The sequence below is a fragment of the Oryctolagus cuniculus genome, chromosome 7, assembly GCF_051225735.1.
Source record: "Oryctolagus cuniculus isolate XC-2025 breed Fujian yellow rabbit chromosome 7, ASM5122573v1, whole genome shotgun sequence".
Taxonomy (NCBI): Eukaryota; Metazoa; Chordata; class Mammalia; order Lagomorpha; family Leporidae; genus Oryctolagus; species Oryctolagus cuniculus.
In genome coordinates, this window is record NC_142873.1 from 89924919 (window position 1) to 91078351 (window position 1153433).

The 1153433-nt window shown below is 39.2% G+C and overlaps 2 protein-coding genes, 3 long non-coding RNA genes, 2 other non-coding genes and 3 pseudogenes across 60 annotated transcripts; 4 read left to right on the forward strand and 6 right to left on the reverse strand.

Moving 5' to 3' along the window:
• Positions 1-27025: 27025 nt before the first annotated feature.
• Positions 27026-34029, reverse strand: LOC138850622 (uncharacterized). Of its 3 annotated transcripts, XR_016237233.1 has the most exons (5): positions 33905-34029; positions 33718-33795; positions 33071-33224; positions 31565-31839; positions 27026-30410 (listed from the first exon to the last, which is right to left on the reverse strand). It is a non-coding gene; the product is annotated as an uncharacterized LOC138850622 (long non-coding RNA). The 3 variants fall into 3 exon arrangements; XR_011390602.2 differs by lacking the exon at positions 33071-33224 and having other exon boundaries at positions 31565-31753; XR_016237232.1 differs by lacking the exon at positions 33071-33224.
• Positions 34030-82228: 48199 nt separating this feature from the next.
• LOC127493820 (small nucleolar RNA SNORA70) lies at positions 82229-82363 on the forward strand. The gene has a single exon (XR_007924359.2). It is a non-coding gene; the product is annotated as a small nucleolar RNA SNORA70 (small nucleolar RNA).
• Positions 82364-214896: 132533 nt separating this feature from the next.
• ADGRL2 (adhesion G protein-coupled receptor L2) lies at positions 214897-904642 on the reverse strand. Of its 50 annotated transcripts, XM_089337145.1 has the most exons (26): positions 904232-904642; positions 764767-764827; positions 623509-623614; positions 452127-452168; positions 376992-377164; positions 304110-304323; positions 272064-272173; positions 265266-266066; positions 258229-258522; positions 257626-257729; positions 256557-256742; positions 255800-255838; positions 252807-252990; positions 243462-243587; positions 242998-243203; positions 241763-241936; positions 240614-240823; positions 239496-239716; positions 238148-238214; positions 227454-227545; positions 226572-226616; positions 225445-225613; positions 222740-222868; positions 222104-222200; positions 220299-220427; positions 214897-216927 (listed from the first exon to the last, which is right to left on the reverse strand). In XM_089337145.1, the coding sequence occupies exons 5-26, from the start codon at positions 377062-377064 to the stop codon at positions 216173-216175; spliced, it is 4425 nt and encodes a 1474-aa protein (XP_089193271.1). In that variant the 5' UTR covers positions 377065-377164; positions 452127-452168; positions 623509-623614; positions 764767-764827; positions 904232-904642; the 3' UTR covers positions 214897-216172. The 50 variants fall into 50 exon arrangements, with proteins under 50 accessions (XP_089193271.1, XP_089193272.1, XP_051712288.1 ...); XM_089337146.1 differs by lacking the exons at positions 623509-623614; positions 764767-764827; positions 904232-904642 and adding an exon at positions 512315-512452; XM_051856328.3 differs by lacking the exons at positions 452127-452168; positions 623509-623614; positions 764767-764827; positions 904232-904642 and adding exons at positions 217632-217684; positions 413683-413822.
• LOC127493431 (small ribosomal subunit protein uS14 pseudogene) lies at positions 385401-385836 on the reverse strand (annotated as a pseudogene). Its single transcript, XR_016237234.1, has one exon. The product of XR_016237234.1 is annotated as a small ribosomal subunit protein uS14 pseudogene (transcript).
• LOC108177713 (uncharacterized) lies at positions 413683-433389 on the forward strand. Its single transcript, XM_051856332.3, has 3 exons — positions 413683-414415; positions 431659-431744; positions 431946-433389. Exons 1-2 carry the CDS (start codon positions 413936-413938, stop codon positions 431713-431715), a joined length of 537 nt encoding a protein of 178 aa, XP_051712292.1. The 5' UTR covers positions 413683-413935; the 3' UTR covers positions 431716-431744; positions 431946-433389.
• Positions 435973-474147, reverse strand: LOC149125648 (small ribosomal subunit protein eS24-like; annotated as a pseudogene).
• LOC138850413 (histone-binding protein RBBP4 pseudogene) lies at positions 495524-496688 on the reverse strand (annotated as a pseudogene).
• On the forward strand, positions 515951-517346 carry LOC149125649 (uncharacterized). Of its 2 annotated transcripts, none has more exons than XR_016236735.1 (2): positions 515951-516581; positions 516718-517346. It is a non-coding gene; the product is annotated as an uncharacterized LOC149125649 (long non-coding RNA). The 2 variants fall into 2 exon arrangements; XR_016236736.1 differs by having other exon boundaries at positions 515951-516553.
• LOC103350141 (uncharacterized) lies at positions 898069-924616 on the forward strand. The gene is made up of 3 exons (XR_007923578.3): positions 898069-898425; positions 915715-915773; positions 923666-924616. It is a non-coding gene; the product is annotated as an uncharacterized LOC103350141 (long non-coding RNA).
• Positions 924617-1089931: 165315 nt separating this feature from the next.
• Positions 1089932-1090038, reverse strand: LOC127493799 (U6 spliceosomal RNA). Its single transcript, XR_007924343.3, has one exon. It is a non-coding gene; the product is annotated as a U6 spliceosomal RNA (small nuclear RNA).
• Positions 1090039-1153433: the final 63395 nt, after the last annotated feature.

A 1153433-nucleotide genomic window follows, 5' to 3' on the forward strand; every position in this document is an offset into this window, starting at 1 on the left:
TAAGACTATTAGTCTGTGCCTGAAACTTTGAAATCACCTGCTAGGACTCAGAGTTATAATTGGATTTTGCACAAATATCCCATTTATAGCTGCATTTGTTTTGGTTGTATAAAATAGAGAAAATCCTGATTTACAGAGGTGACTAGTTAAATCTTTTAACGTGCTGCTTTGCAGTCTCAAAAGATTTTGATAAATGACATCCAGAAACTTGAAAGAGGAGTCAAACAAAGTCTTTCTGTAACTTCTAATGCTAATATGTCAGAATAATATGTGATGAACAGTTTTCTCAATAAACATAAATCCTTGTATATATAAATATACACATATGTAAGTCATATATATTGAAATATTATTAGATATTCAATAATATCATCTAGGAATCCCATATATATATCAATGCCTATCTTTATCACATATGACCTCAGAGTTTCATGAAAATCAAATTTATTTGATTTTCCATATTGGATCCAAACTTTAAGTTTCAATTCCTTTGCTAACACTTCATATGCAGTTGTAAATAAGATTAACATGGCAGGCAAGCATTGCCATTTGCGTCCCTTCAGCTTATTAAAAATGTCAGCAAGAGAGGAAAGCAAGCACAGCCATGTTTTAAGAGAGGTTTTCTTAACAGCGTTGTTACCAGAGAGGGGAAAAAACCATGTCTCATTTGAAAGATTTGTGGCAGGACTTGGCCTTGGCAAAACCAGCTAACCTCAATTGTAAAGTGAATTTGGGAACTCATCATCTCTATAGCCACAAATATTGCTAGAATTTCTGCAGTATAAAGAGGACACCTTAAAAGTTTGGCAGTTCCTATCACAGAGGCAAATACCATTTTGCAAGATGTTCGTTCATCTGCCTTGCAGTGCGTGGTTTTCTGCACAACATGGTCCATTTATGTGAACTCATCTTGGCAACTATTCTTACATGAATCAGAACTCCTGTAGTTTTTCCAACCATTACTTGCTCAATGCTAATTTCAACACCCATGCATTTTTGACAACTTATTTGCAGGCCTATTTTAAACATTAATGTAAAACTTAAATACTCTTCCTGTTGTATGTGCTTTAATGGTTTACTCAGTAATATTTATCTTTGGTGTTTGCTTGTTTCTTCACATCTTTTAAAAAACCAACAAATTTGGGCCGGCGCCGCGGCTCACTAGGCTAATCCTCCACCTAGCGGCGCCGGCACACTGGGTTCTAGTCCCGGTCGGGGCGCCAGATTCTGTCCCAGTTGCCCCTCTTCCAGGCCAGCTCTCTGCTGTGGCCAGGGAGTACAGTGGAGGATGGCCCATGTGCTTGGGCCCTGTACCCCATGGGAGACCAGGAAAAGCTCCTGGCTCCTGCCTTCGGATAGGCACGGTATACCGGCTGCAGCGCGCTGGCCACGGCGGCCATTGGAGGGTGAACCAACGGCAAAGGAAGACCTTTCTCTCTGTCTCTCTCTCCCCCTGTCCACTCTGCCTGTAAAAAAAAAAAAAAAAAAAAAAAAAAAAAAAAAAAAAAAAAAAAAAAAAATTTGTGCAAGGTACAATGTTGTTCCAACTCTGAAACAGTTGGATTGCAATGTTTTCATATAATTTAACATTTTAAAGTAGAAAATTCTGCACAGGTTACCTCTTAGAGTCTTTTTCACACATTGTCAGCTTCAGGCATAAGTGAGTGTTCAGAGCTTACTCATTTACCATCACTGTTACCGAATCAACAGGACTGAATGAGTATTATCCTAAAATTCTGTACTTTTTTCTTACTTTCAGTATTACTTTAAATGGTGCTACAAATTCTTTATTATTGGCAGGTTTACATTTTTAAGGGCACTTTTTCAAGAACATTAAGTGGTTCAAATTGCACTAGCAGATGCTGGGAGACTGATTTTTAGGGTTAAGATTTGACTGAAGCCAGCGCTGTGGCATAGTGGGTAAAGCTGCCACCTGCAGTGCCAGCATCCCATTGCGCAGTGGTTCAGGTACCAGGTGCTCCACTTTTAACGCAGCTCTCTGCTATGGCTTGGGAAAGCAGTAGAAGATGGCATAAGTCCTTGGGCCCCTGCACCCGCGTGGGAGACCTGGAAGAAGCACCTGGCTCCTGGCTTCTGATCAGCACAGCTTTGCCCGTTGCAGCCATCTGGGGAGTGAACCAGTGGATGGAAGATCTCTCTCTCTCTCTCTCTCTCTCTCTGCCTCTCCTTCTCTCTGGGTATAACTCAGACTCTCAAATAAATAGATAAATCTTTTAAAAAAAGATTTTATTTCAGAAATTCAGAATTTGTCAGAATTCACAAAGAACTTTGCAAGTTTTAATTTCCCAAACACAATGAAGACCTTGTGTACAGAGTGCTATATTTGGGGCTGGTATAACTTGACTTGTGTCATCTGATCTTGATAATATTTATGACATCTCCCACGAAATTTCTTCTGAAATTTGCTATTCTTATTAGCTATCAATTTCTCATTGGCACGGCATTTACTTCACCTAAGTTTTAACAGTTCTACCTATGTGTACGTTTAATTTAGGTAAATAACCTCTGACACTATGTTTAGCACACAGTGGTCATGACGCACACTATACAGTGCACTTGTTATTGCACAACTGTCTAATAAGCCACAGGAAGAGCATGAGATAAGCAGATGTGCCTGAGCTGGCATTTAATTGATCACAGCATACATGTGCTGAACTAGTGAACTCACTTGTACAATTTTACATGAACAGACGTGCGGGCTTGAATTCAAAGAAACACCAGAGCAAAACTCCTTCCTTCCTAATCAATTACACATTTGTAGAAAGGTCACATATAAGCATAAATAAACAAAGCAGCCGCAGCCTGAAATCAGCAGGAAAGTAAGTTAAACCCAGAGCACATAGTATGCTTGACAGGTCTCTAAAGTGCTAAAAGTTGGCAAAAATCACATCTCAGTGTTTGTTGATATGGTTGGATTGCGAGGGGGAGGGGTTGTTTTTGTTCTTGTTTGGTTTAGGTCACAGCTTTTGAAATAAATGAAATATTCCCTAAATTGAATTAAGCATGAAACTGTAGAAGTATCTCATAAAACCCTGAGGTTTCACAGGAAGCTGTTTGAAGCTGCACACAGGTCTCAGAACTGCCAAGCCCAGCATAAGATGTGTTCAGTTTCTTTGGCTTGTGACTTTCCAAATGAACTCACTTCCTGAGAACAGGAGTAAAGAGAATGGACAGGAATGAAAAGGAGAGGAGATGGGAGAGAGGGAGAGGCAGAGAAGAGAAGAAAGGGAGGAATAAGGGGGGAAGAAGAGAAAGGGCAATCCTGAGCTGATGCTCTGGGGTCCACTGCGTTTACATCTGCTCAATCTCCACTTCCCTACCTCTCAAGTCATCTGCCTCCCACCCAGGTCAGATCCCTGTTAATCTTCTGCACTGTGACCCATTCTTGCTCTTCTCTTTCACAAAATTTTAGCAGTTTTAGGAGGGAAAATATGTCCCTACTCCCAGACAACCCAGCAAAAGAAAGCATTACAATAAGTTCATTGGTGTTCTAGCAAGCAACTGACACTTGTGACGTTTCAGTTAATTTTGCTAACAACATACATGACATCGTTGATTTCCTGAACCTATGACTGCAGGAAATATTAGTAAAATAAATGATTCTTAGATTAGGCATTTGGCTCAGAGGTCAAGCTACCGTATCAGAGGGGCTGGGTTCAACTCCCAGCTCTGCTTCCGTTCCAGCTTCGCGTTAACAAGCATCTGGGGAGGAAGCAAGTGATAGTTCAATTGCTTGGATCCCAGACACTCAACATGCAGCACCTGAACATTTGGGGACAGAACCCATTGATAGAAAATCTCTCTCTCTCTCTCTCTCTCTCTCTCTCTCTCTCTCTGTCTCCCTCTTTCAAATTACAACGAATACATAAATAGACAAAATGTTTCTTGAGTGCCTACCATATAAGTGTTTAAAAAAGACTATAATAACCATTTATCAGACTCTATGAGTTAAGTGAATCCCATTCATAATCTATTTCAATTTTCACAGAGCTATGAGATAGCAAATATACTTTCTAGGGCTGGATGCAATTTGTTCCCCGACTGTTCGTGTATTGGAAGCATGGTCTCTAGTATGGTGATGTTAAGAGGTGGCAGAGTGTTTAAAAGATGGGTCCAAGTGGGAATTGTTAGGTGCTGCCCTCAGAAGGGCTTAAATAGTTCTCTAGGACCCTGGATATTTCCCCTACAGTGAGTTGCTGTAAGAGCAAGACTGGATCCTGGCTACTTTTTGACTTTCTGTCTTACCACATGATCTCTTCCTCTCACACACACTCCTACCATTGTGATGTCATCCACCATGAGATGGGCCCTGCCAGAGCACACACCATGTTCTCTGGACTTTTAGCTTCCAAATCTATGAGGTAAATAATGTTCTTTTCTTTACTAATTATTCAGCTTCAGGTATTTCATTTCAGCAAATGAAAACTGATGAATGTAATAACACCCCTTTTCTGCATCAAAAAATTTTAGCTTAAAAGTTTAGTAGACTAAGATAAGACAATTGGTAAGGAAAGATTTCAGATTGCACCAGTATCATTCCAAAATCTGTGCTATTAACCCATATTCTACATTTCTTTCGTCAAACTTACTCATGTAATCTCAGCTTCAAAAAATTCATGACCAGAAGTTACATTTTTTACCAGATGTTATCCATAATTACAGGTTAGATTTTTAACATTTATTTATTTACTATTTTTATTTATCTGAGAGGTACGGAGACAGAGACAGAGAGAAACAGAGGCAGATGGGCAGAGTTCTGTCATCTCCTTGTTCACTCCTCAAATGCCCATGACAGCCAGGGCTAGACCAGGCTGACAGCAGGAGCTGTATGGAATTCAATCTGGGACTGCCACAAGGGTAACAGAGACCCAAGAACTTAAGTCACCACAATCTACTGCCTCTCATGGCACACACTAGCAGGAGGCTGGAATTGGAAGCAGAGACAGAACTCAAATCCAGGTACTGTAACATGGAATGTGGATATTTCAAGCAGCACCCAAACCAATGTCCTAAATACCCACTCAATATATTTTTAAAATATTTTTTCTGCATCATTATCTTTATTTCTTATTTTACCTATTCACCATAGCTAAAAAGGATAAAGAAATCTAACTCTTTAAAGTTTATTCTTAAAAGCCAGGATTTTTACAGCCTGCCATTATGATAGACGTTTCTGCTATGGTGTAGATGTGATTTGTCCCCCAGGGATCCATGTGTTGGAGGCTTCATCCCACAGGTGGCCATACTGGGAGGTAATAGCATCCTTTAAGAAGAGGGACATAATGGAGAATTCTCAGGTCAAACGAGGACAACATCCACAGAAGGGACTCAGGTAGTCTTCTTGTAACCACAAGGTCATTAACACAAAAGTGTTAGGAAAGTCTGAGCCTGGCTCTACCAAGCTCCCTCTCTCTCTATCTCCTGCTGGGCAATATGATAACTTGCTCCCTCCCACATGTGGTCCCATGATGACCATCTTGCCATCCATGACTTGATGTAGTGAAGAGAGTACTCACCAGAGCTAAGGCAATGTCAGTGTCATGCCCTCGATCCTCCAAAACTGTAAACTAAATAAACTTCTCTTTATGAACTTAATTTGCTTCAGGTATTTCATTAGAGTAACACAAACTGACTAACACAGTCTCACATCAACAGAAAACTTTATTCTTACCAAAAAGGCATCTTGAAAACTTTGTCAAAGTATTCAAAATATGGTCAAGCAATATCGAGAAAGGAAAGGAGCCAGAGATGAGTCAAATCACGTTAGCTCTTGAGGGGAATGTGGAAATGCACATGTGTGCACAATCACATGGAAGCTTGCATGAGAACATATGTGGGCACGTATGCACATGCACAGTTACACATTTTGCACTCTGCTTCTCTTATCCTCACTCAGCTTTCTTTTCCACAGGATCCTCTCCTTCCTTCTTCCTTAATCCAAAACATGCTCTCCAAAAGACCTCTTCACAGCAGAGCACTGCCAAGGTTAGCCAATTGATTCAGATATTCCCCATTCTCTCCACATAGCCAGCAGTCAGAGACACTGTGAGTCACTTTTTTTCTTCTCAAACATCCTTTACACAGTCATCTGCAAGCACTTCCATAGTACTTCCTGTTAGGTGGAGGATAACCTCTTGCAACCGATCTGCAGAAGTAGTTAGTCCTCGGAGCTGCAGTTATTAACTGTGCCTCTCCTTTAGTTCAAATCATAATTCAATATTTTGAAACTGGAAGATTTTGTCCAACTCCCACTTTTCACATATCCAAAGCTACGGCTCATTATAGCCCAGAGATGTAAAGTGCTAGAATGCTCTAGTTTGCAGCACTAACTCAAAACTGAAGGCAGTGATAATTTATGCAAAAGTCCTTTCCACCATACACATTGTAGTGCCTGGGGCATACCATCTGCAAGACAGAAATGCCACTTTTGCCAGTGATACAAGCTATGCAAGTCTACATACAATACAGTAATACAAGTCTGTAACCTGACTTTTACATATTAGCTCTTTTATCAGACAACCAACTGGCAGCCAGTTGAGCAAATACAATCTGTGTCTCATTTTGTAGAATGATCTTATCCTTCTTTTATTATTCTGTGATGGATATGCTTTCACACTCATATTACTTTGGCATGATACACTCATGCTGTTTTATGAAAAAATCCATAGTTTAAAACAGACAATTATGCAATCTTGATATAACCAATGTCACTTCATATAATGAATGAGTTAATAAAGTACACAAAATGATTACTTCCCTCCCCACTTTCCGCAGATCTTAGATGAGGCCGCTACAAGTACATACAATATAATAATTATTATTACAGTCTATTGTCAAAATATATTGAAGGCTTAACATCTACTGATTAGCAAATCTCAACGGGGTTTGAGGTGGGAGCTCTTTGGTCCACAGAAATAAAAATCTCTCTAAAGTAGACTTCTCATAAAATCCTCAGGATTCCTTAGTCTCCACTTAGAGAAAATGCTGTAATAACATTTTTTCTCTTTATATTCTGGCATATATGATTAGGATCATAGCCCATGCTATGAGTTATTGTGTGAAATTCTATTCTTCACAACCTCTCATTGTTAAAATTTGTGCTTCAATCAACAGTCCTAACACTGCCTATTGGTCTTTAATCTTTCAGAAGAATCCTAGTTTTTTTCAATACTCAGGCCAATATTTTTCTGGCTTATTTCCCAGCTTTTTATGGCCTATGTTTCATACCTGGAACAAAATTTTTCTTTCCATCTTGTAATACTGTCTTCTTTAAGTCTTGTGGAGGGTAATTTACGTTATTTTTCACAAACCACTAATCTACATTCAAGTAGAAACATTTTCTCAACTAATCAGTGTATATGCAAAAGGAATGGGAAATTATCTTATGAGGACTTGAGTCTAAGATGGTTTTCATTTAATTTTGTCAGTTCCTGAGCCAAACACCAAACAATAATATGGCTCTTTATGCCTGATGTGAAAATACAATATCATAAAATGTCCTTAATGTAAAATCATAAGATATCATTAAGGGATGTGCTGCCCCACCAAAGTCATCTATTTTCTCACATTCTTAGTGTATCTTTCTAGATCCTTCTCTTCAGTCTCTTTTTTCTACTCCTCATTCATTAACAAGTATCTATGGTCCAGAATCTGCACACGCATGCACACACACACACACACACACAGAATTCTCTCAGACTCAACCTGGAGCGTGTCTCTCTGTGAGGAAATGTGCCACGAAGAGAGCTCAGCCCTTCACTGTGGGAACTCAGCACATTCCCCATCTGCTTAAACCTGGAGAGACCTTTTGTGATCTGGCTGCGATTCCCGCTTGGAGCTCTGCCTGAGAAGTCTCCAGGCTAGAACTTCAGCAGACTCCTGGGTTCAATTCGGCACAGGGCAGTCCAAGTGAAAGACTACAGTTCTCAGTTTCATATGGCTGAGTTGAGCAAGTGACCAGCTTTGGGCCTACTGGATGTGAGCAGAAAGTATGTAAAGCTTCTGAGATAGGTACCCCAAAGAAAGGGCAATGGCCTCACTGCTTCTTCTTCCCATTCCTATTGGCTACAATTTAGGTGTGACAGAAGGAAGCAGCGCAGCCATTTTTTTTTTTTTTTTTTTTTTTTGACAGGCAGAGTGGACAGTGAGAGAGAGAGACAGAGAGAAAGGTCTTCCTTTGCCGTTGGTTCACCCTCCAATGGCCACCGTGGCTGGTGTGCTGTGGCCGGCGCACCGCACTGATCCGAAGGCAGGAGCCAGGTGCTTCTCCTGGTCTCCCATGGGATACAGGGCCCAAGGACTTGGGCCATCCTCCACTGCACTCCCAGGCCACAGCAGAGAGCTGGCCTAGAAGAGGGGCAACCAGGACAGAATCCAGCGCCCCAACCGGGACTAGAACCCAGTGTGCCGGCACTGCAGGCAGAGGATTAGCCTATTGAGCGGCTGTGCCAGCCAACAAAGCAGCCATCTTAAAAACAGAGAGAAAGCCACATGGTTTTTCAGTCTTATTTATTTGCTTGTTTGTTTGAGAGAGAGAGCAAAAGAGAAAGGGAGATCTTCTATCTGCTGGCTCATGCTCCAAAGGCCCACAACAGCCAGTACCAGGCAAGGCCAAAGCCAGGAGTCCAGAACTCCATTCAAGCCTGTTATGTGGGTGGCAGGGACCCAGGTAGGTGGACCATCAACTGCTGCTCACAAGTGTATCAGCAGGAAGCAGGATTAGAAGCAGAGGTGGAGCCCTACCCAAGACATTCCCATGTGGGCTCAGGCATCCCAAGAGACAACTTGACCCTACACCACAAAGCCTACCGCATGAAGCCACAATCTTAAGCATAACAGCACAAGATAAAAGGAGCTTGGGTTTTCAACATCATGAAGTAATGTGCTCCTTGTGTTTGAACACAAGCAACACAATATATGAGATAGATGATATATGAGAGACCAACTTTCATTTTGTTTCAGCTACTGCTCTTTTGGCCTTCGTAACTGCAGAGAAAGCTGTATCCGAAGAAATATTATCATCCACATAAATTCACTTATGGTCATTATTGTGGAAACTGGGTAGTCCCTTTCAACATGGAGACACTTTATTTAAAAATGATGAAATAAAAAAAAATGAAAGCCATTCTTGAGCAATTTCTTTGGTGATTTCCTCCCTGGATTTTCTGTTTTCCTTTTGGACTTAGTTATAGGATTTCCATAACTGGTCTTTTAATTTGCATAATTTTATTGCTCCCTCTTATTTATTATCCATCTCTTTCTGTCATAATCCCAGAAAGATGTCCTCAACTATATGTAACCTGTTGAATTTTTATTTTGCTATGTCTTAAAAATCTCTTTCGTTATATTGCTTCTTTTTTTAGGATTTTCTTTACTTCATGGATATAGTATGTCAATTTTTTAAATTGACAAAATTTATATAAGTTTACTATAAACATCATATTATTTTGAAATATGTATAAACTGAGGAATGGTGAGATCTAGCTGACATGCATTGCATCAAACATAATTTATTGTGATGACAGAACACTTAAAATCTACTCAGCCATTTTCAAGAATATAAAACATCATTATTAACTATAGTCACTGTGTTGTACAATATACCTCTTGAATGTATTCCTCTTAACTGAAATTTTTGTATCCTTTGACTATCATTTCTCAAACTTCCACTCCTATTCTTACTTTCCACTTCTATGAGTTCAACTTTTTTAGATTTCACAATTAAGTGAGATCATGCAGTATTTGTCTTTCTGTACCTGAATTCACTTAACATAATGTTCTCCAGGTTCATCCATGCCATTGCAAATTACAGGTTTCCCTTCCTTTTTAAGGCTGATTAGTAGCCGGCGCCACGGCTCACTAGGCTAATCCTCCGCCTAGCGGTGCCGGCACACCGGGTTCTAGTCCCGGTCGGGGCACCGGATTCTGTCCTGGTTGCCCCTCTTCCAGGCCAGCCCTCTGCTGTGGCCAGGGAGTGCAGTGGAGGATGGCCCAGGTGCTTGGGCCCTGCACCCCATGGGAGACCAGGAAAAAGCACCTGGCTCCTGGCTCCTGCCATCGGATCAGCGCGGTGCGCCAGCTGCGGCGGCCATTGGAGGGTGAACCAACGGCAAAGGAAGACCTTTCTCTCTGTCTCTCTCTCTCACTGTCCACTCTGCCTGTCAAAAAAAAAAAAAAAATGGCTGATTAGTATCCAGCTGTGTGTGTGTGCATCATTTTCTTTGTTCATCTGTTGATAGACACTTAGGAAGATCCATATCTTGGCTATTGTAATACCACAAAGAACATGAGAACACAGATATCTCTTCAACACACTGATTTCATTTCCTCTGAATTGTTTTCAGTAGTTGGATTACTAAGTCATATAGTAGTTCTATTTAATTTTTGAAAAACCTCCAAACTATTTTCCAAAATGACTGTACTAATTTACATTCCCACCAACAGTGTTCAAGAATTACCTTTTCTCTGTATCCTCTCCAACACTTGTTATTTTTTGACTTTTACAAGTGTGAGATAATTATCTCATTGTGGTTTTAATTTGTATTTCTCTGATAATTTTGAGCATTTTTTCAGATAATCTGTTTAACATTCACATGTCCTATTTGGAGAAGTGCCTATTCAAATCCATTGCCCCTTTTTAATTCAGTATTTTTTTCTCTTACTATTGAGTTGGGTTCTTTATATATGTTGAATATTAATCCCTTATCAGATGTGTAGTTTGAAGAATATTTTCTCACATTCAATAGCTGTCTTTTCATCCTGTTTATTATTTCCTTGACAGCAGATGAAAGATCTCTCTCTCTCTCTCTGCAACTCTTTCAAATAAATAAAGATTCAGAGGCCGGCGCCGTGGCTCACTTGGTTAATCCTCTGCCTACGGCTCCAGCATCCCATATGGGTGTCGGGTTCTAGTCCCGGTTGCTCCTCTTCCAGTCCATCTCTTTGCTGTGGCCCGGGAGGGCAGTAGAGGATGGCCCAAGTGCTTGGGTTCTGCACCCGCATGGGAGACCAGGAGGAAACACCTGGCTCCTGGCTTCAGATCTGCGTAGCTCTGTCTGTAGCGGCCATTTAGGGGGGTGAACCAACGGAAGAAGACTTTTCTCTCTGTCTCTCTATCTCTCACTGTCTATAACTCTACCTGTCAAATAAAAAAAGACAAAAAAGAAAAATAAATAAAGATTTAAATAAACAAATTTAAATAAATCTTTAAAAAAAAGAAATGGTTGGAAAAAGTGAGGTCAGCATAGGAAAAGACAGAAACCTGGTCTTCTCCCAGTTAATATTCACTAATTTGTTTTTTAACTCTCATCAGAAAAGTTCATTGTTGTGTGTGGGGATTTATTTTAGATTTTTTAGATTTATTTGAAAGGCAGAGTTACAGCAAGGCAGAGGCAGAGAGAGGAGAGAGAACAAGAGAGATCTTCCATCTACCGGTTCACTCCCCCAAATGGCTGCAACGGCTGGAGCTGGGCCAATTTGAAGCCAAGAGCCTGGAGCTTCTTCCAGGTCTCCCACATGAATGCAGGGGCCCAAGGATTTGGACCGTCTTCCATTGCATTCCCAGGCGCATTAGCAGAGAACTGGATCAGAAGTATAACAGCCCCCATATGGGATGCTGACACAGCAGGCGATGGCTTTACCCACTATGCCTCAGCTCTGGCCCCATTATTGTGGTTTTTAAAAAAATTATTATCTAGAACTGCTTCATTTCTTCTTGGTTCTTATTTTGATGGGTCATTCTGGAATTCCATCAATGTTTGTATGGATTATTCTTAGCTTTTCATTAATCAGTTCATTTGTTGATACTTCATACCTGAGCGATTTCTTAGGCACACTTGGAACACCCCACAGAGCCAGGTGAAAGGTGCTGGGCAGCTGGCTCCTCGGCCCTCCTGCTCCCATCTGCCAGGGGCCGCAATCCTTTTGCACGCAGGCACCTGCGGAGACCCGCCCATGGATGCGCACTGCTCACCTCACAGAGGCGAACCTGCCACACGCCCCACTGCGCCTGAGCACGGTCTGGCAGCCTGCGACTGTGCTTCCGGGTGCCCTCCACCAGCCGTGAGGCGCTTCCCCAGTGACTGTGTGTCAATTTCATAATCTGCCACTTTTTAAATATTAGTTCTTATTGTGGGATGATTGAGAAGCAACGTTCTTTGTGGGAGATCCCACCAAGTCAACATTTAAGATTGTTCTTTTTCATTTAGGATGATTCTGTTTTCCTGGAGAAAAGCTCTTCAGGCTCCTACCTGAGGATAGGGAGTGGGAAACGGTGTCCTCCAGGTTCTCTGCGTTCTGGAAGAGCAGACAGTCACCTTTCAATATGCAAATACCCATCCAACCCATCATCCTCTGCTCCCTGGCCAGCTCCTTCTAAAGAATCTGAAACCGAGCGCTTTCTTTCTTAGAGGTTGAATAGCATGTCGTGAAGAGAGATTGTGGATTGACCTAGTGGAGTGTGGGGGAGTAGGGATGGGAGCAAGAATCAGTTATTCATCTGGGTCTTGGGAAGGAGATCCAGGGACCTTAATTTCTTCCACATGCAAATTCATCGTGTCCATTCCCATGAGTCTTTCATGTCTCCCAAAGTGGCTGGTGCCTCCCTTCTGGAAAAAATTTACTTACTTTTTAGTTTTAACAAATTTTTTAACATTTGTCATAAATACCTCATACATAAATATCATATATATATACACACACATACATACCATTGTTTTTGAAAGCAGAAATGGATACATTAAAATCATATAATATGTGATTCATAACAAATAATAAAATGAAGAGGAAAATGCATATCATGATGTAAAGGGTATAATTCAGTGAGTACAACATTTATAAATGTCTATATATTAAGTAATGTGGCATTCACATGTTTTTATACTGTTTGAATGTGTGTTCATCTCCACATACAAAAGAAAATGTGGAATTTGTCCTTCTTACTTCACTTAGCATAACGATCCATCCATTTTGTTGCAAACGTCAGGATTTCACTTCTTTTTAAGGCTGAGCAATACTCTATCATGTATATATACCACATTATCTTTGTCCAGTCATCCTTTGATGTATAACTAGGTTAATTCCATATCGTTGCTACTGTGAATTTGCCTGCAATAAACATGGCAGTACAGGTATCTCTTTCATATGCTGACTTCATTTCCTTCAGATATGTTCCCAGAGGTGGGAGAGAGTTTGGTCACATGCTGACTCTATTTTTAGTTTTTTGAGGAATAGCCATACTGTTTTCCATAATGGCTATACTGATCTGGATTCCTATCAACAGCCTATCACGGTTCACTTTTGTCCACATCCTCACCAATATTTGGTATTTTTTGACTTGGAAAATTGCCATTTTAATTGCAGTGAGATGATCCCTCATTGTGATTCTTATTTGCTGGCTAATGATCCTGAGTATTTTTCCCTTTAAAAAATATGTATTCTTTTTAATTTAATAATTTTTAACATTTTACCATATACATACATAACACACTATTTTTCTTGAAAGCAGGGATATTAATACCACATAACATATGATTCATGACAAGGATCTTAAAGTGATGAAAGAAGGGAATGCTAATATGTGGAAAATAAAATTTCATGAAGACAACATTTATAACTACTTACATACCAAATAATCCACACATTCTTTACTTAGTCTCTTTTGTTTAGAATCTTCATCTGCAAATGATTAATCCATGCCTTTGCTATCTTCCCTAAGTCATATCCAGTCTTCATTCTCTATATCACAAAAATTCATTGTCTACTATCTTCTCCTTTCCTGTTTTTCTCTCATAAGTTTATGTGTTTTTTTATCATTTCATTTTGATGGACTTTTGAGATATGTGTGTTGAATCACGCAGGTGACCTTGTACATGTTTAAACTGTGTTTCAACAAAATATGTTGCACCTACGTTGTCCTAGTCCGCTTTGAATGATAGATTCCTTGAGTTATTATCATAATTCTTTCATATCATCAAATGCAGTTCTTACACCTTGAATCTATTCAGAATTAAAACAAATATAAATAGAGATTTAGCTTCTTATTTTAGCCAACCTTTCTAGAACATACAAATCCCACTTATAGTACAATCTTTAGTTAATTATTTAACAAGAAAGCAGGGGCAGGCATTTGGTCTAGCACTTAAGATGCCAGGTTGGGGTGCCAATGTCTCATGTCAGAGGGCATAGATTCAAGTCCCAGTTCCACTCTCAATTCCAGCCTCTTGCTAAGGTGCACTCTGGGAGAGAACAGATTGATGGCTGAAGTGGCTAGGTCCCTACACCCACGTGGAAGATCTCTATTGATTTCCCAGTTTCTGGCTTCAACCTAGCCCAGTCCTCTCTGTTGCAGGCATTTGGGGAATGAATCAGCAGATGGAAGTTCTCTCTCTCTCTCTCCCTCTCTCTCTCCCTCTCCTCCCTCTCACTATCCCTCTCAAATAAATAAATAAATATTTTTAAAACAGAAAAAGTTTTCTTTATCAAAAACTATTTTTTATTTTTTTATTTTTTGACAGGCAGATCAAAAACTATTTTTAAATGTATGACTTTGATTGTAAACTCATTTACAAGTGAAGAAAATGTTGGCCAAAGAATCACACTAGGATCAAAACAGTAAATTTCCCTAGAAAATTTCCTTCTGGTAATAGGCAAAATTATTTGCAGCTACTTTCCCAAAGAAACCTTTTATTTAAGGAATACAAATTTCATGAATTTCCTAAGTACAACTTGAGGAATATAATAATTTTTCCCACCATACTCGCCCTCCCACCTACACTCCCACCCCTCCCCCTCCTCCCTCTCCCATTCCGAGTCCCATTCTCCACTAAGATCCATTTTCAATTAACTTTAAACAAAGAAGACCAACTCCATACTAAGTAAAGAGTTCAACAATTTGCACCAAAAGAAAAAAAAAAAAAAACTGTTCCTCAACAGTAGAGACAAGGGTAGTTCAAAGTCATTGCATCTTGAAGTTAATTTCATTTCCTATTTTTTTTAGAAACTTAATTAACTTTAAGGAAGCACCAAAAAATGATATATCTTTTGCAAACACTTAGACATAATTATAATACAACTCTTTGAGGACTGAGGTCCTGCATGGGAAGTTAGTACACGGTGACTCTGGTTAATTTAACAATTAACACTCTTATGTAGGACATGAGGGATCACCTGAGGCTCTTGACATGATTGGCCTAGACTATGGAAGCCTTTTGAATCCCAAATTCCATCAGTATTTAGACAAGGCCATAAGCAAATTGGAAGTTCTTCCCTCCCTTCAGAGAAAAGTACCTCCTTCTTTGATGACCACTTCTTTCCACTCAGCTACTATTTTTCAAAAATCATCTAAGATGGGCCTGTGTTGTGACACAGCAGGGTAAGCCATCACCTACAAGGCTGGCATCCTTTATGAGCACCAATTCCAGTCTCGGTTGCTCCACTCCCCAAGCAGCTTCCTGCTATTGTGCCTGGGAAAGCAGTAGCAGATGGCCCAAACGCTTGGGCCCTGCCACCTACAGGGGAGACCCAGATGGAGTTCCTAGTTCCTGGGTTTAGCCTAGACCATCCCCTATCTTTGTTACCATTTGGGGAATGAACCCACAGATGGATGATCTCTCTCTTTCTCTGTTTCTCCCTGTCTCTGTAAACCAACCTTTCAAATAAATAAATGATCTTTAAAAAAAATTCCTGAGATATTAATCCACTGGAATTCCAAGAACAAAGCATATCTGGACTTCTGGTCAACTGTGGGCCTGAAACTCAAGATGCTTCTACTCGATTTGAGAAGCTGATCGAAATTGCTTGCCTTTCTAGGTTGTCTGTTGCAATTTGAAGTCGTGCATAATTTTCCAAAAGGCAGACTGTTTTTGCTGAGTTTCTGTCCAGGAAATCTTTCATTTTCTTGTTAACAGAAATTAGTCCTAGAAAATGACATTTGAGTTTAATGATTGTGTTGTGTTGGAAGACCAGAATATTTAATTTCTGTTGATGCTCATATCTTTTAATATATTGTATTACAGGTTACTAAAAGCACCTACCACATTTTACTCATTGCTATAATTCAGGACAATCTACCTGGAGTCCTTTTCTTGAAGTTTCTATGGGGGGTTTTGTGGGGGTTTTTTTATGTTTTTAATTACCTTTCAAATAGCATGTTCTGTTTCTGTTTGCTCATAAGATATTATTGTACCTATCATCCTTCTCTTTGTGTTAAATTATATTAATTTTAACTGTACTTATCTTAAGCCTCGTTCTAGTTTACACACTCAGCTGGTTTTCATTAGAGTACAGAACTATTCTGTTTGCCTATTCTGAACCCTTAAATTGCAGAAATGACTTTCTCTGCTCCTCTCCTTTACCCGTCCTGTCTCAAATTGGCTTCTCCCTTGGAGTCAGTTCTTCATTCCAATTGGGAAAATGTCAGAATTACTACTGCGATAATTGGTTTAAAACTATATGTATTTTTTCTCACAATTTTGTGACAGGAAATAGAACACCGAACCTGCCCAAGGTAAGAATGACAGGAACTAGGTCTAGTGCCACCAACACCAGCACTGATGAAGTTCAGCCTTCCACAATTCAGGGGCTCTCTTTAGCATATGTAGACACCAGAATCCACCACAGACCTGCAAATTATGTGTGATCTACTCGGCTTGCCTGGATGAATGTCAATGCCCTAGTATTCAATTCTTCCTTAAAACAGCTGTAGATGACAAAAATACACCATTGCATGTCTGCAACCCCCAGGCATGATAGAAACCAAATATTCAAGATAACTTGACAAGTTCTATGGGTGGCCAATGAAGTTAAATGATCCTATAAGCAAAGAAGTGGAGAATAACACAAGCATTAAAACCATGAGGAATTGGATTTTTTTTTTTTATTTAGGCTCATTGAAGTATGATGCCATTATCCACGTTACCAAGTTAATCTAAAGAAGCAGATGTAGAAAGATGCTTTTGCACTCCCAGACTTCGGACTTAGATTCCCAAGTTCACTATTCAGCCCTGCCATTTACTATCTGTGTGACATTGAATGACTTGTTTAACTTCCCTAAATCTGCAAAATCCCAGCCATGTCAATGTGAAAGTGATTTAGAAGATCCACTGAAAAACATCTATACAGATAGTACAATATACAAAATAGAAATCTTGATGTATGTAAGTGCTCTGTACTTACAGACATTAACATCATAAACATATCATCATCTCTTTTGGCTTTTAGAGATTGTCAAAAATTATCAGTGAAAAAAAGTCAGTAACCAAAGACATAACTTTTAGAAAGAATACAATATTCTGACTGTATGATCTTACTGGTGGCATCATTATCATCATCATTTTTTTCCTTTAAAATGTTGCATATAATCATGAAGATATTAGGCATAACACAAGTATGTCTGATTTTAAGGGAAAAGAAATTTTAGAAAGTGTTAATCCTTACATTATATTCTGGTGAGGTTTTTTTTTTTTCTTAAGTGTCAACTTTTTTAAGATTTATTTTACTTATATGAAAGGTAGAGTGACAAAGAGAGGGAGAGACAGAGAGAAAGTGATCTTCCAACTGCTGGTTCACTCCCCCAAACGGCCGCAAGATCCATCACGGGTCAGGTAGAAGCCAGGAAAGCTAGAGCCAGGAACTCCATCTGCATCTCTCACATGGGCGGCAGGGGCCCAAGTCCTTGATTCCTTACCTGCTGTCTTCCCACGTGTTAGATATGAAACAGAGAAGCCAGAATTCGAACTTGTGCTCTGATATGGGATGCCAGTGTGGCAAGCAGTGGTTTAACCCACTGTGCCACAACACCAGTCCTGGTGTCAACCTTCTCTTTCAGGAGAGTTTCTGATAGTCTAGATATTTATTTTTATATTTTATAGATTCTACATTAGTAAATACAAAACTGAAATGTCAGTTTCAGAATATTTTATGAATCTGGCAGATAATTTCCAGGCCTCTTTAAGACTGAAGATGTGGTTCTTATTGTTAATGTGTGTAAAAATATCCTGGCACATTTGTTAGGAATCCTAGATATTTTGGTTTGCTATGTTTGCCATGGGGCCCAGGAGGCCCCTTTTTAAGAGATGCCTGAGTGATCCCCATGCATGTGGGTCTCAAAGCTCACTTGGAGCCACTTTAAACTAAAGGAACAGTTGATAATATTTCATCCATTTTATATCAACCCGCAACAAAAGTCCAAAAATGATTGGAGATTTCCTAAAATCTCTCAGCTTTTGCCCACATACATCTTTTACAGTTGAGAAAATTGTCCCCCCAGGCACACACATGAATATGCCTTTCTATTTTTCTCATTTTAATAACAGGTTCATTTAATCTTCTCTCTAGAATTATAGAAAACATATTTTAAGAAAATAAGACACAAAAAAACTTGAAGCTAGAGATTAGATCAATCAAGACATGCTTTGCTTTTTATGAATCAAGAATACTTATTTTTCAGAAGGATGTTCTTTCGAGATCTTTTGACTAGTGGTTTCTCAGACACTTAATTGTGTATTCACTTAATACTACTTGCTATGAGCTGATTGGAACAGAAATAATCACAGTGAGAGTGGCAAGACTGCAACCAGTGAAATATCTATGAGAAATGAAAACAAAGCAGCTTTGAAAACACAATGTGAATGTAATGTAAATACACTCATTCATTCTTTTTATTAGCTGGTATTTATTAAGCATTCTCTACATGCCAAGTGATCATGTTTCAATTTACTTTAAAAATGCATTGATTGTAAGAAGCAAAATTAGATAGCAAAATGACATTTGCAAGTTCTTTATGGCATATTGAAATGTATATCTGATCTTCAAGTCTTTAAACACACACACACACACACACAAAAAAAACAAGGTGCTGAATGAAAATAATCACCAAAAATCAGCAAAGAAACCTTCACAAAGTCTGCCATCAACTTTTTCCAACATTCTGTATTCTTATTTTTAACTTCTAAAGCATGTAGGCCTTATCATTAGTTGACATCACTTGTTCTGAACATATGTTCAGTGTAATAAACTTGTGAAATGAAACAAATTACAAATCATCGGCATTTTACAATATTTTTCTCCTGCACTCAAATAAACAGGCGGCACCTTTGAAACAAAATCAACATTATTTTTAATGTACTGCTGAGATATCTAGATATCTGGGAGGAAGAATTTTTTGAAATTATATTTTAGTGGTTATACTGTAGCTAGAGTATTGTTATATATATAAAATCTTGAGCAAGTCATGTAATTCACTGAACTACAATTTTTCATATGCTAAACACAATATTTCAATAGAAGTTCATTGTGTGCGATTTACTCCAGTAATATGGGTAAAACAGCAAGTATGGGATCTGGCAAAAAAAATAATAATAAATAGAAGTTTGATGTTGACATAATAAGAGTAAGGTTACTGGCTTGTTTCTAATTAGTGCATTTGTGTATTCTAGTTCTTCTACTGGACTGTAAATTATTGTAGAACAGGAAAGCTATGGTATTTATTGTCAGCAGTCTAGTATAGTATTAGATAAATAGTATCTGCTGTATAGATATGCATCTAATTGAACTAGAAACAACCATATCAATTTACAAGGATATAATATTTTTCTCTTACTAAAAATATGAGGAAAATCCTACTTAAGAGCACACCTTGACACGTCTCAACCCCTGGAATAAATGCCTGCTGAAAAAAAGCTATGATATTAGTGATAATAATAATAATAACAATAATAACAATAAAATGCATTTTGGTGATTTCTATGTGCCAAAGGCTGTTAAAAAGCACTTAAGAAGTATTAAGTCATGCAACTCTTTAAATAAACCATACAAGAAATGTGTCATTACTGTTCTTGTTTAATGAATGAGGGAACTGGGGATCGTACTGGCTGAGGTAGGATTTGAAAACAAAGTCTGTGTACTTAATGAATGGTCTGTTTTGTAACCATGGGAAATTAACGGGAGAGGGGAGTTATTTAGTCTGAAGTGCAAAGAAAAAAATTAAATCTCATGAAGTGTGGCACAGACCCTTATGCTCCTCTGCCTATTTTTTTTAAGTCTCCAAATAGTGAAATCACTGTGAAAATATTCCTTTCCTCTTGACTTTGTGAAAAAAATAATACTCAGGCAAAGAGATGCATCTATATCCTTATGTAAGAAACCATTTTGAACTACTTAAAAATTGGTGGTGCCAAATTTAACAGCAAGCTCCAAACTTAATGTGTTTGGAGTTCCTTTTCCTCTAGCAACATTCATGTTCAAATCTGCCCTAAAGTTTGGGAATAAGAGCTCTTAATTTGTTATTGGTTGTTATTGTTTTAACTTCTCTGAAATTTTTATAAAAATAGGGCCAGAATTTCTCTCAAGTACAAATTTCTATTCCCAACTTCTATGAAATATGCAAATGATCTGGAAATGGAATGCCATTTATTAATGGTAATCTTCATATTGATTTTAAGAAAGGTTGGCAACCCTTTACAATGAACAATCAAGAAGGTGAGATCCAATATAGCTGTATAGGGAGAAAACATATTGATTTTACAGACAAAAAGTTAGCAGAAAAATAAAAGAAGGACCCTATGCCCAGAAGACAGTCACAGAAAAATTTTCAATGGAAAATTGACATAATAGAGCAGAGACTCCATGGAGCAGTGAGGACAGCATCCAAACACAGCAACTGGGAACACGTTACCAGCAACTCCTGCCCCCAGCAGCTGGTGGAGAAACACTATCTTCCCAGAACAAGGTGGAGGAGGCTGCAGTGGCCACACACACCACACATGATTTCGCCTGAGGAAGAACTCCAGGGTCCCCCACTGACTTTGCCTGGGGCTTGGAGAGGTCGCAGGAGGCAGGGTGTCCACTTAGTCCACTTCAGTCTGTAAAAAGAGGTCATGTTCCTTTCCTCCCCTCTCCCCACCAAAGTGTCTGTTTCAGCTTGCTCAGCAGAGCTCCAACAACCTGTTGGATGGCTTGCTCCAGGGATGGGGCAGCTCACAGGGCAGAAAACAGACCCCTGCACCCTGTACTGTGAGAGTCCTGTGGCTGTGCGTGTTCTGCATAAGCTGTGAAACTGAGAAGGGAACGAAGTGTGGTAGAGTCTACGGGCACCAGCCCACGCTGACTCCAAAGCTCAGATCTCCCTGAGTGCTGGGGAGGGACCTCGGGGAGGGCTCCACACTGACCCTAGAGAGTGCGTAGGTGCTAAATGTGATTCATGTGCCTGAGCTGGCAGGGTGCACAGGCACTGTGAGTTCATTCTAGACAAGTGAGTCAGTTGGTTCACCTTGGTACAGAGAAGAGCTGAGGCTATATACATGCCACCCAGCATGATCATCCCCTTTTTCCTACTATCAATAGCCAGAGGGGACCTACCATACCCAACTCAGTGTGTCTGGACACTCACTCCACCCACAAACACTGACCAGAGCTCCCTAGCCCCACCCAGCACAAACCACTGAACACCCTCCATGAGCCTCAGGCATTCCACCAAGCCACAGAGGGACATTTCCAAGAACAAAGTCTGCAGAGGAAATACCAGCAAGTGATTCCCCAGATGTATAAATCAAACATACAAATATAAGAAATATGAACCAGGAATACGGTATGACTCCCCAAAAGGAACACAGTAATACATTAATATTGGACTGTGAAGATGAAGAGACTGGAAAAATGCCTGAAAAGGAATTCAAAGCAATGATTGTAATGTTACTATAACACACACACATACACAAATACACACACAAAATAAGGAAATCCATATATGACACAGATGAAAAAGTCTGCACTGAGAAGGAGATATTAAAGAAAATCAAACCAAAATATTAGCAATGAATTTAGTATGTCAAATACATACAGTGGGAAGCCTTACCAATACACTCAGTGAGGCAGAAGAAAAAATACCTGAGCTACAAGACAAGTCTTTTGAAACATCTCCTTCAGAAAAAAAAAGAAGAAAATAATTAGTAAAACTGACAATGGTATTGAAGATCTGTGGGATACCACCAAACAAATATAAATGTCTTAAGAGTTCCTAAAGGGGGCTGTTTCTGTGGCATAGGTATAGCTGCCGCCTACAGTGCCGGCATCCCTTATGGGCACCAGTTGATTCCCAGCTGCTCCACTTCCAATCCAGCTCTCTGCTGTGTCCTGGGATAGCAGTGGAGGATGGCCCAAGTCTTTAGGCCCCTACACTCACATGGGAGACCCAGAAGAAGCTCCTGGCTCCTGGTTTTGGATCAGCCCAGCTCAGGCTGTTGCAGCCATTTGGGGAGTGAACCAGTGGATGGAAGACCTCTCTCTCTCTCACTCTGCCTCTGCCTTTCTGTAATTCTGCCTTTCAAATAAATAAATCTTAAAAAAAAAAAGACCACTATGCCTAGTGAAATAAGCCAAACCCAAAAAGACAAATATCACATTTCTGTGATTTATGATAGCTAATATAAACAGTACAAAACAGATTTAACGTATATGAGTGAAATTGACAGCTTGGGATTTGATTATTGCTTTTAGACCTTATCCATCTTCCGGGGGAACAGTGGTCTTTCTACCTTTTACTTGTTGAACTCCTTATTTAGTGGAGCATTAAGCCTGTGATTATAAAGTAAATTAAAAATATGTTATCACAAAATTAAAAAACAAAAAAGGAAGTAAGGGGGGAAGTATTATTATATTCTCCAAATTGTATCTATGAACTACACAAAATCTATTCTCTTTGTATTAATAAATAAAAATCAAATAGTAAGTATTTAGGCTTTCAGACCAAAAAAATCTCTATCCCAACTACCCAACTCTGTCTTTACACAGTGAAAGCAGTAATAGACAATACATAAATTAAAGGATGTGGCTATGTTCCAATAAAACTTATTTATAAACTTGGGCCAAGTGTCAGATTTGGCCTCCAGCCTCTGGTTTGCTAACCTTAGTTTATTGGAGTGCCCACAATTTTACAAGGTAAATTAGTCTTCAGTCATTTCCATTTGCTTTCCACTTTATCCCAACACAAATAATCTTATCTAATTATCCCAGCAGCCCTTACCTGTGCAAAGGAGGTTATGGCAGGTTGACAGAGGTTAAACCAGTAGTAAGTTATGGAGAAGTTACAAAGTAGAGGAACACACCCAAGTCATTTGCTTACAGATTCCTTGCTCACTCTTCTGCATCTTACTCTGACTTACATAGCAGACCAGGGCTCTTCTGTAACTAATAGGATTGGGTAGGACTGGGACAGGCATTTGGCCTAGCACTTAAGATACTTTCTAGAATGCCTGCGTCACATATTGGAGTGTGTAGGTTTGAGTCTCAGTTCCACTTCTGATCCCAGGTTCCTGCTAATATACCCACTGGGAGGCAACAGGTAATGGTTCAAGGATTTGGGCTACTTCTATCTATGGGGAGACCCAGACTGAGTTCAGGTTTAGCTTTGGACTAGCACAGCCCTGGCAGTTACAAACATTTGAGAAATTTGGAGAAAGGAATGGGAGCTCTAAAAATCTCTCTCCTTCTCTCTCTCCTCTCTCTCTCTCCTTTCTCTCTCTGCTCCTCTCAACTAAATAAAATCAACTAATAAAAATTTTAAGTTAAAAATAAGATCCAACATTTTTAGTTAATTGAAACCAGGTTTCATCAGTTCTAAGAACAGTAAATTTGAGAGATTGAAATGTAGATTTGACAAAAATACTGAGAGTGCAAAACAGTGAACTGGCCTTTGACATCTCGTTATAAGAATAAAAGGGAGGGCTGGATACTGTACACCAGTCTGATACCTCAAGTCAGACATGACATAATTAATAGCTAACTTGGGTTCAAAGTCCTTTTCCATTCACTTTAATCTACATCTTGTCATTATGAAACTAAAATCTAATTAGCATGTTTCTGTGACAATTCTTTTATGACATTCTGATTTCTTAAACAATATAATGTATCATTAACCTCAAGACAGTAATATTTGTTTTACTTGTTTGTTGTCATTAATCATATTTATTCATTATAAATTTGGTAGATAAAATTAAGTTTAATTTACTCATTGACTTTGCTGAATTTGTTTTTAAGGAGTTGGTAGTTGGTTTCTTTTCTTTTCTTTTTTTTTTTTTTTTTGAAGATTTATTTATGTATTTTGAAGGTCAGAGGTCTAGAGATAGAGGGAGAGAAGAGAAAAAGATTTTCTATCTGCTGGTTCATTCCCCAGATGGCCACAAAAGCTGGGGCTGGGTCGAGCCAGAGCCAGGAACCAGGAGCTTCATCCAGGTCTCCCAAATGGATGCCGGGGCCCCAGGTACTTGGGCCTTCATCCACTGCTTCTGCTAGGCAAGCAACAGGAAGCTTGACTGGAAGTAGAGCAGCCAGGACAGGAATCAAGGCCCAAATGGGAGGCCAGCATCGCAGGTGGCAGTTTCATTCACTACGCCCCAATGCCGGCTCCTCGGCTATATTTTTTAATTTTTATTTTTCCATTTTATCTGGAAGGCAGAGTCAGAGAGAAAGAGACAGAGGCAGAGCTCTCCCATCCACCGGTTCGTTCCTCAAGTGCCCACAGCTACCGGACAAGGCCAGGAGGAAGCCAGGAACACAGAACCAAATTTGGGTCTCCTGCATGGGTGGCAGGATCGCAGTTTAAACCACTCATCATTTGCTGCCTTTCCAGACACTCCAAATGGGATTCAGGCATGCCTGCGGGCATCTTACTCACTGTGCCAAATGTCTGTATTTTTTGCCTTTTTTTTTTTTTTTTTTTTGACAGGCAGAGTAGACAGTGAGATAGAGAGACAGAGAGAAAGGTCTTCCTTTGCCGTTGGTTCACCCTCCAATGGCCGCTGCGGCCGGCGCAACGCGCTGATCCGATGGCAGGAGCCAGGAGCCAGGTGCTTTTCCTGGTCTCCCATGGGGTGCAGGGCCCAAGCACCTGGGCCATCCTCCACTGCACTCCCTGGCCACAGCAGAGGGCTGGCCTGGAAGAGGGGCAACCGGGACACAATCCGGCGCCCCGACTGGGACTAGAACCCGGTGTGCCGGCGCCCCTAGGCGGAGGAATAGCCTAGTGAGCCACAGCGCCGGCCCAAATGTCTGTATTTTTAAAATGAACTAACCTGAAAGTGATAAACCTGGCTTTTTTAAATCTTTGTGGAGTGGCAAGAAAAATAATAGTCATTAGAATAGAATATTTCTAAATACAGAATCTTACCATTTTCTCCTACTCGCTCTCTCTCCGGATTTCTATTATTCCAATATTTGCTTCTGATCTCTATTGAAAATATCTAGTACTAGTCACCTCAAAAGGACATTTGGGGGCTGTTGTGGCATAGTGCGTTAAGCCTCCATCTACAACACCAGCAACCCATATAAGCACCAGTTCAAGTCCTGGCTGCTCCACTTCTCATTCAACTCCCCGTTAACGCATTGGGGAAAGCCGCAGAAGATGGCCTGGGTACTTGGGCACCTGCCACCCAGATGAAGCTCCAAGCTACTGACTTTGGCCTGGTCCAGCCCCAGCCCCAGCCACTGCTGCCATTTGAGGAGTGAACCATCAAATGGAAGATTCTCTCTCTCTCTCTGGATCTGTGTGTGTGTTTGTGTGTGTGTGTAAGTAATTCTGTCTTTCAGATAAATACATAAGTCTTCCAAAAAAAATCTGCCTTGAAAAACTAGTAACTAGTCTAGGAGTATTGTTTTGTTTTGCTTTGCTTTGCTTTGTTTTAGTAGTGAGGGGAATGCAACAAAGATCCAGGAAACCTCACACAGGTGCCTGTATATAGAAGGATTATTTCTCTTGAGAACTAGGGTTTGGTTTGGTTTTAGTTTTTTTTAGTCTAAAACCATATTCAAGAGAAATTTGTTAGCTTATATAGTATTTAAAATATTTAAAATTTTATTTACATAGTAATTGTACAACACTCAGAATATTGAATTAATTATGCTTTGATTATCCTTCAAAAAAGTTGTATTCTAACTACTTATAGAAAAAGGAAACCCATAAAAGTTATTAAACAGAAAAAAAAGAGAATGAAATGCTTGCTTTTAATTAATGTAGTGGTGGTCTGCTGGGTTGTCTTCGTCAGAAAGGAGGCACTTGGTGTGAGAGCTTGATCAGTTGGGCTTAAATTAACACAAGAGACAGGAGTGATGGAGAGAAGGCAGAGCAGAAATCCTACATCCCAGCATTTTCCTGACTATGTGCCTTTAGACTTAAATACTGTTAAAATTAACTTTTGGTCATGACTATGCTTGAGAAGGTATGTCTTACTCAAAATTTTTAAAACTTGGAATGGGCATTTGGCACAGTAGTTAAAACAATCCTTGGGATGCTTACATCCCATAGAGTAGTCCCTGGTTAGAGTCACAGCTTCCCTGCTCCTGGTTCCAAAATTTCCTCTTCTTCTCTTTGATTTGACTGTATACTTTCCTGTGTTCTGTCTTCTAAGTCCAATATTCTCTCTTCTGCTTCACTGACCCTGTTTTTAAGGCTCTCTAATATGTTTTTCATTTGATCTATTGAGTTCTTCATTTCATTTTGATTTCTCTTCACTATCACACTTTCCTGTTCTACTAGTTTCTGTGTTTCATTTTGATTCCTCCTAAAGATTTCATTTTCATGAGACAGAATTTCTATCCTGTCCAATAAGGATTTATGTAGCTCAAGCATTTGTTTTTGAAAACTTCTAAATGTTCTTATAAATTTTTTGAAATCTGTATCTTGCATTTCTTCCACCTCATCATCTTCATAATCTTGGCTTGGGGTGTCTTAGTCATTCAGGGGCATCATAATGTCTTCCTTGTTCTTGTTTCCTCGGTTTCTGCATTTGTTGCTTGGCATTGTGGAGGTATTCCTTGGATTCTTCTTCCCTCGCTGTGGTTTTTGGTTTTGTTTTTTTTTTTTCTCTTTATACTATGACTGTATTAAGTGGGCTGTCTGCTTTTGATGGAGCCTTAGAGGCTTGAGATGGGTGTGGCCAGAGAGCTCTGTTTGGTTCCTCAGGGTTAAGGGTGTGCCAAAGGTGACAATCCCAGGTTAGGTGTGGTAAATCTTTCTTTCTTTCTTTCTTTTTTTCTTTTTTTCTTTTTTTTTTTTTTTTTTTTTTGATTCAGAAGGGAAGTAATTCCACACAGCTGAGTGGAATTGAAGGTAGTCAGCTTCAGATCTCTGGCTCCTGTGGGTATAACATTCACCTGCTCTTTTCCAAGGACCACACAGTGAATCTGTTCTGCCCTCAGTGTGGGCTCAAATTCTCCTGCAGACGCTTACTGGGTTGCCAAGGTTACCAAATTGTAGCATCTCTGGAGAGTACTCATGTGAACTCTGTGAGTTCTCTCACCCACTGTCTCTTTTTTCACAGTCTCAGTTCATTAGCTCCACATATTCACTAGGTCCTAATCTCCTGTTATTTCACTCACACACACCCCCAGAGTCAGGTTTTTCTGCTTTGCTGTGGGCAGGTGCAGCCCTGAGTTCGTGCAGCTTTTACATATGATCAAAATGGCGCCTGCTCTTTGTCTTGCTCACCTTAGAGAGGTGGGCAGAGAGATAGAAACTCATGTTTGTACTGGTCTCTTTTTTTTTTTCCTCTCTCCTCTAGTTAGCCTGGTGAACTTTCCCTCACGGGGCTTCAAGCCTCATTCCCTCTAGGCTCCTCCTTCTGCTTTCCTGCTGGTGTCTCCAGCTATTGAGGTTCGGCTCACCTCGCGTTCCAGCACTGGTGCGTAGATTCCGCCGCTGTTATCCCAAGCCATGGGCTCCCACCCTGGTACCAGCATCTTCTTAATGCACTCCCAGGGAAGCAACAGATGGTGGCTCAGGTACTTTGGATGGTATGTCTTCCACCCTCATGGAAGACATACATGGATAGTTTAAAGCTTCTAGCTTCAGCCTGGCCCAGTTCTGGCTATTACAAGCATTTTTTGGAGTGAATCAGTGGATGGAAGATCTCTCTCTCACACACACACACAACACACACATGCACACACTCCTTCCCTCCACCATGCCTTTCTCCTTTTCAGATAAAGTTAAAATAAATATTAAAAATTTTAAAAAACAAAGTTTTAAACCAACTCCAAATGTTTTAGGGTTCTCCAGAGAACAACACCAATTGGGTGTGTGTTTATGTTTGTACATGTGTTCTTGGGTTCACTGTATTTATCTACAGAGTTGGTGTGCACACCTGGCTCATGTGACTATGGAGGCTGGTATTCCAAAATCAGCAATGTGGGCCACCACGTGGAGACCTGGAAGTGTACATGGTGCTGATAAGGTGCAGGGGTAATGAGCTGAAAAGTCTCTTGCCTGCAAGGTCTTACTTGTTGTATTCAAGCCTTCAATTCATTAGATGAGGCCTTCTTCCCACATCATGGAAAGTGGCCTGCTTACTCTAAGTTTAATGACTTAAATGTCATCCTCATGAAAATCACCCTCCAACTTGACACATAAAATGACCCATCCCACCAGGGACATGATATTAAAACGTGAGGACCATAAAGTAGTAGATATAGAATTGGTTGTAGACCCTTAGCTGAAACTTGCAAAGCTAGACCACCTTAAGGAAGGTATTTAATCTCTTAAATGCAGTTTCCTCATTTATGCCTATTTCAGAGAAAAGCTGTGAAGATTAAAGAAGAAAATAAATACAATATGCTCAAAATAGTCCCTTGCTAGAAATAAGGCTCGTTAAATATTATTTAAAATTACTGCCATTGGAATTACTGAAAGAGGCCTGCTGAACAGAAGTAGCCACATTATCCATTAAGTAAATATAGTACATTTATTACCAGGATTGATTGATTAGTATTATGTTTAAATACAATATTTACGCCATTGTAGTGAGGAAGAAACAGGGACAAGAAGTGTGGAAGAGTAATACACTTTTCTGGATAAATGTGACATTGATTTGCATACTGAGGCATTATATAGCTTACCTGGAACACTAAAACTCACCTAAATGCCAACACTCTGCAATTGGAGTAGGTCTAGAGGGTAAGCAGAATCACTATGAGGACAGAAGACTACTCTAGAGAACAGTACTCTAGAGAACAATATTCTAGAAAGACTGGTGAAAATATGACAAATGTTTAAAAACCAAGAAAACTGTAACTTAGATGAAATTGGACTTCTCCAACAAATGTGTGTATCTAGTCCAATAAGCTCATATGAAAAGACAATTTCAAGACAATTCAGCAAATCAGCAAATCTTGTTCACCCTTACTTATAAAATGTTCTTGGAATCCAGTCACTTTTCACCTCCACTGTCAATATTCTAGTCTAAGTCATCATTGTCTCTAGCCTGTATTATTTCGGTAGTCTCCTAATTGGCTGTTCTATTTCCAATCTTACCTCCATATGGAATTTTCACAATACAGAAAATGAATTGTTTTAAATAAGTTATTTTCTTAAAACTTTTCTGTGACTTCCCATATCCCTCAGAGAACAAAAATCTACATCCTCTTTTTTTTTTAAGATTTATTTCATTTATTTGAAAGACAGACTTACAGAGAAAGAGATACTCCATCTGCTGGTTCACTTCCCAACGTAGCCACAACAGCCACGGCTGTGCCAAGCCAGAGCCAGAAGCCAGGAACTTCTTCCAGGTTTCCCATGTGGGTGCAGGGGCCCAAGCACTTGGACCATCCTCCACTGCTATCCCAATCCATTAGCAGAGAGCTGGATTGGAAGTGGAACAGCCAGGACTCAAACTGGCACCTATGTGGGATGCTGACACAGAAGGCAGCAGCTTAACCCACTATGCCACACCACCAGCCCCAAAGCCAACATTCTTAAATCAGTTAACAAAGCTCTACCCAATCAATCCCATTATCTCTACCATAATCTTCAGTCCCCCCATCCCAACTCTCTCTCCACAGCAACCCAACCTCCTTGCTGTTCTTTAAACACCAGGTTTACTGCTTCACGAGGGCCTTTGTATTTCCTAATTCCTTTGCTTGGAACATTCTTCCAGAGTCCACATGGTTCACTCATCACTCTCTATAGGACTCTACTCAAATGCCATCTTTTCAAGGAGGCCTTGTCTGAGGACCCACCTTAGACTGTTACCTCCCTCTCCCCGCACCCAAAATGGCTCCTTCCCTGCTTTGCTCCCTCCATAGCCCATTCAGCATGTTTTAAGATTTTTGTTAGGATGCTATTTCCTTTGGAAAATAGGCCCAAGGAAGGGAAGGATGTGTATGCATTCTCTTTACCACTGGGTCCGTAGTACCTAGAACAATGTGCAAGACACACAGTGGTACTTAATCAACGTTGGTAGCATTAATATCTTCTAGTAAAAATATTGAATTCTTAAAGACAAAAATATACAAAGGACAAAGGTATTCACAAATCCTTGATGATTAATCCTCAGTTTCACACATCATTTCAGAGTTCAGATCATGTAAAGGCAGCGTGGCCTCCCAGGAAATACTTCTCAGTGCCACTGTAATATACAAAACACAAAGCTGAACAGACAACTTCATTGATTGAGTACAACAAGTTCTATGTTCTGTGCTGACATCTACCATTACGAGCGTTACTCATCAATACAGTGCCAGCCCCACTGTTATCTCAATTTTGAAGTGTGGCATTTAAAATTATAGGTCCCTTTATATCTCTTCTCTTCCTTCTCTAAAAAGTAATCAAGGGATAATCACTCAATGGTATGAAAACAAGCACCATGGTAAATGTTCAAATGACAAGAGGGAATGCCAGGAGGTTTTGAATTTCCTGCATCATGCCTATTTTGTGTATGGGGAGGTGGGGGAGGGAAATGGTTTCCTAATCCAAATCCATTCCTTTTCAGATGCCTGCTGCCTGTGTAAATACTGCTTAGATAAATGACTCCTTGTCCAATGTATTTGTTCCCCCGCAGTTGTTAAGAGTTCTCAGAGCAGTTGGTGCCTCAATCAGTACTCAGGGCTCTCTCTCTCTTTCTCTCTCTAACGGAGTTCTCACACCCTACTTTTGTCTCCTATCCAGATGGCCTTCATTACAGGGAGAAATTCTACCAACAGGTGCTTCTTGTGCCTGGAAATGCCATCCTGAAATTCAAGGAAGAGATAATCTTCTGTGTGTGGCAGTGGGGTGTGGGGAGTTGAATTTTATGGCTGGTTTGAGAAGCCTACACTCTGCTGACTGATTCCCTGACACTTGCATGTTTCCTCCTTGATCTTAAGAAAATGTATCCAAACTGTAGGAAATGACAATCTCATTGCCTTAATTTTACTCCTGTAGAGCAAAGAAGCCTTTCGAAGAAAGAGAGAGGGAAGCCCCTCGGATAAGTTTCTACAAACCACCTATCCCAGCAGGAGTTGAAACGCAAAACAGGTGCCACTATAGACAGAAACTCTTGAATGTTCTTTGACCAAGCACTTTCCTTCACTTTCATCTTCTTAACTGACAAGCAAAATCTTTCCTCTCAAAACTAAAACCTCCCTTCTCTTTGTCCAGTTGGGTTTCTTGTTAGTTCCATGGCCTGGGGGGAGCTGGTCACTCTTGAAATACGAATCCTAATCCTGTTGCTAAAGAACTCTATTTCACCACGTGCAAAACAACCGTTTCAAGGTAGGGGGGCGAAAAACGACACACACTCACCTCCATGATCTTTGGAGAAATTACCGAGGATGGTGGAGGAATTTGCTCCTGACAACAAGAATGACTCGGAGGCCTCAAATGATGCAAAATTCTTTCTGTAGCACACATTAGCGATAATCAGGGAGCGTTGCCATGGCTCAGTGGAAGTCAGTACTGAACTTCACAGAACGCTTTCAACCTTTCCTCTCACTGTGTAAATGTGAAAGTAACAATAAATCTTGTTGACAATTGCTTCCACGTCTATTGGCAGGAAGTCAGCAGTCGTTCCAAGAGTCCTGTGAACAACATGTGCAGCCGAGTCCACACCCATTAACTATCTCCCTAGTTTCTCCTGTGACTTACAGAACATGTTATTTTTCCCCAGTGAGCAACCCTTCCAAATGTTGAATTAGTAATATTAGCACCAAATACCACTAATTTGTCAGCTAAGCTGTGGTTTTCCATAGCGCTTGCAGTGGGGTCCGATTACCCCTCTGCAACGCAGCTGAGCAGAGATGAAAATCAGAAGACGTTTTATTTATATAATGTTGCCAGGCTTTACAAAAACACATTAAAACAGTCACAGAGGTGACTTAGTTACAGTTCAAGAGACTCGCCCAGACTGCAAATAGAATCCTGATATCCCTTAAAGGTGGCATTTAGGCACTTCTATAACGATGTTTGCATTTCATAGACTAAACTGAGTTTTTGTTCATTTAGTCACTTTCAAATGTGAGTTGAAAATGAGTTGTTCACCCCTGTCAAGCTGGCTGGGAGTGTGATGAAGAACTTGGGGTGGAGAGCCCAGCCGGGAAGGGAAGGAAGGAGTAAGGTGTCAGCCCACAACTGTTTGCATCTGACACGGGCACCCAGCACAAGAGGCCACAGCAGACCGAGTGGTCCCAGCTGCAGCGTCAGCTGCCGTGGGGAAGGGTGGAATGTCGAGTCGCCTGCGTGTCTCTCAGAGCACAGATGCTGCCAAAGTTTCAAATCCAAAAAGGGGTTTGGCATCAATTTTGAGGCCTTACTGTTTCATCAGAAACTGTGCTTTGAACTTCATTTATCAAAAGATTCCACCCTAGGAAATAACTCTTCCCCCACAGAGCTTTGAAAACCAAAATGTCTGCAATTCCCCTCAGCCCCCACACTTAATCCCCAGGGGGAAAACCTATCAAGGGGATGGAAGAGCACCCAGCCACGTGGACTTCTCTTGACTCCTTGTGCTCTACGAATGACTGCAGTTTCTCTACCATTCTTCCTTGTTCTCTTTCCAAATGGTTTTCCATGGACCAGATAACTGTGTGGGAAAATCTCATTACCAGTAAACATACTTTGGCCAATTTAATCTTCCCATTTTCCTGCACTGATAAAAAGGACCAGTACTTATGGCAATTATATGACTTACTATCCAAACCAGGACACTTTTGAGAGGGCTAATGAGTGCTATTAAGAATACATAAGGGGCAGGTGTTTAGCCTAGGGGTGAAGAAGTTGATTAAGACGCCCCCGCATATCCCATTGGAGTACCTGAATGTGGCTTCTCGTCCCAGATTCTTGCTAATGCAGATCATGGAAGACAGCAGTGAAGGTTCAAGGAATTAGGTTCCTGCCACCACACTTGGGACACATGGATTGAATTCTTGGATTGGCTCCTGGCTTCCACCCCAGCCAGGGGATATTGCTGATATTTGGAAAGTAAACCAGCAAATGGAAGTATGCTTGTTTGCTTGCACTTTCTGCCTCTCAAATATATATATATATATATACACAATATTATATATTATATTATATAAAGTATTTATGTTATTTATATAATATTAATATGTGTAATTTTTTAAAAAATTATATTTTTAAAAAGAATACACCAAAACTGTGAGTATAACTACTTTAGGGCAAATTAAGCAGGTAGTCCCTTTACCCAAAATAATACTTAGGACTTCAGTGATCCAAAAACCTATTTGGGGTGGCTGGAGATGAGAGGAGAGCTGAATTCTCTGCTGTTTTGCAGAAGATTGAGGATAAGAATAGACCGATGCAAGCTTCTCCACCCCCCCAACCACTTTGTTCTTATCCAGAGTTGAGCACATTACTGCGCTTGGGGTCAGCATGTAGTGTGTGTGTCTTCAGTACAAATGCCTCCTTGACTTTAAAGGTCACTATAGTCATGAACATACCTGCTGTTTGAACTTTCCCAGCCTGTTTCCTGGCCACCAAGCACATCTGATCTGTAGTCCTGGGAGCAGATTTGTCATCTATAAATTTGAGAAGTGCAAAGAGAGAATCATGTCTGTAGATTTAGGAAGTAGGAACAGAGAAAAACACTGCAAATGCAGGCTATGGGTCAACATCACACTTCCTTACCTTCTAAGTGACAGTAGCAAGTGACCTAACTTCTGTGAGCTTCATTTTCTGCTTCTGGAAAGGTTACTAACAGAGCAACTTTACAGAGTTCTTAGATGCAGTGAATGAGATAGACATGTGTATTTAAGTGTTCAACACAGGAGTGGGCACTTAAAAATCAGTAAGCAAATCAAAGAGATTACTAATAATATTCTCCTTCCTAATGGAATGATGATTGGCCTGAAGTCTGGGCTATGCATTCTTGGTTTCCGTTGTCCTCTATCAGTAGTCTTTTGGTCTTCCTGTAGTTCCTTGTACACAAACTGCAGTTTTAAAGCAGAAGAGAATTTTACAAGTTTACAAGGAACAAAGGAGGGCTGCCTTGTTAAAGAGCTTCTTGATCTTTGTCAGCCATTACTCATTAATTAGTCTACCATAAGGACAAGATGGTTTCTTAAAACTTACGTGCAGACATCCTCCTATGCAGAGCCTTGCCGGGACATTTAAGTTGCAAATTGAATGCAGGTATTCCTTTGGTTCGCTTCTAGAATTTTTACACGTATAACATTTCTTTGTGTAATTCTTCAGAGAGTTTTAGATGATCCATCAGGCTGGGTATGTGTGGGAATGGGAAGGGAAAGGGAGGCCCTATAGTGGTTCTCCATTCTCAATGAGCAAGGGAATGAGCTATGAAAAATTGAACACGATTTTGCATGGTGTGAGGTTTCCACTGGCTATTCAGTTTTTTCCCAGATGCTGGAAACCCAGAGAACCAATAGATCTTCTTTTGGCTGACAGTTCTTCGCACCTTGTAATGCCCTCAGCAAAAGTGTTTATAAGTGGTGACAACATCTACAGACAGTTTGTTCATTGTTCTCCCACCTTCCCTTAAAAAAGTGATAGATCCAAACATAAATTTGAAATAGTAGTTCTTTCTTACAGGAGTCAAGCCTCAAGTGATGAGAATTCAAAGCAACAAGGGAAAGTGTGTTAAAGGTCTAGAACAACTTCCCCCAGACCTGGGGAGATCTTACTTTTACACAAGGGCAAGTAGTCTAGTCCTCCTTTTTCACTTTGCAAAGGTAAGATGCATACAGTAACATATGCTAATACACCTTCTATATATACTTAGATCTGTTCTATAATCGTCACAAAAAAGTAAAGACAAACATTTATAGGACAAATGCATCCAAAAGAATAGCAGCTAGATAGTCCTTTCTCAGCCAGTCCCAAAACAAGCCTTTAATTTTCCTTATGATCCTGGACAACTTTGAAGGAGAGTTTTTCAAAGAACGAACAATAAAATTCCTAGAGAGAAGAGAAATGCATGCAGCTCACATAGACATCTGAAGTCATTTACATAGGAAAGCATCCATTTGTGTGTCAAACCCACGGCAGAGTAAACCATGGAAATACCTCAGCTCTGACATGCAGGTCACACACAGTCCTAAGGTTGGTCTGACAGAGCTTTGTGATAGAGTACATTGATGTGTAATGGGGCCCTGGGTCCAGGCTCAGCACTGATCATGGGCTACATGATCTAGGAACAATATCAATTCAACTGCACGAATCAGATGCAGTTTTTATAGAGAGAGAGGTTGATCTTTGTTTTCAAAGAATTCTTCACAAAAAACAATTTTGTTACTTGAGAATAATTTTAAGCAATGTATCCAGACATAGGAGAGGTTGAATATTTTACTAAAAATATTAAGTAACTCTAATATTCACACAACCAGCACATATCTTTTTTTTTTCCAGGTGTTAAGCTAGAACATCCAGAGACAGATTTAAAGAGGTCATGTGAATAGTCTCCAAGGAAGAGAAACTACAGCTGAGGAGCCGGGAGTGTAAGGAACTGCCATAATGTCATGTACTGACCACTACAGAAGAGCATCCTAGGAGATCTATAGAAGTGCTGAAGATGGCATGATGAACTCTTCAAAAAGGAAAATTCATGTCCTGGTGTTTAAATGTGACTGAAAATTTATAGAAGAGGGGAAAGGGAATTCCTGACCCCAAAATTAAATGTAGTAATAAATAATATGATCTAATATTTTTTCAGTACCAAATATGTGTTCTGTAGTATGTTGAAGACTTTATAGATATTTTTTCATTTAATCCTCACAAACATCCAATGGTATAGATATAATATATTCATCTTACAGATCAGGGCATTGAGGTATGGAGAAGTGAACACATTTGCCCAAGATCACAGAGCTATGAGATGGTGGAGCTATCAAGACAGCTGTAAAGAGTATAACATGTTTATAAACTGTCCAAGTGTCTGGTATGAGATTTATCATGAAAAGAGAACGTGTGAGTCACCCAGAAAAATTGGAGAGAGAAAATATTACATCATTACTCATCAACAATAAAAGCCCATTTGATATTCTTGGCTATGAATTTGGAGTGAAACATTTCTGTGTAATTTTGTGTTTATTTCTAATTTTATATAGTTGTGTGGATGTAGTTATCAAGTAGGCAAAGGGCTGGATAAAATGGAGGTTGTGTTTTCCTCAATGAATGCAACAAAGCCAGAGATAGTCAAGGGCTGAGAGGCTTGACGAGGTGTGAGTATAATAAGTTCAAAAGGAATTCGAGCTGTGAAAGGAAGCCAGGGAGGACAGTGGTTTGGTAAGGAAAGTGCAAAACAATCATCCTAGTAGATTAGAGGCGTGATGGGGAAGGAGGAAGGCCAGACTTGAAAGACAGGAGGAAGTGTTCAGAGAAGGTGAGGCATGAAATTCAGATTCTGGGGAGATGCTGTGATGATGTTCACATGTAGCTTCTAAGAGTTCAACTTCAGAGAAGAAGTTTGACCTCATACTTTTGTATGGTGAGCATAAAGATTCTTGGCAGAGAGAAGGTCAAGGAAGTCAAGAGCCAGGTGTCAGAAAAATCAACTCTGCTTGTTCCAATCACCGTTGATGGGATCATGACGTGGAGGTAATACTGGAGAGAATGCCAATGACCTGGGAGTGGAAGTCATCAAAGAGTGAGAACCTGCCAGGGGTCAGAAGACAGCAACAGTGTAGGGAGAGCTGATATACTAAGCTCCAACTTGGGCTGCTCGTAGAGTGAGGCAAAAGGCTGCTGATCTGGCAGGAGCAAGGAGAGGAAGAGCCCCAGTTCCACCTGCAGAGTGGTCAGGAGAGCCCGTGAGGAGACTTCAAGGGCCACCACAGGAGAGGGATGTAAGGAAAGGAGTCCTCAGAGGAGAAACAGATTCCATGCACATGAAATCGTGATAGGATCATTCAGAGGTTAGATCGAGACTACTGGATACTTTGCTAAGAATGAATCAGTGGTCCCATCGGAAGGATGACAGGAGTTTGGAGGAAGTTGTTCTATGGTTTGAAAATCTCAACCAAAACTCATGTTGAAATCTAATCTCCAATGGAGGGTAGTAGGAGGGTAGAAACTTAAAATGACAATTGGAAACTGGAGTTTTGGCAGGTAATTAGTAATTAAGGTTAAATAGACCATGAGGGTGGGGTCCTAATTCAACAGAACTGTGGTTTTATAAGAAAAGGGGAAACCTAAGCTAGGACACTCTGTTTCACTATGTGGAGCCCTGCACCACCTTGGGACTCTGCACTTGCCAGGAAGAAGGCCCTCACCATGTGCAGCTGCCCAAATTCCCCAGCCTTCCTAACCATGAGCCAAAGAAACTTTTCTTCTTTATAAATTACTCAGTCTGCATTCATATACAGCAACAGAGAGTGCACTGACATACAAGTAAGCATTGAGAGGATCAGACTGTAGTAGAAAAAGGGAGATCTGTACCCTGAAGTTTCCTGGAGAAACTGACACAAATAAGAATAAGAGTGTGGCGGATTCAGGGCAAGCGGTGGTGGAGAGGCTACCGGAAGGAAAGACAGGTTGCTGCTGCTGCTGCTTCTTCTTCTTCTTCTTCTTCGACAGGCAGAGTTAGACAGTAAGAGACAGATAGAAAGATCTTCCTTTTTCCGTTGGTTCAACCCCAAGTGGCCCCTATGGCCAGTGCACAGCACTGATCCAAAGCCAGGAGCCAGGTGCTTCTCTTGGTCTCCCATGGGGTGCAGGGCCGAAGCACTTGGGCCATCCTCCACTGCACTCCCGGGCCACAGCAGAGAGCTGGCCTGGAAGAGGGGCAACCAGGACAGAATCCGGCGCCCCGACCGGGACTAGAACTCGGGGTGCCAGCGCCGCAGGCAGAGGATTAGCCTAGTGAGCTGCGGCACCGGCCAGCTCACACTTCTTCTAGCCATAAAGATGAAAATAGAAGGTGAGGGAAAAGAACTCTCAGACTCAAGAACCTGCAGATTGATCACAGCTTTTCCATCCTTTTCACTGAACTGATAATAAAGGAGAAACTTACCTGATCTGAAATGTAGAACAATCCTTTACATTCTCTAAGCCTAGTAAAAGCTGTGGGGGGAAAAAAAAGATAGAGATGCCTGCTACGCAAAGCCAAATATAGCAAGATCCAAAATCCTCCCACAAAGTGCTCACATCCTACTCTGACAGCCCGAGTCCTCCTGTGCTTTGTATCCCTATCAAAACAGTGATCCCGAGCCGGCGCCGTGGCTCAATAGGCTAATCCTCCACCTTGCGGCGCCGGCACACCGGGTTCTAGTCCCGGTTGGGGCGCCGGATTCTGTCCCGGTTGCCCCTCTTCCAGGCCAGCCCTCTGCTGTGGCCAGGGAGTGCAGTGGAGGATGGCCCAGGTGCTTGGGCCCTGCACCCCATGGGAGACCAGGAAAAGCACCTGGCTCCTGGCTCCTGCCAGGATCAGCGCGGTGCGCCGGCTGCAGCGGCGGCCATTGGAGGGTGAACCAGCGGCAAAGGAAGACCTTTCTCTCTCTGTCTCTCTCTCTCACTGTCCACTCTGCCTGTCAAAAATAAAAAAAAAATAATAAAAAAAAAAAAATAAAAAAAAAAAAACAGTGATCCCTCCTTGCTGTGGCTACTTGGACAGTTCCCGTTTCTTAAAAAGGTAAGAAATTGTTCAGTTTGCTTTTGTTTTAAATCACCAATGAGTTGGAGGTCACTCCCATAGAAAGCCACGACGGGAGGAGAATGACACTTGCGTTGAAGAACAGCAGATCAGGTTCTCATTAGAGAGACAACGGTCTGATTCATTGTTAGGTTAGAAAAGATATGTTTAACATGACGAAAAAGAAAGGGAAAAATCCAGAAGAAAACAAAAGGTCAAACAACTGCCTTTTCCTTTTTTAATGCTCTGGGGCCTCTGCTGAGCAGGGAAAAATTGAAATAGACATTATTGTTATCTCTTACCTCTGCTTGTCCCATTTCAGTTACTTTATCTCCACCCATAACTTAGAAAGAGCAATTATAAACAAATGGGGCTCAGCATGTGCACCTCGCTGGCAGCCGCTCAGGGTCAACTGTCTCCTCCCAGCTCATGCACCAGAGGAGTGATGCACAGCCCTTGGATGTCAGCATGAGAAGGAGAGGAGGGGGCAAGCGGCCTGTGATTTAAACCCAGGCCTGTCTTTGTCCTCTCCATATGGAACTGCACCAAGAAGGGAGCCCGGACAAAGCATTGCTACTTTAACATACAGGAATGGATGCAGGATATATGATGAGCATACAGAGTGATTCAAGGGGAAAAAAGCGATGGAAATCATTTCCCATTATAATCCCCGCGAATTGCTTTACATCTCTAATATAGATCGCCTGGGAAATAATTTAAAAGCATTTAAAAATATCTTCCATTTTCTATTATGAGCCTTTGGATTTCCACAGTTTGAAAGAGTGAAGAGACTGGAGCTTAGAAAACTAATTACAAAACATAAAAATGCTCAAGTCTAATGGAACATATCAGATCGGAGGACCATTCCAGCAGTGGCAGGCAGTAGTACAAATGTAGTCCAAATCAAAGAAAGAGCCACATCTGAAACAGAAGCAGCCGCTTCTACCTAAATGTCTTGTTCTCAACATCTTTGTTTTATATTCTCTTTGTTCCTGTTGGCTTCCTAATTAGCTGTGATTTTTTTTAATGCCCCATACCGTAGGTTAATTTTGTCTAACTCACCAGCAGGGGTTTTTGTAATACATAATTCACAGAGCAATGTCAATGATTAAAATTCTTTCATTAACACAGCACCTTAAAGATAATAAATATGAAGCATTTAGTTCCCAATCTATGGGTGGAGAAAGCCTAATTTTGCATGGAAGGGAAATACATGCTCGAATAAAGGATAATGTGACCCTGGTGAAGAAAATGGAATCTGAGTTTCAGGGTTTTGCAAACACAAAGTCAAACAAATCAGAGAACACTTATTTTGAGCATAATGATATAGCAGGGGGTTTTCAGAGAAGGAATTCTAATAATGTACTTGAAGAATGCAAAGCACGCAGCCAGAGGGGCTCTTTTGTGGCATTTTTGTGGGTAGTCCTGTGGCATGGCAGATGAGCCGCTCATTAGGGGGTCAGTGTGTCTTGGGCTACAGGTCATTGTCGATGTAGGGAAAGTTGCTCTGGCTGCTACATACCATTTCTCTACACTGGCTTCAAGAATTTTAACAGGTTTGACTCATCAGGATACAAGAAGAGCAATGCAGTAATTAGAGACAGGGTATGAAATTTCATTTTGAAAAGTTTTAATAACTCTTAGAACATCTGTTCCTCTGAACTGTATCACTTCCTTTCCACCTACACCCAAACGATTCTTATATTTCATTTTGCTAAGTGCAAGCTCTATTTGCTTCCATGTATTCATCCCAATACAAAAAGGATAATAATCACAGATGCCTTGGCAACAGCAGCCAGGAAAACAGAGAATCTGATCACCTAAATGTGATTTTGCTGAGAGCCCGTTCCCTTGATATATTACTTTTTTTCTCCAAAGATGAATCAGATTATTCTCTGTTGGATATTTTGGGGGGCCGAGGAGAATGAATGGGTGTGTTGTTGGTAGTAATAACAAATAACACTTCTACAATTCAAAACATTTTCCTCATTAAAGGTATCAATTGAGAGTAACTTTGCACAGAAGCAGCTTAAAGTTCAAAGACATGAAAGTAGAATTAAAAAACACAAAATTGTCACCCAGTCCAAAGGTTATGGCTCAAATTTAACAGGTGGCCCTGACATAATGCATTTTTTACTCTCAGTTATGGTTCTAATGGGTTTGTCCCTAGAACCAAAATGTAGCATCAAACTAAGCCTTCAATTGGCATTTTGAGCTGGTAAGGCAAAGAACTGGGTGGGCAAAGGAGGTTGGTTCTCCAGTATGTCATCCGTTCGAGTAAATAGCCTGTCATCTTCAGGAGAGAGGTCAGCAGCCGGCCAGTCAGAGGAAATGTTTGTGAACTTGTCCCAGCTCTGTAATTTGCCTGTGGTTAATTTCATAATTTCTATTTTTAGAGTATGGTTGCTCCCATCGCTCTCATAAGCACAAATAATTGCTCTCATTTTTTAAAAGAAAGAAAACAGCAAATAGCCCCTTAGTAAGGCAAGCCACTGAGCTAGCTACTAAAATTAATATTGAATACCACTAAGTGAAATTTGCTACTGATCAACACATTAACAGGAGAGTTGTAACAAATGCTTCTATTTAAAAAATGATAGTAAGGCAAACTCGGTTCTTTTAGCCCAGGCAGAGTTTTTGAACTAGAAGTGTTTTAATTTCACACATATAAACCAAAAAGAATTGATTTTTTTCTTCCTTGTTTCCACTTATGGATTAAAGTCTGGGTAGCTTGCCAAGCTTGGTCAACCAATTTCTGTTAACGATAACAGATGAAGTGAGTGTGGAGTGACTGATACGCATAACTATTGGGCAATAGATACATACGATTCAAGTAAATCAAGAATTTTATATGGATAGATTGAATCACAACTTGAGTATCTAAATTCATAGCTCTTCAATGCCACATAAAACAGGATGGTAAAAGGTTAAGAGTGAGCCTATATGTCAAATCTTCCTCCGTCCTCCTAAAAAGATTCACTTAGGGATATTTTTCCTCTTGCTAGAACAGTCTTGGCTAAGACTAACCAGACTGGCCAATAATATCAAAATGTAGATTGACTGGTTTTATCAATCAAATATTCAGAACTGTTAGTTCAGTCTATATTCTCCATCATAGATAACCATAATAACAATTTTGATTTGGCGTTGAAATTGTTATTTTGGGGGCTGGTGAGAATAGTAAATAGACCTGGGGCTGGCGCTGTGGCGTAGCAGGTAAAGCCACTGCCTGAAGCACCAGCATCCCATATGGGCACCGGTTTGAGACCTGGCTGCTCCACTTCCAGCTCTCTGCTACTACTAGCTGTCTGCTACTAGCTCTCTGCTATGGTCTGGGAAAGCGGTGGAAGATGGCCCAAGTGCTTGGGTTCCTGCATCCATGTGGGAGATCTGAGGGAAGCTCCTGGCTCCTGGGTACAGATGGGCACAGCTCCAGCCATTGAGGCCATTTGGGGAGTGAACCAGCGGATGGAAGACCTCTCTCTCTCTCTCTCTCTCTCTCTGCCTCTGTCTTTCAAATAAATAAGTAGATCTTTTAAAAACAATAGTAAGTAGAACTGTTGCATGCTTTCATTCTTTCCACAAACCCTTTATCCTAGAAGGTTGTAGAGTTCCTGTCATGGGTCTAGAAGAACATAGTAAGGACTTCAGATTTCACTGGGACATGGGATATATCAAGGAGTGACATAATCTGACTTCAGCTTTGAACAGATGACCCTAGGCATTGTATTGACATGAAATTTTACTGAGGCAAAGACAGAAGCAAAGAAGACCAGTTAGAAAGCTAAAAGAACAGTCCAAGAAAAAGATGACAATTCTTGGACAAGACAGGAAAGGATAGAGATTCCAGAACACAGTCAGATTCAAATATAATACAAAAGTAGAATCAACAGAATGCTGATGGGGGCCGATGCTGTGACTCATTTGGCTAATCCTCTGCCTACAGTGCCGGCATCCCATATGGGCGCCAGGTTCTAGTCCCGGTTGCTCCTCTTCCAGTCCAGCTCTCTGCTGTGGCCCGGGAGGGCAGTGGAGGATGGCCCAAGTGCTTAGGCCCCTGCACCTGCGTGGGAGACCAGGAGGAAGCACCTGGCTCCTGGCTTCGGATCGGCGCAGCGCCGGCCGTAGCGGCCATTTGGGGGGTGAACCAACGGAAGGAAGACCTTTTTCTCTGTCTCTCTCTCTCTCTCTCTCACTGTCTATCTCTATCTGTCAAAAAAAAAAAATAGAATGCTGATGGATTCATGAGGCCTGAAAAAGGTGGAAGTCAATTCAGTAGAAGGCAAACTCTGCTGTGATTCTGTTTGTGTCTTCATGCCTCCCTGATAGGTCTCAGCGTCCTCAGGGCCTGCAGTATAACAGTCCCGCACTAATTCTCTGTTGTATGAATGGAATAGGTGGTTCCCAGGTTTTGAACAGAAAAAATAGGTGAACGAGCTGCAGTTTATTAATGGGGAAAACCACTTGACAGTTAAGCTTTTTGTTTTGTTAGTGGTAAAGCATGGAATCAACAGTTTAGTTATGTCCATGTTAAGCATGAAATGTCTATGAGATATTACAATGGAGAGTCCAAGATGGCAGTTGAGTTTTTAACTCTGGAGTTTAGGGAAAGAGAAATAAATCTCATTCTTGTCAGACAATAGATGGAATTTAAAGCTATGGGTAAATGAGATCATCTAGGGAGTCACTTGAATAGATTTAAGTCAGAAAAATGAAGATAAGCAAAGAAAGAGCAGCCAATTAAATGAGAAAGGAGTCAAATAGAGTGGCTTCCTGGACACAAAGAAAAGGATGTATTCTGAGAAGAGTGGTGTCATAGTTTAATGGGGTTTATCCCCTACAAAACTCACGTTGGAGTTGAATCCCACTTGAGGGGCATTAAAACATGAAAAGGTAACCCAACTATAAAGTGTAGAGGTGGGGTCTTTGGAAGGTTCACAGGGCCTGAAAAGGTCATCAGGGTAGAGCCCCTGTAAACAAACTGGTGGCTCTACACAAACAGAAAGATTAGCACACAGACACACACACACACCCTCTGTCGCCATGCGGTATGCTGTACCACCTCAGAACTCTTCCAGTCAAAACGCCTGCATCTCCACTTGCACCTGTAACAGTGCTAGCACATAGCACTGTGGACACTTGAGTAAAGAAGTACTACCAGGGGCCGACGCTGTGGCATAGTGAGTAAAGCCACCACCTGCAGTGCCGGCATCCCATATGGACACCAGTTCTAGTCCCGGCTGCTCCACTTCTGATCTCTCTCTTTGCCTCTGCCCCTCTGTAGCTCCACCTTTCAAATAAATAAATAAATCTTTAAAAAGAAGCATTATCATTCTACTTCAGTTACATTTATTTATTTATTATTAGATTCATTTGAAAGGCAGAGAGACAAGCAAACAGTGGCCTTCCATCCATTGGTTTGCTCCCCAAATACCCACAGCAACTGGGGTTAGACTGGGCTGAAGCCAGGAGCCTGGAGCTCAGTCATATGAGTCTCCCACATCTGGCAAAGAACCAAGGAACTGGGCCATCCTCACTGCCTCCCAGGACATGTGTTAGCAGGAAGCTGGAATTGAAAGCAGAGGCAGGACTCAAACCCAGGAAGTTTGGTGCACAAGCATCCCAAATAGTCTTTAACATCTGTGCTAAACAGCTTCACCTTGAGGTAAATTTAAAATGATTCACACATGTACATGACAGTCATACATCATTGAAAGAAGTTAATTTACCCCATGAGGGCATTTCAGGCATGGAAAGCCAAGACATTGTGGAAAAAAAAAAAAAAAAAACAAAAAACTTCTACATGAAGGATCTCTGTGAGTGAGACCTGAGTGGAAAGAACAGGCCATCAAAGAAGGAGGTAGCTTTCTCTGAAGGGAGGAGAGAACTTCCACTTTTCCTATGGCCTTATCTAAATAAGATCAGAGTTGGTGAACTCAAGAGGCTTCCATATTTTGTATGCATGTGTGTGTGCAAATTGTTAAAATCTTTATTTAGTATAGAGTTGGTCTTCTGTGTATAAAATTAATTGAAAATGAATCTTAATGGAGAAGGGGACTGGAAATGGGAGAGGGAGGAGGAAAAGGGGTTGGAGTGGTTGCGCGAGGGCAGGTATGGTGGCAAGAATCACTATATTCCTGAAGTTGTACTTATAAAATTTGTATTCATTAAATAAAAGGATTCTTTGGAATTTTTTTGACAGGCAGAGTGGACAGTGAGAGAGAGAGAGAGACAGAGAGAAAGGTCTTCCTTTACCGTTGGTTCACCCTCCAATGGCCGCTGTGGCCGGCGCACTGTGGCCCATGCACCGTGTTGATCTGAAGCCAGGAGCCAGGTGCTTCTCCTGGTCTCCCATGTGGGTGCAGGGCCCAAGCACTTTGGCCATCCTCCACTGCCTTCCTGGGCCACAGCAGAGAGCTGGACTGGAAGAGGGGCAACCTGGACAGAACCGGCGCCCCGACCGGGACTAGAACCTGGTGTGCCGGCGCCGCAGGCGGAGGATTAGCCTAGTGAGCAGCGATGCCAGCGATTCTTTGGAATTTAAAATTTAAAAAGTTAATTTACACACTGATGATATATCTAAATGAAATAAGTTTTTTAAATTTGACATGGAGGCCAGCACCGTGGCTCACTAGGCTAATCCTCCGCCTTGTGGCGCCGGCACACCAGGTTCTAGTCCTGGTCGGGGCGCCGGATTCTGTCTCGGTTGCCCCTCTTCCAGGCCAGCTCTCTGCTGTGGCCAGGGAGTGCAGTGGAGGATGGCCCAAGTGCTTGGGCCCTGCACCCCATGGGAGACCAGGAGAAGCACCTGGCTCCTGCCATCAGATCAGCGCAGTGCATAGGCCGCAGCGCGCTGGTCGCGGCAGCCATTGGAGGGTGAACCAACAGCAAAGGAAGACCTTTCTCTCTGTCTCTCTCTCTCACTGTCCACTCTGCCTGTCAATAAATAAATAAATAAATAAAATTTAAAAATTTGACATGGAAGTCATAAAAAATACAAAAGATTTAGTCTAAATACTTTAATCAGAATGTTATTTTTAATGGTAAGACATTTAATAAAACTTGATTATCAAACTACATTAAATCTTTAAATAAATTGTACTTTACTTAGGTAATGGAATAGTATGCAGTCATTAAAAATATTTATTGAAAAATGACATAGTTAAGAATTAACAGTATGAGATGATATGATATAATATTATGTATATAAACTGGGAACTAAACTTTAATATAGCAAAATCTTAATTATTGAAAGAATGTATGAGCTTGATGAGTGTGTGTTAATATTTATCTATTTATTTGATTGTTCACATGTGGAGAATGAGAGAAAGACTGAGAACCACAGACAGAAAGAGAGATTTATTCATTAAGGGAAAATGCAGATGTTAAAAGATTATCTTGGAGCCAGCACTGTGGTGCAGCGGGTTAATGCCCTGGCCTGAAGCACTGGTATCCCATATGGGCACTGGTTCGAGACCCGGCTGCAAGAAGCTCCTGGCTCTTGTCTTTAGGTCAGCATAGCTCTGGCCATTGTGGGCAATTGGGGAGTGAACCAGTGGATGGAAGACCTCTCTCTCTCTCTCTCTGCCTCTCTCTCTCTCTACCTCTCCTCTCTCTGTAACTCTTTCAAATAAATAGATAAATCTTTGAAAATAAAAGATCATCTCTATCAGATATTCTCTTCCCTTTAATATTCTCTTGCTTAGACTCTACAAATTTTATTTCTCAATTTTTCTCATCTATTAATGTTTCAGTTAGAAAATTCAAAAGAATTGAACTGTAAATTAAAGTAGATCTTACCATTTATCATATATATGTAGGAAAGTATTTTTAAAAGTTTATAAAAATTGTACATTACTTTTTAATTCTTTTTCCATGAACTGTTTTAAGTACCTTCCTGTTTGTGTATGTGAAGTATATTATATAAATATAAATAAATGCTAAAATACATTTAGCTGTCCACTACATACCTGATATCAACATATTAATGATAATAAAAGTCAACTACAGTCCAAAGTGATGAACCCATGAGTTCTGTTTTGTATCTCCCATCAAAGTACGATTAGAAAAGATATTAGGGGCCATGTCCCTATTCTGTGCTAGGCATTTTTAATCATTACCTATTAGTATTCTTAAAACCCAAATCACTATATTGCATTTCAAAACCTTGGTTTATTTTTGCTCTTGCAAGTAGACATATCAGATTTAATTTATAGTTAATAAAGGTGACTTTATAAAAATAAATCATGATGCTATCTATGAAAATAGTTGATTCAACAGCTAGTGAAGAAATTTTTTGACAAAATATCTATTATATTAACCCTAGAATACCAACAAATAATGTTATTTATCAACCAGTTGAAGGCTCAAATTAAACAGATTTTATAACTTTAGTCTTATAACGGAATCTGGTTCCTTAAATTTTCCAAATTATTAAATATCCTAAAGGGACTAATGGATTATTTCCCTTATAACAAAGCCTATTATGAGCTATTAATGGAACCAATTTTAAGCAAATGCATCACTGATTCTTTTTCTTTTAGTTGTGTTATTTAATTAGTCTAAAATAAAGCTACAGAATAGCAAGAACACTGTTGTTTCTAGATTACTGTGTTACATTTGGAACTATCATATACATACTCTACTATATGCTTTTATTTTAAACTCCAACTATATTTGAATAGAAGAAAGATATATTAGTGAGAGGATAAATGAATGAGTATATGAATTAAACACATTGAAAACCACTATATTTTAGTGAAATCAAGTTTATTCATTCAGCCTTTGTGCTAGATTTCACATCTATTTAGTTTTCTAAATAAAAGCATACCTATTTTGATGACATTCTCAATCTAAAAGCAAAACATTTCTGTATATGAACGACTAAATTAAAAACCAGTGTTCTACCTAGATTTTTTATCTTGATTCCTTTTGTAAAAACTGATTCTTATAGAAACAACAAATGCTGGTGGCTATTGAAAGGCATATATAAAAGTATCTGTATAAATTGAAATTAAGTTAGACATTATGATAATCATCTTCAACTCTATAAGTGTGTGTGTTTTTCCAAAGACATAGGCAGCAAAGTAATCCACTTAAGAGTCATTCCACTATTGTTTAGCTTTTGACCTTTTTGACTTAGGAAACTGTCTAACTAATCAATTCTGTTATTATTTAAAGTATAAGTCTAAGAATAATTTTTAATATATTTTATGATGAAGAAAATGAAATTACTGTTGATAAAGATCAAGAAGTACCAAACATGACTAAAAACTGGATGTGATCACCCACCATGTCTACCCAAAGAGACAACAACTTGAATATGAAGCATATTCCTTTTCATTATTTTAATGCTTATATAGTTTTCAGTTTTAAAATTGCGATCTCCAGGAATGAAGTTACTTTTTTTCCATGAAACATTCATCATCTCCATGACTTTAGTTATCCAGCTCTGAGGTATTTTTTACAGCTACTTAGTATTACATCAAATGGGTTTGGGATCACCTGTTTAAGCAAGCCCATGTTAAACATTTACATCATTTGTAGTTTTCTCCATTATAAACAAAACCACAAGTAACATTCTTTTAGACAAATATTTGTACAACATCATGATTACCTCCTCAGGCTAAACTTCCAGCTTTGGTTTATTATTGAGCGCCACAACATTAGTGGAACCATAAAAAAGTATAGAACCTTTAATTGATTTTCTCTTTCAAAAGTAGGTTCTTCAGAGGAATGGAAGACCTCTCTCTCTCTCTGGCTCTACCTCTCTCTGTAACTCTGTCTTTCAAATAAATAAAATAAATCTTTTAAAGAAAAAAGTAGGTTCTTCTTACCGCCCCCTTCCCTCATGAGAGGAGAAACTAACATTTCCCAGGTAATAGTGATAGGTCACTTGTTAGCATCAAATCCTTGTAACAATCTTGTGGGATATATCCTGCTGTGTTCATTTTACAAAAATGACAATGAGATTCCAACAGATGAAGGAAGCTGTCCAAAGTCACAGAGCCGATAACAAACGAAAGTAGAAGGGATGCTAGGGTCTGATTCCAAGGACCACATCCATGTATTAGTGCAGGCTGCCTGATTCTGCGGATGTGGAGGGCCTGTAACTCACTGCACTGCAGTTTCTTTCAGAATATTGGGAATGTAACATAACAGGCAACTGAAAGGGAAAAACTAGATCATAAAATACATGATTTTTGAAATGCCCACCTTCAAGAACGGGATAGCTGTTGTTTGCACCTGTCTTGTTAATCAGATGGCCTGGTATTGGTTTGGTTTTGTGATTTTGTTTTCCTGGGAAGTGGTTATGGTGCTTTCCTGCACTTCTCTTTGTAATGCCTCTTCCGGGGACTGTGAAAGGGACTCAGCCCAAATAATGTGGTGCTCTCACCATCCTCCTTGTCCGGCCTGGCTGAATGTCTCACCATCACAATCCAGACAACCTTGGCATTACGATTGGCCACACTTCCTTTTGAGCACAATCTTACCGGAATGCACATTTCCCCCCACCAGGCACGGCAGAGTCCCACTGATTTGGAACAAAGATCTTACACATCACAACAAAGGTAAAATCTGACGAGAGAAAATTAATGGCTCTCATTCTTGCTGGCTCCTTCCGATAGGATTTCTATAGGCATGACATCAGGCAGAGAGAGCCAAAGCTTCACCCTGAGCAAAAAGATTGCTCCTTTCCAAACAAGCAAGAATAAAAAGTTGGGAACATTTTAACTTTCAAGAAGGACAAGTGGCTCAATTGCTCTTTTGCTTATGATTGAATGAATCAGTTTATCATTTTTATGTTTGCTAAATGCAAGTTGAAAAATGTCATCAAAATCTTAGAAACGCTCAAATGTAACTGAGTTTTTATCTTTTCTATCTCTCAGCTCTCTAAGGCTCTGCTTAATTGTGTATTTTTTGTTTATTTAGCAATGATACTTTCTCATCATCCTCAAATTTTTCTAGGTTCTAAATCTTTTCAGCACACAGCCCTCAAGTTCTCTTCCTTTCCAGACTTAACCTGATAGTGATAAGTCACTTGATAGCATCAAATCCTTGTAATTCCCTCTTGCTGCAAAAACTTCCTGAGCATCCAATATCATGCAGACGTTATGTTAGCCCCTTAAAACATAGAGTTGTATGGGCAGAACTATTGTTTTGGAAAGTTCTCCATGAGTGATTTCAATTGAGATTACTTCTCCCTCAAAAACAGATACGTCTGAAATTTCACTTCCCAAGCATCTGTACAAGCAATTGTACATTATGTAAATATTTGGATCAATTCAGTTTTTGGGTGAGTGTTGGCATTTGTCTGTGTATCTGTCAGTCTGTTCCTGCAGATGCCACTTGTATTAAGCATTGAAAGCTTGAGGGAAGGGTCTGTTTCTGTTAAAGTAGATCTGAGCAAACCAGTAAGCATCAAGACCAATCCAGATGGATGTTTATTGAGTTATTTCAACAATTATAATATCCCCTTAACTTTTCAATATATAAATGACTACATTCGTGTACCATCAGCCAAGTATTCTCAACATGAGCCATATCACCATGACAAACCCAAGACAGGCATCACCTAGGGATCAAAATGATGCTGATAATAGCTACCCTTTTTGATATGAACAGTAAATTTACGCATATATTCACCTGTACAGCTTTCTCCACTGGTCCTCATGTAGGCTGAAACAAAATCTTTGCCAACTCTTGTCTGGCAGATCCACATGACTTGAAGGAGTCTTTGGCTTGGAGTTTGATCAGTAGTTGCCAGAATCACCTAAGGAATTGACAACTGCCTGAGTTTCCAAATATTCATTATCTGCATTTGTTGATAAAATACATTTCATTGTTCTGAGTATATTTAAAAATCATCCCAATGTTGTGATATTCTTATTGGCATGTAAGATCTTGGCATGTGTGGCTTTCCTCATTGAAAACATAGTTATTAATAACACAACCATATGTACCTTGTTGGACAATGGTGATATATAATCTTCAGTCCCCAAGGTTTCTTAAGGAATCAACCATGTCACTCAAACTCAAGCCAACACCCCCATTACTCTCAGAGATCTGAGGTATCTTTGTTTTTCATTCTTGATGTCTTTGTTTGTTTGGATCTGGACCTCCCCAATTTTCCTTTGAAAAAGTTGAACTTGGTCATATAGCAAAGGAATTTTAAAAAATGGAAATATCTAGTATTGATAACAAAACATTAAGAAGATTCTGTCAACTTTCTATTTTGAATTAGACAGTGATCTTTCCAAGAAAAAAAAAATACATAAATCAGAAAGGGACCATTACTTTAGGTTTAGAAAGTGACAGCCATTTGTCTTCTGACTAAATGATGATTCTTACTGGTTCCACTTGGAGTGCATTTTTCTTACCAGCTCTCTGTGGGTGAGGAATTGTATTAGCCTGTCATTCACATATTCCACATAACACTGATACAGGGACCATCCTTCAGCGGCGGCGCCATCTCTCAATCTAGTGGTCCAGTCCCCCTGGGTGGTTGCCCGGGTGGCAGTTAAATAGTTGCTGTAACCCTTGTGCGCCAAGGTTCCTGTTACAATTGGCCAAGGGTTTGAATGATGACACTGAGTACATCATAGTGATGGTAGAGCTGTACAGTAAGGGCATCAAAGTCAAACATTCCTGAGGCCTGCAGTTCCTTGGAGATAAAAATGCTTTCTCCGTTTCAGGCTGTCAGAGATGAACACGATGGGGCAAAAGCCTGAAGAAATCAACTTGTAAGTGTATTGTAGCTTATTTGCTTTCTTCCTTTGCAGGAAATAATTGAAATACATAGATAAAAGAATAAAATAAAATGCCATCAGATTAGTGTTGTGTGTGTCTTTTTTACAAACATGTATATTATATTAGCATTGCTGTTAACTGCACGCTTGTTTTATTTTTTTAAATGATGGGTTCACATGCTTTTTTAAAAAATTTAATTTGAAAGTCAGAGAGACATGGAGAAAGAGAAAAAGAGAGATCTTCCATCCGCTGGTTCACTCCTCAGATGCTCCTAACAGCCAGGGCTGGGTCCGGCAGAACTCAGTTTGGGTATCTCATATGGGCGGCAGGTACCCAAGTGCTTGAGACATCACCTTCTGTCTGCCAGGGCTAACATAAACAGAAAGATCAAGCCTGGAACTCAGTCGGGATCTTCTATGTGGGTGGCAGGTACCCAAGCACTTGAAACATCACCTGCTACCTCCCAGAGTTCACCTACCAGAAAGCTGGAATCTGAATTGAAGCCAGGACTTGAACCCGGCACTCTGATATGGGAGGATGACATCCCCGGTGGCATTTTAACCAGTGGGAGAAGCACCCCACCCCTGCCCACTTCTTTTAAGCAAATGTTTTTAATCCTTACTTTTTAACTTTTGTGAGTTTGTTTTAAAGTCATTCATCATCAAAAGTTATATATTTAGGGGCCAGCGCTGTGGCACAGCTGGTAAAGCCCTGCCTGCAGTACTGGCATCCCATATAGGAATCGGTTTGAATCCTGGCTGCTCCAATTCTCTGCTATGGCCTGGGAAAGGAGTGGAGGATGTCCCAAGTCCTTGGGCCCCTGCACCCATGTGGGAGACCCAGAAGAAGGTCCTGGCTCCTGGCTTTGGATCAGCCCAGCTCTGGCCATCTGAGGAGTGAACCATTGGATTAGAAGACCTCTCTCTCTCTCTCTTTCTCTCTCTCTCTCTCTGCCTCTGCCTTGCTATAACTCTGCTTTTCAAATAAATAAATAAATAAATCTTTTAAAAAGTTATTATTTATATGTGTATATACAGAGATATATAACAAGCATCACAACATTGACAAAAAGGACATACAGTGGAAAAATCATAGTATATTCAACAAAACGGTATTATCCATGATAAAATGACATTTGCGAATGCTTCTTATGGAACAGGCACTGCTCTCAGTGGCTTAAGGTTTTTATTCCATAACAACTCCGAGGCGGTAGGTTCTGCTATAATTGTAACTTCACTAAAGGAAAGGTGACTGCCAGTAGTCACAGCAAGTAAGTGACAGAACTTAAACAAAAGCAGTATGCAAACAGTGCAGGCTCATGAGCCTAGGAAATTGGCATCCAGAGCCAGAGAACGGGTCACCACTCCGTGTGTCAGCTTTACAAATCCATAGAGAAAATATGAACTTCTCTTTGGGGGTTACAAAACAGGCCATGTTTAGAAGCGGGTGATTCCAGAATGAAGGAATACATTAGCCCCTGAAAAGGGGAAGAGAAAAATCTCACCAATAATGGTGGCATGCCAATTCTTATAAATGCACATTGCTGTGCCATAAATCAGCTGCATGTTTACCCAGCGACTAACCTCACTGTGCCCTTGGGCCAGTCGCCTGTACCGCCCACCATCCCCATTCATTTTCCTCTGTACATACTCTATGCTGGGAGTTCTCTTTGACTTTCACCTTTCTCGTACATATATGAGCTAACATAGGAAGCACTGACAGCACTGTTGTGAAAATGTACTGAAAGTATGTGTGCATGGCTCTTCGCAAAGTGCCAAGCACATACCAATTACTCAAAATACAATTATCGGCTTTGGGCGAAAAGGGTGTGTGTGGCCCAGCAGTCCATTAGCAGTTGTGAGAAACACTTTATCCCCCCTTCCCCACCCACCAAGTATAGTTAGTCTATGTTGAACGACTCTTCATGAGATTGTGTTTGTTTGTTTTAAAGATTTATTGATTTAGGCCGGCGCCGTGGCTCACTTGGCTAATCCTCTGCCTGTGGTGCTGGCACCCAGGATTCTAGTCTCAGTTGGGGTGCTGGGTACTAGTCCCAGTTGCTCCTCTTCCACTCCAGCTCTCTGCTGTGGCCTGGGAGGGCAGTGGAGATTGGCCCAAGTGCTTGGGTCCTTGCACCTGCATGAGAGACCAGGAGGAAGCACCCAGCTCCTGGCCTCGGATCGGCGCAGCACCGGCCATAGCGGCCATAAGGGGAGTGAACCAATGGAAGGAAGACCTTTCTCTCTCTCTCTCACTGTCTATAACTCTTTCTCTCTGTCTCTCTCTCTCACTGACTAACTCTGCCTGTCAAAAAAATTTTTTAAAAAATGTATTGATTTGAAGGGCAGAGTTGCAGAGAGCAAGGGAGGGACATGACCATACCAGCCAGGCCTAGGCCAGGCTGAAGCCAGGAGTCAGGAATTCCATCCTGACTCCCACATGGTGGCAGGAGCCGAACCACTTAAGCCATCTTCCACTACCTTCCCAGGAGCATTAGGAACTGGATTGGAAGCAGAGTAATCAGGACTTGAATGGGTGCTCTGATCTGGGATGCTGGCATCCCAAGTGATAGCTTAACCCGTTGTACCAAAACACCAGCCCCCATAAGAGGATTTTTAATAAAATGGTCCAAGATAAGCATTATAAAATAAGAAGAACTAGCTCAACCCCTGTACCAGGCTTGTGCCAGCCAAACTCTGCATGGGACACTGGTTCTTCTTACTAATCTCCAAGATATGGTGGAGTGAATTTTCTCCCAGCCCCTACTCTACAAAGGAAAAATTTACATACCAGACAACCAATACATGGAAGCTAGTGTATAATGTGCCAGGAAGCAGATCCTATCACAAGTGTCTTATCAGAGTGTCTACATGGTGAATACCAAGCCGTTTCAAAAACAGACATGATCACATGATCTACTGGGTAGCTTGCTTTTGCCTTGAGCATTGATCATTCCCCTGCTCCCTGGAAGGAAGAAGTGAAATGATGGACAGTAACAAGGGAGAGAAAAGGAGACATTAAGTCATATCCAAAAGAAACAAATGTAAAAAGATTTGACAGCAACAATTTGTGAGTCAACAGGGAAGCCTGGTACACTGAAGTGCAGTGAATCAAAATGATCAAATGATTTTATTAGCTTGGTTTTATTAGTCAGATCTATTACCTCCTTTTTTTTATGATCAGGGAAAAACCAAGTAATTATACTCAGTTTGTCACAGCAGACCCCCGTGGGAAGTGTGCCCCTGGTCCCCTCATTCCACTCCAGCCAAGCTGTGTCCACCACCCTTGACGAAGGATTCTTAGCCTCCCAACTCATTCACTCCCCACAGGGAGGGCACTGGATGCAGCAAACAAACATTTCTCACAAAACGACTTCACCACATCGAGAGGAAAATGTAGTGCGAGACTGTTGTATTTAAAAGGCATTGAAGATGGACACTGCAGCAAACTGAGGGGGAAAAAATGTCTTAATTTATCTCCAAGCCCCAGACTGTAGATACACTGCCGGCACTCCCAGCAGAAGCCTGCCTCACACCACTGCCCTCTTTCTCAAGCCCATGAACCTTACCTGGAGTAATCACATTCTCCGTGGGAGAGAGGGGATTCAGTTACCAGGACTGCTAATTCCTGGGCCTCCCCTCAGCAGAGACGAACCGTCATATAAGCCATTCCGAATTATAGATGGGCACTCTGTGATGTAGCCTGTTGTAGACAGGGCTGAGACAATTACCGAATGAAAGAAATATTATTATTTTAAGAAATCCAACATTTTAATACAATGTGAAAAATGAGGAGGGAATAATAAATGGAGTACATAAAAAGAGCTAATAATAAAAAAGAGCTTGGTGAGAAATCCCGCTGTCATATTTGCATTTACCCTGAAACTAATGCCATGCACATTTCTGAATGCAAATAATTCACGAGAGGAAGCAAAATGAGGATGTTAATAATCATTTTTCCCTTAATGAGAAGCTGTTCTTTGACTGAAAGGTGCTTTAAGATGGACTAAGTGAGTCTTAACAAAAGGGTTCCCTTGTTATGGATTGCATAAATGAAGGCAGCGGAGTTTCATTGAGGGCTTGAAAGGCAGCAGCATTAACGTTATCATCACAAATATTATTTCTTCATTTTAAATAATAAAAATTCACCTCGTCAATTTAAAATCCCTCCTTGTACTGACTTTTAGCTCCAAGTGGTATTTCACATGGGATTTCTATGTATTAAAATGTCTTCTACCCATGTCAGATTTCTATTAATTTAATAATATTTTAATAATATAATATAATATATTTTAATAATAATTATTTTTAACTGATTGATTATTATCTGCCAGGTACTGTATTAAAAGTTTGATGCATGTCACCAACACATTAGGGTAATAAAACTACCAGAGATTCATTAGGACACTATGAAAGAAGCAGAATTTCTTCAAATTTAAGTGAGACAGCATCAAAGACTCTGGTTTTTTGTTTGTTTGTTTTTGTTTTTGTTTTTTTACCTTGAGAGCTGCCTTTTCTGGTTTGCTTGTGGGTAGTCTCAAGCAACATCACTAGTGTCCCCGGGAAGGCTGGCACTTGTCTGCTGTGTAAAGCCAAGAAACCGCCTTCTCTTCAAATTTTCTCTATTTCTTCCTTCTTGCAAGCAAGCTTCTAAGTTAAATGCCTAAAGACAAGTTTTAGCAAATCAGTCACACAGGTATTATGGCACAGTGATAAGGCTGCCACTTGGGATGCCCACATCCCATATCAAGCAGCCTGGAATTGAGTCTGCCTCTGTTTCCAATCCAGCTTCTGGCTAATGAACCTGGGGGACAATGGATGACGGCTCAAATACTTGGGTCCCTGTCACCACTCTCCTCCCTGGGGAGACCCAGATGGATCTTTGCTTCGTCCTGGCCCCAGTCCCAGCTATTGTGGGCATTATTTGGGAAGTAAACCAGTGGATAGAAGATTTCTCTCTCTCCCTCTCTCCCCACCTCTCTCTCTTTCTCTGTATGTCCCATCTTCAAATAAATAAAAATGAATAAAGGAACATTATAAAATAAGAAATCAGCTCCAATTATGCATGTGTGCCTCTCTCTTTACCTCACGTAGGATGCAATGGGCTGACTACAAACAGAATTTCAAAGGCAGAAACTTAGACTGTTTCACGTGCTTCCTTTGCAGCAGAAAAGCACTTGAACATCATATCTGCCTGACAGTGGAGAGCTACTGAGTCAGTGTGGTGTAGTGGTTGATAATACGGACTGTACAGTCAGAGTCAGGGGGAGGCAATTCTCCATGTGTCTTTCATGTTTCTGCATGTCTTAACAAGCAGTGGCACTGGTGGCCTTTATTTTGAACTATTTTTTGAGGCTGTTAAAATAGAAAACAACCTTGGAAGACACAGTGTGCCCTTCCAAAGCAAAAAGCAGCCATACTTACTTCCCGCTATGAAAGAAAGCCATGGGGCTGGCACTGTGGTGTAGTAGGTTAAGCCTATGCTTACAGCACCAGCATTCCATATGGGAGCCAGTTCATGTCCGGGCTGCTGCTCTTCCAATCCAGCTCTCTGCTATGGCCTGGGAAAGCAGTGGAAGATGGCCCAAGTGCTTGAGTCCCTGCATCCACGTGGGAGACCTGGAAGAAGCTCCTGGCTCCTGGCTTCGGATTGGCCCAGCTCCAGCTATTGCAGCCATTTGGAGAGTGAGCCAGCAGATGAACCTCTGTCTCTCCATCTCTCCTTGACTCTGTCTGTAACTCTGCCTCTCAAAGAAATAAATAAATCTTTAAAAAAAAAAAAAAAAGAAGCCATATATCCTGAGCTCAGGGTTCCTCTCATGGAGTCTCTGTGTTTGCAGGTGGCACTTGGCCCACCATTCCATAGAAACTGCTGCCCATAGAAATGCCAATACTGTGGCTACTCTTACTAAAATGAGCAATAGGATCTTGCGTCTCTGACTCAGGAGTCTCAAGTCTTCCATCAGTATCCATGAAACTATAGCATGCTAATAAGAACTTCCAAGTATGTTAAAATTTCAGGCACTTTCAGTTCTTAACAAGGCCCATATTAAAATCCTGGTTCTGTTATTTACTAATTATTTGATACTGATAAAGTCACATAAACTCTCTAAGTCCTGGTTGAATCTGCTGTTTAGCGGGGCTAGACACAGGAGTTTGAGTGTTTTCAGATGTAGGATGTATTATCCTGACTATCATATAATACATGCATCAACACGATGCTGGGCACGGAGCATGTGCTCAGTGAGTTCACCTACAATGTCTTTTGTGTAAGGAAGGGATTCCTTGTAATAAAGAGCCAAATTCTCACCCCAGTTCTCTATGACTGCAAAGTCACTCAACTCATCCAGGACTTCATTCTATCCTCTGTAATATGAGACAGGGAGATGAGATAATCTCTAAGATTCCTCCTAGCTTCAAAATTCTGAAACTATGTTCTAGGTTTTCCTCACCATCTTTGCTCTCTCATCTTATGAGAGTTTTCCCAGTGGTAACAGACAGACCACAGGATCTATTTTGTTCAGTGGTAGCAGATCCAGCACAGAGCTTAGTTGGAGCCAGATCCAAGCCCCAGCTCTGATTCACAGGAGGAAACTATAGCTATTGCAAGAGAGGCAGTTGTGTGGCTATGACCAAATGGAGACAAAGCCAGTAGCAATGTTGCTGATAAACCGAAAGAGTCTTATTAATTTTAGTCTTTCCTGATCTCTCTAAACCACACCCAGCTAGCTAGAATAAGGGCAGAGAGGATTAAAAACCTACATGAAAGTTTGAGATTCAGTGATAATGAAGTAGAATCAATAATAAGGCTTGTTACCTAATTCCAGAGGGCCTGTGAGCAAGATAATGAGAATATCTAGCATTTAGCACACTGTGTGGCCCAGATGAAGCCATTGTCTCTCCCTAGGTTTTAGCTTACCACTGGTAATATAGGAACACTAGATTATATAATCATTGCTATCTGTTCTGACTTCACATACTATGGTTATTATTATTATTATTATTATTATTACTATCCATGTCATGGATACCTCTCACCACTTTAAATAAGTCACCTGAATAAATGACTTAATTTGTCTTAGCTCAGCTGAAGACAGAAAAATCAACTTAAATCATGAGAATTCGTAAGATTGTACATAGCAAAGAGTGTTCAAAGAGAGCTCTCAAAATTTCACTTTCACCTAGAATCTACTTTGGTCCCAATGTAGACAATGAAACAATAGGTCTGGTTAGAAATGGACAAGCCTGTGTGCATCTGAATAGTCCACTTTTGATCTACTTGTCCATATTAAGTGACTTTTCCAATAGCAGCATGTCAACTTGCTCAAGTCCACCCATAGATGCTTCTGATGTCCTTTCTGGACCCTAAACAGATGCTCAGGACACAACTGGCAGGGAGAGGGTAGGCATCTAGAATGGTATTGTGGAGCAAAAAGGAAACCAGTCAAGGATTAAGCCCCAGTGATTATCTCATTAAGCAACAATCCAATAATGAGCCAATGTCAGGAAAATACAGCACTTTGTAAAATTCCACAGCAAAATATACCAGGATTGTTCTCACAGTACATCTTTGATATTTTAACACTTAGCAAGACATATACTTTATATTATCTCTTCCTTGAATGAGCTGATTTCTTCTTGTCTATATTATTTTTATCCTTACATCCATTCTTGTTATTCAAGTCATATTACTTTAGAGCTTAGCAGATCTTTTTTTAAATCCTGGCTTTGCTATTTTTGAACTGTGTGACTCTGGGCAAGTCACTTAATATCTCATAACGTTAATTCCTTCATCTGTATGATTGACATAAAAATAGCCACCTCACAGAAGAGCTGGTAGAATTTAATGAGATAATTTTTAAAGTGTTGAGTACATTGTCTTACATGTAGTGATATTTAATGTATTATATATTTCATTATAAAAGATTGTCAATAAACATGTATTAAATAATAGCCATGATTTATTGACTGTTGACTGTGTACCAGACCCTAAGCTTCACTCTGTGTAATGCTACATAATAAAGTTACTATTATAGACCTAATTTTGAAAGATGAAGGAACTGAGAACAGAGAGATTAACCAAAATGCAGTGGGCTCCACAGTCAGTAAACAGCAGAGCCAGGATTTAAAGTATTCTAACTCCAGAGCCCAAGTTCCTAATAATACACAATCTTACCTCCACTAGAATTAATGACTTGGTTTCAAAAGGCTAGAAGGTCCCAGGAAACTAAGATGATTTACTATGCCTTGTAATCTAAAACCTCCATATCTTATCTAGAGTTAGCTATAGACCCACATCTACTAAATGTCTATTACCAATGTTCAAAATGCTTAAGAGTAATAGATGAAAGACACATTATGAATAACGCAATCCACTAATTGTCATTACAAATATTTCTCCTATTTGTGACCTCCTATCTCTGCAGACAAGTATAATTAGAAAACTCATTAAACTTCCTTAGGTCAAAACTGGTTCAGATGTGCCATGGTTGGAAGTCTGTGTTCCTCTCCAAATCGTATTTTGACATATAATTCCCTATATGATACTATCAAGAGTTAGAATCATTGGAAGGTGGTTAGGTTCCAAGGGCAGAGCACCCATTCATGCACTCATGCCTTTATTAAAGAGGCTCCACAGAGCTTGATTGTCCACTTCAACCATGCAGGGATCCGGCCACAAGGTGCTGTTTTGAAGTAGAAATAAGCCCTGACCAGACACTGGATCTGCTGACAATAAATAAAAAAAAAAAAAAAAAAATTCTTTCTAACTCATGTAAGAGGCTGAGAAAGACATTCCCAGTCGGCAGGACACCCTCCACATGGTAGCTCCACCCATGTCCCTTCCAACTGGCAGCTCAGCCACTCTCTAGTTCCTCGTCACGGTCTACATGTAGCAGGTGGAAGAAGAATGGATATGGAGGTAGCCATACACTACTCTCAAAAGCATTGGCCCAGAAAAGGCACACATCACTTCTACCACATTCACATTCCATTGGCTGGGACACAAATATCTCACTACACATCAGTCAGAAAGGAGGTTGGGGAATATATTTTAGCACAGGAAAAATGAGAAATAAGTATTTGATGACTAGCTAGCCAACCCTCCCACAGTTTGCATGTCTTATTCTATTTCACTCCAGAGTTAAAAGCAGTAGGATGTAGAGAACTTTGATGAAACTAAATAATATCTAAGGAGTTTTCTACTGTGTCCCATATTATAGAATATTTCAAGCAGTAAGTTAGTTACTGTACAATAATACACTGTGGGATAATTTGAAACAAAATATATTTTCTTTCTGCCATGCAAATGTTAACAGTATTTATTGTGAAAATTTTGCCAAAATTCTCTTTTTTATTTTACCAGAGTAACAATACTTAACAAACAAGGAAATTAGACATATTATTTAAGTGTTATTTGATCTATTGTCTTACATACAGGAAGGTCAACACCTACACCATTCCATTTTAATGAAAACACTTTTGCAAAGATGTGCAAAAAAGATTCCAGTAAATCCTTGTACACCTAACAAACTCCAACATCAGGAAATTCTTTCTTGTGGCTAATTTAAATTTGTTATCCTACAGCTTAAGCATAGTTCCTTTTGGATTTTTCTTAAGTACAGAAAGCAGATGTTTTTTCATCCTGAGTATATTACACATTCCCACATATCTACATTTAGCTTTGTCCTCAGCAAACTCAATAATCCCAGAACCTATTTCCCTCAGGTTCTCTATCTAAACTCTTTCATTGCATTCCCAACTTTCCTTAGAAATATTTCCAACTTTTCCATGTTTCTCTTGTCACAGTCCAGAAAGAAATCTTCAGAATTTGGACCCTTTTTATAAATTCTATTCTTTGATAATACAGCAGCAGTAGTTGGAAAAAAATTTAATTCCCAAGAAAATTATATTCTATCAACAGAAAATAAAATCTTCTCACTATATTTTGTCTTTCTCTTGCTTGACGCTACCTTCACAGTTATCACCCTGTTGGGCAGAAGACTTGCCTCACAATCCAAGTTTCCAGGTCCAAAATTGGCAGAGCCACCTACTCTGTTTTCAGCCCACCCTGACCTCAGAAAGGCCAACACTCTTCACCATCAACACTGGAAATATTTCACTTGTTTGCAATCAAGGCTTCTAAAATATTTTATACTCAAGTAGCCCTCACAATCTATAGAACTCTTTAACATGCATGTTCTCATGGATTCTTTACAATAAACCTGTGAGTTAAACATCATTTGAAAAAAAAAAAAAAAACAGAACTAGAAATTAAGTAGTTTGATTTTAGATAAGAGTAGGTGGCAGTTGTGAGTCATGGACTTATATTATCCGTGATCATGAAGGGGAACAATTTCTATGTTTTAGATTTATTGCCTAAGAAACTTAACACAAATAAACAATAAATTCTTGGGACAGGCATTGAGCGTGGCAGTTAAGTCACTGTTTGTGATACCGACATCCCAAATTGAAATGCCTGGCTTGTTCTCAGGCCACTCCACTTCCTATCCAGTTTCCTGCTAATGTGTACCTCAGGAAGAAGCTGATGATGGTTCAAGTACTTGGGTCCCTGCCACGCACATAGGAGATCTGATTGTCCTAACCCTGGTTGTTGTAGGCATTTAGGGACTAAACCAGTAGATGAAAGATCCGTCTCTGCCTCCCTGCCATTCAAATGAAATGAAAATAATTTTTAAATAATATTCTTTAAAAATAACACTCTTGGAGATAAAATGATGCCATTTATGTGCATCACCATAAAAAATTGATTTGAAGAGTATTTCAGATTATTAAAGGAAGGTGAAAAATATAATTTCAGTGGCTAAAGAGTGATTTCCAGGCCGGCGCCACGGCTCACTAGGCTAATCCTCCGCCTTGTGCGCCGGCACACCGGGTTCTAGTCCCGGTCGGGGCGCCGGATTCTGTCCCGGTTGCCCTTCCTCCAGGCCAGCTCTCTGCTGTGGCCCGGGAGTGCAGTGGACGATGGCCCAAGTACTTGGGCCCTGCACCCACATGGGAGACCAGGAGAAGTACCTGGCTCCTGCCATCGGATCAGCGCGGTGCGCCGGCCGCAGTGCGCCGGCTGCAGCGGCCATTGGAGGGTGAACCAACGGCAAAGGAAGACCTGTCTCTCTCTCTCTCTCTCTCTCTCTCTCTCACTGTCCACTCTGCCTGTCAAAAAAAAAAAAAAAAAAAGAGTGATTTCCATTCAAAGATTTAGTAAAATGTTGGCCATATGTGTCACTAAGAGTAAGACTGTACAAATAGGACAATGATCTTGGTGCACAGTATAGGATAAAGATGTATGTCAAAGAAAAATCATTCTTCACTTTATTATGCAGTTATTTGTTGAGTATAACAAAGTGCTCCAAAACTTAGTCACATCGCTCTTTTATCTATAAGAAAACCCAACTCATGCAAATATCCATCACTCCCAATAGAGACAACAAACATCTTCAACTGTATGAATTTTTTTAATTAAGATATTTATGATTTTTTGTGTTTCTTCAGTAAAACCTGTTAAGGATAAATTAATATGAAATGTCTTAGATTTTGAAGCTTAAACTTTCAGATAAAACATCTGTTTCATTCATACGGTTGCTTTCTGTAATAAAAAATGGAGTTCATTAATTAAGAAATTTTCAGATATTTTCCTCAAATTTCTCCTTTTTTCCCAATAATACTTTTATCACACATTAATTTCCTACCAAGTGAAAGAGCATTTAAAATAGACCAAATCTCTCTTATCTTGTGTTCATATATGTTTCATCAACTGTTTTAAGCACTAGAATCATACATGATTTTCAAAGACTCTCTTCCTCATTTGGCTTAATAAAATTCTTCTTTTTAGAAATTATCTGATATTGGGTCGATATTAGCAATACACAATTCCTTTTAATCACCATATTCAAAGATTTATAAGCATAGAATTTTTTTCTCCTGAGTGATAGATGGACTTAAAATCCTTAACAGCTTTTAGATTTTAATTTTCTCAGGTATACTCTGGACAATGCATGCTTTAATTATGTTGATGTGACTTAACTTGAAATTTTTGCTTGGAAATCAGTCTATAAATAGATACTGTATATGTAGGATTCATTTTTAATCTCATCATAAAGCAAACTTAATAACCTACGAAAGAGATATTTAATTTTGCAACAGAGTTCTTTATTCTTATTCTGAATTGTTTCATATATTTAGCTTTTACCTTAGTTAGAAGTAAGTTGGAAATGAGTCCCTGAGAAAATGAATTATAAATTTAGATTTTTCTTATTTCACACAAAGAAGAAACTTCAAGCCACGCTTTTGCCAATATGCTGTTAACACAATATTACATCTGCCACCTTTTATCTAATTAAAATACTGCAATTTTAATAATTGCTTTAACTCTAATGTGGCATTTGTTTTCCAAATGTTAATGTTATTTCTTTCTATATGCAATATATCCATTCCCATGTGCTAAAAATGTGTAGATTCTCTGTGACCAATTTCGAATCTCAAATGCAGTGTTTCACAGACGTATTAATAGTTAAAGCATAGGATAAGTCACTATAGGTTTCATTTTTGAGTTACACAAAACATTTCCGTTGCTAAGCCCCTTACTAACTGGACTGTCCAAGGAAGGTTACCTTTGAAATCAAAAGTCTGTCTTTGGCTTGATGGGAGTAATGCGGGCCACAAGAATGTCTGCCGGGATATCTGATCCATTTTCACATGCACAGACTTTACTGGGTAGAAATCTACCTCCTCTGTCACTTCGGTTGCTCTGACCCCAGGCATTGCCATCTAATTTTATCCACCCTTTGAAAGCTGAAGAGACAGCACAGAGGATGATGCTGAGACCAAACTTCTGCAAGAAGAGAGTCGCAGGTCACAAGGTTGTCACGACAAATGCCGCTTGTGCTGCATTTTGCTTATGGCACTGACATACAAAGAGCGGTTAGGGATAGTCAATGGAATCTACACAGCGCTGTCTAGCAAAAGTATTGCTATCTGAAAATTAAGTCAATCTGTACCATATTCAGTAATTAAGCAGCATCATTTCAAGTTCTGCCACTTAATAATTGACGTTTATGGAAGCTGTAATTTCTGAGCTAAATTACGATGCAAAACAGTTACAGATGTAGTTACAGTTGCTTTTCTGTAAATCAATGTTTAGCATGACCCACTGCTGAAGGGAGGGAAATGCTAGCAGAAATGCCTGTAAATTAATAGATGTGCTCAAAGAGCTTTTTTATCTTTTCATTTTTATTTCAATTAGAAGTCAGAGAAAGATGGAGACAGAAAGTAGAAATTATAGGAAATGGGAAGGGAAATACCAGAGAGTACTCCTTTCCAGAAAGAAAAACAACTTGAGCTTGTCCACAAGAATGCATGAATGTGAAGAAATAACTACGGCACAGGTGATGCAGCAATTATAATTAACTTTACTGTCACGTAAGTGACCCATAGTAGAGATTCTTCATTACCTCGAAGACTTATAGGAAAAAATGGCTATGTATAATTTAGTAAACACATATTTTTATAGGGAGACTCACCATATGTGTTAATTCTGAGGTGGTTGCAATAATTGAGAAGAAAATATGCATCCAGAGTAGGTAAGCAGAGTAAAAGTGAGGAGGTCAGGAGTGGGCACCTGGCCAATTAAAGGAAGGCAGGCAGATGCGTGTCAAGCACAAGATGAAGTGGGAGAGAATTGTTCCCCGCGATATCCAGGTATCTCATCCATACAGCACGAACCTTTGCTAGTAGAGAGGCTAAACATGTATGTCTTGGCTGGGTTTCGTTTTGGACTCACAACCTGATTCTGAAAAAAGTAATGAGTGCCTGCTAAGGTGATCAATACTAAACTAAGGATCTAAGGCCAACAGTGTCCAGACAAGCCCTGGATTGCCTATGGAGCAGGCAGGCTCACTAGAAGGCAGCGCGCAGGGTTTAGATAATGGTGTTAGCACCCTATAGGAGCACTGAGGTCCCTGGGATTACAGCTCATTTCCCAGATGAGAATTTACTCTGGATTCACAAGCTAATGAGTTGACAAAGAGGCAGAGAAACTCCAAGTGAAAATGAAAGTGAGAAGCTGGCTTCTTGAAAAAGGAGAGGGAAAGACTAACAAGCAGTATCAAGTCTTCAATCCTGAAATTTAAATTGCTGCTTTAGATCTTTTCTCCTTTTTTTGCCTTTCTTCTTCTTTTGATGAAACGGAGAAAACTGAAAGCACACAGGTTTCACCAGTGCAGCAGGAGATTCCCGGCCTAAGCAGGCCCTGAAACATTTCCAGGTTCCCATTCTTCTTTAACACTAGAAGAGGCCGGACTGGGGGCCCTCATTGGATGCAAGTCTTAGATCTTTGCCAGGTTATTCACATTGTGTGGGAAAAAAAGCCTTGGCCAGATTTTTTTTTTTAAAGTCTCATTAATTTATAATGGCGGTAATGTCTGCCATTCAACATGCAAGATGTACACAGATGGGCACTGTGTTTCTTGAGATTTCCACTCTAGGAGACATTGAGAGCAAGGCTTTGCACGGGAGTCCTGGTGGGAGACAGAGAAAGGAGATTTTTCATGCCCTTTATGGAAGCTGAGGGATAATGACTCAGGAAGAGTCACTTACAGAGTTTAGGGATCATGGTGGCTGCTTCATTGTTCTTTTCACAGCACGCTGGAGGGCAAAAGTTTATCAGAAGGGGAGAAAAAAACCTCAGAGTTAAATAGAACTCAATAGAAATTCAAATATGCTTAAATAAATTTTTTCTCTTGGGCTTCAATTCCTGGTCTTTGATTTGCATTCTTCTAAAAAAAAATTAAATGGAGTTTTAAATATGGCAGTCCTTTTGTATCCTTCATTTAGGCGTAAACCTTTGACTTTGGGCATTGTTAATAACATTAAATATTAGTCTTACATTGTTAGCTCAATAGTCAGTGGAAAGGATGGCTTTGTAATTGTATGATTTTTCTCACTCAAGACTTGTCTTTTAATAAGTCAGTTTAAAAATTCAACAGACAGTCTAATATTAGGGCACTTACTAGACAAAGTACTCATCCAAGAAAGAGGCATAGCCAATGCAAATCACCGAAAATTTAGAAATTAATGAGTTCTACTAACCGACTTTATGCAGGAAAATTATTGAAATGCTACCTACAATGAGTGTTAATTAGGCATACAGTACCTTAGCTTGCCTAAATAGTGAAAGCTAGTTTTTAAGTAACATTTGAAAGTAGCATTAACCATCAGTCACCTTCTACAGTACCTTTACCCCTCGATCGAGTGAACTTCAAGGTTGGCTGTTGATAATATAAAATTAACTGTGTTGACATTGGGTACATTAAACCTAGCTTTGTAATAAATTAAAGTTTCTTGGCTTTGAGAATTTCTAAATCTTTTTTAACCCCAATAAACTAGAATCTGAAGGTTTCTTCATGAATTTTCTGTGGGCCCAAAAAAACTGACCTACAGTTATGAGTCCTTTCTAATTTGAGGCGCTCTTTTTAGTTTCATGAGACATGGCTTCAAGTTAAACAATGGTTACAAAAAAAGCTTATGAAAAGTGTGCTTACGTATAGTCTGTGGTTTGTGCACAGTATTGTAGAAGTATCAGTATCAGGAATCAAATCAGTCAGAGAAAATATATTATATATTTTACAGCTTTTCTTCTATTTATGCTGATTGATGAAGATAGCCAGGTATGCAAAACTGGAAGCACCATTTCTATAATAAAGATTATTAGTTATGTATCACTGTCCACTCCTGTTTATGGAAAATAGACAGAGCTAAGTGTGACAAGCTAAGTATCCCAACTATGTTGGGAAAATTGGGTTTCCATATGTAGATGTTTGAAACAAAACTCCTACCTTATACCCTATACAAAAATCAATTCCAAATGGACCAAGGATCTAATCTTAAGACCTGAAAATATCAAACTACTAGAGGAAAATGCAGGGGAAAATACTGCAAGATATTGGCCCAAGCAAAGACTTTTTGGGGAAGACCCTGAAAACCTGAGCAATAAAAGTAAAGCTAGACAAACAAAATTAAAACAAGCTAAGAAATTTCTACACAGCAAAGGAAACAATTTAAAAAGTGAAGAGGTAGCTGACAGAATAAGAGAAAATATTTTCAAATCATGCATCTGATAAAGGATTAATGTCCAGAATACATAAGGAACTCAAAAACTTCAACAACAACAAAATAAATAGTCCAGTTAAGAAATGGTCATTGTATACAAATAGACATTTTTCAAAGGGAAAAATACAAATGGCAAACAGACATATGAAAAAATACTCAGTATGACAAGCCATCAGGGAAATGCAAATGAAAACCACAATCAGCTATCATCTAACATCAGTTAGAATGGCTGTGATCCAAAAATCAAAAATAACAAATGCTGGCAAGGTTGTACCCTAATACCAAGTTAGTAGAAATGCAAATTAGTACAACCATTATGGAAAATTCTATGGGGATTCCTCAAACAAAGTAAAAATGGATCTACCATATGACCCAGCTACCCCACTCCTGGGAATGTATCCAAAGGAAGTGAAGTCAGCATATGAAAGAGACACCTGCACCTCCATGTTTACAGCAGCCCACCTCACAATAGCAAAGATATGGAACCAACCTAGATGCCCATCAACTGATGACTGAATAAAGAAAATATGGGGTGTGTGTGTGTGTGTGTGTGTGTGGAATATTACTTAGCCATTACAAAGAAAGAAATCCTGGCATTTGCAACAAAATGGATGGAACTAGAGAACATTATGCTAAGTGAAATAAGCCAAAGAAAGACAAATATCATGTTTTTGCTTATAAACGGAATTTATATATATAGTATAGAAATTGTGTGAATGTCATTTTACTTGGAATATTTCCTTCACTGAATTATACACCTATATGACAATGTATCCTTCTTTCTTCTCTTACAAAAACAAAAAAGGTTTATTTTACTCTAGGTACCCACATTCCATGTCAGTTCCAGCTCCTCATTCCAGTTTCCTGCTAACCAATTACTTGAGTTTCTATCACCCACATGGGAAATCTAGATTGAGTTTCCAGCTCCAGGCTTTGGCTTAAGACCAGCTCCAGTGGATGCAGGCATTTGGGGTGCAAACCAGCAGATGGGAGCTCTGTATGTGCATCTGCCTCTCAGATAAACAAAGGAAAATATTAAAAAATCAGGTTCTCTCTAATTTCAATTGTCTATGATGTTGTTTTCAGCAACTAGAATTAAGGAACTGCCTCCATCTTCTATTTATCTATTCATGTCAATAATTCTTGATATTAGTGAAGAAATAATAGACTAGAATATAAATTATGGTTATAAATATCTTCACATCTCTTATAATTGCCTGCAAATCAATTCCAAGAGTGAAATATATAAGGTTTTAAAATAAGCTCAGTAGGTTTCCAGGATTTATATAAAGGCTTTTAAATACATACATATATATATATACATATATATATATATATACATACACACACACTATGAAATGTAAGTGGTTATTGTTATTATCATTATGATTATTATTACCCAGAATCTTTCTTTTTCAAAGTTGTGGCTGCTACTGACCTAGAATTTAGAGATGGGGTAAAAAAAGTTACATACAAGAAGAAAGAAATATTTCTGAATCCATAATTTGGATTTTATGAGCCTTGTCATAAAAAAAAAACCAAAGCAATACACATACATGAATCATTTTAAGGCTACATAAATGAAAATAAGTTTTCAAGCACAAAGTTTTAAAATAAGAATTCTTTAATTTGACATTCATTTTCTGGTAGAGAGATTTTGTTTAAAAAATTGTATAGCTTAGAACTTTAGAAATGTCACTGATAATAAATTATCTAAATATAATTTATAGTTAAATAGAGTTATAGTTAAATATGCATATGGCCATTTATCTTGATTCTTTCAAAAGCAAAAGCAAGTGGAACTACACACTGTCTCCTCTTTATTTGTTTTATTAAGAACAGGTGTTGGCAAACTTTCTGTAAAAGGACAGATAGTCAATATTGCAGACTTTGTAGTCCATACAGATGTTATTTCAACTATGCAAGTCTGCCATTTAGGGCAAAATCAGCTACAGATAACATGGAGATGAATGAACTCAGTTGTATTCTAATAAAGTTATTATTGGCATTGAAATATTAATTGTCTACAATTTTTACTTTTCTTTTGATTTTCTTCAAACATTTAAAAACAACAAACTCAGTTTTATCTCTCAGACCTTACAAAAACAGGCCATATGTCTGTAGACCATAGTTTTTGGACAACCTGACTGAGAATAATTACCAGATCAAAGCAATATATACATATACTTACTCATGTAGAACATATTTGAGATAAATACTTTAGTTACATCAAATAAAGTGGTTCCAAGAAATAAAATTGATTCATTCAACAAATGATTATTCATGAGCCTCTACCATGTACTAAACATACAATACAAATTCTTGAAATCTCTGCCCTCTTGGAATTAGACTCCAGTTTATGAAACAGACATTAATTGATAACTCATGCAGATAATTCCCATTAACTATGAGTCTAATTCAAAAATTGAATAAAACTACAATTTTCAACATAGTTATAAATTTAAAACTCAATTTTAATCAAAATGTTCTAATGTTATTGTAAAGTTAAGGAAATTATAAATTTTAGAAAGTCAAAGGTAGAAAGTGAACTGAAATTTGATAGCCTAAATTACATGATTACTTTAAGATCTTGAAGTCATTTTAATTCAGTTTCAGAATAGTTTAGTATTAGATCACATAAAATCCTACAGATGAATACTTTTTGTTTGAGAAGCAGAAACAGAGAAAGAGGACTTGTCCAACAGTTCACTCCTCAAATGCCTGCAACAGCTGGGGCTGAGCCAAGGCCAGAAGCCTGAAACTCAATCAAGATCTCCTATGAGTGGTAGGTAATCAACTAATTGACCCATCACTGCTGCCTTCCAAAGTGCACATTAGCAGAAAACTAGAATCAGAGGCAGAGCCAGGAATTGAACTCTGGCATTCCAATGTGGGACACAGGCATCCCATATATAAATATATATTTAAATAAACAAATATGCACAAATATATGTGTGTATATATACATATACTTATATATGTGTGTATATATATATACACACACATACACACACATTTGAGAGTCAGAGTTACAGAGACATAGAGAGAGGGAGCACTTCTATCCATTGGCTTATTCCCAGCTGACTGCAATGGCCTGGGCTGACCAAGCCAAAGCCAGGTGCCAGGGGCTTCATCATTCATTTATTTGAAAGAATTACAGAGAGGGAGAGAGAGAGAAAGAGAGATCTTCCATCTGCTTGTTCACTCCCTAAATGGCAACAAAGGCCAGGGCTGGCCCAGGGCCAAAGCCAGGAGTCAGGAGCTTCACTTGAGTCTCTCACATGGGTGGCAGGGGCCCAAATACTCGGGCCATCTTCTGCTGCCTCCCCAGGGACCTCAGCCATGAGCTGCATCAGAAATGGAGCAGCAAGGACTCAAACCAGCACCCATATGGGATGCCAGGATTGTAGATGGCAGCTGAACTGGCTAGGCCCCAACCCCAGCCCCTCTGCCTATTTCAAACATGAAGCATTAAGTGTCAGGTAAAGTTGTGAATCAAGATCTTTCTAATGCCCAAAATATGATTTGTACCATCAGCCTATATTTTCCTCCAGGTGCTCACCACAAATAAAAATAGGATAGATGCTATAATAGGGCATATAAAGCTTAATGAGAGAATAAATATAACAATATTAATAGTATATAACATTTGCTGAGCAATTATGCTATGCTATGCACTCTTTACAAAATACAAGATGTAGTCTTTACTAAAACTATGGGGTAAAGGGTATTATCTCCATTTTATTGACAAAACAATTAAGGAAGATGAAAATAAAATAGCTCAGTAAAAGTCAAACAGCTAGTAAGTAAGGAGCCAGATTTTAAACTCAGGCAATCTCTTTCCAGTGCTTCAAAGTTTAAGGCAGGGCCAAGGCCAACAGCGGCACAGATTGCTCTTGGAACTGCCATCCATTCTTTGATCACAAAGGACTTACAGAAGGTGGCAATGACAGACTGTCCATCGTAGCAGCAGGTCATAGAAGGGCTCTGCATTAGAGAAAGAGTGAATCTGTGTATTGGAATGTCACTCTGGAGCTAGGAACGGATGGGTTCTAGGGGGTGGAGTCACCATTACAGTAGTCATATCCAGAAAGGAAGAACAGCTGTCAACATGAACTGTGGCAGCAAACTGGGAAGAGAATGGATCTCGACTTCATTAATCCAGATCAGCAAGTGGAGGACAATCTACAGATTTGAAGGCAAAGACAATGACTAAGGAGCACAAGTTGTTAGGAGTTCGGGGTTCTGTTGCATTCAAGGAAGGAGCTGGTCAAGAGAAAGTTGAGCATATGGCTCATGGTAAAGATTTAGTATGAACAGGTTGAAACGATGTCAAAAGAAAGGTGTTAACACTGTGAGTTTTAGTAGTTTTCACAAGAATTGTGAAAACTGAGAAAACACGAGATTTGAAGACAGAGCTACGTGGACTTTGGGACTTATTCCAGGTTTTTCTCTCCACACATGAAAGAATTCAAAGTGGAAGTACCAAGGTGTGCAAGAAAGCAGAATTTATCTAAAGAAACGGAAAAGTGCAGGCAAGCCTGAGAGAAAAAGAGAACAAACAAGAAGCCAAAACAAAAAGGACCCAAAACCAAAACAAAACCCTATCCACAAAGCTCAAGCTGTCCTTTTATATCATCAGGAAGCATAGGAGTTGGTGCCAAGGACAGGGCTTAGTTGAATATTCAAAAGGGGAAAGAATCCTGGGCAGGGCTTGAATACCACCCAGCTCCATGGCATCAGGTGCATGCTGGGAGTGGGAAGGCCAGCCATGGCAATTTTATTATAGTGACATTAAAATGACCTAAAGGTCGTTGTGGGTACACATCCTGCAGCCATATTAGTTATTTGCAGCTGGCACTGGCTCTCAGTTTACAACATTATGGAACTTGTGGTTTCTGCTGCAGAGAAAGTGGGCAAGGCTTTGGTGGTGCATGAAAGGCGGGTTGGGGCACACAGGAAGTGAGTATTGGGTCATACAGGTCCAGCTGCCAAGAAGGCTAGGCCAGGCTGTCATGCAAGGGCTGGTCGCAGCTGCTATCACTTCGGGTGGCCTGTAGCTCTGGTGGGCTGGAACTCTCAGCTGGCAGCCCCGGCTGCTGTCCTGGTCAACCAGAGCTGTCAAATCAGGGGCTCTGAGGCTGTCACATAGTGGATCAGCTGCAACTGTCAAACTGTGGGTTGGCCGGGTCTATCAGATGCAGGCGCATGCTACTGTATGGGTCCACTCAGGCTGTCAAACCTCAGCTCCATTCTCTAATATACCTCCTCATTGCAGAACTGTATAGGAAAGTTACACTCAAAGTGTAAGCAAGGAAACTGCTCTTCTGGAAAAAGACCAATAAGACTGATCGTGGAGATACAAAAAGAAATAAAGAAAAAAATGATTTCTTGGAAGACTTCAATATTTCACTGAAGGCAAGTAAATCAGGCTGGAAGCACCCAACAACTGGTCAAGTAGAAGATGATCTAACGCGCCAAGAGCAGTTTTAGTGAATTTAGCAATCACTGCCTAGATCGAAATGTCAGTGAATTCCTTAATTATGATATATGAGAAACTCTTCAAGACACCCACAAGTAGTAATTTAGCATCTTCTCATCATTGTATTAGGTGTCATAGACATGACAGTAAAGAAATACAATCTAATAGCAGAAATGGATGACAACAGGCACCAGTAATAATACACAATATGTTCTCCTGTAAAAGTTAACATAGAATTTAGTTAGTAGAGCCTTTTAGGGGGACACATGTATAAATTGGTATGTTAGGGAACATGTGAGGGAATGAAAAATGATGGTAGGGGTATCTGAGTTCTAAGATGCAGAAAACACTACAGGAGCCAACATCGTGGTACAGCTGGTTAAGCCACGCTTGCAATGTGGGCGTCTCCTGTCAGGGCAGCAGTATGAGTCCCAGCTGCTCCACTTGGAAAATCAGCAGTGGATGATTTGATGCTTGGCCCCCTACTACCCACATGGGTGACTCAGATGGAGTTCCAGGATCCTGTCTTCAACTTGACCCAGCCCTGGCTCTCGTGGCAATTTAGGTGGGTGGACCAGTGGATGGAAGATCCATTTTTTTGTCTCTCCCTCTTTTCCTCACTCTATCTCTCAAATAAATCAATAAATCATAAGTCATAGAAAGAAAACTTTCCAATTCGCCGTGATTAATGTCCCCCAAAGATGTCCACATCCTATCCACCGTAACTTGTTTACATACCATCTTATATGACAAAATAGGACTTTGTGGAAACTTTGGAGAGAGAATATCCTAGATTACTAGGTGAGCCCAGTGTAATCACAAGTGTTCTCCCAGAGGAAGGCAGGAGGGCAAGAGTCAGAGAAGGGGAGGTGATAGTAGCAGAGTCAGAGAGCTTGACTTGAAGATGAAGGAGGGAGCAACAAACCAAGGAATTGGAGCAGCCTCTAGAAGCTGCAAGAGACTCAAGAAGGATTTTCTTCTAGGGCCTACGGAAGGAGCATAATTCTGAAGAAATTGTGATTTTAGTTCAGTGAAATACCTTTCAGACTTTTGACTTTCAGACCTGTAAACTAATAAGAGCCTATTGTTTGAAGCTACTGTTTTGTGGCAATTTGTTATAACAGCTGTAGGAAACTGATACACCATGCCAAGACCACATGGAGGAGGGCTCCATACAGAGAAGTCGACACCTGCCAAAAGATACCTGGGAGACAGTTTACACTTAGCACTCTGAGCCTAACTCTAAATGTGATTTTAATAGCATGGTAGTCCCTACCTTTAAGGGGGATGCTGCTAAATACTCTCAAAAACATTTTCTATATCCTCCTATAAGAATTACTCAAAGATGGTGAGTTTTAAATGTTCATTGACCAAAGAGTATGGCAATATTAGAAATAAAATTCTATGGAACTGTATTTTCCATGTATTCCCCACCTACTACTCTTCTTTACACTTCACAATCATCCTCTCTTCTCTACTTAGAGCCCAAGCAAACTCTCCATTTAAACTGCATCTCTGCTTTGTGACGCCAAACGGAAACAAACACAAGCTCCCAATTTTTATCACCTTAATTGAAATACATAAAAACAATCTTCAATCACCACTTTGTATTGATCTAACTCTTACACATAAGGGGGAAAGTCATACTTTGTATATACCATATTGTTCATGTGCATTTCTTATTTGTAAATAATTGTTCTCAAATAAGAAAACATTAGTTGCTAGACTGTCCACTGTGAAGAGACGCTAACTGCACATTCAGTTTTTTCAGAGTGGTTAATTTATGCAGCATATATTTTCTAACTGCAGTGGTGGGAGAAAAAACATGCAGTTATGTAACTGTTCAATATATCCTATGTTCAAGTTGAGCTTTAATGGTTCAAAAGAATGGATTAAAAAGAGATTCCCTTAAAAATAAGATCAGACATCAAAATAATCCATACTGGGATCATGTTGAAATAGTAGGAGCAAGGTGCATGCTATATTAACTTCAATAACCCTCACAATATCTACACCATGGAAAAAGAAGGAATTGAGAGTCCTCTGAAGCAGTGAAGCAGAATATAGAAATAGAAAATCATGAAGGAAATGTGTATTTGAGCATTTCTTAAAGCATGTTTCACAGATGGCTAATCCCATCTATGGTCCACAAAGAAAAGATGGTCAAATAATTTTTGGAAATGCTAATATAATATCCATCTAAAAGGGTCAAAATGTGCATTAGTATATTAATCACTCTGAGAAATTTTGCAGTAAGGAAAAAATTACATTTGTTTAACCAAGTGTTTCTCTAACTATTTGACCTTTGATTAATCCCAACCCATTAAAATCTGCTTTCGATATAGTCATATGGAAATATTTACACAAACCTTGCACTCAAGTAGGGATCAGAACATTTTTTTCAGTAAAGGCCACATAGGAAATATTTTAAGCTTTACAGTCCACAAGTCTCTGTAGCAATGACTAACTCTATCTTCACATCACGCAAATCATCATAATTGAACAGTCACAATGATGGGACTTGTTTGTTGATCCAATAAAACTTTATTTGCAAAAATACTCCAGACCAGATTTGATCCTTGGGCCCTATTTTCTAACCCCAAAAATAAAAGCTTTCTCTTTCTTCCAGTAATAGCTGTTAAAAATTCTCCATCTTTACCCAACAGAGTTTGTCTTCAAGTGTTTTGCAAGGAGACACGGCCATGAGGAGTTTCTTGATCTTTACTGTAACATGGAAAGACATGCAGACATTGAGAAGGTCTAGTTGTATCAACCGTACTTAGGAAAGAGAAAACACTCCACGCGCTAAGATAGCTGTAGCCGTTATTTTAAAACAACTAAATGCTTAGAGTGTAAAGGATGACTTAGGACAAGCACACGAATTTTAAACAGCAATGTTTCCAAGCAAATGCAAAGAACTGAGCTGAACGTGTACCTCAAAAACAGAATTTATTAGAAGCTGGAAAGATGAAAAGATATTACTTGTGCTCCTGATTTTATTTTGTTTAGTGATTACACAACTTGTAAAGTTATATTCTCACAAAGTGATGCATTATATTAGGCAACTGACTGAATTTAAGGAGTCAGCAAACATCGTCCCCTTACCTATTCCTAGTGAAATTTATCCTAACATAATTCACATCAAGACTTTAGTGTGACCACATAGAAGCAACCTCACATGAGTGAACCACCACTCAGTGATGGAAAATACAACATTGTCCCTCATCATAGTCCTTGCTTTCTCATGTTGTTTAGTGGCTCATGTAACAGATGAAATTAGCAAAAAACGTTAGCAAGTATTACAGTCCTGGCTCCCAACACTAGTTTTGATCATTTGGCTCCTTTCTTCAATTCTCTGGAGGTTCAAATGACCTTTGGCAATTCTATTAAATGATCTGTTATTTTCCTCAGTAAATGTCATTTCCCTAATCTAGCAATTAATAAAAACAAAAACTAGTTTATTCAGTGAATGTCCCTTGCTTTCTTTTTGTGCTGTATTCCTACCACTTGCCATTTCTTATGCCCTCCATGAGGTTATTATTATTACTAACATTTAATTAGGTTGTTTGATCCTTGGTTAAACAGGTTTGCAGATTTCCATTACCATACCTACAAAGACCAGTCCAACTGTTTTAATGAATATTGATGTCTTCATGTAATGACAAAGCCCTTTATTCTTTGGCTACTGAATTACTAGGAAGTGATCACAAGAAAATATATGATAGACACTAAACAAGAATCCATGGTTTTTTCCACAGAAATCAAATTTCTAATGACAGATTTAGGTCACTAGTTTGTTGTATAGCATCATAATTAATCAAGACAAAATTCAATAAACAGAATAATCTCTAATTATTCAGAATTAGGCATAAATGATAATAGCTAAATTCATGTTTGATTTTTATGACCTAGTTTCCACAGTATTCAAGGGACTACCTATTGTCAACAGGATCACTGACATGGCAAAAAAGGCATTTCCTTATATGGTGCAAATTTATCATTTTGTTGCAACCTTTCTACTCGTCTCTTCCACTCTCCATCACTGCTACTCTGCCATTTTAAAGGGTAATAGGAACATAACAAGCTAGTTGCTGCTACCTAAATACCCTATCATGGCTCAGGTTTTTGTGATGTTGTTCAAGCCTTCCTACCTACTCAATGACCTTTTCCACTTTTCTGTACAGCTGATGGCTACTTTTAAAAACTTCCCAGACAAGATTTGCTTTATTCACGCATTTATTCAAGACTATAGAGCCGGCGCCGTGGCTCAATAGGCTAATCCTCCACCTTGCGGCGCCGGCACACCGGGTTCTAGTCCCGGTCGGGGCGCCGGATTCTGTCCCGGTTGCCCCTCTTCCAGGCCAGCTCTCTGCTATGGCCAGGGAGTGCAGTGGAGGATGGCCCAGGTGCTTGGGCCCTGCACCCCATGGGAGACCAGGAAAAGCACCTGGATCCTGGCTCCTGCCATCGGATCAGCGCGGTGCGCCGGCTGCAGCGGCGGCCATTGGAGGGTGAACCAACGGCAAAGGAAGACCTTTCTCTCTCTGTCTCTCTCTCTCACTGTCCACTCTGCCTATAAAAAAAAAAAAAAAAAAAAAAAAAAAAAAAAAAAAAAAAAGACTATATTGACTGGCCGGTGCCCCGGCTCACTAGGCTAACCCTCCGCCTCCGGTGCTGGCATCCTGGGTACTAGTCCCAGTCGGCGCACCGGATTCTGTCCCAGCTGCTCCTCTTCCAGTCCAGCTCTCTGCTGTGGCCCGGGAGTGCAGTGGAGGATGGCTCAAGTGCTTGGGCCCTGCACCCTCATGGGAGACCAGGAGGAGGCACCTGGTTCCCGGCTTTGGATTGGCGCAGCGCACCGTCCGTGGTGGCCATTTAAGGGTGAACCAACGGAAGGAAGACCTTTCTCTCTGTCTCTCTCACTGTATAACTCTGCCTGTCAAGAAAAAAAATATATTGAATTCAGGAGTCAGATTGTGTAGGTTCAAACTGGTAGACCCCCACCTGACCCATGGGGATATGTTTCAAAACCCCCAGGGGATGCCTAAAATCTCATAGTACTAACCCCATATCAGCTATGCTTTCACCTATACCTATACACCTATGATAAAGCTTAATTTATGTTAGGCACAGTAAGAAATTAATAATAGCAACTAATAACACAGTAGAACCACTACATGAATGTACTGTAAAACATACATTGCCCCCTTATTTCTGGAATTTTCCACTTAATATTTCCTGACCACAATTGAATACAGGTAACTGACACCATGGAAAGTGAAACTAAAGGTAAAGGGAGGTTCTTGTATTCATTTCACAATGTAAGACAAATCACTTACCCTACCTCTGCCTCTACAGTCTCACATGCAATACTATGATAATAAAGGCACCCAACCCACAGGGGTGCTACAAAGATTTAAAAATCTGTTTATGGTGGCATAGTAGGTTAAGTGACACCGGCATTCCCCTATCAGAACGACAGTTTAAGTCCCAGCTTCTCCATTTCTGATCCAGCTCCCTGCTAATGCACCTGGGAAGGCAGCAGATGATGGCTCAAGTGCTTGGACTTCTGCCACTATGTGGGAGACCAGGATGGAGTTCCAGGCTCCTACCTCCACCTGGCTCATTCCTGGCTATTGTGGGCATTTGGGATGTGAATGAATGGATGGAAGACCTCTCTCTCTCTCTCTGTCTCTCTCTCTCCCCTCGCCTTTTGAATAAACAAATCTTTTAAAAAATAGATAAATAAAAGGAGCTACTCTATGCAAAGCGTCTGTGAAAGACGGCGCTGTTGTGGCTTCACCCTTCACCTTCATTAGCAGAGTTAATCCCTTCTCACACTTGACTCTTCTGCAGCTCTCCCTTTGTGTTAAAATGATTTCCTTATGTACCTTTCCTATCAACTCTCTTCATTTCCCTTCTCCCTTTCTAGTGACTACATGTCGTATCAGGAATCTTTTTCTTCAGCCTCTCCTGTGTATGCTAGAGCCCTCCTGTTTTCACTCTCTACACTGTATTCAAATCCATCAGTTTCAACAACCATCGACATGGCAAAGAACCCCAAATCTTTATCCCTAACTCTGATCTTTTGTCTAGCTTTTAGATCACTGTACAACAGACCCCGGATTGTCCCCACCGAGACCTTCAGCAGGAAGGCTCAAAAGCAATACCTGCCCCTTTGGAATCAGCTTGGCTCCCCTTGTGCACCTCCTCCGGGGCTCCCTGCCACAGAGAACAGCACAGCCTTTAGCCCAGGATTGTAGTTCAGGTGCATTAGGTTATCCCAGCCTCTGTTCCTGCTTTTCTCCTCCTTCACTTAACCAGTCTTCCGCCTCCCCAGAATGTCTCCTCCTCAGTCCATTGCTGTTGTTGGAAGTTAAACAGGTTCCCATCAGCCCTCCTTCGAGAAGCCCGCCACGCTGAGGTCTGCGCCTTCACACTCCCCATCCATAGAGCATCCATAGAGCAGCCAACAAGATTTTTTAAAACGCAAATCCGATCATGCCATTGCCTTGCTTAACACTCAACAATGGTTCCCCAAAGCTTTGGGCAGACAGTTCAAACTCTTCAGTTTAGTTCGAAGGCCCCTGCCTGAGCCAGATCAGTGCCCCTAACAGCTCCCTCCTCACCCATTCAGGAGACTCCAAGTGCCCTATAAAAATCTGCTACAGCTATGTTCCGGCTGCTCAGGAAATTTCTCCAAACTTCACGTCACATCCCAGCCAGTCGGCTGCAGTTTTGAGCCCCCTCTCTCTTAATGAGTCCCTGATTTCTTCTCAGTCTCTGCCTCTGATCCGAATGTTGCCCGGCTGTCCCCTCTGATGTCAGATCTGCTGGGTTTGGATTTCTCCTGGTATGCTCTTTCTAATCAACCCTTCTGCTCTGCACACCGTGGCCTCTGGGCAATGGGGATTCCAGCTCCTACTCTTACCCCAGGTTCCCCTAACACTGCCCTCCTGCCTTGCTCAGCAGCCTTTTCCTCCCTACCTGAGAGAGGACATTAAACTATCTTTACAAACTCATTGAGCACTATGTTCCAGCCATATGAAATGCTTGCTGCTCCCCAGGTAGCTCATTCTATTTTTTACATCACTTTTATTTATTTATTTATTTGACAGAGTTATAGACAGTGAGAGAGACAGAGAGAAAGGTCTTCTTTCCAGTTGGCTCACTCCCCAAATGGCCACTACGGCTGGTGCTGCGCCAATCCGAAGCCAGGAACCAGGTGCTTCCTCCCAGTCTCCCATGCAGGTACAGGGGCCCAAGCACTTGGGCCATCCTCCACTGCTTTCCCAGGCCATAGCAGAGAGCTGGACTGGAAGAGGAGCAGCCAGGACTAGAACCCTGTCCCCATATGGGATGCTGGCACCCCAAGGTGGAGGATTAACCAAGTGAGCCACGGTGCCGGCCCCAGTTCATTCTATTTTTTGTCCATTTTCCTGGATATGCTCTGACCTTCCCTCGTTGCTTACCCAGACCTCACCATCCCCACCTCTGCACTCAGTAGTAGCTTACTCAGGCCAGCACGGTGAGAAACAGATTTTAGAAAACTTGGGTGACGGGTACCCTGGTCTTAATCAGAATCCTCTCTAAGCCCTATAAAGCCCTCTATACAATGTCACAACGTATCCATTGTTTCAAAGTTATTTTGTTACTTTTTTTCCCTTACTAGAGCAGCCTCGAGATCAGGGAAATGTAAAGAATCTGTAACCCAGTGCCTAGTACAACGCTTAACAGAGCCTCGGTACCTAACAGGAGCACTTGACTTTTCAATGCATGAGTGAACAAATTAATGTTGTAGTCCTGAAATAAACTGAATAAATGTCTTTTGGATGTAATAAAAATATCAGCTGACAATGATTGGTAAACTTAGTTCTAAGTGCATGTTACCGTTGGCACTCTTAAACTAGACATAGTCCAAAATAGCTCTCAGAAGCACATGGTATGCTTCTGCTTTTAACTTACACTTATAATGTATTGACTCCTTAAAAATGAAATCAATTCCCATCAATTTCCTTGGCTAGAAGGCCTGTGTGATGAGGCAGGGAGTCCCAGCAGCGGTTGCCCACATGCAGAATTATGTAGTGTATTTGATGTGGATAGATTCCCACCAGGGAATAAAATAAGATCTCCTCATTCTTTCTCATTGTGCATTTGCAAGGCTCTTAGGAAGGAACATTTGCATTGCAACTTTCTGAGCAACTTAGCCCCTGTAGTGTTTTTAATTGTGCCATTTATACCTGCCACTATTATCCCTATGACTCAATGTAATATTACTGAACAAAGATAGTTATTGGATATATTATTAAAACTAGTAAAGATAAATGTATGGAATACAGAATGCTAATATTATTTTGCCTGATATAGCACTTTGTAATTCTAAGCCCTAGCGTGTGCATGCACACACACACACACACACACAGAGACACACACACACATCATTAACCATATTTAAATAGTTTGTGACACAAAATACATGCAATAGCCAACATTTACTGAGTGCTCACTATGTGCCCGAAACTGCTCAAAGAATTGTATGTACATTTAACATGTAGAATTTGCACCAATCCTAAGAAGAGATAATCTTATTATTCTCTTTTTTTTTTTTTTTTTTCAGTTGAGGAAACAGAGATAAAGAAAGGTAAATAGCCTAGGGTCATTCAGCTACAAAGCAGTAGAATCTAGGCAGTCTAATTCCAGGGCTCGGCTCTTAATCTCCGCTGTTTTTGTCTTTGTCCATGCCATAGTATAAAACAAAGATCTGCACGTCTTTAACAAGAAAAGTGCTTTTAAAAAACTAAAATTCTGTCCTTCCCATAAAGGGAACTGCATGCTTCCAATGAAATGGCGTAGTTCATGGATTCATACATTCTATCATAGCTATTGATCAATGAAACAGCACAGTTCATGGATTCGTACATTCTATCATAACTATTGATTCCATCTCTTTCCCCTTCCACCAAGTAGTGCTCAACATGGGCCAGACCTGATATATGAAAACTACCAAATATCTTTAACCACGTAAACTGAACGGGTACCTTTCCTCATGCGGCCCAGTGTGCAATAGCTATGAAGAGCACCCTCCTTGGTAGTGTATGCAACCTGCTGATTATATGGTTTGCCTTACGGGAACCCTGGAGACAGCCCTTTCTGATAGATGTTCATGTCTCTGACTTTGTGCTTTTCCCTGTCTAGGCACCAGACAGGTGTGTGAAGTGCTTCTGAAAAGTCCCAGGGTATAGTGGCCACATTTCACACTGCTCTAGTTCTCCTGTCCATCCATACCAAGCTGCAGAACAAGGAGCATGAGATTGACACCCTCCAAAATGTCAAGTTCAAATTCCCTGGCTGCCAAAGATGCATATCTGAAAGAACAGGGGCTTTACCAAGTTTAATGCAGATTTTTGGAGCTATGATGACTGGAAGCTGCTCATGGCTAATGTCCAATCATGGTTCTCTGGACAGGTGGCAAGCCCTGCATACATGAGGGCTTCCACTGTGCTGCCACCTCACACCCAGCAATAAAACCAACTTCCTGTCTGTCTTCAAAAGAAAAGTAAATGGGACTGCTTTGTGGTGTAGCAGATGAAGCTGCCACCCTTGATTCCAGCATCCCATCACTGCTAATGTGCCTGGGAAAGCAGCGGAAGATGGCCCAAGTGCTTGGGTCCCAGCACCCATGTGGGAGACCTGGAGTAAGTCCTGCTTCCTGGATTCAGTCTGGCTCAGCCCTGGCTGTTACCACCATTTGGGGAGTGAACTAGCAGATGGAAGATCTCTCTCTATAGATAGATAGATAGGTAGATAGATAGATAGATATCCCTCTCTTTCTGTAACTCTACCTTTCAAATAAATAAATCTTTAGACAAAAATAATATTTTATCCACTTCAGTTATCTAATTAGATGAATAATAGATTTCATCATAGTGCTGTTACATTTTAGCAATTCCAGAATTCAAGTCATACTTTGCTATTGATTGGGACTAGAGTTCCAACAAAATTCCCAAGTATGCTAAATCATTAAAGTTGAGGTGTTTTCTATTGTGGTTTAGGCTCTCATTCATTCAATAGTTTTTCTCTAAGTAAAAAAATTAGGTCTTATTATATCACATTGTATATTAGCTGAGATATCATCCAAGTGCAACATTCTACCCATTTGTAATTCTGCAACATTGGTAGCAACTCATTAACTCTTTATAGTATATTGGGATCACCAGTCAATTGACCAGACTTAACAAGGTAGGAAACATGTTCTAAACATGAATGCTTTAAGTAAATCTGACCAGAAACAAGCAACAAAGCTAAGCCGAGTAATTAGCATCACTTTTCATTCTAAGAGGAAATGCTGATTGACTGCAATACCATGGCCAATATCACCAATTTTTTCTTTTCCTGTTGCACCAATTAATTAAACACTAGACATCAAGTCCTAGTTTAATGGTATTTTGACCCCATTAATCATTATTTCCTTTTAATTGTTAAGTGCCTTTGCTACAATTTATATGGTATTTTCTAAAATTCTATTGAAAAAGAGAATTGCTTCTATTTCATTTATGCTCAGAGACAAAATTTAAACAAACATACCAATTATGTACAGTTAACTTTAATTTTTTTTCACTTAATTGACCAAAGGTCACAATGCTGTAGGGGTAAAATGGCATTAGTCAAAGTGCCTTTTCTGTATATCATTAGTAGTCTCTCACACAGACTATTACTGATTCAAATTTCCAATTTGAAAATATTAATAAAAGCAACTTGGCCTTGTTTCTGGATCTAAACGAATCTCCTTGAACCATGTTTTGGATCTTTTGCAGTATCCATCCAAAACATTAAAATCCTAGTTTATTCTGGCTCTGATTCAATCTCCCAAAATTTCCTCTCTGTTTACTTTGGTCTTTTGGAAGAGGTCCAAGTTTGTCTCTAGCCTCTGAAAGGAGATGAATGAAACTGAAATTGCATTTACTGTTCTTTGGGCTCTTGTGTTTGTATTCAAAGACAGATCTAATTTCTCTGGCAATTTTTATAAAGAAAAATTACTTAATTAATTTACTTTAGCACTTAGTAAACCAGGGCTTATTCACAGTTAATATAACATTATTCTCATTTTTTATTAAAAAATAAATCCTTATTAATTGATAGATTACTGTTTTCCCAGATATAGCTATAAAAGTTTTCCATAATCCCAAGTATTTTGGTGTGACCTAAAAGTTAAACTCCTTTAGAGTTGAAGGTACTGAGGCCTGGAACAGCTAGAGGTTCTTTGAAGGTCATATGGCTAATTAGTGACTAACCTAGGACTGGGAACCAAGTCTGGTATCACTCTGATCTCTTCTCACTTCTGGGATTGCCTGTAGTTCTCAGATTATGCAACTGCTGATTTGATCTTCAAAGTTTTTATGGAATGTTGAAAAGTCAACTATTTCTCTCATTCTTTCCAATACTGTGCATTGATGTTATCTTGATTTTTCTCAAAAGAGAAAGAGGAACAAATAAACAGCAAAAATCATCATGTGCCACAAATATGGAAAAAAGTATGAAGCATATCTCTGGAGAAAATACATAGCAAATAAATGATAGAGCGATAAGTGCAAAAAAGTAGAGGCCAGGCCCAGAGATAGATAGATAGAAAACTCACCCACTATTACATTTTCAATACAGAACACTTAACTCCTCAAAGGGTTTTATGTACACAAGCAAAAGAATCCTCAGCTTAAGGGCATCTATGAAATTTTAGTAATCTGATCAAATATTTCAATTCAAAAAACAGCATGTCAAATGTTGTCCTACAAAGATGCAAAATAGTTTAAATTGCTTGACAAATATGTCACATATGACAAAATCAAGTTATTATAATGATTTGTTTATCTCCCAAATTTTTCCTGATCATTAATTTATTTTTTAGTATTTATTTTCATTTGTTTGAAAGGCAAGGCAACACACACACATGAGTGGGCGGGAGGCAGAGAAAGAAAGAAAGAAAGAACTTCCACCCACTGTTTCACTCCCCAAATGCCTTTCCCAAAAGCTAGGGCTTGGCCAGGTCAAAACCAAGAGCCCAGAACTCCATCTGGGTCTCTCACATGCTGGGCAGCAATGTGGGCACCTAAGCCATAATCTGCTGCCTCCCCGCTGCATGACCAGGAAGCTGCATCAGAAAAGGAATAGCAGAGACTTGACCTGGCACACCGATGTGTCCCAAGTGTCAGCCTTACCCACTGCACCACAAAACTCACCCCAATCACTGGTCTATAAAGGCATCAACAAAAGACAATTATGTACCTGACCTAATACAATCTACTTTAGGTCAGGCACATATTTAGAATTCAGAAAATTCAAGAATGAAAAAATTTTTGTAAACCATAACCTTAGTGCTAAATGCACTGTAAGCTTTCCACTTCAGGAAACTGTCCGCTAATTCTTACAAAGAATAATCCAAAATAGTCACCCTATTTCACCCACAGAACTGTCAAAGAGAAAACTCAGCAGAGACCCGGGAAAGGCCTCGCAGTGCCATGATGATGTGAATAAGCGCATTGTTGAATCTCATCTTCACCTGGAAGGTTTGAGCAGGTTCTTGGCCTCGCCATACTTTCTAACCAGTTGAACAGCTTGTAAGAAATTAAAAGGACCCAAGACCCACCACAGATGAATTAAGTCAAAACCTCTGACAAACCTATTTGAGTGAGGTCTCCAAAGCTTGAAACAAGATGGTTCAAGAGAAATCATGAAGACAATCAGCAACTACCAGCAACTCTGTCTAGTATTTGTGGTCTAAAGGGAATCAGAGAAATAGACATTGCAGGGAGATTCGCAAAGGAAGGTTGTATTGTTCAATCTGAAGTGTCAGTTGCTTGGCCTTTCACTCCATTTGTGGAATTTTTTTAAAGATTTATTTATTTATTTGTTTATTTATTTGAACTGAAGGTATACAGAGATAGAAGGAGAAAGAGAGACAGACAGACATCTCCCATCCACTGGTTCATTCCCCAAATGGCCGCAATGGCTGCAGCTGGGCCAGACCAAAGCCAGGAACCAGAAGCTTCCTCCAGGTCTTCCACATGGGTGCAGGGGCTCAAGGACCTGGGCCATCTTCCACTGCTTTCCCAGCTGGACTGGAAGTGGACCAGCCAGGACTTGACCGGCACTGCAGGCATAGGCTTAACCTTCTACACCATAGCACCAGCCCCCAACTTCATTTATTTTTAAAGATGGGCAATATTTTAGCACATTTGTGTGTCGACATATATAATTGAATAGAAAAGAAGTTTATAGCATGGGAGAAAGGACCAGTTGCATGGGGGCTGGTCTAGAATAAGCCAAAGGGAACGGGTTACAGAGGTCTAGGGGAGCAGTCAGACTTCAGTTGCAGCAGGACAGTTGTCCCCTACAGAGAAGGAAAGCAAATGTGTGAACAGTGTGGAAAGAGGGAGAACTGTGGCGAGGAGGCAGATGGAAGTTCTCCCTGGTAGCTTTTATTTTCTCAGTGACAAAAGAAATACAGTCATTAAGAGAAAGTGAGGAATGGAAATAGGATACCGCAGATATACAGACAGGGCAGACGTAAAGTAACCATGCAACCAGATGAACAAAATGTCACCCCCATTGCCCTGTTATACCAGAAAATCAATGCCATTCAAAACCAAAATGTATTATTCTCACATGCTTTGATCTTAGTGAGTCCTTACTGGGACCTAACGACCGTCACTTCCTCTTAGAGAGCTGTGAAACCACTCTCCTCTTTCTAGTCCTGCAAGAAATAAATAAAGCTTGTCAGTCTCTGCTTCACAAAATATTGCTTCCCTTTTTCACAACTCTGAGTGATACTTGCTTATCTCCCATTTGCCGATTCCTGTTCTCCAGAATTCCTTAACAATGAAATCACTGAAAATTGCTCAGCAATCTCATTTTTGAGTACTCTCAAGATCCCTCAGTATAATTCCATTGAATGAGTAGATGTGAATTCATTTAAAAGTACCAGGAGCTTCAGGGCAGCTCTGTGGCAAAGTAGGTTAATCTTCCGCCTGCGGCACTGGCAATCCACATGGGCGCCGGTTCTAGTCCTGGCTGCTCCACTTCCAACCCAGCTCTCTGCAATAGCCTGGGAAAGCAGTAGAAGATGGCCCAAGTGCTTGGGCCCCTGCACCCATGTGGGAGACCTAGAAGAAGCTCCTGGCTCCTGGCTTCAGACCAGCACAGCTCTGGCAGTTGCAGCCATTTGGGGAATGAACCAGAGGACAGAAGACCTTTCTCTTTGTCTCTCCCTCTCACTGTAACTCTACATCTCAAATAAATAAATAAAATATTTTTTTTAAAAAGTGCTAGGAGCTCCCTCCCTCCACCCTGCACACAATTCAAGATAGTGAGAAATCCCTAACCCACCTTGTTGAGTTCTATTCATTTTTTTTTTAGACTGACCTGGACATCCAGTAAACTCTCTTCACTCATTTTGCTTATTTGTAAATTCTTCAATTGTCTGATGGCCTGTGTGTATCTATCACATCCTCTAAAGATTACTTAAGATGAATGCGTGCCTAATCATTTTCCTTCTTGACCACATTTCACATTCTATTTGGTTCAGAGTATACTCTGGTCACCCATGCTTTAATTTTTTAAGATTTATTTTATTTATTTGAAAAGCAGAGTGACACAGCGAAAATGAGAGCAAGAACTCTTCCATTCACTGATTCACTTCCCAAATGACCGCAATGGCCGTGGCTGGGCCAGGCTGAAGCCAGGAGCTCCATCCAGGTCTCCAAAAGGGAAGGCAGGGGCTCAAGCACTTGGGCCACCCTCTGCTGCCTTCCCAGGTACTTTAACAGGGAACTAGATCAGATGTGGAGCAGCCAGGACTCAAACCTGTTCTCAAGGGGGATGCTGACGTCACAGCTTAACTCACTACACCACAGCATTGAGCCCCATGCTCTAATTTTTAAAATCAGTCTATCATTAATTCACAATAAAGATACAGATATAGCCTATACCGTGAATGAAAAATGGAAAAAAGAGATGTATAGGTGTTGGTATTGATGTGGGAAGGCAGGTAGTGTTAGCTGGCAGAAAGGAGCTACGGTCTGACAGCTCCAGCCAGCCAGCATGGTAGTACCAATGACTGAATGACAGCTTCAAGTCATCCACAAGGCACGACCCGTGAGACTGCTCGGGTGGCCGACCTTCTGGTCCCTGCGTAACAGCCTGGCCCCACCTGCGGGGTGACCCTAGTGCTGGGCACCACCCAAGCCTCCCTTCCACTGAATGCCCAAACCCACCTGGCACCCACTAGCAAGTGTTTCCATCCATGCCTTTTTCTGCATGGCCAACAGGTTCCACGGAACCTAAGTTTGGCTGTAGGATGTGTCCCCTTTAGGTCATTACAATGTCTTTATAATAAAATTGCTCCAGGGCTGGTGGGGGTGGGGGCCTTGCCACTTTCATTGTGTACCAAATGCCAGGATACTTCTGCTGTTTAAGAAGTGGGAGATGCTCAAGCCCAGCCCAAACCCTGCCCTCTTTTGGATATTTAATTAAGCTCCACCAAGACATCATCCCTTTGCCTCCCTAAAAGGACAGCCTGACTTTGTTTTTCTTTATTGAGGGGATTTTTATTTTTTGTTGGGTTTTTTTTGTTGGTGGTGGTGGTGGTGTTTATTTTTCCCCTTTTTTTAGGGTTTTTTTTTTTCTTACTTGGGATCTTTTTGTGTTTCAACTGTTTGTTCATTCTCTTTTCTCTCAAGCTTGCCTGCATTTTTCCTTTATTTTGAAAAAATCCTGTTTCCCTACATAGGTTTACTCTACTTTGAATTCTTTCCCATGTCAAGGAAAGAAACTAGAAAAAATCCAGCTAGGGACACTGCTGCCCACAATAGGATAGATATAGTCAAGTAGATGGATAAATATTAATATGGATATAGTTTAGATATATTTGTTTTTATAGAGGCTACTGTCAAACATTCATGGGAAATGAAATTAAAAGATAATTTTATTTTAGCAAAAAACTTTTTAAAATCCACATAATTTTTCATAATATGTATCTTCCATGAACATTTTGAAGATCCTGTATCTATCTACATATCTATATCCAAAAGGGAGCACAGTTGATAGATAGATAGATAGATAGATAGATAGGAGATTATATGTCTAAAACTGTATGCACAAATACACACAAACACAGTTTAGGTGCAGCAGCTCAGTGTAGGGGGCAAGACACGCAAAGTCCATGAAGCCAGCCAGACAAGAACTCAAGCCTTCACTGGGGAGCTTACTCACTCCGCACTTGTAAAAATCTCTCTTAAATTCTCAAAGCCTCAACTTCTCAGTTCCTGTGCCTGTAAAATAAGTCCTTCATTGTGGAGTTGTATTTAAGATAGGCAATGTTTACGAAATTCCCACACATAGTAGGCTTCCTGTAAGTTGTTTTATTTGAAGTTACTTTTTTCATGAGTCTTATTTTTCCTTCAGTGCCAGACATTTTTAATAACAACAGTAAATAAATGCCTGCTGAGTTGGATATTGCTATGATTTGATCTCATTAATAGCAGTGAGTAAATTGGCAGAGTTGATGTTTTCAAATTTAAAAATATGCCATCTCTTGACAGAGTCTTATAATGTCTGCAGAATGGCTGCCATGGATAAGAATTTTTTCAACTCACACATCAAATGAAACAGCTCTGAGACATTCTATTGCTGAAGTAGCCCTTCTGCAAGCACAGACAGACCTGCGTGTTGTGATATCCCAACACATACACTCGTGGCAAAGGTGGGAATGTCTCCTATCAGGGTCAGCTTCCAGGACACAGGTCTTCATCTTAAACTTTCTCTCCTCCTTTACTCACTCTCCCTCCTGCCCTATCTACCCTTCTATAGATAGATAAAGATATAGATAGATCTACAATGCATATATTTACTTTTGCTCTTTAAGCATTGAGAGACATTAGTATTGACTTTCCTATATTTTCTCCACATTTCTAAATGCCATATAGAGCAAAGACAAATGAAAGCCAAGCAATTTCTTATCATTATATCTTCTACTTTTCCTTTTCATCAATAATATTTTTTCTAAAGCAAACACATAATAGACATATATCTATCTCATGTCACCAAAGCTGATTGGGAGAATTTCAAAGGCAGGAAAACAAAGCAGAGATTATTGACTTGACAGTTGTATACACTAGAAGAATCAAAAGTTGCACTAGATCTAGAAGAATTACCTCTAAATTGATTCTTGAAGTAAATCAATCTCAGAGCCCTTTTACATGTTGGCAAGTTAATAGAACAAAATAAGCTTATTTATTTATTTGAGTGATATTCAATCTAATAACGTTTCAGTGAGTGAATAAAAAAAGCCAAAGAAGAAAAATCCGGTGTCACTTAAAAACAGTAAATTTTGGAAAAGATGGCTTTTTCTTCATCAGAGGAATGTTTATGTTCTCATCTCAAAATTGATGAAGGATTGTTTCCCATGTATCTCATTAGACTTGCACTTCATAATATGTTCATCATGTTTATACATGCTAATCCTGGGTAAGCATGTCAGAAACTGGGAGTGAGTACTTACCATTTTTAGAGTGTGCATTTCAAAAAGAGTTGTGCTTTCTGCCTTTTTTTTTTGTAAGATTTATTTATTTATTTATTTATTTGAGAGACAGAGTTACAGAGAGGCAGAGACAGAGACAGAGAGAGAGAGAAAGAGAGAGAGAGGTCTTCCACCCACTGGTTCACTTCCCAGATGGCCACAATGGCCGGAGCTGCACGCATCTGAAGCCAGGAGCCAGTCTGCCATGTGAAAAACAGAGGCCTAACGACTTGGGCCGTCTTCTACTGCTTTTCCAGGCCATAGCAGAGAGCTGCATTGGAAATGAAGCAGCCAGGACTCAAACCTGCACCCATACGGGATGCTGGCACTGAAGGCGGTGACTTTACCCACTACACCACAACACCAGCCTCTGTGCTTTCTGTTAATGCAACTAAAAAAAGCAACTTCATCCAGACTTTATTTGAGGCACACGTTCCAGAAGATACAGTTTTTAGCACTCTGGTCTTAGGAAAGATATTTTTCCTTAGTGAATCTTAATTTTCTCATCACTATAATGGGAATCATAATATTCCCCTTGCAGATTATCATAAGATTTAATATATGTATTTCATGAAAAGCAGCTCTGATGGTTAATTTTATATGCTAACTTGATCAGATTGAAGGGATACCCAGACAGCTAATTGAAACATTATTTCTAGGTCTGTCTGTGAGGAAGTTTCCAGAAGAGATTAGCATTTGAAGATTTTTCCCTCACCCAAAGGAGTATGCACCTTCCAAGCTGTTGAAAAGCCAAACAAACAGGAAGGGTGAATACTCGTGTCTCTTCTTGAACTGAGGTAAGCACCTCGTCCTGCCCTCAGACACCAGAGTCCCTGGGTTGCAGACCTCCAGACTTGGGCTGAGTTGCACCACTGCCTTTCTTGGCTCTCCTGCTTGCATCCGGCCTCAGGTGGGATACTTCTTGGCCTCCATCATCATGTGAGCCGATTTCCACACTGAACCTCCTCCTCCGTATCTCCACGTATCCTGTTGTTTCTGCTTCTCTGGAGAATCCTAGCTAATACAGCACCTGATGGATATTCTTAGCAGACTGGACCATTAGTTTGGCAAGTAAACCCTGGTGATAGGTATTACTTGTCATTCTCCTTTTTTGTGCATGAGTGTTTCCAAAATATACGTATTTCCAAGAGTCTCAGAATGACTTAAAGACTTTCTCGAAAAGGAATGTCTAATAAGTTTGCCTTTGAATAAGAAGGTATTACCTGGCTGAATCAGTACAAATTCTAATAAAAGACTGACTGGTAGGGATAGATGGTAACTCTAAAAACAACAATAGTAACAAGCACTGGTTTACTATGTCAAAGTGCCTCTTGTGCATTATATCATAAACACAGCCTGCCCTGATTTAACAATGGTTCAATTTGAATTTTTTTTTTACTTTTTAATCCTGCAAAAGTGATGCATTCAGTAAAAACACACTTCAAATTCTGAATTTGGGTCTTTTCTGGGGCTAGCAATATGCAGTACAATACTGTCCTGAGATGTCGGGTGGTGGAAGTAGTAAGACACAGCTCCCAATCAGCTGCACCATCACGAAATGAAATAGCCAGTATTCCACGGCATGCCATGGGATAATCTATGATGTTAGCCAGGATAGGTATGTTAAATGCATTTTGAATTATGATGTTTTCAGCTTATGATGGTTTTTTTTTTTTTTTTTTTTTTTGCGGGGGACATAAACCATCATACAGGAGCATCTGTACTAAAAACCCAAAAGGGGATTATTGTTTACAATTTTTAATAAAATAAATATTCTGAAGCTTACATAGATTTTAAGGTGTCCTCAACATTCCCTAGAAAGTGGTTGGTATAACTCGTACTTGGCCCCAAATTTCTGAATCCAGGACTAAGTGTTTGATCACTGGGCTATCAACATCTTCATGGCAGTAGGTACAAATAACCTGAGAAATATTCCAGGAGAGTGCAGCAAGAGAAAACAGAGAGGAGCATTCTTATTCTATAAGCTCCTAAAGAGAACTCTATGCTTTATACCACTTTGCATATTTATTTCTGTTTGTCTATTTGAGCACACATCTCTTCAACCAAAAAATTAGATACCAAAATACTTAATGATGAAAATTGGAGGAGTATACATTTTCAAATCTAATCTTTAACATGAAACCATCCTCAAAGTTTCAAGTGCCTCACTATAGAAAGATGCAGTCCTATAAATTAAGATATCAAAAGGTAAAATACACTATTAAAATATAATTGATTTCAAAGGCTACCCAATACTCCATAGCCTATGAAACATATATGGATACAACGACTTAACACTTAACATGACTTAATCAGCACATCCATTATCAGCAAAATAAAACAAACTTTCTTTCTAGCAGGTAAAAAAAATTCATTGAGTTAACTATAAAATTAAATGCAGAAAGGTTTGAAAGAATTAATGCACTTGCTTGCATTAAAATACAAGCAGGGTGAGTAGACGTATTTATTTTGAAGAATTCTCAACTTAAAAACTATTTAAGTGACACTTAGATAATATTTGAACCTTTCTAGTTGAGCGTGTAAATCAGTAAATTGTGTATATAATGAACAAGTAGCTGAGGACAACTAGACTCTGTGTTTGCAAACCAAATTTACATGCTTAAGCATCACCTTGCATTTCACTGAGAATGGTTTATACACATACACAAATTATAAAGATTTTGTGCCATATATTTTAATACCTATAATTTCTATTTCTGAGATAGTCAGATAATCCCCTCCTATATTTTTCTTTGAGGTTAATCTTATTTTTCTAAAATACCATGTTTGTCAGCCATATAAAACCCTTAGGCTGTTGGACTATGTATTTATTGTTTGCCAATTTCTTGTTACATCTATGAATCCTGCATGTGGTTGCACTATAACATGAGAAAGGAGACAGGCTGTCTTGTTTTAAACATGGTGTCTGCTTATTCTTGAGGTAGTAGTAGCATTCTTGAAGTAATATCTTGAATATTCCAAATATCCAGAGCAAAAAGAAAAAATTTAAAAAGAAGCTAAGTATGAATAGGATGACATTCTTTCACACTTTAACTCTTCAACATGGCTAATTCTTAAGCTTCTAATTTGCGTATCCATTTCCATTTGCAAGATGGTCTAATAAGGATCATTCAGTGTCAGGTTTACAGAGGAGGACGCTGGAGTTCAATAAAGCAATGTGTCTTTCAAGAGTCATTGCTTCCTTATAACTTTGAGATCCACCTCCAGAGAAGAAAAAGATACTGTCCCCAGTTTATTCCCACAGAAGGCTTACCATAGAGCTCACCGCTTCCCAAGCTTCCTCCTGTCCTCACACCCTCTGGCTGGACATCTCTAATTGGACACCTCTCTTGCACTCCCTACATCTAATCTCCTTCTTGATGTCTCCATTCTAAAGCATTTAAGAATAACTCTTCCTCTTGATACCGTCATCTGACCATCCATAAGTCCTTTTCGCTCTGTGGCATCACTACTTTCTGTCCGCCATATCAGACACTTTGAACATCACAGATCTACTGCAAAAGAAACCCATGGGCCTCGATGCTTCCCACCCTTTCCTTGGCAGTTCACTACACACCAATCCACATGAACCATTCAAAAGTCGACCTTTAGAGTGGACATTTGGCACAGCAGTTACGATGCCACTTGGGACACCTCCATCCTGATGCCAGGAGTCCAGAACTCAGTCCGGGTCTCATGTGCCCATCCATGGCTGCCTCCTGGTGTATTCATTAACAGAAAGATGGATGAAAAACCCCCTAGGACTTGAACCAGGCACTCCGGGGATCCGACTGGCTCAGTCCTCGTTGTTGCAGGCAATTCGGGAGTGAATCAGCAGCTGGAATATCTCTCTCAAATAAAAATGAAAATTAATTAACTAATTAGCAAAATTCCACCTTTATCATGTACTAGAGTATTTCAAAACTTTCAGAAGTTTGTGGACAAAGTGCAGTGTATTTTAGTCCCATTTTCCACAACCATTTTGAAGTACTCTTGTATTTGCATTTGTCAGTTGCTTAAGATTAAAAAAAAAAATCACAAATATCAGGAATCTAGTATGGTGCCAGATACTGTCTCAAGTATGGTACATCCATTACCTCCTATGACCCTAAAAGCAATCAAATGAAAATGTGTCTGGTTAGCACTATTTTATAGATAGACAAATCTGAGTTTCAAGACATTTATTAATTTTCCAAGGTCACATCTTCAGTGGGTATAGTATTCATGATATGGACTAGGCAGGGAAATAGTAAGCAAATGGAGTGTGAAACAGCTAGCAGTCTCTTTGTCAGAGCCATGCATCCCTGAAACCCCACTTACGACCAGATCCAACATGGCTATGGGCTCAGGACACCCACTTCCCCACCAGGCACCTGAGCCGCACTTCCTCACTGGGTACAAGATGCCATGTTGAACACATATAAGTTGTGCTCCACATGGAGACACCATGACACCTTGCTAGAGATGACCATTTACACTGAAGCCCGGACAAAGACTGCCCGTTTGTGTGTTCAATTAGAGCGCCACCCCCTACTCGATAAAGGCACAGCCTGATGGGGTAGGGGTAGCAGACGGGACTCTTCTCCCATGGAGAGAGGCTGCCTGCATTCACATCTGAGTGTGTACTATCCCTTTACATAAATTCTGCTCTCCTTGCACCTTGTCTATGTCTCTACTTTGAACTCTTCTCTCACACCCAGACAGGAAGATGGAGTACACCAGCTGAGGACCCCACCCCCACATTTTCACACTAGAAATATGCTTCTGAGCTCCAGATTAGCTGTTATCCTAAATATGTGCAGGAATGTTTTCCATGAGCCAGAGGCAGCAGAAGCAAAAGCTGTTTGGAAGAGGCAGGGGGAGCTGTGAGGACAACAGGCAAACACATGTAGGATCTCCAGACAACCTGCTTCCTAGAGAGGTAACTTGGAAAGCCATGCTTTCTGCCAGTATTTTTTTGTCTTTTGCCTCTGTATTTGCTTTTACCCAAACAGCTAATAGTTTCTAGTACCTGGGATCATAGCACAAAGGGTCATGCATTTCCAAAGGAGTAGCAGTTTGAAATGGAGTCCCTAGACAGTCCTTAAATACAGACGCTAAATACAATCAGGCCCCAGTATCCCAGCCTCCCTCCTTTTGTTGAAAGTGTCCTTGCCCTGCATTAGGATGACAAATCAAGCACGCACTAAAATTAACTCGCTGAACTGAGAGAACGATAGAGCTGGCCCTACAAGGTTCTTTTTTCAAAAAAAGGGAAGGGAGGAAGGAAGGGAGGGAGGGAGGGAGGGAGGAAGGAGGGAAGGAAGGAAGGAAGGAAGGAAGGAAGGAAGGAAGGAAGAAGGAATTTATTTATTTAAAAGGCAATGTCACAAAGAGAGACATAGATTGAAAAAGAGATCTTCCATCCAATTTCTCACTCCCCAGATGGCCTCCAACAACCAGAGTTGAGCCAGGCCAAAGCCAGAAGCCAGAAGCATCATCTGGATCTCACAAGTGGGTGGCAAGGATCCAAATGCTCAGGCCGTCTTCTACTGCTTTCCCAGGCGCATTGCAGGAAGTGGAGCAGTGGGACTCACTGGGCTTCTGATATGAGACACTGGCATTGCAAGCAACAGTTTCTGATCAGTAGACCCATGAAGTCATTTGTTTTTCCAGTAGATAACATCTCGATGTTTGGTCCTGCCACAAGGGATTTACCTTCCAGGAACCACAGCCTCTGAGCATAAAGTAGCTACTACCCCCATTACAGCCCCAGACTGACTAACACAGTGTTGTCAACCAAAGAAGGGCCACAAGCTCCACCAACTGACCAGGAGCTTGGACATGAGCTGACCACGTACCTACTTCTATATATAAGACCCTTCGCCCCTAGTCCTTTGGGGAGCCCAGGAATCAGGCCAAAGCTCCCTGGTGCCTTGCTCTGCATGTTGGGCAAATAGACCCAGCTTAGGGGATTCTACAGCAGCTCCTCTGACTAGTTTTTGAGGCTGTTGTATATCCAGTTTGCCTGGTTAAAAAATTAGCAAAATTTTCTAATAAATGGAGCTATCATAGACAAAGGAAAAATGAACCAGTTTATTTTTCCTTCTGCAAAGAGATATTCCGATAGAATAAAGCAGACTATTAATGACTTTCCTTCTTGGATATTTTCTGCACACCCCATTTGGTGATCAGTCAAGGAAGGGACTCAATTACTTTTAATTATGGACAGAAGGGTAGATGTGAACATGGCATTTAGAAATTCTATTTGGAGATGTAATCTGTGTCAAAAACAAAGCCCATCACACTAACTAAAAGGCTGAGGAGATCCAAACTAAAAGGAAAAACAGTATGTAGAGAATTTTTAGACTTGTGTTATGCGGATTTGACACCAGTTGAGAAGCTTGAACTCTTTTCATGTGGCAGGCAGTGAAATGTTGGAATCCTGAAAGCGTCCTTCTGCCCTCTCCATGGTGCATTTATCAAGACAATGGACAGGCTTGGTGAATTAGGTTTCATATTAGATTGCAATTCTATTTTCTTGTAGTTTGTTAGGCTTGCTTGATTGCAACATCAAGGGATATTTATTAGAGCAATTCTGAGGAGCTCAAAAAGAACAAGAAAGCTGCAAACCTGGCTTGGCAGAAGGTCAGCAGCTGACAGGGAACTGGGCCAGCTGTGGACGCTAAGCCTGCAGGACCACCTGAACCATCTCTTCAGGATACGCACAGGATCACGAACTCAATTGTCTCTTGCATTCTTACAACACTAGGCTCTAGATTCAGAGTTCCCCAACAAAGAAATCGATTGGTTTTGTCTGCAAAAAGCGGCCACACCTTGATTTACACGCCCTAAAAACCATACAGAATGTAGAAATGTCATTCTTCAGCAAGAAGTCAGATCACTCTTCAGGAGAAGGCATGGTTTTTGGAGAGCTTGAAAATCCCAACAATCAAATAGTGCCTTGATATGACAGAATCTGTCCAGGATCACAATTTTGTTATTTTGGGATATACTGAAGGATTTAAGTTTATTTTCTTTGAAAAAGAGAAAGTCATGGAACACATGCATCACAGTTTTTCAGAGATCCATACAATTGCCAGGAGGAAGCTCACCAGTTGTCCCCCATACTTGAAGAAGAGATGAACAGGATTCAGCTACATGAATCAACCCCAGTTCAGTTTAAGCCAAAACATAAGTAGGTAAGTTCCTTATCAGGCAAAATTCCACTGTGACAAAGAGGATAAAACTAGATCTTGGTTGAGCTCCATCTTTCATGCACTACTTTTTTTTTGAATGTATGTGATCCAAGAGCTTGAAGGAATGTTAAATATTACCATAGATAGCTTTCTTTTTATAGATTAGAAAACTGACAGTTAAAATGACTTGTCCAGGATCACAGGGTGCTAAGAAAAGCATGTATTATAAACAAATCTACCACCTAGCTTTCCTAAATAGTAACATTCACTGATTTCCTTTTTTTTTTTTTTTTTAAGATTTATTTTAGGGGCCAGCTGTAGCTCACTTGGCTAATCCTCCACCTGTGGTGCTGGCATCCCATATGGGCGCCAGGTTCTAGTCCCGGTTGCTCCTCTTCCAGTCCAGCTCTCTACTGTGGCCAGGGAAGGCAGTGGAGGATGGCCCAAGTGCTTGGGCCCTGCACCCTCATGGGAGACCAGGAGAAGCACCTGATTCCTGGCTTCAGATCGGCGCAGCGCCGCCATAGCGGCCATTTGGGGGGTGAACCAATGGAAGGAAGACCTTTCTCTCTGTCTCTCTCTCTCACTGTCTATAACTCTACCTGTCAAATTAAAAAAAAATTTTTTTAAAGATTTATTTTATTTATTTGAAAGCCAGAGTTACACAGAGAGAGAAGGAGAGACAGAGATATAGAGAGGTCTTCCATCCAATTGTTCACTCCCCAGACGACCACAACAGCTGGAGCTGCGCCAACCCGAAGCCAGGAGTTGGGGCTTCTTCTGGGTCTCCCATGTGTGTGCAGGGGCCCAAGGACTTGAGCCATCTTCTACTGCTTTCCCAGGCCACAGCAGAGAGCTGGATTGGAAGAGGAGCAGCCAGAACTAGAACCAGTGCCCATATGGGATGCCGTCGCTTCAGGCCAGGGTTTTAACCCACTGTGCCACAGCTCCAGTCTCCCTGGCTTTCCTTGACTACACGTGCTCTGCTTGGTTGGGGCACTCATAAATTGAAGATAAGCACTAGGATTTGCTTTTTATTCTATTAGCTTTAATTTCCTGATTTCAGCTAACTTTATGTCCGCAACAGAAAATCTTTGAACTAAAGTATTTCATCAAAGTAATTTGCTATTAATTATAAGATGTACCCGCACCATGTTTTGATTTCCTGTAAGTACTTTCTTACAGTATGATATCTTTATCTCCTATTTAGTCAAAAGAATTCTTCAAAGTCATTTCCATTTGAATTCTTATTGTTACTCTCATTTGTAAGTTTAAAGGAAACTAGAATCAAAGTATATTTGTAATAGTCTAAAAACTTCTGCACCTATAGAACTTAACTTTCCTGAGCTGTGCTTCCTCTCCAAACCATCGATAGCACATTACACAATAGCAACCTCTATGCCATCAAGAGCATTGGTGATGGCAGCATTTTGTAAAATAGTCCCCAGAATTTCCCTTCAAGCTCCTGACACCCATTCTGAACTCATAATCCTTTCTCAAGTAGTCTTGACGGTTTTTGAGCGAAATGTCAAGAGGTTGCCATTGTCCAGTCAAGCCACCAAGAATAACAATTAAGCTCACACATGCACACATAATGGCATCTTCCTTCCAGCGCCATCTGGTCAATGGTGACTGTAAAATCCACTGAGTACAGCCACATCCTAATTAGCTATTTTAAAATAGGAAGGACTGTGTGCAGTAGAACCAATGAAATATAATGAGTTTTTATTTTAGCTCTTAAAATGCGATGAGGAAATAGTTTCTACTTTATTATAAAATTTACTCAATCTTAATAGACAACAATATACCCGAAAATGGTGTTCAGATGCTCCTCAACTTACAATGGGGCTTTGTCTCGAAACCCATCATAAGTCAAAAACACATTTAATACACCTAATCTCCCCTGCACAGTACACTGTGGAGTGTCAATGGTTTCCTAACCTGAGTGCAAACTTACCCGGGGCAGGGCTCACTCTGCTCTCAGTCTCATAAGACAGTGTCATAGTGCATATCGCTAGCCCAGGAAAAGATCAAAATCTTAAATGACAACTACAGTTTCTAACAAATATGAATCACTTACACATCATAGTAAAGTTGGAAAATCATACGTTGAACCATGGTAAATTAGAGATCATCTGTGTTAGGGAAGTAGAGTCAGTTCCCTCTAGGTATTTCTAGCTGACATCCATGGGAGGAGGGAACACATCTATAATGTGCTTAGCCTCAGAACACACACACAGCAACTTCCATTTAATTCAAGCAAAATGTTGATTTTTGAATCTTCCGAAAAATTTAAATTCTTCAAAACTGAAATAGTTACCTACTTCCTCATTGGCCTCAACATCCTCTTTTATGGAAGCATATTTAGAAATTCACATTTCTGGGAAAATAAACTTTGATTACTCAGGCCACAGTTCTGACAGTGGTTCTGGTGCTTTCTAAGAAAACTGTAACCTTGTTCTGAGTGTGGTTCACGCAGCAGAGCCATTCACCTGGGAGCTTGTTAGAAATGCAGACCCCAACTCACCCAGACCTACAAAGCCAGAATCTTCATCTTACCAGGGCCCCCAGGGGAGACACATGCACATTAAAGTTCGAGAAGCACTGGCCTAAAAGATGGGCTGTTCAGTTAAAGCTGAGTACACATTTCCCAGAAACATAGGGTTGCTGTAACCGTTTTATTGCCTTGGCTGACATAAGTAGCTATTAGGCTCTAAGGCATTTCCATTCTGACTGCTAGTTCCTTGCAGAGTTTCGATCCTCAAAGGTGAATAAGGAAAGGAGAGGAAGGAGTGGGTGGTGAAGGGCACAAATCTTTACCAAGGTGACTGAATCTTTAAGTAGTAGAACGATAAAGAGGGAGAGAGCTGGAGGAAAAACTCTCTCAGCACAATCATCCATTCTATTTCACCAATATTATTGAGTACTTTCCACATGCCTCACATTCAATCTTTCTACCCATCTCCTCACATTTTCTCTGCTTTCCTTATGAAGTCTGGTGTGACTTTCTAAACCCCGCATGCGTTAAAACCAAGCGCTCAGAGATTGCCTTTGGAGTTCCTATAAATCTAAAATGATATGTATTTTCAATGGGGCTATGAGCATAGCTTCTTTTCATTATGGAAAATTGCATGCTTTTATAAGAATTTCCAAAGAGACTCCAATTATTTAATCAATCAATCAATAGTTTAGAATCACTTGTACTCAAAGTAATTCTTGCCCACTATCTGTTTTAAAGTCATTCATATAAACTTTTGAGTAACCGAAGTCATCCCATCCTGGAGCTGGTGCTGTGGCGCAGTAGGTTAAAGCCCTGGCCTGAAGCACCGGCATCCCATATGGGCGCTGGTTCTAGTCCTGGCTGATCCTCTTCCAATCCAGCTCTCTGCTACGGCCTGGAATAGCAGTGGAAGATGGCCCAAGTCCTTGGGCCCCTGCACCAGTGTGGGAGACCGGGAAGAAGCTCCTGGCTCCTGGCTTCGTATCAGCACAGCTCCAGCCATTGTAGCCAGTTGGGGTGTGAACCATTGGATGAAAGACCTCTCTCACTCTCTCTCTCTCTCTCTCTCTCTGCCTCTCCTCTCTCTGTGTAACTCTGACTTTCAAATAAATAAATAAATCTTAAAAAAAAAAAAAAAAACTCATCCCATCCAATTAGAGAATGTGCTCATAATGAGGCAACAATTGTTCCCCAAATCACTCTGTCCTGTCTCTTACTTGCTGCCAGGAAACAAATCAAAATTTAAAAACTAAAATGGAGATAGGGAAAAAAATCATTTGGAGGACCTCAGCTGCACGGGCAGTCCTGTTGCCATCTCTTGTCTCTTGGCATTCCTTCCTCTCTTCCTTCTTCTTGCACCTTTGTCACCTTTCACTGGCAAAAGTTTGCTGTCTCCATTCCTCCCCCAGCTTAGCTGCCCGGTGGTCTTAAAGTGTGACACAGATGTTCAAAGCAGTATTGTTCTACGATGACCTCTTGTTCTCTCATGTCCTTCCCTTTTTGTCTCCTTCTTTTTCAAAATTTCATTCAAGGAACAAAAAAGGTCAGGATTGGATTTGGCTGATTATCAGGATGTGTGCCATCCTCTCACCCCTCGGCCAAGGGTCCACAAAGGACTGATATCCTTTAATGCCTTTGAAATCATCAAGGGAAATCTAAGAAACCACTTCCAGTCCTGTCTTTACAAGCAGAAACCCATTGATCAGTGTAGGAAAAGAGCACATCAAGGAGGGATGGCATTTAGGGGAAGTATGATTTGATCCACAGAACTTAATGATCATTGCAAGCTCAAATTCTTTATGAACTGGAGACTAACTTACGGTGCTGGTGTCAGCTCTGAAACATCTCATACAAGAAGCAGAGCTAAGAAATCATGTCAGCTTGCCATTAATTCATTGAGTGACTGTGTTACCTATGCAATTATGTATTTATAGAATTGCACAAATCAGAGAACAATATAGTCAACAAAATTCACCAGCATAGGGCGTCTAGTAACAAGGCCCTGAGCCTTAGTTTTGCTATTTGATGGCTGGGAAATTTGGTTCTGACCACACTGTCCTTCTTAGACCAGTTAACGAAACAATGAGCTGGGTGAGTTGTTCTCAAAAGACACCAATTAGGGTGAAGCTTGAAATCTTGCAACTCTAGAACCAGAAAGACTTCAATTCAAATCCAAACTCTGACCATCACTATCTCTTAGTCTTAATAGTTATCCAACCACTCCAAGCCTAGTTTTTCATCTGAAAAAGGTTGATAATTGTACCATCCTTACAGGGCCAGCATTGTGGTGCAGCAGGTAAAGATACCAGTTGCAAATGATGCCCCATGTCAGAGTGCCAGTACCAGACCCAGCTCCTCCACTTCCAATTCAACTTCCTGCTGATGTACCCGGGAAGGCAATGAAAGGTGGCCCATGTACTCGGGCCTCCACCAAAACTCACAGTTTCAGGCTCCTGTCTTTGGCCTGGTCCAGACCTGGCTGTTGTAGCCATTTGGAGAGTGAATCAGCAGATGGAAAATGTTTCTATGTTTCTCTCTCTCTCTCTCTCTTTCTCTCTCTTTCTGTTTCTCTCTCTCTCTCTCTCTCTGTCACTTAGCATTTCAAATAACTAAATAAACATATCTTTTTTAAAAATTGTACCATCCTTAGAAAATATATGTCAATGAGTAATATGATTCAATAGTATGTTCAGATTTTCAAAAGTGTCTCAGGGCATTCAAAAAGATCATAGAAAGTGTGTTTTTCATGGATTTCAAATTTTTTTGCACTAAAATAAATTTTTAATTCCATTTTCCCATAAACTTTTTCAAATGCATTCATATTTGTTTTTAATTATTGAAAAAAAATTTCATTTAGTAAGATCTGCTCTTCCTACTTCTAACTATTACTCTGAATATCAACTGAGAAAATATGTCAAATACATCAAAGATGGTACATAACCATACAGCTATGAGAGAGCACTATTCCCATTATTTCACCCTTCCTACTTTTAGAGATGTTAAAAATAAACCTATCAGCCGGCACTGCTGCTCACTAGGCTAATCCTCCGCCTCCAGCACCAGCATCCCAGGTACTAGTCCCAGTCGGGGCACTGGATTCTGTCCTGGTTGCTCCTCTTCCAGTCCAGCTCTCTGCTGTGGCCCAGGAGTGCAGTGGAGGATGGCCCAAGTGCTTGGGCCCTGCACCTGCATGGGAGACCAGGAGGAAGCACCTGGCTCCTGGCTTTGGATAGGCGTAGCGCGCCAGCTATAGCAGCCATTTGGGGGGTGAACCAACAGAAAAAGGAAGACCTTTCTCTCTGTCTCTCTCTCTCACTGTCTAACTCTGCCTGTCAAAATAAATAAATAAATAAATACACCTATCATAATGTTTTTATTTCAAATATCAGATGAGTGACATAAATTTGAAATTAGGATTAAAAAGTGCCCTAGTCAAGGCAAAATGGATGTACAAAGGACATTTAAGAGAAAATATCTCTTTTTTAAGATTTATTTATGGCCGGCGCCGCGGCTCACTAGGCTAATCCTCCACCTTGCGGCGCCAGCACACCGGGTTCTAGTCCCGGTCAGGGCACCAGATTCTGTCCTGGTTGCCCCTATTCCAGGCCAGCTCTCCGCTGTGGCCCGGGAGTGCAGTGGAGGATGGCCCAAATGCTTGGGCCCTGCACCCCATGGGAGACCAGGAGAAGTACCTGGCTCCTGCCATCGGATCAGTGTGGTGTGCCGGCCGCAGCGTGCAGGCTCGGCGGCCATTGGAGGGTGAACCAACGGCAAAGGAAGACCTGTCTCTCTCTCTCTCTCTCTCTCTCACTGTCCACTCTGCCTGTCAAAAAAAAAAAAAAAAAGGATTTATTTATTTATTTGAAAGGCAGAGTATGAGACTGAGCCAAATGGTGGAGTTAGAAACATACCAGGGGATTCCAATACAATCCCATCAAGATTGCAGGTACCAATGCCATCTCACTAGTCCAAGTGATCAATTTCAGTTCACAATTGATCACACTGATAGGTCGAAGAGTCAAAGGGATCACACAAACAAGACTAGTGTCTGCTAATACTAACTGATAGAATCAAAAAGGGAGAGAACAGTCCATCATGGGAAGTGAGATACACAGCAGACTCATAGAATGGCAGATGTCCTAAATAGCACTCTGGCCTCAGAATCAGCCCCTAAGGCATTTGGATATGGCTGAAGAGCCCATGAGAGTATTTTAGGCATGGAAAGCCAAGACACTCTGAAAAAAAAAAAAAAAAAAAAAAAAAAAAAGGACCTAAAGGAAAGATCTCTGCGAGTGAGATCCCAGTAGAAAGAACAGGACATCAAAGGAGAAGGTACCTTTCTCTGAAGGGAGGAGAGAACTTCCACTTTGACTATGACCCTGTTGGAATAAGATCGAAGTCAGTGAACTCAAAAGGCTTCCATAGCCTTGGCAACTCATGACTAGAGCCTAGGAGATTACTGACGCCATAAACAAGAGTGTCAAATTGTTAAGTCAACAACAGGAGTCACTGTGTACTTACTTCTCATGTGGGATGTGTCCTTAGTGTGTTGTCCAATGTGAAGTAATGCTGTAACTAGTACTGAAACAGTATTTTACACTTTATGTTCTGTGTGGGTGCAAATGGATGAAATCTTTACTTAATATATACTGAAGCGATCTCTGTATATAAGATAATTGAAAATGAATCTTGATGTGAATGGAATGGGAGAGGGAGCGGGAGATGGGGGGGTGCAAGTGGGAGGGAAATTATGGGGGGTGGGGAAGCCATTGTAATCCATAAACTGTACTTTGGAAATTTAGATTTACTAAATTAAAAAAAAAAAGGAGAAAAAAAAAAGGCAGAGTAACAGAGATAGAGAGAAAAGATAGAAAGAGAGATCTGGCCTGCGCCACAGCTAACTTGGCTAATCCTCCGCCTGCGGCGCCAGCACACTGGGTTCTAGTCTGGTCAGGGCGCCAGATTCTGTCCTGGTTGCTCCTCTTCCAGTCCAGCTCTCTGCTGTGGCCTGGGAGTACAGCCAGGTCCTTGGGCCCTGCACCCACATGGGAGACCAGGGGAAAGCACCTGGCTCCTGGCTTCGGATCTGTGCAGCAAGCCAGCCGCAAACGTGCCAGCCATAGTGGCCACTTGGGGGGGGGGGGAACCAATGGAAAAAGGAAGACCTTTCTCTCTCTCTCTCTCTCTCACTGTCTAACTCTGCCCGTCAAGATCTCATCCACCGGTTCACTCCCCTGATGGCCAAAACAGCCCAGGCTGGGTGAGGCCGAAACCAGGAGCCAGGAGCTTCTTCCTGGTCTCCCACATGGGTGCAGGGGCCCAAGCACTCAGGAGGGCCATCTTCTGCTGGCCTTAACAGGCCATTAGCAGGGAACTGTATTGGAAGTAGAGCAGCTGGGACTTGAACTGTTACCCATATTGGATGCTGGTGTCACAGGCAGTGGCTTTACATGCTACAACACTGGCCCCAAGAATTTATCTCTTAAAAACTATTTATAAAAATAAGCATAAATATCAGAAAGTACCATTAAAAATGTGAACCAGTGTGGTTACTTATGTTGATAAAAAGCACTGTTAACTAAAATGAGACATATCTTCCATTTTCAACAGTAATAAGATGAATCAGATTATTTTTTCTAGGCATGAATTTTAATTAGAGCTGCCAAATTACAGGTAAAATGATGCTAAACCAAATAGGCTCAGTTCTGAGAAACCTGAAAGCAATGACTAACAATGAGAGAAATACAGCTGAAGAAATGTAACATCTCATACTTTTTATCCCCTTTTCTTAATATCTAAATTTCATTCTTTCATATTCTTGTACTCATCATTCATTTTTTCCTCTTCAAGCATTTGAGATAGTAAATATACCAAAAGCTCTAGCTATTTAGGAAACAACAAATCAAAGCAAACATTTGGTTGAAGTTGATGCTAATAAATCCTAGTACTATTGGATGTAAATCTGCTTTATAACTGTATAAGCCATCTCCTCCATTACTGATTTTTTAACAAGCAACCCATTAAAAAGAGAATCTTATCAGGATGACTAAAAGTAATCATTTCTTTGTTTCATTCAATTTCATATTCTTGAAGGTCCTGTTGATAAAGCACTAAAAAAGGGGTACTGGTAAAAGTAAGTCATACTTAAGTATTTCTCTAAAGCTGCTACGATACCACTTCACAAAAATGATGTTGACCTGTCAGTGATACCTTCTTTTCTCTGTGGGTCTGCCTCCGTTTTGCAGGGAGATATACATATTGGCATGTATTGAAATAGTCTGAATCAAATTATCATCTAGTTGAGATGGCGATGTAGCAAGGGGATGTCTCCATGACTCAAAATTCCTCGGAGAGGAACCACAGTGTCAAACTTGTGATATGGTGTCAAGATGAAATATGCTTTGAATTTTATTAATAGTAGGGAGCATATCTCACTGCTCATTCAAGTGTCATGCTAGAACTCGGTGAGTGTTGCCAATATAAGCGCATGGAGATCAACACTTTTGACACTCTTGCTACCAAGTGCCTGTAAAATGTTTATACCTATAATTTTGTCAAATTATGCTAATTGAGTACTGAAAAGACACTAGTAAGTTGAAGTATTCAAAAAGTATATTTTTCAGAATCTCCTGGGGCTCTTCAAGTTAGGCACTTGGGGGACCTTTTTTCTCTCTACCAAGTACTGCCAAAGCACAATGTCTTAAAGTATCATCTTGGTCTTAATTTGATTTTGAAAAGTAAGTACCAGGAAAGCAAAGTCATTTACATTCTTGATCATACATATATGAGTGTAAGGTGTTATGAGATTTACCTTCCCGTAGGTTTTCTTTTTTTTCAATTCAGTTGCACTAGTATCAGTTAGGAATATTTATTTTATATATAGTTTGTATTTATTGTAAAGATATGTCAAGCACAGCTCAGGGTCTTTAACAATCTCAGCCACGGGTAGATGTTAACAATAAATCAGGTATGATGGCAAGTCAGGAAGAAAATGAAATAAAATATTGGTGCCTGTGAGAGATTTTTTTTCCCCCTAACTCCTTCTCTTGGGTCAAAATAAATAAGAGATTTTTCTGAATGTCATTATAGAAGAATGCACCTTCAATGACTTCTCAATTTTGTGTGAGAATATTCTACTTTCAGGTATAGAGATAGCAATCCTTGAGTTCCCAAATTCTGACCATATTCTATTAAAATCATTTTTCCACTTTTCTGTTAAACTGTATTTAATCCTTTGTGTCAATGTGCTGAGGAAGATAGTAAAGATATATCTGAACTTTGCCTTAAACTTCTTTAATCTTTTTTTAAGCTCTCATTCATGTAACACAGCTTCGGCGATCTGATTTCAACACCCCATCTCCCGGGGGGAAAATGCTAAGATTTCCAAGTTCAGAGACCAGTGTGAAACTGGTTCTCCTCGACTAAAAGGTGTTTAATTCTAACCATAGATTCTCTACAGTGCCTCCTGGAGGCCTTTCAAGTCTTTTGAATTCCAGTGGTAGTAAAGAGGTCTTTTGTAGTGGCTAAAGGGGTCCTAGAGCCGAGGGGAATTGGTAATGACATAAGACACAGGTGGTCACAGAGAATTTTTATCTGGTGTAGAAAACATGAACCCTCTTACAAGGCAGCATATGCCACCAAGAACACATTTGCCCAAAACCTTTGTTCTCTGAACGGGCTACAAGCACAACTCAGCAACCATTTTTAAATGCTCTTTCATTTTCAAGGCCCTTAATGATGTGGGATTCAGCTATGGAAGAAACCAACTGATATTGCATGTTCTGCCACATTCCCTTTGCTTTCCTACTCCACAAATGGAAGAACAGATCTCTCCAAAAATGTTTGCTTTCAGGCCTGAGAGTCTATTGCTGGCCCTTGTCACTTCTCACCCAATTCCAAGAGTACTCTCCAGTGTGAAGTAGTATTGAACTGTTTTGCCTGTAAACAGTGAACCCCACTGTTTTCAACCATTCCTCACTGTTTCCAGTCAGTGTCCCTTAGCTCAGCTAAAATAAGTCACTTTATCTCATGCCCCTTTGGTATACTTCTCATATTTTGCAGAAGAAATTATGTATTCCAATAGCAATGATATTCCCATGCCTAAGGATATCTGCTGGCAGATGGAGAGCAAGTCGGAGCTCTCTAGGCCTGAACTGACAATTAAAACTTCTAGCCCAGATTGGTGGTGATTACTCTCTACCAGTTATCCAAGGCTTTATGACTCAAGCTGACAGCGACAGTCCATGCTATGGCAACAACCCCAAATCTCATTGAGGCACATACTTGATAAAGAGCCTGTCATTTATACAAACAGCTTTAGCAATTAGCTTCTTTGTAATACAGAGCAGGCAAGAAATTGCCTCTATGGGTACGAGAAAAAAAAATGGTAGATTTAAAAAAAACTTTAGCCCTTCCAAATAAATATAAAAAATGTTACCATCATTATGAATAATATATTGAAATGCACTACAGAAAAACCATATACAGAAGCTAAATTAAATTCTTTTACATGCTATATTGTGGGGAGAGTTATCATTTCATTCAGTTTCTTAATATTGGTTAAATTCTGGGCACAAGATTCTAGTCCCAGTTGCTCCTCTTCCAGTCCAGCTCTCTGCTGTGGTCCAGGAAGGCAGTGGAGGATGGCCCAAGTGCTTGGGCCCTGCACCCCTTGGGAGACCAGGAGAAGGCACCTGGCTCCTGGCTTCAGATTGGCGTAGCTCCAGCCATTGCAGTCATTTAGGGGGTGAACCATCGGATGGAAGGCCTTTCTCTCGGTCTCTCTCTCACTGTCTGTAACTCTACCTGTCAAATAAAAAAATATTGGTTAAGTTCTCTTTTCTTATAAATAAGAGTCCACCTGACTTGTACACCTACGACTACTTCTTGCCAGAAGATAGTCTCTGAAGGGCAGAAATGGCAGCCTTGGCCAACCTTGCTTTTCAGCATTGCATTTTTTTTCTCATTTGGAATATATGGTCTCTCATAGAAAAGTAATTTTTATTTTTCTCTGCACTTCGAGTCAATGGCAATTTTAAATGATCAATTTATTAGGCCTTTGGAAATGTTCCTACCTTTTGTAGAAAGTAAAAGGTCATACAGCAAAGTGGAAATGGTAATATGAAATAATCGAAGTCGCTTCCACAGATGGAACATTTGAGTGCTGATTCAACTTTATAGATGATTGATCTCTACACCTATGCTAGAAAATAAGGAATCACAACAACAGCAAAAACTAATGACAAGGGTATTCTAAAGGATACAGGCACTCCCAATGGCCAAAGGTAGAACAATCTGAGCAGTATCTTTTTAAGCTTGCAATGGATTATAACTGAAAGCATAAAATAAATATCCAAAAGTCCTCATTAATAGAAATAAATGACTGAGGAAACAAAGAAAATGTTGGAGAAGACACAAATCTTTCATGCAGAAGAATTTCAAATTATTTAAGTAGACATCCATGCTCCAGGAATGGATTGTATCACCACACTTCATAGCATGAGTTGTTCATAGTGACTTCATCATAGGTACAGAATGGAAATCTGCCGTTGTAGAAGCTTGACAAATGCTACCTGAGCCAAGAGATCAAGGTCAATAGTGATAAAAGTCATGTTGATGTTACAGATCCTTGATTTCATGTCATAAAAATAGTACTTTAACCCTGCATCCAGCATCCCCAAAACCCATAACCTCTGTGTAATCATGAGAACTATATCAGGCAAATCCCAGTCAAGGGCGATCCCACAAAATACCTGACCAGGATTTCTCAAAACCGCTGAGGTCCTCAAAAACAAGGGAGACAAGAGAAGCTGTCATGGTCGAGAGAAGCCTAAGGAAGTATCACTATAAAATGTAATGTGGACTGCTATAATCCAAAAGGTGTACCTACGAAATTTATATTTATTAAATAAAAGCTTTCTATTGAAAAACGTAATGTGGTGTTCTGGAAGGAATCCCAGAATAGTAAAAGGACATTAGATAAAAACAAAGGGAATAAAAGTATAGACTTTTGTTAAAAATAATGCCTGAACATTTGATTATTAATTGCTATACTAACACAGGATGTCATAGTAGGGGAAATTGTGGGGAGGGAGATAGGGACTCTATTATCTTCACAATTTTTCTGTGACTATAAGGTGCCTTTAAAATTTTTAATCTCTTCAACCCATGGAAATTATCTGTAGTTTATGTGCATAATAATTCTAGCACTATCTTCCCTAACCCAGCTTGCTTGCCATCACAGGTTCATTGTCACATACACACATACACAGATATTATGCTATCATATTCACTTTACATTCTGGTCTCCTGTCCAAAGAAATGTGAGAGGAAATAAAATGCATCACTTTCAGGTGCAGATTTCGTAGCTAGGGGCCAGCGTTGTGGCACAGTAGTTAACCCGCTGCTTCCAACATCAGCTTTGCACATCAGAGCGCTGCCTTGAGTCCCAGGTGCTCTCCTTCCAATGCAACTCCCTGCCAATGCACCTGGGAAAGCAGCAGAGGAAGGCCCAAGTGCTTGGGTCCCTGCACCCATGTGGGAGACGTGAATGGTGGTCCTGGCTCCTGGCTTTGGTTTGTCCTACCCCTAGCTGTCACAGTCATTTGGGAAGAGAACCAGCAGATGGTAAGGTCTCTCTCTCCATCTCTCTATCTGTTCCTCTGCCTTTCAAATAAGTAAATAAATCTCTGTTTTTTGTTGTTGTTGTTGTTTTGTTTTGTTTTGTTTTGTTATTTTTTTAAGATTTAATAGCTAGTGCCAAATTTACCGCATGCTCTTTCCCCTGCCACAGTGATAGTGGAAATACAACTGAAATAGAGGCTGTATAGCCTGGGTCCCTGAGTAAGTATAATAAGCAAAGCTCCATTGGAAGAAAAATAGGCTTTACTGGATTTAGTCAATGAGAATTTGAGATTGATTGTTCTCATAGCACTTTGCATTTTAACTTGAACATTTTAAAAGATACACATATGTGCACGTATTCATCACTTGATAACACAGCAGAAAGGTCACCCCTTAAGGGACATGTGCTTAGCATAAAGTGCTTTTATTACAGGACTTAAACAAGCATTTTAGGCAGAATCAAAGAGGAATAGGAATAAGTCTCCTACGTGAGTGGCTTACTGTCAATTTAGAACTTCTAAATATTTTAAACTATTAAAGCTCATGGTAGCCACAGAAAATTATCCTAACTTGTTAATAGAAACACTTCCCTGTGGTAGTTGGTTCTGCATTTCACAGGTAAATTTAGGGTTAAATTCACTGCATCTGGAGATTACTGGTCCCTCCTCCAAGCCCTCCTAACATTGGTTGGTTTTTCATCAGTGAGAAAGGAAGAGTAAAGTGGCTAATTTTTTAAGAGAAAATAAATGTTTCTCAAAAAGAAGAAAGACAAGTCTTGAAAACACATCTAGCAATATAGCTATGGGAAAGATTCATTTTTATAATATAATTTTAAGAGGAAAAACAATCTTTTATGATCCTTATAAATAGGTTAGTTAGATATTCCTTCCACATTGATGTACATTAAAAAAAAAAAACATAAAAATTGTAGAAAAATAAACTAACGATCCTCTTGAGGGGGTATAAAACCACCAGAATGCACTTGGTAGCGCAGTACTCAGGAATACCAAGAAAGGATAATGCCTTCATTTCCCCTCTCAGCATTCAGTTTACACAGGAAGTATTGGGATTTTAAATTTTCAAGGCCCTTAACCAGACACCAGCCAAAGCCATATGGTTCCAACTTCAATGACGTCTTTTGGCACCAAGTTCTAACATCAAAATTTATTTTCTTTAAAATATATTTGCTAATTTAGAGGCACTAACAGACTGCCCTTTCTTCACTGAGCATACAAGCACCACCAGCCCTGGGAACAGAAGGCAAGCTCTGCTCTGTTCCTTTTGTGAAAGACTATATTCTAAAGGATTTAATTCTCAACTAAAAGGAACTAGAGCATCTGACCTATTTTCCATAGTAGTATATTTTAAAATATCCCATACTCTGTGTGTGTACATGCGTGTATATGTATGTATAATAATTGTGAGACTATCATTCTACTCATATCAACAATCTGCTTATTGGAATGAGCCCAGCAAAGGGTTTTGATTACCTCTATAACAGCAGATTCACCACTTTATATTTACTTAAAATAGTGGAAGAAACTGAGAAATTGCTTGCTTATCACACATACCAGCTTTAACATATAATCATGGTTGACACTGAATAAAAATTGGAGATGGAATAGAAATGTTTCTCGAAGGAAGCAAAAGCATAATTTTCAATGGGGCCAAATATTAAGACGGATACCTTTAAACGATATGAGTGTTTATTACACCAATATAAAAACACGTAATACAAAAAATTTCAGATAGGATTATAAAGAGAAGGTAACTGTGTATGTGTAGTTATAATTATGAGAAACTGAATTTTTATGAAGTAAAATAATCACTAATAAAATACTCTAAGGAAGAAGATCAGTTAGTCAATGAAAAGTAAAATGTAGAAAATGCAGCAGAATATTCAAAAGTTTAGTGATAAAATTTCTTTTTCTTAGCACCTTAAACTCTTTAAAATAACCAAGTGATATTTTTTCTCCTCAAAAATCCATTTAAAATTGAATGTGAAACATCCAGGAATCCCACTGACTTCTTTTCTTTTGAAACCTGCCATGTATGCTTTAAATAGTCAGGGTCTTGATGCTGTGGTTGGGTTTATAATCTTCAACAACACACTTCTCCTTATTACTTACAGGAAACTCATTTTCTACAACGACTCTCTGACACTTCTCCCTCTAATCACCATTTCTGCGGCATTTGGGTACAGGATCCATGGAGTCCTGTGCTCGATGCCCACGGAATGACAATGAACCAGCAACCCGAGCTGATAAGAGACAAGAGAGAGGTTGTGTGCCTGCATCGGTGACTGCTGAGAACATGCGGAGGGCTTCCTTCACAAACTGGGCACGAGACGACTCCGGGCAGCAGCGAGAGCTGGGACGCAAACATGGCTCATCAAGAATCCTGAGAAGGAATTATAAACTAGGAAATATCACAGGCTATAGATTTCCACACGCCTTGCCTCTGGGGTATTCATTATGCAGAGCCATGTCTGTGTTAGTCTTTGAGATTCACGTAGAGTGAGGAAGCACATATATTGCCGTTCATTGTCTCTTGAACTACTGAAACTATCTGAACCCTGTCACACATTCTAATGTCTAAGGAAATGAAGAGTACTCTGGACAGTCTATTGGAATTGAGTTCTTAATTCCTAAAGTGTAATGTTTTTTAACACTTAAGATACTCCATCCGTTTAGATGCTTTGGTTACTAATTTAATGGGTCAAGTTGACTGAACCAAGGGTGGCCAAGTAGTTGATCAAATATTATTCTGGATGTTTCTTTAAGGGTATTTTTAGATGAAAGTAACCTGTTTATCAGTAGACTGAGAAAAGCAGATTGCCTTCCATAATGTTGGTGGGCCTCATCTAATCAGTTGAAGGCTTGACTAAGACTAAAAGCCTGAAGTGTCCCCAGTTAGCAGAGAATTCTTCCTGCTTGACAGCTTTCTAACTGTGACATCAGCTTTCTTTTCCTGCTTTCAGGCTCAAACTGAAGCACCATTTTTCCTTGGGTTGAGCCTGCCATCCTTCAAATGAGAGCGACGACACCATCAGCGCTCCTGATTCTCAGGTCTTCACATTCAGACTCAAACTAAACCATTGGCTCCCCAGGATCTCCAGCTTGATCACTCTCCCTACAGATTTCCCTGCCTCCCTAATCACATTCCTTCTAATGAAAGCTGGTTCTCTGAGAAGCCCTATCACTGACACCTTTGCATAAGAAAAGAGTTGAGTTTTTCCAATGTTATGCAAATGTTGGACAAAGTCTTCCTGTTTGGCAGAGTCTCATTTCACTAAATTGGCCAATCAATTTAGAGAAACATAAACACCAAACTCTTGGTCTGCTTGAAAGCCGTGACCAGGTAAGAGGCCAAAGAAACTGTTCTCAGAGGTGAGTCCAAAAGACAGGTAATTCACAAACTCTGGAAAGATTCTAAGACAAACTGAGAAGTCACACATTTCTCTGCTTATACTTAGTGATATTCATTTCTGAGCTTCCTTTTCTCTTCAATTACCTGTAAATCCATACAGGGTTAGCATGACAGTAGTATTTCTGAGAAGAGTTGATGATCATCAAGAAGAGGAATTGAACCACTCAAGAAGTACAGGAAGGAGTAATTCTACATGGATTAACATGTGATATTCTCAACACTGCTCAAGGTGATCACAGCTCACAAACTCTGAATATGACTTATTATTCGCCTGCTCTTTCTGGTCAGACTCAAACAACCTGAGTTAGGCACAACCTTAAGAACCCCATCAGTGATAATATCCTCCCCTATTAGACATACATACCTGAAAAGTGGGGGGAAGGAGAGTTTAATCTAAAATATATGTTAGTGACTCAAATAACTCAAATATAAAAGTACACTTATCAGAAGTTTCACTTAAAAACATCTAGAAATTTTTCTCAAAGAGAGCCGAGAACAAGAAGCAGTTAGAAAAATTGCAAGTGAAGTTTGTAGCCCTAGTATTTGGAAACTGAGGTGATTTCCAGTTCCTATAGTACAAGTCAGAAATATTATGCCCTGAGTAAAAAAAAAGGATCACAAAACAGAGGCAGCCTTTAGATTGCCTAAATTCCCCTATATGGTGGATCTGACAGAATATCAGAGGCAGGAGTGATCTACACGCCTACAGATTATCTGTTAATCAGAAAACTTTTTTTTTTTTTTTTGACAGGCAGAGTGGACAGTGAGAGAGAGAGAGAGAGACTGAGAGAAAGGTCTTCCTTTTGCTGTTGGTTCACCCTCCAATGGCCGCCACAGCTGGCGCACTGCGCTGATCCGATGGCAGGAGCCAGGTACTTCTCCTGGTCTCCCATGGGGTGCAGGGCCCAAGTACATGGGCCATCCTCCACCGCACTCCCTGGCCACAGCAGAGAGCTGGCCTGGAATAGGGGCAACTGGGACAGAATCCGGCGCCCCGACCAGGACTAGAACCCGGTGTGCCGGCGCCGCAAGGCAAAGGATTAGCCTAGTGAGCCGTGGCGCCAGCCAAACTCTTTAATAGTGCTGAGTAGATTTCACTGATTGTCAGTCCTGAAGTTGTCAATACTACAATGTGGAATATAGTACGGAGCGGAAAGGAGAATGATCAAGGTGGGGTCATGATTTTTCTTTTTCTTTTGTTTTTTAAGATTTTTTTATTTATTTGGAAGGGAGAATTACAGAGGAAAAGGCAGAGGAAGAGACAGAAAGGTCTTCCATCCACTGGTTCATTTCCCAAATGGCTGCAGTGCTAGGAGCTGGGCTGACCCGAAACCAGGAGCCAGAAGCTTCTCCCTGGTTTTCCAAGCACTTGGGCCTCTTCTACAGCTTCCCCAGGCCATAGCAGTGAGCTGGATTGGAAGAGGAGCAGCTGAATCTTGAACCAGAGCCTGTATGGGATGACAGCATTGCAGGCGCCGGCTTTACCCACTATGCCACTGTGCTGGCCCCAAGGTCACGACTTTTCAAAAGTCTAGTTCAGGGACCGGCTCCATGGTGCAGCAGATTGATACTCCGCCTGCAGCGCCAGCATCCCATATGGGCACCGGGTTCTAGTCCCAGCTGCTCCTCTTCCAGTCCAGCTCTCTGCTGTGGCCCGGGAAAGCAGTGGAGGATGGCCCAAGTGCTTGGGCCCCTGCACCCACGTGGGAGACCAGGAAGAAGCACCTGACTCCTGGCTTCGGATTGGTACAGCTCCAGCAGTTGCTGCCATCTAGGGGGTGAACCAGCAGAAGACCTTTCTCTCTGTCTCTCCCTCTCACTTTGTAACTCTCTCAAATAAATAAATAAAATCTTTAAAAAAAAATCTAGTTCATAAGGAAAAAAATTTCATCTTGATAAAAACAGGCATCTTGATAAATATAATTTCTTTTTGTTTGAGAGACAAAGAAAGGAGGAAAAAAGCAGAGAATTAGCTGGTTCATTCAGCAAATGCCTATATTGGGCCAGGCAGAGGGCCAAAGCCAGAAGTCAGAAACTCGGTTCAGGTTTCCCATATGGGTGGCAGGGACCCAGTTACTTGAGGCAGCGCTCTGTCTCCTAGGGTGGGCATTAGCAGAAAGCTGGATCAGGAGCCCAGTATCAAACCCATATTCTCCTGTAGGGAAAGCAGACATTGCAATTCACATCTCAGCCACTAGGCTAAAGGCCCACTCTGGTAAATTTAACTTTAACTGCATGACTGGTGACTGTAACCTTATTTGAGAGCATTTCTCTGTGAGTTTCTACAACAACTTCAGCAGGCTTTTCATGCCATTAGAGTTCCTATGAATTTTTTATTTCTGATAACTTTCTCTCTATCCTTGGCCCACCTATACTCAATAATAGTGATATTGATTTCACAGCCAGCCTTCTTTACTATTCAGTTCCAAATCCCAATGAGTTGCAAGATGACCTATGTAATTTAAAGAGGAAAGCATGATTATTGAAAACTTTACAATGCCTAGAATCAAAATCCAGTATTTCTATTATGCTCATATTTATTTTCTCATTATAAAACATTAATAAGATTATTTGATTTATTTGACTTTCATCATTTATAGTCTATTTGATCTATCCATGGCTATTTTTACTTTTTAGGTCTGATTTGTCATTCTAAGGCTTCAAAGGCTATTGTTTAATAGAAAAATATGTAATAGAAATAGCTCATAGGAAAACAGAAAAGGTATTCTGCCAGAGGGAAATTTTACCATTCTATTTGTTTTCTTTGTCATAAGCATTGGATTAAAGTTTGTGAAAGGGGGGGAGGATAGGGCTAGGTTTGAAAATCAGAGAATAAAATTCCGACTCTGCCATCTACTAGCTATGCAAATTACTTAAACTCTCTGATCGTCAGCTTTCACATCTGATAGAATGCTACCAGCCTTTTATAGAAAACATAAAATATCAAGCAGAAGAATGTAGCAAGCATGGAACTCAAAAGACAGAAGAAATCACTTTCTCCTACTATTAGTTCTGTTACTCATTGTATTAGCATTCTATTAGCAAAGTTGATCTCATTTACTCCATCAGCAAAAGTGGTAAGCCAAATAATAACACCCCCCACAAAGCTGTCCACACCCCATTTTCTAAAACCTATAAATGTGCCATATTGCATGTAAAAGGAGACTTGCATACAGAAGTAATGTTATAGACTGTATTGGCTTCCCGTTGCTGCTATCCCAAATCGCCACACACTTTGTGGCTAAAAACAGCACCAATTCATGACCTCATAAATCTAAAGGTCAGAAGTGTGAAATGGGTCTCACTGGGTGCTAGCAGGGATGAGTTCCTTGAGTTCTTTCTGCCCACTCTGGGGGAGAATCCGCTTTCTCGATCTCTTCGGGTTCTAGAAACTACCTGTGTTCCTTGGTTAATGGTCTGCTTCCGTCATCAGAGCTGCATCGGCTGACGGACTTGACTCTTTAACAAACTCTTCTTGTCTCTTCCACATTTGAAGATCCTGGTCACTAACTCGGACACCCTGAATAATCTATGCTAATTTTTTTTTAAAGATTTATTTTATTTACTTGAAAGTCTGAGTTACACAGAGAGAGGAGAGGCAGAGAGAGAGAGAGAGAGAGAGAGGTCTTCAATCCGTTGGTTCACTCCCCAAATGGCCACAAAGGCCGGAGCTGTGCCAATCCGAAGCCAGGAGCCAGGAGCTTCTCCCTCCCACATGGGAGTAGGGGCCCAAGGACTTGGGCCATCTTCTACTGCTTTCCCAGGCCATGGCAGGGAGCTGGATCAGAAGAGCAGCAGCCGAAACTAGAACCAGCACCCATATGGGATGCTGGCATTTCAGGCCAGGGCTTTAACCCACTGCGCCACAGCGCCGGTTCCATTACGTTAAATTTCTTACTCTAAAGTTGACAGTTTCCAAACCATCTCATCAGCTACCTAAACCCACCTTTGCCATGTAATGTAACATATTCACAGGTTCCAGGGATTAGAACATTGGCATCTTTGAGAATTATTCTGCTTTCTACACAGATCATAAAATGTAGAGGAACCTGGATTAGCTGGGTGGGCCAAATGTAACCACACAGCCCTGAAAGTTGAAAAGGAAGGTAGAAGGGTGGCAGAGATGTGTTGACAGAGAAAGATTTAGGAGATATTCCTACTCAATAGGCCATTATTGGTTTTGAAGACAGAGGAAGGAGCTGTGAGCCAAGACATGGACGAAGCCTTTAGAAACTGGATACAGCCCTAAACTGACAGCAAGTAAGGACATAGGAGCCTCAATCCCCGAGCCACAGGTACTGCATTCTGCCAATAACCGGAATGAGCGTCCAAAAATGAACACAGCCTTGCCAGCACCTTGATTTTTGCCCAAAAAAGATCTGTATCGGGCATCTGATCAACATCACTGTAGGATGATAAATTTGTATCTCACCGAAGCACAACCATGCTGATTCCCTGATCTCAGACCTCTAGCCTCCAGAACTGTGAGAAATACATTTTTGTTGCTTATAAAGCACTCAGACTACGGTACTGTGTTGTAGCATCCAAGCTAAGACAAACATCTTCAGCGTTTTTTAATAAGCAAATTGAACATTGCCAAAAAAAAACCACAAAATTAATTATATAAATTTAGACTTCCTTATGGTCTTGTCTAAATACGGTTGGAGTTTGTGAACTCAAGAGGCTTCCATAGCCTTGGCAGTTCATGACAAGAGCCTCAGGTGATTACTGATGTCATAAATAAGAGCCGTGGCGCAGTAGGTTAATCCTCCACTTTCGGCACTGGCAATCCATATGGGTGCCGGTTCTAGTCCCAGCTGCTCCACTTCCGATCCAGTTCTCTGCCTGGGAAAGCAGTAGAGGATGGCCCAAGTTCTTGGGCCCCTGCACCCACGTGGGAGACCAGGAAGAAGCCCCTGGCTCCTGGCTTCGGAAAGGCACAGCTCCAGTGGTTGCGGCCATTTGGGGAGTGAACTAACAGATGGAAGACCTTTCTGTCACTCCCTCTCACCGTCAGTAACTCTAGCTCTCAAATAAATAAATAAAATCTTTAAAATAAAAATAAGAGTGTCAGTTGTTAAATCAACAATGGAAGTCACTGTACACTTATTCCCCATGTAGGATCTCTGTCCTTAATGTGTTGTACTATGTGAATTAATGCTATAAATAGTACTCAAACAGTACTTTACACTTTGTGTTTCTGTGTGGGTGCAAACTGTTGAAATCTTTACTTAGTATATACTAAGTTGATCTACTGTATATAAAGATAATTAAAAATGAAATTTAATGAAGAATGGGATGGGATGGGAGAGGGAGTAGGAGACGGGATGGTTGCTGGTGGAAGGGTGGTTATGGGGGTGAAAAACCACTACAATCCAAAAGTTGTACTTTGGAAATTTATGTTTATTAAATAAAAGTTTAAAAAAATTAGACTTCTTTAAATGTAATCTTAAATTTGCTGAAACTACAATTCCCTGAATTGTAGTATGGCAGTTTCAATTTTCTGGTTCCGGACGTTGCACTACAGGTAGGTCCATTGCTAAGATTAGAGGAAGCTGAGTGAAGGACTGTGTGAACTACCTGGACAGTTCTGCAAATGTCCTGTAAGCCTTAATACTGTTTTGAAATTTAAAAAGAATGACTAATAAATAGCAATCACCCCAGGCATTAGAAATGTCCAGGTAGCCTTCAACACAAAGAAGGCCGGCCTTCCGTGGCCGTGTTCCTGTCTGAGTGTCTCGAAATCTCCTCTCCAAAGTGGCCACTTTGGGATGACTGGGAAGCCCAGTCGTGACACTGGTGAAATGTTTTGACTGAGTGCCCTGGAGAAAGCTGGGAACTGAATTGAGACAGGCCTGTTAATTTCACTCAGACCACCTGCCTGGCATGGATACAAGCCAGTAACCTAAATATGATGGGCCATTACCAGCCCTCTGCTGGTATTCTGAATTTCAGGATGGCAAGATTTGCAAATGGCCTAGAAGAGGAGTAATGACTTTTCCGGCGCGCTCCAAGACACCTCACCCATTCACAGCCACGCAGTCACCAGGAGCTGTGCTGCGTGACTTAACAGGGACTGCGCACCCAAAATCGAAATTTTTCCCAATCAGTTGTGACATCCAATGTGATACATTACAAAAAAATAATAAAACTCTAAATAGAACCTTTCATCACATTTCCTGAGGCAATAGAATGGAAAGTTTTTTAATACAACAATTATTTCTTAGTTTGCTCTTTTTCTGTCATGCATGCAACTGTGTGGCTTTTCTTCTGAAGCAGTTCATATTATGATGAGTGAAAGGAGAGAAATAAAAGAGCTACGATTGTGTCAACCACAACTGAACAAATACGTTTGTTATAAAGAACTCCCACCAGAAATCTCAAAAGCCTCACAAAGCCTCGTCTTCTTTCCCACAGCATCTCTTATTTTCAATTATTATCACCGTCTTCTGTGCATGTACCAACCAGTGATTTACACTGTGTCAGATGATAATACACTAGCAAATTTGCTATTTTAATGGCTATCATAACTGTAATAAAGAAATTAAATCAGATGTCATATGCAGAACATCCCCCCCCCTTTTTTTTTTTTTGCTGCTAACAATCAGCTGAATGAAGCAGGCTAAATATCAGAAAGCAAAATGTGTATCCATTTGCAATTGAAAGCACGTGTTGAAACCACTCAACGATAAGCAGAAGAGGCTCTGGGGGTGCCAGTCCTTTTCCTAATTCTTTGAACTTCACCTTTTCCCATCGTTCGCTCTGCGTCCTGAAGAGCACCACGCTGCACCCCTCACCTCCCCGGGTCCAGCCAAAATCCTAGCACCCAAGTGCAACACTGTAATATGCATACAATTTCACACCACAGATGAATATAACACACCATGAGTAAACAGCAGGGAGGGGCTAAATGGAAAACTCATTTGTTGGTTTTCCCACTTGGAGGTGGTTATTTTTTAAATTACTGATATTGGACACTGTGGGAGTGCCCTCTCTCATACACACTGAAGCACTCCACTGGCCCCAGGAGTCACTAAGACTAGTGGATTTTAATAGTTATAGATCTTAAATGGAGGGTTAGAAATTGTTTCTTTTCATTACAATTACAACAAGGAATTAACCCCAAGGGTATCCACTTAATTTCATAATATATAGACTGGAACGCTAATGCGGCTCTTCCACAGTGTAATAAAGAGGCAACTGGCCCTTCTCTCCCCGGGGTGAGTTTCTGGAAAATGTATCACAAAGAAATGTAAAACGAAGAAGATTTGAAGTTAACAAGCTCCATAATGTCCCCAGCCCGGTGCCTGGCGAGCCCAGGCCCTCACAGGCACTGAGCGCTGCTTTTTCCGCCTTCCAGTGGGAGCTCCGGCCCAGCACTTTTCTTTGAATCGCTTCACCGACACAAGGAAAATGGAAAATGAGGGAAGGCAGGATAATTTACAATTAAGCACAAAAAGTCACACGGATAGAGGAGACACTTGGAGCGGGACTGGTTAATTACCTCGTTTCTGTGATGGGACCAACAGTGCGTGCTGGCCAATTCTGGCCATTGTCAGTTTAACCCCTTGCACTCTGCCTGTAACCTCAGCTCCTGTTTATTGGAACTCCTTCCTTACTATCTGGAACCTGAAGCAGCACCAAGAGTTAGAATTTGCCATCTTCAGGCTCCAAGCATCTGATGCCACTTCCCAGCAGAGAGCTGAAATCCTGGATCCTGCTGATTAGCCCGCTAGGTTAGAGACATTTTCCAAAGCTTTTTCATAATGTCTGACCATGGTTCCCTAGCCAAAAAGGGGGTGGGGGGGCAGAAAGAGGGCTCCAGGCAGAGATGGGACAGGAACAACAGAAGAAGCAAATGGCAATTCAATCAATATAAGCGTAACCCTTGGGGAAGAAGGTTGTTCTTTGATATCATCGTTTCCGATGTCTACAGTCACATTTGGCCTTCCAGCCAGCCATAACCTGGGATTCACTTCTTTTTTCCTGAAAGTGTCAGCACTGTGGAAATCTGCAAATTTCCCACTCACCTGGGGAAAAACTTATGATCCGGAGAGAGAAAAGAGCAGAGCCCTAAATCTCTTACTCCCATCCATCGAGCAGATCACATTTCCAGAGGCAGATCAGGTGTATATAAAAGCCACTGAAGGAACTCTGGCTTCAGTAAAAAGCACCTTTTTACAAATTAAAATTCCCAGCTTTTCTCCTGAGAGAGGAAGCAGCAGCTGGGAGCAGATGTCAAGAGGGCTGCCAGGAGAGCATCCTACACGGGACATCTCCAAGGAGGACCAGGGAGACATCATAAGAGAAAGCTAAGAAAGTTGAGGGGCTTCCTTGCTGGCACCGAGCTACAGAAAGCATTTCTAGAAGAGTTCAGTATCATTTGCAAACCCATAAGTAGTAGAAAGAAGGGAATGGAAGACATGTTACCCCTGGAAAATAAACCTAACAAGGAATCTACAAGAAAATCAATGAGTACATGGTTTCGTTTTAGCAGGTAAGCGGCTGTCTTTATAAACAGAAACCATGGGCCCTCGATCAAGAATGGTTGGACTAATTCCTACATAGCTCAGCACTCACAAACTCTCCGCCCTTACATTTCTTCATTCCCCAGTGTTATCCATTTACAACTACATCTCTAGAAGTTAAGTTTCCTGAACATAGCAAACTTTGGGGTATTAAAAGTTGTGTTCAACTCAAAACAATTCCTTAGGTGTTTTTCCCCAACGACTTTAATTGTGTTTGTTCTGGGCTCATAAACTTGGGGAACTTGAAGCATTTAAAAATACACAAATGTGGTATCCAAGTGTTTTGGTTTTTCTAAGCTCAACATGCTCTAGTTGTTTCTTTCCTCTAAAAATTATAATTAAAAGAAATAAGCTCATCTAGGTAGAAATTTCTCATTTCTCATTTCTTTACTTACCTTAAATCTTTTCATGCAAGAAACTGTTAATGTTCTTTGTTTTGAATTAAATAGAAATAGAATACAAAACAATTCTCTAATTAGAATTACATGGGATATATACTTTACAAGTTTGATTTTCTGAATTTCCCCTGACATTTTCAAATTGAATATCTTATTCAATATCAATCTAACCAATACAAAGCAATTTAATTTTTATAATGAACCAAGAGATTTCCTACATTTGGTGTATCAGACAAGTTTTTTCTCTGTTAAATTATTTTAGGAGATATTTTAGCTAAACTCACTTATAATAGCAAATTTTACATCCTTCAAGTAATATAATACTGTATCCTCCTGGTATATTATCATATTTAGACTAAAACTTAATCATATCACATTCGGTAAAGTGTCTGGATTGCTCAGTGCTATTTATCCTGTTCATAACACTATTCGCTTTAGAAGTCTTCCAGGTCTATAAGATTTTCAATGTCAGGTACAACATCATACTATTTGCTGTTTTCTGTACATATCACAGTGTAATGGTTTGGAATTCGACTAATATTCTCTTAGTCCATTTTATGTTTCTATCACAGAATATCAGACTGCATAATTTATAATGACAGAAGTTCATTTGGCTTATAATTCCGGAGGGTGGGAGGCCCAAGTGCACGGCACTAGCATCTGCCATCAGTTTATAGTGGAAGACAGAGGTCAAGGGAGATGAGAGCAAGAGAAGACCAAACTCACTTTTCCAAAAAACTCAAATCCAACAGTGAATAGAGAGCCCTGGTGACCGAGTCACTGCCAATTCGGCCCTCCCTCCCAGTCCTGGTGCACCAGGGACTAAGTTTCCAACACACGCTCTTTTGGGGTGAGGAGTACATGTAAACAACAGCTTTACACCCCAGGCCCAATATCCTTGTTCTTCTAGCATGCAAAATACATTCACTCAATCTCAGTAGTCACAAAGTCTTAACTCATTCCAATACCAAGTCAAAAGTATAAAAGGCTCATATACATCAGAAATAGAGGAGTAGGTATTTCTCAAAGTGATTAAGAAGCAGCTTGGGATGCCCGCTTCCCATGACAGTGTGCCTAGGTTCAAGTCCTGGCCTGGCTTCAATTCCACCTTCTGCTCATGTCCATCCCGCTCTCGGGACAGCAGGTGATGGCTGTACCACTCGGGTCTCTGTCTCCTACACTGGACACTCGGATTGACTTCTAGGCTGCTAACTTCAACCTGATTCAGCCCATGCTGTTGTGGGCATTTGAAGAATGAACAAGCAGATGTAGTATCTCCCTCTCTTCCTTTCACATGAAAATAAAATTCAATCAGATATGAGTGAGGCTACATGCAGGATTTATTCTGGCGCAAATTCCTTTCAATCTGTGAACCTGTAAATTTAACAAGTTTCATGCTCTCAAAGTAACATGATGGATAAGCCTAGGATAGGCAATCTCACTCCAAAAAAACAAAATAGACAAGAAGAAATGGATACCCCCCCCCCCCAGTAAATCCAAAATTCAAGAAGGAAAGGAGTATTAAATCATGTCACAAATCCTGGACACAATGGGACTGGGATTGGGCCTCCAAGATCTCAGGCAGCCCCACACCCCTGGATTTGCCAGATTCATCACAGTATCTTTCATTCATGAATGCAGTATCATCACAGCATATCTTTGCTCATGAATGCCCCTCTCACAGACTGGAGTTGCCTACTGGTAGCCTGCAGTTCTGGGGACACAGGGCTTGCTCCGCACCCTCAGTTCCACCTAGGCATTGCTCCAGTAGGGGCTCTCTGTGGTGGTTCTGCCCCTGCAACAGGTCTCCTCCGCCTTGGCCCCAGGCTGTTCATGAAATGCTTAGAAATCTATGTGCAGGCCACCGTGGCCCCACAGCTGTTACAGCGTTAGCACCTTGTGGCAGGCTGACTGCTTGAACCTGTAAATTCTGGATCAGTAAGTACTGTACTTTCTGGATCAGTAAGTCAAGGCACACCTGGGCCTGCTGGAGCCATGGCTGGCGCAGCTGAGTGGTGCCGTGGCAGGATGCAGAGAGCAGAGACCAAAGGCCCTCAGCCCTGGGCGGTGAGCCTGTAGCAGGGAGCGGGGGGTACCTTGGCCACATCCCACAACAGCTTTGTGCCCTCTGTGAGTGATGGGAAAGGCATCCTCAAAGGTCTCTAAACGCCTCTGGGGTCATTCTCGTCATGTTTTGATGAATCATAGTATCTGGCTCCCTTCTGCGCATGGTAATCTCCTCAGCTAAGGGTCACGTGGCCATACCCTAGGTTTGCTCTTCTAGATACAACTTTTTACCTTTCATGCCCAGACGGCGTGTTTTCCAAATCTTTCCCTTCTACTTCCCTTTCAGTGGTAAATTTCACTTCTGCAGTCATTTCTTTCTTCTTGCATCTTATTGTAACCACTCAGCCTCTGCTTACACGTTCCTTCTGGCAGATATATTAATTCCTTGCACTTAAATTCTGCTTTCCTTAAAGCCCTTGGAAACTCAGCCAAGTTCTTTGCCACCTTGTAACAAGCATGGCCTATCCTCCAGTTTCCCATAGGTTACTCCTCATGTCGGTGTGAAACCTCATTAGAATTGCCTTTACTATCCGTACCTCTACCAGCATTCTCAATCACGAGCTCTAAGACTCAATCACGAGCTCTAAGACTTTCCCTGCCGCTGTTTTCTTCTTCAAGCCCTCCCCAGAACTGCCTGTAAAACTCCGTTCACTGCAGTACAGGACTTTTCCAGCATTCACTTCAAAACTGCTGCAGCTTCTGCATCACCCAGTTCCAAAGCTGCTTCTACATTTTCAGGTGTTTCTTACAGCAACAGCCCCACTTCAGGGTGCCAATTTTTTTGTGTGTCAGTCTGTGTTTCTGCTGCTACAACAGGACTATCACAGACTGGGTAATTCATAATGAAGGGAAGTTTATTTGGCTCATGGTCTTGGAGGCCAAGAAGTCTGAGAATATGGTGTCAGCATCTGGCAAGGGCCTTCGTGCTGCGTCACCCCACGGTGGAAGGCATGAGAGCAAGAGAGAGCCAAACTCACTTTTCTAACAAGCTCACTCTGGCAATACCAACATTAATCCTCTAGTGAGCACAGAGCCCGTGTGACCTAACCACCTCTGATTAGGCCCTGTCTCCCAATGTTGTTGCACTGAGGATTAAGTTTCCAACACATGAACCTTGGAGAATACATTTAAACCATGACAGGTTTGTAAGTAACTTCGTAAAGCTAAATGCTATAAACACTTGCTGTGGACAAATCTATTCATCATATAGTGCTTCCTTCAAATGATATTTCAAACATGGAGCACACAGCTGTACAGCTGTGAAAATTAGGTACATTCCAACTTTTTGAATCTGGCCTTAACATACCAGTGACCTTGGAGACATTAGCTCAAAAAGCTGTTTCTTCGTCCATGTTTCCCCTTTTGGTCAAAGGGACAGATTATTTTTGAAGGCTGCAGGGGTGTTTTCTGGATTTTTTGTTTTAGTTGGGTTTGTTTTTGTATTTTTGGACATGTTAACTTGGGATACTTATAGACTTACATTTGGACATAACAGGCAAACACTGAATAGACTCTGGACCTCTCGGCTGAAGAAACAAATTGGGAAGTCACCAATGTGTACACAAAAGGTAATCCATGACATTGTCTGGGTGGTAAATAGAAATGGAGACGGTGCCAAAGTGTGCCAGCTGAGCCGCAGAGAACTCCAATATCCCCAGAAGATGAGAAGATATCCTAGGACATAAGAAGGAGCAAGCTGTAAGGTGGGCAAGCCTGCTAGCACGCAGGGCATCCGGTTGTTGAGGTGAAACGTACTTCAAGGAGGGCGATCACCTCTGTTAACTCCTACTGGTAGGTCAGGTTTAGAGAACTGATCACTTCAACATCACAGTCATCGGTGACTTTGACTTGAGCTGCCTCGATGAGTGGCAAGGGTCAAAGCATGTTTGGAATGGCTCCAAAAGAGGATCTAAAGACATAGAGACAAGATTTCCAGACATTTTCAAGCAAAGGATAAGGATATTTAAGGTGGCAATTGGAGAGGAATATAGCGTCGCAGGACTATAAGATAGAAATACATTGCAATATGCCTTGATATCGAAGGGAATGAACAATCAGAAATAGAAATTTGGTTTTGTAATTAAGAAAGAAGTAATTGTTATGTTCATCCCTTGAGTGGGAAAGAGAGAGGCTTTGTTTTGTTGCTATATTTTGCATCTTGTGTTTACTTTGTGTGTGTGTGTGTGTGTGTGTTTCCAAGGATCCAAATGACCTGAAATACACCATTACCAGTGTTAACTGTTTTTTTTTTTTTTTTGTCTAGATTTTTTCATAGAGGTGGCAAAGTCTACAGGTAGTCATGCCTGGACTACTTTCTCTGTTGAAAACCCCCACACCTGAGGTTTTGTAATAGTGAATCACACCTTTTACGGGCTCGCAAGACTGCCGGCTACTAGCATTCAGGCAGAGGAGCAAGAATCTCCCACCCAAAAGGCTCAGCTAGTCTCCCTGAGGTCCTGCGCTTTGTGTACAGAGGACGGTGCTGAGAAGGAGGCAGATCATTCTGAAAATAGAGAAAAGCTCAGGATGCAAAGCCATTAAGTAGGAGAAAATTAGTCTTAAATGATCGTCTAGCTCTTGATATTTGTTTTCCATGATTTTTATTAGTACTCCACCAAACCAGAGGTCAGATAGTCTTGCTGCACTCATGTCTACAGAGCTGTAAACTGAAACTCTGAGAGATTAAGTGCTCTACACAAAGAAAGTTATCTGCAGCTGCTGAAAAAGAACTCACAATCATGCTCCCAGCTTTTCTTAGCCTGCCTAAGCCTCCCATCCCTCTAAGAGCAGCAGTGGGGCAGAGTCAATGGTTGGATGATTACTAGCAGCAATAATTGAGCGCTACTTATTTATTGTTTTTTCTGATACTGATTTTACTACTCTGAGCTGACTTGCATTGACCTGCATTGAGAATATTTATGAAGAAGAAATAGTTCATCCATGAATATCGACTCCAAATCCAGCAAGGAGTGCTGATGTCTTCCTTGGTTGAACTATGCCAGAAAGCAATTAGACGTTACCCAGTGGCCCTGGATTTATCCTGTTATTTATACCAGTTAGGAAGAGGGAATCCATGAAATTATTTGTGGCTAGGCATCTTGGAAATTTTCCCAGACTATTTTTCAAAAGTTAACTGGAATTGTTGGTCACCCCTGCCAAATAGAAATACAAGAGGAAAAGAAACTGGGGAACTGAGAAATAGGAAGATAGATCATCTGAAAAGAAAGTATAGTAGAAAATGAGGGAGCTTTGATAGGAGAAAACTGCAAAGTGAAATCTAAGAATTTGACCTTTTCAATTTTTTTATTTTTTGAAAGTTGATTATTCTTCCAAAAGTCTGTTCCCTTTTTAAAAATTTTGTTTATTTATTTATTTATTTGAAAGCAAGCATCACAGACAAATAGAGACACATCTTCTATCTACTCATTCACCCACAAAATGACCACAATGGCCAGTGCTGTGCCAGGCCAAATCCAGGAGCCTGGAACTTCATCCTGTTCTCCCACAAGCGTGCCACAGGCCCAGCCAGTTGGGCCATCTTCCACTACTTTCCCAGGTGAATAAACGAGGAGCTGAATCAGAAGTGGAGCAGCTGGGACTCTCACCCTGGTACCCATATGGAATGCTGGAATCCAAGGCAGTGGCTTAACCCATTGCACCACTAGGCTGGCCCCCAAAATTGTGTTTCTAAATGATAAATAACATTCCATTCTTTTCTGTGTCCACTGAAGGAGAAATTCGCACCACAGATTCAAACTGCATATTAGAGTAGTATTCTGCCACAGTATAGGTAGAATGACTTCCTTAATGCCCCTACTTACCCCACTCATCACATAAAGATGTTTGCAAATATAAAATACAAATATTGTTTGACTGTGTTCTCCTCAAATGAGGTGCCATCTAGTTAAAGGGAAAAATAGAAGATCACTTTATGAAATTTATAAAAATATAAAAATAACTCTGAGTTTTCACTCTGTAGTACGTTCTTCCCTTCCTTCTTTTCTCTATTAGTTTTTTATTCTCAATCATAAAACTTTCAGAAGACTCAGGCTGTAGCCCTGTGATTAATAAATGGAATCCTTGAACAGATGAACAGAAGTAGGGATCCTTGTTGATAAAACAGTATCTTTCCAGGCTCTGTTTCTCCAATTACTCTGATAATCTCAATTGTTTTCCCATGAACTTGAACTTCATTTTCTTCTTCTGGAATTCTTTCCAACAACATGATAAAAATGTCAGGGAATAATGGAGAACAAGGCTACATTTGCTAAGCCAAAAAACTTTTTAAAGAAACAACAGGAATCTGGAGCCAGCTTTGTGGCACAGTGGGTAAAGCTGTCACCTCCAACGGCTGCATCCTGTTTGGGTGCTTGTTCGAGATCTGGCTGCTCCACTTCCAGTCCAGCTCCCTGCTAACATACCTGGGAAGGCAGCAGAAGATGGCCCAAGTGCTTGGTCCCTGCACTCACGTAGAAGAAGCAGATGAATCTCCTTGCTCCTGGCTTTGGCCTGGCCCAGCCCCAGGCGTTGCAGCCATCCAGAGAGTGAACCAGCAGATAGAAGATTCTCTTTCTATCTCTCCCTCTCTCACTGCAACTCTTAAGGGAAGGTTGTGGGTGGGAGGGACGTTATGGGGGGGAAGCCATTGTAATCCATAAGCTGTACTTTGGAAATTTATATTCATTAAATAAAAGTTAAAAAAAAAGTCAAAAAAATAAATAAATAAATCTTAAAAAGAAAAAAAAGCAAAGGAATCTCCCAAATTAGAAGCACATTTTAATTTATTTGCTGTGTGACGTGATATAAAGGTCCTTAAACTTAACAAAGAACTTCTAATAGACATGGGCTTGCTGGGATAGTCAATGTTAAGTGAAAAGAGTAGGACATAAAATTGCCTGTGTTTATAATTATATATAAAAAGTAGAAAATGGAAATATAATGAAATACTAAAATGTCATACTTCTATTTTTTCTCTATATTCCAAATTTGTTATACAATTAAAATATTATGACATTTAGTTTTCTATTTAAGAGATTTTGTGATATAAAAAGGCCCACATTAATTCTAATTCTTCCTTTTCCATTTTAGGTATTTTTTGATTCTTGGACTAGATGTTTCTGAGCAAAAAAAACTTATTTGGATTAGGCCAAGTTTCTGTACTCTGAGCCAGTTGATAAGGGCAGGGATTTAGAAGGAGAAAGAGTTATATAATCAGAATTTTATTAAAACTGTCTGGGATTTTATAGATCATCTGTTTGAAACTCAGCATCTTATAGTGGAGACAGTGAGAAGGATAAAGCTAGAGAAATATAAAGAGCATATAGACATAGTGTGGTTGAATGCAATTTTTGCATTAATAATTATTTCAGTTGAAGCAGGCAGTAGAACACTCTGCTGTCTTTCAAACTCACTCTCCCTGCCCCCACTTTTTTCTAATGCCCTTCAGCTCTTCGCATCAAAAAGCCTATTTCTCTGGGGAATCTGTAGAGCCAATGTTTATAAAACTCAGCGATTGTGCTGAAGCTATCTTTTAGAGTTGTCTAATTTCTAGGAGAATCTATGCCTCAGATGCTGTCCAACCCATCCAGATAACCCCTCCAGGGCTGAGTTACCCATTGCACCAGCTTCTGGGAGTGAGATCAGCTGACTGCTCACTGCTTAAACCATCTCTGAATCACCTTTGATCATAGTTGTAAGAAAAAAGGGGCGGAACAGAGAGGAGACAGGATGCAAACTCACAGCCAAAACGAATTTATTCAAAGGAAAATAAGTTCTCAGAGGTGGCTAACTGCTGGGGTGCACACAGAGTGAGTACATAGCAGAGAGCAAGAATGTATTTCCAGGGGCCAGTGCTGTGGTGTAATGGGTTAAGCTGCTTCCTGCAATGCCAGCATCCCATATCGGCACTGGTTGGAGTCCCAGCGGCTCCACTTCCTATCCAGCTCCCTACTAATGTGCCTGGGGAAGCAGTAGAAGATGGCCCAAGTCCTTGGGTGTCTGCACCCACACAGAAGACCCAGATGAAGTTCCAGGCTCCCAGCTTCAGCCCGGCCCAGCCCTGGCCATTGTGGCCATATGGGAAGTGAACCAACAGATGGAAGATCTTATCTATCTATCTCTCCCTCTCTAACTGTGCCTTTCAAATAAATAAAATAAATTTTAAAAAAGAATGTAGTTATGGCCTGAGCTTATATAGCATAAGCATCTTTCATGGAATAGGCAGTATTTTGAAGGCACCAACATTGCAAAGAACAAGACAGATTCAAGTCTTGCCTGTTAATCATTCCATAAATATGCACAGAGCATGTACCCCATGTTGTGGTGCTGGAATTATAGCAATAAATAAAATAGACCCTCATGGAGCCAAGGGTTGAAGACAAGATAAACACTGAGTAACTCATTAGCAAAAAACTTGTCAGTGCTGCAAGGAAGAACTACAGTGTGGGCTCATAATAAGGGATTAGTCCATGTTACAAAAGGGAGTTCTCAAAATCTCTGTCACACTACTTCCTAGCTAATATGAGTATACAGACAAATAGTATGACATTCCAATAGCAGTGTGCATGATGTAGAGAGCGATGCTGGGTGCATGGAGGTCCCTCGAGCAGACCCAATGGGGAAAAGGACACAGGACAAGGATTGGTGGACAGGACTGAGGGAATACTCCCAGTGGAAAGTTCATTTCTTGAGTCTTGCCAAATGAGAAGAATTTTTTTCTGAGAAGTGTGAGGGTTACAATGACTCCCACAGGAAGGTAACGAAGGAAAGAACATGTATTACTTCAGAGCTTCAAAAAGAAAGAACTAATATAATAAAAAACACACTGCAAAGGAATACTATTGCCCTATAAAATTATAAAGAACAGACTAATAACAAACCCTGTGAAGGCCTCCCAACTAGTCTCCTATTTTGCCCTCTTTCTACCTGGTACTTTTTTTTAAAGATTTATTTATTTATTTGAAAAGCAGAGTTACAGAAAGAGAGGGGGAAAGAGAAAGAGACAGACAGACAGAGAGAGAGATTTTTCATCTGCTGGTTCACTTCCCAAATGCCCACGACTGCCTGTGATATGCACTTTCAACAATTTTGAGCCTTTTTGTTTTGGGAAATATCCTTATTTTCCATTAGCGTATTTTAGTGTCTCAATTGTAGAGTGCACTAGTTTTTGCGTCAGAAAGATCAGTTGTGAATCATTTGTTCTTTTTTTTTTTTTTTTTAACACATGGACACATTTAGAGCTTAATATGTCATTCCCTTTATAGCCACTCTGAGCTCTGATATATTTTCCTGGGTGGAATAACCTCTGTACTTACTTCTACTTACAGTATTGAAGTCTACTTTGTTCTCATAACCACTCTCAGCTTTGGTTCTTGTATTTGGTTCATATATGCTTCTATTTGGACTTTTGTGTGTGTGTGTGTTTTAAAAGATGTTCTAGGAACAGAATCATGCACAGATAGCTGTCTCAATATTCAAACAGGTCTAAAGAAAAGTGAATGAGCTGGCATTGTGGCATGGCAGGTTAAGCCGACTCCTGTGATGCTGGCCTCCAATATGAGCAATAATTCCAGTTCAGGCTGCTCCTCTTCTGATCCAGCTTCCAGCTAATGTGCCTGAAAAAGCAGTGGAAGAGGGCCTAAAACTTGGGCCCCTGCACCTACATGGGAGATCCAGATGGAGTTCCTGGCTCCTGGCTTCAGGCTGGCCCAGCCCTGGCTATTGTGACCATCTGGGGAGCAAACCTCTCCCTCTCCCCCCATAACTCTGCCTTTCAAATAAATAAATAACACCCCCCACAAAAAAGCTAAAATCCTTTTTTAGTTTACCACAGAAAATAAATCAACCTATTATTTCTTTTTTTGGGGGGTGGGTGATATTTAAAAAAGCAAGATTTGGGGCCGGCACTGTGGTGCAGCGGGTTAACGCCCTGGCCTAAAGCGCCAGCATCCCATATGGGCGCCGATTCGAGACTCGGCTGCTCTACTTCCTATCCAGCTCTGTGCTATGTCCTGGGAAAGCAGTAGAAGATGGCCCAAGTCCTTGGGCCCCTACATTCACATGGGGTTCCCTGGAGAAGATCCTGGCTCCTGGCTTCGGATCAGCGCAGCTCCGGCTGTTGTGGCCATCTAGGGAGTGAACTATCGGATGGAAGACCTCTCTCTCTCTCTCTCTCTCTCTCTCTCTCTCTCCCTCTCTCTCTGCATCTCCTCTCTGTGTAACTCTGACTTCCAAATAAATAAAGAAATCTTAAAAAATAAATAAATAAATAAATAAGCAAGCCTTTCTATGGTGGCCTTGCCCAGTTCTACACTCTTAATACAATCTGCCACACTCAATTGCTGAACGTCATATGACAGGACACTCTCCATAACTCATCTGTGACAGTTTAGCTCAGAAGATAACTTTGGGTGTGGCAAAATCTGTTTCATGTATTCCTCTCAAAAACAGCATTGTTAAGAATCTTATTGTTATAAGTAGAGCTACATTTGTTATTTTCAGTTTAGTGTTGGCTTGGTATTCTAAAGACTGGGAAAATATTGAACCATCGGGTTAGTCACCCATGGCAGAGCTAACAGATGGCTTCTTCAAGTCAAAGAAAATTATGTGAAAAACATGTCTTCAAGCCAATTTTGTCTCTGTCACTCATAGATTTTTTTTAATCATACCTACAACCTTTTACAGATTTTTCCATGTTTGTTATAGTATTGGATTTAGTTAATTTACATTTGAATCATTATAGAAATTGTACAGTTACCATGACAAAAATGCAAACTGGGTTATACTCTCAAACATACAGGTCACCCAGTGAGCACACCAGAAAACTATGATAACTGTAAATTTAAACAAGAAGAGAAAACAGATCAATTATAAGCAAAGAGCATGATGAATCTATAATTAGCCTTTCTGCTACACAATGATATACAAAACATTAAGAGATTTTTTTAAAGAAAAAATGAATTAAAACATAGACTAAGATATATTTCACAAGTTCAGTTTTCTGTAAACACAGGGAAGACACATTAAAGAGAAAAACATCAATTAATCGGTAAAGATATTTCCCTGGAAGAGTTCAATGCAGGATCAGTTGTGATTGGGGGAAGGGGAAGTGGAAGTTATGTTCATCATTAGGACAGTTGTTGGGCAAAATGTGCTGAGTGCACATCATGGAGGAGAAGGAAGACATTAGAAGCAACAAATGAGATTATTTATAGCAGCATGGATGGATCCTTTTGAAAATATTTTTAATGAAGTACATATACCTCCTCTGACTTCACATAATTTTGAAAATGTATATACAAAGCAATAAAGCATAATATGAAACCAAAAGCACACTGAAATATTTGCCTGTGGTAATAGAATACCTTTCAGCAAAATATTTGAATGGCCCAAGAATTTGCTGTATCCCATTCACATTATCTATTGACAACCCTTTCCTGATGGCCCAGTACATGAGCAGGATTCCAAACTAATGCTCCAGGGTCCTTTCCATTCTGTCTACCTCTGCTCAGAGGAGAGTAGTTGAGGTACAGATAAAAAAGGAAGTTGAAACAAACCAATAACAGAGGGTCTTTGCACTGCGCAGATGTTAGTTTTCCTATTGGCAATGAGAAAGAGAGAGAAAGAGACAGAGAGGCAGGTTTGTTCGATCATGACAATATGTTTAATTAAATGGTTTAATCTTAATTCGCGCAGTGTTTTCTAGTTTGGTTTGATTTTGCTTTGCTCTGTCTTCTAATAGAAGCCCATCAATCATCAGCAAATTCAAGAGAAGGTAGATACAAGTATCTAGGAAAAGTATTGCAGGTAAAGAATCAAGCCTTAGCACCCACTCAATTTGTTGCTAAACTCTCTGTACAAATCAATTGAAGAGCAATCAACTTAAAACTATATAAAAGGCCGGCGCTGTGGCTCAATAGACTAATCCTCCGCCTGCGGCGCCAGCACTCTGGGTTCTAGTCCCGGTTGGGGCGCCAGTTCTGTCCCAGCTGCTCTTCTTCCAGTCCAGCTCTCTGCTGTGGCCCAGGAGGGCAGTGGAGGATGGCCCAAGTGTTTAGGGCCTGCACTCACATGGGAGACCAGGAGGAAGCACCTGGCTCCTGGCTTTGGATCGGCACAGCGCCGGCCACAGTGGCCATTTGGGGGTGAACCAACGGAAGGAAGACCTTTCTCTCTGTCTCTCTCTCGCTCACTGCCTAACTCTTCCTGTCAAAAAAAAAAATCTATATAAAAATGTGGATCAATCATCAGTAGTACATCCATCACTTGGTTAGGTTTGGGATTCTGCGAGCCACAAATATGATGTTCCACCAACTAAGGTGTGACAGGCAGGCAGGAAAATAGGAGAAAGTCACAGTACTGAGTATTACTGGTGGCCCAAAGTCAGGTCCCAAGCCTTTTCACAATCGAAAATGACTAGAGCGTATTCCCTCTGATAAAAGTTCAGGGCAACAGAGGCTGGGCAGCCCAGCAAAAGCAACTTTTTCTGCAGTAGCTAGGGAGAGTTAGAGGGACCTAAGTAACAGAAAATAGCCGAGACCAATTTGGAAGCTTCCAATCACATGTTAGCAAGCACAGTCTTTTTTTCTGGGGATTGTGGCCAGGCGGGATACTGGCCGCTGGCAGCAGCACCTACGTGACATGATTTATTGGGAGGCCCACAAACTCCCCGAGACGACTCTACACGAAGGCATGCTGGGCAAGTTATATGGCTTTCCAAAATAAATGGGTGTAAGACGAGAAATGGAAATAAGATTGTGTGATTTAGGAAACAAATCACGGCCTACCTGCAGACATATGTCCGACATTTAATCTCTAAATTATTACAAACAGAGAAACCAGCATTTCCATTCCTGCAGAATAACTGCCACATGGCTTAATGTTCCTCTTCCCTCCTGGGAATGCACTTTCCCCGAGAATCCAGCAAGAGGCTTGTCTGGACACATCTCTGCAAAGGGGTCATGGACTATGCCAGCTTTGATGTTTATTACCAACCTACAGCAAAGCTAAAAGAATTGTGAAAAAAAATTATAAATGAAACAAAAGATGGAGCTTCAGTATATTCTGCCTTGGCAACATTCTTTCCTCTCCCAAGGCTAAGGGTGACATTCAACATATAGAACATTCAATGTGAAGTGGGCGTAAACTAATCAAAATGTTTAAGACTCAACTATAGTCCTGTCTGTGCCTATCGGCAGAGAACAGCCTAAAGACCTGCCAAAGTAACTCCCACATATTAGAGAGCAGTTGGGGGAATTCCAAAGAGCCGGTTGTTTTTGTTTTTGTGGAATCATATAAAAATTTGTCAATGACCCCAATAGTCCCCGCTGAAGTTTTATTTCATAGGGATTCCCAGGCCTCTGCCCACCATTCACTTTCCTAGTCAGACTCAATGCACACAAAGAGCAGCTCCTTGGAAACCACACACTGGACCTGGGTTTAACCCAACAGAGACTGTCTGCTCCACACCCCACTAAAAGGCGAAGAACTCACGTGGTCCAAGCGCCAACCCTCTTGCAGACCCAGGCTCCACCGAAACATGCACGTCTGAAAGGGTCTGGGTCAAGGCGAGCAGCCCAGGGCAACAGTTCTGCCTTCATGGATCCTGTGCTCCTTTTACCAACTTCAAAAGGCCTTACTCGGTTATCAGAAAGCCAGGGCTCTTTCCAGACTCGTAGCTGCTGATGGAGCCCATGGCCCGATCCCAGGCACAAAGAAATTCCCAAAAGGAACTACAGAGGGCGCTGTCTCGTCTCACTCAGACCTCCCATACCTGAAAGAACCAACAAGCCAACATGGCAAGCTTCTTGTCAAGGTTCCTCGTGTGTTTTTTATTGCAAATAGACATTATAAATGTCATCCTTTGCACATTGATGGGGAGGATTCTCATCACTTGTTTAAACACTTTATGTTCTTCCTAAAATAATGCTTTCAGTATCATTAGAGCAAGAGTCTAAGTTCCCTTGAAACAGAAAGATTTGGTTTTTAACCTCTGCCAACGGAAATGAAGTTGAGGAGTAGGATGAATCTGGATCCACATCTTAGATTTTTAATGTTCACCCCATAATATCATTATTTGAAGGTATGGGGAGCACACATAGATCTCATTATACATGGAGAATCAACTCTAGGACACCCCTCAGAGATCAAAATCTGCAAGTGCTTAGATCCTTTTATTAAATGATCTAGCTATTACATATAGCATACACATCCTCTCTAGTCATCTATAGATTACTTATAATAACGTGGAGGCTTAGCCCACTAAGCCATAGCACCAGTCCCTAATATCTAATAAAATGCAAACACTATATAAACAGATATTGTATTGTTAAAGAAATAATAACAAGGAAAAAAGTCTTCACATGTTCATTTCAGCCAAGCTTTTTTTTTAAAGATGTATTTTGTTTGTATTTGAAAAGCAGAGCTACAGAGAGAGGGAGAGGGAGATGGAGAGAGAGAGAGAGATCTTCCATCCTCTGGTTCATTCTTCAAATGTCTGCAACATCTGGGCTGAACCAGGGCAAAGCTAGGAGCCAGGAGCTTCATCCAGGTCTCCCAGGTAAGTTCAGGGGCCCACAACTTGCGCCATCTTTGTCTGCTTTTCCCAGGTGCATTAACAGGGAGCTGGATTGGAAATAGAGCAGCCAGGAGTCAAACCAGCACTCATATGGGGTGCTGGTATTGCAGGCAGAGTCTTAATCCATTACAGTATAACACCATCCCCTCAGCCAGATCTATAAAATATTTTTTGATCTATGGTTGGTTGAATCCATGAATGCAGAACCTGCATATATAGATGGACAACTATATACATAAATGGCATGCACTCTTTGTAGGAACACTATCCGGACACTGTTCCCTAACACAAATATTCTGACACCACTTCTATGGTAGGATCTTCATATAAGGTTGCTGTCAGATATAATATAGTGACTGATAACACAGGCTAGAACCAAACTCAAACTCCATGAGGTGACTTCACATCAGTTTCTTACCCTTTTCGGGTGTCATTCTCTTATTTTTCAAATAAGGCGATAAGACCAATGTCCTAGGATTCTTGGGAGTGTTGAATGATTCATATGTGAAGGGTGCTTAGTGTTGCACATAGCAGGCATTCTGTGATTATGAATGGGCTATGTCTCCATAGCACAGACCAAATAGCCAGTCGATTCTGACAACTCAGTTCAAGGATCATCAGATTTTCTAGACTCTTACAAATAGTACAGATAGATTTTATGCATTTTATGCTCTGGTCCACAACTTATCACCCTCATCATGGATCCACTCAATGGACATTTCTTGTCAGGTAACTGTGTTCCAGATCCCATGCAAACATCTGGGAACATAAAAAATAATGAAGAACGGTCCCTACCATCAAAATTTTACAGTCACGTCAGGGAGACAGACATATACACACAAAATAATATGTAGAGCTCAATCTTAGATAAGGCAGATAAGTAAAAAGTGGTAAACTTGCATCAGGAGGCAAAATCTATGTGTGTTCCCCATACCGTCAACTAATGATATTATGGGTGAACACTAAAAATCTAAAATGCGGATCCAGATTCATCCTACTCCTGAACTTCATTTCCACTGGCAGAGGTTAAAAACCAAATCTTTCTGTTTCAAAAGAACTTAGACTCTTGCTCTAAAATTTAATCTCTTTTGAATAAACACACTGAATGTTTTCCCCAACATATTCTCCTACCCATATTTGACTTGGGAGTGGGCTTGTCCATAGAGAAAGGACATCCAGCCAAGGCTTGGTGTCTGAGCGCTGACTGGCCTTGGTCCCTGCACAGTGTGTGGTGCTCACCTGTGGTCTGTGCTTTTAGCATGGCTTTCTAGTAGCTCACTCTTTTCTCCCATGACCCCACTGTGCAGCATTAGCACACACAGCTAGCACTTTGAGATTTAGCCACATCCTCCAAAAGACCCCTGCTTGAGGCTACGCAGACCACAGTTTCCTGTTTAAGCTATGGCAGCTTCCTGACAAACATGCTGATTTCTAATTCTCCAACGTGATCTCATGCCCCACTTGTAAGGGTTCTGGAAATTTTCCTGAATCTTTTCTCTAGATCCATAAAAAACTTGATGGCAATAGAAGAGGATGGTATCGCTGGTCTGGTCATCTTGAAAACACAGCAGCATTTGATAAAATACAACACCCTTTTATGATGGAAACTCTAAGCAAATTGGGTTTAGAAGGAACATTCCTCAACACAATCAAGACAATTTACGACAATTCCACAGCCAGAGTCCTATTGAATGGGGAAAAGTTGGAAGCTTTCCCACTGAGATCTGGTACCAGACAAGGATGTGCACTCTCACCACTGCTATTTAATATAGTCCTAGAAGTTTTAGCCAGAGCCATTAGGCAAGAAAAAAGATATCAAAGGGATTCAAATCGAGAAAGAGGAAGTCAAATTATCCCTATTTTCAGAGGACATGTTTCTGTATAGAGAGGATACAAAAGACTCCACCAAGAGACTACTGGAAAGCATAAAAGAGTTTGGTAAAGTAGCAGAATATAAAATTAATACACAAAAAACAACAGCCTTTGTATAAACAGAGAATGCCACAGCTGAGAATGAACTTCTAAGGTCAATCTTATTCAAAATAGCTACAAAAAAAATCAAAACACCTTGAAATAAATTTAACCAAGGAAGTCAAAGATCTCTACAATGAGAATTACAAAACATTAAAGAAAAAAATAGAAGACACACAAAAAAATGGGAAAAACTTCCATGTTAATGGATTGGAAAAATCAATATCATCAAGATATCCACTCTTCTGAGAGCAATGTACAGATTCAATCCAATACCAATCAAAATACCAAAGACATTGTTCTCAGATCTAGAAAAAATGATGCTGAAATTCATTTGAAAACACAGGAGACTTCGAATAACTAAAGCAATTTTGTACAACAAAGACAAAGCTGGAGGCATCACAATACCAGATTTCAAAACATACTATGAGGCAGTTTTAATCAAAACAGACTAATATTTGTACAAAAACGGATGGATAGACCAATGGAACAGAATAGGAATGACAGAAGTCAATCCAAGCATCTACAATAAACTTATATTCTACCAAGGAACTAAAACCAGTCCCTGGAGCAAGGACAGTCTCTTCAACAAATGGTGCTTGGAAAACTGGATTTCCACATGCAGAAGTATGAAGCAGGACCCCCTACCTTACACCTTACACAAAAATCCATTCAAAATGGACTAAAGACCTAAATCTACAACTCAATACCATCAAATTATTAGAGGGCATTGGGGAAAACCTGCAAGACATTGGCACAGGCAAAGAGTCCCTGGAAAAGGCCCCAGAGACACTGGCAAAAAAAAAAAGCCAAAATTAACAAATGGGATTGCATCAAATTGAGAAGCTTCTGTACTGCAAAAGAAACAGGAAAGTGAAGAGGCAACTGTCAGAATGGGAGAAATTATTTGCAAGCTATGCAACTGATAAAGGATTAATAACCAGAATATATAAAGAGATCCAGAAACTATAACAACAAAACAAATACCCTGTTAAAAAATGGGCAAAGGATTGAAACAGACATTTTTCAAAAGAGGAAATCCAAATAGCAAACAGACATGAAAAAAGTGCTCAGGATCACTAGCCATCAGGAATGCAAATCAGAACCACAATGAGGTTTCACCTCACCCCAGTTAGAATGGCTTTCATACAGAAATCAACAAACAACAAATGCTGGCAAGGATGTGGTTTAAAAAAAAAAAAAAGATTATCCCAATCCACTGTTGGTGGGAATATAAACTGCTAAAACCACTGTGGAAGACAGTTTAGAGATACCTCAGAAATCTGAATACAGTCCTACCCTATGACTCAGCCATCCCACTCCTGGGAATTTACCTAAGGTAAATGAAATCAGCAAATAAGAGTTATCTGCACCTCCATGTTTATTGTAGCTCAATTCACAACAGCTAAGACATGGAATCAACCTAAATGCCCATCAGCTGAAGACTGGATAAATAAAATATGAGCTATATACTCTATGGAATACTACACAGGGGTTAAAAAAAATGAAATCCATTAATTTGCAACAAAATGGATGAATCTGGAAAACATCATACTTAGGGAAATAAGCTAGTCCCAAAGGGACAAATATAATATGTTCTCCCTGATCTGTGATAACTAACAGAGCACCTAAAAGGAAACCTGTAGAAGTGAAATTGACACTTTGAGAAGCAGTGACTTGAACAGCCCTTGTCTTGACTGTCAAGGAATGGCTTTTTATTTATATTTTTCTCTTCTTCATACTACTTGTTGAACTCTTTATCCAACATAGAATTAATCATATGTGTATGAAGTCAATTCAAAACAGATCTCAGTAAAAATAGATCTCGGTAAAAAATAAGAGTGGGAATAAGAGAGGGAAGAGGAAATTTGTAACTGTAAAGCTGTATAGTTCTGCATACATTCCTATGGACTTAATTCTTTTTTAAAAAAATATTTATTTATTTACTTGAAAGTCAGAGTTACACAGAAAGAGAAAGTGAAGTAGAGATGGGGGGGTGGTGTCTTCCATCTGCTGGTTCACTCCCCAGATGGCCGCAATGGCTGGAGCTGTGCCAATTCGAAGTCAGGAGCCAGGAGCTTCTGCCGGGTCTCCCACACAGGTGCAAGGGCCCAAGGCCTTGAGCCATCTTCCACTGCTTTCCCAGGCCATAGCAGAGAGCTGGATCAGAAGTGGAGCAGCTGGGACACAAACCAGCACCCATATGGGTTGCCAGCACTACATGCAGCAGTTTTACCCGCTATGCCACAGGGCCGGCCCCCAGACTTACTTCTAAGGGTACAGCTAAAAACTTGCCATGGTACTCCAAATCCCATTAAGCTGGGTGGTAATAATGCCATCTTAAGTGTTAAAGTGATCTTATTAAGTGTTAAATTGATCATCCAGATAGGAGTAAGTGTTAAAGGGATCATATAAATAAGATCAAGTGTGATAATAACAATAGATAGAACTAAAAAGGAGAGAATGTTCCAACACGTGAAGCAGTTCATACAACACACTCAGAGAGTGACAATTGCTCTAAATAGCACTATGACTTCAGAATCAGCCCTTAAGGCATTCCAGTCTGGCTGAAAAGTCCATGAGAGCCTTTCAGGCATGGAAAGCCAAGACCCCATGGGAAAAAAAAAAAGTCCTATGTGAAGGATCTGTGAGTGAGACCCGAGTGGAAAGAAGGGACCATTAAAGAAGGATGTACTTTTCTCTAAAGGGAGGAGAGAACTTCCACTTTGCTTATGGCCTTGTCTAAATACTGCGGGAGACTGTGGATTCAAAAGGCTTCCATAGCCTTGGAAGCTCATGTCAAGAGCCTCAGGTGATCACTGATGTCATACATAAGAGTGTTCACTGTTAAATTAACAACAGGAGTCACTGTGCACTAACTCCCATGCAGGACTTTTCTCCTCAATGAGTTGTACTATGAGGATTAACTGTAAAACTTGTTCTCAGTTTTGTATATTGTGTGTGTGTGTGTGTGCAAATTGTTGAAATCTTTACTTAGTATAGAGTTGGTCTTCTGTGTATAAAGTTCATTGAAAATGAATCATAACGGAGAATGGGACTGGGAATGGGAGAGGGAGGGGGAAGTGGGGTGGGAGGAGGGGCGGGAGGGTGTGTATGGTGGCAAGAATCACCATATTCCTAAAGAATCACAATATTCCTAAAGTTGTACTTATGAAATTTGTACTCATTAAATAAAAGGTTTCTTAAAAAATAAGATAAAATAAATAAAACACAGCACCACAGTGTCTTCTCTACCAAAGAGTTTCCTTCAGAGACAGTTATCTCCACGCAGAGTTCTAGGCAATGTGCCTAAGTCCAGCTCCCTCTGATCAGAGACTTCCAAAATCCTCTGGGGTCTCTATCCTTCCCAGGCCCAGAAATTAGCCCAAGTCAGGGCTCAGTAATCCTTCTGTCCTCTTACTTTTTATCTCCAGATTGCTCCCTACAAGTTTTCTTCTTACTAGTATATTAGAAAATTATCTTCACACCATACCCCACATATTCTTCTTCTGAAGTTTGTAGTAAATCTGTCTTCTTTCATTGTTCTAATCTCTTAGTATTTTAAGGGAATGATTAATATTTAAAGGAAAACCTATGATTTCTCTTTCAGCAAGCCTAGGTATCAAACAAAAATGCCTTGGCTTTTCACTACCATTGTCTCTGAAATTAACTTCAAGCGCATGTTCTGGAATTCAGAAACAACATTTTCTCCTTTGTTCTTGGCTGGGCTCTGCCTCCCCCTGAAGCCATGGACATCATGACTCAATGAGAAGGACTATGGTGCCAAATGAACTAATGGGAATTAAAAATACAGAAGAGAAAGTTGCAGAATATTATCATGGCTTCTTGGCCCCAAATTTTTAAAAAATTCTTACTTCCAAAAGATTGGGGAACAAAATAGCATTGGCACATCTGTTCCCTAACACACCTTTGCTATGCAATGGCCTAGAGTGTGTCGCAGGAATATCAAAGCAGGAACATTCACAAACAGGTGAAGCTGTATCATCACCCTGACTCACAGGGTGAGTGAACATTCCAACCTCAGCAGAAAAAGGCTCTGCCACTGTCTGCAATCAGCAAGGTTGTTCTGGAGAGAGGTGAGAGGAAGGACAATGGGGGAGGCTGACATAAATGATGGAAGCCTTGGATAAAAAATAATTCTTCCCCCTGAGTCTCCATGGGCTGATCATGAAAGATACCTAGCTATGTTTTCGGGTATCAACCCTAGCTCATCAAAGCTGTTGTGCTAGCTTTCAACAATTAGCTAAGTGCTTCCTTGATCATGATCTTGATTCTTTTTTTTAAACAGTGATGATAACTCTATTTCTACTTGATAAACCTGAGCTGAAAAGTGCTGGCAGTCAAAAACAAATTCAGACCTCCACATCCTGCATAGGAAGGGCTATTTACATTTTTCATCCTTGTAGACAATACTTTTTTTTTCACCTTAAAATCATTCCTATTTTTTAACCCCATTGTTCAGAATTATTTGTTTATTACATCATTCTCCTCGAGTTTTAATAGATTGCAATGATCACTGACTGATGCAGGCTCCTCCCAGCCACTGTATATGAAATGGCTTGCTTACTTCATATATGAAGTAAAAAGTCTTCTCATTTTTATGCTTGATCTGTCCTCTGAAATCATATCCAATTTTTAGGAAGCTTGCACTCTTTCCAAGACATCTCATGAGTTGTCACTTTCCAATCCCTATTCAAGGAACCTACCTCAAGTCCTCTTCTGCCAAGGTTGTTCCATCTAAAACTCTCTTTTCCAAGGCATGGCCTTTACTTGGGTCAGATTTCACCATATTTCTTCTTAGAAAAATATACTATCTAAGGGCCAGCTCTGTGGTGCAGCAGGTTAATGCCCTGGCCTGAAGTGCCGGTATCCCATGTGGGCGCCGGTTCAAGACCCAGCTACTCCACTTCTGATCCAGCTCTCTGCTGTGGCCTGGGAAAGCAGTAGAAGATGGCCCAAGTCCTTGAGACCCTGCACCCATGTGGGAGACCCAGAGGAAGCTCCTGGGTCCTGGCTTCAGATTGGCTCAGCTCTGGCCGTTGCGGCCATCTGAGAGTGGACCATCAAACAAAGAACCTCTCTCTCTCTCTCTCACTCTGCCTCTCTTCTCTGTGTAACTCTGACTTTCAAATAAATAAATGTTTTTTAAAAAAAGAAAAAATATACTACCTGTTATTTTAACTTAGTAAATTACAAATGATATATCAGTAATAATTAACTTTGGTTACATAATAATCCCAAAACAAAATTGTTTTAAAAGAACATTTAGCGGATCAGCAATTTGGGCTGGACATAGCTAGGCAGTTCTGGTCTCAGCTGGCCTCAATCAACACATCTTCAGTCAGCTGCCAGATCAGCTGGGAACTGGCTGGTTTAGGATGACCTCAGCTAGGATGGATGTCCAGACTTGTTCACAAAGCATTTAAGCAGAATTTCGAAGGTCTAGTCTTGGAACTGCCACATCATCTTTTCTGTCATACTATGTTGGCTAAAGCACATTCTAACGCCAGCCAAGATGTAAGGATTGGACAAAGAGCCTCCATCTCTTGAAAGATGCTACAAAATCACATTGCATCGAACACTAAAAGATTTAAACAACTGGGGAAATTTTTGTCATCAATCTACCAAAGCATCAGTGACTGAAATTGGTCAAAGAACAAACCATACTGTTTCCACCAACAACACATTCTGTGAGACAACCCTTACATGAATATAGATCCAACCATTTTTTTTTTTTTTTTACAGGTAGAGTGGACAGTTAGAGAGAGAGACAGAGAGGAATGTCTTCCTTTTTCCGTTGATTCACCCCCCAGTGGCCACTGCAGCCGGTGCACCGCGCTGATCTGAAGCCAGGAGCCAGGTGCTTTTCTTGGTTTCCCCTGCGAGTGCAGGGCCCAGGGACCTGGGCCATCCTCCACTGCCTTCCCAGGCCACAGCAGAGAGCTGGCCTGGAAGAGGGGCAACGGGGACAGAATCTGGCACCCAGACCGGGACTAGAACCCGGTGTGCCGGCGCCGCAGGCGGAGGATTAGCCTAGTGAGCCGCGGCGCTGGCGATCCAACCATTTTCTAACCAATCAAATTTACCTGGTGAAATGAAACAAACAGGAAGTAAGTCAGGAAATACGTGTAATGATAATGCAGAGACCACCATGGGGTTACAGAGAAAGGCCACATCACTTACAATATGTGCTATAGAGAAGAATGTGGAATGTCAGGTATCAGAGAAATTCAAAAGAATAAGAAATATGGCATGTGTGGACAGATAACACTTAATCTGTATTTCCTTGTCTTTGTCAGAAGGTCAAGAGATTACTTCATTGATAGCCTTGGGTTGCCAAGAATGGCATGTTGGACACTAGGGACTCTCAATAAGTTACCTGGTTCTTGTCCATCAGCTCCCTTCTATTACTTGTAAGTAATGATCCCAAGTAAACATTGGCCTTTGTTCTCTGAGTGTGAGGTAGTCAGCATTGCTTGTTGTCTGTTTCTCTTGTAGTCCTCACTACTCTATGTTCAGCATCCATGTTCCTCTATTTTTAGCTATTGGAATCCCAAGGCTAGTTTATCCTCAGCACTGGGATGTGACTTCCATTTCAGCTGCCTCAAGCAGTTAAGTATGCTATTTCTAAAGTCCCCATACTAGTCATACACCCATGCATAAAATGATTTATCAAGGACGGCCTATAGCTTAGAACTACAATATAATAGTAAATAAGATACTGCAGCCTCTCTTCCTGACTGCTACAATCTTAGAAAGAGACTGAGATTAAATCAGGAATTATACAAGTGATTTTCAATTATGGCTATATAGTCATATCAAAAAATACAAGATGGTATGAGACAAAATAAGAAATACTTAATTTGTCACTTGACAGATAAGTAGAAATTAACCTTGAAATGCATCTGGGGAGTTTTCTAGGCTAAGGACACCATTGTGTGCCTGGAGTGGGTGTGCAGGAGTCTGACAAGAGCAGGAAGATGGCCAGTGTGGCTGGATCCAAATGGGTGAGGGGTGAAGTCAAAAGAAATGGAGCTGGTGGGACAAAAAACCTTCAGTCTGCGGTACTGGAGCTAGCTCTCTGTATAAAGGCACTTTAATCCAAAACCATGCCATACTTAGAATGCACGTGGCTCCAGCATTAACTTTAATTTATAACTTTCTATTTCATTTGCAGTTTATCATTCAAAAAGTATCTAGTTTCTCAATTCACAAATTCACCTTCAAAGGTGACTAATCACAGTGTTTTGAATATTTCCTCAAAGTAGGATCAACTTTGATCAGTAATTAGGGACTAAGTAGAGTTCTTAGGATTTAAATGTTTGACAGGTTTCTAAGATTGAAAACCTTTCCAGAGACATGGTCTAAAGGGCAGTAAATGAACAGAGCTGAGTCTGATTTACTCGGCCTTCCCCCTCTGCGAATATGTTCAGGCTCCGAGGCATGTTCTACCTCCTCATCTTTAGATTCGGAAGAGGTGGACTGCCTCCCTGGACATCTGGGGACTCCACCAATGCCTCTCATCTGTGCAGCTTTCCAAACCTATCTCTACTCATCTGCTTTAACTTTCCTTGAAATTAGAACTTGGAGCTAATGTGCTTCAAGAGCAAATATTCAGCTTTTTCTGCATGCAAATTGAAATTGAAGAACAAATCTAGAAAAACAAAAATAGAAAAGATTGAAAACCAAAACTCAGCTGGCGCCGCGGCTCAATAGGCTTATCCTCCGCCTAGCGGTGCCAGCACCTACCGGGTTCTAGTCCTGGTTGGGGTGCCGGATTCTGTCCCGGTTGCCCCTCTTCCAGGCCAGCTCTCTGCTGTGGCCCGGGAAGGCAGTGGAGGATGGCCCAAGTCCTTGGGCCCTGCACCCCATGGGAGACCAGGAGAAGCACCTGGCTGCTGCCTTCAGATCAGCACGGTGTGCCGGCTGAGGCAGCCATTGGAGGGTGAACCAACGGCAAAGGAAGACCTCTCTCTCTGTCTCTCTCTCTCACTGTCCACTCTGCCTGTAAAAAAAAAAAAGAAGAAGAAGAAAAAAAAAAAACAGAAAACCAAAACTCTGGAACACATTGGTTGGGGAGTGTGTGTATGGTTGTTGTGTGTTTGGGGATGGTGTGGAGTTTGGTGGAAAGCAAATCAGGAAGGGAAAATCAAACTGCTTGCTACCTATTGGAGGCTCATGTATTTGGCAACTAAGTTTCTTTCTTTTTTTTCTTTTTTTTTTTTTTGCTACAATCTATCTAGCAGAAAAATTAACGCACAGCCATTGTGCTTGTTCCTAGCTCTGTGCCACCCCTTCCCACAAGCGGCAGTAACATCTCCCTGTCCTAGACATGTAGCCATTGTGGGTTTCCTTACCGTAATTTAATCCTCTGTTTAATTCATACCTTTGGAACACTTTGGATGACACTGTTTAATTCACCTAAATTTAATGAAAACCTGAGCAAACTCTTAAGTTCAATGTTTGTAGATTATTTCTTTATTAATTTTTTAACATCTATTTATTTGAAAGGCAGAACAACAGAGAGAGAGAAAGAAAGGAGGAGAGAGAGGGGAAAGGGAGGGAGAGAGAGCAAGAGAGAGAGAATGAATCTACAATTTGCTGGTTCACTCCCCCAAACAGCCACAACAGTCTGGTAAGGGCCAGGCCAAGTCAGGAGCTGGGAACACCGTCCTAGTCTCTCACGTGGGTGGCAGGCGCCCACGTCCCTGGATCATCTTTGGTCGCCTTTCCAGGCATGTTAGCAGGAAGCTGGATTCGAAGTGGAGGAGCCAAGACAAAAACCAGCATTCCAATATGGGTTGCTGGCATCCCAGGCACCAGCTTCACCTGCGGCACCACTGTGCCAGCCCCTCTAGACCACTTCTTTTCCCAAGAGATCACTTTATCTGAGGGTGTGATACACTTCTAATCAATTTTCAAAGTTTGAATAATGTCAAGTTAAGACTTTTTCCATACTGAAGCTCAGTTCCTACCCTGGATTCTGTTATTTTAAAACTTTCAGGTAGGAGTGAGCATTTATCCTAATGGCTAAGATGCACACATCCACAACAGAGTGTTTGGGTTCAATTCCTGGCTCTGGCTCCTGACTCCAGCTTCCTGCTAATGCAGATCCTTGTAGGCGGCAAAGATGGCTCAAGTAATTAGGTTCCTGCCTGCACACTGGAGATCTGTACTGCATTCAGGCACCTGGTTCCAATCTCGCCAGGGCCCAGCCCCAGCCATTGCAGGCATTTGGAGAGAAACCTGTAGATTGCGGGTTTCCAACTCACTGCTCTCCCCCTCTCTAGTATATAAGTAAAATACAATAAAAGCTTTAGCTAAAAAATCGCCCAGAAGTGACTGTGCTTTCCAAGCCCTCAGGGAAAGAGCAGAGAGGGTCCTTCCACCCTGACTTCTCTGGAGCTACCGGGGCCCTCCTGATCAGAGACAGGAACGAAGACTCCGAATGGAGAGGTCTAAAATGAATACTGAGACAAGGAACACTCAAGGGAAAGCCCCAGGAAAACCCAGCTTAGAGTCCTGGTGTCACCCTGCACACTGGGACCCCAGGAAAGCCACTGCTGTTTCCAGTTCACAGCCTGCTCAGGGGGAGAACACGAAGGAGCTGGTGGGAAGCGCCCGCTCCAGCCTGAGTACTGACGCTTGAAGGCTTCCTACAGGAAACTCACCTAGCATCTAACCAGCCAGCAGGATGGGGCACGGGGTCACTCGTGTTCTGTTTTCTAAGTGAACGAACGGGGCCTCATTGATTTATGCAGGCAATTACAAGTGTGGCAACAGGCGAACAGGCAAGTTACTCCAGGAAAAAGCAAACAACTCTCAGGTCACTGAAGTGGCCATTAGCCAGGACTGCGGGGAGAAAGCAGGGCGGAGGAAGAAGAGGAAAAGGCCTGACGAGGCAAATTGCCTTTAATTACCCTTAACCATTTTCTCCTCCTCTTTTGATGCCATCGGACCCCCTGCAGTTCTAAAATAAAATAAGCCCGAGTTTGTTTTGCTCTTTTAGATAGGCCCATAGTAGCCACTGTAGAAACACACTCTTAATCAAAGCTATTAAACTGTGAGCTGCGCTTCCTCGTTTGAAATTGCCTGGGTTCGTTATTATCAAGGGGGAAGAGAAGTCTAGTCACCACTGAGCTCCCTTCTTAGTAAATTAAAATATTAATTACAAAATACGTTATTTTTATCTTATATCTTAAGCTATTAGTTACTATGGCTGGGAAAAAACCGCGGCTTCGTTTTGCACCGAAGTAATTTTCTAACAAGGCATGCCGAGTGAGTCTCTGCTTCCTGGAAATCAAATCAGTCCATGCAATGCCGCATTTTGAGAGCCATCTGAATAAATTAGATAGCGACTTCATTTATTTTTTGTCTCAGAGATAAGTGCACAATTACAGCCGCTGTGTCCGTGCGCCTGGCCCATGTGAGCCTCCGAGAGGCCGTTGGCTCAGCGAGGGGGTGCAGCCAATGCCAGGCAGAGCTGGAGAGCAAAGAAAGAATGTTTCCCTTTCATTTCCGCCACACAATGCAGTCATCGATCTTCGGCCCCGTAGACACACATGCTCAATCTCTGCGCAAGAGGCAAATAAAGCCACAGAACAGACATCCGTGCCAACTAAAACCCTCATTGTCTGTCTCTTCAAAGATTCAAATAAGCAGCAAGGTACTGGGGTGCCAGCAGAGTGCACAGGCAAGAGCCAGCAAACTCACCAAGCACCTGCTGCTTCAGAGCCTGACGTCACGACCAAACAGCCTAAAGCTGGCCCCTCTTCTATAGGTGAGAGGAATACACACCCACCATGTATTTAGGGGGATGGTTTGGGGGAAGATCTAAAAGCCACCACTCCTCTTGCAAAACACTTCCTCCTTTTCCTACCACCATGGTACCTGAAATGAGATTCCCACACCCCTGATACTTGGAAAAACTCTCAGGGGTGACACTGTGGCATAGTGAGCTAAACCTCCATCTGCGGCGCTAGCATTCCGTATGGCCACCAGTTCAAGTCCTGGCTGCTCCTGTTCTGATCCAGCTCTCTGCTATGGCCTGGGAAAGCAGTAGAAGATGGCCCAAGAGCTTGGGCCCCTGCGCCCACATGGGAGACCCAGAGGAAGCTCCTGGTCCCTAGATTCAGATCTGCCCAACTCCAGCTGTTGTGACCATTTGAGGAGTACACCAGCAGATGGAAGACCTTGCTCTCGGTCTCTCCCTCTCTCTGTAACTCTACCTATCAAATAAATAAATAAATAAAAGTCTTTTTAAAAAAAATGAACTTCAACGTAAATTTTAAAAAAAGAACTCTCAGTTAAGAGGTCACCACTTAATTTCCAAAACAGCTAGACAAGTAAAACTTGAAGCCAACACCATTTATTTAAGTGCCCAGTATGCATTAAGGACCTACATATATTATTTTCTTGAAATGTTCCAATAATCTCATGACGTAAACAATTTTTCTAGCAGCACCTGAAAACCGAGGCTTGGGCAGATCTCGTCAATTGGGATAATGGGTGGGTGATACAGGGAGCACCTAAATCCAGGTGTCTGATCGTAAGGCCCTGTGCATTTGAGGGGATGGGGGCCAGCGTGCTGAGACTTTCAAAAGAAGAGTGAAAAAGAGTTGGCCGCAATACGCCCTCTAAAGAGAAAGCCCCTCTTGGTGCAATGGCCAGGTGGAAGCATTACAGCTTTGCCTTCCCATCCCCCCCTCTATACAGCAGCCAAACCAGCCTTCTGTGTAGGCCTATCTGCGTATGTCTCAGTGAATGGCACAAAGGCCACAGCCCCTGTGGAGCTGCAAAGCGGGTTTGAGTATTTCACATGGACTTCCCTGTGTCCTTGGTCCCAGGAGCAGGCTCACTGGTCTCAACATATCAATGACACATGGAGGCCGGAGAGTGCAGGGTAATGGGGCAGAATGTGACATCACTGTCTGTGGATAACCCTCTGAGTCTCAGGAGATTAATAATAATGCCTCCCTCACGCAACTGCAGGGACAGCAGATAGAAAAACGTTGAATGGAAGTTGTTGTAAAGAGTATGACATCCTTTGGTTTAGCTAGGTGGAACATCATTTCTCAAAGGTGTGCCGTGAAGCAATTCCTAAAGCATGTAAGTTTGGAAAATACTAACTACCCAACATGCTCTTGCAAAGGCGCAATGCATTTGTATCAGCCCATGTTCTGCGGCCGGCGCCGCGGCTCACTAGGCTAATCCTCTGCCTTGCGGCGCTGGCACACCAGGTTCTAGTCCTGGTCGGGGCACCGGATTCTGTCCCGGTTGCCCCTTTTCCAGACCAGCTTTCTGCTGTGGCCAGGGAGTGCAGTGGAGGATGGCCCAAGTGCTTGGGCCCTGCACCCCATGGGAGACCAGGAGAAGTACCTGGCTCCTGCCATCGGATCAGCGCAGTGCGCCAGCTGTGGCGGCCATTGGAGGGTGAACCAACGGAAAAAGGAAGACCTTTCTCTCTGTCTCTCACTGTCCACTCTGCCTGTCAAAAAAAAAAAAAATCAGCCCATGTTCTGTTACCATAACAAAATTTATGAGACCAGATAACTTCGGGAAGAAAAGAAGTTTATTTAACTCATAGGTTTGCAGGTTTGAGGCCACAGTGCCGGCACTGGCTCAGTTCCCGTATGGGCTTGTGAGGAGGAAGTGACCACGTGACACAGGGAGCCAGAGTGACTCAGAGGTCAGTCTCAGGCGTTACTGAGAACTAATTTTGGATCTCATGGGAACTACTTTAATCCCTTCCAAGGGAGCTAACTCAATGAGCTAAGGACTTCCTATTAGGTGGCACTTCTTAAATGTCACACCACCAGCTAACATCAGCACCGTGGGGCCCACGCTTCGATTACATGAACCCTTGGGAAGGCGAGAAACTGCATGCAAATCATAGCAATACTCAAACAAATAAAATATTTCCCCAAATCCCAGTCAGGAAACCCATTTTAAAATATTTAAAATCATCATTCTATGAACAACACCTGAGGGATTAGGATTCCAAAGAATTTCCTACGAGAATACTGTACTAAAACAAAGTGATGCCAATGCTAGTGTTTTCTCTTTTTGAAATGTTCTGATAGTCCTCCTTTTTATTTATTTATTTGAAATAATATTATTTATTATTTGAGAGAGACATAGAAAGATCTCCCATCTGCTGGTTCATTCCCCAAATGGCCACTACTGCCAGGGCTGGGCCAGACCAAAGCCAGAGCCTGGAAATCCAACAAGCTCTCCTTCGTGGGTGCAAAGGCCCAAGGACTTGGGCCATCCTCCTCTGCGTCCCTGGAAACATTCAGGGAGCTAAATTGGAAGTGGAGCAGCCAGAACTCCAACAGGTCCCTGTATATGGGATGCTGGCATCTCAGGCAGCAGCTTAACCACACTGTGCCCAACTCCAAGTCCAAATGCTAGTGCTTTTAACTGCACAGGTTTGACTTCAAATGTTACAGAGCCAAAAGGCAATGGAGAATAGATTCATGGTTTGGGACAAATCCCTTTTTTGAATTCAAAATTCAGGTGGCCACTCAGAACAATCTTACATAAGTTTCAGTCTTAATCTCAGTTTCTACATACATATCTACGAGTTCCTTATCTAACATAGGGGTCAGCCTTATTCACCTTTTAATTCCCATCATCTGTCTCAGAGCTCAGAATGAAAGAATGAAGGCAAAATCTGAAAGTGGACACGTGGAGCAGATGATCCAGTGAAAACTTAATACCAACTCAATTCAAGCCCATAAACTTTTGCCAAGTCAGCACTAAGTCCTCCTCCAAGAAGATGCTGAAACTCAGTTAGCAATAAAAGAGGTTAACTGGGAGGCAACACTGGTCAAAGATAAAGGGGGAGGAAGCAAGATTAGGCAGGAAGGCTTGTGGATAACAATGCACATCTGAGGAGCTCAGCCAATCCTATGGGGAGCCCCCCAGGGAAAGACCAGCCTTAGGAGGTATCCCACACGCAGCAGAAATGATCATACCCCAGTTCCCCCACTGGGCTCAGTCATTGGCTGGGGCTGCCTGAAAGAGCAGGACCTTGGCTCAAACCCTACAGCAGCAGATCCCCAAGGCTAACTGCATTCCTTGCAGCTGAATTGGAAGTTTTTTCTTGAAGCCTGAGCCAGCAGTGCATCGCTGCCATTACCATAATGAACCTTTTCTGTGTGCCAAACTCACAAGGTACCATGATAAACCAAGCTTAACCTGAACACCAGAGTAGTCCCAAGTTTGCTAGGGAAATAAGCTAACTACTTAAATAATCCCAGCAAAGCAGGAAATAGGTAGTTCTCTAAGGAAAGAAAACTCTGCTATGGGATGACTGATTAACAATGTCTGCCATGGACAAAGGAGGAGACAGTAAGAGTGTAGGCAGTGATAATTTGGCATTCCTGGCCGTCCATCCCTCTGTGCCAGCTCAAATCTCAAGGTCCAGCTTAAGTCTCATGCTTCCCATAGTTATCTTGAATACGGGTGCTCCTAAAGATCTCTCCATTTATAACCAACTACGACATTTACTACCTCCTTGAAATGTATCACAGAATTTACATTTCCTGTATTATGCTCCACTTGTTTCTTTCTAGGACAGCTGGCCTCACTAATGGGACCACAAGCAATTTCATAGCAGAGACCATGTCTCTCACTTTCCTACCTGTCCCTTTTTGAAACACCCCATCCCAGTTAACATACTGTACAGATAATGTAGTTGATCAACATCTACATTGGAATATGTTGCTCCGTTGACTAGACTCAGTGTCAGGGAGAACCAGAAATCTTGTGGTAGGAATCCAAGTGTGTTATTTACTTCCTCCAGAATCAATGTTCCACAATTAATATGAAAGTAAGCATCTTTCTCAGCTGGGATGTGTCTGCTTCATCTATGTGCTTTTGATCTTTTTTTAGTTATTTCTTTTCATTTCATTTGGAAGGCAGAGAGACAGAGAGATGTTCTGTCCACTGGCTCACATCACAAAGGCCCCCAACAGCAGGAAGCTGAGTCAGATGCAGAGGACCCAGGACGCAATGCAGGGTGGGAAGCACATTTCCCAAGTGGCGTCTAAACCGCTGTGCCAAACATGCACCCCGCGTGCTTTTGTAAACTTTCCTATCCAGAGGTGGCTACACGGTGGCTAAAGGGGAAGCTGGAAGCTTCAGGGCCATTTCCCAGTTCCACCCCCACCATCCTCTGAAATGCCCAACTTTAACTTTATAATTTAATATAAATTTCTGTGCAGGCACCACTTCAAGCCTCTTTATCATCTGTAGCCCTTCCAATAACACCCATACCACCACCACTAAGCCCTGTAAACAGACATTCTGCAGCAGCTTCTGAGACTTGCCTTTGAAATTCATGCAGATAATAGAGTGTAGTGTCTTGTTCTATTTTCCCCATCAAAATCCTCCAGGGACTGGTGAAGTCAACTCTACTTCCCTTAAACTCTCCACTTCAGCTATTTTGGTTCATAGCCAACTTCTCTTCAAGGATCAACTTTCCAGTTAACTCTCTATAGAAAGAAGCAAAAATGGATTGAGAGAGGAAAAAAAAAAACACTTGAGACGAATCATGATCTTTTTTTAATAAAGCAGTTAGCCTTGTAAACATCTGGCTTTATTTACCAGAGATAAAATACACTGGCTCTTCCACTTTCTGAAGCGAATCTGCTCCTTCAAATTCGTTGCATCTTTTTTTGTCTTTGTCATCATTAACCTGCCCAGTTTGCCAGTTCATAATATTCACAACATTTAAAGTAAATAATAGCTTTCATGAAAACCTCTTTAAACCCTTACCCTAAAACTCTGTCCTCATCACATCCCATATGTTTACATGGTCCTTATTTTAAAGCTCACTTAAAAGAGCCTCAGGAGGTTAGTGATTTGCCAGAGGTCACAGTGACACGGGGTGAGTCAGGAACAGAGGCCACACTCTAATCACCTCACCAGCATTCATTCCCACACACCCCATTATTACAGAGACACTTGTCCCCGAGTCCGGTCCAATCCATCTTCTATAAAAGGGGCTGGGAAAACGTTCAAGCCACGCTTCTCACTTCTCAGTTTTGATTGTGATTCACGGCAAAGTCTCCTGACCAAGGCCAAGTGTAGCCATTTGGTCACTGTCTGATCGAAATAATCTATTTAGTAAATTGACAGGTTGTTTTGCTCACCTCATATAAAATAGCATTGTACATGCTAAACTTTTTGCAGATCACCAGTGTGCAAATTTTTCCTTCTCACTTCATCTCTTGCCTGTATGGGTTCAGCATGGACTCCCTGTTTGCTATTAGGAATACAAAGCACAGTCCTTGGCTTCAACACGTTTACCATTTACTGTGGAAAACGAACAACGGAGCAAGTGATAAATAAATCCCATTACAGGGCTAAGTACGGAGCGCTAAGGCAATTCGCAGCAAGGGGCTTTGATCTCAGCTTGGGGAGCACAAAGCGTGCTTAGGGGCTGCGTCCTCGGAGGCAGCACCAGCCCAGTGTTATGGTTTCAATTATGTCTTCCCAAAATTGCATGTTGAAGTCCTAGCCCTAGACCCCCAAAATGTACCTTTATTTTGAAACAAGAGCTTTATAGAGGTAATCAAATTACAGTGAAGTCGTTAGTGCAGACCCTTACCCACTGTGACTAGTGTCCTTATACAAATGGGAAATTTGGACACAGAGACAGACACACGCAGAAGGAAGAGCATCTGAAGATACACGGAGAATGCCACATCAAGACAGGATTAGAGTGATGTGTTTACAAACCAAGGAATGCAAAGATGGCGGGCTCAAACAGCAGAAGCTAGGAAGAAGCTAGGAACAAGTCCCCCTACAGGTTCTGGAGGGAGCAGGCCCTGCAGATAAACTGATCTTGGACTTGGACTTGCAACCTCCAGAACTGTAAGACAGTGGATGTATGTTGTTTCAAGCCACCTGAATGCTTTACAGGAACAGGGATGCTGGGGACCAGCTCCTGAGCACTGTGGGTAACATATTTAGCCTGCCCTTCGCTATCATGGAACCTATGCAAGCCTCAGTACTTCTACCACAAAGGGAAAAGTTTCTGGATACTGTATGTTCTGTACATCTGCTGATAAGCTCTAAACCCTGCATTTCCTCTGCAGTCAGCAGCTTGAAGCATCAAAGCTTGTGTTTCAGCACCACATCAAAACTCAGGAAGCTTTCAAGTTCATCCAAACACCCAGCCCTGGCTGAAAGAAGACACCAGGACTCCAGAGACAAGCAAGGAACTGTCTCAAGGCTCTCTCTGAAAATGCAGATCAGATAAAGTGAACCTTTATTTACATTCTGGAATGTCCTTTCCTGTTCCAGGTCTGCTGTAGCCAGAAATACAAGATGTGATGTCAAGGGAGGGCAGTAAGCCACCTCGGGTCATGAGACCAGTGGAGCAGAACCGGGGCTCTCAGACCACGAGCTCTGTCTCCCGAGGCCTTACGAGGACGCCTCTGAAGCCCACACCCCAGGCCACGCAAACCTGTTCTCTTGGGAATGGGCTAAAATTAGCAGTTTCAATTCCTCTTGAAACATCTCCAGGCTAAAGAAGGCATTTTTAACAGACTTCCCATAAAGTCCAGCTGAAAGCCTTCCCTGCCAGACACATGAGTGGAGCAAGGCTCATATGAGCACTGAATTGAGGAAGTCTGCTGGGGAGAAGGGCTTCAAAGCACCGGAACGGAACGCAACTGAGAAAGGGGACGGAGAGGAAGAGACGCCCCTCAGGGAGGGAGGCGTGTGACAGTCACGGGCTCCCTTTTTTCCTGGATGTGAGTGGACACCCCGGTAATGAGCGGCGCTGCCTGGGAGAGACGCCATGAAGTATGCAATAAACAATGAAGTGCCTGCCAGGCTTCGTTTTAAAGTTTATTTGCTGAGTGGCCACCAGTGTCACAGATGAACTTCTGGATACAGATTGAGCTTCCATTCAGTAGGCACGGGGCTGGATGAGATAGGATAGGGACAAAAAATGAACTTTCTTCCCCATCCCACACACAACCATTGAATTTGACTTCTGACAGTTTTTGGCTATAGCCGGTTTCGCTTGTTTGCTTTGTTTTATTCACATTGAAGCTAAGAAAACTTAAATATGTGCTTATTGCTAGGTACAGAACCAAATCCTACAACACTGTAAGAGCAATGCATTTCATTTTAGGGTTAATTTTTACTTTGCTAGTACTCCTGGATAGAATTTTCCTTTCCTTTCCACCGTCCTTCTCAGTTTTATGACTAGCTTACCCCCACTTTAGTGTGATTTGGTATCATCTCTCAGAAGGCAAAAACTGCTGGGGAGGTGTTTACCGCACAGTGAAGACACCGCTTGGCACACCCGGATCCTATATTAGAGTGCCAGTCTCAAGTCCCAGCTCTGCTTTTGACCGAGCTTCCTGCCTATGTGCACCCTGAGAGGCAGCAGACAATGGCCCAAGTTCTACGCCCCTGCCAGGGCATTATCCAAGTTTACCTGAAGAGGAAAAAGACCAGGAAGCGATGACTGAGTTTAAAAAAGCAGAGCTCCAGAACCACTGCTAGATGAATATGTAAATTTCAGCCTAAAGCTGATCCACCCTGACGTTCATCCAAAAAGGGTTTTGCTAGAGAAGCAGAGCAATACCTCTGTTAATGAAGAGGCCACGCTCAAATGGCATATTTTACTGTTTTTTTTTTTTTGTCAAAACTGAACTATATGAGTCATGAGGAATATATACTAAAACATCAATAAAGGAGCTAATATGGTCTGATAATGTCATCAAAACAGATTGAAATAGTACCAAATGCCCTAGAAAATAAAAATGCGATTCAGAGAATCTAATAGCAAAGGAAGGGAACAATCTGACTTTGGGAAGTCTGAGAACAGTGAACTTATCAGATAAGCTTCTGGTGTTGGGAGACATGTATTCAGAAGTGAAAATACGTGATCTAATGTCCCCATCTCTCGTCTCCAGCCTCCCCCCAGGAACTGACAATAAGCCTCCTCGAAACACATCTAGAGCTAGGCCGTCTCATCTTTCTCCCGTAAGAGTACAGTCATCCAAGGGAAGGGATCCTGAGCCGGATTTTATGACTTCAGCTGCTCCAGAGAAGCAGTGGAGGACAGAGGGAAAGGAAGCCAGGCTTTCGGAGCACAGAAGGCGAGTGAGGATCTCACTGACTCTCTGCATGACCTTGGATAAATTATCTCCGCCACTGAAGCCTCAGTTTTCCTCAGCGATAAAATAAAGACAATAATATCCACCTTACCAGGTAGTTGTGAGAATTTGAGATCATGTAGGTAGAACACTTGGTATGGTGCCTGGCAAATATCAGGTGTTCAATAGAAGGGAGCTATTATTAGAACGAGAATATTAAATTATATTTGCCATCAGCATAGACTGCTGGAAAATGAGATTTAGTAGTATTTATGCCCCGAGGCAATCTGTCCCCTATTAAAAGGATTGCAAATGTCAGTAAACAAAAGGGGAGAAAGTCCTTTTTGTAAGCAGAAAATATATGGAAAAGGTAAGTGACTGAAAGATTAAAATGCAATAAATCAATCTATCACCAAATGTAAATTGTTGATTCTATTTATATCCAAATTTATTTGACCAGGGAAGGGAAATGGTAGTAATTCAGGGGAATAGAAGGAAGAGAAGAAGAGAATAGCAACCCAGAGAAGATAAGGAACAAGGAAGAGGAAAATGAGGGTGCTTCAGCATAAATGACTAAAAGATAAATTTAGGGAAGAAAATGGGAAGAAAGAAATATTTCCAATATTAGGAAGACTATTCCTTATTTATCAATTTTCCTAGTTGAAACAACCAAGATACTAGGTGAAATATGAAATAATCTTTTTAAAGATTTATTTATTTGAAAAGCAGGGTGACAGAGAGTGAGAGAGAGGTCTCCCGTCCACTGATTCACTCCCCAAAATGGCTGTAATGACCCAGGGCTGGGTCTTGGGGCTAGGAGCTTCTCCCAGGTCTCCCACATGGGTGCCAGGGCCCAAGCCCTTGGAAGGTCCTCTGCTGCTTTCCCAGGCACATTCACAGGGAGCTGGATTAGAAACAGAGCAGCCAGGATGGGAACCAGCGCCCATATGGATGCCGGGAGAGCAGGCCTGGCTTTAACCCGCTGCACCACAGCAATGGCCCCTAAAAGACTTTTTAATGTGTTATTGTGCAGGCACAACATTAAGGAATCCATAGAACTCTAAACCAAGTAATCGGACCCTGGAGTAAAGAAGATTCCAAATTTGGCTTTTTCCCTAAGAGTTTCTGCCAAAGCCTTGAGGAGCTTAAGTTTCATATTTGACATATGGAGTAGAGCAGTGGAAAGATGAAACCAAGAAGGTCTAAATTAGAAACTAATGGAAGATGCATGTATTAAATGGAATCTCAAAGGTCTCTACCCTTATTAAAGTTATAAGAATAAACTTGAGGGGAAGCCATAAGCTAATGTTTAAGACAGCTGCATTCAAGGGTGTTTAGCGCAGGGGTTAAGATCTTGCTAGATGCCTGAATCACACATTGAAGTGCCTGGGTTTGAGCTCAGGCTCCTGACTCCAGCTTTCTGCTAATACTCACCCTGGGAGGCAACAGGTGATGGCCCAGGTGCTTGGGTCCCTGTCATCCACGTGAGAGACCTACATTGAGTTCCTGGCTTCTAGTTTTTGCCAGGCCCAGATTCAACCATTGCAGTCATCTGGGGAATGAGTCAGCAATAAAATATCTCTCTCTCTCTCAAAAAAGAAAAATAAATTTGAAACAAAACATGCGGTATACAGACTTTCATGCAGTAATCTTGATTCTGGATAGATGAAATAAAAAAAGTCTCCTGACAGTTTGTAAATGCAACTGGCTCACATAGAGACTGGAGATCTAAACACGTGTTAGCTGCATAATCAGAAAATATGGAAGAAAATGTTGTAATGTAATATGAAGTTTCAGAGTTGGTAGTAGTTGTCAGAAGCAAATATAAATCCTTTCTCAAAGAAATTAAAATTCAATCTGGTCCTTGAATAATAAGCATGGAATCTATAAGATAAAAAGAAAATAGGCAACCCACAGTGAAAAAAGACACAAAATATACCTGAAGAGAAAGAAACATGATGAGAATCAGGAGAAACAACAAATAAAATAGACCCATAAGAACTTCAGAAATTGACAGTCACACACAGAATATAAAATGGATAACAGATATAAATGTATAAGTAAAATAAAAACAGAAATAAAACATCAACAGATATAAAATGCATAAGTGAAAAAATAAAAACATGAAAATTTGATCAGTGGGGCCAGCATGTAGCATACCAAATAAAGCCACCGCTTGCAATGCCGGCAATCCATATGCTCACCGGTACGAATCTCAGCTGCTCCACTGCTGATTCAGCTCCCTGCTAGTAGCCTGAAAACTGCTGCAGAAGATGGTCCAAAGTTTTGGGCCCCTGCCACCCATGTCGGAGACCCAAATGAAGCTCCAGGTTCCAAGCTTCGGTCTGGCCCAGTGCTGGCCCTTGCAGCCATCTGAGGAATGAACCAGTAGATAGAAGATCTATCACTCTCTCCACCTTTTCCTCTCTCTCTCTATAACTCTGAATTTCAAAATAAATAAAATCTTAAAAAAAAAAAAGAAAATATGATCAATGAAAGGGAGATTGCAAGGAATGACAAAATTTATCTTAAGGTGCTGGCACTGTGGCACAGTGGGTTAATGTCCTGGCCTGAAGCACCGGCATCCCATATGGGTGCTGGTTCTAGTCCTGGCTGCTCCTCTTCCGATCCAGCTCTCTGCTATGGCCTGGGAAAGCAGTAGAAGATGGCCCAAGTTCTTGGGCGCCTGCACCCGCATGGGAGACCAGGAAGAAGCTCCTGGCTCCTGGCTTTGGATTGGCGCAGCTCCAGCCACTGCAGCCATCTGGAAAGTGAACCAGCAAATGGAAGACCTCTCTCTGCCTCTTTTCTCTCTGTGTAACTCTAACTTTCAAATAAATAAATAAATAAATCTTTAAAAAAAATTTTTTTTTTTTGACAGGCAGAGTTGGAGAGTGAGAGACAGAGAGAAAGGTCTTTCTTCTGTTGGTTCACCCCCCAAATGGCTGCTACCACTGGCGCACTGTGTCCATCCGAAGCCAGGAGCCAGGTACTTCCTCCTGGTCTCCCATGGGGTGCAGGGCCCAAGCACTTGGGCCATCCTCCACTGCCTTCCCAGGCCACAGCAGAGAGCTGGCCTGGAAGAGGGGCAACCGGGACAGAATCCGATGCCCCAACCAGGACTAGAACCCGGTGTGCTGGCACCACAGGTGGAGGATTAGCCTAATGAGCTGCAGAGCCAGCCAAAAAAATTTATCTTAAAAGGATCAAAATTGAACTTCTATAATGAAAAATAAATTATTTATATTAACTCCCATAATAAAAATATAATTATTTAAGTTAAAAATACATGATTACTGAAGTTAAATGCTTAAATAAGTTTAATTCACTCAGTAGATGCATTAAATAATAAAAGAGCTCTCAGGGCTGGTGGTGTGGCATAGTGGGTAAAGCTGCCGCCAGCAGTGCCGACATCCCATATGGGCACCTGTTTGACCCGGCTGCTCCACTTCTGATCCAGCTCTCTGCTATGGCCTGGGAAAGCAGTAGAAGATGGCCCAAGTCCTTGAGACCCTGCACCTGCATGGGAGACCTGGAAGAAGCTCCTGGCTCCTGGCTTCAGATCAGCACAACTCCAGCTGTTGCGGCCAACTGGGTTTGAACCAGCAGATGGAAGACCTCTCTCTCTCTCTCTCTCTCTCTCTCTCTCTCTCCTTTTCTCCCTGTGTAACTCTGACTTTCAAATAAATAAATAAATCTTTAAAAAAGAAAAAAGAATAGCTCTCACTGAAGAAAGAATTAGTGAATTGGAAAATAAATATTCGAAAAACTATTCAAATGCACATGAGAGAAACAAAGAAATAGAAAATATGGACACAGATTGACAGAAATTAAAATAAAACAATCTAACCAAACTTCAGATGAAACTAATAGAGCCAAATGGAAAGAGGCAATATTCAAGGAGTTAATGATTGGGAAATTTCAAGAACTGATGAAGCAACATTAATAATCAGATGGAGGAAGCCCCCAAAATATCAAAGAGAAAATTTTAAGGACACCCACAGCTTGTCAAATCAAACTGAAACTGTTAGGCACAAAATAAGCCAGTACTTGAATGGAACCAGAAAAAAAAATGATAGCTCATCTACCAAAGCAAACAAACTGATGTCTGAATTCTCTGTATGACTAGTAGAAATATAAGACAGTAAAATAATATCTTCAATGTTTTGAGAGATAATTATTTTCAGAATAGAGTTTTTTCTTTGTTGAAATACAGAAACAATCTTTCAAGAACTGGGGAGTAGGAAGGAACAGATTCTCAGAAAACTGAAAATGTAGATTTTTACCTCAAAAAAGATCTTCTCTAAGGACAACTGCAAAGATCTTCTGCAAAGCTTCCTGTATCTAATTCTTAGTGTTGCTTCAATTCTGGAAACTTTAGAAGGAAATAATCCAAGAATCAAGAAGGAATGTCAAAATATTTAAGTAAATATATAAATATTATATGTAAGTATTACAGATAAACCAATATGCAAGTAAATGTTTACTGTGGAATTAGACATTGCTTGTATGCCTTTTTTTTTTTTTTTTTTTTTTTTTTTTTTGATGGGCAGAGTGGACGGTGAGAGAGACAGACAGAGAGAAAGGTCTTCCTTTTGCCGTTGGTTCACCCTCCAGTGGCTGCCATGGCTGGCGCGCTGTGGCTGGCGCATCGTGCTGATCCGAAGCCAGGAGCCAGGTACTTATCCTGGCCTCCCATGGGGTTCAGGGCCCAAGCACTTGGGCCATCCTCTACTGCACTCCCTGGCCACAGCAGAGAGCTGGCCTGGAAGAGGGGCAACCGGGACAGAATCCGGCGCCCCTACCGGGACTAGAACCCGGTGTGCCAGCGCCGCAAGGCGAAGGATTAGCCTAGTGAGCCGCAGCGCCGGCCACTTGTATGCCTCTTAATATTACCTTGGCCATACCTTTGAGTCCAGCCATAGTTGCATCAGGGAATTATATGCAGATTTCAGTCAACTTACACAGCTGCAGCCTAATAGCAATACACCTTCACTTCTTGCCAAGGGGATTCTCATCCTTGCTCAATGGACACTACTAGAAAGTAATTAATATGGGGCTGGTGCTGTGTCACTGGCTTTGCATATGGGCACAGGTTTGAATCCCAGCTGCTCCACTTCTGATTCAGCTTCCTGCTAATGTACCTGGGGAAGCAGCAGAAAAATGGCCCAAGTGCTTAGGCCCCTACACCCACATGGGAGAGCTGGAAGGAGCTCCTGGCTCCTGGGTTCCACTTGGCTCAGTTCCAGTTGTTGTGGCCATTTGGGGAATGAACCAGCAGACTGAAGATCTCAATTCTCTCTCTTCCTCTCTCTCCCTCTCCCTCTCCCTTCTCTCTGTAACTCTGCCTTTCAAATAAATAAATAAATAAATCTTTAAAAAGGAAAAATTAGTAAGTAACGCCCCCAAGAGATTAGTGGCTTTTTGACCATCAGGACCTGGGAGGTAATGAATAATGCTTCAGTCAAGACTCTGGATAAATCTCCTCATACGATCCAAACAAATCATACAGCCAGTCACTTGTGCTAGCAGTTAACTCAACAGCCCATCTTTGACCTGACTTTCCCTAACTTCCTGTTTTACTCCAACATTCTTCATCAGTTAACAGAATCCTAAATGAACTCCTTGCTTGTACATTTCTGACTCAGCCTCTGCTTTCTGGGAACCCAGGCTAATACATCACCATATAAAACAATGAAGGTGAGAGTAGCAAGAATTAAACTAGGTCTAAAACATTTCAAAAGAAAAACTTGCAAGTTGGCGTATTAATCAAAGTTACTCAGAGGAAAAGAATAAATAGCAGTTGGTTCACGTGATTATGGAGGTTGAGAAGTCCCCTGATCTGCCAACTGCGAGTTACAAAGTCAGGAATGTTATTGAATTCATTTACTCTGAGCCCGAAGGCCTGAGAACCACAGAAGCCAATGACATACATCACCAGCCCAGAGAGACATGAACTGTCCCCACTCCAGAGATGAATTAGGAAACAAAGGACTGGATGCTTCCTGGCTCTGCCTTTTGTTGTATTCAGGCCCTCAGTCACTTGGATGATGCGCACACTGGGAAGGGCCATCTGCAATCTATTTCACTGAGGCCACCTCTTTCAACACTAATCTCACCCTCACAGACACACCAACAAGCCATGTTTAATCAGGACGTCCTGCAACCCACTCAAAAGTTAATATGAAGTTAAACATCACAGTTGAAAGGGAGTTGATATGCTATATAAGCTTCTGAAATCTTTTTATTACATGATCAGCAAGTAAGATATGAATAACTGTAGGCTTAGTTAAGTACAGATACTAAAAATAAATTACAAAACTGCTAATGGGATAATTATAAAGCATACCATTTCCAAAGAAGGTAGAGAAGGGAAAGATAGGGGAAGGAGATGTTGGAAGTTCATCCAATATAAAATAAGACAAAAAGAAGTTGGAGAGAGTAACAGCAAAAGAGGGACAAATGGAATGTACAAATGGAGACAACTCAAACATATCTATTGAAATTGCCTTCTGCACTTCAAATAAAAGACAAATATTATACTGGGTTATATATTATATTATCATCCTGGATTAAAACAAAATTCAGCAAAATGTTATTAATAACAGAAACCTCTAAAACATGAGGATGCATATTGATTGTAAGCAATCATTACAGAAATAAGAAAGCCAGGTTTGAATAAGTTAGGTGGTATACCCAGTGTCCCAAGTTTCCATGTGCTTTTTTTCTGATCCCAGCACCCAGTTGTTTTCTGTTATGTCACTTCAGTTACCGAGAATAGAGTCACTGCTATATTCATCTTTATGTGTCTACCATCTAGCAGAGTAACAAAGCAGTATCTGCTGAATTCATGAAATCAACATTGGACAAGTGCGCAATCCATCAGAAACGTGTTGAGCATTCTCGAAGAGAGCAACAATGTTTCATAAATTTTATGAAGATCGATTTGTTCTGATATTTCTAACATAATAAATGAGCTTTATTTCCCCATAGAAAATATCTGCACGGGTGGTCATTTATAAGGTGACAGGTACATCCATGAAGGATGACTCATTCATTTTTATTCATTCACCTAACCCATATCATGTGTAGGCACAGCTTGTGCCCTTGTGTAGATCCTGTGGAGGTATGGAGGATGCATAGTTTCTGCTGTTTTTGTGGGATTTTTTGTCTTAATTTTTAAAAGGTTTATTTGTTTACTTGAAAGGCAAAGTTAAAGAGAGAGGGAGAGAGACACAGAAAGAGAGAGAGAGAGAGAGATCTCCCATCTGCTGGTTCACTCCCCAAATGGCCGCAATATCAGGGTCTGGGTCAGGCGGAAGCCAGGATCAAGGAATTTCATCCGGGTCTCCCACATGGATGGTAGGGGCCCAAACACTTGGGCCATCTTCTACTGTTTTTCCCAGGCCATTAGCAGGCAATTGGACTGGAAGTGGAGCAGCCAAGACACAAAACAGCACCCATATGGCAAGGCTGGCTTTACCCACTGCAGCACAATGCTGGCCCCATTTGTCTTAATTTTTTTTAAAATGTATTTGAAAGGTAGAGAGATAGAGACAGAGACTGGGATGGGGCTGAGGGGGGAGGGGAGAGAGAGAGAGAGAGAAAGAGAGAGAGAGAGAGAGAGAATCTCCCACTTTCTGGCTCATTCCCCAAATGCCCACAAGGGTTGGTGCTGGGTGCACCAGGCTGAAGTTAGCAGCCAGGATCCCAATCAGGCTTTCCCACCTGGCTGCCAGGGCCTCAATTACTAGAACCATCACCGACTGAGTCCCAGGGGGCACATGGGCAGGTGCTGGAACGCACAGTGGAGCTGAGACTCCAGCCCAGGCACTCTGACAATTCTCTGTCACTTTGGAGAGCACAGAGAAGTTGTTGTGGAGCAGGGCTCTGATCTAAAGTACTTTAATGTGTGCGTTACAGTTTAAATTTTCCTTTAGACTGCATTGCTTTTAGGAAATTCCTTGACCACAAAGTGACATTTCAGCTTCTCTTGATTTATTAACTGAATAACCTTGGGCACATAACTCAGATCATTTGCTGCTCTGAAGTTCAGGTTTTTTATCTCCCAATTTGAAAATAATCCCTACCTCTCATTGTGACAATTACTTAAGATAATATGCCAGGCATGGTGATGTTAAATAAATGCCAATTCTTTTTAGAACTAACTTGTTACTACCATGCTGCAAGTTAATATATACCATACCCAATTTGCAAATATTAAGCATTATTCATTCCAGGCATCAGGTTTCAGAAAAAGGGAGTCATGTAGATGCAGCAAGACTGTTATTTATTAGAAACAGACTTATTGAGGTTCAAACGGGAATGTAATGTATGCATATTTATTCATACTTTGTATCTATTACATAGATGTTGGACTAGCAATAATGCCTGAATAAACTACCAGTATTTATTTACTTGTAATAATCATCCTGTTATATTCTGTATAGTTAATTCATATAATTTAGAGTATTGGCCTCTACCCCCCCCAAAAAAGCACATAACCTAATGAAAATTCACAAATCACTGTTTTGACCATTATCTCCAAGTTCACTCTTTACATAAGCAGATGGAGAAATGTATTATTGGATATGCTGCATAAAGTTAAAGGCTTTGAAATTAATAGCGACCTGTTTGCCACAGGATACAACTATACCTAATGGGCTATTTAAAAATGATTAATATATGTCCCGGTGGGCCAGCAAAGAGTAGGGCCATGATTGTGCATAAAAATGAAGAATTAATTTGACCTATCATGGCAACAAAAAGGGTTAGTCCAAGTTACAAAGCAATGACTGTGCAAAGGGACTAAAAGCTTTGGCTGTCTTTATTAGCTTCTTAAAAACTATATATATATACACACATATATATATATCAATATATAAATATATATAACCATATATATATTTATATAAAGTTTTTAAAGCAGATTTACTCAAATGAGCTTTGTGTTTGGTCCTGCTGCAGTGGCTCAATCTTTCAATGTTAAGTGCTATTTTGCCTTTGATTCACCATGTCAGTGTGCTGTAAGTCAATTGCATGAGAGGAGCATTAAACAGTGCCTTTGGGAAAAATACGAAACTCCTAAGGATGTTGGGATGAAAGATGCTTTGTAATTGCAAGAATTTATTATTAATTATTATTATTCAGGCTCTCATTTGCCAATATTTCCCATTTTAGATGAATAATATAAAGCCCATTCCTGCCTTCCAGAACACAAACTAAAGATGCTTGAAATATTACAAAGCTTTGTTTCTTTTCTCTTCTGTATTCAGGGCCACATATGAATAGATTATTTCTTTCTCCTAAGCAGCTATAAGATGAGCCACTAAATCTCTCAGACGGTTTGGATGTTTTAGTTCTTGAAAGAAACATTTTAAGACTTCAGATTTTTTTTTAAAAAATTGTTTCTTTTAAAGTGTTCCTTCTCTAGCTTCATCTTATATGTTGCTGATTATTCTTATTATTGCATTCCAAATTCTGTCAATCAAATAATGAACACTCTTAGAGGTCGTACATGATAGAATAAGTCGTGGAGGTGAAAAGAATAGTGATCATGGCATTTGTAAAATTAAATATACACTCATTGAATATCTTTCAAATAAATTTTGACATTTGTTAAATATATTAGTGTTTTTTAAAGATTTATTTGAAAGGCAGAGTTACAGAAGGAGAGAGAGGGAGTGACAATGAGAGAGATCTTCCATCCACTGGTTCACTTCCCAAATGTCCCAACACCCAGTATTGGGCCAGGCCAAAGCTAGGAGCCAGGAACCCTATCCTGGTCTCCCACATGGGTGGCAGGGACTTAAACACCTGAGCCATCTTCTACTACTTTCTCAGGCACATTAGCAGGAAGGTGGATCAGAAGTGGAGTGACAGGCCAGCATTGTGTTGTAGCAGGTAAAGTTGCCACCTGGGACGCCACCGTCCCATGTAAGCCCCCAGCTCCATGTGGGCCCCCAGCTTTCCATATGGGCTCCTGTTCAAGTCCCAGCTGCTCCTCTTCCAATCCAGCTCCCTGATAATGTACCTGAGAAGGCAGTGGCAGATGACCCAAGTGTTCGGGCCCCCTGCACCCACATGGGAGACCTGGAGGAGGTTCCTGGCTCCTGGCTTTAGTCTGGTGCAGCCCTGGCTGGTCTGGCCATTTGAAGAGTGAACCAGTGGATGGGGGAAGCTCTCTGCCTCTGTCACTCTGCCTTTCAAATGAATAGGTAAATCTTAAAAAAAAAGAAAAAGAAGAAGAAAAACTAGTTCAATAGGCAGGACTCAGACTGGCACTCTGATATTTCACCTACTGCACCACAAGGTCAGAGTGATCATCTAATGAAATTGGGAAACCAATCAGAGCTGCTTCAAGCATTATAGCTACAAGTTCATGCAATTATACAAAGCTTACACGTCATCACATTAAACGGTCTCCCTGGTGGAAGATTGGGGGCTGGACAGGTTTCTAGATAAGATTAAATGGCCAGTTTTATAGACGCTTCTATAGAACTTGGTCATTTCATTCTTTGTCACACAAACATACATTCACACACTTCCCACATAGGAGAAAGAGGAATTACACGTCCATGCTTATTATGTGCCAGACATTTCATATTTTTATTTTACTTAAACACTGGGAGCATGTATTCTTATTAGCTCCATTTCATAAATGCGTATAGTGAAACTAAAAAACATTAAGAAATTGTCCAAAGCATTACAGCTACTGAATTTTCACATAGAAATCTGATTGGGTCTAAATCTAAATCTAATTTTTTTTCTGCTATATTCATTCACTCATTCATTTTATTAAACACCTTCTATCTTCTTGGTCCTACGCTGGGAAGGCATATTCTTCTAAGATAAAGTCAGTACCTTAGGGAGTCAAGAGGTCCACCCTGGGTGGAAGTTGGCAACAGGCAGGCATGTCTATGCTACCAGGCCATGAGCAGGGAGGGATGGCTGCTCAGAACCGACGGCAGGATGAAGTGAAACTCAATCCAGACTTCCAAAAATGAGTGGGCGTGTCCAGCAGGCCAAGAAGGAAGACTTAGCTTTCAGAGAGAACAGCACAGACAGAGGCAAATTAGCCTGAAATGCACAACTTCAGAAAAATTTCAGGAATACAAACTTCAAGGAGAGGTATGGGGAGTTGAAAGAGAAGTCACAGACTGGACTAAACTGGTTGTCAAAAACCAGTGTCTTCAGATGCAGATGTGAGAAGGTCCTCAAATGTCTTTCCTGTGAAACAAAGTAGACTGTTCATAAAAGTGAAGTCTGTATAAGGGAAAACAAAAAAAGTCAATACTCTAACAACATGTAAAAGGCTTTGTCTTCATCAAAAGTATGGAGGAGATTGACCTTCTCGTAATGAAACCTGACCAACTTAGTGTGCACAGTCTGGGCCCCTGCCTTAGTGCCAGTGAACACTAGATTTTAACAAGAGCTAAATTGGCTTCAGGAAAGCCACTTGGAATTTAGCAACATACTAATGAAACAGGGAATTCCTATAGGGGCAGTTTAGGAGGTCCTCCTACGTCTAGGCTGTGCAGCACTGCTACAGCCAGCCCACACAGATCAACTGGGCCAGCCTTTGGGATGGGACTTCCTATTGGTCTTTAGACTTAACCTGTGTATTGGAAGGTGATCGGAGAGAAGAAAAGGGTGGAGCATCCTGATTAGGATGCTCTGACTGTAACCCTCAACTGGACAAAACCACGGACAGATTGATGGGAGCTGGCGCTGGCTCCGTGGGACCCTTCCAGAAGCAGCTACAGCACTCTTCAAACACCATGACCGCCAGCCTCTGATGAGACGCCCAGGAGACTGACCGAGTGAGCCAGGCATTAGGTGGATTTCGCATTAATAAGCTGCAGCCTCTGGGTTTTTAGGTAAACCATTGAGGAATGTGCTTGACTCAGGGGCTAGGTGGCAGAGGGACATAGAATGAGGTTTTTTGTGTGTGCATTTGCATTTTCTCTTAAAATCTTTTGCAGTGCTGATGAAGCCAAAGATGAAGAATGGTGAGCAACAGACTGACATAACAAATTACCCATAAAATATATTCATAATCACATAATAACCAAAAATGGGAATCAGGCCACCAGTCACATTAAATTCATGCTACCTTGGCAAGGATTGTTCAATTGACCTTGAAAGCAACAATAGTCCCTCAGAAGCTCACTAGGAAGATTTTTGCAGTCCCTGTCTTTCTCTGCCTGGGTTACCTCTCCCTGTCTGATCTCCTGTTCTCCTCGGCTCCCTCTGCCCTAGTCTTCTCTCTATCACTCTACCTTCCCTTGCCTCTCTTTCTTCCTCTCTTTCAGGATAGATTCTATTTATCCAGAAATCTGCCGCAATCCTGGAAATGTGGGGGGAGGAGGCGAGATTTACATCATTGGCATAATGGTTTCTTTTGATAGAAAGTTGCCAATAGATTTGTGACCAAAGTAGCGCACCAACACACTCGAATTAAACTTTCAACAATAAAATGAGTCTCCAACATCATTGCCTCTTATTGCTTTCCAAAAAATTGAGGGAAATAAACAATCCACATGATGTTTGTGTATGTGTGTGTGTGTGTCAAATGATAAAGATGTTGATTAACCAAACCACAGAAAGTTTCCATTTCTTCAAGCAATATTTCCTCCTGCCAAATTTTCTTTCGCAAATTTTCGTGGAAAGTAACAAACCGTCAAGTCACATATTGTTTCCCACACACGTGAAAGAACTTCCTAGAGCGACACACTTGCCACATTGAATTTTTTTTAATTTACATCCTACACTTTATGAATGAATCCATTTTACATCTAATTCTGTATTTTCTTAAAAACAGGTTTGTTATGAACTATTTTATGTATTTCAAATAATTTAAAATCCTAAAGATGCTGTTTTCAGCAGAGTCTTAGCACACATTTTGGTATGTGCTGCATGTTAGATTGCACTTATTTTACATGTTTAGTCAAAGGTACATTTCAGTGTTTTGATATTTTCTGCATTGGGTTGAAAAGAGCTGTTTATTATCACAGAGTCATCTTCCCAGTAAATATTTACAGGCAGTTTTATTTCCAGTCTAGGATTGGACTATTGTATCTTACAATACCTAAAAAAGGCATTGTTGATTTGCTATTTTAGCTTTTGATACAGAGTGTGTTTATGGTATGGCTGTGGGAGGTTTTTTTCCTTTAATAATTTACAAAATTACCTGCAGTAAAATCTTCACGTGTTCTTTGTTTTCTTAGCACCACAAAATTGGAATTACATATAAAATCTTTCCTCCAGGAGATTTATGTCTACCACAGAAAGAAAACCTCCACTTAAATTTTTATGAAACATCAAAATTACGGTCTGCTTTAGCAAAACAATACAAAGGAGCCTTCACTGGGTGAGAAGTATTTCCAATATTTGAAGACATCGTTCTTTATCTCCCATTTAATCTTTCTTTTCCTGTGGCAGCCTCTTTTCTGGTTTCATTGATTCCCCTGTTTGTATGTGCAGTGTGCTAATTTGTCTTTCATTACAGAAAGTTCCAAGTGCCAACTACTGAGGCGAACTCCAATGCCAGAGGACAGACTTGCTGGACAGTTCAATGCTTTTCGGCTCAATTTCAAGTTGGTCCACCCAAGGACTGAAGGCCAGTTTCCTTCCCCAGCAACACCTCATGTGTGAAGAGGGCAAGAAAAAGGCCCCGGGGGGTCCCAATTTAGCTGCATGTAGAAGTGGAGAAGCCCATGCTGTCCTTCACTGTGATTCAGATTTAAATCTCTCATTATTGAATTATGTGTTTTAATAAAGGGTTTATATAACATCCACAGTGCAGTTATCAATTAATTACCCATGGAAATTTAGGGGATGTTCACAGTGGTAGTTATTATACCCAGGGCATTAGACATATGTTACATAAAAGATGCAGTCACCTTGAAATTTTATTGGCAAAGCTGAGTTTTTCCTATTGAATATTATACATTCCAATGTGAACATGGAGCTAAAAACCTATTAGGAGATGGCAATGGCATGTTCCCATGGTTTAAGGCAGGCTTATCCACATCTCCAGTCAGCTCAGCAGAATTTTAGGAAATCGTGCTCACTCGGAAATGTCTGATGTTCGGGGAACACTCTTGCCTTCTGAGCACTGGAGCTTTGTGTGTCAGAGAGCAAACAGACAGCTCATTGACAACTCATTGAGACCCCTAACCTCATCTCAATTAACTCACGGATTCATTGAGAACCAACTACAGATGTGGTCTCAGGCCCAGAGGTGGAACTGGGCATCCTTCCAAGCAGGTGTGGTTCTAAGGACTGAAAGTGTCACTCCAAGGCACCAGTACCCGGATGCAGGGGCCAGAAAGAGCATAATAGGGTGAGTCATGAGGAGGGGGAAATGTAGATGGATAACACTAGGAACCCCAGGATCTGCCAGAGAGGGGAAGAGGAGATCCTTCAGGCTCCAGAACAGTGGGGGCTACCATAGAGAAGGGCAGCTTTACTGAAACAGCCAGGCAGAGCAGAGCCCCCGCTAGTCCTCCCATCAATCAGAAAGATGCAGTGCTATCGCCCTCTGTATTTGCCTCAAGAACCACAAAATCTTCCAGTCTCCAAATAATTTCTTCATGCTTGGGATGAAAGCTTATCTCATTTGTTTGGCAGCATAAGCAATCATGTTACCTGTTTGTATTGTTTTCAAGGTTACCAGGAATAAAAATGATCTTCCACCTGGCTGAAGAAATTAAGGAGTTGCTTAAGCAAATTTTTGAAGTTATAATCGAAAATATCAGAAAAATCAAATTCATTAATTGAGCATTGTACTACATTGATTTTCAGAAAAATCACCTCCAAAGCTATGCTTTAGTTTAAACAATACCGGAAACCTGTTTTCATTTAGCAATTCATGTGAGCAAAATCTAAGTTAAAAAATTTACCCCAGCACATTATTACTATAAAGCCAAAAACATTCCATTCATTTATTCATTTAGACTTCATTTCTGGGCTTATCTATCCCAAGAGAGTCACTACTTGGGAAACAGAAACAAAGAACACAGCCCTGACCTGGAAGACGAAGACTGAGAAGCAGGAATGGGAGGAGTAATCACAGTGCAGGCTGATAAGAGATTGCCAGAATGGTGAGAAGTGATGGCAGCGTCCGGAGGCCTGAGTGCCTAATTCTACAAGCAACACAAGCTGGGCAGGTCATGGTGCTGAGCCTCAATGGACTGACAAAAATGCAAAGGCAGAAGAAAAAGGGAATCTCACTCTGTAGAGGAGATGGAACAAACCACTTAGTAAATTCACCAGAATCCATGCTCCCTTCATAAAATTGCGGTTACAAAAGGCTTCTTCAGGCTCAGTTGGATTGGTCTCAGCTTCCTGTACCCCAGCACAGCTTGGACATGGAGGAGGCCCACACCTCTCTTACCTGACATCCAGCATTTTCTCTGAAAAAATTTATTGTCTTTAAGAGGGAATACTAGCCGGCGCCGCGGCTCACTAGGCTAATCCTCCACCTTGCGGCACCGGCACACGGGGTTCTAGTCCCGGTTGGGGCGCCGGATTCTGTCCCGGTTGCCCCTCTTCCAGGCCAGCTCTCTGCTGTGACCAGGGAGTGCAGTGGAGGATGGCCCAAATGCTTGGGCCCTGCATCCCATGGGAGACCAGGATAAGTACATGGCTCGTGCCATCGGATCAGCAAGGTGCGCCCGCTGCAGCATGCCGGCGGCGGCCATTGGAGGGTGAACCAACGGCAAAGGAAGACCTTTCTCTCTGTCTCTCTCTCTCACTGTCCACTCTGCCTGTCAAAAAAAAAAAAAAAAAAAAAAAGAGGGAATACTAAAAATAGTAGGGGGGTGGGGCCAGCATTGTGGCACAGTGTGTTAAGCTGCCACCTGCAATGATGGCATTCGATATGGGCAATGGTTTGAGTTCCAGCTGATCCACTTCTGATCCAGCTCCCTGCTAATGCACCTAGGAAAGCACTGGAGGATGGTCCAGGTGCTTGGGCCCCTGTGCCTACACGGAAGACCCAGATGGAATTCCAGGCTCCTGGTTTTGGCTTGGCCCAACTCCGGCTGTTGTGGCTTTTTGGGGAACAAACCAATAGATAAATATCTCTATTTCTCTTTCTCTCTTCCTGTCTCTCTCTATTTCTCTGTAACTTTCAAATAAATAAATACAACCTTAAAAACAAAATAAAAGTAGTAGGGACCCAGGAATATCATAGATATGGCATGACAAACTTTTTGTCTAAGAATTTAATTTTTCCTATTGGACTTTAGATCTCTTGACACTGTCAAAAATAGCTCAAATGAAAATTCAACTAAGTGTTTCTGATTTGCTTTTACTTGAACTACATTTGACTTAAATATGAAAGATCAGCACATTTGACAATGAACTAAATCTCCTGAACGGAAGAGGTTCTACAGGTAAATACACAGTATTTTGGTTACACAGTCAGATCAGCTGTCACATGATACAATCCCTAACAGTCAATAGTGTTGTCACATCCATTCTACTGTTAGTGCCTTAAAATACCTGGGAGTTAAGAAGGTAGTATTATTGCCATTCTTAATACATAAATTTTTAAATCATCCAAAGCAGCCTAGGTTACATATTTTTAATTTATTTAAAAAATTATCAATAGCAAAATTGCACATGTGTCTGTATTCTAAGACTCACCATTTCAGCGTTGCATTAGTCAGGATTCTCCAGAGACACAGAGCCAATAGGAAGCATAGATAGACATACAAATACAATGAGCTGGCGCTGTGGCGCAGCGGGTTAACGCCCTCTCTCTGCCTCTCCTCTCTCTGTATAACTCTGACTTTCAAGTAAAAATGTATAAATATTTTTTAAAAAAAGAAATACAAATACAAGCATACTGCCAAAGTTCATGGAAGATTTGGGATATGAAAAAAATTATGCATGCATCTCAAAATTTTTTGCACCAAAATAAACATCTTTTAATTCCATTGTCCATGCACTTGTCAAAGTACCCCCCGCCAGGTAAGAGAGAGATAGAGATAAGGAGAGAGACAGAGATGATTGGAGATATAATATTAGGGGAAATGCTTCATGCACTTGTGGAGACTGTGAAGTCCCACCACAGGCCTCTTGTACACTGGAGACCCAGGGACGCCAGGAGCATGACCAAGTCCAAGACCTAAGGCGTCAGAATCACGAAAGTGATTGGTATAAATCTCAGCCCAAGGATGAAGGCCTGTGAATCTAAGGGGCCACTGGTGCAAGTCCTGAGTCCAAAGGCCAAAGGGCTTGGAATTCTGTTGTTCTGGGGTCAAAGAAGAAAGGTGTTCTAACTCCAGGGAAGACAGAGGGTGAATGCATATTCCCTCTGCTTTCTTTGCTCTACCTGTGCTCCCAGTTGATTAAACGATGTCTGATGCCCATCCACATGAGGATAGATTTTCTCACTTATCCACCCACACACATACCAACCTCCTCTGGGAACAGCCTCACAGGAACACTCAACATAATGTATTACCAACTGTCTCTGTACCTCTTAATGCAAATTGACAAATTAACCATCACAAGCCTCTCTTTTGAGCTACATGAATCGTTTAAAAAATTATGCCAAACCTTTCCAAATGCAAGCTTTAAACTGTGAGTTGGGAGCATCTTTTAAAAACTTTTTTATATTGGGTGAACGTGAAAATGAAGATCATGCACTAAGTTGCTCTGCCATTCTTCTTGTACATACCAGGTTTGTCGTTTCTTGTCAGTCATATATCATGGAAGTGTCTGAAACTGACAATAGAATTCAGGCTGTAGAAATATTCTGGGACTGCCCTATACAGTAACTGATAAACTTTTTCCATGACATTTAACAGGGAATTGGAAGATTGAAGGAAATTATTATCTGTGTTAAACTAGAAAAAATAATCAACATATAAAATTATAGGGAGTCAGAACAAAAGCATAGGTCAGGTAGATTTGAATAATTTGGATTATCAAAATCACCTGTGTTTTCCTAGCATCATTAATTATTCAGTTTTATGTTTCACCTTCAGTTCACTGAACAATCATCACATGTGTGCTTATTTTTGGTTTACATATTTATGATTGATATTAACTATGTCTTATATAAATATATATTTCTTTTTTTACACACTTTAAGTATTATTTTTCGTTTCAAGGTTGAAAAGTAAATACAACCAGCTCCTTTAGTCTTCCATTTAAAAGGCATGCTTATCTGAGAATTAAATTCAAACCAACTAGTGAATTTTTATAGCTCTTAAGATATTATAAAGATGGGGACTGACGTTGTGGCATCACAGATAAAGCTGTGGCCTGTGATGCCAATATCCCATGTGGGCACCAGCTGCTCCACTTCCAATCCAGGTCCCTGCTATGCACCTTGGAAAGTAGTGGAAGATGGCCCAGGTCCTTGGGCCCCTGCATCCAGGTGAGAGACCCGGATGAAGCTCCTGGCTCCCTGCTTCAGCCTGGCTCACCCCTGGCTGTTGTGGTCATCTAATGAGTGAACCAGCAGGTGGAAGAGTCTTTCTGTCTCTGCCTTTCTCTGTAGCTCTGCCTTTCAAATAAATCTGTTAAAAATGTAATAAACATCTGTGTAGTTCTAACTCTACAACAAGTTTATTTTTTTTTAGGATTTATTTATTTATTTATTTACTTGAAAGAGTTACACAGAGAGAGAAGGAGAAGTAGAGAGAGAGAGAGGTCTTCCATCCGCTGGTTCACTCGCCAAATGGCGGCAACAGCCAGAGCTGGGTCAATCCAAAGCCAGGAGCCAGGAGATTCTTCTAGGTCTCCCACACAAGTGCAGGAGCCCAAGGACTTGGGCCATCTTCTCCTGCTTTCTCAGGCCAAAACAGAGCACAGTGCACAGCCATATGGTATGCCAGCACTGTAGGCGGCGGCTTTACCCACTATACCACAGAGCTGGCCCCAATTTCTGGTTTCTAAGCCGCAAAGTTTATGATCATTTGTCATGGCTGCGCTATGAAGCAACACAATGACCATATCAACATGGAAAGTGAATGCATGCTTAAAATTATCTCCTTACATTAAAAATATATTAATTAATTCACTTCCATGGATTTCTAGTGGCAGTTACCATTTCAGCCTAACAACTAGCTATTCTAATGACAGTCATTGTGAAAAGAATGAAGAGAAAACTGTGGTGTTTTACGGCCAATTGGGGAATGAACCAGCGGATGGAAGACCTCTCTCTCTCTCTGCTCTGCCTCTCTGTAACTTTGCCTTTCAGTAAATAAATACATCTTTAAAAAAAGAAAGAAAGAAAAGATTGTTTCTTCATATTCACAGGTTCCAGGGGTGAGAATACAAACATGTATTTTGAGGGGAAATAATTCAACCCACTGTAATCAGCTTCCAAAGCTTTCCTCTCATGCTTATCAGCACTGAATGGTGATTCTGTACCACGACTGCAGGCCTAAGGGTGAGAGCACTGTGAGTGAGTGATCCCACGCCAAATTCCCAATCACGATGACCATGTGACGGAAAGTACTCTGGAAGGAATGATCCTCAACTTCTAGTTGTCAGCGTCTTGCTGAAGAAGACCCAGTATCAGACTCCTAATGTCCTGGGGTTTCATTTACCTCTGGTTTCATCTCTTGATCCAGATTCTACCAAAGAGTAGACACATGTGTTGTGTCTCTTATTATGGGAACTCCAGCACCAACTCTTGAAATCATGGCCACCCTCCCTTTTCTTTGCTTCTGCCTTGAAAAGAACTTTCTCCTATTAGTTTGGTCTGAGATGGGATTTTTCATTTTTGTTGTTGTTCCCATACATCTGTCCTTGAGTTAAAAATCAGGAAGCTCTAATATTCTAAGACATTTTCCCATGTGGACTGTCACCTCTTTCCCAAACAAACAACCTGCTTTGGGAAAAAAATCTACAGTATTTATTCAAGTTCAAGATTGTTTATGAGCCTAAAACAGGGAAAATAAACTGGAGAGTGCAGTATTTTTCACTTGTTTAGTTTATCAATAAAGATTTCACTGCATTTCCTTTTTTATCTCAAGACACTTTAGGGGAAGGCGTTCATCTTTAAGGGCTGCCAGGTAACACGCACAGCAGGTAAGGGTAGTCCCTGTCTACCTGTGCCATAACTACCAGGATTTTACTATTCATCTCTTTCCTCCTTAGTACCTAGCCAAGACAAGCTGAGATTGGCAGATCAGTGAGTTCAGGATGGAAGAATTAATCCTGCTGACACACTGAGTTTCAGACTGAAAATAGCAGAGAAGCACATCCTGACTCCAGAAAGAGAACAGCAGCTTAAAGCTTGAGACCCTCCTCGCTCTCTCCCTGGCTGGTGCTGATTTTTCTTTTGCTATGATAGAACTGAAGCCATAACATTTGCCCCCATTTCTACTAGCTGACCTAGTGAATTATTGAGTCTGGGAGGTTAGTGAGACCCCTGAACTTGTAGGCAGTTAATGAGATGGGAGGCTGACTCATGGACCCCCTAACTTGCAACTGAAATGAGGGGGTTTCATGGAGAACTGGCCCTTAGCCTGTGAAGTTTAGCCTGCCTCCACGTACTTGATTTTGAAAGTCATTTCAACCCCAAATTCCCTTCTTGTTTCTGGATATTTCCTGTGATGTGTTAGCTTCCTATTGCTGCTGTCACAAATAATCACAAGCTAAACTGCTACAAAAAGCACATATTTATTATCTCACCATTTTGAAGCTCGGAAGTCCAACACATGTTCATCTGTGCTGTGTTCTTCCTGGACACTGCAGGGCAGATTGCGTCTCCTTGTCTCTTCTAGCCTATACAAGCTGCCTGCGTTCCTTGACTCAAGGTACCCGTGATATCATTGCATCTCCTTTGCTGCCTCTGTTTCGTGGACACATCATCATCTCTGATTTTGGCCCTTCGGATTGCACAGGGCCCTCCTGGATGATCAGGGATACTATCCTCATCTGAAGATCTTTACCTATGTCCCAAATGCAGAGGCTCCTTTGTCCTGTAAATAGTCATAGTTTTCAGGGATTAGGACATAGACACATTTAGGGGACTGTTACGCTGCCCATCATATGTGACTTTTGCCAGTGGAAGAAGATTCAATAGCAGTAGCCTCCAATAGGTTTTTGTTCAAAGCCAACTTCATGTTTTTGAAATCCTTTCAAAAGACACAAGTATATTTTGCTAAATGTAATTGGTTTCTCTCTACATAGACCTTTCTTGTTAAAATTTAATTATTACTACCCTTAGGGTTGTCCTTCTTTAATTTTTCTTTTTATTTCCTCTTACATACCTACTGTTATTAACCCAGATCTTTTCCAACCAAAGTTTCTATCTGAGAATGGAGAACAAGTTTGTAAATTCTATTGCTGTATTCATTATATTCCTTCTTACAATAGCTTCTGATCTTAACGCTCTCATTTTTCTCAATAGCAGTACAACAGGACAGCAGCAGTGGGTGTAAGCAAATGTGAGGAGGAATCAACTGTGTCTAATACAAGGTTAGCTTCCCTATTTAACTAGTCATATGTTGTTGGAGAGGCCTCTCTAGCTCTAAGGTCCTATTTCTTCATCTACATAATGGAAATAATAGATTATTGCAATAATGTCAATCATTAGACAGCTGCAATGATGAAACATCCAACACAGTAGGTAAAAAAAAAAATCCCTTCTTTCCTTCACCTTTACTACCACTGCTCATCTGAGGCAGAACCTGCCTGCTCATAAGAGAACGAATTCACACAAGATCACAACACAACACACGTGTTCCATCCTAAATCATGCATTCCACACATGCCCATCGTTGTACCTGGGCTAGCTCGACTCTCAATGTTAATATGGACCCATTTTATAAATCATGCAGGTGTCCATTGCCTGGCGGTGGGAGGAGGGTTTCTCTTTAACCCTCACTCCAGTCCTCCAACTTCTCATTCCACTCTTCAACCAGTGTGGCTCACCTGAAATCCTTAGGATAAACTGAAATTTTCTGTCCTGTTGAAACTATCTCTCTAGCACCTGGGAGAAAGTGGGGCACATACACGTCACTCTACAAGTATTTAAAAAGTCAATTGAGTGGACTGAGCAATGCCTTTCTCTTCTTTCCTCTTCTGAGCTCTTTCTCTGCCTCTATTCCCTATTGCTCTTCTTCTCTTTTGAACCATAGTTGTAAATTCAGGATCAATCCAACCACTTTGGGTAAGGTTTTTCAGAACACTCCACAGTACTGTTCTCACCTGCTTCCAAATTTGTCTAACATTCCCATTTATCTGGGAATTACTTTGTACTGCATTTTCATGGCCTTGTATGTATGTTGAATATTAAGTGAAAGTATCTCAATGGCAGGTAATGGGCCATGTATGTCTACTACTAGGAGTACTGCTATGTGCCTGACAACACCATAAGCACTTGATAAATGTTTCTTGAATTGTCTTTTCTGCTGCAAGTAACATAGACTTCAGAAGAACCTTAAGAAACATGATTACATTTATAACTAGCTTGATCATTTGAATGAATTGGCAAAATTATTCCATTAAATTCCTTCTTTTTAAAACAATGTAGCCTATTGATATACTGAATTGATGACACAAAATTCAAATAGAATTCATATTTGTATGAATTGCAGTTTGCAATCATTACATGGTGTACAGTGGAGCCCACCAAAAATGCTGTTGGGCTACTAATGACCCACCTCGGTCACATTTTATGGAACTTTTGCCTCGGGTTTTGGGGTTCTTCATTGTTTCCTTCATAAAATAATCACTCCAAGGTGTGTACAGGGGCTGGATCGTTATAGCACAGGGCAAACTGTGTAAATGGAAGTCAGTGAAGAATTTAATTATTCTCCCAATTTCCAAAAGCAATGATGTATCACATTAATACTTTTTCTCTGCTTTTCCTGCCTACTAGTAGCCGAAAGTGAAATAATGTCCTAGGCCCCAGTGTGTTTGCAAAAGTATCATAAATTATACCTTTGCACTTTTTTTTTTTGACAGGCAGAGTTAGACAGTGAGAGAGAGACAGAGAGAAAGGTCTTCCTTTTTCTGTTGGTTCACCCCCAAAATGGCTGCTGCAGCCGGCATACCACGCTGATCCGAAGCCAGGAGCCAGGTGCTTCTCCTGGTCTCCATGCGGGTACAGGGCCCAAGCACTTGGGCCATCCTCCACTGCCTTCCTGGGCCACAGCAGAGAGCTGGCCTGGAAGAGGAGCAACTGGGACAGAATCCGGCACCCCGACCAGGACTAGAACCCGGTGTGCCGGCGCCATAGGCGGAGGATTAGCCTATTGAGCCACCGTGCTGGCCCCTCTGTACTTTTCAATGAGAGAGCTTTTCTATGCTGATGCTATATGTTTACATGAACAGAATGACATAGGCTACAAAAACAAAACAGATAATGTGTTATTTCAAAGTTATTCTAGGAGTCATTTTTTAAATTGTAGGTTTTTTTCCTAAATTATTTATATTCTGCAGGGTCAAGGGCTCATATTAACCAAATCTTCTAAGGATGTAATAGTTTTAACAGAATATTTAATCAATTTTACTATTTTCAAAATAACTATGACTTTCATGATACCTAACTCACCCCCACAACAGTGCTATGAATTCATTAATGTTTATAATTTCATGACCTAATCACTTCTTCTCTTTTTTTAAAAAAGATTTATTTATTTATTTGAAAGAGTTACACAGAGAGAGAAAGAGAGGCAGAGAGAGAGAGAGAGAGAGAGAGTTCTTCCATCCACTGATTCACTCCCCAATTGGCTGGAACAACTGGAGCTGTGCTGATCCTTGGGCCATCTTCTACTGCTTTCTCAGGTCTTAGTAGAGAGCTGGGTCAGAAGTGGAGCTGCTGGGACTTGAACCAGCACCCATATGGGATGCCGGTATTGCAGATGGTGGTTTTATCAGCTACGCCACAGCATCAGCCCCCTAATCACTTCTTAACAATCACATCTCTCAACACTGTTGAACCGGAGATAAGTATCCAACCCATGAACACTCAAACATGTGATGGTGCACCTGTAACTTTACAATACTGTGACTGAGCAAATAGACATTTATTCTTCAAAGACTGCAAATCCCTATGGTGTTTCCTAATGGTGTGTGACTAGGCTCAGTGCTTTTGTGTCATTCCCTGAGCAATGGGGATGAGATACAGTCAACTAAACTAATGAGTCTCACTGTCTGAGCCAATTCCATCCAGTTGTTAGGATTTTGGACTACACGACATTAGGCAAAGCAAGCGCAAAGGGTAGGTTATACAGCTGGGAAGTGCAGTCTTGCAAAGAGAATGTTCTGAGGGTGCGGGCATTTCACCTAGTGGTTTAGAAGCCCACATCCTGATTGTAAGGGCCTGGCTTGATTCCTGGTTACAACTCCAGACTCCAGCTTCCCACCAATGCAGATGCTGGGTGGCAGAAGTGATGGATGAAGTGATTGGGCCCCTACTACCCAACTTGGAGACCTGGATGGAGTTCTCAACTTTTGACTCGGGCCCTGGCCCAGTCCCAGCTATTGCAACCATTTGGGGAGTGAACAAGTAGATGGGAGCTCCACGTATCCCCCTATCTCTCTCTCTGTATGGGTGTGTCTCTTTTTCCCTTTCCTCCCCCACAAAAAAATAAAAAATCTGAGAATTACTAGATAAAATTACTATATAAGTTGCAGAAATAAAAACTTCTGAATTGAAAGTGTATTAGTTGGGACTGGTGCTGTGGCAGAGAAGGTTAAGCTTCCCCCTACAGTGCTGGCATCCCATATGGGTGCCAATTCGAGTCCTGGCTGTTCCACTTCGGATCGAGCTCCCGGCTAATGTGCTGGGAAATCAGAAGATGGCCCAAGTCCCTGGACCCCTGAACCCACATGGGAGACCCGGAAGACGCTCCTGGCTCCTGGCTTCGGATCGGCCCAGCTCCAGCCATTGCAGCCATTTAGGGAATGAACTAGCAGATGGAAGATCTCTTTCCCTCTCTCTCCCCTTCTCTTTCTATATCTCTGGCTTTCAAATAAATAATAAATTTTTTTTAAAAAAAAGAAAATGTATTGGTCTATAATGTTGAATGTACAAAGACAGTTAAAAACAAAATATTTTTGTGTGGGCAAGAGAACAAAGGGAAGGAAGAAGGGAGAAAGAAAAGGATGAGGGAAGGGAGACTACAAAGGGGGGAAAGGAAGGAGGAAGAAAGAAAACAGTTTAGGCATTTAAATTGATTTTGCCTGTTTAGATTATGAGTCTTTTGTTTGCTTGTTTGTTTGTTTATCTCTGATTATTTTCTGAACAGCCATATGACTTATAAATAAGAACTTGTTTTTAGGAGACATTTAATCTATACAGAAATGGCTATACTACTGGAATTCTCATCATACCTTTTTGCCAGACACCCAAGATTTCAATTTGCTTACTTATTTAAAAAAAAAAAAAACACTGATTTATTTATTTTATTATTTATGGAAAAGTGATTGGAAAATAAATTCAAATTCCACAATATTTATTTTACAGGGTGAACATCTAAAAATTTGAAATTCATAATGTTCGAAAATTCAAAACTTTTTGAGCACCAACACGATGCCACAGGTGGAAAATTCCACTCCACAAAATTTTTTTGCATGCACAAAATTATTTAAAATAGTTATAAAAGGCCAGAATTGTGGCACAGTGAGTTAAGCTGCCACCTTTGATGCCATCATCATATGTGGGCTCCAATTTCTGTCCTGGCTGCTCCACTTCCCGTCCAGTTACCTGCTGATGGCCTGGGAAAGGCAGTGGAAGATGGTCCAAGTTTGGTCCAGTCCACCCACGTGGGGGACCCAAATGAGGTTCCTGGCTCTTGGTTTCAGCCCGGCCCAGCCCTGGCTGTTGCAGCAATCTGGGAAAAATTGTATGGAATATCTTTCTTTCCCCCTCACTCTCTCTCTCTCTCTCTCTCTGTCTATAACTCTGACTTTCAAATAAAAAAGCAAACCTTAAAAATAAAATTATATAAAGTATTTATAAAATTACCTTTAGGCTATGTGTGTAAGATGTATATAAGATAAAAGAATTTCATATTTAGACTTGGGAATTTTCTCTAAGATATTGCATGATGTATATGCAAATAGTTCAAAATATGGAAAAATCTAAAATCTGAAACACTTTTGGTCCCAAACATTTTGGACAAGAACACTCTGCCTGTATTAATCTTGCCAGATATATCAACCTTATCAATGAGATATGAATGGATGATTCAATTGTTCTTGAAGTTGTAAGAGGAATAGAAGAATTCTTCCTACTCAGGAAGGCTCAGCTCCTAGAAACATGGCTGACAAAAGTCCAGGTACTGAGCAAAAGATAAAAACAAAACCTAGTGTGACTGGAATTTTTTTTTTCATTTTTTGTTGTTGAGTTTTTGTTTGTGTTTGTGTTGTTGAGGAGGTGGATGTTGTTCAGCTTGTCTAGTTCCTTGGTTCTCAAATAACTTAACCAGATAAATGTATGATGACTTAAGAATCAAAATAGTCTAACAGAAAGGGAATGGGACATATTGGTAATGGGAAATTGGATGTATTCCTGGATCTTCCAGTTCTTTTTTTAAAAAATATTTTATTTTATTTATATGAAAGACAGAGTTACAGAGAGAGGCAGAGACAAAGAGAGAGGTCTTCCATCAGAGAGGTCTTCCATCTGCTGGTTCATACCCAGATGGCTGCAATGGCCAGGAGCTGTGCCGATCCAAAGCCAGGAGCCAGGAGCTTCTTCCGGGTCTCCCATATGGGTGCAGGCGCCCAAGCGCTTGGGCCATCTTCTACTGCTATCCCAGGCCATAGCAGAGAGCTGGATCGGAAGAGGAGCAGCTGGGACTAGAACTGGCACCCATTTCGCCACAGCGCCGGGCCCTGGATCTTCCAGACCTGAGGGCCCAAAGGAGGGTAACGTAACACTTCTGTTGTCACTGTTTCCCTAACAGTGGAACAGGAATGAGAGCTGCCCTTGCTGTGGCTCAGGGACCTAATAAGAGGACAATGGAAAATAAAAGTGCAAAAGTCCTGCATGCATTTAACAAGTTACGTTATCACCAGATTACTTTTTGGCCTTCAGTTATTAGTTGGTGATAGGCCACTTTATCTTTTAATTCTTAAAAATCCTATAGCATTATGGTCTTTTTAGAGTTATAAAACTGTAACCAAATTTGTTTCTGCACCAAACAAGGACTGTCATTTGCTGAGCTGTGTGCTTGGAAGGACTAAGCAATGGCTTAGTGCTACCCCACGGCCAGGGAGCGGCCTCTCTGCTGTGCGTTGTAACAGATCTTTCCAGCTCCATGTATTGCTCACAGGCACAGCACCAAAACCACAACTCATGTCCCTGGGCCACTGGCACCTGGGACGCCACCATACCCTTGCATATACACATACCAGAAATGTGAGGGAGTTCAAGTTCCTTGGGGCAACCCCAAACCAGCGTAAGATGGGGAATAGAGGATGCATTTCCTCTCTTCCCGGTCCACCTTCCATACCGTTCGGAGTCACAATAGTTTCATTCGGCTTCTCTAAAGGCTTCCTCCCACACCCAGCAATCCCCGCGGTGCGCTCTGCGATCCGCTTCCTTATCTTTGCTCTTCTCTGGCCTTGCCTTCCTTCCCCTCACTTCTGCTTCCCCAGAGTTGTGCCCCCATTAAGTATTAGCACTTAAGCTTTTGCTCCAGAGTTTGTCTCCTACAAGACTCAGGCCAAGAGAAAGCCAGACAGACAGGTCAGCTGGCCTGATGGGAATCACAGAATCGCAAGCAAGGGATCCAGTGGGCAGGACACCACTAAAGATCAAAAGTCACATGGCAAGAAAGATTTATTTCAGAGCAGTATTTAACCGACGTAAATACTGCTAAAAAGGGAGAATAAAGCAAACAAACTCAGGAAAATACCCGTATATGTCTATGAGCCAGAAAGGACTATAAATACGCTGCTGTAACTATCCTAAAATCCCAGTTACTTGAAACAGAGAAGTTCTTTTTTCTCCTTCAGGCAGTCCCGCAGAGCGGCCAGTTATCCATGTGATGACCAAGTGGTCCAGGCTGCCTCAAGCCTGTGGCTGAGCCTACTCAGCCCATTGCCTGTATCCTAGACAACGAAGGGAGGGAGACTCGGAAGCTTCGTGCAGATGTCATCATTTGCAACCTCACCTCAGAAGCAACATGTGTGATTGTCAGACATCCGGTTTCACCCACCTGCAGCCTCCAGTGGTCCCAGGAAGAAAGGAGAACTTGATCCTGAAAAACAGCACTGATGGCTACCACAAGCTGTTTTTCATGTACATGTAGGAGACAGTTACCACTCGCCAATGTGTTATGATTTTAAAAATGTTTACCAGGGCTGGCACTGTGACAGGGAAAGCCACTGCCTGCTAGTGCCGGCATCCCATTTGTGCACCAGTTCAAGTCCCAGTTGCTTCACTTCCAGTCTAGCTCTCTGTTATGGCCTGGGAAAGCAATAGAAGATGGCACAAGTGCTTGGGCCCCTGCATCTGCATGGGAGACCTGGAAGAAGCTCCTGGCTCCTGGCTCCTGGCTTTGGACCAGCCCAGCTCCAGCCATTGTGGCCATTTGAGGGAATGAACCAGCAGATGGAAGACCTCTCTCTCTCTCTCGCTCTCTCTCTCTACCTTTACCTCTCCCTCTCCCTCTCAGTAACTCTGCCTTTCAAAGAAGTAAAGAAACCTTTTTTAAAAAATGTGTTTACCAGGGATATAATATGATCAAAATCTGGAATGTTTAACCTACTAGTCTGCCACTGCAGTAAACATGACTCAGTTCCCATCAAAACTGTGTGGCTTGGCCGGTGCCGCGGCTCACTAGGCTAATCCTCTGCCTGCGGTGCCAGCACACTGGGTTCTAGTCCCAGCCGGGGGGCCGGATTCTGTCCCGGTTGCCCCTCTTCCAGGCCAGCTCTCTGCTGTGGCCCGGGAAGGCAGTGGAGGATGGCCCAAGTGCTTGGGCCCTGCACCCCATGGGAGACCAGGAGAAGCACCTGGCTCCTGGCTTTGGATCAGCGTGGTGTGCTGGCCGCGGCGGCCATTGAAGGGTGAACCAACAGTAAAGGAAGACCTTTCTCTCTGTCTCTCTCTCTCTCTCACTGTCCACTCTGCCTGTAAAAAGAAAGACAAGACAAGACAAACTGTGGCTTTGGGAAAGTCCCTTCAGTCCTCTGGGCCTCTGTTTCTTGATCTATGAAAGGGCACTGGCGTCAATGACACCCATAAGTGTCCATTCCACATATCCATTTCCTAATTTTTGCCTCACTTGCATTCAAAAAGGCAAAGGTCCTACAAACAAAATGGCCCAGCAGCAGATTTTGTTCGATCCTCTGCTGCCACCTCGCAGTCCGGGCTGCAGGCACCATGAGCCTAGAATCCGAACCAGGGGCCCTGTTTATGTCTTTCTGGGGGCTCAGGATGCTGAGGTCTGCACCTGCCGGGGTTTCTTGCTGGGCTACCGTAAGGGATTGAACACCAAAGAAAAAGTTCGTGCGTGACTCCTAGCACAGCAAATTGTGCACTAAATTTTGTCATTTTCCCCACTGTTTTATTATCCTTACCTGTTGAGAGAAAAGTGATTAAGCAGTGAGTGTTAGCTTTACTTGCAGCACCGAAGAAACAGTACACGCTGGTGGAACGGCTCCTGCTCTGTGATTAGCTAATAAAGCAAAGGGGGGAGCGCCCAAGGGGCAATAAGGACGGCAGCTTCGACCAGGGTCAAGGGAGGAACAAGCCCTCTCCCAGCAGGGAGAGAGGGCAGACTTACTAGGTGAAGCTCTATGGGACTGTCATATTCATTCTTCACTTTCCTTGCTCCCATCTCTGACCACCAGAGAATCCCTTTCTCTGCCCATCGGTCAATGAAACACAAAAATACACAGCCAGAATGTAGGGATTTTGCACAAAGCCTTAGTCTGACTCCTGGTACTGGTGTTGCAAAATGGTACCCACTGCAGTACTTATTAATAGTGCAGGTAATCTCATTGCTCATGCTTTTCTAAGTGCGTTAAATAGAATCAGTTCTGAGTGTCCATCATTCTACAATTCAGACCACATACTATTAGTGCGGTCAATAGAGTGATGCATCCTGGGTGATTATAGAGCAAAAGCAAGCCTATTTTAAATAAATATCGCACTGTGCTTTGTGCTCAGCAGTTGTGGTTGTTGTGGAGTGAGCGAGTAGCACGTTAGACCAAAAGACAGATTCCATGTCACGCCCATAGTTGTGATGGGCTACAGGCAGGAAGGGAAATGAAAGAGACCTTTGAAGGGTGGAAGGGAAAGGTATTTGGCAAATCCAGGCAAGGGAAACATTCCAGACGCAGGGGGGAGATGGCACAAAAGCGTGCAACTAGAAGGAAATTAAGGTGTCTCCAAAATGAAGGAGAGCAGTAACTGAATGAAGGGCATAAAATCGAATTGAGCAGCAAGATTAGCAGGGGAGGAGAAAGAAGAAAGGGTGAAGGGATCAGAATGCCAACAATAACTAGAATGAAGAAGGTGCGAGAGAGCAGGTCTTAGGACTTTGCTGACACTACCGATCTGTACAGAGCTATTTCCTTGTTTATAGAGTTGGAAGTTCTGCTTCTCAAATTCCTTCTTTCTCTCTATTTTTTAGGAGTTCTGAGCATTGCAATCCTATGACTAGTATTTTTGTCATTTGAATTATTTTTATAAAGATTGGTTTATTTATTTGAAAGCCAACGTTACAGATGGCTGCTACAGCCAGGGCTGGGCCAGGCCAAAGCCAGGAGCTTCATCTGGGCCTCCCACCTGGGTGGCAGTGTCCCCCAAGTATTTGTTCCATCTTCCAGTGCTTTTCCCAGGCCATCAGTAGGGAGCTGGATTGGAAGTACAGCATCTGGGACTCAAACCGGTGCCCATAAGGGATACTGGCATCACAGGTGGCAGCATTATACACTATGCCACAACACCAGCTTCTGTCATTTGAATTTTTGATTAGATTCAAAAATTACAAGAAGTTCTGAACTTTAGAAAAATATACCATAATTATCTGGGGGACATGGTCAGTTACCTGCTTGATTCATTCATTCAAGTAACATTTATTGAGCTAATCTGTTTCGTTAACTGACCGAGTTGATTTGAATCCGTCATTCTGTCACAAATTCAAAAATATTCTTGCCTTTATTTTTCATTTAATAAAAGATGAGTTTTTGGCAGAATATTTAAAAATCTGTATAAGCAAATTAAAAACTCATGACACTTAATCATCAGGATAATCAATGCATTTCAGAAGTTATGGTCAACTGTGTGTAGATAATATTCATGACATGCATTCTACTTTTCAAAAGTTAAATTTAAAAAGAGAAAATGTCTTCAATTTTCCTTTCCCTCTCCTGAACATACAAGTTACCATTCAAGTCCTGGAAACTCTTCTTCCATGGACTCTCAGATTAGACTCTCCTTCTCTTTCCTCCCCCTCTCATACTTAGCAACTGAATCATTTCAGTATCTCAACAGCATGGTTCTCACTACCAGCACCTACTGATGACTGGAGTAAGAACCATTTGCAATACCATCAGCACACCTGTGGCTGGTCATTTCTCAGCTCAGAAACTCACAATGGCTAACTAGGAGAAAATCTGAACTTTAATCACAGTGTTTCTAATCTCCCACAATCTGTCCTCAGGCTGTTTTCCAAACTGATTGTCCTCTAGTCCCTTCAACACCTCTCTCTCTGTCTCTCTCTCTCTCTCTCTCTCTCAAGATTTTTATGTATTTATTTGAGAGGTAGAATTACAGACAGAGAGAGGCAGAGACAGAGAGAAAGATCTTCCATCCACTGATTCACTCCCCAAATGGCCACAACACCCAGAGCTGGCCCGATCCAAAGCTAAGATTCAGGAGCTTATTCTGGGTCTCCCACACTGGTGCAGGGGTCCAAGCACTTGGGCCATCTTCTATCCACTGATCCACTCCCCAAATGGCCACAACACCCAGAGCTGACCCGATCCAAAGCTAAGATTCAGGAGCTTATTCTGGGTCTCCCACACTAGTGCAGGGGTCCAAGCACTTGGGCCATCTTCTATTGCTTTCTCAGGACATAGTAGAGAGCTGGATCAGAAGAGGAACAGCCGGGACTTGAATCAGCGTCCATAGGGGTTGCTGTTGCCACAGGCAGAAGCTTAGCCCACTACGCCACAGCACCAGCACTGCCACACTTCTCACTTCTCTTAACTACTCTGAGCCTTAGTTTCTTCATCCAAGGGGGTTTATATGAGAGATCTTTCGTGAGGCTACTGGAGGATTAAATAAGTGTCTTCCACAAAGTAATAAATATCTATATTAATAATATTATTTATAGCACTAATGTAAGCCTGACTTTGAATATATATACATGTATATATATATACAAACATACACACATACACACAGGGGTCTTCAAAAAGTTCATGGAATGTGTATTATGAAAAAAAATTATGCATTAACTTAAAAGTTTTATGCATCCAAATAAGCTTGCATTTTAATTCAAATTTTCCATGATATTTTTGAAGTACCCTCATATATTCATTTAAACAGAATATATATATATATATATTTCACCTGTAATTCTCAACCATATTTTCTGTCAATGTGTCAAGTTTTATTTGCCGAGATGCAGCCTATGATAAGGTTCTAGGCTATGCATTTTCATCTTGTTATCTCATTTAATCTGCTTCATCTAAACCTTGAGAGAATACCTACTTTTCATAGATCTCAAAGAGAATTCTTTTGGTACAGTGAATAACTTGCTCCTTTCACTTGATCTTGTAACAAATCAAGTGCCATGTGCAAGGGGACCCCATGACATTAGAGGAATATTTCAGCCCAGAGCATGAAAGCCAGCTCTATCAGGCAGGGTGATCTATGTAAAATGTGCTTTTTCAAACCTATATTGCATAAAGTCTTCATTTGGAATCGCACTCTAAAGGGGGTCTTTGACAAAGGTTTTTAGCTGAGCTCCTAACCTAAAACAAAATCTTTTCTGTTTCCAAATATCATACAAAAAGATTTTCAAACTACCTTTCATAACCTACGGAAAATTAATGTCTTACAGTAGCCAGAATACCTTCTCTGTAATATGAATTGTCTTGTAATATCTGCTTCCTGTTTTTTTTTCTTCTGTAGAAATAAAACCAATTAGTATCCTGTCATATGATAATAATTCTACTTTCACAGTTTTGAGCACATCTTTTTCTTAGATTAAGTAAATACCAGCTTCTCTAGGCTTTCTGTGTAGGGCTTAACAACCTAATTATCCCTGTGCCTCTACACTGACACTACCAATCTGTACAGGGCTATTTCCTTGTACATAGAGCTGGAGGTACTGATTCTCAAATTTCTTTTTTTTCTCTACTTTTTTGGGAGTTATGAACATTAAAATTCTATGATTAGTGCTTCTGTCATTTGAATTTATGATTAGATTACAAAATTGCAGGAAGTCCTCAACTTTAGAAGAATTTATCATAATTGCCTGAGAGGGATGGTCAGTTTACCTGCTGGGTTCATTCATTTAAGTAACATTCATTGAGCTAATCTACTTTATTAACTACCTGGGTTGATTTGAATCTCTTTGTTATTTAGTCACAAACTCAGATGAGAGTCTATCTGTCTTATTCCCAAGAAGTGAAAAATTTTCCTACAGTTCAATAATATTCCTTTTACACATTAACATCTCACAGAAAACAAGGGTTTGTTTTGGGAAAAAAGTACTTTCAATTGTTTTCTGTATCTAATTTATGTACATTATAAATAAGTAAAATAAATGTCTAAATAAATAACTTTCCATGATACAGGGGGTTACACATGGGAAAATATCTTGATAATTTCTTAATTGAGGTAAAGTGTGCATGACATAAAAATTTACCATTATGCCACATTGTGACAAGCACAATCACATTGTCGTACAACCATCACTGCCACCCATCTTCAGAACTTTTTTCATCTTCCAACTGAAATAGATGCCTTCCTTTTTAAGGAAAGAAAAGAATGGCAGATGTCCTAAATAGCACTCTGGCCTCAGAATCAGCCCTAAAGGCATTCGGATCTGGCTGAAAAGCCCATGAGAGTATTTCAGGCATGGAAAGCCAAGACACTCTGGCAAAAGATCTCTGCGAGTGAAATCCCAGTGGAAAGAACAGGTCTTCAAAGAAGGAGGTACCTTTCTCTGAAGGGAGGAGAGAACCTCCACTTTGGCTATGACCTTGTCTAAACAAGATAAGAATCGGAGAACTCAGAGGGCTTCCATAGCCTTGGAAACTCATGACTGGAGCATAGGGAGATTACTGATGCCATAGACAGGAGTGTCAATTGGTAAAGTCAACAACAGGAGTCACTGTGCACTTACTCCTCATGTAGGATCTCTGTCCTTAATGTGCTGTGTATTGAGATTTAATGCTATAACGAGTACTCAAACAATATATTTCACTTTGTGTTTCTATGGGGGTGCAAACTGTTGAAATCTTTACTTAATGTATACTAAACTGATCCTCTGTAAAAAAAAAAAAAAAAAAAATTATCAACTCCCAACTTGACTCTCACTGGGATTAAACATGACAATAGGTCTGATCTGATTTCATTATCATTTAAAAAAAATCATCTATTATTTTTCACTTTATGTTTCTGTGTGGGAGCAAACTGTTGAAATCCTTACTTAATGTATACTAAGCTGATCTTCTGTATATTAAGATAATCGAAAATGAATCTTGATGTGAATGGAAGGGGAGAGGGAGTGGGAAAGGGGAGGGTAGTGGGTGGGAGGGACGGTATGTGGGGGAAGCCATTGTAATCCATAAGCTGTACTTTGGAAATTTATATTCATTAAATAAAAGTTAAAAAAAAAAGAAAAGAGATTTCTTTTTTCATTTTATTTGAGAGGGAGAGAGATGGAGAAAGATCTTTGATCTGCTGGTTTACTCCCTGAAAGCCCATAGCAGCCAAGGCTGGGCCAGACTGAAACCAGGAGCCCAGAACTCATTCCATGTCTCTAACATAGGCCCAAGCATTTGAGCCATCACTCACTGCCTCCCGGGATGTCCATGAACAGGAAACTGGAATCTGGAACAGAACGGGGCCTTGAATATAGGCACTCTCAATGGAACGCGTGCCTCACAAGCAGCATCTTAACCGCTGCGCCAAACTCCCACCCACAGACAGCTCTTCAGAGATGGTCAGTGTTTTCTTTCTCTCCTGTTGAAACATTCAGTATGCCATGCTGCCATGATGCTTTTCACATTTACTCAGCAGGTGTACAGTTGTCATGGCGCCAGTCATTGGCCTTCCTAGAGGTAATCTATTGAGTCTCTTGGCTGGTGGGTAGCTTGATCAAAATCATTCCTGGTCACAATCCCAATAACTATTCTGGATTCTTGGGAAATAGCGCTTCTGGACTGAGGCAAGACAAGGCAATACCAGGACCCTGTTCATTCATTTGGCTGGGGAACATGAAAAGTCTCGGAGATATACTGAAGGTCATGGCTCTTCTTGATCCTGTGGCTACAAAAAAGCACATGGGTTATAGCCATTGTATCTCCCAGAATGCAATATGCTCTTTCATTGTGACCTTTTTTGGAAGCGGGGGTAGATTTCTTTACTGGATTTAGAAAGAAAAGTAAAAAGAGGATATGTTTAGCAAGAATTAAACATTAGATGATAGGTCCTTCAGGACTGTGAGTGGTTTATGGAAGCACATTTAGTGAATGGCAACTTTTTCCTGTTCTTTCATATAAACAGACCCTCTTGTAACAAATTCTCTGGGAAGGGCCTTGGGACACAATGTGTTATGCTACTGCTTGGGATGCCAGCATCCCATTTCAAAATGCCTGAGGTTGAGTCCCACCTCTGCTTTTGATCTAGCTTCCTGCTGATAGGTCCGGGAGGCAGCAGATGAAGGCTCCAGTTCTTAGGTCTCTGCCACTCATATAGGAAACTCAAACGGAATTCCTTATTCCTGATTTTTGCTTGGCCCAGGGCTGGCCATTGTGGGCATTTAAGGAGTGATCCAGAAGATGGAAGAGCTTTCTTGCTCTCTCTCTCTCTCTCTCTCTCCCTCTCTCCCCCTCTGTCTCTCTGTCATTCTGCCTTTGAAATAAATGAATAAAACCAAAAGAAAAAAAAATCTGAACTTAATATTTTCCCAGTGCACATTTGAGGAGGAAATCACATGAAAGCCAACTTGAGGTTATGAATTCTCAGGAAATGTTACTGGAAGTTGTCTTCTGCTTCTTGTGCCTCAAATCATCATGGAAACCAAAGATCAAATTCACCAGGTTAAGTAAACGCCTTTGAGGGAAGTGGCAGAGTTTGATGTCGGTGTCCCACTTAGATTAGTTCATCTCTATGGGCTCCATCTTTCTCTGGGCTTTTGATTTTGCTTTCCTGTCAGCAGTGCATTTTAAGACATCTTATGAAATTTTTATTTAGCATTTTTAAGTGCATTTGCAGGAGCTTCAGTTGGGATAACTAGCCCTCCATTGCCAAAAGAAAAAGTTTATTTCTTTATATATTCAACAAACATGTGCTTAGTATGTGTCAAGATCTGGGGTTACTATAGAGAAAAGGCAAAAAAGTCACTTGCCCTAATGGAAATTATGCTAATGGAATTTAAAATTACAACTGAGAAGTATGGATGTGAAAGTGTTCAATCTTAATTTATACTGGAGCAAAATGCCTGAAAGAGACAACAATCTCTTTAAGAGTCTATCCAACTATAAATCATGGTGTCTGCAGGTCAGAGACAGGGTGATGGGTAGGATTTAGCCAGCTGGGAGCACCGGTAGAGCAAGGCATGGAATGAGACTGAGAAACCCAGCTGACAAGGCAGGTGAGCACTGACATGCAGGTGAGCACTTCGGCCAGGTGGAGGGAGATGAGACCAACTTGGAATGTCAAGTTTACTGGCATTGGGGTCCAAGGGAGTGGAAAGAGGGGAAGCGAGATCTTGGGGGAAAATGTACTTGATGCTAATAGTGTAACTGGAGTGGAAGGTGGGGCAGGATTGCTGCAGGAAGGGTTAACGTGCCTGAACCCACACTAGGGCAATGGGACCTAAATGGAGAAGTCAGACTGGATTTAAGGGTGTGAACTGAGAGAAGATATTTAAGGACTTACCACACCTCCCAAATAAGAGGTACTTAATAAACATTTTTATCTTCCTTCATGGAAAGGGAGTTAAACTGAGACTTGGTGAATTATCAAATATGGTTATAAAGAATGGAGAGAGCAGTGGGAACTTGATTTCAACTGCGTTCATTCTGTTATGAGTACTTTTAGCCAATCCATATCCATCCAATTGTCAATTTTTAAACATTTTCCTTATTTCTAAAATCCTAGTCCATCACACAATGATTATTATTGATTCTGATATGAAGTCTTAAGATTTGAAAGATTTCAGAAGTAAATCCAGGTCAAAAAGGGACAATGTAATAAAACAAGAATACTTTTAAAACCTATGGAAGCTAGAATTAAAAAATAACTTTATTCTGGTGCAAAAAAAATTGAAATCCATGCAATTTTTTCATAATATATGTTCCACGAACATTCTTGGAGTACCCTTGTACTCTGAAAATGCTTGAAGTTGAGTGCAGAAATAGAAACTATAAAACTTGTCATTGACAACGGTACTGAATAATTTTATATGTGCACTTGGCTCAGTCCATGGTGCCAAAATAGGTAGTTAAACATTATTCTGGGGACTAGCATGTGGCACAGTGGATTCAACTGATACTTGCAATGCTGACATCTCATGTGAGTGCCCGTTTGAGTTCTGGCTGCTCCTCTTCTGATCCAACTCCCTGTTAATGTGTCCAGGAAAGCAGCAGAGGATGGTTAAATACTTGGGCCCCGTCACCTACATGGGCCAGCCCAGACTATTGCAGCCATTTGGAGAGGGAACAGATAGAAAGTCTCTCTCTCTCTCTAACACTGCCATTCAAATCAATCATAAAAAAAAACTTTATTCTGCATGTTTCTGTGAGAGTTTTTTCGAGTGATATTAAAATGTAAATGATCTCCATGATGAGAATTACAAAATCTTAAAGAAAGAAATAGAAGAGGATACCAAAAAATGGAAAAATCTTCCATGCTCATGGATTGGAAGAATCAACATCACCAAAATGTCCATTCTCCCAAAAGCAATTTATACATTCAATGCAATTCCAATCAGGATACCAAAGACATTCTTCACAGATCTAGAAAAAATGATGCTGAAATTTATATGGAGACACAGGAGACCTCGAATAGCTAAACAATCTTGTACAACAAAAGCAAAGCCAGAGGCATCACAATACCAGATTTCAGGACATACTACAGGGCAGTTGTAATCAAAACAGCATGGTACTGGTACAGAAACAGATGGATAGAACAATGGAACAGAATAGAAACACCAGAAATCAACCCAAACATCTACAGCCAACTTATATTTGATCAAGGATCGAAAACCAATTCCTGGAGCAAGGACAGTCTATTCAATAAATGGTGCTGGGAAAACTGGATTTCCACGTGCAGAAGCATGAAGCAGACCCCTACCTTACACCTTACACCTTACACAAAAATCCACTTAACATGGATTAAAGACCGAAATCTACAACCCGATACCATCAAATTATTAGAGAACATTGGAGAAACCCTGCAAGATATTGGCACCGGCAAAGACTTTTTGGAAAAGACCCTGGAGGCACAGGCAGTCAAAGCCAAAATTAACTATTGGGATTGCATCAAATTGAGAAGTTTCTGTACTGAAAAAGAAACAGTCAAGACTGTGAAGGGGCAACCGACAGAATGGGAAAAAATATTTGCAAACTATGCTACAGATAAAGGATTAATAACCAGAATCTACAATGAGATCAAGAAACTCCACAACAACAAAACAAACAACCCACTTAAGAGATGGGCGAAGGACCTCAGTAGACATTTTTCAAAAGAGGAAATCCAAATGGCCAACAGGCACATGAAAAAATGTTCAAGATCACCAGCAATCAGGGAAATGCAAATCAAAACCACAATGAGGTTTCACCTCACCACAGTTAGAATGGTTCACATACAGAAATCTACCAACAACAGATGCTGGCGAGGATGTGGGGAAAAAAGGACACTAACCCACTGTTGGTGGGAATGCAAACTGGTCAAACCACTATGGAAGTCAGTCTGGAGATTCCTCAGAAACCTGAATATAACCCTACCGTTTGACCCAGCCATTCCACTCCTTGGAATTTACCCAAAGGAAATTAAATTGGCAAACAAAAAAGCGGTCTGCACCTTAATGTTTATTGCAGCTCAATTCACAATAGCTAAGACCTAGAATCAACCCAAATGCCCATCAACGGTAGACTGGATAAAGAAATTATCGGACATGTACTGTATAGAATACTATACCGCAGTAAGAAACAACGAAATCCAGTCATTTGCAACAAAATGGAGGAATCTGGAAAACATCATGCTGACTGAATTAAACCAGTCCCTAAGGGACAAATATCACATGTCCTCCCTGATTGGTGACAACTAACCAACTACAAAAAATGAAACCTGTTGAAGTGAAAGGGACACTATGAGAAACAGTGACTTGATCAGCCCTTGTCCTTACTGTTGATGTACAGTTTAATACTTTATCCCTTTTAGTATTTTTTTGTTCTAGTTAATACCACTGTTTGAACTCTGTAATTAACACACATTTATTCTTAGGTTTTAAAATTTAACTGAAAAGTGATCCCTGTTAAATATAAGAGTGGGAATAAGAGAGGGAGGAGATGTACCATTTGGGACATGCTCAAGCTGACTTGCCCCAAATGGTGGAGTTAGAAACGTGCCAGGGGATTCCAATACAATCCCATCAAGATTGCAGGTACCAATGCCATCTCACTAGTCCAAGTGATCAATTTCAGTTCACAATTGATCACACTGATAGGTCTAAGAGTCAAAGGGATCACACAAACAAGACTAGTGTCTGCTAATACTAACTGATAGAATCAAAAAGGGAGAGAACAATCCAACACGGGAAGTGGGATACACAGCAGACTCATAGAATGGCAGATGTCCTAAACAGCACTCTGGCCTCAGAATCAGCCCTTAAGGCATTTGGATCTGGCTGAAGAGCCCATGAGAGTATTTCAGGCATGGAAAGCCAAGACACTCTGGGGAAAAAAAAAAAAAAAAGAAAAAGAAAGGACCTAAATGAAAGATCTCTGAGAGTGAGATCCCAGTAGAAAGAACAGGACATCAAAGGAGGAGGTACCTTTCTCTGAAGGGAGGAGAGAACTTCCACTTTGACTATGACCTTGTCTAAATAAGATCGAAGTCAGTGAACTCAAGAGGCTTCCATAGCCTTGGCAACTCATGACTATAGCCTAGGGAAATTACTGACGCCATGAACAAGAGTGTCAAATTGTTAAGTCAACAACAGGAGTCACTGTGTACTTACTCCTCATGTGGGATCTTTGTCCTTAGTGTGTTATCCAATGTGAATAAATGCTATAACTAGTACTGAAACAGTACTTTACACTTTATGTTCTGTGTGGGTGCAAACTGATGAAATCTTTACTTGATATATACTAAATTGATCTTCTGTATATAAAGATAATTGAAAATGAATCTTGATGTGAATGGAATGGCAGAGGGAGTGGGAGATGGGAGGGGTGAAGGTGGGAGGTAAGTTATGGGGGGGAAGCCATTGTAATCCATAAACTGTACTTTGGAAAATTATATTTACTAAATAAAAGTTTAAAAAAATGTAAATGAAAAAACCCACAGCAGATTACCCTCCATAATGAGAGTTGGCCTTATCAGTTGAAGTCCTGAGTAGAGCAAAAGAAGAAAGGATCCACAGCTCTCTGCTGTGGCCTGGGATAGCAATAGAGGATGGCCCAAGTCCTTGGGAGACAGGAAGAAGCTCCTGGCTCCTGGCTTCGGATTGGCGCAGTTCCGGCTGTTGCAGCCATTTGTGGAGTGAACCAGCGGATGGAAGACCTCTCTCTCTGTCTCTCTGTCTCTCTGTATGTGTGTAACTCTGACTTTCAAGTAAATAAATACATCTTTTTTTTTTTTTAATTTTTTGACAGGCAGAGTGGACAGTGAGAGAAAGACAGAGAGAAAGGTCTTCCTTTGCTGTTGGTTCACCCTTCAATGGCCGCTGTGGCCGGCTCACTGCACTGATCTGATGGCAGGAGCCAGGTGCTTTTCCTGGTCTCCCATGGGGTGCAGGGCCCAAGCACTTGGGCCATCCTCCACTGCACTCCCTGGCCACAGCAGAGAGCTGGCCTGGAAGAGGGGCAACTGGGACAAAATCTGGCAACCCGACCAGGACTAGAACCCGGTGTGCCGGCGCCGCTAGGCGGAGGATTAGCCTAGTGAGCCGCGGCGCCGGCCTAATAAATAAATCTTTAAAAAAGAAGAAGAAGAAAGGATCCAGCTTTTGGTTTTTGGACTTACACTCCTAAATAAAGAATGAAGAGAGCAGTGGGAACTTGATTTCAACTGAGTTCATTCTGCTATGAATACTTTTAGACAATCTATATCCACCCAATTGTCAATTTTTAAACATTTCCCTCCAGCTCCCTATCCTGGTGCCTATGCTGAAAATGTGGGCTTGCCAGCCTCCAGAATTTTGTGAACCAATTCCTCAGACACACAGATGCACATGCACACACACACACACACACACAATTCTGTTTCTCTGGAGAAACACAATACAGCAAATATCAAAGCATTAATTTTACTCAGGAATATCCCTTCCTTTCCTGAACCGGTCATTTGGGGCAACGTTTATGCTGGTTTTTTGGTGATCAGACTCAACTCTAGGGCACAACAGCCTTCTCTCACCTTTAGTGGGTGATAAAAATCCATTTCAAACTCACTCTATGAAAGTAACTCTTCCTTCTGACCTTCTGTTAAACTTGGGCCTAAACTGCCTGAACTGGATAACCTGTTACTGTTAACTGTTCATTTTGACACTGCCAAGCAATCGTGTGTTTTAATATCAATTGCATATTTTAGAAATAAAACAGCTTGAGCTTGTTCAGTAGGTTGCATTTTTGAAACTTCCAAACGTCTGCGAAATTCCTCCCACTTCTTTATTTTCCTTAGAAGCCGCTCTCACTTTCGCGCTCTCGTTGGCACTGGTTGTGTATTAGTCAGCATAAGTCAAGAGGACGACAACTAATTTGCACTGGAAGTTCAGACAGAGTGATTAAATTTGACCTTTAATCTTTCCGTGATGTGTACCTTGCGTGTGTGTCACAGAGGGGAACTTGGAGGCATATAGTTAGCTGGTTAAGAGAGTAAATCTTTCAAGAAAAAATACAATATTTCTTTGGTAAAATGAGGGTAATCAGAAATAGCAAGTAGTTCATCCTTACAATTTTTTTACATTTCAAGGAAGCAATTGTACTCTTCTCATACACAGACATTTGCCACAGCCTAATGACACATGACTTCCAAGGAAGCCTCTGTTTACCTCTTTCAATATATATATATATAAAAAGAAAGAGGGGAGCACACTCAATGTCTCTGTCTCTGTGGGCAGGAAGATGAATGAGCAGTCTGCACAGCCCAAGCTGCTACAGTAAGCCTGGCAATGATAGCAGTAATTCGTTTTCTCAAGGATCTGCAAGCAACAACGAAGACTGACATTGGTTCAGTGCGGGTGCACAGGCCCCTCTCCAAGGCATGGGTGTATTCCCTTGTGAAGGCATCAGGGTGGAGCTAGGATGGTCCTAACCCGGCTCGGGCATAGCTGGAGTTCCTAGTCCAGTTTTGTCTATCAGTAATCTAATTCCAATTCACCTCCTAAACTGAAGAACTATGCAGTCTCCTAGGAATCTGAACGCAGAAGTCAAAGTTGCATTACAAGCGAAGGCGGTGCATCAGTGCTGAAGTGACAATCATCCCCATTCTCAGTGTGAACTGGGAGCAAGCGCTAATTAAAATTACAAGCTAGAGAGAACAGGCATTGAAAGAAAGAAGCCGTCCCTAACCAATAATTCCAGGAATAAATCCTACTTGATTTGCTACCATATAGAAGTGTCCAGGAACTATGATCTACAAATGTTTGAATATGGCACTAATCAATCTGCAGAACAATAATCAAGCAGGCATATAATTAGAACAGGCTCCTGGCGACAAGCGGCACATAACATTGCCTCACCTTGACACAGCACAGGGCATCCTGTTTCCCAAGTCATAGCTAATCCCAAACAGAAGCAACTTTGTTCACCTGAAACGCACCCTGGCAGACATCTAACTTCCCTGGACATGGAAGACTGGACTTCAGAGCTGTCCCAGCCTCCTGTTCGTCCTGTCCTCTGCTTTTTGCACTCTGACTCTTGCCACATCTTATCCATGAATGTGGAAAGGATTCTGACCTGAAATGTCTCTCATGACAGCTCCAAACCCCAGTTGGTCATTCATGGAAGAGAGCAGACAGGAAACTCTTGAGAAAGTCTGAGTCACTCACATTCTTTGACAAGCTACTGACCTCTGCCAGCTCCCGGCTTCACTTTCACCATCACCATCAGGATAGCAGTGGAGGCCGGCAGAACCAGAGCAGGAAGCGGTGCACGCAACACCACTGCCTGGTCAATGCTTCAAGCCTTTGGATGGGCACCACATTTGTTCCACAAAACAGACCAGTGCAGTCGATTGGGGAACAACAACATAGACACAAAAAGTGCATTTCATGTAAGCTGAAGGTGAGAGTCCAACCCATGTCTCTCTATAGCTCACTCAATCTGTACTTGGCCATGATCTCGTTTCCCTCCAGGCACCTCTTGCTTTCTAATTCTTTTCTTTTTTTAAAGACTTATTTATTTGAGAGGCAGTTACAGACAGAGAGAGGGAGAGACAGAGAGAGAGAGAGAGAGAGAGAGAGAGATCTTCCATCCACTGGTTTGTTTCCCAAATGGCTGCAATGTCTGGAACTGGGCTGATCCTAAACCAGGAGCCAGGAGCTGCTTCTGGGTCTCCCACATGGGTGCAGGGGCCCAAGAACTTGGACCATTTTCCACTGCTTCCCCAGGCCATTAGCAGGGAGCTGGGTCAGAAGTGAAGCAGCCGGAACTTGAATGGGCGCCCATGTGGGATGTTGATACCACAGGCTGAGCTTATCCTACTACGCCACAGTGTCAGCCCTCTTTCTGATTCTTCCGTATGCTCCATACATTCCTGACACAGGATCTTTGCACTGGCGGCTTCTCCTGCTTAGCAAACTCTTTCCTGCTTTCATTTCACTGCTCTGATCTCCATGTCAAACATCCATTCCTCACGGAGCCTTTCCTAACATCCTAGCTAGAGTGGCCAGCTCACCACAGTGTCCCTTCCTGAGGGCACGGTGGTGTGCACAGGCTCCTGGATTAGAACCTGGTTCCTCTATTTCCTGTGGGACAGAATGTAGGGTGATTACCATGCTATAGACTCTCCATCTGAAAAGTGTTTTGAGAATATGTGGAGTAATACAAGGAAAACACGAAGAACACGGTCCACCAGCAAGGGTACTCTATGCATGTCATTAGTATTTTTCTCCATAGCTCCTGTAAACTGCTGAAGTTATTTTCTTGTATGTCTAAACTCTTATTAAGATGTCAAGAAATCTGCTCTGTTCCTTACTATCCATGCAGAATCTGGAAAGATACCAGGAACACTAGAAATTATTATGTGATTTATTGGCCAGAAAGCAAGTGATTTAAATCGCATATGCTGTTCTGCAAGGTTGAGCACTTGAGCACGAGATGCTGCCGGATCAGAGTCTCCCTTCTGTCTCTCTCTAATTCTGTGATTTCAAACTGGTGTCCCACGTTTGGGTTTTACAATTTCTGAAAGGTAGATAATAACAACTCCTCCAAGGCTGGCTAAATAACGTACGATACAGTCACCAGCAGAACATTACACAGCAACAAAAAGAAAGAACCACAACTGCATATGTCTACATGAATGAGTTTCACAAGAATAATTTTGCAGAAAAGAAACCATACGCAAAATAAAACACATCCCACTCTCATATTTGTCTAGCAAATTCCTACCCGTCCTTCAAAACCCAGCTCCAATACTGTCTTTAGTAAAGCAGGACTCCTTTCAAATTCATTTCCTCCATTGTGTCTCACAACAGGAAAGACTTATTGGTTCGCAATCATTCTTTTAAAATATCTGCTTGTGGGGGCTGGCGCTGTGGCATAGTAGGTTAAGCACCTGCCTGTAGTGCCAGCATTCCACATGGACATCAGTTTGAGGCCCAGCTACTCCACTTCCAGTCCAGCTCCCTGCTGATGGCCTGGGAAAGCAGTGGAACATGGTCCAAGTGCTTGGGCCCCTGCAATTGGCCCATGCACCCGGCCCAAGCACCCGTGCAGGAGACCTGGAAGAAGCTCCTGCTTCTGGCTTCGGATAGGCTCAGCTCTGGCCACTGCAGCCATCTGGGGAGTGAACCAGCAGATGGAAGACCTCTCTCTCTGTTTCTCCTTCTGTCTGTCAGTAACTCTGCCTCTCAAATAAATAAAAATCTTAAAAAACTCTGTGTTTCAAGCCCTGTCGGTTATTTCACAGTAAGGGCCTTAAGAACTGAGGCTCTCAGGTTTCACACTGACTGGACTTTTATTCTTTAACAAGCTACTTCACCTTGCTAAGCCTCAGTTTCCTTGCCTATAATGTGCAAATAATGAGGTGTTTATGATATGGGATTCTTAGAGGAGCTTAGGAAAAAGTAGGTGATCAATATGTTAGCCATATTAAGGGCAGAAATAGCCTTCATTTCCGTGTGCCGAGCCTACTTGTACAAACATGAAACACAGTAGAGACTTAACCAATAGTTACTAGGAAAGAAAAGTGAAACAAATAAGTGAGACAAGGGATTCATTTGTGGAAATAAAGAGAAAGAAAAGGAAGAGAGAGTGGAAAAACCAAGTGACACACTTCTCTGCGTAAGAGAAGTATTTTTTAATTAGCTAGATTAATATTCCAGAAGGAGACTTGGAGGCCTGCTCCCCTTTGCTCTCATTAACCTAGATCTCTGCAGGAAGCTGAGGAGTCCCTGGAGTCACCGTTGGAAACCCATCCCTTGTAGGCTGGAGCTGGGTACTGCAGGTGCACTGTTCCTGGAAGCATTACTGAAAATATAAGCTGGCCACCTGGCTTGAGGAAGATGATGACTATACAATCGAAGTCCCGATGACTGATTATTTTTCTAAAAATTAAACATGAGATATTTATGCTACTCACAATATCTTCCTAGAGAAAAACAAAAAGCACAAAACTACTATCTATTGAGTGCCCACCATGTGCCAGACACTGCACTCAGGCACTTTACATACATTACTTCTCATCCACACAGCAACCCTGGACAAGGTAGGCTGATTCCAATTTTACGGAGGAGGAAGCAATTTGAGAGAGGTGAAGTAATTTGCTCAAGAGAGAGAAAGCAAAGCTTAAATGTGAATCCAAAGTTTCCATAACCATAGCACCTCTACTTCATTTAATTATTTACACAAGTAATGTATCACATAAAATGAACACTAAAATTGGGAGAAATTTTAAGAAATGGATATATTCAATGGCTTGCTGCTTTACTATCACTTTTATGTTAAAGTATGTGATATACTATAATTATTGCATTGGATGATTATAAAGGGATATTTAGTTTAATAACTTTTCATTCAGCAAAATCTCTTCTTATTAACAAGACATTGGTTGGTTTATCAAAAAAAAAATTGTTTGTGCAGGGCTAAGGATTTTCCTTTGAATGTAGGCTTGTTGGGCGGACTCCCAGTCTTGCACGCATCCAAACCTTGCACATTCAGAGTGTGATAGCTATGATGTGCAACTTCTCTTTCTCTAAATGGGGCCCAAATCTGTAGCTGTTTGTAGTGTGATCTGAGTGCAGATTCCTTCTAGAATTTTATCATCTTGTCTAAATGTTTTTAGTTGCTTTGTGAATGTCTAGGGCTTTATGTTCATTATTTTTCCCTCCAACACAACTCCTGCTTGGGAAACAGACCTCAACTGGTGTGTGATGTCAAGCTAGCAAACTGAAGAGCAGCTGTGGGCTCCATGCATGGTCTGGGGGTCATTAGGACAGGTGACAGGGAGACTGGAGAGCTGAGGTTAAGTGGAAGCCAATTTGGAGAGCTTTAAGGATATTAATATTGTTCTTCAGTTAAGAGATACATTAAAGGTTTGCAATCTTTTTTGTGTTTGATTTGGTGTCACTGAAGCTCAAAGAAAGAAGTTGGTATATGTCCAATGTCAGAGCATTTAAGTGGAGTTGCTGGAACTGGAACCCAGGGCCACACTCTTGTAAAATGCCAAAGAAAACAGAATAATCATCTACTCTCTGGGTGTCTGCATTGTTCTATCACAGCTTTGAGGATAAGCATAGGATAACTCCTGAAACTTTAGCTCACTATGATGTGGGACCAACTTACTAGTAAGTTGTACCTGCAACTGGAATGATAAAGTTCCACTAAATACTGTGGCTGTGGGGAAGAAAATAGTTTTTAAATTGATTTGTTTGGAATGACCCAAAAGGGATAGAAAGCTAAAAACTTGCTGTGGGGTTAGATGTAGGGAAGATAAGTGAAAAAGATGAGAGGAATACCATAAAAATGCCATTGGCATGTCACAGGGCTATTCTAGAAACATGAGATCACCTCCATGTGCATCTTATCCCCATGACACTTTTCTTTCCTCAAATCTACATCCCTTCTAAAACATGATGTGCCCTCCACTCCTTACAACACACTTGAGTTGCAAGTAGGGGTTAAGTGCTGGAGACTATTTGCCAATGCTACCATCGTTATAGCTATAACTTACTATCAAAAAAGAAAGTTAAGAGATGAAGAAAGAGAAATAGAGCACTAAAAAAGAAGAAGAAGAGTATGAAAGGTTGGGGCCAGAGCTGTAGTGCCGGCAACCCTTATGGGTGCCGGTTCTAGTCCCGGCTGCTCCTCTTCTGATCCAGCTCTCCGCTATGGCCTGGAAAAGCAGTGGAAGATGGCCCAAGTGGCCCATGTACCCATATGGGAAACCTGGAAGAAGTTCCTGGCTCCTGGCTTCGGAATGGCCCAGCTCCAGCTGTTGTGGCCATTTGGGGAGTGATGCAGCTTATAGAAGACCTCTTTCTGGGCCGGCGCCGCGGCTCACTAGGCTAATCCTCCGCCTAGCGGCACCGGCACACCGGGTTCTAGTCCCGGTTGGGGCGCCGGATTCTGTCCCGGTTGCCCCTCTTCCAGGCCAGCTCTCTGCTGTGGCCCGGGAGTGCAGTGGAGGATGGCCCAGGTGCTTGGGCCCTGCACCCCATGGGAGACCAGGAAAAGCACCTGGCTCCTGGCTCCTGCCATCGGATCAGCGCGGTGCGCCGGCCGCAGCGCGCCGGCCACGGCGGCCATTGGAGGGTGAACCAACGGCAAAGGAAGACCTTTCTCTCTGTCTCTCTCTCTCACTGTCCACTCTGCCTGTCAAAAAAAAAAAAAAAAAAAAAAAAGACCTCTTTCTCTCTCTCGTTCTCTCTCTCTCTGTCTCATTGACTGTAACTTTACCTCTCAAATAAAAAAATAAATAAACCTTTAAAAAAAAAAAGAGCATGAAAGGCAAAAAGAAAACTAGAATGCAATTACAAAGTAGAATTTAGAAGACATTTATATACAAGCAGGTTCATATTGCGATAAAACTTAAAGGTTCATACAAAAAAAAAAAAAACAACATAAAATACAAGAGAGTTTTCAAAAGCATCTGATGCCATAAAACAATGAGATGGAAGAGGAAATTCACATGACAAAAATACATATGCCAAAAAGAAAGGCTAAATCCATAAAATGAAATGATATAGGAGAGTCAATATAAGAACTAAATTCATTTTAAAAATCAAATAAAGACGTCTGGTGCCGCGGCTCAATAGGCTAATCCTCCACCTGCGGCACCGGCACACAGGGTTCTAGTCCCGGTTGGGGCGCCGGATTCTGTCCCGGTTGCCCCTCTTCCAGGCCAGCTCTCTGCTGTGGCCAGGGAGTGCAGTGGAGGATGGCAAGTACTTGGGCCCTGCACCCCATGGGAGACCAGGATAAGTACCTGGCTCCTGCCATCGGATCAGCGCGATGCTACGGCCGCAGCGCGCCAGCCGTGGCGGCCATTGGAGGGTGAACCAACGGTAAAGGAAGACCTTTCTCTCTCTCTCTCTCACTGTCCACTCTGCCTGTCAAAAAAAAAAATCAAATAAACATTAAAAAAAATCAGAAGAAAATCAAGAAAGAAAAAACTTCAAGGGAAAGCGTAGAGGGGAGAAAGTGAAGGAAGGGAGGCAGGCAGGAGTTGGAGACAGAAGTGCAGGACACCCACGAAGTCCTGCCCATGGCACTCAGGTCAGGAGAGACGGTGCCGGCGCTGGGGAGGCCCCCAGAGTACCCAGAGGCCAATCCTTGACTCTTCCTTGACTTCTGTGACTCCGGGCCCAGCTACACAAGAGATGTTTCCAAAGAGCCTGTGTCCATGGCTTTCTGGTGCCAACTGGGACAACGCTAAGAATTCAAGCAGTCATAAAGGTCAGTCTACTGTCTTAGGGAACTACATTTTCAACAACCTGCCCCCCCAGGGACTCCCAACCAACTTGCCCTTCTGGGTTGCCCTCCAACTTAATCGTTAATTCTAGAAAGCTACAGAATCCATTTTTGAAAAAAAAAATGTATTAATTAAGTCCAAACTCTTCACTTTTGGCCCAGTGTTAAAGACAGAGCTAGATTGAAAAGCCCATGAGAGTATTTCAGGCATGGAAAGCCAAGACACTCTGGCAAAAAGATCTCTGTGAGTGAGATCCCAGTGGAAAGAACAGGTCTTCAAAGAAGGAGGTACCTTTCTCTGAAGGGAGGAGAGAACCTCCACTTTGACTATGACCTTGTCTAAACAAGATAAGAGTTGGAGAACTCAAGGGGCTTCCATAGCCTTGGAAACTCATGACTGGTGCATAGGGAGATTACTGATGCCATAAACAGGAATGTCAATTTGTAAAGTCAACAACAGGAGTCACGGTGCACTTACTCCTCATGTAGGATCTCTGTCCTTAATGTGCTGTACATTGAGGCTTAATGCTATAACAAGTACTCAAACAGTATATTTCACTTTGTGTTTCTATGGGGGTGCAAACTGTTGAAATCTTTACTTAATGTATACTAAACTGATCTTCTGTAAAAAAAAAAAAAGAAAAAGAAAAAAAAAGAAATTATCAATTCCCAACTTGACTCTCACTGGGATTAAACATGACAATAGGTCTGATCTGATTTCATCATCATTTAAAAAAAAAATCATCTATTATTTTTCACTTTATGTTTCTGTGTGGGAGCAAACTGTTGAAATCCTTACTTAATATATACTAAGCTGATCTTCTGTATATTAAGGTAATCGAAAATGAATCTTGATGTGAATGGAAGGGGAGAGGGAGTGGGAAAGGGGAGGGTTGTGGGTAGGAGGGGCGGTATGGGGGGGAAGCCATTGTAATCTATAAGTCGTACTTTGGAAATTTATATTCATTAAATAAAAGTTAAAAAAAAAAAGACAGAGCTAGATTACAAACTTTAAACACCGTAAAAGCTGAAATACACCCGTCATGTAATTAAAGAGTATTTAGTTTTTAAAAGAGTATAAGGAAATTCTGTACCATTTTGATTTTTCACATGGCTTTTCTGCTACCACAGCTCAGTTGTGCAGGGAAATAAAAATCAAATAGTGCGATGAATTGATTCTCCTTTTTTTTTCCAGTTTCTGGTGCCACTGCCAACTGAGTAAGCCAGTATTTTCATTTTACTGGTCAGCTACAGACCAGAAAGTAGGGTCTTAAATCAAATCATTGGACTTTCTCCCCAGTACAACTCCCCCAAGATGAGTTTTTATTTAAATATCTCCAAAGGGGACGAATCAGTAACTGATTCACATCGGACTCCCACCTTGCCAATGGCTTCACTGCTGCTAACAGTTGACCTGTTGGAGGTAAAACAGATGACCTTTTACCAGGGCTTCGTCTGAAAACTTTAAATTGACTTCTTTACAGTCCTATAGACTCAACAGCGTCATCAGCAACAAAACCCTTCTATGACCACCAGCACAGAAAGAATCCACCATGTGTAAGGAATGTTCCTGGATCTCCAGCTGAAACCAGAAGTGACACATGGTTAAATGTGCACACTCTGGCATCAAAAAAGACATCTTTGCAGTGCAGGTGCTGTCACTCACCAGCTGGGAGACCCTGAGCAAATGATTTTTCTTTTCAAAAGCAGATAATGAGCACCATCCCCAGAGGATTGTTGAGAGGATTAAGTGCAATAAAGCACATAACACTTAGTACAGAGCCTGGCATATACTTAATCTATTAAGAGATAGGTACTTGCAGTTTTATTCCTGCTGCGATACATAAACTGAATGGAACAAAACCATTTGGTCTACCTTTAAAATATCAGATAGCAATTCTTTTTTGGAGCTCCTTTATTAGACTATTAGAAGAATTTACTGTATGCAAGCATGATGTTTTGGTTTAAAAGCCATCTATTTATTAAGATTGATATTTCAGCTGAAAAACAGAAATGAATTTTTCATCTAATCAATATCTCTGATTTGTATCATTATTGTTCCTGGGTGGTTTTATATAGTAGCTGTCAGTCTTTTTAAGAGATCATCAAAAGATCATTTTTGCCTAATAAAATCAAAGAAGAAAGCCATGTTGCTGTGACTGCCAAAATGCTTTTGAGAAAGCTTAGTTGACATACAACACTTCTGGAAAACTCATTGCAAAAACTACTCATAAACTGATCAGTCATCACTAGTCTCTTATGCACATGTAACCTTGACTTGCTTAAATCACCTGGGTATCGGCTGGTGCTGTGGTGCGTCAGAATAAGCCACCTCTAGTGATGCTAGCACCCCATGTGAGCACTGGTTGGATCTTGGCAGCTCTGCTTCTGATCCAGATCCCCACTAATGCACCTGAGAAGGCAGCAGAAGTACTTTGGGCCCCTGCCACCACATGGGAGACTTGGATGGAGTTCCTGGCTCTTGCTCTAGCCTGGCCCAGCCCTGGCCAATGCAGCCACTTGGGGAATAAGTCAACAAATGGAAGATTTTCTGTCTCTAATAAAAACATTTTTTTTAAAAAAAGATTAACGATGTATTTTAAAACATTTCTGAGTTTGGGTTTTTCAGCTTCAATAAGCGTTTTCTCTAGAAGATCAAGATTTTGGGGAGCTCAACTGTATTAGGTTTCCTATTTTATTTCATACAGTGATCTGTAATGTTAAATGCCAGTATACCTACAAGTATTTGAGAAAAATTCCACCAGTAAAAACAACAGGCTTTAAAAACCAAATTGGCCTCTGAAGATTTCTGAGAACCCCCCCACTTGGTGAATAATAATGGCACCAGGACAGGAATGAAGACTCCAGAGAAGCCTCAGTGAGAGATGAGGAGTAGGCTATTGACAGCATTTGAAAAATGCTTCTAAGACATTTAATTAGCCAAACTACAGGGCACACTTAAGAGCTTATTATTAATGCCCTTTGGCGGAGGTAAGTTACAGTGGCCTTGAAAGCTCATTGGCCACAGTATCTGGAAACAGACTTTGGAACAATTTCCAGGATATCTGTTTTGTTCCGTAAGTTTTGCAACAAAGCACAAGTAATGAAAGGAGTCTTCAAAAAGTTCACGGAAAGTGCATATTACAAAAAAAAAAAAAAAACAACAACAACAACAAAAAAAACAAAAACAAAAAAAACAAAAACAAACAAACAAAAAAACCAAAAAAAACCCTGCATGAATTTCAAATTCTTTTTGTGCCAAAATAAACAACTTTTAATTCTATTTCCCATGAACTTTTTGAAGTCCTCCCAAGAACTTTTTGTGGTATCTTTCTTAAACATTCAAATTTGTCTGCTTGGTGCATTTAGCTAACATTATGTGTCTGCAATCATTTGGAGAAAGAATAAAATTGACGTAAGAGAAAATCCTCTTTCCAAGCCATTCAAATGATAATTCCGACTGTCATGAATCAGTCTCCAAATCCGACACCACTCACTCATTCTTCAGCACGAAGGCTTTCTGTCTGCCTGGATGAGCTATTTCAAGACCACTCACAATCAACCTGGTGTTCACTAGCAGGGAGCAGGTGACACAGCGTTTTCACCAAGAGGAATACTAATTTTATTGCCCTGTGAAGCAATTCTATTTTTAACATGCCAGTAACTTTTACTCATACTGATGTGTGAGATTTACTGCATGGAAAGAGAACCACTGGGAACACAGAATTGTGTGAATTCTTGGTACCAATTCCTATTTGTAAAATACTGCAGGGAGTACTGTCCTGAAAGAGAATCCATCTCAAGAAAATAGGAAGAGCTGTTTTCATTTCAAATTCAACCAGTATGCACTTTCCAGTTTTTTTGACTTAAAAAGTTGTAACTATAATAGCATTTTACTGACTTTAAATTTTTCACAAATCCCCCATCCCACAAAAGCATGTTAAAGGTCAGTTTTAAGTCTGGAGTTTAAAGTTGAATTGATGGAAAAATGCATTTTCATTTAAATAAATACATAATGCATCCTGAATAAAGTCAAAAAACAAATGCGCAGTGAACCCTTCTCTTGGAATTTGGCAATGATTTGTGAATGTTCCTATTCTCTTTTTTTGGGAGGGGAGAGGAAGAGTGGTAATTTTCTGTCAAATAATTGTGGCTAATAACTAAGTGTAACTGACTATCACATGTGGATGATCTAGAGTTGACATATTTAAGTGATTTATAGTTGTATGAATTCTCTTTCACATACATTATTGTAAGACTCTAAGGTCATCATATACAGATGTATAAACTACATATCTGCAAACAAAGCAAACAGAAACTTTTTTTTTTCTTTTAAAAGATCTATCTGGACAACATGTATCAAGTCACATCTAAAGTAAACTGACATTTACATCTTTACTATTAACAGATTAGGGGAGTAAAATGTCCTTGAGAATAATTGTAATAATGTGATTTTATGACTTCACCGTTGTTACTAGCACAAAGAAACAATCAAGGACATGGAAACTGTCTATCTAGGTGAAGGCTGGGTAGAAACTGAGCAAAAACACAGAAGTGAATCAGCATTAAGACTGTCTGCAGATTAATAATTTTAAGCCAAAGAAACTATCTTGTACAGGTCTCCTAGATGGAATTTAAAGCAATATTCATATATATATTTTTTTTTAACAAGAAAACTTTTTAAAAAAAATGTTTCTTCTTTTGCTAGCAAAGAGGGTAACTTCCGATTGTATTCTAAGGGATGATGATTCATAAATTACTTTTTCTAAAAAGAACATTAACCAGTTAGATATCATGTACGTGTTCACATTGTATGGCAGTGTGGAGAGCTGACTCAAGAAAGAAACAGGACTAATCAAATAATCAAGGCTATTTGTCTTTCTTTCCTTCCTTTTAAAAATCCGTTACTGGACCAGCCTGTCCCTAGTGAGCTGGTATACTGGGAAATATGCAGCACTCTGTACTGTATAGTTCGAAGCATTAAAAAGCGTTAACAATATAGAAAATCAAAATGTAATACCCACTGTTAGCAAATGAGCTTTTGTAAATTTTCTATCTATCATCTCACACACACACAAGTATCTTTCTCAGGATTGCTGTTAAATCTGGACCTTCAATTTCTAATTAAGTTGTTAGGCAGGAACTGTTAGGTGTGCCCCTCCATTTTTACCTTATCATTCAATGCTTCATATATTTCATTATTTATAGTCTATCTCACTGTATCCACATTTAGATACAGGAATACATACTTTAAAAAACAATTCCCCTTACTTTTAAAATTTCAATAGACATGACTAAGCGTATGGACATAAAAGAGTGATTTTTCTGGGGTGGTGTTTTGGCGTAGTAGGCAAAGCTGCCGTGTGCGATGCTGGCATCCCAGATAGGCATCAGTTTGAGTCCCGGCTGTTCCACTTCCAGTACAGCTCCCTGCTAGTGGCCTGGGACAGCAGCAGCAGATGGTCCAAGTGCTTGAGACCCTGCACCCACATGGGAGATCGGGATGAAACTCCTGGCTCCTCTCTTCTGGCTTCGGCCAGCCCTGGCTGTTGCAGCCATCTCTCTGCCTCTTTTTCTCTTATTCTTTCAAATAAATAAATCTTTTTTTTTTTAAAAAGTGACTTCCAACTTAGTGGAAGCATTTGACAGAACCACTAAGCTTTAGAAGAATCTGGTATAAATTGTTATGATATAAACAGGAAAAATCTATTTGTTGAAATTGAAGGATATGACTTTTGAACTTGAAGTTAAACCTTTCCATGATAATGATCATTTACAGTCGTCTACAGGGATACTTATAGTCCTCAAACAGTAAAATCTTCAACTAGTTTGTTTTAGGAATTTCTACTAAATGCTACTGAAAATTAATTTAAAAAATGTTATTCTTATGATGTTCAAATTTGATGGTAGAATTTTCAACTCTTCACTTTTAAAAACATTTTTTTAAAGTTCTATGCAAGGCAACTAAGATACTCTCAGAACCTTTTCCTACTGAAGCTTATGTGTGAGGTTTCATGCATATGTAATGATTAGTTAGAATACACATATTACATTCTTTCCAGTACAAAGGATACGCAGGCAACTGCATCCATCCTGTCACTTGTCCATGGTCACAGTATGAGGTTACCTACCTCAGGGGGAGAGCGAATGGGGGAGGAGCCAGGTGTTAAAGCCACTTAGGTATCATACATAAAAGTGCACATGTGAACTACTTGAAAAAATTCACATTTATTTACTGTCAAACCGTGTTAAACTTTACACTGGATATTAGTGATGGGCTCATTATTAACAGGTTTACACAAAGGGATGAAAAGAAAAGCAGAATTTTGCTGAAACAATTTACATTTCATTAGAACTTTATCATAAAATAAATTAATTACTAAATATAGGCAGAAGGAATATGGAAGAGTAATATTTATGTTTTATTTTTATTTTTTAAAAAAGAGTAGGCACCTTTTGTTCACTAGAAAGTTTGTGAGAAGTGCCTCGTGCCCTCTTCGCCCTCTGTTCCAGAATAAACAGCGGGTGACACACAACCTTCTCTGGATTTCACCACATTCGTGCAAGGCAGAGCATTGACTGGCTTCACAGTTTCCTCCCCATAAAACACGCTCTTTTGGCAATAAGAAATTTCAATGTAAGAATAAGGACTGACTTGTCAAAGCAGAACACCGTCTACAGCGGAAAGGAAGTGAAAATGGGTAGAACTTACCATGACAAAGTGTGAGGAAAAACATTTCATAACATGTGTGCAACCAAGAGCTTTTCACAATATTTTCTTCAAACTCTTTAAAATTATTTTAATGACAATTATATTTCAGTTGGACACAAATGTATTTATTTTACCCTAGCAATAGAACAAAATATAATTTCTTTAGCCATTTTTCATGAGAATAGTTCATTGTACAGTTGAGGAAACATATGAAATAAGGCCTGTGGCTTGATTGCTAGTGGTTAAACATGTTTTCAATCTTTGCCTTAATGTAAAAGATTTGCAGTGAACTGCAAAACTGACGCAGAATATCTCTCCTGCTTTTCCAAGTCTTGTCAGGAACAGTAAGGTACAGTAAATTTGTCCCACAGGATATTAAAGCCTGCGTCTTGTATATAATACAATGCAGGCCTACAAAAACGGTGCAGCCATATTTACAAACTTAGTTCACAAACTGCTGCAGTAAAATGGCTGAACAGTTTTGCTTTGCTTGCTTCACAATTCCTCTAAACAGCAGCAGAATCTTAAAATACCTGGTTGGCATCTCTTTTTTTCTCTGTAACAAATAACTCATTTTAGTATACTCTGTGTATATACAAAGTTTCTGTATGTTTTATAAAAATTCACAGAACTGCAAGGTTCAGTCATCTGTTTTACACCGAAGAACCACAGGTCCGCCAAGCCGTGTGTCTGAGGGAGCTGCATGAGGCCACTGGAGTCTGTCTCTACTTGTTAACACTTGCATGTGGCCTTGGCATTCCTTAGCTGTACTATTACAGACTCGTCACCAGCTGCATCTGTCCTTCTCTAACATCTCCTTCCGGAATACACCCTTCTTTGTTAATGGGGATGATGTACCCATCGCTATTGCCCCTGCTGATCTGGTAGCACATCTGAAGCGGATGGCCAGCTCCAAGATTGGGCATGCTCTTATAGTAAATGTCCTCATTCTCACTCCTCCGGGAGGGAGAGAGGTCTTCTTCCATGTCGGGGCTGCTCTCCGGATAGGGAGAGTCTCTGAGGTTGGGCATGCTTGTGTACAGAGAGTCTCTGTTGGGGGACTGCAGGCGATCCTCGGCCTCGGCGCTCAGCTGGGACACGTAGCTGTCAGTCCCCTCGGGCTTCACTTTCTTCTGTGGCTGGTACAGGAGGGAGTGAGTCCGCTGGGGAATGAGCGGCGCCTCGAGTTCTTTGTGATGGAGCTCCAGTCCCGGGTTGTCGCCGTGCATTAAAGACGCTGCGTCGGCCACGATAGCATCGTCCTCGCTGCTGCTGCCGCCGATGACAGGTTTGACTGGGAGGGTGAGCTCGAGGTTGTGAGTCTTGCTGCTGCCCCGCAGGTTGTTGTGCACTAACTCTGAAATGATCATTTTCTCAAAAGCAGTATCATTCAGACTTAGTCCACAGTCCACGACTTGCACGCCATCGTGATAGTCCCCCTTGCGCAGGGAGTAGCTGTTGTTGAAATTACCATTTAGCGGTAGAGTATCCATGGCACTTGTATCCCTGGCATTGTTCAGTGAATGTCCTGCAACAGAAAGCATCGCGTTACCGTTACCGCCTCTGCTCCTTCCTAAAGCAACTATATTCTTTCGTACAAAACTGTTTAATGTCGTTCAGGACAAAATTGTTTTTGGAGGCTAACACTTGGACAGAGTGCCAGGCTTTCCCATTCCCGCATTCCCACGTGTAAATAGTGGTGACCCCTTAGGTAACAGGAAAAAGTGCGAAAAGAAAGTAATACTGTTTTCCAGGGATGGAAAATGGCATACAAAATATTTCTCATTTTGGGGAGACAGCAGTTTTATGCATCACTTTTTCGGTCAAATCTCTGACATTCTTACAAACAAGACTTCACTCCATGCCCTTGCATAGATAATGCAAAGCAATTCTTTAGTGACATTTACATTTTAAAGTACGAGACTATGGCTTATAAAAATAAAATTAAACAGAATTTGTCCTAAACAACACTAAATTAAAAAAGGAATAAGTCACATACAAAAACCAAAAGGCAAATGTACAACATAAACCCACAAAACTTGCAAGCAACTTTTTTAAACAACATTCTAACATTTCCTTTTTTCTGGAGATGGAGTAAAAAAAAAGAATGAAAAAAATGGACAGATACAAAGAATTCATGATAAACAAAGACAGCCATCTCTCACACTGACCAGACCAGGGGCCCACAAGCACCATCCAACAACACGACAGACAGCAGGTGGAATGACTCACTTTGGACAACTCACATCATGTCTGTCTGCTCAGGCTATCTGGCCTAAGAGTAGCTGATATATAAAAGAAAGTAAAATGATTTATTGTAACATGATGAAGAATTTCTAAGCTTCTCAGCAACTTAGTCAGAGCAAGGGTTCAACAAATTAGATTACCAGCAATAGCAGCCTTTTTGTTTTTCATTCAGTATTTCTCATCATTTTGGTTTCTTTTGGCACTGATCATAGTCTAAGAGCAACGGCCCCAGGCTTCTAGTGGTCAAAGTTTGCCTGCAGCCCTGCAGTCTGCATCAGTCACAGTGACAGCACGGAATGAACCAGCAGAGTCTACTGTAAGGATTGGCCCATCGACATTGTGGGCATGGAGGTCAAACGCAGAAATGTTAGAGATTTCTTAAGTATGGGTCACGGAAAATTAAATCAAGAAGAAGTAGTAACTATGGAATGGGAGAAGGGCGTCAGCCTTGGCTAGCACATTTTTGTTTCTAAAGGAATGAAAGATTGGATAAGTCTGCTGAAGATATGAAAAGAGGTTTAGGAGGAAAAAAAAAACATGGCAACATGCTGTATTTGATTCAGGATTTATTTTCTACAGACACAGAAACATGTAAACTAAGACATCACAGTGCTTCTCAAGCAAATGAAAAAAAAAAAAAAAAAGTCTTAGAAAAAATTAAATGACCTGTACCATGGAAAGTTAGGTTAGGTTATTCATTCTCAAAATCCTAGGGAAAAAAAAATCAATTGTCTACAGATAGGTCTGTAAAAAAAAAAAAAAGAATGAAATGATATTATTGAAATGAAACTGACCACTGTGAGGCTGCTGCATTGTATGCAAGGCTTGGAGGAGTTTAGAAAAAACTTTAATTCTTGGAAAAAAATAGGAAATTTCCTTTTTAGTTGTCACTCCTTTTAAATCTGCAGATATCCTAGAAAACAAAATTTCTTTCAAAAAAACTGTACTGTGTTGTACAAACTTCTTCAGTAATAAATACCTGATAATTCTGGGATAAATTAGCAGAAAATGAGAAAATTGGGAGTGGTGGGGTTATATCTGTAGGTGACTCACATTATTTTAAAAATTCTGACTCAACCTTTACATTTCAAGAATTGACAATTCAACTTGTATTATGCGCCATGTAAAACAAAATGAACTTGTGAGAGCATCTCTAAGGCTCCCTTGAGCTTGGGTGACACAACTCTCTGGCTTCACGAAGTCATACAAGTGCCATGCCCTCTATTTATGAGTTCTACCACTGGAAAACACTTGGCGTTTTAAGTAAAAGGAGATTCATGGGTAACACATTAGCATTTGTTTCCTCTGTAGAGGTTCCATCTTTTCAAACATTTCTTTTGATCGTTGCTTCATAAAAATAAAAATGTATATGGATGTAATCCAAAAGTTGTTTTCTATGATATACTGCAGATTTAAGCCATCTTTGACTGGTTTTGAAGAGGCATCTTTTCTGCCCAAGTTCAGGTAATTCACTTGAAGACTTTCCATAGCCTGTAGCAAGATTACTGTGGGAATGCAGAAATGATAAGTCAATTATTAAAGCATTTTGGCTGGCAGTACTTCAGGCTTTATAGAGCAAATTATTTCAGCATTGCATATACTTTAAATATGGACAGCATTTGCTACAGAGCTCGATTACAAACAAAAAGCAGTACAGATGGATGTACTGTTAGAATTTGGTGACATTTTAGTTGCAAATTGTGAACCACTTGCCCGCTGAGTCTACTTCATGACTGCTAGTTATGTTTTAATTGTGCCCGTTAAAAATCATGCTGAAAAAATTTACATTTGATAGGCAAAGTTAAGTTTTACTCCCATACTTGTCTCTCTGTAGGTTGCTAGAGGAAAGCATAAGGAAAGTAAGAAAACAAGAGAATGAAAAGAGAAGCTGCAGTTACGTTAAAAAAGAACTTTAAGGAAAAAAACCGGAAACAAAGTTTTGTGTTTAATTTGGTGGCAAATATTAATAACATAAAGATTATATGCTAGCATTAATTTTGTGACAGCATTTACCAAAATCTTGAAAATTCTGTAACTATATGCTTTTTAAATTTTTTAAAATAAGTTATTAGGAAACATAGTCAACAGAATGGGTGACAATTTCGCCCCCTCCCCCGATTAAAAACTACAGGTATAAACTAATATCCACTTTATCCCCAAATTTTTCTTAAAAAAAACTACCATAAAGCTGCACTATACTATAGTTTGGTCATATCGAGAATGCTGGACATAGATTTCTATACCTAGGCATCCAAATTATCATTAGCTAATTCATTACAGAAGCAAATTTTGTCAGCAAGCTTTAGAGTCAACTGAACAGTACATTATATAGATAGGATACCTCTAAATGATATAAATCTTGAAGATGGGCTCTCGGACCATGTGATGTCAGTCCTGTAATAATATATTAAGATTTATGCCACCTGTGTTAAAAACATGGATAATTATTGTAAATACTATCATGGCTGAGCTTTTACTATAATATAGTGCAGTTTTAGAATCCTGGCATGGGCAATACCACAATTTTCTTTATTTGAGAAATTAAGGATGTAATAATAAACATATGGCAAGTTGACTCTTAGAAACTGGGCAAAGATCAGAGCTCTGTTCAGCCGCGAAGAAGGGTAGCTGTATTTGTGAGTATAAGCACACCTGGTGAGTTAAATGCAGGAGCTGAAGGGGCGTTACATACAACTGTTTCAGCGAGCAATGTGTTATAGGGGTTGTTAGTGCCGTGGGGTCGAAGAAGAGGGTTTGTTAGTAGGTAATTGCCAGTCATTCCTAAAGCAAAAAAACAAAACAAAACAAAACAGAAAAAATACATCAGTCCTCTTATTTAAGTGTCACAGTTGCAGTAAAGATTTTTTTTTTCTGTTGTCATTTTGGTATTCATCGAGGGTAGTGGACATGTTGGCAATGGAAAATGTGCTGAAATTTTCTGACTGTATTTGAACTACTAATTTGAAGGAGAAAGGGGAAAGGGAAGTTAAATTTCAGTAATTCACAGGTGCTTTCTAAGTCCCCCAAGTAAACACCTGCTAAGATGACATTTACTAATTTATACAAAATCACTGTTAAACAAAAATGGCAACTAAATGCATAGAGATCAACACTGTATTTCAAGATGTTACTGCATAATATTAAAAACAACCACTGAAGCCCAATAGAGGGCTATTCAAACTTTCAGAATTTACAGGTGTGGGATTATCCCTCATGAAAACATCTGTGTTAATACCAACTTTGAAACAAGCAGGAGGCAAAACAACTTTCACAAACAGGTAAAAAGTATGACACATTGCAAAAAGCTTCTCTTAGTAAATGCAAAAGCACACATGCCAAGAAAAAAAACTGTATAAAGAATTATTAGACCATTCACAAATTCTGCATAAGAATTCTCATTCTGTAATCTTATTTGCCAGGTTTCAAAAGTGAATCACTGAATAATTCATTTACTTTTTGATAGACATCTTAAAAGAATTAGGTAAAACATCCAAGCCATGGAATAAACACACATTTCACTCATTCTAATTGACAAAGTACAAACCTTTCAATACTTATCAATCATGTTTTGCATAACTAATGTAATGACTAAAAATATTTTTAAAAATTCAGTTTGATTTTGATGTCACACATACTTTTTACATTATAAGCCAGTTTATCAGAACAATGTCAACAATTAAAGATGTCTTTAATATTTTATCATGATAAATTCTAGCTTATATTATAAATCAGAATATCAAAACTGAAAATATGGGATAAATTACCTTTCTAAGCATCTACACAATGACATGTAATTATTTTACACTAAATTAAAATTTACTAAGCTTGTGTGTACATGGATGCATGCCCTTGCTAAATTATTTTACTTCCCAGCATACTTTAAATAAGAATTATATGGATTTGTATGATAAATCACTATAAACATGTCAAACAATACACAAAAATTACTTTGTAAACTTTTAATGTATTTTAATTCTGCTTGTTTACTATAAATGTTTATGGCACTTTTTACTTTTTGGAAAAAATGTTAAACAGAAGAAGTTTAAAAAATATATATTTTAACTAGAAAACTTTTTTTTACGTGACTAGTAGGTGTTCTAATTATGTCAATGTTTTAAGAAGAAAGTTTTCATGAAAGTCTTGGATAGAAAGGATAATTTGTACTCACTGGGAAAACATTTTAATGAGTGGCAATGTATATTTTCAAGAATTACGTTTTTCAGCCTTACTCTGTTAATATGGAGTTTAAAATTACACTTTCTGTATTAAATTATTGAATAAGAGGAAATTATATGTATTCTTAATAAATGATGATTAAAAATTGACTCAACAGGCTTAAGAAGCTGTGATATAAAACCTTGAGAGAAAAGTCCAACATTTTCTCTAGAACTGTTACTTGGAAATTGGCAAAAATTACAAGATGTCTACTGTAAACTCAAATTTTCCTAAAAACTGACCTTGATTAAGTGTTGAAGTGCTATTGATGTCACCTGAGATAAAAGAAGATTCAGACTGTTTTCTCACAGTGTCATTCCACATCCTTCTTATACGACTCTAGTAATATAAAATAGCAAGACAGATATGTTACGTTAGTTTTCCCAAGCTTACCTTCTTTAAAGACACCAAAACAATTTGTGCAGGATTATCTGTTGTCCTTTTAAAGAATGTGTGTAGTCTCTGGTCTACAACTAAGGAAGTTTATACTGCTCTGTGGCTTCTTTACTAGGAGTATTTAATCTTCAACTCTCAAACACATGTTATTTTATTGCCTTTTTTTTTTTTTAACAGGATAACCGATTATTCAACAAATGTTTGCTGAGTGTTCACTGTCAGTCTGTGTTCTACTGACCTTGGGACATATATAAAATGATATAATTCTTTAAAAAAATACTCTCCTCAAAACAAAGTGTTCACCTAAATATTAAATGTGGAGAAATATTTAAAAAAAAGTTAAAACAAAAATACTAAAAACTCAAGTATTTACTACCTGGATCATTATAATGAGGAAACAATTAGTGCATCTGCAGAGAACATGTCTCAGTAGGTTTTCTATAAATAAGGTTAATTAAAGATGCTGTCAAAGTCTTTGTTACCTGTGTGCCAGAGGAATAGCGAGCACTGGTTCTGGTGGTCGATGCCTTCACGGAGCTGTGCGGGCTCTCGGTTGGGAGGCCGCCACAGCAATAGGAGTGTCTGAAGCACTTGCCATACTCTTTTCGCACCTGCATTGCATAGTCATGAGACCAAGGGATTAGTATGAATACACTTGCTTCTCTCTGTGTCTCTCTCCCTTTCCCTCCTACCTCTCTCTCTAATTAAATGAACAGGGAAGACAACCGAGAAGAATTAAGTTCCACTAAGACTTACCCGTGGAGAAAACAAATTGAACTTGCAAAATCAAGTTCAACTGAAATTGCAAAAATAGTAATTAAAGAAAAAGTCTGTCCACTAGACTAGTATCTTTAAAATGACATAACATGTAGAAATTCTTTGAGGCCTGTTGTTATAAAAAAGCTGGTTATTCATTAATAGCAGTATCTTTTTAAAGTTTTCTCTCTATATCCTCAGTAACTCCAATTCTGTTTGGAGCTAAGACAAAAAATTTACTCTTTTTCTTGCTTAATTACATTTAACCACTTTGTAATTCAGTCATTTAGGTTTTACATGCTGCATGTCCTCTAGGTAGGTTCATACAGAAACCTCTTTTACTGGATTGCATAGTTGTGTGGGTAACCTCTTTATAATGACAAGACTACTTTGGCACATGAATAAAGAAAAAGAAGTACTTTGATACCTTTGCCAATAATTAGGATGAAATGTTTTCTTCGTTTTCTTATGTATCTAGCTTTAACATTTAGTGCAGAGTCTAAGACGTCTGCTCACTTCATTAGCACACAAGGGAACTATTTATGCAATTTCAATCACATTAATGAGTTACCCATGTAATTTCCCTTTTCCCCTGAAGCTTGGATATATGAATAGATAGAAAAGTTGCTAGGTTTAAAAGGAAGTTTAAATCCTAAAGAGTGAAGTCCAAACAATGGATTAATAACAGGCTCCAGCTAGAGCTGGTACAGAACGAGGAGGGCAAGAGTTGCTGGATTGCACACGGCTACAATGGCACATAACTGTATTTCATTGTGAATCAGAGCCAGGCTCAAAATCAAGAAGACGTAGAAGTTGAATAAGAAAATATTTTCCAGTAAGGCACAAAAATCATGCAAACGCCTTCCCCCTGCATCACCCTCACAATGCCGTGCTCAGCATTTGCCTGTAAAGACCATGACTTTCACACTTATTCCTTGTAAAATCAGGAAATTAAAGCCCTGGGTGGCCTTTTAAATCTAAGAGCACTAGTATTTTTATCTTCTTAGTTTTATCTAATTATGTCTATTAGAACAAGCAACAACAGGGATGAGCTTTCAAGCATTTTCTTGACCAAAATACATGCACTCAAGCAATAAGAATCACGATTGTAACTTATCCATTTTACATCATATTCTTAACCATCTATCCTGGAAGTACCCAAAAAGGACAAAGTAGAATATATTCAAAATGCATGTAATACAATGCTTTTAAAATATAATTATCAATTTTAAAAGTATGGTGAAATCTTATTCAATTAATACCCTTAATTGTGTGGGGATATAATGACTTCACCCATTTTCTACCAAGTCTAGGCTTAATGTCAAAGATGTTTGGTGCAACAGCATAGAGATTATTAATCTCTGATCATATGCCTATACACAGAATGCTCATTTATATAGGAAATATGTAAGAGCTAACGTAATTACTGCAGCTATTCCTGTACATGTTTAGAAAGCTAGAAGTTCAGAAACCTCACAAAAAAGCTGCCACACATTAATGGCTATTAACTGCTCCGAAATGCTGTATAACCAAGACAATGGCAATCAAAATGGTATTTTATCCAAATAATACCCTCTGGTGTTGGTTTTGCCTAATGCCCATATTGCTGTGAATGTACATTATCTATCAGTATTGCACATTCCACTGTCATTATCTCAAAATTATAGCTTATTCAAAACTGATGGAAGTAACAACACTATCATCTTGTCAGGACTGAAAACATAATAGTTTTCACTTTCACAATTCTATTTCTCTGTTCAATGTAGTGACCAACTAGTAATAACAGAATAAAAAAGACTACATTAGATATACAGACAAGGAAAGGATAATATCTTGTAAAAGGCATGGACATTTTCAACTTAAATAGCAGCTAAGTGATTCTCTTAGGTTTATATCTTGCTATTGATGAAAGTTTTCCATCTTCAACATTTTAATTTTTGGGTTATTTTTGCTGGCTCAAGTAACAAAATCAGAACAAAATAAGATGTAAGGTACACTAAATTATTAGTAGTTAGATCTTTCAAAATTACTCAAAAGGCAATATTAACTTTTTATATGTGGTAGTTTTTAAATTAACATCATTTAATATTTTACTTAATGCTGTTCTGCATCACTGCCTTCTCTTTATTGAGCAAATAATAAGTTTAACCTTTCTCTGCCCTGCATACCCTTTGCATGAAGCATTTTATAGACCCTACTAGCAAAGAATAAATTTTACCAAAGTACCTAGCTTATAACATTCCCAAACTGAGATTCAAAAGATGATGCTGACATGCTTATATGAGAAGCCTGAATGTCTATACCAGCATTACAATTAATTTACAGTTTAAGATGTGATATGGTAATAATATGTCAGTTGCAACTCATATGCTATATTATTTTCAAATCAAAGAACAAGTATGCAGAGCCCCTCTGTGTTTGATCCACTTACTTTCTTTTGGAGAGCACAGTGAAAGATGAAAATGAACACTCCCTGGAAAGCATTAAAGATGGTGAAGAGATATGCCATCACAATAGTCTCCTCATTAATAAAAAGCAACCCAAATGACCAGGTTAGGCCAAGAAGACACAGAAGAGCGAAAGCACCAAGCACCCAAGACCTGAAAAAACAAAGTGAACTTTTGTAACAGGTTCAAAGAGGGAAACACATACATCACGCTTCTATTTTAACGTATCAGTAGTAGCAGTTGACTTTCTCTATGTTCACATTCAAATTCAACAGCATTATGGCTTTAACCTTTCACTGATTAAGAAAGAACAATAGCATTTAGTACTGCAGTCTCCAGTGAAAACAGCAACAGCAGGTTTGACCTTTCATTACACCAGAATAAACAAGGTATCAAAACTATATACAAGGTATAAATATCCCCCATAACTTTATTGTCTTTATATTCATTTTGGTTAAAAAAAATGACTCCTTAATTAGTTTACTTCTATGTTTTTATTCCTGTGGTGCACTCATGACACGAAATAATGTGACACATACAGAAAGGTTAAATGGCAGATAATCACTTCACACCTCAACTTCAGATTCTGATAGACTAGTCTTAGGTGAGCCTAAGGTTATTTAACTAAAGCATGAAGAAGCCTTGCTGAAATGGGACAAAAACATGAGAACAACTTCAAAATAAAATAATTCTGGAGAGATTTCATCATGAATAGCTTAAGGAAAAAAAGAACTGTAGAAAATAGGACGGAATGAGAGGGATTTAAAGTCAGTGCATTCCATGTCTAACTAATGATCTTACTTGATAAATGGCTTATTATCTTCATAGCTAGAAAGCATTATAAGCAGAAAAGAGAAACAAAATTATTAGACAGAATTAAAATAGAAAGTAATAAGAAAGCATTTATATATTTTATAAATTAGTCAAAATTAAGAACGTCAAAATGCAGAGGCAAGCAATTAAAAATAAAGGCATATTATAGTTTTAAAATACTACAGCAAATTAGATATCCCAAAATAATTATAAAAATTAAGGGCAATTCATGACATTGACGGATTTGTAAAAAATATAAATCATGCCATAAATTTGTTAATGTAGGGTTCTACCTTACCCAGGTAAGTCCGTATTATAGTAGCCATCACAAACACGGTAATTACTGGTGTGGATGAGAAGACAGAAAGAGGAAAAGGAAGAAAAGAGAGAGATGCTAAAGATTAGCTCTCTCTCTCTCTCACCATGCAACATGCAATGAAGCTGGCACTAACCTATCTCAAACATCTAATGTTTAAAAAAATTTATCCTTACTATAAATCTGCCATTTTTACATTAAAAATAGAACTTCTTACAATTCCATTATAACCAACTTGAATACCTCTTAAAATTCTAAATTAAAAGACTCATTATTGTAAAATACTCTAAAAATGCTTTCTCAAGATGATTTAATGAATCAACAGCTATCAATTTTTGGTTAATTAGATAGCATTTTTTTCTATTGATGGAATATTGCAGTTTTTATTCAACATTGAGAAAAAGTAAACATTTGTTTAATTAGCGTGAAAACAACAGATAATCTTCAAGTTAACAAAAGTAATAGAGCAAATTCTCTTAGGAAAACAGGATTAGGAGTAGAAACTGCTTAGAATCCTTAAATCAGAAAGTCATTTAACAAAACAAACTTAATATAATCATATCAGCCATGCAAACAGCAACATCATTTTGAACTGCATTTTAAATTAAATGAAATTGCTACAGTGATATGGAATTTCCATGAAGTCACTGAAACAATTTCTTTGTTCTAGATCCAGACAGAACTTATTATCTAGTTTTCAACCAATGTCTATGACATGGTAACAGTGAGCTTCAACCTTGATTAGTAAAAATTCCATTCTGAGTATTTTTTACAGTTGACAGAAGGTAGAAACCCCTGTGTTCTCTGTGGAAAATATCTTTAACTTCGCTTGTCAAGTATCAAAATTAAAATGCAAGCACTTACTTAATGTTTTCCAACCTGCTAGAATCCGGTTTCAAGGTGTTTGAATGCTTCACCATTTTGCACAATGTGATCACCAGGAAGATGATATTTAGCTGTTATAACAAATAAATAAATAATTAGACTGTTTTAAACAAAGTTTTAAAAACGTATGGTTTTGCGAATATATTTAATGGTTAATGCATTTAAATTTCAATAGGTGTTAATACAGTACAGCCTGATTCAATTTTAGTTGAAGGATGCAAAGATCAAGTTGAGTCTATATAAAAAATACTCAGGCTATGTATGATCAATTCTTTAATAGATCATTTGACATGAAACTGCAACCTCATTAAGTCAGTATCATGGGGTAATGATTACATAAATTAGAAAACCTAAATTAGTTTTCTTAGCTAGATGTACTCCAGGGTCTAAAAGCCATCTGATAGGAACACTGAAGTGAATTCTTTAGAAAGGGGCATTTACATCATGTAACCCATCATGGAAGAATCACTCGGTTTAGAACCATGAGACTTGATTAATTTTGACTGATTAAATGAAGATAAAACCTTTGCACAATCAATTTACAAGATAACTGAGAGGATCAAATGAAATAAAATTTTAATATGTATATAAATACATAAGTATATACATACAAATAAATACACAGATAAGCTACTTAACTGTTAAAAGCCATCAGTACTTTTTTTAATGTCTATATTGTATGGAAGAAAGTAGATGCTGACTAAATACTGTTTTAAGTCCTTGTAAACATTCAGCTGTGCAAAGAATCTAGATGCAAACAAAAGCAAACTGGGGAAGATGGAATGTGACACAAATAGAAGGTCTGGGATTCCAAGAGGTCAAGAGTAAAATCAGAACACTGTGTTTTTTGACTCAAGAGAGACAAGGACTGGTCATTTGCATTTGTTGCTTCTCACACCCGGCAGAATGTTGGAGAGTGGGAAGCAGCTCTATTTTCATGCTCTAAGCGAGACTGTTCCTGGATTTGGGATATTATACTTATTTGGGATTATAATACTAAAAAAGACAACAGCAGTGTTATTTTGTGGGCTCTACATGATTTAGAGAGGACAAGAAAAAAATGGCAAGTTCAGGAAGGATCCATTTACCCATTACATGTGAGGATGAATTTAATTCCTTGGTTGCAGGTACAACTTTGTTACAGTAAAATTATCATTTTTACTGAGTCACAACACCACCTGACCAAATCACATTGTTTTATTCATTCATCACTACTTCAGATTTTATAATGAGGAAAAATGGTATAGAGAAATAAAATTTCCAAGTCCTCCCTATGATGAGTTGAGTAACAGTGTAAATGCCTTCATCCATGTTGTGCACCATTTTGTGTACTATGCCTTATTATTTAAGATGTAGAAATCCTTCTAGAGGGACAAAATGAGGTCAGTGGGCGTGACTTGCAATTGTTGGCAGACAGCATTCTGTCTTTCATATTAACTATCTGAAGACACAGCAGCCCTGTTGAAAAAGTATTTAAAAATCTAAAAAATACTTATCTAGAGAAAAAGGAACTAAAATTGAAGAAACTTTTTTCTGAAGATTATTCTAGCTGGTAATAATATAAATAGCATTTTCAGAATGTTACAAGATGCTGCAAGGGGTCTTCAAAGAGTTTGTTGAAAATGTGTACTATGAAAGCCTGTGCATGGATTTTAAAATCTTTCTGCACCAAAATAACTATCTTTAAAAAAAAATTGAGGGGGATGTCACTGTGGTGCAGCGGGTTAATGCCCTAGCCTGAAGCGCCAGCATCCCATAAGGGCGCCGGTTCGAGACCCGGCGGCTCCACTTCTGATCCAGCTCTCTGCTATGGCCTAGTTTGAAAGCAGAGGAGATGGCCCAAGTCCTTGGGCCCCTGCACCCACATGGGAGACCCGGAAGAAGCTCCTGGCTCCTGCCTTTGGATCGGCAGCTCCAACCGCTGCAGCCAATTGGGGAATGAACCATCGAATGGAAGACCTCTCTCTCTCTCTGCCTTTCCTCTCTCTGTGTAACTCTGACTTTCAAATAATTATTTAAGTCTTAAAAAAAAAAAAATTGAAGGCAAAGACACACACACACACACACACACACACACACTGAGGGATGGGGAGGAAGAGATCTTTCATCCATTGGTTCACTTCCAATAAGCCCGCAATAACTGGGGCTGTGCTAGGCCAAATCCAAGAGTCAGGAGCCAGGAACTAAAGGCAAGTGTCCTATGTAGGTGGCATAGCCCCAGGTAGTTGAATTTTCATTGCTACCTCCCAGTATCCACATTATCAGCAAACTGCAGAAGCAGAGCAAGGACTTGAACCCAGGCACTCTGGGATGAGGGCATCCCAACCAGCCTCTTAACCACTAGACTTATCTCTCTCTCTTTTCTCTCTCTCTCTCTTTTAAGATTCATTTTATCTATTTGAAAGGCAGGGTTAGAGAGAGAGAGGAGGAGAGCAAGAGACAAAGATCTTCAATCTACTTGTTCACTGCCCAGATGCCAGCAATGACCGAGGCTGGGCCAGGCCAAAGCGAGGAGCCAGGAGCTTCATTCGGGTCTCCCATGAGGGTGCAGGGGTCCAAGCAGTTGGGCTATCTTTGGCTGCTTTCCCAGGCAGATTAACAGGGAGCTGGACTGAAAGCAGAGCAGCTAGGGCTCCAGCCTGCACCCATATGGGATGCCAGCAGGCAGCTTAACCCACTAAGCCACAGTACCCACCCTAAATTTATCTTTCAATTCCATTGTCCATGAATATTTTTAAATCCTTCATATGTTTCCTTCAACAAGTATTTACTGGTTTTTCTGCTCCACACAAGGGCATGCTTACTGTATTTTAAGTAAGACACAATTTCTGCATTTGAGAAATTAGGGAGTTCCTTCTGGTGGTATAGTAAATCTTTTGGTAGTATAGTGTGTGTGTGTATATATATATATATATATATGATTGAGTTTTAAAGGAATCATGGTAAATTCCATGTTTAATTTTCTAAAAAAAAGTATGGTAAATCAATAGTAGCCTTTACAAGTAAAATTCAAGAATGACTCAAAATAAGGAATTCTATTAATATCATACAAAAAAGCCAAAACTAGGTAAACAAACCACAATTCTTAAATAAAATGGCTGATTTACCAATTCATATTTAAAATCCTTTAACTTGCTCTTTCTTTTTCAATGTCTTGAGAGGAATATTTCTTTTATGACACATGGCTAGATCTAGAGGTTTTCCCCTTTTGTCCTGAAATCTACAGGGCCACCATTCAATGTTCGGTATTATCCAAGTATATTAGCTATTTCATTATTATCCCCATAACAACAAATTAGTGGCAACACATTCTAGAAAGGTAAAAATGTACTTACTATCCACAATGTATAAAATTATTAAAAAGTAGTATGCATATGTAAAAATATGAATAAATAAAGTATGATGATGTAGGACAAAAGTTAAGTGTCCAGGAGTCACTGTGTACTTGCTCCCCATGTAAGACTTCTGTCCTTAATGAGCTGTACTATGAGAATTAACAGTAAAACTAGTCTTCAAACAGTACTTTATACTTTGTGTGTCTGTGTGGGTGCAAACAGCTGAATTCTCTATATTATAGAGTTGGTCTTCTGTATATAAAGTCAATTAAAAGCCAATCTTAATGGAAAATGGAATGGGAGTAGGAGAGGCAATGGGAGTGGCAGTGGGAGGGCGGAAATAGGGGGGAAGAAACACTATATTCCTAAAAGCTATGCATATGAAATTTGCATTCATTAAATAAAAATCTTCAAAAAAAAAGTTAGTGTCTTGGTGGGGTGTACCCATGCTTTTCAATGAATAAAATCAGGTAAGAAGAAATTATTTATGAGGCCGGCGCCGCGGCTCACTAGGCTAATCCTCCGCCTAGCGGCGCCGGCACACCGGGTTCTAGTCCCGGTCGGGGCGCCGGATTCTGTCCCGGTTGCCCCTCTTCCAGGCCAGCCCTCTGCTGTGGCCAGGGAGTGCAGTGGAGGATGGCCCAGGTGCTTGGGCCCTGCACCCCATGGGAGACCAGGAAAAGCACCTGGCTCCTGGCTCCTGCCATCGGATCAGCGCGGCGCGCCGGCCGCAGTGCGCCGGCCGCGGCGGCCATTGGAGGGTGAACCAACGGCAAAAGGAAGACCTTTCTCTCTGTCTCTCTCTCACTGTCCACTCTGCCTGTCAAAAAATTAAAAAAAAAAAAAAAAAAAAAAGAAATTATTTATGAGTGAAAATATTTTTCTTTCTTTCTTTCTTTCTTTCTTTCTTTCTTGTTGTTGTTGTTGTTGTTGTTGTGAAACAGTGAGAGAGACAGAGAGAAAGGTCTTCCTTCTGCTGGTTCACTCCCCAAATGGCCTAGGCTGGAGCTAGGCTGATCCAAAGCCAGGAGCCAGGTGCTTCCTCCTGGTCTCCCATGTGGATGCAGGGACCCAAGCACTTGGGCCATCCTCCACTGCTTTCCTGGGCCACAGCAGAGAGCCAGACTGTAAGAGGAGCAACCGGAACTAGAACCTGGAGCCCATATGGGATGCCAGTGCCACAGGCAGAGGATTAACCAAGTGAGCCACAGCGCCGGCCCTGAAAATACTTTTCAAAAAATTGAAATCTACCTACAGAAAACCTAATTAAAGCTTAAATATTAACACAGACTTTTTTCTACCAAAGATTGAAAAGTAGGGGCCAGCACTGTGACACAGCAGATAATGCCACCACCTGAAGTGCCAGCATCCCTTATGGGCTCTAGTTAAAGAGTTTCAGCTGTTCCACTTCTGATCCAGCTCTCTGTTATGGCCTGGGAAAGCACCGGAAGACGGCCCAAGTGCTTGGGCCTCTGTACCCATATGGGAAACCTGGATGAAGCTCCTGGCTCCTGGCTTCAGCCTGGCCCAATCCTGGCCATTGTGGCCATTTGGGGAGTAAACAAGTAAATGGAAGACCTCTCTCTGTAACTCTGACTTTCAAATAAATAAATCTTTATAAAGAAAAAAAAAGTCTGAAGAGTAACCAACTTCAATGTGCCAAAGAAAATATTATCTCATTTAATCCCTTTTTAAATAAAGACTCATTTTATTTATTTGAAAGACAGAGTGACAGAGAGAGGCAGGGACAGAGAGGTCTTCAATCTGTGGGTTTGCTTCCCAAATGGCAGCAAGCCGCTCTGCTCTGAGCCAATCTGAAGTCAGAAGCCAGGAGCTTCTTCTGGGACTCCATTGTGAGTGCAGGAGCCCAAGGACTATCCTCTGCTGCTTTCCCAGGTCCATTAGCAAGGGGCTAGATGGGAAGTGGAGCAGCTGGGACTCGAACCAGCACCAACATGGGATTCAAGTGATGCAGGCCAGGGCTTTAACCCTCTGTGTGACAGCACTGGCCCCCTCATTTAATCCTTAAAAAAAAAAAAACTGATGGATGCATTTTTCACCTTTCACAATCAAAATTTTTCCTTAATTTTTTTAAGTATCTTATACTAAAAGGCACTTCAAAAAGTTCATGGAAAATGAAATTGTAATTTCATTTTAGTGCAAAAAACTCTTGAAATTTGTTAAGAGGTTTTTTTTCTTCATAATATGTACTTCTCCAAACTTTTTGAAGACCCTGTATATGTATTTACTGTTTTTTGTTTGGTTACAAATATAATACCTTCATAATTCTAGAAAATATGGACTATTACAGGGAAAGAAAATCACCTGTAATCCTACCTTTGGAGGTGGCAGGCAGCATTTGTAAACCCATTTTGCAAATTACTGCAGTGTCTCTAGCCAAAGATGAGTTAGGTACTATAATGTCAGTGCTGAGATGCAATATACTCAGGTCTAGCTCCTCAGCCTAGTCTTTCCATATAAAATTAACCAATTTATTGTCTTGGAAAATTACAAGTCTTCCAAAAAAATCAAAGATACACTAGTTCTAGATAAAAAAGTTTCCATCTCTATGGAGTAACCCAATTTAAAAATTACTCAGAGATGATAAATGAGTTGAAGACACATAATAAATTAATATATAAAATGCTGCCTCAAAGAAATCCCGCCTAGCTTAATAGGTATACTCATCACATGGCTTCCACCTGATGGACTCACCAGAAATGGCTAAATCTCCAATTTCTCTGTGAGACGCTACTATTCCACAATCAGCACCGGGTGAAGCACACCCACACATCCACTCCCCCTAGTCTAGGTGTATTCTTAACGGTTTGTTGTTTTTTCCAAATCACCTTAGGTCAGTTATACTTTCACATGATGAAATATCACACAAAAGCCTAATATAAATAATCACCCAAATTCTAATATAAAGACAAAAAAATTTTAAAGCTGCTCTAATATGTAAAATTGAATATTTCAAGAAATGAGTCTCTTCAAAAGCAACTAAAAATAACAGAATAATAATTGTAGAGCCCTAGAAGGATTTTTGCACTCATTATTTTACAAGTTTCTCTGACTTTTCCAACTTAAAGAAAATGAATATTAAAATTATAACCAATGCATAGAATGTCAAGAAATTTATAGTTAGCCTCTGGAATATGACTTGAAGGCATACAAATAAAGAGGCAATGATATATTTAATAGGACAAAATATCAATTAAAAAAGAAATGGTGCAGAAAACAGCATGTAAGACATACTGCTTATCACAGTATATCAAGAAAAGTGCTAAACACAATCTTTTTATTTTTCTAATTTTGTTAAAAATTAAAATTTCACTATTTATTATTTACTAGTTTTGTCAGAGAAATGAAAAATATTTATATAAATCAGATACTGAATGTTTTAACATGCTAGCACCAGCATCTCTGTCAGTGTAATATTAATTAAATGGACACATACTGAAGAAAAACATTTTTAAGATGTGGTTTTAAGGTTCTCTTATTTTCTCTAATGCTTAAAATTTTTTAATATTAAATTTTAGTTTCACAGAATAAATGGGGAGTTCATATACTCTGATAAGCATAAGTACAAGATTTCATGAGTTAAATATTTCAATAGATTTACTTCCTCTCTTCTCTTGAAATACAACTGTGGGAATCAGAACAAGAAACTGAGAAGTAAAAATATCTTTGATAAAACCTAAATTAGTAACCAAAATTTAGTTACTTTAAGATATAAAAAAGGTTTCAAATGAACAACTGGTTTCAAATCTATGTTTCTTTCTTCGCATTTCTGTCTTGACAAATATGGCTCGAGACATATTCTTCTGTTTTGTTTTTTTTTTCCCCCTGATTAGACTAAGTGATTTCTTTCTCTCTCTTACTTTTACTTCTTCCAGTTTATTTGTCTGCCTTTGGTGGGTGTTTTAAAAATAAAAGTAATTGCAACCATCTAACAACAGAATTGACTCTGCTTCTGACTGGAAGACAGCCAAACAGGGAGACTGCATCTCCACCAGCAAAGGCTGCTCTTCATTGAATTCCAATTCGGCCACTTTTGCTCCTCTTGTTCTTTCCAACATAAATACTACTAAGTTTACACGCTATTTTGGGACAGGGTGAAAGGCTCCATGCATCAATGACAAAGGAAAATGGCAGAGCTGCAGTCATGCTCACACAGATTCTGTTTAACTCTGGTAACCACAGAAGCCACTGTGAGTGCATGCATTTATTAGGATGGTGTCACATATGGATGTCGAAGCACTGGTGACTAATTTTGGAGATGAAGCAACTCATACAGGAATTAATCAGATTTTAACTCTACTCTCTGTGTGTTTATGTGTGTGTGCTGGTAAAGAGATGATTGGCACTTAACAGAACTCTATGAGAAAGGGTCACAGCAAATTCACAAGAAATCTGTTCTGTACCTGTCCCCACACAATAATTTCTTAAATCCTTATTTAAATAATCTGCTAGTATAATTTGCTGATAAAATTGACTGCTTAATCCCATGTCATAGCTAAACATCACCCACGAAGATGAACATAAAAATACAAACAAGTTTAAAGAAAGAAAACGGGACCACAGATTATGGAAGTGCACGGTTTGTTTTATGGTCATCAATCTGCTCAATTGAATCACACCCGTCTGAGCTTAGCAGCTTAAAATTCATTCCACAGCTTGCAGTGCTGACATGGATATGATAAGACAGAAGATCAGAAACCCACTCTGAAGTAACCTCACTGAACTGCACATGTTCTGACCCTTTTTGTCCTCCCTGGAGCTTTTGCTACCTGGCTAATGCAACTCCAAAACTGTGCTTGTGTCTCCAGATCTCTGCTGTTAGCCAGGCAGAAACCAATTTCTCCCTGGGACTAGCAGCCAGAGAGGTGTTCTCTGAAGAAGACTTCTAAATGAGCGTGTGAGCTGAACTCTTACTGAACTGAATTAATTATTAACGATGCAGATGGAGCTGTCCAAATGATAAGAACAGCTCCTGACGTGTCATGATCCAAGCTTTCATTAAACCATTTCAGGCATACTAATGGTTTCCCACTGCTCATTACTTACCAGTACTTTTCTCATAGATATAATAACTCTAGAGCCTGTAGGCAAGACATTCTATACAAATGCAGAAGTAGGAAGTTTTATCTCCCTTAGCATATTATTTTTCTTCATAGAACATTATTATTAAAAATGCACACCTACTTAATACTACTAAGTTAAATGCCTCAATTCAGAAAAGTTGGAAGTGTAAAACTATACTTTCTAGGAAAACTAGTAGGTGATTTTTGGCATATAATTTATATTATTAAGCTCTATGCTAGAAAAGAGCTTAGTTTTTAAGGATTTATTTATTTATTTGAAAAAGTTATAGAACAGGAGAGAGAGGGAGAGAGAGAAAAAGAAGGAGAGAGAGAGAGCGCGATCACATCTAATTCATTCCCCCAAAGGCCTGCAGCAACAGCCTCAGGCCAGGCTGGGTGCTGGGAGCTCAACAGAGGTCTCCTAAGTTGCTGGGGCCCAATTACTGGAGCCATCACCACTGCCTCCCTCCTGCATTTGAAGGGAGCTGGAAACAGGAGCAGAGCCAGGGATTGAACTCAGCCACCCCCATTATAGGATGTGGGCATCAGAAGTGGCATCTTAACTGCAAGGCGAAAGGCCCATCCCCCGAATTGAGTTTTCAAAGTCATGGAGCAACAGAGGATATATGTAGCTAAACAAACATCCGCTGTACAAGCAGACATCTCAATTCAGATTAGGTTTTTGCATTCTTACGCTACTCTCAGTCTCTCACCCAGGACTAGAATAAAAGCAACTGCAGGAGAATCTCAGGGAGATTTGCATATGGCTACCGGCTGGGTGTTTTTATTTGTTAAATTGGGAACACTATTCCAAAAGGCCCATCACCTTTCAGCCTTAAGGAATTGGTAGAGGATAATGACAAGACTAAATAAATAATAGCAGGCTCTCAGGATAAATGGTCAACATGATAAAATGTTCTTTATCTCTTTGTTCACACAAAAGTGAGTATGAAGGTAAGCGTTAACTTTTGCCAAGTGAAATGTTCTTTTCACACTCTCAAGTCAGTATTTATCTTCTGAGACATAAACAAAACTGCAGTATAACAGAAGTAAACACCTGGTATTTTTATAGACCAAATATTTCTAAAGCAGTCTTTATATTCTTGAAAATATACAAGTGTTAGCCCAGAGGTTCACGAGAAAGAAGGAAGCCTGTGTCTTTAAACCCGCGACAAAAAACTGGGGCAATCATCTGGATCCAGCAATTCTGAAGAGAAATCAGTCCTCCTAGAAACACTTCAGAATGTTTCACTGGTTTGATTAATATAGGCATCAGCTCAAATTTTCATTTTGCTTTGTATAAGTAATTATGTAAAATAATTTTTAATGACAAACATATAAACTTGAAATGAATTTAAGTTTCCTTAAAAATACTGAACATTTTTCTCCATTTTATGAAATACTATTTATAAAAAGTATTTAAAAATTTTAAATTTATAAAAATATTTTAAGAAGCTCACTGGTGTCATTTTTTGAAAACGATTAAGAAAAAAAATCTTTAAAATAGGAATAGAGATAATGGCATTATGTAAACTTGTTCATATTTACTTTTCAATCTTGCAATGGTTAATAACACTTCTGTCAGCATAGTGCTAGACCTCAGTGAGAGTTTTAAACACTGAGGTCCAGATTCTTTAGATACATTGAATGTAACTACAGATAATGTAAATGTTTAAAAATACCTTAATGTCACTATCCTTACCCTGTATCAAATTCATTTAAAAATAAAATTTCCTAAAACCAACATTTTTACTTGGAATTTTAAATGTTAAAAAAGTAATTTTATATTTAATGAGTTCTAAATTGATTTAATATTCACTTCTGAGTTTAAGCTTAAAAAACATTTTTGTTGCCCTAAAAAGAATCAACTGCAGACTTTTATTTGAAAGTATTAAATTTCCATGTGCAAATTAAGATAATAAAAATTAAGGTAATGCCCTTTCACCACTCTAAAACATTCATGTAATTCATAACATGGCTTATATATAAAACTATTTTATAGATTATTATGCAACATTTTAGCATACTGAGTTGGAAATATGAAAAAGTATTTTTAGATGAAAGATGATTTTAGAAACAGTGTATAAGCTCTCAATAATGATGTAATATTAAAATATACTACATAATACACTGAAAGAGATGTTTATAAATCTTTGAATGCACAGATAAATTAACAAAACAACTTGGTTTTGTTAGTTTTGTTTGAAGAGCATTAAGCAGCAAAGTAAAAAGGAAGGGAAAATAGTCTGCTTACCAAAATAATGAAGGTGACAGGTCCAATGAAGCTCCATATAAAATAGTTATCAACATGAAGCCAGCAGCTATTTGAAAAGACAAGAATATGTGCTAAAGTCGCTTAACGGATTTTCAACATCACAAGCAAAACTAATTTTTGAAACTTAACAAACTATCTAAAACAAAATTATCTCTACATTAGTCTTTGAAAATTCACTTATCACAGACCTATAATTCTAATAATTCTGAGCTGGGTTTGACTTAAGGGACAGCGATTTATTCTATTCAACCTATTTTTATATTTGATAAAAGCATATAAAATTATGCTTATGTGGGGATAACAAAAATCTAATTTCACTCTTAAATTTTGCCTTCACTAAGAAAGACTTGAATTGCAATATTCTGAATTGTCTCATCATTTTAAGGTTCTGTAATCTTCAAAATTATCCTTTAAGGTCTAAGCCAAAGACCTTAGCCCTATAAACAGAATCGTCCAGACATTATGTTTGTTGCAAAACAGTATAGCAGAAATATAATATCTTCATTAGGAATGGATGAATACAAGAGAAAAAAGAAAGAAGCATGGAAAGTATTAGAATAAATGATGCATAAACTTATTAAGACAGATTTTACTTAGTGGTTCATTTTTCATATAACATTGAATCCCCACTGAATTTCTTTTATTTGTCTTTCATCATCTGTACAGTCAAAAAGCTTTCTTTAGTCCAAAGAATCTTTATATAACTAATTTTATCAAAGGAAAAAATAAACAGAATTGGAAGGCAAATTCATGCCTCTAGCAAATACAATCCTTAGAAACATGGCTCTGTCTACCTTCTGTCACTTTCTGTAAATATCTATATTTTTATAAATGAAAGACAGTGACTTATTTTAATCCTTTCAAACTGCCTGATAAAATATTATCAAAGTAAAACATATGGAAGGGAATGTGCTACTGTCACAATTCAGAACAAGAGTTAGCTACAGGGTCGGCTGCACAAAGAGAGCTAATGCTTCATTAGCTCAAAACTGAGTAGTTAAACCTGTCAGATGCTTTAAGTTCAAAAGAATTTTTCCTTAATATCTTTCTAAGGCCAAAAAGTTATTTACTTTTTCAATTTGTTTCAGGTCAATCTTTTGTGTTAAAAAGAAAGTCCATAATTTAGAATCTGCCTCGCCAAAGTACAAATCCTCTGAACCCAGAAAATTACAAAAGACTTGATTGTAATTTGTGCACGGCATGCCCATTCTCCTACCAATAAAGCTTTCAGATGCTATTTTAGTCTGTCAGGGACCCTCACTGACAGCTAACAGGCTTTAAAAAATTATTCACTTGAAAAACACTCAGGTCGCTTGCAATTACTTACGCTTTTTCTGTTCCATAGCTCTTATAGTCAATAGCAGCTGAAACTCCAACCACTGTGGCAGGAAACAAGTAGCCAGCCACATAATAATATTTCTTCCTTGAATATTCACTTTCAAAAACTTCAACTAACATTAGGTAGAGCTGTACTCCTTCTAGGCACATCCAAGCAAAAGCCGCCAAAAAGAAAAAGTGCAAAAGTCCTGCGAATATTGGGCATGCAATCTACAAAGAACAACAACAAAACAAAAAACTCGTGATTACAAATAGTCCACTCCAAAGCTCTCAAATATTCATTGACAGAAGTCACAATTTTTAAGAATACATCCTTATTTTAAAATACTACTTCTTCAAAATATTTTTTTCATAAATGGAAAGCAGTTAGAAATATGCCAAGTCAGACAAGTGTGATGCCTAATGTGTGGGACTTCATACTACTATTTTTGGAGAAAATTAAATATCAAATAAGAAAACATGTTTTAATCCTCTTCTGAAACTATCCATTATGAAATGTGAATATTCTACTCATAGAAGATTTGCTTCACAAATCTTTAGAACAGTTGTTTGCAGATACATTATTTCACTCATCTCTATAGTGCAATTTTAAAACTTTTTTTAAACAAAAACCCTGGGTCTAATGACCTAGAGTTATTTTCCTGTAACATCTAGAACATTCCTAAATTTTCCCAAGGCAGATGAACAGAGGGTGATACATTAACTAATTAAGCTCTGTTTCTGACTCTGAGACCCCTTGCGGATGAATAAATTACTCTAAATATGAAGAAAGGCTCACTATTTAGAATGACGGTGTAAGCAATATAAAAATGTTTAAAATGAGATCTTTTCATATCAGTGTCACTAGCATTCTCCTACTCAAATTACATCTTCACAAATCACCTCCCAAAATGCAAATGCATTATGTACCTTAATGCATTAAATAATTCATAATTATATTAGCTAATGGATTGGGTTGTTTTTTAACTTAATACAAATTATCCTTCAATACTGCCATGTCAATTATATCAAGTTATAAGGTCAAATATAAATATCATCATATGTGGATTCACATCTTTTAAAATAATTTTCAGAATCCCAAGGTCAATAAATTTAATAGGTGCTTACCGTGTATTTTGTCTTATCAATGCCTATGAGGAAAATAAACTCAGCAATGAAAAGATTGATACAAAGGTTCTTGTGGATGGTATTGCGGTCACTTTGTAGACCACGGAAGAAACAGAAGGTAAAGATGCAGATAGCCAGGCAAACGAGGGAAATTACAATTCCCACCCAGGTGATGACTGTAAGAAGTAATTCATGAACTCCATCTTTATACTGAAAGTAAAAAGACACAAAAACCGTGAGTATTTTTGTATGACATCAGCTAGAGGAAAAATGGCTCCCACATGTATACTGAACTACCTGAAGAATAACTTTTGTATGCATTCAAATGGGGCTCATTACTAAAAAGAAATTTTGGTCATGCAAGAGTTCAGTATTACCTTAATTTAAATAATGACTTTTGAAAGAGGAAGATTTTTAGAAAATAATACAACAGCCCAATTATTTCAAAATAATGACTGAAATAATTACCTACATTCACACATAGAAAATATTTACAAGATAGAATAAAGAATACTTAGGTATGATTTAAAATAATTGGCATTTTAATATTCTCCAAGCTAGCATACAAGCCTTGTTTTAAGATTCTATTTTCTCCTTGGCTTTCTATATGTTATATACTGACAGCTGAGTTAACAATAGATCTGAGGGTTAACATGGCACATTTTGTGTTATTTTTATCTTCTGGCAATGATTCTCTTAATCTAAGAGGAAATTATGACACTTGAGAAGCCAATCTGATTTCTCAGAATCTGCAACTCTGTACAATGTGTGAAGTGGTTAGGAAACCTAAAAGCAAAAGTTGTAAAAAAAAATTTGTGTTGGGACGGCCATGCCTTCTGTGCCTTTTGTATGACCTATTGCTTGTCACTGTGTAAATCCCTGGTAGGTAGCCTCTGCTAAACACCTGCCCAAAGAAGAAACACTTCGAGCAAGTCTATTAAGTGGTATCAGAGCACGTGACTTTGAGGTCACAATAATACACGGCCATGACTTCTTAAAACACAGGGACAGCGTAGAAACCAACAGAAACCCCATGTTAATTTTTTGGCTTTTTAGTCACGATAAGCACCCAAAGTCGGGACTATCACACAAGCTGTTTTGAATCTCTGAGGTTTTTCTCTGCTACTAATTAGCAGTGCAAATACTTACTGCAATTTCCCTGTGGGCCATGAGAATTGCAAAATTGGTTAGGTGGCTGCATGCACACGTTGTGCGAGTTTTATTAGTGTCAACCAGCTTGCAGCCCTGAGTAGACCAATATCCCATCATAGTTCTTTCTGAGTAGTTCCAGAAGGAGCAGTTTGCATTGAAATAATTGTCAGGCTGGGAAATAAAATGACAAGATAAAATTAGGATTTTACACTTTAAGATGGCAATAGCAATTGTTTAATATGTGTAAAAGGTAATTTAGATTAAACTTTGCATGTTTCGGACTATAAAGTTTTTCATCAGCAAAATTGTGGTCTATGTTATACAAGGCAGATATCTAGCTTAAAAGGGGCTTTATAGTCCGAAACACTCTAAAGTGTACTCTGAATTACTAAAGACCCATTTTACACAATTACAATTTCCATCTTATGATTTTACATACCAATGGTACATTAGAAATCTTTTTTTTCCCTTTCTTGCAAAACTACAGCTATGAATTTGTTCTGAGAAAATTCTAAGGATCAGGTGTCTTATTTGCAATATTGGGACCATTGCTGGTAAATGAAAATCTGAATCATGGAGTTAGCACCTCAACGCTCTGTAACAGCAGATCAACTGAAGCAGGTATGAGGATCATGACTGCATAAATTTATTTTTCTTTGCCAGTTCTGGCAATCTACTCAGTTACCTGTGGGTACTTATCCCCTCTTACTTTAACGGCCAAAAACTCTGCAATGTTCCAACAGTGCCACTGGTAGTTATTTAAGTACCCATTTGCAATGTAAGGCACAGCCGAGGAATCCCATCTCCTCAATCCTCTGTTTTTTACACAACATTACTTAGCAACAGTTGTATCAAATATGATCCGTAAATCTACATTTTAAAAAGTGATTTGCACAGTAAACCAGAAGAGTCTGAAGAGTTAATACTCAGCTGGTAAGAGTTAATTTTCATTCAAAAACAAATTAGAGTCATTTACATTTTCCTGTTGATTACTGAATTAGCTTTCATTAAGAATACACTTAAGTTCTAATAATCACTGAACCAGGCTCATTTAATTTTATGTTCACAGACTTAAATAAACTTGTGTTTCTGACCTAGCGCAACATTTAAAATTCAAATGAAAAGGTCTTTTCTTTCCTCTTCCCATCTCCCCACCCCCAGCACGTCAGTTTGGCTTTCCGTCCTCTCTGGTTTGTAACCTTCCACTACTTCATTAGCATACATTAACTTACATCAATGTGTGGCAGGGTAAAAAGCACAGGATCGGTCAGGTATACTCGGCTGGACTCCTTATTGATCGAAACTGAAATGACGTGAGAATTCACTGCAATGGTGCTATTTCGGCCAATAAAGTCAGCACCCAGTTTTATGGTTGCATTTTCTGTACTCAGGAACTGCCCCAGACTCCGATAAATGATGAACACCAACTTTGCAAGCCCTAGGAAGTTAAAATAGTCATACGAATTATAAGAAATATGCTTATAAATAAGATATATAAAAATAATGAAATAAAAAGTCCTATGGAATCTTCATTCAGTTAAATTTAATGGGAAAACGTAAGGTACTATTTTAAATTAGCTTTAAATGTTAAGCTGTTTTTGTTACTCTAGAAGTCAAACAATCAGCATTTCAGAATTAACAGATTTAGCAATAACAGCCGAAATTCTTCAGTCTTCAAAAGACTGTTCCATCTTACCGTTCCTGCTGTTCTGTTTGACAGTGTTTGCAGAGAGCTGAATTGAGCTGCCTGCACCTTTGATGCCCAGAGGAAATTTAAAGTCTTGGACCTGTCCTTCAGTGCTGAGTACTGCAACTTCCAGAACTGGAGGAGACAAAGGGGAAAGGAGGAGGAAGAAATAGAAGCCTTGTTTAAAGCAAGAAGCAAAAGGGCAGTAGTAATCACTTACAAAACTTAGGGTGCTTTTTCACAAAATCATAAACAAAAATCTAAATTATCCCAAAGTGTCTTAACCTTGATTTTGCTTAAAAATGTTATAGAATAATATTAATATTTTCTTCATTTTTTTCATCCTGAACTAATTCCAAAGGTTTACATTTATGAGTATGAACACTGTTTAGATTCATTCCCTGTAATTTTCAAGGTTCCATTTAAATTATGAAATTAAACATAAATGTTCAAAATGATGTTTTCTGGTCTTTTAATGTTAAGTAACATTTCAGTGACCATGACTTGACAATGGTAAAAATAAGCATAAATATGAACACTCTTAACAGACACATTACATCTATTTCTCCAGATAATACATTTTAATATTTAAAATTATATAAATTGGGTTTACCATAACAGATTTTTTCTGATTTCTGGTTTTTTTTTTTTTTTTGATAGGCAGAGTGGACAGTGAGAGAGAGAGACAGAGAGAAAGGTCTTCCTTTGCCGTTGGTTCACCCTCAAATGGCCACCGCGGCCAGTGCGCTGCGGCTGGCGCACCGCGCTGATCCGATGGCAGGAGCCAGGTACTTCTCCTGGTCTCCCATGGGGTGCAGGGCCCGAGCACTTGGGCCATCCTCCACTGCACTCCCGGGCCACAGCAGAGAGCTAGCCTGGAAGAGGGGCAACCGGGACAGAATCCAGTGCCCCAACCGGGACTAGAACCCAGGGTGCCGGCGCCGCAAGGCGGAGGATTAGCCTAGTGAGCCGCAGCGCCAGTTTCTGATTTCTAAAAGTAGTAAGATCAGCACAGCACATTCATGAAAAAATGTCATACTAAATTAAACACTTCCCATTAATTCTCACTAGTAACCACCAATCTCACAAACTCAAAGTAGGCAAAATAAGGCCTCAAATCCAAACCTGGTCTGCTATTTGTTTTTATGATAAGGTTTCACTGGAAGCCAGTCATGCTTATTCATTTACATGTTGTGTGACGCATGACTGTGTGAATGCTCCAATGTAATTATTCGCCTAAAACATATTCTGAGTGGTTATAGAAAAAGTCTGTCAACCACTAAAGCCTAATTCACAGTTCAAAAATTTAAATCAGAAAATAAACTAAAAAAACATTGCAAGAAAAGTAAGACAGTAAGACTGAGAACATTCACCTGATCAACAAGTGCAAAGTTCAAAATTGCTTTGGAAACGGTATTAATAATAATATGTAAAACATAGTGTTTGCTATTTACTGTAATTACAAAAATTATAGTATTATATAGAAATGTTCATTTAAAATGAATGGAAAAGTATTGCTTCTACCAAAGTTAACTGTATCACATGAGTATTTACAATATGCCATTTTACGATTCTGAGAATTCCGTGAAAAGCTCATTAATTTCAAACATTTGAATGTAAAAGGTAACACACTTAGTAATAATTCAAAAGACATAGTCCATATATATTTCTGAATTACACATTCAGCAACATAGATTGTTGTAGTTATTTCTGCATCTAACACATATGCAGACACAAACATACAAAGCACTCACTCTCTTTCTTTGTACAAAAAATAGGCTCACTGACTCTTTGTAACTCTTGTATATTATTTTTACCTTATACAATTTTGTGTTGGAAAATATAAATGTATAGATATACATACACATTTACATATATTTAGCTATAAATATGAAAATGTAACTTTAAGAGATTTTCACATGCAATTAGACCACATGTCAGTTCCCGGAGTAAGAAGAATGGTGAGACTCATAATTTCTTGGGTTGATTCACACCTGGAAAGACTAAGTAGGCAAGTACAGAGGTAGATGATCTTTCCTCATATCAGATTTCATATTTGGTCATTATTCTTTCTCCCTTTACAGGTACAGTGACAAAAAATATTTAATCTATAACTGTCTCTTCCTCACACTGAAAGGGGCTATCAATTATTAATTATTCTTGAAATGACAGAAGACAGGGAAAAGTAAGATTCTTTGAGTGGATAATTACCCACAGGTAACTAAGTAAAAATTTAAAATCTCAACAGTTTCTGAGCATAAAAAAAAAATCAAGTGGTAATTAAATACATACTGAATTTTAAGCACAATTTCTATTTTTTGTTTCAGAAAGTAGAAGAATAATATACCCCTACTCATACGATAAGACTTGTGTAATGCATATCACAGCACACAGGAAAGAAATTGCAGGATATTCATTAAAATTATGCAGAAAACCTTCAATAAAAATATATACAAACATGCATTCCTGAATGAATTAAGCTTAATTCAAAAAGGCATTCAAAATTAAGCATCAGTAAATGTATTAATACTAATTCACCAGATTATGTTACCAAAAATTAACAGAAGGCATTAAATAAATTTCAACATTAAACAAAAAAATCTTCATAAAATAACAGAAATAAAAGGAAAATTCCAAACCAAATGAAAATTTTGTTTCTAGATAAAGGTTTTCTAACCATAATGATTAAGACCTTAGAGCCATCCGTTTAAAGTCAGAATGATCCCTTATCAAAGGTTTTATTAAGCACTGGACTATAGAAACTAGTAAATATAATACTTTAAGTAAAAAAAAAATAAGATAGAAAGACTGCAAGAAAAAAACCCAAGCTATTATTTTATTCAGAGTAAACAGAATTAACTGCATAATAATCATGAGGGACTCTATAGAGAACTATCAGCACCACAAATCTAGCAAGGCTGCCAGCACACGAAATCATACACTGAGCAACCATCAAAATATGTTATTTAAAAAGAGATACAACTAATAATGGGACAAAACTAATTTTTACAAAAGTGCAAGCCATCAAGAGGAAAATATCTAACTTTATTACAAGACCTAAGAGCAAATGGAGAATTATACAATGCTCCTATTTGGCAGAGCTCAACAGATCAAACTGGTACTTCTTTCAAAACCAATTTACAAACTCAGTTTGATTCTAATAAAAATTCCCACAAGATTTTTCTGTGCAGGGAACCTGACAAACTGATTTTAAAACTCATGCCCACGAGTCACAGCTAAAAGCCGTAAAGGCAGGCAGTTCTTAAGGAACTGAGGGCTCTACAGATTTTAGAAACAACAAAAGCAGCAAATAACAGAGACTCCTAACATGGACACAAAATTGATATAATGACAGGGATATAATTATAAATCTTGTGACTGAAAAATCATGACAGATATACAATCATTTATAAGTTGGGAAAAGAAATAGATGCACTAAAGTATAAAAAAACTGGTTATTCATGAGAAGAAAATCAAATTAGTTGTTTTCCTCATATCACAACATCATATTTGAAAATAACTTTCAGGTGGATTAAGGACAAAAGTGTAAAAATACAAAGTTTTAACATTTATAAATAAAGTCTAGATTCTTATAAACTCAAAGGAGAGAAAATTTTCTTAATTATGAAGCCAAAGATAAAACATTTCTTTAACAAGATACAAAAAAACAAAACCTGAATAACAGACTGATAAATCTGACTTCATTATTATATAAAATGAAACTTTGGGTATATTATAAATGTATAAATAAATATTTCTAAATTATATAATCCTCAAAAAATTAATGAAAAGAATGCATGGAAGTAGAAAGCAATAGACAAATAGAATAAAAAGTAATAGACAATAACTTCACAGAAGAAAATTTAAGATACGCAATAAGTGCATTAAAAAGAATCAACAGCATCAAGTAATCAGGGGAACTGAAAATTAAAACAATAATGTGATCAATTAGAACCTATTATATGAACAGAAATGATTTCAATAAGAAAGTGTTGGTGATTACAAGTGAGGATGAAAATTGGCACAAAGTAGAGAGCAATACGGCATTATCTGGTGAAGTTGAAGACGGGGATGGTTTGTCACTCAAAAATATCTGTGTGTATGAGTGTATATGCATTGTATTTAGAAAGGCGCAAAAAAGAGCAAAAAAACACAAAAGCTTCCACGGCAGTTCTCCTTACATCAGCAAAAAGTAGAAGCCATAAAATGTCTTTCTGTAGAATAGTTAAATAACTGTGGTATATACTAAGCAAACAAAAGAACTACAAATGTACAATAAGGAAAAACTGTACGCACATTTAAGAGTGTGAAATCAACATTAAAATATGAAAAGCTTTAAATGTATAGATCTATAGAGCAACAAAAATTATTTTATTAAAGCTTATAAAAAATAAGTTAAGGATGATGGTTATGCCCTTCTTGATCTGATCAGAAGGAGGGTACCCAGGGGACTTCCTACATTATTTGTGATTACATTTTCCAGAAAGATTTCAAGTGAACAGGGTGTAAAACCAAAATGTGGCTCAGCTGGGTGATATGCTTCCTGCATGCTTAAATTTTTATATATTTATGTATCTTATTCAATAGTTTTTTCTGAAGGCAAATATAGTTTGCTTCATTGGAGAGCTATCCAGAGCCTATCACATAGTTACTACTGCAGAGGTAGAATTTTAATATATTTCTTTGTTCTTTTATTTTTCAAATTCATCAGAGAGCACTGGCAGCCCTGAGATGAAAGAGCAGGGGCAGTACAGGAGAGCCTCTAGGAAAAGACCTGTGACCTCTGCCAGGTAGGCAGGCACTGCTCCATCAGCCTGGGTCCCAGGGTAAAAGCACACAGAAGAACAGAGTCTGAGAAGAAACAGACACAAAGCCCAGCCTCGGTGGTTATAAGCATGGAGGAGCAGGAAACCTTTGTTGTTGGGAGCTGCCATGACCCAGGGTTTTTTTTGTTACTGCCGTATAAGTAAGCCTAAAGTGATGGATATACTCATGCCAGCTACTAAGCCCATTAGGAAACTAAAGGAAAGGGAATTCTGTAATGGATGCATCAGGCTGATAACATCTAAAACACAACCTTAATATGAGGGTCACAAGGAAAGACAACCAAACATCATGTGTCCTGTGCTAAGATGCAATGATGTTCTTGGAAAAAAAAAAAAAAAAAAAAAAAACACTCAAGCAAGGGGGCCTGATGAAGCCTCTAGACACAAAGCATGGTTAGTGGATGCACTGGAGGTAGAAATACGCCAAATCCAGAAAGTAAGAAACTGTAGAGGACAAATCCTCCACCTCACTTCATTAAGCATCAGGTTTTTAAAAAGATGATGCAGGAAAGAGAGAATTTAATGAAAGATATTCAACAGCCGTATCAATCAGATACATTATATGAACACAGTCAGTCCAGTAATTGAAACAAATTGAGCATTGTGGTTCTTTTTCCTTAAGTGTATGGGACACATGTGGTGTTTTACACAATAATGACTGGTTTGCTTTAAAATAATATGATTTGCTTTAAAATAATAAACGATGAAAGGAATAAAGGAAATAGGATTAGTTAAATGTTGTAACTTCTGCTCTTCTCATGATGCTAAGAAAAAGTCACATACTGAAGAAAAATTCAGAGGATGTGTATGACAGAAGATCCACATTGGGAATGCATAAAAAAATCACTATAACTCATTGATATGATGAAGAATGCAATTAAAAATGGGCAAAAGATACCAACACTACATAAATAGATATATAAATGGCCTGGGGCTGGCGCGGTGGCACAGTGGGTTAAGCCACTGCCTGCAGTGCCAGTATCCCATATCAGAGCTGGTTTGAGTCCTGGATGTTCTACTTGGAATCCAGTTCTCTGGTAATGTGCCTAGGAAAGCAGTGGAAGATGGTCCAAATATCTGTGGGCCCTACACCCACATGGGAGACCTGGATGGAGTTCCAGTCCAGGCTGCTGGCTTTGGCCTGGACCAGCCTGGGCTGTTACGGCCATTTGAGAATTTAATCAGCAGATGTAAAATCTCTTTCTGTTACTCTGCCTTTAAAACAAATAAATAAATCATATGTGTGTGTGTGTGTGTGTGTGTATACATATGGCCAAAAAAAAAAAAAAAAACAGAAAAAAAGTGTTATTTAGCAATCAGTGAAATGCAAAAGGAAGCCCACAATGAAATACCACTACAAACCACAAAACTACCTAAAAATAAAGACTGCCAATACTAAATATTGGTGAGAACATACAGCAGCTGAAGTTTCACACCTTGATGTAGGGAACTCAATATGGTAAAGCAACTGGGGGAAAAAACAGCTACAAAGTAGAATGAATACAGACATCTAAGAAGTGAGTGGACAGACAGACTGAGGTTTGCCCTTCCTTACAATGGAGTCATAGCCAGCAATTCCACTCCCATCTATAAAACTAAATCTCAAAACTATTTCTCTGTATAAAAGAAGCAAGGTCAAAACATACATAGTCTATGATTCCATTCAATTGAATGGTCTCGAAAAAGCAAAACTACAGGGACAGGAAGCATCCAGTGGTTGCTGAGGGTCGGAGGAGACAGACTGCAAAGGAGCAAGTTGGCTCCATCTGAGGGAAGGAGCTGATTGATCATGCTGATGATTATATGGGTGGATGGACACCCAAAGTCATCAGACATTACACTTAAACCCGGTGCTCTGATTATATGGAAGCTGCACCTAAAGGTTGATTTACAATGTTTATTTGATTTTATTTATTTCAAAGGTATTTAGTGTAGGGTATGAGGGGGTAGGGTGAGGAGAGACAAAGAGAGAGAAATCTTCTATCCACTAGCTCATTCCCTGGATGCCCACAATCATCAAGGCTAGGCCAGGCTAAAGCCAGGAACCATGAACTTAATGCAAGTCTCCCACATGGGTGGCAGCAAACCAAGTACCTGGGCACCACCTGCTTCCTTCCAGGGAGCACATTAGCAGGAAGTCTGAATCCCAGAGTAGAGCTAGCACTTAAATCCAGCCACTCTGATATGTGTCTTAACTGCTACAATTTATCTGGCCCTCAAGGTTGATTTTGAAATGCCAAAACCAGACATAATTATAACAGATATAATTATATCATTTTATGGGGTCAGGTATTATAATGGTGCTATGTATTATAATCATGCTATGAAGTTAAACTAAGAAATCACTAAGGAGAAAAATCAAATTGTTTTAATAATTCAAGATAGTGTGGCCATGCCCTAAATTTAGATAAGAGCTTCAAGAGAGAAAGGACATAAAGGAATTATAGGTTATTTCAGTCCTCACATTTGAAAAGAACAATACAAGTACTAGGGAAAAGCTGGTGCTTCCTCAGATCGAAATTACACATAATTTCCCCCCACAAAATTATTTGTGTATTAGAAATAAAAAAGATATAACTGCATTAAATTGAGTTTCATGTTTACAATTCTTGATTAATCAGCATGTAGATGTAGTAAATTCCAGGCATTATTAGAGATGTCAGTAAAACGTATGCTATATTTTACAACAATCTCCATCCTTATTTCTTAATTAAAAAATGAAAAAAAAATCAATAAAATGATTAATTCTTCAAGGTTCTAAGAAACAGGCATTATGAAAATATATACATGGACATTGAATTCTTTGGAGTAGGACTTGAAAAAGGATAAAAATATCTTGGACACGCAGTAACAGTTTGTTCTACATATGTAGGGCTGACAGGAGAACAGTGCTGTCAGCCAGGCTGACCACATCGTTTTCTTGTACACTTTAAAGAGCAGAAGAGGGCATCGTTCGGTTTTCTTTTTTAAATCGCTTTCAGAAGATTTAGAAAAAAAAAATTGAGGTCGCAACAGACCTCTTTGAATACTACAAAGACACTTTAAACGTCCATAGACAATGGAATTGCAAAGCTAAGTTAATTTTGGCGCAAAAATCTTTTGGAAACATATGCGGTTTTTTCACGATACACATTTTTCATTAAAGTTTTAAACACCCTTTGTATTAAGCATGGATTTCAAAATTCTTTGCACCAAGATACACCCCTCGTGTAATTGGTATTTTCCCCCTGTACACACACAATTTCCGTGAGTCTTTCTCTAGGATGACCATGTCCACATGCTTCTACCTCCACAGGTGTGTCAGTGGAACACCTGAAAGGTACTAGTTCACGTGTGTCTTCGGAGTCTTAATACACCAGCCAGTAAAAGGCTTCAGACTGAAAAGGGGAAGCTTTATTCATCTTGTATCACGAAGACTATGGCGAAATGCATTTTCCTCCTAACTAGGTATCGCAGATCATGGCAGACCAAAATATTTTGACTTCATTTAATTTGAAGCTACTGAGTGCTCTATCATTGCCAAGCCTCAGTGTAAATAAGAACACATGATTTTAATAATATTTCCTATCTTTTAAAAAACTGATTTACTTAAAATAAGAGTTTTTAATTTAAATCCAGGTGTTAATAATTTGATTTATGCCTATTTCCTTTATGCATGCTTTTTTGCATTTTTAATAATAATAATAAACCCATGACACAGGCAGAAACAAATAGGCATAAGATGGCATCCCAGACAGTAAACTTCATTTAATATCTGCTGTCCTAATGAGGTTAGAGCTGTTTTTGGTGTAGGAGTAGTCTGTGTCCCTTTAGAACTTTTTTACATATTATGAATGTGGAAAATTTTACTTAACTATCTGAATTCAACCACAGAGAATAATCAACAATTCTAAGCTGATCAAGCCTAAATTAGTACTATTTACTCTACATAGTGTACTTCAAATATCTTCAAAAGTAAATTCCTATCCCCTAGTAACTGCATTTCAGTTCTACAGCTTGCTTCAGAACTCTCTGCAGCTATTTTGCTATTCCACGAAACATGAACATTCTGTATTATGAGATGTAGTTCACAGATCACATTTCTACCTGAAGACAGCTGTGCTGAAACTGTTGGCTCAAGTTCTGTGAACTAAAATATTTGACTGCGAGAACATACTGCAAAAAGTAATTTAAATTCATCAGGAACATACTATATAAAATGGAAAGCATTTTACATAGTCTCATAGTAAGCACTTTCATTACTTAAGCAATCCATATTCCAGTATTTAAGCACTCTTACACTTCTTTCTTTAATGATTTTTCAATTAGAAAAGAAAAATACACATAAAACCAAATCTTACAGAGTTGAGTTTGAGTTTTGCATTTTGTATTAAGTATGATCAATAATTTCTCTTGCTAACAGACAAAAAATAATCTCATAAAATAAAGGTTTAGCGCTAGTAAATAAGAGATTCAGAATTGGAAACATCATTCTTTTAAACGTCTATCTGCTAAATTAAAATTAAACCTTGCAACAGATTTCACTTACCAATATTTTCTGTTGGCATTGAGACCCTTGTGGGTTCTAAGAGGTTGTCAGCTAGAACAAAAGCTCCTTCCTCCAGTGTATCGAGTAACATTGTTGCAGTGTGTGCTTGTTCAGAAGAATTCATATGTTTCCAAGATTCCAAAGCTTCAGGTCTCAGAAGGTTGTCCACTGTGTCAACAATTGCCTGCATCCATTAGGAAACCATCATTAGTTCTGATTGCTTCTAGAAGCAAGGTGATTTTCAGTCACTGACTTGTGATAATAGTAATAATCTGCTTGTCATGATGATTTCCCTTTTATTTTAGGATGGACAACATATAGCTGGTCAACTCAAAATATAGTTGACCATTTCTTTCAAAACAGGAGTAACTAAAGATTAGCAGACTACTATCTGACACTAAAGAGTATGTGTAGAAAAGTGGCTGCTTCCTGTTGATCTAATCACACCTCCATTATTGAAGAGAAATATTACAACCAATGTCAGTACTTGATCTCAGGCATGATTCTTACATGTGTTGATAACTATTAAAGTCATCCTATTTGGACTGAATGTTTTAAATAAAAATCACTGATGTCTCTGGAGTCAACGACTTGGAAAACTAAATCAGATTGTTTATGGAGACAGGGAGAATCTGAACTAAAACTGGTAACCTAAACTGTGCTTTATATACATTATCTACTTATTATCATTTTTTAAAAAATGAAAGTGGTTTGAAAATTTTAACATTATCTGTGAACATTTTCACTCTTCCAATTCCTTGTGCAGCTATGAAACACTTGAGAATACACTTTAATAAACAACAGTGCTCTTCACAGTAGTCAAGAAAGCAAACAAAATATTCAAAGCCTTTACTGATAGCTTAATGAAAACAGAAAAACAAAAGTCTTCATAAACATACAAGTTGTAAGTAGTCATGTTTAATTCATTATCATGCAAAATGACAATAAATTTTAAAAAGTCAGTTAAGCAACTGAAGGCAGGCTCTTAGGCTGGTATTTACTGTAGTTATGCACGGACTATGCCTTCCACAGCTGAAATCACTACATTTATTTACTCTGTTCCATTTACCTAGTCATAATGTGTCATTAAGCTCATATAGAAACTCTTTTGATCTGCTAGGAATCACTGAGGAAAAACAACATACAGTGTACAAAGGACAACATTAAAAATTGCTAGTTTGAGATACTATATTGAAATGAGCAGGGGGCAAAGTTGTTTGAGACCACTGTCAGAGTAAGATTAATTAGCTTAATCCATCTTAATATCCTCGTTCTGTCTGCCTTGTGAGCCACCACGACCTTCCTGGCAGGTGGAAGATACTTGCAAGTGGCGTTAAAGGCTTGCCTCTCTCTCTAATGGGAGATAGAATAGTCAAAATGCTCACGCTGATACTGCCGCAGCCATTAACTAGAGTGGAACAGAAATTGGTCTGCTGAGGCTAGATTCATTAGTCACCAAGAAATACAGGCTGGAGCCTCTAATCTAAGTTACAAATGAATCCTCTGTCACAAAGTGGGAACTGGCTTCATTTGCATAGTGTAAGTCAGCTTCTGATTTGTAATTTAAGGAGTTTTATTAGTCTTATCTGAACAGAGAAGCTCATTTGAGACATACTGAAAATGACACTGGTCAGAAATTAAGGTCATACTGAAATTTACTCCATATACACATAACTCGCTGATAGTATGCTTTTATTAATTTGAAACACTCCTTATTTATTACCATTTGTACTTTACTAGTGGGATCAAAATGATCATTAGCCTCATCATATTCCTGAAGTAGTCTCTTCCTGCCAGAGAAAAGCAAGCTATTCTTTTCCCACTGAGGTACGTGTCCTGGGCAACATACCAATTATTACATTTTCTACATTAACTCGTATCTTAGAGGTGAACTGAACATTCCCGTTTGAAAAATTCTATAGACTTCAGCAGTTATTTCTTTGCCCCCATTAAACAGACTAAAAAGCACTTTCAGAACATTGCTATACCTAAAATAAGTCTTGTCCACTGCCTTTGCCTACAGCAGGTCCAACAAAGTCTACAACTAACTAGTGAGATGCCATTCTTTTTGTCTAGACCTTGCCAACAGAAATTCGTGGAGTTATGGTTTTTTAATAACCTGTGTAAGAAAACTACAAAAGGTCATCTGTAGTCAAAGTATATGGATTAGTTTTTCAAGGTTTGACTTACCATGGTTATGGTTTATAAACATGGTTATAGAAAATAACTATCCTCCCAAAAGGAAGTTGTGGAATTCATAGAACAAAACAAAATGCAATTTGGTATTAGTATTCTGATCTATCACACAGAACTAGCATGGCATGGCATAGCATGGCGTAAGTCCACTGTTAGCCTTAGCATATTTCCTACTGCTTGCATAGACAAGGCAGAAAAACTGGCTAGAGTACAGAAGGATTCTGAGCCAAACAATGGCTCTGTGCTCCTATTAGCCTCATAAAACCATACGTAATATACACTGAAATCACTGTCCCATTTTTCATATTTCATTTCTAGTAACCCAACACCATATCATCCTGATTCTAGAAATAACTCCTAAAGTTTTCAGGACAAAGCCTATTTAAGAATACATCACAAAGATAAGAAAGCAGTGACTTTTTCATGCACATACATTATGACTATACAGTCTTTGATATGATAAACTGCCAAGAAAATATCATAGCTGCTTTACTCAGGTTATATTTTAATCCACAGAGATGACAACAGAAAACATATGATTTCTTTCCAATCAGAGAATATCTCATTAAAATTCGTGTACTTTTGGATGAATGGAAAAACAGCAAAAATTATTAAAATAAATTATTTGCTTATTCTGAGAGTAATATACCTGTGAAAAGCCAACATTTGTACAGCTGCTATGGGGCACATTATATAATTATCAAAGACTGAAATACATTGGATCATGCAGCAAGATGATAAAGCGTGGCAGGTAGCTGAAGAAGGGAGAAAGCAGGGTGACAGCACAGGAGAGATACCTTAAGGTAAGCCCTGCATGTCTTCTCTCGTTTTTGGAGCTTTTAAGTAAAAGAAAAGAAAATCAGAGGTTAGATTTTATCTGTTGAAAATGAGGAAAGAAGAAATCCTCAGAAATTAAAATCCAAAATATGTTGACAAAAAAGGGATAAAATTTTTACCGTGGTTAAAAAAAAAGCCCACGTTTTAATCCTATGGAACCACTTGAGCCACAGATTTTGAGTTTAAATATACACACTTACAGGGTAGTACAAAAACTATCAAATTTTTGCTATAGTAGGAAAAATTAATAGCTCTGATAAAACACAGTCCTGCAGAGGGAATCTTGGTTCTCCCAAAAGCTGCCATTGAAGAGAGTATTTCAGTGACTTAATATTCCCATATGAGTCACTATTTTGCTGCAACCATAAGAGTTGCATGTATTAGCATACAAAACATATCAATTCTATAAAATCTTTCCAAGTGTATATGATGCATTCTAAAAGCAGAGAACTGACCATAACCAGAGGAATGGAATTTTCCACCAGCTACAATCTCTCCTGGGTAATTAACATCATTTTCACTTTTTTTGTTGGGGTGGGGATGGAGGGAGATGTTGTTCTTTTCTCAATCACAATTCTTCCTGGGGAAATGACTGACATTGGAAGTTTTGTTTCTAAGTTTATGTCCAGGGGGCCAGTGTTTGGCAGCCAACTGCTAGAAAAATCAAGAGCCACCATACAAAATGACAATTGTAAAGGACAGAAGAGTTCTTCCCACCTTGTTATAACTCCGTCCAGCTGAATCCTTCTCACTAGGTTTCAGTTCCTGCAGCTGTGCATCAAGGATGTCCACCAACTGCTCCATCAATCTCACTGAAGAACTCACGTCTCCAGCAAACACGGGCCCTTTGGTATGCTTAGCCAGTTCATTAGCAAGACTAGCAGCATTTTCTCCACTTCTGATCTGAAATGACAATTTTTATTATCTCAGTAAGAATCCTTGTTCTGCTTAAGGCTTCTAGTTCTCCTTGAGTACCTCTGTTGTGGTGAAAAAAATATTTGTGAGTATGTTGAAATCTGCAACTAATTGAGACCAATAACTTTCTCTTCATCTCAGAAGATTAAAGACTCTCAGATCCACAACACACAAAAGAATTCTTAACCAGACACTTAAAAGAAACAAAAAAAACATAAATCCTTAAAAAATTTTTTTCAGCCAGCTCTCATTTCCCTGCAACCATTTCCAATTGTTACTTAAAAATCTTATTTATTCCAGCAATCCAGAATTTAAATCAGGATGTAATCAGTGTGATACTGAGAGTTATTAGTCGATGTTTGTATTTCAGAAAGATGGATGGAAAAGGAGAAAATAAAATGCCACTGCATTACAGTGCATTGAAATAAAAATTATTTGTTGTTATAAAAGGGCACATATTTTAAATATATGCCCAATACCTATAATGTTATTTTCACTCATTTTATCATAATCATATGTAATATAAACATCTGCTAGCATTCTGTGGATTCAGTTGCAAACTTAATGATACTTGATTTAGTAGGGCAATGCACTATTTGTCTTATGAACATCAAAAGAAGCAGAACAAACTAAATGTGAATGAAATTAAACAAGCATGTACTCATTATAAAGCTTAACATAGAAAATAGCATACCCCAAAACATATGTAACTTTCAACAAACAGTTTACAGACAAAACTATGCATAATTTTCTTATTTTTATACTGAACAAAGAGCAAGGAAGCTGGTTTGATATACAAAGCTAAATTATTTATGTTAGAAGCAAAGCCCTAAATCACCAATGTGTGCCATATTAAAAGGTTCCAACCAACCTTCTGAGCCAGCTGATTTACCCAGTGTGAAGTACAGTTGCTAAGATCAGGGCCCTTAGGGTTCCATGTTCCAGTAGAAACCATGCAGAGATACGAGGCAGTTCCTACAACAGATGCAGAAAACAACAGTGAAATTGAAACCATCTTTCTGCATGCACTCGGGAAATCAGCTATTATGACATTACTCTGTGTTAAATTTTGAATAAACACTAATGGAAGTAGTTGACAATAACTGACAGAAAGTAGGGTGTAATGCAGATTATAAACACTAAGTATAAAGTCAGCATAGAAATATCAGATATTGTAGCAAACAAAAGCCCTTGATTTTCTTGGGACTCATCCAGAGCGATGCTCCTAATGAGAAAGGCAGCTGTAGCGAAGCCTCACCAGAGTCCCTGGGCAAAATTCTCAGGCCTGACCCGGGTCTTTAAGCAGGAGAAGTAATTCAGTCCTTGACCTTAAATGACTTTTACATTTTAAAAACCCCAAAGTAATAAAGTTAACTGTTGTAAATATCTTTATCCAAATAAAATCACTTTAGTGTAATTTAGAACCTACTCGCTATGTTAAAAAAATGTATGCATGGTATTTTACAGGAAATACCTCTTGTTCCCTTGGGACACGGTCGCTCAACCATCATTCCCCTTTGTGTCTGAGGCCACCTTATCCCCCTCGCGTCTAATGCTTCGCAGAATCTCTCTGGCAGGGGAAAAATATTTGTTACAGGAGGAATTTTGGTTGTAGAAACTGCTGGAGGTGGTTTTGTCCCTTTGCTTCCTTCCTGCGATCCAGCTACAGTTGTGCTCATGGGGCCTTTCTGTGAAGTAGTGCTTGTGGTTGATACTGTGGTTTTGAACAGCTCAGCTGAAGAAGTTATTGTCACAGCTGTGGTAGGCACTATGGAAAAAAGATGAGTATGTTAATCTCACACACACACCAGCGCTCACACACAGGCATGCACACGTGAGTGTGTACACACACACACACAAACCCTACCCATCCACCTGGCCCCAAAACCAACTAAATGAGAATTACTATCAGTAGGGCAGGAGGAAGAATGAATCTTGTCATTTCTTCCAATTTACTCACTAAAAAATGGTAGCTTAGGCTTTACTACAGCCTTTGCTGTATGGCTCTGTTAGGTTTTTTACTTTTCAATGAAATATTTGATCTTGTAGTTTAAGTTCAATTTCATCATGTACTATCTATTAATAAATGAAGGGCAGTGCCACTTGAAAAAAACTCAAATTTCATATAGGCTCACTCTATAAACAATCAAGGGATAAACAAATGTCTGATGGTTATATGTAACGATAAAAAATTTAAAGTCACCCTCTCTACATCTTGCAGGAAAATAAATACTATGACATCTTTCCACCCAGCAGCCATTCTTGCTTGAAAGGTTTTTGAGCATGCCTGATTAGATCCAAGCAGCAGATAAGCTTGGCATGCTTGTGCTGTTTTAATAAGGAAACATCCATGGCTTGGGCACCTTTACTTTTGAAAAAGCAGGTAAAGTAGGTACCAAGAAGCAGCTAATTCTGCTCAGAAGTGATAATATAATGTCTTACCAAGATAAAAGGTTAGATTAATTATGCCTAATTCCAAGTCGACCCTCTACAACTTAATGATGGTTAAGAGACAAAAACGGAATGATAGCTTCACTTTTAAAAGCAAGTAAGTTTTATTTTTTAAATGAATTTTTTTGCCTTCCAATATTACTTTGAAACTTTTAAATTCACTAGGTTAAAAAAAGAGAGCTCAAACTGATCTTCTGTATATAAAGAGAATCGAAAATGAATCTTGATGTGAATGGAAGGGGAGAGGGAGTGGATAAGGGGAGGGTTGCGGGTTGGAGGGACGTTATTGGGGGGGGAAGCCATTGTAATCCATATTCTGTACACTGGAAATTTATATTCATTAAATAAAAGTTAAAAAAAAGGGAGCTCAACTGTTTTCTCCATTAATTATCTTTAAAAATTTAAACAGTTAAAAATGATCAGTAAAAACTTAAGAATCTGTTAGAAGAGACCAGAACTAAAGTTTTATCAACATTTACAGGTTACTGGCTCTTCAAATCTTTCATATATGATGCCTTAAATCTAAAATGTTAAGAGTCAAAGAACAAGTAGGTATTTTTCAAATCATTTTATAAACCAACAACTTATTGCATGCTTTATTTAAGAGAAAACAAGCTACAACCTTATCATAAAAGAAATTCACATTATCAATGTTATGCTTACTATTTTAATCTCTGGCCCATAAATATTTGTTTTTATAATTCTGATACTACTGAGAATATTCTAAGTTTATCAGGAAAAGCAAAGTGCACATTTCTCTAGTTCTTTCATAGTGACAAACTTCTTGTAATCCCTAAGCACACCACACACATTGTATTCCTTGTTTCCCCCTCCATTTCTTAAGCATGTGTTTTATTTCCAAGGCATAATTTACTGACCATACGAGAGCTGTCTGTGTACATTAGTCAAGCATCATGCCCAGCTAGCTGCCGCAGAAACCTATTCAAACCTGTCTATCTTTTTTCTGTAAAGCACTTGCCTGACACCTTGTTAAACCTCTGTAATTTTCTTTTGATTACAAAGCAGCCAGGCTTTCAGCGCTTTCTCAATTAACATTTGTCAAAAGCATCACAATTTTTTGCAGAAGTGTCAAATGACGACTGCTGAATCAAGTCTTATGTGGAAGGGGGAAATCAGAGTGAAAAGAGAACAGGGCAGAGCAAAATGGTTTAGTGCTACACCATCCCATGTACCTGGTATCCCTTGACACTGCACTAATCAGTACATACTTACTAACCGAAATATGTATTAATACTACAATTAGCTAACATCAGTCGAGGCTCATAATAAATCAGTCGAGGTAAATAATAAAATGGCCTCCATTAAATGCACAAACTTTCCTGTAAAAGTCTACTGCCAGGTTTCCATGTGTTTTTTTCTTAATATATTTTCATACCTTTTCACCTTTTGATCATCACAAGAAGTCTACAGGCAATCAACACATTCTTCAGAGGTTAAACAGTGAAACATTGAATTATGAAAATAAACAGAAAAGTCAACTTTAAGCAACAATACTGTACTCATTAGGGGACAGTAAGAATTGGTGAGATTCTGCAAGGATGAAGTTCAGCAAAACTTCAGGGAAAGCAATCATTTTTCTAAAATTGAAGCTAGAAATGCAGAGGTATTTCTAAAAATATTAATTTCTCTCCACAGGCAGAGTAAGTCCCAATAGGGCATTTGAAACCGATAAAATCTTATACTTATTCAGCATTTATGTGCCTGATGCTATGCCAATCACCATTCATGGGTTATCAGATCATTTTACTTAATCCTTAAGCACAATCACATGTACCAGGTACTCTAATTATCTGCTTTTTATAGATGAAGAAACTGAGCCACAGAGAAGTGGCAATTTAAGGACATTTGTCCAGTCTTAAATCTTACTTTTCTAGAAAGATTTTCATCGACTGAAAAAGTACAACAACCCACAAAGCAACGGGCACTTTTCTAAGGCACATCTGACTGCTACTCTTCTTCATGAATCTCAGAGATGAGAATATAAGATCAGAGCAATAAAGCATTAAAATTTTCATAACAGGGGCCAGTGTTGTGGCATACCACATTAAGCCTCTGTCTGTGATGCTGGCATAGCATATGGGTGCTGGTTCATGTCCCGGCTGCTTCACTTCCAATCCAGCACCCTGCTAATAATGACTTGGGAAAAGCAGCGGAAGACGACTGAAGTGCTTGGCCCCTGACACCCATTTGGGAGATGGTGATGAAGCTCCTGGATCCTGGCTTTGGCTTGACTCAGCCCTGGCAGTTGGGGACATCTGGGGAGTTTATCAGGGGCAGGAGGGTTTCTCTCTCTGTCTCTCCTTCTCTCTCTTTCAAATGAATAAATCGTTTTCAAAAAGTTTCATAAGAAACGTGGCTAAAGGTTCAAAACTCAAGAATATCCTATGAACATTGATAGAAACCACTGCAGCTCATAACAGAATTATAACTGAAATTCAAACTCATTTTCACACGTTCTGTATATGAGGCTGCCTTATATCAAGCATCCAGATTGAGCATTCTAGCTACCATTTATCATTTGAGCACAGACACCTAGGTATCTACAGTTTTGGCAAGCATACTTACCATTGTAGTGTATTCTAAGAACTTGCTATTTGTCGGGTTTTTCCTGCACCAAAGAGTTTCAGAACAACATCTGATTTTGCTAATGGCAACACTCCCCTCACTGGAGGTGCAGGAACTCACCCATTATTCATGGAATGAACTCCAGCTAGAGTTTGCAGCTTGATAAGGCAAATATGAGCACCCACCAATATTTACTCTTTTTCAAAGCCAAAATATATTGATCATCTCAGATACAACTTTCATTAAAATACAGATACTTCAGAAAATATGTAGACTATGCTAAATACATTCTAAATATAAACAAAACTGGCTCTCTTGCTAAAAACATTTTTGTCCTATTATTAAAACACCTTACTTCAGAACTAATATAAGACAGATACTCAGAAACTGCTAAAACTCAAGTAAAGATACATTTCCTTGATAATACTTTGAATATCAAATTTGCAATTTAAATAAATAAAAAGCAATCCAGATTAAGAAATGGAAAAGAGTTAAAGTAGGGTTGGAAAGGGTTTTTCCTAAGCCCACTCTAAAGAAGAGAAAGTAAACAGAAAATGAGACCAAGTTCAGGAGAATGGAGCAAATGAACAACCAAATCATAGAGGAAAATAAACCAGAACACAGGAATAATATGCTTGTGCTCTTAAAAATGAAAAGGCCTGAAGTTATAAATGGGGCAATGTGTTAAAGCTAATACGCTGTGAAACAGCCCACAATGACAAATGATAGGAATGATAATCTTGCAGCACAAATTATGCCTGGGCCACATACGTGATAGCAAACCCAGTACATAAGAGTTAAACTCTGCCTTTCAGACAAACAGGTCAACCACTGTTTTACGACTGGCAAAGCCTTGGTTTGCTCTGTCCTCCCAATTTCTTGGATCTTGCTTCTGGAAATCTGACAGTGGTTGCAAGGTTCGACCTGTATGTATTGACCAGAATAGCCCTGCAAGGTCTCACCTACATTCACATGGAAGGCATGTATCTTGGACCAAGAGACAGGAGTCTCTACAAGCATGTAAAGATAGATTATAAGGATGGACAGTAAGTATACAGGTCAAACTGTAGCAAGAGAAATTTAGATCAGATAAAATGCCTTATCACTCAGGGCTAAATAAGGGGTGAATAGGAATTTTCATACTTGGTATATTTAAGAATGGCTAACCACTTGTATTTTGAATGACAAAACATGGATGTAGAAACACACAGTTACTGTGTATGTCTAACTCTCATTTCCAAAGCTGGTAAATGCTCTTTCCAAAAAAGCATCTAAAATATCAAGGACTTTTGCATCTGAACTGCATCAAACTATTTACTAGAACATATGCTTTGTGTGGAGAAGGATATTATCACTCATTTTTATATTAAGTGACAAGTAGATAGGTAACTGTTTTTGTTGGATCTGTATTCCACTTTATTGTTTTTTTAACGATTTGTTTATTTGAGAGGCAGTGTTACAGAGAGGGAGAGACAGAGAGAGAGGTCTTCCATCTGCTGGTTTACTCCCCAAATGGCTGCAACGACTAGAGCTGAGCTGATCTGAAGCCAGGATCCAGAAGGTTCTTTAGGGTCTCCCACGCAGCTGCAGAGGCCCAAGCATTTGGGCCACCTTCTACTGCTTTGCCAGGCCATTAGCCAGGAGCTGGATCACAAGTGGAGCAGCTGGGGGTCTCGAACCAGCACCCACACAGATGCTGGCACTGCAGGCAGAGGCTTAATCTACAATGCCACAGTGCTGGCCTTGTATACCACTTTATTCAAAATCCTTTTAGTGTTGCTCAATTACCATTTACAACTTTAAAAGTATTTTCTTTCTTTATTTTCTAATGAGGGGAAAAGATTCACCATTCTCTAAGACAAATCTAACAGTTGCTAGGGTAAATCAGGTTGCAAAAAGGTTGACAGAATAATCGACATACTCTTAACCAATGCCTCAAGTTTGACTTTTCACAAACCTGTTGGTTAAAGGAGAAATACTGAAGTATTTTTTAGAAAAAACAATTGAGATATGAGAAACATCCAAACTGCTGGCCCTAGGGACAAACATATTTGTCCATATTTTAAAATAAATGAATCCAAGATAACAAAGATATTAATTCCTTGAAGATTTAAACAACAACAACAAAAACAACTTTATTTGAAAGAGTTACAGAGAGAGAGGGAGAGACAGAGACAGACAGATCTTCCATCCACTGGTGTACTTCCCAGATGGCCACAATGGCCAGGGCTGGGCCAGGCCAGAGCTAGGAACCAGGAGCTATGAGCTTCTTCCCAGTGTCCCACGTGGGTGTCAGAGGCCCAAAGACTTGGGCCATCTGCTGCTGCTTTCCCAGGCCATTAGCAGGGAGCTGGATTGAAAGTGGTATGGCCGGACATGAACCGGTGCCCATACAGGATGCTGGTGTCACTAGTGGCGACTTTACCAGCTACACCACAACGTAAAAGACATTATTGCTGAAAATTTAACAATGAGTATTACTGCTACCCATTTTGGTTTTAAACCAAAAACAAAACAAAACAAAACTCAAGACATGCAGGATTTACAGAAAAAGATTCATGAATTAAGCTAATACATCATTACTTTTCTTATATATAAAAAAAACACGTATTTTGGTATCCTATAAAGATTCAAATAAGAAATCCAATTACAAAAGGCTGTGACTTCTCCTTTTGAGATCCTTACCATATGACAATATTTAGAACTTAATAATAGCAAATTTTAAAAGGAGTAATATATTCATAGTTGGGAATATACTTAAGTGTATAAATGTGTACTACTTCAGTAGAAGAAAAACGATAATTAATCTCTGTTCCACCAAACTGAAAAGATTTAATCACTCCAAAAACTTTCTAGTTTGAACACCAGCACATCTGTCATCATAAATCATTACTGGGATCATTTAATGCTTAGGCCATGGGTGACAAAGTCAGACATATTGACTTGAAGCTGTCACTATTTCAGCAGAAAATAAAAATGTGTAATTTTACACGACAATACAGAAAGATGTTGGGTGACTCCCTTTCCTACACAGAAAACAGACGCCCAAATTTCAGAACATTAATGCCTGACATTGTACATCAAGCCAAGCCATTCTCCTGGGACTTCCTAACACACATTTCCCTTAACCACTGGCGCCAAGAAGTTAAAAGGTCTGCACATAGATTGTAATCAATTTAGAAGTCAGGTAGGAAAAAAAAACCAATGCTAACAGGTTTGTAGTGGGTATTGTATTTTTAGCAATGAAAAACTAAACCGACCAATGATGCTACAATTTCTTCAAGCTGACATCTAAATGAAAACGAATTCAGAAAAAGAAAATGGAGCAAAATAAGACTAAAATGTATCACATCATCCTTTGTGTTGAGCTATGAAAAGAGAAAGAAAATCGACAGGGGGGAAAAAGAAGTAAGAAGGCTTTTATTTCAAAAGCGGGCTGCTCACAAAATAGTTTCATCAAGCAAATATTCTTACCTTGGGCAGGATCAGGTGGACCAAATTCCAGAGAGTATCGTAAGATGAAGTTATTGTTCCATACATAGAGTTGGTTATCTCTTGGATTGTAATCCACTGCAGCAATATACTGGTACTGGTTGGGGAAGGGAACATCCACGTATTCTCCTCGATTTAATCGAGTATTGTAAATGTAATCAATTGCATTCTTGCCTGTTTCACTTTCATTGTCTTGATACACTGACCTGACCACGTAAAGGACTCCACAGATCATGAAAGCATTTGACGCAGCACGTTTGTCATACACAGTCTCCCACGTTGCTTCAAATCGAAGAGTGTACGGGTTCAGCTGGCTAATGACTATCATGCCATTGTTCTGCTCAGTGGCATAAATGACCCACAAGCCATTTTCATCAACTGCTAGGTCAATATCCGTCTTCCCTCCCCATCTATATGGTGAGGTATCATGGTAGTTGGCATAGTTAATTATGGCCTCGCCACTTTTAATTCTAGTCCTCAAGTCAAATTTCACAATATTCCTTGTTCTTTCTTTGTTAAAAAAGACAGCACCATCATACACCACAAATCCAGTACCATCGACTCGATTTGGGAGTTTGTATGTTGTTGTTTGGCGACTGTTTTGGAAATCTTCTAAAGAAGCATATTCTATTAAAGTATCGGTGCGGTAGGGCGTCCAGGGCATGAAATAAATTTTATCTGCGGCCTGAAGAGGGTCCTTGCACCACGCACCTGCCTTTTGTTCAGCTTCGTAGATACATGGTGAGTCCACAATTGCTTTCAAGGTCCCAGGGCACACAAAAACTAACAGTCACAGAGAAAAGATAAGAATTAAGCCAAGTTAAAAAATTATACAGGCAAGCACAACTTTCAATGATAACGAATCAAGAGAGGAAAATGTATTAGCATTTAATTTTTATCAAAATTTATACTTAATACAAGTATTATCCTTCTTTTCTGAAATTACCGCAACCAGTGCACCAGCATAGAAAGAGCTGGGGTTTATTTTTACAAATACAAGCCAAAGTTTAAGACCAATCGTAACTGAACTGACAAGTTAAATTTTCACTGTGTTTTTACCATACAATTTGGTAATGCATGCTTCAGTGCTTTGAGCTTGCACATAACTGTGTATAAACTATTTAATTTTATTCCAAACTTTATACCCTCCAACCCCTAGCCCACCTATAAGGCTCCAAAAGTAAAACCACATACTAAGGCAAATAAAACAAAAAACCCAATGTGAAGACTTATTTGGAATTTTTACAGAAGACTGAAAACAAAGGTGTTTCGATTTAAGGAACATAAATATTCGGAAAATGCAATTAGGATCTGAGGAAAGTAAATACAAGGAAAGCTGTGATGAAACAACCAGGAGACCCTGGAACCATGGCATGCTATGGAGAGGGTTCTGGAAGCCAGGCAAGAGGACACTTAATAATAAGAAATATTGAAGTGTGTCAGAAAAAGAGATAAAGGGTAAAAAGGAAACAGAGAAAGGGTAGCTCCCTCTCGCCGACTTCAGAATTTTTACCCCATCACCAGATTTAGCAGTCACATAATTTCATGTTGACTTCTTTATGAGTTGCATTTATGAGCTCCTGCTGATTATTCTAATGTAGCAGTGTTGTGGGGAAAGGGGAGGGAGGAGGTTAACATCCATAAGGCACATAACAGGGAGCTGGGGTTCGGACTGTATACATTATTTACCTTTTTGCTCCACTTCTATTTTAAGCATCGGAAGAAAAATAAAAAAAGTGCAAGGAAAAAAGAAAAAAGATTAAAATAAATTGACTATTAGTCTAAGATTGAATTCGTAATAGATGCTAAATATAGGAAGAATAAGAGCTGTACTACTATGGATAAAGAGAAACACACAACAGGAAAACCTATCAGGAGAAAGATTCTAAAGTTACATAAAAGAACATGGATCAATCATTTTAGTAGATTAAGGAGGCAATACAAATACGCTGGCATGTTGCTTCACTTAGTGTACCTGAATAAATAATGAAACTCTTCACTAATGCATGGGATACATACTCTTGCCTTTCCAAAGTCACTCAGCATTCTTACTAGGTTTTACTTTACATATGTTTTCCCCAGACATAAATGCATGCACAGGTGTATCATCCCCATTTATCTGGCATAAATTCAATTATTAAACTGACTAAAATTACATAAACATAACAGTAGTAAAGTATATTTATAGAAACAACAACTCGATTTTGGATTTGAGGTCAAATTTAACAAACATTTATATGGTTACATTTTTCAGAGATATTTATGTAAGAAGAAATATATAATTCTATATCTCTGTGCATTTCAACCATTTTTCTATTATTTTGTATGTCCGAAAAATTCATCTTAACCATAGAAAGCAAGCCTCCTTCTCAGGACTATATAGATCTCCCTTCAGCCCCAATAGGGAGTTTGAAGGGTAGAGTCAGTTAGGACCTTTCTTCCCCACTAAGAACTAGTAAATTTACTTATTTCAACTTAAATATACTTCATATAATAAAATTCTTATTCAACTATCTATATCATACATCTCAAACTTGTAATACTAAGTCTATTAAAGAAAAGTAAGCAAAATACATACAAGAGAAAAGCAAGCACAGTAGGCAAGGAGAAAAAGGAAGAAAGAATTATGGTTAGCTTATTATGACATTTTCTACCATCATTAATTCACACAGAAAGCAAGCTAGCATGCAACAATAATCATACCAAGCATTCAAAGCAAATACCTTGATTCCACAGACCCCATAAAGGTAAATGCTTTCATAAAACAAACCTGATTAGTAGAATTATATGAGAAAAAAAACCCTACAAATTTAAAGAAATGGATTATGTAGTTACGAAGAGTGCTATTTGAGACCTTGTAAGTTTTCTAATAATCACAAACCATAAAATAGTGTTTGACTGCCTTTGAAGTATGTTGCCTGAATTTCATAAAATGACCAGACCGACATCTCTGTTTCTCCACCTTCCCTTATATAAAATGTATTAGAGTGTTAATACTGTATCTCCAAACTGATTATTCAAAGACAGTAAGTATAGTGCACATTTCATTGAGATCTTAGCTTGATTAATTTTTTTTAAATTACAATTATTCATCAGGATTAAATATTGACCTTCTGAATTATTGTTGGGAGAAACACATTACAAACACTTTAGCCACAGGAATAGAATATAACTTTCCATATTAAACCACACCCTTTCTTAACCAATTTGGTCTTTTTCAACACTTTCAGGAAACATACTTTTCTATAACGTGTACTTCTGACTACCTGGTAAATTCTTACTGCCTTGGAAATAATACTTGCTTATAAACTACCAGAACTAACGTTACTCCTCAGAGAAAAGCAGTATTATACCTGTTTAGAATCAGTAACAGAAGGGTATGGAAGGAAAGTGAGGATAAGAGAAATCATTAGTGTTGTAACTGCACAGACTACATTTTTGTTTTCCTAAGGAAAGGATGACTTTACTGAAACAAATCAATTAAATGTAAAGGATGGGAATAATACAAAACTATGTTTACTTATTTTAAAACATGACTTAATGACAAATTCAATAAAAATGTATTTTTATGTTTCCCATTCATTGAAAATAGCTGGATTTTATTATCTAATGCTCTAAAATGATAGTGCAGTTACTGAGCAAAACATCATATAGGGTGGTCATATCACCTACATTAAAGGAAAATAAAATGGGCATGAGTTGTATAAATTTTATAATACAGATGAACATCAAGAAGTAGCACCAAAATGTAAAAATTTTTAAAAATTAAATAAAACACTTGATGATGGATAAATCATGTAAGATATGTATCTTTAAAACAAAGATGTCCCTATATTATGTATTTGATGAAAACTCAAAAATACTCATCAAATCAACTAAAATTTTATCAACTAGGATATAAAAATATAATAAAATTAATGAAATCAATTACTGTTTATCACATGCCAAATACCTCAACCAATCTTGAGATTGTATAAATTAATTTCTAACAATACATTTACTTTTCTATAGACCAAACATACAATTACACGACCCACCAATATCAGTGGAGGAATATAATGGATATGCAAGACAGGAAACTGATCCAAACTAAGGACAGCCTACATACTCTGTATCTGAAGTGACACACTATTTCATTTTAAATAATCTCACATATTATTCATTAACAATGGTTTAGTCCATAGTAATGGCCACTGCTTTTCTCAGTCAATATAACTTATAGTCAATATGGTATAAAATTCTTACAATGATAATCTAAAAAAAAGGGTACAAATAAGGATGAAAAATTACAATCTAGTAACTCTCCTTTGTCCTCCAAGATTATTAGGGTTTCTTTTAAATACACATGCAAGCAATTCCTAACACATTGTCAACTACAAAGGATGCCTGGTATACATACATTTTTGACAGAAGCATTCATTACCTGAACAAATACAAATATCACATATAACATATGTGACTGTTTATAAACACATTGAACTAAACCAAGTAACAACATTTCTAATGTTCTCTGTTGAATAAATTCATTATAAAAATTTCAGAGGTCATGAATATTTCTGAAACTTTTATTTATAGGATGAAACAATTTGGGAGACATATATAATCTGGAGGATTTGCTATGAGAGTCAAGTGGTAAGAAATAATAAATGTTATCTGATGGTGACAATTTTTATCAAGTAAAGTATAAGAGGGATATGTAAGTGCTACAAAGTACAATATCATTTTGAAGTAAAAGGGAGGTGAAATCTAGAAGCTTAAACTAAAAGCAAGTGTAATGGATATAATGGGCAAAAGCAAAAGAAATAAAAGAAGAGGAAAATGAGGAAAAGAGATAAGGAAACACACAGTTCAACTAAGATTAATATAAAAAGATCTTTTGCAATTAATTCTTGTATTAGCTGAAATCAGGTAATTTATAGTGTGTCACTACTGTACGGTATATAGGAATTATAATTACTTCTATTCTTTAGTGAGGAGTTTTACAAAAAAGCCAGAGACTTATTTCTGCCTCGTGCAAACATCTAGAAAGGTAACAGCAAATTAATTACTGGGCTGCTTTTTTGTTTGTTTTAAAGGACAAAAACCAGAAAGAACAAATACTTCTCTGAGTTTGGCTATTTGCAAGTTTAGTGCACAATGTACAATACTTCTGGAGAACTGGAAAAGTAAAATTTTGAAAGTTAGACGTTCCAGAAGATATCCACATTTTCCTTTCTTAAACAGCGCAAGAAATAACTTAAGAGTCTGAAAATAATATTTGCTTAACACTGTTCTTGGTCTATAGACTAGGTTACAGGAACTGGCTCCAGAAAGACAATTCTTGGCAGCTCTGACTGATTCCATTGTTTGGGAATGGATGCTGTATTCCTTCTCTAATTTGAGGACAGAAACCACGCTGCATTCAAGTGAAAGCGACTCCGTGGAACAAAATTTTGGTTAGCTCAAAAGAATACAGTGTTCCTCTAGTGGCAAGGAGAATGATTACAAAAGCCACCAACACTACACACAGGAGAAATGATATAACGATCAGTGCTCTCAGTAGGCTTCCAATCCTACAAATGGTATAGAAAATACTGAAAACATAAAAAAGCATCCATTTCACAGGAACACAGGAACACAGAGCAGGGATGAAAAGAAAAGATAATCTGTGTTTGGCCTTTAACTGATAACACAAAAAGCCAATTTATCAAAACTGGCAGAGAGGAGATACAGAGTGCCTTCAGTGTAAAGATGTATCACGAGCACATTGAACATAGCCCGCCTATCCGAATTTGGCTGTTTGCTTTTAGAAATACTGATAGTTTGCACTGATGAATCTGCAAGAACTAATGAACTGGTGTTTGAAATTTGTTACTTAGTGAATCCAATTTCTTTCCGGGGGAAATGTATAAAAACTGTCACAAACCAGTAAAATTGCTGCTAGAACTTTTTAATTCAAATGCCTATTGACTAATATGATGTAACAATTTTTTTCAATTAAAAAATAAAGACAATAACTATCAAACTAGCTGATGAAAACTTGTTAAAATACTCAAACTCTGAAACAGTTTAAAATGTATTTTTCTTTCTACTTAAAGTACAGCATACAATTTATAAGTCTGAATTCTGAGACTGGAAGGACAGCTACATAGAAATAGAGTATTAGCAGAAGCCCAGCTACTAAATTATTAATTAGATTTTAGAATGCCCTTTGAAGGATCTTAAAAAGTGGTGTTACAAAATTAAAAACAAATATATGCAAGGTTTTGTTTCATATTTCCGTCTTATTTGGCATTAAGAGTTCACGACTGAATCTTGGAGAAATACTCCTTAAGAATAATGCAACAAAAAGGGAAGCACTTGCCTCAGTTACTGCAACGGTAGCTTTTACCAGGCACTAAAGTTACCACAACAGCAGGTAGCCATTCAAGTAGCTCACGATTAGAACTGAAGTCAATTCCTTCTTTAGAAAACTGTGAGCCAAACCAATTTGTCAGCAACTGGTATTGGGCAAAAGTACAGATTTCTATCTGCCCTATTGAATAGCTAATTCAAGTTTGTTTTCTGGAAAAACACTAGCCTTAAAAGCCAAACACTTAAGAACACAGACAGACACTTGGCCAGCATCACACTATGGCTTCCTTCCACACTTCATGAAGCTAATTGGAGGCCTGAGTCTGTTAGTGCTCTGCATGCATAATGGTTTTGTAGGCCATAAACATATGCTTCTTTCACATGTGTAGTCTTTCAGCATCAACGAGGAATGCTGCAGGAAGTGAAAAATATAAACTTTATACTTACTGTAAGGAACACATTCATACTGGACTTCAAGGTATTTGTATGTTCCAGGACATGGATCAGGAAATACATCTGACCCAGTAACTACTATACACTGTGTTCGATTGTTGCACCTGGAAAACACAACAAGTCACTTGTATAACATTATTCATTTATTTTTAAAGTATATAACAGGAAACTGTTTCATACTTTCCTCAAGAAAGTAGAAGCATAATACAAAAAAATTCAACTGCACTTTGGTTGCTCTACATTATTAAATCGTTATAAAAGTCATATTTTCTTTATGTTGTCATAACTCTGTAACACAGGTCACATCACTATTATACATTAAGAAGGCAAGGCAAGCGGAACAGCATTATATATAAAAATAATACATTTATTAAACAATTTGAGTATCAGATATTCTGGAGTACTTAAAATAACTGAATGATAAAAGAGAACCATAAAGAATTTTGAAAAAGTAGCCCAGCTGTTTGTACAACCAATTAAAGACAGCAGAAAGAGAATCACATTAAAAGGGGTCAGGTAGATATCTTAAGTCATGTATTTTGGTACCACCTGAACTCAAAACCTAGGTTGATTATTTTGCAAGAATGGCAGAGGCTGAAAATTTATATGGGATTAAATAGGTGAATTCTGTCATTCAAAATATACTACAGGGAGCTTCAAATGAGTCTTAAATATTAAACGAATTATAAGTACTATTAATTGCAAATATTAAACTAATGATAACCTTTATCACAGGTCTATAATACAGTATGGCATTTATTTTTTTAGAAAGCTTTTATTAAACAAATATAAATTTCGTAAGTACAGCTTTAGGAATTTAGCAGTTCTTCCCCTCACACCTACCCTCCCACCCCTACTCCTGTCTCACCTCCTACTCCCTCTCCCATTCCATTCTTCTTTTAAGATTCATTTTTAATTATCTTTATATACAGAAGACCAACTCTATACTAAGTAAAGATTTCAACAGTTTGCCTGTTAATTCTCATAGTACAACTCATTAAGGGCAGAGGTCCTACATGGGGAGTAAGTGCACGACTCTATTGTTGATTTAACAACTGACACTCATATTTATGTGATTACTGGAGGTTCCTGTCATGAGCTGCCATGGCTATGGAAGCCTTTTGCATCCAGAAACTCCGTCAGTATTTAGACAGGGCCATGAGCAAAGAGGACGTTCTCTCCTCCCTTCAGAGGAAAGTACCTCCTTCTTTTATGGCCCCTTGTTTCCATTGGGATCTCACTCAGAGATCCTTCATGTAGGTCATTTTAATTGCCACAGTGTCTTGGCTTTCCATGGTATTTACTTTTTAGAAACACACCATAGACTACATTTTTTCAAGAATGTGGATAATACAAATGACACCATGTTTTCTACATCATATTTTCTTCTCATTATTCTGGGTTCACTCATTTTAAGATATACATGTATAATTTTAAAATGAACCACAGAATTGATTTTCTATCCAAAAATTTTATTTTTAAGAAAATATTTATTTATTTCAAAGAGTTACATAGAGAAAGAGGGATAGACAGAGAGATCTTCCATCTACTGGCTCACTCCCCAGATGGCTGCACTGGCCAAGGTGGACCAGGTCAAAGCCAGGAGCCAGGAGCTTCTTCTAGGTCTCCCATGTGGGTAGCAGGAACCCAAGTATTTGGGTCATCTTCTGCTGCTTTTCCTAGGCCATTAGGAGGAAGCTAGATCAGAAATGGAGCAAGCAGGGTTCGAACTGGTGCCCATTTGGCATCCCATATGGGATGCCAACATTGCAGGTGGAGGTTTTACCCACTATACCACAATGCCAGCCTCATATCCAAAAATTTAAAATAGCAAGTCAACTTAAAATTTCTCATTAGGTCAATCTCTAACTTTCCAACTAACATAGAAATGTAACTTTGATGTTTCATCTTTCTTAAATTTTGCATTAATAGAGACCTCACTTCACTGCTTTTCTAGTTTACTGATCTCCCAGGAATCCTCAATCACTAACCTGCCCCCCCCCATCAAAACTAAAATCCTTTTTATTTCTTTCTTCGAGTTTATTCATACCTACAGTGATCCTCCCTTTATCTCACACTGACATCTCTCAGAAACTAAGAAATATAAACTCCTGTGTGTTATACACCCTTTGATATACTCCCTCAGTACAAGTTTTATAATCACTCAACAACATTCTGCTATGTTTCAAGTGCTTTTCTGTTTGAAGATTTATTTATTTGAGAGGCAGAGTTACATAGGGAGAGACAGAGAGAGGTCTTCCACCTGCTGGTTCACTCCTCAAACAGCAGCAAAGGCTGGAGCTGGGCAGAATAGAAATCAGAAGCCAGGAGCTTCATCTGGATCTCCCACATCAGTGCGGAGGCCCAGGCACTTGGGGCAATCTTCTACTGCTTTCCCAAGACCATTGGCAGAGAGCTGGATCAGAAGTGGAGTAGTCGGGGCTTGGAACCAGTGCCCATATGGGATGCTGGCACCACAGGCAGAGGCTTAACCTACTATGTCACACTGCCAGTCCCTCAAATGCTTTTAAAATACATATATTAAAGAAATCCCATGAAATAAAATTCTACTTGTGGAAAACTTTCACTCACCCTTCCCTTCTCATATCATCAAACTATGGAACAGAATGTGAAGGACTTTGGACCAAGATGGAGCAGGAAGTTCCTCAAAGGACTGGGGACTTTATATGATTTTTCCCAAACAAAGACTACACGTTAAGACTAATAACCCAACTTTTCTTTTGGATGAGTAGAGTAACTCTGACTTTAATCTGAGAACAGAAATCTTTCTATTTCTCAATGTCACAGGATGTTTTACAAAATGTCTACAAAGATTATTAGTTCTGCTCCCATTTACACTCTTTGTTTGAATGAGGACCAACACCATAAAATGAAAAGTAAGTGTCCATTTTGTTATTTGCTTTTTTTAAAAGATTTATATATTTATTTGAAAGTCAGAGTTACACTGAGAAAGAAGGAGAGGCAGAAAGAAAGAGGTCTTCCATCCACAGTTTCACTCCCCAATTGGCTGCAACAGCTGGAGCTGCACCGATCCGAAGCTAAGAGCCAGGAGCTTCCTCCAGGTCTCCTACGTGGGGGCAGGGGCCCAAGAACTTGGGCCATCTACTGCTTTCCTAGGCCATAGCAGAGAGCTGAATCAAAAGAGGAGCAGCTGGGACTAGAACTGGCGCACATATGGGATGCCAGTCCTGCAGGCGGCGGCTTTATCTACTATAACACAGCTCCAGCCCCACTATTTACATTTACTGAACAACTTCAACTTTGCATTCATCATCTGACCATAATTACAAGTTCAAATAATGTCAAAGGCAGTTACGATAGTTCCTATGAACATATAATTTTTATTTCTTTAAATAATCCCATTGCACAAAGCATTCACTTCAAGACAGCAAAATGTTAATGTTATATCTATAACCTTAGGTAAAACTGCAAGTAAGGAGTCATGACGGCCTTCCTACAAGTACAATTATGTAGCTTTCTGAGATGTATGGCATCCAAAAACATCAAAAATATTCATTTTACATTCATAAATTTATTTCAGAAATGCAAGAAAATTAATCTGAGAAAAATTGGAATTTTGGTACTAAAACAGTAACAGCTCAGCTAGAAAATGAAGCCATTTGAAAAATTATAAGAAAATCAGAGCTTAGGATACAAGTATCTTTTCTCTTGGAAATGAACCTAAACTTTTAGAGGACCAACTTATGGAAATAAAAATATATACTAGGGACCAGCATTGTGGCACAGCAGGTTAAGACACCACTTGTGAGGTCAGCATGGCATCCCATTTGCCTTACAGGAGTACTAACTGTACCGACTGCAAATCCAGCTCCCTGCCAATACACCTGGGAAAGCAGCGGAAGACAACCCAATTTCTTGGGTCCCCTCACCCACTTGGGAGATCCAGACAGAGTTCCTGGCTCCAAGCTTTGCTCTGGCCCAGCCGCAGTCATGGCAGCCATTTGGAGAGTGAGCCAAAATGGAACATTTCTCTTCCTTTCTCTCCCTCTCTGCCTTTCAAATAAATAAAATATAAATCCTTTAAACAAAAATAGAGAAGTGGTGGGAGAGACAGACAGACACTACGTATATATTCCTTTATGAATGAAGCAAGCTGCCTTTAAAGTTTCTAATCAGAGTAAATGTGAGACACAAGGGGAACAGAAAAATCCGACATGAGCTGTAACACCAAGAAAAATCTGAAAATGCGTTAATGAAGAAGCTGTTGGTAAGACTGTTAAACTGTAAATTGCTATCATTTAAAAAGATCAGTAAAGGGAAAGTAATTACTTAGCCACAGAAGCAAAGTTAATTCCCACTAAGGGTTCAGCTTCAAGTTTTCATTCTAATGAAAATAAAAGGGCATGCTTAAGCCAAGAAAGGAAAGGCACTGGATCAGTAGTTCATATTCTCAGAGGTGGGCTCAGTTCCTGGAATGTCCCTCCTCTCCTCCCCCACAAGAAAAGATGTCTTTACCAGTAAAGGTATCATTGTCTTAACATGAAAATATCAACATGTTTTCATAACACCACACAGATCTGTATTTGCTATGCTAATAACCTACACCTTTCCTAAATGTTAAACATAAAAATTGAGTATAAATGAGAATAAGACAGAAGGGAAAAAAAAAGGGTTTTCAAAATAGGTAGAACCTCAGAAAAGATTTAAAGAAGCTACAATTATTGTCCATGAAGAGAAAGATACTAGAAATATTTTAAACACTTCAACTTTCAAATAACTGGCCTTATTCTATATTATATTTATAAACAAGAACAGAGGAGTGAGGATTTGTAAAACAATGCTTTTCAAAATGTGTTTCTGAGGCCATTAGCACTAGCACCATGTGGAAACCAGCTAGAAATGCAGACAGGCCCCATCTGAAATGAGCAGATTCAGACCCTCTGAGGCAGACACAGAGCCCTCTCAGGTGAAAAGAGCTCTACATCTGGGAATCACTGGGCTAAAACAAGATAGGTACAGATACTTTAGTGAGAAATAAGTACACAAAGAAGCACAATCTTTTTCTCCATAAGATGAACAAAATGTAAGTGAAATACAAAATAAGTGATGAGTTCGATTGATGCAAGAAGTAATAGTTTACAATGCTAACATTGTCTTCTTGGCTAAATTTAAGTGCAGAAATCAAGAGGTTTAATTGCTCTAATTTTGACTATCAATTTATGCTAAGGGGAGTCTAAATAAGTACAAGTGTAAATTGCATAAAACACATTTTTAACAAATAAGGTAGCGTTATTTTCATAAACATTTACTACTTAAGGAAAATGTAATACTGAATAAATCTGGAAGTAAAATTTTGACAATCTTTAAAAACACTACTTTCCTTAGAAGCAGAATGTCATCAAAAACAACAAAATATGAACCACTGTAACCACTGTTTATTTTTCTTTGGCCTATTAATTAAAATAAATTTCAAAAGTGACTCAAAGGATGGCATCAATATAGTTGTTTTCAGAGAGAACTCAGTAGACCTTGCAAATAATGTCTAAGCAATGTGTGGGGTATAATTCATGATTTAATACTATCTAGAAAATAAACATAAAAGTACATAAGCACTTGGTCTCCAATCTCCAATTCTAAATACAACAATTTTTAATATTTCAATTGCATTTCTAAACTCTTCAAATTTGGCATGTAAAGACAAAGGCATAATCATTATTTTTCAACAACCTAACAAAAACATAAAGTATCATTTATATGCTTTTTTTTTTTTTTTTTTTGGATAGGCAGAGTGGACAGTGAGAGAGAGAGACAGAGAGAAAGGTCTTCCTTTGCCGTTGGTTCACCCTCCAATGGCCGCCGTGGCCAGTGCGCTGCGGCCAGCGCACCGCGCTGATCCGATGGCAGGAGCCAGGTACTTCTCCTGGTCTCCCATGGGGCGCAGGGCCCAAGCACTTGGGCCATCCTCCACTGCACTCCCTGGCCACAGCAGAGAGCTGGCCTGGAAGAGGGGCAACCGGGACAGAATCCGGCGCTCCGACCGGGACTAGAACCCGGTGTGCCGGCGCCGCAAGGCGGAGGATTAGCCTAGTGAGCTGCGGCGCCGGCCTATATGCTATTTCAATATGATTTTGGGTTACAACTTTCCGACTACCATATTAAAGATTTGTTCCTCTATTAAAGAATAGTAACAAATGCTTTTAAAACATTATCTGTCCAAATATCAGAATAAAGTATTATTTCTAACATTAATGTTCATAAAACTTACATCTTATTCATAAAACCCATCAACCACAACAAAGAAAAATCCTAAATCCTGCTTTAGATAAAGGACATAAACCTGTTCAAATGGGGGCAAAACACTGGAATTTAAACATTATAAAACTCACTCCTATACTTTTTCTAACTTAAAACGTGAGGATGGGAGTGGGGTATGGGTGATGGGAGTCTTTCCAGGAAGGAAGTCAAATGTTCATCTCGGGGGCCAGCACGGTGCTGTAGAAGGCTAAACCTCTACCAGCAGTACCGGCATTCCGTATGGGTGCCCGTTTGAGTCCCAGCTGCTCCACTTTCAATCCAGCTCCCTGCTAATGTGCCTGGAAAAGCAGAGGAAGATGGCCCAAGAACTTGGGCCCTTGTACCCACATGGGAGATCTGGAAGAAGCTCCTGGCTTTGGATGGCCTAGCTCTGGAAGTTGTGGCCATTTGGAGAGTGAACCAGCAGATGGAAGCTCTCTCTCTCTTTCTCTCTATGTATCTCTGCCTTTCAAATACATTAATGAATCTTTTAAAGAAATGTTCATCTCTACAACTGAAGAAAAAGTAAACAGATAAATAATTTTGGAGAGTAACAGCTTATTAACTTACTACCTGTATATGAGCAAATACCAATATATCTGATTAGCAAAAATTGGAATGTTCTCAAGAAAATGTGTAATTGATACATAAGATTTTATAAAAGTATATTATTGCTAGCTTGCATACTAGTATACAGAAATTATTTGGAAAATGTCATGCCCAGATTAATAGATTTTGAAGAAACATTATTTTCCACATTTGGGACACAGTGCTTCATTACTAATAAAACATTTATGCAAACAAGCTATTAATATGTTCCTTTTCCTTAACCTTTTAAAACTGTAAGGGAAAGAAGACCCAGGGTGCACATTACCTGTAATCTGAGAATAAATTGTATTGGAAAACAATACAGCATATTGTTCAACCCTGTTCAGAAGCAAAGTCATTTGCTAATTGGGAAGATTAGTGATTAGTGTTTAAAAAGTCAGACTTTTACAATCAAAAAGAATTGCTCTTTAAAGATCCAGCTTAGCAGCTTACTTTAATTTTGACTGCAAAAGCAATGTATTAAACTTTTCAACCTTAGCTTTCTCATCTGTTGAAATGCAGTATCTTCTTTGAGGGCTGTTGGTACAGTTAAATGAAAAAATGCAGACAATCTCAGAATAATGCCTGACCAAACCCCAACAAAAATGAGCGCCAACGAAAACATCAGCAGTAACAATATCTCTAACATAAGATGGACAGATCTGAAAACCTGAAATCAGATCTTTTACTCTTCCAGAGTTGTTTCTGTGCTGCACATGTTTTTGCCTGTGTATGGCTTTAAAAACAGGCCCAACTATTCACATAAATTTTTTTCCATTCCAACTCTAATCTTGAATTATACAATGCCCAACAAATTGTTTTTACTCCTCTTTTGATTATCTTATGCTCATTATTACACTTTACCAAGTGCAAAGTATGGAGATGAGATTCCATGTGTAATCTATTGTGAGAGGTGTTTTAATCAATAGTCTTGTTCTGCTGATTAAGCAGGGGGCTTCTGTTTTGGCAAGATAACATTAGTTTCTCCAGTCATGCTCCAAAAACCATTGGGAATCTTCAGCAGATCATTAGATATGCTACAATAAAGCTTCGGTGCATTTCCTTTTCTTGCTTAAATTACTTCTTCACTGTCCCATCATTCCCCGTCACCAATGGCACAGCATTATTATTGTAGCTGCCCTGAAACTTACACTAGAGCTATGTCTCCAGGCCATAGGATGCCATTTTCAATTGAAGCTTCTACTCGAAAATATAAATTAAGAAAATTTCATTATCTCCTGCCAGGGGCCATTATTCACCATAGTTCTATGGAAGATTAAAAATGCAAAATCCACTGACTGAAGAAATACTACAGCATTCAACAGAGAAGCTTGGTAAACTATAACAGAACTAAAAATTCAAGTTTGTTTAAATCTGAAATAATCTTCTAGGCTTAGTCCAATTCTTTTTTTTTTTATGTTCAATGAAGACTGCTTCAATGATTTACTTCTTTTTGTGACTGTTTTTCCTTTTGAACTTGTTACAAAATACCAGCAATAATAGGTCTATTGTTTTTCCTCCAAAGTTATATTCTGCCTTAATTATAGGTGTTCAGTTTTTGGAGATGAAATACATGCTTGGAAGGTGCCAGGGCATCTTCAGTTATATCCCATTTAAAAATGCCAAGTATAAACGGAACATTCATATGAGTATCCTAAAGAGGGTCTATCATATGAGCAGGTGAACTATATATTCTAAATGAACAGAACATTTACAACTGAATAGAATAGGAAGGATAGTCATTCTTGAGCCTTGATTATTAGATAAAAACAGAAGGTATCCCAACAAGTAAATTTTATTCTGTTCAAGTGTACAAGTTAAAAAAACGTCAGACCCTCACCACAAAAGGAAGGAAAAAAGATTAAAGAGAAAACAAAGAAAACAGAAATCATAAATTTTTCCTGGAGATGATCATATGCCTGGCACCTAATAAGAATTCAGAAAGTGTTTCTAAATGAATGAAATAATGATGAATGGTTAACCTGGCTATTTCTGCTCATAAATAAACATGGTTAATAAAAAATACACATCATACATCTAATTCGGCTTCAACTGGCTACAGATGAATTTCAGAGAACTCTGTCAATTTGGATATAGTTTTGTATCATGAAAGCCAATAATAAAACACTTACGAGATAGCTCATCTATTTAAAAGGAGAAAGGAGAAAAGGATCCTTGTGCTTTGAAACACTTCTCCATTCACCAACATTACAAATGACCTAGTAGTCTAGCCTCTAGAACACTTGTATTTTTTATTCCATATTTAGAGCAATTTTTCTACACACAGCAGATGATCTTAAAATCTGAATAGGTAAGCTCCAAAGCAAACAGATCTACACAAAGTAATTGCAGGAATTGAGAGCGACAATGATGTTATGCTCCAACAGACAGGGTTACAATCATCCTCACACATGCAAGAGCTAAACAGACAAATGTTAAATCAAACCTTTGTTTTAACTTTTAATTTCATAATGATTTTTTTTTACCATGTAAAGGTTTATTCTGTAGAGCTAAGGAAAGCTGGTCTTGCTTTCTTTAAATATTTATTAATGATGATTTGTGAGCTTAACTAATTGCTAGGTAAACATAACATTAGGAAGCTAAATGGTGCGTAATTAATATGGCAAAAAAGAGGTGTTATATAGTAATGCTCTCATTTGTCACATAACCATGTTCTCCTAATTTGTTTAAAAAGTTGGGTAGTTTAGAAGATTTTAAACCATCATATAGTAGTTATTTAGCAATGTTAGGATATTATAATCCATACATTATAGAAAACTGTATTCAAGTGTTTTGAAATTACTGAAGTTTCTACTGTACCATAATCTAATATAATCTACTTACATAATGATACATTCATAAACACATACCTTGAAAAAATAAACACTATAATTTATATTCAATATTCATATAGACTGGTGCTTTCAAAAGTTTTTAATACAATCCTACTTTTAAACAAATTGCAACTGATTAAATCTTTTAAATTGTAAAAAAAAAAAGTCCAACTAATTTAAATAAAACATAAATCAGTTTGACTGAAAAGGAATACAGCATGATGTAAGAGAAATAGCCAAAAAAGAGAGTAGAAAGAAAAAGCAAAAAACCAGTTAACCTATGACAAGTCAAAAAAAAAAAAAAAAAAAAAAAAGGCTTGTGTAAATTCAAAGTTCTAGAAAGTTGTATTCTCTTTTTCAGATGTTGAAAAGAGGAAGAATTTAAAAATGATACCCTCCATAACCATTTTGCATCTAAATAAAACACTGTGCCAGGAATTTTATAACAACGGCAAGGTATGCGTATTTTAATATTTTAGTTGATTTGCATCTTAGAAACTCCAAAAAATTTCCTCAAAAATTCCACATTAATTACTAAAATAAGCATTTTGAAATGGCAGTGATATGGTAAGAACAGCTTTTTGTGTCTTAAAGATCTCTGAAATTCCTTGCAGTTTTACTGGACCTTGGGGTCAGTTTAATGCAAAGTAGCCTTGACTCACTCAGAGCCTATTAATCCAGTACAAAACCTCTTGTTTGCAGAAATGCACATTCAACATAAATGTACTTGCTTTTATTAGTAAAATAAGAAGTATTTATTTGCAAAGCATGCCACTGAGACTTTCTTTCACACAGCGTCATCAGGTCTTACTATTTAATGAAAATAATCAGATAATTGAGGTGGAGATAAAAACTATAAAAGTTTGAAATGCTTAAAAAATATTGCTTCTGTGTCCAGGTTTAAGATGTCTGCTTTTAATTCAAAGAAATTTTCAAACCTGTATCAATTAAGAGCAATTATTTATAAAAATGTTAACCTACTACAGTTTGCACTTGGAGAAACTATCACATTTTTAACAAGGGAAATGGGAAATTGCTATGGGATGTCCTAGTTAGATTAAATTAGCAAGAAACTTGTTACCTTACTATATAAAAGACACAGCGTAATAAGACATGACCTTGCAGAGCCTCGGAGCCAATCTGCGATGTTTTTCCTTCCTATAACCCTTGCTAATTATCTGCAAAGTTACAGACCCTTTTGTCGTGGGTTATTTTTCTTCAAATTGTGAGGGGATTTGGGTTTCTAAATATTTAATTAGTTTTGTTATAATATGAGACTTGTTATACATGCCAAGCATTTCGATTTCCATACTCCACTCCTTCTAATTATCCTCAGATTTAGATTGGTCATCCCGAATCTTTTCCGTTTGTAATTATTTACTTCTTAAAGATCATTCAGTGAAGAAATATTTTCACCCTTATGGCTCTTCTTTTCCACAAATGGCTTTTCTGGTCCGTTAATTACCCGCTCGGAGGATTAGAGCTGAAAATAATGTAAAAGAACCTGCAACTAAAAGGAGTTTTAGAGGGCAAAATTGAGTAAATGAGATTTGTTTTGTTGCTATTTTCAATTCACCTTAAAGATTACTCACTTGGCTTGGGCATGATTTTGATTAACAGGAAAATTATGCCAGAAAAATTTTTCTTCTGACTTCCAGGATGTTTGATGGAGCGTCATTAAGACAGTATCATAAACATCTGAATATAAAACATCTTGTCTAATTGAGAGCCAATAGAATTTCCACTTTTCAGACCTTGCTTTGATTAGAGCTTGGTGACAAATGTTCTTAAATAAATCATACTAAAGTACAGAAATAATACCACCAGACTTCTGAAAGCATGGCTTTTCAAAAAACAAAAATTCTATCTATGGGGCCGGTGCTGTAAAAACCTCAGCAGTGCTGGAATTCCATATGGGCGCCGGTTCGAGTCCTAGCTACTCCACTTCCGATCCAGCTCTGTGCTATGGCCTGGGAAAGCAGAAGATGGCCCAAGTCCGTTGCAGCCAGGAGTGAGCCAGCGGATGGAAGACCTCTCTCTCTCTCTCTCTCTCTCTCTCTCTCTCTCTCTCTGTCTCTCCTCTAACTTTGCCTTTCAAATAAATAAATAAATCTTTAAAAAATATATATCTATGCAAAAATTAAGGGCATGACTCTTTGCTATATAATTGACTCAGGAAGTTTCACTTTTTCTTTTATTAAAATGACTCCATATTGTATGAGGCAAGAAAACATTCACTACCCAAAATGAGTTTTAAATTTTTTTCCTACTCTCAAGTACTGTATTTCTTCATCAAAATTTTCAACTAACTATACTTTTTGTTATTTTTATTTTAAGGTAATTTATTTTCCTCATACAACTTCTAAAATATTTTGGTAGTAAGATACTTGATGTAGTGTGCAGATATGTGCACAACTATATCCTGTATAAAACAGCATGGAAAATGAGTAAGCAATATCCTAATGATATGCACTGAATTAATAAATTATTGTTGGAGGGTAAGGGAATTACGTTTCTCCAAATGTTCAACAAAGTGAAAACTCTTACTCTGAAAACAAAGTGCTACATTATTTTTCTGAAAGCCATGAATCATTTTTTATTAAACAATACCACTTTAAACCCCAAGAACCATTGATTCATGGTTCCTTAGGTCATTTCCTTCCAACCCAGGAAAAATTCACCTTATCATCTACTTCCTGAGATTTTATCTTCATAGTCAGATTATGTCTCAACTCCCAAGAAATTTTCATATAAATATTCTGTTCTAATAGATGTGATAACCCTTCCATCCAAAAACAATCTTTTTAGCAACTATGTGCTAATAAATCTGAGCATAAACTATATATTAGCAACAAATACAATAGAACCAAATTAGTATTAAATTTTAGCAACCAAACCTTTGTCAAGGAAATTGTTCCTTCAAAAATAAAAATTAAAAAACCTGCTAGACTTCAGTGGATGAGAAATGGCGGTGGAAACGAGCATGGAATTATACAACTGCAATTCTGGTCCAAACCCCTCAGATACTCCCTTTGGGCCCTTTTCTCCTATAGTTCACTCACCCTGCAACCTCAGTGTTTCTCCAAAAAAACCCTGCTTAAAGATCACTGATTTGATATAATCCTTCATCAATGCAGGTAAGAAACTAAGGCTCAGAGATTCTGAATTAATCACCAAAACTACACCCTAGAAGAATCACTGATTCAGAAACACCCCTCTTTCTCTCCTAAGCAGTTCTCTACTGTACCACCTGCTCCATATGTACAAGTCAGTACTGTTTTCTACAGCAGACATAATAACAGGGTTAACCTAGGGGTTAAGAATCCTGTATCCCACATTAGCAAGCCTGTGTTCAGTACCTAGCTCTGGCTCCTGACTCCAGTTTCCTGCTAATGCAGGCCCTGGGAGGCAAGGATGATAGCTCAAGTGATTGAGTTTCTGCCAACCATGTGGGAGACCTGGATTGAATTCCAGGCCACGGTGGGCATTTGGAGAATAAACCAGTGGATGGGAGTTCTGTCTTTTTATCTAATAAATACATAAATAAGTAAATAATTATTGAAAGGATGTATTTGAAAGGCAGAGTTACAGAGAGAGCCAGAGAACTTCCATCTGCTGGCTCACACCCCAAATGGTCGCAATGGTAGAATCTGGGTCAGGTCAAAGTCAGGAGCCCAGAGCTCCATCTGGGTCTATCACATGGATGGCCAAAGCCCAAGCACTGGGTCATCTTTCACTGCTTTCCCAGACATGTTGGATCAAGGAATTGGATCATCAGCAAAGCATCTGGGACTTGAATAGGCATCCATACAGGATACTGACATTGCAGGCTGTGGCTTAACCCACTGCACCACCACTGGGGCCACCACAAGCTGGCCCCAAGAAAATAAATTTTTAAAGAAATCACAACAGGGGCAGCTTTTTCCATGTAGATTTTAAGGACCTTGTTATCTGTGTAATCTAAAACAGCTAGCATAGCAGTGAGCTAACTTCATTGAGGATTCTCTGAAATGAGCTTTTGCAGAAATTACTATATATACTTTTTGAACTATTTCTTCCTTGATAAGAAGATCCATCTAAGGATCATAAGTCTCTGAAGCAGAAAATCGCCAGAGCCAAGGCTATCAGGCTTCTCGTCTGAGTAACTTATGCTCTCCTCCTCCCAGTGGTGCCCTCCACGCAAGCAGAGGTGCAGCAACTCCTTTTGGACTTGAGGGAGGCACACACATAGGCAGGAAGCAGCAGCCAAGCAGGTGGTAAAACAGGAGTCAATACAACCTGTCCTGGCCAAATAGCATTACATGCCTCCCTGATTATCAATACTGCAGACGATCTTTCTCTCGCTCTCCTTTCCCTACAGCAGTAACTGTCTATATAATTAATTTGGTAATTAATCACATTCCTTCACAGCAATCTTTCACAGCTTGCATTTTACTTGTTACTAAATCTACCTACTATGTTCCATTTGTAGAATGAAACCATAAGCTTCTTATGTATGATTTTATTATTTATTTATTAGGATGCTGGGCACTTCATTCTACCAGGTCTCATACAAGGACTTTTAGCTGTCCCTAAGACCTTGGTTCTACCTCTATTAAGATGATTTTAGTTCATCTAAATGCCCAGACCAGTTTTCAGCATGAAGTACTCACTGAATAAATACTGTCCAAATTGGAATTCTAGTTCTTCTGTATTTTATGGAAGGTTTTTAATAAAGTAAATTCAAAATGCCTTATGATACATATTAGCTGTCATTTCATTAGTAAAAAAAACTGCAGAGATTTTGTAGAGATACTTACTTGACTATTTATCCTGTAGATGAAAAAAAAAATAAAGGCCAAAACAGGGAAACACAAACTCTAGGGATATTTCTGAGCAGTGGAGCAGGTTTACAAGTCAAAAATAATCCTTAATACGCATAATCTGAATATAAATAATCAAGTTCAACAGACTTATAAAGAGATGGATACTTTGTAGTACAACACTCAAACTTAATGGAGTCTAACCTGACTGATAAATACATGACAAATTTCTCTGGCTTACTTCTGATAAATCAGAACTAATCTTTAATCATGACAAAATATTCATAATCTAATCCTTTTATCAAATTGACTACCACTGCAGGAGTCTCATGTGTTTGCACAATTAAAAACCCCATGTTAGCTGTATATAATAAGGCATTACATTTGATGCAAATCCTTCTCTATTGAAATAAGTGCCAAGCTGACAGCAGGAAGTAGCTGATAAGAAAGCAACAAGGCATTGCTGATGGCATTCTTGATAACTGAACACCAACTCATAAGCATTCAGTCTCCAGCCTATTACCCAAAGAGCTCTTTTTTAGAAAGCACAGATCAAAGGAAGTGTCCTTTTGTTGTATCCCAGTCACAAAGGCAAGAAATTATCTTTAAACACATGGATGGATGGATAGATGGATGGATGAAGGAAAGAAGGAAGGGGGGGATACAGAGAGAAGGTATGATAATTTTATATCCATCTGTGAGTCTGGTACTAGAAAAAGTGGTAGAACACATTAACTGTTGCTATACCCTAGGAACAGAAATACCTACAATTCTGGAAGCACAGTAATACTCTACATGGCACTTTAAAATAGTATCTATGCAAAAGAACACTAACATAAATGGATATGCAATTGTGTATTACTGTTCTTTGCTATAAAGAGAGTGAAGTCTTTATTGTTTCAGAGTTACCATGAAGGGTCTCAAATCCTAGTGCTATTTTCTGTGCTTTCATTATAAAGCCAAAAATAACTTTTAAGATACACTGCAAGGTTTTGAGACAAAGAAAGAACACAATCTTTGTTCTTTCCTCCTTAGCCTACATGCAAGAAGAGAATTCATGATGCCTGAGCAGCAGAAAGCAGAAAGCAGATGTTCTGTGGTATACACAGTAAGAAATGAAAGGGTGAGGACAGACAGACCGATCCAGTACTTTCCCAATATACAGCGCATTCTGCCAATGCTCACCACTTTCGCTTTACCAATTTTTGGAAGTCTGTTGCACTATAAGGGAGATTTGGTATCTTAGTTATTTCTGTACATATCTCCTCCTCTTTGCCAGATTTTAACATCTCTGAGGAGTGACAATTTTAAGAAACTCTGAACCACATGTAGAGTGTAACACTGTGTCTTATTCTAAAATTTATCACTCCATAACCATCAGCCTACACTCTTGGAAATAATATATTCTCAGCAGCTGCTTATAAATACCTTTAAAGTATTTGGCACATTAGCTTGGGCATCATAAAACTCATTAATCCTTTGGTAGCATAAATCAATGAATGAAAAGACAAAGATATAACCTTCAGAAGCCAAGCTAGTCCCATAACCATATGACAAAAACCAAATTAAAACTTACCTAGTCACACAGATTATATAAATGGTTTGTTTTTAAAAACTGCAATGGAGGCAGAGCCTTCCATTCCATATAACCGTAGCATGAATGAACTTCCCACTGGTAGCTTGTCTGAAAGGCTCAGTTCATCAGGCACTATAAAATGTTAGACTCAAATGCTTTAAATATCGCAGACACCATGTGCGGCCTTGGGAGTACAGGCCCATGTGCTGTGAAGCGGCAAACACCGTGCTCTTCTGAAAGCTAACATGCGCGTGTATGCCACAGATCTAAACAGGGTAGGCACACTAAATAATGAATGACTAGAAAAACATCTCATGACTGTAGATTAAAAGCACATTATACACATTTTCATATTGTGCACATCAAAATCTATTAAGCAATTTTAAGGTGTTTCAGGTGGTAGAAAAGTTGTGACTAAATATGATCTTATCTTAATAAGCTGTGTTTTGAGGTGGCATATTTTACACTTGACAAAGTTTAAGCATTATTTTTGTTTGCCAAACGTATCAGAACAGTTAAAGTAGTGTAGTTACATATAATATTACATGTTGTATGTTAGGAATAATGCTCAACTTATTAAGTGAGTTTGATATGTTAATATTAAGAAAAAGAAACACTAGAAGATCTTGCTACTGCTCTTATCTTTGACCCTTAAACTTTTCCATTTCAGCAACCTCATTAATGTCAAAATGCTATTAGAATGTCTGCCCAACATTAAAACCTCCACAGCCTGGGCAAGGCAAAATCTTCTGGGTTCAAACAGGAGTGCTTTCTTTTAGTATTCAGCAAAAAAGCTTTAATAGAGTCAGAAAGGTAGGAATATTATTTTATTAAAGAAAAAGGAAGACAACAAAGAAAAACTTTTAGTTTGCAAAAAGTCATTTTTAGACCTGAGTAGGACTTTTTTTTTTTTTTTTTTTTGCTTCGTTTTTACATCTAACTGTAATTCCTCAAATGCACTTATACGCAACCAGTACCACTGACAGGACCTGGTTTTAGTATTTAGTACCAGCACTGTTCCTTGGTCAGGTCACACCTGAAGGGGCATTTGAGGCAAGACTTCTCAGAGACTTATTGCAAGTCCTCCTGAACTCAGCGAAGCCACAACAGAAGCAGAGTTGGGTGGCGTGAAAAGAAGTCGAACTCCAGCACAGTCGTAAAAAAGGCCTACCAAGACCTTCAGGAAGGTGGCTCTGGAGCGGAGAGAGCCATGCAGGGAGGTCCCAAAATTAAGCAAAAAGGACGAGGAGGGCAAGACAGTGGACCCTGGCATTGAGGGAGCACTGCCTTTGAGGAGAAGGGCAGGAGACCTGCAGAGGGACTGGGCTGTGAGCTCATCCAGGCAACAGCTTGGGCAGCTGGGGCAAGAGTGCCGCACGCTAGAAGGAGCATCACCACGACCACTACAACAGCACGCCTGGGAAGGGTTTCATCAGCTGTTTCCAAACACAGTTCTTCCACTACTCGTCCTCATTTTCACGGCTTTTATTCTATTTTATCTTCTTGTACACACTGATATGTCAATCCTGTTTACTAAGTGATATTCAGTGGGTCTCCTATAGAGCAATGAACCTTAACAGGCAGCTTTTAATTGGCCCACATAGGAAACCGCATTACTATTAATTCCACAGCTACAGCATAAAATAAAACCATTGCTTCTCCAACTCCAGAGCAATTAGACCTCTCGGCTATTTGGCTAACTCTACTTCACGATACCCAATGCAGTTAATTATATTTTTTGATGTTAATAGTCTCTGTCAGTCTCAAGCATAACTTCTCTTTGATGAATATTTAAATTATATTTGAATAAAAAATAATCTTAGTTACATTTCATATTCAGTAATCATTGCAGCTTAATAAAGGTCTACTCGTCAAGGGTTGAAATAAATGGCCATGTACATATAAATGCCCTGAATCGACTTATCAAATAATATATTTGTGGTGATCATTATCTAACACACTTATTATATTACATTTTTAAGTAACAACCCACAATTAAGATTTCAAAAGTTGCTTATAGACACTTTTAGATTATATATACTTAATTCCATAAATAACGATGAGAACATAAAAGGACTAAGACATAAAATGATTGTGTTTATGGGAAAAAAATTACCAAATTATAAAATGTCCTAGAGTAAAAAAATCAGCATACAGAGTACTGCCTCCTCTTGCTGTACTGTTAAGGCATGTTCTAAGAGTAATAAGAAAAAGAAGCTTTGATTTACCAATTTACCAAAAGATCTTTTCATGATAAATCTTATTGAAATCATTACTGAAGAAAAGTAACTTAAACAATAGTTTTTACACACAAAGCTATAATCAGATGAGGGAAATTTCCAAAAATGAAGAGTAGGGGGTGTAGCAGGCGAGTGGTAGAGGGAATCCATTAGTATAATATCTTAAAATTTGTTCATTTGACATATAGCTTAAAAGTTTTTTAGGTTCAATCAAGCATTTAAAATAAAGTATGAAAATGGGTTATTCCAACTCAAAACCTTTACTGAATGGATAATGTTTTGTTGTCTTATGTACTTAATTAAGATCCCTTAATCCTTTTTTCTAAAAAAAAAAAAAATATGTAACTATTTATTTGAGAGAGAAATAGAGGGACAAAGGTTCACCCCCCAAATGCCCACAATAGCAAGAGTGAACAATGGAACACAATCCAGGTCTCCCATCTGGGTGGCAAGGATCCGACACTGAGTCATTACCCCTGCCTCCCAGGGTGTACATCAGAAGGAAGCTTGGGGGGGGGGGGGGGCGCCAGGGCACGAGGGCGACGCTGTGGTATAGCAGTAAAGCCGCCGCCTGCGGTGCCGACATCCCATGTGGACGCTGGTTCTGGTCCCAGCTGCTCCACTTCCAATCCAGATCTCTGCTGTGGCCTGGGAAAGCAGTAGAAGATGGCCCAAGTCCTTGGGCCCCTGCACCTGCATGGGAGACCCAGAGGAAGCTCCTGGCTCCAGATCGGCACAGCTCCAGCTGTTGAGGCCAATTGGGGAGTGAACCAGCAGATGGAAGACCTCTCTCTCTCTGCCTCTCCTTTCTCTATGTAACTCTAAATTTCAAGTAAATAAATAAATCTTAAAAAAAAAAAAAAAAAAGCCAACTAACCAAATGAACCTAAGTTGCTGACTGCACTACCAACTATGGTGGAATCCTAGATAAAAGACTGTCTTTAGGGGAAAAAAAAAAAGAAAAAAAAGGAAGCTGGAACTGCAGCAGAGCCAGGAGTCACACCCAGGTACTTCAGTGTGGAGACCCAGCCATACCAAGCAGTGGCTTAACTACTAAATGCCTGCTCCACCCCCTGAATTTTTAAATTTTTAACCTCTTAGTCTCTCTTCCCCCAAATATAAAATCTTTGAAATACAAAGAAGATAGCAAAAAGATATAAGGAGGCTGGCGCCACGGCTCACTAGGCTAATCCTTTGCCTGTGGCACCGGCACCCCAGGTTCTAGTCCCGGTTGGGGAGACCAGGAGGAAGCATCTGGCTCCAGGCTTCGGATTGGCGCAGCGTGCCAGCCACAGTGTGAGCGCCACAGCGGCCATTTTGGGGGTGAACCAATTGGGGGGTGAACCAACAGAAGGAAAACCTTTCTGTCTCTCTCTCTCTCTCACTAACTCTGCCTGTCCAAAAAAAAAGAAAAAAAAAAGATATAAGGAAATGCCCTGAGATATATATATCAATCTAAGAAATACAGGCCAATCACTTTACAAATTTAAATGGTAGCTGTAGATTCAAATTTTGTGGGGGTCTAAAGCCTGTGCAATATAAGGGTTCTTCTTTAAAAAAAAATAGAAAACTGTCGCTCCCCCTCTTCGTGGAGGAACGACACAGGACCCTGCGCTGTTCTTTCGTCTGCTCGGCCCTCCCCGGGTTTGCTGCTGGTTCTTCCCGGGTTGGCTACTATCCCTTCCACCTCCGTGGAAGGGCGGTTCCCCCTGGCCACATTCCCCACTTCCGCAGGGGAGCGGCACTCTGCCGGCCGGCTCTCTCGGGGGCTGCACAGGTGTTCCCCTTAGATGTTCCTGGTGCATGCCGTCTCTCTCCTCCTTTATAGTCCTCCTCTGCCAATCCCAACTCGGCTGCCCACACGCCGAGTACGCTGCTCTCCTCCAATCAGGAGCAAGTCCTACAGTTTATTGGTTGAACTGGAGGCAGCTGTGTAGAAGCTGTTTTCTTCTCTCCCAGCGCCATATTGTGGGAGAGCAGGTGCATAGAATAAGTCTTAATTCCAGTAACAGTCTAGTCCAAGCTGCTCCCCACAGAAAACTTTCTACAAAATCAGGCAGCAAAGGGAAGAGCTATTTAAGGGGGGAAAATATAACAACAAACACATTTTTAAAAGTCAACAGACAACCACAAAGTCCAGGAAACTAAAGTAACATTTTAACTAACTGTCTGGTATTCCTTTCTAATAATTTATTTTTAATCTGTATGGTCTACGACTATTTCTTCACATTACACTTTCATAGTGTTATTCTCCATAATTTGCCTTTCTTCTGGAATGGCTGATCAATTCTTTTTTTAACTTTTGATGGTTCAGATACATAAAACATGCAACTACATTGCTACATGTGCATGTCACCTGTAAGGCTCCAGCCTGTGCCTCATAAACACTGACATTCTGCAAAATTCTGTATTAAATTAGACATATCAGAAGAGGGAGAAAGTATGCTGCATTTATAATTTCAAGTATTCCACTTGAATGTGCAATCCACATATTCCACCAAAGAATACATATTAGACGTCTGTTTTGATTAGATATCTAGGAGAGCCAAATGCCCTCTTACTGTGTTACACATTTAGTGACTGAAAGAATTGTTCACAGACTAGCTTTTATATGCTATGAACATTACTTCTCTTCTGATACCCACTTATCTCAGGTGCCATACGATACATTTAAATTGCAAGATGACACCTGGCTTTGCACATTTATGTCATGATGTGTGAGGAAGTATAATGAATAAAAGGAGTATTTCTAAAGGCCATTTCTTCACAAAAATAGCTAGCAATAACTAAATTGTACATGAATGTCTGCAAACCACATAAAATTCCCCCACTAAACCCAGACTGAATTTATCACCAACTGAACTTCCACTTAACAGGATCCAAAAAGGCTCTTGGCTACTCCTAAGCCACCATAAACGAGGAGAAGTTGAACAGAGAAGTCAGACAATGAAATCAAGACCATAAAAGAGTGTTTAAATATCATAATTCTGTACATTTTACAAGCAAACACGTGAGCCTGTGAACAGGTTCCAATGCCTGAAAGAGGCCCATGTGAGTAAAGGTCTCTGATCTTTGAAGATTGTCACCGGTTTCATGGATTTACCATGAATTCAAGTTGGAGGCAGACACCACTTTCACAAATCACAGGTGAGTTCAGCAACAATGGTCTGTGTTCTGAATAAACAAATGGAAGGCCACTCAAGGCAACTTAAATACAGCAGCTCCTATTTCTGACACTGTTTTCCATGGCTATGGAGAGTGTGTGGATTGCTAAAACCACATCTTTCTTGATCAAATATGACATGTTAAGAAACACTAGCAAAATAGCAACTGGTATTAGTTATAAAATACACTTAATTTATATGATATAAACAAATATTAAAATCATATTTTTGGGGGCTGGCGCTATAGCATAGTAGGTTAAGCCTCCACCTATGATGCCAGCATCTCATATGGGCACCAGTTCAAGTCCTGGCTGCTACACTTCCAATCCAGCTCCCTGGTAATGGCCTGGGAAACCAGTGGAAGATGGCCCAGGTGCTTGGGCCCCTGCACTGACATGGGAGACCGGGAAGAAGGAAGCTCCAGACTCCTGCTGGAGCTGGGCCATTTGGGAAGTGAACTAGTGGATGGAAGACCTCTCTCTCTCTCTCTCTGTCTGTAACTCTGCTTCTCAAATAAATAAAACCTTCTTAAAAAATCAGATTTTTCTTAAAAATACTTCAAAGGCATATATCAGATCTAAAACTAATGTAGGACAGGACAACTAACAACAGAAGCCAAACTAACTACATTGCTGTAACATATCACATGATGTAAAAATTTTGTTTCTAAGGGAGACAGACAGAAAACATCCAGACACACAGAGATTTGCCATCTACTGGAACACTCTCCACATGCCCACAACAGCCAGAGCTGGATCAGGCTGAAGCCAGGAACCTTGAACTCCATCTAGGTCTCTCACGTGAGTGGCACAGACACAGGTACCTGAGTCATCACCTGCTGCCTCCCAGGGTGTGCATTAGCAAGACACTGGAATCAGGAGCACAGCTGGGCCTTGAACCCAGTCACTCTGCTATGGGATGCAGGCATCCCAAGTGCCAAATGCCCAACTGAACTATAATATATTTAGAGAAAACACATAGCAAAGTAAAAAGGATGGGTCTTTAAAATCTGCAAAATGCTATCAGAAACATAATTACTAAAAATACTTTTTCTTTACACAACGTACAAGGTAGAATACCAATATTCGTGATTATTTTTTTGTTTCTGTGTTGTTATTATGGTCTAGGTTTCTGATTTCAGTGTGTATGAAAAATTAATGAGACCATAATAAATGGCAGTTTAAGCTGTTATTATACAGATTAACATCAAATCTTCCATTCTTCATTTAATGAACTTGGTCAACAAATATATTATGAATGATTCTGACTCACAATTGCTATCTTGCTCCTAAACTGATAGTGAGAAAACAAAATAAGGGGAGGCAGATGTTTAGACGAGCAGTTAAGATGCCTAATCCCATATCAGAACACCTGGATTCATTTTCCAGCTCCGGCTCCTGACTCCAGCTTCCTGCTAATGTAGACCCTGGATGGCTCAAGAAATCCTTCCTGTCACTCATGTGGGGAGACCTGGATTGAGTTTTCAGATCCTCAGCTTCAGCCTTGGCCCTCCCCTAGACTACTGTGGGCATCTGGAGGTGAATCAGACAGGGAGCATCCACACACTCGCTCTCTGTCTCCTTCACAAGTAAACAGATACAAAGTGGAAAAGAAAACAAAATAAGAATCTAAGGTAAACCAATGCCTAAGGATGTTTTCTCTACCAAATAATAAATAGGCATTTTATTTATTCAGAAATCTCATTAATAAGACTCAAGAATAATTTGAACAGGAAAGTCTCAATTTTACCCAAAACCATATTTGGTTTTTATTAAGTAATGGAACTTCTTAAAATAATAAATAATATATTTCAAGCAACAGAATTGTTATGAAGCTTCAATAAATACATGTATCACTTCCCTGATAGTAAAAGTACTAATAAGAAACTGAACAGCATACTAAAAATAACTATTTGTAAGTCAAGTTATGGTTTATAATTTGTTCTCTCTTTAAGTAGATACAGTATTATTGAATTACATTTCAGGAGCTCTAGTTTATGCAGTTTTGAGGAGAAAGCAGGAAATGTCAAATCCAAAGCAAAGCCAGTGACTAAGCCTTGATCTGAAAATCTGAAATAAAAATTTATTTCTGTTCTCTACTAAACATGCATCTTTATCTGTTCAAAGTGTAACTTCTGTTAAAGGATGCTTGTAAGCTGAATTTCTGTATTATTAGTACCACATGCGAAAGCAGATACATACTAAAAATAAAGCACACTTAGGTGCCAAAGTACTCAAATGGTAAATGAAAACAGAAATAAGCAGATCTGGTATGCTATCATTTAAATACATGCATATTAGTAAAATGCTCAGACACCTAGTTACCCAAGTTTGCCTCACATTAAATGTTAACATTTTTGATTGTTTACTACGTTTCAGGGATATAAATTAAACACAATTTCTGTCAATTAAGTTTATATTGTTAAAATAGAAGCCAATATTTTAGTGCAGAGCAAGAAATGTTCTAGGTGGGTAAAAAAGCTGTAAGGTACAATGATAACACATGTGTAATGACAATATCTGTACTCCTGAAATGTCTGTCACCCCGTCCATAATACTCATCTTACAAAGGAGAAAACTGGAATAAATAGTCTTTAAGGTGATGAAAAGCACTATGAAAAGATCACTAAGACTATATTGAAATTTATAGATCAAATGAAATGTCCATATTCATTTTTATTGATTCTTATTCTATTTCTGTACCTTTCTACTTTGGTTTCAAAAGAAAAGGCAATTTCTAAAAGTAAAAACAAAGCAAAATCACCAAAGTTCAAACAAAATATCGTTTTGCCTTTAAAAACTAACTTCCCTTATCCTCACCCAATTTGTATCTGTTCAAAAATAAAGGAAAAGGCAAACTTTTAAGGTATTATTCAAGTCTCTGAATTTCACTGAAAAACCCTTAGGTAATACTGAAGACCAGTAATGTATTTTCCTTATGGAAAATGACACTGCCTTTTTTGACCAATGGCCATAATATAAGAATAAAGAGTGAAACTCCATTATATTAATGGGACACACCAATGGAAATGAGCAACCTAGATTTGTACTTTCTGTCTTCATTAACTAACAGAAGAATTGTTTGACTAATTTTCATTTAAAAAGGAGAAACAGAGGACCCTGTAGGGCAGAATCTTTGATGTAACATTTCCTTTTCCTACATTGGATAAGCAGGGTTGTAAGGGATATTTAGATGATTTGTTGCCCAAGCTATTTTGCAATTTATTAGTCTTTCTAGCACAAGAAATGTGAATGTTTAATATGGTTCAAGTTTATTACTGCCAATAGGCTTCCCTTCCTATAATGAGTACTTTAGTTTAAGTGCCCATCAGTAAGTGACATGCAAAGTCTGTGTCCAATTAGATATACCAATTAGAGCTTTAATGGTTATTTATTACCATACTAAGGTTCAGGATTCTGTACTGGTAACCTCTCAAATCCTTGGCCCAAGAACTGCACTTGAAATTTTAGTTGCTGTTTTGACACAACTCATCCAAGACTAAACTAATGGAAAGTGCTTCAACTAAGAGAAAACAACCTAAATATATTGCATAGAGAGTAGCATCTGAGTTACTTATTTTTCCCCAAATACATTTCATCCTAGTGGACAAATGGTTGATAAGCCTGACAGCACAGATAGATAAAAGCACTCGAGAAAAATAGCACAAGGGTAAGAACGTAGTTTCTCAGAAGTAGCAGGTTTAAAGCCTCTGATGTGAGTACGAATCAATATACTAAGCAGGAAAAGTATACCCCACACTAGTAACCATTCACAATAAAGCAAGAATAAGAGGCATCAACTCCCACCTATCATGAAACATCAGGCAAACAGAGGGGCCGGCATTGGGGGATAGTGTAATAAACCCACAGCTTGTGACGCTGGCATCTCATATGGGCACTGGTCCATTCCCGATACATCTTCCCACCACGAACCTGGAAAACTCATGTGGGAGACCGGGAACAAGCTCCTGGCTTCGGCCTGGCCCAAAGCCTACCATTGTAGATATCTGGGGAGTGAACCAGTGGATGGAAAACCTCTCTCTGTCTCTCCCCTTCTGTGTAACACTGACTTTCAAATAAATAAAATACATCTTTAAAAGAGGAAGAGAGAGTGGCCAGCGCCGCGGCTCACTGGGCTAATCCTCCGCCTAGCGGCGCCGGCACACTGGGTTCTAGTCCCGGTTGGGGCGCCGGATTCTGTCCCGGTTGCCCCTCTTCCAGGCCAGCTCTCTGCTGTGGCCAGGGAGTGCAGTGGAGGATGGCCCAGGTGCTTGGGCCCTGCACCCCATGGGAGACCAGGAAAAGCACCTGGCTCCTGGCTCCTGCCATCGGATCAGCGCGGTGCGCCGGCCGCAGTGCGCCGGCGGCGGCGGCCATTGGAGGGTGAACCAACGGCAAAGGAAGACCTTTCTCTCTGTCTCTCTCTCTCACTGTCCACTCTGCCTGTCAAAAAATAAAAAAAAAATAAAAAAAAATAAAAAAAGAGGGAGAGAGAGAGAGAGAAAGAAAAGGCAAACAGAGCTAAATTCTCCTCTCTGAAAATCATTAATGAGGGAGGGACAGGAAGATCTTAGAAAGATAAGTTTATTGTTACCGATAGAAACAGATCAGGAAGCAAATATTAATTACATGAGTTTAAAAGCTCTTTCAGATTGCTCTAACTTGGGTACAAAGCTTCTTTATGAAGCCTGAATGATCAATATAAAAGCTGAGAAGGTTGCATGTCAAGGAGAGTACACACAAAGTCTGCCAGAACACTGACAGAACTGTGACTGCATTTTAATGGATTTCCTGGTTACATTCTACCAAGGTTCCAACAGTCACCTTTCTTCAGAGGTTTTGTGTGTGTATTTTAGCAAATGTTTCCTTTACTTAAATATTTTAAACACAATTACTATCTACTAGTATATTTGAAAATAACAGAAGTATGTAATGAAAATCTACATAACAGAACTGAAATAAAAAGTTATTTAGGAATAAATCTTCATGCCACTAGGAAATTAATCAACGATTGAAGTTTTTAGGTGTGAGCGATTTGCGGTTTTAGTCCCTGTGTGAAATCATTCAGCCTTTTTCTAAAGGCTCACCAAGTAAAAGGAAGGGCAGCATATTGCCACTCCCTCCCAGCAATACTTTAAAAATAAAGAGAGAAGATTACACATGGAACAGTGTGAGCAAAGCACAGTATGATGACAGCTGATTCCCCAAGTGTAATGAGTTAGAACATGGTGAGCCCCAAATTCCTCTGTAGCTTTAACAATCTGGTAGTCAATCTTACTCCATTAAAATAGAAGTTAGGGGGAATGAGTGCATAGCCTAGAAAATTAAGATACTGGACTCCTACAGCAAAGTACCTGGGTTCCACACCTGGCTCCAACTCCTGACTTCAGGCAACGATGATGGATCGAGTAGTTGGGTTCTTGCCACCTAAGTGGAAGACCTAGACAGAGGTTCAGGCTCCTGGCTTTAGCCTGGTCTAGCCTGGTTATTGTGGTCATTTTTGTGAGTGAACCAGCAGATGGAAGATCTGTTGGTCTCTCCCTCTCTCTGTCACTCTTTCAAATAAATAACAATGTTTTAAAGACTACATAATTTTTTAAAAAAGAATATTGTATCCAGAGGGAAGAAAAAGGCAAGAGGGATAGGGAAGGCTTTGAATAAAAAGATAAATGCTTCTCCTAGTAACAAAATATAAAAACAATAATATAATGCACTGTGAGTCCATTCAGAGAATACTACATTGCAAATAAAGGGGATTGCTAGATAAGGAAACTCTATGTTTACTAGTTCCTCACAATTATAACTAACCACAACTTCAGTGACTCAAATATACAGGGAAAGTCTAATTAAGATGCCAGAAGTAAGGGCCACCTCTGTGGCGCACACAGCAGGTTAAGCCACCATCTGCAGTGCTGTCATCCCATACGGGTGCCTGTTCGTATCCCAGCTGCTCCACTTCTAATCTAGCTCTCTGATATAGGCCTGGGAAAAGCACCGAAGGATGGCCCAAGATCATGGGCTCCTGCCACCCACGTGGGAGACCCAGAAGAATCTCCTGGAACCTGGCTTTTGTCTGGCCCAGCCCTGGCCACTGCAGCCATTTGTGGAGTGAACCAGCAGACAGAAGATCTCTCTCTGTCTCTCCTACTCTCTCTTTCTCTAATTCTGCCTTTCAAATAAATAAATAAATAAATCATTTTTTAAAAAAGTGCCAGGAGTACAATTCCAAAAACTGCCAAGAGTTGGGTCTTGTGTCCAATACAGACAGTGCCAAGGTTACCAGGGTTTGATTTCCAGTTTTTCAACTTTACAGTGCTACAAAAGTAATACGCACTCAGCAGAATCTGCACCTCGCATTTTGAATTCTTTTTTTTCCAGACTAGAAATATGTGGTAAGATTCCTTCCTGAGGTACTGGGCAGCAGAGCAAACCATAGCTCCTAATCAGTCATGTGATCACAAGGGTGAAGAACTGATACAGCATACTAAGTATCACTAAGCTGTGATGTTTGGTAGATAGGTGTACTAAACATCATTTCTGACGTACAATATTTTTAATAAGCAATAGATTTATCAGGACATAACTCTATCATAAGTAGAGGAGCATTATGTATTATTTACTCTGTAGTTAATGAACTAGGGCTTAGTGGACAAAGAAATAAAATTGCTTAAGTTATCAACAAAGCAGAAATGATAAGACATTACATTTCAACCCAGGAGTTCAGTGCCCTGTTATACATGAACATATACATTCCTAACTTACTGTAATCTTTTTAAAGTGGATACAAACCAATTGTATAATGATCCATAATACCTTTATCCAAACTATAGCACTAACACTGATGTTATATTTTATACTGTCCTGAATTTGAATTCTCCTATTTGTGAGCAAAAAAAAAAAAAGGTTTTTATAAAATTGATTTATTTATTTGAAAGACAGAGTTAGAGAGAGGCAGAGGCAGAAACAGAAAGAGAGGGAGAGAGGTCTCCATCTGCTGGTTCACTCCCCAGGTGGACGCATTGGCCGGAGTTGCACCAGTCTGAAGCCAGGAGCCAGGAACTTCTAGGTCTCCCACGTGGATGCAGGGGCCCAAGCACTTGGGCCATCTTCTACTGCTTTCCCAAAGCCATAGCAGAGAGCTGGACAGAAAGTGGAGCAGCCAGGACTCAAACCGCCCCCCCCCCCAATATGGGATGCTGGCACTGCAGGAGGCAGCTTTACGTGCTACGCCGCAATGTTGGCCCCCACAAGAAAATTATTTTGTAAGATTTATTTGTTTATTGGAAAGTCAGATTGCAGAGAAAAAGGGAGAGACAGATTTCCCATCTGCTGGTTCACCCCCCAGATAGCTGCAACCTTGGCTGGAGCTTCATTCAGGTCTCCCATGTGGGTGGCAAGGGCCCAAACACTTGGGCCACCTTTCACCACTTTTACTAGGCCATTAGCTGAGAAGTGGGGCTGCAGGGACACGTACTGCTGCCCACGTGGGATGCCAGTGTTGCACACGGCAGCTTCAACCTGATGCATCACAATGCTGGCTCCCTCAATTTTTTTACTAAAATCTGAATATTTTTTATATATATTTTTTTGACAGGCAGAGTGGACAATGAGAGAGAGACAGAGAGAAAGGTCTTCCTTTGCCGTTGGTTCACCCTCCAATGGCCGCCACAGCTGGCGCACCACGCTGATCCAAAGCCAGGAGCCAGGTGCTTCTCCTGGTCTCCCATGGAGTACAGGGCCCAAGCACTTGGGCCATCCTCCACTGCACTCCCTGGCCACAGCAGAGAGCTGGCCTGGAAGAGGGGCAACCGGGACAGAACCCGGCGCCCCAACCGGGACTAGAACCCGCTATGCCGGCACCGCAAGGCGGAGGATTAGCCTAGTGAGCCACGGCGCCGGCTTAAAATCTGAATTTTAAAGAGAAAATTTTCCTCTTGCTTTACCTTTAAGATCATTTTAAGCAATATATAGGTAGTAAGTGAGAAAAGAATGGTTTGAGTTATAAAGAATAGAATCTTAGTATGTTTATACTATCTATATAGGTTTGTTTATATTTATACACCTATATTGTTTATATTATCTATATATTGTTTATATATGTTTATACTATCTATATATTTTATATTTATACTATCTATATATTGTTTGAAGATAACAGAAATTCCCACTTAGTATTCAGAAATGAACTGTCCATCTTGCCTTAGCATGTGTGGTACACAGATGGCCCTTCTCAACTACTTCTCTCATAGTAGGCTGAATCATGGCTAAATAAAGCTAAATATGCTTGGAAATACAGTTGGTTAATTTTTAAAAGGATTTTACCTATAGCCCCATGAAGGAAATAGGGAATTATATTTACCTAAATTATTTTGTAACTTGAATTTTAAGTTAAGGATCAAAAGATTAAGAAGATAAACCAAAAAGTGGAAGAAAGTATTTGCAAAAGACATATCTGATAAAAGATTGCTAATCAAAATATACAAAGAATTCTTAAAACTGACAGTAAGAAAACAAACAACTTGAGTAAACAAATGATCTAAGATAGACACTGCGCCAAAGAAGACATACAGATGATAACTAGTATATTAAAAGCTGTTTAACATTGTATGTCATTAAGAATGTGCAAATTAAATTAATGAGATGCCACAACACACCATTAGAATGGATAAAATCCAAACACTGACAACACCAAATGCTGGCAAGAGTACAGAATGATAGGACTTGCGTTCATTGCTGCTGGGAGTGCAAAATGACACAGCTACTCTGAAACAGTCTGTCAGCTTCTTTATCTAAACATATCCCTACCACCTATTCCAGAAATCACATTTTTTGGTATTTATTCTAATGAACTGAAAAACTATGTCCACACAAAAATCTGCACACAGATGCTTACAGCAGCTTTATTTAACATTGCCATTACTTGGAAGCAACTAAGATGTCCTTCAGTAGATGAATGTGCAAATAAACCTGGTACCTGATGTTAATGGAATATTATTCCATTCCCATGCAAAAAAGAAATCAACTATCAAGCCAAGAGGAGACAAGGAAGGAACTTAAATGTGTATTACTGGGTCTGGCGCTAGGTGTAGTGGGCTAATCCTCTGCCTGCAGTGCTGGCATTCCATATGGGTGCCGGTTCCTATCCCAGCTGCTCCTCTTCCTAGCCAGCTCTCTGCTATAGCCTAGGAAAGCAATGGAGGATGGCCCAAGTGCTCAGGCTTCGGCACCTGCATGGGACACCCAGAAGAAGCTCCTTTCTCCTGGCTTTGGATCAGCCCAGCTCTGGCTGTTCTAGCCATTTAGGGAGTGAACCAGCAGATGGAAGATCTATCTCTCTGTAGCTCTACCTCTCAAGTAAATAAATAAATGTGTATTACTAAGTGAAAGAAGCCAGTTGGAAAAGCTATATACTTACGTATATATTTATGTCACATACAAATATATATATATATATATATATGACATGCTAACAAAGGCAAAACTATTGAGACATTAAAATGTTTAGTGGCTGTGGGGTGTCAGTGGTTGAGAGGGAAGAACAGATGAAGCACAGATAATTTTTAGGGCAGTGAATCTATTCTGTATGATATGAAAAAGGTGGCTATATGTCATTACACATTTGTCAAAACCCACACAATGGACAATATCGAACAATATGTAAAGTGGATTGTTATGCAAACAACGGACTGTAGATGATAATAATTGTCAATGTAGGTTCAGAGTAAAACAAATGTACCACTGAGGTGTGAGAAGTCCATGAGAGAGGTTACTTATGGGCAGAGATAGGGGTTATTTGAGATCCCTCTGTACTTTCTGCTCAATTTTGCGATGAACCTGAAACTGCTCCAAAAGTAAATTTTATTAACTTACAAAAAGTTAAGGAACCATGACTGCCAAAGACTCAGACATTTAAACATTCTTGAAATTACAGAAAATATTTTAAATTTCTGAAGCGCTAAAAGGCAAGATTATGGGACTGGTGCTGTGGCATGTCAGGTAAAGCTGCCATCTGTGGTGATGGCACCCCATACGGGTGCCAGCTTGAGTCTGGCTGCTGCACTTCTAATCCAGCTTCCTGATAATGCTCCTAGGAAAGCAATGGAAGATGGCCCAAGTGATTGGGCCCCTACACCCACATGGGAGATCAGGAAGAAGCTCCTAGCTCCTGGCTTTGGATTGGCCCATCTCCAGCCATTGGGCCAATTGGGGAGTGAACCAAGGGATAGAAGACTTCTCTGTCTCTGTAATTCTGTTTTTCAAGTAAATTAAAAATAAATCTTAAAAAATAAGGCAAGAATATGGTTCTTATTTATGATATTTAAAGCAAAGATAGGTATTACAAATTCATTCTGCTATATGCCATGTTAAAATCATATACATATTTAAATGTTATTGAACTTAGCTTAAAGCAGAAATCAACTTTAGTAGGTGAAAATTCAACTTGGTTTAATACATATGCTGATATATGGATATATGAGTTGTATTCATCCACTTTGCAATTACAGACATTTTACTAATCTGAATTTAGTAGCTAATATGGAACATTAACATGAATATTTACCTTTGAGTCATAATTTTGAAGGCATCTGGGAGGTAGCAGTCTGTATTCTCCATCTGAAAGGGGTCAGCATCACAAATCTTGTCATCTGTCCGACCATAGTTAGCACTCTCAATCATGATGACATCACTGCCTGGACATCGTAGATCTATGGAATAACCTTCGCAGGATAATTCTCGTCTAACTAGCCCAAATGGTAAAGCTGCTCGGCTGAAACCTTAAAACAAAAAAGAAAGAAAACCTTTAATTCACCTTTGAAATATATTTTGTAAAGCATTTGCATCAAGTAATATGATTCATGTCTACCATCAAGAAATGCATTTATTAAAAAATTCTCTGGTCCTTTACTGTCAGATATTTATTCATACATGTTTTCTTTCATATGTCTTTATTTGGACTCTTCATTTTAAGAAACAAAGCATTTTCTTTAGTATAATTAGAAACTAAATGGCTCTTTTTGAGTAAATACAAGGAAAAATAACAAATATAATCATTGGCTTAGTGACAAATTTTACCAATATAGACTCTAGCAGCTAAATAAGGAATAATTTTCTTTGGCGCAATGAAATAGGAGCACTGCTGTACACTGGCCTTTACTTTCATATATGTCAGAATCTTAGCTTTAAAATACTTTTGTCTTAGTAGTTTTTCCCTTAAACTAATCAAGTATCTATGGCAGTAAGATCCTTCTAGCGCAATCACTTATGTCAAGTTATAGAAACTTCACTTAAACCAACATCACTGAAAGGATTCAGGAGAGACAGACCTTCAAAGGAGCTAGCACTGTCCCCAAACCTACCCCAAAACATCAACCAGGAAAGGGTAAACTTTCTGAGATTCAGTTTTGTCACCTACAAAATGAAACATCTGTGACATTGCTTGTTCTACCTGTAAGACTCTAACATGAAATGTACATAAAATTCTTTGAGTGCAATATAAATTTATGTGTGGTACACTGGGTAGAATGTAGACAACAACTGTTCATGGGTGCTATTAAAAAGATTCCCCAATGGAATAAAGGACTAGACTTTTATGTTTTAATCACAATTTCCAAGTAGGGGTCTCACAAAGTAATAACAAAGAGTGAAAGCAGGGAAAGCCAAGAATAGCAGAGAAAAATGTTCGAGAGGGAGATCCCTGCTGTGCCACTGTGCTAATGTTGGGTTAGCTACTGAATCAAAAACTTCAACCCTGACTCAGTTACTTAGTGCTCTATCCTGTCATAACCCGTCACCTCTCTAGCATTCCTATTATAAAAGACAGTATACTGACACTTTCAGTATTTTTTTCTTATTGCTATCCTTTTTATTATTCTGCATCATACGAATTATGTCACATATCCTTTTTTATAGAAAAAAACTGACAGAAATAAAACGAACTATTTCAAACTATAAACATCTAAGCTGTCCAGGTGGATTGTGTCCAGGTCAATCCCAGCCCAAAGAGTGTCTCTGCATCTTGAAGGCATCATGCGTTTCACTAATTCAATGAAACAGAAAGTCATCAGCGTAAAAATGCTACTGATTCACACTTACTGGTATGCATTAGAAAATCAGCAATTTCCAAACCTGGCTGAACTCTCTACGGAAAAAACTAAAGGTATAACTGGACTGTAGAGGGGAAAAAAAAAATACAAGATTTGAAACACAGAGATCTTCAGGAGGCAATGGCCAACTGCAACTTTGGTAAGTTTTCACTAAGACGGTTCACAGAGTTATGAAAGCACTGAAAAGTGTACCAGGAAAGGAGACAGAAACAGCGCTGGGCAAATGCCTAACAAATGGCAAACAAGCCGGGCTTCCAAAGGAGGCTTCTTCCCCAGGTTCATACATAAATTAGGTATTTTTCACTTCTGCCCCTTCCCTGATCCTGAATTATACTGTCTATACAAATAATCTTGCTTAAACTAGTGTTTTTATGTTAGTTACAATTTAAAATACTTTTTTAGGGCTTAGGTAGGTTGACAATTATTTTTTGAAAACAGTTCTGTAGAAAATCAAACAAATAACATGAAATAAAACTTTGCAGTGTAACCTATGTGAAATAGCATGGTGATCTGTGTAATTCCATAATAAAACCATAAATAATATTATTGGAATATGCTAGCAATATTAGAACATGCTATATTAAAAGACTGGTTTAGAGCCATGATTCACCATTCTTACCACTTTATCACAGACATAAAACTGATAATAAAGTAGAGCTGATTTTAAACTGAGCCCTTTTTAAAATTGAAAACAGAAGATTTTATTTATGTGAAGGGCAGAGGACAAAGAAAGAGACAGAAATAGATTCCAACCGCTGGTTCTTTCCCTAAATAGCCAAAACCAGCTAGCGCTAGCCCAGCCAAAAGCCAGAAGCCAGGAACTGCATCGCAGTCCTCCACATGGGTGACAAGAGCCCAAGTTCTCAGGTAATCTTCCTCTTCTTTCCCTGGCGCATTAACAGGGAGCTGAAATGGAAGCAGAGCAGACTTGAACCAGACTCTGATGTGGGATGCTGATGCTGTAGGCAATGGCTTCACCTACTATGCCACAATGCCATCCCCAGACTGAATCCTTTAATTTTTTTTTTAAGATTTTATTCATTTATTTGAGAGGTAGAGTTACAGTGTGAGTAAGAGAGACAGAGAGAAAGATCTTGTGGGGAGCAACCGGACTAGACTGAGTTACTGGAATTAAGACTTATTCTATGCATCTGCTCTCCCACAACATGGCGCTGGGAGAGAAGTAAACAGCTTCCGCACAGCTGCCTCCAGTTCAGCTAATAAACTGTAGGACTTGCTCCTGATTGGAGGAGAGCAGCGTACTCGGCGTGTGGGCAGCCGAGTTGGGATTGGCGGAGGAGGACTATAAAGGAGGAGAGAGACGGCATGCACGGGGAACATCTAGGGGGAACATCTAGCTGAAGGAACACCTGTGCAGCCCCCGAGAAAAGCCGGCCGGCGGTGTGCCGCCCCCCCGCGGAAGTGGGGAATGTGGCCAGGGGGAACTGCCCTTCCACGGAGGTGGAAGGGATAGTAGCCAACCCGGGAAGAACCAGCAGCAAACCCGGGGAGGGCCGAGCAGACGAAAGAACAGCGCAGGGTCCTGTGTCGTTCCTCCACGAAGAGGGGGAGCGACATAGTGGTGCCGTGACTCGGATATGAAGCCTAGGCAGGGTTTAGTGTCGTTCCTCCACGAAGAGGGGGAGCGACAGATCTTCCTTCCGTTGGTTCACTCCCCAAATGGCTGCAACGGCCCAAAGCCAGGAGCCAGGTGCATCTTCCTGGTCTCCCATATGGGTACAGGGGCCCAAGGACTTGGGCCATCTTCTACTGGTTTAATTTCCTTCTCTGAAGAATTAAGCCATTCCAAAATCCTGTAAAATTACCCCAATCTATGAGTCTAAAGAGATAAACTCTTTTTAATCAGGTATAAATGCTATTCTAAAAGTTTCAAGTACTTGATAATTTATAAATTACTCGCTGTATTTCTTTAAAATACAAACTGACATTGTTAACACAGATTTATTATGGCACAAAATCATAGATGGGAGACACTGTCAAGATATTTCTCAAAATTACATGTGATGAATGAGGCAGAGTTCATAGAAATCACCAGAAAACATGCATTTTAATTAACAATTCAGGAAGAGGAAAACAGAGCTCAGGTATGGGGGAAGAACAGTTTGTATAAATTTTTAAGAAAAACATGTACACAATTGTGGCTTCTTTGGTACTTAACATTACTTTCCAGAAGCTTCAGGGGTATAATTCAACATCTTTCCTGCAAAATATTACTTCAAAGAACTACTGCCATTAATATTAATTTTAGAAATTCAATATTTTCAATAAGTAAATCTTATAAAAGATCCAAAATATCTCTTTAAAACATTTATCTACTCCTTTATTTGTAATCACATTTATGATAAACACTGAGTCACAGTAAGAAATTATCACAGGTGAGGCTACCATTTATTTAAAAAAAAAAGATTTATTTAATTATTTATTTGAAAAGAGGAAATACAGAAAGAGGGAGAGGGAGAGAGAGAGAGAAAAAGAATGAGAATACGTCTCCCATCTGCTGGTTCACTTCCCAAATGGCTGCAACAGCCAGGACTGGGCCAGGCACATCTGGGTCTCCCACACGGGTGCAGGGGCCCAAGAACTTGGGCCATCTTCCAAATGCTTTCCCAGGCGCATTGGCAGGGAGCTGGATTGAAAGTGAAGCAGCAGGGACTTTGAACTGGGGCCTATATGGGATGCTATCATTTCTTAGTTGAACCTTCCTACTTTGTACAAAAACAGTCTTACCTCTCAGAAATTGGCTATTTTAGAATACATATTTTGAAAAAGTCATTTGCCATGGTTACATTAATGATTCCCAAATCCGACTGTATCAGAATCACCAGGTAAGCTTTTTAAAAAGTGAGATCGTCAAGCTATATTCCAGACCTACTGAATCAGAACCCCTGGATTCTGGAGAGGCTGGGATATCTGTATTTGCATAGGAAAATGTTAATTTATTTACAATGTGCTGATATAATAACTAAGATGTGCCCAGAATTTCTCTAAGGCCTTTTTAAAATAGTTTTTATTTCTCTATTGAGAGTACCTATTTGTTAAATCATTGTCATCATATTTCCTCTTAATTTTCTAATATAATTTTACTCTAATCTTTGAACATATTTATAATAGCCACTTTGAAATGTTTATCTGCTAAATTTAACATCTGGATCTACATCAGAGGCAGTTTCTATTGAATTCTTTTTCTCCTGAGTATGGGTCAACTCTCCTGCTTCTTTGCATATATGGTAAATTTTCTGATGCTGTTGAAAACTATATGTTTTACAGCACTTTGGCCTCAGAATCAGCCTTTAAGGCATTCAGATCTGGCTTAAAAGCCCATGAGAGTTTCTTAGGCATGAAAGCCAAGACACTGTGGCAAAAAATGACCTACATGAAAGATCTCTGTGAGTGAGATCTCAATGGAAAGAACAGACCATCAAAGAAGGAGGCACCTTTCTCTGAAGGGAGGAGAGAATTTCCACTTTGATTATGGCTTTGTCTAAATAAGTTTGGAGTTTGTGAACTCAAGAGGCTTCCATAGCCTTGGCAGCTCATGACAAGAGCCTCAGGTGATTACTGATATCATAAATAAGAGTGTCAATTGTTAAATCAACAACGGGAGTCACCGTGCACTTACTCCCCATGTAGGACCTCTGTCCTTGTGTTGTACTATATGAATTAATGGTAAAACTAGTATTCCTACCCAGTCCTCTCATGTCTCCTGTGCACAGGTGTGAATGCACACTGAACCTGGGGCTCTTTCGTTTCTAAGATTTACCTGTTACATTTCAGACAGCCCTCCAGTCTCTGCAACTGGAACCAAGACCTAAGGCTGGTGGAGCTACAGGTGGCCTCTGTGTTTTCTGCAATGTTTACTGCCTTCACTGATACCAGTACTGTGCCTGGAATCCCAGCCACAACTCCTCATCAGGTCAACTCACTCTGGTAGCTAAGCCACTGGCTTTCAAGGCCAGTCCTGCCCTGATGAGGCAACCACAATGACATAGCTAAGGAGTAAGAAACAAGGCACAGAAGCTAGATGGCTTTAAACTTCCACTGTGCATACCAGAAACTGGAATGGATTTTCATAAACAAATACTTCCCTGCTTGATCAGCTTTGGTTTGTTTCCAATGACCAAAATGGCTGTTGCTGACAATTTTTTCCAATTTCGTAGGTGACTGGAAGAGAAGTTTATACTCCCTTCACTCCACCACTATCAAAAGTCCCTGCAAGGACAAATATTACTGCCTATAGATCCTTAAAGCAAACTTATGAGAAAGGCACTCATTGTCAGCGTTTGCAGAGCAGGAAGCTGAAGCACAGAAGAAGTTTTTCCATAGTCACATATCCAGGCAGAAGGAAATTAGTGTTTGAGACCCAGCAATTCAGCTCCTGTGGTCATGTGCTTAGTGCTTCTTTAGTGGTTCTCCAAACAATTGTCAGCAGCAGGGTTGGGGACCACTGAGGACATAGCTATGAGGTACTGGGTGCTGCCTTGGGGGAAGATGAGGAACAGTAGGCAAACAGAGTGTCTCATGGTCAAGTATTCAGTGAAATAGCTCAGTCAACATAATCAGCATAAAGAAATTGCCAACTTAAAGCCTTCTAACCACACTATGACATTTATTTTAAGCTGTATTTTCAATCTATTTCTATTTCAACAAAGGAAAAAAATACATCCCAACAAGCAAAGTGTAATCCAATCCATCTTGCAACCCTGACAATCGAAGAGAGAACTAGTAGGAGGCCCTGTGAGCAAAAAATCAATATTGCAGCTTTGTGCTGTGCAAATGTGAATACTGCCAAATAGCGGTGCTTAGAGTAAAATGAACTGTTTTGCTCCATTTCTCCTCTCTGAACAAATGATTCTGAAAAGACAGTTTTTTTTCCCCCAAGCTATAAAATGTCAAGCAATAACTCTCGGTGCTCTAGGCTAGTGATTGGAATAAATACCTCCGGGCAACAGGTGCAGCGACTTAGGACTGCAATCATTCACATTCAGGGGCTAACTCCTAATAAACAGATGCACTGCTACCAGAAGAGAATTTGTAAGACCAGAATTGGAATTTCATCATCGGATTCTGCATTGTTTATGAGCATTTCCACAAGGAATGTGCTGCTCTGGGAAGTAACAGCAGAATCTGTTGTGATGGACTTTCACACTTGATTAGGAACATTTGCTTTCTAAGATTGTCTCTAGTTTGTTCTTCATACCTGTCTGTGAAATCATGCATTCTTATGAAAATGTTCTCATTAAGCTATAATATTAAAACTTCAACTTTTCTGCTACTGTTCTTCTTAATGTCTTTGAACTAAACCGTGTCATGGACGCTTAGGCTCACGCTGTCTGAGGGTCCTGGGAAGCACCATGCCTTTTGATTATCAGGACCCTCTACGGGACTGAAGATGTGACTCCAAGCTGGATGGATACATTAACTCAGGCCACACTCAATTACCACTGCTGCATATGAAATCTCCGAATTATTCCTGTTTCTGTGTTAATGAGATGTCTTCCAAAACTGGAAATGAGAAAAACACCGAATAAAGTGGGAGGGGAAGGGCATGTTTTCAACCAGGCTGAAATGAAACTTACAAGCCTCTAGTAAACTTATTTCCAGTTCATCTTAATTTAGATGATGAGGGTATTAAAAATACACCTAAAGGTAAATTAATGCACTAATAGTTCAACTTTGTCACTTATCTCTGTATATTCACACAGTCAACTGAACAGTTTCAAACATTAAAAAAACATATAATAACACTTTTTATACTGAAAGGTAGTATAGGTCCGCTTTTGATCCAGCTCTCTGCTGTGGCCTGGGAAAGCAATGGAGGATGGCCCCAGTTCGTGGACCTGGAGGAGGTTCCTGGCTTCAGTTTGGCCCAGCTCTGGCTGATGCAGCCATTTGGGGAGTGAATCAGCAGATGGAAGACCTTTCTCTCTGTCTCTCCCTCTCAGTGTCTGTAGTTCTACCTCTTAAATAAATAAATAAATCTTTAAAAAAAAAAAACTGTTATCAATCAAGCTTAGCAATCAAACCCTAAAAACCTACTTGTTTGTGTATTAACACAATTTTTGACTTCTCAGTGCTATCTGAGGAGCCTAACCTATGACATACGTAGATAAAAGAATTTTTACCAGTTGGAACCTGCCTCCTGGTACAGAGGGTCAGGCTGCTGCCTACGGGAACATGGGATTCGAACCAATCCAGCTCCCTGAGTATGTGCCTGGGAAACAGCAGAAGATGGCCCAAGTACTTGCTCCTGCCACCCATGTCGGAGACCTGGGTGGACTCTGGGACATCGTGGCCATTTGGGGAAGTGAATGAGCAAATCAGAGTTCCCTCCCCTCTTCCCTCTTTCTCTGCTCCTCTGCCTCTCAAATAAACCTTTTTGTTTAAAAAAAAAAAACAAAAAACAAAAAACAAAAAACTTTCATTTGTGAACTTATTTTTGTACTAAGAATAAAGAAAATAAATGAATACAATGTCATTTTCTAGCATAAGTACAATAATCTAGAAAATGAAGCAATTAGTATGAAACACCAAAGAAAACCTCACAGAAATAAAAAATCATTCAAAACAAAGTGTTCACAAAATTTAAGATCATGTAACTACAAAATATTCAATATAAAAGAGTAGCATTCCTTAGCTTCATGAGTCATTTGGTGTAGAAGCTGGTGTTTATTTTGTTCAAACAACCAAATTGGAAATTTTTCATCAGGAAGCTTTTCAAAAACATTTTTGCTAAGGAGAATATTAAGTTTGAAATTTTATAACTTTATTAAAAAGCAAAATTGACAAATACAAAATGCTATGTTTACATTAAGAAATAAATAAAAATTCCTAACAAATCAATGTATAATGCAAATTAATACATAAATCCAATTACATAAGCAACCAGAGCAAAAAAATTCCAACTCTGAGATCTGCTAACAGTCACAAAATTCTGGACACTGACTGTTTTAAAGTAAAAATCTTTTTTTAGAATGCTATCACCTGTTAGGTTCAAATATTACTACTTCTGAAAAATGTTTCAATATTTTAAGGAGAACATATGCATTAGGAGCACTTCAAAACATTAGAGATCATAGTCTTTATTAGAAAGAAATTAATCTCTCCTGCTTAAAAACTTCTAAATTATCCACTACACAGTAATAATCCATGAGTGCCATTTAAACAGCAATTTGTTTTAAAATACTATCAGTAAAATAGTGAACTTCAAACTTCCTGACAATTCTGTCTACTAGAAGTAATAGACACACAGGGCCGGCGCTGTGGCACAGCAGGTTAAAGCCCTGGCCTGAAGCTCCTGCATCCCACATGGGCGCCGGTTCAAGTCCCAGCTGCTCCTCTTCTGCTCCAGCTCTCCGCTATGGCCTGGGAAAGCAGTAGAAGATGGCCCAAGCTCTTGGGCCCCTGTACCCACGTGGTAGACCTGGAAGAAGCTTCTGGCTCTCAGCTTCAGATTGGCCTGGCTCTGGCTGTTGTGGCCATCTGGAGAGTGAACCAATAGATGGAAGACGTCTCTCTGTCTCTCCCTCTCACTGTAACTGTTTTTCAAATAAATGAAATAAATCTTAAAAAAAAAAAAAGTAATAGACACATAAGGAGATGCTTGTAATAGTCTGGGCAGATTGCCATAACTTCTCCAAAGTTCACAAATGCATATTACTTTAATTCTGACCTGCTTTCCAAAAATCATGTAGTGAATTTCATATTGGGCTTCAATATTCCCCAAGTACTTGGTGCCTGCCTGTAATTTTTCTTGCCACACAGGATAGTTTACTTGTTTTTCTCTTAGGCTACAATAAGCCTTCAAAAGCTGGTTCAAAGTTTTCCCAACCAGGGGAAAGGATCTGATCGTAGGTTTGGTCATCTGTTCTGTTTCTTCTTAATAACATTTACTGAGCACCTGCTACAAGTCTAACACTCTTTCAGAAAACTAGGATACAACGTGAATGAAAACAATAATGGTCCTTCTGCACTGTATCCTATCTATCTGGTTCACCACCACAATGCCAAAACCTGGTAAAGGGACAGTCTACAATACTCTTTGTAAAGGAAACAAAATAAACATACCTTAAATAAATGGATGCATATGAATGAATGAATGAATGAATGAACAATTATCAGCTCCTCCCTCAGAGCAGACAAATAAATATTAAGAACCTTACACTCCTCCCCTATTGAGCTGAGCTTTTCAATAGAATGTGAATACTATAAATCTTTGAATCCTTTCTTCTTAAATTAAAAACTTATTTCCTTATTTGAAGGCCAGAGTTACAGAAAGAGGAAGAAACAGAGAGAAGGATCTTCCATCTGCTAGTTCACTCTCTAAACAGCCACAATGGCCAGGGCTGGGCCAGGCTGAAGCCAGGAGCCTGGAACTCCATCTGGATCTCTCATCTGGGTGCAGAGACCCAACATGTGGGCCAACTTCTGCTGCTTTCCCAGGTGCATTCTGGATCCAAAGTGGAGTAGTTGGATCTCGAACTGGCGCCCACATAGGATACCAGCACACAGGCTGTGGCTTAATCCTCTGTGTCACAACGCCAGCCCTTAATTTTTGTATCCTTGATTTCCAACAATGATTAAAACATAGTTGCATTCAATTTTTCTTTATATTATTTTTAAACATTTTTAAAAATGTATTTTTATTTGAGGGGTGGGTTTTTGCAGCACAATGGGCTAAGCCTAGCAAGCCCATATTCTGTATCAGAGTGCCAGCTGGAATCCTGGCACCTCCCCTTCCAATCCAGCTTCCTGCTAATGCACCCCAGGTGATGGCTCAAGTACCTGGGCCACCGACACCCACAGGGGGGACCTAGATTGATTTGCAAGTTCCTGGCTTCAGCCTGACTCAGTCCACTTGCTACTAGCATTTGGGGAGGGAAGTTCTTTCTCCCTCTCTCTCACGACTGCTCTGCCTTTCACACAGATGAAAGTAAGTAAATTTTTAAAAACTATTTGTATTTGAAAGATACAGAGACAGAGATCCTCCATCCACTGGTTCACTCCCCAAATGCCAACATCAGCCTGGGGCTGAGCTGGGCCAGGCACAAGTCAGGAGCCAGGAACTCAATTTGAGTATCCAAGGTGGGCTGCAGAGGTACTTCAGGCACCACCTGCTGCCCCACAGGGTGTGCATTAGCAGGAAGCTGGAATTCGCTCAGGACTCAAACCCAGGCATTCTGATACAGGATGCCAGTGCCATCTAAACCACTGTGCCAAATGCCTGCTCCTATTTTGTGTTTATTTTATACTTTAATTCTTGTGTACCAAAAGATGCCAAACATTCTCCAAAACATAAAAATTGGTTTTTGAAGGAAAAAACCTTTCATTTATTCACATATATATATAGACATATTTGTTTTTTTAAAGTTTCTAGCTTTATATTTAAGCTATGCACATTATTAGAAAATGCTGTATTGAAAAACAATCCAGATTTCAACAGATAAATGACGTAAGAACCACAGACCTCTAATCAGCGGGATTTAACTATGAAAGTCCTTTCAGGACTAACCATTACCCGAGAGAGCTGAAAATCACCCCCAGAACAGTGGACTTAGCTACCTAACAGCATTACAAAGACCAGCCTACTACTTTGCCCTCTATTTCTCCCGGGTATATCCTCCCACAAAAGCAACAGGAAATATTCCTTACAAATTTTTTTTTTTACTAACTAAAACCAGTTTAACATCAAAAAGTTTCTATTAGGAAAGTACCTTCTTGGGGCCAGTGCTACGGCACAGAAGGTAAGCCTCCTCCTGCAGTGCCGTGCTGCATTCCATATGGGCACTGGTTCATGTCCCTGCTGCTCCACTTCCCAGCCAGGTCCCTGCTAACACACCAGGGAAAGCAGCAGAAGATGGCCCAAGTTCTTGGGTCCCTACACCCACATGGGAGACAGGGAAGAAGCTCCTGGCTCCTAGCTTCAGCCTGGCCCAGCCCAGCCGTTGTGGCCATTTGAGGAATGATTGTGCAGTTGGAAGATCGCTCTCTCTTTCTCCCCTGTTCTCTGTCTGTATCGCTCTCTCTCAAATAAATAAATAAATAAATCTTTATTTAAAAAAAAAGTAATTTCTCTAGTATTTGAGAAATTCACAAATTAAAGTTCTTAAATGATTCTGTATATTAGCGATCAACACAGATGCCAGGGAGTAATTACAGAACAAACAACAATTTCACCATCTCTTCAGGTGTAACAATTTCCTTCCATCTCTACGCTGATTATTTATTTCACTATTCTATTTTATGATTTCTTTTGCCACTCTTTTGTTAATAGAAATTCTTTTAAACACCCTCCCCCCAAACACACACACACACCACCTCAAAGTATTTGTTCTTAAAAGCAACTAAATAGGCAGCAAAAATGCAGAAATGCGAGATCTGTTCCCCTTTGCAGTGACTCACGCGAAGACACCATGGCAAAAGGATTCCATTCCTTTCCTGTCACTGTATTACAGGGTGATGAAAAAACTAATTAGGGTAGAGACTTCCTTTAAATGATTTCCCAGGCAGGCCTCTCAGATCAAAGAGAGTCAGAATTCAGATTCTAAGTCTTTTTGTTAATACCTTGCTGTATTTAAACATAACAACAAAATTTTAATGGTTTTAAAAAAAACACCCATTAATCAAAATTTCCTTTTTTAAAAAGGTACATTTAAATTAAATCACAAGAGGGACAATATTGTGTATGAGTATAAGATTTCCATATCAATGAACTTTTATTAGGCAACAATAAACTCTATAGGCGTGAAGGGGATACCTCTCTAACAACCAGCTTCCTCATTAAAGGTATCTATAAGGGGGCCAATTAATATCAACTCCAGAACTTATTTGCATTAACAACATTGAAACTGCACTGAAACCACCCACTCATTTCTCTCAATCCCAAACAAGAATCCAAATGTAATCACATTCAACCACTGCTGACTCAACCAAGTGCCCCAGAAGGGAAAGGCTTACAACCCCATATATAATCCAGGAGGTACTTATTCATCACTTCAGGAAAGAAAGGGTACAGCCTGAAACCCGTCTCCTAACTTTTCATGAACTATTATACAGACTAACAATTTGATCATTTATAAAGTGCCATCCATTTAACCTTTTCCCACTAAAGAGAGAGTGATTTCAAGTCTTTCTTCCTACGTGCATTTTTTAAAAAGGCACTGTTTCCCCAAAAACCTCAAGGAACTCTCTAAGTTAGTGCTTTTTTTTTTAATTGGACCCATTATAATTATTGAAGATGACAGTTTTTCTGCTAGGAGTTAGAAAGCATTTTCCACAGGTCTGGAGGGTTGCACTGGAAGGTAATAAGTAGTTTCCCATCTCAAAAAAAAAATAATAATAATAATAATTACAAGACTCAAAGCTGACAATTTCAAATTTTCCCCCAAACAATGCCTAAAATCTGATTTTTACTTTTTTGTTTGAAGATTTATTTACTTATTTGAAAGCCTGAGTTAGAACAGGAGAGAGAGCTCCATCTTTACCCACTGTTTCACTCCCCAAGAGGCCACAATAACCATGTCCAAGCTGAGCCAGGAGCCAGGAGTTTCGTCTGGGTCTCCCAAGTGGGTGGTAGGGGCCATCTTCTGCTGATTTTCCCAGGCTAACTGAGAGGGAGCTGGATGGGAAGTGGAGCAGCCAGGACTCGAACTGGCAACCATATGGAACGCTGGCATTGAAGACAGAGGCTTTACCTACTATGCCACAATGTTGGCCCACTAAAATCTGATTCTAAGTTACGCTACATACATAAATATTTTCAAATATAAACTGTCTCTACTAACAGGTAAAACTGAAGATTATTTTTAATCTCATAAACAGATGTAAAGATAAATTTTTAAAAGAAGTAGGGAGCTTGTGAGATCAACTAAGTGGGTAATACAATATATAAAAAATAAATAAAACAGGAACACTCCTGTGAGGGTGGGTGATGCACTGCACACAGAGGTTCAGATGCCACTTGGACACGCTCCACCTATACTGAGTACCTGCCTCTGCTTCCATGCAGTTTCCTGCACACCCTGGGAAGGGCTCAGATAGTTGTTTACCTGCTACCACCTGGGAAAAACAGAATGCGTTCTTGACTCCTGGCTTCCAACTGGCTCAGCCCTGACAGTTATGGGAAATTTGGGGAGTGAACCAGTGGGTAGAAGATCTGTCACCTGCCCCCCCCCACTCCGCCTTTCTTTCAAATAACAAATAAATAAATATCTACATTTTTAAATGAAAAAAAAATACTCCAGTGAGCATTGCGACTACTATACTATTCATTTGTACAGTGAATTCCCCTGGACTTATTAAAAGCTGCAAAATCCCATAAGTGAAACCAAATGCAGTAGAGTCCACCTTGTGAATTTCACCTCAAAATGTCATAGATGCAAATGTATAATCAAACACACTCGAAATGGAAAACAGTATCTATTGTTGATTTATTCATTCAGTATGTATTTGTGTCCTTAAAACATTCTATGTCATCTATTAGACTACTTTGGAACAAGCCAAAGAAACTAATATTCAAACAGGAGGCAATTCACCACTTCCTTCCATAAACTACAAAAAGCACACACCATGGAAGAGGCCTCCCTGAAGCCAAGAGATAACTCAGACAGAAGTACTCTCCCAACTGTGATACTGTGAATTAAAAGGAAAACCCATTCCCAAGGTGGAATGAAGGCCACAAAAATCATTCCTTAAATGACAATAATGTCTTTGATTTCAGGGTTAGTTTCAATGTTATCTTTGCATTTTGCCACTGGGGTTTGATCAATTTTTAATGAAATGATGAGATTTTAGAGAACACACTCAAATTATATTCAAATCTGTGTCATCACAACACTCAGGGTAGGTAGGAGGAAGGGAGGGAGCTAAGTTTAATCTGACATTGTAACGTTATGAATTTTACTGTAGAAAAGAAATGATACTCCTTTTCTGCAAATTAAAATAATATCCTTTCTTGTATTTAACTGCCAAGCCGAACATCAAGGGAACTAAGAAACAGCATGGTAGCAGATGTGATGGTATAGGCCTTCCCCACACACCACAGCCCAATTGTAGTCTTTCATACTAGCTCCCTACAGGTTCCAACAGTGCAGAGGCAACTGAGCAGTTCCAACTTCTGGATCCAGAGGTTTCACAAATTACAAGGAGTTGCAGAAAAAAAGACTCACAGGCTGGAGACAATGCTTCTATGCCTTGGTGTACTCCTCTAATGCCCCTTCCCTGCTACTTTAAATGTTTACTCCTTTTACAACCTCAAATACTTTTAATTTCATCCTCATGAAGCTGAATGCTATCAGATTAAAAAGTTCCCTTTACTATTCAAGGGGGAAAACAACAGAAGAAAGACTTGATAAGAGTCACAACAACAAGCAAAAGCTTATCAGAAAATGAGTGAGCTGAAGTGAATCTGATGTATAAGGACAGCAGGTGTGATTGAGAAAATTACATTTCCACAATCCGTGCAGCATGGTGGCTTAAGGACAACACAGGAGCAGGAACCAGTATTATTCATGGAAGTATGCACTCTACCTCTCTCTACACCAGAGAAAAATGAGCACGTGGTCACTGAAAACACACAGGGATGTGAATTCTAGTTCTGCCATTAAGTGAAGGGGCAAAACTGAAGCACGTTACTTTGAAAATGAACTTGTTTCCTCAGAAGACTGCTGTAGCACTCATAATTAATAGCAAAAGTCAGCAAGTATTCTACTGTTCTACAAGTGAAACGCAAACCTGGGCTACTAGCTACTCACACACTACATTCTAAATGGGAGTTTGATCACTGAGTTTTTCTTTATTCTTTTTTTAATTAATTAATTTATTTATTTTTTATTTTTTTGACAGGCAGAGTGGACAGTGAGAGAGACAGAGAGAAAGGTCTTCCTTTGCCGTTGGTTCACCCTCCAATGGCCGCTGCAGCTGGTGCACCGCGCTGATCCTAAGCCAGGAGCCAGGTGCTTCTCCTGGTCTCCCATAGGGTGCAGGGCCCAAGCACTTGGGCCATCCTCCACTGCACTCCCTGGCCACAGCAGAGAGCTGCCCTGGAAGAGGGGCAACCAGGACAGAATCCGGCGCCCCTACTGGGACTAGAACACGTGGAGGATTAGCCTAGTGAGCCGCAGCGCCGGCCTTGATCACTGAGTTTTTCTATCGTCTATGGCTAGCGATGGCTTTTGCGTTTTTCAATATTTCAAAAGAAAAATCCTAATATTTCTTGACAGGTGGAGATTTTATGAAATTCAAATTTATGTGGAAAGCAATGAAATTGGAGTCTTGGCAATAACACTGTTTGGATATTTGTTTCTTTCATGACATACATAATAATCTACATAGCACCTTCAATTTTGCCCCCTGGCCTACAAAGCCTGCTTACTATTTAGCCAATGACAGAAAACACTGGTTGACCACTATTCCAAATAGTTTAGCTAAAATTGGTTTTTTTCCAACAAATGTTTTGATATGGAGCAGAAACAGAAATATAGTATAACATGATTCTAGTGGTTTACCAGAACTAATTAAATAAGGTAGACCAAGATGTTTAGAGTAAGTTCTGTTTACCAAATCCCTAAAAGGTAGTGGGATTTGGTACTGGGTAAGAATGTGATAAGGTGGAAAAATGCATTATTTTTAAAGATTTATTTATTTGAAAAGCAAAGTTACAAAGAGAGAAAAGGAGAGACAGAGAAAGAGAGAGAGAGAGAGAGATTCTTCCATGCTGAAGTGGCAGTTTAACCCACTGTACCACAGTGCTGGTCCAGAATAACTGCATTTTTAAAATGATCCCTTTAAAAGTCCCTAATATACTAATTTCATAATGCAAACAGATGCTATCAAAGTGTTAATTTCTAAAATGGATGTTATAATTTAAAAAAATTCTGGAAAAGGAGCTGACTTGGCTTAGAATCCTTGCTCTACTTACCCCATAAACAGTTCAATGACACTGGAAATTCACCTTGATTATCAGTGTCCCAGTCTCTTTATTTAAAAAAGCAGCTTGATATTGAATTAACTCAGTGTTGGTACTAACAATAATAAATATAAAAATCCATTTTATCCTAAAAGCACTACCCAAATAGAAAACTGACATTCATTAGAAATTGAGAAAGCAACTCTGAATTTTTAACAATGAAAACCACACATACACATATTTATCTACAAGACACATTTATATGCTCCCTGAAGTACTGAGTTCCAGTCGTAATAAATTCAGTGTTGGAATAAAATACAAGAAAATAGGGGTAAATCTGAGCACCAAATAATACTGAATTTACATCCACAAAATAAAAGCCACCAAAAACAAAAGATTAATCAATGAAACCACACTCAACATCAAAAAGTACAGTGAACCAAGATAAACCATGTAATCAAGTAATACAAGGTTAAATACTGTACATAAAATGAGCCTACAAATCAAGATCAGTTTCAAAGTAGGTAAAGAATGGTGTTAATGTAGGTAGCAAATAAACACAAAAAGCTAAATCTCATGAGCAAGTACAAAAAAGAAGGCAAAAACATAAATTTGGTAATATTTTCTCCTACGTCAAATTATCTAAGATTTGTCTGTATGGATATTGTAGAACACCATTATGAGATTATGAATTGGGACAGTCTTTCTGAAAAGATGATGATCAATTTCCATGGGTAAAACTCTATACTGAAATAATAAAAAAAAAATTGACAACGACTTGAATAAAGCATATGAATAAGAAATTTGAGACAAACTAAGACCCAAACTACCCAAATTAGAGCATATGGACGATCTCTCTCTAACTCTGCCTTTCAAATAAATAAATGTTTTTTAAAAGTACAATGATTAAAACAGAATATGACGCAACCTTAAAATTATTATAATATTAAATAATGTAAGTAAAAATAGATATTACAAATAATACTCTAATAATATTTAGTGACTCAGAAATGGATTCCCATAAGAGTAAGTAAAAAAACTGTAAAACTACTTTATATACACATACAGAGGGGGGAAAAAAAGACTCAGGAAATGGAAACCCCTTTTAGCCTAACAATGATGAACTGACTGGGCTCAGCCATCAGAGAGCTGATGAAAACTGGACACCAACCCTGAGGTATCAAGAAAGAGAACTCCGGTTAAGTGAGTTAAAGTGAGCAGGTGAATGAAAAGGCGCTCAGCCCAAGAGGAGAACAGAGATTGCCCACTTTATGGGAACAACATGAAAACAGACCATCTCTCTCACCCTAAGAACTGAAACAAAAATACCAAGGTTCTTACCCCCTCCCCCCGCCTCTCCAAACTAGATGCCTATGTGGCCATGGAAACCTTGGCAGTTCTTCCAAATACTGCATGTATTTCTATTTCCTACACCTTAATTCCTTTGCTATAGAGAAGATAAATTGGCTTTGGTGACCTGTGCCCAAACATATTCTCATCCTGTAAGCAAAATATATACATTGTTCAAGCAAAATACCAGGATATTGCAGAAAGTTTCTGAAAAAAATGGAATTAAAATCTAACATTTTGATTAAAAAATGTTTGAAATCCATGCAGTTTTTTCCTAACATGTATTCTCCATGAAATTCTTGAAGCTCTTGCATTTTCCTATAAATTGCATGGGTTTTTCCTAAACCCCACCTCTCCTAATTCATAATTAACTTCCTGCTATTTGTTCCAAATTTCCCTCAATTTTGTCCAGCTTTTTTCTCAGTAAGACCCATGGCTCACACTTTGTTGTTGTTTGTGACAACATTTATATACTGAAAGGTGGATAGCTGAACTAATTTTCTGGAAATATGCTATTTATGTAAGACAGAGAAGTAAAGGATACCTGTGACAAAGGTGCTAATGTAGAAAATTCAGTAGTTTTTTTTTAAACATTAATTTATTTGAGAGGCAGAGTTACAGAGAGGGAGGGAATGAAAGAGAGAAAGATCTTCCATCCTCTAGTTCACTTCCCAAATGGCCGGAGCTAAGCCGATCCAAAGCCAGGAGCCAGGAGCCTCTTCTGGGTCTCCTAAGTGGGTGCAGGGGCCCAAATTTGGGCCATCTACGGCTTTCCTGGGCCATAAGCAGAGAGCTGGATGGGAAGAGGAGCAGCGGGACACAAACCAGCATCCATATGGGATGCTGGAGCTGCAGGTGGAAGCCAAGCCTACTGCGCCACAGTGCTGGCCCCTCTAGTAGTTTTTTAATACCAAACAACAAAGTTAATTTGTTTACATTATACAATTGAGTCTTAAATAAGCTATTCACTATTAAATACTTGGTGTGTGCATTACTGCCTTGGTAACTTTCTTCACACAGTTCTTCCCACCTGGAATTTCCCCTCTTAAACATTCAGTTTCCAGGCCTCCCTCTACCTTAGTGCTGAAAAACTCCCCTCATCTTCAAGACGGGAAGGTTAGCCTAGCACTTAAGATGCCCACCTCTCACATCAGAGCAATGGACCAAGTTTCATCCTCTGCTCCAGCTTCTGATTCTAGCTTCTTGCCAATGCAGACTCTTGGAGGCATCAGTGACTGCTTAAGTAGCTGGGTCCTTGTCAACTCCACAGGAGACATGAATTAAGTTGCCAGTTCCCAACTTCAGCCTGGCCTATTCCCAGCCACTGTGGGCAGGCAATTATGAGGTAAAGCAATGGATACATTGATGCAGACAGCTCTCTGTCTCTCAAATTTAAAAAAAAAAAAAAAAAAAAAAAGGAATAAAAAAAAAAATTTTTAAAGCTATCGTGAAACTATCAAAAGAGCCAATTAAGGGATGGATGGTTAAATTTTGCACCTATACAAACTACGTGCACCGGACTCCAAAAATCACACTACCAAAACCAGGTTTTAAAAAGAGAAGTTAACTTGTTGCCAAAGGAGAGGAGCATTTCAGGAAAGGAGACTGGTGTCAGTCACACATGCAACCCCACACCCTGAATCTTACTGGAAATGCAGAGCACAATCAAAACATCCATATTCTTCAGCACACTACAGGAACGTAGAGCTTCTCCTGCCCTTCAGCGCACTCCAGCTCCCTGATGATGTGGACTGCTGACTCCCACTGACTGCTCTCCAGCAGTTTTCAGGCAAGCTTGTCTATGAGATTAACTTGTAGAAAAGTCTCCCTTTGTACTTACTCCACAGGTTGGTTAACCTGCTTGGTTCCTTTGGTGCGCTTTCACAACTAGTTTTTGGCCCCACACTGATTTTGAAAGTCTTAGTCTACTGTGACATGCAGGCTTATTACTATGACCTTGTTAAACATATGGTACTGTGCAGTCAGACAGCATCCTGTACAGACTATCTAGACTTGAACTCAGCTGTTTACTAGCTGAGTCAGATGGGCAAACTCTGTACTTCTGGTTCCCCACCTGTGGGTGATCTTGTGCCCGGCTGGAAGACTGCCTACCTAGCCTATGCAGGGGGTCAAAAGGGCATGGCATACCATGCCCCCCGGAGAAAAACCCTGGTTGAGGACTCAGCACATTGAGACCCACACAGGACCTGACTGCTGGTAGGTGGCAAGGGCCCCAGGCACAATTCCCCCACCTCCGCTTCCTGCTGAGGGGCCTTATAACCATCAGCTAGATAAACAACTCCTAGATGTGGGCAAGTTGTGTAAAACAGCTCCAGGAGCTAAGTGACCTATGAGAGGACTGGTAAAGGGCTTTGGTGCCATCACTCCCTCTGCCCAACAGAATTGCTGTTACTATCCCATGCTATTTATCCCATTTGCCTACCCTATAAAAGCTTGTGCCTCATTGCTAATAAATGGACATGTTCACCGATACTGTCTCCAGTGCTTCTTGTTGAAGGATGCCATTGCCCCACCATCCCAACAGTATGGGCCTCAAAGGACAAGCCTACACCCACCTGTAAGATTGGAGTAACAATAGCTCCTATGGTCCAATGAGTTTTGTGAAGCTTAAATGAATTAATACCTGTGAAGTAGAAACTGACAACTGCTAAGTACACCATTTTGCCAGCACACTTTTCTTAAAACCTAGTGCATTTGATACCTGGTCATTCCAGCTTTGTTAGTGCAACTGATAAATGTTAGGGATTCCATCTCCAGCCAATCAAGGAAAGAGTCTAATGGGTAAATTACACACCAGATATAACCGAATAACTCATTATATGTTAATAATTTGAAGATTATGTAATCATAATTATAGGTAATTAGAAATAAGCTAGTCCCTGTGGTTCCCATCTCTTTACTTTCTATAAAGCAACCAGAGAAACATAGTGCACAGAGTAGATAGGTGGAGAATAGGGGTAATCGCTTGTAAGGGCTTGAGCTATTCAAGGCACAAGGTATATTATTTAACTTAACTCTCACAGTGACCCTGGATAAATCTGCAGAATGTTCTGGCTGAATTTTTATTGAATCATTTTTAAGGCTAGAAAAAGGAAAAATCTCTGAGAAATTTTGTCTGCCCACATACCCAAGTTATCCTACCCACCTCACCTCAAACAAACACCACATCCATATGAATTCTCTGAATTAACCACATGGATTCAAAATTAGCTATATTTTGTGTTTCTCTTTGCCTTGAATGCAGGAATGAGTATTTACTCACGTTTTTATGGTAAGCACTTAGTGCCTGGCTATAGCAAGCATCAGTACATACAACATGCTAATTTTACAACTCAGAAATATGAAGACTCAAGCTTATTTGCTGCAAGGTCACATTGTTACACAAGGAACCTGAAGACAGGCTTTAATGCTCCTCTCACTATACAGGGTACCTTGTCAAGTCCTCTTACAGGTTACTTTTTAGTTTCCAGGACACTTCACTTCAGCAATCTCTTACCCTGTTTTACCATGGTCATCACTGCAATCTTAAATCCCTAAAAATAGTTCCTATGCATTTATATTAAATATATTAAGTGCACATTAAAGGAAAAATGTGACAATTTTAAAGGATTTTCCATAGGTTGTATTAATATTATTTTTTGCTACAAGTTTGAATATATAACTCCCACACCCAATAACCATTTTGTATATTAGATAAGGATACTTCAAATGGTCTGTGAAAAACACAATTAAAAGGTACACTTATTCTGGTGCAAAAAATTTTGAATATTGGTAATGCACATGTGGGGTTTTCAAAAAGTTCATGGAAAATATTTTTTGCATCCAATGCACGAATTTCATACATTTTTACACTAAAACAATGCACTTTCTTGAAAATTATTATACAAGAATTGTGGGGGGTGTGGTGGTGAGGAAAACTAATAGGCAAAATTTCAAAGTGAGCCAAAAGCTAGTAACAAACATTTTAATGAGGACAACATTATTACATGTAAGATTCTTACAATGTTTTGGAGCATTCAGCTGTCAGAAATTTTTCTTACCAATATTGAGTGATCAAAGACTGTAAAGCGTCTCCGCAGGATTCAAAGGAAATAAACAAAAAGGTTACATGTATTGGTCTATTGCCTTGGTCAACTTTACTTTCATAGTGCTTAAGTACAAAGTCACTTGTTGGATAAATTATCAACACACTGAAACTGCCATTTCATTATTTTTAACAAATCCTCCTGTCTACGTATGACACTGTAATAAACATATTACGAAGCATGGGTATGCCCTTTGTGGAAACTGGATAAAAAGGAGATTTTCTACATATTGAGTCATGGACTTGTTCTAAGCCATGCAGAACTTTACAGGAACATATAGAGGAGTATGCTATCTGGTAGTGGAAAAGAACTGCTCGTGTTTCTATGTAGTGGTTTGTAGCTGTTTCAGGCTTTTAAATCTCAATCCCCCATTAAACTGGCAACTTTACCTGGATCAAAAATATCAGATCACTATATCCATTATTTCTAACTATTCTAACCACTAACTTTTTCAAACTCATTGTATGTATTTAATGCAAAAATGAGAGGTATTATAGTGTCAGAAATCTTATGCTAATAACTTCAGTCAAGAAAATATAACTATTTAATATTTAATCAGAAACTGCACTATTTTCTCAGGTATAACTAAGAATTTCTTTGTGCTACTTTCCCAGTGTCCATCACTGTATAGTTTGAATTCATGTGCCTTCTAAATGAAGACAAAAAAGACATTCTGTATGCAAACACAGATAGTTTCTTTTTTGTTTACAACCACTGTCACATAAGCTGGGTACTTAATAAACATACATTAACCTACCAACAAAATAACTGATCACATGACCAGATATTACTAGCTCAAATTTTAATTCCTTGATATAATTGCATTTTTTATCTTTTAAACTCAATTTCTTTTCACTGACCTATCTTTCTTGTGTATTGTAATTTTTTAGCTCTCTCATGCATTGAAATGCTAAATGAATAATCATGTTGTTCTAAGCAAGGTATCACTTACTGAAATAAACTTGCAATTTCCCCTTTCCAGCATCTGTCTTAACAGTATGAAGTGGGAGTAAAACAGACAGTAAGAGAAAACAAATGAGACACAAGACAATCAAAAGACAGAAAACTATCCTGATGGAGGAATGTCAAAGAGGCTTTCTTGGGAAAGGAAATTTCTTAGGGTCCCCAACATCAGGAACACATAAACTGAAACAAGTAAGGTTGTAACTGGAACTTAAATGAGCAAAGATCACATCAAAGTCATTTTCCAACCTGTAACTATTATTTAACTCAAAAAACCCTCATTTAAAAAAAACTACAATTTATAGAATGCATGGTTGAAAGTATCCAGTCAAAACATTTTTCTCCCTATAGTTTTGCATAATTGATAAGGTAAATTCCAATGTATGTTAATCATATATCATCCAGCATCTCACATATTAACTTGAATATTTTGAGAAATTATCAAAATATGTTGAACTATTTCCAAAACACTAAAGTGAAACTTAAAAAAGAGGAATACCTGACAAGCCCAGTTATCATTGTCACCATTTCATAGCTTATCTTCTGATATTCTCAACTCACTGATTCCATTCCTTTTCTTCATTTTTCTCACTTTCTAAGTTTTTCTCTACTGCGGTTCAACAACAAATTACTACCTGTGCTTCTCTACAAGTGGATCTAATCCTAGCAGGCTTACTGGGTTTGACAGCTTTCCTGATCTTCAAGATGAACTCCACCAAATGCCCAAGTACAGTACAAAGGCTTCCAGACTGTCCAGCCACATCCAACCTGCCCAAACTCAAAACCTGCAATTTCTGTCACAAATGAATGAACTGATACTGGAAAGATTATCTTTTAAGAACATTCTCTATTGTCATGAGATATTTTTTCAGTATGACAATCAGAACCAATTACTTCCTATGCTCTCATAGCTTTTAAACAGGTCTAAATTACCACCCTTGGCAATTAGGAATAATAATAATTTATATAGGTACTAGTCTCTCAGAATATCAAGTCTTACATCTTTCTTATCTTTTTCCCCAAAAAATATCAGCACGTGGCAAATTATATACACATTCTGCTATCTCAGAATGAGTTAAACATTTGAAATTTAATTTGGGGACCCTGAAGCAGTAAGACTTTCAGTACCATGTAGCACAGTATTTATTTCTCTTTCTCTCTCTCACATTTATAAACACACACACAAATACACACACAGCATGCCACAAGTATAAACTTCATTTAAAAATACTTGTTATATACAATGTACTCTGATATTTACCATTCTCATCCTATTGAGTAATGATCATATCCCATTAATTGAATACTGTCTTCACAAACTGATAAGGGGTTGCAACTCAGAATTTGAAAAGTACTCATCTAGTCCATGCCCTCCAATAAAGAAATTAGAACTGAGACTGGCGATGTGAAGTCCCAAGGTTTCTAAATTAGTTAATGTTGGGCAGCAATGTAAGACATTGTTCCTTTAGTCTACGTAGCTATTGTGAACATCCTTAGCTTGCATTTTGTGTATTCTATCAACTGGTTCAGTAAGAAATTTGAACATTTCAATGTCACTCAAAAGCTCTCTTCTAGGCAAAGTAATGATTTGACTCAAACCCTATTTAGTATCAGTTATAAATTTACTTATAACGATTCACATTAAACACACAACAAAATATATTTGAAATGTCTATCTTTAGCTAATTACACTAGGGGGCACTTTTTAATATCTCTAGACTTCAGGCCTAAGTGCATCTTTCTGAGAAAGTGTGTCACATTCCTGGAATTTCAGAGCTAAGGTCTTTTAATCCATTACCAGTTTTCTACCAAGGGATTACCCTCTTGTTTTTCTTACATTAATTATATATGGAATCCTCAGGCAGAAATTCTGACAGAAAGAATGTAAACGAGCTAAGCAGACACTATTTTAATTAAAAAGAGTACATGAAAATCCTTCATTTTGAATAGGAATAAAATTATTTTTATTTGGAAGGTTTTGTTGTTTAAATAAAAACCACATGTTAAAAAGCTTATCACATTTGATTATTAATTAAAACTAAACGAGTAGTCAACTTAGAGCTTCCATCTGCAGATATATAATAAACATCTGAGAAGTATTTGGGAAGAGAAAACGCAGGAAATACAAAATTAGCTAACAGTTACATTGCTCCAAGAAGCTGAACTTTAGCTTTCTGGCAAAGTATTACTTGATTACAACCAAACCTAAAAGACTATAATTTGTGCAATATAAAAGGTGTATAATTAGGTAGGTAATTGCAAAGAAAAGCATGAAATTTTACATCTAAAATGATACACTGAAAAACAAATCATACATAAACTATGTAATGCTGTTCCTCACCAAAAAGGTAAAATTCACTTGTTGCAACCAGGCTGCATGAAGATTCCCCAGAGGGTTGCGGTTAAGTTATTAGTAAGTTCTGATTAACAGCAACAACACTCACTATAAGATCCGTTTAATTTCAGTAAACCATTATTTAACTGACCTGGCTAAACTGTCACAAAACCATAAAGGAAGCCTAATTTGCTCCTGTTCTGGAGCAACACAGTTTAGATCGTTTCAGGGCGCATCTCAACAATATTAACAGGATGCTCAAATTTGGAAAAGGCAGATGTATGGAAATTCCAATCCTTAATTAAATCACAGAAGAGGTTTTGAAGTAGTAAATAATAAATCACAATGAATCCTCAATCTGGTTGTCAAGGAAACCACGTTGCCTCTGCCATAATTGCTGTGATCCCCGTCTTGCCCTTTCTGACACCAAGCCTTATCATGCATTCTGGTCAGAGACTGAGAAAGTAGCTTTTCTATTCCTCTCAGGCAATCATGTAACATACATTGAGCTTGACTGAACAGGGCCATGCGACCATACAAATGCTGGATTCAAGGCCTTTCCCTTTCTATCTGGAGGCAGTAATTAACTGGAAAGCAGCAGTGTCTTCTACCAAGCCTTAAATAAGAAATGGAGCCAAGGTGCCTTGGCAGGTCATAGCAGCTGTGTTTATAGGAAATTTTGACCAGTTTACTAATTTAGTATCGGATGACTTGTTTGTGAACCAGCAATCATTATTGTCTAAAAGTTAAACACCACTATTTTAAATTCCTCTGAAATAGATTTGAAACACTAAGTCTGACAGAGCCATATATAAAATAAAAAATATTCACATTAAACACTACACTTAATATTCATTAATCTAATAAGAAAAACAGTGAAAATTTAATTAGGTAAAAACAGTTACTTGTAAGAATAAAAAGTAAATCTATTGTCAGAATTTACAAGCTCAAAATAGTTTTCACTTTCCTCTCCTTACTTTCACCCACATTAGTCATTTTTAGAATATTGACTATTCTAAAATAAAGTACTGAAATAAATTCACAATTTTATGTCTTTAATTCTATACACTGTTTTCACTATTTTCCATTCATTGTTTTACTTCCTTAATGAGATTCTCCATTAAAGATATTTGTTCTCTAATATAATTCTATTCCCTTCCAAATGCATTCCTCCAGTTCATTTTGTTGTATTATTTTGAAATACTCTTTTTTTTAGATCACTCAGTTTTGAAGTTCTCTCTTCATTCCATCTACAAAACAGTATAAGTGGCATTATCAACACATTTTTAATTCTATCAGCCTACAATGAAGACCAGATTTACCTCTTCCTCAGCAGAACATGGACATGATTCCATATACTCATACTTTCTCTGTTATTTACTTAAAATGGGATCATGCACACCCCAGGTTTCCCTAGAGCTGGTCACTTACCTAGCTTGTTTCCCTAACAATAAAGACAATAATAACATCAACTACAACATAAGAGTTTCTGAACACTGCATAAAAGCATGCATGCACATTTAGTTCCATACATTGTATCTTTATTCAGAATGCATTCAATAAATTTTTGCTTTCAACATCACAATTTCTCCATTTTCAAGCTAAAAAGAAAGTACACAGCAGTAAACTGCACAATTCTGCAAGAGCAGATTGGAAAGTTTAGTGTAAAATAATTCGACAGCTGTTTTAGAAAATCATATTCTGTCAACACATATTCCAGAGAGGGAAGAGTCAGGATTCTTAAAAAAAAAAAAAAAAAAAGAATTAATTCAACAACTTGTTTGTTCTTACAAACTGGGCAAAGAAAGCAGCTTCATCTGAAAACAGAAAATTCTTCTTAAAAATCCAAAATACCCTGAGTACAAAGTCTTGGCAACTGAAAACTTCTTCTTTAGATATTTGTAGCATATAAATATTAGTATTAGAATTCTGATCTCAAAAATATTTTGTTATCTGGGGCCAGCCGTGTGGTGCAGGAGGATAAGCCCCTCTTGCAATGCCATCAATCACATATTGGCTTGCTGGTTCCAGTCCAGCTTCATGCTAACGCACCTAGGAAGGCAACGGAAGATGGTCAAACACTTGGGCCTTGCCACCTATGTGCAGGACCAGGGTGGAATTTCTGGCTTAGGTGTAGCCAAGCATGGCTGCTGAGGTCACTTGGAGAATGAACCAGTGAATGGAAGGTCTCTGTTGCTCCACCTTTGAAATAAACAACTTAAAAAAAATACCATATACCTCAGCTTCTAAAAAATAAAGTCTTTGTCTTACAAGTAGGGAAGGAAAATAAGAACTGCTAACTAACTGATGAAGGCTTTAAGTTGTAAGGTAACCAGAACATAAGAAATCTCAAAATTTACTGCTTAAGTATCTTCTTCCATTTTTACGTTCAATAAATGGACTTACTTATTCTGTCAGAATAAAGAACTACAAAGCATCTTGAAAACAAGAGGAGCCAAGAGGCAGCTACATTTCTTCAAAATTCTGTATTGGGGCCAGGTGCCATGGCGGCCCAAGTTAAGCCGTCTGCAGCGCTGGCATCCCACCCACCATATGCATGATTCGAGTCTCAGCTGCTCCACTTCCCATCCAGCTCCATGTTAATGCGACTGTGAAAGCATCAGAGGATGGCCCAAGTGCTTGGGTTCCTGCACCCATGTGGGAGACCCAGAAGCAGCTTTGGCCTAGTCCAGCTACAGTCATTGTGGCCATCTGGAGAGTGAACCAGCAGATGGAAGATCTCTTCCCTCCCCCTCTCTTGCTGTAACCCTCACTTTCAAATAAAATAAATAAATCTTTAAAAAAAAAAAAAAAACTATATCAAAGTCATATAGCCAAAGCTTAATTAACCCAAGTAATTGTGAGAAGAACATGATTAAAAGTGTTCCTCCTGGCCTGTGTTGACATTTATTTACAGTGAATACCAATATCTCATTTTCATATTTTAAATAATAACATTGTTGTTGTAGTACTTTCATGCTTAAGTACTGTTACAACATTACAAAATTTTTTTTTATTCTCTGCTTAACTCCTCATATGTAAAATGCACCATTTGGAAAATAAACTGTGTCTCTTCTTAAGACTAAAGGAACATATCCTGTAAAACCCTTTCTTTCCCAATGAAACAAACTATACCTTAACCAGGAAAGTTAATTACGTGCTTTGGTTTCACAAACCAACTGCTGTTGCCAGCTGCATTTTAAGTAAGAGTAAACAGAGACAGTTTGAGCTGTCAACAAAAGACATAATTAAGTTGGAAAAACACTGTCAATAAAACATGCTACACTGAAAACTTTGGAAAACAAATAAGGCCAAGCAGATCTGCACTACATTGTATAGTCCATACATTCTTAACCACTAACTAATTGGGTCAGGAACAACAAAGAAAAGTAAAAAACCTTCAAACATATATATGGGAGAGTAACACCTAGTTAACATGAAAGTTAAAACAGATTAAAGTCTTGCTCAGCTAGGATTCCACAAGAGAGTAAGATCCTACAAAAATGATCTGAGGGTCTATTTTCCAAATTCTGCTTATTCTAGATGCATCAGAGAAAAGTGAACTCATTACACACAATGGATGTATTGGGTCTTAATTACCTACTGGAACTAGCACGAGGGGCTTGTAGAGCATCTTTTGAACTAGGAAAACAGACTCTGTTTTTTAGTTTGAAACATGTCAGGAATACAAAAGGCATTCAGCCCCTGCCTTGGGGCTGTCTTCCAACTATAATGTTAATATGTATGTTTACATTGTTTCTAATGTTTCAAATTGTTTTCACATCTACTATGTTCCTACTCATATAAAGAGCCCTGCTAATTAGAACACAGTTTGCAAAAAGCATGATTTTTCAGTATAACTTTTAGATAAAATTAACTTTCATTCTGAACAGTAACACAGGAGCCCACATGTTTGAATTATTAGTATGCTCGGCATAAACAAAATCCTTCAACGGTTCTGCTGGACAGCACTGTCTCTTGGTTATAGCACAAAACAGTAAACTCTGCAAACCACAAGGATTAGGAAGTTAAACAGTGCACGTATGTAGTGCCAAGCTCATGTTTGGGTGTTTAACTTTCTTAACTCTAGATAAAAATAGGACAACATGCCATGAATCACCATTTATTTACATTCACATTTTTCCTCAATTACCTAAAACCAGTAAGCTAAGCGTACTTTATAAATATTAAAAAAAAAATCATAAAGGCTTCTATAGTGTGCCTGTTTTGGCATACCAGAAGAGAAGGGATGTCAATTAAAAAGGCCAATGAAATAAAAATCAGAGAAGTGTGTGTGACCTCCAGCAATTTTCACTTTCCAAGAAAGCAAATGGGTACTGAAGAAAAGGAGCAAACTAATGAATAAACCAGGTATTCACTAGGGGCCAATGATGTGCTGCAGCACCTTTGGAGGAGATGTGGGGAGAGTGTGGCAAGACACCATCGTCACTTCGAATACTTTTGGTTCACTGGGGGAGCAAGAAAACAAACGGAGCAGCACCAATCCACACAAGAATGTAAACTCAGGTGTGAGCGCCTGTTCCACTGCATGGTGCAGACCGTCAGCGGGGCAGCAGCTGGGAGTGCAGGAAGACTAATGAGCTGGAGCCATGAACAATGTTTTATGAGGGAAAGATAGCTGAACCTGGAAGGATGGAGCAGCGAGAGAGGAGGACAGCTTCTCACAAGAACCACCTTAAAAAGAAGTTTAATAACTCAAAAATAAGTGCTTTGAATTTTAAAATGTCAAATGTTAACATGTTATTGATATTCGAAGTACTTGAAATTAATGCCTCATCAAAACAATACATATCATGTTCTACATCCACCAACACCTAGCTCCACCAATGCCACTTCATAACAACATATACTTTCACACGTCATCATTATGTTTACCCCATACTACTCTGCAGTTCAAGTACACTGGTATTTCAAACAATAATAGGAGGAAACTGTGTGGGGGGAGGGTGTGGTGCTTAAAACCACCGCACGTTAAAGGCTGAAAGATGCCACCGTACTGGTTAAAGTCAGGTTTGACATGGTGGGGCAAAAATGTATCTTAAAAAGTTTTTTCCCGACCGGCACCACTGCTCACTAGGCTAATCCTCCACCTGCGGCGCCGACACCCCAGGTCCTAGTCCCGGTTGCTCCTCTTCCAGTCCAGCTCTCTGCTGTGGCCCGGGAAGGCAGTGGAGGATGGCCCAAGTGCTTGGGCCCTGCACCCGCATGGGAGACCAGGAGGAAGCACCTGGCTCCTGGCTTCGGATTGGTGTAGTGCCGGTCGTAGCGGCCATTTGCGGAGTGAACCAATGGAAGGAAGACCTTTCTCTCTCTCTCTCTCTCTCTCTCTCTCTCTCTCTCTCATTTGCGGAGTGAACCAATGGAAGGAAGACCTTTCTCTCTCTCTCTCTCTCTCTCTCTCTCTCTCATTTGCGGAGTGAACCAATGGAAGGAAGACCTTTCTCTCTCTCTCTCTCTCTCTCTCTCTCTCTAATTCTGCCTGTTAAAAGTTTTCTCCCCCAAATCTCTCAGTTAAAAAAAAAAAGTCACCAGGTAAAGCAGCCTCCTGCAGTTCCAGTACCTCTCCCCGCCCAGTATGGGCACCAGTTCGAGTCCTGGCTGCTCCACTTCCCATTCAGCTCTCTGGTATGGCCTGGGAAAGCAGGGGAAGATAACCCAAGCCTTGGGCCACTGCTCCGAAGTGGGAGACCTGGAAGAAGCTCCTGGCTCCTGGCTTTGGATCGGCCCAGCTCTGCCCATTGAGGCCATTTGGGGAGTGAACCAGCGGATGGAAAAACGCTCTCTCTCTGCCTCTCCTTCTCTCTCTCTGTTTAACTCTGACTTTCAAATAAATACATCTTAAAAAAAAAAAAAAAAGTATCACTTCCATCTCTGTAAAAATCAGAAAAAGTCGTCTTGTGTCTTTTAAGGAAACAGGTGAGTTCCAACTACTTGAGATACAAGTCCCCTGACAGATGAAATATCTAAAACAAGTAGTATTAAGTAATATTAAGTAGTAGTATCAAGTAGCATTCCAACAAGGGCTATGGTAACAATATTCTAATGATCACTCTTTGAAAAAGGTAACACAGGTGACATTAGACAACGAGATCAAAGAAGTAGTATTATTTCCATTGCTGAGTTTTGGTTCCTTGAAGCAAATCATAGCATATTTAAATGTTTTATTTTGATTCACAGTGCTAATAATTAAATGAACTGGATATCAAACTCAGAAAAATTGTATTGTAGTTTCTAGAACACTTGAACTTCTGCCACAAAGACAAAAATAACCATTATTTTAAAAGTAGTCATTATAAGACTTCCTTCCATTTCATTACAAATATACCTGGCTCATTGGGGCAAATGCACTTCAGGTATCTTCATTCTGTTGAGTACTTAAATCAAATGGTTACAAAGCTTTAAAGAGAAGAGGGCTTAAAAGTTGTCTTAGCAGGGGCAGATACTTGGAGCAATGATTAAGGTGCCGCCTGGACCGTTCATATCCCCTGAGAGCCTGGTTTGAGTCCTGGCTACTGCTTCTGATACGGCTCCCTTCTGATGCGCACTCTGGGACACGCAAATTTTAGTTCAGGTACTTGAGTCCCTGCCATCGATGTGGGAAATGGAGTTCTAAGCTCCTGGCTTCTGCCTGGCACAGCTCTGGCTGCTGTTGTGGGTATTTGGGGAGTGAACCAGCAGAAGACATATCTCTATTCTTTGTTTTTCTCTCTCTGTCTCTCTCTCTCTCTTTCCATCCCAGCCCCCTTTCATATAAAATGAAAAATGAAAAAAAAAATACAATTTATCTAACCCAACTGGCTAATGTAGATGGGAAAATGATCCAAGTGACTGAACATCCAAGAATATAGTGTAATGGCAGAGAAAAGTCAAACATTTTTCAGAAATGTTCTTAGATTCTCCCGAGTTTGTTCAGTGACTGTGTTTTAATGATAGTTCAGTTTCTCTACTCATCTTTATAGTGCCTTTATGATCTACAGTGCTACTTTCACTTTACTCCTACAATGGAACTCATTCAAGAATATTCTAATCATAAATCACAGTGATTACTCATAGAGTGGAGTGTGCGCAGAAAAGGAAGAAGCAAATAGCTTATTTATAACTGGTTATCATCTCACTGTTAGTCTAACAGATTTGTTGATGAATATACTCATTTACTCAAGGTACTTTCAAATGGATCAGTTCACTCTACAAGTGCCCACAACAGCCGGGCTGGCACAGACCAAAGCCAGGAACAGGATGCAGGTATGTAGTTACTAATATAATAAACAAATGGAATCAGTTTTCTTTTTGGTTTCTTTGTTATCCATAAACATGATTTACGGAGATTTTTCTTTCAAATAAAATTAAACTGCCTCTATCAAGGTGGGCTCATGATTAACACCTGGTACACATTTTAAATAGCTTTAATTGCTTTAAGCAGATAAGCCACATTTAATAACTTCTAAGGGCACAGTATAACTACCTATAAATGCCCATAGCAAAACTTCTTTTAAGATCTCTCTCTAATTCCATCCTCCCAAATACATAAAGTTGGAATTGGGAAAAGGCTGTCTTAAGTAGCAAGCTAACAAACCAGAAAGTCTTTTTGTGTCGAGTACTTCCTAGGCTTACAGTTTTGGCAAAATGTGATTCTAAAAATAAACGTCATGCAAGCTAGTCAGATACTGCTGATTCATTGAGGACAGACTAGGAATCTGTGTCACTCCTGGTGTACCCACCAAACCACAACTACACACAAATTAGAATACAGAAATCATATTTTAGATCCTTCCACCAATTTACATTTATGTAGCATCTAGTACATACCAGGCACTGTCCTCAGCACTTTACAAAGAGTAATTTCTGTGGTCCCCCTAACAGTAATAGAGATCTGTGATGTCAGGCGGGAAGAGTTAAGTGCCTAAGACCGCAAAGGGAGAGCTGATTTACACTCAACCTGTTTGGCACTAGGTAAGTCCTCAAGCTCGGCACTGCACCACATCAGCCACATCAGTTGCAGCAGTGAATTCTGATGCACAGAGATACGGGTAACATTTTACATATCTGGATTATTATCTTCAAAGTCCTTTCTAGCTTGTACAGTCTTTAATTTAGTTGAGCTAAACAAATACTTAAAATGCACTGAAAACAAAACTATTTAAAAGGGTGGCTAGGGGACAAAGGAAAAAGAATTAAGACTCAATATTGTCAGGTGAAGGGTTGGGCAGGAGTGTTTTGAGACAAAGGAGCACTCAAAGAATCCAGATAAGATGTGGAATCGATCCACCTTCAATTCCAACAATAAGGAGATGGAGATTGCTGATATATCTCCCACCCCAGTCCACAGTTTGCAAACTATGACTCCATGTTTTTGAAGCTGACTCTCCACATGTAGATGCAGCTGTATCTAAAACAAAGACAGGGAGTTAACGGCAGGAGCCACGAAGTGTTCATTTTTCTCTCAATCTGAGATTTTGAGTTACCCTATTGTGTTCATTTACAGTATTATCCTGAACACAGTATCAAGTCATGAACTATGACGAATCTGATTTCTGAAGTCAAAAGTGAGCAAGTTGGATGATTATCTTAAAAGTCCTTTCTAGTTTTCACACTCTTTTTTATTTTTATTTTTATTTTTTTTGACAGGCAGAGTGGACAGTGAGAGAGAGAGAGACAGAGAGAAAGGTCTTCCTTTGCCGTTGGTTCACCCTCCAATGGCCGCCGCGGCCAGCACGCTGCGGCCAGCACACCGTGCTGATCCGATGGCAGGAGCCAGGTACTTCTCCTGGTCTCCCATGGGGTGCAGGGCCCAAGCACTTGGGCCATCCTCCACTGCACTCCCTGGCCACAGCAGAGAGCTGGCCTGGAAGAGGGGCAACCGGGACAGAATCTGGCGCCCCGACCAGGACTAGAACCCGGTGTGCCAGCGCCGCAAGGCGGAGGATTAGCCTTGTGAGCCCCGGCGCAGGCCAGTTTTCACATTCTTGAACTTAGTTATTCAAGCTAAACAAATGTTTACTGACACTCAGGTAACTCTAGTTGTGAATACAAGAAAAGTCCTTGGCCCCTGGACCCACATGAAGACCCAGAGGAAGCTCCTGGTTCCTGGCTTTGGCCTGGCCCAGCCTTGGTCATTGCTGCCCTTTGGGGAGTGAAATCAGTGGATGGAAGATCTCTCTCTTTCTGTCTCTGTCCTCCCATCTCTGTAACTCTGCCTTTCAAACCAATAAGTAAATCTTAAATAAATAAACAAAGATGCCTACATCCCATATCGGAGACCCTGGGCTCAATACTTAGTTCCTGACTCAAGAAACTGGATCCCTGCCACTTGTGCGGGAGACCTGCCCTGAGTTCCTGGCTCCTGGATTTGGCCTGGCTGAAACCCATAAGCAATTGGGGAGTGTACCAGTGGATACAGACTTGCTCTTTTTTTTTTTTTTTTTTTTAATTCTCTGTCAAATAAATAAATATTTTTAAAGACGTCTTATGTTTCCAATGCATTTGTGTCTTATAAAGATATCTGTGGAAAGCAGTAACCTCATTTTTTAAAACATTCTAAAAATTAGCTCAAATATGTTACTTTTTTAAGAATGTCAACTTTTTAAACTATCTGAATCATTTGTGACAAAAGAAATGATCATTCTCAAGGTCTACTTACGCAAAAAAGACTTGCTTCACAAGCACTTGCTATACAGTATTCTCCTTATGCACTTTATAAAGCTGAACTATAACAAAAGCATAATTTATTTATGGGGGGAAAGTTCAAGTGAAGGATATATTATTAACTGCGTATTACAGAAGGTAGAAGAAAATGGACCTCTCCAGAACATTTCAAATACAATGTTACCAAATGCAAATGCCAGATACAGAGATGCTTTCCATTTCACAGCAGCATATAAGTCACATAATAAATACCCACTCCCCACCAAGTGATATAAAAGACAAATCTTTTTCCATTGTGGACATGGAAGAAGGATGATCCACTCAATCACTGTTTTAAAGAGTAAGATTTAACTGTTGTTCCCAATTTATAAGGATGCAAGTATCCAGTCATCCAGTCACAACGTGGTGAAGTATTAAACAGATCCAGATACACCATCATTCAAATGCTGCACAACAATGAACACTGCAATTAAAAGTCTGATGGAATCTAACATGCTCATAGTGTTTCTGTCACTCAAAAGCATTATAAAGATGTTTTAATCAAATTCCACTGCATAATTTATTATGTTAAATGGTAGGAAGAGATCTTTATTTTCTTATGTATTTTCATCCAATGTCCTTATGAATAACTACTCAAGCCAGTTCTTCAACCAAACACTGAAGATAAGTACGACTAGGGAAGTGGGCCGGCAGTTGTTCACTCTGCCTGTCATAGCCCTTCAGTGCAACTCTCATTTGCCTTTGTTCTGACAGCAGCAAACAGCTGCTTGTAAATGAGCCACCTTCCCTGGGCTGCCTCCCATTATTCCACACTTGTTTGACAAGGTCACTTGCTGCAGGGATGTGGGAGAGAAAGAGTGTGCAGCCTATGGAATTAAGAGTTTAAGAAATAGGCAACCTAGCTATTTTTCTTTTCATAGCCTGAGCAAATCCATACTAAAATAAAAGATTCTTGCTCACACATTTTTCCCTTTAACGCTAATTTGAAAAAGCTAAGTGTTTCACAAAAGCATCACTTTTCCTTAAATCCTCTTCCTTTTAAATTTACATAACAGTTGCATAAAGAATTTAATCATAAACTAATATTAACAAGCAAATATTAATGAATAGTAAGGTGTAGTTATTCTACTATCTTACAATGAGACAATTCAGATCAGGAAGACAACAAGTGGAGAAACATTTTTGGGAACCTTGATGATGTAATCTTGAATCTTTTTCTTGCTGTTAGGTTTCAGTAAGAATTTATAATAAATTTCATTAATAAGAAAGGGCAGAAGGACCACTAAGATCAAAAAATTCCACAATTCCATTCTGTGTTGATTGTTACCTTTAATGAGTTACTAAGTCAAGCTAGTCTGAAACTTATTATTATAATATTTAATCAATATTCCATCAATGCACCAAAAGGTATAATTGACACTATAAAGCAGCGCTCACCTTTAATTTTCAACACGACCTGTATCTTCAGAAGAGCTTAAAGCCACATCATGACAATCTCATACAATTAAGTAGTTTCCAAAGAGAGGCATGCAGAAAGAGTGGAATGGCAGGTTTTCAATGCCATGGGTGAATGTGAAGAGGGCATGTTGGAGCAGCTGCCCATCCAAAATGAAATATGATGTTGTGGTTTCAAAAGTTTATGAGTAGGAAGAGATCAAGAAACCCTTTACACATTCTTAGGACAAAACCTCCTAAGTGTCACATAGAAATCTGGAGTTACATACTTACTCACAGCTACAATTTATCACTAAGGGGATATTTCACAAAGTTTATGGAAACTGGAATTAAGAAATGTTTATTTCGGTGTAAAAAATATGTTGAAATTCATGTGTAGTTTTTTCACAATACACGTCTTCTGTAAACGTTATGAAGTACTCTCATATTTTATCTTTTTACCTATATGGAAAATTAGAGCCCTCTGTATATTTTTCCTTACTAGATACTCAACCATCTGGAGTATGAGTCAATATTTTAATACTTTGTTAATGCTTAAACTGAATAAAAAAATTCTTTTCAGCAACTCTGGCATTTTGGATTTGTCCAAATTAAAATTAAAGTATTAGGAATTTCTGTATTGAGAGAAAAAGCTAAGAAACAAGGTTATCTTAATTGACCAACCTCTAATCAAATATTACAGTAATATTCATAAAAGGTAACAGCCAAGTTTGCAAAGAATTTCCAGCCTCCTGCCATCTAAAATACTCAGAAAAATGCTACCAGTTCTTATCCCACATGGAAGAAATTTCAATTCTAAAATTATTTTTACTACCTTAACTAGGTGGTGTTTTACACCTTCTAAAGCCCATTTACTTTCTCCAATTCTGTGCCATACACTCTGCTGTATCATTTACAGTGTTTAAATAAAATTATTTTCTACATTTCAATCAAAATTACTTTTTACTGTTAAAGCACATTAACCAAGTACCATATTTAGAGATACATTAAAAAGTAAGTATTATCACTGAATTATATTCAAATTATCCAGTGCTAACAAGTATTCACATAATAAAAAAATAAAAAGAGACTAATGGTAATCCTTTATGACAGCCTTCACTTTCACACAAAGATCGGAGCACTCCAGTAGTATAGGACAGAAGATTTTCAGGTTCATTTATATTCAGAGGCAGGCAAATCACCAAAACCCATTTACATCTCTCCATTTTCCTTACAGCTTGTTAACAGCGGGTGGTCTATCCTTACTATCTTTGAAATAGGTAGGTGGCTTAAAATGCCTTTATATTTCAGTCAAGAGCCTGAATTAAAAATAAACTTGAGCTTTAACTTCATCATTTTCTCTACAAGATGCAATGATACAGAATAAACATAGTACTTAGTTGGTTATCGTTTTAATCTACATTCATGGTTTCAAACCACCAATCTGCTCATTTTAATTCTAAATTGTTCTACAAAGAGTTAAGTATGATTTAAACCGATACAGATGACAAAATGAGCTTATTAAAAAGTACATGTGTTTCTAATATCCTTATTTAACTTATTTATTTTTACACAACAGATTTTTCAGCATTCTTTTATAGAGGAACACTAAAATACATAAATACTAGAACACATTAACACTGTCACAATAGGAAAATATGATTATATTGACTATGATTAGTCCTAAAAGATATAGAAAAATATCTATGTAAATATGTATTATGTGTAAGAATATCTAAGTGTCCCTTGTTGGCAATGCTGTTTCTGAAACAATGGAACAAAATAAAGGACACACTTTCCAAGGGCATAAGCCTCCTTTTACTTAGTCTAACACAAAATAGACAAACTGAAACACAAAAATCAGTCAGTACCAATACTCAAAACTGAATAATCTTCAAGAGACAAATAATACAAAAGGTTACAGACAACACACAAGTCACCAGCATTAATTACAAGTGCTTTCAGACTAATAAACATGGAAATTAAAATTATCTATTTTTAAAAATTGATAGAAGAGATGATTCTATTACTAAAACAGGATTTTTAAGGAACTTAGAATTCAGCAATGGCCTAACTTCTAAGTTTTTCATTACAACTGTGGTACTATGCATTTCTTATTGAGACTGCAAAACTAGCAGAGAACAACCTGCATCCACATCTTAATCAAAAGATGCTACATTTAATTTCTAAGTAATTCCTCTGGTTATCAACATGTAGTAACAAATTAACCTTTAAAATCAATGAGAAATGAAGTAAAATCTATTGAAACATGCATTATCTTTCACCTTCCATCAATAACATAACCGTTTATTGCAGTCATTTATTTGACTGGACAATGAAAGTATTGTCTTCCAAAAAGGAAAAGGAAGATTATTATTCTATAATATTTTAACTAATAATACCATTAGTAAAAGCGTATCCACAGTTTAAAAAGCAGTTTTATACAAATAATACCAACCACATGTTAAAATCTTCACAAACAGAAAACAAAGAAAAATAAGTACATTTTTGATTGCTTTATGCTATACTAACATGTAAATAAAAAATTACAGGTACTCATTTTTGTTTCAACAGCATCAACACCAATAAAAACTAAAACCATGGGGCAGTTGTCTGACTAAGGCATTAAGACACTACTTGGGAATCTGGCATCCCACATCAGAATGTCAAGGGTTGAAAGTCTTGCTCTGCCTGCTAATGTGCACCCTGGGAGGGAGCAGATGATGGCTCAAGTACTAGAGTCCCTGTCACCCATTTGAGAGACCCCAATGGAGGTAAGGGCTCTTGGCTTCAACATGGCCCAACCCTGACCTTCAAGGGCATTTGGGGAGTGAACCAGTAGATGGAATATTTCTCCCTCCCTCTCTATCTCTCTCTTGCTCTTTTGAATACATTAAAAAAAAAAAAAACCTAAACCTTGATTATTTAATAATATTCCTTGTTTGCAAAAATACTACCATTATTATTATTGTCTAACAACTTAAACTATAGTTATGTTATATTCCTATCTTAAAAATATTTTCAACCGTGCCACAATTAGGTTATAATTATGTGTACTACCCAAAATGTGAAGGTATTATTTGAATCTGAGACTACCATAAGTCTCCATTTCCATGACTGTTTCAAAGTTCTGTTTGCAATTTGAAATGTTGCATTATAAAGTCATACTGTGTTAAATAACTGTTTCAATAAAGGATAAACAGGAGTATTCAATTTTGCTTTTGGAGAACTTAAAAGTATAAATTCACTGGTTATCCCTTGTTTTTGGATGGAGAATGTGTGCTACATAAGACTTAAAGAATTCAAGTATTTCAACTTACAGAATTAGGAGTAAATGAAATTTTTTTGTATAATCTTTGGTTTCAACAAATGTTAAGCTTCAAAAATGTATTTATAATAAATTAACCACATTTTATTCTAATTTTATAAAAACTCTCATGAATATATATAAGAAGTTTTATGGGCACATACACACACCAATATGTATGAAATTAATTCTGTATAATTGGTTGGAACAAGCCATGTCTTTAATTTTATACAAATTTCACAAGTGTTCATTTTTCTTACTGTTGTATACAAAAAATATACATTTCTAATTGTTTAATTTTGACATGATATAGTATTCTGTTTTTAAGATACAAGATACAGTCAATAAATACATTTTACAGTACAGATCAAATGGCTAAAAAACTGTTACATAGAGATCTGAATACTTAATAGGTACACACAGAATTAAAAATTAAACTTGATTTCATGAGGATCTGATTCAATCAAAAAACATCTCTACAAAATAAATGTAACAAAAGAATATGAACACATAACAAATATCTAATTCTATGTCACAAATTGTGTATTATAAACCATTAATAAATCACCATTTTTGATGATCAATTTGACTAAATTCTTCTCTACAACTTTAGGAATTATCATTCTTTATCTATAAATTATGAAGAGACAATTTAAAGCCATATGCTAGTACTTTCCTATCACGATGTTTTTATGTGACTACTCAGTTATATTTACCATGGAATGAAAAGATGTATTTATTCACGTGCAAAAAAATTTGAAATCCATGCATATAAGGGAGTCTATCCCAAAAAAACTCATGGGAAATGCATGTTATCAAAACACTTCAACTTTTTTGCACCAAAATACACTTATTTTCCATGAACTTTATGATGTACCTTCACGCACTCTAATTCATTTCTTTAGATGGTAAATGAATGCTGTAGGGGAGACAAATGTTTTAACTACACAGGTAGCTCTTGTGAGACAGAGATAATTAAATATGAATTGAAAAAACAGTACTACCTATTCATTACTTTGCACGTATTTGGTTTTCCTTGATAACTGTGCTTCATTTAGGTTCTTCAAATTTGTAATTCCAAGGAAGCAAATGCAGTTCAGAATCATAGTTTCTTAAGTAAAATAATTTTTACCAGTTGGGACCTGCCTCCTGGTACAGAGGGTCAGGCTGCTGCCTACGGGAACATGGGATTCGAACCAATCCAGCTCCCTGAGTATGTGCCTGGGAAGCAGCAGAAGATGGCCCAAGCACTTGCTCCTGCCACCCCTGTCGGAGACCTGGGTGGACTCTGGGACATCGTGGCCATTTGGGGAAGTGAATGAGCAAATCAGAGTTCCCTCCCCTCTTCCCTCTTTCTCTGCTCCTCTGCCTCTCAAATAAACCTTTTTGTTTAAAAAAAAAAAAAAAAAAAAAAAAACTTTCATTTGTCAACTTATTTTTGTATGAAGAATAAAGAAAATAAATGAATACGATGTCATTTTCCAGAATAAGTACAATAACCTAGCAAAGAAATTCAGATGTTTAGAAAAACCAAGACTCATATACCCATGGCCAAGGGAAGGGATCCCACAGAAGAGTGGCTTGTTAATAAGCTGGAGAGAAGTGGAAGCCAAATCGCATAGGGCGTTCTAACAATTGAGGCTACAGAGGATTTTTAATAGGAAAAGAAAAGGATTGGGGCCAGCACTGTGGCGCAGTGGGTTAACGCCCTTGCCTGAAGTGCAGGCATCCCAAATGCGTGACGGTTCTAGTCCCGGCTGCTCCTCTTCCGATCCAGCTCTCTGCTATGGCCTGGGATAGCAGTGGAGGATGGCCCAAGTCCTTGGGCTCCTGCACCCATGTGGGAGACCCAGAAGAATCTCCTGTCTCCTGGCTTCGGATCGGCGCAGCTCCAGTCGTTGCGGCCATCTAAGGAGTGAACCAGCGGATGGAAGACCTCTCTGTCTCTACCTCTCACTGTAACTCTGTCTTTCAAATAAAAAAATAAATCTTAAAAAAAAAATAAAGAAAAGGATCCAATTTATACCTTACAAAGTCTACTTTTGATAAGCCATGAAAATGATGGAGAAAGTGAGGGACAACTTTGCAACTGCCTTTGCAAAATGTACTCCATTTGCCACATAGTCAATACGTGCCTCCCCAAGAGTAATTAAGTGTAAGTTCTGTGATGGCAAGAACCTTGTGATTTTTTTCCAACAGCATCAGCAGTGCCTACCTACATCAATGCCAAGCATACAGAAGTGGTACATGTACTACCAATTAAGCCCCTAAAATGTAGGAGAAAAAAATAATTAATTTTTTAAAAAAGATTTATTTATTTGAAAGGCAGAGTTATAGAGAGAGAGGGAGAGAGAGAGGGAGAGAGAGAGGGAGAGAGCGAGAGAGAGGTCTTCCATCAGCTGGGTTCACTCCCTAAATGGCCACAATAGTCAGAACTGGGCTAATATGAAGCCAGGTGCCAGATGCTTCTTCTGGGTCACCCACACAGATACAGGGGCCCAAACACTTGAGCCATCTCCTTCTGCTTTTCCAGGCCACAGCAGAGAGCTGGATTGGAAAACAAACAGCCGGGACTTAAATCCCATATGGGAATGCTGGCACACTATACTATATCACTGCAGGCAGTGGCTTTAAACCACTGCACCACAGTACCAGCCCCAAAAGTCATTAATTTTTATTGTACACACACATCACATACATCTATCAGAGCCATTTATTAAGCTAATCCAAGGGTTTAACTTTGTGTCTATTTCAGCCTACATGTTTATCTACGGAGGGTCCTACAGCATTTAACAGGTGCTTCAAGGTGCCTCAAAGCCCCATAGTTTTAAAAACCATTAAAGCTAGGGGTCAGTGTTGTGGTGTAGCCGGCAAAGCCACTGCCTGCGGTACCAGCATGGTTGAGTACCCAGGAGTCCTGGCTGCTCCACTTCCGATCCAGCTCCCAGCTAAAGTGCCTGGGAAAGCAGCGGAAGATGACCCAAGTGCTTGAGTTCTTGTACCCACATGGGAAACACGGTATAAGCTTCTGGCTCCTCAAGGTCCAACCCCAGCCATCATGGCCATTTGAGGCATGAACCAGTGGATTTAAGATCTCTTTGTCTGCCTCTCCATATCTCTAATTCTGCCTTTCAAATAAACAAAATCAATTAAAAAAAAAAAAAAAGAAAAGAAAAAACCTCACTAAAGCTAAAAGTCAGACTTATCATTGGACATAAAGAAAAAAATATCTAAAATAGAACAGAGAATAAAATAAAATCTAAGTTATGCACTGGTGGATCAAGTTAACTCCTGATTATATGTTCAAGTGAAGCACAAGTATCATATGTATTAAAATTTAAAAATAGTACTACTTATTCTTTACTTTGCAAGTATTTGGTTTTCCTTGAAAACTGTGCTTCATCTAGGTACTTTGTACTAATAATTCCAAGAAAGCAAATACAGTTCACAGTTTCTTATATCCAATGCTAATGGAAAACAATTAATCTCCAGATAACCAGATACTGTTTTGTACAGTTTGCTGACCAGTTATTTTCAAGAACAGAACTAAATATCTAACTCACTGCTCAGCAGCCTCAATATTTTTTTCTCTTCATATATCAGTGGTGCTGCCTCTTCTGAGACAAATCTAAGAAGAGTTCTATGGCACAGACCCACAAATACACAGCAAAGCAAGTTAGAACACCCCAGGGAAGAAGTTTGGTTTGTTTTTATAGGCACCCTAAACACTATTCCCCTCTTCCCATGAGACTAAATAACAATGCTACCTTGTCCACCAGTCCAGAAAAGCACATTATATCCTAGCTACTTTTTTGTTATTTTTGGAAAGCACAATTTCAGAGCACTGAGATTTTATTCATCACCAAACACTAATCTTAATATAGTAATTCCTTGCCTAAATTCAAGCAAGACACACAGGAACATTAGAGAAGACTTTTTTCTACTACCCAAGGTTGTAAAAGTAAACACTATTTTAAATAATATAGGTCTCAAACTGTTCTGTCCAGATACACAATGCAATTCATAACTACATAATTTATTTGTAATCACAGATAATTTATATTCTAGCAATGAAGCAACTGTCACTAAAAATTCTGTACTTTGAGCTCACCCTTGCTTAATATTTATGACTCACAGTAGACTCCTATGCATCATGCACACACAGAAGCAAAATATCAGAGATTATTTTCTTTTGTGTGGATGTATAATCAAGTTAATAACTGTCCTTAAGACATGCTTGCTGAAGTGAATCTTATGTGGATAATGGAAGATTATCCTGCATTTTGAATCTGGCAAATTATATCAGTAAAGTTATCATTTGAATAAGAATTTCCAAAGAAATTTATATAGAACTTAGTTCATTAAAAATAACTTTTGAGAGCCACAACTCAGATTTTAAAATGAGGTGGTTTTAATTATTTTTCTTAAATACTCTTTGAGAAAATAGTATTTATCTCTATGTACTTAAAATGGAGTCAGAATATATAAAAAGTTGTATTCATTCATCAAGCCAATAGCTACTGACTATGCTAATACATGCCAAGTAATACTCTGTGAAAAAAAAAATTAAAACAAAGGGGGAAATGACAGGTCTCGGTCTCTATAAAACTTATAGTGGAAAATACATACAAATAAAGTATTTACAGATACTATAACTGTTGAGAAGAAAATAAATAGGATGATGTAACTTCAGAGGTGCTTTCAATAGGATGGTTATGAAAAGCCTCACTGGGGATTTACAGTAATTAGAGGAAAGAACTACAGGATGAGAAAAAGTCAGTGATATGACAAGCCAAGGAATGAGTTCCAGACGCAAGAAAAAGTCGACATGCTCCAGAACAGAAAGAAGGCAAGCACACAAATTCTACTGCTGCTTTCCTTTTCTGCTAAGTGCACCATGGCTTAACAACGCTGAAGAAGGAACCTCAGGTCTACAAAGCGAGGTCCTTGGGCGGTGTGATACTAACACATGTTTACCTCCTTTTCACTTGTACAAAAATGGAGAAATGAAAAATAGACATAGTAAGATACATTTTATGACTGTTGGCATAAACAAATCTGTAGCACAAAAAGACATTCAATTCCTTCCTTTCTCTAAAGGTTATCTTTCCACTTATTTTCTCTTTAAATTTCACAATCTGTCCAGAACATTTTAAATAAAATCATTTCAAAGAAAATTTCCAGGGCCGTAGAAACTAACCAAGTTTCCACAGAAGTTATGTCAGCCCTCTCCCCCTTTTCCTTTAGAGCCATGAGTTGGGGGAGTTCTGTTCTCCATATTGCCGTCGGAGCAAATCGCAAAGATCACTAACAAAGCCACTTCACTTGCAAGATCTCGGGAGAAATGCACTACTGGCTCAAAACCAGTAGTTAACACTAATAATCACTCATTTGAGAAAATAAATTAAGAAGAAGTAAAGGCTACTTTTCTTCCTAGGATATGTGATCAGGGGCGAATCATATCTTCATATTAAAAAATAAAAGCTAAATAAATTTTTTTTGACAGGCAGGAAGAAAAAGGGAAAGAGAGCGTTTCCATACACTGGTTCAGTCCCTGAATGCTTGCGAGGCTAGGGCCAGGAAAGGATGGGTCGGAGCCGGGTGCCAGGAACTCATTACTAGTCTCCCACATTAAGTGGACAAACCAATTACTTGAGCCACCACCACTGCCTTCCAGAATCCACTTTAGCAGCAAGCTACAGTCAGAAACCAAAGCCTGGAATCAACCCTTGTCACTCCAATGTGGTGCACCATGTCTTAACCACTAGGCTAATGCCACTTCTGAAATTATAATCTTTTTTAAAGTAGAGATTAACATCCCACATTCACAAATAAATGAGACAAAAATTAGCTACAAAGTAGCAGACGCTGCCAAAATACTTCAGGTTATAACATCTGTATCACAATTAATATTGCCTAATGCTTCCTGTTATAATACTTTTGTCACATTTGTATTATCTAATACTTTTGATGACATTCATCTTTATATCACTAAAAATCTGATAGTGGTTCATTCATTCATTCAGCAACCCTCAAAACAGAAAAAGGCAGTCACTGTCACAACTAGTTTGGTTAACAGTGAAAATTACCTGAAATTTTAAAAAACAACATAGCCAGGGCCGGCGCCGCGGCTCACTAGGCTAATCCTCCGCCTTGCGGCGCTGGCACACTGGGTTCTAGTCCCGGTTGGGGCGCCGGATTCTGTCCCGGTTGCCCCTCTTCCAGGCCAGCTCTCTGCTGTGGCCAGGGAGTGCAGTGGAGGATGGCCCAGGTGCTTGGGCCCTGCACCCCATGGGAGACCAGGAAAAGCACCTGGCTCCTGGCTCCTGCCATCGGATCAGAGCGGTGCGCTGGCCGCAGCGCGCTGGCCGCGGCGGCCATTGGAGGGTGAACCAACGGCAAAGGAAGACCTTTCTCTCTGTCTCTCTCTCTCACTGTCCACTCTGCCTGTAAAAAAAAAAAAACATAGCCAAAGATTATAAGTTTACAGATATATAAAGTTCAAAGGTAATGGAGCACTTTAAGTTAGTATCTCTTTAGAGAATAAAGCCTCCTTAGAACGAACAGTGAGTGAACAGAGAAAGCGCAGAAGCACTAACGTACACAGAGAATCTGTGATCTGGAAAGCAGCACACTGAGAGCCAAAAGTTTTAGAAATAAAATTAAACCGGCAATCAATCCAAGGAGGTGTGGAAATCTTCTTTTTCCTCTTTCCCTCAAGAAATATTTATAGTGGTTGAAACTTTCCGATTAACAACGAATTAAGCAGACACAGTGCAAAGATTATACAATTTGTGAAAAACCTTTGCCCTTCATAAGCCGACAATCAATTTATTTTGAAGTGCAATATTTTGCACTTGTCAATGGTATCTATTTGGGGGAGGGATGGGAATGCATTATATATGCACCATCTCAACGCTCTAGAAAATGGTATCTCATTTCTTCTGAATTACATACAGGTCCTCATCAAATGGGTGCCTGTGTTCAAGAGACATGCTGTTCCAGACACATCACTTGGCACATAATTCCCCATATTAACAAAATCCTAATGCTCGACAGTTCTGAGGATGCATTTGAGCATGTTATTCCTAGAAGGAGACACAGATTTAAGCCATGAAATCTAGTTGACAACTTACCAGTTAGTACCATTTATGACTGTTGCCATAACATTGTTGGCTCACATCTATGGTAAATAAGTGTATAATAAAGTATAAAATCAAAGACTTGAAATGCTGAAAATTCAACTTTCTCATAGGCTTAGTGACTTACAATAAAAAAAATTAAACTGTAGTGTTTTGAGCTCTTCCTCCAGAAGACTAATATTTATATCAGAAATTTAAAATTATTTTTAATGTTCCTATAGACATTAAGGGTGCTGAAAATAAAAAAAATATTTGCTGCTCTTCAGATTAATTTAATTCTTGGTACCAAGGAACTATAAAGGTCTTGAGGTGACTTAATAGACATCTTCATTATTTTTTTTCTCCAACTAAACATATGTAGTTACCAGTCTTTATGTATAAGAAAGCATGCTCTTGGCCGGCGCCGCGGCTCACTAGGCTAATCCTCCGCCTAGCGGCGCCGGCACACCGGGTTCTAGTCCCGGTTGGGGCGCCGGATTCTGTCCCGGTTGCCCCTCTTCCAGGCCAGCCCTCTGCTGTGGCCAGGGAGTGCAGTGGAGGATGGCCCAGGTGCTTGGGCCCTGCACCCCATGGGAGACCAGGAGAAGCACCTGGCTCCTGGCTCCTGCCATCGGATCAGCGCGGTGCGCCGGCCGCAGCGCGCTGGCCGCGGCGGCCATTGGAGGGTGAACCAACGGCAAAGGAAGACCTTTCTCTCTGTCTCTCTCTCTCACTGTCCACTCTGCCTGTCAAAAAAAAAATAAATAAATAAAAAATAAAAATAAAAAAAAAAAAAAAAAAAAAAGAAAGCATGCTCTTTTATTCTGTAGTAGGTTCTTAATATATGCTACATGGGGGGGCTGGCACTGTGCCATAGTAGATAAAGCTATCACCTGCAGTGCCAGCATTTCATATAGGTGCTGGTTCAAATCCTGGCTGCTCCACTTCTGATCCAGCTCTTTGCTAAGGCTTGGGAAAGCAGTGGAAAACGGCCCAAGTCCTTGGGCTCTTGCAACCACCTGAGACACCCAGAACAATCTTCTGGCTCTTCATTTCAGACTGGCTCAGCTCCAGCCATTGTGGCCATTTGGGGAGTGAACCAGCAGATAGAAAACTCCCCTCTCTCTCTCCATGCCTCTGCTTCTCTGTAACTCTGCCTTTCGAATAAATAAAACTTTTTTTAAAAAAAAGAATATATATATTACATGGTTTCTTGTGTTTCTCCCCCCTACCTGGCCGTAAAGTGAACAATTACATTTCACTTTACACTAAATCAGATTTAAGTAAGAGAGAGAGACTGAGATTTCCCATCCACCTGCCATCTTTCAGTCTGCTCACCACAATCCTCCTCGGCAATTTAAGAATCATTGCTGCGGAGGACAAAGTGTCACATTCCTCAAGTTCGAGGGGTAGAGTTGAGGAGCAAAAAGGATTATCAAACACAACTCTGGAGAATTTTCTTCACTTTCTCCAGAAGGATCCTTTCTGAGATCACCATTTAAAAACCTGAGGCTCCTTGGGCGCTACGAAGTATCAAGGAATCCTACATCCCATCCAGTTGTGACTGTGGTTTGGGTACCCCCAATGCCTGCAAGATTGCTTGAAAGCTAACTCAAGCTGTTGTCTACATTCAATTCATAGCTGACAATGCCTAAAGCCAGAAGGAAATCAATCTTCACAGGCCAAGGATCAATAGACTGGCAACCAAACAACCCAACTCTTAAATTTATGTTCTGACACCAGCTAGACCCATCTATTAATCACAAACCAATCATCTAATTTCACCGCACCACTGCATTCTCATAAACTGAAGAGAACTGGTGCCTGTGTAAAATCTTTCTACCTAGCACAAGAGGTAGACACACGACTCCAAGAAGCACGTTGGCAGTTCCTGGACGCTTGTTCTCTTGCCCTTGTGAATGTGCACTTAGACACCAGGACACATTTTATGTACTTGGTATCATGCACAATTTTTTTTCAACATAAATTTTGGTGATTTTTCTTTTGTACAATAGTATGGATAGGATAAGTATCATTCATTAATCAATTAGTTATTAAGTGTCTACTCCGTGTCTCACAATTTTCTCATCACGTGGGAATCATTAGCAGATGTGAAAATTAATAAACTTGCTTATTAGTCAAAGATGGTGCTGTGAAAGATTAAATATTCCTCTTCTTTCTCTAGAGTTATAAAATGCACCAGCACCAAAAAGAACACTAATAATAAAAAGCATACCACTGTTTTTTTTAATAAGGTTATCTGTTTGGAAATTCAGAAATCATTCATTCAGCAAATATTTATTGATTTAAAAATATTTTTCCTGACTGTAACTTTCCTCATGTCTAGGAATATCTACTAAGAAGGCCCTGCTCTCAGAAAGTTACAATATGGCTATGTAAAGTTAGCTTTGAAGGAAGATCTCTTTGTTACCTTATTATTAGATATCAATACACAGCTACTTGCTAAATGAAAAGCAAACTTATGTAGGAATAATGAAATAAAGGGGAAAATAAAGTTGAAATAGGTGGAACAAGGTGGCAACAAATTAAACGAGAACTAACAGTTCCTAAGAGAGGATGAGGTTCATTATCGATCAGCTGGTTTTTCTCTGGTAAGGATAATTAAACATTAAATCGGTATGGTTAATCAATTTTTTAAAAAGATCTATTTATATATTTGAAAAGGAGAGTTATAGAGAGGCAGAGGCAGAGAGAGGTCTTCTATCCGCTGGTTCACTCCCCAAATGGCTGCGATGGCCAGAGCTGTGCTCATCCAAAGCCAGGAGCCTGGAGCACTTGGGCCAGCTTCTACTGCTTTCCTAGGCCATAGCAGAGAGTTGGATAGAAGTGGAGCAGCTGGGACTTGAACCAGCTCCCATAACGGGACGCTGGCACTGCAGGCAGTGGCTTTATCCGATATGCCACAGCGCCAGCCCTGGTTAAATGATTCTTAAAAAAAAAAAAAAAAAAAAAAGCTATTTTTAAAAATTAAAAATTGGTTTCCTAAGCATCTTAGTCCCTATTTTTAAAAATTATTTAATAATGAACAAAATGAATTTACATGATAATCCAGTTATTTCATCATATTAATTTTCTTTTCCATGAAGTTACAAATTTTACCATTTTTAACTTTGGCAAGTGAAATAAAAATTGGAAGTAAAATGTAATATTTCCTTTTTTGTAATTATTTTTTGCCATGATGACAAAGTATAAACCAACAGACTGATGGAGGGAAGGTAAAATAACTATGTCTAAATTTTCATATAGCAAAATAAGACATGACATGAAATGTTAATATTCAAAGGCTAAACTAAGCACATTTTTGCTTGTTGATAAAGAACTGTATCAAATGCTAAAAGACATTCTAGAAGTGATACTGACAGACTTAATGCAGTACAGATTTCTCTGGCTATAACTTTGCAAACAACACCTTTTATCAAATACATGGGACTTGCCATTGTGAGGAGGTCCCTGACAGAATGAGAAAAAGGGAGGAGTCCCTTTAAAAGTGGACAAGGTGCTTGCTTCTTCTAAGAGACTTCCCTTACCCACACTTCATTTTATCATAATAGGGTAGATGGGATTACAAATTCCAGCCCTCAGATAGGTTTTATCCCTGCCTCTGGTTGGTTGTCATGCCAGCCCTCTGACTGGTTGTTATCCAGCTCTCAGATTTGCTGTAAGTGGTTATTCTACTCCTTCCCTGATTGGCTAAATCTAGGTAGCACTTTTGTTCATAAAAGAGCCAGTATTCACCCACAGGATTCCTGGGCAACTCCTCCTTTGGAGTCTCTCTGCTCCTGAATGCTGTGCCAGGAAGTTTCTCACTTAAGTCTCAACTTGGCTCACGGTCATTGTCCCTGTCCCCATGGACAAGAACGGAGATCATCTTCATTGTCCCTTAGTACCATGAAGTTCGGACATCTATCAAGAGACAGATGAGCTTCTTAAACTGATTTTCTTATCATTGAAATAATTTCAATGATAAAGCATTGCAAAATTAAGTATAATAAGATACTTTGGTATTTAAAATGTCAGTAAAACATGCACATATCCTAAAATTAATGAGGATCTGAAATGAAAATTATCAAAATGAACCAAAATTGGGCAACTGAAAGATAACTGTACACTTACAAACAATCAAAGCTGAAAATGGTATTTTAAGACAAAATGAAAATCAATGATGATACAGCAGACTTTTAAAGTTAGAAAGAAATATTCTGCTCTAGTAGACTAACTTTATTTCATAGTTTAGAGTCAGCAAAGATACTGGCTGTTTCCAATCTAATTTCTTAACTTTTAATATGAGGGAACCTGAATCAGAGAAATTAACTAAGTTTACTCAAGAGTTAGACCAAGAACCTAAATCTTCAGTTCTTAGAAATCATTTTTTCCCAAAGCACTTCACGTTACCAGGGTCATTTTTATAGTGACTGAAATCTGAAGATTTGTGAGACTGCACATTTAAGACTTGAATATTTACCTAAGAAATTACTTCAAAGAAACAGCATGTTATTTGGTCTTTTTTTTTTTTAATGTGTATTTTCATCTACTTGAAAGGCAGAATGAGAGACCAAGTGAGTAAGAACCTTCTTTCTGTCGGTTCACTCCCCAAATGCCCACAAGAATTAGGGCTGGACCAGGCCAAAGTCAAGAGCCAGAACTCCATCCAAGTCTCCCACCGGTGGTGGTGCGGGAGGCAGAGTGTCTAGTACCTGAGCTATCAACTGCTGTCTCCCAGTGTGTGCATCAGCAGGAAGCTGTAACATGGAGCAAAGAGCTGGGACTCCCAGGGAATCCTACTGGCACTCTGATACGGGGCATGGAGTCTCAAGCAGCAGCTTACCATGTTATACTATTATACTACTAGAACTGACCTGCATCTTTAAAATGTAGAAACCCAACCAAGTATTTTTTTAATGGGGGGAGGGGAATGTCACTGAAATGTTCCAAGAAAATGTTAGTTTCTGGAAGTCAGAATTTCAAATCATTTTTTAGTTTCTTACTGGCTTAGAATTCAATAAATCACCTAAACTACATTTATTTACATTAAAAAAAAAAGTTAAACTCCAAATGTAAAAGAAATATTTAATACCACATGTTTTGTAGTTACTTTTACTTTTATGATAGTTTTAATAATGTGGAAGTAGGAAAAAAGAACACTTTGAAAATATCACACAATAGAGACAAAAGTAAAAGTGACACAAATTATTAAAACACCAGTCCCTATTCATAAAAGAACTCAGACAACCGTGTCTGTATTAAAAGTGGCAATGTTTTAAAATAATTTAATGCTCAAATTTCCAAAATACTGCAAACTTGGTGCCTTAAGTTTTCCTTTACTATCTCAAAATGTATTTATGTTTTTATTAGTCACATCTTAATTGTCAAAATAACCTAACATTCCAACATAATTACTTAAATCCTGGACAATTAATTCCACAGAGGTATATATCAAATTTGTATTTATTCAGTAAACATTTTCCAACATGTAAAAAAAAGAAGACACATGTATAACTATAAACTCAATCACACACTAAAATAAAAAAACTACATAGCAGGCTGAAAACAGACCATCATCAATAGAAAATACGTACTCTAAATTACAAATGGCATACTTTACCTCTGGGAAAATTTTATTTCATGTGTTTTTATGTCTAAACTTTATTTCATGTGTTTTTATGTTTAAGATTTACAAATGACTTCTTAACTTTCACACTAGCTATCATTTTTAAAAGACGCTAAATTTTTGCTGTCCCTGATGTAAATTATCATCCCCACTTCTAATAATTCAAGAAATAAGAACATCAAATCAAAGACTGACCCAGTTTCTGCTGTTCAAGCTGAATCTCTAAAGAGGTGGTTACCTGTCATGTTTGGGAAGGCAGCAAAGACAAGATTAAGGAAGGTATTGTCTTAAGTGTTAGTTCTAAACATTTGTTAAGGGGAAGTTCATGGGAATAAGTGAAGTGATGGTTTTTCTTTTTTAGTTTCAGCTCTCCACACAACCAACCACCAAAAAAAAAAAAAAATAATTACTGCACAAAATAAAGCCACAATAAATACAGCATTTGCTGAATAAAATAACAAACTGCTTTCTGAACAAATCAAATCAAGGAATACCCATTCTACTGGCTCAGTGATTAAGTCTATGTTCCATTTGTTATTAGGTCTAGCTTTTCCCATTCTGGCAAATAATACACAGAAATTCAGATTTTCTATATGTATCAAGGTAAAACAACATTGCTATCATTTTAGAATTCTCAGTGACTACAAATAGCTATTTAAACTTCTGACAAAGGATGACAATACTTTTTTTTCATCCTCCCTTATTACCAAAAGCTTCATCTATATTGCAAACACAGTCATCTTTGTATTTCCCTATCTTCCCCAACCCCAACTAAACATTAATTTTAATTTCCCATTTGAGATAAAAGGTATCCCCATACAGTGTCAAGGGCCATTCTAAATATGTTACTATAGTAGTAAAAACTCAGTTGACACAGTGAATGAATAACAACTGCTATATAAACACAAGAAAAGGAGCAGGCATTTGCATTCCCTATCTCAGTGCCTGAGGTTCAAGTTTCTGCTCTGCTTACAATTCCAGGTTCCTGTTAATGGAACCCTGTGAAGCAGCAGGGGATGGCTCTACTAGTTTAGTCCCTGCCATCCACACCTTGGCCCAGCCCCAGCTATTGTGGGCATTTCAGGAGTGAACCAGTGAGCAGGACGATCTGTCTCTACCTCTCAAGTAAGTAATTTTCTAAAAAATAGGCTTAAGACATTTGCTTAAATTTCCTCATTTATCTATAACCTTTTAAAGTTACTGCCGCAGATCAAGAATCCAGAAATTTAAAATAGGATGGGGCTGGCCCTGTGGCATAGTAGGTTAAGCATCTGCCTGCAGCGCCAGCATCCCACATGGGCACTGGTTCAAGTCCCTGGTGCTCCACTTCCGGATCCCGCTCCTTGCTCTACTGATCGCAGTAGAAGATGGCACAAGTGCTTGGGCCTCTGCACCTGTGTAGGAGACCTGGAGGAAGCTCCTGGCTCCTGGCTTCAGACTGACCCAGCTCCGGCAGTTGTAGACATTTGGGGAGTGAACCAGCAGATGGAAGACCTCTCTGTCTCTCCCTCTGTCTGTCTGTAACTCTGCCTCTCAAGTAAATAAATAAATCTTTAAAAAAAAAAAATTTAAAATAGGGCTGTATTCAAATCACACGATTGGGGCCGACGCTGTGGCATAGCGGTTAAAGCCACCGCCTGCAGTGTCTGCATCCCATATGGGTGCTGGTTGAGTCCCAGCTGCTCCACTTCCAATCCAGCTCTCTGCTATGGCCTGGGAAAGCAGTGGAGGATGGCCCAAGTCCTTGGGCCCCTGCACCCACATGGGCAACCCAGAAGAAGCTCCTGGCTTTGGATCGGCACAGCTCTGGCCATTGCGGCCAATTGGGGAGTGAACCAGCAGATAGAAGACCTCTCTCTCTCCCTCTGCCTCTCCTTCTCTCTCAGTGTAACTCTGACTTTCAAATCAATAAATAAATCTTTACCCAAAATCACATGATAATCTTTCAACTGCATGTTAACTGATTAGAAACAAAATCTCTTCCACATGTAAGGCATGGGCATGCATGGATGCCAAATTTGAGAGAAGCAGGTATGTCCCCAGAAGAAACTATCTGTAGGCTACTAAAAGCTTTTCCTCCAATGTGTCTATGGAATGCCAAACTAGTCAATACAATTAGAAAAGAAAGTTAACTGAGCTGTCTGGCACTGGAGACAAAAGCCTATGTGGATTGCTACATCTTGCACTTTCTCAACGGGCTGGCTTCTAACAGACTTTGTCCCCGCATGGATGGTGCTCATCCATTAATGAACCTTTTAAGCCTTTCCTTTTCTTATGTATAAGCATTGCTTAAATTATGGATGATTAAATCAGAGATACCACAGTATATTTAGAAATATTCCAAAACTGAAAATAAAAATACATAGTCACTATTACACATTAAAGAGCATCATGAATTTTATGTTAGTGCTGAAGATGAACATGTCTTATCTTGGCATTCATTATTGATTTAGCTCTGGCCTCAGTATTAAGAATCCTCAGCTATGAAATTAAGAAAATGGCATAAACCTGGTAAGTCGCTGGGACTATTACCTAGGACATGAATATAAAAACCCCTGGGGCATAATGCCTTATATCTAGGAAAACGTCTTAAAAAGGACAGCCAGTGTTTATAGGTTTAAATTAAAAATACAAATTAGAGAGAGAGAAATTAAAATCTAGTTATTCCTATATACCTATGATAAAAGTTCTCCAAACATAATTCACATTTATTGTTTAATAATTAAAGTAAGCCTCATGCTAGAAACTTTTATTATGGAATATTAAGACTCTAAGAGTATATTTTAACTGTGCAATTATCTCCCACTGACACATTTGTCTAAGTCTCAGCATACAGCTATTACTCATTCAAATTTTTTAGGGTAGTAACTTTATTAAACTCTCACAAATTATCCATCAAATCCATTTCCTTTCTTCTACTTCTTATTTTGGTCAATTCCTGATCCACCTTGACTTTCAGGATTCCTGTACCTAGATGAAAATCTGTCAGCACTGAGTTCATTCTATCTCAAATGCTCTGTTTAAGGTCACTGAAAGGAGCAAAACCAACCTGATTACAAGATCCTACAGCAACCAGGCACTCAGAATTGACTGAAAAAGACATGGTTCTTCGACAAGTGCAGTCTTTCCACAATCCTGAAAGCAGTGCCTGATGCGGCTTTTCATACAAGAAGAGCTGTGAAGCCCATGAGTTTTCCAATTTCAACTTGGAAACTTGGGGCAATTCGAGAGACAGAGCGAGAGCTGGAGGTGGGGGGCGTGGAAGGAGTATCAGACGTCATCCTAACACAAAATTGAGGAGGATAAACAGTTAAAGACAAGGGGGGAAGAAAGATAAGCAAAAAAGGCACAGGGAAAGAAAAACTAGCTGGCAGCAGACAGACACTGAGAGTCCACAGGCCAAACACTTAGTAATCAGAATCCTGCAAACACCCATTGCTCCAGCTTCTGCCTCTGTGCTAGATGTGACCGGTATTCCCTCCATCTTCCGAACTCAAGGGTCAGCTAGGCTGCGATCCCACTGGATCGTGGGGCAGTACATCCATTAGGCTCTGTTCTTGACCAACCAACTTGAATAAATCACTCTCTCCGTTATCAGTGATTTACCAAAACCAAATCAGTTCTAATTCTGAGTCTGACTTCTAAAATCTTGTCAAGTCATTCCTTTTTATCTAATCTCTCTACAAGCTTTCCTAGTCTCTCTTTCACTCCTGAATTACTCCGAGTCTTATTACAGAAAAGGGGCATAAATGGGCAGAGGAAGAAGGCAGCTAGCTCACAGGGAGCTGTGATTTGCCCCCTCAGTGTCTGAATGTGTTCTAAGTTAGCTGCTAACCTTTCAAAATACGGATCACTCAAATCAAATTTCTAGCTTTTCTTAGGGAAAAAAATCAGCTAAATAGACAATATACTCACATTGAAAAAGTACCAAAATAATGACAAAATAACCGCTCACAGCTGAGTAGAATCTTCTGCCTATCGATAAGCAAACACCTCACAGTTTTAGTCTATTTTTCCATACCCTGCTCTTTTCACTGGTTTATGTTAAATCACCTGACCCCAGTGGAACTTGTTCATTGTTGTATCTGCTTTCAATAACCAACTGCATCCAAACCAATAAAAACTTCTGGAATTAAAAATCTAAAAATCATCTTTGAAGTTATGCAATGATAATGATAAAATCCTAACATAAAACACAAACCCTTCTCTGATCTGGCTCCAACGTCATCCAGCATCATTTCTTTCACCTTGCACACACACTGCTTGCAATTCACCACATTTAATGACAATATTTTTCTACACTCCATTCCTTCTCCTGGAAGGCTTTCCTCATTTTTCTTTAACTGGCCAAATTACTGCTTATTCATTACTGTTTCAGCTTCCAAGGATATGCCACATTTGTGGGTGCCTTAAAGAACTACACTTACTAAGTTCCTTACAGACAGAAGCATGCCTACCACATGGCACTGTCTGGGCTCATAGATGTTCAGCAACGATTCTAAGTTGGGTATTTTCACAATTTTCTAACAGAACATACAGACTCAAAAGACTCGCACAAATTCACATTGCTGGTTAAGAGAGAGTCAGAATTTGAACCATTTGACTTTACATCAAAACTCACTGTCTTGTCACTCCTGTGAGAAACTTGTACAAATGTAATTTTACTAGAGGATATTTCAAGTGAAATGAAACAGAGATCAAGTCAATATAAAATGACAATAATTCCTAATCCCAAATCAAAGGTGACAGCATCAATCTTGAGAAATGTTCAGCACTGACACTGAAATATGACTGGCTGTAGAAATGCCGTGACACCAGAAAATGACAAGAAACTTCATAAAGTGTTAATATTGTGAGCATTTAGCATGCTTTATTATCTTAACATAATGCAAAGATCTATAACCAAAAATGTATTAAGTAAATTCACTGCCCACAGGATAGGCAAAAGACCATAAACTCTTCCAGAAAAATATTTTTAACAGTCAAGAAAACACAGTTAACAGAACTAATTAAAGGGTAATTTTGTGATTCAAGTTATTAACATTTAAGAATAGTAACAATTATAAATGCTTCCAGCACAAATTAATTTGAACAGTACTTAGCAACAGCTTGTGATATAAATTTGTAAAGCATATAATTCTAAATTTTATTTTCAAACATCATATAATGTATTATGAAAAAAATTCTTGAAAAAATCTATTAATAGTTACATTATGGAGTAGAACATCTTTCTAGTAAGATTTTTAAAATGAAAAAAATCATTAGTATTCCTTATTAACACTTAAATCTCTTTCATTTTTCTACAATCTAAAAATTTCACTGCTTGTTCACACAGGAAGCAAATCATCAAGTTTTTTAAGGGATCTAAACACAAAACTAAATTCAATGTTCTAGTTTTCTTAAGAATACCAACCTCCCCTCCTTCTCTGTCCTCACCACTATCCCGAGCCCAGACCAATAAAATACTGACAAGTAGGTTCTCAGTACATGAGGGAGCAAAACCCTTGAAAGCAATCATCTTTTTCACACAGGTGGATATAGATGTTTTCAGTGTTCTATGTGGCATCTTTCTTGCCACAAAACACCTGCAGCCTCACACTGTCCTGCTAGGCATTCCTAAAAACACCTGGACAAGCTGTTTACTTAAAAAAAAAAAAAAAAAAGAAAACAGACACTGAAAAAGACGAGGGATAATTAGCAAATACAACTATTCCTGGCACTCTCTAGACATTAGTGCAGAATGGAGCTCCAAGCCAGCACCTGGTGAAAGGAACTGCTAGATGTGATAATTCCAATTTACACATTCAGCACAACATTCTGTCTGCCTGTCAATTTGAAACAGTTTCCTATCCAGTGATAACAGATACCCCAAAAGAATGCAGTGTTGAAACGCTGACATGAATTTTTTATGCACACACAAACTAGACCCTCTCTCCTCCAGACCAACTGCATCTGCCTTCTTCACTCTTAGAACGGACTGACAGTTTGGTTCTTTTTTCTACTATTTCCACCAAAAAAACCCTGATTTTTAGAGGGTGAATTTAAAGTAATCAGATCAACATGCAGAATAACCAACAAAATTTTCTTAAGCACACACTGTTTAAAAAATAAAGTTGAAAAACATTTCACTGTGTTTGTGTGTCTCTATTTGTACAGTACAGTACTCCTTGGTTGCCAAAACCAAGAAAGTATATATTTCTACTAAATATAGAACTTAGTAAAGGGAATGAGACCATAAGTGAGCAAGTAAAGAGACAGCATAGTAATCAGATTAGCATTCATGCTAAAGAAAAAGGAAAAAAAAATTTTTTTCTCAAATCCATTGTATATTATTTTCCCCTAGACACTTTATGACCATATTTTGAGGAATGACTATAAATGGGCACTTAAGTCAAAGCTATGTGCAGGCAACTATAAATTTTAGAATATTTTTCTTATTCCCTTCATATTTAAATGACAAATACATGAAATACACTTACAGAGCATTACGGCTTTTTATTTTCACAAACACACCACCAGATTATATTCATAAATACTTTTCTTCATAAGAAGCTGTATTGTTCTCCTTCCAGGTAATAGCCTGGAAGATTATTCATTTGTTCCCATAACAAAGAAACACTCCTCTTACATTTGTCCTATCAAAGAGCAATGTATTCTTTTCAGTGATCTACAATCTTGCCAAACTTTCAAAAATGGAATGACTTTCTAAGATAAATATAAAACCACTAAAGAATAAAGTTTGATGAAATAACACTTTGATCTGAGAGAGACCATTACTGCTACAAAACAAGAGGTGATAATAAACTATCAGATGTGAGGATCAGAAAAGAGTACTTCTGAACCTCAAATCAATGCTGAACACGTCATGAAAACTTCCTGTGTTTTCTGAGTAAACTTTTTGGTTACAAGGCACTTAAAGCTAGAATATTCAGTGGTAGTAGAGTAGCACAGAATATAATAATCTTAGATATCATTCTAAGTCAAATGTTTTCCTCTTCAAAATTAATTGTGAAAAAAAGTTACAGTGGGATTGAACATTTATAATTTCTACTAAATATGAATTTTTTAATTATATATTTTTTTCTAAATGAGACAAAAACATGGTAAATCAAGATACCTATCTGACAATGTTAAATATAGAGAAAATATGAAATACTGACTGCCATCATATACTCATAGTCACACACCTATAAATTTACATGGCATTTTAGACTCCCGTAACAAACATCAACTTTAATGTTAGAAGCTATAAATAAACATTTCCATACTAACAATAAAATCATTAAGAAGATATTAACCAAAAAAGTAATGGTTTTGAGGTGAAAAATATTACCATAAAACACCATTACATATTATGCAGATAAAATTTCCTCATTATATTTACATTAAAACCACAGGATTTTCTGATTTTAGTCACCAAAAGCAAGAATTCACAAGACAACATCACAAGAATTTCCTAAATGACTAGAGATATTATTTTTAAACTTATGCTTGCATAATCATTTATCTTCCAAAGCAGTTTCTAAAACCACGGAAGACATGGTTGGAAAACATTGTCAGCAGATGCATCGGTGAATTTCTAGGGGTCAATATTGTGGCACAGTGAGGTTAAGCCACCACCTGGGACACAGGCAACCTTTACCGTGTCCGTTTCACGTCCCGGATGCTCCACCTCTGACTCACCGGAGCTGCTGGCTCTTAACTCTGCTCACTAGAATAGACTATTCTCAGACAGAGGTAAGACCCCAATGAAATGTTTTGGTTAAGCCTCAAAATGGTCTGTTGATGTTAGTAAGTGCTACTTTTCTTTCCTTTACCTCAGTAGATAAAGGAACCTAAGTCGCATCCACCCCGAGCCAGTAATTAAGTCATAAGGTAGCTTTCAGTCTGGCAAAGGTGTTTAGAATTCCTGTGGGCTCTTTTAGTGGGGAAAAGGAGCCTTTAGAGTGGGTGAGTTAAATACGAGTCTATGCACTGACTGTTTGCATGTGCAAAACACAGCATCTGTCCTTGCACTTCTTGGTGTGTAACATTTCAGTCTGTGCATGTGCCTCTGATCTGTGTTCAACCAAAATACATCAGAAAACACAGAAGTGAAGAAGTGCTCGTCATTTAGGTTATTGATTTGTACTTCTCTTTCAAACCTATTATTAAAAGCTACCAAACTGAGTATCAGAGATTACAAGGCAAATATAGGAAGGTGTCCACCGTGACAAATTTGTCCTTATCTTGAAAGTCTATAAACACTTTACAAAAATATGCAATACTAAAACATGCAATCTTAAGATATATTTATATAGTTATCAGTATTACAATGAAGACCATATTATTATTTTAAATTAAACTCAGTTTAATCTTTTGCTTTAATGAAACTACTAGAAACAATTGTTTGGACCTTGTCAGAAGGGTTTCAATTTTACATCATTACGTTTTTAACTTGCCTAATCAGTCGAACAAAAGTACTTTATGTGAAATGATTCTTTTAGTTGCCTTAGCTACAAATCCCTGCAGGATCCTATAATTGAAATCTACTCACGTAAGTTAGGAATAATTAGGGCCCCAAATTAAGCCAAACACAAAGTTAATTCAAATAGTCAGCTGCTGTCATTTAAATGGTTACGGGGTTTTATTGTTGCTTAACATTTCTGAATGCTTTTAAATATACTGTGTTCTTCTAGTCTGTATTTAGCATTTTAGTACAAGCAGAAATGGGATCAAGAGGGAAAGATTCACCAGCCTTTAAAATGAAGTCGCACCTATACCCAGGCTTTTGTCACTAAAGGGTTTCCACTCAATCTTTGCTATCAATTAGCAACACTGCTGAAAGAGTGGGAAGGCAGCTCTCAAAGGCAAGCTTTCTGGGAAATAAAGCAGGGTCACAGAATCTACAGTGATTGTCACTAATGCAACACAAGTAAGAGCTTTGGAAAGCGATCAGGGATGGTCTCTATTTACTTAAAATCTAAAACAAAGCAAAGGATTAAAGGAGCTTCCTGTTGTAAGCAAACTAAAGAGAAAAGATAAAGTCCAAAACCCATACCTAAAGAAGGCATGCCTTTTAACTATTTTAATGATGACTGATAATCAGTGTGAAGTGATAACTAAATATAGTAACTTCTTTTATAATTATTACAGGTTTTCAGATTTCTGGCAATCCTCCTAAGCTATACCTGGTACCTCAAAAGAGAAATTTTGCTATAAAAGTTATGCTTGTGGCTGTAAACATGGGAAGATTATTTGAAAGATGCAGAATTACCAAGACTGGTTTTTCTGTTATCAATGATTATCATTACAAAACAAAGTCAATCTTACTATAGTCTTTAATTTGAAACAGTAATGAACAAAGAAAACTTTGAAATAAATTATCTTTTGATAATCCCCATTAAATAATCCTATGTAATCTGAGTCTTTTAAAATATACTTTAAATATTCTTCAGTGATAGTGCCACAAGATAGAAAAATCTATCAATGATCTGAGGCTAAATATAAAATTCTACATAAAGCAATATTGTCAGTAGAGTCTGAGACAGTTCTTTGCAGCCCTCAATTTCTTCATCTGTAAAGTGACAAAAAATCCATACTGCTAATCCCTAAATTGTGATTCCAAGCCAAAAAATAAAAATGAAAATATTTTGCCCTCAAGGATACTGACATAAAATCATTTTGTAAAGTTTGCTATTTACTTCCATTTGTTGGCTAGAAAAAGCTGAAGAAATTAAAGAAATAAATGAAGAAATAAATGTGAATTTGCAAGGTGTATTATCATAAAATTAAAATAATTTTTATTAGTAAAACATCTGACAGCAAAAGCAAAAGTAGATTATGTGCACTAGTAAGAAAAAACAGTATTTCCACTATAAAGAATAAATTATGTATAACACTAAAAAATAGAAAAATCACTGCATGACTTTGGGAAGATCAAAATTAAAGTTCTTAAAATAGTGTGTATTTGATAAAGAAAAAATGGGAAACAAATCTATCTTCAATAGAACGCATACAAAACAGGAGTCAAAGTGTAACAAAACATAAAAATATTCAGTAAAGTTTCAAAGTAGCTTTGTTTCTTTAATGAAATGGGTTATAACACTGAAAGTGATTGATTTCTATATTTCAACTACATTGCTTGGGTTAGAAACCAGCCTCAATTTGCAATAGTGAAACTACTGTTAGGCAAAGCTGACTTTCTGGACTAAACATTTTGAGAACCAAAACTCCCTGATATCAACGCCCTCTTAGAGCAGCACCCTCAGCTTCAGCTGGGAGCAGGCTCCCAGGCCCTCCCAGGTCACTAGATCAGAAGCTTCCCTTTAACAAGATCCTCACATGATTTCCCTGTGCATTAAATTTGGGGGAGCACTGTCCTAGATGAGTAAGATTTTTCAGATCCGGTCTTTTCCTAGGTCTTCCTCTCTCTGCATCCTACTATGTATCCCCTCCCTTCCGGGATGAGCTTGCCTGTTCTTGCACGGGACCCCATTTCCTTTCCTTCTGCCAGAAAACAAATTCAAGTGTGTAACATACCAAGTAAAAGGAACCAAAAAAGGAAAATTATCAAAAATATTATTCTTAAACATTGAAATATACTGAACCTATACCGCCTGCACCCTTCACTTTTCTTGGCAGCTTTGATTATCACCAAACACCATCAATTCACCACAACATTCTACCATAGACAAAGGTGGGCCCCCAGCCACTACCACCAGCAATGGCTCTTGGCCCTTCTACTAATGTAACTTAAGTCCCTGACTCTTATAAACATATGATATTGCCTCTAAATGTGAATACTGGCCTATCTACCACCCAGGTTAGATCAAGAAAACTCAGAAGGGTAAAAGAGAACTAATGATTAATACAAACACATGAATTAAATACAAAGAAATGAGAACAAGGGAATAATAGGAAGTATCCTACGAACTAACAACATAAATCAGAATTTTATTTAGATTTCTTATTTATATTAACCACTTGTGAAAACAAAACTCTGCTTTGTTAATCCCTCTATTTTTTCCAAGAAATTCCTTACGTGCCTTGACACTATAGAATTCCTAAAATGCAAACTTTATCTTCACTATGGGTATTTAAATCATTCTCCCTCCCTCCCTCTCTTTCTCTCTCTCTACTATACAAATATAGCAAAAATTATTCTTTAGAAATAAACTATATCCTCTCCCTAACTCTGCCTTTCAAGTAAATAAATCTTAAAAAAAAAAAAAAAAACCTTTGTTAAGCAGACTAGAATCAAATGTAAAATATTTAGGTAAAGAAGGATAACTGAAATAAGAAAAACAGTGACACTTTTTTTTTTTTTTTTTGGACAGGCAGAGTGGACAGTGAGAGAGAGAGACAGAGAGAAAGGTCTTCCTTTGCCATTGGTTCACCCTCCAATGGCCGCCGCGGCCGGCGCGCTGCGGCCGGCGCACCGCGCTGATCCGATGGCAGGAGCCAGGAGCCAGGTGCTTTTCCTGGTCTCCCATGGTGTGCAGGGCCCAAGCACTTGGGCCAGCCTCCACTGCCTTCCCGGGCCACAGCAGAGAGCTGGACTGGAAGAGGGGCAACCAGGACAGAATCCGGCGCCCCGACCGGGACTAGAACCCGGTGTGCCGGCACCCCTAGGTGGAGGATTAGCCTACTGAGCCTCGGCACCGGCCCTGCAGTGACACTTTCATTCACAGTTCAATCTTTATGGAGATAAAAGTTTTTGTCTTTTTTCTAGAATTTTCCTTTTTGATTTTTTTTTATTATAGTCCATACCCATTTTGAATTTGGGCATGTCCCAATTCCAACTACTTTGTTAATTAAAATTTTATTTATACCACTTGACTATTAGCTCACTTGATTTTAAATTAAATGACTGAAATCCTTAGTTTTCACGTTATAACAAAGTTGGTTCTTGACAGATTAGAAAGTTAAATGAAAACATCTAAGAGCTACAGGAAAATGCAAGTGAATTAATATTAAAGTGGGAAAAAGACATGAGATTTTTAAGCATAAAAATAGAGGATTTCGTAAAAATAAATATACATCAAAAAGTAAAGAAAGGGAACAAGTAAAGCAAACATAAGATTTGGGTAACTGTTTAACTAACGTTACATTGTAATTTCTCTTGTGTTAAGCATCTTCATAAAAAAATCCAAGTAGTATAAATTAATGTCAAACTAGACTACATCAATGAATTTCAAAAAATTAGAGAAGCAATAAGAAAAATTGGCAAAAATGCTACAAAAATATTTGTCTCAGAATTACAATCAGCCATTAAAAAATCTTCAAAAAATGTTTTTCCTCACAATTAACCCCAAAATTATTAATTTATAATAAAATACCTTTTTAACATATCAAAGTGGACTTTTTTTTAAATTTAGAATCAATGTTAATAAAGTACCTCGGCATTGAGGCCTTCATACATTGGTAACCAATATGAACACTAGATTAACACTTCAGAAGCGCCACTGAAAATATTTACACAGAAAATGGTCTACATCTCTGTTATAATAATCAGAATCTAGAATTCCAGCTTGAGGACATAGCAAGATGTGAAGCTGCAAGTGTATATAAATAAATATTTATTTTACTATACTTGAAATAAATTAATAGAAATGGCTAGTAAGTAGAGTAAGAGGTTTAAATAGTTTTTAATATATATATATGATAAACTTCAATGCAGCTGTGAAAATCTATTTATAAAAATATAATAGCACACTGAAACAGCTTATGATAATATAAAGCAAAAAATCTTCACATCAGAATATCTGTAGATGAAGATTGTAATTTTGTTTTTATATAGAATTTTGTTGTCTGTAATATCAAATATATGTATTCGAAAACAAAAGAAACATGTCCTCATTATCCAAGGTAATAGAATTATGAATAATTTTAAATTATCTTAATTTTTTTATTTCCTATCTTTTCTCATGAAGATGTATTACATTCAACATCAGAAGGAAAAACACCACTTTTAAGAAAAATAAGCCCTCAAAGCAAGAATTGTGGCAGACATAAAAGTCAAACTCAGGAGACTCTCATGTTGATAAGGAGAGATTATAAATGTTGTTTTTGCTTTCCTGAAGCGCCGATATGGAATTCCCTTCTCAGCTTTACGTTTTAGCCAAGAGATCCCAAGGCCGGGACTAGGTATTCTCAAGGAATCGTTTCTGTCAAGTTGACAAAAGGAGTTCAGGAACAGGGCTGAAAGATGTCATGAGATATTCACTAATCCACACTGATGTCTAATACATGTAGCTTACATGCTGTCATATGTCATTCTCTGTCATGCAGAGGAGGAGAAAAGAAAATAAAGAATACCATAGGGTACCCAGCATATGTTTCAGCAGACACTCCCTCAGTAACATGGCAGCAGTCTGCTTTTCAAGACTGACGAGGCTCTATGTTAATACTCAGATGTGTTCAGTCATTTATATTATCTTATTCTCTAATGCCACAACCTAAAATTGTGTTTATTAGAAAGTGAAAAAGTATATTAATCCAAAAACTAAAGCAAGAGCTTCATCAAAGCAGAAATGAATAATGACTAATTAACAGAATTACAGTTCCACAAATTAAGGTGCTTGAAATGCCTCCTGCACTTTTAATTAGGCTACCTTTAATACAATATTGATTCTTTCAAAATACAACTGTGATAAATGCCTAATATGCATGTAAAATCACTATTTCTAAAATGTACTCTAGCACAGACAAGCTAATAATCTCTTTCTTTTTAGCAAATTATTATTTTATATCATTTATTTATTAAATATGTGATCCTACCTCTTCCACCAAAAAAATGGAAGTTTACGAAAATTGTATAGCCAAGCAACGTAATGCTATTCAAGTCTTTGGGGATGCTGCTGTGGGGAATACAATTATTTGGCAAACTTTTCCACCAATATTAGACACACTGGTCAATCAGCAGATTGCAGATAAACAAACCTTTTCCACTACTGGAAAAGAGTCACAAGAGTAGGAGAAAAAGTAGAAAGAAAAAAAAATCAACATTCAAGCACTTGACCTTAATGTTTATTTATGAGACATGGCATATCATGACACTGAATATAAGTACATAAGATGACAAAAATATAATTCAAATTAACTTTTTTAAATATGCCAATATAACCTGTTATACTCAGTTTCAATTTTTACAACTTTGAATCACATGCAAAACAATATTAACCTTGTTCCTGAATCCCAGTAGTAATACTATAAGGCTTTTGGTGTTTTACAGGAAGCAAGGTCATGCATTTTGTAGGTGGCATTAATATTTGTATTTTTAAAACTAAACTACATCATTACCCATGGACGAGAAATCTGCTACAATCAAATTACATTATACACATAAAAGACAATGAAGAATATTTAAAGCATCCTAAAAGTAATATAGTTAAGCAATTTATTCAGAAGTAAAATCCTATCATTCTACACTAAATATATAAATAAAATTTTTGTAAAGAATGCATTGTTTTGAATGGATGCTAATTTACATAATTTGTTAATTTAAAAAATAAAGTTACATTTTCTATGCAGCGAGCACAGATATACAATTCCTATTAATTTAATGGGAGTTGTGACTCCCATTAAGTTTAATAGGAGTCATGCAGTCAAATCCCTATGTACCTTGCTGAAAATTTACCTCATAGACTTCAACTAATCAAATATACCGAAATGAACAAAGTAGTCAATTTTGCTAGACTGGGAAATCTAACGTCCCCACAGTAAGTCAACGTAATGTTATCATAGCAATGGCAATGTACTTATCTCCAACAAGAACAAGGGTACCAAAATAAATGACAAATTGAAACAAGAGTTTAGGGGCTTTACTAAATGCAGTCCAAGAAGCCTGAACTGAGGAATAAAAAGCAATCCAAAAAGGTACAGACGCTATCTCCCAGGAAACAACTGGTCACTAACATTTAAATAACAGCAAATCAAATCATAATTGCCTCCCAGAAATACTTTTAATAAGCTCCACTGCATCTGCGCCCATGCACTCCTAACCCTCCTCACTTCAACCTCCCACACATACAACAATGAGTTGGTTTTGAAAAAGTGATGCTGAGCAGCACACCATGAGCATTGCTCTAGAGTATGTTTGAAACACTAAGGCTTGTGTGGCTGGCATCGTGCAGCAGGTGAAGCTGCAGCTTGCAGCATCCAGCATCCTCTATCAGAGTGCCAGAAGGCAGCGGAGGACAACTGCCTGGGCCCTTGGCACGCACATGGGAGACCTGGATGGGGTTCCTGGCTCTTGGCTTCTTCCTGGCCCAGCTTCAGCCATGGCAGCCAATTGGGAAGTGAACCTATGACTGAAGATTTCTCTCTCTGTGTCTTTCTGTCATTCTGCCTTTCAAAAAATAAATCTTAAACAAAAGAGAGAGAGAGGAAGAAACAATAATGCTCAGACCTCATCCTGACCTCCAGGTCATTCTGTTGTGCTCCAGGTGCTGCGTGGAATGCCTACATTCTATCTCGGAGTGCCTGGGTTTCTGCCCAAGCTCCTCCACTTCCCATTCCAGCTTCCTCCCAACATGCACCCTAGGAAACAACAGGTGATGGCTCAAGTACCTGGGTCCCTACCAGGCACCTGGGACACCTGATCGTATTCCAGGCTCCTGGCTTCCACCTGGCCCAGCCCCAGCTGTTGTGGCATTTGGGGATGAATGGAATCTCTGTCTCTCTCTGTGCCTCTGCCTTCCAAATAAAATGAGAAGTTATAAAATTTGAGAATGACTGCAAAACTGTATTCTTCATCCATTCTGTTGTCTCACCATAGAACTTCTGCCTTCAAGCACCATGCTGACCATTGCCTTTATAACTAGATTATTCTGCTTACTTATATGGAGACACAGCTCTAGCATCATCTTCCTTTGCCACTGGAAGATTTTTCAGACACACACATTCACCCCATGTCCCAGTGCCTCAGTGAAAACATCACCAGGGCTCTAGCACTGTCATTACAGGCACTTTCTGTTCCCTCCCCATGAAAACTATGAGCCTCTTCAAAGGTTTATGTTTTTACGTGATGGACATAGACTTGAGTGCCTACTGTAAACCAGGCTTGTTCCACACACTTGAACACATAAATGAACAACAAAAAATTCCTGCCTTGTCATGCTAACATACTATGTATTTGCATGTGCATATAGAAATATATATACACACACAACATGCATGTATGTATATTATTACATATGTGGAAGAAATTTTTAAAAGGGAATGAGTGTAGCAGTCTGAATTATTTTAATCTTTCTTAAATTTGGAGAATCAAGTTATATTTCTTCCACAGATACAAATCATCCTGAAAGACATATTTATATGCCAAATCCAGCATTTTTCTAGTTCATGTTTAACCCCTAGATCTGTCTGTAGTGAAAAGACCCTATAGATGCACACCACTTTTCAGAATCTCAAAAGTCAAGGCAAAATGTGCTAAGAAATGTACATTAAAAACAAGCAAGATACTATTTATATAACTATGCTCTTTAATTTCCTTGATTTATCTAAAAGAAAAGTATAACCCTGTATCTGGCATATGTGACATTTATACCTGGTATAATATTTTTCTTTGGAAGGAGGATAAGCAACAATGTAACATGAGCTAATAAACTGAAATTTTCATGAATGAAGTCTAATTATGCACTCATTAGATGAAGAACTCAAACTGAAATCTGTATTACCAACTTTGCTGAAGAACTACTATTATTTGTCACATTTCACTTGAGCAAGCCTTCATACAGCTGACGTATGCTTGCCAGTGCTCTATTATACAGTGTAATTTAATTCTCTAGGACACAAAAACTCAATTCTCTTTCCTACTTACTGATACCTGATTCCACAGTGGGTTACTGTGCTTATATGGGCAAAATAGAGCATACCAGTTTCTCAACACATCTGAGCCTTTGCAGGGCATCAGGTAAGTTCTCTAGGAACAGAATCAATTGTGGAGAAATCTACAAAATATTCTCAAAGTTTGGTCTTAATAGAACCATTGTTTATTTTAGACAAATTCTTAATTTTCAAAAAAAATATATGGAAGGAGAGATTTTTAAGAATCAATAAAACATATTTCCTATTTTTACAAAAACACATTAATGGGTAACATTTGATTCTTAAAAAGCAACTTAATAATGTATAGATACAGTTAAATTAATTCTAATAACTAAACCTTTATATAATTCGCTTTAACTCATGTTAAAACATTAAAAATGCCTAGCGACTTGCTCTTTAATATGCATACAAATTAGACATATATGGGAACTTTGGAAAGTTTATGGAAAAATGAAACTGAAAGATATTTCTTTGCTCTTGGACTTTTTCAAGTACACTCCTATTTACCAGGTTCATCTGAACAAAGAAGTATTTCTACCAAATCTGAAACTTCATCTCTCTTTTGTGGGAATGAAATTAAACATTCTATGAGGCCTTTAAAATCATATTCCAAGATAAATTCCACAGAAGAAAAGAAAGCTCTAAAAAGGCATAGGCCATCATTATTCTATAATACAGTGGCTTGTTTTGTCTTTCTATTGAAAATTTCTATTGAAAATTTCTATTTTCTATTATGTAAAAATCTTAATGTCTGGTTTCTGTTCAGAAGTCAGAAGCCTGGCAAAACCACCTTAAATACTGGAATAGAATTCACGGCTCCTCTGGCAATGACTTGTCTGTCACAGACCTCAAATGTTGCACTCAAGTTACTTCATCTGCTTGTTCTCCTAAGTACTTCATGTCTCAAACCCTGCACAAGACCACATACTCCTTAAGAGTACCTGCATCCTGAATACTGATGACCTGGCTCCTTAGCCACTCAATAAATGAGGAAAGAGAGAGGAAACCACATAGGAAATCTTATCCGAGCTATCCTCAAGGACCTGATACAAAAAGAACTCTTATTACTACTTCCAAAACTTTGGCAAATTTAAAACTATTCTGAAATAAGCTGTTAAAAAAAGATAAGAACTCTTCCCTTTAAGCTTTCCCACAATAATCAGGCAAAGGTTCAGAAGAAACTTAATGGCTGAACAGTTAATTTATATCTCCCTTCCTACGCTATCATATCTAACGTTGATTGGTTTCTCCATGGGTGTTCACAGATCATTATCAGGTTTCTGGTGATAAAGGACTATCAAGTCACGGAAAACTTATTCTAAGACACACTCATGTGATGCTGGATCAATGTTCTGACAGTGTGCTTTAACTGCGTACACTCTTAGAACCAGCAGTATGGGTTCCTCCTAGGTTTTTTATACCCGTAGGAGGGAATTGCTTCAAAAGCAGCACCCCCTGGCCTGATGTGCCAAAAATGAGTTTCTCCTAACAGCAGATATGAATCCTGACCCGACAGGTGACATTAGAAATAAAACTACAGTATCTCATGAAAAAGTCTGTGTTTGCTATTCCCCTGCTGGGTTAAGCAACTGTGCCAGCAATGTGGTCTCTATCTTGATTTTTCATTATTGGACTAATGAGCCAACGGTCCACACCTGGAATCTTTTTTAAATGTATGAAAACACTGAAACATAACAGTAGGAATTCAGTAGTTTTTTTCCAAAAAACAGATAAAAAATTATAAATTATAAACACATTTTCATAATAATCCAAGCCAGATATTCACATTATTAAACTTAGTTCCTGCTCCTAGTTTATCATTGCAGTACAATTTATTCTGACATGGTAGGCTTTCATTTTAGATTTGATGTTATCTTCAATTCTAAAGTGAACAGAACTGTCATTAGACAATAAGATATTAAGACATTTGTGCCGTTCAAGTGTGACAAATCCAAATGAAGATTATTTACTTCCTGAATACAAAAATTCTTATTTTAAAATATAACTAAATCTGTCATTTATTTAAATTTTATTTTTAAATTATATCAATATACTAAATGTAGGGGACTGGGAGAATAATGAGAACTTGATTAAACATAATTTTGTAACAAGAATTCAAATAAAATTCTTTGGGTTGAATTAAGATGGTAACAATTTGGAGGCCAACGCTGTGGCGCAGTGGGTTAATGCCCTAGCCTGAAGCGCAGCCATCCCATATGGGCGCGGGTTTGAGACCTCACTGCTCCACTTCCGATCCAGCTCTCTGCTATGGCCTGGGAAAGCAGTGGAGGATGGCCCAAGTCCTTGGGCCCCTGCACCCACATGGGAAACCTGGAGGAAGCTCCTGGCTCTTGGCTTCGGATCGGCGGAGCACCGGCTGTTGCGGCCAGTTGGGGACTGAACCAATGGATGGAGGACCTCTCTCTCTGCCTCTCCTCTCTCTGCGTAATTCTGACTTTCAAATAAATAAATCTTAAAAAAAAAACACACAATTTGAAGTTTATTACAAAGATAATAGAATGATAAGCTTTTATTTATTAGTGCGCAGTAGCTTATTTTTCTCCACCTATCATTTTATTAAAAGGTATAAATGAGATCATTTAAAAATACATATAAAATCCATTTTAAAATTCTAAAATATTTTTTCAAGAATATTTAACTGGGCCAAAATTAAAATGCATCATATTTTACATATATTTATCAGAGGTTTTATATTCTTCTGATTTTACTAGATTAATATATTTTAAGGAATCAGATACTGGGAAATCCATATAGTAATTAATAATTGATACTTCCAATTATTTCATCAAGCCTCAAAAGTGTCATACTATTTTAGAAATCAGGTCTAGGCCCGATATTTGGCTTAGCTGCTGGGTTCTCCCACTCCAGATTCCAGCTTCCTGCTAATGCATACTCCTGGGAAGCAGCAGGTGACAGCTCAAGTAATTGGGTCCCTGTAACTCTTATGGGAGTTTTAGATGATAGAGTTCCTGGCTCCCAGCTCCATCCTGGCCCAGTCCCAGCAGTTGTAGGCATTTGGGGTGTGAACCAGTAGATGCAAGTCTGACTCTGACTCTCAAAAAAAAAAAAAAACTTACAAAAAAAAAAGTCACGGCTCTCTTCAAAAACACTCACTGTTGTTTCTAACTTAATAACAACTGTGCTAAAGAAAAATCCCATACCTCTTTTTTAAGTAGAAACTGTTATTAATTCCTACAAATTGATACTGCAAGCAACCTATATAGTTAAAGATATAATAACAATGAAAAGGAAGCACTATAAAAAATAAGCTCTTCTAGAAGACACCAAAAAACTTTGAGTTTTACAACTTTGATCATACTCAAGCAAATACAACAAACAGTGAAAACAGCTAACACAAAATACTTTCCATCTAACTGTAACAAATATAATCAATAACTATAAAATACATACCCCAAAATTTCACTAAATTCCTCTTAGGAGTATTTAAAATGAGTACATTCTACAAATTTGTGTAAGATATAAATTTACACATCCAGCACTTTCTAAACCATACAGCTATATGATTAAAAATCATTCAACAGCTTAAAAAATTCAATATCCAGGAAATCTTTTAAATATCTATTCCTAAAATTGAAGTAACATTCTAGCCATTTCCTTCTATAGATTACATAAAGTTCTCTTGAATTTAAAAAAGTTTTAACTCCATCTTACCTTCTGTATTCGATAAGAAGCTGATTATAATGATAAACCACAGACTTCGCATTCTGCAACCAGAAGACACCATTATTGATCCCTTTAAATATTTTCTTTGTATTCCTTAATGAATCTAGTTATAAATGCCCAGCTTCATCGAACCCAGCAGTCTGCATCATTGATCCTCATATCTGAAAAACAAACAAATCCATCATTTACTCTTTGGTCCTGCAATGTCACAAAAAATGCAAAAATAACAAGTCTGTCTCCCTCCCTCTATTCCTCCCCTGAGCACAAAATATAGAATATATTTTAATTCTATATCCAACACAGAGGCCGCTCCTATACCTACCTAAATGGTACTTTACATTCTAGAAGGTCAAAGCTCTAAAAGTACTTACTACAACATACAAATTTTAGAAAAACATGAAAATCTTACAAAGTTGTTCTAGAATTATACCTTTCTCTCCATAGCATGTTAACACTAGCTTTAGCACACAATACCTCTAAATAAAATGTTATAAATACATATACCTTTTTCATTTCCAGTGACAGTAATAGCAACATCATCTATTATTTTATCTAGTTGCCTTGAAAGATACATTGAGTCTTTTCCGCAATGAAACAATGAAGACTTTTCTACAAAGGTGTACTAGTCTAACCTATGAATATACTTTCATTTATGCAGCAACGGTATTCAAAAACGCCACCTTCCTCAACAACATATATTAAATTGTTACTTTTCTAACTGCTTGTTATACAGAGAGGGCAGTTTAATAAAGTGATGGTCTCATAACTATTTGACCTTTAAGTCTCAGATTTCATGTATTTTTTTCTTACAGCAGAGTATAACTTAAGATCAAACCTTCATTCATTCCTGAGTCCACTGGACACAAATAAAAATCCCTAGCCCCTAATAACTGTATCTATGAGGTCACAGCACTATTAAATCTAGGGGAGAGAGGCCAGCATTATGACACAGGTTAAGCCACTGCTTGGACACCTGCATTCCCTATCAGAGAGCTGGTTCAATACTGCACTTCCAATCCAGTTTCCTGCTAATGTGCCTGGGAGAGCATTAGATCATGGCCCAAGTACTTGGATCCCTGCCACCCACATGATGGTATTCCAGGCTCCTGGCTGCCGCCTGGCCCACCCTTAACTGCAGCAGACATTTGAGGAGCAAACCAGTAGATGGAAGCTCTCTGTCACTCTGCCTCTCAAGTAAACAAATACATCTTAAAAAAACAAAACAAAACAAAAAACAACTGAGGAGGGAATGGCAACAATTCAGAGCCTACAGTCAATGCTAATGTTGGCTAGATCATACAGATTGAATTCTCCACAGAGAAGAGGGAATGAACACTTCAGTACTATGACTTGAAGTGTTTCATGGTTCCCAGGATAACAGGACACGAGGTCATTTGCTGGGCGCTATCCAAGAGTTTTCCTTCTTTCCAGAGTAGTGTAAACACCTTATGATGAACACAAAGTGAGGCACTTCTCAAATCTACTTCCAGCTCTACAGCCCTTGAGGGTACGGAAATTACAAAGTTTTCCTTTGGTTGCCAGCACTGTGGTATAGTAGGTTAAGCATCCTCCTGCGGTGCCAGCATCCCATATGGCCGCGTCCCAGCTGCTCTACCTCTGATTCAGCTCCCAGCTCATGGCCTGGGAAAGAGGTGGAAGATGGCCCAACTACTTGGGCCAATGCACCTGGGTGGCAGACCCGCAAGAAGCTCCTGGCTCCTGGCTTCAGAACGGCCTAGCTCTGGCAGTTACAGCCATTTGGGGAGTGAACCAGCAGATGGAAGACCTCTCTCCCCCCGGCCCCATCTGTCTGTAACTCTGCTCCTCAAATAAATAACTCTTTTTTAAAAAGTTTTTCTTTAAAGGGACATTTTACAGTTCCCTCACGTGAGGTTCTTGTTATTTTCTTCTGAGTAACAATCTCGCCAACTTTGCTCAAGCCACACTTAACGAGTTACAACTAAAGAGTTTTATAAAGAGAGGGGACTGGCTACTACCCATTCTGAGTTATATATGAAACTTAAACAAACCCTTCATAATTTAGATGCTGTCACTAAAGCATAAAGAAAATTAAGAAAACAAAATTTTCCTAATAAGTTTGAGATCTCTTTCACATTATGTGAACTACTTTGCATTTGCTACACGCTTCATGTGTCATATGGGATTCTATTAGCAGCTCAGTTCACTATAATGTAATTTCAATAGAAAAGCCGTCAGCTACTAAATGGTTTGGAACAGTTATCACGCTCTAAGGGCACTATCTTGCCTTATCAACAAACACGCCGAAAAGAGTATAAAAAATTAACCTAAAGATACTATCTCATATTTAAATATAAGGGTCCATAAGACTCACAGACAAAACTAGCAAGGTATTTCTGTAATTAGCAGTCGGTTTGCTCATGCACATAGTTCTAGAGATATCCCTCCATGACTCGTCATCAGCGTTTAAGAATTATGATGGTTTTCTGCAATTCTGACAGCACTTCACAGGCTGCTCCATCCAAAGTAACAGAACAAAAATGAAAAGCAACCAGCTTCCTCTTTGGATTGCCAAAAACACAAAAAGAATGATACATCAAAAATTAATCTGATGGAACCACAAGGTATACATCCCTACAGAACTGGCTGACTTGCTCTGCTCATTTTTCACTCTGAGCTCCCAGACTGGGAGAGAGACAAAACCTGTTTACAAGTGCTGCGGCAATGTGCCTGCCTTACAATTCCTCAAGCTATTTTATATTAAACATAAAGAAAAGTCAGATAATTCCATGGCCTGTCACATGCATAAAGCCAATCAATGAAAAATTTCTTATATTCTGTCCAATGATCTAATCAAGAAATTAGAAACATTTTAAGGTGCAGATGAGGTTCATTAATTGCTGCAAGTAAAATTAAATCAGACTTTGGCCTGCGCCATATTCAAGGCAATACTTTTGACGGTCCAAGTGTTACTTGTAATGGGCACTTTGATTTCAATGAGCTAATGCCCACAGGCAGCTTGCCCACATGCACAACTCTTGAACACGTTTCCACTTTCTTAAAGCAATCCAAGATCCGTCTGTCTTTGGTCACCCGCTATTTGAAAGAGTCCTTGTTTGTGGGAAGAAAGGGAAGGAAGAAATCAAGGACTGATGACTGCCTTGTAGGAAACAGCAGCCAAGATAGGAAAACCTCTGTTGGTGAGGGGGAAAGGAGGAGGAAACCACACAACCAGGAACTCTACACTGCGGTCTTTGGCCAGGGCAGACTACTTCTTGAACAGCTTTACATACTAAAATTCACAGCATTCTTAGTGTTTGAGAATATAATACACAATTTAAAAACTGCACTCCAGTAGATTATAAGACAGTACAAACGACTGTTTCTGACACACAACAGATTCTGGAATGTATAAACCCAGGGCTTCTTGTATGCAAATAAAGCTTAACTCCAACCAGTGCTAAACTAAAAAATATCACTTTTATTTTTTATCATTCCACAATGTCTAACCAATCGCCTTCACCTCAAATAAAATTATCTCCAGAAGTTCAAACTTTTAAACTAAGGCAAAATATTTCACTGCTGTGATACAAATTAAAAACAATTCTTTATTTAACTGTCAATGAAAATTAAAATCCTTAGCAAACCACAACCAGCTAAGAATAGAATGAATAAATAATCAAATATAACGAAAATTCCAAGAAAGTGTTGCAAAAGCAGCTAGCACACCTGCAAAGAACAGCTCAGTGAGAGTGTCTCACTAAGCAAAACAAAAGCCAAGAACAGACCCACAAAAGGGCCACTACATAGCTTTTCAACAAACAGAAAATTAATAACCTATCTGTCTTCAGATTTTTGGAAAACCTTTTTTCAAGAATGCTTAGCATCAAGTGAGGGCAGAACTAGAGGTTAACAGCATGGTAACAGTTCATTGCTTAGAAAACAGAGAAGCAGCATATTTCTACTTAAACTACAAATGACTATGATTTTTAAAACTCCAAGCCATTATTCTACCTCTGCTGTTTTTCTTACCTTTCAAATACAATTCATCCCAATCTTGTTTCTAGAAACCTCAAGCCATTCTCTACCAAGCCTGCCACGGTTTTTTTTAGAACTAAGTATCCTATTACTCTGTCATGTAAAAAGTCAATTAATGCATCATTACTACCAACCTTCCAAAGCTTAACAGTGACTTCCAGGAATATGCTTCAGCGCTGCCTGTATCCTAACAGCCCTCAACGCTTTGTACACTACTTACACTGTACAGTCAGCTGTAACCTTTCAGAGAGTAACCTGCTTATATTTATTAGCTGCATTACATACCTCGTGCCTGAAACTGTCAGCAAAATTATTTAAAAGGAAAACACCACTAACCAGCTTTCAGTCACACATTTATGTTAAATACCAGGAAATCACAGTTAGCTTAATTATTAGATGTTTGTTTAGACAATAAAAAAAATAAATCTCTTTTGTTGATGTGCATCAATAAAAAATACAGCATGCTTTCAATAAATAAGAAAACTAAATTTAAAATTCTTTAAAACTAGTTAATTAAAGTGGGTATTCCACCAAAGTAAATCTACCATAAAGATTCATTTCTAAAGTCTTACATCTGATTTCTACTCCAGGACACGGATATCAAATCCAAAACAACTATAAGCCTGAAGAGAAAAGAGAACCAAGCGCAAGATCTACCAAAGTCATCCACCCTTGTTACCGTGCAAGAAAGCTGCACAACATGAAGCTCTGCGTACGCCTGATTTTATGTGCTAAATGTGTATCTCCTCTAAATAAGAACTAAAGATAGCTTCATAAAATCTGTATTTCTGATCTTATTTGCACAATAAAAATATGATCATTAAGATACAGAATGCCCTTGTCAAAGGAAAGTGCTTTTCTCTATTTTACCAAAACAAAGACAGACCTAACATCAGTCTGCTCCCATGCAAATGCTAAGAAAATTAAAAAATAAATTACAATTTAATTTTAACTTAGCTGAAATTCTCAGTAGTCACGTTTCAGACATATTTTCTGTGTGATCCTTGTACAGGCTAGAATTTCCACTTCTTGTTAACACTTCCAGAAAACACCATGGCCCCTGGCAAGCCTTCCTTCAGTAACTGAGCTTAGGTAAAACCTGGCTATTGTTAATCAGAAAGGCTTTCTTAGGATAGGGGCTGGGGCTGACAATGCTGAGGGTGATTCTAAAACCACATGGTCAACCATTAATCCCCACCCTCTCAGATCTCAGTTCTGCAGACACTGGTGTCAAGTCTAGAGGACTCTGACTCAACTATGCTAAAGTCCCCTTACCATTCCCTACCTGGTCTTACCCTTTACTGAAACTTCTTTGTCGTGAAAGAATAAATTCTCCTATGAGAAGGCTTAAAGGAGCAGAAAGAAGAGTTCAGGAAAGCTCCTAGTGAATTACATCTGCTTTGTGCTGTATGACCCAGGAGCCATGCTGAGCATGCACAAGCAGCTTGTAGAAGCAGACACCAGAGGCAGTGTCCGGAGCAGCCTGCCACTCTTCTGTAAAATACATCCAGTTGAAATAGTACAAAAAAAAAGCTGTCATTTTCTCTTCAAAATTCTCATTTGCTTATTTTTATTTGAAAGAGGGAGAGAGAAAGATGAGACCCCTATCTGCTGGCTCACCCCTCAAATACCTGTAATAGCAGGGGCTGTGCAAGGCCAAAGTCATGAAACAGAAACTCAATCTGGGTTTCCCACATGGGTGGGAGGGACCCAAGTATTTGAGCCATCTCCTGCTGCCTCCCAGGGTGCATGTAACCAGAAAGAATTGAAATCAGAGCTTCACGGGAACCTGGGTACAGCAATATGAGATACGGGCACCCAAGCAAAGTCTATGCCAAATGTCTGCCCCACCTGGCATTGTTAAGCCAATGTAAGGGACATTTTATGACTGAACATGAACTTGCAAATGATCTTTCAGAAGAAAAGTAAACAAAGCTACATACCCAGTTCAAAATATTCCCTTACATATCATGAAAAGTTGATGCCTTCCCCAACTTTAATACTAAAAATATTATCCCTCGTTTTAAGACTGTATCGTCTCTTAACTATCTAGTAGTCTAGAAATTAAAAGCAGAAGACCAGTATTAAAGGGGCCAGCACTGTGATGCAATGGGTTAAAGCCGTGGCCTGCAGCGCTGGCATCCCATATGGGTGCCGGTTCGAGTCCCAGCTGTTCCCCTTCTAATCCAGCTCTCTGCTAGTGAGAAAAGCAGTGGAAGATGACCCAAGTGCTTGGGACTCTGCTACCCACTTGGGAGACATGGAAGAAATTCCTGGCTTCAGTCTGGCCCAACTCCTATCATTGTGGCCATTTGGAGAGTGAACCAGGGGATAGAAGATCGATCTATCTCTCTCCTCACTCTTCATCTATCTCTCTAACTCTTTTAAATAAATGAATCTTAAAAAAAATTAGAAATCTGAGGCTGAGAGAGGAACCAGAAGTAGATTAAAATTATTCATACAGTTAAGAGGCAGAGATTCCAATTAAGGCTAATGATAAAGTCCTGTCTTCATTATTCATCAAATTATTAACGTCAACAACTATTTACTGAGCAGCTATTATGTGCAATGTACTGAAGAACAAATGCCTTGTCTTCAAGGAAACTATATTCTAGCTCAAAGATAATTTATCCTAGAAAATTCTATAGTTGCTTGCCATGTAGTTAGGTTCCCAAAATATTATAGCTAAAGTACAGTGACAAACTAAATATTTATTATTTTAAGTAACTGTAACCACAATCCTGAAAAATCTACAATATCTCCTTTTTACCTTAAAATGAGAAAATTTAACCTATTCAAGAACATAACCACATGTTCTAAAATCACTAAAGCAACTAAGTAAATCAAATATAAACTTACTTTTAAATTATCTTTTCCTTTAGAATAAAAAAATAGAATGAAGTCATTTTGGCATTATGAAAATGATGAAATAATCAAAGAATAATGAGTTGATTTTCAAAATGTTTACATGAGCAAAACTAACACCCTTAGGTAATCATAAATTTAACTTATTTTGTATTTCCAGTTGAGTTATCTTAATCTTAATCATTTATATGCTATTTAAAGTGCTTACAATTTTGTTATCAATTAAGAAATTATTCTAGACTGATAAATCTTGTCAACCAAACTACCTGAGAAGTCGCTCATAACAAGTCAGAAAAAAACACGTGAATATTTCTTCCAATATAACTAAGAATGAATCTTAATACTCAAGGAACGGGTACTCTAAAGTTAAGATCTTTCAACTAAGTATTAACTGTGTTTAGACAAATACAGAAGAAAAATTCAAAACAGCTTGTAAAATGCAATTGTACAAATGGCTTAACTGCACTGAATCCTTTGTTCATAAATCATTGTTACTAGCCATTCCTTGAATCAATATTCAAATTCCCTCTTGGTCTATATATAAACCACTAAATGAAATAATAATGAACCAAGATCTGCTGTATATTAGATCATCAATATCACTATCAGAGGGTTCTTAGAGATAATGAGGTAATCTGAGTAAAATATGTCAAGTGATATGAAAAATAAAAATGAAAAAGTAACCATAAAAATACACAGTAAGAAGTTGAAGAAAACTTTGTGAAATTTACAAAGTTCCCTTTTGTAATCAACAAACAATACAATTCATTTATAAATTGTATCTATATATATAATCAACCTATAAATAGTTACATGTATAAAGCTATCTAACTTTCATTTCTTATACTTTAAAGTGAAGTTGGGCTGGGCTCTCGGCATAGCAGGGTTTTCTGGTTTTGTTTTTTTACTTTTTTGGGCATAGCCGTTAACACACCATTAGGGAGGTACACATTCCGTAACACAGTGCTAGGTTCCAGTCCCAGCATGACTCCTCATTCAAGCTTCTTACCAGTTACACCCTGGGAGGCAGCAGGTGATGGCTCAAGCAGTAAGGTCCCTGCCACCTCTGTGGGAGACCCAGGTTGAGTTCCCACTCAAGTCTCCAGTTCCTAGCTTTGGCCTGGCCCAGCCCTAGCTGTGCCAGCATCTGTGCAGTAAAGCAACAAATAAACAGGCATCTCGGCCTGTCTGTATTTCTCCCACTCCCTCCATCCTTGTCTTTCAAGTAAATGGTAAATCCTTTAAAAAGGAGACTACATTAGCACTATAACTGCACAAGAACCAATTCAAGTCAAAGAATGTCTAGAATACCTCCTAGATAGTTTTAATACTGGGTACTGAAATAAATGTAATCTACTCATTTTTTTCACTTTACATATTAAATGGTACTCGGTTAGGTTCCAAAGGGATTATCAAAAAGGTTAAGATATGACTGCTATCCTCAAAAAGTTAATAACCTTATTTTTTTAAATAAATTCAAGTTATTTTATGCACAAAGAGCTAGTATGATTTTCTACAGCGCCGATGTCTTGTAGAATCCATTCAAGGAGAATGACTTAGCCCAGCTTAATGAAGCCCATATCCTTCTCGTACTGATGGAAACAATGGCAGCACATGTTAGGCCCGTATTTCCGGGTCAGACCGTGTGGGTATGAACAGACGGCAAGAATGGAAGCCTGGCAGAATTTTCGCAGGTGGCTCCAGTAGAGCTGCTGGTGGTGACCCATCTTGCTTTCAGGAGTGCAATGAGGCAAAAGACGTTACTAATCTTTTAGGCAGAAATAAAGTAGAAAATGACCAATATCCAAAATAGGCATTAAAGAGTGACTAACAAACTTCTGAAAACATAAATGTATTTCATATTGAAATAATAAGAGGAGAAGTTTCCTTGAGGCATGTACCTTGCTCAACTTAAGTCAAACTAATGAAAAACAAGAGTTCAAGACATTTATTAACAGTACACTCTACATTCTGAGTTGCCCTGCCACTCACTGTGAGGCCTGGGACAATTCACAAGATGTCAAGTTCAGCAACCACATAGAAGGTTACAAGTCGATGATAAATCCACAGTCACTTCCCAATTACAGATCAATGATCCTGACCCAATCATAGGAAAGGTATTTAGGTGCTTCTGCAATACCTTCAACTAAGTCTGTCTCTTATCAAAATATTTCAGCAATTATTGCTAATTCACATTTTTAAAAATTACATCTAAAGAAGCAGCTTCAGAAAACCATCTTTGAAACCTACTTACAGACCACTATATCAGCCGCTATAATATAATAATCTGAGACTTAGCTCACATATTTCCCATTCTGTCTTCCTACAGATGATCAAAAGTCAAAATGACATCAGAGACTTCTTTAAGAAAAGAGCAAGTTCCTAGGCCTTAGCTGGGGTTAGTACCCATTAATGTCATGTCCCATAGCATTTGTATCTTTGTGTCTACAAGTAAAACTCAAACTAAAGGGATTTTTTTGAGTTATAGCACAGATGGATGTAAAATTATTTTTCAATTAATTAATAACAATAAAGTCATAGTCTTAGTGAATGAAGGCAATCAATTTCTTTGGATTCCAGTGAAGGGCTAAGATTCTGTGTGGTCAGGGGTGGCTGATTCCTCCAAAGAACACTAAGGTATTTAGATAAGCAGATGACACAGATGTTCATAGACACAAATATTAAACAGTAAACACTGAGTCATTTTGAATAACTGCTAAATATTGAAAAATCAAGAACAAAAATTAAAACCTTAGTTTGATTAAAAAATTAAACACATGAACTTCTATGTGTTTGTGCTTCTTAACTACTCAATTGTGGAGAAGGGGAGGTAAGTGGTTTTTTAGAAAAGGAGTTTTTTAACTTTAAAATAAGATTTTAGGGGCAGGTGTTTGGTCTAGCTATTAAGACACTGCATCCCATATCAGAGTGCCTGGACTCAATACTCACCTCCTGACTCCATTTTCCTGCTAATGCAACTTCTGGGAGACAGCAGTGATGGCTTAACTAAATGGGTCCCTGCCACTCAAGAGGGAGACCTGGACTGAGCTCCCAGCTTTGGCCTTTGCCCCAACCCCAAGGTGTCACAGGAATTCAGGTAGTAAACCATCAGATGGAAATTCTCTATTTACCTCTCAAACAAACAAATAAAAACTTAAGTTTATATAAATTTATAACCTCTTACAATTTCAGTAACACTAAATTAGTAATAGTGTGATGCTTAATAAAAAGAAACATGCTTTATAGAAAGCTAAGAAAAACTGACAAGAATGCTAAACCACCTGCCACCTTCCTTCTTTAAGACTTGTATATATTTTTAATATTTTAATAATTTTTAAATGTTTTAATTCAGAGGCCTGCATTGCAGTGTAGCAGGTTAAGCTACCACCTGTAATGCCAGCATCCCATATTGGCATCAGTTAGTACTGGCTGCTCCACTTCCAACCCAGCTCTCTGCTAATACTCCTGGGAAAGCAAGAGAAAATGGCCCAAATGCCTGGGCCCTGTACCCACATGGGAGACAAATGAAGCTCCTGAATCCTGGCTTCCTCCCTGCCCAGTCCTACCGGTAGCAGCCATTTGGGGAGTGAACCAGTGGATGGAGTGTCTCTCTCTCTGTCTCTTCCTTTCTGTAACTTCACCTTTCAAATAAAGAAATAAATCTTTTTTAAAAAATTAATGTTTTAATTAAAAAAGACAACATTTATCGCTGTTACTCCGCATAAAAAAAAAGCAAAGAAACTGCTTAACAACTACCCATAGCAATAACTAGTGAGTCTTCAAACTTAAGTTTAAAGTTTTCAATTACATTCCACTACATTTGGAAAGACTAGAACCAACCAATCATGTAGCCTGATGCTAAAGATGTCAGAGTAGGGGTCAGGAAACTTTTTCTATAAAGACAAGAGATAATAAATATTTTATGCTGTAAGGTTCACAGTCTCCATCTCCAAACGGCAGGGATACCACTGAGACAAGGCATAAATGAATCACCCTGTTGTATGCCAATAAAACTTCACTGACTAAATAGCTACCTGGTCATAGCATGGTATCCTTTGTTACAGAAGTACAAGCACAAGACCGAGATAACTGGAAACAGTTCACACAAGCAATGAATTAATACCCATCAATGTTTGCCAAAATAACCAAACTCAATCTATTATTTAAAAAAAAAAAACTTAAATGCTAACGTAAAGTAAAACCATGTTGGAAAGGCAAAAATAAAGTCACATTATACCGACCAAAACAAGTTAGTATTTCAGGGTGTGTACGTAGAGCTTACAGTGTTGGGGGAGAAATTCCAGAAAGAAAAACAAGGAACACCACCACAGTAACTTATCTTACTCCTCTGTTTGGCATGACAGAATATAAAACCAATCAAAACAGTAAGTAATGGGAGATGGAAAAGTAATGAGGTTTGGACAAGACCCCAGAGGTATTCCACCATTGCTGTGATGGTTTCAAATAGCTATTGGTCAGGGTAGCTTCAAACTCCTGAAATTTCTGTCACCACTGCCACTCACCCACATGAAATACTGGATATGTCCCAGGTCCACAACAACTCAACGGGAAACTACTATAATTCTAATTTGCAGTTTTTCTTCTACAGAGTTTTATAAAGTTAAAAGCTACAAGGCCAAAGTCAGCAACCTTATCTCAAGAATTATGATGCTGCAATCAACACACTTATTTCCTATAGAAGGAAGTATCTCTATATCCAAACACACCTCAGTGAAAAGCCTTGTTACTCTGAAAGTAAATATTTTTATTTTCTGCAAATTTAATGCTTCTTAAAATTTAACTTAAACTGTAACATATCACTCATAACATTTTAAGCTACAATTAATAAGTATCACATTAAAATATATGAAAGCTAAACTATATATATATATAAGACAAAAGAGTGGAGAGGGTTACAAATTTTTAATAAGAGCATTATATTATGGTAGTAATAATCTAGGTGTTTTACTGGAAGTGAAGTGGATTACAGTAAATGAAATTTTAAAATGTCCTTTCCATTTTACAGATAACACAAAATGACTTTTTTCATGTCTCTAGCGATAAGGATAAATTTGCCACACATTTAAATGGTGCCTTCACCCTTCCCACCCTGGCTCATGAATTAATAATTCAGTGACATTAATACAAGAAGATAAATGATAAAAAGGTTAAGGCGCAAGGGCCAACCATACACACATACTTCTTTTAGCTCAGTTAATACTTCCCTGCCAATTATAACTAAAACTTTCTAACAGTTTTCAATAGCATTTTTACAATCTAAGTAGCAGCTTATGCACACACAATTTCACACAATTCGGGCTTAATATATCTCCTGCTGGTACCAAACAATCATTCTAGGGGATTAAAGTGCAACATCTGTTAACATTAATAGTGTTTTATATACTCACATGTGTTAAAGAAGCCTCCACTCCATTATTAGTCTCCTAAAATACCTTCTAGACCAATATACCGATTTAGCATAAATTACACATATATCCTCCATCGCTAACTTAGGATAACAAAGAAATATTGTAGTGTGAAATGGTCAAAGAGGAAAATTCTATCAACTATGAAGTAACACATTTTCTTTGAACCAAGTCAACTGAATGTAAATGTATGTGCATACACGGATATGTAACTCATACACACATGACACTGGTCTAGTCTCGAATGGCTTTTTGAATCAAAAATCCTCTTGAGCATTTTTCTCTTAAATGTGGGTACCATACAGCTTTTCGTACAAAAGGCCCTTCATTTCAGGGTATTGTGTTCACATCCTCTGTTGTACCGATTCTCGCTCTGAAACAGCTCGGTCCCCTTCCCTATCCCTTCATTCCCTCTGCCCTAACTCCTTCTCTCTGAACTCTGCCCAGAACGTCACAGCTGCTTTCTCACCTTCCATCCAGCATGCCAACTTCTGTGAGATTCACCTTCCTAATTTCACCCCAAATCACAGAAACGTGTATAACCAGGACCAATCCTAGAAATCATTTCATATACGAGGCAAAGCAAACACCTGGGGATGTGAGTTGACAAAGGCAAATCTCAGAACTGCTGTTTCTTAAATTTTCCTGTGTGTACATATATTACTATTTCACTGTAATTTACCACAACAAATCTATCACCTCTATTTTAACCATGGAAAATTGAAACTGGGGGCCAAGGTTGGGGGAATGGTAACTGAAAGATGTTCTTTAAAGAGAAGGAAAAAAAGACACCAGAAGTAGAATTCAAACAGATCTCACACCAAAAATACTCTACCTTAACCCTCTGCTTCTGTTGAACTTCTCTGCTCAGTAATTGTAAATATGCCTTTCAAACTTTTACTCAAAATGCTTTAGCCACGAATAAAGCATTTCTGTCCTTCAAACTTAGCGAATTCTACAGACCTGACACGCTTTTAAGAACCACCTGTGACCAAGCAGACTGCCTCAAATCGAACACTTCTCCCTGCCCCCCAGCCCCAGCCCCAGGTTCCTACAGCCATTATCCACGCCACGTGTGGCGTAGTTCTTAATGGATTGTTTTGTTCTTTCTAAATACGTTTTTATTTATTTGAAGGGGAGAGTGAGAGAGAAAGAGGGATACAGATTAGACATCTTGCCTCCACTAATTCACTCCCCAAATGGCCACTGTCTGAGTCCCCCACACGGGTGACAGGGAACCAACTAAGTACAAGTAGTTGGTTCATCTTCCACTGCTCTTCCAGGCACATTAGCAAAGAGCTGGACTGGAAGCAGGGCAGCTGGGACTTGAGGGATGCTGAGCTGGCACTGTAGGCAGCGGCTTAGCTCCCTGGGCCGTAACACCAGCCCCTTGTGGGTGGTTTTGTGACTCTTTCTCAATCAAGATCTTAAAACTAGTTTTCAGATCTCTTTTGTTGACATTTTTACTGTTTACCTTTCTTTAATAGAACTGTCTTCAAACCAAGCCAAAAACAATTCCTGGAAACTTTGTTCAAGGCACCAAAGATAGTATACTGCAAGCCTTACAACAACATAGAAGAAAAGGATATGAGACAAAAGTGCAAAGAACAAATTATTTTAATGAAATAAAGAGAGTAAGTGCTCCTTATGGACCAAGGCTATTGCTCAAGCCTTTAATCTTGATTTTGGTGAGCAGTGTTATAGCCTACTGATCAGCAGACTGAATGTGGAGTAAACTAATCAGCTTTCTGGAAAATACTAAAATTTGCAGTGGATTTCTTTTTTGGCTAATATACCTAAACATATTCTGACACTTCACTAAAATTACTATTATTTATTGATTTCCTGGTTTTCCTTCTTTAATTTTTATGACAATTCGATTTCATGTTCTTGGGCCAGGGAAGACTTACTCTCACCCCGGAATCGTTCTTGTCGTAGCAGTCCTTTCTGCCTGGAATCCCACCTGCCACTTGTCCTTTCGCCAGTGTATCCCTTTCCTAAGACTCAGTTCATCTATCACTTGATGCTCTAACTGGCTCCTACTCTAAATCCTAACCTACACCATGGGAACGGTGTCGTTACTGTCCACAGTGCACTGTGCTCACCACTATCACAAAGTATCTGAAGTACAATTTTCATAAGAAAATGAGGTAACTGGACAGAGTACTCTTGGCTTTCACATCTACACCTTCCAGGAGTGTCACCCACCCTTCAGGACGGAAGGAAAAGAGGAAGAGGGAGGTTGGAAAGGAAAGAGGGAGGCAGGAAGCAATGACCTGGATAATGCATTGGAAGGATACATTAGAGAAGTAAGTGGAGTTCGGAACCTTGAGTATGAAATATAAATCAACTGGAAACAGAGATCTCCTAGTAATAGGGATGGTCAAGCATTTTTTTCAAAGCAGGCCTATTTTTAAATTAAATAATTAACTGAGAGCGGACGTTTGGCCTAGCAGTTAGGATGCTGGTTGGGATAGAGCCATCCTACATTGCAGTCCTTGGGTTCCATGTCCCACCCACCCTGTCTCCTGATTCCAGCAGCTAACACAGACCCTGGAAGGCATTCGTGATGGCTCCCATAACTAGACTCCTGCCATCCACCTGGGAGACTTGGATTGAGCTCCAGGCTCCTAATTTCAACTTGGCTGGTTGTAGGTATCTGAGGAATGAGCCGGCAGATGAGCGCTCTCTGTCTCACTGACTCCCAAATTTAAAAACAATAATAAACTTAAATATTGAGGCATATCAATTTGTAAGACAGTGCAAACACAAATGAGTATTTTTTTTTCAGGAAATTTATCACTATTTACAGAAAGTATCTAGTCATTTTCATCATTTACAAAAGTCAAACAAACCCTGAAGACAGCGTTTTTAAAACCACTGAGCTGGGCCCAGCATTATGGTGGAGCAGGTTAAGACTTGGCTTGTGATGTCGGCATCTCATATCAGAGTATTGGTTTGAGTGCCAGCTACTCAGTTGCCAGTCTAGCTCCTTGCTAATGTGCATGGACCCAGGTGGAGTTTCAGGCTCCTGGTTTCGTCCTGGCCCAGCAGTGGCTGTTGTGATCATTTGGGGAGTAAACCTAAAAATAAAACCACTGAGCCTCCTCATTTTATGAGAAAAGCAGCAGAAAGGTCCAGTTACTAGGGAAACAAAACCTGAAACTCAGCACCAAGCATTAGTAGAATAAACCTTTGATGAATTTAAAAAAATACTTATGAATTTAATAGTACCTACAAAAATAATTTAAATTTAAAACTTTTGAAATATTACAAAATTAAAACCATATGAAATTACATTAAATATATCTGATAATTTTGCTAGTTAATAAAATGTGAAGATTGCATAAGTGAACAAATTAGACATTTATTTCCAAAGTATACTAAAAATACTAGATAATGTTTTCTTACATAACTTTTTTGAAATATGGGTAGGCTGCCGGCGCCGTGGCTCAATAGGCTAATCCTCCACCTTGCGGCGCCGGCACACCGGGTTCTAGTCCCGGTTGGGGCGCCGGATTCTGTCCCGGTTGCCCCTCTTCCAGGCCAGCTCTCTGCTATGGCCAGGGAGTGCAGTGGAGGATGGCCCAGGTGCTTGGGCCCTGCACCCCATAGGAGACCAGGAAAAGCACCTGGATCCTGGCTCCTGCCATCGGATCAGCGCGGTGCGCCGGCTGCAGCGGCGGCCATTGGAGGGTGAACCAACGGCAAAGGAAGACCTTTCTCTCTCTGTCTCTCTCTCTCACTGTCCACTCTGCCTGTCAAAAAAAAAAAAAGAAATATGGGTAGGCTTCCACAATTACATACTTTCATGAGAAAAATATTGTTTCCAAGAGTAAAATTAACAGTGAAATTCTAACAAGGAACAACAAAGTGTAACAAAGAATGAGAAAATTAAAACCCAAATCATTTTTCTCCTCCAAAATCACAAAATAGGGAACAGCACTCCAGTGCAACAGACATCCATGGGCTCTCTCTCTCATTTCTATATGAACAACCAGGAAATTTCACACTAGAAATTAAACTTCAGCATTACAATTAAAATATCTGATACTGCCTAAAATGAAGATTCTTTGTAGCATTTGTGACTTACAGAGCCTGTTAAAAATCCATGGCTACTTTGAAATTCTAACTTTTCACTGTTCTCAGACCAGCATTTGCAACTTAATCAACTTTGAAGATTATGAATCAAGCAATGCTGACAATAAATCTAAGCAACTCATTTGCAGAAATGTTCCTGGATATTAAATATGAGATTTAACAGGTTTTCATCATTAGACTCTGTAAATGGTGTAATATATATATGTCTGTCCTAATTTGATAAGACGTGCTTCTCACATAACACTCGTCAGACTAAATACAAGAAATTGTTCTGGCACTTCACTAAATTAAAATCTTGAAACTCCACAGCTTGAATGTACAAATTTAGATTTTATTAATACTTTAAATCAAACCATAGTTATTATTCAGTTTCATATAATGCAATTTATAGGAGTCTTCTGCTGTGAAAGCAAGAACACAATGAGATTTTAATCAGATTTTAATGAGTCACTAGCAGACATTCTGGAAGCCAACCATCCCCCTCCCCCTAAAAATGATCATTTCACAATTAAAAAATAAAGAGAATCCACCTGTGATATGTAAATACTCAATGTAGAAATGAATTGTAGAAAAATGACTCCTTGCAAACTAAAAAATGTCTCGGATGCTAAAAAATCTGGCCACTTTTGTTAAAGGCTCATATAAAATATTATATGCTATTGTTTCATAGATTGCTAAGTGACTAGACAGTTATACAATAACAAGCATTCAAACATGGATTTGCTAAAATATTTTCAAAACTTTATATATTTTCATTACAAATCTTAAAAATTTCTTTTTAAAGATTTCTACTCCATTTTTGGTAACTCACTAAATAAAACAAAACTCACACTACAGTATCAACAACCATATTTAGCCAATTTCTCTTCATATCATGCTGATTACCTTATGGATCTCTACGTCTTCAGAGTAACTGATCCTCTCAGAAAAGGGAGACCCGTTAAGAAAAAAAGGTGGAGCAAGGCATCGCACCAGCACACAGTCTGACAAATATCCTCCACTGACCTCCTTTTAAAACCTTAGCACATGGGAGGATCCGAATGTTGGTGATGATCTGAGGGCAGGGATTCTGGACCTGTGATTATTGGTGAGAGAAAAGAACTGCAGAGAAGAATCCTACTTGAGTGTTTTCTTTATGGTAACCTGCAAGCATCGGATTGTAAAAGGTAAATGAGGAAAAATCACTAATTTTTTGTATTTAATTGCACAACAATTTTAAAAAGTACTGATATTTTTAGGTGAACAGGCATATGTCAAAATTTCCTGTTTTGAGTATTGGAACATTAATTTTGATAAAAGCTGGTTGGGTAAGACACTGTTTTAGCAGAAGAAAGTAGCAAGAGTACTAGGAAATCCTATGATAAGAAATAGAAAGTGCTGAGCAGAACTGAGAGGAAGAAGAAAAGACAATCTCCAAGGAAACAAGAGAGAAAATAAAACAAATCTCAAGAGTGAAAATGGATGCAAAAGACAGGGGTCACTTAATATGTGAGTTAACATTCAGCAGATTTAATTTACATCAATAATGCTAACAATAACCATTTATTGAGAATTTGATGTGTATGAAGGTCTATTAAACACTACTCCAGCATCATCTAGGTTTTTCCCTATTATATGGAAGGAAGAACATTTTTGGATTAGCATAGAAAAATTTTAACATTGAGAGGAACATGTAACTGATTAGGAGCCAGTGCAAGTTATTATAATCTTCATCAATGATTACCATTTATTCCAAAAATATATTGAGAGCCTACACTGAGGAATTACCGATGGATAGGTGATGGTACCTACCATCACCTGCTCAGGCTTATCACTCATAATTAACATGATACAAAGGATCAGCTGTAATACCTAAAATCCATTCCTGGGGATGAACTGAAAGGCTACTGATTAAATGACTTTTTTATTCTTACAAGAAACAAGATGTAGAGGGGAAATTTCCTATGCATCAATAAGGTAAATAAATAATATTACAAGTTTCTGATAATCACAGAGAAAACCACAGTAAAGATAAATTACAATGAATTTAGAAACAAACAAACAAACAAAAAAAACTTTCGAGGACAGTTACTCCTAAGCTTTCTGAAAAGGACCAGGCTGGTATCCACGGAAACCTAAGAATATCAAAGAGCTGTTTAAAGAATTGTGAAGAATGTTACTAAAATGGCATGAACAATGGAGAATATCTCAACAAGGCTAATCATGACAAAGGTACTCTTTAATAAAATAAAGATTTCTCTCTAGTCAGTTAACTTTTATACAGGCTTGGTTACATAGAAGAAACCCAACAAAATACAAATAAACTTAAAACCTAGGAGATACAGCCTGAAACCTGAATTAACATTTTCTACTCTGTACAAATGTTTGGAAGAAATGTATGATTTAAATATATGTAGGTTTATACTCAAACATTTTTTAAAACATCCATAAAGGAAGAAAATTACATTTTTTTCACAAATATCACACTAAAACACACAAATTTCAACTTGAAGAAATTCTGAGGGCTGTGGGTATTCTTTGCCCTTCATGCATGCACCTGCAAGCAGCATCAGAAAATGAACTCGTTTCATGTCCCTTGCTCTGAAGCCAGCTACCAACATGACTGATGATTTGACTAGAACTTGTTCTAGAGGCTTTCACTCCTAAGTCCTCCTCTCTCTCGCATTCAGTCAAAAGCCAAATTCTGTCCCAAAGTCACAAAAGTTCCCACATTCATCTACTGCTATTGCCTCGCACCAAGACTGCTAGTCACATTTTCAAACAAGGCTTTCACTGCCTTCTGTATTCTTCACTCTAGTTCACTGGGTACACCACGTGGGAGCTGGCAATTAGATACAATACTTTCTTAAATTAAAATACACAGCTTTTTATGGCCTACATGACAGTCTGATCTTAGCAGATCATGGTCTTTTATAAACTTATCCCAAACGGACATCCTAGCTTCATCTCCTTCCACTTGCTATACAATTCATTCTACACATACACTCCCCCGAGGCACCCATACCCATGTTCTTTTCCTCTCTTTTCCTCCTCTAACATCCTGCAATCCTCTCTGCCTTCGGGTCTATTTAACTCTTTTTCTATACCACTCATTTTGAAACCTTTCCAGCTACCCGTTGTTTCCACAGCCTTCCCACTACACTCCATTTTAGCATGTCATTACAGTAAGCCTTGTATTACAAATACTTGTGCAAACGTGTTTCTCTCATGAACCTAGTAAGTACAATCCTTACATACAGTATATTTCTCCAGCCTTAATAAATGGATGCTGATCTAAAATGAACTGAATTAAAGCCAGGAAGTTAATGGTACACTAGACGAAATTGTGCTTATAGCTAAAACCGTTCTTGTAAAGGATAAAACACAATCAGTATTTAAAAGTACAGGCTATAAGATGAATGCAAGGAAATGTGTATTTTTGGTCTGGTAATTTTGGCAAATTCAGCACCATAAGTTGTTAAATTTTTAAAACCACATGTGCTGCCACAATAACCTTTGTGGCACTGTAGGGAACCAAAAATAACATCTCGAAAGTAAAATCCAAGGCATTATAAACATATTGAATTATTAAAGCGAATCTAAGGCTTTATCTACCACTTATGCACATGCAACACCATTGACAATAGCAACTCTGAGCGACAAAATGCAGAACTGATTTCAAGAGCTTGTACCTACATATGAAATCAAATTTTTCAAAAATAATTTCGGTGCAACTTTTATTTTAGTAAGACTCTCAAAAGAATTCTACATAGCAAGAATTCCCTAATACTGTAGATCTTAATATAGTTTATTAAAACTGGGAGTGAGAAGTAGGACGATGGTAAAAATTAAAATATTCTGGCTTGGTGATATGTTGTGGTCTTGAGAACACTACTGTCTTACACAGAAAGCTTAACAAAGGGTGCTAGGGGCTGGCGCTGTAGCATAGTAGGTAAAGCCACTGCCTGCAGCGCCAGTACCCTATATGGGCACCAGTTCAAGTCCTGGCTGCTCCACTTCCGATCCAGCTCTATGCTATGGCCTGGGAAAACACTGGAAGATGGCCCAAAACCTTGGGTCCCTATACCCGCATAGGAAGACCCAGAGGAAGTTCCTGGCTTCTGGCTTTGGATCGGTACAGCTCTGGCCATTGCAACCATCTGGGGAGTGAACCAGCTGATGGAAGACCTCTCTCTCTACCTCTGCCTCTCTGTAATTCTGCCTTTTAAATAAATAAACAAGATTTACTCATCCAAATCTACTCTAAAAATGTACTCTATAAATGAAATTTTTGGTCAGATTAACACCATCTTCAATGTAAATTAATTCCAAAGATTGAAATATCTGCCTTACAGCTCAACAACCAAACACACCATTGGATATTCACTATATTTTAAAAGACAAATTTTTGATCATTATATTTAGAATCAGGAACAATTTTCAGATTTTTTAAAATGTATATTTACATATATTAAAGCCAAAGCTACATAACTATACTCTTCTAGATTTATTATCTATGTGTTAGCAAAGACTCAATAAAATTCATTTACATGAAGTCCCCTACTAAAGACTAACAGCTTCTGATTTTCAGTAAATCTTTATAGAACTTTTCAATCTATCCATAAATCTTGCAAAAAAAGGGAGGGTGGGACTGAAGGCGTTTCTATACCACCACAATGGATGATTTCAAAAATTTTAACTTGTATTTTAACCCTTAAATTTCATACATTTTTGATTACATGTTAAATGGTGGAAAACAATGAAGTTTTTGTAAGTATTCAGCATTAAAAAGTGAACTGGATAAAGAATTAATGTTCAAAGAGATAAATAGAGATTTAAAAATTGAGAGTGGTATATATTTGATATTGTCTAATAGTTAACCTTTATAGGGAATGTTAACAAAAATTTTAGATAGCCAAAATCATTTATTGTTTCATGGAATTCTAACATTTTCAGTCTGACAGTTTGACTTTCTAACTACTCTACTGACACACATTATAGATCCCTAGCTAAAACTCTCTCCATAAAAGGGTTGCAAATACATCTTAATTTCCTAAAGTCTTTTTTGTTTTTGAGAAGCACACACACACACTGAGAGAGAGAGAGATTGAGATCCCATATGTTAGTCTACTCCCAAAATGTTTACGAACTGGAAACTCAATCCAGGTCTCTCACCTGGGGGGCAGAAGCTCAACTACTTGAGCCATTATCTGCTCCTTGCCAGGGTGTACATTAGTAGGAAGGTGCAATCAGGAACAGAGCTGAAACTTGAACCATACACTTAGCTATGAGATGTGGTTGTCTTAACTGGTGTCTTCCACCCCACCAATAAACTTCTTTTGCAGTTAAATATAAATTAATTACAGAAATTAAAATAGCAAAATTACCACAAAGTTCCTATGATTCTTAGATTATAATAAAAAAAGACAAGGAAAGAAAAATCAATAGATACTGATGTCTTACACATCATGCAAAAATTTGGAAGTTTAAATACAACAGCCTTATTTTTAGGCAAAGATTTAGCCAAAGAGAATGCTAAATCATGGTAAAAAATTAATGCATATAATTATAAATCTGGTAGAAATAAATTTAAATAAAAGAAAGTAAAAAGGCAAACCAAAGGCATCATGCTATATAATTCCTCATACCAATCTTTTTTTATATACAAACTAGCTTTTCTTTAAAACCACTTTATTTGTAATACAAATTCTGTTATAAGATGGGAATAGATGTGCATTTCTCAAACTGATAAAGAAAAACTGATGTATTTTAAGAAAAAAGTACACATATGAAATAGCTTGATTTTGTAGGCTGAATAACATAGGCAAGTATAAAAAGATCACCCATATGTAAGGAATGATCATCACAGACTAAGCATTCAAATAATCTTCTACACAGGGTGAGTAATGTCAAACATGAAGGCATAGCAAATATGGTTTTTTTAAACTCTCAAATATGGTTTTTTTAAACTCTCAAAGGCTTAAATATATACTAAGATACTAAACAATTTGCCTCTTTTTAGAAGATCCAAAAGCAAAGCTTATCTGGAAAGTTTAATGAAAAAAAAATTTTAAAGATAAAGCTCTCCACCATCAATTCAGACATCAAATTACTAAAACAGCATCTGAAAAAATATGTAAGAGGATACATTATAAAGTATTACAGCAACATACGAAATACTCAAAAGTTCCTCTTACAAATAGTGCCTGAAAATCTCAATTTTATGAACATCTGCCAATATCAATTTTATAAGTATCCAGGAGTTCACAATTTATTCTTTATTTATAGAAGCAAAATCGATTTTAACAAAGTAAGTGAATGAACCAAAGCTATATTTTAGTTTATTTTCAATTAAAAGTTAACACTGTGGTGATTTAATTGCAACTTTCTTGATAAGCTTCTCTTGATTTTCACAGATTAACAAGCAATAAAGAGAATGAGGCCATTAGTGTATGTAATCTACAAGATTCTCAATACTCTGAAAATACTTAAGCAATGCTTGTGCTATAAGCTATTCAATTTAGTATAGTTTTAAAGACCTCTAATTCTATTCTGATTTTTAAGGAATATTATTTAACTACTAAAAATCAATTCCAACATTTTTGAAAAGTGCAACCCTAGAAAATGTGAACACTAAGGTACTTAAGCTTTGTGTTTAGATTTTTAATCACATAATATTAACAAAATAACAACTGCTTTAGAAGAAATCTATTCTCATTTAATGAAATCAAATTCAAGTTTCCAGGCTTAATTATCCGAGGACTTGCATACCTCTTAGTAACAACGCAAGAAAATTAGTAAGAAACAAAACACACTGGAGATATAAGAGAGTGATTACATTACTAAAATAAGCAAAGCATAAACGTTATGTTTAACCATCAGGATCATTATCATTCTGTCACTGTTTCTACAAATTCATGTCATCAAAAATCAACCTTAAATTCCTGGAAATTACAATGACAGAAGACTGCTTACAGAAAGCATTCATTCCCTTAATGTGTTGCAGGGGTTACCTGAACCCTACACAGCAAAGACCTCCTGAAGTGTAATTTCCAAACTCCAGACACTTGTTGTTGCATTAGCTAAGCTACTATGGACCAGAAACTACTACTAATGGATAGCAAAACAGGAGGCTGTAACAAGCAGTAACAATGCGGGGTGAAGTTCATTCCTTGAATCTAGGCTGATTTTTTATTTAGGGCCTCTGACATGAGTGATGACGACTCTCCTGGTGCTCTTATATTCACTCAAAATAACAATGCCCTCTGAATCAGAACTCTGATCTTATAAGCATTAAATATAAATTAATTTACAAAAGTCATGACATAAAAACTCAGTGATTAAATAATTTTCACTGAATGGCTTTTGTTTTTTTTTAAAACATGGATCTCAAGAAAGAGTTTAGCAATTTACATCATCTAAATCATACAAATTTCAGAGGCAAAGTTATTTATTCAACTGTGGAAAGAATAATTGCTTTTATTTTGGATGTTAGATATTTCCTTGGATGTTGCTTATTTTTATATAAAAGCAACACTGCTTAAATTCTTGAGGAAATTTATGGAATTGTACATTTATTCTTTATAAAAATAACAGAAATCCAGTATTCTATGATTTTTAACATTTTCATTCTTTAGTGTAGTTCTGCATTAGCAGTATCTTGCAAATGCCACAAAATCTGCTACATAAAGTATATATATTTAGAATATTCTTCTTAAATCTCCCTTTGATTTCAATTTGGGAAAGTATCATACAAAAAGAAGCCTTTGACACATACAAAAATCATAAAGAAATTAATACTGCTCAACTATTTTTGTAACTGAACTGAAAACAATTTTTAAATCCTGGGAATAACAAAGTGTTTTAAAATAATTTTTCCCAACATAGTTATTAAAACATGTAGATTCAATGTTCTGCATCCCAGACTTTTGATATATGTAAGCAAAAGTTTTTCTTTAATACTATCTAGAGTCTATCATATGATTTAGTAACTTCTACTTACAAGGCTTAACATGTTAAAATACTTGACTCTTGGCTGAAAAGGTATAAACTTTTTTTTCTTTTTAAGAAACTGCCATTTTATCAAATTTGTATTAAAAAGATTATTTCAAATACTCATAACATATTAGAGAGTTATTCTTCAAAACAGTGTATTCATAATATATAGTTATAAAAATTATAATCTCCAATAGATGCAGAAACAATTTATATATATTTACTATTAAACATATATGTGAATGAAATTCACTGTTATATCAAATTAATACTTTTTATTAATTAAAGAACATTTTATTTAAATTTCCTTGATAATTTACAAAGAACGTCAGGGTTATTTTAAACTGAAGAGCAGTTACCAATTAATTTCTTTGTCATAAACATCCCCAATATAATAAAATACCAACACTTCTGCAAGAACAATTTGATTAACTTCTCAATAACATTTTCTTTTCAATGGAGACAGATTTTACTATTTTAAAAATCATTCAGTAGTCTACCTTCCAATTTAAAATAAGCCAAGTAGCACTTACCCTAGCTGTGTCTTTCCAGTAACCTCACAGAAGTTATGCACTCTGTGACAGTGCTGTGCCTGGCGTAACAATTTTCCTGGAATGAATTCTCCAGTAACCCTTCCCTCACTGCGAAGGGAGTTGTATATGAGGGAAAGTAATGAACTACATTCCATTTTCCTATTCCTATCATATTTAGGATAGATAGGACCTAATAAATATCTCTTTATCATATTATTTAAGACAATGACACAAAGTTGATGCTAGAGAATACCTATCAATAATTCTATAGAAAAGGAGCATTTTTATTATACCTTTGTGAAGCATGCCATCATAATCCTATTGAGGTATCACTGTTATTTCTAAAAGTCTTAGGCTGTTATGAAAATACTCCCCACAAATATCTGACTTGGTAAGATACTACAGGACCACACTGACAGAGTAATATTTATACAAGTCCATGCCAGTATCATAAACCTTTCTATTAAACAAGTCTCCTCAGTTAAGAAGGTTAATCTTTATAAATCACAATCTGACTTTTTACATTAGAAAAGTTTAATAAAATAAACCCAAAACAATGAATTTTGTTCACAAAGCCTCTTAAAATAAACTTACAAAATAAATATTTTTCTTTGTTATATCATTCGTTGGTACACTCAGAGAAGTAACTATTACATCTCTTTTTCCAGGATGCTTGAGAGGATAATCTTCCTTTTTTATTTTTTAACCTCCCAACAAGCAAATTCTGAAATGACATTACTGTACCAAAACATATAAAGATTGGAATTGATTTTTTATTAGAATTTAACATAATACCCCTATCATTAAGTTTCCTGGCACAAGTAAATGTACACAGGTAATGTGAAAATTTTTGCTCATTGAAAAAGATCTCAACATTCCTAAAAGCTTATCACCCTGATTACTAAAACACCTATAAGGAAAACTCTCAAATATATGAATATTCAGCTTTCAGTTTCTTAGAAATCCAACTGGACAGATGCCATATATGGAATTCAGTTTTCAATCAAGTGATGTCTATTTGCCTGCATTTGTTTCCAAGTTAGTCAGCAGTTTCCAAAATCACTTAACATTAGGTCCTTACTGGTAGCTACATTGAGTGTCACTGCACTAATCTATCCATTACTGCAAGTACTAATAATAGTCCCAATTTAAAGTGATCATTTTTATTTTTAGAAAAGAACATATGCAACTCATCTAATTTGAGCCATTAATTAAAGGCAGTGGTATGCAATTTACTTCATCATTAGTGATCACTGAATAGTTTATATAATCTGGAAGATTATCTAAAAAGCTGAGAGCTCTCTTCTAACAACTGTAAGTTAAACAGTAAGATAGCTCTGTGGTCATTCTCCCAGAGCTTTAGTCAATCATAAAAAAATCACAACTTGAAAATGAATTTGATAACTTTATTGTCTCTCAAGGTATTTTATTAGGAAAAGGCAAAATGGCACATCTGTAATATGTGAATTTAAGAAATGTTAAACACCTGATATTTAATGTATTAAACTTCACTATAATTTGGCAAAATTCAAAGTGCCTTACTTTCCATAGAACAGTTTTTCTCAAACACAAGTAAAGCATCTTATTAAATAAAACTTCCAAAAGGAAATTATCAGTTTATAGTGCCTTGATCATTTAATCTCATATACAAGCTCCCTCTGCAGGTAATAACAAGGGTTAGCAAACATATCTGAAACATGTAGGCAGCTGCCTCCATAAAATGCAGATCATTTTATAGAAACACTATCCAGTACTGTTCCCTCTTTACCCATTATCTGATTAAAATAACTACTCTTAAAAAACTTGTGGCCAACATTTTTATTCTTCTGCTCCATTCTAGTTACCAAGGCAGCTTGAGCAGGCAGGATACACAGACTTCACAAAGTCACCAGAAAGACACTCACCCAAAGTGTGTTTCAAAAAAAAGAAAAAACACTACACTGCTTACACAGCACCAGCCTGAAATGCCAGACCACCCAAAGCAAAGCTGCCCAGCCTAGGTATCTGACTGGGGTTCTGAACAGAGTAAACAATCAGAGGTGGCATCTTGGGATAGATTTACAGCGAAAGATAAAAGATCAATCTTAAATGAATGCAAAAACAACTAAGTTTTTTCTTCTCATTTTGAAAAATTTTAACTCAAACCTGAAGAGATTTTGTAGGAAAAAAAAATCTAGTTTTTATTAATTCAATCAAAAAAGAAAAAAACTATCTGGGTTGCAAAATGCTCTTTAGCCTATTTTTTTTTTAAGAATCTGTTTTCAATTTCTGTTTATACAATGTCCTCTTCTGCTCTATGCCTTTGCCCAGATACAAATATGGTAGTACACCTTTAACAAAGGGGCAAAAGATGGGAAGTGAAGAATCGCTGCAAAGCCTTGGGAGCGACTTTGTTATGAACAAATTGGTACTGGATACTGGTTGTTTTCTCTCTCAAAATCTCTCCCTTCCAATATGCACACACCACCTTGCTAATATGTAAACAGTGACTAAAAATTTGAGGTAAATTCAGTTTGACTCAGCTATAAATACTGACAGGCTTATGAAAAGTGATTTTCAAAATCTACGGTTCTTACTGAAAACTGTAAAAGCTCTTCATGATAAAACGTACAGAAATACCATTCAGAGATGTGTGATATTTCTTGTTTCCACTGAAACAAAGAAAATAAGATAAAAGGCAAAAACTAATAAGCAGCATTTTAAAGTTTTTTTCAGAGCAAGAAATCAAATTGTTTCACCAATATTTTGATTCCCAGGTTGTAGTCTAAAACCAGTGAAAAATGGCTTCCAAGCAGGTCATAGATATCACAGAACCTGCAGCAGAAACAGCAAAAAGGGGGAACATTCCTCTTACTCATCTACTGAACTATCAAGACAAAGCATCCAATCTTTGGATTTTTTTATTTTATTATTTTTAATTTATTACCTGGGATTATTACTTTGGATTTATTTTATTTATTTACCTTTAATTTATTACCTTGCTCAGGACAGACAGAACTCTGAAAAGGGCAAAAATAGTTAAAGGTCTGTAGTAAAACCTAAAGTGCCTAAAAATCAGAATTTTAGTATAACTTTTATTTTTACATATATATGAAGCAAAATAAAGCATTTGAGAACACCATTGTTTTTAAAATGGAGAACAAAAGATACAAAATCTTCAGTACATCAATATTCACTATATTTTCTAATACATTAAGCCTTCATGAGACTCTATGGGAATATATACACTGGCACACAGTATCACTAAACTTAATGTTTTCCAAACTGTCGGACTAACCACAGGGAAGCAAGAAACTGCAAGAACTAAAATACACCAAACACCCTGAGATTAAGAACACAAAGATGAGTGGAGCAAATGCTACATAAGAAATGTGTTCTGTAATGTCGAATCAATAACCAGAACAGCAAACACTAAAAAATGGGAGGCTTTTAATGCAGAGGATTAAATTTTTGTGTGGAAGGTACCAGTGGAAGAAAGAAATAATCCTAGAGAGAAATGCTTTGCTTCAAGTAAAGACACAGAAAGCAGTATTTTCAACATGATTCTTTTTTATGTAAACTCAAGTTGAAAACTGATTAAGTGAACAGTCTACAGAAAACAGAAATATAGTATCAGCTACAGACTTCATCTAAAATTTTGTAATGATTCACCCATTATATGAAAAACTGCTAGTGTAGCACATACAATTTTAACAGTAAATCATTAAAATTAGAAAATTCATAAACAACATGGAGAATTCTCTTTTGCCCTCTATAAATAGACACTACTATTGTCCCCCACAAGAGAAAGCATCAGCCAAAAGCAAGGTCACCTAGCCTGCCTCTGGTAGCCAAGTGCCATTTTTGACAGTAATTGGGGTTAGATTCTGTCATTTAAATTCAGAACAATAATCAGTTTGAGGTGTGGGCTGATGAAAAAGTACCTACAAAAGAATTAAAAGTGTGGATAGTACAGTCAATTCATGGTCCAAAGGCAGGAAACACTTTCAGTAGCAAAACAAAGATTAAATAAGTCTATCATTTTCAAAATCAGTTTTAAAAGAGATTTCTTTATCACATGTATTTTGAACTTGTGCTAATTCTTTAGCCAATAACAACCAACAAATACTGATATATAAAAAGGAACAGAATACAAATTGTGCTTCTGTATGTATATGTTTGCACATATTTTACCAAGAAAGGGGTTAAAGTGTATTATCTAATAATTGAAAGAGCAAAACTAAGCCCTTTTTTATTAGGAATCTCATGGCATATGCTCTGCCACTATATCTGAACATTTTGTTATTCAACCAGATAAAGGTAAGAATTTGGTTTTTATTCCAACAAAATACTTATTTCAATTGATGAAAGTCTACTGTTTATCATCTTTTCAACTTCTCCCATCTCTCATAGCCAAGAATATTTTATATTTGTATCTCTATTTTTTTTTCTGGCTATCAGGTTTTATTTTAAAAAAATTTTTGGAGTTAATGCATCTTAAAATGGAATTAAGACTTGTTCATATTTTTCAGGAAGTTAACTTTGCTTAGCCTAAAGAGTCAGTAATATTTTGGTTTTTACGAAAGTAGTGTACATAATCAAAAAGAAAAAGAAGCCCTCCGAATAATGTTCAGCTTTAAACAGGCTTCTTTTAAGGGAACTAATTTCAACACTGAAATTCAGAGATTAAGGTGTAATCCCTGCGTGTGAATTTTTATGTTTGCAACGTACTCCTCGCAGATTGGAAAAATCAATGACAAGACCAACAGGGGCCCGTTTTGCTCAGTGTAGTTTTCTTGTCATGTAGTGATTAATGCTGTGCTCTGTAGAGGGAGACATTACATCCGGGCTAAAACAGACCTAAATTTTACCCTCAGGCAGAAATCTGATTTAAACATCTCTATTTAAAGTGACATTTGTCCTCCCTTTTCAACTGGTTTCCCCAGAAATTCCAGGAAGTTGACTTCACGACCTAAAAACAGCCGGGTGGCTCTGAGCAGCGGTTGTGCCTGTTCTTGCACTTCGGTAAAACTGGGTGCCAGACTGCATCAAGGTGGCAATAAAACAGGTACCCAGCTATCTGCTACCATGGATCCTGTGCCGCTTGACTGCCAAAAAGAATGTAAAATTTAAAATGCGACACAATCCTAGTATAATAAAAATACCTAAAATGTGTTTCTGTTGCTGATAATAAGCTAGTTAATCCCTTTTGATAAAGGTTTCTTTTGATCCATAAAATTACATCTGATATTCCACTAATCTGAAATGTCAACTGATTGCAAATTCTAGAAACCCAGAAAAGCAACTACTAAAAACAAACCTCTAAAATAAAAGAGAATACGCAAGTAGAAATAGTTTCTTCTATTTCATGCAATAGCTTCCATGAAGACAAAACTGGAAAGCAAAAAGAGAAAAATGTTCACATTACAAGTCGCAAGTAAACAAATGTATGCATATTAAGACAGGCGCCAATATCCTCGCACTGTGAAACATGGTAACTTTTGATATTATTAAGCAATTTAGACACTGCTGGCAAGTTCCTACTAACCAAGGTAATCTAATTTCTGTTGCTTTTCAACCTAAATTGATTTTTTTTCTTTTAGCCGTTCTGGTAATTGAACAAATTTATACAACTGTGATGGGATTTTACTTACCACCACACAATGCATAAAATCCTCTATGAAGACAAACTATATTACTTCATAAAACTGCATTTTTGTTGTAATTAAACAAATTGTATTTAAACTTGCTCTGTGCTTCTGAAGCAATCAATAGCATTTTGCTGTAAGCTGCACTTTACTTGCAGGTGCTAAGTGCTTGGCTCCTTCATTCGATCCACATTTTTCTTTTCAGATAATACTTATTTGCCAAATAAGTGAGATTTCTTCTAAGAAATAGCTATTTTTAAATGGTTGGAGCAGAATATTTAAAAGTGTACAGATTACTGCATACATTCAGTGCACCAGATAAATGACCTTTTAGAAAAAAGATGTTTTAGAATGGCTTTGGTTGATCAGGACTTTACTTTTCTCATGATATCATGACTCACCTAAAAAAAAACTATGCAGGGTCTTCAAAATCTTCATGGAAAATGCGTGTTATAAACAAAAATGCATGAACTTCAAAATCTTTTGTACCAAAATGAACATTTTAAGTCCATTTTTCCACGAACTTATTTAAGTTCTTTGAATTTACACCAAAATAACACTGAGGGAGTTCCACAGTTTACAACATATACTTAAGGAAACCCATATACTATGCTCAAAACACCAAACTAAAGTCCTGAATAAAATCGAAGGTTATCACATTAGATCAAGAAAGATACCATTATTTTAGGTTTTAACTGCCTTAGCTCGAATAAGCAGCTATTCATCTCCAGCTCAAAAACAAACCATTTCCTCAAGCTTTTTCTTAAAGCATTAAAAAAAATCATCATCACTACTTGACCAATCTTTGAGAGCATCTTAAGTAGCAGAAAGATTTTAAGAGAATACTCTCAGTTTATTTTTCTGATAACATCATCTAATTACAGTAATGTGAGTGATTAAATACTTTTCAACCTTTCAATCTTCAATCAAGATTTATTTGAAGTGATGCATATTTGGGTGGGGCTACAATAATTAGAGTTATGTAAAAGAGCAGTTAACTAACCTATGATTGTAATCTATCTTTGAAATAGAAATGTTTTCATCTTTCTTAGAAATAGTTACAAAACAGTTATCCATTTAGGTAACAACTAAAATTTAAACCATAGGAACTGACATGCCCTTTTCAGGATTAGTAGGAAAAGTTGCTATTTTTTAAAAGCTTTATCAAAGTCATCAGGTGGCAAAGTTTTTAGGTAGGCATTTTCGCAAATAATCTGATGAGACTTCTTTATAATGGATGTGTTCCATTCCAAAAACATTGCCTTGAAAATAACTGAACTTTCGTTTGGCATGAAACTTTTCTGCTAAAAAGCAGATATGAATCCTGCACATCTCCCCTTCAAGACTCAAAATCAGTAAGGGAAAACATCAAAAGGCAGAGTGCTACAGTCTTGCAAGGAACTTTTGGTAAAAAAAAAATTATATATATTATATATGTATAAATAAAGTACCTTACATGACACTAAATTCTTCCATTTCCAAAGCTGTATTTCATTTTCAATTGAAGGACACCTAATCTGTGATCTTAAGTACTAGCAATTGGGCAAGAGGTGTGGATTCTTGTTAACTTAGGTCCCGTAGGTAGGTACAGGGTGTTTAGCCCATACCTTCGAAGTGTAATTCTCTCCTCATTCCACATTACACCTGTCAATCGACTATTATTTGAATATTTACTCACAAATGTGAGGTCAAATAAATATTTTTATAGAAAATAAAGCAATAACATTTTATTATTACGGTTTGCAGATTTCTAGTCATGACCTCTCAATAATCGCACTTCCCACATTCCTATACTACTCTGGACACTAAAATACTATTTTAAATATTTTAATGAAACACAGAAAGCTTCAATAATGATCAAATAAAGATCTAACCTTAAGTAAACCTTTGTTTTAAAGGTCTCCTCTTGCTCATTTCAAGAAAGGAAACACCCAGAAGCCTGGTGTTAACGTTTCTGCTGATTGTGGAAATTGCAGCAATAAAAACTCCAACTGCTCGTCTTAAATTAAGGCTTGTAGTACTGCATGTGAGATCTGTATATTTACATTCGTTTTTATAACATTTGGAAGTTTTGTTGTCTGCTTTGATGTTAGGCACTAATAAAGCAGAGACTCAAAAGCCTGGAAAAAATTATATTTATTGGAAATTCTCAAGTCAAAACTTGAAGTAATTGGTTTGTTCTACCCCACATGATTCAATACTCTGATTTCCCCAACTACCTGCTCCCAGAGCAATCTGCATTTCTAAATTCGTTTTCTGTTGCCAACACATAGTAACCCAGTGATTGAAAATGGCAGCTGAAGTGCTTCTACAACACATTAATTTTTCTCTAAGTAGTCCAATTTTGTCATCTAAATGTTGAAAAATCTTCTTTCCTCTGCATTTTACACCTTTAGAGATTTGCTGAATTCAGGATCACCATCATATAAAATGAAGAGCGGTGTTTTCAAGACAATTTTTAGATTATCACTAATAGCTCTAAAGGATAATGTGTTTTCCTTATAACACTCAGCATTCAAAGCAGACTAGTTAACAGCAACTTAAGTGCAATAATAGCAATTACATCAATGTGGGCTTTTTTTTAAAACCGCTAAAGTACTTCTCAGACAAGTGAAGGAATCAATCAGATAAATACACTATCATAGATGATTTCAGGGTAATGATATACTATTTGAATGGCACTAAAAATCCTCATCTTAAACTGAAAAAAAATTATCACCCTATTAAACTAAGGACTAAAAACATCAGACGATTGATAATGGCTTTTCGTCTCTGAAATTGCTATAGAATTACCACTATTAAAATAAAAGCAAAAAATGTGAATGTTAGTAAATAATCCTCCTCCAGTGACAGGATATCAATTCAGTTCCAAAAGCAAACCAACCATCAAAGGTAAAACTAGTAAGAAAAAAAGGGTTTTATATCCCCCAAACCTTCCTTAAAATGCATTTTGATCTTAAAATTGGGTTTTGTAAAAATCTTGAAATAAAACTAATTCTTCCCTAGAAGCTGAAGATGAAAAGTTCTTCTCCCTTCATCCACATGCCCTCATAAACTGACCCAAATGACCCAACCTCTCATTCTTCCTGTTTTCTTCATGCAAGACAGAGTGAGCTGTTAGGAGCAAACCAAAGAGCATACCAACCTACAAATGCAGAACACCAAGAGCTAGTAAACCATAAACATTGCGGGGGAAACAAACCCACTTTTAGCTGAATACTAGAGTTCACTGTGTTTTACAAAACACAAAAATTCTGAAACAAATCAGTATTTAAACAGAATTATCTCAATTTAAATACAATTCACAAAATTTGGGCTCTTTAGCACTTAGATCCCTTTTCCAAGTTTTCACTTGGCAATAGACATGGTGTTAATAAACTTCATGTTGGATCTTTAATTTCCAACATCCTCCACTGCCTTTTTTCCCCTATTACTTTACCAAGTAAATAAAAAATAAAAGTTTCCTGCACGGAGAAATAATTGTCCCTTTATCACAGAATTTCTCTTGTTTTATGGACTAATTAAAAACCTTTCTCATTTACTAACATAACAAAGTGCAGGTTCTAGAAAAAGCATTAAGTTAGAAGGAAAAGCTTTCTCACTCTGTCTTCCACTGAAGGGACCCTAAAAGGCAACAGTGACTATCATATAATATAAAGGTCACCCTTTTTCTAGGAACAAACCATTTATCAATAGAAAATAATTGTCTCGCCATTTGCAAGGGCTCCGCAGCAAAAGACAATGTTTTTTGGCTCACATAATTACAAAACAGTAAAAGTTCAGAAACACAGCCTAAATCCACCTCCCTATTTTTCTCACTGCCCTTTGGGCCTCCGCTTGGAAGCAAATGGAAGACAGGCTGAAGTTTTCTCAATTGAGCTGAAGCTAAGAAACCTTTGATATGCTAATATCCCCTTCAAACGGTAAGAATTCACACTTGCATTAATTCAAACAATTTGTGCAGAATGATGTGAAATGGCACCTCTTTTAGAGGCAAGCAACAAAAGAAGAGAATCGGGAATGTCTGAAGAAACTAAACAACAGAACATTTGTTCTGCAGTATTCCTTCTATCACGCCTGCACGTATTGAAGGGTGGAGGGGGCAAAGCAGAAAGTTCCGTATACACCTGAGCAGAAGCAGCTTTTCTTACCAAGGATTTCTCGAGCAGTGCAAGCGTGCTGAATTTCAAGTTACAAAGTTACCTCTACTAGGTCAAAACAGCCCCCATCGCATCCGGGAAGGGTGCCATAGATGCCCCCAAAAACCACTCTATTTTTCTGCTATGGGCACAAGGTGCCTCTTTAGTGCCTATCCTTTAAGGTTTGCCCGCAATCAAACCTGAGTTCCCCCAGCAGGTAATTATTTACCAAACGGATGTGACTTTCTTCGTTGTGCAACTCGAGGTGAGCAAAGAGCAAACTCGGTGGGGCCCGTTCCAGACATAAACACTGGCGGGGAAATGAATGCCCCAACTACGTCCTTAGTGACTCTACGCCTCTGGAAGGGAGAGGAGAAGCACACGCGCTGCAAAGAATGCAGAAGAAAATCAAAGAACTGGGGGCGGGGTGGGAAGGAGGGTGCCTCAGAGCCCGGCCTTTGTAACGGGAACCATATGGCTGGTGGCTGCGGCTCAGACGCTCCCAGGCTGCTGGGAGAAGCTGCTAAGCAGCCTGACACCTTTCAAGAAACAGGAGGAAAACATTTCCTCGGTCTGCATCTGAGACACCACAGTTGGCATCAGAAAGCACGGAAGTAGCGGGCCTGGGGCGGCGGGCGGGGGGCGAGGGGGGAAAGGACCCGGCTGGGGGCAGCCCCTGGAAGACCGCAAAGGCTAAGACGGACTCCGCAGGACTTGTCTCTCCAACGGCGCTCTGGGGCACTGAGGGGACCGGGGAATAAACACAGCCTAACACACACACACACGTTCCTTAGTCTCCACTCGGGGACACCTTGGCAACTCACTCAAGCTTCCTGCGGTTTCCCCTGACCCAAACCCCGCAGTTGGACGAAAAGAACAAACTTTACTGGCCCCAAGCGAAAGCATCTCGCAAGCCTGCCTCCCACTGCTCCGCGCACTCGCCCGCTGCCCCAGGGTCGTCCCAGCCAATCCAGACGCCCACGCCGGTGACCCCGGAGTCCCCGTTTCCTCGTGCTCCTCCCACGCCTTCGCGCCCCGCTCCCCACTAGGCACCCCCGCCCCGCCCCGCAGCACCACCACCTAGCAGGCTCCCTGCTCCACAGTCACGCCAGGAGCCCACGCCCCGTAACTTCCCCCGCAGGCCCAGCGCGGCCCGCTGCTGCCCTCTCACTGCGGGTCTGGGAGGCTCCCTGCCCTCCTCTGGGCCCCGCCGGGTCCAGCCCAGCCACCCTCTCGCCCCGGCAGCGGCCGCCCGCCGCCCCTAATCGTTCCCAGGCCCCGCGCCGGCCCGGTCACATCTAGCTGCGCTCCGCCGCCCTCCTCGCCTCTCCATACAGCCTAACCACCGAGAAGAAACAGCCCGCAACAACTCATCCACTCCCCTGAACTCGCTCCCAGCGCCCGGCCTCCCGGCTCCACTCGCAGCCGGGACGAGTCGGCTGGGCGGGCGGGGCGCGGGGGGCTGCGGGCCACAGGGCTCTGGGTCCCCCGCCGGGCCGTGGGCCCGCGCACCTCGGGCCTGGCAGCCCCGCCGAGGGCGCGCTTCACACACACACACACACACACACCCGCCCCAACCTGGCTGCGAAAGGGCAGGCGGCACCTTCCTACCCTAAGCTTTTCAGAAATCAAAACACGCACGGCTCCCCGAGCCCCGTCCTACCGCCCCCACCCCGGGGTCCCCGGCAACTGGACCAATGCCTCGGAGCGCGGCACCAGCTCCGAGACGAAAGGGGCAGCGTTCTGCACGGAGCCGGGAGTTGTGCGTAACGACCTCCGAGGAACCGGGGTGGGGGACAGGGCAGGGGGCCAGCAGCCCGGGGCGCGCGGGTGCTGCACCCCCTCCTCGGCCCGGCCCAACAGAAACAGAAGCGTGCCGAGCCCCAACTAACCGCGGCGCCTCCACCTCCAGCACCCACCCCCGGACCGGAGGCGCAAAGCAAACAGGTCTCCGAAGCCGGCCATTGAGGCACATTGTTCGCTCCCGCAGCTCTTACCTCGGTCTGCGAGCGCGCCCCGGGGGAGGGCCGTCTGGCGCGGGGGCCGCGCGGGGTGAGGCGCCGAGGGCAGCAGCCACCCGGGGCCCGGGAGGGCCGAGGCCGGCCGCGAGTGGGTCGCCGGCCGCCGGGTCCGCGAGGGAGGCAGCGCCGCGGCGCGCCGGCCGGACACGGCGCCGCTGCTCGGCGCGTCCTCCTGCTCGGCCGCCGCTGCCTCCAGCCAAGCAGCCAGCGCCGGGCGGCTCCTGGGGCTATGTCAACATTTTCCCGCAGTTCCCGCACGCCGCTCGGCGAGAGAGGTCTTGCACACGCACGCACACGCCCCCAGCCCGCTCGCTCCCTTAGGGGGAAGAGCTCGGGACTCGGTGCGCAAGGAGCGGTGCAGGCAAACAGCCCGACAGAGGCGCGCAGACTTGGGAGTCCCCGGGAAGCGGCGGCTGCGCGAGGGGAGGGCGGCAGACGCCGGCGGCGCGAGGCCAACTCAGTTTGTCAGCGGAGCCCGGAGCCCGCCGTCCGCGCCGGCCCGACTGGCGTCCCTCGCGCCGACCCTGCGGCCTGGGGCGGGAGGCGGCGGCGGCCCCTCCTCACATTTCGGGTCTCCCGGCCCCGTGAGCCGCGGCCGCTGCTCCACGAACGGCTGAAGGCGAGGGGACGCAGGGGGAGCAAGGGCAGAGCCACGCCACGCACAGCCACGGAGGGGAGATGCCCCGCAACAATCCCAAAGAATTCTCCGGTAAGCTCCCGCCTTCGCTCCGGCACCTCTGCGTGTGTGTGAGCGGCGAGAGAGTGAGAGGGGGAGAGGGAGCGCGAGCTGAGAGAGGGATCGAGACGGGGGAGTGCGAAGTCCTGACACAGACTCAGCGAGGTCTGAACTGGAGTCACCTCCAGCCGCCGCCTCCGCCTCCGCACCGAGTCCCCACCTACGCCGCCCCCCCGGGGTCCGGCTAATCATATAAACATATTAGCGTGTACCGCGGCAAAGGACAAATCTCTCCCTCCTGATTTTTCCAGCAAGGGGCTCAGGCAAACTCTAAAGCAGATTACAGGCAGCTAAGTACAAAACGTGGAGCAGATAATCTATAACTCATTGCCGCCCAATGGCCATTTTCCACTCCATTGGAGCAGCTGCGGCGGCAGAGCGCCCGAGCCGGGGGGGAGGGGGAGCGAAGGGACACTCACGGGCTCGAGCCGTTCGGTGGCGGCGGCGGTGGCGGCCGAGCAGCCGCCGGAGGACAGGCCGGCCCCGGCTCCGCCGGCGGGGCGGCCGCAGGGCTGTCCGGGCGGCGGCGGCGGCGGCGGCGGCGAGGGACGCGCGCGCACGGCCGCGGAACGCGCCCCGGAGGCGGCCTGCGCCGGCTCGCGCCCCTCCCCTCTGCTCTGCTCCCCTCCCCTCCCCGGCGACTCGGCCTCCCCCCCACACACACCCCACCCCAGAGCCAGGTCCCGGGGCTCAGCATCCAGTCTCCCCCCAAAACCTCTCCCCGCGAAACAGCAACACACCCCTTCCAGCCATGCCCTCCCCATCCCAAATTCCACTCACTGCGCGCTCGGTCCTCCGCGCGCTCCGCTGGCGCGCGCTCTGCATCCCGTGCACACACACGCACTTTAAAAACATTTATTTTATTTCTGGAACGGGGGTGAAGGTATTCGCGAGAGCGCGGCGCTCCAGCCTCGGCGGCGGGGCGCCCCCTCCCCGAGCCCCTCCAGGCCCAGGAGCTTTCCGCTTGCCTGGACTTCGCCGAGGCGCTCGCGATGCGCCTTCTACCCACCCCGTCTCCAGGTTTTCTCTCTTCTCCACGTAGCGAGCCGGAGGCCCCGAAACTTTTAGTTTCCGCAGCCCTCCTTTTGTGTGACTGCTCGGAGGAGAAAGAACGTCTGTTCGCCGCGGCTGCCTCCGTCCGGCTGCGGCGCGCAGGGGACGCTCCAGGGTTAATGCGTCTTTGATACCTGAGATTTCCGGCGCGCTCGTTAATGAAAGTTACTTTTTTTTTTTTTAAATTGCGATGACTTCTTCTTTGTAGTTACATAGAGCTAGCTAAACTTTGACTTTATTGACTATATTTCACAAGAGCGTTTTGTTTGTTTCTGATTAAACTCCCCAGGATAAGCAACGGAAGGAAAGGAGACTTCCAGGCTCTCCACTCGCAAGTACATTCAGAGCGCTCTTAGGTCTGTTTCCCTCATTTCCTTACATTGAAACTGCTCTTGCTCCTGTCCTAGGAGCACACTTCCTTGCCCTCTCTGTTGGCAGCGTCAGCACACAGCCAGGCAGAGCCAACGAGGGGATCCCAGGCTGAAAGGAAAAGACAACGACAGGGCAGAACACGCTGCAAAAACCGTGCCAAGCCAGTGGCGTGTGTCTTCTGCATCCGGATTTTTTTTTTTTAATTACAAAAGTTTTGAGCTGAGAGTAGCTAAGTTTTCAGATTTTTTTTCCCCTAAATCACCGATTCTACTAATGAATGCAGCCCTTTGCTTTGGCTTCCCAGGAAAAAACTGAATCTCCCAAGATTTAAAACCTCGAGAAAACAGGATGAAATTTGAGCTGCTTTGCTTTCAGAAACAATATGTACTTTTTGTTACTGTGGGTATCTTGCAGTCATCATACTTCAGAAATCATTCCCAACGATGTTATTAAAACGTCAACAGTAGATTGTTCAAAAGACACGAAGATTCTAAACACCTATCAGTGTTTTGTCACCGAGCCAGATATTTGTACTACTAAAGTGAGTCCAACTGTTGGTCAAGTTTGTTCTTGACTTGTAGAACATCATAAATTACATGCACATATATCCAGATAAATAGAACTTGTTCATTCTAATATCGTTCTCAGATTAAAACACGAATCATTGATAATCCAGTGTCTTATACTTGATGTACTGATGTTTTTAATATTCTCACCATTTCAAAAGACAAAAGGAACAACTTACAGCATTTGTGCTTTAAACTACATACACTCTTCCATGTGGATTTTTCAGATTAAAAAATTCAAGTATAACACAGGATATAAAGTAGTCTGGAGGGGAAACACACTTATGCAGAGCTGGTGTGAAACCTTGTTTTGTGCTGAAGTTTTTACATCTGTCAAATTTTTTAGACACAACAGATCTATCTAGGGAATTATTGTCAGGCTACTTAAAGTAGTTGGAAAGAAGGCAGACTTGTGTCATTTTCAGACCTCCGAGGTCATTTATATCATAGTCTCCTTTGGAATTTAAAATTACTCAGAATTGTAGAACATAATATGTCAAACTAATAATAATGTGCATTTACCAAAAAATGTTAGCCCTTTCTTTTGTGCAGCTTTGAAGGTTTTTGCTCATCTGGGCATGATTCACAAGAAACCCCAGTGAGGGCATAGATCAGTCTAATCCTATTTTCTTTTGGGAAGCAAAAGTTAGGCTGAAGTTTTTATTTAGTGAGCTTAGTAAGCAATCAATAGACATTTTTTTTTTTTTTGCTTGAATTAAGCTGGCCATATGTTGGCTCATTTACTTATTTATTTAACTCTCCCAGAAAGAATCTCTGGAAGAAGCCACTGTCTACATTTCGTAGGTCTGTCACTCTTTGATGCTCAGGACATGAAGTGACTCACTCTGCACTCTGTTCCTAAAGGAACTAACTGCAGCACAAAGGAGGATGCTCGGAAGAGGGAAGAGCTTATCAAGAGTTAAAGCCGTAAGGAGTGAAAAATACCCAGTAAAAATTTCAAATCTTAATTCACTAGAATGTGTATTCTTGAGAATTCAAAGGGCTTAACACTTTGCTAAACAAGCTTGCCATGTTTTCCAAATAACAATTGTAAAAGAATACCATCTCTAAGACCATATTTTAAATACTTGAGAATTTTTAATTATTTGTCTGCTGTTTGGACATCCTAATGTTTCAGCCTTCTTCATGTACCCAGAGTATCCAATCGCATCAGTATAATCAAGGTTACGCAGTTAGTCCCAAGCCTCCCCTTCTAACAGAACACTTAAATGACACACACCAGAGTGTATCCACATCCAGAAACCATAACTTACCTGACACTTCATGACAATTCAAAACATAATTTATGACCGTACAGGTGTTATGGTAGGAAACAATGAAATGCGAAGCTTAATAACGTCTGCAGATGCAGGCAAGTTAAAGGGACTTGGATTATGCTGTGCTTTCCCTGCAACCCAATGAGCTGAACGACTCCATCTACATTATTACTGAACTAAGGGCAAAATCATTGACTTGTTCATAATACTTGCTAATTGTTTTTAAAAAATAAATTCTACACAGGACAAAGGAAACACCCATTTCCATTTGTTTTATGTTAAATCAACATCTAACCACTCATGGTGATTTCATTCAAAGAAAACAGAAGGAACTCATTAGCTTATGTGGTTAGAGAGATTGATGGGCTTCAAACATTTTAACCATACATGTTTTTTCCAACTGTAGAAACTCATGTTTTTAATTTAAGTAACTTTAAGAAACCAAAGATTATTTTATTCCATGGTTTCACATATTTTTGATACAGAAATTATGCTAATTTTCAAACCTATTTACCACCCATATACCTTTGATTAGAGAGAAGTGAACAGGTGCTTGTCACAAAATATTTATGAATGGCAATAGTTTGGGTAAGAAATCTAAGAAGCTGAAGAAGTATGAAAATGGACAATAGTTGCAAAATGTTGCTAGTAATGTAGGCCAATATAACACAGTAGCTTCTTCACACACCCTGCTCTGGTAAAGTTTAATATACTGCAGACCAGCAGTTCTAAAAGGGGTGACATGAGAGTATCATGAGAAGAAAAAATTGGGATTTGACCATGGGCCAAAAAAACTCCCTGCACAGTTGAGCTAGTCTCTACAGGTCAATGAGGGAAGGTTGTGTCTCTTACAGGGTGTATATTTTTGCCTGTAATAAGTGCTTGTGAAAGTTGTCAAAAGAAAATGCATGATAAATTACTCTAGTTTCTAATGCATAAATACAAATACAAATAAAATTAGCTAGATTACATTCTAACTAACTCATTTTTTTTCTTTTTTTTTTCCTTTTCTTCTGTTTAATGATGCTTGGTGCTGAAGCTAGTTTTCACTTCTCTAGAAAATAAACTATTTTAGAGCTCTAGAGCAGATCAAAGCAATATTGTGAATACCAAACTTGACTAGAACTGGTTGAAAGTGGCTAGCTTTTGTTTTTCATTTTTGCTTTGCCATGCATGTAGGCTGAAAAGAAATCAAAACTCATTCTCCATGAAAGCAGAAACATATGAAAGCATTTGGCAAAGCCAATAAGTTTTTAACTATTCAACCAGCTCCCTAGGCTGAATAAATCTTGTCCAAGAAGGCCAAATTTTATCCAAAATGTAGACATACAGTTGCCAAAGCTAATGGTAGTTTAAAATACAAATATGATTATGATGTACTGTGCTTAATGATATTTTTTAGAATTATGTAACCATATATTAATAGCCATCATTTTATAATTAATACTTTAAAAAATATCCACCAGTGCAACTGGTAGCATGACTCTGGGTGCTTCCCATATTTTTATGTATAGGATTATAGGGGCCAACATTGTGTGCACTCCAGCCCCCTACTAGTGCACCTGGGAAAGCAGTGCAAGGTGGCCCAAGTACTTGACCCCCTGCCACCCATGATGTGGGTGACCTGGAAGAAGTTCCTGGCTCCTGGCTTCTGGCTCCTGGCTCCTGGCTTCTGGCTTCTGCCTGACCCAGCCCTGTCTATTGCAGCCATTTAGGGAGTGAACCAGAAAATGGTTTCTCTCTCTCTCTCTCACTCATTCACTCTCTTCTCCTGCCCCTTTAACTCTGCCTTTCAAATATTTTTAAATCTCTTTAAAATAAAGGATTATAAATTTTTATGCCATCAGAGTTACGATACTCAAAAGTAAATCAATTTTAAAAGATACCCCTTATAATCATTGTTCTACCAATATTACACAAATCACAGACTTTCTTTTTCATAGATTGTTCACATAACTCTTGTTAATCTCTGCACCTTGAGGGTTTTCTGTAATTGGGTCTTATAGATCTTCTTCTATCAATGCTTCTGTCAAACCACAAAGTGTAACTATAAAAACACACATTTTAGACAAAGCCATCTAAAACAGTCTATAATAATTATTTTGTTCCTCATACATCCTCTAAATGTTTTCTTATTAAAAGTGTGTGGTTTAAAACTAGGCCTCCCCTTCCCTTTTCAATTTATGCAAACCTCCATCATTGTCAACAATGACGATGAAATTTCTTCAAACATTCTTTAAGGTAGTTGAAGTTAAACTTGGATTACCCTAAAATCATGGCTCTTTGTTGGAATGGGCAGTTCTTGGTAAACCATCATCCATTATGTGGGTACAGAACAAAGGCAAAGACATGATTAACAGTAGAGGTGAATCTATCTACTTTTAACCCTTAAAGATAATCAAATAGCAATTTAAAATAGTCCAAATTGAACTTTTAGCACCTGTGGGATTATGACTGTGATTATTCATATCATAGTACATGATAGTATGGCAAAACTTGCTAAAGGCTTTTGAGAGACAGAAAGAAAACTCACAAATATCCTTTTAGTATTTTATTTTATTTTATTTAAAGATTTATTTGTTTACTTGAAAGTCAGAGTTACACAAAGAAAGAAGGAGAGGCAGAAAGAGAGAGAGGTCTTCCATCTGCTGGTTCACTCCCAATTGGCTACAACGGCCAGAGCTGTGCTGATCCGAAGCCAGGAGCCAGGAACTTCTTCTGGGTCTCCCACATGGGTGCAGGGGCCCAAAGACTAGGACCATCTTCTATTGCTTTCCCAGGCCATAGCAGAGAGCTGGATCAGAAGTGGAGCAACCAGGACTCGAACCAGCACCCATATGGGATGCTGGCGCTGCAGGCGGCAGCTTTACCCTCTACGCCACAGTGCTGGCACCACTTTTAGTATTTTAGAAAGTGAATCTTGGCATAGTAGGCTAAGCCTCCGCCTGTGGCGCCGGCATCCCATATGGTCATTGGTTCATGTCCTGGATGCTCCTCTTCCAATCCTGCTCTCTGCTTGTGGCCTAGGAGAACAGTGGAAGATGGCCCACAGTATTTGGACCTTTGCACCCACTTGGGTGACTGGAAAGAAGCTCCTGGCTCCTGGCTTTGGATCTGCTCAGCTCCAGCTGTTGCAGCCATTTGGGGAGTGAATCAGCAGATTAAAGACCTTTCTCTCTCTCCCTCTTTCTGTCTGTAACTCTGCCTCTCAAATAAATAAATAAAATCTTTAATAAAAAGTGAATCTAAGATATAATTATATCATACTTCTAATGTTTTCATAGTAGAATACATAAGAAGTTTCATAATTACATATAGTAAAATAATAATTGTAATTTTATTATCTTTTGTTTCTTTTTGGAAAATATTTTATGGTTTGAAATTGTGTAACATGAGATATTTGACCTTGACTTTGGTTAATCTTTCTGATCATATAAATTAGCTGTCGCCAACCTTTTTCATTATTTTGTTCTCTAAATAATATGATTGTGACTTTTTTACTTTACTCTTTAGCTTTATTTTTAAAAGGCCTTTAACTGTTATGTATATTTTAGTAAAAATAAATTTGTCTAAGCATATGGAAGCTAGAACAGCAGTTTGCATAGTAAAATACTGTCTTTTAAACCTAGCTCTCATCACGTAGATTTTGGAAAGATAATAGAATATTTCCATCTCTGCTTTCAGGAATAATTTAAATCTTTACAATTCAGTCCTCAACCTACTATAGCTCTTTACAATGCATTCTTATGGTCACCATGGAATCACTTAGATCCTAGACCAAACAATGATGTAATAGGCATACACCTTTATGATAAGTAAAACTATATTAGAAAAGAAGAGTTTTCTTTAAAAATTAGCATCCAAACTTAGAACCATACTAAAGTATCATTTATATACCAAAAGTATTTCAAATGATTTGGTAATGAGGAAGTTTTTGGAATAATATTTAATGAAAAATTTGGAAAAGAAATTTTGTTTTAGTTTTAAAATAAAAATATATAAGTAACCAGACTGACTATTCTACATTGAATAGACGCTGCTTAACCATAACCTAGATAACATATTCTTTGAATGGTCTCATTTTAGGGGTCTCATTTTGCTGAATGGTTCACACTCATCCAAGTTCCAGATTACCAAAATCACATATCTACACTGTAACTAAAACAAAGATTGTCAGAATAATAAAAGAATGTCCTTTTCATTTATAGGAATGTAAATTATGACACCAACTTAGTACTGTGTCCTTACTACCTGAATTAATGGCCTAAATTCAAGCCATGTAGTTTTAATTGTTCAGACAATGTAGAAGACATGCAAAGAAAGCTGATTTCCTATTTTTCAAATGATAATCAAAATGCAATAATTCATAATACAGGGTTACTGTCTATATGATATGGTATGTCTCAAAGAAAGAGTTGATGGATATAATATGAAAAAAATATGATGGATATAATATGAAAGTGTATGTTTGTTAAAATAAGGAAAATTGAGTACAAATGCTGGCCATAAAGTATAAATGATCAAGTAACCTAAGCATGTGAATGATTTTTAAATAATAAGGATCCCAGGAAGATTATCATTTATCATTTAAAAACAAATGTGTGGTAATCAAATAAGGAATCTGAAAAATATTTAAAAGAATGAATTTTGACATTTTCATATAATTACTCAATATTTACTTTCTCTCCAATGCCCTATTACAAAATGATTTTAAACTTGATATATACATATATATATCAAAATATTTTATGCAGCTGTAGATTTGAGATGATAACATTGGCCTATTTGCTTATATGGAATATTTCTATACATCATGAAATGTCAAAATAGATATTTGATTGAATATTTAGAAAACTATCTTTAACTACTTACGCGAATTTATAGCTTATCAAAATTTGGAGGTAAAATATTACACCTTACAACTGAGGGAAGTCTATCTTTGCCTGAATTTTCCAGGTAATGAAAGAAGTGTTTAAATACTCTGTAGTTAGATTATTAACTTCTACAAAACTGAAACAGATGTGTGTCTTAATATGCCATTAAATTTATGATTTACATAGAACCCTTACACAGAGCTGAGCAGAGGCCAGTGATTCTAATTTGCTCTAAATTTATAATAACCTGATCTGGTTTTTGTAAGTACTGAAACACTTTAAACAAAATTAGAAAGCAGTTGTGCTTTTTGTGATTAAAGATGCAGTTCCCTTTGGGGTAATGAGAAAAGTTAGAGCACGTTTCTTTCTTTATGGATGTTTCTATTATAAACAAGAGTGCTATACATTATACATATTTTTGTTACTATGATTTCCTTGTTTTTAATTATAAAATAAACCAATTGAATTTCAGTGGAGTCTCAAGTTGCCAAAATTTAGCTGAACAATGTGTACTGAGCTTCATAAAAATCCTTAAAATTTTTCCCAGAGTCCTAAGGTCTTATTATTTAAATACTTGTTCACCATAATTTTCTAGAGCAAAACATCTTTCTGATGAAGCAAGGAGACTTAAGTACTGAATACATTTTGGACCTGGAAAATGACATGAATAAAATTGTTGAAGACTAATGATTACTGAATTCATGTAAGTTACAAATAGAAAAAAAGAGTCCCTTTTATCTCGTTACACAAGTAATAACATTTGCAGCGCTGTTATGAAAGCTTCTACTTTGCTGTGAATTATAATACATCAGCTCCAAAAAATCAAATCTATAGTACTTTATTTTAAATACTGTGAATACTGTTCCCTTAAAATTCAGTCAGAAAATGTTGATATAAAAATCACTGTAAGCATTATATGTGTATATTTATGTATGTAGAAAATAAGTACATGCAGAAGTATCAATTCATTAAAAGTTTATCTCTCATAAAAACTTTATTAGCCCTTGAAGTCTTTGCCACTTCATATAAAATGATTTATCTTTTGAATAACAAGGTTCCATTAATCTGTTTGACAAAAGAATTTTTAAATCATTTCAATAATTTATTTGAATGAATTATTTAAATTCTGTAAAAAATATATATGCACATGTATATGTATATATCTGTGTCTATGTATTTTGTGTTCTGGCACCCTATCTCAAGAGAAATACAAAAGAGAATCCAGAATACATTGTCCTTGACACCACCAGTGTGGCGTGGTGTTGCTGCCGATGAGCTCTTTGATCACCCACTGTTTGCACAGGACCCCTGTTAAAGGGCCATTTGTGCTACATTTGGCACAACAGGGTGACTTCATGTCTACCCTTGCATATTGTTTTCTATATTTATTTTTAATTTTGCATTTTTAATGAAATTGTCATCTGGCTTTCTGTTGTAAGGTAAGGATAATAAAGACAATCATTCAGCACTCCTAGAAAACCTGCTTTCCTTGTCTATAGCCATACCACCCTGAATGCGCCCGCTGTCTTAAGATCTCCAAAGCTAAGCAGGGTCAGGCCTGGTAAGTACTTGGATGGGAGAAAACCTGCTTTCCTCAGTTCAGTGCTCTGAATACTACTGGAAAGTGGTAAACATATTCCCTCCCCAGAGAAAAAAAATCATCCGTGGGGAAAAAAGCAAATACACAAAGACAGAATATCCACAAAAATGCAGAAATCAGTCCACAAAACCAATGAGCACATAGAGGTTCATATAACATGCTCCATATTCTTGGCATTCAGAAATTTTACCTGCAGATTTTTTCACAGACTGTTCACAAAATTTTCTCTCAAATAGTTCTTATTCTTGGTCTTTTTCCCTTGAAGATACATTTTTCTCATGAAAAATAATGACGATGACTGAATAATTTCCTGAGATAATACAATAACTTTATGACAGGTTCTCTTCAACTGTACTTTTAAACATGCAGGAAAAATAGCTTTCACATAAGTATCTCCCAGACAGAACACAATAGCTCCGATGGAGCCCATGGATCTGTTGTTTTCACCTACTCGTCTCCTTTTTTGGAAACTCCAACCTGTGTTCTCTCCTATTTGCTACTGTCCTCCTCTCCCTTAGGTTTGGATGGGTTCATTCAGGCTTTATTTTGTGACTCATCCTTTCAACAAATTCCTGTTGGCTTTAACTTACCAGAAAAGCCCTAATTTTACACATAATAAAAACCTGCTCTTGTGGCATTCAGTAAACTTTGCAACATGTATGTTTTCTAACTTCTCACTTTACCAGACATCCATAAACCCCAGCATAGCGCCCCACCATTTTATATCTGTTAGCTATGATACCCAAGCCTTGGGAAGGAGGTCTGAGAAGCCCTCCTCCATCTCATTGCAAAGTCTCTAATGTACCAAGATAGAGTAGTGACCTCTTGGGCAGGCAATTGTCTTTACAACAGTCATTTAAAAACAGATACCTACATTCCTAATCTTTTAAAGCAATGCCTACAACTGCTCTCTAGATACATACTTGTGTGTAGAAATGGCTCCCAATTTTGGGTGACAAAGGACATAGAATTATGCTATTCATACTGGTATGTCAGTCCTGCTGAGGTAATTTTGAAATACTTTACCTATTTGCAGAAGCTTTTCAAAGAACTGTGATCTATTCAGTGTTTACTTGTAGTTGGTTGATGGAAAGATTTATGGAATAAATCAAACTTAGAATCATATAATCATGCATATCATTATAATACTTAGTTTAATATTAAGGCTACTTGTTATATTGTCCAAATACCATAGCAATGCTTTGCTGATAGGGATATTATAAGTCAGTTAATGTAGAAATCATATATATGTGTGCTTATTACATGGGTACTTATCAGCAAATAAATTAACTTATTAATAAACACATTTACTTCATAATCATTTCATTAAAATATTTTTAAATGTTCTATAAGCACATGTAAATATTTATGTGAATAAATTAGTGATTGCAATGAAAAATTAGAGTTTTCAAAAAGTTAATTTAATAACAGTATATATATCTGTGCTCCCTTAAATAAAGAGAAACACACACAAATACACACAAATTGTTCAGGGACTTTCTAGTACGATTGTCTGTGTGTGTGTGTATGACGGAAAGATAGGAAATCTCTCAAAGAAAGCAAGAAATTAAGGCACTTGAATTTCTGGATTTAAAAATGTTGAACTGTTGGCTACCTATTCCCATTTTACCTAGAACAGCCCTCCTGTCTTCAACTCTGTCCCAATACCTTATCTAAGATAAAAGACAAGTCCTGGGGCCAGCATCATGACGTAGCTGGTAAAGCTGACACCTGCAACCATGGCACCGTATATGGGTGCCAGCTCGTGTCCTGGATCCTCCACTTCCAATCCAGACAGCAGCAGAAGATGACCCAAGTGTTTGGGCCCCTGCACCCATGTGGGAGACCTGGAAAAAGCTCCTGGCTCCTGGCTTCAGCCTGGCCCAACACTGGCCATTGTGGCCATCTAGAGAGTGAACTGGTGAAAAGAAGATATTCTGACTTTCAAAGTAAATTTAAAAAAAAAAAAGATAAGTCCAGGGAATTTCAAAAATTGGAATCAATGAGACTTACATGGGACTTTTAAGGATTATGTCTTGTACCCTAGAACTTTGGTTTTATTAAAAACAATATCTCTTGAACTATGCATTATCCTAAAAAGTACCAGACTTCAATGTTAGCTCATTTATGACTACAAGGTTGTCAAAGTGTGAAACCCTACCTCCAAGAACCAAAAACCAATTTTTCCTGCAAAATCACCAGCAAATTTTATTAGAATATTTTAAAGAATAAATTAGCTAATAGAAATTTCAGAGGCAGGAGATACTCTAATTTTCTACTGACACCTAAATGTATTTCTTTTTCCTTACATTTCCATTTTGCATTCTTATTTCTTAAACAATCTCTACAAAATAGAATATAGTATTTTGATATCCAGAAAAGTCCTACTGAGTATCATTTTGTTATTCTTTGATGATGTGAAAATTTTCAGTGTTAAACACCCATCAAAATAAACCTAGGGAGCCAGCACTGTGGCACAGTGGGTCAGACTGCTGCTTGCATCCCATATCAGAGCACCAATGCAAGTGCAGGCTGCTTCACTTCTAGTCCAGCTTCCTGCTAATGCACCTAGGAAGGCAGCAGAAGATGGCCTAAGCATGTGGAAACCAGGAAGGGGTTCCTGGCTCCTGGCATGGGCCTGGCCCAGAACTGGCTTTTGCAGCCATCTGGGGAGTGAACCAGTGGTTTCCCCTACCCCCTCTGTTTCCCTCTCTTTCTGATGCTCTGTCTTTCAATAAATACCTTAAAAAAAAAAAAGATTATCATAGTGCTTACTGTACCTCACTCTCTTAAATGTTTAGTAGACCTCCTAGCTCACTGTAAGCTCCTTTGACACTAAAGTTAATATGCCCAGTGCTTAGCACAGCTTACAATAAAGGTCTTAAACTGTTAGCCTGTATAAAAGCTAGCAAACAAATGTGATTTGTTTGCACCCTATCTGTAGGTTCACACAGTCTTCAGTTGTTTGTCAACTGCTAAACTCAGGAAGCTTCCATTTAAAATATGAATGTCCAGGGACCAGCAGGCTAAGCCACTTTGTGACACCGACATCCCATTTTGAAGCACCAGTTGGAGTCAAGCCTGCTCTGCTTCTGATCCAACTCCCTGCTCATGTGCCTGGGAAAGAACTGAGGACATCCCAAGTCCTTGGGTCCCTGCATTCACATGGGAGACCCAGATGAAACTTGGCTCTCGGCATTGGCCTGGCCCAGCCCTGAATGCGGCAGGCACTGGGGGAGTGAACCAGCAGATGAAAGATCTCCCTCTCTCTCTCTCTCTCTCTCTCTCTCATTCCCTCTTTCTCTGTAAATCTGTCAAATAAGTAAATTTTTTTAAAAATAAAATAAATATAAATTTCCACCTTCTGAAAAAAATGGAAAGATCTGGCAATATTTGTCCTACAAGTCAACAGGAGAGGCTCTCCTTTTTAAACAAAACATACACTTTCTAACTCAACCACATTCTCCACCATTCCTCATTATCCCCTCAAAATCAAGGTAAAGGATCTTGTGCCATGAATCACCAATTTGTGATCGTGTTTTATTTTGTATTGTAAAGCTAGAGTGAAAGGAAAGTGAAGTTGTGTTCAGCATATCTCTATAAAGTGGGAAGTGGAGTAAAAGGATTCTAGGTTTGACTCAACTGCCCTTCTCTCATGAACTTTTTCTTCCTGGCCCCGTCAACAGTTTAATTTTTGAGCTCTGATGGTGAATAATTTATATGTTGAACGAATATGTGAGTTATGCTGTCAATATATATGAAAGACGTGAAGAAATGTATTGAGTAGCAGTAATGGTGCTTTACCGAGTTCAAAGGATTTACATATATACTGCCTCATTTGTGGTCCTACTTCATAGCTCGTATGAAGTCATACTGCCCCTTTATTCTTATTGATTGGCCTAGTCTAATTCTCTAATTATACACCTATTCACATTCACCAGTTTTGTCTTTATCTCCCCACTGGCCACCACTTCCTACTGCTCTTCCATGGATGTTTGCTATTGCACGTCCTTCTCTTTCTAGGACTCGTGGAAAGATACTGCGACAGAAGCAAATGATGATTCTGATTATTTTTGTATTATTTAAAAATTTCTTAACATACTTTACCAAGGGAGGGCACATGAAAGAAATGAGACTTTTTCAACCCAACAGAAGCAAGGATTAATAAATGTTGTTCAGTAGACATAGTTAAATAATTGAGACACACAATGTTAACAGAAATAAACACACATTTTTTTAAAGAAATGAAGCCAAGGCTTCAATAAAAAGTACTAGATATAATTGATGGTTCCAGATATGTTGCAAAAATTCTTAAGATTATCTTTTCCGGGGCCAGCATTGTGGCCTAGTATATGGCCTAGCATACCATAGGAGCACCAATCCAGCTCCCTGCTAATGCACCTGAAAAAGCAGCGGAAGATGGCCCAAGTACCTGAGTGCCTGCACTTATGTAGGAGACCCAGAAGAAATTTTGGGCTCCTGGCTTCAGCCTGGCCCAGCCCCGGCTATTTCAGCCATTTGGAATGAACAAGCAGATGAAAGATCTCTCTCACTCTCACTCTCTGTCTCTCCTCTTTCTGCAATTCTGCCTTTCAAATAAGTAAAAAATAAATATAAAAAGAATTATTTTTTAACAAGGAATATTAGCATTGAGATGATATAGTAACCTAATAATTATTTTTAATACTTCAAACTTGTGCTGTTTCTTATTGGTAAATATTATTAGTACTATTACCATTATTCCTAATTTTATATTTTGGATTTTATATACAAATTTTTAGTTTTGCTACAAATCAAAGCATTATATAAGCATGCCAGCTGGAAAATATGGTCATAATAGATTTCTTCACAAAATGAGAAGCATCTGTATTGAACATGTTAGCTTCTAAATTACTATAAATTATTTTATTTCCATAATATCTTTTATATCATTATGTCATATAGAATTTCTGAAAAGAATCCTTGCTCATTGTAGTAGTCTTATTCAAATACTTGTCTCCTCTGTTTCATAGTTTTATGAAACTTTCAATTAACTATTGAAATTAACTTAATTTTGTTTCAGAGCACACAAAACACCTGCTTACTATTTGACTAAAGAATTATCTAAGCAGCTTCACTATTAAAACTTTATCAGAACAATTACACCTGTTAATTTTTGGCACAGTTTCCATTTAAAAATAAATCATTACAAATAATTTCCTGTAAACCAGAAGACTGATATGGGCCTATATGATTGGTCACCCTTCATAACAGAGGTTTTTTTTTTTTTTTCCCACAGAGCAAGTCTGTAATAAACAACAAGAATAAAATTTACTACCTATTAATCATAGTATTTATTTTGCAAAAATTTTGTCTTCTGTTTTCACTTCTCTTACCCAATCAAAAGATAAAAGGTATATAGCCAATGCATAAAATTGGGTAGTTAATTTGCCCAATTAACTTACTCTGTGATCATACTAAAATCTGAAACATTTTTACTATTAATTTGACTCAACAGAGCACCTATACTTGAAAAGTGGAATTTCTTCTCATGATGTTTAATAAGCACCCTAGGAAGCCACACTTAACTGCAATCCTTTATATTAACTTCTTACTTAAAATTCTACAATTTGGTACAGTCAAAAATTTTGCTAAATAACACTTGAAATCACTTTGTTCTGCACACATTTTGAAACACATCCGTTGAAGTGTTTGACACATCTTATGAAAGAAGTCATAGATCTTACTTTTAAAAATAAAAACTATACAAGAAGATTAATCTTTCTTTCTCCCTTACCTTGAAAAATCTGGAAAGGCCCTTATAAAACAAAATTATGTAGATTCACTTAACTATGATCAATGTTAATTTTAAGATGCTTGTGTTCCCAATTTTTGGAAGAGCACCACAACTTACAAGTTTAGGGCTTAAACCAGACCACCTGAGCTTAGATCATAGCTCCAGTGTTTTCTTTCTTTCTTTTTTTTTTTTTTTTTTTTTTTTTTTTTTGACAGGCAGAGTGGATAGTGAGAGAGAGAGAAAGGTCTTCCTTTTGCCGTTGGTTCACCCTCCAATGGTCTCCACGGCTGGTGCACTGCGGTCGGCGCACGGCGCTGTTCCAAAGGCAGGAGCCAGGTGCTTCTCCTGGTCTCCCATGGGGTGCAGGGCCCAAGGACTTGGGCCATCCTCCACTGCCTTCCCTGGCCACAGCAGAGAGCTGGCCTGGAAGAGGGGCAACCGGGAAAGAATCTGGCGCCCCGACTGGGACTAGAACCCGGTGTGCAGGCGCCGCTAGGTGGAGGATTAGCCTAGTGAGCCGCGGCGCCGGCCGCTCCAGTGTTTTCATGCTGTGTGTTCTTGAGCAAGTTTGGATGCTCATCTTCAACTGTTCCTTTCTTTATAGATGAGGAATAATAACTACACCTGTATTATAGTGTTGTTGAAAGGGTGCTATGAATTAATACAGGTAGCATTCGGCACATCATAACTCTTTGAATAAGTGTAATTATTTTGGTACTGTTGATAGCTTACAATAGTTGATAGTTTTTCAAAATGCCACTGCATAAATGCCCAATATTGTACAAGCTCATGTGTACCAATTTTTTAACATTCTAGCTTACTTATTGTGTTATATTGCACCAAAGAATTGTCTAGTACATTTTGACTTTATACTGACTACATAAAATTTTATACTGACTACATAAAATTTCTATCAACTTGTATATGCTAGTGTTGCTGGCACTTTTAATGTTTCAAGATATACTTTTGAAGGGTCTTATGTCCATAGTTTATGATTTTTGTTCTTCTTTAATCAAAAGTACTCAGTTTTTACCTAAATCCATGGCTTTCTGACCTCAAAGGGATATTAGAAAAACACCTTGTTAAACTTATTATTCTCTGAAAGAGCCAAACACAAATGAATACGATTATTTATCTGTTAGGAATCCCAATATTTATTTACATATTCACAGTCAGGCTCCAAAAAGTATTAAGGGGATTTACAAATAATAAGATTTTTTTAAAAAAAGATTATTTTTATTTATTTGAAAGCGCTACGGAGAGAGAAGAGAGAGACAAAGAGAAAAACACAAGTTTTCCATCCACTGGTTCTCTCCCCAAATGGCCCCAACACCTAGGGCAAGACCAAGCTGAAGCCAGGAGCTTCTTCCAGGTCTCCCACATGGGTAAAGAGGCCCAAGGACTTGGGCATCTTCCACTGTTTTCCCAGGCAAGTTAGTAAGAAGCTGGATTGGATGTGGAGCAGTTGGAACTAGAACTGGTGCCCATATGGGATGCTGGCATCACAGGTAGCAGATTAACCTGCTACACCACAAAGCTAGCCCCAACAATAAGAAATTTTTGAAAATAAGAATAAAAATGCCAAGGCAAAGAGAAACTAGACTGACAATTTCAAAGCGAGTAAAGTTAGTACAGGCAATGCATGCCCACACGCATGATAGGTCTAAGCCGCAAGTTTGTCTTTATGCTTTTTAACAGACACACAAAGAGAAAACTGTCTTGGGATTCTCAATGCCCAGCCCAAACATCATGTGATGATGAGACCAGAAAAAACTCCTTAAGTGGTGAGTCTGCTCAATTACTTGCCTTCCCTTTATCTTTTCTCTGCTATTCAAGTAGATACAGTTCCATTTTATTCTAATGCAAACATCCATTTCTTCCTTCCTTCCTTCCTTCCTTCCTCCCTCCCTCCCCCCCCTCCCTCCTTCCTTCCTTCCTTCCTTCCTTCCTTCCTTCCTTCCTTCCTTCCTTCCTTCTTTTTTTAGAAAAGACAGAGAGCGCCCATCTGCTGGTCCATCCCCACAAATGCCAGCAGCAGAGGATGGCCTCATGTGGAGTCAGGAGCTGCAAAATGCAGTCCAGGTCTGCCACGTGGGTGATAGGAGTCCAACCACTTGAGCATCACTGCTGCCCACCAGCAACAGCACTCGCAGGAAGCTAAAGTCAGGAGTTCACCAAAAATCAAATCCTGGAACTCCTATGTGTGACATAGGCATCTTAGCCAATGTCTTGACCTTTGGGCTGAGTGTTCACCCCCGCCATTCCCTTTTCTTTTTTAATTTAATTTAATTTAATTTTAAAGCATCTAATATTTATTATTTCAAAAGCTTATTTATTTATTTGAAAGAGTTACAGAGAGAGAGAGAGGGAGAGACAAAGAGAGAAGCTTCCCATCTACTGCTGGTTCACTCCCCAGATGACCAAAAGGTCCAGTGCTGGGCCAGGTCGAAGCTTCTGCTGTTGCTTTTCCCAGGCCACTAGCAAGATGCTGGATCAGAAGTGGAGCAGCTGAGACATGAACCAGCTCTGATATGGGATGCTGACGTCACAGGCACCAGCTTTACCAGCTATGCCACAATGCCAACTCCCCTCTCTTTCTTAAAAAGCTTTATATTTATTTGAAAGTCAGAGGGGCAGGAGTCAGGCTTGGGGAAAGGCAAAGAGAGAATTAGATCTTCAGTTTCCTAATTACCTCCCCAAAGGGCCACAAAAGTTAGGGCTGGGCCAAGCCAAAGCCGGGAAGCAGACTCCATTTGGATCTCCCCAAGGTGGCAGGGGCTCAAATACTTGGGCCATCTTGCTCTGCTTTCCCAGGCACATTAGCAGGGAGCTGGATGGGCAATAGAGCAGCAAGAACTGGATTTGGCACTCCGATATGGGGTACCAGCTTAGCGAGAGGCAGTTTAACCCTCTGTGCCACAACATTGGCCCTTGTCCTTCCTTGTATCTCTGTTGTCTTAATCAATAAAACTCCTCAAAGCCTAGTTCAACTTTTTGGTTTTTGGGTAAGTAATCTAAGGAATCCTACACATTCTTCACATGGCTCATTCTTTCAAAGATTCTTTGTGAGGAGAACACCAAAATCTGCAAAATTTTAGGGAGGGGAGAAAGATCCAAATGATTTTTGGTAGAGTATTCCCTGTTTCCACTGTCAATTCCAGGGAAGCATTGCTTTTAAGCAATTGATAGAGTCTAATTAGTTTAATGTATAGCCATTCTTCGCAGGGAAAACGATAAACTCGAAAGAGAGAAGTGATAAGTCATAGGTGTAAGTAAGATATGTTATTGGTTAACAGCCAGCTTCTAATTCAGGGAATAGTTTACAATATATTTTTAAAGTATATCCACTTTACTGTAAACTACAAAATGGGTTTGTATTAGAAAGTATTCCCTCATTAATAGATTACACTAATAAAATAATAAGCTTGACTTCTTGCGTTACTTGGGATTTTTTCTTCTTGGATTTGTCATTTTTGTTTTTATTGGATTTAATTCTAAAGGCAGAGAGGAGCAAAGTGGGGACTAAATATGAATCCAGTACCTTTTATATGGCAGATTTTGTGAGGACATATTAATATTACTTTATTTCAGGGCTGGCATTCAGCCGGTGTTCACTGGCAGGGATTGCTGGTAGTTTATGACCAACATCTGTTCTGACCTGTTGCTGCCCAGCCCCAATCATTTGCACATTGTTAAGTATTTTAGCACAACTCCCACTTTGATTTCCAAATAAACCTCTAGGGAGATGGGAACACTAGGAATTGGAAGCAGAGACACTATTCAGAGACCCTTGGCTCTGACTTTGCCTGCTTCTCCCCATCCTGCCTATGAGAGGCTCTCTTGTTTATACCAGCCTACTTCTGGTATATAAACATTTATGTTCATAAACATTTCCTTATAGGGACAGATGTAGGCCATGGTTCTGTTTGAGTTTAAAACCCTGGCAGTAATGTCCCCGGCAGCTGTGTGGCCCATAGGGAACCAGAGGAAGAGAAAAGTCAAGCCAAAGTATGCTGTGTCTGCATGCACCTGCTCCTGCTACATGCAGCCACCTGGATCCAACTTCTGTATCCCTGGCTAAATAAACTGGAAAACAGCAGGTATGCATGTGATATCTTCCTGCCCATTTACAACCAATCTGAAATGCTATCAGTCCTATGATAAGTAAAGAAATTGTGGCACACAGTGGTTAACTTGCCTTAGGTGCCTAATGGTAAAAAGAATGGTACATGTTGTGTCTTTAAGACTCCTTTTAAACCTTTATACAGTCCAGCTACATATCTTGTTTTAGCTTTATTTTAACTGAAAAATCTTTCCCTTTAAAAACAATCTTACATAGTGTCGCTCCCCCTCTTCGTGGAGGAGCAACACTGAACCCTGCGCTGTTCTTTCGTCTGCTCGGCCCTCCCCGGGTTTGCTGCTGGTTCCTCCCGGGTTGGCTACTATCCCTTCCACCTCCGTGGAAGGGCAGTTCCCCCTGGCCACATTCCCCACTTCCGCAGGGGAGCGGCACACCGCCGGCCGGCTTTCTCGGGGGCTGCACGGGTGTTCCTTCAGCTAGATGTTCCCCTTAGATGTTCCTGGTGCATGCCGTCTCTCTCCTCCTTTATAGTCCTCCTCCGCCAATCCTAACTTGGCTGCCCACACGCCGAGTACGCTGCTCTCCTCCAATCAATAGCAAGTCCTACAGTTTATTAGTTGAACTGGAGGCAGCTGTGCGGAAGCTGTTTACTTCTCTCCCAGCGCCATATTGTGGGAGAGCAGATGCATAGAATAAGTCTTAATTCCAGTAACTCAGTCTAGTCCGGTTGCTCCCCACACATAGTATATTTGCTCTAGTTAAACAAGCTAGGGAAGTGGGTGTTTGACCTCATAGTTAACACATACGTTAGGATGCTCAGGTCTCACATTGGAGTACCACATCTAAGGACCTGATTTCAATCTTGGGCTCCAGCTCCCGATCCCACCTTCCTGCTAATGCAGGTCCTGGGAGGCAGCAGTGGTGGCCCTGGTAGTTAATGGCTCCTGCAGCTGGATCCTTGCTATCCATGTGGGAGACCTGAACTGAGTTCCCCATTCCCGGGTCCACCCCAGCTCAGTCCTTGTGGGCATTTGAGAATGAACCAATAGAAGGGAGATCTTCCTGTTTCTCTCTCAGCCTCTCAAATGATTAAAAATATGCTTAATTGACAAAATGTAAAAGGCAGCATGAGAGGTAACATTCACCCTCAGCTATAACTGCATCATCAGTGCAACTTCTGCTGCCTCTCAGGAAAAAAGCTTCTATGTTGTGGTGTTAAGGGTACAATTGGAAAAACCTTGACCTACAAAATGCTGCCACCCTCAGACCCACTCCATGTTGTTCACCTTGGTAAATAATTCATTCAACAAACATACTGTGTAGATATTGAGTGCCTGACTGTAGGAATACAAAGATAGATAAACAGTGTCTGCTGTCAAGAAGCTCACACTCCGAGGAAGGAGGAAAACATTAAAACAAAAAGCCACCTATACGGAGCCTTTTGTATCAGCACTCACAACTGTAAGAGATAGGAATGCTTATCCCTTTAACGGATGAGAAAACTGAAATCAGAAAGATTAAAAGAATGTATTGTCACGCACGGGAGAGTGACAGAAGCAGGATTACCACCCGGGGCTCAGGCATGCCAAAACCTAGGCTTCTCCTTCCATGGGGGGCGATGCAGCCCGCAGGTTGTTAAATCTACAACGGGAAGTAAGCACATTTCAACACTGACTAGAATTTAAAATGCAAATCACTTATACGAGAAGGAAAAACATCCACAGAAACTCACCGATTAAATCATTAAAGTCATTATCATCATAATACCACCTTACACAACCATTATTATTACACACCACTCGTTTTCCCTGTCTTTTCTCACAACAATTCTGTGAGGTAGGAAGGGCGGATGGCATTATTTCCATTTCACAGAAGCAGAAGTAAATCTCTGGGCTACCAGTAGAAGGTAACCTGGTAAGTAGGGATGAAATTTACTGGCCGAAGGAAAAGGAACCTGTCATGTAGTCGTGGTGCTGTCCCCAACCAGCTGTGAGAGGTTAGAGACATCAAGAAACTTTTTAAAGCCATGGTTTGCTCATCGGTAAAAGTAGAGAGTCCACGGCTTTCACCCTTAAGCCCAATAAATGACATTTATTTCAAAGTTATAATAAACGATGCATTTACTGCTCACTGTAAGTCTTATAAGAGCCCTACATATAAAATAATGAAACCTAGTGGGGGAGGGGAGGGCCTTCATTTCTAATGTGATAAATCTTCAGTTTGTCAAAAACCTCTCCTCACTCTCCATGGTTCAGTGAGGAATAGAATCCACTTCGATTCCAGAACATTTTACTATTTCATGCTGCTTGTTAAGATTAAACTAGAAGGCAGCTTCCTGATTTCCTGGATATAGAGCTTGGTTATGTGAACAATTTCACTTGTAATCTACCCTAGTTTAATTTGATCCACCTGATTGGGAGGTAGATGGGTAGTCCCTGCAAGTTAGAAGCTGTGAACCCAAATGTAAATCCAAGAACCTATGGATGGAAGAACACCGGAGAAAAATCTACATATGTATATATGTGTGTATATATGTATGTATGTATGTATGTATGTATAATGAGAAACATAGAGAAGGGATAGCACTATGTGAACGCACTACAGACCTTCCAGGCACAAGGAGAGAAGGGGAGGATGCATCTCCAGCGCACACTACCAAATTGGCAGAGCAGCAACATATCTTGGTGTTAGGGATTTTTAGTCTCCAAGTATCTGTAGAAACTTTCATTCCTTCGAAAGCAAAACACTGACAATTTCTTGACCGGCCTTGCTGATAATTTCATTTCCCAGAAGGCAGAGTAAGCATTAAGGGGAACTCCTGCTCAGGACCCAATTCTGACAGAAACCAGTAGGTAAAATGGAAATGATTGGAACCTTGGGGAAAAGCAACCATGCGCTCTTAGAGTTTGATTTAAGCAGTGTTCTGCCTATGCAAACACAAATGATTCTAATGAGCAAGAAAATGGTGAGGAAACTAAAGAAACCAGTGTGCTGCTCAGGGACTCACTGACAGGCTCTGAATTTAAAACAGCATGTGCAAAAGATGGTAAAAGGGGACAGATAATCAAGTACAAATATATGAAGGTAGCATAGACCCATAAAAATTTCAGCAAGACTGAAGCACAGAATGAGCTGGGGCTTGTGAAAGATACTGTTCAAGAGAACTCAAAATGCTTTTCCTTCGCATGGAATGAGGAGGGAGATCAATAAAGAAATAGGCCCATTTTCGTGAAGTTGAAGACATAAAATTCATTCATGAAAAAGCGAAAGCAAAGCGTCTGTACTCTTTTATGTTTCTTCCCTGTTGGCTCATTCATATCTCTGCTCACATGTCATGTCTGCAGAGAGAACCTCAGCCATTCTTTCTAAAATAGTTCTCATGGGTATTATCTAACCCTGAGACTTTTCGTTCTTCCAATCACTGACTTTCACTATTTTACATTCTTCGATATTTTCTTTTTTCTCTATTGCAATGTAAGCCCCCTAAGTGCAGGGAATTTGGTTTATTCACTATTGTATCTCTACAACCTTCATGTGCCAAGTGCTACTATTGAATAAGCACATGTCCAAGAATGAACTGAGGACAATTAGACTTTGGCTAAAAATTGAAAGAAAAAATAGATAATGGCATTATAATGTAGATAACATGTATTGAGCACCTAGTGTTACACTAAGTATTTATATGCAGTCAGTCGCTCATTTAATAATCACAGCAATACTATAAAGCATGCTTTCTTATCAGGTAGAATAATTTGCCCAAGATCAAATATTACGGTGTATGGATTCAGAATTGGAGCCAATATGGTAAGTACACAGTCTGAGTACTTCACCTACATGCTATACTGGGACTACATGGCTACTCTCGGTGCCAATATGTCTCTTGACTCAATGAAATATTAGCAGAGGAGGCTTTCTAACTGAGAATATGGAATATTTAGGTAACTACCTTTAAAAAGTGGGGGATGAAGAGAAACAAAGGGGAAGAATACCCATGTTTAAAAAAATGGTAATTTTAACACATTTAGATTCAAGAAACTGATGTAATTTGTGGGAAATTATAGATTATACTTATGAATGATTGCTTTATGAGTACTTTTAAAAGTGGTTATTAGGAAAGTATAAATTCAGTCCAATCTCATATATGCTTTTCTGTAAAAGTTAATAAACCAGTATGTCAGGGCAAAAGATATGGCTATCTAGGTTCTAGCAAACCATTTAATAAAGTATTTCTTTCTATTCTTGTGAACCAGATGGAGAGATACAGATTTAGGGATAGTCTGTGTTTTACAACTGGTGGTATGATCAGAGCCATGGCAACGTTAATAATTTGTTTTATCATGGAGAATGGTTTTTCAAGTGGACACCATAAGCCTTGAGCTCTGGCCTTATCTGATGTGAACACAGTTATCGGTGATTGAGATAAAGCTATCAGGAATGCCCATCAGGAAGCAGGTTCCAGGAGATAGGGAAGGTGAATACATTTGGTTACAAAATCAGGTTCTAAAAGTTCTTAACAACTAAAAGATGAACAAATCTAACATTATGTAATCTGGTTGAAATAATTGTGAGATCTTGCTTGGAGACCAGAACTCCAACTGCCTAAATTTGGTTTGAGGGATATGTGACTTAACAACAGTACCCACTGGGACAAAATAGGAGCTTACTTGGCAGGGAATCAATGGTATAATATGGTTACAAAAACACACACAGAGAGAAGAAGTATTTTAGGTTGCATTAAAGGATTTAGAATGTGCATAGAATAATGGAGCACATGATCAAACCCTATTTCGAGTTGTTTAGATTTCCATGCTCAGTTCTGAGAGTAATATTCTAAGGAAGTTATAATGGAAATACTATAAAACTTCTAAGATTTAAGCACCTAAATGGTGAGGGCACTTAAAATTATTTCATAAGAGAAAAGACTAGAATAATTGGGAATTTTTAGCTTGAAGATTTGCATTGCTGGTAATATCAGAATAGTATAATAGGATAATTTTAATGATTATTCCACATTTATTATTTGCTAAACACTATGCTGATCATTTTACACTCATTAATGCTGGCAACAACCCAAAGAAGTGGGTTCTAGGTTATTTTTATATTATAGATTAGAAAATTAAGGCTGAGAGAGATTAATATGTCCAAAGCAATAAAAGCTGGCTAGTGATAATGCTTCCATGTGAACCTGGGTCAGTCTTATTTTGTGCCTGCTCACTTACTCTCTACAGATATTCTTCACTAGGTAGAAACTGTATTATATTATGTATGTACTTATATGTTTGTATGTGATGATAAAATTATGTTAAATAACAAAATCAAAATAATACATGGTACAAAGATTAAAAATACATAAATATCAAAATGTTGAGTTGTATTTGGGTGCTAGGAATATTGCTATTTTCTTCTTTCACCTACTTTCTTTTTAAAGATTTATTTATTTACTTGAATGTCAGAGCTACAGTGAGAGAGAGAGATCTTCCATCTGCTAAAAAGAAAAACAAAAACACCCTGAATAACTTCAATATCAAGGGCTGTGCCAGTCTAAAGCGAAGAGCCAGAAGCTTCATCTAGATTTCCCATATTAACAGGGAACTGGATCAGAAGTGGAGTAGCTGGAATCGGCACCCATGTGGGATGCTGACCCCCCAGGCAGCATCTTTACCCTCTACACCACAGCGCTGGCCCCATACTACATCTATCAATATTAGAAAAGTCCCACCTACATTCTTTTATTTAAAAAAAAAATTATTATGTGAAATAGGGGTTAGCTTTCTTCTGAAAGACTCAAAGATGTTGAATTAAGATTCTTTAAGGTATCACAAGACATTTTTCAGTTTAAACACAGATTCACTTGCAGAATTTTTCAGAGGCAATAAGTTGATAGAAGAAAAAGTGTGCTTCCTGTTTCTAAGATGCTAATTCAAATCTGGACACATTAACATTTAATTATTTTATGTAGCCAAAATTATAATTTGAAAGATCCAGAATGTTAGAGATATGAACCAGGAAAAAATAAGCCAAGGACAAGGCAGTGGGTTAATATATTGCTTCATATCAGAGCCTTTCAGTCTATTTAAGAGGCCTCATTTTATAAATAATAAGTCTTAATAAAATTTTTGTTTAATAAATATATATATCTAGAACAGGAAAAATAGTCCATGGACAGTATTTAGTTTTTGTACCAGTCTTTTTACAAAGTATGCATGAACAGCAAAGACTGGATTGAAAGATGTCCTACTCATTTGTTTACTTAAGTCTCAGAGTACTTCTGTGCTGATACCTGAGCAGAGTAGGTGGTCCCTCCAGGAAGCGTCATTTGGGCATGAACTCCTCTCACACATTTGACATCTCTGCCTCCATTCCAAGTTTATATAAGCATCCAGCTTTCTTTCTTTTCTTTTTTTTTAAACTAAGACTTCAATTAACTAAACGGAAAACACCACGAAACCAGGACATATAACTGTTTTTGATCTCTCCTTTCTAAAATATTTCAGAACCCACATTATACAATGCTTGACATAATAGACATAAAACAAATATGCATTGAATTAATCAGTTTGGCAGATCCAATCTGCAAGTTTTTCCTTTAGAGTAGCTAAATATGGTCAGAAGGACTGCCTTGGATTTCAAGGATAGAATACAGCAATTCATTTCTAAGAATTGCCTTCATGTTTTATCCTTTTCGAGAGTCATACCTTCCTATCTGTGGGTAGATTCAAAGATCCACCACTTCAGTATTAGAGATATCTTTTATTTAAAACAAGGAAAGCCTTCCAGGGTATAAAGTAGTTGCCAATATTTATCAAATGAAAATACATAAATTGGACTTATAATATCGAGGCTCAGATAGAATTTGAGACAATGATGTCTCCTTTCTCAAGGTGAACTTGACATTAACTTTCACTTGTGGTCCTTGTAGCAGCATGAATAGGGCCAGGCCACAAGATAAGTACTCAAGAAGTCAGTGTCTCTGCCGGTATTTTCTACATTTTTCACATAGTTGGCAGCAATCATGATAGGGATATCCTAGTGCTGACACCAATCCATCAGCTCACAGTGAACAAATAGGCTTCATTTGTTCTTGCTATTATACATGGCACCCATATGACATTTTAGTAGCTTCTCAGGAGACAGGTGTATCATACCAACAATAGACATAAAATTTCAACAACAAAATCATTGAAATATGTCATCAGTGTGAACGGATCTTCATTTTCCTTCACAAAAGTATAATTAAATTTATTCAAAAATAATTTTGATAGTCGACGGCACAGTAAGAAATATTGGACAAAACACTGAGGCAGGAATTTTGGGGGAAGTGGTCACATGACCATTAATAATAAGAAAGCAACATGTGTCCATTATTCATGAGATGAACTCGGGAACAAATTCAAAATACCAATTTTATGACATACATGCCTATAGATTCTGACTCAATAGATATGGTCTGGGGATAAAAATTTGTAATTTAAAAAATACCACCCAAAATTCAGAGGCACCATCAGGCTTAGGAACGTTGGACATACTAGAGATAAGTAGGTAACACAGAACAGAACTTGCTTTCAAAAAAAGCTCACATTCTATTGGGTTTGCTAGCATATGAATGCTTTTATTAGAATGAGCAGAAGTGGAAGGTTATTGGGATACTTCAAGTAAGAAGGATATAGGCTAAACTAAGACAGTAATAGTGGGAACAGAGAGAAGAGCAAACACTTGAAACATAGTTTAGGGGTGGCACTGTGGCGTAGTGGGTAAAGCCACCGCCTGCAGTGCCAGCATCCCGGATGGGTGCTGGGCCGTGCCCTGGCTGCTCCACTTCCCATCCAGCTCTCTGCTATGGCCTGGGAAAACAGTAGAAGATGGTCCAAATCCTTGGGCCCCTGCACCCACGTGGGAGAACTGGAAAAAGTTCCTGGCTTCGGATCAGCGCAGCTCCAGCCATTGAGGCCATTTGGGGAATGAACCTGCGGATGAAAGACCTCTCCCCCACCCCCACCCCCGCCCCCATCTCTCCTTCTCTGTGTAACTCTGACCTTCAAATAAATAAATAAAAATTTTTAAAAAGGTAGTTTATAGGTAGACCTGACAGGGCTTGATAATTAACTAGTTGTGAATAAGGAGATGATATATAATTTACTGGGTTTGTTAGCTAGGGCTGCCATAAGAAATATCTCTGACTATGTGGCTTAAACAGCAGAAATGTGTTTTTTCAGTTTCAAAGAGCAGAAGTCCAAGATTAAGGTGTCAGCAGGTTGCTTATTCTCAGATTTTGCTCTTTGGCTTGTACCTGGCTGCCTCCTCCCTATGTGTTCACTTGGTCTGTTTCTTGGTGTGTCTGTGTCCTCATCAGGACTCACCCCAATGACCTCATTTAATCTTAGTACCTTGTATCTGAGTACTGTGATGTTTTGAGGTACTGGGGTTATAAGACACCAACAAATGAATTTGGGGAAAAACAATTCAGCCCATACCACCTAAGTAGAAAGTGAATTAAAAATCCATCAGCTAGGCACCAACCATATACCCAATGCTTGGTACATTCTTCCCATAAATTTCAGTTCCCTTCTTTTCCATTGAGGCCATGTGAAAGCTCAAGTAGAAAGTAACTGGAAAATAATATTGCAGGCAGGGAGGGTTTCCTCGATAGACTCCCTCTAGATGCCAGATGTTCAACTGTCAAAATACTGGTGATGTTGTAAACCTTGCCATAGATATAATTTTTGGCAGTGTTCTTATGTTGAATTGGTTCCAACATAAATCAGGGAGGTGGTACATTGTGGTCAAGGCAGGAGTTTAAAAGGACTCACCCAGGAGCTCTTACTAAATCCCTTCTCTTGTAATAGAAAAAGTATTAAAGGTATTATTAATTCATTGCCTTATATGACTATCAGCATGCAAGGAAACCACCTCAGAATTTAATTTTCTTCGTGTAAGGGTAGTTATCAGGACCATTTTTGTTGTAAGTTACACCACTCAACTCAAATAAGCTTCAGCAAAGGCAATTTACTGGTTCATGGATCCCTAGAAGTTTAATAACTGGAATTAAGGCTCCAAATCAGCCTTCCCTGGGATCTATCAACGAATGTATTCCACCTATGCCTAAGAGTCTATTCCATAATTTCAGTTAAAAAAAATTACAGAGACAGACTATGATTAGCTTAGCTTTGATTAAGGGCCCACTATAGAAGCTATCAGGGGTTTGGACTCAAGTAAGAGCACAGCTCCTTTCTAAAATATTTTCAGAACCCAAATGTAGAGGTATTTGAAAGTCCTTGAGCTTTTGGGTAAAAATACGCTGCACAAATAAAGGAGATCCTAATAATTTTGTACTATATCATTTTGAGCATTTAATGACATGATTTCTATCTGTAAAAATATTAAAGCTTAAACAAATTGTATATATTAATCATCATGTCAGTATTTTAATTTAATATAATATTTATATTGTTTATTTAAGCTAAATAAAAAATACATATTCTTATTTCTACTATTTTTAAATCCATTTTTTTGCTTGGTAGTTAAATGTGTTTATCACAGTCCATTTCAGTGTAATTAGATTTAGTTTACAGATTAAACTTAACTATTTTACTATTAATTTTACCCCTAAGAAGAATTTGCATGTTATTTATGATGAAATCAAATACTAAAATAACTTTTCAGATATAGTTTTATGTACAACAGAAATTAAGAACAAAAATCAGAAAGAAGACAAAAAAGGATGAAAGAATTCTGGTATTTGAAACCTTTATGAATCTGGCTCTGTTTTTCATCTTTTTAAAGTTAATTTTCGATCATCTGTCCTGTTTTCCAAGTGTGCTTGTGATTTCTGATTGTGGGCTTACATTCATGGAATTTTATCTGTGAGAATTCATAGAGTGATGAGATAAAGTTGGACTCTCCAGAGTAGATTTTCTTCTGATTCAAAAGGCACTAATCAGGACCAGTGTAAAATAAATTCATATCTTACAGTTATTAGACCACTGAGATCAAGTGAATTCTTGCTGGAAACACAGTAATGTAGGTTTATGATCATGGATTTTCAAAGGAGAATTTTGTTTTCCTTTTTTGTCATGCATTTAAGACACAGTTTTCCTTGCACTCCTCTGTAGGATGAGTTTATTTACAAGTTAACCAGGTATATGAATAAAAGTATGCCCACTTGGGATCCAGCACTAAGCCCCAGACTTTGTTACTTTTCCCTACTCCATCAGACACAGGAAACCTGAAATTCATGTTCCCTTCATTCAATAAATGTCCTTAAGGTGAAAGTTGTTTCAATTCTCAACAACCCATCATGAGAAAAATTATATTATCCTCTAAATGTAGAAAAGAAACTTGGTAAAATTTAAGATTCATTAAAGACCCAAAGCAGATTAAATATAAAAGGGAAACTTCTTCACTTGATAAAGAGCCTACAGTGTAATGGTGAAATGTCCAAAATATTTTCTTTTAAAAATCAGGCAAAGACAAAGCTATCCAGTATCACTATTTCTATACAATATTAGATTAATGGTCTAGGTGGTGCCACATGTGAGAAAGAAAACTAAAGAATTAACACTACAAAGGGAAAAATAAAACTGACATTACTTGTAGAAGATATGATTGCTTATATAAGAAATCTAACAGAAAATACTGATAAATTATTAAACTAATAGGAAAGCTTAGAAGTTTTGTTGGACAAAAATATAAAAATTAATTATAGTTCTAAGTACAGGAACAAACATTAGAAAGCATCGCTTAAAAATAAATCAAGGGCAGGAAATCGGCAGAGCAGTTAGAATGCTGCTTGGGATGCAGTATGTGAGTTTGGCTCCTGCTCTGCTTCTGATTTTAGCTTCCTGATGCTAATGTGTATCCTGGGAGGCAGCAGGTGGCTCAAGTACTTGGGTCTCTGCCACCCACATGAGACCTGGATTGAGTTCCAGTCTCCAGGCTCCAGGCTTTGGCCTAGCCCGGCTTTGATATAGACAATTGGGGGCTAAAACAGTGAATGGGAGATTCTCTCTCTCTCTCTTAAATATATATAAAGATATTTTAAAAATTTTAGTATCAAATATATAACTTTGAAATATTATATGTAGAAGTATTTAAGGAGAGCTCTAACAAATTTATGTAGGAAATAAAACCTTTTCAAAAAACATTATAGGGGGCCGGCACCGCGGCTCACTAGGCTAATCCTCTGCCTTGCGGCGCCGGCACACCGGGTTCTAGTCCCGGTCGGGACGCCGGATTCTGTCCTGGTTGCCCCTCTTCCAGGCCAGCTCTCTGCTGTGGCCAGGGAGTGCAGTGGAGGATGGCCCAGGTCCTTGGGCCCTGCCCCCCACGGGAGACCAGGAGAAGCACCTGGCTCCTGGCTTCAGATCAGCACAGTGCGCCGGCCGCAGCACGCCAGCCATGGCGGCCATTGGAGGGTGAACCAACAGCAAAAGGAAGACCTTTCTCTCTGTCTCTCTCTCTCACTGTCCACTCTGCCTGTCAAAAAAATAAAAATAAAAAAATAAAAAAAAATTAAAAAAAAAAAACCACACACACACACATTATAGGGGCTGGTGCTGTGGAGTAGCAAGTAAAGCTGCGGTCTGCAGTGCCAGCATCCCATATGGCCGCTGGTTCGAGTCCCGGCTGCTCCACTTTCAATCTAGCTCTCTGCTGTGGCCTGGGGAAGCATAAGAGATGGATCAAGTCCTCGGGCCACTGCACCCACATGGGAGAGCAGGAGGAAGCTCCTGGCTCCTGTCTTCAGACTGGTGCAGCTCCAGCTGTTGTGGCCAACTGGGGAGTGAACCAGTGGATGGAAGACCTTTCTCTCTCTGCCTCTCCTCTCTGTGTGTAACTCTGCCTTTCAAATAATTAAATAAATCTTAACAAAATAAAGAATAGTCATATGGGGTAGGCACTGTGGCACAGCAAGTTAAGCTACCATGTGGGGTGCTCACATGCCATGTCAGAGTGCATGGTTTGAGTCCTGAATATTCTGCACTTCCTCGGAGGCGGCGAATGATGGCCCAAGAACACAGTTCTTGCCACACGTGAGGGAGATCTGATAGAATCTGTGGCTCCTGGCTTTGACCAGAAATGCCTTTTTTATTTATCTAATGTTCTGATACCAAACAGAATAAGGCATATTTGAACCAATGTAAAATGTAGTAAATCATTTCACAAGCCAACTTAGGATGTTGTTTAGAAAATCAGGAAGGTAAAGCAAAATGGGCCAGTCAATCATCAAGAAAGATATCCCACCTTCCAAGAGAATGGCCACTAACAGATAACAAATTCAACTCACAGCTTTAAAAGCAGGGCTTTAAAAACAAACAAAACCCAACATGATCCAGTGGTGGTAATCAGCACACGAAGTGAACTCCCTCTTGTAAAATCCCATCAATTGTTTTTTGCTAATTAAGATGAATATTATTCCTGTGAAATGAACCAAAAAGTTGTATGAAACTGGAAATCCCATAAGAGATCTATAATCTACAAGAGTAATTGGATGCAATTCTAACTGAAGGAACAGGAGAGGACTATTTTTATCTTTACTTTTTCAAAATCTTAAAAGTAATCAACCTGTTGGCCAATCAACAATGCTTTTATATTACTATCATCTGACCTAAAAATTGACTTTTTTAAAGCTAGAGAACAGTTGTGGAATTTTAAAAGTTAGATGACAAAATGGCTATTGACTATAATTGACTACAATATGGAACTTTCATCATAAATGTAATAAGGTAGCAATTTTTTATTAATATCCTCAGAAATAAAGTATATTTTGTTGTTGACTGAAGATTAGAGGCTGTGATTATTCACTGAAATTTGCATTAAGTACATTTGTTCATTAAGTACAGCCAAAATCATAGATGAAAGGGGAGATCTATTTTGTTGGAGTATAGATTAATTATATTGCAAGATTAACTTTATCTAAATAGTTAGCATTTATCATTATCTCAGAAAAAAATGAAATGCTGAAGTATTCTCTTTTAAAGTTCATTTGTATCAGACACATATCAATAAAATACATATTTACATTTCAGTTCAGTTCACATGGTAATTCAGAACTTTGACTCTTTTCTCAAATTTGCATGCTTCTAGATCAGAAAAGAATCATTTGAATGTGATGTTTTATTTATCCAATAATTTGTTGCATTGCCCCAGATCTTGGTTTTAGACTGGTGGTTAATTTTGTATTTTCTTTCTAAAATGCCGTGATATGTTAGCTGTCCTAAATATTTTATAAAGTGGATGCAAATCAGGAAATTATGGAATGCTATGGATCAGAGGGTTAAGCCACAACTTGGGACACTGGCATTCCATAATGGAGAGCCAGTTCAAGTACTGGATGCTCTGCTTCCAAACCAGCTTCCTGCTAATGTACCTGGGAAGGCAGCAGATGATGGTCCCAATATTTGGACCCATGTGGGAGACCTGGGTGGAGTTCTGTGCTCCTGGTTCCTGCCTGGCTCAACCCTGGCTATTACCAGCATTTAGGGGTGAACCAGTGGATGGAAGATATCGCTATTTCACTGTCTCTCTCTGTCACTCAGCCCTTCAAATAAATAAATAAACATATTTTTAAAAGACAATTATTTGACTCTCCAGTATATTATAATAGCAATTTGGCAATATAAATCTATTAAATACACATTTCCATACACAAATTAGTATGAATTTGTCTCTCTAGTCTCTGACTCACAGTAAAGTCAGAAAATTCAGATTAAATTTTTAGGTAACTTTAAAAAATAGTAATATGGTGTGGATATTACCCTTATTGCACAATATAATTCGGATGAGACTGTCAACCATATTTGGAAAAGGCTTTCATTTAAGTGACATTTACAAATGAATGAATTTTACCCCTTTAATCACTGAAAGCTTTTTCATTCTTGAGAGCTTGTTTGGAGGTTCTAGCAGGGGAGCGCAGCTACTCATATACCCTTGACCGAAGACCAGTCCTCCTCTAGCGGGGAAGGTCAACCGAGTGCGCAGCTTCGGGAGGGACGCACATGGAGTGGTGAGGGAGGAAGGGGACACCCGCCTAGCCAGCCAGATCAGCCGAATCAACCCTGGCGATCAATGGGGTGACAGATGTCGCAGCCAGCTCGCCCTCATATCCATTCTTTTTCATTCTAAGGACAGCACATACCACAATATTTTCTTAAGCTAAGTATAGTAAGTTTAAGGATATATCATTTTATTGTAAAATTCAAGGGATATAGATTTTCTTCAAAAAACCTTTCAATATAACTGATTTAATAGATCATGAATTTTATTTTAATTTTGTTATTAATTTTTTAAATTTTTAATTTATTTGACAGGTAGAGTTATAGACAGTGGGAGAGAGAGACAGAGAGAAAAGTCTTCCTTCCGTTGGTTCACTCCCCAAATGGCCACTATAGAAGGTGCTGCGCCAATCCGAAGCCAGGAGCCAGGTGCTTCTCCTGGTCTCCCACGGGGTGCAGGGCCCAAGCACTTGGGCCATCTTCCACTGCCCTCCCAGGCCACAGCAGAGAGCTGGACTGGAAGAGGAGCAACCCGGACTAGAACCCGGTGCCCATATGGGATGCCAGCGCCGCAGGTAGAGGATTAACCAAGTGAGCCAGCCCCAAATTATTAATTTAAAAATTCTTTCTTTGAAATGCAGAGAAACTGACACACACAGAACAAGAGAGAGAAAGTTCTCTTCTGCTGGTTCACTCTCACTGGCCTAGGACGACATGACTAGACTGAAGCCAAAGTGTGGGAGCCGGGAACTCAATCCACGTGTTTCATGCCGGCTGCAGGAACCCAATTACTTGAGCCATCACTGCTGCATCACAGGGTCTGCACTGGCAGGCAGCTGGGGTCAGGAGCAAGAGACTCCAGTATGAATGTGGCTATCTTAAATGTATATTAACAGCTATGCCGAAGGCTCACCCAGACCAGATTTTTAAACTCAAGTGTATGATGTATCTCACCCCAAACCATACTTTGATTCTTACTCCTGATAAATAGCTGAGAATAGCTTCTAGCTCCATGTATTCCTCTCTCCTGTTGGCTTTTTATAGCATTCCTTCTATTTGTGGCTGAACAGAGAAATGATTCTGTTATAACTTTATGTAAACCAAGAATAGAAGTGAGGACTTGGGAAGCAGTAATATGAATAGTATTAGATGCAAACTAAAGTTCTCCCCCCAACCCAAATTCTTCTGAAATTAACTGGCTTAGTTCCAGATGGCTAATATTTCATGACAGTGAGGCATAACTACTATATATGATTGATGCTGTTTTCACCTTATAATAAGTTACTCTTGAGGAGAATCTTTTAATCTCAAAAATATTCTAACAGTTATCTTATTTATTATGATTACTTTTAATAAATGACATTAAATTTATTGTTTTAGGTTAAAGCAATTCTTTTTTTCAACTTTTATTTGATAAATATAAATTTCGAAAGTACAACTTTTGGATTATAGCAGCTTTTCCCTCCATAACTTCCCTCCCACCCACAACCATCCCATCTCTCACTCCCTCTCCCATCCCATTCTTCGTTAAGATTCATTTTCACTTATCTTTACACACAGAAGATCAACTTAGTATATACTAAGTAAAGATTTCAACAGTTTGTACCCACACAGATACACAAAGTATAAAGTACAGTTTGAGTACTAGTTTTACCGTTAATTCACATAGTACAACACACTAAGGACAGAAATCCTACATGGGGAGTAAGTGCACAGTGATTAAAGCACTTCCTATTCTAAGATTTCTTTATATTTGCCTGGCTTTCTATTATACTTTATTTCTTTTTAGCCTTGGATTTTAAAATAATTCTTCACATTAAAATTACAAAGATGATATAGGTTGCAAATGGATAAATTATACAGTAGATTTTCAAAGGAAATTTTATTATTATTGAATAGTTTGATCTATTGACTTAAAACATTATTTTATTATTTTATTTTATTTTTTCAACTTTTATTTGATAAATATAAATTTCCAAAGTACAACTTTAAGATTATAGCAGTTTTCCCCCCATAACTACCCTCCCACCCACAACCATCCCATCTCCCATTCCCTCTCCCATCCCCTTCTTCATCAAGATTCATTTTAAATTATCTTTACATACAGAAGATCAATTTAGTATATACTAAGTAAATATTTCAATAGTTTGCACCCACACAGAAACACAAAGTATAAAGTATTGTTTGATTACTAGTTATACCGTTAATTCACGTAGTACAACACATTAAGGAAAGAGATCCTACATGGGGAGTAAGTGCACAGTGACTCCTGTTGTTGATTTAACAATTGACACTCTTGTTTATGATGTCAGTAATCACCCGAGGCTCCTGTAATGAGCCGCCAAGGCTATGGAAGCCTCTTGAGTTTGCCAACTCCGATCATATTTAGACAAGGCCATAGTCAAAGTGGAAGTTCTCTCCTCCCTTCAGAGAAAGGTACTTCCTTCTTTGATGGCCCATTCTTTCTGCTGGGATCTCACTCACAGAGATCTTTCATTTAGGTAAATTTTTTCTTTTTTGTCACAGTGTCTTGGCTTTCCATGCCTGAAATGCTCTCATGGGCTTTTTAGCCAGATCCGAATGCCTTAAGGGCTGATTCTGAGGCCAGAGTACTGTTAAAACATTATTTTAAAAGTCTCACCTTGATAGAACTTTTCCTAGCTAGGCCTTTTCTTCTTGTGAAAAAAATTAATTAAATGCCAAATTCCTACATACTGAAATTCATTGTGAAACTGTAGATTTTTAATTTTTTGTTCTAAAATTATTTGATTTTCCACACATATGCTTCAATTTCAGGAGCACTGATTATCAGAGAAGAATTAATAAAAGCAATAGCTTTATCCTCACTTTATACCCTTTATTTATTCACTTACATTTCTGCTTCCCTCTGAGATTAGGTAGACAATGTTTTCTTACTTGTGTGAGGTCATTTTGGTTATGTAGTTGACATAAAGAGATATTTTCCAGTTTTATATACACATTTCACATTTATTTTCTAATAAATGTACTCTTTTGAATGGCTTTTCAGATAATGCTTTTTTGAATATAATGAATATAAAAATATTTACTGCAGAAAATTCAGAATATGAAGGAAGAAGGATAGTAAACTACTCTCATTCCCATTCTTCTGTGTACCTTTTATGAGCCTTTTTTTTTCTCAGTTCACCATATAATATCAGTTGTCTCTGTCTATACACCGGTATAGAACATACAATGTAATTTTGTGATCTACTTTTTCACCTACATGACGCTTTCTGATGATTGGTTTATTTCAAAGTGTTTTTTTTTTTTTTTTTTTCAGGCACGAGAAATTCTTTCATTTTATAGGGATACCCAAGAACCACTGGGAACCACTGGTGGAGTGTGGGGGAGGGAAGTGTTGGGGGGGGAACTTCATAAAACACAGTAATAACTTGCTGGGAAATATCATTTTACACTGACCTTTCCTATTCAATAAGATTAATTTTTATTATTATTTGGCCTGTAAAGAGGTTATGAACAAGACTAAAACTACATATTACTTTTTATGTCATGACAACAAAACTATGTATTTAAACAAAATCATACAGTAGCTAGCTTGCCTAGGAGAAGTTATAATGTATGCTTTTAGAAAATAAACATTTTTAAAATCACAGATGCTGCAAAGCCCTGGTCAAACATAAGTTACAATCAGTTTTTATGTAACAGTAAAAATTCCAAAGAACTCTTACTCACCCACTCTCAATATGCATTGCAGAAATGCTTTCTCAGTCTGCTCATAGAATATAAACTACATTTGTGTCTTTATCTGTGTATATTTTAAAGTGAATTACCCCAGCAAACAAAATGTCGAATATGCTATGTTCAACTGCAATCCAACATAGAAAGCAAAACCTTATATTCCCTTTGAAGAGCCTGTAGCATACTTGGTGTGAACTTTAGGAGGCTCATAGAATTTGTAATGCAGCATCCATTTATTTGTAAAAGTATAAGCTACCTTATAATTACCAGATCATTCAATACTTTTAGTAAATGATATTCCACTTTCACTATAACAATTCAGTTTTTCTTGTTTGTGCTTGGTACTATCAAATATAGAAAGATTCTTTACTTACCATTCAGGGAAAGATGAAATTTATCATTGTGCCATAAACACCCTAGAAAACAAAGAAAATATTATTATTTACTATACTTTCATCCACAGGGATCCTAACTGCCAACTGTAATGCATCACAGCAAAACAAAAATGAAGGAAATCTATTGCAGAAAACACAAATCAGTGTTCTAAGAATTCTGGAACATGTATTACACGCCTTTAGACAGAGTTACCTTAAACAAGTGTTAGGATAAGTACTTTCGAATACAGAATAAAACACTTTAGTTTCCACAAAACAAATGTTATAGGATTAAGAGAAAATTGTTAATTTGTTTATTCACTCTGCCCTTTAACTCCTTTGAAATTTTCATGGATACGTATGGTACACTAAACATAAACTTTAAGGGAGAATTAGGGGTAGTCCGCTTTCCTGAAGTCGACATTAATGACCAATATATCCATTTACATGTTAATAAATTTCCTGTCTAGAATTTTGAACTTAAAATCAGATGTAGGAGCTGAGAAACAAAATTAATAGACAAACTCCTATTTTTCCATAATAAGAAACTATTCATTTTCTTGTTGCTTCCTGTTGATGAACTACAAAGTTTCACTTACATCACATGATAAGGATTGGAACAAAATTTTATGTTGAAAGGGTATTTGTTCTTGAACCTATTATGTTCTTTAAAAAGTTTTAATTAACATTTACTTTCATTTTTAGCAATTAATAGAAAATCGTTCTTTGTGTCAATAGTTCTACTATAAAGGAAAATGTCAGGATGCATGAAAATGTGCTTTTCCCTCATTCTGATAATTAGTATTACTAAACATTGGTTCTTTTCTGCTCCTTTATGTTGTTTTAATTCTCTTCAGGTATAATGTAGAGAAAAACATAGCAAGTTCATATCCCTTTGTCAAAGCTATATAATGGTTAAGGAAATTAATTTAAAAAACTTTTTATTTTTTATTTGAAGGGTAGATAAAGAACTTGCATCTGAGGCCTATTCCCCAAATTCCTGGACCAGTCTCAGGTCGAAGCTGGGGAGCCTGGAACTCAACCCAACCCATGTCTCCCACATGGGTAACTGTATGAGCCAACTAGCTGGTGTCCCAATCAGCATTTCAATTGCTAGACCAAACACCTGCCCCAGGAAATTTAATAGGTAACTAATACTGAAGTTCACTAATTTTTAAAAGATTTTTTGCTGTGATGTAGTGGGCTAAACTTCTGCCTGTGGCTCCAGCATCCCACATGGGCACCAGTACGTGTCCTGGCTGCTCCTCTTCTGATCTAGCTCTCTGCTATGGCCTGGGAAAGCTGTGGGAGATGCCCCAAGTGCTTGAGCCCCTGAATTTGCATGAGACACCCCAAAGAAGAAACTCTGGCTTTGGATCAGCCCAGCTCTAGCCCTTGCGGCCATTTGGTGAGTGAACTAAAAGATGGAAGACCTTTCTCTGTGTCTCTCCCTCTCTGTGACTGTATGTCTACCTCTCAAATAAATAAATAAAAAGATTTTTTGCTGAAAAATAGAATTTGTAGGGTATCCTACTTAGATTTCCACATAGAAAATATTTTATTGTTTAGACACTTGTACTTTAGACATTTGGATATTAAATATCAACATCTGAAATTCCTTGATGATTCCCGAGTTCTCCTTATGAATGCAATTTTTAGGGGAAATTATTGTTTTTATTTAATCAGATATTAATAATTCACATCAAAATTTTGTGTCTACTGAATGATTAATGCAAACTATTAATGGAAACATTTTAAACTTAGAAATATTTTATTGTATGTTATACTTATTCCTAAAGAATTATTAATAGAACTTTTCATATTACAACTCGTAGTTAGTTTCTAAAATGCTAAAAGAAAAATCAAAGTATTTTTAAGCACCAGCTCCTGAAGAGGGCAGCACGTTCTAGATATTATTGAATTCTAAACTCAACTGTGACAGCTTTGGCTTTAGTACATTTTTTCAAGAGCTAGAAGGGGGAAAATGTGTTTTTTCCTATAGATGTCTGCTCCCATGATACAATAAACCAGCAGAAATTCTAGGCATTTGCAGACCAAGGTCAAAACTGAATTTGATTATTAAAAGAGAACATTCAAATTAGATACCTACAGCAATGTATTTAGGAAAGGAACAACAAATTACTAGGAAGGAGACTTTCCATGAGGAATGTGTTTTATCTTAGTACTGTAGATAACTTTTCCTATTGACAGTGCATTGACTGTCAAAACTATTAAAGGGGTTACATTTAATTATCTCATTTCTTGCACGTTTCATCTCAATTGCTATGGCAACTTCCATTTGCTTCAGCAGCAATGCACACTTTAATCGGATGTTTCCTCCTTATTTCTCTGTGAACCAAAACGATGTAGTCAAATTTACAACCAAGTCCTGATGAATCTGATAACACCTCTTACAATTTAATGTGCAACTTGCCTCCACCCACAGATATAAAATATTTTCAGAGAGGATTATTGGACAAGTATAACACTTAACAAGAATATCTGTTTGGACCATCCTACTTCATTGATTTATTTTGTATAGTTACTTTTTGCTATTTTTTCCCACTAATCCTTTCTTAGAAGCTTTTTATCAATTTGAAACTCACTCTAGCCAGGCACTAGTGCAGGTCACCTGACCTCAGTAAGAAAGTGGGTGAGTAAAGGAATCCTCCAGTGTTCAAATGTCAACCCTCCTCAACAAGTCTATTGAATTATTTACCTTTTATCTGAACATACTTTGGTTTGGCACATCAAAGAGCCTTTTTCTATTTCTTGAATACAGGTAAGAGAAGGAAGGAAAATAATTAAAGACAAGGCAAAATCTGATCCAGGAGGAAAACTGTAGAATATCGAAATTAAGTGGAGGGCCACGCATGAAGAAAATTTGGTCAAGCTTCAGTAACATAACAATCTTAATGAGAAGTGAAATCATAATGTGTTAAATAGTTGATGTCACTTGGATGAATATTAATCATCTACCTTGCTTGCAAAAGATTAGAAAAACTTTTGTAGGCACATAAGGAATATTCACACTGTCTTCGATTCTAATTTAAAGTGTTGGCTATTTATATTTTCATAAATGTTTTGAATTTTGCAAATAGTAACTATTTTAATTTGATTCTGTATAATAAAAATTTTTAAAACTGTAATTAAGAGTTAAGTGATCTAAGATCTTCCTAATAAATTTTAGTGGATGCTAACATTTGTATTTAGATAGTAAACATTTTATCCTACAGTTGAGATAGTCCTCTAGTGAAGTTTTTACATCTATAGCTGACAGTAATATTTCAACATGTTTTTTTCAGTCATCAATAAGCAATGCCTAGTAAAATTTTCATTAATGGAGGCAACCAGAAAGATGCTTTCTATAGCTGAGTTTACCAATCTGAAGTTTCAAGAGCAATTTCTAGATTGTATCATATATTACACATGTTTAATACAGCAACCAAAACTTAAACATGAAAAAGACTATTTAAAATACAGGTTTTGGGTGGGTGTTGTGGTGCAGGGGCTTAAACCACTGCTTGGGATCAAGTCCTGCCTCTGATTCTGATTCAGCTTCCAGCTGATTCACCTTGGAGGCAGCAGATGATGGCCCAGGTATTGAGATTCCTGCCACCCATGTGGGAAATCTCAATAAAGTTCCTGAATACTGGCTTTGAATGGGCCAACCACAGTTCTCTCTCTCTCTCTACTCCCCATCTCCAGTCACTCTGCCTTTCAAATAAATAAACTTAAAAATAAACAAAATACAAATCACATATTTTTAATTGAGCTCAATATTAGCATCCAATGTTCAAAAAGTGGTTTTTAAATAACTTCTCATTAAGAATAAAGTTTGGAATCCATATAACGTTAGGAGTAGGTGAAGGAGTAAGAGAGGCTTAATTAGACAGAGAAACCTAGGACCTGGTCTGTAGCATAGCGAGTTAAGCTGCCACCTGGGACACGAGCACCCCTTATGAGTACCAGCTCAAGTCCTGGCTGCTGTACTTCCAAAACAACTCCCTGCTAATGCACGTGGAAAAGTAGTGGAAGATGCCCAAGTGCTTGGGCCCCTGCCGCCCGCAGAGGAGACCCAGTTGAATTTCTAGGCTCCAGGCTCTGACCTGGCCCAGCCTGGGCCATTGCTGCCATTGAGGGAGTGAACCAGTGTGTGGAAGATTTCTCTTTCTGTGATTCTGCCTTTCAAATAAATAAAAGAAAGGGGGTGGGGAGAGAATGAGAGAGAGAGAGAGAGATAAACCTATTCATAAAGAGGAAGCATACATTGTATCTTCAAACATTTGAAGGACTTTTTATGTAAAGGAGACAGTGTCTTTGAAAACGAAAACAAATGGTAGAAATTCCCAAGAAATGGAGTCCAGCTTTATATAAGGGCAGACAAAAATAAGTAGAATTGCTTGTCAGTGACATAAGCCATGAAGCAGTAAGTTTATTGCATGGGCATATTTCACAAACTGTTTGCATATGAAGTCTTTCTTTTCTGTTGCTTGAATTCTGGGACAGCATTGTAAAAAATGTGGTAGAACCACTCCACCAATTTAGGTCTGAGAGTTAAGATGAGTCACTTCTTAATGTCAATATGGAAACCCAGTAATGACCTGCAAACAGCATATTCAGCAGCAAGTTTGGAAATCTACTTGGGAGAAGGGGTCTAAATGAGAAAAACAAACTGCTCTTAGTGAAGTTATCTAAAACCTCCAAGGAAACGTGTAAATCGGTCCTAACTGGCATTCATTCAAGAACCTCAGTAGATGCCAGAGAGTGACTGGAGGTGAAGAATGAGTCTCCCTTCAGTCTTGACTTGGCTCCTCTACCTGAAGTTGGGGTCCTGCCAGGCTTTGCTTATGCTACCGCCTTAGACTTGTTCTCTGGATGAAAGGAAGATTTTGGCACTAGCATCAAGCTCTATATTCACTTAAGAAATAATAATTGCTCAATTAAGGGACCAGAGTTTTTCTTCTGTATCCAGAGAAATTAAAAGTTGAAGAGAAAATTGCACATCACGTGTAGGAGCTCATCTTCAACAAGATCGCTGAGTGCGCTAAAGGGAAGTTGTCACTAATTGGAAGATAACGAATCAAAGGAAATGACCGATTCTTCTATCCAAGGAATACGCACCCTTCGTGTAACATCACATTTTGTAAATTTCTAGTTTTATGCTAGTTTTTAGAAATAGTACTTTTACTTGGTTTGATTTTGAAGTTTCCTTGTGTGACCCCACTCTAATCGTATTGACGGCATCAAGGGGCTCACAGCAAATCTTTCTGCAAATCTTGTCGTTTTTCAAAAACAAGAAAAGATAACATTCCTTTTACTATTACAGAACTTAAGATATTAGATACTTCAGTAAGAATTTCATCTCCTCTGCCCCTCCACCTTCAAATGAAACTTCTATATTGGTTAGAATTCCCCCAGCTGAGGTTTTGCTAGCAAATGGTCTTGAAACTTGTTTCTAGAATGCTCACCCACAAAAGCTTTTACTAGCCAATTCCATTTGGTTGGCTGTGCTCCAACCTAGTCTCTGGTGAACGCAAACATTAACTACAGAGAAGCCGAAACTTCCATGGCACCCTGGAGGAACTTTCTGATCCAAAAGACACTACTGGTGAACCAAAGTGTCTTTGCAAACTCGTGAATGTTTCCTTATGTCATGAGTAGCAGTAGGAGCAACGGGCTGCGTTTGTGCAATGTTGTTCCATGTGTGTAAATTTAGTTCCCAACCTGTGATTGAAGACCGTCTTCAATTCACAAGTGTTTATTTAGTGCCTGCCATTTCTCAAACTAAGCAGTCAGAAAAGGACAAATAAGATAGTATTTGTTAATGAATGAAGACAGACTACTAAAAAAGTTAGAGTCATTTATAGGAATTAAAATTAACATGACACAGTTAAAGCCCAATATCTCTTTGTCTAACCCCTATCAGTTGAAATATTAAATCAGTTCCATGTCACAAAAGGCTTCCTCCTGCCCCAAGATTTATTTATTTATTTGGAAGGCAGAAATACAGGGAGAGAGGAGAGAGAGACAGAAACAGAGAGAGAGAGATCAATCTTCCATCTGCTGGTTCACTCCCCACATGGCTGCAGTGGCTAGGGGTGGGCCAGGCCCAAGTCAGGGGCCAGGAACCAGGAGCCAGGAGCTTCATGCAGGTCTCCCATGTGGGTGTGGAGGCCCAAGGGCCATCTTCCTCTGTTTCCCCAAGCACGTTAGCACTGCTGAATCGGCAGTGGAGCAGCCAGGACTCGAACTGCGGCCTCTATGAGATGCAGCAGGCAGAGGTTTAACCTTCTAAACCATAACGCCAGCCCAAAAAAGCTTAAATATATTTTAATAATATTACTTCATTTAAGTAGTTTTGACCAAAAAAGTGCAAAAAAGTACAAATTATATGGATTTATCCAGTGTGGATTAAGAGTGAAATGGTGTTGACTTAAATGCAAGTAGTGTTCAGGAAGATTAGTGTAGTTTAAATGGACTTTATTTCATGAAAGCTATGGAACCTTTGGCTGCCCTTCAAGATGGAATGAGATTTAAATAGCAGGAGGGAGGAAATAGGGTATTTCCAGGGGAGCTAAGAACATGAGCAAACGGATTGCCTTGTATGCAGAGAAATTAGTGAAAGGATTTAATTTTTTTTCTTCCCTTTCTTTCCTTCTTCCTACCTACTTCCTTCATTTTTTCTCCCTCCTTTCCTCCCTCCCTTCTACTTTGTTTCCCTCCCTCCCTCCCTCCCTCCCTCCCTCCCTTCCTTCCTTCCTCCCTCCCTCCCTCCCTCCCTCTCTTTTTCTTTTCTATTTGAAAGGCATAGAGAAAGAGTAACAGTTACAGTAAAGCAGAGAGTGATCTCCTATCTCCTGGTTCATTCCCCAAATGCTTTCAACAGCAGTGTTGGGCCAGGCTGAAGCCAAGAGCCAGGAACTCACTGCAGGTTTCCCGTGTGTGTCAGAGATGTAAGTCATCACCTGCTGCCTGCCTATGCATCATCAAGAAGCAGGATTGGAGACAGAGATCAGACAGCTTTAATTGTTCTTGATAGAACCATGAGCTGTGTTACAGGTTAGGGATTTTGTTTGGTTTAGTTTAATGGATATCATATAGAAGAATTTCTCAAACTTACATACCTGGAGATCTTGTTAAAATAAAGACTTTGGTTTGGTATGTGTGGATTAAGGTGTAAGACTGTCTATTACTACTAAGTTCCTGGGTGATGTTGGTGCTGGTGTCATACTCTGAAATACAAGACTGCAGGGGACCCTTCCAACTAGATGGAGTTGTTTGGACATGGTAAGTAAGCATTCAGTAGCCATCCTAGTTACAGTGTGATGAAAACTGCACTTTAGGGAGATTAGTGTGTCAACCTCATGGACATTATGCTAAGGAAGTGAGTCTAGATACAGGAAAACCAGCTGGGGTACTGTCTATACTTCATCTGCATGTTTCACAGATGAGTTCTCGGTTGCCTGTTAATTGATGAGTTTGTGTCAATTCAAAACCAGTTTCTAACTGCCAAGAGTGTGGGCCTAGTGACGTTTTGAAAATAAGTCAAGTTTAGGTGAAAGGCATGGGGAACCCATGAATGTCCTTCCTCATCTCTCCATCTGGAAAAACTGTACTCATTCTTAAAAAGATTTGGAATCTTAGCTCTCCTGTTCTTATTCTACTATGTAATTATAATTATGCCCTTACATGTATCTCTCAAACTCTGAACTTATTATAGTATCATGATAATAATAATAATTAGCAATAGTAGCACAACTAGTGTTTTGAGTGCTTATTAGTAGTGCCAGGAAAATTATTAAGAGTTTTATTATTTAAATCCTTATAACAATGCTGTGAAAATACTACAATTATCATCCCTATTTATACAGATGAATTTTTTAAAAAGAGTACATCTGTGCCATAATATTGTGTCAGTACACACCAATAAATAAGCGTATATTTATTCAGATAGCGATCAAATTCTTTGCTAAGAAATCAGATTTCTTAGTATAGCATCTATATTTGCTTGACATTTTCAACTTTATTTTTTATGTTCAATAATTATAATAATTAATGATTATTGTTTTCCATGTCTCAGATACTACTTTACACAATTTACACGTATTGCTCATTTAATCCTCATAACTATCCTATAATATGAGTGTTATTATTCCCTCTATTTTATATATGAAGAAAATGAGGAACAAGGACATTAACTAATTAGTCTAAGTTTGCACTGCTATAAGGCACAACAGTTGGATCTTGAACTCAGTACCCTGCTTTATTGATCTTAGCCTAGTTTGTCCTTAGTAGCATGGGCTTTTAAGTGTTTTCTTAAATGAATACTATAAATTTCTTCAAATAATAATACTTGTGAAAAGTTAATTTTCTCACACTTAAAGACAGAGATCATGAAGTCCAATAAGAAACATTTCGATTTCTTGGTTTACATCAGCACAACACCATGCTGGATCTGAGGGAGTCCCTGGCGACCGGCATTCACCATGTAAACTCTTTTCTATAAAGGACAAGTCAGGTAACTCTGGGCCCCCACTATCCACACTTTCCCTCCAGTGATACTCCAACTTTGTGATCCCTTACTATAATAGGAAGAATATCAACTTTCCAGGTATTTCAAGTGTTTGATATGATAGAAATTATTTGACTAATCAACTAAAACAGCAATGAAATATAAACAGAGGGCCGGTGTGGTGGCGTAGTGGGTAGAACTGCTGCCTGCAGTGCCAGCATCCCATATGGGCACCGGTTCAAGTCCCAGCTGCTCCACTTCCTATCCAGCTCTCTGCTAATGGCCTGGGAAAACAGTAAAAGATGGCCCAAGTCCTTGGGCCCCTGCACCCATGTGGGAGACTGGGAAAAAGCTCCTGGCTCCTGGCTTTGGATCAGGTCAGCTCTTGCTGCTGCTGCCAATTGGGGAGTAAACCAGCGGATGGAAAACCTCTCTCTCTCTCACTCTGCCTATCCTTTTCTCTCTGTGTAACTTTGACATTCAAATAAATAATACATTTTTTTAAAAAGATGAATAGAATATTTCAGTTTACTCTGTGACCTTAGCATTCTAATACTTAAACTCCAAATTGATGAAATGGATATTTCAATGTCATAATTTCTGAAATTATGCACTTTCATATTTAATTTTAAAGAAAATTATTTTATTTTCCCAAATATACCAACATACTTTGAGCAAATAAATCTTTGATAGTATATTCAACTTCATAAATTTACTTTTTTTAATTTTGGCTATGTTTGTTGAGCATCAATATTGATAACATTGAATAGATGTAGCAACATCTTCAGCACTATCCTAGGATTTCCTCATGTATACAGCTTCCATGGTCTATTTTTTCTAAATTCATTTCAAGTTTGCCCAGCCAGGAAAAATGTTATTTCCATGCTATTTGAAAATAGCCAGGTGTCGCTCCCCCTCTTCGTGGAGGAGCGACACTAGACCCTGCCTAGGTTTCCTATCCGAGTCACGGCACCATTATGTCGCTCCCCCTCTTCATGGAGGAACGACACAGGACCCTGCGCTGTTCTTTTGTCTGCTCGGCCCTCCCCGGGTTTGCTGCTGGTTCTTCCCGGGTTGGCTGCCGTCCCTTCCACCTCCGTGGAAGGGCGGTTCCCCCGCCACTTTCCCCACTTCCGCGGGGGAGCGGCACACCGCCGGCCAGCTCTCTCGGGGGCTGCTCAGATGTTCCTCAGGTGTTCCCCTTAGATGTTCCTGGTGCATGTTGTCTCTCTCCTCCTTTATAGTCCTCTTCCACCAATCCCAACTCTGCTACCCACACGCCGAGTACGCTGCTCTCCTCCAATCAGGAGCAGCTCCTGCTGTTTATTGGTTGAACTGGAGGCAGCTGTGTAGAAGCTGTTTCCTCCTCTCCCAGCGCCATATTGTGGGAGAGCAGATGCATAGAATAAGTCTTAATTCGAGTAACTTAGTCTAGTCCCAGTTGCTCCCCACAGCCAGGCAGAAGCCAGGTGTCTAGAACTCCATCTGGGTACCCCGTATGAGTGGGAGAGACTCAAGTACTCAAGCCATCATCTGCTGCTTCCCATGCACTTTAGCAGGAAGCTGAATCGGCAACAGAGTAGCCAGGACTTAAACTAACATACTCATATAGCATGTGGGCATTCCAAACAGTAGCTTAGCCCAGTGTGCTACAACTACCATATCTGAATTTGACATTTTTTTAAAGATTATGAGTTAGTTTTTTATAAGAGGTTTCTTGTTGTTTGCTTGTCTTTTGCTTTCTCATGATTAGATTCAGGTTATCTATCCTTGGCAGAAAAATTGCAAAGTAATTCATCACATAGCTTCCTATCTGGTGCCACAATATTTGTGATGTTAATATTGAGCTTATGATTAAGGTAGTCACTGTAAAATTACTTTTCTCCCTCTTTTATGAGTACATTGTGGGGAAGTATATTCATTTTTCATTTGCTTACTTATGTCACTATGGACTCACTGTTATCCATTATATTAAATGGTTGTAATCTGTGGTTATTGTTATTTTAGTTACTTTAACCATCAAATTGGCAGAGCTATGATCAATGTGATTCTTTTTAACCTAACTTCTTTCTTAGGTATGTCTTTCGCATTGAATATTTCCATACTTTTCCACAATAAGAAACTCCAGTCTTATTTTTCATTTTTTGTCCCCTAGCCCTAGAATTAGCTGTTTCCTCCAGAAGTCCTGGTTTCTTTTAGTTGAGAATGCTATGTAGAAACCCAAGTCTGGGAGGTAGGTGAGCCCATTGTTTTGAGGGTGTCACTGCTCTCAGGACACAGAATCAAGGAAATATATGTATGCAAAAATTCATTTCTATGTATGTATGTTTGTATGTATGTATGTATGTATCTATCTATCTATCCCTGAAAGGATGCATCTATTTCTATATATCCATATCTAAGAAACGCAATACCTCCATTTCCAAACTGGTATGGAAGGGCTCCATTTTCATATTTGTATCAGCTTTCTCTGACAATGAAAACTTTATCTCCCATTAATTTTAGCATGTTTACTTAACTGATCAAGTGCCCTGTGAGGAATCAATACCCCGGTGCTGCCAACCACTCCACCTCATTGGGATGCCCTGTTGAGGATACTTGAGCCCTATCATTGCTCTTTGGGTTGTTGCGTCTTCCCTCCCACATTACCTATAAGCTCCTAATTGTTCCCGCCTAATGGGTCTAGGACCGAATTATTCAGAAAAGAAAGGGAAACAAGGAAAAGGGGAGGGAAGGGGCAGGGCAAGAGAAGATGAAAAAGATTAGGAATATGAAAAGAACTGGAGATAATTTTGAAATACCTAATTTATCTCCTGTGTGGATTCTAGTGCAATTGCATATTACATATTTAAATGAAAAGTTTTTCTTTTTATTTGAGAAACTAAAAAAATACCCTCTAACTAACTAGACTTCTTGTATTGGGCAAATATTTATTGAGTGCCCACTCTACAGCAGTATAATAAATTTTAGTAAAAACCCAATTAACTGCAGTTCTCAATTAATCAATATATTTTACTTACTTGCTTTTCAGGGAAATTGGCCAATTATAAGAAACTGCATTCATATTGAACATTTATTCAAAATAAGGTCAGTCCCAAAGTCAGTATGGATTTCAGTCTCATTTCTATGACTTACATATTACACTAAATAATGAAAAGTGATAGTAAGAATTATGAACCTGAAAAAGAATATGAAACTCAATTATAATGGAAATACTGCTATACTAACCACATATATTTTGGGAGTCTTTTCAACAAATTAACTTTATTCAATTAACCACAAAATTATATTCCCTAAACATCTCATTTCAAGTTTAATTTTTAGTTTAATAAATATTTATAAAACATCTTTATAGCTCACGTTATTTTAGAAAATAAAAATCGAAGTTTATGTTTAGTTGTAATTTACTAGGTAACAATGGAGAAAAATATTTATATCTATATCTACATCTACATCTATATCAAATCTACATCTACCTATATCCTATCTATCTGCAAGCAAATGTGGTAATCCAGGTTCATTCAAGAGCTAACAAGGAAAATGAAGTAAGGTGCAGGAACAGAGTATGAATCAGTGGGAGGAATGGAGGTGAGAAGTCTCAGGCAGTGGCCAATTTCATTTGTTCTGGTCAATTTTTTATTTATCCTGTTTGTTTGACCTTAATATATTTGGGTCAAATTTTTATTGAACTTCTACTTGTCAAAATCATTTTGTAAAAGACTGCAGGGAATCAATCAGTCCATTGAGGAGTTAGAAGAGAGGACATGTTTAGGTGGGGAGCAATTTGAATGAATTTTTAAGTTCAAAAAAGAAAAACTTTATGGCTGGATGTTTGGCACAGCAGATCAGTGGCAGGTTGGGACAGCCGTATCGCTGACTGGATGCCTGGCTTGTGTTCCAGTTCTGAAGTCGACTACAGATTCTTGCTAATATGCAACCTGGAAGGCAGCAACTGATGGCTCAGGTACTTGCGTCCCTGCCACTCCCGTGAGAGACTCAGAATGAGGTCAGGATTCCTGGCTTTGGCCTGGCCCTGTGAAGGCTTTTGGGGAGTGAACCAGCAGATGAGAGATCTCTCACTCTGTCTTTCTGATCTCTACTTTCCAAATAAATAAAATAAGTGCTTAAGAAAATTTTTAAAGAACTCTCTATTTGAAAGGCAGAGTTAAAGAGAGAGAAAGAGAGAGAGATGGAGAGAGAGAGAGTGAGAGAAAGAGAGATCTTCCATCTGCTGGTTCACTCCCCAGATGGCTGCAATCTGGGTTTCCCATATGGATACTGGGGTCCAATCTCTTGGGCCAACTTTTGCTCCTTTCCCAGGCACATTAGCTGTGAACTGGAATGGAAGTGGAGCAGCAGGAACTTAAACTGGAGCCCATAATCTACTATGCCACAAAGCAGGCCCCAATAAAATAAAATTTTTTTAAAGCCTTCGTTTATTGCTTTTCTATGTGGGTGACATTATCTTCACAATTTAAAACAATATTTCTATTTTAAAAAGTCTTTACTGTAGATGAATCCATTCAAACAGTGTGCTGATAGATAGAGCTCATGTGGCCTAGAACGAGAGTGAATGGAAAATGAATAGATTGAGATAGTGAAAAGAATCTATCATCACTCGTTATCCACTTTCCAGATAAAAATGCTTCATTAACTTCTTCAAATAATGGCTCTATTTTAATAATTTCAGTAGTAAATATGGTACAAAAGTCCTCTACTATTCTCAAAAAAATTGGGCATTTTAATCCTTAGCTCAATAGAGGTCTTTTTCTTTCAATATTATAGCATTATACATTTTAAGTATTGATATTGTCAGTTAAAAGGAACACAAGGATGGGAAGTTAAAAGAAAGTATTATCAGTTAAAAGGAAAGTAAGGAGGAATTCTAGGATGGATTAGTAACCAGAAGTCAGTAAAACCCATGTGTAAAAGAAACATCATTGAATGTCAGATTTTGACACTTAACTGGAACTTTTTCCTACTTCTTTTTATGTAGCTTTGGGAAACTCTCTTCCTTCCTTCCTTCCTTCCTTCCTTGCTTGCTTGCTTTTTTCATTCCCTCCTTCCCTCCCTCCTTCTTTCCTTCCTTCCTTTCTCTTTTTCTTTTTTACTTTCTTTTATTCAAGGTTTATTTGTTTATTTGAAAGACAGTTATAGACAGAGAGGGAGACACAGAACTGGAGACAGAGAGATCTTCCATCATTGGTTCACTCTCCAAGTGTCCACAATGGCCTGGCTAGATCAGGCCAAAGCCAGGAACCGGGAACTCCATCTGGTCTCCCATGGGGCTAGCCAGGGCACAGGCACTTAGGCCATCTTCTCATGCTTTACTGAGCATACGGGCTGGGGGGCTGGACTGGAAGTGGAGCAGCTGTAAAACAAACTGGTGCTGGTAAGAGATGTGGTATTGCACGCGGCGGCTTAACCTGCTGTGCCACAATGTTGGCCCAACTCCTGTTTTCTTTCTCCTAGGATTCTCTTGGGTAAATCAGGATGAGGGTAAGATCATCATGTAGGGGGCCGGTGCTGTGGCGTAGCAGGTAAAACCACTGCCTGCAGTTGCCGGCATCCCATATGGGTGCCTGTTTGAATCCCAGCTGCTCCACTTCTGATCTCTGCCACAGCCTGGAAAAGCAGTAGAAGATGGCCCAAGTCCTTGGGCCCCTTCACCTGTGTGAGAGACCTGGAAGAAGCTCTTGGCTCCTAGCTTTGGATCAGCCCAGCTCCTGCCATTGCAGCCATCTGGGAGTGAACCAGAGATGGAAGACCTCTTTTTCTCTCTCTGCCTCTGCCTCTCTGTAACTCTGACCTTCAAATAAATAAATAAATCTTTAAAAAAAAAAAAGTCACCACTTAGAAATAAGATTTCCAGAATTAAAACAGACAAAAACCCAATGAATATAAATCTACCAATCTTATTTTTTAAATACAATACTATGTAGTTTCTTTCTCCCTATCTTACACACACACACACGCATGTAGTAATAAAGAAAAAATTATTTGTCAGTCAAATCAGAGACTGTGTTGAATACTTAATTATTAAAATGCCTTTTCACTAGGATTACTACTATATTCAAAAATTACAGTAATCCTCTAAAATGATTCCTTTTGAGAAACAAGAAGGATGAGAGAAAATAGCTATAGCATGTTTCTCTTTTGATCTTTACTTCTTAGATAATGTCCACAAAAGAAGATTATATCTTAATAATATAAATTTTTTGTATGTTCAATAATATCATTTTTATGGAAAATATCTTGGTGCATTTGATTACCATAGTAATCCTCAGAGAGAAGAGTGGCCAAAATAAGTACTGTGCTATTTAAATTATTGTATATAATCCAATAATAGTGTTTTATTAATTATAATGATATCAACTTTATATATCATTGTTATTCACAGGAGATAATATTTTCCAAACTGTATCTGTAACCTTAATAAATTAAATGGTTTTTAAAATATTTGTTACTTCCACAATATTCAGCATCCTATACCTTCAATTTTCATAAATTTCCCTTTAATAATACTTTAGTATAAGTATGATACACACATATTTGTAAAGATACAGTGCCCACTAGGAAGTGGTCTAAGCACCTGGGCCATCTTCCATTGCCTTCTAAGGCATATTAGAAGGAAGCTGGATCAGAAGTGGAGTAGCCAGGACTCAAACTGGCACTCCTGGGATTGGCAAGCAGTGGCCTAACCCTCTGTGCCACAACCCCCCACCCCAGAATCTTCGTTCTGGTTTTGCATCCCTTCCACTGTTTTTTGGGGCTTTTTTCTTTTCATCCAGGTAATATCTTACAAGTCTAGGCTTCAATTCATTTTCTTTTTATTTATTTATTTATTTGACAGATAGAGTTAGACAGTGAGAGAAAGAGAGACAGAGAGAAAGGTCTTCCTTCCATTGGTTCACCCCCAAATGGCCGCTACGGTTGGCACTGCGCCTATCTGAAGCCAGGAGCCAGGTGCTTCCTCCTGGTCTCCCATGCGGGTGCAGGTGCCCAAGCACCTGGGCCATCCTCCACTGCACTCCCGGGGCCACAGTAGAGAGCTGGACTGGAAGACAAGCAACCGGGACTAGAACCTGGTGCCCATGTGGAATGCCGGCACCGCAAGGTGGAGGATTAACCAAGTGAGCCACAGCACCGGCCCTCAGTTCATTTTCTTTGCATAACCCAAGGATTGTAAATCATGCCGAAGTCAGTTGTCTTGCCACCACCAAGGTGAGTTCTGAATCCAGATACACAGATGACATCTGGTGTAATCGTGTACATTTTGGCTTGTTTTTCCCAAATTTTGGTCTTAGGCACTGTTGCCTTCCCAAGGTAAAGGATGCCACTAACCATGTTTTCCTCTGAAATAGTCAGTTGGTCATGACCTTCCTGGTCTGGATTGTTACTGTGTCATTTATGAAGGTGGTGGAGGCTCAGGCAGCCAGGGAGGGAAAACTCAAGCCATTTTATAAGATAAGCAAAGTCACAAGAGTATTTACTGAGACGCTTACTGAAAATCTAGCCATTGGAGGTAGGTGTTTGGCACAGCCATCATGACACCTCTTGGGACACCTGCATCCTATATCAGGGTGCACGTATTTGAGTCCCAGCTTAGCTACTGATCCCAGCTACCTGCTAATTGCGTATTCTGGGAGGCATCAGCAGGTGATGGCTCAAGTACTCATCCCTGCTACTCGCATTAGACCTATTTGGAGTTTTTGATTCCCGGCTTTGGCTTGGCCTAGCCCCAACTGTGGTGAGCATTTGGAGAATGAACCGGGGGAATGGAAGATCTCTCTCTCTCTCTCTCTCTCTCTCTCTCTTCTGCTTTTCAAATAAAGTGAAAGTAAATAATTTCAGAAAATTTAAAAATCTAGCCAACAGACCCCCTGGATGACACATTTGAATGGGAGGGAGAATTAGCATGAAGATCTTGCAAGCCGGGTTTTAGAGTAGCAGGAGCCCGGAGAGGAGGAAACAAAGCGATGCACTGCAGGACTGTTGTAAAGCACATTTTCCCCGCTTATAAGCCCACGAATACTATTTATGTTTGTTCGCATAAATTTGTATTACTAGGTAGAACCCTACTATCTGACACGGGGTTATTGTGAGCACAAAATGAGATCATGTATACGTGCTTAACACTGAGAGTGCACTAAGAGCCAGGCTTTTCATAATATACTGACCCATTTAATCCTCACGATTTTGCAAGATGGCTGTGAGATGGAGCCATATGAAACTGTGATTTCTATAGGTAAAAAACAGTTAGCTATAAGCAACACTATGTTTCAATCTACTGCTATTTTACAATGAACAAAGTAACTTGCAAAAGGACCATCACTGTTTTTCCCATGTTACAAATGAATCATGCTCAAGAAAAAAAAAATGACTTTTCCAAGGTTACACACCTCTATGCTTCTTAGAGAGATAGAGAATCAAGATAATATTTATAGGTGCACTTTGTAAATTCCACTGTGCTAAAAAAGCCAAGCTCTGTTTGCTACTTATTGTGTAGTCTTCTCTTTCTAGCTCCACATTTGGATTTCCAGGAAAGGATGCTGCTAGTTCTCAAGGCAGAAGGTCTTCATATTTGTCATCTTTTGGGATGATTCCCCTCTAAACTGACAGGGTGAGTTGCAGCCACCCATCCCTGGATTTTTCTGTTGTCAACTCAATGTTAAATGATGAAGGCACCAGAGTACTTTGGTTTGTTCTCAAATTATTTCCTGCTGTCCTTGGAACAAATGAGGTGCAAGGGCTATTGAGGAAAACATGGGGGGAGAAAAGCCATGAGACATGGTCATCTCTCAGGTAGTGCGTAAAAAACATTCTTCAAACATAATTTCATGTGATTTCATTTGAGATGGGACCAGAGACAGTTTAGAAAATACAGACAGCAGCAAAAGAAGGAACCTAAATAGGGACATCTGGTTGTTCTATTTTTCACCAGTGTCTCAATCTCTCTCTTGGAATAAGTGAGGCACTTTGAGACAGATTCACTGAGCAGCGTTTGGTGCAGTGCAGTAAGGCCAGGAGAGAAAATCTTCAGGCCTGCAGTAGACACCGCAAAGATCTTTCTTTGTTCCCGGCGCATGCTGCCTTTCCAACAAAGCACTTAAATACGGTCGCTGGTTTCTTTATAAAAGCTTCCCCTGCAACAGTAGTCATATTTTGCCTTTATGATTCTCCTGGACCTCGAGGGTACAGTGCTAACCACTGCCCTGTTCAGGAGTCAATCTGTGCTGCAAATTCTGCCGCTGAACTGCTTATGTGACATCAAGCAAGTTGCTACACATCTCTGTTCATACTTCTTATTTGTAAAAAAGGGGATTATATTAACTCCTCAGATGACTTCATACAGTTTAGAATTATTTTAAACGGGATCATGGTAGTAGTATTTAGAACATTGCCAAACATCCTTGTGGATATTGATTGCTCATGAAATTGCGGGCATATCTTAAGTGAACATTTAGAAACACACATGTTTTTGTATGTTCATGGAATTTTTAAACATCCATCTAGATTAACTACCTTAAAAACAGATAATGACAATCCTGACATGTTTTATTCTTATCTTATTTTCTAGATATAGATTTAACTTCGCATCATTTACATTCCGAGTTTCCCCACAGTACATCAATCCATGTCCATCCCTTTCTTTCAGTGTTGTAATGTATCTCATTGCGTCTCCTTATCACTTATTGATAACTGCTAAATTACCAAAATAGACAACAGATGTTAACGCAGAATAGCTATGCTGGAGCTTCTCAAAGCACAGACAAACTCTGCCCTAGAATTAAAGCTAGTGAACTAGAGGCATACACAAAAACAAGTATAGATCACTACTATGTGTGTGGGGTTCCAATGACAGAAAATGGCATGTGGACTTTATGTATGGTAACGGAGAACTTTGTACTAGGAAAGGAAAGTGAACCATGAGTTAGAAGTCACAGTAGGTTAATAGGAGACTGTTAGCTCTGATTTGCTCCTTTTCTTCCAGAACCTTTTAATTACTGCATTTCTAATGCACTTACACTTGCCAATAGTTCTCTTTTCTATTCTTCTAATAATAGCTCCTAAGGTACATCCTATAAATTACCCCTTTCCTTTTCCTCTCCCTCTTCTCTTTAAACAATTCTGAGAAAGAGAGAGAGAGAAAAAAGCAAACTGTAATTTTAAGTAACTCCTTTGGATTAGTTCATGTGCTCCTTAAAAAAAAAATCTCTAACTGTCATTAGCACCGTGCTTTCTTGCCCCCATTCTCATACATGCCAATTTATCAGCTGCAGCCGTTGCTGCTGGCTTGCCTTTTTTCTATTAAGGCACCAACTCTAGACAAACAAGCCCTCTCCATTCATTCTCTACATGCTTTACTTCTTTAACTTGCTCTAATTCCAGGTTTCCTCTAAGGACCCTCAATTTCAAAGCCCTTCATTAGACTGGCCAGAAGTACTTCTAGTCTTTCTCTTCCCTTCTACTCAATAAAAGGCTAGCTTTCTCCTTAAACTCATTTATCCAGATTTGTCTAACTTCCTAACGGCTTACATCATTTCATTGCAAGGACAGTGCCTTTTTTTTTTTTTTTTTTTTTTTTTAATTCTCTAAACTCTGTTCCTCCGTCCTTAAGATGCTTCTGGGAGTCCCACCTCTATATTTAGTATAAGAGATAAGGTTTAGTACAGAACTTGCCAAACAATTTAAGTGATGACTATAGGTTCTATATATGATAGAACAGCAACAAGTCACAATTTAAAAATCATGAGAAAAGCAATTACGCAGGAACAGAGAAAAATTTATGGTAAGAGAGACTCTGTGGCAAAAAAATTAGGTATAAAAACAGAAATTATTTTTCCTTGCAACTATAGAAGTATTCATGCATTTATTCATCCATTCACTCCCAGAACTTCCTTGCTCTCTTACTTATGCTAGGGGCTGTGATGATAACAATGCCAATAGTTACTATGTCTCCTATTCTGGAGACAGAATAGGTTATTGTGAGTGGGGTTTCTTTGCTTACACACTTAACACTTCACTTGATGCCATGGGACATGAAAAGATATAAAGAGGACATCAAACATTTGATTTTAAATGTTGAATTCAGTGCCTTCTCCCTCAAGGTCTTTGGCCAGCGTAGCTTAAGTGATTATAGTAAATGAATGTATTTAGAAAGTGAAATATCTTCCCTGTTTTCCCTTTCTTGCTTTTCTCACTAATGGAAGAAAAGCCCAAGTTTGGCACTATGAAGAAAAGAGACAAAGCCATATATTGCATAACAAACCTTTAGCGGGTGAAGTTGTTAATGATTTCTATGGAAACTACATTTAAATAACTAATTTATATCCCAAACTTTTTGTTTGTTTGTTGTTTACAGACTTGGTTTAAAACAAGTTTGTAATGCTCAACCAACTTAGGTAAGGAGCACATTTCCAGTTTTGTTTTTTTTTTAAGATTTATTTTATTTATATGAAAGAGTTACAGAGAGAGGTTACAGAGACAGAGAGAGGTCTTCCATCTGCTGGTTCACTCCCTAGATGGCCACTAGGAGCTAGGAGCCAGGAGCTTCTTCCAGGTCTCCCAAGTGGGTGCAGGGGCCCAAGGACTTGGGCCATCTTCTACTTCTATCCCAGGCCATAACAGAGAGCTGGATCAGAAGAGGAGCAGCCAGGACTAGAACCGGTGCCCATATGGGATGCCTGCTGGCGCTTCAGGCCAAGGCTTTAACCTGCTGCACCACAGCACCGGCCTGCACATTCCCAATTTAAAAGAGGAACTAGCATTAAAGAAAATTGTCCTGTTAACAAAGACAGGACTGAGGCTGACATATAGGTCTCCCAAATTCTGAACTAATGTTTCCCTCCCATTATAATGCATTCTACTGCCTTTTAAAGATGTACCTGTTAATGTAAACCCAAGACTGTAAAACTTTACTCTTTTGTCATACAACTAACAGTAAAATATACACCACATTCACAGTTGGCTTATGTTTTATATATTTCATAGATAATAAGATATTTGAAAACAAATTAAAATTTTATCAAAATTCTCAGCAAAGTTTGCAGTTTCCTTTTGTGTATTCAATTTTTTGATAAAATTTTAATAAATATATATTTTATATTAGAGCAGGAAAAAAGCATGTATACTTTGATTTCAAAGTCAAGTGAATTTTGAAATTCTGAAGCATGGCTCTGACATCAAAGATATTCAAATAATCACCACACTGATAACATTAACTTGATTGAATATTGCAGTCCTCTTGGTTAGAAATATTTAAAAGTTGTCTTCAGTTGATTTCTCTTACTTAGAAAAATATAGCTTGCAAGGAGGAATTCAGTTGGGGGCTATTACTGTGTTAGCTCTTAGAGAAAAACCAGGTAGGTTTGTGTAAAATTCACATGTACCTTTGAATTTTAAGTGCAAAAGGTCCCAGGTCTGGTAGGAAGGAAAGGTAATACTTGATGAAATTTAATTGACTATATCTAATTTTAATGTTCTAGGGTGATCATTACTGTGTTACAGTAGCTCTCAGGATATGCATGTTGAAATGTAAATACTTCTCCCTGAACTAAGTTTCAGCATCTCAGTGGTTAGTACTCAGAATATTAAAACACACTGCCCAGTAGGTCTGCTTTCTCAAAGTAAGATGACTGTAAATTCGAAGAAAAGTATAACATTATTTTTCTTATTCTTTAATTTTCTGTACAATATACCTTTCTTTGCCACTGTTTCTTTGTTTGCTATTTCTCATGTCATTTCACTCTGATTTTCTTTACCCATATTCTATAACTTTTTTTTTTTTTTTTTTTTTTTTAGAATTCTCTTGTTTCATCTTCACCTGAAATTAACTTCTGCCCTATGGGGCCAATGCTGTGATGTATCAGGTAAAGCTGCCTCTTGTAATGCCAGCATCCCATATGGGCAGAAGTTCAAGTCCTGGTTGCTCCTCTTTCAATCCAGCTCCTTACTAATGCTCCTGGGAAAGCAGCAGAAGACCCAAGTGCCTTGGCCCCTGCAAGCATGTGGAAGACCTGGAAGAACCTCCTGGCTCCTGGCTTCCATCTGGCCCAGCCCTGGCCAGTGGGCCCATTTAGGGAGTGAACCAGCAGATGGAGGATCTCTGTCTCTCTCTGTAACTCTGCCTTTTGAATAAATAAAATGAATCTTTTTAAAGAAACAAAAACAAAAACAAAACCTCTGGCCTATAACACACAAAAGGGATGTAAGACTATTCAGAATACTGAAAATATAACACTCTGGTTTATAAGAAGTTTTTCTCTGCAAGAAAAAAACTTATACTTTCTGTGGTAATAGAATACTTTAAGCCTGCCTTTCTTCATTCTGTTCTGTAATCCATCATTCTGTTTCTCCACACTCAACTTGCACATTCTGACCCTCCTTCTCTGTTACTGTCTTGGAGGCCTGAACCTTTTCCAACCTCTTGCTACATTGCTTGTATTTCTTCTCAAAAGCTTCCTGCATTTCTGTTTGGAGTGGTTGATGCTCTAAATAGCCCATTTAGGGAGGCAATGTAGAGAAGAAAGTCCACCAAATGGTTTAACTTTCTTCCACTAAATGTGAATGTTGGCTGGAGCTCTGAAAGGCAAGTCTGTATGGCACAAGCTGCAAGTACTATGGGAGCTCAAAACTTTTACTGATGTCCCTGGGTAGGTCTGAATTTCATATCTATATCTGCATAAATACATTCTTGTCTCAACTGTTAGGATTATTCACTGCAATCCTTGAGGTCAAAAGGCATTGAGGTGCTAAGAGAAATGTTACCAAGTCAAAGAGTTTAATTTAGCTTCACAATAATGATCACAAGTAATAAATCAGTTTTATGCTATATTATGTTAATAACCCTTACTTGGAACTCAAAAATAAGTTGCCATATTGGACATGGCTACTAAATAAACTAGAAATGATATTTTTAAGGACCTCAAACACTCACTATATTCTGTCTCGAATCAAATAAGTCTTTTAAAGAAGTTATGCCTCCAATAGTGCTATTAATAAACACAATTTAATGAATGGACATAGACTAATCAACATTTATTTATTTATTCATTTATCTGAGAGGCAAAGAGACAAAGGGCTCTCATCTGCTGGTTCACTCCCCAGATGCCCACAATGGCCAAGGCTGGGCCAGGATTAAAGCTGGGAGTTGGGGAAACAATCCAGATCCTTCACATGACTGGCTAAAGCCCAATTACTTGACCCATTGGTGTTGCCTTCCAGGATTTGCATTGGTGGGAAGCTGGAGTCAGGAACAGGAGTCAGTTATCAAATCAGGTACTGCAATGTGGGAAGTGGGCAATAATTGTTAAGTTAAACACCCACTCCCAATAATCAGCATTTTGTCAGAGACCAATTTGGAAGAAAACCCCTTGTTCTACAATATTTTCTTTAAAGTGATTTTCCACGAATATGATTGACTTATAAGAGCAGACATTGGGGCCGGCGCTGTGGCGCAGTAGGTTAATCCTCTGCCTGCAGCGGCATCCCATATGGGCACTGGTTCTAGTCCCGGCGCCCTACTTCCAATCCAGCTCTCTGCTGTGGCCTGGGAAAGCAGTAGAAGATGACCCAAGTGCTTGGGTCCCTGCACCCACATGGGAGACCAGGAGGAGACACCTGGCTCCTGGCTTCAGATCGGCGCAGTGCCGGCCGTGGTGGCCATTTGGGGAGTGAACCAACAGATGGAAGACCTTTCTCTCTGTTTCTCCCTCTCACTGTCTGTAACTCCACCTCTCAAATAAATAAATAAAATCTTAAAAAAAGATCTAGATAGTAAGAAAGAAATTTAAAAAAAAGTAGACATCAATTTTCCAGATATGAACTTAAACACTGACTTTAGATAACCCTAGTTTCCTTCGTTATCATAGTGCATGTTCCCTTCTATAGTCTATTTCCTGAGAGATCGTGCCATTATATTGCCACAACGGTGGGTGATTCTCAATCTAGGGTGCTATCACCTCCCTAAGGTACCTTTGGAATGTGTGTGTGTATGTGTGCATGTGCACATGTGCACGTGTGTTGTGGAAGGCTTCTGACATTATCCAAATGATAATTTACTGGCATTTAATGAGGATTCATTCACATGTGCTAAAGCACCCACAATGTCTGATAAAGGAGATGTGTATTATCTCATCAATGGGGTCAAGAATGCCCCTGTTTGGAAACACTAGCATCGTGAAGATTTGCTTAGCAGGCTGGACAGAGTGAATCTAACCCCTATATTTGGGGCTCTACCAAGGCAAATCTCTTTTCCCTGCTTTATTTATCATTTGGTATTTCAGTCACCATTGCCAGGAAGGCTTCTTTTCTTCTTTTTCGCTGCCTCCCACAGGGCAAAGCTGGGCAGAAGAGAGTAGCTTATACTCTGAGCTTACATAAAGTTAATAAGACCTCACCTTGACTTCTCTCTGCTCCAGACCAGGACGTTTTTTGAATGAGCTGCTGGTTTTGTATCTAGGGTAGAGGAAACAGGTTGATAGACCCTGTCACACCATTAATAATTTATTGAGCACTTGTCACATGGCAGTACTGTTGGACATGCTAGCACCGTTAATCTCGCTTTTAGCATCCCAACAAATTCATTCCTTTTTCAAAGATTAGGAAACTGAGCCTCCAGCTGGCTAAATACTTTGCCTAAGCTCACCCAGCAAATGAGGGAGTCAGGGTAGAACCTTGCAATTTGACTCCAGAAATTGCACTCTTAACACCAAGGTTGCCCTTGGATAACTAAGTTAATTAATTCAACTCCTGTTGTCTAATGTGGTTTTGTTTTGTTTTGCTTTGTTGTCTGTTTGCCAGGCTTGCTTTGCTGGATTGGCTCATGCTGAACAGATCACCTTGTTTATGGCTGCCAGCACAAAAGCTCTTTTTGTGACTTTCTCTTTCCCTTGGCCTGATTATTCCAAAAGCAAACACACCAGCATTATCAGAAGTGCACTAGTCACTGGCCCCTGGGGGCAGCAGACATAGAGAAGCTCTGGTGGAATGAGTGTCAACACAAGAAGTCCAAGTCCTACTTGCTGGAACCCTACAACCAGGTTAATTGTTGTGAAGGTAGAATACAGAGAGATGATTGCTTAGGCCACCAGGGCAAGTGTTGCAGGCAAAGAATACAGACTTCAGGGCTTAAGGTGAGGCCAAGAAAGCACAAAGGAAATGAGGTCAACAGCACAGGTGTTAGAATGCCAGATTGTATCAGGACAACAGATGTAGAAAAGTCACACCAGAATTTGGGCTCACTATAGAGAACAAGCAAGGGCCAAACGCCCAGATCAGTAACATAAAAAAAAAAGTACTCCACTGCACTTGGTAGGGTCTCTTCTGCAGCTCACCCAGCTCCCACATCAATCCCTTTGTCCTGAGCCTGTCTACTTTTCCTATAAGGTCCTGACAGTAAACACCTTGAGTATAATCTCTCAGTTTCACTATTAGGTTTCTGAAGTGGAGAGTTCCCTTTAGAAATGTGTGGGCAGATTTCATTTTCTACTCTTCTGTTCACTCCCTTTCCTTGTGTCAGGCTGTACCTGCAGACGGAGACTGGAGAGCTGCTTCAGTAGTTGCTGAGTGTAATACTAGAAACTTCTATAAAAGGATGAAGGCTAGTTCAGAGAACCTGCCCCTCTCTTCCAGTCATGAGGATTAGGACCCCAAGAAAGGGAGATACTGGTTGGTAGATTGCTTATCAGTTAGCTTAGCATTCTTCAATCTTGACCTAATTCCAGATCCTGCCTAGTTGTATGGCACCATAAAGACATAATTAGGCATGTTGATAACGTAGTCTGCATTGCAGGATACACAGAGAGTATCTGTTTTATGACTTTATTATTTATTTAAATTTGGTTCTGAGGCTTCTGTGATCTTCTTTACCAGACTATTTCAAATTTCAAATTCTAATGTGGGTTTCAGTCTCTTGATAAGTCTTTAGTTCTATCCAGTGTATCAAAAGGTAATTTGATAATTTCAGCAAAAGAGATCTTTTTTGGTTGTCTTGAGGAACTTGGATGATGTCTGGTTTTTACAACTATAAATAAATAAAAACAGACATTATTTTCCTTAAAGGTTAGATCTGAAATGTTCTATTGCCAGGAAGATTCTAGAAACTCCATAGCTAGTATCTTGTTGCTTATTTAGTGAATTTTTATTTGTGTATTCTGAACATGGTGACAGTATTTTAGGCTCTTGAGGAAATGGAAAATAAAGTTATTCCCTGACCTTGAAATATGTAAATATAAGAAAGTAACCTGAGTCACAGAAGTATTCCCTCTTTCATGGCTCAGATTTACAAATCATAAAAACTAATATAGGATAGTTAGAGAAGGGTGATCTCATTTCCCAGTCTTATTTATGGGATGTTGCTAGGGCAAGGCATTCCTTACAATATCAAGAAGAGGGTTTTTTTTTTTTTTTTCCTACTTGCCTTTTGCTCTTCTTTATAACTACTTCCATGACTCACTGCCTGAGTTTAGCAAATTGGACCCTTTAAACACAAAATCTTTAACTCATTATAGTCCCAAGACACTCATGTTTGCCAGTTGAGTGCAGCATCATGGAGTGACCACAATGTGGTCAGTTTGACTCCTGGCTTTGATGTTTATTGTCTATGCCTCCTAGAGAAGTTTACTTAAACCTCCATAAGCTTTTGTTTCTTCATTGTAAAAAGAGTAAAATGGCACCTGTCTCACATGGATGATGAGAGGATTTAAGAGATAATAGGTACCAAGAAGAGTGCCTCGGTTTCCTATGGCTGCCTTAACAAATTGCCACAAACTGGTCAGCTTAAAACAATGGGAATTTGGCCGGCGCCGCGGCTCACTAGGCTAATCCTCCGCCTAGCAGCGCCGGCACACCGGGTTCTAGTCCCGGTTGGGGCGCCGGATTCTGTCCCAGTTGCCCCTCTTCCAAGCCAGCTCTCTGCTGTGGCCAGGGAGTGCAGTGGAGGATGGCCCAGGTGCTTGGGCCCTGCACCCCATGGGAGACCAGGAAAAGCACCTGGCTCCTGGCTCCTGCCATCGGATCAGCGCGGTGCGCCGGCCGCAGCGCACTGGCCACGGCGGCCATTGGAGGGTGAACCAACGGCAAAGGAAGACCTTTCTCTCTGTCTCTCTCTCTCACTGTCCACTCTGCCTGTCAAAAAAAAAAAAAAAAAAAAAAAAACAATGGGAATTTGTCCTCTCACAGTTCTGAAGGTGGAAGTCCAACCTCAAGGTGTCAGCAGGGTTTCTTTCTCGTGGAGTCTTGTGGGTGATCATTCCATGCTTCTCTCCCAGCTTCTACGGCTGCTCGTTATTCTTGGTGTTCCTCTAATCCCCACCTCTATCTTCATATTCCCTGCCTTCCGTATTTTTGGCTGCCCCCTCATCTCTGTCACTTATAAGCAAATCCATAATCAAATTTATGACCTACCCTAATTCAGGCTTTTCTCATCTTGAAATCTTTAACTAAACTATATCTACAAAGACCCTTATTCCAAATAAGATCAGATTTTGACATTCAAAGTGGATATACCTATTGGAGATGGCGTTGTTCAACTAACTACAACACATGTTAGGGCAGAATTATGTCCCTCCTCTCAAATTTATATGTGATGACCTAATCTCCATGTCAGAACATTTCTATATTTGGAGATAGAGCCTGTTAAAAAAAAAAGTTGATTAATTTGTAGTGAGGGCCTTTAGGGTGAGCACTATTCCAATCTGATTGATATCCTTATAAAGTGAGGAAATTTGAACACAGAAACATCTGGGGTACACATGCTCGGAGCAAAGACCAGGTGAAGACATAATAAAAGATGTCCATTACAAGCCAAGGAGAGGACCCTTGGAGAAACCAACCCTGCTGCTGACTTGATCTTGGATTTTGGGCCTCCATAGCAATGAGACATTTCTGTTGTTTAGGCCACCCAGATGGTGGTATTTTGTTATGGCAACCATAACCCACTAATTTGAGTACAGCTTGTGAAATTAAGAATTGGCTTGCTTTCCTTAATGATTTTAGGTTTCTCTGGTGAGCAGTTTACACACTGAATCTGATTCTCCATCATATGGAAATGAAGGTCTGGTTGAAGTGACCTTACAACATCAAGAAAACTCACTGCCCCTGCTGCTCAGTGCTATCTAGTACACCAGGAATTATCACTTTATGAGATTTTGTTTGATTTCTTGCTGAAGAAACTGACTACAGTCAATAGTCTGATAACTGAAATGCTACAGTATCTCAGACCATCATCTTGAGCATTATGGTTATTCTGCAATAGAGAAGGTATTTATGTTAAAGAGTACTAGAAGTTTCTTTAACATAAAAGTACTTCTTATGGGCTGGCATTCTGGCACAATGGGTTAAAACACTGGCCTACAGCATGCTCACATCCCATATGGGCACCAGTTAGAGTCCTGGCTGCTCCACTTCCCATCCAGCTCCCTGCTGATGCACCTGGGAAAACTGCGGGGGATGGCCCAAGTCCTTGGGCCCCTGCACCCACGTGAGAGACTTAGAAGAAAATTCTGGCTCCTGGCTTTGGATAGACTCAGCTCTGGTCATTGTGACCTTTTGGGGAGTGAACCAGCAGATGGAAGACCTCTTTCTCTCTCTGTCTCTACCTCTCTCTGTAACTCTGTTTTTCAAATAAACAAAATAAGTCTTTTAAAAAATACAGAAGTTTGTTTCGTCATGGTCTAATTTTTCTTTTTGTAAGGTAAATGCAACAAGAAAAATTTGGTTAACTGACATTTTGGCTAAGAAAATGAAATAAAAGCCCTAAGCCACATATATTGCATTTCACCCAATTTAAACTTAAGAGCCACTTTAATTTTTGTCTTGTCACCTATTTTACTGTCCTCTATTTGCAAATTCTAAGTCAGTCTTTATGAGCAAGAAACTTTGCATTTTTGTATTTATGGGTTTCAAAGAAACCTAAACTCATAAGTGTTATCTCTTTTTTTTAACTAGCTTATGATTAGCACAGCTGTTATTTCAGTTCATTGTTTTATTGCTTTTGTAAAGAGCTCTGGGATTTTTATGAAGGTGCTAGGCTTACTGTGTATTTTAATCACCATTTCTGTTATCATTATCTTTACCATTAAAGACGGCACATCTGTAAAGCTAAGCTGGAATTCGAATAATACACATAACTAAATATTAATAATGATATTGGCAAACTCTAAGAACACAAAGCAAGAACTGTAAGGTTAAGGAAACACGTACAGTTCTCTCAAGCTTTTCTCTGACAAGTATACTTTCAAATGTGTTTATTATTGTGATATCCGTCTGATGTGTTTCCTACAGCTGGCACACCTAGAGATTTTAGGGCTATATATCAACTGGTGATCTGGGGGTGGATCTCTCATTGTCTTCTCTTAACAATAGTTGGCAGTAGGTAACATACATTTCCTTTGTGTCTATTCTGACCTGTGTCAAGGTCAAGACAATGCATATGTGATCCACTGCTCATTTCCCTTTGAAAATGAGTGGATTTCTCACAGTTATTGAAACCCACCTATCCCTTGACTGTTAACAGCAATAAGGAGGTTGCTAAGAAAATCGCAACAGTGAAACTCTATAGTGTCTGTGGATAATGTGTGAGACTGGGAACAATACCTGATAGAATCATGACTCAAGGACCTTGAACAGATATTCCTGGTCTAGATTATAAAGTCTCTGCAGGCTAGGTGTCTGCCTTGTGCCACTGAATCATAAATGCTTGGCACAATTCCAGGCACTCAGGTGGAGATCAATAAATAATTTTTTGATGGATACAATAATGAAGGAACAAATTGCAAAGTGCATCATCATTCTTCTCTATGAAGAATGCGCTAGTTGGGGCCAGTGCTGTGGCATAGCAGGTAAAGCTGCTGCCTGCAGTGTTGGCATCCCATATGGTACTGGTTCGAGTCCTGGCTGCTCCACTTCTGACCCAGCTCCCTGCGATGGCCTCGGAAGGCAGTAGAAGATGGCCCAAGTCTTTGACACCTGCACCTGCATGGGAGACATGGAAGAAGCTCCTGGCTCCTGGCTTCAGATTGGCACAGCTCCATCTGTTGCAGCCATGTCGAGTGTGAACCAGCAGATGGAAGACTTCTCTTTCCCTGCCTCTGCCTCTCTCTTTGCTTTTCAAATAAAATAAATAAATCTTTTAAAAAAATGCTCTAGTTGCTTAGTCAACAGTGATAATTGGTACTGAACTCAGTTTGGCAAAATTGAAAAAAAAATACACCAAAAACACATTGTGAAAATTTCTTGAAATAAATAGCTTTGAGTCAGGTTTTGAAGAATGCAAGACTTCTCTTTTGGTACAGAGAGGCACAAAATCAACACATGAGAAAGCCACTATAGGAACTTGAAGACTAATGGAATTAAGGGGAAAATATGTAGGAGAAATTTTTGATGAACTCAGGTGAAATATTTAAATAAGAAAACCTGATATGTGTATGTACCAACGTTCTAAGAATGTATTAAACATCATGCACTGGTTCATTTCTGCAAATAATATCCTTGGGCCCTAGCAGCAGGGAGATTGGTTCAGATAATGGCTTCCTGAAGTCAAATTATTGTGCTTGCCTACACAAGCCTAGTTAATCATCTTTGGAAATTTAACCACTTGTGAGTGAGATGTTGAGGAAGTAGTAATAAATAAACTATTTTACTGCACCTCAGGGAAATAGACTCATAATTTTACTTCACCTGAATCATGGGAGGGTAATTGGGATACCTAAGAACATGGTTTCCTATAAAATCACAGGTTTAAGTCTGTATGTATTGGGTGAAGTAGAGAATCAAGTTGATTAATAATGCTGCATAAAGAATAAAACAACAAAACAGAAACTTTTTCTTCAATTATCTGAATCATTCAGATAAGAGGGGTTTTCATAAAGAGTACATTTTCCAGATCAGGGGTTTGGGCCTTGTTTGAAGCAACAAGCGCTGGCTGTTGACTGAGTAAACAGTATGTTTCATACTCATTTCTTTGAGTCGGTGTGGGTGTTATTACCGTCAGTAAATGAAAAATTCATTTACAAATATTTTTAACAACAAATATAGCACAAAGTGCCACCTCCATCAATATGCGAGCAGTTCTTAGGTTAAAAAGGACTGATTAAGGCAGTGCAAAAGAACCCATAAGATGCTTGTTAGAATGTGCCCTGGTGTTGGACATCATATGCTTTTACTGAAAGTGGAATTCTTCAACGGTATTTTCTGGTATAATATGGTTCTTCTAACTGGAAAAGTTTAGGGACCAATGAACTAGACAATTGCTTGGATCTGTGCTGATGGTCGTGACGTCCTAGGATCACAGGACTAAGGAGCTTTTTGGCAGATGAGACATCTTTGACTGTCTTTGTGATTGATATCGTCACAGTGGCTAGAACCATGATGGGACTATCCCCATCAGTCATTAAGGAAGGCTGTCATTTCACACACATGGCCATGATTTGAAGATATATCTGAGTAGTAGAAGCAATGAAACTGCAACATGGCCAATGATGTCAATGTGAGCTGTTTGCCATAAATTGCAAGGCCTGGAGTATGTGGCAGGGTGATGGAAATTAATAATGGAGATGGACTGATTTAATAGTTTATTGCTCACAGGTGTAACTTAATGTAATTTATTTTCTTTTTCCACAAAATAACTCCAGATAGATAGAATTGGGATAGCTGTTAGAAATTAGTTAAATGAGGGCTGGTGTTGTGGTACAGTGGGTTAATGCCCCGGCCTGAAGTGCCAGCTTCCCATATGGGCACCGGTTCAAGACCCAGCTGCTTTACCTCCAATCCAACTCTCTGTTGTGGCCTGAGAAAGCAGTAGAAGATGGCCCAAGTGCTTGGGCCCCTGCACCTGTGTGGGAGACCCAGAAGAAGCTCCTGGCTCCTGGCTTCAGATCGGCACAGCTCCAGCCGCTGTGGCCAACTGGGGAGTAAACCATTGGATGGAAGATCTCTCTCTCTCTCTCGCTCTCTCTCTCTCTCTTTCTCTCTGTAACTCTTTCAAATTAAAAAAAATTTTTTTTAAAAAAAGAAATTAGTTAAATGAAATAAAGAAAACTGGCCGGCACCATGGCTCACTAGGCTAATCCTCCACTTGTGGTGCCAGTACCCTGGGTTCTAGTCCCAGTTGGGGCGCTGAGTACTAGTCCCAGTTGCTCCTCTTCCAGTCCAGCTCTCTGCTGTGGCCCGGGAGGGCAGTGGAGGATGGCCCAAGTGCTTGGGTCCCTGCACCTGCATGGGAGACCAGGAGGAAGTACCTGGCTCCTGGCTTCGGCTTGGCACAGTGCCGGCCGTAGCGGCCATTAGGGGAGTGAACCAACGGAAGGAAGACCTTTCTCTCTGTCTCTCTCTCACTGTCTATAATTCTCTCTCTGTCTCTCTCTCTCTCTCTCACTATCTAACTCTGCCTGGCAATAAATAAATAAATAAAAGAAAGAAAATTACTTAGCTCATCCTATAGCAGACTTAAGTCACAGCAGAATCAAAGGGGAAAATATAAAATTCACAGAATGCAAAATGAGAAAAAGTAAAAAAAAAAAAAACTCACATCATTGAATCATTAGTTCAGATGAGTCATTTTTCTGAATATAGAGAGCACAGTTAATAATGGATTTTTCCAAAAATACTTGAAATGTGGCATTGCAAGAGGTAGTTCTGTTCATTTATTTAATTTTTGCAAAGTCAGATAATTTTGAGCAGTCCTGCAAGAAAGTACTAAAATTGCTAGATACAGCAGCCTGGTTAAAAATAGCTACAAATAGGAACCGGTACTTAGTAAAATAAAACATAAACTTAAAAAATTGTTTTTGCAGAATCAAAGATGTCAGACATGAACAAATGGCGAAACAGTCAAGTTGAAAAATACATATAGAGAAGTATAACAATATAATTAAAAGTAGATTTTTAGTAATCTCTGATTATCAGAAGTGATTTTTTGAATGTCAGTGGCTGAAGATTTTTGAAGCTGTGTCTTCAACTTAGATTATTGAGTCATTGCATAATAAGAGTCACTTTCTGTCTGCATTTGAATCCTAGTATCTAACAAGTGGAGCTATTATTATGATGGAGACCTTTTGGGATGTTTACTAGCTATAACTACTTTTCTTTGAAAACTAGATACGTATCAAAGGTGAGTGCTTGCTCCCATATTTGAAATAGGTGGTCCCATCCTAACATCATAGCATGTTGGACGGGTGACAGGGGAGGGATACTTGCCCTGAGGTAAATGGATCTAATTCTTTTTCTCTTGAGAATTAGGAAGTGAGCACACTTAGTTATGTGCTTGATAGAAAAGGGATATAAAGCCAGTGCAGGGGTGTCTTTGGGCAGGTGTGCAGGCTAAAGCAGAGAGGGAGGAGGAAAAAGGAGATATACATGAGAGACCAAGTAGGGGCTGGGCCAGGATGAAACCAGGAGCCAGAAACCCTCTCTAGGTCTCTCATGTGAGTGGTAGGGACGAAATCAAGGAAACCATCAGCTGTTGCCTTCCTGGGTGAAGACAGGCAGAAGGCTGGAGTCAGAAATGAAGTTGGCACTTGAATCCATGCCCTCCAATATGGACATGATGTCTCTACCATTGTCATAACCATTGGCCCACATGTCCACTCTTCAACACATGAATTTTAATTTACACATTTAAATTATCATTTGAAAAGATGTATACAGTGTACACAAAGGTAATTCAATTAAAGATAGTAGATTCTTAACGATAGCTTAAAATGGATTCAGCCTTTAACAATAGCTATCAGTCCAAAGTTCCCACTGTGTGCATTTTTATTAAGGAAAAAGCAAAAGACTGACATTATGATATGAGCCATACATTATGAAATTAGTCCAAAAATGTTAGTAAACAGTTCAAGTTTTGAGTATATATAGTGGTCATGTGTGGTTTTTAGTCCTTTACATCTGTATTTTCTGTTTGCGGTAAAATAGGACCTGCTTCTTTCAAAACCTCTGCTTGGGGGATCTGCTCTTCATCCCATATAATCTAAACAAGCTTGATCTACACCCAACTCTACAGCTGTGCTATCCAATGCAGTGGTAGCAATTTAATTTATATTTAAATGATTTAAAATAAAATGGAATTTAAATTTTACTTCCTCAGTTGCTTTAGGCACATTTCAAATGATCCATCACCACACGTGACTAGCAGCTACTCTAAAGGACAGTGTATATTATGGAACATTTGCATCATTACAGAAATCCCTTTTGCATCATCTTGGACTGTGGTGTGGAGTTTCAACAACTCAGTAATCTGATGTAACAGATCACAGAGATGAGTGCAGGAAAGGCAGATGGCCCAAATCAGGTAAGTAAGAGGCAGGACCAGGACTTTGGCAAGGACTGAAGGAAGAAGTTTTCCTAAGTTTATTGCAATAAAAGAAAGGGTAGCAAGCAGATGAGAGCTACTGAGGTCTCCACAAGGGACAGCCCTGCTGAGGATGAACATGGTTTGGAAGCTGAAGTCCCTATCTACTGAAAGAAACCAAGTCTAATGATGATTTTTTGAGTCTGTGCTCCACTGGTGCCAGCTGACTACCTGCAGATTTTTAAATTTCAAAAGCCAATAAATTTCCTCTTGCTCAGGATAATTTGGGTCTGTTCTATTGTTTCGACATACAGCTGAGAGAGTATTGATTAGAATATATAATTGAAGGTGAATGAACTGAAAAAGCAGTTTGGCTCTCTCGTTGATGCCACCTTGAAGGCTCAAAAGTGACTCCAAACATATACAAAGAGGTTTCAACTCAGATTTATATTGCAAATCACAGATGAGAGTGATAAATAATTAAATGTATGCTATTGCCATTTAACAAAAAGAAATACTCGAAGTTGATGTAGTTTATCTTCTGAAAGTCTGATATGAAATCAGTGGGTTCATATAATTGATAGCACCTTTGAACTAATAAATATGATCTACATTTTGTTAATATGTAAAACTACAGGGGGACAGTACATTTTCCACCCAAGGTCATCAGTCATAAATTTTCCAGTTTTACTCCAACTTTTAGTATAGGTTATTTCCATCTAATAGGTTCAATAAAGTCTTTTTATATTGAGCAGCGCTCCTTATGTTAAGGAAAGATAATCATATAACTGTATGTTACTGGAAAGCCAAGACTCCGTGGCAAAAAAATATCCTACACGAAGGATCTCTGTGAGACCTCAGTGGAAAGAAGAGGCCATCGAAGATGGATATACTCTTCTCTGAGGGGAGGAGAGAACTTCCACTTTGTTTATGCCCATGTCCAAATACTGATGGAGTCTATGGTCACAAAAGGCTTCCATAGCATGGCAGCCCATGGCAAAAGCCTCAGGTGATCACTGACATCATAAATAAGAGTGTTAATTGTTAAAGGAACAACAGAAGTCACTGTGCATTTAATCCCCATGTAGGACCTCCATCCTTAATGAGTTGTACTATGAGAATTGACTGCAAATCTTGTTTTCAAACTGTACTCTATTTGTTGTGTGTTGTGGGGGGGCAAACTGTTGAAATCTGTACTTAACATAGAGTTGGTACTCTGTATATAAAATCAAACTAAAAATGAACCATAATGAAGAAGGGGATGGGAGAGGGAGAGGGAGGTGGGATGGGAGTTGGGGTGGGAGAGTGGGTATGGAGGAAAGAACCATTACATTCCTAAAGTTGCATCTATGAAAAATGCATTCATTAGATAAAAGCTTTAAACAAAAATAAGTGTATGTTACTAAAATTTTATAGTATTATATCATTTTATGAATTTTTCTTCTGTTTCTCCACACTTATTTTGTACCTATTGTAATAGGTCAGATGAAGCAGTTGAAAGAACTGGAATGAATAGATGAAGGAAATGTAAAGACACAGATTGTTAACCTTCAGTCCAGAGTGCTTTAATTTCAGAACAGGCTTTTTCAATTTTTTTAACATTTTATTTGCTTATTTGAGAGGTAGAGTTACAGACAGAGAGAGGGAAAGAAAGAGGAAAAGGTCTTCCATCCACCAGTTCTCTCCTCATAATGGCCGCAACGGCCAGAGCTGAACCAATAGGAAGCCAGGAGCCAAGAGCTTCCTCCTGGTCTCCCACGTGGGTGCAGGGGCCCAAGCACTTGAGCCATCTTCTACTGCTTTCCCAGGCCACAGCAGAGAGCTGGATTGGAAGTGGAGCAGCTGGGATTCGAACTGGCGCCCATATGGGATGCCGGAACTGCAGGCGGAGGCTTTACCCACTGTACTACAGTGCTGCACCCCAACTTTTTGTTTCTAAAATGTCTGAAATACAAGTAGGAGGGTCATTGTTTCCTAAGGTCACTCGAGTTCTCCACTGTCAGAAGCAGTAAAAAATTATCTGCATATGCTTCCATTACATTTCATAACAAAATATGGTTAACAAAACTGAAAATACAAAAAAATAGATTTGTTTCTAAAATGGCAGGGGGTGGTATGGGGGAGACCTGGATGTGTTTTTTACTACAGTCCACACAATCATGTTCTCTTTCATATCACATTCCTGAAATAGACTCACAGGGAGAAGATAGCCCACTTGTGGAAAGACTCCCGCAGGAATCAGTGGGAGATGTTCAGAAAACACTCCGAGTCAACATGCTGACAATGATCGGGGGAAAAAAGACAAACGCCACTCGCATCGGGCTGCATGCAAAGAACCATCACTTCCCAGACTTGGGGAATGGTAGCCGACGCACCTGGAAAAGTGTGCTCAGTTTGGATAAACTCAATTCCAGAAATATGTGGAAGATTGGAGAGAGTTAAGAGACAATAAAATAAGTGATGAAGTGACTGAGGAGGTGAGGTTTGTAAGCGAGCTTGGGACGCAAGATGAAAGGAACTAAGTAAGATTTGACATGATAAGAGCCAACAAATATCTAAAAGCAGCAAAAACTTGGCAAATTATTTGAGATGGTAAAAGACTGCAGAAAAAGAAGCAAGACCAAGAAAGCTCATATTCTGGCTAAGTATAAGGGAAAATTAAAAATGGAAAAAAGTAGTAGCTTTTTGAATATTCTCTTAGGGAGTCTGTAGGAAGCTTTAATTTATTGCAAATTTGTTACTAAATGTAAAGGAAGTCAGTGGCGTCGGAAGATGATGGTTGTGAGGAATGAGAGGTAGACTATCTGGAGACATTCTTTCCTACTCAGTATTTCTATAAATTTGTTGTAATATGAAAACTAATCTAAGTTGGAAAAAAGCATCTTCCTTGCCATGTGGCAAGGCTGAAACCAAACTTTTAAAGAACCCATTACTGGCCAGCGCCGCGGCTCACTAGGCTAATCCTCCGCCTGCGGCGCCGGCACACCGGGTTCTAGTCCCAGTTGGGGCGCCGGATTCTGTCCCGGTTGCCCCTCTTCCAGGCCAGCCCTCTGCTGTGGCCAGGGAGTGCAGTGGAGGATGTCCCAAGTGCTTGGGCCCTGCACCCCATGGGAGACCAGGAGAAGCACCCGGCTCCTGCCATTGGATCGGCGCAGTGTGCTAGCCGTAGTGGCCATTTGGGGGGTGAACCAATGGAAGGAAGACCTTTCTCTCTGTCTCTCTCACTGCCCAACTCTGCCTGTTAAAAAAAAAAAAAAAAAAAAAAAAAAAAAAAAAAAAAAAAAACCCATTATTGCACAGTTTCCCTTGGGAACCCTGCCTATCACAGGGGAATGAAATGCTTTTAATCTGTAGCATTCCCAAAACAATTCAATTAAAAATAATAAAAAGTCTGAAATCCTGCCCATAAGGGTTAATAACTACAAAGGTGTCCAACAGATATTCAATCACAAAAATTCAGATGCTCTTTTCATTAAGCTTCTGGTGTCTTTTTCCGTAGCTAAAGCAAGATAATTGTTTTGGGGCTAATTTCTGAGGCCATTTAATAACACCTCCTGCTAGACTCCTCACGTAAACTCAGCAAGAGGAGGCATACAGAGTAATAGAAAAATACTTCTGCTCATTTGACAGCTCAGATTCAGACTTTTCTCTACAAAAGCCATCCTGCTGTCGGAATTTGGCAAATGCCACGCCAACTACCTTGGGGAAGATTGGATTAGGAGGCAAAGCTGACTAGGCAGTGAAGTCCCTACTCTCTAGCAGGATTTCTATGTAAATTCCATTACTGTTCATATTTTACAGATAATGAAATGGATACAAAACATTTCAAAGTTTATAAGTCAGCAAAATAATGAACAGGAGAGCCCATAGACTGCTTTAATTCATTTTTGACATTTGGTCACTCACATAATAGACTTTGTATTATTTCTTTCCTATGGTCTTTTTTCTACATTCTAACAGCTCATAGCTTTACAAGTTATTGCTAATGTGTGAATTTGAAGTACAAAGGAATTCATCACACTTTACATTTCAGTAAGTAGCAAATTTTGCACTGTTTCCTTAAGAAAATTTGGACAATTTCTTTTCCAACAATGCCATTCTTTCAGAATGGAAAAAAAAAAAAAAAAAGAACGTATACCTTATAAACTGATGGCAGTGCCAGAGGGGTATGCTTTTGTAATTAACTGTTCACAAAATTAAAATTATGTAGATTGAGCTATAATTATTCTTTTATGTAATTTGTGATGACATGTAAGGGTAAAGGTATGTTTTCAAAAGGCTACTCTCTGGAGACAATATGTTTTCAGGTTTCCAAATGGATCTTTCTTAGCAATAGTCAATGACTATAACAGAAACAGTTAAGAAAAATATTCTGTATCACAATGTATAAAATGTATTTCTTTCCTTCTGCTATTGTCATTTTAGTTCCATATATTGTCTTGGGCTTGAAGATGAAATTCCCATTAGTGTCAATGGAGAATCCAGGCATAGGGTAAAGGAAACCCAAGACTTTGGCAACAGTGACACAATCCTCCAAGCGAAGCAGGAATGTGAACAAAGTATGCATTTCAAATATAAAGTATTTTGGTGATCCATTATCCCATTAGTATAGCTGAACTTTTCAGGGACATATGCTCATCTTTATTCTGGGATGACTAACACACATGTAATATTCCCTTTGGTACATTTAATAATTTCAGTCAAAATAGGAAACCTATTGACATTTCACCTCTTTGCCAAATCAAACAAGATTAGTCATGTGAACTGTGTCTCACTGATAGATGGATTCTGATGGTAAAATGTCAAAGCATGATGCGTGGCCTCTGACTTGAAGCTAGCCTTTTGGGATCCATGTTGCATGTTTCTCCCAAGGAAGAAGCTCACAGTGGGTTCCAGTGGTCTTATGCAGAAAGTCATGTGTAATTGGCTCACATTTTTACATTCGAGAATGCTTTATCCTCACAGAAGTCTCAAATGAGCTTACGTGCTCTGGAAGTAAGCGTTTCAGGCTCTTGCTCTGGAAAGTTCTCTTGGTTTAGCGAAATGGCCAGAAGAGAGAGAAAATGTGACTGACTAATGTTACGAAGAGGAAGAAGTCTCACATGTATTGAGTCCCTACTAAGGCTTTCACTAATTGCTTTCATGCAGCATCCCAGGTAAACCTCACAACGATCCTGTAAAGTAGATCTGTTATTGTCCCCATTTTATTGATGAGAAGCCTAAGGCCAAAAATGTGTAGCACTCTGGTTTTCTGAAGACGAAATGCTACATAATGCGGTTGTATTTGAAACCGTGTCCAGCATTCTTAACTGTTTTAAATTCTGCTCTTCCCTCCCCATTACCACCCTGCCCTCCCCTTCTCCCAAGTGATTTACCTTCTGTACAGACTCTTTGGGAAACATTTACTTTTTATGCTTTATCCTTTTATGTTGCACTTGGTGGTTGTCAGTTCCTGGTTTAGTCCAGGTTTAAGATTCTGCTCTTGGTGGTGGTGGTGGTTTGACACTCTTTTGTGATGCTGAGAAATCACTATTTGGTTATTCCACTTAATCTCGTTTTAAGAGATTTTTCTTCAAATGTAATGACCACACAAAAAAGAACAAAATAGACATTCCTAAGTTTATTTTTGGTCTTTAAGCTTCTTCTTACAATAACAAAATATAGTTTCTGGGAATATAATTGTATTTTTAATGTAATAACAATAGCTATTAAGCAAACAAGGGCTCCTGTCAGACCCAGCAGTGGATACTTAGGATACAGAAACTCATTCAGTTGGTAGCAATGCTGTGGAGTATTATTCTAACCACTTAACAGGTAACCAAATGGACATTAAGTCACATAAGACACTTGCTTAAGGTTATGTAAAGCCTATAGCAGAAATGATCACAGACTTTTCCTCCATGGACTGTCTTCCCTTTACTCCTCTGCCTGCCATAGCCATGAATATGACCTGGTCCAAGGCCAGAGATAACCGTTTAAGATCTGACAAACTGTTAGGGACACAGAGAAGATCATTAGCATAAAATGTTATAGTATAAATGCCTTTCTTTCTTCCCTTGTCCCCACTTGCATCTTTCTTCTCTCTGCCCTTGTCCCATTTTTATATGAAATGCTATTATATATTTCAGTACCTTGAGCAACCATGTTGAAGTGAGACTTTGGAATGAAAACGCAGACCATTCCTAATTTTAGCATAACCAAGCTTCAAGGTACTTGTGGGAATAGTACATCCTGCCTCCCTTGATCTAGTTGGCCTCAAGACCTGAGATATTAATTATAATACCAGGGTCTGCTAATGTGCATACAGTGGACGTAAGAACTCTACATCAAGCACTGGTGTTGTGGCATAGCAGGTAAAACTGCCGCTTGCAACACCAGAATCCCATATGGGCAAGCCGGTGTGAGTCCCAGCTGCTTCGCTTCCCATCCAGCTGCCCGCTACACACCTGGGAACAGCAGCAAAGATGGCCCTTGTGCCTGGGTCTCTGCCATTCGTGTGGGAATCCCAGGTGAAGCTCCTGTCTCCTAACTTCAGCCTGGCCCAGCTCTGGCCATTGTGGTCATTTGGGGGAATGAACCAGTGGATAAAAGATCACTGTCTCTGTCTCTGTCTCTGTCTTTCTCTCTTTCTCTCTGACTTTCAAATAAATAAATAAATCTTAAAAAAAAAAAACCTTTACATCTTTTGACTTCTGTTTCTCAATAGGTTCTGTGCTCTTGGTCTCGTGCATAAATAATAAAAGAAAAAACAGGAGGATAAGGGATGCTCCCCCCAGCACTTGAAAATTTGACTGATATGCAGATCTATATTTATCTCGGTCTCCTGCTTTGGAGGGTGAGCTTGTGGGGAGTACCATGGGAGTCATGCCACATTAGGTGCTAGGTACACTATTCCTCAATGTTTAACACAGCAACTCTCATAGTCATTCAAGAGAAAAGTCTTCTTTTCTTACATCCAGCTAAAGATTCATACAGATGGTTTAAAAAGGCTGAAAGGCAAATCCAAGGACAAAAGTGTACAGGATGCACACATACACACAAACAAGAAAATACAGTGGTGAAATACGATTTGAGTTGTTGCTCTTTCTCTTGTTTAGATGAAATGTCTGGCTAAAATATTTATTCCAACCTGGGACAAATTGTATCATATATATCATATATGTTCTATATACAGTATGTATGTATATGTGTATATATACTATATGTATATAAAATGTCACTTTAGAAATAAAAAAGGAAAAGAGAAAAGCCCATCTGTGAACAAATGTGACTTTTTTCCTATACTTTGGTCTGTTTGGATGAAAGTTTATAGTACTTATTTTATCGCCCCCCCCCCATTCCGCAAAAAAAAAAAGGATCTAACTAAATTAGATTCCTCTAGAAAATAAATCTGGATGTGATCAGGAGGAGCAGCCAAAGCAAGAAGCAGTAAAATCCAAAAATAATGTCACAAACAGCTTAAGTCACTTAACTTTATGTAAATCCACTGAGAGGGGAAATAAAAAACTAGAGCAGAAAAAAGATGACTGAACAAAGCAGGTTAAAAACTGGGAGGAGAGAACTCTTTCATCAAAGAAAGAGAAACAAAAGAAATTATAAGCTATTCTTTTACTGGAAAGAAATTAAGACTTATACCTATGATACACTGGAGTAGAAGCAACTATAAAAGGAGAAAGAAAAAAAAAGAAAAACAGAACATGCCCAGGCCTGTGCAGATCGAGGTGGAGTACCTACTTGCCACAATTATATAAAACTGTCTCGAGTTATTGTTACAGGATTATTTCTGAAATAGGAAATACTCAAGTAGGCAACACTCTGCTCAATTTTCTCTCCTCAATCAGTAAGTTATAACATTTCAGAACACAGTAAGTATCACATCCAGTCATTTCTGATACCAAAATAGAGTCTTCTAAACCTTCTTTATCCCCTCTAGAGTTTTGTGTCTGGCTTTGTTTATTGTGTATGAAAAGTGTATCAAAATTATGCATATTTTTTACTCTATTATCATTTAAAACTTGCTTGGAAAAATATTTCTTGGGTAGTAACCATACACAAAGGCGTTCCTCCTCTCCACCATTTATAAAAATTAGCCAATATTTTAAAACAATTAGATACCTGGAAGCATTTATTTTGAAGAATTTTGATACCCCAATTTTGCCTATTAATATGACAATCATTAATTCATTGTTATCTGAGGGAGTTCCAATTTATGTCTCTTGTTCTGGCACAGTTATTAATACTTTCTGCTTTTACTCTCAAAAGTATTGAACTTTAGGCAATAATTTACCTTTACCTAATATCAAGGCAACCTAGCATGGGAAGATCTAAGGCTACTGAGAGAAGCCCACCAGGATCTATACATATTTCCATCATTTACTTACTGTGTAAACTTGGGCAATTTCTTATCCACTCTGAGACCAATTTTGTCATCAGAAGCATATGGATAATAATAGTTCATAGACTTGTTGTGTTGACATGAATGTAACAGTATTATGTCTGGGTACATACACAAGTGGGGATAATAGGATCACCCTGTAAGATTGTTGTGCAGTTTACCTGAAATGACGAATTTATGTGTAGTGCTCAGCACATCATAGATACTCAAAAAGTATTATTTTCATCACAATAATTCTCATCATCATTATTACGATCATCTGCCACTGGTGGCTGTTTGCAAGCATTAGAGTTAATTGCTTTTTCTCTTCCAGTCTCATCTCTCTTTTTCTTTTTATGTAGAAAAGCAATTTATTCCATTACGAGCACTTATGCAGTTATGGAGAGTACAGGCCTGCTGGTGAAACAGGTCATCCAAAATGGAAATGGTATTAAACTAGTGGTCAAGGACTAACTCCTAAAAAAATAAATAAATAAGCAAAACCTTTTATCAAGGATCAATTTAATTTTAAAAACAAACACAAGCTATCAATTCACTCTTCTCAACTTGACAGCCTACCTGTGGTACAACTGTCAGGTAAAAACATGCATCTTTACAACTTGGTGGTCCCAAGTTAAAAAAAAACACACACACACACACAAAACAAGCCATTTCACAGAAGGGAAAGGAATAATATGAAAACAGCTCAAGAAATACACTAATGAGCAAAAATATACAGAGAAAGAGGAACATGTAATTTCAACTTAACTGAAGAAACCATGAGACTCGTCTATGTAGGAAAAACGCATCCTAGAAAGTCAGGTGTGAAGATTTTAGAGTAGGAGTCTCTAGGACTCCAATCTCCACTATTTCCTGAATAAAAATGACACTTTGCATTATTTAAACTTCATGGCTAGACACCTACCTCAGTTGGCTCTATTCCTTGCTCTACCATTAAATGAATCTGAAAAACTCTGGTATATAGTGTTAAGAAGAAGAAAAAAGCACACATGATATTCCCCTCTGTGGCTACCTTAGACCTAGGTTTGTTACTAGAAAATTACTGAAGAAAGTTTAAATATTAAGTTTGTGGCTTTGCTGGACCAAGTTCTGCAGTTAACATTTAGAAAATGCCCACTGTTTGGGCTAAGAGCATTGGTGGTGGGACCTATTACAGAGGGATAGCAGAGCGTAAGTCGCAAGAAGTGCAGCTATATCTAGGATCCTGGTCCTTCTGGATCCACACTTCCTTCAGGATCTTCATCACTGTAAATGCTCTCTGCCATCTGCCACACTGGCATGCTATTGTCTTCTGACACCGGGCAAGTCACCCAAGGTTCACTGGGATTCCAGGAAAAGTCAGATACCCTAGCAGCGTGACCACCATGAATAAACGACAACTCTGGTGGCCCATCTTCTGCATCTTCTGGGGATTGTTCCTCTCCAGTTTTACTTAAATCCCAGACATTCAGCCGGCGATCAGTACCACTAGAAGCCAAAATAGTCTCGTTGTGAGGTGACCACGGAACCTGGAATACTTCTTCTTTGAGTGATTTAAAGGAATGCAACTTCAGATTCAGATTTCTCAAATCCCACAGGGAAACAATCTTGTCAGCTGATCCTGTGGCAAGAGGGAACTCACTGTACAGATTGAAAGACAGGCAGTTCATGTCAGCATTCCGAGCATCAACTGAGTGGCTTGGCTTGGAAGTACTGTTGGAGCGAGTATCCCAAATTCTAAGTTTCTGGTCATCAGCAACTGACCCAAACAGAGATTCCTGGAAGATGCCAGGAAACATCTTCTACTGCTGCTGTATGCCCTGTAGAGATAGTTTCGCATCCACCACTTTTCCTCCCTTTGGAACAGCACTGATGTCCCACAGGCAGATGGTGTGGTCATTGGAAGCAGTAAATGCACACTGAGAACTGGGCTCCAGGGAAGTCCACAGTCTTCCTTCCGATGTCCACGGAGATGTACAGCTGGGCTGCACTTGCCAGAAGGGTCTGGCTTAGAAGGATGTTTCCTATAGTCAAGACAAGAACGTCACTGGATGGAGTCTTTGTAGCAATGATGCAAGTGTTCTAGGGCATATAACAAGATCTGCTCACTTCTCCTTCATGGTTGATCTTGATTTCTATTTCAATTTTCCCACTAACTGAACCAAAACCTCCGAATTCTCCTTTCTCACCGTGGTAGTGTGACGCATCAAACGGCGCATCATCATTAGGGAGCTGCACGCTGGCTGTCACAAGGTGGTTTTGTTCATCCGACGTATGTGTCCCCAGGACAAGTCGATGAATGCTGAAATCTTTTCCTTCAGGTCTGGCTACGTCTGGAAGCCACTGTGCAGTTAGGCTGGGCCACTCCAGGGTGTGGGTCATCACCAAGTCACACAGAAGAGGGGTGTGCTTTTTCCATATTTTGTACTCCTCGTTGAGCACACGTTCTTCCACTGCGGGTCAAAGGCTGCTTACTTGTCGGCCACGGTGGGCAGGCGAGCCCGGGGCGGGGTAGGGGCGGGGATCCCAGGGTTGAGCATTGCAAGAGAGGCGGGGGGCGGGGGAGGCCTCCAGTCTCATTCCCTTCTGCTACTCACTGATGTCGCATATATGTAAATTATTTGGAAATTTGCCGTACACCATAATATTAGGGAGAGATGAGCACTTTATTAGTGCTTTCAATTCTTTGTACCCTCACTAGACAGAACTTGGTCTAGTTACCGGCCAAATACGTTGGTTTGCTGGATATAAGGATGAATGTCTTAAAGTGCATTTCAAAAGTTCCCTCGATGCATAGCAGCGTGAACTCCCAACTCTTGGACACTCTGAGAATATCCCAACTCCTTCATCTCAGGTTGAATTTCAGAAACGTCTCCATCCTCATCTTCATATTTCATTATGTATGTTTTTTTCCTAATTTTTGTTTCTAATCTTTGTGACGTTTTACGAATCTACTCCACGAGTAAACTGGTGTTCCAGTGATGGACAGTGTTTGTCTTGGGGCTTATCGTACTCTTGATCTACTCCTGCCTGCTCCCAGTTTTGCCGTGTATCCTCCTGGTTGTGAAATAGCAGGGACTTCCCAATTAGACATGGTCAGCTTAGAAGCCGGGTCTAAATCTTAGGTATTTTGTGACCTGTGACATGTCACTTAAGTCTCTGAACCTTAGTCTCTTGGTCTTAAAAATGGGACTATTTTAATATCTATTAAATTGTTTGATAATTAAATGTGATAATGTCAGTAAGGCCACAAAGTCACAAATTGGGAATTCAGTTCATGTCAGTTATTTTCACCTTCTAGTAGTCTTATTTCAAATGGTTAATGATAACCAGCCAGGTCATACAGATGAGGACCAGTTTGAATTTATTTCTGTTGTAACACAGAGCCCTGAAGTACATAAAATAGATGACATCTGGTTTACCACATAAAAACGTCTACGCGATCCAACATGGAATCTCATGCAACTATCCAGGTCCTCCCTTCCAAATTCCCATAGTAATTCAACCTTGAGTGGTAATAGTTTATTAATGACCTTGCTTGACTGGGCATGCATGTTTTTTGGAATCCAATTGCCATATAGGAACCATATGGTTGAGCTCTCTTTAGACTTTAGAAAGAGAATTAGTAAAATGAAAACAGAAGTAATATCCCCAGGCGCAGGATTCAATCAGCCAATGATTTCTTTCTTTACTCTGCAGACACTTAGCACTTAGAAGTCCATTAGGATCCTCCTCGCGTGTGTCCACCTCTGGGAAGGGCTGTGAAATGACTGCGAACCACTGAAAAATGCCATGCGCGTTCACCTATCTTCTCCCTTAGCCTTTGAGTCTCTACTGTAGCTTCTCAACGTCAAGTCAGCAAATCCTTCCAGGTCCCTGGATCCTTTTACAGGATCTGTAAAGTCAAATTTATTTTCAAAATAATACCGAGACCTTTTTTTGGCCGTTTTTACTCTGTTGACATTTACAGTCATGATGGAAAGCACTGGTGTATAAAATTGCTAACATCTTAGCATAAGTTAAGGCAGTGGCACAAAACCACTTTGCAGTATTGTGGTTATGATGTTCTTAACCACCTCACACTTGCAGCAAAACAAAAACAAAAACAGCACAACACTAATAATAACATACCAATTCCAATTAGGAATGTCATTGAAGATGCTAGTGAGCCACAGCACAGTGGGACAACTACAGTTTACAATAAAGTTTAATACTGTGTCGAGAACTGGAAGGGGCTGCTAGGCTGCAACACAAAGAAAATACGAGGAAACAGAAATGTTACTTGCCTAATTTGATCAGTTTAGACTGTATACATGTGTTGAAATTTTGCATTGTATCTCATAATATGCACATGTTTTACATATTAATCAAAAAATGTTAAAAAGAATGTCTTTTGTAAAGCAATGAAGATTCTTATTTATTTTATGAAACCCAAATCCCTAGATAAACATGTCCACTATTCTGTGTGACAAAACAGAATGTGTGCAAAACCCGCTTGCACTGTATATGGAATAGCACTTGTGAGATCAGCGTTTGAGTTGCAAGCTGAAATAGCTGCTCTTTTCTTGGAATACCATGTTTACTCTAAAATGCAGTTAACAGACACACTATAGTTATTCAAACTTAGGTGCTTTGTTTTCATGTTTGCAACAAAATGGATGCAACTGGAAAACATTATGCTTAGTGAAATAAGCCAGTCCCCAGAAGACAAATACCATATGTTCTCCTTGATCTGGGGTGACTAACAGTGTACCTAAAAGGTAATCTATAGAAGTGAAATTGACACTTTGAGATGTGATGACTTTGAATGGCCCTTGTCTCGATTGCTGAACAATTTTTTTTTTCATATTATTTGTTGAACTCTGTACTTAGTGTAGGGTTAATCTTATATGTATAAAGTTAATTGAAAATAGAACTTAGTAAAAAATAAGAATAGCAATAGGAGATGGAGGAGGAAGAAGTGTGGGAGTGCACGTGGGAGGGAGGGTAGGTTGGGAAGAATCACTATGTTCCTAGATTTATATTTATGAAATCTGTGAAGTTTGTATACCTTAAATAAAAGTTTTCTGGGGAAAAAGCAAAATAAATAAATAAGAAACTAAATAAATAAAACAATGAAATATATTATATACCAACATCCTTTGAGAGGTTTTCAGAATGCTCATGGAAAATCCATATTATGAAAAAACCATGCATAGATTCGGACAACTTTTGCACCAAAAATAAAATTTATCTTTAAATTCCAAAAAAAGAATGAATATGAGCCAATTATGTTGATGAGAACAACCAATAGTATTCATTGTCAAAGATAAAATTCAAACATTCAGATGAAAATTATAACTTAATGAACAATTTGTACCTTTCACTGTGGGCCTCACAGCTTTCCAGTATATATAGACTTTTCTGTTAAGCTTGATAGTGATATAAACAGTGATGATTTAAAAAAAAACTATTTTATGAGAAATGCTGGCATTTGAAATATCTTCATAATTTAGTGAAACAATATTTTGCAAATTACCAATGTATGATGCTGCAAATCATGCATGCGATGTGTAGATAAAAATTCAATTCAAAATGTAAGATTGATCAATGCATTTTAATGCAGGAGATTTCTAAAAGTTCATTGCTATGGTTTCAGATTCCACCTTGCAACTAATCTTTAATAAGCTATTATTTGTCCAAGTGTTGTCCGATATCAGGGAAGCATATCACATTTATCTGAAAAAGCTCTGAAAATGACCTTCCGTTTCCCAACTAATCTATATACAGAGCTGATTTTCTTCAGATATTTAAAATAAACAATTTATCACAATAAGTTTGATATAGAAATAGATATGAAAATTTAGCTGTCTTCTCAATGCATACATTAAAATATTTTCAAAAATGTTATGGTTTTCACTTTCCAGATTAATCTTTGGTTTTAAAATATTTTATTTTTCATAAAAATGTGTTTTGTACAATGGTTTTGTGATTATTATTTTAAATTGAACTGATAAATATTTTTGAGAGTGAAAAATGGCTCTTAGATTAGAAAAGTTTGAGAAATACTGCTGTTGATGGTAGCACCTTTTGCCTTTCAATCTTTAATAACTGAATCTCATGAGTAGCTTCATACATGGTTATTTAATAGCTGGAGTGTTATGGGTACTGAATATTGCATATAATGCCAGAAGAATCTGACACTTTGATAGAAAATACCTTAATATGCAATATGTGATGGAGTCAATTAAAATGCTATTTAACATTTTTCCCTATCATTACTTGTGGTCTAATAATGCCTGACCCCAAAACAATAAGGAAAGGGACTCTTTGGCCATAATTCATCAAGAAACTCAACTCAACAAACACTGGGAATGTATCATTCACCAGGCACTGAGTTAGGTATTGCTGGTGTTTTAGAGGATACAAAACCAGGTTATTTTTCTTAAAATCCATTCTCTGATGGCGAAACCATTGAACTAACTTGTCTAATGATCAGTTTAGGTATTTTATAATGATTTGTTTGGGTTATGGTGATTTTAATACATTTGAAAATTTTATAAATTTTGATTGACTATCCTTTTATATTTATTCATAACGATATTTTAAGGAATATATGGTACTCAATTCTGTTGTAGGTCCTATAACAAAATTTTGAATGCCTCTTAGTCCCAGAGTGGTGTGGAGAGGAAACATCTGATGGGCTAAAAAGCAGCAAATCAGGGATATGGTGTGGGTAGGGAAATCGAGTCTCTGCTAGCATAATCTATAGCTTAAATTCTCACAGAAACAAAAATTAAATTAAAGTTTGTTTAAACTCTAAATCCTAAGGTGTTTGTATTTTTGGAACTATTATTCTGTTTTGTTCTAGCCAATGTCATCTCTCTCCAAAAAGAGAAGCTATCTTCTTGATAACTCTATCCATAGGAAACATTAGAAACCATTCGGAGGACAGAGTCTATTTTCTCAGTTCCACTGAGTAGAGGAGGTAATAAATCTTCTCTTTCCGGGAAAGGCATACCTTTGAGTTATGCTGATGTAATTAATAACATACTGTATCCACGAGCTAAAGCTCCCTAATTATTCCATATATCCTTATTTTATCCACTGTAGGATGTGCCTTTCCTCCTTGCTAACGTCCCTGAAATTGGGCTAAGTTGTTCCATCAATGATATATCATAGCTTCATTGGCAAACTTTTACATTTTCTTTGTAGAGTATAAAATAAACTTGCATATTACTATTGACAGCATCTTAGAGCAAGTGAAATACACTAGCTCAGAATAAAAGAAAAACAAAAAAAGGAACTTGATTCCATAGTCAAGTAGTGAGACCATATTCAGGAGAGAGTAGTCTCTGAGAGGCTTGACTTGGATGGGATGTTACTTTTTTCTGTCCCCTTGGAAAATAATAGATCCATCCATTGAGCAAATAAGATGTTTGAATGTTATTATTTGACTCCTGAAAACTTCAGAGTTTATTATAAAGTTTGAAGTTCAAATAAGTTTTTAAATTGATGTTTCACTAAATAAAATATCGTCCAGGGCAAGCACTTGGTACAGTGGTTAAGTTGCCTCTTGGGACCCCTACATCCCTTCTTAAGAGCCTGGTTCAAGTTCTGGGTCTTCTGCTTTTGATCCAGCTTTCTGTTTATGCGCACCCTTGGGGGTGGCAGATGATGGTTCAAAGTATTTGGGCTCCTCTTATTCATATAGGGCACATGGATTGAGTTCCAGGCTCCTGGGTTTGGCCTAGCCCACCCCTGGCTGGATATCTCTGTCTCTTTCTCTCTTTTTCTCTCTCTGCCTTTCAAAGAAAATGAAAACAAATAAATAATTTTTTTATTTGACAGCTGGAGTCATAGACAGTGAGAGAGAGAGACAGAGAGAAAGGTCTTCCTTCCACTGGTTCACTCCCCAAATGGCCTCTATGGCCAGCGCTGCGCCGATCTGAAGCCAGGAGCCAGGTGCTTCCTCCTGGTCTCCCATGCGGGTGCAGGGGCCCAAGCACTTGGGCCATCTTCCACTGCCTTCTCAGGCCACAGCACAGAGCTGGCCTGGAAGAGGAGCAACCGGGACTAGAACCCAGCACCTATATGGGATACCGGTGCCGCAGGCAGAAGATGAACCAATGAGCCACGGCGCTGGCGCGCCGGCCCCTAAATAAAATTTTTAAAAATGCGGTCAAATAGCAGAGACTTCTATATCAGGTGTGTGTCCTAATCTTTATGCTTAGATATAGTAAACATTTCCTCTGCTTATAATTTAATAAATATATATAAATGCAAACAACAGCATATATAATTTCCTTTTGCACTAACTTTCTTTTCTGAAGGGCCAAGGAAATTAAATGCATGCAAAAACATTTATACACACATTACTATCTGTATACTGGTTAAACAATCAAAAGTACTTCTGCAGATGCATGTTTGAAAATTAAGAGCATTGCCACTTCCTCAGTCAAGACAGTCATGCTGTTCTGGTGGCACATACACATAATGGAAAGAAAATTGCTTTAAATAATCAAAATACACAAAGGCATATTTTTCTGAGTGATTGGAAATAACCCTGACAAATGATTGCATTTGGTAAATTATGAGCTAGCCAACTTACGTCTGCACAAATATAATGAAAAACATTTTTTAAAAATTTAGTAAGCATACAAAGCAAGGCATTCTTTTGGTAATGAATTTCTTTGACAGATAAACCAACAACCATGGAGGACAAGCTTACAAAGGTGCCTTCCTGAGAACTTTTGAGGGTGTGTGTGTGTGTGTGTGTGTGTACACTCACAAAGGCATATATATAAATAAAAATTCTACAGAATTGTATAAGTGACAGAGATATTCTCTTTTGTTTTCTTCTTTTGTTTTTTTTTTTTAATTTTATTTAACTTATACAAGTTTCATGTATTTCATGTGTACAGATTTAGGAACAGAGTGATACTTCCCACCCAACCCTCCCTCCCACAATTGTATTCTCTTCTAACAATATAGACACCACCCCTTAGTTGCACACTTAAACAGCCAACCTATATACAGGATTTGTGCGTGGCTGAGAAAAAGTATTTGAATAGGGCAAAAATAATTTTCTACTCATGGATAACACAGGCCATTTGTTGTCAGACTGCTCTGGGTAGTCAGAGACTGAGCATCCAAAGAAAAATAGATACTTGAAGCAAAAGCCAAGAAAAGATATACATTCATTTAGAATTTTCCAGATTAATGATTTTTAAAGCTAAGCCTAATAAAGTAGGGAGACTGAGCCCTGAATTTGCTACACAGAAAGCAAAGCTATTGTGAGATTGCTGTAGATTTTAGAAATTACCACTCTCTGAGGAACAGCTCTATAACCAGACGGCAATCATCAAGGTCTTGTCAATGGGCTGGCCTTCTAAGACAAGGAATTTGTACGTGCCCTTATGGGGATGAATTGTGCTCACAAGATAAAATAGGACAGGAACAGTGGGTGGAGTGGAGGTGACTTTCTGAGGGGGAAATTCCTTGAATTTTTAAGCATGAATTGTAGGGAGAGCCTGATTGTGATTTACAGCCTTACTCATCTTTGAACAACATTAACTCCCTATTAACTGCCACCCACCTTCCCCTGACAATGACGGAAATAAGAACTTGAAAGAAACCAGAATTACAACAGGCCTCTGATTGAGCAAAATGGTCAGCAGACCAAGTTAAATTGCTGCCACTTGCTTCATCCTCTCAGGTAGCCCCTATTCCTTATCTTCTCTTATAATTTAAGGGTAAACTCCCAGAAAGCTTAAAGCTTCGCTTTAGTTTCAACACTCATACACTCCAGTGAAATTTGCTAAGTCCTTGTTAACTAACCTATGGGAAGAGAAATCTCTCAGCATGAAACCTCTCTCCTGAAAGTCATCAATGACTAATTCGTTGTGACATCCTGTGTTCTCATATTTCATCTTCCTTGTTTGTGTCTCCTTGTTACCTGAGCAGGCCCTCCTTCCAGAAACTTCTCCATCCTCGTTCTCTATGGAAATTTTTGGTTTTCTTTTGAACCATATGACTGCAGTACCTGCTTCCTTCCTTACATTCTCCATATTTGTGACCTATAGGTTTGTTCCTCAGCCCTTCCCCTCCTGTTCTCTGTCTTCCTCAGCAAACTCATCTACTCTTTGGGCCTTGTCTGCTGGTGACCTCCACAGCTCTGTTTTAGGCCCTGTTGGTCGGAACACTGTGTGCAGCCTTCCATCGGTACACTATTCTTCTCTACTTAAGATAGGCCCTGGTACCTCAAAGAACTCATGGTGTCTAAATTGAATTCAGTATCTTCCCTTTCACATCTCTTCCTAGGCTTCATATTTTTTTTAAATGTCATCACCAAGGTTTGAAACCTTAAAGTCAAGTTTCCTATCTCTTTCTGCAATCATTTACAAAACCGTCAATTCCTCCTCCGAGGTAACTCTGCCATTTATACCTTCGTTTCCATCTCTTTTCTTCCATAGACTATCTCAGTAGCCTTCTAAATGCTCTTTAGACTCTTCTACAGCCAAACAACTTTATATATTGCTGCCAGAAAAGTCTTTTTAAAACACAGCTTTGTTCATGTTTATGTGCATTTCCATATCTAAATGCATTTGCTTCAGGCATTTGCTTCGCCAGTATTTTTCTTGTCCTACAGAACAAATCTCCTTCTGCATCGCTGTCCTCTTTTTCTTTCCTTGGCGCCCCTATTACATCAACTATTTGAGTCTAACGGGTTTGTCCTCCCATTAGATGATGAGTTCCTTAGGTAAAACTCTTGATATGTTTATCCTCAATTCTCCCAAATAAACTGCAGTATTCACCATAAAGTAAATACTCAAGAAATCTTGGATTTGGGTTGGGTTGAGTATCACTCTTTTGTTTAAAAATCTTCAACATTTTCCATTTGCCACATGCTACAGACTCTTTTCCCTGACCAACAGGACACTTCACTTTGGGATTTGGGAAAGGTACACAGGAGGGCAGCAGGGAAAGAGGACCTAAGAAAAACAAAATTGAGAGAAGCAGCAAGTGGTAGGCGGGAAGCATTCTGTTATCATCTGATTCCTTTGTCTACTGACTACCACTTGCTCCTTGGGACCCAGACATCCACCTACCACAACCACCAGTCTCCAGGAATCTCATGGCACTCAGTGCCCTTGGTAGACCACACCCAGGCCTGTCACTCCCAGTGGATGATGCCCTTTGTCCATTTGTGACTGATGTCTTCAGGCACAAGAACCAGAATAGTCAGCCAAGTCTAAGAATGCTCCTATTCTGAATGCCAGTGAGATTCTAGACATATTGGGCAGGCAGTCAGACATTTAAGGCCAGGTTCTTTCTTTGCCTCGTAACAAACAGGGATGATAGGAGTACTTACCAGTGGTTTCCAGGGGATGGCTGCCTTGCATCTGTCGCCCCACTCTGGGGATATCAGTTAACAAAAATCTGGGATGTGTAAGGGGGCACCTACTGTGACAACAGTGGACTTAGGCATCCTTATATAGGTTTTGCTCCCATAGTTAAGTAATACATTTACTGTCACTTGCAAAGTGACAGTAGGTGAGTGTGGCGGGTGGGGAGGGGCTAGTCCCAGAGAGATGGTAGGTTTCTTCCCCAAGACTAACTCTTCTGGGTACTATCTGGGTCTTTTACTTGGTGTGCAGATATTTACCCCCACCCAGCGCTGTCCACAATGTAGAATACAGTGTATTAAAATGTAAGAAAAACTCACTTTAGGTGTACTGATATTGGAGAATATAAACTTGTAGGCTTCGAGGTAATTGTAAGTTCAATCTCATTATTCACTTCTCTTTGGCATAAGTTAATATCCAAGGGAAACTTTTATAATGAACAATTTTCATTTCTTCAATTCTCTCTCATTTTTTCACCCAATTTAATTGCAAATTGTTTTAAGTTAGTTTGCTCTTCCTTTTCTTCATAAGAAGGTACAATGGTTTTTATTACTGTGTCATGGCCACCTCTCCCTGGGTCCTCCCTTGGACATCACCAAGGTCAGGGCAGTGGGCATACTTGGCCTTCCTCACCTCCACCTCACACTTTCTCTGTCATCAACCTCTTTTCTTCTTCTGTCTAGTAGAGAGGGATTTGAACAAAGAGAATATGGGTAAATTAACAACAGGAGTCACTGTGCACTAACTTCCCATGTAGTACCTCTGTCCTCAATGAGTTGTACTATGAAAGTTAACTGTAAAACTTGTCAGTTTGTGTGTGTGTGTGTTTGTGTGTGTGCAAATTGTTAAAATATTTACTTAGTATAGAGTTGGTCTTCTCTGTATAAAGTTAGTTGAAGATGAATCTTAATGGAGAATGGGACTGGGAATGAGAGAGGGAGGAGGAGGAGGGGTGGGAGTGTGAGTGGGATGGCGGGTATGGTGGAAAGAATCACTATATTCCTAAAGTTGTATTTACAAAATTTGTATTCCTTAAATAAAAGGTTTCTTGGGGAAAAAAGTGAAAATAATCATAATAATAGTGGAAGTGTTGAAGCACAGCAGTTAAAACTTCACACTGGAGTGCCTGTGTGTGAGTTCCCGCTCTGTTTCCAAGTCCAGCTTCTTGCTAACGTGCATCCTAGGAGGCAGCAGGTTACTGGATCAAATACTCGGGACACCGCCACCCAGATGGGAGCCCTAGATTGAGTTCTGTGCTCTTAGCTTCAGACTGGCTCAGCCCTGACATTTGTAGGCATTTGGGGAATGGACTTACGGGATGGGAACTTTTTCTCTCTGTCTGTCTCTGTCCCTTCCTCTGCCCCACTGTCTTTAAAATAAACTGAAAATAAAAGTTCAAAAAAAAAAAAAAAAAGGAAAACAAAAAAACAGAAGCATGCCTCATTAATGACATATTTCTTCTCACAACTCCAATTACTTCTGCTTATCTAGTTATTTTCTCTCCTACAAACATGGTCCGATCTCCATTTTCTTAAAAACTTTTTGTCAGGCTGGTCTGTGGCGTATCTGGTAAAGCCACTGCCTGTGGTGCTGGCAATCCATATGGGCGCTGGTTCGAGTCCTGGCTGCCCCAATTCCGGTCCAGCTCTCTGCTGTGGCCTGGGAAAGCAGTAGAACATGGCTCAAGTCCTTGGGCTGCTGCACCCACGTGCGAGACCCAGAAGAAGCTCTGGCTCTTGGCTTTGGATCGACGCAGCTCCAGCTGTTGCAGCCGTCTGGAGAGTGAACCAGCAGACGGAAGACCTCTCTCCCTTTCTCTCTCTCTCTCTGCCTCTGCCTCTATGCAACTCTGCTTTTCAAATAAAAATAAACAAATCTTTAAAAAAAAAAAAAAAACCTGTTTGTCCTATTTCACCCCTTCCGTATCTGAATAGAGATCCCACGCATTGTTAATTTCAATGATTCTCACCTTCATTCTTCTCATGCCCTTGCAATATGTACTCTGCATCCAGGAATCTATGGAAAAAGTTCTCTGTTGACCTCATTATGGCTGAATCCTCACTGCTTGCAGTCCTTCTACAGGTCTCATTCTTTTTTTTTTTTTTTTTTTTTTTTTGGACAGGCAGAGTGGATAGTGAGAGAGAGAGAGAGAGAAAGGTCTTCCTTTTGCCGTTGGTTCACCCTCCAGTGGCCGCCACGGCTGGCGGGCTGCGGCCAGCACACTGCGCTGATCCGAAGGCAGGAGCCAGGTGCTTCTCCTGGTCTCCCATGGGGTGCAGGGCCCAAGTACTTGGGCCATCCTCCACTGCACCCCCTGGTCACAGCAGAGAGCTGGCCTGGAAGAGGGGCAACCGGGACAGAATCTGGCACCCCGACCAGGACTAGAACCCGGTGTGCTGGCGCCACTAGGTGGAGGATTAGCCTATTGAGCCGCGGCGCCGGCCTCTACAGGTCTCATTCTGCAGTCATCAGCACAGTTGAGCACTCTCAGCCACCCTGACCAGGTGTGCCTCTACAATGGCTCACAAACTTCCTCCATCTCTGTGGTGAGAGCTTCCGCAGGTCTCCCGGACCCTTTCCATCTCCAGAATAAATTTTCTTCTTTTTCTCTAAGCATTTGTTCTTTTTCCTCCCTACCCCTTAAATAGCTTCATGGAATTAATTGCATCATCCACAAATATATGTCCTTGCATTTATTCTCATAACTCCACACTAGAATTTATTTGCTACAAAATATCATAAGTGTGTGTGTGTATTCACTTATCTTTACTAAAAATACAAATATATTCACATAACATACATTTTTAGATATTTTGGTCCTGGGGCTGGCATTGTGGAGCACTGCCTTCCTGGGCCACAGCAGAGAGCTGGACTGGAAGAGGAGCAACCAGGACAGAACCGGCACCCCAACCGGGACTAGAACCCGGGGTGCCGGTGCCACAGGTGGAGGATGGCCCAAGTGCACCCGCATGGGAGACCAGGAGGAAGTACCTGGCTCCTGGCTTCGGATTGGCACAGCACTGGCTGTAGTGGCCATTTTGGGGGTGAACCAAGGGAAGGAAGACCTTTCCCTCTGTCTCTCTCTCTCTCTCTCTCACTCTGCCTGTCAAAAAAAAAAAAAAAAAAGCCACCTCCTACAATGCTAGCATCCCACATGGGTCCCTTTCGAGTCCCAGCTGCTTCCCTTCTGATCCATCTCCTTGCTAATGTGCCTGGGAAAGCAGTGAAAAATGACCCCAAGTTGGGTCCCTGCTACCCATGTGGGAGACCCAGATGGAGTTCCTAGATTTGACTTCAGCTTGGCCCAGCCCTGGCTGTTGTGTTGTTACATTTGGGGGGGAAAGAGAGTAAACCAATGATGGAAGATCTGTGTCTCTCCCTCTCTTTCTGTAACTGTTTTTGGATAGGCTGAGTGGCAGAGAGAGAGAAGTTGGAGACACACACACACACACAGATCTTCTATCTGTTGGTCCACTCTCCAAATGCCGGTAACACCCAGGCCTGGATCTGGCCAAAGCCAGGAGTCAGGAATTCCATCCAGGTCTCTCATATGGATGGCAATGGCCCATGCACTCGAGCCATCATCTGCTGCTTTCCCAGGTACATTAGCTGGGAGCAGGATTGGAAGTAGAGCAATGCAACTCAAACCAATGCTCTCATAAGGGATGCCAGTATTGCAGGTGGCAGCTTAACTTGGGGCACCACAATGCTGGCCCTTAGATGCATTTTTTTAATGCATACATATTTTGGTAATTTCTTTTTAGCTTATTTTTGGTTTTGTTTTCTGATCATGGGTGTCTTATAATGATAGAGCTGTGAGAACAAATTTGAGCTCAGGATACTCGCAATTCACCAATGCCCCAAACTTCTGTGTTTTACATTATGAAGATACTCTGTGTTCTTTCTTAGGTTTTCTCACCCCTTCCTATGTATTTTTCATATGCAAGATGAAAGAACGATGAGTGCTTTAAGAGGGAAGTTGGAACCTAGCTGGTATATGAGTGTTTTTACTGTCACTTTCCATCATTGAACATACACATACCCTATATCTATAGGAAGTTTTTGGCAGTAGATTCTTTGAACACATTTTTATGAAGAAGAGACCATGCGCTATAGTTGGTGTTCCCCAGCCTGACATTTTGTCAGCACTTAGGTAGATGCCTGCCTACTCTGGGGGAGGCACAGTGGTGTGAAATGTCTTGTCTCCATCTGTATGCTATGCCCACGTTTCTTCCTTGAGAAATGACTATTCTTACCGATAAAGGCTTTCTGTATGGCAGTCTTGTCTATTCTGGTAGAACTTTGGGGCCTGCCTGTTTCACGTAGCCTTTACAACCTCCATTCAACCCTGGGGGAAGTGGCAACACCCTTCATCTTACAGGAGAATGGGGTTAAAGCAAGCTAGTCTCCCAAAAGGGCTGTGAGGGCTGCATCTATGGAGGGCCACGCATTCCAGTTTCTGTGCTGTGTGCTTCCCCAAGGTAATAACAGCTAACAGCACTTATTTCCTGGATACACTGAGTTGGGTTCCTTCCTAAGACAATTCCTGGGAGAAAAGAGAGGTGCCCACTTTGGGGACTGTGTCTATCCTGCTTATAATCATGTCCTCTGCTTTGCAGGTTCTGATAGAATTAGGTGTGCTATAAATATTTGTAAAGTTGAAGTGCTTTGAACGGTTGGCAAGAAAGCAGATAGCAATGTTAGTAGTAGATTTTTCTGAAGGAAGCACCAACTATTCCTGGGGTTGTGATTTAGGGAGATTTTTTTTCCCCCTGGGGCATTGTCAAGGTGGTTGGCAATTTGGTTGAAGCTGATCTCGGCTTAGAGATTCAGAGGTCAGAATGGAAAATCTCACCTCAGGACATTTGAGGATGAGGTACTTTCACAAAGAAATCAATCCTTTTCCTGAGGCCTCTGGACCTGGTTGCTGCTGCCCGCCAGATACTAAATTCAGTAGGCAAGTAGGCAATCCATTTGTGACCATTGCTTTGGTCCTCCTCGGATTTAATGATAAATTTACCTTGTTTGAATGCAGTTTTGCCCAATTTGAAATATTACCAGTTTGGATAATTGCATGTAATGTCAAATAGAAATATCCAAGAAGTGTTATAATTTTTCCTGACATCAAATAGTTAGAAATCAGTGCTATAGTAATGTTTATTGTGCCCTCAACAGTTTTTTAAAAACCCAAAACATTTTATTTTAATCAAGAAGAAAACAAGGTATGTCACCGATGAAAATGACATACATATTTTTGTGCTTATTATTTAAAGAAAGGAGAAACATCTGAAATCTGTTTGCTAACTACAGTATAATACAAATTAGCCTGCAGGCACTGTGTGTGCTGTACCCTGTCTGCTTGCCAGCCCTGCTTAGTCCCAACATATTAATGAGCAAGTGCAAGTATTTGAACAATCAGCATTTCCGCATTTGCATGCAAACTCTCATGCTGTGTAATTATACACAGAGCTGGCACTCAAATTAATTAAAGCTGATTTCTCTGTGACTGCAAACTGGTCATATCCTCGGCTTTGCCTTGCTATGAAGTCATCACTCCACATTCAACGTGACACTTCTGTCCCCGGCTTTCTTAGTAATGCTAATATTCGACAATTGTGACTCCAGCAATATTTTAGACAGCAGCTGACAATGGCTGGGTATTCTTGTGCTTTTGCTCTCCCCTTATTTCCCCCTCTTCTGCTATAAAGATAAAGAAAAGCTTTTGAGCACTTGCTTTGTAATTATCTCCCATAATAATGCAAACAAATCACATATATTGTTTCAGTAGGTTTCCTCCCCTCCTTTCCGACTCCACCCACTTGATTAGAGCTTACAAACAATTCATCAAACTTAAAAAAAAATTGTTTATTTTATGCTAACAAACAATTAGTTTTGATGGTCTTAGTCTTAATTTTGCAAAGGCTTTAACAAATGGAGTTTTATTTTAAGAGACAAGGATCTCATCATTCAAGATCAGGGAGATGAGGAGAGAGAAAGAAGAGCAGCCAGGACCTCGAGGTTGGGGTAAAACTTTGGGAGTCCTCAACAAACAGAACAGAATGGAAGGAGAGACCATTACTTGTCAAAGAGATAGGTACACATCAACTTCCGCTACAAGAGGCTTTCCTCGGCTCACCTGCAATCCCATCACCTCCTCTGGCTGCTCAGTTCCTCTGAAGAAATGGTTTCTCTGATCATTCTTTCGGGAAAAAAAAAAAAAAAAAAAAAAAAAAACCTCTTCTATTCAGTTATCATCATGATTCCCTTCTCAATATTTTAAGTCTCTGCAAATAGGTGGTGGCTTCTAAGCCATCACCATGTAAGGCCTCTGAAGAGGAGCTGTCTTGAGACAGTTTTCTGAAACCATTCCTTCCACTCAACCGCAGCCCACCATCTTCCTGATTTTTCTGCATCCAATTAGCCAGATCCCTTAACAGACAGCTATTGCAGGGAAAGTATATCTCTTTGTAAAGCAGGCACCAGACAGTGCTAACTCCCAAGTTCAAGATCTTGAAATTTGCTTTCAAGATTGCCCTAGTCATCTACATTTGAAAGGAAAGATCAGGAGGAAATATATAATCTGTCTCTAACGATCAAACCAAGAGATATAATTGCCCTTACCTTATCAGGAGTAATTCTGGGTCCACACAACACACAGTTATCAAGCTGCCTTCAAATTCCAATTGGCATGCAAGTAAAAAAGGAGTGTTGAGCCGTTCCGGGAGAGACTGCTGGGGAGAGCAGTCACAACACTATTATGATCTGAAGCTTGCTCTTCTGTCTTGTCATGACTTTCCTACACAGACAGGTGTCATATTGGCATGAATTCCATTGCCACGTACCTTTTAAGAGGTGGGCGTGGCTGTGATCATGTAGCCAGTTCCACCTGTCTCTAAACCCTCATAACCTCCATTGCTTTCAATATTTCGGTCAGGTACCCAATGACTTCATGAGTTACCCACGCACTGGGTCCGACTAACTGAGGTGTGGGAACAGTATCGAGTTAAGCAGCACCGTCATTGTAGTACACAATGCTCATTGCTACTGGCAAATACCTAGTTGCTGAATCAGGATTGGGCTGCAGAGAGCAGGACCGGGCAGTTCTACCGCTTTCTGTTTGTTTCCTTTTTAGAAACCATACTGTTCTAATTAACCAGTTAGCAAAAGTAGGTTCTTTTTGATGTTCATTCCTTAAGCATATAGCCTTCTTTAAGCATAGAGATTATTGTATATGAACATTTTTTAAAAGCAAGTGTTTGCAAAACAAAAGGCAAAGAAAATAAAAGTTCTTCAAATATTTAACATGAACATAACATTTTGCTCTTAATATTTGTGATAGCGAATCAAATACATCTCTAAGTTATGATTCTTTTACTTTTTCATAACAGAAAAGGTTAATAGGAGTAGTAGTCTGTAAACTTCTAAAGGACAGGGAATCCTGCTGGCACTCAATAACTACTTGCTTTATTTCATTGTTGATAATGGTATTTGAAAAGTGGCTGGCTACATCTCTCTCTATAGGCATATATGTAAATAGAATTCAAGTATTGAAGAGGCAAGACAAGATTTTACAAACATGTCAAAATTACATTGAGGGAACTTCAAAAATTTTGGAAAAACTTAGCTTAAAGATTTTGGTGCAAAAATCTTTGAAATCTAACTATATTTTTTCTTAATATTATTTAAGATACTCTTATAGGGGCCAATGTTGTAGCGTAGTGAGTGAAGCCACCACCTACAATGATGGAATCCCATATGGGCGCCGGTTTGAGTCCCAGCCACTCCACTTCCAATCCAGCTCCTTGCTAATGGCCTGGGAAAGCAGTGGAAGACAGCCCAAGTGCTTGGGCCTCTACATCCTGTGGGAGATGTGGCGGAGGCTCCTGGCTCCTGGCTTCGGCCTGGCCCAGACCAGGCCATTGTGGCCATTTGGGAAGTGAGCCAGTGGATAGAAGCTCTATCTCTCTCTCTCTCCCTCTGTCCCTTCTTCTTTCTGTGTAACTCTTTCTAATAAATAAATAAGTCTTCTGGGGAAAAAAAAGATATTTTTATTGTACTTAGTATTTTCCAGGAACTTTTTGAAGTACATTATATTATTTCTCTTTCATTAAGTATAACGGTATCAGAATCTCAGTAGATGTAAAGGGTATGTCTTTGACATAATTTCAATGCACTTTGTTAATTTACTCTGGTGGGCTTTTAATTTTCTCAGACCATTGATTCCATAGTGTCATTTAAATCAATCTCAAAAAGTGCTTTTAATCTCAAACACCAAAGTTTCACCCAATTTCCTACTGAAATCAGGGATTTCTTATACAGATAACACTGTCTTTGTTTCAACTTGCCCACCATCTAGTACAAAATTGGCATATAGTGGTACTCAATGAATATTTGTTAAGTAAAGGTTTAGAGGTGTGTTTATAAGTATGTCTGTGAAAGCTGTAAATGATATAAATCAACTAAACTATAAACTCTTGAAGGTTTCCTTTGCTTGTAAGGTTTATAAATGGCATACACGTGAACATGGACAGTAATAATTTGCTAAACAAATTAAAATCAAATAACTTTGGAGAGAATACATTACTATCTTTGAGATGATTTGTTCTCATTTCAAATAGAGAGATTCCTTGTTTTTGACCAGCACCTTCCAGAAGTGTCTATTTTTGGGCATGATTTTTTTCTGAAGCTTCTGAGGATAACTTTAATCCCTATTCCACATGAAAGTTATTCAACTATTTGAAAAACGGCTATCATTTTTCCCTAAGTCTACTCTTTTTTCAAACTGAGCATTCCTTTAATCATTATAATATGATATGGCTTTTAAGGCCTATCACCACATTGGATGGATGCCAGTTTGTCCGTGGCTGTCCTCAATGTGGCAGTCAGAGTTGAATGTATTACTTGCAATGTGGTCTAATTATGCAAAATACATGGGTAGTGTTCTGGACTTTCTTTCTAATCATTTAAAATTTTACAGAGGCAGGAAATGCAGTCTGAGGAGGGGCTGGCATCATTATCATATTCTTAGTTCCTAAACTTTTATGGAGCTAAGATATCTAAATCTTTTTGTACCAAATTCTGTTTAATCAAATCTCTTACTGATGTCCTACATGAATATATTATATTCATCCATAGGGGAGGTCATCTTTGGTATCAGCCTGTTGTTCTAATTATTTGTGACATGTTTGAATCCTGACTTTGCTATCCAATGTCTTGATTACTATATATCATTTTGTGCCATTCTTTAAAAGACATCTGAGTGGCTACTATGGACATGCATTCTGTCAGGCAGTAATGATACCAAGAGCAGCCAAAACAGTCCACGGTCCCTTTTGTGAAAGAGCACACAACAGAGAAGGGAGCCTGCTAATATAACCACTGTGCCCTCCATGTTTTCTTTCAGATCACTGGCCAAAAAAAAAAAAAAAAAGTGCCAGTGCATGTCTCAAGCACCTCTCATCCATCTTAGGTAACGAGAATAAAACATAACACCTATCATGTTTTTGAGTACTCATTTCATGGTAGGTCAAAAGAACTTTATGTATATCACGTCATTTAAGAAGCACAACTTCCCTTTTCACATAGTTGTAATTCTTCATTACAGCTGGAGGAATTAAGGTCCAGGAAGTCTATGTAACTTTCATTAATTTGCATGGCTAATAAGTTTTAGGGCTTTAATTTAAAACCCTAAGGCTGTCTGACTCCAAAGTCCATTCTTAGTCATTTTTAAGGAAATAATTTTACCATTTTGGAAATTTTCTAACCATACTTAAAAACTAGCTCCAACTTATCTTCTGGGAACATACGAATATTTTGATTAAAAGAATCATCCAAATCCAGTTATCCTCTCTTTTGAAGAGTAAAAGTAAATTAGTTTACTTGAGGCGGCTTTGTTCTTAGTGAACCCATACTGATTCTTAATAGTCATTGCCATCTTTTCAAAATGCTCACTTTTACTTTAATAATTCTGTCTACATTTTGCTGGGGCCTGATGTCAAACTCATTGGTTTGAAGTTCTCAGAATCTATTTTTCATTCCTAGTAAAACCAGATCAGCATCGATTCATCTCTAGTCTTCCCATCTCTGCCATATTCTCCACAATACTGCAAAAATGATGGACAGAGGTTCCACTAACAAATCTGAAGCTTTTTCTTTCCTGAACACACAGGAATTTAATTTATATAGCTATCGGCTTCACCTTCTTGGAGTTCACTTCCTGTAATGGGACTTATTCTTAGAAGCAAAGTGAAGATTGAACAGCTTTGCACGAAGACACATTTGAAAATATTTGTTGCAAAAACAAACAAAAAACAATAACAACAAAACCCTACATGATGGGGAGTGGGGAGGGGGCAAAATGCTATTTTGTAAAAAGAGAAAACAAACCACTCACTACTCTTGCCTTCTCGGAGGAACAACACTTAATATCACCCATGAATGGTTCTTTTGTTAAGGAAAACAGCCAGCTAATTCCGGATGAGACACTCGGATTGAGAAAGCCAGAGTCTCTGGGCCTGACCTGGTGAGCAGCACCGGAAGAAGACAGAGCCAACATTCTCTACAATAAATCACAACCAACCTGTGAGTCTGGGGAAAAAGACTTGGAAATGGGAAGACTGGAGGAGCTGCAATAAGTGCAGTGGCGCGAGGCGTTGCCCAGGATCGTGGCCCGGGGCCCAGACCACAGCAGAGGGATGGAGCCAGGGCGAACTGCTCAAGCAACCCACACTTGAGTCTCAGAGCGCAGCTGCTGCGTTTCAGCCCTGTGCAATCGCAACAGCAGACACGGTGCCTGCCTTCACAATACGAGTGTGGCAATGGATCCCACATACGCTCAGAGGAGGAAATAGCTTCTGTCTGGTAAAGTTTATTATTCCAGTTTGATCAGGTATTAGAAAATAATAAGGTCTTTTTGTTCTTATGCTATTCTATTACCGTGACTTTTCTCTAATTGTACTTTCTACTTTTGTTATACTGCATTTAAAATCATTATTTGATTATTTTTCATTTTATTTCAATGGCAGAGAGACAGAAAGAAAGAGACAAATGGACTAAGTGAGATCTTCCATCTACTGGTTCGCTCCTCAATTGTGTGAAACAGCCATGACTGGGCCAGGCCGAAGCCAGGATCCTGAAACAGTCTGGGTCTCCCATGTGGGTGGCAGGGATTCAAGTATTTGAACCATCGTCTTCCCCTCCAGGATTAACAGGAAGCTAAAGCAGAAGCAGAGGAGCCAGGACTTGAAACAGGAACTGCGATATAGGATGCTGGCACCCCAAGCAGCAACTTCATCATTGTGCCAAACTCCTGTGTTCCTACTGTACTGTATTTTAGAAAGTCTATTAATTCTTTCATAGAATAGTCTATCTTTTTATTACATAGAAAAGGCATATGTTGTTTCTGGTAGGCAAGCACAGAATGAAATGACATAGTATGTGTCAAGAGACCACAAAGTTCCCCAGTGAAATTAAAAGGTATTTTACCCTGTCTAGAAGAGACTAAAGCATCAGTTTCACATTAATTTCATAGGAATAATCACAGAATTGTAAAGGATTTTGGAGACAACTTTTTTCCAAAAGAATGTTGTGATACACACTGATGTTACTTTCGACCTTCTTATTTATTAATAAAAATAAGCAATTCCAATAGCAATATACGATAATGTATGGGTTATTATTAAATGAGATGTCTGTGTATACAGTGTATATGTATTTAAGGGTCACAGTTTAAGAAAATTTAAGATTCACAGTTTTGATCAATGACTGAAAGTCAAAATGTATTGCTGAGAATGATTCTCTCTGGTAATAAGCAGTATTGTAAGCATCAGCACAGTAGTATTATGCTAATTCATTATGGCTGGAAGATGAACCTCACTGAAAAATTCAAGAAACTGAATACTGAACAGTTAGTTGCAGAAGGGCAATTATGAGACCTGGTCTGGTTTCATTATCCAAGATGAGTGGGAATAAAATGCAAAACTGAAACATAAATGATGCAAGGCATATTAGCTTTGAGATTTCCTTTTTGTTTTAATTATCTAAGTTTTCATTAATAAGTGCTTTGAAATATATGATCCTTTTTTTGATGCTGAGTATTTCAAAAAAATCATACATGGGCTTATACTACATTATATTATAATGATTCTAATAGCTAACCTTTATAACTATATGCCTAGTATTGGGCTAAGCATTTAACACACATTATCCTATTTGTTACTAACCACAGCTCTTACGAAGTAGATAGCTTTATCAGCGAAGAAAACTGAGGTATAACTTGTCCAAGGTCATACTGCTAGGAAATAATTAAGCCAGAATTCAAATTTAGATAGAATCTGGATATCATATAACCTCTATTCATTTATTTGGTATCTACTAGATTATTCTTTTTGGACCAACTATGTCCTGTGGAAAGCACTTCCCTTGTGAAGGAGAGACTTAGCTTTCTAATTTATTTTGTATTTTTAAACAATCTTTAATGTTCTAAACAAAGTGAAGGCAAAATAAACTTGTATCATTTAGGACTCAGCTCAAGAGTCAATGTACTTATGGAACTTACACAGATTTCACTGGGCAGAGCTTACTGTTTTCCTTTGTAGCCCTATAACCTGTACAGGCGCACATATGTGCCTGTAATATCCATTTTTTTACATATCTACTTATCTTCCAGGGCCTAGCTTGGTGTCTGGAACACAGTAAATGTTAAAGAACATTTGCAGAATAAATCAATAACCAGGGAACATCCTTATCTTTTCTGCATCACTTTTCTACATGTAATTTCCCTGCCAGGCACCAATTTGTCTCCCGCTGGGGTAAAGCACAGTACTGCCTTCTCTAGACTTTGAATTAATGTTTTTCATGTTTACTAAACTAAAGTGGTAAAGAAACATGCTCCATGCTCTGCTCAAGCATGGAGGATTCATTTTTTAAACTTTATTTATTTACTTAAGAGGCAGAGAGAGAGTGAGAGAGGGAAAGAGCACTCTCATCTGCTGGTTCATTCCTCAAAGGCCCTCAATGGCAGGGTTAACTCAGGATGAAGGTGGGAGCCGGAAACTTAATCCAGGTTTCCCACATGGGTGACAGGGACCCATCCACGTGGGCCATCACCAGCTGATTCACAGGATGTGTATTAGCAGGAAGCTCTTTAGGAGTGAAGCTGGTACTCAGACTCAGGCACTGTGATGTGGGTTGCAGGGATCCCAATTGGCATCTTAATCCCTAAGCCAAGCATATGCCGCAAATGAAGATTTTTTTAAAATAAATAAATGAATTAAAAATGCTAAACCCACAAGCTTTGTGTTGGACTGCTTTAAAGAGAAGTTGTCCAGACTCTCTCCACATTGCTTGAGTTAGAGATGCCTCAATGCTCTTATAAAATGCTTATTGCTAAACATTCTGGGGACTGACACTCTGGTGTTGAGGGTAAAGCTGCTGCCTACGATGCTGGTGTCCAGTAAGGGCACCGGTTTGAGTCCTGGCTGCTCCACTTCCAACCCAGCTCCCTGCTAATGCAGGGAAAACACTGGAGGATGACCAAGCGCTTGGGCCCCTACACCTATGTGGGAGACCTGAAGCAGCTCCTGGCTCCTGGCTTTGGACCAATCCAGCTCCAGCCATTGCAGCGATTTGGGGAGTGAACCAGCAAATGGAAGATATCTCTTTCTCTCTCTTTAACTCTGCCTTTCAAGTAAATAAATAAACTTTTTTTTTAAAAGAAAACCATCTGACCCATAATATAAACAGAGAAGGAAGTTACACTGCTGTCATATCAATGCTGTCCACCTGGAAGAAGCTCCTGGTTCCTGGCTTTGGATCGGTGCAGCTCTAGCTGCTGCGGCCATCTGGGGAGTGAACCAGTGGATGGAAGACCTCTCTTTCTCTCTGCCTCTGCCTCTGCCTCTGCCTGTCTGTAACTCTACCTTTCAGATAAATAAATAAATCCTTAAAAAAAAAAAAAAAAGATGTGCTTAGGATGCCTGCATCTCTTCTTGGAGTGCCTAATTTGGAGTCCTGGCTCTGCTCTGGATTCAACACCCTAGTAAGGTGCACCATGGGAGGCTACAGGTTATGGCTCAAGTATGTCATTCTCTGCCACTTACATAGGAGACCTGCATTGAATGCTTGGCTCTAAGTTTCAACCTGCCCGGTCTCAGCTATTGTGGACATCTGGGGAGAGAACCAGTGGATGGGAGATCTTTGTCTGTCTCCAAAAATAATCAACTAGAAAAACAAACAAACCAAAAATACCCACAAGTGCCTAAGAAGGCCAAACAAGTAATAAGAATGAGTGAGGAGACTGAGGATAAGGAAATTTTCAGGAGGGGCACTATGTTGTCAGGGGAGATAGGTGCCCTGTGCAGTAGTTCTAGAAGTTTTAACTTTCTAGATATGTCAAGTTTTTACATAACGTCTCTTGTTTTACATAAAGTCTCATGTAATTTAATGTTTTGTTAAATATTATTCTGGAACAAAATGCCAGAATATCACTTTATAACACCTGATTTAACACTCTACTCTATAAAATTACTTGATAATACTTGCCCAGACTTCCTCTAAAATTATTAGAAAGACCAAATCATCTTGTAGATAGACACAAAATTACCATGTGTTATAGCAAAGTAAATAGCATCTATATTATTAATAATTTCACCAATTCTCATCTTCCCAGCAAGCCTATTCGTGTCTTGCTTACTCTTCCTCACCTATATTTTTCATATACAATGTCCTGAATTTGTCAAATACCACCGGGTGAAGATTGGTTGGCACTTCTGTTATCCAACATAATTCAATCTCTTTGAGTAACTGGATCTCTTCTTGGCAGGAGGATGAGTATAAACACTTTTAGAATACATTATTCAATTTGATTTTAAATAAACACACACAGGCACACATATATGTGGAGGCTGAGGCAAAATGGCTTTTCATGAAAAAAATATATATGTAGCAGCCATTTTGCCTCATTCTCTGTAATTTTTGATCATCAAAAATCTTGAAAAGAAAACCAAGAGTAGACATTACCCAGGCGTATTGGTATGTACAATCAAAATATTCTTTATTCTTAAATTATTATTTCTTTTCTACAAAGTAGAGATTCTCACGTCCTTACAGAGTTTTTGGCTAATGCTTTGTTTATCCTTGCTCAATCTGTAGGCTAAAAAAAAACCAAGCAGAACTGATATCAATGAATTCTCAAGATGGGCCCTAGAACCAAAGAATAACAATTAGCTATTGGCAGGGCTCCCCAGCTGAAGGTGCAGAATCCCTTTCTTTCCCAGGAAGCCTGTAAGCAGCACGCAGCTCATTTGTCTTAGATGACGGTAGTACGCTTCTCCCCCACAGCCGCACACGTGTTTGTGCTGGTGGGCAGGACTACACAGTTTTCGCAGAAGGCATTCAGATTCTCTGTGGCATGTGTACGCTTTTAAGAAACCCAAACTCTCATAAGAATCTCATAAATTTTACCTCGCTGCTGATTGGAACTTCTTCAGAAGCAACACTGTGACAACCAGGTCTTCTTTAAGTGCTTCTGAGAAGGCTTGATATTTCAGCAGCTGTAGCCGAGGCTTCCACTGCAGGCAGCCCAATAAGGTTTAGATTAAAAACGGGAAATAAGCCTCCTGAAGTAGAATTCTGAATGTACCTACCAGCAAGAGTGAAATGAATCACATGTTTCCTGTCGGTGACATTTTGCTCTGTGACTTAAGGAATCTCAGCAGGAAAGGGGTAGGTTTGCCTAGAAAGGAGAGTAGGAAGAATTTACAAAGAAATGAGAAATCTGAAAAAGAGGAAAGCGAGTTGCCAATTCTGGGCTTTTTAACTAGGAATATTTTTTAAAAGGGCCCTCTGTTTAGAGAGCCAAAACCAGCTCTGTGACTTTCTGGAGATGGTCCTGCCGCTCTACCTCCTCCTCCGCCTGAAGATAGCCCTGCATTTCAAGAAGAAGAGAAGAAGGTAGAGACTGAAATTTACATTCCGAATGATGCTGAAAATGAAGATCAAGTTGATGGCATCTGCTATGGACAGTGTGCGCTACACTGAGAAAGAATTGGGAGTACAATGGGTTTTTACAGAGCACATAAACATGTGTGCTATCTTTTAATTCCTTTTATCCATGAACTTCTTTTTTATGTTCACTTATATTCCAGTCCTACTCTGTATCAAATAATTTCCCTGTCTCTCTGCTCTCCTATTCCTGTAAGCTGGAGTCAAAGAAAAACTTTGAGGAAGTGAGAGGAGCTTCAGGTATGGGAATGCAAGACATAGCAACAGAGACTGAGTTTCAGGCTACAGGAGGGAGATCACATCTAGAGATTGGCTCTTATCAGGGAAATAAAGGGCATTGTGTTCATGACAACACCAGAAGGACTTTCCTTAAGAGAGTTGCAAAATCACCATCTGATGAAACTCCAGGGAATCTCTTCGATCAAACCAGAAATGCTTACTTAGCCCAAGTCTCCAACACACTGGCTCCTGCTTGCCTTTGGGTGACCTTTCCCCACATTCCACTCCTGGGAGCCTGAAATTCTATTGCTCCATTCTGTCACCCACACAGCCCCTCTACAGCCACGTCCGCAGGTGGGAAGGATGGGACGACATAACAGACGTGTTTGGGTGTGGTGTGGCTTTGGTCATATTGTCAAAGGGTCAGCATCATTTGTTTCTGACTTTTTCACTGACATCTCAAAATGAGAGTTGTGGGATATGATTTGAAAATCTTGGGGCTCATATAATTCCCCCCCCCTTTTTAAAAACATATCTGTTGGTTGAGTTTCTTTTCCTAGTTAGATTCTTCTGCCACAGGCTGTGGAACTTCTCAAGGGAACAGCCTGTATCTTACATTTCTGAAATCCAGAAGCATCTTAAATATAATAGGTATGCAGCAAATCTATGCTGAATAGAGGAATACATCTTTATAAAATCTCCTATTCTTTTTGATGCTCATTAGTCTGCTTACAGGTCAGAGAGAGGGAAAGAATAATGACAACCTAGGGAAAGAAACTGTAAGGACTTAAAGTGCAAAATTTCCCGAATCAGAGTAAAACTCCCGAGAAGAGGAAGACTTAAAATACTATTTTTTAGTAACAGTATTAGCAAAGTGTATTTCTATTACATTGGAAGAAATATTTCATAACATTCTGTATAAGACAATAGTTTTCTCCTTAGGGGTTACAAATTCTCTCAGGAATGCAAGGAGAACTACAAACTCCTGAGAAAAATGCACGTTCATGTCTACTGAGGTAACAAAGAAAGAAAAAAAAAAAACCAAAAGCCAAAAAATAAAAAACCACCCAACCTTGTCATGTACGAAACACATTCATCGGCAAACCTGTACTCCAGGTTAGGAACTTTCATAAAGGCAAAGCCCTGGAAGGTGACCTTCAAGGTCTAGAAGAGGGCTTTTAAGAAAAGGCTTATTTTCAGGTTCAGAACAATAGGCGTCTATACAGCATAATCACAGATTCCAGCCATTCCAAAAGCCTGAATTGGAAGAAACAAATATGTGCATGGAACTGCTTCCTGCCTCCTCCCCGTGGAGGTGAAGGAATGTTCATGGGCGCCCCACAGGGTAGAAGAGCTGAAAGGCACTTGTTGAAGCCAGATGACATACTGCCTTGTCCCCGTGTCCCCAGAGTCACACACAGTGGGTTCACTGTGGGGCAACCTGTGGCATCTGTTCCCCTGGAGCTTCATGGAAAGCTTCAGCTATTTTGAAAGACAAATGAAATTGAAAGAGAGATGACTGCCATTTATCGCTCTCTGATTCTTTAGAATGTCTTTCCACAGACCTAGCATTTAGGCCAATTCCTAGTGATTCCCAGAGCTTTGAAGGCCAGGGAAGAACTTGTCCAAGCAGCGCTCTGCATCTCAGTTGTGCGTGCTCACCCTTCACCTCCTCTCTCCCAGAAACTCTTCCTTTCTCCGAGAGCTTCCTTCTCGAAATGGCAGAAAGAAAATTCCATTGAGCTTTCCAACTGGGCCCCTGTCAGGTTACCAAAGTAGAATCTGGAAGGTTGCTTTTGAAAATGCTTTTGTAGCCAAACAGATGTATTTCTAAATTTTACTGCACTTCATTCACCGGCTTCTCCTCCACTATATTTAGGATTCATTGCTCATTTTCTTATCATTTTCCATTTCATTGCTTTTGTTTCACATCTGAGTAACTGTAGGTCAAATGCACTCCAGGCTATTCTGTTAAAGACATGTTAAAATCAAATAGAAACTGTATCATTAACAATATGAATCATCTGGTTTTTTTTTTTTTTTAAACAGGAAAGTAAACAAGTGTTTGGTGAAGCCCCACCTGCTTTGCTGCTGTTGTGGTGCTGTGGGTATCATGAGGAAAACAATTCCCCCTTCTCAATGCTGAACTAAAATTAGGCTCCACCTGCAAGATGTTAATGAAAACTCACACAGCTGCATTCCAGAAACAAGTTCCCCAGATTGCCTTTGGAAAGCTCTGTGTAAAGCAAACTTCTGAGCTCTTTGCCTAATTTCCAAAATATAGTATTAATTTTAATGGCAATTATTAGCACAATAACCAACTGATAAGTAAGCTCAGAATAGATCCAATATTATCAAATATGAACTATGCTGTGATTTTATCCACACTCCCTGCTGGCTTAACCCTTTACTCACAAGTGCGTTCCTCCTGTCTTCTTTTGGGCACTTGCTCTCAAGAACAGGTGGTGAAGCCACTGGCATGGGTCCCAAACTGTTCTACGTTGCACAGGGGCTCCCCTGATCCATTGCGGCTTAAGGGGAAGAACAGGAAGCACACCTTCCTTTGTCCCTGATCCCTTTCAGAGTCTCAAGCTTTCTTGGGAAGGGAAACTCACATCCACTTTTTTTTTTTTCCCCAGCTAGAACATCCCGGGCCTGCTGGTGAATTCTCACTGGAGAAGGCAGTCTCCCCCATTCATTTCCAGGTCAAGTCTTCACGGCTCTGTTCTATGGGCCGAAGGGCTCCCTCTTGTTTCCCAATTCCTTTTCCAGATCACACGACAGTGCATATTCTTGGAGGGAATGATGTATTCGAATTTAATTATTTACTAAACCGTGTGTGTCAAGAAAGTCCGAAAACTGCCATTGAGGAAGCAGATTCTCTGCCTTTTCAAAACTATAGCCATGAACAAAAATTCCTCTTTATCATCTCTTTTACCTGCAATGTCTGCAGTCTTACCACGGAGCAGAAAATGCCTGCAGCTCTTCTGATTTGATCACTGTTTCCAATGTTGCATGAGCCAGCGTCTAGATTCTTAATATTTTCACACTTGCCCCTGCTTAAAGGCCCGTTGATACACATTTTTTTAAAAAATCGCCTAGAAGTCAGGCTCAATTAGATCTCGGATGGCAAATTCCATTTTCAGTTAGAGTTTAAATAATAGAGAAAATAGCAGTGCTACCAAACAGGAGGCTGCCTTGCGTTCCCCTATCTGATTTCATTAGCCTAATTCATGCTTATTAATTATTGGTCTGATGAGATCCTCAGGGTAAGGATGCCAGCCTCATGATGGCTGTGTTTGGGAGCTAGTCAGTCTTTTTGGAGACTTCCACACAGCCCCGCGATGATGGTCCCATTTCATTTCCATTTCAGGCTAGTGCCCCCCTCTCCATAATGTATCTGAACTACCTAGGAAAGCAACATTGCCAGAATAAACATTTTGTTTACCACCTTGCCCTGCTTTGCAACTGTCAACAAAGAAATATAAAAAGAGATTTAAGTTTTCATTCCCACAGAGTGAACTCCTGTGTGTTTCTACAATGCGGGTCATTACAGACTCTGCGAGCCCCTGAGACTGGGCAATTCTCCTGCACGCTGCAACAAAGGGCTGCGCTCCAGCGGCTCGGGGTGTGGGAGTGGACCGGGCCGCTTAGATAAGTCTCATTCCCGGTAGGAGCCCCAGGGAAAAGTGCATCAAGGCAGCGCTGCCCCCGTTCATGGTGTAACTTTACACTATTTTCCCTTTAAGTCGCCACTAATCCCTTGGGTTTACATGTTTTGGGGGGCTGCATCGGAGGAAAGCGGTGTGAAATTGCCTGAAAGCCTCCTTGTAAGTAAGACTTAACGATATAGACCAGCTCAGCGGATGCGAAGACTGAGCGAAGCGCCCTCGAGGGTCCCAGGAACCATTTTTCCAGGCCCCTACTGTGGATTTTTTGCTCTTTTCTCTAGTGACTGGTAAAAAAAAAATTACTAGCTAGGTTAAGATCTCGCTGGCCTCAAATTCAGTTGCAAACACACCCTCAGAGTGATATACACCCTATCTACGTACTTACTCACGAATACTGCGTGTTCAAACTTAATCTTCTCTTTCTATGAAGTAGTACTCCGTGCTAAACGGGAAGAAGGGGAAGGCATGAGAAGCTGAAAGCTGCCACGTCAGAGGTTGGCACACCGGCCTGTTTTCAAAACCCAGGCTGTTCTGGATTTGGGTCCCCAACTAAGTGCAAGGCACCCACGTGGGCCGCTCACCTGCTGCATCGCCCTTAATTCTCAGGTCAGCCCTTTGATGTATTTTTATTCCACTTTAAAGATGAGGAAACTGAGGCTAGTAAATGGCATAAGTATTCATTTAGCATGGGAGTGTCCTACTTTAAAAGAATCATGGTTTTTCCTCTTACTACTAATCAGGGAAGCCAGAGGAAGTGTTCCTGTGAGCAAAGAGGACAGGGAGGGACAAAAGAGGAACAGTCCTCCCTCTTCATTCCATTAGGTTCTTCATTGTCACCAGTGGTTCACTCCCGTGGACGCTAAAGACTCTGCAAAACATCCCGAGCTCCTACCCTGTTCCTTTTATGAAAACACTACCTGCTCTCACACCTCCCACTCCTTCCACTCCATCCTGTGCACCCAGCCCACCCCTCTTTCAGTGTTCTTGCTCTCTAAATCCTCCTACAAACAGCCATTTGGAAACAATTTCGAGGTCCACCGACTTTCCTGTGCATCTGTCTTTCGTAATTTAGAGGTTAGGGACTGTGTGTTTTCCACTTGTCATGTTTATGCCTCATTCTCTGTGGGTGCCTAATAAATGCTGAATAATAGCAGCTTTATGACAGTGCAGAACCAGAAACACAGGTTCTTATGTTTAGTGTTTCATCACCGGCAAGGAACATTTATTCACTGTCAGCACTATGCTAGGCGCTAACTGGAGTTAATTACTGAAGCCTGGCTCCCACCTTTGCATACCAACGTATTTTACTTTTCTCTTTTATTCACAAAGTAAGAAAAAAAATGGAACCACCACTGAACTTTCTCATTAAATTCACAGCATCCTGAAGATAGAGGCCAATACTGTTGAACAGAAGGGGAAGCAAAGATACCGAGTGTGTTCGATGGGAGTGCTCTGAGAGTCCAGGACAAAGTCACGGACAAGTCAGTTTGCTGTTGTATGAGTTCACATCCTTGGGGTTCCTTTGTGCTAGCTTGCGAAGGGAAAGAATGAACTATCTAAAATTGGTATTTTCTGGGAATAACAACAATGCCACTGTGTTCATGCTGTGTCTAAAGAAATCGAGTAAATTGATTCTATGAAACTTGAAAATTCAGGACAAAAATACGTTTGCTTGCGCTATCAGTATAATTGACTTCCCCAAAATATTTCAGTTCTGTCTCTTTTGCTCACTTGTGCAAAGTCTACAAATATACCATAAAAATAAAAGGCCACTTGAAAATTTTACACATATTAAATCATGAATCAACCCACTGTAGCATCATTGATTTTTTTGTTGTTCTTAATCATTAATTCAGTAAATATTTACCAAATACTCGTACTAACAGACTCTTGGCTCTCTGCTATACACAGGGCTTGCAGGTCAGTGTGGAGACATACATATAAACAAGTAATTAAAGAAATATGGTGTGGTATAATGGCTATAATTATATGTCCTACAGGAGTGATAAATTCTCCCTATGTGCTCTGAGAAGGCTACATAGGGGAGGTGACATTTCAGCTGTGTCTTAAAGATGAATAGTTGTTCACTGTCAGAAGGTGGGAAATACATCACTGGGGAAGAGAACAGCAAGTGCAAAGCTAGAAGTTCAGGAAAAAGGATAGTATATAGTGTATTTATTACATAAGATCTTTGATGTGAAATGGGAGATGATGGGAACTCCCTAATGACAAAATCTCTTGTGTATCACTTAAGAGAAATTAAATCCTGTTTTATGAGCATCAGGAAGTCATCAAAAGTTTTAAGCAGAAGGATAATATGACTATATTTATTCTCTAGAGAGAAAATTCAACATAAAGAATGTGTAGTCAGTAGTTGAATCTGTAAGTAAGGTTGAGTTACGTGGCTGTTTAGTCAAGACTTGAGCTAATGAGGGGCTTAATTTAGGCAAAGCAGTGGAAGATCCAAAATAGAACATGGAACCAAGAAGGAGTTAGGAGGCAGAAATGGCAGCACCTGATAACTCACAGGACGTGTAGGAGAGAGGGCTCCATTTTGATAATGATGTTTGTTTCACCCTAAACACTTCAGGAACTGCACCAGCTTCTTTAATTTATTCACATCTCACGATAACAATGTGACATAAATGATAGGTGATGCCAATCGCATTTTATAGGAAGCTCAGGAAAGTTAAGAGAGGGACCCATCTGACACCTAGAACACAGGACAGGATTTGGAGCTGGGCCTTCTAGCTAAAAAACTGATAGGCTCTCACACACATTGCCACAATATACAGGTGTACCAATGAAATGCACCTCCTAAGATCTTGTTCTGGATTGTTGAGTCAAAAAAAAAAAATCATACATTTGACTGATAAGTGTTATGACAGACTTTAAATCTTCATTTTGTGTGAAATCATCTCTTTTTTTTTGCCCCTAAAACTGTTTAGCAGTTTTCGTTAAATGCCTAGACAAATTTCTTTGCCGCTAAAAAAAATAAATAAATAAGGAAACACAACCCAAAAAAGCTTTAAGTTCTGTTAACTTGTTTGCAATAAGAAGAGTGATGTCTCTTTATTAAGGAAAAATGTTTGCCGTGACGGTGTCTGCCCAAGAGGAGGCCTGCCACTTGGATAGAAAAATGCACGTTTTCAAATAGCTAATCACTCATTCGAGAGCTTGGAGTTTTTCAAGACGACTGATTCAAAATACTTAGGAAGATACATTATCAAATAAAATATTTCTGAATTCAGGTGAACAAAAGTTTCTTCTTTCCTGACTAGCACAGTAGGCTCTTAGTACATAACAAGTTACTGGGGGGGAAGGAAAAAGGTGTGCTTTTCTGTGTTGAGACCACTTAATTTTCCCCTCAATTATTTCCATTTCTCAGTTACTTTGTGGCTGGGTAGGAGACGCTTTATTTCCCAGTATCTTCTTTTGCTTTTGTGGTGATTTGGAAAGGTATTAGTTTGCATGAGCTGGCGCACCTGGCCTAAAGCCTATGAAAGAGAATAGGATGAAAAAAATATGACATGGCCTCCAGCACTTTCTTCTTTTTTTTCTTTTCTTTCCTTTTTTTTATTTTTCATATGAAACACTTTCCTGCAAGGATCTTCTATATACAGTGAAGGATGCTTTTGATATGTAGATCAAGCAAAATGGTAAATACATAGCCCTCTCTTTTCAAACATTCCCTTATTCTACAATGTGCCTGCAGTGCCAATTTCTTTGATTTCCATGAGGCCTGCCCTTGGGTTTGTATTGTACCTCCCATTGTCCCTCACCACAAAAATCCCTTTTAAGAAACTAACATTCAGAATGCAGCCCATCAAGTTTTCGCTCCTTTTTCTCCTCCTTCCTTCTGGAAGATTTAGTGACTAAGTTTCTGCTTTGATTTTCCCTCTGACTTTGAGGGTTCTCACTTTCTCTCCTAATTGCTACAATCTGGTGTGCCCTTTTGCCTGCAAGTAAACAAAAACAGAGACAACTGGGGAAGAGACACAGGAGTGCACCGCTCACGTGCCTGCGGAGCCTGTGATGGACGGCCGGGTCTGGCCTTTAGGAGACGGGTTTCCACCACCGCACCAGGCTCCCTAGAGTTCAGGATGGGATGTGTATGCCAGACACGGTGCTGAATGCACTCCACGCATTAGCCTTCTCAAACCAGCCTATGAAGTAAGCCAGGTTATTAGTTCCAAGGTTTCGCATTACAGAGTTGTGTCTCAAAGATGCTAAGACCCTTTCTCAAAGCCACTCAGCTACTGAGTCGTGCAGTGAGCTGTGACGTCAGTACTTGAAATTAGATGGCAAGTTTATATAATTTTCATACGTAATACCACTGTGACACAGCACCCTGGTTTGGAGTAGATTATCACTATGTCATTTATTGAGTTCTAATACGCCAAAGGGTATATTTCTTCTGATGCCTTTGGAATTGTCAACAACTTTCTGAAATTAGAGAAAATGGAAAAGTTGCCAAAGTCTCCTAGTCAAAGAAAAGGAAAAGTAGAAAACAAAACAAATATTTATGGCAAAAATTAGAAGTTAAAACTTGAGCAGGAAGTTCAGCATTATGAGTTCTAGTTCTCTACAGCTTGCCTTCTTGATTTCTCATAATAGTGAACAGGATATGGAAATGGTTATCAGATGTCTTCTTTGATTAGGTTGGCCAAGACAGTGTTTGGCAAAAATATAAATGCTGTTTTGAATGAAAGTGGAGGAATATTGACATATTTTCCACATAAATCCCATGAATTAAGCATAATTTTTTTTTGCTTCAAGGCAGGAAAAGTAACTCTTCTTAGAGAAATTTTACAAATAAGAAAACACCATTAAAATTTTAAAACTTTCTGTATTAATCACAACTTCATTAGACATATTTAAAAATGTGATTTCATTTCATACCAATTGTATTCAAGCTTTAAATTTTGAAATGTTGCCAGGACTCCAATAATTTATAAAAATCATTTTTACAAGTCATTTATTCAGAGGGTATGTGATGACTTGGTGATCCTAATAAACAAAGTGAACCACCTTACAGTGCATTTATCAATATTCATTGACATTGTAAAGATCCAATTCAAGCATTATAAATACGACACTTCTATTATTAGAAAGCAGTGATGTAGGCTCTTTTGGGAAAATAATAACAAAAAACAAAAGACATGATTTCTGTGCTCTGGGAGCTCACCCTCTGCTATATATAATTGTTTAACAATTATTATAAACAGAGTATGTTATTAGCTACATATCAACCCTATTATCAGAGTTTAGAAGAGTGAGAGAGTAATACCAACTACAGGAACTTAGGATTCCCGGTACAGAAGCCTAAGTACTGGGCCTTGAAAAATAGGTAGATTTTGAAAGGTTGAGAAGACTAATTCAAATATTGGTTAACTTTAAGATCAGACAGAAATTCTTAGGGAGCAGGCTGATGTTCAGGCCAGTGGTTAAGATGCTTGCAAAAAAAAAAAAAAAAAAAAAAAAAAAGGCCGGCACTGCAGCTCACTAGGCTAATCCTCCGCCTTGCGGCGCTGGCACACCAGGTTCTAGTCCCGGTCGGGGTGCCGGATTCTGTCCCTGTTGCCCCTCTTCCAGGCCAGCTCTCTACTGTGGCCAGGGAGGGCAGTGGAGGATGGCCCAAGTGCTTGGGCCCTGCACCTCATGGGAGACCAGGAGAAGCACCTGGCTCCTGCCTTCGGATCAGCGCGGTGCGCTGGCCGCGGTGGCCATTGGAGGGTGAACCAATGGCAAAGGAAGACCTTTCTCACTGTCTCCTCTGCCTGTCCAAAAAAAAAAAAAAAAAAAAGCTTGCATCCTGGGACAGGGACAGGTGTTTGGCAAAGTGGTTAAGATGCTGCTTGGATCACTGGCTTCCTATATTGCAGCATTTACATTTGAATACTGGCTCAGCTCCCAATTCCAGGACCTTGATAATGTTCACCTTATCAATAGGTGGAGACGATAGGTGGATAGCTTAAGTGATTGGGTCTCTGCCATCTACATGGGAGGCCCAGAATTTACTGGCTTAAGTATGGCCAAATCCCCACTGTAGCGGGCATTTGAGAAGCAAATCCACGGATGGGGGATCTCAGTGTCTCTCTCTGTCTCTCTGCATTTCAAATAAATAAACAAACTCATGTCTCCTATCAGAGTTCAATTAAATTTGGGTTCAGTTCCCAGCTCCAGCTCCTGATCATGGCTTTCTACTAACACAGACACTGGCAAGTAGTGCTGATGGGTTAAGTAGTTGGCTTCCTGCCACCCAGATGGGAAACTTGTACTGTCTTCCCAGCTCCCAGCTTCAGCTCTGGCCCATTCACAGTCATTGTGAACATTCAAGGAGTGGACCTGAGAAGGGACTCTCTCTCTCTCTCTCTCTCTCTTTCTACCTCTTAAATAATTTAAAAAAGGAAATACCATGCTTAAGTATGTCTTTTGCCTTATTGTAAAGCAAAACAGAAAAATTTCATGAAAAAGGTAGGTGTGTGTGAGTTGAAGTAGATTTTTAAATGGTGACTATTCTTTGTTTAAATGCCAAAATAAGTTATTTTTCTTTCTTATTATGTGAAATAAATAAGGCTTAAAAAGCTGGGAAATTATAAAAGTCACTTGATTAAATGAGGCAGCAAATGCTTTCTCAAGGTCTCACCCAGAGTCCTCTTTGCCTGAGGCTAGTTGGAGTCAGTACACAGTCCCGATTGCTTTGTCATATGGGTGGCCAGGCAATGTGGTGCCAGCAATAAAATGTGTAATCAACTTTCACATGTTTTTAGGCATTTCCATTCACTTTGATCACAACTAACAAGAAAACTGCCATTTCGGTTATAATCTATAAATCCTCAGGGGGAAGTTTAGTCCAGTATGCAGTAGAGTATTTCACATTTTACTTTAAAAAGGTAGAATAACACAATCTAGAAATACGTGTGTCTTGGTCGATGTTAACATTTTTAATTGACATTTCCCACAGTCCAAGTTGCTTTTGAAAACATATATTATATTACATTTCATCTAGGTTCAACAAAAAGAGATAACTTTTAAGACAGCTTTCCAAACCCCTTTTAGTAGTATAACCTGCAGCATCCTTGTCCTACCTATTATAGTTGAATTTTGCTTAATTTAAGGAAAAACCAGTTATTATGGCAGAGAAAACACTAGAGTACAATCTCTCTAAGCCGAGTGCTTTCCTAGCTGGTAGAGATGGTCTCATGTATGCATCAGTTCCATACCACAGTACACAGTTACCATGAGTAGTTAGAAGGGTATCAACAGCAGCATTCATCCAAGAACGCAACATGTGAGAGCTTGTTGAAAGCAGAAAATGATTTAGAGAGGGAAATTTCAGAGATGACTGCTATTTAAGTCTAATCAAAACCTGTTTTCTACACGAGGAGACATTTAGTCTCCCATTTGCAGAAATATGTATCTTAGAAATTTGTAGGGTTTTCAAAGGCTATGGAAGACTCCTGAAGCAACACTTGAGAGCCCAATTCAAAGATAAGACATAGCTTTGTCACTGAAAACAGATTAATAAGGAGGAGGGAACACATGAAAGACTGTTGTCTGGGACATCATTTGAGATAAGAATCTTAAACAATTAATCTAAACGCTATGTATTTTCAACTCATGCTATGATATGGCTTTTTTTTTTTTACACTTCCTATTAAAATTTCTTATCCTAAGTAACATCATTACATGAATGAATACAATGAAACCAGTAATATTCACGTAGGCCTTGCTACTCCAAGTGTGGACTGCAGATTGGCATCACCTAGGAGCTTGTTAGAAATTCAGAGTTTCAAGCCTACTCCAGAACTACAAATTAAAAAATCTGCATTTTAATAAGATCCCTGGATGATTCTTCCACATACTGAGTTTGAGATGCACCAATTTGATTGGATTATTTTTTCAAAAATTATGTATTTTTATTTTGAAAGTCAGAGCCAGTGATTGAGACACAGAGAAAGCAAAGTGAGGGAGAGAGAGAGAGATATCTCCCATCTGCTGGTTCATTCTCCAAATGCCTGCAACAGTTGAGGCTGGACCAGGCCTTAGCCAGGAGTTCAGAACTCAGTCTGTGTCTCCCATATTGGTGTCAAGGACCTAAGTACTTGAGTGGTCACCTGGGCATGCATTAGCAAGAAGATAGAGTTGGAATCAGAGTTGGGACTCAAATCCAGGCATTCTAATATGGGATGTAGGCATCCCAAGGGATGTAATAACTACTGCACCAAACATCTGACGTTAGTAGCACTGATTTTGAAATTAGCATAAAAGATGCCTAGCTAGCTCATCTTTAAAACCTATTCATTTTTTACTTAACACCATTATAAATTTCCCCATTATCTAAGGCAGTACAGTTTGGAGAACAGTGAAAAGCAAGTGTTTCCAGAAATTCTATGTCTACTTCCAAGGCCAGCTTGGGCTTTCTCCCTGGGCCAGTCCTCCTGATGGTGTAGCTGTCTGGGGTGGAGAGAGATGGAGGTCAAACATGCACTTTGGAGGTTCCTTTTTCTACAAAAAGGAACAGAAGGTGTGAAGAGGTGAGGGTTGGTTCCAAGTTGGGGGCTCCATTCATGTCTTTGCCCAGGCCTGTCTCATGTTAGGAGATATTTCTTATTTTTATTTATTTATTTTTTTTGACAGGCAGAGTGGACAGTGAGAGAGAGACAGAGAGAAAGGTCTTCCTTTTTCCGTTGGTTCACCCTCCAGTGGCCGCCGCTGCCAGCGCGCTGTGGCTGGCGCATCGCGCTGATCCGAAGCCAGGAGCCAGGTGCTTCTCCTGGTCTTCCATGCGGGTGCAGGGCCCAAGCACTTGGGTCATCCTCCACTGCACTCCCTGGCCACAGCAGAGAGCTGGCCTGGAAGAGGGGCAACCGGGACAGAATCCGGCTCCCCAACCAGGACTAGAAACTGGTGTGCCGGTGCCACAGGAGGAGGATTAGCCTATTGAGCTGAGGCACCAGCCGAGGAGATATTTCTTATTAAAAATCATCCTATTGGGGCTGGTACTGTGGCATAGCGAGTTAAAGCCCCAACCTGCAGTGCTGGCATCCCATATGAGTGCCAGTTCAAGTCCCAGCTGCTCCACTTCCAATCCAGTTCTCTGCCACAGCCTGGGAAAGTAGTAGAAGATGGCCCAAGTCTTTAGGCCCCTGCACCCGTGTGGGAGACCTGGAAGAAACTCCTGGCTCCTGGCTTCATATAGTGGAGCTCCAGCCGTTGTGGTCAATTGGGAAGTGAACCAGCAGATGGAAGAGTCTCCTCTCTCTCTCTTTCTCTCTCTGCCTTTCCTTTCTCTGTGTAACTCAAACTTTCAAATAAGTAAATAAATCTTTTAAAAAATCAGCTTGTGGCTATAGTATTGATGACTTTATAAAATAGTCTTATTTTGGGAAAAAAAAAGAGATCTTTCTAATTTTTCTTCTTCTTTTTCTACCACCCCGGTTGGTGGGATAAGGGGCTGCTGGTCTAGCTGTCACAAACTCCCTTTTCTCCTGCTTTTTTCTGCTTCTGTTGACATTACTGCTAGCATGACATTGCTGAGAGCTGTGTTTCCTTGGAGACTCACATCTACACTCCAGCTTCCCGGCCTCTGTGCCAGAGGAGTGTGACAGTGACACAGAGGGCAGTGTACTTTCCTAGATATACAAGTGTGGCTCTGACTGCCATCAGTGGGAGTTCTACAGTCAGGCAGAGAGCATAGCACAGTCTAGAAATGGAAATTTATCCTCAAGGTAAGTCAACCTAGGTGGCCTGGTTACAGAAGAGTCACACTCTACAGTTGCAGAACAAATGCATAGAGAATTTAGAGAAGAGTTTCTGCAAGATCTGGGAACAAAAGCATATGAAAGTAAGTTGGACTAGCAAAGGAGACTTAAAATTCCTTAAAAGAAATTGTAGAGTAACCTGCTGTTTGCTGAGAAGTCTTTGGAATTATCCATCTTACCTTGCTGAAAGATTGTGGAAATAAAAGGTCTCTGAACATCTCATATTTTCCTTAACCATTTTTGTCTAGCCCCCTTAATTCTCTCCTTGCTCTAGGAATCCTTCTTAGTTTAACTTAAGTGTCATTTTCTATTTAAAAATAATTTTATTTATTTGAAAGGCAGAAAGAGGTATACACAATCGACAGAAACCTCCTATCTACTGGTTCACTCCTCAAATGTCCTCAACAGTCAGGACTGGACCAGGCCAAAGCCAGAAGCCCAGAATTCAATCAGTCTCCCACATAGAAGGCAGGATCTCAAGTACTTGAACCACCATCTGCTGCCTTCCCAGCATGCATGCTAGCAAGAAGCTGCATCTGAAGTGAAGCTGGGCCTTGAACCTGGAGATTTGATATGGAATTCAGGCATCCCAAAGAGTGTCTTAACAGCTGTGACAAACATAAAGAAAAGTTACTTTAGCAAGGTATGATCTAAGGGCCAGTGCTGTGGTATAGCAGGTAGAGCTGATGCCTGCAGGGCTGGCATCCCGTACGGGCGCTGGTTCAAGTCCCGGCTGCTCCACTTCCAATCCAGTTCTCTGCCATGGCCTGGGAAAGCAGTAGAAGATGGCCCAAGTCCTTGGGCCCCTGTACCCATGTGGGAGACCTGGAAGAATCTCCTGGCTTTGGATTGGCCTAGCTCCGGTTGTTGCAGTCATCTGGGGAGTGAACCAGCAGATGGAAGACCTCTCTCTCTCTCTGCCTTTGCCTCTCTGTAACTATGTCTTTCAAATAAATAAATGAAATCTTAAAAAAAAGATATGATCTAAGCATAATGAAAATAATAGTATACATTAGAATGAGTCTTAAAGTTTAAAAAGCACTTTTCTATATTTTCTCTCACTTGATTTTCATAACATAAAGAAGGGGGCAAGCTATGATTACCAGATAAATTAGCTTATGTGGAATACTTCATTCCTTGGTGAAGCTGATAAATTTATGCTACTGCAGTTTTCTTGCTGAATATTAACAGAAATTTTTAGAATTGATTTTTAAAGATGTCTTTTGGAAAAGGGGTTTGATTATGATTTCATGAAGTTTTTAAAATCTAACTTTCTCAATAATGATTTACTGAATGTTAGACATTATATTTAAATTAAGTCACCTAAATCTTACAACAGAGGTGCATAAATAATATAGAATAGATCTTATAAATATGCAGTAGATGTAAATTTTATTATTTATAGTATTTTAAATGTAGATGTGTCCTGGACATTAACTTACAATTTTGTATTAATTATGTCTCTGTATTTTGACAGTGCTCTTTATAGAATGCTGAATTTTACAAAAACCACAGACTTACAAACATCCTCAAAATTATGCTTAAAGTAGTAGGAATGCAAAAACGTATTTTAAAATTTCAACCACTGTTAGTATCCAGAATAGCATTTAATTTTTTCTTTGAAATAAAGAATAATGGTAACCAGGTGAAAAGCACAAAGTATGTCAGAGGTGATAAGGAGAAGTTGTTGACAGACAAAAGACAGTCCCAGGAAAGTTGTTTAGTCAATAGCAGCTGTTATGTAGCAATATAAAACCGTCTTTATATAAAGTGTTCATTTTATGGTTCCTTCTACTGGAGATCAAAAATTAAATATATGCAGGAACATAATTAGAGGATTAATGGCCAAAACCAATGCACAAAGGGAGAGATTTCCAGGAAAAAAATGTGTTATAAGCAGTTTTTTAATGACTATGCTTTAAAAACAAACCTGAATTATAACAACAATTGTTCTCTTGTTGTGTGGGAAAGGTCACATTAAATAATTCCTCTCTGATTTTATCCACCCAACAACACCACCCAGCCAGGGACAGGTTTTGCTTCCTTGATTTGCCTGTGCAGTGATTACAGTGCAATCCTCTCTTTTGTTAGTGATAAACTCATCTTGGTCTCAACAGGTAATCAAATGCAAAAAAATCCAATCACTGCTTTGTAATATTAAAAAGAACCAAACAGATCATTTTGCATTTAGATTTCAGTGTGTGCACTATTGCATACGATAGATGTGGCTGCTTTCTGACTTTCCACTTTGGCTTTCAGACTTCTCTTTCCAGATCTTACCTGCTCAACATTTTCTTTTGTTTTCAAAGATCTGATGCAGACCTTCTAAAAGCAGAGACTTATTTTCTGCCATAATTAAAGGAGCATCACAGAAAGGCAGTCCCTAGCGTTAGGTCATGTTGAATGAGTTATCCTAAGGCCAGTGGTCAGCCATAACCCTTGTGGGTTAGTCTGAGCAAAGAATGAGATTCCAGGCCTCTGGGATTAACCATGGTAAAGTTCTCCAGGAGCTTCCAAACATTCATTCTATTTGGCAACAAATAGTGGCCTGTTTCCACTCCAGCCTGGTTGTCATATGTTTTATTCATGGGCCATCATAGGAGCCGCCAAACAGATTATCATGTTTACATCAGGTCTCCTTGGAGAGAGAAATTCTTTAATAGTTGAACTAGCAGGGTCAGTCAGTACAGAGATGCCTGCGGGCAACCAAATAATAAATAAATAAATAAAATAAGGGAAGAAGAAATGAAATCAAACAGAGAGAGTTTAATGATGTCCTTCAGCAGTCACCAATCAATATGTTTTCATCTCTTGCTGAAAAGGTTATATTAAGGTTTCATCATTTTAGCTGCCTCCTCCTTTTATTTATTTATTTTTAACAAGGCTGAGGAGATGCAGAGGCACATGGAAAAGTGCCCAGTCCGCAGAAACCACTTCACTGGAGTTGACAAACCCTTACAAATGTCTATTTTGATATGGCATCTTTTTAGCAATTTGGTCTCTTTCAGGAATCTAAGTGCCACATGGAGCCATTCCGTTGTTTCTGCTGGAAACACACGCACTTTAGCAGGTGTTGTGACACGCACCAGCATTTCCTTCTCTTGAGAGTCTATTTCAAGATGGATTTAAGAGGACACGTTCCATTTTGGCAGAGCACGAGCTTTCCTAAGTTGTGCTTGTTTATTCATTTGCTCTATTATTTAGGAAGCATTTCCTGCAGCCTTGCCTTAGTTGGCCTGGCCGTTCAGCTTTAGGGAGGAACCTTTATTTTCTTGCTGGAAAGAAGCACGTGAACTAAAACAGGTGAGATCATTTACAGGATTCTTTTATTTCAGCTAACTTTGTTATTATAGGTCATCAGGAGAGTTCCATGGAAATATTCAGGTATCAGAGGGTATCCTGGAAGTTATTGACATAAACTAGATCCTCTGCAAGTTCATACAGGAATTTTCTACAGTCATGATATCATAGAAATGGGAGATTCCTTGCATATGTCCACATAGAGAACTTCCTGTACTGCCCTTAATGTTGGAGATTTCAAGATATAGTCTCTCATTCAGATGTTTAAGGTTTATGATACACAGAAGTCCTCATACAGAGACAATAAGACATTCACTTAGCATCCTTCTCAAGAGGAACATCAAACTACATTTCTTAGGTCAAGAGCCAGACATACGAGAGATCCAATGGCAGCTCTGACTAGTCCTTCCAGTGAGAAACATAATTGTATGCTACGTGACATTTTAAAACCGGAGTTCATGAGAACTTTTGTCTACATTGCTGAATAAGAAATGAAGTATATCTCAGCTTAAATAACAGTTTATTTAAAGAGAATAACCAAAAAGGATCAAAGGTTTTATCATATAATTAGAAATCATGTAAGACATTCATCCTTCCAGGAAAATGCTACTCATACCAGGACACTTGCTGAGTGATTTTTGCATACGTATGCTCTTCACGTAATAAGTCTTTGCCATGTCTCTACCCAGAATGGTCTTCACAAGCTGTGTTTCCTTGGAAAACTGTCTCTCTCTCTCTCTCTTTTTTAAGATTTATTATTGGAAAGAGTCATACACACACACACACACACAGAGAGAGAGAGAGAGAGAGAGAGAGAATCTTCCATTTGCTGGTTCACTCCCTAATTGTCACAAGGGTTGGGGGCTGGGCCAGGTTGAAATCAGGAGCCTGGAACTCCATCCTGATCTCTCATGAGGGTGGCAGGGGCCCAAGCACTTGGGCAATCTTTGGTTATTTTCCCAGGTGCATTAGCAGGGAGCTGGATTGGAAGTGGAGCAGCTGGGATTCCAATAGGCACCCATATGGGATGCCACTGTGGCAGGTGGCAGCTTAACTCACAGCAAAACAACACTGGCCCTTACAAACCTTATTAATTCTTAAATATTTGGCTAGGTCATAAAGATGGCATTTATAACTAATTCTGAGGATTTTTTTTGACAGATCATACAGTGTTTGTTATAAATCACCTTCTTCTCTAGCCCTCACTGTGCCTTGATCAACTCCTTCTTATATCTGAGTCACACAGGATTTAATTCTTTTGCTTACACTCCACTCTCTCTGAGAGTGAGATCCTTACAGGGAAGAATAATTTTGGAACCATTTTTAAAATCGTAATCCCAGAATTAAGTTCAGAACCTGTCATTGCTTCATAACTCAGTAAATACATATAGAATAAATGAATGTGGCCTAAACACCATGCATATTAAATCATTTCCAGCATACAGTTTTACTCAGACATATATAATCAACAAATTAGATGAATTTAAACAGAGACATAATATTTATGGATGCTGTAGGACTACAGAGGGACAGAAAGAAGGAAATAATAATGCAAAGCGATCATTCATAGATGAAAATATAAGTCATTTCTTAAATTGTCTCAATTATCTGTGCCCTCAGATAGAATTTCAGATTTTGGAGACAGAGTGTATGATCTTTTACAATCACTCTCTGATAAGTAAAGCAATCACTGAGAAATTTCTTGATTCTATGCGTGGTTAGAGAAACTCTTGAGAATTGGAAGAATTTGATTCACCAAAAGGCTTAGCACCATTCATGGAATGCATATTATAATCACTACATGCTGTTTTTTTTTTTAAATGCCACTGATTATTTCAGAAGAAGCACATCAACATTATTATAGTGTAACTTATGTTGAATTATGGGTTTCTCTACTTGGACTTGCTTTTCGGAGAGGGGTGCCCATACACGTATCCTAAAATATCCTTGAATAATGAGAATGGGGCGGGGGATACTTTCATTATCATCTGGAATGTAGTTTACCTTACTATATCATGTATTTTAGAAATCTTACATATAAATAAGGTATAAAGAATACTTTTCCTTTTCATTTCTCTGCAAATGAGTTATAAGGTTTTGTGTTGGGTTCTGTGGAAAATACAAAGATTTTCCAGATATAGACAATTTAGAAACACAAATTCTAAGAAAAATGCTAAGTGAAAAGGAAAAGACGCTGGAGACAGGGTTTCCTTTTGACTGCTGAGATGTTTTATAACCTATATTTGTACTTAAGAGCAACAAGATGTACAATTTACTGTGATCCCTTCAGCTTTGTGAACAAATGAAAACCTAAAGCAATGAGAGACATTCTTCCTTCTTGCCAAAAACCCAAACCAAATTAAACTGCATTTGTTCACAGTATTTACTTAGCATACCTGGAAAAAACCTACAGATCACGTATGGGAAGTACTACAGTACAAGGAGCCAGTTCTTGAAGGGCATAGTCTCTTCTATTATCATGCTTCTAGTCTTGATGTTAAGTTAGTATGGCCGGCAAATGTCCAGACCCTACAAATTGGAGACTCAATAACAAGACCAAATGGCCACAATGGTTACCACCTGCTCATGCCCTTGTTCAATCAATCAGGCATAATTTAACAAAACAACAGGATTACAGTGATTGGTCAAGAAGGATTGAATGAGTATACTATTACCAAATGATATGGTGGTAACTGGGTCACCCTTACTTGAAAAATATTTAAATAGGCTGTATTTCTCGGCATTTTTTCTCCTGTATTCTATCATAGTTAAGTCACACTACTCTAGTAGTGTTTAAAGTTATCTACAGATGATGAGATGATATGCAGTGTAGGGGAGTGAAGTTAGGGAGGTGTAATTCTGTTGTTTTCAACACTTTTGACCAGAATATGGTGATTATCTAGGGAAATCATATCATTTATTAACAAAACTCAATGCTTTTTCATGTGAGAAGGGCTTGCTATTACAAATTATGCCAGACAATTGGGGTAAACTGGGATTACTCCAGGCAAACTGGGAGGTATCATCAATTTATGAATAATTAGCCATATTTAGACAGTTTTAAATTAATTAAGACAGATGAGTGAAGTCACTAGCTGCTTACAAGCTGTGTAAGGTAAATATTTTTAAAGTTTTGACCACACAGTTGATGACATAGCCTTTGAAAATCATGTCATTGACTTAAAAAAGTCTCACTGTATCTTCTGCAGCTTAAATGGCATTCATTCAGATACTTTTTGCAAGGAATAGTTAAGGATTCTTCACCATTATTTTAAAATTGCATTTATCATCTAAAATTGTTACAATAATACATTTTCCCAGGCAACCAAATGCTTGCAATGATGGATAAGAAAATTGCATAAGAGTTGAAACCAAATGGAGAGATCATTAGGCTAGGCTTCAAGGAAACCCGGAACATTGTTTTACTCTAATGCTCCTACCAAGCTGGACTTAACCTTCACTCTGCCTTAATGCTGCAAGGGTGATAACATCACTTGTTAATTTCCTAAGAATACAATAGGGCTAAATACAAGAATGCTTATGGAAATGATACAAACACCTAATATGTTTAGGTTTAAATATTTAATTTGTAGCCTTTGTAGTAGTAAAGAAGGTAAGAGAAGTGGTGAAAAGACTCTTGGGAAGCACCGACTTAAAACACAGTGGTTAAGATAATCCAATGAGAAACAGGTAAATAAAATGGAAGGGAGCAAACTTCTAGCTCTTGGTGATTTACTAACGCTTTCAGAAAGCCTTCCCAGAACCCTGAACTTCTCCCTGAACTTTCCTCTAGCAGTTGTCACTGCTTGTTTATCTGTGTTCCCTGCCGTACTGTCTGCCTCGCAGGACCCTACCTACCACGTTTTAGCTGAAATTGAAATGCATAGTGTCTGACCCAAAGTATACACATACGTAGATATATTTTTGATCAAATGTATTAATGTTGATCACAAATTTAGAGAAACTGAACAAGACATTTTTACCTGAATATTCATACTCAGTATTTGTCTTTGACAGATTCTATATTTTGTTGTTTTTTTTCCCCCAAGCTTAATATTTGACCTTTTAAAAACAATTCTGTTCTGCTGAAGTCTGGAAAAGGAAGCTGACGAGAACTACTAAAAGCTGTGCAGATTTTTCTTATAGGATACCAGTCTTGCTACTGTGCTGTGGGGAGAGCTAGTTTGGAGGTAAATGTGGACATGGCTCTGTGCAAATTATCTATTTTTTTTTCTTTTTTTTTTTAATTTTTTGACAGGCAGAGTGGACAGTGAGAGAGAGGGACAGAGAGAAAGGTCTTCCTTTGCCGTTGGTTCACCCTCCAATGGCCGGCGCGGCCGGCGCACCGTAATGATCCGATGGCAGGAGCCAGGTACTTCTCCTGGTCTCCCATGGGGTGCAGGGCCCAAGCACTTGGGCCATCCTCCACTGCCCTCCCTGGCCACAGCAGAGAGCTGGCCTGGAAGAGGGGCAACCAGGACAGAATCCGGCGCCCCGACCGGGACTAGAACCTGGTGTGCCGGCGCCACAAGGCGGAGGATTAGCCTAGTGAGCCGCGGTGCCGGCCAAATTATCTATTTTCTTTTGGAGGTGTGAGCTCAGCTGGTGAGATGACAGTACTAATAAAGGTAAGGTTGAAGGTTTTACCAGCTTAACACAGAGGAAAACTGCCCCAGAGAAACGGATTGTGCCTCCAACCTCAGTTGTGTTGGGTCACAAAGACAGCGTGGATTACGTAGTACAACCTATCGACAGCTTTGAACAAAGAAGCAGAGGGCTGGTGCTGTGATGAAGTAGGCTGAGCCTCTGCCTGGCAGTGCCAGCATCCTATATGTGCGCTAGTTCAAGCCCCGGCTGCTCTACTTCCAATCCAGCTCTCTTCCAATGGCCTGGGAAAGCAGCAGCAGATGGCCCGAGTGCTTAGGCCCCTGCACCCACGTGGGAGACCCGGAAGTTCCTGGCTTCTGGCTTCGGGTTGGCCTAACTCTGGCCGTTGCAGCCATTTGGGGAGTGAACCAGCAGATGGAAGAATTTTCTATCTCCTGTCTGTAACTCTGCCTTTCAAATAAATAAATAAAAAAATTTTTTAAAAAAGCAACTGATGGGAGAACAAATATACAAAAGACAGTAAATTGTTATTTTTTGATAGGGCCCAAACCTCCAGCCAGAAACTTAAGAAGTGTGCTTTTGTCATTTGTCCTCTTAGACTTCTGAATCTATTGTCTACAGCTCTGAAATGGGCATAATTAGAGAACAAGACTAAATCTTAATTCTTAGAGTCTCTTCATGAGAAGAAAAAAAATGGCAGTATTAGTAATAAGTTGTCAAAAGAGCAAAAATCAACCTGGAAATCATTAAGAGTGATCATGTAAGGGTGAATAAAAATTCAGAAAATATTTTTGTATTGAAGTAATGAGTTTTCTTTGCAAAAATGTGTTTTCTTGCACACAAATAACATTTCCTTGTACATAAAACTCAATTTCCAATAAACATTGATTTGTAGCTCAGTACTTAATGCAAAAACAGAAGAAAGAAATCTAGAGATATTTTTGACACATTCATTATGTGAAATTCAGTTATACGGCAAATGATTAGAACGTGGAAAATCAGTGTGATACCCTATGAGAAACTGTGATAAGGGTGGTGGTGATGACATGATAACTGCCATCTACAAGTCATTAAGCAATCACAAAATGATACTTATTAAGTGCCCTTCCTTGATATAGCCATGTTCTGGTGTTATTGACACTGCATGTCCTGTAGTCAATCTGTTTTTTAATGAATGTGTTCTCTGGAAAGGCCAATAAAAGCAGCTAATTATTTTGACTGGGTTTTCAGATAAGAACAGAATCTAGATTTACAAGAAGAAACCCAGACAGGAAAGAAAGCTTCTAGTAAACTCTTGCAGAACCATTCCTGTTGTGGTTCACTCTTCCATTCCCGTTGGCAGGTTTTTTTGGAGAAACATGCAGCTAGCACTGCTGCCTCAAAAGTGTAACTACTAGGCACTCGACAAAGTACATCGCGTGCTGGCAGCAAGAATCATGTTTATATATACAAACATGCAAATGATGATGCAGGATTAAACACCAATTAATGTACTGCATAATGTATGATAAAACTGGATGGCGATGAGGCTATCAACATTCCTCCAGGTGCAGATGGTCCTTTTGACTTGCCATTTTTTCCATTTTTATGCTTTATAAGCAACCCATCTTTCCTTAAAACAGTAAAATAAGGACCAACACTAAATTTTAAAATTCCATGATTAAAAGTAATATGTGGTTATAAGATCATAAGAGATCCAGTGGTTAAACTGGCTTTATTTAATATCTTAAAAAATTTGGAATTCTTAATTTTACTTTTGAGATATCCTATAGTTTATAGCCATATAGGGGACCTCCACCCCCTTGTCTTTGGGGGATATGTTCCAAGATCCCTGGTGGATGTCTGAAAACACAGATAATGTAAAAATCCTGTTTTTTTTAAAAAGAAGATTTATTTATTTTATTTGAAAGGCAAAGTTACAAAGAGGCGGTGGGGGGGAGAGAAAAAGAGAGGGAGAGGTCTTCCATCTGCTGATTTGCTCCCCAGATGGCCTCAACAGCCAGAGCTGTGCTGATCCAAAGCCAGGAGTCAGGAGCTTCTTCCAGGTCTCCCACATGAGTGCAGGAGCCCAAGGACTTGGGCCATCATTTTTACTCCTTCCCCAGGCCATAGCAGAGAGCTGGATCAGAAGTGGAACAGCTGAAATTCAAACCGGTGCCCATATGGGATGCCAGCACTAAAGGTGGTGGCTTTACCTGCTATGCCATAGTGCCAGCCCCCAGAACTCTGTGTCTTAACGTCCACTGTAGCTGTAACTTTTACAGTTTGAGGCATGACAAAAAAAAACTACCACAGACTTCTTTTCTTTACAATTTCATGGGTGAAAGATTTGTTCTACCGTAGATCTTTGAAATCTCAACTATGGTATTGTTCTTTGCTTTATTAAGCTGCAAACTTTTACCTTTTCCCTTAAAAGAAGTACTTTATAGTTTCTTTTTTGTCTGTCTAAATTCCCAGCATCACTATTCTTGCCCATTGTGGCCATTATTGGGTAAAATTAAGGTTACTTGAGCCCAAGCACCACCACACTGCCACAGTCAATCTGACTTCTGAGGTGGCTAAATAACTAATGGGTGGATAGCATATATAACATGGACACTGGACAAGGGATGGTTCATGTCCTGGATGGACTTCAGTACAATGGTGTGAAATTTCATCATATTACTGAGAGTTGCACACAATTTAAAACTGATAAATTATTTACTTCTGGAGTTTTGCATTTAAAATGTTCTGATCATGCATTGATTGCAGGTTACTAAAACTGCACAAAATGAACATATGAATAGGAAGAGACTACTAGACTCACAAAACAGTTTTGTCCACATACCCAAGAAAGGTACAGAAATAAAAATACCGTATTAGAGTTTCTCAAGAATGCATGCAGAATGCTAAAGGATTGTTTCCCATAGGAAATGCTTCCAAAAACTACACATGCACACACACATATGCACACACACAGACACGTGTCCCTCTCACAACTGACTCTGATCCTCCTAAGTGGAGAAGTGAGAATTGGGGTCCCAGAGGTTCAATGGGAAAGGAAGAGAAGTGCTAGTTCTCTTCAGATATTTTAACTTTAGGGGATTCCTATGGCAGAACAGTCATCCGGCCTCAGTATTATTTGCTCGGCATCTTGTCTGTTTGGGCTGCTCTAACAAAATATCTTAGTTGGTGTACTTTGTGAGCAACAGAATTGATTTCTCATAGTACTGGAGGCAAAGAAGTCCGAGATCAAGGTGTAAACGATTTGGTGTCTTTGTGTTGCACAGATGGCAGCTTCTAGGTGTCCTCACGTGCCCCAAGAGACCACCAGACTCCTTTGGGTCCCTTTTATAAGGGCACTAATCCCATTCAGGAAAGCTTCATCCTTGTGACATCATCACTCTCTCAGAGCCCTACCTCTTAACAGAATCATCTTAGGAATTAAGTTTCATCACATGAGTGTTGAGAGAACACATTCAGACATAGCACCATGATAGAAAACAGAAGTTGTGATCATTGGTCATGTTGGAGCCTTGAATTGCCATTTCTCCCGGTTAGAAATTGCAAGACGCTGGTATTTTAAAGCACTTGGGTATGTGGCAAAATGTCTGAGATGCCTGTTTTTTAGTAGCTGATACTGCAGAAGATTCTGAGATTAAGAAATACCTGGAGTTTTCTTGTGAAAATGTTGTGGCAGATAGTATAGTGAAAGGAATATTAGCCCACTTTGGTTGAAAGCACATGGTATCTAATCCTAGGAACAGTATCTGGGGGTCTGGCTATGCCTGTTTTAAAGCTGATATTCAGGAAGATTAAATAACTCGCCAGAGTCACAGAGATAGTAAGAGTAGACAGAGATTTCAGTCTTCTTGGCCCATTCAGTTTCAGAATCTGAATCACAGAGATCTAGGTTTGAATCTTCCTTGTATCACTCACTAGCTATAGGAACGTGGGCAAATTTCTTAACTTCAGTAAAATAGACCTCCATTTTTATATCTTTGAAGGGGAGAATGCCACCTCACAGAATTGTTGACAAGCTAAATTCCAAGGTTTTTCAAGAAGTTCATGGACAATGTGTATTACCAAAAAGCAAAAAACAAACAAACAAAAAAAACCCATAGATTTCAATTTTTTTGTACAAAAACACATTCACACTAGCTTTTATAATATATAGTAACAGGATCTAGTTGGAGATACTAAGAAGAATAAGAAATCAGTTTGAAAAAAATTCCCTATCAGAGAAACTTAAATTCTGCTAAAAAATAAATTTTTTTATTTATTTGACAGAGTTCGACAGTGAGAGAGAGAGATGGAGAGAAAGGTCTTCCCTCTGAGGTTCACCCTTCAAATGGCCACTATAGCCAGAGCTATGCCTATCTGAAGCCAGGAGCCAAGTGCTTCCTCCTGGTCTCCCATGCGGGTGCAGGGCCCAAGCACTTGGACCATCCTCCACTGCACTCCCGGGCCACAGCAGAGAGCTGGACTGGAAAAGGAGCAACTGAGACTAGAACCTGGTGCCCATATGGAATGCTGGCGCTGCAGGTGGAGGATTAACCAAGTGAGCCATGGCACCGTCCCCTACTTCTGCTAAAATTAAAGCAATATCAAATATGAAATTTATGGGGAATCTTGGTTAGAAAAGTGATGAAATCATTGATGCTTCCTGAAACATTTATGAGAACAATACTCCAGAAGATCAGAAGTTCACAAATGGATAACTCAGTGTAAAAATGGATGATACTGGAGATGAAGCCAGCAGCAGCAAACCATTCATATCAATCTGCAAGGGAAAAATTAACCTTTTTTGTGCCCTAATTGAAGAGGACCCATGATTAGCAGCACCAATGCCCATTACGCATTTCCAACTGAAAAATTAAAGTGGACTAACTTTCTGCTCAATGAGTATCAAAACTGTTATGATGGAAATTTACAAGAAATAGGATCAAGGCCCTGTAGCACTTATCTGAAGAACTGGAACAAGAGATGAAACATTGCTTTACCAGTGTGATCTTGAAGATCTTGAAGTACAATGAAAGCAATGGTAATCAAGCGGTAGAATTGGTCCAGTCAAAACAAAAACAGACTGGCCAAGAGCAAAGGTCATGGTAACAGGTTTTTGGGATGCTCAAGGCATTTTGCTTGTTGGTGTTCTGGAGGACCAAAGAATGATAACATCTGCTTACTAGAAAAGTGTTTTCTGAAAGCTGACCAAAGCTGTAGCAGAAAACGCCTAGGAAAGCTCTACCGCAGAGTTCTTCTCCACAATGGCAATATTCTGTTCATTCCCCTCATCAAACAAAGACAATTTCATGTGAGTTTTCATGGGAAATTATTAGGCTTCCACTTTAGAGTCCTGATTTGGCTCCTGATGACTTTTTTCCCCCCTAATCTCAAAAAACCCATAAAGTGCACCTGTTTTTCTTCAGTTAATAATACTATGTACCAAAGGGAAAAAAAAGAAAGAAAGAAAGAAAGACCTGCTCTGACAGGTAAATTCCCAGCAACCTCCATTCTTTAAGGGTGGACTAAATGGCTGATGCCATCGTGTACAAATGTGTCTTAAACTTGACGGAGCTAGCGTTGAGACATTAACTTTCTATGTTACATGTTAATTTTTCCATTACCTTTTCCATGAGTGTTTTCACATCCCCTTATATCTGAGACAGGATATGTTAAAGTGATGAGCTCAGAGTGGCCCTGCCTCAAATAAGCAGCTGCTTTGTCAGGGCCCTGAGGCAGTTCCCGCAGGAGACTGAGATCCCTAAGACTCTCCCCTCCCACAAACTGCTGGAAATCCAGCAGGAATGAGAAGACAATAACTTACTATGGGAATGTGTTTGGACGTTTACCCTAATATGTAAAGGAAATAAAAAGAAGATAGTCTGTTTGCAGGGTATGGGTGTGTGTAAGGAGGACACCCGTCCACCTACTCAGCCGTTCCCAGCCGAGCCAGGCAGTCCTGAACCACCTCCTTTGAAGCCTACGGTTCTGAGAACAGTCAATAGGCAAGATGCTCTCTGGGGGACTTCTGAGCATAGGGTCCTGGCTTCTACTGTAGATGTGTAAATCCCTGCAGTGAAAGGCACACACATGGGAGAACCGTGAAATACGTGCCCATTTGGGCAGAAGGAGTGCACAGATGGTTTCAGCGAAGAAGGAAGGTCAAGGAAGGTGTCACAAAGAAGGGGGCCAGCCACAGGAATGGGTAGCATTTCAAGAGGCTGAGGTCATTCCTGAGGGGGAAGGAGGGGAACGGAATGCATTTTCAGGAGGAAAGAGAAAACGTGAGAAAGAAAGCAATAAGGGTGAAGAACTTGTCTTGGGGAACTGTGAGTAAGCTGACTGAACTAGAACTTCAAGTATATGGGTGTAGGAACTAGCAGTGGTGGGCCTGGGGAGGAGGCAGTCAAGGACTGTTTCCAGGAATGCAGGCACTGGAGTCAGACGGAGGTGGGTTTGAATTCCTTTCCCAACACTCACTGGTTGTGCTAGCGGGGCTGGTTGATTGCACTTTTATTGAGCTTCCGTGTCCTTTTCTGGAAAATAGGGATATTAAAAATAAGGACTGAGCAGAACAAGATTTATTGAGCAACTGGGTAGATGAGGGGACTAAGGCAAGAGAAGTTAACAGACCTGTCCCACAAGTCAGTTGTCCCACAGTTGATAACACAGGACTTGGAATCCAGGCACTCTGGTTCCAGAACCCCCCTGATGCATTGCAATAAAGTCACCCATCTATCTGATAGCTCGAGTATGGCATGAGTCAAATAACATCTGGAATATACCTAGTCTAGTGCCTGTTACGGAATAAGGACTCAGTTGAATAAATACTAGCATGGAAAAGGAGCAGGAGGACTGGAAGAGAATAAAGACTCTTGAATAGCATGCGAAGGAGTAGCCTGACATCTTTTATTTGGCAATTCATCATCATATGCAAGGTTGCAACTGGCTTTGTGGTGTGATCAGAAGTGTTTCAGAATCATCTTTTAAGATGGATTGGCTCAGAAAGAGAGAGAATGAGTGAAGACCGATTAGACCTGTATTGTCACAGTCATTAAATGAGCTTGAAAAAAAGGTGTTGGCAGTGGGGACAGGAAGGAGGAAGCCTAGTCACAGATACAAAAGCTCTCACAGGGACCGACATGGAAGGTGGAGCAACCAAAAGATGACTCAAGGTTTCGAGGCTGGGTGACTGGGAGAACGCCGCTGATGGTATTAGCGGCAGCTCAGAAATCAAAGCCAGAAGCTGGAACTTGAGGGAAAAAATGATGATGGCAATTTTTTACAGATTGTGAGGTGATGACAAATCACGTAGGTGGAGATGCGCAGCAGGCAGTCAGCGCTGCAGGAACTGAGCAGCACAGCCACTTTTCCCCCTCAGAACATTCTTATTGATTAAATATTGTGAGTGCGAACACACATATACAACTCGTTTGCTCCTACTTGTGCACAATATTCAACATAAGCATAGATAACAATAAGTAGAAATTCTATTTTTTTCCTCCAAGTTCTGATAGATATTTTTGAGTACCTTCTTGTAGCCTCATGCTCCAGAGGATATTTTTGAACAACCTCTGGTAGGTATGTACCTCATTTTGGATGCTGCTTTTGTATTTATATATATATATATATAAAAGATATGTATATGTGTATATATATAATATATGTATACATACATATATTATACATATATACAATATATGTAATATATGTATATATATGTAAGATGAGCATAATATAAAGATCACTCAGAATGGGAAATACAATACCAAGTATGGTACATCATTCTACAAAACAAAGAATTAAAGTAGAAGTGGGTATTTGGCATAGCAAGGTTGAGACACTCATATTTCACATTGGAGTGCATGTGTTCAATGCTTGTCCTGGCTCCTGACTCCAGCTTCCCATCACTGCAGATCCTTGGAGGTGGCAGTGATAGGTCCAGTAAATGGGTCCTTGCTGCCCACAAAGGAGGCCTGAACTGAGGTCCCAGCTCCCAGTTTTCCCCCGTCCCCATCCCCAGCCACTGCAGGTTTTAGGGATTGAACCAGTGGATGGGAGTGCTCTCCTTTCTCTCTCTCATTCTCTCCCTCTTTTCCTCCCTTTCTAAATCACTGCAATTTATCAATTCAGGTCAACCTTTTAATCATTGATATTGTATAGATCCCATGGTCTAGAGTTTATTGATGGCATACCCTTGGTGCTATCCAACATATTCCTCTGTTTCAGGTAACACCTATAAATTGATAGTCTAGATTAGAGCCTTTCAGATTCAGTGTAAAATATAGGTAGGTATTCATGTGTACATATACACTGAAAATACTTCATAGGTAGTTTATTCATCAAGTTGTTTCTCTTGAAACTTAGTTGCATTCGTTTAAGGAAGGAAGGAAGGAGAGAAGGCACTGAATAGGAAGTACAATTTAAAGAGATGAAAAACTAGCAAAATCAAACCATCGTATTCCATGATGTCCATTGAGTAACAAATTGTTCCTACTCTGGGGAAAGTGAAAGGGCTGTGGTTAGGTCAGGGCATCTGGAAATGTATAGGGAGCTGGTGGTAGCGAGAGAATACCATCAGAGGACTTGTTAAGTCGCATCTTTGTGTTACATGGTTTTCTGGACTTGTGCTACATTATCAACAAAAAGCTGGAATTTTAGAGATAAGAGTTTTGCCTAAGGGTTAAGACACCAGTTAAGGAGCTTGTGCCCATATTGGAGTACCTGTGTTTGAATTTTGGTTTTTATTGCTGAATCCAGCTTCCTACCAATGCAGACTCTGGGAGGCAGTGGTGATGACTCAACTGATTGGGTCTCTGCCATCCATGTGGGAGACCTGGATAGGGTTCCTGGATCTTGGCTTTTGCCCAAGCTCAACCCAGGCTATTGTAGATTTGGGGAATGAACCAGTGGATAGGACGTTTCTCTCTCTATCTGTATCTGTTGGTCTGTCTTTGTCTGTCTCTCTGCCTCTCAGAAAAGAAAACTTTCTTTCTTTCTTTCTTTCTTTTTTTTTTTTTTGACAGGCAGAGTTAGACAGTAAGAGAGAGAAGGACAGAGAGAAAGGTCTTCCTTTTTCTTTTGTTCACCCCCCCCCAAATGGCTGCTATGGCTGGCGCACTGCGTGGATCTGAAGCCAGGAGCCAGGTGCTTCCTCCCATGCGGGTGCAGGGCTCAAGTACTTGGGCCATCCTCCACTGCACTCCAGGGCCACAGCAGAGAGCTGGACTGGAAGAGGAGCCACTGGGACAGAATCCGGTGCCCCAGCGGGGACTAGAACCCAGGGTGCCGGCACCGCAGGCGGAGGACTAGCCAAGTGAGCTGCGGCACTGGCCAGAAAAGAAAATTTTTAAAAGTTGAAAATTTTTAAATGAAAATAAAGTTTTTTACTGTGACCCCATTTATGATTTATGAAACAAAATGAAAACACTGAAGATATATATATATATATACACACATGGCTTATGTATTTTAAAATACTGTCTAGAAAAGGTTTGAAAGCATTAAAAATCTATTGATATTAGCTGTAAATGAAATGAAGGTGAAGATTAAATTTCAGTCTTATTCACTATTTTCTGTATTGTTTATACTTTTTACAGTAATATTTTCACATGTCACATGTGTAATTAAAAGTAAAAATAGAAGCATAGGATAAACAAGGTGACTTGATGGAGCCAAAGTCCTAGGTTTAGGTCTAGAGTAGACTGAACATTCCGTTAATCAACAAAGTTGAAGATGAACTTATATTTATAGGGATACTGTGTTCAGAGATACAGAATTATATATTTTCAGTTAAGAAACCATAGAAATATAATTTATTTGGAGAGTGGGAGGAATGTGTTAGCTTTTTAGTTGGTTTTCTCTGAGATTAATAAACATGCTTGCTGACTTTCTCTTGGATGTCCAAATAGAAAAGATCTTTTATTATTTGATCTCTTTGATTCTTGGGTCCAGATTGTATGGTAGTATAACAAAATGGGTGTTAGTCATGTAGAGGAAGGTTATTAAGTCCTGAGATGAGAACTCCCTGATCATGACGGGAACATTCTGTTATTTGAACCAACGCCAAAATCTAAGACACTGATGCCAAAGTGTAACCTAAACACGACTGAGCTAAGACCCCTGCAGTTACTGAGTAGTGCTCTGGAAGTCTTTATTCTCCACATTTTTTCCAGGTCTTTCTTCCGGAATGACATCTTTATTTGGTTGTTTCATCTGAGTATGAAGAAAATGTTGCTTCCTGAAACACCATTTATATGCAAGTGCCCTTGTCTCTCTCTTTTTTTTTTTTTTCTAACTTATCAACTAGTGGGAGAATTTGATCTGTGAGTTAGAAATTATTAGTCTTTTCACAAGGCCCTGTCCAGATCCACTTGTAGAAGTTCATTTCAATGTATTCTGGGTTTGATGTTTAGATGCTAATAGACATGATAGGATATGCATGTTTTTTTTTTCTCTAGTTCTTGTAACTAGTAGAGAACTCTGAAATGAAGAAAAGAAAAAAAAAAAAAACCCAATGTGCATCTTTCCTTTTCCACGACCAACAATTTCCAAGCTATTTTGCAAATATAGGACAGCTGCTTTATTGAGCTAAAAAAACACTACCAAATGTAATGATAGCACTTTGGACTCTATTCTGATCTCCCTGAAACTCCACACAGCTTGGATTTTTCTGTAATTTTAATGAAAATGTGGCATGGCACATCTCTCTCATTTAAATTATGCACTGTCAGTATTTTCCTTCTTTGCAACTGAAGCACTTCTTGGGAAACATGCCAGGTACAAGAGGGGAGGGTGAACATTGAAAATAGAAAATGGAGGTGGGGGGTGGGGAGGGAAACCGGACTAAACAAATAGGCTCTCCACAAGGCCATTTTAAAAAGACTTGCAAATCACTGGGAAATGGGGTGCAGAAGTTCAAGTGGGATTAAGGTAGCTTTAGCAGCCTAACTGGTACTAATCACAGGTCAAAAAAGGGCTACAAGTAAAGCCTTAAAAACTGTTGTTTGGTTAAAAACTAACACCAGATTTCATTCATTTTAATATGATGTCTGAATACATCTTATTACCAGTTAGCTACTTGGGGCTTGATCATCATGTGTTACAGACAGTTGTATTTCTTTCACCATTGACAATTTCCCCATTAACAAAGTTTTCTCCCTTCACCTGCCTTGCCCCTCTATTTTCCAAGGAAGGATACTCATTTATTTAACAAGTGTTTGTTGGGTGCCTGTGTGAAGACCAAGAGAAGGTCCCAGCTTACCATCATATTCTGTGGAATTCACATATGCACAATGATAATTCCCTTCCAGACAGGCAGCTTTTTAAAAAACAAGATTAGGCATCCTATTGTTATTAGTGAGAGATAGTCATGCAAATTTTGTATGATTTTATAAATCATTTGTCACATTTAATTCTCATCTTAGCAGGCATGATAGTATTATTATCTCCTATTTTATAGATAAGGAAGGAGTTTTAGAAAAATTAAGACAATTAGTGACCATAATGGGTTAGAGACAAAGCTACCCATTATGGTGCAGTGTTGAGAATATGGTGCCCAGAGTTAGTATACTTAAGTCTGACTCACAGCTCTGCTCCTCATGAGGACCTTAGGCAAATTTCCCAACCCTTCTAAGCTTGTTTTCTCTAAAATGGGAATAGAGATAAGCCCTCCCTTTGAGGGTTGTGGGAAAGGAGTCAGTAAGTAATATAAGACAAAGGGTTAAGCCAGAAAACGTTAACTCTTCTCTTTTCTTATTTATTTATTTATTTGTTTAACTGTTTAAAAATGGAGAAAATCCAGTTGGGTATAGTAAAAGAAACAAGATATTTCGGGAGACTTGAAATGCAAATTAACATTTTACTGCATTCTAGTTAGTTCTAGTGTTGGTCGTAGGGACTGCTCAAGACTCTAGGGCTTAGCTCAAAAATACTTTGAGGGTGGGCAGGTTCAGTGGCACAACAGGTTAAGCTGCTCCTTGGAGCACCTGCCATCCCATATCAGAGTGCCTACCTTGGCTTCCAATCCAGCTTCCTGTTAATATGCCTGGAAGGCAAAAATGATGTCCCAAGTATTTGGGTTTCTGCCACCCAGGTGGGAGACCTAGATGGAGTTCCTAGCCTGTGGTTTCGACCTGGCCCACCCCTGGATGTTGCAAGCATTTGGGGAGTGAATCAGCAGATGAAAGAGCTCTCTCTTTCTCTGTATGTATGTATGTATATATATATATATATATATATATATATTTATATATCTTCCTCTCTCTCCATCACTCTGCCTTTCAAATAAATGAAACTTAAAAAATATAACCTTATTCATGTTTTAAGAGATTTCCTTTGGGGTAAGTTACAGATCTTCTAAGAAATGTAAATCCTTGGGGGAAGAAAAAGCAAAATAATAGTGCTTCTCAGTGACTGTCCTGTTGTAAATTCTTTTAATCAAATATCTTACTTGAGATCTACAGTGATAGAAGTAAGACAGGGCTTTGGGTGGCTCTGGAATCAGGCAGATCTAGAAGAGAGAGAATTAAGTGGAAGATGCTGTGATTTTGACTGGGATAGTGGAGGCCTTGGGGCCCAGAGTGCTTGGGTGAGGGGAGATAAGGCATTCCAAAAGGGTCTGGAGAATGTGGGAGAATTGCAAAATAAAATACCTCTAGTTTGTGATCTAGTTTGGAATTGTTAACTACCTGCTGCCAATAAATAAGACCTCCTGGTTTGCCTGTGGCACCTCTGACATGGTGCTGGTGCCTGAGCTGGGAGCCATGGTCTGGGCAACCTGTGCCATACAGCACAGACTCTGGTTCCAAGTGGCCATGGGATTGCACAGGAAGACACTTGTTCTGTCCAGTAAACAGGATCAAAATCCTTGGGCGTGCAGGGTTGGTTTTCTCTCTGCATCCTGCTTGCATCCCAATTCAAATTATATCTTGAATGTCTCTTCTGGACTATTTCAAGCTATTGGAGACTAGGAATACCTCTTCCCCATTCTTACTAAAAGGGTGGGATAGAATAAAACAGGAGGTTTAAAGAAATGTCACTATGTACCATGTGTCCTAAGAGCTAAGGAAAGCCCTCCACCCCCAACCCATCCCTAAGCAGCAACAGAAATTTGGTTCATCTTTGGAGCTTGTTAACTATTCACCCGCCTTTCTCCATCTAATGCAAACCATGCTGGTGGTGTTACATTGTAACTGTAATTGACTGCGGCATCTGGGCATGGTCTTGTGCCCAGTGTCCTGAGAGATGAGAGAAACTTCTTTGTTATGCTGCAGAGAACAGAAAGGATTTACAGAGTTAGGCTCCAATATGTCAGCGCACTCAGTGGCAGGAGCTGCAGCTGAGAACGAGGACTGTGGAAGAGGGCAGCACACTGGAGCAGAGATCACTCAGCCTGGAGTTGCCAGTTCGAGTCCCAGTTATGTCCCCTGCCTGGATTTCAGTTTACCTATCTGTAAAATGACAGAATCAAACTCACTGGGGTGTGGCTCTAATCCTCTGCCACGATCAAGTCATTGTAGATATAAAGGTGCCTGTTAGTTCAGCGCTAAATTAGCAGTCCCAGTTCCTTGGTTCAGATCTTATTCTTGGCTCTAGGATACAGCAGCCATTTGCTATGAAATCCCTGTCTTTCGGTCTCTGTTTAAAAGCAGGAGCTCTGAAATACTAGCTTATCAACAGCTCCCATCATCCCCTGCATTTGATTTCTTTTGCATTTTGCCACCCAGTGACCCACATCTAAATAGGTGGAAGTTGCATGAAAAGTAAAAAGGCAGAAAGTTAAGTCAGAGTTGAACTGTAGATCAATAGCTGCAATTTTACCCCAAAGCAGGGCTGTGCTTCGGGAAGGACTAAGATTTATTGGTTTCAACACATGAAGATGTAAAATGTGCTGTTATCGCATCTCTCCAGAATGTGTACTGGCACCAGCCTGGGGAAACTGCAGGAACCGCATCTTGCTGGTTGCTTCGTCAGTCCTGCCGCACATGGTGTAAGTCGGAATTCCAGTACGTTACCTGCAGATAGATGCTGTCTTCTTCGGAGCCAACCTTGAACTACTATGCATAATAATGAATACTGATTATTAACAATTTAAGTACCTGCATATTTAAATGAGGTGGGATCCTATGAGATTCAAAATTCTGTACTCACACATAATGTGAACTTCCTTTTCCTGCATTCGTTTAAGGTATGTCGTTAAGTGCCTTCTGTATGTGTAATACTCTGAAATGACAAGGACGGATTTACATGCTGGAAAGAATCTGGATTTTAGACTCAGAATGATTTTATGTGATTTTTTTTTCTGGTGCTAAGTTCCCTTTGAGCATGATGCTCAATTTCTTTGAGTTGCTGCTTTCTCTTGAGGAGCAAGACAATTTATCTGTGAGTATAAATTTATCTGTGAGAACAGCAGCACACAGGTGTTCAAAAATATTGTCTTTTTAGTTGATTTACTTAATATTAATCATCCTCATCAGAGGTGGACAGACGTACTTTCATGGACGGCACAGATTGTCATCTCAGATCACGCCGTAAGGCTGGTGAAGGCATTTTTACTTCATGTAAGAGAAGAAAACTGAAACCCGGGGAAGTTGGCATTCGATACATAGGTAGACCTGTGTCAGACGTTTCTTCCGATTGAGTCCTAGGTTACAACTCCTCCCTCAGAGGCAATGTATTGGCTGATAATAATAAAAATAATGACAAGAGTTCTCTTAATGCAAGAATGAACTGCTGAATGGTTGAAATGTCGGGCTCTTCTCAGAAGCTGGAGAAGATATCACTGATCTGTAAATAGACAACCAGGCCTCAATGGGGTTCCTGTTAAATAAATGAGTTTTGCTGCAGAAATCTAGTATCTCATCTTCCCTCAACAGCCATACCACATTACTTTTCAGAACAGAGTTTAGTGGATTTGCTACATGAGAATCCCCTGACACTGAGATGATCTGAGTAGCAATCAGCATAAACAAGTGTTTTCTAGACACAGCCTTATGTTTTCTCACGCAAGTCATTCCTAAAACAACATGACCAGAACTTTAATACACAGTATGATTTTTGGAGGTGAGAATGCTTCTAGTCCAAGAAACAGCTTTTCTCTTACTTGATTGTTTAAATTGCTTGTACAGTCTATTTTTATTCTGCAATTAGAGATGGGGCTTGGAATATAAACATCCAAAGGACTAATAGCTAATTGACTTAAATTTGCATCAAAGCAAGCTATATCAGATTTTTTCCCCCCTGAGGAAACATTTGGCTATCAGGAAGGTCACTGACAAGAAACAAACCAACAAACAACAATCTCATAAAGGCCACGACACACCCACAGGCCATAGAGGAGTTGGGATGGACAGAGATCAGAAACCGGGACTAGTGAGAAGATCTTGTATGTAAAACAATGAATGAAAATAAGGATAAGAATAACCTTTTTACCTCTTAGATTGACTTATTTTCCCCCTAGCATCAAATCCTGGCTAGGGTGGGGGTAGTTTCTCATAACTGCTGCTTGGGAAGAGTGAACTGATATAACATTGGCAGTTTATAAAAATAAAATTTCACATCAATATCTAACAAAAGAACATCATACATGTGCACAAAGGGAAATAGACTAGTCCGGTGCATAAGTCTTTATAAGAGGGGAAAAATACAGAAAAGAAACAGCCTAACTGTCCAGCAAAGGAAGAATGATTTCACAGGCTAGGGCGCATTCATGTCATGACATACTGGATAGCAGTTGTAGAAAATGAGGACAATCAATACACACTGACACGGAAGGAGGGTTAATACTTATTGTGAAGGAGAAAAAGACATCTCTCTCCCTTAAGCTCTCCTCTATATTTATATATGTTCATATATATATGGAAATGCATAGAAGAATTCTGGAAGGCACACTCAGAATGGAAAATAATGATGGCCTCTACCTCTGGGAATAAAGGTAGTAATTGAGGGAGAATGTAGACCTTTAATGCTGGAGTTTTTATTGCATTACACTCATGGATTTAAAAAGAAAAAGTACCGTGTGCATGTATTAGTTCTTAATTGGTTAAGAAATATGAAAAGCAAAAGTGGATCGTTGAGCCGGTGCCGCGGCTCACTAGGCTAATCCTTCACCGGCGGCACCGGCACACCGGGTTCTAGTCCCAGTTGGGGTGCCAGGTTCTGTCCTGGTTGCTCCTCTTCCAGTCCAGCTCTCTGCTGTGGCCCAGGAAGGCAGTGGAGGATGGCCCAGGTGCTTGGGTCCTGCACCCGCATGGGAGACCAGGAGGAAGCACCTGGCAACGCACGGGCCGTAGCGGCCACTTGAGGGGTGAACCAACTGAAAAAGGAAGACCTTTCTCTCTGTCTCTCTCTCTTATTGTTTAACTCTGCCTGTCAAAAAAAAAAAAAAAAAAAAAAAAGTGGATCATTGAAGACAAGACCTATAGGGGTCTCGTGCTTTTTGTTTTTTTAGGCTTTAGTGTTTTAGAGCAGGTCTAGGTTCACAGCAAAATTCAGTGGGAGGGGGGAGGGATAGAGATTACTGTATCTCCGCACCACCTCCACACTCACTCAGGCACAGCCTCCCTCATTATCCTGCATCAGGGCGGTACACTTGTTAAAATTGATGAACCTGCCCTGACACATCCTTATCATGCAGAGACCACAGTTTACATTAGGGTGTACTTTTGGTGTTGTACGTCTATGAGTTTAAACAAATGTGTAATGATAACATATGATGTAAGGCATCTTTTCATGTGTTTATCTGCCATCTGTGTATCTTCCTTGGTGACATGTCTGTTAAGGTCTTTGGCTTATTTTTAAATATCCTTGCTATTACTGTTGAGTTTTAAAGATTATTTGTATTATGTTGGGGAGAAGTCCTTTATTTGATATGTCTTTTGCAAACATTTTCTCCCAGTCTGTGACTTGTCTTTTCATTCTCTTACCAGTGCCTTCCACATAGCAGACATTTTTAATCTTAATGAAGTTCTGTTTATCAATCCTTTTTTTTTTCATATATTATACACCTTGGTGTCACATCTAAAAATGTCATCAAATTCCCTTCTATGCTACCTTCTAGGTGTCCCATAGTTTTATGATTTACATTTAGGTCTCTAATCCATTTTGAATTAACTTTTGCAAAATGTATAAAGTCTGTGTCTAGATTCACGGTTTTGTATGTGGGTGTCCAATTTTTCCAGCACATTTGTTGAAAAGATTATGTTTTCTCAAATATATTGCCTTTACTACTTTGTCAAAGATCATTTGACTACATTTATGTGATTATATTTCTTTTTAAAAAAATTTATTTATTTGAAAGGCAGAATGACAGAGAGAGAGAGAGAGAGAGAGACAGAGAAAGACAGAGAGACAGAGAAGGGGAGACAGTCTCATTCCCCAGATGTCCACAATACCCAAGTCTGGCCAGAGTGAAGCCAAGAGCCAGGAACTTCATTTGGTCTCCACTTAGGGGGCAAAGGCCCAAGTACTAGGCTGTCTTCTGCTGCATTGGAAGCAGAGCAGTCGGAACTTGGACTGGCATTCTGACAAGTGATGCCAGCTTCACAAGTAGTAGCTTAACCTGCTGTGCCACAGTGTCAGTTCCTATGTGGTTCTATTTCTGGGCTCTCTATTGTATGCCATTGTTCTATTTGCCTATTTCTTCACCAATAACATATTACCTTGATTACTTAAGCTTTATAGTAAGCCTTGATGTCATTTAGTTTTAGTTCTCCAACTTTGTTCATTTCCTTCCATATACTGTTGGCTATTCTGAGTCTTTCGCCTCTCCATATAAACTTTAGAATTATTTTGTTGATGTTCATGGAATAACCTGGTGGCATTTTGATTGAGATCAAATTGAGTCTACAGATCTAGCTGGGAAGAACTGGCATCTTGACAATATTGAATCTTCCTATCCATGAAGATAGAATATCTCTCCATTTATTTACTTCTTTGATTTTCATTGCTCAGATCTTGTACATATTCTGTTACATTTATACTTAAGTATTTAGTTTTTTGGGGATATTAATGTTAATGCTAGTGAGTTTATAATTTTAAATTCCAATTTTTCATTCACAGCTGGTTTATAGGAAAGTGATTGACTTTTGTGTTTTAACTTTGCATTCTGCAACCTGTTATAATCACTTCTTTTTTCCAGGCAATTTCTTATTTATTCTTTCAGATTTTCTACACAAACTATCATGTCACCTATAAACTAAACAGTTTATATCTCTTTTCCCAAACTGTATACCTTTTATTTCCTTTTCTTGTCCTATTGCATTAGGTAGGCCTTCTAGTATGATATTGAGAAGCAATGGTGAGAGGAGATATCCTTGCTTTTTTTCATGAACTTTCTGGAATAGTTTTGAGTTTTTCATCATTAAGTGTAATATTAACTGTGGGATTACTATTCTTTATCTAGTCAAAGAGGTTTCACTCAATTCCTGTTTCACTAAGAATTTTTATCATGAATTGGTGTTGGATTCTGGGGAATGCTTTTTAATGCAACTATTTATTTGACCATGTGATTTGTCCTTGTTAGGCTATTCATGTTATGGATTATATTAGCTGATTTTTGGACCACTGGATCAGCCTTGGTCCTAGTATGTAATTTTTTTTACGCATTTTGATTTCATTGGTTAAATTTCATTAAGGATTTTTTATGTCAATCTTACTGAGAGATACTGGTTTGCAGTTTTTATGACATCTTTCCGGAAATAGATGATGGAATTCATCAGTGAACCCACCTCTTCCTGGTGTAGTCCATTGTGAAAGAATATAAAATATTGATTCAATTTCCTTATTTGATATAGGCTTCATTAGGATTCTTTTTATTTTTGTATGAGTTTTGGGAAATTGTGTCTTTAAAGGAGCTAGCTCATTACATTTAGATTATCAAATTTTTTTTTTATTATTATTTTTTGACAGGCAGAGTGGACAGTGAGAGAGAGAGACAGAGAGAAAGGTCTTCCTTTGCCGTTGGTTCACCCTCCAATGGCCGCCGCAGCCGGCGCGCTGCGGCCGGCGCACCGCGCTGATCCGATGGCAGGAGCCAGGAGCCAGGTGCTTTTCCTGGTCTCCCATGGGGTGCAGGACCCAAGCACCTGGGCCATCCTCCACTGCACTCCTGGGCCACAGCAGAGAGCTGGCCTGGAAGAGGGGCAACCGGGACAGAATCCGGCGCCCCGACCGGGACTAGAACCCGGTGTGCCAGCGCCGCAAGGCGGAGGATTAGCCTAGTGAGCCGCCGCGCCGGCCTAGATTATCAAATTTGCGAGGCTATAGTAGCTCATAGTATTTTTTTATTGTCCTCCTAATGTCCACAGAATGTTCTTCAAAATTCCTTGCAAATGTTTAAAAATAATTATTTTTGAGATGAATATAAGATGAATCAATATTTTACAGATAATAAGTACAAAATGTCATCTGAAATAAGCACTAATTTAAAAAAATTAGGTCATCTGGAAATCCTACTCTTTAGCTTCAGCAGAAACAAACTCCTGAACATTTCACCTTTTCCCCCAGTTGTCTGAAGTAGAAGAAAGAGCCCTTGGAATCAGATCAGAATAGTTTCAAGTCCTTTTTCTGCTACTTACAAGGTGTGGAACTTAGGTCAAGTTGTTTTACTTCTCACTATTCTCTTCAGAAATTGAAGATTATAATTCCGATCTTTAATCTTTAAGGGTTTTCTTTTTCTTTTTCTTTTTTTTAGATTAAAGGAAAGAATCACTCCTTCACCTCACAAGTGTGCAAACCTGGGAGAGGACTTGCAGTGCCTGACCTGGAAATGCGCTGGGGACGTGGAATACCATCCTCTTCCACTCAGGGCAGTGCAGTGCTTCACAGCTTGCTTTCAAAACACTCGAAACAGCATTCCGGGCTCAAATAGATTTGGGGAAAGGCTGTACACTCAGTCTCTCTTTGGTATAAGAAAATAATAAAATGCATATTAGCATATTAAGGGTTCAAAGGAGGTTTAATTTGGTGTTTTGCAGACTTATTTGAACACATATTTCCTTTAATCTCCAGAGAGCAAAAGTTAATGGTTCTAAAGAACTCAGTTTGGGGAAAACTGGGCCAGGAATTGGGGAAGTATGGGTAATGGCTTTAAAGCTCCTGAGAACAGGGGAGAAACTTAGAAAAAAAAATTAGGGACAGCTTGTGTAGCCATCCATTCCCATTAGAGTTTCTTCTCTTTTTCCAATTAGAGTGTGGTCCCTCAGAGGAAGGCTTTCAGACTTTCCCATCAAAGTACCCCTAAAGCAAGGGACAGTGAACACTTATTTTATCATAAAAGCCCATGAGAATCCCCCATGTAACTCCTTAAGATATCTGTTTGTTTAAATATAAAAATAAAAAATTGTAATTATTGAAAAGTAAATGATTTAAGAATTTCCTACATGCACAGACACATGCACACACACACACACACACACATACACAAACACTTTTTTTCTGATGCTCCTTATATACTCATTGGATATATAAAGGCAGACTCCCTGATGTAATAATGAGTAGTCATGAGAGGACTCTTGTTCCCTACAAGGAGAAGCAAAGCTTTAGTTCTGTCAGCCTACAGATGTTTCCTATCTCCTTCAGTTGGGGTGCAGGTTTAGAGGCAGAGAAAGTTGGTACCTTTAAAGAATTCTTACAATCTTGTGTTCCGAGAGTGTGTTTGGGGTGTGTGCTCAGTGTGAGAAGGGAAGACCTGAGATGTAGAATAAGCTCAGGAAGTGATAAAGACAATGACCTTTAACACTGACTGGTACTATGAAGGAGATGTGATTGTGATAGAGTGACTGATAGAAGTTCCTTGAATGAGAGAGACAGGGAGGCTCCTTGAGGAAGGAATCCCACTGCTGTGGTGTGAATGCTTGTCTCTCCCCAAAATTCATATATTGGATTGTTGTCTCCCAAGGTGATGATATTAGGAGGTAGGGCTTTCCTGGCAGTGATCAGGTTATATGGGCTCTCATGAATCAGATCATTGCCCTAACAAAGGTAGCTCACGGGGAACCTCATTCCCTTCTGCCGAGTGAAGACACAGCTAGAAGGTATTACCTCTGAATCAGGAAGATAGTCTCTGACCAGACCCTAACTACATTGCCACCTTCATCCTGGACTTCCCAGCTCCCAACACTGTGAGCAGTAAAGTTCTATTGCTTGTAATCTTCCCAGTTTCTGGTGTTTTGTTGTAGCAGTCCAGTGGACTAAGGCATCCGCTGATAAGAAGGAAGATTTGCAAAGGTTTGAGAGAAGAACTTTCCCAGTGGAAAGCAGAACACCTGCAAAGCCCTGGGAAGGGAAGTAGCTCAGCTTGCGATGTCATTTGAGTTCCTCAAACCAAATCCCGAGATAAGGATTGAAGTAAGGCGGTTGATTTGGGAAGTAACCCAGGCAGCAGCACAGTGCAACTGGAGAAAGTGGACGAGGAGAGGGAAAGGCCAATAAAGGGTGTGTGGCAAATGGGCTGCCGCTGGGGGTACGGCGGGCTCATTTCTCCTGAGTGGGAACTCGGAGTTACCATCTGGGATTTACATCAGGATAACTCTACAAAAGACCGGAGAAGCTGGGCGGTGTGTCTGCCTCGCCCCTGGCCCACTGGTTAACGATTATTCTCAGGTGTTAACTCCCCTGCACGTCAAGGTCATACCCGTGAATGTCAGGCCAACTCTTGAAAGAAAGGAGATGGGTAAGAACAGCGAGAGACACAGGTGTAAAGATAGGAAACTGGCTAAATGCTGAAGACTCTTCGGCCACGGTGGGGATAAAGGAAAGGCAGCAACAGTGTCTAACTTCCACAGAATATAACTCAAAGCTAACTTGCTAGGAATATAGTGGGGACACATAGAAGCAGGTGAGTTCAAGGAAGTAGGGGAAGCCAGATGAGGTGCAATTTTGTCTGGTGTAAGTCCATTCACAATGGGTTGCCATCGGTGGGTTTAATGTAGAGGAATGATCTAATTAACCTTCAATCATTGTGGGCTTTTGTGGAAGACAGCCTGTAAAGAGGGGAGACAAGAGGCAGAAGACACCTATGGTAGCATGCTGGACAAGAGATCATAGCCGGTCGGGCTCAGTGGGCAATTATTAGTCCTCATCTGACTCAATCTGTAAGCAGTATTTGGCACAATTGATTACTTCTTCCTTTTGAGACAGTTTGCTGCTGTGTCTTCCACAAGACCCCTTTTCTCAACTCTCCTACTACCTCTTTGGGGCTCTTTCCCAGTCTCCTTTCTTGGAGTACTCCGGGCTTCAGTCCTGGGACATGTTCTCTATCTTTGTGTAAGCATACTGAAGTTTTTGGAAAAATGGAATTAAAAACAAACTTATTTTTGGTTCAAAAAGTTTGAAACTCATGCATTTTTTTCATAATATGATTTTTCTATGAAATTCTTGAAGCCTTCCCTAGTATGCATAGATTTCAACTTTTTTTTGCACTAAAATGAATTTCTCTTTTAGTTCCATTTTCTGCCAGCTTTTTGACATGTCTTTGTATACTCCCTAGGTGATCCTTCCTAGTCTTATGGCTTTAGGTACTTTTGGCACCCAAAAGTGCTTCAAATTATATCTCTAGACCTTCTGCTTGGATTCCAGAGTCATTTATGCTAACATCAACTTCATCATGATTTGGGAGTCTGAATGACTTTTCATACCTGACATTCAAAACTGAACTGTTGGGGCCGGCGCTATGGCGTGAGGTGCTGGCATCCTATCTGGGCGCTGGTTAGAGTCCTGGCTGCTCCTCTTCCTATCCAACTCTCTCTGCTATGGCCTTGGGAAAGCAGTGGAAGATACCCAAGCCTTAGCCCCCTGCACCCATGTGGGAGACCCGGAAGAAGCTCCTGGCTCCTGGCTTCGGATCAGCCCAGTTCTGGCCATTGAGGCCATTTGGGGAGTGAACTATTGGATGGAAGAGCTCTCTCTCTCTCTCTCTCTTTGCATCTCTGAAACTCTGCTAATATGCTTCAGAAAACAGCAGAAGATGGCCGTTGCAGCCATTTGGGGAATTAACCAGCAAGTGCAAGATGCCTCTTCCTTTGTCTCTATAATTCTGCTTTTCAAACAAACAAACAAATACAAAGCTGGACTGTTGAACTCCCACCCTTATAAATGGTTGTAGGGAGAGAAAGTCAGATGAAGATGTTTAGCAGAGAAAATCAATAGTTCTCTTTGTGTAAATCTGAGATACCTCTTTAGGTATCCAAATGGAGGTATTTGAATGTGCTTTTTATAGGAGAGATTCCTTCATCCATATCCATATTTAAAAAGCCAAATGAGGGGCCAGCACTGCAGTACAGTGAGTTAAGAGCTGCCTGCAGCACTGGCATCCTATATGGATGACGGTTCCTGTTCCAGCTCTTCTATTTCTGATCCAGCTCCCTGCTAATGGGAAAGCAGCAGAAGACGGCCCAAGTACTTGGGACCTGCCATCCATGTGAGTGACCTGGATGAAGTTCCTGGCTCCTGGGTTTGTCTTGGCCCAGCCCCAGCCATTTAGGCCACCTGGGGAGTGAACCAGCAGAGTAAAAATCTGTCTTTGGGCCAGGACCACAGCTCACTAGTCTAATCCTCCGCCTGCGACACTGGTACCCTGGATTCTAGTCCCGGTCGGGGTGCTGGATTCTGTCCTAGATGCTCCTCTTCCAGTCCAGCTCTCTGCTGTGGCCTGCCAAGGCAGTGGAGGATGGCCCAAGTGCTTGGGCACCTGCACCCACATGGGAGCCCAGGAAGAAGCACCTGGCTCCTGGCTTGGTTCTGCGCAGCGCGCTGGCCTAGCATCCATTTGGGGGGGTGAACCAACGGAAGGAAGACCTTTCTCTCTGTCTCTCTCTCTCTCTCTCACTGTCCACTCTGCCTGTCAAAAAAAAAAAAAAAAAATCTGTCTCTGTCTCTCTTCTCTTTCTTTGTAACTGCCTTTCAAATAAAACAAAGTAAATTTTAAAAGCCAAATGAGACCTTTGCAAGAGTGTAGCCTATACACAGCTGTTTCTGTTTCTCTCTGTATATTGCAGAAGAACACTTGCCTAACCACGGAACACTTGCAGAAGAATAAAGAACAATACGGCTGATAGACATCCTCTGCCACATGTCTTTAAACATGGACAGGCAAGTCAGCAGTGGAAACAGTTAGGCAAACGTTCTCGGATAGATTTTGGTATTAAAAATATCTGCTATAACCAAGTCAACCCTTCATAAATCCTTTGCTGAAATCCCTAAAAGACTTCCCTCTTCCTGAACATAAAAGTCCTTACTGTGTCTGATTTGGCTCTGCCTCACCTGGCCCCTGCCCACCTGTCCAGTTCCTCGCAAAGCTCTCTTGCTTGCTCTACTTTGCCTACAATGGGCTCCTTACTCTACTAAACATGTCAGATCGCCCACAAGAGCCATGGCCTTGGCTGTGTCCCACTCTTTGGGAATTTTCTTCCTCCCAAAAATGCATGTGGCTTTCCCTCCAGCCTTATTGTGGTCTTGCTAAAGTTTTCCTACACAAGATAGCCCTACTCAGGCTATCCTTTGTGAAATATCAGACTGTTGCTCCTTATCCCTTAATTCTGTTTTCTTTTTTCATCATTTTTGTTGCTTTTTGAACTCAATGTATTTACTTGTTTATTTATTATTCATATTTCTTGTTAATATGTAAGCATACATAGACTAGGGGCTTCACTTGGTTTGTTTTGTTTAATGCAATATCTCCAGATTTTATTGTCTGATATATAGGAGGTGCTTGGAAAGGATTCAATTGAATAAATGAATCTGGGGCCAACATTCTGGCATAGCAGGCTAAGTTACCTTCTGTGATGCTGGCATCCAATATTGGAACACTATTCAGGACCAGGCTGATCCACTTTCAATCCAGCTCCCTGTTAATGTGTCTGGGAAAGCAGCAGAAGATGGTCCAAATACTTGGACCCCTGTTGTGGGAAACCCAGATGGAGTTTAAGGCTCTTGGCTTCCACCTGGCCCAGCCCTGTTCATTGTGGTCATTTGGGGAGTGAGCCAGTGGATGGAAGATCTCTCCCTCTCTCAGTCACTCTGTCATTCAAATAAGAAGATAAGTCTTGGGGAAAAAAAATGTATGAGAGATTCTTTCTAAACTTATGTCATCAAAAATTTCTTATGTGACATTAGCACACAAGCAATATTTGATAAGCAGGAGAAACACACCAGGATTAAAAAAAAAAGAAACTCAGCTCCAACAGTGTCAGAACCTACACTTAGAGATCTAGGTAGGCAAGTCCTAAAAACCCTCTCAAGGACATGGCTCAACATTTAGCAGGACTCCACCAGCCATCAAGGAAAGAGTTCTATTGTGTGATTCAGTGTATATTTGTGTGTGTGTTTGAGGACATTGTGGTTGGGTGTCCAGTTACAGTGAAATTAGAATGGCAAGAATTATATTGAGTACACTATTAAGATTAGATTTTAGGCAAAGTAGAGACCTCATTAACAGAACTGGGTTATATACTACGCCAGGGTCTCTCACACTTTCTTGTACACTGGAGCCAACTGGGGAGTTTCTAAAACTCCCCATGGTCATGTTGTACTCCATAACAACAAGGTCAGAATGTCTGAGGATGGGAGCTAGATATCATTGAGTGGTTCCAAGGTGCCAGCAAATTTGACCATCAGTGACCAGACTTTACTGTTCAAAATGTGAGCCCCATATTGGCAGCTCTGGCATTCCTTGGAGACTTGTTAGAAATGCAGAATTTCAGCGCCCATGTCTACCTACTGAATCAGAATTTGCATTTTAACACAAGTTCCAGGTGATTTGTATGCACAGTAGAATTTGAGAAGTGCTAATATAGACCACAAGGTCAGAGTTAGGTCAAGAGATAAGGTCATTCATCCCCAATTCTCTGAGCTGAATTAAAGGACTGTAAATCCTCTATGTTTTCTGACTTAGACCAGGATTAGATCCAGAGTGTGTGGGTGTGAGTGTAGGCCTGTACAAATGGATGACAAATGGCTTAACTCTTGTGGGGAGGAGAATTAATGGAACAGAGAACCAGGCAGGGCTTAAATCATTTGAATGACAACTGGTAGGAGACAGGATTGGAAAGCTGGGTTAGTTCTAGATTGTATCTGAGCCAGAGCCAGTGATCACATTGGAGCAGGTGAGTAAGATTGTATTGGTCTGGAATTGCCAGAGTAAAAATTTTTGATGCACTCTTGAAAACAAAAAGCAATAATGATACAAGGATAGTGTAGAATAAGTGGGACTTTTTTCACTGTGCTTCAGTATTAACATATGTCCACAAGTCTCATAAAATTCAGTTGTGTGGTTTATTATCTTAATCACTGAAATATTAAAAACATCATCTAAAATTAGAAAAACACGTACAGTCCAGCAGTAGATTAGAAATTGTTTTGCTTGGTTAGCCTTGTTAAGATTCTGCTAAATTCTCTTCAGAAATGTAACTTTTTAATTTCCATACCAATAGCACTGTTGACATGGTTTTTTGCCACTTCACATAATTATTCTTACATTGCAAACTTTAAAGTTGTAACAATTTTTTCATATTTTTTAAAAGTATTGCTACATAAAAAAAATCCCTTTGGGCTGCTAATCAAGTCCAGTATATATCTGCAGTTGCATGTAATCTCATTCTAAATTCCTGTGCTGGTTTCATTTTGAAGTGTTAAGAAATCTAGGAAAACCGAATTGTAAAAGCACTTGAAGATCAACTAAGGAATCTGATTTGTAATGGTAACGGCCTCTTTTCCTTCACAAAATTCTGTCCTATACATTCTTTTTCTGTGTGTGTGTTTTTTTAAATGATCATTTTAAAATTTTTTTAAAAATTTATTTATTTTCATTTTGTTTGAAAGGTAGAGAGAGACAGAGACAACATAGAGAGAGATCTTGAATCTGTTGGGTCACTCCCCAAATGCCCACAACAGCCAGGGCTGGGCTAGGCTGAAGCCAGGAACCAGAACTCAGTTCGGGTCTTCCTTGTACTTAGGCCATCACCCACTGCTTCGCTGGATGTACATTAGCAAGAAAGCTGCAGGTGGGAGCAGAGGCAGGACTCAAACCTTGTAATGCATGTGTTCCAAGAAGCATCTCAGCCACTGTGCCAAACTCCTGCTCCCTCTACCTGTTTTTCTTTTTAAAATTATTTTTGCATTTGAGCTTTGACCTAGTAATGGTCAAGGGTATGGCCTTAACATACCTTTGGGATGGACTCAGTACTCAGTAACTATTCAGTGACAAAATGAATTAGCAAATAGCAGCTGGGAAGGAGTCTGGCTGATGGCTGCCCACTCCTTTGAGTGGGGATTGCCCTTGGCTGATGGGAACTGCCTTTCCCGGAGAAAGCCTGGAGGTTCACATCTGAAGCCATCGATTTGTCTTACTTTCTCTACACTACCTTATTCTGCGCATGTCCCTCCCTTACAGGTGTTTGCAGCAAAAACTCTCTCAGTGTGTCATTTGCACAGAAATCCCTGTCTTAGACTCTGCTTCTAGGAAATCTGACCTGAGACATTTTATATGAAGGTATAATATGTATCATGTATCATGATACATGATAATATGTATCATGTTGTGTGATGTGTAAACATAGGTTTGTGCACGTTTTCTCAAATATTTTTATCCTGTGCTATAGCATTATGATCCAATATAAAGGATTAATAAAAGGCATATATTGCATTATATATTTTTCATTCACTGAACAACAAATATTTATCTATTGCCTGTTATTTCTAAGCACCGTTCCTTCTATTTAATGGGGAAACAGTTGTGAATATGGAATTTACATTCATAGTACAAAACTTAACTTCATCATGTGTTATGCAGGATGATACATTCTGTTTTACTTTAATCTTTTAAAAATAATCTATTCCTTTTAAAAAATGCTGTTTGTGAACCACTAAATTGATTTGACAATGTGCTTCAGAGTTGTAACCATTAGTTTGAAAATATTGCCTTGGATGGTGTCAGATCTGATTTTATAAGGCATAAGGATGTTTTTGTTAATACCTTCAGGCATTCAATATGATATATTTAGTACTAAGGAAAAAGTATCTATAACTGGCATATGCATGGTATTATTATCTTCCCCCTTGAAGGCTTATATGATTCAACCTTTATTTTTATTACTAATTCTTTTCAAAATACCCTTTTTATCTTCTTCAACTTGAAGTCAATAAATGAAGCTTTTGCCCTATGTCTAAACTGTCAAGGTCTCTAAGAGAAATGTGCTTTAAAGAAGTAGGAGTTAATGGTCATTCTTGCACTATAAATTCTATTGGCAGATACTCTACTAGCTGGTAGATATAAGGATGACTTTCTCCTTGAAAACTCTAATGAGACTTGGGAATAATATACAATCTGTGATTCAGGTACTATCCTCTAAATGGAAGAGCTTTTAAATAATCTTAGAACCTTATCTGAAATAAATCACATTATTTCTTGTTATTTCCTAGAGAAGTAAAAAAAATCTAATATAGTTCATAAATATTTGTGAAGTAAAACAGCTTCATATTTTTAGCTTGAAAAAAAAATCATTCTCTTATTTGAGAAGAGGTTATGACAAATGTGTAACATTTGATTGATTTAGAGGTTAGGAAATGCTGTTTTCCTAAACATTCTGCATAGGGAGGGCTTAGAAAGTCTGAGACTGAAAGAATTGTGGGTAAGGGAAAGAAAGCATTCTTTTAAATGTTACTTGTATTTGCACACTAATTGTACTGAGGATATAGGTGGCATAGGACTTGCTTGTGAATCTCAGGCTGTAGAATGGGATAATAATTCTAACTTTTCAGGATTATCTGAGGAAAAAATGTGATAATATATATGTATATGTATTTTAAAGATTTATTTATTTATTTGACAGGTAGAGTTACAGAAAGTGAGAGGGAGAGATAGAGAGAAAGGTCTTCCATCTGCTGGTTCATTCACTTCCGCAGATGGTAGTGATGGCTGGAGCTGGGTCGATCCAAAGCCAGGAGCCGGGAGCTTCCCAGGGGCCCAAGGACTTGGGCCATCTTCTACTGCTTTCTCAGGCCACAGCAGAGAGCTGGATTGGAAGAGGAGCAGTTGGAACTAGAACCTGTGCCCATATAGGATGCCGGCAATATAGGAGGATTAACCTACTGCACCACAGAGCCGGCCCCCCGATAACATATTGATTGACTGGTTCATTGTCATTTAGTAGACACTCAGAAAATATTGATTTATATCAGTCAAGACTCATCAAGATGGGGCTGGTAAGAGAAGTCATAGAACCATAAGAAAATTCTACAAAGTATCAATCATGTTTCACAAAGCCACTGGGATTTATCCATCCTAAGGATAGCTTTAAGAGATGACACACAGGGTTCAATATCCTCTCTCTGCACATTTTCGAAACTCTATGTCATGAGTCAGCTAGCCAGTAAATCTTCTTATTTTATAGTCCACATTTTATTTATTTATTATTTAATATTTATTCATTTATTTGGAAGACAGAGTGAAAGAGAGAGAAGGAGAGACAGAGAGTTCTTCCACCTGCTGGGTCACTCCCCAAATGTTCCCAACAGTCAAGGGTGGGCCCGGTCAAAGCCGGGAGCCAGGCACTCCATCCAGGTTTCCTATGTGGGTAGCAGGGACCCAAGTACTTGAATCATCATATAATGCCTCCCATGAACATTGGCAGGAAGCTGAATCAGAAGCAGAAGAACTGAGACCTGAACAATCACTCCAATATGGGATGCTGACATCCCAAATGCCAGCTTAACCCACTACACTGCCATGCCGGCCCCAGTATGGTCAAATGTTATGATTAATGTTAGTTTCAGCATCATTTAACCACTGGAGCTCCATCTTTCTCATCAGGCTTACATCTCCGTGTCACTGAGTGGTTCCAAAAGTTTAATTCAACTTTAAAATATCAAAATCCTAAAAACATGCATGATGCTGGACACCCAAAGGTAACAATGAAGGAAGAACTCCTAAAATGCTGTGATTTGCAGAATCTAATGTGATTGTTGGAATATCAGCCTTGCTTGGCTTGTCCAGAAGCTAAAAAGATGCAATGCACTGATGGTTGTTCTCATCAACGGCCAAGGGTGGCTGCCATGTGCTCAGGGTCTCACCACAGCTGTGGCCAGGGCCAGGCTGTGGAAACTTGTGGTGAGCTGAAGCAGAGGACACTGCAAATCAGGAGCTTTTGACAATCTAGAGCTTGTAGGGATTTCCCAAATGAGAGAGGGCTGGATTCACAGCTCTAATTCAGTTCAAGCTCTCTGTCTTTTGGTTCCAAATTTGTCCTTACTGCTCAGTAGTCTCTCACTCAGAATTAGGTAGTTCAGTAGTGACCCTGGGAAAAGTGATGCAATCTTTTTGAGAGTTAGAGTCTTCATGGGGAAAATGGAGGTGAGAACAGTACATTCCAGTAAGGTTGTGGTGAGATCATATAAAATAATGAAAATAAATTGCATTACGGAGTACCTGGCCCAAAGTGAGCTCTCAATGGATGATAGCTATTGTTATTATAAGTAGTAGCTGAATGCCGTCCAACCTGTATCAGTGCCCAGCTCAGTGTCTATGAACCCAGCTCCATTGGAGACCTTGTCCCTCTTGGCTTTCCCCAAAATGTTATTCTAAGCAACTACTCTGGGGTAAGGAATCTTTTACAAAATGTCTGTGTTTAGAAATACGGAACAAGAAAAAGGCATTAGGCATCAAACCAGTTGAGTAAATTGGATACTTACCTTGAAATATGTGGGGTCTTTTTTAATGACTGTATGCCTTCATTCTCACATTTGCCATGGAAATACGGTTTTGTTTTCATGACTTCTGAACCTATTATCCACTTCTAAAATAATAATAATAATAATAATAATAATAGCTAAATATTACTAAGGGCACTAAGAAAATCCTTTGCAGTGGGATGCATACCTGACTTCATATCACTAGAGTGCATGAGATATTGAAGCAAAAGAGTGGAATTATCACCTCCTCTTATTTTTAACTCAGCTTTCTCCACTTCCCCAGCCATCCCTGCTCTTCACCACTGGTGGGCATGACTGTGTAAGGCATCATTAAATTGTTATAACCACCAATTTTCTCTTCCTATGGGTAAAGTATAGGTACAAATGCTTTCATTCATACTCCAGCAAATATTTATAAAATGCCTGTGCTGAGGTTCTGGTCAAAGGACTGACGTAGAACATTCCTTCACGGCCTGTCTAGTCCAGAGACCTTATGGTATCTCACAGGTCCTCTTCTCGGCCAGTTTACTGTGTTACAGTGCAGAATCTTTTCAGTTAATCGTCCCGTGTGACAGTTTTTACATGTTTTCAGTGATAACCGCAATTGTCATTTTTTCTTTTTAAAGATTTATTTATTTATTTGAAAGATAGAGTTAGAGAGAGAAAGAGAGAGAGAGAGAGAAGGAGAGATCCACAATCTGCTGGTTCACTCCCTAATGGCCAATGGGGCGTGGCCAGGCTGAAGCCAGAAGCCAGGAAATTCTTTCAGGTCTCCCACATGGATGCAGGGGCCCAAGCATTTGGGTCATCTGCGGCTGCTTTCCCAGGCCATAGCAAAGAGCTGGATCAGAAGTGGAGCAGCCGGGACATGAACCGGTGCCCCTATGGAATGCTAGCATCACAGGCACTACACCACGTTGCCAGCCCAGCACTTGTCCTATTTCATAGCTTGTATGCATATGTGGCAGTTGATGAAAGCAGTCGTTCACTGGTAGCAACACTATGATCTTGATCTTTAGTGTTGGTTGTTGGTGTTCAGTATTTAACAGTCAAGATATGAAAAAGGTGGAGGGAAGCTGGGGAATTACTACAAGAGAATCCACCTAGGAAGTGACCCACCCTTCATGGAGGGTTACAACAGAGGGTTTAAGTCTGCATTTTGGGTTTCAAGTTTCTGCAGCCTAACACCGTTTCTACTCACTCAGGGGGTGCGCCACTTGGGATTGTTATTGTGTCATAGTGAAAAACACAGCTGAGATTGCTGCAGGCTAACCACTCTTCAAAGGCAAGCAAAAGAATGGAAATTCCCCTCTGACAGCTCTTTAAAATAAAGAACTTCTAACTATATGTACATAGTCCACAATTCAACTTGTGCATGCTATGCTGCTGTTTTAAAATATGATTTGCTTTAAAGATGGTTACTGCCAACGCAATGTTTTGGTTGCTGGTGGAGCTTGTGTTTTAAGGCAAACTGTTTGATGTTGGCGATGGTTGCTTTCAACTTTCTACTAACGGCACCTCGAAGGGTGCAACTGTGACTCAAAGGAAAGGTAAAATTTTCATAGTTTGTGGAAGCACTTTGGGAACATCTCTTCTGACGCGGGTAAGACAGAATAAGGATCAGCTTTTTCTTTCTTTTTTTTTTTTTAAAGATTTATTTATTTATTTATTTGAAAGTCAGAGTTACACAGAGAGAGGAGAGGCAGAGAGAGAGAGAGAGAGGTCTTCCATCTGATGGTTCATTCCCTAATTGGCCACAGTAGCCGGGGCTGCAATCTGAAGCTAGGAGCCAGGAAATTCTTCCGGGTCTCGCACATGGGTGCAGGGGCCCAAGGACTTAGGCCATCTTCTACTGTTTTCCCAGGCCATAGCAGAGAGCTGGATCGGAAGAGGAGCAGCCAGGACTAGAACCGGCACCCATATGGGATGCCTGCACTTCAGGCCAGGGCGTTAACCCCCTGCGCCACAGCACTGGCCCCAAGTATCAGCTTTTTCTGAAGGATGAGAGTCGACTCTCACAACTTAGATTTGGCAGTTTTTTTTTTTTTTTCCCTAAGTAAGATTGTTTCAGTCCTTAAAGAGTGGGGAAGGCATCAGAGCTACAGAAATGGAGTAAATAACTTAATTATTCTTTATTTATTAATCCCAATAAGGAATATGCTTGAGAAAAAAACCACCTATTTTCCTGATCAACCAAGGTGCCAGTTATTTTCCTTTGTTGTATGTTAGATATTTACAACCAAAGTCTGCTTTTACAAATCAGGGAAAGGAAATTTAGAGGTGTGGGGTGGGAGAGGGAGGGAGCAGTGAATGAGGGTGAAAGGGAGGGAGGAAAAGAGAGATTATGATGTGTCTCCCACCAGTCTTTCTATGCTCTTTATATTGTCATTAGTTTTACTCCTGATAAGCATTCCGCTTTATCCAGGCAATATATTACACTGAAGAATCTTTTTCATTTAACTCTCCTGTGTCTTGGTTTCTTTATCCTTGAAATGATGATAATGCTTGTTCTGTTCATAGTGAGGTGTTAGGATTAATAGTATATTAGAGATAAAAATGTTTTGAACTCCCCAGAAAGACACAATGCAAAGTATTCCTATTGTCACCATTATCACCCAAGATACACTTTCCTCTTACTGCTTCTTAGCTTCCCGGTGTCTAGACCAAGGTTGAGCTTCAAGATGGCCGTAAAATAATAGGGCTGCAGAAGAATGCAATGGCTGTCTAATGCAGTGTTTTCTTGCATACAGAATTGGATGGCGGTGCTTAGAGAGGGAAAAGACTTTTTGGAGTTGCCATACTTCCCCACTCAGTTCTCAATGAGGAGTGAATTTCAAGACGATGCTGTCAAATCTTCCTTGGGTATGTTTATTTTCTTAGAGGCTTGAGCTATTTAAATTGGAACTGCAGTTTCCAAAGTTTCTAAAACTGGCAGCTCTATCTCTAACCAAGTTGTTCTCTAATCTCATGCTTGTATTTGCTTTCACAACTTTACCAATTAGATAATTGATTCTCCTAGCATTGCCATAATAAATACTACAATCTGGGTGGCCTAAAACAACATAAATCCATTCTCTCACAGTTCTGGATGCTCGGAGTCTGAAATCAAGATGTCAACAGGGCCATGTTCCCTGTGAAGTCTCTGGGAAAGAATTCCTTGCCTGTTCTTGGCTTCTGCTTGTTGCAGGCAATCCTTGGTGTTCTTTGGTTTGCAGCTGCATCACCCCAATCTCTGCCTCCATGGTCACCTGGTTTATCTCCCTGTGTGTGTCTTTGTCACCACATCTCCCTTATCTTTAGGACCTACTCTAATGCAGTGCAACTCATTTTAACTTGATTGCATCTGCAAAGACAATATTTCTAAACATGATTTTATTTATAGGTACCTGGGATTGGGGCATCAACATTTCTTGCAGAGACACAATTCAACGCAGAAAAATACTTACTTTTACATCAGAGTCAGCATAGTCAGGGTGGGTATTTGGCATAGCAGTTAAAATGCTGCTAACATGCCCACATCCCATATTAGAGTGCCTGGGTTCAAGTCCTGGCTCTGCTCCCAATGCCTGCGTCCTGCTAATGTACACCCTGGGTGGCAGCAGGTAATGCTCAAGTGCTTAGGTCTCTGCCACCCACATGGGAGAGCTGCATTGTTTCCAGCTCCTGGCTTTGGTCTGGTGCAGCACCAGCTGTGACAAGCATTTGAGGGAGTGAAGTAGTGGATGGGAGATCTCTCTGTCTCTTCCTCTTTGTCTGCCTTGCAAATGAAATCAATCAATAAAGCAACCCATCTGGTCATAATCAATCACATCATAATCTTTTGAAATCAAACTTTCTGGCAATAATATCACCAATTTTGAAGTCTTCCAGTTTAGGAAGCAGACATGATTTTAAATTAACCTACTACTTTTGAATTCTATATTTACTTTGTCATAAAATCCTCCTGTGTTTTCTCTTGGAAATATCCATCAACTTCTTTTACCTTCCACGGATGTTATATCTGTCCTTGACAGGCTTTCAGTCCAAGTTATTGCTATGATTCTATTATGTTCTTCATACAGTCCTTTCCTGGTTCAAGTGTAGCCCAAATACTGGGAGAATCTATATCAGAAACAGCCTAGAGAAATAAACCATTTGGCTCCACCCTAGATCTGATTCTGATATGGAATCAGAATCTGTTTGAAAACCTGGATGTGGTCCATGGTAAAACTAATGCCACTTAATGTTTGCCAACTGCCTAACTTGTTGGAAATTTTTACAGTCCCTTCAAATTCTGGCCTTATCCAGATTGATTGGGTGAATTAAACCATATATGTAAAACGAAATAACGTGTCAGAAACATTATAGAACTAACCATCATGTTGTCAAAGATCATGAAATACCATATAAAAACATGCATGATAGGGGCCAGTGCTGTGGTGCAGCGAGTTAACGCCCTGGCCTGAAGCGCCTGCATCCCATATGGGCGCTGAGTTCTAGTCCTGGCTGTTTCTCTTCTGATCCAGCTCTCTGCTATGGCCTGGGAAAGCAATAGAGGATGGCCCAAGTCCTTGGGCCCCCGCACCCATGTGCGAGACCTGGAAGAAGTTCCTGGCTCCTGGCTTCAGGTTGGCGCAGCTCCGACTGTTGCGGCCATCTGGGGAGTGAACCATCAGATGGAAGACCTCTCTCTCTCTCTCTGCCTCTCCTCTCTCTGTGTAACTCTGACTTTCAAATAAATAAATAAATCTTTAAAGAAATGCATGATATATTATTAATCTGAAAATGCAGTTCTAAAGGACAAAACCCAGTTGCATATTTTAAATCCACATTTGGTCCTCAATATCTGACTATGGGTGGAAAACATTAATAAAAATATTGCATCTCTATCGAATGGGCCCAACCTTTTATTCCCAAATAATACAACATAGCAATGACTTACATTGTACTAAGTATTATAAGTGATCAAAAGATCATTTCAAGTATACCAGAGAATATATGTATATTATATGCAAATGCTACACAATTTTATACAGGGGACTTGAACACCCATGGGGGTGCCTGGAGCTGGTATTCCCTGTGGATATCAAAGGATGGCTGTATTTGTGTGTTATACGATCAGTGGAAGGAATATTGGACAATGTTAACAGCAGTTAGTATTTTTAGTGCTGTTGTTTGGCAGGACTCCTGTTTACTTCCTGCAGTGAACACATATTCTCCAATAAGATGTAATAAAGGTTTTCATTTTAAAAATGCTGGTATCCTCTCCATCCAAATTATTGTCTCTTTACGTTTTGAAATATTTGCTGTATTGGAAATGGGATGGAACTTCAAATGGTAATTGAAGAGGGAGGGGCTTTTGATCTGTGGTAGAGCCACTCATTCTTAAAGCCACCAAGGGAAAATGTAAATGCATGATAAACTACAACTGGGAGCTGAGGAGGACAGAAGTCAAGCTGTGTCTTTGATCTATATATCAGCATGACTTTGCCCCTCCATTTGTTTGGGCTAAAGTCAGATTATTAATTTTCTGTTGCTGCATAACAAATTATCATACAGTCTGAAAACCTAGACACATCTATGTGGGGCCTTCAAAAATGTGTGGAAAATACAATTAAAAGATAACTATTTTGGTGGGAAAATTTTGAAATCCATGAATGGTTTTTTCAGGCTATGAATTTTCCACCAACTTCTTGAAGACTCCTGTCCTGTCTCACGATTGTGTAGATTCAGAGCCCAGGCACAATTGAGAGGGGTCCTCATCTCAGGGATTCACAAGACTTTGATCTGGGCTGGCTCTCCTCTGGAGACTCAGCTAAAGGACATTACATTTGCTTACGAGTGCATTTTCTTCCAGCTGTTATGACAGAGGGCCCAGTCCCTTATTAGCTGGCAGCTGAAGGGTGCTCTGAGGTCCACAGCACCGTTTAAGACCCCTCAACCATTCTCTTTACGGAGAGTTTGCAACACACTGTTTTCTTCTTTAAGGGTAGCAGGAAAATCTTCATTTGCTGCCAACACTGAATCTGAGAGGGGAATGGCATCCCATTATCACAGGCTAGAAGCAAATCGGAGTCCTGTCTACAGTCAAGGGCAGAATCAGGTCAGCGCATGATGACCATGGAGCCGCCTTGGAGCTCTGCCTTTTACACAAATCAGAGCACATGAGTAGTCTCTAAAAACAGTCAGAGAAAGAGCAGGAAAGGTGGACTTCACACCAAGGCCTGTTCCACTCCTTTCCAGCTGGGATTTGCTCTTTCAATGGCCAGAGGAAGGAGAGCCCTTCCTTCAGCTTCTGGAAACCAGAAATACACGGAGAAGGATGCAACCATAAGCACAACAACATCTTCATGGTGTAGGGAAAGAAGACATAGCATTCCTGCCTCAACTCTGTTGGAGGCTCTGAAGTGGAAGTCTGGAGTGACTTTGACATTTCCATTGTTTCTTGGTTCCACAGTCGAAGCCTTTCCCTTTCCATTCACATATTCCAGTACATACTCACCTTTCTCTACCCTGAACTTTGACATTTGAATATCTAAATACAATCACACTGGTTGGGGAGTTTTTGAGTTTTCATCTCTTTTGATATTTTCTCTTCAACTTAATTAGGCCTTCTTTGAGGCAGAGTTCCTCTCTCATGCCATATAAAGTGTCTGTTCCTTGCATCACAGGAGTGTTAATTTAGTTTCATTAATTGGTTAAACACAGAAAATAGAGGCAGAAAACTAGTACTTTATTTCCATTTTGGTACTTGACTTGGATTTGGAAAACAATTGTTTCAGATGAGAATATACCAGGAAAGTGACATGTTATAGTAGAATGTTGCTGATCTTTAGATATTCTTGTATCTACTACAAATTTTTTGCCATATTTGTGTAGCACATGTACTTTCAGTAAAATAGCATTTTTCTTTAACTGCCTCTTTTACTTGACTTCAATCTAAACAATAGGGTCCATGAGACTATTTTGTATGCTAGTTACACATTTTCATTTTCACCTGAAAATATAAAATTTGTAATAAGCAGTTGCCTATCTACTGCCAACAGTTATTTCCTGTACCACCAATAATGCTTCTAAAACTTGTTGGGAATTACTTGGGTAGTGTAGAACATTTTTAGTTTTAGAATCTGGCTCGCGGGCGCCGAGGCTCACTAGGCTAATCCTCACTAGGCTAGTCCCGGTCGGGGTGCTGGATTCTGTCCTGGTTGCCCCTCTTCCAGGCCAGCTCTCTGCTGTGGCCAGGGAGTGCAGTGGAGGATGACCCAAGTGCTTGGGCCCTGCACCCCATGGGAGACCAGGATAAGTACCTAGTTCCGGCAAAGAAAGACCTTTCTCTCTGTCTCTCTCTCTCACTGTCCACTCTGCCTGTCAATAAATAAATAAATAAATAAATAAAATAAAAAAGAAATTATGATGCATCGGAAATTAAAAAAAAAAAGAATCTGGCTCCATTCTTTCAAATCTTGGACTTCTGATCCCTAAACTACGGATAAAGATAATTATACTATCAACTAACGTGCATTATCAAGTAGTGTACTATGTAAAATCCTAAGTTCTTTATATGTATTATGTATTCATTTTTTAAAGCAAAACTATCCTATATAAACTTCCTCTTTTTTTTTTTTTTTTTTTTTTCAGAAAAGGAAAGTAAAGCACAGAGAAGTAGATAACTTGTTCAAGGTCACACAGCTGATAAGCAAGGGTCAGCAAATAGAACCCAGTAGTCTAACTCCCAAGACTTTCCCTTAATTATTTCATAGATGGCTTCCCTAATTTAACCTGACATTATGAAGATTAAATGCAAAGTAAAATGCAATGCACATACATACATCTCATCTAGCATCAGACCTAATTTATAGGAATAATTCAATGGAATTTAATTATCTTTTTAGAAGATACATTGGTATATTTTATCTCATCCTTTCATAGGGATCACAAAATGGTGTTCTCTCAATCTTTAAACTTGAGATGGATAAATCCCAGGCATTCTCATTGAAGCAACTAAGAAAACTTCAGGCAACTTTCCAGCGGGGTTAGAGAGCAGAAGTGCATCTGATCTCAAGAATTTTACACTGATCCCTGACATAACAAAGGTGGCTTAAATTGACCTTCCTGAAAGTTTGCAGGTCGTGAAGACCAATTAGTTGCTATGGTGTCAATAAGTGCAAATTGCTGTAGGTTGTTGGTGAATAGGGAAATCTCCACTGGGTCAGTGCCCAGGGCAATGAGGTACTAAAGGCACTGCAGGTGGTTTGAAGGCAGACACCTTAAAAAAAGCCACAACTGTGCTGGGCTTTAGCTTCCACCCATAAATGGTGATGTGTTCCAGCTATTTCTTCAGCCTCTGCATATAAATCAAGGTGCTGATCTCAGTCTATACATTGCTATGCAGTCTAGATTAATTTTATATTAGTAATTATATTCTCTTTAGACACAGTACAGCGATTGAGATTAGAAAGAATAGTTTTTTATTTTGTGGAAATTTTGATTATCAGTAAAACATCAAGATGCGACTGATGAACGATCCTTCCTCGCAAACACTCTTCATTTTAAAGGTCTTCATTTTAAAGGACTTCATTTTAAAGTCAACAGAAAAGAAAATAGATAATGTCTGAGTTGAAATGTGGATACCAAATGTTCAACCTTTTAAAAAAACTAATTCAGAACTCAACCTAGACATGCTGTTATGTTACAGTAACAGTTAAAAAAAAAACCCTCCAAATTAATGGTGCATATACTGTCACAATAAACAGTTTCCTGAGATAATTAAAAGTATTTTTGCTCAGTTAATAACGTAAAGTGTCACAGTTGAGAATGATCACTATGAACTTTTGCAGATAGGGGAGAGCAGAACACCTGTCTTTGTAAAAACATAACTATATCCAACAATTGCAGCATGTTTTATTCATGTGGTGTTTATGTCTGGCTATGTCCAAGCTATTTGCTAGGTGAACAGTCACACTTGATAGATCCAGGAGGGAATTTCTTGGTACAATGAACAAAAAGAGCTATTTTGTTCTTGTGCTCCAACCTCAGACCAAGGGGGAAAAAACTGTCATAAAAATATGGTCACCTTTCTGCTTTTAAAACTATGCTGGTGCCTGGGGAAGGATTCTCAGAATGTAAAAAAATTGGTGACATTACATGGGAAATTTTCTGTTCTTCTCCTTGTAATAGTCAATCTTGTTTAGACAGTAGCCTCTGCGTGGACTGGGAACAGTGTATTATGAGTGATGGCGAGGGATTCAGGGGCAACAAACCCACAAAACTATTACATGGTAACCAGGAACTGAGTTTTCTACTAAAACTTTACTATATGGCTTTGTCTCTGGATGGTTTGACAAGGCCCAATGTGTGTGCCAAGTGTCATCATCCAAACTATCTATGATAAAAATGAATCACTTAATATATCTATGTAATGATCTTTCACTTTTCCTGCCTTCCCCGTACTGCAAAGGCAAGGATACCCTCCTTATAATTGGGAGAAAAAAAAAAACACAATTGTTAACAATAAAGCTTTTTCTTATGTGGCTGTATAAATTCAGCAATTGAAAATAAAAGAGGGCTATAACTAAGTGGACGCCTGTAGGCAACCGAGGTTATGCCCTGGGGTGCTGCTCCTTCTACATTTCAAGGGTGACACTAGGTCACCATCAGAAATAAGAGTGGTTGGAATTTTTCTGTTGTTCATTTTAGTTCCAATGACCCTAGCAAAGGGCTACTTACTGAAGTGTGTTTGTTTGTGGAGGTAACTCCATGGGGAATATTTTAGATTATGCTACAGAAATGGGTCTTGCAAAGGAAAAACGCCATTTAAAGAAACACTGACATAGCATCAAGCTCTGCTAACTTCCTGGTACAGCTAAGAAGCCAAGTTTGTTAGGGAAAAGGAAGTTTCTTTGTGCGGCTTGTGTGTCCCATATCAATGACAAAATTATAAATCCATGGTTGTCCACATCCCAGATGGAGTACAAGTACTCAAAAGCAAAGCAGGAAATGAAAAACCAAGACTATTACCAAAAGCCATGAAAGAAAGCCGCTCTGCCTGCAGTTTGGGTAATTTGCAATAGCTAACCCAAGTGGAGGACGTGTGTGAGGGGTGTTGCCTACCATCTTTCCAAGAGTCTCATTGACGGATGTTCAATGGACTTGCCCACGGAAGTAAGTGCCTAGCCTCTTTGAAGACTAGAATTGAATACTAATGAGTAGGCAGCCTCCGACAGAAAGTGAAAGGACTCACAGTGCTCAATACTTGGAATTAGTAATTTAGAAAATGGAGCACTTGATGCAAATTGGCCTCGAGGAGTGAACTAGAAAAGTACAATTTCTCAGAAAACGCTTCTATCTTCACAGAGTTGAATGTGCAGGTACAGTACCTGAAAAGAGAAACAGGGCCCAAATAGGCAAGCAGTGACCAGAAGGTCCAGATTTTGCAAACTTCTGAGTATGGTAGATGAACTCAGACGATCACCTAGGCAGTTCCTCTGGCCCTTTGCTTGATGCCTGTGGTGGGGAGCAGGGTAAGCTTTGTGACGTGCTCCTCGTTCTGAACACCATTAAAATTCTTTCTCAGAAATATTTATCAGGGAGCTTGTGAGGGTTGTCCACAGTGTGGATCCCACTTACGTTGGGTGATTTTGTAGAACTTAGATTGGGTGGGACGTCCTAGCGCCAGAGATGACTCCGTAGATGACTATGGCGCCAGAGAATAAGGCTGACTGTGATTCAGGCCTTGGAAGCAGGGAAGGGCGGGCTTTGGGTGTACCTTGAGATAAGGCTTGGGTATTGCTGAATGGTTGGCATATGCAATCTGAAGCTGTCTGCTTTCAAAATGCAGTGTGATCAGGGGAAGGCATGTCTAGAATGGGAAAAAAATTGAAGTGCAAGAAATTTAAGCTCTGAATGACTTCTCCTAACCAGTCCTCCTTGCTAAATTCTAGCTTCCCACTATTCTTTATTTTTCATTCTTGAATTTTCAGTGTTTTCGTAATCCCTAGAGCAGTGCCTGGACTTAGATGGTGTTTTGGTTTGAATGTGTCCCTCAAAATTCATATGTTGGAAACTTAAATCTTTAATGCAACAGTGTTCAGAGGTAGGCGCTTTGAAAGTTTATTAGGTCTGGGCTGGCACTGTGGTGTAGCAGGTAAAGCCACTGCTTGCAGTACCTGCATCCCACATGGGCGCTTGTTCCAGTCCTGGCTGTTCTACTTCTGATCCAGACCTCTGCTATGGCCTGGGAAAGCAGTGCAACATGGCTCAAGTCCTTGGGCCCCTGCAGCTGTGTGGGAGACCCGGAAGAAGCTCCTGGCTCCTGGTTTCGGATTGGCCCAGCTCCGGCCGTTGCAGCCATTTGGGGAGTGAACCAGTGCATGGAAGATCTCTCTGTTTCTCTCTCTGCCACTGCCTCTCTGTAACTCTGCCTTTAAAATAAATAAATACATACATACATATTAAAAAATTATTAGATCATAAAGTCTCTGCCCTCATCTATGCATCCATGCTACTATAATGAGAGTAGCTTCCTTATTCTGGAAGTAAATTTCTTACAGAAATCATTTGGGTCATTCCCCCTCTCCCAAAGGCATGCTTGTTCATGCTCTTGCCCTTCTACCTCTCACCATGGGATGATATGCAGCATAGATCCTCATGAGATGCTGGTTCCTCCATCTTGGACTTCCTGGAAGCCTCCAGAAGTGTACAAATTACTATCTAGTCTTGGTATTCTGTTTTTAGCAACCCAAATTGGGCTAAGATACATGGGGTTGCAAAAAAATGTTTGCTGAAGGGATGAATGGAAAGGCAAAATCTAAGAACTAAGGTAAGAATAGTCAACCAAATTTCATGTAAGTGCATGTAAGTGTTCACAGTTTTTGATTTACTGCTACCTGTTTTTTTTTTTTTTTTTTTTTTTTTTTTTTTTTTTTTTTTGACAGGCAGAGTGGACAGTGAGAGAGAGAGACAGAGAAAGGTCTTCCTTTGCCGTTGGTTCACCCTCCAATGGCTGCCGCGGCCGGCGCGCTGCGGCCGGCGCACCGCGCTGATCCGATGGCAGGAGCCAGGAGCCAGGTGCTTTTCCTGGTCTCCCATGGGGTGCAGGGCCCAAGCACCTGGACCATCCTCCACTGCACTCCCTGGCCACAGCAGAGAGCTGGCCTGGAAGAGGGGCAACCGGGACAGAATCCGGCGCCCTGACTGGGACTAGAACCTGGTGTGCCGGCGCCGCTAGGCAGAGGATTAGCCTAGTGAGCCGCGGCGCCGGCCTGATACCTGGTTTTGTTTTCAGAGTTACCTCTGACAGTAGTGGTGCCTCATCTCATTCCCTACACATGCCATTCCAGTCTGCCCATGGGCCCTGGATTTGGCTTCCTGCACAACTGGAATCTGGGAGTAGAACCAGTGGTGGAGCTGAGAGATGGAGAGGCAAAGGTGACTGGAAAGCTTCAGAAAATGTCTATGACTGACAGGCTGCTCCTGATTGACAGGAAAACAATCTCTGGGACACTGGGGGCAAGACCTAGTTTCTGTGTAGTAAAAAAAGAGAAGGTTTAATGCCATACAGAAGGCTGTCTCACACACACACACACACACACACACACACGTGCACGCGCAGTCCTCAATCACTATACTGTGGAATGAAGAGATTAAGTCTATCCATGAGGACATTTGTATTGAAGAGCACATTGAGCAAGAACAATGAGCAAGAACCATTGATTCACAGAGACCTCATCATCTTTTCTGCACTCAGTATATGCCCCCTGGTGAGGGGGTGGATTCGAGAGAGGTGAGGCTGACACAGCCAAGCTGGAAGGCCTGAGTCTTGCCTCGTTAAGGAGAAAACATTTCTCTATTTATCTTGTTCACAGATAGGAAGCAGAGTATACTAAGGAAGCGCCTAGGAGTTTAGAGGTATTAGGACAATAGCAGTCCGCATATTGAGCTAGGTGGAAGTGTTCAGGGAGGGAAGTGCCAGAGGCGGTGATGGGTCTGGTTTTATTTAGCGCATTTAATAATGATCTGGAAGAGGGGGAAAACACATTAAAATCACAGATTATACTAAATTGACAGGTGGTGTAAACACAAATGAGGGCAAACAAAAGGATATAAAGAATTTAGAACAGAAATGAGATTCTGTCAGGAAAAAAATGCGCTCTCACATCTGTGCAAAGTATCTTAAATCAGCAATGGAAATTGTTTTAAAAGTCATTTAGCTTAGAAAATGTTCATAGGCGTTGCTCACATTTACAAGTGCTAACCCCTCCCTACTCCTAGCTGTTTTTACTCTGTTGGATCACACTGTTTATCCCTATTATTTTCAAACACACATCTGATCCTGTCACTCCTCCGCTTAACGTCTTTGAAAGGTTTGGGATTTCTTACAGGAATGAGTCCAAGCTCCTTCGCCCTGTAGAAGACCCTTCCTTTGCTCTTTTCCTCCGTCTTCTTAGCCTTTCACATATACGTCTGCTCTGTACTCTTCATTGCTTCCAGGCTGAATTATTTGTATCTCCCTGATTGCATCCCACCTTATTACTACTAACTGCACCATCTGCTCACAGCACCATTCATTTCTCTTTTCTGGATTTTCTCCATATGACCTTCAAAATTCAGTTCTGGCCTCACCTCCTGCATTGGCTTTCAAGTTCAGACAATATCCCCACCTCTGAGATTGTTTTGGTTTCTTCCCGGCCATTGCCATCACACCCATTGGGCACTTCCAACACAACAAGTTGACAATGATAATAACTATATTTATTGAGTATTTAATTATGTTCCAGACTCTGTGCTATGTATTTTACAAGCATTATCTTTGTAATCAGCACAACAACCTTAGGAGGCAAGTCTAATGATCGCAATCCTATACACAAGTTAATCTCGTATTAGGTTAGGTAACTTGCCCAAAATTGAACAGCTGGTGAGTGGCAGAGCTGGGATTCAAACTGCTTCCAGATCCCATACTTTTGAAATTATACTATTATAATAATTTGTTTCCTTGACTGTCTCCCTAACTTGTATAGACTCCTTGAGCACAAGGACCATATACTAGAATCTATGGCACCTTGCATGGAACACACAACTTAATAATAAAAACAAAGATAATTAATGTTTAATGAGTGCTTGCCATGCATTTTATTCATGGCCATCCTGATGGGTAACTTGCATTTTTCTGATAAATAGTGACATTGAGCATCTTTTCATGTATCTGTTGGCCAGTTTAAATGCCTTTTTTTTTTTTTTTTTGAGAAATTCCTATTTAAATTCTTTCTATTTTCTAATTGGGTTATTAGTTTTGGTTTTGTTCATACTATTAAGTTGCCTCACTCTTACTGATATATCATTTTGTATTCTCATTGACAAAAAATAGATATAGGGTTATACAGCAATTGCTAACGAATCCCAACTTTATCATGGGAGATATCAAGTATATGAGTAATTTTGGCATTCTAGTTTTGTTAGGGTTGTTGATCTACTTTGCGTAAGCCATTGAGATTCACTTTAAGCTTTTGTCTTATGGGTTCTTGCTTGTTTTTGTGGCCCATGTTATTTTTTGGCATTTCATACTTTTGTACCTCTTATCTTAACTCTTATTATTGTTATCTATTAAGGATTTCTTATTTAGAAGGATCTCCAAGATCCGGCTTCTGGCTGGTGCCCGTGAGATCCAGGGGAAGTCATGCTGGTCTAGTTTGGAAAGGAAACTTTCAATCCAGCCGTGCTGCATGATCATTCATTTCATTTTGCGTTTCCATTTTCCCACCTATGAAGCAGGTTCTCAGTTGTTAGACCGTGAACCAGCTGCGTTGCCATCACCAGGCAAGCACTTGATAAATACTGATTCTTGGATCAGATTAATAGGGATTCTGATTCTGTAGGTTTAAGGCAAGACCTGGGAAGTAGTATTTTATTAAAGCTCCCCAGGTAGTTTTGCGGCAGTGAATTTTTGCATACCACTGGGCTAAATGATTTTTAGCTAGGAGAATGTGATTTATTATCTAGGCTCACTTTCTTAGAGGCTCAGGAGAATATGTTTTCGCTAAAATTGGTAATCTGTACCTATGAAGCTCTGTAAAATGAGGGCTTGACTTGAAGTAGGCTCAGTGAGTGGGTTTCCTTTTGTTGCATTCACAAATGAGGCCTGTGTTATTAGGAATTTTTAAAAAAGTAATAACATTAATGTCTAACAGTATGTGCAATGGTACAGTTTAAAGACTTTTCACATCCATTAGGGGTGTTCACTTCCTGGATTCTTTCCCTCTTCCATTTGAGAGAACTGAGACTTGCAGACTTGTCCAGAGTTGTAGCGTGAATCAGGAGCACAGTCAGAACTTCTTCCCACAACCTCTCGGTCTGGAGACTGCGGTGTGTTCTAGTTCTCATCACTGCAGTGTGGCCTCTGACTGTCTGTCACAAGACACCAGCCAGTCTCACAGGACGAAGGATGGCATTTCATTCCCACAAAGCTTCTAGAGAAGGATAGGGATTTTGATTGCAAAATCAAAATCATTGTGCTGTGGACAGCACAATGCTGCTGACTCCTTTACTATTCCTTCAGCAATGTCTACAAACCCTGAAAACATCTGCTGGGCTAGGTGGAAGAAATTGGGCCTTACAAATAGACCTCAGTTTACATGTGGAAGATCTCATTGTACTGATCCCCTCCCCAGCCACTCGCACAAATAGTGTGTTTCTGAGTCCTCCCAACCTAGGGGACAGTACCACAAGTGACCTTCTTGTAGAAGCCCAACTATATGGTTTTCGTTCCTTCACCTTTATTTTGCATCCTAAATCCTTTTCATCACTAAGCCCCGTTGGCTCTTGGTCCAAATATAGCCCAAATCTCCCCTGTTACCACCTTCAATTAGACCACCATAGTCTCTTCTGTGATCCGTATGGCCTCCCAGATTCCTCTCTTGCTCCCTGCAATCCATTCTTCTCTCTCAGAAAAGACCTGTTTTGTTTTATTTTATTTTTATTTTTTTGACAGGCAGAGTGGACAGTGAGAGAGAGAGAGACAGAGAGAAAGAGAGAAAGGTCTTCCTTCTTTGCCGTTGGTTCACCCTCCAATGGCCGCCGCGGCCAGCGCGCTATGGCCGGCGCACCGCGCTGATCCGAAGCCAGGAGCCAGGTGCTTCTCCTGGTCTCCCATGGGGTGCAGGGCCCAAGTACTTGGGTCATCCTCCACTGCACTCCCGGGCCATAGCAGAGAGCTGGCCTGGAAGAGGGGCAACCGGGACAGAATCCGGGGCCCCGACCGGGACTAGAACCGGGTGTGCCAGCGCCGCAAGGCGGGGGATTAACCTAGTGAGCTGCGGCACCGGCCTAGAAAAGACCTGTTTTAAAATATAAGTCCAGTGTCATTCCCCTAGTTAGAAATCTGCAGTGAACTCCCATTTTATTTGGAATAAAATATGAACTCCATAACAGGCCTTGGTGGTGGAACTTCTCATCACACCCCTGCCCCATCTCCTCTCCGCGCGGTGTCTCCTTGCGTTGGTCATGCTGGGCTTGTGTGGGTCCCTGGAACACCTCGCGCTCCCTTTCACACTGGAACCTTTGCGCTTCCTATCGCCTCTGCCTGAAACGCACTTCACCAATTGTTAAGCTCAGCGGCTCCTGTCACTCAGCTGTTAGCCTGGATATCTCGCGATATTGTCTGTCTGCCTCCCGCACACCTTCTCAAACAAACTGCAGACCATGATCTTATTTTGTTTTCTTTATAAAACTTGGAAGGCTGCACTGTCATTTACATAAAATGTGTCAGAACAGACCTTGTGATCTAAGGAGGGGTTAGTTGCAGGTACACCCCAGGTGCAGCCAGCATTCTAACCAGGAATTCACTCCCCTAGAGACAGCCGGAAGGCCGATGGCTGACACTGAAAAGACACACTCCAGGGGAGAGGACTGTAAGCTAGCGCTTCAGTTCTGTATCTCTGATAAAGACGTTTCAGTAATTAGCACAGAGAATGTCAAAAGTGGACTTTTACTGGTGAAATTAGCGCCTTGTTAATTAGCAAGATGAGCACTAGAAATGGGCTGTCATCGGAAAATCAAAGGTGGCTGTGTCAAAACTATTTTGCTGATATCTCCCAACCTGGTTTGAAGGAGACATAGGAAACTGGAGAACGCTGTATGTCTAGGATTAGAACGCAAAGCTGCATCTCTACATCTCCCACGTCCAGCGGCTGGTTTAGCAGACTTGCGGTTACTGGATGCTGGACATGAGGGCAGCAGAACCCTGCCCCGCTGCAGCATCGTCATGTGCGTCTCGAGCAAACCTTTGCTGAATGACGTGGGTGGGAATCCCTGACAGGACAGACGTGTGATGCTACAGCAAGCCACAGAACAGATTTTCTTAACTCCTGTATCGGTTAACAAATACATTGCATTCAATAAAGTCTTAGAAATGGTCAGATTTGATGTGAATCTTGCTTTCATTTGTAACCTAACAACAAGGTTGTAGGGAGAGAAGGTCACCTTCATCCAACCCAAACCCATTGAATCAGAAGAGCCCAAGAGCTATGCACACCATACACGCTTCTGTTTCATGTGCAAAAGCGGTAGGTAAAAATCTCTTGTAACCATCAACTCTTAGTATCTGTGGGGATTGGTTCCAGAACCCCACAGATAACCAAATGTTAAAGTCCTTTATATAAAACAGGATTTCAGTTTGTACATAACTTCCCTCATCCGCCTGTATACTTTAAATCATTTTGAGATTACTTTTAATGTCTAATACAATGTAAATGCTATGTAAATAGTTGTTCTATTGTAATTCAGAGAATAATTACAAGAAAAAAGCCTGTATAGATTCTGCACAAATCCATGGTTTGTTGAATTGGCGGCTGCAGAGCCTTCATATAAAGACACAAGGCAGGCCGGCTTTCCCCAGCGTAGATTTCTCAAGAGCAGAGGCCTTAGGAGATCTCTTCCGAAAGTCTTGTCCAGAGCCTGGGACTATCTCTTACATGCCATAGCTATTATAAATTTTTGAAAAGAGAACAAGGAGAGGCGGGAACAGCAAAGGGAAAGAGAATAGAACAAAGAAATTGGGCTAAGAACTATTGGGGAGAATGAAAAACAGCTGCCTAAGGAGAAAGTCAGCAAACAAAAGAGTTCTTAACAGATCACAGGGAAAGTAGCAGAGTTGGGCTTTCTGACGCATGTTTCTGGGAACACGGGCCTTGCAGGGTGCTGTGAAGGGAAGCATAGTTGGTGGCTACATTCGATGGGTAAGGGCGACCGAGCCTCTTATAAATGCACGGTGCACATGAGCAAGTCAAGGTCTTTGAGAGGCACTTGAGGGCACACCCACCCACACGCAAACACACACAGAGAAGCCTAACTTGGTTTATCCAGTATTTTCTAAATTTCTTTGAGCATGGGGCTCTTTTCCCCTGTGACATTTGTTAACAAACACTAAAAAGGCTTTCAGAAAACAGAACAGATGTGGATAGGAAGCTGGCAGAGAAAACACCAACGCTTTCATTATACTGTGAAGCTGGTTCCAGGCAAGAGTGTAACCTTCTGTTCCCAGGAGCCTGGTGCATGCAGGGCATTCGCAACTGGGTTTCAAGACAGGAGGGCAGCCACGTTGTCGGCTTCTACCTGCTGACCCACCCTTCACCCAGAGAGAGGAAGATGAGCTTTCGTGAAGCCGGAATCCTGAGAGATAACCAGGAGCAATCATGCACGGAAAATCAGATATGAACGTGCTACTCAGTGTAGCAGAAAAAATGAGCCCAGGAGAGTTGCCAGTACAGTGAAACCCACTTACTACATCCTTTTAAAGATCAGCCTGATGCTCACACATGCACAATGCTTCCTTTCCTTGGCCCTGGGAGAAATATTATGAAGGTGTTTCACTTTGGTAAGGTTCATGAGTTTATGGCCTTGAGTATGCCCTTGAGAATAAACTCTAGGGACTCAGAGTGAGGAAAGGGAAAGCTACTTTTAATGGATTTTGTCTCTCTCTCCTTTCCATAACACTGCAACTAAAACATCAGATTAGTTAAATCTTCTAAACGCCATAAGTGCCATAGGGAGATGACTATTTTCTTTCTCTTATTAGCTTTAGTTAACTAAAAATCAAATCATGTCAGAAAGTTAGGCAAATACATTTTGGGAGAGATTCCTAAAATATAAATACTCCAAAGTGCACATAATTACATTGCTAAATGTTTGACTAACACAAGTGATGTATGAACATATGCATAAGTAAAAAGAAAATAACAAAGAGAAGGTACTCTTTCTTACTCCCTCAATTTCCTATATGCTGTTCGTTCAACTGGGAACTCTTTCATCTCATCTCTGCTTCACTAATTGCCATTCATCCTTCCATTCTCAATTTCAATAACATTTGCTTTGGCAAGCCTTTACCGAGCAATCTTTTTAGGTTAGAAAAACCTGATTGAGGTTCCCCATCTTAACTTCCCTTATCACAGTTGGTTGCAAATTTAATGGCTGATTTGCCACTAGATAATAAACTTCATAATGGTAGTGAGCACATGTGTGCTTTTCACTGGAGAGTCTCCAGACCCTAACACGTTGGCTGGCAGGAAGTAGGTTCTTAATAGGGTGTTTGGTTAATATAGTTTTGGTGTAACTATAAACCAAATGGTGACCTACATTTTGATAACCAACACCGCATTTGTGGAAACTTACATTAGCATAATTGTTATTTGCAAGTCCGTATACATACTAATAGTCATAGTCACTCAGAGAAAGATACATATCTGGGATTAGTGCCAGGGTAGTTCAACCAGAATTCAAAGAAACGCTTAGCTTAAGCATTATGGAAATTGGAAAATAAAGAGTTAAGAAATGAAGTTTGTGAAATAATCTTAAGGTCTGCAAGTTCACAACAATGATTCACTTCATGAAAGCATTGCTTTTGATTACAAAGTGAAAGTTAGATGATTGAGAGGCATTTCATTGTTTAAAATGCTTGATTTGTCAAAAAATATAACAGTTTGCTTTGTGGTTTTCTAGTCACATGATTGTGGAGGTCAAGTACTTATGTGAGAGCCACAGATGAATAAACAAATAAATGAAAGACTTAGGTTATAAACACACCATGCACACACACAAGTTGTTCCTCTTGAGACATTCGTATGTGTTTGTACAGCTATGTAATACAAAGAAAGAAGTTTTGCGTATTCACATGGGTATAAGTGTTTGAGAGACAGAACAGTGGCTGGAAGGTCTCTCTTGTTTCTCCCTCCCTTTCTCTGTCCTTCTGCTTTTTAAATAAGTAAAAAAAATAAACAAACTTAAAGTAAAAAAAAAAAAAGAAAGGAAGTATGGAAAGAAAAAAAGACAATGAAATAAAGACAGGCAGAGAGAGAGACAGAGAGAGAAGAAATTGACTTTATAGATAAATTTTGGGTATCTGGTATGAATACATTAAATAAAACTGAACAGATATTTGATATATTAAACTGAAGCATGTGTATATAAATGTGTGTGTGTGTTATTTCTTGGTAATCTACTATGTTCTGACCTATATATGTTTCATCAGGTATCTAGAATCTTTGATAAAATTCCCTGCTATGCAGATAAGTATATAAGCAATTTGCTAATGACCAAAATGTGGTCATACGTTGCAGAAGGATTCAATGAAATGAAAGAGTTTAGAGCTTTTATCATAACTGGTTGCTATGTGAAATAAATCTTGAGCGTAGATCAAGAGAGTAAGGGAGAATATACATTTCTGAAAGTCAAGTCTCAGGAAACTCAGTTTGAGTTCAGTACAAACTATCTTCACTTTATTCTAAAAAAAGCTGAGCATTTGGAGAGGTACAAAGAAGGAACAGAAAGACAGAGGAGCTCATGGAAAGCTATAAATCTTGATGCTTAAATGAGTGGGGGGAGTTGAGACAGTACAGTGTAGCACTTGTTTAAAAAAGTGACAAATGGTGTTTCCATTTGTGAAAGTCATTTACAATCGGCCATTAATAAAGGAGTAGGGATAGGGAGAGCCCTTTGCAGGAGTTTTACAATTTAAGTCATCAGATTTAGCCTATTGCGTTTGATTCCATTTAACAGCTTAGAGTTGATTTTATTCAGATATGTGTAAGGTCTCAAATGGAAAACATTTTGGTAATTTGCATGGTTGTTTTCAAGACTGTAAAATCTAATCGTCACAGACAATAGAACCAGACTGTCTGCAATGGAAATAAGGAACAAAATTGACTGATGTAAATCAGTCTTTGAGAAGTTAAGTTCCTTCTAGGATAACCCAAATCAACTCCGTGTCCTTGTTTGTGAAGCTGATGTTCAGAGAAGTAGTTGATGACTCCACCAGAGAAGACCCAGGTCTTGCCTGGGGCCACAGCGTCATCTTAACACGCTTTCCCTACCATGCTGTCTTCTTCTGCGAGGCATAAACCCTTTATGTTGATGAAGACGGGTCTCAACTTGTTGCATTACTTGAGTGCTAAGTTTAAGCTCCTTTTCCTTTAAGCATCTTTGGGAAGACGGCTGGATTCCTCACTCTCTTAGCATCCTGGAGATACACTGGGTACTATAATTATTATAATTGTGGGCCATAACTACCTTGTTTTGGGGGCCATCTGCTCTTCTCACTTGAATAATGCAGTTTGTCACTAGGCACACATAAATCACAGACACGATAGTTTTCTCTCTTCCTGACTTGACAAACACCAAGCACATTTAGAATTCAGCCTTGTAATTAAGCAGGGCCTAATCTCCACAGGCAGGGCTGATACAAAGGATATGAAGTCTGGGGGAAGGGCTCCTGTTGTTGACCTTGGAAGGCAGGTATTACAGCATCAGAAAATTGCTCTTCCTGTGCTGTCCTCAACTGTGTCCCTAAATCACATCCCCTAGTTATGTGCTTAATAAGATACTAGATTCTAAATTAGCAGTGAATGGACCTGAGCCTCAATTTTGTCTCTAAAATGCTCTATCTTAGTGGCTGAAATCAGATCATTGCAAATGTTTTATTGCCAAAGGAACAACCAATTGATGATTCAAATGAAGAGCCATTTTGTCTTTCTTAAATGGGTGAATCTGCACGTGTGTGTATTTGCATACCTGTCCTGTGTGTTGTTGTTCATAAAAGTGGTATTTTTTCTACTTTTCATTGTTTCTCTCCACTTTCCCCTATCCAAGAACCTGGGGCTCTCCAACGCCAACTATGCCTGGCTCCGCTGAATCCCAACGTGTGATGTTCTTTATGGGAACATGTTGCTGCTGTTACTGTCTGAGTACTGAATGACATGATTTGTTACCTGGATCCTCAAGTAGGATCCCTGTGGCAGGGTGACCAACTGTGTTGATCTTCCTAGTACTATCCTGGTTTCACTGAAAGTCTTGTATTCCAAGACATTCTCAATCCTAGCCTTGAAAACATCTAAGCAAGTTCTTAGTACCTGTTTATGTATGAAATTGCAGTAGCATGAGACAATTGCTTGAGTTGGCACTGCTGTCCATTGCTCAGTTTGATATGACCTGAACTATGTCTTTGACTCTGCTGTGAATGCAACTGCACTTACCTGTGCTGTAACCCAGGGTTTTCAGGTTATAGCTCACTGAACTCCAGGAGACACAGATTGTCCATGCAGAGTTGAGGACAGAAGCCCCAGGCCTCCCCTCATCAGCTGAACCATAGCAGCTTATCCATTTTCTGTTTAAGATATTGGGTTCTATGTAAGACTGACCAGTGAAAAGCTGTTCCTTTATTAAACAAACTTTAAGAATCATGTCCTAACCAAGTTACTAACTTCATTCAGACCTTGAACTAGACTGAATTTAAAGAATGAAGAAGAGTTAGGTAGAGTGGCTTTGATTTTTTTTTTAATTGGGGGTAAAAATGATGTACTAGTAGTCATATGTTGATCATTATAACATATTTTCCCCTACTATCCTTTCTTCCTGAGTTGCTTTCCCAGTCTCTCTGCTAACACAGATTCCATCTATTATCTCACGATTCCATATGTGAGCAATACTCAGAATGTCAGGAGCTGATTAATGTTGGGGGTTGAGTGGGTATCACTGTGAAATGCAAGAAAAAAATTTTAAAAGCTTGTAGTTTCAAAGTTTGTCGTAGTTTGTCAGAACTTTATGGTATGCTGTGGGTCAGTCTGTGGATGAGCATGTGGACTTGGTGTTACTTTAGGTTGATTTAGTCATGAAAGAGATTTGTTGCACAGACATGCCTTTACATTTTCTGGAAAAGAAGTAACTATGTGTTATAATGTATATATCATCTCTCTCTCTCACACACACACATGCACACACACACACACCCCTCTTTTGGAGGACAAAACTCAAAAGTAGAATCTTTCAGGGAAGCAAAATAAAATTCTGGACTTAACAAATGAATGACTGGGATTGGTGAAGATTTTTTGGGATATGACAGAAAACTGAAATTCTGGATAGATTTGGAGAAAGGAAGTAAATTTCTAGGCCAAAGACAAAAAAAAATCAACGAAAAGAAGTTGGAGGCATCATTCAAAACTTGAGAATGGAGGGGGAAGAGGAAGTTGGGGTAGAGAGACTCACTTTTTCACCAGCGATTCCTGCACTCTCCTTCTGCTGATTTCTGCTTGTGGGGGACATTTCTTTTTAATCTCTCAAATTCACTGCTTTATTTATTTTAAAGTTACTTATTTGTTGAAAAATTTTTTTGAGAGTGAGCAATCAAGCGAAACTCTTACCCTTCAAAGACCAGGACTGGACCAGATGAAGCTGAGAGCCCGGCACACAATCTGGATCTCCCATGTGGGTGGCAGGCACCCAGCTACCTGAGCCATCACTGCTGCCTCCCAGGGTGCACATCAGCAGGAAGCTGGAATCAATCTCAGATACTCTGATAGGAGATGCGGGTATCTCCAAGTGGCCCTAGACTAATTGCACGCTCCTTCAATTAAAACAAAAAGTTAGCAAAACTATACTTTTGGAGAGGTTGTCTTGAAAACAGAAAAAAACTGGTGGTCTTCGTTTCTCTGTGCAGCTTCTTTTTTTTTTTTTTTTTTGGAATGGAATTTGGGCCTGGCTGACATGTTAGGGCTTCCTTGGCTCAGCTTGTCATGCAGGCACTCTCTTCTCCCGTAGTCTCATCTCTTGAGTAGTTCTGTCTTCCCTTTCCTCTCATTCTGTCTCTTTTTTCTCCAAGTGCAGATTTTTCTAGTGCTGACAGACACTCAACTATTACAGGTGTTCCTTCCCAGTTGGAAACACAGGTGGGATAGAGAGGAATCACCCCTGAAACATGGCAGGATTGCTACCGCTTCAGTTGTGGAATGAGGAGAAACACTGGAGGGGATCTGTGGAGCATGTTATTACCTGGGAAGAAATCGGCCTCATTCCCAATGCATCTAGGATAGTCAGGGGGCTTTCCTAGTGTTACATTCTGCTAGTTTTACATTTTTTAAAAAATATTTTTTATTTATTTATGTGAAAGGTAGAGCTACAGATAGACAGAGGGAGAGACAGAGAGAAAGTTCTTCTCTCCGCTGGTTCACTCCCTAAATGGCCAGAATGGCTGAAGCAGAGCCAATCCGAAGCCAGGAGCCAGGAGCCAGGAGCTTCTTCCAGGTCTCCCACGTGGGTGCAGGGGCCCAAGCACTTGAGTCATCTTCTACTGCTTTCCCAGGCCACAGCAGAGAGCTGGATCAGAAAGGAGCAGCCGGGACTAGAACCGGCGCCCATATGGGATGCCGGCACCTCAGGCAGAAGCCTGGAGCACTATGCCACAGCGCCAGCTTCTAGTTTTAAATTTCTTAACTTACCAGTTTTGTTTTGTTTTTCTCTCCAACCGGAGGAGTGGTGCTGGGCAGAAGTAAAAGGGCTTTCTTCAGGTGATCCTTCCTCCAGGGCATGGGGAGAAAGGCTCAAACTTACTTTAAAAATTCATGGAGGGGCAGGCGTTGCACTGCAGCAGGTTGAGTTTACCAGGTGACTCTGATACAGTCAGATTTGGGAATCAGTCATGTAGACTTGGCAAAGGAGTCTTTAAAAATATGTACTCCAGAACAGCCAATTTAAAACCGAGAAGACTTACTTTATACAAAGTATGCAGGTTCAATCAAGGAACCACAGCCTTGGAGCTGGAGTCGTGGCGCAGCAAGTTAAGCCAAGCCCTGCGACTCCAGCATCCCACACGAGTGCAGGATGGAGTCTAGGCTGCGCCACTTCTGATGCAACTGCAGCTCCCTGCTAATACACGGGGCGAAGCAGTGGAAGATGCCCCCTATGAGGGAGACCAGGATGGGCTTTGAGGCTTCTGACTTCAGCCTGGGCCAGCCCTGGATGTTGTAGTCATTTGGGGAGTGAACTAGGGAATGGAAGATTGATCTCTCTCTCTCCCTCTCTGTCGCTAACCTTTCAAAATCATAAGTAAATCTTAAAGAAAAAAAAACATGGAAAATGGAATTAAAAGGTAAATTTGGTGCAAAAAAACAATTGAAATCTATGTGTAGTTTTTTTCATTAATATGCTTTTTCCATGAATTTTTTTTAAAGATTTATTTATTTATTTGAGAGGCAAAGCTACAGAGAGACAGAAAGTCTGTCTGCTAGTTCACTCCCCAATTGGCCTCAAGGGCTGGCGCTGGGCGGACCTGAATCCAGGAGCCAGGAGCCTCCTCTGGGTCTCTCACGTGGGTGCAGGGGCCCAAGCATTTGGGCCGTCATCCACTGTTTTCCCAGGCCATAGCAGAGACCTGGATCAGAAGAGGAGCAGCGGGAATGCCAGTGCCACAGGTGGAGGCTCCACCTACTTTGCCACAGTGCTGGCCCCTCCATGAACTTTTTGAGGACCCCTTGAATGTGAATGTGCTAACATGAATCTAAGTGCGTTCGAAGCACTCTGTTTAATTCTCTCTGTGGCACATGCACCCAAGTGAGACGCTCATGGCTGAAGTGGACTGTCTGATCTGGTCATTGGGACCCTCCTGTCACTGAAGTGTCACCCACAGTTGTACACCAGTGGTACTGCTGTCCTGTGGAAGGCACATCACAGCACACTATTGACATCACAAGCAAATTAAAAGACTCACCAAAGTTAATATTCTCACATTATAACAACATCTCCTATAAATTATTAAAGCCCACACAATTTATTACCCATGTTCAGAGAGAGAAAAAAAAAGCAAGTTGAATCATGAGCCGTGCTACTTAATGATTTATTTTTTTGGTCTTCAATGTGTTGAGGTTTATAAATCATCCTGCTCAACTCTGTACTGCACCAAGGAAAACACAGTTGCTAGTCATGCCCTTCTCTCACCAAGGCTCACCTGTGCATGGGGTACAGGCTGCTCATTATGTGAGCATCTATCAGCGGCCTCTCTGTTTCAGATTGGCTGCCTCTGCTCATTACTATCATGCTGGAGTGTGCCATTGAGTGAATATGATTCACGACTTTAGATGATCAATCTAAGCCTTTTCTGAAGTAAATATTAACCTCATTATTTAGGCAGAGAGGCCAGACTGACTTCTGTGGTGTTTTATTTAATGCTTATTTATTTATTTGAAAGGCAGAGGGACACACACACACACACACACAGATGGAGCATTCATCTGCTGGCTCACTCCCCAAATGCTCCCAACAGCCAGGGCTGGGCCCTAGGCTGAAGCCAGGAGCCAAGAACTCCATCTAGGACTCCCATGTGGATGGCAGGGACCCAAGTACTTGCATCATCATCCGCTGCCTCCCAGGGTGCATTAGCAGAAAGCTGGGTTGAAAGCAGAGTAGCTGAGACTTGAACTGGGCACTCGGATATGGGAGGCAGGAGTCCCAGGCAGCCGGGTAACCTGCTGTGCAACACCCACCCCCATTCTGACTTCCTGTTTGTGTCTCAAGGCTTCCGCTCTAAAGGTGAGTCCACCAGCCTCACCTCTAGTCAACTTGATTAATTTCCCTGTCTTTAAACAAGCAAATATATTTTCTTCTACTTGCAGTGGCTTGCTTTATCTCTAGCTCTACCATTGACTTGGGCAAGTAAGTCATTTAAGTTCCCAGAAGCACATTTCCTAATCTAGTCACTGAATGGGTTGTATTAAATGATGTCTACATTCACTTCCAGATTTTAAAAGCTGATAGTCACAGCGCAGAACTGCAAATCCGGCTGCAGTGTGCCCCTCAGTTGGAGCTGCTGAGAGCCCTGGGAATACCGCCTGGGCTCCCTCTCTGCCCTTGCCCTCAGCCAGCTTCAAGAGGCCCAGGGTCTACTTTGGGCCTGCCCCCCCTTTCTTGTCTGGACTTGCCACAGAGCAGGAGGAAGATTTCAAGAGGAAATGGACTATATTTAAGAAGAATAAATAGCTAGAGATGGGTTAGAAACACAGATTCTTCTAGAAATGATGGACAAATGTTCCCCAAACTCTAAAGTTCCTCTGGGATCAGTCTGCCATTCAAGGCTGTTGGTGACCATTTGGTCTGACGGGCTTTGCTTGTTGACACATGTAGCCCTAATGAGGAACCTCTAGCCCTGGTACATTCCTCTCGCAGGCTTGATAGCCCGGGAGTGCAGACACTGATCTGTGCTCTGGAGCAGTCGCTGGCATGTCTGATTTTGAAAACAGTGTCATGTTGTATCACTGTCCTAAAGTCAGAAGGAAAATAAACATTCAAGTGCAAACTAAAAGGCTTGTAAATACAAGTTGTTGTAATATGGTTTCCCTTGTAAAGGCAACTTAATACACACACTTCTTAGGAATTAAAATAATAGACATCAATAATGCATGGACTACACAGATAATTTGCTTTGCAGAAGTAAACAAACTGCCTGTACTTTTGATGTGGAGGCTCAAAACTTAGGAAACAGTTTGGAATTTGGAAATGTAGGGTTTTTGATTACTTTAGATAAACTTGCATCAGTGTCTCAATCTTTGATACCTGAATGCAATTCTGGCTTTTGTGCCAGCTAAATAGATAATTTTGGGGACAACACTTAATGAACATCAGTTTTCTTAGCTGAAAAACAGACAGGAATCTTTCGTAGTTTCAGAAAAGTGATGTGAGGCTAGGATGAGATCATTTTTTTTTAAATTTTCAAAAACTTATATAAAGGGAACAGATTTCATGTATTTCATATATACAGTTTTAAGAACATAATGATACTACCCACACTCCCTCTTTTGCTGCCACCTTTCTTTTTTCCTTCCTTTCTTATTTTCCTTTTAATTTTTGCAATGACATACTTTCAATTTATAATTATAATTTGATCCTCCACTAAATAAAGAATTCAACAAGTAGTAAGTAGAAAGACCACCCTTCTTCAGGAGTAACAGACCAGGGATATAAACAACAGTCAAATCTCAAAATGTCAATTTTGCTCATGTATTTAAATTTTTTTGTATTTATTTCTAAAACTTGTTTGAAAGAAAGAGAGAGGAAAAAAAACTCTTCTATTCTTTGGTTCACTCCCAAAAAGCCCGCAACAGCTAGGCCTAGGCCGGGTTGAAAAGAGGAGCTAGAACTCAGTCTGGGTCTCCCTGCTGGGCGGCAGGGGTCCAACCATCACCTCTGTGGAGCCATCACTTCTGCCTCTCAGGGTGCGTATTCTCACGAAGCTGGGGTTGAAGGTGGAGCCCAGGCCTGAACCCAGGCACTCCAACATGGGATGTAGGTTTCCCAAGCTGCATTTTAACCACCATGCCAAACAATTGCCCTGAGGTTCTGTATTTGTAAAAATTCTTTTTCAAATATTAAAGCTGTATGGAAAGAGAAATGATTGTGTTGATTTTAATTACTATAAAAATGACTAAACTCAATGGAATCCTCTATCTCCAATCCAAGAAAAAGATGAGATTTCCTTCATCTCCCATGAAAGCCTGTCACACCCAACCTCTACCACTCCTCCTCCTGCGTGAGGAGACTGGAGGGTGGATGGGCTGCAGGAGGTACTTACTTTCACCTTCCCCACCCAGGAACCCTATTGTGTGCAGAATTCTTAGAACACACAGCGGGGGCCGGCACTGTGACAGTGGGTAAAGCCATCGTCTGCAGTGCTGGCATCCTGTATGGGCACCAGTTCAAGTCCTGGCTGCTCTACTTCTGATCCAGCTCTCTGCTGTGGCGTGGGAAAGCAGTAGGAGATGGTCCAAGTTCTTGGGCCTCTGTACCCACGTGGGAGACTTGGAAGAAGCTCCTAACTCCTGGCTTCAGATGAGCCCAGCTCTGGCCATTGTGGCCATTTGGAGAGTGAACCAGCCGATGCAAGACTTTCTCTCTCTTTCTCTGTCTCTCTCTCTCTCCCCCTGTCTCTGCCTCTTAGTAATTCTGCCTTTCAAATAAATAAACCTTTTTTTTTAAAAAAAAAAAAAAAAAAGAACACACAGTGGCCAGGGCGGATTGTGTTGTTTCTTTTTTGTTGTGGTAAAATCAGCACGCATTTATTGGGCTCCAACTCTGTGCTAGGCCCTTGTCTATACAGGCAGATGGGTCCGTGTGTCAGGGACTCACTCACAAGGAAAAACCATTTTCCCATATTGATATCCTTTTCCCAAACATAGGAGTATTGGGACACAGTGAGGACAGACTTGAGAAAGTTAAGTTCAGGCACTGGTTGCCTAAGATCTTTGTACAATTAGACATTCGTTTTACTGTGGAAGTTGTAGGATCATGCCCCAAGGCAGAACAAAGGCTTCTACAGGCTTTGCTTAAATGTAAGGTCCACTCTGCTGATTAGATAGAATCATTGAACCTTATGCTACCCTACGTATACAATGGAATACATAAGCACCCTCCTAAGAGGGGAGGCATTTAGATGAGATCTTCAAGACTTAGGTATTGTGTACCATGAATGAACATGAAAGGCTGGTTGCATAAATAGCCATTCATTCTGTCAACAACATTAATTGAAAACGCAGGAGTGCATAAAGCCCCATTCTGGTTTATTGAGTAAGCCAGAAGAATACCTTCACATCTGTATGCAAATATTTCACAACTGTGAAACTGAGGAGTGAGTACTGCTGATGTGAAGAGGCGGTTAAGTGGTGACATGCATGTTGGCATAGGGTTTGCCTGACCACTGGTGTGCCATAATTTTCTGCAATATACATGTCCTTTAATGGTGTTATGGAGTTTGCAAACACTAACATTTGTTCCAGGGTTCTTGGCAAAATGCCTCAAATTGTACTGAATATAACAGCAGTGTATTAGTGTGATTTCTGTGTTAATGGTCTATGTACTGACACATCTTTGCATTCTATCAATGCTGCAGATTTTAAAGAATTTTATTATATGTACACAGTGAACAAATCTCAATTATTATAAGGCCCTTAGAATTTTTTTTTCACATTGAGTATAATTTTTCTTCTTTACTGTTTATCCTAATCTACACTTTTAGAACAAGGAATGCCATTTGTTTTACTCTATCAAGAATCTCTCCCAATAGTCAAAAGCATAGGTCCTTTCCGGGCCTTGCCTATAGCAGCTATGTGATTTAGATGGATAAATTGCTTAATCTTGCTGATTCAGTCTGCCTTACCTGTGTTTTCCTAGCATTCATCTCTGTACCCAGAAGGCTGCCCACTGTGCTCACCTGTGGATGGGGTGACGGCTTTTTTCTGGCTCTGGGAATATGCCCAGTTTACAATGAAGCAGCTGGAAGTGCTCTGTAGTTGTGTCTGGAGGCAGATTTCAAGCAAAGATAGCTGGGGAGTTGGTAGGTAAATATCTCAGCTCCTTTGACTTTTTTTTTTTAGATCTATTTATTTATTTGAAAGGCAGAATCACAGAGAGATAGAGAGGCAGAGAGGCACAGGCAGAGGCAGGCAGACAGAGACAGAGAGAGAGAGAGAGAGAGAGAGAGGGAGAGAAGTCTTTCATCTGCTGGTTCACTCCTCAGATGGCTGCAATGGTCAGCACTGTGCCAATCTGGAGCCAGGAACCAGGAGCTTCCTCCAGGTCTCCCATGTGAGTGCAGGGGCCTAAGGACTTGGGCCATCCTCCACTGCCCTCCCAGGCTATAGCAGAGAGCTGGATCGGAAGTGGAGCATCTGGGACTCGAACTAGAGCCCTTCTGGGGCCCTACTTTGACTTTTAATTGGGTTAATATTGCACTGCCTACTACAGCATCTTTCAGAGTTCCCTCACAGGGTTGAGCTCCAGGAGCTAAAGTGGAAACTGCCTGGAAATTGACCCTTCTGTTAGTTTTCTTCTTTTTCCTGTCTCATGCCAGTGTTTTTGGGGATCTTTATTTGAATCCTTCTCTTAGAGTAAGTTTGAGGAACTCAGAGAAGGTATTTAATTTTCTCATTCATAAAAATGAAATTATACCTGTATTTCCTATCTACATGATTGTTGTGAGGGTCAAAGGCAACAATATGTATGGGGGCAGGGAGAGTTGTTTAGATCAGCGATTAAGATACTGGTTGGAATGCCAGCAACCCATATCAAAGCTCATGGGTTCGAGTGGGGCGTCTGTTTCCAATTCCAGGTTTCTGATAATGCAACCTGGGGAGGCAGCCATTGCAGCAGGGTTCTGCCACTCGTGGGGCCTGGACGCTGGGCTCCTGGTTTCAGCATGGTCCAGTCCCTTTCTATCTCTGTGTCTCTTCCTTTAAAATAAATGCAAATAAATAAGTAAAATTTAAAAAAAAAGAAAAAAGAGATAATATATGTAAAAGTGATTTAATGATTGTGAAGCACTAAGTTCACATTTTCACCATTATTGCTCTTGCGATTGTGTTTTACAAACGTGAAGTCAAACACATGAACTATTTGCACATATAATTCTTTAGCGATGAGCTAAAGAGGGAAAAAATTCCCAATAGCAACAAAGTAGGATAAGAAGTTATTGAGAAAGTAGAGACTCAGCACCACAGTGTGAGGAGAATTTTTCAACAACTACAACAATACCCTCCAACACCCACGTAATCCTCTCCTCCAAATGACAGATGTCAAAGACAAGGATTAGAAAAGAGACAACTGGATTTTCCTTATTGTCACATACTTTTCTCAGGAAGTGACATCTTTTCTTTGTTTGGAAGGTGCCTTTCATTTTATTATAAATTCACAGGTGTTCAAATCTTTATTTTGGAGATTTCTTTTCAAAGTTAATCATGTTATTCAAATACTCAGAAAAATAACACAAAACCATTTTATGAACCAGAGACAGACAGATGGGGACAGACAGAGGGAAGAGCTCAAGAAGTAGGTTGAATATAGCACTGTCTGATCTTCACTCAAAAGCAAATTTGTATATTAAAGCAGAAAACTAAAGACTATTTCCTTCTCTGTATTATTTCTTGAATAAAAAACAAGTATGTCAGAAATTTTTCAGGAAAAAAATTTTTTCAAGCCAGAAGTTTCTGTTGCTTGATATATTTTAACTACTTTGCTCAGAAACTTAAAAAAATAATATTTATGGATTCTGAAAGTAAAATAGGGAAGAGGAGGATAGCTCAATGTAGTAGTCCATGCTGCATTTCTGTAACAGAACATCACAGAGTAGATAGTTTAGAATAAACAGAAATTGACTTCCTCATAGTTCTATGGGCTGAGAAGTCCAAGATCAAGGTGCTAGCCTCTGGTGAGGGCTTTCTTGCGTGTCTTAGCATGGTGGAAGGCAGAACGGCAAGAGGAGAGAATAAACAAAAAGGGCCAAAGTCATCCCTTTATAAGGGTTCATCCCGTGATGATGAACCCACTTCCACCCTAATGGTATTAACTCATGCATGAGGACAGAGCCGTCACAGCCTAATTAACTCACTTTCCAATACCAACACACTGGGGATTAAGTTTCCAACACAGGATCTTTGTGGGACGCATTTGAATCCTTGTACGTGATGGTGTAGACAGAGTATTTTTGTCTTGCCCAAATTTGTAAGTTAAAATTCCAACCTGCAAGGTGATGTTGTTAGGAGGTGAGGCCTTTGGGAGGCCATTAGTGGATGAGGGCTGAGTTTTCATGAGTGAGATTAGTGCCTTAATGAAAGGCAGTCCAGAGAGTTCCTTCAGCCTCTGTCAGGTAAAGATGCAACAAGAAGATCCACAAAGCAGGCCCTCATCTGATGCCAAATCTGTCGGCTGCTTGATCGTGGGCTTCCCAGGACTGAAAAATGAGTTTCTGCTCATTCTAAGTCACCCAGTCCGTAGTATTCTGTGTTTTCAGCCCGAGAAGCCTAGCATACTTGAATAAAGAACTGTGCTTGCTAATGTATTTAATAGCCTAAAGAGCTATGAAAGCAAATGCCAAAGCAATACATTCATATTGCAGGCTCATGTAATTATATCTTGCCAACTAAATGAGCTTTATTAACTGAATGAAGAGCCAAGCACTTCACTTCAGTTTTTTGTCACACTGTAATTTTCTTAGATACTAATCGATTGTGACCACATTTGCCCCAGTACTGAACATACAGCCATGTAAATTTTGCTTTAACATGTTGAAATGATGATTTTTTTTTGGTAGTTCTTAATGATTTTAGTGAAACTTAGCACATTGGTAGCAGTTATAAAAATACCACTACCCAGAATAAGGTCTCTCAGTAGTCACAACTTAGATTCCTCACAAATGTTCTTGAGATATTTAAATAGGCACATTGCTCACAGGTTTGTGGCCCTCTAAATGCTTTTACTCCCATTTTTACCAGGAGATCATAGTTAAGAATTATCCTCCAAGTTTGCTTCTGCAAAGGCTTTTGATAGTCTTCATGTATATATTGACTGACTTTCTTTATAATCCTTCATTCTTAAAAAGCATTGTATTTCTCAAGGTAGCTTTTTTTTTTTTAAAAGTTTATTTATTTCTTTAGAAGTCAGAGTTACACACAGAGAGAAGGTGAGGCACAGAGAGAGAGAGAGAGAGAGAGAGAGCGGTCCTCCATCTGCTGGTTCACTCCCCAGTTGGCCGCAATGGTCAGAGCTGTGCCAATCCGAAGCCAGGAGCCAGTAGATTCCTCCAGGTCTTCCCACGCAGGTGCAGGGGACCTAGGATTTGGCCTTCTTTCCCAGGCCATAGCAGAGAGCTGGATCGGAATAGGAGCAGCCGGGACTCGAACTGGTGCCTATAATGTAGGCCAGCACTGCAGGCAGTGGCTTTACCCACTACTCCACAGTGCCGATCCCTCAATGTAGTTTTAACATGTGGCTGACTGCCATGTTCGAATGATTTCTTTGTAGCTGTTAAAGAGTTTTGTGAAATTTAACATAGTGAATCAACTGGATTCCGGAAGTCACTTTTCCTCTTGCTCTCAGAATACTTAGCCAATGCTACTAGGATAGCACTTGTCACACTGTATTATAGATAGTTGCACAAGTGTCTGTCTCCTGCATTAGACTGTGAGTTCCCTGAAGGCAGTAACCACCATTTCATTTTTGCACTCTTAGCACCTGTCAATCCCTGGCATTTAGTTGGTACTCAATAAGTATTTGATGATTGTCTATTAGAGACATAATGCCATGTGTTTATATTAAAAAGGCTTGCTGGTACATACGACAACAGTTGTTACCTGTTATATTGAAGTCCTTATGAAAGAATGAATTTTAAACAAGAAAGGCATAATCACATTTGGTTTGAAAACAATTTAGTTTCCCAACGTAATTGTCTTACAAAAGGTGTTATCCAATGGCTTACCAATTTTAAATATTTTGTTTCTAAAAATCACAATTTTGAAAGATTTCTAACTTACAGATTTTTACATTTCCAAGGAAAAAACATAGTGGATGAAACCAATCTTTCACCTGATATATTTAAGAATTCTACTACACTATGATATGTTCAATTCAAGCCACTGGTTTTAAATAGGAAAAGGAATTGAATAAATGTTTTTAAAAATCCCAACTGTTGAAAAGTTCTGTAATATAATCTAAAATAAATATACTAACTTAACTTTTTCTTATAAAAAGGAAACTAGTAGATTTAAAAACCATCTGCAGAATAAATATTTATGGAGCAGAATGACAACTTGACTTATCCAAAGCATTGGCATACATTTTCTTAGTTAATGTTTGATGAAGCACTTCCACTTACAATTCTTCAGTGAACTAAACGAAGGGTTTCATTAACTATTTTGAAAGATAATGAGGCCATGATCCCTTCCCAAATGTTTCACTCTTCAGATAATTGTGATCTTTCTTCCAAATTTCCCTGGTTGCTGGATTCCTATTTCCTTGTTTTTTGAGCAGTGATTTATAAAGATGAAAAGAAGTAGATGTGCCAGCCTGATGAGGGACCAGATAGATTTCATGTGGGCCAAATGTACAAAATCTCCTCTGAGCACTGATAGAAATTCAAAAGTGAATCTATACATCTAAAAATGGGAATTTGTAATCTCCTGACTCAGTATACATAAATACACTATAAAATGTTTTTATGTGTTTCTACATGCATACTTGCATAGCTCTGTGTGGAAAAAAAGAAGTAATTTCAGGGGCAGGTGTTGTAGTATAGGCTGTTAAGCCACCACTTGGGACACCCGTATCCCACATGCCAGTGCCTAAAATTGAATCCCTTCTCTACTTCCCCCCAGTGTCCTGCTAAGGCACTCTCTGGGAGGCAGCAGATGATGGCTCAAGTGATTGGGCACCTACCATGCGATGGGGGACCTCAATGGAGTTTCTGGCTCCTGGTTTTGTTTTAGGGATGTTGTGGGCATTTGTGGGGTAAACCAGTGGACAGAAGATCTCTCTGTCTCTGTCTCTGTCTCCGTCTCACTCTCTCTCTTTCGCTGTTACTCTGCCTTTCAAATAAATAAAAATAAACTTAAAAAAGAAATATTTTCAAATTCTCTGAATGTTTTTGTTTATGATCAACAGTGCTGAGAAACTTCACAGACGTGAGGCATAATTTTATTCTGGCAAAAATTGGATCCTCTTTGTTATTAAAGGATAATTTTTTCAGATGTGGATAAAGACACGCATCAAAACAAAAACAAAAACAAACAAGCCAGTTTTTGCTTGGAAGCATAGGTATATTTCCAACTCTTTGTTTACAAGAGGGACTCAAGGGTGTATCTCTTTACAGAATTTTCCTTGGGGTCTAAGAAGGAGACCTAGAGTGTTTCTTGAGAATAAACTAATTATATTTTCTAACATTCTGAAGTACAGAACTAAGAGCCCGTAATACAAATTAAGGGTGCGCTGAAGAAGCTACATTTAAATGTAACTGTGGGTAAGTTGGTGATCACAATAAGTATACCAACAACAATGGTCAAGCTAACACTCACAAAATATGTACTACATTCCAAGTGCTGTTGTAAATATTGATGTTATCGTTTGTCTTTTCCATCACTGTAACTTTATGGCACAGATGCTGGTAGTAACCTCATTTTATGTATAAGAAAACTGAGGTGGCACAGAAAATTAGGTAACTGTGCAGGTACACACAGATGGTAAGGAATAGAATGGGATAGAAAGCAAAGCAGCTGGGCTCCGGGATGATTACTATTATATTATTATGCAATATCATCATGTTATGTTCTATTATATTATTTTATAGTGAGTAGCAGATGATAGTAGCACTTGGGCTATTTGTTTTTCATCCTTATATTCCCATGTTTCCCATATTGCTTCCCAATCTATCACTCAGCTGTATCCTCTTGGACTATGTTTGTTCTGGTTTTGGGCAAAGAAGGGTGATAACAAACAATGAGGATCAAGTATAGAACCCAGCCTAATAGGAATGATTTTGTCTCCTTTCTGGCAACACTATCATTTTTTGAATTTTGACCACCCCATTTCCACACCTTAGAAATTAATGGGGGCTGGTGCTGTGGCATAGCGGGTAAAACCACCGCCTGCAGTGTCAGCATCCCATATGGGTGCCAGTTTGAGTCCTGGCTGCTCCACTTCCAATCCAGCTCTCTGTTATGGCCTGGGAAAGCAGTAGAAGATGGTCCAAGTCCTTGGGCCCCTGCACATGCGTGGGAGACCCAGAAGAAGCTTCTAGCTCCTGGCTTCGGATAGGTGCAGCTCTGGCCAAGGTGGCCAAATGGGGAGTGAACCAGTGGTTAGAAGACCTGTCTCTCTCTCTCTCTCCCCCACCCCCCACCTCTCCTTCTCTCTCTCTGCAACTTTGACTTTCAAATAAATAAATAAATCTTAAAAAAAGAAGAAATTAATGAAAAAATGTTTCCAGGCTATTTTCTCCCCAAAATTATTGAATATACTTATTTACCATGGTGTTAGGAATGTAGACAGATAGTAAACTCTAAAATATGATAATAGTTTTCAAATTAGTATTACAAGAACTATTGTTGAAAGGGAAATATCTATATCTATCTATGTATCTATCTATCTAGATAGGCATTTAGAACTTTTCCTAAATATGACACTATATTAGCATAACAACACAGGAAAATGTAATATTCTACCCAATGCTTAAGGGCCTCATATGCATGAGAGAAGCATAATAGGGAGATTTGTTTTTGGCTCATTTTTGTTTTCTAACAGAACTGTAATTGGGGTAGAATTGTTGCTGCTGAATGCTAGTGACTAATACCTCTTAGCTGTCCCTCTCTGAGAAAGGAAGCTGCCTTGCTTCAGATATTCCCCTACCCAGGCAGCAACAGTTAGAGATTTAGTGATAGGAAGAAGGTGAACGTTCTCTCCTTGCCCCACCCTCGCCTGCACACTGGAGCGGTAAATTGAGCACTGGTGTCCAGGGCTTTTTGAGAAACCGAGTTCCCACAGTTTTCCCACATCCGTGCTTAACTTTCTTCCCTTGCCCACTTCTGTCTCCTCCATTCTCTTCTGAGAGTACTCCATTAATAAATCAGTTTTACAAGAATCTGTTTGATTCTGCTTTTAGAGGACCCCAGTGAAGAAGGGTGGTACTAGAAGTGGTCCTAGGAGACAGAAACTAAGACAGTATTTTGCAGGAGGATGTAATAAAGTGTCCATCAGTATTTTTCATCCATGGTGTTAGATAGCATTGTGGTTCTTAAGATCAGCGGTCTGCAAACTAAGACCTATGGACCAACTGCATCTCACTTATTTTTGTAAATAAAGTTTTATTGGAACACATTCATTTATATGTTTTCGGACAGAATTGAGTATTTGAGACAGATAACGCATGACATGATCTGCAAATCCTAAAATATTTGCCAACTGGCCCTTTACAGAAAAAATTTGCTGATCCCATTATAAGATTTCATCCATGCTGGAAAACTGGGGTGAGATACATTATTAGAAGAGACAGCACTAGCGAGCATAATGTCTCTGGCTTTGAGAAGTGTGGAGACACTAGAACTCTAGTGACTGTGAATTTGAGTGATTGTTGCTGCATATCATGGCTGCACTAAAGGATAAGATGCCGGGATCTATTAGTTATCTATTGCTCTGTGACAAAGGATCACATAGTTAGCAGCTTAGAATGGCATATGCTTATTTCCTTTTTCTATGTCTGGTGTTCAGGGATGCCTTAGCTGAGAACTATGTTTCAGAGGCTTTTACAAGGCTGCAATTGAGGTGATACACACGGCTGGAATTTCACCAGAAGGCTCAACTGGGGAAGTATCCACATTCAGGCTCATGTGACTGCAGACAGGATTCAGTTCCTTGTCATCTATGGCTGAAGGGCCTCCCCAGTGTCTTGCCACATGGGCTTTTCCAAAATGGCAGACTAATCAAGGTCAGCAAGAGAGGGATTCTGTTCGCAATAGGGAAGTGACAATCTTCTGTAGCCTAAACTTGAAAGTGACATCCAGTCACCTTGACCATATTCTGTTGGTTAAAAGAAAGTCACAAACCAGTCCATATCCAGGGGAGTAGATTATACAACAAGAATACCACGAGACAGGGCTCAACGGGAGCCATCTTAGGTTTTGCCTGCCACAGAGACCCAGGTATATTATTGGAATTGAAAACCAAATCTGGGACTCAGAAAGATTCGTTGGTAACATTTAAAGAGAGATTCGGTAGTGGTGATGGTGGTGGTGGGGTGTTTGCTCTGACAGTAACCCTACTGGTTAAAATAACCACATTCCATATCAAAGTTCAATTCCCAGTTCTGTCTCCTTACTCCAGCTTCCTATTAATTTAGATACCGGGAGGCAGTGATGATGGCTCAAGTACTTGGGTTCCTGCCACCCACATGGGAGACCTTTTCTGAGTTTCTGGCTCCCAGCTTTAGCCCCTTCTAGTAGCTTTTGCAAGCATTTGGAGTGTGAACCTATAGATGGAAGCTCTGTTTGTATATCTCTCAAATAAATACTTTTTTTTAAATCTTTTATAGGTAAAGGAAGATATACTTAAAGATCAAGCTCATGTCTCACATGTAGAAGTGGAAGAACTTTGAAGAAGGCCAATTCTCAGCCTAGGCAAGTCTCCTACTCCAACTTCAGGGCCCTGAAAGGAAAGGTGTGGGAGCCTGAGGGTTGGGAAGAGGATAATCTTGAATCTGCATATTTCCCTGAATTCTTTTGACTCACAGAAGTATCTAATAGATCTCTTTTCTCTTACTGGAAGAGAGATTCTCTTTCAGGAAGACTATGCTAAAGTCTTAAATGAGGCAGGTGCTATAAAAGAACCCTCAGGACATGGCCTTGTAGAAATTAGGCTGATAGTTAGGTTACATTTTAGCATATCTCCCTGATGGCAGTCATGTCCTGCTAGGATATCTATGAATTATACACTTGAAGGGAGTTCCAGGATTAGAGTGCATGAAAGTTCAAAGACTATGCCTAGGAGTGGATCCTGAGGGTCTCCCATCAAGATAGGTAGAGTATAAAGCCATGTGATGGACAGATTTCTGATAAAACGTTGTTTAGTCCAGCAGCGCAGCAAAGTACTGCATGATAAGCCAGTGTTAGACTGCAATAGCTCTTGGTAGCTTAGAAAAGGTGAAATAAAGTCGAGATCACAGCATTGTAGAAATAGATTATGGAGAAAAGAATGAGAGGGTCAATGAAATGATCTGCAAAAATGGATTCATTGTGGGGTGCACATTTGACATGATGGTTAAAATGACACTTGGGACACCTGCATTCCCTAGAGACTACCTGGATTTGAGCCCCAGCTCTGTGTCCAATTCCAGTTTCCTGCTAATGCACACTCTGGAAAGCACTGAGTTATGGCTCAAGTACTTGGGTTCCTGCCTCCTGTGTGAGAGACTTGAGTGAGTTATTGCTTCTTGGTTTTGGTCTTGCCCAATTCTGGCTATTGTAGGCGTTGGGAAAGAGAACCAATGAACCGAAGATCTCTCGATCTCTCTCTCTGTCTCCCTCTTTCTCTCCTTCTCTCTTCCCTTCGAATAAATGAAGATAAACAATAAACAAAAATTTACTGCAAAACGAGTTCATGTGAAAGACTGAAATATCCACGTCTGACTCCGTTCCTCAGGGGGATTGGAGGATGTCCCGTTCATTCACATGATAGGAATTTACTGACGTAGGGAATTCCAAGAGTGGGAAGCGCAGTCCTTTTTAGGCCAGGTGTAGTAGGAGCTGCTGTTAAAGGACCAAAGCTCTTTGTAGCAAGTGGATGACAGGGTTCCGTCTTAACAGAGGCCTGGGGAGATGCTATATGGTCAAAGGCAAAGTGATTGTAATCACCAGTGGGAAACACGCTCATTCGCATGGCTACTATGCTGGTGGGGTGGGAGTTGTCACGAAATATCTATGGAAATAACTGCTTTGAGTAAGGATAAGATAGACGGACCATGAACAAGGGTGTTGATTAACACACCTAATCAAAAGAGATGAAATATAAATGAACAAAAGGCTGAAGTCATGTTCTTCTACGGAAAGTCATGATTCCTTGCCCTTTCTTCAGACCTGAGTGAGTCCTCAGAGCCAAAAGCCCCTGACTAAAGTCGATGCTGGGTCCCCACAAGAATGGAACTGCAACATTATGGTAAGTGTTTGACCCTCCAGTCTTTCCTTAAAAGGACCAAGGGCTGTTTACTCAGGAAACTGTACTCTGGGGAAAAGGAAATCCTCAGATCTTTATAGGACTGTTGGGTACAAGATATGAGTTGATACTGATAGAATCATGAAAGGCCTGTTGAGTGTGAGCATGTAAGTGTCTCAAAGTAAATGACTCAGATCTATCTCACTCTTACTACTGGCTCCCCACTCACCCAGTGGTCATTTCGCCACTTTTTCATATTTAATTAAAATGGGCCAGTTAGAGATTGACAGAATTTTCCCATTGTTTTCTTGACCAGCTATTGTATTATCAAAGGCCACCAGGAAGTCCTTGAAACTACCTCTTCTGGTAAAGTTAGTAATTAAAAAGCAGTTATCGTATACAAGGGTATTATGCCACTCTTGAATATTTAAAATATGCATGGGTGAGGACTCCCACCCTATCTCCACATAACAAACCAATCTAGACCACACATGAATTAGATGACTCATGGTAGATGGGGGTGGACTTTGACCAACTTAACCAAGTTGTAGTTTCAATTGCAGCTACTTTATTGGACGTGATATATTTACTAGAGCAAGTTAACTGGATACAGGGGATGTTGTTATTGTTTTGGCAAATGTGTTATTTTCAGTACCCACTAGGAAGGAGAACCAGAAGAAGTTTGCGTTCTTATGGATGAGCAACAGTGTCATGGTCTGGCCCTACTGCTATGTTAATTCTCCAGGTCACTCCAAATATAGTCTGAAGTTACTGGGACTTTTTAGACAATCTACAGAGCATCTGATTTGTGCAATATATGGGAAACATGATGTTAAAGAGACAAGGGAAGTCGTTTTATGGCAAAGGAGTATATCAATGGGCACATGCTCATGAGGTTCACTGATCCTACCTCATTCTGGCTCGGATAAGGCACCAAGTTAGAATTGACACCCTGTGAGGTTGGGCACCAATTTCAGGGTAAAGTATGTACTTTAAACCAATGGTATTATATGGTGCTCTGTCCTTAACTGTAGAATATTAGTTCAAGAGCCAAAGGATAGAAAAAACCTTAGTAAACTTTATGTTATGTCTATAGCCAGCTTACCTTGAGCTCCCTGTGCTGGTATTCTAGTTAGCACAAAAAAACCTACTATATTGGCAGGATAACTGACCTGATTATGGTGAGGAGGCAGAAATACTGCTATCTACTTGAGGGCAAGAAGCAATGTGTCTGTCACGTAGGTGCTGTATTGGGCCATATGTCAGTATTCCCATCCTTTGTTCCATTGTAATGGACAAGTACAGAAACTACAACTGATTCTCAAATTGCTGAGAGACAATAATTTTGTTTACTTTTCCAAGCCATCCACCTAGATCTGCAGCAGGAGGAACATTGAGATGAATGATGGAGGAGGTAGGTAATGAGTCTACTATGGCCTTGGGATGACCGCGGCCAGGGAAGCTGTAGTTTGCAGTGTCCTCCCTCATCTTATACATTATCCCAGGACATGTGATTTACCAGAACCTGAAGCAACTGGGCCTGGTTGGAGTGCATTTAATGTCAGAAGCAAGTGGACCTGCACCCTGTAAGGGGTGGATTGCAATGGCTGCTCATGGCGTTCCCCCCTTTCCCAGCTGTTGTGAGTGTGTGGCTGCCTACAGCTCATGCCTGTGCTTGTTGCAAAGATTTGGCCTCAGATGAACAGTGAACTCATCTGAGAGTCGTCCCCCCAAGGAACAACAGGGACTAAACCCTGGGTATATTGTATGCTCCAGAGCTTCCCAAGGACAAGGTCAAGCTCAAGGCGATTTTGAGCCGTGACCACATCCTTCTCAGCAATCTTCCTCTGCTCTCTCTGCTCTTCTTGCTCCTGTCCTCCTGAGAGCATGCCCTTGATGAAAAGCACACCATTTTCAGAAGAATTTCCACCTCTGGCCCTTCTGATAGGGATGGTAAGTTAAGCACCATCTTCTCCTGGTGGGGAAACTGAGAAAAAAGATTTTGTTTTTCTACCCTTATATCCTTCTGATCAGTACCTGAGAGTGCACAAGAAGTCACAGGAAATGAGGTTTTCAGAGTTTTGTTTTAATTTTACCTTCTAAAAGCGTTCCTTCATTTATTATCATGGAAAAGTCTCTAACTCCTTTCCCATTCTCAATCTCACAATAACTGGTGAGAATTATTCTATATTTGTCACTCTCCAAGCTATCCTTTGTACTGATGCCAGCTATTTTTAAAAACACAATTCTTACCATGTTACTCCTTTGCTTAAACATTTTGTTGACTTCTCACTGCTTCCTGGACCAAGTCTCCACTCTTTAGCATAACATACAAGTCTTTGTTTATTGGGCTGCAATTTGGAGCTGCATTATGATAGACTCTTCCTCCTGCCATACAGCCTGTACACCATGTGCTACAGTCACAGCCCGCAACTTCGTATTCCCTGAATAAGACATGCTCTGGTTTGAATCCATACTGTTCCTTCTGCTGGGGTGGCCCCTCCTTTCTGCTCTACTTGTTGAAGATCTATTTCTACTTCAAGACAGCTTATTTGTCAACTTTTGTGTGAAATTGTAATTCACACCACTGCACACCCCTTTTTCCAAATTCTAGAAAGATTTAATACCGCCCTTTTCTGTGTTCCTATAGCATTAAGTACGCACTGGTGTTATTGTGCTTGTTATATTTTTGGTTATTGTTTATTAACATGTCTCTCCCCCTACCCACAGCCTGCCAGATCTTTGAATTTTTCATGAGCCATCTTATTTGCCTTTGTGTCTTTAATGCCTATCACATGGCTTAGCAGACTGCTCTAAAAAATTGTAAATTAATTGAATAAAGAACTTGTCCTGTTTTTACATAGTTTCAAAATCTCACAAGTTGGGGGTTCTGTCCTTGCTCCTGCCTTGAGTCCTTTCCTCTGGCTGAAATGTTTGAAACTAGGGGCCAGTGCTTTGAGTAGCAGGTAAAGCTGCTGCTTGCAGTGCTGGCATCCCACAGGGGTGCCAGTTCGAGTCCCAGCTGCTCACTTCTAAACCAGCTCTCTGCCGATGGCCTGGGAAAGCAGTAGAAGATGGCCCAAGCCCTTGGGTCCCTGCACGCATGTGGGAAAACTGGAAGAAGCTCCTGGATCCTGGCTTTGGATCAGCCCAGGTCTGGCAATTGCAGCCATTTGGGGAGTGATCCAGTGGATGGAAAATCTCTCTCTCTCTTTCTCTCTCTCTCTGCATCTGCCTCTCTGTACCTCTGCCTTTCAAATAAGTAAATAAATCTTAAAAAAAAGAAATTTTTGCAACAACAACTGTCTTTTCATCTACGCTAATGACGGTCTTCATCTTCAGTCCCTCACTGCCTACAGAGTTTATATTTAACTTTACTTGCCATCTCCCTTACAGACCCAGGCTCCCTGGGATTTATAAGTAGCAAGGGTTAAGAAATAAACTCTCAAGTGACAATAACAGGCCTGAAATTTAATGACGTGACATAAATGCAAGCCTACATTTTATCTCTTCTTGAAGGTGGTAGGAAATATGGGGGGAGTTAGAGAAAATTGCTTTATAAGTGAATAAATCCTCACCTATATCATACTTTCTCTGCATTCTAGTCACTCTGGATGCCAGTTTAGTTGATCAGTGCTTCTTGTTCATCTAGACTTACAGATAAGCAGAAAGTAATGGTTTTCAGGTTTCCATTTTTTCTAAAAAAAGTTAGTTCTTTACATTTTTGATGGGCAAGGTTGTGGATCTAGCCTGGGGAAGTTCAAATAAACACACTTAAGAAAAATCCGCTGTTTGTTATTAGAAATTGTATTGGTGATCCTGGATTAAACAGGAGGTAAAAATGATAACAAAAGGTCTGCATTATAGGAAAGCCAATGGTTAATGTGGCATAAAACCTGGTTATGAGAATCTGACCTGATAACATTCATTTTTTTTTCCTCCAGCCACATTCTCAGCCTGGGCTCCTCCATCTCCCTCTGACTTCAAAGGAAATTCTGCATGAAACAGGAGAGCACATAATAGAAGAATTGGTCCGATTATCCCCTCTGTTTGGAAATGGGTAAAGATTATAGATATGTTTTCTTCTTTCTGTGCTTTGGACTCTATAATGCCAATTACCTCAAGCACAGCCCCCCTACCCAGGCTAATGCATAGATTTGGATTATGCCAAAATTGCATAAAATCAGAAAACAAGATATTAATAATAATCCATAATAGCAAAACATAATGGGATACATGTTTATTTTCATTGGCTTTAGTTAGTACAATAGAGAAAGTGAATTCGTTTAGAGATTTAAATTTTATATTTATTATAACCCAACCTTTTTGCTCTTTATCACCACTTTATATTATGAATGAGGTAATTAAAAAGAATGCAGTTGTTTCCTGTTCTGCTGTAGCACATTTTTGCTACCTCACATGTGTTTGTGTGTTTGCAGATGTGTGTCTGTGTGTGCATTGATTATTTTAACCTACCTTTGAAAGTGGAAATTGTAATGCTAAAGGCCAGAGGAATGAATTAGCCTGAGGGTAATTAAAGCCCATGAAGTATTAACCAGGAGCCACTGTTGGACTTTTCATTCTCACCCCAAAATGAAAAGGCAAGCCCAATAATCCCACATCACCTCTGAAAATGATGTCAGGAAATGTTTTCTCAGAGTCAGCTACTGGTCAAGACTTACATCAAGTTCAACAAAATAACGAAGGATCAAGGATTCTAGAAGGGCCAAAAGTTCGAACAGGAGACCTTTAGCTCCTCTGCCTGGGATGCATACTAGCACTTCTTGTTTGTTTCAGATGTGCTTGCCATCCCAAGATATTAGGGACTAAGTCCTCTGTCTTTACCCACCCCCTCTTCCTGTTTAGCATTATTTTTCACAGAAGTGAGAGAGGACAGTTTCAACTACCAGATAAAAATAACAGCAGCAACATCAAAAGTCCCAAATGGACCAATCGACCTAAAGTCATGTCTTATTTAACCTTCAAAATATTGGGGCTTGTCCAGTCTACAAAAGAATTATATGTAACCATATATGAATTTAATTAAGGGTGGCTTGCTGTTTAAAATGTTTTTAATAAAGGCTCCACTTCCCTATGCGCGTCTAGGTAGACAGTAAGGTTTAAAGTATTCACCAACCAAAGCCTGTAGCAATGACGAGAGCCACAAGCTGACCTCAAAGAAGCGCTTTACTTGAAGCTATTTCTCTTAATAACTGTAGGAGATTGCAGGTAAGAAACATACAGGTATTTTTATCATTACTAAAAGAGTTTGGGAGTTTTTAAATTAATTGAGTGACTTGTTTAATAAGCCCCCAGCTCTTAGTGGTTTTTCGTCATTTTTACCAGCTCTTAGGCTTGGCTTCTCAATGCCTCAAGACAACAGAGCAGGAAACTTGAACACAAACCTTTCCATTAGGTAGCTGTAGAGTTTATAAGCGGCAATGAATGACATTTCCTCGGGAAAAATCTTGGATATTACCAGTGTTGCACTCTTTATTAATCCGTGTTTAAACTGAAGCCTAGAAACTAGCTACCTTTTCTTCCTGTCTTCGAAACTTCTGTTACCAACTGTACTATGTTGAAGTTTATATGACAGATCATTTCAACACTTTTGTTTAGTTAAATGGAAGTGCATCACTTTTAAAGAAAAGCCCTATTGCCAAAAACTATAAACAACCCTAACTTTGATTAATATAAATATTTTAAGACCAGAACATTCTGTTACATCTTACAAAAACAAGTCTGATGTAGCTGATGGGAAAGAAAAAGTGCTTTCATCCATTAGACAAATCCAACAAAATACAGCTGCAGAACAAATTTTTAAGTATGACTTGTTTGTCTTTTCCGAGGGTGGTGGTATTTACTTAAATGGAGTTGTTTTAGAACATTTTATTTCATTAGTAAAAATAAAAGTTTTTAAAATAGTTTTATTTCTAAAGTATCCAATTAGAGTTCAAAGTCCTCTAATTAAAAAATACCATTAAAATTATTCCCCCTGCCCCTTTAGGGTTATTTGCTAATAAGCCCGTGGACAAGAGATGTGTGAAATGAATAGAAGAAGAGAAACCCTGACAGCAAAAGCGAGGTCTGGAGGGTGAAGCGAGTTTATTGGGCCCCGTTTGTCACGAATGGCCCTGCTGCACATATAAAAGCAAATCCCTCTACCTTAGAAGATTAATTCTGAAGGAGGCACTCTTGGGTCAAAGTATACATAAGCGTGTGCCTAATCTCAGAGAAATCAGGCTATTTTCTCACAGCAATTAAGCAGAGGTCTGGGGTTTCACCCACAGTGTATTTAAACACAGGATACAATTAAACCCCAAAGTATTAATATCTTTGCTCTGCAAAATTGCCCAGGAAATAGATTTTGCCCTCTTTCAAATGAAAAGCAAGTCAAATTAAGAGAATAACTTGATTCTTTACCAACTTGCTGGAAATAAGAGTGCAGTTACTTTCTTCTAATTGCAAATGTTTTACAGACACAAATATAGTTCTTGCTTCATGACACAGTGAGAGTTACGCACTTTCTAGTTCCTGTAATCTAAACAGTGAATTGTAGACGGTTGGTCAAAAATGCATTGTTTTTACACTGCGATTATGTTTATCACTCAGTATATGTTATAAAGGAACTCAGAGGAATCCGAGAAGTCACTATTTACCACCAACAAAATACCATAACCTGGGAGCTCTGCAACGAAACGTGAAGAATAAAAAAAAAGTAAATCTTAAGCAATCAAGTGTTTCCACAGAGGTGTTTCTTGAAGTTATTTTATTCATATACTCTACTCAGGCAAAGAGCTAATATTCCAGAGAAAATTGTCGTCGGTTTACAACACTGCTTCACAAAGCAAAAATAAAAGGACAAATACAAAAACAACAAAGCAGTTTTTATTTGTTGTGCATCGAATCCCTAAAGGCAAAACTTTTTAATAGTATAAAATTTATATTAAACAGACTACCACTTTCATTCAGGTCTTGAAAAAAATAACACGTCTGGAATTAAAGAGTTTTGCCCGTATTATGATTATTATTACTTCTTTCTTGTCTACATATCAGATTAATATTCTATTTTATTGCCAAGCCAGGTTCTCTTAAGGCTTTCTCTTTTGAAGGGGAGAGTAGGAGAGGGGAGATGATGTTGAAGAGAGAAGGATATCAATCAATAGTTTTTTGCTTATATAGCTGAATCAATGGAATTTTCTTTAAGTTTTTTCTGGAAAGACAGCTGTTGGTATACAGTACAACAGGATATCAAATGAGAAATCTTATAACCCACAACACAGGGGCATGTTCTGAAAAATTAATAAAACTGAAGGGAGAAAGCAAAATGGAGTATATTAGACGTGGGAGTGTGTGTGCGTGTGCGTGTGTGTGTGCGTGTGTGTTTCCTACCTAACACTCCGTTGTTGCTTTCAAGGAGCGCTGAGTGCTTAGGTGCAGTGCACAGGCAGTGCGTGTTGGAAACCGGCTGTGAGTAGTTGAGGTCTCCATGAGAAAGCACGCAATCTGAATCTTACCAAGGCAGGTTTTAATAGGACCGATGATTTTAATAGTCCTTGCTGACATCACTGGCAAATCGGTCTGTTCTGTAACCTTTAAAAAGTGCAGCATATCCCAAAATGAGTTACTTATTAAACAAATGTTCTTTTTTTTTGAGTGCAACTGACCTTTAAATGATTATTTCTCAGCACTTGCCGCATAGAGAATCTCACCTATCACCTTTATACTTTGGATGCGCTACAGTCAGTGGATCCATAACCTTTTCACAACACGTAAGGAACGTGCTGCACAACATGAGATTACAAACGCTAATGAGCACTTTTTCTTTGAAGGGGAAATCTTACCACTTTGATGAAATTGTTACATTACACAGGAGCAGTGTAAAAGGGAAAACTAAATCATTATTTTGATCCATCTGCACCCATTTTATAGCTCAGAGCATCAAAGAGTAAGTTACTGGTAATGACGGTTTCTTCCCTTGGCTTCTGAGGTCGGTATGTGGGTGTGGGTGGGCGGGGTCTGATTTAAACACTGTTATTGTCTTTAGGACCAGGAACTTATAAATATTCACCGGCAATTAGAATTACACCTAAGCGCAACTAGCAGGGTACCCCTGAAGGAAGAGCTTCGCCAACTCCAGAGCAGTGTTCCTGTATCTTGTAAGGGCAGAGATTTTTAAGATTGGGCTTTCCTCTGAAAAACGAGACCGTTGTCAAGAGGTGATGAGTGCGATCAAGATGTGGTCATCCTTAATGAAGTGGCAATGGGAATGATAAGTTGTATTCTCCAGGTGTCCTTGCAAACCTAGCACATACTTGGAAGAGCTCCTGGCTCCTGGGACCGCTTCACATTCGTAAAGGGACAGCCACGTCCCTCCAAGGCCCCGTGGCCTTTTCCTGAGCGGATAACCTCATTGACACTTTCATAGGCCCTCTGAATCCGTTAAAGATTCCGTTAGCCGAAATGCTTTCCCTCGTCAAGGAAAATGATATCCAATCTTGAAAAATTCCAAGACAAAGTTTTTCCATCTGAAAGAAGTTCATGTGTTATGTACCTTTTCCTGTAACGTTGAGGTACAAATACCTGCTTCGGTTCAAGAATAAACATTTTTCTTGCCAAGCTGACCCTATTTTTAAAATATTACATTAGGAAAGTATGGGGCTCTTTAAATTTTTCAATATCAACTGTCTCCAGAATAAAAAGGCATGTTTCACCTGTGTATTTTCTCTTTCCTCTTTTTTCACATCTCTTACCAAGCAAACATACTGCAATGAATTACAGAAATCTGAGAATTTGTCCTTAAATAACGGAAAATATCTGTTTTGAAATCATGCTCACTTACGATTTTCTTTGTGGCTGTGTCCTGGTAATATTTTGTAAAGCATGCGGGGCAGCCACAGGTCTTCATCAGAGAAATGAGAATTATTGTCCTTTGGAAACATTGGGCTCTAAAAGAAAAAAAAAAAACAATAGCAGAGATATGACTTATTTGGCTCTTTTTATTTCAGTTCAGAAAAAGGCAAATCAATTATTTTATTGGCATATAATCACAAAGAAAACACACAGACTTGAGATTAAACCGACTCCCTGTCAAGATTTCCAGGATCTTATCCATTAATTATGGTGGCTGCTGACCAAACTCGAGGGAAAAATCAACAATGCTGGGTAAAATAATCATCAAGGGCTTCCATGTCTGTAAACGATTTAAATTCTTGACGTTGAGTATTTATAGTGAGTGATGCTCCGTTCACATGAACCATATTTCAGGGAGCTCTCGGCACTGCCTGTGTTCAGAAACCCCAGATGCTCCTGACCTTTTCTCGTCCCCACATCGCACGTGGCTTCATCAAGGTCCTCTCCTGTCCCATCGTGACCCTGGAAAACTGTACACCAGCAACACTGGCAGTTTTGCAAGCGTGCATTGGTTTGTGACACCTCTTTGCACTCTTAACAATAGTTCAGCTTGTCTACCCTGTTTGGCCTTTCGCAGGCAGCCTCCATAGTCATGTTTATTTTGCATTTATCAATACAATGTCAAATCAGAGTGGGTTTACCTCCTTGGGGTTAGTGAACCCACCTTGTCTGTGAGCACAGACAGCACTCTGGCCACAGATGTGACTGGTTAACTGTACAAGCAAGGAGGATAAATCCACATAACAATACTTCATTCACCGAGGAAATCTGCAGCGGATTACAGCTTCTCTATGGTTAAGTCTGGTCTTAATTTACTGCTTTTATTCAGTTTTCAACCACAAACGAGCCCCTTATGAGGCATTCACTATGCAGAATTGACAACTCTTTTTATCTACTTGAAAAATATTTTTGGATAATAATTTATGGTTACAAAATATTTTAAGCAGTTTGAATAGTTATATTATATTCTTTCAATGCTTAACGATGCAGTATCCCCTATAAAAATGGAATGCCAGGCAATCTGGTAATTTTACATACAGTATATATAACAACAGAGCAATTTGGCCATATAGAAACAGAAATTTAAAAAAAAAAACCTGCATATTTCATAGGAAGTCTTTTAAAGACTTAAAAAAAAACCTCTTAAATTGCATCTCAGGAGAAAATTAGAGTTCAAAAATAGTGTCCAAAGGCCATACATCTAGGTGAAAAAATAATTTTGGCGAGCACTGTGTTTTATTTATGGGCTATTATGTTTAAAGCGGAATATTTTGAACACTCCTTGGAAGAAAGAAAGCAGCAGTGCTCTTTGAGGACACAAGGGAGAGTTCATATGCTGTTTATATTTTATACATGAAACTAAAATGTGTGAGTATGTTTGTATTTTTTTCACTGTCAAATGTATTCTCTGAATTTATATTCTGAATCAGTGCTGTCTTCCTTTAAAAAAAAATCCACCTGAAGGTGTTCATTGTTACTGGCCATGGAGTGCTTATCAAGGACTGATGGCAGCAACTGGACTATTCTTAAAAAGCACCAGCGGGCTGAGAAAACATCTTACAGCTGGACTAGGTGACAAGTGCCAGGATCAGAGTTTCCGATTGTAGATGTTCGTCTTCTAAGTGCTGCCAACCAGTGACCCTGTAACTGGAAGCGGAACCCAGGTACCTTAGATGCAGCGGATTTTCTAAATGCAAACAACGGAAGCAGGGTGGCTGATGTTCTTTGCGATGATAGAGTTCCTTTGGCATTGCTTTAGATGAACTTAAATGATGAGTACGCAACACTTTGTAACGTTCCTCTTTTGAGCACTTTCAGACTCATTGATACTGAGGGATTCTTCCCATTGCAGAAGAAACTCCCTGTAGATAAACTAAGGAAAACATTCAACTGAGGAACTTGCCTGTTTTCCTCATCAGCCGCTACACTGTGTTGAGCAGGGAATGAGTGTTTGGGGAAAAGCATCCTTGGCATTAACAAGAAAGGACGTGGCTATGGGAAAGGAGACCGCTATGGGATTCTCAAACATATCTTTCTTCAAGTGCCGTATGTAAAGCATATTTAAAAAAAAACCACCCAAACTATGTGTGTGCTTCAGGAGGGGAAATGACATAAATGTGCATTAGAAAAATAATGAACTGTATCACTTTGGTTAGTTAAGCAATTATTGCTTCTTTATGGACTCAAAGGCTGTTGGGTTTTCATCATTAAAACAGGTGGGGTTTGTTGATTGTTGTTGTTGATTCGAAATTTTGCTTTAAAGAATTCTTCCTGTTATCATTCTTGGTATTTTAGATCTTGTCATGTTCTGCCTTTATTCTGGTAGCTAGGTTTCATTACTTTAATAGATGTTCTAATGAAGGTGTAAAAGAAAAGGTTAGAAGAGAGATAAATTAGGCAACAGGAGCATCAGATTCAAATGCCACTTAATATAGTTCTTAAATCACTCACATTAAAATTGTTGTATTAGTAATATTGCAGCTACTTTCTGCTGTATATCACAAACATATTAAACTGTGGATAAGAGCAACTTCAGCAATAGATTACAGGATTTGGAATGATGACAATAGAGAAGAGCCAGCCTTGTCAGTTCAGGCAAAAACCGTTCCTAATCTGCAGCAGTGGGTCCTTGAGCGCAAGATGGCAGAGGAAGATGCGGTGCATTCTCTTGGATCCACTTGGTATCCAAGGCCATAATGTTCCTACACCATTTCCATTATACCCAGTGTGCCTAGCTACTGGTCTCCTTTTTCCTTCCTCTTCCCGGCAAGCTTTATATGTGGAATAAGAGTGAGAGGGTCATTTAACAATGAATTTCCCCATTGTATTACCATTACAAAGCTATCCAGGCTAAATAACTTGTTGTTTTCTAAGTCGCTATGCAATTTCAAGGTTTTAATGGTCGTTAAAATATAATACCCTCTGTCATTTATTTCCTGAAGTGAAAGCTAGTGCCAGCCTTTGGAATTCATGTGAAACAAGTGGTTCAATATGGTTTGAAGAGCGAATGAAAACTTGATAAGCAATTAATCTACTTTGAATGCTTTCTTAATGGTTTGTGCCTTTTCTTACTGACTTTTTTTGAAAAATTCAGATTTATTCAAAAGAAAATCAAATAAAACATACATCCAAATCTTTCTATAGCACATTTTTTTAGAGTGAAACTCACACACTGGGAGGCAGGAAAGATTGAACATTTAAATAATTTAAAAATAAAGGTATTTCTGGTTGAATAGTAGCAACTTGAATCCCCTTCATCGCCAACCCTCCCAACCCTCTGTGCCTTGAAGCTGCAGGGGATGGGAAAGATTTGAAACCGGAAACTGGGTAAATGGGCATAGAGAAGAGGCTAATTTCCTAACAGGATAATCCTGCAACTGACACTTGGTTTGGGAAAAGTTGTCCTTGGCTGACTGCTGACTCACAGAGGCTGAGGCTTAAGAGTAAAGACAAGCCAGAGGCACGAAGGCTTAGCTACAAAAGAGATCACAGTGTGGTTGGTGTATCTGCCAGTCAGTACATCCCCAAGGAGCCTAGCCAGGCTGCAATTCTTCTGACTTAGCAGCGAAGTCCTGTCATCTGAAAGACACTGTACAGACAGAGCAGACCCTTGCTGGGGGATCCTGTGTAACAGACTGAATTAAGACCCAGGAGGAGAAGGACCCAAGGGGTCCAAGGGCAGAGGGAAGGAGAGAAAGGAAGGCATCTCAGTGGTTAGTGTGGCCCAGCACAGATTCATGCAGGGTGTCAAGAGTGGACTGTTAGAGATGAAAAGACCATGGCTCTTCCAACTCAATAGAGATGCATGTCTCTCCCTCAGCAGTGTGGTGCAGGGCACCAATGGCAAATCCAAAGAGACAGAAATCAATGAAAGGTTGAAGAGTTACAGGAGTAAAATTAACAGGGACAGTAACAGAGTCAGAGAGCTTGCTCTTGAGTCAATGCAGGATTCTCTGGAGCTTCTCAGCAGGCGAAGAAACTTTGAGAGATAGATGTTCCTTATAGGAAAATAATAACCATGCCTGCAAGGAAGCATGGGCTCCAACAAGATAATCTATGTGTCCAAGACTGAGTCTCAGATAAAAGCCTTTCTTTCTATTTCTTAGTCAAGGAAGTACTGGGGTTAAAGAAAAACTCTGTAGGATCCTCATTGTTGGATAAGTATGACAAATGCACACACATACAGTTGAATAGTAGCAACTTGAATTTTATATAAATGAATATATATACATGTATATATGCATTTTATTATGTATATGCATACATAGCATATAGTAGTAGCAACTTGAATTCTATATATGCATAATATATGTATATTATATATTTGATGGAACATCAATAAGATTGTGGAAAATTGATACAAGATAAGTTTATTTTGGTGCAAAAGTTTTTGAAATCCATGCATAGGAGAAGTCTTCAAAAAGTTCACGACAAATGAGTATTATGGAAAAACTGTACATAGAGTTCACATTTTTTTGCAGTAACCAAACTTATTTTATAGTTCCATTTTCTATGAACTTGTTGAAGTACCCTTGTACATAAATTAACTACTCGGCTAACACATACATTCTTCACCCAAATACTTACCATAATTAAGAATGGGAACACTGATTGTCAAAGCCCCAAGCTGCCAAACGCTTGCTCAGGTGCCAAGTAGAAACACCTGAAACATGGGAACACCCCACTAAACATTCCAGTATATTCTTGGCACCTCGCAAAGACTGGCCTTGGTTGTGTCTGCTGTATACCCAGTAACCTGGAAAAGTACTACATGCTAATCGTTTGAGTGGGGGTTGTCTCTGACTTGAGTATTGCCAACTAACCCAATTTTAGAATAGCACAAATTTTAATTATATGTTCCATTTAACTGGCACCTGTCCTTGGAGGCTGTCATTAAAATCTAACAAGCTATGATGTGAGAACTATTATTATCTATGATTTATATAGAGGTAAAAATAAATAAGGAGAAGAAGAAAAAAGAAAACAGAGAGAAAGGGTAAGAGGTATAACATACCACTCTTTTCCTGAGTAAGCTGGGAGTAAAAAAATAGAAAGAAAACCTCTTATGTAAAATGCTCTACCCTGATAATGAGTCAGTCTTTAAAACAAGTGCCACCGATTTGTAAATCCTGTATTATTTGGCTTCCACATTTAGACTGTTGAAGAGGAAAAATCTGAGGTGGGAAGAAGTTGAAATTTGGATGAAGTGTTGATGATCATTACTGTTGGCTAGGGGTTACATAGGGGCTCATTACACTGTATCATTTACTTTAGTACAAATTGGTAATTTTTCACAATAGAACATTCAAAGAAATTTAATTTAGAGAAATCTTTAGATACTTGTGCAAATTTATTTGGGCAGGTTAATTCATTTTTATACTGCATCATCTGAACATTAAGACAAGTACAGGACATCTTATATTAATTATACCATTAATACTTTCACTATGGTCTCATTATAACTATACCAAGTTCACCCAGAAATGAGAAGCAAAAATTTCTGTATATTTTTTCTGGTTTCTGCATTCACCGGCATCTTTATATAACAGCCCTAGGTTTCTAGTCTAAATGCCAAATATGCTTCCTCTTTAGACCAAATTTAGCTTTAACTAAAATAATTAGTCCTTGTTCCTAATTCTAATGGAAATGTAAGACACTTAACTATTCAGTGATAGTAACACTATTAGATACTGCTGCTAACAGTGATTTATTTGAAATAATTAGCGGGCTGTTTCTGCTGTAGATACATGCAAATTTGTCCGAAACCAAAGGCAAAACAATAATAAAAACTATTACCTTTTAACCTTTCCATGAATTTAAATAAAAAATGTGCACTGGAATTACACATTAAAAAGACCTTTTAAGCTTGGAAGAATATTTTACACTCATCTGTACTTCATCAGACAGGTTCATGACCTCAATAGAATTACTATAGCTCCTGCAATTTTTAAACCAGCATAGAGGAGGACACAAAATGCTATTTTATAATTAGAAAATTTTACTAGAATTGACAGAAATAGGAAAACACTTCAGGATTGAGTATGTGCTCTGAAATTAGCACATATAAAACTGAAGATGGTGACCGAATTGAATTTTTTTCACTATAGGTACTTGAAACAGAAGCAACTAAAGAGAGCTAAACATAATACTGCAGTTTTATGTCTAAAGTAAGGAAATTAAGGGTCAGTCTCTACTTTGCACTTGGAGGTACACACATAAGCTGTAGTCTACAATACTCTAAGTTGCATGGTGGTGACAACAATATATCATGTTTCTTATTCAAATTTTTTCCTCACTAAATGGTGTCTGTTTTGGAAGTGTCCTAGTGTTCGTTTTTCCCCAGCCTTCCTACTGCTATCCTGTTGAATGACACTGCATGAAAGCCATTACTATTCAGGGCATCACTGCTAGCAGAGGTCCCACGGACGCAATGAGGTAAGTCCAGTTGCATCTCCATCACTCAGCCTGAGAAAATTTCATCCGCAGAGCTGATTCATGCTACTTCTTTGGATCTGCTACAGGCAGCACAATAAGGGATGAATGAAATAAGCACTCAGCAGCTGAATGCCCTTAAAGACCACTTGGGAACTTTATTTGGTGCCAAATAAAGTGACCTGCCAGTGTCAGCTGCGGGAAGCATATTGTACTGGGCTCTGCAGTCTGCCCCAGTTGCCTATTCATTTCTGAGGAAATTTTCAGGTATTGAATTTTAATCCATGATGGCCAATTATAATTTGGGACCCTTTTACATTAGAGGCTGGGCTTTACCCCATTTGGCAATTAAGTCAGAGCTGCCTAATACATGATTTTAATTTCCGGAAAGCAGGTGCTTCATTTGGTCAGTCACCAAGCTCTGATTTTCCTTCCTTCTGTAGCTTAAACCATGTTCGTTTTCATACCCCATCTCCTCCCTCCCCCACCCCTGCCTGTAAGTATTCAGTGCATGTTAGATGGTTTTCCTGCTTAAGTCTATAGGGATTCCCATAGGTGTCTTTAAAAAACGCTTACGTCTTTTAAAAAATTCATTCTGTAGGTGCCTGTTTGATCTCCACGGTGTAATAACTTACTACATGACTTTTTAAAGTAATCTGAATAAAGGCATGTTTACAACATTATCTGACACTTGCAATTATGAAGCAGATTCCCCAGAAATGGTTACTGTTAACTTGTCTCCTGTTTTCATCAATTTAATTACAGAACTTCCTAAAACAAAACAAAACAAAATGAAACAAAACAAAACAAAAAACTGCTGTTTGATTTTAAGGCTCTGTGTTTTCTCCAGAGTCTTTTGTTACTCAAAGCAACTATAAAAGGGGCACTTCATAAGGAAGGTAAATATGAGTCCTCAAGTATAACGTTCTGATTTAGAGGCAAATATTATATCCATCAAGTCTTGTCTAAAATGAAATTCCCTTTCCGCAGATATGTGCTAAGACGATATGGTCTTACCCTCCAGGACAACTTTGTGCAAGATGAGCTAGTACCAATAGAGCTAGTAGAGAGCAAACTGGGAAACCAGATCTCTGTCTGTGCCAATGATGACAGCCTCTCTCTCTTCCACTGTTGTGAATGGGATGCCTCCTTCACTATGTCCATTCCCATCTATGAATTATAAAATGTTATCCAAATATTATTGCTTTGATGACTACTAATAGTGTTACATCTTAACTCTGGTCATCATAGAAAGACCTCAGTCATTGGTGAAGAGGTGAGTAGAGAGAAGAATCAAAGAAACAGAGTGGAAAAAAGGAAAAAAAAAGTTGCGAAGAATAAGGAGAGGGGCCAGCATTGTGCCGCAGCGGGTCAAGAGATTGCTTGTGATGCCAGCATCCTATAGGGGCACCTGTTTGAGTCCTGGCTGTTCCACTTTTGATTCACCTCTCTGCTAATATGCCCGGGAGGCCAAGGTGCTTGGGCCTCTGCCACTCATGTGGGAGACTCAGCCGAAGTTCCAGTTTCCTGGTTTTGGCCTGGCCCAGCTCTGGCTCTTGTGGCCATCTGGAGCGTGGACCAGAGGATGGAGGATCTTGATCTCTCTCTGTGTCTCTGCCTCTTGGTAACTCTGGCTTTCATATAAATAAATAAATAAATAAATCTTTTAACAAAAGATAAAGAAAAAAAGGAAAGGGGAAAAGGGTGCTTCAGTTGAGGACTGCTTGAATGCTATTATCAATTTTATTAATCTGCTCATCTTCTGGCTGTCTTTTGCAGGCTGAGGCAGCAAATTCCTCTGCTATCTATCTGGACTCTCCTGAATGCTATCACATAATTAGCTGGAGGTTAGCAAAACCTGATGGCCTGTAATGGGCCCAAAGGCAAATGTTTCTTATAAAAAAAGCCAAATAACCAAATTCTGGCTTTGAAAAATACTTTGTTGCCTAGCAAAGGATTTTCTGAATAATTCATTTGAAGAATTAGTGATCCTAGAACATTAAAATATGATTTGATTAAAATATGTGAACATATATTTGGTAGTTGTATTGATCAGCTTTTCATCACTATAATAAATACCAGAGACAAGCTACTTATGAAGGAAGGAGGTTTATTTGGACTCCAGATTTTGGAGGTCCCTAGTTGATATAGGTGAGCTCCATTGGTTGGCTGGCTGCTAAGACTGGAAGATGGCAGAGGAAGAATGTATGTAGAAGAGAGCCAGGAAGCACAGCAAATGGCTGGGGCCACTTTTTTCCTAAGGTTTATTTATTTACTTGAAAGACTGAGTGACACAGAGAGATCTTCCATCTACTGATTCACTCCCCAAATGGCTACACTGGATGGCACTGGGCCAGGCCAGTGGCTTAACCCAGTGTACCATAATCCCTCCCTGCCAAAAACAAGCAGTCAAACAAATAAACAAACAAAAACTCAGCCTTTATAACCAACTGCAAGAACTGCCTGCAGAGGGTATGCGCAAATGACTTAAAGACCTCCCACTTGGTCTACTTTCTGGTCACCATAGTAGACCAAGCCTCTGCCCTCCCAGAACAACCCACCCATGACTTTGGGATTTAAGTGTCTGCATGAGTTTGGAAACCAAATCCTGCTCAAGCCACAGCAGTAGTTTTTCTGAAGCAATAATCCAAGACACATCCATGTCATAATAGATACTAGCTTTTGCTTCCTTTTAAAATGAATGTTCTCATCAAATACATTGTCAAACACTGTAAGTCATATTTGCCCTTGAAGTGAGTAACAATTCTCATTACAGTATCAGAGACAATGAGAAGTCCAGCAGTGGAAAAAATCTGCCTGGTTTTGTTGAATCTAGCATTTTACAAAATAATTTGGCTATGAGACTTTCTGCCCTTAAAACACTATTAATAACTTGCATTTTCCAGAACAGTTATAAAGAAGTATTTAACAGCAATAATATTTATGATCTTACTGTTGCTTTCACTGTTTTGAAAAGTGGAAATAGCTGACGTGCATGGTAGGTATCATCTTTGGGACCTGTAGTATTAGAGTTTAATATGTCTAGTTAATTAAATTGAAAATGAGATTTATACTATATGATGCTGTTCATTTTGATGACATCTTTTTTTCTATATTCCCCTCTATTGGCCTTTAAAGCACTTGAAGGGCTGGGTCCATGTTTTGATTTCCATTTTATCTGAGAAGCTGCCCAATGCTTGACACACTATGAGCATTCAATAAACAGATAAGCATTTATTTGAATGAGTAAATGAACACTTAATAGCCATCTCTTAAGCTGTAGATATACCCACATTAGAATGTGGGCATACATAAATAATGCTTGATCTAAATGTAAAAATAATAGAAATAAAAATGGGACTAAATTGAACTGGTCTTTAATAGCTATGTCCAAGGCCAATAAATTCCTTACCAATTATTCTATTGTCTGATGCTTCATTGCTCCTGTTAGCTGGTCTATTTGAAGTCAATGTCCATTCTATTCTATAATTTTTCAATTTGCTCTGAAGTCTTTAAATCTTCAATTACTTTCCAATAGCTATTTCTTACTTGCCATTTACTTTTTGTTGGATGACTTTTTAAAAGCAAAACTAACAGTGAACTTCATAGACCATAAGATGCCCTGAAAAGGCAGTTAGTCCTGGAGGTGAAGAGCATATGGTGCAGAAGTATGATTTTTGAATTCATTCAACAAATACTTATTGAGCACTTAGTCTATGCTGGGCATACTACATAAAGTAATTGAAGGTCAACCAAAAATAGGAAATGGTCATAGTATAGACAGAATTAAAGATTATCAAAATTTCATCCCCTCTAGATTCATTTTATGCTCTCAAATGACAATATTTTTAAAGTGATGGTTTGATCTATAAATTGTTTATCCATCCTATTATGAGGTGCTTTTACATAGGTTGATCTTTTCTACCTTGACAATGCTGCCAAGTTTTCTAAAATAGCATAATATTTTATAGACTAGGACAAACAAGATGATTCTGTCACATAAACTGTAAAGTAATTTTGGCTTTCTGAAATAAAAGTAATAATTGTTTAAAAGTCCACCCAAAAAGTGGGTTTGACTAAGGACTGGCAGTCTATGCCCTGCAGGTCATATCAGGCCTATACATGTTTTTGTAAATGATGCTTTACTGGGACACAGCCACGTCTATTTACTTACTTGCTGTTTGCTTGCATGGTCCAGGATTGGGTGGTTGCAACAGGCACTGTGTGATCTGTAAAGCTGGAAATATTCGCTATCTGTACCTTTACAGAAGTAATGTGCTGAGTCTTTTTCTAGATAGTATTTGGTGATTTGGGCTAGAGCAAAATAGTAATTTGAGTGAGAACAAAATGATTGATAACTAAAAAGAAATTCAATATCTCCCTGTGGATATGATTTTATTTCTATATTTGAATAGGATGTGAATATTATTCTGGGAATTTTTATCTAATAAAAGTAATATTCTCTACTCTGAAGGATATTAAAGATCTGAATCAGTAGCAATGGGAGTTCCAAGTAAGTTTTCAGTGCTGGTCTTTGTTTAATATCTATTAAGTGCAGCCATGAAAAACTAGGATGTCTAACTTTTCTGGCAATGTATTTTATGCTGAGAACACAGCGTTTGTCTCTGAAGGTAGTTTATTTCAGTAGATTTTGTAGCCAGGCTATCAGAAAGTCTAAATAATACTATTTTCCATATGTTCATTTCTTGTATAGTCTCTTCCTACACAAAATAGGGCTAACTCGTGTAACCAGTGGGGTAGTGCAGAAATTATAATTATAAAGAGTAACTTTTTTTTTTTTTGACAGGTAGAGTGGACAGTGAGAGAGAGAGACAGAGAGAAAGGTCTTCCTTTTCCTTTGGTTCACCCCCCAAGTGGCCGCTGCGGCTGGCACACCACGCTGATCTGAAGCTAGGAGCCAGGTGCTTCTCCTGGTCTCCCATGCAGGTGCAGGGCCCAAGCATCCTCCACTGCATTCCCAGGCCATAGCAGAGAGCTGGCCTGGAAGAGGGGCAACCGGGACAGAATCCTGGGTGCCGGCGCCGGAGGCGGAGGATTAGCCTATTGAGCCATGGCACTGGCCAAGGAGTAACTTCTGAGCGTAGGCATAGAAGATGCTGTGACTTCTGTCTTCCTTCGAAGGAGCCAGCTGCTGTGTTGAGAGGACACCCAATCAGCTTTTTGGAAAGGTCCTACAACAAGGAACTGAGTTTTCTGCCACCAGCCAAGGAGAAACTGAGGCATCCTACCAACGTGCGAGTGAGTGAGACGTCCCAGAAATATAACTTCAAGTCCTAAACAATCTCTGTTGGATCTCCTGCTGCCATCTTGATGACAATCTCATAAGAGACCTTGAGCCAGAACACCCAGTTACACAATCTCTGACCCACAGAATTTATAAGATAATAAATGTTTACTGTTTTAAGTCAATAATTTTTAGGGTCATTTGTTACAAGCAATAGCTAGTAGGTTATATAGAAAGTTGATTCTGATGTTGTGTTTGAACCCTGGATTTCTCGTTTGTTAGATGTGCGACCTTGGGCAGATTACTTAATCATGTTACTTAGTTTTCTCGTGTGAAAAAATTGGTATATGATTGTCTCTGTCTCTCAGAACTGTTGTGAGAAACTCAATGAGGAAATGGATGAAAAGCTCTCCGGACATTTAGTAATTAGTAAGTAAATGTTAACAATTACACACATTTACTATTGTTAAAACTGACTCCTAGTACTCACATAGAATTCTCTGAAAAAAAATTTTGATGACGTAAGTGATCATACAGCAGAATTTTAAGGGACTTTTATGCTACTTCCTAAAATTTATACAACTTAGAAGACCTAAAATGAATGTGATACAATAGTAAAGCAAGTAATTAATAGAAGAAGCAGTCAGCCTACCTACAAATAAGATATGTATCACTGAGTATTGTACTAAGTATTAACAATAGAGGATGGAGAACAGACTTCTATCCAAGAGCGTAACTATAGACTAACCCCAGCCACAAATTTTTAAAAAATGAAATGACGAGGCCGGCGCCGCGGCTCACTAGGCTAATCCTCCGCCTTGCGGCGCCGGCACACCGGGTTCTAGTCCCGGTCGGGGCGCCGGATTCTGTCCCGGTTGCCCCTCTTCCAGGCCAGCCCTCTGCTGTGGCCAGGGAGTGCAGTGGAGGATGGCCCAGGTGCTTGGGCCCTGCACCCCATGGGAGACCAGGAGAAGCACCTGGCTCCTGGCTCCTGCCATCGGATCAGCGCGGTGCACCGGCCACATCGCGCTGGCCGCGGCGGCCATTGGAGGGTGAACCAACAGCAAAAGGAAGACCTTTCTCTCTGTCTCTCTCTCTCACTGTCCACTCTGCCTGTCAAAAAAAAAAAAAAAAAAAGAAATGACGAATGTAAATTTTGGTCTAATTTACCAGTTTTTGGTAAAAATAAAAGATAAATAGCAAAATAATATGGTTCTTTGCAGATTGTTTGAGTTATCTAACCCTTCTTTAATCCAAGGGATTATTGAACAAAACCAATGTTCATTCAAAAACACTTACGAAATCTGTTGTGGATTACCAATATCATCAGTTAAACCTGTTTCAAATTTATTGCTTTCATTCAGGTTAAATAATAAAAGGGTCCATTTGTCCCACCACATGTATATACACGAATTTAGCTTTCATCATCCTCTACAAGTTTAATCCGGTGATTTATGTTTTTTAACGCATATTCAGGGAATCTGTTGGAGAAACTCATCCAGACAGACAAAGGAGCTAGATAGGATTAATAGGATGTGTGCAGGATATAAAACTGGTGGATTCACTTCAGAGTGAGTTAAAAAGAGAAAAAGAATGTAGCACTGTAGCCCTCCTTGAGGTTCTAATCATTTTAATGACTTTAGCAAAAGAGAACAGGATAAGGTCAAGAAAGTTCAGAGACAATGATCCCTGTTTCTAGAAATACATTACGTGGAAGAAAAGCCATTGCTTCAGCGGTTCTATTTTTAACAGTGGAAAACACCACTATATTTTTCTTAGAGAAAATCTGCCTTCTATTTAAGTCATCAAATTAATGGTTAAATTTGAGGTTTCAGAATTCACGATTTTCTTTGTGAAGCTGTTGTATTTCACTTTATACCACAAGCAGCAGCGAAAACTAAGGAGAAAATGGGCAGGTTGAGTTTTGGAAAAAAAATGCTTTACAGCAATGCAATATATTACTTTGAGATCCTCAGATAGAAAGTTCTCAGATACACGGAAATACTATGATTTATCTTGTTATTGATGACTTTGAACATTTAAACACATTCAGTTTAAGGCTTGCAGGAATAAAGTATTGGAATAAGGTAATGAAAAATCTCATTTTCCCAGTAGAGTGAAGTCCATTCCACTCTATCAGATATTTTTTTCCAATGACGTTCTAATCTTTACACATAGTAACAGCTTCCTCTTTTTTTTTAACGATTATTTGGCTTAGTGTAAAAAATATTTTAACAAATATGCTCTTTTCTATTCTTTCCAAACAAAGGGCAAATGGAGACTTGACAAGCATATTTTAGTGCTTCTTTGAACTCAATAGGTAATTCTAAGTATTTCCAACCCTCATTTTGTTATAACTTCTATGGTTTAATAGAACATCTTGGGCCATAAAGTGTTTTGTGTTCATTAACTTTTAAAGAGGAAAAGAAATGCTATCTAATTACAAGCATTTGGGACAGAATATCAAATGTTCTACATACATCCCTGATTCTATGCATGATATAGACCATACGAGAAAATGGGAGGTGGAACTCTCTGTGATGATGGAGTTGTTCTGTTCCAGTGTTGTCCAGTTCTGGAACCACCAGTTACATGTGGCTATTGAACACTTAAAATTTGGTTAGTGCAAATGAAGCACTTAATTCTTCATTTTACTTAATTTAAATTTAAGTGATTTATGCTGCCAGTGGCCACCATACTGGTGAGTGCAAGAGTAGATAATATATGACTAGATTTTCAAAATAGGCAACTGATTACTTTCATTTTAAGATTTTGCCACTCTTTCCCCATATCACTAATATCTAAAAAAGAGCAATCTCTGGATTATTTTTAAATATCATAAAGTTAAGCATGCTAGGGAATATCTGCCTCTTGAAGTATTGTCCATGCATGGATACTACAAATTTAACTAGGCTAGCTTGCATGAAGCTGAGACACTTAGATGATAATTAATTTAAATTTAATTATTTCAAATTTATGACTTACTAACAAATACATTTCTTTCTTGCCTCAACACCATGATTAGCTTGAAATGTCTTCAAAGTTTCATTAAGAATTATTTTCAGGGGGCTGGTGCTATAGTGTAGCAGGTAAATCCACTGCCTGCAGAGCTGGCATTGCACAGGGGTGCTGGTTTGAGTCCTGGTTCTTTGGCTTATGATCCAGCTCCCCACTAATGCAACAGGAAATGCAATGGAGGATGGCCCAAGTGCTTGGACCCCTGCACCCACATGGGAGACCCGGATGAAGCTCCTGGCTCCTGGCTTCAGAGCTCCACCCATTGCAGCCATTTGAAGGGTGAACCTGCAAATGGAAGACCTCTCTCTGTGTCTCTGTGTCTCTCTGTAATTCTGCCTTTCAAATAAGTAAATAAATATTAAAAAAAAGAAAAAATTATTTTCAGAATAAAATGCTATCAGTTCATAACATTAAGCTTGATAGAGTCATCAGCCAGGCTCAAATAAGTTAACCCTTTCCTTTTCTACCTTCCTTAGAGTTTCCAACAGAAAAATTCGTATTCGCTTGGAGCAGAAGGACCCTTTACCCCAGGCAAAATACACCTCAGACTACCTAGTATAATATTATTTTAAACGTTGCTTATGTGATGATTTCAGTTCTAAATATATTTGTAGAGTAAAGATCCTAGTAGCATAGGGGAAATCTTAGAGCACAAGAACATTTTCAAGAGATTCTTAAATTTTCTATAATTGGTTTATGTTAATATATATTTTAGTCTTATCACTTAAACTGTGAAATTTCTTTTTTTAAGTGTATTTATTTAATTTGAAAGGGAAAATTAAAGAGAGGGGAAAGAGAGAGAGAGGTCACTCATTCAGTGTTTCTCTCTCCAAATGCCTGGAATAGCCAGGGCTGGGGCAATCTGAAGCTAGGAACCTAAAGCCAGAGACTCCGTCCTGCTCTTCTACATGTTTGTCAGGAACCCAAGTACTTGAGTCATCATCTGCTGCTTCCCAGGGTGCATTAGAGCAGGAAGCTGCATGAGAAATGAGGGAGGGGGGCCTCGATCCCAGACACTCTGGTATGGGATGTGGGTGTCTCAAGGGGCGGTGTAACCTGCTGTGCCACAGCACACGCCCCAAGTTGTGAAATTGTTAGAACAACAATTTATTCTTTCCTAGTCTAACATGGTATGTTATTACAGAATTATGTATAGACATTTGGATTCAGGTTTGTTTTCGTTTGTTTGCTTCCAGTTACATGGATAATGTCATTCTCATCTTCTGGTAAGTTATGTGATTGACAAAAGTCAATCAGGAACAACCTAATGGCAACTGATGCATGTTTGTGGACACAAGAATGCTTCCAGAAGTCATAGAACATCCTGCAGTTTCCTCCAATGACTTCCCATATGAAAATTTATTTTATGCTTATATGAATTTATATGTTACCCAAACCATAGAGTGTGCAATCTTTCAGTATTACAGATTCCACATTTTTCTTTCTCAGTTTACAGTTCACGGGTTACCCTGCCCATAAACCTCTACACAAAGCTGCACAGTATCTCGACTATTCCAGCCCCAAGTCTATTCGGCACTGCTTGTCAATCACATCACCTTCCACGATACTTCACTGCACACAAATCAAGTTTGAGTCGAGTCTACTTCTAATCAATAGATCCTTATAGATTGTTTTAGTGTACCTAAATCACTTCCCAGAAAATATCTCGCCATCTCATTTCTAATGGGAAAACATCAGATGAGATTTCAGTCTGGGCCACCGAAGAAGAAAGGCTAATGTACTCTTCTGGTCCACCAGGACCTGAACTCCATGCAGTTCTTACATGCTATGGGAAACAGGGTTCTCACAAGTCACGGACGCCCACACACCAGGAGCATATTAACTGGGGCAGTGTGGAATGACAGAAGATGGCTGGAGGACGCACAGGCTGCAGGTTGTTTCCTCTCTGTAGAGGACTTCTGCATTGTCCGGAACCTCTGCCGTGCAGTCCAGGGAAGCAAGTACTGAAAGCAGGAGTGTCTCCTTGAAACCAAGCTGCCTGGAAAACTTTGTTCTCTCTTTAGCATATAAACAGCAAATGTGGCTACTTATGTTGCCTTGAATACTCTGACAACACAGTCTGAGATTAGCCCATTGTCCAAAGACATTCACTGCTCTAATAAGATAGTTAACTAGTATATTAAGCAGCCCTTTGTTTGTTTGTCTATTTATTTATTTTTAATAACTTTTCCTGTTCTGTAGTTAGCAAGAGTTGTGACAATATTTGTAATTATTTGTTGGACTTGCCTGCTGAGAAAATATTGTCATTCATATAATCTTATTTAATGTTCAGAGTAACACAATGAAAGAATTAGCGCTTTCCTAAATCCTAGTCAGGGGCCGACGCCGTGGCTCACTAGGCTAATCCTCTGCCTGCAGCGCCAGCACCCTGGGTTCTAGTCCCCATTGGGGCACCAGTTCTGTCCCGGTTGCTCTTCTTCCAGTCCAGCTCTCTGCTGTGGCCCAGGAGGGCAGTGGAGGATGGCCCAAGTGCTTGGGTCCCTGCACCCGCATGGGAGACTGGGAGGAAGCACCTGGCTCCTGGCTTCGGATCGGCACAATGCCAGCCGTAGTGGCCATTTGGGGAGTGAACCAATGGAAGGAAGACCTTTCTCTCTGTCTCTCTTCCACTGTCTAACTCTGTCTATCAAAAAAAAGAAAAAAAAAGAAAGAAAAGAAAAAAATCCTAGTCAGGAGGCTGAGGTTAAGAGCCTTTCACATCTTTGAGAGTTGGATCTTTCCCGAAGGGCAGAAGATTCCAGAACCCCCTTCTCCACTTTAGGATACAAAAACTTCACTGTTTACATGCACTAATTTATTCTTTTGACATCTGAAAAGATAATTTAGTTCTGAAAAGTAATGAGTTTGGGCTTAGGCGATTTTCAGAACTATAGCTTTTTTTTTTTTTTTTTTTTTTTTTGACTGGCAGAGTGGACAGTGAGAGAGAGAGAGACAGAGAGAAAGGTCTTCCTTTTGCTGTTGGTTCACCCTCCAATGGCTGCCATGGCTGTGGCCGGCGCACCGTGCTGATCCGATGGCAGGAGCCAGGTGCTTCTCCTGGCCTCTCATGGGGTGCAGGGCCCAAGCACTTGGGCCATCCTCCACTGCACTCCCGGGCCACAGCAGAGAGCTGGCCTGGAAGAGGGACTACCGGGATAGAATCTGGTGCCCTGACCGGGACTAGGACCCAGTGTGCTGGCACCGCTAGGTGGAGGATTAGCCTATTGAGCCGCGGCACCGGCCTAGAACTATAGCATTTTCAGGCCTACTTCGAGCTGGAGGTGCTGCATCTTGCATAATTCTAAGCTCTTCTTAGGTTAGGGTAGACAGTACTGAAAGACATTCTCTTCTAAAATTTTGCTAGGTAGGGCCAGTGCTGTGGCACAGTGGGTTAACACCCTTGCCTAGGGCACTGGCATCCCATATGGGCGCTGGTTCGAGACCCGGTTGCTCTGCTTCCAATCCAGCTCTCTGCTGTGGCCTGGGAAGGTGGTGGAAGATGGTCCAAGTCCTTGGGCCCTGCACCCGCGTGGGAGACCCGGAAGAAGTCCTGGCTCCTGGCTTCGGATCGGCTCAGCACCAGCCCTTGCGGCTAACTGGGGGGTGAACCATCGGATGGAAGACCTCTCTCTCTCTCTCTCTCTCTCTGCCTCTCCTCTCTCTGTGTAACTCTGACTTTCAAGTGAATAAATAAATCTTAAAAAATTTTTTTTTGCTAGAGCAAGACATCTATACCTGAGTCAATTTTTGTCCTCAGTATCCCCTGAGAGCACTTTCTTGACTGTGGTGGGCAGTCTCCAAGATGATTCCAATGATCCCTTCCTCCCGGTGTTTATCCCTTCCTTCCTTTTGGGTATGGGCTGCACCTAGTGATTTGCTTCTAGTAGACAGAAAGAATATGTAAAAGAGCTTGCAGGTCACTTCTGAGATTGGATAACGAAGCATCTGCCTTCTGCTTTGCCCACTCTTGCTCTGTTGCTTGCTTATTCAGGTGGAAGCCAACTACCATTCTCTTGGCCTCCCTATGGAGAGATCCATGTGGCAATGAACTGAAGGACATTCCAGCCCTAAGTTAGTGAGACATTGAAGCATTTAGTCCAACAACTAATAAAAAACTGAATCTTGTCAACTACCATTTATGTGGGTTTAGGAGTGGATCCTCCTCCATCTGACCTTGAGATGGCTGTAGCCTTGGTGAACTCTTTGATAGCAGCCATGTGAGACCTAATTCAGAGGCCCCAGTTAAACTGGGCCCAAGTTGCTGATACATCAAAACTATGGGGTGTTACTGTAGGCCACTAAATTTTGAATAATTTATTATACCTGAATGCATTGATTTTAATAGGATGGCATTTTCTTACCCTTTATGTTTACAATGCACACATATCTACTCTATTCCATTATTAAAACTTAAGGATTTGCTATCAGGAACTATGAAAATCTCACAGTGGCTCATATCATTACCTTGGGGTTAGAGAAATAATGGTTATGTCTGGACATAACCATAAGCTCTAAGACACTCAACAAAGTGAAGAGGCAACCAACAAAAAGGGAGAAAATATTTGTAAAGTATGCAACTGATAAAAGATTAATATCCAGGATCTATAAAGAGAAGCTCAATAGCAACAAAACAAGCAATCCAGTTAAGAAATGGGTAAATTACATGAACAGGTAATTTTTTAAAGGATGAAATACAAATCGTCAACAGACATGAAAAAATGCTCAGGATCATTAGAGAAATACAAATAAAAACCTCAATGAGGTTCCATCTCACCCCAGTTAGAATGGCTATCATCCAAAAATTAAAAAAAAAAAATAAAATAAATGCTTGTGAAGATGTGGAGAAAAAGGTACCCTAACACACTGTTGGTGGGAACGTAAACTAGTACAACTATTATGAAAGACAGTATGGCAATTCCTCAGAGATCTGAAAATAGACCCACCATATGACCCAGCCATCCCACTCCTGGAAATTATACCCAAGTGAAATGAAACCAGCATATGAAAGAGTTACTTGTACACTCATGTTTATTGTAGCTCAATTCACAACAGTTAGGATTTGAAATCAAGCCATATGTACATCACTAATGACTAGATAAAGCAAATGTGATGTGTATATATATACACACACACACACACACACACACACTATGGAATTTTACTCAGCCATAAAAAGAATGAAGTCCTGTCTTTTGCAACACAATGGATGCAACTGGAAGCCATTATACTTAGTGAATTAGGCCATTCTGAAAAAGACAGAGATCACATGTTTTCTCTGATATGTGACAGTTAGTATAGTATACAAAAAATGTACAGGAACAAAATGGTCATTTGGGGATATGATTGTCATTTTTAGCCCTTGTTTATACTCCTGTGGAACTGTGATCTTCCTATTTTTTTACTTGTTGAACATTTTGATTCATGGCAAATTCAGCCAGTGAATAGAGTGGATTAAAATTATGTCTTTGCAAAAACTGATGAAGAGAGGGGAAGGGAGGGAGATTGGAAGGGAGCAGCATAATGAGAGAAATGTGGTTGTCTCCTGCGAACTGTACTTATGGAATGTATAAAATCTGTTCTCTTGGGGCCAGTGCCATGGCACAGCCAGTAAAGCCACCGTCTACAGTGCCGGCATCCCATATGGACACCGGTTAGAGTCCCAGCTGCTCCTCTTCCCTTCCAGCTCTCTGCTATGGCCTGGAAAAGCAATGGAAGATGGCCCAAGTCCTTGGGCCCCTGTACTTGCTTGGGAGACCCAGAAGAAGCTCCTGGCTCCTGGCTTCGGATCAGTGCAGCTCTGTCCATTGTGGCCATCTGGGAAGTGAACCAGCAGATGGAAAACTCTCTCTGTCTCTCTCTGCTTTTCTGTAACTCTGCCTTTTAAATAAATAAATAAATGTATAAAAATAATCTGTTCTCTTTATCTTTATTCTAATAAAAAATTTAAAGCAAAAAGTACACAGGGGAGGTTACTTTATCTCTTTGATCCCTCATTTCCTCATCTGCAAAAGGATCTATTTACACTAGTCTACCTCATTGGTGGCTTTTTAATGAACCAATAAAAATAAAATAAAATATGTAGCACTTAGTAGGCACTTAGAAATTGTTAGCAGGGACTTTGTTGTGCCGTAATGGGTTAGTTAGCAATGCTGACATCTCACATGGGAGTACTGAGCCTTGGCTGCTCTGCTTCTGATTCCACTCTCTGCTAGTGTGCCTGGGATGGCAGTGGATGATGGCCCAAGTATTTGGGCCCCTGTCACCTACATGGGAAACCAGAATGGAGTTCCAGGATCCTGGCTTCACCTTGGCTCAGCCCCATCCATTGTTGCCATTTGGTGAGCAATCTCTTTCTCTCTGTGTACTCTTTTTCTCTGCCTTTCAAATAAATGAAACAAATCCTTCCTATAAAAGACTAGTTATTACAACTATTTGTATTTGGGTATAACTACAACTTTTTTGCATGTTTAAATCTGAGGGTATTTTAAAAAACTCACGAAAAATGGATTTAAAAGACATTTATTTTAGTGCAAAATAATTTGTAATTCACACACAATTTTTTCATAAATAGATACTTTCCATGAAATTTTTGCAGACCCTTGTACATTTTTGTACAAGGAGAGGAAATTTGGGTATGCATATTTATACATGATGCTCCTGTTGGGAGACAGTTAACTCCTCATATACAGGATGGAGCTTTGTTAGGAGAAATAGGAGAAATAAAAGAAAGGGAGTTGCAAGACTTGAATTTAATTTCTATTTAGTTTCCTCAGTAAAAAATGAGAGTCTTTAATGGTAAAATTCTATTATATTTGCCTATTTTCCGAGAAAGTTATTTATGAAAAACGCATTTATGGGGCTGGTGCTATGGCACAGCAAGTTAACGCCTTGGCCTGAAGCGCCGGCATCTCATATGGGCGCCAGTTAGAGATCCGGCTGCTCCACTTCCAATCCAGCTCTCTGCTATGGCCTGGGAAAGCAGTACAAGGTGGTCAAAGTCCTTGGGCTCCTGCACCGGCATGGGAGACCTGGAAAAAGCTCCTGGCTCCTGGCTTCGGAGAGGCATAGCTCCGGCCGTTGCAGCCAATTGGGGAGTGAACCATCGGATGGCAGACTTCTCTCTCTCTCTTTCTTTCTCTCTCTGTATCTCCTCTCTCTATGTAACTCTGACTTTCAAATAAATAAAACAAATAAAAAAAAGGAAAAATGCATTTACATCATGCATTACATATTAATAATACATACAAAAAAGCTAATTGATTAGCCTTCATTCCGTGTGCTTCTCTTTTCTTGTTTTCTGTTTCTTCCTCTTTTAGGTAACATTTTCCAACAAAGGTAGTTGGTAAGTAACCTGAGATGATCCTGTGCTATTCCTCAAGAGATCAAAGAACTCTCATTAAAAATGGAAATGTGAGTGAATTGATTACTGGAATGATGTCAGGTAATAGCAGTAAAAATCATTCTAAAATATTTTGCAAGACACAAAAGTAATTTAGGGCATATGATAATAACTGATGTGTAATGTTTTAAAATAGAAGCCAAGTTACAATGATTTTCACTACGTGTTCCTCAAATCCTATGGGTGACATGAGCCCATTTCCTCTGTCACATTTCTGAAGAGATAATTGCAGGAAATACTATACACAATTTAACACTCGTGGGTCACATTGAGAAATGTTTATACAGAGTGATAGCTAAATACATTATATCACAGCATCAGGAATAATATGTCATCCATCTAGCTTTTAGCTTTCGCAAATCAAAGTCAAAAAGTCAAAAGCTTTGTTTCAGTAATAAAGGAATATAGAAATATTTCTGAATGGACACATGAATGAATGGATGAAATTCTTCCCAAGATTACAGGTTTGTATGAAATACTGTGGAAATAATATTAAAGAACACATTAACTTTTCTTTAATAGTATTAAGGCTTTATGCATTAATTGCTCGGATTTAGAAATTAAACACTAAAACCAAAAATAGGAAAGCAATTCTCAAAATATTTTATTAGGCAATAAATGTGAAACATTTTTCCTAATAATCACAGAATTTTGGTAGCAAATTTGTTTTATAAAAGTAAAAATGTGTGAAGTCTACCAAAAAATGAAAATTAAATCTACTGAAATCCTAAATTATAGAAATATCTGCTGGGAAATTTCTGGAAGGAAACAAAAGTTCCAAGTAATGAGTTTCCACTGAGACTGTATAATTCAATACTTTGAGGTAAGTGTAAATAACATTTACTTACATTTATTGGGCAAGAGAAAAATTTAAATGTATAAATAGGGAAAGGTTTACACCATGGAAAATAATTGTACTTTAAACAAAAACAGTCTAGGTGTGACTGTTTCTAATTTTCTTTCTTTCTCTTTTTTTTTTTTTTTTTTTTTCAGGCAGAGTGGACAGTGAGAGAAAGAGACAGAGAGAAAGGTCTTCCTTTGCCATTGGTTCACCCTCCAATGGCCGCCGCAGCAGGCGTGCTGCTGCTGGTGCACCGCGCTGATCTGATGGCAGGAGCCAGGTACTTATCCTGGCCTCCCATTGGGTGCAGGGCCCAAGCACTTGGGTCATCCTCCACTGCACTCCCTGGCCACAGCAGAGAGCTGGCCTGGAAGAGGGGCAACCGGGACAGAATCCGGCGCCCCGACCGGGACTAGAACCCGGGGTGCCTAGTGAGCAGTGGCGCCGGCTCTAATTTTCGTTTAAATGAAAATATGTGTTGGTGATGTGGATTTCTACCCACACACTTGTCAGTTTATAGACAGGATAGAATTGCTGATATTTTTAAGTGAATTGACGTACTTAGCTTTGAGAAGCATCAACAGATTTTAATTACTATATATTTAAAACATGCATTTCCTTCCTAAAATGTCTCCATATACAAATTGATCTTCCAGCTTTTTAAAAAATATTTATTTATTTATTTGAAAGCCAGAGTTACAGAGAGCAGAGAGAGAGAGAGAGAAAGAGTGAGGTCTTCCATCTACCAGTTCACTCCCCAGATGGCAGCAACAGCTGGAGCTGCACCAATCCAAAGCCAGGAGTCAGAAGCTTCTTCCAGGTCTCATGCAGGTACAGGGGCCCAAGGACTTTGGCCATCTTCTACTGTCCTCCCAGGCCATAGCAGAGAACTGGATCAGAAGTGGAGCATCCGAGACTTGAACCTGCGTCCATATGGGATGCCGGCACTGTAGGCAGCGGCTTTCCCTGCTATGCCACAGTGCTGGCCCTGATCTTCCCTCTTTACTCTTGCAATTATGGCTTTCTAGTTATTATTTATAAAATTTGACATCTCTTTGCAAGCAGTCATGTATTGATTATTGCGAATATCGATTTGGCTACCTGGATTCACGCCCTTGTTTCTGTACCTTAAACATAATTTTAAACTATTATCATCTTCAAGAAACATTTGAATCAGGTCTGCTTTTATATAAATCATGCAAACTTTTGTATTTTGTGGGTTGCTCCGAAAGTGATTAAGTTTGGTGTAGTGTAGCAGCAAAACACAGCAAAATCTTGCTCTTCTAAGCTCTGCCCATTCTTTACTCACACTGATACTAGGTCAGGATGGGGACTTTGTTTCATGAAAAACCTGTAGCTAAAGTGGTATCAGAGTGAAATGAAAATATTTATTATTAGAAAGAAAAAGGTCAATGGTAAGAGAGAAAAGGATTAAAAAAAAGAAAGGATCTTACCAAAGATACGTGTTGAGCCCCTGGTGTGGGTCACTACTCTTCCTGATACGGTGTCATAGCACTGCGCAAAATCAACAAAAATCTCTCCAGCCTGAGGCTCGTGTTCTAGTGGAGGAGCGTGTTTGGTGAAGAGTGAGACGACAAATAAGAAACATAATGACTCTATATTACGTTAGAAGATGCCACATATAAAAGAAGTGGAACGGAGGAAGGGAATTGGGAGTGTGTGTGGAAGCTGGGTGAGGGCAGGGGTAAATACTTGCAGGATATAAAATAACAATCCCAACAATTTAGGAAAAAGCATTTGAGGTGGAAGGAACAGCTTGGATGAATTCCCCAAGAGAATGTGTCTGGTACACTCAGGGCATAGCAAGAAGGCAACTGTGGCTGGAACAGAGGCAGCCACGCAGGAGAGAGAAGAGAACTAGGTGAGGGCAGTGCCTCCAGGAGGGGTTGGGGCAGGACACTGAAGGGCTCGTAGGTTCCAGAGACCACTGCAGCTTTTACTCTGCATCCTCAAGGATTGATGTTTTGTTCCCAACACTGTCACTGCCTCCTGCTCCTCCTCCTCTTTCTTCTTTTGCTCCTCCTTCTTCTTCACTAATATCACTTCATTAATAAGGTATTTATAGAACATTTGTATGGCAGAATACTACAATTCTGTGATTTTAGGAGTATATTTCTAAAATGTTTTATTTTCATAAGTTCTGATAAATCCGAAACTACGCACTGAATTCCCAATAATGCAAAAGCACGTTTAGCCTTTATTTTAAAAATAGAGGCTGGTGCTGGTGCTGTGGTATAGCTGGTAACGCTGCTCCCCGCAGTGCCGGCATCCCATATGGGCGCTGGTTCCAGTCCAGGCTGCTCCACTTTCGATCCAGCTCTCTGCTGTGGCCTGGGAAAGCAGTAGAGGATGGCCCAAGTCCTTTGACCCTTGCACCCACAAGGGAGACCCAGAAGAAGCGCTGGCTCCTGGTTTCGGATTTGTGCAGCTCCAGCCTTTGTGATCATTTAGGGAGTGAACCAGCGGATGGAAGACCTCTTTTTCTCTCTGTCTCTCTCTTTCTCTCTGCCTCTGTAACTCTGCCTTTCAAATAAATAAACAAATCTTTAAAAAAAAAAAAAAAACAGAGGCTGTAGCCTATTGGGTGGTGTCTACAGAGCATGATACACTGATTGCTATCAAACAGGATACAGTACTAAGTGCTTGTGTGTATTAACTCACTTAGAACTCATAGCAACTCTGTCAAATGCGTGCTATTCTTTTTGCATTTTACAGAAGATGAAATAAAGCATGGAAATGCTAAATAACTTATCCAAGACACACAGACAGCAAGTCATAGAACCGAAACTTGAATACAAGTATTTTTGACTCCAGAGTCCGTGTTCTTGCCCTTTCTCAACACTGCTTTTTATTGTCACCATTCTTTACAATACCTGTGTTCTTTGAAATGTTTTGATAATTCACTTGTTCATTCAGCAAGTGTTTATTAACATCCTACTGTCTTCTCAGCACTGGGAGGCATTGTGGGAACAGGGAAACTGCAAGTCTCTGTGCTCTCTCTGTCTGGATGTGAAAAAGATGTCTTTTCTTCAGAGCTCTATACTTCTTCATTAGAAAATTGTTGTGATACTCTGATTTTTTAAAGAACAAGACATTTAACTGCCATTCCTGGGAAATTGTCTTACCATGTACACACACTTACTTGTAATCTCAAAGATAGAATAAATATGAAAACCAAAATATTAAAGTTGTTGATAATGGCCCTCAGGCATGGTGACCTTGTAAAGTGCACAACGTGGAGAGCTGTACACAGAGCCTGTGTGTACCAAATAGAAGATAATCAAATCTTGCTCCCTAAGGACAAAAAGGAATATATTCACAGTGGGTCAAAAGGCTCCTTTCTTTTCCCGAAGATTGTTTGAAGTTTTATTGATAGATTCAAGGGTTCCCACATAAACTCAGATAACTCAGCAATGTTGAAAATTGTTATATGAATACTAATTAGATGCTAAAATTTTAGGAGTGTATCTTTGTTATTATTTAGGGTTCACCTCTTATTCTTATCAGTTCTATTTAGTTCAACAATACCAATAGAATTCCAAGCAAGTGCAAAATTGTGTAGTAAGCATACTGAAAAAATATGGGCCATAGAGCATATACTGTGATGCACTGTAGCACCCTTAAACTACACGTGAGAGCAAATCGTCACAATCTGTATATCCATCACAGCTATCAGTTACCTACTTAGAAGAAGGCTTTTCTCTCCAATATTAGAGTATTCCTGTGCAATTACTTTTGTATTAATTAGCACTTACTCTCAAGAGATTCTAAAGTATACCTGCTTATTAAGTTCATTTTTTTTTTACCAAAAAAAAAAAAAAAAAAGCAAAGGAAGTGCACAGTAGTTAATGGCAAGGCCAAATTCAAACTTGGGCATTTCGAACTTCAGAGCCCATCATGCCAGGCTACCCTACAGCATATGACTCCAACCCTCTTTGCCGATCGATAGAAAACTTTGAGGTGAAGGCTATGGAAGTAAGGGAAATCACAGACCCAGAACAATGAGCCTGTGGAGACCCTATCTGTGCCAGGTTCCAGCTTGCTTATAACTAACCCCAGCCAAGCACAACTCCTTATTGTGTGGCGGCCAACACCAATTCAAATACCTAAATGCAAGGCACAGACCAAGGATTCACTGTAAGTTTCATTGTATCCCTTCTCCATCCATGCTTGGTTTGAGACTTTGACACAGTGCTCTTGAAAGGGTACTTTGAAGATTTCCAGAAGGTGTGTAATAAGAAGAAAAAGCATGCATTGAACTTAACCAGGTGCTAGATACTCGCCTAAATGCTTTATTATGTTACCATTTCAGAAGAGAGAATCACTTTTAGCCAGGTCTTTCAGGCAAGACTTAGAAAGAGTTGAAACAAGAAGAGTGAGTGAAAGAATGAATATAAAAGAAGTTTTCCCTTCAAATGCCCCCAAGAAGCAACATGTCCTTGGAGGCATTGTCAGCAAACCAGTAGGTGAGACACTTGGCCACTGAAATAAGTGAAAATAGCTTATGACAGGTGTTTTAACAAATATAATTCATACATTCTAAAAGGGCACTTTTCACAAGTTCATGTGGTCTATAGATGACTAAATTGAGAAATAACTTCTTTTTGCATTATCACAAAAAAACTAGTACCTTCTGGTGGCTGATGAAAATAATTTTTTAATATTTATTCTTAGTTATTGTTTTCTTTTTAAAAATCTGGGTCCATGTGGTTTTCGCTCCTCTATTGTAAACTCCTGAAAAACAGAAGTTACATTATACGACTCTGAGGTGTCTTGTTTTTACTTTGCACTTTGTGCATAGAAGGCATCATTCATTTGTTCACTGATGGTTTCTTCAGCACCTACTGTATGCCAGGCAATGGGTTAGGTGAGGGAGTACAGTAACAAATAAGAGGCAGAGCCTACTAACACTGTCATTGTCATAGAGAAGCCGGACAACAAGCGGGCGATCTCACTGCAGTATAATACAACGTGGGGAACAACGGGGTGCTCACGGGAAGAACAAAGGAGCGCTGAACTCAACATAAGGCAGCTTCTCAGAGAAGGTGACCGATACTCTGGGGTCACACAGACAGTGAGAGTTAAGATGGGAGAGGGCAGGCCAGGTGAAGGGAACAAGAGAAGCCAGGGCCTTGAACCCAGCAGAAGGAGGGGGGCTGTTCTGGGAACTTCACTGTTTCGTTAGGGTTAGCCTACTGAGTTCTTTACCGACGAAACTACAGAGCAAGCAGAAGACAACTCGCTAACGCCACGTCACTGATATTTCTTTTTCATGCTGACGAGACCATAGGAAGGGGACATGAGTATAGCTGGAATCCTTATAGGTGTGGCTGAAAAGAAAGTGTCTCCACAGACAAGGCATATTGACAAACGTCCAGGAGTGCTTCTTTCAGAGGGCAAAACCAGAGCGGGTGTTATCATCACGTGTTGATCCAAGGAGCAGCGGGGTAGAAAGGGCGAAGAATCCGGGAGTCACCGCCTTCTTACCCCGGCCGCTGTCATTGTTAGTCCACTAGAAAGGAGATGGAGTCTGGCCAGTAGAAGATTTTGCATATTCTCAAAAGTGATCAGATGCCATCAATGAAACCTTTAGGTAAACATAACCTGAATCTTACCAACTCCCTCTCCATGTATCAGCAAAATAGCTTTTGTTCTGTTTGTATTTTGCAGCGTAGGCACTAGCTGAAGTCTCTATCCCATTGCCGGCAGCCTTTGTTTCTCTCCACCTTTCCTCGCTCTGCAAGTGTTTCTCCAATGCGAGCTAGGAACTGAACTTTGAAGAAGAGTCCACTGTAATAACAGTAAAGTTTAATGATGCATAACTTTGAGAGACTGACAAATTCCCAGCCAAAGTATTGATTCTTACAGAATTTATGAAGCACACGCTGTATTCTGTGTCATTATGGTCCATTTTTGGCTGAAAGAATCATGTAAAATAGATTTTTAAATGAGTGGTAATAGCCAGACATAAAGAAGGTATTGATGTGTGTCATGAAGGGTGAAATAGCATACCAGATTAAGGCATATAACAAATCAAAAACAACAGTACCCTCTACTACTACAAAGGTAAATTTGCTTTTCCTTTTAATCACCCCTGGTATTTACCATGTTACACAGTTACAATTTGCTTTCTGTAGAAGTCTTCTAAAGAGCATTGAAGATGTGTAAAATTTTTGCATTTTTGCACATATTGCTTTGGAGGGTAATAAGTGTTCAGAAATTAGTTGCTTAAATTTGGCAAAGTAATTTGCTTGTACGGGTAAATAATACCCTCTGTAAATAATGCTAAAAGCTTTATGGCATATACAGTACATTAAGATTTGATATTTAGGTATTTTTAATGAATTCAATAACTTAAAAATAAGATAAGAAATTTGTCTTTGCTTTTCGGCAACATTAAATTTTTTTTCTCTTCCTTTAAAACTCCCAGCTAAGGTCCTTCCCTCCATAAATGAGCTCATGGAAGATGTCTCTGCATTTAACTTGTTTGAAAAAGTATGAAATTTATTTCTCTGGTCCTTTGCTGCCTATCTTTGCCATGTACATCTTCAAGCCTGTTATAAATTAGTTTCCAAAGAGACAATTGAAATGTGAGTCTTTCTCGTCTCCAGTCGACATTTTGTTTTGACACACTGGGGAAAAAAAGTGGCTTTCAAAAATAGTAATTTAAACTCTGATTTTACGCTTCACTTTGGAATACATGTTTATTAAATGCATATCTCACCGACAGAGGGATCAATACAGATTGTGTAGTACATTATGAGGAAACCATGTCTGAGATTATTAGAAAAATTAAATGCTTTTAGTTTTGCTTACTTGAGCAATATGTGAAAATTAACAGTTTAAATCCTTTCATGCATCTGACCAGACATAGCCTTAGACTGAACTCGGGGTATTGTTGCTGGGCTCTTTCTTTTCTTTAAGCAAAGCTGCATTTGTTCTATTTGGTTAGCATTCACCTAGTAAACATCAAATTACCTGAAAAACTAATTTAAAGACCAACATTTATAGAGTAAAATCCACACTGAGATGGAGATGGGAGGGAAAAGGAAACTGGTTGAGTGGCTGCTGCTTTCTTTGAAAAGTAGTGCTGTTTCCATCACATTCCAGAAACATTTCTAGAGCTAGAAAGAGAGGTCACCCAGTTCTAACTGGGCTAGTGACCCCCAAATGCAAATGTGCCCCCTCCCCACACACCCAGAAATCCCATGAGAACCTGCTAAATCCTTCTTCCAACAGCTGGTTTTCAACAACTCAGGAGTTTATCAGGCTAATAAAAAAAGTACCTTGGCAGGAAGAAAGAAGCTGAGTCTCTCAATAGACTCTTCTCAGGCGTAGTGGAGCCTGAAGAACTCTTCAAGGTCTTAGTCAACAGTGAGCAGAGGTTTAAACTGGCACACTCATCTATACTACAAACAAGCTTCTGAGAGACCCAGAGACAGGTCAATTTTTACATAAACATTTTTTCCCACACCAAATGCAGGCAAATTTAAAAAAAAAATAGGCTAAATTCTGAATGAAGATTAGAACAAAAGCTCAGGGAACAGGAAAATGAGTCCCTACCTCCAATACAATATCCTATAAGCAGTATACATTAACATATTACAGTTTAATTGAGAGTGTTTTAATTCATGGCATCTATTTTTCATTGTTTTTCAAATCGACTTTTTTTTAAAAGAAAAACAACACTTTTTAGTTTGACTGATTGATACACTGGAAGAACTAACATTTCAGAATTAATTTTTTAAATGTAGCTACACTCAAAGACATTCGAAATGCAGGGCTGTTAATGTGTACTATGGTCTTAATTTTCTATTTTTATTTTTTTTCCAAATCAGACTCAGAATTTGTTAGATACTATGGGCAAACTATACTCACATGATGTGTACATAAGTGCACATAATTGTAGCATTTGGTTGTGACAAACTAGCTTTACTAAAATGGAAGATTTAATAGATGAAATGAGGAAATATGTCAACGTAATAGCATATTAGGTTTTGCAAATGAGCTATTCCTAAGGCAACATGAATTGCTTTGCTTTTATATTTCCACAATGGTTTGTTCATTTGACAACTAACATTCAGAATCTATCTTTGATCTTGGAGGACTTGTACAAATAAAAGTATCATATATCCTTACACTTGGAGACTCAAAGTGACACTCAAATGAAAGAGGTCTTCCAACAGAGTTGTTGGCCTATTGGATATGCAGACCTGCCTTTAGACCTGATGTCGGGCTAGCCTCGAGCAGATTCGGAGGAGGGAAAACTTGTCTTCAGGGCTTTCAACATTGTTCTGTGCTTCATTTGCTGGCAAGTATCAGCAGTTATCATTTACTGAGGGTTTGTTACAATGCACACATGTACATGTATTATTTCTGATCTTCGCATCAATTTGCAGAATAAATATTTTATCCCCATTGCACAGAAAATGAGGCTCATTGAATCCAAGTACATCTTCTGAAGGGCAGAACTGGTTTCAATCTCCAAGCTGACTTCAAAGCCCCTCCTCAAGCCCATGACCTCATTATGTCTCACCATGAAGCCTGTGGCTTCCCCATGGAGTTCACACCCAAACTTGTTCTTCCTGTTTTGAATGTTTCCAAATTCCTTCCTGGAGCTTTGGCTTGGGACACTACAATGAATGTAGGCAATAATGAATTACTTGCTTGCTTGTTTTGGTGAGGGGGTTGGAATGGAAAGCCTACATGGTCCCACCTCTTCTATTAACTTCTATTAACCCCTATTTCCCTTCTGGTGGGGACATTCTAGAAATGATACTGTCGTTCAAAGTGGCTGCAGTGGGACAAAATCTCCAGCAGTGTGGCATATTGTTCATCAGGCAGATGACATGACTGCCAATTTGGCATGCTGTTAAGATTAGCCATTTGTGTTGCGAAAATTCTTGTTAGCTTCTTAGAGCTACAAAGCCAGTGATGAGAAACTGTCTTTGTTTTGTGAATATCTGCCACTTGATTTTTCACTTTGCCACATAAACTGACATCTCCTGGCCTTGTTTCAGAATTGTTCTGTTGTGAGTAAGTCCCCCCAAACACATTTGGTCAGTAGAGCAGCCCAGTGATCTGTGAAAAATCACTAGAAATCAATTTTCATTAAAGAGCTGGCTCTGAAATTTACTGTGTGACTTTGGGTAACCCACTTAACCTCTCTAAACCTTCAAATATAAAAATGGTCATTGTGAGGATCAAATGAGATAAGATCTTTACAAACGGTCTTTACAAACTGTGGAGAATTATACAAATGAAAGAACATTTCTGGGCATCATTTTTAATCTGATTCCTTCTTCCTGAGAAGCAATGCCGTAGGATACAGAATTGACTTGCACCTGCCATTTGTGAAATCATTTTGACCCTATCTTATCAAGGAAGAACTAATATTTCTTGGATTCTCTCTGCTCTGTCGATAATCAATATGTCATGAGTTTCAAACATTGTCTTTTTGGGCTTCCCAGTCTTGACTGATTGGCAAATCCTGAAGTTATTAGGTAGTGAGGGTTCATTTCTCAAATCCTTACAGAAAAGGTTTTCTTTTTGGATTTTTTCCCCTTCTTCTATCAGTTAGTAGTTTATCTTTCATAATCACTGATTACTGTCTAGACTGTCTACTTGAGATAGGAGGCAGGGAGGAACAGACAATATGAGGAGTGACAAATGAAGATGTCTCACAATTCCTTTCTTCCCATTAGCTTCTCACATGGGGTAACAGGTGCCTCTCCAACCCATTAATCTGATTCTTCTCTGAAAAGTACCTCAGTGCCCCCTGCAGGTTATGTGAATTTCTCCTCCCACATTCTTGGTTACTCCGGTTTTTTTTCTTAACCCTCTCCTGAAACCACTGAAGGTGAGGCTCTTCTTGGTAGTGCTATTTTTGCAGAAGGATTGCTTGTTTGTAGAATTTGCTGAAGTGTACATGTCTACTGAGGTTGTTGAAGAAACTGGCTCTAAAATGTGATTTCAATTTTCTATTAGGAGAGAACCAATCATGAGTGTATGGTGTCACATTAGTAACTATGAGATCATTTACAGGTGATGAGATATAGGAGACATTTACAGGTGCACCATCTGAAGTCTAAAAAGGTGAAGTGATATTATAAGGCTTCCAAAACTGTCTTGTGATGTAGGCAGACCTGGATTCTCCCAGAATCTACTGAAGTAGTCTTTCCTTTACTTTGAATAGATGCTTTTTTACATTTTCAAAGCTTCTGTTTTTGTCCTCTGGTTGTATATCTCAGGAACCTAACCCTAAGAGTAGCTAAAGTCATCCACTGGGCTTCAGTAGGTAACTAATGAATTAGGTCTCCCAGCATGTCAAAAGGATCTGCTTGGTTATACTAATCCAATTTGTAACCACATCCTGGTGCCGTTACAAATGTCTTAGAGGTCAAACACATAATTTAGTGAGAACTAGAAAGTGCAATGAACATAGGAAAAGGCTCATTTCTTGATGTACTTAGTAGCCTCCCTCAAAGCCCTCCAACATACAACCTTGTCAACAGCCTTGGACTGAAAAGGCAGAAATGTATTGGATTTTTCTAGGTTTTATGATCTGGAAATCCTTGAGCACTTTCTGAACTTTCCATTTCCTGAGATATTATTCATTTGTTCCCAAATTATAAATGGACATTATTAACCTTGGATTAATCTTGCTTATTCCAAGTGTGGGATGTCCATGGACTCAAATTCTTTATCATTTGAAATTCATGAAAGTCTTTGTCTTTTGAAACCATTTAGAGGTATGGAGCATCATTTGGAAGGAATCTGCTTCATTTTTATCTAAATCCTTGGGGAAAAAAATAAAAATCCTGAGATAAAATTAAGTCCTGCAGATCAAAATTGAGGGTTGGGGCCGGCACTGTGACGCAGTGGGTTAATTCTCTGCCTGTGGCACCGGTATCCCATATGGGCGCTGGTTCTAGTCCCTGCTGCTCCTCTTCCAATCCAGCTCTCTGCTGTGGTCTGAGAAAGTAGTAAAAGATGGCCCAAATCCTTGGGCACCTGCCCCCAACATGGGAGACCCAGAAGGAGCACCTGTCTTCTGGCTTCGGATTGGCACAGCTCCAGCCATTGTGGCCACTTCAAGGGGGAGTAAACTAATGCAGATGAAAGATCTCCCTCTCTTTCTGCCTCTGTTTCTCCTTCTCTGTACCTCTGACTTTCAAATAAATAAATAGACCTTTTTTTAAAAAAACTACTTAAAACCTGAAAATCTTTCAACTAAAAATTCATGTTTTTCAGCTTTTGGATTTCCTCCTGCTAAATAGTTTTAAAGCAACTTAATAGTATTTCATTGACATTTGACTCACTAGTTTACTTGCTTTAAGTCTTTCATACTCAAGGTCTCCCAATTAACGTATCCAAGAAAAATTACCTTACTGGGGCCAGTGCTGTGGCGCAGTAGGTTCAAGCCCTGGCCTACAGCTCCGGCATCCCATACAGGTGCTGGTTTGAGTCTCAACTGCGCCACTTCCAATCCAGCTCCTTGCTAATGTGTCTGGGAAAGCAGCAGAGGATGGCCCAAATCTTTGGGGCCCCTGCACCCATGTGGGAGACATGGAAGTAGCTCCTGGCTCCAGGCTTTGGAATGGCTCAGCTCCAGCCATTGGTGGCTATTTGGAGAGTGAACCAGTGGATAGAAGACTTCTCTCTCTCTTTCTCTGTCTCTACCTCTCTGTAACTCTGTCTTTCAAATGAATAAAATAAATCTTTATTAAAAAATAAAAGAAAAATTACCTTACTCTTATTTCCTAATGGCTAAGTAGTTGATGGAATCTGCTTGAATTCTGTGATATTGGTGCTACAGGTTCTAAATCAGAATTTTTCAACCAACAGTGATGACCATTTAGTACGCCATGAAATCAACTTAGTTGATTGTGAACAGTGTTCAAAAGAAAAAGTAAATAAAAAATTTTACAGAATATAAGAAAGCAACCATACAGAATATAATAAACAAAGAAAGAGAGTGTATAGAATATAAGGAATTGACTGCAAGTTTACTATTATAGGAAATTCAGAGTTACCTGTGTATTTGAACAATGATATAAATTGTATTCCTCATGTGAGTTTTTGTCAAACTCTTCCAGCTGTATGAATCTTTTGGAGCCTGGGTTTACTTCTCCGAAATTGTATGTGATAAGACTTTCATAATTGGATTGTTAAATGACTAAGTAAAAAATAAAATAATGTTGGTGCAAAGTATCTGACACAGTCAGAACTTAGTATTGTTATTTTAGTAGAAGTTGTAATGAGAATTATTTTAAATTATTTGAAATAATAGATCAAAGTACTGACATGTATTCCTTAAATTAAGTTCCCTGTTTGAAAACTTGTATCTTCCAAATATATATCCCCTGGGAAGGCAGAGCTGGGCATTCCAAGATGAGACTAGATATGCCATTGATCAGTTCTGAATCTCCAATGTTGGCCCTTTAGACTTCTATGCCAAGAGAGCATTCACACACGTCGGATTGTAAGAAAGAAGAGGACTTTCTAAATTCCTCCATTTTTTCATTAACTATTGAGAAACTGGTCAGACAGTAAGAGTGCAGGGTCAGTTAGGAATAAAAAGGTGGGACATTCCTGGCCACTTACTTCCCACTGGATTCAGGGTAGAAGAGAGAGAGAGAGGAGAAAGGGGAGAGAGAGAGAAAGAGAGAGAGAGAAAGAGAGAGAGAGAGAGAAAGAGAGAGAAAGAGAGAGAGAAAGAGAGAGAAAGAAAGAGAGAGAAAGAGAGAGAGGGAGAGAGAGAGAGAAGCATTGCTCCAGTTTCTCTTCTCTTCACCAATTCCTGGGGGTGAAGTTGAGTGGTAGAGAAGTGTTCTAGGGAGCTTGATGGGAATGCTGGAGAGGAAGGGGCATCTGCCCTTCCCAGAGAATTTCTGGAGCTATGACCTTACAAACTTCACCTTATTCAACATGGGGGCTTTTCTTTTTTTTTAACATCAAATTTAATTGAGAGGCTTAATGTGATGCTATCTAGAAAGGCCTGATATTAAGCCCCTCAAAGTCTTCCTCCATTTTGCATGGTGTGGTGGCTATCCAGAAGCACTGGAGTATCCTGTGGAATAAACCAGAAACAACTGGCTGGAAGTAGCCAAGGCGTCTGCCTGAGGGGAATGAAGAAATCCGCTGTAGACAAAGGTCCAGTGGGAAGTCTCAGTCCTGTGTCAGGGAGCACATGATTGTCAGAACGTGTGGATCCAGGGGCCAACGCACAAGGGGAGGGCACAGCCATCAGTGACCTCCCCCAGGCCCTGGCGACACCTCCCCCTCCCCAACCCGCCCCGCCCTGGCCTGACCACTCCCTGCCCACGACACTGAGCACTGTCAGAATTCAGTGAATAAAGCATTTGTGAATTTCACTAAGGGCAGTTCCAGCAATGGAGGCCTCAGAATGTCCAGGGCATAGGAAAGTCAGTCTTGAGGTGTCCCCATTTCTGGGACTAGGCCACACCTGGAGAGGATAGGGGACACCTGCCGGGATCCGAGACTCACCTACACCCAGCCCATACGGGCCTCACTCATTTCACATAAACGCAGGTGGGGAGGGCAGCTATCTGACAGCATTGCTCTGACTCATCTAAGCAGAAACCGTGTTACACGGAGATGGGTTCAATTACCAAAGAAGACTGACTCAAGGCTTCAACTGAAACAAGGCTTCTTTACTGTGCTGGGAGTATGGGTTGTGAAGAAGGCCCAGTCAGGTAAAGGAGGCATGTTCCATGTCTTTGCACATCTGAACATGGCGTGGGGACACTTGTGAGGCTTCTAATTAACATTATTATTACACCACATACATGGAATTTAAATGTTCCGAAGTATTTGCAACAGTCTTCACATCATATTCTGTGTAATAACTTCTTAGATACAATGGTAGAACTGATACCTAATTTAGCAGCTTCTACCCAAGAACTTCGAGTGTTGAGACAAAGAGTTAGAAAAGCAAAAGCAGGGAAGCCAGCCTCTGAGTTTCTAAATATAATACTGCCAAGTTCATGTATAACTTGTGGGTCCCAGGGAAAAAGTAGAAAATTTTTAGTTTGGAAGACATCTTTCTACTTTGATACTCACAGATGAAATGCAACTGTAATTGTTGCATCTTAGGCTTAGGAGATTCATCTCTCCCCAAAATTATAAGGGAGGGTACTGGTGATGGTAGTGGTTGGACAGTACATACATTCGTTAAAACAAAACAAAGAGGATGGTGTTTGGTGCAGTAGTTATGGCACCTGCTTCTCATTTCCTAGTGCCTGGGTTTGTGTCCCTGGGTCCGAGTCCTAGCTCTGCTTCTGATCCAACTTCCTGCTAATGTGCACCCTGGGAGGCAGCGGGTGATCGCTTAAGTACTTGATCCCTGCAACCCGTGTGGGGAACCTGGATGGAGTCCCCAGCTCCTGGCTTCAGCCTGGCCCAGCACAGGCTGTTGCCAGTCTCTGGGGAGTAAAACCAGAGGACCCATATCTCTCTCTTTCTGTGTCTCTGTCCCTTTCTCTATGTCTCTCTGCCTTTCAAAGAAAAAGAAAACAGATAAATGAAAAATTGAAAAATGAAGCAGGAAGAAGTTCTTAAATAAGATGCTTTTGCTTGCAGGTGCACCAGTCTATACACCAGCAGTGGCAGGATAAACGCAGTCACAAGCATGCTGAGCATGGGGAGAACGCAGGACTCCTTGACACCCACGGCCTCCAGACTGTAGGGACAGTCGGGATCAGGCCAGTATATGTTGTGGCTCTTGTTGTCCACACCACAGGAGGCAAGATGACATGGCGGAAAGGATCAGAGCTTATGGGGCTAGTGTGGGCTGGGACCTCTTACTCCACTTGGATTCTAGTCCTAGAGTCGTTGTTTACTAGTGGGGTGAACGTTGACAAACTATTTAATCTTCTCAACCTTAGTTGCTTGTTCTATAAAATGGGAATAGCCACTGAAACTTCTCATAAGCCTGTTGGAATGTAAATAATGCCGGTAAAGCGTCCATTTCAGGATCTGGAACTCATAAGCAAGTAGAAGGCAGCCATCTTACTGCTTTATCCTTAAGGGCAGCTTTAGATTGGATTCCTATTACTTGTATGAAGTAGAGCTGAATGTTTCAGAATTTGAGACGTCAATTTTGCTTATAAAATGAGACCAACTCACATTCTGTGAGGCTCTTTGGTGACGGTAAGAACTACACGCCATGGTCTTCCCTTTCTGTCCTTCCTCTCTTTGATCCACGGGTCAGTGTGTGCATGAAGGCCAGAAGCACGTAAACGGAGATGGAAGAAGGGATGTTTTTCGGCCCGCGTCTCTGTTGCATAGCCAGACTTTCTTAGAGAATGGGTGGGTCTGAGGTGTGAGTGGATGGTCAGAAAGCAGACAAGAAACTGATGGAGAGAGAGCCTCTCCTGACCGGAAGTAAAGTGTAGGTACGGAATCAGAAGCAAGGGTCCTGCGGACCTCCAGGCCACTGCATACATCACTGTCAGTTGTCTTTCTAAAAATTCTGATCTTGCTTTCAAAATGCACTGGCTCACTGCTGCTTCCCACTGAAAGTCTAATTGCATTGGAGGCCGCCTATGATAGGGGTCCTGCCTCCTCTCCAGGGTTAGCGGCAGTTGTCCCCTATGTGAGCTCTTCCTAGTGGGGAAACAGGGGAGGAAATTAATGAGGAGGTTATTTTGAAATAGAGTTGGCAGAACCTGGCAACTTGGCAAAAAATTAGTTTCAGGTGGAGGAAGGGGCCTAATGAAATTAGAGGAGAAGTTACAGATGACATTAGGTTCCCTTTTTTTTTTTTTTTTTTTTTAGCAGATATTAAAGTAATGTGGGCAGTGGTGAATTCACAAAACTGCAAATGTCCCCTGATTTTTTATTTCTTGGTTTCTAAGACATAACGATAACATACATCATGCACCAGCCATGTGAGCTAATGACTTGAAGGGAGGGAAGGAAGAAGGAGCCCGTGACTCTCTCGTGGCCCACCCTGCAAGCAGAGAGCAGTTTCCGCGGCGGCATTTCTGATGTGTGGATACTGTCAACCACCCACGAAGCAGACGCAGAGCAGGCAACAGGAGACGGGTCCTCAAGTGGTTGAAGAGGGCCTGGAGGTTTGGCACAGGGGTTTAAGCTGCCGTTTGGGATGCCTGTATCCACATGGAAGTACAGGTCCAGGCTGGCTACCCTGTTTCTGATCCAGCTTCCTGCTATTGCATCCAGGAGTCAATGGGTGATGTCTCAAGGGCTTGGGCCCCTGCCATCCATGTGGGAGACCAAGAAGGAATTCTGCACTCTTGGCTTTGAGAGTGAACCAGTAGATGGTAGATCTCTCTGTCTCTCCCTATCTCTTTGTCATTCTGCTTTTCAAGTAGATAAAGATAAATTAAAAAAAAATAAAAAACAAAAAGGCTTGAGGAGAGGGAAAGGTTAGATACTTATGGCTTTGTAGGGCACTGTGAGGACTTTGTCTTTTGTTCTGAGAAAAATGGATACCATCATATAGTTCCATGGATTTTTATAAGATTTTATTGACTGTAACTTGAAAATAGACTGTAGGGGGTCAAGGTCAGAAGGAGGGAGAAGAACTGAATTAGGGGAGTTGTTGAAGTAGAATTGTGAAAGATGATGCTGATTGTAGGCAGGGTAGCAGCCTTGGAGGAGATGAGAAGTAGTCACAAATACACATGCATCTTACACAGGAAAAATATGGTGACAGTCTCAGTCCAGTCAGGTTACCATGACAAAATACCATAAACTGATGGCTTATAAGCCACGAAAATTTATTTTCCATTTTTTTAAAGATTTATTTTATTTATTTGAAAGGCTGAGTTAAAGAGTGGCAGAGGCAGAGAGAGAAAGAGGTCTTCCATCTTCTGGTTCACTCCTCAGATGGCTGCAATGGCCAGAGCTGTGCCAATCTGAAGCCAGGAGCCAGGAGCTTCTTCCAGGTCTCCCACGTGGGTGCAGGGGCCCAAGGACATGGGCTATTTTCTACTGCTTTCTCAGGTCATAGTAGAGAGCTGGATCAGAAGTGGAGCAGCTGGGACTCGAAGCAGTGCCCATAAGGGATGCCGGCACTGCAGGCGGCAGCTTTACTCATTAAGCCACAGCACTGGCCCCTTGTAATAGTTCTTGAGACTGGAGAAATCCAAGTTCAAAGTGCTGGAATATTTGGTGTCTAGTGAGGATCTCTGCCTTCTTGCTCTATCCTCACCCAGTGGAAGGGATGAATCCGCTCCCTTGGGCTTCTTTTGTAAGGCACAGATTCCACTCGCCTCCCAGGAGCTCAACTCCTCATACCATCACTTTGGGAGTTAGGGTCACCACATATGACATTTTGTTGGGGGGGCAGAAGCATGCAGACCATAACACCTGAGTCTATATGTCCCAGGATCCTATAGTCAGAGGAATTGGGTGGAATTAAGCCCTGATACTATGTTCCCTATCTAGAAGCTCAAAATAAATATTAGCACATTATTAAGGCTTTGTGAAAATAGCAACACCAAAAACAAAGAAAAAAAAGATTCTGAATATTTTTCTAGCCAATATATTGCAAACTTGTTCAGTAACAAAACTATTGTTGACACACAACTGTTAAGAGTGCCAAGGACACTAGTTTTCTGTGGAACAGTGCAAGAAATGTTGAGTTTAAAAATATGATTTTTATAATCAGCATTATTCACTGAAAAATAACTACTGTAAAATTCAAGCAATCCATTGCTGAGTTATGAATATCCTTTATATTTCTATTGAATTTTAGAGTATTATTATGTGGTTATTAACTAAGCATTCAATTGCATTAATGCTGTGATTCTATTTAGTGAATTGATAATCAAAATAATAGGCCACTATATTCTTGGATTTTATGCCTCTCCCAAGAGTGGAATTGTTATACAAGTATTATTGACCCTACTTTTCTGAAAATGTCTTACAAATTAGGACCTAAATGTTTAAATTATATCCTTACCCTTGTACAGGTTTAAAAAGTTGGTTTCAGATGAGAACACCCTTTTATTCAGCACTGGAGCAATGTGTGTCGGCTGTAACCATGCCTCACCTAACAGCAGAAGAAAGCTCAGAAGCATGCCCAGTTAATTGAAACTACAGGGGGCATTTAAGTAGGTAAAGTGTTATTACTCCATTGAAAACGTGTGCAGGATATCAGAATCACCATTCTCTACTTCTGCAAAAGGCAGACTGTGGATGGAAATGCCTTAAGTATTAGACTTCCGGCTTCCTTTCTCACTCTCTCGCTCTCTCTTTTAAGATTTATTTATTTGAGAAGCAGAGTTACAGAGAGAGAGAGAGAGATGGAGAGAGGTGTTCCATCTGTTGGTTCACTCCCCAAATGGCTGCAATGGCCGGAGCTGGGCCAGTCCCAAGGCAGGAGCTGGGAGCTTCAGAGTCTCCCACATGAGTGCAGGGGCCCAAGCACTTGAGCCATCCTCCACTGCCTTCCCAGGCCACAGCAGAGATCTGGATTGGAAGTGGAGCAGCTGGGACACAAACCCGCGCCCCTATGGGATGCCTGCACCACAGACAGAGGTTTAACCTACTATGCCACAGTACTGGCCCCCTCTTTCCCTTTCTTTATTCCGATTATTCGTGGCAGACTCCGAGGGCTGTACACATTACTGTCCACAAGAACCGAGGTTGCTGTTGGATATGTAAATGTCTGGCAGTTTCTGAATCAGCAGTAGAGTGTGAGAACCCCAGGCCATGGGCAAGATGATCTGCAACGTGGAAAAGTCTTAACAATTTAAGAGAAATTTAAGTAGCACAAATATTGTTCCTTTCATAGGACACACTCTAGTCTGAAGCAAGTTACTCTTGGTCTACTCTGATGTTGTTTTGAAAAGATATTCCTGAAACGCTATCATCAGATTTCTATGTCCTTTCCTCTTAACTCCCCTCGCCCCGCGTGGCCTTATGCAAGGTGTCAGAGAAGGCTCTTGGAGTTCATTGATATGCTTTCTGATGTGTTAGTTGTCCATCGAAGTCAATTCTAAGTTCTCAGCAAGCAGGGATAATCTTCACAGTGCTGTGCTGGACCTATAGTAGGACCTCAAAATGTGATTGTTTGGGCTGACACAGTGGCATAGCAGGTTAAAGCTACTGCCTGCAATGCTGGTATCCCATTTGGGTGCCAATTGGAGTCGCAGCTTCTCCACTTCCTATCCAGCTCCTTTTCAATGCACCTGGGGGCCCAAGTCCTTAGGCCCTGAACCCATGGAGGAGACCCAGATGAAGCTCCTGACTCCTGGTTTCGGCCTGGCCAGCAGGGTGTTGTGACCATTTAGGGAATGAACCTAAGACGAGACGATCAATCTCTCTCTCACTCTCTCTCTCTCTCCCTCTCTACATAACTGTCCCTTTCAAATAATTAAATCTTAAAAAAATGTGATTGCTCATTGATTGGTTATCTGTAATATTAGATGTATATGAGCATTCCTATAATTCAATTTTTCAAAACGCACTTTGTAAAAGCACAGATGCTCCTCAACTTCTGATGAGGTTATGTACCCAATAAACCTGTCAGTCTCTGGTAAACTCATTGTAAAGCTGAAACATCAGTAAGCCTAGTTACCATGTCAGGAACCATCCATATTATTTTCTCTCATTTGCCACCTCTTAGTCTCAACTGCCACCATTTCTCCCTGGATTATTGGAATATTTGTTTTCTCTTTTATTTACACTCAACAAAAGCAGAAGTGATGTTAGATTGAAAATGGATTCCTATAATTTCCGTTTGAAACCCTTCAATGTCCTTTCCCTTTCTTGAGAATAAATTGGAATGCTTTCAAATTTCTTGGCAGGATCCATGAGAACCTGTATGATCTGGGCACTATTTATTTTTTTCCTGTCTTCTTGGGTGCTTAGGGCCTTTGCACAGACTTTCCTTTGTGCATGGAATGCTCACCCCACTCCCACGTTTTACACGACTCACAGATCATTCTCTTCGATAGGTCTTTGGCCTTTTGTAGTCATCCTCTAAAGCTAACTGGTCACCTTCTACTAATCTCTTGTTTAATATTTAGCCATTTCTTTCACACACTTGCTATGAACTGCAATTATTTTTTGTCTATTTGTCTTTGTTCTCCGCGAGGGAAGAAACTGTGGCAATCTGTTCAATGTTGTATCTCCCGTGTCTAATTCAGTGTATGGTATGCAGAAAATGTTCAATGCATATTTGGTCAGAAGAATCATGTCAAAGACCTAAAGTAAATTCTTTTTCATTAAATTCTATGTTCCTAAAATACTTTGTAAAATTGGAATGAACTCTTAAAATAAAAATTAATCACCTACAATGTACAGATCAGAAAATATTTACCAAAAAAAAACCTAAGATTCAGTGTAGTTAAATGTTATAATATATTCTGGAATAGGGAAATTTGAAATAATCTCTTCAAATCCCCTTTCCCCATTTGACAGATGGAGAAACAAAGTCACTAAAGTAAAATAACCTGCCCGGGATCTCAAAGCTAGTTAGCAGAAGAGCCAAAAGTCAAATTTCTAGTTGAGTGCCAATTGTGTAGTAGAATAATATCAACTAGACGCACACAGAAACCAGCAATCTGTAGGTCTCTGAGGAGTCTTGGGATACAAGTAACAATTTACTTCTCATTTAGGTGTTGGTTATGAGAGTAATTAGAGGACAAAAATGCATTTATCTGTGCACTTGAGTGCATTTATTGGTATGTATACTGTATTTCATTAAATGCTTTCACAAAAAGAATCTCAAAGGGCCAGCTTTGTGGCAGAGTGGGCAAAGCCGCCTCCTGTGATGGGTGCCAGTTCGAGTTCCAGCTGCTCCGTTCCTGATCCAGCTCCCTGCCAAATCATTTGGGAAAGTCGAGAAAGATGGCTCAAGTGCTTTGGTCCCTGAATCCAAATGGGAGACCGGGAAGAAGCTCCTGGCTCCTGGCTCCAGCATGGCCCAGCTGTGGCCACTGCAGCCATTTGGGGATTGAATGAGCAGATGGAAGATCTGTCTCTCCCTCTCCCTCTGTCTCTGTAACCATGCCTTTCAAATAAATAAAATAAATCTTAAAAAAAAAAAAAAAAAAACTCAAAAAGCAAAAACACCAAGAATGGAGAAAGGGATGTAACAAAAGTTACCTATGCTGCTTTTGAGATTTGCCTTTCAAGGGGAGGATTACTCTTTTTCCTTTTATCTTTTCCCCTTCGCTATTGAAATATGTATGTGATGGCTGGAGCTAAAGCAATCACTTTGGATCCACAAAATGGAAACCATGTATCTTGAGACTGGCAGGCAGAATGAAAGAGAGAAGCAACCATGGTCCCCACATTGCTAGTCTGTCTTGTCAGTCCTGGAATGCCGAGGGGAACTTTGACATGAGAAAGAAATAATTATCTGTCTGGTTTAGTTTCTTTCTTAAGGCACTCTAACGTGACAAGAAGTTGCTGTGATTTGGCCACTTAAGTCATGAAGGAGTTTAAACTCAAAAGTCATAAGTTAATGGTACTAGGAGGATAGAAACTTCATCAAGTTTATGGGTGGAATCTCTTGGAAGGGATTCGATTGGATTCATTTGTTTGGCTGAAGTCCCGTGTTTAAATGCTGGCAGCTTTATAAGGGGAGAAATGCTAGACATGGACAGACACGTGTGCTCCCTGTCTCCTGGCGCGTGGTGCTCTATGACACCTGGAGATTCTGTGAACCAGAATGTTATCCCCAGAGGCCAAACCAATGGGGCCACCTGAACTTGAACTGCAGACCTCCGCAACTGTAAGCCAGAATAAACCTCTTTTCTTTATCAGGTCGTCTGCCTCAGGTATGTAAGGCCATTACAAAATATTTGGTAATATTACTAGCTCTGAAATGTCTTCTGGTGTGATTTTGCTTGAACATCTCCCATGAATCATTTCAGAAGCAAGATGTACAGTTTTCAGTTTCTGGGTTCAGAAGAAAGAAACATGTGCTATCCTGCTCTTTCTCTTTTCTTGTTGGCTGAAGGCAAACGTGATGACTGGAGCCAGAGCAGCCATGTTGGGCCAGGGAAAGAAGCCACAGTTGAAAATTTCAGAGCAATTGGACAGAGGGAAGCTGTGTTTCTGAGACTGTACAGCTGCCATACACCAACAGTCCTGCCTACCCAAACTGCTCTCTAAGAGCGAGGAGTTTCTCCTCTTTAGGTCACTGTGCTTCGAGGTCTGTTTGCTATATCAGTCTATTAGATTCTTATCTATTATAGGTGGAAAGAGCAAAACATAAATAAAATCCATTAAAAGTCTCTGCATTTCTTTTTAAATAATGAAGGCTGAAAATATTTTAATGATAAATGAAAAAATTGCATGAGTACAAAATCAACGATTTGTGAGGGACTTTTTTTTCTATCTTTCACAGTAACTAAGATGACAGAACTAGCATAAAAAACTTGGGAATAGATAAAATAGCAGGTTAACTAGTAAGAATAAAACACTCATAATTTGAAAGAGCAATAGTGCAAGTTGTAGTTCATAATTTTAAAAGGCACAGATGTATGCATTTCTGACATAAGCATGATTTTTTCTAATGATATACATATGAAAATATACATATATAAGTATATACATTCATGCGAACATTCCAAATGTATATAATAGACATATTCCATAAAAACAGTAATTTGAAAATAGAATACAAATACATAAAGGGATTTGAAAGTTTTTGTGTGTTTAACAAATATATGTAAAAAATACATGAGTTCTTTGTATTTAAAATGCAGTGATCTTTTCTTGGATAATTACTCTTAATCCATATAGTGTCTGCCTACTGGGGCACTTATATTTTCACATTATGACAGCTACATAATTACGCTGTGATTTAAAGAACAAATGTATTTATGCAGTGCCTTGCTCACTGCTCTGCACCCGGTAGACTCTCACTAAATGGTTATGTGAACGTTGACCGATTACACTCCTAAATGGTGTAAAATGTTGGCAGAAAATGAAATTAGAAGATAAGTTTATTTTGTGGTCAAGAAAGTTTGAAGGGCCAGAGTCATGGCTCAGCGGGTTAACTGCCACTTGCAACACTGGCATCCTATGTCAGATCACTCGCTCAGTTCCTGGTAACTCTTTTTCCAATCCAGCTCCCAGCTCCTTTGCCTGGGAGAGCGGCAGAAGATGGTCCAAGTACCTGGATCCTGTCACCACATGGGAGACCTGAATGGATTTCCTGGATCCTGACTTCAGGCTGGCACAGCCTTAGCTGTTGGGTCCATCTGGGAAGTGAACCAGTGGGTAGAAGATTCTCTCTTTCTCTGCATCTTTGCCTTCCAAATAAGTAAAAATTTAACAACAACAACAAAAAAAAACCCAAAGAAATTTAAAAGCCATTTTTTAAATAATATACATTTTCCATGAACCTTTTTAAGACCCTGCAAATCGATCAGACCAACTAAAATATCTCATTAAAAGAGTTCAAAAAAGTCTACCTGTAAGTCTGATCCTGCCTGTTAACAAAAGTGGCACCACCAAAGGTGGGAAAAACAAAACAACCACAAAGAAGTCACAAAGAAATGAAAACCCTGGGCCCACGAAAACCAAGCACCTCTCTAGGAGTCAGAGCAAATTCTGCGCAGAGATGAGAATAGAAGTTGTGGCTGCTGATTCCCCATTTCAGCGCTCTGTTTTAGCTGACCACACTTCCTCCCTCCACAGAGAAAATCGATGCTCAATGAAATTATCTGTACTCGTCACTAGCAAATAAATAGCAGAAATCTGCCTTGTTTCAAGACCTCCATGTGAAACGATTGCTCATATGAAGAATTTGGTTTGTTTTTCTCTGACAGCTCTTCAATTTTGCATTTTTCCAAGTTAGAAAACAGTAACATTTTTTTTTTCATAAAAGAAGCAAACAACAACTGTGAAGGCCAAATACAAAATTTAAAAATTATTTAGAGGAAATTTCCCTCAAATATACATCGCACACACTATTCAGAAAGAACAAACGTCTGCATGTTTATTCCAACTTGTAATTTAAAAAGGAAGTTGAACATAATTAAAAATGTGAGGGAGACAAGCAGCAAAGATAGCAGGTTTCAGGTGAATGTCTACACTGACAGCTAAACAAACATATCACCCTTAAATCGCACCTCTGAGAGTCGTGTGCTCACATCTGTGCCCGTATGGAATCTGTGCAAATATGACTGTATTTACAATGTTAGTATGTGTGGTGAGCAAATTTTACACACTATGTTTGAAAATACACTTAGAAAGCCCACGATGACATTTTACATGTTTAAATGGGAGAGTTCTTTCTGGGTACTTTATATTCTGCCGCTCTAATTTATCTTTAGATTTCAAACCTACTTTGTAGGCACCGTGTCTAATTTAGTGTTCTTTGTACCACCGGGCATACTACTTGTACTAAATAGCTGTTTATCATCATTGAGTGCCTTCGAGTAAACACCACACAATTTCATCTGCCAAAACCCTGCTATGCATTTATATGTTGCTTTTAAAAACACATAACTCCAAGTGAATCGCTTAAACATGGAGTGCTGCAAAATCTCAGTATACTGGCTGCTTCTTCCTCATTATTCCCCCAATATTGCTTTTCTTTCTGCTTCTCTTCCTTCTTTACTTTTAGATCAAACCACTTTGACTACAAATTCAAATTTTTGAAAAGAAGTTTTCAGTCTCTGATAAGCCTTTACTATTCAGAGGAAGAGCTGAAAGAAAGAAAAAGAGAAAGAAAGAAAGAAGACATCTCTCTCTCTTTCTCTCTCTCCGTCTCTCTCTCTCTCACACACACACACACATACACACACTCACACACACACAATAAAGGAAGGTCCTATCTCTCCAGAGCAACAACCCAAATATAGAGGCATTTAACCATGGAGCGGTTAACAACAGAAGTTTAATTTGAAAAAGGTTGGAAAACCAAAAAGAAATTTAAAAAAAATTTTTAAATCACTCTCACATCTTTCTTTGTTGCTTCTTTTCAGTTCTTTCAAAGAAACTTGACAGCTCTGGGAAAACAAAACCCTTCAACATTTCTTACAGCTTAGCGTCTCAGTCCTCAGAAAAGAACTCTTTCTACGTTGTACACACTTCAAGCAGACTTGGACTAAAGGACTAAACAACAGCTCAATAGCAGCTATTTTAAATCATATAAGATTCATCCAGACATGCCAAAAAGCTTAGAACCAGCACGCCCTGATGGTGGGTTAAAAAAGAAAAATAGAGAGAAAGTAAGAAGGAAGGTACTTCAATGCATGCTCTTGTCGTAGAAATAAAAATCACAATATTCACCCCGGCTTTTGTATTAATAAAGAATATTTAAAAATAACTTGCATTTGATTTGGTAACATTTGAAAGCACTTGAAAGAACGGTGGCATTATCCAGCTTTTATCAGTCACCGGATATTCTCAGGCATAAACCGTGCAGAGTGTCTCTAAGACAGAACACGATTCTTCGGATCATAGCTTTAGGAAAATGCGAGGGTCAGTAGGAGGTAGTCAGCTACTGAGCAGCTCAAAAATCAGACGACCTAGCTAGGCCTTCGTCTCCAACCCTGACTGATTCTTACTTGGACAAGCCACTGAATCTCTGAGACTCAATGTCCTTACCAGAAAAATGGGAACAGCAGGGCTTGCCTTGTTTTCTGCTCAGTTTTTGTGTCAATCAAATGAAACAGTAAGTGCTTGGATGCTGGTGAAGCCCGCAGCAGGTAAAACGTGTCATCTTCTAATCCAACTTGTAATCAGCAGATAAGAAAACTCCAGCCCTTCGTGGTTTAGGTGACATTCATGTATTAACGCACGGCAGGGCCAGCATTAGAATGTGGGTGTACACCAGCCGCAAAAGGGGTTTTTTGTCACCTTCTCTTGGTGAGCTTTGTCTGGAGAGCCTGAGATCTGAAAATGGCCCTGGTGTTTTCCTTCTTTTCTTTATTCACGCTTTCGGTTTTGCTTACACAGGAAAGGAATCAAGACCCACAGGAGCGAGCAAAGGCATTGTGATTCCCACCCAGTGTTCCCTGGACTGCTGGTATCGGGTTAGGGGTGGGAGGAGGGCGTTGGACATAGAACTATTTCCAGAAGAATGAACACCAAGCTCTGTGAAAGAATAAATTATATACTTTACCCACATTTATATTACTATGCTTGCAGTGTGCGTCGCTGCTATTAAGATTGTTCAGATAAAATTCAGCTAAGTGCACCCCGGAATTCAGAAAAGCTTTTGATATTTTGTTTTCTTTAAAATTAAAGGACATTTAAAAAGTATAACTACTAGGAAAGGAAGCCCTGGGACTTAGCAAGAAAAAAAAAAAAAGAAATTTTGACTTCATTTCTTCCAATCTGTAAGTGATAAAAAATGAGTCAAGTAAATCAGAAGACAAATTCAGGGACATATATTTAAGAGAAAAATATATGAGACAGTCCTCCCTCCTCTCATAGAAAAACAGATACGTGAGAATCCACTTTTAAAAAAAATTGATTATGGGGCCGGTGCTGTGACGTAGCCTGTAAAGATGCCGCCTGCAGTGTCAGCATCCCATATGAGTGCCAGTTCAAGACCAGGCTGCTCCACTTCTGATCTAGCTGCCTGCTATGGCCTGGGAAAGAGGTGGAAGATGGCTCAAGTCCTTGGGCCCTGGCACCTATGTGGTACACCCGGGAAGAGGCTCCTGGCTTCAGATCAGCCCAGCTTTGGCCATTGTGGCCATTTGGGGAGTGAACCAGCAGATGGAATACCTCTCTCTCTCTCTCTGCCGCTGCCTCTCTGTAACTCTGCCTTTCAAATAAATAAATAAATTTTTCTAAAAGTTGATTATACAAAGACTGAGCTTCTAATTACTCTTTAGTTGGTGATGGTTGCAATACTGATTATATTTTCTTACTGTTTTTGATGATGTCTTTTGTTTCTAGATGTTAAGCAATGATCAGATTATTTTGAAAATTTGATTTTTGTTCAGCCTGAAAAATTCCTTGAAAATAATTTGGTAAAATTATAATTTCTGCAGCTCAGATTGCCAATCTTAAGAGTTTAGTGTTTAAGGTTAGATTCACACTCAGCGGTTACTGAGAAGGTAGATTTACAAAAAAACAAAAATGTATGTTCTAAGTAATTCTCATCACTGTTTCATAACACTCACAAATCAACATATCCAGGATTTCTCCCACTGGGATAACTTGAACATAAAGGTAAAGCTCTGGTAATCTTATTTTCTACTTCTGAGGATTTATAACAACATGTAAATGTTGTGTAATATTTTGAATGTGAAGAAGGAGGTATGGGAATTTGATGCAGTGGTTAAATTGCCACTTGAGATGCCCACATTCTAATATCAGAGCGCCTGGTTCAAGTCCCACTTATTGTGCCTCTGATCCAGCTTCTGCCATGCACATGCTGGGAGGCAACACAGGACGGCTCAAGTATTTGGGTCCCTGTCACCCATATGAGACACTCAGATGTGGTTCCTGGCTCCTGGCTTTGGCTTGGTCTAGGTCTGGATATTGTGGGCATCTGGGAAGTGAACCAGCAGATAGGCGATCTCCATCTCTGCCTTTCAAATTAATTCTTTAATTTTTTTTTTTTTTTGACAGGCAGAGTGGACAGTGAGAGAGAGAGACAGAGAGAAAGGTCTTCCTTTGCCGTTGGTTCACCCTCCAATGGCCGCCGCAGCTGGTGCGCTGCAGCCGGCACACCGTGCTGATCCAATGGCAGGAGCCAGGTGCTTCTCCTGGTCTCCCATGGGTGCAGGGCCCAAGGACTTGGGCCATCCTCCACTGCACTCCCTGGCCACAGCAGAGAGCTGGCCTGGAAGAGGGGCAACCGGGACAGAATCTGGCGCCCCGACCAGGACTAGAACCCGGTGTGCCGGTGCCACAAGGCGGAGGATTAGCCTAGTGAGCCATGGCGCTGTCAATTCTTTAATTTTTTTTTTAAAAAAGCTGAAACTTGGTAAATGCGGGAGAAGAGAACATTTATTCTGAACTCCATGGACTTGTCATTCCTGAGAGGATATCTGGGCATTGATAAGTGTGTAGTAACTGATCACAGGGAAGGATGCATGTTTTTCCGCATTCGTCCCTATAGCCACTGTCTGACTCAGTTTTACACCCTAACCCCCTTCCCTCCATTACTCTCATGCAATGTCAGGCTGATATCCTCGCTGTTCTTGGGCTCATAATATTCATTCCCACTTGGGAAGTTGCTCATGCAAATTCTTGTGTAGGCTCCATCTTTCCCTCCTGCCCTAAAACAAAACTCATGATACAACATATTTTGGTCTTCAGTAAAATTTACTCTTATATTTTCCATTAGCCACTTCCATACACATAGCTCACGCAGGGTGCAGTGGTGTACCTGCAGGGCTTTGGGGTCAGGTGGCTGAGACTGTTTTCCCATGTCTACTATTTTAACGGTTTTGTTACACGAGGCAAGTTCATTTACCTCTGGAAGATTCAGTATCTATGTAAGTAAACTGAGGATAAATTTCAGTACCTGCCTCATAAAGTTGTGAGGATTGAACAATAGAGTCTAAAATAAGACATTCTGGTGAGGGCCGGCATTGTGGCTTAACAGGTATGCTATACGGGCGCCAGTTCGAGTTCTTGGCTGCTCCACTTCCGATCCAGCTCCCTGCTAATGCACCTGGGAAAGCAGCAGAAGATGGCCCAAGTGCTTGGGCCCCTGCACCCATGTGGAAGATCCAGATGAAGCTCCTGGCTCCTGGGTTCAGCCTGGCCTAACCCTGGCCAGGCCATTTGGGTAATGAACCAGCAGATGGAAAATCTCTCTCTCTTTCTCTCTCTCTCCCCTTCTCTCTATAATGCTACCTTTCAAGTAAGTAAAATGAATCTTAAAAAAAAGGCAGGCTCATGAAAATGCATGTTCTTAACATATATGACTCCTGACAGTTATAATATTCATCTCAGTCAATAGCACGATATCCATGTCATTGACTTATTTCTCATGTATTGCATATAGCAGCTGCTCTGCATGGGGCAAAAAGTAAGCATTCAATAAATGCTTAATTGTGCCCAGTAGATTTTGGACATTTTTTTTTTTTTTTGGTAACAAATAACACAGTTATTCTCAGAAGAGTCTCACAGGGCCCTTGTGACTCGTGCTGTTTATTCTGACTACAGTCCCCCGCCAGCACTGCCTTTAGCCTATTCCTCTTAGCCCTCACCCTCACGCTCCATATTAAAAGTCAGCAAATGCTGCAGATTCTCTGTTTAGAATTTCTCCGGATCCGCTCCTCTCTCATTTCCACTGCCTCTCCCCTGCACACTCCAGCAACAGCTGCTGTGCTGCATCGACCTCCCCTTGGGGGCCCTGGCTCCAATTTACTTCCTTGGGTTCTCCGCTGCCATCACTGCCAGCTAACTCCCTACAACAGCATTTTTCATCATGTCCTTCCTCCACTGCTCATTTACTTACCTAATAAAGTCTGCACTCCTCAGCTGAGTTTTTAAGGCTCTTCATAAATCTCTTTTCACCTTTCCTAGCAACATTTAGATTTTACTTTTGGCTCCGTGTGCTCTTAGTTCTCGTCTAAAAATCCTTTTCATTGTCCTTTGAAACACACTTCTCATTTCCTCTCTAGAGTTTGAGTTCTATTTTCCTCAGATATGTCTTTTCCTATTCTATCCATCAACGCAAATCCTACCCATCCTTCAAGAGAAAGTTACAATTCTATTTTATCCTTAAGATTTTTCTGCTGTAACAACTAACAATGAGGCTCTTATTCACTGAATCCCAACAACAGATGTTTATTGAGTGCTTACTACATTCCTGGCAATATGCTGGGTGTTCGGATTACCAACATGAATAAGAGCCAGTTTACGTTCTGAAGAATCAGTATCCCTGTTCTAGCTCCAAATGCGCTCCTTGGTTCATTCGTCTTGGCACCAAGTGTATATTGCTTGTTTTCTCTGAGTCTCCTGGTCCATTTGGGCTGCCATAACAAAATACCTTAGATCAAGCAATTCATAAGTGTTAGAGATTACTGCTCACAGTTCTGGAGCCTGAGAAGTCCAAGGCCAAGTCACCCTCGGAGCTGATGTCTGGAAAGGGTTCACTCATGGCTTCCAGAGGCATCTTAAGGTAGTTCCCTTCAACCTCTTTTCTAAGGGTACTAATGCCGTTCATCAGTGGTTTTAATGATATCACATTAGGACTAATTTTCAACATATGAATTTGCAGAGGGTGTATATTTAGGTCATAGCAGTAACTGACAACACTTCAAGGTTAAAAAAGAAATGGTTTAGGGAGGTTAAGTTTAGACAACTGATAAATGATCATAAAAGGCAGAACCATGCTGGTATTTTATTTGTGATATGAAACAGATTAAATGCTCAACTTGAATTTATGGAAAGAAAGCATTCTGAGTTTTCATGTATTGATTTTATTTTTTGCTATTGCAACTTTTACAGCCAGCTAAAAATTAAAGATTATTGACTTTTGATTTTATAACTGCTGAAATATATCCATTCTCTGATGGTCAGAGAAATGCCATAGCCAGAAGTATCTTAAAATGGTCAATACAACTCTTTCAGATAAAGATAACTGCATCACAGCAGTATAAATAACTGTGCTTGTATTAGCACTGCCCTTTGGCAAACCTATACTAGGATTTTTTTTTTTCACAAAAAGACAAAAATTAGCTCCCAAATATGGACAGTTTGTATATTTGAAATACTTTCCTTGGGGCGTATTTACATAAGCAGGAATGGTTTTTAAAGCAGGAACCACACATACATTCCTGACAAATGGATCTTCTCCTTTTACGTGAGTGAAAACCCTCAATAGAGAAGCCCCTGGGAGGAACTTGGCTATACCGTGACTTAAGCCGTCGCTTGTGAAGCCCCCATCCCGTATCAGAGCGCCGACTCTGCTTCCTATCCAGTTAAAGCATTCCTATCCTGCTAAGGCACCATGAAGGGCAGCAGACGATGGCTCAAGAGCCTAAGCCTCTGTCATTCGTGTGGGAGACCCAAATGGAGTTACAGGTTCCTGATTTCAGCGTGTCCCTTCCTTGACTTTTGTGGGCATTTGGGGAGCGAACCAGAGGGTGGAAGATCTTTCTCTGTCTCTGTCACTCTGCCTTTCAAACAGATGAAAACAAATAACTATATTTTAAAAAACGAAAGATCCCTAATCTGGGCTTAGAAAATTTTAATACAGAATTATATTGAACATTACATATTTTTTCCTCTACATTTTTCTTCAAATATGCATAAATACATCCTGCTTTTCTTTTCCTTGTATCTTATAGAATAACTTTATTTCCATATATTAATTTATAAGTGGTTTGCCATGCATTGAGCCATAATATTTAGATGAACTTGTTATACAATTCTGTGTGAAGGGAGGGTTATCACAAAAGGAATATATCTATAGTACATAAATGCAAAATAGCTGACCAGGGTTTTTACTATGACTTGTATCATTTCTGAACCATTCTCATTGGACATTAATTCTCATAAGTTCAAAAGTTACTCTGCATGCCTATGTGTTACAAAGTTGCTTTCAATTATTAATAAAACAAGCAAATATTAAATGAGATGCACTATATGATACAGGAGACAAAATAAGTTTGCAAATTGCTTGATTTTATTTCTCTAGCTTTTATGTAATTGTACAAAAATTACCCATAGAAAATTATTTGTTCATTTAAACTGGGAAGACACAATAAATGGCAACTCTGCCGCCTTACTCTTCTCACTGGGTATAACTGGTTGTGCATCAAGAGGAGGATATATTTTTGATTACTAGCACTCCACTAACATCAAGCTAATCTCTCCTATACCACTCATCAGCTTTGCTATCAAATCAATATCAACTCATGTTTTAGGAAAGCAATGCCAAGTAATTTTATAGTCTCAAAGGAAGCCATGGGAAGAGTTAGAACATTGAAGCTAGTGATGTGCTGGTAAATGTCTAACTGATGACCCCACCCTTACCGCCCACTACTCTAACGTAACCCTCATTTGTAGCATTTGCTGTATTCTTGGTGTCCATACTCCCACCAGAGTTGATTTCAAGCTACTAATACCAGGCCACTGAACATGGAGTTAGGAAATCTTTTACAGATTATGTTAGTATGTATAACTTACAGTATCCATGCTGCTGTATTGCAGGTGTACCACGTTGGCCCACACAATATTTATAGGTGCAGTTAGGGCTAATAATCTGGATGATGTATCTTCTTGTACAATATTTTGTGCCTCTTTATCTGTTAGAGTCATTTTTGTTCCTCAATGTATTTTTTAAAGATTTATTTATTTATTTGAAAGTCAGAGTTACACAGAGAGAGAAGCAGAGAGAGAGAGAGGTCTTCCATCCGATGGTTCACTCCCCAGTTGGCCTCAATGGCCGGAACTGCGCTGATCCAAAGCAAGGAGCCAGGAGCTTCTTGCAGGTCTCACACGCGGGTGCAGGGGCCCAAGGACTTAGGCCATCTTCTACTGCTTTCCCAGGCCTCAGCAGAGAGCTGGATCGGAAGTGGAGCAGCCGGGACTAGAACTGGCGCCCATATGGGATGCCGGAGCTTCAGGCCAGGGCGTTAACCTGCTGTGCCACAGCGCCAGCCCCTCCTTAATGTATTTTAAAGTTTCATCATATAGTGTTTGGTCATTTTGTTGTTGTTGTTAAATTTATTTCCAGGTTTTTTTTGTGTTTTTTTATGGTACCATTAGGAAGCCATGTTTTTATGAAAGCATAAAGAATGTTACAATGCTTGATTGACATGGCTGGGAAACTAGGAAACACAGCAGGGTGGGCATCTACTGCAGTGGTTATGTCATCATGGAGGATGCCTGCATCCCATACCAGAGGACGTGGGTTTGAGAACTGGCTATTCAGCTTCCAATCCAGCTTCCTGCTAATGCATACTCTAACAAGGTGGTGGGTAACAGTTGGACTAGTTGGGTCTCTGCCACCCACACCTGGGAGACTTGAATTGATTTCTGGACTCTTGGCTTCGGCCTGGCTCAGCCCTTCCTGTTGCAAGCATTTGGAGGGAGAACCAGCAGAAAAAAAGAGCTCTCTCTCTCCCCCTGTCTCACTTTTCCTTGCAAAGATAATTTTTAAAAATATTTTAAAAAATGAACAGTGGTATGGTATTTATTCTGAGATGAAATTCCTACTGATCCTTTGAATGTAAATAAACTACGAGAAATAAACCATGGGCTTCTTACTGAATAAGAGTAAGGCTTTTGGGGTTGGCCCTGTACCATAGTGGATTAAACCACCGTCTGCAGTGCCTGCATTCCATATGGGCACCACTTTGAGTCCTGGCTGCTACATTTCTGATCCGGCTCCCTGCTAATGCACCTGGGAAAGCAGTGGAAGATGACCCAAGTTCTTGGGCCTCTGCATCCATGTGGGAGACCTGGAAGAAGCTCCTGACTCCTGGCTTCTGGCTGCTGTGGTCATCTGGGGAGTTAACCAGAGGATGGAAGATGTCTCTCCTTCCTCTCTCTCTCACTCTGCTTTTCATATAAAATTAATTAATCTAAAAAAAGAGTAAGAATTTTATACTCGAATTACAGGACAATGGTTAAAATTCAAACAGGGGTTAGCTTTTTATCCTTAAAAATGAAAAGGTAAAAGACAGGCTGATATCTGTCTTACCAGAATTATGTGTTAGATGATTGGTTTAAATCATTTTCAATGATGAATGCTTATCTCTTTTCTCCTTAAAAAAAAAAAAAAAGTAGCAAGGAAGTAAAGACAGCAAAGGAATGACAAACCAATCCACAACATAATTCCCTAAGATATATCTCACTTACCCGCCAAGACAATCTTGGAATTTCGACTTCCCTTGGATATGCTGCTGGCCATACTGATGCCAGTTAAGCAACACACGCGTGTGTGCCCCCTGAATGAAGATGGAGATCCCACGGACTGACATACTATATTCATCATGTCCTTCCAATAATGCTTCTTTCTACCCCGTCTCAGCATACTCCTTCATCATAATCAACCAGCAGTTCTTTTCTCTCTTTTTTCGAGTTTCTTGGTCCTAACTATTTTATCAATTCTCAGCACTGATTTTATTAAACAAGTCCGTACTTTACAACAGTATGTAGCTCATTTGGATACCAATGACACTATCTTTTCAATGCTGCCCACAGCAGACAGAAGTTAATACACACCGGGGAAGACTACTAAATCATACTGTGTATTTTGTATACTCAGCCAAAAGAAAAGAAGAATTTAATTCCTCCGCATCATCTTTTCCCATGTCTCAGTAGCCTGACACCTTCCTCAATCACCTAACTAATGTGCGGAAAGAATGAAAACTCTTTGAGAAGTCAGTGACCCAGAAAGTTAAAAACCCAAAATTATGAAGCATCAAGTGACATGCTATTTATCATTTTTCTTCTACATAAAATCCACACTTAAAGATTCTGCTTAGTTGGTAGACATACAAAAACGTTCCGTGACTGGGTGGCTTATGTGATTTTAATATGAAGTGTATACATAAGACATTTATTACAAAATAATGACTTGTTTATTAGGAAGTATTTAAAATAAAGAAAAATAGGAACAAATCCATGTTTCATGCATGTTCCTGAATTTAAACACAACCTCTTTTCTAATCTTTTGAAATCATAATTTTAGCTGTATTTTTGATATGTGATTTTGTACTGCATAGCATATTAAAAACATTTTTCTTCTTATAACATATTTTAATTGTGCATACTTTAAAAATGAAAACACAGAAAAATAATAAAACAGATTTTTAAAAATCCTTATATGGGCTGCTTAGCCCTAAGAGATGGTAGAAATAGCTAAATATTCAGTTTGGAGTCAGACCAATATAGATTAATCAACTACATGTATTTCCCATTCTTCATTTTTTTCCTACTAATTAAATTGCTGGATTTTAGCTGAGTACATGATCTTCCAGAATAAGGATAACTTTTTTTAAATCTATCTGAAAGTCAAAGTTACAGAAAGGGGGAGGGAGGGAGAGAGAGAGAGAGAGAGAATCTTCCATCTACTGGTTCACTCCCCAAATAGCCACAACAGCCAGGGCTGGGTCAAGCCAAGGTCAGGGGTCAGGAGCTTCATCCAGGTCTCCCACATGGGTGCAGTACCATATTCTGCTGCTTTCCCAGGCACATTAGCCTGGTGCTGGATTGGAAGCGGAGCAGTTGGGATATAAACAGGTGCCCATGTGGATGCTGGTACTACAGACAGAGGCTTATCCAGCTGCACCTCCATGTCAACCCCAATTACATTTCTTTTCTTTTTTTTTTTTTTAATATTTATTTATTTATTTGAAAGGCAAAGTTACACAGAAAGGCAGAGAGAGAGAGAGAGAGAGGGAGAAAGAGAGATCTTCTGTCCAATGGTTCACTCCCCAAAGGGCCTCCAATGGCCAGAGCTGTGCCCATCCGAAGCCAGGAGCCAGGAGCTTCATCCAGGTCTCCCATATGGGTGCAGGGGCCCAAGGACTTGGGCCATCTTCTACTGCTTTCCCAGGCCACAGCAGAGAGCTGGACTGGAAGTGGAGCAGCCGGTACTTGAACTTGCACCCATATGGTATGCCAGCACTGCAGGTGGCTGCTTTACCTGCTATATCACAGTGCCGGCCCCCTCAGTGACATTTCTTTGTTTCTTTCAGTTAGCAGATCTATCCAATGTGATGTGAACGAAACAGCGTGTGAAACATTCTAGCTTTATCTTAACAGTGAGAGGGAGTATGTTCCTCCTTACACCTTCCTCCTTTATGTTGGCTGGAATGCATACACAAGGCTAGAGCTCAAGCAACTAATTTGGTTCCCAGGAGGCAAGGGCTTACTCCTGGAGTAGGAGAATAGAAAACTGGAAAATCTTGGGTTTTGAGGACTCTGTAGATACCATGTTGGCCCAGACAGGCAATGTATCACAGACTTGTATGAGAGACGCTTTAAAAGTGTTTAAGTTTCAGTTTTGTTATGGAAAATTCTAAGTCACTTTCAGATTTGCTTAATCTGAGCTAACATAATTGCTTTCAGTCCCAAATAATAGATGAACAGTGATTTATACACAAAGGATAAACATTGATTTTATTTAAAAAAAAAAAAAAAAACATCCAGGGTAGCTTCGAAGCTCGCTATAGTCATCAGAGATGTAGATTATTTTCCTTGCTACCTATTCATTCTCATCATTTGCTTGAAATTCCTTCATGATCTCCACATCACTGCTTCAGCCTCCAGTGTCATCTACTAACATTGAAATATTCAAAAGTAAGAAGAAAAGAAGCCAAAGAAAGAAAGAAAGAAAGAAAGAAGCAAATGAATAAAAAAGCCCAGATGAAGCTATTTTCAAAAAGCCCTTAGCAAGTTTATTCTTAAGCCCGATTGACAAAAATTACATAGCAATCCATCCCTAGACTAAGTACTTGGGAGAAGATTGGCATGGCTCTTATCATCTTAGATTATTCTCAATTCATCTCACAGGCTGGTCACCTTTCTTCTCAAGCAAAATCGGGGCTCCATTAGCAGTAAAGAAACATGAATGGCTGAAACAGGAGGCATTAGCTGTGTCTGTCACATGAGGAATACAATCTTGGCTTTGTGGCATTATCTATGTAATGTGGTGACAGTAATGTCTAAGGCTCCGGAAATCAAGAGATGTCAATTTAAGAAGCCAGTAAAATGTGTTGCTCATACTGGACACCCAATACATGGCAGTATTTATGACTATCATTATCTCATAGAGCTGATAGATCAGATTTTATTAAACTGATACTATGTCAAGGCTATTTAGGTTGATTTGTTGCTTTTTTGGATATTATATCTAACTATCTAATGATCTATCTAATAACTTTCTTCATAGCATTTTTATTCTTTCACTACTTAGGATTCCTTTCTTGGGTATATTCTCAGAAGTATAACTATAATCAAAATCACAACGATATGTGACCTCAGTGTCGCTCCCCCTCTTCGTGGAGGAACGACACAGGACCCTGCGCTGTTCTTTTGTCTGCTCGGCCCTTCCCGGGTTTGCTGCTGGTTCTTCCCGGGTTGGCTGCCGTCCTTCCACCTCCGTGGAAGGGCGGTTCCCCCTGCCACTTTTCCCACTTCCGCAGGGGAGCGGCAACACTGCCGGCTGGCTCTCTCGGGGGCTGCTCAGATGTTATCCGGATGTTCCCCTTAGATGTTCCTGGTGCCTGTTGTCTCTCTCCTCCTTTATAGTCCTCTTCCACCAATCCCAACTCTGCTACCCACACGCCGAGTACGCTGCTCTCCTCCAATCAGGAGCAGGATCAGCTCCTGCAGGTTACTGGTCGAACTGGAGGCAGCTGTGTAAAAGTTGTTTACTCCTCTCCCAGCGCCATATTGTGGGAGAGCAGATGCATAGAATAAGTCTTAATTCCAGTAACTTAGTCTAGTCCGAGTTGCTCCCCACACCTCAGTCCAGTGAGATTGGCTCTTATCAAAAAGACAAAAGGTAAGTGTTAGGGAGGATGTGGAGAAAGGGAGTCCTTGCACAGTTTTGATGGGAATGGAAATTAGTACAGCCATTATGGAAAACAGTTTGGAGGCTTCTCAAAAATCAAAAGGTAGAACTACCATATGATCCAGCAATCCCACTCCTGGAGGTATACCTAAGGGAAATGAAATCCATCCATTGAAGAGACGTGTGCACTCCCATGGTGACTGCAGCACCATTCACAATAACCAAGAAATGGAAGCAGTCCAAGTGTCCACACACTGGTGAATGAGTAAACAGAATGTGGTATGCGTACACAATGCAATGCTACTCAGTCAGAAATAAGGATGAAATCTTATGATTTTCAGCACCATGGATGGAACTGGAGGTCATTATGATAAATGAAATAAGCCAAGCAGAGAAAGACAAGTATCACCTGATGTCACTCATCTGGGGAGTCAAAACCACTAGAGGATCTCAGAGCAGTTAAAAATATAATTGTGGCTACCAGATACTGGGGAGGGAAGTAGGGAGAGTTGGATTGGGAGGGGTTGATTGATGGGTGCTAGGATACAGTTGGATGTTTTTACTCTAAAGAAAGGTTAAGCATTTTAAATAATAAGTGTATTCACTCTGATTGGAAATTATATGATGTATATACAAATGATATTTCATAAATAAGTATGTATACTTTTTATATATCTGTTAAATCTTTTTAAACAAAATACATTTTTTAAAATTCTATTTATTTTATTTGAGAGTTAGAGTTACAGACAGTGAGAGGGAGAGACAGAGATAAAGGTCTTCCTTCCGTTGGTTCACTCCCCAAATAGCTGCAACGGCCGGAGCTGCACCGATCCAAAGCCAGGAGCCAGGAGTTTCTTCCAGGTCTCCCCCATGGGTGTAGGGGCCCAAGAACTTGGACCATCTTGTACTGCTTTCCTAGGCCACAGCAGAGAGCTGGACTGGAAGTGGAGCAGCCGGGGACCCGTATGGGATGCTGGCGCTGCAGGCAGAGGATTAACCTACTGTGCCACAGCGCTGGCCCCTTAAACAAAAATATTTTAAAAGAAGAGTGTAATTATGGGATCATTCAGGATGAATGGAATAAATTGTGATCCTTCTGGGATAGTACAGAGATTACATATAAATCAGAAAGTCAAACACTCTTTACACCTTCCAAGGCAAGTACCTGGGCTACACATAGACATGGTCAGCTTTTGGGAGTCATGACTATCCGCAGAACAGCTGTGAGAGGTGCATAGTGCCACAATTCTACAATGTTTTCTTCCCAAAGGGAAATCAACGTGTCACAATAAAAAGTTCGTTTAATTTGTCTTCAACTGTCTGGTTTAGATCTCTCGCTTATTACTGTCTGGCTGACCTTGGCCATGAACCTATCACTCTGACTCCATTCACCCATCTGTAAAGACAGCGTACTAAAAATGACCTACCTACCCACCCAAGATGAGTAAATACACCAGGGAATGCTTTGGAAATTGTGAAAAAAAAAAAAGTAGATTTACAAGGTATTATTTGTTGTAGTGGAATGTGTTGAAAAGGTATGAGATAGGAAAAAAAGACTTCCAGCCTAATAAAGCAAATTCTTCTGTGTTCCAAAACCAACTTAGTTCTTAAATTATATTATGCCATTTAATTTTCACAGAAAAGGAAGGAGACAAATATTAATGTGGCCATTTTATTGATGAGGAAACTGAGGCACTTCTTTGAACCCATACAATATAGTTCTAGAACTTAAGGGCTGAACTACAGTGCAACACCGTTTTGTTAACAAAAGAAACTTAAGATGAATACCTCTTTACTAAGGCCTTAACACCAAATCAGAAAGCCCTTACCTGGGAAGCAGCTCTGGGCCAACACTTCCCACTTCTCTGGGTAGTGTGTCCTCAAGGTAACCATGGCAGGCTTTGCGTGATGTGAAGCTTAAAGCGGGATCTAACAGGATATCAGCCACAAGCTGGAATAGTGCCGCCATTTGGGGCTTGGAGCGTTGAGATATGCATTTATATAAAAGTCTACACATACTGAGGACTAAAGAGAAGTCTATCAGAGCTATTCCCAGGACAAGTTGTGAAGAAGGCAACACGTCTTTGTTGTGCTTATCTAGAACAGATGTGCCCTGACTTAGGATTGGGTTACATCCTGATAAACTCGCTATAACTTGAAAATATCCTGAGTGGAAAATGCATTCAATCTGCCTGCTCTACTGAACGTCATCACTTAGCAATACGGTGTGCAGAGTACTGGTGGTCTCCCCTTGCCACCACAGGGCTGACTGGGAAGCATCACAGAGTATCACACAAGGTTTTGTTAACCTGGGAAAGGATCACAATTCAATATGCAAAGTATAGTTTCTACTGAATGTCCATCATTTTTGCACCACAGTGAAGTTGGAAAATCATAAATTGAACCGTGGAATGTCAGGGACCGTCTATTTTCCAACAGCCTCTACTCTGTGTGCCAAGTTGCTCTCTTTGCTCTTTGTTTCCTCTTGTCTGCTGCTACTCCCGCTTGCCTGACAAGTGCCTGTCACTCAGAACTGAACTCTATCTTTCCTTGCCAACATCCTAGCCTCTATTAATTTGCTTTTTAAAGGAATCTCATCAATGAATGTGTGGATTATAGAAGGTGTTAACAAGGGACGAAACGACATGCTTGCTTTGCAGAGATATATGTATTTTACCATGAGAGTGGGTGGAAGCTCAACTTCCTGATGCTTAAATTTTAAGCATTAAGAGAAACTGGTGGGTAAGGAAGAAATGGTGAGATCTGCAACTGCTCTTGCCAACTGAGCCCACTCTTTCTCAGAAAGGAAGCAAGTAAGAGAAAGAGGAGGGGAAAAGAGGGCTTTGGCAGAAAGAGTCTTACTCCAGTTTCCTTTAGGAAATCCACTGCAACAGTGAGGGTGAGCAGTGTGATATTTACAGGGGGCTGTGGAGTTCTCCTGTGGGCTCCCCCCTTCCTCCAGGGCATTTCCTCCCATTCTTTCCCTGAAATGAAGATATAGGACTAGAGCAGCAGCAGTCACCATATGTTGATGGCTCAGAGAAGAGGTTAAATTAATCCCAAACATCTTGGTTTTGACATCCTTAAATCACTAGTCAACACCAACAAGGCCTACCTCTGAGAGTGGAATTATGTGAGAAAAAGTAAGTCTCATTTTTCTTTAAACTATTCCTCTTTTTGTAGAAGATCATGATTTTTTAAAAATAGATTTATTTACTTATTCATTTGAAAGGCAAGTGACAAGAGACAGAGAGAGATCTTCCATTCACTTGTTTATTCCTTAAATGCTTACAAGAGCTGGAGCTGGAAAGGCCAAAACCTGGAACCAGGAACTCCATCCTGGTCTTGCCGATGAGTGGCAGGGGCCCAGGTACTTGCACCATCTTCCTCTGCCTTCTCCAGCACATTAGCAGGAAGCTGAATGGGAAGAGGAGCAGCTGGGACTTGAACTTGGAATCTAATAAAAGATGCTGGGGTAGCAAATGGCAGCTTTATCTGGTGAACCACGATGCTGGATTCCAGAACGCAACTCTTAATAGGGTCTCTGGCTGAAATGGGCTAAAGGCATTTAAAATACCCTTCCAAGCCTTCTTTGTATCTTCCCTGTCACAAACTATCAAGAGTCCTATGTCTACTATTTATCAAGCACCCACTGCATGCTAAATGCTTGAGTAGCACCACCGAATCCTTATGCAATGGCATGAAGAAGCTGTTATAAGCATCCTACAGAAGAGGACGTGAAGATCAGACAGCTTGAGCCATTTGATTAAAGCCATAAAGTGAGTAAATGGAGAGGCTGAGTGGAAACTCTTGGCCTTTCTCCAAAGGGTATAAATATATTTTCCACTTAGCTTTCCTGTCTCATCTCCTAGGTCACTCCTAAGGATAGAGTGATTGCATTCCCAATTCACTTTATTCCTATATACTTCACAGGGATATCACACAGGATTACATTTCCAAATGGAAGTTGGTCTACTCTGGACTTACACAAATTTTCATGAACAATGAAAACATTTCTTACAATCAAGTACTATTTTATCAAACTATTAGGATGAACCATAAAAATAGCCATCATTCATGGGGCTCATGACTAATCCCTAAAATAGGCCATAAAGTTCAGATAATATTTTGGAGGGCTGTAGTAGTCTTGTATAACATGTGAGAAGGAAATGCAGAAATCTACAAATCAGGAAGTCTTGGAACAAGACATGCATTTTGGCCATGTCGTCTTCAGCTAACTTTTGTCTGATGGCCACTCCACCATACTTTACATCCCCAACCTTTTGACCTTCCTGCATGGAACAAGTAAGTCATGCAAACCGAGGGTTAAATAAACTGGCATTCTGAAGGGAAAGAATACATAGAATGAGCACTCTTTTTGTAAATATGCTTCAAAAGCCTTAATACATCTTTTCACTATGGGCATTCATCCTGAGGAAATAATTCATTGATGTGGGCAAAGATGCAAAGTAATTATGTTGTTTGTGGTAACATTTATGTAACCAGTATATTGGGAGAATCTGAAAATTAAAAATGTAACTCATATAGTTTGGATAATTATATCTGAATATTTGAATGATTAAATAGTTCATTCCAGCAATGAAATATTCTACAGTCATCTAAACTACAGCACAATCTTCTATCGCTCTGTACTGACAATAAATTAAGTCAACATGTGTGTGCACGTTTCTGTAAAGAAAATACAGTGGATGGGGCAGCCCTGTGGCGCAGTGGGTTAAGTCTCCAACTGTGGCGCCGGCATCCCATATGGGCACCGGGTTCTAGTGCTGGCTGCTCCTCTTCCAATCCAGCTCTCTGCTGTGGCCTGGGAAAGCAGTAGAAGATGGCCCAGGCCCAGAAGAAGCTCCTGACTCCTGTCTTTGGATTGGGGCAGCTCCAGCCATTTTGGCCATTTGGGAGATGGAAGACCTCTTTCTCTGTCTTTTCCTCTTGCTGTCTGTAACTCTACCTCCCAAATAAGTAAATAAATCTTAAAAAAAAAAAAAAAAAGAAAATTCAACGGAAGGACATACAGTGAATGTAGATGGCAGTTATCTTTCAGGCATTCTTTTTCTTTTTTTGGTTACAAAAACTTCCCTATTTTTCTATATTGACTGCATTTAGCTTTTGTTCTAAGAGGAGGAACACTGAATGGAGTCCATGGAATTACATTCTACTTACATGCTAGACTACATGCTACCCTGTCCTGACTGTGTTTCTGGCTATCCTTAGTGGCTGACTGGCTGCTTTATGCATGTCACAAGCTGCAGCACACACAGCACAGCTACTTGGTTGAATAATGGGCTGGCAGAATCATGATGGAACACAGGACTAAAGGTTAAAACGTGCACTGTCCTGCGTAGGTGACATATGGCAATCCTAGACACCTTCACATGAAAGATTAAGGGTAGATAGTCCCAGCTTCATCCTTGCTGACTTTTTAAAAAACAATTAAGCTTTTTGCCTTACAACCAAAATATGCCATAAAAGACTTGGATAAATGGAAAAATAGTTCCCAGGGTTGAATTTAAGGTAAATCGTGAAAACCATAAAATAGCCTGCACAGGCAACACATAACCAAGTCAATGTCCCATGCCTGTGTTGTTCACGGACTTTGGCATAACAAATGTCAGAGATTGTTATTTATTTTGTGCTACCAGAAGATAGAATTGTTGTTCCTGTAGTTCCTGTCTCATTAGGCTTTTAGAGCCCTTCTGAACTGGTTCTGGTGGGAGGGCATCATCATCATATACTTTTTTTTTATTAGATTTATTTATTTTTAAGAGTTACAGAGTGAGGAGAAGAGAGAGACAGAGCTGTTCCATCCACTAGTTCTCTCCCTAGATGGCCACAACAGCCAGGACTGCGCCCAGCCAAAGCTAGGAGCCAGGAGCTTCTTCCGAGTTTCTCATATAGGTGGCAAGGGCCCAAACACTTGGGCTATCCTCTGCTGCTTTTCCCAGACTATTAGCAAAGAACTGGATTGGAAGTGGAGCAGCCAGGACAAGAACCAGTGCCCACATGGAATGCCAGCATCGCAGTTGGCGGCTCTACCTGCTACACCTTAAATCTGGCCCCATCACATTTTAGGTAGAAGTAGAACCACATTATTAGCCTTAAATAAAGGGATGCAGTCATTTTAGAAAGCTCTAAACAGCAACAAATGCTGATAGGTTTATACAACCATTCCTAGCATACTAAGGCTTCAGTTTAAATTATTTATTTTTGTTCTTGCTTTTCCTGCCCCAGTGTTGTTTATCTATGTGGTGATGTAGAAGGACTTGACCTGTCAGAAGCTACAGACACTTCAACAAGTTGATGGGAAAATGTAATTGCAAGCAGGAGTTTATTGTGGTGCAGAATTTTTTTTTTAAATCCATGCATAGTTTTTTCATAATATATATCTTCCGCAAATTCTGAAAGAACAATATTTGCACCAAAATAAATTCATACTTTTAACTCATTTTTCCACAAACTTTTTGAAGTACCCACAGAGCACCTCTTACAGGTAGGAGATGAAGAGCTGCCTGCCTAGTGCCAACCCAAAGTTGAATAAAGATTATTGAGAGATGAAAGGAAATAGACATATATGCTGTTTTGGGTTTTTATTATGCATTACATTATTATTAATAATAAATTATTATTATTAATATTTAAATATGGTAGGAGTACTGTAATAAAAATACTTGTTCATATTTCTTTTTATCATTCCACTTATTTCTTAGATTGTTATTTATTTATTTATTTGAGAGGCAGATACATACATGTACACACTGAGAGAGAGAGGGAGATACAGAGACAGAAGGAGAGATCCCATCCAAATGCCAGCAATGGCAGAGGGACTGAAACCAGGAGCAGGAATTTCATCCAATCTTTCACATGATGGCAGAGACCTGACAACTTGAGCCATCACCTGCTGACTCCCAGATGCACATTAGCAGGAAGTGGAAATCAGAACTGGATCGAGGAATTGAACACAGGCACTGTGATACAGGAGGCAGGAGTCCCAAACATTCTCTTAAACACTTGATCTTCTCTTCAGCAATATTAAAAGGATGACTATGCACCCCATATTGCCAAGTATATACATATTCGCATGTATACAACATTGTACAGATTGCAAGACAAATGCTTTATTAAATTTAATGCCTGATGCAGAATTTAAATTTGTTGTCTTCAACCCAAATTTAATATGTTGGCATCTTGGTACTTATAAGCTTGACAAATCAACGTTCTGTTCGTGAGTTAAAGGCAAATAAAAAGCATTCAGAAAACCCCATGAACATCAAATGTCAATTGCAACACAAGATTTTGATACAACTGTAAGTAAATCTGAAACATATGGATTGAATTTTCCTTGCAATCTTCTAGTGTTTGGAAGGAAAATCTGTGCAAAAATGTGTTGTGGGTTTTCCGAAACCCCCAAAGTTGAAAAAACATTTTGATTTATTTAGATTTAGAAGTGGGATAACCATTTTGCACCCCAGGAAACTTAAGAACCCAGCTCAGCTCAGGACTGTATGGCACAGAGACCCAAATTAGGGAGTCCTCCTTTTCAATTGTATTAGAGTATTTTAATACATTTGGAGCATAGAATTTAATCACTGGAGCAGCCAAGACATTTCTTTCTGTAAGTACCCCACATAACCTTCATCAGTACCCCCATCCAGTCACCTCCAATAAGCACACATTTTAAGTAAGTTGAATACACAAACCTAATCAACTGCCACCACCTAAGTAACAAGTGTTGAGGTGGCCACGTGCACTAAGCCCCCAAACAAATGTCTCCATCCTACAGGAATTCTTGTGTCTCCACTGAGTTACTACATAAGACATCGAGCTATAATTTTGCTGTGTTACTTTGGACCCCATCTCACATCATTTAATTCAATTTGACTTTATGATTGTCCAGCCCTCTGTATCATTCCATCATGGAATCCTGGTCCCAGCAGCTTGCACCTGCCTTCCCCTCTGCTAATCTGTGAAGAGTCCCAGAAGATGCGAGGAGTGTGGAGACATGGGTTGAAATCAGCTTGTGGGGGCTGTCCCCATGCTTTGAATCTATGGTTATCATCTATCAATATCCTTGCAACTGCCTTTTTGAAAACTCCCCTCTTCTGGGTTATGAGTCTTTATCAAATTACAGAATTAAAGCCGAAAGGTTTGGTTTAAGATCTCCTTTTCATGCCTTTCTGAAAAATGTAAAGCCATTACTTGTAAACACAAAAATAAAAAAAATGACTTTTTGATTGAGGTAGTTTTGGAACTGTGTCTCAGTTTTACTCCTTACTGGGTATGTAAACTAGAGTGAGTACTGTACGTTTAAAACTCATTTTCCTCCTTTGCAAACACGGAGATACTAAGTACTTCCTTCACTGACCATTTCAAGAATTAATGAAATAGAATAAAGAGTGTTTTGCATATAGTAGAAGCTCAATGAATGCTACCTCATTTCATTAATATTCTAATAACTACATGGTATTTTGGTTAAAATAATGAAATCACCAAATAAATCACCAAGATAAACAAAACAAAAATCAACTAAAAATTTACTAATACAAAATTCTGTGATTTTTGATGCCCAGGAATGAAGCACAATTACAAAATATCCACCCTGAAATTATAATCCATTATTTAGCTTTGTCCTCAACAAATTGAGAATCCGTCGAGGGATAATTAGAAAATGAAAAATCTCTCTCTGATTTCTAAAACCAATTAAAAAGAGGGGGACAAAAAAGCCTACAGTAGCCCAAATAGAGAATTTTAAGGAAGATGGTTATCTTAATCTTTCACCCATGAGATATAAGAAATATACATTTATTTTTTCCAAGATCACAACTATATTATAAAATGTAAAGATTTATGCATTTTTCTTTATCAGGTATCAAACACAGCCTTGAAAGATTTGCGATTAGCAGGCACTGGGGACTAGGTAAAAAAAAAAAAAAAATAGCCAAGAGAAAGCAACGATTCTGATTAAGTAAATTCCATTGAACTCTTTCTAGTAAGCATTATTCAGGTCATGAATGCTAATTTGTCCTGCAGGGGGCTGTGGGTAATTACCCAGAAAAACTATCAGCTTTATTGAGTTGCTACAAAACAGTGTTACTGAATGGTACACTGTAAAAGGAGACAACCTTGATATGTACTCACAGAAGAGGGCACTTTTTCCCCTACTGGGAAGATTTTATAGCCTACACAGAAATGATAATAAATGGCATTTTGCTTAGAAAAATAAAGCAGCATCAGTGTCACTTCCTGTTTAATAGTCACATAAAATTCTTGACATGCAAAGACATGAGTCTGAGAAGTGCCACCAAGAAACCCGAACAATTTTAGCTTTCTGCATATTTAAAATTGTGTAGAATCAGAACCGTCTTAGAAATGAAGCAAATATGGCACATTGGCTGCGTTCCAGCAACGACACAGAACTGCTGACGTTACTAAAATCTAGATAATTTAGTCCCATATGGGAATCCATACCACAATTATATTGTCCCTGCTCCAACACAGCCCTGATTTCTCACTTCTTTAAGCTTGGCTTTTTATAATTTTAATTCCCTTCACCAATAAAGCAATTTGTATTCACATAGTCTTCCTGGCTAAGAAAGAAAAAAAGATGGAATCTGTTACATGACCTTGGTCTCTTTACAGTTGATTACAAGGAAACAAACTCTTCCACTAACCCATTCTCTCATCTTTTTTTAATTGATGTGAAACATCACACTACAAGACGACGATGCACAGCAGGCAGGAGGCTCACATAATAAAAAGTGGATGAATTTCCTCATTTGCTCATTTAACGTGATGATGTAAAACCCCTACTAAGTTTGCACAGACACATACCATCCATGGACGCACACTCAGGCATTAAAGAGATAACATTCCCCTTTGCAAAAGAAAAAATTTAAAAATACATAAAATGCTGATATTGGGCCAGCGTTGTTATAGTGGATAAAACTGGTGCCCATTTGAGCCCCAGCTGTTGCATTTCTGATCCAACTCACTGCTAATCTGTATGGGAAAGCAGCCGAAGATGGCCCAAGTCCTTGGACCCCTGCACCCACGTAGGAGACCAGGAAGAAGCTCCTAGCTTCTAGTTCCAGACCGGCCCAGCCCCTGGCCATTGCAGCCATTTGGGGAGGGAAGAGTTGATAAAAGATAGCTTGCTCTCTCTTTCTCTCTGTCTCTCCCTGTCTCTCTCTCTAACTCTGACTTTCAAGCAAATAGATAAATCTTTAAATAAAATAAAATGCTGATTTTAATAGGTGCTTTTAGAATTCCCTGTTCTATGCTGAAATAATTTGAAAAATGTGCTTGCTTGATTCAATGAGGCCGATCTTGATGCTTTGAAATGTTTAATAAAAAATAATAATTTCCAGAACATTGTTTTCTCTATAATTTGGTCCAAATAGTGTCAAAATCAAATATTCACGTGAAACATATTTTTCTTTTTGACTCACCTTACTTGCCTTAAAAGACAGAGCAACGCATAAGAAACATGTGGAAAGTATAATCATATCAAATAATTAAACTTCCATGGAAAAAGTGAGATGACTAAATTTGAAAAAAATCTGGCCACCTCTTTCCCCTTACACAAAGAAAATGAGTGCAATTTACCCATAATTAGTAACAGTGACACTTTTAGAGAACTGAAATATTAAAGAAACAGTTTAGACTTCTTTAATCATTTTTACAGTGAAAAGTTTTGGGTCTTCTTAGATTTTTAAAAATATTTATTTATTTATTTATTTCAAAGGCCAAGTTACAGAGACAAAGAGATCTTCCATTCACTGATTCACTGCTCAAATGGTCCCAACAACTGGGGCTGGGCCAAGCCAAAGCCAGAAGCTTGGAACACCATCCGGGTCTCCCACAGTGGGGGCAAGGTCCAAGCACTCAGGCCATATCCACTGCATTCTCAAGGTCATTAGCAGGGAACTGAATTGGAAGTGAAACAGCTGGGACTTGAACTTGGGAGCATATGGGATGCTGGCTGCAGCCTAACCTTCTGTGCCACAATGCCAACCCCTAGTTGTGGTCTTAACTGAAAGGAAGACATCATAAGCCAATGACCAGCAGCAATTTGATTGTCTTTAATTACTTTTTTAAGAAGGATTTTATTCTATGTTCAAATGACTGAAAGTATCTGCTTGTAGCTAACTGTAATATTTTGTGTGTTTTACATACAATCTAAATTCCACTTTGAGAAATAGTAATAGATTTTAGTTATGAAAATAACTTTTTCCTAGATGAGGAAATATCTTCACACAGGCTTTGCCTACCATCTGCATTCAGCACTAAGGTATACTTAAAATTGAAAGCTTTGGTTGTACTCAGAGTTAATATGATTAAGCTTGCAGGGCATGCTCTTCATTTACTTTCTTGTGAAAACTTGTGTGAACTTGTATAGACTCACATATCAATCCAGGAAGGCTATTTTTTCCTTGTCAAATAGTTTTTGAAAAAGAGTCTGAAAAAGGCACTGACTATGAAAAAAGACAACCCAATAATGGAGAGTTCAAACTGTTCATGTGTACTAATAATGAAATACACCGAAGTATTTTTCATTCTTTCTACACCTTGACAATGACAAAAAGGACCCAACATAACCCCCATTCTCACCCCCAGGGAATTAAAAGCAGCTCTCTGTTTTCACTGTAACTATAACCCATGTCTAATAATGGCCTTCAAGTAGAATTTTTTTTAAATCAATACTATCACCAATGCATATCTTTTCTATTTCTAGCCTTGAGAATATAAAATTGTTTTTTATCATGGCTCATTTTAAGGGAAAATGAGTACCATATGTATTTCATATATAGTATTAAGGCGTTTGAATGAGTATGTTTGTCAGGTTAACACTTCTGGTTCTAATAAGGAATTTTGTTTCTCAGCCTTCTTTTCATTACTCACCTAGGACCTAATCTACCAACCTGGCTTGGAAAAAAAATCCCCCCTCGTCTTCACAATGGGGCTGCCAGAGTACTTGCATGTTCCTAGCAAATCTGCTTTAAACTGGAGGATACGCACCTGAGAAATATTATTATTGTATTCGGATTTCACATTATCATTATCACTCTGAACACAGCTAGTTCTGTAAGTAATAATTATTAACATGAATGTTAGTTCAGTCTAATTTAGTTCATTAGCACGATGACTCCTTTGATTTCTAAAGAGGCACCACGAAGCTTTAATCAGTGGGTTGTACCAGCCTGTTTATTACCATCATCCATTTAACTTCTTCTCCTCATGGTGGGGTTTGTTGGATGTGCCTAAAATAAACATATAACAAAGCTCCACCAACTTGCTTTCCTGCATGTGACTGTATTCAGTGAAAGACTTGGATGTGTCCTTCGTCCATCACCCCGGCATTCCCTCTGTTGGGCAGATTTGCAAGGATTAAGCAAGCTGTCCGGAGCATGTATTTCACTAAATCCTAGCATACCATTCAGAAAGGCTGCTGCCTGAACAAGTCCCTCCTGTTTGCACACAAGAAATGGCTGGTGCAAACAATTCAATAGAGAGCCTGCCTGGCACAGTGAGTCAGGGTGTCAGTTCAGTTCTCTGCCAGTTGTTGTTAATCCATTTGCTTTACATAAAAGATGGAAAATAGGGCTTTGTTACTTGAACTAGTTCTTTGGGTTCTGTGTAAAGGGATCTTTTCCCATTCATTTTTTTTTAACAGTTTCTAACATCGTAATGCTTCTTGTTAGGAATCTGTTAATATGATGTCTACCACCATGCAGGCAGGCACCGAGCTTACAGTAAATTCGTAAGAACTGTCTGTCAAAACGCAGCACGTTCTGCATCAGTTACAAAACATGCATCTGAATAGGGCAGAAGGTCAATATGATGTATTTTAGCAGATAGTGCAGTAAAAGGAGTGTGCCAGGAAGCAGATTTTTTGCCATATCACTTGCATGTGTTTTCCTAAGTGATTTCCTTTGCAAGGAAGACAATACACATTGAGCAGAATGGATGCTATATTGTTAATGAGAGAAGCAGCCATGGCCTGCATACCCTGAGGTCCATTAATGGGGAGGCGGAATCATCACGAGGCGTGTGGCTTTGTGTGCTTTCACGCACTGATCTCTGATTCATTCTGGTGGCTGAAGTCCTCCAATACTTTAATCGTTCTGAAAGACAGGGACTTGGTGCACAAGGAAGGTGGCAGTGGTTGAAAGAAGCAAGGAAGCAAGAGTGACTTTAATCAACATGTGAGTCCAGTGTGAGAAGAGGGAAGAACCAGCTCTGATGCTGTATGCATTGAAAGGTGGATGCCCCATTCCATCAGAGCATCAGTGGTTTCCTAACCTGAGCCCAAAGAAAAAGGGACACGTGGGCTGGGAGCTTTATGAGGGAGTCCTTCAAACTAACTCCTGAAGTTGCCTTCCAATGAGCGGAATCAATTCTTGGTGAATAGTTCACTCTCTAAAGGTTATGGCAGAGGTACATCGGGAAAATCAATGATGGACCTGTGTCTGTGACCGTCCTTGTGAGACAGTAGTACCTTCGTTTGTGGTTCTCACGGTGCCTGTTACTTGCTGTGTAGTAAGTTGAGAGGGTTGGATTTGTGGGTGTGCAACCTATCCACAGGGCTTTCTGCTGGTGTGGCCTCACTCTACTGTTACCTTCTTGAAATTCTGTTTTGAAATATTAAGTTATTCATTTGAAAGGCACTGTGACAGAGAGGTGGGAGGGACAGAGAGAGAATCTTCCATCAACTGGTTCACTTCCCAATTGGCTGCAAAGGCCAGGGCTGGGCCAGGCTGAGGCATCCAGTTCTCCCATGTGGGTGGCAAGGGCCCAAGCGAGCCCGTGGGCTATCCTCTGCTGCCCTCCCAGATGCATTAGTAGGGAACTGGATGAGAAGTGGAGCAGCCAGAGTTTGAACAGGCGCTCCAATATGGAATGCCTGCATAGCAAGCGGCGGCTTAACCTGCTGTGCCACAACAGGTCCCTTGAAATTCTTAATAATTTTACCTTTGAACTCATGCTTTGTTAGTGAAATCTAATGGGATGGTGGAGCACGCGCAAGGAAAGAAGAGATACTTCACAATCCATGTGTCTGCGTTCCTCGCCTCCCCCTTCACTTACCACATTTACCAATTCTATCCCTAATGAACACAGGATGCTAATGGATGAGAAGCAAGTCTCCAAGTGAGTACAAGGTAAGTGGGTTAAGTAACTGAGGTGGTGGTAGACATGGGAAGAGAACTAACATATAAGGTTACACACAGCTCTATGTCCTCTCAGGCTTTTCTTACCCTTGAGTAAAGCAGAAAGTGAAGGTGTAACAATGCATTTCTCAAGAAGTGAAAAGAAGGGCCGGCCTTGGGGCATAGCAGGTAAAGCTGCCACTGCAATGCCACCATCCAATATGGGTGCCAGTTTGTGTCCTGGTTGCTCCATTTCTGATCTAGCTCCCTGCTAAGATACCTAGTAAGTAAGCGAAAGATGGCCCAAGTGTTTGGGCCCCTGCCATCTACAGGGGAGACTGAGATGAAGCTTCTGGTTTTGGCCTAACCCAGCCCTGGCTCTTGTGGCCACTCAGGGAACGAATCAGCAGATGGAAGATCAATCTCTCTCTCGCTCTCGCTCTCACTCTCTTTCTTCAATTCTTCCTATCAAAATAAATAAATACATCTTTAAAGAGAAGTGAAACACCAATTGTTTAGTTTTGTGTAGTAATGCCACTCTTCTGATAACAATAAGATGCATATGCATACGCAAGCTGTGAAATATGAATTGGGTAATTTCAGTGATTCCATGTGACTTGAAGGCTCATATTTGCATTCAAATTGGTGCTGCAGAATATAAAATGAAACGGCAAAATTAATGTTAATAATTTAAAATTTCTCTGGCAACAGCATTCGATAGGAAATAAATACCAAAAGAGACCATAGAGAAAAGGAAAAAGAAAAGCTTCATATTTTAAGACCTTTAACATCAATTTGTTCTTGTTTTTTGAACAAAGGAACCCCATTTTCATTTTTCTCTAAACGCACAAAGTAGGTAGCTGGCTCTGAAAGGAGGAAATATTTCCACAAGGGAAATGGAAAATAGATGTGTCCATAGATAGCATCAGGTGGCATCAACTTTCCACCTTTTCTAAATGATTTTATCCTTGATATTTCAATTACAACAACAGTAAATGGAGCCCTTCTTATGATATCAAGAATTGAATCCGGCAGCAAATGTGTCAGTCGCTTATCATTGTTCTACTCAACACGCATAGCAACTTGATGAATCCCTTTCTTTTCTGACAAATGATGTATGACCAGCTGCTCCCACTTGCTGCCTCTCTCCTGGGGAGCAAGATAAACGGGCACCATTTGAGTTTACTGTGAAATGGAGAAGTTGAGAGGGACACACTTTCAAAACACATGGTCACTACGGAGAAGTCACTAATTAGAGGCCAAGGAGAAAACAATTTGTAAATAAATTAGTAAACGAGCAATGCCCTAGGGGTCCCCAAGAGTTAATCTGCTTTCAGAACCTAAGCAATTTACCCATCTGCCCTGGTAAAATCAATCCCTTATTAGAATTGCTTAATGCTAGTGCCACCATGTAGAACATCACAATCCATGCTGGGTCTCTGTCTGCCTGGGAGGAAGAACCAGTGGGCCCTCTCTCCAGGGAGGTGCTTGTTCTCAGATTGCCTTGAAGCTTCCATTGGTCAAATCAGCATTTCTGCTCTGTACCTGGCCTTTCTTTCCAAAACATCAACCCTCTACTCCTTCTAATTTCAAAATTTTTTTTCCATTGTACTTCAGTTTGTGGCATATTATATACAATACAGTCATACTTTGAGGAGACCGGTTCCAGAATCCACCTGTCCCCAGGGATATGGATATCTGAGGCTGCTCAAGTCTCACACTGATACTGATGTATTATTTGCATATAACCTGTGCACCTCCTCCTGTGTACTTTAAATCACCTCTAAATTGTTTATAACATCTAACACAATCTAAACACTATGTCCATAGTTGCTGAACTATAATAATAATGACAAGGTTAAAGTCTGCTATTGTTCAGATTGAACCGTGGTAGGCCTATCTATGTAGTTCACGTCAACAATATAAAATCTTCTGAAAAATGTTTGCAATCTGTGTTTGGTTGAATCTATGGATACTGAAACTGTGGGAAGGGTGGCTGAATGTACTTGATTTGTTTATTAGTTTATCATCCGTCCACACAGGTTTTTGATTCCTTCACTTCTGCTTCCCTGGGGTTTAGCGCAGTGCCTGTAGCCTTTTGTGAACATTCATTATGGTCGTGGATGTGAAGATGCCAAGGTTGAAGGTCAAACAAGTTTGGAGAAGACTAGATTAAATAAACTCAGCAACCTTAACTGCAGGACTTGTCATTGCCTTTGATAGTTCGGTATTCATTGTCAGTCTTAACCAAGATAAAGTGCACAAGCCAGTTGAACCATGGGACCCTTTTTCCTCTGCCCCATTTGGTACAGGTGTTTGTTGGAACACATTTTGGGAAATGGCATCTTAAGTGGTATCTTTTAAATTTTAATTTTAAATTCTATGTAAGTTGTACAAGTTTCATGTATTTTATATACACAGCTTTAGGAACACAGTGATACTTTCCACTCTACCCTCCCTCCTGCCCATGTGCCAATCCTTTTCCTCTTCCCTCTCCCGTTCCCACTCTTAATTTTTACAAAGATCTATTTTCAGTTTACTTAATGATCATAAAATTAACCTAACATTAAGTAAAACAGTTCAAATATTATGAAGGACAAAAACACTGTTTCTCAACAGAAGAGACAAAGACCGTAAACAGTCATCGAATCTCAAAACAGTGGCATTTTATTGACATCACAAAATTTTAAATGAACATTTTACCAAAGTAAGTCTACCTTTCCCTTCAAATTCTAAATATTTAAGAAAGCAACCTTTCTTGAACCAATGAGAAAGGGGCCATCACACCTGTCCTATTCTTCCAGCATCATTCTATTCTCACATTTCACACTAACATAATTTTCTCACACTAACACAATTTTACTCTTAACCTGTATATGATGCAAAGCTATAGTTTATTGTTACTCTGCCCATTTTGTCCTCTGCATTTCCTATCATTCTATATGTTCACCTGTCTGTCTCTTTCAGAACAGGAACAGAAACTCCTACAGGCAGAGGATCCAATCTACATGTAGTGATATTTGCTCCAGATTTATGCCCATTTTTATATAATTTGGTGCTTCCTAAATGAAGTAATGATACTGATCCCATTTTACAGAAAAAAAAGGTTTATATATATATATATATATATATATAAGGAATCAAAATCAGAATAAAAACTCAGATTTTCTTGGTTCTACGTTTCAGTATCCTGCTATAGTGACTGATGTTATTGTAGAAACAAAAAGATATATACTCTGTATCTTGATAAGTGAACTGGAAAACAAATATTCCAAGGCATAACGGCACACTTTCAAAAAAGAATGTGAGCTATTACTAAAATAGGGTTTCAACTTAGAACAGCTTAAGGAGAATTGGCTTCCATTGAACTCTCAACACACATAGGAGCTGACCTAGGGAGCTAGCAAAGTCACATAGTAGAAATCTTGCAGACTAGTATATGAATCCATTATTGTGAGGTACTTCTAGATACCCTTTTCTGCTAAAACCCAGAAAAAATTGCTCATAGTTTGAGGGCTAAAATGGTATGTTGTGAATAGAAATTATCAGAATAAGTTTTATAAATCCAAGCACTTTCAAACTTGTATTTCTTTTTCAGGGGTATCATATCTGTACTGATTAGATTATCACTGTAGCGATAGTAAAATTCATCCCTGATGTTGTAGGGCTGTGTGGATGGTACTAATGTGCACCTCTAGTCTTTAGGCTTAGGAAAGGGGTATGACTCTAGTAGACTGGAACTTTTGACTGACTTATAACTTATTACCATTCAATTCAGGAACCACAACTTCAGCATTTTGCTCCAGCTGGAGTTTCTAATGTACATTAGTTCTCTTTTGATAGCGATACATATCAATTTTGGCTATCAATTATATCTCTGGGGAAGGAATCCTATTTTTATTTCAGAGACTCACTTAATCTTTTTTATTATGACAAAATATACATGACACAAAACTAATCATTTTTACAAATTTTAAGAGTGCAGTTCAGTGACAAGTACACTCACATCACCATGCACCATCACCACTATCCATTTCCATATCTATTTCAACGTGCACACCTCAAACTCTATCCATTAAAAAATAACTCCCCATTTGCTCCTCTGCCCAGTCCCTGGTAGTCTTTATTCAATTTTTCTTCTCTGTGATTTTGACTATTCCCTACTCCAAATGCTTTACATAAGTAGGATCATAACGTGTGCTTTTATGTCTAGCTTATTTCACTTAGTAAGGCATCTTCAGGTTTACCCATGTTGTAGTGTTGTCGTATGTGTAGAATTTTATTCCTTTTGAAGGCTGAGGGACATTTTCCACTTTGTGTATATAATCACACTTTGTTCCTCCATTAATCTGTGGTGGAGCATTTGAGTTGTTTCCACCATTTGAGTCTCATGAAGGAATGATCCTATGATTAACATCAGCAGACAAGTTTCTGTTCATGTCTTTGCTTTCCATTTCTTGTGGGGTATATACTGAGAAGCAGAATTGCTAAATCATATGATGATTCTAGGTTTAATTTTCTAAGGACCACCAGACTGTTTTCCAGGGTGAGTGTACATTTTACATTCCTACCATTAGTGAATAGGGTTCCGATTTCTCCACATCCTTGCCAACACTTGTTTTCTGTTTTAATGCCAAGGCATCCTAGTGGGAAAAGTTGCTTCAACTTTTTTGTTTCATAAATATTTTCCTTCTTCAATGTAAGTGAAATTCCAGCATTAGGATTTCTTCCTCTCTCCCTCCCTCCCTCCCTCCCTCTCTCTCTCTCTTTTTCTTTCTCTCTTTCTTTCTTTCTTTCTTTCTTTCTTTCTTTCTTTCTTTCTTTCTTTCTTTCTTTCTTTCTTTCTTTCTTTCCATTTTAGTTGAAAGGCAGAGAGAAAGACAGAAAAGAGATTTTTTGGTTGGCTCATTCTTTGAATGCCTGCCAGGAGACTGGAACTCCATCTGGGTTTCCCAAATGGGAGGAAGAGACTGGAGCATTTGAGCCATCACCTTAATGTGCTTCCTAGGGAGAGCATTAGCAGGAAACTGGGATTGGAAGTAGAACCTAGACTCAAACCAGGCACCAGTGTGAGATGTGGGCATCTCAATGACTATGACAGAAGTCCACTTCCAGCAACATGATTTCTAAGTACTGATACATAGTTGAGACACTTTTTACGCTCCAAGGATATAATATTCTTTCCTAACAACATCTATTAACTTTTTTCCAAGAAAGCACAATAATATTCTATCTACTTATAAATGGAGTTTGTGTGTTTGTGTACATAGGAGTGTCTGTGTGTGTATATATATATATATGAAATCTGTTATTATCATATTCTTTGCTTTGATATATTAATAATACCTACTGCCAGAAGAATAATGAAAGTGGATATGAGACTACTATCTGAATTATAAAATACGTAGGCCGAATACTTTATTTTGACACCCAATTTTGTATGTATTTATAGCAGTGTTGGGCCTTTGTTTTGGGGCTTGCCAGTGATAGACTCAATATATCTCTTTTTAACATTTTGCATTCAGGTTCACATCATGCTGCCTCACATCAGTTTCATAAATACAGATGCTTCCTGCCTATGGGGTACTCACAAGGGCATAGATTCTAGGCTCAAATGATGAAGCATTACCTTTGTTAGAATCAACACCAGCAAGATGCTCCTGTTAAATAAGACAAACAGGTGGCTCAATGTTTCGTGATAATTTTAACAACCAGGTTCAAGTCCCATTCGCTCTTCTGAATTAACTGCAAGGAAATCCATCATCCAGGCCAATAACTTCCAATGCAGACTGTGTGGACCTCACCACACAGACTTCTGTGCACACGTGTGTGAATCATAGCATTTATGCTGCCGAAGGCACTGGCATATGAAAGCACAGCCTAGACCCAGCTGATTAAGCTGTAGCATAAAACAACACTTCAGTAGTCAGGAGCATGACAGCCCACAATGGTTTATTGGACCAAAGAGTATAACATTGTAATTTACTTCTCTAATACATGTCATGTTCTCTCTTATTGTTTCCCCTTATGGAGTGAAATATGTAGGAAAGAGATTGCTGTACAAGCTTCATGTGTTATGCCCCTCCAAAATTAGAGGGTAACAAACTGTCTTTATTATCCTGTGCCTTTGGTAAGCTGCCACAAATCACAGAAACCGCTGCAGGTGGGCATCTAGTGGTTTAAAAGTCAAGACAAGCTAAAAGACTTCATGTCTCTGCCTGAAGCTATTTTTTGAACTACAATCCAGCACGACACAATTATTGTACTTCCTGGTCCTTCCTTTTTTATTGTAAGTTCCTAACCATTTTTTTTTTTCTTTTCTTATTGACAGGAAACCAGGATTTATAAAGTCTGGCTCAATGCAAATATTTAAAGACTTAATTTTTTCCCTCCCCCAAACACAACAGTGTAAGTTGAATAGTGTTTTGGTGAGTTTATTTTTCTTTTTAAACTGGAATTCATGGCTGTTCTCCAGCTGAAAATGGCACTAGTCACAGATAATTTAAAGAGAATAGCTGCTTGTTTGTCAAGCAAACATGTGTAATCTGATGAAATTATTAATGTCATAGTGTTAACTCTCTTCTCATAAATACAGTTAACAGTGCTGACACTGCAATTATACTGCAGTGTTCTGGCTCTTTGCTTATTCACTCAATCTGTCAGTCCAGTATGGGGGAGACAAATTGTGGTGGGCACTTGACAATGCACAAAAGAGATATAAACCTCTTCTGATTAAACCTTGACGAAAGATTAAATGGTTCTGAATGCTTGCCAGGTTCTTATGATATGACCTTTTTAACCAGTGGTAATGAAAAGTTCTATTCCACAGGGGCTTCTAAAAAAGATTATAAAGATATACACAAAGATATATAGATGATATGTACATGCGGGTTTGTTAGTCACTTCCAAACCTGTAACAAGGTAATCTCACTTCTGATACTTGATAGAATTTTGCAGTCATTTGTTCTGAGAGGAAGCAACACACACTTGAACATTTCCAACGTTACTGTCTCATCTTCAGTCCACCAAGGACCACAGGATCCCATTCAGCTGGGGGGGGGGGGGGGGCCCTGCATTCATTTTGTGAAATCCTTACTAAAGTTTTTACCATCAGATTCCATCAGCTGTCCTGAATGAGTTAATAAGCTAGTGTATTCTTTAAACTCTCTTCATTTTGAAGCCTAGTTTACAACTTTGCATCTTTTGGCTTTAAATCAGACAAAAAGAGTCCCTAAATGTGAGCAATTAGTTAGCACTTTCTGTGTCCAACTAGTGGCCTAGCTATTTCATGTACTTTACATCATTTGATTCCTTATGTGAAGTAACTACTAGTATTCCTGAGGATAAGGAAACTGAGGTACAGGGACTGTCACACAGCTAAAAACAACTGGGGCTGGAATTCAAATCTCAGTACATAAAAACATAGACTTGTGATGCACTTATAGGCCAAGAGCTTGTAAAGATTCTTGTCTTCTAAGACTTACAGATTATTATAAGGTCTTTTTGTTTTGTAAGATTATTCTTATTCCATCTCCTTAAATTCCCACTCTGCATAAAGAAATTCTGAAATTTTAAAAGACACATGCCTCATAAAATAATTATGGTACTTATTTTAAAAACCCATGGCATCATGGACTTGTAATTATTCATGTTCATATTAAGAAGTACACCAAATTGAAAAGTTTCTTTAAATAAACAAAGAAACCTCTTGTATTTCCATATTCTTATGCTTGAAGCAAATGCATTCATTAAAACAAAAGGAAATGGGGAACCCAGAGCAGGTGAACCGGGTTACCTAGACCTTTTTGTTGACTTACAGGGAGCAGATAAATTGAAATAATAAAGAAAACTGGCAGCTTTCCACATTGCATTATTGCTAAAGCCTTGTTGCAAATTCAGACAGACCCTATGCAAGTCGTTCTTGCCCCTTTTGTTCTCTTTGCACTTGGTTTCAGAAATCATGGAGTTGTACTCTCTTTTCCACTCTGGGAAACTTGTATGAGGAAACCTCATTTTGGGAGGACAGAGTTGAGAGCTGTTAATAGGAGTCAAAAAATGTATCAGGTTGGAAGCAGGGAAGAAAGCAACTTCACCAAAGAAAAAATCTTGTTTTCTTTTTTAATTGTGTTCAACAGTTGTTTTCCACGCCGAACGTTTGTTATATTTATTTGTCATCAGGGTAATTATTCTACACTTGTTGCTAAGTCTGTTACTTGCCTTCTGATGAACAGATTCATTAAGTTCATTTCTACTCTCTGTCTTCTAAATTCAATAAGCATTACAAAATTTCTTTCCTTGTATGGGAATTCTAAGGTCTTTTTTTTTTTCCTCAACAGCTTGAATTCCTGTATTCTGATTAAGATAGATGAAGTATTTGCATTCTATCCATATTCATAATCCTCTTTCAGAGTCAACCTAAAATACCACATTGGTTGCCCAGGCAGACACAGGCAATGTGCTAGGAGAGCGCTGTATCTTTTTGTTTAGAGGGAGAAGGACTCATCCCTTTTCACATCCCACAGAAGTGGTCACTAGGTGAATTTGGACTGTTAAGAAACCAGAACAATCATTGTGTCTTTTGTGTGTGACAGAAACTGTAATTAATGATTCCCCCCGATTTTTTTTTTTTTTTGCTAAAGAAAAAAGAGCGATGTGCAGTTGACAGACATTTTATTAATAGTTTCTGCCAACTTGCCATGCATAAAAGGTTTTATTGGTTGCAATGCCAGTGTAAGAAAAAGTTCTTTTTGATGAAATGTTCAAGATGGTTGTTTTATGGATGAAAAATGAAGGCAATCTGTCTACCGCCACTGAAAGTTTGGGTTTCAATAATAAAATTAAAACGACTGTGACATTTCCTATTGTGTTATTTAACCATCTGCTTCCTACTGGTCTAATCAATGATGGCATTACCGAGGTCCTCTCTACCTAACAAGAAGACCTGCCAATATTGTGTCTCATGGTTAATTTACAAGGAAGATTTATTATTGATAAATGTGTTTGTATATTTGGTGGCTGCTGTCTTCCCTTTAAAAGGAAATCCTTTATTCCTCATGTTTGAGGGTTAAATATTCAGGTTGACAAACAGCAATGGATGTTTGTGTCCCCTCAATAACTAGAAATCTGGAAACTGTACAAAGAAGCAGTAAGAAATGTGTACCAATGGCAAACTCTCATCAGGTGTGTTACATACAACTTTAAGTAAGCATCTGTTATATTCTTGCCTAACATTTAATTAAAAGCGCATCTTCCAAAATGTTTTCTCAACATCAGCATGTTAAATACATAGTTACCTGAGTTAGAGTTTTTATCCTTTTAAAATTGTTTTACCTAAGTTTTTCCTTAGTGGAAGTGTTGTTTCAATGATTTCTGTTCATCAGCTAAGAGGGGAGGAAAAACACACTTTACCACATGGATTCACAATAAAGCAATGAAGGCGCTTAATCTTCCATTACAAAGGGGGGAGGAGGAGGATATTCAATATTTTAATAAGTCTTTGGATTTTCTTGCAGCCCAAAAGGAATTTAATTAGAAATGTGAAACATTAGGTACTAAAGCATTCCAATTATTGACAAACTTGTGAATATACCTGCTTTATTTTGTTCGTAATCATCATCATTATTAATTTCAATACTCGTTAGTGTTTGCCCATATCTTTTCCAAACTTCAATTTTAAAGAAATCGTACATCGCTCACATTTTGGGAGAAAAGAGGCAGCTGGAAATGTGCTCTTTACACATTGATCTTCAAGCAGCCATTCATTTTCTCTGGGAATTTTTATGTAAGCTCCCTTATTGGGAATATGCTAATGACATCCGCCATGATTACTGATTTTCTTTGAATCGTTATTCCTCTGTGGGCAAAGTAATCAGAAAGGGAGAACAGGAGATTTCCTTCTTGCTTGTGCGCCTTCTTCAACCATCTGCTCTATCCTGATTCATTTGAATAAGATCTGCAGTGTTCACATTCTTTGCTCTGGCATTCTGAGGCATTTGAAAGCTTAAAAGGAGTTAATAGTTCTCTATCTATGTCACAAATAGGGTTCTCTGATGCATTCTAAGTGCAAACTTGCCTACCCCAGGGTTGCATGGACAAGTTAATTTTATTAGGTAAAAGTTGGAAATGTAGGTGAGCAGCTTCATCATTTGGGATGTTGTCAGTTCAGAACACCTTTTTAGTAATGGCCTGGAGCACAGACATCGCAAAAGAAATGGGTAAGGCAGGTGGAGAGGGCACCTGCTGTATATTTTTACAACAAAATATCCCAGGGTAAAGAGGAAGTTTTAAAGCGAGAGCGAGAGAGTCCTTTCCCAGTAACAATTGTAGGTGTTCTGTCCTGACAACAATGGCTGAGGTACTCATCAAAACTTCTGGTTGGCAGCCCCACAGTTTGCTATGAAAAGTGCTGTGTGCTCCCCAGGAAGTTAATTTCTCAGAGCTCGGTTTTCTCGGTGGTGACACGAAATGAATGTCATAGGTGAAGTTTTAAGATGTTCCCCCTCAGTAAAACTGTGTGACTGCTGTATTTATTCCCATGAAACAGACCGCAGATGATGCCAAAATTGCTTTAATAGATTGCCTTGTGCACAGGCATTTGATCTGGCCCAGGGAAAAGCCACTGCCAAATAAATCGTCCACCTTCCAAAGAGAGACTCAAAGCCTCCCAAGTACACCTTTAAAAAAAAGAGGAGTATAGACTAGATTGTAAAAAGGGACCCCACCTCTTGCTTCCGTTCACATGCACTGGATACATTGCTAAGGATGTTGCTGATGGTATGAAGCAAGCCAGGGAGTGAAAATCAGCAAGACCGACACCTAGCAGGAAACAGTCACCTTACTATGCAGCACTGGCCTTCAGGAAAAGAGTTTGCAAAACTCGATGCCGTTGGGTCACTGAACATTCTCAAAACACGAAGGAGACAGAAGTTTGGGAATGTCGACATTCTGGTATTCAGCTGATTTCAAAGGCAAGAGAGCTATAGATGGTGACGTTATTTCAGAAAATGCTTCTCTCTTGTCCAGCTCACCCAATGAGGCCTCTGATTTTTTCCCCACGTGGAGTGAGAATCAGACTGAGCACAAGCCCACTGCCCACATGATAAATGACTAGCAAGGCATCTCAAACAAGCTCCCGGATGGTAGAAGGAGAGCACTGGGTCTACCAACCCAGGCTTCTGATGTCAATGTCGCCTTGTGCTGGGAATGACCACTGACCCCCGCCCTCCCGCCTTCCCCATGCAATTCCTCTAATTCTCTGCATTTTCTCTGGAAACCATTGCAGATTTGTGTTCTGATTTCTGTTTGATAATTCTGGCTTATTATAAACTGAATGACAAAGCCAAGACTTAAATAGAAATTACTTCACTGATGTGTTTCAGCTGACCAGAGACAAACTCTTGCCCAAAATAACCTCCACTCCCTTCCTTCCACATATCCCAACAAAGGGAAGAAACATACAGCCACTCTGTCTTCTTTTTTGATGTCTTATACAAATAGAACACTTTTGAGAAATAGGACTAAAAATAGGACAGCACAAACATATCTTAATATTTCATGAGATAAAATTTCAAGGGCTTGAAATTAAAGATAGGCAGGTAGCCAGTGATATATGGAGAGAAATATCTATTGCAATCATCGGCCTTATGTTTGATAGACAGCAAAGAGCCTTTTCCCAGGAGTTTGTCTTTCACTACTGTATGACACTGCCTTATAATTGTGACACGCAGGGCAATCTGATACTGTATTTCTGGAGCTATCATGCTATGACATTTAGTTTTTTAGACTCTTTCATTTGTCTGTTTATTTTGCTTAGGAAATATGTTTCACAAAACTCCTTAAGGGTGATTGACCTTGTTTCTTATAAAGAAGAAAACTGGGTAACATTCAGATGCAAGTTCTTCTTCCTATCACTATGATTATATATATACATATATACACACACATATATGTATATATTAAAAAACAATAAAAACTGAATTTTATTCCTTTCTTGTGGGCTTTTTCTATCACTTACCTATATCTTTATATTTCTATTTCTAGGTTAAAATATATACATTTCATATTAGATGTCAGTGAAGGTCATAATACAAGGTCATTTTCTATGACTCAAATATTCTTCTATTCCCAAAACAACAATCTTGCCATTCTGCTGCTGGAGAGAGGAACAAATCCAGAAAGGAAGTGTATTCATCAGTCCCTACACAGGGAAGTTTCTGATTGACGTCAGTAATATACTCTACATTAGCAGATCAGAATAGTATCTGGATGGCGGTATTAAATGCCTTGCTGTTTAAAACTTCTCTCTGAACTCAGAATATTGAACACTAAATCCAATTTAGAAGAGGATTTTATTCACTTGAAATCAGTTTTTCTGTCTTTAGAAATGAAGCATTCTTAGTTTAAGCTTAAACATTGCACAGCGATGATTTTCAGCAATTAGAAACACATTTGCACTCTAGTATGTCTAGGCACAAGTATTTCTAATTTAAAAATGCATCCTATTCTAGCAATAACCTAAGTATTTCTACATTTCATTACATTTCTCACTTTCATGCAATTTCAGTCAATATGCTGTCATTATCAGGATAAAGTTCTGTATGTGTAACTGAGTATTGAATATTGAACTCATGAAATATACAAAACTGCTTGAAAATTGATATTTAAAAGCTGCATAGAATTTAAATTGTTCTTTATTTCTTTGGCCATTTTTACAAAGATACTTATGTAAAAACACCTTCGGTATTGACCTCTTGAATTTCTTCTTTTTATTAATTCAAACCACATACACAAAGTCATGAGAGTTTCAACATAGATCAAAATATTGCATTAGATAAAGGATGAAAGAAGTACTACTGGAGAAGTGACAGTGTTAATCTCTTACTAGAGGGAGACAAAAACCCTTATAATTAGTGCATATTTTTCTTTTTTAATAAAAGAGAGATTTACTTTCCTTCGTGTGAAATGGTATAGGCAAGAAGTCCAGGCTGCATACAGCACCCTCTCTGGTCATCAAAGACTCAGTCTTTTGTGTTCCACTATGTTTTAGTCCCAGCCTCCATCCTCAAGTTCACCTCACATCGCATGGTGACTACTGAAATACTAGCTTCCACGTCCAGTTTGCATCGGACAACCCCTCCATGAGAGGGGTTAGAAAATGTAGTGTTTTGTGAGCACATTTTTGCATAGAATGAACTTGAAATTCTGTTAGTTCAGGAAGAATGAGAGGAAGGGCTAAGAAGTGTGTAACTAGCGGTGCCTAACAGAGAAGTCCTTTTACCTGCCGGTCCTAGGTTAATTTTTCTCTTTCAGTTTCCTTTCTTTCTTTTTTTCTCAGCTTTGCCACTTCTCCTTCTGCCATCTTTTGTTCTAACAGAGCTCAGCTTTCATCCAATTTGAGATGTTGCATCCTTTTCTGTTCATATTTTTAAAGCTTTCTTCATATTCTAGAATTATGCTTCTCTTCATTTCTAGGTTCACAGATACCTACTCTTAAGCAACCTTTTTTGTTTTATTTTAGCAGAGTATATATGACAAAATGATAAGGGAATAACAGTGAATTTTCACAAAGTGTACACACCCGTGTATGCATTAATGATCTACATTAGGATCTATAGAGACTATCAACAGGAGACTATATCCTATATTCCCCTCCTAGCCATTGCTCTCTCAAAAGTTAGAAAATTCCATCATCATATAGATTAACTTGTTTTAGAACCTTCTTTAAATGAAATGATATAGCATTTATTCATTTATATCTAGCTTTTTCAGACAACAGTATATATTTTTCTACCATTTTCCATGTAACAGAGGCTGGCTTATTTTTTAGAGCAGTTATCTCAGAGATGTTCGTGGTGGTGCGGGTGGTGGTGGAGAGGATATGTAGTCCCTCAAGGAAACATGGGGCAGTGTTTGGAGTTGGAGACATTTCTGGTTATCACAACTAGGGTAGGGCTACTGGCATCTAGTGGGTACAGGCCACAGGCTCTGCAAAATACCCCATTCAATTTCTCATGACAAAGAATTTCCTGCTCCAAATGCCTATAAAAGTCCTACTTTACCATGCTTTAGTGTTTTATTTATTCATCTATTATTAATGGTTGTTTGTGTTGCTTCCTTTCTGGCTTCTGATGGATGAGGTCGCTGTGTACATTTTCATACATGTTCTTCAGCATACTTACATATGTGTTTAAGTGAAGTATAGCATACCTAGGACTAAACTTACAGAGATATTCAACTTTAGAAAATTCTACCAGTGTTTCCAAAATGATTGTATTTATGCTTTCACCAGATGTGTGTGTTTTTTAGTTGCCCCACATTCTTGTAAATCCTCCATATTGTCATTAAAAACTCCCTGAGACATTTTGTATCTCACTGTTTTTAAATTTTTTAAAATTAATTAGTTAATTATTTGACGAAGAAAGAGACAGAGAGAGATGAGGAGAGTGCCCATCTACTGATTTACTGCCCAAATTTCTGCAGCAGCCAGGCCAGACGAAGCTGAAACTGGAAACTAGGAACCCACTCCAGGTCTCCTAGGGGGTGCATTATTAGGAAGTTGGAACTGGGAACAGAACCAGGTCTCAAACCCAGGCACTTCCTTAAAGGAAACAGGAATCTCAACCAGTGGCTTCACTCTAATCAACTGTCCACTCCTCATTATTTCAATTTGCTGATTCTTGAAGACTAATATTTTCATATGCTTTTGCCCCTTTTGGAATACTATTTTGTGAATTGTTTCTTTAAATTTTTGTTCATTTTTACATGATATTCTTGGCTTTCTCTACGTCTTCCTTTAGTTCTTTGAATATCTTTAAGACAGTTGTTTTAAATATCTGCTAACGGATCTTTTTTAAAAAAAGATTTATTTATTTATTTGCAAGTCAGATTTACATAGAGAGAGGAGAGACAGAAGAGAATCTTCCATCTGCTTGGTCACTCCCCAAGTGGCTGCAACCTCTGGGGCTGGGCCCTCCTGAAGCCAGGAGCTAGGAGCATCTCCCAGGTCTCCACATGGGTGCAGGGTCCCAAGCACTTGGGCCATCTTCCTGCACTTTCCCAGGCCATTAGCAGAAAGATGGATTGGAAGTGGGGCAGCCAGGACTCAAACTGGTGCCCATTTGGGAGGCCAGCACTACAGATAGCGGTTTACCCTGCTGCGCCATGGCACCATCCCCTATGAGATCTCTTTCAGGGATTGTTTCTGTTGACTCAGTATTTTCCTTTGATCTGTTATATTTTACTTTTTAGTTTGCATGCTTTATGATATTTTGTTGAAAATTCTGAATCTAACAGCATAGTAACTCTTGACATCCGATTCTCCCCTTAACATCCCCTAGAAGTCACTCCAGCCAGGGTGGCACAGCAACAATGGTTGCTTGCCTCTTTGTCCTCACTTTTATGATTATAAGTATCAATCAGCAATCAGAGAACAACCATATATTTTGAAGACATAATGCAATGTCCACATTATTTACTAAGCTAACAACCTATGTCACCTAATCGAATACATTAATAGATATACCTAAGAAACTGTAAGTTTCTAAATATTTGTGAGGAAAATGCACCTTAGATTGACAAATATGTATGTGTATATATTTCTACATCTCCTCCTCAGCTGTTTATTTTTCAAGTTAATGAGTATTCAGAGAAACTCTGTCTCAAACTCCGCTGAAAATAACCTTGAAATGGTTACATAAGTTGACAGTGTTGTTGACTACACAATTTTAGCTTTTTAATTTTTCTGCAGTATCTTCATTTTCTATTGTATCTTTCAATTATTTCACATCATTTGAAATTGAGGTGTGATTTGGTCCCTTTTGTATTTATTTCTTTTAAAATCATTCAACAATTAGCCTTCATATTACTTCCCTCTGGTAGTCTTATCACTTCCTGCTACCTTTGTAAAGTCTTACACATTTTCAAAGGGTATACCATGTTGAAGTTATTTTTTTCCTGCTTAATCAACAATGACAAGTTAGAATTATAAATGAAAATACTCAATCGTCTGGCAATCTGCCAAACAGGAGACAAGTTTTCTAACCTCATGTCCAGAATAGGAAAAAAAAAAAAAAAAACACTTCCATGTGCTGTGCAAAAGGACAAAGGTCACGTTGGAAGATTTCTGTAGCTTTGGAGGCAAAATATAAATTCAGAGTCCAGGGGTTTGTATTGTGGTGGTTCAATGAGCTAAGCTGCTTACACCACGGACAGCCCACATCTGAATACCAGCTCAAGTCCCTTCTGCTCTGCTTTTGATCCAGCTCCATGTCAATGTACCCAGAAGAGCAACAGAAGATGGTCCAGGTAGATGGACTCTGCCACTCTTGTGGGAGACCCAAATAGAGTTCCAGGCTATTGGCTTTGGCCTGGCCCAGCCCTGGCGGTTGTCTCCCTTTTGGGAAGTGAACCAGTGGATGGAAAATTTCTCTGTCTCTCCATCTCTATCTCTCACTCTGTCTTTCAACTAAATAAAGCATAAAATTGCAAAAGAATTAGAATCCATACATGACATTTTGGGAGAAAAGCAGAAAAAATATATACACATAATATATACAGCTTGATATCAATTTTAAATAATCCCTATCTACCTAATAATGTCACATATTTTATTCAAGTTTTGTCAATATGTAGTAGATATTCTGCATTGGCCTATAAATAATTGGACGTAGCATCTCAGCAAGTGTGTCTGTTTTTCTCCAAATCAGTTACTACTTGCTACAAAATTGTCAATGCCTCACAATTCTCTTTTGGTTCACTCTCCAGATATAATTTAAGAGCCCTGTGTAAACATTAACCCTTTTCAACCAATAGACAATGTGTTAGGAGTGAAAATACAGAGACAAAATTGCTTGGTTCCTTATTTTGAGGAACCCTTTGCTGAGTGAGAATATTGACTTTGTAAAGAGATGATAGCAATAAAATATACCAAGGGCCACAGAGATCCATGTGCAGATATGGAGTTTGAGCACATCTTCATTGTCTGGCTTGGTAGTCATTTGATTTGCTAAACGAGGCTACAAAGCTTGTCTGTTATCATAATCAAGTTCCTCTCCCAAATTACAATCTGCTGTTATGGGGGATATTCAAAGAAAAACTTTAGGCATGCTTGTATAAGAAAGCAATACAGTGGCTTGTATAAGGAGGGATCAGAAAGACTGTTGAGGCTGTAGATGCTCACGGGCACGAGAAGGTGTATATTAGGCAGCAGTGTTAGCACAGTAGGCATCGTATCTCCTGTGGAGGCTCACTCTGCGTCTTTACTTTTCTGTGCTCATGGTCTTTGATCTTCAGTCCTTCGCTTGACTCATCATTTATACATGATTCATTGATAGGTGAATCAGGCTGGACTGCTAATCAATGTTTACTTGAGTGGATCTGGTTCTCTCCCTCCTAAATGTTTGTTTATTCATTGTACAGACAGGGGCAGTGTTCCTTAGCCACCTTCCCAGCGCAGAAAGGTCACCAACTCGCACTTGGGTCTGCCCTACAGCAGTGATGCTTAAGAAGTGATTATTTCCCCGTGAGGTTTGGGTTCATTGTTTTTGAAGTGTCTAGAACACCTTTTAAGAAATAAAACATTGCATACTGAACCAATGCACAGATATACCAGTTAGGCCAGATAAAGGAACATTCTGATATTCATGTTTTTATTCTGCTTCACTATAAAAAAACACATCAAAGTAAGCCAATATAATATGTGACAGAAAACTTTCATTATAAACATTTTGCTAAAATCACTCAAAATCTTAAAACAAGAGCAACATATAGTTTCTGGGTTTTTTTATTTGAGTAATTAAGCCTTTCCTCTCATAAACTTCTAGATTTTTTCCTCTAAATTATTTGATATTAAAAATTTCCTAATGATTTTGATTTAGTTTTAAAGCTGTACACTACTCAGACAGGTAAACTTATTTCTGTTTTTCAAACACATATTTTATTTCTCTTCAATTCCTTCTTTTCTTCTATAGACCTAGTTTTTCAGACTATCTTAAATTAACACCATTCTATTGAGGGTCATTTGAATATACTAGTTTGCCATAGCATTCAGGAATACTATATATTTATTGTTCTATAAAACTTTTTGTTTTTCCTCTGAATTTGCCTTCTGACTCTGGTCTCTGGCCCCATTACTGAGAAACAACAAAGTAACAAAATTAAAACAAATTAGTTTTTTGAGATATTTTATGGTTAAGACCTCTCATTTGTTTATGCTAACTTCACTCAAACTTCACATGTGGGATGGGTACCTCAGATACATAATCCCTCTAAGAATAAGTACATATTACATGTTTTACATGTTTCAAAACTGTTTTCTTAAGATAGCGGATAAAAAGGTGGAAAATTGCTTTGCCAAAGTGCATTTTTCACTTTTGAGATAGCTACTTTTTCCTTTTAAGAGGCTGTACCTGGTGCCAAGTTGTCCTGTTTAGAAAGCAAAAAAAAAAAAAAAAAAAAAAACCACAACCAAAAAACAAAATTCTGCCTATGTTGTATACATGATAACCTAACATACATAGCTCATAACTGAAGTAAAACTGGATTATGTCATAATCAGGAAGACAGCTGGAAGTGCCTCTTTCTGCTACTGGTTTTTACTTAGCAGTAAAGAGAAATCCTTGAAAGTGTTTCTTGCACAGCACGAAATCCTTGTAAAGTCATGGCAGAACAAGTCCGCTATCTGGCTCAACCATTAGGGCTACTTAAACACCTGTGGATTTATGGAGTTCACATGCCTGCAAGAATCTGTGTTGAAGTTCATTAATAAAACTGGAGTCCAAATAAAGAAATCTGTTGATATGGATAAGCTGTTTTACTCCTTGGTAGTCTACTTGGTTGTTTAGAACAGAAAAGATTTAGATTTAAGAACATACTGTTGGAATAGTTAGACTTAATAAGGAAAGGTAGTTGTATTTTTTTTTTACTCATTGTGTGATTTTGATCAATTAATATTTGAATTTCATTTATAAAAAAATCCAGATCAACAGGAGATTTATTCTCCCTTATGATGTGTATATAAGTAGCCCCAAGCAGTTATACATACCCTAAGACATCTGGTAAGGGGAGCTGACCTCTGTATATGGAAGGCTTACACAATTTAAAACATGAAAACCTGTGCCCTTTAGAAATGCACACTCTTTAAAAATTATCAAATACAGCCACAAAATTGTCCTAATTAACTCAGCATAATGGCTCTCATTGGGAGATTTGGTTTAGTCTTTTGAAAATCAGAGACTCCATGATTTAGGGAACCTTCAGGCTTATTCAGGAGAGTTTCAAATGAGCTTATCTTATAATGGTTCAACATGTGTCTTCCATTTCCACATGTCTATTAAAAGTTTTATAAAAGGAAATACACTTGAAAACACCTTGTATAAGCTAAAACATCATCACGTGCACTGTAGAAAATGACCTGGGCAACATCTCTTGCATTCTTCTAACCTAATCCTCCTAGGACTGGCTGTATGTGGAAGTGTGGGTAAGACTTCACCTAGACTAGCTTCTTGATTCTGCTTACTTATTGCTGAAACATTTTTAAAATTACTTCTGGGAGAGCCATATCTATGTTTCTATGCTATTTGGGGTTTTACATTGTTCTATTATTGAGAGAATGAATATTCCTGAAATAGAAATAGTTGTTTATCAGATAATGGTTAGCTCACGTGTGCACTGTTCTGTTCTCTTTTGTTTTTATTTACCTCAAGAATAAAATATTCCATTGTTTGTCAGTACATGTTTATGCTGCTAAGTGTGCATAGGTACATGAGCATTCATCTGGATTAGCTCACCTCTTTCATCTCACCAGAATATAGCAACCATAACTTTTTTAAATCCGGGTAAGGTAAACCTTAAATGAAAGATATTTATCACCATAAAATTGAACTTAAAATTTTAAGAAGTGTCCACTGGAGACACAACAGAAACACATACCGTTAGAAATAATCCGTAGACACTTCCATTAGGCTTTTAATCAGATTTTATCAACACTTGATGGCATCATTTTATTGGTGAGCCCAGACATGAGGATAACTGTTCCCACTGTGGGGTCACCCAGTTAGTTTAGAGACAGATTCTGTTAGAAAGTAACTACCCAAGCTTGAATCAGTTGCTACCTCAATAGATTGGAGAGAGCAGCAGGAGTGAAGCAGGAGATGTGACCATTTTAAATAAAATTAGAGTTGTTTATCATGAGTTTCTATGTGCTTATGGTAAAATGCAAGACTATATGTATCTGTAATACAAAAATAATGTGTATAATAGGTATATATGTAAAAAGAATGTAACAAAATGTAAGGATATGTGTAAGGTAAGGCTTAAAATGATAATCTATGAGAAGGAATTATTTATATCACATTTACAAACAGAACTTAATGTCTCCTGTGTTCATAAACACAAAGTAAAGATGTATCCATGCTGTGATATATTTTAATGGCTTTATAATTTCTGTTATTTTAGCATAATGCATTGATAGTGATGGAGACACAAGTAAAGGACAAACACTTGTTGAGTTTTGAAAATGTTAAGTGGAAATTTATGGCAATTATTATATAATGTCACTAATTCAGACGTTTTGGTTTCACCTTCAGAATTACATAGGCACAATGAAGTATAAATGGCATTTGCCTGATTTTAAAATCATAGTTAAGCTGTGTGGGTTTAGGACAAGAAAAAAAAAGTGATATGTTAATTAAAATTTTTTCTACAATGAATATGTATTCTTGGGTAACAAAAGGAAAAATATATATAGACAATTTTTTCTAACATAAATCAACACAAAAACATACAATGCTTTATTCAAACTTGGTCTTTTTTCTCCACAATCTACATTGGATCCCCTATTCAGAATTAACCAATATGTGATTCTACTAAACTCAAATAACTAACTAATACAGTCCTAGCAGTGTGTTTTTTTTTTTTTTTAAGATTTATTTTATTTATTTGAAAGAGAGTTACAGAGAGACAGAGAAAGAGGTCTGGTTCACTCCCCAGATGGCCACAATGGCCGGAGCCGCGCCGATCTGAAGCCAGGAGCCAGGAGCTTCTTCTGGGTCTCCTACGTGGGTACAGGGGCCCAAGGACTTGGGCCATCTTCTACTGCTATCCCAGGCCATAGCAGAGAGCTAAATTGGAAGAGGAGTAGCTGGGACTAGAACTGGTGCCCATATGGGTTGCCGGGGCTTCAGGCCAGGGCTTAAACCCACTGCACCACAGTGCCGGCCCCAAGCAGTGTGAAACTACTATGCTGTGAGATGTTTAAGAGAGATTCAAGCAGTTGGGGCATTGGGTTTTAATCTTTCGAGGCCCTTTTAACTTTGTTCAGAAACAGTCTTTTCAGGCTGAGAGAAAGGTTAGTGAGGGCTGTTGAAGCAGAGGGGCAGAGAGTGGTGGCGGACATATGGCATGGGGAGACATCCACAGAGCTCCCTGGTGGGGTGGGAAGATCCAAGGATCTGATGGTCAATGGCTGGACAAACGGGATGTGGATCCATGTGAGACAAAGAGGAAGAAATGGGGAAAGACAATATTTAGGAAGAGGTGGTCCTACGGAGCAGGATGACAAGAAGTCTACACAGGGGTAGATTTGTACTGGCATGCAATCTGCTGTTTTCTAAGTGTTTTCTGACTCTCTTTGAAAGATCGGCCCATACAGTAAATGGGGCCAAAAGTGGGTTAGGGAACACTGTAACCTCATTTCACCTTATTTAGCTATGTGCCAGAGATCTCAGCAGGTAGTTCAATTAACTTCCACCAGTTAAATGAGATGAAAATGAGGTTACCCAGATTAACAAAACACCGGATCCTCCTCCATTCAGGGGGAGGAAGGCTTGCAGCTGTAGCTGTCTGGCCCCAGGCAGTTGCCCATGTGCCCCTGAGCATTGAACAGAGTTCAGAATGTCTCTCTGTGAGCAGGACACAGACCCAGCAGAGGCGATATTTCCCATGTGATTGTACATCGGGGGGGAATTTGAACAGGAAAGCCTAGTTTCGAAGGCTTAGAGTTTCTGGAATTATTTTCCTAATGACAGTTTTTGGGGCTTCCTATTTTAGAAATCTCAAGTAGCTCCTCATTTATTTTCACAAAAAATGCCCCAGTGTCTGCAGTTATTTTTAATACATTTAAAAGGATTGTTGCTAGACACCAATAGGAAATATTTAAAAACATTTAATAAAAAGCTGTTTCTAGTATAATGCAAAATTCAAATTAAAAATTTAAACTTTATATCAGTTTTCAACTTTCATGAGTGGTTCTATAGACAATGAATAGTTTTAATAGATAAAGAAATAACAAAAATGCCCATATGTGTGTGTATTTATATATATATACATATATGATTGTGTGTATGTGTGTGCAGCCTATACGTGCACATTTGTAAATATATATGTATATATATGCATGTATGTATATATAAAATATGTATTTTTGCTACTTCTCTTGGGGAAACAGAAGTTTAAGCGCATCTCTTCATGACTGTAGGATATACACTGGTTAAAATTACCATTATAAGTAATAAATTATTTTAAGGTAGTGTATTGGGAATGGATTAATGTGGGTGCTTTCATCAGACTAACTCACATAAATTTCCACACTAGATGAAGTTGCTTTTTTCTGCATCCTTATCTTCATCTGCAAAATGGGTTTCTAGATATCCGATAATTTTGTTGTAAGGGTAAAATGAGTTGGAAAAAGCACTCATTAATTATATGATAAATGTTAGGTATTTCTATTTGTCTATTATTACAACTCAAAATTTAATGAAAGTATACTCTCTTCCCCCAATATACTTATCTATATCTTACACTATTTAAAAATATTTTGCATCTGTTTTATACTGAGGGAGGGTAGACTTATGCTATATGCTGCAAGATAAAATTCATAGTGTGAAATATTACTTTGCTTCAGGAGAAATTTTCAAGATAAAATCATATGGTTCTTAACTGACACAGAATAATTCAGTTTCACCTGACAATGCTAAATTTTTGCTACAAAGAATATAACTAATATTTACTGTGCTAAATCTTGAACTTCACCTTAAATAGTCTTTACAGTAATTGTTATGACTTGAACATGAATTGGTCCCTAACTCATGTGAGACTTTAAACCCCAAAGCTATAAGCTGATGGTACTAAAAAGGTGAAAACTTAATTCAATTATGGTGATTAAAAGGTGGTCCTAGTGCGAAATCCTTTGGTCATGGGGGACTTGGCTCTAAGAACATTACTGTAAAAGCCTGAGTTTGTGCCCAGCCTCTCTCTCTGCTTCCTGCCTTACCATATGATCCTTTCTTCACATGCACTCTGTCCAGATATTGCCATCTGCTGCCTTCACAGAATCCTAACCAATGGGGCTACCCAATTTATACTGTGACCCTCCAAAACCATGAGTTAAATAAACCTTTTGTCTTCGTAAAGTGAGTTGCTTTGTATATTTCATTATAACAAAGAAAAGCTGGCTGACAGAATAATCACATGAATTTGGTATGATTTTATGTACTTTACAAATGATAACTGATCTTTGAGAAGTTCATCTAGCTGGCCGAGGAAGCATGGCTAATGATGCCTCAGGCTAATGCTGAGCCAGGTCTGCCGGCTGCCCTTGTGTGTTATTTATTAGACCAGGGATTCTAGCCCAAGCCAAGTCAGCCTTGAGCCACTCAACTGGTTTCTAGCTTTGTGCTGTGTGCAATAGACTGGGCCTGGGACCTGCCTTAGCTATCATCAGCCATCTGACTCCAGTCCATGACTTAGCTTGTCTGAATTTAAATTCTCTTACCTACAAAATCAGCATTTTTATGAGAACCACATTAGATAATGTTCACAAAAAATTTTGTGTACAATTTATATATTCTATGATTCATTAATAAAATGGTTTTGAAGCTGAGAAAATAAATGAAGATGTCTAGTATGTTGCTTTGAACATTACTCAAAAATGAAGTAATTTTGAGTTATTTCATTCCCTACCTCCAAATTGTAGGACCTAAAGTCTAGACAGTACATAAAGACATTTAAGGAGAAAAAAATAAAAGGAGGTATTTTAATTGGCTCTGACAATCTTGGGGACAAAATCCAAGAGATAAATAAATTATCATACATAGATTAAAATGTTATTTCATATACTATATTCAAGTAGAATGTATAATATGATATTTTATAAAGAAATAAATACTGATAGTTCAACACTATAAAGAAAAACAGAAGACTATTAAGCTCTTAAATGAGGTTAATTGTAAGATCTTGAATATTAGCAACCTGTGGTATTGAGAAAGAACTGCAGTAAAGAGAATGTATCCAGTAAGCATCTCATCTTTTTGTTACAATGAAACAAGGAAAAATAACTTCAAATAAATGCATACAAATGCCAGGATTTTGCTTATAACTTTCTCTGATCAATAAGCATCACCAAAAATACAAAAGCAACCAGCACCAACTTTAAACCACAGAGAAATAGTGATGCCCATGTAGAGAACTTCTTTAGTGTGAATAGCATTAAGGAGAATCTAACACTGCTGCCATTAACAAGACTACTACAAATTGTAGCCGATCAAACCAGAAGGAGCCTTGAATGTATTTGCTGGGAACTGCTTAAGGCTTAAACACCAGGGACTTGAAACAAACTGTTCTTATCACCTTTTTCCAAACAGAGATTTAAATTTACAATGAAAGTGCCAGCACCAGCTGCACTTAAAGAAAGCACCACATGTCCCGATAAGCTCCGAGAAAATGGAACGGAGCCCAGTTCAAGCTGGAGGTGTCGTCTTGCTCCAGCCAGCTGGGTGACACCAAGTTGAAAGTGATGAGGTGCTAATTAAAGTGGATGAACAGAGTCTCCTTGCAGGCACCTGCCAGTGGCCTTAGCAAAATCAGCTAGAGCCCTGGGCAAGTCGCCCATCTTGTCCAGCCACAGGACTGGAGAGTGAATTCCAGCATCTTCTCTGTAGCTTACCTTTCAGATTTTCCCCACTGTGGTTTTAGTTGGAGAAGATGGCTCCTCCCAGCCCTTGCACCTGTTTGTCAGTTCTCCTGAGGAATGATGACTTCATGAGGCAAAGTATTGAGCACAGGTCTTTTCTGAAAAAAATTTTTTAAGAACAACAACGGGGCAGGCCATTTGTTAAGGCAGTTAAGTCACCTTGTGGGATGCCAACATCCAATATTGAAGTGTCTGGGTTCAAGTTCTGGTTCTTTATTCATCTTTCTATTAATACATACTCCGAGAAGCAACGGGTACTGACTCAGGTGCTTCGGTCCCTGCCACTCACTGGAGGGACCCAGACTAGTCCATAACCTGGTCTAGCCTTGAATGTTTTGGATATCTAGGAATTGAACCAGCTCTCTCTTGCTCTCTCTCTCTCTCTCTCCCTTTCAAATAAATAAATTTTAAACCTTAAAAAAAAAAAACAGATTAAAGTCTTTAAAAAAATGCAAGGGGCTGGTGTTGTGACTTAATGGGTAAATGGGTAACTCCCTGCCTGTGATGCCAGCATCCCACATGGGTGCCAGTTCAAGTCCTGGCTGCTTTACTTCCAGTCCAGCTCTCTGCTATGTCCTGGGAAAGCAGTAGAAGATGGCCCAAGTCCTTGGGCCCCTGCACCCACATGGGGAATCCAGAAAAAGCTTCTGGCTCCTGGCTTTGGATCTGCTCAGCTCTGTCCATTGCGGTCATTTGGGAAGTGAACCAGTGGATGGAAGACTTTGTCTCTCTGTCTCTCTGTCTCTCTGTCTTTCTCTCTCTATCTCTCTCTGCCTCCTTGTAACTCTACCTTTCAAATAAATAAAATAAATCTTTATTTTTTAAATGCAAGCATCATCTTCTAAATAGCCAAAAAAGACTCTTTTTAGTTTTGGGATACAGTGTCAGTTTCTATTCACACTTTGACTCCTCTTCTCACCAGAACCCTGTGAGACCATGCAGTGGCCAGCACTGTATAACAGTGCAGTGTCATTTAAAAAGGTTTGCAGCAAGTGTGGTGGCTGCTTGTCAAAGCAGAGAACACTGTGTGGCCTGAAAGAGCTGATTCACTAAAATGAAGGAAAAACACTTTCTCCCTATTTAAAATGACAACCGTAGGGAACCTAAGTATGCAGGATTTTAGACTGTTAGCACACTAGTACATTAATTATCTATTATGCAGTATATTTACTAAGTGCTGAAGTGCATCTGTTTTGTTTGTCACACGCTCGGGAACAGACTACTGAAGCAATCATGGAGATGCTGGTGCCAGGCAATATTATTCCGTTGTGAACTTTAGGAGTCTGCACAGTCTGAACTTCCTCTCCATCCAAAAGATGGTTTTACAACTGCCTGAGTCTCAAGCTATTATTTTCCAAGAAACTTGTTTCTTTGGTGTATAACTTGAAAACTTTTCTACGTTTAAAATTTTCATTTACTTGTGAGTCAGAGAGAGAGACAGAAAGAATTAGAGAGACAAACAGAGGGTTCTGAACCACTGGCTTACTCCCCAAATGCCCACAAGGGCTAAGGCTTAGTTAGCTGAGGCCAAATCTAGAAGCTGGGAACTCGACTCAGGTTTCCCATGTGGTTGGCAGGGACCCAGTCACTGGAACCATTATTACCACCGCCTGGGGTCTGCATTAGCAGGAAGCTGGACTCAAGAGCCAGTACCAGGTACTGAACTCGGGAACTCCAATGTGGGGTGGGTGTGGCTTAACTGGTAGAGCAACGGTTGCCCAAGTTTTATAACTTTCTGGAAAATAATTTGACAAATTGTCAGCATACTCATTAATTTCACTGAAACAGCTCTGTCCTCTATAGAAACAGAATTAAGTATACTTTCTATTATATACGTGTCCTTTAGGTTGGCTTAAAATGCTGCTGACTCTCAGGATCGAGGTCAGTAGGAATCACAGCTCCAGTGAATTATCAGCCAAGTATTCTTCTGGGCAATTTTTCTCAACCACTTAGTGCCTCCATTTCTTCATCTGTAGATGGGCACAATAATGAATCTCAGGGCTTTTGTGTGTCTCATATGATATGATTCATGTAAACTGAAGCACAGTACATTGTGGGTGTGGAGTGTTGGTTCAAGAATGGGTCAGTAACAATGTCAACGGTCTGGAGAATGGAGGGAAAATCAAGGCTGTGAACAGAGATGAGTGTTATTTTGGACAAGCTGGACACAGGTACTTGTGGAACATCCATGGGTATGTGCACTGGGCAGGAAGAGTGCAAAGCCAATAGTGTTTAGGAGACATGGCCTAGGCAGGTGGCTGTGGGTATCTGGGATTTTGTTTATTACTTTTAAGTTTTATTTTCATTTTATCTGAGAGGCAGAGAGAAAGATAGACAGACAGACTGAGCTCTTTCTTGTGCTGGTTCATTTCCCCTAAATGCCTGTGATAGCCAGAGCCAGGCCAGAGAGAAGTCAGAAGACTGGAACTCAAATGGTCACCCACATGGGTAGAAGGAACCCTACTACTTTAGCCATCACATACTGCCTCCAATGGTGTGCAGTAACAGGAAGCTGGCACTCAAACCAGGCACTTCGAATGGGGTGCAAGGGTCCCAAGGAGCATCTTGACCATTATCCCAAACCCCCAACCCTCGGCCTTTTTAAAAACACATTTAAGCTACGTATGTTGATAAAACTGCAGAGATCAAGCACTGAAAATGAGAAGGCTGAGGACAGAGCCTGAGTGACTACCTACAGTCAAAACTGGAGGGACCAGTAGAGGCTCTCCAGAAACAGGTAGGTTGACTTCAGAAAGACCAGAGGATCCAGTACATTAGAATAACACAGTGTTAATGAAAGGAGAAATGTTTAAGCATGCACTAAGAAGTAGACACTTTGGGATCTTTTCAATAGTAACTTGGTGAGTTTTCTGCGGAAGAGAATGGAATCCACTGTAAGGAGTTGAGTGGACAGCTAGAGAAGAAAGATGCGTGGCAACCAGGGACTGCCTTTCAGCAAATTTGTCTAGAAAGAGGAGGAATGATCTTGGCACCAGAGGAGAGGGAGCACGGGGGAGGGGTCTGCTTTGGAAAGGTGGAAGGACATTGTTTCCTTTGCAAACATCCTTCATCTTTTTCTCCTTTTTTTTTTTTTTTTTTTTGAGCAGTTGGAGAATTTTTGCCTCACACCCAACTTTCTGATACATTTCCTAATCCTCACAATTCTTGTGCCTTTACTTAGAGTGGCCCACATATCATGTTCTTGAGTTCTTTCAGTATTTTAAAAGACATGATAATGGAGACTTGAGATGTGGTCTAGTCAATGGGCTTTACTCTCCTTCTTTCTCTCCGTTTATGCAATTTCCTAATCATATATTTGTTTTAAATGTCTAGCATGAAGAGTCTTATCCTTGGTGGAAAAAAAAATAAATTCAGAATTAGTTTCTCAATGCTGAGAGGCCTAGATCCTCTGATGCCCACCGAGGTTCTGCTTTCTTTTAACACTTGTTGGTATGCTTGTTGTGCCAGAGAACTTTAGCTTTCAGGATAGAGATGGAAACGTGGTGCTTGTGCCCCAACTCCTGCTTCTTGCACCTGTGGCAGAGTAAGCTAATTAATCATGATAATCTTTCCCACCTAGGTGATCATAGGTTCAAAATCTTCTGAATATCTCCTTCAGGAAACTCACTATTTCCATAAGTTGACACTTGAGTTGACAGAAATTCAATATCCTGAGTCATTGTTCTTTTTTTGCCATCTTGACCTACTTGCCACAGTCTTTATCCCTTACTGCCTTCTCTGGGCTAAAGCCTGGAGGTGGGACCTCAATCCAGGTTGCCCACATGAATAGAGGAACCCAGTTACTGGAGCCATCACTGCTGTATCCCAGGGTCTGCACTGCAGGAAGCTGGAGTCAGGAGCTAGATCTGGGAGTCAAACCCAAAGACCTGAATACGGAATGTGAGTATTTTAACCAGTAGGCTGAATGTTCACTCCTGTGTTCTTTTTAAGAAAGATTAAATCATTTATAAAATTAGTAAAGGTTGTAACGGTCCTTTCCAACATCTATCAAATGATGGAACATTTTAGACTAAAATTGAACAAATCTTGAAGTATAAAACAGAGTCTTCTAATTCCTTTTCATAAAATGTTCTAAAATATGCATGTATACTTTTAAGAAAAATCTCATTTTTTTGCCTAAAGGCTAGCTGAACCTTTGAGCATGGATGTCAGGCAGGAATACAGAGGTAGAGTTCTCTGCACATAGACCACAGTAATGGAAACTGAAGTAGTCTGTGCTCAGGAGAGAAGCTAATGATACATACACATGTTTTCAACCAAGTTCGTACGACCAGGTAAGAACATTTTGACCATCTTATATTTTGAAAGGACTTACATCCCGAGTATCATTCTCAAAAATGTTCAGGCATAAACTTATTTTACAAGATGCTTGACATTTTTTTTTAATCCCTATCATTGTGAAGTACAACTGATGTTTGGGAGCTCCAGAAAGACAGAGAGACAGAATGCTAATCACTTAAGAGCCTAATGAACTAACGATGCCAACTCTGATTACTTTGAGGTCCTGGGTTTTAATTTAGGGGTTGCATACTACCTCATAAGGTGTTTTACTAACAAGGGTTAGAAACTATATGGCTGGTGGCACACATCTTCGTCAAAGTTATGATCATTCTCACTGTGCCTTGAATCTACATAAAATAATGATGAAAGCTGTTCATCATACTCAAAACTCAATCTCACACAAAATGACCAGTAATTGAAAAAACAAAGGTAATTGGCCATGAATGATGGAAGAAATTTCACTAAGGATCTTACTGACTGAAAAAAGGTTCAATAACTCTAAAGCACGGGAAATATTTTAAGCTCCACAAGCCGTAATATGAGTCTGTTGGCAAGGAAAATTTAAAAGAGTTCTTGATAGTAGAGCATCATGCAGTGATCTGACTGCACTCTATAATTTCTAAAATGGCCTGCATTTGCTGGACTGACCAGCAATGCCTCCCCTGTGCTCATTACATGACACGGGCATTTCTTTTCTTAACACAAGTGTCCACTTTATTGTAATGCTACACTCTACACACAAAAGGAAGCATTTTTCCCCTCCAACTGCTGCCATCAATGTCAGATTCATTTAATCATCCATTCATCCAACATCTCTTGCACATGTGCTCTGTGCCACATACTATTTTAGGCCCCTGATAAGGAAAGTGAAGTCAAAACAAAGCAGACAAAACAAGTCTACCCTCCTGGGGCTTCCGTTCTAATGGGAGAGACAAATAATCAGCATAGTAGATTTTTCCTTGCCCCTGAACTCAGGCTTATTCCATAGTTCCTTGAGGGTTTCTTTTTTTTTTCCCCATATATTTGAAATGTCAGCCATTACAAAATCCAGTTTTGATCAAACTCAAATGTGTGTTTCTTATTCACTCAAAGCTCCCTTCTCTTTCCCAACCTCACCTGTTCACACTAGGAGAGCGTCAAAGAGAGAGGAAGGGCTCTCTTTTCTATGTCATGGTTCTTCCTTAATTCCCTCTCATTTATTCTTGCTTCTGACTCCCTCCAATGCAAGAAGCTCAGGTCACTTTATTTATTTTATTTTACTTTATTTTATTTATTTGAGAAGCAGGGTTACAGAGAGAGAAAGTCAAGTCTTCCATCTGCTGATTCATTCCCTAAATGGCCACAATGGCTGACGCTGGGCTGATCCAAAGCCATGAGCCAGGAGCTTCTTCCGGGTCTCCCATGTAGATGTAGCGGCCCAAGCACTTGGGCCATCGTTTGCTGCTTTCCCAGGCTGTTGCACAGAACTGGATCGGAAGTGGAGTAGCCAGGACGTCAATCAGTGCCCATATAGGCTGCCAGCTTCACAGGGGAAGGCTTAACCTACTCTGCACAGCAGCGGCCCTCAGGTCAAATTATTCTAAGAGCTCTCTGAGAACATTCAACTTCACCTTCTAGAGAGAAAATTCACTTAAGACTGTCTGCAATCCCCTGGACATCCTGCATCTCAGTCTGAACAAATGCCTCTTTTTTGGACATCCTCTTCGCTGGACCTGAAGCAAGGAGAAAGCACATCCTTGCCCAATGCAAGGAAGATGCAATCACGCTTCCCTTGAGAAATCTTCGTTTTTCTTTTACAAAGCATTCTTCATTCTCTAACGAGTCTAAATATTAAGCTGGAGGTGCTTGATGAGGTTTTGAGCCAATTTTGCTATTAGCAAGACCATTCTATTGCAGTCCAGTAGAAATATAATGCAGGCTGCACAGAGTTTTGAATTTTCTGGTGGCTCTTTTCAGTAAGTTAAAATAGGAGCCAGTGTTGTGGCACAGCAGGTTAAGCGCTGCCTAGGATGCCAGCATCCCAAATGAGCAGTGGTTCAAATTCTGGCAGGTCTACTTTCAATCAAGCTCCTTGCTAATGTGCCTGCCTGGAAAAGTAGCAAAAGATGGCCCAAGTGCTTGGGCCCCTGCCACCCATATGGGAGACACAGATTGAGTTCTAGGCTCCCAGCTTCAGCATGACCCATCCCTGATCACTGTGGCCATTTGGGGAGTCAATCAGCAGATGGAAAACCTACCTCTTTCTCTGTCTCTGTCTCTCTCCTTCTTTCCCTGTAACTCCGCCTTTCAAACAAATAAATAAATAAGTTTTTTTTTTAAAAAAAAGTCAAAAGAGACAAGTTAAATAAACATTAATAATATATTTTATTTAAATAATTCATCCAAAATTTTATTTCAATTGTAAACAAGGTTTAAAAATGAGATATTTTACCTTCTTTTTTTTTTTTTCTTGTTACAGCTTTAAAATCCAGTGTGTGTTTAACACTTCCAACACGTATCATTTTTGCTGGCCACATTTCAAACGGTCAACAGCCTCATGGGCTCCATGCTTGCTATGTTGCACGCAGGGCTAGTTCTTCGTTTGAATGTTGGGATAGCAGTCGCATTTTATTCTCACCTTTTGGGACTCTACTGAATCTCTGAGACAACTGCAAAAGTCACTTTAACACCCTGAGTGTGCACAAACTTTCTTGCCTATCACAGCATGCCCTCTGCCAGTCCCACACACTCTCAATCATTGTCTCCTGCTTCTTCTCCTGTGGCCCTTCTTCCTCCCCTACTTCTCTGTCTCTCCTCCCTGCCTGGTCTCTGGTTTGCCTACTTTGACGCATCCAGTTCACCACCAAGCAGGCACTGGACTCCTAACCATGAAGAAAATTTCCATGCAGTGTTTGGGAAAGAAAGAGATGGACCCATGCCTTCATTTTCCTTCCTCCTTCTCTATTCTTTTTACTCTTTCTGCCTTCCTTAAATATTTAATGTGTTAAATGTAATCTCATGTAAAATATTACCAACATAGAGTGTGAACACTGAAAGTAAAGAAAAAAAAAACTTCCTGAAAACATCCCAAAATTTCCTTTTCTGTCCTTCAATTTTACTCAGAACTCATTAGAGCTCTATAGGATTGCAACATGGCTATCCAGACTACAGATGAGACTGAAGATTTTTTTTTAGGCTAGTGGATTGCCCAAATTTTCTTGCTAGCTTATTCTACTGAAATGAATGGACAAGTTTAAAGGGTACATATTCAGAGGGGGAAAAATGGAAAGCTAGGATTAAGAAAAAAGCATTTAAGACATCTCCAGACAAAGATAATTTGGGTGTTTTTTTCCTTATTTTATTTGGTTGTTTATTTTTAAGTTCCTTTTCTCCCTACTTTTCATGCCAGTTATGGCCCTCTATTTTAAAAGGAAAGGAGATTTGAATTATATGTCTCTGAATCAATATAGTGCTTCAAAAATAATAAAGTTGTTTAGTATGTTTAGGAAAAGATATTGGCCGGAATTTGAAACCAAGCATTGAGTAGTAGGCATGGGGTTGTGGTATAATAGGTTGAGCTACTGTTTAAGATACCCAGGTATCTATCTGAGCACCTAGTTCAAGTTATGGCTACTCCATACATCCTTTTTTTTTTTTTTTTTTTTTTTTTTGACAGGCAGAGTGGATAGTGAGAGAGAGACAGAGAGAAAGGTCTTCCTTTGCCATTGGTTCACCCTCCACTCCATACTTCTGACCAGCTTCCTGCTAATGCACCTAGGAGACAGTGGATGATGACCCAAGGACTTGGGTTCCTGCCCCCATATGGGAAATCCTCATGGAGTTCTCAGCTCCTGAGAGCATGTAGGCAATGAATGAGCAAACAAAAAGCTCCCTCTGGCTTTGTCACTATGTCTTTCAAATAAATCAATCTTTAAAAGGAAAAAATAAAGCTCGAGTCTCTCTTCAAAGCCAAGACACTGTGGCAAAAAAATGTCCTACATGAAGGATGTCTGTGGATGAGATCCCAGTGGAAAGAAAAAGTCATCAAAGAAGAATATACTTTTCTCTGAAGGGAGGAGAGAACTTCCACTTTGCTTACAGCCTTGTATCTAAATACTGATGGAGTTTATGGATTCAAAAGGCTTCCTTGGCCTTGGCAGCTTATGTCAAGAGCCTTGGGTGGTCACTGACGTCTACATATGAGTGTGAATTGTTAAATTGACAACAATAATTACTGTGTACTAACTTCCCATGCAGGATCTCTGTCCTCAAAGAGTTGTATTATGTCTAATTGCTGGCAAAGATGTATTATTCTTGTGTGCTTCTTTAAAATTAAACAAGTTTCTAAAAAATAAAAAAAGGGAAATTAACTTCAAGATGCAATGATAGGGGGAAAACCACTATAATTCAAAAGTTGTACTTTGTAAATTAATATTTATTAAATAAAAATAAAAAGATGCAATGACTTTGAACAGCCTTTGTCTCAACTTTTGAGGAACAGTTTTGTTGTTGTTGTTTTGTTTTGTTTTGTTTTTTTTTTTTTCTGGGCAAATTGTTGAATCTTTTACTTAGTATAGAGTTGGTCTTCTGTGTATAAAGTTAATTGAAAATGGATCTGAGTGGAGAATGGGACTGAAAATGAGAGAGAAAAGAGGAGGAGGGGTGGGAGAGGCGGTTATGGTGAGAAGAATTACCATATTCCTAAAGTTATACTTATGAAATGCATGAAGTCTGTATTACTTAAATAAAATGTTTCTTTTGGTGGGGGAATAAACTTTAAAAAAGCCTGCCTTCATTCACCTCTTAAAAAAACTGAAGAGTAAATACTTAACCCTCAGGCCCATGCTGTGTTATAGTAGGTTAAGCCTGTACCTGCAGCACAGGCATCCCATCGGGGCGCCAGCTCTAGTTCCGGCTGCTCCAATTCTGATCCAGCTCTCTGCTGATAGCCTGGGAAAGCAGTAGAAAATGGCTCAAGCACTTAGGCCCCTGCATGCACGTGGGAGACCTGGAAGAAGTTGCTGGCTCCTGGCTTTGAATTGGATCAGCTTTGGCCGTTGCGGCCTTTTGGGGAGTGAATACAGCATATGGAAGACCTTTTGCTCTGTCTCTTCCTCTCTCTGTGACTCAATCTCTCAAATAAATAAATAAATCTTTAAAAAATACTTAAACTTCCTAAAGTAGAGATTTGACATGAATTTAAATAATTTTGGCCAAATCACTAATAAGGAGTCAATATCCTGAAGGAAATGAATTTAGAAATACCACAGATGTGTGGCTGGTGCTGTGGCATAGCAGGTACAGCTGCCACCTGTGATGCCAGCATCCCATGTGGGTGCCAGTTTAAGTCCCAGTTGCTCCACTTCCCATCCAGCTCTCTGCTAACAGCTGGGGAAAGCACCAGAGGACAGCCCAAGTGCTTGGGCTGCTGCACACATGTGGGAGACCTGGATAAATCCCCGGGCTCCTGGCTTTGGCCTGGCCCAGCCCTGGCCATTGTGGTCATTTGGGGAGTGAACCAGTGGATGGAAGCTCTCTCTCTCTCTCTCTCTGTCTCTCCTTCTCTCTCTGTAACTCTTTCAAATAAAATAAATAAATCTTAAATAAAAAATAAATATCTTAGATGACTTATCTCTGAAGATCAATAAATAAATTATAAAGTATTAAATAAATAAATATAAAATTCAGATTTTATTCAGTTTTGAATAATAAAGAGCTCATTGCTGTTTCTACAAATAAAGTAACTGCAGAAAATCAAATTAGGGCAATTATATTCTGCCCAAATATGTTTGTCTTAGCAATTTTGATTTGACTTAAAACTATTTCTACTCAACAGTTGTTCATATCTAGACAAAGTGCGGGGCTTCCATTGTTAGTAGAATGAATTCCATACTTGTGCCTGTAATATTACAATGAAATCTCAGAGAGCTTTTAGTATTGAAATGTCTTGTGAAAGGCATACATTATTTAATTATTAAGTAGTACCCTAATGAGTCTTTATTAAACCCTTCAGATCAAAGTTGCATTGACATCTAGTGGCTATAGAAGCTGATAACAGATATACCACGTTGAAAGCATGCAGCACATCTTATAGTCTCTTGAATTAAAACTGGGCAAAGTACATGTAGACCGAGTAATGCTAATGCATTAATAAGAAAGTCTAAAATCTCTTTGTATTAATATGTTAAGTGCCAGGGATGGATTTGGAGTCTTCTGAATGAAGGTTCAAAGTCGAGTTCCCCAAGTTCTTGTGTGAAAAATACCCCAGTCCTTGATGGTGGGTTCAGTCAGGTATGTAAGTGGTAATAGCATCAACCACCATCTACAATTCCCCCTATATTTCATCTTACAATGTGCTGAATGGATCTTGTCTTATTTAGATCTCAAAAGTATCTTTCAAATAAGGTATTCTTCATACCTTAAGACTAAGAGTTTACAAACAGAGCAGGAGAGGTTAAATTATTTGCTGAGTGTGTCACAAGCATCCAAACCATGGTCTGGGAGTGAGTATGGTGGTGCAGTTGGTTAGATTGCTGTATTGGACTGCCTGAGATTGAGTTCCACTCTACCTTCTGATTCAGCTTTCTGCTAATGTGCACCCCTAGGAGGCACCAGGTGATGGCTTGAGTGGTTGGGTTCCTGGCTTTGATCTGCATCCAGGCATAGCTGTTGTGGGCAGGCTTTTGAAAAGTGAACCAGTAGATGGAATATCTCTCTCTGTCTCTGTCTCTGTCTCTGTCTTTTGCTCTCTCTGTCAGTCTTTCAGGTAAATAAAAAAAAGGAAAGAAAACCTGAAAAAAGAAAATGTAGCCATATTAAAAAAAGAAAGAAACAACTGTCATCAGGATTTGAAACTAGATCTATCCAAATCCCAAGCTGAGATTCAAATGAGCTATTCATTTGTCTGTGAATACACAAATAACTCTTTATATAAATGACTTCATTTGAAGTTAATAAATTAGATGTGGGCATTTGACCTACCATTGAGGTGCCCACATTCCACATCAGAGTATCTGGGTGCCCATCTCTGGTTCTGGATTTCAGTTTCCTCCTAATGAAGATACTGGGAGGCAGGAGGTGATGGCTCAAGTAATTGGGTCCTTGCCACACACCCATCTGGGAGACCTGGACTGGATTGCTGGCTCCTTGTTTTGTCCTGCCTATTCTTGCTCATTGTGAGTATTGGCATAATGAACCATAGATGGGAGCTCTCTCTCTATTTCTGTCTCTGCCTTCCAAAGAAATAAAAAATTTTAAAATAAAATTAACAAAATAAGTATTAATCATTTATACTTACTTCATTAAACTGGCTCTGTAACAACTGAATCTTGCTTTTTGATTCTTGAATACTTATTGTTGTTACATGTGCATATGACCTTGTTTCTAATCCAGGATGTAACATGCACACTATAACACATGGGTATATTCGACAGCTCAGAAATATAACACATCCACAAAGAAGACAAGTTCTCTCAATGATGTATTATCCTTTGACTTAAAATACACCTTCTTTGTTTGTTTCTTTTCTCTAAAAGGAAATTTATTGGAAGAGCTGCATGGAAAACTGCCATGCAAGAAGGAAATTTACAAGAAGTTGAGAAAATGCAAGGTGGTGACTTGGTAAATAAGAATGTAAAGTAACCTGAGAGAGGGCTGCAGACAAGGAAGGCAAGGGGTGCAAAGAGCAGGGAAGGGTAGAATCATGTGAAAGGAGAACTGATGGCTGGAGTATAGGGGGACTGAGGCAGAGATGATGGTGGATTTTACAAAATTCAGTTTATAGAGAAAACAGGCCCTTCGGGGGCAGGCCAAAAGTCAGTCTTTTTTTTTTTTTTTTTTAATTTGAGAGGCTGAGAGACAGTGAGAGAGAGAGAGCAGCAGAAAGTTAGAGTTCCATATCCACTGGTTTAATCCGTGATTTCCTACAGCATCTGGGACTGGACCTCAGCCTAACCCAGGAATAGGGAATTCAGTCCAAATCTCCCCCCAATTACTTGATCCTCCCAGGATCTGCACTAGCAGTAAACTGGAGCAGGCGCTAGAACTGGGCCTCAAACCCATAGACTACGCTGTGGAATGGGGGCATCTTAAACCACTAGGCTAAAAGCCTGCTCCAGCCATTTTTTTAAAAAATAAATCTTCTAAGAGGGGCATGATTTGCATAATCTGACAAAGAATAGAACACAAATATAAACATAAAAACTTTCAGTTCTCCGTCTTCCTTCCTGGATCTTGAGCTGACGCTTGGAGCCATGTTAGCTGTATGCATCTGGGTAAAATGGATTGCAAAAAAAGAAGAACAAAGTTAGGAAAGGAACACACGTTTTTCTAAGCTCTGTGGTAATTCCAGGAACTCTGGAGAGATTCTTGGCCATCCATGCTGTGGAAACTGCCCTAAGCACACATCCCTTGGTGCAGAATCACTAAGTAAATACTGTTATCAATCCTCAGGCTCATTCTCATCCAGACCTAGGATTCTAGGATTGGCTTGGGAATGAAGAAGGCTTTGGGAAAAGAGAATAAGGTGATGAATTGGATAGGCTCTATTTAAGAAATACACCAATGAGGTGTTCTATATGAGCAAGGAATAAGACAAGAAGTCTCATAGTAACAGCCTTTTTATACAGCAAAGTGATGAGCGTTTGGGGAGAACAGAGATAGAAAAACCAGAGTTTGAAACAGAGAAGTCCACCATAATGAGATAAAAAATCACTAAGGATCTAAACTTAGCTCTTGGATGAAGATTGAAAAGAGAAATAGAGCCTGCCTGTGGATTTTTGGATAAAAGGAAAGAAATAGGTAACATTGAACACGAAACTTTCTCATGCTTAAACCGATGATAAGATACCAAAGATAGCTAAAGATGGGAAATTGAATAAGAGCTGAAAACTCAGAGGGATAACAGTTGATCTGGAGTAATTTAGGGGATGAAAGAGTATAAAGGGGAAATAAGATGGGAGTTGAGAGCAGATGAGAGTCTGCAAGCGAGTTTAACAGAAGCACCAGTATGTTGATGGGATCCTTTTCCAAAAAAAAAGGTTTAGGAGTCATGCGCCTAAAATCAGCTGCAAGATGGAGAAGTATTTCTCTCAACTCTGTGCAGGAGAGGATGCAAGTGTCTTTTTAGACCAAATTTTAGGAAACAGAGGCAGAAAGCATTTACAACCCTGCTTCCTGTTTTACTGCTCATTAGAATTTCCTAGAGAGCTTACAAAAATCGTCCACGCCTGGGTTGCCTCTCACACCAAGAAAACAGAAGGTGTGGGTGGGAGCCAAACTTGATAACTGTTTAAAGATTCCCTGAGTTCTCACTAGTGATAGGCATGCTTTGAAATTTTGGAAGCAGCCTGAAGAGAAGGCCAGTGGGTTGATTGGTTTAAAAAAAAAAAAAAAAAAAAAGACCAGAAATGATCCAATGGGGGAAGTGTGGTTTATGAATGACCCACTCAAATCCCAACAGCAGCAAACCACTGGATTGCATTGAATTTCTGGTCCCTTTAGTTCTGCCAAGGCTCCCTTGCAGTTTATTTTTGTTATTGTGATGCACTGGATTTTCTCTTACCATTTCGGTATATTAACATACTGAGCACACAAATTACAGAACTTTGTATGTCAATTGAAAAATGAAAAATGCTAGGTTGATGAAAACTTGGCATAAATTAGTCACAACATATTCAAAAATGCAACTTGAATGCTGAGCTACACACTGGATATGAATAAAAATCTGATGCGGTGATTATTTTGTGCATGGGGTATTGGATTTATGCTATCATCCTTTAAATATTAACAACTTACGAGGTGTGGGAAAAGCCTCCACTCAGATGTCTGAGGGGGAAAAGTAACACATATTCCTCTGCTTTCGTTTTGCTTCCTTAAAACAGATTTGTGTTCGTTGTTGTCACAGAAAACTTCTTTCCCCATAAGAAGTCAATTCTTATTTAAAATTTCTGACAAGTGATGAGGTGCATCTTCTTTTTCTTCTTTGATTAGGCTTGTTTAATTCTGCATTATCTGCCTTTGCTTTGATGCAAACAAGATTAAATTTTCAAATATAGTGTGCTAAATTCATAATGTGAATTTAAAACAAAATTACTTATAAGAAACCAACATCAGCACCTAGGGACAAGACTGCACTATTAGCATAATTTACACCAGTGAAGATATTCTACCCTAATTATTTGTGGCCAATTATCAATTACTGGACAATGCTAGAATCATTCACCATAATTATTTCCCCAAGGTGCCTTCCCTGGATAAAACGGAATGCTTCAACATATTTCTTGTCTTCAAAAAACAATACTTATTTTTTTCTACAAGACTTTCAATCTCTGATACCATCAAATCTAAGCCTTTACTACTGAGGATTTCTCTGAGGTCTTAACTCTTGGGATTCTCAAATACCTAAAACAAAGAGCTGAAAGTGTGGTTCATATGGGAAGTTTCTAGAAAGAATACCTAAAATCTTGTTACTTCAAATCCCTGTTATTTTTGATAATTCCCAATTCTGAAATTTTTTTTTAATTTCAAAAGATTAATTGTGCCTTATATGCTCACATTTTTAACATTAATTCATTTTCTTACATATATAGTTCCTTGCTATTAAAATCAATCCCAAAGCCTGCAAACACCAACCTTACATTTGAATTCCTAATGACTCCTCCTATTGTCTCATTTCTGTTTGAACCTGTCAATCAATGGTGAAAAGTGCTAATCACTCCCAGAAACCCCAGTCTTGCTCACAAAAGTACCAGTCAAGGAAAAAATAATACCGATTGGTCATGGATGGGCAGGAAATCTCACCAGGGATCTCACCGCACAATGGAGTTTATTAAGTCCATTTTGCTCAAGTCCAGCTCTCCTTGCATGTGAGGGTTCGGGACTTAAATTTCAAAGTCAGCTAAAACCAGCTAAGGTAACTTATATTCATTAGCTAGGTTCTGACTGAAGCGCTGTGAAATCTCTTGGTTAGTGCTTTTGGCTTTCGATAATAGCAGCAGCATTTATTTTTATGCTTTCTTTTCGTCCCTATCTTTTTAAATGGGGGGAGGAGATTTAGTTGGATGCCAGTTGTTTTAAATTCTTAATTGGTTGAGGTTCTTTTCCAGCTGCTTATTATTTTCCAACTTTATTCTTCTAAATGACTAAACATCCACAAGAAAGATACTTCCCATTAGTTCTCCCTGTGTAGCAGTGCCCCCTCTCAAAACCATGGCTGCACTTATTCCTGAAAAGCAGTTATGATGTGTAGATACAGCACGGGCCATCAATATTGTAGTCTCGGGTCACAGAGGGTATGGAGTTCACATTCTTATGGTCCACATTATGCAGAACATCAACTTTCTTCCAATCTATTTTTTCCCCCAGAAAACTGTAGCCTATTTGCTTTCTTTGAGGTGACAGCTGCAAAGAGTTGGTGTGAAGGAAGGAAGGAAGACAGTACTATCATTAGAGAATAAACAGTAATTACCTTGTACAAATCTCTAGAGTGATTGATTACCTCTCTGGTTTATAAGAACAGGACTGGGAATATACAATAATTGATTTCTATTACTTATGTGTATTTTCCTTTTAGCTTTCTGGAGAAGCAACGTAGTTTAATTGACTTTAATTTCAGATTACATATTTTTATGACTTTGGAAGTTGGCTAGGAATTAAAATGCAGAATCACTAGCCCCAGGAGCCATGTTATCAATTAAAAGCAGAAAAACATGGTGTGTGTGTATGTGTGTGTGTGTGTGTGTGTGTGATATCATATGTTAGATGTCATCACCTATTTTGCACTTGTCATTGGATTGCCTTTTTTTTTTAAATAGGTCATTGTTAGGCTTAGATTGAGTTAGAGGAACTCCAGGGTTTATCAAAACGTGAGAAGAGAAATGATTATAGCAAGTTCTGGCATGGGCACAATGGCAATGAAACGTCTCCAATGTAAGCGTGACAGATTTGTGCAGGACCAGCACTGGAGCAGAGACAAGCTGGGCATCATCAGACATCAAATTGTGCTGTCCAGGCTGTGATGCCATGGTCCACTCAAGTTCCTGTGAAATTGTGGGGAACAGAATTTATTTAACCTACACTTTCAACTTACACTCTTACATCATGAGAATCAGACATGTTTTAAAACAGCTGTATGTCTTTCACTGGCTGGGAAATTGAGGCAAGGATTGCTACATAAGGTTTGTAAAAGAAAATGAATCAAATAGAGAAAACAGATCCTTGATCCTTGCACTTGACAACATTCACAATGGCCTTAGGCTATGACAACAAGATTTTATCATTAGGCAAAATAGAGATCAGAAGATTCCTTTTGGAAGGCTTTTCTGACACTTCAATATTTGGAACTCTACATATTCCTCAATTGTAAGAACTTTCACAGACATTACAAACATGGATAACTGGTCTTGCTCCCCTGCTTTAAAGCTATTGCTCCCTTTTTAAATTTTCACTTCTCCTGCTTAGCTCAGCGTCAGACACATTTTAGGTGATGAAAATGTGTGTGTAATGAGTCTATAATGACTGATTCCTGCAGGATTGATTATATCATTCAGGCAGATGCTGAGATTTCCATTTTTCTTTGTTTGGCCAAAAGTGATTAGGATACCATTTCTTTTTTTGGTTCTATAAACAAAGCAATGGTGCAGAATTAAAACAATGAAACAGAACGTCTCTAATTTCAGTGTTACAAAGGAACTGTGGATGCCAAAATATACAGAGATCTGAAACTTGCCAGGAGTTACCGCAGCAACATTTTGAGGGGTCTAGAAAGTTTTTAATTTTTGATATGAATTTGTGGTTTGATTCCAATAATAAAAAGTTTAATAGATTAAGCAAGAATCTAATTACTAGCACCTGTAGCTTAAAAGACAGTTTTTCTGAACGCAGAACTTTTCCCCCCTTTTCCAAACTTGAAACAAAATCAACCATTTAATGTTGCGCACATATCCAAAATAGGAGTTAACTTCTGTTACCTAATTTATATATTGCCTCATAAAGGGAGAAAATCAGGTTCCAAACACCCAAAATACTAATTATGTTCTGCAATCTAATTTCTATATTTCCTCCAAAATAATATAGGTCTATCCTCACAATTCAAATCTAAAGATCCCAGCCCAATCAGTTCTCAATGAGTTGACACTACCAAATAGCCTTCTATTGAAAAAGTTATTTCTTCTGGGCTGTACAAAATATTTTTAACTATGGGAAATCAGATTGTAGAATTTGAAGTAGTCGGCTTAGGAGTGAATGATTTTCCAAACAAAACAGTGGATCTAAACAATGTGGCTGAAATATGTGGCCACTGACATCAGGGTATCCCTTGGACAATGCCACCAATTGCATGAGTGACACTTGATGGTAGAACAGTGGATGACTGGAACTTACTTCGTGTTCTTGTGCTTTGTCAACTATGCCTTTTTCTTTTCTTTTTTTTTCTCTCCCTGGTGACTATTTGTCATTCTCAGAAGACTACAGACTTCCCTTCCCTTGGACCTTTTTGAACTCTGCTGTCTTCGAACATCATGGATATTGCAAAAGAAACTATTTACTAGGCAGTAATTATATGCCACCCCTCATGTAAAGGTAAATGATAATGAGGTATGTGCAAAGAATAGGCAGCCCTGTCAATGAGGGGAAAAGAGCAGCTTTTAAAACTCAGAGCCATACAAATGCCTTATAGACTTGTTCTGGAGTAACTGTATCAATTAACCACGCTAAAAGCTCTAACTCAGATGGGCACTGCACACAGCATGTCTACTAGTGTTTTATTATCAAGTCCATTATGATGAGTTCTTGTCCTAGACAAAGGGAGAACAGAAAAAGAATTCAGGCTGACAAATTAGACTTGAAATCAGTTTCATTTACATAACGACTGGAAGTTCATTAATAACAGAGTTTTAATTATTCATGCTCTTGTTTCACTAGATACAGCAGTTTTCTCCCTGCTGTGCGGGATGTCTGGATTAGCTAAAATGAACCCTAGCACAGGGATAGGCTGCCCAGAGACTCAGAGAGTTTTCTATTTTCACACTACTAGAAAAGGGTGGGGGATGGGCTTTGATTGTGTGTGCACACTGAGGTCAGGAGAGGAAGAGGAAGGCAGACTGAACAAGGAGAAAGGCAGCTGGCTCGCCTGATTCTGTAGGGCTTCATTGTATGTTTGTGGAAAGGAAAGAACAGAAAACAAATGCAACTCAACATTTGTCTTTGAATGGAGCTTCTGCTTGAGATGATAACCCTTTAAATATCAGTATTTCAAGGTTTTCTGATGGGGCATACCACTAATATGATTATGTATATGTCTGAGGAGTCTTCAAAAAGCTCAATGAAAAATGCATATTATAAAAAAAACTATGCATGGAATTGAAAGTTTTTTGCACCAAAATAAACATTTTTTACATTCCATTTTCCATAAACTTTTTGAAGTCCCTTGTATGTAATTGTTTTTCTTTGCATATGGGAGCACTAATAGGATTTATTACGGTTTTGTTGTGTTTGTAAAAAGAGGTGAAAAGAAACTTATTTTTCCCCTCCTTTATTTTCTAGGAAAACCTGACAAACAGGTTCAAAGAAGGTTTTAACACAATTTTCTTTTAATGAGTACAGTGTTGATATTTTCATATTACTGGTAATAAGTACACTAAGGACTCTTTCTGGCAAAGAATGTCAACTGACTTCCCACACATCAATTCACTGATCCGGCCTCTGACTGCCTTGCGAAGTAAGCAGCTGAAGGCTGATCACTCAGGGGTACTAGTATATTTCTGGCTCATTTGCTGGCTATTTACTTTATTAATTTGGTAACTATCTCACAAAAAAAGAATTCATGACAAATAAAACAAGACTGAATTGTTATCAACATCTTTGTAGCTCAGTGAGGTGTGAAAAGAGGCCAGAGGAAACTTCTTCATATTTTTAAAATATTTATTTATTGAGTTATTTGAAAAGCACAGTTATGGGGGGAGGGAGGGAGGGAGAGAGAGAGAAATTCCTTGTGCTGGTTCAACTCCCACAGGGCTGGGCCAGGAGCCTGGAACTCCATCTGGGTCTCCCACATGAGTGTCAGGGGACCAAAACCTTGGGCCATCTTCTGTTGCTTTCCCAGGTGCATTAGCAGGGAGCTGGATTTGAAGCAGAGAAGCTGGGGCCCAGGCCACAATACCAGACCCTCATTCTGAAATTAGAAGACAGCCTGTAGCCTGGAGTTTCCAGGACTTAAAACTTGGAGTTTGCAGGGCTCCTGAGGAACAGCTTTGGAACCAACAAGCTCTCAGTTTAAGAAACTATCATCTACAATAAATACTAGATATGTTCAGAAGAAATTCATTTGAAATCACATTGAGCAAGAGCTGACCAAACAACAAATACTTTGCATTCTCTGACTTGGTTTAAACTTCACAAAAACTATTATATCCATTTCACCAAGGAGGAATCTGGGCCTCAGAAAGACTAAGAGCTCAGCCAGTAAGGAGAACGAGAACTCCAACCCGGCCTGCGTGGCTCTTGCTCTCCCGGTGCTCCCTATGTGCTTGGAGACAACGACCATTTATATTTTTCTACGAAGTTTATGCAGGGTGCTTTATTATTTCTGTCTTAATTTCCTTTACCATCCCACTGATAAATGATTTTCTACAGGATAAATACAGAATCTCTTTTCAGAATATGGATAGCTTTCTTAGCTATTGACTGACCAGGAAGTCATAAAAGTCAAATATTTAAACGGTTTGTAATATATTTGGAAATCCTCAGGAGCAAGGTATTAATGTGAAGGGGACCAAGTTACAGAGTAATTGAGAAAAATTAGACAGACTACTGATAACTTTATGTCAAATGCTGCATTTGGAGATCATGTAGGAGAAAAATTAATCACTGACATCTACCATCTCTCATTAATTTGTTTGCTTCTATGTGAGCATTTGTCCACGTACTGTGAAAGACAATCAAGAACCAATGAAAACTCTTCTTTCTTTATCTTTCCCTTCCTTCTTCCTCCCTCTATCTTTCTCTCACTCTCGCTCACTCTCTCTCTCTGGCTATCAGTTATTCTTTTCTGTTTAGAAATATTCATAGTCGGAGCCCGTGATGTGGCACAGTTGGTTGAGCCTCCTCCGACAACATAGGTATCCCTTATGAGCGCTGGTTCATGTCCCAGCTGCTCCGCTTCCGATCCAGCTCCCTGCTAATGTGCCTGGGAAGGCAGTGGAGAGTAGCCAAAGGGTTTGGGCCCCTGCCACCCATGTGGGAGATCCAGAAGGAGTTCCAGGCTCCCCAGCCATGGCTGTTGCAGCCATTTGAGGAGTGAACCAAGATCTCTCTCTCTCTGTCTTTCACTTTCTCTCTCTGTAACTATGCCATTCAAATAAATAACCTTAAAAAAGAAATATTCATGTTTACTGGCTAGTTTTAATTTTCAATTTCATCTCATTCCTTCATTTCTGAACAGGTTTCCCCACATCCTCCCCCCTACCACTGCCATTTGGGCTTGTTTTATAAATATCTTTATATGGGAGGATTTGAATGATTAATTACTACTTCAGAGTGATCAGAAAGTATCAGCATATTTACAACATTTTATCTTTTCATCTCTCTGAAGTATATATAGATATTAAAGTACAAAGTGGTTGCATGACACGCCTAAGGGGAAATACAGTGTTTTGAAGAGATAAAACAAGATCTTGTACTAGTGAACTACCCCAAGCAACACACCAGATTTGAGTATGGAATGCAATAAATGGACAGTTAACATCATGTAAAAGTCAGAAATAGTGCAGGCAGCTGGGCATGGTTGACACATGGTGACATCTGGGATAGCACTTTCTCAAAAACTGCCTTTGTTAATCTGAAAATTAAAGTAAAAAGGGACACTCTTTTAAATCTTTGACCAAGGATCAAAAAATGGTGTAGGAGCACCATTCAGAAGCAATTTGATAGGAGCCAGAAGAGCAAAAGGTTTTAGTCTTATTTCTGACCATTTTGCTTGTTGTTAGTAAAGTAAATGGGGTGGCTCTTGGATGCCCTTAGAGGTATACTCTGTCAATAGCGAAACACTAAATACACAAGTTCTGCAAGGCAAGTTGCCTAAGGTTCTGACTTTGGTTCTGATCTGAGCCCAGGAAAACTGGTAAAGGAAAGTTTTAGGAGATCATAGTATAATCTGCCAAAGGAAAGCATTGGGAGTAATCATTTATTTAAGATATGTAACTTTTGTTTTAAGACAGGATCAATCCACGAATTTTTCTTGAATAGTATAAATTAGCATTTGTAATTTTTGATTTTTTGAAAAATAAAATAAAACAAACATCTACTTTAGTTCTGTGGTACAAAAAGTAATGGACAGGCCGGCGCCGCGGCTCACTAGGCTAATCCTCCGCCTTGCAGCGCCGGCACACCGGGTTCTAGTCCCGGTCGGGGCGCCGGATTCTGTCCCGGTTGCCCCTCTTCCAGGCCAGCTCTCTGCTGTGGCCAGGGAGTGCAGTGGAGGATGGCCCAGGTGCCTGGGCCCTGCACCCCATGGGAGACCAGGAAAAGCACCTGGCTCCTGGCTCCTGCCATCGGATCAGCGCGGTGCGCCGGCCGCAGCGCGCCAGCCGCGGCGGCCATTGGAGGGTGAACCAACGGCAAAGGAAGACCTTTCTCTCTGTCTCTCTCTCTCTCACTGTCCACTCTGCCTGTCAAAAATAAAAAAAAATAAAAAAAAAAAAAGTAATGGACAGAAAATAATAGTCTGGACACGTTATCCCAATTATAGATGCAGCATTCCAACCAATATATACTTTTAAACATTATTAATACAAGAAAGTTTACACAACAAAGCTAAAAATGGGCAAGTAAGTGAATATCAAACTATTAAGCTTCTGTAGAGCAAAGGAAATAATCAACAGAGTGGAAATGGTAGATGGTATTCAAATGGCCAACAGGTATGTGAAAATGTTCAATACCATTAATCATCAGGGAAATGAAGGTCAAACCACAGTGAGATATCCCCTCACACCTCTTAGGCTGGCCATTATCAAAATAACAAAAGACAAGCATTGGTGAGGATGTGGAAAAATTGGAACCATTTCACACCGAAGGATGGGATTGCAAAATGGGGCAATTGCTATTGAAAATAGCATGGGCGCCAGCGCTATGCTGTGGGGATTAAAACCCCAGCATAAAGCACTGGCATCCCATATGGGTGCTGGTTTGAGTCCCAGCTGCTCCTCTTCCAATCCAGATCTCTGCTATGGCCTAGGAAAGCAGTAAAAGATGGCTCAAGTCGTTGGGCCCCTGCACCTGCATGGGAGACCTGGAAGAAGCTCCTGGCTCCTGCCTCTGAATCAGCTCAGCTCCGGCCATTGCGGCCATCTGGGAGGATGGAGGACTTCTCTTTGTCTCTGTCTCTATCTCTCTCTCTGTAACCCTTTCAAATAAATAAAATAAATTAAAAAAAAAAGTATGATGATGCCTCAACAAAATTAGAAATAGAACAATCATATCATACAGTAAGCCCACTACTGGGTATTTATCCAAAACACTTAAAACTAGGATCTCAGAGAGATCTTAGCACTTCTGTGTACATTGTGGCCTTATTCACAGTAATCAACATGTGAAAACCATGCAAATGTCTACATTTATATGGATAAAGAAAATGGAACACACATACATTGGAATATTATTTATCCTCAAAAATGGAAGGAAATCCTGCGACACATTCCATAGATGAACCATGAAGACCTTATGTCAAGAGAAATAAGCCAGTTACAGGACAAGCACTGCGTGATTCCACTTAGACGAAGTATCTAAAACAGTCAAAACACACATGTAGAGAGTACAAAGGTGGTTTCCAGGGCTTGAAGGAAGGGAGAATGGAAGAACAATGGGATATAAAATTTCCATTATACAAGATGAATAAATTCTGGAGATAGGCATTGTGCCTATATAGATAACAAGCTATTATATAATTAAAGATCTATTAACAGGGTAGATCTTACTACTAAAAACAAAAGAAAGCAAATGATTTTACTAATGGTAATTTTTTATAGCATTGCTATTGCCAAACAGAGCAGAAAGACTCTATTGTATAGTTAATTATTAATAATAGAAATTGGGGAAACACTACTTAAATTCTCTGATTCTCATTTTCTCATCTGTAAAATGACAATGACATTACTTTTCCTATTGGGTCTTTGTAAGGATTCAAGATAATTTGTGTGGAGACACCATAACTGCTTAAAACTTGGCAACTGTGGCGTAGTGGGTAATGCCACCACCTGCAGTTCTGGGATCCCATATGGATGCTGGTTTGAATCCCCACTGCTCTTCTTCCTATCCAGCTCTCTGCTGTGGCCTGGGAAAGTAGTAGAAGATGACCCAAGTGCTTGGGTCCCTGCACCCACGTGGGAGAAGCTCCAGGCTCCTGGCTTTGGATTAGTCCAGCTCAGGTCATTGTGGCTATTTGGGGAGTGAACCTATGGATAGAAGACCTCTCTTGGTCTCTGCTTCTCTGTAACTCTGCCTTTCAAGTAATTAATCAAATCTTTAAAAAAAGAAAAAAGGGAAAAGAGAAAAAAAAAAAGAATGGGATCAGTGATGATTCCCAAAGTGGCTCCCACTTTCGAATGAAGTGGAGTCTCTGCCAGGGCAGTGACAGGTACCAAGCTGTTCCCAGGAGAAAGCCTAAAGCAGTGAAAACTTTGACAATATCAAAACATATTTTGTGGGGCCAGCACTGTGATGCAACGGGTTAACGCCCTGGCCCTGGGCACCAGTTTGGGATCTGGCTGTTCCACTTCCGATCCAGCTCTCTGCTATGGCCTGGGAAAGCAGTAGAAGATGCCCCACCAAGTCCTTGGCCCCTGCACCTATGTGGGAGACCTGGAGAAAGCTCCTGGCTCCTGGCTTTGGATCAGCGCATCTCCAGCCATTGCATCCAATTGGGGAGTGAACCAGTGAATGGAAGACCTCTCTGTCTCTGTCTCTGACTTTCAAATAAATAAATAAATCTAAAAAAATTTCACTTTGACCAGAGTTTACATATAAACTCAATATTAAAAAATTTCATTTGGCTGGAAATCTTTGTCAGTTCTCACTTTTGTAATTTTTGCAGCTATTAAAGAAGAATTTAATGATGAGTAATAATTAAAATTGTAAATATTTATGTTAGTGGTATTTCCCCATATTTCAATCTTTTGGTTATTGGTAAGTAATCAAATATTGTTAATAGTATTACTGTGCTACAGGTTAAAAACAATTCCCTGATAATGATAAAGAACATGCAATACTATTTTTTAAAGTAAATATTTCAGAATCAATAGGCTGGTTGGTATTGAATCTCCAACTTTTTCCTAGTGTATTAAAAGTGAAGATTTATATTTTCTTTCAATAACATTTAAAAATTTTTTAAAAACAGAAAATGAAAACTTAAGGGCCTGCATGTGGCATAGCAGGTTAAGCTGCCATCTGCAACGCTGGCATCCCATATGGAACCAGTTCATACTCTGGCTGCTTCACTTTCTATCCAGCTCCTTGCTAATGGCCTGGGAAAGCAGCAGAAGATGGTACTAGTGCTTGAGCCCACATGGGAGACTCGAATGAAGTTCCTGGCTCCTGGCTTCAGCCTGGCCCAGCCGCACCTATTGTGGCCATCTGGGGAGTGAACCAGTGCATGGGAGATTCTCTCTCTCTTTCTCTCTCTCTCTCTCTACCTATCTATCTCCCCACCTCCTCTCTCTCTCTCTCTCTCTCTCTATTTATCTCCCCACCTCCCCCCTCTCTCCCTCTCTCTCTCTAGCCCTGTCAAATAAATAAATCTTTTTTTTTTAAAGAAATAAAATGAAAACGTAATGTAATGTTTCATATTAACTTAATATAGAGCAAAAATCCTTTTTTCTAGATGGAAGACCACAGGAATCTTCAATAGTTTCTTCTGTAGAGCAGGGTGGGAAGGCAAAGGTTAATGGGAAAAAAAATTCTCAGTAGCTGGAAAACTATCTGCACTGCATTTTGCAACATCTGGATTTGGTAGAACTTTTGTTTCCTTTCATGAGATATGCCTTTCTAATAAAAGATTAAAAGCAAATTTAGCATCATATTGGGGGACTCCTTGGGTTGTTATTTAAAATATCCAAAAGGTGCTGGTGCTGTGGCATAGCCAATAAAGCCGCCGCCTCCAGTGCTGGCATCCCATATGGGCGCCAGTTCAAGTTTCAGCTGCTCCACTTCTGATCCAGCTCTCTGCTATGGTCTGAGAAAGCAGTAGAAGGTGGCCCAAGTCCTTGGGCCCCTGCACCCACGTGGGAGACCCGGAAGAAGCTCCTGGCTCCTGGCTTCGGATCGGCGCAGCTCTGGTCATTGCGGCCATTTGGGGAGTGAACCAGTGGATGGAAGATTCTCTCTCTCTCTCTCTGCCTCTCTGTAACTCTGCCTTTCAAATAAATAAATAAATCTTCAAAGTAAAAAATGAAATATCTGAAAGAGAAATCCTAGTTAAATTCGCAGCTCTGACATTGGTTTTCAATTCAGGTCATAATGTGATAAGGAAAAGAGGAAGGTGGGACAAGAAAAGAGTTGCGGAAATAAAGTTCAAGCATTGCAGGTAGCAACTTGACCCTCTGGTCTGCTTCTGATCCAGCTCCCTGCTAATGCTCTTGTAAAGGCACAACAAGTGCTTGGGCCCCTGCCGCCTATGTGGGAGACCCAGATGGAGTTGCAGGCTCCTGGCTCCAGTCTGGCCCAGCTCTAGCCATTGCCGCTATGTGAGGACTTAACCTGCAAATGGAAGATCTCAATCTCTCTCCATCTCTCTTTCTCTCTCTCTCTCTCTCTCTCTCTCTCTCTCTCTGTAACACTGCCTTTCAAATAAAAATAAATAAAATGAAAGAAGGAAAAGGGAGGAAGAAAGCAAAAGAAGAAACTAGAAAACAAAAGAAGGAAGCAGAAGTAGAATGACAAGTTCTTTGAGAAGATGCAGTAAAATAGGAACTATTTTGTAGGTAATAGCTCAAGAAGCAGTAGTACTTGAACAAGGCATATGAAAATGTTGGGGCCGGTACTGTGGCATAGCAGGCTAAGCCTCCACCTATGGTGTCGGCTTCTCATATGGATGCCGGTTCATATCCCAGCTGCTCCATTTCTGATCCAGTTCTCTGTTATTGCCTGAAAAAGCTGTAGAAGATGACCCAAGTGCTTGGGCCCCTGTACCCACATGGGAGACCCAGAAGAAGATCCTGGCTCCTAGCTTTGGATTGAGGCCATTTGGGGAGTGAACCAGAACAGAAGACCTTTCTCTCTCTCTCTCCCTCCTTCTCTCTGTCTGTAACTCTACCTCTCAAATAAATAAATCTTTATTAAAAAAAAAAAAAAAGAAAGTAAATGTATTGCTCCCATAGTGGAAAGTTATACTCTGATTAGGGAAGGAAAATACAATGAAATTATAACGGAAATTTTCTCAGCAAACGGATATTTATGGATCAGATACCTGACTAAATTCTGTGAAGCAAACATTAAGTAATGGTAATAATGACTCAAATAGAGAAATACTGTGTTATTTTAAAAGCACATTTGAAAGGCAGAAAGAGAGAAAGTGAGAGAGGGAGAGATACAGAAATAGACAGATTAGAAATATCTTATCTGCTGGTTCATTTCTCACATGCCCATACATCCCTGGTTGGGCCAGGCCAAAGCCAGGAATCAGCAGATCACTCCTGGTCTCCCACATGAGTATCAGGGACCCACGTACTTCAGCCATGACCTGCTACCTCCTAGAATGCACATTAGCAGGAATCTGGAACTGGAAGTGGAGCCAGGACTCCAACACAGGCTCTCCAGGACGGAGTGTGTGCAACCCAAGGCACGTCTTACCACTAGCCAAATGCCAGTGAAATGGAAAAATAGTTCCCATAATACAAACCCTTGACATTTCTTTACATATCATCTCTTAGGTAAACTGAAACTCACACTTCTATTGTGACATTCTTAAATAACTTTTTTTTTTTTTTTTTGACAGGTAGAGTTAGACAGTGAGAGACAGACAGAGAGAAAGGTCTTCCTTCTGTTGGCCACCACGGCCAGAGCTATGCCGATCCAAAGCCAGGAGCCAGGTTCTTCTCCTGGTCTCCCATGGGGTGCAGGGCCCAAGGACTTGGGCCATCATCCACTGCACTCCCGGGCCACAGCAGAGAGCTGGCCTGGAAGAGGGGAGACCGGGACAGAATCAGGCGCCCCAACCAGGACTAGAACCCGGTGTGCCGGTGCCGCAGGTGGAGGATTAGCCTAGTGAGCTGCGGCGCCGGCCAAATAACTTTTTTTTTTTTTTTAAGATTTTATTTATTTGATAGACAGAGTTACAGACAAAGAGAGGGAGAGACAGAGAGAAAGGTCTCCCATCTGCTGGTTTACTGCCCAAAGGGCCACAATGGCCAAAGCTAGGCTGATCCAAAGCCAGAAGCCTGGAGCTTCTTCTAGGTCTCCCACGTGGGTGCAGGGGCACAAGGACATGGGCCATTCTCCTTTCTTTCCCAGGCCATAAGCAGAGAACTGGATTGAAGAGGAGTAGCCGGGACACAAACCAGTGCCCATATAGGATGCCGGCGCTTCAGGCGAAGGCCTAGCCTACTACACCACAGCATATTGTGACATTTTGAAGATCAACTCAGCAATAAATTCTAGAAGTGAATTGATGTCTAAATTAATTGCCTAGGCCTTGATATATTTGTTATTCTTTTGTTTATAAGGTTATCACATCTCATTTTAAAATCAAAAAAATTTAAATTTATGGCTGTAATGGCTGGAAATTTAAAAATGTTTTGAATCTCAAGATTCAATCATCTAAATACTGTATATCAAAAATTCATCTAGCCATTAATTTCATACTGTGGACTTTCTGCTTGGTTCATCCCTTCCTATTTCTAGTCTTTCTAAGATCTTTGACTCCAAATGTCTTTAAATGCTTCTCAGTGTCTGACGCTACTTCAGCAACATTGCTGAACTAGACAGACATTTAGTTCTTTGTTTTTACACCCTGCCAAGAAAGAAAAGAATACATACAAATTGTCATTTAGGGTCTCCCTTTTCCTCATGCTCATAAATGGCTTTTTGTTGCTCCCATGAGGAGGAAACAAAACAAAACATGTGATTTCCTCCTTTATGGTCTTCTAATGTGCGTAATGCTTCTATGGAGCCCAGGTAGCATGCCCAACACCTGACATTCGTGCATTCATATACTTTATTCTCACAAAAGGAGAAACTGTTAACTGTTGCCATTTTTCAAGAGGACAGTGATCTGCCAAATGCCGCCAGATCTGGAGATGGAATCAAACTCAGGTCCAGCCAAGTCCACTGCCCACCTCTTCATGTGCCCTGCCTCCTGTTAATGACTGGTGTCTCCTAGTCTCCTTTCCACATCTGCCCACAAGCTCCTGAAAGGAGGAGCCTCTAGGGCATATCCCATGTTATGTACTCCTATGCTTTGGTACAGTGACTGGCAGGAGGCACGAAAATTGTTTGAAAAGATAAAATAAGTCAAAATCTCAACTTCATGTCCAAGTTATTCTGAAGCATGGCAGAATGTACTTACTTCTCCCTCTTGGTTAGGTTTTTGACTACCACAGCAGATCCATATGCTCTTAGAACAGGGTGGTGGGGAAGGAAGACAGTGAGATGTCTGGACTAGTTGACTTTACACCAAGCTTCTTAAATGTATTGTTTAAAGCCATCTACACACACAGGATGGTTCACTCTGTGTTTCTACAGAAGAATCCCCCTTATCGCTAAGTGGAGAAATTTTCAAACCTCATGGTAGTCCTTGCTTTAGAATGCTGGGGACAAACCTGTGAGAAAACCTGGCCTGGTGGAGCCACATGTTTATAGAAAAGCAAAGCCAAGAACATTTCAGATGTGGAGCCCTGGTGAAAAGACTGCTCTGGGTATTTGCATGTTTTTATGTGACACTATCAAGTCTGAAGGCCGTGCAATGTTCTTGCATGCTCTCACCAGGTGTTTTTCAATGAAGCACTAAATTCCCCCTGGTTGATTCCAAGAGGAAACCTTCAGGTACATTTAATGCAGAAGATTAAGACTGCATTAAGATTAAGTCTAAAATGTTCTGCTACCAATTAGCCCTCTAGTATTTCTGTAAGCCTTGAATTTTTGATGCGATCAATGACACCAGTGGAGCCATCTTCTGTGGAGTGGTTATTAAAGATATAAAAATCAATACAAAGATGATACTTGGAAATCTATATCACAAGATAATGAATCACCATGAGAACATAGAAGAATGTCAGCAAACCAAACAGAAGGTTTGTACATAATAAAGTATTTCATGCCAGTAGAATTCAAGCTAAATTTTGCATGAGACAGAAATATACATGCTACACTTATGATACATCTGCATGACAAGGTTTTAATAAGATTATGACACAAGATCAACCAGGCAAAGGATTCCTAGTGCTTTAAGAAAAAAAAAATGTAAAAAAAGAGAAAGATTGAGATGTTCAAGACTGAGCCAATAATGCCATGATTTAACTTTAACTAATGACAAAATAGCATCAAAACTTTCTCTGTCGGTAATCCTCATTCAATTTCTTTTAAATGAAACATTATTTGCTTGCACCTTAAGTCCGTAAGTACTGATTGTTATTGGAGCTGTGTATTGGAGCTTCACAGAATAGTTCAAATTTAATTTGAACTGGGGATTGATTTCGTTTCCTTCAAAGGAAATTTTTTTTTCCCTCCAAAATTGAGCTGGTGCATGACTTTGCAAGTTCATTTTGGTTTCCTTCTTGACACAACTGTAAGTGACATGAGAACATTTATGTGTTTTGTTCTTAAGGGACATCACAATGTTGCTAATGATGCCAAAAAATGACTAGGACTTACTTTGTAACTTTAGAGATATGGATTCCTTATAATTCCTTATCATTTGCTGTCAAGAAAAGCCAAAATAAGCAGTCTGCTACAGTCTCCAGTCCACTAAAACCTTTGTATATTTAATAGACGTACAGTTTTATGCTTGAGATTTCCCAAATTATAATTACATAAATAAAGTTTTATAGACAGGGATTAAGAGAGGATGTGTTTTTGTGTATGTTGGGTGATGCAAAAGTCATAAATGTTTCTATTTCAGTCTTCCTCTAGGCACATCCATGAGTCCCCCATTGGAACGCTAAGTGACTGATGCTATGGGGGCACATGCTCATAATCACTGCACATTAAGCCCTTAACAGCAAAGTCTGGCTCTTCATTAATCTGTAAATGCACTGATTTACTGAGAGATACCTTTGCTTTTCTTGGAGTTTTTCATCTACGTCTCACCCTGGTGCCAACACAAATTCCAGAAAATGAAACAATAAGTTTATGCTATTGCATATTAAGTTTGGTTTCCTCTGTATTTTCATTGCATGTTTCAGAGGTTGACTTAATCAGCTGTGAATTGTTATGGAGTCAGTCGGGCTGGAATTCCCACAGAATTTTTTTTTCTTCCCGTGTATCATATAACAATAAGAGAGCTAGACACACCTTGTGTAGTTTTAACAAGTCTTTGCAGTTTTGACTTAATTTGCTTCCCTCCCCTTTACCCCCTGAGGCTCCCAAAGCAAATGAACCATTCAGTAGCATAAAACAAGGGGAATTAGTTTAGACTTCAATAAAACACAGACCTCTTGCTCACAATATCTGCCTTGATGCAGAATGTCTGCAGTTTAAAATATTGCCGTATCTTGATTGTCCTGACACCTCATGGTTTTTCTCTTGAACCCCCATCGCCTGGGGAACCTCAACACTCTCGCTGCTGTTCAGTTCTCATGCTCTGCCTCAACGGTGCTCCTATATTAGCCCCTTTATTTTCATCTGTGAAATCTACACTACAGACGCATGAACGTATGTAGCGGTTTTCCAATAGTTCTAGAATCTGGGTTTAATTGTGCAGTCTCAATATCTCTTTGAAGTAGTGTGAAAAGGAAATGAGGTACAGGAATGCTATTCTCATGGGCCGGAGAGTCATAGGTAACATTTAAAGAAATATCTTCGTAGAGTGAAATGTTTTTGCCTCTTATTCGAACCATGAAAACCTTCAGCTTTCACAGGTCTGTCCTCCTATTTCGTTAGGGATAGATTTCTATGCCTTGAAAGATTTAATTTATTTATTTACTTATTTACAAATAAGTAATGATGCTAGCCTATGTGCTAGCATAGGGGAAGTTAGAGAGATGTTCAGCAGGTCAGTGCAACACTGTTTCTCCTGTGGCTGATGCTGTGGTGTAGTGGGCTAAGCCTCTGCCTGCGGCGCCAGTTTGAGTCCCATCTGTCCTTCTTTCGATCTCTCTGCTATGGCCTGGAAAAGCAATAGAAGATGGTCCAGGTGCTTGGGCCCTGCACCCACGTGGGAGACCCAAAAGAATTCCTGGCTTCAGATCTGCCCAGCTCCAGCTGTTGTGGCCATTTGGTGAGTGAATCAGCAGATTAAAGATCTCTCTGTCTCTGTCTCTCTCTCTCTCTGTTACTCTACCACCTCTCGAATACATAAATAAAAAGAGTTTCTCTGGCAAAGGTCACATTTTAATTTCTACTTGAGGAAATACTGGTATTTTAAAAGTTTTGATTAGTGGGATGGGTATTTTTTGATGACTTGTTAAACTTTTATTTAATAAATATAAATTTCCAAAGTACAACTTTTGGATTACAGTGGCTTTTTCCCCCCATAACCTCCCTCCCACCTGCAACTCTCCCATCTCCCGCCCCCTCTCCCATCCCATTCACATCAAGATTCATTTTCAATTATCTTTATATATAGAAGATCAATTGAGTATCTACTAAATAAAGATTTCAATAGTTTGCACCCACACAGAAACACAAAGTATAAAGTACTGTTTGAGTACTAATTATACCGTTAATTCACATAGTACAACACATTAAGGACAGAGGTCCTACATGGGGAGTAAGTGCACAGTGACTCCTGTTGTTGATTTAACAATTGACACTGTTCTTTATGACATCAGTAATCACTCGAGGCTCTTGTCATGAGTTGCCAAGGCTATGGAAGCCTTTTGAGTTCACCAACTCTGATCTTATTTAGACAAGGTCATAGTCAAAGTGGAAGTTTTCTCCTCCCTTCAGAGAAAGGTACCTCCTTCTTTGATGGCCTGTTCTTTCCACTTGGATCTCACTTGCAGAGATCTTTCATTTAGGTGGGTTTTTTTGTTTTGTTTTGTTTTGTTTTTGTTTTTGCCACAGTGTCTTGGCTTTCCATGCCTGAAATACTCTCATGGGTTTTTTAGCCACATCCGAATGCCCTAATGGATGATTCTGAGGCCAATGTGCTGTTTATGACATCTGCCATTCTGAGTCTGCTGTGTATCCCACTTCCCATGTTGGATTGTTCTCTCCTTTTTAATTCTATCAGTTAGTATTAGCAGACACTAGTCTTGTTTATGTGGTCCCTTTGACTCTTAATCCTATCATTATGATCAACTGTGAACTGAAACTGATCACTTTGACTACTGAGATGGCATTGGTACATGCCACCTTGATGGGATTGAATTGGAATCCCTTGGCACGTTTCTAACTCTACAGTTTGAGGCAAGTCCAATTGAGCATGTCCCAGACTGTACATCTCCTCCCTCTCTTGTTCCCACTCTTATATTTAACAGAGATTACTTTCCGGTTAAATTTAAACACCTAAGAATAATTGTGTGTTAATTACAGAGTTCAACCAATAGTATTAAGTAGAACAAAAAATATACTAAAAGGGATAAAGTATTAAGTTGTTCCTCAACAGTCAGGACAAGGGCTAATCAAGTCATTGTTTCTCATAGTGTCCATTTCATTTCAACAGGTTTCTTTTTAGGTGCACAGTTAGTTGTCACAGATCAGGGAGAACATATGATATTTGTCCCTTTGGGACTGGCTTATTTCACTCAGCATGATGCTTTCTAGATTCCTCCATTTTGTTGCAAATGATCAGATTTCTTTCTTTTTTTTTTTTTTTGCTGCTGTGTGGTATTCTATAGAGTACATGCCCCATCATTTCTTTATCCAGTCTACTGTTGATGGGCATTTGGGTTGATTCCAGGTCTTAGCTATTGTGAATTGAGCTGCAATAACCATTGAAGTGCAGACAGCTTTTTTGTTTGTCAATTTAATTTCCTTTGGGTAAATTCCAAGGAGTGGGATGGCTGCGTTGTATGGTAGGGTTATATTCAGGTTTCTGAGGAATCTCCAAACTGACTTCCATAGTGGCTTTATCAGTTTGCATTCCCACCAACAGTGGGTCAGTGTCCCTTTTTCCAGTGGGGTGGGTATTGTGGTATGATAGGTTAAGCTGCTGCTTGAGATGCCCACATCCCATATTGGAGTGCTGGCTCGAGTCCTGGATTCTGTGTTGCTGATCCAGCATCCTGCTAATGTGCCTGGAAAGGCAGAAGGTGTCCCAAGTAGTTTGGTTCTTGCCACCCACAAAAAAGACCTGGGTAGAGTTCCTAGCTCCTGGCTTCAGTCTGGACCAGTCCAAGCTGTTATGGCCATTTGTGGAATGAACCAGTGGATGGAAGATCTCTGCGTGTGTGTGTCACTCTACCTTTCAGATGAGTAAGTAAATCTTTTTTAAAATTGAGAAATAGAAGCTTGAATATCGAATGAATCCAAACTGGATAAATATCTAAACATTGGTGGAATATTCAAATGGTATTTTATTTATTTATTTAAGATTATTATTTATTTGAAAGTCAGAGTTACACAGAGAGAGGAGAAGCAGAGAAAGAGAGAGGTCTTCCATCTGATGGTTCACTCCCCAATTGGCCACCAATGGCTGGAGCTGTGCCAATCCAAAGCCAGAAGCCAGGAGCTTCTTCCAAGTCTCCCACATGGGTACAGGGGCCCAAGGACTTGGGCCATCTTCTAATGCATTCCCAGGCCATAGTAAAGAGCTGGATCGGAATTGGAGCAGCCAGGTCTCAAACTGGCTCCCATATGGGATGCCGGCACTTCAGGCCAGGGCATTAACCCTCTATGCCATAGTGCCGACCCCTCAAACTGTATTTTAAATAGGTGGAAAAACTGAGATATATAACAATTTTCTAAGAGTAAAGTGCTGTATTTTGGGTTAACTGATGAAAATTTGAATTCAAAAATTAGGCAGGTAAGTCACATGGAGAATTTTAAATTTTTAGACAATTTATGTTCACCAGATTAAAAACTGATGCATTCTTGATAAATAAGGATGAGGAAGGAGAGGATGGCATAGATACTCAGAAGTTAAAAGCTGAACAAGAATTTGTCATCTTTCACACAGTTAACATGGGCCCACCCAGAGGAGTAAGAACCCACAAGAAGGCATTTACAACCTTATCTGAACATAAAATAGTTTTATAGAACTACAATTTAATTTAGAAGTCAAGAAGACAGATATATTATTTTATAATTCATGTCTTATTCCGTCACCTAATACTGATATATTTTTTAGCTTCTGTGAAATAAGAGTTGTTTAATTAACAGAAAAGTACCACATTATGGAGAAATAAAGAATTACTCAGGAGTTGCACATTAAGACCTTATAGGTGTGATATATTTGTAAACAATCTCATAAATATGACTACTTCCGGGTATTAATGAATCGATGGTTTCCCAGGCTTTTTAACTGTCAAATCTCTTTCCTACAAATTCTTGGTTCTTACGAATCCAGCGAACTGGGTGAAACCAAATCTTAGAGAATCTAATTTTAAGAGAAAGAAAGCAGGATAAAAATATATTAAGGCAGAGAGAGTATAAGTTAAAACAGAACAAAAATGTGTTGATAATAAGAACTGGACTAGAAAGAAATATAACAAAATGTTAATGATACTTTTCTTTGGGTGTCGACATAAATAATGGCTTTTACTTTCCCACTTGTGTGTTTTGATATTTACAAATTTTCTGTAATAGTGTTTCTACTATAACCAGAAAAAAAAATAGATCAATGAAATGTGCAGTCTAAGGGTTGAAATTCCTGCTGTATACAAAGTGAACACATTTTACCACAGGTAATGCCCTTGGCTATTGAGGAAGGATGATTTCCATAGAAGGACTATAGTATTTTATATCTAATTAATGGGGAAGGCTTTGGGCAAAATCAGAACTTTAGATCCTGGAAGCTGAGTACAGTGAGGATTTAAGAGGCACAAGGAAGAAAAGGCAAAATCAATGGGAGCTCCTCAAGACAGTGAGAGCGTGTTTTAGTGAGTGTGTAAGAACACGAGGAGCTGGCGCCACGGCTCAATAGGCTAATCCTCTGCCTTGTGGCGCCGGCACACCGGGTTCTAGTCCCAGTCGGGGCGCCGGATTCTGTCCCGGTTGCCCCTCTTCCAGGCCAGCTCTCTGCTGTGGCCAGGGAGTGCAGTGGATGATGGCCCAAGTGCTTGGGCCCTGCACCCCATGGGAGACCAGGAGAAGCACCTGGCTCCTGCCATCGGATCAGCGTGGTGCGCCAGCCGCAGTGCACTGGCAACAGCGGCCATTGGAGGGTGAAGCAACGGCAAAGGAAGACCTTTCTCTCTCTCTCACTGTCCACTCTGCCTGTCAAAAAAAAAAAAAAAAAAAAAAAAAAAAAAAAAAAAAAGAACACGAGGAAAGTGAAAACAAGGCAATGCGGGCCTTAATGAAAGTGAATAATAAATGAGATGGAATTAGGAAGTAAACTGGTCTTGAATGTAAAAGTAGAGACATGAACAGGATTCTGTATATTGATGTCAAAATCCAGACATTCCATTGGGAAATAAGGTTATGGAATGTGCTGTATCAACCTAACTTAGAGTCAGACTGATTCCTACTTTGGGGGTGCGCTAAGTCATTAGCTTTGGGTCTGTGTTATTAACACTACAGCTTTTCCTTTACTTCCAAGCAAAAGCACATACAATGCTTTTACTCTTCATAATTCACTTGCTTACTCAAATATTCATTGATTTTTCTGAATCTGTGGCCCATTTGCTTGCAAAATATTCATTGACTTCATGGGACTAAATAATAAGTATTGGTTGATGTTAATGTACATACATGCAATAAAACTGTCAACTCAGTCATCTTCCTGGTACCTGAGTATATAACAAAAGCATTCATTAGACAGGGAGGCAGCACTGTCTGACAGGGTGCATGTAAAGGAAAAGAGGAGTTGTTTTTTTTTTTTTTTAAACCTCAGAGAGATCTGGGTTCAAATCCTGGTTCTGTCACTTGCTATTTGTTAAATCTGATCATAGTAAGTTTCTGAACTTTATTTCTTTATCCTTAAACTGGAGATAATATCTTAATTCTAATATACATTTTATGAGAATTAAATAAGACATACATAAATTAAAGCATATAATAGAGGAGCAGGCATACAACATCCTCTGAAGAACGGTAGGTCTTATTGTTGTCAGCATACAGTTCAATTTCACAACACAGTGCAACTGGAAGTTTCAAGATCAGTACAGGGGCTGGCACTGTGATGCAGTAGGTAAAGCTGTCGCCTGCAGTGCAGGCATTCCATATGGGTGCCAGTTGGAGACCCGGCTGCTCGACTTCTGATCCAGCTCTCTGCTATGGCCTGGGAAAGCAGTAGAAGACGGCTCAAATCCTTGGGTCCCTGCACCCACGTGGGAGACCCGGAAGAAGTGTCTGGCTTCGGATCAGCGTGGCTCCAAACATTGTAGTCATTTGGAGTGTGAACCAGCAAATGGAAGATCTCTCTCTGCCTCTGCCTTTCTGTAACTCTGCCTTTCAAATCAATAAATAAATCTTTACAAAAAATCAGTATAAAACTCCAACTTTCTTTACATGAGTCAAATTTTAGATTTTAATATGAAAATAATCTCATTTTTTCCTTAGGTCAATTCACAGAGCTTTAAGGGTGCTGGAAGCAGCTTTCTCAGCTGCTTCATAGTGGGGCTCATCATAAGCCCGAAGAGATCGGCTGATGGACCAGCAGGTAGAACTAAGGTAACTGAGACCTTAGTGGGAGAATTCTGCTGGGTGAGCTTCAGAGACTGTTTCAGAGAGATGACGTTACTCAGTGAGTTTTGTTCATGAGATCAAAGGTTGGATCTTTATTTATTTTTCTAGTCTTTCTGGTACTTATTATTTTAAAGGAACTTACTAATACATCATTAGATTCTCAGGGTTACAGCAAATACATGATAATTATTACAACACAATTCTCATGTTAATGTGATATTAATACAAAGAGAACAGATTCCATGTATTTCATAGACACAATTCTTAGAATGATACTTCCCCTCCTCCTTCTTTTTCTTTTTTCTTTTTTTTTAGGTTTTGAGGTAACATTTTTAATTTATAGTCAAAGGGTTAATGCTCCACTAAAGTAAAAAGTAAAAAGAACCTAATTCACTGGGAATATAGGCAAAATCTATAAACAATAATCAAATGAAAAAATGTCCAATTCACCCAAATAGAGTAAACTTTAAAATAATCACAGATCATTAAAACTATGGTAGTATATCATTCTTAACCACTGGTTTGACAACAATATAAAACAAAGTTTCACAGAACTATATTTGCAGTGGTATTGTTACACATAGGCATTTTTCTTTTTTGTTTTTTAATTTTTTTCCACAACTTATTTGGCCCAAAAAACCACTATGTATCCAAACTCTCTTTACTATCAAAAGTATATCTTGGGGGCCGGCGCCGCGGCTCAATAGGCTAATCCTCCGCCTTGTGGCGCCGGCACACCGGGTTCTAGTCCCGGTTGGGGCGCCGGATTCTGTCCCGGTTGCCCCTCTTCCAGGCCAGCCCTCTGCTGTGGCCAGGGAGTGCAGTGGAGGATGGCCCAGGTGCTTGGGCCCTGCACCCCATGGGAGACCAGGAAAAGCACCTGGCTCCTGGCTCCTGCCATCGGATCAGCGCGGTGCGCCGGCCGCAGCGCGCCGGCCGCGGCGGCCATTGGAGGGTGAACCAACGGTAAAGGAAGACCTTTCTCTCTGTCTCTCTCTCTCACTGTCCACTCTGCCTATCAAAAAATTAAAAAAAGAAAAAAAGAAAAAAAAAAAAGTATATCTTGGGTCCCATTTCTTCATCCCAACTCCTATGAAATTCATAATGTATTATCCTGAGATGAGCATATACATATTTTTTTTCTGGTGTTAATATTTATTTTGTATTGATTTTACTTCTATAAACAAAATAAAGAAAGCAGAGGCCATGCTTTGAATTCTTTTTATACTTCTTAATTGTGGAAAAGTTTTGGCATAACTCCCTCTCACTTCCAGTAAACTGAGTTAGGTGAATTAAAAAAAAAAAGGGTCCCCAAATTTCTGGTGAGTGAGACTAAAAGGTAAATTTAGCTCATGCTTTTATGTGACTTAGAAATTTTCAGTTGGCTGGCGCTGTGGCTCACTTGGCTAATCCTCTGCCTGCGGTGCTGGTACCCGGGGTTCTAGTCCCGGTTGAGCCGCCGGGTACTGGTCCCGGTTGCTCCTCTTCCAGTCCAGCTCTCTGCTGTGGCCCGGGAGGGTAATGGAGGATGGCCCAAGTGCTTGGGTCCCTGCACCCTCATGGGAGACCGGGAGGAAGTACGTGGCTCCTGGCTTCGGATCAGTACAGCGCAGGCCATAGCGGCCATTAGGGGAGTAAACCAATGGAAGGAAGACCTTTCTCTCTGTCTCTCTCTCTCTGTCTATAACTCTCTCTCTCTCTGTTTCTCTCTCTCACTGTCTAACTCTGCCTAGCAAAAAATAAAAAAAAAATTTTTTTCAGTGACTATGCAGATTTTAAACTGACCCTTCCATTCTTAAGATGCTGGGCGGAGTTGGGTGGGAGGAGAAGGTGGGTGAGTCTAAGGAAAGATAGATGGCAGAATGTGCATCTGATGAATGTTATAAGCAGCTGAATATTTTTGTTGCTTCGGAGTTTTCCCTAAAAAATCAGCCTTCAACCTTGAAGTCCGTTTATTCATTTCTTCAAATTTGATCTCAAAAATTTTAATCAGATAGATGCTAATTACTCAAGATCACTCAGAAAGTTAGAAGCAGATTTGGGACTAGCGCCCAAAAATGTTATCCTTGCCATGTATTTTTAACAATGACATTTTCCTGCAATGCTGGTCATGGGAAATAGACACTATCCACTCCTGTTTCTTACATTACCATAGCAATCTAAGTTTATTATAGCATAAAGACCCCAGAAAACTAATGCTAACATATTTTAACATAAAACAATTTAGAATCTCTGAAATATTATACTAAAGCATTGTGTTAATATCTAATGTTTTCCTTTTCATAGTAATTAGTACTTGCCTTGTTTTCAATAAATTGTATGTTTTTAAGATCTACAAATTTATTATCTACTATAGTTTGAAAGAAGGAAAATGAAAGAAATATTCACATAAGAATCATGATGTCAGAGATGGAATCATTGAGATGAGAAACATTTTCTTTAAATAATCTATTAACAACTGTTCTCAGAAGAGATCATCAGTTCTGCTTCACCAACTTTCACCCTTTTAAATGATTTTAACAGTAAATATTACTGTTGACTAATATCACATAAATATTATAATAGCATGGTTAATACAACAATGATCTTAACTTTGGTTATGTCTTATTTTTCATGTTAATTAATAGTATTTAATGGCTCAGTAGATTACTTGTGTAAATCTTATAATCCCACTTAGCATTTGGGTTATTAAAGTAAAAATATAGCTATAATAAATAATAGCACTTGCAATTAATACCTGAACAAAATAAATGATATCTCACTTATGCTAAAATATCAGTTTCACATATTTTTATCTTTAGTAGTATCTTTGGAAAAAAGATAGTGATATATCACTATGTAAATGTATAAAGGCTAGCTACTATTTGGAGAGGGAAGAACTAGGTCAGAGAGTAGTTAATAGCTAGTTTTGGATTGACCCCATGTGTTCCAACATTCTCTACAGCACACCCTGGTGTTACTTCCTTTTCTCTGATCTGCTGCTACCTTCAGTTCTGAAAGAAAATAGGGGGAGGATCGAATTGAGAAATGTGATTTTGCTCATGGCTGGGATGGGGGTGACATCCAATGATTAGTTTTCTGACCAGTTAGCTCCATGGTTAGGCTTCTTAGAAGAGAAGGATGAATGTGAGTGGAAACACGGACCATTAGCCAGCATATTGGAGAGAAGAAGTCATCAGCCATAGACAGGCTCGTTAACGCTCTAGTTGTGATAATAATCACAAATTTGTGCTTTGGAAGGATTGTGTGCCTTGACCCCCCAAAAGGTGTTTTGCTTTGTGAATTCCTTTTCATGTGCTTCCTAAAACTCTACTTGCCAATGAATGTGCATTTCTGAGATGTTGAGGAGCCTTCTAGCGATTCTTCCACTCTGCCATGTGTTACACTGGCAGGCACCCACTTCCAGGTCATCTGACACGTGGCACTACCTAGCACTAGCCGGAAATGCATTCAAAGGGCAGTAGCATGCCAGTGATTTTCTTTCCTTGCATATACATGAAGGGATAATATATCTCCTTTAGAAGAAATGCTGCCAAAGGAGAACCGAGAGTTTGATTCCCTTAGTAATAATTCCCACAAGCAGCAAGTTCTTGGACTACAGAACTGAGAAACAAACCAAGTGCGGAGGGAGAATGGCAGCATTTCAGTCCCTCAGTGAAGTTAGTGCTTACTACAGGACAGGCAGTATTTAACTGCCTTACTTCTACTAATTTGTTTCTACTGTGCCATTGCTCTTGGAAGCAAGCAGTGTTATTTCTCCCACTTTATAGATGGGAAATTTGAGGCCCACAGTCACAGAGCTGATAAATAGCACATCCACAGTTTGAATTTATGTGGGCTCTGGATCCTAGGCTTTTAATCATTTTGCTATCAGTGGAATGAAAAAGATCCTCTACAATACAGAGTTGATTGCTTAATACAGAGTTGATCACTTCCAGGATTATACAAGTAGTTAATCAGGAAAGTAAACTATGACCATGACAGAGACAGACACATGCCACTATCCTCTATAAATTTCTTTATCGCATAGCTTCTCATCTAATACCACTTATCGTAGAGACAGTTGTGCTAGGCTGCTTTGTGCTCTACTTCCATGAAGAAATGCATCCTAACAATATCTGGATTCCTTTACGAAAACAACAGTTCTACTTGATCTCAACTTGATGATATGATGTGTGAAGACCAGGTATACTCCAGAGCACGAGCTTACTAGACTCACAACAATACTTCAGTCAGAAACTTAGGGAGGCATCCAGTCTAAGGCAACAAGCAACAGAGAACCTGATTTGGGAAGACAGGTGACCCACACATGGGGTCCCTTCTTTCCCCAGTTGTACGCTGGATTATGAGTCTACTGTCCACTATAAAATAGCCCATATAATACCTTAGAAAACCACTAATAGATAAAGTGCAACACATTTAAATAATGCCCAAATTAATCCATTCCATGTCTTATTTTGGAGGTTAATCACTTACTTTATGTAGGTTCCATAGTCTTCAGAGTGAGTTCTGAGGTTTAGAGTAAGTGGTCCGTGACCTAAGAGAAAGACAAATAAACCCTCAGTTCAAATTCGGCATGAAAATAGTATCAACAGGATTGAACACACGTTTGTTTTGTATCAGATTCAAATTATGAAGGCATTTACCAGTTTGGAGGTTCAGAGGGGATAGAAGTTAGTTGAGACTAACTTCTATGCTTTAAGTATCAACTCCTTGCTTCAAGTATCAACTCAGACAAAAAAGCAAAAGGGTCTAAAATGATTCCTGGAACTGAACAATGTAACTGAACCCAGGAGGGAGGAGCAGGCTGCCACCCACCTAGGGAGACAGGTTAATAAAAAGATCAATTGCACTCTTATCTTGTTAGTCATTAGACAGCCCATTGATGCCACCTGCTTACTTTAAGTGTAAAAGTACATTGGAAAGCTGCCACCCTCACTTGCGAACCCCCTTTCTTTCAGCTCTAGTGATGGGAGGGAAAGGGCAAACTCTGACCCTTAAAAGCTGAGCATCTGTTCCTTCAGTGAACACAGATGTGAGGGCAAATCAGAAAGCAAGCCTCTACCAGCGGGGAAGGGAGCATGAATGCTCCAGAATGTGAGGAGGGAATAAAGTGAGTAGCAACATGAACTCAAGAAACATGTTAAATCTCAAAAGCACAATGGCTCCAGGGATCTTCTCTTCTCGGAGGTAATTACATCCCTCAGATCTGAAGTGACCATATGCTAAGAACACACCGATGAGACAAACTGTTGGCCTGATTTAATGGTTTTTGGAAATCACTGACTTTTTCATTTGTCAATTACTCTTTGTCAAAGCAGGAGAGGTTTACCCGTCTTGCTCTAGCATCAGTTACCAAGGATTACAGCTTCAAAAGAAATGTTGCATATTTCCTAGAGCAAAGCAAGTGCCTGCTCACCATTGGTAGAAAAGGAAGGGATTTATTTTTGGCATATTTGTAATAGTACCTTTTTTTAATATTTATTTTATTTATTTGAAAGGCAGAGTTACAGAGAGAGGTAGAGACAGAGAGAGGTCTTCCATCCACTGGTTCACTCCCCAAATGGCTGCAACAGCCGGAGCTGCGCCGATCCAAAGCCAGGAGCCAGGAACCTCTTCTAGGTCTCCCACATGGGTGCGGGGGCCCAAGGACTTGGGCCATCTTCCACTGCTTTTCCAGGCCATAGCAGAGAGCTGGATCAGAAGAGGAGCAGCCAGGTCTCTAACTGGCGCCCATATTGGATGCCAGCACTTCAGGCCAGGGTGTTAACCCGCTGCACCACAGCGCCAGCCCCTGTAATAGCACCTTTTTCCATGGTTGCTATTGTCTACTTTTCTCACTTCTGCAAACTCCAGGGTCAGATGGGCCTCGAAGACTTTTCTTACCCTGGAACTCTGACTTTTCTAGGATATCAGATAGATGAGAGGATTCCAGAGTACCTTTCCTTTGTGGAAGAGAAGCATTTGCTCTCTTTCTAATAAAATGAATTTATTTATTTCTTTTATTTTTGATAGAATACATATTTATTATTTATGATTATTGTTTGAGCAGTTAGTATTTGTTCGGCTACCCAGGGACATCTTCCTCTCCGCTTTGAGCACTCCTATTAAAAGCACTTTGCAAGCAGTGAAATGCTAACTTAGGATAGGAATGGCACGATGAGCAGTTAGTGACAATTTCTCAAGACAGCGAGATGGTGAGGCCAGCTTGTGGCCTACGAACTCATTACTGCTCTCCTTCCTCATTTGAGTCTCTAAAAGTCACAGCATTACATGTAAGTTCTGAATACTTAAAATTAATTCCTAATTAAGCAGTGTGCAGATGGATGGATTTTTTACCAAGTGGGTCTCAGTCCTGCAAAGGAAAATCAAGTACTGTCTCTGGCCTAAAATGGAAATAAGGTTCATCAAGATTCCTGACCAAGAAATAACTGCTTGTTAAAAGTGTTTATGACTACAGAACTCCAAGATGGGCTAACAATTTATTCACTTAGAGGTTAGACTGGTTATTAGTCATATTTTGAATTCAAAGGAGCTAATAAATATCCCCCGTATCCTAGATTGAAGTGTGTGATAAAGAACATAGATCTCTTAGACTTTGTTATTTGCATTAGTTCTGAGGGAGCAAGAGAGTAAGTTTCTGGAAATCAATAATTTTTAGTTCACCAACGTGTGATAAGTTTGACATGAGTTAAAATAAGGTAAAAAAAATTTCTTTTAAAGTTTTTTGTATTCTGGCAAAAAAAATTATCTAAATGAAAGATCTCTGTGAGTGAGATCCCAGTAGAAAGAACAGGCCATCAAAGAAGGAGGTACCTTTCTCTGAAGGGAGGAGAAAACTTCTACTTTGACTATGGCCTTGTCTAAATATGATCAGAGTTGCCAAACTCAAGAGGCTTCCATAGCCTTGGCAACTCATGACAAGAGCCTCGGGTGATTACTGACTTCGTAAATAAGAGTGTCAATTATTAAATCAACAACAGGAGTCACTGTGCACTTACTCCCCATGTAGGACCTCTGTCCTTAATGTGTTGTACTATGTGAATTAATTAGTACTCAAACAGTACTTTATACTTTGTGTTTCTGTGTGGTTGCAAACTATTGAAATCTTTACTTAGTAGATATTCAATTAATCTCCTATATATAAAGATAATTGAAAATGAATCTTGATGAAGAATGTGATGGGAGAGGGAGTGGGAGATGGGATGGTTGTGGGTAGGAGGGTGGTTATGGGGGAAAAAAGCCACTGTAATCCAAAAGTTGTACTTTGGAAATTTACATTTACTAAATAAAAGTTTAAAAAAATTGTATTTATTTGAAAGACAACAAGAGAGTGAGAGAGAGACAGAAAGGTGAGAAGTTGGCAGACACAGAAAGAGAGACATCTTCCATTTGCTGGTTCACTTCCCATATGCCTGCAACAGCATGGGCTGGCCCAGACCATAGCCATAAGCCAGACCCAAGTACTTTAGTCATCACCTGCTGTCTTCTAGGGCATGCAATAGCAGGATGCTGAAACTTGAAGTGGAGCTGGTACTCAAACCTAGGCACTCTGATATGAAAGGCGGACATCCCAAGTGGCTTCCTCACTGCTGCTCCGATACTCACTCCAAAGGTACTTTGGGGATGCAGAGCCTGATCAGATCGCCGAGGGAGGTTCCTGCACTGGACGTTACCATGGTGGATGAGGAATGGATATACTTTCTATTGCAATGTGACCTTGCTGAGACACTCTACAGAGGTTCATCAATAGGACCTTGTTTTGGCAAAACAGTATTAAAATGGCAATCCTGGGACATAGTCCAAGGCAAACCTTTTATTGAATTTTGCTCCTAGCCCCATGTTTTATAGTGAGTACTCAACATAACTGGCAAAGTTGTGTGACAAATCACAAAGGAAAATTTCCTAGCTAGACTCATCATTAGACTTCATACTGCCCCTGACTAACTACATTTACAGATGAGAATAAAATTATAGGCTACAGTTGAAAATACTAAAAGAGCAAAGTTGCACGGAAGTTGTTTCCTTGCCAATTTCTTCATTTCATGGTTCGGTAATAGACATAAGATTAACATTTCAAAAAATGATAGACATTTGAGTGCAAAATTTTTTGAAAGAGGAATATTTTCATCTATAAAAAAAGCTCATCTTTGTAGGAAGAATTAACATTGGCTATCTAACTGTGCCACCTTTACTGGGACAAAGGTAATTGAATAATTGTTGATATTTGTATAGTGGGTGTAGCTTTTGAACGGATAGCCAGACTTCTATTTTTTTAATAGGATTTTACTACAAGGGTAGTTCACAAAGCCTATAAAAAATACTTAAAAGATTAGTTTATTTTGATGCAAAAATTTTTGAAATGTTTATGCATAATTTTCATAATGTTCATTTTCCATGACGTGTTTGAAGACCCTTCATATGCTTGGATTTAAAATTTTTGTATCAAAATAAACTTATCTTTCAAGACAATTTTCCATAAACTTTTGATGTATACTATATTGACAATGCAGCATTCAGAACATTCTTAGGAGTTTAGGTGTATAGTATAAGGTTCTATTGAATACCATATTGTATCATGTAGGTATTAACACAAAACAACTAATTCCTATATGTATCTTTACTATACAGAACACAGACACTAGCGTTGTGAGTGAATCTAATGAAGGTGTAATTAATCAAATGCAGTCAAATCCATGAAAAAAGCTATTTTTGCTAAAATGTGAAATTGCCTTGCTTGTCTGAACGGGACTTACTAGTCTCTTTTGAACTCCACCCTTCTTAATAGCTACTGAATAAAACTCTTCTAAAAGAGAGTTGCTGTTTGTAATGTCCTCAAAGTTTCAAATCATTTTCTCTGGGAAAATTTCCAGATGCAAAGCAATAGCATCTTAATAAACAATTCAGATGATTTAGTAACTCTTACTACTCATGTACTGGTAGTATTACTGTTAACAATATAAGATCAGGACTTTTAAAACAAGATTTATTTTATTAATTTAAAAGGCTGAGTTAGGCTGGTGCCGCGGCTCACTAGGCTAATCCTCCCCCTTGCGGCGCCGGCACACCAGGTTCTAGTCCCGGTCGGGGCGCCAGATTCTGTCCCGTTGCCCCTCTTCCAGGCCAGCTCTCTGCTGTGGCCCGGGAAGGCAGTGGAGGATGGCCCAGGTGCTTGGGCCCTGCACCCCATGGGAGACCAGGATAAGTACCTGGCTCCTGCCATCGGATCAGCGTGGTACGCCGGCCACAGCACGCTGGCCACGCGGCCATTGGAGGGTGAACCAATGGCAAAGGAAGACCTTTCTCTCTGTCTCTCTCTCTCACTGTCCACTCTGCCTGTCAAAAAAAATAATAAAATAAAAATAAAAAAGGCTGAGTTAGAGAGAGAGAGGTATCTTCCATCCACTGGTTCACTCCCCAGATGGCCACAGCGGCCAGGGCTGGGCCAGACCAAAGCCAGGCGCTTCTTCTGGGTCTCCAAGACTTGACTCATCCTTTGCTGATCTCTTAGGAGCATTAGCAGGGAGCCAGATGGGCAGTGACGCATGTGGGACTTGAATCAGTGCCCATATGGGATGGCAGCTTTATCCACTATGCCACAACGCCAGCTCCAAGATCAGGACGTTTAAAATCTATTAAGAGGGGCTGGTGCTATGGCGTAGTGAGCTAAGCCACTGCCTGTGGTGCTGGCATTCCATATGGGCATCCAGTCCAGCTCTCTGCTGTGGCCTGGGAAAGCAGTGGAGGATGGCCCAAGTCCTTGGGCCCCTGCACCCATGTGGGAGACACGGAAGAAACCCCTGGCTCCTAACTTCAGATTGTCTCAGCTTAATTATGGCCATTTGAGGAGTGAACCAGCAGATGAAAGATATCCCCCTCTGTCTGTAACTCTGCCTCTCAAATAAATAAATAAATCTTAGAAAAAAAATATTAAGAAAGAGTATCAGGACAGGCAGTTGGTATAGTGGTTAAGATAAGAGGTGAGGTGAAATGAGCTTAAATAGAGTAGAGGAAAATTATACTATTATCTTGGATTCTATTTTACACCTGAAAAAGAAAATTTTCATTTTAAAGCATTCAAGTTTGGGGCCAGTACCATGGCATAGCGAGTTAAGTGGCCTCCTGTAGCACCAACATCCCATGTGGGTACCGGTTTGAGTCCCAGCTGCTCTACTTCCCATCTATTTCCCTGCTAATGTGCCTGGGGAAACACTGGAAGCTGGCCCAAATGCTTGGACCCCTGCCACTCATGTGGGAGACACAGATAAAATTTCTCGCTCCTGGCTTCAGCCTGGCCCAGCCCTGTCCATTGCAGCCGTTAGCAGATGGGAGATCTCTCTGTCTCTGTCTCTTCCTCTCTCTTTCTGTAACTCCGCCCTTAAATAAATAAAATAAATCTTTACAACAAAAGTACTGAAGAAACTGTACAACTTCAGCATGTTTATTTAAATGCAAGCAACTCTTGGAGGCAGGAGTATGCCACAGCAGTTTAGCTGTCATTTGGGATACCTGCATCTCATATCAGAGTGCCTGAGTGGAGTCCTGGCTACCCTGCTTCCAATACAGCACATCCTGGGAGGTTTCAGATGATGGCTCAAGTACTGGGGTTCCTGCCACCCACAGAGCAGACCCAGGCTAAGTTTCAGGCTGCTGGCTTTGGTTTGGCCCCACTTCATTTTTTACAGGCATTTGGGGAGTGAACCACAGATGGAAGGTTTCTCTTTTCTCTGTCTCTCTGCCACTCAGACAAAATGAAACTAAATAAAAATTTGTTGAATGAGCATATGCTTCTCTTTTCCTTAACTAATATCCTCATGCCTGGAGTATGTTGATATAACTGCATCTTCTGGTTTAGAAGCAGGTATAACAAGGAAAGATTAGGTCATCTGTTTTCTCTATTGATCTGCATGATATAGCCTGAGGAAGCTTTTTTCTTTTCTTTTCTTTTCTTTTAAGATTTATTTATTTATTTATTTGAAAGGCATGGCTACAGAGAGGCAGAGGCAGAAGAGAGAGAGAGAGAAAGAGAGATACAGGTCTTCCATCCACTGGTTCACTCCCCAAATATCCGCAATGGCCAAAGCTGCGCCTATTAGAAGCCAGAGGCCAGGAGCTTCCTTTAGGTCTCCCACATAGGTGCAGAGGCCCAAGCACTTGGGCCATCTTCTACTGCTTTCCCAGGACATAGCAGAGAGCCGGATCAGAAGTGGAGCTGCTGGGACTTGAACCGGCGCCCATATGGGATGCCGACACTGCAGGTGGCGGCTTTACCTGCTATGTCACAGTGCCAGCCCCCTGAGGAAGCTTTTAAAATCATAACTTACATTGTCATTTTCCTGACTAAAAGAGCAACTCCTAGAGCATTCTGTGTGGAATGGCGTTTTCATAGAAGTCAGTGTGGATTCTCATTTGGGGCTTCATTTTCTACAGTGAAGCCATCAGGCAGTAGGCAATCAATTGAGAGCAATGGTGATGTGTGCAGGGAGTGAATTAACCAGAAATCCAATTTAGGTAGATGAAGTATGCATACCACAGATCAGAGCGAGGACAGAAGATGGACTTATTCAATAATTAATTGAACAAATACTTGTGGCAATATTTAAAATTTGATAGTACTATTTCAATAACAACAAACCACATTAATCATAAACTACTGTAATAATGATATTTAATATTAATACTGAACGTGATATCTAATAGGACATCTAGGTGCTGAGGATATAGACATGAACTGGTTGGTTATAGTATTTGATGTCATGAGGGAAGGCATGGATAGAACTTCACACAACAGGGAGAGAGAGGGAGAGGTGGGGGGGGACAGAGAAAGAGCGGAAAGAGGGATGTGTTGTGAGAGTGTCTGCCTCTGAAGGAATTCTTGTTACGTTTAAGCTGAGTCTGAAGTTGTGAAGATCAGATGGTAGGCTATTGTTACAGTCCAGACGAGAAAGAGATTAATGAGAACCTAGACTAGGTGGTAGCAGTGGGAATTAAAAGGAAGAAAAAGATGCAAGAGGTATTTCAGAAGCAATCAATAGGGATTGGCAACAGCTGAGCCACGCAGTAAGCGAGAAGGAAGAGACATAGATAAATTAGAAACTTGGCCCTCGCTGAAGGAATTGGGATGCAACTAACAGAAATACAGATGTCAAAAGAAAGAACTAGTTTGATAGGGTAATGATGAATGTGGGTGCGCTACACCGTGTTTGATGTGTCAAAAACTCTCAAGAGAAACTACAGCTAGAGATTTCAGTGCCCTTCCAATGGATGAGATACTTAAAGCTGTGGATTTGTCTGAAATCATCAAAGGTAAGGGAAACAGAGAGACTCCTCTATGGCAGTGGGGATTCTGGGAAATGATATAATTACAGGAAAACCCTACGACAGTGGAGGCAGGCAGGACATCTTCAGATACTGATTCCCACGTGACCAACACCACTCTAAGCAGTTTTCTAGAGGGTAGTCTACTTTATTTTCTCAACAACCCTTAGGCAGTAGGTTTTGTCATTAATTCTACTCCATAGATTAGGAAATGGAAGGTTGGCGAGGTTGCTAAGGCCACACAACAGAGAAGTAGAGAAGAGAGTTCAGTCTCAGAGTCCCTGCCCTTTAACAGCTCTGCTATCTAGACTTCCTCTTGGGTGGAGTGACTGATTAAGAAAAGAGAGTTTGTTCTTAATAAGATATATTTAAAAAATTTATCTTAATAAGATAAATTTAAATGGTTAGGTTAGCAAATTGGGTGGCCATAGGCATAGTGTTAAACTTGACAGTGAAAACAGCAGGCCTGAGAAACATAGGTGAGAGAGGAAGCTTTGATACTGAGCAAACAGCTACCTGCAAAATAACTTTGTTACACTTTTGACAAATGCCAAGTTTTATGTGGGTTCCGTTATGGCGGTTAGGTCTTCTTCTAAGGGAGGTATGTAGGGGGTTGCCGTCAGGGACGTCCACCTTGAATCAGTGACTCTTTTTTTTTTTTTTTTTTTTGATAGGCAGAGTGGACAGTGAGAGAGAGAGACAGAGATAAAGGTCTTCCTTTACCGTTGGTTCACCCTCCAATGGCTGCCGCGGCCGGCGCGCTGCGGCCGGCGCACCGCGCTGATCCGATGGCAGGAGCCAGGAGCCAGGTGCTTTTCCTGGTCTCCCATGGGGTGCAGGGCCCAAGCACCTGGGCCATCCTCCACTGCACTCCCTGGCCACAGCAGAGAGCTGGCCTGCAAGAGGGGCAACCGGGACAGAATCCGGTGCCCCGACCGGGACTAGAACCCGGTGTGCCAGTGCCGCTAGGTGGAGGGAATCAGTGACTCTTAAACAGACCTAAGTGCAGAGTAGAGGTTTGCAGGACAGAGAACAAAGGAAGAGCAGTCCAGATTTGAGGGCCTTGTAGGTACAGAGATGTGGAGATTGAAGGAGTTTCAAGAAATCTGGGGCAACAATAAGGGGGGAAAGACCCTAAGGATTTTGGACTTTATCCTCAGAGTAACAGTGAGATTTCGAAGGGTATTTAGCAGGAGGAGAGTGAACCAAACCACGGAGTTTAATTCAACTGCCCAAGTCCATACAACTACGAATTGAGGCAAACAGAAACTCAGGTCATCCTGCTCCCAAGTCCTTTCTTGTAAAAACTGGATTACCACCCAGGGGTGTGTAACAAACTGCTGTCTAGGGGGAAGCACTGACTTGTAGCATTTTCTGATGAGTAGTAAAAATACCATCTGTAATAGTAGTTACTAATATTCGCCATATTAGCTACTAACATAATGTCATAGAATGCAGAGTTGGGAAGAGACGACCCAAATCACACCACTGTATACCATTTCTCATGTGAAAACACAGTAGACATCAAGAACACAGAAAATGGGCTGGGTACAGTGGCCCAGCAGGCTAGGCTGCTACTTGGGATGACTACCTGCCGTATCAGAATGCCTGGGATGTAGTTTCACGGCCCCTTCCAATCCAGCTTGCTAAAACCATGCACCCTGGGAAAAAGAAGATGATGGCTAAGTACTTCGGTCCCTGGTACCCTTGTAGGACACCCAGATGGGATCCACGGCTCCTGGCTTTGACTTGGCCTAGTCCCAGCTGTTGAGGGTATTTGGTAAGTGAGTCAGTGCATGGAAGATTCTCTCTCTCTCTTTCTGTTATTCTGCCATTCAAACATATAAAATAATACAATGTACCACAACAATTAGAAAGTGATGAGTTTTGTGTATTTATTGCCTTGTGTTTAATAGGATGTATTTAATTCTAAATTTATGCAATTTAATTTTTAACAACGGCTCTCTGGGAGAAACAAACTGCTTGCCAAATTCCTGAAAATTTAATAAAGGAATCTCTTGAGCAGGTACAAGCTGGCACGAGAACACCACTGTTGCCATCTCAAAGAGCCATTCTTGGTTGTACATTTTTATTTTCTTTGTTTTGTTTGGGATGGCTCCTGCAGTCTTAGATAAAAGCTCACTCATGTCTTTTCACACAGCTCATTGTGTTGATCATGGAGCATATTCAGCGAGAAGAATGCAGTTTTCTCCCAAACAGGCAAAGAGGAGAAAGAGAGGGGAGCTCCTGGGAGGCAGGACTGTGTAATGTCCTCCTTGGGGACACCGGTGACTAGCAGCAAACATTTGCTGCTGATTCCTTACCTTTGCTTTCGAACAGTCAGGAGAGCAAGATTCTGATTTCAAATACAAGATCCTAACTTCAACCAAAGCTAAATTTATATTCTCTGTACACATTATCATTCAGTCCTATTATTGTCATGCAACATCCTCTTTAGGAAAACCATTGGACCCTAAAATAAAATGTTCAGAAACATGCAAATGAAAATAGCTTAAGCTCCCAGACTTTGGCAGTGTTACTTGAGTTTGCTGTGGCCTCAGAAGGGACAATCATAATATTTTTCTGGCTGTCTTGCCTTGATTTATAATTTGAATCTCCATAAATGATAATAGAGAGGGCAATTATCAAAGAAATGGAAAGGGCAATTATCATTAAATTGAAAACACATCACACATCCAAGAGGATGAATGACTGAGCTAAAAACAGATTTTGTGGATCTTGCAACTGTTCCAAAAGAACTTAATGGAAGCAACTTCATCTCCCCACCTCCTCCAATTAACCAGATGACTTTTGATATATTTTTCTTTTTTTCCCTTGGATAGTAACACAAGGCCTGTTAATCTAATCTGCCTGAATACTGACACTACTTACTTAGGATATGTAAATTTATGAGACTAAACCAGTTGTGTTTGCCTAGTGTGACAAAAAGCTTTCGCTTTTTCTGGTAAAAACAGTAGAGAAAAATTAGTTCTCTTGTTTGTACGTCAGTGATTTTGGGAGACTGTAGGAACCCTTCTCATGTGTCCTTGAACCCTTGCAATAAATTTTTTTTAAGTGAGGCAGCAAAAATATTTTTGTTCTGAGGTCAAATAATAGAGGGGACATTGAAATTCCCTTAAAAGGCTTTTGTCTTCTTTGGATAAATTGAAAACAACATAACCCAAAGCAAAGGCATTAGTTATCATTAATATGAATGAAACAATCAATATGAAAGGAACAGGTAAATGTTTATGAATACATTTCATTGAGAACTCTTATCATCTGGGTTTACTATTTTAAGGTGTGAAATTATAGACTTTGTTTGAGGGGGTAAAGTGTAGAAGGAGAAGAAAAAAAAAACAGAATTATTTTGGTTAATACCTTTGAATGGGAAAAATAGCCACGGCATGAATGCCCCTATCTGCTAACCAATGAAGCCTTGCATAATTGGATCCAATCAGATGCTAATAGGGAACCACAGCCCTTTTCACAGAAGTGGGGCTCACTAGCAGACCACCCTCTGGCATGCTGACCTGCCCAATAGGTGAATTTGGAAGATACTAGAAGAAGGGTGGAAACTCAGAGGAATTTATTTTATAGTTATTTCATCTGAGTCTCTGCTTTTCCCATACTGCTTTGTGACAGAGACTATCCCCTGCCATTGGTTAATGAATAACCAGAGGGGGATTGTTTACTTGGTAACAAAGGAGTGTAAAGAGATCTCAGCACACGAGGCTATACTCTGAGTTACAAAGCCTGGACATTATGATAATAGACAAAAAAAGAAAAAAAAAGTGAGAAAAATGGTTCAAAAGAAAGAAGGAAAGAAAGCCAGAATTTACTTAGCAACTTTTATTTGTCATGGACTTTAGTGCTGTCACCTATCTGGTATCAACCCTGTTAGTGAGCCTTGCATTTGTAAGTAACCCCAAAGCATATCAATCACATTTTCTTATACTCCACTGTAAGGATTTCTTCATTCTCCTTCGTGAAGAAGAGTTGAGTTGTGCCTGCCTGTGCCGAAAATGGTGCACTGTCTACTCACCAGCAATATGCAACATTAGTACTGAATCCTTTCCTTGAGAAGATGTATGATTCTCTTTTGTAGCATCTTTTTTTAAAAAACAAACAAACAAAAACTTCCATCTTCCCCATGTTCTGGAGCATTCTTACAGTGTAAGAAATATTTGACAGCTTTTCCAAAGCAAGAAAACAGATAAAAATTTCTGTCCAATGCACCCACTCTGAATTTATAGAAATGTGTGTCTGTCTACCTATAAATTGACCACCTTCAATTAAATATGTTTTTCTTAATGCTTTGAAGGAATAAGTTGCTATAATTGTCATTTCATTTTGATCAATAAATATATTTTAAAATAGCAGCTCGAAAGAAAAAGTGGTGATTTCCCTTGTAAGAAATCCCCAAATTTCTGAGTGCCTTGCATTCATTGTATTCTCAACAGCTACCAGCTGGTTAAGTAATTTATGTTGGAACATCCTTGCTGAGGCGACCAGGGCTAGGGGATTTTCCTTTGAATGCTAGGAAGTTGTTCTTTGGACATGATGTTTACTTCCTTTGATGTCACAATTTCTCTTGATAAATGTAAACATTTATTTTAACATGGTTGCTAAAACTTATTCAATATTCGGTTTTAGTTCATGAGTCAAATACTAGTGGATTGGAAAGGTCAGTTTGTGGGACAGTATGCTCAGAGATTGAATGTTGAGTCAGTAAAAATGCACGTGATATTATTTCAATGTATTTCTTTTAATTCATCTTTGAGCGACAGGAGCGAGCTGTTCCCATTTATTGGTCCACTTTCCAAATGCCTGCAAGGCCTTGAGCTGTGCTGAGTTGAAGCTGGGAGCAGGGAACTTAGTCCAGATCTCCCATATGGGTGGCAAGGATCCAATGGCTTGAGCCATCACCTGCTGCCACCTAGGGACTGTATTAGCAGGAAGCTGGAGGCTGGAGGCAGAACCGGGAATTGAACCCTGGTACTCCAATGTGGGACATGAGTGTCTTACCTGCTAGGCTAAATGCTAACCTGTATTTTAATGTTTTGAATGTGTTTGGAGACATAAGAGGAGTTTTTGAAACACAAAAGCTGAAAAGCCACCTGACCTAGTATAAAATATAAGCACAGTAAAATGAGTGACAATAAAGATCCTTATTAGGAATGCTTTTGAGGATCAGTGCATCTTTATAAAATGTATCCAGTACTCTGGTTGGAATCCTTTGGCAGCTGTATTTAATTCTCCCAGGAATTCTATGAGGTGTGCCTTGCTGTCTGATTTTACATATTTTTATAACTCAGAGAAGCTAGACAAACTGATCACATCACACAGCAAGCAAGCGACGGAACAGGAGCAGGCCTGTCACGTCCCAAGACCTAGGAGAGACAACTCGCAATTTCTGATTGTGAAATCAAGCCCCTTGGATGTGCCTTGCATGCAGATGCCAGACACCATCACATCCCAGTCTCCCAGGGTTTCCCCAGGCTCTCTCCCTTAGCTGAAAGTTTCCTTGTACTGTTTTATGTAAATCAGCCTCCAGCTAAAATTAGCTCACTGGATTGAAGGAGTGGTGCATCCCCCCTCCCTCTACCCACTCCCTATAAGGTCCCTAATCCCTGGACTCCTGTGGGCATTTATTTCCCCTAGAGATGACATCTTGATGTTCCATCCTGTGTAGAGTGGTTTCTTTTCCAGGAAATCCAGGCCTAGAGCAAAAAGTAGCCACCATCTGTATGCAGCCCCCAAACTGCTGAAGCCCACTTTTCCATCATTAATATCCCCTAAAGGACACAGTATTGATGACTAATCAAAGCAGGATCACAAGCATAAGATCAATCAGGAACTTGGCCTAATGCTGAGTGCATATAAGAACTGTCACTCCTAAGCCCTCAAGGAGCCTGGAAGTTAGCCACAGCAGCCCAGCTCCCTGCTCTGCGCTTTGCAATAAACACCTACTTTCTTCCATCAGCCCAATGTTAAGAGATTAGCTTTCTGCACATTGGGCAAGTGAACACAGCTTTGGGGATTCTATAGCAAAACAGATTTGGGGGTTGTTCTATATCAATAGTGCCAATTTTGGAGGTCAGTTAGGCCTGGGGCATGATGTTCTGTTCCTAGGACACTTTCAGCTAAAAATTACTTCATATGAGATGATACTCATTCTAATTTTTAATCCATTTCAATATATCATAATGTCAGCCTCTCTGTTCTTAATTCTATATCACTCCTGCTTCCCACAATGAAAAACCCAAAATGCTTGTTTCCTTCAGCTCTGTCTTCATTCACTTACTCACTCATTCCACAAACATTTGTGGTGCTCTCCTTATGTATGAGACAGTCTTGTAGTCCCTGGAAGGAAATTAAGGTTCTATAGTTGTGAAGTTCTTATCTGAGTAGGAAAGAAAGACAACAAATACACACATACAGACCTACATCAATAACCTACAAGGTCAGATAGTGATAAATGCAATGAAGAACAACAAAACAGGAGAAGGGCTTAGAAAATAATATTAAACTTTTGTTGAGGATGTTTTACTTTTGTGAAGACACTGGTCAAAGTACGCTACATAGATTAATTAGTTTAATTCTCACATAACTCTATGTGGTTGATATATTTGCACTGGATTGAGGAAGGCAGTAAATTATTTGCTACTAATTGAGATGTGGAGTCTAATTCCTCCTCCCTTTGAATCCCGACTGGCCTTATTGACTTGCTTGATGGATAGAGTGGGGCAGGAGAGACCATAAAGCAGATCCTGGCCTTGCCTTCAGGTTGACTGGCAGCTTCTGCTCTGTTACCCTGGAGCCCTGAGCTGCCATGTAGGAAGTCAGATCATCAGACTGAGGCTTCCAGGCTGCGAGTCCGGGTATAAACAGAGTCCCCACCAAGCTACCAGCCTACGATCAGCTTGTGAACGACTCCTGGTGGGTGGCCAGCTCCCTCAGCCTTCACCTGACTGCAGGTCACGCTGCTTTCTGACGGCAGCAGAATGATGAGAACCTCCCAGCAGGACCCAGCCGATCCACAGAAACGTGAAAGATACTAATAAATAGTTCTTTTAGGCCATGAAATTTCGGAGTGTAATGTTATGCACCAATGAGTAACTGGAACAATTATAGTCTTCCTTTTATAGATGAAAAATCAAGGAGAAGAAGGATTACATAATTTGCTCAACAAATGGTAGAATATGGGTTCAAATCCCAGCAGGCCGACCCCCAGGCACAATTTCAGAGTACTCTACACAGCCCTAGAGGAAGAGCCACAGTCACAGGTGCCCCACACTTACTTTGGTGGTTGTTGACTAGCTTACGTTTCATTTGCTCTACTGAATCACAGTGGTTGACACTCAGGGACATCTTCCACTGGAACAGGGCCTCAGGGACCTTGAGGTGTCCTTGGCCCACAAGTATTATGGTGCCTGTGACCTTCTGTGGACTGCAATCTCAAGAAAAATAAGGAGGGGATGGAGGAGATTGACCTGCACTAATCTATAATCCTTTCATTGTGTTGTAAAATTATAAGAATTACTCAAGTGAAGTCAGAAATTCCAAGACATTTTGATTAAATAAAAGAAAAGAAGCACAAAGTAATTTTCTTAAACAGCAAGTAATTGTCACAAAATCAAATTTCATGGAGTACAAATATGTTCTATCCCTTGTCTAATGCACAGAGCTGATACGAGGATGGGGAAGGAGTGACCGGATGTGTGTCGCCTGATAGCATTAACCAGCAGGTTGCTGAGCCAGATGTCCCTTCCTCAGCAAGGAAGCTCAGATAAAAGTACAATGCGCCTGGCAAGCCCAGGGTACATGTGTCCCAAGATGTTTTTCCCTTGAGTATTTACAGTTTATTTGAGCTGTTTCCATTCTGCAGACTTTGTATACACAACAATAGGACAGCTCATGATGTCTGAAAGGAAAAAAAAGGTTTATAGACCATGCACATCCCCTACCCTAAAGCCTTCCAGGGGAAACTCCCAGTACCCTTGGAACTTTCCTGTCAGACTATTATCCAATCCAGTGCTGTTTCCAAGCAGGAAATATGATGTTCCAAAGACAACTTGACCTCCTGTTTGAAAATGGGCCAGGGTGGGGGGTAAGGAGAAGGGAAGACAAAAGCAGCACAATCCAAGTCTATTTAATTCATAGACCCAATCACAAACACAAACAAGTTAATTTTGTTAAGAATGCACAGGAACATTTCACTTAAGACAAAAATCCCAATTATTTATTCTCTTCTGGAGTGCTTCTTATGCATCCTTGAGTTTTTAAAAGTTCAAGTGTTGCATTAAAAAAAATCAACATAATTACAGACAGCAGTCCTTAAACAAGAATATCCTGTTTTGTTTCCTGCATACTCACTGGGGTGGCTCATCTGAATCCTTGACAACATCCAACTCCAAGAGGAAAACATCAAGACTGCTTGCTGAGCCTGGATTTTACAGACAGCGCCTCCGCGGTGGGGCTGTGGGCCCCAACGTGTACCACCACAATCGGCCTATTGTTTACTTTCTAGTCAGAAAAGCGACCCTGCTTTTCTTCACTGGGTATGGTCTCCATAATCCTAACCGTCATGTTCACTCAGCAGTAAGCCCAAATATATGCTTCCCCGAGGAGTCCCAAATACATGAGATAGATTAGCATCTCTGTGGCTTGATGCGATCTGTGACAGATTCCACAGCAATAAACATTTTAAAGTGTGGTCAGTTCTAAATTATTTGCTGAAGAACAATTTTTGTTCCTGAGGTGGAGAAAAATCTGCATTAACTTCTGAGTAGTCAACACCCTAGCTCAGAGATAATACAACACCCCCAAGCCCCAGCCCCTCTACATTTCATTCTCTTTAAAGAGAGGGGGGAAAAAAAGCCCAATTGTGTGCTGATGAATTAGAGAACTTCGTGAGCATTCAAGAAATACACATGCCACTACAAATTAACCATTAGCCGGGCAAGGTATTCATCCTTTCTGTCAGATTCTGTGGGAAGTACGCCTTATTAGCATTGAAGCCAGAGAAGTCATATATCAGTCCACATTCACTTATCCTACAGAAACGAACAGGCGATCTCAGTTCTGCAAAAATAAATCGCGTCGTTCTTCTCTTGTCCCCGTTGCAATCCTAAAATTGAAAATCACCCAATGAAATCCTGTTTCCTCCCTGCTTCCAGTTGGTCTCCGTGTTGACAATGAAACGCGGTTTTGCATTTTAAATCAGTTCCATCATAACCCTGACACTGATCACAGGGCTGCTAATTCGCGCCGGCTCCCGGCGCCGCCCCGCCCCCACTGCACCACTTTGAATTTGAATGGCACCGGGAGAATCTCTGGGGCCACGTTTGTGGCCCCTCAGAGGCAGCCTCTCCCCCGCTTTCAGCTGGTTTCCTGGCAGGTTTCACGGGGATTTGTGGTGAGTGGCAGCTCTGGAACCACTTTTCATCCTGTCAGGTTGTGGTCAGGCTTAGTGGGGTTTCTTTGTTACGCTGGCCACTAGTAGTCAACTCCCTTGAAAATATCTGGTTTTCTCTTTTTCCCTTAAAGAAAGAAAAGGCAGCTCCTGACTCCCTTCCCTACCCTTAAAACAAACACAGCACAAACAGGGATGACCCTTTGAAAACTTGGGGTGCGGGGAGAAGAGGGAGAACCCCAGATGTTCTCCATATCCACATTTAGTTTTGATGTGAGGCTATAGAAGGTCTTGGGAGAGCCCCGTTTCCCATACCTGTGCGGCCGGCACGCTGTTTTATGAAGGAATCAGGGATAAATGTTACTAGCACCTTTTCATGTTAAAATATAACAGGCCAACAAGTAACATGTGAATTCTAGAGCATAGTGTCTCCTTTCTTTCAGAATAAACTCGGAAAAATAAGGAGTGCCAAAATTAGTAAAATTAAACAAACAAATCCTGCGGAGGGGGTGAAGATGGAGTTTTCTGTGGACCCAGAGGGAGATCTGGCGCTTGCTGCAGGTCTTAAGCTAGCGCTTAGCTGCATTTTGTGTTTCAAGAATCGGTTTGGAGGAAAAAAAAATAAGGTTGCCAACATTTTATATTGCCAAGCTAGGCTATTAAAAAAAAATCACCACCACCAACTAACATTGAAATCTTACATCATTTCTAAAAGAAAGGACATGTTAACATGAGTGGTGGCTTTGGGAGAGGCACAAAACCATAATCTCAGAACACCAAACGCCAGCCTTTCCAAGAAGGAAGAGTTGGCAACTTGTGCACCTGCTTGCCACAAAGGCCTTGGGAAACAGCCAGTGCCTGCAATACACCCAGCCCCTTCCCACCTTCCTGCCTTTGCACGGCCCTTGCTCTGCCTGGAAGTCTATTCCCTGGGCTATTGGCAGAGCTCGCCACTCAATCTAACCACAAGAGGCAGGGCTTCTTTAACCGGAGCGTTGCAAACCCCTCTCTGCAGACCCCGTGTCTACACATCCGCCCCTTCCATCTTCCATTTCTGTCCATTCCCTCCCCCGCCTCATTTTCCTCAAGTACTTCGGACTGTTTGACTTTGCAGTCTGTGTTTGCCCATTGTCTGTCTTCCCGTTAAATGCTGGGCTTTGTCTCATTCGTTCCTCTTTTCTTCCACTACCCAAAACACTGCCTGACACACATGAGGCCTTCAATACTTATTTGCTCCTCTTATAATTGTGTATAATTTCATAGTGATTATTTTTCTCATTTTATTATGGACAAGAAAACATATCCCCAGAGCCGGCACTATTGGGTATATGGAAACCATTGTTTTAAGAAAGAGACTGAAGAGACCCTCCTGGCATAGATGATAGCATTACTGTAGGCAGTGAATTTTAATACGTACCTTCTTTGCTGCAACCAATTTCAAATAGTCAAAGCGAGAACTAGCAACAGTTTGATAATGCGCTAAGTTGTGGTTGACTACTGATTTAAAGAGAAGAAATATTCTTAAAACAAAGTTTGTTCAGGAATATACATTCCTTTCTTCTGCAAATTATCAAATTATACAGATTAGGCTTTGTGGGAGCAGAAAGGTGTGAGATACTTCACTTACCTTTCGTAAGCATCACGACAGACACTTTTGTAACAAGAGACAGGTTTACAAGAGAAAATTCCAACAGATTTATTTAATTCAAGTTTTATGTGACACGGGAGTTTTCAAAAATGAAGACCAAAGAACCAGGGAAAACTATTTTCATGCTTAGTTCGATGAATACACAGCCATGTAGAAATGTGAATGGACTAACAGGTCTGATATGAGCTGATGATATAGACTGATGGCGAAATCCAGCAAGGGCTGTCCAGATTCTTCTTGGCTTTTGTGTAGCATTTTTTTTTTTTCCTTCCAGGAAAGGGGCAGGACATCTCTGGAATGAGGGTCTTAAGATCTACCATGAGACAATGTAGGTTAGAGAAATCTCTCTATAGCCGGCTCCTACACAGAGAGGGAGGGGAAGTTTAGAGTAATATTTCTAGGTTCTATGACCCTGCTTTGTGGAAGAGAAATTCTAGTTTCAATGAATCACTTTGGGGGTGGGAGGTAGGTGGGCAACAGGTCAGAGAGAGACCTCTGGAGGCGTTTCCAGTGTCCTGTTCGAAGTACTCTGTGAGCCGAAGTGCAGGACATTGAAGTTTGATTTTCTTGCTTCTTAACCTTGAATTGTGTATGCAGTTTTTCTTAAACAAGAGAATGTTTACCTATTCTTTGAGTGCAAATATCTGATGGATAAAAAAGATAAGTGTAGCCTCCAAGTGACAGCACAGTGAAGTATTATCTCTTGGAATACTCACTGTGAAATGGTGCAACAGAGAAGTCAGGGTCACAGACAAGCCTGACTACAAAGAGGAATAGATCATTATAGAAAATGTTGGCTTTGAAATGCATTATAAACAATTCAGCAATAGAGGAGGCAGGTTGCAAAAATGTACATTTCAACTTGTTGGGCCATTTAAGTTCACGAATGCATGAATGGGTGGTTTATACTTTTTTCTGAAAGAAGGACTACTTCTAGGTGTTGGGGTTCAGAACATGATATCCCCAAACTATGGTTCAGAACATGGTACCCCCAAACTATGGCATCTTGGCCTATGGGACATTTTAAATAGAAGGAAATTGAGAAAAATGTTGTAGCAAGAAGGTCCTCTCTAATCTTCATGTGCCTTCCTTCCCTGAAGCAAGGTCATAGGGAAACTCTGAGCTACTTCCCTGCTGTACATAAGATCCTCATGTGAGAGGAATTCTGCCCTGTATCTGGAAGCAAAGAAGAATTGAAAGAAAGAAAGAAAGAAAGAAAGAAAGAAAGAAAGAAAGAAAGAAAGAAAGAGAGAAAGAGAGAAAGAGAGAGTGAAGGAAAGGAAGGAAGGAAGGAAAGAAGGAAGAAAGGAAGGAAAGAAGGAAGGAAAGTAAGCCTAACAATTCTCCCCTCACCCCCACAACCCATTTATTATCTTTAGGTCATGTTCCCTTCTCCTCCATTCAGGTTCCACATGACTGTCCATTCTTCATCACGTCAGTCCATAAAAGCACATGCTTTCCCCTGGGTCCGTGGGTCTTCACGTCTGAAGGCTCCATGTCACATAAAACTTTGGTTAAATAAATTTGCTTTGCTTTTCTCTTGTCCATCTGTCTTTTGTTAGAGTTGTCAGCCATGGACTTTGTGATAAGTGAGAAAAAGATGTTATTTTTTTTCCTACGGTTTCTAGTGCCTGCTGTGGGGTGATTGAGACACACTACTCCCCCTGAAGCCTGCAGTTAAGATCTGGGACAACTGAAAAGCTGGAAAAAGGTAAGAATTTTTTCCTCATGACCACCTGTCCCAGATCTCACTACCTGCATCGCCTGGTAGAGTACAAGGCAACATTTCTCCGTGTCCAATTCAGATTAAGGAGAAAAACATTTCTATGCTCTGGCTTTTGTCATGGTGTCAGGCATACAACTTGCCATGAGTGAGCAAAAAAGTTACTACTTCTTTCCTACACAGGTATGTGGGCTCGTTTTGGACTGTGTTTTTCCCTTTGAAAAAATAGAAGATGAGCCCAAGTGTACTTCAGGCAAGGTTAGCAAAGATTTTTCTTTTTAAAATCGGGTTCAATGTTGGGGCCGGCACTGTGGTGCAGCAGGTTAGGCTGCTGCTTCCAACACCAGCATCCCATATCAGAGTGCTGTTCCCAGCTTCTCTTCTTCCACCCAGCTCCTGCTAATGTGCCTAGGAAAGCAGGAGAAGATGTCCAACTACTCGGGCCCCTGCCACCCATGTGGGAAACCTGCATGGAGTTTTAGGCTCCTGGCTTCAGCATGGCCCAGCCCTGGCCATTGCAACCATTTGGGGAGAGAATGACAGGTGGAAGATCTCTTTTTCTCTTTGTCTCTACCTCCCCCACCCCCATTACTCTGCCTTTCAAATAAATGTCTTTAAAAAAAGTTGAGTCCAATGTCTGCTCTTGCTGCCACATTTCTGAGTAGTTGTAATAGGTAGTAGCAATTTGGTATATAGATAAATTAGAACCTGAAGAAAATGATAGCTTAGATCACAAACATGCCAGCCGAGTCGCGCTTGTGTGTGTGTTTTTGTATGAGATATGGTCAACTTACTTGTAGGAATTGATTTCTTTTATTTTTCTTTTTGCCTTTTAAATGTATTTCTACTATCAAAAAAAGCAATTAACAAAAAAGAAAAAAGAGAGGAGGACAAAGAAAGAAAAAAACCCAGGAAGAATCAGCATTTATATTTAGTGATCTGAAGTTTGAGCTCTGACGTGGCCCAGAGCAGTGATCTCTTACTGGATCAATCCTCTTACAGATAAAATAATAATTTGGGAGCAAAATAAAAAAGAAATTCTTGCCTCATTGTAGAGTAAGAAAAATCAAGCAAATTTTGCAGGGAAGCTGATTTTTGTATGAATAGGACGATAGGGTATTTGTACCAGCTTTACAGTTGGCACCATTTTTGCACCAAAATAAGCTTGTATCTTAATTTCATCTTGCACAGATTTTTTGGAAGTACCCTCATATACTGGCTATTGTTATAATGACGATGAAATAAGTGGAGAATATGAACATGTAGATATTTGAAAATTTCATTCTCTGTCTCTCCTCTTGTTCTTTAATGCTAGAGAATGCAATGGAGCTGGGGGATTTACAAAGACTCTGCTGATTAATCCATCATATTCTGACAACTGAATTCCCAGAAACCGAGTATTAGACTTTCGCACAAAGTGACGTTTTGACTGGAATCTTTCAAGTCTAAACATATGAACAGTTGGGAGGAGGACTGCCCCATGGTGGGTCCTCAAAGAAGAGTTGCTACAGGTATTGTTATTAATTGCTTTCATAAGAAAGCAAAGATTTTTGTAGTCTGATCTGCCAATTCCAGCATCTCAATATTGCAACAGCTTTGTCAGAGGCTATTTTGTAAGAGGTAAAGACAGTAGGTAGTTGGGAAGACCTTTACATGCAATTTTACATACAGTAGGAAAGTGTACAACGTTAAGTGGCTTAAAAAAATCAAGAGAGTGAGATTTTAGACCATCACCTACTCAGTGATGAACTTGTCTTATTTTAGGACATGGAGATTAGAAATAAAGCCAGGCTCAACTTCCTTGAAACAAAAATGTGCATTTCTTTTTAAAAGTTGCCCAGGCACAATGCTGGAGGCAGTGACTTTTGATAAAATTATGTTGTGGACAGAGTAGCTGGAGAAAATGCTCTTAAGTATTCAACGTGGGACAAAAACCTTCCTGGCACTAAGAAGTCTCAATTGGCTTTTCAGCTGCACTGTGGTTTATTGTGTGCTTTAAATCAGCTCTAAGACTACACTACATACCACTGTGTCTGTTAGAAAATCATTATGGTGCAATTAAAAGCAATGTTGTTTCACAGAGGAACATGGAGTTCTCCTCTGTGTCTGACTGCTGTGCACTTCCTTTGGGCCTCTTGTGATTATCTACACTTGCGATGGTCAAGAGCTACAGCTGTCGGGAAAACACTCAACAGATGGCAGTTGTGGGGTGTTGCGTTATCCTTTTTGGGATGCTCTCTGACACCCGAGCTCGAGACTTCCATCAATGCTGGTGTGCAACTGACTCCTTCCAAGAGCACAGATCTGGAATGTTCAGTGACAAGATTAATCTTCCTCCAGAAATGAAGAGAAATTGAAGCTTCCTCAGAAATGAAGTGTGCAGCAAAGTGCTAAGGCGTATTTCGCTCTGGCATTCTTTTATTTGTATGTAGATAAGCATGACTAAATATCCAGAAAGTCCGAACCGCTGGTAGATAGAACACTTTTCCCCCAGAATAAGGGTGAGGCAAGATTGATCAGTTCTTTTATTTTTGTAAAGTTCATTTGTTAAAGAGTAGCTTTTTGTTTTTCAAAAAGAGCAATTGAACCTTGGCCTTGGTAATGACAGGACTTGGTGAATGACATACACTGTTAGCCTAAGTGGTTTAAGAATTAATTAAGTGGTTTCATTTTACATTTCAGATAGCATTTTTAACATAAATACTTAAGCCTCTATCTTCATTATTTATATGGTACATATATATGTATAACATTATGAGGGTAAGAAGAGGAAATTGACAAAGCCGCTGAACAATATGCATAATTGTGTTAGATTCTGGCCTGTCTGGATGCATATATTTTAATACAGTGGTAGACAGTATTGGATAGTAGGTGTTTGTCCTGTTTCTGTGTTCTGGAAAGGGCCTGGTCATGGTCGTCTGCCCACTGAGGCCACCTTCCAGTGCTGTGAAATGATATGTGGTTGTCTGGAGCCTGACCTGAACATGAAGGTGGCCCTATAAAATCTTACAAGCAGGTAGCATGGGGACAAATGTGTTCCATAGGGTTAAAATTTAAGTTCTGTCAAAATCATTGTCTTCCCTTTCTCGTGTTAGCAAAATCATGTCCCACAGTTCCTGAAGATACATATTTTTCCTAAAACATGACACTCTGATATTTTCTACTTGTCTATTCACGTCCCAGAAGAGGTAAGCACATGCTGTATATGTTTTCTGTAAATATACTTGCAAGTTGGTCTCACTGGCTAGTCTCTGAAAGACTTCCAGCGGATAAAGCACACGGACTGGGAAGCTATGAAGAGGAGTCTTTTTAGTGAGTGACAGCACGGATGGGCAAGGGACAGAGGCAGAGGCTGCAGGAAACGTGATTCATGGCGTAGTATGGAGTTGAAGGACATTACATGCATTTGGAGACAAAACCAACGTTTCACATATTCTAAGAGCTTAAATAGACTGGGCATTATGATAAGTACTTTATATGTATTATTTAACTTGATTTTATTCTCATATGTGTGAAATAGGCATTATAACTCCCTGTATATGAAGAGAAAATGGTGGCACTGCTAGGAATTCTCCCAAGGTCACATGATAAAATGATTTTCTAGATTCTTATAATTTCTTCAAGAAAATACTTGTTCTTCCCTAAACATTCATATGATTTTGTGCATATGAAAATTTCTACAATGTTACTATTGGATGCAGGTGCTAATTAATAAGACAATGGAAAATACATTTGTTTGCATAATGGAACACATCTTTACACCTCTTAAAATAAAACAATTCCCATCAAAAAAGAGCTTTGAGAGGTGTAAAAAGATGTGCTCTTTCAAAGGATTCCAGTATGTCTGTAATCAAGTAGAATGTTAGTGAATGATTTTCCCTGAAAGTTCCATTTTTTTTATATAAAGATAATTTTAGGATTCACTTTAACAGAAATTAAAGGAAAAGTCCTTCTTTTATTTGATGGGTGGAATGAGTCTGTGAGTAAAACTATCAAGAAGGTTTTATAAATCTTTCTATAGTTTACAGAAAGGAATATGCTCCCAGTGGAGACAAGTATGGCACTGATGTGAAAGGATCACATTTTCAAAATAAGCGTGCCACAAAAACGACTGGGAGAACATAACCTGCGTGATTAAGTTCTATGTTTTTCTCCTTGAATTTTGAAGGTAGCAACTCCTGAAGTCTGACACGAGAGCAAGATGCCTAATTGGAAACCTAAAAGTGAATTGTAGATTTTCACTTGCTCTTCCATTGCAGGTGAAAAGAACGTGGTCGAGCTGCTCTGTGGTTACCACTGCATCCTCCCACCCCCAGCATCAGCATCATCCCATGCTGCTGGTGTCCAGGAGGACACAGCGATGACAGCACGAACAGTGGTGTGGACAAGACAAACCCACAGTGCATCAAAGTGCCACGAAAGCCCGTGCAGCACTGAGATAAAGACCACCGTCTTGTAGCTATTTGCCGTGATGAGTACACTGCTATAAATCAGCCACGCAGGGAGAGGGTTTTTATTGCCATAATTGCCATCTGAGATTATTTTGCTGCCTAACTCAAGTAGATGAGAAGAGACTAATGTTTGTAACAGTCCTGAAACCCTACCTTAGGCATCCATTACTACACGATTTTAGTTTTGAATCAGTTCAAGCCTTATTTCCAGTTCTGATGTTCACATCCCCATAAGTAAGAGGAGGATCAATAGTAAAAGGAAACCAGCAAATTGTAGGCTTTGCAATAAATCTAAGGTATTACGTGGACATAATTTAAACAGTTGTTTTTCTTTTCCTGAAGAATAAACACATAATAGGAGGGAAAAAATGAGGCTCTAAAGGGATTATGCATTCCTAAATATTTTATAGCTGTGTTAAATGCAATGTTGTGCTTTGGTTCCACGGCTGAATATTTGCTGATGTTCATTTACTCACCAACTGCAAGCCCAAAAGACGCTATTTGAGGTTTTTTGTGTGGTTTTAGTCTTGGCCCTTCTGTCAGTGCTTCACTGCATGATGGTAAAGAGCAACTCTTTGCATGTGAGAAGACAGATGTTGGTGATTTAAGCAGGAAAATGCACCACCGTGCTTTTACTCAGCTGATACTTAATGATTTACCATTTAATGTAGTTCATCTCTCATAACCCTGAGTTCAAACAGAAGCAGCTGCTGTTAGGGATGCAATAACATTGAACTTCCCACCAACGACCTGGGAGAGCTTCTTCTGTAGCTTTAGCTCCTGGGCTTCTCTGGCCTTTCCCCTAAGCACGACAACTGAGGGGGAGAAACATTACTTCCCGTCAGTGGAGTCTTGGACAGAATGTATAATTATGCCAGATAAAGATTTTCAAATCAAAACTCCTTATATGAACATCACTCTGCAGCTGTGGAGGACCAAACAACGCACTTCGTCTCATTAGCGAAAGAACATGCAGGAAATTCAGAAAACACATGAAAAGTCATACCTAGTTGAAATCAATTCAAAGGGTAGAGGTGTCCCTGCTTTCAACCCCAGGTGAGAAACTTATTTTCTTGTAATTTCTATGTGAATTCATTAGTATGGGGGCTGTTCCAGTAAGTAGCTATCTAGGTGGCTTTAGAGATATAGATGTTTAGATGGATGGACAGACAGATGAACTGCTTAAAATAAAAAGGCGCTCTAAAAGCTAAGGCCTACAAGATGGACATCTAATGAGATGAACTCTTTTGGAGAGAATGGTATTCAACATGCTGATGAGGATTGTGGCATTAATATGATGAAGTAGAATGCTTTAAATGCATTTTTTTCCTATCAGAATCAGCCCTTAAGGCATTTGGATCCGGCTAAAAAGCCCATGAGAGTATTTCAGGTATGGAAATCCAAGACACTGGCAAAAAAACCAACCAACCAACCAACCAAACAAAAAAACCTAAATGAAAGATCTCTGTGATGAGATCCCAGCAGAAAGAACGGGCCATCAAAGAAGGAGGTACCTTTCTCTGAAGGGAGGAGAGAACTTCCACTTTGACTATGACCTTGTCTAAATAAGATCGGAGTTGGAGAACTCCAAAGGCTTCCATAGCTTTGGCAACTCGTGACAAGAGCCTAGGGAGATTACTGATGCCATGAACAAGAGTGTCAATTGTTAAATCAACAACAGGAGTCACTGTGCACTTACTCTCCTTGTAGGATCTCTGTCCTTAATTTGTTGTACTATGTGAATTAACGGTATAACTAGTACTCAAACAGTACTTTATACTTTGTGTGTCTATGTGGGTGCAAACTGTTGAAATCTTTACTTAGTACGTACTAAACTGATCTTCTATTTATAAAGAGAATTGAAAATGAATCTTGATGTGAATGGGATGGGAGAGGGAGTGGGAGATGGGAGGATTGCAGGTGGCAGGGAGGTTATGAGGGGAAAAAGCCACTGTAATCCAAAAGTTGTACTTTGGAAAATTATATTTATTAAATAAAAGTAAAAAAAATATAAATGTACATTTCCCTATCAACAGTGTTTCCTACTTCAGTGACCCGGTTTCACTTTGGCATTGTCTGCTGAGTGACTGGAAAGCAGATTGCAGGCTAGGTCAACTCTTCTTTTTCTGTTTTTATTTTTGGTTAAAATTCTAACATCTGTAAATTAGGATTTGCAAGGAAAGAAAAGGATTATGAACTTTCATTATAATTACATGCCCTCCGGACAACAACTGTTGCCTAGTCATGATTCTATCTAAGCCCCTGACTGCTCATACTGGGCCAGGATGTCCTTGTTTTCCAGCAATATATTCCTAAAAGACAGAGAAAGCAGTTGGTCCAGCTGTTTTCACTGTGAGAAACATACTTGGAGGTGTCCAGTCTGATGGGATTAGATGGGCTGGAACTACCGCATAGGTCCCTCCTCCTTCACTCCAGCATTTTTCATTCCTAAAGGTAGGGCCAGCCTGTTTTTTTTTTAAGCATTTCAGATTGAGAGATTTTTTTTTTAAAGCTTTATCCATGGCACAAAGACATTTGTATTTAGCTCCATGTATCAGCTGAAAATCCTGTCCTAGAGAGATTTTCTGAATTTTCCAAACTTTGATGGTGCTAAGTATTTTGGAGTTTTCATTCAGTTAGTAGATAATTTGCACATATTTATAATTATACGATTATGATATTTCAAAAGATGAAGATTTTCTGTGTGAGGTTACTGGCAAAACAGTCGTGGGTGTAAACGTGCTGCACCTTACATTTTCCCATTGCAAAATTACTGATAGCAAGTTCCTGTGTCCACTTTCGAGTCTGAGTTCTACCTCTGGCCTGCCATTGTACTGGATCCTCAGCATCATGGTTATTCGTGGAGCAAAAACTTTCAGCTATGTGTTTACTTGCAGTATCTAACAGTTCTCCATGTGAGAAAATGGATACACTCATGTAGAGAATTGAGCAAAATTACCATGATTTCATTTCAAAAGGAATGATCCAAATACACGTTCAACTTTAATATAGATTTCTTTATATAAATTGCTGTAAATTGGGAATCAGCTATTAATGTATCAACCTCAACAAGCAGAGAGTTTGATTTGGAATCTGATTTAAATTCATTCCTTCAGTCTAAATACAGACAAGTATTTTATTAGATTTTTTATTTCTCTGTTTGCCTGATTCCATGATTTATAGGAGTTTTAATTTGAAACATCACAGAAATGCCACCACAGAAGCAGTGTGTGTGTGTGTGTGGGGGGGGTTCAGAAAATTTTGTTATAATTGTTTCCAGGCCCAAGGGCCTAGTATCATGTAGAAATGTATGTTTAAGAACAGTTTCAAATTCTTTCATGCTTTTAAGGCATTGAAAATAAAAATTGTTCCTTTTCATTTGTTTTTAGAGGGATAGATGGTTGGTTCATTCCCTTTTGGCTGGCCTTAGTATATGTAAATTTGGCAGTTGTCAATAGACACTAGGTTTTCAAGAATAGGTAGAATAGATTTCCGTGTTAAGTGAGCTAGATTATTCAGGTGAATGTAGTTCACTCAATGAAAGTGAACATTCCACAATTTACTATGACCACAAGCTGTTTTCAAGTGAGCCTCTTAAAGTGAATTTTTTTAACAAAACAATAAGAGCAGAAATGATAGTGCCATATAAAGAAAGTGTCTAAATGGTGCCACCTTTGACTGCAGGTGACAGTTGAGATTAATTTCAACGGAAATCTTCTAATACTGCTTGAGGGCTACTATTTGAAAAAGAAATTTGGCAGATTGTACAATGATAATATTCAAATTAGAAAAGATTAGAAATGTACCGTCTTCTTAAAGAAATGATTATTAAAATTTAGAAGGAAGAAGACCATGTCTAGAACTCAGATTATGAAACAGCAAGACACCATTTCTGTGGGAGAAATGCAGACCCTAATACAATAACTCAAATCTAGTCTCAGATTTTATATCTGCTCAGACCTTAAATAACGGTACTGTGGTCTTAACGTCTGACATTGTAGGGAGAGAAAGGTGTGATAACTTTTCTCACCCATCAAAAGGGTCATGACTGACACTCCTGTAACAAAAGACAGGTTAACAAGATGAAAGCAAAACAAATTTATCAAAGTTTTATGTAACATGGGAGGCTGCAGAAATCAAGACCTGAAGACCCCAGGCACACTGTCTATTTTTTTGGTTAGGATGCATGAAGAATGAAAGGCTGGGTAGGGGTGTGAGTTGACAAAAGGTGTGACCTAATGTTGCAGACTGCTAAGCGGAGCCTGGCAAGGGCTGATCTGTTCTGAAGCTTCTTGGCCTCCTTGCTTGGCCTTTCTTCCTTCTGGGCAAGGGCGGGACTCCCCTGTAATGGGATCTTACCACCCGCTGTCTGTCAGACAAGGTTGGTCAAAGAAGTTCCTCCTAGATAGCTCTTGGGCTAGTGGTGGAAGTTTAGAGTCATGTGTCTACATCTTATGACTGGCTTTGGATTCTAGATTCTATGACTCCCCTGTGAGAAGAGGAATTCTGGTTTTTGTGGCCTGCCTTCGAGGAGAGAAGGAAAAAAGAAGGACAGGAGACAGTCAAAAGGAGATTTTTGCACCTGAGGCCCTTTCAATGTTCTTCAGTCTAAAATACTCAGAGTACCAAAGCATCATACTTTGGGGTATTATCTTCTGAGTCCCAACAACATGGTGGTATATTGCTGAAAGGATGTACAGAGGAACAATCCATTCGGGGAAGTTGAGGTAAGGTTATTATTGATATAGGGAATAAATGAATCTCACTTCTCTTATCCTCTTATGAAGTTATAGGAAAAACTCTTTAGGATCCAATGGAATATTTTGAAGTGAAAACTACCAAAGAGGAAAGAAAGAAAAGTGCCTACTGGAGATTTTTGATTACCATTTTATACAATGATGATAAGGTTAATGATAAAAAAATCCATGAATTTTTATCTAATGATTTATGAACTTATAATTTCACAATAGTAATTATTTTTCTGATGAAAATGTGAATTTTTAAAAAACAAATTATATTTAGTCCTTTTCATATATCCCATCCCTTTCAGAAAGATTTTTTAAAAGATTTATTTTATTTGTTTGAAAGACTGAGTTACAGAGAGAGGTAGAGACAGAGAGAGAGGTCTTCCATCCACTGGTTGACATTCCCAGATGTCTACAAAGGCAAGAGCTGAGCCGATCCGAGGCCAGGAGCCAGGAGCCACGAGCTTTATCTGAGTCCCCCACGTGAGTGTCAGGGCTCAAGCACTTGGGCCATTCTCCACTGCTTTCCCAGGCCATAGATCAGAGCTGGATCAGAAGTAGAGCAGCTGAGACTCGAACTGGCGCCCATATGGGATGCTGGCGCTGCAGGCCAGGGCTTTTACCTGCTGCGCCACAGTGCGGGCTCCCAGAGGGTTTTAAAAATATGCTCATATACTCCCTATGGGACATAACATTTTGTTGTAATTATAAAATGCAATTCAGGAAAATCTAAATTGTACTTTACGGGCAAAAACAATGGAGTAGAAGAAGGTGTTGGTTGTACCTAGAGTGCAGCACGTCATGAAAGGAAAAATCTCTTTAACTTGTAAGGCAGTGATTCTTAATTCATGTTTGGAGGATTGCTTGCCTGTGAATTACCTGGGAAACTTGTTAGAAATGCTGCAAATTCCTGGGATCCATGCCAGACCTACATTGCCTGATTCCAGGGGAATTAAATTCAGAACCCGTTTTACTACAAACACAGTCACAGATGGTTCTTAAGAATGGACAACTTTCAGAATGACTCTCTTAAGGAAATCTTCATCCTAAATGATCATTTAGGACCATTGACCAAATCAAAGTAAACTGGCAGAATTAGATAACTCTGAACATGTAGACTAAAGAGATACAGAGTGCTTTCTGTTGCATCTCCGCATTTAGTCGATTGCCTTGTACATGATGAACATTCAGCCACTACATGTTAAATGAGTAGATAAGTGAAATTTTTTCAATTCCATGAATGCAAATATCATTTGGATGCAAAATATGCATGTTAGAATAGGCAATTACAATTAGAAATGTTCAAAGGAAACTAGTTGTTTTGTCTCCTACTTATATTCAATAATACTTGGAACAAGAGAAGATAAATAGATGATTTTAGGTTAAGTTTCAGATGAGGTAGCAAGTGGGAGACAAGTTTATGTATAACCATAAGCTCTTCAGCAAATCCCTGCTAATACAAGCGACAGAAATGTTGAATATGCTATCATCAGTATATATTTTTCTACCTTTAATTTTTTTAAGCAGGAAAGCAATTTAGAATATGCATAGTACAGTTTCTATATTTAGGACTAAATTTCTTACATTTAAAAAAATCAAGAATATGAATGTTTTTACTCTTACACATTTGCTAAAAGTAAAATTACTTCTGTTTTAGCAATGAGGAAAGTGAGACACTCATTTTCACAGGTTTATTCATTTATTAATTGATTCAACAAATAATAACTATTTTATGCATAGTTAAATATAAGATGTGGTCCCTGGTTTTGAAAAACTTAAAATATTGAGAAAATGAGTTAATTATATTATAAAAGAATAAGGCCAAATATAGGTCTATAAATACAGTATGTCACGATTTATGGATGATGAGAAGTTTTCAGCGCCTACACCTTTTATTCTTCAATCTCTTTCTTGAGTCTGCTTGAAGACCACATAATTTAATAGGTAAATAACGGTGCTTGAAGGTGAAGGTCGGGGGACTAGCTGAAAGAATGCTGCCTCCAGCGGTATTTCAGGACTAGCCCAGAAGGAAATTCTCTGCATTTTATCACAGATGGTTACCCACCCAGAGTCGGAGGCTCTGATTTGGGTCATACTCACCGGGAGTATTTGTGAACAAAAGGCATTAGCATTTACATCTAATTCTCTCTTTGTTGAACTGAGCTGTCCTAGGCTTCATAAACATGCACTCAAGTGTGTACAGACCATCATTATGAACTGCAGTGATATTTCCTCTTCCTCTTATCACATCTTTTGTTACAGAGCCCTCCCACCCCACTATTGTTAAACCGGGTGTGTCCACATCCTGCTTTTTGTGTAATCATCTTGGAAACATCTTTAAAAGTTTCATCTACCTAATTAATGGACCAGCCTCCAATGAGTGGAGTCTGCTATTGTATAATTTTAACAAAGGGATTACATGGACACACACATTGGTGTCTCTTAATTAAGAATGTGATGAGTAGATGAGGGTATTTGCCAACAGTTGAAATCAGCAAGTCATTAAAAATTCTTCTGTAATACTACTAATTTGCTTGTAATAACCTTCTAATTGCAGCACATAAAGACAGACAAATGCGGGTTGGACCCTAGGTAAAAAGTATCAGTCTTGTCCTTTCTGGTTAATGCAGGTATGATTTCCGTGTCTGGTTCAGTTGAAACAAAGCTATTTTTCCCTGCCTTTGGTTGACAAGCTTCTAAATGTTCCTTTTCTGAAAGGTGGGTTTCTCTAAAATGTTTGTTGTCCCTTGGTGGCATTGTGTAGTCTAGGGGAAATCACAGGGATGCAGGTGCCTTTTGAATGACCAGATGGGAAATGGAAGACGATCAAACTTCCTCCCAGACCCTGTGAGTCAAACAGGAATGGCCAAAGATTTTCCTTTGAAATCGTGAGAGTGAAACCGAATTTTAAAGTCTTGTATACAAATGACTATAATGCCTTACACAGCTTCCTTCTTAAAGGAAGTGTTTCCCATCACCAAAACACAGCCAGCGTCTGCGATCAGACTCAGCAGCCGCTTAACAGTGCCAGAGACACTGATGAACATCCAAAACGTTTCCTTCAAGCAAAGCAAACTATCCTCCAAAGAGCACAGGGATTCCTTGACACTGACTCAGAGGGAAGAGCGCCACCTATCGATCACAGCCGCAGTGCTGACGGCACCTGGCGGTGCTTCCAGTCTCCCTTCTGCCCACAGCCTGTTTCCCCCCAGGGAGTCGCACGTATAAGAGGTGGTCTCGAGGTCGCCTAAGTGCGCTCGTATCACGCTCCATAATTTGAGGAAAACACATGAATTTTAATCAGTTTTTAAAAACAACCAGGCCTCTCTTCTCATTTGCTAGAATGGAAAAAAATTCACTTTTATTACCTTAAAGATGCCAAACAGTGCCATTTTATTACTGTGGGAAGCTGGAAGTCATTTCCGAACTCTTTTGGCAAGGATGCTGTGTGGAGCATCCAATTCAGTCCTTTAAGTGTCTTCTGAGAACCACCACACAAACTGTGATTTACCGTCTCCAGGAGTGAAAGGGACCTGTTCTACCCTGAAACTGCAGAGAAAGGGGAAGTGTGTTTTCAAAGCAGCCCAATGAGAGGCGCAAGAATATGAGCCGGCTCCGAGAGGCGAGCCAGGGGTGAAGAATGCCTTGGTAACCCACATTTTCCAACATGTAATTTCTAATTTGCTCTAAAAGTTTATGTTGGCAGCCTTTGAAAGTTGTGATGATTGGTGTACACTGATCCACGGAACTTCAGGCCACTTTGACAGACACGTCACGCTTAGTGACAGTGTGGCTGCTCCCCTCTCAGCCCCATGCTCCTTGCTGTTTGCGTCCGAAATAGGTTTTGGTACACTTTCATAGCTGATGTAGTGTCCTAGCTTAAATATATATATATATACATAAATATATAGCTTATGTACATACATGCATAATTAGTTACATATATATAATACATACATTATAGAGGTTCCTACATTTTACAAACATGTATTCAACTGACTAAACAAAATTAAACAAGAATCAAAGAGATTCTTGCATATTTTCTAATTTACGTACTCAGGAGATGGAAAGAGCCCAGGCACCCTCATGCCATCATCAGTGACAACAAACAATCATTTGAAAATTTGTGTTCTTTCACAGACTCAAGTCTCAGCCCCATGCAATCTGGGGGACCACAATGGCTAGTGAAGTCTATTCACACGCAAGTGCATTTTACCCCAGTGTCATTTGGCTTGGAGATTTTAACGGACTACCTTGTGTATGTGGTCCACAGTCATAAACACTTGGTCCCTGGAGACAAAAACATAGCAAGTGGGAAGTAAGATATTTAAACACTGGCCGGGAAATTCATTGCACTGTGTGTGATTAGCCCTGTGCTGGGCACTCTGTGGACCCTGTCTATCTGATGAAGAAAAGAATGACAAAATGTACCTCTGTGGAAAATAATTAGCCTGTTGCATCAAGAATCAGACGCTATCTGATAGAGCAGAAGGAAATTCAGTAAATTCCCTTTCTTGTCAAAAATCAGCGAACTTCTGACTTCAAGTAAAAAAGCCAATTTTAAACTTTGATGAGTAATTGTCCAAAGCAACTATGACAGCAGTAAATACTTTTTTCTGTTTAAAACAACCCAAGATCTTTCATAAAACCTTATTGCTCTAGTATTATATTGTTAGCAGAGTATTATATTCATAAACTGTTTCATAAAGGCCTCCATAATGGTATCCTACAATCTTCATTTTTTAAAATTTTTGGGACAATTGAAAAAAAAGCATCATTTTTGCCATATTCTGCCAGGTTAGGTAAATATAATCTGATGCTTGGAATGGACATAATATTCAATTGTTAGGAATATTATGTGGTCTGCTCTGTAGGACCAGAATCATATGTATATTCTGGTGTCGAAATTCATACTCGGCAGTAGGTTGAGGATTTCATGCTGCTTTCACTGCTAAATCTAGTAGGGGTAATAGAGGCCAACACTTAGGTTGCACCTGCCAGGGAAATGGCTAGGGAAAGTGGAAGGTTCCATCAAGAGAGCCAGGAATGCAATGCTGCTCCCCTGTGTAGAGGTAAGTAGGGCACACAATGCTCCCTTTCCCTTAACAGGAGTGATAGCATGCTCAAAAGCCTTGATACATATATAACAAAAGAGTGGAGATTTCCAAGATCAAATTTAATCTCAAGCTTGCTGAGTCATCATTAATGTCCATTAAAAGGAAACAATAGAGAAAAGAATGGTATTTAACAATAAGGTAGGAAAATGATTGGATTAAAACTGCTTCTCTTTTAGAAATATATCTTGAAAGTTATGTCCATATATACCTGGCACATCCATTGGACTGACTCATCGATTTCCTATATGTATATGTATACTTATTCTTTTAGATTTCCACTCAGCCATCTAATCATTCATCTATCTCAACCAAGTATTTATAAATCATTTTATTCTTTCATTCACTCATAAATATAATCCTTTTTTTGGGGTGGCAGCTTCATGAAGAGCATTATCACTAGTGATGTAGAAGATGGAGTGAGTCACTTCTCCCAAAAGGCTTGTAATCCAACTGGAGAGACAGTTACGTCTATCAGTGCAAAACAGTGTGATAGAGGATATGAGAGCACTTCTGTATGAGGGTAGAAAGGCTTATAAAATAGACCTGCATATCAGGGAAGGCTAACATTAATTAATAAGAATTAGGCAGATGGTGAAGAGGAAAGATGATTCTAGACAAAAAGACATGTCATGCAAAATGTGTCCTTAATAATTGCATTCATTTATATCCACAAGATAATCACTTAACAAAACTCCACTTCGTTAGCCATAGCATGATACAATGAGTCCGTTAACAATGACTTGGAGGAGGCCATGGAACTTAGTGGTTATATGCACTGCTTCTGCAAGTAGAATCCCTAGGTCTGAATCCTGACTTACTCTTTCTATCTGAAAGCTTGGGAAAAATACTGACCTTCCTTCTGTCACATTTTGCCTTTCTTCAAATTGGGTATAATAATAGTATGCTCTTTTTAGTTTAGTGAGTATTAAATGAATTTATACATGAAAAATAGATGTCTATCAGACATACAATAATTTCTCAATATATGTTAAATGGGATGAGATTTTTCTTTGGCTAAAATAATCTTATTGGTAAAGATCATAGATAATCGTTACCATCTTTTGTTGAGGTGTTTGAGAACTATCATGAACTCAGATTTAATAAATTCAGAAGCTAGAGATATTATCTTTGTTAAAACTGTTTGCTACCCAAGACAGAAAAAAAAAAAAAAAAACCAAAAAAAAAAAAAAACCCAAGAAATTCATTCAGATGCCCTGGGTTCAAATTCTATCTTTGTTACCTTCTGACTTGTAAGCATTTAGCAAGTTGCTTGATGTCTTTGCCATGGCATCTTTCCATAAATGGGGATGCCAATTAGACTGATACCTCCCTCCTGGGGCTGCTGGGAGTGTTAAATGGGATGGTACGTGTAAATATGACTGGCATTGCCAAAAGGTTTGTTTCAATACACAACAAAAAAGCCCTTATTAAAATACTAAGAAAATACATGATGTCTAACCCAAGGACTGTGAAAATATCATTTCCCAAATGCTTCGTATGGTTCGAGAGATCACTTCTAAATATTCTTGTCTGCCTTCGCCAGCTCTGCAAAGCACTCTTGAATGTTATTGCTGACTTTGATAGCCTTCCTTTGCATCTTTGCCAGAACTTGCTCTGGGTTGCAGCTATTCATAGAATGCCCTTGGATAATGTGATAGGTTGAAGTTGAATTGCTCCTCCAATCATTTTGGAGCAGTAATAATGGCAACTAAAATGGTCATCTGGAGAATGAACTAAGCATGAACATTTTCTAATAAAATCACTCTCTCTATATATATTTTTTGTCCTTAGAATAACCCAGAAGGAGATAACATAATGCTATTTGAGTAAATAAGTATTAAGTATGCCAACACAAAATGAATTTTCTGTGTATAAATAATATATGCCTTAAAAGACCACTAATCTTGAGTGGAAAACAAATACAAAAATGACTTAAAAAAACCCTAAATTATATGAAAACAGATATTACCCAAGATCTTTTTCCAGGAATTATTTTTTAATTGTAAATATTGTTTTAAGGCTGAGAACCTAGCCTACTCAAGCAGTATATACAGATCGGATTTAAATAAATTCAACATATCATCATGTTGCTAATACCATTAACATCTCTGGTCTCCCGAACATCTTGACAGCTTTTCTCCCACATACCAATTACTTAATACTGTTACATCTAAAGCCAGGGCTCGTTAGCCTGCCTGAAGGAGTACAGAAGTTCCAGGCTGGCAAAGCTTCTATTTTATTTTATTTTATTTTATTTTTTTCTTTCCTGCAACCTGATTTCTTCCGGGTCTGACCTAATTCCTTTGATGCCTGGGGCCTGGAGGGCAGAGCTAATCTGCATCATGGATGTGTGGAGAAAAGGTGAGACAATTGAAAGAAAAGTAAACTTAGGAAAGAATGGCACCCCAGGTGAACATGCTCTTCAAAGTCAGAATGAGCACCATGCAAACAGAACATTTTTGTTTCACCCCATCCTTTAAAGAGGAACCGGAATTCAAAGCAAAGACTCAGATACAAATATCCTCTCTATCCTCTTTTTTCACATTTCTTTAGCTGGCTGGTACAACACTTTATGTCTTGGACAGAAAGGGAAAAAAAAAAAAAAATGGAATGGCAGAAGGCTAATTGTTAGCATAGTGCAATGAATTCCAATGCAAGAAAAAATACCTGCTTGTGAAAAATAGTCATGTTCTAGAAGCCGGAATGATAGAAAAGGTTTGTGCTGACTTTCATGTAAAGATCATGCCATAGTCTAAGCTTTGGAACGTGCCGATATGCAGAGTTCCTCAGACCAGTCCACTAACTTATTGTTCCTCTGGGTCTGTTCCCAGTTTCTTTCTCCCTCTGGGAAGCAGGTTTCTCTTACTGCTCAAATATGCACTGAACATCTTGTAGTCATTAATATACCAAAGGCAGCGGCTAAAGGGGCAGATTTTTCAAAGTGGCTCTGCTGTCTTGATTTCGGATTATGTGAATCCTGGGGGGGGGGGGGGGTGTGTGTGTGAAATCTATCTTTTCCTCCTAACAAACTGCAAGATTCTTTTTTTGAGATGTTAAGAAGTTGTAATTCTATTTGCTTGGATTTGCAAGAGAAGAGAAAGGTGTCCATTTGTGATTTGATTAATGAAGATTCGCTGTCATTAGCACACCTGCTCTCATCAGAAGAGACGGACTTCATCTAAAGCAGGAACATGATCAGGACCTGTTTCCAACACAGTAGCACGCCTTGGTGCAGGGGTGTTTTCACTTCACAGATGTTTGAAGTAACTTGGCACTCAGCCTCCAAACTTGGAATTCATTTGGCATCCAAATTTCTGTTTCATAGCCATGTGACTATCTAATGTGTCATAAATAGAAGAGATTTCTCTGGATTTTGGAGCCGTATCCTGGGTCTACCCTCACTACCTAATATATACCGTGTTTCAGGATATAGTCACAGATTCCACATACTTACTGCAGTCCATTATTTAAGACCATGTATTTATCAGACTTGTAGAGCAGCTAACTGGTATGAATATGTCAGCTTTTTGCGGGTTTCTTCTTTACCTCTTATGTACATTTACTTGTATTTTAGTAGCAGATACATCAGTGAGCATGGGGTAAAACATACCACACAGATACTGAAGGGGAAAGAAAAAAGGTTTGGAGTTCAGGTAATTCACCACCTGGGACATTCATGAAGCCACAATCAATAATAGACAGAATATTGGTTGAAGTTATTAGGCGTGTGTAAGTCTGTGTGTGTGTGTGTGTAACTGCTATATTTTAACACAAGTCCACGGAACCAGTATTTTTCAGACTGATGAAAAAATTTGACACTTCTATCTGATCACTGTTCCTAGTAGACCTGGAAAGGCCACTTCAAAACCGCTTAAGCCTCCACATTATTTCCTATTTGATTTAAAGAAATAGAAAGTCATGTATTGGTACAAGCTGTTGCTACTTTATTTCATTGGCCCCTTCCACATGCACTGATGGGCATCTGAGAACAGAAAATCTAGCTGTGATTTAGGACCCCAAATCATGCAGTCCAGTTTTCCTTTGGCAGAGATATCTGAAGCGATCTTGTATTTAGTAGTTTAGATTGTTCTGTTTTTAAATCCGTTATAGTGTGTGCATTGGGCAGGTAAAAGATTAATTTGCATTTGTAACGTGCATACCCTTGAGGGCAGTTGTATTTTATGCACAGGTGAACAAGGATCTGTTAGCAGCAAATCTATAGAGCTGACATTTTTATGTCTTCTACTTTTTTTAAAAGCACTAGTCTAAGCACAGGAACAGCAGATTCTTAATTTTAAACTGCTTGTTGCACTCATCTTTTGGCTTAATGTTTTAATTTATGTGGTTTATAAGCCAACATTAGGTATAAACTTTATATGTATGTACATACATATGTTTTCCTCAGACAGAAAAATTTTTATTATCAAGTACAGTAAAGGAACGATCTATTTCTACTTTAATGAATACAATGGCTCTTTTAATAAAGACTCCCACTTGTTATACTGAAAGAAGAAAATGGTTAAAAAATGAGCATTGCTTTCTCACAGTGCATCGATTGAGGACAGAGTGCTTATTTTCTCACTATATTTTTGCAAAAGCCAACGATTATGACAAATATCTTTAGACCGGTCTTGTGTAAGGCTTATCCTGTCAACATTCCCTTTCATACAATTTATTTCTACAGAATTCTGATGAGTAATGTGTGGCGCTGCATTCCTCCAGCAGTCTCCACCTAATGCTTATGATAATGATCACAGCAATCACAAACACAATAGATGTACATCGCCCCAAATGAGATCTGAACTCCTGCTAAAAGGAAGCCAGCTCCTTCCTTTTTCCTGTGAGTGTGTGTGTGTGTGTGTGTGGTGTGTGTTTGTCTTGCGCAATAGCCATATTGTCTCTAACTGATGGGCAAAAATGCAGTGAGGGATCCTGTAAAACAACACAGAGCAAGCAGACACGAAATAGCTTACTTTTCCACTTGCTATGCTAACCCCTTTCTCAGGTGATCTTGGCAGGCTTACCTTTCTCTAATTTTGTTAACATCTCACAGATATGAAACTGCACCCTCAACCCTCGGGCTCCTCTGCCTCCCTTCTCTTCTCTTTCCTGCTGTTTCATTACATTTTCTTATGTGCATACCATCAAGTCCTCTTGGACACATAATCAGATTTGTGCCAGACTATGTTTCTTGGCTTTAATGGTTAGTTAGCTTTCCAGAATACACATGCTGCTTTATACATGCTTTCATTACTGACATCATGAGAATGCATCTCTCCTGTGTTTACAATTGGGTGTTCACCCTTAAATAAAAGCCATGAGATCAGGTTGTTTAAGAGAATCTTTGAAAAGCAGAATAAAAACAGCTGTTATCTGCTTGAACCATTTCCTTTCCTTTCATGATCTGAATGATAATGATGTGTAACAGTGGGCAGTCTCCAGCTCTCATTATACGCCATACATCAGAGCCTCTTCCAGGATGGAATTGGGTCTCTGTCCCAGAGTTCCAGCAGGATCGTTTCAACCTCACTTCTAACAGGTGTTGGTGTTTGGGGGAGTGGGGAGGGGAGGATTAAACACCTTTGCTTGTTCCCCACTGACCTCCGGATTCAGGAGGCTGGTTTTCATTGGCAGTGTGGGGTTTGAAAGTCAAACCAGGTCCTTGCTGAAATTTCTCTCACCAGGAACAGATTACAAATATTTCCACATGTCAAACAAATGAACAAGAGGGTGGTCCGTATTAATCAAAGCTCTTCTAAACCAAGTACAGATGGTAGCAATGAACTTCTCTTCCATGAAGATTTCTTGAAATGGCGGGGGTGGGGGGAAGAGGGAGGTGTTGCAGCTCACAGAAATGCACATTTCTTCAAGAGACACCAGACAGGATAAGGAGCTCGAATCCAATGTAGCCAGGAACAAAACAAAATGAAACAATAATACCTACATTGAAAAATGGGAAGGTTCCAACATTCTCAATGATGCAAGCCGGAAGGTTGGTTGAGCTTATTTCCATGCAACACTCCCTTATCACAAGCTGTTTCTGAAAAGTCTGCGGCATTTGCCTAGAGACTGACAAGCTTAAATTGGTTTTAACCTCTCGAGCCCCTTTTCATATTGCAGATGTTGCTGATTGGGGAGCAGCGTTCTGCTTTCCCCAAAGTCAGTGATTTCCAGGCTCTGGTGGCATCCGCTCCTGAGAGCAAAACTCCTCTCTGACAACAATGTCATTTGTTATTTTTAATTAACAGAATAAAATATCGATAGCAAGAGTTGAAATTGCATTGTATTCAAAACTGGAGAGTGAGGAGAGTTAAGAAAGGCACGTCTATTTAAAGAGGAGCCCAGAGGCTGGACTCTCTGACCTTAGCTGTTTTACCCATGCCTCTCCACTGGTAGAAAACTGGGTTGGGGAATCTCCTGGGAACAAAGACTCTTTGGGGCTTTCTGTCTGACCAGGTGTTCCTGTTTAGGAAGCATATATTTCAGTGTATGTTTTAGCAAAATCGGTTCCACTTCTGCAACTCAAGATGGGCATGGTTATGCTCCGGTGTAGTTAGTCCTTCAAGGCGAAAGTTCAAAAGCTGCTAAGATGTCACTCCGTTCACACCTTATCTCAAAACAGTGTTAAACCTAAATTGTATTTGAAAGGTGAAAATTCTATTGTGAAGCTCTTAACACGGAGCGTCTGTGATTTCCACTGATAAAATAATTCCATGATGTAAAAACTTCACTGGAAGCCATTTCTTTCTCTAGCTTGAATCTTTCATACCAGAGTGAAGGGTGCACTTTCTCTTGGTCTCTTCCCAGTCAAGAGGGCACTATTCAAAATAGCTTAATGCATGGTGAAAGTTTTATATATATATATATATATATACATATATATATATATGTTCTCTTCTCAAACATTTTCAAGATAATTACAATAGAGATGGGAAATTTTTGTGCTAATAGATTAAATATGTGTTTGAAACCTCATCTTAATTATAAGCATTTTCAAGAGGACTAAAATATTATAACTTTTCATGAGGAGATAGCATTTTGTTGGATTTTACAAGGAAGTGAAATAAAATTATTTTATGTCAGAACAATTCCCTTACATGCCATAATTTTGATTTCACAATGACTTTCCTGGGGTGAGGAAGGGGTTATTCATTGATTTTTATAACTCTTTGGAAGGTTACAAAAGGCCTTATGAAATAGTCTCTCTTGTTTTGAACATGTTGCATATTTTGTTTAATATATATAAAAACATTTCACTATCCCAGATATTTCCCTGAATGTGTAAAAGTACATCGAGTTCTGAATTAATACAGGAACATTGGCAAACACCAAAAAAGGCTTCATTCTTCCAATTTCTTTGTGGAAATGGATAAGTGATATCTTTGTGAAATTTCCTTTCACTGAGAAAGTGAAATAAAGTGTGCTCACTGTTACAGAGTAGTCATTCCTCAGAAAACACTTGCATATGCCTAAAAAGGCTTGTTAGAAGGGCCAGCATTGGATTAAGCAGCTGCCTGAAATGCTGGCATTCCACATGGGCACCAGTTTGAGTCCCGGCTTCTCCACTTCCAATAAAGCCCTGGGAAAGCAGCAGAAGATGGCCCAAGTCCTAGTGCTTCTGCGACCCACGTGGGAGGCCTAGACGTAGCTTCTGGCTCCTGGCTTTGGTCTGACCCAGTCCTAGTCATTGCAGCTATTTGAGGAGTGAATCAGTGGATGGAAGATCTATCTCTCCCTCTCTCTCTGTAACTTTGCCTTTCAAATAAAGAAAATAAATGTTTTTTAAAAGGGTTTGTTAGGGAAACATAATAACATTTAGTGTAATTTACATACAGTAGCATAACCTAATATAGTAATTTCCATGTTGAGAAGACCATAAAAGATTAATTCCAAGTATTAGAATTTCAACACTACCGAGGAATGTCTGAAAATTGTCTTAAAATGTCAACACAGTTTTTAGAATCTGCTTAAAGCTAGGTTTATATTCAAATCATATTGTCATACAAGTCCACAGCATTACATAATACTCTTGATTATCTACTGTTGTAATTAATTTAAAAATAAGGAGATGTCGTATATCTTTCCATTAGAGGGAATGAATGGGAACGCACACAAAAGAAGGAAGGGACAGAGAATGGTAATTTTGATGAAACAGTAAGAAGTGAAGGAAGAGGGTGAGGAGGTCTATTTCTCTACCTTGGGAACAGTATTAGTCTAGGGAAATTTGGAATGACTGCTCATTTGAACATGCATTGACAGGTAGCTGGATAGCATGATAATTGATCTTTTAAAATGCATCCAACCTGCCAGGCACTTCACCCAGTGATTCATGGGAATTCAAAGCCTCTGAGTAGCGTAGCTAAAGGGTCAGTTCTAGATTTGAATCTGGGCTTTGGCTTCCAGGTAACTAAGCTCTTCCAGCTACACATGTGTAAAAATATAACCAAAAGTCATAAAAAAATTCTTCATAGATACTTTTTTAACAAAGGCAAATTGATTAAATAATGGGAAGATTCATGGAACAGTGTCTGGGATATAAAAAACACCATATAAGTACATACCATAAAATATTCTTGTTTAAGTTTCCTAAGAGCTCTGTAAGGTAAAAATCTTTGTTTTCATTTTGAAGTACAGGTAACTGAGAACCCAAAGTAGATATAACTTGCCTAATATCAGACAAGCAGCAGAGGGTGGCAAGGATAGGGGTATGTTATACTATGTACATCTCATTCTGGGTGTCACAGCTTCACCATGCTGTGGAGTGAGTGAGTGAGGTACCAGGTCTGTCCATGAACATTTAACTACCAAGGAAGAAACTGTAATCAGGTTTTCTGACAAAAGTCAAAGATACTGACTTTGCTGACTTCTATCTTTCTCTGTCAAATTAGGAAAGAGTGTTGGGTAAATGAACAAAATATAAAAACACCTAAACTGCAAATATGTAAATGTTCATTTTTTTCCTTGCAACTCTGATTTTTAAGCTCATTTCTCCTTCCTAAGAGTATATGTTTATTGATTTTGATATGAGAACCTAAGAGTATTATAATTAAAGAAAAAAGTGTTATGCAAATTCCAATGGTTCCTTTAGTTTTTATTGTTGCTGTTTTGGGATGAATTGCTTATTATCAGGTCATCTCAACAGGGTCATCTTCCAAGATTCCTTTGAGATCAGATGTGTCAGTTAGATCATCTCTCAATGGAGCAAAACTTCCTTTCTATACTTGTCATTTTTTATTACTTATTCTAAAAAGCAATTGTTTAGAAGTGGGCATTGTGAATAAGCCATTGCGTGAAACATTGGCATCCCTTTGTTGGTGTTCCTGGGGTCAAGTGCTACCTCTGCTTCTGATCCAGCTTGCTACTAATGTGCACACAGGGTAGAAGCAGATGATGGCTCACAGACTTGGATCATTGCTACTCATGTGGGAAACCCAGATGGAGTTCTGGGCTCCTAGCTTCAGTTTGGCCCAATCCTGGCTGTTGTGGGCATTTGGGGAGTGAACCAGCAGTGAGCTAGCACACTTTCTCTCTCTCTTACTCTCAGTTGTTCTCTTTCAAATAGATAAAAATAGATAAATAAGCATGAAGAAAGTGATTGAAGATGAGTATTTAAGATGAGTGTTTTCTCTACTCTATTGAGAACTCTAGGATGGTTTGCGTTGTTTCTGGTTGGCCTCACCTTTTTTCTGTGGCATGTACAATGGAATGTGGGAGCTGCTCATTCATGTTTATCAAATGAATAAATAGAAGTTTTTGACCTCGGATGGGCTACTTAGGGTGACTGTGGTGAATTTAAATAAAGCTGGGTGCATATACGTGTAGAATGTTGGAAACTGTGGGGATAAGAAAGCTCGGTGGACAGTGCTGTTTTTTGATTGTTGCAAGTAGAAAATATGGATAAAAGATAATTCCCAGAAAATTGGAAACAATAGAAAAATATAAGATCAACTTAAGAAAAACAAGAATTATTTTCTTTTGAAGGAGGATAGGGAGCTCAAAAGGAATTTTTTGTTTGTTTTCTCAGTATTTTTTTTTTGTAGTCTTGAGTCCCTTTCTGTAATATTATTAAAGCAAGCCAGCCATAGTTAGAACCTACAGGTTAGAACATTGTATAGCAGGAAGGGTGACGGTGCAGTGACATCGCCTTTCTGTGGTGGGTTCTCTTGATATGTTATCAAGGAATCATCACCCGGCGACTCCTGGTGCAGGAACTAGGATGTGATTCATCAAGGAGGCCTTTTTTTGTTGAACTTTGGAGAGCAGTTTCTGTACCCAGCAGGTGAAATGGCATGCTAGAGAGCCTGGCGGGCAGAGTGGCATGTTCCCTCCTGACCTCAGGTTCCCAAAGACACTGTGCCGTCTGTTTGTGTGTATGACGTACTCCGTGGGACAAGCACTGGGCTAAGAGAAACAGCAAGGATCCCATCAGATACCTGTCTGTGTAGGGAGATACCTATCTTTGCATTTAATGAGGGAGGGAGGCTAGATTTCACTAGTGTTTGAGAAAGAAGAAGGATTAATTTGGCTATTTGTTTTGAAGCAAGGTGTGTTATCTACTGAATCTTTCCTTGCCAATTAGTATTCATTTAGTTTACTCCTATTGGAACTGCAAAATAAATAAATAAATAAACAAGCAAAAAAAAAAAAAAAACCAAAAAGCAAAAAATAAAACAACCAAAACAGACACACAAACCTACAATTATTGGTTTTAATCCTGTAAAGGGAAAGCCTGATTATCATATAATTTGTTCTCTTTGGCTGAGCAAGTGATTATCTTCAAGTGGAGGATGTTTCTAGGGATTTAAGCCGAATACACATTTGGGTTTATTTCATTTTAGAGCTAAAAGTTTAAAATGAGACCCAATCGTGTGGCTTGTGTTCCCCTAAAATAGGCAACCCTGAATGCAGAGTGAGGTAGCAGAAGATGCTAAAGTTTAATTACATCATGGATAGCTAAGTCATTTCTTGAAGCTGACTGAGAAAAATTTCATAGGAATCAAGGAGAATTATATTACAAAAACTCTCAAAATAAGCCAAATGATGGTATCATCACAGTAAGCATTCAGTTATTAATTGATTGGTTGACATTTATTGTATAGTCTCTGTTATTTACTTATTAACCTCATGCATATGTTTTACAGCCCTTGTCGGTATTATGCTCTGATGGGGTAATTGTATAAAGTTCATACATCATGGATACATGTAATGGGCTGCATCTTCCCACCTTTGATTTTTGTGTGCCTCTTATTGGTGTTTCTTCCTCATTATTAAATTAAAACAGACAATTATAGTCAAGAAATTAAAAGAGGAAAGGCAGCTTTCAGAATCGAATCTTTTTTCTTTTGGAACCAAAATTAAGACAGCATAGCTTTGCATTTAGGAGAAATAGGAGCGGGAACTGGCTAGTTGTTGAGGGCTTTACCTATGAAATAATTGGTGCTTACTTTATAAATATTCTTGGATGCTGCATGTGATTTTTTTTGGGCACAGAGTGTTGTATTCTATCTAAAATTTCTGCATAAAGAGGCTATAATCACCAAACTCCTCCCCACCCTCAAATGACAAAGGCAACTGGGAATGTTTAAAGATTGCTTGCTGAGAATTTCTGATTTATTAAAAATGTAATTGCTAATCGGATTTTTACAATACAATTTACCTCCTCTGTAATGAGAGACTGGGGAACTAGTTATTTTTTCTTTCTTCCTCTTTTCCTTTGTAACACTAGCTCTCCATTGGAGAGAAAAGGACAAACAGCTGGAACTTATAACTATTTGGAAACATCAACAATGTTGAAATTTACACTCCCATGTGCAGATGTTATCAGACAATCAAAAAAAAATGTGTACAAACAATGAAAGAGGAATGAAGCATGATTCCGATGGATGGGACACAAAAAGCTACACTTGTCTCTTTTTCAGAAAAACATAATGAGCCAATGAGATGAGATAGATTATATTAGAAAGACTTTCTAACTCAGTGATAGATATGGTCTTTATGAGATGACTGACTTTATGAAACATACATGGCTTTACCCCCACAGCATTATATAAGAAAGAGAGGCTGAGCTAATAAAAAGAAACTCTGCCAGTTGGCACTCTATTTCCCATTGGATTTCAAGATCATAGTCAAACACGTATCTCCCTAATACTATTGGGCATGGTCGCTTAATAATATGCTTCCAGCAGAGAGGTTGGACCAAGTCTTCCATTGCTAATTTATATCCCGCTTATCTAATGGAGATTGGTTAATCCAAGTATGGCATTTTGGGATGTGGGATTAGACTAATACTACTCTAATATAGATAAATTTTTTTTAGCTTCCTTGGGGCTTTATCTGTCAGGCTAGCTTCTTTGTAAGCATTAGCTTGCTCTTCCAGCATAATTTAGCAGAAATTGGTAAAAATAGATGAGACTTAGTATCCATAAAGACCCTAAGGCAGTAAAACTACATAGGACGATAGGTAAAAACTTTAAATATCTCAAATATATTCCTCCTGAAATAAACTTCATTTTTATTCATTGTGTCCAGGCAGGAGGCTTCTTCTTAAGCCCTGAAATGGTTGCCTTCTCTCTCTCTGTCTCTCTCTCTCTCTCTCTCTCTCTTTCTCTCTCTGCACCAGAATGGGGTAAAGGATAAGAGGCATGCTTGTGGTACTTTCATGCAACAGTCTAGTGATACCAGTGCCATCTGCAGTTGAAAAGAACCTGCACTTGTAGAGGCAGTAGAGTGGAACACTTGAAAGCCTGGACAATGGAATTAGACAAACCTGGATTTAAATATTGACTTTTAGTTGCAAATTGCAAGAGTTTGTGTGGCACCTTCTCCCATGCTTCTTGCTTTTCATGAGCAAGTTGGGGATAATGATTGCCAGGGTAGTTAAACATAAAGCACGCAGCACAGTAAGTACAGTACCTGTCACAATGGTAAAGCTTTAGTGGTAGTGATTCATATTTGTATTATTTTAGATGCATTCCATGGCTTCACTGACCACAGTGAAATACTCACTCCTGGGTAGTTTCTTTTTCTCCAAAATAGGAAGCCATATAGGCATCTTCAAATTGCAGAAAGATACTAAATTGTATTTGATATTGCATAGGTTTGAAAACAGAGTGGAATATAAGTGGCTAAATTGTCAGGTGTCAGTCTAGACTCACTATAGACAGACTTCCACAAGGATAAACCTCTATTGCATGAAAAGGTACATAAAAATAATGGAGAGAAAGACATGCTAAAGAGGCAATATTAGATAAATTCTGCCTTTATTTTGAAGGAAAAATGATGTGAGCAACAGATAGGAAATCAGTGTGTTATACATGAAAACTGAAGCTTATTTGCTAAATTTTTTTTCTTCTGCAAACAGCAGTTGCTAAAAATGCATGGAGAATGACTACGTTCATTGGCCCAGTTCTACTTCATCACGTGCAGTGTTTACATTAAAATCGTGGAATCTGGGACAGGCATTGTCGTGTCTTCGGTTGGGCTGCTATGTGAAACTTCTGCATCCCACATCAGAGTTCTAGTTTGAGTCCCAGCTCCTCTGCTTCCAACCCAGCTTCTTGCTAATGTACTCTGGAAGGCAGCAGACAATGGCTCAAGTGCTTGGGTCCCTTCCACCCATGTGGGAGACAGGAATAGAGTTCTGGGCTGCTGGTGTTGGCCTGGCCCAAGCCCAGTTGTTGTAGACATTTGGGGAGTGAACCAGCAGATGAGAGATCTTTCTTTCTCTAAGTAGGTGTTAGATAAATAAATAAACAGAAATGAATAAATAAAATAGTAAGAACCCTGGACAGCTCTTCTGTGACAGCCCTTGCTACCTTGTGTTGAAATTAGTTGGAACGTGATCATTTCTGGTGCAAGTGCTACAAGCACAGGACCACAACACACTTCTCTCTCAAGAGTCCTGAGCATGCGGGCTGACTTGCCCCAATTGGTAGAGTTGGAAACATACCAGGGGATTCCAATTCAATCCCATCAAGGTGGCATGTGCCAATGCCATCTCACTATTCCAAGTAATCAATTTCAGTTCACAATTGATCATAATGAAAGGACTAAGAGTCAAAGGGAGCACATAAACAAGTCTAGTACCTGCTAACACTAACCAATGGAATAAATAAAGGGGAGAGTGATCCAACATGGGAAGTGAGATACTCAGCAGACTCATAGAATGGCGGATGTCCTAAATAGCACTCTGGCCTCAGAATCAGCCCTAAAGGCACTCGGATCTGGCTGAAAAGCCCATGAGAGTATTTCAGGCATGGAAAGCCAAGACACTCTGGCAAAAAGATCTCTGTGAGTGAGATCCCAGTGGAAAGAACAGGTCTTCAAAGAGGGAGGTGCCTTTCTCTGAAGGGAGGAGAGAACCTCCACTTTGACTATGACCGTGTCTAAACAAGATAAGAGTCGGAGAACTCAAGGGGCTTCCATAGCCTTGGAAACTCATGACTGGTGCATAGGGAGATTACTGATGCCATAAACAGGAGTGTCAATTTGTAAAGTCAACAACAGGAGTCACTGTGCACTTACTCCTCATGTAGGATCTCTGTCCTTAATGTGCTGTACACTGAGGCTTAATGCTGTAATGAGTACTCAAACAGTATATTTCACTTTGTGTTTCTATGGGGGTGCAAACGATTGAAATCTTTACTTAATGTACACTAAACTGATCTTCTGTAAAAAAAAAAAAAAAAAAGAAATTATCAATTCCCAACTTGACTCTCACTGGGATTAAACATGACAATAGGTCTGATCTGATTTCATCATCATTTAAAAAAAAATCATCTATTATTTTTCACTTTATGTTTCTGTGTGGGAACAAACTGTTGAAATCCTTACTTAAGGTATACTAAGCTGATCTTCTGTATATTAAGATAATCGAAAATGAATCTTGATGTGAATGGAAGGGGAGAGGGAGTGGGAAAGGGGAGGGTTGTGGGTGGGAGGGACATTATGGGGGGAAAGCCATTGTAACCCATGAGTCGTACTTTGGAAATTTATATTCATTAAATAAAAGATAAAAAAAAAAGAGTCCTGAGCATGGAAGAACGTGAGTTACTGCATCCATGAACCAATTTTTGTGAGCTGCAGATAAAGGCCTTTATTTATTTCATTTGGTAGCAAACTTGATTGCCTGTTATACTTCAAAACAGCATATGCCAAACTAAAGCTTAAAGTGAATTTCTAACTCAGTAGTTAGGATTTTAGCATGAAGATCTCCTTTAAGTTTCAAAAATTTCCATGAGTATTTATACTTGAATTTTCTCTTAATTGAGAAAATACATGACATAGCAGCTGCCAAAGCTTCTCCCATATATATTTAAAAGTGATCACGTAAGGGATACTTGTGGCAACATTTTTGTAATAGCAAAACAATTGAAAACAGGTTATGAAATCATAAATATCCATCCATAGTAAATTGGTTAAATAAATTATGCTGTTTTCATGTAATGAAATAGTTTGTAGTTGTAAAAAATGGCAGATCAATATGTACTGATATAGAAACATGTGAACATCAAATTGCAGCATACAATGTATCATGTAATTCCCTGTTTATGGAAAACTATCCAAGTCTGCTGGATTAGGTATGGAAAAATTCTGAAAAAATATAGAGTATGTCGAAGTTTTTATGAAACCAGGAAGACATTTACCTTTTTTTTGAGATTTTATTTATTTATTTGAAAGGCAGAGTTACAGAGAGGCAAAGGTAGAGAGAGAGGGAGGGAGGGAGGGAGGGGAAGGGAGGGAGAGAGAGAGAGAGAGAGAGAGAGAGTCTTCCATCCACTGATTTACTCCCCAAATGGCTGAAACAGCTGGAGTTGAACTGATCTGAAGCCAGGAGCCAGGAGTTTCTTCCAGGTCTCCACACGGGAGTGCAAGGGCCCAAGCACTTGGCCCATCTTCTACAGCTTTCTCAGGCCACAGCAGTGAGGTGGATTGGAAGTGGAGCAGCTGGGTCTCTAACCAGTGCCCATAAGGGTTGCCAGCACTGCAGCCGGCCACTTTAACCTGCTATGCTACAGCACCAGCCCTGACATTTACTTTTCACATTGTAACTGTACTAATTGGAAATTTCCCCTCATGAGCATGAATTATTTATATTTAAAAATTAAAATTACAGGGTGGATGTTTGGCTCAATTGTTAAGATACTGCTTGAGAAGCCTGCATGGGGGATTTTAGTGACTGGGTTTGAGTCCTGCCGTTGCTTCTGATCTAGCTTCTGGCTAATGGATACCCTGGGAGGTAGCAGTGATGGTCCAAGTGCTTGAGTCTCTGAACTTAAGTAGGAAAACTAGATTGAATTCTGGGCTGTTGGCTTCAGCCTGGCCCAGCCCTGGATTGTTGTAGGCATTTGAGAAGTGAATCAGTAGATGGAAGATCTCTTTCTGACTCATTTGATTTGTTTTTTAATTAAAGATGGAAATTAAAAAAATTAAGATACTGAAAGATAATTAAAAAAAAACTACATTCTATGCATCCAATACATCTCTCTCGTATATAAATCAGATCAGTACATTGTACAGAGTGCTCAGGCTTCGTACATGTTTCTACGCTCAAATCCTCTGCAACCCCCATTTTCTTTGGTCACCAAAATGGAAATCAGCCTTACACAGTTTTTATAACCCTTTTACTTTTTTCAACAACCAGACTAGTGGGTTGTCTCATGTTTGCTAGCTGCATCATTTGCTCATACTCACAAAATGTTACGGGAAAGGCACAGATTGAGTATCCCTTTTCTGAAGATCCAAAATCCAAACTATCCCTAAATCTTTAACTTTTTGAATGTCTCCTAATGCCACACGTGGGAAATTCCACACTTGACCTCATGTGATACTACAGTTGAATGCAGGTGCACTAAAAATGCTGCCTAGAATTACCTGCAGGCCATAGGTATAAGATCTATGAAACATAAATTAGCTTTATGCTTACGCTGTGATTCCATCCCCGAGATATCTCCTAACTATAACCAAATATTTCATAATCTGAAAAAAATTAAATCTCAAACACTTCTGGTCCCAAGTATTTTGGATCAGGAACACTCAACCTGTAGAGTATTAGAATAGATCAAAGCAGAAGTTTTCTGGTTTAATTTCAGAATAAAGCTTCAGAACTCCCTTCCTCCCTTGTTTTTGGGGAGCCTAAATTAGAAGTGAGTGGGCCGGCGCCGTGGCTCAATAGGCTAATCTTCCGCCTTGCGGCGCCGGCACACCGGGTTCTAGTCCCGGTTGGGGCGCCGGATTCTGTCCTGGTTGCCCCTCTTCCAGGCCAGCTCTCTGCTGTGGCCAGGGAGTGCAGTGAAGGATGGCCCAAGTACTTGGGCCCTGCACCCGCATGGAGACCAGGAGAAGCACCTGGCTCCTGGCTTCAGATCAGCATGGTGCACTGGCTGCAGCGCGCTGGCTGTGGCGGCCATTGGAGGGTGAACCAACGGCAAAGGAAGACCTTTCTCTCTGTCTCTCTCTCTCACTGTCCACTCTGCCTGTCCAAAAAAAAAAAAAAAAAAAAAAAAAAAGTGAGTGGTAGAAGAGTAGAAGAGGAGGAATCCTCTGTACATTTAATATTGTTGTAAGGAACCCATTTTGAAAATTGCTGCTTCAACCTTTATTATCAGATCATTTGGTTAAGTGACTTACTCAAGGTCATGCAAGCTATGAAACTGGATTAGAATTCAGATTGGTATATGTTAAATTTCATATTTACAGTTTCTTTTGAACTTATATTATCTTGATACTATAGGAAATGCAGGGGCTATGCTGTATTCACCTGTTTGACCATTCCACTCCATGCCTAACAGAATGCCTTGCATTTACAGAGAATCAACAAATATGCAGTTAGTTAGTAGTTGGAGTATATTCACTGGGCTGGCTGAATTTCCCAGGATCATTCAGCAGATAAACAAAATATGGAGCTAAGATCTGAAATGCTTTTCCCAAAAGAAGCCTATTTTATTACACCCTAAATCATACTTTGCCCAAGTCATTTGTCACATAGCATTTAATGTAACTTCAATTTCTATAATTCTTAAATTTCTTTGTGGGTTATTGTTGGGTTTTTCATTTTCTTTTGAATTTATGACATATAACAAAGTATTTCACAGCTCTCTTCTCTCCAGTCCTCCATTACTATTGTTCTGAACTCATTATCTCTTTTCTTCATATTTAAGCAAACCTCACAGTCACTCTGTCTATGGTTTTAGGTTTTTTTTTTTTAAATATGATTTTTCTAAGTAGAATGTTCTCTCTGTTAGGAAACAGAGCTTGTCCCCATCATTTACAAGGCCTCTATTTTCAATTATGCTCACAGTGTTGAATGTTGAATGGTTCAATGAAGGCTACATTTTTCAGAGAAAACTTCTTACTAAAAACACCTAAAAATGCTATATTGAAAAGACTTTAGAAAACACCTAAAAGTGACGTGGTAGTAAGGTCTTTAGGACAAAATCGAGGCAAGGTTGGTATCTGAGAAGCTGTAGAGCACGGAGTATTTAAATTGACTAGTCCAAGGGACATTTGCACCCTGTAAATTTAGAGCTGTAGTTTTGAGAATCTCCAAGTAAGGCAGTGTAAGAGGACGTCCTATCTATATTGACCTGGGGTCCAACATCCTCCAGTCCTCCCAGAACAAGGGACCCGACAGGAACTATGTCTGTATCCTTCGATTCTTTGCTCTCAGAGAACCGCATCGAGGGTTGATTTGTGTCAGCCTTTTTGGGGTGCTATAATACCATATAACAAACTGGTTGGTTATAGATAACAACAATATATAACCCACGGTTCTAAATAGAGGCTGGGAAGCCTAAGATCACGGGGAGGTGTCTGGGGATGGCCTGTTCCTCCTGAATGGCATCGTCCAGTAGAGCCTTCACGTGATAGAAGCAGCCAGTGAGCTCCCTTCACCCTCTCGTGCAAGGACTCTGATCCCATTCATGATGGCTGTTCCTTCCTGACCTAATTACCTCATGAAGTTTCCAGGTAACATCACCGCAAAGAGTAGAATCTCACAGATGCGTTTTGAGGATATAGACACTGCGATCATAGCAGTTTGGGACATCAGAGAGCAGGAGAGATAAAAAAAGAAAGCAAATGTCTAGCAGAGAAGTTGCGGCTAATATCTTTGCAGATTTGTAGTTCTCACCATGCATTATTTGGGTGGTCTTGAAATTTCCAGTTCATGAACCTGATCTGAGATGGTTCCAGCCTCCAATGAATGCTTCTGGATGCCTCCAGAAGTCGACACACATTTTCTGGGAAGGAAGGCACTGGCATTCTAGGCCAAAAGGACTCCTCGTGGCTAACTACACAAGGAAACAAGGCTGTACGCATGAGTACAAGCAGAGAAGTGGATCAGAGGGTCAGCTGTATAAACTTCAGGTATTAGAATTACCTGGGAGGCAGAAACTATTGCCAAATTCATGCTAAAAGACAAGTCTGGGGGCCAGCGCTGCAGTGCTGGCATCCCATATGGGAGTCCCTGCTGCTCCACTTCCGATCCAGCTCTCTGCTATGGCCTGGGAAAGCAGTAGAAGATGGACTAAGTCCTTGGGCCCCTGCACCAGTGTGGGAGACCCAGAGGAAGCTCCTGGCTCCTGGCTTCGGATCTGCGCAGCTCTGGCAGTTGCAGCCATTAGAGGAGTGAACCATCGGATGGAAGACCTCTCTTTCTCTCTCCCTACCCCTACCCCTACCCCTACCTCTACCTATACCTTTCAAATAAATAAATAAATAAAATAAAAAAAAGACAAGTCTGAAAATAACTACAGGGAACAGAAGATGTAAAAAGTGACACAGGAGGTTTTGAAAAGCATCACCTTAAAATATTTTTTAAAAGAAAACTTAAAAAAAAAAACAGAATTAAAACCCATTGGACACATTTAACAGGGCATAAAATACTGCTGATAATAGGCTAGAAAAATGTATTCAGAACAAAGCAGAGAGAAATAAAAAGCTGGGGAATATGGAGGACATGGTAAAGATGGAGCACTGAATGCAGAATTCTAGTGCATGTTAAGACTCCCAGAGGAGAGTTGAGAGAAGATTAAGAGAGGCATTGTTTGAAAAGGGATGAGAATTTTTCTCAATTGAAGAAAGACACTAATCCATCGACTCCAGAGGCCACGTCTATTCTTAGGCAGGATAAGCAGAAAGAAAGTCATACGATCGACACCACTGTGAAACTGCAGTCTGCCCAGACCACAGTGCCTGCTGCAGAGCCGCTTGCTAACAAGTACATTTTGGTAAGTGAACTTACTGGTTAGTTAAGATTCAGAGCAGTGAGGTGGGACTGCCTTTTTGACTCACAAGACATAGACTGAGTGACCTCTTTCTAAACTTTAGCTTCTTCTCCTGTTTAAGGGGAAACTAGTAGCCCTTACCTGAAGGTATTCCATAAGTATTTAATGCACGTGGACAGCATTGTACTTGGAAAACACACAATAAATTATGATCTACCTTTTTTGTTATACTACCTAAGAAAACTATAATTTGAATGATTCAGCAGTTCTATATGAAATTTTTCTTATTTATTTTCCAAAAACTGGTCTTTACAAAAGAAGCAATTTACTATTGTGATCTGCTTCTTTATGGTCTGGAAGTATTTTGTAAAATGGTGCAAGGTTTTTAGTGCAGACTCAAGAAAGCAATAATAATAATAATGATGAATATGGTATTTTTTTTATTAGTTGAAGTGCTTTAACATACACCACTCCATGACTGACTTTGCAACACCATCAGCTGCTGGAGAATGGGTGTCTTTTCATGGGATCTCTAAGCCATACTAGCTGAGGCTAATTCTCACTTTCGTTAAAGTTAGACATACATTAAACTAAATATAAAAACAGTTATGAATACCTGATATGTGTGATATATTGCCTAAATGGTCCTCAAGGTGATTGAAAAACATTGGTTTCAGCTGTATATAGAGTGAATATTGATAGTGAGTAGAAAAAATAGCATGAAGGACATTGGAGATAATATAAGATTTAAGGCTACAATTTGAAAGTGTGCTTCTAGTCATGACAATGATAACAATAGCTACATTTTAGAATGATCTTTGATTTACTTAACTTTTTTTTTATATTTGAGAGGCAGAGAAACACACAGGGAGAGAGAGGGAGAGGGAGAGAGAGAGAGCGAGTGAGCGAGCTCTCATCACTGATTCACTTCCCAAATGCTTGCAACAGCTGGGTCTATGCCAGGCTGAAACCAGGAGCTGGGAACTCAATTCACATCTCCTACATGGGTGCCGGGGACCCAAGTACTAGAGACATACCTGTTACCTCCTAGGGTCTGCATTGGCAGGAAGCTAGAATTGGGAACCAGAACCCGGAATTGAACACAAGTATTCCAATATGGCATGCAGGCATCTTAATGATAAGCCAAACGTCCACTCTGATTCAGTGAGCATTTATTTATCACCTATTGTGTGCATCATATTGATCAAGGACATTTCAAATACATAAACAATTTCCTTTATTTTTTAGTTGAGCAATATATTCTTTTATGAAGCATGGCCATCTAAATGACAGTCACAGTCCTAGATTGTTGCAGAAAAAGTCATGGCGAGGAGGGCTATATTCATTTGGTCTTGGTGGCAGTTCTGCTATCATGAGACTAACAAATAGAAGAGGAGGAAGACAGCTTTGAGGATGTATTGTGCACAACACATAAACCATTGTGAGAGCAGGCATCATAGAGGCTAGCAAATGAAACCTGCTCAACTGCCACCTTACCACATGCCAACGACTGCTGGTCACCTTTCAAACAAAGAGCACATCAACTAAACCAAATGAAATGGTTTCCTGCTTACTAGGTTTATTCTATTAGGTCCTTTGTTAAAGAGACTGTGTCTGTTTTATTTCATTCAGGTAGAACAGTCAGACATGTCATTAGATTACCTTTGAATTTGACCTCGTACTTGTCATTTTTTATGGTAAAGAATAAGACTTTTTTTTTTTTCAGGAAGAAGGAATTCTTTCAAGTTAAAGACATTGAAACCTAATAGATTGTGCTATTTAAACAGAAAACAAATTAAGGTAGCTCTGGAGCCTTTTTTTTTCTTTTTTTGGTAATTAGCCACAAGTTCCTAAAGGACGTTAGACAATTATAGAGATAGACTGAGCTATGTGATCTCAGACTTCAAGTTAACACTTATTTTCCTGGGTTTTGAGACTTTTCATTTTCTTTAGCATTATATCAGTGTTCTTTCCCTTTTTACTTTTGAGTAAATCTTTTTAATTTTTGTTTTCAACTATACATATTTATGGGGATACCATGCTGTTTCATCAACTCTGGATTCAAAAAGTAGAATTGTCTCCTCAGTACTCTTTCAAGGACTCATCTTGGTATAAACTTTGTAAGGCCTCCTTAGTTTTTATTTTAGTCTTTAGTGAAATACAGCACATATTTCATGATCGACACATCAGCTTATTTTCCAGTTTATTCTCCTAAATGACTACCACATCTTTCCCTAATTTCAGAGTAGGCATTTCAGTTTCATTAAGAAACATATAAGGACATTTTTCTTCCCACCCTCTGCAAACAATGCTAATAGCTCTATGCATCTGGAAACATTTCAGTGTTTTACCTAAATCACTCTTTCATTTATTCTTTTTTGTTGATATGTCACTTCATCTGTCTACTCCTTTGATTCAATTTACTTGACGTCAGCTAGACTTGTGAACAGATCCAGTTTTCACATCTCACAGACACTGGAATATGAGCAGCTTTCTATTCCTGATTTCATACAGTTTTTGGAATATATTTCAAATTTTGAAAATAAAGTCCATTTTTAAAACTCTATTTTTGTGCTAGGTTTATATTCACATGGCTTTATGATTTTTCAGTTCTCACACAAGCCCCAAAGCTATATTTCACTAAAGAAAAATAGTGGGTTTTAAATAAATTTATAGAACCATCACTTTTATATGGCCATATAATAGAAGAGTATGTGGAAATAGTATTGATAAAATATTTAAGTTTTCTCTTCAGGTGTGTAGAAGAACAAAAGAAGGAAATACTATATCCCCTTTTTATATATTTATCAAAGATACCAAAACCATGGGCAACGTAAGTAAAACTGACCATGACTTTCTATTCTGTAGAATTGTGGAGGTTATGGTAGCAATTAGACAATGGTATTCAAAGTAAGTAACATTAAAAATCAGTAGAGGAGATAATTATCTGAAAATTATTTTTAAAATATCCAATACTCAGAAAGGGTAAAATTTATGACTTGACTATTCTTTTCATACTAAATATTTACCACATATGTTATGAAATTGTCTTCCTGTGTCATATTTTAAAGTGTATTAGTTATAGCTTATATACGGTCATTTGCCCTCAAATGTTTTGTATCATACACCAGTAAAACTTCCTTAAAAACACAAAATGTGTAGAATGACAAGGGCAGTGACTGATATAGAACATTTTGATTTCACATCTTTTGATTTTATATAATTCAAAAAAGGAGAAAATGAATGATTTTTTAGAAGAATAATTTTAAATATTAAGAATAACATTTGATAGCAACGGGAAAAAGCACAAAGTGAAAGTAAGAATCTCTTTCCTTATCTCTTCTACTTACCCTGCACAAGCAAGCAATGGCTCTTAAGAGTTTCTTATATTTCTTTCTAGTAATTTTCTACAGACACACATCTTTTTTCTATGTAAATGATCTTGTAAAAGTGTTCTAATATATTTATGCAACCTACTCTCTAATCATGTAATAACATATTTCCCAACTTACATAGTATATATGGATTTTTCTCATTTCTAGGGGCTGCACAATTTGCCATTGTATGAGTATACTATAATTTCTTTAACTAGTTCCCAATTGATAACTATTTAGATTGTTTTGAATTTCTATAATAAAGCCACAATGTACATTATAACATATTTTTGCACATTTGTGTGAGGATTTCCATATAAAAGAATTCCTACAGAAGAAAATACCAAGTTTGTTGCATTTTTAGTTTTGATAGACATTGTTAAATTTCCCTCCAAAAATGTCCCAAGTTGCTTTTCCACTAACAGTGTTGAAAGCACTGTTAGTGCTTTCTTATTTAAGCCTTGGTCAACACCCAGTAATAAGGGGAGCACATTGAGTCTAGTAAAGATGCCCATGTTCTACATCTGAACACCTGGGTTTGAATCCAGGCTCCACCTTCTGACTGCAGGTACCTGCTGATGCAGACCATGGGAGGCAGCAGTGATGGCCTACCTACCTGTTCACTGCCACCTGTGTGAGCCATCTAGATTAAGTTCCTCGCTTCTGGCTTTAGTCCTTCTGGCCATCACAGGTATCTGGGGTGTGAACAAATGGATGGAAGTGTTCTTTCTCTTAGCCTCTCAAATAAAGAAATAAATAAAAGCTTTAAAAAAGAAAAACAGGGGCAGGTATTTTGTGCGGTGAGTAAAGCTGCCTCTGACAACACTGGCATCATATATGGGTGCTGGTTCCTGTCCGTGCTGTTCTGCTTCTGATATAGCTCCTTGCTATTGGCCTGGGAGAAGCAGCAGAAGATGGACCAAGAGTTTGGACCCCTGCTACCCAGGTGGGAGACCCGAATGAGGCTTCAGGCTTCTGGCTTTGACTTGGCTCAACCCTGTGGTTGAGGTCATCTGGGGAGTGAACTAGCAAATGGAAGATCTCTCCCTCTGTCTCTACCTCTCTCTGTCTAACTCTTTCAGATAAATAAATAAATTTAAAAAACTGGGTAATATAAAAATCTCAATTATTTTTTCAAATTATAATTATCTCATATTTATTCTAATTTGTATTTCCTTAATTTTCAAAGAAGCTAATCATATATGATAAACACTTTTCCAAGATGCCTTTTTTTATTGTTGTTAAAAAAAGAAAAATGTATGATAAACATATGATTATCTGCGGTACTCAAATACACTCACACATTTCCAATTTCACTTGCTTGTTCCCACTTTCTAGGATACTTGTAACTTGAAAGTTTTTAAAAGCTGTTAAATCTACCAATGTGGGCACTAATTGAAAGCCAATATTATATATTTTAAGTAAGATGTTTTAGTCATATTGGCTCAACTCAATCACTTTGATGCACAAAGAATTTCTTTCCCAAAGATTTATTTATTTGCAAGTCAGAATTATAGATACAGAGAAGGAGAGATAGAGAGAGAAATCTTGCATCCACTGATTCACTACCCAAACAGCCTCAACAACCTGGGCTGGGCCACACTGAAACTAGGAACCAGGAGCTTCCTTCTGGTCTCCCACGTGGGTGGAGGGGTCCAAGCATGTGGGTCATCCTCTGCTACTTTCCCACCCAGCCCAGAGCTGGATTGGAAATGGAGCAGCCAGGACTCGAACTGGCACCCATATACAGACCATGTGATAGGCCATTACGCCACAACACTCATCCAGGTACACAGAGAATTTAAAGAGTTGGAGTTTTCAATTTAAAATAAATCTAGGGAGTAAGCCTCTATCTATCTAGATTTTCCCACAATATGGTTCAATATAGGGAGTTGGATAGTGGATGGAAAGAACAGATGCTGTCTGAATGCGAGCAATAGCGTCAACTTGAAGACTCCTCTTCCCTGGTGAATTCCCAAAGCCTAGGGCACTGCCTGACTTGTAAGTGCTCAACAGAAACAGGACAAATGAATGCATGGACAATGGCAAATGCCAAACACACGAGGAAAGTAATGGGGAAGCTATCTTTCAGGAAACATCTTGGAAACTTTCTTTGATAAATGGAAATTCCAGATTTTAGTTAGGATCCCTGTGGAAACACTCAAGCTTTAAAACAGACTGACAGGATGGGGGTCTCCCTAGACACTGAACAAAAATCTTCCATATTTTCCATTACTCCTATGAATTTGAAGATCTTAAGATAAGAAGAATTATATCAATCCAATTTTCTCTTCATTTTTCACTTTATTTTGGCAGACTTACAGCTTTGGCAATAGAACGTGAGTCTTTAAAGTAATTTTTTCTTTGATAAAATTCATCTCCTAGCTTATGTCTTTTATTTGGCTCTGGTTTTAACCAGAGCTTCATAACATTCTTTCAGTCTTAAATATTAAGGTAGCTTTTCAAAAAAAGCAAATATCCCAGACAATGGCATGCAATTGAAAATAATGAATTTTTATCTTAGTTATGTGTGAGTCACCAAGTATACAATATGCTTGACAGGAGGTTAGCTCACAACAGCTTCCCCTATTGTGTGCTGGTCTTTACTTAATGGGCCTTCAGATTGTTACTTTAAACTCAAATATGAATAGCAGTCTCAAAAAATAAATTGGATATTGAAAAATCCAATATGCTTATTCTGGTAATTTTAAAAATGTTAATCAGTCAGAGGTGATGAAAATCTGCATTATATCTATGAATGTTTATGTGATTTGGTTTGAGAGCTGAGGGATTACTAACTGTTGGTGAACAATAGAATAACTCTCTAGGGAAATACTTTATCATAATGATTATATAAATGTCATGCTATGTTGAAACTTTTTTAGAATCTTGATGTATAGAAAGGTTCAGTTGGGCTAATAATTGGAAAGAATATCTACAAGATTCTTTCAGGTCAATAATTAGGGAAACATTGGAATAAATACTCGGGGAGAAAAAAACAAACTAATGCTGAAGAAATGAATTATGACCAATTGGATGGCATGACCTTTCTCAGAGAAAAATCAGCCCAGGCAAGCTTAATTTTCCTTTATGTAGAATTATCAATTGGCTAGATAAAGTAAGGTTAGAGGTTATAGCAAAGGACTTTGGGGAAATATTTGATATAATTATTATTTGTTTAAATTATTAGGTTATAAATCCATCATTTGAGCATGGTAAAAAATAATTTACCACAAACACATGTGGTTTAATCTCAGAAGAGGTCGCATGATGCAGTATTCTAAAAATTATTAATAGAGAATAGCAGATCAATATACTCATGTTAGAAGGAAATGATAACTTTATGCCGTAAGTTGCTGAAAAGGAGACTGGAAATTTCCACAGATATTATTCATGAAAATACTATAAAGAACAGGAGACTCTTTTTGAATATGATGCAGTTTCTCTAGTTTAAACCAAGAGCCAGTATTTATTTATTGTTGAAAACTAGAAATAAGATAAGCTTTCCCATTACTTTCATTAAATTTTACTGTTATTTGGGGATTTCTGATCAACCAATCTAACATGAAACCAAATTTGGGGTGTCAATATTTGGCAAATCCCTAAGGAGTTATATGAAATACAATACTACGAATAAAAATGAGAATACAGCCAGCTCTCTGCTGTGGCCAGGGAGTGCAGTGGAGGATGGCCCAAGTGCTTGGGCCCTGCACCCCATGGGAGACCAGGAGAAGTACCTGGCTCCTGCCATCGGATCAGCGCGGTGCGCCGGCCGCAGTGCGCCAGCCGCAGTGGCCATTGGAGGGTGAACCAATGGCAAAGGAAGACCTTTCTCTCTGTCTCTCTCTCTCACTGTCCACTCTGCCTGTCAAAAAAAAAAAAAAATGAGAATAAAACTTCATTTAATGTAAAGCTAGAAATACAATAAAAAGAAGAAATCTTGGTAGAAGCATCAACAAAAGATATCAATAATTCAGGCATAATCTAAGAAATCTCTAAGTCATTTTAATAAAAATTACAGAAACATGGGGGTCTTTAAAAAGTTAATGGAAGGCTCACTAGGCTAATCCTCCGCCTAGCGGCGCCGGCACACCGGGTTCTAGTCCCGGTCGGGGCGCCGGATTCTGTCCCGGTTGCCCCTCTTCCAGGCCAGCTCTCTGCTGTGGCCAGGGAGTGCAGTGGAGGATGGCCCAGGTGCTTGGGCTCTGCACCCCATGGGAGACCAGGAAAAGCACCTGGCTCCTGGCTCCTGCCATCGGATCAGCGCGGTGCGCCGGCTGCAGCGCGCCAGCTGCGGCGGCCATTGGAGGGTGAACCAACGGCAAAGGAAGACCTTTCTCTCTGTCTCTCTCTCTCACTGTCCACTCTGCCTGTCAAAAAAAAAAAAAAAAAAGTTAATGGAAAAATGTGTGTCATAAAAAGCTATGCATTGATTTAAAAAATTTCTTGCACCAAAATACTCTTTTTTGAGATGCATAGAAACACACACACACACACACACACAGAGGGAGGGAGGGAGAGAGAGAGAGAGAGAGAAAGAGAGAGGAGAGAGGTGGTTCATTCCCCTGCATGCCTGAAAGAGCTGAGGCTAGACCCGGGCTGGGACCAGGAGCCAGGAACACAATGCATGTCTCCCGGTTACCACTGCCTCTTGACGTCTGTGTTGGCAGGAATCTGTAGTCAGAAGTCAGAGCCAGGAATGGATCCCAGGCACTCTGATGTGGAGTGCAGGTATCTTAACTACTAAATAAATGCCTGCTTCATACCTATCTTTTTTTTTTTTTAACTTTTATTTAATGAATATAAATTTCCAAAGTACAGAATATTGATTACAATGGCTTCCCCCCCATAACGTCCCTCCAACCCACAACCCTCCCCTTATCCACTCCCTCTCCCCTTCCATTCACATCAAGATTCATTTTCGATTCTCTTTATATACAGAAGATCAGTTGAGCATACATTAAGTAAAGATTTCAACAGTTTGCTCCCACACAGAAACATAAAGTGAAAAATACTGTTTGAGTACTAGTAATAGCATTAAATCTCAATGTACAGCACACTAAGGACAAAGATCCTACATGAGGAGTAAGTGCACAGTGACTCCTGTTGTGGACTTAACAAATTGACACTCTTGTTTATGGCCTCAGTAATCACCCTAGGCTCTTGTCATGAGCTGCCAAGGCTATGGAAGCCCCCTGAGTTCACTGACTCTGATCATATTTAGACAAGGCCATGGTCAAAGTGGAAGTTCTCTCCTCCCTTCAGAGAAAGGTACCTCCTTCTTTGATGACCCATTCTTTCCACTGGGATCTCACTCGTGGAGATCTTTCATTTAGTTTTTTTTTTTCCCCCAGAGTGTCTTGGCTTTCCATGCCTGAAATACTCTCATGGGCATTTCAGCCAGATCCGCATGCCTTAAGGGCTGATTCTGAGGCCAGAGTGCTGTTTAGGACATCTGCCATTCTATGGGTCTGCTGTGTATCTCACTTCCCATGTTGGATCATTCTCTCCCTTTTTGATTCTATCAGCTAGTATTTGCAGACACTATTCTTGTTTATGTGATCCCTTTGGTTCTTAGTCCTATCATTATGATCAATTGTGAACAGAAATTGATCAGTGGGACTAGTGAGATGGCATTGGTACATGCCACCTCGATGGGATTGAATTCGAATCCCCTGGTATGTTTCTAACTCTACTGTTTGAGGTAAGTCAGCTTGAGCATGTCCCGAATTGCACATCTCTTCCCTCTCTTATTCCCACTCTTATATTTAGCAGTGATCACTTTTCAGTTAAGTTTCAGCACTTAAGAAGAATTGTGTATTGATTACAGTATTCAACCAAAAGCATTAAGTAGAACAAACAAAAAAAATACTAAGAGGGATAACATATTAAGCTGTTCATCAACAGTCAGGGTGAGGGCTGATCAAGTCACCATTTCTCATAGTGTTCATTTCACTTTAACAGGTTTCCTTTTTGGTGCTCAGTTAGTTGTCACCTATCAAGGAGAACAAGTGGTATTTGTCCCTTTGGGATTGGCTTATTTCACTCAGCATAATGTTTTCCAAATTCCTAACAGGGATCACTTTTCAGTTAAAATTTAAACACCTAAGAATAATTGTGTGTTAATTACAGAGTTCAACCAATGGTACTAGAACAAAAAAAAATACTAAAATGGGTAAAGTATTACATTGTACATCAACCGTCAGGACAAGAGCTGATCAAGTCACTGTTTATCAATTCCATTTTCCATCAACTTTCAAAAGTGCCTTTGTGTAGTTGCAATCTTTGTAAGTAACAAATTATAAAAATTGGGGCCGGCACTGTAGCACAGCGGGTTAACGCCCTGTCCTGAAGCGCCTGCATCTGATGGGCGCCAGTTCGAGACCCAGCTGCTTCACTTCCAATCCAGCTCTCTGCTCTGGCCTGGGAAAGCAGTAGAAGATGGCCCACCTCCTTGGGCCCCGTCACCCACGTGGGAGACCCAGAAGCAGCTCCTGGCTCCTGGCTTCAGATCAGTGCAGCTCTGGCCATTGCAGCCATCTGGGGACTGAACCTTCAGATGGAGGATCTCTCTCTCTCCCTCTCCCCCGCCCCGCTTCTCCTCTTTGTGTAACTCTGACTTTCAAATAAATAATAAATCTTAAAAAATTATAAAAATTAAAAACTTTATTTGTATTTGTTACTAAGGATAAATATGATTCTCAAAAAGAGGATTGAACTCCATTGATTTATGTTTAACATAATTCCCACATTTATTTATAAACTACATGTAATTAAAATAAAATAGGAGCTCTGGAAGAAATGTGAAGCTTTTTCTCATAACATTCATTTAGAAAGAATAAAACAGGCTAGTTCATCAAAGCAAGTTTGAAACACACCCCCAACCAAATGCATTACAAACTTGTATTATGAAAAGTTTATAGCTCTAGTATAAAAATAGACAGCTGAATGGAAAAGAATAAGTAGTTTACAAATAGATGCTGTTATTTGTTATATATATGTATATATAAAAGTCATTGTAGACCAATAAAATTAGTCAAAAATGGTATTGGATGAATGGTTAACAATTCAGAAAAAAAAAATCTATGTATTCCCTCATCTCACATTGTATTCCAAAATCAGTTCTAGATGGATTGAAATGTTAAAATGAGGGGCTGGTGTTGTGGCACAATGGGTAAAGCTGCTTCCTGAAACTCCAGTATCCCATACGGGTACCAATTTATGTCACAGCTGCTCCACTTCCAACCCAGCTCCCTGCAAATGAACTGGAAAACCAGTAGAAGATGAACCAAGTGTTTGGGCCCCTACCACCCACGTGGAGACCTGGAGGAGGCTCCTGGCTCCTGGCTCCTGGCTCCTGGCTTTGGCTTGACACACCCTGGCCTGGATAACCATCTGGGGAGTGAACCAATGGATAGGTCTCTGTCTCTGTCTCTGTCTCTCCCTCTCTCTAACTCTGACTTCCAAATGAATAAATAAATCTTTAAAAAAAAGTTAAGATAAAAAATCAAATCATCATTAACTAGAAAAATAGAAGTAGTTAGATTTTTGGGTAAAGGATGACTGTGAATTTCCAAGTGATTAAAAACACCAATACATTTGGCTTTATAAATATAAAAAATCCTTATTCCAAAAAGAATACTCCACTCTAAATTTGGTAAAGGACTAAAAATTTGTAATTAAAAAAAAAAAAAACCCCATACACATTCATAACTACTAGGCACAGAACAGGAACAATTCACAAAAGAGGAAATACTACCAGTAAATAAACATATGGGAGAATATTCACCTCATTAGTAGTCAAAGAAATGCAAATTAAACTTAGATTGGGAAAAAAAGTTGTAATTTGTAGCTCAGGCTTCTGAGGGAAGGTGGAGAGAGGAGGCAGTTTCTCGAGTGTTGGGATTGCTGCTAGGGAACGTGTGAGAACGTGAGTTAACAGGAGAAAGCAGGGTTACATCCACCTCCTGCATTCTGCACTTCTCTCCCGTGAAGTCGTCCTTGAATGCTGGAATGCTGCTGGCAGGAAGAGGGTGGGAGTGTAGAAGGGAAGCTTAGACAAAGAAGAAATCGTGCAAGCCTCCTATTATTTCCTTTAGTTAAGATGTGGTGTACAGGGTTGAGTTGCTGCTTAGGATGCCCAAGTCCCACACTGGGGATCCAGTTTGAGACCTGGTTGCTCTGTTTTCCACCCCCTTCTCTGCCGATGTGCCTGGAGAGCAGTGCATGCTAACCCAAAGGCTTAAGTTCTGTCACCCATGTGGAGACATGAGTGGGGCTCCTGGATCCTGGCTTTAGCCTGGCCCATCGTTGACTGTTGCGGAGTAATATGTCTCTAGAGAAGAGTAATACCATACTTTTGCCCAAAGCAATCCTCACCCTACCATCCATACTACAGGTTCTCATTTTTCTACCCTTTAATACTCATTGTTCAAAAACTATGGGGATTGTTCAAAAACATTTGGGGATTGAACTACTGGATGGAAGATCTTTCTTTGTCACCTTGACTTTCAAATAAATAAGTAAATAAATATTTGAAAAATAAAAAGATAAAGTAAAAATGCTAATAAACAGCTAACAGTGTTTGAAGTCCTTGAATCCCTGACACCTACATGTGAGACCAGGATGCGGTTCCAGGCTTCTGGATTCTGCCTGGTCCAGTTCTGAATGTTGCAGGCATTCGGGAAGTGAACCAGCGGATGGAAGATTTCTCTCTCCCTGCCCGCCCCCCATCCTTTTCTGTCTCACCCTCTCTGCTTTTCAAGTAAGTCAATTTAAGATAAAGAACACTTTTCAGGCTATGAATACTTTCCTGCATATTGTCTAACCATGAATTTGCTTCATCAGGAGGCCGTCTAACAAGGAATTTGGACTTAGGCTATTTTTTGTGTAACCTGGTCCTTTAAGAAGTCTCAGAGGTACAACAAGCTCAATGAATCTGAAGGTTTTTATACCTAAATTGCTTTAGAAATAGTACCATTCTGGCCTTCTTCACAGGAGTATATACCAAACAACATCCAGTAAATATCAGAACACGATTTTAACAAAAACAGCCTCCAGTTTACGATCCTGCTAATTTTGGTACCGACAACTAAAGGATGAGGAAGGCGACCAAGGAATTGTCTACTGAGTACTTACTTATTAAATGCCAGATAATATGCTAAATACTTTACTTGCATTTTTGTACATTGAGCTCTCAGAGTAACCCCATAATATTATTGTTGTCTTTATTTCATGTATTTGTTGATGATTGAATTTTTAATTGAAAATACTCTTGGGGCCAGCACTGTGATGCAGCAAGTTAAAACCCCAGTGTGCAGCGCCAGCATTCCATATGGGCGCCAGTTCATGTCCCGGCTGCTCCACTTCTGATCCAGCTCTCTCTTATGGCCTGGGAAAGCAGTAGAAGATGGCCCACCTCCTTGGGCCTCTGCACCCATGTGGGAGATGTGGAAGAAGCTCCTGGCTCCTGGCTTCAGATCTGCTCAGCTCTGGCCATTGCAGCCATCTGGGGAGTGAAGACCTCTCTGTCTTTATCTCTCTCTGTAATTCTGTCTTTCAAATAAATAAATAATTTTTTTAAAAAAGATAAAATACTCTAGTCTCTTTGCCCCAGTTTGGATATTTTTGATAAATGTAAAAAGTATGCATTTATTTTTCTTGACTTATGCTGTTAGTATTAGCATCCCCTGCTTGAATGCATTGGCCTTCGTCTTGGCACTAGCCATTCTGATTGGGTGTCCAGGAAAAGGCTGACTGATTCCTGGGGTGCCCATGCTCTTTTGAGCTGCAAGAATAAAGTGCACTTCATGCTAAATCATAATATAGTGGAGGGTTGAGAGTTTTAGGAGACATGGAAGAGAGAAAATGAATAAACAAGAAGAGAAAAGCAGGAGGCAGAGAAAGTGGAGGAAGGAAGAGAACAAGCAAGGGAAGGAGGGAGGGAGAGAGGGAGTGATAAGACTGTTTTATTAATAGGGTTATAACATACAATTGTGTAACATTGCTACAGGCTTAGTCAACCCCGTCAGGTGTTTTGGGAACACTAGAGTGTTTGGGCTGCCTCCACAATGCAGGCTGGAAAAATTCCCAGAATACGGGGCCACTATGCAATGTTTTTTTGGTTGGCAGCACTGTGCTGTTCCCTTGTCAGCGCTGAAAAAGTGTGAAAAGGAAAAGTTACCCCACAGGCAGCTGGGAAAATGCCTAATGGTTCTCTGGAACAGGTTAGCAATAATGAGTACGTCCTGCTTTGGACTATGCAGTTTTGAACTGAAAAACATGAGCACTGAATCGTGAAGACTACAGTCATCTGCACCATTCAGCCTTGTGAAGAAAAGAGTGAACAAGTCTGACACCAGGAGTAGCAAGGGCCAATCCATCAGCGTGGAAGTTGGTATTTATTACTGTCTTGGAAATGGTGCTGCAATTATATCAGAAAAAAGTTCATTTATTTTATTGAACATCTTAAGTATAGGAACCAATAAGGGTCTCTTTGTTCTAATTAACAGGATGTCAAAGGATGTATTCTTGCTTTTAAAAATAGCACGAAGAATAGCATTTTGAAAAAAAAAAATCATTAAGTCCGACTGATGAACCAGAGCTGAAATTATCCCTGAGGCCACCATTATATTATATCAGGAATCTAGTTCAAGGCTCCACAGAGGAGGAGGAGGTGTCCAGAAATTCCATTTACTAAGGGGCTACTTTTAAATATAGTCGAGGAATCACCCAAGAGAGGAAGCTGGTAAATAATGTGAAATGATTCCAAGGTTTGATGTCCCCGTAACATTTCACTTTAAACCTGCCTAATCCTCAGACCAATGGTGGAATGCTAGAAGCACCTAAAGATGATCCTCTTTCCAATATGTCTGCAAGCAAGAAATGTCATTTTTATTTGCATAAATGCCTTCAACAGTACTGACGTTCAACTGCTATTTCTTGCTATAGTTATACTATATATATATAGTGTAGTTATATAGCTATATAGCTATAGCTATAGCTTCTTAATGAAGAAAGTTCCTCTTCTTATTTATACACATATTTTACTGTGAATGATCAGTTCCCGCTGCTGCTTGTTATCTTAAACACCTTTGAATGAAATTCAAGGCCTTCCATAGTTTAGGCCTGCCTTACTGCCCCACTTCACCTTCTGGCTTTTGAATGGCAAAATCTAATTATCTATATTCTAACAAATACCTGCTCATCCTTTAATTTTGAGCTTTAATGATACCTCCATTATGAGGACTTTTTGATTCCATGAGTCAGTCTTTAGCAGTCAGAGTTGCTGCCATTGCACTTTGTATATATTTGTTAAGACAGAAGCCTAGGCTTCTGTGGCACAATGGGTAAAGCTGCCTCCTGTTATGCTCCCCTCCCATGTGGGTACTGGTTTGAGTCCTGGATGCTCCACTTCCAATCCAGCTTCTTGCTAATGCAACTGGGAAAGCAGCCAAAGATGGTCCAAATGCACGGGCCTCTGCACCCATGATGGAAATATGGTTCAAATTCTTGGCTCCTGGCTTCAGCCTGGCTCAGTCCTCGCTGTTGATGCCATTTGGGGAGTGAACCAGGGAACAGAAGATCTCTCTGCCTCTCTGTAAGTCTGTCTTACAAATAAAATGCATATATTTTTTAAGCATCTGGGATGTTGTCTGGAATGAAACTGTGATACTTTCCACCTGAGGAAGCCTAAAGCAGACATATCATGATTGTCTGCTGAGCATGGCTTTCGCTCACCCTTGTCATCAGGCTAGTGCCAAGTGGACAAGGGAGGAAACACTGTGGACTCAGGAAGTTGGAAGGCAAAAGATGGATCAGTGTGTCTTCAGTTATCTTCCTGAATGGAGCCAATGAGATGAGTGCCAATGTATCAGGAGGTGTCTACAAAAGCGATAGCTGTGCTGCAATTCTCAGTAAATCCCTGAATTCTAAATAGTCCTGACAGATGTTTAAATCACAGTGGGCAGGGAACAGCATGCTGGTTTTGCAAGCCAGAGTGGACAACTGCTCCCACAGCTGGGATCTGCATGTATTTGAATTGTGTGCCAGGAACCAGCGAATGATCCGAATGATCAGGAGATTACCTGGACTGAGTTGCTCTAGACATTTTTTTTTTTTTTTTAACAGCCAGAGTGGACAGTGAGAGAGAGACAGAGAGAAAGGTCTTCCTTTTGCCGTTGGTTCACCCTCCAATGGCTGCCGCGGCTGGCGCACTGTGGCGGGCACACCGCGCTGATCGGATGGCAGGAACCAGGTACTTCTCCTGGTCTCTCATGGGGTGCAGGGCCCAACACCTGGGCCATCCTCCACTGCACTCCCGGGCCACAGCAGAGAGCTGGCCTGGAAGAGGGGCAACCGGGACAGAATCTGGCGCCCCGACCGGGACTAGAACCCGGTGTGCCGGTGCCGCAAGGCGGAGGATTAGCCTAGTGAGTTGTGGTGCCGGCCTCAATGGTCTCCTAACAAGGCAACTTTGCATCTTATGGTATTAAATGTTTTTACTCCATTCATTGCTATGTTGGGTGTTGTGTGTTTAAGTAAGTATTTTTGAGTTAATAATTAGATTATATATATATATAGTCAATAACTAGATATATATTGCTAAGGCATACTTATGCATACTATTGACATATTCTTATATATTCATATACATATTCATAGTAATATATAAAATGGTTACAAGATATTGTTGATGCTTATTGAACTTACTACTGATTATCAACTTTTCTTATGCATGGTATCATTGAATCTAAGGTTTGTGTAATTAATCTTTGGACTGACCACATTTTCCCACCATCAAATTTATTAAGTGTCATCTTTGCTTCAGTTCATTACTTCAGATTTTCTGGATGCAAACAGGTTCACATTCTATCTCCTCATTCACTTGCTTTGATTCCTAATTTTGAATCATATGTAATTTTTTGGGGGGGGTCTATACTCCATGCCCTCTCCAAACTCTGATGAAAATAAGCATTTACATTAAGTATCAGGGTACCACATCACTAGAGATCATCTTCCACGCTGACATTGATATATGCAACTAGTTCCTTACTAATCTATCTAGTTCTCTTTGTGCTTCTTTGTTCTTAGTGAACTCATAGGATTCTTGTGATTGCTACCTCCTTTTCTTGGTTTCATAAACTACCTTTGTGTTAATAGGGTTTGAATCTTTCAAAGGATTACTCCTATGTCTGCCACTGGGGAGACTGAAGATCAGAAGTTGTCTGACATTTCTTGTTCTAGGTTTACACCTATCATTATGGTTTTGCCTCTAGGATCATCCTAGTCATGGTTGTTCAAAGGCACACATTTTAAAAATTGGGATCAAAAGCTATTAATTCTTTCCATCTTTGAGGATACAACCAGATACAATAGTTCATTCATTTGATACTTGTAACATTTATTAAACACTGTAAATGGTTCTGTACAGAGATCAGACTTGGTTGCCACCATCTGATAGGTATGGGGTTCTGGTTATGACAGAGATTACAAAGTATGAACTCCAAATTAGCAGCATCAGTACCACTGTGGAACTTGTTAGGCAAATTTTGGGGCTGCATGCAGACATACTGAATTTGAAACTCTGGGAAGCCTTGTTTTAATAAACTCCCTCCTCCTGGGTAATTATGATGATGCACTTGAAGATTTGAAATCACTGGAATAATGCACATATATAAAAGAATAATTATAGTGCTAAACAAGAGGTGTTACCAGCATGCTTCTGGAGAACAGAGAAATGATTAAGCAAAATAATTTGGGAGTGGTCCATAAATCTGTGTGTCTTAGTTGTACAAATGTGTACAAGTTGGCAGGTATGATTTGGTTTTAAGCATTTCCCTGTAGAAAGAAAAAAAGTTTCTCCAACTGCCTGTTGATGTCCATTACCTTAATAGGAGCAGGCTTATTATTAAAACAAGAAAATTAGGCACCTGAAAACATGTTTGGAATGAGATGGGATAACAATGAACAAACTAATCAACTAATTAATTAAAGAGCCATAAGCAAAGAAAGCCCAAATTTGATGAGGTAACGTACTGAAAAATTACTCAAATTAAATTATGATCTTTCAGTTCCAGGAAGAGATAAGCTTTCCAAATTACACAGGTGCTAGCAAAGGCAAGTATGGTACGAATGAGAAAAGCAAACTTGACTGCACTTTTTTCTCCCTCCTATTTACCACTTTGCCCTCCTTACAGTAAGTGAGAGTCCTCAGCACTGCTCAACACCTTTATGTCTTGGAAGTAATAGAATTCTTGAGTACAAACATTCTTTGAATGGTTTATGAAAACTTTTGCTCACTTTTAAAAAATTATTTATGGGGCTAGCGCTCTGCTGTAGTGGGTAAAGCCACCACCTGTAGTGCTGGCATCCCTTATGGGTGCCAGTTTGAGACCTGGCTGCTCCACTTCTATCCAGCTCTCTGCTGTGGCCTGGGAAAGCAGTAGAAGATGGCTCAAGTGCTTGGGCCCCTGTACCTGCGTGGGAGACCCAGAAGAAGCTCCTGACTCCTGGCTTTCGATCGGCTCAATTCCAGCTGTTGCAGCCATTTGGGGAGTGAACCAACAGATGGAAGACTCTCCCTCCCCTGCCTTCTCTGCCTCTGTCTCTTTGTAACTCTCTGCCTTTCAAATAAATAAATAAATCTTTAAAAATTTATTTATTTGAAAGAGAGACAGAGGAAAAGGAAGAGAGAGAGATGGAGAGACACAAAGATGTGGGAGATTTCCCATCTACTGGTTTACTCCTTATGCCTTCAACAATTGAGGATGTACAAGCTGACATCAAGAACAGGGAACTCAACCCAGGTCTCTCACGTGCATGGCAGGGACCCAAATTCTTGAGGCATCACCTGTTGCCTCCCAGGATGTGCATTAGGAACCAGGAGCAGAGCTGGTACTTGGATTTAGGTTCTCTGAATTGGGATACAGATGTTGCAACCAGTGTCTTAACTGCAAAACTAAACATTTGTCTCAGTGCTCTTTGCTGTATTCATGTTTATTTCTAGATGATTCATAAGTTGCAATATTGTATAATAATTTTCCATTAAAATTGACTGATACAGTGTTTATAACATGCTGTATACATTGTGGATATAAGGTTGACTTCCCTTCTTACATGAACAGTGGATAAATTGATTGTTTCACCTCACTGTGTGACATCTAAGATATTTCTGTTACAGCTTACTACTGTGAAGACAGTTTCCATAGTTCTAAGAATTCTCCATGAACCCTTCTCACAACAGTTTCTCAACTGTATTTACAGCAAACTCCATTTGGAAATTTTCTCCTTTGTTTATTTGTTTATACACCTGTCCTTTCTATTGGAATTTGAACTAGGTTTTTCTGTCCATTTCTATATTCCCAGCAATCAACACAGTATTTATTGAATAAATTAATGTTTGGATGGACATATAGATTAATCAAATAATCCATAATGAAGTTCATGATTTTTCTTCTTCAAAACCATGGCAAATTTTCTGAAAAATATTGTCTTTATTTTCTAGTAAGTACTTAGAGTAAAAAATTGGAAAAATTCAGAACTCTATCTTTACATACAACAATGCAGAAATATAGTAACTATATATCATGTTACTTCTATATGATAAAAGTTTCATTTATAATTACAAATGTAATTAATTATGGAATACTTATCCTATGCCATGCCAAATGCTTTATATTTCTTATTTTATATTTTCAATAAGCAAGTGTTTGCAGGTGACAATGCTGGTAAACATGTGTAGCTTTTTTTAAAGATTTATTTTTTTTATTTGAAAGAGTTACAGAGAGGTAGAGATGAGAGAGAGAGAGAGAGAGAGAGAGAGAGAGAGAGAAACCAGGAGCCAGGAGCCAGGAGCTTCTTTCCCATATCCCACGTGGGTGCAGGGGCCCAAGGACTTGGGCCATCCTCCATTGCTTTCCCAGGCGCATTAGCAGGGAGCTGGATCAGAAGTGGAGAATTTGGGACTTGAACTGGCACCCATATGGGATGCTGGTGCTGCAGGCCGGAGCTTTAACCCACTGCACCACAGTGCCGGCCCTGACATGTATAATATTTTAATGAGAAATAATAGTTTTGGAAATCTAATTTTAACCCCTCAAACATCCTTTTTATTTATACATTTTGTTTCTTATCATCCTACTCCCTATCTATTGTTTTTCTCCACCTTTTTATTTCTCTGTCTTGTGTTATTTCAACATAACTTCATATGTAAAAATAGAATTGGAGAAAATTATTATTATCCTAATTTGAGGTTTTATCCCTATGGCCATTGTGCTAACAAGCATATAAAGGGGAGGTGGTTGGTTCTACTCACCTTGGCTTGTTAAATGGTTTTGTGTGCGGTAGGGACTCCAAATAAAGATGCTGCCTTTTCCAGTCAAGGTGTATATATTAATGAAATGAGAACTTACTCCACTTTTCAGGAACATTTGCTTCACTTGGGTACACATGGCCCAAATAGATAGATTTTTTTAAAAGCATTTTATTAGCATACTGAAAATTTCCATTAAATGTTAAAATAGAGAACTCACAAAGTCACAGGCTGTACAGAAAACTGTCCTTCAGCAGTCTTCAAAGGGTAGGCCTAATATGTCTTTCTCATCTCCAACATCAATGATTCTATTCTACTTAGTGTAACTTAATTCTTTTGGTTTCCCTAAAATGAAAATTTATTACATACAAGCGAAGTATTTTAAGAGCACAAGGGGCAAAATCATATTTAATGAGGGATGAGATGATTTTTAAGTGCTGCAGTGTGTTCCTAAAAGGATCCAAGTCATTCAAAATTTCTAAAGTATGCTGCCCTAAGCATACTAATGATAAGTTTTAATTCTTTTCAAATCTTTATGCTGAACATTTTGATTTTTATTTTTAACAGGGTGGAGGAAATGAGTTTTATGAGAATGAAACACAAATACCTTTAGGCTGTCTATGGATAATTATAAATAGAAAGTTGTGAATATAATAGTTATTTTGTAGAAGCAACAGCATTTATTTTGATTTCTTTGGTACACAATATGGTGTTAATGAATTCCCTTGTTGAGAATTTTGTCTCAGATAAAAGAGACAAAAGCATTACCCTAGATAAAATTAGGATTTTTTTTGTTCACTACAAGCATTGTATTATTTTGTGAAAAGTAAAATAAAAAAATCCCTCCAGCAATGATTTAATAGTTTTGGATTTTATAAAGTTTTATATCTTTTCTTTAAAATTCTGGGTCAATGCCAAAGTTAAATTTCTACTATAACAGTTGTATTCCATAAAAAAAGGTAAAAATCAATTAAAGTCATATATTCTAGAAGAGCACCAAAATGTATGGAAACATTATTAAGTTAAAGCCTTTTCTTGTTTTTTCTGGCAGTCCTCCTCCAAATTGTGTCCAAACCACTTTGTTTCAATATAGAATAAAGGAAGCTGTGTGTTTTCTTTTCTTGGCAGGTGAAGGTAGAACTAATACAGAGAGGAACTTCTTTGGTAGGGTATGGGGTGCTACGGAAACTGGCTAACTGATGACATCATTCTATAAGAAAGAAAATTTCAAGGCTGTTCCATTGACTCTGGAAATCAGTAGGAGCTGCTGTCCAGTTTGCAATAGCTCAGTTTCAAAAAGCTTAGTGATAATGAAAACTCTAAATAAATAAAAATACCAAATCTCAATACCAAATGGAGCCTAGTGCTTCCTGTAAGATTACAAATGCCTCATGCAAATCAATGTCATGTTCAATAATGCCTTTCATATAACATGTTTTCCTGCCATGCTTCCTCTGAGCCAAAGTTTTTTTCTTCTTTTTTTTCATGTTCATCAGAAATATAGATTGAGTTAGTTTAGCTATCCCTTGTGCATGGAAAAAAGTATACATGGCCTTTAAAATGAGCCAATCACTTCAGAATAAGGTCATCCATTCCAATGCAGCAAGATTGCTTTCAGAAGCAGAACAATAGCCCTGTATAGGGAGGCATGTATTTTGGCAGAAGTAGAGTGTATCTGAATGCTTTGTGCAAAATCCTATAACTCTAACTCAAACAAAAGCATCCCTGGAAATGTTGCATTGTGCCAAGTGGCTACTGAAATCAGGGAAGTATGCATATGTAAGCTTCTCTGTGTGTATGTATTTATACACACACACGCATGAAATAACACACGTATTCTTTTTCATCTCTGCTACATCTAGCCTAATGGAAGATTAAATAAGCACAGTTTTCTAACAAGTTATATTAGTTGTCATTTGTCAAAAAATTTTTAAAGTTAAAAATATTATAATATGTATTTAAAGGAGAAAATATGTTACTAAAAATATAATAATAAGCAAAACATAGACTGCAACTAAACTGTCAGTATGAATTAGTATCTTTATACCATTGCTGAGTATAAATACTTTGTGGCTTTTCTTGATGATTCCTTAGTGTTTTCTCAGTGGGAAACCATGGCCTAAACTACACAAATTTTAGTGATAATTTTACCTTATTGCCAAATATTACAATTGCTGACTTCTCCCAAAATGCTTATTCATTCTTTCTCTGTCCACATGTCTCCTGTTCTGTGTTATCAGGATCTTTGTCTCTACTTTAATCTCTTTCTCTCCACCATCCCCAATGTATCAATAAATATTTATTTTTCTTCATCATTCATTTTTTTCTTTAACATTTTTACTTATTTATTTTCATTTTATTTGAAAGGCCGAGAGACAAAGAAACAGAAACAATGGAGAGATATCTTCCACATGCCTGTTCACTCCCCAAATACCCGTAGCCAGCAAGAGCCCAGAACTCAATCTGGATGAATTTGGATGGCAGAGACCCAAGTACCAGAGCCATTGTTGCTGCCTCGCAAGGTGTGCACTAGCGTAGCTGGGACCTGGACCAAGCATTCTGATATGGGAGACAGGCATTGCAAGTAGTAGCTCAACAACTGCACCGCATGCCTACCCCCTCCCTTTCACATTATTCCAAACTAGGATCAACCACTTGTCATTTTGTTTTTTTGAATTTTATATATGTATATATATATTAAATATAGTAATGGAATATACAGATGATTCTGATTGGGGGAGATTGTCTTACAGGATTTTTTAAAATGGTGATAGAAGTGGTTTTGTAAGGAAGTTATGGCTGAAAGGGACTGAAAAATAAGAATGAACTCCACACATGGATGTGTGTGTGTGTAAGCCAGCAAACACATTTCATGCATTATGGGGAGATGCAAAACAATACTGTGGTGAGAAGTGGGGCATAGATGTAGCAGGACAGTCTGTTGGAAGTTCAGATACTGCAGAATGAAAAATATGGAGAAGAGATGCTAAGGTGGGTGTTGAAATCATTAAGCATCAGATTGTAACAGATTTTGCAAACCACTTATGGAATTTTGTCTTTATGTGGGACAGTCATCTCATCTGCTTCCTGCAATGAGGGGGTGGGAGTGAAGGGGATAGGTGCAGGGCCAGGTTGGGAGCTACGAGTCAGCATACAGTCTGGGTCTCCCACACGAGAGGCAGGAATTCAATTGCCTGCATCAACATCTCTGCCTCCCAGCATCTGCATTGGAGGGAAGCAGGAACGGGGTTTTAAATGCAGGCACTCTAAAGTGGGACATGTACCTATTAACTGCTAGGCTAACCGACTGCTCCCCATTAAGCATTTTAAATAACGGACTGGCATATCCATATGTGCATTTAGATCAATCACTCCAACAGATATATGGCAAATAGACAGACATGAGAAGTCAAAAAATATGGAAATAACCCATGGAAGTGGGGGTAGTTAACCCTTTTCTGAGATATTAAAGAGATAAATTGACAAGACTTGGCGAATGACTAGATAAGGGGAAGGGAAAAGACATGAAAGACATATAAGAATTACTGCCTGGTTACAGGTTTTTCCAGGTACATGGAGATTGGTGACATTCACCGAGATAAGAGATACGTGAGGAAGAACAGGTTAGCAGGAAAGCTGTTGGATGCCTTTAATTTACGTGACTATAAGTTATACAAGTGGAACTATACAATAGCCAGCTGACTATATGAGTCTTGAGCTTGGAAGAATTTATAAAACATCAGGAATTTAGGGGGTGATGGAGATCATCAGAGGAAAGTATGTAGCATAAAAGGAGACTAGAGCTTATAGTAAACCACCGGGGATGCAGCGATTTAGGGAGAGATTTAAGATAGAAAATACAGGAGATAGAAATGTAACTGAGCTCAGGCCGCATAGCCCTTGGTATACATTTGCTGTCCAGCTCTTTGCCCTGAACTTTGCAATTAATGCCTAGATTTTCCCTCTGATGTCAGTAATTAACTTACTGCATGCAGGGCAAGCAGACCCAATTTTGAGTGTTCTACAGCAATTGACACAACCAAGTTTGGGGTTGTTCTGTAGCAGAAATGGTTAAAGAAGTAGAAGAAGAATGATATGATAGAAGTCAAGATTTAAGAGACTTTCAAGAGTCAGATATTTGAAAGAAGTAACTGAAGTTCATTGAAAAATTTAAAGAGATAAATAGGTTAAACTTTAAATGCTGAAGCATTTCATATTGTTCAAAACAAGATTAGTTGAATTCATAGGTTAAATATTTGTATGTTAAATCAGAGACTGGAGAATTTAAGAGATTAACAGAAAAATATTTTCTTAGTATATACTAAAGAGAATGTGATCCTGGGTTGGTGATAAGCATGAAGACAGCAATAGTAAAGTTAGAAAAGTAGGTAGAAAACCTAGCATCTGTATAAAATAAGTTCTGCATTTAATTTTATAGTCCTGGGCTTTACTACTCTCTGGCGACAGTGGTTTTGTAGGGATTCTGGCATGTTCCTATAAATATTTGTGCACTGAACCTGCATCTTTGAATAAAAAAGGGTTTTAAAAAAGAATGTATTTCACCAAATTGGATTTACTATTTCCTTTTCCGGAGCCATATGTGTTACATCAGGTAGATTTCCTAGTAAAGAGTTCTTAGAGATGATAGAGCTGTGTATGATTCTTTCTACCTATACAGCTCACTCTTAAACATCACTGTACTAACCAATTTAGTTGTTACTCACGTGGGGAAATACGAAACATGTAATGACTAATAGAGCGAGTCTCTAAATACTTTCATAGGTATCTTCAAGAAGAAGGTGTAAGAATATCTGTTGAGAACCAACAGACTATTTTTTAGATTTATTTATGTATTTGAAAGGTAGAGTTACAGAGAGAGAGAGAGAGAGGTGTTCCATCCACTGGTTTAGTCCCTGAATGGCCCCAATGGCCAGAGCTGAGCTGACCCAAAGCCAGGAGCTTCATCTGGGTCTCCTATGCAGGTGCAGCAACCCAAGCTCTTAGGTCTTCTTTCCCTGCTTTCCCAGTCCATTATCAGGGAGCTGGATGGGAAGTAGAGCAGCTGAGACTTGAACCTGTGCCCGTATGGGATGTAGGTGCCTCAGATGGAGGCTTAGCCTACTACACCACAACACCAGCCCCCTCAGCAGACTATTTCTAATGTCCTCTTATTGAGCAGAAGCAAGGGACATTCACTAGAGAGGCAAGTGTGGAAAGAAATTACAATTCTTTAAGAACCTACGGAAAGTCACACCTGAGAATAATGTTCATATGTATCATCTGACTCATTTAAAACTCTCATGATAGGGGCCAAGTCTATGGCGCAGTAGGTTAAAACCCCAGCCTGCAGCACTGGCATCCCATATGGATGCTGGTTCGAGTCCTGGCTGCTCAACATCTTCTTCTTTTTTTTTTTTTTTTTTAATTTATTTGACAGCTAGAGTCATAGACAGTGTGTGTGTGTGTGTGTGAGAGAGAGAGACAGAGAGACAGAGACAGAGAGAAAGGTCTTCCTTCTGTTGGTTCACACCCCCCCTTCCCCCCCCCCCCCCCCCCCCCGCCAATGGCCACTACAGCTGGCGCTACGCCAATCTGAAGCCAGGAGCCAGGTGCTTCTTCCTGGTCTTCCATGCGGGTGCAGGGGCCCAACACTTGGGCCATCCTCCACTGCCCTCCTGGGCCACAGCAGAGAGCTGGACTGGAAGAGGAGCAACTGGGCAAGAACCTGGTGCCCATATGGGATGCCGGCGCTACAGTCGAAGGATTAACCAAGTGAGCCACGGTGCCGGCCCCTGGCTGCTCAACTTCTAAACCAGCCCCATGCTATGACCTGGGAAAGCAGTAGAAGATGATCCAAGTGCTTGGGCCCCTGCACCCACGTGGGAGACCTGGAAGACACTCTTGGCTCCTGGCTTCAGGTTGGCCCAGCTCCAGCCGTTGAGGCCATTTGGGGAGTGAGCCAGTAGATGGAAGACTTCTCTCTGTCTCTACCTCTCTCTTAATTGTAATTCTGTCTTTCAAATAAATAAAATAAATCTTAAAAATGAAAAAACTCTTGGAATAATCAGGTAACGTGTTGAAGTCAGATAGCTGGTCAGTGGCTGAGATACCATTCAAAGTCAAATGACTCAATGCTCATGGTATTAACATTCAAAAGATTTCATCTTAAAGTTCAACAAAAAAACAGTTGAAGTGGAGTGGTAAAATGTAGATGTTATCCCGGTCAAGCTTGTGAGTATTGTGGTCACGGGATATTGATCCTTCCTCATCCTTCCCAACCAGCACTTCCAGATAGTTCAGTGCCATTAAAAGATGCCCTTTATATCACAAAGCTGGAGTCTCTCCTTTTGATTCAAGAAAGAAGAAAAACACTTGATTTCATTCCCTTTCATATTCATAGAAATAAGCCTAATAGCAATGGGGATATCCATGATGTAAAGAAGGAGGGTAACATGTATGACCTCTCTTTGTATTGAACTTGAAGGAGGGTGTGGGGTATTTATTATATATGAATGTAAGTGCTAATAAAAGACTAGTCCTTTGTAAAATTTATTAAGTACCTTCCCTTCTCTTTGACAATTTTTACCCTTAGTCTATTTTCTACTTTCCATTCTACCCATCTTCAGTTTGGTTTGATGGTGGCTTACTGTCTGAATCACCATTTCATTTTATGATTACTGATTTACAGTTTCCCTTCTGGCTTGGGCCCATTTGGCCAACTTCAAATAAATTGATACTGATGATGATCTAATTACCCCCTTCGAGGGAATATCCCAGGAGAAGTCCAGTTTACCTTAGTCCTGTATACTCCCGCCATGCTCCAGACTCAGTTGGGTCGCTTTCAGATAAGATGGAGAAGCAAATACAAGCAAACAAATGCTTGGAACAACTGGTTATCTCAGTAAAAGTCTCAGATAAGTCATAGATTTAAAATAGTAATCAGCGATATCATATTGTTTTATAACTACTGAAAGATGCTACTGATTGTACAGAATTCTGGTGACTGATTACAAATGCAGTGCTTAGAATTTTTCAGTTCTTACTAATTGATTCATCTTTCCCCTCCTTTTTTCTCATAGCAATGTAGATAATAAAAGCTACAGTTTTCGTCTTTTGAGTACTCTAGGAATTGCTTTGACATGTTTGGTGTTAAGAATGGTTGGGTCTAGGGACTGGCACTGTGTATAGTGCTAGCATCCCATATGGGCACCAGTTCCAACCCTTACTGCTCCACTTCTAATCCAGCTCCCTGCTAATGGCCTGGGGAAGCAGCAGGAGATGGCACAAGTACTTAGGTCCCTGCACCCAGTTGGGAGATGTGGAAGAAGCTCCTGGATCCTGGTGTTGACCTGGCTCAGCCCTGGTCATTGTGGCCACTGGGGAGTGAGCCAACAGATGGAAGATCTGTCTGTCTTTCCCTCTCTCTGTAACTCTGACTTCCAAATAAATAAATTTTAATAAATTATAAAAAATAGAATGATTGGGTCTGATGGAGTTAAACCTTTGTATCTACCTAATTTTTTAAAAAGACTCATTTATTTATTTGAAAGGCAGAGAAGGAAGGTGGGGAGAGAGACTGAACTTCCAAATGATGGTTCACTTCCCAACTGGCTGCAAGGAAGCATGCATTCACGCATATATGCATATAATTATGCATTTAATTATTTAATTTTTTAAAAATATCAATTTATTTTGTTTATTTGAAAGGCAGAGTTATAGAGAGATGAGGAGAGAGAGGAAGAGAGAGACCTTCCATCTACCCCAAATGGCCACAAAGGCCAGGGCTGGGCCAGATTAAAGCCAGGAACCCAGAGCTTCTTCCAGGTCTCCCACATGGGTGTAGGAGCCCAAGCACTTGAGCCATCCTCTGCATTCCCAGGAGCATTAGCAGGGAGTTGGATTGGAAGTGGAGCAGCCAGGACTTGAACCGGCACCCATATGGGATACCAGCACAGAGTCAGGCCCCACACATACCCAATTTAATCGTATAACACGTGAGTTTGTCACATTAAAAAGAGTGATTACATTGGCTAAGGTTTTGAGGGCAGAGAACCATGAAGAATTTCACTTTGGACATGGAAACAGGTCAAAATACAATTGGTAGGCTTTGACTAAAGCTTAGCTAAAAGATTGCATGATCCTGGACCAAGGCAAACCATTAAAACTGTAGAAAAATTTCAAGGCTCTTCTTTGTCCTGCTCAAAATTCGTCTCTCATGATTTTCTTGTATGGCTTTCTATTTAATTTTAAAGTGGTGGAAGACGAGGAACAAAGAAAGAGGAAAAATTTCTATAATAATAAATATTTAAAACAAAAGCACAAAAGAAGAAGCGCTTGGGAATGACTTAGGTTATCTACTAAAGAAGAATATAAAAATAATTTACCCTCACAAAGAAACAGAAGTATTTCTATAATATTAAATACTTGTAGAAAAGTCATTTTAAATGTGGTTTATTGGAATAGTTTTTTCTTTAATATTAGAGGTAGGAATCCATTAATACAATAAATGTTGTCAAAGAAGCCTGTGGAAAATACCATATTAGGATGTTTAGACTTCCACTATTAGACTATTGTTTTCTAAGAACAATACAGGAGCAGAGATTTATCTCAAAATGTATATTTAGGAAAAATCTCCCTCTTTTTTTAGAAGACTTATTTATTCATTTAATTGAAAAGCAGAGTGACAAAGAGCATGAGAGACAGAGAATGAGATCTTTCATCCACTGGCTTACTCCTCAGATGCATGCAAAACAGTTGGGGCTGGTGGGCCAGGCTGAATCCAGGAGCGAGGAACTCTATCTGGTCTACCATGTGGGTGGTAGGGTTCAAGCATTTGGACCATCATCTATTGCCTCCAAGATGCGTTAGCAAGAAATTGGATCCAAAGTGCAGAGTAACTGTGACTCAGACAGGCACTCAAACAGAGGATGTGGGTGACCAAAAGGCGTTTAACTCGCTGTGCCACCATGCTTGCCCCTCAGAAAATCTCTAAATGTGACAGTAAGAAAATTCCCTCTCTTCATGGAGAAAAAATAAATAGAATATTATTCTTTTAAGATGCTGTTGTTACACAGAGATAACAGTTTAAGTGAATTGAATAGTCTGCAGCATACTGAATAACTTTTGTCATTTATTTAAGAAAATGAGTTAGTTGTTTGGGTCTGGAGCTGACATAACTTTGAACTGTCTGGTGACTCTCCTATGTGAGAATTCTATACCCATTTTCTAGTCCTGCATTCCCTCCAATGGAGGCTAATTCTATACTTGAACATTTTTCTTTTTTCAAAAATTGTCAAACTTTATGGAAAAGTTGTTATGTATAGGCATCTCCAGAGAAAAAATTATTCAGATGGATTACTATAGGATTGACTCATTAATAGCCTAATTTGAATAATGACTAAGTTACCCTTTAGCATACTTGATTATAGCAAGGGGATTACTGAAATACCACATAAAGTTTCTTTTTCTGAGTAGATCAAAATTCCCTACTCTTGAACTTCATGGCTATCAGGAATACTGCACTATTAAATTCTAGACCTTTGTTGTATCATATATTTTCATGTCAATAATTATATTTAAATGCTTAAATGATTTAAGATTTTTATTTTATTTAATAAATCTCTATCAGTATATAAACATTTATGTTAAGCAGATAAATATATAAGGGTACTTCAGAAAGTTCAAGGAAAAGTAGAAGTAAAGGATTTTGTTGCGGGGCTGGCTCTGTGGCGCACTGTGCTAACACCCTGGCCTGAAGCACTGGCATTCCATGTGGGTGCTGGTTGGAGACCTGGCTGCTCCACTTCTGATCCAGCTCTCTGCTATGGCCTGGGAAAGCAGTAGAGGATGACCCAAGTCTTTGGGCCCCTGCACCCGCGTGGGAGTCATGGAAGAGGCTCCTTGCTCCTGGCTTCAGATGGGCAAAGCTCCGGCCGTTGTGGCCAAATGGGGAGTGAACCAAGGATGAAAGACCTCTCTCTCTCTCTCTCTCTCTCTCTCTCTCCCACTCCTCTCTCTGTGTAATTCTGCCTTGCTAAATAAATAAATAAATAAATCTTAAAAAAAAAAAAAAAGGATTTTGTTGCAACAAACCCTGAAATCTATGCATAGGTTTTTCAGAATTTGCATTTCCATGAACTTTTTGAAGATTTCCACATATGTGTTTGTATATATATGTGTACACACACACATATATATGTATACATATGTAGAGAGACAGAGAGAGCACTATGAAAAATGCTGATAAATGGAATACATTAAGATGTTATATATTTGTGTTCTTAATAATCTGGCAAAAAAAGTGACAGAAGTTCCTATATATTGAAAGTGCCAAAACACAACAAACAAAATTAAAAAAATTTTAAAAATATTTGTTTATTTGAAAGGTGGAATTACAGGGGCAGGGAGGGACAGAGAGAGAGAAACCTGCCATCCTTTGGTTCACTCCCCAAATGGCCCAAAGACTAGGATTGAGTCTTGCCAAAGTCAGGAGCCTGCAGCTCCATGTGGGCTTCCCACATGAGTGGCAGGAGCCCAAGTATTTGGGCCATCGTCTGCTGCTTTCTTAACATCAGAAGTAAAGCAGCCAAGACTGGAATGGGTGCTCATAGGAGATGCCTGAATCACAGGCTCACCCTGCTGCATCCAATGTAGGCCTCAGGTTTACAATTATGACAAAGCAGAATCAAGCTGCATAGTTCAGATTAGGATTAAGTCAATCGTGCTATAACCACAGAGTGGAATGTTATCTGATATTTTGATAAAGAATTTGATAACATAGAAAAGGTTTTATATCTGAACAAATTGTACGGAGATGTAACTAAACATTAGCTGTATGTAATCATTTCAGTGGCCAAATGATAGTCATTCTTTCTGCCTTTGAATTAAAAAGCAGTCAAGAAAAACATAAATAATATGAATTCTATGAGGACAGGTACTGTTTGGTCTTTACTGATCACTGTTACAGTAACTGCAAGGAGTAAAAAATATGCCTTTTTAAAAAAATTAGCTTCCATTGTTAAAAATTTTACAAATAAATTTGGAATCCCCTGTTTGTCAACTGTTATGGAGAAATTAGCATCGTGGTAGGAAGGCAATGTAATCCCATGTAAAGACTGAAGTTTTTTTGTAAGTTTTTAAAACTGTAAGTTTTCTGATAGTAAAAAAAATTCCCAGTGGAGCTGTAGAAGTTCTAAAATTAACCCTGAACAAAAATGAAAAGAATTCTTTGGGAGTAACAAGGATTTAGCCAGTTCTTAGTTCTGAAAAATCTTCTCAAGTGACACTTTGTAGGGTGAGGGACAGAGTGATATAATAAAAAAAAATCTTCAAAATTTCCCTACATTAAATGTCAAGGTGAGGAAATTGTGATGTTTTACTCTAGGAATGCTTAAAGCCTGGAACATCATACCCAAGAATCTTGGATTAAACAACCCTTTGGAGGGCCAAAGAAATTACATTTAATATTTAGCCTCTTGGGATGCTATTCAAACATGAAGAGTAGACTACATACACGTGCTCAAGCAAACATAAACCAGGAGGACCAAGGGCTTTCTGGGAAGGGAGAGCAGCACTTACAGGAAATTTACTTCTGGAAACAAAATTGTGTACTAGAGCAGGGAATTAGCATAGAGAAGCTAGGTAAAACTTCTACAATTAGGTTGACATCTTTATAGAGCTGTCTCTGAAAAGATTTTCCTTGAGGATAGAAGAGTTTTTGAATGCTCTGTGTTCATTCCAGTGTCTTGCTAAAATTTTTTGATGTATAAAAAAAAATCAGGGAGAGGTGGGCATTGTGGCATGTAGTGGGTTAGGCAGCTGTTTGGATTGCCTGTGTCCCATATCAGAGTGCCTGGGATAGTCTTCCCTCCACTTCTAATCCAGCCTCCTAATGTGCATCTCGGGAGGCAGCACGCAATGCCTCGATTACATGGGTCCTTGTCACTCTCACACGTGTGAGACTAGGGTAAAGTTTCTGCTTCTTGGCTTTAGCCTGGCCCAATCCCAGGTGTTGTGGGCAGTTAGGGAGTGAACCAGCAGATGGAAGATTTCACTCTATCTCCTTCTGTTTCTGTCACTCTGCTTTTCAATTAAAGTAAAGAAATAAACTTCTAGAAAAATCAAGGGAAAAGAAAGTGTTAAAATGTTTATCCCCTTTGGGCTTCTAAAGGAAGTTTCCATGTCACTCTCCAGTACCCAAAGTGGGAAAAGAGAGTGACAGGGCTGATGGCATATTTTTATCATTAACTAATTAGAAATTCATATGCCTTCATTCACATATTCACCCATTCATTCAACAAATATTTACTGAGTGACATTTTTGTAATACAGCAATTTATAACATTGTGTCTTTGTCCTTGATGAACGCCTACCCAAGGACTTCTTCTAGACTTTGGTCACCTTGCTTAGAATCAATGAAATTCTGGGCCAGGACTCTGAAGTGATTTGTCAATTTTAAAATGCTGAAAATAAGGCATCATAGCCAGCAGAGCCATCTTTTCTCAGCAAGAATGTAGCCCAAACCCTGATCAGGGAAAGTTTGAATATTACTGAGAGACTACTTTTCTAAAAAGCACATTAGAGCATCCCAAATGGCATTATAATATTTGCACTCAGCAGTCTCCAAAATGGCAGCTTGGAGACTCTGAGATCAATGGAGCTCCACTCAGAGGGAGTAATGCACACTATGAGAATGTAGCCTAGTGTATCATCTAATGAATGATACCCAACAGAATAGACACGCATTTGAGTTGGCATTGTGGTTTGTTATCTTTCTTCTCTTTCTTTTTTAATATAGAACTAAGGGAAAACAAGATAATGCAACTAACATCGCCCATTAGTACAAAATTAAGATTTTCTTTTTTTTCTATTTCTCTGCTCATTTGCATTTCTTTGTTATCTATAGATTTACACTCAAGTTTTCCTCATAGATACTAGGTAGGTAGACTTTGTTTCTAGGATGCATTAGGTGTTTTTTAAATGGTTTGGGTAAAATAATTTTCATTACACTATTTCTAGTGTGAAGAAAGATATGAAAGATAAGGAATCCCAGTTTATTTTTATTGGACAAACTAGCTATACATTTTCTTTTTTGTTCCTTTCCTCCCTTCCTCTGTTTTAATAAATATTTACAGATTATTCTCCCAGGTTCTGAAAATATACACATGACAAAGATGGATAATATTCCTGTTCTTATGAAATCTATATTTTACTTGTAATAGGCATAAAGTAAGGACATCAACAAGGAGATAGTTAGAAGAATGCAAGAAATGAAACTGGATAAAATGATAGAAAATTATTTGGATGAGCAAGAGACTATATCATAATAATGGTTGGGAAAGATCTCTTTGATGAAATAATGTTAGAACTAAGAGCTGGACGAAAGGCAAGAAGAAGAATCAAACAGAGATCTGGAAGTAGAGTTTTAAGCAGAGCAACAGCAAATTCAAAGTGTGCGCTTGATTTCCTCAAGGAGTGGTTAAATAGCTAGTCTGAGGGGAGCTTACAGCACAAAAGGGAACCTTCTCAATCTATGAAATGAAATGGGGGGATAGGTAAGGGGTAGGCTATGTAGAGTGTTGGAGGCTTCATCAGATGGCCACCTTTTATTCAAATGGGATATCATTGGAACATGTTAAGTGAAGAAGTGACTCAATTTGAAGATTTTATAAACTGATCACACGGGCCGCGTGGAGAATGGATAATTGTCTACCACGTGAGGATGGCTGTGAAGATGAAATCTGAGTTTAGTGTTGAAGGCAGAGCTAAAAGGACTCACTAATGGTTTGTATTTGGGAAGGATATGGGAAAGAGGGGAATCAATGGTCATTCATGACTTTTTTGACTTGCGAATGTGCAAAAGACTAGGAGAGAAACAGGTTGAGGGTGAGTGGATTTATGTAGGTAAATATAAACTTCTGCTTTGAGATGTGTTAAGATTGAGATGCCTATTAGATAAATATTGAGGTGGCTATGACAAGTATGCAGTTGGCATCTGATGGTAGGGATCGGGACATTACCAAAGCAAACACCGAAGCTTATGTTGTAGTTATGGCAGCCATTGTCATGTTGACTAAGACAATGAATTACTTATTAGTGCTGTATATTGTGTGCTGTGTGGGCGTTACTTATAGGGTATCATTAAGGTATGATTTTCAAATAAAGCTAGTCCTGCCTCCTTTTCCCATATACCACTTGGAGCGGTGAAACACAGAACATAGGTCCCCAAAGAAATTGGAACCATAGGCTGTAAGTTCTACATGTGGACAGAGGCTATTTCTGCCTTGCCTGCTTCTCTATACCTGGTTGATGCTTGCAGGGGAAGATATGCAATACATACATCAGGAACTAAGTAATCAATATAACTATTATATTAATTGTGTTATTTTCAAGTCCTACATGTTTATTTTTCTTAGTCAAAGCAGTGTTTATGTTCAGGTTTGATCAGATTTCTATTTGTACAGTCCATGTTCCTACACCCACTTCCAACTACACAGTCTTTGCCACTCTGTTGGCAGAAAGAAAGGCCCTTCCACATCAGGCCTTTAAAATTACTGTCTTCTTTGCCTAGACTCTCTTGTCTCTTCCTGCTCCCCTGTGCTCTTGCTCTAATTAACTCCTGCCCATCTTCCAGGTTTCAGTTCAAACATCACCTCTTCAGGGAACTCTCCTTGATCCCACCGAGTAGATCTTTCTCATATCACCTGATAATTCTCCTGAATAGAATTTATGAAAACTTCTAATTATACATTTGTGTAACTTAGATTAGTTTCCTGCTGCACTCCCATTGCTCACCAAGTGTCTAGGTGAGAACAGTAGATGCTTCATATAAACTAAATGTCTTCATAGTTTCTGAAGTGCCAAGAATTACGGAATCCTCAAAATTTGCAGTGAAAAAAAAAAAGCTGTCTAACCCATATTCATTTTTAACTGTACCAAAGGAAATTAATCAAACTATCAATGAAATGTGCATGGGAAAGGACATTTGCTATATGCTGTATCTTTGAAGCAATGAAAGAATATAAAAGTAGACTTTCCACTGCACACAACACATTCCTGAATTTAATACAGGAAAAATCTAGGGCACCTCACTTTGTGGACAATCTGAATTCAGTCCTTGTGCGTTACCCTGAGCACGCAGAGCAAGCAGCAGCGTCTCCAACTTAGTCATCAAGGCACATTCATTCCAAGGGAGTCGAGGTCACCGCTTTCCTCCATGCACTTTATTCACGTGATTGGGAAAACTATTCTCATACCTGCTTATGAAAAGTTCTCTCTTTTCCACATTGTCTTGGAAATTCGCCTTCTGTCACACGGTTTAAAAAGTGTAACATTTACCCTGTTTCTATAAATTGGCTTTTTGTGATTATGTTTTTTAAAATTATGTTGTCAAGGAAATTAAAGGTTTAATTTCCACACCTGGGGGCTTATTCTTCCTAGTGAAAAAGGATATTATTAATTAAGACCTTTTAGTTTAATGTATGTTATGGTTTCTAGGAGAGTGATTGTTACTTGGCATTTGCTAATTCCCATTATTATTATCCCCAATTTCTATATCTTAATGTTTATCAAACACCTTCAGTTATTTGATTTTCACAAGAGTGTTCTGAGCAATGCAGAGAGTAATATCCCTATTTTGTAAATGAATTAATTAAAGCTTAAGGAGTTTAAATAACTTCAGAAGCACAATATTTTAGTGAAAAAGGTATGAATGTTAGTCAGGAGAGGAGGGTATGTATACAGATTTTACCAGTTACTGGATGCAGTGTCTTAGAAAACTTATTAATTCTCCACCCCAGCCAAACTTAATTTATTTCACCTGTAAAACTGTGTTGTCAATACTGTCTCCTATCATTATTGTAAAGATTATGTAACAAGACATGTCTGAAATGTCAAGCAATTATCCAAAACGCTGCTAAGATTCCTTCCTTCCTTCCTTCCTTCCTTCCTTCCTTCCTTTTCTTTCTCTCTCTCTCTTTCTCTTTCTTTCCTTCCTTCTTTCTTCCTTCCTTCCTTTCTTTTACCAAGTTCACTCTCATTCTTCTTAATACCATGTAACAAAACAATAAATAAGTAAAATACATTGAACTGCATCCTAACAAATACGCTGGAAACTCTGAAAGAAATAGCCAAAGGGTAAAGGTGGATAAGTTTAGTAGGAAGAGGGCTTAGCAAAGCAGTCAATTGGATGTAAAGGAAGCTAGAATTACAACTTATGGGTTGGAGATCGGCATTTGGCATCGTAGTTAGGAGGCTACGTGGGATGCCTGGATCCTATAAAGCAAGTGCCTGGGCTTGAGTCCTGGCATGGTTCCCGATTCCAGCTTAATGCTAAATCTCACGTTGGGAGGCAGTGGTGATGGCTTCAGCAGTTGGTTTCCTGCCACCCATGTGGGACACCTGAATTGAGCTCCTGGCTTCAAGTTTAAGCTGAGCCCAGCACCAGGTGTTGTGGGCATTGTGAACCAGCAGATGGGAGATCTTTGTGTCTCTCTGTCTTTCCAATAAAGTGAATAAATAAACAAATATGTTTAAAAATATATAAAGGAATGGATTGGGAAGGTAGAATATTTTCAGGAGCAGTATGCTACAGCCTAGAAGCTGAAGAAATAGGGAGTCTGGGTGCCTGACCACAAAACAGTAGTCATTCATAGCCTGTGAACATGAATCCTGAGACAAAGGATAAGACAACGCAAGAACAAGAGAGAGCAAAGACTCCCAGTGCTCTCTCTCAGGGTTTATTCCTCCAGACTGCAGAGGGAGAAGCCAGCTTGCCAGGAATTTAGGAAGACACGTTCTGCTGTGTAAGCTTTGGGTGTTAACATCTATTATCTAACCATCCAGAGGACAGATGAACTTTTACCTACTACCTTAGATGAAAGGAAATCCGAGACTCTTAACAGGTTCCAAAGCAAACCTTCTTAATGCTCCCCTGAAGACAGACAGAAGTTTCCCTTGAGAACTTTCAAAAGCTTCTGTTAAGAACAACCGGTGTCCCTCATTTCATAATACTGGCAAGACAACCGCAATTGCAATGCAGAGAAAACGATGGAACCCTCTTGTTTTCTTATTCTTTCTTGCTGTTTTCCTGAATCCACCCCCTCCTCAAAAAAATTAGTTTCAGACTTAGTCATGTGCCCCCAGGTCATATACTAATCAGAGGAGACAGAAGTTGAATTCATGACTGGTAAGAATCCCATATTGTTTCCATTGATCCACAGACTTTTTGATGTGATTTGAAATTTTTCCTGATATTTCTCTTATATTTTTAAGATATAGCCCAAGAATCAGTGAAATGTTAGGTAGAACTTAGAATCTTTAATTTTTTTTTTTACATTCCTGTTGTGGATGACACAATTTCCCTTAGTTCGTTTCAAATCTAATTGAGGAGAGCAATGGTATAGATATTAAGGGTCATCGGGAAGGAGGCATTTGAGAATTATCCTGGAGTGCTATCTCAAGTCCTTTTATTTCTACCCACTGGCAAATCATCACCCAATAGAATAATTTTACATCAGTTGGTTAGGCTTCCTCAAGCAAACAATGGTCATATTCTCTCCAAGATAACAAGAATACTACCAGGAAGGAAAAATATATGACATTGGCAGTAAGAAAATATTTTTCTTAATTTCTCACAAGATGAGAGAGTCTTAGACAGTTGTCAGGGTTATCTTTATAAATGCAGAGCATCAGTCTAATCTGGGGTTATAAAGATAGGACAAGGTCAGGCTTGTTAGAGCAGATACAAGAGGCCCTTGTTGCTTACAGAACACCTGTGGGAACTCAGAAGCTGCTAAGTGTGTGGGACCAGGCAAAGCTGCAGGCCCAGGGGGCACCTGCTTCTAATCACCTCTCATCTTCCTACTCTAGGTCAGCACTTTGGCCTTGGTTAGTACACGTCTGGTGCTGTATCGCTTTCTTGTCCAGAAGCCACTGGACATGTTCCCTTTAATGGACAACTGTGCCCCTCAAGTTTGTCTTATCCACCTAGGCATCTGAAGCAGTCAGTTTTATACCATTAATCCAAACAAGTTTATAGATTAAAAAAATGTGTGTGTGTGTATGTGTGTGTGTATATCTGGAAATATTTGAAGCTCTGAAAATTGTCTGCCAAGTTTCAAACAAATCCAACTTGAAATGGATAAGACATAAAAGCTATGAAAATTGAGATTTTATTAAAGCACAGAAAAAAAATCCTCTCTGCTGCAATGGTCAGGAAAAGAGCCTTAGAGAGGGAGAAACTGAATGTCTGGTACATATTTTTGCTATACAGTTGTTTTCCAAAAATCTGTTTTTTACATCCCTTGGAATCTTTCTGGAAAAGACAAAGGGAACAGAAGGGTATTTGTGACACCGTCATGGGTTAAATGCCATTTAATGTTCTGATTTTAACAGGCTAAAGTGTTCAGCAAACAATTTCTAAGACCTGTCTGGCAAAAGGCATGAGGCTAGTTGCCATGAAGAATACAGAAGCACACCTCTGTCCTGAACAAGCTGACTGCTGCTTGACTCCCCAGATCGGGAATCAAGTGGGCATGACAGCATTAATTCTACACACAGGCGTGAGTGCAGGAGATGGCCTGTCTTTGGTTGAGGTTGACAGGATTGGCTTTATGATGTGAATGAGAGACTACTGATATGTTGGTTTCAAATAAGGTTATTGCAAAGGCATTTGGGAATGGATAAGGGAATAAGAAGGAAGGCACACAGTTAAACTTGAACTTTTACTCTTTTTTCCATTCAGTAAATGCTTATTGAGAACCTACTCTTGTTCTTGATTTTTTTCAGTGTTTATTGAGAACCTAGTCTATTTCTGCTTTTGTGTTAGGTAGAGGAAATACAATGTCCAACAAGGTACACATGTCCTTGCATTGGAAGTATGGATTTATAGAGGCAGTATAGAATACAATTAGGAGTTTAGGCTCTGGGGGAAGCCGTAGAATCCTAGTTTCATCAATAACTAGTTAAGTGACCTTGAGCAAGTTCCTAGACCTCTCTAAGATTTATTTCTGCTATCAGTGAGATGGGATTGGTAATTGCAGTTTCCTTGTGGGGCTTTTGTGAGGGTTAAATCAAATAATGCATATAAAGTACTCATACAGTGGTTGGTTGGCTTATAGTAGTTACCCAATAAATTAGAAATCAAGCCTGCTGGACTCCAAAGTTCATACTCTGTATTTGCATGTTCTTACTTCCCATATTTTCACACCACACTTCTTCAGCGTTGCTACTCTCCCTTGCCAACCCCACACTTCCTTCTCACTGATATTCGTGGATTAAATGATACGTTTTCCAAGTATTCATGTCTAAGCCTCTCCTCTTACTCCACAGGTTTTGTATCCTGGGACACCCTCACCCTTTCCCACGGCTCTACCTCCCATTCGTTCACTGGTGACTGCCAGCTGCTGATCTGTCACTTTGCTCAAGGTTTCTCCTGTGACTTTCAGAACCACAGTGTCCTTGACGTGGCCAAGGGGCCACCACAGAGCCATTTGAAATGCAACATGTTCACCCTTTCTTCTTTCCTGAGTTTCCTAATATTTGGAAGATATTGCCCCTTACTGAGTCAACCAACATGTTTCTTCTGTCTCACATTTCCACATCCAATAATCATCTACCATAGCATCTTTTGCACAAGTTTCCCTTCAAGCCCATTCCCCTTTCTTTAGCTTCCTTGTTACTTCAGTCATTAAAGTTCCCATCACCCCAGTAACTCTCAATTTCAGGCAAATCATGATGCTTCAGAACTGACGTGTTTTCTCAATCAGGTGTTTTCTCTGAGGTCCAGCTGCACTTGTATACTAGAGTATGTGTTTTTTTTTTTTTTCTCCCAAGCTTGCTTATCAGTCTTCCCTTGACTCAGGTAATAAGCCAGTCTGACTGTTGCTTTCACCTGCTCAAAAATCTTCAAAGGCTCCCTAATGTCTGTGGAAGAAAAGGACATAATATGAAGAGTTAATCATGCCAAGCAAAGCTCTGGATGCAGAGTAACAGAGAGCAAGGGGGAGAGAGAGAAAGAGAGAGAGGGAGAGAGTGGCAGAGAGAGAGAGAGAGAGAGAGAGAGAGAGAGATGTTTCATCTACTGATTCACTCCCCAAATGGTTGCAATAAATAGGGCTGGGTCAGGCTGAAGCCCGGAGTCCAGAGCTTCATCTGGTTCTCCCACATAGATGGCAGGGTTCCCAGTGTTAGGCCATCTTTCTCTGCCTTCTCAGGTGCATTAGCAGAGCAGTGAATAAGAAGCAGAGCAGCTGGGACTCCCTCCCATGCTTGGATGTGGAATGTTGGTGGGTGGCTTAACCTACTGTGCCACAAAGCTGGCCCCCCAGTTCAAGTTTTTATAGCTTGAATTTAAGCTGCTTGTACAAAGTTGTGTTTTAAATAAATTGGGTGGGGGAGGAGAGAAAGTATTCCTCGCATGGATTTCTACAAGGTTTTGTGTCAGATAAACTGCAAAACTATTTTCAGAAATATGAACACATAATGTCCACTGGTGTGTCGAGACACTGTGAGATGTTTGGGGTGATGCAAATCCTGCTCTGTCACCTGCCCCTCTTTAGCTTTGGCCTCCTGGCTCAGGAGTGGCAATCAGTGAAGGTGAATCAGGGTGAGTTGGAACCCAGAATACTCCCATGCACCCAATGCAGGTTGAAGGTGTGACTTCTTTGTCTATGTAATCTATTGAGGTTGTGCCTTGGTGGTTAGACACAGCGCAAGCCTTTGGAAAATGTGTGTATGTGCCTGTGTGACATCTCTGCTGCCATTCTCTGGCTTTTGTGTTTTGGCTACCTGCCACTGAAATGAATGGCTTTCAAATTGCTTGAAAAGTGAAATGGCACTTTTGTATAATTTTAGAACAAGGGAGCCACTCTTAATCTTTTTAAACTGACTTAGACACTTGTCAGTTATTTGAAGGGGTTTATAACTTTGTCACCTAGGTAGTCATTCAGGTTCTTAAAAAGCAAGTACAGTCAGGAACAGGAATACTTTTTTGACAGAAAATGTAAGCACTAAAAACATTATTTAATTTGAACTTGACTCTGAGTATTCACCACCTTCCCTCTGGGATTCAAACCTCCTTCCACTTACTGGCTGGTTTTACATGCTAGGTAAAAGACATTAAGGACTTTTTCACAATTAATCTGGAGTCATTTTTTGTTTCTTTGTACCTTTGCTGAATAACTTGTCCATTCAATAGGATCTCCTCAACGTGGTTTAGTATCTCCAGATTACCATTTCTCTTTGGACTTTGAAATTAATTTTTATTTGTTATCTTGGTCAGAATAGATGCAAGATTCTAGAATTTGATTGACTTGCTTTCATCACAGGGTATGGAGTAATATATATTATATTTTGAAATAAAAGTATTTAGAGTGTTGGTTTTGGGGAAAAAGGCTTAAAGCTTTTGACTTTGTGTGCATTGGAAGTTACCAGCATTTTTAGAAACACATTTAGTGAAACAGAAAAGAGAAGGTTAAAAAAAAATCCCACAAATAAATAAAAAACATCTGGTCTGACAACTTGTATAAGTTCCAGACTCTTGCAACTTTAAACGGGCAAGCGTTAAACCTCTGAAAGTTGAGATTTGTAATGGAAATGCTAAGTGACCCTTAAAAGGCTTAAGGGGACATTGTCAAATAATTTAGGGTCACATTTTGACCAAGCTTTAAATTGTCATAATCTGGTAGGAAATATGTTCCAGATTTTAAATATTTTTAATTTGTAACTTTGCATTTATTCATGAAAATCAATGAAACCATAATATGCATTGTCCATTTAGAACCATTCCTTTGAGCTTTAAGTCAATAAAAATAAGCAAAATTTTTCCTTCCATGATCAGAGATATGTGGATATAAATTCCAGACTATTACTACAAAGTCAACATGAAAATCACACTAAATCTCCATTCCAGTCTAGTTACTCATACAAATGTATAAACAAATACCTACATGTGAAAATCTCAAAATTTAAAAATTACAGTGTGAGTATAAGAATGATCAAATATCATGATTTTTCCCTATTATTAAATTTTGCTACCAAATGATCTTACTTTGATACATTACTTCTGTGATTTCTTTATGCTTCCATGCAATATGCCCCCCCCCATTTTGTTAATGGAATCCAAATTATTCCATAGTTGTGAAAGGAATTCTATCTTTGTCTTCTCATCTACTTCCTTTACATCATCTGATGTCATTGCATTGGCTTCTATACAAATTATCCTTTAGGTTTAAATCTTAGCAATTCATTTCAAATAGCCTCCAGGATGATTTTGGATACATTTTACTAAAATCTTTCAGTTCAAGTTTAATCGGTTTACAGGACAAAAATGTTTTTAAAATACTCACTGGAATCCATCTCAAATCCTGGCCTACACCACTCTTAGACATATTTCTCTTAGGAGAAAATGCATGCAATATTGTTAGAACATCCTCAAATGTGGTGCATCATTTTATCATTTCAGACAATATGTAAAGTGGTATGTGGTATAGTTTCTTTGCTGCGTACTAATGAAATCACATACCATTTCTTCTTTTTCCTTAAAAATTCTGCCCTAAAATCACAATCAACTTCGTGACTCAGGTAACTATCAAGACAAGAAGAATGAAAGAAAGGTGCATGATCCCCTGTGAGTCCACAGAAGGCTCAGATGGCAATGATGAAGTTTGATTTGGGTGGAGAAGGTGTGGGGGAGGGCACGAGATCATAGAACACGAGAACGGAAGAGCACAGAGGGCTAGCGAGACCAGAGAACCGGTGTCCTGAGGACGTTGGAGGAATACATTTTTTCTTTTGTTTATATTTTCATCCCACCTTTCTCTGAAGCATTAGAATCTGGTCACTCCCTGAGGCAAAAATACGGAAATAGATAAGTCTGAGGTCTGATCTGATAGGGAAAATCGACTGTTCCTATATTTTTCTTATATCTGCTTCCAGTCAAGCATGGACATGTCAATGAAGAGAATGCTTGGATTTACTGAATCAAGTGAATGAATCTTGGTGGTCTGTGTGTGTGAGTGTGTGTGTGTTATCGCGCGTGCACCCACAGTTTGCAAATCTTGTCTCTTTTTAACATCTCTTTCTTTGGATTTTTGGAAAAATTGTCACAGAGAGAAGGGTGGTTGAGGGGAGAAGCTTTCAAAGAGTCAGAACCTTAGAGTGCTAACACTGTCCCTAAATTCTTGACATTCTTATCATCACTTAGTCTTAAACCCTCATTTTTCCTTGTCAGGTTAGCCTGGGTGCTAAGGTTTACAGGCTCCCACATGAAAGCAAAATGAAAACAAACAAGGAAGTTTACACTACAAGACGAAATGAATAGAAAGATTAGCTTGACACTGGACACCACACAAACAAAGATATTCCCTGAGACTGATCACCCATCACTTTGCATTTGTGTAGCAGCTCCTGGTTTCAGCAGACACCTCTTTAGTGGCTGTGGGGTGAGGCCTGCGGAGGGGCCTGGTGCCAAGATTCCTACCACGGTTAATGGCTTTGCGTGCATTGATTTAAGACTAACCCTAGCTCTTGGAAGGTAATTTTGCGTGGGTGCCATGATTCTTTCCAAAGCAATCAATAGTTATGAATACACAATCATAAAACTTTTTCAATGAAAAATATATATGGTTTAAAGTGTAATCAAAAATCAGTGTGACCGTTTGAATCTCTCCAAGTATTACTGCAGATTACTTCCATTGGTGCAGCAAAAGGTCATGCAGTTATATATTGTCTCTTAAAATCAGTGAATGCATAATAGCTTTTGCTACCCTGTACAAGAATCATTAAACAAATTCATAAATCAATGAAGCATACAGATGCATTACTTTAATTATCATTTCTACTCAGATGGTTGGTTTATATAATGTAATTGTTTACTGTTTTCCAGTATTACACTGGAAAGGCTTGGTCAAGCCACGTCGTATTTCATACTATACTAATTTTAACACACTTTTTAATGACAGCAAGAAAGAGTAGTCTTTGAAGGCTGTTCATTGTGAGAACTTTCTTTTCGTGATTATTTGTTTACAGGTTTTATTTATTTATTTATTGACATTTATCAAACCTGGTTCTCAGAGTCTCCCAATGTTTGCTTCTCTTAGCCAGGCTCAGGGATATCTTCCCAAGTGTTTAATAAATTTGTCTTCTACAACTACCCACCCATTCCCTCTGCAGACCTAAATACTAGCTTTAACTTTTATGGTCAGAGAAGTAGAGCAGATTCAAAGAAGGATTCTAACTTTTAAAAAAGTTAGATTCTGCATAGCACTAAGGGACACTGTAATCCCAAAGTGATATCGGAGAATGACCCCCTAAAATATTTACAAAAATGTGGCCCCTTAAAATTCCCCAGAAGCGCCATCTGGGGTGCCACATATGCTACCGGAATTTGGGGTGCCATAGGATATCACCATACTCTTATTAATAAATTCCCAATATTAGTAAGCCAAGAAGGTTCTTGCCTAATATTTAGAGAAGAATTCTAAATACCGGCATCCATAAACGAGGCAGTATGGTACATTTTAAGCCTTTATTTAGTGCAAAAGATGCATAGGAGAGTGAGAGAGAGAGGTAATCCGGGTTCATACCGAGCACCTGGAACCAGCCATGTGGAGGAGGAGCATCTAGGCCTGGAAGCCTTGGGCGGGTGGCCCGAAGGCCATGTGCCCCTGGAGGCGCAAGGCTACAGCAAGCCCCTCCTGGCAAGAGGCCAGGGAAGAAGAGAAGGGTGGGACACACGGTGTCCCAGGCTTTTGACCCACTTCCAAAAGGGAGTGGTTAATTAACCTGATTGGCTGGTGGGCGCCCAGGTGTGGCTATGTGGGGGCATGAGGTCACACTGGGGCATGGTGAAGGTGTGGTCTTCCAGCTCACAAACCTAATCAATTTTAACCTGTAGGCCTGCCTACTTCAAAAGGATGTTTTTATCATGATTTTTGTTAGATTTGTTTATTTTTGATTTGTATATTCATTTGAAAGGGAGAGAGAGAGAGCAAGGGAGAGAGCTCGAGGGAGGGGGGGGGGAGAGAGCAAGTGAGCAGTACAAAATCCACCTTGGTCTGCTTGGTCTGTGATAACAAAATACTATGGATTTGGTGTCTTAGACAACAGGAGTTTGTTTCTCATAGTTTTAGAGCGGATACCAAGATCAAGGTGTTGGCCAGTTCAATTTCTGGTCCACACCTGAATATAAACTCTCATCAGCTAACTTCCTGGATTATAAATAGTCACAATCTTACTATGCCCTCACAATACAAAGTGGAATAAAGAGAGAGAGGAGAGGGAGAGGAAGAAGGAGAGAAAGAAGGGGAGGGAGAGGGACAGAGTTTCTTTACTTGAAAAAACAGAGCTCTGTTGGATTAGGACCCCATCCATCCCTATGATTTAGCCTTAATTGGCTCCTAGCGAATGTATCTCTGGATACATCACAGAAAGGATTAGGACTTCATCATATAGCTTTTAGGAAGACACAATTCAGTCCCTAGGAGTCTCTGGTGCGGGTGTGATTGAAGTCAGGATGTGCAGTATGTAGAATTTGAAGAGATCGTAACCTTGAGATAAAAATGATTTGTCAAATTGTTCCTTCTGATTAGAAGATTACAATGGCATGGATGTGGAGTGGGTGTTCACATTAGCGAAAAGGATGATAACAACTGCAAAAATCTGGATGTGACCTATTTCTACATAAGCATGATGGATAACTTTCATTTTACAAACCGATATAGGATGCATTGTATTCCCATGCGAATGTACCCTTTCCAGCTCCTTTTACGTCATCCTGGTCCCCAAATGCCTATCATATTTCTCAGTATGCAATTTAGCTTTGGGTTAAGAGACAAAACTTTTATAAACTTGCTGTGGAAACTGTTGCAGAAAAGCAAAGTATTACTACTGCAAAGTATATTTTTGTTACTAAAGCAAAGTACTACTATCTTGTCTTAGAAAATACAATGTGAGACAATAGAGGCTAGAAATATAAAACATTATTTATTCATATAATTCAGAATCCAAGAACAGTTCCAACAAAAGCTCAAACCTTTTGAAATGGTACTGAGGTAAGTGAATAGAATATATAATGACTATTTCAAACTTCATAATCTCAATTGAATATCTAGATTTTTCCTGAAAAATTTAAGAATATGAGTGAAAAAAATTCCCAAGCATTGAATTTTATATCTTTATGTATAAGACTTTTTCTGTCCTGCTTGCCCTTTCTCTGTCTTTACCTCTCTCTCTTGATAATTCTAAATCTAGGACAGTTATGGGTAGCAGTACAAGAGCAGTTCACCTGAGTGTTCCAGGTGTTGTGCAGATCTTATGGCATTAATATTTATAAAGGGAACATTCTGTACCTATATTTTTCATTCTGATATTAACAGGTAATTTACTTATTGCTGCTTCTGATAGGTTAACAAAAATAGGATGGGTCTTCCAATCACTATTAGGAAGGCATTTTGTGGGCATAGGAATATATAGAACAGAATGCGTTGCTTTCAAAGCTTATTCAACAGTGGCGTTCTTTAAAAACAACATGTATTTGTGGAAAACAGGAAGCTGTTCTTTAAGGGAAATGAATCACTTTGGATAAAAGTAAGAGGGAGAGAGACAGAGAGAGAAAATTTGTAATGATGTGGCCTAGGTTTGGATGTGGCCAAAACTTACTGACTTATGTCTAACTAATCATTCTTTGAGAACTGTCCTAGGTTTAGAGTTGGTTTTGAAGGAAACAGATGCTCCGTGAGTTCTAAGGCCAGGCCATGGAGAGGACCAAGCTTCTACATGGTTCATCCTCTCTACAATTGCTCACGGCAGGGGAAATCAGATCCAATTGTTTCTTTTCTTTTTTTTTTTTTTTAATTTATTTTTTTTTAATTTTTTTTTTTTTGGACAGGCAGAGTGGACAGTGAGAGAGAGAGACAGAGAGAAAGGTCTTCCTTTGCCGTTGGTTCACCCCATAATGGCCGCCGCTGCAGCCGGCGCACCGCACTGATCCGATGGCAGGAGCCAGGATCCAGGTGCTTTTCCTGGTCTCCCATGGGGTGCAGGGCCCAAGCACCTGGGCCATCCTCCACTGCACTCCCTGGCCATAGCAGAGAGCTGGCCTGGAAGAGGGGCAACCGGGACAGAATCCGGCGCTCCGACCGGGACTAGAACCCGGTGTGCCGGCGCCGCAAGGTGGAGGATTAGCCTATTGAGCCACGGCGCCGGCCCCCAATTGTTTCTTAAAAAGGACATGTAGCTGTGAGTATTTAGCCTAGCAGTAAAGATGCCTGAGTGCCATTTTGGAGTGTCTGGGGTCCATTCCCAGCTCCAGCTCCTGACTCTTGCTAACTGCTAATGTGGACCCTGGGAAGCAGTGGTGATGGGTCAACTCACTGGGTTCCTGCTATACATATGAGAAACTTGGATTGTGTCTGGTTCCTGGCTCCAGCCCTGCCCAGCACTGGCCATTGTGGGCATTTAGGGAGTGAACCAGTGCATGGGAGCTCTATGTGCACCTCTTTCTCTGTCTCCCTCTTGCTGTCTCTCTGCCTCTCAAATAAATAAAAAATAATAAGACAGCTAGTGGAAAATTTACCAAAAATAAGAAAATATATAATATTTATTGTAAATTCCAAACTACTATACTTCAATGAGACTTCCTATTGTTTTCAAAATACATTATCAGTTTTTATTATTTGTCATCAACAATAGTGTCACAAAGCCAAATTTTGAATAAATATGGACAGCTCAGTTTAGCTAGAAGTCATTCATATAGGGGATGAATACAATTCTCCTGTGAGTGCTAGTTAACATTTTTATTTCTTTTAACAGATAAAGCAAAAGTGAAGAAACAAAGATATAGGCTGAAACATCACTAGATTAATAGCATAAACAATTTCTTTGCTATTTGGAAATATTTTTAGACTACCAGAAAAAGTATTTCCTTAATTTTTTATACTAACATTGTAGTAGCTATGGTCAAAACATACTTTTAAATATCTGCCTTATTAATATTTTCTGCATAGCATTCTTAAATCTAGGCAGTTAACAAAAGAATAAAGCAAATCAGAATGTAGCAGCAGCCATATTTCTGTTGTATAAATACACAGCAACCAATTTCAACCCACCAATGTGGTATGACAGATGTGGAGTTAGGAAGAGATGCCCAGTAGCACATACCTCTATAGAATTTTCACCATACCAACACAATTAATTAACCTTGAAAGAAGAGATTGTAGAAAAATATGGTAAAATTATTAGGCAGTAATTAGTTTTGAATATGAATTACATTTTAATTTATTTAATTCTAAGTTTATATTGCTTATTTGTTTTTTAAATAATGATTGTATTTAACATCCACCCCCTGAAATTCCTGAATATTTCAGAATCATCCCATGTGGGTCATGTGAGCCTGCTACAGATCTCTGGCCAGCCAGTCAAACCTTTGAATGACTGCAAACTCCCTGAGCTGAAAGTACCCAGCTATCCTACTCCCAAATTCCTGACTTATCACAATTTCGAGAGATAAAAGATGTTTATTATTGTGTTAAGTCACCAAGTGAACATAATTTCTTTTGTAGTAATAGATAGCTAACATATATGTGACCCTCCCATTAGCCTTTCTTGGTAAAACAAAAAAGTCAATCATTTTATTTTCTTAAGAATAAAGTAATAAATCTGTCAAGACAAAATGAAACCTAAAACATGATTAATTTTACATTGTAGGAAAAATTTTATAAGCAAGGAAAAGTGTTTTTTTTTTTAAATGAGAAAATGATTACAAACATCACTTAACTGTTTGAGACAAGTACAGAGTGTTACATGAAAGAAAATCACTAATTACATGACCAGCAAAGTGAATTTGGATGCTTGAAAAGGAATTATTTCATGTGGAACCATTGCTTTGTGATTTTCAAGAACTTAAAGGTTACATTTGGTAATCTTTGTTTTCAACTGTTCTCACTTGCCTTACTGGATTCAGACACGAAACTCTGTTTCAAATGGTATTTCAAACACAAATTCATAAGGAAACTTTATTTTGTACAATTAACATATGAAAATTCCTAGTTATAAATACTTAGTTAAGTTACATGACAAAATATATAGCTTGTTCTAGAAATTGACTGGAAGTTAGTTGGTAAAGGCAGCATAGGCTTTTCCACGAAGATTAAACACTGCTCTTTCCTGAATTAGATGATGTCTTGTTTGATTGCTTTTCAACAGGCACACATTTTCTCTCTCCCTTTCTTTCTCTCCTCTCCTTTTTTCTCCCCTCCTTCCACATGAGACCCACTGGCATGTGAGATTAGATTAATCATACATCACATAGTTCTTGATTCATTATCATCTATTTGTGTATGGACTTATTAATTTTTAAAATTTTTATTTGTAATATAATAGCCACATACCAATCTGCCACTAAACCCCAAAACTAGATTATTGGTAGCAACTTACTTTATGTGTGTGTTTTACTCCTCTAAACTCTCACTGAGCTATTTTGCAATGAATGTACATCTTCAAAACTTCCATGTTGAGAGGCTGACACTGCGGAACAGTGAGCTAAAGCCCTAGCCTGTAGCACCGGTATCCTTTGTGGGTGCTGGTTCAAGTCCTGACTGTTTCATGTCTGATCCAGCTCCCAGCTGATGAGACTGGGAAAGCAGTGGAAGATGGCCCAAGTCCGTGGGTCTCTGCACCCACATGGAGACCCAGAAGAAATTCCTGACTTCAGATCTGCTCAGTTCCCACTATTGTGGCCATTTGGGGAGTGAATCAGTAGTTGGAAGACTGCTCTCTCTCTGTCTCTACCACTCTTCTCTACTTCTCTCTGTAGCTCTTTCAAATAAATAAATAAATAAATAAATCTTAAAAAAAAAAAAAAAAAAAAAAACCTTTCATGTTGAACTCCGTCCCTGTGATGGTACCATTAGCAAATTCAGAATGCTACCCAGCAGCCATCTGCTGACTAGATGTACACACATTTTCAGCGATGCCCTGTGCTCCTGGAAAACCACTTTCAGGCCCTTGCCCAGGCATGTTCCTGTTTCAACAAAGGAGATTACACAGACATTTAACCACCCAGTCCAACCAATGAACTGTGACTTGCTGTCAGTTTTGAAAATCAGCCAATCAGGAATAAATGCCTGCCTCCTACTTGCAAAAGCTTACTGGACTGAGAATTGGAGCAGCTTTCTCTACCTGAGCTGAACCTTCCCTGCCTCTCTAGTTTGCAAGCTGCATCCTGAAATAAGGGCTCCTTTTTAATTTTCTGGTACATTTTAGTTGGCATTATTTTCCTTATATATACACTAGAAAGTTCATGTTTGTCTATTAACTTGGGCACTTATAATAATGATTTAACCAAGAGGAGACATTCATGCAAGGAATTTGGGTTGTTCTTAAAATAGTTATCTACCTATACTTGGTGTATTATAATTCCAGCCCTAAAGCTGGTCTAAAACGATGTTTGTTTCACCATTTGACCTCCAGGATTTTTGATCTTCACTAACTCAAAATGTCTTGCTCTGCTCAGAGAGACAGTTTTACACTTGCCTGAACAATGCTAACCTATCTTCATTTGTCTCTCGGTAGATAACTAGTTTCCATTAGCATTCACATTTCGCAAAGGAAAGCTTAAAAACCTGAAATGTGCTTGTATACTTGTGTTTATTTTAGCTCAAGTTTTGGCCTAAAATAGGAACAGTTCCTTTCATTTACTGTAGTAACTTGTACTAATTCTCCAATACTGCTGATGGATTTTAACAGACAGGTATATATAGATACATAAACGCGTGTAACTCCTAGTGAGCTCCCTAAATATATTTTTATGGAAGCATAGAACCATCTAATAGTATGATCACTGGAGAGTAACGTAAGTATCACTTCCTTCCATTAAAATGTTCAAGAATCAGAATAAAATAAATAGTAAACTGGTAATTCAAACTTGAAAAGAGCCTGCTTTTATAAGGATAATATAAGAGCTCACTAGGTTAAGGAAACCCATATCTAAAGAAAAAACTCTTTAAGTGTCAGGAAATAAAATAAAAGTATAAAAATAGGCCTATATAAGAAACAAATCACAGTTTTCCAAAAGGCAAATAGCCCAGCTGATAAATCATTTTTGTTCTGTCTACCCTGTGTTAAGAGGCCAAAGAGATGACACATCTTTAAATAAATCTAGAAGGCTTTCTCATTTAAACTATCTTTGCTACTATATTTATTCCAGGAACTAAAATAGTTCCATGGCCTTTCAAAAGCACATTTTTGTTCCTAACAATCAATATTGAATTTCCTTTTAAATCTAACATTTTAATTTTATTTCCTCCACAGGCATAGGATTCAGCAGAATTTTTAAAGCCAGGCTGTATAATTTTGAAATGTCTTAAGGTATGCATTTTACCTCAACTGCATGTTATTTCAGGGATATATTATTAAGAAATTATTATCTTTTCCACTACTTATTGTAACCCCCCCATTACTTAGGAACATGTAAATAGGTTTCAAATGTATTACTGGGACTACGGTAGAAATAAAATTAAGCAGGGTTGTGGATGCCTATTGCTACTGTGAAGAATGAGCTGGTTTGAGTTGTTTCCTTTAAGGCCTTTTAGAAGTGTTTTGGCCCTTCATGCCCCTCCCCGGCCCCCAGAGAGAAGGCCTCAGTGACTTGAACTTAAGGAGGCTCTATTTGGAACCTTGCACACTGGGGAACACACTTCCTCCCCTGCCCCACTGGGGATGCCTCTAAATTCTGAGGAAACCACTGTCTTATCTGGGTCCTACAGGCCAGGAGCATGGATGTAATTTGGCCCTCACGGTTTTATTGTCATGGATGTGCTGCCAAACTGACTCTTCTTTCTTACTTTTAATTTTAATCATAAATGAGTGTCAGAGACGGTTTTGGCCATAGATAATGTGTGAATTCTTCTTGGAATGAGTAATTTCCTTTGACACTGCAATTTAATTCCCTTCCTATTCAGCCAGGACTACAGAAAGTCCAATCAGATGACCCTGCTACCCTAATAGGAAGGAAAAAAATCACTTCTATACCAGAAGCACTGATGTGGACTTGTGACCCAGGATGAGCACAAGTTGGGCAAAGCATTTCAACTCTTCAAAAAGCAAAAGCTTAGATTTTCCTGATAAGGTTAATATGTCTTCCTATTGTTAATTACACATAGAAAAAGCATAAAAAAAGAATAAATTTCCAATCTCCTTACATAAATCTATATTTTCCAGTGAAGAGTTAACATATTATTTGTGATGACTTCTTCAAATTACCTTCATAATAAAATGCCAGCATTAATGCACTATTTTCCAATTAAAATATTCTGTTGTAAATAGTGTTACTTAAAATGTATTCCTCAGATTTCTCAAACATTCATTTACTTTGCTTTTTTTTTTAAGTATACATTCTGTGATACATTCTTCTGAGCACTAAGGTACTGAAATGAATATGGCACTGTTTGTTTTTTCTGGTCATCCTTTAAGTGGGAGAAATATATAGGTGAATATATCATTATAACATGATACAAGTCATAGGCTGTCCTACCAAATTAATGCAGATAGACAATACAGAGGTATGAGTACATGAAGCCAACAGAACTCATGGTTAAGCTAAATCCTGAAGAGGAATTTCCAGGTCAGAGACAGGAGAGAAAGATATTCCAGGCACAAAGCTAAGTATGTAGGAAGGCAAGGAGAAGTTCAAACTCCAGGAGAGGTCAGGACAGGTAATTTGAATTTGGAAATCATGAGCATAGCAGGGAGAAGCTCATGCCGTAATAGTGACTCTTGTGGACAGGAGAGGACTAAGATTTGAAGCCCCAGAAAACATCATGAAATAAATATCAGGTAAAAGACTGAAGGGGAGAAAGAGGGTTGGGAATCACCATCTGAGTTTGAATCCTGACTTTGTTAGTGAATATCAATCAGTTAATTTTAACTAAACAAATTCCTTAATTAATTTTTTTTTTTGACAGGCAGAGTAGACAGAGAGAGAGGGAGAGAGAGACAGAGAGAAAGGTCTTCCTTTTTCCATTGGTTCACCCCCCAAGTGGCTGCTACGGCTGGTGCGTTGCAGGTGGTGCACTGCGCCGATCTGAAGCCAGGAGCCAGGTGCTTCTTCCTGGTCTCCCATGCGGGCGCAGGGCCCAAGGACCTGGGCCATCCTCCACTGCCCTCCCAGGCCACAGCAGAGAGCTGGACTGGAAGAGGAGCAACTGGGACAGAATCCAGTGCCCCAACCGGGACTAGAACCCCAGGGTGCCGGCGCCATAGGCAGAGGATTAGCCTAGTGAGTTGCGGTGCCAACCCAAATTCCTTAATTAATATTAAGCCTTAGAAGTCTTTACCTGAAATTTAGTGCCTTCTCTATGGGGTTGTTGCAAAGAAGAAACAAAATAATCCACAGGAAGGCCTTAATTCTTGCAGATGTCAAGTGTCTATATAATTATCCACATACGTATACACATGCACATACATGAGAACTATGGGAACCCAGGGCAGAGAACACATGTTAGATTAAAGGTTCAACAAAGAGAATACACTATGACCTGAGTTTTGGGGTATAATTAAGAATTGATGCCATTATGGAAGTTGAGAGTTGATATTTCAGGTAAATAGATCAGTGTAATGAGATGGGAGAACAAAAGAAACGTATTCAACAACAGGAAGAAGACAGTTGAAGACTCTGAGGTCAAGAGCAGAGTTCATTGAGAGGTTGGACACTGAAATCAGACTTCCTGGGTTCAGAAATCACCTGAGTGGTAAAACTCTCTCTCAATTTTCTCTCATTTGCAAAACAGAGATTAGCAATACATCTATTTCCTAGGGGTAGAGTAAGGAATTACTTAGAACATTATTTGGCACATGTTGGATGCTATGGAATTATTATAAATTCACTGTTTAGTAGAATTAACCCAAAATAAATACCGCAATTGCAAAGGAGCTTCCTCGAGCCCTACATTTTCTTTATCTATTTTTAATTTTAGCTAATTTGTTACTATAAGCCAATAGCTAGGCACCACGTGGTCATTGTTCCTTGTGCTATCAGTTAATATCCTGCTGCCTGGTCCAGAGGGGCTGCCAGAAATGTTTGTTGACTGTATGTTAAGAAGAGTCTCAATTGTCCTAAGTCAACACTATCTTCAGGATACACAATTTCTAACATGATCATATAAACAAACAAGCACATTATTTTTCTAATTAGAGAACATTATTAGAAAAATAGAATTGAAACTCGATAGTGACCTAAGCACTCTGATCCTATTTGCGTCTCCGTTTGTAAATTACCTGACTAGAGACTTCAGCAGATACACAGGATTCATAATGCACTTCATGGAAACTTAGATGACTGGAATGGATCATTTGATACAACCCAGTGCTTTAAGAATCACTCCAGAAAAGAGTATGCCAGTGTGTAAGATTTATGTTAACTGTCTTCAACAATTTTTTAGTTATCTACCAAATCCTGTTGACAAATGGAGATCTGAAAAGGAAGTAGATCTGAATAGTTGGATAACTTGGTGCTGAACTTTAAAGAAGACAATATCCTATCAATTATGAAAACACATGTAAGACTGAGTTTCCTCTAGAGTCAACTACGGTTTCTCCGAGAAATCTTATAATGCAAGCATTGGCACGTGCAAAAGTTGATGAACGCTTCCCACTGCAGGCTTAGATCACCACGACACCTCGGCTAAGCAGGAGTCCTCCCACTTATCTGGATTATGGTATTAGCGGAATAACCTTGCTTTGCCAGTCATACATGTGTAGGCCCAGCTGCACTTCACATTAACAGTCCTCAGGGGCCTGCACAATGAGTACGAGAAAATCACTCAGACAATTAAGAAATGCTGGCAACTCCGAGAGAAGATCAGGGGAATACAATTAACTGGTTACACCAAGACTCACCTGGTTTTTAATCTGGCTAATATTTGAAGCTAGAAAACTATTCCTAATCGACATGAGAGGGAAATGAAGGATTACATTGTACGACTGTGGAACTGTTCTTTTTTCTAACTCTTCATTAGTGTCATCATCAATCACATTTGTATTTTTAACAGCACATTGAGAAAAAGCAGCATTATTATAGCTTGCACTACAGGTTTTCAGAAATCCCATTCTGATGGTACAGGCAAGAAGGGGAGGTGAAGCAGGTCTGGAAGTGGCAGATTGGCACAGTAGAGAAAAATCTCTGACAAGGGGACTGAACGCTAATCAAGAATGAAAGGAATGATAACATGAAGGTCATCACGGTGGGACGATGATAATAATCTCTCTTGTCTCACAAACAGCCACACTTAAAGCAGCCTTGCACTTAAAATGGGGACTTGGTGAAGAGAAAGAAGTGATAGGAAATTTGGGGATCTAGATGCCAACTAATTTTGCTATTGATCGAATTAAAAGTTTTCCAGTAACTGTCACAAGAATCGATAAACTCCATGACGGAAAGGAAAGGTGATGTCCTTTTTACACACTGGAGCCCTGGTGCTTCATATGGCAGTCTGGCTATTTGCAGGGCTTTAAAAATGTGGAATGAAGGAAGAAAGGAATCTCAAAGGTGGTGAAAAATGAGATGGCATAGTCTCCTACCAAAGCATATTGGATGAGCAATACTAGGAAAGGGAGGTGGGGGCGAACGTGTGAGGGGCAGGTGGAACCAGACAAATTATGTTTAATCTTGTGTTTGCATTCTAAAATAGATCTTAAGTTTTTTTGTGCATACAAGTTTTAGGTTTCATACTAGATTGTGAGTTTTTGTGAAAAAGAATCACAGTTTGGATTTGGAGATGAGGGTTTGGCTTATATAAACTTCACTGTGATATTTTGTATGTACAGTTAGTTAATGACTGGAAATAGTGTGGTATACCAGAAAGACACTGGACTGGATCAGAAGTGGGGAATTCAAAATCCAGCTTTGACTCAGCAATTATTAAATTATTTGCACACCCTGAGATTTACAATTTCATCTACAAAATGTGAAACTGCCAGTCAACCAGGTTTCTTTTCTTCTTCTTCTTTTTTTTAATGTGAGGACCAGGTGAAACACCTCCAAAAGGTGATTTTTTTTCTTTTAACTACAGAAGCATATGCAAATATACAACCAATACATTTATCTTCTTATTAGAGTTTCCCTAAGGCTGTGGACTCAGACCCATCTGGTTTCCTATTTTTCTTTTGGTTCCATCGATCTTCCAGATATGCAATTTTGAACAAGTCACTTAACCTCCTCAGTCCAGCGGGAGGAGTTTGTGATGGCTAGTGCCCACTAAGGAAGGCTCGTTAGTGGATATAGAAAAGGTACGGTGAGCCAAGGAACATGTTAAGTCTTTGACATGCACTGCTCCATTTAATCCTCGCCATAGACATCTTTCATTTTCTTTTTTTCCTGAAAACACTTTGCCCTGCTCCTCAGCATCCCCTGTCCTCCACACATCCTGTGAGGAGCCTTACTGTCCCTGACTGTCAACTAATTCCTCTAAGGGTTCTGACTGATAATCAATGTGTGATAATGACTTCAGGCAGAGGTGAGCAACCATTTTTTACAAATGCCAATTCTGAGAAAATAAAAGTGTTAATAGGCCATATATAAAACAGAATGTAGTAAAAGTCACCAGAAATCCCACTACTCCTGAATGGCCACATTTTAATGTCAACAGACTATGTGTTTGTGATTTTGCTTTTTATTGATTTATTTTATTTACTTATTTATTTATTTCAGGGACAGAATGTCAAGAAAAGGACTTCCATTTGCTGGTTCACTCCCCAGACGCCCATGATAGCCTGGCTGAGCAGGGACTGAAGCTGGGAATCAGGACCACAATCCAATCTCCCATGCGGGTGACAGACATCCAACTGCTTGGGTTGGCCGGGCCAACATGCACTCCGGGAAGCTGGAGTCAGGGGCTAGAAAACCATAACTGCAAAACTGGCATTTCTTTTTAGTCACAAAAATGGTGCTAGCTGGATATATTTGCCAAAATTGTAACATGGAAATCATTCTCTAATGTTTTATCCTGAAATTAGAAAAGTATTTTAAGAATCCTAATGAAGAATGGGATGGGAGAGGGAGTAGGAGATAGGATGGTTTGCGGGTGGGAGGGTGGTTATGGGGGAAAAACTGGTATAATCCAAAAATTTGTACTTTCAAAATTTATATTTATTAAATAAAAGTTTAAAAAAAGAGAAAAATATTTCAAAAGAATGAAATGGTAAGGCAGAAAAACTGGTTCATAGGTTATAAAATGATGGTAATTAATACTAGAGTTAGAAACATACCAGGGGACTCCAATTTAATCCCATCAAGGTGGCATGTACCAATGCCATCTCACTAGTCCAAGTGATCAATTTCAGTTCACAATTCATCATAATGAAAGGACTAAGAGTCAAAGGGAGCACATAAACAAGTCTAGTACCTGCTAATACTAACCGATAGAATAAATAAAGGGGAGAGTGATCCAACATGGGAAGCGAGATACTCAGCAGACTCATAGAATGGCGGTTGTCCTAAACAGCACTCTGGCCTCAGAATCAGCCCTAAAGGCATTCGGATCTGGCTGAAAAGCCCATGAGAGTATTTCAGGCATGGAAAGCCAAGACACTTTGGCAAAAAAACAAAAACAAAAACAAAACAAAACAAAACAAAAAAAACACCACCACCACCAAAACAAAACCTAAATGAAAGATCTCTGTGAGTGAGATCCCAGTGGAAAGAACAGGTCTTCAAAGAAGGAGGTACCTTTCTCTGAAGGGAGGAGAGAACTTCCACTTTGACTATGACCTTGTCTAAACAAGATAAGAGTCGGAGAACTCAAGGGGCTTCCATAGCCTTGGAAACTCATGACTGGTGCATAGGGAGATTACTGATGCCATAAACAGGAGTGTCAATTGGTAAAGTCAACAACAGGAGTCACTGTGCACTTACTCCTCATGTAGGATCTCTGTCCTTAATGTGCTGTACATTGAGGCTTAATGCTATAACGAGTACTCAAATAGTATATTTCACTTTGTGTTTCTATGGGGGTGCAAACTGTTGAAATCTTTACTTAATGTATACTAAACTGATCTTCTGTAAAAAAAAAAAAGAAGAAATTATCAACTCCCAACTTGACTCTCACTGGGATTAAACATGACAATAGGTCTGATCTGATTTCATCATCATTTAAAAAATCATCTATTATTTTTCACTTTATGTTTCTGTGTGGGAGCAAACTGTTGAAATCTTTACGTAATGTATGCTAAACTGATCTTCTGTATTTAAAGAGAATCGAAAATGAATCCTCATGTGAATGCAAGGGGAGAGGGAGTGGGAAAGGGGAGGGTTGCGGGTGGGAGGGACGTTATGTGGGGGAAGCCATTGTAATCCATACGCCGTACTTTGGAAATTTATATTCATTAAATAAAAGTTAAAAAAAATACTTTGGAGAACATATGTGAAGAATTGCTACATGCACTTTACATGCATTATCTTCCAAATAATACACAATAGCCAAGAGGTGGATCTTGCTGTAGAAACGAGGAAACTTAGCAAAGGCTGAGGGTTGGGGTGGGGTGGGGTGGGGATGGCCTGAGAAACCTGCACAGGCCCACACTGGCATGTGGTAGAGCCAGGTGCAATCCAGGCTGGCTGGTTTCAGAGCTTATTCCAGTAACCACTATACTGTTACAATAACATTGAGAAAGAAACTCTTATGTTCAGACTGCTCTAACAAAATACTGTAAATTGGATAACTCCTAAATAACAGTAATGTATTGTTCCCAGTTCTGGGTGCTGGGAAGTTGAAGGTTGAGTCACCAGCAGATTTGGTGTCTGGTGAAGGCTTGCCCTCTGCTTCAGACCTGGCACTTTCTGGCTGTGTCCTCACATGGCAGATGGAGTGCAGGGCTCCCCCAGGCCACTTCCGTAAGGACACTAATGTAATTCTTATGGGTGGAGCCTAATCACTTCCTGAAGGCTCCACCCCTTAATACCCTCAAGTTGGAAGTTAGGTTTCAACATGAATTTTGGAGGGACACAAGCATTCAGACCATAACAGGTCCTTTAACTCTGTCCTTCAATACTGTCATAAAAGCCACATCTAGGGCCTAGAGCTCTGGCTCAGTGGGTTAAGCCACTACCTGTGATTCTGGCATCCTGTATGTGTAGCAGTTTGAGTCCGAGATGCTCCACTTCCCATCCAGCTCCCTGCTAATGCTCCTGGGAAATCAGTGGAAGGTGGCTGGAGTCCTTGGGCCCCTGGATGGAGATCTGGATGATCTGGATGGAGTTCCAGACTTCTGGATTCAGCCTGGCTCTTGCTGTCATTTGGAGGGTGAACCAGCAGATAGAAGATTTATTTCTCTCTCTCCCTCCCTATCTTCTTTAACTTTGTTTTTCAAATAAATAAATAAATCACTTTTTTTTTTTTTAAAGCTGGATCTACAGGCTGAGCTTGCATGCAAACTTCATATCCAGGTGAATTGGATGAAGGTTACTAATAGCGTATTATGTCATCTTCTTGTAGCTGGATTCTAGTTAATATATAAGGGGTTTATTTTTCATATTTAAATACATGAGTAGAGTCATTGAAATACTTTTGGAGCTTGGTTACATGGCAATGCAAATTTTACCTTATTACATTAAAAACTATCTTAAACTAAAAAAAAAAAAAAAAAAGAAAATTGGAAATATCTCACCTCACGGTACCATTACTGTTACATCATTGCAAACTCATCACAGACAAGGACCCAGGCTAATTCCAGAGCTGAGTATTTAATCATCCTGCTTCACTTTTGAAGTATTTAATATGTCATTAGAGTTGTAAATATTGAGAATCTGCTCTCCAAACTTAGATTACTGAAATAGAACAACAGGTAGAAAGGGGAGATTCCTGATAGATGTCAGAACCGAGATTTCCATAGGGGAGGAGTGGGCAATTAAGTTAATGATCAGCATGCCCACATCTCACACTAGAGTGCGTGGGTTTGATTCCCAGCTCCAGCTCTGGACTCTAACCTCCCACTAATGCATACCCGGGAAGCAGCAGAATGGTTCAAGTGATTGGGTTCCTGGGAGATCTGAATTGAGTTCCTGGTTCCTAGCTCCTGGCTCTGGCACTGGGCCAGCCCTAGCTATTGTGGATATTTGGAGAGTAAAACAATGCATGGGAGCCCTCCTTGTCTTTTTTTTTTTTTAATTAAAAAATAAAAGCCCTAACAGATGGATCATCACAGAACTATATTCTATCTTTCACTTTCCATCATATTCGAAAGTTTCTTCTTCTCCTATTTCTTCTTGTTTTCTGACTTAGGAAACTCTCAGCTCTGTAAAGCTAAGAATGTGAGGGAGGCATCTAGGGTAACAGCAGCTAAAGAGCTAAGTCCCCTGCCTTGTTACTTTGGCTCTAAAACTGAACGAAAAAAATGTGTCTCATGTTTCTAAATTTTTTCGACTACTTTTTGTAAGCACGAATGCAGATTCAGGACACAAGTGCAGTTTTTATTTTACCAAAAAAAAAAAAAAAACCCTTATGCATTTGGCTATTTCTATTTGTGTCTAACTAGGTAGTGGTTGGACAACGGTAGATGCTAAGCAAAGTCCTAACATGGACACCTTTTAAATGCTTGACTGTGATATGTGCGCTTTACAATATTGTGAACAACATCTACAATGTCTAGAGAAGCTTTATAATTTGGGCAAAGTTATCGAATCAGATCCTAGTAGACCTCATTTCAGAAACTAGTTTCTTAATTTTCAGGTCACTGTTCTTTCTAATGTGTGAATTCTAAGCTTATTTCAATTTAAAATATTATAATCTCACGATGATGCCTTTTTCTCTGAGGGAAAAATAAAACTACAGAAAAGCACAAGAAAAACATCACAAAGCTCCGGAACTCAAATGTTTTCAAATCTCAGGTTTTATTTTGCTCCCTCCTTTTAAAACCAAGTTTCCTACTTTGATGTGTTGCTAGAGAAAATGAGGTGAAAGGAGCATATGTTATTGGTATTTGGTTCAATTTCATATAAAAATACTGTCATTATACAAATAAATATGTTTCCTCAGAGGAGTCCAATATATTATATGGGTGTATTTCAAGCTTGTAAAAGTTTTAAAGGTCATATAATCATTCAGGTAATAGCAAACAAGAACATTTACCTGGGATTAAATTGTATTTTCATGAGGAGGTCTGAACTCCATGTTTCTAAAACTCTTGGAACGTGAATATAGCTAAATCTGATGAATATAAAACTATTGTCTCCCAGGAGGCACTTAACCCAACTTGACTAGCATACGAAAGTCTTTATGAGAATTCTATAAAGTTTGTTATGATTTGTTTTCAACCACCACAAACACAATTTCTTTTACTGTTCAAATATACTGATAATAAAACAGTAGACTCCAGAGTGAAGGGCAGAGATTGTGTAGTTTATCAGGAGAAAAAAAGAATGACATTGTGAGAGTACATATTCTAGAACCTTGAGTGCGTCTATTTATGTTGACTGTTCCCATGACATTTCTGAGTTGGTTTTATAAAGCCTATGCTGAGATTTTGCAGTTCAATGGAATGGCATGGAGTTGGCACTACAATTCTTTTCTTCTCATTTAATCAGGAAAGCTACTGCCATGACATCTGTAGCACAATTACCCTTGTGGATTCTAGGATCTATTTGTCATATCTAAACATCACATACAACCTGGACCATGGGAAGCATTTATGTTGTATGTATGCAAATGCACCATAGATTTAACTTGTACCTAAGTGAACAGATACAACTAAAATAACATACGCTACTTAATTTTTTGTGCTTTCTAAAATTAATACTCTCATTTACTTATACTCCAATCTAATGTTCAGCGACTTGGTGAATTTACCCTGATTAAAATGCTGTCATATAATCATCAGGGAAGTAATATTGGGCTTTACATCATATTGCATACTAAGCATTCACAGTTTTCATTTTTGTAATATTTAGTAAATGCCAATAAATCTATTGCATATAAAAGGGCACTGCTAATATGGCAGCTATTTGATTTCTATACTTTGTCAAATATATGTACCTCTTAATTCAATAATCTGTAAAGGCAATGCGCATTGTGGTTTCCCATTCATGATACCTGACCTTTCCTTAATGTCAAACATCATTTTTCACTAGCAAGGGAATAAAGTATATTATTTATGTAAAGCTAATAATTATTTGAGGAAAATAAATATAAGATTGAGGCAGTAATCATGAAAAAGATGAGTACTTACTCATTGGCTTAGCATGCTTGTGACCTGACATATTATTGTGTATATTTCCACTGACTTGGATACCATGGTCCAAAGATATAAAGAAAAAATAACAAACCTCAAATAGGTCAAACTTTTCTTAATAATTTTTTCAGAGCCTAAGGTGTGCCATGAATTATTTCCAAGACCTTCCATTGTGCTCCCAGATATAAAATTTCCTGTAAATTACCTATTGTTTGTAGTATTTGCATGTATTTCTTATTATTCAGGGAACTTGTGTGCTGTTGATTATTTTTACAGCAATTAAATGGGGCATGAGTATAAGGAAGTAAAAGGATCTAAAAGTGAAGAGTACTCCTGTCTTCCTCAGCTTGATGAGCTGCTTTGATGCAGATGTAAAGTAAAACACTCATTATCATCAAATATTTATTGAGAGCATACAATTTACCAGGCACTGTGCCAGGCACTATGGGGCATGCAAATATGTTTAAGACATGGTTCCAGAACTCATGAAATTTACGATTCAGTCATGAACCATTCATTAATTTAATTAATCTGCTGTTAAACTTCAGAATGTTAACAGCAACAGTTATTAATATGGTTCTGAGTCCCTCAAAAACATCCTTTGAGCAACACTTACATGTTTTCTCAAATGCACACAGCAGGTGTCAATAAATGCAGGCCTTAAACACTTTTTTGCACTTCTATGTGGTGCAGATGTCAGCCTCCAAAGGTGTGAAACAGTTCTTTCCAGGACATGATTAGAATGCATTTGTTGTTGACTGATGCATCTGTTGGCAGCTGGTAGTAATGGTGATTAGGTATGCCATGTGTTAACAGCTTTTATGTATTTAGATGATGATGGCATGGTACACCAGGAAAGATCCATTAATTTCATTGAATTTTAAAGATACTTCAGTTTAAAACAGTAATTTCTGACTTAGGGACATTAAAATCCTCCAGACAACCAACTCTCAAAAGTATACTGTGACTCTGATAAAGTCAGATGTATTAGATATTTTAGGATTATAGTTAGATCAATTGTTGCTTCATTCTCTGTATGCTCCCCAGCAGGAGAGTACTCCCCAAGGTAATGTGCATCCATGTTAGTATAAAAGTGTGTGACCTCCCTTGTCTTTAATTGGATATGACCTGCGACCTGTGGATGCCAAGGCCAGGCAGCATATCACATGTGTTTCACTCAGCGACATGTGACAGCTCAAAAATCTATTTGAGTTAATCTCCATACAGTCAGTGTTTGAGATTATCTTTTGACCCCATTTTTCTATAAAACATCAACATATTTCAGATATTTTAGGTTATCCTCATCATGATGATGAGAGGCTAAACATGGTTAGAAACACTCATCTTTTAATAGATTTTAATCTTATGATACTCTAGTTGATTAGCATATGGCAAATACCAGCTAGAAACTCAAAACCCTCTTGGATGACCAAATATCCTACTATTCCATTAAAGCAATTTAATCAAAATAAGAGTTTTCTTTCTATTTCACCTTGATGCAAATTAAAAGCTGATCATCAGAAATGTGCAGAGCAAAAAGAAGGAACCTGTGCCAGCAGGATTGTCTGGTAACAATTAATCTGCAAAGATCACCATTTCTAGAGCACTACATTAATAACTGGGAACTACAATGTTTCCAGTGAGGTAGAATAGCTGCATTTTATACTGTGCAAAGACAATTTTTTTTCTCTGATTCTCTAAAGCTTTGAAAATAACAGTTGCTTAAACCTTAGATGCCTATCATCTTAAAGTTTCAGAAGTGCAAAATAAATTGGCATCTAAAAACCAAGTGTGGATTTGGGCAGTTTTGATTAAATCAAATTATGTTCAAATTGCTCTTTCTTTATATTTACAGCTTTTACTTCTAAAGTCCGAGGCAGTTCTGGCAGGCAGATGAGGCTGAGGGGTCTTACTTAGCTAACTGGGTCTCCAGTTAGCTTTTGGGGAAATATTTTACATTGGAATGGAGGGTACAGAACCCCAAAGCAGGGTACTATTGAGCACAGGAAGGAGCTGTGGCAGACTCTCCACTGTTCCTTTAACACGTATTGTACTGTAAGTAAGTAATGGACCCCCGATGTTATGGGAAACTGCAAAAAAAAGCTACCTATAAAATTCTGTCTCTATTTCCTTTCAAAACAGGAGTGGGAAATGAGACATAATTGTAAATCTTTGGGTATGTGGAAGTAAGAATAGGGGTGATCTGAGGATCTGAGAAGGGAGAAGTAGGATGACACTGAAGAGCCTTCTTTTCTTGCCCTTTCTGTTGCTTGGGACAACCAATATAACAGCTAGAGCTTTCGTGCTATCTTGCAAACACAGGCTACCAGAAAGAACGGGCACCATGCATGCGAGGGGCACAGCGAAGGCAGCAGGCACCAGCGTGGCTCCTAGCCACAGAACTACTCAACTAGTCCTGGGGAGCCGCCGCCGACTTCTTACGCATGAGACTATACTATACGCCGACTGGTTTCAGCTCCTGTTAATTGGGTTTTACACTAACGCCAGACTTCAATAAATTGATAGAGCCTCTTCAGATCACTCTACTAGCAAACTGCAAAGGAAATGAAACAGCCCAGTTACAGGACAGACCCTTAGCACTTCAGAGCGCGTTGGTGTTTGAGTGGATGCACTGTCAAACAGCATTCGTCTGTGTGTGGGAGGGAAGGTGGGTGGCTGGAGACAGTTCTGGCTGTATTCAGTGGATAAAGATTTTGGAGTTGAGGTGATGCTTTCCACAGAGTCATTCATTAGCTATGTTAGGGTCTCTGTGTGTTGTTCTTTCTATCATCTGCTTTATCTGAGTGGAAAGACACACTATTTATCTGTGCTAGCTAAAGTGTGTTCTTAAGGTATGTCTAACCAGTACAGTTCAGTGTTAATATTATGAATCTATGTTGTAATTAGTTTATCAGGATAGCATAAAACCACTTATGACAGAGACACGGTATTTCAGGAAACGAGACATCATGGCTGCAGAGTAGAAGCAGAAAAAAGACCTAGTTATTGCCTTCAACAAGCTTCTAATCAAATACTAAGGCTTATGTTTTACCCCCCCCCCCCCCACCTCTTATATTTTCAGAGCTGGGGGATGGATCTGACCTTGACATTTAGAGATGTCTGAGACTTAAGACCAAATCAGCTCTTCATTTTAGGGGTCAACAACATTTGATGTTTCCTCTACACTTTATGGATTGAATTCTTCTGGCATCACCAAGATCTTAAAATTCGACTTCATCAAAACTCTTCCTTCCAAAGAAATTGTAAATTCACCTCTGTGGATTAAGATTACAGCCAACTAGCAGTACACCACTGAGCGAGTAGTTGGTGGGGATTCTTCCCCCTTTGAAGCCGACTGCAGAGAAATGTTGGTGCTTAGTCTCTTCTGAGGAGAAAACGGTTTGAAATGTGTGCTGTCCTGTACATGCTCCTTACTGGACTTTGAATGAAAGGCGGTAGTTTTGTTCTTTGCGATACCACTTTCTCAAAGCCTTTTTGTTTTTTGTTCCCTGTGCCTGTCGGTTGTTTCAAAGAAGTGACTTCTGCCACTGTTGTGCAGGGTCAGCTGGGGGCTGTCACACTACTTCCCTGGGTTATTCAAATCGAACACAGAGCAAGATAATAGCTCAAGAAGCAACTAACCGGCCTTGTCCCCAGAACTGCAATCACGTATCAGGATGACCCACACATTTTAAACAGCCTCTAGTATTGACTGGCAACTCTTTTAAAGTTTAAAATAGGGCTAAGTTGTATACAAGAGCCAAGTCATAGAACAATGATCATTTAACATACAGAGGGCATGACATTTGATTATATCTAAGCTTCTTCAAATGCCAAGAAGAATCTGGAGAAAGATATTTGATATTGACTTTCAAAAGGTCCACATAGATAAAATTAATAAATCTTATTAAAGTTTATTTTAGGGATATTGATTTTAAAGTTGAAATGCACCCACAAAGAAAATCCCATGGTACAGGCTAATGTGTAAATTCCTTTAAAACCCGTAGTTACTGTAATTATATGGAGCATTTTACAAGCAGCTAGGGACTGCTTTGGATAGATGACTGAAATTTAATCAGTTTCTGGCACAGGCTGCCTTTCTTTCCCACCTCGAATTTCCAGAGCACTGTTTCTAGGGCAGACCTGTTCAGAGAGTGAACCTTTATTATCACATTTGATCTGTCTTTGAGCACTTTCCAAAGGAAAGACTTCCACAGATCTCCTAGAAGATAAAAGGATGGGATGATTTCTCTCAATAGCACATTTCCTTCTTCCCATTCCTTTCCATTCTCAGCAAACTGAAATCAGCCCTACTGTCTGGATTTTATAATCACGTGGAATCTTGTGCATGAAATGCATAAAGCATCCATGTGCTAAGGTTGCCACCAGAGACTAGCAGATAAAGAAGGAGGCATATCCTTTTGTACTCTTAGGACACAGTGTGTGCCCTGAATCTCTTAAAAAAAAAAAAAAACAACTCATTTCCTTTATAAGCACTTCGGGTTCTATTTGTAAGGAGTGGCCTCAGCCTGTCAGTCTGTTGAAAGGAAATCCAAGTTTGATGTCGTTTTTTAGGCAAGGAGGAAGTAGGAAAATAATCACGAGCGATGAATGTAAAAATTAAGCTACCTCCAGAGTTTATGTTTTACAAGTTTGAAATCGATCATTTGCTCTCCCAGCTGATTTAAAACATATCTGATTATTTCTGATGGTTCAAGATGTAATCGTCTGAAAGTCTAAATAGAATTCTTCGACTTTCCTTTATTAAAACCCGAGGAACTGAAGGTGGAACTGTCTGGGCTGATTACAATATTTCTGTTGTAGGGAAAAATAACTGCCCCGACTTCCTGCCTGTTGTCCACGTCTTCATTAAGGTGCTTAATATATTTCTGTCCCTAGAGCAAATTAATGTTGTTTTTTCTTTTTTTAGATTGTAGTTCACTTAAACTCAGATTCTTTGAACATGGTTGGATTGCAGTGCGACATCTGAGTCCGAGAGATCAATGGATAGTTGTTACAGATCATGAAGAATGGCCCATTAAGACAGTTAGTATATGACAAATAACAACGTTTGTGTTTAGTGTGGAAATTTATCAACTAGACAGGGTGCTTATTCCTGAGACCCGAATGAAAGTCTACTTGAACCAACTTATTAATCAGTCAGTGCCCTAGACTTAACAGAGTGTCTTATTAAAGAGCTCTAGATATATTAAAATTGAACTCTAATATGATAGGTACTATCCCTGAACCACAATCACAAAGCACACAATCATTATCGAAGACTAATGTCTATGGAAAAGAAAAATAAACCTTTTTATTTCTATGAGTACCAGAATATTTTTTCCCTTTTTTAAAATAAAAGATTTATTTATTTGAAAGGCAGAGCGATAGTGAGTGAGAGAGTGAGAAAAAGAACCCCTTGGTACACTATACAAATGTAAGGAAAAACCAGGTTTGGGCCAGGCTGGAGCCAGGAGCCAGCTGCTCTTTCTGGGTCTCCCACATGGGTGGCAGGGGTCCAAGCACTTGGGCCAGCCTCTGCTGTCCTCCCAGGTACATTAGCAGGAAGCTGGATCAGAAGTGGAATAGCTCCATATGGGATGCCAAGTACCAAAGCTGCTGCTTAACCCACTGCATGTTAACCATGGCCCTAGGGCCAGAATATGTTGTCTCAAATTTGTGGCTCTTACTAAGCATAGTGTTTGTCATGGGCTGCTTGGTTATGTGGCTAATTTTCCAACTCTCTGTAAAGTATATGCAAATACCAGGATATTATAATAAACTGAAGCTTTTATATTTGCATAGACCACAATTTCTGAAATTCGTGAAACTTTTTAAGGGAAAAAAAAGGAAGCCCTACCAATGCAGACAAAAAGATTGCTTTGCCTGGGAAGTGCTATGAATTCTCAGTGTGGTCCTCTGGGTCTAGAAGGAATCATCACTGTCTGATTCCCCCATGGAATCAGTGAGAGGCCCCTTAAAAGCTGTGAGTCATGGGGTTGAGCAGGGATGACAACTGGGTTGAATATCATCTCAAATGACAATGCCAATCAGTGGATATTGATTGTCTGGGAGTGCTGGGTTGAGAAGCATGCTTGAGGCTAAGTTTAAGCACAGCCAGAAAGCAAGCCATAATAAATTAGAAACTTTTGCATGGGGAAAGCATAGTCAGACAGGAAGAGAACCCATGGCTGCTAACCTTTGCAGCCCACTTGTGGCGTGGGGTTGACTTCACTTGCCTGGGAAGGAAAGTGCCAGTGTTTCAGTAAACAGTCATTAGTTGCTTGATGTGATCAATAACCTTTTTGGCAGAAAGGTGCTAGACACATGCCCAAGAGCCATCAGCAATTAGATGGTTGGACCAAACCCTGCAGGGACCTAGGTGAAATTTTGTTATCTTTTCTTGTGTTTTCTCCTCCAGGTTCTAAACAGTCATATGTGGAATTAAACACAATAGTGTTGAAAGAGATGCAAGTCCAGTCTTGCATAGAACACACACATCTTTGAAACACTTCTCTGGTAGACATCAGTATCTGTCAGAAGAGCCATTGTGAGCAGAAACATATCCAAGGCAGGTTTTTTTTTTTTTTTTTGGAGGGGGAGGGCAGAGATTCTATTTCTTAAAAATAGTTCTTTTGGGGCCTGAATTGAAGTTGATCTCCATGTAAATTTGACATTTTTGGTGTGAATCTGCTCCCTTGAAGAACACAAACCAATTCTGACAACGTATATTCACCCAAACAATAAGAAATTTCTCTTAAGAAGGTTTTTAAATTCTTAAAAAACTATTTATTTTCATGTTCTTGAAAAGCCAGAGGGACAGTGTGCAAGTTAGAGAGAGAGAGAGAGAGAGAAAGAAAGAGAGGGAGAGAGAGATCTCCCATCCTCTGGTTTACTCTCCAAATGCTTGTAACATCCAGGCTGGACCAGGCCGAAGTCAAGAGTCCAGAACTTCAGCTGAGCTTCTGCTGAGGGTACCAGAGCTCCTAGCCCTTGACCATCAACTGCTGCCACCCAGGAAGCGTCAGCAGGAAGCAAGTCCAGAAGTGGAATAGCTGGGCATCAGATGGGCACTCTGATGTGGGTTGTGGGTGGGCATTCCAAGAGGCTCTTAACCCACTGCAACACAGGCCTGGCCTATTTTGCTTTGTTTTTAAACAGAGGATCCAGATTCTCAAATTTACTGAGCCCAAACGAAGCTTTGAGCTTCTGCTTTAAAGTTTCTTTCTCTCCATTTCAGCAATTCATTGACTCCCTTACGCCAGGAAATGGGGATCTTGCCTGCCACCGTATTTCCTTCTCTACTGCATCCAATCCCTCATCAGATCCACTGGAAACTGCCTCCAAAAGAGCTTTCAAGTCTCTCTTTCTCCCTCAATCTCCACCTCCCTGAAATGCCCTCAAGCAGAGCTGTTCTCTCTTAGCTGTTCTTTTCCACAGCAGTGGCCTCTTACCTGGATCCCTCATCACCTCTGGCCCCTTCCAGTCTATTACTCACACAGAGCTAGAGGGACGCTGCTTTGATTTTTTCAGTGGCACCTCCTGGCATTTAAAGGAGAAGCCTTAATGTGGCACCGCAGGGCCACAGCAATTGGGCTCTCAGTTTCTCATCACACTTCATTCTTTGTTACGCTCTGGTCACCTTCTCCCATCTCTGTTCCTCAGTCTTACCGACCTCTTTCCCCCTGAAAGGCCTTGCCTGTGATACTTTGCTTATGCTATTCTCATTGCCTGGAAGGGCCAGCCTGCCCTGAGCCATCTTTATTTATTTGACTTGAATGTCACTTCTTCAGAGAAGTCTTCCCTGATGATACCTGTATGTTCTAGCCTGCTTAAATTAGATCTATGTAGTTTTTCACTGTAATCTCTCCTTCCTTTCCTTTATTCATTATCAAATGTTTACTCGTGTGATCATTTATGTAAACTCCATCCCTTCCCCTAGAATATAAAGTCCACTAACAAAAGAATCAAAGGGTCATTTCTTTCTTTTCTCTCTTTTTTTATTTTCTCTGTGTCATACAAGCACAATGCTGGCCCCATAGTGCCTATGAATACTTGTTAAAGGCCTCCATAAAGATCCATATTAATTGTTTATTATTCTATTTTTCTATTCTTTTTTCTAGGCCAAGCACTTTAAGTCTTCTACTATTCCTCATATAACATGCCTTTCATTTTTATTTTTAAAAATTTATTTATTTATTTGAAAGTCATAGTTAAAGGGAGAGGGAGAGACAGAGAGACTATAATTTCCATCTGCTGGGTCACTCCCCAGTTGGCCACAAAGGCCAGATTTGGGCCAAGCCAAAGCCAGGAACCTGTAGCTTCATCTGCATTCCTACATGGGTATAAGATCCCAAATACTTGGGCCATCTTCTGCTGCTCTCTCAAGAGCCTTAGCAGGGAGCTGGAGTTGGCCTAAGTGGAGCAACAGAGATACAAAATAGCACCCATAAGGAATGCCAGCATTGCTGCTGGTGGCTCTATCTACTGTTCCACAACTCTGGCCCTGGTAACAAACTTTTTAAACCTCTTTGCAACTAGGCCCCATATTTTTTGACATACCATGTTTTTCAATGTTCTCCTTTAAATGTGGAAATCGCAAAATGCCAGATGTCATGTCTTAATTAGGGGATATAGTGGGACCATTCTTTGCACTGTCCTTTTCACAAAATCTATTAATTTAGTGTAAGGTGGTATTTGTTTTTAGCAGCTATATCTTACCACTGGAGCATATTAAATTTATGATTAACTAAAGCCTAATTAATCTTTTTATCCCAAACTAAAGTTTTCTTGCTAAAAAGCTCCATTTAAAGTCATTCATTTCATGTTTTTAACTGAAGTACAAAATCATGCACTTCTCCTGTATATTTATTGTTAATCGTCATTTGTGCTATTGACTATATTTTATCAAGTTCATCTAATGTGTAATTTATATGGGGATATTTACTTTGTTCACATTCAGTGTAGAAAAGGCAGGAACCGAAGATAGAAACTTGTATTTCACCCCCCGGTAAGAGGTAAAGTTCCATATTCTTCTGTTCATCTTTCTCTCACACACATGCATATATGTAAAATACATACATATTGAAGCTTCAGTATGTTTTATTTCAACTTCAGCATTTACTTATTAAATATGTTGGTGAAAGACTGGAAGTCCATTGAAATGTACAGTCAAGGAAATTTGTTTCCATATATTTTGAAATGTAGGTTGTACCTCAATTATTTCTTAATCATTTTAAAGTCAATTAAAAATTAAAATATACAAATGCTGAAGTCTTGCTAGAACTGTGTCTTAGGTTTTTCAGCTATTTAACTTAATATTCATGCAAATATTAAAAGAATAATTTTTCAAAATTGATTTAGATGACTTGGAAGATGAGATGGTACATGGGTCTTATTTTTCTCTACAGTTATTGCCTAATTCTAAGAAATAAAAATAATTAACAAAATTAGAAAAACTCATGATAATTTGACTCATGATTATCTTAGTTTTTATAGAACTATTCACTAAATACATTCATATTTCTGTAATCAGTTTAGTAGAAATGCTATATACAAAGATAGGCTTGGCACATTGGGTTATTGAATATTTGAATATTGGTGGGAGAGAAAGGTATGAAACACTTGTGGAGACATTTGTATATTTTATGGCCACTCTTATCTATAATGCACCCTATTACAAATAAATTCTAGGATAGGTTTTGAGATTTTGTTGTTCTGGTCAGCCACGATAGGACATAGAATTTAATAAAGAAGTGTAAATCTGGAATCCATTCTTAAATTCTTTCAACAAAAAAGGGAACAACATCATAAAATTGGTGGGGGGTAAAAAAGTGTCACGTGCAATGGAAGGATGGAAGCCAAGAAAGAAGAGCGGGTTAAAGTAATTCCAGAAGGGATCCATGAAGAGAGGTGAGCTAGCTCATAGTGCATGAACCATGTTGAATGTTCTGACTGCAGTAAGAAGAAAGCACATAGGATGATGTCTTTTGTAAAAGCTTTTCCAATACAAATCCAATCTTAGGGAATATTTTTAGATCCATTTCCTCAACTGTAGAAGAAACTCTGGATCCATACTGCCATACTACCCCTACTGTTATTTACTATCATGGTTATTACTACTATGTTAGTGATAGCCACCATTTATTGGATTAATGCGTGTGTCTGTGGGCTGAATTGTTTAAAAAATTTCCTTTATCTATGCAACAATCATTTGAGGTAGTGTAAGCAGATATTAGTACCGTCTCCATTGTACAGATGGACATGAGGGTAGGGGAGTAAATCACTTGATTTAAGTTATCTAAAAGGTAGGGCCTGAGACAGGACATACTTCTTTCTAGTTCTGAAGCTGTACTCTCCATTCCTAAGATCTGTTGTAGAAAATTCTTCATGTTTTCTCACATCAGTCGCCTTCATTGACTTTTGTCAATCAGAGACATTCTAAATTTAGACTTTACTTTCTCTTCATGTGCTAACAAAGGGGAATAAGTAACACAAAATGCAGAATTATAGTACTATAATTGAAAGCATAACAAATGATGTTCAAGGCAGCCCTAGACTATCATTGATTGTCAATCAATGAATTAAGCTATAAACTCATTTTTCAATTGCACAGGTGTATTTTCCATAATTTGGAACTATTGACTACATTCATAACCTAAAATGCAGAATCAAGAAAACTCAAAACAGAAATAAAAATGATTTCATTAAATGTATCTTTGCTCTTTAACACCAATATAATGTTGATACATGAACTGTAACAGTCATTAGAACTAGGAAAATTAAATGATATTAATATTGAAATATGCTTCATTTATTTATGAATAATTTGTTTATGAATATATATTTATCATATTTTATTGAAATTATATGTACACACCAATACACACATAAGCTTTCTATGATTCATTAACACAAAATTATGCTTAAAATATACTCAACTAGATAGATATAAATAGATAAGCGGGCAGACCACCTACTTACAATGGTTGTATTTCAAAATTTTTTGGAACTTATATTTTCAGTCTAGGAAATACAATTTATATATTTAACACACAGTGCCAGAAATAGTATCGTAAGTACTATTTAAAATAAGCCCAAATACCCTATGCAGTATTATTTTCAAAGATAAATTTGACTTCATTCAACAACAAATCTTAATAAGGCAGCTATTATGTCCCACAAGATATGAATAATATAAAATACAACAATTCTCGGGAGATTTGTATTCCAGTGTGAGAAAGAACAAAACGGCTCCATTGTTAGCGCTCAGAGGGAAGCAGCAGTGTGGTATGAGAAAGCAGTGCCATCGTGAGCACTCAGCCATCAGCAAACTTTCTTGAATGACCTGGTGAGGACCCTGAGTTCGGAGGCATGAAGAGGCGTTAGTCACATGCAGGACAGGCTTGATGTGGGGTAGAGGTAGGGAGAAAGGTATGATGGGGTGGAGACAGAGAATGAAGACATAACTCCTTCCACACAAGAGAGGGCTTTTTATCCTCAGTACTGAGGACATTTGGAGTAGGATAAGTCTTTTTTGGTGGGGGTGTGTCTTACAAAGTTCACAATGTTTAGCAAGCAGAATGCCTGGTCTCTACCCATTAAGATGCCAATATACCAACACCCCCACCCCAACCCAAATCCAAAATGTCTCTAAACATTACAGGGATCTCATGGGAAGCAGAATCACCCTATTTGAGAACTACTGTTATAAGGAAAGAAAAACAGATATCACTGGGCACTAGAAGAGCTTGCTAATTCCACATTGGCGAAGAAAGAGCAAATTATATTTGCACTTTCCCAGCATTGCTCCCTAGATGCCTTAAATTGGGGTGGGGAAGACATTTATGTGATTTTCTTATGTATCCTATAACTATCTGGGAATTAGTGCTTGTAATTCAGGGATTTTTTATTATAGACATAAATGCAAGTTTACACACACACACATACACACACACAAAAGCATATATACATATACCCTGCAGACATAAATCAGAATGTCTCTGATTTGGCTATGAAATTTAATGATCATCTAGGTTTCATTCATATGTCTTGTCAGAGAAAATTTCATAAACTTGCAAGAATGCAATATATGTCTTCTGCCAGAAAGAGGAGTCGAATCAATCCTACAGATGCTGACACTGCCTGAATTCCAAGAGTCTCCTAAAGGGGGAACATCTGTTGAATGAAGTTTCATTATTTCCCTTTTTAAAGAAAGAATAAGCCATGAAAATGATAAAATATGATTGGCTTAAAACACAATATATCCAACTTTAATCATTTTCTAAATCCAACGATATTTTTAGATGAAAGCAAAGGAGGTCATTTCCAAATCATTTTGTGAAACTTAAGCCTACCCAGAGGAAAGGTAATTTTGTTTGATCCTGAACATCAAGTGAATTTGTTCACCAAACCATTTATTCCAAAAGGTAATTAAAATAATGTAAAATTGATCCAGTATATGTTTAACAAAATTAACTAATTATAATCACTTAAACCATTTAACCTTTACAGTTCCTCCAAAAATGTTTGATTTTCTCAGAAATGTAAACAATGTATTAAAAAGGTGATGCCTCCTTGTCTATCTTTATTTCCTTTTTTGGTGGTAAATGATTCTGTGCTGAGATAACAAATAAAGTAGACAAATAACTGAGGGGAGTAAATAGGATTTCCTCAAGTCAAGGGCACTCACAAAAAAGGAAAAATATTAGAAGATACGGAAATCACACTCTTTGTGCTTGCAAATAACGGTGAGTTCTGTTACAATTAAGTATTAATATTTACACTTCAGCACTCACACCAAGCCTCCAAATGTGAATGAAAGGTAAAACACTCATTCCCCTTCAGGTAGTCAAGTTGATTTGTAAACTAAGTGTGTACCGCAACTTAGCATTTGTTTATTTTCAACTACTTTCCGTTTGTTCAAGTCATTATCACACATAACTTAAAAAGTTCAACAAATCTAAAATTGCCTGCCCCTAGCTACATTTATATAAAATGAACTTATAAAAACTTAGCCATTTTAATCACAGACAGAAATACTGAGTAGACATCAGGATTCGGAGGGGTTTATAGACACTCTTAAGTGTCTGTGAGAGGCATAAAATAGTTATGTAAGGGAAGAAATGTGCTGTGACAGCTCCATCCTTTAAAAAGAGTAGAAGAAGTAGGAAGTCCCTCAGGGAAAAAAATGGTGGAAATAACCATAGGCCCTTAGGGACTCTGAGCGACATCTGTCTATTATGAATTCATTATAACTTGCTACTTTATTTTGGAGGTAAAATTGTCATTTGTGTCATTCCTAAAACCAAATGACATTATAAAAGACACCCAATGGTAAAAATATTAACAGAAGTAACTGTCACTACTACAAAGAGGCAAACAAATCAAACACTAGGGAAAAAAAAATTCTTTGAATATGATTTTTGACTGCAAAGAAGCAAGTCACCCATTATACTGAGGTTAATTTTTTGACTCATCGTTTCCACTTATCCAATGATATTGAATCACATGAACAAACCTCTATACCTAATCAGGTTTTTTTTTATTGAATTGTGACCTTTAATCCACCTTCTTCTTGATTATGAATGACAGTGACCTTTACCTAATTTAAAGCAGACACTCTGATGCAAAATTATGCAAACGACACATGTAAATTCTGAATCAAACTGAAGATGTGCATAATCTACTGGCAAGAAATTATTTCAGAAGACATTTATATTAAGGCCCTGTGAGGGATTTGAGAGTAAGTGAATTAGTCAGCATATGAATGGTTGGTCGAAAGAGTGGCAAAGACCTAATGCTGTTTATATTTTCTGAGTTTCTATTTAGAAAAGTGAAATGTCAATATACATATCAATTTTTATTATTCTACTCAGTATTTTACGGCATTCAGGAAATGAACACAATGTAATAGTCAGACAAAATTATTTTTCAGAGGAGTTAGCAAACTGTGCCTGAATATTCAATTCTTTTTCATTTTGAATCACTTTTTGTTGTACAAAAACCTGGTGAAATTTAGCCACAGCGCATGTGGCATGTTGACTTCCTGATACTGTTTTATCTCAGTAAAGAGGAACTTCATGCCTCGTAACAGCTGCCAGTCAGGAGTGTTTCTAGGATATATTTAGAAACTACTATCTCAAGAAAAAAAAAAGCTAAAAGAATAAAAGAAGCATGTTTGATTGCGAATTGATGAACATTCTGCCATTCTGCACCACATCCACCACTCTTGATTCCTCTTATTTTTTTATTTTTCTACTTTTTTACTGACTCTTTCCTTTTTTTCTGTGGATTATTTAATGGTTCTGAGCTGACTTTATTGAGGACAAACCCAGCCCTGGCACAAGCTAAAATGAAACCTAATCCTGTAATCCACTCTCTCCTTTTTCAAATTACTGCATTCCATACAGAATCGTTAATTCAAATTTGACACTGCTTTTCAAATTGTGCATTATTTTCCATCTGTACAAAAATACTGAGATATAGGGATGTCAAATGTGCTTAAAACATGATCCACAGTCGACATTTTATTAGCCAGCTCTACATGTATATGGGTTCATATGTGGTGGTGATGGTGTCAAAGGAAGAAGCCATTGGCAGTATTTCAGTGTCAGGACCTCAGAACCTCACCAAATGGTACCTGGCACAAGCGTGTACTTTCTTGATTAAGACCAGGGCATTGTCAAATTGCTGTATCTGAAATAAACAGATTTACCCTGACAGATAATCAGCATTTTGCACAGTCTAATATAGGTTTATCTTCCACTATTGACACAATTACACTAAAAGTGCACTCCATATAATCTTTCATAGGAAATTAAACAGGTTTTAATGATATACTTGTAATGGGTTGGGGACAGACTTGGAGGCAGAGAACTATCAATACTGGATGTTTGGGGAGAAGACACACATGAAGCCATGCCGAGGGAATCAATGAACACCGGAAAAAATCAATGGCAGTCTGTATTTAAGGAATTCATTTACATAGTTCCCAAAGAAATCAGAAAAACCGTACAAGGCTCTGAAATACCCTCCCGACTTTCTTATGTCCTGATGCTTCTTTTCTTCTGACATGAGCTCTGTGCTCAACTCCTGCACGGAAAAATATAAAAAGAGTTTGCTGAAGGAAGGAGGGTGGGAGGAAGGGAATATCACAGTGTTCTTAGACTTGGATCTACAAATCATATTGAATCTGTTAAAATTAATTAAAATTAAAAATGAAAAAAGATGAATTTTATCTTTGTCTAATTCATTGTGAATTCTTCCCAAAGTTCTCGACCTGGCTTTTGGAACTCGGGTCCTGGAGACTCCGTGTGGTCTGCACAGATACGAGGCTCAGAAGGAAATTCTGCAAACTCTAGACCTAGTGCCTGTCAGGAGAGTGCCTAGGAGCAGGGACAGGCGTGCTATTTTAAGTGCTGTAGAAATTAACACACGCTGGCCCATGGCCATCGTGCCTGGAGGATATTAAATCGGGACCTGAGAAGCAGAGTTAGGTGAAAATATTAATTTTAATCAAAATTATAAATGTGACTGCAGCATAAGAAATATCTTCCTTTAAGGATATGCTGTTACTTGGCTGTGATCTGCCTCGCTGCCAATGAGAAAACCTGGGAATTTTAACTCGGACTACTCTCAGATACCACACGAGGTTAGTAACATGTTAGGAGCAGTGCTTTGCTGTCTGCAAACTTATTTTCTTAGCTATGAAGTCAAATGAAGCCACAAAACATCTAAATGCTTGTATCTACAAGGAGGGGTCAGGGTGGTGTGAATTTGATGTTGGACAGAAAACAAATGCAGGCTGGGCAGTGCTGTGAGTGCTGTCCATCGAGCTCAGCACTGTTGGAACCTAAGAGCAGATATCATTTCATTTCTTTCCTGTAAGACGGAGGAGTCTGTATCTTTTATTTTCCTCTCACAGATGAGGAAGCTAAAACTCAGAGACATCGAGTGATATTCCCAATAGCTGGACTTTCAAACCAGGTCTGCTGGTCTGAAGTGCCCTTTCCCTTTCACTGGGCTTCCTTTGGATTTTAAATGCCTCTGGTTTCTGTTTTTCAATCAAGGATGCAGAACTTGAAACCATGATCAATTAGAAACAAACCTCCACAGTCACCTGCAGACGGCTCTTTGCCTCCCTGAAGCCAACAGAATCCCAGTGGCCAGTAGGTAGTGGTTTTCCGTTTGCTAATCAAAAGGGTTTCACATGCAGGCTTTGACATCTCCAGGGGCAAAGGCTGAACAAGGAACCGACTGGGAGTGTAGAGAACATCCTCTAGCACGCCCGCCCCCGTGGGTGGTGGAATCCACATGTTTACTGCCTTTACCCACCCCGGATCTTTAGGGAAATGGGGGCTTTTTGTTCCCTCAGATCCTATCTGTGCCCAGGTTGGTGGGTCCCGAATGCGTTTCCTGTGTCGCTCCTGGCAGCGCTGCTTCCCGAGCCCCGTGCCCGGTTCCGCACATCCCCGCCTCTTTCCAGGAGCACACTGACTGGCAATCATTGCACCTTTGAGGCTGCCTTGAAGCTCGATCCTCTGACAGGCTCCATCTCCACCCTGCTTAGGTGATGGTGTCTGCCTGGGTAAGACTGCATTTGCCAAATTCTGTTACGGCCGTGAGCTTTCTCTGTGGGATTTCTGATAGGATTGCCTATCTCATGGTTCGCCTTAAAAGCCGTCTTATATCCTCTTCGCTCTCATCCTCACTTAGGGCCCCAACTCTTTTTACTTTTCCATTTCCAGGGAGCCAAAGCGTCAGGACAAAATTAATCTCTATTTATGATTCATTACTATTTCTATTAGATATACGGGGCGGGGGAGTGGGGAGATTTAGTGATAGAAGTTAAAAACTGTAAGTTGGGGTTAGTAAGAGATGCCAGGATCTGAGTTCTTGACAAATGCTTCTGTCCTTGTCTCGCAAGAGCTGTCTGCTTTCTCCATTGCTTCGCGATCGCCTGTGTTCTTGATATTTTCTTTCTCCTTTTCATTCCCCTTCTCTCTTTTCCCTTTCAGGAGTTGCCTTCCCCTTTAACATCCAAAATGTGAAATCATAGTCTATATTATTGTGCCCATTGGAATAATTTCTTTTCCTATGGCTATTTTAAAATGTAACCTATGTGAATTTTCATATGCAGTCAGAACATAGGCCCAGTGTCTGGCATAGAGCTAAATCTTAAGAAATGGTTTGAATGGGTAGATGCTCTTCTCATTGTCCTTGTAACAAATTTTTAAAAATATGCAACTGAAGCTAAGTATATTTGAAAATTCAATCCATTCTTTATTAAACAAGAATTGGCTCTGGTCTGAGCACTGATGTCAGGTTTGTGAAAGACAGAGAGTTAGTGTGAGTTTCATCTTCAAATATTTTACAAGCTATTTGGAATACAAGAATTTGATCCATAAAACAACTGGGGAAATGTGAGAAAAGAACACAGTTGGAGGCTGACTTGTGTGGTGTGCACAGTAGACGCTGCAGATACATGGGAACAAGTCTCAGTTTTGGGAGAGGCATTTTATTAATTTTTTGAGAGAGAATTCATAGAAAAAACGCATGTATCTGTAAAACAACCATAACAACAATAACAAGGACTTTCTCATCCTGGTTTAAGGCTTCTACTAATTTTGGCCTTCCTTTCTCAATTGAAGATCTGATTAGCTGCTGAAGTTTTATTTTTGAGCTCAGATGTGTTGATAAGTGTCCAACCTGAACCAATTGTGAATATATTTGAGAATTAAGTTGTCTGGATATTTTTGCAAGCCTTGTTCAGTGAGAAAAATCTTTTGACTATATTTTTAATTTTAGGAAATTGACTTTTTTTAGACAAGGAATTCAGTTATGCAGCTGATGAATGCAGCAATGGACACAGTCTTCAAATGCTTTTAGATCAGTTTTTTTTTTTTTTTTTTTAAACTCCTTTGAACGTTTGTATCAACACATGGCTCCTGACCACCATCCTTGGTTCTCATCCTGCCCCCTATTTTCCTTCAAGGTAAGAATATCAACCTAGTAATGGAGAACTCACATCTGAAAGGAGTGTCTCACAGACTGAGAAACTCCCTGGGTAAGAGGTGATGGCAGGGTAAGCTCAAATTTAAATTAATTCCCAACCTTTCCTGTTCCAACAATCGACATCTAACTTAGCTAATCCTGGCAAAACGAATAGGTTGAAATAACTATCAAGATAGATTCCTGGGCTTTCTGCCGGCTAGCAGATAGAGGCTTTGGCTATATAGGGCAGTCCATCTGCCTGATAGTTCACGTAAGATCTAAAAAGAATTGCTAGTATCACAGAATGGCATCAAAATTGTTTTCCATTTGTTCCTCAGGAAATGTGTAGCTTGCTCAATTGCTGCTGACCCGTGTTCCCCACATTTCTGCCATTTGATTATGTGTTGATGCTGTTGAGATTTTTGTTTACATTAGATAATTCATATCCACAGGTCAAATGAACAATCTTTAAATCAGATTCCTGTGGGTTACATGGGTGATAGTTCATCTTCTCACACTGGGAAGAAGAAGTAGAGGGAGACAGCTCAAGCCCCCCTAAGTACACGCAGCTTCCCTCTGTAGCCCTGTTCTTACTCACTGCTCCCCAAGGAGATAACACCTCCCAACACAAGGACAGAGGATTATGGTCAGTGTTTTACAGTCAGGCCATTTAAAGAGTCATTGTCACTTCATTACTTTTCTGTATCTGCTTTCCTTATGTGCTGGTGTATTTCAACTGCGGAAATTTTCACATAGATATACCCAATCCAAAGAAAGGCAAGGACCAGGGCCACCTTTTGCTACCCAGGAGATTTTGAAGAAAAATCTGACAAGATAGAAGGCTCTCTTTTTTTTTTCTGATGGGAACAGTTGTTTGCATCAAAATTTTAATTGTTATCAGAACTTCAATGGAGTTGCTAGGAAAGGTAGTTAGATAAAGCCTCGGGTTAATTTCCATCATTACCAAGCACTTTACACCACTGAAAAATTCCAAACATATAAAGAGATGTCAATCTTGTTCTTTAGACAGAAAAAAAAGGTGGGGGGTGGTGGCGCTTCAAAGGCTGTCAGTAGACAAGTCAGTCAATTACAGATCTGATTTAGTTCTTAACTCCTTGAGGTAAAAGACGGGTGTTCTGCAAGAGTAACCATTCCCAGCATGCATTAAATGAAACAACTTTTAAAAAGTGTGATATCATGGTAATACCAGACTGAGGTGAAGTGCTATCAGGAGTGGAAAAATCAGAATCAGATATCCGAATCACAATAGCAAATGGGTAAATAGGAATATTTTTACTATGGGGAGTCCTTACCAAATTTAGTTATCCCAGCTGATTAGCTAGGAAGGTATTGCTGAGTGATGTTTCAGAGCCAGCAACAGAACAAACAGGTTCAAGTCCCCGGTCTGGCACATCCGTGTGGCCTTGGCTAAATGATTTAAGCTGTCTGTACTCAATGTTTTTATCTATGATTGGGGACCATAGTCCTTACCCATGGTGTTGTGCAGATTTAGATGAACATAAACAAAGCAATAAATATCTGCTGAATGTTCTCAATAGCACAACCAATCCATACACAACAATGACTTCCAAGACCTAGAAAATATATATGGTATGCTACAAATGCACATGGACTTCAGATTTTTTTGGCACTAAAGGAACTTATTTTTTAATCTTGTTTTTCCTTGACAATTTGGAAGTCCCATGGTAGAATCTAAGAATTTTGAATGTCTGCAAGCGATATAGTCATTGAAGCCCTGCTGATGGAGAACATCTTTTTCCCTCTAGCAGAGCTGCAAGTTCCTATGGCCTCACTGAACACTCCTGAAGTCACAGAGAACTTATTAACACCCTCCATCGCATCCTTTTAAGATGAGAATTTATCTTTTTTAACTGACCTCAGTAAAATCAGCAGAAAGAGCCAGGTGGGAATAGCAACATGGTATTAGATACAGCCATGAGGTTTACCATTTCTATAGATTCTGCTGCAAGGCGCACTAAAATGGACTAAAATGTGACTTATCTTGAACAGTTGCTTGAATGAATTACTAGAGGAGGGGAAGTTTACAGATGAAGCAAAAGAAACCCACGGGAGTGGAAGGCTGTGACCATTTTATTTAGGATGCATAGTAAAACCTAACTTAAGGCATACAGGTTAGGTCTTTGGAGAGTTCTTTCGGGGTTTGCAAGCAAGCAAATGCGAGAGTCTATAAAATATGGACTTTGGAAATAACTCTTTGAAATGATGGTTTGAGATTCTGTGGGGAGTGCCTTCAGACTTCTCAAATCCTAGTAATTTGGTTGTAGAGAGAACGCCTGGTTATTTGCGTTTTCTCTGTCCCTGAAAGATCTTGGCCACTTTTCCTGTCTGTCCTCAGCCTCCGACTGCTGGCAGAGTGCTCCATGGCTTCCTTTGTTCTGAGAGGGCACCCGGTAGTTCCCCACTGGTCTCAAGTTCACACAGCCAGGCAATCCCACACACCTTTCCAGTGTGGGGTGGTCTTCTCAAGCTCATTCTAAATAAGAAAGAATCTCCTGGTGCCATCAGTGAGGAATCCTTTTCTTTCCCTATAATGCTGAAGATTGAATAGAATACTCCAGTGGCAGGCTCTTGGGAGGAAGCTGTTCCTGGACAACTGCATGCTTCAAATACATAAATTCAATTAGCCCTTCCTGGGGAGCCTCAGTTTACTTTACAACTCAGTATTTCAAAGAGTTTTAAAGAAATTCTAATTACTGCGTAAGAAATAAGTCAAATTCCTCTTCTCTCACTGTGAAAGGCTTTTATTACCCACTGCTATAAAACATATATCTTTTTTTTTTCTGTTGCTATCCTAGCAGAGTAGCCTGCATACCAATAGGATCCCCAAAATGCCACAAAGCAGAACATATTTATCTGTTAAATTCTATGTACAGTAACCTAACAAATGCCAGAGACAGAAAGATTGCCCTCTGCACAGTAATACTTGTGTAGATGTCTTCTTTATGCTAACAATGACAGGGCTTCGTGCCTTGCACTGTACTCCAAAATCAGTGCTTTTTTTTTTTTTTTCCAATAGAAGACTCTGTATCAAAAAGAAAAAGAACTGCACATTTTTGGCACTGAGATATTTTATATGGATAATAAATTTTTTCCCTCGATCCACACTAACTACAAGTATCTACCTAGAAGATGAAATCTAAGATTTATGCCATCAGAACTATTCAGTATATCAGAGGATGATTTTTTTTTCTTTTCAGGACTGTCAACTTTGTTTACTGTTTAGCTCCAATTCTATCTTATCCAAGAGACTAAATAGTCTTGTCACAGCTGCATGTCAAAACCTTCTTAACAAAATAAGGTGGTAAATGTGAAATTACATTAATAAGGTAAAAGGAGCACTTTCAAAGACATATGGCATGTACTGAAATCTAAATTGTAACTGGAATGTTCTAATTATATTTGTACTAATCAAAAAGGGATTTTGGAGTCTGTAATTTTATGACATATTACTATGTTTTAAAATCAAAATGACTAAGGGATGATTAAAATATTATTACAAGTAACTTCAAGGAAACACATGAACTAATGTAAGCCTAGGCATTGCTTTCATAAATCAGCATGTATGTTGTCAAATCTGTTAGCCTCTTACACTCATTTTTAATATGAACTTAACCATTTGGCTGTTAAAAAATCATACTTAAGAAATGATCCCAAGCAGTGCTATACAAACATAACGGTTTTAAAAGCCTGACTACATTAAACTTTTTTTACAATGCAATTGCAATCTCGAGACAATAAATAGTAGCATAGATAATGACAGTAACTGACTCCTCACTAATTGTAATACTTCTGCATAGCCTAGTGACAATTTATGAATTGCGAAGAATAAATCTATTTGACAGGCCTGTTAGCAAGAAGGCCTTCAGCTTCTTGCTTTGCAGCAGAATGAAGTAAAATCTATCCCTTTCTTGCTGTTGTTAAAAACATTCCAACAGTTAGTTCTTTTTCACAGAAAATGCTGCAGGAAGGTTCTAGTTTAAAAAAAAATCTCAACACGACTGAATCTTACACTTCCTTATTATTGGCCAGGATACATGCTAAGTTAGAACATATTGAGAGGTTATTATTTTTTTAAGAGGGAAAACTTGATAGAGCATTGTATTTCTAGATCAGAGAGTGGACACTCTACAATCTTTCAGGCATTGTACAACTGAAGCTGGCTGCCGGGAAAATACGCGTTACAATACCCGGCACTTAAACAATTGTACCTATACCGTTAAGTAACAAAAGCGCGAGGCACCTGGAATCGCAGCATTTGCGCCTAATGCCAGCAACAATATAAAGCATTCAAGTGACATTTGATAATGAGCAGACAGTGGAGGCATTACACACGTCCTTAGAAGAATCAGACTTCCTACCTTGAAAAGACAGATGGAGGTAAGTTCCTTTATAAAAAAAAAGTTGTAAGTAAAGCCAGGCAGCAGTTGCAGTAAATTGAGTCCTTTCAGTCACTGTGTACATACAGCAGTTCTGCAATAAGGGGAAAAATATAATGGGAGGAGCGGCTGTGAACGAGTGACCTCCTCAAGCTGAGTCCTCTCTGTGAACCGAGCATGGAGAGCCACTGCTCCTGATTTGCATGGATTATCTCCACTTGAACAGATACAGAGCAGATACATTTAAATTGAGCTGGCACAATGGCAAAAAGATGGAAGAGTGAATGAATGAGGGACAGCGCAAGAGAGGGAGAGAGAAAGAGAAACAGACAGGAGATCGGAGAGCGTGGATAAGCTGGTTCTTGCAGAACTGTGTCTCAGAAGAGCTACAGCTCCCTCTTCATGTCACAGTTGTAAGATAAGAAATGTTGTCATTAAGAACTGGTTAATCACAGGGAAAAATATACCCAGATTAGCAATGTTCGATCTGATCCAATTTTTATGAACATGTTATGATTCTTCCTTTTTTGTCATTAGGATTTTAGACAGTATGCCAAAAAAAATCTTTTATTAGTAGCTAGGTAAGCAAATTTGGATAAAACTCTGAGTTTTGAATGCGATCAGTGTTTTGACTTGAATGGCATAGATTCCAGTGAAAGAACATAGATATTTGTTCAGTTAGTGCAATATTTATTTTGAAGGATTAAGTCCTCTTAACTTTTATATATCTAGAGACACATACTACAATGCAAGTAAAAAATAGTATTTGAATGTTTATTATTGTTTAATTATTTTAAAGACCCAAATGATCTATTGAAAGAGAGGGTTTTGTTGTTTTGTTTTGTTTTGGTATTGTTCTGTTGTTTTTTTGTTCTAAGCTGCGCCCCCTCCCCCCCCCCCCCCCCCCCGCATATTGCTTCTTGTTGGAATTTCAGAATAGAAAAGCCTTTGTTTTCAATGTAGATGTATTTTGCAATCTATAATTATCACTTGCTTCTCCATTTAGCATCTTTAGAGCTTCCCTGTGTTGCTACCCGGTGTACTCACATTCGCATCTGTCAGTCAGTAAGTCAGCCTCAGATCTCAGAAGGGAACCACCCTCTTCTGAGTAAGTGAACCTGAAGCCTGCCTTCTCTTTGTATAAAGGTGTTTGCAGATGCCTAGCCAGGCAATTAGGGCAATTCAAAGAAAAAAACCCAACAAACAAAACTGACTGAATTGATCATAACCCCTTGTAGAAGCCAGCATTAACTTGGGGCAAACCGAATACCAGTTATTTCCAGTATTCCAGTATTTCCCCAAATGGCGTTAAAGATCTCATCTCAACACAAGCATATGAGCGATATTTGCAGACAGTATTAAAGACTCCAGTCAGATTTTTGCTGTGGTCGGAGCTCCACATCCTACCAGGAAAGATAAAGGATTTAAACCCACTACACTTACAAAAACTCTGACTTGATGGACAGAAGTGATACTTTAAAAGAAATCTCAAGGAAAAAGCTAACACATTTCCATGAGACTTTGTGAAGATCTGAAATTTCTGAAGTGTGCAGACTTAGTGACTATAACAGTGTTTAGGAAACAATTGCTTGAAAGTAAAAGTGTGAAGACAATAGTTATTTTATGTCTCTGACATCCAACTGTCTGATTGCTCTCTGAGTGGATGGTTGAGTTCTCAGGTTTTTATATCAATTTGGACACAGCTTGTATACAGATTAGACCTGTAATATTATTGCGGTCTTCATATTACTTTTCAGGTTGTAAACTCCTTTGAGTCAGGGAGGGTACAATCTCTTTTAAAAGATCTCCTTAAAAATTTTGGAAGTGTCTCTTACATATTTTAGGTGTTTGCTACATTTTACAGAAATAATCCTGAAATTAATGGCAAAACACTATATTTTCCATACTCAGTATGTTCTTACTGTAATAATTGGATTATTGCTTACTGTAATAATTAGATTCAGAAATTATAGTGTTCTGTATCCTCATGAAATAAAAGCAAATAAAATTAATATAGTATAAATGTCTTACCATATATAAGATCGTCATCACAGTATCAATAAAGCTAGATTATATCTTAACATGTATGCATAATTGAGTGCTCACTCTTTATACCAGGGGGTGCCTTTCTAAAGGTATGCTTAGGATTAGAGTCATGACTTTCTGGGCACTAGGGCTGACTCAGTCATTCATCAGTTTTTGGACTGAGGACAAATTAATTACCTTGTTTGCAAAACGCAGCTAATAAAATGCCCTTCATTATTATATAGCTGGTGCGAGGAATAAAGGAAAGGATGCAGCAGAGCACCTGGGTAAACACTTAGTCAGTGTAGACCACTGTTATAATTACTACAGATCTGTCTCCATTGAATCTGAATCTCTCTCTTTCTCTGTGAACTGGGAAGTGTTGTTATGGTGTTTTTTAGGTGCAGAAAAAAGATAACTTTCTGTCTGTTCCTGACTTTTTCTGGTCATTGTGTGAGGAAGGCTCCTTCCTTGTCCCTGACAACCAGAAGGAATGGTACCTCTACCTTTTTATAAAAGACAGAAATAGAAATACTGTTCTCAGGAGAACTAGACAGTGTGGTGGCAGCAGATCCAACCTTCTGCACAGGAATAGGAAATGGCTCGTTTGGTACAATGTGAAGGGCACCCAGAAGCTCCCCCGTCCAGAAATATCTTCCCATCTGTCCGCTCCTATTTCCTGAAATGCCACCATTAGGGGTTCATTTCTATGTCTTACTCGCTTTGCTTTCTCTCTTTCAATGCAGATACTACTGCAGCATTAACACACTAACAAGTTTACACCTAGACTGCTATGTGAATTAGTAGTAGCTCTAATCATTCCATCAGAAACTGTTTCTTCCAGTTATGGGCTGAATGCAGATCAGTTGTGCTAAGGCAGAACGAAAGCTCATTTTGTGTATGCAACACTGTTTTGGGATGGAGTCCTCAGAAGGTTGCTGCTGTACCTGTGCTTGAATGCACCTGGATCCGCCAGTGAGCGTCCCTGCAGCTCGCACTCAGAGAGTAATTGTGGAGGCGCAGGAACAAGGATTAATTCTTTCATTCATTCAGCGAAAAGGTAATGAGTGTTTTGTTGGCAAGAACCTAGGCTAGATATAGGAAACTTTATGGTTCTTTTCTTCACTTTTTAGCAGAAATGATGGGAGCGGATCGATTCTAATATTGGACAAGTGTGCAAAGGACAAACGTGGAGGGAAAGGGTGAGGGAGGCAAGGCAGAGCAGGGGTGAAGGAGAAGGTCCTACAGACAAGGTGATGTTGATATGACTCTTGAAGACAGAATAGGCGCTGTTGCGACAAGTCAGGGATCAAGGCGAAGAGGCTGCAGGTGTGTCTCAGGTTGAGTGACAGCAGGAGCAGAGGCAAGGCAGCAGGAAAGAACACAATGAGCTTGGACAATGTGTACCCTCAGAGCACAGGGTGGAAGGGGAGGGAGAAATGTAGAGTGATGTGACCAGAATGTCAGGAAGGAGCTGAGGAGCAAGCCACAGAAAGGGATGATCATGTTTAGTTACTTCCAGCTCGTGGGCCCAGCCATGGACCTTTGTCCCTTTCTGACTCTGCAGACCTTGTGCGTGTATGTTCACTGGCTCCTGCCCTGGGAACAAATACACAGAACAATGTTCAGCTGACAGAGTGCTGTTCCCAGTGGATAAAGGGGGATATAATGCCAATTAGATTTAAGTCTTTTGAGAGCTGAAATTGTTTGTGAGGGTCTGCCACTCCATTCCCTAACACAAGTGCTGTATGGTATGTTCATATATGAATTAAAATTAATTGTGTTTGGAGACTTTGGGTGTAGCACATCAGGGTGGGAATCACTGCTGGAGTCCTGGAACTCATTTGACATAAAAAGTACAGTACTTTGAAATCCTTAGTGAGACAGATTACCATTATTAATGCCATTAATAGTAATGATGGTTAATGATTGGAAAATCATATTTATGACAACAAGAATGACAACAGAGTCAAACTAGATAGAAAACCTCCCAACTGTAATATAAATTGCTATATTATAAGCTTCCCATTCTCTTCTGTTGCTTAAATCTTAGCTATTTTGACATACTTATCCAGAAAATATTGACGTTTCTATACTTGACCCAGGAATGACAAATAGCTTCTTGTAAATATTACACTTACAGTAAAATTCACTATAGGATAAATGATTACATAGATGTTGGGCCCAGTGGTGGGAAATATACTTGAATTCTAATAAGGACTGGTTCAAGCTTAAAAACAATTAATAACTGTCAATTTCCCATAAACAAGTAAAACCCCCAAAAGGGCACCCAAACCACAAGTGATTAAAAAATTATGCTGATTAACAGAAAGAGTGAATATATTAGGATTCTTTTGATTGTAGTCTCATTTTCCCACTCACCTATCCACCTGGCGACTCATTTAATTCTACATTTGACTACCTCTCAAACGTTTTTACAAAAACTACATGAAATTCCACAGGAGCTGTGAGGTCCTTGAATCTCTGTAAGAAAAGCCTGTGGCTCTACAGCAAGGAGGAGAGTCAGCTAACAAACTCCAGCTAGGGGTGCTTTCAGAACTCACCTTCTCAGGCAGCCTGGGACAATGACTCAGCACAATGAAACTGAGCCCTCGTACAGTGCCTTGGATTCAGATGCTCGCTACCATCGGGTCCCAGCCTTCCAGTCTCCCTCCCTTAGCTTAAAGTTTCCTTGTCCTTCTTTTATGACTGCAAATCCATCTCTTATTAAAATTAGCTCACTGAATTGAGGGAGTGGTGCAACTGGCCCTCCAAGGCCCCTAATTTCTGGACTCAAGGAATTCTTTATGGCCCTTATAGATAACGCCTTGATGTTCCATCTTGTCATGAAAACTTTCATTTCCAGGAACTCCAGGGCCAGAGCTAAAGATACCTACCACATATATGCAGCCCCCAGCCTGACTGCAGCCCACTTTGTCATCGCTGGAATCCCCTAAAGGACATGGGACTGCTGACCATTTGTAGCAGTCATGAACACTGCGTACTGACGAGGAACTTGGACACAAACTGAACACACACTTCTCAGCCCTTACTTCAATCTCTAAGAACATTTACCCCAACCTCTTGGAGAACCTGGGCATTAAGTAGTGGCTGCCTGGCTCCTTGTCCTGTGCTTTATAATAACATCTCTTTTCTTCTGCCACCTCAGTGCCAGCGATTGGCTTCCTGTGCTTCAAGCAAGTGGACCCAGTTTGGAGGGGGTTCTGTAGCAATGCCTCCAGCGGTTGGGTTTTTTTCTACGTTAATAATGGAGTTTTCCTGCCAGGTGCAGTATTCCTCTGCTGGCCAGTTTTTGCTTCCATGTCCTTTAGGGTTGCTCAAGTCTTTGTCAGATTTGTATTATGATCTGAGGTTTTCTTACCTAAACCCTGCCTCTTCCTCTTCTTGATTTGCACAGTCTTGGCACTCCTGTATCCCTACCTCTTCTCTGTGTCTGCTTCCCTGCCGAGGCAAGTTTCTAATAAACCAGCAGTTGTTACTGGCCACAGAACAAACTCTTTCTTCTTTTCCTTCCCTTCAATTTCCAAAGAACTGGGCTCTTTCATATACTCCAAGATAGCTCCTCACTATATTTCTGCTTCGCAACCTTCTTTGGAGAGCTAAAGGTTCTTCCCCAATTGCTCTCACTAAATTGCTTCTCAGATTACAATGTTGTTTCCACACCTCTGGTGTGCTGAGTACAAAACATAGGCACACTACCAAACACAGAAGTGAATAGTCCAATAGACTTATTAGACTAACTGCAACAGACAGAGAAGCAGCAAAAACAACACGTTGATGTGCTTAGATCAATAAGGCTCTGGAAAATGTTCAGGTTCAGTGGCAAAAGAGGTTCACATTAAGGAGGGTTTGAAAGATGTAAGGGAGTCTAAGAGAGGCTTGTTGGTTGATGGTGCAAAATCTTGTGGTGTAGGGAATAACAGAGAAAAATGGATGGGCTTTGGGAATACAGTCATTAGCGAAAATGATCGGGCATTAGGATTTTAAGTGTAATTCTTATCTCTAGCCCCAAGGCACATGTATGTTTCTACCTTGGACAGGATAACTTGCCTTTGTATTCCACTTGTAAAAGTTTTTGAGTTTCCAAAACAATGGCATTGTTTAGCAATAACATATTAACAATAATGAATCCTTTGCATTTTAGATTCTAAGATGAACATAGTAGGAAAGGAAAAGATCCTTTTGGAAAACTTTGCTTCCAGCCAGGTACTCCTAAGGAGATGCAAATAACTCCTAGGAAGAAGTTAGTTGCCTGAGCTCTGAACTTCTTTTTTTTTTTTTAAAGAGTTAGGTCTACACAACACCTGCTATATCTCAACAAGTAAATATTTTGCTAACATATATATACACACACATATATATAGAAATATGATTATTATAAGGGAAATTAAAAGAATATATGTTTCCATGTCAATATAAAGCAAATGAATATGCAACACCTTTAAAAAGTTAACACAGGGGCTGGCACTTTGGCATAGTGGGTAAAGCTGCTGCTTGCTAATGTGACTGGGAAAGCAGTAGAAGATGGTCCAAGTGCTCAGGCCCCTGCACCCATGTGGGAGACCTGGAATAAGCTCTTGGCTCCTGGCTTCCTCTTGGCCTAATCCCAGACAATTTCAGTTATATGGGGAATGAACCAATGGATGGAGGATTCTCTCTATCTTGGCTCTGTAACTCTGCCTTTCAAATAAATAAGCAAATCTTTAAAAAAAGTTATCGGGCCAGCGCAGCGGCTCACTAGGCTAATCCTCCACCTGCGGCGCCGGCACATCGGGTTCTAGTCCAGGTTGGGGCGCCGGATTCTGTCCCGGTTGCCCCTCTTCCAGGCCAGCTCTCTGCTGTGGCCAGGGAGTGCAGTGGAAGATGGCCCAAGGGCTTGGGCCCTGCACCCCATGGGAGACCAGGAGAAGTACCTGGTGCGCTGGCTGCAGCGCGTCGGCTGCAGCAGCCATTGGAGGGTGAACCAGCGGCAAAGGAAGACCTTTCTCTCTGTCTCTCTCTCTCACTGTCCACTCTGCCTATCCAAAAAAAAAGTTGTCACAAACATTTGTGATATTTTAAAATTCAAGAAGTAATGCTTATTATGACCACTTATTGCACATGTTCAGCTGATCTTTGATTTGAAGCAATCATTTGCCCCACTTGCAAAACAGATTTTAGATAATTTAGAGCATAGGGACTTTAATGCATATGAAAAGAGAATGCAGACACACCAAGAAATCATGGCAGTTGCAGACAGAGTTGCATTTCAGTTTATCTTCCAATTGGATATCTCCATCATTTATTCATTTCTTTGTGAGAAATGTATTCAATGTCTACTGCTTAGGTATACAACAGTGAACTAAGACAGATCTATTTCTTTTCATCATGGGGTTTATTAACTAAGACATAAGTAACTATATTAAATAATGCAATAGATCGTAAAACTTGCAATAATGATTCATAACCTGTCTCCTCGATGGATAGTGACTATTTCCTCATCTCTTGATTCTAGACTGGTTTTGTGACTTGCTTTGACCAAAAGAATTTGGTGGAAGTTAAATGGTACCACTTCTGAATCTAGGCTCCTAAGAAGCCTTGCAGCTTCCACTCTTACACAGCTGGAATTATTCATTTTCTATGAAAATAACACCAGGCCAGCATGAAAAGGATCAGAGACCACATGGAGAGAGATCTTTAGACCAACATGAATCACCCAGTTCCTGCTGACCTACTAGAAGTAGCACGAGCAAATCCAGCCAAGATCAGCAGGCCCTGGCCTGGCCAAGAATGTTCAAGCTAAACCTATTATAAATCTGCAAAATGATCAACTACATACACAATTTTCAACTTAAGTCACTAAGTTTTGGAGTGTTTTGCAAAAGAAAATACAAATGACAAAAAGACCCATGACAGGAATAAACTTAGGACAGAGCACAGAGATATGTTAATACAATTTATTGACATCAGGGAAGGCCGCCAGAAGGAATGAGGAGGAGTGTCAACTAGTTAATGACCTTGACCGCTGTGATATAAAATCTTTATAGGATAGAAAGCATTGCTACCACACATGAGAGTACTTCAAAAAGGTCATGGAAAATGAATATTATGAAAAAACTGGATAAATTTCAGGTTTTTTTTTGCATCAAAATATCTTTTAATTGTTTTTCATAAACTTTTTGTGGTACCAACCATTAGAAATATCTACAGCTATTTAAACAAAAAAACTTGGAACATCCTTGACTCTTACAGCTAGTGTAAAATCCTTTGTAAGTTCTAACATACCTCCAGAATGCAGCCATTTTTTTTTTTTTTACCACTTTTACTATTATTACTCAGAAACAGGTTATACACTTATCTGAATTATTTCCCTGTGTCCCCTGGTCCCAAGGATTCTGCTTTGCAGTCTTGCTACTTCCTCACAGGCTGTTTTGACTACAGGAACTAGAATGAGCCTGTTGTCACACAAGTAAACTTTTGCTACTCCTCTACTCAGAACTCTCTATTGGGTTGAGTGGTGGCCTCCCAGAAGGTATGGCCACATGTTGTAACCTATAGAACCTGTGGATATTATCTTATTTGGAAAAAAACATTTTTGTAGATATAATTAAGTCGAGGATCACAGGTGAGATCACCCTATGCTATCTGGATGGGCTCTAGGACCAATGACAAGTATCCTTGTACAAAGGAAGGAAGACAAGGTGACACTGAAGAGAAGACTACTTGCACCCAGAAGCATAGATTGCAGTGATGTGGTCCCAAGCCACGTAAAGCCTGGAGTTACTGGGAGCAGGTAGAGGCAAGGAAGATTCTACCTTAGAACCTTTGGAGGCAGCATGGTCCCTGTAAACTTGATTTTGAATTTCTATTCTACATAACTGAGGTAAAATGCGTTTCTGTTGTTTGAGCCACTTAGTTTGTGCTCATTTTTTTATGGGAGTCTAGGGAAACTGTTGTATCTGCCAGTGAATTCTTATCTCTTGCAGAGAAAAACATAACTGCTGATGTGCTTACAGGCTTCAAGCTCCATTTGGGCTTCTCTCCTCTGACCTCTATGACAGGATAGCTACCCCTGCACCTCCTTTTGCCACTTGAGCCTCTCTGGCCTTCTCACTGCTCCTCCAACACATAAGGCATTCTCCCTTTTCAGTCTGCATTTACCCTTTCCTCTGCCTTGCATGCCCATCTCCTGGATATCCATCCCTGCATGACGCTTTCAAGACTGTTCCAGAACGTCTTTCATGTAATGGAGATTCCTTTGATAATTCTTTTGAAATCTAATCTATCATCTAGCACTCTTCATTTCCTGCTCAGCCTTGTCTGCCTTCCTTGTCTTAGTTCTCTGTACAACACTTATTGCCTTTGACCTACTATAAAGTTTACTTATTCATTTGTTTATTAATTATATTCCTAACTATGATATATCATTAAAAGATATATAAATATATTACTTATATTACTTTCCCTCACTGTCTTATGTCCAGCATTTATGATAGATATCCAGTAAATAAATGTTCAATTTAGTGGGTGTTATGTTTATAACTTAAGGAAAGGCTATGAGGAATCTGAAAACTCTCAGTTTTGCCTACTTCTTTTGGAAAACGTTTCCAAATTTGTCCATAATTTTCATTAGCTCCTGAATAGAACTAATGCTACTAATTTTCTGGAGTAGAAGAGCATAGATGCTGTAATTTTATAGGACAGTGTCATTATTCCATTATGGTAAGAAGCTCATATACAATTTGTACTTTGAAGCCCCTTGGTTTTCACTTGTCACTTTACATTTGACTTCATACTAGCTCTGGCACTCTGAGTGAAATAGTAATGAGGGCATAGCAGCAGCTTTAGCAACAGGTGATGAAAGTTTAAATGCTGGGGATTTTTAGAAGGTTTGAAGGCAACAGCATCAAAAGGTGGATACACATGTAAAGTGGTCCTGGGATGAGGGACAGGGAACATGTGTTCTTTGCTGATTTTCTTTGATGAATTTCAAAGAATTTACAGCATCTTCTAGTAGATTGGTAGCTTCTAAGCATCTATTACATATATGCTTGGTGGTTTAAATACACATAGAATTTGCATTAGTCTTGCCAGTTCATGCTTCCTGAATAAAGGACTATGAACTCAAATGCTAGCATCAGATGCATTTGCCAGTTACGCTGTATCTCTATCTATCCACCAATATATACATAATAAATGCAAACATATATGCATACACACATATAAACAGTAATCTTTTCTCCAAAATGTATAAAACAATGTAAATAAAGCATCATAAGACATCTTTTGTTCTATCCTTTGTCTTGAGAAAGGGAAAATGTATAAAACAGAAAGCCACAGAAGCTCCTGTCACAACATCTGTGCTATTTGGCTTTAGGAATTTTGCTTTCTTTATGCAACTACAGAGATGTCTGCATAGCAACAAAAAGTGAGACAATACTTCTATCCTTTGAAAAGCAAGAGGGGAGCTGAATGAAAATATAAGCAATCATCAGAAACATAAATGAGAGGCTGTATTCCAGAAGTGGAATTAGTTCGACTAAACCAATGTCTAACATGGTCAAGGAGTTAACAATGTTGTGGTATTTTAATTAGGGTTGGAGTCTGGGTTTGATTCAGATAAAAATCCTCAACTGCTTATCCCTGGCATACCAGGACTGCCCAAACATCTTGGTCTGCAAAATTAGGCTGGGAATAGCGCCCAAACAGGATTTCTGAAAAGATTCTTGGGACTTTCTTTTTTGACTGAGGCTCGATATTCTGCAAAGATTGTAAGAACAGCCTGTCTCTTTTATGTTACATAGCTAGAAGCTGGGAATGGAATAATATAAGAGAAATGTTTACATGTGCTTGAATGAAAAGTTACCTACACTAGTTTATATATTAAAATAACGTTTTTAGTTTTCAAGACACAAACTATAGACACACTGACTTAACTACGTATTTCACTTGGCTAACAATGGATGGAAAGTAGTTACTTATTTAAAAACAATTCTAGGGGCCAGGGCTGTGGCGCAGCAGGCTAATGACCTGGCCCAAAGCACCGGCATCCCATATGGACACCAGTTCAAGACCTGGCCACTCTGCTTCCAATCCAGCTCTCTGCTATGGGAAAGCAGTGGAAAATGGACCAAGTCCTTGGGACCATGTGCCCATTTGGGAGACCGGGAAGAAACTCCAGGCTCCTGGCTTTGGACCAGTGCAGCTCCAGCCGTTGCAGCCAGTTGGGGAGTGAACCAGTGGATGGAGAACCTCTCTCTCTCTCTCTCTGCCTCTCCTCTCTCTCTGTAACTCTGACTTTCAAATAAATAAATAAATCTTTTTTAAAAAAGCAATTCCAGTGTATCCCGAAATGGCTCATACATGAGAATAATAAATTCCGTGGTCAGTGGGAGTTAAAAACTGCCACAAAGCAGCATTTAAAAATATTGTTCTCTTAGTGCTTTGCAGTGAAAAGCAGATGGACGCGACGTGAGCTCTTCCATGCCTTTTGCACCTGGTAAGTAGAAAGTGGTTAGGGGAGAAGATTTTTCAGACATCTAAGTAAATTAATTTGAAATATATGCAAATTAGTTATGCAATTTCATTGCATAGTTGTAAAAAACAGGAACAGATATTTCATTTAGTCAACAAAAACATATTGTGCACTTTGATGTTGATACAGTGAACAAAATGGACATCATGGAGCTCACAGTGAAATGGTCTGACAGGAAGGCAAACATTGAATAAATAAACATCATCTACCTATATATTATCTATATCTCTCTCTACCTATGATAATCATCATCAATATAATCTATTTAATTACAAGTTTCATTATGTTCTATGAAGGATACAAATTAGGCATTATGATATAAGTGATTGAGAAACTGCAGAGTATCACAAATAAAGGTGAAAGAAGAGTTGAGATAGAAGCAGAATACAGAACAATGAGAAGATGTCACCATCTGAGGAATGAGGGAAAGGAACATTGCAGGAAGGAGAAGCATGCTATATGATACTTCGGTATGAGAAAGTGTTTGGCATGTTTAGGAACAGATAAGAGGGTTGGGGCTGGATCTTAGGGAGAGAAGAGGGTCACAGGAGATATATTTGGAGAGAGAAGAAAGCTAGAATCCTCTGGGATTCTAACACGTGGAAAGAATAGTGATTTTTATTCTAAGTGTGATAAGAAAACTTTAGAGTGCTCTGCATACTGCTTCGGGATGAGATGGGGTCAGGGTAGAGCATTTGATGTGCTTTCCTTTGCAGGATTATCCTTGGCTGCTATGGAGGATGACTTGGAGCCAGGCGAGAGTGGAAGTGCAGGGGCCAAGGAGGAGGTCATTCTCATCATGAGGATGTAGCACAAGGGAAGCTTGACTATGGTGTGGTCATGGACACACATAAGAATGGACCGATTCAAAAACAATTGGAGTGAGGAAAATCAAAGAACCAGGCCATGGGGGGGATGAGGAAGAAGGAAGATCCAAGAGTGACTTCTAAGTTTCTGACGTAGGCAATGGGTACATAGTCATAATACTTTCAGAGGTGGGAATGAAGAACTAGATTGGAAGGAAAGGAAAATTGTAAACAACATGTTTACAAGAATCATAATCCCTCCAAGCAGAGATGTAAAGATCATAAGCTGTGCTCAGAGGCCCAGCCTAGCGATAGAAAGGAGGAAATGCAATTAGAGAAAGGATCTCAGCTTAAACATCTTCAGAGGGCCCCTGTTGCTCTGGTGTGTACTCCAAGGGATTCGAGATGCCATTGAAGTGTCTCTACCATCGTACCATCGTACCTTTACAACCTTACAGGATTAGTGACACAGGAAATTGCTTTTCCTGAATCCTAATCTGACTTAAAATGGAAAGTGACAAGTGAAAAGTGAGGTGCTCAGCAGTGACTATGAGCCTGTCCCTTCAGCAAGATAGTGCGCCCTGTGCATTCACACTTTATTTTCAGCTCAGTAACAACCCTGAATACCCTGCATCACTATTTATCTTTTTATGATTCTGTCTTCCACCAGAACCTGCATTCATCAGAGACAGAGCAGTTGCTATTAATCTCATGATACCCAAGGCTTAATACTGAGAACCCAGGGTGCTTGACACATAATACATGCTTAATAAATCTAACTGGTAATGCATATTAAACAGAGCAAATAAGGATTAAATTTGCTTGGGAAGTTTTGTAGACCCTGTGAGTTCAATTCTGGTATATTGTTGAGCAGGGACTGGGAATTCTATAAGAGTAAACCAAGTGCTCAATGTTGACATATTTGGTCTTCCATGCAGTGCTTAATAGAGTCTGGTAGTTCCTGTTTTGGGTAATGATAGTTTTGAACTCCCCTGCCATGCTAGACTCAAGAGGGCAGTGGCAGGAAGGGACTGTTGTAAGAGAAAGCAACATGAAGCCCTTTCTTTCCCTCCTAACCCAGCACTCACACATGCCTTTAACCAGGACAAATGGGTACTGCTTTCTTTCCACTTCTAAACATACTTAGGCTGTTCCTTAGAGATTTCTTTTCCTCTTCGAGTCTGTCTTAAAAGTGAGTTTTCAACTGACTTTATTTCTATAACAATAAGTTCTGGAGTCAGGGAGTGCATTTTATGATGTATTGTGGCTGGGCTCCTCATTCTCTAGGGATAACATTGCCCAGGTGTGAGTCCTGTTTCAGTGCTTCCTGTATCTTCTTCAAGAGAAATTAAAAAGATCCTAGAACCAATATGGTCTCCTATTGGCAAAGAAGTTGAAGACCTCTGGAGCATCTAGTTTCTTAGGTCTAAACTATTTTGAATGGTATGGCAAGTCCAAGAAGACTCATAAGTCTTAGAACTGTTTTATAATTCAGAATGTGAACAGGGCAATGTCTAGGGAGACCTGATGCATCAAAAGAAAAAAAAAATGAAACATGAAGGGTAGCAGCTTGAGCTTATGTTTTAAGAGTGTTTTCCTATTGTGTGGTAAAAGGCAGAAATTGTAAGAGCCTGGAATAAAGGTTACAAATTCAAGTGCTGTCAAGGACCAAGAAAGTAAAGTGAGTGAGAAGCACAGACCTGGTACTACATAATAGAGTAAGCATAGTGAGTCATGGCCACTGCACAGTGCACCCATGCCCTGCTGACCCCAAAACAAATACTAACCACAAAAAAACAAAGTGTGAGAGTGAATCTTTAGGAATGTACATAAGATCATACTATTCTCCTGCTTAGAGCCCTCCAAACCTTCCTCTGAAGGCCGAGATCTGCAATTGCCTGTGAGACCCTCCTTGACCTACCACTTCTCTGACACCACCTCTTGCCACCTTCTTCTCTTTCTGACTGGTGGGCCTCTTGGACTCCTCACAGGTCCTTGATCACAACTGGCATGTCTTGGTCTCAGGTCTTTTTACTTGTTGCATCCCCTGCCTGGAATGATCTTCTCCCAGCTGAATACACACTCCATCAGTTTTGCCATGTGCTACAAAATGATGCCTGGTTATTGATGCAGCCCTGATGGTACTCTGCCTCCATCTGTCCCTAGCCCTCTTATTTTGTCTTATATTTACAATAATTATCACAATCAGATGTCTTAATATTTCTGAAAATAATTTGAAGTGAATATGTAATATTCTTTCAATAGGCTCATTATCTTAAGTATAAATGTGTACATGTATGTGTGCTTGCACGTGTGCTCTGTGGATGTGTCAAATACTCAAATATGACCTCTCATTTATTTACAGAAAAGTTTTATGGATTCTTCAAATATCTTCCACCTGGGGATCTCTTTCTAGATTACTTCTTGGATCTGACTAAATGCCTCAGACACTCCATCAGCTTCTGCACGTAGCAGTACCAATTCTTCTTTCTCCCTAGATTTCTGTCTCGGGCCTTATATATTGGCTCAAGATCAGCTGCATGTTGTGGGTCAACTTGGCTGAAAGGAAAAGTCCTTTATTCTTTCGCTTCACCCTCCCTCCTGCAGTGCCTTGGGTGGAAGGGCAGCCATCTTCCTCTGCAGGTTCTCCTAATCTGCCTGCTCTTTCTAGATTTGTCTTTGTATCTGCTCACACCCCTCAGACGACACGTTGTGTTTTGAATAGCTGTTGAGAAATTCCTAAAACTTGGTCCTATCTCCAACTACCTTTAAAAAATTCTTAAGAAATCTTGATTTACTTATAAATCCCCTAAAGGTTAAGACACTAAATAGGTTTCACAACCTTTTAACAGGTCCTGCATAGATGCTCTAGCATCTGTTGATTTTAGCCTTTGGAGTCTTGGTGAAACTCTAAGAAAAAAAGAGAATGTTATGTGTAACATTCTACTACACATATATTTAGTGTTTAATTCATATATTATATCTGCATCCCATTAAAAAGCTAGGCTTCTTTTTCTTTTTGGCATAGCAAAAGCCCTGCAACTCAAAAGGTATTTAAAATGGATCACCAATCCTTAAAAATGCTACAGGAATGTATAGAATCATGTAAAATATAAATCTGTGTATTTAAATAGCATCTATATTTTTTATTTATAAGAATGCAAAGGGGTCAGTGCTAAGCCTCTGCCATTGGTGCCAGCATTCCATATGGGTGCCAGTTTGAGTTTTGGCTGCTCCTCTTCAGATCCAGCTCTCTGCTTAATGGCCTGAGAAAGCAATGGAGGATGGCCTAAGTGCTTGGCCCCCTGCACCATGTGGGAGACCCAGAGGAAGCTCCTGGCTCGTGGCTTCGGATTGGCTCAGCTCCAGTTGTTGCGGCCATTTGGGAAGTGAACCAGTGGATGGAAGACCTTTCTCTCTGTCTCTCCCTCTCTCTGCCTGTAACTCTTTCAAATAAATAAATAAATCTCAAAAAATGCAACATATATATTTAATAGTTATTTAACATGAAAAAAGTTCAATGGCAATGCCTGCTAATATATTTGAAATTCCATTATGGTGAACACATTATTCGAAGGGAAAAATACAGTGGAATAATTATTGTTTAAGGCCATTGAGACAAGATTATCTGCAAATCTTTCCAACAAGTTGTCTATAATGAGACAAATTTGTGAACAATATCAAAGAAAATAAAGGAGTCTATATTTTTGCAACAAATTTTTCTTTGCCCTCTCCCCTTTTTAAAAACAAAAAGGAACAGTTTTAGGGGGAATGCTGACAAAGCATTATGGAAGTATGGAAAATGCAAAGGAACTATTTTTGTGTCTCATTATACATCTTAAATTGCTGTTCCAGTATTCGAGATTTGCTTAAACAGTTAACTACTGCCAAACATAGCAGTAGCCGACTCTGGGACAGAAGCGCTGATTGTACGGTCTGCTTGGAGAACATGGAGCAAACAAATACTGATGAATGCTCAAACTCTATGGAGTCCCAATCCAGACTGAGTCCCTTCACCACATATGGGACCCCAGTGGAATTGTGGCCAAGGACAATGAAACGTTGAATTTACTAAACTTGACAACAGAGTTAAATTGCTACCCTCAACAAAGCTGGGGCAATAAGATATAGAAGACCAAAAGGCACAAATAATGCAAAAAATCGTAAAATGGTGTAGAATTTTTATTCTTCCAGTCAGGCTTTCATCTCTTCCAGTTTCATTCAGCCCTTGAGATGAGAAAGTTGGGTACAAATCCTTCAATGCCTCGTTGCTAAACACAGGCTCTGTTACCCACAAACAGGGGCTTTGTTTATGGTACAGAAGCACTGTCATGGGCTGAAACTATTAATGAGTTATTTATTTTAAACATATTTCGGATTTTCCATTACTAAAATGATTTTAGAAAAGAAGCACCATGTGTATATATGAACATCATTGCTATTATTTATTTATTTATTTTCTTGACAGGCAGTGTGGACAGTGAGAGAGAGAGACAGAGAGAAAGGTCTTCCTTTACCGTTGGTTCACCCTCCAATGGCCGCTGCAGCCGGCGCGCTGGGGCCGGCGCACTGCACTGATCCTATGGCAGGAGCCAGGTACTTCTCCTGGTCTCCCATGGGGTGCAGGGCCCAAGCACTTGGGCCATCCTCCACTGCACTCCCGGGCCACAGCAGAGAGCTGGCCTGGAAGAGGGGCAACCGGGACAGAATCCGGCGCCCCGACCGGGACTAGAACCCGGTGTGCTGGCACTGCAAGGCGGAGGATTAGCCTAGTGAGCCGCGGCGCCGGCCTGAACATCATTGCTATTAAAAATAAATAAATTTTTTCTGCTTAGTTTTGGGTGTTCTTTATACATTAAAAAGTAAGAAATTACTGAGAAAGCAAAATTTCACATTAACTCACAGTAGCTACATATTTGCACAGCCCATATTCAGAAGACTGAAGCAATGCTAAGGTCAAATCTCTGAAGTCAATGTGAATGATCAAATATCTGAAGAAATGAAGACAAATATTGTCTTTGCTTTAATTATCTCAATAGCTTTATTATTATTCTGCATGTGCACCAATCTAGAGACTCAATGGGTTCATGAGAACCTGACAAAGGTGATCAGGGAACATTTATACCTGTGGATACTGTTACTCAGAAGCTATAAGGACAAAAGACCACTCTTGCAGAACTGCTTGCTAATGTCATCTCTATTGGTATCAGCTTCTCTCTTTCTTTTTCTCTCTCTCCTCCCCCCACACCCCTTTCTCTTTCTCTCCCTCCCTCCTTTGGTCCTTGTAGATTCTTGGTTCTGTAGCTGAATAGTCAAGAAGAGTCCAACAGAATTGAACTTTACTTCTGTCTTTGCTTTACATCTGTATGATGTGGAGAATTTAATATGTCTCTTCAAATTTTATATTTTCATCAGTTATCTAGGAATAATGACAGCTACCAACACTGTTAATCTTGATGAGAGGTTTAAAATAGATAATGTATAGTATCTGGCATAATCTAAGTATTTATCATAGATCAGTTGTAGTTGCTTTTCCTTTCTGCCACTCGTTTTTTGTTCTATAGCAGCATATTCATTCATGGAGAGTACATAACTTCTAGGCTTTGCTCGCCATGGTTCACTATTTCAGTGTCTTAAATGCCAAACTCCCCAAAGAAGAATCTGGTTGACTTATGCCAAAAGTCCTAAGCCACAGCCCTGCCTAAGGACCCCTTATATTTTCAGAATGTATCCATCCCTAGTAGGATCAGCTACACTCAGGGGACACACAGAGTCAATGGGTCACTGCTTGCATTACATGAGTTGTGAAAAGGCAGTTTCCTTTAGAATGCCTGTGAAGGTTGTGGAGGCAAAGACTGAACTCCCTGCTAGAATATAGGTGTAGTCTCAGTTCTGACATATCAGGACGGCAAATCCAGGTCTCCAAATCCAGCTTAAGGATTTTCTGAATTTTCAGGTTTCCACTATCAACCAAGAGTACTGGGTGATTTCCAACTCATCTTTTCCCTCCGATGACATGAAGTAGAGTCTGTATCTAAACATGAGAAATAACTGGTTGTCAACATGACTGAATTGGTCACTATTGTTTGTCACAGCAGGTCCTCACAATCAATCCACAAGTGCCACAGTCCTTCTGCAATCAGGATTGATTATTATGGAAGCCAGCTGTGGCTCATCTATTTCATTGCAGATGGCCACAGCTTTTGATTCCATCGAGAAATGTAATTTGTCACCAAAAACTCAAATGCTGCCTTCACAGTGTTTTACTTTCAGACACAGGGAGGATAAATGACCATATGGAGCTGAATGTGGATTTGTCAGACCTGTAACCAAAAGTCTTTTTCAGCACTGCCAATGGTGAAATGGGGGTTATAGGTTCCCAGTTCTAAAGCTCTTTTGCATAAACAAATTACAGGGAGTTCAACAGGACATAATTTTTAGTCCTTTGCGTTGTACACACATGACTTATGTCTGGGTTCTCAGCTTAAGAAATCCATGTAACTCTCTATGAAAAGATAAATGTATCACTCTAGTCATAATAATGTAATATAATAATATATAAAGCTTCCAACAAATGGTTTTATTGTTGTACTTATTACTTCCCAATTTTGATAAGCATTTAAGTTTCCATGCAAAATTACTTTATTCATTTCAGTAATAAAGAAAGAAATAGATGAAATAGAAGTTTGATTTAAAAGTCTCTGTTTTGCTCAAGATAAGCTGGTAAAAAGACATTTGTTGAAGCTACTAAGGACCGTGTTTTCAAAAGCTCACTGCTAATTTGAACCCTATCAAAGCAACACACATATGTGCACCCATTTTTCAGTGCAAATCAGGAAATATGAATAATTTAAGTGCTTTTGTGTTCCAAATTTTCATTAAATATAACTCTAATGCTGGTCCTGGGTCTCAGTCTTGTGTCAGGCTTACTTTAGCAAAATGAATTAAAGAAATAATGGACCAAATAAAGTTTCCTATCAGGAAATTCACACAAACTGGGCTGACAAAGGACTTTAGAGTCTTTTAAATATATTCTTTTATTATTTCTAGGGGTATATTATTCTGGGCATTCAAAGAGGTGATTTTTACTCCCTGAATGAAATCTGATGGATATCCAGTGTAATGAACTCCCAAAAGAATGAAGACATGTTTCCGGGGAAGAATTGAGGAGATCTTGCTTCATAGATTGCCACTACTAAAAACTGAGAGAGAAAACAGAAAAGAAAATTAATGGCACTAGATGTTTGTGAAGCAAACCAACTATATTTTCAGTGTGTTATTTGATCATTTATAAAACATATGTAAGTTACAAAGCTGGGCAAAAATATGTGTGTTATGTTATCGTCCTCCTTCTGCATTTTAAGTTAAAAGAGAACATATTATCAGCTTGGAATTTATGGATTAGCTGGAATGTAAGCTTTAGGAAAGCTTGAGGAATTTATGTGGTTAGACAACCTTGGATTTTGAGCAATCCACAACCATGTCCAATCATCAAACAACTGGAGGTTTGCTATATTCTTTTTTCCTTCGACTATCAAAAAAGAAAAGAGGAAATGATGATGCTTATCAGAAACTCTTAAAGTGATGGTAGAGCAGCAAAGATCAATAGGTTAATATTTTTAAAACCCGATTCAGGTGATAAAAAGTCTGTAAATACATAAAATAAACATTATGCTAATGATAGACTATTGATCATAAAAAAATTATTTTGCTCCAGGGAAATATCTTCTGTAGGTTGTATGTATGTTAGTTTTGCATAGATACTGTCATAGTAATAATTATAATTTAATAATCCTAAGACTGGTATGAAAAGCAGAGTTCTCAGTATGCTTTCTACAGCATGTATAATTGTTATTTAGAAGTTTTGTACCTGAGACATAAAAAGAAGAAACCTTCTATAAGGTGCTTTTAGATAAAGCTAAGCATGAATTAAATCGGCCTTATCTACTTTTTTGTTCTAGCTTCTGTTCAAATCTTATAAATAAAATACTTTGAAAATAACTTGTATTTTGTCTAATATTTTAAGCTTTTTCAAAGTGATTCCTATTTTTTCTATATTTGCATGTCATTTGCTGCTTAGACAACCAAATGAAATACATGGGCATATAGAAAGGTCAGAGAAGAATTATGACTCCCCATTCCAACTGACAAGGCTAACATTCTTCTAGTCATCTAGATTCATAACCTTAGTTTAATCTGTACATTTTTCTTCTTACTAACTAACTTGAATCAATTGTCAGTCCTGTATTTTCATATTCCTAGATAGACCAAAATCTCTCTCTCACTCGTCTATCTTATTCCCACCAGCACCTTGTTTAGGTGTCATTTCCTTTCATCTGTGTCATTGTCATAATCCTCATCTTGGCTTCCCCCCAAGCCAGTATCTGAGAATTCAGTCTAGAACTTCCTAGTGGATAACAGAGACCCAATTCTTTGTGTCCCATGGTGAGCCTTAGCAGGGAACTAGAATCAAGAGCAGAGCCAGGGCTTGAAATCAGGACTCTGTGGGTGTCGCAAGAAGTATCTTAACTGCTATACCAAATGCCCACCACAGCATGCCATTTTTTGAGGTGACATTTGTATTGAGACTAAGATGCATTGAAAGATCAAGACATTGAACTATATAAAGTTTTAGTCCCTGGAAATGCCAATATAGAAACCTTGAAGAGAGGCCCTGGGTAGATTTAATAAATAGCAAGGAATAATTAAGAATTAAGAATTCTGGCCGGCGCCGCGGCTCACTAGGCTAATCCTCCGCCTTGCGGTGCCGGCACACCGGGTTCTAGTCCCGGTCGGGGCGCCGGATTCTGTCCCGGTTGCCCCTCTTCCAGGGCAGCTCTCTGCTGTGACCAGGGAGTGCAGTGGAGGATGGCCCAAGTGCTTGGGCCCTGCACCCCGTGGGAGACCAGGAGAAGTACCTGGCTCCTGCCATCGGATCAGCGCGGTGCGCCGGCCGCAGTGCGCCGGCTGCGGCGGCCATTGGAGGGTGAAGCAACAGCAAAGGAAGACCTGTCTCTCTCTCTCTCTCTCTCTCTCTCTCTCACTGTCCACTCTGCCTGTCAAAAAAAAAAAAAAAAAAAAAAAGAATTAAGAATTCTATGGGTAGGTATAAGTAGGAGAAAGAGAAAGAGTACTCCTATCTGTTGCATTCCCCAGATGTCCACGATGGCTGGGACTAGGCCAAGGGAGCTGGGAACTCAAGTCAAGTCTTCCATATGAGAGGCAAGAAGCCAACTCCTGAACCGTCAACACTATCTCCCAGGGTCTGCGCTGGCAGGAGGTTGGAACCTGGTATTGAACTCATGCACTTAACTGATGTGTTATTGGCTAGGCCAAATGCTTGTCCCATGAACCTGAGTTTTTTAAAGTATGTGCAAAAGAGGAATATTTAGTTGCTTTATGAGGTTGACTTCTGAGACAACGCATTAGAGCGTTAATAGATGCTAGGTATTTGGAATAAATTATTTAAACATTTGTTATGATGCTTCTATGATCTCTGCTTTGATAATAGCAAGTACTATTTTTATATACTTAAAATTTCATCTATTGCCTACTAGGTCCAACTGGTTTTTCAAATGTTGAGTTTCAATAGCACATCAAAAAGAATGAAAAGATTATGATAGACTCTATGCACTGAAAGGAGCTTGAACTTGAGTGAGAGACAAGACATGTACACATATGTTACAAGGGAGAGAAGGCGGCCGGCGCCGTGGCTTACTAGGCTAATCCTCCCCCTTGTGGCGCCGGCACGCCGGGTTCTAGTCCCGGTCGGGGCGCCTGATTCTGTCCCGGTTGCCCCTCTTCCAGGCCAGCTCTCTGCTGTGGCCAGGGAGTGCAGTGGAGGATGGCCCAAGTGCTTGGGCCCTGCACGCGCATGAGAGACCAGGAAAAGCACCTGGCTCCCGGCTTCGGATCGGCACAGTGCGCCGGCAGCGGCGGCCATTGGAGGGTGAACCAATGGTAAAGGAAGACCTTTCTCTCTGTCTCTCTCTCACTGTCCACTCTGCCTGTCAAAAATTTAAAAAAAAAATAAAAAACAAAACAAAACAAAAACAAGGGAGAGAAGGCAGGAGAGAATCATGTGGAAAATGGTCAGAGAATGAAGAGAAAGTTCCCTATGGGATTCCAAAACGTAAGACAGTGCTATTACACTCTGTGCTATTGAGAAAAGCCACTCTGGAATCAGTTTCTGTCTCCTACATAAATTCTTGATTACAATAGGAACTCAATAAATGCTAGCTGGAATTCCTCATTGGGTGAGAACCCAGGCACAGGTTAAGTAGCATGCCAGACTCATATTGCTTCTGAGACAACCTGGAGCTCAAAGAGAATTTGCTCATGATGGTTCCATTCTTTACAATCAAGACTCAACCTATCAGAATGGCAAAGTAGTCCATGTCATCCAAAATTTACTCAGGTGATTCCCTTAGCAGAAACTTGATGAGACATGGGAGCCTTAAGTGTCTTCCTAGGGGCTGGCTCTGTGGCATAGCAGGTAAAGCCACCGCCTGCAGTGCCAGCATCCCATATAGGTACCGGTTCAAGTCCCGGCTGCTCCACTTCCAATCCAGCTCTCTGCTGTGGCCTGGGAAAGCAGTAGAAGATGGCCCAAGTCCTTGGGCCCCTGCACCCGTATGGGAAGACCATGTGGAAGCTCCTGGTTCCTGGCTTGGGACTGGCACAGCTCTGGCTGTTGCAGCCATTTGGGGAGTGAACCAGCAAATGGAAGACCTCTCTTTCTCTCTCTCTCTCTCCCTCTGCCTCTCTGAAACTCTCCCTTTCAAATAATAAATAAATCTTTAAAGAAAGAGTCTTTCTAAATAAATGACCTACAATGTAAGGTGGGGGTAGCTGGCCTAGTGGTTAAGATACTGGTTAGGATGATCACATCCCATGTTGGAGTGTCTGTCTTCTATACCTCTGGCTCCAGCTCCTGACTTCAGGTTCCAGCCAATGCAGACCTCAGGAGGCAGCAGGGATGGCTCAAGTAGTTGAGTTTGCCTCCTCTGTGCAAGATATGGATTGAGTGACCCGGTTCTGATTTCAGTTTCTCAGCCATTCTGGACATATAGAGAGTGAGCCAAAAGATGGGAGTTTCTCTCTCTCTCTCTCTCTCTCTCTTAGATTTATTTATCTATTTGAGAGGTAGAGTTACAGTGAGAAGGAGAGACAGAGAGAGAGGTCTTTCTTCCGTCGGTTCACTCCCCAAATAACTGCAACGGCTGGAGCTGTGCTGATCTGAAGCCAGGAGCCAGATGATTCTTAGCGGTCTCTCACATGGCTGCAGGGGCCCAGGGATGTGGGCCAACTTCTACTGCTTTCCCAGGCCATAGCAGAGAGCTGGATGGAAGAGGGGCAGCCAGGACTAGAACCGGTGCCCATATGGGATGCTGGCGCCGCAGGCAGAGGATTAACCTACTGAGCCATGGGGCTGGTCCCTGTTTCTTTCTCTTTCTCGCAGTCAAATAAATAAACAGATAAAATTCAATCTCAAAATGATTGTTTGACTTGAGAAAACTACAACTAGGCTTTAAAGGGAAGGAAAAGGGGGTGATAATTTTCTTGCTCACCATAGTCACAACTGACTCCCCTACAACAAAAACAGGCTAAAAGTTATTTGATCATGGTTTCATGTGCTGCAGGGGCCTTCAGCTGAGAAGCCAAAGAATCTTCAATTTTTATGCTTAAGTTCTTGAATCATGGACAACTACAAAGAAATATGATTGCAAAAACAGGTTGTGATCTAATACTGATAGACTGAGTGGGGGAAACTCAGCAAGGCCCGTCTGTTCAGATTCTTTTTGGCCTCTCAGTTGTAGCATTGCTTTCTCCTGGGCATGGAGCTAGACTTTTCTACAATGAGGATCTCAATTTCTTTATGGCCAATTCTAACACAGAAAGGTGTGCAAAAAGTTAGAATGATATTTTTAGATTTTACAGCCTGTGTTGGGGAATAGGTTTCCAGTATCTATGACTCACCTGGGGGTAGGGTGATTGTAGTTTCTATGGCTTATCCTGGGTGGAGAGGTAAGGGGAAGAGATAAGAGGACAGGAGGTCAGGAAGAGACTTAGCTTCAGAGATCTTTACTTTATGGTATGTTTTCTGAGCCCCAATAATTTGATTACATAGTTAGAGCTGAAAAATTAGCCATCTTCCTAAATCTCAGTGCACAACATCAAAAAGGGGCAAAGTAAGTGATAACTTACTATCTCTTGGCTTAACAACAACTGATAATTTTCTCCAGATTTCTAGCCTAACTTCCAGAAACATTAACCAGTCAGTGGGAAGTTATTGAATGTTTGGGTTAGGTCCCTGCTAAAATGAAAGTCTTCCTTCTAAAGTATACTTACTACTTAAAAGTTATCATTTAGAATATTACGTCTTTTAAAAAAATAACCCCCAAATAAAGTATCAATAAGAAAAGCCCCACATGCATATCAATAAATGCCTGACAAATTTCTTTTTTGAGGTTGGCCCATCTACCACAATCACAGGCAATCATGGGGGTCATGAGTTACCACAGGCTTTTGTATTGATTTCTTAATTTGTTCCTTACAATAACTCTGAAGTAGTTCTTCCTCTTATCTTTTACTTTAACGATGAGAAATCTGGGACCAAGTGAGCATTCTTTTCAAAGACTATCCATATAACAAGACAGGATTTGAGCCTATAAAATCAGATGCTAACGCTCAATGGCTGAGAAAGAAGTTAAGATGATACTAAGATTAAATAACAAACATTGGCACATTGTATGACACATTGGAAAAAATATGTTTATCCAAATACAAACCTTTGTACCAGCATATAATGAGCCAACCCTATAGAGAACTCAGGACGAGGCTAGAAAAATGAGTGTTGAGCTTGTGATTCTTACTGTCTTTGGTGCTATTCAGTCGAGTAACTAGATAAAATGGCCCCATAAAAGAGGGGGTATTAATCCTCCTGGTCTTGTTTTCTCAAAGCAGAGTATGGTGGCTTAGACATAAGGTCTAGAGATACCTCCAATGCAATGCCTCTGATCACTGTGAGGGATTGGGTCAAATAGCAACAAAGACAGTTTAGCTTCCACTCTGATACTCTCCTCTATACAAATGTCATTCATACAGAACTGCCTCGTTTCTATCATACAGTCCAGAGGCTCAAGTTCCTCGTGTTGTCTTCCAGGTGGCCAGCTTATTTAGTATCTACCTCTAGGCTCTGTGTTGCCAGGAAAATGCCTGAATACTTCAACTCTCTCATTTTCTCATCAGAGCAGCCCTTTGGTGCTGTTGATCCTGGCAAGATCTTGGCAGGAAAGCAAGGTCATGAACCAATTCAGGTACTGGTTGAATAACTATCAATTTCCATTCTTTACAAAGTGGCTTTCATTCCAAAGAAGATTCTCTTCTTTATTCCTAAATTCATTCTTCTTTCTACTCAGGAAAGATTTATTTACCAACAAGTTATACAGCAGACATTGTCTAATTTCTGTAGATGCAGTGGTGAACAAGGGAGACCTAGATCTTGTCATCATGAATTTTTATACTAGCAGTAGAGATCTGTTAAATAACTACTTTTGTGACAAATTAAGTATAATTGTAATTAACGCAATGATAGGTACAAGGTATTATGAGCATCAATAACCTTTCTGAATCCGGGGAATCAGGGAAGTTTTCTCAAAGAAATGATTTGTAAGCCAAGATCTGAAGATGAATAGGAGTTTTCAAGATAAAACATATATTGATCACACAATGAGAAAGTACAGAAATAGATTTAGTAAGGAACTCAAAGATAAATCAGACACAAGTCTGTACTCAAGGAATTTTAAATATGAAAGATTAGAGTTATCTATAAATATGGCAAAAGATAGAAAGTGTTAGAAGAAAGGTATAGCAAAGTTCTGTAGGACTTCAGAGAGAAAGTATGTATATTTCCAGCTTGGAAGAATAAGGATGGGATTTTTTACGGGCTTTAAGAGAGAATATGTGAGTTCTGTGGTGTACCACCCAAATCTTTCTTGGAGAAAGTCACTGAGTATGAATGAATTACTAATTATATAAAATCTTGTGAGTGCTAAGTGCTAAAATCTCCAGTAACTGCTTTTGACTGAAATGAATATGCCACGCCAACATTTCTGTTTCCTTCATGAGAGTTCCTCCTTCCAGGGGCCAATTAATTTTGCAAAACAAAGATCTGGTCCTGGCTCTGCTTCTGATTCCAGCTTCCTCCTAATGCAGATCCTGGGGGAGCACTGGGTCATGGCTCGAATACTTGGGCCATTGCCATCCACGTGGGGGTCCTGGATTGGATTCTGGACTCCTGGCTTCAGCCTGGTCAAGCCCTGGATACTGTGGGCATTTGGGAAGTGAACTAGTGGGTGAGAGATATCTGCTTCTTTGTTTCTGTCTCTGTCTCTCCATGTTTCAAATAAAATTAAATGAAAAGATTCAAAGATCTGGTCCTCTTTCCTCTTGTCTTGATAGAAGTCATCACTAACGGATCATCTCAGTTTCAGAGATTCCACTAGGATCAGCTAAGGCCACAATTAAATCACTTTTCAGTTTTTCCCTCTGCCCAAAACTGTTCCCCTTGCTCCTTCAGAGTTACTCCCAACAGCTCTACCCAAAGCAACTTCTGCACACAAATCCCAGAATTTCAGCATCTGGGGAGCCAAATTTAAATCACTTTGCACCAGGAATTTTGTTAGGAAGATCACCAAACAGAATTTTTGGAGTTGGACTGACCAAGTGACTATATAAGTGATGGTAACTGGAATATGAATGACCTTTGAATGCAATGCCAAGACAATAGTTCAATCTTTCACTTGTAGTAATTGGACTGTGAATGGGACACTAGGGGAAAGAATTGCACTAGTGGGTGCAGTGTCTCAAGTGTCAGAGACATTTCAGGAAAATCACTTTTGTAAATATCATTGCATTGAATGGTTGTTGAGGGCAATCTATACATTGGAGAAAGTCAATGGAAATCTGAGATTAATCACCAATTACAAATTAAATGTGAAATTCTGAGAGCCTCCTGGGTAATATAAATAGGAATCTCATCTCTTATGGTTGGAAGGCAGAAGAAGTGGGGTCAGCCTAGTGTTTAATGGTAACAAAGTCTCTAGAGGAAGGTGAATTCTTAATGTTTGCTAACTTGCTATGTCAAGGTGAAAATTAGGTTAAGAGTATCTGAGTGTTTGCTAAAATTCTTGAATTCTTAGATTCAGAAATGACCTCCTTCCCCCAGTTAAATATTACTGCATAAAGATGATGTAGAGTTCTCTGCTTTGCAAGAGTATATACATCTCTTGGGGCTGGGGCTATGGTGTAGCAGGTTAAAGCCCTGTCCTGTAGTGCTGGCATCCCCTATGGATGCCTGTTTGTGTCCCAGATGCTCCACTTCCAATCCAGCTCTCTGCTAAGGCTTGGGAAAGCAGTAGAAGATGGCCCAAATCCTTGGGCCCCTGCACTTGCCTGGGAGACCTGGAAGAAGCTCTGGCTACTGACTTTGGGTCGGCTCAGCTCTAGCTGTTGCAGCCATTTGAGGAATGAACCAGCAGATGGAAGACCTCTCTTTCTTTGCCTCTGACTTTCTGTAACTCTGCCTTTCAAATAAATAATAAATAAATATTAAAAAAAGAGTACATACATTTATTATACATCTACATCTAATGCATGTAATTCTACATGTATTTTTTGACTCAATAGAGTCAAACCAAGACATTAAATTAGCTGATAAATGTTGAGTCTGTGAAGAGGGAGAAAAGAATTATGTCTAACAGCAACTGGGGTGGTGGGATTCAAAACTAATAGGCACTTTGAAGCAAGATATGATGCAATGTGATATGGTTTGAATTTGCCTCCCAGCATTTATATGTTGGAAACTTAGTCCCCAGTGCAACAGTGTTGAGAGGTGTAATCTTTAAGAGGTGATTAGGTAATGAATGCTTTGCCCAGCTGAATGGCTGAATGTATTAATGTCCTTATGGGAGTGGTTTTTTTTTTTTTTTATAAAATCAAGTTTGGCTTTCCTTTTTCTCTCATGCTGCCTTGCCTTTCTTCCTTCAGCCTTTGCCAGATGCTGATGTTATGCCTTTGAACTTCTCAGCCTCCATGATCATGAGCAAAATAAACTTACATTGTTCATAAAAAATACAGTCTCATTAATTCTGTGATAGCAACAAAAAATGGACAATGACTTATAAGGGAAAGTTGGAGTGACGAGAATATGGGGAGATGTCTATCCACTGATAGTAATAGAGATGACTAATAAAAGATGTTATTTTTAGGTGAATGGGGAACCTACAAGGGTATTGCTTATCTAAACAAAAAAAATTTTAAAGGATATGAGGCTGAGGAAGCTGCCATAAATAAATTATATTCCTTGTTCTATTTCTGAAACAGAGATTATTTTCAGATCTGGAATTGTCACTGACTAAAAAAGAGGTCCCAGGGAGTTAGACTGCAACAATGCACCAAGTAAATACACTAATTAATACCCTAGATTTTGCCCTAAGGTACATATAGTCATTGTATGCTGGGAAAACAGAATTCTCCAGACATTTTTGAAAACTGTCGGATACAGGGTCTTAGTTGCTATTGATATCCAGGGTGTCTGTGAGAGTATGAATTCCAAGAAGAGACATACTTAATTGTTGGCAAAATTCTCAGCTCAGCTCATCACCTTATGGGATAAGAGCCGTCACAGAGGCCAAGAAGTTTCTGACACTGTTTCCTCCAAACCGTATCCAGGGTTAAAGAAAAACAATACTGTGTCCTTGAAAAAAAATGTCAGATATTAGTGCCACTGTTAAACACTTCATGGATGCAGGGATGATAGTTCCCATAATATCTCCTGTTTAATTCACCAGCATAGTTTCTATGGAAACACAGATGGAGTTTAGAAGATGACAGCAGACTCAACCAAGGAGTAATACCAGTTGAAGCCATTTTGCCAAATGTGCCATCTTTACTAGAAAGACTAACATGGCTTCAAGCATATGGTCTATTACCATTGAGTTGGCACATGTACTCTTTTCTATGCCCATCAAGAAAGGGGACCACAACCAAGTAGAATCTCATAAGGCATACAAATATATATTTAATGTCTTGCTCTCTATCTTATGTTATCTATCAAAATATAAATAGAATGGATCTAAACCATTTATACATGCTATGTGGTATCTCAGTGGACTACTGTATTGATAACATTATATTAACCAGATCAGGTGAGCAAAAAGTGCCAATTATATTGAAGGCCTTCGTAAATATATGTGCTTCAAAGGGTTGGATTGTAAACCTTCTAGAGGTATGTTACACATTCTGAGCAACACAGGAAGCTTCTGCTATTAAGGAATATGGTCTTTCACAAACTAAGCAGCCTTGCCACTTACACTATGCAATACTCTATGGTATTATAGGTGTCTGCTGTGAGTAAAACCTCAAAAAGAAAATTTGTAAATTAGCACTGCAGAGATCTGGAGCAAGTCCTGCCAGCTGCAGCATAGAGTTACACACAATTTGAATAAATAGCTCTTCGTATTTAGACTCACTAAATCATAGTTTGGGTAGGCCCAGGCACCCATCAGCAAAAGTTGTAAGGGGTTCTCCTGGGAAGGGATGCGACTAGAGCCCTGGATTGTAAGTACAAGGCTTGAGCAGGTTTCTGAGAACTCCATGCCTGTTGCACTTGTACCTTTCCCTTAGGTCACACATACGACTACCTATGATCAAACCCTTGTGACCAGATGAAGGAAGACTAGAAGTATTGAATGTGTCTCAGAAATGAATTTTGCTTGGATTGTTATTATAAATACACCAGAGCTCTACTCAAGGATGGTCCAGAGTATGGTCAGCAGAATTTCTTCCATTAATTCTAGCTTGAATTAGTGTACCTGTTAAACAACTTGAATGAAAAGAGAAGGGACTCAAGCTAAGATAAGAATACATAAGTGTTTATGGACAAGTCAAATGTTTCAGGTCACTGATTTTATGGATTGAAAGGAGAAAGAATATTCATAATAATAAAGTCTAAAGAAGAGGCATATGCTAAGAAAAAAATGTGAGAGTGTGCACAGAGCACGGAGATTTTTGCATTGAATATTGGTTTCTACCATAGAATACACAACATGGAACAGATACTATACAACCAAGTGGATAGCTTCACTCAGGCCATTGACATAAGACAGCACTTGCCATCATCCACTTAAGCTTATGAACAGAGTAGCCAACCTGGAAAGTGTATAGCACCAAGCATATTTAGTACTTATGTATGGAGACTGAGGTAGCTATTTAAAGTCCATCATGTCAGCAATACAATAATAAGCTCCTCAGCTGGCTCTCAAGGAGAATGACCACCATCTTGATGGTAAGTTATCTTCGCCGAATTTTTTTCTCTGTAGAAAGAACACAGAAATTGTGGCTTATTCCTAACATGGATTTCCATTTCTACGTTGCAGAGCCACTTCTCTGTCAGATCCACAACCCGAGTGAGGGTCTGATCAACCAGCCTAGAATCCTGAGTAACTTTGTTTTGGATTCAAGAAGTTGCTTCATAGAAATGGAGGTTTTGAGGTTGGTGCTGTGGTGTAGCAGGTAAAGCTGCTACTTGCAGCACCAGCATCCTGTATGGACACTGGTTTGAGTCCCAGCTGCTCCACTTCTGATCCAGCTCCCTGCTAATGTGCATGGAAAGACTGCAGAAAATTGCCCATATACTTGGGTCCCTGCAGCCATGTGGGAGAAACAGTGGAAGCTCTTGGCTCTTGGCTTCAGATTGGCCCAGTTCTGGCTGCTGTGGCCATTTGGGGAGTGAGCCCAGCAGATGGAAGATCTATGTCTCTCCCTCTCTCTCCCTGTAATCTGCCTTTCAAATAAATAAATAAATCTTTAAATAACACAAAAAGAAAAAAGAAATGAAGGTTTGCCAGCTGGCTGGTGTATGCTCCTTGCATACACTGGTCCTATCGCATACTGTAGTATCCAGTGGCTGTCAGTTGAATAAAAAGGTATAATTCAGATGCTAATTTGCTGATCATAGCCTGTGGGTACAGGTACAATCTCCTAGAGTGCAATATTCATATTGAGTAAATGACCATTAGAGGGTGCTACACTAGGGTATGTGAGTTTGGGAATTCAATGTGGAAACAGAAATGACTTCACCATCTTTTGCCATAACCCACTTCAGGAGTTTGTTTCTTGCACACCTGTGACCCTGGATTCTGTATGTCTAGAAATGTTCTTAGATGCGGAACACTTACCTCAGGGGGCAGCTCATGATTTCCATTAAACTTTATGTTGATGGCTTCCACACAGTTGGATCATATTATTTTTACAATAGACCGACAGGCAAGGAGGTCAATAATGACCCTAGTAGGCTATTTGATTCTTATAATTGGGAAGAAGTAGGTTTATTTTACACATCAGGGGGCAAAGAACAAGAGTAGGTAACCAGGTGATGTACTGGAGGTGTTTCTTGGAAATTCTCACACAATCGATGCTAAAAAGACAGGAGGAGAAGTCATGGTCTCAGAAATTTATTGGGATGAAACGCCTCGAGGATTAGGATCTGTTTCTCCCTACATTGTAACTTCGTTCAATTATCGGAGCTGTTAGACTAGGGTTAGGGGAATGTGAAATGGATAGTGGAGGAAGGATAATAAATATCAGCTGAAGACGTTTTCCTCTTATAAATGGCCCCAAGGAAAGAGACCATCCAGAATTTTTGAGGTTTTTCTAGATAGAGTGAACCTACTCTGTGAAGTGAGTAGCTGTGAGTGACACAAGGGACTGATCAAAATAGATGTGTTATGCTGTTCTGGTTATGCTTTTAGGACCTACTTGATTGTTGGCTACTGACTGTGCACAGGCAGCTGCATCTTTCTCTCTTATCCCCAGCTGAAGAAAGATGCTTTACCAAAAGTGAAGTCCCATTTCCAGGGCAACCAGATCTAATGACTGATAAATACAGATATACAAAGGCCTGTCTAGCTGCATTATCTAGATTGGGGACATCTCTGAAAGGTATTCTCAGCTTCAGAATTCTCAGTAGGATCAGTAGAGTTCACTATTATAATTTCATTAGGATTCAACTCTAATCTGTCAAAAAAAAATTGTGTGCCTTGCTGCTTTGTATTTTTTTGGTCTGAGTGTCTGTGTCCTCACCCAATTCACATCTTGAAATGCTAATCACCAGGGGGATGATTTTAGGAGCTAGGGCATTTAGGGATGTGCATAAGTCATAAGGGGGGAATCCTAATGAATGAGATCAGGGCACCTATGAAAGGGAACCACAGAAATCTGCTCTGTCCCATTCACTGCGTGAGGACACAGCTGGAAGTCTCCATCTACAAACCAGAAAATATGCCCACACCAGATACTGAACCTGCTGACTCCATGATGTGGGGCTTCTCGTAATCTAGAACAATGAGAGATGAGTTTTTGTTCTTTATAAGCTTACACAATTTATTTGGTTATAGCAGACACTGAATAGACCAAAATATCCCCAGTTACCATTCTTAGAATTCTCCCCAATTAATCCCTTGTGTATAGATCTCAGAGTCTTGGAGTTTTAAGGACCTTATCTAATGACACATAATTAGGAAGAAAGGATGTGTCCTAATAAGTGTATAAAATCGTGGAAACAAGTAAGTAATAGGTATGATTGGCTAGGAAGTCACTGCTGAAGTTCAGGAAGTCTTGAGGAGCCTGTTTGAGAAGAGTGAATGGAACCAGATCAGAGAAGTCCATTGCTTGTATGCCTAATTAAATTGCCAATGTGGAACTTCCATGACTTTTACATTAGGCAGTGGAAATGATGTGAACTTTGCTATAGGAATATAGAGCACCATGTAAAATGTGTTGAAATGGAAGAAGGGTTCACACTGGAGGACTTGCCCTCAGTTCCTAAGAGAGGAACCATTGTTCATGGCAATGGTAGGAGCAATGGAAATGGTGAGGAGCGAAGTTCTGAAGCGAGGAAGTGAGGAGACAAAAAGGACATAATATTTGATTTCATGTGAGAACAAACAAAAACTGACAAAACCCAATATTTCTGGAAGCTTGAGAAAGATATTTTTTGGTCCTAATAGAATTCTTTAAGAACCAGTATGTGTCAACTACCTAAGTTTCCCAGTAGATATTATTCTAGAAATCTTCAAAGTGCACAGGGAAGCTTTTTATTAAGCAGTTTCTAGCTGTAATCTTTCCAGCTGCCTAAAGAAATGTCTCCTAATCTCTCACCCAGTCATTGTGTGCTCCTTTTCTCTGCAGGTTCAACTTGTTCCACTCATGCTATGGCTTTGTTCTCTTGGGGATTAGCCGTGACAAACTGGCTAGGCCAAATTGGTGCTTCTCTATACCACAAACTAGGGCACTGATGTATGGATTCCCTTTAAGAGCAAAGTTTCTTAATGACCCTAAGCTTTGATTTAATTATTCTTATTATAGTATTACTTAAACATGCTTAAACATAAAAATAGGTATAAACTCTGTGTGCTTATTTGCTTTATATAATTATGTATAAGAAAAGCCATTTTACAAGTTCAAGTCAATAAAAACCACAAAAGTAATAAAATTTAAATTAACATCATTAATTTAATGGACAGATGAAGTTGTTTGGGAGAAACTAAATTGCTACTCACAACACAAATGACATTCAGTCTGTTTTGAATTTGGAATGCCAAAGATATCTTGTCACTTGCTGTGACTTAATTATCTTAAAATTTTCTGTATTCAAACGCTGAAGAAATCTCCATCAGGATTTCAAATTGACATTGGTTGGCCTTTACTTAGTTGACATCCTTCATTTATCTATGAAATATATTTCTCATTAGCCTTAGACATTTAAAGGGGTACAGCTTGATCCAGACATATCCTGAACATAAATGTATATTTGGGAGCCAAAAGTGAGTTAAAATCGAGCTGTCATCCAGATTGCCAAGTGATTATTGGTAAGTTTGTAGGATCCCATGTCAAACATGCATCTAATTTTTTTGTGTGTGCTTTCAGGACAAAGACAAATTAATAAAAAAGAAATTTCTTGGTACCCATATAGGCTATAAACTGTTGCAATGATATGAAATTCTTTTTTTTTTTCTTGAGTGGTGACTAGTAATTTCATTTTAATGCATGATTAAAGCAAGCTTACCAGAAAAATATTATATAATTTGTTCAGAGTTACCATGATCTAGTGCTTATAAGCCAAAATTTATGTAATCCTTGGCTGTCTGGATTTGATTTCTTTCTTTACTGATTCAGTTGGCTGCCACTCAGTGCTTGGCAGTCCTAAGAAATTGGTAGATGTGAGTGATACTCCTGCCACCCTCTGGAAGACTGCTTGTACAAATGTTGCAAGTGTGAGTAATGATTTTAATTGCTACTATTCGTGGCTTTTACTTATAAGTTCTTACTATTTGGGCTCATCAGTTGTGATTTATTTAACTTAGTAGTAAGTAGCAATACTTAATTTAAAAATTTTAATTTTAATATCTTTGTTTTCATTTTATTGGAAGTTCAGAGAGGGGGGAGAGCAGGAAGAGAGAGAGAGAAATAGAGAGAGAAGAGAGAAGAGGAGAGGAGAGGAGAGGAGAAAGAAATTTCTTCCATCCATTGTATTACTCTTCAAATACCTACAATAGTTAGGATTGGGACAGCTGGAAGCCAGGAGCCCAGAACTCAGTATGGGTCTCCCACATAAGTGACAGAGACCAAAATAGTTGCGCCATCATTGGCTGTCTTTCAGGATGCACACTAGCAGGAAGCTGGAATTGAAAGTGGAAGAACTGAGAAGCAAATCAGGCACTGCAATATGCAATGCAAGTGTCCTAAGCAGAGTCTTTTTTTATTACCAAAGACATCTTTTATTTAATGAGTACAAATTTCATAAGTACAACTTTAGGAATATAGTGATTCTTCCCACCATACCCACTCTCCTGCCCCCACTTCCACCCCACCTCTTCCTCCTTCTCCCATTCCCTGTCTCATTCTCCATTAAGCTTCATTTTCAATTAACTTTATACACAGAAGACTGACTCTATACTAAGTAAAAATTTCAACAATTTGCACACACACACAAAACTGAGAACAAGTTTTACAGTTAATTCTCATAATACAACTCATTAAGGACAGAGGTCCTGCATGGGGAGTAAGTGCACAGTGACTCCTGTTGTTAATTTAACAATCAGCTCTCTTATGTATGATGTCAGTGATCACCCGAGGCTCTTAACATGAGCTGCCAAGGCCATGAAAGCCTTTTGAATTCACAATCTCCATCAGCATTTAGACAAGGCCATAAGGAAAGTGGAAGTTCTCTCTTCCCTTCATCCCTTCAGAGAAAAGAACACCCTTCTTTGATGGCCACTTCTCTCCACTGGGGTCTCACTCACAGAGAGCCTTCATGTAGGACATTTTTTTTTTTTTTTTGCCACAGTGTCTTGGCTTTCCATGCCTGAAATCTAAGTAGAATATTAATTGTAGTGTCAAATGCCTGTCTTCTTACCTTCTTACTTTTTTTTTTTGAAGATTTTTTTGGTTTGTTTGAGAAGGAAAGAGAGAGAGAGAGAGAGAGAGAGAGAGAGAGAGAGAGAATGCTCCCCTCTGCTGGTTCATCCCTAGAAGCCCATGGTGGCTGTGGCTGGGCCAGGGTCAAAGCTCGAGCCAGGTACTCAATCCAGGTCTCCCATGTGGGTGATGGAAAACCAGTTGCTGGATCTGTCATACCTGCCTTCCAGAGACTGCATTAGCAGGAAGCTGGAGTCAGGAGCCAGAGCTGGGAATTGAACTGAGGTACTCAGATGCAGGATGTGGACATCTTATATGCTAGGCTAAACACCCACTCCCTGTCCTCTATTCTCACAATAGATTCTGAGGTGTAGATTGGGAATCATAGATAGATCCCCAGATATTTTATGGCTTCACAGTCACATTTCCAAAGGAAATTAAGAGGCCAAGTAATGCATTGCAGTTATGTGCCATGTTTAAATGTGCACTGGCAAAAGAGTTTGAAACCTAATCTCCTAATTAGCAGGAGACCTAAAGACATGTTACTTTACCTTTGCTTTTGGCTGTCTTCCTGGAAAGCCACACCTAAAAATGTGTTCTTTATATTTTCTTTATGTTATCTTAGTTTTTCAAAGTTTGCTGCTTAACATCCTTGCATGATAATTTTACAATTTAAGTAAAAAAGAACGTAGAAATGAAACCCTCATGTAATTTTAGCTATTACAGGTCAGATTTGGTAAAACCAGGATTTATTGGATCAAATCCAGATGGGTTTATTACCAAATGTTCCAGGAGGATCTAATTATCACACTTTCTCAGAGAACATGGTCCCATAGAATGGATTTCAAGGATATCATGGTCAGAATGTAGTGCAAATGAAAACGAGATGGATAGTTCTTTTGATGAATGAGAGTTGTAGGTACAATAAGAGAGAGAAGAAATGTCTTGAGGAACACAGATGAGGATGATATAGGGAACTTGAGTCCAGGGATTTTTTAAGTACTGGCCTTGGGGTACAAATGGCAAATGAAACAAAAAGCAAAGTCTATCAAATTTAGCTGAATGTCAGGGAAGTCTCTAGCTGAAGACATTTGAAACTGCTGTATTAAAATCAGTTCAATATGTTCAGTATTATTCTTTTTACTTGAAAAACTAAGTTACTTATTTTAACACTATTGAGGACTATAATAAGCCACACTTCTCAGATTTTTTTTTCCTGGAACCCTTCAAGGATATGGTTCACCTATTTTCTGCAACCTGGGTTACTTAACATTCAATTGTTTACTGATTTTCCTAGATGTATCAATACAAATAAAAAAAGGAACTTTAAGACAATAAGGGAAATGTTCAATTTTTTTTAAGTAGGAGCCTTCAAAAAGCTCCTTTATTGTTTGTTTATGAAAGTCAGAGCAGCATAGAGAAAGAGAGGAATTAGAGAGAGAGAAGGGCCTGGCATTGTGGCTTAACAGATTAAGCTGCTGCCTGCAACACCAGTGGTTACCAGTTCAAGAGAGAGAGAGAATCATCTATCCAATGATTCACCCCCCAAATGAAGGCAAGGGTCAGGGTTGGACCAGGACAAAGCCAGGAGCCAGGAACTCCATTTGGGTCTCCAGTGTGTGTGGCAGGGATCCAGGTACTTGATTCATCATTTCCTGACATCCTGGGTGTACATTAGCAGGAAGCTGGATTGGAAGTGGAGGTAGGACTGTAACCTTGCACTCTAATAAGAGATGTGGCATTCCAAGATTAACTTGCCTTGCCACAATGCCCATTCCTTAAAATTTTTTTAAAGAAACCTACTAAGGTTTATATAATACCCTCAAAGTTTTTGTACAATTATTTATTTATTTGAAAGGCAGGGTTACAGAGAGAGAGAGAGCTCTTCTGTCTGTTCATTCACTCCTCAAATGGCCATCGTGGTTGGGGCTTAGGCTAGTCTGAAGCTGGGAGCCAGGAACTCCTTCAGGGTCTCCCATGTGGGTGGCAGAGGCACATCTTCTGTGGCCATCCAGGAAGGTGGATTGGAAGCAGAGTAGTTGGCACTCAGACATGAGATGCTAGTGCTGTAGGTAGGGGCTGTCTGCTGGGCCACAACACTGTCCCCAATACCCTAAAGTTAATACAGCATTGTCATCTTGTATCTTATTTTGTATTTTCAATGTGCTTCTTGAGTATTTACAGAAAATTACACGTCTTTTCCATGAGATGTATAATAGACTTTGGTTAAGTACAAATTAATGGCAGCACTTTTGGGAAAATGCTTAATGATTCATTGATGGTGGCAGGATTTGCAGCTGCTCTGGTTTTGAAAAGATGGCTTTCATCGCTCAGCACTTTCTATAGAGTGAAACAAACTATGTGGAGAGTGACATGGGCAATGGCAACACTTTTTTTTTTTGGAAAACAGGAATTACCAAGATAGTCTCTCACTACAAATCTATTTCTGAACCTAATTTCTCTATTTTTCTTGAAGACTTGCTGAAGAATTTCTCCGTCTCCAGTTATTTTTCTGTCTAAATCTACACATGTATAAAAATTACAAACTGAATAGCTGGAGTTGCATTAAAATAAGTTTTTTCACTCTCCACATCTTCACCCAAACTTGAGCTTTTCATATTAGCCTCCACCCAAGAGATGCATCTGAAATGATGTTTTTTGAAAACACTTAATGATCGTTATTTAGCCAAAGTTTTCTGATTGATTCAACAAATGGAACTCACAAGTCTGCTTTCCTTGTCTGCACTTTTTCAAAGCAGCATGGTGACATCTATGTCCAAAGTACTGAAGTCCTAGGGCACCAGGACAAGTGAATGTGTAGATTTTAGATCTGGCAACTAGCTGTGGCCTAGTTTCAGTAAAATTCTGTCTGCTCCAAGTCTGTATACTCCGCACATAGCCCTTCATCCATGACTAGCTGTTCCCACACACTTCTTGCCTCTGGGATCTTTTCTGGTTATGCCCTGTCAACCATCTCTTGCCTTGCTTGCCAACAATGTCCTCTCATTGGATTAGGTTCTCCTATGAGTGATTACATATAGTGAAAGAAAGAAGACAACTTTTAGCAAAAATGTATGAGTACATTTACCACCTGAAAATTAAAAAATTTAATCTCTCCTACACTTAAATACTTTACATATAGTAACAAAGTCACATTCAACTGCACTATCTCTATGCATATAAATAATTTCTGGGAACTTATCCAAGCCTTTTAAAAGTAGAGTAATTGACTGGTTGTGTCTATATAATGCAAAGATATCCTGTTGTAAAATTCAGTCAATCATTCCCTTACTGGGTCAACAAGACACCAAACACTTAGATATGTCTAATTAGAAGATACCAAATGACTGTTTCATAATATCTGGATGAATGGTATTGTTTAGCTAATGATACATATATATATATATATATATTTCCTATTTAACTACTCTGGTTTCAATAGATATATCTTTTTAAATGCTATTAATACCTAGAAAGTAATTGCACTGTATGCTCATATTTTGTCTATAATCAGATTTTAAGAAATTAAATTAGCTTCATTTTATCTCACAAGTTCATTTTATTCTATAAATCACAGAATTAATAATCCATTATATAAATATATATATATTTGTATGTATGCATACATACATAAAGTAATACAATTAACCCAGTGTAGTTTTCACAAAGTAAAAAAAATTGTTTTACTTTATTATCCAGTAGCATAACAAAAGTGTAACTGAAATGAAAATGTACAAAGTAAATGATTTAGACAAGCCAGAAACATTTACCTAATGTTATATTGATATGGGTCTATGATCTTTTTGTCATGAAAAGTTACTATTTATAACATCATTAGTAGTGACACATTATTTTGACAAATGAACATGTATTGTTTAATCAATTTTCAGTTCCTTTCTTCCTTCTTTCTTTCCTTCTTAGTATTTATACAGACCTTAACTTCATCAGTTTATTTTGCAGGAAACTAACCTGGACATACTTCATTGTTGCATTGTGTATTTTATTTCATAATTTGACTTTTTGATATCAAGTTTCTAAAATTTTTTGATCTATCTATACATACACGTGCTCTCATATATACATTCATTGTATTTCAATTAAAAATGATAGTCAAATAAAACAATTCATTTAGTTAGTTGATCAACTAATTCAATAATGGGATTTTTTTGGTCATAATAAGTTAGACAACTTATTAATATTTTAACCTTAACCTAATTTGACAAGAGTTATTAAATAACTGTTTTATACTTGAAATATTATGTGTCCATAATAATTATTTGGCTGAACCAGAATGCTCGATGCAGTCAAAACAGACTAACTGATCTAAAAATACACAAATGGCATTTTTTGTGTGTGATCTGGCTATACCTCTTTATCACTCTTACCCTGTGCTTGCTTGCTTTCTTTCTTTCTTTCTTTCTTTCTTTCTTTCTTTCTTTCTTCTTTCTTTTTAAGATTTATTTATTTATTTGAAAGGCAGAGTTACAGAGAAAGAGAGGGAGAGAGAGAGAGAGAGATCCTCCATCTGCTGGTTCACTCCCTAAATGGCCGAAACGGGTGGAGCTGGCCTGGTCCAAAAATAGGAACCAAGAGCTTCTTCGGGGCCTCCCTTGTGGATGCAGGGGCCCAAGCACTTGGACCATACTTTGTTGCCTTCCCAGGCACATCAGCAGGGAGTTGGATTGGAAGTGAAGCAGATGGGACTTGAACTGGCACCCATGTGGGATGCTGGCGCCTGAGAAGACAGCTTTACCTGCTACGCCAGAGCACTAACCCCTACCCTATGCTTTTTAAGAAAAAATTATGTAAAATTCATTGAAAATAATTTTAAAATGGTTATTATTAATATTTATTGTCAGGATAGTCAAACACCTTAAATTGTTATTTAATAAAGTAATTAAGATTTCAAATAATTTGGTAAACCAAAAATCAGGAACACTTATGCATTCAAATCTCTGTTCTATAAATAAAACAGTTTTACTTCCATAGGACATAACTAGCTTGGAAAGTGATATTTCATTTATTTTTATAAAATTTTCTTTTTAGTTTGTGTTTATTACTCTTACGAGGAGCATATCAAGATAATTTGATAATCATTTTACTACAATGTATACTGAATTGTTACAGTGATTTTAATGTTTATTCTATATTTTTATTGGTCTACAGAGAAAGTAAAACTTATAAGCTATCAGAAATATGATTTTGGCAACTATGTATGATTCCTGCAATATTATCTGCTGCAACTGTGACAAGTCCTCTTTGAATAGAAGAGATTTCATGTAGAATCTAGACTAGTAATAATTCAACAAAGAACAGTTATTTAAGAACTAATTCTAATTTTTTTTCTGCACTGGCTGTCAAAATATTTGTGCATGGGGCCGAAGCTGTGGCTTTGTGGGTAGAACCACTGCCTGCAGTGCCGGCATCCCATATGGGTGCCAGTTCGAGTCTTGCTCCACTTTTGGTCCAGCTCTCTGCTATGGCCTGGGAAAGCAGTAGAAGATGGCCCAAATCCTTGGGCCCCTTCACCCATGTGGGAGACCTGGAGGAGGCTCCCGGCTCCTGGCTTTAGATCTGCACAGCTCTGGCTGTTGCAGCCAACTGGGGAGTGAACCAGTGGATGGAAGACCTCTCTCTCTTTCTCTGCCTCTCCTTCTATCTCTGTGTAACTCTAACTTTCAAATAAATAAATCTTAAAAAAAGTGTACATGTTATTTACTCACACATGCACACACATACATACATTATATGAATAATTAAAAATTTGGGTAATCTCAATTGGTTGAAGAACAGCAATAAGATGGAAAAGTACTTCCTTCAAACTATACAGAAATAGTTTACTCAAGTAATATATCTAAAATAAAAATATATGTAAAATAACACCTAACACCAAGAAAATTACCATGGCTAAACAGCACTGAAATTTTCTCTTTCTGCAGCAAAAATAAGATGATTACGTGTAAATGAAAAGAGAAGATAATATGAAATACAAAAATACATGGCTTAATGAGTATATATTGATTAATAAAAAAGGAAATGAAGACTTCAACAAGATACAAACTGTTGCCCTGGGAAAGAACATACCATGACCTTGCATCTCGTGGACTTCAGTCAGGAGATGGAGCCTAGCTTCCCACTGTCAGTACTAAAGAGATTAGTGATCTAATTGTCATTGAATCTGATGTCCTTCTGAAAAAAGAGCTGAATTTGAAATGCAAATCAGAATTTATTGAATCTTTTATGACACAGTGGAAGAATTAAAGGACTCTGGTTTATGAGAAGAAAAGAATGATAACTAGCTAAGAGCTATGTTTTTAGTAAAGTAACAAAACAAAATAACTAATAAAATCAGATTCTATGACATTTCATTTTAATATGCAAGCAGCTTTTGTTTCATCACATATGGCAATTAAAAATTAAAAAAATTATCTTCTGGGCATTTAATGATTCAACCTTCCCTTCATCCAATCCACTTACTTAATGGTCTCAAATGAAATCCATGCATAAATCTTAAATACTTGAGAGTCCCATTGTTAGTGATAAGGATGGCATGCATATAATAATTGTGCTTAATAATTGCAACCCTTAATTGTGTCAATGATTGTAGACATATCTATTTTGGCTTCAGAGAATTGAAGAAGTCTGACAGACATGCCCAAGAATATTTATTATATTCTAAAATGCAACATCAAGATATATAACCTACTTTGGAAATGCTGCATTAAAGAGGGAAATATTAATCCTGGATCTTGTTGACTTCCATCCAAAGAATCTTAGTGAAAAAGAATGTGTTTTGTAATACAAAGACAGGATTTGATGGAGTCACCATTAAAGGAATGTGAATTACTATTTTTTAAAAAGATTTATTTACCTATTTGTTTGAAAGAGTTTCAGAGAGGGAGAGAGAGAGAGAGAGAGAGAGAGAGAGAGAGAGAATCATTGGCCACTAGCTCACTGTCCAGATGAACGCAATGGCTAGGGCTGGGCCAAGCCAAAGCCAGGAGCCAAGAGCTTCATTCAGGTTTCCCACAGAGGTGACAAAGGGCAAACATTTGGGCCATCTTCCACTGCTATTCCTAAGCCATTAGCAGGGAGCTGGATGGGAAGTAGAGCAGCTGGGATGCGAACTGGTGCCCATGTGGGATGCTGACATTGCAGGTGGTAGCTTTTCCCACTAAGCTGCCATCCTGGTCTCTGAATTCCAGTTTTTAAGCAAAAATAATGCAAAAAAATAATAAAAGCAAAAACAGAAAACAAACTAGGTCTCTGTAGAAAAAAATGTGGCTTTCTAACTTCACCAGGTAAAATAAAGGATGCCAAAAACAGCAACGAGTTAACTCTTTGGATTCTGTATTGCATTAATTGTGCAAGATTGTAGCTCACACATTCAAATCAAATGTAGACACAAGATACATAGCGTGACATGTTGTTCTATTCTTAAAGCAACTTGTACTTGTGTGTATAAGAAATGTTTAGAGAATAGCACATCGTTTAAACTGTGGTTTGGGATAAAAGGTCAGTATGAATTCAGGGGAAAGAGAAATCATTTGGTCCAGGCACCCTGGTGAGCTGTGAAGAAAGTGTTGAATTTACAGTGAAGACAGAAAATGCAAGTCATTTCAGGCAAGGAGCCTAACACGTTAAAAGTAAAATACATGAATAACAATATTATGTTGACTGGTAATCATCATAGCAAACATTTATTGATTACTTGTGTGAGATTGTGTTCTAAGCACCTTACATCCACTACCTCATTTCATTACCAATCTTTGTCTTATGAGGAAACAGGAACACAAAGAAATCTGCAGATTATCTAGGAAGGAGCTCAGATCCAGGTTCAGATCATCTTGGAGCTAATTTAGTTGAGTATAGCAAAGAATTAATTTAGAATTGCTCAAGCACAGACATTTTGGTTGGTTTTATTTGCTATTATCAGGTACAATATTTTATTTTAAAATCACATTAGTGGACATCTCTGGCTTTAGCCATCAGAAACACCAATTTCAGCATTTGCGAAAGTAAAGTTTTGGTCATATGGCCAAATGTGAACAGCACATGGCCGATGTGAAACATTATTCTGTAGTAACTTTTAGTTTGTCTGTTTCACTTGGTTACCTTACTGCTCCAGAGCAAATTAAATTGGTCAACTCAGTGAAAAATATCATAAATAATAAAGTCCTAGATGACTAGTTGTTTGAGTAGAGAAATGGAAAAAATCTCAATTTGTGGACACAGTCTAAATATGGAAAAGACATTAAACAATACAACTTGAGGCAAACTTAAAAGTTCTGTTCCTGAATTAAAATCCAAGAATTATAGCATTACAATGTAAAGCTGGATGTAAATATAATCAATTAATGCTAAAAATATCACACAACTTAATACAATTATTTTGCTAACAGATTTTCAGTAAGACTCTTGACCATAAAATAAATCATTTTGATAGACTTTTTCAGAGAATCCTAAAAGACATAGTTAATATGCATTATTTATGTACAGCAATGTTTTTTATTATGCACATGTGCCTAAAGGCTTAGGCAATGAGTGAGGATTTTTTTTAAAAAATAAATTGAAAGTATAAATAAATAGAATTAAAGCCACATGTTGCTTTTTGGGGATTTGGGTAGCATTTTGGCTGTTGGCTACTCCATTATGTTAAGCTTGGGTCTGGTTTCAGGCACTTATGATTAAAGGCTGATTCCTTAAATAGTATAGGGACATCTCTAGTGACAAGCAGAGAAAGCAAGGATGGAGACTCATGTTCAGCAGGTCCCCAGAATCTTAAACACAATCCACATAGCCATTGATATGGTTGTGAGCCATCTTGGTCATTTAAAGGGACACTTTTCTCTCAGTTGGTACTTTTGAAGAGGTGTTCAGTTCACTATTAGACAGTCTGAAAGACCAGATGGATTTGAGTTCCTTCACAATCACAAAGCATAAAAATAATTAGACCAACCACAATTCTCATATTTTCCAGGAAATAGTTAGGAAAAAGGTTCAGAGGGAACAATAAACTTCACTAAGTTTCCCTTGATCATCTCATCTAAAGGAAGTAGGGAAAAGAAGATGTCTGGAATGCAATGTGAAATTTCTTTTTAAAAATATGCCATTATGGATTTACTTCCAATCATTCCTTGACGATATGATTATGTATTATGACAATGTCATAACACCAATTTTTTGATGGAATGTCAGAAACATTTTACAAGTCTATGGCTCCCTGAAAACTCAAATGCTTTTATAACTCTTATAAAGTTACTATAATAGGCTTTATTCTTTCTTTTAAATGACTGTCAGAGGGACCTACCATTATCTTGACACTTATATTTGAGAAACTTTTGCTCGAGCTCTTACACACCTTCGTGGCAACACTCAATTTCCAGGCTCTTTTGTGGCTTACTCTTTCTGCTTCTCATTATGTCTAACCAGTTGAATGTTTTGTCTGTTTTGATCAGCAAGGTTAGAAGTGAGCTGAATTCTGAACATTTTTTCACTGTTCTTCAGTTCTGCTTAAGAAATATTTACTGAAGTTCTGGACCTATAAAAGTGAAGTGGATTTTGAGATTTTATTGATGAAATGGATGAGGAAGTGTTGTTCATTGTTACTATATCCAAAACATTTCAGAAGTACAAGCAGAGAAATATGTCTCTATCATCAGAATTATATGAAATCATGTTCTTCTGTCATACAGAAAATTTGTCATAGATTTTATCTGCAATAAAAGCTATTTCAGTGGTGCCACATAATACATTTGTAAAGGTTAGAGATATTTTAACCTTCTTCTGTGACCGGAATTATAATGGTAAGCAACCCACTGAAGCACCAATGGCACATTGTTAAGAGTGTAAAATTTTTCTGCAGACATTAATGCAAAACAGCATAGGAATCCACACATTATAATACAGTGGGCTCATTTTGAATAATGTCCTTGAAATTATACATTTATTACATAAGTAAAAATATATGATGACAAATTCCATCCATTTCATATCCTTGTTGTAGATTTGTGTTTTCAGAATCCAGAGAAATTATACTATCATGTGGTTAAATTCTCACAAAGGCTTGTAAAAATATAATCACCGCATTACTTTAACTTCTTCTCTGAAATGTGTTTCGTTATAAACCATGACTGATGAACAGTGAATTGTCAGAAATATAGGTTTCATTTATCTGGATTTCCATTTCCAAGATGTATGTAATTTTCTATTTTTGGTTTCTGTTAATTAGGAATATAGAACATAGAAGCACACATTTGTAGTTGAATGAATTATTCTTTGTACAATTAAAATTACTGACATTCATGTTTATAAATTCGTAACGTATCTTGTTTTCTCCTCATTTATACTTACCAGTGTAAGTCAGAAGACAGAATTCAGTGTTTCGTTTAATTATGCCTTATATTTTAAAAAATCAGGCCTAAATTTTAGGTGCAAAAACTGCTTAATTGGACAGTTTATCAGCTGCGGACTAGGTTTAGAATGTATACTGAAGTCACCACATTTAAAGCAGAGTTACGAGAATATGACAATTCAAATGCAGCTTGAAAAATGCAGATTCAGGTTTTCTTTTTCATCAGATGCACACAAGAAATAAATACAAGTTTGCTTAGGAAAATCCAAATAAAACCAAAATTTCATTTTTTGGGGAAATAGCTCTTACAGTGGGCTTGGTTCACGGTGGCTTCTGGTCATTCTGATCTGGAGTGCAGAACGCATTTTGAATACAAGATGATTTAATTTAGTTAGTTTAATCCATAGTTTCAACTTTTGCCTTTTCTTTTTAAAATACGCTTCATAAAAGCATCCGCAGAAGCCTTGTTTTGATTACCCTTGATCCCTCAGCCTTAGATCTGTATCAGTTTTTTCCCCTTCCTCATAATCCATTATAGAAAATACTGGAGATTTCGACAGCCTGACCAAAACTCCACATTATGTTTGCAATTTTCCGTACGATTTGTATAGCATAAAGTAAAAATGTTTGCTTTAAGAGACATCTGCTATAAATAAAATGACAGTGTAAATTTTCAAGAGTGCTACACAATTGCCGTAAAGGCTCAAAACATGAACCTTCCTAGTGGGTTCCCGCACCCCCTGCTTTTCCAATGGGTCCACAGTGTTCACTTCGAGGCTCTTGAAGGCCTCCCCTCCCCAACGCCTGGTTTTCCCAACCTCCCTCCCGTCCCCTGAAATTGCAATGAAATTAGCCCGTAATGCTTTCAACGCCCTTGGAGATCAGCTTTCCTTCTCAGGGAAACATGTGAATGGCATTAAAATATGCTTCCCACTCTCACAAAATATTTCCTCAGAATTCTTCAGAAACTCAAGCCGGTTACTTCAGATTCTGATATTATCTTTATTGAATAGCATCAGCCGGCTTGAAAGGGTCAGCCATCCAGGTCAGTGACACATATTGTTTAAGAAGTTTCCAGAGCTGCTCATTAAAGCTCTGCCTCAGGAGAGAGTAACAAAGAGAGAACAAAGTCAGACTCGCATTTCTTCCTCCACATTTTCCTGTCAGTATTTAAAAACAAGTAACAGAGTTCTCGTAATATGCTCTTGATGAATGACTTTTTTTCTGTTTCCTGAAAGAAAGAGCCTCATAGTGGTTGTTGTCAGAAACTGAGTTGATCAATGATTAAGAATGACAATAACGGGGCTGGCGCTGTGGTGCAGAGGGTAAAGCTGCCAGCTACAGTGCCAGCATCCCATATGAATGTCAGTTCGAGTCCCGGCTGCTCCACTTCTGATCCAGCTCTCTGCTATGGCCTGGGAAAACAGTAGAAGATGGACCAAGTCCTTGGGCTCCTGCATGCACATGGGAGACCCAGAAGAGGTTCCTGACTCCTGGCTTTAGATTGGCCCAGCTCCAGCCATTGCGGCCATCTGCGGAGTGGAAGACTTCTCTCTCTCTTTCTCTCTCTCTGCCTCTGCCTCTCTGTAATCCTGTTTTCAAATAACTAAACAATTTTTTTTTTTAAAGAATGACAACAACAGGCCAAGGATCCACTGAAGCTCAGAGGAAAGCAGGGCCAGTTTATGAAAAATGGTCACTGAAGAATACATAAAAAATTCCTTTAAAAGTTCTTTATGGATGCCGCTTATAGTTTTAGTATAGAAATTGAAATTAGACCATTAAATAGTACTTTTAAAATTCAAAATATAAAATTCTGTAGGGTAACAAATATATTATATTCAAGCTTTGACCTTAATAAGGGCTTCAGGGGTGATGGAGAAATATGTAAATTAAGGCTCATTATTTTTTAGATAACAGGAAAGGAAGGAGCGACTTGTATGCATATTTCTTCATTTATTTACTGCATATCTAGTATGAAGGGACTATTCAGTATTTATAAAAATATATTTTAAATTGCTTTTCCATTATAATACCCCAAAGGCAAAATTATTTTATTGGAAAATTGATTTACTAGCAAATAAAATAACTATAAAAGTTTAAAAGATCTAAGCTAGTCAAATGATAGAAATTTAACAAACAACACTGGGTGCTTGTCTATATCTGATATACAACGTACATGTTTAATATATTTTTTTTAAAAAGATTCATTTTATTTATTTGAAAGACAGATTTGCAGACAGGCAGAGGCAGAGAGAGAGAGGTTTCCATCTGTTGCAACAGCTGGAGCTGAGCCCATCAGAAGCCAGGATCCAGGAGCTTCTTCTGGGTCTCCCATGTGGGTACAGGGGCCCAAGGACTTGGACTACCCTCTGCTGCTTTCTCAGGAGCATTAGCAGGGAGCTGGATTGGAAAGTGGAGCAACTGGGACACGAATTGGCACCCATAAGGGATGTTGGAGCTGCAATCTGGGGTTTTTACCTGCTGCACCACAGTGCTGGCCCCATACATATTTCATAAACTTTTTAATATTTATCGTCCTTAAACATGACTTTTTTTTAAACTTTTATTTAATAAATAAAAATTTCCAAAGTACAGCTTTTGGATTACAGTGGCTTAAAAATGACTTTTTTATAGCAATGGGGAAAATGTCAGGCTGCTACTTTTTCAGACAGCAAGTCCTCAACACACATAGAAATTACATAAATTGTTATGACTATCAAAACCTATTGTCAATATTTTTTTTACTTTCTTCCCTCTCTTAAAAATGGTTTAATTTTCCCCTATCTCTTTGAGTCCTTTATCTTCTCCAATGTCCTACCCTGCAATATGTGTGAAATTTTATCAAAAGCTTTCCGATATTACCATAAATTACTGTGTAAGCAGAGCTATTGCTTATCTGTCAAGAGGGCTTCTTTCCTTTTCTTTAGCAATTTTCTCCATTTCTATTTGTGCGAAAGGTTTTCCTTGCTTTTTTTTAAAACCTAGGATTGTACCTTAAAAGGCTTTGACTTTTCCTTGAGGGATACAGAACAAACCTGTTCGTAGAATAACCTTGTGACACCACAAAGGGGCAAGGCGAGCATTTTTGTTCATCTGTTCCTTTTCTTTAACAAGTATTTGGAAAGAATAATTTCCACTTGTAGGACACAGTCTTATGTTAAATACAGAAAATGTACATATTGTGTTTCATTGATTTTTCTACCATTTTTAGTTATTTGACTTGTAACTTTTGCACGCAATGAAAGGTTGTTATTTTTCAGTTATTTGTTTTTAAGTCTCTTAAAATTATGTTTTATTAGTGCCGCATGGTAAATGTTAATCTTTTGATAAGAATTATTTTATGGGGCTCTATCGTGCATGGTGAGTCATAATTTTTGACAACCATGCAATTATCTTTTGTACTGCGAGCTTTCTCAAAAATAGTCAAGGTTAATTGGATGGATCTTCTGTTTGGGAAAGAAGTTATGATAGTATTCTATCAGGGACTGGATCTTCTGGAAAGAGGCTGGATATTAGGGTTCTTTATTCCTGCCATAGGCAGAGATGGAGTGAGATTTCTATTTCGGGAGTGCAAGGAAGAGGTCACTTTGAAGATCCAGACTCTGAGAAGCATTGTCATGATAGCAGACTATCTGGAAACCACTTTAAAGACAGAAGCACAAAGCCTGCTGTGATGCGCCCAGGGACTCATCAGCGGGCTGGGCTTCTCTGTTTCACACTGAAGACTTACCCTGTCACAGCTCTAACTTTATTTACCTAAATGCCATCTCAGCTACAGTTTTATTCTATTGTATTTGTTTTACTTAATTTTATTGTATTTTCGGTATACGAATTTCGTGTATTTCCTGCATACAGATTCAGGAACATGGAGATACTTCCCACACCACCCTCCCTGCCTCCCATGCTCCTGCACTTCCTCCTGCTCCCTTTCCTATTCCCATTCAGATAGTTTTAAATCCTTTGCAAAACTGACTTCCTTCCACTGCGTGGATATATTAGCCTTACAAGTGGATGAAAATACAAAAGAGAAAAGATGTGCCTCTGAATTTGTGCACACGGGCAGTGCTGACGGCTGTCATGTTAACCACCAAAAGACTATGTATAGCCATGATTAAGCCGTTTCTGAAGGAATAACAAAAATAACAAACAATGACAATAAACAAAGCCTTTTAACTCTTAGACCATGTTCTTGAATGGTCACTTTCTTCACAGCACAACTACTACAAATAGTTGTGTTCACTCTCTGAGAAGACAAAAGCCATCTCTGGTTAGTGACAAGAAATATGCTTAACCTGCATTTTTTAAGGTTTATTTTATTTTATTTATTTGAAAGGCAGACTGACAAAAAGGGAGGGATGGAGGGAGGGAGAGAGGGAGGGAGGGAGAGAGAGAGAGAGAAAGAGAGAGAAAGAGAGAGATTGTTCATCTGCTGGTTTACTCCCTAAATGGCTCCAAGGGGAATATGCTAGTTCGAAGCCAGGAGCCAGGAGCCAGGAACTTCATCCAGGTCTTCCATGTGGGTATCAGGGACCCAAGGTACTTGGGCCATCATTGATTGTGGTCCCAGGGAGCTGGCTTGGAAGTGGAACAGTCAAGACTGGAACCAGCACTCCGGGAATACGTGATGCCATTGTCGCAGGCAGCTTAACCTAATGTGCCACAATACCAACCCTGAATGGTCTTTTTTATCACTGTTTTTCAGTTTTATATTTAATGCTTTTGTGAATTGTAATATGGTGTAATAATTGAGAGTTGCTGCTGCAGGTAACACATCCTGGCTTTCACACCTGTAACTCTCAAGCTTGGAAAATTCATGTAACTTGGCCAAGTCAGTTTTCCTATCTTCAATATGGAGATAGCAGTAGAAATCACAACAAAGTATTTCTGCAAGTATTTCAACAGTTAACATATATATCTATTTTTGTAGTATCAAATTAGCAGCTAAAAGTATTAAAATTAATAGGCTACTTTTTGTACTGTTTATTTTGTTTTTGTTTTTGTTTTTCCTTCTTGTTGAATGCTGTGACATCGAAGTGGGTGTATTTTAAGATTTGTTTGTTGGGGCCAGCGCTGTGGCATATCCAGTAAAACCACTGCCTGCAGTGCTGGAATCCCATATGGGTGCCAGTGCGAGTCTCAGTTGTTGTGGCCTGGGAAGGCAGCAGCAGATGGCCCACGTTCTTGGGCCCCTGCACCTGTGTGGGAGACCTGGAGGAAGCTCCTGGCTCCTGGCTTCGAATTGGTGACGTTCCAGCTCTTGTGGCCATCTGGGGAGTGAACCAGCGGATGGAAGACCTCTATGCCTCTGCCTCTCTGGAACTCTTTCAAATAAATAAAAATAAAATCTTTTTGAAAAAAGATTTGCTTATTTATGTAAAAGGCAGAGTTAGAGAGAGGGAGAGACAGAGAGAGAAATTTTCCATCTGTTGGTTCACTCCCCAGATGGCCTCAATGGCCAAGGCTGGGCTAGGCCAAACCTATGAGGCAGGAGCTTCTTCTGGGTTTCCCACATGGGTAGTAGAGGTGCAGACACTTGGGCTATGTTGTGTGGCTTTTCCCAGGCCATTAGAGGGAACTAGATTGGAAGTGGAGCAACTGGGACACAAACTGGCCCCCACATGGGATGCTGGCACTGTAGCAGCGGCTTTACCAAATACAAATTAATGCTGGCCCCATTAGGCTACTTTTTAAATAGTATTATTTTAAAAAAATGAATTTAAAATTTTTTATTGATTTATTTTCATGTTGTTTGAAAGGCAGAGAGACACATACATAGGAAGAAAGATCTCCCATCTGCTGGTTCACTTGCCAAATGCCTGCAACAGCCGAGATTGTGCCAAGCCAAAGCTAGATGCCAGGAACTCAATACACGCCTCCCACATGGCTGGCAGGGAGTCCACTCCTTGAGTCATCACCTGCTACCTCTCAGGATGTGCATTAGCAAGAAGCTGGATTAGAAGTGGGAATGGGATTTGTACCAGACCTTGGGATAAGTGGTGCATGCATCCCAGGCAGTGTCTTAACAACTGTGTCAAAGTTCTGTCCCTTTGAGCAATTTTAAATTCTCAGTAATTCCTCAGAAACTAAAGGTTCCCATTTTCCTCCTCACCTCCCAAGACACATACACCTTTCCCCATGTTACCATTTTGCATTAGTGTAATACATTTGTGAAAAAGAATAAAGTAGTTCACCATAATCATCATTAAATAAAGTCCATAGTTTATTTAAGTTTAACCCTTTGTGTTGTAGAGTTCTATGGGTTTTGAGGTGTGCATGATGTCCTGTACTCACCAGTCTAGTGCCATACAGAATGCTCCAATGCCCTACAATTGCTCTATGCCACATCCAGTCATCTCTTTCTTCCTCCTTGCAAACTCCAGGCAACCACTGACATTTTTGCTGTTTCCATCACTGTCTTCCAGAATGGCATACAGCTGGAGTTGTATAGCCTATAGCCTTTTCAGACTTGCTTAAAAAAGACTTGCTTGAAAAATCATTTAGCCATACATACTTCAGGTTTCTCTATTTCTTTTCATGGCCTTTTAGCTCATTTTGTAGCTTGTCAACCCATTACGTTTTATCACTGATAGTATTCCACTGTGTGAGTATATTAAAGTTTGTTTATCTGTCCACCTATTGACAGCCATCTTGGTTATTTCCATTTTTCAGTTGTGATGAATGAAGGTGCTATAAACATTCACATGCAGGGCTTGTGTGGAAGCATTTTCAGCTCATTTGGGCAAATATCTAAGACTGTAATTGCTAGATTGCATTGTAAGATTATGCTTTAGCTCTGAAAGAAAGTAGCAAACCACCTTCCAACATGGCTGTGCTATGCTGCGTGAGGGTTCCTATTGCTCTACATTCTCACCAGTATTGGAAGTTGTCAGGTTTTTTTTTTTTTAATGTTAATCATTCCGAAAGATTTGCAATGTTATCTCATTGTTAAATTGGGTTCTCAATTTGTTTGGTTACCAAATATTTACTAGTTCTGATGTATCAAGGCACTGTTTTAAGGGCTGCAGTTGTAGGAGTGAGTAAAGTGGACAAAAATTCCTTCTGCAGGCCGGTGCCGCGGCTCACTAGGCTAATCCTCCACCTGCAGCGCTGGCACCCCAGGTTCTAGTCCCTGTCAGGGCACCAGATTCTGTCCCGGTTGCTCCTCTTCCGGTCCAGCTCTCTGCTGTGGCCAGGGAGTGCAGTGGAGGATGGCCCAAGTGCTTGGGCCCTGGAGACCAGGAGGAGGCACCTGGCTCCTGGCTTCGGATCAGCGCGGTGCGCTGGCCGCAGTGCGCCGACCGCAGCGGCCACTGAGGGGTGAACCAACGGAAAAGGAAAATCTTTCTCTCTGTCTCTCTCTCTCTCACTGTCCGCTCTGCCTGTCAAAAAAAAAAAAATTCCTTCTGCAGACCTTGCATTCTAATGGGCTGGTGTCTGGAAACAAATAAATTAGCTTGTAAATGTTCAACTTATTCATAATATGTCATATGATAAGTGCTATTATTGAAGAAAATGGAAGATAGAAGACTGTTGGGGTGGGAGTTGGAATTTTTAAGTATTTTTACTTATTTATTTGACAGGCAGAGAGGCAGAGAATTGCACTCAGACAAAGCTCCCATCTGAAATGGCCAGGACTGGGCCATGCTTAATCCAGCAATTGGAAACTCAATTCAGGTCTCCCCACTCAGTGGCAGGGACCCAAGTACTTGAGTCTTCTCCTGCTGCCTCCCAGGGCATGCATTCATAGTAAGCTGGGGGGCAGGTGTTTTGGCATAGCAGGTCAACCCACCACCTGTGATGCGGGCATTGTATTTGGGCACTGGTTTGAGTCCCGGCTGCTCCACTTCCAATCAGTTCTCTGCTAGTGCACCTGGGAAAACAGTGGAGGGTGGCCCAAGAGCTTGGGCCCCTGTGCCTACATTGGAGACATGGAAGAAGCTCCCAGCTCCTGGCTTTAGACAGTCTCAGTTCCAGCAATTGTGGCCATCTGGGGACTGAAGCAGCAGATGGAAGATGTATCTCTCCCCCCACCCCCTCGTAACTCTGCCTTTCAAATAAAAAAGTAAATAAGTAAATAAATAAGTAAATAAATAAATATTTTAAAACTAACCACTGTGGGTCAAATACCCACCTCTACAGTTTCAAATTGTGTGGTCACAGAAACTTCGTTGAGAAGATGGCATTTAAGCAAAGACTGATGGAGGCAAGAAAGCAGCCATGCAAACGTTTTGGGGAAGTATTGCAGACAGAGGGAATGTCAAGTGCAAATACTCAGAGCACAGAGAAAGCCTGTAAGGTTGAAGGAACATCAGGGAGATGTTATCAGAGAGATTGCAGAGGTTGTTTTATGGAGGACCTGGTAGGACATGGCTAGATCTTTGCACTTTACTCTAAAAGAGATGTAAATCTACTGAATTTTGTCCAGCAGGAAAGTGATATGGTATGCCATTTTTTAAAGCACATTTGGGCATCTTTACTGAGAATGGGTTTTAGGTTAAGGGAAGACGAGGTAGGAAGCTGCTGCAATAATCCAGGTAAGATATGGTGTTGCCTGGCTCATGGCTTAAGACAGTGATTACTAATATAAAGTGCTTGCCACAATACCTGTCACCCAGTATTACTTCCTGCATTATTTTCATCACTAACATAAAAATACAGAAATCTTCATTTCCCACATCATGTTTCCACTAATTATTATTTCATTCTGTTAATCATTATATGTTAACTGTTCCACGATTTTCAGTCAAATTATTACAGCTGCAGTTATAGCTCTTCAGAAGAAATCCAATCTCTTCTATTTTGAAAAGTTGAAGAAGTTCTTATTGTGATTAGATTTGCATGATATTGCCCGGATATATCTTTTTAAATATTTTCCCCTATTGGAATATATTTAGCACATTTAAAATACAATTCAATTCCAATTTGCTATCCTTCTAGCTAGGAAGTCAGAATGTCATATGAAATAAAGGCAGAAGCTTGTTAAAGTTCCGGGTTCAGAAGCTTTTTTTCCATTCCCTAGAAGCAGCAAAACTGGGGGAGGAGTGTGGTTACAATAGTTGTCATTCAGAGTTATGAATAGTGGGCACTTGGCTTGGAGGTTGATCCCTGAAAGTGACGCAGGGGAGGGAAGATTATATGAAAACAACTTTCTTTCTGGTGGGGGCAAAAGATTAAATATGATAGTGGAGAAGTGGAAATCAACTCTGTTGTCTTTTGGCTTCTCTGGATTTGGGAAGTAGCCTGGGCCTCAAGGGTTCCCAGGAAGTACTACTAGGAATTCTTAGAGGAACTGGGGAAGTGGAAATATATCCAAGTCTTTGTCCCATGGAATTTACATTGCAGTGGGGAGACAGACAATCAACACTCAAACAACTCAATAATGCTGCATAGTGATAGGGTTGGGCAGCAGAACGTGAGGCCAGATAAAGGAATGAAGAGTGATAGTGATAGAGTGCTCATTTTGCACAGGCCGTTTAGGACAAGATCCCTGAGGATTTGACATATGAACAAGACATGAGGGTGGGGCAGGAAGTCTAGTTTGGTGGTTAGGATACCTGGTGGCCAGCCACATCCCATATCAGAGCACCTCGGTTCTAATCCTTGCCCCATTTTCAATTCCAGCTAGCTTCCTGTGAATGCACACCCTTGGAAGCGGTAGGTGATGGCACAAGTAGTTGGGTCCCTGACACAGATTGAGTTTCCACCTTGAAGCTTCAGCCTGGCCTACCATCAGCTGCTGCATATATTTTGAGAAGTGATTCAGTAGATGGGAGATCACTATCTGTTTCTCTTTCTTCCTTTCAAATGAATAACTAACTTAATAATAGTAATAGAATATATCACAGCAAAGATTCAATCTTTGTACGTATTCTGTGGGGAAGCATTCTAATATTAAGGGCCTGTGGTGGGAATAATTTTGGTTTATTCTAGGAACAGCAAGAAAACCACATGACTACCCAAGGGAGTGAGGAGAGGAGAAGGGAAGATGTGGCTGACCAGTTCTTAGGGAACCAGCTGGGAAGGAAACTGGGGTTCTGTGTCGTGGGAAGCATCAGGTGGTTGATCCCATTAAGGTGTTTTGATCTGATTTTAATTTCAGAGAGATGATGCTGTAGAGAGCGAAAGGAGGGAAGCAGGCCAGGAAATAGAAGCTCCAATCAAGCAGTTACTGCAGGCATCCAAGAGAGACCAGGGATTGGACCAACTCAGTAGTTAACACCTTTGAGAAATGTTTTGTGGATAGAGATGGTGATGTTTGCTCATGAGCTGAATGTGAGATTAAACAAGAAAGGAGAATTTGTGTATGAAGCTCTGTGTGAATGGTGATGCATTTTACCAAGTGGAAAAGCAAAGTTGGGAGAGCAAGGCTGGAGTGCAGGGGTAATTTTTTTCAGAGTTAGGAAGATATGTTATCTTCTGTGTTCCCCTCAAGTCCACAACAGTTCTGAGACATTAAAAAACGATTACTATTTTGCAGAAATGTAACAAGATTAAATGGAGATGGGCCATTTAACTTTACTTCCTTGGAGACGAATACAGTGTTTTCTATAACAGTGATTCTCAAGAAACATTCTGTGCCCCATTAGTGGGCTTTAAGCAACCTCCCAGAGAGTCTCAAACTGATTGAAATGTGCAGGTGTTCTCTTGTCCTTAAGGGAAAAATCAGGCTGCACTCCATCAGCCTATCTTGTCTTGAATTAAGAAGTTTTTGTTTTAATAGTAACATAGAATATTAATATTTGTTATTTATATGCCAGAAATATCAAGTTGCTAGAGCCTTCTAAAGAGACATTCCCTTTCCTACTCAGAAGTGTTCACATGCTGATAACATACATACTTGGTTTTAGGGAAGGATCATTTGTTATCAGTGAATCAGAAATGTCTTGAGCTGGCCAGGATTTTTTAATTGCTGTTATCCTTGCTTTTTAATTATAAATTAATCTTCAGTATAGCTTAATCATTATCATTTTATTTTCTTATGGGATGTATCATTAAGCTTGCTGTGTATAGCCATGTATATTTGATCCAATGGAATTTTTAGATTGTAATATTCCCAAAGCCTTGAATCCCAATGTACTGTAATTTGAATATGAATCGTCCATTCCCCCAATTGCTAAAACAGATGTCTACATAATTTCCCTCCTTTATCCCTTAACTCATTTAAGGAATGATATTCTATTGTTATCATTGAATTCATTATCCAGTGGAAGAAGCCATCAGATAGGATAACAAGATTATGGAATCTTTGCTATGATCAAATAGTTTTAGTGGAAAAACTGCTTTATATGCACATATTTTCCTTTTTTCCCCTTATCAGTAGAGATTATAATGATATTTATATATATCATATATATATGTGTGTGTATATATATACATATATATATATATATAAAATCTCCTTAATTTTTCAGATGCAAAAGAAAGGTGAATAAAAAGACAGGTGTGCAGGTTTGTGGCACAGTGAGTCAAACTTCCCCCGAGATGCCAGAATTCCATATCAGAGCTCTGGTTCAAGTCCCGGAGGCTCCCTTTCTAATATCGCTCTCTTCTCTTGCCCCTGGGAAAGCAGCAGATGATGATACAAGTACTTGGGCCCCTACCACTTGCATGGGAAACCAGGATGGAGTTCCAGGCTCCTGGTTTCAGTCTGACTCACCACCAGCTGTTGTGGCCATTTCAGGAGCTAGGGAGAAACCAGTGGATGGAAGATCTCTCCGTCTGTCTCTCTCTCTCTTTCTTTAATAAAGACATTCAAAATTTTCAGAATTGTCCATAGGCTTCATTTAGATTCAGCCAGGTCTAAAATTAAGTTTTGATTGCATTACCTGATAGATGTTTAAGAACCGATAATTTGGCCGACGCCGCGGCTCACTAGGCTAATCCTCCGCCTTGTGGCACCAGTACCCCGGGTTCTAGTCCCGGTTGGGGCGCCGAATTCTGTCCCGGTTGCCCCTCTTCCAGGCCAGCTCTCTGCTGTGGCCTGGAAGTGCAGTGGAGGATGGCCCAAGTACTTGGGCCCTGCACCCCATGGGAGACCAGGAGAAGCACCTGGCTCCTGCCATCAGATCAGTGCCGTGCGCCGGCTGCGGCGGCCATTGGAGGGTGAACCAACGGTAAAGGAAGACCTTTCTCTCTGTCTCTCTCTCTCTCACTGTCCACTCTGCCTGTAAAAAAAACAAAACAAAACAAAACAAAACAAAAAAACGATAATTTACCTAACTACCTATCCTCAATTTTTTTTTTGTCTGTGAATTTGGATCACAATGCTTTCTGCTTTATTGGGTTATCGTAAGGATTAAATAGGATGATAACAATATTTTTTTTTAACTTTTATTTAATGAATATAAATTTCCAAAGTACGATTTATGGATTACAATGGCTTCCCCCCCATACCGTCCCTCCCACCCACAACCCTCCCCTTTCCCACTCCCTCTCCCCTTCCATTCACATCAAGATTCATTTTCGATTATCTTTTTTTTTTTTTTTTTTTTTTTTTTTTTGACAGGCAGAGTGGACAGTGAGAGAGAGAGACAGAGAGAGAAAGGTCTTCCTTTTGCCGCTGGTTCACCCTCCAATGGCCGCCGCTGCAGCCGGCGCACCGCGCTGATCCTGGCAGGAGCCAGGAGCCAGGTGCTTTTCCTGGTCTCCCATGGGGTGCAGGGCCCAAGCACCTGGGCCATCCTCCACTGCACTCCCTGGCCATAGCAGAGAGCTGGCCTGGAAGAGGGGCAACCGGGACAGAATCCGGCGCCCCAACCGGGACTAGAACCCGGTGTGCCGGCGCCGCAAGGTGGAGGATTAGCCTATTGAGCCACGGCGCCGGCTCATTTTCGATTATCTTAATATACAGAAGATCAGCTTAGTATACATTAAGTAAGGATTTCAGCAGTTTGCTCCCACACAGAAACATAAAGTGAAAAATAATAGATGATTTTTTTTTAAATGATGATGAAATCAGATCAGACCTATTGTCATGTTTAATCCCAGTGAGAGTCAAGTTGGGAGTTGATAATTTCTTTTCTTTTTCTTTTTTTTTTTTTTTTTTTACAGAGGATCAGTTTAGTATACATTAAGTAAAGATTTCAACAGTTTGGACCCCCATAGAAACACAAAGTGAAATATATTGTTTGAGTACTCGTTATAGCATTAAATCTCAATGCACAGCACATTAAGGATAGTGATCCTACATGAGGAGTAAGTGCACAGTGACTCCTGTTGTTGACTTTACCAATTGACACTCCTGTCTATGGCATCAGTAATCTCCCTATGCTCCAGTCATGAGTTTCCAAGGCTATGGAAGCCCTCTGAGTTCTCCGATTCTTATCTTGTTTAGACAAGGTCATAGTCAAAGTGGAGGTTCTCTCCTCCCTTCACAGAAAGGTACCTCCTTCTTTGAAGACCTGTTCTTTCCACTGGGATCTCACTCACAGAGATCTTTTGCCAGCGTGTCTTGGCTTTCCATGCCTGAAATACTCTCATGGGCTTTTCAGCCAGATCCGAATGCCTTTAGGGCTGATTCTGAGGCCAGAGTGCTATTTAGGACATCTGCCATTCTATGAGTCTGCTGAGTATCTCACTTCCCATGTTGGATCACTCTCCCCCTTATTTATTCTATCGGTTAGTGTTAGCAGGTACTAGACTTGTTTATGTGCTCCCTTTGACTCTTAGTCCTTTCATTATGATCAATTGTGAACTGAAATTGATCACTTGGAATAGTGAGATGGCATTGGTACATGCCACCTTGATGGGATTGAATTGGAATCCCCTGGTATGTTTCTAACTCTACCATTTGGGGCAAGTCAGCTTGAGCATGTCCCAAATTATACATCTCTTCCCTCTCTTATTCCTTCTCTTATGTTTAACAGGGATCACATTTCAGTTAATTTTTAACACTTAAGAATAACTGTGTATTAATTACAGAATTAAACCAGTCATATTAAGTAGAACAGACAAAAAAAAACTACTAAGAGGGATAATGTATTAAGTTGTTCATTAACAGTCAGGGCTATGCTGATCAAGTCACCGTTTCCCATAGTGTCCATTTCACTTCAGGAGGTTTCCTTTTTGGTGTTCAGTCAGTTGTCACCGATCAAGGAGAACATATGGTAATTGTCCCTTTGTGATTGGCTTATTTCACTCAGCATGATGTGTTCCAGATTCCTCCATTTTGTTGCAAATGACTGGATTTCGTTGTTTCTTACTGCGGTATAGTATTCTAAAGAGTACATATCCCATAATTTCTTTATCCAGTCTACCGTTGATGGGCATTTAGGTTGGTTCCAGGTCTTAGCTATTGTGAATTGAGCTGCAATAAACATTAGGGTGCAGACCGCTTTTTTGTTTGCCAATTTAAATTCCTTTGGGTAAATTCCAAGGAGTGGGATGGCTGGGTCGAACGGTAGGGTTATCTTCAGGTTTCTGAGGAATCTCCAGACTGACTTCCATAGTGGCTTGACCAGATTGCATTCCCACCAACAGTGGGTTAGTGTCCCTTTTTCCCCACATCCTCGCCAGCATCTGCTGTTGGTAGATTTCTGCATGTGAGCCATTCTAACCGGGGTGAGGTGAAACCTCATTGTGGTTTTGATTTGCATTTCCCTGATTACTAATGACCTTGAACATTTTTTCATGTGCCTGTTGGCCATTTGGATTTCCTCTTTTGAAAAATGTCTATTGAGGTCCTTGGCCCATCTCTTAAGTGGGTTGTTGGTTTTGTTTTTGTGGAGTTTCTTGATCTCTTTGTAGATTCTGGTTATTAACCCTTTATCTGTTGCATAGTTTGCAAATATTTTTTCCCATTCTGTCGGTTGTCTCTTCACTCTCCTGACTGTTTCTTTTGCAGTACAGAAACTTCTCAATTTGAGGCAATCCCAATAGTTGATTTTGGCTTTGACTGCCTGTGCCTCCTGGGTCTTTTCCAGAAATTCTTTGCCTGTGCCAATATCTTGAAGGGTTTCTCCAATGTTCTCTAATAACTTGATGGTGTCAGGTCATAGATTTAGGTCTTTAATCCATGTTGAGTGGATTTTTGTGTAAGGTGTAAGGTAGGGGTCTTGCTTCATGCTTCTGCACGTGGAAATCCAGTTTTCCCAGCACCATTTATTGAATAGACTGTCCTTGCTCCAGGAATTAGTTTTAGATCCTTGATCAAATATAAGTTGGCTGTAGATGTTTGGGTTGATTTCTGGTATTTCAATTCTGTTCCATTGGTCTATCCATCTGTTTCTGTACCAGTACCATGCTGTTTTGATTACAACTGCCCTGTAGTATGTCCTGAAATCTGGTATTGTGATGCCTCCGGCTTTGTTTTTGTTGTACAAGATTGCTTTAGCTATTCGAGGTCTCTTGTGCCTCCATATGAATTTCAGCACCATTTTTTCCAGATCTGAGAAGAAGGTCTTTGGTATCTTGATTGGTATTGCATTGAATTTATAAATTGGTTTTGGGAAAATGGACATTTTGATGATGTTGATTCTTCCAATCCATGAGCATGGAAGATTTTTCCATTTCTTGGTATCCTCTTCTATTTCTTTCTTTAAGGTTTTGTAATTTTCTTCGTAGAGATCTTTAACGTCCTTGGTTAAGTTTATTCCAAGGTATTTGATTGTTTTTGTAGCTATTGTGAATGGGATTGATCTTAGAAGTTCTTCCTCAGCCATGGCATTGTCTGTGTATACAAAGGCTGTTGATTTTTGTGCATTGATTTTATACCCTGCTACTTTGCCAAACTCTTCTATGAGTTCCAATAGTCTCTTAGTAGAGTTCTTTGGGTCCTCTAAGTAAAGAATCATGTCATCTGCAAAGAGGGATAGTTTGAGTTCTTCCTTCCCAATTTGTATCCCTTTAATTTCTTTTTCTTGCCTAATAGCTCTGGCTAGAACCTCCAGAACTATATTGAATAGCAGTGGTGAGAGTGGACATCCCTGTCTGGTACCAGATCTCAGTGGAAATGCTTCCAACTTTTCCCCATTCAATAGGATGTTGGCCGTGGGTTTTTCATAGATTGCTTTGATTGTATTGAGGAATGTTCCTTCCAAACCCAGTTTGCTTAGAGTTTTCATCATGAAAGGGTGTTGTATTTTATCAAATGCTTTCTTGGCATCTATTGAGATAATCATATGGTTTTTCTTCTGCAGTCTGTTAATGTGGTGTATCACATTGATTGTCTTGCGCACGTTAAACCATCCCTGCATACCCGGGATAAATCCCACTTGGTCTGGTGGATGATCTTTCTGATGTGTTGTTGCATTCTATTGGCGAGAATTTTATTGAGGATTTTTGCATCTATGTTCATCAGGGATATTGGTCTGTAATTCTCTTTCAGTGCTGCATCTTTTTCCGGCTTAGGGATTAAGGTGATGCTGGCTTCATAGAAAGAATTTGGGAGGATTCCCTCTTCTTCGATTGTTCTGAATAGTTTGAGAAGAATTGGAGTTAGTTCTTCTTTAAATGTCTGGTAGAATTCAGCAGTGAATCCATCTGGTCCTGGGCTTTTCTTTGTTGGGAGGGCCTTTATTACTGTTTCAATTTCTGTCTCAGTTATGGGTCTGTTTAGGTTTTCGATGTCTTCCTGGTTCAATTTAGGCAGGTTGCATGTGTCCAGGAATCTATCCATTTCTGATAGGTTTCCCTGTTTGCTGGCATACAAGTCCTTGTAGTAATTTCTGATGATTCTTTTTATTTCTGTGGTGTCTGTTGTTACATTTCCTTTTTCATCTCTGATTTTATTGATTTGGGTCTTTTCTCTTCTTTTTTTAGTTAGTTGGGCCAATGGGGTGTCAATTTTGTTTATTTTTTCAAAAAACCAGCTCCTCGTTTGGCTGATTTTTTGTAATGTTTTTCTTGATTCAATCCTGTTGATTTCTTCTCTGATTTTAATTATTTCTCTTCTCCTACTAGATTTGGGTCTGATTTGCTGTAGGTTTTCTAGATCCTTGAGGTGAATTGAAAGCTCATCTATTTGGTGTCTTTCCAATTTCTTGATGTAGGCACCTATTGATATAAACTTTCCTCTTAACACTGTTTTTGCTGCGTCCCATAAGTTTTGGTATGTTGTGCTGTTATCCTCATTTACTTCCAGAAAGTTTTTGATTTATCTTTTGATTTCTTCTATGACCTATTGTTCATTCAGGAGCATGTTGTTCAATCTCCATGTGTTTGCGTATGCTCTAGGGATTCCTGAGTTACTAATTTCCAACTTCATTCCTTTATGGTCTGAGAAGCTGCATGGTATGATTCTAATTCTTTTGAATTTGCTGAGACTTGCTTTATGGCCTAGTATGTGGTCAATCCTAGAGAAGCTTCCATGTACTGCTGAGAAGAATGTAAAATCTTTAGCTGTAGGATTGAAAGTTCTGTATATATCTGTTAGATCCATTTGGGCTATAGTGTCGTTTAAATCTACTGTATCCTTGTTGATCTTCTGACCGGATGATCTGTCTATTTCTGAGAGTGGAGTATTGAAGTCCCCCAGTACTACTGTATTGGGGTCTAAGTCTCCCTTTAAGTCCGTTAACAAATCTTTTAGATAAACCGGTGCCCTGTAGTTAGGTGCATATACATTGATAATTGTTTTATCTTCCTGTTGAATTGATCCCTTAATCATTATGTAGTGTCCCTCTTTGTCTCTCTTAACGGTTTTTGTGGTAAAGTTTATGTTGTCTGATATTAAGATGGCTACGCCCGCTCTTTTTTCATTTCTGTTGGCATGGTATATATTTTTCCAGCCTTTCACTTTCAGTCTGTATGGATCTTTGTTGGAAAGATGTGTTTCTTGTAAGCAGCAAATAGATGGGTTTTGTTCCTTAACCCAATCAGCCAATCGGTGTCTTTTAACTGGACAGTTCAGGCCATTCACGTTCATTGTGACTAATGATAAGTGGTAACTTTGCCCTGCCATTTCCCAAAGATAAGTTCTAATATATGCTTTGAATTCCCTGTGATCTTTTGCTGTGAGGTTTCCTTCCTTGGTTTCCTTCCTTTACCTTCTTTCATATTGATGACCGTGTTTCTTTGTTTCTGTGTGTAACACATCTTTAAGCATCTTTTGCAGGGCTGGACGAGTGGCAACAAATTCTTTCAATTTCTGTTTGCTATGAAAAGTCTTTATTTCACCTTCATTCACAAATAATAGCTTTGCAGGATATAATATTCTGGGCTGGCAGTTTTTCTCTCTTAGTACCTGGGCTATATCTCGCCATTCCCTCCTAGCTTGTAGAGTTTCTGATGAGAAGTCAGCTGTGAGTCTGATTGGAGATCCTCTGAGAGTAATCTGACGTTTCTCTCTTGCACATTTTAGGATCTTTTCTTTATGTTTCACTGTGGAGAGTTTAATTACAACGTGTCGTGGTGAGGATCTCTTTTGGTCGTGTTTATTAGGGGTTCTGTGAGCTTCCTGTACTAGGATTTCTCTGTCCTTCTCCAAACCTGGGAAATTTTCTGCTAATATCTCACTAAAAAGGCCTTCTAATCCTTTCTCCCTCTCCATGCCTTCAGGAACTCCTAGAACCCGAATGTTGGGTTTTTTAATAGTATCCTGAAGATTCCCGACAATATGTTTTAGATTTCTAATTTCCTCTTCTTTTCTTTGGTCTGACTGTATCCTTTGCTGTTCTCTGTCTTCTAAGTCCGATATTCTCTCTTCTGCTTCACCCATTCTGTTTGTAAGGCTCTCTATTGTGTTTTTCATTTGATCTATTGAATTCTTCACTTCAGTCACTATCACAGTTTCCTGTTGTACTAGTTGTTTCGTTTCATTTTGATTCCTCCTTAATATTTCATTTTCACGAGAGAGATTTTCTATCTTGTCCATTAAGGATTTCTGTAGTTCAAGAATTTGTTTTTGAGAACTTCTTAATGTTCTTATCAATTTTTTGAGATCTGCTTCTTGCATTTCTTCTATGTCATCATCCTCATAATCTTGAATTGGGGTGTCTTTTTCATTTGAGGGCGTCATGGTGACTTCCTTGTTTTTATTACCTTGGTTTTTGCGTTTGTTATTTGGCATATTGGAGATATTTGGTTTCTTCACTGTGGTGCTTTTTCTTGTTATACTATGACCCTAGATTAAGTGGACTATCTGTTTTTGATGGAGCCTTAGGGCTTGAGATGGGTGTGGCCTGAGAGCTCTGTTTGGTGTGCCAAAGGTGACACTCCCAGGTTAGGCGTGGTAAACCTCTCTCTTTCTCTCTTTCTTTTTTTTTTTTTTTTGATTCAAAAGGGAAGTTATTCTGCACAGTTGAACGAAGTTGGAGGTGGTTAGCAGGCAAATGATATACCCACAGGAGCCAGAGATCGGAAGCTCTTTCCCAAGGGCCACACAGGGCATCTGTTCGGCCCTCAGAGTGGGCTCAAATTCTCCTTCAGTCTCCCACTGGGTTGCCAAAGTTACGGAATTGTAGCGTCTCTGGAGAGTGCTCACGTGAATTCCGTGAGTTCTCTCCCCCACCGTCTCTTTTTTCACAGTCTCAGTTCAGTAGCACCACGAATTTGCTAGGTCCTAATCTCCTGTTAATTCGCCCCACCCAGAGTCAGGTTTTTCTGCTAGGCTCAGGGCTGGTGCAGACCTGAGGTCGCTCTGCTTATGACGTATGTCCAAGATGGTGCCTGCTCTTTGTCTTGCTCGCCCTTGAGAGGTGAGCGGAGAGAGAGAAACCCGTGTCCGTACCAGTCACCTTTTTTTTTTTTTTTCTCTCTCTCTCTCTTCCAGCTAGCCTGGTGAACTCCCCACCCCGCCCCGGGGGTTGTTCCCTCTAGTCTCCTCTCTCCGCTTGCCTGCCGGTGTCTCGGGCTATTAGGTTCGGCTCACCTCGTGTTCCAGCGCTGGTGTGTTGAGTCTGCCACTGGTGTCCCGAACTGTGGGCTCCCACGCTCTCCACGCAGGTCCGCTCCCCTTCCAGCGCCGATGTGTGGACTCGGAGCCCTGGACGTCCCAAGCCTGCCTGCTGTTGTCTGTGTGGCACGCACTCCCCTTCGAGCACTGGGGCGCAGATCCTGGGGCTTCCGCGGCTCGGTCCCGCGGCTCAGTCCCACGGCTCAGCTTCCGCGCGGTGGGCGACCTTGTTCTCCCAGTAGGTCCTCCAATTCATGGCCACTTGGTCCAGAAGAGTTTCCTCTGCAATATTTTCCTGGTTCTTTTTTCTGAGGCTACCGTAACTCCCCTTTTATTAAACTAAATTTTCCCAGACTATCGGTGCGTGCCCTCACTATTCCGCCATCTTGGCTCCGCCCCCCAGGATGATAACAATATTAACAGAAGAAGGAGGATACATTTTAAGACTCTTCAATGGATACCTGAAGTCGAGGATTATTGAACCCTATGTATACTATGCTTTTTTTCCTATATGCCAATGTGGCATGCCACGTAATACTGGAGTTAATTTTTCCTTCCAATGCCCTGTTGCCTCCTTTGCATCACTACTCTTGTGCTTGGGGAATATTATTAAGTAAAATAAAGATTTCTTTAACACAGGCACTGCAATACCGTAACAGATGATCTTATGAGTGAGATGGCTACTAGAGCAACCCATGGGAGTAAGGTAAGCAGCATGGATGAACCACATCAGGGGTGGGTTGGAGTAGGACCTGTGACTTCATTATGCTACTTGAATGGCATCATTTTGAAACTTATAAATTGCATATTTCTGCAATTTTCCACTTAATGGTTTGGGACCATGGGTGACTGTGATATCTGAAAATGTAGAAAATAAAGCACTGGATAAGGGCATGCTACTGTCCCTGAGCTTTATAATAAGATAGGCACTATACCCAATGCTTTGCAAGCTTACTGATGAGAAAATGATAATAATAGTATCAACTTATATGGATACCATTACAATGTAATAATCATTACAGTGATTGTAATCATAAATGGCTTTAAAATCATTTTGGTCAACACTGATAAAATAATTGTACTGAGACTGACAGATTACATTTTGTTGTACAAGGCAAAATTTTTGAATGTAAAGAATGAGTGAAGAACCCACCTTGTGTATAAACACATTGGAAAGTATCCTTTCATTATATGGGATAAGACTAATGACACACTCCTTTCATGTGACTGAAGGTATTAATGGCCAAAGATGAAGTTTTGCATCACGAATATATCTTTTTATGTGCACTAAATTTCATTTACTTCTGGAGATATAAATTTTTAAAGTTAAATGAATCTGTTAGTATATCTTAGATACTGACTTAAATGGTTATTTTCTCCCTATTTAAGCAAAATAGACTAAAATTAATTTTGACAAATATGGTAATTATCTGATAACTGCCAGTTTATTTTATTAAAATCTACCCAATAGCAAGAAATTTTGGTTATCAGAAATCTTGTCTGAAAGAAAAAAGCTGTACACCAATTGCTAAGGGGACTGTGATGATAATCAGGGAACTGAATTGCCCCCAAGAATAGACAGACTGCACAATCACTAATGAAGAAGTGCAAGGCCAAGTGAAAAGATTCCAGGCAAAGTAGTGGGTGGTATGGGGAAGCACATAGAAGAAAGGAAAGAAAACAAAGCAAAGGGAACAGACACTGTTTTCCCCTCCATCCTAGTGTGTACAGATATTATTAGTAACATTTACACAGCACTCTCACATTTTACTAGGCACTTAAATGTAACAATGAATTTCTAAGTGGGACTGGGAGAGAAGAGGGCCAAGCAGGCAAGGAGCGCTCCAGATTGCCTTGACTCTCTTGATTGCCAAGTCCGGTTTTCTTCAACTCCCACAGCTCTGCTAAATCATCTTGGAAAATAAACGGGGCCATGATTTTCTGCTTACATTATTTCTTCTTATTCTTCGCCTTAGATTGCCAAAGATAGCCCTCATCCTCTCCTTTGCCCCAACCACTGACTTGGTTAATAAGGACAGCCTATCGGTGGTAATAGGATGATGACAGGAAAATTTCAAAGTTGGTGTGTGGGCAAGGTTTTAGACAGGACACACTTGGTTAACTCAGTATTTGTGAATGAGTAAATGGATCCGTGGCAACAGCCCTGCGGTGTTATAGAGCTGGGTGTGCCTCTCAGTGATGGGGCTAACATATTTGCTGGTGCATCGTCATTAAAATTGTATAGTTATTTGAAAAAGTTCATGTCCATTTTAGTACGTCTAAAGAGGACTCAAGGTACCTTTGCATCACTACTCTTGTGCTTGGGGAATATTATTAAGTAAAATAAAGATTTCTTTAACACAGGCACTGCAATACCGTAACAGATGATCTTATGAGTGAGATGGCTACTAGAGCAACCCGTGGGAGTAAGGTAAGCAGCATGGATGAACCACATCAGGGGTGGGATGGAGTAGGACCTGTGACTTCATTATGCTACTTGAATGGCATCATTTTGAAACTTATAAATTGCATATTTCTGCAATTTTCCACTTAATAACTCAAGGTACTACAGAATTTCAATGAAAAAGAGAACTTTGCAGATTTTGAGAAGTGATTATATCAGGGACCAAGGCTGAGAGATTTGAAGTTAGTTGTAAAATGGATTTCAAAAGCTATAAACTGGAAGTTCCATATGAAACTCAGCCCAGTGACAAAGAGATTGAGCACTTATGGGAACTTTTGAGACAGACACTTATCCACCTATGCCAAAAAATAGTCCTTTTGTTTTTCTTTTGGTCCTTTTTTCCAGATAACACATGAAACTTCCCAGTTTTTATTCCCACAGCTCCAATAAATGCAGGCTCACTTACATGAAATGAATTTCAGTAATACCTGTATGGGTTACGTTCAAGATGCTTCCTGATCTAAGTCCTACTGAATTGTGAGTTAGAAAATGGCCGGCATCCTGACCTTGCTGATCACCTGGTGTGGGAAAAGGCACTACTGGGCCTTGGCAGCGTCTTCCTGAACTGTTGAGGAATACAACAGTCTAGAAGAAACCTGGCAGATACTTACAAAGCAGTTGAGTTTTTCTAGTCCCATTGCCTCGTGTTAGCTGTAGGTCATTTCCTGTGACTTTTTCATAGTGAGCAATTCCGGGAGTCTTCATAGTACTGCTTTCATATACTGCTTGTTTCCCAAGGTTTCTCTCTTGAAAAGAGAACCTAATAGATAAGTGTGAAAGGGTTTACTTTACATAGGGACAGCTGCTACAAAAGTAAACTTCAAGTGAAGGACAACATTTTCCTCCCAAAGTCATGAGCACATGAATTCCTAACAGTGCGAAGGATCTCATACCATGATGTCCCTAACTGATACAGGAGAGTGATGCCACCACTTTTACTGTCAGGACGAATTTCAACATACTACTACAGAGAGGGAAATACAGCAAAAAGAAGCCCGTGACATCTAATTTGTTCAAACATTTATAAAATGAAGGCTTTGGGATTTCTCTAAATCAGATTTGCTCTGAACCATTAAAGAACCTGAATCTAAGCTAAAGCATGGTTAAGACAGCTTCTTTTTCAGTAAAATGAAGACCTTAAGGAATCAACCAAGTGGGAATTAATATATAAAATTTACTTTGAAAAGTTCTGACTGCCTCAACAAGGTAAGTACTGCTAATGTATTGGCTGTTATAATAGACTAATGCTTTAAGACTAAGTCTTACATTCCACCATGTTAGTTATTACATGAAAATTGTTGAATTGCTTGCTTGTTTGGGATGAGCCTTCTACAAAACATGAGGACTCAATTGTGGACTTAGTATGGTGGCTATCTGATTTATAGAAACTACTAAACCCAAATTGATGCTTGTAACTATTTTCATTATTATGTTGTTATAATTGCAAATCTCAAAGCACTAACAACTTAATGTTATTTTTTTCCTTTAGGCATATAAAGAGAGACTATTTTAATTCTTCATTATCATTTAAAGAATTCACACATGTGCTTACTCTGGAAAGCCTGCAATTGTGTTTACTAAAACATATGGATGTTTACTATAAATGCTTCATTCCTAGGATTTGATTCCACATGTGCATATCAGGCATCATGGCAATATTTTACCCCCGGCAAAGTAATGTATACGATATAAATGTGTATAATGTGTTTCACAAGATAATTTTCATCCCCATGTTAATTATTTGAGTAAAATGCAAATATTTAATTGAATGTAAAAATTGATCCTATACATATTTATTTGCTCTCTGTGTTCTCAGGGTAAATTCAGTGTGATTACCGCAAGCATAATTTCCACTGACTTCTATGAAGCAGATTTCACAGTCACCTGAAGCAACAGCCTGAAGCTGTCATTATTGAAAGCCCCCAAAAGGAGCTTGCAAAATCTTGGGAGGATTTTTTAAATCTTATGAAAAAAGGAAAGAAATAAAGTAAAAGAAGATTTCTCCTCAAAAGAAATCTGAAAATGTAACGTTGGAAACCAAGGAGTACTTAATCTATTGGCATTTTAAATTCTTACTACTTGAATTTCTTTTTCATTGTTCATTTTCCATTATTATGCACTTCGTTTCAACAGTACTTAAAATTGCTGCATATTTTTAAGCCATGAAAACAATTGAAAATTGAGATGTAAGATTTCAGTACTTTAAAAGTAGTTGCAAAATTGTTTTTTTTTTAAAACAGGGATCTTACATTAAAAAGGAAAAAATTAATGCATTAAGAGAAGCTAGAATATTATATGGTGTGGTTCACACTATTAGGGGTTACAACTGAGTTTACTTGATTTTGTTTCTATCAAAATGGATTCTGAGCACTGCACCAATGATACGTTCCTTCTTTTCAATGTGGTGCTTAAAAGGTGGAGCAAAGGACAGAAGTACACATGAAAATTAAAAGGACCCAGAAGTGCATTGTGAATCCCAAATCTTCCTGCAAGCATATTCACAAACACTGATACAGGAAGGCTTTGGCTCATCATTTTCCCCCTCTTCAGGAGTCTATATAGCAGAAGAGTTTACATTTGGAGCACTATTTTCTTTCTTGTCTTGATTGTCTGTTTTGTTACCTTTAAGTTATACTGTGTCTTTGACATTACAGCAACAGAATTTGAACCACTAAATTTGACTCTATAAAGGACATTTGATACAGTACCTTGTTATCTTCATGTTTTTTTTCTTTTCTAAAAATTTTATTTAAGTAATACAAGTTTCATATATTTATTGTATACAGATTTAGGAATATAGTGGCACTTCCCCCCCCAATTCCTCGCCCCCAACCTTCCCACCTGTCAACACTCCAACCCTTCCTCCTCCTCCCTCTTGGATTCCCACTGTTAATTTTTAAAATGATCTATTTTTAGTTTATTTAATGATTGTATAGGTAACCCTACTCTCAGTAAAAGGATAATAATATGAAGAGAAAATAATGCAAAGCAACAAAACAAAACAAAACACTGTTCTTCAATGGAAGAGACAAGGGCTATAAACAATCATCAATTCTCAAATTGTCTATTTCATTCCAATACATTAATTTCAGGTACTCTATTAGTTACCTCAGATGAAGGAAAACATATCATATCTGGCTTATTTCACTAAGTATAAAGGTTTCTGGTTATGACCATATTGCTGCAAAAGACAGGATTTCATTTTTTTTCACAGTTGAGTATTACTCCATGGTGTATATATACCATAGTTTCTTTATCCTGTCAACGGTTGATGGACATCTGAGTTGATTCCATATGTTAGCTTTTGTGAATTGTGTTGCAATGAACATGGGGGTACAGATAACTCTTTCATATACTGATTTCTTTTGCTTTGGATAAATTCTCAGGACTGATGATATAGTAGGTCTATATTCAGATTTCTGAGATATCTCCATATTGTCTTCCACAGTGGTTTCACCAGTTTACATTCCCACCAACAGTGGATCATGATACCTTTTCCCCCACATCTTCGCCAGTATTTATCATTTGTTGATTTCTGTATGAGAGCCATTATAACTGGAGTGAGGAGAAATCTCATTGTGACTTGATTTGCATTTCCCTTGTGTCTAGCAATCCTGAGCATTATATCAAGTATTTGTTGGTCATTTGAATTTCCACCCTTGAAAAATGTCTGTTTAAGTCCTTTACCTTAACTGTTGTTGTTTAATTTCTTTAGGTCTTTATATATTCTGGATGTTAACCTTTTATCAGTTGCGTGGTTTGTAAATATTTTCTCCTATTCTGTCGGTTGCCTCTTCACTTTGCTGAGAGTTTCTTTTGCAGTGCATAAAGTACTCAGCTTGATGCATTCCCATTTGCCAATTTTGGTTTTGATTGCCTGTGCTTCTAGGGTCTTTTCCAAGAAGTCTTTGCCTATGCCAATGTGTTGTCCAATGTGAATTAATGCTATAACTAGTACTCAAACAGTATTTTACACTTTGTGTTCTGTGTGTGTGCAAACTGATGAAATCTTTACTTAATATATATACTAAATCGATCTTCTGTATATAAAGATAATTGAAAATGAATCTTGATGTGAATGGAATGGGACAGGGAGTGGAAGACGGGAGGGAAGTAATGGGGGGGGGAAGCCATTGTAATCCATAAACTGTACTTTGGAAAATTATATTTACTAAATAAAAGTTTTAAAAAAAATTTTCCCCTATGTTCTCTAATGATTTGATGGTATCAGGTTGTAGCTTTAGATCTTTGGTCAGTTTTGAGTAGATTGTTGTGTAAGGTGTAAGGTAGGGGTCTAGCTTCATACTTCTGCATGTGGAGATCCAGTTTCTCTAGTACCATGTGGTAAAGAGACTGCCCTTGCTCCATACTGATTTTAGCTCTTTTGTCAAAGATACGTTGGTTGTGGATGCACGGATTGATTTTTGGAATTTCTATTCTGTTTCATTGGTCTACAAGTATGTTTTTGTGCCAGTACCAGGCTGTTTTGATTATAACTGCCCTGTAGTATGTCTTGAATTCTGGTGTTGTGATGGTTCTGGCTTTGTTTTTGTTGTATAAGATTGCTTCAGTTATTTGAGGTCTCTTGTGTTTCCATATGAATTTTAGCATGATTTTTTCTAGATCTGCGAAGAATGTCCTTGGTATTTTGATTGGTATCACATTGAATCTATAATTTGCTTTCTGTAGAATGGACATTTTAATGATGTTGATTTTTCCAAACCATAAACATGGAAGATTTCTCCATTTTTTAATGTCTTGTTCTATTTACTTCTTTAGTGTTTTGTAATTTTTATTGTAAAGATCTTTGACATGCCTGGTTAAACTTATTCCAAGGTATTTGATTCTTTTTGGAGCTATTGTGTATAGGACTAATTTGAAAGTTCTTTTTCAGCCATCTCAGCCATAACATTGTCTGTGTATACAAAGGTTATTGATTTGTCCATGTTGACTTTATATCCTGCCCATTTACTAAACTCTTTTATGAGTTCCAATAGTCTCTCAGTGGAGACTTTTGGAACCCCTATACCTAGAATCATGTCATCTGCAAATGGGGATAGCTTGGTTTCCACCTTTTCAATTAATATCTCTTTGATTTCTTTTTCTTGTCTAATGGCTCTGGTTAAAACTTTAATAGCAATGTTGAGAGTGGGCATCCATTTTTGGTTCCAGATCTTAGGGGGAATGCTTCCAGTTTCTCCCCTTTCAACAAGAAGTTGGCTGTGGGTTTGTCATAAATTGCCTTAATTGTGTTAAGGAACATTCCTTCTATACTATATTTGCTTAAGTTTTTTACCATGAGATGATGTTGTATTTTATCAAATGTTTTTTCTGCATCTAATGAGATAACTATATGGCTTTTGTTTTTCAGTTTGTTAATGTGATGTATCACATTGATTGATTTGTGAATATTGAAGCATTCCTGCATACCAGGGATAAATTCCACTTGGTCTGGGTGAATGATCTTTTGATGTGTTGTTGGATTCAATTAGCTAATATTTTTGAGGATTTTTACACTTGTGTTCATCAGGGATATTGATCTATAGTTCTCTTTCTCTGCTGCATTTTTTTCTGGTTTAGGAATTAAGGTGATACAGGCTTCATAGAAGGAGTTTGGGAGAATTCCCTTCCTTTCAATTGTTTTGAATAGCTTGAGAAGAATTGGAATTAGTTCTTCTTTAAATATCTGGTATAATTCAGCAGTGAAACCATCCAGTCTTTGGATTTTCTTTATTGGGAGGGTTTTTCCTACTGATTCAATTTCCATCATTGTTATTGTCTTGTTTAGATTTTCTTTTTTATTTATTTATTTATTTTTATTTTTTGACAGGCAGAGTGGACAGTGAGAGAGAGAGACAGAGAGAAAGGTCTTCCTTTTGCTGTTGGTTCACCCTCCAATGGCCGCTGCGGCCGGCGCACCGCACTGATCCGAAGGCAGGAGCCAGGTGCTTCTCCTGGTCTCCCACGGGGTGCAGGGCCCAAGTACTTGGGTCATCCTCCACTGCACTCCCTGGCCACAGCAGAGAGCTGGCCTGGAAGAGGGGCAACCGGGACAGAATCCGTTGCCCTGACCGGGACTAGAACCCGGTGTGCTGGCGCGGCAAGGCGGAGGATTAGCCTAGTGAGCTGCGGCGCCGGCCCTCTTGTTTAGATTTTCTATGTTTCATGACTCAATTTTGGTAGATGAAATGTGTCTAGGAATCTATTCATTTCTTCTAGATTTTCCGATTTGTTGGCATACAGCTTTTTATAGTAATTTCTGATGATTCTTTTTTATTTCTATGCGATCTGTTGTTACATTTCCTTTTTCATCTCTGATTTATTGAATTGGGTCTTCTCCCTCTCTTTTTTTTGGTTATTTGGGGCCATGATGTATCAATTTTGTTTGTTTTTTCAAAAAACAAGTTTTTCATTTCACTGATTTTTTGTATTATTTTTGTTTCAATTTTATTTATTTCTTCCTTAACTTTAATTATTTCCTTCCTCTTATTAATTTTTGGTTTGGTCTGTTGATGTTTTTCTAGGTTTTTGAGATCCATTGATAGCTCATATATATGGTACTTTTCCAATTTCTTCATGTAGGCACCATTTGCTATAAATTTCCCTCTTGATACTGCTTTAGCTGCATCTCAGAAGTTTTGATATGATGTATTGTTAACTTTGTTTCCAGAAATTTTTTGATTTCTTGATTTCTCTTTTGATTTCTTCTATGAACATTCAGGACCACATTATTCAGTTTCCAAGTGTTTGCATATGAGCTAGAGATTCTTGAGATGTTGATTTCCAGGTTTATCCCATTTTGTGGTCAGAGAAAATCCATGATATGATTTCAAGTTTTTGAATTTTCTGAAACTTGCTTTATGGGCTGGTATATGGTCTATCCTAGAGAAAGTTCCATGCACTGATGAAAAGAATGTGTATTCTGCTACTGGGGGTGAAAATTCCATAGATAGAGATTAGGTCCATTTGTTCTATAGTTTTGATTAACTGTTTCCTTGCTGATTTTCTTTCTGGTTGATCTGTCCATTGCTGAAAGCAGAGTATTGAAGTCCCCCATTACTATTGTGTTGGTGTCTATGTCTCCCTTTAGATCCATTAAAATTTCTTTTAAATAATCAAGTATCCTGTAATTTTATTATAGTCACATTTTACTGTTGAATTCATTCCTTAGTCATTACATAGTGCCTTTCTTAATCTCTTTTAATAGTTTCTATGTTGAAGTCTATTTTTCTCTGATATTAAGATGGCAACACCAACTGTTTTTTGTTTCCTGTCAGCATGGAACATCTTTTTCCATCCTTTCACTTTCAGTCTGCCTGTATCTTTGCTGGTGAGATATGTTTTTTGTAGGCAGCAAACAGATGGGTCTTGTTTTTTAATCCATTCAGGCAGTCTATATATTTTAATTGAAGATTTGATGCTTTTTGCATTCAAGGTGACTATAGATAAGTAATGACTTGGCCCTGCCATTTTCCCATAAATATTCCTATTGTTTACTTTGGATTTCTTTTATACTTCTGTTGGGGGATTCTCTGCTTTCTCATTCTTTCATAGTGTTTCTGAGTATATTACATCTTTAAGCATCTTTGTAAAGCTGGATGAGTGGCAAAAATTCTTTTAATTTCTGTTTGTTATGGAGGTTCTTTATTTTACCATCATTCATAAAGGAGAGCTTTGCAGGGTACATTATTCTGGGTTGACAGTTTTTTTCTTTTAAGACTTAGACTGTATTTCACCATTCCCTTCTAGCCTATAGAGTTTCTGATGAAAAGTCAGTTGTGAGTCTAATTGGAGAGCCTCTGAATGTAATCTGGCATTTCTCTTGTGCACATTTTAAAACTAGGCAGCCGAGTGGGACAGTGGGACACACATAGCCTCCCAGGGTCAAGACACATAAGCAGAGCTGTCTCAGGGAACATCTGCCTCTCTGTTGACTGGGTAGACCAGCATGGTAGAGAGTAACCTCTCTCACAGTATATTGTGGTGAAGATCTTTTTCTGGTGATGCCTGTTAGGAGTTCTATGTGCCTACTCTACTTTGACATCCCTCTTTCCCCAAATTGGTGATGATTTCTGTAATTATTTTACTAAATAGACCTATCCCATTCTCTCTTTCCATGCCTTCAGGAACTCCTAAGACCCGTGTATCATATTGTTTGATAATATCCCATAAATCTCCGATACTGTTTTTTAGTTTTCTATTTTTTTCTTTCATTTTTTAAATCTGAATGTAAGATTTCCAAAGATTTGTCTTCTAAATCAGATATTTTTTCTTTTGCCTAGCCAAATCTGCTGTTAAGACTTTCCACCACATTTTTTATTTGATCTAACGAATTCTCATTTCTAATATTTCATTTTGACTTCTCTTTAACATCTCAATTTCATGGCAAAAATTTTCTTTATGTCATGTATGGTTTTCTTTAGTTCATGGATTTGCTTCTGATTGCTTTTAGGTAGTCATATGATTTTTTAAAACTTTTATTTAGTAAATATAAATTTCCAAAGTACAGTTTATGGATTACAATGGCTCCCCCCCCCCATAACTTCCCTCCCACCTGCACCCCTCCCATCTCCCACTCCCTCTCCCATTCCATCCACATCAAAATTCATTTTCAATTATCTTTATATACAGAAAATCGATATAGTGTGTATTAAGTAAAGATTTCATCAGTTTGCACCCACACAGAAAATAAAGTGTAAAATACTGTTTTAGTACAGTTATAGCATTAATTCACATTGGGCAACACATTAAGGACAAAGATCCCACATGAGGAGTAAGTACACAGTGACTCCTGTTGTTGACTTAACAATTTGACACTCTTGTTTATGGCATCAGTAATCTCCCTAGGCTCTAGTCATGAGTTACCAAGGCTATGGAAGCCTTTTGAGTTCACCGACTTCGATCTTATTTAGACAAGGTCATAGTCAAAGTGGAAGTTCTCTCCTCCCTTCAGAGAGGGCCTTCTTTGATGGCCCGTTCTTTCCACTGGGATCTCACTCACAGAGATCTTTCATTTAGGCCCTCTCTTTTTTTTTTTGCCAGAGTGTCTTGGCTTTCCATGCCTAAAATACTCTCATGGGCTCTGCAGCCATATCTGAATGTCTTAAGAGCTGATTCCGAGGCCAGCGTGCTGTTTAGGATATCTGCCATTCTATGAGTCTGCTGTGTATCCCGCTTCCCATGTTGGATCATTCTCTCCCTTTTTTATTCTATCAGTTAGTGTTAGAAGACACTAGTCTTGTTTGTGTGATCCCTTTGACTCTTAGACCTATCAGTGTGATCCATTGTGAACTGAAATTGATCATTTAGATTAGTGAGATGGCATTGGTACATGCCACCTTGATGGGATTGTATTGGAATCCCCTGGCACATTTCTAACTCCACCATTTGGGGCAAGTCAGCTTGAGTATGTCCCAAATTGTACATCTCCTCCCTCTCTTATTCCCACTGTTATATTTAACAGGGATCACTTTTCAATTAAAGTTAAATACTGAAGAATAATTGTTTGTTAATTATAGAATTCAACCAATAGTATTAAATAGAACAAAAATAAAACACTAAAAGAGATAAAGTATTATATTGTACATCAAAAGTCAGGACAGGGGCTGATCAAGTCACTGTTTCTCATAGTGTACATTTCACTTCAACAGGTTTCCTTTTTTGTGCTTGGTTACTTGTCACCGATTAGGGAGAACATACGATATTTGTCCCTTTGGGACTGGCTTATTTCACTCAGCATGATGTTTTTCAGATTCCTCCATTTTGTTGCAAATGACTGGATTTCACTGTTTTTGACTGCTGTATAGTATTCTATAGAGTACATGTCCCATAATTTCTTTATCCAGTCTAATGTTGATGAGCATTTGGGTTGATTCCAGGACGTAGCTATTGTGAATTGAGCTGCAATAAACATTAAGGTGCAGACAGCTTTTATGTTTGCCAATTTAATTTCCTTTGGGTAAATTCCAAGGAGTGGGATGGCTGGGTTGTATGGAAGGGTTAAATTCAGGTGGGTTAGTGTCCCTTTTTCCCCACATCCTCTCCAGCATCTATTGTTGGTAGATTTCTGAATGTGAGCCATTCTAACCCGGGAGAGGTGAAACCTCATTGTGGTTTTGATTTGCATTTCCCTGATTGCTGGTGATCCTGAACATTTTTTCATGTGTCTGTTGGCCATTTGGATTTCCTCTTTGAAAAAGGGACAAATATCATATGTTCTCCCTGATCGGCGACAACTAACTGAGCACCAAGGGGGAAACTTGTTGAAATGAAATGGACACTATGAGAAACAGTGACTTGATCAGCTCTTGTCCTGACGGTTGATGTACAATGTAATACTTTATCCATTTTAGTATTTTTTTTGTTCTAGTACCATTGGTTGAACTCTGTAATTAACACACAATTAACACACAATTAACACACAATTATTCTTAGGTGTTTAAATTTTAACTGAAAAGTGATCCCTGTTAGGAATTTGGAAAACATTATGTTGAGTGAAATAAGCCAATCCCAAAGGGACAAATACCACTTGTTCTCCTTGATAGGTGACAACTAACTGAGCACCAAAAAGGAAACCTGTTAAAGTGAAATGAACACTATGAGAAATGGTGACTTGATCAGCCCTCACCCTGACTGTTGATGAGCAACTTGATATGTTATCCCTCTTAGTATTTTTTTTGTTTGTTCTACTTAATACTTTTGGTTGAATGCTGTAATCAATACACAATTCTTCTTAAGTGCTGAAACTTAACTGAAAAGTGATCACTGTTAAATATAAGAGTGGGAAGAAGAGAGAGAAGAGAAGTGCAATTCAAGACATGCTCAAGCTGACTTACCTCAAATGGTAGAGTTAGAAACATACCAGGGGATTCCAATTCAATCCCATCAAGGTGGCATGTACCAATGCCATCTCATTAGTCCCAGTGATCAATTTCTGTTCACAATTGATTGTAATGATAGGACTAAGAACCAAAGAGATCACAGAAACTAGAATAGTGTCTGCAAATACTAGCTGATAGAATAAAAAAGGGAGAGAATGATCCAACATGGACAGTGAGATACACAGCAGACCCATAGAATGGCAGATGTCCTAAACAGCACTCTGGCCTCAGAATCAGTCCTCAAGGCATGCAGATCCAGCTGAAAAGCCCATGAGACTATTTCAGGCATGGAAAGCCAAGACACTCTGAAAAAAAAAAAAACCTAAATGAAAGATCTCCGTGAGTGAGATCCCAGTGGAAAGATCGGGTCATCAAAGAAGGAGGTACCTTTCTCTGAAGGGAGGAGAGAACTTCCACTTTGACCATGGCCTTGTCTAAAAATTATCAGAGTCAGTGAACTCAGGGGGCTTCCATAGCCTTGGCAGCTCATGACAAGAGCCTAGGTTGATTACTGAGGCCATAAACAAGAGTGTCAATTTGTTAAGTCAACAGCAGGAGTCACTGTGCACTTACTCCTCATGTAGGATCTTTGTCCTTAGTGTGCTGTACATTGAGATTTAATGCTATAACTAGTACTCAAACAGTATTTTTCACTTTATGTTTCTGTGTGGGAGCAAACTGTTGAAATCTTTACTTAATGTATGCTAAACTGATCTTCTGTATATAAAGGGAAACGAAAATGAATCTTGATGTGAACGGAAGGGGAGAGGGAGTGGGAAAGGGGAGGGTTGCGGGTGGGAGGGACATTATGGGGGGGAAGCCATTGTAATCCATAAGCTGTACTTTGGAAATTTATATTCATTAAATAAAAGTTTTAAAAAAATGGGATTAAATGCATGTGAATTCCACTAAAAAAAAAAAAAAAGAAAAATGTCTATTGAAGTCCTTGGTCCATCTCTTAAGTGGGTTCTTTGTTTTGATGTTGTGGAGTTTCTTGATCTCTTTGTAGATTCTGGTTATTAGCCCTTTATCTGTTGCATAGTTTGCAAATATTTTTTCCCATTCTGTCGGTTGCCTCTTCACTTTCCTGATTGTTTCTTTTGCAGTACAGAAACTTCTCAGTTTGATGCAATCCCAAATGTTAATTTTGGATTTGAATTCCTGTGCTTCTGGGGTCTTTTTATGAATTTATATTTTTTAAATTTCCGGCATTTCCTCAATCTCTTCATCTTTTCATGCTAATATTGAAATGTTGTTGTATTCCTTTGTGCGGATCATGGTGTCTTTCATATTCTTGTAACTTGAATTTCTGTGCTTGTTTTTAGGCATTTGTGGAGTTGATTTTTTTTCCCTGTGATAGCATTTAACTTTGAGTTTTGCCTCTGTGGCCTAGTGGAATGTCTAAACTTTCAGAAGTGACTACCCAGAAGTGTGTGGTGTGTGTGGCCTGTGAGTTCTGGTTAGTGCTCCAGGGTACGGTAAGTATCCAGGGTAATATAATGTTGGACATTTAGATCTCAATACCAAGCTACATCCCACAACTTCTCATGTAACCACCTAGTCTCCATGGTCTCAGTAAACAAGGCTCCCACAGTTGTTGGCTCCAGAGGTTACTCTCTACCATGCTGGTCTACCAAGTCCACAGAGAGGCAGATGTTCCCTGAGACAGCTCTGCCTATGTGTCTTGACCCTGGGAGGCTATGTGTGTCCCACTGTTCCACGTGGCTGCCCAGCTTAAAGTCAATGGGGACTGTGGACCATTTCCTCTACTAGAATCTCTGGATCACACGTGCAAACAAGAGACACTGAAGGAATGTTGCTCCCTGCTCGCCACTGCCACCAGCACTGCTGATTGGGCATCCTGTTTCAGTCTGCTGCTGTGAGTGCACATGAAGGCTTCTGTAGCCTCTGCCCTATCCCAAAATGGCACCTGCTCTCTCTCAGCCAGGCAGCAGGCACTGTTGTGGGGAAGTTGGTTTGAGACAAATGTGCCCTTCCTCTTCCACAGTATCCCTGATCAACTGCCAACAATCGCCAGCCCCCAAGGCTCCAGTCTGGACCCACGCCTCACTGGGTTTCCGGTTTTTTCACCGTAGGTTGCTGAATTCCAGTCTAACTTCTGCCTCCAAACTGCGGCCCACCCTGGCTCTCAGCTGCTGCAGCTGTGTGTGCTCTTGCTGCATGTCGACACCCTCCACACGGGTCCACGGCGTTCCTCTCCCCTCGTAGGGCTTCCAGTGCTGCTTTCTCTCCAATGCTTCCCTGAGAGTGCACTTCCCACAGTTTTCTCTTCAATGTTTATCCCAGCACAGCATGTCACTCCCTAATCTGCCATCTTGGATCTCCTGCTTTATGTTTTTAAAACAAAAAAAAGCAATATATCTTTAAGGATAAAGAGAAGCTCATATTTCTTTTTTTCTTTTCTTTTTTTTTTTTTTTTTTTTGACAGGCAGGAGTGGACAGTGAGAGAGAGAGACAGAGAGAAAGGTCTTCCTTTGCCATTGGTTCACCCTCCAATGGCCGCCGCAGCCAGCACGCTGCAACCAGCGCACCACGCCGATCCGATGGCAGGAGCCAGGTACTTATCCTGGTCTCCCATGGGGTGCAGGGCCCAAGGACTTGGGCCATCCTCCACTGCACTCCCTGGCCACAGCAGAGAGCTGGCCTGGAAGAGGGGCAACCGGGACAGAATCCGGCGCCCCAACCGGGACTAGAACCCGGTGTGCCAGTGCCGCAAGGCGGAGGATTAGCCTAGTGAGCCGCGGCGCCAGCCAAGAAGCTCATATTTCTTAATTTTAACTGATTTGTAATGACTTTGTCAATATTATATGTAGTATTCATATCACTCTAACTCTTGGTAGCCATTGCTTTGGTTGCACTTTTTCTTTAGGATGCTACTGGAAAGGCCATGTTTCATTTCCTGTTTCAATTCTTCAAGTAGCTGCTTCTGGATCTTGATCCTAATTATTAAAATTTCCATTGAAAACTCTGCTCTTGTTGCTCTTGCAACAGTTTGACACTTGTTGATCAGAAAGTTTACTGAATTTTATTTTAAAATTTTTTATTTATATAAGGTTAACAAATTTCATGTATTTCATATACATAGATTTAAGAGCATAATGATACTTCCCATCCCCTCTCTCTCTTGCCCATGCGCTAACCCTCCCTCCTCCTTCCTTTCTAATTTTTTCTTTAATTTTTGCAATGATGGACTTTAGTTTATTTTATAATTACAATTTAGCCTACTACTAAATAAAGAATTCAACAAATAGTAAGTGGAAAAACCACTGTCCTCAGGAGTATAGACAAGAGCTGTAAAGAAAAATCAAATCTCAAAATGTCAATTTTGCTCATATACATTACTTTTTTCAACTTTGATTTTTTGTTCAAATTGTGTAACCTGAAACAGTTGAGGTGTCTATGGTATTGGGTATTGTTTCTGCTCTTAGTCATTAGTTCTCTTTATTAAGGCATAAACAAGATTAATTCTTTTCTTTTTTAAAAAATATATTTATTTATTTGAAAGGCAGAGATACAGAGAGAAAAAGAGAGAGAAGAGAGAGAGAGGAGAGAGAGAGAGAAAGAGAGAGATCCTTCATCTGCTGGTTACTCCCCAAATGGCTGCAATGCCCTGGGCTGGGCCAGGCCAAAGCCAGGAGCCAGGAGCCTCCTCTGGTTCTCCCATATGGGTGACAGGGGCTCATGGATCGGGGCATCTTCCACTGTCCGCCCAGGCACATCAGCAGGGAGCTGGATTGGAACTGGAGCATGAAGTGTGACATGAAGCGGTGCTCATCTGGGATACCTGCAGAGGCCCAAACTTCTATGCTACAGTGCCAGCCCCAAGATTAATTCTTTCCTTACAAATTCATGTGATAATCTGCTGCTGTGGGTTTCATCTTCAGCATTGTCTGATGTCTTTTTAGAAAATGAGCTCTCGATTTTTAAACTGCTGATTTCTATGGGCATTGTCTCCAGAACTGTTCCATAAAGCACCAGTGATTTCACCATTCTCCCACTCAAGTTTCACCATAAATTTGATGTCCATTCTTGCTTTCATTTTAGCAGAATCCATATTGCTTTTATAGGTTCTCTTTTTGAATTGATGCCTTGTCTTTTTTAGTCTAAAACTAGGTCCTGCTCAGACATTTCATAACCAGTTAGCATGAGTTTATTTTACTGAAAAATGTTTTGAAATCCCATGCACAGGCTTTTTGCTAATAAGCATTTGTCATGAACTTTGTGAAGACCCTTCTCATATACTTTATATAAATATCATGCAGCTAGACACACAGTATTAGATCTGAATATTCTTTGATTCTTGGAGAGCAACCTGAGTCTCTTCACTGTTTATAGACACCAATGCAGGGAAAAGTTAAAATTTTAAATGTGAATGCCCAATTAAACACAAAGAAATCTTTAATATTGCCATATATCCTGTGCTCAAAAATTCTTATTTTCCATTCATGTAAAATCATTACACAATCCAAGAAGAGAATTATTAAAGCATATAAATTCTAAAACTTGTGGCTTGTTCCTGGAAATAATTACAATGATTGAGGCACTGCATATTTGAAGTAGAATGTTTTTGTGAGTTGCTGCAAGAGAAAACTCTTAGGCTTCATAAATCTAAATTGAGTGACTGAGAAAAAAAGAAAGGGTCTATAAAGTTATGAATACCTATTCTGGTGAAGGATGCAAAAATTTCAATAAAGAAATAATTGGTAATCTTGAATTCAGTGACAGAAAATTATAAATCTGTCTCTTTTATGAAGTCTCTTGTGTGAAATATGGATGAGTTGAGGTTATAAAAAAGCATGTTTACCAGCAGGAGTCTAAATCAACAGCTTTGAACTTGATAGCTCAGAAAGTAGCAGGGAGCCACTGTTCCTGACATGGGCAACACTGACATTTATTTAATTTTTTACTTTCTCACTGTATCCATTCCTTCTCCTGCCTTGCCCCTCCCTACCTTTGTCCTTGGTTAAAATAAACCATTACAGCATTAAATCTGTCTACCATAGTTAATTACTTTAGCTATGTGCTAAAGCATTTAGTTCCAGCACCTTCTCTCTATGGGTTTTGAAGACAGAGCTTAATATTAGTTTATATGGTGGTTGTTGTACATCTTCAAACCATAAAGACCACGTCAAGTGCTCCAAGGAATAATGAAATATTAATTTCGAGACAAAAAAAATTAAGTGGCTTAAAGAAGAAGCTGTTGTCTATCCCATGAGTGGCTTTTAAGACACTGATATCCATGCTTTGAACATATCTATTCTTAGCCATTCAAACCACACCTAATGAGCCCTAAGTAACTGTCTGCTTTCAATTGAGTCCCACACAGTTTGAAACCACCGATTCCTTTTTCTGTCAGAGTATCACTACAAGAAAAGAATCCCTGTTTCTTATCCATAGTCTTTTATTGTCTGACAACATTATAGCAAGATAAAAGATCTGTTACCATCCAGTAAACACTGGAGAACAAAAAAATACATTGAATGCTTAAAGAAACAGTAACATTTAAAGATGCTGTGTTATTTATGCCTATAGATTTGGTCATGCTGTCCCATACTTATTTCATTAAATACTTTATCTGTGAAGAGAAAATGGCAAATGCCAAATGGAAAACCTTTTCCTCATTGGTTCATACAATGCATATTTATAAGGTATTATTTTGCATGTCTGTGTTGATACGTAAATGATCTTGTTTATCAAAAACTTAAAACTATGACTAAAGTACAAATGGATACGAATGAATTGTTATAAGAAATTCCACTTGTACTTAATAAATATTGATTAATGATAAAATAATAAATTCTACTTGTACTTTATAAATATTGATCAATGATAAAATAATAAATTCTACTTGTACTTAATAAATATTGATCAATGGTAAAATAATTTCAAGAAGTAAAAAAATACAACATATTTTTGACTATATATTGTTGGCCTTGATATTCAAAACTCTGTTCCAAAGTTAAGCATTATAATAACTTGATGGTGCTATCAACTTTCTGTGTCACTGCTAATTTTCCTGCCGATTGGCAGTGCTGTGACTACTTAACTGACACTTAAATGACAATTATTGTAAATAGTTGTGGGACGGAGGTAGGATGGGAAAGCATGTAGCTGGAAAGGCATTAAGGACAACTATAATAAGCAGTGACTTTAGGACAGATAATTCTTGAAGTAGAGATGCTTTTGGAAATACTGGGTAGATACAGGAACCAGCATATCTTGGAAAAATCTTAAAACAACAAGGTAAGATATTGGGGGAAAATATCATTTAGTAAGTAATGACTTAGAGGGATCCCTTTTCTCATAAATAATTTTATAAAATATACATGGCCCACATGGATTATCCATACTCATTATGTTGAACGACATGATGTCATGAGAATCTCTTTTCCGCTAATGTTCCCAGAACTCTTGGATACAATCAATACTCATAGTTCTGACTCATTAAAAAAAATGCATCTGTCTCCAATGTAATGAGATGGTATGGAACCAGACAGAGCAAGGACATAGGTCTGGGGGCCATTTTGGATCCTTATCTGAGAGCAGATCTGGTTCCCCAGGGGACAACCTACCCCCTACATTTGTAAGCAAGCGTGGTCCCATACCCTGTGTTCTCCACCCTACACTCTGCATTCTTTTCCAACTAACTGGCCTGCAGAAGGGCAGTCCCACCGAGTTTGAAAAGCTTCAGAAAGCTAGCTCAGCTCCACCCTGCTTCATGGGTCTTACCTGGTTTATACTATATAAACCCAGCCGGTCACTAAGCTCTTGTTCTCTGCCATGTGTTCGCGTCGTGTGTACCAGAGCAGTTAGCAGCCTTTGTGATTTTATTTTCCCTTGAATAAATTTGTTCTGGCTGTGAGTTCATATCATGTCTTTTCTCTGTTCTTTACCTCTTTCCTTACAGAACTCAGGTTTTTAAAGCTTTTCTATTTAATATTCAAGACATGTATGGACAAACAGGATAGTTCTCTTACTCATTCTTAGGCTTTGCAAGTGCCTGAAGCACACTGTATTTAATACCTAAAATCCGTATTCATACTGGAATTGCTATTAGAAAAACCTACCATTGGACTACATACTAAGCATGTTTATAATCCTATGATGGCCTGAAAAAGCCCAGGCTATCCAAATACATATTATTTTTAATTAGCGTCTTGTTTAGATGGTTTAGTCTCCTCTTAAGTCTCTGTTCTTTATTTTGTTGCACTAGTATAATGGGTTGTTTAGCTTAAAAATTAGTTTGATTCTAAGATGATATGAAAAATTCTATTTTAATTTCTCTGTAGAACTTTAATTGTAATAGTCTCACTTGGAAGCAATTGAAGAAGCAGGGCTTGGCCGTTGAATGATTACATCTGGAATTTGGTCCACCCACAGGTAGAAGCTGCTGCCAATAGTGGAAGGAGGAAAAGTCTCAGCAATAACCATACTGCTTCCCAGTTGTTAGTCTCTGGTGAGGCATTTGCCAGTTTACTTGATCAACCACCTAGTACTTTCACTGATGCCTTTTCCAAGTTGTTACTTTTAACATACACTGAACAGAATGTGTCCTAGTACTGTTATGAATTCAGTAGCTCTCACAGAACACTTCGTCTCTTAGAATAACACCAGGCTTGAAATTGAGCTAAAATAGGATTTTTGACCCAAAGTGTCCAAGCACTCAACACTTGAAAGTTGTGTCTTTACACTAACAAAATAGCAAATTGTAACAAAAATACTAGGATACTTTGGGGCAGGAACTTGACATTGGAGGGAAGGGAGATATTGTACATTTCTGTACTTTCTGCTTATATTTTTCACCTGTGAACCTAACATTGCTTTAAAAAATAAAATCTACTAGCAAATGTTGAGGAGTAAATAGTCCATTTATATCAGTAGAGACAACATATTTTTACCTTTTTTAAAAGAGAGATTTGGTTTCATGCTTTAGGTTGATTTTATATTTGCCTTCATTTATCTGCTTCAGGTTGACCACTTATTATTTACTGAATTCAAAAATCTGAAGCTCACCTTTCTTTTTCTCGTTTGAAGAATGTAGCTTTTTTTTTTTTTTTTTTTTTTTTTTTTTTTTTTTTTTGACAGGCAGAGTGGACAGTGAGAGAGAGAGACAGAGAGAGAAAGGTCTTCCTTTGCCGTTGGTTCACCCTCCAATGGCCCCCGCTGCAGCCGGCGCACCGCGCTGATCCTGGCAGGAGCCAGGAGCCAGGTGCTTTTCCTGGTCTCCCATGGGGTTCAGGGCCCAAGCACCTGGGCCATCCTCCACTGCACTCCCTGGCCACAGCAGAGAGCTGGCCTGGAAGAGGGGCAACCGGGACAGAATCCGGCGCCCCAACCGGGACTAGAACCCGGTGTGCCGGCGCCGCAAGGTGGAGGATTAGCCTATTGAGCCACGGCGCCGGCTGAATGTAGCTTTTTCTGAAATTGCAATTACTGTGCAGAAAACTGGAAGGGCATTATAACATTATTTTTCATCCCAAGCAGCTGAATTAGTGGTTGATGATTGGCAAGATTTTGAATTTAAAGATGGCTATGTAGGCATACAGGATTCTTGCTATTGATATGCTCATATGTGAATTATCATATGGAAAGCAAATGAGTGGGAAAGAAAAGATGAGAAAGGAGGGCCATAGAAATATGAGCCAACCTTATCCAAAACCAACCTCAACATTAAAGACTACTATTGGTTATCTTTCTCTCTCGTATATTTTCATTAATCTATCCCTGTGTTTTACTCACTTTATTTTGAATACATCATCTTTCTTGGCCACATAGAGATGTAGAATACACCAAATCTAAGTCAGAAATGAGATGCAGTGGTAGAGTGTGAGAGTATGTGTAATGTTGAAAGTATATTTGATAAAATGGGAGTCAAACAATCTAATCATCAGAGGAAAAATGAGCATGAATATACTTGAGTCGTGCTCACAGAAAAAGGCACACGTGTTTGAAAGAGAAAGACTTTATGCAGGCAGCGTCTTTCTAATCTCCCTCCTGCATGTATATTGCATGCAACCACTTAAGGTGTAGAAACCAGAAAGACAGAATTCACAATGTGAGACTTGGTATTGAGAATGTTGAACAAAGAATTTGACACTTTTCATTGCTTCATAAACAGAATTTTCAGAATCTCAGACAGCCAAGCCTCGTACTCTGCGTGATATACCTGGATCTGAGAGGAGAAATTCCACAGCACTGACACGGTCGGCCTTGATGTGATAGAATCCGATGTGGCAAATTGGCAAATGGAAGTGTTTTTTTTTTTCCTTCCCCAAAACAGTTCAGTTCTTTTCCCCAAAGTATGTATTTCTTTTACATTCACTTAAAATATATTTTGCTTGTTTGTTCTTGGTATCAGGTTGGTTTTGTGGGATAGATGATTCCATCACGCAGAGATGGTCAGCAAAAGCAGTTTGAGGAATTGTGGAGTGTCCGGGGGTGCTAATATGTCCCCTGTGCAGGCCCAGAGTCACAGGGAAAATTCTGTTCTACTGCACTGGGGCAGAGGTGCTAGTTCTATCCAAGCAAAGTGCTGGGCAGCCTCCTTTTCCCCTTTCAGGCTCCTTTCCAAAGAGGTTGGTAGGAAAAGTAGGATACAGTGAAGAAAGAACTGAATGACAGCTCATTTAGACTGCTCTGGGTTAGTCAATAGATTCTAAGTGCAGCTTGATAGCCTTCATATTTGCAAAAAAGGAGCAATATAGGCATCATTTGAAATATTTAAAAATATGAAGTATTGTGAAGATCTGAAACTGGCTGCTCATTCCTTAAGGAAGAGAAGACAGCCTGAGAATGTTTACGTACAACACAAACTGAAATAGATGACCCCAGTCAAAGACAGCAGCCTAAACCGCAAACAAACAGAAGACAGGGATAAAGGGGGAATCAATATATAACAGTGCAGAAAGAAAGTTTGGCTCTAAAGCCAAGCTGCTAAAGAGCAGATGAGCAGGTTCATTGTTCTCTTGAAATCGCTACTTCAGCATTTAAAGTGAAAATACACTTAAGAAAGCCCCTTCAGGCTTTGCCTGTTTTCACACCATCCTATTAAAATGTACCACTGCATACTAATGAATGCAAACACGAAGGAAAGAGAGAAGAGGACAGCCAAGGAGGCAGAGAGAGAGAGAGAGAGAGAGAGAAAGAGAGAGATCAATCTGTTACTACTTTCTTCATTTTTTCGAAGACTTTAGATTTTAGACTTTCTGCAGAATTCTCCAATCACAAAAGGATTCCCTGTTTTGTTTTTTTATTTTAATAACAGTGGTACTCCCAGAAGAAACTTCCTACTGACATTTTAACAGTAATTAGGATAGATGGCTAGGAGAAAAAAAAAAAAAAAAGAAAAAGAACAAGATTAAAGAAAACCAAAATAAATACACTAACTTGGTCGATCAAGGTGAGCTGTTCTTGTTTAACCCGACTGTTCTCCAACAAGGAGGTTCTCACTGCAGCTGCTTTTCTCAACTGCTTGTGGCATTAACTTTTACAGCTTGAATTTTCCGGCCAGATACCAAGCATACCTGAGCCCACTTATGACGGGCATGATTAGCCATGCTTGTTAGGCACAGTAACCACGGGGCCTTTGCTGCAACGAGAAATTAAACTTTAAAAAGTCATTCTGGTTTACAACTATACAAATTCTCACAGCCTGGTAATAAAGAGGATACATGATGAAACCTGACAGGATGTTAAGCTTATTGCGCAAGTGTGGACAGCTAAAGAGGCAAGAGATAATACAGTTGTCACTGGGCTGTTTCACCTCAACACCGAGCAAAGAAAAAGAGCATTGTTAATCAGTTCGACTCTTCAGCTGGATAATCCTAAACCAGTAATTGATAAATGGGAAAACCATACGGCCTCGACTCTGTGATTCATAAAGCACATGAATATTCATACCATCTCCTTTGGTCAAGTGCCTAGTGCAGGCTGCTACAGCAGGCTTTGGAAGAGGAATACAAATAGTTTCTTGCTCAGCAGTAAAATACTGCTTCCTTTTTAAGGCCTTTTTTCCCCTATTAAAAGTGAAGTTTAGCAATACTCAGAGGACAGTGAACGCAGTAAACGTAGGTAAATGACAAATGGTTCCGCAGGAAGTGCTGTACTTGAGCTTTTTCATAGAGCTACATTTGGAAAAATTCTAAGCCTTCAAAGGATATGGAATACCTAGACTCCTAAGGAAAGCGTGGCGGCACACAGCGTTCTCATCCTAGAAATGTTCACTCAATCTCTGTCTTTACAGAAATAATTTATTTTCCAAGAAAGCCTTAACATCCGACTACAAATAGGTTGACTACAAATAGTCTGGCTGGTAGGTGCGATTAAAGTAAGTTCTCAGCATAATGTGGATGTAAAATATACTATAGCTTATTCATAAAATCAATTTAAAAATACTCAGACGTTTACTGCATGTGTGTCAATTTTTCCGTTAGTAAACATATCTAAATTCATAGTGAAATAAACTCCATGTATATATCCACAAAAATTTAGTCATTAAGGTATATAAATTAACATGTTATCTGTACTTTGAAACATTGTGGAAAACCAGACATATAAAATGAAGAATTTTCTGGTTTTTATCTCTTGTAGAAATGGATTTTTCATATGTGACTTTTCCTTAGGTAAGAACACCTGTTGCTATACCACATCTGCGATATAAAAGCCATATATTATCCAGATCCCAAAGATAAAAGCAAAGAGCCAAGCCAACAACTAAAGAAAAATATGATATATCTGGCTACAAAAAGTATCAAAATAGTCAACATGAGGATATCCATCCACACTATTTAGAATGTTAGTTAAATCCTGACCAAATATGGATGTACACAAAGTCAAGTTCAGAAAATAAAATAAAATCTCATGATGGAATTCCAGGCAGCAATTAGAAGTCATGTCTTAAGGGTCATTAATGGTGTGTGCAGGTTTTATGTCATATTCATTTATAAAATGAATTCAAAATAACTTATGCAGTATGACTTTGATATATATTCACATATCTGGAAGAAAATACACATAAAAGTACACCTAAATTTTTTTTCAAATTTAGAAAAATATACCTTAACATTGGTTATGATTAATCTCAATATATAAGCATTTGGGGTAAATTTTATTTCCCAGACAGTTCCCTAGTTTTCTTTAAATGTAATGATTCTGCCTGATTATTCTACTCAAGTCTCCTTCTCTGACTTTCTGTTTAACGAGAGCTTGGTTTTAAATTGTCGCTTCTTTCATTATATTTGTTTTGTCTCTCTGACGATATCGTCTGTAATTGGAAGTTAGAGAAAAGTGTTTTTATACATAAAGTCTTGCCTTTTTCCAACAATGTACCACATATTAGAGAATGTCAACACAACCCGTTTGTGATCGGTTTTTGACTTTATTTTATGGGTCCTAAAGAAATTGTTAAAGGCTGGCGCCGCAGCTCACTAGGCTAATCCTCTGCCTGTGGCGCTGGCACTTGGGGTGCTAGTCCCTGTTGGGGTGCTGGTTCTGTCCCGGTTGCTCTTCTTCCAGTCCAGCTCTCTGCTGTGGCCCGGGAAGGCAGTGGAGGATGGCCCAAGTGCTTGGGCCCTGCACCCCATGGGAGACCAAGAAGAAGCACCTGGCTCCTGGCTTCGGATCTGTGCAGAGCCGGTCGCAATGCGCTGGCTGTAGAGGCCACTTTGGGGGTGAACCAACAGAAAAAGGAAGACCTTTCTCTCTGTCTCTCACTGTCTAACTCTGCCTGTCAAAAAAAAAAAAAAAAAAGAAAAGAAATTGTTAAAGTAATTTCTCTAACACAAGGAAGAATCTCTCCAACATGAGTGAAGCCATTTCCCTTTTTGCTGTCCATTAAAAGCATGCATAATTGCAAAACAGTTCTTGGACTCATTTTCTGTGTTACTGATAAATTTTTCGATATATCTTCTTTTACATATAACATGGAAATCACTTCTCTATCAAACAGCACAAATTTTTATATGAAATGTAAATAACTCATAGGAAATCAATGTCCCTATTTATAATTTCTCATTGTCAGTAGTTCAGTGTGTAATTTCTAGACCATATTCCATCCCAAATATTTTATAATAAATGTTTTGAAACGTAAGGATAAATTGAAAGCACTGCACAGACAGCCACTTATTATTGAGATTCTGCTATCAAAATTTACAGTATTGTATGGTAAGCTGTTTATATTACAGAGAGAGAGAGAGAGCGAGCGAGCCCAAGTAGGAGGACATAGCTCTTATTCTTGCACCTCACTTTCTCTCTAGATATGCTAGGTGTGTAATGAAAAGAAATCTTTCCTTGAGAATAAATGGTTATGTATACTTTTTCTTGGTTCTCTGAGGACTTCAGACTCGTAGAGAAAAAGAGTCTTGGAGTAAAACAGGGTGAAGGCTTGACGGAAAGCAAATCCCTGTCCTGTCTGCTAAAGCAACCGAAAACCGAAACCTGTTTAAGCAAGCAGGAAACTTCTTACGTGCTCTTAAATACAACAGAAGTCTTGTTGATGCATTGTCTAGCGGTGTTTTCCCGAGTGTGGCGGAATCTGCTGTTTGTTTTCCTGGTGCTGCTGTGAAAGCACAGTTTGTGAAGGTTGGGAAGTTGACATCCAACACTGTCGCGGGGACTGAAAGCAGTCAGAGTTCTACTATCGCTCATTTGTGAGTTGGATGTTAGAGATTTGCCTCTGAATTGCCAAACAGATCTCCAGTCCAGCTCTAGGACAATCGTTCTAGAATTTCAGAGTTAAGACTTAATAGTTTGGGATTGGCGCTGCGATGTAGCGGATAAAACCACCTCCTGAGGTGCTGGCATCCCATTTGGGCACTGGTTCGGGTCCCAGCTGCTCCACTTCTTATCCAGCTCTCTGCTATGGCCTGGGAAAGCAACAGAAGAAGGCTCAACTCCTTCGGCTCCTGTACCCATGTGGGAGACCTGGAAGAAGCTCCTGGCTCCTGCTTCTGATCAACACAGCTCTGGCAGTTGCAGCCATCCGGGGAGTGAACCACCAGATGAAAGACCTCTCTCTCTTGTCTCTCTTCTCTGCCTCTTCCTCTCTGTAACTCTGCCTTTCAAATAAATAAATAAATCTTTTTAAAAAAGACTTGCTAGTTCTTACTTTAACCAATAATAGTTAAGTATATTTCAGAAAGTTCATGGAAAATTAAATAAAAATGCAAGCCTATTTTAGTGCAAAAAATTTAAATCCATGCATGGTTTTTTCATGATACGCATTTTCCCAGAACTTTCTGAAGACCTTTCAAGAAAGGGCACAGACATGACAATTTTCTTTCTTTCTTTTTAAATATTTATTTTATTTGAAAGGCAGAGTTAGAGAGGGAGAGAAGGAGAGATAGATCTTTCATCCCCTGGTTTGCCCCCCAAATGGCCACAATGGCCAGAGCTAGGCTAGGCCAAAGCCAGGAGCCAGGAGCTTCTTCAGGTCTCCCACATGGATACAAGGGCCCAGGCACTTGGGCCATCTTCCACTGCTCTCCCAGGAGCATTAGCAGAGAGCTGGATAGGAAGTGGAGCAGCTGCAACTCTAACGAACTGCCATATGGGAGGTTGGCATTGCAGGTGGAAACTTAACCAGCTGTGCCACAGCGCCAGCCCTGAAAATTTTCTTTCCTTTTTTTTTTTTTTTTTAAGTTTTTGTGTTTTGAGCACAGCACAGCACTTTAAAGTCCAAATTGCCATGAAATCTCAAGTTTCTTATCCACAAAATTGGGCTAAGATACTTATCCTTCATAAATGAATTTATGATGTAGATTTAAAGTCTCCACTATAGGGACTGGCAAACAGTAAATAAACAATATTAGTACTGCTTTCTCATGTCATTACCTTATTTTTCAGATACAATTAAAGTGATTATTTGCTGTTTTTGTATTATATTGCTAAAAATAAGAATATGGGTTGTATATACACGTGTAAGTGCGTGTTTAAATTATTTCATTGAAATACTAGTAAATAAGCATGCCTTCTGAGTACAAATATTGCAAGAGCTCAGAACTATCTTCAGAAGTAGTCAATATCAAAAAGTAGCGTGCACTTCAGAGAGAGCAGGAAAGAGAGGCACAGGCAAGTGCACATCCCATTATTCAGCTAGGAGAGTAGCTCAGTTTCTACTTACCATGGTTCTACAGGTGGCAAGTTTATGAGCTGCGTAAGATACTATAAACATGGGGGATTTGCTAAGTGTCATGCAAGTTGCATTCCAGAGACATCAGGAGCTCCAGGACTTTAGGAAACACACACACACACACACACACACTACAAAGGGTTACACATTCATTTTAATTTTACTTCGTATTCTGGTCCACACACAGTCTTTAAAAGACTAACCAATTTTTCTTTAAATATTTCCCCCTTTTCCAGTTACTTTGGATGATTATTTCGGATTAATGGCAATACAATATTTAAGAGGAAACTTTAACAGTTTTTTAGTTTTACTCCTTTTCTTTATGAGTTTGAAATTTCCTTACTCTTTTTGGTTTAATCGGCGTGGGAATGAACTGGAACCCCTGGAGTTTTAGATCATTTCGAGGGCTCTTTCAGCAATGCTTATGAACCCATTGAGAATATGCTTAACTTTTAGTGGTGAGGATTTAAATACGCTTGAAATAAGACTTAGGTACATAACTGAGAGAAAGCTTCCATACTGAACTCTCAGATATTTATTTACTAAAAGCATAGCAGACATTATTAACTGACATTTAATGTGAGTAGCTCTGGGCGAATCCAGTCTCAAGCTATTTTTGTCCATCAACACTTTGCTGACAGGTTTAATGGACACCTTTGTAAATTATTTTAACTGGTATTAACACCACCAATCTGAAAGCCCCCTCAAAACTTATCCTACAGATTGACTTTTAATGGATTAACCGAAATCAGCAGACAAGAGCTGCCAAAGCATTAACATTTCTTTACGTTTCACTTTTGGCTTCATGCTAAGATGTCAGTGTTTATTTTAAAACTAAATCCAATCTCTGAAAAATATTTACAGTTCACGTGCCAATAACTTTGTCTCACATTCTGGCACAGGTAATTATAACTCAGGAAAATCGGCAGTGATAAAGTTGCTTAATCGTACGGCTCAGAGAGGCTAGCAGGACATGGAACACATGCTTTCTCTATTCATTATTAGAAACATCTGATACATCTGCGGCACTGGAGTGCTCCCTCTCTCCCTCTGCTAGCATTCTGAGTACTGGGAACAGTTACAACTACAACATTTTAAGAGGCTGATTTTTTTTTTTCTTCACACACACACAAAACCCTGAAAGAAGCTTTTACAGGAAGTAACAAATACTCCTAAATGACATTTCATTAAAAATGTGTTCCCTTGGAAAGTGGACAGAACTAAAAGCCATGCTTTGACTTGGCAGAGAAAGTGGTGCAGCAGGCAATGTGTGAAGCTAAGGAGCATCAAAATCGACTTGGCTATGGATGTGAGCAGCATCCTGACCTAGAAAACGAAAAGGCAAAGGAATGTTACATCTGCTTTGATTTCTCCTAAACCAAAATTTCCCTGGAATTCCCTTTTTGAGGCAAAGAACAAACAGAAAATTCAGACAATTTTATAAACTGTGGTTAGTGCAAAACTACTAGATATATTCTTGGTTTCATTTTTTAAAGTCCTACATTATGACAATGAAAACTATTTTTTGTTCTAGAGAAGAGAAAGTAATTTGGATATCCATTTACACTGACTTTGTCTGTAGTATCTGGATAGATCAATGCCATTATGTCTGTCTTGAATGCAATACTCCTTTCTGCTTTTTTTTTTTTTTCCTGGCAAATCGGATTTTGCCAAAGTTCCAGAACACGCAAATTATTTCTGTGATTAACAGAAAAATAACTTTAAAGAATTTAATGTTGTAAACACAGAGACCAAACTAATATTTTTGGTCTTTTTTTTTTAATTAAAAATCAAAGTGATTCTTAGCCAAGAACGAATGACTAATCTGAATGTTTCCTCTCCTCGTGAGAAGCGTGGCCAAGTCATCCTCCTCATGCCCTCTTCTAGGTCCTAAAAGAGGAGATAAAATTGTCCCTGAAAACTCTGTGACAAGCCGTAACATACTTTGTAAAAAGAGTTTGCAGAGTGGAGTTAGAACCCTTGTGGGAATACCGTTGCCACGTTGTTTTTCAAGGTTATTTTTTGTTCATCAGAAAACTTTGTAAAATAACAATGAAGAAGAAACTGCTTCCCCTTAAGGAGAGACATTCCCTGGGCAGCTTTCTTGCTCTCCTGCTCTGTCTCTTGGTTGGAAGGGAAGGCCAGCTCTATTCTGTAAGGAGTCTTTGCTTCCCCTTCACTGTAAACAGAAAAGAGCCACAATTAGGCCACGTTTGATCCATATCAAAGCTACTGATCCGTGTATCGATTTACATAGAGGAAAGCACATAAAACATTTTTGCTTTTCACCCCTACTTCACCACTTTCTAAAAAATAAGTTTCCTTTGGCGTACCTCATTTGAATACAAAACCCTCCCGTTGAAATTTGTGATGTTAAACAAACCATGCCAGTCATTCAACTTTTTAATTAAGGATTCAGTGTTCCATCCCTTTTCAGACATTAAAATTCAGGTGCAGTCATTAATCTTTCTAAACGAATTCACCTGTGGCTAATACTGATGTATTTTCTATGAGCCTTGTCATGGGCTGCATGCTGCATGCATAACCACTCTACAGTTAATTACACAGGGGATTATCGTTAGTGCCATAAAGATAAAGCCTTGCTCCCAGCATTATAGAGAAGGTTCTTTTCTTTCTCTCCCCTCCCCTCTTTTTGGAGCAATGCCCTATTTCATTTTTGTTAACATCCACATAAGTACTTAAGAATAAAACATTGTGTTTACTTCACTGGCAGAGGAAGAAGGTGGGCACAAAGAGATAACCTATCAGAGAGTTTTGTTATAAGACGCTCATACAATATGAATGAACTTTAAATTCATGAAAATGGAATTAAAAGTCAAGTTTGTTTTGGTGCAAAACATTTTTGAAATTGTACATAATCCAAACTCAAAGCAGCTACGGATTATCTAAATCAAATGCACCTTGCAGTTTTGGGTACCTTGATTAACTATATGAACTATTTTTCTAAATTTGTAAATTGAATGCTAGGGCACACACCTGCATTCAGAAAATCAGAGGGAAAAGCCTTATCAGTTATAGTGAAGAGATTCTTGAGAAAATTAAGGAGTAAAATTTACTGAAGAGATGACTTTTTTAAAACATAAATAAGTGACTTTGTTGACTTTATTAACAACAAATATTAAGAAACAAAAACAATAAACAGGACAGCAAGTTAAGTATCTTATTCAACAATTTATAATAATCATATGTAACAGCTCTAGCTACATTTTATACGATGGTAGAAATAAAATCAAAATAATTCTTCCTTTTTCATATTCACATATTGAACTTTAAATATAAATGACCTAATAATTTTCCTCGAAGTGGTAATTTTTCTTGAACTTGTTATCCACAGGATAGTTATATATTCTCAGAAAACAAAAAATTGTAAATATAAAATGTAGATGAGAGTAAATGAAAATATAGAAAGCATAAAAGCTTCAATTCAGACAGTTCAAAATCAGCTTAATCAACAAAAAGTGTTGGTTAAGGAATATAAAATCACATCCAATACATTGACATAAGGGGAAAAGTTTAAAATAAGAAACTTCAAAAAGCAAATTGCTGCCAAAAGTATGGAAAGCATATTTTTTTTCCATTTTATTTAATGTAGTTTAACCAGATTTTAATTTGTTAACAAAATAGAGAAGCATATAATCATTAGCAAATCTTTTTAGTAACAACATTATTTTTGAAAGTAAGAACTAATTATTCTTGTCAGAAATGTAGTCATTTACAAAGTATGGAAAGTTTCTTGAATTTTTTTTTCTATTTTTATTTGTGGTTAGTAGCCACCTTGTTTCTCGTGTTTTGGATACTGAAATGCAACAACTACCAATATTTTGTAATCACCTGGATGATCCATTTGTGTGGTTAATTCAACAAATAAGTTTTATTGATTTAATATAGACACAGGCTCACTGCTAAAATTATTAAGTTATTCAAAGTATATGAAATTAACAATATTTCTCCATCAAATATCCAGGTCTTTCATAACATGCATACATTTGATGATCATGTTTTTCAAAGTTTACCCTTATCTACTTAACAATTACAGTGCTACCCTTTTGACTATTTCGTTTTTTCCAGCCCCTGATAACATCTTTCTCCATGCAATAGTAGACCGTTATGTTTATACACAGGCGATTTGATTAAGATTGACTGCAACAGTAAAGGAGCTGTGGATACGGAGCTGAGACTGTCTGTGGACAAAGTTTTACTAGCATCATTGCCTTGTCATGAACAATCTGAAATACAGCCAAATTTGACACACACCAGATTTGTCTCATCTAATCAGTTGGTCACTAAAGTACATCAATGCCACTCTCTCCCCCAGTACAGATGTGATTGTGATTAGCCAGACCCTAAGATGTGATTGTGGTTCCCAGTTCTTTTGATGAGGTGTTTGGTGATAACTTAAGTGGATTCTGTACTATGACTTCCTTATGTGTCATAATGTTTTTATTAGCACGTTTGGAAGAAAGTCTGATAGTTATGTTATTAGTATATGAAATGCTAGCAAAATGAAATTAATGAGTCAAAGACCTATCATTATACAAAAAATTGCTAAGACAGAATTTTTTTTTTACCTATTCAATTTTCAAAAAAGCTTTCAAAGTGAAAAATGCTGCGGAATTCTGTAAAAGATTTCTAACCAAGTTAAAAAAAGTATATTCCTAAAGTTGTGATATGACTTATAAAGTCATTCCTAACATAGTGGGCATTTGTGCCCTTGGAAATATTACTTTATGCCAGATGCTTCTATCAATTTTTTCAGAAATAGAGTGTTTTCCTGGAAGTAATCTTTATAAAAAAGGTTTTGCCCTTCATCCTTAAACTTTAATATAAAACTTATTACTCTCTTGATGGATCTTAAATTTGAATTAATCTGCTGAGGGAAATAGAGCTGGTATAAGAAGATAAGTGTATTTGGATAGAAAGGTTTTCAAATTTTGTGGCATTTACAGTCTTTGTACCCTGATTAGACTTAATCCTGATTGTAGCCATACCTTTAAAAAATGAAGTTTCTTTCCGCTTTAACTTAGGTGATTTAAAGTTATACGAATTATAGCACAGCACACTTTATTTTACAAATTCTTTTCAGTTTTAATACTTTCTTACACTATCCCTCCCCGTTTGAAAATGCTTTCTTGTGAACTTTTACATCACATGTTATAAAGCACTGAGAAATCAACAAACTGGAATGAATAGCTGACCGTGCCTTCTTTGTTACTGCATCGTCCTGTACAAGATACAGGAGAACTTCCCAAGTTCATGGACAACTGAATTAAAAGACAAATTTATCTTGTTCTGTAAAATTCTGAAATCCATGCATGTAAAGGATCTTCAAAAGGTCATGGGAAATGTATAACTAAGAAAATTTATGCATAGACTACAATATTTTTGCACCAAGATAAATATTTTTAAATTCTATTTATTTTGACATGCCCTCACACATTGCAGCTCAACATGCAATTAGTAAGTTTCTGAAATTCTTAGGTAATACAGTGTTAATAATTGAATTAAATTCCAGGTTTCAATACATGTTTGCTTTCTTTAGATGTATTATACTCCCATAGTTTTCAAAAATTTTCTACCAAAATAAAATTATCTTTCAATTTAATTTTCACAAAACTGTCTGAAGGACTCTTATAATATTTGGAACTTAAAATGATGCTAAATTTCATGTGTCAAATGCAATAAGAAACATTTTGGCAATTTATAAACTATAATTTTTGCTCAAGAATTTGCAAGGTGACTGGAAAAAACTGAAGCCATCGGCAATATATTTTCTGGACAAATATCTAGGCTAGTCTTTCATTTTGACCTGTAATATTGCAAACATTGAAAAGTTTTGAATAACTTATTATGGGTAAAGATGGCCAAATTGACTCTCCCATGGTTTGTTTGGAAATGATGACAAATATCAAGTGGAATGCCAAAGCTAACTGACTTTGGAAATAGTACATTGCAAGGTGTATTCAATTTTGTGTTACATTTATTGTCTATAATTTTATCTTAAACACCAATAACATTACATGTATAAGTATGTTTCTATATGCACATGCATATGCCAAAGTGTTGACATGTGTTGTGTAAAGTCAGAACAAAGAAGAAAATATAATGAGATATACAGTGTGTGTCAATTTTTGCATACTCCTATAAGTAATAAGGTAAAGTCAGTATAAATAATATTCGAGAACACTCATTTAAAATGTTTTAGAAAGTAAAATACTGCTATATTTTATTTTTTACTGGAAAAAGTCCTGTTTTTCCAAGTTTTTCATCAAATGAAAAGTAGATGATTTAAAAAAACACTGTGCTAGGGGCTGGCACCTTGACACCTAGTAAAGCCAGTGCCATATGGGTACCAGTGCCTGTTCTGGCTGCTCCACTTCCAATCCAGTTCCCTGCTAATGGGCTGGAGAAAGCAGCAGAAGATAGTCTAAGTTTATAGGCCACTATCACCCACATAGGAAACTACGGTAAAAGTCATGGCTCATGGCTTCTGGCTTTGGCCTAGCCCCGCACTGACCATTGAGGCCATCTGGGTTATGAACCAGCAGATGGAAGTTCTCTGTGTGTGTGTGTCTCTCTCTCTGTAACTCTGATTTTCAAATAAATAAAAATAAAATTCTTCAACAAAACAAGACAAAAAAAAAACTTACACTGCACTAGAAGTGAAAATTTTGTAAACAGGCAATTTTCCATGTAAACTTCACCTTAATAGCCTGATTAAAAAGAGAAGTCTTATTTTAAAATCTGCTCAATTCATTGAGTTTGAATCAATAATTACAATAGCAAGCATAAATTCCAGGAAGTTATTTTCAGGCAATAGTTTAAAACAATTTTTCAGGCCATAACCTTCTCTCTCTCTCTAATTCCAGATACTGTATAAATTTGTAGTTTGTATTCGCTGCCAGTTATTAAATTCCAAACCATTCAACATAAATTCACATTGGTATTTGGAAAACAAAGTTCAGCATTGTGAGTTAATGAGATTACCATGGACCTCACAATATTTTTCCTAATCATAATGATCTTTTCCAGTGTTTACCTATTATGCATATCCCTAATCTTCTGATTCAGGATCTTGAATTTCCCTCCTCATCAATATCTTTGCTCAAACTGAAAACATATTTCTTAGCTTAACTTTTCTATCTACCACAGCAAAAGAACATTGCATGTACCTTTCATGCTGGTTACACATAGCAGACATATGCTGCACCCCTGATAGTCCCATACCATGACTCTGGTTTTATTGCAGACAGCTTGCAAACCTACTGACAGGATACAGCATAAACACGCCAGGCTTTATGGAATTAGTTGATGCACTTGCAAGGTTAATGTAGCATCTGTGATGCAAATCTGTGACCATCCTAATAGCTCTACTGGTAGACCAATGCCATTTCTCAGACCTGCTCTTGAGTTCCATTAAGCAGTTTCCTAGTCACCATTAACTTCAAGTATCATTTACACAGTAAATATATGAATCTATGGAAAGGCACACCAGAAGTGTAACCCATTTACACACCACGGGGTACTGTTCAATCACAGAAGCACCAAGTGCATTTAGAATATCCTGGACCGACAGCACATTCTGAAACCTCACTTTGCATTGCTGGACACATGTTCAATTTCTGCTCATGGGTAAGCTGGTCACTGGGCTGTACATTTGGTATGAAAGCCTTCATTTTTCTCATTTACAGGATCAGCAACATGTCTTGCTGAGGATATTTACAAGATGTCATATTCCAACAAGCATGGGGTAGGCTCTGGAGGCAGGAGCAGATTTCACACAGGACAAGCTTTCTTTTTTGTCTGAGAGCAGTAGGGCTGAGAGCCCAGCAGGATTCATCCAGTCCACAAAAGCTCTGCATCCTGCACACAGTGTGTGCTTAGCCAGAACACCCACACACGTCGTGTTTGCTCACTAAATGACATTTTCTGGCTGCTCACTTCATATTTGTCACTTGTATACAAAGTGTGAAGTGTGAAGAAAGCATGATCAGCCCGCGCATCACTAATCTCATTACTGTAATGGCTCTGAAAACATGCAGCAAAAAAGTGACTGGTAAGCCACTCCACATACACATGCCATGCTCAGCATGTACCTCATTGAAACGTGCGTTCACCAGCTGCTAAGAAAGGCAGCAGTCAGCAGTTCCAATTTGACTCCTCACTCCCTGCTGCAAATGAAGAATAACTCCTCAGACCCAAATGAAAGGAGTGCTGACAGGCCCGGCTACCTTAACGAGCTAGCAGATATGAGGGTGCAGCACAACGCACAGCAACCTTTCAAATCCAATAGAAGATGTGTCTTTGTGGAGACAGGAGCAAGGTTCTGTCTGTCCATTTAAAGTTTGTTTATTGTCATTTATTCGCCTTTTCATTAGGAAAATGATTCTTTAGACTTCACATTGAGGTCTATTGAGACTCAGATTACATCATTACCCTTATGTGATATGTTATACACCAATCATACCCATTACCACTTAGAAGTCTGTGGCTTTATTCAATTAGCCACTCTACATGGACTTTTTTCTTTTTTAGTTAATTCATAGTGAAGGTCGGCAGTGGTCAGAGTGGCAGGTGCGTTCTGCTACCTTTTTGAATGCCAATTATCAGTCTTGGGTAATTAGAGTGACTCTTTTAGACAAGTTAATCATAGAGATCAAAAGCTAAGATATGTGGCTTATAGAACTGTCCAATACTGTTAAAAACCATGTGACATAGTCCATGCATTTAAATAAATATATGTCCATTAATTTATTTGATATATAATCTCTATCATTATGCCTCACTCTTTTATTTTTATTAAGAAGACAATGTTTATAACATGGATACATGACTATGTATGATGTAACTTATTTATATAATGCTTTGATTGATAGACAATATAATAGTAATAAATGTTTTTGAAAATGTTAATAGCAATTTCAAATATTTTCCATGTAAAGTTTGTGAGCTAAATCACATTTATAGATAAGGATTCTTTCCCTTCCAAGTTGTCTTCTTGAATAACTGGAATCTCTCTTTTTGAAAATTAGAATTGTATTTCATGTGGAACTCCTTTGTGCTGTGTGTATCAAGAAGCTCAAAGCTAATTTTGGTGTTCATTAAAAGTATCTATGTTAGCCACATCCTAGGTATATTGTTTTCTTTCTTGATCCATGAATTTCAATTATATTAGATTGTGTTAGGTGAGTGATCTCAACAAAATAAAAATCATATGTATATTTACTTGAGACAACTTATCTTCTTTCTCTAAGGCTAATTATATCAACAATATACTTTATAGGCTGTTCTTATTCAGAATGTAAGGTTCTGAGTTTATATATATATATATATAAAATATACACACACGCACACACACACACACACACACACATATATATATAAGATCATGCCTTGTGTCAGACACTGTCTTGGCTAGGCAAAAGGCAAAAAGAATACATTAGATTGACTTGGTCCCATGCAACTTTGAGTCCAGGAGTAATATAGACAACATATAGTCAATTTAAATATGCTGTGATAAAAATCATGATATGATGACACTATTTTTATATGCTTGGAGGGGATTAAGCCTGTTTTCTTTACAAACCCGGTGAGCTCTTTGTGCACACGTGCCTCGTCGGCCTAGGCTAAGTTTGTTGAAGTAAGCCAAGTAAGAGTGTACGTGACGGTGAGTGCAGAGGACTCGATTGCTTCTGCCCCCAGCAGAGCAGGCTCAGCCGCTGGAGGCAGAAGACACACGTTGCCTTCACAGCTATCTGCTTCTCTTGAGCATCAGTGGAAGGCACTAACCTTATAATTGGTATTTTATAGCCTCATTTCCGAAAGTTATGAAACATATTCACAGAATAAAAATACCTGGACAAGTAAATCTTTAAGCAACTTTTTCTTTTCTCAAAGATGTTTACTACTTGTCAGTACAAAATGTTTCAGAAAATGACCCAGACAATTTATACACGGTAATGGCATATTTGAGAAATCATTGATGCTTAAACTTGTTAAGAAAGAGGAAAAAAAGAAATCTGATGTCTGGATTAAAGACTTAACACAAAAAGTTGATAATGGTCTTTCTTGGCTTATGTCTTTTGCAACAAGAAATCCTGTTCAGTAATGGGATCGGAATGACACTCCATTTGATAATGGGGCAGACACAGTATTGACATTTAGAGTCATAAATACCTGATGATTGTGGAAGTTTGACTCTAAAAGGATCACCTTGATCTGCTTTTTCTTTTGAAAAGCAATGGTCTGTATGTTGATTGGATCTGTCCTTCATTTGAAAATATAAATCACCCATGAAATGTCAAGGGCAATGTGCCATTACTATATATGAAAGGTGGTTTTCAATAACTTGTTAGAAAACTATCATTTTTCTTCCTTTGGAAGAAGTGGAATGCAGTTCAATACTCACTATGTTGTACAAATTAGCATAATTTCTGTTGAAGTACAGTGTGTAGCCACATAAAATGTGCTAGAAAGTTACTTTATTAAAATTTTAAAAGCTCAATGAAGTGTTAAATATTTAAATTTTTAAAACACTGTAACATAGTCACCTAGATACAAGATCATATTTTCTGTGCCACCCTGAGAAAGAACATGAAATAGTACTCTTGAAAAATAGTATGTGAAAAGGAGATTTGAACAAAACCAGTGACTGCTGTTTATAGAAGGAAGAACTGTTAACTCATTCATTAACTAGCATTCTATTTTTTGTTTTATTTTAAATTTTTATTTGGAGGGAGGGGGGGTGGAGAGAGAGAGAGAGAGAGAGGGAGAGAGAGAGAGAGAGAGAAACGATTCCATCAGCTGGTTCATTCCCCAATGCTGGTAAAGGCTGGACTAGTAGGAGCTGGTGCTGGGAACTCAGTGTAGGTCTCTCACCTGAGTGGCAGGGACTAATCACTTGAGCCCTCACTTCTGGCTCTCAGGGTCTGCAGGAACATGAACTGGAGTCAAGAGCTGGAGCTAGATGTCAAACCTACCTGCTTCCATATGCTGTGGATGTTATCTGCTAAAATGCCTGCCTCAGCATTCCGTTTTTGTGATAGTGCCTTGGGAGTTTGTGATTAGAAATTTATGGACCGAATTTGAGTCCTGGTATAAAATATGAGATGGAAAAATTTAAATACAGGGTTTTATTAAATAGAAAATATTATAATTTACTCTAAGCTATATAAAGAGTATATAGTTACAAAGAAAAAGAAGATAGTAAAAGGCTGTGAAATACTTTAAAAACAGAGTTCTAGTTATTTATTTATTTATTTTTTGACAGGCAGAGTTAGACAGTGAGAGAGAGAGAGACAGAGAGACAGAGAGAAAGGTCTTCCTTCCGTCGGTTCACCCCCCAAATGGCTGCTACAGACTGTGTGCTGCGCCGATCCGAAGTCAGGAGCCAGGTGCTTCCTGCTGGTCTCCCATGTGGGTGCAGGGCCCAAGCATTTGGGCCATCTTCCACTGCACTCCCAGGCCACAGCAGAGAGCTGGACAGGAAGAGGAGCAACCGGGACAGAACCGGCACCCCAACAGGGACTAGAACCCCGGGGTGCCGGCACCGTAGATGGAGGATTAGCCTAGTGAGCCATGGCGCCGGCCCAGAGTTCTATTTAAATGCATTAAATATCTCCCTACTCAGAACATCATCCCCGTTTTGATATTTAGCAATAGTACATAAAGGTCTGAATTGAGTCTAAAACTTAACATGAAACCCAGATAATGACTCTTGACTTTTATGTTTTCTACAATTAAAAAAAAAAACGAGTTGTACAGATATTTAGGTTACAACTGTTGATGATGCAGAAATTTGAATCTAAAGATTATATTGATACAAAATATATATTGATTTTTATTATGGAATGAAAGGAGAGGTTATGGAGATGCAGAATTGACTTTTGGTATTTCTTGAGAAAACATAATGCACAACAAAGCCATAATAAATCACATTTTATAGATAATAAAGGAAAATTGTGTTAACCGAATATATAAGTATTAATTATGACTTCACTTTTCAAGGATAGCGATTGTCTGGGTAATTGTTCTTTGATGTCTTTAATAGGAAGTATTGTTTTAAGCTTCTCTGCAAAGGGTCTGAACCATGTGAAAGATTTAGCACTTTTCATAATTGCTTTATTCATTATTTAAAAAATTTTTAAAGCAGAAGCTTATAAAGAAATTTTTTTTCTTGATTAACCTCTAAAATTTTTCTTTTCAAAGTTCATTAGGATTACGTAGAAACAAAACTAACATCGAAGATGCAAATTTTTTTCTGCATATCTAAGTTAGAATGGAATTAAAACCTGTATAAAATAAATTTTTATTGAATACATATTTGCTATGCAGTTACTATATGTGAGGCACTTTGTTAGGTATTATAAGGATAAAAGTATATTTTTGATTAAGATTTTTTATAGCACTTGTAATATTTCCAGATAAAAGTTGTTTATTTACCTTTTATTTTTCACTTCATTTTACTTTTAATGAGGCAAAAATATGTATTGTGCTTAGTAAAATTCAAAGCCAAATGCTTCTCTTAAAAATATAACCCAGTCTTTGAAATTCACCAATAAAAGTCATCAAATTAAGAAGTTAAGTGGAAATCAAAAGGAGCTGTAACATTTTATGAAGGCTAGGTATTAACTGAACAAACTGAAGTTAATTCTGCAAACTAAAAGTGACAAAGGGGTTACCAAAAGTAATTCTACAAGGATTAAATTTATAGTACTTTGGATGAAATCCTCTTTTTCTACCAAACTGAAGATAATCCAAACTGCATTTAAATGTATTTTTATGATATTTCAAAATCTAATGAAATATTCAAATAATTAGAGATAAGTATTTCTAGTAAAGTTGGTTAAAGTGATTATTTGTTGTGCTTAAAAATTATATATGATAATAATTTATTGAATCACAACTATTACATATAACATTGTTTGAATTCTGACACATACCCATGTGTCACACATATATGAAAAACTAAAGCAACTAACAAAATATGCAGTGTATTTTATACATAAATATTTATTATATATCTAAAATATATAAATCATAGTATATAATGATAGCATAAAGTATTTATAAATTCTTTTTTAACAGATAAATAATATGTATTATGTGGGATGAATAGTTGGGGAAGAGGGTATATAAAAGCAGCTATGCATTTCCCAGAAATAGAACTGAAATGCTTTCATAAATTGCATCGCATTTGTATGTCTGTTATAGAATCAATTTACCCTAGTGCTTCAGAAGCACGCATGAGTTTCATAAGATAATTAGAACATGATTTCTCAATATCCTTAAATCTAACACATGACTTATTCACTATTGGAATACTAACACATCAAATTTCATTATTTTTGAGCAACCTAGAAAATAGCAACTTTTACCATAACTTATCTACATTTGTTTCAATTCTAAATAACTTTTCAACTTTATAATGTGCAGTGTGCTTTCAATTAGGTTCTATAAATGTTTATAAATCTGGCATTACATGACCAAAAAAAGTGAATAAAATAATTTCTTCAATTCATTTCATCATAGCTTTTAATTATTTTTGAGTTTCGAATAAATTAAGCAGAAACCAAGAACACTGAAGAGATAATATAATTTTTATTTGTTTAAATAACAATGATTCCATTCCCCAATGGAAAGTCCTGGACTTTGTATCTCTGACAACTACTAGTGTTGTCGTCTTGGACAATTGTCTTCTCTTTGCCTCTTTTTTTTTTTTTTTTCTCTTTTGTAAAACAGGAAGGGTACAGTGTGGAGAAATTAAATGAACCACAGCAAATTCTGGTGAGTAGAAAGCAATTGGTAAACACTAATGTTACATGTTTTTAATTGTTACTGTTTCTCATACATAAATTTTGTTCTTACCTTGGAAAGAGTTTAGACAAAGGAAGATGAAAAATAGGTATTTTTAAACTCACAATTTCTCTAAGAAGTATTATCTTACTTTTTGGTACAAGTTGCCAAATTTGAGTGTTACTAAAGATTAAAAAATCATAAAATACAATGAACATGCAAATTATGCTAGATACAACAACTATTTCAGGAGCACAGGCAATACCTTTGTTTTTCTGTTCTCTTGGTGGTGCCACATGAAAGAAAGGGTGTAACAAAGTAATTTGTTAGCTCCAAAAAGAATTATTTTATTCAATTTTTATAACATACCAAAATTATTTAATTAACATTCAATTAAATAATTCAACATTTAATTTACATTTGGGAAATGGAAGCAGAAAATGCCATTATAATTAAAAGACATATATTAGAAAACTCTGTATTCTGGGGATATTGGTAGGTGTTTTTTATTACAAAATTAAACTATTGATCCTTATTTTCAAAAGCATAGAAGCCCAGAGCAATACTGATGATACCGAATATTTAAACAACTTAGAAACAACTGAAAAAATAAGGAGCTAATACCAATGCAACAAAGTTCTTATTTGAAGTACATGCTAGTGGGATTAGACATTATTTACCTTTGACAACTGTGATTGTATTACCTGCATGATTGAGGGGGTGGATATTATTGTATGCTTTGTATACCAGCAGGGTTCAAAAGTTCACCACCTCTTTTACCCGGTTATGACTGCCTGCTTGGCTCTTCCTTCAACTTCCCTCGCCCCTACCCGGTGAGAGGCAACTCACACACACAGACCCCTTGTCATATCACAGAAACTTGTGCTGTCCTTGTCTCTGCAGATCTGCACTTGAATTCTTATCTTTGGCACCTAGATAGCAAGGATTCTCAGTGCAGTTATCTAGGTTCCTTGAGCCTCTGTTACCTGGGGTCATTGGCTCATTACAATAGTAACGAACTCATGCCCCTTTTGTCAGTGATTGAATTGATAGGTGAAATATTTGTTAAGCACATTTTATGGGGATCATATCTTTGCTGTAAAATACTTGTGTTCATCTAATGAAGGTATATTGCTCTAGAAAATGTTCAGGTAAACAGGATGGCTATGAAATTCCCCGGATGTGAGGCTTCCAAGCAAGTGCCTGCGCCAATATAAAGCATGGCTTTGGAAGACAATTTTGAAGCTGGCAAAGATTTGATTAGAGGCAACTTCTTTGGGAAGCTACTTGGTTTGTGGAAGTGACATTAATTTTTCCCTACTTGCAGAAATTTGAGAATACTACTTAAATCTCTTGTTTTCTTCCTATTTCTCAGAACTCTCCAGGCTCATCTATGTTTTCTTTGTTCTGTTGTCTCCCTAGACAACAAAGCCCTCATGCCTGGAAATTCATTCCCTTTGCATGTGCAAAATCAAGGCCTGTGCTAGCTCACTCTTTAGGACTGCTTCTCTGAAGCTTGCAATAGACAGCAGATAGAATATCAGTGCAGCAACAATAGGCAACCCAGATACAGACTGATAATAAATATGGACAGACCGAGAGATGGTAACAGCCATTGACTCTTTTCTCCCAAAGTTAAAAAGAAAAGTGAGCAGGAAAAACGAGTAGGGAATGGGACCAATATGAACCCAACCTTTAACCCCTGAGCCTTCTGTAATAATTTATTGATGCACATATCATAAGTAATCACCAAGAAAAAGTTTTTTATGTAGAAACACATAAAATGAAACAAATATGATTTAATGACCTATGTTTCAACTACTAAACATAAATAATAGAAAGTCATTAAACAAACATAATTTATATTTGTCACCTGTAAAGATCATGGATCCAGACAAAATAGTTAATATTTATATAGTTTTGCTAAATGCTAGATAAAGTAACAAGCTCTTCACCTGGATTAATTTACTCATACCAAAAAGTCCTCTGAAGAAGACACTAAGGCTACTTAGGATAAGGGAGGTTGGGTACCTTTCCTACAGTCTAAAGAACTTGTCCTAATTCACCCCGTTTACAAGTGGAAGAATTCAGTTATGGATGCTGATCACTTGATGCCTCTAGGGCCGATGCTCTAAGCCTTTATGGCAGAAGAGCAGATCAGCAGCAAAGGCATCCTGAATAACAAGACATTACAAAATGACAAAGTAACTGACTTGCTTGACAACTCCACTGTTGTGTTGAATTATTCCTGAATCAGAAAGAGGTTTTGGGTATTTGAAAGGCAGAGAAGGAGAAAGAAGGGGAGAGAGAGAGAGAGAGAGAGAGAGAGAGAGAGAGAGAGAAAAGAAAGAAAAAGGAAGGAAGGAAGGAAGGAAGGAGGGAGGGAGGGAAGGAAGGAAGGAAGGGAAGGAGGGAGAAAGGGAGGGAGGGAGGGAGAAATCTCTATCCACCGGTTCTTCTCCCCGATGGACATAAAAGCCACAGCTGGGCCAGCCTGGAACTCCATGTGGGTCTCCCATGTAGGTGGCAAGGACTCAAGGGACTGAGCTGTTGTTACAGACTCCCTCCTGCCTGCCTTTGAGGAGCCAGATCTGAGGGAATGCTACAGACTCCCTCTTGCCTGTCATCAAAGGGCCAGCTGGTTCTAAGCAAACCAGGACTGACTTAGAAACCCGTTCCTCACCTGCCACAAAGGTCCAGCCACATACCTAAGATAAGATGGTTGTGTATCTCCTGAAACTGTCTTTAAGTTATCATTTACTCATTCCTGTAAGTAAAACTATCTTTTACCTTGCAGTTGTAATTTGTTAATTCCTGAGGGCCTAAAATAACAGTGTGCTCCTAAGATAACAGAAACTGCCTAGTTATTGCCTCGCTAAGTTTAGGGTATAAAAGTAAGGAAAGACAGAGGATTGGGCTTAGACTGTTGAGTCTAGTCACGCCCACAAGTGCAAACTGTGTGCCTTTCCTCCTGAAGCCTCGAGTGCCGTGTGGTTTCCTTGGTCACTGCCCATAACACTGTCACCAGAGCTGTCACTTGCTGCCCTCTGAAACACATTAGCAGGAAGCTCAGTCAGAAGCAGAGCAGGCAGGACTTGAACCAGACTCTAATCTGAATGTGGGCGTCTGCTTCACGCTGTGGTTTAACTCTGCACCAGAACCCTTGTCCCCAGATACCTTTTACGTTCATATCCAGGAAATGTTTTAAGACATTTCCTTGCTGACATGCAGATACTTTAACAGAAAGATGCAAACAGTTGTTAAGAGTAGAGCATTTTACTTCATGGATGTCCAGAAAATTTTTTTCCCCAATTATGGAAAAGAAGGCAAATGTTTGGCTAGGAATTAACTTTTAAAAAAATTACCATTCACTCACTGTATTTACCTATTCATATAGCACTTGAAAATATTTTCATGCAGATTGTCAAGGGGAAAGGTTTTTAAAAATTTTTACAGTTATCTTTATAGCTCTCTCCAGTACATTGCAATGCTGTATTATGTAGGTTTGAGATAACTGTATTTTGATTCCAATGTTTTAGATTATGAAACATCTGCGTTAGTACTAACTTCACAAAAGTGATTATTTTTCTTTGCATGTAGCCAGTTGGGGCAAAACTAAGTAACATTTTAATTTTTTACCTAAGGAATTTATTGAAGAAGTCATTTTCTCTTTCTTTTCTCTCTTTCTTTCTTTTCTCTCGTTCTTTCCTTCTCTCTTTCTTTCTTTCTCTCTCTCTCTTTCTCTCTTTCTTTCTTTCAAGACAGAGTTACAGAGAGGTAGAGACAAAGAGAGAGAAGTCTTTCATCTGCTGGTTCATTCTCCAGATGGCCGCAACGGCTGGAGCTGCGCCAATCTGAAGCCAGGAGCCAGGAGCTTCTTCCGGGTCTCCCATGTGGGTGCAGGGGCCCAAGCACATGGGCCATCTTCTGCTTTCCCAGGCCATAGCAGGGAGCTGGATCGGAAGAGGGGTAGCTGGGACGAGAACCGGCGCCCATATGGGATGCTGGCACTTCAGGCCAGGGCTTTAACCCGCTGCACCACAGCGCCAGCCCCAAAGAACTCATTTTCTAATCTAGCATAATGTCAGGCTCTTTTTTCACCTCCAAAATGTCAAATTGTGTTTTGTCAACTGTTTAATAAAAATATTATTTTCTTTTTCTTTAGGACTAGGAAAAGTATTCTTCATAAGTTGAATTAAGACTGGCTTTGCACTGCATGAACAAAAATTTAGAGAATATTGTAATCTAGGCTAAGACAAATAACATTAGATGCTGATTAGTTTAGTAATCTGACCCTTTCTGAGTTTTAATTTCCTATCGAGGCAAAAAGTAATTAGGAAGTTCAAAATAGTATAGATCAAGAAAGAATTTTCAGTCTTTCATTTATGTGATATACACACCAAAGTTATTAACACAAATATTAGGATTAAAGAATATTTCAGCTTTTAAAATTTATTTGGCTTAAAAAAGGCTTTATTGTTTTCTGTTTTAAAAAATTGTTCAATTTGTAAACCAACTCCTCCTTCTCCCACAAATATATAAGCACACACTCCTGAGCATTCTTCAAAAATATATTACAACTTAAAATCAAAAACTAATTGTGTGTTTCAAAGTAACTTATACTTTTGCATTCTCTGATGAATACTACCTGGCATGCTTGAAATGCAAGAAATTCCACGCTTGTCAAACTCCATTGCGAAAACACGCAGGCTCCCAATCCCTAAAAGTCTCTTTTGGAGTTCTTAACCAAAGCTGCATTTCAGATATGAAGAATATTAGTCTCGAAAGGATATGCCCTGCTGACTTCTTTGCCTGTTAACAGTGTTCAATCATCTTTGAACAGAAACTCTTTATAGTTTATCATAGTCTGGCAGCCCAAAGATACAGGGAACTTTTATTTCTGGTCATTCACGTGAGGCATCTCAAGTCATTGATATGTATCAATTCCTATATTGCAATTTTGAAAGAAAAGATTTTGTTTCTCGTCTTGTTCTTAATGTAAATATATACCTTCTTTTGCTTTCTCCACAGTCACTCTCTCCTTACCCACTGGAAAACTCTCATATACCCTGCAAAAGAACATAAAACAAACACCAATAAGCAGTTGAACAAACAATAGAAGCCTGAATCCAACTCTTTTCAAGGAAAAAATGCAAATTAAAGAGTGCTTCTGAATGTTTTAATTTCCTTTCCACGTTGCATAACCCCTATCATGAAATTGGATTGCCTGTGATGTAAGGATCTATTAGTGTTAGGCAGATAGTTAATGGAATCCGCTGTCACTGCGATACTGGTACATGAACATGAGAATACAGCTGAGTGCTTCTATTTTGTAGTCAAGTAAGACAGGCTTCATATGTTGTTTGTTAAATACCTCCACTGCGTACATAATTAGGTCAATTGTTTACTTCCAAGTTATTTCAAGCTTCAAACTAGACTCAGCCAACAAAATGTATCAGTCAGTTGCATTTGTTTGAAAAGGGTACCTGTGGATAACATCTACGTGTGGATAACATCTAGAATTGTTTCCTTTTGCAGAAAATTGCCAGAGAAAAATAATAATTTTCCAAATTTGATGTTCAACCAGTTATCAGGTATCCTCAGAATCACTGGAGAAATTACAAGAGTATACGTTTTCTATTCTGATTGGGAAAGTACATTAATTTTAGTGTAGCTAAAATTAAATAAAAATAATTTTTAAGCTATAGAAAGATTGCTCAATAATTTCAAGATGTTTTACTAGCCAAAAGCTATTTTACTGAAATTTTCAAACAACAAATTAGAACGTTTTTTGCTTCTAGTCACAGATGAACCTGGCAGTCAAAAAAATTTTTTTGTGTGTTAACTGGAGGGCAAAAATTATTTTTCAATTTTATGAAAAATATTATATCTGACATGAATTTAATAAAACTAATAACTCCTAGACAAAAATACAAATTATATTGCTCACAATTTTCCTGATTTGTTTACATTTTAAAATCAACAACAATGGAATTATTCAGAGTATTATTGGAAAGGATTAGAAAGATATTTTTTTAATGGAGCAAGTGTTTCCATACAAAATGAGTGAAGTTAAAACAATATTGTTTCTCATTTTAGTTGAGGTCATAACAAGAGATTCATTGCTTCAACTGAATTTAAGCAATTACTGCCACTTTAACCTGAAAAAGATTAGAATTTAAAATTAAGATTTTTGCTGCTGTTCATATAACTTCCTGGAATATATGTTCTTTAAAATTTTATTTTATCTCTTAGAACAGCAATAAAAATGATTTTTAAAAATGAAAATACAGGAGCTAGTACTTTGCTGCAAAAGATTAAGCCTTTAACTTGCAGTGCTGACGTCTCATATGGGCAACAGTTCCAGTCCCAGCTGCTCCACTTCTGATTCATCTCCCTGCTAATGCACCTGGGAAAGCAGCAGCAGATGGCCCAAGTACATGGGGACTTGCATCCATGTGGGAGACCCAGAAGAAGCTTCTGGCTCCTGGCTTCGGCCTGGCACAATCCTGGTAATTGCAGCCATTTGGGGAGTAAACCAGAGGATGGAAGATCCCTCTCTTTCCTTGTTTCTCTGTATCTGTGCCTTTCAAATAAATAAATAAATCTTAAAAAATAGTGAAAATATACATTATTATTATTATTATTATTTAGTATTTATTTACCCATCCTTACTTGCTGTGGACATTTGAGGAGTTCTCTCTCTCTCTCTCTCTCTTTCTCTCCCTATTCTATTATGGAAGACAATGGAGATTCCTCAGAAAACTGAAAACAGATCTACCATGTGACCCAGCCATCCCACTCCTGGGAATTTACCCAAAGGAAATGAAATCAGCATATGAAAGAGTGACCTGTCTGCCCATGTTTATTGCAGCTCAAATTACAATAGCTAAGATATGGAATCCCAGATGTCCACCAACCAATGACTGGATAAAGAAAATGTGGTACATATATTCTATATACACTATTGGAATATTACTCAGCCATAAAAAGAACAAAATCCTGTCTCACAACAAAAGAGATGCAATTGGAAACCATTATACTTAGTGAAATAAGCCAGTCCCCAAAAGACAAATAATATATGTTTTCCCTGATCTGTGGTAACTAATAGAGTACAAAAAAAGTAAGGTATAATTATTTGCATTACAATTGCAAAAATTTTTCCTGCGCATAATCTATTGAGAGGAAATGGATTAAAGTCCAAATGAACTTAATTATTATTTTGTAACCATACAGGAAATATTTAGCTGTTACATTGTCATTGATTGTATTTCATTGAAAGAAATTATGAACAACTAACTGACAAAAAATTGTATATGGGTGAAATGATCACTTTTATTATTTATGTTATTTATAGACACTGCCTATATTCCCAGTAAACTAGGATCTTTTTGGTTTTTACATGTTAAGCTTATTAGGTGAAGTATTAACCCTTATTACTGCAATGTAAATTTAAAATATTTATCTCAAATAATGAAGGAAAAAGAAAGAAGGATGGAAGGAGAGTAGGAGGGAAGGAGGGAGGAAGGGAATATCATTATGTTCTTAGAATTGTATCTACAAATCATATTGAATCTGTAAAAAGTGAATTAAAATTAAAAGGAAAAGAAAAAATATAGATTATAAACAAACTTATCACTAAAGCACAGATTTTAGCTTAAATTATAAATTTGTCAGTCCTGACAGAATAGAGAACTTGTCAATTCTTCCTTTTAGTTTCCAATTCATAATCACAAAGGACTGTCTCTCGTCTGAAGGCCCCAAGCTCCAGTCCTTAACCATGAAACTGCAGGCACAAATAAAAACAAGCATTGGATTGTGTTTTAATTCCTGTTTTGTGTCTGATCACATAAAACAATAAATAAATAAACTGAGCCTTTTATCGTGTGTGCAGTGCTACACTCCCAAAGCATTTCCACCTTGCCCATTTCTATTCTTAGCACTGTTGGTGTTAACAAGGGTCGTTGAACATTCTGAACAATACACCTCGAAGTCTCACTAAGTCAGCAAGGTCTCAGAGGTTGTGCTATGCAAGAGTCAAGTAATTAAACACTGATTACTTACTGTTTGAAAAAAAAAAAAAAAGACGGCTGAGAAAAGTTAGCTTCAGAAGATCTAATTTCACATGGAAGATTTTAGGGAAAATTAGGCCTTTCCCTAGATTCTGTTTGACTTAACCTGAAAGAAAAGGAAGAAAGATTATATAAGCTATTCCATGCTTTCTGCAGCCTCATTTGGGAGTGACAAAGAGCCACCAGGAACTGGTTCAGTCATCTTTTCCCCCAAATAGCATTTGGATTCCTCTTCAAAATGTGGCTGCAACTCTGGTTTTACTATTCTGTGAAAATGCAAAGACCCCTCCCTTCTGCACTGTTGGCGCCAGTGGAAATGTTTTAGTTCCCTAGAAACAGCTGATTTCCAATAAAGCTTACAAGCATCCTGAAGTCCAATTCACCGGAGATGCTGTTTTATCTCTCATACATAAATAAAAGACTGCTCTTCCCCCAGAATTCTAAGTTTGACCTATACTCTATAATCTCTCTAATCAGAATAATGAGAATTTATCATCTATTTAAGTTGTTCTTCCTTCTACTCACCCTCCTCCCTAATTTATCCCACTCACTTGCATGAAGAAAAAGGCCAGCTCTGGCCCAGGTACTGATTCTTCTTACTAAAAAAATCACCTCAATTTCCATTCCTTGCACTTCCACTCACATATTTCTTAGTATAGCAGGGCAGTTTCTTGCATTTCATGGGTGGTATCAGAGACTGTATAGTGGAAACAGTCGACTGCTTATTGAATGTACTATTTGTTTATTGGGATTTTTACCAGTTATCTGCTCACAAGAGCATATAAGACTATGTTTCCTTATTTGTCAGAATTATCTGTGCCAAATTAATTAGATATTTACATATTTAATTGTTCCTAAGAAAGAATGTTTTGTCTTGTTTTTCTTTTTACAGATTTATTTATTTATTTGAGAGGTAGAGTTATAGACAGAGAGAGGAAGACAGAGAGGTGTTTCATCCACCGGTTCACTTTCCAAACAGTAGCAGGGGTCAGAGCTGTGCTGATCTGAAGCCAGCAGCCAGGAGCTTCTTCTAGGTCTGCCACGCAGATGTAGGGGCTCAAGCACTTGGGTCATCTTCCACTACTTTCCCAGGCCATAGCAGAGAGCTGATTTTGAAGAGGAGCAACCAGGACTCGAACCAGCGCCCATATGGGATTCTAGCACCAGCAGGCAGAGGCTTAGCCCACTATGCCACAGTGGAAATCACCTGTGTGTGTGGGACTTTGACACCTACAATAGTATAAACGTTGCAGTGGGTTAGATTCTATTTGGGGATTTTTTTTTATAGCAAGGACTAAAGAGAAGAGGAGAGTTTCAAATTACATATGAGCTACTTAATAATTAAACATTTTGAAGATGGCATTGATGAAATCTGTTGTAGTTGAAAGGAAATTTTAATCCTTATAGTATGTAGCATTCTAATACAAGGCACGTTCCTCTCAGCTTCTCTCCTTGATGGAGCTACTTTTGGAAATCCTGACAGGTCGGGGCAGGAGTTCGGTGCAGAAGTTAAGTTGGGTTGGGTTGTTCACAACCCAATACATGAGAGTGCCTAGGTTTGAATCCCAACTGTGCTCTCAGTTCCAGCTTCCTGCCAATGAGTACCTTGGGAGACAGGAGGTTATGGGTGGCTCAGGAGTTGGATTCCTGCCACGCATGTGGGAAACGTGGCTTGAGTTTCTGGATCCTAGTGTTGTCCCTGGCCAGGCCTAACTGATGTGCGCACTGGGGAGTGAGTCAACAGATGGGAACTCTTTCTCCCTCGCTGTCTCTCTCTCATCTTTGTCTCCTTGACTACCAAATAAATAAAGTAAAATGTTTAAAAATAAAAATTACATATATATTGTGAAAAACATGATATTTTGAAACATATACATTGTTGAATGGCTCAACTGAGCTAAAATATATGCATCAATGCTCATACTTACTTTTTTTGTGGTTTTAACACTTAAAATCTTACCTGACTTTTAAAATTCATTACCTTGTTATTTATTGTATTCATCACATCATACAATAGAATTCCTGAAAGTTTTCCTTTTATCATATAGAAATTTTGTATTTTTTGACCACTATCTCCCCAGCCTTTACTTTTATGAGTTAATTTTTAAGATTTCACATATACATGAGATCATGTGATATTTGTCCTTCTGTGCCTGGCTTATTTCATTTAACATCATGTCATCCAGCTTCATCCATGTTGGTGCAAATGACAGAATTTCCTTCTTTTTTTAAGGCTGAATAGTATTTCATTGTGTATATATAGCGCATTTGCATTTATAGACATTCATCTGTGGATGGACATCGGCGATTCTATAGCTTTAGCATTATGAATAATGTTTCAATGAGACGGGAATGCAAGCATTCCTTCAACATACTTATTTAAATTGGTGGCTTATGTCCTCAGTATTGTTTATTAGTTTGTTTCTTTTGTTTTGTTCATAACAGCTTTATTCAAAATTGCCAAAACTTGGAAGCATTTTGGAAAATGTGGTAGCTGTATTTTTAACTTTTTGATGATACTTCACGATGTTTTCCATAGCGGCTGCCCTAGTTTACATTTCCACCAACGGTGTAATTTTTTTTTTGATATCCTTGTCAACACTTGTTATCTCTTGTGTGTGTGTGTTTAATAATAACCATTCAGTAAGTTGGTGGATTATGTCTTTTTGTGATTTCAGCTGCATTTCCCTGATGATTAGTGATTTAGTGCATTTGTTCATATGCCTGTTGACAATTTTGACAACTCTTTTTTTGAGAAATGTATATTCAAGTCTTTTGCCCATTTCTAAATTGGGTTGTTTGTTTCTTACTCTGAATTATTTATATATTTTAGATATTAATCCTTAAGAGATGTATGATTTGCAAATATTTTGCCCATTCATAAGTTGTTTCTTCACTGCTGATTTTTTGCTTTGCTGAAACTTTTTAGTTCAATGCAATCCCATTTATCTCTTTTCACTTTTGTTGCCCATGTAATGTTATCTGTTTTGGTTCATTTTAGTTTCATATGAGACATGTTTAGAATAGTAGTTGAGTCACAGATGTTTTTCATGTATCTTGGCAGCTACATTAAAATTTAATACAAATAAACATAAATATGTAAGTGTAAAATTATATTTTAAAAGCTAATATTTTTAATGATGAAAATATTTTTAAAACTACATAGTGTTATCCAGAACATAAATTCAAAATCCACCTGATACCTCCATATTCTTCTCTTTTTTGATAAGCTTTGTTCATGTTGGTTAAGAATACACTTCAGTGATAAACTCCTACCCAAAAGACGAGGGGCCTTCCAGGAATATTCGTATAGTGAGAAGAAAAATAATTTCTTTGGTGAAGAAAAAGAATCACACAAATATTTAAATGGTCTTCAACAAGCATATGGAAATATGGTTTGTATCAACAGGACTTTTAACTCAGATTCTTTGCTTTGAAGCATTTGTATCAAACTTCTGAACATTTTAGATTGTGGATTTCAGCATTGTCATGACTGCTACATGTCAAGGAGAGCAAAATGTTGCTTTTGTGAGGCACCAAAGTAGATAAGTACACATATTGTACTGAAGAAATACAAGCCTTGATTTCACGAAGAAAAATAATATGGTTGAAGATTGATTCATATTAGAGTAAATTCCATTGGAATCCTTTATCCAAATGACATTCAGGAAAACAGGAAGGCAGCAGTGTGGGTGGTATCTTCCCTGCTCATCTGGCAGAAAGAAAGTAAAGAACAAGTCACTAGTATGGGATCTTAGTGTTATCTCTACCCTGTCAGCATCTCCAATTACTTATTAAAAATAAAAATAACAACCCTAGATTCAATACAGTTTAAAGCGATTGTGATTATATAATGAGGAGGATATGTCCTTGTCTTATGTTCTTTTTTTGCCTTTGAGTCATCAAGGGAAACACAAAATATCTTATTTAACTCTTGAAGTTAGCACTGATTAATTGGGTAACCTTTCCCAGTAATCCATAAAACACACACATAATCTGGGGAACTATTTTCAGAGTAAATTCCACTAATGATAGCTTATAAACTACTAAAATTTTATTTTGAAATCATACTTCCTAGTGATTTCAAACTTGGAATATGATAAAGATTAGCCAACAACTAGGAAAACTGAAATGCAAGTGAATTGATTTTGTAAATCATGGCAGATTTGTCTAAGCCTATTTCTTTGTATATGTAAAAACAAGTGATATACAAGGGGAACATAATGATCAAGTTGAGATCCATTTATTCTTTCATGAAAATGATGTGAGGGCTATTAAGTATCTAATGACAGTACGACTCTTCTCATTGGAAAATCTGTTAATTTTTTAATACAACAACAGTAAAGAATACATTTAAACACATAAGCATTCAAATTACCTTGTAAGACTGAGATTTTTAGGTTTTCTTAAACAGAGACTCACAGACACCAGAGTCACAATGATATTGGGGTTATAAACACTGTATTGGATAAAAGAAAAAATTACTCTAGCTTTAAGACACAGATTATCTGAGAAGGAGTTGCTGAAACAAACAGAGATCTATTGTCCTCTCATTACAAATGTCTTCAATTGTGGGTGTCAGGTGAGTAGCTAAGGACACCAGGACCAGCCTTAGTCTTTCTCTCACAGTTCGTAGATAAAGGCTCGAGTTGAGGTGTGAAGTACTAATTCAAGACTGGAAAAATGAATGAGTGAATGTGCACTGAAAAACCACCAATAATTATCAATCTTCTTCCAGCAGGAATGGATGCTTTTCTCAGCTGTATCCCAGTAGATGACTGCTTATGTCTTTTTACCCAGAACTCTTTCCTTTTTCAAGGTTCTTAAAATCTTTATTTGAAAGTCAGAGTTATATATATAGAGAGAAGGAGAGAGCTTCTATTACTGGTTTGCTTCCCACATGGCCGCAGGTTCGGAGCTGATCCACTTGGCCTATCATCCGCTGCTTTCCCAGGCATATCAGCAGGGAGCTGGAGCAGAAGCGGAGCAGCTCAGACTCAAAATGGTGCCCATATGGGATGATGGCAAAGCCACCCCCTGCCCCGAACTCGCCACTGAGTGCTTATTGCTCCCTGCATGGGAAGCTGAGGGAGGAAGGACTTGGTTGTGTTAAGGTGGAAGGCGAGCAAGAGAGGAAAAATCGGCAATGGATGTCATATGTTCTTTTCACAATTAAACAATATCTATTAAACATCAGTGAGCAAGTCTGGCACTGAGTTAAGGGGAAGTGTAGTTCAACTGCTGCTGGCTCCACTCGGTGGCATACTGGGGAAAGGTTGAAAAATAAAGGCTTTACAACACTACAGTATATTACCATGGAGAGCAGAGGAGTCATCTTTCAAGAATGTTCTCTAGAGAACTGCCATACAGGATGATTTAATTTCTCTGAAGACTGGAGATGGGAGAATAAACTGAATGGCTTATCAAAGTTCCTTTAAAGCCTGTGGATCTATGGTCCTGTCTCCATGGTCATTTATTTATGACTTCTGTTCGTAAGTCATGAGTACCTTTTAGAGAGAGTGATTTCCCTGTGTCTAGGAGTCTTCAGAAGTGGTTAATATTATGATTTACCTCAGATTTTATGTTCAAATAATTGTTTTTTGATAAGGCCTTTTGAGTATTAAGTTACAGAAAAAAATAAGCTATCATCTATGCCTAAGTGTATAAAGCATTCATAAAAGGAAGAGTTATAAAAAATAGAGAATTCATATTGAAATTAAACACAGTTCTTCCAAAATTGCACACCAAAAGATTTCACAATTTGAGAGTTACAAAAGGAAATTCATGAATAGGGTATAACAATTTGATAGTATTTAAAATAATTCCTACTTTCAATAATAGGCTAGATGAAACCATCAAATGGTGTTGAATGCAACCTCTGGGGAAGGTTTTCTATAATTCAGCTCTAGGATTAGATATAAATGGAGCCATTACCATGGTAACTATTTTTGAAGCTAATAAAAGTGTAACAAATATGAACTAAAAAATAACTATACAACCTCCACCCAGACAGTAAAAAAGTCAATGAAAAAGTAAAACCCCACAAACATACGGACTGCTTTGTTGTTTCAGAGAACACTAGTTTGCAGCTGGTTTCTTCTTTTTTTGAGGTCATGTAAAGCTTCCCTTCAGGGTAAATATGAGATTTATCTGGATGCATCAAGGCAGGAAAGGGTTTAGTGAAAGTGAGATTTGTGGAATGTATACACTTTTAAAACACAGTTTTCTTCCTATCCTAAGCATAAATCCTAATTTATAAACAAGTTCTATTGTTCACTCCTTTCTTTTAAAGCAGACAAAATTATAAAGCAGGATTGGTAATTCGTAACCGCTGGGAACAAAAAAAACCTTTGCAATTTCTTTTTTGCTAGAGTTTCTGAAAATTATTTTATTTCTGTTCTTTCTTTTGGATGTAAAGTATGTGATATCTTTAAAAATATTGTTAATTTCCAAATAGAGCTGTAAAAGGAGATGAGGATTTACAATGGAAGATACATTTTACCAGTAGTTGCAAGAAAAATTTTAACATTAGTCCAACTGGAGCGATACCTCGTATGACTTCAGAAATTTTACTAATCAAATATTGTTTCATAAAATGGAACGTAATATTCTGAGGAAGGCAAGAAAGACTAAATATAAGGTAATTCATGCCTCATGCCTTAAACAGGTTTTTTTTTTTTTTTTTTTTTAAGTGAGCATTAGTGCATTATTCAATACTGCTGGTCTACTGGTGGAGTCACAGAATCAATATCCGGTCTTTCACATATTTTCATCAACATCCCAGTGTTTCCTGCTCAGCTGTAAAAGTTTTCCAGCAGTAAACGGCTGGTGCTTGATTAGGTTATCTACTTAGCGCAATATATGCTACAATTCAGATTGGAACAGATGGTGGCTAGGTGGGCTGTTGTGGATTGTGAAAAACGGCCAGATTTCCCCGCACAGTGGCAGGGGACGTGCGAGGATATTGCACAACATCTCTTCACACCCTGTGGCATTGGTACGAGCTGTCTGATAGCGGTATCAGTTATGTCGAGCTGAGATACAGCAAACAAAATAGGCGGTCCCCAATCTCCAGCCAGAAACACTGAAGTGACGCACCCTGTCTAATGGCAGAAGCCACCTAACTACAGGGATATAGAAAGACCTCAGACTTTGTGGCTTCTTTTAATTTTAATTATAAAACAGGTCAGATTTTCATTAGCGTCTTTTATTCATTCATAGATATTTATTTACTTGTTCTTTAATTTTTTAAAGTTTATTTGAGGAGCTGGTGCTGTGGCATAGTAGGTTGAACCTCCGCCGGTGTTGCCGGCATACCATTTAGGCACTGGTTCGAGTCCCAGCTGCTTCTCTTCCAATCCAGCTCTTTGTTTATGGCCCAGGAAAGCAGTAGAAGATGGCCCAATTGCTTGTGCCTCTGTACCCACATGGGAGACCCTGAAGAAGCTCCTGGCTCCTAGCTGCTTTGGATCAGCTCAGCCCCAGCCATTGTGGCCATTCGGGTAGTGAATCAGTGGATGGAAGACTTCTCTCTCTCTTTCTGCCTCTGCATCTCTTTATTTGAAATGGAGAGAGAGAGAGAGAGAGCGAGCGCGATCTTCCATCCACTAGTTAGTTCACTTGCCAAATGCTCAATAGTCAGGAGTAGACCCGACTGAAGCCAGGAACCAGGATCTCCATCCATGTAGGGGCAAGAATCCAAGTGCTGCCTCCCAGGTACGCATTAACACTAAGCTAGATGAAAAGCAGGGGTGGGACTACATCCTTGGCACTCACGTATGGGATGTTGGTGTCCCAAGTGATGATTTAATCCTCTGTGTCATAACACTTGGTCCACTTATAGGTGTTTTTTAAGCACCTGGAATGAGTCCTAGGTACTGTGCATTGAGTTTGCATCAGTGAGTCAAAGACCCTGCCCTCATATGATACACAATCACCTACATGGAGACAAGAGTTTAGCAAGAATATATTATGTTGGAGCCGGTGCTGTGGCATAGCGGGTAAAGGTGCCGTCTGCAGAGCCGGCATCCTATATGGGTGCTGGTTCTAGTCCTGGCCTGGGAAAGCAGCAGAAGAAGGCCCAAGTCCTTGGGCCCCTGCGCCTGTGTGGGAAACCCGGAAGAAGCTCCTGGCTCCTGGTTTCGGATCAGTGCAGCTCTGGTTGTTGTGGCTAACTGGAGAGTGAACAAGCAGATGGAAGACCTCTCTCTCTCTGCCTCTCCTTCTCTCTGTATGTAACTCTGACTTTCAAATAAATAAATAAATAAATATTTTAAAAAAAGAAACAAGAAATGCATTATTGAAAAACATTGACTAAAATTATGATTGATAAAAAGGGGGAAGACAGTATAGTCTGTAGAGTTGTATGAAAAATGATGGGTCTATTTTATACAAATTTTTGCTAAAGTGGATTATTCTGAGTCTCATTTTACCCATTTAAAAATGGGACTATTGACACTACCTTGTAATTTGGTAAATTACATAAAACACCAAGTTATTTCCTCATTCAAATCCTAACATAATGCATTCTTTTTTAGATTTATCTATCTATTTATTTATTAGAAAGGCAGATTTACAGAGAAGTGGAGGCAGAGAGAGAGAGAGAGAGAGAGAGGTCTTCCATCCATTGGTTCACTCCCCAAATGACCACAATGATCAGAGCTGTGACGATCTGAAGCCAGGAGCCACAGGCTTCCTCTGGGGCTCCTACACAAGTCCAAGGGTTCAAGCACCTGGGCCATCCTCTACAGCTTTCCGAGGCCACAGCAGAGAGCTGGATTGGAAGTGGAGCAGCCAGGACTCGAACAGGTGCCCAAGGCTTTAACCCACTGCACCACAGCACCGGTCCCTTCCTTGAACTCTTTATCCTGTTTTTATCAGCTCTTTCTCCAGATATCATTAAAGTTTACCCTGTATCCTATTCAATCTTTCCTCTAATGTCACCTTCACAGTGAAGCTTTCCTTAACCATTGCATTGAAAGTTCTCACCTCTCCCTGCCAGTCTCTGTCCCACTCCACTGTTGTTTAATTATTACCCTCTATTGCATACTTTATTTGTTTATGTATATACTTTTATTACTTAGCCAAATCCTCAAGAAGAAAGTAAGCTTTATGGGGACACACATTTGATCTATCATGTTCACTGTTGTATCCCTGGTCTGCACAACTCTGCTGGTTAAGCAGTATGTGTTGAATGACTGAATGAATGACACTTGTTGAGAATGTGTTAAGGTGCCTTTTACCTTGCTGGGTGCCATGCGTACAAAGTGAACAAGATAGACAGAGTCTTCTCTTTCAAAAGACTTAGAATCTATATTGGATGATGCTCATTTTTTAGACAACATGAAAAATGCTGTTTGAAATGTATACTAGGAACACAAGAAGAAATACTGAATTTAAATTTGAGGGGTCACAGACGGCAGAGATATCAAGAGGCGAGTGATACCAATTTTGAGATCTAGAGTGGAAGTTATCCCTGAGAAGACAGTAGTTGGGTGGGATTTGAAGAGCGTTGTATCGTCCAGGCAGAGTGGGTATAGTTGAAAGGGTATGTAAGAAGACCTTTGGAAAGTTCAGTAGACTATAGAATAAAATTCATTTGAGAAGAGAAGGAGTTATGTACTTGTTAGAATTGAAGGCATGGCGGGGATGGTGCTGTGGCACAGCAGGTAAAGCTGCCACCTGCGGTGCCAGCATCCCAGATGGGTGCTGGTTCAAGTCCTGGTTGCTCTACTTCTGATCCAGCTCTCTGCTATGGCCTGGGAAAGCAGCAGAAGATGGCCCAAGTCCTTGGGCCCCTGCACCCACATGCAAGACCCATAAGAACCTTCTGGTTCCCGATTGGCGCGGTTCTGGCTATTGTAGCCAACTGGGGAGTGGACCAGAGGATGGAAGACCTCTCTCTGCCTCTCCTTCTCTCTTTGTGTAACTTTTTCAAATAAATAAATAAATCTTTTAAAAAAATTGGAAGCATCGAATTGGCTAAAGTCCTGACCTATAACTCTGGCATCCCATATGGGTGCTGGTTCAAGTCCTGGCTGCACCACTTCCTATCCAACTCCTTGCTAATGTTCCTGGGGAAGCAGCAAAGGGTGGCTTAACTGCTTGGACTCTTACACCCACGTGGGAGACCTGGAAGAACCTCCTGGCTCCTGACTTTAGATTAGCCCAGCTTCAGCTGTTGCAGCCATTTGGGGAGTGAGCCAGCAGATGGAAGACCTCTCTCTGTCTCTCTGATTCTAACTCTCTGTAACTCTGCCTTTCAAATAAATAAAATTAATCCTAAAAAAAACATTTGGAGGCACCATTGACAGACTTTTTGAACTTGAAGCCTCACTGAGCCACTTACTCATTACAATAGAGCATTGAATTATTTAGTCTGTCTTGTGTTCGTGTTTGCTTTTTTGTGGAGATAATAGTATCTCAGTGGCATTCTGGATATTTAAAGGGATATGAATGTAAGGAATTTAGCATAGTGTCTGATAGACCAGGAGTCCTGATTCAATGCTACTTGCTGTTGTTGTTGACATGTGAAATCCACACGGAAGAATGTGTTATGTTTCTTGCAGGGCAGGTCAGGGAACCTGATATCCATTCACCCCTGGCCCTCTTTGAGACATTCCATATTACTTGGCTCAATTATTTTTCTATCATTATTATTGCAAATGAATACTTTTCTTGTTTTCCAGAATCATCTGCTGCCTTTTGAATAGACAATTAATGTACTGACTCTATTTCATTCATTGAGGAGAAGGGCAGTTACAGGAGAAGGGTATTATGTATTGCCTGAAAGCCCTTGTTAAATGCATAATCCATTTTATCTGCAGAGATGTATTTTGGAGTATGTAAACATATAACAAAATTCAATAAATAACTGGCAATTAGCTTCTTCTCTGAGAGAATAGCATGTGGGGATAACAACCGTGAGAAAGGTGGGCCTGGAGGCACCAGGGGCCATGAGATGTGGAGGCCTCTGTGACTTCCTCGCACTGGGGCCTTGGTGGTGGTGCTCCTGGAGGCAAGGCTGGGGACACCTGCTCAAGGACATGATCAAGTGCCTGGGGGAGATGTGTCTCATCTCCCTGCCCATCAAGACTCTGAGGCCATTGACTTCTTCTTGGGGACACCCCTCAAGGATGAGAGTTTGCAGACTGTGCTGCTGCTGCAAAAGCAGACCTGTGCTGGCTAGCAGACCAGGTTCAAGGTATTTGTTACCATTGGGGATTAACTCGGCATGTCATTGGGTGTGATCTGTTCCAAGGAGGCAGCCACCAGTAACCAAGGGGCATCTTTCTGGCTGAGTGTTCCATTGTGCCCGTGTGGAGCAGCTCCTGGGTTCATCAGGCCTCACATCGTAGCTCTGTGCTGGTGTACTTCATTTCCACTCCCAGAGACACTGACATCTCTCAGCCACCACACCCAGGAAGCTGCTGAAGATGGTTGGCATTGGAGACTGCTACACATCCACCAGTGGCTGCTTTGCCACCCTTGGCGTCTTTGTCAAGGCCACCTTTGATACCATCTCCGAGATTCGCAGTAATCTGGACCCCGACTGTGGAAAGAGACTGTCCACCAAGTCTTCCTATTAGGAGTTCACTGACTTCCTGGTAAAGACACACAGCACCATCTCTGTGTGGAGAACCCAGGCTCCAGCTATGGCTATTACATGGGGTTTTTACACAAGAAAAACAAAGTGAGTCAAGCCTAATTTTTCAAAACACAAACAACTGGCAATTAAAAGAGTAGGAGTAATACATATAATCATGAACCTATTGTTTTATTGTGTTTGAACACACTTTTTAATTAATCATGCATATTTGTAAACAATCACCTGATATTGGTTGAAAGAAAGTTCTAGAACAATGTTACAATGTGTCAGCTTCACCCCCGCCCAGTAGCTTTTACCTGTTCTAGAAAAGAGGCAATCTAAGTAATTCTGTGCTTTGGGGATTTGGAATCATTGGAATAATTATCTTAATTCTCCATTAAAAGAAAGCTATCTTAAGAGAGACCCTCTTTGATTGATATGTGTCTGCATTTTTTTAAAAAAAAATAGACAAAAGAGGGCCTTAACTGCAATTATTGACTTTCATTGCATTCCACAATATGAAGTGTTAAGGACTCAAACACTGGAGATATAGGACACATTATTGTAAATGCTTTTCTGGTCACTTAGTAGACAATCCTTATTTGCTATTAATTAAGTGTCAACTGTTCAAGTAATCAGCAGTGAAATTGAGCATCTATTTGTAAGAGGGTAAGAAGGGTTATTTTCAAGCTCCATTAAATTCTTTGTACTTTTCTGTTGTTCATTTTTTGCATTGTCTGCTTTTGGCATAAATGTGTCAACAGGTGTAACAAAGTTTAAATGAATGCACCATGCCAACTGCTTCTCTAACTCTGGCATGAAAAAGGACCTCCTGTAAGAAGAGCTGCCTCCTGAAGCATTTTGTTATCTGTCATTGGCTGGAACTCATGTCAGAGTACAAGAGACCAGCCAACATGTGAGTAGGCAGTGTGCCATTTAAACAGATGGCCATGGGTTTGGCAGCCAAGAGGCCACACATATACAGCAAATATAGGTATCAGGTTTTCATTTCCAACTGAGATTGCTGAAAAGTCTGTCCTTATATCATATAAGTTACTATGATAGTTTTGATCAGTTTTTCAAACCACAAGTGACATTAAATAGTTTCTCTATTTTGAAAGTTTTATTTGAAACTCAGAGTTACAGAGAGGCAGAGACACAGAGATGGGTGGTTGGTGATGATGAAGAGAGATCTTCTATCTGCTGGTTCACTCCCAGGATGGCTGCAACATCCAGGGCTGGGCCGGACAGAACCCAAGATCCAGGAGCTTCATCTGGGCCACCCATGTGGGTGGCAGGAGCTCAAAAACTTGGGTCATCTTCCGCTGCTTTTCTCAGGCCATGAACAGGGAGCTGGTTCCAAAACAGAGCAACTGGGACATAAATCAGCTGCTATATGTGATGCTGGCATCATAGGTGGTGGCTTAACCCACTGTACCCACAACACCGTCCCCTATTCTTTTCTTTTGAAAAAGATTGTTGTTTATTTGAAAGACAAAGTTATCGAGAGACAGGAAGAGAGAGAGAGAGACAGAGAGAGGAAGAGATCTTTCATCTGCTGGCTCACTCCCCAAATGGCTGCAATGATTAGGGCTGGAACAGGCAGAAGCCAGGAGCTTGGAAATCCATGTGGGTCTCTCACAAAGGTAGCAGGGGTCCAAGCCCATAAGTCATTTTCCACTGCTTTCCCAGGTGGATTATCAGGGAGCTGGAATGAGAGTGAAGTCGTGCTCCTATGCTATTCCAGTGTCACAGGTGGTGGCTTAACCTGCTGTGCCACAATGCTGGCCTTTAAATGCTATTCTAATACAACATTTCAAGATTTTTATTTTATTGATTATTGATAACTTAATAAAAAAGAGAAAAGAAGCATTTTAAAGGAAAAATAAACCTATACAAACTGGGTTTTATACTCATCATCGTTCATCTAATGAAGGCAAAGTTTGTATAATAGTTTTGTATTGTTTCTTTTTTCTTTTCTTTTTTTTTTTGACAGGCAGAGTGGACAGTGAGAGAGAGAGACAGAGAGAAAGGTCTTCCTTTGCCGTTGGTTCACCCTCCAATGGCCGCCGCGGCCGGCGCACCGCGCTGATCCGATGGCAGGAGCCAGGTGCTTCTCCTGGTCTCCCATGGGGTGCAGGGCCCAAGGACTTGGGCCATCCTCCACTGCACTCCCTGGCCACAGCAGAGAGCTGGCCTGGAAGAGGGGCAACCGGGACAGAATCCGGCGCCCTGACTGGGAGTAGAACCTGGTGTACCAGTGCCGCAAGGCGGAGGATTAGCCTAGTGAGCTGTGGCGCCGGCCGTATTGTTTCTTATAACACAACTTGTTATTGTCTTGCAGGACAAGAATTTTGAGTGTTTGTAATAAACCATACAACAAACTCAATAAATTATAAGCAATGTAACAACACAAATAATGCATGTTACCTTCTAAATAAATCCTCAATAAGGGAAGGGCAGTTATAAATGTTGCTGATTTTCTCAATGCTTCAACTGAGCTGCTCAGTAAATACCTGTAAAAGGAATGTGTAGTTAACATAATTTCCTGTTTACTATGCAACATTTGTTTCCCACAATTCAAATAGGTTCAATGTAATAAATCTTAAAATATTCTATAACAATGTAACTGAATCTGTGATGACTCCAAGGGTGCTTATAAAAAGTAGTCTAAAGCCAGCATCACCTTAATTTCTAAACCTGAAAAAAGATACAACAGAGAAAGAGAACTACAGACTGATTTCCCTGATGAATATAGATGCAAAAATCCTCAACAAAATACTAGCCAATTGAATCCAACAACACATCACAGAGATCACTCACCCAGAACAATTGGGATTTATCTCTGGTAAGCAAGGATGGTTCAACATTTGCAAATCAATCAATATGATATATCACCTTAATAAATTGAAGAACAAAAACTGTATGATTATCTCAAAAGATGCAGAGAAACCATTTGACAAAATACAACACCCTTTCAGCATGAAAATTCTAAGCAAATTGGGAATAGAAGGAAGATTTCTCAACACCATAAAGGCAATTTATGACAAATCCATGGCCAGTGTCCTATTAAATGGAGAAAAGTTGGAAGCATTCCCACTGAGATCCAGACCCAGACAAGAATGCTCAGTCTCACTATTGCTATTTCAATACAGTCCTGGAAGTTTTAGCTAGAGCAATTAGGCAAGAAAAAGAAATCAAAGGGATAAGAATTCAGAAGGAAGAAGTCAAACTATCCCTCTTTGCAGATGATATAATTCCTTATTTAGGGGATCCAAAGAACTCCACTAATAGACTATTGGAACTCATTGAAGAGTTAGGTAAAGTAGTAGGATATAAAATCAATACACAAAAGTAAACAGCCTTTGAATACTCAGTCAATGCCATAGCTGAGAAAGAACTTCAGAGATCAATCCCATTCACAATATCTATCAAAAATATCAAATCCCTTGGAATAAATTTAACCAAGGGTGTCAGAGACCACTAAGATGAGTATTATAAACATTAAAGAAAAAAAAGAAGATACAAAAAAAGTGGAAAAATCTTCCATGTTCATGGATTGGAAGAATCAATATCATCAAAATTTCCATACCACTTAAAGCAATTTACAGATTCAATGCAATACCAATCAAAATATCAAAGACATTCCTCTCAGATCTAGAAAAATGATGCTGAAATTCATATGGAAACACAAGAGATCTGGAATAGCTAAAGCAATCATATACAACAAAAACAAAGCTGGAGGTATCACAATGCCACATTCCAAGACACACTACAGGGCAGTTACAATCAAAACATTCCAGTACTGGTACAAAAACAGACTTGTAGACAAATAGAATGAATAGAAATTCCAGAAATCAATTCAAGCATCTACAACCTACTTATTTTTGACAAAGAAGCTAGAATCAATCCCTAGAGCAATGACAGCTTCTTCAACAACAAATGGTGCTGGGAAAACTGAATTGCCACATGTAGAAGCATGAAGCAAGACCCCTACCTTACACCTTACACAAAAATTCGGTCAAAATGGACTAAAGACCTAAATATATGACCCAATACCACCAAATCATTTGAGAACTTTGGGGAAACCCTACAAGGTATTGGCATAGACAAAGAGGGTTTGGAAAAGACCCCAGAGGCACAGGCAATCAAAGCCAAAATCAACAAATGGAATTACATCAAATTGAGAAGCTTCTGCACTGCAGAAGAGACACTCAGGAAAGTGAAGAGGCAACCAACAGAATGGGAGAAAATATTTGCAAACTATACAACTGATAAGGGATTAATAACCAGCATATATAAGAGATCAAGAAACTCAACAACAACAAAACAAGCAACCTAGTTAAGAAATGGACAAAGGACTTAAACAGACATTTTTCAAAAGAGGAAATCCAAATGGCCAAAAGACACATGAAAAAATGTTCAGGATCCCTAGCTGTCAGAGAAATGCAAAAAAAAAACCACAATGAGGTTTCATCTCACCTCTTTTAGAATGCCTTTCTTGTAAAAATCAACAAACAACAAATGCTGATAAGGATGTGGGGATAAAGGTACCATGGTACCTGGTACCTGGTAGGAATGTAAACTGGTACAGCCACCATTGAAGACAGTATGGAGATACATCAGAAATGTGAATATAGGCCTACAATATGACCCAGCCATCCCACTCCTGAGAATTTACCTAATGGAAATGAAATCAGCATATGAAAGAGCTATCTTTTCCTCCATGTTTATCACAGCTTAATTCACAATAACTAAGATGTGGAATCAATCCAAATACATGTCAACTGAAGACTGGATTAAGAAATTATGGGTTGTGTATATCATGGAATAATACACAACAGTAACAATAAGAAATCCAGTCATTTGAAACAAAATGGATGAAACTGGAAAAAATCATATTTAGTAAAATAGGTGAGTCTCAAAGGGACAAATTTCATATTTTCTCCCTGACATATGATAACTAATAGAGCACCTAAAAGGCAATCTATAGAAGTGAAATTGACATTTTGAGAAGCAATGAATTTGAACAGCCCTCATCTTGACTGTTCAAGAAGTTACTTTTTTCTTTTCTTTTATCTAATCTTACTCATATTTTTTTCATGCTAATTGTTGAACTCTTTGCTTAACATAAAGTTAACCATATGTCTATAAAGTTAATTTAAAATAGATCTTAGTAAAAAATAAGAATGAGAATAAGAGAGGGAGTTTGGAGTGTGAGTGGGAGGGCAGGCATGGTGGGAAGAATCACCATGATCCTAAAGTTGTAATTGAGAAATGTAGGAAGTTTGTAAATATAAAGCAGTATAGTTCTGCATACATTTCTAAGTACATACATCTAAGGGTATATTTTAAAAACTTGTCATGGGACCACAAATCTTCTTAAGCAAGGTAATAAAAATAGCATTTTAGGATTAAGTGCTAAAGTGATCATGTAGATAGGATCAAATGATAAAGTGATCATATAAATAAGATTAAATGTTTGGTAATAATAATAGACAGAATTAAAAAAGAGTGAATGATTCAACATGACAATCACCATAAGGAGCACTCTGATGGCAGAATCACCCCTCAAGGCATTCTGGTACGGCTGAAAAGCACAGGGGAGCATTTCAGGCATGGAAATCCAAAACACTGGGACAAAAATGTTCTACATGAAGGACCTCTGTGGGTGAGACCCCAATGGAAAGAAGCAGCCACCAAAGAAGGATTTACTTTTCTCTGAAGGGAGGAAAGAACTTCCACTTTGTTTATGGCCTTGTCAAAATATTTGGGGAGTCTGTGGATCCAGAATGCTTCCATAACCTAGGAAACTCATGTCAAGAGCCTTAGGTGATCACGGACATCATACATAGGAGTATTATTTATTAAATAAACAAGAGGAGTCACTGTACTAACTTCCCATGCAGGACTTAGTAATAAAACTTGTTCTTAAATAATTATTTCATTTTACTGTATTTAGTGGAAGATATTCTTATGTCTCTGAAGCTATAGTTATGTCTAAATGCTTGCAAAAGATGAGTCATTCTCAGGTTCTTCCTTAAAGATAATTAAGCTTCTAAAAAAAAAAAAAGCAAAATTACCTTCAATATGCAATGACTTGAAAAGCCCTTGTCTGGACTGTTGAGGAACAGTTTTCTTTTCTCTTTTTATTTCTCATATGAAGTATTGAACTCTTTACCTAGAATATAGTTAATCTTCTGTGTATAAAATTAAGTGAAAATAGATCTTAACAAAAAAGAAGTCTGGAAACAGAAGAGGGAAGAAGAAGAAGGGTAGGAGTGTGGGTGGGAGGGCAGGTATCGTGGGAAGAATTACAATGTTTCTAAAGTTGTATTTATGAAATGCAGGCAAATAAATAAAAAAATTAGTCTAAGTACATGGATATTTTAATGAAGTCTGTGGTAACATAAAATTTGCACTTGGAAATCTGTCAGAGTCAGATATATCAAATCTTATTTAACTGAAATGTTTACAGAAAGATAATACAGGAATAATGACAGAAATGGTTAGTATATACACTTATATTTTCTAACTATCTACTGAGAAATACTCAAATCAGCTACATCACAGTAACAATAAGAATATCTAATATTGAGGTCTTGGTTTCCAGCTACTATTATCCTATAAAATAAGATAAGATTTCTTAAGAAAATGACTGATTCTAGAGTAGGAGAAAAATATACAATAAATATGCAATAAAGCAGTGCATATAAAAGAAATAAAAAAAAAAAAGGATGGGAGTTATAGGGGTGGGATAAGCTGTCATTTGAGATGCCTGTGCCACAATCACACTGCCTGGTTCAAGTCCTGGCTATTCCATGCTTCCAAACCAACTTCCTATTAATTCGACTGGGAAGCAGCAGATGATGTTGTGCACGTACTTGGTTGCTGCCGCTCCTGTGGGAACACAATGGAGAGCCTGGCTTTTAGCTTCAGTCTGTCCCACACCTGGCAATTGCAGTCATCTGGGGGTAAACCACTAGATAGAAGATCTCTATCTCTTTCTCTTTCTTCCTCTTTCTCTGTATCATTCCTTCATTCCTTCAAATTACTAAAATGAATAAATATTTTTTAAAAAAGCACATTAGGATCAATCTAAAAAGGCTCCAAAGGCAAAAGTTGCAACATTTTGAGCAATAAATGATTAATGATAGTATTGGATTATGTTATGGTTTGAATGGGTCCCCTTCAAAATAAAACCATACTGATGTAAATAAAATTAGAAACAAACAAATAAATGGTTGAGAAGCACTTCATTTGTACAGAAGAATTTTATGTAAATATATAAGGGATAAAGTGAATAGAAAATCATAAGTACAATACCATAGTAACAACTGCAGTAGGCCAATGCATGTGTGAATACTCATGTTAGTGTGTAAAACTATGAAAAACAAGGTAATTGCATAGCCTGAAAGTATCTACTTTGAGCTATCCAAAGGTTTATTAATAAATTATTACAAATTATTTGATAGTCCTTTCTTGAGTAGAGATAGCTTAATTCCCTATCCCTTTATTATGGGCTGGACTTAGTGGCTTGCTTGCAAAGAAAAGAGCTGGCAAAGAGAAAAGTGGTAGATAAATCTGTTGGACACCACCTTAATACAGTGATGAAGGTTAACATCACCTAGGATAAGTCAAGTTAATATCTTGAATTATAATATGGTGTGATGTTCTTCTGAAAACCCAGAAGCTTAGTTTAATCACAAGAAAACATCAGACAAACCCAAACAGAAGGATATTAGACAAAATATCTGACCTGTAATCTTCAAAAGTGTCAAGGTAGTGAAAAGTGATAAAAGCCTGAGAAACTGTCCCTGATTTGAGGTGCCTAAAGAGATGTGACAACTAAATATGATGTGACATACTGGATTGTGTCTACAAACCGAAAAGGAATTCAGTGGAAAACTTAGTGAAGTCTGAATAAGTCTCTACCTCAGTTAATAATATTGCACCACTGTAAATTCTTAGAAAAATGAGCCTTACTTATGTACAACGGTAGCACTCGGGAAGCTGGGAGGATATGTAGAAACCTTCTTTACCGTCTCTAACTTTTCTTTAAATTTATCTTATTTAAATGCTGAAAGGTTAGAAAGTTGGATTTGAAAAATATTGAAAATTTATTAACAGTCTTACTTAGATTTAGAAACAGAGAGAGAATGTAGATATAATTTTTTTCTAAGATTAGCTTGTTTAGAAACAAGAATTCACTGTAATATTAGTGTCATGGAATAAATTTAAGGTATTTACTAAAATCTAATTAGGATTATCATATTCAGATCCAACTGTACTCTTATAAATATGGCCACATTTTCATTCTTCAAGAATAATCAACTTTGTAGATTTTGATTCCACCTACAAATAGTTACAGATGGTTGTGTAAAGGTCAATGTTTTCTTGACTGAGTATAAATCACACATTTATCAAAAACTAATATAATCTTGAAAAGCTTTCAGTCCACGATTAACTGCAATATTCCTACTTAATATGAACTATTTTTTAAATAGCTAGTGAAAACTGAGGGTCTTAATAAATAATTACAAATTACATGGTAGAGCCTACAGAGATCTTCAGGCCTTATCGGTAAGCCCTTGGGACACGGAGCCTGAGAAGGATGCCACACTGTTGCAGGACACTGAAGAGCACCCACACCTCTGAACAAACCACTTCAGGAAAGCTGAGTTTGCTACACAAGTGTGTAAAAATGAATCCTTACCCTGGGTTTCCCAGTAATGATGATTTGGCAATAATCTTATAGAAAAGTGTGGGTGTGTTCCCAATTTGACGTCCTTTATTTCTTCTTTGTTTATTTTAAGGATTTTTTAATTTATTGGAAACAATTGCATGGAGAGAAGAGAGTTCTTCCATCTACTGGTTTACTCCCCAGATAGCTGCAATGGCCAGTGTTGGGCCAGGCCTAAACCAGGAGCCAGGAGCTTCTTCTGGGTCTTCTACGTGGGTCCAGGGAACCAAGCACCTGGGTCATCTTCCACTACTTTCCCAGGCCATTAGCAGGGAGTGGGATCAGAAGTGGAGCAGCCAGGACTCCAACCAGCACTCATATGGAATGCTTGCATTGCAGGTAGCAGCTTTTACCTGCTACGCCACAATGCTGGCTCCGACTTCCTTTATTTCTAAGCAACTTGTAATTATAGAAAAGTTTAACACAGTTCCCAAATATGAAAATGCATTTGTATGAGTAGAAATGTGAAAAGAATTGCTAAAATTTTGAGAAGTAAATCTTCACTATTTCTCTACATTTCACGAGCAACAAGAGACATAGTGCCTTTGTGTCAACTCTGGCAAAAGGGTTGGTTGAGAGAAAGTGGTTTAGAATAAGGAAATTTCAATATTCTGAATTCAAACTTATTTGGTTAATTTTCAGAGGCTTTCTTGTTTGACTTGAGAAAGGGTCTTTTTTTTTTTTTTGTCATTCACGTCAAGAAGTTGCAGGGAAAAAAGGACTGCAAGGAAAATAGGATTGTTCAAACTAGCTGGAAAAAATATACATAAACAAATACATGAGTGTTTGGAGGGAAATTGATTTTAGGAGCATAATGCCTCATGCCGTAAACATAGGCAGCATATGAAAGTGAACAACAAAGATTGCTGACTGGGTAGCTGGTGCTATGCTTAGCACTTTCTGTATATCATCTCATCTGCTTTTCACAACTTAAATATTACTTTGTCTATTTCAACCTCTCTTTCACTGAGAGGCTTAGTAGCTATCCCAGTATCAACATAGTTGGTAGAGGAGGAGCTGGTATTGATTCTTAGTGGTCTTGTTTCAGAGACCCCCTGTTTAAACATTTGGCCAGATATTTAGCTCCATTTCTCTCTTCCTTTGGACTCCCTCGTCAGGACCCTTCCTCTGCTTCCCCAGAGCTTTCACCTGTACATGCCTTTGGGCTGACACAGAGACAGTCTGGCTCCATAATCTTGCTGCTGTGACTCATTCTCACAGTATTACTTTCCAGACCCTGTTTTGATCCAGTCATGTGATGGAAGGAGGGAGACAAAGAATGGGGTGTGGGAAGGATTGGGTCACCTTATGTAATCATAGTGGGGGACGATTCAGCCCTTCAGTAAATGTTACATGTGATGAGTTTCTTTTAGAAGGTGCAAGACTCTAGATGCACTGGTAGCACCTTCCTGCACCTGCCTTCCTGCTCTTAGTATTTGTAGCTGTTCTTCATGTCCTTGTAGGTGTCAGACGCATACATTCTCTGAATACATCTAGGTGTTTCTACTGCAGTTCTTTTGCTCACTCTATTGTTCTGGCCTGGAATTTACTTGTCCCTGTGACTCAGTCCCTCAGATTATCAGTGGTTCCAATCCTGTAGTGCTTCCCCACTCTGCTCTCACCTGACCTCACACAGAGCTTGTCTTATCACGAGCTTGTTCTTGGTCAGATTCTCTCCTGTTGTTATTTATATTGTTCTAACATGCCTTTTCTTCCCAACTAGGTCGATTCATCAAGATAGTTTTCTTGAGATCACAATCTATGTATTTAAATTTGTATTCCAACCAGAGTAAGGATTAAGGCAGAGGAAACTTCATCATCATGCTGATGGAAACTGGCTTGCTTGTGAAATTGGCTTCTATCTTTCTCATCCTGCCTCTCAGAGGTTCAGATAAACAGCTTAGTTTCAGCTTGGTGACAAAACTTGAGCCTGAGTGATTCCATTTTGATTTTTAGTCAGATCTGTTGGGTCTAGTGCAGCAGCTCAATCGAAAATAATGACCTTCTATAATTTCTACTTAACACAGGTAAATGTTGGCTGTTTAATACTGTAATGTTTGGCTAACAAACACATTCTCAAGTGTTTTGGTGAGTGTTATAAATTGTATAAATTTAACTTATAAATAAGCTAAATATTAAGTTTTCTTAAATGTTGTATGGCTTGTTATAAATACAGTAAAATTTTAATTTGAGGTATAATATAAAACAGAAAAATATGTTACATATTTTTTGACAAAGTGTAATGCCTTTTTTTTTTGCCCAGAAACATTTTATTTAAGGTATACAAACTTCATGCATTTCATAAATACGACTTTAGGAACATAGTGATTTTTCCCACCCTACCCATCCTCCCATTTCTACTCCCACCCTTCCTCTTCCTCCCTCTCCATTTTTATTTTTTACCAAGATATGCTTTCATTACCTTTATACACACAAGCTCAACTCTATACCAAGTAAAGTTTCAACAAACAGTATTAAAAAAAAGATTCCTCAACAGTTGAGACAAAGACTACTCAAAATTATTGCTTATCAAAGTGTTAATTTTGCTTCCATAGATTACCTTTTAGGTACTCTATTAGTTACCACAGATCAGAGAGAACACATGGTATTTGTCCTTTTAGGATTGGCTTATTTCGCTAAGTATAATGCTTTCTGGTTGCATCAATTTTGTTAAAAAAACAAGATTTCACTTTTTTTCCACTGTGTAGTATTCCATAGTGTGTATATCCCTAATTTCTACCCAGTCAGTTGATGGACGTTTGGATTGATTCTAAATCTTAGCTATTGTGAACTGAGCTGTAACAAACATGGGGGTACAGATAATTCTTTCATATGCTGATATCATTTCCCTTGGGTAAATTCCCAGGAGTGGATGGCTGAGTCATACTGCAGGTCTATATTCAGATTTCTGATGTATCTCCATACTGTCTTCCACAGTGGCTGTACCAGTTTACATTCCCACCAGTAGTGGATTATGGTGCCTCTATCCTCACACTCTCATCAGCATTTGTTTTTGTTGTTGTTGTTGTTGTTGTTGTTGTTGTTTTTGATTTCTATATGAAAGGTATTCTGAAAGGGGTGAGGTGACACCTCATTGTGGTTTTGATTTGCGTTTCCCTGATGCTAGTGATCCTGAGCATTTTTCCATGTGTCTGTTGGCCATTTGGATTTCCTCTTTTGAAAAAAATCTGTTGAAATCCATTGTCCATTTCTTCACTGGGTTGTTTCTTTTGTTGTTGAGTTTCCTGAGCTCTTTGTACATTCTGGTTATTAATCCTTTATCAGTTGCATAGTGTACAAATAATTTGTCCCATTCCATCAGTTGTCTCTTCTCTTTGCTGAGTGTTTCCTTTCAGTCTGAAGCTTTCTCAGCTTGATGCAATCCCATTTGTCAGTTTTAGCTTTGATTGCCTGTGCTTCTGGGTCTTTACCAAGAAGTCTTTACCTATGCCAATGTCTTGCAAAAGTTCTCCAATGTTTGCTAATGATTTTATGGTATAGGGTCACAGATATAGGTCATTGGTCCATTTTGAGTCGATTTTTATATAAGGTATAAGGTAGGGGTGAATTTTAACTTTTGCATGGGGAGATCCAGTTTCCCCAGCACCATTAGTTAAAGAGACTGACCTTGCTCCAGGGATCGATTTTAGCTCTTTTATCAAAGATAAGTTGGTTGTAGATGCATGGGTTGATTTCTGGAGTTTATATTCTGTTCCAATTGTCTAAAGTCTGTTTTTTTGTCAATACCTGGCTGTTTTGATTATAATTGCCCTGTAGTATGTCTTGAAATATGGTATCATGATGCCTCTGGCAGAGGTATAGAACTCTGGGACAATTTGTCTCACAATTCTGATATTAGGATTAATTTATTCTAAAAGTCACTTAAGTTTATGTTCTATGTATATTTGAAATTGTACCAGATTTTATGTAAAATATAGCCTTTCAGGAGCATAGTCATTCATTTTTTTTTTAAACAAAGTTTTATTTGGTGTTTACTTTGTGTCATCATTCCATGTTTGGCCTAAAACAAAATAATCATTGCCAATTTCCCCTTCTTTTTGAGATTTTTGAGTACATTTCTCAGATTGTTGACAGTGTGTCCTGTGGACTCAGCTCCATGATGCAGCATCATGCTCCACTCTCCTCTCCTTAGGAAGTGTTGTGTCATCACTCTTCTTGCTCCAAGCTTTGGCAACATTTTTTTTGACAAGAAGATTCCAATGACTAATAGTTTATCATAGGAAGTTTTTTTAATTTTAAGCAACTTAGTGAAAAATGTATTTTACATCATGATCTATTAAGTACATATGTGAATATCAAAATGGTGATGCAAAAATATTTGATAAAGAGATGAGTAGATAGAGAGAAGAAGAGGGAGAGAGAGATTCTCATGCTCTTGTTCACTCACCAAATGCCTGAAATGACCAGAGATGGGTCAAGAAAAAGCCAAGATCTGGGAATTCAGTTCATGTCTCTGACTTGGGTGGTAAGAATCAATCATATTGGCTGGCGCTGTGGTTCACTAGGCTAATCCTCCGCCTTGCGGCGCCGGCACACCGGGTTCTAGTCCCGGTCGGGGCGCCGGATTATGTCCCAGTTGTCCCTCTTCCAGGCCAGCTCTCTGCTGTGGCCAGGGAGTGCAGTGGAGGATGGCCCAAGTGCTTGGGCCCTGCACCCCATGAGTGACCAGGAGAAGCACCTGGCTCCTGCCATCGGATCAGCGCGGTGCGCCGGCCGCAGCGCGCTGGCCGCGGCGTCCATTGGAGGGTGAACCAACGGCAAAGGAAGACCTTTCTCTCTGTCTGTCTCTCTCTCTCTCACTGTCCACTCTGCCAAAAAAATAAAAAAAATAAAAAAAAAAATAAAGAATCAATCATATTAGCTATTACCTGCTGCCTCCTAGGGTCTGTATTCACAAGAATGTTGGAATCAGCACCAGTATCGAATCCAGGTTTCCAATATGGGATGCAGGAATATTTTTTTTAAAGATTTATTTATTTATTTGAAAGGCAGAATTATAAAGAGGCAGAGAGAGAGAGAGAGAGAGAGAGGGGTCTTCCATCCATTAGTTCACTTCCCAGATGGCCTCAACGGCTGGAGCTGGGCTGATCCAAAGCCAGGAGCCAGGAGCTTCTTCAGGGTCTCCTACACTGGTGCAGGAGCCCAAGGACTTGGGCCATCTTCTACTGCTTTCCCAGGCCATAGTAGAGAGCTGGATAGGAAGTGGAGTAGCCAGGACTTGAACTGGTGCCCATATGGGAAGCTGGTGGTGCGGGTCAAGGCTTTAACCCTCTGCAGGACAGCGCCAGCCCTGTGGAATCTTAATCAGTGTCTTAACCACCAGGTTATATGTGTTTCTGAAATTGATGTTTTATGAAAAATTCTTATCCTTAAAATGCAACTATAAATACCCACAAAGTTAAAATTCAGTATGATTTTATAAGTAATAAAGTGCAACATTTTATTCAGTTTTGTTTTCTTAAAATACCAATCAGAACCTACTACATTTTTTGCTAAAGATTTATTTGTGTATAATTTAAGAGTCAGAGTTGCAGAGAGAGAGAGATTTTCCATCCAGTGGCTCACTCCCCAGGTGGCTGCAATGAACCAGGATTGGGCCAGGCTGAATCCAGGAACCAGGAACTTCTTCTGTGTCTCCTACAAGGATGACAGGGGCCCAAACAGTTGGACCATTGTCTGCTGCTTAACCAGGCCATCAACACGGAGCTGGATTGGAAGTGGAACAGCCAGGGCTTGAACCCCTGCCCATATGGGAGGCTAGCATGGCAGCAGATTTACTTGCTATGCCACAGTGCCAGCCACACATCTACTAAATTTACATCAAGACTCACTGAAGCGTCATCCATAGGAGTAACTTTATTATAGGGAGTTTCTGGTATGAACTGGCTTGTATGCATACCTCAAATTATTATACAAAGGAGGGGTTTGCTGCTGCATTGCGTTCATGCACATTTCTCCAGTGTTTCTAATTTGCTGAAAGCATGTCTTCCTAATGTGTAATAGAGTTTGGATGAAAGTGAAGGAAGTGAGAGAATCCTACAACTTTAGGTAGTCCTTTAATTGTCTTTTTTTATCCTTTAGACGCCACAGGATTCTTGGGGAAGCTTCACTGAACAAACACTGAGAAATTCATCTGTATATCCAAATTTGGAAAAGTGATGAATATGCAATTTTGCCTCCAGATAAAGCTCTAGTCTCCTCCCTCCAGTCAAATAAGTGGGTGCTTTTTTAGTGTCTCCCACAGTGTTTTCGAGTTAAGTTTAAGTAGGCATCATGACACAAAAAGTTATTTTTTTTTTCATGCTCAAGAGGGTTGTATAACATCTAATGTGATCAGACTCCTTACTGAGTAATGAATATGGAAATTAGATAATTGGACTACAGTAGAAGGTTAAAATGAACTCTAGAAATTTAAATAAATAAGGCTAAAGGATGTGGTAACTTTCTGTGTCTACCAGGGAGATTGTGTGATAATAATTATTGCAGGAGACACATCTTAAAATTCAATAATTCCTAAGACAATAATTTGACCTCTTACGGTTGAATACTACTGTGAACAGCTTTTAACATAATGAGAAGTGTGCTGGACAAAATGAAAAATATTTCTATAGTTTACTTAGACATCTTAAATGGTTGTATACCTAATTTGGGGGAAATGATTTTGGGAAGATGTTTCTTAAAATTCAGGGTGTAAAAAGGAGCCTGCCAAGGTATTTCATGCTCTATGATTCAGTTTTTTTCTATCTTAAATCCACTGAACCGATAAGCCAGGTTTAACTGTGCAGAGAGAGCACAACATTTATTGCCCTGCTGTGGGCAATTTCTCTTGTCCTCTTTCTTAGCCTTTAAATTTCTGGACTTTTTGATTTCTTATTATTTTGGTTTTGTACATATGGTCACCTCTGGTTATGGTGATATTAGTGGGTGATATATAGGTCAATAGTATTGTACTTGTCTTTCTCATTAGAGAGTAACGTTCTTAAGATAAGAAATTAAATCCTCCACTTCCTTCACAATTATCTTTAGCCCCTAGCATTCTGTTCCTAAATATTTTGAATAATGCTGTTGATGTACTTATGAGCTGCTTAAAAATTGAATAGTGAAAAGATTCTTCCTAGAATAAGGGTTCAACAGGGTCAAAACTTAATTAACCTTCCTATAAAACCATTTTAATAAAGCTAAACTTGAATTCCGATTCAGGTCAGATACTCAGGGGTGGAAGAAAGGGCTCTTTGAAGTCATTATGCAAGAAAGCTAGTCCACGCATCTGTATTTGAATATCATATATGAGTTTGAGTTAAGTATCTACATCTAGCTGATAGGTAATGCATATGGAACACTTAAAGCAGATGACACATTGCCTTTAGGAACAGGTTCAGAATCAGTTTCAAATTACCAGAAGGTATGGCATAGAAATTTTCATGCTCTAACCAGTGCATGTGGAAGGGACCACATTTATAAACACAAGTTCATGAGAGAGTTTGAGAAAGATTGAGTGAGTGAGTGAGTGAGTACGGGAAGGGAGAAGGACAGAGAACGAGAGGGTAACCAGATGGAGAGAATGATAAAAGGTATAGACTATATGTAGGGGTCTGCTTTAACATCGTCTTCCATAGGACCTAAGCTTCAAAGTTTTAAAGGAGCAAACATATAACATATATGTTGCAAAATATATCTATAAACATGCTCTTTATACAACGTATTCTTCTCCCCAATACAATACAGCATGTTAAGGGACCTGGCATTGTGGTGTAGGGGGTAAAGCTGCTTCATGTGAGGCCTACTTTCCATCTGGACGCCAGTTAGGAGTCCTGGCTGCTCCACTCTGATCCAGCTCCCAGCTAACGGTGTGGGGAAAGCAGTGGAAGATGGCCCAAGTGTTTGGAATCCTGCCACTCAGGTGAGACACCTGGATGAAGCTCTTGGCTCCTGACTTCAGCCCGACTCAGTCCTGGCCATTGTGGCTATCTGTGGAGTGAACCAGTGGATGGAAGATCTCTCTCTCTGTTTCTCCTTCTGTCTCTGTAACTCTTTCAAAATAAATAAAAATTTTTAAAAAGTGTTAAGTAAAAAAACATAATATTTTTGGCATATTTAAATAACTACACTAAAAATCTCTTCTTTTGGTAATTGGATATCTCCAAGACACATAATCTTGTAAAGTTAAAATGAAAGAAAGAAAAAGAAGCAAGGAAATAAGAAAGAAGAAAAGATGCTACTTTTCTTAATTGATTAGGCAATCATTATAACAAAAATGCCTACACAATCCTGGCAACTCATAAAATGTAGAATATCTAAACTTTACTGAACTTTTTTCTAGTAATGTTTTTATGCATATATTTTATGTTAAAAATATTGAGGAGGGCTTCATGTAGATTAGAGTTATGTATATTATTATACATATTCAATTTTAAGTTAAACCTCTACCATATCCATACATCATACATTACAGTATGTCATGTGTATTATCTATCCTACCAATGCTTTAGAATATTTGTCATGCAAATTACTATTCAGTAGGTTAGGCTCAAGTCAGAAGCTTTGGAGGTAGACACAAACTGGAGAGCTAGCACAATAATCCAGGAGTACCAGGGCTCAAGTTCACCAAATTTTTAATCTCTGGGAAGAAAAGAATCAAGATAGTGTACTAAGGGCAGTGTGATATATACTAATGGTCTTCAAAATGGTGCTAAATGAAAACTTTCAGAGAGAGGTTTGGATAGTACGCACAGAGGTTTTTAAAGGAGTCAATTTTCACAACTTTCATATATGGCCTTTTGTTGAATTGATTTTCCAGAGAAGAAACTTGAATTTACAGTAGTCCTTTAACTTCCAACAGAAAAAAAACCATGGTCTTTCCTTTCCAATAATTTGATATTACACATATCCTGGGGTATAAAGATCTCGGGCTTTTCAGAGACACCTCTAGTGAATAATCAAGACATTTCAAATGATAGGACTCCATCCTTCTCAGTCTTTCACATATTTTCTTCAGAGTACGGCTTGACGATAGCTTTAGGGTATCTGGGTCTTCAGGGGGAACGTTATGAGTTTCCAACTGTCAAAGCTATAGGTAATAATAATTATTTCCAATGTAACTGGATCTTCCATGGGACTACCAAAAGATTGAGATACAGTTATACAATGTCAGTACACAGATTTCGTGTGATTTTTTTTTCCAGATTCTGCATTTAAACCATTTTATCAAACAGGTTCTGAGTTTTTTTTTTTTAAGATTTATTTATTTATTTGAAAAACAGAGTTAAAGAGAAAGGCAGAAGCAGTCAGACTGAGAGAGAGAGAGAGAGACAGACAGAGAGAGAGAGATCCTCCATCTTCTGGTTCACTCCCCATGCAATGGCTGGAGCTGCGCTGATCCAAAGCCAGGAGCCAGGAGCTTCTTCCAGGTCTCCCACGTGGGTGCAGGGGCCAAGGATTTGAGCCATCTTCAGGTGCTTTCCCAGGCCATCAGCAGGGAGCTGGATTGGAAGTGGCGCAGCCAGGACTCAACTGGCATGCATATGGGATGCCAGTGCTGCGGACCAGGGTTTAACCCACTGTGCCACAGTGCAGTCCATGACCCCCTTTTTTTTGAAGAAAAAAAAGGTTTATTTTATTTATTGAAAGAGTTACACAGAGAGAGAGAGAGAGAGAGAGAGAAGAGGTATCTTTATTTTGATAAAAGATAGTCTTTCACTTTTAAGCATTTTATATTTTATATTCCCTGTTATTAAAAATAAACTTATTTAAATTTATGCTGACAAAGATGAATCTGATGTGAGAAGAAGAGCAAGTATGGTTTACAGTCTACCATAGGATTTTTTGGAAGACATAGAATAAGCTGTTTGCAGATGGCCTAGGACTCATTGAAGGCAGTGTGCTCTCAGCAAGAGTGGAGGAAGAGAAAAGGCTGGAGATAAGAAGGGTCAGAAGTTCGCATTTGGTTTTGGAGCTGGATGAGTGGGAATCTATCAATATTGTGAAAGGGACCTTCTTGGGCCGGGAGGCGTCCACCCCTCCTTCTCCTAGGTCAGGCCAGTTTCCAATTCCTGTGCACCTCACCTTACCAGAATCTGCCCTCTTCAGTGGCCCCACTCTGTGGGCCTGTGCATGAGGAACGGGATGAGAATCTTGTCATTCGCCCAGGAAGACAAAGGAGAAAGTCTTCCAAGATATAAATGCTTGCCTGCTCTCTTCATGTGAGGTCATTGGAGAAAATGACTCATTCTCCAGCCAAAAACGAGATAGATAGTTTTTTTCATTTAATTTGGCAAAACAAAATACAAATTTTAAGTAAGAATAACTAAATTAGAATAATAGAATAAAATTGAAGCTGGTTTTCTTTATACTAATTCTATTTACCCATGAGTTCAAGCCAGGAAGTCTATTTTTTACTTCTTCCTCTTTAGCTATGATATATCACTGAGATCTGTTCATTTTACTTGCATTTATTTATTTTACTTTCATTTATTTATTTTCAATTTATTTGAAAGGCTAGGAGACAGAAAGAGACAGGAAGAGAGAGATACACAGAGAAGACAGAGAGAAATCTTCCATCTACTGTTCACTCACTAGTGCCTGCAAAAGCCATGTCTGGGCTAATCTGAAACCAGGAAGCCAGAACTCAATCCAGGTCCACTATATGGGACGCAGGGATACAATACATGGGCCATGATCTGCCTATTAATAGGAAGTTAGAATCAGAAGTGGAATTGGGACTGAAATTCAGGGGTTCTAGTATGGGAGGAAGGCAATTTAAGTGGCATTGTAACTGCTATACTGAACAGCCACACCTAAAGGTCTAATTTGCACTTTCTTCCCCATCTCTGTTGCCACCATCCCTCCTAAGTTAAGAGTATGTCCATACTTCTACTGTTGCCTTTTGATCCATTATTGTCATAACAGCCAGCATGACATTTACAAACCTCTGTCAGATTGTACCACCTTCCGGGTTTCTCTTGGATTGGGAAACAAGCAAAATCAAATGCCCACATGTTTTAGGCAGAATCTTTGTTATCTAGCTGCTATTCTCTAAGTTTTCATTGCACCTATCTACCTCTTTCCCGACACACCTGTGATTTTCAATTTCCCACAATTGATATCATCCTGCTTATTAATGATTTTCAATATTAATAAACCTGTGGGATCTTGCCACGTATTCAGAGATGAATTCTGAATACTGGCTCAAGTAAACCAGACAACATGCTAAGTTTTTAAGGAATTTATTCAATGAAAGAAAAGTGCAGGGGAATGAGGGCTTTATTTAGGGAGAAAGAGAAGTCTAGAGGCTAAGTTGGGTCCATACCAAGCAGAGAACAGGCCAGGAGCAAGCCACGTGCAGCAAGCATGCAGGCCAGAAAGCAGGGAGTGGGCACCCAAAGGCCATGCACCCCGAAGGCATGGGGCAACAAGGGCAACGATCGCATCAAGGGCATTAAGGGAGGCTCCCACCATGTTCCAGGCCTCTTACCCACTTCCAAAGGAGAGTGGTTATGTAGTCTGATTGGTAGGTGGGATCAGGTAGGGATGTGAATTCACACAGGGGTCATGGTCTTTCAGCTCACAAAACTAATTGGTTTTATCCTACCTGCCTGCCTACATCACAATCACCTAGATCTTTGTCTTTGCATAAACTGAACTAACTCCTGCATTTCTTTCCTCCCCCTGATCCCTTTATTTGACCAAGCCCTTCATTTTCAGATCTCAGCTTAAGTTTCTCTTCTTCAAAGAAAACTTCTTAGATAATCCAATCTGAACTTTATTAGTCTCTATGACCGAATTTTATTCTTTTCTTCCATTCATCATCAAATTAGTATTTGCGATAACACATCTGTTTGCCTCCTTCATTAACAGTGAATACAAGATGGCTGCATAGAGAAAAGACAAGCTGATTTTGATCACAGGATGACAGCAGAAGAAAAGCAGAGTAACTTCATTCCCAGAGGAGAGCTGAAAAGAAATTTGCTGCGGAAATTCTACAGAAAGAAGAGAAATGCCATGGAGCAGCATGGACAGTACAGCCACACAGCAGAGCAGGGACATCACTGGCAACTCCTGCAGCAGGGGTAGGGGGCTGCAGGAAGTGCCATCTTCTTGGAGTGAGGTGAGAGGAGTCTACAGCACCCCATGTCACTGGTGATGTAACATGAGGAAGAGCCTTGTGGACCACCGTGATTTTAAGTCCTGGATGGAGTGCCACTTGGAGGCAGGGTACCACTAATCCTGTGAAGGAAAAGCACCTTTCTCCTCGCCCCCACCCCCCATAAGGTGCTCAGCATCTAGCAGAGAATAATTGTCATCTTAATAACTTGAGTAGAGGCTGCTATGGCTCATGCACACACATGACTAGGGAATTTTATCAGAGGAATAAATCCATTGTCGCCTCTGACTCTGAGTCTGGCTTGGATGGTTAGCATGGGGCAGGGCACCCATAGACCTGTGAGGTGCTCCCCTTACCCACTTTATCACAGGTGTCTGTACTCAAATTGCCAAGATGGAGCATTGACAGGCAGTTGGCTTTAGGAATTCTTCTGCTCTCTCTGTGGATGGGAAAGACTTGTTGGGCTGAGAGTGGATCCCCTATGATTGTGGGAGCCATATGAGTTATATGTGTGGGAATTTTGTGAGTGCGTCAAGGGGTGTGGGGTGTAACTGGTTCTTGGGAAATCACTGTGTCTGGTTTCAGAGGCTCAGTGTTCCCTGGGTGACTCGTTGGGTCACTGCAGAGTTCCATGCTTATACTGAGGACTGAACAAACACTTTGTGTGGTTCATATACCTGCATGGGTGGGGTGTGTATCCCCAGTGGGCTAACCCTGGAAATTAATCACCTTTGAAGAGAGAAGGTGGGGCTGTGATCACACCAGCTGATGTTATCATACAATACACTCTGACAATAGAGGAGATCTACCAAGCCCAACTTGGGTATCATTCTGGACTCATGCCCCACCCAGAAGCACTGACAGGAGTTCCCTGGTCCCCATCATCATACGTGTCTGGATATCCGTTGAAGGAGCACACACCCCACCAAGCCACAGAGTCATATTTCAAAGATAAAAGCCAACAGAGGAGAAAACCAAGTATTTACAAAAATACTTGAAGACAAATGTAGAAATACAAGAAAACATGCACAAGGAACACAGTATGACTCCCCAAAAGGAACATGATGCTTTGATATTAGAATGTGGAGATGAAGAGGTTGACAATATGCCTGAAAAGGAATTCAAAGGAATAATCATATGAGCACTTAAAAAACAGAGAGGAAAATACATGAGATAAAGAAATCCATACATGATATTGATGAAAAAAAAAAGATACAGGGTATAAGTCCTTGGGCCCCTGCACACATGTCGGGGGCCTGGAAGAATCTCCTGGCTCCTGGCTTTGGATCAGCTCAACTCTGGCTGTTGTGGATATTTGGTTCTACATCTCTCTGTAGTGATGGGGTGCTATTTCCATTAAATAAAATTTTAAAAAAAAGATATAGGCTGGTGGAGTTGATTAAAAATCAAGACTCATGTATTTTCTGCTTCTGAGAAACATACCTCACCAACAAATATACACACAGATTGAAAATGAAAGGATGGAAAAAGATGTTCAGTGGAAATAGAAACCAAAAAAGAGCAGGTGTTGCCATCCTAATATGAAACCAATTAGACTTTAACACAAAAACAGTGAAAAGAAATGAAGAAGGACATTATTTAGAGATTAAGGGATAAATTCAACATAAAAATGTGACTATAATAAATGTACGTGCACCCAGTTACAGGGTGCCTGGCTATTTAAAAAGAAATGTTAATTGATCTAAAAGGAGATATAGACTTCAATATAATAGTAATGGGAGACTTAACATGCACCAATTATAGGGCTCCTGGCTATTTAAAAGAAATCCTCAATAAAATATTAGTTAATCAAATTTAACAACACATCAGAAAGATGATTTACCTGGACCACATGGAATTTATCCCTGTTATGCAGGGATGGTTCAACATCTGCAAATCAATAAATGTAATACATCACATTAACAAACTGAAGAACAAAAATCATATGTTTATCTCGATAGATGCAGAGAAAGCATTTGATAAAATACAACAACTTTTCATAATGAAAATCAAGCTAATTGGGTGTAGAAGGGACATTCCTCAACACAATCAAGGCAATTTGTGATGAACACATGGCAAACATCTTATTTAATGGGGAAAAGCTGGAAGCAGATCCAGAATCAGAAAGAGATGTCCACTCTCACCACTGCTATTTAACACAGTTGTGGAAGTTTTAGCTAGAGCCATTAGGCAAGAAAAAGAAATCAAATGGATAGAAATTGGCAAGGAAGAACTCAAACTACTTCTGTTTTCACAAGATATGATTCTATTTATAGAGGATCCAAAAGACTCACTTGGAGACTGTTGGAACTCATAAAAGAATTTTGGTAAAATAGTGGGATATAAAGTAAACACACATTCTGTGTGGGTGCAAACTGTTGAAATCTTTACTTAATATATACTAAATTGATCTTCTGTATATAAAGATAATTGAAAATGAATCTTGATGTAAATGGGATGGGAGAGGAAGCGGGAGATGGGATGGTTACTGGTAGGAGGGAAGTTATGGGGGGTGGGGAAGCCACTGTAATCCATAAACTGTACTTTGGAAATTTCTATTTATTAAATAAAAGTTAAAAAAATAAATTTCAACACACAAAAACTTATAGCCTTTGTATACAAAGACAATGCCATGTCTGAGAAAAACTTTTAAGATTAGTCCCGTTCACAAAAACTCCAAAAAAAGTAAATACCTTGGAATAAATTTAACCAAGGATGTCAAAGATCTTCATGATGAAAATTACAAAACACTAAAAAAGGAAACAGAAGAAGATATTAAAATATTAAAAAATCTTACATGTTCATTGATTGTAAGAATCAGCATCATCAACTAGAAACATTCTTTGCAGATCTAGAAAATAATGATGCTAAAATTCATATGGAAACACAAAACACCCCGAGTAGCTAAACCAATCTTATACAACAAAAATCAAAGCATGAGGCATCACAATTCCTGATTTCATTACATACTACAGGTCGTTTTAATCAAAACAGCCTGATACTGTTACAAAAACAAACATGTAGACCCATGGAACAGAATAGAATAGAAACTCCAGAAATCAATCCATGCATCTACAGCCTTGGACAAAGGAGCTAGAATCAATCCCTGGAGCAAGGAAAGTTTTTTCAACAAATGGTGCTGTGAAAACTGGATCTCCACATGTAGAAGTATGAAACTAGACTCCTGCCTTAACACCAAAATCCATTCAAAATGGATCAAAGATTTAAACCTACAACCTAATACCATCAAATTGCTAGAGAACATTGGAGAAACTCTGTGAGACATTGGCATAGGACTTGAACAGGCATTTTTTAAGAGAGGAAATTCAAATGGCCAACAGAAACATTAAAAAATATACTCAGGATCACTAGCCACCAGGGAATAAAAATCCAATAAAAACTGCAATAGGTTTCACCCATTCCAGTTAGAATGGCTATCATTCAAAAATTAAAATACCATAAATGCTGGTGTGGATGTGGAGAAAAGGTAAGCTAATCTACTGTTGGTGGGAATGTAAACTAGTATTGCCATTATGGAAGACAGTATGGAGCTTCTCCAGAAATCTGAAAATACATATTCCATATGACACAGCCATTCCACCCCTGTGAATTTACCCAACCAAAATGAAATCAGCACATGAAAGAGCTATCTGTACCTCCTCTTTATTATAGATCAATTCATAATAGCTAAGATGTGGAATCAACCCAGATGTTCATCAACTGATGACTGGATTTAGAAAATGTGGTATATATTCACCATGGAATACTACTCAGCCATGAAAAAGAATGAAATCGTCTTTTGCAACAAAATGGATGCAACTGGAAACCATTATGTTCAGTGAAGTAAGCTAGTCTCAAAAAGATAAATATGACATGCTTTCTTTGAGATGTGGAAGTTAAAATAGGATACAAAAAATGTATAAGAGTGAAACAGACTTCTTATGATTGTCATTTTTAGCCTTTGTTCATATTCTTATGGAACTGTGGTCTTCCTACTTTTTATTTGTTGAATATAATGGATAGTGGTGAATGAAGCCTGTGATTACAGAGTGCATTTAATTTATGTCTTTGTAAATGTTAAAGAACAAAAAATAAAAAGGAAAAAAGGAGGGGGATTGAGGGAGGTGAGAGAGAGGGGAGAAAATATGATTACTTTTGGCTGGTGCCGCGGCTCACTAGGCTAATCCTCCGCCTTGCGGCGCCCGCACACAAGGTTCTAGTCCCAGTTGGGGTGCTGGATTCTGTCCCGGTTGCCCCTCTTCCAGGCCAGCTCTCTGCTGTGGCCCGGGAGTGCAGTGGAGGATGGCCCAAGTGCTTGGGCCCTGCACCCCATGGGAGACCAGGAGAAGTACCTGGCTCCTGCCTTCGGATCAGCGCGGTGCGCCAGCTGCGGCGCGCTGACCACGGCGGCCATTGGAGGGTGAACCAACGGCAAAAGGAAGACCTTTCTTTCTGTCTCTCTCTCTCACTGTCCACTCTGCCTGTCAAAAAAAAAAAAAAAAAAAAAAAAAAAAGAATCAGTAATCAGGAATTCTGCTTCCAGAAAAGGGAAGGGAGGAGAGAACCTCCACTTTGACTATGACCTTGTCTAAACAAGATAAGAGTCGGTGAACTCAAAAGGCTTCCATAGCCTTAGAAACTCATGACTGGTGCATAGGGAGATTACTGATGCCGTAAACAGGAGTGTCAATTTGTAAAGTCAACAACAGGAGTCACTGTGCACTTACTCCTCATGTAGGATCTCTGTCCTTAATGTGCTGTACATTGAGACTTAATGCTATAATGAGTACTCAAACAGTATATTTCACTTTGTGTTTCTATGGGGGTGCAAACTGTTGAAATCTTTACTTAATGTATACTAAACTGATCTTCTGTAAAAAAAAAAAAAAAAAAAAGAAGAAGAAGAAATTATCAATTCCCAGCTTGACTCTCACTGGGATTAAACATGACAATAGGTCTGATCTGATTTCATCATCATTTAAAAAATCATCTATTATTTTTCACTTTATGTTTGTGTGGGAGCAAACTGTTGAAATCTTTACTTAATGTATGCTATACTGATCTTCTGTATATAAAGAGAATCGAAAATGAATCCTCATGTGAATGGAAGGGGAGAGGGAGTGGGAAAGGGGAGGGATGCGGGTGGGAGAGACGATATGGGGGGGAAGCCATTGTAATCCATAAGCCGTACTTTGGAAATTTATATTCATTAAATAAAAGTTAAAAAAAATGTGAAAAAAAAATTTAACTGTTGTCATTGCAAAATTCTGTGATCATACAAGGAACTATTGGATCGTACATTTTAAATGACTGAATTGTATGATAAATAAATTATATATCAATAGAAAAAAAAGAAAAAGAAAATATGATTACTTTCTTAGAACTGTACTTTAGGAATCCATGAAATCCTTTCTCTTTATAATAATAAAAATGAAAAAAACTATGACTGTCAACAGGACAAAGATCTTGCCTAGCATTATATGCAACACCCTGCACAATGTCTGAGCTTACTAGCAGTTATGACTGTAGGTGTCAAATGAATTAATTAGTGACATATTAATAAGCAACACAAATAACTTATTGTCACATTAATACATTATAGTATACTATAAAGATATAAATTTTAACTTACCCAGAAGGAATTGAAATAAGACTTTTAGCGCCTTCATGGTATAGTTTAGAGTATTCTTTCAACTATTACAAAATGTCATGTGGTCTTACTGTTTTTCCCTTTTTTTTTTAACTTTTATTTAATGAATATAAATTTCCAAAGTACAGCTTATGGATTACAATGGCTTCCCCCCCATAACATCCCTCCCACCTGCAACCCTCCTCTTTCCCACTCCCTCTCCCCTTCCATTCACATCTAGATTCATTTTCGTTTCTCTTTATACACAGAAGATCAGTTTAGCATACATTAAGTAAAGATTTCAACAGTTTGCTCCCACACAGAAACATAAAGTGAAAAATACTGTTTGAGTACTAGTTATAGCATTAAATCTCAATGTACAGCACACTAAGGACAAAGATCCTACATGAGGAGTAAGTGCACAGTGACTCCTGTTGTTGACTTAACAAATTGACACTCTTGTTTATGGCATCAGTAATCAGCCCTTAAGGCATGCGGATCCGGCTGAAAAGCCCATGAGAGTATTTCAGGCATGGAAAGCCAAGACACTCTGGGGGAAAAAATAAAACAAACAAACAAACAACAACAAAAAAACCACCTAAATGAAAGTTCTCCGCGAGTGAGATCCCAGTGGAAAGAACAGGTCATCAAAGTAGGAGGTACCTTTCTCTGAAGGGAGGAGAGAACTTCCACTTTGACCATCGCCTTGTCTAAAAATTATCAAGAATCAGTGAACTCAGGGGGCTTCCATAGCCTTGGCAGCTCATGACAAGAGCCTAGGTTGATTACTGATGTTTTTCCCTTTTTAAAAATATTATTAATTCATTTGAAATGCAGAGTTACAGAGAGAGGGGAGAGAGTAAAGAGAGAGAGAGAGAGAGAGATCTTCCATTTGCTATTTTATTCCCCAAATAGCCTCAATGGCCATGTGTAGGCCTGGCAGAATCCAGAAGCCTGTAATCTCATCTGAGTCTCCATGTGAGTGAAAGGGTCTCAGATATCAGATGCATTAGCAGAGAGCTGGATTGAAGTGGAGAAGCTGGGACTCAAACCAGCACTCATGGGATATCAGTGTCACAGAGAATGTCTTAACCTGCTGCACCACAACACTGGCTCCTAAATTTTTTATCTTTCAAATCACAGCGCTCTATCTTGTCTAGTATACTATGATTATCAGTCACCATTTTTACCATAATTGCAGGAGTGCATAAAGAAATAAAAAAAAGTTTTTGAAACATGTGAAAATGAAAACACAAATATCAAAACCAGTGGGAGACGGCAAAAGCAATATCAAGAGGTTACTATTGCATTAGTGTTTGCATGAAACAAATAGAAAGAATTCAAACAAACAATGTAATGATACATTCAAGTACACAGAAAAACAAGAACAAACCAAACAGCAAATTAGCAGGAGGTGAGAAATAATAAAGTCTGAGAATAAATGAAATTTAAGTTAAGAAAACAATACAAAAATCAACATAATAAAAAGTTGTTTTTAAAAAAATAAACATTTAATTAAAGTTGTTTTTTAAAAATAAACAAACTAGATAAATCTTTAGCCAATTAAAAAGACAAAAAATTTAAATAAATAAAATTGCATTTGAAGAAGGAGACATTACCATCAATACACAGAAATCCAAAGGAGCATAAGAAACTGTTAAGAACAGCTATATTTTAACAAATTGAAAACCTTAAAGAAATGGATAAATTCTTGGGTACATATAACCTATGAAGACCATAACAAGATATAGAAAATTTAAACAAACCCATAACAAATAACAAAATTGAAGCAATAGTTAAACTCTCCAATCAAAGTCCAGGACCTAATGGCTTTACATGTGAATCCTATAAAGCATTTAAAAAGGCACTAACTCCAATACTCTTCAAACTATTTCAACATATTGAATATAGTGGAACCCTGCCAAACATATTTTATGAGGCCATCATTATTCTGATATCAAAATAAAACAATACAACACAGAAAGAAAGCTACAGAGCAATATTCTTGATGAATATAATTGCAAGATTCTCAACAAAATATTAGCCAAGCAAATCCAACACTATATTAAGAAGATCATACATCATGATCAAATAAATTTATTCCTTGAATGCAAGGGTGGTTGAACATTCATAAATCAATGAACATCATAAATCACATCAACAGAATGGGAGCAAAAACCATATGATCATCTCAACAGATGCAGAGAAACCATTTGTAAGATTTAACATCTCTTCATGACTAGAGAACTTCAGCAAATTAGGTATAGAAGGAATATGCCTCAAAATGATAAAGGCTATATGTGACAAACCAACAATCAATATCATAGTGAAGGGGGAAAAATTGGGAGCATTTCCCCTCAGTACTGGAACAAGATAAGATGTGCACTTTCACAACCCTTATGTAACACAGTATTGGAAGTATTAGCTACAGCAATTAGGGAAAAGAATTTTTTTTTTAAAAAAGGTAGTAAAATTAGAAAGGAAGTAATAAAATATTCAAGTTTGCATATGACATTATTTTATACATGGAAAAACCTACATATTCCACCGAAAAGTTGTTAAACCAGTTCAGTAAGGTTGCAGGATACAAAATCAACATACAAAAATAAATAGCATTTTTATGCAACAATAATGATTTCACTGAATGAGAAATCAAAAAGAAATCCAATTCATAAGAGCTACAAAACATTTAAATATTTAGTAATCAATTTAACTAAAGAAGTGAAAGATCTCTGCAATGGAAATTATGACATTGATATAAATATAAATGACATACCAAAAAATGGAATGATAGTCTGTGTTTATGATTGGAAGAATTAATATTATTAAATGTCCATACTTCCTCAAGTAATATACAGAAACAATACAATTTCTATCAAAATATCAGTAACATTCTTTACAGAATTAGAAAAAAAAATCGAAACATTCATTTGGAACCACAAAAGACTCAGAATGACCAAAGTGACCCTTAAGGGGGAAAAGTGTCAAGCTGAAGCAGTCACAATATCTGATTTCAAAGCATAATACAAAGCTATAGTAATTTAACCAGCATGACTGGCATAAAAACCAACACATCGATCAATGGAGCAGAATAGAGAGCCCAAAATTCAATCCATGTACATGCAACCACCTGATTTTTGACAAAGCTGCCAAGAGCATACATTGGAGACAGGAGGATCTTTTTAGGAAATGGTGCTGGCAAGACTGAGTATATGTAGAAAACTGAAAATAGATCCCTACTTCTCACCAGATACAAAAATCAGTTTAAGATGGATCAAGGCTCTAAATATAAGAATTGAACCTATGAAATTGCTAGAGGAAAACATAGAGCAAACACTTCAATATTGGTGTAGGCAATAATTTATTTTTGCATAAGAACCCAATAACACAGGCAACAAAGCAAAACTAGACAGATGGTAGTATATCAAACTCAGAAGCTTCTGAACAGCAAGGGGAACAAACAATAGAATGAAGAAACTTTCCACAGAATGGGTGAAATATTTGCAATATACTTATATGACAAAGTCTTAATATCCAGAATATATCAGGAACTCAAAAAACTCAACAACCCCCAAAACTACCAATTCAGTTAAGAAGTGGGCAAAGGACCTGAATTGGGAGTTTTCAAAGCAAGAAATACAAATAGCAAACATATATATATATATATATATATATGGGAAATGCAAATCAAAATCTCTATGAGATATCACCTCACCCCTGTCAGAATGACTGTTTCCAAAATGACAGAAAGTACCAAATGCTGGCCAGAATGTGGAGAAAAGGGAACTCTAATACACTGTTGTTAGGAATGTAAATGAGTGCAGCCACTATGGAAAACAGTATGGCCATTTCTTAAAAACTAGAAATGGAACTGCTGCATGATGCAGCAATTCAACTGCCGAGTTTATATCTGAAATACATGAAATTATTGTGTCAAAGAGATACTTGCTCCATCATGTTTATTGCAGTACTTTTCACAATAGCCAAGATATGGAATCAATCAAGGTGTCTATCATAAGGATAGAGAAAATATGGCATATATACACAATGGAACACTACTCAGCCAAGAAAAGAATGAAATTCTGTCATTTGCAGCAAAGTGGATGGACGTAGCAGACATCATGCTAACTGCAAAACATCAGACACAGAAGTGTGGTCAAATGAGAAGGCCATGCCAAGATGGCCACTGGCAAGCGAGCATCAGTTACTCAGGAAATGGCTTCAGAACCCCCTAGCAAAGAAGCTTGCCTGGCAACAGGCAGTGATTGGTTATGGCATAAACCGCTCCTTGACTGGATTGGCTGCCTCAGCTATACAAGCTGCTATACCAACTGAAATAAATGAGTATGCAGGCTGCTCGCCTCTGGCCTGCCCTCACTTCCGGTGTCTGTGTGGTGACTCCAAACCTCTTGCCCCCATAGCGCTCCTCCTCTCAGAACAAATCCACATTAACATCTGGCGCCCAACATGACTGAGAGAGAAACAGCATGTCAGATTTGGCGAGGTCCCCTCTTGATTTCAGCAAGTAGGCCCCTCAGTGTTTTGTGTGCTGTTCATTTCTGTAAGGGTGAGCACAGAACTCCCTCCTAAGGCCCTTTCCTTGTCCTTGTCCTCGGTCGAAGTGACCCCAGGTTTGGCACACACCTCCCAGAAGCATAATGCCGCTTCTGGGCTCCTCCTTTTACTTTCGGTTTGTTCAGCAAATTCACATAAGGGACTGATCATCCCAGAATTCAGAACCAAGTCATCTTCCCTCACTCGAGAGAGGTGATGCTCCGGAGACATTGGCCTTGACCTAATGAATCAAGGAAGTCCCCCGCTAGGCATAGGACATACTTACGATCTGATACACCACTGTCTGTTCATCTAACATAGGGATCCCCTGCAAAATACCATCAGCCACCGAGGTGCTAGGAATTTGTTTTGTTATGGCAGCAGTGCTGTGAGTGTCTTTCCTTTGGCTAGAGTTGGCGTGGCACACCACTCTCAAGTGCTCAAACATGGGAAAGATACCCCCCTCTCAGAAGCCCATAGATTACCAAACATAATGAATCTGTGAGTGATAAGAGCCTGTCACTCCAGGCCGCTGCCTCACAAGCAACAGTTGATGACTTAGGGAGAGAACTCTGACAGTGAAAATGACAGCACAGCAATGCCTAGTCAGCCACCCCCTCAATATCCATGGGATGAACTTAGATGACCTCGAGGCAATAACCCATGTGAAATCATCTCATCTGCACCCAGTGAGGATCCCCACATTTGTGGCAGTCCTTGGGCACCTCAGGCTCTCAGGGCAGCCACTAGAGCCCATCTCACCCGTATGCTTGCCGTTAATATAGGAGCAGACGCAGAATTCAGGCCCTGGATTCCAATGCCCATAGAAAGGCTTCTGCTAACCAAGGGCCAAGGATATGCTTGTGTCTTTCTTATATATTTATATATATATATATATATATTTTGACAGGCAGAGTGGACAGTGAGAGAGAGACAGAGAGAAAGGTCTTCCTTTGCTGTTGGTTCACCCTCCAATGGCCACTGCAGCCAGCACGCTGCGGCCAGCGCACCGCACTGATCCGAAGCCAGGAGCCAGGTGCTTCTCCTGGTCTCCCATGGGGTGCAGGGCCCAAGGACTTGGGCCATCCTCCACTGCACTCCCAGGCCATAGCAGAGAGCTGGCCTGGAAGAGGGGCAACCGGGACAGAATCTAGTGCCCCGACTGGGACTAGAACCCGGTGTGCCGGCGCTGCAAGGTGGAGGATTAGACTATTGAGCTGTGGCGCCGGCCACTTGTGTCTTTCCAGAGAATGTGGGACAGCCCATTTGGGTACCAGCCTGAAACATCAAGCCTGCAACTGACAGTCAACCAGAACCAGCTGAACAAAACTGAGAGAACCGCCTTGTTAGCAGATGCAGATGCACCTGTCAAGCTGATGCTCTATCATCCTGCCCTGAGAAACTGCCCATAGCCACATCCATTACTGCTTTATACCCCACTTAGCTCTGGTCAGCCATTTGAAAGATAAACAAAAAGGGAGAAATGTGGTGGAATGAGAAGGCCATGTCAAGATGGCCACCGGCAAGCGAGCGTCAGTTATTCAGGAAATGGCTTCAGACTCACCTGGCAAATACACCTGCCTGGCAACAGGCTGTCATTGGTTATGGCATAAACCGCCCCTTGACCGGACTGGCTGCCTTGGCTATATCAGCTGGTGTACCAACTGAAATAAATGAGTATGCGAGTTGCTTGCCTCTGGCCTGCCTCTAGCCTGCCCTCATTCTCTGTGTCTGTGTAGTGACTCTGCATTTCTTGCCCCTATGGCGCTCCTCCTCTCAGAACCAATCAACCTCAACACAGAAGGACAAGTACAGCAGTTCAAACAATCCAAAACCTCAACATGAATAAAGAATATGGATTGCAAGATGCAGGGATGTGTGGAAAGGATTGAAGGAGTTTGGATTTAAAAAATAGGGGGAGTTGGATATGATTTATGAATTGTGAATAATATACCAATATAGGATATATGTGGGTACTCTGTCAAATTCTACAATGTTTGCTTTGTAAATTTGAAACCATTCTGAGAAAAAGATTAAAAAACCTCTTCTTTTAAAGGAGATTTCTTTCTGAAGAAAATCTAAGGAATGAACCATCCATTGGGAAGAAATATGGCCAGATTACACACAACATAAAAGTGCTAACCATCCATTCCTCACGGCTTTACTTATTTAGTTCTCAATATCCTCTATAGCATCAGACCTGGCAAGGGCCTGATGAAGCAACTGCTCAAGCAACTTATTCTCTATGTCCTGTCCAATCAGTGGTGACTAATATAAAAGGGTAAATTTCCTTCAAACTGACTAAATGATTCCTGAACCAACATCTTTCCAATACATGTAACTGGAATCGCTTAACAGCCAACTGGCAAATTAAGTGCCATCTCTGGTTCTTGGAACAATCTTCTTCCCAGGGAGAAGAAATTTATCTTCTTTAGTCTAATGGATACAGGAATGAGCCAAAAGGCAATTTGCAGCTAGTCTGCCTTTGATATTGGATCTAATTTCTGGATTCTGTTTTGATCCTTATGACCAAACCTCCCAAATCCAGATCAGCCCCCCAGAGAATTGGAAATGAATCTTTGGTAAATGATGCTTTGGATCTTTGGTAAAGTTTTCTCTGCTGGTGGCCATTTTCTTGACAATTATTATTTCAGGGTTTGGGCTCTGGGATGAGCCAGATTTGGATGTGAGTCCTTCTGTGGAATTTTTTTTTTGGAGGGAGACCCACAAATTCCATATTCTAGGTACTAATTTTCTTATTTGTATAGAGAATATAGTAACACATGTTTTCCTCATAAGAATATTGTGGTAATTAGTTGTGATTAAGAATGTGATTTGCAGAGGACTGCCTTGGAATAGTAAAATATCTTTCCTAGAAAATGTGATCAAGCAGTTGATAGACAATCATGTCTGTATTATCTTGAGATCAAACAGGGCTTCCCCGTTTTGGGAGATAGAATGCTTAATTTGCCCCTCTTCCTTAACCCATCTTTCCCCCACTGTTTTCCATGGCATTTAATGGGACTATCAGCTAAAAAAGCCAGATTTCAAAGGTACTCTTGATTCTTCTTCCTTCCTTCCTCTTTATGTACAGTCTTTCATCAAGTCCTTTGAACTCTTTCTCAAAGCATTTCCTGAACTATAGCACTTCTCACGGTTTTCATTCTTAACCACAAAGGTTCAAGTTAATATCATCTCTACCTGTACTCTTGTGGCAGACTCCTGATTTCTCATTTACTATCATTTACCTAAGGTGCACATATCAGCAAATGGATGTTTGAAATACATATGTCATAATATAACGCTCCTTTGCTTAAAACCCTACAAAAATTTTGATTGAATAAAGTCTTCTCATCATGGTCTTCAAGGCCTCCCTATTTTGGGCTCCAACTAACTCTTTGGCTTCATTTCCTCCATGTCTTGCTCAATTTTCTCAACATCCCTCTTTTCCACACATGTGGTAGATTTATTATTACCTTTGAACCTCTGTACATGGGGTTCTGCCTATGTAGAATACACATTTTTCTTTGGGCTATGCCTGACTAACTCTTTCTCATGACTGATATGCCAACCTCATTGTTATATCTTCAGAGTCGCCTTCCCTACTGCCATTTTTTTGTTATTGCTGAAGGAAACCAGCTACTGGGTCATGGGGGTTGGAGAAGCAGCTCCTCTCTCTGCTCTTTTGTTAAGCTGTTTCTCCTCCTCCTCCTCCTCCTCCTCCTCCTTCTTCTCCTTCTCCTTCGATATCTATTTGAGATGTAGGGGGAGAAAGAAATAGGCAGAGGGCTGCCATCTGCTAATTCACTCCTACTATGCTGCCAGTAGCCCTTGACTGGGGCCAATGTTGAGAATCGGAAACCCAATCCAGGTCTCCCAAATAGTTGGCAGGACCTTATTACATGAGACATACCCACTGCTTCCCAGTGCCTGCATCAGCAGGAAGCTGGAGGCAGAAGTCAGAGGCAGATAGCAAACGCAAACACTACCCTAGGGGATGCAGGCATCTCAACTGGGGTCTTGAGTGCTAGGCCAAACATCTGCCCCCCATGACCATTCCCATCAATCTAGTCCATCTCTAAACCTAGTAATAAATATTTTCCTCCACAGCAATGATAACTATATGTTTAATTTTGTTTTCTGTCTCACCTACCCATTCTCTAAGACTATATACTCAATTATTTAAGAATCCTTAGCTCTCATGGCATCCTCAATGTGTACATCAGTGAAGGCACATGGTGGTGCATAAAAAGATTGGACACATTGTAGTTAATAAATGTGTGAATCTGCACCTCTATGGCCTGCCAATTATCGATAGAAACTAAGAAAGCATAAAAAGAAGACAGTTAGTTCTGAATTAGATTTTGCTGCCTTTTCAACAATTAAAACCAAACCAAACCAAAACAAAACAGACAGAACCTTTAGATCTGACCTTTTTAAGGAACACCTACAACTGAAAGGTCAAACTTTATTGCATTTCTACCACATCTGCATATTTAATAAAACAATGGTTAGCAAGAAGAGCAGTAATTCAGCAATGAAACATGATAACGATTCTTTTAACTTTTTCTATAGATTATTTGAGGCATTAATGTTCAATGGAGAACACATTCTGAGGGAAATTTAATAAATATTCAACGTGAAAATAGGTACAAGTAGTAAATATAATCATGGATTTTCTCCTAATTTCCATTTTCTCTCTTTAAGATAGTTAAGGTATATATGTTCTCCAAAGGAACGGAAGAAATTCAAGGAGTTATTCCTTGTTACTATGACTCAATAATTTGGTATTCACCACGGAGAAGATTGATACTACTGGTCAATAGAGGAACTGAACAAGCGTATAGTTTAACTTCAGTTCAAGGTACGTTGTTCCTGGTTTTTGGAAACATCTTTCCAAAAATTACTTTGGAGTTACACATAATAACTGTACATATTTAGAAGGTATAATGTGATCTTTTGAAGCATGTATACATTGTGTTGAAACATGCATTTTTGAATAGCTAAGGAGCTAAGATATTTTGATCACAAAAAGACTAAAGAGTACATACAATATGACCCTTAAATTCTGTAAATATCAAAGTTTAGGTTTCTGTAGACAAAATAGAGTAAACAATTGATATGCACTAATGAATGAAGTCAATATGGACATTGCAGTTTGCCTTAGAACATTTGATTTCTTGTGAAGCAACTTTTCATATCTATTTACCTGTTTTTATCTTTGTGTTAAAAAATAGATGACAGAATAATGAAAAGTAATTTTATCTGTTCAGCAGATAATATATTTTCACACACTTTCAGGACCTTACAGTATCAAAAGAGGAATAGTAGCAAAGATTTATAGACAAAAACAAAATAAGCCAGAAAGAAAGGCTGCAGACACATAGAGGCAGGTAATGGATTTATTTATTAACTTAAATGAAATAAGCCTTACATTTCATTTTATAGCAAATCCATGCTTCAAAATGTGCCTTTTATATATATCTGTACATGTGTGCATTTTTACACATAAATCAGATAGTTTTAAAATTTAGAGCAACATAAAAGTTGTAAGTATAAATTACCAGTCAGTACTCTCTAATCATATGGCTATAAAGTAACAGAATAGTGAAGAAAAGTTTGTGAATTTCATATAGGCGCAGAAGTTTAGTGTCGTTTAGGTTCTGGACATTGCTGATTTTCCTAGCTATGTAAAATATTCTCAACCATTTCCATGTGCTGTATCCCCATCCTTGCACAGAAAGCGTAAAGGACAGTTCCTGAGATGTGAATGCACAGCAGTGAGGAGATGGGTGAGTCATTCCTGGAAGCTGCAGGATGGTTGGGTGCTGATTGCAGAGAGGGAGAGCGTCTCAGAAGACATGCCCCACATCGTGAAGATTGACGAAGACACCCAGCACATGCTGCATAATAAAGTTCTTAGCAAATGGCAATAAAAATACACTTGTTGGAAAGACAGTCTGTAATCTTGATGTTAAAAGAAGTTTAATCAAGTTGAAATGTGTTTCAGTCTCCAACTGGATGCAAAAACTCTGAACACCAAAGGTTATTTGCCTCCCACAAAAGAGTCCCTTAAGTTCTGACATATGACATATAATTAAAAAAGCTGCATATGCATTCATTTTTCAGTTAATATAATATGTTAATTATTTAATATTTTATTTTTCAGTTAATATATAATGTTTTAGAGCATTAAAAGTGGCCACCAGGGGCCAGTGATGTGGCGCAGTAGGTTAACCTGCAGCCTATGATGTCACCATCCCACATGAGGGCCATTTGGAGTCAAGGTTACTCGCTTCTAACCCATTTCCATGCTAAAGCACCAGGGAAAGCAGCAGAAGAAAGTCTAAGCCCTTGGGCTCCTGCCACCCATGTGGGAAACCTAGATGAAGTTCTGGGCTCTTGGCTTTATCCTGGCCCAGTGCTTGCAATTTCAGCCATTTGGGGAGTGATATAGCAGCTGTCTTTGTCTCTGTCTTCCCTTCACACTTTAACTATACTTTTCAAACAAATAAATATTTTTAAAGTGGACACCATAAAAAAGGGTTGGAGGTGAAGTCAATGAACAGTTAACCATGTGACATGGGGAAAATAAAAAAGCTCTAAGTACGTACAATGCAACTCAAATAGCACCGTGTTTTGGATTCATTCAGCACATGATCACAGAGCCCATGTCCTTCCTTACAAATCAAAGCATCTTTTCAGGTCTATTTAACAAATTTTCATTTTCTTGAGGTGAGAGCTGAGTCCTCACAGTTATATTCCCACGTGAATATGGTAACTGACAGAGAATAGGAACCTACAAAGTTCTTCAAGTTCAATGATGACATTTTTTAGAACTTAGGAATATCATATTTTATTTCTCTATAAATCTTTTTATCTAATTACTTACTTGTTTATATTTGGAAAACTGTTTCCTCAAGAGTATTTATGTTGATCACACAGTCATTAGCAATGAAGTGCAAAAATGTCGCTAACAGGATTCAACATTGCTGATTCTCCAGGGAGGGGCTCTACATGGCTTGACCATACAATAATTTTCTTTGTAGGCCTCTTAGTCACCTGGGACAATTCACTTATCCTCTCAGGGACATAGATTTCTCATATATGAAATGAGAATAATATCTATTTTCTACCTACTTCACAGTTATATTATGCACAATCATTTGGAGTCCATTAAAAAAAGTCCTATTTAATTATGTTTGTTATTATTTCCTGCCTCCAGGAAGACAGAACCAATAGGACTGATAGACAACAAATACCAGGTAGATGGATGGGTAGAGAGTTGGATATACAAAACTTTACTAGGGGAATGAGCTCACGTGATTATGGAGGCAGAGAAATCCCGCAGTAGGTTGTCTGCAAGTTGGAAGTGTCCATATCATGGCTCGATCCAAGTCAAAAGGCTTGAAAACCAGCAAGGTTGATGGTGTAACTCTCAGATCAAAGTTGAAGACCTAAAAACTCAGGAGGTCACTGGCGTTATCTCCTAGAGTCCAAACTCTGGAGAACTTGGGGTGTTTTCATGTCCAAGGACAGGAGAGAGAGAGAGAGTGGATTCCAATTTCTGGCATTATATTTGCCTTTGCTTTTGTTTGCTTGCAACACCACCAACATAGGACGGTGACCAATTTTCCCATCTCAGCCATTCACACTCACCCATCAATATCCTCTGGAGACACCCTTACAGACACACCCAGAATATCGCTTTACCATGTATTTTTTAATCCAGTCTATTTGACAATTAAATTTAGCCATCACAGATGTCATCCAAATTATATTTAAATGCATCTAGACTTGCAGCAAAAATAAACAAACAAAAAAGTGAAAAGGAGAGCATAACTGAATTTTTTTCCCAAGTAAAGCCAACTGAATGGTTCTCTGTTGGAGGGTCCAGAATTAGAATATCATCTCTTAACAAGGCATAGAGAAAATTCTAAAATATGAAAGAACAGAGTAAGGAATGGTTTTATGGGAATTTTATCTGAACAATGATAAAGAATTTTAAAAATAAGAAAAATTAGCAAGAATGACAAGTTCTAATAAGGTTTCTAGTTCACTTTTGTATTTTTGAGACAAGTGCCTCTTGGTTATATGTTTGTGGCTTATCCACTTTCCGTACTATGTAGGTTAAATCTGCACCCCTGGGCAGACTTCTCCCTAGTCTGCATGTTTCTGGGTCAGGTCTCTCTTTCTGTGCCCTCTCCCTGAGGCAGTTTTCATGTCGAGAAATGCAAACCAATTTTAATATTAGCCTAAGGTAAACATAATTAGGAGGGTAAATTTTCTGCCAAAAGGGGGAAAGTCATGCAATGCATTTCAAACTCAAATGTAATTTTTGTGAAATTGAAATTATGCTCTATACATCTTCTTATTGAAGAAGCCTATGGTTAGATACAATCCATAAATTACTACCATTTATCCAATGAGGTATCATCAAAGATAATTTTTTAAAGTCACTACCATCTACTTACAAAATATTCAACAATTCCAACATGCCAACAAATTGAAAGACCATAGATAAATACATAGAACTTCATAAGTACTTACTATTTATGAGACATTATGGGTAACTGAAAGATCAGAAAGTAAGATGAAGATAATATGGGGAAAAGGAAAACAGGAAGGATAATTATTACTTCGCAGTGGGTTGATTCAATGAATGGGAATAGAAAATTGGGCATCACGAGTGTTGCCATGCACTCCATGAGGACAGAATGGTTTGCCTTTTCCTTCAGTATCTTCTTCCAGCAACAGGGAAAAGGCTCATTAAAACCACTATAAAATGAAAGATAGGATAGGATGGGAAAGGAATAAAGCAAATCTGAAATAATTAGAATATATATATATTTAAAAATGATCTGACAGAAGGAAAAATGTACAGGTGCATGACTAATGAAAACCAATTTTATTTAATTTTTTAAAAGGCTTGTTTTTTTTGAGTTCGTTAGATGAAATTTCAGGACATTGTGATCTACATTGTTATATTCTATACTTTTTTTCTATTGTCAAATTGGTTTTTATGTGCTGCATTTTTCTCTAATTCACATACTTGTACAAGTGTACTTCAAAATGTTAATGGAAAATCTATATTATGATGTACAAAATATGCCCAAGGTCTCTGTTTATACAATCCCAGCAATAGGGGCTAAGTGAATCTCAAAGTACCATATTCTGTCCTTATTGTTAAATTAGTAAGCCTTTATCTTTATGCACCAAAATAAGCTTATCTTTTACATCCATTTTTCCATGAAATATTTGAAGTTTATCTGTATATGTTTTCTGCCTTTATGTTTAAAACCAGGACAGATGGATAATTTTATAGTTACCTACAAAAGTATCAGTAGCAAAGATGGTACCTGGGTTCTTCTCTTCCTATTATATAATAAAGTAAAATATCCAAATTTTATTTGTATAATGCTACTTTATACAGTACTGCAAATGAATTAGCTATAGTGAAAATATGTTAAAATACAGTTACGAGGAATATAGTAAAAGTATACATCTGAGGTAAATCCACAGAGTGCTTACACAGGCAATACTGCTGCTGCTGCTGCTGCTGCTGCTGCTCCTGCTGCTAAAGTATTTTAGAAAGACGATGAAACCAAAAGAGTGAGGTATTCCACTGAAATAATCCAGTGCTGGGAAAGCTCTATGTCTTATTTCAGTCAATTATGTTTTGCTTGTTCATTATATTATTTATCTGAATTTCTGTATTCATAATGTTTTTCTGCTTATTCACTAAAAGATGGTTTTCCTGGTTAATCAAACAAAGGTGATTCACTTCTTCACTTCCACACTGATGGAATTCCTTTGCCCAGTGCCAGAGAACATTGGATTCCGAAGCAGAGAATGCTGACTGGCCAACAAGAGTGGATATGAATTCCACACACATTTTGAAGATTTCCATCTCAGATGTTCTCCCATTTGGCGTTGGTTTTCTCTTAAAAGTAGCTTTTAAACACAGACCTTGCTCATGCCACTGGTTAATCTTTAAACAATTACAGGTACAGATTTGACTGGTTCACCTTTTCCAACATTTAAGGACCTCTCATTGCACTTCCTCCACTGATTTCATGCTGCAGATTTTATTTTTAATAGAAAACTTTTATTTAATAAACATAACTTTTGAACGTACAACTTTTGGATTATAGTGGTTATTCCCCCCATAACCACCCTCCCACCTACAAACCATCCCATTCTTCATTAAGATTCATTTTTAATTATCTTTATATACAGAAGATCGACTTTATACTAAGTAAAGATTTCAACAGTTTGCACCCACGCAGACACACAAAGTATAGAGTACTGTTTGAAGACTATTTTTACTGTTAATTCTCATAGTACAACACATTAAGGACAGAAATCCTACACGGGGAGCAAGCGCACATTTGTCATTCTATGAGTCTGCTGTGTATCCTGCTTCCCATGTTGGATCATTCTCTCCTTTTTAATTCTATCAGTTAGTATTAGCAGACACTGGTCTTGTTTATGTGATCCCTTTGACACTTAATCCTATCTTTATGATCAGTTATGAACTTAAACTGATCACTTTAACTAGTAAGATGGCATTGGTTCCTGCCAACTTAATGGGATTTGGAATCCCATGGCAAGTTTCTAGCTTTACCCTTAGGGATAAGTCCAAGGGAGCCTGTGCTGAACTGTACATCTCCTCCCTCTCTTATTCCCACTCTTATTTTTAACAGGGATCAATTTTCAGTTGGATTTAAACACCTAAGAATAACTCTGTGTTAAAGAGTTCAACCAGTGGTATTAAGTAGAAAAAGAGAATACTAAAAAGAATAAAATAGTAAGCTGTTCCTTGACTACCAGGACAAAGGCTGATCAAGTCATTGCTTCTCATAGTGTCAGTTTCACTTCTATGGGTTTCCTTTTACGTGCTCAGTTAGTTGTCACCCATCAGGGAGAACACATGATATTGTCCCTCCGGGACTGGCTTATTTCACTCCCTGCTGCAGACTTTGTGATGTCACTAAGAAGGAAGTCAATAGGCAATGGCAATTTTAGGCTTTACTCTCTAGTTCATAAATCCTTTGTTTTCTGAGACAGACAAATGAGTGGTAAGAATTTGACCTGGTGTCCTTTTTAATCAATATTCTTGAAAAAAAAAAAACAACAAAAAAACAAAAAAAAAAACCTATTTTAGAGAAGGGCTCAGGTGCCTCAGTGATTTGAAAGAAACAAGCAGGGATCTAGAGTTTCTAAAGGTGCTACACAAATTTCGGACAATGACCTCTTCTGTCAAGTTGCACTGCCGCCTCTCAGCTCAAGAGCCATCTCCTGTGCTTCTTGCATGCCGAAGGTGAATTGCATAAGCACTTAGTGAGGAAACAAATGATCCACACAAGCAAAATATTAAAAACAGCACCTAAAAGTAGGCAAACTAGCCTGTGTAAGAATTCAGTACTGGACCCTTTGACCTTATTCTACTGATATAAATGGATCTGCCATGTTAATAGGGGTTTTATGGATATTAGGCATGGAAAAGAAAGCAACCTACGCTGTGAACTGAGGGAGTAAGCTGCATGTTTCTACGGCTTTTGAAGACATGGAAAGTTTGTCAACAAGCTGATCTTGCCCATCTATGATTATTAATGGCTTTCAAAGTTTCAGAGGTTGGCAGTATATCGTTCCCAACATTTCATACTATTCTGCCTTTGTTTATATCTCCGTGGTAGACATACGCTCCATTTTAAATGAGAAGCTCTTCCTGAGAGACAACCTCAAAGGATTCTACTTATGCACGCAAGGCTTGAAATAAGACATATCCTAACCTTTAATTATGAATTACTACCTAAGTTTCAAGGAGTGTGAAAAGGATGGAAAACAATGACAATATTGTACTGATTTCTCTTGAAGATGAAAAAATGTTGGGGGTGGCTTACTGGGGGTTCTTTGTGTAAAAGTTATATGCTGAAAGCTCTTGCTTAGGCCGGCGCCGCGGCTCACTAGGCTAATCCTCCACCTTGCGGCGCCAGCACACCGGGTTCTAGTCCCGGTTGGGGCGCCGGATTCTGTCCTGGTTGCCCCTCTTCCAGGCCAGCTCTCTGCTATGGCCTGGGAGTGCAGTGGAGGATGGCCCAAGTGCTTGGGCCCTGCACCCCATGGGAGACCAGGATGAGCACCTGGCTCCTGCCATAGGATCAGCACGGTGCGCCTGCCGCAGCATGCTGGCTGCGGCGGCCATTGGAGGGTGAACCAACAGCAAAAGGAAGACCTTTCTCTCTGTCTCTCTCTCTCTCACTGTCCACTCTGCCTGTCAAAAAAAAAAAAAAAAAAAAAAAAGCTCTTGCTTAAAAAAAAAATAAGGTCTGGCACAGGTCACACTGTCAAGGGTAAACAATCATTCTGAAGTGCTTTGTTTCGTGCCACAGTGGAACTTAATCCCTGAGGAGTCTCTGTCTGTCCGTGCATGCATGGATCTCACTGTTCCTCTAGTACTGGTACATGCTTTCAAGCACAGAGCTTGGACTGCAAGGCATTTGATTTCTGGTAATTAATCAGCTCATCATACATGCTGTGCTTCTTCCCCCAGGCCCAGCTGAAGTGAGTGATCCAAATCTGGCTTCAGGAAAAAAAGAAAGCATTTATGCTCTGAGTACACAGAATGAAGTCCTGATAAACAGTTTTGGTGAAACATTGAATTCAGATGGCATTATTTTTCCTTTTAAGCCATACGTTGTCTTGAAAAAACACACACGTAGCAAAAAAACTAAAACCAAAACAAAAGCCCAGCAAAAACATGCTGGATGCCCTTTAAACAGAAAGCAGTTTGTCCTAATAAAAAGTTATCAAGACGGGCTGGTATTTGTGAGTTGGGAGCTGCAGGCTTTTGAAAATGTTTGTCTGCAATGTGAATGTTCATGTTTTAAACACCTTTTAGTTTGTCTCTTTATCCACAGAATTTCTGGTTTGACTTTTCTCTGTAATAACCCAATTACTACTAAGTTTATCAGTTGCAAAAAATCTGCAATTGCTTCAGTAGTTCTTCATGCTTTGAGACTTGGCAACCTTCATTCTTTTCAATTACTTACATGTCTGCTTCAACAGCCATTCGTAAAGTCAGGTGTTGTTATTAGAACTGAGAATACACTCATATTTGTCTTGCAGGTAATTTTGAGCCCTCTTGTTTCTATAAATAATGTAGTCCTATAATGAATTCTCTTTTCTTGCCAATTATTCTGCTCAAAACTGAGATTAATCAATCAATCAGTTGTCAAAAGCATTTCTGAATTGGCTGCATTTGATTTATAGAAGCGACACATGAACGTTAAGCAGTGGAAAACATGGCATATCAAAAATATAATAAACTTTAATAGTTTTGAAGACAGCATGAATTTAAATGAATGCCAACCCACATAATTTTCTCCAAGACTGATAATATTGCTCATTGCTATGATGCAATAATCTTATCTTTAATAATTATTTCACTAGGCTGCAGACTTTAAGTCTTTTACAATGATGGGTTATACAATAGATTCTCAGGAGACATATTACTGTTCTGGACACATTTTTGACTGTGACAGTTGGGGAGGGCTCTAACCCCTGTGCTACACTGCTGGTCCCAGGAGCACTTCTAAACACCCTACAATGCACAGGACAAAGGCCCAGCAAAGAGTTGTGTGATCTCCAAAATGTCCATAGCACAGAGGTTGAGAATTCATGGACTAGTTATCTATGTATACCCATTGATGAGTGTGCAAATCAAACAGATTTCACAGAGTGTATCCACCTGTGTTAGTAACAATAAGAACAGATGATCTGGACTCCAGAAGCCCCCTCATGCATCTCCCCAGCCACCACCCTCCCAAGGATAACTGCTTTTCCAATTTATTAGGAGGTCTAAGTGGAATCACAAAGTATGTTACATGTATTTTATACACAATCTGTGTAGACACTGCCCTGTTTCCACTGGAATCCTGACCTCTAGTGAATTCTACAAATTGGACACAGGATTTATTTTGACTCAGGGAAAATTGAGGGACTGTATGTATTCACTGAAGCTTGTTACTTAGTATTACTTAAGTGTTGAAAACGAAGGTGGATTATTACTTTGCTCATCTTTACCCTACCTCATCTCATCCTTCTTGGGCCTTCTGTTGCCACCTGTTCCCTGGTTGGGGTCAGAAGCTTTGTCATGATGGGAAAGGGAGATAGTGATTTATAAAAGAAAGCAGCCAGGGGCTGGCCAAATAAGGGGAAGAAGCATTCTCTCAGCTTTTGTTTGTTTTACTTCAAATGAACTCACACACAGAAAGAGAGCCCTTGAAGTCACAAGTAAATAATGTGGATTCTTAGCCAAATGGGAAAATGGTCATGAGATGTCATGTTTTGTATCCTTGTGCTGTTTCCAATTTTTCCTGCTTCTTAGTTCTAAGCATACCATCCTCATAAGTAAAATAAACCATATTGGGCTAGAGCTTAAGTTAAATATCAAAATCACTGCATGCTGACCGTGAAAACTCACTCATGCTTAACATTTGTGGATTATCAGGATCAAAGAAGACTTCGATATCTATCAAAAAATTTAGCCCACCATGGTTTAGTCTTCATTAACCTGGTATGTATTTGAAGAATTCAATAGAGTTAATGCAGACCAAGACTGAGCTGAATGTTTTCAACTTAGGAAAACACTTATCCTCTTGCAGAGATAGGTATCAGTTTTTAAATATTGGGAAAGGGCAGAATAACATAAGGTTCACACATGGCAGTCTGAATGCAATGAGCTCACTACAGGACTGAATTATGTGCTGTACATGAAGAGGCACAAGACCAAATTTGTCTTTTTCATAATGCTTCTAATACTGATTTGAGGTACTGGGTAAATCACACTGAGTCTAGACAACACAATTTTTTTGTTTAGATCTGAAATTATTTTAAATGAGAACAAACCCAGTTGCAAAACCATGGGTGGCTGCAGGCATCAAAATAAGTCCAGATACTCCTCTAACAAATTTCACTTACAAATCTATTCCCCACAGAGAAGTCTGGATAATGGGGAGGACTTGTGATGCAGAGACTGGGGATATTTACCTTAAAACAAACGCCTATGCCTTTGTGGAGCTATTGCCTTGCTGCATAACAAGTACTTAGATAGTCCATCATTTTATTTAAAAATTTCAATAAAATCACTGGTGTGTTTATTACCACTTACCATTTCAATACATTTCCTGCTTGAAAGCAGAGATATTTTATTCATTGTACCTGAGTGGGAACAACAATGTTGGGGGTGAGGCCTGAAGGTGGGATGGAGATCAAAAAGGAAAATAATTTGCATTCAAATGCTAAAGATTTTCCAGATGCTCCTAGCAATAACAAAAATGCTCAGACTAAGAGAACTGTAGTCAGAGACAGGAGAAATTTATAGATTTAAATTAAGAATCTAAAATCATTCCAGGAAAATATTTAGCATAGTGCCTGTTATTACATAATTGCAAATATGTCATTTTATTTAATATGTAGATACAAAACATACTAAAAATTCTAAGAAAGAGAATGCTTAGAAAAATCATTTTCTTTCATTGACTTTGCTTTTTCTGTTATGTCTATTATTTATGCTAAGACTACAAAAATTAGAGACTTGCCATATCGCCACCACAGGTAGAGTTTTTATTCTGTGTTGTGTTATTTTCTGTTTTTATTTAATAATTAAAATTATTTTTATTTATTTAAAAATAGAAACACAGAGACAGACAGAATAGCGGAGAGATCTTCCATTATGTGGTCACTTCCAAATGCCCACAACTGCCCAGGCTGGGCCAGGCTGAAGCCTGGAACATGGAACTCAATCCAGGTCTCCCTCATGAATGACAGGGACCCAAGTACTCAAGCCATCACCTGCTGCTTCTTAGGGTGCATTTTAGCAAGAAGCCTGAATCTGAAGCCATGCCAGGACTTAACCCTGGGTACTCTGGTAGCGGATGTGGGCCTGCCAAATGCTTATTGAACCACTGTGCCAAATGCCTACTGCAGGTGTTACGTTGATTCCAAAGTCAGTTTTTTCTTCGCTACTTCTGGGAAGCTCTTTTTTTGGTAATAAAGTTTCCCATGCATTCATACACAATACTATAATTATTTGAACATATACTTAATTTCTTTCACTTTGGAATTACCAATCAAGTCACATTTCAGAGTCATACAAGTAGTCCTTGGTGTTTTACCAGCTAGTCAGTGCTGGCCAAAGAAAAAACAGCAGTTTGCTCTGTTACAAACAAGGTTTCTTTCCCTTTCACCTTTCTCCTTACCTCTCTTCCTTGACTCAACATAAAACATGGAGGTGAAAGGGAGGCATGGAAAGTACAAAGAATAATTTTCTATTTCCTCTTGTTCCTCAAGCCCAGAAGCTCAGCCTTTGTTGGGAGAGGAAGAGATTCGTGAGGTGAAAACACGACTGAAATTTTAAACCAGCCCAAAGTGAACTGTAGTTGTTGAAAAGTGCTCAGAGATTCGAAGAATCTCCTACTCTCTTGAAGGGTTGAGGCACTGAAATTTAATACAGTATGACACATAGCTGTGATTTAGGGAAATTCATATTATATGTCTCTCCTCTAATTGAGACATATCAATAAGCTATTTATATAAATTATGCATTTCCAGTAGGATTTCATCATAATTTATATTGCAAATTCACAGTAAGCAGTATATGAAGACTGACATCTCCATAATTCCAGATGTTTCCTAAGGGCTAGAATATAGAACAGAGAGCCCTAGTCCATGTGGGCACATTGATGAGCACATGGTTGTGGGAAGAATCTGAAAGTACTGGCTTTCAATTTTAAAGTCGAAACAGATATTCATTTTATTTGAAATCCAGATTATTTTGATGCCTGTCATCTTCTATAAGGTAGCTGTAGCAAATAACTTCAGGAGGTGGTCCTGGAACCAAAGCCCTTCTAAGGCAGACTGGATACATTTGCTTTAGCAACTAACTCCTTATCATCAGGCCAAGAGTTCAAGATTATAATCCTTGTTGAATTGCATGCACCAGGAAATGTTTGATCTATACTCACTGGTAGAGAGCGCATAGAAGAGAAATTGGATGCCAATAGCTTTATTAATAACAAGAAAAGAGTAAGCCACAGCTTTAGAATAGTCATTTTGAATACTTCATATACAACTCCTCTATATATTGATTCCCCATGTGTTAATTTCTGGAAATGTTCTACAAAAGCATAGGTTTATAACTGCAAGAGCTGCTTGGCATGCCTGTTTTCCATATTGCAGCACCACTATGAGTCCCAGGTACACTCTCTGATCCAGCTTCCTGCTAATGTGCCTGGGAAGGAGGTAGAAGATGATCCAAATGCTTAGACCCCTACCACTCTTGAGGGAGACCAGGATATGCAGTTCATGGCTCCTGGCTTCAGCCTAGCCCACACCTGGCTGTGGAGACCATTTTGAGAGGGAACAAGTGGATGAAAGCTCTTTCTCTCTCCTTTTCTCTCTCATTCTGCCTTTCAAATAAATGAATAAATAAATCTAAAAATAAAACTAAAAACACATGGAGACGGTTGAACAACCGATGTCACATGAAATTGCAAACATGGAAAGTGTACACTGAGCCATTCAGACTTTGAATGGAAGCACAGTACACCTTGTTTGTGCATTAATGCTGCCATTTAACTCAGCTGCTAGTGAGAAAGTTCATGCCATTCATGCCAATAGCAAACTCAGATTTTTGTATTGGGTGCTCTACAAAAAGAAGCACTAGCTTATAATTCTATGAAGTGTGCACAGAATAGAACTGCTTGGTGTATAGCCAGTTGAAGAGCCTCTGATTTATGTCACCATAAATACTTTATACACATGTGTGTTTAAAGTGAAGTATAAGGATCATTCCCAGCACAGAGCAGAGTTGCAGTATGAAGAACCAGCAGACCACCTGTCTTTATTGAAAATGACACAGTGGAATGTATCTGCAGTTGTTTGAATTGGGAGAGTGGGCCAAATTGTTTTACCAGAAATCCTCTCCCAGGAATGGAATGTTTGCACGTGTATATTGTTACATCACTCAGGGATTGATAGAACACTTCACTATTGTTGGGGACCTGTCTCATCATTCAAGGAATGTGTCTGGTTGAACATACGGGACATTTCATCACTTTATGGGAGATTAATGCCAAAATGAAACCACAGGTCTGAGTGAGAGCTTGTTTATTCACTTACTTCTTGATAGCCCTGTTTTCTAAGAAGTCAGTAGACAGAATTGTTTGCTGATAAGCTTACACAACAGCTAAGTTTTGACCTGCGGGTTGTTGATCATCTACAATGTGTTATCCAGATGGGAATGTCAGGAGATAGAACACAATTGAGTGGCATCTGGTGACTCAGAATCATTTGTCTGTTAATGAGGGAGAAATGAAAGTGTAATAATGGAATTGTTTTGGGGCCTATCATATACTGAAATACTGCAGAGTTCTTAAATGTTAGGTCATAAGAAACTGCATTCTTTTTCTGATATATTCCTATAGGAAAGTTTCTCTGAATACTAAAAATTATGACAGCAATTAAAATTAGTATGTGCTATTCATACAGTTTTCTGCTTCTGTTTCGAGACATTTTTGCCAAGTTCACAGCTTAATGTTCTGTGAGCAGTGATTTTCAACTGCAGTACTATGTTGACATTTTGAACTTGCATATTTCTTTGTTGTGGGGGCTATGCATTTTTTGAGTACAACTGTAGAATGTTCAGCAGCGAACCTGCTCTCTACTCCATATATTGCCATGTATATCCAAGATGAATTCTCAGTAATGTAGTTGGTAAATTTGGCAGAAGGTAGTCATAGAAGTCATCTTAGTGTGCTGTAATTTTTGGGACATTTTCAGAGGCAAAATGCACAATTTGAGCTCATTATCAAGCATATTTGATATTTTGTTTATTTAGAAACATTTCCTCTATCAAGGGACTTATTACCTAGATTTTCATGAGGACATTCATTTAACGGCAATTATTGCACACCATCTTAAAGGTCACATGTGTCATACTAGACCGAACCAGTTAATTGTCTAGCCACTCTGTGATTTGGCCTCTGATTCTCACCAAGTTATATCTTGAGCCTTTCAGAGCTGTGTTTTGCAACATCACACTCCAAAAAGATCTCAAACATCCATCATTTGATTAAGATCCCATTATAAATTAAATAGTAAATATATTTGAAACAGTTTTTGAACCTGCTCCTATATGCTCATGTTCACTGCTTTTTAGAAGACATAGAATTCTAAATGTTGGGGATCTCCAATGCATTTGCAAAGGACAGTCACAGGGCCTGATTCATAGTGAGCTCCTCATTTTCTCCTTTCTACAGACTGGCAAGACTTCTTTTTTGATAGTCACTGCTGCCCATTCTATCTGCTGAGGTTTTGTTATCCACCAGAAGGAAGGCAGAAACTTATGAAGTGCTGCCAGGTGGACCTTTTATTTACTGACCTTTGACAGAATCACAAAGAACTCTTTTGGTTTAAGGGCTTTACTGTTAATTCTGCTGGGAAAATAGAAAACAGATAAAAATAGCAAAGATGGGAAAGTTGTGAAGGTTACAGATGCTGATAAAGTTCCTATAGTCTTATTTCCTAGTTAATTTTTCTTGATTCCCTTTTGAAGACAGGAACTGAAAACCTCCCTTTGAATTCTGTCGCGTGATTTTATTTCAGGAGTAAGGCCAATTCAAATGTCGCTTGTCTGACTCATCTACAGAGGTAGGTGATCTGCAATCCTTTTCACTTCAGGACTCTTGACTCACGATTGGAAAGGCTGGAGGCACATGCAAAATTTTGGACTTTCCCCCATTATATTACTCTCTATTCACACAGGAATTACACCTTTCAGAAACTTTCTCACAATATGTTATATTCTAGTGTTTAAAGTCTTGATTACTTACCCACTCCATATAATGCACGTTATTTCTTTTCAAACTTGAAGGCATGCTTCTTTCATTTCCAGTTCCTCTTCCTCTGAGATATTTTCATGTCTCCTCTTAGCTTTGTTTTTCTTAAAGCCTTTCTAAAGTGTGAAATCTAGGAATGCAGATGATTCCATTTAGGGCAAAGTCAGAGTCCTCTCTTTAGTGAACACATATTTAATGAATGTCAGGGACTCTTGGAGATGTTTGGGATATAGCTGTGAACAAAACCAAAAACACCCTCATAAAGATAAGATTCCAGTGGGTAGAGACAGATGGAAAACAAAGAAATAAAGCACACGATATGATAAATGGTGACAAATGCTATAGAGATTTTGAGGCAGGGGAGGAACACATATTGCTAGAGATATTTCTAATTTTCAGTTGGAGCAGAAGGGAAAACTTCATAGAAAAGAGATATTTTGAGTAAGCACTTTATTTAGGAGGTAAAGAAGAGATTTTTGTGACTTTCCAGAGGAAAAAAAATTAAGAGCGCAATTACATCAATTTATAATGGCTAGCAAGAAGAGTCAATGCAAAAGTCCTAAGATGGAAACATGCCTGAAATATTTGAGGAAGAGCAAAAGGTTCAGTATGCATGGGGTAGAGCAGGTGAGGAGGAGAGAGGTGTCAGAAGATAGAAAAATTGGAGAATTAATGCTTTTCTCACTTCCATGTTGCTATTTTTCCTAAAATATTCAGTGTTTTGTAAAACATTTGAGCAATAGCAGCTATACTTCAGTGTCTTCAAGATACCTTAAAATTTTCATTTCAAGAATCTCTTACTGTTAAGCCTCCAGTTATCAAAAGCACTGTATCTGGTTGAACCATTACAACACGCTATAAAGATGCTCAAACATTTGTCCATCCTAACATTTCACCTTGAAAATTACACCAAAAAAAGCAAACAAAATCAAACCCACCCGCAGATGAGCTAAATAACTGCTAGTTTGTGGCGACCTAAGTACCTTAGTGCTCTTAGTTTCAGGGAGCTCAACGTGAATCCCAGGTACCTTGGAGATTGAGGGCATCTGATTTTGCGAGTGCATCTCAGGGTTACAATTCTCCCAGTTATGAAAGAAAAGAATTGTAGATCATACTAATTTTAAGAATTTATAGTAATAAAAACTTATTTCTATTAAGATAAAATCCAAATCAAACTAGCTGAAATAATAAAGAGAATTTATTGGTTGACACATAACTGAAAAGTCTCAGGGAGTCAAATTTTAGAAGTGGCTTAGTCTAGCAAGATAGTGGGACCAGCAAAGACTACTTTTTATTGTAATTTTTCCCCTATGGTTACACTGGTTTCTCTATAATTGGTTTCACCATTCTAAGATTAGCTTTCCTTACAGTGAATTTTTTTTAAGATTTTATTTATTTATTGGAGAGGTAGAGTTACAGTGAGAGGGAGAGACAGAGAGAAAGGTCTTCCTTCCATTGGTTCTCTCCCCAGATGGCCACAATGGCCAGAGCTGCGCCGATCCGAAGCCAGGAGCCAGGTGTTTCTTTGTGGTCTCCCATGAGGCTACAGGGGCCCAAGGACTTGGGCCATCTTCTACTGCTTTCCCAGGCCACAGCAGAGAGCTGGATTGGAAGAGGGGCAGCCGGGAGTAGAACCGGTGCCCATTTGGGATTTACCTACTGCATCACAGCGCCGGCCCTGGTGGAAATTGTTTATGGAAGCTCTAGGGACTTCATCTTTATATGATGCAATAGATGCCATCTATTTCAGTTCACAATTGATCATAATGAAAGGACTAAGAGTCAAAGGGAACACATAAACAAGTCTAGTACCTGCTAATACTAACCGATAGAATAAATAAAGGGGAGAGTGATCCAACATGGGAAGCGAGATACTCAGCAGACTCATAGAATGGCGGATGTCCTAAACAGCACTCTGGCCTCAGAATCAGCCATAAAGGCATTCCAATCTGGCTGAAAAGCCCATGAGAGTATTTCAGGCATGGAAAGCCAAGACACTCTGGCAAAACAAACAAACAAAAACAAACAAACAAAAAAAAAACACCTAAATGAAAGATCTCTGTGAGTGAGATCCCAGTGGAAAGAACAGGTCTTCAAAGAAGGAGGTACCTTTCTCTGAAGGGAGGAGAGAACCTCCACTTTGACTATGACCTTGTCTAAACAAGATAAGAGTTGGAGAACTCAAGGGGCTTCCATAGCCTTGGAAACTCATGACTGGTGCATAGGGAGATTACTGATGCCATAAACAGGAGTGTCAATTTGCAAAGTCAACAACAGGAGTCACTGTGTACTTACTCCTCATGTAGGATCTCTGTCCTTAATGTGCTGTGTATTGAGACTTAATGCTATAACGAGTACTCAAACAGTATATTTCACTTTGTGTTTCTATGGGGTGCAAACTGTTGAAATCTTTACTTAATGTATACTAAACTGATCTTCCGTTAAAAAAAAAAAAAAGAAGAAATTAGCAATTCCCAACTTGACTCTCACTGGGATTAAACATGACAATAGGTCTGATCTGATTTCATCATCATTTAAAAAATCATCTATTATTTTTCACTTTATGTTTCTGTGTGGGAGCTAACTGTTGAAATCTTTACTTAATGTATGTTAAACTGATCTTCTGTATATAAAGAGAATTGAAAATGAATCTTGATGTGAATGGAAGGGGAGAGGGAATGGGAAAGGGGAGGGTTGCGGGTGGGAGGGACTTTATGGGGGGGAAGCCATTGTAATCCATAAGCCGTACTTTGGAAATTTATATTCATTAAATAAAAGTTAAAAAAATTTAAACACTTCTAAATAAAAAAAAATTCCAGGGTAGGAATGGCATATTAAGGGTATAGTAAATAGACATACATTGAGAAGAAAAAAAAAATAGATGCCATCTAGTGTGAAGGGATCAATGTCTTTGTCCCAGAATTCTCAACAAACACCTGTGATTCAATTATATTAGTTGAATAATTCATGGGCCAACCTTTGTATAAATTGTATGGCCAGAGGGATGTCATTTGAAAGAACCCAGGTGATGGCACCAGGTTCTCCTAAAGATCATAAGCCAAGAGTAAGATGATAGGATTTGGTTCCCAAGCCAACCTGAGGTAATTGTCCAAAGCAGGAGGAAGATTATAACAAGTACCAAGACTACGAATGTATTCATGGCTATGTAAAATTTAAATGTAAAATGTCTTTGCATTTGTAAGACTTTGTATTGTCTGCTATACTGTAGCTCTTTATCTTGATTGACTTAATGAAAAACATTCATTTGAATGAATAAACATAATTGAATGAATAAACTCATAATATGAGTTTAGAAGGAGCATACTGGGGCCAATGCTGTGGCATAACGGATAAATTCCCCAGTGTCAGCATCCCATATGGACGTCGGTTTGAGTTCCAGCTGCTCCACTTCTGATCCACCTCCTTGCTATGGCCTGGGAAAGCAGTGGAGGGTGGAAATCCTTGGGCCCCTGCACCCATGTGGGAGACCCGGAAGAAGCTCCTGGCTGCTGGCTTCAGATTGATCCAGCTCTGGCTGTTGCAGCCACCTTGGGAGTAAACCAGCAGATTGAAGACCAATCTCTCTCTCTCTCTCTCTCTCTCTCTCTCTCTCTCACTGCCTCTGCCTCTCTGTAATTCTACCTTTCAAATAAATAAACAAATCTTAAAAAAAGAAAGAGTACACTTCTGTTTACTTTTGTATATTCTGTAGAAAACTTACAGTCCTAAAATCTATATTAAAGTCTGCATAGCTCAGCTATGTATTTTTTTGGAATGGCCTTACCACTTATTTCACCTTCAAAATGCTCAGTAGAATTGTTGTCAGATGGCTGTTTACTATTTTTGTCTCCAACACAGGAAGAAAATCAAGGATACATGGGTAAAGTTTAGCAACTGAATAAGATTTACTGTTAGCAAACGTAAAGTACTCATCGAGAAGGAGTACGGAGAGGCTGCTGTGTCCAGTGAGTTTTGGAATAGGAGCAGGGTTTGCGTGCTGCCAAATACCTTGCCTTTTTTGGAAGTCTCAGAAGTGTCATGTCCTCAGGTGCGTAATAGGAGTACGAGTGTAAGCTATGGGAATTTTATGTAATGCTATTAAAATTAAGCTTATGTCACCGGGGGGACTTGGTGAGAAGCCATGTTGGATACTTTAGGCAGGTCCTGTTTCCGGGAAACAGCAGTTTTCAGCAGCACAAAAGGGGTGGGTAAAAGAGAAGTGTTCCAGGGAGAGCCTGGGAACTTCAGTCTCTCCTTCTGACTGCCTCCTTGCCTAAACCACCCTTTCCTTTCTCAGAGATTTTCCTCTTTTAATCTTTATGGGAAGTTGAGAGAGGAAGGTCCGTCTCCTCCTATTTTTTAAAATTAATTTATTTTTAAGACTTTATTTAAATTTTTTTTAACTTTTATTTGATGAATATAAACTTCCAAAGTACTGTTTATGGATTACAATGGCTTCCCCCCCATAACGTCCCTCCCACCCGCAACCCTCCCCTTTCCCACTACCTCTCCCCTTCCATTCACATCAAGATTCTTCCGATTCTCTTTATATACAGAAGATCAGTTTAGCATACATTAAGTAAAGATTTCAACAGTTTGCTCCCACACAGAAACATAAAGTGAAAAATACTGCTTGAGTACTAGTTATAGCATTAAATCACAATGTACAGCACACTAAGGACAAAGATCCTACATGAGGAGTAAGTGCACAGTGACTCCTGTTGTTGACTTAACAAATTGACACTCTTGTTTATGGCATCAGTAATCACACTAGGCTGTTGTCATGAGCTGCCAAGGCTAGGGAAGCCCCCTGAGTTCACCGACTCTGATCATATTTAGACAAGGCCATGGTCAAAGTGGAAGTTCTCTCCTCCCTTCAGAGAAAGGTACCTCCTTCTTTGATGACCCATTCTTCCCACTGGGATCTCACAGAGATCTTTCATTTAGGATTTTTTTTTTCCCAGAGTGTCTTGGCTTTCCATGCTTGAAATACTCTCATGGGCTTTTCAGCCGGATCCGCATGCCTTAAGGGCTGATTCTGAGGCCAGAGTGCTGTTTAGGACATCTGCCATTCAATGGGTCTGCTGTGTATCTCACTTCCCATGTTGGATCGTTCTCTCCCTTTTTTATTCTATCAGCTAGTATTTGCAGACACTATTCTTGTTTATGTGATCCCTTGGTTCTTAGTCCTATCATTATGATCAATTGTGAACAGAAATTGATCACTGGGACTAGTGAGATGGCATTGGTACATGCCACCTTGATGGGATTGAATTGGAATCCCCTGGTATGTTTCTAACTCTACTGTTTGAGGTAAGTCAGCTTGAGCATGTCCCGAATTGCACATTTTTTATTAGTTTTTAACAGAGTCACTGTGATTTGTAGATACAATTCTAACAACATAATGATATAATGATATTCCCTTCCTCTTCCCTTTCCATCTCTCTTTCTTTCTCACTCTTTTTTATTTTTCAGTTAACCTATTTTAAAATTATATTATAGTAAGAAGGCTTAGTATTTAACCAAATAAGAAGTTTAATAAGGAAAAAACAAAAAGACCCTAGTTTATTGGGAATGTAGACAGTGGTTAAAAACAATAATTGAGTAGAAAAATGACCATTTCACTTTAATACAGTAAATTTTAAACACAGCTCATTAATACTCTAGTAGTATAATATTCTTTTTTTTTTTTTTTTTTTTTACAGGCAGAGTGGACAGTGAGAGAGAGAGACAGAGAGAAAGGTCTTCCTTTTGCCGTTGGTTCACCCTCCAATGGCCGCCGCGGCTGGCGCACTGCGGCCAGTGCACCGCGCTGATCCGATGGCAGGAGCCAGGAGCCAGGTGCTTTTCCTGGTCTCCCATGGGGTGCAGGGCCCAAGCACCTGGGCCATCCTCCACTGCACTCCCTGGCCACAGCAGAGGGCTGGCCTGGAAGAGGGGCAACCGGGACAGAATCTGGCGCCCCGACCGGGACTAGAACCCGGTGTGCCGGCGCCGCAAGGTGGAGGATTAGCTTAGTGAGCCGCGGCACCGGCCAGTATAATATTCTTAACCATTGATTTAACAAAGTTATAAAACAAAGTTTTACAAAACTATATTTGCAGCAATACTGATAAACACAGACAATTCTTTTTTCTTTTTTAAAATATTTATTTATTTTTCACTTGAGAGTCAGAGTTACACAGAGAGAGGAGAGGCAGAGAGAGAGAGAGGTCTTCCATTTGATGGTTCACTCCCCAACTGGCTGCAATGGCCGGAACTGCGCCAATCTGAAGCCAGGAGCCAGGAACTTCCTCCAGGTCTCGCATGTGGGTGAAGGGGCCCAAGGACTTAGGCTATCTTCTACTGCTATCCCAGGCCATAGCAGAGAGCTATTTTGGAAGTGAAGCTGCCGGGACTGGAACCGGCACTCATATGGGATGCTGTTACTTCAGGCCAGCGCGTTAACCCTCTGTGCCACAGCGCCAGTCCCTTTTTTTTCTTTTTTTAAATTTTAGCTTCTACGTATAAGGATAACTAGTAGTATTTGTCTTTGTGGATCTGGCTTATTGTATACACCATGATGTATTTCAGTTGTGTGCATTTTTCTGCAAATGGCAGAACTTCATTCTTTTTATAGCTGAATTATATTCCACCGTGTATATTTTCTTTATCGGGCCATCTAATGATGGAAACCTTGAATGCAAATTTTGGCTATTGTGAACAGTGCTGCAATAAACATGGTGGTGTTGGTAAAAATATGGAATGCTTCATGAATTTATGTGTCATACTTGTGCAGGGACCAGACTTATCTTGTCTGTATTGTTTCAATTTTAATAATCATTCTGCTAAAGTGAGCACTCCTACTACTTTTTTATAAAAGATTTATTTATTTATTTTAGAGGCAGAATTGCATGAGAAGGACAGACATAGAGAGAGATCTTCCATTTGCTGGTTCATTCCCCAAATAGCAGGAACAACAGGAGCAGGGCTGATCTGAAGACAGAAACCAGGAGCTGCTTCTGGGTCTCCCATGTGGGTGCAGGTCTCAAGTACTTGGTCTGTCTTCCATTGCTTTCCTAGGATATTGCAGGGAGATGGATTGGAAGTAGACCAGCTGGGACTCAGACCAGCTACCATATGGGATGCCTGTGCTGCAGGCAGAAGCATAACTTATACCACAGCACCAGCCCCTTTTACTACTACATTTTTAATTTTTTTTTCTCCAAAGAAACCTTTTATTTAATGATTATAAATTTCATAAGTACAACTTTAGGAATATATTGATTCTTCCCACCATACCCATATTATAAAATAAGGTATTATAATGTCTCTAGCTTAGTTTTTGTTGTATAAGATTGCTTTAGCTATTTGAGGCCTCCTGTGTTTCCATATGAATTTCAGCATCCCTTTTTCTATAACTGAAAAGAATGTCTTTGGTATTTTGATTGGTATTGCATTGAATCTGTAAATTGCTTTTGGAAGAATGGACATTTTGATGATACTGATTCCTCCAATCCATGAACATGGAAGATCTTTCCATTTTTTTATATCTTCTGGTTTTTTCTTTAATGCTTTGTAATTCTCATCTTAGCTATCTCTGATATCCTTGGTTAAATTTATTCCAAGGTATTGGATTTTTTTATAACTATTGTGAGTGGGATTGATCTCTGAAGTTCTTTCTCAGCCATGGTATTGTCTGTGTACACAAAGGTTTTTGATTTTTGTGTATTGATTTTATATCCTGATACTTTACTAAATTCTTCTATGAGTTCCAATAGTCTCTTGGTAAAGTCTTTTGGAATCCCTAGGTATAGAATCATGTCATCTACAAATAGGAATAATTTGACTTCCTCTTTCTGGATTTGAATCCATTTCATTTCCTTTTCTTCCCTAATGGCTCTGGCTAAAACTTCCAGGACTTTATTGAATAGCAATGGGAGAGTGAACATTTTTGTTCCAGATCTCAGTGGGAATGCTTCCAACTTTTCCCCATTTAATAGGACCCTGGCCATGGGTTTTTCATAGATTGCCTTGATTGTGTTGAGTAAGGTACTTTCTATTCCCAATTTGCTTAGAGATTTCTTCATGAAAGGGTGGCATATTTTATCAAATTCTTTCTCTGCATCTGTTGAGATAAGTATATGTTTCTGTTCTTCAGTTTGTTAATGTGATGTATCACATTGATTGATTTGTGAGTGTTGAATTATCCTTGCCTACAAGGGATAAATCCCACTTGGTCTGGGTGAATGATCTTTCTGATATGTTGCTGAATTTGATTGACTAGAATTTTGTTGAGGATGTTTGCGTCTATGTACATCAGGGAAATTTGTCTGTAATTCTCTTTCTCTGTTTCATCTTTTCCATATTTAGGAATTAAGGTGATGCTGGTTTGATAGAAATAATTTGGGAGGATTCCTCCCTTTCAATTGTTTTGAATAACTTGAGAAGAAGTGGAGTTAGTTCTTTAAATGCCTTTAAATGTAGGTTGTATGTGTCCAGGAATCTATCCTTTTTTTTTTAGGTCTCCCAGTTTGTTGGCATAAAGCTCTTCGTAGTAATTTCTGATTATTCCTTTTATTTCTGTGGTGTCTGTTGTTGCATTTCCTTTTTCATCTCTAATTTTTTTGATTTGGGTCTTCTCTCTCATTGTTTTGGTTAGTTGGGCCCATGGTGTGTCAATTTTGTTTATTTTTTCAAAAAACCAGCTCTTTGTTTTGCTGATCTTTTGTATTTTTTTGTTTCAATTTTGTTGATTTATTCTCTAATTTTAATTATTTCTTTTCACCTACTAGTTTTGGGTTTGGTTTGCTGTAGTTTTTCTAGATCTTTGAGGCACACTGATAGTTCATTTATTTGGTGCCTTTCTAATTTCTTGACATAGGCAACAATTGCTATAAACTTTCCTCTTAACACTGCTTTTGCTATATCCCATAAGTATTGATATGTTATGTTGTGGTCTTCATTTGTTTCCAGAAGTTTTTTTATTTCTCTTTTGATCTATTTTACTACCCACAGTTCATTCAGGAGAATGTTGTTCAGTCTCCATGTGTTTGCATATGTTCTAGAGTTTCCTTAGTTTTGACTTCCAGCTTCATTTCATTATGATCCAAGAAGATGCATGATATGATTTTGATTTTTTAAAATTTTCTGAGACTTACTTTATGGCCTAGCATGCAGTCAGTCCTACAGAAGGTTCCAAGCACTGATAAGAAGAGTGTTTATTATGCAACTGTAGGATGAACAGTTCTGTAGATATCTGTTAGGTCCATGTGGTCTATAGTGTTGATTAACTCTGCTGTTTCCTTGCTGATTTTCTGTTTGACTGATCTGTTCATTGCAGAGAGTGAGGTATTGCAATTGCCAATTACTATTGTATTTGAATCTATGTCTCCCTTTACATCCCTTAATATTTCTTTTAAATAGCCAGGTGCCCTGTAATTAGGTGCATATATATTTATAATAGTTACATCTTCCTGTTGAATTGTTCACTTAATCAATCATTCTTTGTCTCTTTTAAGAGTTTTTATGTTAAACTCTGTTTCTTCTGATATTAGGATGTCTACACAGCTCTTTTTTTTGTTTCTGTTAGTGTGGGATATCTTTTTCCATCCTTTAACTTTTATTCTGCCTGCATCTTTGTTAGTGAGATGTGTTTCTTGTAGGCAGCAAATAGATGGGTTTTGTTTTTTAATCCATTTAGCCAGTTTGTGTCTTTTAACTGGAGAGTTAAGCCCATTTACATTCAAGGTGACTATTGATAAGTAACAACCTTGCTGTGCCATGCCATTTTTCCATAAATACTACTATTTTTTACTTTGGATTTCCTTTGTTATTTTACTGTGAGATTTCCTTGCTTTACCTTTTTTCACAGTGATTACCATGTTTTTTGTTTCTATATGCATCACATCTTACGCATCTTTTGCAGGGCTGGACAGGAGGTGACAAATTCTTTCAGTTTCTGTTTGTCAAAAAAGGTCTTTATTTTACCTTCATTCATGCAGTATAGTATTCTGGGTTGACAGTTGTTTTTTTTCTCTTTAGACTTGGAATATATCTCACCATTTTCTCCTAGTCTATAGGGTTTCTGATGAGAATCCCGCTGTGAGTCTAATCGAAGATCCTCTGCAAGTAATCAAGTATTTCTCTCATGCACATTTTAGAACCTTTACTTTATGTTTTACTGTGGAGGATTTGATTACAATGTGTTATGGTGAAGATCTTTTCTGGTCATGTATGTTAGGAGTTCTATGTGCTTCCTGCACGTGGATACCCCTTTCTTTCTCCCCTTTCTTTCTTGGGGGAATTTTCTGTTATTTTTTCACTCAAAAGTCCTTCTAATCCTTTCTCTCTTTCCTTCCTTCAGGAACTCCTAGAACCCATATATTGGATTGTTTGGTAGTATCCTGTAGATTCCCAATAGTGTTTTTTTAGTTTTCTAATTTCTTCTTGTTGTGTTTGGTCTTACTGTATAATTTTCTGTGCTTTGTCTTCTAAGTCAGATACTCTTTCTTCTTTTCACAAATTCTGTTGTTAAGGCTTTCCACTGTATTTTTTTATTTGTTCTACTGAATTGTTCATTTCCAAGATTTGCTTTGATTTCTTTTTAAGATCTCAATTTCGTGCAAGAAATTTTCTTTCAGGTTATGTATGGATTTCATTAGCTTGTGATTTTGCTTCTTATTACATCCATGTAATACTATGATTAATATTTTAAATTCTATTTCTGGCATTTCTTCAATCTCATCATCTTCAAAATCTAGTATTGAAGTGTTGTGTTCTTTTGGGGGTGTCATATTGTTTTCCTAATTCTTATTTCTTGAATTTGTGCATTTGTTATTCGATGTTTGTGGAGACACTCATTGGCTTCTTTGTTTTTTCACTGTAGTGGCTTTTATCTTTTCCCTAGTACTTCTTTTTTTAAGATTTATTTGATTTATTTGAAAGACAGAGTTACAGAGAAAGGGGTAGAGACACAGAGAGAGGTCTTCCATCAGCTGGTTCACTCCCCAGATGGCTGCAACGGCAGGAGCTGCACTGATCTGAAGCCAGGAGCCAGGAGCTTCTTCCAGGTCTCTGACGTGGTGCAGGGGCCCAGGGACTTGGGCCATCTTCTATTGCTTTCCCAGGCCGTAGCAGGGAGGTGGATCAGAAGTGGAGAAACCAGGAATAGAACTGGCACCCATATAGGATGCTGGCGCTTCTGTCCAGGGCTTTAACCTGCTGCACCACAGCACCAGCCCCTCCCTAATACTTCTTTATACTATTTTAGGGCATCATTTCTGCCTACCCTGGGAATGAAATTTCTTCACTAACTTATGTAGAGGTTCTACTGAAGGTGCTAGAGTTCTGTGAGAAGTTGTTAGTAATGGCTGGAATTTTTGCATTCCATCATCTTTACATGAAATTTTTGGATATTGGTAGAAACAAATTTGAATATTCACAGACCAAAAAGGAGCAGGAGTAAGAACTATGACAAAGAAGGGAGAACACTTTTTGCTACTTTCCAGATATTGGCAACAAACGTATTTCCTGCCCTAAAAATTTAGAGCTACTTGGCTTGATCTTAAATTCCTTTGATATCCCTTTGGATGAGCCCAGCATTGCTAATGTAAGTGTAACAGGTTTTACTAATCATTGTGCATACTCTGCCCTGTTCTAGTGGGTAATTCTAGAGCTAGTCAATTATCCGTGACAACATTAGTTAAGGAATCTACAGAATCCTGTATTTGCTCCCGGCCCTAGCCAGTGGTCTGGGCTAAGTCATCCAAGGCAGCATATGTCTTAAGGCAACATCATTTCTGTAAGAATTAAGATTTTCCTCCTTTTGTTATTACAGTGGAAAAGTTTGCCAGGGAATTGTCTTGCCAATTGCAGTTACTCAAGGAAGATAGGAAAATAATCTGAAAAAGTATGTCACTTCGAAGTGCAACAATGTTAATGTCTCTCTCTTCGATGAGAAGTTTGTGGCAAAAGCAAAACTTTTACTTATCTTTTTTTGCCTTTTGAAGAAAAATTTGAGGTCCTTAAAATTTGAGTCCTTAACTGGTTCAAAAGAGTAGGCAGGATTATCCTCTGGGTGTACCTGTGAAGATTTAAGGGCTAGAAGTTTAATTATTATCAGATGTACCCACCTAGAAATTCTCTGTACCTTAACTACAGTAGGAGTGCTAAGTAGCACTGGATGGGCTCTTTCCATTTAGGCTATAATTGGCCAGAAGTGGGAAACTCTCCAAGTTTTTGGCAAAACCAGATTTCCTGGGGAGATTGGTTCTTTGTGATTTTTGAAATTTTGTGCTGCTAAATTTTGTTTCCATGTTCTGTCAGAGCCTTCTGCACTTGTCTTGAATTAGTTGCATACTTTAATTGATATTGAGTGTCTGAATCAAAGAAAATGTTAGAGATGAGAAACGACCCACCTTAAAAATTTCAAAGGGCTTAACTTCAATGCAGTGTTGGGTGACATCCTCATCCTAAGGAGAGAAATGGGCTATAGTTTGAAATATGATTCTGAGATATCTTGACATAATTTGACAAGAGTCTGCTTAAGACTCTTTTTATCGTTATCTAAGGATTTGCAGAGTTACTCTGGAGGCAAAGGAGGGGCCATTGTCACTATAGAAGGACCATGGAAGCCTGAAACATGGGATTCTTTATTTTAGTAGGATTTTGGGTACTTGTTGAACCTTATCTCTCTAGATCAAAAAGGCTTCCATACTTCCAGTGAGCATTTCAACAAGGACTAATAAATATGTGTGGTCATTTGCTGGCATTGTGTTAGTGAAGCTTATCTGTCAATACCCACCAGTGTAGGTTCCTCTCCATTGTATAAGAAACAGTAGAGGAGGTGGTTTGGTGTGGCTGCCAAGGGGGCAGGATTGAGTTATTTCCTTTATAACAGTATGTTGTCCTTATCCCCTAAAGATATGACTGACTGTTTGAATTAGGGCCTCTATTCTCAGATGGGTACAGTTTCTTTGGGTATATTTCTTTGACAACTTTCCACTGAGGTGCCAATGGGGGAATCATTTTATCATCTAAATTCTACCACCCATTGGGACCTTTAGGGTAACCTCATTGCTCAGCCTATTCTAACTTGACAGAATTATAGAGTAACTCAGCTGACAGAAGAACCAGGCATGATAGAATAAACCAGATGTCCTAAGGTTGTGTTATTAGAACCATTTCTGAAACCTCTTGGAAGAGACTTTTTTGCTTCCCCACCTGTCAGTGTATATATTCTGATGGTATGGTTATTCACTTTATGCTATCCTTTGCAATGAAAACCAGCCACTTACAGAGGCTCCAACATTTCCTGGATGAGAACCAAAATCTCATAGTCATGTTTAATGGAGAAGTATTTTGAAGTCAGTAAGCCTCCTTCCTTCCAAATTGCTGTGTACATGTGCAGTATGAGAAAGCATATTTAGAGTCTGTGTAAATGTTGGCTCTCTGGCCTTATGCAAGTTTTAAGGCTCTAGTCAAGGTGATAAGTTTGGGCTTTTGACTGAGGTGTTGGGTGGTAATTCCTGGACCTCCACACCTTGCTTAAGATCTACTATACTATATCCTGCTTTTCTAACCATTTGCTTCATAAAACTATTACCATCAGTGAACTTTTCAACATCCATGGTTTTCAGAAACTCATCTTGTAGATCAGCTGTTGGGTGTAGCTGCAACTGTCCTCAAGCATTCAGGTCATCCTGCATTCAATGAGTGTGTCCAGCTGTTTAGAAAAGTAGACCACAGTTTGCAGAAGCATACCCAATTTTTAGGTGAATACACCAAAGGTTATTACTTTCCTTTCAGCTACACTCAGGGAGAAGGGCTTGTCTAACTTAAGAATACTTTGTCTGGCAAGATGGCAGAATAGGAAGGGAGCACACTGATAGTCCGGGAAGAGACAGTTTAATAAAAGTGGAGATACTGCAGGTTCAAGGAAGAGTTGCAGAAGAAACAGCAGAGGAAACTCTTCTGGAACTAGTGATTCACGGTGGACATTTGTGGAGGGAGTGGATGCCCACGGCTCGGGACACCAGCCACAGAATCCACGCACCAGCGTAGAAACCTCAGTAGCCCGAGACACCAGCGGGAAAGCAGAAGGAGGAGCCTAGAGGAAACGAGCCTTGAAGCCCCATGGAGGAAAATTCACCAGGCTAACTAGAGGAGAAAGAGAGAAAAAAAAGGGACTGATACGGACATGAGTCTCTCTCTCTCTCCACTCACCTCTGAAAGGCGAAAAAGACAAAGAACAGGCGTCATTTTGGACATACGTAAAAGCTGCACAACCTCAGGGCTGCACCTGCCCTCAGCCAAGCAGAAAAACCTGACTCTGGAGGGGGGATGAAATAACAGGAGGTTAGGACCTAGTGAATGTGTGGAGCTAATGAACTGAGACTGTGAAAAAAGAGACAGTGGGTGAGAGAACTCACGGAGTTCATGTGAGTACTCTCCAGAGATGCTACAATTCTGTAACCTTGGCAACCCAGTGGGAGACTGCAGGGGAATTTGAGCCCACACCGAGGCAGCACAGATTCTTTGTGTGGTCCTTGGGAAAGAGCAGACGAATATTATACCCACAGGAGCCAGAGATCTGAAGCTGACTACCTTCAATTCCACTCAACTGTGTGGAATTACTTCCCTTCTGAATCAAAAGAGAGAGAGAGAGATTTACCATGCCTAACCTGGGTGTGTCACTTTTCACCTTACACAAAAATCCACTGAACATGGATTAAAGATATAAATCTATGACCCAACACCATCAAATTATTAGAGAACATTGGAAAAACCCTGCAAGGTATAGGCACAGGCAAAGACTTCTTGGAAAAGACCCCGGAAACACAGGCAGTCAAAGCCAAAATTAACATTTGGGATTGCATCAAATTGAGAAGTTTCTGTACTGCAAATAAACAGTCAGGAAAGTGAAGAGACAACCGACAGAATGGGAAAAAATTATGCAAAAGATAAAGGATTAATAACCAGATTCTACAAAGAGATCAAGAAACTCCACAAAAACAAAACAAACAACCAACTTAAGAGATGGGCCAAGGACCTCAGTAGACATTTTTCAAAAGAGGAAATCCAAATGGCCAACAGACACATGAAAAAATGTTCAGGATCACTAGCAATCAAGGAAATGCAAATCAAAATCACAATGAGGTTTCACTCACCCCAGTTAGAATGGCTCACATTCAGAAATCTACAGATGCTGGCGAGGATGTGGGGAACAAGGGACACTAACCCACTGTTGGTGGGAATGCAAACTGGTAAAGCCACAATGGAAGTCAGTCTGGAGATTCCTCAGAAACCTGAATAAAACCCTACCATACAACCCAGCCATCCCACTCCTTGGAATTTACCCAAAGGAAATTAAATTGGCAAACAAAAAAGCAGTCTGCACCTTATTGTTTATTGCAGCTCAATTCACAATAGCTAAGACCTGGAATCAACCCAAATGCCCATCAACAGTAGAATGGATAAAGAAATTATGGGACATGTACTCTATATAATACTATATAGCAGTAAAAAAACAATGAAATCTGGTCATTTGCAACAAAATGGAGGAATCTGGAAAACATCATATCATGCTGAGTGAAGTAAGCCAGTCCCAAAAGGACAAATATCAAATGTTCTCCCTGATCAATGACAACTAACCGAGCACCAAAAAGGAAACCTGTTGAAGTGAAATGGACACTATGAGAAACAGTGACTTGATCAGCCCTTGTCCTGACTGTCGAGGAACAACTTAATACTTTATCCTGTTTAGTATTTTTTTTTGTTCTACTTAATACTATTGGTTAAACTCTGTAATTAACACACAATTACTCTTAGGTGTTTAAATTTAAGTGAAAAGTTATCCCTGTTAAATATAAGAGTGGGAATAAGAGAGGGAGGAGATGTACAATTTGGGATATGCTCAAGTTGACTTGCCCTGGTCAAAAAAAAAAAAAAAAAAAAGAAGACCTTAATGAAAGATCTCTGTGAGTGAGATCCCAGTAGAAAGAATAGGCCATCAAAGAAGGAGGCACCTTTCTCTCAAGTGAGGAGAGAACTTCCACTTTGACTATGACCTTGTCTAAATAAGTTCAAAGTTGGTGAACTCAAGAGGCTTCCATAGCCTTGGCAACTCATGACAAGAGCCTAGGGAGTTACTGACCCCATAAACAAGAGTGTCAGTATGTTAAGTCAACAACAGGAGTCACTGTGCACTTACTCCCCAAGTAGGATCTCTGTCCTTACTGTGTTGTTCAATGTCAATTAATGCTATAACTAGTACTCAAACAGTATTTTACACCTTATGTTCTGTGTGGATACAAACTGAAGAAATCTTTACTTAATATATACTAAATTGATCTTCTGTATAAACATATAATTGAAAATGAATCTTGATGTGAATGGAATGGGAGAGGGAGCAGGAGATGGTAGGGTTGCGGGTAGGAGGGAAGTTATGGAGGGTGGGGGGAAAGCCATTGTAATCCATAAACAGTACTTTGGAAATTTATATTTACTAAATACAAGTTTAAAAAATTTTTAAAAAATCTAAAAAAGAATACTTTGTACAGGGTCTATTCTCATCACACTTTTAATCTTTTGAAAGTACTCATTTTTTTGTTGTCCTTTCATGTGAGTCAGAGTCAGGACTCTTCAAGACTTTATATAGGTATTATATATTAATCTGAACCCTGGAATCCAGATTTCATATAAGCCTTCTTTGCCAGCAATGTCCTTAGCTGTGTATTTTTGATGGTCCTCCACGCTGTATGGCTTTCTTTTGTTTATGTAAGACTGTACAATTTCCTGGGGCCAGCATTCTCCCAGAAAGGTTATTTCCCGTCCAGAGATCTGACCTGAATGGTATTTTCATTCACGTCCTCCTTAGAGAAACTTCAGATGAAGCTGTCTTCTATGTATTATAAATTGGCTTCAGTGTTCAATTTCAACTCTAATTTCCTGGGTGAGGACTTTTGCCAAACAAATGAAGGGTATCCCTAAATCCTTGAGGAGGAACTTACCAGGTGTAGTGTTGAGACATATGTGAGGATGGATGAGTTAATTCAAAGATGAGCAGACACTGGGATTATGTGTATCAGGTACAAAAAAGAAGATATTTTTCAGGTCTAGGAATGGGAACCAAGTAATGCCTTCAGGTATGCCTTCAGCTATCTGGGCTAGGATTATATAGGGATTTGGTACAGTAGGATGAAGTGGGAGAACAGCTTCATTTATAACTCTTAGGTCCTGAACCATCCTATATTCCTCAATTTGCTTTAAAATTAGTAGAATGGGGGTATTTCAAGAGGACCAATTTATAACTAGGATTCTATGGTTGAGAAATTTATCAAACGTTTGGAGAAGTCCCTGTTTGGCTTAGGGTTTTAAGGGATATTGTTCTCAGTGATTAAACTTTGCCTTGCCCTTTAGAAAGACTTTGAAAGGGGCAGTATGCATAGCCTATTAGGGTATGCCCTGATATCAGACCCAAGGATATATTCCATATTGGATTTAAATGGAGATCATCTATCCAACTTCTTGTTGATGTTCCTAGGAAGGCAATGGAAGATGGCCCAGGCACTGGGGCCCCTGCAACCCATGTGGGAGATCAGATTGGAGTCCCTGGCTCCTGGCTTTTTTGGCCTGATTGAGACTTGGCTGTTGTAGCCATTTGGTAAGTGAGGCAGTAGATGCTATCTTCTCTCTCTCTCTCTCTCTCTCTCACACACACACACACACACTGTGTTCCTCTGCCATTAAAATAAATAAAGAAATCTTTAAAAAAAGGTAGATTTTCCAAGTTGGGTTTTGTCTTGACACTCATTAGTATCATTATAAAAACTTTAGATTTAGGATCAATAAACATGAGAGAAGTGCCCAAGGAAGATAGCAGATGAATGCTGAGAAAAGGAGTTGGATATTCTTGCATGAACAGAAACTGGTGGCAGTTGAAGTCATCTCCTATCTGACAAAGCAAAGGCAAAGTAAATTGCCAGGAATGAGTCTTGCTATCAGCTCCTCTGATAGTGCAACTCTTTGATAAAAGGACTCCTACATGAGAACTCAGAACAGAGTAAGGAGCCACTTACTTCCACATCAATTAAAAAACTTGTATTTTATTTTTAAAGAGATTTATTTATTTGAAATAGCAAGAGAAAGAGAGAGAGAGAGAGAGAGAGAAACAGAGAGATATTGTATCTTCCATCTTCTGGGTTACTCTTTCAGTGGTTACAACAGCCAGACCTGGGCCAGGTTGAAGCCAAGAACCGGGAAGTCCACCCAAATCTCCCACAAGGGTGGCAGGGGCCCAAGTACTTAAATTGATTTCTGCTGTGTTCACAAGCATAATAGTAAGAAGATGGGTCAGAACTGTAGTAGCTAGAACTTGAACTGGCATTTCATATGTGATTCTGGTGTCTAAAGTAGGAGTTTACTGTGCTGCAGCATAAAGTGAATTCAAGAAAATTGATACTCTTTCCTGTTCTAACCAGGGTCATCCAGGTCTCCAGGAATGTGATAGTCACATGGGTTGTAGAGGTTGATTAGTTTCCTGAACTCCTTTCAGTCCTCAGATAAGAATTTGAGTGAACTGGGAGTCTTTGCTCTCCTTTGCAACCTGGGGGAATCCCATTTCCATTGCCTCTCTTGTTTATATTGAAGGTAGAGGCTTAACAGCTTTACAAGTAGGGAACTTCCTTTTGCTAAAGATATGGATTGAAGCATTTTTTTCTTCAACTTTTTCTCCATGGTAGAACGTACCTTGTGCTGGCTCTGAGGTTGCAGGATGATGGTTGCAGTGAATGCTATCATATGAGCCTGTTGTCTGGATGGTTATTTCCCAAGTTAAAATTCCTTTTTCCTTGTCAGCCTTGTTTCTGTTATTAAACAGCTCATGAAATATCTAGCATCTGGTTTATGGAAGTTTGGGGCTATATCTCAAGACCACATCCAGATCACTCATTCTGGGCATTAACATGGATACGGAGAATGAGAACACTGTAACAAATGATAGGGAAAATATAAGCCTAAAGTAAGTGGGGACACATTGGGGTATTATAGGTGCTGGAGAAAGTGACATGAAGGTGGCCATGTGCCAAAGGTTTCCCACAGAGATAGAAAGTGTTTTCAAGTGTCAGAGGATAACAGAATTTATTTACCATAGATTTGCAGAGATTTACCACATGGGGACCAAATGGTGCACTGGTAAGCATGATGCAAATGCGCAGTGAAGCACTTATTTTAAAGAAGCAAACAGGCTGATCTTCAGAAGGTGTAAGTGAAAGGACAGGCAATATAGAATGTCCATGGCCAGATGGTGATAGAAACTTGTGGACATTGTGGGCACTGCATGGCCAGAGAGCAAATTCCAACTACTCTTATGTGCTTTCTTCACGAAGGACCTGATGGTGCCTTATCTGCCTGGTGCTGACTTTTGCCTTTCCTGCCTCCAACAGTTATTGGAGTGAACAAACACGATTGATTGGTTTAAGAGGAGTTAGGCTGTAGTGGGTTAGAACAGAGTGAATAAGCAAGTAAAAACAGATAAAAACCGAGACTCTCAAGCACAAGGGAGACAAGGATTGGAAGCAAGATTCACCAGCAGATTTCTGGGTGGACTTTCACTCCTGTCTGGCTTGCCAAAGACGTTGTCTGATGGATGATAAAAAATAATTTGAGGATGATAAAATAGATAAATTTACTGGGTGAATAAGTTTTATTAACAAAGTTCAGTGCACACCCAAGAGGAAATGTAGGCACACTCAAGAGTGTCCTATGGCCAACAAGGTTCATGATTATCCTTTTATATGATCTGGAGGAATGCATATTCATAGAAGGTGATTTTGGGGTAGAGTTTGGGTACCACCCATTTTCTTGCCTTTTTTTTTTTTTTGGAAGTCTTGAAAGTATCATGGCATCAGGTTCATTATGGGAGTAGGAGTTCCAGCTGAGGAAATTTTATTGTAATGTTATTATAGTTAGCTGTAGGTCAATGTGGGGACATGGTCAACAGCCATGTTGGATATTTTCAGTTGGTGTTAGTTCTGAGTGGCAGAATTCTGCAAATAGTGCTTTTTAGCAACACAAAAATGGTGGTTTGGGTGGAATAGGTGTTGTTGTAGAGGGCTGGTGACCTCAGTTCTTTCCTTGCTAGCTCTCTCCTCGCTTATATCAGAATAATTTGAAGTATAGCATGAACCTATTTTGGAATAGAATGAAAGCATTCTAAGAGGCAAGAAGAACTTTGCAAGTTAAACACCTACAGTAAAGTTCAGATATATGTTCTTTCCCTCTCTAAAAAATAGAACAACATTTCATTGCCTTTTGCTTTGTTAAGTCACAAGTCAAGTTTAATTTTCAAGTTAACTCTTCTCGTTTGCAAATCCTCAATCAAGGAATCAGAGTAGTTATGGATTTGCACATTGTTAAATAGCTTGTATATATAACTTTATTTAATTCTCACAAAAGTCTCATAAAGCTGTGTAAAATAAAGGTTAAAAATCCAGATATTGGATTCAGAATGCTTAGCATAAAATTGTGGGTTTTTTTTTTTTTTTTTTTTTTTTTTTTTGTACTTGCTAGCTGTGTGACCTTGGGCAGGCTATTTAATTCTCAGTGTCTCAACTTCATTAAATGTAAAATGGGGAGACAGTTTTTACCTCTCAGGTTTGTTATAAGAAATAATAGAGTTAAAATATGCAAAAAACTATAGAGCATGCTTGGAACACAGAAAGCATTCAATTAGTATTATCCATTGTTATAATGCTGCTACTGCTTCTGCTTCTCATGTGTGTGAAACAGGGCTCTGAAAAATATCAGTAATCACCTCACAGTTTCATCCAGAAATATCTTGAAGCTTGTTTCAAATGAAGGTATGTTTCATTTGGACCCTGCAGGTTTTGGATGAAACCCTGATCCTTCCAACACTTTTCTTTTCACTGACATGTACATACAACTTTCTTAGCAGTAAATTGCCATCTGGACAAAACCAGGGATTTGGTATATTATTCCTAAGAACCATAGGATCCTAACACAGGATTTTACACCCTGTAGGAGTTCAATAAATACTGATAATGTGTTCAGAGATACCCTGCAGGCATCCAAGCATTGAAAATGCTACCAATAGAAGACCTTCTTCAAAATGTACAACTTAGGAGAAAGATGAAGCTTCTAAGCCCTTCTCATTAGCCTTCTCTCAGAAGTATCACACCGCAGAGTTTATTAGATCAACTGATTGCTAATTTACGGAAATTGGAATGCCGAAGAAAATAAGTCAGCTTCACATGGGAAAACTAGAAAACATATTTGGAATCATGTGTTGCCAGTTTACAAATGGAACACCAAAACTTATGCCAATAGGCCCCAAGATTCCTTAGATATATGAAAATTCTTACCCTCTATCTCTTATATGGTCAGAATTGCTGCAAATAAGTTACCAAGAAAAAAGCTTTTTATTTTTCAGTGCAATGGTTAGAAGAAAGCATGCCATAAAATGTCAACACAGAAGAGCATAAAATTTTGGCTGCTTGTATTTTTCTCATCCATATTTTTTGACATAGGTATTAGTTGATAATACAACATTATTGTGCTTTAAAAAACATAGTAGTGTTGAACTTTATCCTACTTGAATTGGTTATAAAAATTTTGAAACATTTTAACTCATGTTTACTTTGTTCTAAATTGAGTTACTGATAGTTTCTGAGAAGCTACACTGACACACAACTTCATGAAAAATCATGTTAGGCACTAAGAAGAAACAATTCTTAAGAATTAAAAAATGAATATTCAATGAAAAGAACACACACACACACTCATAAAATACCAAACATATCACAAACAAAAACATAAATTCAACAAACTCAAGTACTCAGACATCTGTCAAAGAAGCTAATTGGGGTCGGCGTCCTGGCTCACTTGGTTAATCTTCCGCCTGAGGCACCAGCATCCCATATGGGTGCCGGGTTCTAGATCTGGTTGCTCCTCTTCCAGTCCAGCTCTCTGCTGTGGCCCTAGTGCTTGGGCCCCTGCACCCGCATGGGAGACAAGGAAGAAGCACCTGGCTCCTGGCTTCAGATCAGCACAGTGCCGGCCATAGTGGCCATTTTGGAGTGAACCAATGGAAGGAAGCTCTTTCTGTCTCTCTCTCTCACTGTCTACAACTCTACCTGTTAAATAAATAAATAAATAAATAAACTAATATGTCAACACTGTACAAGGGTGCTTCACAAAGTTTTTGGACAAATGGAATTCAAAAATGTTTATTTTGGTATAAAGCAAAGATTTAAATCCAGGCAGGTATTAAAGCTCAGAGGGTTAAAACACTGCTTGGGACAACAACATCCCATATCAGACTGCCAGTTTGAGTCCTATCTACTCCACTTCTAATACAGTGCCCTATTAATGTGCTAGGGAAGCAGTGGGTGATGGTCCAATACTTGAATTCCTGCCATGGCGGTGGGGGGGGGGAGCTCGGCAGGAGTTCCTTGCTCCTGGCTTCAGCCTGGCCTAATCCCAGTTTTTATAGCCATTTGCAGAGTGAACCAAGAGATGGAAGGTCTCTATATCTACCACTATCATTCTGCCTTTCAATAAATAAATAAATAAATCAGAAAAATTGATATTGATGCATATTTTTAATAATGTGCATTTCCATGAATTTTTGAATATCTCTCTATCTTGTCTTTTACCTAGAAAGATTCTTTTTAAACCATAGAAAAGGTTATTCTTGGCTGGAGCCACAGCTCACTTGGCTAATCCTCCGCCTGCAGCGCCTGCACCCCGGGTTCTAGTCCCGGTTGGGGCGCCGGATTCTGTCCCGGTTGCTCCTCTTCCAGTCCAGCTCTCTGCTGTGGCCCGGGAAGGCAGTGGAGGATGGCCCAGGTGCTTGGGCCCTGCACCCCATGGGAGACTAGGAGGAAGAACTTGGCTCCTGGCTTTGGATTGGTGCAGCCTGCACAACACTTCAGCTGTAGTGGCCATTTGGAGGGTGAACCAACGGAAAAGAAAGAACTTTCTCTCTGTCTCTCTCTCTCTCTCTGTCTAACTCTACCTGTCAAAAAAAAAAAAAAAAAGTTACTCTTTCTGTGAGTGGTGTGTGTATACACCTTTCGGTGATCTGTGAGTTTTCCAAAGTGTATTTAGCAACATGTCACTGACTGAGAATTAATTATATTTCATAGAGAACATTTGATGTGCTGTTCTATGTGTTTTCACTCTCAGATGTTTAGCAGAGAATTTAAAGAAAAAGACTTGTTCAAAGATTGTGTGTTAAATTGTCAGAAAAGCCTGTAATTTTCTAGGACCTAGAATATTCTGCAGTTAATGACCTGAAAGTAGAAAACCAGATTAATCTGATCTCAGTGTGCTAAGCATGATCAAATCAAGCTGCAAAGAAACGCAAAATAGCCAGCAAGGGAGATAAGCAACAAGGTAAAAAGTCAGAAAAGACTAAAGAGTTTCCACAAATACAGAAAATGACATTTTTTGTCCTTGGAAGTAGGGATCTTGCCAAAGATGCAATTGCTCTTGGGTAGAATCTAACTGAGAGCATGGAGTCCCACAAAAATCTATTTGTCAGCACTTTAGTACTTTAGCACATTTTGTATATAAACAATAAGAGAATGGATCATTTGAACCCTTTCCTAACACTGTGACTTTCTGTAATAATTATTTTTACCTCTTTTTATTTTGGAAACAATGAGTATACTGAAGGAAAAAATGATTAAAAATACCCAAATGCAGATCACGATTTGATTTAAATCTGTTTTCTTTTGTCTTCCGCATTCATAGATTTACGTTAATTCCATTTTTAATCCTCAGGAACTTTGGTCCGTGGTGCATTACTCTTGCAATTCTCATGCTCTATTTTCTTCTTGGTTTGCATAAATCTTTGTCTAATTCAACTGAAAATGATGAAGTATATTGATATTTATAAATGCTGAGTATTTGGCTAGAGGACATGAACAATGACGGGCGATTTGAAGAGAGGAGAAACCGCTCGGCAATAACCACGTACATAAGGCTTTCAGGATGTGCTCTGCTTCATAGTTGTATGACTTCTTAGGGAAAAGGGGATCTTAGAGCACCCACAGAATAAACAGGTGCATTCTATCTCGAACTCAGCTCAATTTTTCTTTCCAGGAATTTTGGGCAACATGACTGTAGTTCTTATTTTAAGCAAACTTTTCACTTCCTGTTGTATTTCTTCAAGTTGATTCAAAACTCTGCATTGCTTTGGGATGGAATTGATGGGACTTGAGCTGCCCAGGCTGAACCATGACTGCTTTCTGCCACTGAGTGTCAGGGAGAACTACGTCATCACTGGAGTCGCAGAAAGTATATGTACACTTGGCCTGGTGCTTAGAGATATGGTCCTTGCTTTGCCTAGTGTGTATTAAAGCAGGGTAAACATTCTCTCTGTTCCCCTGAGCCTGGGTTGTCTTCATCACTTGTCATGGGTTACTTGAATCACACTGAGGCAATTGTACACTAAAATGGTACAGCTATCGATGTAGGTTTGTTTTTTTTTTTTCTCTCAGTCTGGTTAAAAACATGAAATAGGGGTCGGCTTTTGATGACAACATTTAAGTGCCATCTAGGATGCTGGCATCCTGCATCATAGCACCTGCATTAGAATCCCTGCTCCCCTCCCATTTCCACCTTCCTTGCAAATGCACACCAGAGGAGGGAGCAGGTGCTGGCTCAAGTACTGGTTCCCTGCAACCCCCATAGGAGACCTGGATTGAGTTCCTGGCTCTAGGCTTCAGTTCGGCCCAGACCTGGTTGTTGTGTTCTCTGGGCAGTGAACCAATTCCTAGATGATCTGTGTGTGTGTGTTTCTGTCTCTTTACGTGTGTGTGTGTGTGTGTAAGTGTGTGTGTCTGTCCCTCAGTAACTCTCTCTGCCATTCAAATAAGTTAAAAAAAAGTACATAAAAGCTAAAAAATAGAAGTCTGAAGTAAGCAGTAAGATGGAAAGATAAATTTGCTGTGAACTGGTCTCAAGTCTAAGTTCAATGCTTGCAATTCTCACATCTATTCAATTCTTGGGTTTGTGTCTCTCCTTCGCAATGCTATAGCATTATTTTTAGCTAGTTACTTGAAGTTATTTCATCTACAGATCTTTTCCTTATTCAAGACAAATTGCATTTAAAAGTCCTCAAATCACTAGAAGTACTTGATGGAAATAAAAGACCCAGCAGACACATCTGAGGCAGTGGCTCTTGTATAGTCTAATCATTTATTTAAATGAAGCAACATAAATGTTTTATGCACAAATAATTCAATAAGTTACAAGTCTAAGAAAGTTGACCTGTTTTTAACAGAATTTTAAATGCCTTTTATCCTCCATAAAATATTTCTAGCTAAACCATGGTCATGACATTTCATTTATTTTTTTTCTTTTTTTCAGTTTTTTTTTTTAGCTTTTATTTAATGAATATAAATTTCCAAAGTACAGTTTATGGATTATAATGGCTTCCCCCCTCCCCCATAACTTCCCTCCCACCCACAATCCTCCCCTCTCTCGCTCCCTCTCCCCTTCCATTCACATCAAAATTCATTTTCAATTCTCTTTATATACAGAAGATCAGTTTAGCATACATTAAGTAAAGATTTCAATAGTTTGCACCCACATAGAAACACAAAGTGAAAAACACTGTTTGAGTACTAGTTATAGCATTAAATCACAATGTACAGCACATTAAGGACAGAGATCCTACATGAGGAGTAAGTGCACAGTGACTCCTGTTGTTGACTTAACAAATTGACACTCTTCTTTATGGCATCAGTAATCACCCTAGGCTCTTGACATTTCATTTATAACAAAAGGAGTTTTCTGAAAATCCCCACCATTTCCCTATTTGTAATCAGGCATACTGATGAACATAAGTTCAGTTTTCCATTACAGGATAACAGAGTGATAAGATAAAGCTTCAATTTCAAGGTTAAAATAATATTGCTTAATTCTACTGTGTATTTTCACCTTGAATATTTTGGTTTTTACTGCAGTACTTATATTCAAAGTAATTAAGATGCCACAACTCTCTTTGAAGCCTAGAGGATCTAATCACTTACACAAAAAAGGTTTTATTCCCATAAGTTAACTGTCAGCAATTGCAGATGTTTTTGAGCAATCTTACATTCCGGAGTTCTGCCACGCCCCCTGACTAAGCAACAGGGTGAACTTTGTTTCTTGGTGTCCTCCACAGTTTTGTAAAAGAAAACTTACACACTTTAAAGTTCACCACGATTTTAGCCCCTAAAAACAGTACATAACAAACTAACTTTATTGATTTTCTATAGAAAGGTAACATTTTCTACACATTAGGCTCCATTTTCTAAGTTAAGAAAACAGTCAAGATTTGCAACCACTCCATTCAGGGCTGTTTAACTGGGTGATTCTCTGTTTATACTTTTCTTTCAAATAGCTTCAACAAACCACTTACAAAGCAGAATTCCATGAGCCATCTTTTCCATAACATTTGGCAATGCTGTCTTGCTTTTTTTAAAAAAATATTTACTTAAAGGGCAGAAAGAGAGGGAGAGTTGGAGGGAGGAGAGACACACACACATGAAGCGAGAGAGAATGGGAGAGAGAGAGAGAGAATTTCTATCCATTGGTTCACTCTGCAAAAGCCCAGAACAACCATGGCTGGGCCAGCCTGCAGACAGAAGCCAGGAACTCCATCTAGGTTTCCCAAATCATGCAGGGGAGAATTCTTCAAGTCAATAGATTCTGAAATATGATCTCATATCAAAGTAGATATTATTCTTATGATCGGTGTGTGCATGTATTTTCGTCAAGCTGTGATATTTGCTATTTGACCATGCTTTAACTCTAGAGACTTTGGAAAAATGTTTGCGACTACATTCAAATGATAGATAAAGCTGAGAAGAGGAGCTACCAACAGAAAGCAGCTGCCACCTGCTTTGGCATAGTTTATATGCAGTTGCAATGAATATATTACTAATATTCTGTCACTGATTTGTTGACCTGAATAACACCAATGAGCCTGAACATAAAACAATGGGATTTTAGCAGTACTGCTAAGAGAGTCTTCTGGTATATTGTTAAAATAACAATCAGGGATAAAATTAAATTAAAAGTAATTCTGGGGGCTGGTGCCGTGGCTCACTTGGTTAATCCTCCGCCTGTGGCGCCAGCACCCGATATGGGCGCTGGGGTCTATTCCCGGTTGCTCCTCTTCCAGTCCAGCTCTCTGCTGAGGCCCCGGAGGGCAGTGGAGGGTGGCCCATGTGTTTGGGCGTCTGCAACTACATGGGAGACCAGGAGGAAGCACCTGGCTCCTGGCTTCGGATCAGCACAGCTCCGGCTGTTGTGTCCATTTGGGGAGTGAACCAACGGAAGGAAGACTTTTCTCTCTGTCTCTCTGTCTCTCTCTCACTGTCTATAAATCTACTTGTCAAAATAAAAAATAAAGTGATTCTGGGGTGGATCTTTGACATAGTGGTGAGGATGCTTGATGGGTTACTTCCATCTCATGCTGGAGGGCTTAACTTAGAGTCCTGAGTCTGCTTCTGATTCCATGCACCCGGCAATGCCCACCTTGGGGGTCAGCAGGTTATGCCTCAAGTACTTGGTACCCATTGAAAGACCTGGATTGAGTTCTGGGTTCCTGGCTTTGGCCTAGCCCAGTACAGACTTTTTGTGGGCATTTGGCAAGTGACCCAGCAAATAAGAGATATCTGTTGGTCTATCTGAGACTTTCAAATAAACAAAGTAAAATTTAAAAAAGTTAAAAGTAATTATTTTATCAGGAGAATAACATTTAAACTTTTAAAAACTATAAAAGCTCTTAAGGTTATAATTCTTTATAGGTTCACTCTGCTTATTTAAATATAAAGAATTGGAAAAAAAGAGGAAACAAAATTTAATGAAATTCAACCTGTTATTGGGTAAAAGATTCTTCTATTAACAGAATGGATAAATATGTAATGTATTTGTTGAATGCAAATGTATGTTGACTGAATGCATGACTGAATGAATGAACTGTGTACCTTAGTTGTGTTCCCCTGAGCATTATCTACACTATTCTATCAAGTCCATTCTATTATTTTCAAGTAGAAAATAAGAAAAATGTTGTGCCAAAATTCTATGTGGCTAAACCATTTTGAAATGTTTTATATCATGCGTTTATTCTCCTTTGTAGGGCCTCATGGGAACATGAGAAAGCTGTCTGAATTATTTGAGTGGTGTGGAAGTATTAAATTGGGGTAATATTCTTACCTATCTTTGTAATGAAGATCCAAGTGTGGATGAACTGCATAATCTACCAACCTTTTGACACCATATTGGGCGTATCATTTGCCCTTCATCCTAGCATGCATGGATCTGTTGACTGTAAGTTCTCAAAGACAAAAGCTTTCAGTGCATTTGTAGTACAAAAAGACAAAAGAGATAGCCATTGGCAGATGGGGCTTTGTTTTTGGAAATTTTTAATTAATATCAACTTACAAAAGCCAAAATTGAGCACTTATAAAAGAAGAGAAAAAATAGAAAAGCTGATTGGAAGTTTCACCTCTTAATTCCATTTCAGATGTTGTAACAAAGCTAAATCTATAATTTATTTTATCTACTTCTTTTTTAAAGGTTTATTTATTTATTGGAAAAGCAGGATTAGAGAAAGAGAGAGAGAGAGATCTTCTTTCTGTTGGTTAACTCCCCAAATGGCCACAACAGACAGAGAGGGGCTGGTCTGGAGCCAAGAGCCAGGAACTTCTTCCAGGTCTCCCATGTAGGTGCAAGGGCCCAAGTACTTAGGCCATCATCTGCTGCTTTCCCAGGCACATTAACAAGGAGCTGGATTGGAAGTGGAGTAGCTGGAACTCGAACCGATGCCCATATGGGATGCCAGCACTAAAAGTGACAGCTTTACCATCTATACAACAATGCCAGCTCCTAAATCCATATTTTATCAGAACAGTCTTGAGAATAAAAAAATCCTAGATTGTGAATATTAATCTGTGTAAATGTTTGAAAGCAGTGGTTCAAAATACAGGGCAACCATTAATTGCCTACTGCACTATTGCTCACAGACCTCATGATTTTAGATTTGTTGGCAGTGGAGATGAACTTTGGATGTGATTTTTGCTTCAGATAATGATGTTCCTGAGAAGTAGAAATGGAATTGTGCAATCTGCTTCTGCTCCTAACTCCATAAATTGCTTTGCTTTGACCTTAGAAGGTTGTAGAATATTCCTCATATTACTGTCTGTATAATCAGAAATATCAGTCACATATTGTCCATGATGGTCATAAAGTTGTTGAGAGCAGCTGATTGGTCAAATGTCACCTAAATTGGCAAAAACAGACTCATCCTGAAGGGAAGGCAAGGTAAGTATAAAAATCTATAATTCAGGGGCCGGCGCCATGGATTACTTGGTTCATCCTCTTCCTGTGGTGCCGACATCCCATATGGGTACTGGGTTCTAGTCCTGGTTGCTCCTCTTCCAGTCCAGCTCTCTGCTATGGCCCAGGAAGGCAGTGGAAGATGGCCCAAGTGCTTGGGCCCCTGCACCCACATGGGAGACCAGGAAGCATCTGGCTCCTGGCTTCGCATCGGCATAGCTACAGCCGTACCGGCCATTACGGGGGGTGAACCAACGGAAGGAAGATCTTTCTCTCTGTCTCTCTCTCTCACTGTCTAACTATATCTGTCAAATAAATAAAAAAAATCTATATTTCAAAATTTATACTGACTCCTTTTCAAAAAGCTCAAGATGCATTATAAACATTGTGCCACTAACCCTAATAAGCCTCCAACATGGCTCCAGTTAAGTACAAACAAGGGAGAATCTTCTTTCTTTCATTAGTAATGTTGAGATTCTAATATCTCTGTGAGCTCTACTAAGTAACTGATGGCAGGTGACACAGAAACAACTATACATCTAGTTAGATGTATAGATGGCAAGAGAGATCGACAAAGGTTTCACCAAGTTTCATTGTTGTTGAGAATCCATTAATCACCAGTTTTCTATTTAGGCTGTTTTATTGTGTTAATGGAGAATGGGATAGTAGATGGAGGAGAAGGTGGTATGGGAGTGGGAGTGGGAGTGGGAGGGTGGGTATGGGGGGAAGAACCACTATATTCCTAAAGTTGTACTTATGAAATTTGTACTCATTAAACAAAAGCTTTCTTTGGAAAAAAAAAAAGCTTCCATATCTTTTGGTGAATTGCATATCACTTGCCAGGCACAACATATCAGTATTTAAAGTAGAAGACGTCGAATATTTCTAAACAAAAGAAACAGTGGAGACTCCCGGGGAATGGATCTATATTTATTTTTAAAGTAATCAATAGTTGTTTGCAACTAACTGCACAGTATAATCTGTAAGTAAGGTAAGACTAAACGCACACATCTGATTTATGATATGATCTAATCAGTTCGGATTAGGGCACAAATGATAGGTGATTCTGAGACATTTTGTTTGGGAAATTATCATCGTGAACCTTCCATGGCTGGATTTGTATTTTATGTTCTTTGAGTATTTCAAAGAAAAAGTAAACTTCCTTCAACTACTGAACTACTATACTGATTGAAGTTAAGTACTGCATTTTCTCTAAAAATCAATGAAGCTAATAACACAGGCACAGGGCAACATATCCCATTCAGCAGTCATGAAAATACTTAAATATTATAATTGATCTGCAGCTGAGCACATTTTGATCTATGGATCCAAGCTTGATGAACTATCCTTCTCAGTTCACCATATTCATGTGAATAAGAAAAGATTTAAACCACAGAATATTGTTGTTTTGTTATCAGAGACAAGTCATGAAATTGTTGCATAAGGCCTAAAGTCTCTTGTTTGCACTCCTATAATGAACAGCACTGAGTACTCTAAATATGTAGATTACTTTCAAATAAACATTGGATTTAAAATTGGAGGCTTACTTTTCTAGAAAAAAATGAATTCTTTTTATCAACTGCAAAAGGAATTTATTAAAAAATAATAAATATTGTCTTCAGAGAATGTACCTGGTTGAGACGTTGTACTTGGGATGTGCCTAGAAAACAAATGTATCCTAAGCATATAGCCAGGGCTTTGGGGATCCTGTAGATCTGAGATTTGACAGCAATGCCTATGCTAAACTGGCTAAACTGAACTACAATTTGGCAAGTGCTTTGTTTATAAGCTTGCAGGAATGGTCTATCCTTTTTTTCATTGCTGCTTATGGACAAAGCATGGGCATGCTGTGTAATGTAGAAAGCTAAAAACATTGCTTTTTATCAGGCTTAGGTTTGGTTTATGCCTCAAATTACAACTGTTTTGCTAATATAGGTAAGTCATTAATATTTTCGCTTCCTGTATTTGCTTTTAACGTACAAACTCAAGATGATATCCAGCTTCTGTTTTTACTAAAAAATGTTGGAAATATTTCTTGCCCTTAAACAACATACTAATATAACTGTTTCTAGAATGAGGAATTCAATGCTCCTCTTTGAGACAGTCTTTACAATGATATCATCAGTGTGTCCAGGTTCATGAAGAGTGACAACTCATGAACACTCTGCAAAAAGGAAAAAGGAGGAGTAGCATCATACTTTTTATGGTATGCAGTGTGTGCTCCCAGACATCAAGTAGCTCAAAGTAATAGCCTAATTATGAATGGCAAAAAATGGAGTATTTGAGGATCCTGTTATGCCATGGGCAAAGTCAGTTCCATCTGCTGTCTGTCTACTTAGGGAGAGAAATGCCCTGTCCTTCTCAGGATACTGTGCTTGCTGTCCACAATAAAAGTTCAATGGGGACATTATTCATAGTTTGTGAAGACTGCTGCATGGTAGCTAAATTGCCTTTTTTTTTTTGTACAACCAGTGCAGGCAGTTACAAACATAAGAAGTGTCTACTTTAATATTCTTGCTGTCAATTCCTGTTATCTCTACAAATCAACACCTTCCTGACTTGTCTAACTCCTGTAGTGGCATTTCCATCTTCCACTCACCAAAGCTCCCTAAATTAATTCATTTTCTGACAAATATTTATTGAATGTCATTTTTGTCTCTTGTTTCACACTGGCCCACATACCCAATCAATTGCCAGGTCAGCCAACTCAAATCCTTTTGTAAATGGGATTAGATATAAATAAATTACAAATCAGACAACATCAATCACCAAATTTTTCCATGTTGAATCATTTCTCCAAGTAGTCTGAAGTCATTGTTTTCAATTCTCCATGTGGGCATACTATGAATTACTCACAAAATGGCAATTATAGATACATTAGCACAGTGCTTGGAAAATCTTTGTTACACTTTTCCTAATAAACTCCTCAATATGTTAATCTGCTTACTTCATTTATCGTTTACCTGTGTTGACCTCCTCCCACTTCCATGAGATCTATCCAACCTAGCATGAGAGTTTGCAGTAAGGTATGCCTGTTTTCATGAAGCTGTCTTTGATTTCCCCAAATGAGGTAATTATTCACTCTTTTGAGTGTCAGTGGCATTTTTCTCTGCTTATGATGGATATCTTAGTTGTTGTTTCTACTTGTAATGAGTCATGCAATTGCTTTACTATTGGTCTGTAGAATTCATAAGAATAGAGATAATAGTCTACAACATTATAGGAATTTAATGAGTAATTTTAAATTGATGCCTTCCATGAACAATTATTTATTAAAACTGAAAAGAAGTAATGTCACTAACATGTAATGACTTAGAAAATCACAATCCTCCAAGAAGTGCTTTCATTTTAAAGAAAAGATAGAGTAGGCATTCATTGTTTAGTTTTGAATCATATATTTCTTCTTCCTGTGATAATGGCATGTTAATTTCCTTGAGGAAAACCTTGTTCTCTCAGATTGTACTTTTTGGATGGAGCTCATACTTACTGTTTCAGTCTCAGTTGTGTGCAAATATGATAAATAGAACTTTTCCTTTGCTCTTGATTAAGTCAGCAATGTAGCTCTTTTTGAAGTTGCTAAAGTGAGGCCATTGGCCTTCATCACCTGTCTGAAGTCACATTTGGGCCTGGGAGTTTCAGGTATGTTATCCAGTATATCTTTATAGCTCACCTTAAGCCAAAATACCAATTACCATTCATTGCAGTAAACAGAAACCACAAGATGTTTTAAGCAGGAAAAACATTAAAAGGGCAGACTAATACTTACAAAATGAGTGTGGGCAGTTAACCTCGCATTGAAGACAATGATTAGGATGCCTGTCATCTTACATTGGAGTCTCTGTTTCAGTCTCTGTCTCTCTCTTTCTGCCCTTTAATAAAACAAGTATACAAGAAAGAAATTAAAATAATTAAAATTAACAAATGATTACAAAAGGATTGGACATCCTGGGGGACTGGACTCCAGGATGGATTTCCAGATCACTGAAGAATTGTCCTGCCAGGGAGGCTATATGGGAAAATGTGTGTTGTGAAAGAACTATGCATGGATTAAAAAAAAAATTGGACCAAAATAAATTCGTAATTTAGTTCTATTTTCCATGAAATTTTGACATCTATTCATATTAGAAAATATGGAGTGAGGAGAACTGTTCCTTCAAGAATCCAATGCAAATGTTACAAACCTATGAACAAGAATCAGGACCAGAAAGGTTCTGGCTCCAGAATCTTCCTCTGACACTATCAGAGCTGGCTCCAACACACTGGAGTCAAGTTGTCCATTCTGTCATCTCTTAACTCTCACAAAGCTAGAGGTGATATAATAGAAGAATGGTGCAGGAAAATTCTATTTCTTCATGAACTCACTAGTCAGCAAAAATAAATAGTAATCAGCACATGACATTTTTTCTTTCTATGTTCTCAGTGTTTTTTCAGTGACTCTAAATGAAGGAACCTCTTTTATCACACAGCCAAGGTACAAGGATGTCTAGAAGGTGTAGTTTTTGGCTTTTCAATCATTATTGAGGAAGAAGGTTGGTTACAAAGAAGTAGAGAGATAAAGTGAGTGCATGCAGAGAGTTTGAGGAGAATTTAACTCACTTTACATCAAAATGTTCTTGGCCAGTGCTGTAGCATAGTGGAAAAGCCAACACCTGTGTTGCAGGCATCCTATATAGGCAACAGTTCAAGCCCAGGCTACTCCACTTCTGGTCTAGCTCTCTGCTAATGTGCTTGGGAAAGCAGTGGAAGATGACCCAAGTGCCTGGGAACCTGAATCCACATGGGAGACCCAGAAGAAGCTCATGGCTCTTGGCTTCATATCAATCCAGCTTCGGCTGTTGCAGCCATTTGGGGAGTGAACCTGCAGATGGAAGATCTCACTCTGTTTCTCTCTCTGTGTAACTCTGCCTTTCAAATAAATAAATAAACCTTTAAAACAATAAAAAAATAAAAAATCCTTAACATACAAGGTTCTGGTTAGATTAGGTTATTTTCTGTATGACAGAACGTCAAGCCATATAAAGCAGTTCAAACATTTGTACAAAATAGAGAAAAAAATTCAGGAATTATCTGGGATCAATTTCCTAAAACATGCTATTAAACATTTCAGAAGCCTTTGGATGAATATTGTTTGAGACTTTTCAATGAATGAAGACTCTCTTGTTTCTTTCAATGGCATCTCATTTTATTCTAGTCATAAATTCATAGATTTTTTTTCAAAGTTAGCAAATTTTTCAACAATCTACTAAGGTAGACTAGATGACATGGAAGGTAAACAGTATGGGTAATTTTAAAAAGAGTTGATTAATCTATACCATTTAGTCATTCCTTTTCCAATATAAAATCTTTTTAAAAATTTAGAATCCCACATGATTGTCAGTATATTTAAATTGAAAATGTACTATAATGCATGAAAAGGAGAGTGAAATAACCTTCTAATTGAGTTTTTTTAAAAAAAATTATTTGTTATACAAGTTTCATATATTTCATATATACAGCTTTAGGAACATAGTGACACTTCTCCCCACCCTCCCTATACCATCCCTCCTGCCCACACTCCATCCCTTCTTCCTCCTTACCTTTTTCTCCACATCCCTGCCAGCATTTGTCATTTGTTGATTTCTGTATGTGAGCCGTTCTAATGGAATTGAGGTGAAACATCATGGTGGTTTTGATTTGCATTTCCCTGATGGCTAGTGATCCTGAGCATTTTAATTGCCTGTTGGCCATTTGAATTTCCTCCCTTGAAATATGCCTGTTCAAGTCCTTTGTCCATTTCTTATTTGAATTGTTTGCGCTGTTGTTGAATTTCTTGTGCTGTTTTTAGATTCTGGATGTTAACCCCTTATTGAACAGCAATGGTGAGTGTGGGCATCCTTGTCTGATTCTGGATCTTAGTGGGGAATGTTTCCAGCTTTTCCTCATTAAATAGGATGCTGGCCATGGGTTTGCCATAAATTTCCTTGATTGTGTTGAAGAATGTTCCTTATACACCCAATTTGCTTAAGGTTTTCAACATGAAAGCATGTTGTATTTTATCAAGTTACTTTGTCTGCATCTATTGAGATAACCATATGATTTTCGTTTTTTCAGTTTGTTAATGATGATGTATCAGATCTATTGATTTGTGAATGTTGAATCATTCTTTCATACCAGGGATAAATTCTCACATGGTCTAGGTGAAATGATATTTCTGATGTGCTATTGGATTCAATTAGCTAACTTTTTTTTGAGGATTTTTGTATCTATGTTATTTGTCTATAGTTATCTCTGTCTGTTTTCTCTTTTCTGTTTTAGGAATTAAGGTGATGCAGGCTTCATAGAAGGAGTTTGGAAGGATCCTCTTGTTTTGAACAGCTATAGAAGAATTGGAATTAATTCTTCTTTAAATGTCTGGTAGAATTAACAGTGAGCCATCCAGTTCTGGGCTTTTATTTGGTGGGAGGTTTTTTTTTTTTTTTTTTGGACAGGCAGAGTTAGACAGTGAGAGAGAGAAGAGAGAGAGAGAGAGAAAGAAAGGTCTTAATTCCATTGGTTCAACCCCCAAATGGCCACTACGGCGCCGATACAAAGCCAGGAGCCAAGTGCTTCCTCCTGGTCTCCCATGCGGGTACAGGGCCCAAGCACTTGGGCCATCCTCCACTGCACTCCCGGGCCACAGCAGAGAGCTGGACTGGAAGAGGAGCAACCAGGACAGAATCCGGCGCCTCAACCAGGACTAGAACCCAGGGTGCAGGCGCGACAGGTGGAGGATTAGCCTAGTGAGCCATGGCGCTGGCTGAGGGTCTTTATTTCTGATTCAATCTTTGTGTTGGTTATTTTTCTGTTTAGGTTTTCTGTTTTCATTACTCAATTTTGGTAGATTCTATGCAGCAAGTAATCTATCCATTTCTTATAGGTTTCCCAATTTGTTGACATATAGCTATTTATAGTAATTCCTAATGATACTTTTTATTACTGTGATGTTTGTTGCTAAATTCTCTTTTTCATCTCTGATTTTATTGATTTGGGTCTTCTTCTTTTTTGGTTAGTTGCACCAATGGTATGTCAATTTTGTTTATTTTTTTCAAAAATCAGATCTTCATTTCACTAATCTTTTGTATTTTTTTGTTTCCATTTTGCTTATTTCTTCTGTAACTTTAAGTATTTCTTTCCTGCTACTAATTTTAGGTTTGGTTTGTTGATGTTTTTCTAGTTCCTTGAGATGCATTGATAGCTTATTTATTGGATATGTTTCCAATTTCTTCATGTAGGCACCGATTGCTATAAACTTTCCTCTTAATACCATTTTTGCTGTATCCCATAAATTTTGATGTGATGTATTATCATCTTTATTTATTCCCAGAAATGATGTTCAGTCTCCATGTGTTTGCATATGATCCAGAGATTCTTGAGTAGTTGATTTCCAGCTTTATTCCATTGTTGTCAGAGAAGATACATGATATGTTTTCAATCTTTTTTCTTAATTTTCTGAGACTTGCTTTATAGCCTAGCATATGGTCTATTCTACAGACAGTTCTATGCACTGATAAGCAGAATGTGTACTCTGTACCTGTGGAGTGGAAAGTTTGTAGATATCAGTTAGGTCCATTTGGTTTGTTTCTTTGTTGATTTTCTGTCTAGTTGATCTGTCCATTGATGAAAGTGAGGCATTGAAGTCCCATGTTATTGTTGTATTGGAGTTTATGTCTCCCTTTAGATCCATTTACAATTTCTTTGAAGTAACCAGACACCCTGTAATTAAGTGTATATACATTTATTATAGTCACATCTCCCTATTGAATTGTTTCCTTAATCATTACATAGTGTCCTTCTTCATCTCTTTTCACAGTTTTTGTGTTAAAATCTGTTTTGTCTGATATAAGGATGGCAACACCAACTCTGTTTTGGTTTCTGTCAGTGTAGAATATCTTTTCCTATACTTTTACTTTCAATCTGCATGTATCTTTGTTGGTGAGATGTGTTTCTTGTAGGCAGCAAATACATAGATCTTGTTTTTTAATTCATTCAGCCAGTCTGTATCTTTTAACTGCAGAGTTGTAGCTGTTTACATTTAAGGTGATTATTGATAAGCAACAACTTGGCCTTTTCATTTTTCCATAAGTATTTCTGTTTTACTTTATTCTTTTGTACTTTGTAGGATTTTCTGCCTTCGCATTCCTGCATAATGATGGCTATCTTTCTGTGTTTCTCTGTGTAGCACATCCTTAAGCATTTTTTTTTAAGACTGGTTGAGTGGCAACTAATTTTTTCAATTTCTGTTTGTTAGGGAAGGTATTTATTTCAGCTTCATTCATAAATGAGAGCTTTGCAGGGTACAGTATTCTGTGCTGATAGTTTTTTTCTCTTAAAATTTGGAATAGATCTCACCATTCTTTCCTAGTCCAAAGGGTTTCTTATGAGAAGTCAGCTGCGAGTCTAATTGGCGATCCTTTAAAGTACTCTGGTGTTTTCTCATGCACATTTTAGAAACTTTTATTTAGGTTTTACTGTGGAAAACTTGACTACAACACATTGTGGTGAAGATCTTTCTTGGTCATATCTGTCAGGAGTTCTATGTGCTTCCTTTACTTAGCTGCCCTTTCTTTTTCCATATTGGGGGCAGTTTTCTGTAATTATTTCACTAAGTAGGCCTTCTAGTCCATTCTATCTTTCCACACCTTCAGGGAATGCTAAGACCCATATACTGGGTCATTTCATAGTATCCCATAAATCTCCAACACTATTTTTATGTTTTCTATTTTCTTGTTTTGTTATTTTTGGTCTGACTGTAAGATATCCAAATATTTGTTTTCTAGTTCAGATATTCTTTCCTCTGCATCACCAAGTCTGCTGCTAAGGTTTCTACTGATTTTTATTTGGTCTATTGACTTCTTCATTTCTAATATTTCCTTTTGATTACTCTTTAAAATCTCAAATTTCATGGCAAATACTTTCATTCTTATCAAGTATGAATTTCTTTAGTACATAGATTTGTTTGTAATTGCTTTTTAGTAATCCTATGATAATTTTTTTTTGGACAGGCAGAGTTAGACAGTGAGAGAGAGAGAGAGAGAGAGAGAGAGAGAAAGGTCTTCCTTTCCATTGATTCACCCCCCAAATGGCCGCTATGGCCGGTGCACTGTGCCGATCCGAAGCCAGGAGCCAGGTGCTTCCTCCTGGTCTCCCATGTGGGTGCAGGGCCCAAGGATTTGGGCCATCCTCTACTTCACTTGGGCCACAGCAGAGAGCTGAACTGGAAGAGGAGCAACCGGGACAGATTCCAGCACCCCAACCAGGACTAGAACCCCGGGGTGCCGGCGCCATAGGAGGATTAGCCAAGCGAGCTGCAGCGCTGGCCCTATGATTAATTTTTATATTCTGTTTGCGGCATTTCCTTAATTTCTACATCTTCACATTCTAATATTGAAATGTGTTATTTCTGGGGTGGGGGGAAAGTCATGGTGTTTTTCTTATTCTTTTTTCTTGAATTTCTGTGTTTGTTTTTAGACATGTATGAAGTTGATTATTGGATTTTTTTTCCTCTGATTGCATTTATCTTTGAGCTATGTCTCTGTGGCTTAATGGAATGTCTGCACTTTCAGTGAATGTCACGAAGTTTGTGGTGGGTTTTGAAAGCAAGCTCTGGTCAAGGCTTGAGGGGGAGTGAGTATCTATGGTAACATCTAAATTCGGCATGGTAGATCTCAATGCTCAGATGTTAGCCCCCAGTGTGTCACATGCCACAACTATATGAACTGCACAAATGATCTACACAATCTTCGCTGTGAACAGAGTTCCTGCTGCAATGACCTGCTGTAGGCAACCAAGGAGCTTCAAGTGTGTGGAGCTGCTCCTAGTGATTGCCCTGAGACCCAGCTATACCCTGTACCTTCTCATGTAACCACTGAGGCTCATAGTCTCAACACACAAGGCTCCCACAATCACTATTTGGTGCACAGGTTTCTCGCTGCCCTGCCAGGCTGTCCAGCCATTAGAGAGGCAGATGTTCCCTGAGATAGCTCTGCCTACATATCTTGCTCCTGGGAGGCAGTGGGCACCTCACCATCCTATATGGTTGCACAGCCACCTCCCAGCCCAGCCAGGCTCAGAGTCAGTGGGGACTGCGGATTTTTCCCCCTCACTGCACACAAAAGCCACTGACCAAATGTTGCTCTCTCTGCTCCACTACCACCAGCACTGCTGAGAAGATGATGTCCTGTCTCGGGCAATTGTTATGCACGTGCACGTAGTCTTTGGCAGCTCCTGCCCTAACCCCACAGGGTGCCCTCCCTTTCTCAGCCAGGCAATAGGCGCTATTGTGGAAGAAGTTGGGGAGAGATAAGCATGTCCCCTGTACTTCCACTGGGTCTGCAGGTAATGGCTAACAACCACTAGCCCTTAGGGCTCCAGCCCAGACTCACTCTGTGCTCTCCCTCTGGCTGTATCACCAAAGGTTGCTGCAGTCCGGTCTTACATCCATCTTCATGCTGCCTCCTGCTCCAACTCTCTATCACTGATTTTTTTTTAAGTAAAATGATAGTTGCTATATATTTTGCATACTGAAATGTACACAAGGGAAAAAAGAGCATGAACAAGAGATGTTCAGCAAATTTATTTGGTACAAAAACATCATGAAGTACAGTAGTCGTTGATTTATATTAGGGCAGAATATGAATTAATATAAAGGTGTCACTATAATATCTTAGTTAATTAGAAGAGTTAATAAAGGCTTTAGGTGCTGCAAACAAATTGCATGGAACATAAGTATTTGACTCATAGGTCATGCAATTTCACAAATGTAGGAAATACCTTGTAGAGATTTATCACTCAGAATATATTTGGTAATTTACATATATACTCCATATTTGCAGTCATTTCATCACTTGCCGTACTTTCTCCAAATTTAAAAAAGAAGAACATAATTTGTATAGGAATTATTTATGGACATCTGTTAAAATTTTGAACTCACAGACCACATAAGCAAAAAATATTTTAGTTGAATGTAAAGAACTGACTAAAGAGATGAGTAATAGCGTGCCATTTAGGGCTGGCTCAAAGTTTCTTCAGACAAACAAACTGAAGTGTAGCTGAAATGGGGGAAACATATATGAAAGTAGAAACTGCCAAATGAAAGTTGATCTTTTGGGATAGTTTCTTAGGGAACTCTTAGGACAGTAATTCTATGTAGTGATCAGAAAATGATTTTCCCACTCTCCCTGAAAATATATTTTAATGTAACTATAATTAGTTTAGTTTCTTATTTTTATGTTTTATAGTATTATATGTTATAAAATGGAACTGTTAACCACTTCTGTCACTTATAATCATGTTTGATTAGTGAATAGACACAATCTGGTGTGACACTTCAACTTAAAATTGTCTTTCACGATGCTTAATGTCTTACTTAATAAAGTGGAATAAATTTTATTCATTAGAGGCTTATTTTCAATGGAAAGTGAAATTAGTGGATCCATGAAACATGAATAAATATGAAATTCATGCTGGATAAGGAGCATGTTAGTTTTTGTTGAAATAAAATTTATGAGCAAGAGATTTCCTAGAGAAGCTGAAGATTCTAATATGGTATCACTGAGATGAATGAGTTACTCATTTTCTATCCTAGAAAGTATGTGTCAGAACACTGGTTTTCGTTGGTGGGGAGACCACGTTTCCCGTGGCGTCATAGCATGTTCAGAAACTTTATCTCATTGTTTTTCTTTACTGCAGTGAGCATCTTCCTTTCGCAGAGGCTCTTCTGTGCCCAAAGTTGCTTGAGATACATGAAAGCAATATTGTAACAGTGCTGAGTAATATGTTTTCATTTGTTTTAGTGAAAACATAATTAAACTATGAAAAATGGTTGTGAATTCGAAGGTCCAGTGAACAGCCTCATTTTTCTTTCCTTTTATTCCTTTTAAAAATTATTTGTTTATAGGTAGAGTTACAGACAGAGAGCGGAAGAGACAGAGAGAGAGGTCTTCCTTCTGCTGGTTCACTCCCCAGATGGCCGCCCGCAATGGCTGGAGCTGGGCCAGTCCAAAGAGAGGAGCCAGGAGCTTCATCCAGGTCTCTTTTATGGGTGGAGCAGCCAAGGACTTGGGCTATCTTCCATTGCTTTTCCAGGCCGTCAGCAGGGAGCTGGATTGGAAGTTCAGCTGCTGGGACTATGCCAGCACCCATATGGAATGCCTGCGCTGCAGGTGGAGATAACCTACTGTGTCACAGTGCCGGCCCCAAGAGCCTCATTCTTCCACTGAATTATGAACTAGTTTAAATAAGACAGGGAAAGGCAAATTGCAGACAGAAATACTTGCTTTGTTACTGATATTGCCCTCAATTCTCAGTGTGGTTTATATATGAAGATTCATTAGCTTTTTGATGTTGAAATTTAAATTTGGTAGAATATCTAGCAGTGAAAACTTGCAGGAAGAGGGCAGTATCCTCATGGCCAAACTGACTATTTGATTGTAATAAATGAGAAGCCATACTCTTCATAGGTAGGTTCCGTCTTGAAGCAGTGAGGAAGGAGTTGTCCTAGCCAGGCAAGCTTTCATTTTAAATTCTTCAGTCTCATTAAGAACTCAAATGAGAATACTTTAAAAAGTTTGAGAAAAAAAAGAAATTAAAAGATAAGTTAATTTTGGCATAAACAAAATTTAAATCATGCGTAGTTTTTTTCATATCACACATTTTCAAGAAGTTGTTGAAGAAATATTATATGTATGGATTTTAAAATATATTTCCATGAGTATACACTTATCTTGTAATTCCAATTTCCATGGCCTTTTTGCAGTATTCCAGTATGTGAGAGTAAATGAATGAAGGAGTGGAGAGGCCAGGAACTTGAATAAATAGAGCTGGTTTCACAACAAAGAAAGCTTCAGGACAGGAGGAGATGTTTCTTCCCAATAAAAGATACTGATAAAATTTTATACCAAAATTGTAAAAATCATTTAATCTTACACTCATTAAGGTACAAATAGGTGTATTTCCAGAGTTGAATCTCACTTCAAATAAATGAACATGCAAAAACTCAAATTTTTAACTTGTATAGTCAACCCATACTTATTGAGTGTCAGCTATGTACTAGGCAGTGGTAAAATGAAAACTCTAATTTTTGCATAGGTAATAGAAAAATTCTTATTTTCCATAGTCAAGGTAATTCTAAGCCAGCAGGGAGACAAATTTTCAAGTAAACCAATGGAGTACAATTTTGGTTGTCAGAATGGAAATAGGTACAATATAAAGTTGAACTTTGAAGAGGTAATTTTTGAGTCTGTGTGACAAAATCAGCCAAGACAAGAGAAAGCAGCATTTGAGTTCAGATCTGAAAGTTAAGCAATAATTTGTCAATTTGGTAAGTGAGGGAAAGGTGTCTTCCCTAACCTAAAGAAAAACCTGAGATTCAGAGGCACAAATCCATGAGAAAGTCTCTGTTTGGGAAATGTGATTGGCTAGTTCACGGAAATGAACAAAATTTGCAATAATTGAAAAGTTTGTGCTTGAAGTCTGCTAAGTGTTTTGTGTGTATCATTTCATTTTGCCACACAACAACTCCAGGAATTAGTAAGTATCATTGTCCCCATTTTACTAATGGGAAGCTTGGAGTTTGAAAAAAAATGATGGTACCATGGATTGCAATCCTGGAGAGCTTGCTTCCAGAGCTTGTGGTGGAGCTACCGAGCTAGCTTACCTCTAAAATGGAGTGACGATAGATGAAAGTAGATATGCAGATGGAGACTTCATCCTAAAATGACTTGTAGTTTCTGGTTAGAAGTTCATATTTTTTTCTCATGATCAGCATGAATATATTTGCATTTTGATGGAAGAAATCTTCATAGAAGACAGAAGCTCATCCTCTGAAGATGTTTTTCTCTTTTCAAACACTTATTCATAAATTTTTAAGTTTAAAAGAACAAAAAAGTTTAAAATAAAGTACAATTCTAACATGAATATCCAAATCAGAGTACATTTGTTGCCCATCTTAATGCAAATGACATTATCCCAGCATTTATTGAAAGAGAATATCACAGTTATAGATACTGTCTGCATTCCAATTCCACACAACTGAATACGAATGTTAACAGCTTTTAGTTAAAAAAAATCCTCCCAAATCATTTGATCAATCACGTACTAAGCTAACCCAGGAGCATATCATCAAATACCAGTTGAGTTGGTAATATGCAGCAGGCATTGTTGTAGGCAGTGGGGATGGAGAAGTAAGTGAACAAAAGTCTACGCCTTCATGGAGCTTACACTGTCATAAAACAAGACAAAAATTACATGAATATAAGAAGATGAGGATATCAACAGTTAAGTGACACAGAGACAAGAGAGGATTGGGTGGACAGAAAAGGGTGGAGGGTTTTAATAGTGAGTGTGGTGGTCATGGAAAACCTCATTGAGAAGAGTCATTTGAACAAAGATCTGAAGGAGAGCAGGGCACGAGCCACTTGACAGTCCTTCTAGGCAGAGGGAATAGCAAGTGTAAAAGTCATGAAGAAATAATGATGAGCTGTGGTGATCGGCCTGATGGAGTTTTTAAGACCAAATACAGAGCAGGTGCTGTGATGTAGTAGGTTAATCCTCCACCTCTGGCACCAGCATCCCATATGGGTGCTGGTTCTAGTCCCAGTTGCTCCTCTTACAATCCAACTCTGTGTTACAGCCTGGGAAAACAATAGAAGATGGCCTAAGCACTTCGGCCTCTGCACCCACATTGGAAACCCAGTAGAAGCTCCTGGCTCCTAGCTTCGGATTGGCTTAGCTCCGGCGGTTGCAACCATTTGGGGAGTGAACCAGCGGATGGAAGACCTTTCTCTCTGTCTCTTACTCTCTCTGCCTGTAACTCTACCTCTCAAATAAATAAATAAAATCCTTTTTAAAAAATAAGACTGAATACAGGGGCTAGTGCTGTGGCATAGTGGGTAGTCACCACCTGCATTGCTGGCATCCCATTTGGGCACCAGTTTGAGTCCTGGCTGCTCCACTTCTGATCCAGCTCTCTGCAATGGCCTGGGAAAGCAGTAGAAGATGGCCCAAGTCCTTGGGACCCTGCACCTGTGCAGGAGATCCCGAAGAAACTCCTTGCTCCTGGTTTCAGATCGGATTGGTCCAGCTCTAGCCGTTGCGGCAATTTGACTGGTGATCCAGTGGATGGAAGACCTCACTCTGTCTCTCTATGCCTCTGTGTAACTTTGCCTTTCAAATAAATAAAATAAATCTTAAAAAATACCAAATATATGTTAATGATTTCAAGAATATTTCAAGAGAATATATAATGTGCAGGTTCTTATGTTCAGTTATCTTGGTTTGAACTCACTTTCTTTTCTTATCCATTGTTTTATCTTAGGCATGGGACTTAGCCTCTTTGCTTTATTATCTATAAAATATGAACAATAATAGCACCAGTAACGTTGTTATGAATGACATATATGAATGATATATGCCTGGCATGTGTAAGTGAACAGGAGGGCCAGGTGTTGTGCCTGAGTTAAGCTGCTGCTTGTGGTGCTAGCATCCTACCTCAGTGCTGTGGTTCATGGCTGGCCTGCTCCTTTTCACATCTATCTCCTTGCTTAATGTGTCTGGGGAGGCAGAAGATGATGGCCCCTGTACTTGGGCCCCTGCCACATGGTGGAAGACCAGGATGGGGTTTCAGGCTTCTGGCTCTAGCCTGGTCCAGCCCTGACCATTACAACTATTTGGGGAGTGAACCAGCAGATGGAAGATCTTTCTGTGTCCCTCCCTCCCTCTCTGTCATTGTGCCTTGCAAATAAATAAAAACAAATATTAGACGAAAAGTGAAGAGAAAATGCTAGTTGATAGGAGAAAATTGTCATCATGTATTAAATTCCAAGAGTACTTTGTTATTTTCAAAGCATCTTCTCAATGGGTAGAGCTCAGTATTAGAGCATTTGACTGGAAAGCACCTTTTCAGACATACTAGTTTGAAATTGTTGTATAGATAGCAGATGGTATGGAGTCTACTGTATTAATGAAGAAATGGAGCCCTGAAGGCTGAGGCACTTGCTTAAGGTCATGTTATATTAGGGATGGAACTAAAACCTAGCTTTTCTTTCTAGTTTCTGGGCTTGGCCCGTTTTCTTCTCCAGCACTAACCTTCCCAGTAACAAAGAGCTAAGCAAGCATGGAGAAACCCTTCTAGTGGGAAGACAACGTGGAAGGTGAACAGAACAAAGGCCGACATGAAAAGGGAGAGAGTCATTCCGAGCAAGGAGAATGAAAATTCGCATTCAAGAAACTCATGGAATTTTTTTTTTTTAACTGGGGGGCGTGGAAACAGGGTGAATGAGTATCAGTGATTAGACCACTTCAAAGCCGAAGATTTATATTTAGAAATACAGGGAACTAGGCAGCAAATGTAGGCAAGTTGAGGCCAGATGGCAGAGAACTTTAAATGTCACACTAAGGCATTTGAGCTTTATTTTTTTGGCACTGAGAAACCATTGACAATTTTTAAGCAGGAGAGTGATATGCAAAAATGTGCATTTTTAGGAAGAAAATACGATAGAATTGATAGGAGATAAGGAAGAAACAGAGAAAGAGCCATTCAGAGAATATTGAGAGTACTCCAGGGGAAAGGTGAAATGTTCAGAGGTCCAAACTGGATAAATTAACTCAGCTAAAATTAAATTGATTTCAATACAGAAGCTTCCTCTTTTATTAAAGCAAGCTGCCCTGTGTTTGGAAGTTTAGTTGTTTCCAGGTGCCTCAGGTGGGACGCACGCATGCAATAGGCCCCTTACTGAAACATCTTGCCTGTGTGGTGCTCTGTGTTTCCAAGGGTGGCAGTTTGAGTGGGATATGTCACACATGCTGCTTTGGAAACATGCAAGGAAACATCAAACGCACGTGCTGTGTAATGCATAACTTAGAACAAGAAGGGGAATTTTTCCCCCTACTTAAGCAGCTGCAGTTAACACCTTATGGAGTTTCCAGTGCTCCTGGTATCATTTCTACTGGCTGCAATAGCAGCTACCCCAGGAAAGCAGCTGGCCCAGTAATTCCCAGAGTCCATCTGAGAAATGCAAAGCTACTTGATGGAAGGCATGGGGTGGGGGTGGAGGGTGTGCATCATCTATTCGGAAGCAAAGGCTACTTTGAGGAGATAACCAACAACCAAGGCAACATGACTGGTGACATACAACATTACCCAGATCCCGCCCTCTAGCATGTCAGTAGCTTCAAACAGAACACAAGACAACACAACACAACACAAAACAAGCAAACAAAAAATAAAGCAAGCCCATATTTATGGCCAAGTTATAGATTCATCAGTTATCCCTGATCATTTCTTGGTGTATATTAGTGCCAAATAACAGAAGAAGGCATTGTTTACAGTGGCAACTGGAGAGAAATTATTTTTACCAAACTCATGAAAAATGCTTGTTAATTAGTTGGGAAAAATGTCTTTCTCCAGCCTGCGGGTTGTCAGGTTGGAATCTCATTAGCTCTCATCAGCTAAGTAAGGTCTGACCTCACAGCACAGTCAAGGAGAACTCCTCAGCTTCCTCACACAGCTCTGATGGGCCTTCAGGTCCTGTGCCGATAGCAGACTCTGAATTGGGGAAGGAACCAGTGTGGCTCCCTACAGAGGGCGATTCAGACTGACGTAAGGTGATCAACCACAATTTCCTTAATTCTTAATAGAAGTGTTTGATATATATCATTTAAAAAAAATCATCTATTATTTCTCACTTTATGTTTCTGTGTGAGAGCAAACTGTTGAAATCCTTACTTAATTTACTTAATGTATACTAAGCTGATCTTCTGTATATTAAGATAATCGAAAATGAATCTTGATGTGAATGGAAGGGGAGAGGGAGTGGGAAAGGGGAGGGTAGTGGGTGGGAGGGACGGTATGTGGGGGAAGCCATTGTAATCCATAAATCATACTTTGGAAATTTATATTCATTAAATAAAAGTTAAAAAAAAAGAAGTGTTTGATATGAATAAACAAATAATTTCTGTCTTTTCTGAATTTCGTTTAAAGACATGGAGGTTGACTCAAGTTCATGCCTAGTAATCATATTTCAATTGAACTGGATAGAGATTATTTTCTGCCATAAGCAACTGATAAAATTTCAAAATCTCAGAGGTCATTTCATTCTGAGATTAAGCACAAATGATTGGATTATGAGCAATGGCCTGGAATATAATTGTTAGATATTTACAGTAGCCAATGTGTATTTTCCTGATTGGCTTTGGATATGATGGGTGTTTCATTTACTTTAGGAGTACATTTCCATCTGGAGTAGGTAGAATAAGAAATAAGAAAGCATCTACTAGGGGGGGAGAAAAAGAGAGAGAGAGAGAGAGAGAGAGAGAAATAAAGAGGGGCCAGCATTGTGGCAAAGCAAGTTAGACCTCACCTGTGATGTTCACGAGCGTTGGTTAGAGTCCAAACCGCTCCCCTTTGGATCAGCTCCCTACTAATTTGCCTGGGAAAGCAGTGCTTGAGGGTCCAAGTGCTGGGGCCACTGTTACCCATGTAGAAGACCTGGATGGACTTCCAGTTGCTGGTTTCAGCCTGGCCTAATCCCAACCTTTTTGGGCATTTGGGGAGTGAACCAGCAGATGGAAGATTCTCTCTGTCTCTCCGCCTTTCTCTTTTTCACTGTGACTTTCAAATAAATAAATCTTAAAAAAGAAAAGAAGCATAAGGAAACAAATGCCAGGATATAAGAGGAGTATATATAAGAAAAGGAATATATAAAAAAGTATATATAAGAAAAGGAAAGGAGAGAAAGGGCTTATTGCAGCTGGAATTACTCTTAGTATTCCAGCCTCACTAGCACTTAAAACTTGTCTTTTTTTAAGCATAAATAGCTGCACGGCTTTCTTCTCATCATAATTAGTAACAACAAATGGTCTGCAGCGTTTAGTTGTTCTGGATAGCAGAAGTCATTTGGCACTTCAACTGGGGATGGTTCAGAGCTAGTGAAAAATGGCAGGTTATTTTCGTTTACTTTGTGAATTATTTATAAATAAAGTGGAGCACACAAGTTGAATGAAACTCTGCTACATGTACTTCTTTTCCTCTCATAAAAGTCTGCACAGCCCATCCAATTTTATGGGTGTACTGAAACACCTCATTGGAATTCCTTTCATTCTCTTGATCATCAGAATATCACATCAGGATGCCAGGAAGAGAGCTCTGTAGGTCAAATCATACTTGGTCCACTCCAGTCATTCTTGGAGTTGATGCGGTCAATGGAGTCGTCCTCAGGATGACAGCCAAAGAACTTGCCTAGGCCAAGATAAATGCATTAGAAAGCCAAAGAGCAATGCAGCTCAACGGGCAGTGAAAATCAATGAGAGCAAATTGGCCCATTTTTGCCTCACTGACTTGTACTGTCCATTAAGCCCGATTTGCTGGTTCATGGTTGTTCACTTCATTTACTTTCTAATCCTTTTTTTGCCAACTTGGCACATCTCCAGATTAGTGCACTCCTGTTAATTGCCATTGCCTGCTACTGACTAACTGTGACACAGGCCTTATCACCTCATTACAGGGATTGGATATGAAACGCTACACATGAACCCAGCATGAGCCCTGGTTTGTTTAGGATTGGGACTTAAGTCAGACATGATCTCACAGCTTCTTGAGAGTGGAGATTTTTTTTTTTCCATGTCCTCATACTTCCAAAGGAATTGGGATTAGCTTTGCACATTGGACTCCCATGCAGTCTCCTTGCCACTCTGATCACCGCACTGCTTTGGACAAAAAAGTCGAGAAAGTGTAATATCCGATCATGGGAGAAAGTTGGGGGAGGTTTATTTTCATATAGAATCCTGGCCCATTAAGCATTAAATACATTGGATTGGTGAATTTAGCACAGTGTGTTATTTTTCACCAGTGAACTTTTCAAGGTCAGATACATGAGGCATTCTCATTTTTGTTCCCATCAGCCAGCCTGATGCTGATCAATAATAATTCATTGATTGAGTCCACAACTCAGCATTGATTGAGCACCTAACACAAGTCAGCTCATTCTTAAAACAACGCTATGAGGCTAGATACTATTATTTCAGTGTTCTTGATGATGAAACCTAAGGTCAAAGAGGTTAGATTGCAAATCTATGATTGGTATGACTGTGTTGAACTATGGAAAATCACATACAGAGGCTGGAGTTGTGGCATTGTGGTAAAGCCACGGCCTGCGATGTTGGTATCCCATATTGGTGCTACTTTGAGTCCTGGGTGCTCCACTTTTGATCCAGCTCCCTGCTGATGGCATGGTTAGGCAGTGGAGGATGGCTCAGATCCTTGGGCCCCTGCACACATATGGGAGACCTGGAGGAAACTCCAGGTTTCTGGGTTTGACCCAGCTGTGGCCGTTTGGGAAGTGAACCAACGGATGGAAGACCTCTCTCTCTGTGTTTCTGCTTCTCTTTCTGCAACTCTGCCTTTCAAATAAATGAGTCTTTAAAAAATCACACAAATATTTTATTAAATATCTCATTTCTAATAATGCAAAATAAAATACAGTATGCTCTTCTGAGAATATTTTGTATTATTCCCACCCCCATTTTCTTTTTCTTCTGTGGTATGCCAGGCTATTCAAAGGAAAAAAAAATGGGGCTGGACTTGATATTTAGTAAGACAATTTAGCCTCTCAAAAATATCTGATGACTGTCTTAAATTACTAGGTACTGATTGGAATGTGACACTTTATTCTTTGTTTCTGATTCAACGTCTACTGCAGAATTACTTCCTCATATGGACCCAGACTTGTATGTCAGCCTTCTATAAACACTTACATATGTATACATGACACTATGATCCCAAACAAAGCTTCTGTATAATTTTTTTTCCACTTTGCTTCTGCTCCATTCTTAGCATCCAAACAGACTCTAGTATGAGTAACTATTTCGTGACACCTGATTTTCCTCTACAGTTCAAATCCCTCTTCTTCCTTGTATATCTCAAGCTCTTGCATATTGTGACCTAACAGGCTTTCATAATTGTTTTTATGTGACTTTATTGCTCAGCTGAAATAATCTAAGATCTACTTCTCTAATTTACTTAATGTGTGAAATTTGAGATGTAACAAAAACCCAACCAGTAGATTTTTTCCTTTTCACACAAATTTGGTATAGCAAATCTATATATTTACTTCCTAATCTATTAATTTACATCTCATGACAAACTCACTTGCTAACATATTGACTTACTCATTATCCAATCTCACATCGATTTCTTAGTTGCAAGAAAATTTTCATTTTTTACATTCATTCTTTATTTTAATTCTGCGTCTGCTGCCTTTAAGTTGGGTTGCTCATAATTACGTATGATGTCACTATATGTTTTTTTTGAATGTTGAACATCCAAGGCCAAGACAACAGTGGCACAGTTTACCTTGAAACACACTGCTTTCTGTCAAAATTCACAATCATTTTCATTTTTGTCACTCAGAATTCAGTTGAGAACTTTTGTACAACCTTCTTTGGCATGTACAAAATAATTGGTGTTATGTATTATGGTACACATAAAGATCTGTGATATTTTAGTGTCTCTGTCTTTGTACTTCAGGAGCTTTGTAAGCCTGACATTTCTCTCCTTCCTCACCATCACTGGGTACTGAGTATTTCCAACAGTAAGAATATGAACATAGTTCAGGGACAAACACACTGCCTTAGACTTTGTCTCCACAATCTTGAATGTCATTTTGCCATTTACTTAAAAACACCTGTTGGGCATCTACTGTTACTGGCTTTTCTTTTCGATTATTTGATAAATATTGCTTTTTTTTTGAGACCATTGACACATGATTTTTGTAAGTAAATTTTTATTAATCTAGCTCCATTTCCTATTTCATCATACAAGCCAACCTTGAATTTCAGAGATGTACTCTGTGAAACTATCTTGATGTTTGCTGCAAACTCTGGCTCAGGAGGTAGAATGGTTTCATTCAAGCATAACACATTGAAGCCATTTGAATGATATCGACACAATCTGAGACAGCCTGCTTTTGCATGCATTCTTTTCAGATTAAAGGTATACCTGTTTTAATTTTTCACTCACCCAAAATATATGCAGAATTTTAAAACTGGATCAGGCTTTCTAAACTGAAAAGGAAGTTAGTTTGGTTATTAAGCAAATGCTCTATCATCAACCCTGAAAGTATCTTTACTATTACAACCAAGTAAAAGTTTGATTTCTGCTACTTAAATGGCACAGTGAGTTGTAGGAGTCCATACTTAATTTCTGAATATATGACTTTATGTCATTCTAAGCAAAAATATGCTAGTTAAGTGAGCAACTAGTTAACTGTGGTGTTAACATGCAAATATATGCGTATTTACATGGCATAAGAAGATATATAGACATGGATTAAGTCTTTTAAATATATTTATAAGCAGGATGCTTATAATTATAATCCTTATAAGCAGGCTATTCCCTTGAGGTATATGTGAGAAAATAATTATGAAAAATAGATGCAGAGAGATCCTTGAGGGGAATATTATTCATGGTGTAGTTTAGTCTTCTAAAATACATTATAAGAAGAATAATGATGTGGGAGTACATTTCAAAATTCATAAAATCAATACTTCAGTTTGATTTTACAGCTAGAGGACTATTTATTGGTTATTTGATCCCACTTTAGATGACTTAGAGACACAGACTATTAGAAAGCGATAGTGACTGTCAAAAGATACTTAACTGTGCCTGTTTGTAAGCAAAAGTTAAGACATAGTGTTGATGTGACCAGTAAAGGATATTTTCACACACAAGTTCCCTTAACTTTTACATCAATTTCAGAATTCTAACAGCTTACTAAAGAGTTAAGACACATAAGCTTCAGGAATATAAACGGTTTCACCCATATGGAAACTTGTGAAGTAAGAAAAATCCTGATATCACCAACCAAGAAAATCCTTACTTAAGTAATACAAGGAAATGAAGAATAAAATGAAGATATAAAGACATGATACTTTCAAGAATTTTTTTTTAGTCTTGCAACTTTAAGGTTGACAAAATAAAATATTCTAAGCACACGGTGTTATAATTTTTATAAATGTGCTTATGAATACATTTACAGCTTTAATTACAACATACATAACACATAAACAGGTTGCCAAATACTTCCTTGAGTTCAGTAAATCCAAGAATTAAAATAAAGCTTAAAGCTGTTTCATAATAATTAATTTGGTTGAATTTAGATAATTTGTGCATTGTAATCTTCAAGTAAGAAGCTTTTAGATATATTAAAATTACTTTTTCAATAATTGTTAATTATTGTGTTTAGTTTACTGAATTCTTTGATTAAGATTTTTTGGTTATTTTTAAATTGTGTGCATGAAGGGAACCATTTATTTAAAATTCTATAGCTAGTGTAGTAGGCATTAGGAAGTTAGGACTAATGAACTGTGATATTTTGTGACATTTCATTAATATGATTTTTTTCTCTGCTCTCAAATAGTTTTTGTATACTTAGCAATTTTCTGCCAAGTTATGATCAACTAGTGACTAATTTTCCTTATCATCATTTTGCTAAAAAATATGAAATACCTTTATGCCACAACCAGAATGGTCTTTTGGTAACTTCTGTAAAATGCTTCCACATTTTACATTATTTTATTAAGAAGCAGGACAAAAATATCCTGGAAAAAATGGCTTAAATATTTGTGAAATAATATTTGGTAAGATGTCACCAAAAACTAGAGACACACAATCTTCATTCAAGGGGATTGTATTTCATATTGTTTAAAGCTCTACTTGACAATGCTGCTAAAGTTTTTACCTTAATAACTTAATTAATACTTTAGATGTTAGATTTGGGACTCAAAACTTGAGTGATCTATTCCTAAAAGTTATTTACAACCATCAACATTTCTATTATAAATTTGTAGATGCTGAAATTTCTCATGCTACTATAGTGAAATCGGGCTACAGATTTTGAGGACCTCTTTTTTGACACTTGTCTCCATATCTCTTAGAAGTCTTTTTATAATGCCTGATCTGATATAAACACTCAATAAACATTTGTGCTTTGACTAAGTTATCATGGTTGCATTGAAGAAGCTCTACGCTTCTTTACTTTCCCATTTTTTAAATGGATGAAAAATAGGGTAAAAGCTGTCATTGAGGACATTGTGAAGTACAGGAATATTGTTGAAACTTGACATTGGGATCTCTGTTGGAATATCGAAGTTTTGCTAACAAACCGCAATGTAGCTGAATCAGAGTGAGCAATTAGATGGGTCCAAGGTGAAATAAGCTGCCCCAGGGCTAATGATCTACTAGAATGCAAATTGATAGGTCCTGCAAATAGTTTGGAGTTGAGTCTGTTATGCCAAAGCATGGTGCTGTTTTGATTGCCTAGCCCTGGAACTCTGCTAACTGCTTAGTATTTTGACAATCAGTCTGTATGTAAGGATTAGATGGGTAAAGATTATTTTTAAATGTCCATAGATGGCAAGAGAAAATGATTAGAAGCAAAAAGGATAAAGAAAATTGACATTTGTCTAGTACCTACTATATGTCTGTTCTTAGTTAGAGGCTTATATATCTTCACAGAATCATGATTACAAAAATGAGGAAATCAAAGCTGAGGATTTGAGATTAAATAAAATAGCAAAAGTGAAATGCCTGGATCAACCCTTCTGCTATTCATAACCATTCAAATATTTTAACAGATTTGTAAGTCTGTTGGCTGAAATGGAATCTGTTATAATTTGCAAATGCTTTAAACCAATTCTTGCTAAATGCCACTGATTTACACATATAAACATTGTAGAGCTATCACAAATTGACTTTCACAGAGGGCAATGATGGATTGTTAGAGTGGGAAATTAGCTTTTATATTAATCTAACCTTTTGGCTCTTGAGAATTCATTAAATCATATAACAGAAAAATTATATGACTCTCTCAATCTTGATGTCGGCAAAGGTAAAGTTTTAAATTTGAATCTATGTTTGTTCCTCTATACTTCTCCATAGTATTATTAAATTAGAAGATTTTAAGCTACTTAAAACAGACCCTGTTTTTTATTTTCTTTCCATTAATTCTTTAGCACCAATGCATTTTCAATACAAAAGTGTCATTGGATTACTAATTAATTCAGTCACAATTTACAATTAATTTACAAATTTAAAAATTTTCATATGGTAAGTTCTATGCTAAACTAGAAGTAAAAAAAAAAAGGAATATGCTTGTTCTTGTGATCACATAATATTAGGTGAGCTAGAGATGAAGGGAGATACTTGATCTTACCTAAGTGTGGTAGTGGGAGCAGTCATACAATCTAACGGTCAAAAGGCTTGGTTTAAGTTTGGTTTTATGAATAATAACTGCATCTGTTACACAAACTGAGTTTCATTGAATATCTATTTCCTGGTCTGTTAAACAGAGATATACCTAATAAATTTGTTATAAGACTTAAATGAGAAAATTTATTTAATAAGCACTAAGCTTTAATAGACATGGCTCATAGACATGATATTATTATTAAATACTATAGTAACAATAATTATTATTATAGAGGCATATACAAAATACTATAAATCTGCCTAAGTGGCTCACAAGAGACCCTATTAAAAGTGGAGACATTGAAAGAGATTTTGAAGCATAATTAAGATTGTGTCGATTGAACAAAAAAAATCAGAAGCACAGTGAATAATCAGTAAAATATACAGAATCACTTCATCAGGTGTGAAAAGGTCAAACTACACATTTGTGGGAGTTACAACTTTGCTAGTCCTATATTGAGAGTAGTATAAACTCAAAGCCTTACTCACTAACTTATAATGAAAAGAGGAAAATAAAGGTGTTTCTGAATTTACCTGAACTTGGTTGTCTCCAGAAAAATAGAACGAGTTTTCTTCATAATCTAACAGCCATATTCTTTCCTAAGTGCATTATAACACAGAGTGAAACCAGTCTTATGGAACAGGTGGCAGCAGCAGCAATTTTGTGCATGTGTAGCAAAAAACTGAACGTCTTTAAATTACAACATTTTGTAGGCATCTTGAGTAACAGATTAGGAATAGTACTTACCGGAGTTGGAGAAATTCAGTTAATACATCTTCATACTTAATATTAAGAGTTTGATAATGTGTAGACACATGGCTGAGATCAATTTGGATCATATTGCACTTGATATGTAGTCATAGGTGTCCAGAGACATTAAGATGCAAGAATTTAAAATTTGACTTTGGCGGTCAGGACAGAGATATTAGCTGTATATGCGTTTAGAAACAGAGTAGATGAGGGCATCCAAAAAAAAAAGTATCGAAAAGTTTACAACTTTAACCAAGAGAAGTCAAATGAGAGAAGAAATGGAAGCTGTTTGTATGTAGATGATGGCTGTAGTAGGAAATGGAATGGCTCAGAAAGTTAAACCAATGTAGAAGCACTAAAATTTAGTGGTCAGTTTGTTGAAAATGAAAAAATGAAAAAGTGTTAAATGAGACAATCAGAGAAATAGGACAAAAATCAGGAAATTGAGTGTATAAAAAAATCAAGTCAGAAGAGAATTTCGAGAGGTTGAGAGCAGGTAACTAAAATATTACCAAAAGCAATGAGGGTTAAAAATAGGCCATTGAGTTTTAATAAATAATTATCATTGATAAACTTTGGTGAATTGAAAAAGACTGAAGAACAAAATGAAATGAATAATGATATTCAATAACAACACATTTCATCAATACGGCACTTGTAGCACCATTCAGACATATTTCCATTGCTTATTTCAATATTAATACAGACACTTCATATTAGCTTGATAAAGACTACCAGCTTACTGTTACTATAGAGTCTATGACTTGAATAAGAGCCATTGAGTAGATTTAGAGTAAAAATCCATGTGCTCCTCATTTTATTTGCTATTTTATTCCATTTAAATATTGCAAGCATGTGAGTAGAGACTGTTTCACTGGGGAGAGAGATGCAGTAGGCAACTCTGAGTTGGATCTAGACTTGTGAATTAAGAACTTGGTAACCTTGGACATGATTCATTTTTTCATTTTTTCTTTTCTTTATTTCTTTTTGGACTTTATTTTTGACCTGGTTTCTTAAGCTTGCTAAGTCTCAAGCTTCTGGCTTATAAAAGAGGGTATTGATAGTGCTTGTTTCATAAAATGTTTACATGATCAAAAATCATTGCAAGCAAAGTATTTATCATTGTGTCTCACATCATCAAGTGTTAACTGTAACTTTTATAGTATTTATTATTATTACTATTATCGTTTGTACTTTCATCTCCTAGTGATTATGCATAGTCACTTGTCCTCTGGGGAGACTGCCTAATTTCCTTAATGGATATAATCCAGCCATAAATAAGGGCCACTGTTTTTGCCAGCATAGACACACAGACACACACACACTTAGAATCACACATAGGCATATATACAAACATGTGCGTGCATATAGTCTTACATTATAGAAAAAGCAGGGCATTTGGAGTAAGCTAAAGCCTTGAATGTGGTTATATCACTTTCTAGATGTTCTTCTCTAGAAAATACCTTGTCTTTCTCTGATTTTCAATTTCCTCATCTGTAATTGGAAATAGAATACTTTTATTATAGGACCATTATAAAACTTGGATGAGGTAACATTTATTTGAATTGTTTTGCACCAGCTTTTATTAAGTTCCATTCAAAGTTATGTTCATGTTCATTTATCTTCAGGGCTAAGCAGAAAAATGGAGTCTTAATGTTGTAATTTTGGGGGGGCTAAGTTATTAGGTTCTTTCAACTATTTTTGTCCCTGTTAAAAGTCTCCTGTTAGACCCAAGGGTCAGTATCAGTAGGGAACCAGCTTGTGTCATGAAAGTATCAATACAAGCAATGAAATCATTTTCAATGGACTTTTATATTGAGCATGGGAAAAGATAACTTCTAGATGGATGGGCCGTGTGCTCACCATCAGGGTTGGCACTGCAGCTGGAATCTCACAGGATCTAGTGGGATTCACTGTGTCATTACATTTATTCTTATTCTCTTTCATCCAAAACGAAATGTCAATGTAGTCTTTAGATGAGACTCATTTACCTAATGAAACAACTGCCATTCACCAAGTGTGGCAAGATTTTCTCCATAATCTCTCTTTTACCACTCTGGTGCTTCCTAGATTTTTACTTTTAAATAAAATGGTTAATAATTTCTCTGGTGTATTTGAGATTTTTAAAAGCATTTTTTCCAATCTAGTTTAATCTGTGTTTAATTTAATATATTAAATCTTAATTTAATATTTTATAATTTGAGCTAATATATTTAAAATGCATTACATCTTAATTTTATATATTCAATCACAGTTTAATAAAGTTTCCTTTTAACATCTTGATTAAAAGGACTGTTGCACAGTAGTTATGCCTTTCAATTAAACTCCAAGCACTGTTGTCTCAGTGGGCTTCAGCATTCCATCAAGGGCTCAGAGCCTGAAGTCCGAAAAGGAAGGAAAAAGTACCAGTAGAAAAATGCAGAAGCCTTAACATTGCCATGTCTTTCTTAACCTAATGACTACTGCATTAGTAAGCGTAGTACTAGCTGCAGTGAAGGGGAAATTATTAAATTTCAGAACATGGCTTGAAACATTGGGCAACACTTATACAATCTACCAAATTGGTACTCCTGATTCCTGTGTGGTTCTCCTCCAAATGATGATGCAAGTACCCAGCCTCATTCCTTCCACCATCTTCAACACTTATAGCATGAGCACTCAGGAAGGTGAAAGAATGTAGAGGTTTTTATGAGATGGTTTGTAAGGAGCAGATCTGGAAGTGGTACACATTAGGAATTATGTTTAATCATGTTCAGTTGGCCAGATGTCAGTCACTTGACCATATGCAATCTCAAGGGACAACTGGGATTATAGTTTAGCTGAATGCAAGTAAGAAAGAGGAAACAGGTTAATAAGCCCTTAATACTCACATAAATAAGTAAACAAATAACAACAAACCGTAACATCCAAAGAAAATATTCTTAAGGACATTCAAGTCTTTGTATATTTGAATAATTGAAATTTTGATGGTTTCCAGAATAAGGGTATACCAGATTTTCAACCATTCATTACAAAAGTATGTACCAACATGGATTAGAAACAGAACTTATATATTTTGAATTCTCAGAGGGGGAGGATTATGACATAGAACCACAGATTTTCATTATTAATTTGGCATTGAATTTTGCTGGCAAGCATATATTGAGTGATTTCCTAACAGTTCATGATATAAGGATGGCATACAGGCACATACATTGGTGGTCATTACAGAAATGTAAATTGAATCTGTGATGAGTTCATGCTGCATACATTTTATAATGCTTAAAATTAAAAAGTCTTGACCCTACCAAGTGCTGATGTGGAAGTGAACAAAGTGGATCTCTCACCCAATGCTGGCAGCTATAAAATGGTACAACCTCCTTAGAAAACATCACATTCTACAAAATAATTGACCTGTGATCCTTAAAAGTTTTAAGGTCCTAACTGTCTAGAAAAGAAAGAAGAAATACTGTGGATTGAACAATACAGCAGAAGCATGGGAACTATAACATGTGATCCTGAACTGTATTTTTACACTTCATAAGGCATTGGAATAATTTACTTGACAAGTTTGCAATACAAAATGATAAATATATAATGATAACTACATAATATAAAAATTTTAATTTTCTGGATTGGATAGATTTATTGTGCTTATGAACAATAATTCCATTGTAAGAAATATACATTATTGTATAACAGATGATGTGGCATCAGATTGGCAACTTAACTCTTAAACAGTTAAGGCCAGTTGACTCTATGTATATTTCTTCCAAGACTTGTATATGTTTGTAAGGATCTCAAAATGTTAACAATATTTAAAATAAAAAATTTGCTCTCCATGTGAATAAAGCAAAAAAACTAAAAATAGGCAAAAATGGGAACAGGTATTTCACCAAAAATAACATGTAGGTGGCAAATTAGTATATGAAAAGATGTTCAGTATTATTAGTCATTAGAGAATTGCAAATCACAGCCATTCAGAAATATATTACACATGCATTAAAATGTGTGTAGAAACTGAAGCTCTCACACAGTGCTTTTGAAAATATGATATAGTACAACACATTGGAAAACTTTGACAATTTCTTTTTTAAAAAATATATTTTATTTAAAAGGCAAAGTTACAGAGAAAGAGGAAGACACACACAGTCTCTCTCTCTCTCTCTCTCTCACACACACACACACACACACACACAGAGAGAGAAATCTTCCATTCTCTGGTTCATTCCACAAATGGCTGCAATTGCCAAAGCTGTGCCAGAGGGAAGCTAGGAGCCAGGAGCTTCTTCTAGGTCTCCCACATGGGTTCAGGGGTCCAAGCACTTGGGAATCTACTGCTGCTTTTTCAGGCACATTAGCAGAGAGCTGCATCAGAAATGGAGCAGCCAGAACACAAACTGGTGCCCCTTTGGGATGTTGGCACTTCAGGGAGTGATTTTGCCCACTATGCCACAGCTCTGACCCATTAAATATGCACCTGCCATTATACTAGTTATTCCATTCATGGGTATTTATTCAGAAAAAATGAAAGCATATGTCTGCATCAAAATATCCATGACATAGTTATTTTAATATTAAAATCTGCTAATATTCCATGTGCTTATTAATAGGTTAATGGATAAACAGAATATAATTTATTCTAACAATGCAATACTACTAAGCAATAAAAAGGAATCAGTCAGTTCCTGATATACACAGCATGATAAACCCTAACATAGTTACACTGAAGGGAAGAAGTCATACAAGGAAAAGAGTCTGTTCACTCTGTTCACCTTTACATAAAATGTAGCAAATAAAAATTAGCCTATAGTGGGCGAAAGTGGATCATTCACTACCTAAGGATGGACGAAGGAAAGCACCGGGGAGAAAGATAAAAAAAGTACCAGGACATTTGGGGAGGGGGTGAGGTGAGGTGATCATGTTGATATTTCCAACAATGTTTAATATAAGTCAGACCAAGTCATGTTGTTCATTTAAAATATCTAAATTTATTGTATGCAAACTACCTCAAAAAGAAACAAAAACAGAAAAAGACTTAACTGAGTTCTTGATAATTTAAGTAGCAAAAGGTGCAAGTATCTATCTCTGAAGAGTGCCTAGACTATCTTTGGTCCATGCTGCCTGTTTAAGGTAAACATATCCCCTTAACAGACAGTGAAGTTAAGATTATTGTTCCCATTTGTGTGTGTGTGTGTGTGTGTGTGTGTGTGTAGTCTGAGAAACCTAACACAGTATTTGGGAATGGGCTAAGGGAATTCCCTTGAGCAAATCCAAAACACGACTCAAAAGTTTTTTTTTTTTTTCAATCTGATCCACCTTCTAAATGATTATTGATGGCTTTTTATTTTCTGATGTGGAAGTATTTCCCAGAGAAGCAGAAGTCTGAGGATGCCAGAAAAGATAAACTCAGTTCTCTTCAAGGAAATCTCAGTGATTCAGTGCAACAAAATGCTGTCTCCACCAGTACAAGACTATGCTGGACAAGTCAGCTCATGGAATTGTGTCGTGCAAGTGTCAGAAAGGAGAATAATACCAACGGCAGCCCATATTTTCTACTAATCACAATCTAAGGCATAAAGCAAATGTGGGGGACAGTGCTGTGGCGTAGTGGCTAAAACTATTGCCTGCAGTGCCAGCATCCCATATGGGTTCCAGTTTGAGTCTTGGCTATTCCACTTCCAATCTAGCTCTGTTCTATGTCCTGAGAAAGCAGCCCAAGTCCTTGGGCCCCTGCAACCTGCATCAGAGACCCTGTAGAAGTTCTTGGCTCCTGGCTCCTGGCTCCTGGCTTCAGATCAGTGCAGCTCTGGCCATTGTGGCCATCTGGGGAGTGAACCAGGAAATGGAAGACCTCTCTCTCTCTCTCTCTCTCTCTCCCTCTACTTCTACCTCTACCTCTATCTCTACCTCTATGTACTCTGCCTTTCAAATAAATACATCTTTTTTTAAATAATCACATCTTTTTTAAACAAAAGGCAAATGTGATTGTCTTTCCTCTCTTACCTTGGCTCAGCAACCTTTTGTCTTCCCGTCCTTCTTCAAGGACTGATTTCTCAGGCTGTTGTAGGAAAGAATCATGCAGTTCAAACTCAGTGGAGCAGTCTGCAGAAAGCCTTAGGCATGACCGATGTTGAAGTGTTGTGCTAATCATTAAAGTGATTATCAAACTATTCCTGATCCCCTCCTTTAGAATGCATTAAGAATTATATTTCCTGCAAGGGGCAAGTAATTCCCTCTCCTCTCCCTGCTCCTTGGGGCCATAGACTGCTTCTGGCCAATGAGTTGTGAGTATATAATTTCTGGGTTAGAATATCTTAAATGTTCACCACAAAGTTCTTTTTCCTTGGGTTCAGCAAATGACAATGCTAAAAATGTTGATTTCTCATTTAGTCTGAATCCCACATCGAGTATAAATTACCATGACACCCTTTGCCTCTTTTCAATTACTATGTCCCATGAACAGGAAAGTAGCTCTTGTTATTTGAAGACACTGACATTTCAAGGTTGTTTACTACAGCACAGTTCTATCCTATCCTGATTTAAGACAATTTTGATTTGATAAGTAACAGTTACTGATTTTTGTTTCCTTTAGGGTCATTTGTTGCAAAATATGGACTGAATTAGATATAATGGTGGGGAGAAGCAAATGGACCCCAAGTCAACAGTCAGTATCCAAAATTTTCCACTGCAGTAGTTTGCTGGAAAATGGGAAACCATGCCATTAGTATAGGGTACAGTTGACAGTTATCCCACTATATCTTTAGTCATAGAAGCCATTAGTTACATTCCTGTAGACTTAAAATTTGGTCAAGAAATGGGTGGGCAGAAAAATCATGTTGGCATTTGGGAATTAAATTTGCAAAGCTTATATCTGATACAGACTGCCATTCCTATACATAATTACCTGTGACTACATTTCTTTTTTTTATTTTTATTGACAGGCAGAGTGGACAGTGAGAGAGAGAGACAGAGAGAAAGGTCTTCCTTTGCCATTGGTTCACCCTCCAATGGCCGCTGCGGCCGGAGGGCTGATGGCAGGAGCCAGGTACTTCTCCTGGTCTCCCATGGGGTGCAGGGCCCAAGTACTTGGGTAATCCTCCACTGCACTCCCTGGCCACAGCAGAGAGCTGGCCTGGAAGAGGGGCAACCAGGACAGAATCCGGTGCCCCGACTGGGACTAGAACCCAGTGTACCAGCGCCGCAGGCGGAGGATTAATCTAGTGAGCCATGGCGCCGGCCTAACCTGTGACTACATTTTGCTAATCCTCCACCTTGCGGCGCCGGCCCAACGGGTTCTAGTCCTGGTTGGGGCGCTGGATTCTGTCCCAGTTGCCCCTCTTCCAGACCAGCTCTCTGCTTTGGCCAGGGAGGGCAGTGGAGGATGACCCAAGTACTTGGGCCCTGCACCCGCATGGGAGACCAGGAGAAGTACCTGGCTCCTGCCATCGGATCAGCGCGGTGTGCTGGCCGCAGCGCGCCAGCCGCGGCAGCCATTGGAGGGTGAACCAACGGCAAAGGAAGACCTTTCTCTCTGTCTCTCTCTCTCACTGTCCACTGTCCACTCTGCCTGTCAAAAAAAAAAAAAAAACCACAAAAACCCAACAATAGTCCCCACAAAAGAAGCTGAAATGAATGTTTGTAGTCATTTTAAGAAACAAAGATTATTATGACAGAAATATAAACAAATCACACATTTTAAAAACTCTACTATTTGTGGAATTTGTAATGCAGTTATTAATTCTAATCACAAAAATCTTTCAGAAAGAGCATGACATTTTATTTTTCCTATTTCTTATTGAGGGGTGTGATGTTACAAATGTTCCTTTAAATAATTTGCTAGGAACAGTATTCAGAAAGCCTTAGGGATGGCCACTTGCAATGCAGGCATCTGCATGGGTGTTGGTTTGAGTCACAGCTACTCTACGTGAGGGCCAGGTCCCTGCTAATGGCCTGGGAAAGGTAGTGGAAGATGGCCCATATACTTGGGTCCCTGCCACGCATGTGAAAGAAACAGATGAAGCTCTTGGCTCCTGGGTTTGGCTTGGCTAGACTTTGGTTGTTGTGGCCATTTGGGGAGTGAACCAGCAGATGAAAGACGACTCTTGGGCTCTCCTCCCTTTCTGTAACTCTGATTTTCAAATAAGTAGGTAAGTATTAAAAAATATTGATAGACCCAAGCTTTTAGCCAGGGAGAGCATGTGTTGGAAAACATGACAATGCTCATCCTAGTTATGAATCTTTACATCTAACCATGATCTAATTTCTAAACATTGTGAATTCATATCCCTAGAAAGCGCAGAAATCACAATGATATTTTTGAAAGAAGAAATGTGGAAATGACTCAACACCTCCCAGCATTGGGAAATGCCTTCCTCTCTCCACGAAATTCACAGACCCTGCTTTCATATAGAGTTCTATGGAGTTGGACCCTAGCTGAGTTCTATCAAAGTAGAAGGCTGAGACAGGCAATCAGAAACGAAATTGGAAAAAACACACAAGTCACTGAATTTCAAGAGCATTTTAATAACAGAGAAGTTATGGACTGAACCAAAGTCGCTGAAATGTTCCACCTCAGAAAAATTAATAACTGACAACAAGAGATGTTTCAGAAATTAGACAGGACATGTATGATGAGAACAGAAAACTAAATAGAATATCATGCATGTTTCTATTCCTCTTAATGCGACCCAGCTGGCCAGCATCCAATAATTTTAGGGAAAAATAAGAAAAGCATTTGCTTTTTGGCTTTTTCATGGCATGAGGGAATTCCATTTCCATGAATTTGGTTTTCTCAATTATAATAATTTAAGAACCTAAAATGATCCAGCTAGAAATAGGCAAAAATAAAATTCATGCATATGAAATTACTGAATTATAGATATGCTGTTGGATAGTTGATACCTTCTGGGAAACAGCACACTGTCTGGAGATCAGTCTGGTTATTCCAGGTGCATTTGCTATGTGTCTTTGCCAGAGGAATATCCTGTACAATCCTTTGCAAAAAGGGTCAGAGGAAGAGCTATGTAAATGGCTTCATGAGGTATTTTTATAAAGTGGGAAAGAAACCAAATAATAAGGAGGCCACAAACGATGATCTCAGGTTGAAGGCTGTGGGGAGCAGCTCGGACTAGACTAAGTTACTGGAATTAAGACTTATTCTATGCATCTGCTCTCCTCTGTGGGGAGCAGCTCGGACTAGACTAAGTTACTGGAATTAAGACTTATTCTATGCATCTGCTCTCCCACAATATGGCACTGGGAGAGAAGTAAACAGCTTCCGCATAGCTGCCTCCAGTTCAACCAATAAACTGTAGGACCTGCTCCTGATTGGAGAGCATCGTACTCGGCGTGTGGGCAGCCGAGTTGGGATTGGCGGAGGAGGACTATAAAGGAGGAGAGAGACGGCATGCACCGGGAACATCTATGGGGAACATCTAAGCGAACCCGTGCAGCCCCCGAGAGAACCGGCCGGCGGTGTGCCGCTCCCCTGCGGAAGTGGGGAATGCGGCCAGGGGGAACTGCCCTTCCACGGAGGTGGAAGGGATAGTAGCCAACCCGGGAAGAACCAGCAGCAAACCCGGGGAGGGCCGAGCAGACGAAAGAACAGCGCAGGGTCCTGTGTTGCTCCTCCACGAAGAGGGGGAGCGACAGAAGGCTATGGATTATAGTGAGTGAACATACAGTATGGATGATACCTTATTTTTAGATTTGGAAAGACATTGAGTCAGAAATTTATCCAGGTTACAACCTATAATTGTACCCCTGTTGGTTCCCTGCCCTTTACTCCTTCTTACTCCATCATTTATTGCACGATACTCTAGCTCAAAATACTAGCGGACTTCAACAAACACTTAGAAAGTGGAAAAAAGATAAAAAATAAAGGATATAAGCTTTATTTCTCAACATATGCTCTATCCAATTTAAGACATTTTTGTAAATAATGACACCAGCCATTTATTCCATTGCTAAAGAACTGAAGATACTGGTAGTTTAACCACATCAAGGTGGTTACATTATTTTTTAAAAAGCTTTTATTGAATGGAAGCATTTTTCATAGGTACAGCTTTAGGAATATAATGGTTCTTTCCCCATACATGTTTTTCCACTGCAACTCCTCTCCCACCTCCTACTCCCTCCCCCATTCCCTTCTTCATTATGGTTCATTTTCAGTTTAACTTTATACACAGAGGACCAAATCTATGTTAAGTACAGATTTCAACAGTTTTTCCCCCCTCACAGACAACATATAGAGTATAGTTTAAGAACAAGTTTTACAGTTAATTCTCATAGTACAACTCATTAAGAATGGAGGTCCATGGCTGGCGCCGCGGCTCACTAGGCTAATCCTCTGCCTGTGGCTCGGGCACACCAGGTTCTAGTCCCGGTCGGGGTGCCGGATTCTGTCCCAGTTGCCCCTCTTCCAGGCCAGCTCTCTGCTGTGGCCCGGGAGTGCAGTGGAGGATGGCCCAAGTGCTTGGGCCCTGCACCCCATGGGAGACCAGGAGAATACCTGGCTCCTGCCATCGGATCAGCGCGGTGCGCCGGCTGCAGCGCTCTGGCCGCGGCGTCCATTGGAGGGTGAACCAACGGTCAAGGAAGACCTTTCTCTCTGTCTCTTTCTCTCACTGTCCACTCTGCCTGTCAAAAAAATTAAAAAAAAAAAAAAGAATGTAGGTCCTATATGGGGAGTAAGTGCACAGTGACTTCTGTTGTTCCTTTAACAATTAACACTCTTATTTATGATGTCAGTGGTCACCTGAGGCTCTTGCCATGAGCTGCCATGGCTATGGAAGCCTTTTGTGACCACAGACTCCATCAGTATTTGGACACAGCCATAAGCAAAGTGGAAGTTCTCTCCTCACATTCAGAGAAAAGTACATCCTCCTTTGATGGCCTCTTCTTTCCACTTGAGTGTCACAGAGATCCTCCGTGTAGGATACTTTTTGCCACAGAGTCTTGGCTTTCCATGCCTGAAATGTTCTCACAGACCTTTCAGCCAGGGTGGTTACATCATTAACTGAAGGAAAATTAGTACCCTTTAAAAAAATTTTTTTTAAGATTGGAAAACAAAGAGCAGTCAGAAAGAGTCAAATGAGAAGTATCATGTGGATACCTAATAATTTTCCATGGACAGGCATTCAGGCCTCTGTTGGTTGGTGACAGGAATGAGCAGAAACCTTGTCATGGAAGAGAAGACCCCTCAGTGGCGTGCTCATCACCATTTTTCTGCTGCAGATTTGTTAGCTTTCTCAAAGCACTCTCCTAATGATCAGATGCTATTGTTCTTTGACCCCTCAGGACATCAGCAAGCAAAATGCCTTGAACATCTCAAAGAACCCTGCCATGACCTTTGCTCTTGACTGGTCCACTTCTGCATTGACTGGACAACTTCCACCCCTTGATAGTCATTGCTTTGAGCGTGCTTTGTCTTCGGAATCATGTTGATAGTAAAGAAGTTATGTTTAATCTCTTATTACCCTTTTCCCAATAACTGCTTCAGAACTTTGGCCCCACTTACTGAAAGTTCCCTTTGAAAGCTCTGCTCTTTACTGGAGCTAATCCGGGCATTTCAGTTTTGGTACTCAATAAACAGAACTGAAATTTTTCTATCAGAATTCTGGAAGCTGCAACAGTTGAGATGTCTATGGTGTTGGCTAATGTTTCTGCTCTTAATTGTCAGTCTCCTTCTTTTAGGACACAAACAAGACTATTTTTTCCCCTTGCATATTGACGCAGATGGTCTGCTGCTATGGGCTTCATCTTCCACATGATCATATCCCTGCCTTGGAGAAATGACCCACGTGTAAACTGCTGCCGCCTTTGGGAGCATTATCCCAATGCATGTTTTGTAAAACACCAATGATTTCACTGTTCTTCAAATCAGGTTTTACCATAAATTTAAGTTTGTTCTTGCTTCTATTTTAGCAGAATTTTAAAATTGATGTCTCATCATTCTGGATGCCTCGAAGTACATCCTGTTTAGACATGGTATAATCAGTTAATATAAGTTTATTTTGGTACAAAATTTTTATATCCAAGTATGACTTTTATATGAAACTTTCCATGCATTTCCCATGAAATTTTAAAGATCCCTTCATTCATTTTATACTCAGTAACCAAAGTAATCTCCTAAAAATATATATGGAATCACATTCCTCCTCAGCTGAACACCCTCCAGTGACTTCCTTCTAAGATAAAATAAAAATAAAATGGAACTTCCTTTATAAGAGCCTAGGATACTGTGATGGATTCAACCCTTGGGTAGTCATCCTTCTTCGCTGCCTATCACTGTTGTCTTTGTTCTTTATGTTCCCACCAGGATGACTTTATTTCCAATCGAACATGTGAAGCTGGGTCCTTTATAGAGTGCTTGTGCTCAATGTTGACTCTGGCTGCTTGGCTTCCCTCTGAATGTTCATGAGTGTCGTATCTTCTTTCTCTTTAAGAAGTTCTCAGTTCAAATCTCACCTTTCAGACAGGCCTCCTACGAGTTATGTGCCCCTCTGGCATTCTCTGGATTTTTATTTTCTTTTTTGTAGTTAGTGCAATGTATAATTTTTATTTCTTTTGCCTGTTTCAGTCTGCCTCCAACTCAACCTTAAAAATAAAAGTTTTGTGATAGAGAAATCTGGCCTGGGTGTAACAACCACCTTGCTCATAGAAAATACCTTTAACATCTACTGACACTTAATATTGTTTTTGGATTAATTCAAGTATCTTTTTTCAAGTTGTGTTCAGGGAAAACTACTAAAATCTAGATCAGTATGAAATGAAGTTGGGAAATTAATGAAACAGCAAACTAAGGATATAAAACATTTCATTAGGGGAAAGTAATTGTCTTTCTTGTTTCAGCTTCATTATAAGTGAGATTTTCTGTTTCAATTTTCCCTATTTGAAATAAAAAAAATTAAGGTCATATAAAATATAGAAACCTGACAATTTTATTAAAAACTGCTTTGTTAGTGAGTGACATCCAAATGCAAAAATAGATATTCTTAGAGTAAGCAGTGTTCTAACTCACAGACATGAGTCAAATTTGTAAAGTGATTTCACCTGCATTTTCTAAGCAGGACTTGCTAATCAGATATGCCACTTACTCATTTTAAATGTTGGTGGATTCCCCAATGTCATGTGGTAATTGGAAGAGCAGAGAACTTGAACCTTGAATGCTAGTGAATCCACAGCTGGACTCTCATTTAACTTCACCAGATTAAAAGCTCCTTTGTGATGGCTATAGGCACAACCCTTGAATCCTGGCAAGCTTTGTACAAAAGACAAAGTGTTCAAGGTGCAGAGCTCATGCCAAAGAAGGAAGATAAGTCACAAATCATTTGTTACACTGATAGGGACATCTTATCTGTTAGTATCATGTTCTTAGACAAAAGTCAGACTTGTCAGATTTGGGCTGAATTATTTGCAAAGACAAATGAACATTGCTTTACACAGTAAATATAGAGGTCTTAAAAGAACACATAGTTTTGTAAATACAACTTTCTTTAAAAAAGAGAGAAAGAAATTATTATTTATAAGAAACTTACAGGCATTCCCTTCCCCCAAGCAACAGATATTTTGTAAAATGGATAGAGATTTCATAAAACATTCCCCAGCTGGGCTGGTTTTGCTCAGAAATAAGGTGAGACTGATTGTGATGGAATCAGAGCCTGTAGCTAAAGATAAGTGAGAGAGCAGATAGCCTAAAATCATTTTTGGAATCTTTTTATGACTAGGTCCTAAAACTGTTGTACACAGTTAGGTGACAATATATTTTGATACAGGTATAACTTATGCTTCTGTGCTCTCTGGTTTATCTCAACTTAGCACCCTTAGACTTCAGGTCAAGGGCCCCCTGACTATACCATTTTAACCCTTGATTGGACGTACCCCTCTTTATAGGTGATGAAGCCCAAAGTGCTCACCCAAGCCTACGTATTCCCTTCTGAGCCATGGTGCAGGGTCCAGGGCTGCCAGATCTCCACCTCTAATACCACTGAACTTGTTTCCAAGGATTGAGTGCACCTTTTGCACTGCTGCAGTAAATGGTGGGTGAGTGCAGCCATAGCAGTGGCAGGTGAAGATAAAACAGGGAAATGCTATCCAGAATGTTCTAATATACTAAAGAGTTTTGGCCTACACCGCGGCTCAATAGGCTAATCCTCTGCCTGTGGCGCCGGCACACTGGGTTCTAGTCCCGGTTGGGGCGCCGGATTCTGTCCCGGTTGCCCCTCTTCCAGGCCAGCTCTCTGCTGTGGCCCGGGAATGCAGTGGAGGATGGCCCAAGTCCTTGGGCCCTGCACCTGCATGGGAGACCAGGAGAAGCACCTGGCCCCTGGCTTCGGATCAGCACAGTGTGCTGGCTGCAGTGCACCGGCCACAGCGGCCATTATGGGGTGAACCAATGGAAAAGGAAGACCTTTCTCTCTGTCTCTCTCTCTCACTGTCCACTCTGCCTGTCAAAAAAAAAAAAAAAAAAAAAAAAAAAAAAAAAAAAAAAAGAGAGAGAGAGAGAGAGAAAGTCTTAAGGTCTTTTTCACTGTGCCAGATATTTGGGGATAGGGAGACAAGGTCCATCAAGCTGGGCCTAAGTCCCAGGGTTGGGCAGATTATCTCTGTCAAGTTCTGATGAAGAACTGAACTTCCAATTCTTCATGAAGAACTATTTGTGAATGTGGAAAGTTAGAGCATATTTTATGTAATAATTTGGTAGCATGTCTTATACCTTGCAAATATTTAGACATATAGCGTGTGGGCTTCTGTTCATGCCCCTGCCTGTACTCCATGAATGTCTCTAACAGGAGACCTGCCAGAGAGTCTCCTTGCACTATCATCTCCAGGAAAATTACGCCACTTATTCTCCAAGAAGCCCTGCATTTTCCATTTCTATCCCTCTTGTTCTGGCTTCTTTTTTAT

What these genes read in the sequence shown, in the direction of transcription:
- ADGRL2 (XM_089337145.1), bottom strand. Translation starts at nt 377,064, where the DNA reads ATGGTGTCTTCTGGTTGCAGAATGCGAAGTCTGTGGTTTATCATTATA. An exon ending in TCCACCTGATCCTGCCCAAG is followed by an intron (nt 258,523 to 265,265) that starts GTAAGAATATTT and finishes TTTTTTCCATAG; the next exon opens with TGCCTACCACAGCTGTGACA. An exon ending in TATAATACGGACTTACCTGG is followed by an intron (nt 225,614 to 226,571) that starts GTAAGGTAGAAC and finishes TTGTTTTTTCAG; the next exon opens with GTCTTGGGTGCTTGGTGCTT.
- LOC108177713 (XM_051856332.3), top strand. Translation starts at nt 413,936, where the DNA reads ATGTCAACATTTTCCCGCAGTTCCCGCACGCCGCTCGGCGAGAGAGGT. An exon ending in CAATCCCAAAGAATTCTCCG is followed by an intron (nt 414,416 to 431,658) that starts GTAAGCTCCCGC and finishes GCTTTTTAACAG; the next exon opens with ACACACAAAGAGAAAACTGT.